This window comes from Syngnathoides biaculeatus, chromosome 13 (genome assembly GCF_019802595.1).
Source record: "Syngnathoides biaculeatus isolate LvHL_M chromosome 13, ASM1980259v1, whole genome shotgun sequence".
Classification (NCBI taxonomy): domain Eukaryota; kingdom Metazoa; phylum Chordata; class Actinopteri; order Syngnathiformes; family Syngnathidae; genus Syngnathoides; species Syngnathoides biaculeatus.
The window spans coordinates 4,752,355-5,897,544 of NC_084652.1; the positions used below are offsets into that span (position 1 = coordinate 4,752,355).

At 43.5% G+C, this 1,145,190-nt stretch overlaps 46 protein-coding genes, 5 long non-coding RNA genes and 1 other non-coding gene across 118 annotated transcripts in view; 28 read left to right on the plus strand and 24 right to left on the minus strand.

Moving 5' to 3' along the window:
* Nucleotides 1-794: 794 nt before the first annotated feature.
* On the plus strand, nucleotides 795-101,607 carry b4galt2 (UDP-Gal:betaGlcNAc beta 1,4- galactosyltransferase, polypeptide 2). Its single transcript, XM_061839848.1, has 8 exons — nucleotides 795-933; nucleotides 25,716-26,530; nucleotides 63,365-63,483; nucleotides 64,871-64,987; nucleotides 81,542-81,729; nucleotides 81,836-81,958; nucleotides 87,144-87,248; nucleotides 97,136-101,607. Exons 2-8 carry the CDS (start codon nucleotides 26,197-26,199, stop codon nucleotides 97,284-97,286), a joined length of 1,137 nt encoding a protein of 378 aa, XP_061695832.1. The 5' UTR covers nucleotides 795-933; nucleotides 25,716-26,196; the 3' UTR covers nucleotides 97,287-101,607.
* A 984-nt stretch (nucleotides 101,608-102,591) lies between these two features.
* zgc:113531 (uncharacterized protein LOC541359 homolog) lies at nucleotides 102,592-105,400 on the minus strand. The gene is made up of 3 exons (XM_061839925.1): nucleotides 104,847-105,400; nucleotides 103,715-103,844; nucleotides 102,592-103,646 (listed from the first exon to the last, which is right to left on the minus strand). Exons 1-3 carry the CDS (start codon nucleotides 105,195-105,197, stop codon nucleotides 103,459-103,461), a joined length of 669 nt encoding a protein of 222 aa, XP_061695909.1. The 5' UTR covers nucleotides 105,198-105,400; the 3' UTR covers nucleotides 102,592-103,458.
* Nucleotides 105,225-127,180, plus strand: ccdc24 (coiled-coil domain containing 24). Its single transcript, XM_061839561.1, has 10 exons — nucleotides 105,225-105,248; nucleotides 105,550-105,648; nucleotides 106,402-106,563; nucleotides 113,834-113,997; nucleotides 118,956-119,051; nucleotides 119,126-119,224; nucleotides 123,075-123,129; nucleotides 125,371-125,434; nucleotides 125,579-125,675; nucleotides 125,807-127,180. The coding sequence occupies exons 1-10, from the start codon at nucleotides 105,225-105,227 to the stop codon at nucleotides 126,144-126,146; spliced, it is 1,200 nt and encodes a 399-aa protein (XP_061695545.1). The 3' UTR covers nucleotides 126,147-127,180.
* Nucleotides 127,181-127,334: 154 nt separating this feature from the next.
* On the plus strand, nucleotides 127,335-131,829 carry LOC133511113 (protein THEM6-like). Its single transcript, XM_061839746.1, has 4 exons — nucleotides 127,335-127,598; nucleotides 127,705-127,729; nucleotides 129,935-130,439; nucleotides 131,529-131,829. Exons 3-4 carry the CDS (start codon nucleotides 129,939-129,941, stop codon nucleotides 131,634-131,636), a joined length of 609 nt encoding a protein of 202 aa, XP_061695730.1. The 5' UTR covers nucleotides 127,335-127,598; nucleotides 127,705-127,729; nucleotides 129,935-129,938; the 3' UTR covers nucleotides 131,637-131,829.
* A 136-nt stretch (nucleotides 131,830-131,965) lies between these two features.
* On the plus strand, nucleotides 131,966-136,174 carry si:ch73-52e5.2 (protein THEM6). 2 transcript variants are annotated; one of them, XM_061839744.1, is made up of 3 exons: nucleotides 131,966-132,216; nucleotides 133,642-134,146; nucleotides 135,423-136,174. In XM_061839744.1, exons 1-3 carry the CDS (start codon nucleotides 132,137-132,139, stop codon nucleotides 135,531-135,533), a joined length of 696 nt encoding a protein of 231 aa, XP_061695728.1. In that variant the 5' UTR covers nucleotides 131,966-132,136; the 3' UTR covers nucleotides 135,534-136,174. The 2 variants fall into 2 exon arrangements, with proteins under 2 accessions (XP_061695728.1, XP_061695729.1); XM_061839745.1 differs by lacking the exon at nucleotides 131,966-132,216 and adding an exon at nucleotides 132,282-132,672.
* Nucleotides 136,175-136,972: 798 nt separating this feature from the next.
* Nucleotides 136,973-144,228, plus strand: ftr67 (finTRIM family, member 67). The gene is made up of 7 exons (XM_061838908.1): nucleotides 136,973-137,715; nucleotides 138,455-138,550; nucleotides 138,617-138,850; nucleotides 139,072-139,234; nucleotides 139,894-139,995; nucleotides 141,070-141,168; nucleotides 142,372-144,228. The coding sequence occupies exons 1-7, from the start codon at nucleotides 137,095-137,097 to the stop codon at nucleotides 142,437-142,439; spliced, it is 1,383 nt and encodes a 460-aa protein (XP_061694892.1). The 5' UTR covers nucleotides 136,973-137,094; the 3' UTR covers nucleotides 142,440-144,228.
* A 683-nt stretch (nucleotides 144,229-144,911) lies between these two features.
* LOC133510688 (tripartite motif-containing protein 16-like protein) lies at nucleotides 144,912-151,549 on the plus strand. The gene is made up of 8 exons (XM_061838903.1): nucleotides 144,912-145,408; nucleotides 146,159-146,293; nucleotides 146,409-146,495; nucleotides 147,608-147,841; nucleotides 149,295-149,454; nucleotides 149,536-149,580; nucleotides 150,713-150,775; nucleotides 150,841-151,549. Exons 1-8 carry the CDS (start codon nucleotides 145,061-145,063, stop codon nucleotides 151,365-151,367), a joined length of 1,599 nt encoding a protein of 532 aa, XP_061694887.1. The 5' UTR covers nucleotides 144,912-145,060; the 3' UTR covers nucleotides 151,368-151,549.
* Nucleotides 151,550-151,696: 147 nt separating this feature from the next.
* On the minus strand, nucleotides 151,697-164,553 carry eef1da (eukaryotic translation elongation factor 1 delta a (guanine nucleotide exchange protein)). 4 transcript variants are annotated; one of them, XM_061838916.1, is made up of 8 exons: nucleotides 164,405-164,553; nucleotides 158,160-158,283; nucleotides 155,005-155,067; nucleotides 153,775-153,853; nucleotides 153,609-153,712; nucleotides 153,343-153,543; nucleotides 151,849-152,043; nucleotides 151,697-151,782 (listed from the first exon to the last, which is right to left on the minus strand). In XM_061838916.1, exons 2-8 carry the CDS (start codon nucleotides 158,274-158,276, stop codon nucleotides 151,744-151,746), a joined length of 798 nt encoding a protein of 265 aa, XP_061694900.1. In that variant the 5' UTR covers nucleotides 158,277-158,283; nucleotides 164,405-164,553; the 3' UTR covers nucleotides 151,697-151,743. The 4 variants fall into 4 exon arrangements, with proteins under 4 accessions (XP_061694900.1, XP_061694898.1, XP_061694901.1 ...); XM_061838914.1 differs by lacking the exon at nucleotides 164,405-164,553 and adding an exon at nucleotides 159,111-159,562; XM_061838917.1 differs by lacking the exon at nucleotides 155,005-155,067 and having other exon boundaries at nucleotides 164,405-164,552.
* Nucleotides 164,554-166,173: 1,620 nt separating this feature from the next.
* Nucleotides 166,174-194,455, plus strand: ghrhra (growth hormone releasing hormone receptor a). 4 transcript variants are annotated; one of them, XM_061838911.1, is made up of 14 exons: nucleotides 166,179-166,310; nucleotides 169,596-169,735; nucleotides 178,087-178,195; nucleotides 187,134-187,241; nucleotides 188,437-188,537; nucleotides 188,604-188,701; nucleotides 188,794-188,926; nucleotides 189,005-189,158; nucleotides 190,603-190,663; nucleotides 190,755-190,824; nucleotides 190,906-191,000; nucleotides 193,153-193,282; nucleotides 193,378-193,419; nucleotides 193,635-194,455. In XM_061838911.1, the coding sequence occupies exons 3-14, from the start codon at nucleotides 178,087-178,089 to the stop codon at nucleotides 193,779-193,781; spliced, it is 1,248 nt and encodes a 415-aa protein (XP_061694895.1). In that variant the 5' UTR covers nucleotides 166,179-166,310; nucleotides 169,596-169,735; the 3' UTR covers nucleotides 193,782-194,455. The 4 variants fall into 4 exon arrangements, with proteins under 4 accessions (XP_061694894.1, XP_061694895.1, XP_061694893.1 ...); XM_061838909.1 differs by having other exon boundaries at nucleotides 188,794-189,158; XM_061838910.1 differs by lacking the exon at nucleotides 169,596-169,735 and having other exon boundaries at nucleotides 166,174-166,310; nucleotides 188,794-189,158.
* cfap300 (cilia and flagella associated protein 300) lies at nucleotides 166,226-169,945 on the minus strand. Of its 2 annotated transcripts, none has more exons than XM_061838922.1 (7): nucleotides 169,778-169,941; nucleotides 169,568-169,649; nucleotides 168,203-168,266; nucleotides 167,972-168,129; nucleotides 167,723-167,895; nucleotides 166,549-166,615; nucleotides 166,226-166,367 (listed from the first exon to the last, which is right to left on the minus strand). In XM_061838922.1, exons 1-7 carry the CDS (start codon nucleotides 169,885-169,887, stop codon nucleotides 166,236-166,238), a joined length of 786 nt encoding a protein of 261 aa, XP_061694906.1. In that variant the 5' UTR covers nucleotides 169,888-169,941; the 3' UTR covers nucleotides 166,226-166,235. The 2 variants fall into 2 exon arrangements, with proteins under 2 accessions (XP_061694906.1, XP_061694907.1); XM_061838923.1 differs by having other exon boundaries at nucleotides 166,281-166,367; nucleotides 166,559-166,615; nucleotides 169,778-169,945.
* LOC133510689 (pituitary adenylate cyclase-activating polypeptide type I receptor-like) lies at nucleotides 189,108-236,193 on the minus strand. 5 transcript variants are annotated; one of them, XR_009797682.1, is made up of 20 exons: nucleotides 236,099-236,193; nucleotides 226,265-226,340; nucleotides 222,034-222,127; nucleotides 221,804-221,916; nucleotides 220,539-220,686; nucleotides 217,961-218,097; nucleotides 212,446-212,542; nucleotides 209,923-210,033; nucleotides 209,739-209,839; nucleotides 209,579-209,676; nucleotides 208,517-208,649; nucleotides 208,135-208,288; nucleotides 207,022-207,082; nucleotides 206,821-206,890; nucleotides 206,625-206,716; nucleotides 204,251-204,334; nucleotides 202,012-202,141; nucleotides 201,889-201,930; nucleotides 199,901-200,208; nucleotides 189,108-189,246 (listed from the first exon to the last, which is right to left on the minus strand). XR_009797682.1 is itself a non-coding variant. In XM_061838906.1 (19 exons), the coding sequence occupies exons 6-19, from the start codon at nucleotides 218,087-218,089 to the stop codon at nucleotides 200,005-200,007; spliced, it is 1,503 nt and encodes a 500-aa protein (XP_061694890.1). In that variant the 5' UTR covers nucleotides 218,090-218,097; nucleotides 220,539-220,686; nucleotides 221,804-221,916; nucleotides 222,034-222,127; nucleotides 226,265-226,340; nucleotides 236,099-236,193; the 3' UTR covers nucleotides 198,050-200,004. The 5 variants fall into 5 exon arrangements, 4 of the variants coding, with proteins under 4 accessions (XP_061694890.1, XP_061694889.1, XP_061694891.1 ...); XM_061838906.1 differs by lacking the exon at nucleotides 189,108-189,246 and having other exon boundaries at nucleotides 198,050-200,208; nucleotides 204,251-204,331; XM_061838905.1 differs by lacking the exon at nucleotides 189,108-189,246 and having other exon boundaries at nucleotides 198,050-200,208.
* Nucleotides 236,194-243,144: 6,951 nt separating this feature from the next.
* Nucleotides 243,145-262,745, minus strand: LOC133510687 (FYVE and coiled-coil domain-containing protein 1-like). The gene is made up of 18 exons (XM_061838902.1): nucleotides 262,622-262,745; nucleotides 262,109-262,184; nucleotides 259,197-259,303; nucleotides 258,355-258,480; nucleotides 256,670-256,776; nucleotides 256,015-256,158; nucleotides 255,666-255,744; nucleotides 253,167-255,581; nucleotides 253,005-253,097; nucleotides 252,586-252,704; nucleotides 252,163-252,330; nucleotides 251,340-251,480; nucleotides 250,318-250,526; nucleotides 250,101-250,236; nucleotides 249,097-249,204; nucleotides 248,398-248,605; nucleotides 247,383-247,492; nucleotides 243,145-247,272 (listed from the first exon to the last, which is right to left on the minus strand). Exons 2-18 carry the CDS (start codon nucleotides 262,170-262,172, stop codon nucleotides 247,215-247,217), a joined length of 4,392 nt encoding a protein of 1,463 aa, XP_061694886.1. The 5' UTR covers nucleotides 262,173-262,184; nucleotides 262,622-262,745; the 3' UTR covers nucleotides 243,145-247,214.
* Nucleotides 262,746-263,108: 363 nt separating this feature from the next.
* On the plus strand, nucleotides 263,109-266,713 carry LOC133510694 (chemokine XC receptor 1-like). 3 transcript variants are annotated; one of them, XM_061838918.1, is made up of 2 exons: nucleotides 263,109-263,241; nucleotides 264,324-266,713. In XM_061838918.1, exon 2 carries the CDS (start codon nucleotides 264,329-264,331, stop codon nucleotides 265,406-265,408), a length of 1,080 nt encoding a protein of 359 aa, XP_061694902.1. In that variant the 5' UTR covers nucleotides 263,109-263,241; nucleotides 264,324-264,328; the 3' UTR covers nucleotides 265,409-266,713. The 3 variants fall into 3 exon arrangements, with proteins under 3 accessions (XP_061694902.1, XP_061694904.1, XP_061694903.1); XM_061838920.1 differs by having other exon boundaries at nucleotides 263,118-263,241; nucleotides 264,327-266,713; XM_061838919.1 differs by lacking the exon at nucleotides 263,109-263,241 and adding an exon at nucleotides 263,966-264,233.
* Nucleotides 266,714-285,115: 18,402 nt separating this feature from the next.
* Nucleotides 285,116-289,350, minus strand: neurod6b (neuronal differentiation 6b). 2 transcript variants are annotated; one of them, XM_061839239.1, is made up of 3 exons: nucleotides 286,389-289,350; nucleotides 286,254-286,323; nucleotides 285,116-286,163 (listed from the first exon to the last, which is right to left on the minus strand). In XM_061839239.1, exon 3 carries the CDS (start codon nucleotides 286,149-286,151, stop codon nucleotides 285,150-285,152), a length of 1,002 nt encoding a protein of 333 aa, XP_061695223.1. In that variant the 5' UTR covers nucleotides 286,152-286,163; nucleotides 286,254-286,323; nucleotides 286,389-289,350; the 3' UTR covers nucleotides 285,116-285,149. The 2 variants fall into 2 exon arrangements, with proteins under 2 accessions (XP_061695223.1, XP_061695222.1); XM_061839238.1 differs by lacking the exon at nucleotides 286,254-286,323 and having other exon boundaries at nucleotides 285,116-286,192.
* A 10,292-nt stretch (nucleotides 289,351-299,642) lies between these two features.
* On the minus strand, nucleotides 299,643-386,903 carry pde1cb (phosphodiesterase 1C, calmodulin-dependent b). 10 transcript variants are annotated; one of them, XR_009797768.1, is made up of 20 exons: nucleotides 386,300-386,903; nucleotides 367,299-367,343; nucleotides 365,842-366,007; nucleotides 351,271-351,297; nucleotides 322,265-322,378; nucleotides 320,573-320,755; nucleotides 319,489-319,555; nucleotides 319,196-319,312; nucleotides 318,058-318,198; nucleotides 315,984-316,084; nucleotides 314,968-315,096; nucleotides 313,934-314,035; nucleotides 310,425-310,545; nucleotides 308,989-309,070; nucleotides 307,534-307,654; nucleotides 305,206-305,381; nucleotides 304,271-304,480; nucleotides 303,719-303,781; nucleotides 301,138-303,143; nucleotides 299,643-300,758 (listed from the first exon to the last, which is right to left on the minus strand). XR_009797768.1 is itself a non-coding variant. In XM_061839580.1 (20 exons), exons 1-20 carry the CDS (start codon nucleotides 386,526-386,528, stop codon nucleotides 300,721-300,723), a joined length of 2,244 nt encoding a protein of 747 aa, XP_061695564.1. In that variant the 5' UTR covers nucleotides 386,529-386,903; the 3' UTR covers nucleotides 299,647-300,720. The 10 variants fall into 10 exon arrangements, 9 of the variants coding, with proteins under 9 accessions (XP_061695566.1, XP_061695565.1, XP_061695561.1 ...); XM_061839580.1 differs by having other exon boundaries at nucleotides 299,647-300,758; nucleotides 301,138-301,155; nucleotides 303,725-303,781; XM_061839579.1 differs by having other exon boundaries at nucleotides 299,647-300,758; nucleotides 301,138-301,155.
* Nucleotides 386,904-388,684: 1,781 nt separating this feature from the next.
* LOC133511083 (vimentin A2-like) lies at nucleotides 388,685-398,362 on the minus strand. The gene is made up of 9 exons (XM_061839683.1): nucleotides 397,760-398,362; nucleotides 395,744-395,804; nucleotides 392,657-392,752; nucleotides 392,349-392,513; nucleotides 391,079-391,204; nucleotides 390,780-391,000; nucleotides 389,266-389,309; nucleotides 389,121-389,206; nucleotides 388,685-389,032 (listed from the first exon to the last, which is right to left on the minus strand). The coding sequence occupies exons 1-9, from the start codon at nucleotides 398,302-398,304 to the stop codon at nucleotides 388,991-388,993; spliced, it is 1,386 nt and encodes a 461-aa protein (XP_061695667.1). The 5' UTR covers nucleotides 398,305-398,362; the 3' UTR covers nucleotides 388,685-388,990.
* A 7,132-nt stretch (nucleotides 398,363-405,494) lies between these two features.
* On the minus strand, nucleotides 405,495-414,502 carry LOC133511000 (oxygen-regulated protein 1). The gene is made up of 3 exons (XM_061839562.1): nucleotides 413,834-414,502; nucleotides 412,311-412,470; nucleotides 405,495-411,145 (listed from the first exon to the last, which is right to left on the minus strand). Exons 1-3 carry the CDS (start codon nucleotides 414,500-414,502, stop codon nucleotides 405,495-405,497), a joined length of 6,480 nt encoding a protein of 2,159 aa, XP_061695546.1.
* Nucleotides 414,503-417,344: 2,842 nt separating this feature from the next.
* tcea1 (transcription elongation factor A (SII), 1) lies at nucleotides 417,345-425,269 on the plus strand. 2 transcript variants are annotated; one of them, XM_061838655.1, is made up of 10 exons: nucleotides 417,345-417,722; nucleotides 418,128-418,190; nucleotides 418,278-418,383; nucleotides 419,526-419,622; nucleotides 419,721-419,866; nucleotides 422,071-422,127; nucleotides 422,231-422,385; nucleotides 423,680-423,826; nucleotides 423,916-423,987; nucleotides 424,744-425,269. In XM_061838655.1, exons 1-10 carry the CDS (start codon nucleotides 417,648-417,650, stop codon nucleotides 424,750-424,752), a joined length of 927 nt encoding a protein of 308 aa, XP_061694639.1. In that variant the 5' UTR covers nucleotides 417,345-417,647; the 3' UTR covers nucleotides 424,753-425,269. The 2 variants fall into 2 exon arrangements, with proteins under 2 accessions (XP_061694639.1, XP_061694638.1); XM_061838654.1 differs by having other exon boundaries at nucleotides 417,348-417,722; nucleotides 419,718-419,866.
* Nucleotides 425,270-425,514: 245 nt separating this feature from the next.
* Nucleotides 425,515-470,447, plus strand: atp6v1h (ATPase H+ transporting V1 subunit H). 2 transcript variants are annotated; one of them, XM_061838651.1, is made up of 21 exons: nucleotides 425,515-425,531; nucleotides 425,744-425,856; nucleotides 433,271-433,496; nucleotides 434,642-434,704; nucleotides 434,837-434,942; nucleotides 435,026-435,171; nucleotides 435,779-435,828; nucleotides 445,109-445,195; nucleotides 447,050-447,186; nucleotides 449,410-449,509; nucleotides 449,592-449,681; nucleotides 450,815-450,928; nucleotides 452,582-452,686; nucleotides 454,234-454,293; nucleotides 456,621-456,718; nucleotides 458,809-459,001; nucleotides 462,491-462,669; nucleotides 464,007-464,132; nucleotides 465,135-465,236; nucleotides 465,321-465,434; nucleotides 470,174-470,447. In XM_061838651.1, the coding sequence occupies exons 9-21, from the start codon at nucleotides 447,083-447,085 to the stop codon at nucleotides 470,241-470,243; spliced, it is 1,455 nt and encodes a 484-aa protein (XP_061694635.1). In that variant the 5' UTR covers nucleotides 425,515-425,531; nucleotides 425,744-425,856; nucleotides 433,271-433,496; nucleotides 434,642-434,704; nucleotides 434,837-434,942; nucleotides 435,026-435,171; nucleotides 435,779-435,828; nucleotides 445,109-445,195; nucleotides 447,050-447,082; the 3' UTR covers nucleotides 470,244-470,447. The 2 variants fall into 2 exon arrangements, with proteins under 2 accessions (XP_061694635.1, XP_061694636.1); XM_061838652.1 differs by lacking the exons at nucleotides 425,515-425,531; nucleotides 454,234-454,293 and adding an exon at nucleotides 425,536-425,550.
* Nucleotides 429,188-444,982, minus strand: rgs20 (regulator of G protein signaling 20). 2 transcript variants are annotated; one of them, XM_061838656.1, is made up of 5 exons: nucleotides 444,539-444,982; nucleotides 433,303-433,469; nucleotides 432,041-432,115; nucleotides 431,732-431,966; nucleotides 429,188-430,011 (listed from the first exon to the last, which is right to left on the minus strand). In XM_061838656.1, exons 1-5 carry the CDS (start codon nucleotides 444,725-444,727, stop codon nucleotides 429,823-429,825), a joined length of 855 nt encoding a protein of 284 aa, XP_061694640.1. In that variant the 5' UTR covers nucleotides 444,728-444,982; the 3' UTR covers nucleotides 429,188-429,822. The 2 variants fall into 2 exon arrangements, with proteins under 2 accessions (XP_061694640.1, XP_061694641.1); XM_061838657.1 differs by lacking the exon at nucleotides 444,539-444,982 and adding an exon at nucleotides 436,257-436,356.
* A 5,083-nt stretch (nucleotides 470,448-475,530) lies between the features above and the next one.
* oprk1 (opioid receptor, kappa 1) lies at nucleotides 475,531-484,978 on the plus strand. The gene is made up of 4 exons (XM_061838653.1): nucleotides 475,531-475,837; nucleotides 478,821-479,124; nucleotides 480,519-480,871; nucleotides 482,312-484,978. Exons 1-4 carry the CDS (start codon nucleotides 475,669-475,671, stop codon nucleotides 482,842-482,844), a joined length of 1,359 nt encoding a protein of 452 aa, XP_061694637.1. The 5' UTR covers nucleotides 475,531-475,668; the 3' UTR covers nucleotides 482,845-484,978.
* Nucleotides 484,979-486,760: 1,782 nt separating this feature from the next.
* On the plus strand, nucleotides 486,761-491,378 carry chmp5a (charged multivesicular body protein 5a). Its single transcript, XM_061839129.1, has 8 exons — nucleotides 486,761-486,955; nucleotides 487,290-487,394; nucleotides 487,476-487,522; nucleotides 489,097-489,190; nucleotides 489,265-489,336; nucleotides 489,724-489,832; nucleotides 490,825-490,940; nucleotides 491,019-491,378. Exons 1-8 carry the CDS (start codon nucleotides 486,887-486,889, stop codon nucleotides 491,067-491,069), a joined length of 663 nt encoding a protein of 220 aa, XP_061695113.1. The 5' UTR covers nucleotides 486,761-486,886; the 3' UTR covers nucleotides 491,070-491,378.
* A 274-nt stretch (nucleotides 491,379-491,652) lies between these two features.
* On the minus strand, nucleotides 491,653-491,744 carry trnar-ucu (transfer RNA arginine (anticodon UCU)). The gene is given in 2 exon segments: nucleotides 491,653-491,688; nucleotides 491,708-491,744. It is a non-coding gene; the product is annotated as a tRNA-Arg (tRNA).
* A 140-nt stretch (nucleotides 491,745-491,884) lies between these two features.
* Nucleotides 491,885-499,023, plus strand: bag1 (BCL2 associated athanogene 1). The gene is made up of 7 exons (XM_061838519.1): nucleotides 491,885-492,209; nucleotides 493,094-493,222; nucleotides 493,295-493,377; nucleotides 493,452-493,565; nucleotides 494,576-494,683; nucleotides 498,040-498,102; nucleotides 498,197-499,023. Exons 1-7 carry the CDS (start codon nucleotides 492,173-492,175, stop codon nucleotides 498,284-498,286), a joined length of 624 nt encoding a protein of 207 aa, XP_061694503.1. The 5' UTR covers nucleotides 491,885-492,172; the 3' UTR covers nucleotides 498,287-499,023.
* An 86-nt stretch (nucleotides 499,024-499,109) lies between these two features.
* myl12.2 (myosin, light chain 12, genome duplicate 2) lies at nucleotides 499,110-504,891 on the minus strand. 6 transcript variants are annotated; one of them, XM_061838524.1, is made up of 4 exons: nucleotides 504,783-504,891; nucleotides 502,363-502,569; nucleotides 502,094-502,294; nucleotides 499,110-499,886 (listed from the first exon to the last, which is right to left on the minus strand). In XM_061838524.1, exons 2-4 carry the CDS (start codon nucleotides 502,544-502,546, stop codon nucleotides 499,714-499,716), a joined length of 558 nt encoding a protein of 185 aa, XP_061694508.1. In that variant the 5' UTR covers nucleotides 502,547-502,569; nucleotides 504,783-504,891; the 3' UTR covers nucleotides 499,110-499,713. The 6 variants fall into 6 exon arrangements, with proteins under 6 accessions (XP_061694508.1, XP_061694505.1, XP_061694506.1 ...); XM_061838521.1 differs by lacking the exon at nucleotides 504,783-504,891 and adding an exon at nucleotides 503,775-503,890; XM_061838522.1 differs by lacking the exon at nucleotides 504,783-504,891 and adding an exon at nucleotides 503,739-503,869.
* myom1a (myomesin 1a (skelemin)) lies at nucleotides 503,124-535,845 on the plus strand. 6 transcript variants are annotated; one of them, XM_061838516.1, is made up of 39 exons: nucleotides 503,968-504,545; nucleotides 505,938-506,108; nucleotides 506,169-506,205; nucleotides 509,455-509,604; nucleotides 509,800-509,986; nucleotides 510,070-510,227; nucleotides 511,346-511,438; nucleotides 511,520-511,608; nucleotides 512,437-512,478; nucleotides 512,633-512,794; nucleotides 512,878-513,039; nucleotides 514,485-514,626; nucleotides 514,714-514,913; nucleotides 515,030-515,083; nucleotides 515,301-515,425; nucleotides 517,135-517,318; nucleotides 517,386-517,560; nucleotides 517,919-518,040; nucleotides 519,921-520,117; nucleotides 520,185-520,311; nucleotides 521,760-521,944; nucleotides 522,015-522,129; nucleotides 523,132-523,288; nucleotides 523,964-524,070; nucleotides 524,239-524,283; nucleotides 525,762-525,898; nucleotides 525,976-526,120; nucleotides 528,387-528,446; nucleotides 528,513-528,580; nucleotides 528,649-528,774; nucleotides 529,977-530,066; nucleotides 530,236-530,323; nucleotides 531,398-531,436; nucleotides 531,532-531,637; nucleotides 532,963-533,126; nucleotides 533,205-533,241; nucleotides 533,429-533,451; nucleotides 535,301-535,356; nucleotides 535,441-535,845. In XM_061838516.1, the coding sequence occupies exons 2-39, from the start codon at nucleotides 505,994-505,996 to the stop codon at nucleotides 535,702-535,704; spliced, it is 4,533 nt and encodes a 1,510-aa protein (XP_061694500.1). In that variant the 5' UTR covers nucleotides 503,968-504,545; nucleotides 505,938-505,993; the 3' UTR covers nucleotides 535,705-535,845. The 6 variants fall into 6 exon arrangements, with proteins under 6 accessions (XP_061694498.1, XP_061694500.1, XP_061694497.1 ...); XM_061838513.1 differs by having other exon boundaries at nucleotides 503,968-504,285; nucleotides 504,377-504,545; nucleotides 505,938-506,205; XM_061838514.1 differs by lacking the exon at nucleotides 503,968-504,545 and adding an exon at nucleotides 503,124-503,250 and having other exon boundaries at nucleotides 505,938-506,205.
* A 1,141-nt stretch (nucleotides 535,846-536,986) lies between these two features.
* lpin2 (lipin 2) lies at nucleotides 536,987-565,607 on the plus strand. 2 transcript variants are annotated; one of them, XM_061839545.1, is made up of 19 exons: nucleotides 536,987-537,297; nucleotides 545,886-546,086; nucleotides 549,665-549,760; nucleotides 550,256-550,692; nucleotides 551,789-551,915; nucleotides 552,013-552,310; nucleotides 552,807-552,906; nucleotides 552,973-553,160; nucleotides 553,933-554,026; nucleotides 554,103-554,172; nucleotides 554,252-554,344; nucleotides 554,422-554,504; nucleotides 554,583-554,730; nucleotides 555,159-555,307; nucleotides 556,218-556,304; nucleotides 557,472-557,624; nucleotides 559,764-559,878; nucleotides 560,374-560,477; nucleotides 562,431-565,607. In XM_061839545.1, exons 2-19 carry the CDS (start codon nucleotides 545,895-545,897, stop codon nucleotides 562,573-562,575), a joined length of 2,679 nt encoding a protein of 892 aa, XP_061695529.1. In that variant the 5' UTR covers nucleotides 536,987-537,297; nucleotides 545,886-545,894; the 3' UTR covers nucleotides 562,576-565,607. The 2 variants fall into 2 exon arrangements, with proteins under 2 accessions (XP_061695529.1, XP_061695528.1); XM_061839544.1 differs by having other exon boundaries at nucleotides 537,004-537,297; nucleotides 550,253-550,692.
* A 94-nt stretch (nucleotides 565,608-565,701) lies between these two features.
* emilin2a (elastin microfibril interfacer 2a) lies at nucleotides 565,702-582,685 on the minus strand. Its single transcript, XM_061839543.1, has 9 exons — nucleotides 582,476-582,685; nucleotides 580,563-580,688; nucleotides 579,861-580,051; nucleotides 577,912-579,780; nucleotides 571,571-571,867; nucleotides 569,235-569,288; nucleotides 568,234-568,293; nucleotides 567,969-568,112; nucleotides 565,702-566,386 (listed from the first exon to the last, which is right to left on the minus strand). Exons 1-9 carry the CDS (start codon nucleotides 582,604-582,606, stop codon nucleotides 566,073-566,075), a joined length of 3,186 nt encoding a protein of 1,061 aa, XP_061695527.1. The 5' UTR covers nucleotides 582,607-582,685; the 3' UTR covers nucleotides 565,702-566,072.
* Nucleotides 569,687-762,407, plus strand: yes1 (YES proto-oncogene 1, Src family tyrosine kinase). 7 transcript variants are annotated; one of them, XR_009797761.1, is made up of 16 exons: nucleotides 569,687-570,057; nucleotides 638,528-638,674; nucleotides 678,560-678,641; nucleotides 732,674-732,872; nucleotides 744,431-744,721; nucleotides 746,228-746,327; nucleotides 746,626-746,724; nucleotides 747,899-748,002; nucleotides 748,143-748,292; nucleotides 750,189-750,344; nucleotides 751,291-751,470; nucleotides 754,484-754,560; nucleotides 756,565-756,718; nucleotides 756,802-756,933; nucleotides 760,328-760,894; nucleotides 762,287-762,407. XR_009797761.1 is itself a non-coding variant. In XM_061839547.1 (16 exons), exons 6-16 carry the CDS (start codon nucleotides 744,439-744,441, stop codon nucleotides 760,534-760,536), a joined length of 1,644 nt encoding a protein of 547 aa, XP_061695531.1. In that variant the 5' UTR covers nucleotides 569,687-570,057; nucleotides 636,348-636,513; nucleotides 638,528-638,674; nucleotides 678,560-678,641; nucleotides 732,674-732,872; nucleotides 744,431-744,438; the 3' UTR covers nucleotides 760,537-760,543. The 7 variants fall into 7 exon arrangements, 6 of the variants coding, with proteins under 6 accessions (XP_061695531.1, XP_061695535.1, XP_061695532.1 ...); XM_061839547.1 differs by lacking the exon at nucleotides 762,287-762,407 and adding an exon at nucleotides 636,348-636,513 and having other exon boundaries at nucleotides 760,328-760,543; XM_061839548.1 differs by lacking the exons at nucleotides 569,687-570,057; nucleotides 762,287-762,407 and adding exons at nucleotides 628,074-628,876; nucleotides 636,348-636,513 and having other exon boundaries at nucleotides 760,328-760,543.
* On the minus strand, nucleotides 726,041-729,052 carry adcyap1b (adenylate cyclase activating polypeptide 1b). Of its 2 annotated transcripts, XM_061839556.1 has the most exons (5): nucleotides 728,200-728,388; nucleotides 727,946-728,050; nucleotides 726,978-727,118; nucleotides 726,626-726,730; nucleotides 726,041-726,304 (listed from the first exon to the last, which is right to left on the minus strand). In XM_061839556.1, exons 2-5 carry the CDS (start codon nucleotides 728,047-728,049, stop codon nucleotides 726,121-726,123), a joined length of 534 nt encoding a protein of 177 aa, XP_061695540.1. In that variant the 5' UTR covers nucleotide 728,050; nucleotides 728,200-728,388; the 3' UTR covers nucleotides 726,041-726,120. The 2 variants fall into 2 exon arrangements, with proteins under 2 accessions (XP_061695540.1, XP_061695538.1); XM_061839554.1 differs by lacking the exon at nucleotides 726,626-726,730 and having other exon boundaries at nucleotides 727,946-729,052.
* Nucleotides 762,252-767,164, minus strand: clul1 (clusterin-like 1 (retinal)). The gene is made up of 8 exons (XM_061839553.1): nucleotides 767,068-767,164; nucleotides 766,748-766,896; nucleotides 765,791-765,961; nucleotides 765,259-765,691; nucleotides 764,127-764,246; nucleotides 763,845-764,044; nucleotides 762,419-762,594; nucleotides 762,252-762,344 (listed from the first exon to the last, which is right to left on the minus strand). Exons 1-8 carry the CDS (start codon nucleotides 767,162-767,164, stop codon nucleotides 762,323-762,325), a joined length of 1,368 nt encoding a protein of 455 aa, XP_061695537.1. The 3' UTR covers nucleotides 762,252-762,322.
* LOC133511001 (collectin-12-like) lies at nucleotides 766,786-801,972 on the plus strand. The gene is made up of 24 exons (XM_061839563.1): nucleotides 766,786-766,926; nucleotides 769,946-770,137; nucleotides 772,228-772,278; nucleotides 783,278-783,400; nucleotides 785,378-785,464; nucleotides 785,755-786,798; nucleotides 787,440-787,970; nucleotides 788,053-788,195; nucleotides 788,271-788,380; nucleotides 788,468-788,606; nucleotides 792,587-792,665; nucleotides 795,803-795,887; nucleotides 795,970-796,045; nucleotides 796,128-796,223; nucleotides 796,306-796,452; nucleotides 796,518-796,608; nucleotides 797,428-797,623; nucleotides 797,702-797,796; nucleotides 798,867-798,955; nucleotides 799,061-799,148; nucleotides 800,491-800,545; nucleotides 800,630-800,792; nucleotides 800,859-800,980; nucleotides 801,628-801,972. The coding sequence occupies exons 2-24, from the start codon at nucleotides 770,131-770,133 to the stop codon at nucleotides 801,827-801,829; spliced, it is 3,819 nt and encodes a 1,272-aa protein (XP_061695547.1). The 5' UTR covers nucleotides 766,786-766,926; nucleotides 769,946-770,130; the 3' UTR covers nucleotides 801,830-801,972.
* Nucleotides 801,973-804,810: 2,838 nt separating this feature from the next.
* Nucleotides 804,811-823,419, plus strand: cacnb2b (calcium channel, voltage-dependent, beta 2b). 2 transcript variants are annotated; one of them, XM_061840071.1, is made up of 17 exons: nucleotides 804,811-805,148; nucleotides 805,271-805,343; nucleotides 806,199-806,322; nucleotides 807,414-807,685; nucleotides 815,441-815,506; nucleotides 815,714-815,836; nucleotides 815,904-816,043; nucleotides 816,105-816,166; nucleotides 816,249-816,274; nucleotides 816,494-816,574; nucleotides 816,660-816,718; nucleotides 817,744-817,853; nucleotides 819,830-819,981; nucleotides 820,073-820,168; nucleotides 821,509-821,682; nucleotides 821,862-821,882; nucleotides 823,294-823,419. In XM_061840071.1, the coding sequence occupies exons 1-16, from the start codon at nucleotides 804,901-804,903 to the stop codon at nucleotides 821,871-821,873; spliced, it is 1,818 nt and encodes a 605-aa protein (XP_061696055.1). In that variant the 5' UTR covers nucleotides 804,811-804,900; the 3' UTR covers nucleotides 821,874-821,882; nucleotides 823,294-823,419. The 2 variants fall into 2 exon arrangements, with proteins under 2 accessions (XP_061696055.1, XP_061696056.1); XM_061840072.1 differs by lacking the exons at nucleotides 804,811-805,148; nucleotides 805,271-805,343; nucleotides 806,199-806,322; nucleotides 807,414-807,685 and adding an exon at nucleotides 811,322-811,443.
* LOC133511298 (uncharacterized) lies at nucleotides 807,798-813,594 on the minus strand. The gene is made up of 4 exons (XR_009797861.1): nucleotides 813,062-813,594; nucleotides 812,895-812,953; nucleotides 812,761-812,820; nucleotides 807,798-807,938 (listed from the first exon to the last, which is right to left on the minus strand). It is a non-coding gene; the product is annotated as an uncharacterized LOC133511298 (long non-coding RNA).
* A 1,962-nt stretch (nucleotides 823,420-825,381) lies between the features above and the next one.
* On the plus strand, nucleotides 825,382-838,363 carry LOC133510543 (uncharacterized). Of its 2 annotated transcripts, none has more exons than XR_009797639.1 (3): nucleotides 825,382-826,179; nucleotides 834,282-834,353; nucleotides 838,224-838,363. It is a non-coding gene; the product is annotated as an uncharacterized LOC133510543 (long non-coding RNA). The 2 variants fall into 2 exon arrangements; XR_009797638.1 differs by lacking the exon at nucleotides 825,382-826,179 and adding an exon at nucleotides 829,569-830,092.
* A 1,152-nt stretch (nucleotides 838,364-839,515) lies between these two features.
* si:ch211-106h4.4 (MAM and LDL-receptor class A domain-containing protein 2) lies at nucleotides 839,516-888,739 on the plus strand. Of its 2 annotated transcripts, XM_061838578.1 has the most exons (53): nucleotides 839,516-839,679; nucleotides 852,911-853,039; nucleotides 853,113-853,235; nucleotides 853,311-853,413; nucleotides 853,486-853,651; nucleotides 854,760-854,973; nucleotides 855,060-855,185; nucleotides 855,949-856,073; nucleotides 856,504-856,741; nucleotides 856,811-857,067; nucleotides 859,218-859,308; nucleotides 859,390-859,530; nucleotides 860,152-860,283; nucleotides 860,449-860,582; nucleotides 860,658-860,823; nucleotides 860,971-861,090; nucleotides 862,100-862,254; nucleotides 862,324-862,419; nucleotides 862,513-862,603; nucleotides 863,681-863,800; nucleotides 863,968-864,070; nucleotides 864,861-865,008; nucleotides 865,734-865,953; nucleotides 868,031-868,154; nucleotides 868,595-868,727; nucleotides 868,811-868,889; nucleotides 868,961-869,116; nucleotides 869,630-869,755; nucleotides 870,912-871,127; nucleotides 871,212-871,331; nucleotides 872,853-873,014; nucleotides 873,111-873,202; nucleotides 874,175-874,342; nucleotides 875,509-875,685; nucleotides 875,774-875,882; nucleotides 877,772-877,894; nucleotides 877,986-878,085; nucleotides 878,234-878,393; nucleotides 879,389-879,509; nucleotides 879,603-879,746; nucleotides 880,511-880,698; nucleotides 880,755-880,809; nucleotides 881,029-881,105; nucleotides 881,665-881,830; nucleotides 883,972-884,190; nucleotides 884,267-884,445; nucleotides 885,698-885,935; nucleotides 886,007-886,166; nucleotides 886,240-886,354; nucleotides 888,006-888,126; nucleotides 888,207-888,303; nucleotides 888,387-888,462; nucleotides 888,542-888,739. In XM_061838578.1, the coding sequence occupies exons 1-53, from the start codon at nucleotides 839,526-839,528 to the stop codon at nucleotides 888,632-888,634; spliced, it is 7,446 nt and encodes a 2,481-aa protein (XP_061694562.1). In that variant the 5' UTR covers nucleotides 839,516-839,525; the 3' UTR covers nucleotides 888,635-888,739. The 2 variants fall into 2 exon arrangements, with proteins under 2 accessions (XP_061694562.1, XP_061694563.1); XM_061838579.1 differs by lacking the exons at nucleotides 880,755-880,809; nucleotides 881,029-881,105.
* A 2,404-nt stretch (nucleotides 888,740-891,143) lies between these two features.
* LOC133511387 (peptidyl-prolyl cis-trans isomerase FKBP1A-like) lies at nucleotides 891,144-894,051 on the plus strand. Its single transcript, XM_061840264.1, has 4 exons — nucleotides 891,144-891,282; nucleotides 891,368-891,415; nucleotides 893,180-893,292; nucleotides 893,910-894,051. The coding sequence occupies exons 1-4, from the start codon at nucleotides 891,246-891,248 to the stop codon at nucleotides 894,033-894,035; spliced, it is 324 nt and encodes a 107-aa protein (XP_061696248.1). The 5' UTR covers nucleotides 891,144-891,245; the 3' UTR covers nucleotides 894,036-894,051.
* Nucleotides 894,052-896,276: 2,225 nt separating this feature from the next.
* On the plus strand, nucleotides 896,277-907,399 carry plxdc2a (plexin domain containing 2a). The gene is given in 14 exon segments (XM_061839336.1): nucleotides 896,277-896,760; nucleotides 898,850-899,001; nucleotides 899,305-899,433; nucleotides 899,511-899,580; nucleotides 899,661-899,783; nucleotides 900,586-900,704; nucleotides 900,775-900,874; nucleotides 901,108-901,203; nucleotides 902,607-902,688; nucleotides 902,823-902,883; nucleotides 903,793-904,021; nucleotides 906,554-906,705; nucleotides 907,054-907,129; nucleotides 907,132-907,399. Coding segments are annotated over 14 exon segments (1,590 nt in total). The 5' UTR covers nucleotides 896,277-896,681; the 3' UTR covers nucleotides 907,254-907,399.
* Nucleotides 907,400-907,642: 243 nt separating this feature from the next.
* myripa (myosin VIIA and Rab interacting protein a) lies at nucleotides 907,643-921,627 on the minus strand. Its single transcript, XM_061839335.1, has 15 exons — nucleotides 921,215-921,627; nucleotides 920,745-920,966; nucleotides 919,108-919,244; nucleotides 917,028-917,108; nucleotides 916,692-916,789; nucleotides 916,458-916,538; nucleotides 916,251-916,379; nucleotides 916,057-916,174; nucleotides 915,131-915,609; nucleotides 910,224-914,711; nucleotides 910,066-910,122; nucleotides 909,319-909,498; nucleotides 908,950-909,111; nucleotides 908,410-908,508; nucleotides 907,643-908,309 (listed from the first exon to the last, which is right to left on the minus strand). Exons 1-15 carry the CDS (start codon nucleotides 921,283-921,285, stop codon nucleotides 908,211-908,213), a joined length of 6,501 nt encoding a protein of 2,166 aa, XP_061695319.1. The 5' UTR covers nucleotides 921,286-921,627; the 3' UTR covers nucleotides 907,643-908,210.
* Nucleotides 921,628-927,674: 6,047 nt separating this feature from the next.
* Nucleotides 927,675-932,241, plus strand: LOC133510871 (uncharacterized). The gene is made up of 5 exons (XR_009797726.1): nucleotides 927,675-927,873; nucleotides 928,813-928,887; nucleotides 928,965-930,968; nucleotides 931,044-931,132; nucleotides 932,055-932,241. It is a non-coding gene; the product is annotated as an uncharacterized LOC133510871 (long non-coding RNA).
* Nucleotides 932,242-933,199: 958 nt separating this feature from the next.
* Nucleotides 933,200-940,668, minus strand: e2f5 (E2F transcription factor 5). Its single transcript, XM_061839334.1, has 8 exons — nucleotides 940,338-940,668; nucleotides 938,809-938,918; nucleotides 936,947-937,108; nucleotides 936,191-936,299; nucleotides 934,794-935,115; nucleotides 934,214-934,321; nucleotides 934,075-934,113; nucleotides 933,200-933,728 (listed from the first exon to the last, which is right to left on the minus strand). Exons 1-8 carry the CDS (start codon nucleotides 940,464-940,466, stop codon nucleotides 933,652-933,654), a joined length of 1,056 nt encoding a protein of 351 aa, XP_061695318.1. The 5' UTR covers nucleotides 940,467-940,668; the 3' UTR covers nucleotides 933,200-933,651.
* A 1,680-nt stretch (nucleotides 940,669-942,348) lies between these two features.
* Nucleotides 942,349-957,472, minus strand: lrrcc1 (leucine rich repeat and coiled-coil centrosomal protein 1). 4 transcript variants are annotated; one of them, XM_061839169.1, is made up of 20 exons: nucleotides 957,102-957,472; nucleotides 956,068-956,273; nucleotides 955,170-955,235; nucleotides 954,922-955,089; nucleotides 954,790-954,815; nucleotides 954,573-954,716; nucleotides 953,006-953,215; nucleotides 952,623-952,804; nucleotides 951,348-951,504; nucleotides 951,125-951,273; nucleotides 949,601-949,805; nucleotides 948,802-948,920; nucleotides 948,510-948,711; nucleotides 947,124-947,309; nucleotides 946,857-947,031; nucleotides 945,166-945,329; nucleotides 944,883-945,091; nucleotides 942,946-943,083; nucleotides 942,739-942,874; nucleotides 942,350-942,519 (listed from the first exon to the last, which is right to left on the minus strand). In XM_061839169.1, the coding sequence occupies exons 1-20, from the start codon at nucleotides 957,143-957,145 to the stop codon at nucleotides 942,403-942,405; spliced, it is 3,003 nt and encodes a 1,000-aa protein (XP_061695153.1). In that variant the 5' UTR covers nucleotides 957,146-957,472; the 3' UTR covers nucleotides 942,350-942,402. The 4 variants fall into 4 exon arrangements, with proteins under 4 accessions (XP_061695152.1, XP_061695153.1, XP_061695154.1 ...); XM_061839168.1 differs by lacking the exon at nucleotides 954,790-954,815 and having other exon boundaries at nucleotides 942,349-942,519; nucleotides 954,576-954,757; XM_061839170.1 differs by lacking the exon at nucleotides 954,790-954,815 and having other exon boundaries at nucleotides 954,573-954,739.
* A 321-nt stretch (nucleotides 957,473-957,793) lies between these two features.
* On the minus strand, nucleotides 957,794-1,045,766 carry ralyl (RALY RNA binding protein like). Of its 11 annotated transcripts, XM_061839180.1 has the most exons (12): nucleotides 1,045,604-1,045,766; nucleotides 1,038,935-1,039,011; nucleotides 1,018,033-1,018,254; nucleotides 1,017,594-1,017,638; nucleotides 988,321-988,598; nucleotides 966,824-966,899; nucleotides 965,676-965,723; nucleotides 962,502-962,704; nucleotides 960,478-960,579; nucleotides 960,181-960,338; nucleotides 959,504-959,541; nucleotides 957,794-958,390 (listed from the first exon to the last, which is right to left on the minus strand). In XM_061839180.1, exons 5-11 carry the CDS (start codon nucleotides 988,574-988,576, stop codon nucleotides 959,509-959,511), a joined length of 876 nt encoding a protein of 291 aa, XP_061695164.1. In that variant the 5' UTR covers nucleotides 988,577-988,598; nucleotides 1,017,594-1,017,638; nucleotides 1,018,033-1,018,254; nucleotides 1,038,935-1,039,011; nucleotides 1,045,604-1,045,766; the 3' UTR covers nucleotides 957,794-958,390; nucleotides 959,504-959,508. The 11 variants fall into 11 exon arrangements, with proteins under 11 accessions (XP_061695164.1, XP_061695163.1, XP_061695160.1 ...); XM_061839179.1 differs by lacking the exon at nucleotides 1,017,594-1,017,638 and having other exon boundaries at nucleotides 988,321-988,595; nucleotides 1,045,604-1,045,765; XM_061839176.1 differs by lacking the exon at nucleotides 1,017,594-1,017,638 and having other exon boundaries at nucleotides 1,045,604-1,045,763.
* On the plus strand, nucleotides 986,870-988,398 carry LOC133510813 (uncharacterized). Its single transcript, XR_009797721.1, has 3 exons — nucleotides 986,870-986,997; nucleotides 988,041-988,213; nucleotides 988,289-988,398. It is a non-coding gene; the product is annotated as an uncharacterized LOC133510813 (long non-coding RNA).
* Nucleotides 1,028,001-1,033,965, plus strand: LOC133510812 (uncharacterized). Its single transcript, XR_009797720.1, has 3 exons — nucleotides 1,028,001-1,030,383; nucleotides 1,030,508-1,030,726; nucleotides 1,033,094-1,033,965. It is a non-coding gene; the product is annotated as an uncharacterized LOC133510812 (long non-coding RNA).
* Nucleotides 1,045,767-1,049,177: 3,411 nt separating the features above from the next.
* and2 (actinodin2) lies at nucleotides 1,049,178-1,055,876 on the minus strand. The gene is made up of 6 exons (XM_061839459.1): nucleotides 1,055,708-1,055,876; nucleotides 1,055,567-1,055,631; nucleotides 1,053,382-1,053,423; nucleotides 1,052,377-1,052,540; nucleotides 1,051,333-1,052,232; nucleotides 1,049,178-1,049,710 (listed from the first exon to the last, which is right to left on the minus strand). Exons 2-6 carry the CDS (start codon nucleotides 1,055,622-1,055,624, stop codon nucleotides 1,049,318-1,049,320), a joined length of 1,557 nt encoding a protein of 518 aa, XP_061695443.1. The 5' UTR covers nucleotides 1,055,625-1,055,631; nucleotides 1,055,708-1,055,876; the 3' UTR covers nucleotides 1,049,178-1,049,317.
* A 4,622-nt stretch (nucleotides 1,055,877-1,060,498) lies between these two features.
* Nucleotides 1,060,499-1,062,583, minus strand: LOC133511064 (apolipoprotein D-like). The gene is made up of 5 exons (XM_061839654.1): nucleotides 1,062,481-1,062,583; nucleotides 1,061,924-1,062,049; nucleotides 1,061,470-1,061,591; nucleotides 1,061,308-1,061,393; nucleotides 1,060,499-1,060,954 (listed from the first exon to the last, which is right to left on the minus strand). Exons 2-5 carry the CDS (start codon nucleotides 1,062,035-1,062,037, stop codon nucleotides 1,060,695-1,060,697), a joined length of 582 nt encoding a protein of 193 aa, XP_061695638.1. The 5' UTR covers nucleotides 1,062,038-1,062,049; nucleotides 1,062,481-1,062,583; the 3' UTR covers nucleotides 1,060,499-1,060,694.
* A 1,462-nt stretch (nucleotides 1,062,584-1,064,045) lies between these two features.
* LOC133510950 (apolipoprotein D-like) lies at nucleotides 1,064,046-1,066,363 on the plus strand. Its single transcript, XM_061839476.1, has 4 exons — nucleotides 1,064,046-1,064,203; nucleotides 1,064,281-1,064,402; nucleotides 1,065,935-1,066,023; nucleotides 1,066,091-1,066,363. The coding sequence occupies exons 1-4, from the start codon at nucleotides 1,064,084-1,064,086 to the stop codon at nucleotides 1,066,345-1,066,347; spliced, it is 588 nt and encodes a 195-aa protein (XP_061695460.1). The 5' UTR covers nucleotides 1,064,046-1,064,083; the 3' UTR covers nucleotides 1,066,348-1,066,363.
* Nucleotides 1,066,364-1,074,372: 8,009 nt separating this feature from the next.
* On the plus strand, nucleotides 1,074,373-1,077,866 carry samd7 (sterile alpha motif domain containing 7). 2 transcript variants are annotated; one of them, XM_061839488.1, is made up of 8 exons: nucleotides 1,074,373-1,074,498; nucleotides 1,074,572-1,074,695; nucleotides 1,074,774-1,074,898; nucleotides 1,074,976-1,075,057; nucleotides 1,076,276-1,076,937; nucleotides 1,077,045-1,077,160; nucleotides 1,077,239-1,077,349; nucleotides 1,077,550-1,077,866. In XM_061839488.1, the coding sequence occupies exons 1-8, from the start codon at nucleotides 1,074,396-1,074,398 to the stop codon at nucleotides 1,077,808-1,077,810; spliced, it is 1,584 nt and encodes a 527-aa protein (XP_061695472.1). In that variant the 5' UTR covers nucleotides 1,074,373-1,074,395; the 3' UTR covers nucleotides 1,077,811-1,077,866. The 2 variants fall into 2 exon arrangements, with proteins under 2 accessions (XP_061695472.1, XP_061695473.1); XM_061839489.1 differs by having other exon boundaries at nucleotides 1,077,616-1,077,866.
* Nucleotides 1,077,867-1,078,753: 887 nt separating this feature from the next.
* On the plus strand, nucleotides 1,078,754-1,085,976 carry sec62 (SEC62 homolog, preprotein translocation factor). 2 transcript variants are annotated; one of them, XR_009797627.1, is made up of 9 exons: nucleotides 1,078,823-1,078,873; nucleotides 1,081,007-1,081,115; nucleotides 1,081,291-1,081,396; nucleotides 1,081,479-1,081,656; nucleotides 1,082,285-1,082,371; nucleotides 1,082,451-1,082,511; nucleotides 1,082,605-1,082,724; nucleotides 1,084,563-1,085,188; nucleotides 1,085,231-1,085,976. XR_009797627.1 is itself a non-coding variant. In XM_061838492.1 (8 exons), the coding sequence occupies exons 1-8, from the start codon at nucleotides 1,078,838-1,078,840 to the stop codon at nucleotides 1,085,012-1,085,014; spliced, it is 1,149 nt and encodes a 382-aa protein (XP_061694476.1). In that variant the 5' UTR covers nucleotides 1,078,754-1,078,837; the 3' UTR covers nucleotides 1,085,015-1,085,976. The 2 variants fall into 2 exon arrangements, 1 of the variants encoding a protein (XP_061694476.1); XM_061838492.1 differs by having other exon boundaries at nucleotides 1,078,754-1,078,873; nucleotides 1,084,563-1,085,976.
* Nucleotides 1,085,627-1,100,820, minus strand: nadkb (NAD kinase b). 3 transcript variants are annotated; one of them, XM_061838490.1, is made up of 12 exons: nucleotides 1,100,618-1,100,820; nucleotides 1,098,768-1,099,082; nucleotides 1,098,601-1,098,684; nucleotides 1,097,059-1,097,188; nucleotides 1,095,531-1,095,639; nucleotides 1,094,659-1,094,744; nucleotides 1,094,474-1,094,576; nucleotides 1,092,943-1,093,124; nucleotides 1,091,185-1,091,284; nucleotides 1,090,960-1,091,117; nucleotides 1,090,787-1,090,869; nucleotides 1,085,627-1,090,667 (listed from the first exon to the last, which is right to left on the minus strand). In XM_061838490.1, the coding sequence occupies exons 2-12, from the start codon at nucleotides 1,099,079-1,099,081 to the stop codon at nucleotides 1,090,508-1,090,510; spliced, it is 1,509 nt and encodes a 502-aa protein (XP_061694474.1). In that variant the 5' UTR covers nucleotide 1,099,082; nucleotides 1,100,618-1,100,820; the 3' UTR covers nucleotides 1,085,627-1,090,507. The 3 variants fall into 3 exon arrangements, with proteins under 3 accessions (XP_061694474.1, XP_061694473.1, XP_061694475.1); XM_061838489.1 differs by lacking the exon at nucleotides 1,100,618-1,100,820 and adding an exon at nucleotides 1,099,713-1,099,836; XM_061838491.1 differs by lacking the exons at nucleotides 1,098,601-1,098,684; nucleotides 1,098,768-1,099,082; nucleotides 1,100,618-1,100,820 and adding an exon at nucleotides 1,097,330-1,097,619.
* Nucleotides 1,100,821-1,102,826: 2,006 nt separating this feature from the next.
* Nucleotides 1,102,827-1,145,190, minus strand: part of skila (SKI-like proto-oncogene a) — a 45,053-nt gene continuing 2,689 nt past the window's right edge. For both annotated transcript variants that reach the window (XM_061838488.1, XM_061838487.1), the window contains exons 2-8: nucleotides 1,142,607-1,143,872; nucleotides 1,113,705-1,113,809; nucleotides 1,113,117-1,113,202; nucleotides 1,111,860-1,112,002; nucleotides 1,108,021-1,108,316; nucleotides 1,107,453-1,107,683; nucleotides 1,102,827-1,105,703 (exon numbers count right to left, since the gene is read on the minus strand). In XM_061838488.1, the coding sequence (XP_061694472.1) occupies nucleotides 1,105,437-1,105,703; nucleotides 1,107,453-1,107,683; nucleotides 1,108,021-1,108,316; nucleotides 1,111,860-1,112,002; nucleotides 1,113,117-1,113,202; nucleotides 1,113,705-1,113,809; nucleotides 1,142,607-1,143,713 (2,235 nt within the window). In that variant the 5' untranslated portion in view covers nucleotides 1,143,714-1,143,872 and the 3' untranslated portion in view covers nucleotides 1,102,827-1,105,436. The remainder of the gene's footprint in view (nucleotides 1,105,704-1,107,452; nucleotides 1,107,684-1,108,020; nucleotides 1,108,317-1,111,859; nucleotides 1,112,003-1,113,116; nucleotides 1,113,203-1,113,704; nucleotides 1,113,810-1,142,606; nucleotides 1,143,873-1,145,190) is intronic.

Here is a 1,145,190-nt window from a genome sequence, read left to right on the forward strand (position 1 = left end):
AAAGATTTATCTTTTTTTTTTAATTCAACTACAATACAGCAGGTGGTTGTGGTCTATGATTTATATAGCTGCCTGTCTCTTTAATGTTAATTTGCGGTGTGGATGTTTTTAGTTTTGACAATTACAATTAATATTTTTATTTTTAATCGTGATATGTATCTGGTTTGTTGATAAAAACAATGTATTACTATTTCAAATTGATAATTATTTGAGTTTATTTGAATCGTTATTGAGCTGTAATCCATCAACTCTTTAAAATGTAATTTTATTTTCCGAGTTAAAATTTATTTACGAATGAGATTATAATTTATGATAAATTGATATTATGTAAAAATTAAAAGAAATACGATAATTTCTTAATAGCCAGGGTGCGAGCGATTTAAAAATTAATTGATAAACAAATGTGAACGTATTGATAAAAGGCAAAAAGACCCCCCCCCCGCCCCCCACCATCCCATTTCACTGTCTCCTCCGGCTTCCGTAGTGAGTGAAAGCGGAGCAGAGGGACTTGCGGGAGACGAAGGAAAGCATCCCTCCATCCTTCCTTCATTTCCCTCGCTTTCTTGTTTGTTTTGTTTTGTTGCCTTGTCAAAGAATAACAAAAGAAGACGAAAAGAAAATGACGGCTTAAACCATGAGGACGTCGCCACTCTCCGAGTCGCCTCCATCTCCCCTGGACGACGTCGACGGTTGACGCTAGCTAAACAGCACGGTGCTTTTTTTTTTTTTTTTTGTGTGTGTGTCATTAATTTATTTCATTTGACCACATTTTTTGTCCATTTTGTTTCCGTTCAGCAGCGACTCAATTGTGTGACGAATTGACTTCCGGAACTAATTATAACTGAAAAAAAAAACCAATGTATCTATTTTCAAACATGATGCGCCGCAAATAAGACTCAAAGATGCAGCAAGTATTCGCCCGACGATATCAAGGTAAGCAGCCATGCGTGTCCCCTTGTTCCTTTGATTTTTTTTTTTTTGCTCCGTTTTGTATCAATTTTTTAAAAATATATAATTCTTTTGTTGTTAACACAGCCACGCCGAACACTACCTCTCTTCCACCCGCCATGCTAGCCTCCCTCCCCTGTTAAAAAAAAAAAAACCCGCTGCCTCCCAGCTCTTAAAAAAGTACACTCTGCAGCTCCCATCACTTTGCATCATAATATAATCGAGACACGTGTGATGTGTGATGGGGGACTGTATCATGACATGTCCAGGAGTCTGTTTTATGGGACTCCAGCCAGCTTTTTTAAAAATTATTATTATTATTATTTTCTATAGTGGCGGTAGGGGTAACATGGAAGTGGAGGTCTTCCTCACGATGAAGCTTAACCCGACCAGGCAGTTCCACACAGGCCGGGGAGAGTGGATGTTAATCCAATCCGACGGGTCTCTCATTTCTGACACAGTATCTCTTCGGAAGGGGGGGGGGGGCGTGCTGGGAGTCGCTGAACAATTGGCTGCACTAATAATAATAATAATAATAATTAGCACAGTTGAAATGTTACATGCTAGACTTATGTGGCGGAGAAAAAGAACTGCAGTTTGCCCCCCCCCCTCGTAGGAAGTGATGTACAGTACTTGTGAAGCCATGGCAAAACACTTTCTACTTCCAATCTTCTACATTATTTCTCATAATTCTGTTTCATATCCATTGTGCAAGGTGCCAGATTGCTCGTGATGTACTTTGTGCCCAAGCAATTGTTTGACTCTGTGGATTATTTCTACTCAAATTGTTTATTCAATTATGTGAGGTGGCAGTTATCATGAATAACGGGCAAAATGAGCAACGGCCCAAATGCAGGACTTCGAGACGAGGGCATGATGTTAGGCGTAGTTTTATTCAAAGCTGTGGTCATACACGGTGGAACCAGTACGAGGAGGTAGAGGCACAACAGCGCTAGGCTAGGCGGGATCCAAAAGACATGCAGCAAGGTCTGATGATTAGGAGGCAAACTTGGAAATGTGAACTAAGATGGGACTAAACTATGGTGGCACAGAATCGCTGTGACGAGGTTAGCTCCCGCTACACTTTCTATCAGTGGTGGAGATTCAGGCTGGCAGTGAACGCATCCCACTAACTCAAGGCAACAAACTGGCAAAACTCCAACTTAAATACTTGGTCTAATCCCAGTGCCTCATGGGAAACAGCCGTGACCGTTGCAGGTGTCAGAGATGAGAGCGCCCAAAGTGGTGTCCAGGCCACGCCCCTCCTGGCAGTGGTGCATTCATACTCACGACGGTTTTTAGCGATTTGGGGTTTAAATTAGACACGTGTCAATGCTCGCCATTTGCTTTTTGACTCTGTGGCTTATTTGCAGTGTTTGTTTACTTCTGTTACGCAAGGTGGTGCTCCCTTGAATAATTCATGAGTCGTGCGATTGCGTAAGTCATCGGTATTTGCCCTTGTCACGGGTGACCGAGCGTGCCGTGGACTTTTTCTTTTGGATTTGTGAATGAATTTGGAGGTGTTCTGTCTGGTTTCGTTTTGCAAGCTCATCATCAATAACTGTTGAGGGGAGCGATTGCAAGAATCAAATTACACGTACAGTTGGAGTACGAGTGACTGAGCGTAATGTCGGCCATTTTTATAGTTGTAGTTGTGTTCTTGTTACCCGACCATCCGTTTTTTTAAAGGATCGGTAAATATGGACGAATTTGACATGCATGTTTTGGAATGGGGGAAGAAGTCGGAGTTCCCTGAGAAGCAAAAAATTTTAATCTGTTCACTGTTCGTTCACTGCCATTGACGGTTGTTTTAGGTTTTGTTTTAACATTCAGACTAAGTGTAAACAAGTACTAAGGGAGTAAAATAAAGTAAAGGTACCTCCCTTATGAAGGATTACTAGTAATTGGCTATTGAGCTATGTTGCATTGCGGTGTAGATCGTCAGGGCGCGACTTTATGGTGTCAGTTGCGCTGCGATGTGAGCTGCGAGGGTTCAACCTGTGAACCCCGGCGCTCCGGTGCGTGGCGAGGCGAGGCGATATCGCCGCTCATCTACCGCAACGCCCGCGCTATCGTGCATCAGATAGCGGCGAGGCGCTCGCCGCGTCGGGGTGGGTTTAATTACAGACGGAAGGTCACATCCTCCGCGCTCTGAAACATTGATGCCTGATAGACGAAGTTGATTAGAGTCAAAGCGCGCCTCTCGGGGAGATGATATAAAGAATAACACACGATTAGCTGAGTGCGTGCGGCACAGCGGAATTGATGAAATGGACATTTTTTTTTTAATCTTCATAAACATGTGCAGGACCACACTCTATTCTTTAAAGAGGAAATCCACTTGTTTGCATTAACAATGTATCCAATAGGTCATGTAATATGTACTGTATTTTGACAATGTGATGTTAAATCCTCTCTCATTTAATAGTGATTTGATAAGATTTTTATCGATAATTGTTAATTTTCAGGGGTGCTGCCATGTTCGCAAGTCACATGACCTAGGTGGGCGGATGTGACGTGTGCCGTGCCGCAACAAAGGCTCGATTACATGGGACACCATTTATGCCAACGCTGATGTCTCGGATTTATCCTCATCTGAGAAGAAATAGCAGCATCGGTTGATCGGGAAGACGGAGGAATACTTCCATACACAGCCGTGAGTGGCTCGGCCGCTCGGTTGTACGGGAAGACGGAGGAATACTTCCATCCACAGCTGCTCACGCCGCCGGGGGTCGCATAACTAGTTAGCATGCCGGTGTCTCATTTGTTATCGGAATTAACCAGTACGTGGCTTCGCGATTGAGCTCTCCACCGGCAGCTCCGTCCCGAGCCCGCACACTCGCAGGACGGAGGACATGCGCATGTGGGTTTTAAGCGTGAGGTGTCAGAAAAGTTACCACAGGGATAACTGGCTTGTGGCGGCCAAGCGTTCATAGCGACGTCGCTTTTTGATCCTTCGATGTCGGCTCTTATTCCACAATGCGGAGGAAAAAGGCATGAGTGACACGCGTTATGCGGAGGACAGACACCCCCAAGCCGGCTTGCTGGCTCCAGTACAGCCGCTCACGGTTGTGTATGGAAGTATTCCTCCGTCTTCCCAATCCGCCGAGCCGCTCACAACTGTATATGGAAGTATTCCTCCGTCTTCCCGATTAGTTGAGTGGCGGAGCTGCTCACGGCTGCGTATGGAAGTATTCCTCCGTCTTCCCGATCAACCCAGCGGCCGAACCTCTCACGACTGTACATGGAAGTATTCCTTCGTCTTCCCAATCGGCCGAGCGGCGGAGCCACTCATGCCTGTGTATGGGAGTATTCCTCCGTCTTCCTGATCAACCGATGCTGCTATTTCTTCATCAGACTAGGATAAATCCGAGAAATCAGCGTTGGCATAATTGGTGTCACATGTAATCGAGCCTTTGTTGCGGAATGGTACACGTCACATCCGCGCATGTAGGTCATGTGACTTGCGAAAATGGCAGCGCCCCTGAAAATGAACAATTATCGATGAAAATCTTAATGCAAACCAGTGGATTTCCCCTTTAAGCCTTCATTTTAATATTCAAAGCTGTATTTCTGCAACTCTCACGACTGTGGATTATATTAATGTTTATATTGAGCAATGTGGCAGTTATGATGAAGAACTGTTAACAAGAGTGATTACATTAATTGTAAGATTGCAGTATATTACGTGGAGGCTTTATTTTTGTTTACTTTGTGGACTAGGTCTGTAGTTCTATATCGTGTCAGATGGTGGTGAAGATGAATTATCCTGAACAACTGATGACAGGAGCGATGGTATTAGTCATAAAACGTACATAGCACACGTCCACGTGCCCACCCGTGACTTGGACTTCTTTCCCGTCATTTTATTTCTACTTTCAGTTCCGGGAATAATCGTTCGGAACTACATTCAGCACTGAAATCTAAACTCAGATTCGAGCGGTTAAGTCGTCACTGTTTAGAAGTCAGGCCGCTTCCCAGCTATACAGCACATTTCCCCCCCCCCCCCCCCTTCTTAGCATTTACTATTCAGCAAAACATCACTCGGGTTGTTTTTACACTTGAATGGCTAAAACGGCCTTTCAAACGTGGGCTATTCAGCGCGGAGCATGAAGGACAAAGGTTGATCAAATGGACAAGCAGGGAGCACATAATTGGACGGCGGTGGCCTTAAGCCTGAAAGTCGCTGGTATTAAATATAAGGCCGGAGCCAGTCCTCGTCTTCCCCCTGCTCCTCCGAACCGCCATCCTCTCGTTCCGCCGAAGCACTTAATTTCCTCCTTTGCGCCGTTGCCAAATGAGCAGCTGGATCGGAGGCGGAGACTTTGCGCTGCAGACGACGTTTTATGGGTAAAGCACTACTGTATCGATACGGCATTAGATATTAATAGTGTCGTATGGAGGTTGAATTCTGATCCGAACAAGTTCTTTGGAATTTGAGACTTCTTTAAATTTAGGGGGGTGACACGGTGGATCCCCTTGGAAAGCGTCCGGCCCACAGTTCTGAGGTCCCGGATTCAATCCCAAACCCGCCTGTGTGGAGTTTGCATGTTCTCCCCGTGCCTGCCTGGGTTTCTCCAGGCACTCCCGTTTCCTCCCACATCCCAAAAACACTCTAAATTGCCCCAAGGTGCGATTGTGAGTGCGGGTGTTTGTCTCAATCTGCCCTGACGACCAGCTTCCTCCGGGTTTGGCAGCTGGGCTAGGCTCCGGGACTCCCCGTGAGCCTTGTGAGGATAAGCGGGGTAAGAAAATGCATGGATGGATGGAAATTTAGGAAGACGAATCTTGGGAGATGTCTGCAAATCATGGACTCTGCCTTTGGAAGCAGATTTTTCCTGAAATGCCGCTACCGAATCTTTTTAGAATCGCTTATCCTCTAGATATTTCACCAGTACTCGAGTAATCACTCCATATTAGGTTAAAAGAAATAAAACGCTAGCTATCAACCAAACATCATGTTATATGTACATTGCACATCTAACAGTTTATTAAAAATCCCTTCCAGACACACCTCTGTCAATTTTTTTTTTTTTTTTTGGCAAAAGCTTTTCCACAAAACCAACAGTGAGTGTGTGCGCAAAAGATATTCAATGTAGACCATGGACAAATGGTTCCGGGCGGCTCAAGTATTCATTCAATAATACTTTTTTATTTTCTCGAGGCAGAACATTTTGCATCGACCAATATTTTTTTTTGAAGGACCCCCAATGCCACAGTCCTAATATTATGGTTGAACTTCAATGTGGAGACCACAACAAATCTCTTGAGACTCCCGCAAAAAAAATCTTCGAAGATTTTATCCATCTAGTCTATTGAAGAATTTTAGAGGTCTGTGTTTTCCCAACATTTTCAGATGAAGTATATTTTTGACAGCATGAAAATTTCGGAAGACATTAGCAAACGTCAAATGACTTGTGCAAATCTTGTGAGACTAAAGAACATGTTTTAGTCTTCATCAAATCCCGAAAGGTTCTAAGCATGGATTTCTGACTGATTAAAGGGACAATTTTCCCCAAATTTTTGGTTCAATTTGTTTATATGACTTTTCATAAAATCTTTTGAGACCTCACCAAATCTGGCGAGACTTCTGCAAATTTTGACAGGTCCTATCCATAAAATTCTGTGCGACAATAGCAAATATTTTCTCCAAGATTATCAGTTGAACACCAATCTGTACGACTTCAGATGTATTTGGAACTACTGCAAATCTCGTAAGACTTCCTCAGATCAGTTGCATTCAATGCAACTTTACAGGCGTATTTCGTCGAAAAATTTTAATAAGCTCTGATTTTGCGACGAAGCTGTTGTGACTTCAACAAATGTTCTGTGACTGGCGCACGTCTTGGGAGGATCTTTCGCCGTACATTATTTATGCAAGTTTAGAGGTGCATATTTCAAGAACATGAAATGGTAAGTGAGTTCAGCAATTCTTGTGAAACTTCAGCCACTCTTGGGGTAATGTGTCAATGTTGTTCCGCGTTAAAGGCGTCGTTTTCTCAAAAGTTGCGTTTGAAGTCGCGGCTCGCGTTGCGAGTTGATGCACAACAACGAGCCGAGTGAAGAGCAGCTGTCAGGCGTCTTTTCAAGAGCCCCGACCTCCTTCAGACTGCAAGACGTCGGAGAGGCAATTTGAGTGTTGTGTTCATAGAGCCCTGTTGTGTTTTTGTTCTCTCTGGAGTTTTTGTTTCCCTCTCGATTCGACTCGTTTCATCTCTGCTTTTTTTGTTTTTGTTTTTTTCTTTTTTGCTTTTGTCATTAGAGTAAAACATCCAGCGGAGGCTTGGGCCAATTAAATGTCCCATTGGCAATAAAACATTTTTTTTTTTTTTTTTTAAGTTTACTTACCATAATTCTCGGCCTACAGAGCGCACCTCGTTAAAAGCCTCACCGGGTACATTTATAAAGGAAATACCAATTGGTACATACATACACTGCAGCTGTGTAAAAGCCGCAAGTGCCCACATTGAAACACGAGATATTTACAAAGATGGTACACAGAGTTTAACGCTAGTGCCGCGCTAAAGCTAGTGCTAACGCTAGCGCCATGCTAACGCTAACAGCTGTGTAAAAGTCGCAAGTGCCCACATTGAAACGCACATTGAAATACAAGATATTTACAGAGACGGTACACAGAAAGAGTTTAATGCTAGTCCTAATGCTAGCGCCGTGCTGAAGCTAGCGCGAACGCTAGCTCCGTGCTAACGCTAAGAGCTGTGTAAAAGCCACAAGTGCCCACATTGAAACAGACATTGAAACACGAGATATTTACAAAGACAGCACACAGAAAGAGTTTAACGCTAGTGCTAACGCTAGCGCCGTGCTAATGCTAACAGGGCTGGTTAAAATAAAACAAGTAAATATCACTGAGACACAGCAGCGACACGCTAGCGCAGCGCTAACAGGGCCGGTAAAAGTCACTTCACTTACTCAGCACATATATTACACGGGTCTCATTCTTACCTTTTCCGCTCGAGTGCCCTCTTGCGGCCATTAGAAAAAAAATGCACAAATTAGCTGCATCATCGCATGAACCCCAGGGTTGAAAGCGTGTGAAAAATATATATATTTGCTCCTTATTGTCATTCTGAACCAAGATTTTTTTTTCATGCTTTATGATGAAAAACATTTAGTTTTATGTATTCAGAGGCACAGAAAATTTTCATATTTTTTGTCTGAAAAGACTTATTGTGAAACAGAACGGCCGATATATGTACTGAGCCAAAGTATTAGACCACCTGCCATAAAGAGAGCATCGGGCATCATGAAGTGTTTTAATGCTAATTCTTTCAATTCAGGCGAGCTCTCCACGTTTTAGCGTTTTCAACAGGAATGAGGAATTTCAAAGTGAACTCGCTTTTGCAGTATACAGCACAGCAGGGTGTGCAATTAACTTTAAAAATGGGCCAAATGAGAAACTGGAATGTTCCGGAGGGCTCCTCCAACATGCTAACCTCAGCAGCTGCTCGTGGAGATACGTTATATATTGTAAGCAACTTTTTTTTTTCTGTTCAGGAACATAAGTAAATACAGCGATGCCTCGGTTCTCGACTACAAATCGTTCCAGAAAACAGTTCAAGAAGTGATTTGTTCGAAAACCAAATCGATGTTTCCCTTTACAATGAATGGAAAAAGAAATAATGCGTTCCTAGCCTAAAAAATTGGGCTTTTTAAACCATTTTTTCTAGCTTTTCCTGATAATAAACTGCATAGTAGAAATACTTTGTATAATAAAATAATTTAAGAAATATATATATTTTTTTTCTTTAAATGTACGAGTACGCTAGGCCCGGGAGTGGAGTTACGTATCTGTAGCGACTCGGCCCCCATTAAAAAAAGTGCAGAATAACTTTAAACAAGCAACTTGCCTTCTGTGGAGCCACGATTAGGGACTAATAATCAATAAGAAGAAAAACAACAGTCGCTACCGGGTCATGTCTGTGTACAGAGGCCGCGTTATATAGAATAACAAAAGTGCACTGGTTGCACCGCGCGATTTATGTCATTTCCGGGTTTTTTTCGGGGGGGCGTTCGAATTGACAATAACAAAGAGCGTCATGGGTGGTTCTGCTGCTTGCGCCGCGCGAGTTATGTTATTTCCGGGTTTTTCCGGCGGCGTGGGAATTCACGACAAAGCGCGTCGTGGGTCAGCTAGCACGGCCGCGCGCGAAATGTTAGTTCCTGGTTTTGTCGGGGGTGTTCGAGTGCTGATTTTTGTTCAAAAACAGAAGCAAAAAAATCTCAAACTTTTCGTCCAAAAACCGATTTGTTTGAAAACGGGGACGTTCGAGAACCGAGGCTTTACTGTAACTTAGTCTGACATTAAGATTCATGGATAACACGAGCTAACGCTTAACATTTCCGCTGAAGTTGAAGCTACTAACGGTGTTTCTTGCCCTCAGAATTGCAACAGGCACACTTCGGGCAGCTCCATCCACCCATCCATCTTCTGCCGCTTTTACCAATTTGTATGAATCCAATTCCATAACCCTGCAACGGGGTACAAAGCGGTCGAGTCCCGGGCTCCCAACACGGAATCCGTGGGTACGTTCCTGAGCCGCTGTGACTATGTCAAAGTGTCCCCGAGTTGCTCGTCGCTGTATCGCCGAGGCTTGCGTGAAAGCGCTCCGAGTTATCTCGAAGTTTGAAAAGTGCCGCACAAGTGAAAGCCCATTTGAACTCATTTTCTCGCAAAATTTCTCGTAGCGTTTTGTTACTGCGGTTGGAAACAAGTGTTTTCTTCCCGAGTCCTGTTAGGTCATAAAAGTCAATTGGCTGCCGTGTGAATAATTCTTTTAATTCGCGGCACTTGTCAACGCAGGCACGCCGCATTAATTTGTCTTGGCGCGTGAGGAGATTACAGAGGAGGAGATGGGACGGACGGTGGAGATGCTTTCCTCGGCTTTCTCCTCGTGCTTTCGCGTCCTTAACTCGCTTTCTGTTGTCCTCCAGGTGGACAAATGATTAGGTAATACCTCCGTCCGTCGTGTTTTGATAGTGATAATTGCACCATTGTATAAGTACATAGGATCATTTTTTTCATCTTTAAAATTATTTTATAGGACACTAATTTGATGAAAATTTTTAGCTTTGAATACATTTCTGTATTGTGTGAATAGGTCATGTTTATTATTTTTAATTCATGCATCCATCCATTTTCTTTGCCGCTTATCCTCACCAGGGTCGCGGCAATCCCAGCTGTCAACGGCCAGGAGGCGGGGTACACCTTGAACTGATTGCCAGCCAATTGCAGGGCACATACAGACAAACAGCTGCACTCATAATCACACCTATGGGCAATTTAGAGTGTCCAATTAATGTTGCATTTTTTTTGGAATGTGGGAGGAAACCAGAGTGCCCACCCGGAGAAAACCCACGAGGAGAACATGCAAACTCCACACAGAACTGTGAGGCCAACGCTTTACCAGCTGATCCACCGTGCTGCCCATTTTTAATTCTTGTATTTGAATATGATGAGGATTATTATTATAGGAACATTAAAACAATTTTGCAAACAGCAGTACGGTGGTAAACTGGAAAGCGTTGGCCTCACAGTTCTAAGGTCCCGGGTTCAATCCCAGACTCACCTGTGTGGAGTTTACATGTCCTCCCCGTGCCTTCGTGGACACTCTAAATTGAGCATAGGTATGATTGTTCATGCGACTGTTTGTCTCTACGTGGCCTGCGATTGGCTGGCAGTTCAGGGTGTGCTCCGCCCCCTGCCCGTTGACAGCCGGGGTAGGCACCAGCACTCCCCGTGACCCTTGTGAGGATAAGTGGCTAAGAAAACGGATGGATGGATGGAACGGTTGAGCTAAAAAAAAAAAAAAAAGTTCAGAACATTCACAGAGATTCTCCAATCCCTTTAAAAAAATGTATGTAAGCTTGATATTATATTTAGCCTACAGTCAATTGTGTACATTTATTTAATGTCCATCTCCCAGTTAGTTGCTCTCCTTTGGTTATTTTTGATGTCATCTGCTGCTGTCACTGACATTTTGTTCAGCGCACATGAGGGATTCACGGATACGCGAGGTAAACCGGGGGAGCCCCGACTTTTCCTTGCTTTAATGAACAGCCAAAGGTCAACGCGGCGCCGAGCGCGGCCGAGCATCTGATTCACGTCGTCTCGGCGACAGCGCGTCTTCGACTCTGTCGCCCGCTCGGGAAGTAAAACGAACGGCGGCGTTTCGTCCACGTCGTAATGAATAAGTCACACGCTGGGGGTGACGGCGGTTACATAACGGAGGGCTCGTTCGGCTTGATGGGATTAGTGCAGAAAGCTGCAAAGGAAATCAAAACCGCATAAATCTAAACTTCACTACTACTACTACTACTACTACTACTACTACAAAGATGGCCAAAACGTTGAAAATAATCCGCTTTGTTATAAAGCCGTTGGTATTGTAAAACCAGCATCAACTGCTCAAGTGATTAAAAAAAAAAATAATAATAATTCCTTGCAACATTCATAAATGGGGACTAAACATGATGTGTAGCTTCGAAGAAATGCATTGACGTTAATTCTATGAAACCCTGAATGCTGATAGTCACAGCGATCCTGTTGCGTATTGGTTTTAAGATCAAAAAATGACTTTCATGTGACCCGATTGCTTCAGAATTAGGTCTCCTCCCACCCCCATCCCTTCCATACTTTTGAATCCGCCATTTTGCGGTCAATTCCACTCCTCGTATACTTTGTAGTTTGCCTCAATGAGCCCTAATCGGAAGCAGATATCCTTGATCGATGGATGATGCCAAATGACAAGTCTTTGTTTGTTTTTTTTTTTGTTTTTTTTTTGTCTGTGTGCCTAAGCCGGGGGTGCTCAATGCGTCAGTCGATCGCGAGGCAGTCTTGGTCGATGGCGGGATGGCGTGGCAAAGAAAAAAAAAAAAAAAAAAGATGTCTGCCAATGTTCCCTTTAAACTGCACGCATGCGCAATTGTGCTCCGCTGATGCAGTCTCTTCGCAGATATTCTGTGTTCCGCGCAAAAACAAAACACTCCAATGCAAATTGAAAGTAGAACATCCAGCTATTCAGTTTGTGGCATTTTGCAATGTGATTCAATGAGTGAGGGATGACTGGTTGTTACATCCAACGGCACAATTCACATACGAACTGTAAAAAAAATGAAAAGAAAAAGCCACTGGTTTCTTTTAGGCAGCACACGGAACTTTCTCTAACAATCACCGATGCTCTGCCACACTTTTTGCTAGTTTACCTTACACCCCCCGGTTTTTAAAGACGTACACTCATAATTACAAACGTTACAGTACTTACGCAGTGGATCAATGTGTTTTATAATGACAGTGTCCACCACCGCTGCTGGTTTAGTTAGCAACACAGTCTGGGCAACGTAGAGCAAAGATAAGCTAGCCATGCTGCTTATGTTTACTTTCAATAATAATTGAGAAAGTAAAAAAAAAATGTTGTTGTTCTAAGATGTAATGACTGTCGGAATATGTGAATAATCAAAGAAAAATTGGTTCAACTGGATGATATTTTCTCTTTTCCGAGCGGGGAAGGTCTGGTCTGAAGCCAAAGTAGAAAGTGCAGGATGAGATGGTGTGTCATTTTAAAATGTCACCTTGGCACAGCCTGATCCAGGATGAAAGCGCAGACAATACAGTGCACAAAAAGCTAATTCTGTATTTTAAATATAGGAGGCAACATAACATTAACCTTAAAACGATTTGGGAGCGTCATCATCATCTTCCCCCCTGTCGTCGATAGCTCGCGAGAGGCTGGCTGCTTGAAATTCCCACTCAGTGAAGGTGATCAGTACAGGTTATCGAAAATAATGATGGATAATTTACTTGAAGGACTTTTACTTGGTGGCACGATGGTGCAACTGGAAAGCGTTGGGCTCACAGGTCTGAGGTTTTGGGTTTGATCCCGGCCCCGCGTGTGGAGTTTGCATGTTCTCCCCGTGTCTTTGTGGGTTTCCTCCGGGCAGTCCGGTTGCCTCCCACATTCCAGAAACATGCAACATTAATTGGACACTCTAAATTGCCCATAGGTGTGATTGTGAGTGCGCCTATTTTTTTCTGTGCGCTGCAATTGTCTGGCAACCAATTCAGGGTATACCCCGCCTCTTGCCCGTTGACAGCTGCGATAGGCTCCGGCACGCACTGTGACCCTTGTGAGGATAAGCGGCAAAGAAAATAGATGGCTGGATGAACTTTTATACAGATAGCTGAAGATGCTAATTCTGTGGTTTACCACCTCACTTATTTTCCGCAGTGTGGTGTTCAATAGAATTTTTTTCATTATTATTATTTTTTCTAGGTGTTTTACCTAGCAAACTTCCGTCTGCCCTGCCGTGAGGGCATTCGGGGCGTTGAACTTGCCTCCAGTAAGATGTGCTCCAGACGATCAGGTGTTGCCTGGCTGATGCATTTTTGATAAGGAAAGACTCAAGGCAGGGGGTTGAGAGACATAGTCTGAGAGGCGGGATCTGCATGTGGTAAATTTTTCTTTTTGAGCCTTTTTTTTTTTCCATATAATGTCTCCTCAAGCTCTGTCATGAGCTCTTAACCTAAAAATGTTTTTTTTTTCCTGCATTGGTCCCGCTCGGATGAGACAAAATGTCATCTTCCGCATGAGATGAGGACATAGAATAAGCCCAAGGGCTCTGCTGGAAACATCTGTGAAACGCGCACACAGTGCGGAGACTCACTGGCCCAAACATTAAGCACACTGGCACGGTTGAATGACAGCCAATCGAAATGATCATGAAATTGTTTATATTTAGCAATGTGTTTGGGAATTGTGGTTGTTGTTGGAATGTGGAAGGAAGGAAAAACGTGCAAACGCCACACTGGAAGGTGTGGAGATTCAAACTCGGAATTTTGAACTGTGACGCAGACAGACTAATCAACTTTCCACTGTGCGGCCAATGGGGGGAGGGGGGAAATTTGCACTTTGTGATAAATTTATCCACATGAAATGTGTTAGCATGAAAATGTATTTGTAGGTGGTTAAATGTATTCTACGGAGCCCCTAAAGGGACATTGAAAAGACAAAAAACTTGTTTATCGAGTAGTTACTATTGAGTAAGTTACTCAGTACAATGAGAAACTTTCTCATTACTCATTACAATGAATAAGTTACTCATCACAATGAGAAACCTAGTAGTAGTAGTAGTTACTCATTACAATGAGAAACCAGTTGTTTTTTTTTTCAATGTCCCTTTAGAGGCTCTGTGGGTTCACGCCATTTTTTTTTCAAAGCCTCCCAAAACCGGTTTTAAAGGAGCGGACTTGTCTCATGCAAAGTAACCTGCCCCCGCCCTGCAAACCTTTACTGCCGGGCCAACACCAAAAACTGTTTGTCGGTTGCGAACAAGGAACAACTAGTGTGAATAAAACACCCATAAAAGGCCTAATACATATTTGGAGTTTATCTATCCATTTTCTTCACCGCTTATCCCCACGAGGGTCGCGGGGAGTGCTGGAGACTATCCCAGCTGTCAACGGGCAGGAGGCGGGGTACACCCTAAACTGGTTGCCAGCCGATCGCAGGGCATATCCAGACAAACTGCCGCACTCACAATCACACCGAGGGGCAATTTAGGGTGTCCAATTAATATTGCATGTTTTTGGAACGTGGGAGGAAACCGGAGTTCCGGGAGAAAACCCACGCAGGCACGGGGAGAACATGCAAACTCCACACAGGCGAGTCCAGGATTGAACCCCGGACCTCAGAACTGTGAGGCCAACGCTTTACCAGTTTGGCCACCGTGCCGCCCTATTTGGATTTTAATGCTTTTTCTTTTTCCTGAACTTGTTCCATCTCACCAAAGTGCTGACCAAGCGGAACGGCACTTTGCCAGTTTTTGCATCGACTACTGAGGTCGCCCAAAAAGGTCACCATAACCTCATCAGTAATTACTTTATTGTGAAATTCGCCACTAATGACGCAACCAGTTCCAATGTACAAGGCCGCGTTTTGTCTCTTTCAAGATAAAATCCTCGACTTTGGCTCCCAGCAGATGTTGGACCAACATTATGAAATATGCACCGCCACAAATGAGCAGTCTGTCCACTGCTACATCTGTTGCCCAATTAAAATTTCAAGATACAGATGTTTTACAGGTGCTGCCAGTTTTATGTTGGTCCTGTCGTGGAAGCGGGTTCTGGTCTCCTGGTAACAGTACAGGATGTGGGAGACGTTGCTTTACTGGAGAAGGAAGCAGATTTGGCCCATTTGCTTGGTTTATACAAAATGCTTTTTCAATTTTTTCCATTTTTTTTTTTTTCCCCCTTTCAAGGTGGCGCTCATGCAGTGTCGCATGTTCGAGTTGCTTTGTTGACCTACTACTACGGATTTATTGGAAATACTTCGGTTTTCTTTCAGAATCGGTGCTACAGAATACCCCGGATGACATTTCTCTCTGAGCACACTCGTAATGTGATTTGTTTCAAAACGAGTTAATATGTTTTACAAATGAGTAGATGCTAATGAATGTCCAGCAAAGGAAGCACTTTATGTTTTTTTAAAAAAATGATGGGATAAGCAGAAATCTCATTTATGTGGCGCACGAAACATAAAATAGAATAAATAATCTCTGCTTTCCCGGTGGATTACAGTGCAGTTCGGGAAGCACCAATGCCATTTTTTTTAAAGCATAAATGTACTTGCATTGGCGGCACGGTGGTTCAACTGGAAAGTGTTGGCCTCACAGTTCTGAGGTTCCGGGTTCAATCCCGGACTGGCCTGTGTGGAGTTTGCATGTTCTCCACGTGTCTGCGTGGGTTTTCTCCGGGCACTCCAGTTTCCTCCCACATCCCAAAAACACGCAACATCAATTGGACACTAAATTGCCCCTAGGTGTGATTGTGTGTGCGGCTCTCAACGTGTCCTGCGATTGGCTGGCAACCAGTTCAGGATGTACCCCGCCTCCTGCCCGTTGACAGCTGGGATAGGCTCCGGCCCTCCCACAACCAGGATGGATCTTGAAGACCTCACGGCAGACCCCCTACCCCAACAACACCTAACCCTAACTGTAACCTAACCGTAATTCATCACAACCCTCAACAATAATCCATTATTTTAATGTTAACTAAACCCCTAACCCTACCCTAACAGTAACACCTGCCCCGGATTCAAACCCTCATACCCTCTCCCAGTGATTTTGAAACCAATATACCACTGGAAATCAGATATTAGATATCACATTGACGCAACTTATGATGGAGTTGAGATGTGATAATCGTTGGGTGGAATTGGGTGGTTGACTGGTTAGCACATTCGCTTCACAGTTCTGAGGACCCGGGTTCAAATCCTGGCCCCGCCTGTGTGGAGTTCACATGTTCTCCTCGTGCCTGTATGGGTTTTTCTCCGGGAACTCCAATTTCATTCATTGGAGACTCTAATTTGCCCTGAGGTCTGATTGTGAGTGTGACTGTTGTCTGTCTCCATGTACCCTGCGATTGTCTGGCAACCAGTTCAGGGTGTACCCCGCCTCCTGCACGAAGATAGCTGCGATAGGCTCCAGCACGCCCCGCGACCCTCGTGAGGATAAGCGGGAAAAGAAAATGGATGGATGGATTAATTGGACACTCTAAATTGGCCCAAGGTGTGATTGTGTGTTCGATTGTTGTCTGCCTCGATGTGCCCTGCGATTGGTTGGCAGACAGTTCAGGGTGTACCCCGCCTCTTGCTTGTTGACAGCCTGCATAGGCTCCAGCACTCCCCGCGACCCTCGTGAGGATTAGCGGTGAAAGAAAATGGATGGATGGATTAATTGAACACTCTAAATTGGTCAAAGTGTCTTTGTCTCCATGTGCTCTGCGATTGGCTGAAGACCAGTTCATGGTGTACCCCGCCTCCTACCCGTTGACAGCTGGGACTGGCTCCAGCGCTCCCCGCGACCCTTGTGAGGATAAGCAGCCAAGAAAATGGATGGATGGATGGATGTACTTGCGTTACGTACTTGTTGATGCTATTGTGTCTTGATTGTAATAAAAATCCATCCATTTTCAAAGCTGCTTCTCCTCACATGGGTCACGGGAGTGCTCGAGTCAATCCCAGCTAAGATGTCTTATTTGAATCAAATGTTCAAAAACATAAAGTACAACCCATTTCTGAACAAACTATGTACCTTTGTGACATTTTAACATCCAGCTTTGTGTTTTTGTCTTGCCACACACAGTTCACCTAAATGTAGCCTGAAACACGAGGCATTTTATTCCAAAAAAAAATTAGTAAGACAATGGAAGTGATACACACATGCTCTGGACGCTGTTTTAAAAAAAAAAAAAAATAAGTGGAATTTTTTTTTTTTTTATGAACCATGTTACGTATCAGCTGTAGAATCGCCAGAGTCACCCAAGTAAGAGCGGTGCCGTCGGAAGGAACCATTGAATGAACGACTCTTTAGAAGTTCCACAGTACAGGTCAGCGTGTACCCAGACGTGCGTGCCTTAATCATCGAGATTACGTAGATGTTCGGAGGCGCAGGGCCAGGTGGGCAACCTGTCGCCCGGCTCCCTGACGGGAGCGCCGCTAGTTCAGCCGGAGCCGAAGGGGGGGGGGGGGGCTCATAAATGCCGCTCGCCGGATAATCCGCAGATTGCATTCAGTTCATTATTCATTTTTGCGGAGGAGAACTCGCAGTAGCCTAAAAGGCTTGTCGTCCGCGTTTACCCTAATTTATCTCGGTATATGTCGGCCTGGTGAAGTCTGTTTTGTAAGCATCGGAGCCGTTTTTAGGAAGGGAGAACTCACAGAAGCAGCCATGAATTTAACATTGAGGTAAAAATAAAGGAAACTCAAATTAAAGAAATATATATACACAGTTAATGTCATGGGGCGTGTGCTCCATTTTTGACTCCTGTGCGTATAACATAAATAGTAGTAGTAATAGTGCATTGCAGTTTTTCTATGACTCGTTCCAGTTTTATTCTCATTATAATCATTCTTTGTGTTATTGGATGTTCATATGTTTTAAACAAAAAATGTCTTCAACAGAGACCTATTGTGCATTTTTTTTCCCTAAACATAAAACAGTTCACTCGAGTCATAATATGTCGGTGAAATGGGTTTAAATGCCCCAAATATCAGTACTTAAAATACACGTTAGACTTTGAGTATATTTTTTTTCTAGTTTTGCTGAACTACTGTTTAAGCGGTGTTAAGAACAACTTTCGTTTCCATGACAACCAGGCTCTGCAATAGCGGGGTTGCCACGAGGTGAGCGGCTACCATTGATGTAGAGAAAAGTGCGAGCGCCCACAAAGACAGTAACGGTTTCATTTTCATCCTTGGAGGCAGCGCTTCATCACCGCTTGTCAATTAGGGTAGCTAATCAGCGTATGTGGCGCGTGCAGCGGACGCATCGCTTGCACAACCCAGCTTCATGTCGTCATCTTGCCAAATATTTAGAGTGCCACTGTCATTAAATGCATGATTTTTAGTATGTTATTGATGAAAAAACGGCAGCTAACATGGACCCATGCATTTTTTTCACGACAAAACATGAATTTGAGACTTGTCACTCTCTGCATGAAAATCCTCTTGAGGGATTTGTTTTGGAGAAGAAGCAGGAAGTGACGTACAGGGCAGTAGCGCACTCAAGCGGTCTCGTCTGTTTGTGCTAGTTTTAGCTGCTGGAAGGTAGCTCGTTGTTCCTACATGTTAGCCAAAATGTCGGCTCGTTGTATTGCTCGATATTGCTCCAAAATTCGGGAGGATGGATTTATTCTTCATACTTTTCCAAACGACCCAGTTTGTTGTCGAAAAACGGAGTGTACGGGTGCAAAGGACGAGAGCTACGTGGGTTCAAAATGACAGGTACGTGTGTATACGGCTACTAAAGAATAATAATAGTTTGGTACGTAATCTGTCTCTCATAATGTAACAAAAGATCCGCGTACATATGACAGGGGTGCTAAATGTGTCGATGTGGACAACGGACGGCTTCTGCGTCGGGTTCGCCGGCAAAGGCTTCTGCGTCGGGCTCGGCGGCGAAAGCTTCCTCATCAGGCTCGCCGGCGAAGGCTTCCGTGTCAGCCCCCGACGCGGAGGTGGTTTGGCCTCGGCGTCGCTCGCAGGCGGCCTTGTTTTTATCACTGCCGCGCAGAGGTGGACCGGGCAGGGAGGCGGTTTGGCTGCCTGCGGTTTGGCCGTGATCCGCATATCATCTAAATATGGGTCGAAACGATAGGGTCATATTGCCCAGTTGTTGATGTTCTCTTCTTCGAAAAGAGCTTCCGTGTCAGAAGGGGCGTGTTCCTCTCCCATAGTAGATGGCGCGGCGGGTTTTCAACGGCGAATGTCCCAGTGTGACGTCGCGGACAGAAGATGCAGCCAACATGGCGACCACTTGGATGTCGAATGAGACTTCCGCAACTTTGCGCACGGATTAATTTTTTCGTATAGACATTGAAGTGAATAATGTATTTTTCATTACAATGTCTATTTTTAGAATGTTTAAAGGGATGACACTTGGGCTTTAAGTATGAGCTTGCGATCCGGATCTAGTGCTAATCCATGCCAATGCCGCAGCTCTGCTTACCTTTTTGGTTTTGACATAGCCAAAAGGACTTCCTTGCAGTCCAGCGGGTGGACTCTCTACATTGTGTTATAATAAAGGGTCTTCCCTCAGGCTGGCTGCCAAGTCATGGTTAGAGAAACTCGACGTGGGGTTGGCATTATGTAAATTAACCCCGCTGTTACAAAATTGAGCAAGGCTCATTCGGAGACGTAGTTAAGGAAAAAGGCAGGCCACAAAAGATTGAATTGCTTGTGTAATTTTCCACTTGACGGGTCGTCAGGCGCACCACAAAACCAACAATTTTGTATACAAGCCATAATACAGCATGTCCCCTTTAACTATGTGTGATTGCATGTGCCGCATGTAATTTATGTGCAGATTTATGTACAATGTGGAAAAATCCCATTACATAACCGATCAATAAGACATGTCGTCCTAGCTGTTTATTATTACTATTTTTTATTTATTTTTTTTTACCGCTGATCACATTTGTGCACGTGTTTGCTCAGGATAAAATATTGCACCCGCGCGTGAGGCGTCTATTATATTCATGTGACAAGGGCAGAAATGATGAGAGAACGGCGTGAAACATTTCCCTTCCGCCGCTCCTTCAGCTTGAATTAAACTCTCCAATTTAAAGCCTTGACCCGAGCGAATCCACTCCACTGATTTTTTATTTTATTTATTTTATTTATTTATTTTTTTAAATCCGCACATGTGCACACGCGTACACACCTACCCGAGCACAGATTTCGACGTGTCCCCGTCTCGAAATTTTTGTCGCCTTCCGAAATCTGCCGCGCCGCATCTCTCCCCCCGACGTGACATTGCACTTAAGTTTCGGGGAATACAAGCCGTCAAGAGAGGCGGCGGCGTAATTGACGTCGGCGCCGTACCGAGTTATTTAAATGTAAATTCCGTAGGTGTGTAAAATGAGATAAAGTTAAACGCTTGAGAGGCCATCTTTATTCCTACTTGTTTTCGTAACTGCGCAGTTTGGGGGAAAAAAAAAAGACGCATTGGCTTCATTTCGGCTCAATCTTTAACTGCAATGTCCATCCGTCCGTTTTCTAAGCAGCTTATCCTCACAAGGGTTGCTTACTTTAAGTTTCTCGTATGGCTTAACAAGGTAACCAAACGGTTGGAACAATTTGATTTCTAGTGTAAATGCTTTTTGGATTAGGCTACTATATACAGTGAAAGAAATAAGTATTTAAACACCCTTGCTATATTGCAAGTTCTCCCACTTAGGAATCATGAAGGGGTCTGAAATTTTCATCGTAGGTACATGTCCACTGTGAGAGATAATCTAAAAAGAAAAATTCAGAAATCACAATGTATGATTTTTAACGATAGCTGCAAATAAGTATTTGAACACCTGTCTATTAGCTAGAATTCTGACCCTCAAAGACCGGTTAGTGGGCCTTTAGAAGTATTATCTTGAATCAGATGGACTGGTGTGAGGTTGTTAGCTGCATAAAGACACCTGTGCACCCCGTACAATAAGTAAGACTCAAACTTGTAACATGGCCAAAACCAAAGAGCTGTGCAAAGACACCAGAGACAAAATTGTCCAACTCCAGACGGCTGGAAAGGGCTACGGAGAAATTGTCAAGCAGCTCGGTGAAAAAAGGTCCACTGTTGGAGCAATCATTAGAAAATGGAAGAAGCTAAACATCGGAGTGGAGACCCATTTTAAGTTTTCACCTTGTGGGGTCTCTATGATCCTTAGAAAGGTGAGGAATCAGCTAGGACAACACGACAGGACTTGGTCGATGACCTGAAAAGATCTGGGACCACCGTTTCCAAGGTGACTGTTGGGAATACACTAAGACGTCATGGTTTGAAATCACGCATGGCGCGGAAGGTTCACCTGCTTAAACCAGAACACGTCAAGGCTCGTCTTAAGTTTGCCAATGACCATTTGGATGATACAGAGGAGTCATGGGAGAAAGTTTTGCGGTCAGATGAGACCAAAATTTAACTTTTTGGTCATAATTCCACTAACCGTGTTTGGAGGAAGATGGATGATGAGTTCCACCCCAAGAACACCGTCCCTACTGTGAAGCATGGGGGTGGTAGCATCATGCTTTGGGGGTGCTTTCCTGCACAAGGGACAGGATGACCGCGGCCATGTATTGTGAGATTTTGGGGAACAACCTCTTTCCCTCAGTCAAAGCATTGAAGATGGGTCTTTGACCCAAAGTACACAGCCAGGAAAACCAAGGAGTAGCTCCGTAAGAAGCATATCAAGGTTCTGGCGTAACCTAGCCAGTCTCCAGACCTAAACCCAATAGAAAATCTTTGGAGAGAGGTGAAACTCTGTGTTTCTCAGCGACAGCCCAGAAACCTGTCTGATCTAGAGAAGATCTGTGTGGAGGAGTGGGCCAAAATCCCTCCTGCAGTGTGTGCAAACCTGGTGAACAACTGCAGGAAACGTTTAACTTCTGTAATTGCAACAAAGGCTACTGTATCAAATATTGATATTGTTTTTTTCAGGTGTTTGCAGCTGCATCACACAAATAACTTGTTAAAAAAAATCATACATTGTGATTTCTGCATTTTTCATTTTAGATGATCTCTCTCACATGCACCTGACGAAAATTTCAGACCCCTCCATGATTTCTAAGTGGGAGAACTTGCAATATAGCAAGGGTGTTCAAATACTTTATTTTCTTCACTGTACCTTCTGTTGCAGGGTTCTTTTCCATATGAATGTATACGGTAATACCTTGGGAGTTTCATTCGAAGGTGGGCGCAGTGGAGAGAGGAAAAAAAAAAAAAAAGACCTTTTATTGTGTGAAAAGGACCATTTGGATAGTTTGACTCCCAGGCAGTCCATTATGAGATCTTTTACCCTCCAATTAAACCCACGTTACTTTCAGCCACTCTGAATTCGACAGAATACATTTCGTGCGCCACTTTCAAACAATATACCATCACGTTATGAAGTTATTGTGTGATGTTAATGTGTTGGGCTGGCAGAAAATTTCCTTGTTAGGAGGTGAATTAGGATCTTTTTGGGGAAGGAGGGTGGGGGTGTGTTCGCTTTTTTAATCGGCGTTAGATCAAGATGAAAACAAGAGAGGTGCTTCAAAGAAAAAACGAGGAGCGCCAAAATCAGTCGGAGCCACTTCACAAACAACCGCGACTCAATTCGCTGTCGTCGTTCTTGCACTTTGTCCTTTTGTTATTGAGTACAAGTAACTCGAGAACTTGCTCCTTGCAATTCCCCGCTGACCTTTTAGCGGGTTTAATAAAAGATTTGTAATGCAGCTCTTGTAAGGAATAAACCGAAATGTCAACAAATATGAGTTGCGGGGGAGGGGGGACGGGGGGGGGGACAACGCATCACTGTTCTGTTTTCTTTGCGTGTTCTGAGTCGTTCCACCTTTTCTGGGGGTCTTATTGCATTTTTTGACACTTGCATGGCTGACCACATTTTGCGCAATGAGGATTCAACTTTGCCCTCCTGCGCAATCTACTAGCGCTACGTATTTATAAAGATAATATTGCAAAGCTTGACAATGGTCGTTTAACATTTTTAATTTTTTTTTTTTTTACTGTGGTTATGAAACTGCCGTGCATCTTACTGAGAGGTGTTTCCTACTGTTTGTAGGGAAAAGTCGTTTTTTTTTTTTTAAAAAGTTTAATTTTCTGCCTTCCATAATACTGCACATATACTAAAAATTGTTTTTTTAACGTTTTTTTAAAACAAAATTGGGAAACAACAGCCAAGGGAGATATAAAGGGACACATTCTTTTCAAATTTTTTTTTGTACAGTTTTTAATATTTTTAGTTCAAGGAACACATGCTAAGAGGTATTTAAAGGAACTTAAAGATTTTGGATTATTATTTATTGATTCATCATCATTGTAATTATGAACTTTTGTACATATAAATTATTTAAAGAAGCATAGACGGTGATGGAGAAGTAAAGGAACAAATTAAAATTTATTGAAATTCACATTAAATTCTCCATCCATCCATTTTCTTTGCCGCTTATCCTCACAAGGGTCTCGGGGAGTGATGCAGGCAATCCCGGCTGTCATCGGTCGCCAGCCAATCGCAGGGACACGTCGAGACAAACAGCCGCACTCACAATCACACCTAGGGGGAATTTAGAGTGTCACGTTTTTGGGATGTGGGAGGAAACCGGAGTACCCGGAGAAAACCCACGCAGGCACGGAGAGAACATGCAGACTCCACACAGGCGGGGCCCGGGATTGAACACAGGACCTCAGAACTGTGAGGCCAACGCTTTACCAGCTGATCCACCATGCCTCCGTGAGGGAGAAGTAAAGGAACAAATTCAAATGATTATTTATTGAAATTCACATTAGATGATGATTTTTGTAATTATTTAAAGAAACAAAAAGGCTTAGGTAGCATTAATGGAACTAAAATTCCATTCATCCATTTTCGAAGCTCCTTATCCTCATAAGCGTCGCGGGAGGAACAATTTTTTTTTTGTTTCATTCTTATTTTTCTGTGTATTTCAGATACTGTATATTTATGTATTATATTTACAGATTTAAATTAGGTCAAATATTTGGTTTTATTTGTATATATTGTGTCCATAATAATTTTTTTATATATTATCTAAAGAATCATAAGTCAAGAGGAGAAGGAAATGACCATAAATAGTCAATCTTATGAGAGATTTAGTCAAATTTATGAAGGAATTTTAAGACTTTACTCTGTAATGCAGTTAATAAAAAATTCAAATACTTGGCTGACTTCAAAAAAAAAAAAACTAGAAAAAGGAAGGCCCCCCCCCCCGAGATAATTAGTCTTGTTTTTTTAGATTATTTTTGTATACGGCTTGAATCACAATTGTTGCATCGCATCTCGATTAGATTGCATAAGTGTACCTATTGTTGTGGCCAGTGGGTGGACGTGTCGCGTTTACATGTCGCATCTCCAGTGGCACTTATTTGCAAAAAAATGATGACAGCCACACGGGCCGCTTCATCAGTCGGACCTCTGAAGAAGTTGTTGTCACTGTTGTACATTTAATGGCCTCATTTCTCCCTTCCTCCACCAAGTTTTTAATGAAGAATTTTATTTTTTTTTTTTCCTGCTGAGAGACAAACTGCAGCTTCCGGTCCTAGCAAACAACAATAACTGCGGGGATGCCGTTGTTCTCGTCCTTGTTTTTGTCGAGGAGGAATCATTTCCACTGACCTTTTCGTGTCGATGAGGAGAATAGCTGAAAGAGGAATGGATGGGGAGTGAAAATGTGCTTTGTGAAAATGGGCTTTGTGTGGAAAATTAGATTTTAGCTGTGGAGGCGGAAATGTTTGTCACTCTAATTGCTTTTTAATACCGTAGCACTTTTTTTTTTTTAAATTAGCTCCATGTGTTTAAATGACAAAACAGATCTGATTTCTGAAAGGATTGGCCGATGAATGGGGAAATATAATGCATTTCATAGCTTTATTTTAATAATTTTTGATAAATAGCAGGGCAAATACGGGCAGCAGAATGACTGAACTTGTAACGTAGACGGAACAACGAATTGAGTTTTGGTGAGGATCCAGATCGAGGTGTGGATTCAGGAATCCATTTTGATCCTGTTTAGGGTACTGGGGAGCTGTAGCCTATCTCTGGTGACTTTTGGCAAAAACTGGACTACACTCGTAACTGTACGCCAGTCAGTCACAGGGCACATATAAGACTGAAACTGAATCTTTATTTCGGCATCATCGTCACGGCTGTGCCAGTCTCGACCGGTGTCTCATCTATGTAATTACTTTCGACGTATTTATGGCCACGCGTGCGGTCTGGTCTTCTCCAGATCGTTGATCCCATGTCACATTCCCGCAACTCCTGGTTTTCTGCCATTGCTATCCCGCGTACCGAACCCCGACCCGTTATCGACCTTCCTCTTACGTCTGCCGAATCTACCACTGCTGCCTTTGCGGACTTTGGATCGATTAAAGACTCTTCCCAAACTGCTGCTAAACCTCGTGAGTCATGCATTTGGGTTCTGGCCATGACAATCTTGGGAAATATTCCCACACACCCTTAGCTCTGCACCCTGAAGTACATCATTTTGCTCCACAATGTCAACGTTGCCTCTGTGGTCCATTTTGATCATGCTTCTCCAAGTAAATAAAGGAGGTCCTGGTGTTCATTGTCTTGGTCTGACTGATGCGTTCAATATCGCTTGATTTTCACAGTTTATTGTCCCTAACCCTAACATCTGCTTTAAAAAATGAGATTCTATTCTTTTTTTTTTTTTTTTTTTTCTCCCGCTTAGGTGCCTGAAACCACCATCCAAACAGCTACCATCTACATCGCCAACAGACCAGACGGTATCAGTCACCAACATGACGACTTGTTTCTGGGACCCTGTGACAATGTTTTCAATGATCTGAATGGCCACCGTCCGCCGGAAGAGCATGAGCACATATCACATTGCCTTATATCTAAGATAACGCTCTTCGGGTTGAGGTCTGTCCGGGATCAATGCCGATCAAGTTGTTTTAGATCAGCGGTCATGCAGGGAAGCATCTGGACCAAACTGGCAGCTCTGACTCCCGTTGGACCCCCTCTGTCTACCCCAGACATCCCATGAACAATGCAAAAACATAAGTGTTAGCGGGTGAACTGGATGTGCTTTAGAAATCTCGTACATTGGGATATCGACCCCGGCGCCGCCGCGATGGGCGCATGATTGCAGCCGCGCCACGCCATCCTCGTCGTGGCCGGCGGTCGCCCGCCGCTCGTCGTCCTCGGCCATGACCCGGCTGATGTTGGGTCGGACTCTGGAGCGCATCTGCAAGGGCGTCCTGTTGCTCTGCCTGCTCCACTTCCTCATCATGATGATCCTCTACTTCGACGTCTACTCGCAGCGCTTCGACATCTTCAGCCGCTTACACGGCGGACGCAACGGCTCCCGGAACAACGCCAGTGGACATCATTTTTACTTCTACAACATATCCCGGGCCAACGCCACCGTGGCCGGTTACCTTGCCGCGGGTGAGCAGGCGGCCCCCACCGCGCAGCCTCGTGCTAATCGGACGCCATCGCCCAAGCCCCTGCCGCCCTGTCCTGAGAACCCCCCAGGCCTAGGTGAGTCGACCTCTCAAAGAATTCCCTACACACTATCATGTGACGAAGCAATGTTTGCAGTTTGCTAATTGTACTTCATCGCAAACCTGAATGCAAAAGTCATTTTCAGAAAAAAAAATAGTGCCAATATCAACGACAATAGGAGTCGTCAGTAATTCCAAATAGCATGTGGTTCCAAACCCATCCGCAATAGATGAAAATCTGCGATTTAGAGACCGTATGAAAAAATACAGCTGGTTTCACTCTTCCCACACACTTTAATTTTTATCTGATAGTTATAATTTTTTATCTGATTAAAATGTAAAAATATTACACCCCAAAATATGTGCATACAGAGAGTAGAAAATGCTGTTGTAGAATCTGTGTTGGATGCGTGCCTTTAAGAGACGGGACCTAACTGTGTGATGCGCGATTTCTGCGTGAGTGTCGAGGTGTGAGCTGTGGCCGACAGCAGGACCTGAGTTAGTGTGGTCACTGCTAGCTGTATTTGTGTTACTCCAGAATTTATTAAACAGATGAAAAGTGCATCACCTCTATTAACTGCAGATTTTCATGGTATAGTGAGTTTTTCGGGAGGAGGCACCGGAAAAGAGAGGAATGAAGATTAGCCAAAGTAAAACAGAATATATGTGCATGAATGAGAGGGGCGGTGGGGGAAGAGTGAAGCTCCAGGGAGAAGAGATGGCGAGGGTGTACGAGTTCAAATCCTTGGGGTCAACAATCCAGAGCAATGGAGAGTGTGGGAAGGAAGTGAAGAAACGGGTCCAAGCGGGGTGGAACAGTTGGGGGAAGGTGTCTGGTGTTCTATGTGCCAAAAGAATGTCCGCTAGGATGAAGGGCAAAGTCTATAAAACAGTGGTGAGGCCGGCCGTGATGGACGGATTAGAGAATGAAGAGACAACAGGAAGCAGAACTTGAGGTAGAAGAATTGAAGATGTTGAGGTTCTCGCTCGGAGTGAGCAGCTTGGATAGGATTAGAAATGAGCTCATTAGAGGGACGGCCAAAGCTGGATGTTTTGGAGACAAGATTCGAGAGAGCAGACTTCGATGGTTTGGACATGTTCAGAGGCGAGAGAGTATACTCATATTGGTAGAAAGGTGCTGAGGATGGAGCTGCCAGGCAAAAGAGCGAGAGAGAGGAAGACCAAAGAGAAGGCTGAGGGAGGACATGAGGACAGTGGGTGCAAGAGAGGAGGATGACACACTGTGGCGACCCCTAACTGGACAAGCCGAAAGGAAAAGGAGAAGAAGAAGAAGTGAGTTTTTCCGTGACGAAAGAGTGGATGCGTTCCGCAAAAAAATCTCCGATAAAGTGGGGGCACGGTCGGAGAAGTAGAACATAGTGGAGGATCACTAGCGGCAGACTCCCGAGAGCCAAGCTCCACACTAGAATCTGTAAAGGTCTCATCGTTCTTTAGGCGATGGTTTGATTGGTAAAGGTTCTTTCGATTGGTTGGAATAGATGAGTGATTAATCACGTGAAAGCGGTTGAGGCAAAAATTGAGTGCAATATTTAGCTGCGACCATCCACGTGCTTATAAAAAGTTTTCAGACGGGTTTGTCATTTACACTTAAGAAGAGTTGATTGAAGTTATGAACAGCCAAATAGCGAGTCCTTGATTTTTTTTTTTTTTTTCTCTCTTTTAAGCTGCCAGGTACTTTTATTCCCTTTTTTTTTTTTTTTTAAAGCCTTTGCAGTCTTTTTCCAATTAGCGGCAGAGCAAGCGTAGTTTTTCTGGCCTTAAATTGGATTCGGTACGAAGCGCAGTGTTGTTCCGTTCTCGCAGCGAGACGTCACAGCAGCATTGATGCCTGCCAAAAACAGTTTTTTCATTGATGACGGCAACATAAGCCAACGTGCGGAATCAAAAAAGGTTTGATTATGTTTACTCTGGATCTGTCTGGTTTTCTTTCATACTTGACTTTGGTATCAAACGAAGCCAGGGGTGTGTTTTCCGCGAACAGCGCCGGAGAATTTTTTTTTCAAGCGGCGCACATCAGACGACCGGCGGGGGGGGTGAAAGGCGTCGCTTATCTCGCCAGACATCACCTGCTGCTCTTTTGTTTTGCCGCCACTCCCCCGCCGCGTCCCCGCCGACACGCCCGCATCCGGCGAGCGGGTTCCGACTCCCCGCCGCGTCGTTGCAGATGTTTGCGCGGTGAACGTATACATTTCTGTAAACATGTGACTCTTTCAAGGTTTAAAGCGTCGATTGTGAGGCTGGGATCGGGATACTAAACTCGCTCATCGGTGATCGGCCCCAAAAATCTGTAAAGTCCTGAGCCTGTAAAGTCGAATAAATTCGACGACATAAAAATAAACTAGTTTTTGAATCCAGATATACTGTGCACGATGGCGACTGGGAGTAAATGTCTTTCAGTGACATCATTGATTGGATCAGCGAATCATCACGTCAACACCGATCAACAAAAGAATGCCGTTTCTCGGCCGATCCGATCGGGCTGATCTAATCGGTGTAAAGTTGAACAAAAACAAAAGTAGCTAATTCAAACAACAAAAGGAGAACTTAAAGGTCAACTGTCATGCCTATAAACATCCTAAAATAATGTAATCAAAAATACATATAATATTATTCACTTCACAATATCCATACGAAAAAGTAAATATGAGCGGACAGCGCGTCACCCATGCGCAAAGTTGCGGAAGTCACATTCGACATCCAAGTGGCAGCCATATTACCTGCATCGTCTGTTCATGATGTCACACCGGGACATTCGCCACTGAAAACATGCTGCGTCACCCACTATGGGACATGGAAGCTCTTTTCAAAGAAGAAAATATCTCACAATCGATTCAAGTAACCGGGCAATTTTATCCTATTGTTTTGAGCCATATTTCGATGATATGCGAACAACAGACTCCCAGACAGTATGTATGAGCCAGCCCGGCCGAAGCCGTTCCTGTCCGCGGGCGGCCCCTCGTCCGCTCACCTGCTATGGGACACGGAAGCGCTTTTCAAAGAAGAGAACATCTTACAATCGAGTGAAGTGACCGGGGCAATATTACCCAATCGTTTTGAGCCATATTTAGATGATCTGCGGCTCACTTCTGTCCCAGACAGTATGTATGAGCCAGCTCAGCCATAGCCGTGCCCCTCGTCCGAAGCCGTGCCCGGCGCTGATGGGTATAATGATACATTTAGCAGCCCTGACTTACGTGCGTGGATCTTTTGTTACATTCTGACAGCATTACGCGCCCCCCACCCCAACTATTATTATTATTTTTTACTATATACACAGACCTACCTATCATCTGGAACCCATGAAGCTGTCGTCCTTTGTACCCGTCCGATCCATTTTTCACGACGAACTAGGTCTCTTGGAAACTTGTGAAGGGTAAATCCATCCTCCCGAGTGTTCGAACAGTTTCCAGCAATACAACGAGCCGGCATTTTGGCTAACACGAAGCAACAAAGAGCTACTTTCCAGCAGGTAAAACTGGTATAAACACACGAGGCCGCCTGAGTGGGCGTCTGCTAACAACGTCACTTCCCGTTTCTTCTCCAAAACAAATCCCCCGAGAGGATTTTCATGGCGGGAGTGACAAAAAGCCATACACGCCAAAATCATGTTGTGTGGTGGGGAAAAAAAAACGGATGGGTCCATTCCGGCTGCTTGTTTTTTCATTGATAACGTACTCAAAATTATGCGTTTCATGATAGTGGCACTTTAATTACAGACAAACTTTACTTAATATTTCCATAATCGACCTGTTTTTAACAATATATATTAAAATACTGTTATGTAGATAAAAAAATTCTTGGACAATTGTGAAGCAGAAGGAAAATGTTTTGCATGTTGATCTGATAAGTCTCTTTGTTCTTTGCACTATCCTCACTGAAAATAAACCACGCGCTTTTCTTTCTTGCATCCGCTCCACGTGTTAATGAGCTTCAGACTCCTTTTTTCGGCTTCTCAATTTATTGGTCGCGCGCCCTGCAACCCGCGCAGAGGAGGACGAGCCGTCAGCCGAAGAGGTTTTCGGCACTCCCCAACTCTTCGGGCTGCACAGCGAACTCGAGATATGTTGGTATTCATCGCAGGCCCCGGGTGTGCTCTCGCAGCTCATGTCAATCTCTGAGAGAGAGAGAGAGAGAGAGAGAGAGAGAGAGAGATTTTTTTGTAGAAGGATGGTGGCAAAGTCATAGACGGTGGGAGAGAAGAGGAAGGAAGTGCAGGTGGAGAGGTGAGGGGGTGGGCTGCTTGGGACTTGGGGGGGGGGGGGGACCTACACACACATTCAGGCACACAAACACACTACATAATGGGTGGATGGAAGCCACTCATGGAAACAGCACCTGTCAGCTGGTGTTCTCCTGCAGCCAAGTGTGTGTGTGTGTGTGTGTGTGTGTGTGTGTGTGTGTGGTGTGTGTGTGTGTGTTGTGTGTGTGTGTGTGCGCGTGCGCGCGCGCAAACGTGTGTTTCTGGCGTGGTTACGAGTGAGCATGAGTGTGCAAATCATCTTTTCTTGCAATTGTGATGAAAATGTTTTATCCGGGCGGCACGGTGGGATCAGCCGGTAAAGCGTTGGCCTCACAGTTCTGAGGTCCCGGGTTCAATCCCGGACCGGCCTGTGTGGAGTTTGCATGTTCTCTCCCTCCCCCACACCCCCGCCACCCCCACCGTGCCTGCGTGGGTTTTCTCCGGGCGCTCAGGTTTCCTCCCACATTCCAAAAACATGCAACAATAATTGGACATTCTAAATTGCCCCTATGTGTGATTGTGAGTGCGACTGTTTGTGTGTCTCCATCTGCCCTGCGATTGGCTGGCATCCACTTCAGGGTATACCCCGCCTCCTCCCCGTTGACAGCTCGGACAGGCTCCAGCACTCCCCGCGACCATCGTGAGGATAAGCGGCAAAGATAATGGATGGGTGGATGTTTTATCCATTCATTTTCCGAGCCGCTTATCCTCACAAAGGTCACGGGAGTGCAAAAGCTTATCCCAGCTATCTTCGGGCGGGAGGCCGGGTCCACCCTGAACTAGTTGCAGGGCACATTGAGACAAACAACCAATCACATTCATGATAACACCTAGGGACAATTTAGAGCAGGGCTCAGCAACCTTTTTGAGACTGAGGGCTACTCCGTGAGCAGCGATCGTATGATGACGCTACGTGACCTGCTTGCGGCAAATTTCAGACTCAGTTCATTACACGTACATAAAATATTTTCGTTTTAATTTATTGTAGTAAATGACATGACAGGTATTTTAAAAATTTTAAGTCACATAAGCAAGTCAGATTCAGAATTTAAAGCACAAATAATAGTAACAATTTGTGGCCTATGGCATTTTTAGAACATACCTCGCGGGCTACCATTCGCCCACGGGCACTGCGTTGGTGACCCCTGAATTAGAGTCTTCAATTAATGCATGTTTTGGGGATGTGGGAGGAAACCGGAGTTCCCGGAGAAAACCCACACAGGCACGAGGAGAAGATGCGGATTGTACACAGGCGGGTCCGGGATTGAACCCCGGGTCCTCAGAACTGTGAGGCCAACGATCTAACCAGATGTTTATGTCGTTTGATTAATATGTTTTCACACACTTTAATTAGTCTGAGATGTTGTGCGCATGCTGCTGTTTTTGCTCGCGTAGAGTAAATAGATGCTCAGACATTAGCACTGCTCTGCAATTTAGCTTAACTTTTGGCTTTGACGTGTTAATGCGTCGCTGTAGTAGACGTTCGCCTAGCTGTCAAATCGTGGCCAGAGAAACTTAGTGTTCTGACACTATTATGTAAATTAGCTTTTTGTGTATCATTCCTTATCAATCTAAAATATGCACACAAATGTCAGCCCGAATTAGCTGATCTGACTCCTCGTGTTTGGAAGAACAGCATGATCTTGAGCCGGCTTATTAAATGACACATTAAGTTTGATGCCGTTGTTGTCAAAACACAACTTTTTATTGTAACATTACAAATGCGTATGTGAGCTCTTGTCAAAGCATGCCAGCGTAAAGATGAGATTCTAGTTTACCGTCACTATATCTCCTTCCCGTACCTCCTGTAGTGTTTTCTCTCCCAGCATGCCTCTGTGCAGCAAGCGCCGCTGCGCTTTAAAAAGCTGGCGGGCAAGGGTTGCTCCATCGCCCCATGTCGCACTGCCTTCTATCCCGCTGTCACCCAGCCAATTAACTTTTTAAATTAGCGCATTAAAAAAAAGGCGCCCGTAGCCACCTTTTCATCGTTGTTAAGAGTAAGCCAACCTTTTGTTGAGTCGGCTCGTGGCGCTTCCCTCCGAGGTTTTAACTTATGCAGAGGACCCACACGCTGTCTGCCTCGCTTATTTGTTAAATTAGAACATCTACGTGGGCTAAGCCCCGGTTTGCAACGGTGTTAAAGGATGCCATTGCGAGAGTAAGGGTGGCTCATTCGGAATGAAGGATTGGGCATGTCCAGATCGCTATTAGCTTCTAGCTAGTTTGTCGCTCACCCACACAAAATCAAATAGTCAACAAAGGTAGAGTTTCTCACAAGAACTTGTTACAGCTCCTCATCAAAACTGTGCGCCAGGCTTTAGCTTTTTTGTTGACATGGGACACAATCTTGAAGAGACATTGAAGTCCAGGCTGCCAAATGGTCACGTTACATGCTGAAGCTAGCCGCTAGCTATAGCCATTTTTACCAGACAGTATCTGACATCATTTCAAAGCAAGACGAGCTTTTCTACCCTAAAGTAAAGAGCACTTTGATGACCTATCTAGCTAGTCGTCACTTATCAAAGGTAGTCAGGTAGATGAGTTGTTAAGGTTGGAAATTGTGTTGAAAGACGGAAAAAACGTAGATTGAATCATCGTCATGAGACATTGAAATCCAGGGTTGTACTGAGTCCTCAGCAAATCTCATAAAAACTCATATTTTTTTATGTTTTACCTTTTTTTTTTTTTGGCTTTATTGTAACGGTTATTGAAGAGAAGTTCAGGCTGATCACTACTCCTGTTAGCTGCTAATGCTATCTTCTAGCTAGCTAGCTAGCCAGCGGCTTACACGTGTGATCACTTTGTCGTCAGTTGTAGGTTTTGAATGATCACGCACAGTACTGGAAAGGCTGTGATGTGACTAACGTTAGTTGCTAACGCTAGCTGCCGGGTAGCTAGAAATTGTACAAAAGCTTGAAAGTTAAACCGTCATGCGTGAGACTTCAGAAAACTGTGCAACAGAATATCTTAGCATTAAATCCTTAACTCAATATGGAGCTTTATGTTTGAGTTTAATTTTGAATACTTATCGTAAAACGTTGAAGTCCAGGCGGCTAACCGATAATGTTCTCTGTTAATGCAAACTGCCAGCTGGGTGGAAGCTAGTAATTTTCCACATTATAACTGTACATCTTCGTGTTCATCAAGAAATATTAGCTACTTTCGGCCTCTCAATCGAGGCATTTTAAGGCACACATTGTGGAAAGAAGCTATCACTTTAAGCAATAAAGAGCCCTCTTCTTGATTCCATAATTGCAGCCATGAATTTGCCTGAAAACAACCTTCTCCTCCTCTCTACGTTGCCGCGCTGTAATTTTTCCACCCAAAGGAGAGTTAGCATGAATTATTTCTTCTCTTTCTATTTCTGTTGCAAACTTCCTCACTGTGCGACTGTGTGTATTGCGCTACCACCGCTGGGCAGCACGGTGGAAAGTGATTTTCATGTGTTCCTCACAGTTTGGAGGATCTGGGTTTGAATCTCCGCTCCGGGGTGTTGGCGTGTTTGTTTCCACCGATCAAAAATGTAGCCACTTTGTAGTCACAGTATGTTTTTTCTCCCATTGTGACTGTGAAAACTGCATAAATCTATAGTCAGCTCAGTATGAGTGTACAGCCGTTGTTCAATTTTTCTTATGCAAGAATTTGTTAAGAAAAAAGCTTTTGGCTGATGTAGTGAGTTTTGGGGGTTAACAAACGTGGTCACGGCTGCTCTAAAACAACACTGGGTCAGCAGAGCGTCATGTAAGATTAACTCCAATTGTGCTTTACGTGTATTGGCTCACGCTGGTCATGTTCGACGATAAAATTAGCGCATCAGCCTGCCAGCATGCGAGAGCCTGAAGTCGGCGCCAACAAATGAACCAAAACGATGTCATTATTCACGCCGGGGCCCCGTTCGGAGTGTTTACGTGGGCCGTCACGCCTCCCGGATTAGCATTGTGAGAGATTGGATGTGGATTAGTTAAAAGGATTATCAGTGGCTATTCAAATAAAAACGCAGTTTGTGTGAAGACAACCACTGGATGTTGTCCGCGGATGGAATTAGCAACCGTCTCAGGAACCGGCATAGGCCTCGCGTCATTTCAGGCGCAATGAGGAGAGGTGAGGCGCGGCGTCAAATATCATCTTTCTAATGTGCTCTAAATACGCACTCCGGGGAAATTAGTTCGAGAGCGATTAGCAGATTGCTGTCTTCTATATGGAGGATTTCATGTTTAAGAATTCATTTTATGAAAACGATAAACATTTGTGGGGTTTGCACTTGATTGCTCTAGTCGGTTCATTAATTGCGAGATGGGGAAAAGTCGTGGCTTTTTATGCTCCTCAGTTGAAAAACCAAGTTGAAACCTTGAAGACATTGTGGGTGCAAGACATTGGCACGGAACCAATAACCTTCATTTTCAGAATTTATGAAGTTGAGGGCATTTCCATCCTCAAAACTGACTGTGTTTTCCTCATGGTGTAAATATCTGACTTACTGACATACTACCGAACTAAAATCACATGCGCTAGATACTAAATTCCAATGGACCTTTCCGATGGCGATCTTAAGCTCCGCCCCCTTAGCCAGGTCCCACAAGCTTCTAAAATGGCGACTGAACAGAACATGTTTGAAGTCGATTCTCTATCACGTATTCCAGATAATATTTGGGTATGTTTTTTGCCAAATGCGTCAGACTTGTCCAAGAGCGTTCTACAGAGAGGTCTCAACTATTTCACGCAAGGATATGTACACGGAATTAAGATTTCGGACGGAGCAGGACGCAATGTCGGAGTTACAGCGAAGCGTTGGCGATCGTGCGCTCTTCCGCAAGCCTTAATCCATCGTAGACACTTCGTCAACTGTGTTTTAGGCTTTGGAAAATGAATCAAGCGGGCCCCTTGTAACCTAGCAGGATATCTTTCACCAGAATTGCACATCTGAGGACCATTTTCTTCATAACATTAACTTTTCCAAGCGCACGCTACTGACAAGCAGCATTGCTTGTGGGACAATACGGCGAGAGGGGCGTGTCCAGCCAGCGGTGAAGACCATGCAGCTATCTGATTGGCTATTATTGTACGAGTGATTGACAAGTCGGAAAGGTCCATTGTAAACTTATATGTGCGGGCCATGGTGGCGACGTTTGATGATTTGCTGTTGACCATGAAACTATTAACATCACAATTCCCACCGTACCATTCAAAGAATTTGGCATTTCCACTGTATTTGATGTGTCGGATGAATTGATTCACTTTTGGGTTTGCTCTTGACTCAGTATTGTTGCTTTTTATTTATTTATTTAATTAATTAATTATTTCAACCATTTTTTTTTTTTAAAACACCACTAGTTTTGATTTGCTTTCAAAGTGTGATGTGTTGCTTTAAAATAAGATTTAAGATCCAAATTACTGTAGGCTGGCCTGAATTATTATTATTATTTTTTTTTTTTTTCGGGCCTTAGCGGAGGGCACCTCCCAATTTAAGTGCCAATCTAGTTAATGAGGCATTTGGACTGCAAATGAAGAATAGATTGTACAAGAGCTCAAGAGTAGCAGTCAATAGCATCAGGCATGGACTTCTTTGTCCCTCACACACACACACACACACACACACACGCACTATGAAAAATCAATTCGTAGCGAACAACCCAGCCCCCCCCCCAGCTCCAAGCTACTGCTGACTGCCAGTTTGTGTCTTCGAGGTATGCCCCGCTGATCAAATAAGTTAAATATTGATGCTTTTTGTGAGTTTTTCTTGACCTAAAAAGTAGTAACCTGCCTCAAGTCAGTTAAAGAATACAAAACGTTTAAAAAAAAAAAATAATTAACGAGGCCAAAATTTGTATGTAGATTATGTATTGTTTTTGTAAACTTAAACCAAAGTACTTGATTACTGCTTTTCAGGAAAAAAAACTTTGGTCATTGACTAGGAGAAATGGTACAAATTTGCTTCATAAAGAAAAGGTTAAAGAATTGCTTTTCTTTCGTGTATTTACCTCGGTATGTAATTTACCCGAAGTTTACGACTAACGTTTGTAAGAAATTAAAGCCGCAAGCAACAAAACGCCCACGCGCTTTATTTTTCCGAGTGAATCCACAAAATAATCATCAAATTTGGATGCCATGTTCTGCCCACATTCGATGCTGGAGGCTGGGGGGGAAAAAAAAAAAAGTTTTGTAATTTAGCGTTTGCCATCAGTCTTGGTCGATCCAGGCTTCCGACTAGAATTCAGTTGAGCAAAATCCCTTATCTGTGTTCTTCAAAGTATGCCGACCCCCACGAAATGTTCCCACAAATGATTACTTCAAACTAAAACGTCTGACTTCCTGTTCAGTGTCAAACATCAGTTTTTGAGACTTTTACATGTGTCCTCTTATGATAGACGTGTCCACTAAGCTTTGATCGGTTGAAGTAGTGCGAAGGGCTAATATTTTTCAAACTTTACGGGGTTCATTACAGGCCTGCTGAGCCCCCCCCCCTGCCGATCACAGTCGCTTGACAGTCACATCAGATGTCGTTTCATCTGGAATTAGCTCGCTGGGGCGATGTTGACAGTCGTGCTCCGCGTTTGGTCGCCGCTGACGGTGAAGGGGTCAGATGAGGCCGGAATGCTTGATTTAGAAGCCACAAAGCCCAAAAGAGCTTCTCCAAGCCTTTGAGTCTCAGCAGGTTTACGCTTCCTATTGGCTTTTATATTAAGTGTGTGGTTTTGAAGCAAACCGGATGATTTTTGAGTGTTTTGACCTTGCTGAAAAGTCCAACAAATCCCCTTCATTAATCTTCCGTACATCTTCTGGATGTATCACGTAAAAGTGTAGTTGATTTAGTCCAGCACTCCGTAGTCAATTTTTCTCCCCTCTTTCAGCCAGTTATTGAGAAAAAAATAGGCTTTTTTAATACTAGAACTGTTAAATTAAATTTTTCTTTGCATACAGTACTCCCTCTGTTCTCTCTTTTGTTCTCAAATCGGTTATCGAATGAAAAGTTTTAGATTTTTTTTTTTTTTTTTTTGCTTCTGTTTTCGAACGAAAATCGGTACTCGAACGCCCGCAACAAAACCTGGAAATAACAGAACGCGCGCGGCCAGACCAGCTGACCCACCCACGACGCGCTTTGTTATTGTCAATTCGAATGAAACCCCGAAAAAAAAAAACCTGGAAATAACATAACTCGCGCGGCGGTTGATTCAGTTTTCCAACAAATCGGTTTTCGAACAGCCTTGTAGAACAGATTGTGGTCAAGAACCGATGCTCTACTGTACTTGTATATTGTGTTTACATTATCAATCTGTCCATCCGGCTATGCATCCATTCTGTACCACTTGTCCTCATAAGGGTCCTGGGTGAGTTGGATCCTATCACAGCTGAGTTTGGTTGAGAGGTGGCGTACACCGTTAACTCAATCACAAGGCGTTTATCCATCCATCCATTTTTCCAAGTCGTTTATACTACAATATATTACAGTGTTACAAATAACTGCTCAGCAAAGAGACGGCCATGGGGTGGCCTCTGCCGGTGGGGAAACTACACAGCTTCGGCGGCCGACGGCAGTTAGCACTTTGGTATTTATTGACCTTAAACAGGAGGATCCACATCCCCCCAACACGGAGTGGCGATCCTGGATAATCTGAGCTATATTCCGTTGAGCTCTTGGTACATCTACTGGTTCTGATGCTGCGTTCAGTCCTAGTTTTAGAAATATAGCAACTCCTGCTGACTGTCTTTACAGAAAAATCACAAATAGAATTGGTCTTCCCATTTTCTACGCAGTTCTGACTGGCATCTGCTGTGTAAAAAGACCTCCAAAATCCCCCAAATTACTTCCCAAATTCATCATCTAACCCTGGTAGCGAGGTAACTTGATAATTTTGTAACCATTTTTCTTCCAACATAATCGCTAAATGTAGTGCAGGTACAAGCGACAACCTGTGGAAACACGAGCCTGCCAGCTCTGGTGAATTATGCTATATTAGTTCCTGAAAATGCAGGATTTGTGCCATGACAGATGCAGAATCGTGAATAGCCATTGTTTTGCACAATTAGGGACGAAAAGCCAGCTCAGAAGTGCTCAGCATGGAAAATACCAAACTATACCAACCAAAGCCAACACCCCCCAAAAAAAGAATAAAAAAATTCTCTTTGGCAGAAGTGGCGATTATCATTCCAGACTTCACCCACCAGTGGAGCAAGAGGCTGTAAGTCATCGCACATCCTACCTGGCCGCCTACGTAGATGCTCCAGTTCTTGGAACTATTAAATATCCCAAAATAGCCTCATGTGAAAGATCCTCTGTACTAAGTGGCATTCCCACTAACGATCAAGAAGGTATCAGCAACTGACGAAAGACGCAAGATATAAGCAGACACGTGTCTGTGGCAGAACACTCACGTGTAGCGGCAAACTGTGACACCCCCCTCCCTACCCCCCCCCCCTGTACTCACTGCCTATACTCCTTTTGTGTTGAATTGTTGTTGAATTACAGTTTCAAAGAACAGTCCCTTCAGAGGCGTAAGAGTCGAGCTGTAATTTATTCGCCTGAGGCTTTCAGACAGAGCTCATCCGAGCAGGATAACGCGCTGTCCGCTGCCCAAGTTCACGCTTTAGCGTGACGGCGACAATCGCTTTCAACACAGAGGGCCGCGTGCAGCGAGTCGACCTGCGAATTCGCCGGGATACGAAATAGTATCAGATGGGTAACAGAAGTGGGTTGTGGCAAGCTGCAACCAGAGTGTGAAATTTAACACCCAAGACTCACCGCCCACGCCGCTTTTGTGTCTCTATCCCACTAACGTTCCCATGCATCGAATTCCTCAACGCACAATGGACTTTTCCGACTGGCGATCTTCAGCTCCGCCCCCCCCTTAGCTACAGTTGCCATATCCCACAATCTTCCAAAATGGCGACTGAACAGAACAGGTTCGAGGTGGATTCTCTATCGCGTATTCCAGACAACATTGCGGTATGTTTTTTTGCCAAATGCGCCAGACTTGTGCAAGAGGGTTCTACAGAGAAGGTTCAACTATTTCACGCAAGGGTATGTACATGGAATTAAGATTTTGGACAGAGGACGACGCAATGTCAGAGTTATAGCGAAACGTTGGCGATCGATGCAAAAAAGTTTGACGCCTCACAAACTTCATATTGAAATCCAACAGGATAAAATAGAGGAATTGTACTGCGCATGTAAAGCAGGGCGAGTACTTTTTACTTGGAAGGATCACGAGTAATATCATTGTAGTCTTTATAAGTGAGTGGGTGTATTCATTTGATTTGGCTCGTAATGGAACCCAGTGCTCTGTCTTAAAAGTCCGATGTGAAAGAAATAGACATTTCTCTTGCATGACTTAGCGCATTTACCTATCCCTAACCTGACTCTTCGACATAAAACATGAAACACTTCATTCATCAGGTCAGTGATCCACTAACAAAGTGAAAGTTGTTCTCTTGAAATGTATAAAGCGCTGACAACAATTCAATCAAACTCAGAGAAGATACTTCTCCCACACTTACTTTCGAACATAAAGACTTGTGTTTGTTGATATTGTTCACATTTAGTTGTACGTGCGCTCTTCCGCGAGCCCTAATCCATCCTAGACACTTCGTCAACTGTGGAAAATGAATCATAACCTAGGCGGTTATCTTTCATCCGAATTGCACGATGAGGACCATTTTCTTCGTAACATTAACTTTTCCAAGCGCACGCTACTGACAACCAGTATTGCATGCGTGACAATATGGCGTGAGGGGCGTGTCCAGCCAGGGGTTAAGACAATGCGGCTATCTGATTGGCTATTATCGTACGAGTGATCGACAGGTCGGAAAGGTCCATTGGTTCCGATGTCTGTCGACCCGCAAATCTGCAGCTTTCCGACGTCGTATTAGAGCAGGGACGCCACGACCACGGTACAAAGGTGAACACTCGGGAATGACTGCCCAGACCTCTTTGTTTCAAAAGCAATTGTCGCCGTGGCAGATGTCACCACACGTGAAACGATCCGAAAGCGCGAACCCGCATCGGCTTTGTGAATGAACAGCGCGCGTTGTCGTGTTCCGTCTGAAAGAGAGAGAGGCAAATAAAATGCTGTTACACCTCTGATGTGCCAATTTGCTAGGAAGGCGGTGTGAAAGGGGCTAATAATAGTCCCAATTGTCTTGTGTATTCAGGTGCTGCTCTTAGTTATTCCCATATGGTGATGTTTTTTTTTTTTCCTCTCCGTTGTTGTACAGTGTAGGAGGGAAGCTTAAATGGTTTGTCACCTCTTCCTACGTCTCCTATTGTGACAGATGAGTTTGCCTCGCGCCGCCGTTCCATCGCTCAATCAGCGTGACGAGCAGCTTAGTTTAACCAAAAAAAAAAAAAAGGTATTTTAACGAGAGAGAGGAAACTTTGCATTCATCTCACTGGCTGCTGTCTGCGATCCATTCTGGTGAATTACCTGTATTTAGGTCAGGCCTTTATTTCTCCCTCTCTTTTTCTCCCTCCGATGTGAGGCGAGCGTACGCTTTAGGCACGGATTGGGTCCACGCCACGAGGGACGCAACTCCCTGGAAACCAACCCCGCTGATCGGTCGCAGCCATTGGTAACGGTCGGAGGCACGTTTGCGACGGGAGACGGTTGATTATTGTTTGGTTCCAGTCCAGCTTGTTGTTTGCTCACAGCCACAGCCTATAAGGTGGCTCGTATCGTCCATTGAGCCAAATTTCATGGATGGATTTCACAGATGTTTTGGAAAGATTATCTTGAGCAATTATCCTGTCGTGTCGGATGTGTTGAGCGATTTCTCATGCGTGATCTGCTCCGGAAACGGTCTGGGCTAACAGGTTTAACGTTTATCACGGCAAATCCTTACGAGGACACAAATAAAGGAGTGAATGGTTGTGTTGAGTGTTTGTAGAACACGTCTCACAAGTCATTGGCCACAAAAATAATGAGGCCACCTCGGTGGAGGGAGCTTAATTTTTCTTTTTCTCTTTTTCTATTACCAGACAAACGAGTTTCTAATTTCACAATTTTTCAAAGGTCTTTCACTATAGACATTTAAGCTTACAGTTGGCCTACCATATCATCTTTTTTAATCATTTTTAAATTCTTTTATTAAACCGTTCAGATTTTCACATTTATTCAATTTTTTTTAAATTTTTATTTCATTGTTTTTTTTTTTACTACTTGACTTTGCATATTTACCTTTTTTGCCATTTAAAATATATATACAGTATGTTATTCATTTTTAAGAATTTTGTTTTTTCCCCTTTCCACATTTACCTTCTATTTTTTATTTATCTACTACTACTACTAATAATAATAATAACAGTAACAAAATTAATAATAATACTTGCACCCCAACTACTAATACTACTACTAGAATGAGTTTTTTACTACTTGACTTTAGATATTTATTTTTTTAATTCCTTATTTGTATTTTTTGGCTTTTAAAATATATACAGTATTTTATTAATTTTTAAGGGTTAAGATTTCCTCACTCCCCCCCTTTTCCACATCTAGTTTCTATTTTTTTTTCTACTACTACTACTAATATCAACAATAATAACATTAATACTAATAATACTTTCACCCCAACTAGAGTTTTTTTTACTACCTGACTTTGGATATTTATATTTTAATTCCTTATTTGTATTTTTTTTCCATTTAAAATATATATACAGTATGTTATTAAATTTTAATGATTGAATTCTTTTCCTTTTTGTACTACTTGACTTTGGATTTTTATTTTTTTAATTCCATATTTGTATTTTTTGGCATTAAAATACATACAGTATATTAATTATTAAGGATTTAGATTTTTTTCCACATCTAGCTTCTATTTTTTTCTTCTACTACTACTACTAATAATAACACTAACAACATTAATAATAACACTTGCACCCCTACATCTAATACTACTACTAGAGAGTTTTTTACGACTTGACTTTAATATTTATTTTTTTAATTCCTTATTTGTATTTTTTGCCATTTAAAATATATATACAGTATGTTATTAATTTTTAAGGATTGAGATTCCCCCCCCCTTTCCACAGCTAGCTTCTAATTTTTTCTTCTACTACTAATATTAACAGTAACAACATTAATAATAATATTTGCACCTCTACTAGAGAGACGTTTTTATGACTTTGGATATTTTTTAATCCCTTATTTGTAATTTTTGCCATTTAAAATATATACAGTGTTATTAATTTTTAAGGATTGAGATTTTTTTTTTCCCCTTTTCCACATCTCGCTTCTATTTTTTCTTCTACTACTGCTACTATTAATAATAATAAAAACAGTAACAAAATTAATAATAATACTTGTACCCCTATTACTAATCCTACTACTAGAGAGAGGGATTGCGGGTTAAGATTTAAAAACAATCCCTATGCGTGCACTTTGCATGACAGCAGGAAGTTCTCGACCTCTCTGTTGTGACGCGAGTCCATTTTTTGGGGTGAAAACCATCTGCTTCGGAATGAACTCGTCGGGCGTGGATGCAGGGTCTGCCTCCCGGCGCTTTGGACCGAGACGTGACCATCTGCACGTTGTTCCCGCGCTACCACTCTTTTGTTTCTACTTTTGAGTTATTCATCACACTCGCAAATGCAACAAAAATGGTCCCGTTTTAAACTTTTATGCCTTTTTACTTTTATGCGTACGCTCTTTTCCCCTGCTTGTAGACATTAATCTGTGTGGAGGGGAAACAACATGAAATCAGCGAAGCATATTTAATCTTTTATATTGTGCGAGTGTGTGCGTGCGTTTGTGTGTTAGTTGTTCAATTTAAAATCCTCAAGGCGCAAAGCGAGCCATTAATCACAGCCAGCGTGTTTATTTTAAATAATCACAAGCCCAGATTTTCGCAATGGTAGCCTGCACAAAGGATCCTCCCCGCTACGTTTGATATCGTAATTAAATGTGAGCGCGCGAGGAAGAAGACGAATGGAGGCAGCCAGGTTGTTTTATGTTGCCGCTGTGAAGAACAAAAAAGACCAATATGAACGCGAAAGACTCGCAGTCAGTTATCATTATTGTCTGCCGCTCGTGTTCGCAGGCACTTAATTGCGGGAGTTTATAAGTGGTGGGACTCCATCCGTCCAACCTGGTGTTCATTGCTTATCAGTCAAACTGTTGTCCATCTTTGCATCATCCGTCCGTCCATCCATCCATCAGCTCTACCACGGATTGTTTACCAGGTCTCGAGAGATTTCCGTTGTGGCTTTCTTTGTTTTGTTCTCTTTTTGCGCGGATCAGCACTACTAAATCAGTGATGTCACATTTATGCAAACATCTCACTTCAGATTCTTTGCAAGATGCTGAAGTAGCATTCATCTCTCTGCCGTCTTCACACCGGTCCCGCAAAAGCGCCCATATGTGCTATTTTTAAGACTTACTTTTTGTCTTTCCCCCACCCCCCCACAATCCGTCAGTTGTCTCCTTTTAAGACAAGCTGTTCTTCCTGAGCCTTCACGACAAACCACAAAGTTGTCACTATGAGGTGTTTACAGTACAGAGACATAGTGATGTATTTCTGGCATTTAAATATCAGCCGTGTCAGCATCACATTTAGATTTCCCTCTTTCCGTGCTGCCACGTGACATGTTTTATTCAATAGACTTGAGTTTTTCTTTTCTAAGAATCCCAGCTAGGTAACCAAATATTCAGACCGCATCCTCGGTCATGCGCATACACCTGAAGTGGTGCCTTATGATGGTACAAGTTGAATTCTTTCCCTGGGCACACTTCAGTCACTCTTCCAATAATAGCCAATCAGATAGCCGCCTTGTCTTAACCTCTGGCTTGACACGCCCCTGCCGCCATGTTGTCCCACAAGCAATGCTGGTTGTCAGTAGTGTGCGCTAGGAAAAGTTTATGTTACGACGAAAATCGTCCTCTGATGCGCTTGAGGAACGTGCAATTCTGATGAAAGATATCCGGCTTGGTTGATTAATTTTCCAAAGCTTAAAACACATTTGACGAAGTGTCTACGATGTATTAAGGCTTGCGGAAGAGCGCACATACAACTAAATGTGGATAATATCAACAAACACAGGGCTGTATGTTCGAAGGTAAGTAAGGGAGAAGTAACTTATCTGAGTTTGATTTGAAATATTATCAGTGTTTTATACGTTGCGGGAGAACAACTTTCACTTTGTTAGCGTATCACTGAGCTGCTGATTGGAGTGCGTCATGTTTTACACTTTTTCACTGTGCTAGCGTGTTGCTGCTGTGTTACTGGCCCGTCTCAGTGATTTTTACCTGTAAGTATTTTTTTTGTTTGTAATCGGCCCTGTTAGCACCGTGCTAGCGTTAAAGTCTTTCTGTTTACCGTCTTTCTTTGTAAATATCTTGTGTTTCAATGTGGGCACTTGCGACTTTTACGCAGCTTCGGCATATGTATGTACCAAATGGTATTTGCTTTACAAATGTACTGGGTGAGGCTTCTAACCAGGTGCGCTCTGTAGGCCGAGAATTACAGTATTTTCATTTTAGACATCATGTTAATGGAGGTTCATGCCCTGTATTCTGAATAATTAAGACATATAACATTCAATTTGGAAGTATTCACTTTTATCAATCACCACTACTCCGATCAGTTAACGCTAAGCAACATTTTTTGCGTTTGACTCATAAATTGGGAATAACTAACCCTAATAATAATAAAAACCTAACCTGAACAAGAAAAACAGATGGCATTTTCCAATTCAGCAATGCAAAATTGTCATAAATGAAAAGAAAACGCATGAACAACCCGATGTAATTCAGCAGTTATTCATGACAACTGCCCGCCCACATTTGAAACAAGTGGCCACGTATGAAAACTCCCTATAAGTCCAGTTTCTCTTCAGAGGTCAGACATTTTTGATTTCCTAGTTTCCTGGAACGCAGCATACTCTTAAGAGAGCAGCAGCAGCGGATGACTTTTGGATCAATACTGATGATGTCTTCTCCCCGGTTGCCTCCCTTTTCTTCTCCTCGCTAGTCTAAAGTCAACCTCGATGTCCTCCCTCAGCGATCTATTTTTCAACCTTTCAAACTGCCCCCCCCCCCCCACCTCCCGCGCCTCCTTGCGGGACCTTTAGAGCGGCGGCAGAGTAGAAATAAATGGCCTCGATGTCGTTGGAGTCCGATAGACTCTGCTTGTCGGGAGCTTTCAACCCAGCGGGGAGGCAAAAGTGCCGTTTGTTACATCAGTTTAATCAGCTCCCAGTTGAGATTTTTGTGTGTACGTGTGGGTGTAAGTGTGTATTCGTGTCTGCGTGCTTTGAGAAACCTTCAGCTAACTTCTAGATTTTGCTCACCGCTGGACTCCGAAGGCATAAATGCAATAAAAAGCGGGGAAGTGTGTCGTTGTAACGTGTGCCGGCACTGCTTTTGCATGCTAATTAGCTTGTTAGCCGGGTAGCTCCGCGCGGGACATCATTGCCATCATTGCAACGACCCACTTGAACTTCGTTTCGCTCCACGGTTCCGTTTGGTCAGAGAGAACGAATCAGTCTTTGCATATCAATTATCATCAATTCATCGCATCTTGAGTTAATATTATATATTTCGAGCACTAGCACTATGTCCTTTGGAAATCTTGGACGCTCTAAGCCATATGAATGGTTTTCAAATTTCCTAACGGTTATTAATTTTTAAAAGTGTTGAATTGCGATCTTTCTTGCTTAAAATTTGTCAAAAAAATTGCAGTTATACATAAAACGAAGTTTTTAATAAAACAATTTTTGAAAATTCCATATTCATCCCATTAATACAGGATCCAGTTTGGTCCTGTACCAATACAATCTTTAACATTTCATTGTCAACTAATTGAGTGCGGTTGTTTGTCTCGCCATGCGACTGGCTGGCGAGTTGACACTCCCAGCGACCCTCGTGAGGATAAGCGGCAAAGAAAATGGTTGGCTGGATGGATAAATGGAATTTGGGTGTGTTTAGCTGCTTTGCTTTGTTTAAGAAACAGTTGAAGCTCCAAGCTCAAGCCAAATTGTGACTCAAAATACAGACCAAAAAAAAAAATCAACCAAGCGACAGCTCGCAATCTGAAAAACTCACAAGTTGAGACACTCCAAAGTGAATTGTGTTGCCATTAGTGTCGGATTAGAGTCCGTATGTAAGAAAATGTCTAACTTCATTGGGCTTTTCTTTGAAAAGTTCACTCGGTTATAAACTAATTCAAATGCGTGGTTCAGCCTCGCGACTGGAATGATAAGTGTGTGTGTGTGTGTGTGTGTGTGTTGTGTGTGTGTGTGTGTGTGTGTGTGTGTGTGTGTGTGTGTGTGTGTGTGTGTAGTGGGTTATGTGTGTGTGAGTGTTCAAGTCCTTTCTGGTGACATTCTACACTTTCTCATAGAAACTCATTCAAATTCAGTTTTCTGCAAGGGTGCACAGCTACTAAAATAATAAGACGCGCTATGGCCCTGTATTAATGATGAAATGCCCCTTGAAGTGTATTTTGTATTGTGTATTTATCTTATTCCCAATAAAAACATTATGTAAACACAGCGGTCATTAAAGGCTACAAAAAGGTAATATATGACAGTCCGTCAACGTTTCATTGTTGCTACTCGGCAACAGTGTTAAAATATGGTCGCCCACAGCAGACGAGGTGCAATTACTCTTTGTCTACTGTCATCATCAGCAGTATTATAATTAATCCACGTTAATTATTTCCCCAAAGACTTGAGTCATCTTCATTATGGAGGAGCCACTTTATTTCCAGGGGAGATCTCGTCATGTTGCGATTATCTGCGCATGAACTCGTATGTCGAGTAGTCCCCCCCCCCATCACACATATTATCCTCTCATCTTGTCGATCTGACATTGTTGTTTATGTGGGAAATAGCTCCTTTTCAATACAGGCAATTTGTGTGCGTCTGTGGTTGTGTAATTGAATTCACATGACATGTTATGAAAGCTCCCAAGGACTGTTTGCGTTCCCCTGATTGTGTGTCCCGCCTTTGTTTACCTTTTTGTTGACAGACGTTTTGGAATTTTTAATGCGCGACAGCTGCGGCCGACTCAAACGGGGGCGTCGGTTTTAACGATCGTGGGTCTTTAAACGTCCATTTAATTTCATTTCAAGGAGACATTATGCTTTTTTAACGAGGGGAAATGTCTTTAATTTTTACCAAAGTACAGTAACAATTACGGCTGAAATCCGCCCGTTTTCATGAAAATCTGCCACCCGGTTAGTTTTTTCTGTGAATGACGGTGAAGCCGAGTCTGAAATACTGCAATTGACAGACATCCCCTTAATGTTTACATTTTTTATAACAAATCCTCCATTATTGGTGGTTTAATTGGAACGGATTAATGGGATTTCCATTCATTTGCAGGTTAAAAAGATGATTTGAGATACAACAAGGTCACCACTGTATAACCATTTTGGAGGAATTATCCGTTACGCTCGGGTTTTTTCTCTTCCTACTCCCCCTAAATCGAGCTGCGCTAGAATCCCAACACCTTTGTCCATGCATTGCGTCTTTATTAATAGATTTTCCTTCCTGTCCAGCCCCCCCGCACCCAAATGACGCGAACCACCGTTGCTGTGTGGATGGAAGCGAGCCTCGCTGTCTCACATTAGAACCCATTAGCCTCTGTTCTTTTTACCCCACCAGGAAGGTCACTTAGCGCTCGCTGCGTCATTTAAGCAGCGCTAATTACTTTCTCACCGGGAGGCCCGTTCAAGAACGTTATTAGCTGAATATATCACTTTCTATGTGGGGGAAAATGGTAACCTCCCTTTTCATCCCCGTTAACCTGGCTGGCAAAACTCTTAATACCTGGATTGGTTAATTGATTTTTTATTTATTTATTTATTTTTTACCATGGCTATTAAAAAGCATCGTTGTTCAGATGTCATTAAAATCAATAGGGTTCTTGAATAAATCATAACTGGAACATGTAACGTGAGCTTCATGACAGCTTGGATTACAGTTTTGGAATCTGACGTAAGCATTAATATTAGCAGGATAGCCACTGTGTGTATCTATGTGAAAATGAAGGAATGAGTTTCGTCTGAAGGAGGCGTTTAGTTGTCTTAAGTGGATGCCACAAAGATTAATTGGGATACCGTAATCTCTCGAGTATAATGCGCCCTGAAGTATAATGCGAACCCCCAAAGTTGACCCCAAAATTTAGGAAAACCCTTCTACCGATGTACAATGCGCACCACCAATTTGCCGCTACCCATACGCTCAGAATATTAGGAATGATCTGCATTTATATTTTGTTAGGTCTGTACTTGTATTGTTTTTCAAAAAACTGTCCGTACAACAATCATTAATAATAATCATTGTACATGTGCTGATGTAGCAGTAAAATATATAACTCGGGCCAGGCCACAGGACACGCTTGTCCTGGTCCCCGTAATTGTCAGAACAGAATCCCTCAACCAACTAAAATAATTGCTCAATGATGGCACATTTTATTAATACTCTTAATAACAAATTTTTCAGTCACTCTTTAACATTGTTTTTTTTAAATATGTGTGCATAAAATGTTTGTGCAGAGTGCAGTTTATTCACTACATTACACATCCTTGGCCAAGCCTTAAGAAGAAGCATTATGACTCATCTCCAATCCGAAAAAAGATCCATCGTAGCATTATTCAGTGCATCACTGTGGAACTCATCATTGATGACTTGAAACGTTTTTTTTAATCCCAAGAGTTTGGGTTGCGCAGCGCAACCTTTCCTCCTCCATTCGGCTCCAATATGTAGCATCTTTCACTTAGGCGTCAGGCGGCTATCAAAACAACGTGAGCTCAAGCTACGTAGAAACGAGTGTAATGGGCACATTTTTTAAAAAGTCGTACTACAAAGTTTGAGCTCACGTTGTTTTGATACCCACCTGAAGCCATTGAGCCGAGCTGTCGTCGTTTCGGACTGCGGCGCAACTTCCGGGTTGGCGGCGTCATTGGCACGAGTGATGACGCATTTCTTTTAAAAGTAGCTGCACAACTAGCCATTATAGTTGACCTTTTTTTTTGTTGTAGTTTAAGTTTAAACACTCATAGGCAGTCATTTCTGATATTTGGTGCAGTAGCAACAAGCATTCTACGCTAACAATCATAAAATGCAAGCTCTCAGAGGAGGCGTACATTACCGTAATATATATATATATATATAAAAATGTGTAACATAAGACATTGAATATCATATCGAAATGTATGTTTTTTTTACCATTTTATGTACCTATGTATAACACTATACAATGTGATTGTAGTATTCTTTATTTTTCTTCTATACCTAAATATAATACTCTTAACTTTTTAAAAAATTTTTGGGAAAAATGTGTGCATTACTTTCGAGAAATTACAGTATATAGCAGGACCATGACTTTTTGCATATAAAATTGAACCGAGAAGTCTATGTACACTGTGCAAAAACATTTAATATTTTTTTGTCTCGCTGAAGTGAAATCAGACTAAACCATTCCTGTTTCAGGTGAGTCAGGATCACGAGAATTATTTAATTTTGTAAAATGCCACAATAAAACAGAGAGCTTGTGGAAGGCTACGCAAAACCTTCGACCAAGTCATGCAGTTCAAAGGTCATGCTGCCCGACACCAAAAAAATGTTTGTAAACTTTTGACCTCATTGAAAATAATGGGAAAAAAATGTGAAGAAATGTTCTCTCTCTTTATCCTGGCATTTTACAAAACTAAATAATTCTGGTGATCCCGACTGACCTGAAACAGGAATGGTTTAGTCTGATTTCACTTCGGACAATAATACAAAAATATTTGTTTTTGAACCGGGTATGTAAAGCTCTGGCTTCAGCTGTACGTGGTAAAGCGAGGCATCTATTTGCGGAAGCCGTTTATTGGATGGAAATATTTATTGGTCTTAAGTAGACGATGCATCCGACTAATTAGTGCACATCTATTAGTGGTCACCGCTGGTGTGGGAGCACAAACAATTAAGCTTTCATCTCATGATTACATTGTTTAGGTGTTCCGGCTTGCTGGCTCGTTTTCCTCAAGTTGACGTATTCTGGCCTCCTTTGATAGTCACGGAACAGACACCTGAATGGGTGGGTGGGGGCCAGGAATAGAGGAGGAACGTGAGATTAAAGCAAAGCGAGATGAAGACAGCCGACACTGACCGCGCTTCTTGATGTGCACGCCGGTGTAAGAAAAAAAAAAAGATTGAAACCCCCGCCCTCCCAAGAGTTCCGATGTCATCCGTCCGAGAGCAAGGCCAATGTGCTTGATGTGTGGACAGTTCTCAGAAAAGAGTGCTTTCACTCGTTTTCACACCAGCATCCGGGCTATTTTGTGCACTTAACAACTACTCGCCCGGATCACCACGCAACCTCCCACAGTGGAGTTTTGAATGTTGAATTCATAGCTCACACCTCCACAATCCAACATGAAATATTCATACTGGACACATCCAAATCGCTGGTGTTAAAATGCTTACAAATGTTCTCCGTATGGGGACTTCGGTCCTCAGTCGGAAAAGGGTGGTGCCTTTTCGGGTCGGGGATGAGATCCTTCGCCAAGCGGAGGAGTTTGAGTATCTTGGGGACTTTTTCACGAGTGAGCGACAGACGGATCGGCGCAGCGTCTGCAGTGATGCGGACTTTGTATCGGTCCGTTGTCGTAGGACGAACCACTCAATTTACCAGTTCATCTACGTTCCTACCCTCACCTGTGGGGATGAGCTGTGGGTCGTGACCGAAAGAACAAGATCCCGGATCGAAGCGGACAAAATGAGTCTCCTCCGCAGGGTGTCCGGGCTCTCCCTTGGAGATGGGGTGAGAAGCTCGGTCATCCGGGAGGGGCTCGGCGTCGAGCCGCTCCTCCTCCGCATTGAGAGGTGCCAGATGAGGTGGTTGGGGCATCTGATTTGGATGCCTCCCGGACGCCTCCCTGGTGAGGTGCTCTGGGCACGTCCCACCGGAAAGAGACCCCGGGGACGACCCAGGACACGCTGGAGAGACTGGCTTGGGAACGCCTCAGGATCCCTCCGGAAGAGCTGGAAGAAGTGGCTGGGGAAAGGGAAGTCTGGGTATCGCTGCTGAAGCTACTTCCCCTGCGACCTGACCCGGAAAAGCGGGAGATAATGGATGGATGGATGGATGGATGGATGGACGGGTGGACGGATGGACGGATGGATGGATGGATGTTCTCCATACATGTCTTGTGCTATTTTTTTGGCAAAGGGATGGCAGGGTTGCAGGACCCGTGATAGTTATTACAATGTAGGTAAATGGTACCCACGTCTTTGTCTTGGCTGCTGAGTACAAAATGGCTAAAGCGACAATAAGATGATACTTTTTTTTTTTGTTTTGTTTTAAAGACTGAGGGGGAAAAAGACAGGAAATTATATTCTATTTAGGCATTACATGATCAGAATTTTTGTGTCCGATCACAAATCACCGATCAGCAAGTTTTAAAGAAAATATTATAAAAAAGCACAAGATAATTCTTTTTAAATGACTTGTTCATTTACTGTATATACTTGTATACTGTATACTGAGTATCTTCACAATTCAGGTCATTTATTCAAATCGGTCAGTTTAAACCAACTTTACATGACAGAAATAATGGGCGCTAGGCATAACATTTTAATGATTGGCCAATACAGATTTAAACTGATCAGATCAGTGTAAAGTCTCAATATAATACATCATAACCCAGTTATGATGTACTTGTGCTCCCTTGTATCAGTGATACTGAAACTGTGGTACTCGTTCCGCCAGTTATATGCGACAATACACAACAATTTAACAATGCGTGAAAGAATCATTGCCTACAGTAAGTACAGTTCAGTTGTATTTAACTTTACATCAATACATTTGCATTTAAATCTGAAAATCTCTTGGTTTTGAACTTTTTGGGGGCAAAATGATGTCAATACAGACAGAAGGGAAAAAAAATGTGATGTTAACCACAGAACAGTTAAATGACATGATTGAATATGCACATAACATGGAAATATGTTCCCTTACTGACTATCAGCAGTATAGTGGGTGACATTGGATTTTGTGTGTGTTCGTGCCAACCACCGCATCAGATTGCCAGTAGGACAGGGGCAGTCAAAATTGTGTGTGCGTGCACACACACACACACACACACACACACACACACAAGGACTCAGACTAGGCAGAATGAGGCTGTGCTTTGCTGTGCCCGCTGTGCCTTGATGACTTGGAATCATTTTATTCCAAGCTAATAATAAACTGATGATAATCCAGATCTGATTGCGCATTTTTTTTCCAGAACACGAGGATTTCTCCAAACTACATCAGCTTTTCTTATTGCACAACTTACAAAAAAAAAAAAAAAAAAGTGTGATTGTACTGGTAGTGTAGCGGTGATAAATACTGCTGCCTTTTGTGCGTGCGGTTCAATTCCCGGCCAGTGCCCCATTACCCAGCCGCTGCTGTTCCGAAACCCAAAGAAAAGAAGATTTCTTATATTGAAAGGAAAGAAAAACTTTTATCTGTTTTCTTACTTTTTGTCACCACCTTGTAAGAAAGACAGACTAATCTTTAAAAGTAGATATCGTATGTCATCAAGCTCTTGCAGAATTTAGTAATTGTGGTTCATTTTTTTTGGGCAATGTCGTAATATGTTAGATTTTTTTCGAATAGTGTAATTCTCACCTCTGCATAAGATGATAAAGAAATATGGCCAATGGCCATTTAGCATACAGTACAGATAAGTTGAGGTAACGTTAGCAAAATAGCTAATGATTATTAGCTGGTAGATTGTTTATTAACGGTGGCTGCGCATTCATAACATGTTAATAGCTTAATGTTACAACATCACTACTTCCGAGTGAAGCGTTGACAACATATGTGATCGATACGTAAACTTCCTTAAGGTGATTAAAAACTAAATCTTGGATACTATTTCTCCTCGGTGTGACAAAAAATTCACATCAGGGAGGATTAGCGTCACACAAAATGAATTATCCAATGAGAACGCATTCCTCATTAAGCCCACCTACCCGAAAGATTTGTGCTGAAAAGAAAATGCAAAAAAAAAAAAAAAAAAATCAGGCAGCAGCAGTCCAGAAATTGTCACATCCCGGTCGTGCAGAGGCGGACGCAAATGCAGGACTCCAAGGGAAAGGCATAATGTTCAGTGGGTTTTATTCTTAACTAAAGAGATGTACAATTACACAGTCCAAGAAATCGGGATCCAAAAAAAACGAGAAACAGGGTTCGATGGCTATGAATCGAAGTATCGGAGTAACTTGGGATGCGGTGAAGCGTACTCACTAACACAAAGAACGAACTTGCAAATGCCAGTGACAAAAACTCCAAGTTAAATACCTGTCGAATTACAGTCCCGTGTGTGAAACAGCTGTGAGAGAGCAAGTGGCGTGGCCACGCCCCTCTTGGCAGTGGCCAAGTCCTGCTCATGACACGCAATGAAAACGCAAATATCGTGCATGAGTTATATTTCATGTTATGGTTGAGTTCTAGCTGTCTCAATGTCTTTTTTGTTTGCAATTCAAGACATTTTGATACTTGTAATTTTCCTGGTGATTTAAATTTTTTTTCGTGTGTGCGCGCGCAGGGGGCACAAACCTGGTTCCATAGATTTACACCCTGTCACGAAAAGAGAGTCCTGAGACTCACAAAACTTGAATAAAAACAATATAATTCTTAATTGTAACTATTATCCCCCCTCTGGTTTTAGGGAGTAATCGTTATTTTTATAATGCTGTGCTATTCTGCGATGAATGATGTAAGTGACTTGATTGTCCTTAATTCCTTTCTTATTTTGTCCATTTGGTTTTCTGCTCATCCACACAACAGCTGTTGTTTTGGATGCGCACATTACCCGCCTCATTTGATGTGTGGCAACAAAGCAAATAGAAACAATTGCCATCAAGTTCTTTTTCCTCTTCTTGGGAGCGTTGCCATGGCGTTCAGCTTCCGCGGCTCGCGTCGGTCGTGCCTCTTCATTAGCTTGTGTATCTCAAAAGTACCACTCGTCCTCACTCCCTCCCTCGTTCCTTCGCGCCCGCCCCCTACTTCTTCTTGCCAACCTTACACACTTTCTCCATCCGTTTGATGTCATCCGCCGTCGCGTTGAACATATTGTTCACACGGATTCACGCCATTAGGAGCTTGTAGACTCTCTTGTTTGTCAAACCAAGCCCAGACAAAATGGACCAAAGTATTACTTTGGCCATTTTTTTTTCCCCAAAGCTTTTCAAGGCTGCTTTGATGACTAAAAATGAACACACTGCAAGCCTAATGGCTGCGTCGAGGGCGTTCCATATACCGTAATTTCCGGCCTATAAGTCGCGACTTTTTTCACGTGCTTTCAACCCTGCTGCTCATGAAGTGATGCGGCTAATTTGTGGATTTTTTTCTAACAGCCGCAATGGGGCACTCGAGCGGAAAAGGTCAGAGTGAGACCGGTGGAATATATGTGGCGAGGAAGTGACTTTTACCGCTATGTTTTTCTTTTTAACCGGCCTTGTTAGCGCTGTGCTAACGTGTTGCTGCTGTGTTACTGCCGTGTGTCCGTGATTTTTACAGGCATGTTTTTTTTTTTTTTTTTTTTTTACCGGCCCTGTTAGCACCAGCGTTGGCGTCGCGCTAGTGTTTGCGTGTTGCTGTGTTCCTGCCACGTCTCAGTGATTTAGGTTTTTATTTATTTATTTATTTTAACCAGCCCTGTTAGTGCTGTGCTAGCGTGTTGCTGCGGTGTTACTGCCATGTGTCCGTGATTTTTACGGGTGTCTTTTTTTTTATTTTTTATTTATTTTTTTTTTATTTTAGCCAGCTCTGTTAGCGCTAGTGCTGCGCTAGCAGCACGATGGTGTTAGCATTCCGCTAGCGTTTGCGTGTTGCTGTTTTGTTACTGCCGCGTCTCAGTGATTTTGGTGTTTTTTTTAACTGGCCCAGTAAGTGCTGCGCTAGTGTTAGCGCTGCGCTAAAGTGTTGCTGCTGTGTTACTGCTGTGTCTCCGATTTTTAAAGGTATGTTGTTGTTTTTTTAACCGGCCCTGTTAGCGCTGCGCTAGTGTTAGCGCTGTGCTAGCGTGTTGCTGCTGTTTTACTGCCATGTGTCTGTGACTTTTACTGGTTTCTTTTTTTTTTTTTTTTTAGCTGGCCCTGTTAGGGCGAGCTTTAGTGCTGTGCTAACACCACACTAGCGTTCGCGTGTTGCTGCTGTGTTACTGCCACGTCTCAGTGATTTACGAAGGGTTTTTTTTAACCGGCCCTGTTAGTGCTGCACTAGTGTTAGTGATGCGCTAGTGTTAGCGTTGCACTTAGGTGTTGCTGCTGTGTTACTGCCGTGTCTCCACTTTTTACCGGTTCGTTTTATTTTTTAACCGGCCCTATTAGTATCTTAGTTAGTTAGTCAGTTCTTCTGTATGTGGTGTCACTCCGAAGTGTGACGATAACCACAGAGAATGGAAATAGAACTTACTTCAATGTAAAAAAGCCGTTTATGCGTCTCTGTCCTGGCTGTTTAATACAATATGGCTTAAGCAATAATAAGATGCCAAAATGCCAACACAAAGACACAACAACGACAAGACTTACGAAAGTATGCAAAAGTATTTGGCGACGTCTTCCATGGGTTTGATGGAACTTTGGTTTGCAGCTTCCCACGTTCAGATAATTTGTGAATTATGCAAGGTTCAAGGAGTCAACGCTCCTATCGGTGGTTATTGGACGTCACCCTCTTTGTCCTTCGCTATTTTGTGGGAAGCGAAAGGACTGCCACACTTCACCCTTTATCGCTTATTGCAGCTCTTGCACACACGCATACACAAACATTAGTGTCGTGACTGAACGAACGCACGCACGGGAGATTCTTGGATGCCGATAATCCTCACATCTAGTAAAAACACATACACGCATGGAAATCACACATTCACAAGTACACACACATATAAACACGCAAGGCCACAATCTCGAATGATTTGGAGAGGATAGAAGGCCGTGAGAGCCGTTTAGGAACAATCGAAGAAGCGAGATTGTAAACATTAAATAAACTGTGTGAACGATTGTACTGCATATTAAAGATCACACGCTGATTAAATAAGCAATAAGATAATGATCCTCGATTTTGACTGAACCAAATCATTCAATGGTTAATCTATTTTACTTTTGGGGATTATAGCAATAAAAATATTTTGATTTTGTGTATTTATTTTGCCGGTAAAATGCTTCATATACAGTGTCTTATTCCATTTTGTTGTTCTTTATTTTACTTTGTAAATGTGTTTAATTGTATTTTTTTCATCAGTAAACACACTGTTAAATAATGCTTTTTTTATGTTAATCTAAGTGTATACACTTAATATGAAATTGCCCTTGTTACAGCTATTTTGATATGATTTTAAATGGAAAAAGTAAAATGTATTTTAGTATGAATTGTTTATACTTGAAATGTAATTTAAATTAGTTAAGTATGATTTTGTTTTTTGTTTTTAAAACTATTTAGAATAATTTTTACTGATCAACATATTACTAAATTAATCAGTAGAATTTAATTTAATCTAGGTACTAATTGTTTAACTCAAGCGAACTATTACTTGAAATCTAAGATTGTATTTTATTCAATTTTTTAAAAGTTCATTTGAACAAATACACATTGCAACATTCTACATGAATACATAAAAATAGCTGTTTTTTTTAATCTTTTATTAACAAATATTAGAAAATGCACTAATTATATAGTGTCATCTCAGAAAAATATGTAATTTTGTCCAATATTTTAATACTTGATCCTTGTTCTTTTGTGTGTGTCTGTACATGCGTGTGCTTAAAAAAAAGACAATTCTTGTATTATTATGATGTTATTGCTGCAATATTGTGACCTTATTGTCACCAGGAAAATAACTTTATTCCAATTATCTTAATAGTGACAACTACATTTCCCTCAAAATGGATTGAGCGTCTTTTCCTAATAATATATCGCCTTAAAAAATGTACATAGACCAAATTAAGTCTTTTTCATGGAAGAATACTTTCACTTCCAATATATTTGATTCGGAGATGTCTTGATCACAAGTTACACATTTTATTTACCCTGCTTGGTTTTTGAACACTATCCCACTGATGTAATTGTAGTTGTCTATATTTTTTTTTTTTAACAATCCTCAGTACTGTCCAGTAGCGCTTGTGAGATTTTCACTTGAACCAAAATCGCGTTGATCCTCCGTGGAGAGGCACGACACCGTGTCCTCGCCGCGTCCTCTTCTCGCTCGCACGCCATCTGACCGCGGCGACGGCACGACAGGCTGCTCGTTAATCAGCGGCGGAGGCAGCCCGGAGTCTCTCTGCGCCTGCCATCTATTCAGAGTGACGAGCCAAACGCTGCCGGGCCTTCTCGGGGATTTTAAAGGGAATATTGACCGGGGGGGTGTCAAAGTTATTTTAGCCCCGGGCCACGTCCGAGGAAGGGTTTTCTCGACTAGGCCAGTGATGACTGTGAAACCGTATACACTGTACTTTTTCCATCTATAATGGCGTCATATCATATATTAACACACTGATGGGTAACTAGTTTTAAAATCAAAAGCTGATAAAAACTCTTTATTTCAGGGGAATTGTAAAAATGCTTGCATTTCGCAATGTTATTAAAAGTGAGAAGAATCTGGAATTTTGGCATCCCAGCAGTTACATGAAGTTGACTCACATAGTTGGGGCCACACCTGGCCCCCGGACCACGAGTTTAACACCTTTGGCACAGTCTACGAAATTCACTTTGGGGTCTTTGCTCTCTGTCCCAATGAGAGCCAGAGTAACAATGAATTTGTCTGTACATTAGAGCTGAAATCTGCACTATTATGCTCCACAGTCTCCTCTTAGCTCCGACGCCCCATTTTCTCCCGTGTCCTTAGTCTCCTCTCAGACCAAATGTTTCCCCAGAAAAAACGATTTGACCTTACTCCGTCACCTGTAGATGCTGCAGTATCAAACTCCACAGTCTCCACTTTGCCGCAGCGTTTAGTTCTCTAGTTGCCTTCCTTCTCCACTCAAATGAAATTTGTTATTGTTGTTGTAGACAAGTAGGACGGTCGTCATTCCGTATCAAGGTCCAGAAAGTCAGCCACATCAATGTGGTCGGTTTTTGAGTACAGTTGAAGAGATGATGCGTATCGTGGGGGGGACGTCACGCAATGGGCATTTATCGACGACGTTGTTGTTGAATCGATGCCGATAGTTATTGAGCTTGCGACGCCAGACCAAACGGAGTCGCGATAGCGTCGATCTCACAGGCCGCGGGCGTTGTCTTTCGGATTCGGCTACTGGAGGCGGGTAGCCGTCCGACACGATGTTGGGTTTGTAGCCGGCGATCCCGTCGAGAGGCCGCGCCTGTAGTCCTCTGCATCGACGGACGGGCGATGAATGTACTGCTCGATCGATGGCTCGATATCTCGGGACGGTTTTGCGTGACGCTCTGGGGTACGCTTCTTGCCTTGTCACCTCGTGATTAGGGTGTCCGGCGAGGTAGCACTGAAGCGCGGACTACGAATGGTCCTTAGAGAAGTAAAGATAGGGGATGGTAGCGTATTTTATTAGCTCTGGTAGCTCCAGTGCCGTGCGCCATAGTGTCTACTTAGCTGTAACACTCTGTTTTCTTCCTGCCCTCAGTCTCCACTCAATTAAGTTTCCTTAGAAAAGTAAATACAGGCGACATTAGCTTATCTAATTAGCTTTGGATTCTGTAGGGGTATACTTTAGTCTCCACTTAGTTCTGGCGTTCCGTTTTCTGGTTGCCCGCAGTGTCTTCTCACCTAAAATCTTTCTCATTAGAGACACGAGACATTGGATTCATTGCCTTGATTCTCTCTCTGCCTTAGCCCTGGATTCGTGCACGTGTGCTGTGTTAGCCTCCGTAGTCTCTGTTTAGCTGCAGGGCTTTGTTTTCCTGCTGTGCTTGTCTTCCATAAAATCTCCCTCCTTAGATACGAGAGGCCAGCTCCCTAACCCTGCTGCTCTGTCTGAGGGGCTTTACCGTATGCTACATTATTGTCCTTCACAGTCTCCACTTTACTGCAGTGTTCCATTTTTTTGCTGCCCTTATTCTCTTTGAAGAAAATGTCTTTCTGAGCAAAACAAATACAGGAGACATTAGCTTACCCCTCTTACTGTGTCTTAGCGCCGGACACTGCATTGATATACTCCAGAATCTCCACTTAGCTCCAGCACTCCATATCCTTGCTGCCCTCATTCTCCCCTTGGATAAAATGTCTATTTAAAGAATTAAATGAAGAAAAATATAGTTACCTTGTCATGTTTCCTTCCTTCCTTCATTATCTTGACCACTTAGTCATCTAAACTCAATAAGGTTGTTGTCGCAACACAGTAATAACAGCCCAGTAGAGCATCTTTGGGTGCTTTTCTTTTAAAGATTTTCAGGGGTTTCACGCTGACTAACGACAGGCTGAAGGCGGCGAGTGAAGAGGGCAGTTGGGACTCTTAATATTGAGAGCGCGTAACCCAGTTAAGTCGATCACTCTTCAGGTCATTCCGGCGCGTCGATTGGACGAGGCCTCTCGAAGCCAACTCATCAACGCTAAGTGGATTGTTAGCTGCCGCACGTGTGTGAATTCATCGTTTTGATGCACACGTCCGTCAAAGCAGGACACGAGAAACAGCCCGAAAGGAAAATGTCCACGTTATTAGCTTTATCTTATTGTCTTTCATTTGTCCTGACTCTTGAATGCTTCATGAAATGCTTTTTCATTTTAGCATTTGCACGAATCTGTTGTTTTGATTTTTACTGACACCATTGTGTATGCGGTGCTTAATTTTTGTTTTTTGGGGGGGTGTTCCTCCACGGTTTTCTAGACCGGCTCAAGATGGAGTTAGTTTTAACAAGAGCGACACCTTTCATGACATTAGAGTTTTTCCAGGTGAAAATGTCCAAAAGTTCATCAATTGTCTCAGCATTTAGTTCAGTCTCCATAAACTTGGTGGCAGTACTCTCATTTATGTACCTTTTGTTAATAGACAGAGAGGTGGTCTGAAATTTTGGAAGAATCTGTAATTCAAAGAATGCACAAAAATGATCAGAAATGGCCATATCTTTGTCCATTGATTAGAATTTACAACATCCTTAGAGATGACCAGGTCTAAGATGTGACCTTTAAGTGTGAGTTGGACACTTGAGATACGTCAAATTGTCTCGTATAGTGAAGAGTTTGGGGGAATTTTTTTTTTTTTCTTCCCATATTATTGTCAACATGAATGTTAAAGCCGGGTTCAATCCCGGACCCGCCTGTGTGGAGTTTGCATGTTCTCCCCGTGCCTGCATGGGTTTTCTCCGGGCACTCCGGTTTCCTCCCACATCTCCAAATCTTGCAACATTAATTTCTAGCTAGGATAGCTGGGATAGGCTCCAGCTCTCCCCGCGACCCTTGTGAGGATAAGCGGTGAAGAAAATGGATGGATGCATGGATGGATGAATGTTAAAGTCCCCTGTTATGACAAAATAGTTGTTGTAAGTACGAATAACTGACAACACTTCTGAAAAAAATCCTCCATAAATGTTCTATTGCATCTCAGAACATCTATAAATTATTAAAACAATAACCTTTGGGTCACCTATAACTAAAAAAAAACACATATTCAAAAGAGCTAAAATCACCCAGTATAATTTTACACTGAAATAATGGCTTGAAAATAACAGTAATACCACCACCTTTTTACCTATTATCCACTCGTTCATAAAATTAACTTTCTGTTAACCACGTTTCATTTGATAACAAAAAGTCCATATCATAGGTCGTAATGATTAATCAACAGTGATTTATTACCCAGTGACCTGATATTAAAAAAAGAGCCAGTCTCACAGAGATGACTGGAGACAATGGTTTGATAGATTCATATTTTATGTGCACTAGGTTTATAGTTCTACTTTTTTGTCCCATATTTCTTTGACAAACTTTTTGTCCCTTGTAAATTACGAGGATGAAACATGGATGATCTCATAGGTGTCTGATTTATTCTGGAAAAGACTCGACAAAAATCAGATTTACAGACAAGAGTCTTCATGGGTGGAGGAGGGGCCCGTCACATCTTTGCAGACTGTGGTTTCAGGCGAGGGGGGATGGGAGGAAGCTCTAGGCCTGATGTGGGCTGGACTCCAGCGTTGATAATAGCCTTCACCCTATCTGTCAGATCTAGCATGGGATTTAGGCTAGTAGAGTGACTTTTGCACTGGACTTGGCTCCAATGGGCCAGGGAGGGGTGTGGGATTTAGAAAGCGACGGTTAATCTCATTTGTCATTTGCTCCTCCGGTGGTTTGGTTGACTCTGATGAATCATTTGCACCTCGTGTCCCCTTATCTCTTGTTCCTCCGATTGTTTGGGAACAATTGCATCCTTTTGTCCTTGTGTAAACATCGCCACTGTTTTCTTTTCGGGGCAATTAATGACTTACACAGTGCAAAATGTTGGCCGCCGATAACTTAACCCCTTGTCGCTTTAGACGGAAATTGTCTGCCTTGTAAAGATATCTGCGCTCTCAAAAAAGCGCAGAAAAAACGGATAGTGCAGTATACACTTCGGTTAATCACTTATTGAATTGACGTAGCCTCAAGAAACGTTCATCTCCAAATCGTACACGTGGGAGAGGTCCGCATGTAAAAAGCTCAGCATCCAAACATTGGGTTTTGATTAACGATCTCCAGGATTTTTTGGGAGAAATATCAGACACTGTATCATTCGTAAAACACAGTTCTTTGGGCTTCTTCTCACTGCAAAAATGTTTCACATCCTTGGCAGCTCCATCGCAAACTATTAACATTTAGGGTTCCCTTTTTTTTCCCCCTCCTATGATTTAATTTCATACCTTTCAGTGCTGTTTGGGGATCAGCATTCTTGACCAGGGTCTTGTAAAAGTGTCCTCAAAAATCCATCTGTAAGTCTGATGTCAATGTTTTTTTATTCCCTTGCTCTTCGCTGTAGCGACTATCCTTGGGCGCTCACTCGGGGTCGAGATAGTATGTAATAATCTTCTTCTTTTCCTTTCGGCTTGTCCCGTTAGGGGTCGCCACAGCGTGTCATCTTTTTCCATCTAAACCTATCTCGTGCATCTTCCTCTCTTTAACACCCGCAGTCTTCATGCCCTCCCTCACAACATCCATCAACCTTTTCTTTGGTCTTCCTCTCTCTCGCTCTTTTGCCTGGCAGCTCCATCCTCAGCACCCTTCTACACAATATACTCAGTCTCTCGCCTCTGGACTTGTCCAAACCACATTGCATCGCCTCGAAGTCTTTACTCAGCAACCGATCGGATTGCTCTGATTCCCTCCGGTGGTCGTCGCAACTAGGGGGCATATTTGGGATTTGCGCTGATATGCTGTGATGTATTATCGAGGCTCCAGGCGGTGCTCTACAATGAATAATTTCTATCTGAACTCTCAGCGCTAGATTAAAATATGTAAAGTAACATATGGTGTTGCTTCATCGTCCCGTAATGAACTAACTCCACACACACGCGCAGACTTCAAAGAGGATTTTCTAGGAATGCGTCTTCTAAAGTCAGCCATTATTCGTGCGTAGATGCTTTGATATGCGCCGAGCGTTACTTTGAAGACTTTAAATTCTCGCTCGTTTATCCGCCGCCCCATTTGTTCTTCCCATTATTTAGCCTCTTCTCCCTTCTTTTCCTTCTCTCTCTCCGTCCGCAGTGGGCCGCCTGTTGATCGAGTTCAGCTCCCAGATGACGATGGAGCGCGTGCAGCGAGAGAACCCCAACGTGACGGAGGGAGGCCGCTACACGCCTCCCGACTGTCGGCCTCGATGGAAGGTGTGCGTTTTTAAAACTCTGGCTTTTCTTTTCATAATATTTGGGTCAAGTTTCACATTTTGTGGCAGTAAAAATCCCCTAAATGTACAAAGTAATCCAAAATACACAAAAATGAAAATACTTTACATTTTACTGAGGCTGTTGTATGTCTATTAAAATCTTGTTTTAGTTGACCAGTGTACAGTATTTAAAATCCAGGTAATGACGAGAACCTAAAATGGTATTACAGAGGGTCCTTTTTGAAATCACGTAGCTCCTGCATCACAATTTTTTGAGTGAATTTCGACTATCGTCCACTTTGTTCAAACCAGCAAAATGCGACAAGGCAAGTTTTATTGCGTTTCTGACAATTTAATCGCACACACATCAATACAACACAAACACGATAAAGTAGCTAACACAAAATGGGCGTTGAAGAACAGAGTAGTTGAGCCACAATGGCGAATAGTCACCAATGTTGAACGAGTGTTCCCAAACAAGCAAATGTTCGTCCCAGCGGGTATTCCAAAATTAGCCAAAGTTCCGGCCAGTCCAAAAACAAAAGGCAGAAGGCGTCCGTGTAGTTAGTGTTACAAGCAGCACAGATTCCCAGAGCAGCGAAGTCGTAAAAAAGAAGCCTCGTTGTCCGTCTTTCTCGTCCTTATATAGGTAATCCTTGAAACATTTCAGATTTCCGCACCACAAAGGACACAAAGAGTTTCCGTCACACGGACCCAAGAGCATTAGAGGATCATAAGGACTTAAAAGTATGAAAGGAAACAGTGTCACAAAGATGCGCGTTATAACAACTTAAAACGGAAATGAAGAGAACAGAGAATAAAAATACACACATACATAACACTTTAAATATGGATGCACACAACATTGTGGGCCAATTGCAGGAATGTCAATCATCAGTAAAGATACTTCTCGAAGGCAAGGTAAGATCATCGTTCTCAAGGACCACATTTTAACTCCTCTTTTGAAAGGTGCCCCGTATTTTGGCTATTCAGATCTCCAGAGAATGCCTCACTAATACAAAAGTAAAAAACTTTCAATTTAATTTTAAAAAAAGCAACTTGTTTTTGTCGCACGAGTGTCCAGAAAACGCCCATCTGACAATTACTTCTGTTTGACCCAGTTTTGTATCCGCTTGGTTCATATTTGGCTTAGACCGGCCCCTTTCCTCTGATTGGTTGCCTCTGTGTAGAAGACCCACTTGTGAGAGCACCCTTGTTTTTTTGTTTTTTTTTGACGGCGCTGGCTCAGGAGCAGAGAGGTCTTCGGCGGCGGCGCTAGTGATGTTGACAAGTTTGAGAAATTCAAACGACCTGATTTCAGGTCTCTCGGCAAAAAAAAAAAAAAACGTCTGGAAGGTGTTAACGATTTGTCTTGTCCCATGTTTAAGGTGGCCATCATCATCCCGTTCCGCCACCGGGAAAACCATCTCAAGTACTGGCTTCACTACCTCCACCCCATCCTGAGACGGCAGAGGATCGACTACGGCATCTACATTATCAATCAGGTAGGGACACGCAGTGTGAAGCTATTTCGGCTCCACGTTCCTCTTCAACGCTTCCCCCTGTGTGGAACAAACCTTTCCATCCATCTATTTTCTGAGCCGCTTATCCCCACAAGGGTCACAGGAGTGCTGGAGCCTGTCCCAGCTATCTTCGGGCAGGAGGCGGGGTACACCCGGAACTGGTTGCCAGCCAATCGGAGGGCGCATAGATACAACCAACCCTTCACACTCAACATTCACACCTACGAGCAGTTTCGAGTCTTCAATACGCGCTTGGGATGTGGGAGGAAACTGGAGTGCCTAGAGAAAACCTACGCAGCCACGGGGAGAACATTCAAACTCCGCACAGGCGGGGCCGGGATTTGAACCCCAGTCCTTAAAATTGAGAGGATGACACTCTCACCAGTCGTATCACTGTGCACTTTTGAAAGATTCCTGATAGGAATACTCAAATTATTCTAAACCACTCCCGCGACCCTTGTGAGGATAAGCGGCTCAGAAAATGGATAGCTGGTTATTAAATAAAGATTGCGTGTTAGTCTATAATTGTTTTTTATAGTATCAAAAGGAAAAGGCATTGATTTCTTATCACATTTATTCACTGGAATTCGTTTTTTAATTAAAAAATGCAAATATAATCATGAAATAAATACTATATATTTATATGAAAACTCTTATTTTAAGTATGTTTTAAATTATTGGTTTAATATTTCAAATGTTTTTTTTTGCATTAATTAGTTATTAATACCTATCGAAGTTAGCACAACTAAATAGTTACATATTTACTGATTACATGGTTTCCAAATTCTAATCATATAAAACATACAATATCAACAATAATAGTAATAATGTGCTTTAATGATGGGTACGACGTGTTTTTGAGCCATGACGGCAACGGTAGCTTTGGGTCACGAGATCTCCCGTATCCGTGCTCTCCTCACTGGGGCATGACACTGTGCCTTTAATCACTTCCACTGCGGAACGGACCTTTTCGGTTCCGCTCGCCCCGCTGTGTCTGCTCTCGACGCGCTGCTGTCCGCTTTCTCCGGAAGCTTTAGAAGTGCCAAAGGGTCTCTTCCATCCCAGCAGGTTTTTATTGTCTCTCGTCGCCAAAAAGATCGCAAACGCGTGAACTTAGCACTAAATAATTTGTGCGGAAATTGCGGCACGGTAACACGAGCGGGCATTGCGGAGGCGCAGCCGTGCCCTGTGACCCCCGCTGTGACTGCACCGGTTTGTTTGTTTGGCTGTCATCTTTCATTGTGTGAACTGGAGAGGAGCCCAGAACCGAAGGGATGCAGGTGAAAAAGAGCCAAGCTGTGTCAGATGAGAGCTTTTATTTGATCCGGCCTCGATTTGAACCATGGATGGTGACGCTGTACGGTAAATGTAACTGTACTGCATATGGACAGTCTTGGACTTGGGCATCGTGATTCCACTTGAAGGACATTAGCCGTACATTACAAGGCTACATTTAAAAATGTTGAATAAAGGACTCTTGGAGTTAGGGCACGTTCCAAATTAGCAGCGTAGGCTAGTAGAAATGCAAGTATGACATCACATAACAACATAAGGCTGCATTTCCAATTGGGAAAGTATTCAAATTGGGCGTTATTGTTGCTGATCGTAGTACATCCTGTGAATAGGAAAAGAAGGCCACATTTGAAGGAGTGCTCCAATGGACCTTTCCGATGGTGATCTTGAGCTCCCCTCCCTTAGCCGTGTCCCAAAAGCCTCCAAAATGGCGACTGAACAGAACGTGTTTGAAGTCGATTCTCTATTGGGTATTCCAGATAATATTGCGGTATGTTTTTCGGCAAATGTGTCAGACGTGTCCAAGTGGGCTCGACAGAGAGGTCTCAACCATTTCACGTGAGGATATGTGCACGGAATTAAGATTTTGGACGGAGCAGGACGCAATGTCAGAGTTACAGCAAAATGTTGGCGATTGATGCAAAAATGTTTGACGCCTCACAAACTTCATATTGAAATCCAACAGGATAAAATAGTGGAATCGTACTGCGCATGTAAAGCAGGGTGAGTACTTTTTACTTGGAAAGATAACGAGTAATGTCATTGTAGTCTTTATGAGTGAGTGGGTGTATTCATTTGACTTGGCTCGTAATGGAACCCAGTGCTCAGTCTTAAAAGTCCGATGTGATACAAATAGACATTTCTCTTGCATGACATGGCGCATTTACGTATCACTAACCCGACTCCTCGCCATAAAACATGACACACTTTATTCAGCAGGTCAGTAATAAGCTAACAAAGTGATACTTGTTCTCCTGCAATGTATAAAGCACCGATAATAATTCAAACTCAGAGAAGATACTTCTCCCACACTTACTTTCAAACATAAAGCCTTGTGTTTATTGATATTGTTCACATTTAGTTGTATGTGCGCTCTTCCGCGAGCCGTAATCTATCGTAGACACTTCGTCAACTGTGTTTTAGGCTTTGGAAAATGAATCAACCGGGCCCCAGGATACCTTTCATCAGAATTGCACGTTCCCCAAGCCCATCTGAGGACCATTTTCTTCATAACATTAACTTTTCCAAGCGCACACTACTGACAACCAGCATTGCTTGTGGGACAATACGGGGAGAGGGGCGTGTCAAGCCAGGGGTTAAGACAATGCGGCTTTCTGATTGGCTATCATTGTACGAGCGATTGTCAGGTCGGAAAGGTCCATTGGGGCTGACTTCGCATTGGGTGGGATGTTTGACCTAAAACCAAATATTAGCAATGTGAAACACAATACAAATAAACAAGAGAATAAGACTGCATTTGAAAGAAACGTCCAATCTTGACAATCTCAAAGCTGAAATTGCATTTGAAGCAAAATAACCTATGGTTCATTTGATAAGGAGAACTTGTACAAATGACACCAAACGTTAAATTTGTAGTTAGTGAATCCGCTTATCGTTTTCAGATCCATCTGCTGTAGTTTATCTTCCCTATCTGGTGTTAGCTAGCTTTTCATTCAAATGCTAATGGAAGGGAAATCCATTTCATTATACAAGTAATTACTTTTCTTATCTACTTAACACACACAAAAACAGATAATAAAATGTTTCATCAATGTTTGGGAAAAACAAAAAATCGGGGGATTTGTGCAGTTGACCATGGAACAGTATATGGATCTTCATGCTCATCATCCTCAGCCTCCAACCTTTCAGTCGGTGCTGCAGAAAGAGTAACTTCACACATTGTGCGCTACCAGTGAAGCTTTTCGAGGCCTTCATAATTTAACGTCCGCTTGCCGAAAATATTTTAAAGCGTGAAAAAAATTCCATTAGTTACACAGTCAAAGGTGAACTAAAATGCAAAGTACAGCGGAAGCTCACAAGTAGGGGAAGGTGTGCCTTTAAAGTCTCTAAAGCCACTTTCACGCATAACCTTAGAGTACCTTACGAGCGCTTAGTTCAGAAAGTCACAGGTAGGGTGACGATTGCACACATCAGAGTGTACAGTATCAGTGCTACCACATATGTTGCTAACACAACCGACAAATATCTTTATAGGGCATAATTAGTGGAGAGAGAGCGGATGATATTAGTGTTGTTGCTTATGTTAGCTGCTAATTCTAGCTACTGGTGGATTGGCTCGCTTCCTTTGATGCTTAGTGGAGGATTTCTGTGCAAGTGCAAGACTGGATCGGGCGTCCAAGGCTGTTTCAGTGCCGATGCTATTGTTAACCGCTAACCTTCCAAACCTTTCAATGAGAAAAAAAGTGTGACGCTTCATTGATATTTTCTTCATATATCGCAGCACGCGTCCCTTCCATTGCATTCTTATTTGCGCTCTGGCTCTTTGTTTCCTCGGGTCCGCACCAATCCACAACTGTGAAAAACGACAAAAGGCACACAAAATGATGTGTTGTCGTAATGTCATCAGTGTTAGAGATTACCAACGGGGATCATTTTGCAAAACACAGTGCCGAAACAAGGGAAACATACCGTTAGTCGTAATTGCTTGAGACAAAAAGGCCACTTATCGCTGTTCCTTCCTGAAGGCTTCGGGTGTGATTCCAAAGCAAAGGAAGGATAAGCGGGATATCATGTGACCTTCATTTACACCAATTTATGAGAAAAATATCATCTCCTCAGACGTAGGGGGGGGGGTGAGCTACTGTACCCTATTGGTAAAATTAATGACAGCCACAGGTTCAAATCTGTATGGAAGTATTCCTCCGTCTTCCCGATATTGCTATTTCTTCATCAGATGAGGATAAATCCGAGAAGTCAGGGCTGGGCATAATGGTGTCCCATGTAATCCAGCGTTTGGAACAGCACGGTACATGTCACATCCGCCCACGTAGATGACATGACTCTCGAAAATGGCAGTGACCCTGAAAATTCGTCATTGTCTCTGAAAAATCTTCTCAAAGCACTATTAAATGAGAGAGGATTTAACATCACATTGTCAAAATAGGGTTCGTGCAAAGCACTGGATTTCCCCTTCAAGATTGTATTTCAGTGCCACTGCTATTGTTAGCTAATAGCGCTACAGCAAGTTGGCTTGTTAACTTGTTAGCTGTGAGATGGCATACATCGGGGCTAACACTGTGATCTGACAGTTCTACCCCCAGGGTGACTGAATCCGACTTTCTTAGCTTTGAGGCCGATTAATTACCGTAGTCCCTCTGATGTTATCAGCTAGCACTAGCCAGTTTGTTGTTGGGTCTCATATGGAGTACTTTAGTCCCCCTTCCTGCTACCTTTATAAACCAATCCTACTCACAAGTAAAAAGGCTAACTCGTGCATTGCAGGGTGCTTTCTGAAATTCAATCTGACGCCCCAACTCAACTGTGAGAGGCAGATGCACACTGCCTGTATTTGAATTGACAAACGACCACCTTGCTTGAACAGCTTCCATGATCTGATCGTCGTGCCTGACGCTCTGACGCCCTCTCTCTCCCCCCAATCAGAGCAGTCAGAGTGTGGAGCTCTGAATATTCCAACAACCGACACAGCTCTTGAGTTTCTGAAAGTTCCAGCATGTAACGTGCATTTCCAAATGTACTCGTGATCTCTGAGATGAAGTATTTCAGTGGCACCACTAACCTTAGCTGCTAGTACTCCCCAAAAGTGCTTTGGCTTGTATTTAGTTATTTGTACGTAAGAGTAATTCAGTGCCAACGCTGACATCAGCTGCTAGCGTTGTCAGAGGTTGACTGGCTAGCACATTAGCTGTGAGACAGAATATTTCAGTTCCTGTGCCATTATGAGCTGGTAATACGAGCCAAAGGTAAACTGGCTCAAGTGTCATTAGATGTGAGACAAATATTTTCTTGCAACTGCTAACATTAGCTGCTTATTTCTGCTACAAGTTGTGTCGTCAACTGTGAACAAGAGTATTTCAGCGCCACAGCTATCAATAGCAGCTAGCGCTAGACTCAGAAAGACCAGCTTCAAAAGTTGAGTCTATGTGCAGCAATTTACAACAAAGTTGGAGGTATCGCTTTCCCAAACAAGGACACCGCTGATGGATTTGGATGTGTTCAATAATGCAGCGATGTAATCTGATAAGATCATCCTTGACCTTGAGCCCACTTTATCCGTTCCAGTCATCTGCAATAACTTTTGAGCGCCGCGATAGCCGCGTCGATATATAAAAGCCCGTCTTTTTAAATATCGTCGTCTTTGAGAATGATTCATATCGATTCGGCGGGTGTACTTTATATCTGTTGAAATGATGGCACAAAGAAAACAGAAAGTGAAGTATTGTGCGGAGGTTATGAGGAGAAATAAACTGCCTGTGTAACAGATGCTTCACTGTCTCTTCTTCCCGTATTTGTCCAGCAAGATATGAGATATTGCTATTGATACTTCACTGCCTGCCTTTTTTAATGTTTTTTTGTTTTTTTTTTACATCTTTAATGATTGATTTATATGAATCATTTGAAGAGGCTTTGAAAGTGTGAAGGTTCTTTGGTTTAAGACCTACCCTGAAATATGAGATTTCAAGGTTATGAAGTACGGTACTCCCCATTGTTAGCACGTCTGCGTATTTCAAAGTTACAAATTGCGACTTAGACTATTTTGGATGGAGTTTAAATTCCACCCATGCTCGTCATGGTTTTCCTTCCTCGGGGTGCTCCAGCTTCGTTCTATATTTTAAAAACAGTCATTAAAGACGCGAAAGCGGTCCATCGATGTGAGTGGGAATGCTTGTTTGTTTGAAATCTGGCTCGGATTGTGGAGTCTTACGAGATATCTCGAGCAGGAATTTAATAAACCCAAAAACAAGCTTGTTTGTAAGGAATTTAACTGGGGAAAAATGGTTTGTTGAATGGCTTTCTTCCAGAAAGTTCTCACAAAACATGATATATGTGGTGTAGTTTCACAAAATGCTCTGCTTTGGCCTTGGGCAAACGTTTCAGCGACCATTCCCGCGATAACTATAAAGCCCTTCCAGCGCCTAAATTAATCACGTCCATATGCTGTTTACCTTTCATTGAATTAATAAGTTTGTGGTAAAGAGGTTGGGGAAAAAAAAGCATTTACGGTAGTTTTGTATGTCGAATATGTAGGTTTTTTTCCAAGTGCCGGTGCTAATGTTAGCCAGTCATGCTACCTGACTGTTGAGTATTGTGCTGGTTGTAACAGATGGAATACGTCAGTATCACTGCTAACATGAGCTGCTAAATTTTGTGGCGAGTTGACTGGGTAGCTGTGAGTTTTTCAGAGCCATCACTAACATAAACTTCTACCTCTTGTCACAAGCGAACGGGCCACTATCTACTTAGCTGCGAGACGTGTTTCAGGGTCAACACCTGTAAAATTTTAAACCAAGCCACAGATAGATTATCTAGCGCAGGGGTGTCAAGCTCACTTTTGTTGCAGGGCCACATTGGAGTTATCATTTCTGATATATAACAATTTGACGTTTCGGTACAGATTTTCACAAGAATCATGGAAGTTGACGCAGATGATTTGCCTCGGTGGGCCGCATAAAATCATGTGGTGGGGCGGATCTGGCCCCCGGGCCTTGTGTTTGACACCTGTGGTCTAGCGCCTATTTAGCTGCGAGACAGAGTATGTCAGGGCCGCTTCTATCATTAGCAATAGACTGAAAACTTTTGGATTTGACATCAAAAGGGGAATATTAGACAACAGTGCAACAGTTATTTATTTCCAGATGATGTTACTGTACATCTGATTCTTACACAGAACTTAAGAAGATTGTACCTTTTTGTTTGAACCATATTTTTCAAGTGAACAAAAGCCTGTGGTGTTGTGTTTATTTGTCCATGTGTGTCCAATTACTTTCAAGGAAAGTAGATTAATTCAGATTTGGGTTAGAGTTTGCCCCATGCAGACTACATTAAAAGAAGTGTAACCAGCAGGGAAACCAGAGAGCTGTCTCTGGGTGAAAAGCAAGCAATTTTCAAGAAACAGATGTTGAACAGCCTCACTCTTCCAATAGTTCTGGAAGCGAGTGCAGGGGAGATGGTCTAGTTTGGGTTGCACAATTGATGTACATCCCTCGTGATGATTTCTGGCAAGTTCCATCTTTGCTTCTGTGTTCCCACACCTGCAGCTCTACCCTTCGGTATTTTCCCTGTGTTGGCATCCTGCCGCATTTCTTCCAACAGCTCGAGTTCAATCCCAGACCTTGCTCACTTGACTGAACTTTCCCACCCACGGGACATTTCCTTTCGTCTCCATCGCGTCCGTGGTTGTGAAATGCCAAACCTCGCAGCTGTCTCGCTTTTAGTGTGGCTGGCTTCGGGCTGGTCCTCAAAGCCGTATCAGATCAGACTAATGGGGGTCCACTGCTGTGTTTCGGCTTTGACATTAACCACTCCCACTGGCTTGATTAGATTAGGGACGGAGAAGCCGTCTTGAGGGATGACTCTATTTCTGGCCTTGTGGCATTTTGACCATCACACGACAGTATAAAAGCCCAACAGTCATGACTTTAAAATAAATCAATAAATGAGCTTCTTAGATTAAAATGAATGACTTCAATCCATTGCTGGAAAGTGCAAGGGAACATTTTACTGATCAACAAAATATATATAGCGGTACCTCGGATTTCGAGCGTCTCTGTTTTTGTACAAATCGGTTTAAAAAAAAAAAAAAAAAAAATTCGAGATTTTTTTTTGCCTTGGTTTTCGAACGAAAATCGATATACGAACGCCCCGACCATCTGACCCACAACGATTTGTTATTGTGCTTTCGAACGCACGCCCGAAAAAAACAGAAACGACGTAACGCGTGCGACGCAACCAGTTGACCCACACACTCCTCTGCACGCGGATGTGTAGTGTGTAAAACTGTCTACTTCAAGAAGGATTTGATAGCCGAACACAAATTATTATCAGGAAAATCTAAAAAAAAAAAACGATAAAAAATGTTTTTTTTTTTTTTTAGGCTTGGAACGCATTATTTTATTTCCATTCATTGTAATGGGAAAACGCGCTCCGGTTGACCCACACACTCCTCTGAGCGTGGATGTGTTCCAGTAGTGACTTTTTTCCTTCCAATCGAGCAATATTAATCCCCGATCATGGCTCCGAAGAAGGCAAATGGAACTGTTGTTGCTGGAAAAAAAAGGAAAGTGGTGCGTAAAACTGTCGACTTCAAGAAGGATTTGAGAGCCGAATATGAATTATTATCAGGAAAAGCTAAAAAAAAAAAACGCGCATTTTTTTCGGCTTGGAACGCATTATTCCATCTTCCATTCATTGTAATGGAAAAAGGCGCCCCGGTTTTCGAACGTGTTGATTTTCAATCGGACCTTCTGGAAGGGACTGTGTTCGAGAACCGAGGCACCGCTGGATTTTGATTTTGAGAAGACCTTTTGACCAATTCCTACTTGGGAATTAGACCAAATGAACTGGAAGCAAGTATCATGGACAAATGGGCGGTACATTATTGTCAAGCTATTTTGTATACACTATGTAATTAATGTGTGTATGGCGCACATCCAAAGCAAGCTATCTTCGAGGAGGAGGCGGGATACACCTGGACGTGGTTGCCAAAATATCGCAAGGGACACACAAACCCACAGCCATCGACACTCGCATTCACACCTACGTGGAATTTAGAGACTTCAAGTTAACCTACCAAGCATGATTTTGGGATATAGGAAGAAACCGGAGTGCCCAGAGAAAAACCACGCAGGCACAGGGAAAACTCCACACAGACACGGGGGCTGCGAAGCAAACTCTCTAACCAGTAAATCACCAGTAGTCAGTAATTTTTATTAGAATTTTGTATGCTTATGACTGTTCTCAGTTGTTTATGATAATTACAATGACTTGAAATATGAGGGGGAGAAGTTCCAATATGGTTATTGTAGTAATCTCACCAGTCAGTATACTACCCCCTCCCTCCCCAAAAAAAGAAGGTTCATAGCTTGTTATCTGCACTGCACCAGCATTCTTGTAAAACTTAATCATCCTGCGTGCATGGTCCATATCGCCTGCCATATTTCCGCTAAACGGCGTCATCCGACTTGCCTCCTTTTACGAGCCCCGCGGCCTTCCCCCGTCGGCGCACCGGCACATCATTCCCTGAGAGGGGGGTTCAGCTGAAGGCAGTAATGGCGCACGCGGGATAATGTTGGGCCTTTCCACCTCTCGTTTCACACGTACTTGAGTGGCGTCGACATCCCGGTCGCCACGGCTCGCTGGTTGCCAGTCCACTCTGGGACAGCGGATGAAATTTTAATTAGAGTCTCTGATTGGCGTGTTTAGCGGCGAGCATGTTCGGCAAGACTTTTTAACAGCTCGCCGACTTTCTGCACCACGTGCTAATGGCCGAATCCTCCTCAGATGGAGAACGTGATTATGTCCTAACCCACCGTGGTGGGATGATTAAATCGGTACTGCTTGATCCCACTTCATGACTGGAATCAGGTGGGAATGACTGGCAAAATTCCCAAAGAATCAAGAGTTGTGGGACACTTTAAACATCCTTTTCTTGTCATGCTGAAATTTGCCCGTTCGAGAGACATGCAAGTGAGCCACCCCATGAAGCGCCGGGCCGGATTTTGTTACCACGACGCCCAAGGATAGCGGTACGAGGTTTAAAAGGCACAAAGACAAAGAATTTTCCCTCGTAGAGGAGTACGTTATGCAGTACACTGTGTGTATGTGGTCCATGGAGACATCACAAAACAAATTTTAGGAAGTATTTACACTAGCATTCTAAGAAGTGTTTAAAAAAAAAAAATCTGCGATATAGCATTAGATACAGTCCACACACAAAAATATCTTATCAGAATGACTTTAAGCCGCATAAAAAGCAAATTGTTCAATGTACGTTTATGCATTAATTTGATTTTTACATCTTGAGCATGTTGATCAGACCGTAGGTGTGTCAGAAGAATTTAAGGTGGAGGTGGGAGTGCATCAGGGATCCGCTCTGAGCCCCTTCGTGTTTGCGGTACTAATGGATAGGCTGACAGATGAGGTTAGACTGGAATCCCCTTGGACCATGATGTTCGCAGATGATCTTGTGATCTGCAGTGAAAAGAGGGAGCAGGCGGAGGAACAATTAGAAAGATGGAGGGACGCACTAGAAAGGAGAGGAATGAGGATTATCTGAAATAGAACTGAGCATATCTGCACGAATGAAGGGCAGAGGAGGAATGAGAGATAGCGAGGGTGGATGACTTCAAATACTTGGGGTCAACAATCCAGAGCAATGGTGAGGTGTGTAAAGAAATGAAGAAACGGGTCCAAGCGGGGTGGAACAGCTGGCGGAAGGTGTCTGGTGTTCTATGTGACAGAAGAGTCTCCGCTAGGATGAAGGGCAAAGTTTATAAAATAGTGGTGAGGTCGGCCATGATGTACGGATTAGAGACGGCGGCACTGAAGGAACAACAGGAAGCAGAACTGGAGGTGGCAGAAATGAAGATGTCGAGGTTCTCGCTCGGAGTGAGCAGCTTGGATAGGATTAGAAATGAGCTCATTAGAAGGACAGCCAAAGTTGGATGAGGAAGAGCAAATAAAAGGTGGATGGATGTGGTGAGGGAGGACATGAGGACTGTGGGTGTTAGAGAGGAGGATGCATGAGATAGGCTAAGATGGAAAAAGATGACACGCTGTGGCGACCCCGAATCGGAACAAGTTGAAAGGAAAAGAAGAAGATCGTGTTGATCAGATTGTATGAATTTGAACGTTCACAACTAAAGCTGGAAAACGTAGTAGAAAGTGTAAGTGGCACATGCAGTATGCTATACACTGGTTCACACCCCACAGCATATTGTAACAATCCCCAGATACCATGCAAATAATTTCCACTCTCGGCCAGGGTGTGACATCGAAGATGACACCAGAAAGATCTCCTAGGGATGCCAGAACACGCTCGCGTTTCTGTCCAACGCGTTCTTTATCTCTCGGCATTGCCAGTTATTTTTATTTTTTATTTTTTTTTCGGAAAAGAACATTTTGCAACTTTCCCCAGTCCCACCCTGCACGCAGAAAGGCAATACCTCAAAAGTGATGGCGAGATTGGAGAAGGCTTCAGCATTAAGGCACGAGGCAGATGGTGTCCCATATTGGTCGTGATGGCAAATGAGGAGGGATGAGTCACCTCGCGGTATTGAGCTGCAGCAGGTCTGAGGGACACACGGCGTGAAGACCCAGACGGTGGGTGTGTGTGTCGGCGTGCACATAATGAGGAGGAGATGGGAGCAGGACAAAGACAATTCTGTCAACTTCAAGAGGAAGGAAAAGGCAGACGAAAGTTAGAGGAGAATTCTGAAGTTTCTGTCATTTGAAGGGCGTTATATGCTGTAGTGAGGATGTGGATCCTGCTCACGCATCTACTGTATCGTTTAGCTTTTCAAAACATATTGTTTTTATTCACTGTTTATTAAATTATCTGCCATTTTTATTACCTCTTTTTTTAATTTAACTCTGTAGACTATATGTCACAAGCCATCAGTGCGGGGGAAGACCCAAATGCAGGACTCCGAGGCAAAGGCATAATGTCCAGTGGCTTTTATTTCAGAAGCAGTGTGCAAACTCACTAACGCAAGGCAGCGAACTGGCAGATGCCAGTGACAAAAACTCCCAACTTCAATGCCCGTCTAATTACAGTCCCAGTGTGAAACTGCTGTGAGCGGTGCCCAGAGCAGTGGCGTGGCCACGCCCCTCTTGGCAGTGGCCAACTCCGACAGTCATTTCATTTCTTTTCTAACTTCTCTATTAATATCAAAAGTAAACATAAGCAGCATCTCTAGCTCGTCTTTGCTCTACGTTGCCCAGGCTGTGTTGCAACTATAGCTCGAACCTGGTCGCGGCAGGGAAGGTTGAAATCCCGCACCCGCAGCGACCATCTGCTTATGTCGACTCCCCTCACGCCTCACGAGTGTCTGATGTCAGGTGGCAGCTCCCCGACTATAAAGTCTACGAGAATACGAGAAAATTGTCTCTTCCCGCACGAGTCTGCCGTTTGTCTTTGACTGACACGCGGCGCCGGCTTCGTCCCCGCCACCGTAGGGCACCACCGGCTTTCCTTGTCAGCAACGTTTGTCGCCGCTCGTCATCATTCCGTCCTCCCCCTTCGGTCCCTCCCGTCACATTTTTGTTCATTCGCTTTCTGGCACACTTCCGTGTGATTGGCGCGCTCATCCCTTCTCGCCGGCATTGTACAGCTGAAGATCATTCTTTTGTAATATACTCCTTTATTTTTTGATACAATTTAGTTTTTGTTGCACATATTTTAATTTGGGGTAGGGATATATTACATTTTCACTACCGCAGTCGGGCTGAGTCCCTCTCCCCCGCGAATAGCTGCGTTTAACTGTAATAAAATCCGACCAGCGCGGATGCGATTCTTCTTCTGCTTTTCATGTTTCCACACGGGCAGGTCACTCCGCATTAATAAAGCAAAGCGTGCCGCCCATCCTATTGGATGGCTGCCACCCCGTCCTTATTTACTTACAACAAACGACCGGCCCTGCGTCCCGTTGATGCTCCTTGCACAAAACCACCACCGCTTGCTCTGAGCCTTCGCTGTGCCGGGCGCCGCTACGAAAGTCATTACAACAAATGAGTTGTTTTGGACCGGTGCCGGCGGCGCCACGCTCCTCCGTGTGACACACATGGCTTTGCGAGAGAGAGTGAAGACTGCGACCTTTTAATTTGGTATGTCTGTTGTTGTGTGTGCGTGGTAGGCCGCGGTATCAAATGAAGCTTTGATGAGCCTCCTGTTCCCAAACGATGCGGGGGCCAGTTATTTTAACACCCATCGATATACTCGGTGCCGTATATATGCCACATACCCAACTCTATAGTCAGTCAGTCAGTCAGCCATGTATAAATAAGTGCAATACCTCATCCTGCCGGCATAAAATCTTTATGTGACAATTTGAAATACGACTGTAGTGCTGTAGTGTAATATGTCTTGCCTTTGTTTTATGTTCTCGTCTGTAAACATTATGAATTGGAAGTCCTCAGTCTAATACACGGATGAACGTTAACAGTAAAGTATGTGGAATTCAGGCACTAAGGGTTGCAAAGTATTCACAAATACTCTGGATCAGGGGTGCCCATACTTTTTTTTTTTTTAACCCCAAGATCCACTTTTCAAGCAGTCAGCCTCTTGTGAACTACCAATGAAAACAGGGGGATTAGGGGGAATGATGATGATGCTAACCCAAACCGTTTTAAGGTTAATTTTATGTTGCCTCCTATATTTAAAATTCAGAATTAGCTTTCTGTGCACTGTATTATCTGTGCTTTCATCCTGGATCAGGCTGTTTTTAAATTTTAAAATGACACACCATCTCGTCCTGCACTTTCTAGTTTGGCTTCAGACCAGACCTTTCCCACTCTGAAAAGAGAAAATCTCGTCCAGTTTAACCACTTTTACTTCAATTATTCACATACTCTGACAGTCAGTGCATCTTAAAACAACAGCATTTCTGTTTTTTTTTAACTTTCACCATTAATATCAAAAGTAAACATATGCAGCATGTCTAGCTCATCTTTGCTCTACGTTGCCCAGACTGTGTTGCTAACTAAAGGGTCGGTGGTGGACGCTATCATTATAAAAAACATTGATGGGCTGCGTAAGTACTATAACTTTTGTAATTATGAGTGTACATCTTTAAGAACGGGGAGGGGGGGGGTGTAAGGTAAACTGGAATAAGAGAGTGTGGCGGAGCAGCGGTCGTTTTTAGAGAAAGTTCCGTGTGCTGCCTAAATTTTTTACAGTATGTATGTGAATTGTGCCATTGGATGTAACAACCAGTCATCCCTCACTCATTGAATCACATTGCACAAAATGCCGCAAACTGAATAGCTGGATGTTCTTCTTTCAATTTGCATTGGGGTGTTTTGTTTTTGCGCGGAACACAGTATATCTGCGAAGAGACTGTATCAGCGGTGCACAATTGCTGCTCTGGAGTATAAGACCGGGACGTGGCTAGGCAGGATATATGTAGCTACTGTAAAATGTCATGAACAACGTACGCAATGTAACTGTAAAATGTAGTTTTGCACCATGCAAGTCTGTTTAATGTATTGTGTAATGCTTACTGTAGGTCATTCCACTCGCTTGCTAATTAAGCTATCCGCCATTAGCCTCAAGCTTTGGCTGTTACTGAGGGGATTGAGGATGTGAGGCACATTCTCATTTGAGTCATGATAAAATATCTTGTAATTTAGTCTTACAGCCTTGCATCCATTGTACACGGACAAAACATACACATTGTGCTGAGAGTTGCGAAACATAATCGCGTGCAGCAGCTTAGCAGAGGTCAATAAACACATCCACCGGGTGATAATGTATACAGAGCACCAGCGCACTAAAAACGGCTGTTTAGCAATGCTCAATGTGTACCTTTCACCGTAATTGTTTGGCGCAACTTGGTGACGGCGCGCCGTTGTAACTTTTCCACGTGGGAACAGAGATCCGTGATTCACTAGAGACGACAGTGTCACGCAGATGCAGATTGATAACTCTCCACTCCCGCGCGTAAATAACTTCAGCGACATGGTAAATCCCCCAGCTGTGAGGATTATAGACTGATTAACCCGGTTGCTAATTAACCTGATCATACGCAGTCATCAAAAAAAATAAAACATCATCTCAATAGCTGTGCAAAGGGACATAAAGTAGCACGCAGCGATGAATTATAGCTATGTAGTATGCAGCTATTTAGCATATAGCAAGTAGCGTGTGACACCTGCCTAGCTATAAGTCACAAATACTTCAGCAGGTGTGAAGAAATGTAACTGTTAGCCATTTAGCATATGGCTGTGTAAAATGCAAACAAGTTATAGTATTTAGCTGTGTAGTGTATGGTCCTAGAACATATTTGTACAGCTATAAAGTGAGTGGCAGAGTAGCATTTTGCTGTGTTGCATGAAGCAAGATACAGTTGTATTTAGCTAAGTAGCATATTGCAAAGTCGTATAGTATTGTAGTGTGCGGCTGTGTCGTATGTAGTAATAAATGTAGCTTTGTAGCATATAGCTGCGTGGCCACGTGTAGTGTGGAAACAATGCATATAATGTAGCGTGCGACTATATAGTATGTAGCTATGGAATGTGTGGCTACGTAGAATATAGCTTTGTAGCCATGTAGTATGTAGCTATGTAGTGGGTCAGAAAGTAGCATGTAGCATACAGCTGTGTAGTGTCTTGTCCATGCAAGTTATTTAAGTATGTAGTGAGTAACAAGAGAGTTAGCATGAAGCGATCTAGCATATACTTATGTGCTTAAAGGTCCACTGTCATGAAATGCATGATTTTTAGTATGTTATTAATGAAAAAAGGCAGCTGGAATGGAGCCATCGGTTTTTTTCACCACATAACATGATTTTGACGTATATGGCTTTTTGTCACTCCCGCCATGATAATCCTCTCGAGGGATTTGTTTTCCAGAAGAAACAGGAAGTGACATTAGTAGCAGACACCCACTCAGGTGGTCTTGTATGTTTCTACTAGTTTTATCTGCTGGAAGGTAGCTCTTTGTTCCTTCGTGTTAGCCAAAATGCCGGCTCGTTGTATTGCTGGATATTGTTCGAACACTCGGGAGGATGTATTTACCCTTCATAAGTTTGCAAGAGACCCGGTTCGTCGTGAAAAATGGATTGCATGAGAGCTTCGTGGGTTCCAAATGACATGTAGGTGTGTATACAGCGACTAAAAAAAAAAACAATAGTGTGTGGGTGGGGGGGTGTAATCCTCTCAGAATGTGACCAAAGATCAACTTACGTAAGTCAGGGGTGCTAAATGTGTCGATATACCCGTCGGCGCCACGGACGGCTTCGGCCGGGGTGGCTCATCGCGGCCCCACCCGGGCGGCTCATACATACTGTTGTTAGTTAGAAGTGATCCGCATATCATCTGAATATCGCTCAAACCGAAACAATCGGGTAATATTGCCCCGGTCACCTCATTCGATTGTTTCCGCGGCGGATGACGCGCGGCTTCGGCCGGGCTGGCTCATACATAGTACAGTATATCATATAACAACGTGTCAGTTTGCCTTGTCACTTTGCAGCATATACCAACAAAATGAAAGGGAACAATATTCATATTCGGAACTTACTGGCTGGCTTTTCCGTCCGTTTGCAGTTGGGCGAGGACACTTTCAACCGAGCCAAACTGCTGAACGTTGGCTACGCGGAGGCGCTGAAGGACGGCGACTACAACTGCTTCATCTTCAGCGACGTGGACCTGATCCCCATGGACGACCGCAACCTTTACCACTGTTACGAGCAGCCCCGGCACTTTGCCATCGCCATGGACAAATTTGGCTTCAGGTAGTAAAAAAAAAAAAAAAAGCTTTTGTACGTACTATGTACAATGATGTAGAACTGCGCTAAGCAGTTTGGTTGTGGCTCACAGAATTGTGTGGTTTTGCTACAGGCTACCGTATGCGGGCTACTTCGGGGGCGTGTCAGGCCTCAGTAAAAAACAGTTCTTGAAGATCAATGGGTTCCCCAACGAGTACTGGGGCTGGGGAGGAGAGGACGACGACATCTACAACAGGTGAGCTCCTTTTATGGCAAAAAGATGCTTCGGCTAGCTACGCTATGCTAAACTGTACCATAATATAGTGGCCGATATTAGATATAATTTGTTCTACGACCACGCTCAAAGCATCTTTCCCCTTTGAAATGCATGAAAATGCAGTTGATCCATTATAACCTCCCAAAAATCATCAACAAAAATTTTTTGTAATCTTTTAAATGACAAAAATTGCACTTTTATATTGTACTTAAAATACATAAATAATATCTTTGTATAATATTTAAAAAGCTAAACAAAAATTTCTGCTTTTTTTTTTTCTTTTTTTTTCAATTCCATGGACATTGTGCTGCTCCTTCTGGTGTGCGGGACTTCGCCAGCTGGGGGGGTCAGTACAATGCAGACATGGGGATAAACACAAAAGACAGTCACTGCTTCTCAGTAAGATGCAGTAATATTCGACTTTCTTCGCAGAGGATAAATAATGTCCATGTATTGTTATATTATTTGTGTGTGGGGCTTCACAGTTTCTGTCTGGATATTTGTTGATTACACGGTAATAACACTGCGACACTGATGCTATTTGTTACCTTGTCTTTGCCTTTCTTTTTTCTTTTAACCGTTTCATACAAGTACAAGTCTAAGGCGACGTTTTGATGAACACAACACTCAAGAAAGTGTTAGCTTTCAGATATCTTGGTGAATATAATCTACCCGGCGGCACGGTTCTGAGGTCCCGGGTTCAATCCCGCGCCCACTTGTGTGGAGTTTGCATGTTCTCCCCGTGCCTGCGTGGGTTTTCTCCGGGTGGGCACTCCGGTTTCCTCCCACATCCCAAAAACATGCAACGTTAATTGGACACTCTAAATTGCCCATAGGTGTGATTGTGACTGCGGCTGTTTGTCTGGATGTGCCCTGCGATCGGCTGGCGACCAGTTCAGGGTGTACCCCGCCTCCTGCCCGTTGACACCTGGGATAGGCTCCAGTACTCCCCGCGAGCCCTCGTGAGGATAAGCGGTAAAAGAAACTGGATGGATCCAATCTACCATTGTAAACTAAACCAAAGTCCATCCATCCATTATCTGAGCTCCTTATCCTCACAAGGTTTGCTGGAGTGCTGAAGCCTATCCCAGCTATCTCCAATTAAAAATCATCCCACAAAACACTTAACCGTGATGTCAGTTAGCATGACGCCAACACAAAATGATATATCGTTGTAGCTCTATCGATATTAGAGAACATTCAATTTTAAGCCACAATGATAAACTGATGAGGATTGACTCCGCAATATTGTGTCTGCTCAGTGACATTAAGACGGACGTTAACCCAACACGAAGTGTCCCGCCAATTTTATAGCGCGTAACAATCACAGAGATACTATTTCAGTTCTGGAAAGTCAGTGTACCGTTCAGATTTTGTATTAGTTATTACATATGGTATTTTTAGGGGACGCTCAACCTCGGATCCAGTTGAAATCGTTTGAGCGTCCGCCGGACTCGTAAAAAGCTCAATTTGCTCAATACGCTCGCCGAGACGGCACATCATCGGCGTAACTGCCCCTTTTATCGGTTTTAACCACTTCAGCGACGGGGGTGACAAAAGAAGAAGAAAAAAAAAGAACCAAGATGTTCTTGTCTCTTGGTCCAATTTCCTCCGCCAAAGTAGGTCTTTTAGATTGGGGCTAGGTTTTGTCATTTGCATTTGGAGCGACATTAAAAAGGCAATAATTCTAACTCGCTTTAAGCTGCCGTGTGTGAAGGTTGCGGGTGGGCTCGCATTAAAGCTCACACACACACACACAAGGACAAGCACCCCCTCGCCATGTCATGGCTGGCTGCTTTAAAAGCCTTTCTAAAAGCAGTCCTAAGGAATATGTCCTTCAAAGCTCGTTTTGGACAAGCTTCCGCGTTCAGACACTTTTAATAGAAAGTCTGCTGTGTTTTAGTACACATTGATCCGGTTCACCTCGTCGGCGCCGACCATTTTGTCCCAGTGTCTCCTGCGTGGATTGAAATGTCACTGATGTAGCGCACACGAGTTTTGACTTCACCTATAACCTCGTGCAATTGAAAATAGAAATAGAAAAAGGTTGAAGTTTTTCCCTTTTTTCCATCCTAAATACCTTTAATAGGTTTTTGTTATATATTACTATTTTATTGATGTTTTTATTTTTGCATGTTTATCATTTAATTTATTCTTATACAATGCTACCACAAAAATTTTAATAGGTTGACATGACATTGACATGACATTCTCAACTTGAACCCTCCTGATATTTTACAGGTCCAATATTACTGGCTGCCTTAATTGAGTTATGTTGTTCTTTATATAATATTTGTAATATTGTTCAACCCCCCCCCCCCCCGTTACACATTTTGATACAAGAGATCAAAAGGGTTGAGAGGGGTTTTCAATGTTGACACAAATTTAAGAAGTTTCACAAAAAAGATTTATTGAATACAAACATAATTCCCGGCCGATGGAGCGCACCTGTTTATAAGCCTCACCCAGTACTTTTGTAAAGGAAATACCATTTGGTACATATATAAGGCGCAGCTGTGTAAAAGCCGCAAGTGCCCACATTGAAACACGTGATATTTACAAAGAAAGACGGTACACAGAGAGTTTAATGCTAGCACCGCCGTGCTAACCCTAATGCTAGCGCCGCCGCACCATTACTAGTGCCGAGCTAACAGGGCCGGTTAGACAAAAAAACACTGGTAAAAATCACTGAGACATGGCAGTAACACGCTAGCGCAGCACTAACAGGGCCAGACCGGTAAAAGTCACTTCCTCGGCTCATGTATTCCACCAGTTTCACTCTTGCCTTTTCTGCTCGAGTGCCCCCTTGGGGCCGTTAGGAAAAAAATGCACAAATTAGCCGCATCGCCACATAAAAAAAGTTGCTCTTTCTAGGCTGTAAGTTACAGTACTTTGTACGGTCAAACTTTTGCAAACTCCTGAAAGGGGATTCGTCCAAATGAGCCCAAATCGGATATGAGATAGATGTGCGGTGATAAACTGTGAATAGGCCGTGATTTAAGAACGGGCCGATTCCGCCAGGCGTACTTTGACCATCTTCTTCAAGGAAATTGAATGAAATGAGGCCAAAAGCAGAGACTGCTCATTATACATTCCAAAAGTGGAGATCCGCCCCGCGACAGGAAGTTTAAGTCACACAGTGTCGTCCTGCTATCTTAATGCAATACCCACGGGCTCCAAACCCAGTGTCACGCGGACTCACGGGGGCAGCAGCTCGCTCGGACGCCCCCGGACGCACCCCCGTACCCTTGCCTCGTCACCGCTGTCACATTGAAGGGCGGCGCGACAGCAATTCTTTCCATTTTCCAGCGTCTCCTCATCCGCTTTGAATAGACAACGGTTGCCTCGAGCAAAGACAGGAAGTCACGTCATCGTGTGTGCATGTGAAGGGAGACGTTTACGACGTGTGCACGTGAAGAGACGTTACTTTCCGTCATGTTTGTAATAGACAAACTAAATAGACGGTCCAGAGAGAGAGAGATTTGGTTTGATTACATCTAATAAAACCAACTGATATATTGAAATTCTCTTCTGTTGTGTTTTTTGACTATATTTTACAGTACGGTATATGTATTTTTTTTTTTTTTCATTTTTCTCGATTGATCTAGAAAAAGTGGTGTTTTGGGGAGACTGCAAAGAAGTAATTGCATTTCCATTCATTTTTAATGGGGAAATGTGTGGTGACACATCGGATAAAAACTCATTTCTCAAGGCACCGCTGTACTTATTTGCATTATGTGTGTATGAAAATGGACAGACATGTTCGGATTGTGATAATCTGACCTATTTAATGTGTGTAATGTATGTGTAGTGCTCACACTTAAACATACAAATTGTAATTCTGAGTGAGCGTGAAAAGAAGAAGGATGAATTTGAGTGTTAAGTGACCAGATCAAGTGGTTACAAAAGCAATGAATTCAGGTCAGTTCACATTTTGGCCCCAAAAAAAGACTTTTAAGATAAAGCACCACTCGCTACATTGAAGAAAATAAGTATTTGAACACCGTGCTATATTGCAAGTTCTCACACTTAGAAATCATGGACGGGTGTGAAATTTTCATCGTAGGTGCATGTCCACTGTGAGAGAGAAAAATCCAGAAATCACAATGTATGATTTTTTTTTTTGAATGATTTATTTGTGTCATACAGCTGCAAATAAGTATTTGAACTCCTGAGAAAAGCAATGTTAATATTTGGTACAGCAGCCTTTGTTTGCAATTACAGAGGTCAAATGTTTCCTGTAGTTGTTCACCAGGTTTGCACACACTGCAGGAGGGATTTTGGCCCACTCCTCCACACAGATCTTCTCGAGATCAGACGGGTTACTGGGCTGGCGCTTACAAACACGGAGTTTCACCTCCCTCCAAAGATTTTCTATTGGGTTTAGGTCTGGAGACTGGCTGGGCCACGCCAGAACCTTGATATGCTTCTTATGGAGCCACTCCTTGATTTTCCCGGCCGTGTACTTGAGGTCAAAGACCCAGCCACAACCCATCTTCAATACTCTGACTGAGCGAAAGAGGTTTTTCCCCAAAATCTCACAATCCATGGCCGCGGTTGTCCTCTCCTTAATGCAGTGCAGTCGTCCTGTCCCATGTCCCGAAAAACACCCCCAAAACATGCTGCTGCCACCCACCCCCATGCTTCACAGTAGGGATGGCGTTCTTGGGATGGAACTCATCATTCATCGTCCTCCAAACACGGTTAGTGGAATTATGACCAGATTTTTCGATTATCTCTCTTACAGTGGACATGCACCTACAATGAAAATTTCAGACCCCTCCATGATTTTTAAGCAGGAGAACTTGCAATATAGCAGGGTGTTTAAATACTTGTTTTCTTCACCGTACGCTATTACCGCGCCTAAATAAGAGCAATTTGTCTGTCGGACAGTCTTTTAATCTGTCCCGCATGCGTCCACACCCGCGAAGAACTTTCCGAGCTGCTCCAATGATCATCCCAAATTTCCGTCCGCACGGGCGCATTTGATTGGATTCGCGGGGAGATGCTCCAGCTCCCGTCTCCTGTTTCCCACCAGCCGGGTTAATTGCATGAAAGCAATGGAGTGCAGGAGAGCCGGATGAGGCCGAATCCAATAAGTTGCGCTTCTTATCGAGTCTTATTGCCGTCTAACGCGCGCTGCCGCTCTGTGTGTGTGCCGCAGGATCACTCTGAACGGGATGAAGGTGTCCAGGCCGGACGTGCGCATCGGCCGCTACAGAATGATCAAACACGAGAGAGACAAACACAACGAGCCCAACCCTCAAAGGTAGCGTTTTCCTGGCAAATGATTCGTAATAAGGCATTTTTCATAAACAAAGTGGTTTTATGGCACAATAAAGTGCTTTTATTGCAGCATAGTCGACAACCATGTTTTTTTTTTTTTTTGCAAAATAAGAATTTCCATGGGAGAGCAATATTGATTGCATTGCAAATTACAGCATCTAAATGGAAATTTTGTTTAAAAAAGAAATTGCATATTCGTGGGAAATTATAGTGTTTTATTTATTTATTTATTAAAATGTTGCTTTTATGGGAAAATATGGAGAATTTATTCCAACATAGCATTTCTATTTAAACTAATGGCCTTTTTCATTTTAAATATCTGCCAGTGTTTAAAGTATTAATCCATCCATTTTCTTTGCTGCTTATCCTCGCGAGGGTCACGGGCAGTGCTGGAGCCTATCTCAGCTGTCAACGGGCAGGAGGCGGGGTACACCCTGAACTGGTCGCCAGCCAATCGCAGGGCACATAGAGACAATGCAATTTAGAGTGTCCAATTAATGTTGCATGTTTTGGGATGTGGGAGGAAACCGGAGCGCCCGGAGAAAAACCACCCAGGCACAGGACGAACATACAAACTCCACACAGGTTGGGCCGGGATCCAACCCGGGTCCTCAGAACTGTTAGGCCAACGCTTTACCAGCTCTTCCACCATGTCGCCTAGATTGTATCGAATTTTTTTAAATTACGTAATAGCGTTTTTGCTTGAATTTTGCTGTAAAATACCGCATTTTCCATGCCTAATATTAATTTCATTGCAAAATATAGTATTTTATCTCTCTTCTCTCATCTCTGAAGGTCCTTCAAGAGCAAAATATTGTGATGTAAAAAGAAAAAGAAAGATGAAATGACGTTAGTTCCAGCTAAAGACACTATCTACTGCCCCTCGCTCATAAATAAATGCATGGCCCTCCAAATAAATAGCGCGCGTCCCCGTTGGTGGCGAGGTCTTTGTGCAAGTGTTGCGCTTCAAAGAGGCGGGGCGGGAGGAATCGAGCGCGAAGCACAATGGCGCCGAGCCCGTCTGCTGGCTCGCTTATTGATTTGGAATGAAAGCGAGCCGACGAGCCGTTCCCATTCGGAGCCGTGCGGTTTTTTTTGGCAGGCAATTACAGACGACGCGTGCACTTAAAAAGTATGACGGACGACGTGCGATACGCAGCTGCTTGTTTTCGACGCCGTCCCGTTCGGTCAGCGGATTGTTTTTCGAGAACTCGCCGTTGGATTTCTGACGTCTCATTTGGCTTCATTTTATATCCCGTGACACGATCTCATCCGTGAAGGTGGACGTTTAGCCTGCAATAACAAACGCAATGCATCAACTCATGTCGTAAAATCTGAATAAGTGTGGAAAAAAATATGCCTGGAGGGGATTAATTGCGTATGTCCGTGGGTGAGAAGGGGATTAATGCAAAGTTTATGAATCAATCAATCCATTTTTTTTTTCTGTCACATGCCGGCCAATCACCCATAATTCCATCCCTGTGGACCATCCAAACATGGCATTTATCAATGTTTCAAATGTTTACAAAATGAATCCTGGTGTATTTGCGAGCCCCCTTCAAACAGCCCCACTCACGTTCACGCTTCAGGACAATTTTGTCTACATTTCACCTAAGAATGTTGGAGGAAGTCTGCAGAAAACCCACACAAGTACGGGTGTAGCAGGCAAACATCCACGGGGGATTCTGTGACGCAGATGTGTTAACCAATTAATAACCATCCCGTCCACTTTATGAGTTGTGCCCCATTGACCGTTTTTTTTTTACCACGCAGTAAACCACGCTAATGTGGTTTCTGTCGTACTTTTCCCCCCCTCAGATGAGATGTTCAATAAGGCATGATATTAAAATCAGTGTATATAAAGTGTGTCTCAGAAACTAGAGCAGGCTATTTTGGACATCCAGATCATTTAAATGGGATGATGAGGAAAGCAGAGTACCTGCTTGCTGCTTACTATTGTCTTTTTTAATAAAATGTTTTGTTAATACCATGCGTGTGCATAACAAACCTGTAATATGCCATTATCGGCCACAAAGACGTACTTGACACCTTTATCTGACATTCCTTAATAGGGCATAATTGAACACAGCAACTTTTCTTAATATGCCTTCATGGGCTACTGCTATTTTCCTCATTACACCTTTATTGGGATAGAGAAATATTCCGTAATATGCCTGAAAGGTCAAGTGTCATGCCTATAAACATTCTAAAATAGATAATGTAATGAAAAATACATCTAGCATTATTCACTTCAATGTCCATAGGAAAAAAAAAAAAAATTGAGCGGAGAGTGCGTCATCCATGCGCAAAGTTGCAAAATTCTCATTTGACATTCAGGTGGTAGCTATATTGCCTGCAACGTCACACCGGGACATTCGCCATTGAAAACGCGCTGTGCCGCCTACTATGGGACACGGAAGCGCTTTTCAAAGAATCGAGTGAAGTGACCGGGGCAATATTACCCTATTGTTTCGAGCCATATTTCGATGATACGCGGATCACTTCTAAATAACAGACTCACAGACAGTATGTATGAGCCATGAGCCGTGGTGGATCAGCTGAAAAGATTGTAACCACATCCAAAGAGTGACGTACAGTATAATGGAGGGGAACCGAGAGTTTGGGACTGATTTGCTACGTAAGGGCTTGGACGCGGTGTTAACATCAATGAAAACATTAATGTATGTATCAAAACCTTTTGGAGGACGACTTACGACCAGGGTGGCACGGTAGCCCAGCTGGAAAGTGTTCGCCTCACAGTTCTGAAGTCCTGGGTTCGATCCCGCTTGTGTAGAGTGCCTGCATGGGTTTCCTCCCACATCCCAAAAACCTGCAACAAAATTAATTGGACACTAGGTCTGATTGTGAGTGGGACTGTTTGTCTCTATCTGCCCTCTATCCTGGATGGATATTAAAACCACCTTACGTGGTATATATTGGAAACTGGAGCAGGTTGGTTTTGGACATTATCGAAACACTGTTAAAGAGTTTTTAACAGGTGAAGAGTCAAAAGTTCCTAACTTTCGAGCGCTAATGAAGTTTGTCGAGATATGTCATGCATTCATTAGTTGAGCTTGGCACGGGTGGGAACGGGTGCGACGTTTGAGTATTTGGGAAAGTGGGGTTGGGGTGCTCTTTAGCGAGAATAAACATTGCTAATCCTCACTCAAACGGCTTAATGTGAGGCGCCACACTGCCGCTGATGAATGTGCCTCGGAGGGCTCATCCCGCCATATTGGGCCTCGTTCATCACGCCGGAAAATAAGTCATTTATACAGGAGGTGGTTTTACGCTCGCCTGTAAAGCACTTTAAAAGCCGCACGCCAAAAGTGCAACCTTAACACCCCGCCCTTCAGAACTCTATCACCGGAAAGCCATCTTGGTCCCATTTTATTCAAAACAATTTATTTTCCTTGCGCACGCATTTCATACTTCATAAAGCGACGGTGAGCAAGAAGGCAGCTGTATAAAAGTTACTTTATTACAACTCGATGGTTGCGCCCCAAATGAGGACAAGCGCTGTAGAAAAATGGATGGTAGGATAGATCATCAATTGAATATTTTTATCGACCGCCTGAACCCTTTTTCACCCAAAAGATGACTCTCATGCAAATCTTGTGACACTTCAGTGTCGTGAGGTGTCTAAAGAATTACAGTGAAGAAAATAAGTATTTGAACACCCTTGCTATATTGCAAGTTCTCCCACTTGGAAATCATGGAGGGGTCTGAAATTTTCATCGTAGGTGCATGTCCACTCCATGTTTCTCAGCGACAGCCCAGAAACCTGTCTGATCTAGAGAAGATCTGTGTGGAGGAGTGGGCCAAAATCCCTCCTGCAGTGTGTGCAAACCTGGTGAACAACTACAGGAAACGTATAACCTCTGTAATTGGAAACAAGGCGACTGTACCAAACATTAACACTGGTTTTCTCAGATGTTCAAATACTTATTTGCAGCTGTATCACACAAATAAATCGTTAAAAAAAATCATACATGGATTTGGATTTTTCATATTAGATTATCTCACAGTGGACATTCACCTGTGATGAAAATTTCAGCTTCCTCCATGATTTCTAAGTGGGAGAACTTGCAATATAGCAGGGTGTTCAAATACTTATTTTCTTCATTGTATGTGCACGTTTGTTTGGGTTTTTAGTGGGGGTTTTTTTTGTTTTTAATTGAAGCCACCGGAGAAAGGTATCAAGGGGTTTGGAATTGACTGTGACGTACAAAAGTACTTAACACAGCTTTCTTTGTGTACCATAAGAAAGAACTGAATTCTGTTAGACTGCAGTGGACAAACGAGCCGATCTACCTCCCGCTTTATTTATTCAGCAGCTCCTCAACGTACGGCCGCGTCTCGCCGCATGAATCATTCAGCGTCGCGACCGCTCGCCACTGAAACGCACGCCGCCACTTACAGAAAAGAGACTCCCGTTGGCCTTTCGGGCAGGACGGTACTCGTGTCAGGGCGCCCGTTTTATGGCGGAGTTTGTATTTTTGGAAGGTTCGCACACACGGTATTATTACCTTTAGATACTACGAAGGAAACACAAGCATGAATAATATAAAGTGATATGGGACATACTAAATGATGCATACTTTTGTGGAGTGTTGGGAACGTGGCTGGTGATGTGTGGCCCTCTGAAATTTTTATGAATAATCCGTGGTCATCCAAACCTCGCGTAGTAGAAAATGGTACAGGACAGGGGAAAAAAAAGGTTTTTGAGAAAAATGTGAGCAATTGACTATATTCTACCCTGTCAGTGAACTTGTGGTTACCACGTCTGTCTCACTAATCTTGACATTTCGGGTTCGCATCCTGGCACCACGTTCCAAAAAAACATCCAGGTTAAAGCGCCACTGTCATGCCCATAAACATTCTAAAATAGGTATTGTGATGAAAGATACATACAACATTATTGACTTCAATGTCCATGCGAAAAAAATAAATATGAGTGGAGAGCGCGTCATCCTTGCGGAAGTCTCACTTGACATCCAGATGGAAACCATATTTAGGTGATATGCGGATCACTTCGAGTCATATTTAGATGACGTTCGGATCACTTCTAACTAACAACAGACTCTCACATAGTATGTATGAGCCACCCCGGCCGAAGTCGTTGACGCCGCGGACGGCTTTGGGAGCATCAACACATTTAGGACGCCTGACTTATGTACGCGGATCTTTTGTTGCGTTCTGAGAGAAGGATTACGTCATCTCCCCCCCCCCCCCCCAACTATTATTTTTTTTAGTAGCTGTATACACACCTCTACCTGTCATTTGGAACCCACGAAGCTCTTGTCCTTTGCACCCGTGCAATCCATTTTTGCACGTCTTATTAGTTGTAGTAGTAGTAGTATGAAGAAGAGTAAATCCATCCTCCCGAGTGTTCGAATAATATCCAGCAATACAACGAGCCGGGGGGTAGCCCGCCCCCTGCCCGCTGACAGCTGGGATAGGCTCCAGCACTCCCCGCGACACTCGTGAGGATAAGCGGCTGAGAAATTGGATGGATGGATGTTTTTTTTAAGTATTAATTCATCAAATTATTGTTATAATTGCATATATAATGATTATAAATTAGAATTCGAAATAAATAGAAATATATTACAAGTAATTATAATGTTATCATAATAATTATCTAATTATTTATTGGTATCACAGTAAATGTCTCAGTATTTCTTAGTATGATTCAAACAACGCTCACCAATGGAGCAGCTGCATACACGAGCCAATATATAAATCTTTTTTTTTTTTTTTTTTTCATTTTCCCAAAAATGATTTTTCTTTCTACAAAAAGGGAGTGTCACTCCATCACTCAGATAAAAACTCAGCAGCGTATGTTTCCGGGCACATTAATGAGTATTTCCAGGCTTACATTTACAGCGGAAAACGATGCCTTGACTGTCCAATGAGCGCGTTATCTTGCACGCGCGCGCGCACACTTGCATTGACTCAAACAAGAGTCCATTCTGCGAGTCCGTCGGCCATGGCGAGGCATAACGATGAGATGGCGGGCGAAAAAGGCGGCGCATTCATCACCCGCAAACATGCAAAGGCATTTTCTGGATTTTAAAATGTGCCCAAAGTCGATTACAATCACAATCATCGTTATTCACCAGGTGTGTCAAAAACATACAAGGAATTTGTCTCCGGTAGTTGGAGCTGGGCGGCACGGTGGTTCAGTTGGTAAAAGGGTTGGCCTCGCAGTTCTGAGGCACCAGGTTACCTCCTCCATCCCCAAAACATGCAACATTAATTGGACACTCTAAATTGGCCATAGGTGTGATTGTGAGTGCGACGCTTTGTCTCTATGTGACCTGCGATTGACTGGAAAACAGTTCAGGGTGTACCCTGCCTCCTGCCCGTTGACAGCTGGGATAGGCTCCAGCACTCCCCGTGACCCTTGTGAGGATAAGCGGCTAAGAAAATGGACGGACGGATGGATGGATGTGTAGTTGGAGCCGCTCTAGCAGGACAACAGACAATCAATTAAGACAAAGACAGTCACGAAGGGATAACACAACATGGCTGCCGGCGTCAATCAAACATTGCGAAGCAGGTCTTCTTGTTCCGGACCTCACGGAGTTGTGCTACACCTAATGAAATGCCCAACAGCGTGTGGATCTTGAAAGTACCGGTCCATCAAATCAGAAAAAGCTTCTATCATTCGGTCCGCAGCATGCCAATTGAGGACATCTAATATTCTCTATATGTACGCCGGGGGATTACTCTATGGCTTTTTAATCTACATGCTCAATGACGGCTTTATCCCAAGATTTCCTTTTTTTTTTTTTTTTTTAATATCTTTCATATCGTCCTACACCCATCTGTCACTCCCCCCCCCCCCGAAATATAATTTTATCTCTGGATTCATCCATCCTTCATTTTTCTCGTCCATCACGCGGGCCTCATTTGGCGGTAAACCCCGCCCCACCCCGTCGAGATGGAAGTGTCAATCCTCTCCCGTATTTCTATTTTTATCTGTTCCGTTCGAGGAAAAGATTGGCGATTCGCGGGGCTCCCCGCCGTCCCGACAATCGGCAGCTTTCGGCAGCTTGCGTGTAATCCTGACATCCCAACACGCACAGAGAAAAAAAAAAAAAAAAAACAATGCTGAAAACAAGTTGAAATTGGTGGTGTAGTTTTTGTGTACTCTGGTGACCAACCAATTAAAAAAAACATTGTCATTAAAGCACGTTTAATGTTTTTTTTTTCTTCAAAATCCCAATAATTATACAAAAAAAATACTAAAAATAATGATAATTTTTTAAAAATAAATAAACCAAGCAACATGTTACTTTATTTCATTCATTCATTATTTTTTTCCACAATATCCTCATAACAAGCCACCAAAAAAAAACAAATGAAAATTAGTGGAAAATCAATTTGGTAGTTTTTGCAAAATACTGAATAGGCTGGCAGCACGGTGGCCTCACTATTCTGAGGTCTGGGGTTTGATCCCGGACCCACCTGTGTGGAGTTTGCATGTTCTCCCCGTGCCTGCGTGGGTTTTCTCCGGGTGGGCACTCCGCTTTCCTCCCACATTCCAAAAACATGCAACATGAATTGGACACTCTAAATTGCCCATAGGTGTGATTGTGAGTGCGGCTGTTTGTCTCCATGTGCCCTGCGATTGGCTAGCAACCAGTCCAGGGTGTACCCCGCCTCTTGCCCGTTGACAGCTGGGATAGGCTCCAGCAATCCCCGTGACCCTCGTGAGGATGAGCGGCAAAAAAAAAATGGATGATAAGGCGACAAAAACAAGGTAGTGGGAAATGAGTAATGTATTTTTTTGCTCCTGATATCAATACAATAATCCCCCCACACCCAAAAAACCACAATGAACTAGTGGAAAAACATTTTTTGCAAAATCCTGATGAGGAACCAGGAAAAAGTAAAATAAGCTTAGTAATTTTTTTTTCACTCATTGTAGCAGAAACTACAAGTTTTTAGTAGAACTTTAGATTTTGTGGAATGGTGATTGACACAAGTAGGGGAAAAATATATATGTATTAATTAAAAATGTTGTATATCACAATTGTTGCATAATCCTCCAAACAAAAATGACGCATGGTCATTGTAAATTTCTGTTTCTGATCATCATCATCATCAAACTGGGATTATAAGCACATCTAGTACATAAGTGTTTTAGCATCTCCCGTCTCCTCATAATCAAGTCAGCAAATGCTCGATTATTATTGAAAGCGTCAAGAACATTTTAAAATCGTTGGCCTGACCGTTTTCCACGTGGAATATGGAACAAAAATTCCCCCTCCTCCCGGCACAGTAACCTCGTTGCTTTTGGACGAGGTTGCATCAGCGACATGTGAAGCCGACGCGTAGTTGCGCTCGTTTCCCCTTCTCCGGCGCTGCCATCCCGGCCAATTTCCCACTTAAGGACGACTCGTGATGCAACCGCGGAACCGCGGCCCTTCAAACGACGCTCTGACCTCAATTGACGAACCGGCGCGCAAATGTCTGAACGCCATCTCGTGTTCTGCAGACGGCAAAATCACCAAAACAAAGCCCCCACCCCCCCGGCCCTGGTTTGCAGCGGTTTACTTCAGTTCGGTTTCGGGCTTTGCAACTCACTCCTAGACATGCAGCATTTGAGATTAATCTAGATGAATATGCAGTGGATTAAAAATTGGATGAAAGGTAAAGGATGGGAAGGTGACTAGAAAGGAAGCTAAATTGATTTACTAAATGGTGGAGAAATAGTTCATCTTCATACGCTTCACCGCACCACTTAAAGAACGGGTGTCAAACTCTTTTTTTTCACGGGCCACATTGTCGTTATGGTTTCCCTCAGAGGGCCGTTATGTGGCCGGAATATCTCAACGTTTTAATTTATGATCATGACAATTTGAAATTTTGTTACAGATTTGATCAAGAATCATGGAAGTTGACACACATGATTTGCCTTTGCGGGCCACAGGAAATTAAGCGGTGGGCCAGACTGGCCCCCGGGCCTCGGGTTTGACACGTGCAACTTAAAGGCACACATCAAACAAATACGACATTACATGCAGTAAATGCACTTTGTAAAACTGATGGTCTTGTGGTACACACGCCTGCCTTTGGTGCGGGCAGCGTGGGATCGATTCCCGCTCAGTGGTGTTGTCCATCTACCCAGAGACCGACTGGCGACCAGTTCAGGGTGTAGCCCGCCTTTCGCCCGAACCGAGCTGGGATAGGCTGCAGCTTTCCCGCAACCCTTGTGAGGATAAGCGGCTTGGACAATGACATGACAAAACCAATGTACCGTAATTTCCGGCCGACAAGCCTCGTCTTTGTTCGCGCTCTTTCAATCCTGCGGTTTATGCTTGATGTGGCTCATTTTTGCTGTTTTTTTTTGTCTAACGGCCCCAAGGAGGTACTCGAGCAGAAAAGGTAAGAATGAGACCGGTGGAATATATGTGCCGAGGAAGTGACTTTTACTGGCCCCGTTAGCGCTGTTCTAGCGTGTTACTGGCATGTCTTAGTGATATTTACCGGTACTTTACTTTACCCTGTTAGCGCTAGGCTGTCGTTAGCGCTAGCTTTAGTGCGTCGCTAGCGTTAAACTCTTACTGTGTACCGCCTTTCTTTGTAAATATCTTGTTTCAATGTGGGCGCTTGCGGCTTTTACACAGCTGCGATGTACGTATGTACCAAATGGTATTTCCTTTACAAATGTACTCGGTGAGGCTTGTAACCAGGTGCGCTCTGTAGGCCGGGAATTACGCTAATTCTTAACATTGTTGTTTCGTACAATTCAGCGCATTTTTTTTTTTCCTCCATTAACAGCACGTAACACAAAATGGTCGCCTTTTTGTGGTCGGTTGAACCCGACTAACGGCGTTTCTCCTTCTGCTTGTCCAGGTTCAATAAAATCCAGAACACCAAGAACACCATGAAGAAGGACGGTATCAGTTCGCTGACCTACAGACTGGTGCAGATCAAAAGGTACCCGCTGTACACCAACATCTCGGTAGAGATCGGCAAACCGCCTCCCCGGCCTTTCAAGGGATAGACAGAAGGTAGGTCTGGGGGGGGGGGGGGTGCAATTGTGATGGCGCCCCGAAAGGAGTGTGACAAGCACATCTTGAGGAATTTTTTTTTTTTTTTTTTACAATACTTTGACTTGCTTGGATAAACCTCTTGGACAACTTTGGATTTGGTCTTTGGAGGAGGGGGCAAAGTTTGAAGAAGAGTTTGTAAGCGGGGAATTTGGAGTGAAACGGCGGATAACCGCTGGAACACAAGCGAGAAGTGGCGGAAATGTCCTAAAATGGCAAAAAGCATCAGAGGGAATAATTGGGGGGGGGCACAATATGCAGTTCTGAGACCTGCATGGATTCACGGGGGACACCTCCAGGGTGGGGAGTGACTCGTCAAGAACACGACGGACGCCGTTTCCCGCTAGCGTACTCTTGACTCCGACTCGACTCGACGCCTTTGGCGTTAACGAATGAATGTATTGTGCCTGCATCTCCCACACGGGGGCGACGCTGGGACATTTTACTGTATTTTAATTTTTTTTTTGTAAGTTTTGTGAAGACTGAACATATCGGAGCAACATGAATATAAACATGTTAATTCTGTGGGGGGGGGGGTGTTGGAACTCATCATCACAAAAGCTTAACCCTCTTGCTTTGATATCATTAATAATAGATAAAGCATACGCGCTTGTATTGTATGATTCCGTTTTGATTGGACGCGACGCGAGGCACGACAGGCTCATAATCGTTTCTCGCGTTCCTCCAAAATTGGATTTTAACTCCCGCGGTTGCGCAGCGCAACAGAATCGTGACGTTTAATTGAATTTTCATTTGATTCTGCCATCTTCTCACCGATTTATTGGCTTCGTGCATTCGATGAGATTTGATTTGATTTGATCACTGTCTGCGTGACCTGTTGAATTCATGCATTTAATTCCATTTTTATTTTTTTTTAATGACTCATTAACCTTTACTTCTCTTTATCTCCTCCTCTTTCCGCTGACTTGCTGGCTTTTTTCAAAATTTCATTTTCGAGAACAGAGCTGGCAGAAAGGGTCGATTTTAAGTTTGCAATGACTAGTAACAGTAAGATGTTATCATATAGAGATCCGCTATGAATATTCATCATATCTTGTGATATCAGAAATCTTGAGCCAAATCTTTTTTTTTTTTTTAAGAATGTCAGAAATGGCACTGGCATCGTCATTTACCACATTAAGCATCATGGAATTTTTTTTTTTTTTTTTTTTTTGCTATTTGACACTGCCATACTGTTGTCGCCTACATCCATACATGCATAAATCCATACATCCATAAATACACCGAGCGGATGCCTTCTATAATCATTTTCTATTGTTTAAATGATGTGTTTTGAATGATGAACTGTAAACCAAAACATTTTCTTTCTCATTTGTTACTTCCACACTGGTGAGCCTTGGAGAGGGACGCAAAAAAAAAAAAAAAACAATTCTCATCTGTTTACGACTCTTTCTTAGACTCAAGGTTGTTGGATTTTTTTTCATTTTATTTAATTTTTTTTTTTTGCTAGGTGAGACGAGTCCTCTCTTGGGCGCACGCATGCAGTCGCAGATTAACGCTGTCTTCCCTTCCTCTTTCTTTATCTCAGTTTTTTTTATCACCTTTAATTGCCTTTGCACAGTCCCGTTGACCTTTTCTGACCTGACCCCTCCCGCAGATCTCACTGCAGGCTTTGGTGTCACCAACAGCAACAATTAATTACCCGCTTCTGGACTATATTCCAATTTGGGTCACGAGGGCGATGTCAAAGGTTACGAAGTAGGGCTGCACGATATTGGAAAAAAATGGCGTTGCGATTTTGATTGATGTTTTTAAACCTGCGATACATTTTGAAATATTACAAGGTCAGTGATGGGAAAATTCATTCTCTATGCAAACCAATTCTTAGTTCAATTCGTAGTTCAGGGGTCAAAATTTTGAGCTAAATTCACCAGTCCAAAAATGAACCATTTCATATTTTTTTTTCAGTATGATGTGAATTCATATTGGCATTTCATTTCTCCATTATTGCAACTTGTTTAGTAGCCAGCTGCAGGTTTGACCCAACCATTTCAAAACCACGAGGAAAAAACTTGCTTAAATTGTTTTTTTTTTTTTTTTTTACGGCAAAATCGAAGCAAAAACAGGACTAGTGGCTTGAACGATGGTGAAAGAACGTTGATAATGCCGAGTTTCATTCAGAAGAGCAAAATACAAGCGTGTACATTCTTTTTCTATGAGCATATTCAAACTAGTCCCTCTGCTGGTCACTTTTAACATTACAGTTGGCTTGTTGTATATTACTTTACACCAACAGCGCAGCAAATCCTGCGATGTGAGTATTGCGCGCATGTACGTCACAATGACGATGGTAAATACTATATATAGATATTATATTAATTGAATTGTGGCTCTTGTCTGTCTCCAAGTGCCCTGTGATTGGCTGGCAACCATTTCAGGGTGTACCTCGCTTCCTGCCCGTTGACAGCTGGGATAGGCTCCAGCACTCCCTGCCACCCTCGTGAAGATAAGTGGCGAAGCATATACACACACACAGTCACTGATGGTGTAGTGGTACACGTGCCTACCTTTGGTGCGGGGGGCGTGGGGTTGATTCCCGCTCAGTCACGGTGTCGATATCTGCCCTGCGACTAACTGGTGACCAGTTCAGGGTGTGGTCCGCCTTTCGCCCGAAGCTAGCTGGGATAGGCTCCAGCTCTCCCATGATCCTTGTGAGGATAAGCAGCTTGGATAATGGATAGATATATCGTGCAGCCCTATTAAAAGTCATGTACTGGGTTCCATTTATCAACATGAGCAAACCTTCCACGCACGGCTGCCGTATCTTATCTTGGGGTGACTGGTTGGAATTAACTGGATCGTTTATATCATTTCTATATTTTAAAAAAAATGCATATGAAGAACAAAAAAAAACGACATCTTTACTACAAAGAAAACAAACAAGCAAAAAAAATCTTTAGTTGTTCAACCAACAATAGCCACAACTTTGTTCCCCCAAATTAGCATTTACTCACTTGAACTTAGTGGGATGTCATACAAAAAAAATGAAACTTGAGATTTCGTTCAAGACGTGCGCGACCACTAAAACATATTTAGGGTTGTTGTAATTGGAACAATAGTGGCAAAAGTACTCGATCTTAAAAGTACAAATACGGATTCCTTCTGTACTTAAAAGTGGGAAAAAAAAAAAGGACAGACTGAAAAAAGTAAATGTGAAATTTTCCTCTCGATTATATACAGTACCACTTGATACGATTGGGGTGCTAGTTTGGCTTTTATAGACATATATATTTAAAAATTATTGATCTTAAATAGGCGGCCCGGTGGCTCAGCTGGAAAGCGTTGACCTCACAGTTCTGAGGTCCCGGGTTCACTCCCAGCCCTCCCCGTGCCTGGGTGGGTTTTCTCCTCCCACATCCCAAAAAACATGCAACATTAATTGGACACTTTAAATTGCCCGTAGGTGTGACGGTTGTGTGTCTCAATGTGCCCTGCGATTGACTGGCGACCAGTTCAAGGTGTACCCCGCCTCCTGCCCTTTGACACCTGGGATAGGCTCCGGCACTCCCCTTGTGAGGATAAGCGGCAAAGAAAATGGATGGATGTATGATCCTAAGTAAGGCCATGAAGTGAATCCATTTCACGCACGTTCTTCCACGTCCTTTTCTTTTTTTTTTTTTCCCCCCACCTCTTGCCAAATGCATCATCTCACTGAATCAATATCGGGGTTTACATTTTTTACCTCAATTTGCATCTTTTCATTCATCATTCTTTTTTTTCATCATTTGGAATTGGTGGTTGGATGGTTGGAATTTTTTTTGTTTTTTTGTTTGTCATCAGAAAAATACTGAAGTGACCTAAGATGCGCTTATAAGTACTGAATTCATTCCCAGTGACATCATCATCATTCAGAAGTAATTTGATTTGATGGGAGGGGCAGACGAGAGCGGCCCCCGGTGTGCGTTTGCGGCCGTTTGCGGGCTTTTGGGAACGCTATTCATTTCATTTCCGTTGAGCCGCGCTCACGCTCACCAGTGGACTCCTGAGTGCCGGCTGATGTTTGAAGCTCCATTTGCGGTCGAGCGCACTTCAGGTGCTGCTTCGCGGGTTTTCTTTTCTTCAGTCCAGACGGACTTCCCGCGTACAGAACAGAACTTGTTTTTAAGACGGATACAAAAATATCTACTGTAAATCTGAGCGCCACTTTGTTTTTTGTACATTGAATGTTAAAAATGTTATCTTATATAGAATGCATAATGTCATATCAAAGCTAATTTTTTGATACAATCAATAAATCTGTTGGTTAAAGATTGATTGATTTGTCATTTGTTTTTCTTTTCCTCTGAAGCAATTTGGATGGTTCAACCAGAATTATTATTTGGGTATTATTTTGACATTAGTATCTGACAGAAGCTATTAATTTCTTGCTTTTAATCCACATGTAGACATATTATCACATTGAAGATACAAAATGTAATGTCCTTAAAGGTGTGATGTGAATTATCATTAGGTAGGATTTTTAAAGAAAAAAATTACTGTATCTACTGTACCTTTATTTTATTTTTTTGCTGGATTATACGTTAATAATTTCACTGAGATTTTTTTGAATATTCTGACAAATTGAGTATTTTCCACTTTTGTTTACATTTTTAATTAACTATTTACCATGACTGTGTATATTTATTCAGTAAAATTAATATTTTTCATATTTACAATTCAGTATTCAGATTACCTCATTTTTTTCAAATTGCTACCTGTTTTTCAGAATTCTTGCATTTGATGCATTTACATTTAGTGTATTTCAAATGTATAAAATTTCTAAACATTTATTGTAATTAATTCTATACATTTAACAGTAATACTAACCTAAAACTAATACTAACTAATCTATTTCACTATTAAGTTTGTCGTTTTAAAAAAGTTATTGTTCATTTTTAGAATTTAGTGTTTGTTACAAAAATCACTCCATTTTACTATTATTGTATATTTTTTATTCTTTGTAATGATAATTCAGTGGTACAATTTTTTGCAATTATTTTACCATTGGATTTTTTTTGCCTTTTCATTAATTTTCAATTTTTTTGTAACCTATTTTGATTTTTTTTTTGTTTTGGGGGGGGGGGGTGTCATTGATTCCCCCTTACAGAATGCGGTTGACCTCCAAATGTGGATTGTCGGGCCTGGGAGGGGGTTCACACTCGTGTCATGGGAAATATAAAAAGATGCTTCAAATGGGAATATTTTGTAGCAGTCCATCCAATATTGGACTGAAAGGAGCCTTTCATTCAACCCAATCAATTCACCTTGACGAACCGTCCGAGCTTTATTACACAGGAGCAACCCGTTCCCAAATTCCATATACAGTCCAGTACTTTCACGCTACAGCATCATTGATTTTTGGAAAGTGAAAAGTGTGAATTTTTATTTCCATGTGGTGCAATTACAAATCCGGTCAATTCCTCTCCAGCGCCGCTCGACGTTCACATGCCGACGCGAGAAACGCCGAGGACGGCTTAAAACTGATTTATTGCTTTGCTAGACAATTAGCTGAATGGAAATCGCAACACGGCGGCGACCTGTGACAGGTCTATTACGCGGCCTTATGGTACGATTGCCCTTTCAATGCTACGCTACACTTTTTGGTGAAAAACTTACCGTAATTCTCGGCCTACAAAGCGCACCTGTTTATAAGCCTCCGTACAGAGTTTAACGCTAGCGCCGCGCTTATAACCAGGTGCGCTAATGCTAGCGCCATGCTAACGCTAGCGCCGTATGACCGCACAAACCGCGGGGTTGAAAGCGTGCGAAAAGTCACGCCTTGTGGGACGGAAATTACGGTAATTATCCAAATGCATTCGAGTTTTTGTGTGAATGGTACAGTCCACCCCAGAGCTAATGTAAATGGCGCTGTCTGTCCGGTCAGACTCCAGGATGTAGACTAGGCCGGCCAGGCTAACAAACTGGATGTTGTTTTATGAACTTTTGCTATTCAGTACTTTTCTACTTCAGTTTGGCATCCGTGCCAGAAAAGAACCTAAAATATTCAAGAATCTTTACAGGACTTATTTAGCACTTCTCTCAACATTTGAATGCTCGTGTCTTAACTACAAACTGATGGGGGGAAAAAAACAAGTCTTTGGGGTATTGGTTAGATGACGCCCGATATCAATTTTGTGTCTGGAACTGCTCGGGCGTGCAGTTCCTGAGCCGGGAGCAGGTGGCCAGGCGGTTGCCCTCCCAGTAGCCGGCGTCCTGGCCGTCGTGGCACCGGCACTTGGTGCAGGAGTCCACCCAGACGGGCTCGCCGGCAGGAATCACCCGGCTACGGGACGAGTCCACGTAGCAGTTTGGACCTGGAGGGAGTCGGAACGAGTCGAGACTTAGACTAAGGACGAGACCTGTCAAAACGACGAAAACTCACCCTCTTGGCACTCGGGGCAACATTTGCCGGGCTGGTACACTGGGTTGACGCAAGGCGGGGGGGCGCAGTCGGCCACCAGACAGCGGGCGATGCCGTCGTTGTCGCACGTGCACTGCTCGCATTCGCTTGGCTACACACACACACACGTGCACACAAATATGAAACAGACACTTCATTAGGTACAGCCGATCAGTTTTCAATACTTCTTCTGTCGTATTTGCTCTAAGTCTCAATAAATGTTGACAGTAAAGTCGCGTTAATATTTTTATCTACAGAAATGCAATTTTTTTTGGGGGGGGTGGGGTAATCATGAGTGTATTGCACCAACTAGCCAGTAGGTAGCGCAACCACACTTCCAGTGCATGATGAAAAATTCAAATGTGGGTGTGATATGTTGTGGTCATTGATGTTTTTTTTTTTTTGCGGGGGGGGGGGGGGCACTCCTACACATTACACAATAGTGTAGGGGAGTCTGAAGAAGTTTACAGTGTGTTGCCTGTGGGCGCTGAGAATGTGCAAAATCAAAATGAGCCAAAATAGCTCCTTCAGTTAAAAGAAAAATATTAAGTCATTCGATCTTTATGACATTAATCAGGTTATAAGTAAATATGTAATGCAAGTACAATTGTGCACTATTACATTGGAATGTATTTAATTGTAATTTCTAATTACTGTAGTTTACATTTCATATTTTGTAGGTTTTTGTCATTTTTTATTTGATCTGGTTGTTTGCTTATTTTAACCCTTTTTGAATATATTTAAATTTTTCATATAAAAAAATCTAAATTGTCATTTTACAGCAATTGTGTATTTTTTTCAATTTACATTTTTTTTATAGATTTTTAAAATGTACTGCAATTTCTCAATGTACAGTGTTATTATTTAACAGCTGATTTATTTTCCAATGTATTTTTTTTTACCATTTTTAATGTGGTGTTAATTAGCTTGCAGTGATTGACATTTTTTAATGTGCTGCATTTACATATTTTCATTGAAATCTCGATACCCCTGCAGTCTATTGTATTTATTCAGTGACTAATTTTCAGTCAGTCAATTTTGACACGAACATTTAAATAGAAATAACATTAAAAATGTAACTTTTCCTTCACGAGCTCTACAGGGGCTTAATTACCTGAAAGTTGCGCCCCAGGTCGTAGACAACCCCTCGGTACTCGCAGCCGATTTTCTCGCAGCGGGGGCAGCAATCGCTCGGGTAGTGGCTCACGTGGATGCACCCCGCCGGTAGGCTGGTGCACTCGGTGCGGGCGCAGGCCGAGCCCTCGGCGGTGCACTCGCACTGGGTACAGTGGTCCGAGTCCAGGAAGTACCACTCCCCCAAGTAGTAGACGCTCCCGTTAGCCTCGCAGGTGCTCTCCGGCGACGGCGACGGCGGCTGCGGCTGCTGCTGTTGGCCGGACACCGAGAAGCCGAAGGCGGCCTGGGTGCTGAGGAGCACCGCCAACAGGAGCCGACTCGACAACATGCTTGTCGAGCACAACTCATGTGAAGAATGCACTCCAGGAAAATTCAGTGGGTAAACTTCTTTTTTTTTTTTTTTGTCACATTGTTGCAAAAGCTGACTTTTTGTCTGGAGTTTTGCTTTAAAAAAAAAAAAAAAAAAGTGGGTGGAGCCAATAGTGTCCCACCAGTGACCCGTTTGTTAGTTGGCTTCTCTGGGGCACATTTGGGAACACTTATGACGTTTTGACCCCCTCGTCTGTCACTTTACTACTTTTTAGTGACATAATTAAAGTGACGACAGCGCCTGACGTTCAAATAAAAAAAGATGTACTGTAGTCCATGTCCAAATATGGGCGCCATGAAATCACCTGAAGCGAGAACTCGCGAGACTTCCTCCCCCCCACCACCATTCTCATAGCAACCAACATGTTAGCCTTGGATACCACCAGAGTCGTGCCAAACCCGGATTGACGGTGAGTTATCTTTCCCTTCATTCTGCGTGGAAATATAACAACACAATATGCTTTCCATAGTGTCGAAATGTTTTTATTTCGATAGTGTTTAGTTCATATGTGACGTCACATGTGTCAAGTTTTGTCGCGGATTAGCCTGAATGCTAACTGGCAGCTAGCTCAACTTTAGCTTCAACTTGTTTCTCGAACCTTGGGCAACCATAAGAAAATTTACTTACTAATTAAAAACCGCGTGTGTTATTGAGGGTGGTAAATTGTCAGTGTAGACCCCCCCCCCCACCGTGCTCAAAAAGTTCCCTGAAATTGACATAATGAGCTTGCCCAGATAATTATAATCACACTTATCCCTCCAGCTGTCTTTTAACCATTGGCGTGGACGTTTTCCCCATCCACATAACATTCAGATCAAATTATTAGATTATTTTTCCCAAGGTCAACAGGCTCCTTGCATTAGTTAACCCATTAAGTGCTGTATTAGTAGTTCGTTAACAGAACAGTGTGCTCGTGGCTAGTGTGTATGCCTCGCCGGTTGCATGGGTTTGAATCTCAGCTATGCTTGCACAACCCCAAAAATATTAATTCTAGATTCTTTGAGGACTAAATTATCATTTTTTTTGGTCACACACCCTCCCCCCTGTAAATGAGGAAGCTCTTGAGTAAAAGATGAATGCGATATCGAAAGGGCAAGGTATCATCTCCGAAGATGAATCTTTAGTTTTATGTATTTATGACGCGTCCGTTCCTCAGCCACAGACTGCCACCCATATGCAGTCTAGCAGCGGGAACCAGACTTGGTGCCCGGGTCCGTCTCTGTGGAGCCTGATCGTTGAGCACGTCCCGCGGTCCGAGATGCCCAAGATTCACGCCACGCTGGGCCGCTCGCTGGTCGACACGTACACGGAACTCCACGCAGAGGTGAGTGGCATTATTTTGGAGAAAAATTACATTTTTTTTTCTAAAAGTTCAAACTCACCAGGCACCTTATTTAACTACATGATCAGGTTTAAAGACCATATTTTCCTCATATAGCCGCTGGAGGGTTTATTCTTGCCGGTTCATTATTTTAAATCATTTTGTTCCACATATAATTAAATTGTATTTAAATAATACGCTGAAACCTGCAATGTTGTACACCGTCTGTGACCGGGGGCTAATTTAAATCCAAATTCCCCACAACAATTTCTTCCCATACGAAGTCATATGAAGTGAATTGACCAGTCGTGAAATCTTTATCCTCTGGTTATTATGTAACATGTCAACATTCATAACTGGCTTACAAATGTAAAGAGATTTTAACCACTGTATAATGACACTAAAATAAAACTACTGAAAATATTTGATGGCGAAGGAAGAGGAAACATTTAAGATGTGCTCAGTGAAATAAATGTTTATTGCAATTATCCATCCCTACATTTTTTTAGCTGCTTATCCTCACAAGGGTCGCGGGGAGTGCTGGAGCCTGTTCCGGGGAGGTGGCGGGGTACACCCTGAACTGGTTGCCAGCCAATCGCAGGGCACATAGAGACAAACAAACACACTCAAAATCACACCTAGGAGCAATTTAGAGCGTCCAAATAATGTTGCGTGTTTTTGGAATGTGGGAGAAAACCAGAAGGCCCGGAGAAAACCCACGCAGGCACAGGGAGAACATGCAAACTCCACTCAGGGATGGCTCGGATCGAACCCGGGTCCTCAGAACTGTGAGTCATACGCTTTAACAGCTGATCCACCGTGCCGCTATTAGTTATGATATGACAATTTGAAATCTCGGTACAGATTTGGACAATAATCATGAAAGTTGACAAGATTTGCCTTCGCGGGCCACATAAGATCATGTGACGGGCCGGATCCGGCCCCCGGCCCTCGAGTTTGACACCCGTGGTTTAAACTGATCAAACTTGCCCGTGTCAGCGTAAACTCACTTTTACCTGCATGGGTTAAAATGCCAAATTATTCATCCCCCTTTGAGACCAGGTCTCTGTTTTTTTAATAGGATTCCTTCTCAGAGTGAATCAACTTTATCTCACCTCAGCAGTCCCGCGAGTTTAACGAAAAGAAAAAAAAAACTCGAGGATTGCAAGTAGCTCCGTGGAGCTGTGCATACTCAGCAATTACAACTCCCAGACCGCCTAATAAAAGCCCAACTCGGTTAAAAGCGGCACCGCCGTCCATATGTAAGCCGGCCAGACGTCAATATTTGCACGAGGGCCCGCTCAACTCGGCTTATTGACCCCCGCCCGAGACAGATTTGCCGTACTGATGACAAGTCCTGATCGCGGGATCGAGGTCTCTTACGAGGGTGGATCTAAGAATCCGACGGGAGTTCGGAGGAATTGGGAACAAAAAAATAAAAATGGCAAGAGCCTACGAAAGCATTTGAGCCGGCCTGCCAGGAAAGTCTGAAAACAAATCGCACCTCAGAAGAACTCTTACGAAACACCCAAAAATATTTATTCCACAATTCTCTTGTCACACTCTTCTGCAAAAGTATAGGAACAGTGAGGTCACTTGATTTTTTTTTTTTTTTTTTTTTTTTTTTTTTAGCACTGGTTTGGATTTGAATTTTGGGTCCTTGGTTGACGACAGTCCCGACGTACGTGGGTTTTATTCGAGGTTCCGAACGCTGCACTTGGAACTATTTTGTGCAGCTGCGTAAGAATACGCCACAAGAAGGCGTGCTCATTTTTCTCATGTATTTGTTTTTGGCCCCCCGTGTAGACATATATACAAAAAATACTTTACTCATTTCCCACTACCTTGTTTTTGTAGCCTTATCATCATCATCCATCCATTTTCTTTGCCGCTTATCCTCACGAGGGTCAGGGGGAGTGCAGGAGCCTATCACAGCTGTCAACAGGCAGGAGGCAGGGTACACCCTGAACTGGTTGCCAGCCAATCACAGGGCACTTAGAGACAAAAGTTTGCACTCACAATCACACCTTGGGTCAATTTAGAGTGTTCTATTAATGTTGCATGTTTTTTGGGATGTGGGAGGAAACCGGAGTGCCCGGAGAACACCCACTCAGGCACGCGGATAACACGCAAACTCCACACAGTACGGGATCGAACCTGGGTCCTCAAAACTGTGAGCCCCACGCTTTACCAACTGATCCACCATGATGCGTGGTAGATTATATTCACCAAGATGTCTGAAAGTTAACACTTTCTAAAGTGTTCCATAATAATTCATCAAAACTGTGCATTAGACTTGTACTTGTATCAAACGGGTAAAAAAAAAAAAAAAAAAAAAGGCAAAGACAAGGTAACAAATAGCATCAGAGTCACAATGTTATTACCGTGTAATAAACAAATATCCAGACAAACCCACACAGGCACGGCGAGAACATGCAATCTCCAAACAGGCGGGTCCGGGATTGAACCCGGGACCTCAGAACTGTGAGGCCAACGCTTTCCAGCTAAGCCACCGTTTCGCCCATATATACATGGTCTTAAAAAATGTAAAAAGTTGAGACATCAATCATCGCTATTACACAAAATATTTGGAATGCCCTGAAAAATAAGAAAAGAAAAATACCCTGTCATATTGCAGATTGTGATGGATTTCCCATTTCCCCCTAAAACAAAACAAAAATCGTCCCTTCATTTCTTTATGTGGCAAAAAAAAAAAAAATCTCATTGCAAACACCAGACGCATTTTTTGTGTCTCTGGAAGTCTTTTGTTTTTTTTTTGTTTTTTTTTTCTCCTTCTGTACATTCCGCCACCCGCCGCCTCCTTCTGTTGATTCAAGTGGTCTCGCTGGCCTGGAAAACAACTCTCCACAAAACACCCAACCAATAAATAAATAGATTAATAAAGCAGACTGACATGTACGTGCAGTTGGTGTGAAGGTGACGGCCGTGCTGGGGGGAAAAAAAAAAAATCGCATGAATAAAACGTTTCATTCGAGGCATAACAACACACGCAGATGCACAATCGGAAGCGCATTAGCACCGCAATTATTTCATCAACTTTAAAGGCCTTTCTAATGCAGAAGACGATAATCGGCGCCAATTAAAGGTCTGGAGAACGGAAATCAAACGAGAATGACGCAGAGTGAATCAGTTCATATGCAAATCATACAAGGTTGCACGGGCGCGTACAGAAAGAGACGCACAGCAGTGTGGAAGAGGCTAACCCCCCACTGTTGATAAGACTGCTAAAAAATGATTTATCTTCAATAGCGTATGCGGGCGGCACGGTGACTCAGCTGGAAAGCCTTGGCCTCACAGTTCTGAGGTGCCGGGTTCGATCCCGCCCCAACCTGTGTGGAGTTCTCATGTTCTCACCGCGCCTGTGTGTGGTTTTCTCCCGGCACTCCGGTTTCCTCCCACATCCTCCAAAACATGCAACATTAATTGACCCCTCCGTGGATATTGCGCAATCCGCGTCACTGACCAATCAGAGGCCAGAGATCTGCATAAACCAAAGCCCGTTTTTGCTCCCGCCATTTTCTCAGACAGCATTGCATGGTCCAGTATAGGTTTAGTTAGCGTTTTATCGCGTATTAGGGTTATTTAACAAAAAATATGGTTAAGAGGTGTAGTCACGGACTTTGTAATAGTGACGACAGGTATCCTGAAAGGCTAGTTGGTGGAGTTCGATTCGTACCCTTTCCAAAACCGAAGACCCAGTACGAAAAATGCCTTTGATGGATCAAACTTTGTGGAAGACCGCATCATCAACTAAATCCATCTAATATCAAACGGAACACATGTTTGCACGAAGGTATGCCCTATATTTGATTTTCAATACATGTCTCGTATAAATGAATTCGACGTTCTTCGCTAGCATAACACTGCTGCGTGTGAACGATTGACACTTGTTCTTTGTTGAGCGATATTTAGCGATAATCGGACTGCACAAACGTGTCGGTTTCTTGCTGGCTCGCGGCCGAAGCTTAACCAGACGGTGTTTGCACGAAGATTTGCCCTATATTTGATTTTTAATACACGTCTCGTATAAATGAATGAGACGTTCTCCGCTAGCATAACATTGCTCCGTGTGAATGATTGAATGAAATCAGAAGCATGGTGTCTCTCTCAGTTAAGAATGTATTGTATTTAGAATTTATAATATATCGTTGATTTGAATGAAATCAGAAGCATTGAGTCTGTCTCAGTTCAGAATGTATTGTATTGTATTGGCCATTTTTAGTGTTTGTCTTACGTCAGCGCACGTGGCGTGACGTCACTTCAGGGGGCGTGGTTAAGTGCCCTGTACGGAGGGGTCAATTGGACGCTCTAAATTGCCCCTAGGTGTGATTGTGAGTGCGACTAGTTGTTTCTATGTGTCCTGCGATTGGCCTGTGTGACGGACTGAGCGCTCCCCCGTGCTGAAAAGTCTCCTTGTGATGAATGCGCATGCGTTACTAACAGGGGAACTCTGGGTACGTAGCAGATGCTTACTGGGAAATCCCCCGGTCTCATAGTTCCCCTTCTTCTACATAGAGGGAGCTAACATATGTTATATCCCAACCCTAACCTTAAATCAAAAGTTGATTTAAAAAAATATATATACACATATATCTACGTTCCCTGTGCTCATCTTCCTGGGACGTCCCCAGCGAACATGAACACTCGGTGACAAGTTGTGGAATGACGCACGTTAAAGCATGGATGGGGATGTTTCAGACTGGCCGGAAGTTTACAAAATATAAACGCATGCGCATTAATCACAAGGAGACTTTTCAGCACCGGGAGCGCTCACACCGTCACACCGGCAACCAGTTCAGGGTGTACCCCGCCGCTACCTGCCCGTTGACAGTTGGGATAGGCTCCAGCACTCCCTGTGACCCTTGTGAGGATAAGCGGCTAAGAAAATGGATGGCTGGCGTGCGTGTGGAGAGGGCGGGGGGACACATTGCTAAATTTGAGGGGATGCTGGCGCAGGAATTTCGGCTTCACACTGAAGGTCGGACACTTCCTGCTCCAGAATGCTGCTGAAAAGAATTCCAAAACCATATTTTTGGTACTTAATAGGGCAGAATCGTGGATGTGTGGTTAGCATGTCTAGCTCACACTTAATCGCAAGTTTGCGTTGTGTTTTTCTCCGATTACTGCGCCTTCCTCCCACATTCCTCAAACATCCATTTACATTCAGGCGTTAAATGTAAATGGTTGTACGCGTACGCCCAGAACGTACCCCGCCTCTCGCCCGGATTCAGCCGGAGGTAGACTCTAGCAACGCCCGCAACCATAATGAGGCCGGCAAGCAGTAAGGACTGACGTATTGTCTGTCCCTGACTATTTCTCCCGCAGCCTTGTAATGAATCCCACACCTCGGTTGGCCAATATGAAAGGTGTACGGCGGCCCCTCCGTTCCCCCCCTTCCGCTCCCTCGCGTCAAGGTCCTACATTGTCTACGGCGGGTAAATTAGCCTCGGCGAGGCCACTCTCCCTCCTTTCAGATCTCCCGACAACCAACCAAAATAAACCCCGCCGTGTATTCACAAACCCGGTGCGATAATTTGGCTTTTGGCAGCGCTCCCCCTTAAAATAGCTCCTGCATGAGATCAACTGTTTTTATAGCACAAGGAAGAACGGAGAGAAAGAAAAAGAGAAAGAGAGAGAGAGAGAGAGAGAGAGAAATCCACTCATCAGCCTCCGAGGCAGGAAGCCTTTCACATAAACACCGCAGACGACAGCCGACGGCCCACAAACGAGCCCCCCCGCTAGCCGCCTTCGTGTAGATTTGCGTGCGGTGCCGCACACACACACACACACACACACAGACGTGCATAATAAACGTGTTTTCAGCCCTTCCGGTATATTCCTTTGACGAGACGTTTTTACTGAATGGGGTCCAGCGTAATAGACAGGCAGCAGGTGCGGATGAGGTGTGAACGGTAGCCAGGCACATCTGCACAAATTTTTTTCAGCCTTTTATATTTTCCCCTTATTATGTTGTTATTTGTTTCCAAAGCACACTTCAAGAGTTTTATTGTTATTTTCCAGGTATTTTCAAGAGGCCGAGTGTAGGAATCGTGCGCCTTTTTGGGTAACGCGCAGAGTTTAAGCGGGGTTCACACGTATCATTAATCGGGATGATTTTTGGCATTTATCACCCCTTCCGATCAGTAGAGGCTTTTGGACTGCGAGAGATGATCACAAATGATTATCTTTTGGTGTGGGGGGTGCGTTAGGGCTAATTTTCTTCGCCGATCTGCTCAAATCGTTCAGGCCGTTAACAACATTTGCAAGCGTAAAAGGGTTAGCCGAGCATATCGTTGTGCGTGGCGTTCTAACTTCGTCACCTTGACTACAGAACACATTATATGAGCGGCAACATGTTACAAATTTGTTTTTACTGCACCTTAAGAAAAACAAGTACAAACAAAGTACCGTAATTCCCGGCCTTCAGAGTGCACCTGCTTAAAAGCCTCACAGAGTACATTTGGAAAAGAAATACTATTTGGTACATACACAAGCCACAGCCGTTGTAAAAGCCGCAAGTGGCCACATTGAAACCGACATTGAAACATGAGATATTTACAAAGACGGTACACAGAGAATTTAACACTAGTGCTGCCACGCTAACACTAGCTGTGCTAACGCTAGCGCCACTGTGCCTCTGCGTTAACGCTAACTCCGCCACGCCAGCAGGGCCGGTTAAAAAAACAACATACTGGTAAAAATCACTTAGACGCAGCAGTAACACGCTAGCGCAGCGGTAACAGGGCCAGACCTGTAAAAGTCACTTCCTCGGCACATATAGTCCACCGGTCTCACTATTAACCTTTTCCGCTCGATTGCCCCCTTACGGCCGTTTGGAAAAAATGCACAAATTAGCCGCATCACCGCATACACCGCAGGGTTGAAAGCGTGTGGAAAAAAGTCTTGTCTTATAAATCGGAGATTACGGTAAGCGATTACACGCAAGTGCACTGACAACATTCACGAGCTGCCCACAAGCGTTTCCTCGAAATTGTGCAATTGTAGATCTGGATTGATTAATTCACGGAGCGCCTCCTCACATCGCCGTCATCCCTTCAAATTCAAACAAAACTAGATAATTGTGTGAATGCATTTGATTCCGTTGTATCGCACAAGTGACTAATTAGAGAATCGTTAATATTGTCTCGCGGCATCTCAACGAATCCATCAGCTGATTGCAACGGCGAGAGCATCGACCGCGTGAGGTTTGCCCTCATTGATGGGTGTCGCCGTCCCCGTCCTTCTCTCGCAGGCAGTCATGTGGCACAAGATATGGCAGGACAGCCCGCAGCCGGGGGCCCCGCTCCCCCGGTCGAGGGGCCCCCTGGCCGACCCCCCGGTGATCAAGGAGCTGGTGAGGGCCGAGGTCCGGATGCTGCTGGAGAGTCTCCAGGAGAAATTCCTCAGGGAGGGAAGGTCGGTGCAACGGTGCCATGCGCGAGCTGCCTCTGGTTTCTCTCACATATATTTGAAAAAATATATATATATATTTTCTTTTTTAATCCGAGGTTGGGTGTTGGGACTCTGCCTCGGATTTGAACCCGTGCCGTCTTGTAGAACTGTATCATCAGTCCAAGATTCAGATACATTTAGAAAAATGAGAACATTGATGTATTTGTGAGTGACAAAAATAAGACTTTGGCTATTAGGAAAGTAGTTTTGTTTGTTTTTTTTAACAGGGTGCAGATCATAGTGTTTTTAGATCCATAGTTTGGCATACTTGGGGTTTCAACTATAAATGAGAGGAAGTTATTGACATTTTTAGGGGAGGAGACATTCAATATTTGCATATTTTTAACATTGGTGTCTGGGTTTGGTCCTGATCGCCATGGTTTCCTGTACATAACCTCCGTCATAAAAATGTCAATTCAAGTTTCATAGATATTAAATTTTGTTGCTCACCTCATTGAATTTTTCCAAGCTACTATTTTTTTTTAATCCCCAGCACCTGGTTGTTATTTTTTGTTCGTTTGTAGAATATTGTTCCATACAATCGCAGTGGCCAAGCCTTGTGAGTGGCTGGGCTGGTATTACAATATTATTACTTTGTTATTACCGTCATAATGAGCCCACACATAACTTGCTATTCGACCGCGTTTGGAATTCAAACAGCCACAACCCCTTTTCTGGCCTCTCAGTATGCCTCCTTCAGAACAGTCGACTGATTTGTTCTCAGCCATTCTTGGGTTTTTCGGAGCCATGACCTGCAGCTGGGCAATCCATCACTGCCAGATGTAGAGAAGCATCCCCAGAACATAACCGAGGCCCTCAATCTTTCACATTCAATAGCGTTTCTCTGTTTGCTTCCTTTTTGCGTCAGCCAACAGAAGATTTGAGTGACTTGCGAAAAGACGTTTTGGTCCAGAAGATGTTCTGCATTTGTAACTTGTCAGTGTTTAATTTGGCCAAGTTCTTTCTCGCTGGTTGTTGTTTCAGTGACCGCTGTGGATTTTACAACAATTATGACCTGGTTGGGTTAGATCTATAGAAAGTTGATAGATAGCAACTCTCTTTTCAAGTAAAAGTGGACAGAAAGTCCTCTTCATGGAGGTGTTTACTTGTAATTTGTCTTCTCCAACAAGTCTTGCTTTGTCCCGACGTCTGAGACGCGAAAGGACGATAAGCCCCCCCAGTCGTCTAGTCACGTTTTCCCTCCAACAAAGACGTCCATAAAACACGATTCTTTGCTCCTTTTGTCAGTTACAAATGAGACGGAAAAGCGTAGGAACAAAGGTTTCTGGGAGTAAGGCCGCTATGATTCAATAAGTCACTTAAAGGGAAAAAAATTCTGCATTTCTCGGCCGACGGAAGCAACTATTGAGACGGATTTTGAGTCCACTTATTAAAAAGAAAATATGTCCGTGCGCTAAGTGGCCAGCTAAAGACGCGATAAGCGAAGAAACATTGAGTCATCGCGTAGTTTAACGCAGCCTTTTAAGTGCTCCCACCGACATCTTTGGTACTCTCGGGCTGTTATTTTTTTTTTTCCTTTGTTTTTTTTATGGAGGAAAGTTATCAGTGTCGTAAAAATCTAAGGAGCGGTTATAAAAAAAAAAAATGCTAATTGATGTTTGCCATTTAATTTCTCACCCCAATAACTGCATCGACGGGCGACCAGCGCTTGGCAAACGAATGGATTTTATTGGAAAACATAGAAGCGAGTCATAAACCTGCTTTCCGAGTGTGTGTCTGTGCGTGTGTGTTTGTGTTATTAATTCTCCCGGCAACTAATTTGTTGCTCGCCACCAGGAATGTTCACTTGTGAAACCTGCGACAATATCCCAACAGGATGTTCCCTCCTTTCTTTTTTTCTCGTTTCGTGATTATTTATTCCCTGTAAAATTGTTGACTTCCTTTTTTCTACTGTGACCATTCAGCTTTTAAGATGAGGACACAAAACTTTGTTTTACTTTTTTTTTTTTTTTTTTAAGACTTGTTTCGAGAAAAAAAAACATCCCATGTGACATCCTTTTGTCAAAATTCCTTAAAGACAAAGAACTTCTGTCATATTTCCACCCTATCATTACCGTGATGGTCATCAAGATGAGCCCCCACTACTAGTCCAGAACACGAAGGGGGGAATAAAAGCAAACGGCCACAAAGACACCAAAAGCACAGAATGTGGTTTTATCCGTGTACATCGTACCTTGTCAATTAGTGTAGCCGATCTGTGCACGTGGCGCATGCAGCGGACACATTGCCAAGCTCAAATGCCCAGCCAACCTTTTTGAAACGTGTAATGCGCATGCCGCGCCAGTAGCGGGCGATAATCCTTTGGAAAGAAACACTGTGCACTGCGACTTTGGTCATTAATTCAACTCCACTGAATACTTGTAGCGAAATGTAGTATTTTAATCACGTATGTCAGGGGTGTCAAACATTGTTGTTCCGGGTTCCCTCAGAGGGCCGTTCTGACTGTGGAGCAAAAATATTTAATAATCCATCCATATTCTGAGCCGCTTATCCTCACAAGGGTTCCGGGAGTGCTGGAGCCTATCCCAGCTGTCAACTGGCAGGAGGCGGGGTAAACCCTGAACTGGTCGCCAACCAATCGCAGGGCACATAGAGACAAACAGTCAGAGTCACAATCACACTTAGGGGCAATTTAGAGGTTCCAATGAAGGTTGTTTTTGGGACGTGGGAGGAAACCCACTCAGGCACGGGGGAGAACATGCAAAGTCCACACAGGCGAGTCCGGGCTTGAACCCGGGACCTCAGAACTGTGAGGCCAACGCTTTACCGGCTGAGCCACCATGCTGCCAATGTTTAATCATCTCATCATATATACATAATCAATTTATGAGTCTCGTTTTGGAGTCAGACATCAAGGCTAATGTGTTTTTTCAACTATTTGGTAACACAAAAATGCTTGTAATATCTCAACTTTATCATTTATGATACATGAAAATTAGAAAATTTAGTACAGATTTGTACAAGAATCATGGAAATTCACACTTTAGATTTGGCTTCGCGGGCCACACAAAATCATGTGGCAGGCCAGATCTGGCCCCCCGGGCCTTGAGTTTGACACCTGTGGTGTACGTTACTACAGCATTACGTTACTTCACCGTTATTTTGCTCAGGTGCCGCTGATGTGCTGTTTCCAAATGTTTCTATGCGTAGGCTCCAAAGCACTGTTATGTAAGCCTACGGCCAAACTGATGTTTTTTAAACATTTTTAGTTTTCAGTTTTTGTTTTAATAACTTTCCCTGAACTCATTCATTCCAGACGCAGAGACTTGAGAAATAGTTTTCGTGGTGCACAGTGAAGTCTTGTAGAGCGGTGGACCTGCAATGGGAAATGTAGCCCATTGTTATTTACTGTGGGAGCATTGCCAGAATGTATTTTTGGCCCACAGATGGGCCAGCACAGATCTCGTTTTTTTTTAACTTGGCTGAGTGTGCGCATTTTTATGAGTAATGTTCCTAAAACTGACCTATATAAGATGAGAGTAACGTAATTTCTGGGCGATAAGCCGCAAATTTTTTCACAAGCTTTATACTCTGCCGTTTTTGAGGTGATGCGGCTCATTTGTGCATTTTTTCTAATGGCTGCAACGGGGCACTCGAGCAGAAAGGGTAAAAGTGCGACCGGTGGAATATATGTGCCAAGGGAGTGGCTTTTATCAGTATGTTTTTTTTTTCTACCAGCCCTGTTAGCACTATACTAGCATTAGCGCTGTGCTAGTATGTTGCTGCTGTGTTACTGCCGTGTCGCACGGATTTTTACTGGTATGTTTTTTTAACCGGCCTTGCTAGCGCCCCGCTACCGTTAGCACCACGCTAGCGTGTTGCTGCTGTGATTTGGGTATTTTTTTTTTAACCTGCCCTTTTAGTGCTGTGCTTCTGTGTAGCATCCGCGGCTGTTTTTTTTTTCTTTAACACCGGTATTTTTTTTTTTTATTTTTTTTTTTAACCAGCACTTTTCGTGCTGCCGTGTTGTTGCCATGTTAAGCAAAGGTATTAAAACTTGGAAAACTTTCTGTGTACCGTCTTTCTCTGTAAATATTTCATGTTTCAAAGTGGGTTTCAATGTGGGCACTTGCGGCTTGTGGATGTACCAAATGGTATTTCCTTTACAAATGTACTGGGTGAGGCTTATAATCAGGTGCGCTCCGCGGGCCGGAAATTACGGTATTTCATTTTGTTACTTTAGGTGAGTTTACCGCTTTTCTGTCATCGCAGAAGCATCTAGCAACGCAAGCAGTTCTTCCGCAGCTATTAGCGTCTCTCTTTCCTTGCGGGCCTATCGTGTATACAAGCGTATACAAACTAATTACCAGTGCGTCTTCACAGTCAGTAGCAATCGGTGGGAGGCGGGGTTGGGGGGTGGGGGGGTTGTCAAAGGCCTAATGCCATTGAGTCGCTTGACGTCACACCCGCGGGAGCCAAGGGTGGCAAATGTCCAACTTTTTTTTGTTCTTGTTATTGTTTCTTTTATTATTTATTTCTTCCAATTTGAGCCATTTGTACGAGCGTCTGCGGGGGTGTGCGCCTTGTAAAAGTCGACTGATTTATCTCATCGGGCCCCCCGCCCCCGCCACCGCCCCCCTGTGTGGTCTTCATCCCCCGAGGCAGCCATCTATTCTCCCACGCACACATCCACACAAGACATTCAGTATCTTTGTGATTTGTCTGCGGGTGGAAAACACTCATTTTCTCTAATGCGGGGACAATAAAACCAAGCAGGCTGTTGGCGCGCCTGCGGCTGCTTGCTTTAGTTGCTTTGTTTTCCCCCTTCGGGTGTTTCCCGAATATATGATGCCGCCGCTCAACTTTTGCATTTTAAAGTCGATGTTTATAAGGCTCATAATCATGGCTGGGCTCCTCCGTTATTTTTGTTTGGCGTAGCAGATGCTGTTTTGTCATCGCAGGCACGACGAGGAGTTGTTAGCGCGTTATAACGCCAAGACCGTCAACTTTGCCCTCGGTCGCCTTGACGTCGGCACCGAGCCCAAAGAGGAACTCAGGTGTGGGCGAGCGACGCTGCCGTCGAATGATTCTCACAATGTCACCGTTTCACCTTGGCTTTTCTCTCGTGTAGCTCGCGAGCTTCTATCCAGTCGAGCGTCCATGTGGAGATTGAAGCGATGAAGGATCATCTCAATATCACCGACATCAGCAAAGTGGTGCAACAACTTCAGTAAGTCGGACCTTACCTACATTCGGAGCATTTGTTTTACTCTGAAGCAGATTTGGACACTTTAAGAGTTAGTTTTATCTCTTAATGACTCAAGTAGGGTAGGGTTAACATAATTTTTCAGATCAAACTTGCGTTATAAGAGTAAATTGCCTGTCACAAAACATTAAAAACGAAAAATTGAAGTACTTTAAATCATTTTTGCCACATGTTCTGCTTCAATTCAAAGGATATTGTTCTGCTCCCTATAGTGTGTGCATCTTGGCCACCTGGGGGCAATATAAAACAAATTCATATACGCTGCACATGGAGACGATAATATAGTAATATTAGTTGTTCTCCACAGAGGATAAAGAATCTATTCCTGTGAGTATAGTTACATAGCTCAAATGCCCTGTACACAAATCAAGTGACAAAGGTCATCTTGAGGACGGATGATAAAGTGACATTTATAAAAATAAAATAATAAATAAGTCACTTATCGGCACAGTGGAGCAGCTGGTAAAGCGTTGGTCTCACAGTTGTGAGGTCCCGGGTTCAATCCCGGCCTCGCCTGTGTGGAGTTTGGACGTTCTCCCCGTGCCTGCGTGGGTTTCCTCCGGGCACTCCGGTTTCCTTTCAAAAACATGCAACATTAATTGGACACTCTAAATTGTCCAAGGTGTGATTGTAAGTGCGCCTGTTTGTCTCAATGTGCCCTGCGATTGGCTGGCGACCAGTTCAGGGTGTACCCCGCTTCCTGTCTGTTGACAGCTGGGATAGGATCCAGAACTCCCCGTGACCCTCGTGAGGATAATTAGCAAAGAAAATGGATGGATGGATGGATGGATGGATGGATAAGTCACTTGTGTCAACTTTTTGAATTCCTTGGGATTGACCCACAGTCCCTTCGCGATCGACCCATTTGGTACCCCTGCGGTGGACAAATATTAATTTCCTCTCGTTGGACTAGCGAACTGTAGGCGTAAGAAGACATACGTTTGAGAAACGGACAAGCTGTAAAGTACCTATAAGCCACTGTAATTTCCGGCCTATAAGACCTGACTTTTTTTCACAAGCTTTTAACCCTGCGGTTTATGCGCTGATGCGGCTAATTTGTGCATTTTTTCTAATGGCCACAAGGGGGCACTCAGACAGAAAAGGTAAGAGTGAGACCGAATATATCTGCCGTGGAAGTGACTTTTACCGGTCGGGCCTGGTTACCACTGCGCTAGCGTGTTACTGCCATGTCTCAGTGATTTTTACCAGTATGTTTTTTTTTTTTTTTTTTTCAAACCGGCCCTGTTAGCACGGTGGAGCTACTGTTAGCATTTGCGTCCGCGGCAGTGTTGGCGTTTAACTCTCTGTGTACCATCTTGTGTACCACATCTGCAATATCTCGTGTTTCAATGCGGGCACTTGCGGCTTTTACACGGCTGCAGTGTATGTATGTACCAAATGTTATTTCCTTTCCAAATGTACCGGGTGAGGCTTCTAACCAGGTGCGCTCTGTAGGCCGGGAATTACAGTATACTGGCTGTAAATAGAAGTCTGCAGTCTGGAAGCGTCACCAAAACATCACGTCCGAGCATGCTGGATTTTTATTGTATTGGACTTAATTGGTTGTTAAACTCAATGAGTGGAGTGTCAACTCGTTTTCTTGCCTCAGTTCCCCCCGCAGCTGTCCCAGACAGCTTTTGCCGTTTCCTCACTCTCCATCCTTCCTTTTCTTCCTCCGTCCCTCGCTTCAAGGTTCGCGTAGCAGCGCCGGTCAATGGGGCTGCCTTGGAAGAGGGCCCGGCCCGTTCCTCTCTGTTTTCTCCCTCCCTCTCTCGCTCCCTCTTCCGTTTCCCGACTGGACCAGAACAAAGGGGTCCATTGTGAGAAAGTGCGTCCCCGAGCCGAACGCCGGGCGGTCGACGACTCGAAACCGGAGAGCGACGACCTCTTCCTCGGGAAAACGACTTATTTGTCCTTGCTTTGTTAAGCCGTCTCGCTCTGACTGTGCGCGCAACTTTTTAATAGCAACTCATTTATAGTGTGACTGGGGACCCGCAGTTTCCTACATGACCTAGATTGCAGCTTTTGTCTCGATAGATTTCGAATGAAAAACAACTGCGGAATAAACGCCTTTGAAAAGGCTTGCTTTTCATCTGCACTCCCTCCCTATCGAAGTACCGAACTGCACAAATACCTTTTTACCTCTCCTGATTATCTAGTCACATACCTCCCAATCCACCTACCGAATTTTGTTGAGTGCGCCTCGGCAGCCGCACACACACACACACACGAAATAACCGACCTTCTCATCTTACCGTAATTTCCCGCCAATAAGCCGTGACTTTTTCCACACGCTTTCAACCCTGCAGCTTATGCGGTGATGCGGCTAATTTGTGAATTTTTTTCTAACGGCCGCAAGGGGGCACTCGAGCAGAAAATGTAAGCGTGAGAGCGGTGGAATATATGTGGCGAGGAAGTGACTTTTGCCGGTATGTTTTTGTTTTTTTTAACGGCCATGTTAGCTGTGCGCTAGGGTTAGCGGTCAACAGAAAACAATCACACACACAAAAAATGAGCTCAAGACAAATAAACTCAATCACATCCCCAGTTATTAGGGTAACTATAAACCACATGACCGCTGTTCTGTTTTTTTTTTTTTTTACTTTGCGTTTTATATACCATAATTTCTGACCGATAAGCCGCGACTTTTTTCACACGCTTTCAACCCTGCGGTTTATGCGGTGATGCATACTCACTCATCCAATCACAACTCTGACAGCCACCGTGACTGATTTTGTTATTGACGGTCACGAGGAGATGATGCAGTAAAGGGGGGTTGGGGCCACGTCTGCTTTGCCTCGTGATAATTTTGCCAAACTGTGACTAAACACGACATCAAAACCAACAGAATCTGTGCCTGCGGTCTCAAACTAGTGGCCCGTGGGCCATTTGTGGCTCCAAAGATGATATTTTTTGGTCCCCACCTTTCTTTGAACGTTTGTTAGTGCGGCCCTCAAACTTTATATGAATGGCAATTTTACAGTGTTGTATGGGGGTCTGACGAACCCACCAATCACGGTCACAGAAGTCTCGCCATGGAGTTTTATTGGTGGTTTTGCACACAACTCGTTTACACCAGTTTCCTTGCTTAGTTTGTTAAAAAGAAGAGACTGCGGCCCACTCTCAGCCAGAATGTGCCTCCAGCGGCCCCGAAATTAAGTTTGAGACCCCCGGATTTATACCAACAGCTCAGCGACATTTGGCAAAACTCAAATCCACAACCGCCAGTTCTGTCGTGACTGCACGGATCCAGCAATTTTGAGTCAGTAAACACCAAAGCGCCAAGTGCTACGTCAGCCCAGCGGGCAACCAAGCAACGGACTTTCCTGACAGCACAAAAGGCCCCCCCACGGAGCGTCGGCACTTTCGATGTAATGCCTGTGCTTTGCTGTTCTGTCAAAATATTTATTGTTTTACAACCACACTGCACCGCCGCGGTACGCCATCATTAGAAATGTTGACGTGTACGTACAGGTACTACACAGTACATTGTGCATGTCTGTGTGGAACTGTGAACTACTTACTCTGCTTTTACTGCATTCTTAAGGTCACACTTGTGTTTTAAGATGTTTGTAAGCGCTTCTGTGCTATTACAGTGTTTCAGGATCATATTTATGGTTTAAACATCAATTATTCTCACTCGGGCACTAAAATGATGTCCAACACATGCAGACTTGCCTAAATCTCACTAGCTAGATCCTGACCACTGTCACTACTTATCTGACATGCAGTACTTTTGTACCCTAACTAGCTAGCTTTGTGACATCTCCAGCCAACTGGCGACCTCCTCACCTACCACTGTAATCATTTTCAGGTCTATCCTGAGCGAAGAATGTGCTGCACTGAAAGCACAAGTTAAGCACACACAGGTAAGACAGGATGGAGTTGTGAATTATTCTTTAATCCTCTTTTGTTTTAATCCCTCAAGCCTTCAACTACGTATTGATAACCAGATCATATTTTTTTTTTTCAATGGGAGCTGTTTGAAACCTGCGCGGATTCCAGTGACTGTGAAACCTATTCTAATCCCGCTTTTTTTTCCCCCATACACTTCCATGTACGTACAGTGAAGAAAATAAGTATTTGAACACCCTGTTATATTGCAAGTTATCCAACTTAGAAATCATGGAGGGGTCTGAAATTTTCATCGTAGGTGCATGTCCACTGTGAGAGAGATCATCTAAAAAGACAAATCCAGAAATCACAATGTATGACTTTTGAAGGATTTATTTGTGTGATATAGCTGCAAATGAGTATTTGAACACCTGAGAAAACCAATGTTGATTTGCCATTACAGAGGTCAAACATTTCCTGCAGTTGTTCACCAGGTTTGCACACACTGCAGGAGGGATTTTGGCCCACTCCTGCACACAGATCTTCTCTAGATCAGACAGGTTTCTGAGCTGTCGCTGAGAAACACGGAGTTTCAGCTCCCTCCAAAGATTTTCTATTGGGTTTAGGTCTGGAGATTGGCTAGCACACACCAGAACCTTGATATGCTTCTCACGGAGCCACTCCTTGGTTTTCCTGGCCGTGTACTTTGGGTCAAAGACCCAGCCATGACCCATCTTCAATGTTCTGACTGAGGGAAAGAGGTTGTTCCCCAAAATCTCACAATACATGGCTGCCGTCATCCTCTCCTTAATACAGTGCAATCATCCTGTCCCATGTGCAGAAAAACATCCCCCAAACCATGATCCTACCACCCCCATGCTTCACAGTAGGGACGGTGTTCTTGGGGTGGAACTCATCATTCGTCTTCCTCCAAACGCGGTTAGTGGAATTATGACCAAAAAGCTCCATTTTGGTCTCATCCGACCACAAAACCTTCTCCCATGACTCCTCTGTATCATCCAACTGGTCATTGGCAAACTTAAGACGGGCCTTGAGGTTTGCTGGTTTAAGCAGGGGAACCTTCCGTGCCATTACTAACAGTCACCTTGGAAACGGTGGTCCCAGCTCTTCTCAGGCCATTGACCAAGTCCTGTCATGTAGTCCTGGTCTGATTCCTCACCTTTCCAAGGATCATTGAGACCCCACGAGGTGATATCTTGCATGGGTCTCCACTCCAATTGAGCTTGACCGTCATGTTTAGCTTCTTCCATTTTCTAATGACTGCTCCAACAGTGGACCTTTTTCCACCAAGCTTCTCGGCAATTTCTCCGTAACCCTTTCCAGCCGTGTGGAGTTGTACAATTTTGTCTCTGGTGTCTTTGGACAGCTCTTTGGTCTTTGCCACGTTACAAGTTTGAGTCTTACTGATTGTATAGGGTGGACAGGTGTCTTTATGCAACTAACTACCTCACATACTGTAGGTGCATCTGATTCAGGATCATACATGGAGTGGAGGCGAACAAACAGGTTGTTGAGGGTCAGAATTCTAGCTGATAGACAGGTGTTCAAATACTTATTTGCAGCTGTATCACACAAATAAATCGTTAAAAATAATCATACATTGTGATTTCTGGATTTTACCTCTCACAGTGGACATGCACCTATGATGAAAATTTCACATCCCTCCATGATTTCTAAGTGGGACAACTTGCAATATAGCAAGGTGTTCAAATACTTATTTTCTTCACTGGATATGTGCCGCTTAAACGCATGCAGGGCCTCACTTCGCGGCATCTGTGCGCGTTGCAACCCCCCCCCCCCCCAACCCAGGTAGGGGCAACGCACGTCTGTAACGCTGCTGTCATACTTGTCAGGGTTATGACTTATTGAGGCCAGATGTTGCCGTAGTTGTAGTCCCAAAGGGAAAAGACAAAAAAATAAAAACATGTTGTCTGGGTTGTGAGAATGCTTGGCTTCGTTTGGAAGAAATACACTTTTATGATCCACTTGCGAATAGATTCCCCCACCACCACCACTACACACAAACACACGCTGCTTGTCATTTTTCTCTGGATATGAATTTCTGAGGGCAAACTATGACGGAAAACTTCTGTTTCAGCGTTTAGCAGTTCCACGCATAAATTCCTCTCCACCCTCTGAGTTTATTTTTAGCCCGTCCAATGCAAATGTCTTCAGCGCTCACAGACCTTTTTAAGTTATTCGCGTAGTTAATATATCATCGAGTATGGACTCCATTTGTGTTTCATGCTTTGCAGGAATTGATCAAAAAGCAGTGCAGGAGTCAGGATCAGGCAGCCAACAGCGAGCCGACCCTTGCAGGTAAGCGCTGGCAGAGCTAATGCTGCCATCTAGCGGCACAGTGACGCAATTGACTGCGTTTGAGTCTCAGGTACAGTGCTGTAATATTGTTGATATAATTGGCATAGTTTTCTGTTTCTCTATTGTTTTAACTACTTTTTTTAGACTTAAAAGAGCTAAGAGGGGCTATTCAAAAAGACTTAGAGCTCTACTGCACGCCTCCCTCGCGTGTTGGGGAGAAAAGTGCGAGACAGACGTTCAGGTAAGCCGCCAGGCACGTTACCGGGGTTATTTTCATTTGATCAGAAACCCGAAGCTGTGATCACTTTTTCTCTATTTCAAGCTGCTTCAGTTTTGTCAATTTGTGTCTCTTCTTGCCATCATCGATCGCAGGCTGTCGACCGGACAAAAGAACTCTGACAAAACCTTATACACATTAACTTCTACCTCCCTCCGAAGGCCACACCCCCCCTCCACCCCGCCACACTTCAACTTCCACGGCCCCCTAAAGCCCATCGACGCCTCGGAGACCACCTCAAGGACTTCTCACCAGCACAAAAGCGCCCCGTCAGCGTCTCGACACAGAAAGGTCCGCCTGAAAACCGCCGCGAGCGATCCGGCGGCGACGGAACTTTCGCGCGCAGAGGACGATAACTCAGATTTCCTCTGGGGGCTCCTCACGACCGCAGATAGCTCACCCTTCTTCCCCCCGCAGTATCTGCAACCCGGGTAGGAAGTGGGAATTATGGACAGGTTAAATGTAAAACAAGTTTTTGGCACGTCCTCATGAGGAGTCCATCAGTTGCAGTTATAGCTCATCTGTTGCGTACCACGGTTTCTCAACTGGACGTTTGGCCCAGCGTCTGTTGGGTTCAAGGCACTTAAGGACATAAAGTCGTCCGGGACTAGATTCACGCGCACTAAGTTGTTCGACATGAATCTTAGCGTCACGCTAGGAAATAATACTCCGACTCCACTCCACTTTTTTTCCCGGCAACAAATCTCTGCCAGCTTGGATTAAAAAGGAAATGTATCATAATGGGTATTGATCTTTATTTGCCAAGTGCTGTATGTCAAAAACAAAACAAGGAATTCATCTCCGGTAGTTGGAGCCGCACTAGTGCGCCAACAGAAAGTCAATTGACAGAATGAAAATGCTCTATGGATTTCTTGGAGACGGCTAAATATAACATTGTATATTTGATGTGTAAATTATTAGTATCACAACGTAGCACCCCTGCTTTGTTCCCGAATGCACAGTGACCCAAAGCACACACCGCTTTCATCGGGAATTTGAAGTTCTAAGGCCACGCATGATGGATGCTGATACATTTTCCTTTATTTATTCAGGATTTCTTTTTATTTCATTGTTTTCACGAATGACGTAGAATAAAAACTAGACTGCGCACTCTGCATCCAACTTTGGTTCCGCCATGGTCGACAGGCTCTAACTTCTGGTCAGGTCAAAAAGCATGGTAAACAATACACTTTGTTATGGAAAACGATGCGATAAATCTATACAGTACTTGGGATGTTTAGGATCCCTAGGGACATGAATATAATCTAAACCTTTGCAGCATGCCCAGGAAGGTTTAAAAGATACATTGACACATACATATGATAGGTGGAGACCTTCATAATATTGTAATGATATATTTTCCACATTCATAGTAAAAATAATTACAAAGGTGAAACTGAAACACACTTACCGGTGAATAGTTACTTCTTTGCGACCACCTGCACGGTTTTGACAGCTAACAACGCAACAGGAATTAACGATATTGAACCAAAAAAAAAAAAAAAGCTATAACTTATTCAGTGTTTTTCCCTGACCGGAAGTTGAAACCGAATTACCACGTGAAAGGCGTCTGTGCTCAGGCTTGTTTTTTACTAAACGTCATTGAGTTTCACCACTGATTAACCAATCACCGCTGTCGCCACGGTGTGTCGTAACTTCCGTTTGGCAAGGCCGGAAGTGAAGTCCAGAATAAAAATAAATAGTCCTTAAACGATAAATGTGCAAAATAATCCGAAATTAACACCCAAAGCGCTCACCACAATGCTAAATTTATTTATGATGCTGCCGTTTCTTAGCTAATTTATTCGACATTAAGCAAGAACGGCCTTTTCTTATCGGCATTTTCTTGAAAGGTTGCCTCGGAACTAGTTTCAACAAGTAGACAAGGTAAAGTTATTCTTGTAACAAGTACGTTGTCAGTTTGAACAAATACACGCGTTGGATTTACTCTTAAAAAAAAAAAAAAAAGAATAAATACAATATGACTTTCTAGGTACCGCCGCACCAACGACGACTGGGTGAGTTTTCACTTTTCACCATCAAACCCTTTCAGTTTGTTGTCCACTCTTTATGTCGCCGGTTGGCCACGAAGCTAGCGACCTTTTTGGTATTCTAGTAAAATGTCAAAAAGTTGTCATTGTTTTATTGCCTGTGTGGTTGTTTGATTGCGGTGTAAGAGATTTGTTTTAAGTAGTAAAGAATTCGCATTTCAAAAGACTTGACCCGCAAACGTGGGAGTGCGGTCGCTTCCCTGCTATGCGAACGTGGTCATGCCAGGTCGACAACCACTCAAGATGATGATCATGTTGCAACAATCATTTTCAAACAGGTTCCGTGTGCCGGGATCACCCCACAACTTGCTCCTCTTGCAAGACCAGTTTTTTTTTTTCTTACTTTCGATAAGTCATCGTTCAGGTATTCCACCAATGTTATCCTAAAGATGAGAAACGAGACGAGAGACCTCATTGCTGAGATTTAACACCTTAAACAAAACTATTTCGCTGGCAACTCCTGGTATCGATGTTGAACACACAGAAGCTAGAATACATTTTTTTTTATTCGATTAAAAAAAACACGCTAATCCGTTTGACGGGAATGGACCATCTTTAGAGCACAGCCCCTTCCAATTCAGCCTCATTGTTAAATTTCAAAAAAAGAATTTTGTCAAAATGAGCAACTTCCTCAATGCCTGTTGGCTTTGGAACCCTTAAATTATATAGTTGCCCAAGTTATTTGTATTATTTGACTAGTTTTGGTAGAAGGTTGATGACTTTTCTCTATTCAACCACTGAGCTAAAAAAAAAAAAAAAAAAAAAAAAATTGGGCACTAAACTAAAGCCGCCATCCGCCATCTTGTTACTCCCAAAACAATCATGCCGACCTGTGCGTTAATCGCCAGTTTCGTTGCTCTGAGAAAACATTCCACAAGTAAATTAGATTTACTTTGACACTGTTGATTTTTTTTTTTTTTTTTTTTTTTTTTACTTTCTGGTGAGATTAATTCACTTGAACAAAGTTTTGTTTACGGTTGTTGTTGACTATTCACTCTCTGCTTCACCTTTATACGCAGACAGTTTTTTGCAAAAAAGCGATGTCAATATTTTCCCAAACTTGGATAAGCAAGAAAACACATTTTATGTGAAATTCTTGATGAGTTTCATAATACAGAACCCTACTAATTGAATTTGATTTTCAAATACGAGGTAACAAGTTAAATTTTCTGAACATGAACAATGCGTTTAGCATGTATTTTCTCATTGCGGGTCCTTTTTTCCAAAAATATATCCAACTGATTGACTTAAAATGTAATGTTTTTATGACAAAAAAATGCTCAGGTTTTTTTTGCTGTTATGATGAAAGTGGTTTTCAGCGTATTTTGGGAAAAGTTAACATGTCACGGAATTTGGGCCCGAGCTGATATGCAAGCTTTCTTGGTAGTCAGTGTTATATGGTGGCTTTCCTCTGCACTGAGCCTTTTTTGGTTTACCAAAAATCCATCATGTTACCAGAACTGAAAAAAATGTCAAGGTCACATGACCAATTTTAATTCTACGTGCCAAACTTTGATGGAAATACCCCGCCATAATCCAACCTGTAAATAATGTCCTCCACACGGTTTGGGAGTACCAAGATGGCGGCCAACTGGCTTCAACCAATTGACATACTCCTCGATGTGTATGTGCTATCCAGTCTTGATCAGTGGATTCAACCCGTGTGCTTACCATGAGCTGGATAACTAAGAATCTGCGTAAACAAACACCCATCCATCCATTTTTCCAATCCGCTTATCCTCACAAGTGTGACGGGAGCACTGGAGCCAATCCCAGCTATCATCATCCAGTATTAGAATCATGACCTTTCCAATGAATTGACAGGAGAAATACGTGCAAGGGTGAAATTTAAAACAAAATGTAAATTACAACCAAAAAAAAGGATATGTTAAGATTGTCTTGAAATATGTAACATTCATCAACTACATTTACTTGTATAAAAATGGTAATCAAATTAAAAAATGTGAATTATTATGAGGTTAATACCAATTGAGGCAACTGTCAATTCTGTTACGTGTGGGATATCTTTTTTTAATTATGAGTTATCAGAGTGGCAAATGTGAACCAATCTTACTTCGAGGAACGGTTAAATTTGATTACGCTGACCTTTGCCAAAATGTCAATTTTCTTCGTGGTTGGCCGACGTCACACGGGCCCCGCTTTGATTTCCAGAGAGATGTGGCTCGTGGTGCTGCTCGGCTTCCTGCTGGCTCTCTTCTCCAGCCTGGACGTGTGGTACTTTGCGCGGGCCGCGGCCGCGGTGGTCCGCGCCCGGCTGCAGCCTCCCGTGCGGGACCTGACGGCCGAGCAGGTCGCCGTCGGCCGGGTGGCTCCGCGCGACATGGACATGTGTCACATGAACAACGCGCGTTACCTGCGCGAGTGCGACTTCGCCCGCTTCTCGCTGTACGTGCGCAACGGTGTGTTCAAGGCGCTGCGGGCCCTCGGCGCCTCCATGGTGGTGGGGGCCACCACCATCCGCTACCGCAGGCCGCTTCGCGTCGGCGAGCCGTACGAGCTGCGGAGTCGGGTGGTGACGTGGGACGACAAAGCCTTCTTCCTGGAGCAGAGGTTCGTGTCGACCAAGCACGGGCTGGTGTGCGCCGTCATGTACTGCAAGCAGACCGTCATACGCAGCAGCCCGGACGGCATCGTGCAGTATCTGTGCAAGCGGAAGGTAAGTCCACATCAGGATCGCGGATCGCTGAGATGGCTTTAGAGGTCAAGTCTCCTGCCTAAACATTCTAAAATAGATGTTGTAATGAAAAATACAGATAACATTATTCACTTCAATGCCTATACGAAAAAATAAATATGAGCTGAGAGCCCGTCATCCATGCGCAAAGTTGCGGAAGTCTCGTTCGACATTCAAGTGGTCGCCATATTGGCTGCATCTTCTGTCCGTGACATCACACCGGGCGGGACATTCGCTATTGAAAGCACGCTGCGCCACCGTCGTCGTTGTCGTTGTTGGGAGACGAACACGCCCCTTCCGACACGGAAGCTCTTTTCGAAGAAGAGAACATCTCACAACCGCGTGAAGTGACCGGAGCAATATTACCCTATCGTTCCAAGCCATATTTAGATGATATGCGGATCACCGCCAACCCGCACGCAGCCAAAGCACCTCCCCATCCGATATACCTCCGCAGCGGTGATAAACAACGCCGCCTGTGAGCGACGACGACACCGCGCCCAAACTGCCTGCCCGTCTGATCCACCTCCGCGACGAAGATGAGCCACCCCGGCGGCACTCGGGCAGGGTGGCACATCAACACATCTAGCTCCCGATTTACGGATTACGCCCCCCCCCCACACACACACACACATCACCACCCCTACCTGTCATTTGGAATCCACAAAGCTCTCGTTCTTTCCATTTTTCACAACGAACCAGGTCGTTGTGAAAAATGTGAAAAATGAATCCATCCTCCCGAGCGATACAACGAGCCGGCATTTTGGCTAACTCGAAGGAACAACAAGCTACCTTCCAGCAGGTAAACAACTAGTATAAACATACGAGACCGCTTGAGTGCACTACTACCCTGTATGTCACTTCCTGCTTCTTCTCGACAAACAAATCCCTCGGGAGGATTTTCATGGTGGGAGTTAGAAAAAGTCGTATACATCAAAATCGTGTTTTGCGCTGGGGGGAAAAAAACGGATGGGTCCATTCCGGCTGCCTTTTTTTTCCCCATTAATAACATACTAAAAATCATGCATTTCATGACAGCGAACCTTTCACTTGGGGATTGGGTCCGTGCAGGTGGAACCTCCGGAATTTCCAGAGGACCTCCAGCACTGGATCAAGTTCATCTCAGCCAGCAGTCAGAACCTCAGAGCAGAGAGCGGCCTCGTGGAGAAAGACGACTAAGCACGGACGTTTTCATTCATGGTGATGAACTTGGGAATAATTGACGGTTGTTCTAAGTACGTATCGATGCCACAAGATGGTGGCAAAGCGTCAACACTATGCACAGACAGTCATTAATATCCCACATCGCATTAAGATTGTGTTTGGTACGTAAATTAACTTTTTTTTTTCTATTAAAAATTGTTGGAAATGGTCTGTTTTGTGATCAAACTGTCACCATCCGTAGGACCTCAGAACAGCAAGGGAGGGGGGAAGAAATACACATTTCCAAATAGGCTGGAATTTTAGTGGTCGACTTCACTTGACTGGCTTATCACTTTCGCACGTGACTTCCGGCCGCGCTGTGTTATCACAAAGTGGGAGGTGGCAAATTTTGCAGGATTTCATATTCTTGCTTTTGTCTTTGGAGGGCGTTAGTACATCGAAGTACATCATTGTCGCGGTAATACGTTCTGTTGCAGACGAGCAAATTTTGGCTGGCCCCAAAAGTCGCCAATTCGATGACGTCGTCGAATTTGAGGAATTGTTCACTTGCGACGGGCACTATCGGAGAGAAGAACGTCGTTGAAGAAACTGGAAAGTGAGTTAACTTTCAAATTAAAGTTCCAAAGTAATTGCTGCACCGACTTTTACATTTTGATCGAGGCTATGATTAAAATGGAACGTGAATAAGTAAAAAAAAAAAAAAATAGCTATATGGTATTTGAATTTCCGGAGTCCGTAAAAGCGACATGGCGTGTGAGTGGTGTGTGATTGGTGCAGAATGAGGAAGTCGCCGGCAGAGCTAACGTTCGTCTCCGACTGAAAATGACCCGCCGATCAGTTCCAACCAATTTTCATTAAATGCAGAAAGCAAACAATTCCTGTGAGAAGTGCTCGCTTAATTTAAATTCGCAGACCACCGGAAATCGTGTTTTTATCCCTACATGTCATTGAAGTGACGTCACATACCCGGAAGCCATTGGTTGCACCACCGGCTTCTGGTCACCTCCCAGCGCGTCGCATCCGATGTTAGCGTTTCATTTTGCAACACACGGTGGGTCTTGTGACGCCATTAATCTCGATCAATCGCTTTGAATGTAAAAGATGAAGTTGTGGACGTTTCTTGTGGCTTTTGGTTGTGCTAATTTCGGGTTAGGAGGAAGGTCGGGGCCGGGTGGGATGCTAGTTGACTAGCCAGCCGTAGCCAGCGCATCCGGTGCTGGTGGGCCGTGGCCGACGCTGGCCCAAGGTTGACGTGAAAGGGCTTCAACGTTGTTCCGGCGGGTTTATTAACGTTTATAATTCTTTATGCTTTTGGTTTAAATATGAAGTAATACATCCATGACAAATTCTGGGTGTTAGCTGGAGTGCAGTGTCTGTAGGCGTTTCTGGAAACTTCAATTCGATTTTTTTTTTTTAAGATTATGTAATGCGTATAAATAAATCCTGAAAATGTATGTGTTTGATATATATTTTGCATCTACTGTTTGTGAATTTTTTTCAAATATATTTCGTTTTTGCATCTTTGGTGGAAATTTTATTTTTTATTTTGATTCATCAATTTTTATCTGTTTTTAACCTAATACGTTGGTTACAATATTTTTTACTTTCTAGATTTTTTTTTTTTTTGTCCAAGTATAATTTTTTTCGAACACAGTGAGAGTTTATTAGTGTATTTTTAAGCTAAAATGGCATGATTTACCTTTTGCTAAATAATTTGGTCTTTTTGCCTTCATTATTTTGGGACTTGTTTTTGAGGATTTTTTGTCAATATCTGAGCACTTTTATTTTTTTTAGTTCTCATCTTTTTAATTTTTTTTCCACATTTTCCCCCAAATAATGTGGTTGCATTCCCCCCGCAGTATTTTATCTTTCTTCATTGTAGTATTTCCAATGATTTTTGTGTCTTCCACAGTTTTTGCAAAACATTTTCTTCTACTTTGGCCACAAATGTTTGTATTTTCTGCATAGTTTTGTCCCCCCCCCCCCCCCCCCTCATGTTATTGTTGTCTTGTTATTGCAGAGACATGTTACTGTTGGTGCTGGGAGGGCTCCTGGTGCTCTTCTGCACCGTGGACGTGTGGTACTTCCTGCGGGCGGTGCAAGTGTTTATCCAAACCCTGTTCCAGCCTAGGATAAAGGACGTGCTGGCGGAGCAACGGGTGGACGGCGTGGTTCTCCCCCACGACGTGGACTACAAGGGCCACATGAACAACTCTCGCTACCTGCGGGAGTGTGACTTTGCTCGCTTCCACCACTACATGCGCAACGGGCTCTTCATGGCCCTGTGCAGGATGGGGGCCAAGATGGTGGTGGGGGCCTCCACCATCCGCTACCGCCGTTCCTTGGCGTTCGGCGAGGCGTTCGAGATCTGCACCAGGGTGCTGGGCTGGGATGACAAGGCCTTCTACTTGGAGCAGCGGTTCTTGTCCAAGAAGGACGGCTTCGTGTCGGCCGTGTTGCTCTGCAGGCAGAACGTGGTGCACAGCAGCCCGGAAAAGATTATTGAGTATGTCTGCAAAAAGAAGGTCAGTGACGCCAGCAGAAAACACGCGTGCCACACGCAAACTCTTGACTGATGAACATAGTCCTTAATTTAGGGCAAATTTTGCGCTTGTGATAGTATCCATCCATCCATTTTTCTTTGCCGTTTATCCTCACGGGGAGCGCTGGAGCCTATCCCAGCTGTCAAGGGGCAGGATGCGGGGGTACACCCTGAACTGGTTGTCGGCCAATCACAGGGCACTTACAGACAAACGGCCGCACTCGCAGTCACACCTTGGGGCAATTTTAGGGTGTCAAATTGATGTTGCGTGTTTTGGGGATGGAGGAAAGCGGAGTGCCCGGGGGAAAACGCACGCAGGCACGGGGAGAACATGCAAACTCCACACAGGCGGGTCCGGGATTGAACCCGAGACCTCAGAACTGTGAGGCCAACGCTTTACCAGCGGAGTTACCTTGCCGCCCTATTGAAGACAAATGATCTCACTAAATATGTCACTTACAGGTATAACAATAGACAAAATACAATGACAGCAAAATGAAAAAAATACTAGATTTAAAAACAAAAATAGATGAAAATTTCTCAAATTAGGGTAAAAAAAATGACAAAAATATTGAGGGGGAAAAAAATAAATGGACCAGCGCAAGAAAAATATAAGTTGGAAAAATACCAGGTAAAACTCAAGAAAATAGTACAAGCGCCTTCATGAAAAATACATAAATTAGGAAATCACATCTGGCAAAAGTTCTACAAAAAATGCAAAACCACTGAACATACAAACATATTAAAAGAAATAATACCCCTGACATTTGTTTGGAAAAACATATAGATATTAAAATATCTGTTCATTTTGTTAGCCGCTTATCCTGATTAGGGTCGCGGGGAATTCTGGAGCCTATCCCAGGTGTAAACGGGCAGGAGGCGGGGCACACCCTGAACTAGTTGCCAGCCAATCGCAGGGCACATAGAGACAGACAAGAGCCACACCTATGGACAATTTAGAGCATCCAATTAACGTTGCATGTTTTTGGGATGCGGGAGGAAAAAAAGAGTCCCCGGAGAGAACCCACACAGGCAGGGGGGAGAACATGCAAACTCCACACAGGCGGGGCCGGGATTGAACCCGAGTCCTCAGAACTATAGTAAAAAAAAAATTGACACAGCAACGGCGTGGTGCGACTTTTATGTAAGGTGTGTTGTGCATGTTTGTTTATGTAGGTTGACTATACTTGAGTGCTCTGGTGTGGTTGTTTATTTTTGCTAAAGACCTGTTTTGGGTTTTTTTTTTTGCACGTCACCAGATCGAATGTCCTCAGCTGGGCGACGACGTGAAGCACTGGATTAATTTCATTTCAGCCAACAGCCAAGCCCTGAGGGCCGAGAGCAGACTGGAGGAGAAGAAGGCCGAGTGATTGGCAGTAGCAGTACAGTACCAAACACAGTAGGAGAGGGCCGCCACCGGGGGGGGGTCCCGATGATGTTCCGCTGGCCTCGTTTCTGCCATCTATTAATTTATTTTTATGTATATGATGTACGACGGAGATATGATGGGGAAACAGAGTGATACGTTCGTACTCGATCTCCCACAGAGATCCGTGCGTGGTTGAAACGGGAGAATGTTTGTGACTCTCAATATTTAGTTGTGCATTATTTGTTGCAAAAAGGAGTAAAAAAAATGCACAAAAATCAATTTTAATGTGTTACTATGACCTAAAGGGATCATCTGCTGTTTTTTGTTAATTTAAGGATGGCTCGAAGCTACGTCGTCAACTTCGTATAAAAAGCCGTTCGTGTAATGTTGCAGGCAACTTTGGAAGACAATACGTAAAGAATAAGAAATATTTTTAATACTTTGCACTTCATCTTCAGACCAAAACGATGTTTGTATTTTAATTATCAGCGTCGAGGGGGAGGTATGAATGTTATTTGTTGTTTCCGCGCTGATTGAGTGTTGGTGAGTCTTGCGTTGCTTTTTAGGTTCCTTTTTAAGTTATTCATGGAATGGTTGTAAAGTATGAATAATAGTATTCTCAAATAAAATTGCACTCCAGTCCTTGAGTCTCCTTGAGTTTTGATTGACGCTGTCTTGAGGTATTGATTATTTTAAGATGTTTTAGTTTCGACCTCAAGACAAACTCACCACAACAAAGGTTGTGTGGTGTAATAAACTTACAATTACTTTTTTTCATCAAAATCATAATTGCATTGTATTTTCTTGTATTAATATCTGATACTTTTACTAGTTAGTTCATCCCATGACGTCCTAATGTCGGTGTTTATCCATCCATTATCTTGAGCTGCTTGTCCTCACCGGGGTGGCAGGAATGCTGGAGCCGAGCAGCAGCTATCTTCAGGCAGGCGGCGGGGTGACACCCTGAACCGGTTGCCGGCCAATCGTAGGGCACATAGAAACGAAACAACCATTTGCGCTCACGAACACACCTACGGGCAATTTAGCGTCTCCAATTGATGCATGTTTTTAGGATGTGGGAGGAAACCCACGCAAAACATGCAAACTCCACACAGGCAGGGACGGGGTTGAACCCTCAGAACTGTGACGTAGACGCTCCAATCACTCTTCCAATGTGCCGCATATCAATGTTTGACATTTTCAAAATGAGCACGTTTTCCTTATTTTTTTGTCAAAATTAAAAGGCTCGTCCGCTTCCGGCGCTGGTCCCGCCCCCTGGCGTAACTTCCTCAAAACGACGCGTTTTTGTTTTTCTCTCGATGTTTCACACGAAATATTTATTCATTTATTTATTTTTTGGAAACGTTCTACGTCTTTTATTAGGGTAAATGTACAAGATTTAATGAAGTTGACATGGGTGAAAATTGTCTACTTCCGGAAGTTGGCCCCACCCCTTGACGCAACTTCCTGTAAACAAACCATCTTGACAGCAAGAAAGAGCCTTGTGTCTTTTTTCTTCGTCCCAACCGCGTCGTTTGCGGCTTTTTCTCTTCAGGGACGACATGGCTCAGGCCGGGTTGGTCCTGGACAAGGACCAGTTCACCTGCTCGGTGTGTCTGGACGTCCTGCGGGAGCCCGTGACCATCCCGTGCGGCCACAGCTACTGCTCGGACTGCATCCGCAACTACTGGGACCAGGACGACTACCTCGGGGTGTTCATGTGCCCCCAGTGCCGAAAGAGCTTCAACCCGAGACCGGCCCTGGCCCGAAGCACCTTGCTCGCCGACGTGGTGGATCGATTCAAGCGGAGCGGGTTGTTGGAGGTCCCGGGCGGCGTCGGAGTGGGGCAACCGCAACAACAACAACAAAGCCTGGCCCAGGCCGACGACGTGGAGTGCGACGTGTGCCCCGGGAGGAAGAACAAGGCGGTCAACTCGTGCCTGGTGTGCCTGGCGTCCTACTGCGAGATCCACGTCCGGCCGCACCACGACTCGGACGTGTTCAAGAAGCACAAGCTGGTGTCGGCCTCCAAGAGGCTCCAGGAGAGCGTGTGCCCGTGTCACCACAAGCTGCTGGAGGTCTACTGCCGCACGGACAAGCGCTGCATCTGCTCCATGTGTCTGACCGACGAACACAAGGGACACGACACGGTCCTGGCGGAGGTGGAAATACAACAGCAGCAGGTAATAACTCATCTTTCTACCAGAAGACATTAATAACGATGCAGTGGCGTGCAGCCAAACGGCGGGTGTGCTTGGGTGGCTGCCCACCCATCGAGTGTGAAATTAAATCACACTCCTCACATCACAAGTAGAAGTACAAATACTTGTGCAAGCAAAAAAATAAATAAATGAATATAAGCACTGTTGACCAACTGTGATCGTCCCAAAAGTGGTAAAGCTGCTGGTGATATTTCCCTAGCTTTATTGAAAAAGCAAAAAAACATGCAACTAGCATGTTCATGCTCGATCTGAAGATGACTGCAGCTCACGAGTCAAGGCGCACAAATTAGGCGGTTAACAGCTGACAGTACGCTCTCGTTCGTACGCCCGATTCACTCGCCATACCAGGTTTGCGTGGCCTTTTAAAATCGTACACACTCAAAAGTCCCAAATATTAATTGAGGGGATAATCAACGCTATACTATCCATCCATCCATTTTCTTTGCCACTTATCCTCAAGAGGGTCGCAGGGAGTGCCGGAGCCTGTCCCAGCTGTCAACGGACAGGATGCGGGGGACATCCTGAACTGGTTGCCAACCAATCACAGGGCACATAGAGACAAACAGCCGCGCTCGCAATCAGACCTTGGGGCAATTTAGAGTGTCCAACTAATGTCGCATGTTTACCGGAATAGAGTAATAGTCTTCGTTTTACGTCGTAAAGTACAACTGGATGAAAAATTTCCCCTCTGGTTCACCAGAGGCAGCTCAGTGAGATGAAGCTGAGCTCTCAGCGGAGCATCAAGCAGCGAGAGAAGGAAGCTCAGGAGCTGAGACAAGCCATCTTCTCCATCAATGTAAGTCGCAGATGATTTGATCTTTTCACATCTCGCCTCACCTCGTCCTCCTCCTCCCCCCGATAGCGGTCAGCCCGGCTGGCGGCGGAGACGAGCGACAGCGTCTTCGCCGACCTCCTCCGCTGCGTGGAGCTGAAGCGCTTCGAGGTGCGCGAGCTGATCAAGGCCCAGCAGGAGTCGGTGGACAATCACGCCAAGGAGCTGCTGGAGAAGCTCCAGAAGGAGATCGGCGAGCAGAAGAAGCGGGAGGCCGAGCTGGACCGGCTGGCCCTCGCCGACGACAACCTGCACTTCCTCCAGGTGAGCCGCGGAGGATTTTCCTGGCTCAGATTGAGGCACAGATGCTAGCGTATGAATCGCGATTGGAAAGAAAATCCATAATTTGTGGTTCTTGCAGCTGTCTGCCGCTACCCAACGGAGTCAACGCTGGCCAAATCGCCCGCAAATTTGATATTCAGCCAGAAAACGCACGTTTTTCTTGTTCTTTGTGTCGTTCCAACTCGGTTCTTGTGTTGTGACAGAGGTGCCAGGCGCTGGACGCGCTTCCGCCCGTGACGTCGGCTCCGCCCGCCGTCTCCGTGGAGCCCGGCTTGACCTTTGACCCTGTGACGAAAGCCGTGTGCGATTTTAAAGCGCTGCTGCAAGAGGTCTGCCAGGGAGGATTCGTCAGCATCTATGAGAAAGGTGCATCTTTTTTTTTGTTTTTGTTTTTTTGCTTTACACTTTCAATAAATGATAGTTGGCTAGACTGATAATGGGAAGATTAATGTTAACACAGTGGGTATATAAAATCTACACACCCCTACTCAAATGGCTGTTTTTCAAAAGCGTTCCCCCATTTTGTGACATATAACCTGCACAACCAAATAAGTTACCAAAGTTTCCGGCCTATAAGCCGTGACTTTTTTCACACGCTTTCAACCCTGCTGTTTATGCGGCAAATTTGTGCTTTTTTTTCTATCGGCCACAAGGGGGCACTCGAGCGGAAAAGGTAAAAGTGAGACCGGTGGAATATATGTGCTGAGGAAGTGACTTTTACCGGTCTGGCCTTATTACCGCTGCACTAGCGTGTTACTGCCGTGTCTCAGTGATTTTTACCAGTATGTTTTTTTTTTAACCGGCCCTGTTAGCGTGGCGGCACTATCATTAGCACAGGAACGGCGCTAGCGTTAGGTTGGTGATTGTTCTCTGTTGACCAATCAAAACACCGCATTTGCTCTTGCTCCGCCCTTTCACCGACAAACAAAAATGGTTGCTGATATATAATTTTTTTTCTTCTTGAAAATTTCCGGAAATAAACATTCAGGCCCGTGACAGGCTTTGATTACTTCATGTTCCACCAGTGAGAGAAGTGGCGATCGCCGCACCCCCTGACCCGCCCGTCCACACCAACGTGACCGCAGCCGTGGACGACCTCCAGCCCGCCGTTCAAATGGAGGAGACGGGTGAGTCGCCGAGACGACAAAAAGTGTTTCCCAACCCCAAATGTGTAAAGGCGCTGCATGTTTGGAAAACCTCACGGCACACCGCCACACAAAAATCGCAAAAGATGATGATCTCGTCTCAGTGGAATTTTGGTCTGTCAAGTTGTACACAAAAATATGATTAATGTCCAAATGGCAAAGGTGGGGTACCCAGATTACGTGTACTACTGCCACCTAGTGGAGAAGCAGTTTAATTCTTGTCTTGCTCCAGCTCACGGGTAACTCGAATTATTGGAATAGAAAATGGTTGGATGGACATTTTTTTTTTTTTAAGTGGGTAAATTTTATGTAAGGCTGCAATTAGGTTTTGGCATTGAAAAGAATATTTGACATACTATAAAAACATACAGTGCGGATGATACATGTCACTGTTAAACAATTTCATCCATCCATTTTCTTAGCCGCTTATCCTCACAAGGGTCGCAGGGAGTGCCGAAGCCTATCCCAGCTGTCAACGGGCAGGAGGCGGGGTACACCCTGAACTGGTTGCCAGCCAATCGCAGGGCACATAGAGACAGACAGCCAATCAAACTCACAATCACACCTAGGGGCAATTTAGAGTGTCCAATCAATGTTGCATGTTTTTGGGATGTGGGAACAAACCGGAGTGCCCGGCAGAAACCCACGTAGGCACGGGGAGAACATGCAAACTCCACACAGGCAGGGCCGGGATCAAACCCGGGACCTCAGAACTGTGAGGCCAACGCTTTCCATCCGAACCACCGTGCCGCCTAAACAATTTCAATGTCCTGGTTTTCACATTCGAGTTTCTTTTTTTTTTTGTACTACAGTCATTAACAATCAGGCATTTCAAATCAATGTTAAAGCTGTATATAAACTTCCCCTCTCGATCATCTGAAGCAAATAAACATCATTCGTGTGCTTGCCGCTTTGAGCACAAGTAGAAAACGCCTTAGTCGGCTTGGTTGTTTGCTTGCACAATTTGCTGAGTCATCGTTAATGCACTGACGCACTAATGCAGGTTCTATATCTCCCCCCATCCCCCTCTCTATGTGTGTGTATGTGGATATGAAGGCCTCCCCTCAACCGGCCTGGACGCAAACCCCGTCAGCCCCCTCAACCCTTTCCTGAGCCCGGGATCTTTTGTGCCCACGTTTGTCTACTCGCCTTTTGGTTGGTAACTGCTCTACTCTCGAGATCGGTCCAATAAATGTCCATTTGAAACAATTTCAAAAGGGGTTAAAAAAAACAAGGAATACAGGGAAAAAAAAAAATCTATATTTTTATCTGAGTATGCAGCATGTGTATTTAAAAAAAATGGATCCAGAAATGTGCCAACTATTTTAGGGGAAAAAAAACATTTTCATTCGATTTTGTTGTTTTAAAAACTTTACCAGGACCCTCCCACTTTGGTAAACTACATATTTACGTGAATGTATTTTTACTTCTTCATATTAAAAAAAAATACAAAAAAAATATATATAGAGAGAGGGAGAGAGAGTATTGAACATTTTAATTTTTTTTTCATAACTATTTATTTTATAAATATCTGTATTATACTATTTTTTACAATTTAAAATTGGTGAGCTTTTAAGACTTTTTTTTTAAATTAAGATGTTTGTGTATATTTTATATATTATTTATTTGTACTTTCAGCACATAATCCAAAGTATCTAAAAAAATAAAACTGCAATTGAAGTATTTTTAGGCTTTTCTTGCAGATTTTTCAGCCGTGACCAGTGAAATGATTTAACTAATTTAATCATTGTTTTATTAAGAAAGCCAATTTTGCCAACCTCTCGAACACAGGTGTCAAACTCAAGGCCCGGGGGCCACATCCGGCCTGCCACATGATTTTATGTGGCCCGCAAATACAAATAATGTCAAGTATCATGATTCTTCTTGTAATCTGTACCAAGATTTAAAATTGTCATATCATAGATAAGGCATTTTAATCATTTTTGTGTTAACTAACATCAGCAATAGTTGAAAAACGCTTTACCTTCGATTTTTTAATCCCCAATTAGTTCATAAATTTCATGTGTAAATATGATGACGCGATGAAATATTTTTATGATTTGACTCATAACGGCCCTCTGAGACGTGGCCTGCGAAAAAACGAGTTTGCCACCCGTGCTCTAGAACAATTAGCAATTATTAGTTATTTATAGTTATACATTTATTGTTATGATATATATATTATTTACAATTTATTATATATATATATATAATTTTTTATAGTTATAATTAGCAACAATTATTTATTAAGAGCAATGACTAAATTTGAAGAATTTCAGAGGCCTTTTGTGTACGAGTGTGTCTTCTCATCTCTGATAAAAGTATTTATGAATTATTATTATGATTATTGTGTTGCAGGCCCCAAACTGTCTTCAGGCTCAAGACAAAGACACCTTCAACGCCGCAGTCACCCCAGAAAGAAATAGAACTTCCTCCAACGTGGACGCTCATTCACGTATTATTCATTTCACGTGCAAAACTTTGGACTTTGATCATGCAGCTGCAGTATTTTCCCATTTTCCCATTTTAACATACCTCTCAACTGTACTGTTTTTCTTCTTCTTGGGTTACAAACCTGGGAACTATTTGTTGTCACTAGCTTCAGAGTTCTAAGTCGACCAGAAGGGTCGAGGCACTCTTATACGCACGCAAACGCATACAAAACCTTTTACAGTGTGAAAAACGATACACTTTTATCTGACTTCTTAGGTACTGTAATCATTACAGGACTGAAACGAGTATAATTGTGGATGCAGAACTGACTTGGAACTCAGTTTGGTCTTACTCTTTACGAAAATATGAATTTTATGTTTCTTTTTTATCAAGCTTATTCATACACAAGTGATATATTATTTTGGTTAGTGTCATACCGCCATTAAAAAAAAAAAAGATTTGTGAATATCGTTTACAGTGTCCCCAAACAGGTAAAGATATAATGTGCTAACATTTTACCATCACGATCCATTTTTATTAGTGTCAATACACTGATATCAAATATGAATACTGTCCAAAGCTGGGGTAAATGTAGAAATACAGTGTACATCTGTGATGGTAAAACAATCATGTATCATCATATATTGGTTATCACATAATCAGTGTATTGTGTGCAAAATATTGCAGTATCTCATTGGATTGTGCCTGGTGACCTAATAAAGTGGCCCTCGGGTTCACAATGTACCGATTTCAAAGAAGCAGTGAGAAATTAATTTTGCAACAGAAAAAAAAATAGCATGACAACCACGGTGTTTACAAAATACGTCCGATCGAATGCGTCAGTATGAATATTTGATATCAGCGTCGCAATACAGTCATCACGCAGAGAAGGGAAGACAGGGAGTGAAGTCTGCAAAAATGTGCAATTGTCCCATCATAATTCGATAGTAATTGGTGAAATGCTGATCGCAATATTAATATAATACAGGTCAACGCAGGCCTGTCCAGCTGGGTAATGATTAAAGGTCACAAAAATCACAGTTCAGTGTATAATTCGAGGCCATGCTTGAGTTCACGTTGGGTTCAGTACGAAAACAATGAAAAATTAATGGCTTTCCTGTAGTGTAACTAGAGACAAATTTATCACTGTGTTTTCTCTTGCGTTTTGTCACTCTGCAACCTTTTTGGCACTGCTAAAGTGTTCATTTCACAAAAATTTGTCAAAAAAGTAAAGCTAACAGGTATCCACGAAGATCTCTGGGCCTCTTTGGAATTGCACAATACAGCCACTCCAGTTCTCTAGTTATTGTGGTATTCACAGGAACCCCGCTAACTAATATTTTGGGTTTGATCAAGTGATGTTTTTATATTGCGGTTGAGGGACATTTTCAAAAAGTCTTCATACTGTATTCCCACGCCTCCCCTTGTCATAACCACTGATTTAAAAACCTGACTGGCTCATTGGCAACCAAAACTGAGGTCACCATCTGCCATCTTGACAGTCCCAAAACAACCATACTGACCTGTCCAGCGACAGCGATTTACTTCGTTAATCGGCAGTTTCGTGGCTGTGACAAAACATTCCACAGGTAAATTAGAAAGATTTACTTTGACATTGTTAAAGTTTTTTTTTTTTTTGTAAAGAGTTTTTTTTTTTTTTTTCTGATGAGCTTCATTCACTTGAACAGAGTTTTGTTTACGGTTGTTGTTGTTGTTCACTGTTCACTCTCTGCTTCACCTTTATAGGCGGACAGTTTTTCGCGAAGAAGCGATGTCAATATTTTCCCAAACTTCATCAGTTAGTAATCAAGAAAACACATTTTCTGTGAATTGTTTTGATGAATTTCATAATACGCAACTCTGCAAATGGAATTTGATTTTCAAATGCGAGGAAACAAGTTTCAATTTTCTGTCTGAAATAGGACGTCGCAGAGACAACAAATGAACAATGCGTTTAGCATCTTATTTTCCCATTGCGAGTCCTTATTTCCAAAAATAAAACTAACAGACTGACTTGAAATTTTACATTTTTATGACAAAAAATGAGCAATTTTTTTTGCTATGTTATGTTGATAGTGCTTCACAGTGTATTTTGGCAAAAACTTAACGTGTCACAGAAATTGGGCCCAAGGTAATATACAAGGTTTCTCGGTAGTCACGGTGTTCTATGTCTTTCCTTTGCACTTAGCGTTTTTTGGCTTACCAAAAATCACTCATGTTACCAGAACTGAAAAAATGTCAAGCTCACACGACCAGTTTTACTTCTACATGCCAGACTTTTGAGGAAAAACCCCACCGTAATCCCACCAGTAAACCACGTCCTGCACACGTTTTTGGAGTACCAAGATGGCGGCCAACGAGCTACGACTAATAGACATACCGCTCGATGTGTATGCGCTATCCATTTTTTTTTTTTTTTTAAGATCAGTGCGTACTCCAATTTGAAAATGGGCAATACCAACATGGCGGACTTTTATTCTACGTCATTGTGGCGATTCCAAGTTCCACCAACGCATTTTTGACGTCACAGCTTCCCGCTGCAGCAGGTGCAATCTTTAGCTACGCACCTGTAAGCCACGCCCACTCACCCACTTTTGTGCCTCACGGGAGCAAAATGGCGTCAGGCGTCCCGGCGGCGTCGGCGACGACTTCCACGATTTCCATCGAACAGGATCAATTCACCTGCTCGGTGTGTCTGGAGGTTCTGCGGGACCCGGTGACCATCCCGTGCGGCCACAGCTACTGCTTGAGTTGCATCGAGGACTACTGGGGCAGAGGCAATCCGCAGAAGGCCCAGTACAGCTGCCCGCAGTGCCGCCAGGAGTTCAAGCCGAGACCGCTGCTCAATCGGAACACGGTCCTGGGCGAGCTGGTGGAGAAGTTCGTCCGGAGCGGAGTCCGAGAGAAGCCGGCCGAGGAGCGACTCCGTGGGCGGGGACGCGGCGGGGTCGCGGCTCCCAAGGTAGCCACACAAGCGATGAAGTTTCACCAAATTATGAACCACGCTAATAAGAGATTGAATGTCACGTGGTAAAGAAACGCTCGTTTATCTTTTATTAACATATAAAAACAAACTGACGAAAATAAACAGTGGTTAAATGCTCGTCGAGCGAGGTACGTACAGTGTTTAAAATCATAAACTACATTTCACATCTGCACATTCACTTTATTTTACGTCAAAACAAATTCATCGTCGACTCGAAAACACTCTATTGAGATTTATTTTCAGATTTACAAAAGCTTTGTGGCACGTACGGTTGCTTGTCGGGTGTGTTTGTTTAAAAAAAGAAAAAAAACCCAACTACCATAAAATAAAACTCTGTAAAATACATTCGAAAAAACTTCGGAAATGTAAGATGTATTTTCCCTGTAATTATCTGGAAAAGGAGCCATTTTGTCTTCCATCAGTATTCACCTTTAGCTGTTTTATCAACCAAATATTTTTAATAACGCTGAACACAAATAGCTAGAAGTTGTGAATTATGGATACAGCCCTAACAGAGTATAATTATTGAAACCGTGTCACTACAATCTCAAAATACTGCAGTATCCTTTCAAACTCGTTTTACAATATTGTTAAAAATATCTATTGACGATTCCATTTGAAAACTTGAAAATGAAAAATTAAGAGGGCCAACTGAAACCGAGTACGTACATTTTATTTTATTTTTGGAATATATTTTTATGATCACAGTCCGGCGCTGTTGGGGAGACGCTGTGTCCACAACACCAAAAGCCGCTGAAGCGGTACTGCCGGACCGACCATCACATCTTGTGCTCGCACTGCATCGACGGCCACAAGAACCACGACGTCGTGCGGCCGGGGAACGAACGGGCGGCGCAGCAGGTTTCCTTTTTCTTTATTGTTTGAAAGATTTGCGCCAGTTTGGCAAGTTCATCATTCGAGTTCATTTCTAGATGCCGGAGGGACTAAAAACTTTGTGTGATATTTGTTTTTGCAGAAAAAACTCCAAGAAGCGTCTTTGAAGTGCGCGCAGAACATTAAGGAAGTGGAGAAGGAACTTCACTATGTGGTCAAATACATCAAAGTGAGTGTGTGTCCGTATCAATATTTTAAAGAACTTTGAAGAAAATAAACCATCGGACACAGTGATGTCGACATAGGTTAACGTGTGACCCCAACACGCTTCCTCGTACTGGGGCTGAAGCCTATCCCAGTGGTTTATTTTCTTTTTTTAAATACACATTGGACTCATTTGAGAACAATGCATATTTAAAAAAAAAAAAAAATCAGTCCCGGAGAGATTTACCGAAGTTTAACGTGTGGCCGCGACACGCTTCCGTGTACGTTGGCGGTCTTATTTTTTATTTTTTTTTAACGCATTGTTCTCAAATGAGCCAACTTGGCATTATAAATACTTCTTGGGGAACGCTACGAAGGAGCCGACTCGCTTGTCCTCTCTTTTTTTTTTTTTTCCCCACTCATAGTTAATAAATGCGAGTTTGTGTAAAACTAGGATCATTTATTTAAATATTGGTATTTGTATTGAATGCGAGCTGAAAATTTCGGCAAAAGTTAAGGTGTAGCTGAACACGCTTCTGCGTTCACCAGCCGTCACCCCGTTGAGATCAGATCCAGCAACGAAGTATTTGTACGCGTCCAGACCTTTCTAGGCTTTCAAACTTTTCCATGTAAATCTCGACGACTTACTCACCAGATTCTTGTGTAGATCCAGTTGTCCAAGACAAGCGGAAGCAGGTTAAGTCCAATTTCTTATCGGCGAAAACATCGACTTCGGCATTAAATACAGGTCGTGTATGCCAAGTGTCTCTCGTTTTTCCACGTACCTTCGTTTATTATCACCTTCTAAATGTTTAACGGTATCGGACAAAACTCTGGGAGACATATTTTCGTGTCGTCTCCAACCGACTTAGCATTGAACAATGTTTTGCTTGACCGGCAATATGACCACTCAGGTGATTTCGGTGACGATGCCTGGACAGGCAGATTTTTGATGCGTGACGCAGTCACCTAGCGAGTGTTTGCGTGTTAGCATTAGCATGGGTGTTAAAATGTATGCTATTTAATCAATACCATCTCTGGCTGTCTGGCGCAAGGGTCGTAACTCCACCGTACGTTCAACGAATTCCTGTCACGTTTTTTTTTTTTTTTTTTTTTTTTTTTCATTTTTTTTATTAGCACGCCACCGAGGCAGCGGAGGAGGAGAGCGACCGGGTGTTCTCCAAACTGCTCCGCGCCATCGAGAAGCAGCGGTGCGAAGTGAAGGAGGCCATCCGAGGGCGCGAGCGGGCGGCCCTGGCGCAGACCCAGCAGCTGCAGGACAAGCTGGACCGGGAGACGGCGGAAGTGCGAAGGAGCGAGGCCGAGCTGGACAAGCTCTGCCGGAGCGACGACCACCTCCACTTTCTTCAGGTGCGTGGCGGCAGGCGGACTCTACAAGTTTACCGATTGTGAGGTCGGACTGGCCGTGAATCCGTTTTCGGGATTAATTCGGCACCGCAGTTCAAAGTGCATCCTTGCTGATGTGCATTGCTTACACTAACAACAAGGCCGCAGGACCTACTTCACAAAAGCAGTTAGTGTTGCTAACATTTAGATTTGTTCACTATGTTAGGCAACTTCCGTCCATCCATTTTCTTAGTCGCTTATCCTCACAAGGGTCGCGGGGAGTGCTGGAGCCTATCCCATCTGTCAACTAGCAACTTCAGGGGTTTTTACTTAAAAACACAGATGAATGGAATTTAAGGCCGCAACTAACTTCCATCCATCCATTTTCTTTGCCGCTTATCCTCACAAGGGTCGCAGGGAGTGCAGGAACCTATTCCAGCTGTCAACGGGCAGGAGGCGGGGTTACACCCTGAACTGGTTGCTGGCCAATCACAGGGTACATAGAGACAGTCACAATCACATCTAGGGGCAATTTAGAGTGTCCAATTAATGGTGCATGTTTTTGCAATGTGGGAGTAAACCGGAGTGCCCGGAGGAAACCCACGCAGGCACGGGGAGATTTTCTCTGCCGCTTATCCTCACAAGGGTTGCGGGGGTGCTGGAGCCTATCCCAGCTGTCAACTAGCAACTTTAGGTATTTTTACTAAAAACACGGAGGCTGCAACTAACTTATTTTAGTAATTGAATGATCAGTCCATTATTTTTGGACTGGACTGATTGGAAAAAAAGTTTTAATTTCCATCCCTTTATTCAAAAATGGAACATAGCAAATTCAGAATAGATTGCTGTGTGAAAAAGTACTAAATTAGGAATACGATAGTAGGAAAAAAAATTACATGTTGATTCGTTGACTGCTGTGCAGGATGCTTATAGAAGAATTCCCGAAAAAAGAGGTTGGGAAAGAAATTGCACGTCCAAGGACCTCAATGTCATTTTTTAAAAGTGCATGTGAACCAGGCGAGCTATGCTTTTTGGCTCATTTTGTATTTTTGAACTTTTCAAATGTTCATTTATAATGAATCATGTTGCTGAAAGAGACTCCCCCCCCCCCCCCCCCCAAAAGGCGCCACTTCTTTTCATATCTGTCCAAAAAAACTTATGATCATCTCTGTAAATGTTACTCCAAGTTAAGGCGAGGGCTAAACTGGAGGAATAAAGAAAATCCAAGGAGCCAAAAACCAAAAAGTCATTGCATTTTCTATAAAGGGGAAAAAGAAAATCAGATTTTCATTTTCAGACATGATTTTTTTTATTTGTAGATAGAATTCCGTCTTTTTAAATTGCATAGGAAAAAAAAAAAAGACCCCCGGGTATTTTTCCAGTCTTTTTTTCATTCAGTCAAATCACAAGATTGTATTTTATCAGCCAGGCCTTTTCTCTGATTTAAAAAAAAAATAATCATCATTTTTAATTCCAGAGGTGCAGATCGCTTCGTTTCCCGTCCAAGTCGGTGCAAATTCCCGAGACGGACACGCTCCCGTACTTTATGTACAAAAGAATGCGAGAAGGGCTGGCGGAGCTGAGGGTGGATCTGGACCAGAACCTCCAGAGGGAATTTGACAGGATCTCCGATAAAGGCAAGTACCGCAAATGAAAACATAAAGACTCACTTCACAGTAATATGCGATAAATAACGTTTTCCTCCTCTCCGTTTGCAGTGATTTCACTGAAGGAAACCAGCATGCCAAATGAAAAGACCAAAGGTACGGAAATAAAGTTGTCATCAAAGCGACATGACGGGATTGGATTCAAGAAGCAAGAATCCTTTTGATGTTTATGCAGCATTTTATTTACTCTTGAGATCATTTTGTTTAATACTAACATGTCAATAAATTGGCACAAAATCTGGATTTGATTTTTATTTAAATTTGTAAAAGCAAAAGTAGTAGCGTGGTGGGATAGTGGTGAGCTTGAATCTTGGCTCGGGCTCTCTTGGGCAGATTTGGCACACATTTCCCCACACTTGCATGAATTTTCTCCAATATTTTAAAAACATGCATTTTTTTGTTCTTGAAGACTAAGTAAGGGCCTCTTTGGATTCTCGCTTTTTGCTTTAATTCTAAAACAGTTTGAGAACGGTGCCTGGATCTTAATCTTTTGCATTAGTGACTTCTGACCAGGCGGCACGGTGGATGAGCTGGTAAAGTGTTGGCCTCACAGTCCCGAGGTCCCGGGTTCGATCCCGGTCCCACCTGTGTGGAGTTTGCATGTTCTCTCCGAGCCTGTGTGGGTTTTCTCCGGTTTCCTCCCACATCCCAAAAACATGCAACATGAATTGGGTGCTCTAAATTGCCCCTAGGTGTGACTGTGCATGCGGCTGTTTGTCTCTATCTCTGGCAACCAGTTCAGGGTGTACCTCGCCTCCTGCCTGTTGACAGCTGGGATAGGCTCCAGCACTCTCCGTGACCCTTGTGAGGATAAGCGGCAAAGAAAATGGATGGATGAATGATTGAAACTTCTGACCAACTTTACAGAAGTCGCAAATGTCGATGGCGGCAATATTTAGTGGCCACGTTTACATGCAAAGGCGCTTAAGTTTCTCACTAGACTTTTAAAAATAATATCCAATTGGACCACAACCACCTTTTCATCTCCTTGACCCGATGACGTATTCCAGCAAAAGTTAAGATGTGGCATAAAGAGGCGCTGAGTTGAATGTGAGCGCTGGTCTTTACACTCCAGGTATGTGGCCTGCAATGAGATGGCACCCAAACCATGATGGGATCTCGTCTCTGGTTCAAAGTCCAGCTTGCTTGCGGGCCGAACGAAGGCAAATAATGTCGTGTCAAAAATGGATGAATGTCTAATTTTCTTTTTCCTGTTCTCCTCTCCTAGTTGCAATAGATGCTCACATTCTGTACGAGTCTGACCCGAAGACAAGAGAGGATTTTTTACACTGTGAGTAAAATTTTTCCACTTTCAAAAGCTGTCAATGGAATTAGAAACTGATTTGCTATGTGCAGATTACCAAGACTTGACGCTGGACCCCAACACGGCCAACCGTTACCTGAGTTTGTCCGAAGACCACCGGGCGGCGACCACGCGCCCCGAGGCCCAGCCGTACCCGGATCACCCGGAGCGCTTCAGCAAGTGGGCCCAGGTACTGTGTCGTGCCGGCATGGCGGGTCGCTGCTACTGGGAGGTGGCGTGGGCCGGCAAAGGCGGGGCCTCCGTCGGCGTTTGCTACCGCAGCATGAGCCGGAGCGGCGGCGGCAGCGACAGCAAGCTGGGCCACAACGCCAAGTCTTGGAGCCTGGACTGCTCCAACGCCGCGTGCACCTTCCGCCACGACAAACGGAGCGCCGACGCGGCTGCGCCGTGCGCCAAGAGGATCGGAGTCTATCTGGACTACCGGGCCGGGGTTTTGTCCTTCTACAACATTTCTGACCGCATGTTTCCGCTTTACAGTGTCCAGGCCACCTTCAGTCAGCCCGTGTTTCCGGGATTTTGGGTGGGATTGGGGTCTACTCTGAAGTTGTGTTCCCTGTAATTGGAAAGGTAGTTGCTGCTCACTTCATTAGGTACACTTGCATGAAAGATAAAGCTGGATGAAAATATATTGAAAAAAAATTCACATGACCGGTTTTGAGTGCGGCTATATAGTAAAATGTATTTTTTGACATTTAAAAAAGTTTTTGATCCGACTTCATCAAGCAAGTGGGGTTGAAAGAAACTGCAATATATGAATTATTTCCCAAAAATACTTCCATAAATCTGTGATAGTGCTAATATTTGATTTATTTTGAATTGGCTCTCATAGTGCAGGTGTACCCAATGCTGTGGCCAGAGCGTGTTTGGATGAAAGAGCCAAAGCAGAAGTTGAGTTTTTTTTAATTTTAATGAACCATCAAACAGCAGGGCTTTGTTTAGATCTTATTGAAGGCGGCGACGTCGACACTCTGGACCTGCAACGAGCGAGAGTAAAAATCAAAAAGAATCCAAAATACAAATGGTATAATTTGTCGACTCACAAAGTCCTCAAACTTGGTGATCTCCTCCTCCAGGATGTCAGTGCCCACTTTGTCATCTTCCACCACACAGTTGATCTGCAGCTTCTTGATGCCGTAGCCCACCGGCACCAGCTTGGACGCGCCCCACAGGAGGCCGTCCATCTGCACCGAGCGCACGCACTCCTCCAGCTTGGTCATGTCTGTCTCGTCGTCCCACTGGGAGGATGCGAAGACGGGCGGGGGGCAGAGAGCCAATCGTTCTTAAACGTTATGTTAAATAAAGGCCAGATGTGCTTGCTTCAAGCTTTTTTTTTTGCCACTGAGATTTAAAAAAATTGTTTAAAGGAAAACTCCAGTGGTTTGCATTAATGTATCCAATAGGTCATGTAAAATGTACTCTATTTTGACAATGTGATGTTAAATCCTCATTTAATAGTGTTTTGAGAAGATTTTTATCGACAATTACGAATTTTCAGGGGCGGCGCCATGCACCGTGCCGCAACAAAGGCTCGATTACATGGGATACCATTTATGCTCTAACCACTGAGCGACGGGGCCTCTTATGCCCAGCGCTGATTTCTTGTATTTATCCTCATCTGATGAAGAAATAGCAGTAGCGGTTGATCGGGAACATGGAGGAATACTTCCATACAGATTTGAACCTGTGGCTGTAATTAATGTTGAATATTCGGATGGTTCTGGGGGCTAACGGCCTCCATCGCCTGGAACCTCGACTCGCGGCCGCCGCCGGAGCTCGCTTGTCAGACTCTGCGTCATTCCCATCTGATGAGCCATCCAAATATTGAACAATTACAGCCACAGGTTCAAATCTGTATGAAAGTATTCCTCCATCTTCCCGATCAACCGATACTGCTATTTCTTCATCAGATGAGGATAAATCCAAGAAATCGGCGCTGGGCATAAATGGTGTCCCATTTAATTTAGCCTTTTTTTGCGGCACATAACACATCACATCCTTGCACGTAGGTCTTGTGACTCGCAAAAACGGCAGCGCCCCTGAAAATGAGTTATTGTCGATAAAAATCTTCTCAAAACACTATTAAATGAGAGGATTTAACATCACATTGTCAAAATAGGGTTCATATTACACTACCTATTGTATACACTATTCATGAAAAACCCCTTCTAAAAAAATATATATATAAAAATTATCCAAATGACTTAAAAGCAGATATCGCAGTGGTTAAATTGATAATAGCACAAACTGCAACAACAAATTTTGCATCTTAGTTACGACGATCTTTATGTTTCGTGGTGAAATCTGCATTATGTATTTTACATGGCCACAGTACACACACGAGGAGCAGCGCAATGTTCATTGAATTCAAGCAACAAAAATTTGCAAAACCAGTTCTGGACAGTGCGTTCCCTTCATGTTATTTCTGCATTTTTTGTGGGGCTCGCCCAGATTGCTGACATTTTCATTCATTTCAGTGGGGAAAGGCGATTCACGATAGGAGTCGAGTAACGGTCACGGAACGACGTGCGACTCACGGGTTTGACGTCCAACAAGATCGACGACTTGGCGATCACGGTGGGCTTTTTGGCCTTCTTGGCGGCGTACGCTTCCACGCGCTCTTGCTTAAGACGGGCCGCCTCATCGTCGTCGTCGTCGCTGCCGAACAAGTCCACGTCGTCGTCGTCGTCGCCATTTTCCTCCACCTGTTTGGCGGGAGCAGCTTGGACAGGAGCAGCCTAGCGAAGGACAAAAGATTAAGAAGACACCCAACAGGTAAGATGGCGTCGCCGTCGTCATCTACCTTGACTGCAGGGGTAGCTGCGGGCACAGGGGTCTTAGGGGTCTTCTCCAGCTGAGCCACTCTGGCCTCCAGCTTCTGCAGCGCGGCCCTCATGTCGCCCACCACTGACAAAACAAGACCGCAGTTAGCCTCCAGTCACGCCGCAGAAAACTCAAACGCGGGCCACCTTTGTGCAACGTTTTGTTCTCCACTTCCAGGGTCTTCATCCGGGCAACCATCTCCTGCTCTCCCGAATGCGAGGACGACTGCGCAGGGGCGACAAAAGAAGAAACGGGTGGATATTTAAATGAAGGCAAGCACGTTAGGATTTACAAAATAATGAGATTGTATTTCATTAACATGCATGTCAACATGAACTCAATACAATTTTTCTCATTGGCAGAGATTAGAGAACTGAAACCTTGATTGTAAAAATGGGCAAAAGAATCCATGAGAAAATCAGTGAAAATGAATAATTTATCCCACTCCTCTGAAAAATAAAATGTAAATGAATAATTGCTTCTATCTGCCATAAGGCGGCGGCAAAGCACTACATTTGTCTAAAGATGGTGGAGCATTAAAAAAAGCGAATTAGTGAATTAACAGGATAACAAATCACCCCCCCCCCAAAAAAAAAAAAATCCATTATTCCAATTATATTACTGAAAATTCTCATGGAAAATTATGAATTACACTATTCCTGCAATTTTTTTTCTTTGAAATCAAAATGGACTGCAAAAAAAAAAAATTGTTGCATCTTCACCCCATTCAATTTCACATTATCATGCAAGTCAAAATTAAATATAATTTTAATAGATCTGAACATGGGTTAAGAAAGGCTACAGTTTAGCTGGGAAATATAATACTTAAACTTATTGCAATTACATTTCTGATGACTCATGGACATTTTTAAATTAGTGCAATTCTATATCTTATTCTTTCGCGTGGGATTAAATCTATTAATTCACTATAATGCAGGATACTTCTGAATTAAACCGAAATGTACATTTAATTTTCATCGCATATCTGGAGAATGCCTGGTGTTTTGTTTATTTTGTTCCATTTTTTTTTTTAAAAACTTGAACCATCTTCGTAGATCACAAAACAACAACTGGATTTTTCTTGTTCGAATAGACGCCACAGAAAAATATTAAATCAAAACTGATGCAATTATTAGCCCATGTTCAGACTACATAAACAAAATTACGTGTTCTGCACACACACAAAAATGCTAAAATGAATGAACTTATGTTAAAGATGGGATAGTCGACATTTTATGAGTGAGATTATATGGATGATGAATTAAACAAAAAGGACAAATCCACCACAATTAAGTTTCTCGGCGTGCGTCGACAACTCCACACAAACGTGAAATGTTGCGCGGCGGCCATGCAGCGTTGACACACTCAGGACTTACGTTGCGGTGCTGGCGCTTCTGCGGGCGCCCTTTGACCTGCTGGTATGCGCCGCTTTTCACCTGCTGCGTTCGGAAACGCAGGTGAAGAGAAGGTTACATTGAAACAAGACCAAGAAATAAATAGGAAGCCCTCGCTGAGGAAATGATTGATCTTAATTTGCATATTCAAAGAAATGGCAACCACCAGCAGGGTTGACCTCCAAGGCCTAAATTATCACAAGTAGCAGAATCATTGAGAGTGCAGTCAAAAATTCTGATTCCAAATATGAATTCTGAATTTGTTTCGTGTCACTCAAGGTTTAAGGTTCCCACTGGGGGAGGGAAATTTTTTTTTTTGTTGTCAATTTAAAAAAAAAAAGAAAAAAGTGAGCCTGTTTTGCTTTACAGTTGGACCACGTCCCTTCATTTGAAATCACCTCTGATGCTGTTGTGCCGGTCTGAGCGCTCCCCCGTGCTGAAAAGTCTCCTTGTGTTTAATGCGCATGCGCGTATCTTTTGTAAACTTCCTGCCAGTCTGAAAGATCCCCATCCGTGCTTCAACGTGTGCCATTCAACAACTTGTCGCTGACTGTTCATGTTCGCTGTGGTCGTCTCAGAAAGACGACCACAGCGAACGTACAGATATGCGTATACTTTTGTTTTATGGTTAGGGTGACGGTTAGGATATAACGTATGCTAGCTCCCTCTATATATAGAAGAAGGGGAACTATGAGACCGGGAGGTTTCCCAGTAAGCGTCTGCTGCGTACCCAGAGTTCCCCTGTGAGTCACGCATGCGCATCAATTACAAGGGGACTTTTCAGCACGAGGGGAGCGCTCAGACCGTCACACCGTCTTACCATTGTACAGCATCATACTCTGTAATAAATGTCCATCTGTGATCCCTTCTCGAGATTTGAGTTTTTCCATGCCCGATCGGGGTAGAGGGGATGTTGTCAGTCTTTAAGTGGGGTCTTGTGTATCCCTTTGATACTCATTTGCGATTAAAGGAGTACCTAAATAAACCGGACACAAGGACAGTAAAAATCGATAAAGCGCGTCACGGCTTGCGCTTAGCGTCGGTCATTTGGGATTTGCCCTTATCTAACTGGACTTTATATTAAGCTGATAGCGCCAAAAAAAAAAAAAAAAAAAAAAAGCACTATGCCGACCCGCACACGTGCTTGGTGCAACGGACGCTTTTCCCCACTGTAATCACAAAGCTTCAATTACGTCTAAGGCGAGATTCTGCGGTCTGTATTTTGCGGCACGGCACCAGCGTAGCCTAGGAGGGGCAGAACAGCTTTCAAACCGCCTGACCTCGCTAAGGCGTCTAAATTGAGCACACGCACAGCTGCTTGAAGTGATGATATAACCGTGGCTTAAACCAACGAATGATAGGGCGGCGGGGGAGGTGGAGGTTTTACGACAAATATCCCAAACTCAAACTTTGGTAACACAGAGAATGCTTGCAATACCTAAAGATTATGATTTATCCATCCAAATCCAAGCTGCTTGTCCTCACAAGGGTCACGGGAGAGCAGGAGCCTATCCCAGGTAGCTTTGGGCGAAAGGCAGCCTACACCCTGAACTGGTCGCCAGTAAGTCAGAGGACAGATAAGCACCCTGAGTGAGCAGGAATCGATCCCACACTGCCCGCATCAAAGTCAGGTGTGTGTGTACCACTACACAATCAGTTACTCCGTTATGATATGACAATTTGGAATGTCAGTACCGATTTGAACAAAAATCATGGAAGTTGACACATGATTTGCCTTCGCGGGCCACATAAAATCATACAGCCGGCCAGATCTTGAGTTTGACACCTGTGTTCTAACAGTGGTAGAAATGGGACGGGTCCTTTTAGGCATGGATTCTCGACTTTACAGTGGCTCCACTCAAAGACACGAACTGCACGTATGATATGGGGGCTTGATTTTCAAGTGAACTAATGGAGGTTCCATGTCAAGGTGGCTGTCAATTGCTCAAAGTAATGACATATTTGAACAAAGAAATGACGGTAATTATGTTTCATGCCTTTTTCCCCTCCCACACAAAATAAAAACTTCCAATATTACCAATTTAGTGCCCTCCATCTGTCAGCATACAATCTTTAAAAGGTAGCAAATCAGTCAAAATGTCTAAGCCAGTTTGAAAGCCGCCCGGAAATGGACCGCATGATCCTAAAATGCCCACCAGCGAGACTGTTTTTGTGGGCTGACTCATGATAGACATGTTTACCATGTGTTCCAAGACGCAAACCCTCCCCAATATACACCGTAATTTCCGGCAAAAAAGCCCAGACTCCCCCCCCCACACACACACGCTTCCAACCCTGTGTTTATCCGGTGATGCGGCTAGTTTGTGCATTTTTTTCTATCGGCTGCAAGGGGGCACTCGAGCGGAAAAAGTAAGAACGAGACCGGTGGAATATATGCACCGAGGAAGTGACTTTTACCGGGCCTCTTAGCGCTGTGCTCGCGTGTTACTGGTGCCTCTCAGTGATATTAACCGGTAAGTTTTATTTGAACCAGCCCTGTAAGTGCTAGTGTTAGCGTGTTGCTGCTGTGCTACTGGCACCGCTCAGTGATATTTACCAGGTAAGTTTTATTTTAACTGACACGGTTAGTGTTAGCGCTAGCTTTAGCACTGTGCTAGCGTGTTGCTGCTGTTACTGGCGTGTCTGTGATATTTACCAGGCAAGTTTTATTTTAACTGACACGGTTAGCGCTAGCTTTAGCACTGTGCTAGCGTGTTGCTGCTGTGTTACTGGCGTGTCTGTGATATTTACCAGGTAAGTTTTATTTGAACCAGCCCTGTTAGCCCTAGCACTAGCGCTGTGTTAGCATGTTGCTGCTGTGTTACTGGCCTGTCTGTCATATTTACCGGTAAGTTTTATTTCAACCGTCCCAGTTACCGTGAGCACTAGCTTTAGCACGCTGTTAGCGTTAAACTCATTTTGTGTACTGTCTTTCTTTGTGAATATCTCGTGTTTGAACGTGGGTTTTAAAGTGCGCACTTGTGGCTTTTACACAGCTGCAGCATTCGTATGTACCAAATGGTATTTCCTTTACAAACGTACTCTGTGAGGAGCCGTGTAACCAAGTGCGCTCTGTAGGTCAGGAATTATGGTATATTTTTGGGGGAAAATCCAAAGAAAGAGAATGAGGGCGCCACCTGTTGCTGCTTGGGGGCGTGTCCGTTGGCCGCCTCGTAGAACTTCCTCTCGGCCTCGTCGAAGCGGTGCTTGTCGAACCAGACCTTCTCGGCGGCGAGACACTGAAGTCCACTCATGTTGGCGCTGAGGACGACACAAACTAGAATGGACACTTCTGATTTTGCGCCGATGGAAACCACCTGGGCAAGACGCGGCGCCGGGCTAGTTAAAACGAGACACCATTCTTTAATACACACAAAGCACTTCGTACTATTATCTGCACAACTAAATGAGATCCAGCGCAAGAAAACTTAAAAGTTTATAAAACAGTTATAAACTACAACAAATGCTGATGTGTGTGTAAAAAGTTAGGCTGCCTGGGGATGGATATTCAAGAGAGAAATATGTTCATTATTGTGGTTGGAGATTGGGTACTGCATCATTCAGACATTCAATACTCACTAATTTTGCTTGATATTAAAATATGACAAACACCTCAGGATGATACAGAGCACAAACTGCATCCACAATAATAAAGGCAGCCAAATATGAGGTCCCCCCCCCCTCCCCCATCAGAATGTCAAATACACGCTCATCTTAAAGGCATATTATTTTGATCTCATCGCATTATGCAGATATTCTCCCCGGCGAGTGTGTCGCACGCACATAACAAGCAGAAATATGAGATGGCAAATTCTGTTGAGGAAACAAATTTGAAGCAACGTGCCACAGTGAAACAAAACAGAGGCCCGCTTGTGTCGGATCAACGCATTCCTCGTGCAGCCAGGCAGGCTTGTCTGCTCAGCACGATGGCCACACAAAAGTTTTCAACGCTTCGACTCCCTCTGTCCAGCTTTGATACACACTGGAGAGGAAAAACAAATGACAACATCGAAGCAGACAAGCAGTCGTAGTTTTACGCGTCACGTCGCCGCCATTCCTGGTGTGTGTGATACTTGTCCCGTCCCGACCTGGTGTCGCCCTCAGAGAGGCCCTTCCTCCAGGACTTGGGCTCCCTGCCGCCTCTGCCTCCCTTATCCGTCTCGGACGAGGTCCGGTAGCGGCCCCCGCCGTAGCGCCGGTGGGGGGTGCCGGACGACTTGACCGTGGGGATCTGGGCGGCGTCCTGATGGGGGCGCTTGACCCAGTGGCCCCTGGGGCTCCTCGGAGAGAACGAACGCGGCTTGAAGATCTCCGCGTGGGCGCCGGGGCTCCTTCCGTGGGATCCGCCGGCCTCCGCCGAGGACCCCAAGTACTCCTCCGGTCCCGAAGTCTGGTTCTCCGAATGGGATAAGCGGGGGTGGCGCCGCATCCTGCCGAACTGGAGGTTGTCGCCGCTGATGATGCTCCTTTCCGGAGTGGCGGCGGGCTGAGGGTGCGCTCGCTGTTCAGACTTCAACCGATCCATCGCGCTTAAGGGGGGGGGAGGAAAAGCTTCTTCTCACAGAGAAGAGAACCGACAGGCGGCAGCTACATTTAATTTCACACAACAGATTTCAGGACGCACTCAACCGAGGCCATTCGAACCGGAGCGGACTTGCCGGAGATTCGCGCGCGCCAAGGTTTAAACATTCTCACGAGAACCTGTTAAGTGGCGTCAACTCTGACTATTTCTCCTGATGTGACTTATTTCTAGTCGTTCTGTTTATTTCTATTGTACGGGCCGGCAATTATTAACGAGATGTAACTACATTAATCAGAATATGTACATTACGGGCAATGCGGATATTTGTTTTTTTTACATTTTGCTTCACTGGATTTGTAGTACACTGTTCTTGAACATCTCCTTTCTCAAACAAAATTGTTTTTTGAACAAAACTTGAGATTTTTTTTTTGCTTCCGTTTTCGAACAAAAATCAGTACTCAAACGTCTGCGACAACACCCAGAAATAACATAATGCGCACGGCCCGACCAGCTGATCCACAACACGCGTTATTGTGTGTAACGCAGCCTCTGTACACAGATGTGGGAAATATCGATTCAGTTTTCGAACAAAATCGGTTCTTGAACCGCCTTCAGGAACGGATTGTGGTCGAGAACCAAGGTTGTACTGTAGTTTATTTTGATTGTGTACTGCAGTGGTAACACGCCAGAGGAACCGTCCCTAAGTTAGGTCGAGTGGACGTGGAAAGTCGATCAGTGAATCAGACTTTTTGGACTCAAATCAGAACAAATCTAAGAATCTCATACGACAGTACATTAATCCGACAAAGATTTGTCACCCGTGTTTACGGCCAATGGCGTTTTGACTTACAGCTCAACAGTTTCTGCGAATGTGGACAACTGACCTCGGCGGGGATGCCGAAGAAGTCTACAGTCCTCCACTAAGAAGCTGACCTCCGTGTCATTAAGTTTCCGACATCGTAGCCAGAGGAGCTACATGGATATTTGTAGCAGCTCCGCAACCAGAGCTGGTAAGGACCCAAACAAAGTTGAGTAAGAGTCCCAATTTTTTTTTTTTTTTTTTTTTAAACAAAGCGTTGCAGATGACAAGCGACGTGGACGTAACCAGCTAGCTAACTAACAGGGAGGCGCCTGTTCCTGACGGCAAAACTAACCCAACCATAGGTTTAGCCACAGTATGGCAAGGGAGCCTGGTTAACGTAAGCCAACATGAATTACAGTTTAAACAAAAACTTCCATTAGGGAGACGCGGGAGCTAAAACATCCCAACGTACTCTTTCCAGTTCAATATATATATTACAAAAATTGGATTTTTGTTAGATACTGTATGTCTATTTCAAAATCGTACACAGAGTAAAGATTCTACTGCGATTCGCAAGTAATTTCTCCCTGTCAACACATAAATTGGGATTCAGAGGGTGAGTCTGAACCCACATTTCTAATAAGCATTTTTTAATTTCCCTTGTGCAAGGTGCCAGTAATTATAAACAGGAACGTAATGACCAATTGAAGTAAAGGAAGTATTGTGATATACACACACAAGCCAAACTAGACTTTGTAGGTATGATACAAAAAATTTCCAACTCATGGAATTGAAAGATTTCTGCTATCATTGGAAAGAGCTTCAGAAACCCTTAAAAATATTACTTAAATGGTCTCAATGGCTCTGATAAAGGTTATGACCATTTAAAGATTTGGAATATAGGTAATTATGGTATTAGTAAAACAGATAAAAAGTTGTGGTTAATTAGGGTCTTCAAAATGTAACTTTTTATTTCTCAATGGATTTTCATGAAATTTCAATGACGATAGCATTACCATTAGCACTTAATTTCATTATAATTGCATAGAAAAACAAATCCGGCAATTTTACTGCTTTATGAATGCGTCCAACATTTTTACAAGAGTTAGAAAAAAAAAAAAAACACTGAGCGGTCATATCTTCATTTTTCACTTATGCATTGATAAGTACATGTAAATGAAGTACTTCAGAAAAAAATTATACAGGATATGTACTGACAGGTTTCGATCAAAGTTTTAAACTGAGAAAAATTTGAAATAAAAAGTACTACAACTTCTGCTCTACCGATTTTAAAAATACAAAATGGAGGTTGTAGACCGAAACCTGGACTTCTTAATTAGCTTTTGTGTATTTTGGTGCAATAATAAAACAAGCCTCGTACGCGGAAAATGGTGACACACATCATACTCCTGATAGTTTCTTATACAAGCACAGTCAGACCCATCGCGTAGTACAAAGAACGGCCGGGTTGTCGCGTACCGAGAACTTTGCGTCGAGTGGCCTCAAGCGTGGTTCAAATGGCCTCGTGCAAGTCTGCCCTTGAAGAGTTTCTGACATGCTCTTGAAGGGTGACAATTGATCCAAACGCTTTATTTAACCCTCCCCCCAAAATGTTGTTCATTCATTTTCATTTAAGGACTCATTTGATATTCAAAATGTGTGCCTCAGTCTGGTTTGAAATGGCCACCCAATAAAGCTAATGGATCAATCTCACGTTACAATTTCAACAGACTCAACTCCACACGTTTTGAAAAAAAATCACAGTAGAACCTCCAAATTCCAACGCCCTTAAAGTGGCCTAAATACTTAAGTGGTTGTACAGCGGTTATGTGAGTACACCCGTGTATAGTATTTCTGTGACGTTACACCTTGTAATAATCCTCTCCTTGCATTCACTGCCATCGGCAAGTACACAACTTACATTTTTTTGTTGCTGTATACAAAGTGCATTTTTCCCCCCATTTCAGCTTTATTATACAACCTGTACCGATGTTAGCTTAATTTTATGATTGTGAGGGTCCGACAAAAAAATAAAATAAAAAAAATGCTCATTTCTATGTGCATAAATTTCCCACAGACTTCGTTGGACTTTAGAGGTTTCACTGTAGTTTGTTTTTTTAAAAAGGATTCCAGGAGAAAGCAATAAGATACAATCAAAACACACCAGCAATTCTCCATTAAGAGAGACAATTGAAAGTACAATTAATACGAATAAAAGCACAAAAGATGTGATTCCATTGTGACAAATTCGGTATGCTTCCTCCAATTAAAACAAAGCAAAAGCTCAATTAGCCTCACACAAGCAGATAACCATCAATTACAACAACAACAAAAATCCCATATATTGCATCTTTAAAAGGAGACATTCTGGAAAACAGACATTTTAATAGCTATATAAATATAGTACAGTCAAGCCTCGGTTCTTGTATGTCCCCGTTTTCAAACGAAAATTTAGATTTTTTTTTTTTGCTTCTGTTTTCGAACCAAAATCAGTACTCGAACGCCCCGACAAAACCCGGAAATAACATATTTCGCGCGGCCAGACCAGCTGACCCACGATGCACTTTGTGTGAATTCCAACACCCCTGAAAAAAACGGAAATTACATCATGCACAAGCAGTTGACCCAAGCACGACGTGTTTTGTTATTGTCTATTCGAACGCCCCCAACAAAAAACCCAGAAATGACAACACGGGCGGAGCAACCAGTGCACATTTGTTATTGTGTATAACGCAGTCGTGTCCCGGTAGTGAGTGTTGTTTTTCTTATCATTGATTATTAATCCCCAATCGTGGCTCCAAAGAAGGCAAGTTGCTTGTTTAAAGTTATTCTGCACTTTTGTTAATATAAACAAACGTTTACAAGGCTGGGGGCTGAGTCGTTACAGATACAGCAGTGCACTCCCAGAACTAGCATACTCCACTACTAAAGCCTACATTTTAACCCAAAAAATAAATATATTTCTTAAATTAAATTATTCTATTATATAAAGCATTTAAACCATTCATGTATTTCTACTATCCAGTATCAGGAAAAGCTAAAAAAAAAAATGCTTTAAAAAAAAATCCCAATTTTTTTTAGGTTTGGAACGCATTATTTCTTTTTCCATTTATTGTAATGGGAAACATCGATTCGGTTTTTGAACAAAATCACTTCTCGAACCGTTTTCTGGAACGGATTGTGGTCGAGAACAGAGGCGTCACTGTATATGATTAAGAATATAAATAAGCCCGCCCATCGAGAGGAAAATGACACACTGATGTCCCGTAGGGGGCTTAATTTGCATAGCGTCCCCCCCCCCTCCTCACTATGTAGCCACACCTTTGACATGATTCGTTGGGTAAGCAGAGCTGCACAGATTCTATTATTATTTTAAAACTTGTGGCATCTATTTTAAATTGTGTGGGGGAAGGGGGGTGTTGCATAATGTCTCCTTTTAACGCTGCAAGTACAAAAAAAAAAGAATAAATATGCATTAAAACAAATGTTACCATTCTTTTGTAGGTGATTCTTCTTTTTTTTTAATTGAGCATCCAATTAGTTTGCATACATGTCAACATAAAACCGGACAACTTTCCCCATTTACCTACAAGCACTTTCACCGGTTGATGCGTTTCATGCAAGTCAATTGACAGATTGGAATTAATTGAACAGGCAGGACAATTATGACAATTATTGGAGCGCGATTTGCAACAAAACTTGATGTCTGACACTCACCTTTGGCAGCTGAAATGAGAGGCCAGCGGCCAAACAACAGAGCACATAAAAACAAACAATATTTCACTTTTAAACCCATTTTACAATGAGGAAAATGCATCCAAGTTAAACATTTACGGCCACTAATCGCCATTTTTAGTGCCCAAATTGGAGTTGCGTTCTCGCAATCTCGATGTTGTGCGTCACACGCAAACTCCGTGCAAGTTTTTGACAGCTGCGAACTTGCACGTCGGCCGAGCACGTGGCACCCAAACCCAGTCCAAATGTCGCGTAGTCGCCGGCATTGCGTACGCGTCGGTTTGAAGTTTCGGGGCGATCGCGTGCGAATCCCAAACACTTGCCTGTTTATTTTATTCGGGGTTGCGAAGCTCTGGAGCCGTCCCTTCGCGTGCAGCCTCGGCTGTAATCCGACAGGAAAAGGGCTGCCGTCAACCGGACGCTTTTATTCGCCGAACGCGGAAGGGGTGGCCACTTTTTATTCCTCCTCCAAAACACCGATTAATACCGTCTTTAAATGTTCTTAGTGGTATTCATTGTGTGACTTAAAACACAATAATATGCCTGCGTTGACTTTAAAGCACAAAAACCTTGATTGCCTGTATTTACAATTTCATAGAAAAGTGGTATGATTCGTTTTGGTAATTACTACATTTCCCACAATACCACTGGTTCCAGGAAATGTTGAGATTGGTTTACGCATCCTGTTTTTATATTCCGTGAAAGTAACGTAATGGTGAATTCTACCGTGTAGTAGCTTATTTGACATCTTTTGACACATTTTGAATCCGATCATATTTATGGATATGTCTAAGAAAGATGTTTTTAGATAGTGTACATGTCTTTTGTCCTGTAGAGGGCAGAATACAATCATACACAGTACAGTACAACGCATCCAGCAAGTAGTCATAGCCACTGAAGAGACTGGCTGGCTCATTGGCCACCAAAATCTAAGTTGCCATCCGCCATCTTGATACTCCCAAAATAATCATGCCGACTTTAGCAGTGATAGCAATTAACTGCGTTAATCACCAGTTTCGTGGCTGTGAGAAAAGACTCCACAGCTAAGTTATAAATATTTACCTTGACACTGTTAAAAGTTTGTTCCATTATTTTCTGATGAGCCAAAATCACTTGAACAAAGTTTTGTTTACGGTTGTTGTTGTTGTTAACTGTTCACTTTGCTTCACCTTTATAGGTCGATGTTTTGTGTTGTTTTTTTGCAAAAAAAAAAAAAAAGCGATGTAAATATTTTCCCAAACTTCATCAGTGGATAAGCAAGAAAACATATTTTCTGAAGTTTGAAGTTTTTGATGAATTTCATGATACAGAACAGTGCTAATTGAACTTGATTTTCAAATGAGGAAACAAGTTGAAATTTTCTGCAAATGAACAATGCGTTTAGCATGTATTTTCCCATTGCGAGTCTTTATTTCCAAAAATATATCTAACTGATTAACTTCAAATTTTATGTTTTTATGACAAAAAAATGGCAGACAATTAGTTTCAACCAGATGTGTATGCGCTATCCATTTTTTTTTTTTTTTAGATGAGTGGTCACAGCTCTTCTTATCCCCCACCCCCTCCCAATATTTTACGTGAGTCTCATCCACAAATTTGTTGAATTCACGTTCCAATAAAAAAAAAAACATTTAAAAAAAAACAGTAATAAATCTCGTTCACATAGGTGGATTTTTTTTTCTATGACATAACAAAACCATCTGTCAGACACACTGTGAATTAATAAATCACATATTAATTCCACCCCACTCATTGAGATAATTGAAATAGTAAAAGTACTTTGAATTTACTTGGATTAAAGAACTAATAAGAAACCATTTGAAAAGGAAACTAAGGACAATTGGACAACGCTAACCTTTCCTTTCGAAAGAAAGGCCACCGTCTTGTGTGAACCCGTAGGGATGATGTGTAACCTTTGAAATCGCAACACACTCCCACTACTTTAAAAAAATAAAATAAAAGAAAAGGTCAAAATTGACCCCAGAACGATGCCGCTTCTCTCTGAGTCCACTCCTGGAACTCAACCGCTTTGTGAACTACGATGAACGCGTTTCTTTTACGTACGGGATTGTAATCCAATTTCCGATCGTTGCAGACGTTTGTCGCTACGCAGGTCCAAGATGGCGGATTTCCTGCACGAGACCATTCCCGCTGTCAAAGGGACATGCTTCCAACTCCGTAAGAGTGGCTGAGTAGCGTCACGTGGCGTTTGAAGGGGTCCACGATCAGGTAGGCAAAGGTTTGCTCCTCGTCCCGTCTCCCGGGGTGACACTGGCCCGACTCATCCTACGGGAGGAAAAACCGTTTCAGTCGAAATCCATTCATGCATTTTTGCACCGCGGGTCGCGACGAGCTGGAGCCCGTCCCAGCAGCCGAATTTGGGCAAAAGGCAAAGCGCCCCTCGGATCGGTGACCGCTCACTCGAACTGGGAACTGAATCCGTCAAAAACCGTTAAGCGCTACTTACGTAGACGTACACTTTGAGCACTGTGGAGACGACGGCAATCTTTTTGGTTTCGGGATCCTTTTGAACACTGCGGGAAAAGCAACAATGAACGGCTGAGGTGATTTTGAAGTATCGCGGAATATCTTTGAGCACCGAGCGGCGCGACCGAACACGACTGAAGTGGAGCAGCTGATTAAAAAAAAAAAAAAAAAAAAAAAAAACGACACTTGGTGACTCGTGACCGCACACAAAGAGATTGAGAGCCGCACGTCTTCTGATGCCCCGCAATGGAAGAACTTCCTGGCTAACGTTTTAACCTCTTGAAGTTATGGGAAAGAGTAGCGGAGGCTAGACTCAGGAAAGAAGTATTTGCGAGAAAGGTGCCTAGAAAAAGTACCACAGATGCATTATTTGCCTCGAGGATGCTCGTGGAAAAGTACAAAGAAGGTCAGAAGGAGCGACATTGTGTCTTTGTAGACCGAGAGAAAGCCTACAGAGTACCAAGAGCGGAACTCCGCAAGTCTGGTGTGGCGGGGAAATATGTTAGAATAGTACAGGACATGTATGAGGGCAGCAGAACAGCGGTGAGATGGGTCAGAAGAATTTAAGGTGGAGGTGGGAGTGCATCAGGGATCCGCGCTGAGCCCCTTCCTGTTTGCGGTAGTAATAGACTGGCTGACAGATGAGGTTAGACTGGAATCCCCTTGGACTACGATGTTCGCAGATGATATCGTGATCTAGAATGAAAAGCAGGGGGAACAGTTAGAAAGATAGAGGCACGCACTGGAAAGGAGAGGAATGAAGATTAGCCGAAGTAAAACAGAATATATGTGCGTGAATGAGAGGGGCAATGGGGGAAGGTGTGAAGCTCTAGGGAGAAGAGATGGCGAGGGTGGACGACTTCAAATACTTGGGGTCAACGATACAGAGAAATGGAGAGTGTGGTAAGGATGAGAAGAAACAGGTCCAAGCAGGGTGGAACAGTTGGCGGAAGGTGTCTGGTGTTCTATGTGACATGTATGTCTGTAGATGTAGATGGAAAAAGATGACGCGCTGTGCCGACCCCGTACGGGACAAGCCGAAAGGAAAAGAAGTTCACTTTTTAACCTCTGCACTTTTTTAAAAGTTAGCAAATATTGGACACGGAAACAGATGATTTAATTTTCCATTATTTCTCTTCTTCGACCTTTTGTACCTGATGACCTCTTTGTACAATTTCTTGGTGACGCCGACGTAAGGCTCGACGGTGTCTTCGTACTGATTCAGTTCTCCTCCGAGGCAGACATGCTTGAAGAGGCGGAACAGGAACTCCCCTCGCTCGGCAGACCCCAGTATGTGGTAGTTCTCAGAGTCCTCATCCTGCAGCATCTGCAAGCAAACGGGGACATCTGGTCGGGGGTGGGGGCAAACAGACAAAGACGTGGAACTCAAAGCAAAGGCTCGCCTCTCGGAGCTTGTCGTAGTCCGGGTAGACGTCGTGGAAGCACCTGGCGATGTGTCCGGAGGGCGCCACTATGCCGCAAGTGTAGATGGGGTCAAAGAGATCCATGGAGACCCTGGTGCACGGGACCGCTTCCACGTCGACGGACACCGCTGGCTTTTCTGCGGAGGAGACGGCGGGTCACCCCTCTAAAACCGACCGCGGAGTGACAATAAGATGGTGACAAGTGCGTACTGAGAGGCTTCCAGGGGGTCGTCGTCCTCACGCCGGAGAGCACGTTGGCGTCTGCGAAGAAACACTGCGAATAATAAAGACGTCAAATTTCAGAGGAGACCTTCAATCAAAGCCACCATTTTAAAAAAAGTTACAGCGCACTCGATTTCAGGTGTGGCGCCGTCTCGTGTGACAGCACGACTACCGTAATTCCCGGCCTACAGAGCGCACCTGGTTATAAGCCTCGGTACACAGAAAGAGTTTGTACCGAGGCTTATAAACAGGTGCGCTAACGCTAGCGCTGCTAACGCCAACGCTGGCACCGCGCGAACGCTAGCGCCGCATCACCGCATAAACCGCAGGCTTGAAAGGGCGTGAAAAAAGTCGCGGCTTGTCGGCTGGAAATTACGGTTTATACGCAATGGACAGAAAAAGTCTACACACCCGTGTTAAAATGCCAGGTTTTTGTGATGTGTAAAAAAAAAAAAAAAATACAAAGATAAAAACCAGTCAAAACTTTTCCCACCTCTAATTTGACTTATAACCTGATAACTCGAGTTTATTCTTGAAACAACTGAGAAAATGTGCTTGCACATGTGAGCACCCTTTTTCCAACTGAACATTCAAGATCAACAAATCACATATTTATTGTTCACAATACAATAAATGATAAAATAATAGCGACACTGTGGTTCAGCTGGTAAAGCGTTGGCTTCACAGTTCTGAGGATCAGGGTGCGATTCCGGTCCCGCCTGTGTGGAGTTTGCATGTTCTCCCCGTGCCTGTGTGGGTTTCCTCCCACGTCCCAAAAATATGCAACATCAATTGGACACTCTAAAATTGCCCATAGGTGTGATTGTGAGTGCGGCTGTTTGTCTCGATGTGCCCTGCGATTGGCTGGCGACCAGTTCAGGGTGTAACCCCGCCTCCTGCCCGTTGACAGCTGGGATCGGCCCCAGCATTCCCCACGACCCTCGTGAGGATAAGCGGCAAAGAAAAGAAAATGGCTCGGTGGATGGATAAAATAATAACCACGCACATTTTAAATAACTTATTTTAGTTGAAAAGGGAAAAATCAATGAATCACACATTACACGCAATAATTTAATTATTGATATGAAGCCTGCGATCCATATCGTACCTTTCCCACCCCAGTTAATACTAAAACTACATACAACCTGAATGATGAGATTACAGGTAATGTTAAGAAATGTATTCAACATTAGGTTTATAAATGTACATGGTTGAGTCCAGCGGTGTAGTTAATGAGGTGGCCCTTGAGTTGCGACCATTGTCGTCTCCCAGGCGACATATAAAGTTATTATTGTTATTTTTTTTTTTTTGTTCATTGAATGACTTGACCGTGAGAGTGACGTCACGTCTCACCAGAGCAAACCTCTCGCTGTCGTAAAAGTGAAACTTCTGGTCGAAGCTGAACGTTTGCGCCGACAGCCTCCCGAGCATGGACCTGCAAGAAGATGAAGAAGGAGAAAAAGAAGAAGGAAACAGTCGAGGATATGCAGTAGAACAGCCGCAAGATGGCGACACAACGAGGTATGTTTACAAACTGCTGCGGTACTTGTCCCCCGGGTTTACCATTTCATCAACAGAGCGACGGTTTCCTTTTCCTCCAGGAACGAGAACTTCCTGGAGGGAATTGGACGGAAGGAAAAAGTTTGTTCAATGTCGTTTTTATCGCCGGACATGTTAGCTTGTTTCGCTACTGAGCTGTTACGAAGATAGTTGAAAAGAAAGATGAGGCGGAACCAGGGCCAATGGACGGACCAATCGGAAACGAGTGTGCTCGCACGAGCCAATGAGCGTGCGATGTTCCCTTCACGGCGTTCAAAGAAATTTGTACGAAGTGGGTGCTCTTGACTTTTTTCTGTCACTTTCTTTGCGTTTCCTTGACAACAGACGCGCAGACGCTTTTTTTTTTTCGTTCGAGAAGATTCGAATGTATTTAAACGCCGCTGTCACGTTTGCTTTGTACTCATGGCGCATTGTAAAGTCGACGTTCTGGCTCGGTGGGTGTCAAAACTTTTACACAAAGTACCACCCAAAGTAAAGAAATAAATATATCCTAAGCCTCTGTAACATTATGGACAGTTTGAACATTAACACTGCATTTAAGTATGAGAAAAGAAAAAAAAAAAGAGTACAGACATAAGTATTCAAGTAAATTGGATTGCACGTTAGTTACATTGTTTGTATTTCTATTATTTCAAGTTCTTAATTGATCATCAACTCATTTTCTGAGCCGATTATCCTCACCAGTGTCGCGGGAGGGATGGAGCCACTGATCTTAAAAAAAAAAAAAAAGACATACACATCGTGGATTGGTTGAAGCCAGTTGGCCACCATCTTGGTACTCCCAAAATGTGTTTAGGACATGATTTATAGGTTGGATTATGGCAGGGGTTTTTCTCAAAGTTTGGCATGTACAATAAAAACTGGCCGTGTGAGGTTGACATTTTGTTCAGTTCTGGTAACATGAAGGATTTTTAATTTGACTTGGTAAGGCAAAAAAGGCTAAGTGCAAAGGAAAGACATAGAACACCGTGACTAGCAAGAAACCTTGCATATTACCTAGGGGCCAATTTCCGTGATGTTAACCTTTCCCAAAATACGCTATGAAGCACTATCATCATAACATAGCAAAAAACTGAGGATTTTTTTTGTTATAAAAACATTAAATTTTAAGTCAATCAGATGTATTTTTGGAAATAAGGACTTGTAATGGGAAAATACATGCTAAACGTGTTGTATCTTTTGTTGTCTGTGCGACGTCATATTTCAGACAGAAAATTGAAACTTGTTTTCCCGCATTTGAAAAGTTCTGTATTATGAAATTCATCAAAAATTTCACAGAAAATGTGTTTTTTTTTTTTTTTGCTTATCCACCGATGAAATTTGGGAAAATATTTACATTGCTTTTTCGCGAAAAACCGTCAGCCTATAAAGGTGAAGCAGTGAGTGAACAGTGAACATCAACCTTAAGCAAAAGTTTGCTCAAGTGAATTAAGCTAATCAGATAGTTAAAAAAAAACCTTTTCAAACAAACTTTAACGGTGTCCAAGTAAATCTTTCTTACTTACCTGTGGAATGTTTTCTCACAGCCAGGAAACTGGCGATCAACGCACGGGTCGGCATGGTTGTTTTGGGAGTATCAAGATGGCGGCGAGTATTTTTTTTCTTTTAGATATGTGGCTGGAGCCATTCCCAGCTATCTTCATGGTGGAAACTGTCTACACCCCGAATGGCTTGCCAGCCAATCATATTTAATGAAAATATATCCTTTTTGTCAGACATCTAATTCAAAACGATTGCAAAATTTCAAATATCGTAAATAACCCTCAGCGATGAACTCCATCGCGTCCTTGGCGGCGGCAATAAACGCAAAACGACTTTCTGCTCGGTTGCCACTTTATGAAGTACATTTTCCGAGCCAGCATTATTGATAGCAGCCCGTTCGACGCGTAGCCTCAACTTTCTTTTGACAGTTCGCGCTACCTAATGTTGTTCATTTGATGAAACAGCTGAGCCATCCATTTGCCGCTGTTTTATTATGTATGGCCCCATCTTATACTGAAGTTTACATATTTTTAAATGAAATGCACCCAAGGTTATTTCCGTGGAAAAAGAAATGAAATACAATTCTCTGCCAAAAGGTACGGGGCCACGATCAAATGTATCGGGTGTCGTCGTTTACGTCGTGACTTCAGACTTCACGCTTGTGCGGCGCATGAAATATGCCAGAAACGAAGCGGTTTGACACTATAAATCATCTTGCATGTTGCAAACGGGCGCTTGAGGAGCTTTGAGCAACTGACCTGAGTCAGTGTGCGTTGTCAGTAAGTCATTAGCACGAGCGAGCCGAGGGCTAATTAATGTCATCTTCTCGTAACCTAGCGCACACTGACGCATTAAAACTACTGCATTATGCTGATAACGTTTTTTTCGCCCGGCTGGCGGGTGGGTCATCCTCCCTCAATTAAGAAACATTTTGACATTCTGTCAGGGTTCGCGGCGATGTTGAGAAACGTGGCGGAGCTCAGAACAGTGCAGCAAGGATGAAAGGCGAGATGAAGCAAAAACAAAAATGATTTATTGTACACAACTTGAAAAAAAAACGCGGTGATGAACTTTTGTTTTTAAATAAGCACTTTCAAAGTGGGACACGGATACATTGAGATGCGACGTAGGGCAAAGGTAGAGGTGGCGGAGGCTGAACGAGAGGCATATGACGGCATGTACACCGGGTTGGATACGAAAAGGAAGGAGAAAAGGATCTCTAGAGGTTGGCCAGACAGAGGGAAAGAGATGGAAAGGATGTGCGGCAAGTAAAGGTGATGAGGGAGAGCGATGGAAATATGTTGACTGGTGCCAGTAGTGTGCTAAGTAGATGGAAAGAGAACTTTGATGAATGAAGAAAATGGGGGAGAAGGAAGAGTAGAGGAGGCAAACGTGAATGACCGGGAAGTGGCAATGATTAGTAAGGGGGAAGTTAGAAAGGCACTGGACAGAATGAAAAACGGAAAGACAGTTGGTCCTGATGGCATACCAGTGGAGGTATGGAAGCAATTTGGAGAGGTGGCTGTGGAGTTTTTGACCAACATGTTCAATAGAATACTAGCGGGAGAGAAGATGCCAGAAGAATGGCGGAAAAGTGTGCTAGTCCCCATTTTTTTAAGAACAAAGGCGATGTTCAGAGCAGTGGAAACTATAGAGGAATAAAGATGATGAGCCACACAATGAAGTTATGGGAAAGATTGGTGGAGGCTAGACTCAGGACAGAAGTGAGTATCTGCGAGCAACAGTATGGTTTCATGCCTTGAACGAGTATCAGAGATCCATTATTTGGCTTGAGGATGCTCGTGGAAAAGTACAGAGAAGGTCAGAAAGAGCTACATTGTATCTTTGTAGACCGAGAGAAAGCCTATGACAGAGTACCAAGAGAGGAACTGCGCAAGTCTGGTGTGGCGGAGAAATATGTTAGATTAGTACAGGACGTATGAGGACAGCAGAACAGCGGTGAGATGTGCCGTAGGCGTGTCAGAAGAATTTAAGGTGGAGGTGGGACTGCATCAGGGATCTGCGCTGAGCCCCTTTTTGCGGTAGTAATGGACAGGCTGACAGATGAGGTTAGACTGGATTCCCCTTGGACCATAATGTTCGCAGATAATATTGTGATCTGCAGTGAAAGCAGGGAGCAGGAACAATTAGAATGATGGAGGCACGTACTGGAAAGGAGAGGAATGAAAACTAGCCGAAGGAAAACAGAATATATATGCGTGAATGAGAGGGGCGGAGGAGGAAGTGTGAGGCTACAGGGAGAAGAGATGGCGAGGGTGGATGACTTCAAATACTTGGGGTCAACGTTACAGAGAAATGGAGAGTGTGGGAAGGAAGTGAAGAAACTGGTCCAAGCGGGGTGGAACAGTTGGGGGAAGGTGTCTGGTGTTCTATGTGACAGAAGAGTCTCCGCTAGGATGAAGGGCAAAGTTTATAAAATAGTGGTGAGGTCGGCCATGATGGACGGATTAGAGACGGCGGCACTGAAGAGACAACAGGAAGCAGAACTGGAGGTAGCAGAAATGAAGATGTCAAGGTTCTCGCTCGGAGTGAGCAGCTTGGATAGGATTAGAAATGAGCTCATTCGAGGGACAGCCAAAGTTGGATGTTTTGCCGACAAGGTTAGTGAGAGCAGACTTCGATGGTTTGGACATGTCCGGAGGCAAGAGAGTATACTCATATTGGTAGAAAGGTGCTGAGGATGGAGCAGCCAGGCAAAAGAGCGAGAGAGAGGAAGACCAAAGAACACGTTGATAGATCCTGTGAGGGAGGACATGAGGACAGCGGGTGTGAGAGAGGAAGATGCACGAGATGGGCTTAGATGGAAAAAGATGACACGCTTTGGCGACCCCTAATCGGGACAAGCCGAAAGGAAAAGAAGAAGACAAAGCACTGACTTAGTGAACGATCTGCACCGCATCACTCCGAAAGCTGTTTGGCCGAGTGGCTAAACATCTCCCTCACAAAGAGGGAAAAAAATTGCTGGAAACGCTCAGCATTCGGTTTCAAAGTGCTCACTATGACCAGACCGCATCACGGCGACGGCTCGTTCGGTCGACCACTTAAGACGACGCTCTGGAAAACAAAACCGCGAGAAGTCAACAAATGAACGAAGCCGGCAAAAAGCCGAGCGACGCAGGGCGAGGGCCCTAATGATGACGGAGCGTTTGCAGGAATCCGCAGAGAGGGACAGACTTTTTAAACGAGCGTTAATTCAGTTAGCCGTCCGCTCGATCAGATCAAGCCGATTTGCTCGCGCGCGCACGCATCAGTCCGGGACGTGTACGCCTCCGCCGCCGCCCGTTGACATTCATTAACGCGTGACCGATTGCCTCCTATTAGCGGCGAGGAGGCGCATCGTCGTTGTCGTCTCGAAATGGGCCGTGCAGCCTCGTTGCCTCTCCTGAGATGCTCCGTTACCTGATTCACGGAGAGAGAGAGAGAGAGAGAGAGAGAGAAAGAGAGAGAGCGCTAGTGCAAAAGAGAGAGCGCGTGAAGGGGAGCGACTCAAGTTTTCATCTGGCAGTCATCTATTTTAGCTTGACACAGTACATATTTCATAGCGGAGCCGCGTAAACGCGCACGAGACTGAAAATATTCCGGAATTATCTCCGTTATCTACCGCCACAATGAGGCGCTTCAAGAGGCCAAATCGGGGAATATTTTCCAAACGTGACGGGAGATTGCTGCTCTTCTTCTGTCTTTGTGTTCCCACGGTGGGTGTCAGTCAACCTCTGGTCGGCGTATGTATTTGTGATGATTATTACTTTTGCCTTCTGTGTATTCAGCTGCGTGTCCTCGTTAGGCCGCTGACGCTAATTAGTGCTCATTAGGCGCCGTGACCGTCCAGTCGTAATGTCATACGCAAGATAATAATCAGCTGGGGAGATGGCAGATGGATTTCAAAATGAGCTCCGATCATCTTTAGATATTTAGCAACTTGAAGTGATGGACGCATTGAGAAATGTTCTGAAAGTTGACCGCAGAGGCGTAGCGTTGGTCACCGGGGGTCGCGACGCAAGCTGCAAGAGTGCCGCGACAAAACAGGAAGTTCTGGATTGTTCCTTTCATACGGAAACAAGCCAAGGTAAGATATTGCCGTGACTGAGTACTTTTAGCGGCTGGGATGAGAATCAGCACCTCCAAATCCGAGACCGCGGTCCTCAGTCGGAAAAGGGCGGCGTGCCCTCTCCGGGTCGGGGGATGAGATCCTGCCCCAAGTGGAGGAGTTCAAGTATCTCGGGGTCTCGTTCACGAGTGAGGGAAGAACAGAGCGGGAGATCGACAGACGGATCGGCGCGGCGTCTGCAGTGATGCGGACTCTGTATCGGTCCGTTGTGGTGAAGAGGGAGCTAAGTCGAAAGCCGAAGGTCTCAATTTAATGGTCGATCTACGTTCCTACCCTCACCTATGGGCAAGAGCTGTGGGTCGTGACCGGAAGAACAAGATCCAGGATACAAATGAGGCCTCTCCATTAGACAACGGGTGAGAAGCTTGGTCATCCGGGAGGGGCTCGGCGTCGAGCCGCTGCTCCTCCGGAGATGAGGTGGCTGGGGCATCTGATTCGGATGACTCCCGGACGTCTCCCTGGTGAGGTGTTCCGGGCACGTCCCACCGGAAAGAGACCCCGGGGACGACCCAGGACACGCCGGAGAGACTATGTCTCTCGGCTAGCTCGGGAACGCCTCGGGATCCCTCCGGAAGAGCTGGAAGAAGTGGCTGGGGAAAGGGAAGTCTGGGTATCCCTCCTGAAGCTACTTCCCCATAACCTGACCCGGAGAAGCGGTAGAAGATGGATGGATGGATGAATACAAAAAAAAAAGAGTGGAAAAGGTGTCAGGTGGTAGGATTTGCGGAACGTCCTAACAAGGTGCTTAGCATAAGGTAGTTTGCAAGGTTCCGGGGGGGGGGGGGGTTAAACTATTGAGCACCTTTTATTCCTGACTTGTGAGTCATCTTCACACAGAGATCCCACAAAAGGTACTTAACGGACGTTCTGGAATTTAGCCGACTGTACCGTTTTGTACAGAAGCGAGAAAAGGGGGAATATCGAGCGCGTTGACGGCATCCTGCAATCGAAAAACGAGATGGCGCCCATGCCTCACGTTCAGCCTGTATATGTTACCCTCGGGTCAGATTCTTCAGCACTTTAATTTTGACTGTCACAGCCATGCAGATGATGCACAGTTAGATGGAGCCGAGTCTCCCGACGACTACAGTTCGATGTAAGTGTTGTGTCACTGTCTCATGCAGATACATAAACCGGATGAGCCGAATTTTTCTCTCTTGTCACACCACAACGACACTGGGATCATCATTTTTGGCAATAAAGAAAAGAGCATCGCTGTTGGGAAAAACCTGAAGTCACTTTTATTAAAAAAAAAAAACGAAAAACAAAAACAAAGACCAAGTCCGAAACGCTGGAGTTCTGATAGATTCCGATCTGATTTTGAACAGTCATATCAAATCAAATATATATCCAGAGTCAAGCAGACAAGGAGACGCTCCTCCGTGCTTTTATCTCAAGTAGACTTGACTATTGTAATGGTCTTCTGACTGGACTCCCCAAAGAGATGATTGAACAGCGGCAGCTCATTCACAATGCCGCGGCTCGGGTTCTGACCGGAACAAAGAGGTCAAGGCAGATAACTCCAATTCTAAAGTGTTTTCTTTTGCCAACGGAGGTGACGTCAGGCCCAAGTGTGAACGTTTCCATATCCACTTTGAAAATCTTTCATTTTTCTCAAGTTTTCTGAAGCTCTGAAGAAAAAATAAAAGTTGAAGCCATTATAGTACGTAAGCAAATGGCCACAATGCCAAATATTCATGTAGGACATAAGAATGCAAGTACTTTTTCTCGATTAAAATTCCATACATCCATCCATTTTCTTAGCTACTTATCCTCACGAGGGTCGCAGGAATTCTGGAGCCTATTCCAGCTGTCCAGGGGCAGGAAGTAGGGTACACCCTGAAGTGGTTGCCAGCCAATAGCAGGGAACATAGAGACAAACAGCTGCACTCACAATCACCTATGGGCAATTTAGTGTCCAATTAATGTTGCATGTTTAAATATATATATTTTTGGGGGGGAGGGGGGGTGAAACACATTAATGGTATTCCATTACATTTCAATGATGACCATCAATATCTCAAACTGATTTTTCTCACGGGCCACATTGTTGTTCCGGTTTCCCTCAGAGGGGCGTTATGACTGTCGAACAAAAATATTTAATCATCTTATCATATTTACCTCATCAATTGATGAACTAGTTTTGGAATCGGAAATCAAGGGTAATGTGTTTTTCAACTATTCACGTTTGGTCACACAAAAATGCTTGTAATAACTATCATTTTCATATATGACAATTTGAAATTTTGGTACAGATTTTTACAAGAATCATGGAAATTGACACACTAGATTTGGCTTTGCGGAGCCACATAAAATCACATGGCGGGCCAGATCTGGCCCCCGGGCCTCGAGTTTGACACCTGCGGTCTACATGGTTTTGTAATCCAATTTGAAAAAAAAAAAAAAACGAGTACAAATCCTTCCTAGAAAGACCTCCATCGAGACAAACGGGCCGAATGGGAACGGGATTTGATTGTCGGGTAAATCACGTAACGCCAGCATCTGGCGTGGCGTCTGAAGCGCTCGTCAGACAGCGACAATTGCTTTCAACGCGACGGGGTTGGGGGGGGGGGTGATGATGTCACGTGCTTCGTATTTTTACACCTCAGAGTAGAAGAGGAGCCGTTTGCGTTCGTGTCGTGTATCCACGTGTGTGTTTGTGTGTCTCGCTCACGGCGTATTTGTCGTGTCACGTTTTCAGATGGAAGCCATCCACCCGGACTGCGCCATCATTGCTCAGCACCTGAGGGCCCGCGAGACCTGCAGCCAGGCGAGGAGGAGGGAAGTTCAGAACCAGACGGCGCGAGGCGGTGGGTGCCTTTTCCGGCGACGCTTGGCACGCACACAAACACGCGTCACGTGACAAAGCCCCGCACGCTGTCAGATGTTTTTCCCCCTCAACACAGAGGGGGGGCGAGGGGTTGGGGTGCGACTAGATGTGTGGGATCTATTCAACGCCTATTAGAAATATAATTATGAAACAAGCAATTTTACCCCCTGGGCCCAATAATGGAATAGTTTATTTTAAAGGAAATGAATACATAACGTACAATATATTGTGCACAAAACAGTCTCCCCACCCCCTCCCTCCAAAAAAGGATTTTGATGGAAGGGGACCTTTAAACTTGATAGTGAGTAAATGATTTTCCGAAAAGGCTTTGGAGGAAGTGCGGTGGGCACATATTTGCCCACCCGCAGCGTTTGAAGGATGACAAAATGTGAAGTGTAACACTGTATAATAAAAAAAAAAAACATTTTTGCTGTGCATTTGAGGACAGTATGAAGCATAATAGTTGTTGTCGCTGGTGAACGCCATATTTTGCCCTCCCTTAAACAGGTGAAATCGCAATCCCCCATGTTGGGCGTAACACGGACGGCCGCACAAGCGCACCCTTGTCGACAGTCAACTTCATCAGATGACATTTATCTGCGTAATGAGCGGCGCAGCCAAGTGTGTGTGCGTCCGTGTGTCGTGCCAATGTTCACCGCCGTCATCACGACGAATTAAGATCAAATTACCTTAGTGACGAAAATGAAAAAGTTTTTTTTTTTTTTTGCTTTGTGATACAAGTGGTGACAAAAAGCCTGTTGCGGCACCCCCCCCCCCCCCCCCCCACGGCGAGGGCAATGGTCATTTACGGGTTTAGTGTGGATGGATTCTGCGGGCCAAACTGAAGCACATAATTTCAGTACGACGATGATTTAGTGGAATTGAGAGCTGTGCTTGAACGCACAATGAGAGGATAATTGTCATACATTGTGGGGTTTAACATTATTATTATAATAAACTCAATACATGGCTCATCGTAATGACTAAATTGTCTGCTAAAAATGATAATAAAACAAAGGTACATACTGTGTTATTCATCCATCAATCCATCTATCTATTTTCTTAGCCGCTTATCCTCACAAGGGTCACAGCAGTGCTGGAGCCTATCCCAGCTGTTAACGGGCAGGAAGCGGGGTACACCCTGAACTGGTCGCCAGCCAATCGCAGGGCACAACGAGACAAACGGCCGGACTCACAATCACACCTACGGGCAATTTAGTGTTTAATTAATGTTGCATGTTTTTGGGATGTGGGAGGAAAGCCACGCAGACAAAGGAAGAACATGTAAACTCCACACGGGCGGGTCCGGGATTGAACCCGGGACCTCAGAACTGAGAGACCAACGTTTTGCTAGCTGATCCACCGTGCCACCCTTTTTATTTTTATCTATATTATCCTCAATAATAACACAGTAAGGGGGCACAGTGTTTGAGCTAGAAAGCATTGGCCTCACAGTTCTGAGGTCCCGGTTTCAATCCCAGACCCGCCTGTGTGGAGTTTCCTCCAGACACTTTGATTTCCTCCCACATTCCAAAAACATGCAACATGAATTGGACACACTAAATTGCCCCTAGGTGTGATTGTGAGTGTGGCTGTTTGTCCCGATGTGCCCTGCGATTGGCTGGCGACCATTTCAGGGTGTACCCTGCCTCCTGCCCGTTGACAGCTGCGATAGCCTCCACCACTCCCCGTGACCCTCGAGAGGATAAGCAGTGAAGAAAATGGATGGATCGATAAAACAAAATGGTCTGGTGAAGAAACGCAGTACACGCTACTAATATCAAACCACCAACGATCAAACAAAAATAACAACAATAATAATACTTATAGTAAAACACAAAAATAATAAATTCTATTGAAGCCTCTCAAATTCATAGTCATAATTGAAAATCAGATCAGGGGGATTAGCCGAGCACTTTCAAACTTTTCCAGCAGTTTTCAAACTGGAAGCTTCAAGTATGATTTTCAGTACTGCGAACTTTTCTTGCTTCTATTTGCATCCACATAGAGTACAAATTTCTGTCTGCAATAGATACATAAAAAGTAATTATGCGTGTTTCTTTGTGACATACGTAGCTGCTGCTTGCTTGTTTACTTTTCGCATATTGAATATTCAAGTAGCTTATCGAATCTTTGCTATTACCGTATTATTATTATTCCGTATTATTATTCCTGCGCTCACACAGCCGTGCCATGAATTCAATATTTTTCCCACTGCGGGACGACGAAAGGCTAATTCTATTCCATTAGCATTTTGTTAGCATAAGCGCTTGACTCCCCGCCTCCCCCGCCGCGGAGGCGCCATCCACCGTCGTCATCGTCGGCGTCAACACTGCGCTCGCCCCCGCCTGTTCGAAGCAATTCCCAAAGTGTGCCGCTAATCCTAAATAGGGTGACATTCAAGTGTCAAAGTGTTCCCCGTAAAGCCGTTTCTGGCCACAAAAGGCCAAAGCAACAAAAAGAAAAGCTTTGTGCTTCTTCTTGCTAAAAAGGTTTCTTTTGGGGGGGGGGGGGGGGGGTTGCACTTAAGCCCCCTTCTGACAGCGTCACGGGTGGGGGGGTGATGTGACACGTGGTTCCGCCCACCCATCACCCCTTGTGATTACCCCTCAAGACAAGGATGGCAGTCCATCCATCCATTTTCTTTGCTGCTTATCCTCACCAGGGTCGCGCCAATCCCAGCTGTCCACAGGCAGGAGGCAGGGTACACCCTGAACTAATTTCCAGCCAATCGCAGGGCACATAGAGTCAAACAGCCACACCCACAATCACACCTATGGGCAATTTAGAGTGTCCAATTAATGTTGCGTGTTTTTGGGATGTGGGAGGAAACCGGAGTGCCCGGAGAAAACCCGGAGAACATGCAAACTCCACACAGGCGGGGCCGGGATGGAACCCGGGTCTTCAGAACTGTGAGGCCAACGCTTTACCAGCTGAGTCACCGTGAGGATGGTGGTCACGGGGCGTTGGGGGGGTGGGGGGGGTGGAGTGCACCTTTTCATAATTCATGTGGCATATTGATAAATGAGGACAAATGTTACATCATAAAATGACGCCGCTTTCTTTTTTTTTGGCTCACTAAAAAATGTGGATGACTAAGTCAATCCTACGTGTTCGCGTTGTCGGTACTACGACCTCGGCGCAATCCGGTTCGTGACCGCAGTACGCGGCAACGTGTTGATCTAAAAAGTCTCGAACAGAACCTTTCAAAAGCTCCTTTGGTCTTCGGCAAGAACCGTTTTGATTTGAAAAGGTCAACTCATGACCGTACACGGCAACATCCAAAGTCGAACTTAAGCTGTTCCGTGGGGCTCATGAAGAAAAAAATATTAATAATCGCGTATAATAGCGAAGGATGGAAAGTGAATTAACTTTAATTAATTAATTGTTCTGAAGTCAAACTGTTGTCTTTACTCGATTAACTCTATATTTCACTGTCATGCAAGCAAGCTACTGTACGATCATACATTAAAGATACATAATGGAGAATGAATTATTCTAAAATAATTAAATTGGATAGAACGGAAGCGTATTGCTGCCACACCCCAAAAAAAAGGTCACTATCATGTTGTAATGTGCATGTTTCATGTTATAACATGTTTCACATTCTCATGTGGTTCAGTCCATGTTATAATGTGAACCATTTCATGTTACAACGTGAAAAGTTTCACGATGTAACGTAATTCGTTTCATGTAATAGTGTGAAATTTTCACGTTATAACGTAGATTCGTTTCACATTATGATGTAGAAACATTATGACACTAGAAATCCATCCATCCATTTCCTTATCCGCTTATCCTCACGAGGGTCACGGGGTTTGCCGGAGCCTATCCCAGCTGTCAACGAGCAGTAGGCGGGGTACACCCTGAAGTGGTTGCCAGCCAATCGCAGGGCACATAGAGACAAACAGCTGCACTCACAATCACACCTAGGGGCAATTTAGAGTGTCCAATTCATGTTGCATGTTTTTGGGATGTGTGAGAAAGCCAGAGAAAACCCACGCAGGCACGGGGAGAACATGTAAACTCTACATAGGCGGGGGCCGGGATCGAACCCAGCTCCTCAGAACTGTGAGGCCAACGCTTTACCGCCGTACCGCCCTTTATAAATATTTCTGAATATTTTTATTTTTTGAAAATGTGGTCGCTACTTCTGGGATTTAACTTATTGCGAGGTGTCCCGGAATGTAACTCGCACGATAAAGGAGAGATTGCCATACCCGTATATAAACTTCCATAATTCTGTAAAAGATAAATAACTGAATAAAAAAAGTGGAGGAAATTGATTCCACATTGACATCTCGACATATGAGTTTGAATTTGATCTGTGCCGATGAACATAAGTCAAGTCATCTTTCCCCAATGGAATGAATGGAAATGTAATCATTTGTTATTGTGAATACCAAAAGATAGCAATCAATTTGTTGTGTATATGTAATAATACGACGCGGTGATTGATATCTCACATAAACCGAAAGTGCGACGTTGCCCTTGACGAAAATGACTTTGACACCCGCCTGGTTTCGTGTAATTGATGTTGAATTAACTGCTTCATGAGCAGCTGGACAGTTTGCTAATGTACAAATAAAAATTCCTTTCCGCTTTGCCGTCACTGTGACGCTTCCGCTGTGGCATCACCGACACGCGCGTACACGTAAACACGCACGTACACTTCAACCGGTCACATTTGGACGTGCACACCAGCGGCGCCGGCGACGACTCGCCGTCATTTCCGTGACCCAGTAAGTCATCGTAATGATTTAAATGCGACGCTGCCATTATTAATGTCGTTAGTCACGCTTGCAGACGCTCGTCGTTCTCTTAAGAGGAATTTAATAGAGTGCGACGTTTTTGGCGTTGTTGATTCGGATCCATCTTTAATCATTTATTTATCTATTTACTACAACTGCACAAGACTTCTAATATTCTTTTGTAGTACACATTTATATTTTTATTTCTAATTATATGTATAATTATTTATTTTCCTTTACTGTATATATATATATTTCTATTACATTTATTATGTATAATTATAAAATCCTCAAATGTTTGTGTATTACACTTTTTAGTCATTATTGCACATATTGCAAATAATTCAAATATGCTGTAAAATAATAACAACATAGCCATAAAAATTCGATAATACATTGTATTTAAAAATATGTATATTGAATGCATACATTATAGAATATATAGAACACATCTTAACATATTTAGACTTACAGTATATATTGTGTAAGATTAAATCAATAGATTTCCATTTACTTTTAATTATTAACATTGACATATTGACATATCATATTTATTATTTATTCATTAATAATAAATTATTATATATTATTATCAACATTGGCATATTGACATTATTATTTGTAAAAATTATATTATATATTTGTTTCTTATCTTTTATATATACACACAACATATCTTAATGTATTTAGATTTACAGCATATGTATTGTGTAAGATTAAATGAATATATTTTCATTTATTTTTTAATTATTTATTATTGTTGACACTGACATAGTCATATTGGTATTACTATAAATAATTAATAATACATTATTATATGGTTTTATTATTATCAACATTGGCATATTGACATTATTATTTATAAAAATAATATTATTATATTTTTTATCTTATATACATATATATATACACACAACATTTCTTAACATATTTAGATTTACAGCATATACTGTATAAGATTAAATAAATATATTTTCATTTATTTATGAATTATGTATTATTGTTGACAGTCATTATCATTAATTATTAATAATATTATATTAGATATTGTGTATTATTACTATCTATATGTAAATATTATATTATTAAAAATATTATTGTTATACATTTATTATCATATATATATATGTATATATATTCCTTCATATATTTTTAGATATATTGTATACAAACACAACTATAGAGACTTTGTTAAATAAGTCAAAACTGATCATGATGACTGAATACATATGAAATGGTGATCATCTGTTTGGATTTTCATGCAAATTGGAGAGGAAAACCGAGAATAGGAATAGCTGTGCAGCGTTAAAAAAAAAAAGGAAAAAAAAGAAGGAAAGAAAGAAATGTAGGTTGATGCACGAAAAAAAGAAAAAAAAGCTGCAGATAGGAAGTTGCGCCCGACCCAGCCCACGCCGTTGAAAACATCGCCTGCTTATTATGGGTAATAAAAGACTCTGTGGCGTGCGTCATCCCAAAATAAAAAAGCAGCACAATTCAACAGTCATCCAAATGACATGCAGTAATATGTACATATGCAAAAATGAAAGTTTGTCTGCGGCATAAGCGGCGACGGCCTCGCAGCCGACCGTCACCTCGATTCCCTCGGACGAATGGGCACAAATCGATGCAGGCGGGACGATATTTGCAACCGGACACGTTTGTGCTCGACATCGTGGAAGGACAACGAAAATGGCCCCGTTTGAACAATCCTCTGGTTCCGGTGTTGACCGCACAAAATCCTCCATATTACCGCTTTCCTAAATACGGAAGAAAGGGCAAACTCTTATTGGTCAAGGCACAGGTGTCAAACTCAAGGCCCGGGGGCCAGATCAGGCCCACCGCATGATTTTGTGTGGCCCGCAAAGCCAAATCACGTGTATTAACTTCCATGATATTTGTTATAATTTCTACCAAAATTTGAAATTGTCATATCATATAATTATTACGATATTTCCAAGCATCTTTGTCTTCCCAAACATTAACAATAGTTGAAAAAAAAACCAAAAAAAAAACTAATTACTGTAATTTCCGGCTTGCAAGCCGCGAATTTTTTCTACACGCTTTCAACCCTGCAGTTTATGCGGTGATGCGGCTAATTTGTGCATTTTTTTTCTAACAGCCGCAAGTGGGCGCTCGAGCGAAAAAGGTAAAAATGAGACTGGTGGAATATATGTGCCGAGGAAGTGACTTTTACCGGCCCTGTTAGCGCTGTGCTAGCGTGTTGCTGCTGTGTTACTGGCGTGTCTCAATGATGTTTCCCGGTAAGTTTTATGTTAACCGTCCCTGTTAGCATTAGCGCTAGCGTTAGCTTTAGCACGACGCTAGCGTAAGCACTAGCATTAGAGTTCTGTGTACAGTCTTTCTTTGTCAATATCTCGTGTTTCAATGTATGCTCTTTTACAAGGCTGCGCCGTATGTAAGTACCAAATGGTATTTCCTTGACAAATGTACTCGGTGAGGCTTGTAACCAGGTGCGCTCTGTTGGCCGGAATTACGGTACCCTTGATTTCTGATTTCAGTTCATAAATTTCATTTGTACATATTACGTGATGCAAGATTTTTATGGTTTTATTGTTTTATTATTTGAACAAGCTTCCCAATGAGGACAGTATTTTTTTAAAAATAAAATACACATCCATATTCCGCCATCTCTGAATTTCAAATCATTCGACAGGTTTTAAAGAAGTGAAAACAGTCCTCTCTTGAACTTCCAGTATCAGGAGGACATATTCGCTGACATCAAAAGCTATTTCAATCAAAAAACATCTTCCGATTTGATTTTCACCCCGAGCAATCTCATCTGTTTACCCCCTCGCCCCCCCCCCCCCCCCCCCCTCCTAGCGCCACAAACGTCGTTTCCTCCAGATTTGAACGTGCACGAGGCAACGTTTGTGTTTTTACCGGAAGAAGCTCTTGGAGCATCCGTCTCCTGCAGCGCAAATATTTGACATTTCATTTGCTGTCACATTTTGACAGACAGACAGACACGCCCCCCCCGTCATTTCTGTTGTTCTATATCCGTCCCTGTAAATTTTGCCACCCGCTCGCTAAGACTTTGCGAGGCGCAAGCGCCGACTACCTCCCCGACCCGTCGCCTCCTCGGCCCACGTCTCGGGCGACGCCTCTTACGTAAGAGACTCTGCGAAATGTTAGACAGTCGGCGGAAAAGATTCCTGCCCCATGTGACAGGAAGCGGAAGCCTGGCAAGATGTAGAATGGCGTCGCCGGATGGAACCTGTCACATTATTTGATCTACTCAAGACAAATGTCACGAAAGTATATGAGGAGCTTTGGGACTTCTAGAAAGCATGTACAGTATTTTTTTTTAAATTATTACCATAATTCCCGGCCTACAGAGCGCACCTCACCCAATACATTCGTAAAGGAAATACCATTTGGTACATACATACCCCGCCGCTGTGTAAAAGCCACAAGTGCTCATATTGAAACACGAGATATTTACAAAGAAAGATGGTATACAAAGCGTTTAACGCTAGCGCCGCCGGGTGCTAACACTAATGCTAACCCTTGCACCGCCGCTGCACACTAATGCTAGCGCCATGATAACAGGCCCGGTTAAAAAAAAAAAACATACTAGTAAAAATCACAGACACGTGGCAGTATCACGCTAGCGCAGCGCTAACAGGGCCAGACCGGTAAAAGTCACTTCCTCGGCACATACATCTCACTCTGACCTTTTCTACTGGAGTGCCCTCTTGCGGTCATTAGAAAAAAATGCACTAACTAGCCACATCACCGTATAAAGTAATATAATATAATAAAGTCGCGCCTTATAGGCCGGCAATTACAGTATTCAATATTCGGATTAGGGTGTGAGGTTGATTGCGTTGCGCGTAGCTGTCACGACGTTGTAACGGCCAATCGGCCAAAAATGCACCATTCATTCATCAATTTGAACATTAAATTCAGTGATTCATTCACCTACCACTAGAGGGAGCCCACGTACTGCTGGCGGTACTCGTATCACACTAAGATCTACATGGCAGGAGGCTGAGTTTGGGGTTTGGGTTGCGGTATAAGGTTAGGATTAGGCTGTTAGGGAATGAAAAAAAAACTACAAGTCCTGCGTTGTCCAGCCCAAACTGTTCCCATGTGGCCTGTTTGTACCTGAGTTTCGAAGCCAAACATTTTGCGTGACGCCGCCAGGATGCCAGACGGACTGGGACGAGATCGGGTGCTGGCCGAGAGCCGACGCGGGGCAGGTGGTCAACGTGTCGTGCGCCGACGTCTTTCAGCATTTCTCCAACGGTCAAGGTCAGTCGCTGGATTCTGTACCGCACGCTAATGTTACTACAAAACCGCCGGAGTTTTCCGAGGTTACTTTAAAAATGTATTCCAATGTTCAAAAACTTGTCAGTAATGTTAGAAGAAGAAAGAAAGATGATACATTAAATATATTTGCATTGAGTGCTGCATTTCCCATTTGTTCGAAAACCAAATCGATATTTCCCATTACAATTAATGTAAAAAGAAATAATGCGTTCCAATCCTAAAAATTTGGGCTTTTTAAAAATTTGGCCGTCAATGAATAACTAAAGTATACTGCTGTATTTGTTTATTTTTTTTAATCTCCTAACATTGTTTTTCTTTTGCTCGTCCACGTGTATTACATTCCAAGTGGATTGCACTCATATACAGCGATGCCTCGGTTCTCGACCGCAATCCGTTCCAGAAAACGGTTGAAGAAGTGATTTGTTCAAAAACCGAATCGATGTTTCCGTTTACAATGAATAGAAAAAGAAATAATGCATTCCAAGCCTAAGAAATTTGGCTTTTTAAAGCATTTTTTTAGCTTTTAGTGATAATAAACTGTATAGTAGGAATACATGTATTGTTTAAATAATATACATAATAAAATGATTATTATTATTATATTGAATATATTTATTTATTTATTGCTTTAGTAGTAGAGTAGACTAGGCTGGGAGTGCATTGCTGTATCTGATGCAACTCGGCCTCCAGCCATGTTAACTTTTTTTTTTTTTATTAACAAAAAGTGTAGAATAACTTTAAACAACAATAATGAGTGGGAAAAAAAGCAAAAAAAAAAAAAAAACCTTTTTTTTTTTACAAAAAGTAACATACAAATACAACGTAACCCAAGTTCCCGAAATCGTTTCTTTTTTCAGCGGCGTTGGAATTCACAATAACAAAGCACGTAGTGGGTCAGCTGGTTGGGTTGCGCGCGTTATGTTCTTTCCGGGCTTTGTCGGGGGCGTTCGAGCACAGGTTTTTGCTCGAAAACAGAGGCGAAAAAACCGATTTGTTCAAGAACGGAGACGTTCGAGAACTGAGTATTTACTGTACTTGTCAAGAAGAATATCGCAGGTATTTCCAGTTAATGGTACACTTGCTAATGCTAATGCTAATCATAACAAATGCTCTCTGAACGAGGCTTTTTCTATTAATATCTGTAAATTCTCAGCCTAATCTCTGCTTGGGCGTTCAGGGTCGGTTTACAGGAACTGCACAGCGGACGGCTGGTCGGACGTGTACCCGGCCTACGAGGAAGTCTGCGACTTCAGCGACGACAGCGGGCCGGAATCCGAGGTCAGTGGTCATGGCAAATCCTCTCATCGCGCAATGATTGAAACAAGGCTGTTATGGACTCGGCAGACCAGTTACCTGTCCACCTTCAGACGGGTGTACACCGTGGGCTACGCCACCTCGCTCATCTCCCTCATAACGGCCATTGTGGTCTTCACCGCCTTCAGGTAAACACCCCCCCCAAAATCAAGACATGCATTCCGGGTGTAAGTTTTCCGACTCTCGGCGAACTCACGGCTTTTGTCGTCGCTCCGGGCAGGAAGTTCCACTGCACCAGGAACTACATCCACGTCAACCTGTTCTCGTCGTTCGTGCTGAGGGCCAGCGCCGTCTTCGTCAAGGACACGGTGCTGTTCGCCGACGAGACGCTGGACCACTGCTCCGTGTCCACGGTGAGCCCCCGTCCGCGTCCCGAGCGAGTCGACTTCAACAAAGCCGTTTTTTTTTTTTTTTTGCGTCGCTCCCGTCAGGCGGCGTGCAAGTCGGCCGTGGCGTTCTTCCAGTTCAGCATCCTGGCTAATTACTTTTGGCTGCTGGTGGAGGGCATGTACCTGCAGACGTTGTTGGCGCTCACCTTTGTCTCCCAGAGGAAGTACTTCTGGTGGTACATCCTGACCGGATGGGGTGAGTTAGTTCCTCTTCCCATTTTGTCCGCCATATTGGGGAAGGGCGAAGCCAATTGGGCGAAGCGGAGGCTGGCCGATGCGGTGGCCTGGAAGTGCAAAACAATTTAACAAATTATGAATAAATTGAGTTTTCAAAGCTCGGCTCAATCGGGTGGGAGGTAAGGAGCAATCGATTTTGTGTCAGGACGTTACAGATTTTCTTGTCCTTGTCAGTCTAACCCTTAAAAGGATCCAAATATTTTGTATATGTTCAGAATTCAGAAAATAAAACTTGGTTGATTTCATAAAAAAAAAAACGTAATGTAGATTGTCCTATTTTTCCTTCTTTTTTAATTATTAAATGTTCTTTAAATTGCATTTGAAATTGTAATATGGTACGGTAATTTTCGGCCTCGAAGCCGCGACTTTTTTGAAACGCTTTAAACCCTGCGGTATATGCGGTGATGCGGTTAATTTGTGCATTTTTTTTAATGCCCGAGAGGGGGCACTCGAGCGGAAAAGGTAAGCGTGAGACGGTGGAATCAATGTGCCGAGGAAGTGACTTTTACCGGTATGTTTTTTTTAACAGGCCCTGTTAGCGCTGTGCTAGCGTTAGGACTGTGCTAGCGTGTTGCTGTGTCTCAGTAATTTTCACCGGTATTTTTTATTTTTTTTTAAACCGGCCCTGTTAGCGCTGCGCTAACATTAGCGCTGTGCTAGTGTGTTGCTGCAAATAACCCTGCTCGCCCTACCATGTTGTTGCTATATTAAGATAAGCTAAGGTATTGAAAACTCTTTCTTAGTACCGCCTTTCTTTGTAAATATCTCTTGTTTCAATGTGGGGACTTGCGGCTTTCACGCAGGTGCACCAAATGGTATTTCCTTTACAAATGTACCGGGTGAGGCTTATAACCAGGTGAGCTCAGTAGGCCGTAAATTACGGTCTATAAAATGAAAAAAGCGACTAGCCTGTTGGTTGAAATTTGATGTATTTGTTGTCATTTTTTTTCTTTATTACCTGAATTAAAATATTAGTTTTGAAGTGCTATTGAAAAGCACCTTTTATATGTGTTTTTTAATGTTATGTTTTATCTCTGAAATGTATTTAAATTGTGTCAAATAACTTCTGAGTAGTATAGAAAATGAATGAATCAATGGTTTCCTTATTACAATTTTTTTTAATATTTTGTATTACACTTCAAGTTTGAATACTTTTAAGTTGTATTATTTTTTTTAATTATTTTGGATTGCATTATTTATCACAAATTATTTAAAAATATATATTTATTAAATTGATTACATTTCCTTTTTTCCCCATGTTGATATTACATTTTCATTCAATACATTCCTTTAAGAATGCAATATTAAAATAGTAAGTGAAGTTCAACATTTAAAAAGTGAGACTTTTACATTTTATTCCAAATGTTTTGTTTTTCCTTTAATGACTTTCGAATGTGCCACAGGGCTCCCGTCCACGATTCTCGTCCTTTGGGTCCTGACCAGATTCTTCTACGATGACAGAGGGTACGATATGCAGATATATGATAATACAACGCAGCATTTTAGTCATGTTTTAACGCATTTTTTAAAACTTTTTATTTTAACCTGTTGGTAGTTGCTGGGACGACACGGATAACGTTGCCATTTGGTGGATTATTAAAGGTCCAATAACAGCGTCGTTGCTGGTGAGTTGCTGGTTTTTTTTTCAACGTGCAAATATTCATAATTAATGCTTGCGATTGCATGTGGCAATCGTACGTTAACAGGTCAACATCGTCATCTTCGTCAACGTGATCCGCATCCTAGTGCAGAAGCTCAAATCCTCCTCCATGTCCGGGAACAACGACACCGGACACTTCATGTACGTAAATCACGGCGGACGAAACGTTGCAGCGGGCTTTGATGTGGATGAGAAATTAAAAAAATAAATAAAGAAAGACTATTTGATTTGGAAGGAGGCCGGACAAAAGCGGGCCGAGTCGTAACGCGGACGAGCCGCCGTCTTCGCGAGGCTTCTTTCATCTTTCAGCCGAATGAATTCAAAAATCAATTCTTTGATAGCCGCCTGCGAGCCGAACCTCCGCCGAGGTCTTCCCACCGAGAAGGAAGCAAAAAACTCACAACCGCTTTTGACCTTGATTCTATTTAGTTGAGCTTCGCGCGTCTATTTTGACCCGGATACGCACACCTTGCCCATGTACATGCATACAAATTTACACTTTAAATGATATTGTTTAATTCAGTAGATAACCAACAACAACAAAATCCGAGTTACATAATGTACAGAACGTGCACGATTCTCTACTACTACCAGATCGTCTATCATCCCTCTATAAAACATTTGCATGTGATTAGTGCTCATCTGAATTCATTTACAAGGGAAGACTAAAAATAGCACACGATACCAGAAATAGATTTATCACCCAATAGGATTGTTCAAAGAAAGTCTCAAATGAAAGCTTAGCAATAGTCCCGTAATTCCCGCACCTGGCTATAGGCCTCACCTGGTACCTGGTTTGTAAAGGAAATACCATTTGGTACATACATACCGCAGCTGTTTAAAAGCCGCGAGTGCCCACGTTGAAACCCACATTGAAACACAAGATATTTACAAAGACTGTACAAAGAGTTTAACGCTAATGCTAATGCTAGCACCGCTCCAATGCTAGCACCGCGCTAACAGGGCCATTAAAAAAACAAAACACCAGTAAAAATCACCGAGACACGGCAGTAACACGCTAGCGCAGCGCTAACATGGCCAGACCGGTAAAAGTGTCACAAACCTCTGGTACGGGGGGGGGCACACATATGCAGGACTTCGAGGCAGAGGCATAACGTTCAATGTATTTTTTTTCTGGAAACTGGGTCATACACAGTGTAGCAGTTTGACAAAGCAGAGGCACAGAAACGCTAGGCTAGGCGGGATCCAAAAGACGTACAGCGAGGTCCAATGACTTTGGGGCAAACTGCAAACTCAACAGGAAAGGAACAGACAAAAGGGCACAGAATCGCTGTGACGAGGGTTACTCTAACTTACGCGTAGAGTGGAGAGTCCTACAGGTAGTGAATGCAACTCACTAACACAAAGCAACGAACTGGCAAATGCCAGTGACAAAAACTCCAACTTAAATGCCCGTCCAATTACAGTCCCAATGTGAAACAGCCTCTTGTCTTGCTCATGACAAAAAAACACTTCCTCGGCACATATACGGTCTCAATCTTACCTTTTCCGCTCGAGTGCCCCCTTGCGGCCGTTAGGAAAAAATGCACAAATTAACCGCATCACCGCATAAACCGCAGGGTTGAAAGTGTGTGAAAAAAGTCGCACCTTTTTGGCAGGAAATTACGGTCGTAGGACAAAAATTCGGGGAGGTGAATTGTATGACGGAAGTTGGTGATTAATACCAAAAGCATACATGAAAAATTTTAGATGTACTTTCTACATTAAAAAAAATAAAAATTCTGAGAAGATAATAGCAATAGAAATTGCGTGTGCCAGGGTAAAAAATGCACAATTTGCAGAATATTTCCGTAAAGTAACACTCTGGGGTTCTATTTTCGTGACTAGCTTAAATCCGGGTCAGAGGCAGGTTAGAAGCATGCGAGCCAAGTACAAAAATGGAACCAATTCAACTCAAAATCATTAATAAAAAAGAAAAAGAAAAAACAACTACAAAAGAAATAATAACGAGTTCAAAGTTCAAAATGTCACTGTTGGAATATAGTACAAATGTAACAAGAATTGGTCAAATGATAACATGCTAGCAGCTGGTATGCTAACATCTAGCAACCCACACATTGGAAGCGCTGATATGAGCTTTAAATTTGGCCACTTTTATGTCGCAATTAGGATTTGACGTCAACGGAGTCCTGACATTTAATCCGCTAATTGGCCCCCCGACTGCGACGAAATAACGGCATAAATTTGCATCCGGTTCTCACTTGACATTTCAAAAGAGAAGATTGCGCTGTGATGGTTTTTTTTTTTTTTTTTTTAATTTTCCCGCTCTCAGAAGGTTGGCCAAATCCACGCTCTTCCTCATCCCTCTCTTCGGGATGCACTACACCGTCTTCGCCTTCCTGCCCGAGAACACGGGCGTGGCGGCCCGGCTCTACATCGAGCTGGGCCTGGGGTCCTTCCAGGTACCGCCTGCACCCAAAAAAACCACAACGGCGGACATTTTATCAGTGAACAAATTAGATGGAGTCTTTTTTGTTTGTTGTTTTTTTTTTTCCAGGGCTTCGTGGTGGCTCTGCTTTACTGTTTCATGAACGGAGAGGTATGCCAATCACGTTCGTTCGACTGCAAAATCATTTTAACGGATTGATACATTTTTGTTCTCTTTTCGCCAAAATACACAAACGCGACGGGTCGTCTTTGTAGACCGCAAACGATCGAACGTTAAACGGCGACGGCGTCGGCAATAATGTGCGGTCGATGCGCGCCGTCTGGTCGCCGCTCGGCGTAACCGCCTGAATTTCGAAACCCCGCCAGGTGCAGGCGGAACTGCGGCGGCGGCTGTGGAAGTGCCGGAACTGGAGCGGGCGCGTGCCCGCCAAACGGAGCCTCAGTCAGGTCAGCCTCGGCGCTCGCGGGGGCCTGCGGCGGCCCCCCTCCACCGGGAACGTCTCCACCGTATGACCGTACGGAAGCGCCGGACGGACGTTTTCGATCCGCACGCGCTTGGAACGTGAGTGCTCGCCGCCATTTTGTCTTGAATAACACGTTTCCGTGCTGCTCTGAGCCTTTGGAACACTTCCTGTTTCTCAAAAATTGTTTTTTTTTTTGTTTTGTTTTGTTTTGGCTTCGGATGAATGACATTTTGTGTCATTTTTGGACACAATACAGTTTTATGTTGGCCTTGTGGAGGTTTTTTTTTTTGCGTCAAAATGAAAAAAATAGCCAATGAAATAAAGGAATAGTTATTTCATTTCAGAGGATATGTCACAATTTGATGAACTATTGGTTCCTTTATTTTCCATGATAATGGATTACCTCATTTATGTATTTTTTAACTTTAATCAGCTAATATTTTTGCGTCCTCTGTGTACTGTTTTGCTGCTTCCCGATGTTGACACGCTGTTGAATTTGCACTAAGCAAAGTCACCAAATGTAAACATGAAAATGTGGTCGGACTGAGCATTTTAAAACTTCTATTATACATTTCAAAACAGTCAGCGGAAATTATTTTACCATATTTTTTTTTTTTTTAGTGTACAGTAGGCACTTTGTATCAGTCTACATTGACCTATTTTCGCACAGTATTTTACATATTTATATAAAATGCACTGTATTTTCCCATTGTTGTGAATGTATTGAAGGAAATGAGTGGAAAAAAAAGAATAAATGAAGAAATACACTACAGGTTGTGGCAATGTAGTTTTAGACAATAAAATATAGATTTTTTTTTTTTTTTTTAGAAGAACTTTTCTGGCCAATCAGGGACACTGCAGAGTGTAACTAACAACAATGTCAAAATTTGTCTTTATGAATGCATTATAAGAAAATTGTTTAATAAAACAAAACTACATTTAAAAAATATTGTATTTCTGCAGGTTTACATTTAGCTCGAGCTTGTATTTTTATTTTTTTGTGCATATATATAATTTTTTACGATTCCATGAAGAATATAAAATAATGCTTAAAAAAATTGAAGTTTTTCAATCAATAATTAACTAGATTTTATAATATAAAAATGTAAGCATTAATTAAAATAATTTCATAATGATTAATAAAAATGATAATTTTATAAATATAGGAAAAAATATTGAATGTATAAATCTTAATATAAGAAAACTATAACTATTGTTACATAAATATTGCTATGTGTAGATATTAAATAAAGCAAAAATAGTGCTTGATAAATGAATCAATCAAAAATTCATTTACTATTACTCCGGCAACAAAACACTGACAAATATTTTAAAATCATTTTTATGATAAAGATTTTTTAAAAATCCACTGGAGTAGACGTATGCAAGTAAATGCATTAAAATTGTGTATTTTGTAAACTGTATTCATGAAATCGCACAATCACGTACGACAAGTTTGCACATATTTATTGAGCATTCAAATGTACACAACATGGACGTGAATGTCGGACGACACTTTTTTTTTTACGACACTTTGCACAGGAAGCTGGCTGACCAAATATCCTTTTTTTTTTTAAAAAAAAAAAAAAAATATATATATATATATATATATATATATATATATATAATTATTTTTTCCTTATATGCTCGTCATTACAGACACCAACTCAAGCTTACAAAACGCAGTCCTAATACTGCAGCTCTCGGTCAAGAGGTAAAAAAAAAAAAAAATCAAATCAAATCAAATACACAATAACACTGTATTATATGATTGAACACCAAGTGGAGTCGTAGCAGGCATCAGAGAAGAGCAGCTGAGCGACAACCGTACATTCCAAAATCCACTGGCAATCAAAAACTACAAAGAAAAGATACAATATTCACATTTACTCCTTGAAAGAAATTCCCAATTGCTTTCTCACCAACACTAGCATCCTAGCCTAGCACTTTTAGCGCTAATGCACGCTAATCGTCTAAATAGCTTTCAAGGTGCACGGAAACGTTTTAAGCGTGGCGGTTAGCCTGACATTTTTTTTTTTTTTTTGTGGAAATTCTGCTTGGCTAAGCTAACGAGCCACAGTGCTAAAACTCTTCACTTGGCGCCTAAAAAGGAAAAAAAAAGAAAAAATACCCTGAAATTTCCAACTACGGCCGTTTGCAGCCATTTCCGTAACACACGTACATGAAAAAAAGCCCGCATGCAGTTAGCCAAAAGCGCAATGTCACGCGACGTGAAGCTAAATGCTAACAAAAGTGCACCGACGCCTCCAAAAAAGTTCACAGTTTGTTTCAGGAAAAGAAAAGTTCAATCTTCACAGAAGGCACACCAACAAAATCACAATGTTTATACATATGTTCATTTTTTTGTTTGTTTTTCTTTTGTTTCCGTTGAGCATCTTTGTACAACAGGCCCGTCGCTAAGAATCACGAGAAGTCGCTAACGCAAAATATGTAAACACGAGTATCCCCTTCTGCGTTTTTTTTTTTTACAATTACTCAGCTTTCAAAACACGGCTCGAAACGAAAATATTTGAAATATAAAAGCTTAAGATTGTAAAAGAAGGGGATGCGTCCTCCTTTGGCTCAATTGTATTTAAAAAAAAAAAAAAAACAATCACCAAAAACTATAAAATTGACACATAATCGTACCTAGCTAGCTACCATCGTGATGCTAATCCTATGCTAATGACTGTAAGAAAAAATGTAAATAGCCACGTTGTTTTGGAGGGTACATCTTAATTTCATGATGACGTTTTCACAGTGACGGTGACGTTCAGAACAATTTCTTGGAACACGATCTGGCCAAATTACTCGACATTACAAATCGGTGATGGGTGCCGTCCTGATTCAGAATAATAACAAAAAATTTAATTCACACCATAATGATAAGGGCACGCTTTTTGGGGCGAAATGAAGGCTCGTAAAAATATTTCATAAAGTACAAAAGAAATATCGGGAAAAATAAATGCGCTTGGGAAAATCATTTGGAAATGTAAGGAAGTGATGAATGATTTCACATTTGAATCCATAATTATGACTTATTACAATTTGTTTTCTGTTGAATTTCATTTCAGAAGTGCTTTCCATTTTATTAGCTAAACCATTCACACCAAAATGAATAAAATCCCATTTTTGGCAGTTCTTCAACACAACAGAATGCGTACATTGCATTTGTTGATTGACAGGAGACATACATCGCCCCCCCCCCAATAATTAGTAAATAAAACACATGACTGCCCCCTTGTGTTGGGCATCGATACAGCACACGCAGGAACAGCAACGGCTCCGAGACGCGTTCGTTTCCGTCTGAGCTGCATCTCGGCTCAACGACAGCGGGTGGCCACGCACGTGTATGAAGCAGAATTTTTTTTGTCTTCACATTCAAAAAAATATGAAAACAAAAAGCATAAACAATTTGAGGCGTTTTGGTCATTCGCGCGAACCACAGAAAACGTCAACATGCGAGAGCTCGGCAAATCGCGTCAGGTGTCAGCCCAACTCAACATCTGCAAATGGATTCCGCAACAGGAAGTAGTTTTACTTTATTTCAGTTTTATCATGCTATATTTTATTGTATATTGGCTCATGTGTTTTCTGTCTTTACAACTGTACAGCAGTTGCTTTTATGATGTTGACCGTTTGACCGAGGCACAAATAAATCCATCCATCCATTTTCTCAGCCTCTTATCCTCACAAGGGTCACAGGGATTGCTGGAGCCTATCCCAGCTGTGAACTAGCAACTTTAGGTATTTTTGCTAAAAACACAGACATGGAATCTAAGGCTGCAACTAACTTCCATCCATCCATTTTTTGGCCACTTATCCTCATAAGGGTCGCGGGGAGTGCTGGAGCCCATCCCAGCTGTCAACGGGCAGGAAGCGGGGTACACCCTCAACTGGTTGCCAGCCAAACGCAGGGCACATAGAGACAGACAGCCGCACTCATAATCACACCTATGGTCAATTTAGACTATCCAATTAATGTTGCGTGTTTTTGGGATATGGGAGGAAAGCCACGCAGACAAACTACTTCTGGGATTTAACTTATTGCGAGGTGTCCCGGAATGTAACTCCCACGATAAAGGAGAGATTGCCATACCCGTATATAAACTTCCATAATTCTGTAAAAGATAAATAACTGAATAAAAAAAGTGGAGGAAATTGATTCCACATTGACATCTCGACATATGAGTTTGAATTTGATCTGTGCCGATGAACATAAGTCAAGTCATCTTTCCCCAATGGAATGAATGGAAATGTAATCATTTGTTATTGTGAATACCAAAAGATAGCAATCAATTTGTTGTGTATATGTAAACTCCACACAGGCAGGTAGTAGTACTAATCGTAGTAATCGAACCCGGGTCCTCAGAACTGTGAGGCCAACGCTTTACCAGCTGATGCACCGTGCCGGCAACCTTACCATCATCATTATTAAAAATGTAATCAAACTGATTTTAAATTTTCCGGGGGTTAAAGTTGAATAAACAAAGGTAAATAAAGACGTTATTAAAGTGCCGCACTCCTATATGAATATTCCCGGATGAAAAAAAATTAAATAAATGATCATCAAATGACATTTAACTTTGTAAATAATTTATATTTACAGTACATATAAATGCATTATATCTATTATATAACTATAACCTATAAAATATTTGTAAATGTTGTATGAAGCGTGTGAGAGAAAAAAAAAAAAAGAATGTTTACATTCAATGCAGGAAAATGGCTTGTAAAGTCCGCCGTAAGTAAGATGGAAACGAGCGAGGGACGAGGCACTTTTTTTGCGGACACGCGACGGCGGACGGGACGGAAGCGGACCTCGAGATCCTCGTACGACGTTGTGGAAAGCTGCAGGTGACGTCGGGGAAAAAATTCCATGGCGGGGCTCTATTGCACTGTATACGTGGGAGAATTGGTAGAAAAGTCATTCACGTTGCCACGAGCTCGAATTTTGCAATCGTCTCCGCGTCGAGTTTGGACGCGGGACGAGGTCGACGCATTTTCCAGTTGGAGACGACGCACCGGAATACTTGCAGATGGAATAAATAACACAAATACACTCAAAATATTTACAAACGCCACAAGTTAGCTTTTTTTTTTTTTTTTTTTGACATACTCGGTACTTACGGCTGATAGTAGAAAAGGGGAGCGGAACGATGAGTATTTTAGGGTTCAGGAGGGGATGGGTTTTTGCTAAGGGTTCGGGTTCGGCGTTTGTAGGTTGGGACTTGTGATAGGGTCGGAGGAAATTAGGGTTGGGGTAACTTTGAGGTTAGGGTCAAAATTGAATTTTAGGGGGAGGGTTGGGATTAGGATTGGAGTGGTCGGGTAAATTAGGATTGGGGTGAGGGTTGGGGTAAATTTGAGGTTAGGGTCAAAATTGCATTTTTGGTGTAGGGTTGGAATAAGGGATTTTTAGTTTGGGTTGAGTTTGGATGAGGATTGGAGTGGTCGGGGTAAATTAGGGTTGGGTTAAATTCGGGGTTAGGGTCAAAATTGCATTTTGGTGGGAGGGTTGGGGTAAGGGTTTTGGAGTTTGGGTTCGGGTTGGGATTAGGATTGGAGTGGTCAGGGTTAAGGGCTGGGTTAAATTCGGGGTTAGGGTCAAAATTGCATTTTGGTGGGAGGGTTGGGGTAAGGGTTTTGGAGTTTGGGTTCGGGTTGGTATTAGGATTGGAGTGGTCGGGGTTAAGGGCTGGGTTAAATTCGAGGTTAGGGTCAAAATTGCATGTTAGGGTTCAGGAGGTGATGGGTTTTTGCTTAGGGTTCAGGTTCGGGGTTATAGGTTGGGACTGGTGATAGGGTCGGAGGAAATTAGGGTTGGGGTTTATGGTTTAAATTCGTGGTTAGGGTCAAAATTACATTTTAGGGGTAGGGTTGGGGTTTATGGGTTGGAGAAAAATTTCAGTTTGGGGTAAGGGTTAGGGTCACAAGCAAGGCGAAGGTTTTTTTTTTTTTTTTTCCTTTGACCTTTGGACTTCTATGGCACTTTAAAGCACGATGACATTGACTGTACACGAGCCCAAATTTGACCCCAACTGTATATTCATCAGAATCGATTAAATGACTTAAAAAAAAACAGAAAACATATCTAATGTCTCCTTTGATTGTTTTGAATTGAAAAGTGAAGCGCATCACTGAGAGAAGGGGAAAATGGAAAAGTACTCATGAGCCGGGGCCACTTTGGTCTCTTCCGCCTGGCGTGGATTCATTCGAGACGGCCGGCGGCGGCGGCGGCGGCTGACGGCGGGGTCGCGCCATTCACGCGCTCAGGTGGGCAGGCTGATGTTGGCGCTCTCCGCCAGCGGGCTGGACATGCGGATCTGAGAGCTGCTCTTGCTCAGGATGGAAAGCTGCGTCCCGCCGTTCACGCCGCTGCTGGCCAGCGACGGGTGCCTCTGCTGCTTCAGGTCCACAGCAAAGTATCGGTTCACCGTCCAGCTGCGCCATTTCCTCTTGATCTCCGACTGCACCTTCAGGGAGAAACTTCACAACGTCATTTTTACATGTACTTTGGCTATCGGCTCTTCTACCAGCAATGTCAAATGTCAATCCATCCATCCATCCATCCATCCATCCATCCATCCATCCATTCGTCTGTCCGTGCACGAGCAGGGACTCGTGCACAAGACAGGTCCGCCTCCCCGAAACGGGCTAAATACCAATAGAGACTTGAAAAAAAGCACGTCAACCGTGTTCTTGATCCCTGTCGTATTTTGACAAAATTGTGTCCCATACATGTTATTATAACATCCATCCATCCATCCATCCATTTTCTTAGCTGCTTATCCTCACAAGGGTCGCAGGAAGTGCTGGAGCCTATCCCAGCTGTCAAGGCAGGATACACCCTGAACTGGTCGCCAGCCAATTGCAGGGCACATTGGGACAAACAGCCGCACTCACAATCACACCTAGGGGCAATTTAGAGTGTCCAATTCATGTTGCGTGTTTTATGGGAAGTGGGAGGAAAACGGAGAAAACCCATGCAGGAATGGGGAGAACATGCTAACTCCACACATGGAAGGGCGGGAACCAACCCGGGACCTCAGAACTGTGAGGCCAACGCTTTCCAGCTGATCCACTTGCCGCTGTTATTAAAACATTTTTTAGCATAATAGCGTAATTCCCGGCCTACAGAGGGCACCTGGTCATAAGCCTCGGCAAAACTTTAGCGGTGCTAGCATTAGCGCGGCGCTAGCGTTAATGCGACAGTAGCGTTAGTGCGGCGCTAGCGTTAAACTCTTTCTGTGTACCAAGGCTTATAACCAGGCACACTAAAGTTAGTGCGGCACTATCATTAGCGTGGCGCTAACGTTAAACTTTCTGTCTACCAAGGCTTATAACCAGGGACACTAGTGTTAACACAATGCTAGTGTTAGCCCGGCGCTAGTGTTAAACTCTTTCTGTGTACCCAGGCTTATAACCAGATGCGCTCGTGTTAGCACGCAACTAGCGTTAACGTAATGCTAGCGCTAACGTGGCGCTAGCGTTAAACTCTGTGTACAGAGGCTTATACACAGGTGCGCTAAAGTTAGCGCGGCACTATCGTTAGCGTGGCGCTAGCATTAAACTTTCTGTCTACCGAGGCTTATTACCAAGGGCACTAGTGTTAACACAATGCTAGTGTTAGCCTGGCGCTAGGGTTAAACTCTGTGTACCCAGGCTTATAACCAGATGCTCTAGTGTTAGCACGGCACTAACGTTAACGCGATTCTAGCGTTAACCTGGCACTAGTGTTAAACTCTATGTACCGAGGCTTATAACCAGGTACGCTAAAGTTAGCACGGCGCTAGTGTTAATGCGACGCTAGCGTTAAACTCTGTGTACCACGGCTTATAACCAGTTGCGCTAGTGTTAGCCCAACACTAGCGTTAACACAATGCTAGCATTAACACAACGCTAGCGTTAACCTTTTTCTGTGTACCGAGGCTTATAACCAGGTGCACTCGTGTTACCACGTGGCGCTCGCGTTAGCGCGGTGCTAGTGTTAAACTTTCTGTGTGCCGAGGCTTATACCCGGATGCGCTCGTGTTAGCGCCACATCACCGCATAAACCGCGGGGTTGAAAGCGTGTGAAAAAAGTCGCGGCTTTTAGGCCAAAAATTACGGTAGTACAATAGTAGAGCTCCTTTAAAGCAGTTTGCGGAGCTTACCTCGCCATTGAGGAAGCAGTAGAGGACGGCGACCACGAAGCCCTTCATGGGGGAACACAAAAAGTTTAGTTTATCCTCTTTTTTTTTTTTTTTTTTTGATAATGAAGCAAACGCAGCGCTTGCCTGGAAGGATCCCAGGCCCAACTCGAAGACGAGCCGCTCTCTCTTGCTGACGTCCTCGGGGGAGAAGGCGAAGACGGTGTAGTGAATTCCAAACAGCGGGATGAGCAGCAGGGTGGAACGCGCCAGACGCCTGCGTGGCACAAACATGCGGCGGCGGCGGCGGAGGAAGGTCAGCGCGTGGCAAACGGAGCTCGTTCCCACGGCTGGCGATTGTGTGCGCGTGCGTGCCCGCGCGTGCTCAAGTCGAAGCTAGCGGTCGACAAAACAAACCACACGGGTGACGACGGACACACAAACAACAATGCGGGATGGCACATACACACGCGGAGCGCTTCCGTTGGGAATTCGCTCGGAACCCGCACACAAATGCGACTGATGCAACAGAATTTGCGGTTGTTTGGATTTTAAACAGCGAATGTGTTCAAAAAAATAAAAATAAATTATGGGTAAATGTCCAATCACAGTTTGTTAAACATAAATAAAATAATAAACAAATATAACCTTTTGTTTGGAGAAAATGTCAATGAAGGTAATTTAATGTAACACATACATAATTAATTAATTCATTGCAATACATCCATGAATGAAAGATTAATAAAGTAAAAAATATTAACAAAGAAAAATAATTCAAACAAAAAAACAAGTTATAAATTATATATATAATATATTATAAATTATAGTTTTATATTACAGTAAATGAAATCAAGGAATGCCAATAAAATGTAAAATCCCATTTTATTTGTGAATAAATGTGATCATAAAAATAGTTCCCGTACATGATAGTGAAAATCTTTTGTGAATCTGTTTTTTAACTGATGAATTTTATGAAAACAGATATACGTAAAATCTCATTGAAACTAATTTAGCTGTTAAATATGCAAGTGTGTATTTATTTTTTAAATAAATGAATACAATTATATATGATCTATATCTGTGTGTATTGTACAGATTTTTCATTTATTTTTTGCTCAACGAAATGTCATTTCCATTCAAATCGATTCACTCCAATTTTGGAGCAATAGCTAAATAAATATTTGCACCTGGAACGCCCCCTTTTTGCCCAGCAAAATCGAGATTTATCGCATCTTAAACAGCTCGCACTGAAAAATGAAGTTCAATCTCTAATGTAATATCTCAGAAAAAAAAGGTCTCGTCAACCCGAGCAGTTGTGACCGTTGCCCACATGAACGCAACAGCTGTAGCACGCTAAAATTACGTTCAATCGCTATCTTAATATACAAAAAAAAAAAGCCACGATACTGCATGGTCATTAATTAAAATGGACACGTCGTAACGACCATCTGCACACATCAGAGTCCAGGCCCCCTTGATCGTCCAAAAAAAAAAAAAAAAAAAGCCTTTCGAGTCACAAAATCAAATGCCCGTCTAACATCATCGTCCAAACTTCTTTTTAAAGCGTTCAAGCCTGGTGTGGTCGTACGACCGCGATTTTGCGACGGCACGTGTTGACAACCATCTGTGCACATCAAAGTCCGAGAACACCGACTGTCATGAGCCAGGCTGGCTCGTTGCATTGCTGGACATTGCTTGAACACTCGAGAGGAAGGATTTACCCTTCATAAATTTGCAAGAGACCCGGTTCGTCATGAAAAATGGATTGCACGGGTCGGTAGTTTGTCTCCTAGTCATCAGACCTCGCTCCACGTTTTTTGGATCTTGCCTTTGCTTAGCGTTTCTGTACCTCTGCCTTCTCGGACTGCTTATGCCTAACATCATGTCCTCGTCTTGGAGTCCTGCATTTGGGCCGTGACGCCTACGATCCTCAGAAAATCCTTTCTAAATCAGGAACTATAAAAGAGGTGCCAGTGTTCTTTTATGTCCCGCCCCCCCCTTTGCAAAGTATCTCAACGTAATGCACTAAAAAACAAAGATTGCACAAATGCACACACCCTGCTCCTCACGTTTCTTTTTTTACAAAAATACTTGAATCTGACTAAAAAGTATTGCAGCTACTCAGAGAAGTATACTTTTTTTTTAACAAAAGTTACTCAACGGAGTACACATAGAGCATTACTACCCACCTCTGGTTAGTGTGTGTGTGTTGGGGGGGGGGGTGACATCAGAATCCGCAGTTCAAACTTTAAATGTCACTTAAAGAGTTCGCAGGTTAAAGAAGCACGATGTCACGGCTAAGGTGACGTATTTCATCAATCGTATGAGCCCCGCGGGTTACACTTATCATGCAAACGCACACTCAGACACACACACACACACTTACAGTGTGATGGTGGACAACTCTGACATCCTGCACGAATGCTGAACAGCCTGTGAGGGCTCACTGAAGCATTTCTGAGCACAGCTGCTACACGGCACAAAGACAACACAATAGCACAAAAAAGACAACGTCTTTAGGGACGCACACACCTGATCGCACACGCACACACGCGGGCGCACACGCACACTCGGTGGATTTTACCAGAATAGTTCAAGTGAAAAGCTCAAAAAGGAACATAGATTGATGTATTGTACGGCATGCGTGTGCTGTTTGCAATTTTCTTATATTTAAAATGCATTTTTTTTTTAAATTACAGTAAAGCCTCGGTTCTCGAACGTCCCCGTTTTCGAACGAAAATTTTGAGTTTTTGTCTGCTTCTGTTTTTGAACGAAAATCGGTACTCGAACGCCCCCGACAAAACCCGGAAATAAAATACTGCGCACGGCCAGACCAGCTGACCCAGGACACGCTTTGTTGTGAATTCCCATGCCACCCAAAAAAAAACCGGAAATAACACAACGCGTGCGGCGCGTTAAAGTTATTCTGCACTTTTGTTAATAAAAAAAGTTTACAATGCTGGGGGCCGAGTCGCGACAGATACGACAATGCACTCCCAGTACAGCGTACTCTACTACTAAAGCATATATTTTAAGCAAAAAATTAATATATTTATGAAATTATTTTATTACATAAAGTATTTAAACTATACATGTATTTCTACTATGCAGTTTATTATCAGGAAAAGATGAAAAAAATGCTTTAAAAAGCCAAATATTTTTAGGCTTGGAACACATTATTTCTTTTTCCATTCATTGGAATGGGAAACATCGATTTGGTTTACGAACAAATCACGTCTTGAAGTGTTTTCTGGAACAGATAGTGGTCGAGAACCGAGGAATCACTGTACTACTAACTTTATAAGTCCAGTTTTTACACAGTGAAAATTTAATTCATACAAAAAATGAATTCAACATGGTACACAGGTATCATGTGTTCCCTCCCAAAATGTGAAACAATTTGCAGGTGTCTGACAACAAAAATATGTAGTTAAAAAAATGTCTACACACCCAAATGCCAGTTTTTGTGGTCTAAATAATTTTAAAAGTTTTCCAACGCCAAAGTGACATACAACTTGTACAATTCAACTGAAATCAACCATGAGATAATTTGGTTGCACAAGTGAGCACACCCTTGACATTCAAACTCATGTTAAATGGGAGTCAGCCATGTTTTTGAGGGCTTCTGATTAAATCCATATAAAGTGCAGATGTAGTATTTTTTCCCCTGACATTTTTTTTAGCAGAAGCTTGAACTTTTTATATTGTAACATAGATGATACCACACCCCCCCCCCAAAAAAAAAAAAAAACAACATACTTTAGACCACAGGTGTCAAACTCAAGGCCCGGGGGGGAAAATCTGGCCCGCCACATGATTTTATAAGACCCGCGGAGGCAAAATATGAGTATCAACTTCTATGATTTTTTTAAAAAATCTGTACGAAAGTTTAAAATTGTCATATCATAAATGACAACATTGAGATATTGCAAACAATATTCTGTGCCCAAACAACAGCAATAGATCACTAACCCATTACCCTTTATTTGTGATTACAAAACCGGCTCATAAATTTCATCTACAAATATGTTGAGGTGAAAGATTTTCATGCTTTCGCATTAATAACGGCCCTCTGAGGAAAAATGTAACTACAATGTGGGCCTCGCCAAAAATGAGTTCGCCACCCCTGCTTTTGACCCTTGTTTTTATTTTACACCAACTTTGCTGAAATAGGACTGTCCTTTCTCAGGATAAAAAAACAAACTTGTCAAATGATCAAGCCGATCTGTGTGCGCGGCGCATGTAGCAGACAATTTATCAGCCCCCCCACTAGGTCAACATATTTTGCTGAACATTGGCATGGGGTCGTACTGATAGCAGGTATTGTTATGACGCCTGTTGAAAAGGGCACAAAAAAACCTGACATTAAGTCCTCCTCACCACTAGTGGGCGCCAAACTTTAGTGGTTATACATTGGTTATTCCACATGTACCTCAGAATGTTCACAATCATCATTGTTTTAACTGGAATTTTATGCCAAAAAAGTACTCGTAGTGGTATTCATCAGTCTGAAGAAAAGTGGAATAGAACATCTGAGTGCATGCTAACTATTACAAGCTAATCTGTGCATCTGACAACACTGCAGCTCTGCTTACATTGAGGTCAACTATTAACATAACCTTTTTGCCATGTCATTTTGGTTTCCTTTCTTTCCACAAATGTTCAATTATAAAGTCATCATATATATATATATATATATATAACCCTGTTACTAAGTGACCAATATGTCCCCTTTTAGGGTTTTTTTTTTTTTTACTTACAGGTAAATGCTGGATTCGTTGCCGCCGATGTCCGGGGACTGCAGCTTCTGCACCAGGATGATGATGATGCCCACAAAGAGAACAAAATTGATCTAAAAAAATAAATAAATAAATAACATACATATTGTTAAATAGAACGTTACCAGGTGGGGGTGGGGGGTGGGGGCAAAGAAAGCATGAACAGCTTGAGTGATACCATGATGGAGGCCACGACAGGTCCTTTGATCACCCACCAGAGGGCAGTGTGCTCATTTGTGTCCCAGCATCTAGAAGGGAGAGACTGTTTTACATGCAGGTTGCAAAAGCAAAGCGCAGTAATCGTGCCCGTCAGTGTTGTGCGCTTTGCGTACTGCGACCGGACCCCCTTCACGCTAAACAATCCTTTCGTGGCGCTTACCCGGTGTCGTGAAAATGGAGCCTCAGGACGGCCCAGACGGTCACACAGATGGTGGGGGTTCCTGGGCAAAAGAAAATGAAATACAAATAAAATGGAGTCATGTTTAAAATCCAGTCGCTACTTTTCAATGATTGGAAAAATGCATATCCTTTAGATGGAATCATTATTTGTGAGTTCTCATTTCAATACATGCAATGTGTGGTGCAGTGGCGCCACTTTAGTGGATGAAGTCGGGAATTACAGTTCAGTTCATTGAAATGGAATCGCTATTTAAAATAAACGACACTGAAATAGGTGGCATGGAGGAGCAGCATTGGCCTCACAGTTCTGAGGTCTCGGGTCCGATCCTGGACCCGCCTTTGTGGGGTTTGCATGTTTTCCCCGTGCCTGCGTGGGTTTCCGACGGGCACTCCGGTTTCCTCCCACATCCCAAAAACATGCAACATTCATTGAACACTCTAAATTGCCCATAGGTGTCATTGTGAGTGTGATTGGTTGGTTGTCTCTATGTGCCATGGGATTGGCTGGCGACCAGTTCAGGGTCTACCCCACCTCCTGCCCATTGACAGCCGGGATAGGCTCTGGCACTCCCGTGACCCTCGTGAGGATAAGCAAAAATGGATGGATGACACTAAAATAGGTGGCATGGCCGATCAGCTGGTAAAGCGTTGGCCTCACAGTTCTGAGGTCCCGGGTTCGATCCCGGACCCGCCTGTTTGAAGTTTGCATGTTCTCCCCGTGCCTGCGTGGGTTTCCTCCGGGCACTCCGGGTCCTCCCACATCCCAAAAACATGCAACATTAAATGGACTCTCTAAATTGCCCCTTGGTGTGATTGTGAGTGCGGCTGTTTGTCTCTATGCGCCCTGCAACCAGTTCATGGTGTACCCTGCTTCCTGCTCATTGACAACTGGGATAGGTTCCCTGTGAGGATAAGCAGCTAAGAAAATGGATGGGTGGATATGTGTAATACTGTCCTTATTTAGTAAAAACCCGTTCTTTAAACAAACATGTTGCACAAGTACGGTGGTCTCATGTAGTCCTCTGAACACAGATGATCCAAATTGAACAAAATGAAGGATTTCCTGATTTGATTCCGACGCGGAATGACGTACCCCAGCCGATGATGGTGTACCAGTAGAAGTAGCGCCTCTCGGGAAAGAAGGTCTCCACCAGCAGGGTGAAGAGGTAGAGGCCTTCGATGAAGAGCCAGAAGTAGTTGGACATGACGCAGTAATGGAAGAAAACCATCACCGCTTTGCACGCCACCTGCGGCGACGCACAAAATCAATGAGGATTCTAAAATAACGTACGGTACAAACAGAAAAAAGGAACGAATATATGAAACAATTATAAGTATTAATAAGGGATAATGAAGACAAATTGACTAAACATCAAACCAAAATATTGTTACGATGGAAGACTCCCGCTTGGAGGTTCCCCCCGGACAATACCGAGTTAGCCACTAGGATGAAAAACTTTGGGTTAGTTACTGACAGTGTGCACAAAGCAATGGTCGCTGTCCTCCTGCGCGTACAACACGCCGTCCTTGATGAAGACCGAGATGGCTCTCAGCATGAAGGACACGAACAGGTTCATGTGGATGAAGTTCCGGGTGCAGTGGAGTTTCCTGAGCGGGGGGAGGGGGTGGTGGAAAGTGACACAATTCCATCAGCCAGAACAATGAAATACTTTTTCCCTGGAGAGGAGAAGGGACAAATGAACCTGTTGCAATTCATTGATGAACCACACAAACGAGGCTTTGTGTTCATTTGCCGGTAAATTGTAAAAAATTCAGCATTATTTCACGATATGGACTTTTGGTGACATTTTTGTCTAATGCTGTGGCATGGAATTGTTCTACTGGAAAATACAGTGGGTATAAAAAGTCTGCACACCTGTGTTGACATGCCAAGTTTTGGTGACATTAAAAAAAAAAAACAAGGCCAAGATCATCCATCCATCCATTTTCTTTTGCAGCTTATCCTCATGAGTGTCATGGGAGTGCTGGAAACAAAACTAGTTCATAAATTGATGATGTAAATATGATGACATGATTAAATATTTTTGTTCCGCAGTCATGACGGCCCTCTGAGGGAAAACGGAACAACAACGTGGCCCGCGACAGAAAAATGAGTTTGACACCCCTGCTTTAGACTTTGCAAGAAAGCAAAACTCGAACATTTGACGTTTAGTTGATGTCCATCAGCGGCGCTTTAAATGGTTGTCCATGGTTGTTGGTTTGTGCCGACTCCCTTTTAACATGAACTTGAATGTTAATGGTTCATTCTGCGCACTGCCACGTCGCACTTATAACTGGGTGTGCGCACTTGTGCAATCTCGGTTTTACAGTTTTCCCTTCCGCTTTCACACATTGTTGGAAAGACATTTAAAATTAATGACTTAGCGCCGTCTCATGTCGATATCGCATAACGCTGGCATTTCAACAGGGCTGGTGTAGACTTTGTGCACCCACTTTATGGGCCTTGGCTCAGTGGCGTTTGGGAAATACTGGACTAAACCCTGCACCTAATGATTTATTCCCCTTCTTTTGCTTACCTGAACCTGCAGAGGATGACCATAGCGGTGGTGAGAGACACCAGAGACGTGCTGTAGCCGACCGTGTACAAAGCCTTGACTGACGCGTAGTACATGTCCTGAAAGTGGACGCAGTGTGTGAAATTAACGGGGAGCGTGTGCGCGAGTGCGAAAATCTTACTGGTTTAGTGGCGTTGTCGTAGAAGAGGCACACGTCCAGGTAGTGAGGGTACGGTTCGGACCAGCCGTCCTCCGTGCAGTTCCGACTCACCCGACCCATCTCTGTGTGGAAAAAAAAAAAACAACTAGCACGAGATGGAAACCCCGCTTAGGATCGGAAGTTTCGGGAAAAGTTCTCGGCTCACCGTCCTCCGGGCCCATCAGGTCGTGGAAAAACTCCGGGCAGTTGACCACCACCACATCCCCGACGGCGGCCGCCTGCCAGCAGGTCAGGTTGTCCCACATCCAAGGGCAAGCTGCGGGGAGCGAATGTGCGTCAAAGGGGAAAAGTCCGGCGTCCGACGGGAACCGGAACGGAGCGCCGTTCCCAAGGACGGCAGAGCTAGCGTGCCAACGTCTTTGCGTTACGGATGTGAAACATAAACAGCCAGCGCACGACACAAGTTTATTTTAAAACCGGCAAATTCTTGAGGGAGTGTGTCATGATCCTGCCGCTCCAGCACGAGCTGTGCGGGTGCCCGCGCGGGTGCGCTGATTGGGAGGGCACACCTGCGCCTCATGCAGCCTGATTATGCTGTGGATTTCGATGACCGCGATGACGACTGGCCGGCGCCAGTTCGTTTGATCTTCACGTCCCGTTCGTGTGCTCCGGTATCCCTGATTGAACCTGTGTGTACCGACCGTCGTCCGTTCTCCGACCAACCTTGTAAGCCTGACTCCTTCGTTACTTCTGCCTGCTTTGATTGTTCTCCTGTGTACCGACTCCTGCCTGTCCGCTCACCTGCTCTCTTCGCCCGACGTCCCGACTACCGCTGCTGCACCGTACTGCCTGCTCGATCCCCTACCTCTGCATACAATAAACGTGTCTCCTTGAACTACCTTGCATCTTCCGAGTCCTGCATTTGGGTCCCACTCTCGTTCCGATGGGACGTGACAGAGTGCGGATGAACGGACTGCCAAAAGGCACGTGTGCGGGTACAGTGAATAAAACGAGGTTCCCCGAGCTTGCAAATTAGCATCGCGATAACGGCACGCTAACGTTTAGCTTCCGAAGTGACCGCCGCCGTTAATATTTGTTTTTGAAATAATTTTGCTGTCGGTGGCTTGCGCTTTCAAATTTAAAATTCTGATTTAAGATTTAGGCTACTTTTTGGGAGCAAGAGCGCACACATTGTCGTCATTTCTGGTACTTCTGAGCTGTCTGAAAGGACATAAAAACGATCCGAATAATAAAGTTGATGTTCGTTTCAACTAATCAATCAGTCGCGCCTCCCGATGTTTTCCTGACGATAAACAAAGTGCACCCTCTGCTTTCTTTGTCTTTCTTCCTTCCGGTCTTGGACCTCCAGCATCTCTCAAATCTCCCCAGATGTTCTCCGATGCTCACGCTCCAACGGTTTGGAGCGCTGCAGGGGCGTGTCACGTGCACCTTTGCGAGTGTTCGATAGGGCCGACCCGCGTGCATTTTCCCTCGCGACAGACGTGCGCGACTGCTTGTTTGTGGACCTTTCTCTTCCGCCTAATGTGTTTTGCTTGTGCGCGGTGAGCCGGACAGGAAGCCAATTACTTTGAAAGGGCAAATCTGAGTCAAACGAGGCACACGCCGTTGCTTAGGAAGCGCCGCATCGTCGCCGGCTGCGCTACAGTGTAGACGCAACATCCACGCGCCGCGCTTGCTGCATACGTGACCGAGACGACCGGCCTCAAAGATCCGTATCTCATTTTTGCATATCCAATTAAATCGCAACATATTCTCGCAAACAATGCCTTAGGGTTTTTAATAACTTTACTTCTTAAGTGGATGTTGTTTATAATCAATTTTTGGAAATACAGTGGTGTCATGCTATAATTGGGTTTTTGTTTTTTTTTAAATTAGGAAAAATGACACTCTTTGAAATTTTACTGCATAAAAACGCAGGGTGATAAAACCATTAAACAGTGTGTAAACTAATGAGTCCTGAGTTAATGTAAACTATTGAATTGCTTATGCCTCATGATGTTGTGTTTTATCCATCAGCGACTTCTAGTGTGCATGCCTTGGCCACCAGGAGGAGCTCTTGCAGCATAGTACAGTCATGCAAAAGATATGAAGATTAATAGACTTTTTCTTCTGCTGTTCTACCACTCAGTTGATTGGAAGTAGTCATTTTTGTCAAAGATGAAGAACATTTGCCTGGGGGTAATGTTATTTTATCCATCTATATGTGTTGTTTCACCATATTTGTCCAAATGTCTAAAACAGCGACTGTCGATGCTAACCGTTAGCATGTAAATGGAGTTTTACATTCACGCGATTGCTGTTTGTTAGCATTAAGCTAGCAGACTTCCCAGATGCAAATGTGAGGTTGTTTTACATCCAAAACTTGTAATTGTTATTTTTATTTTCATTGTATCTTTCTTTGACCAACTTCAATCTGGAGTGGGATTAAAGAACTCAAACCACTTTTTTTGATGAAATGTCCGCCGTTTGTGCAAGTGCTGCATATTGTCACGTGAGCCCAATTGAGTTACCGCCACCATAAAGCGCTCGTATCTCCAAAAACTCAAAGGTCCTGTATCTTGTATCTCAAGGTTCCGCCATATATTAAACAATATCACTGATGTATTTCAATTCACGTCAAGTGAAGAAATTGAGAAGGGCTGCGACGGCGATGGCTCCAAGCAGCCGGACTCCTCGTTGACTACCGTCAACGCTAGCGGTAACTCACCCATGTCCAAGTCCTCGCTGGGGTCATGCATGTCCATCCTCTCCATGCACTTGTCATGCTCTCGCTGGATGATGCAGTGCTCCGGCTCCCCCGCCGCCTGGACGGAACACACCTATCGTGAAACGCGGTCCCGGGTCAACATATTCTCACACAGGGTCGTGGCAAATGGAGCGCAGGCGGCTTTTGATCCGCGACCAAATGTTGCAAAGAACGAAGTGTCACGCCGCCGGTTCTGGAATGTTTTTTGGCCATCAATGAATAACTAAGGTAGACTGCTGCTGTATTTGTTTTTAATCTCCTAACATTGTTTTTCTTTTGTTCGTCCACGTGTATTACATTCCAAGTGGATTGCACTCATATACAGTGATGCCTCGGTTCTCGACCGCAATCCGTTCCAGAAAACGGTTCGAGAAGTGATTTGTTCGAAAACCGAATCGATGTTTCCCATTACAATGAATGGAAAAAGAAATAATGCGTTCCAGGCCTAAAAAATTAGGCTTTGTAAAGCATATTTTTTTAGCTTTTCCTGATAATAAACTGTATAGTAGAAATTCATGTATCGTTTAAATACTTTATATATTATCTGTGTACAGAGGCTGCGTTATACAAAATAAAAGTGCGCTCATTTCCGTTTTTCTTTTCGGGGAGCGTTCGAATAGACTAACGATATGCGTCGTGGGTGTGTCAGCTGATTGCACCGCGCACATTATTATTTTTTTTTCATGGGGGGCATTCGAATTGACGATAACAGCTCGACGTGGGTGGGTCAGCTGCTTGCGCCGCGCGCATTATGTTATTTCCGTTTGTTTTTTCGGTAGCGAGTGAATTCACAACAAAGCACGGTGTCAGCCAGTCTGGTCGCGCGCAATATGTTATTTACGGGCTCGGGGGCGTTCGAGTACCGATTTTCGTTCGAAAACAGAAGCAGAAAAATCTCGAAATTTTCTTCCGAAAAACGATTTGTTCGAAAATGGGGACGTTCGAGAACCGAGGCTTTTAATGTGCTGTATTATTTACTTTTTTTTATATTAAAATTAGAATATTATGGGAACATCTCTCTCCATCAGTGAGAAAGTTATTATTTAGTTATTATATAAATATTGGAGTAAAACTATGATTGTGAAGAGAAATTTCAGTGTGTGTTTTCAACATATTTGGTCAAGAACGATTTTTCAGATTCTTAGTATACCGTTTGTTTGTTTTTTTATTTCATGGTTTTTAAAAATAATAGTCCAGGAAGATCCAGCAGAAGGCCGAAATGTTTGCACCGGATTCCATACCAATGCGGCACCGTCATGAGTAGAAAGCCCCAAGATTTCAGGTCTCATTCCAACGGAACATCAAACTGTAATCAGCGCAATTAGTTTGCTTTCCGCCGCAACCTGCCAAGCGCAACAGAAACCAAAAGGAAAAAAAAAGAAAACAAGACGGACGTGAGACTCATGATGTGCCTTTTTCGCTTCTCCGTGAGGCGCTCTCACGCTGCGTCTTTCTCTCCGGGCAACAGTCAGTCGGCACGGAGTGACGGCCGCAGCGTGTCTTTATTTGGCTGACTCATCACTTTGTGAGACGAGCGGACCTCGGGCACCTCGCTGGCTCGGAGATCCTGTAAGTGACTTAGTTTGGGCCCGCGAGTGCCTGCCTCTTGTTTTTCTGTTGAATGATTGCACTTTATCGATGTGCCGTTTTCATAATCAAACCGACACGGGCTTTGCCTCGAGAGAGTCGATCCGCTATTGCTAGGCAGCGGCGGCAGCAGCACCAGCCTCCGCAATATATATATATATATATATATATATATATATATATATCCATCCATCCATTTTCTTTTGCCACTTATCCTCACGAGGGTCGCGGGGAGTGCTGGAGCCTATCCCAGCTGTCAACGGGCAGGAGGCGGGGTACACCCTGAACTGGTTGCCAGCCAGTCGCAGGCCACATCGAGACAGCTGCACTCACAATCACACCTAGGGGCAATTTAGAGCGTTCAATTAAAGCTGCATGTTTTTGGGATGTGGGAGGAAAACGGAGTGCCCGGAGGAAACCCACGCAGGCACGGGGAGAACATGCAAACTCCACACAGGCGGGGCAGGGCTTGAACCCAGGACCTCAGAACTGTGATACCAATACTTTCCAGCTGATCCACCGTGCCGCCCATATATATATATATATATATATATATATATATATATATATATGTATTTGGTTTATGATTAAAACAATTATTTATAGGGAGCCCTGCAAGGAATACAGGCCATGTGGTGTCGAGTGGGCGTCATTATTCGTAACACACATACACATGCGCGCACGCACACACACACACGCTTACAGTGAGAAAACCGTGTGTGTTGGCTGTGTCATTCCATTTTTTTATGACAGAAAGAGAAAAAAATGGACAATGAATGACTTCACGCTTGCAGCAAAATCTTTTGGTGGGGGGAACAAAAAACTTGTATGCCATACCTTTTTAAATATACTGGACTTCATTTGATTTGCAAAAATATGTACCATTTAGATTTCATTAGGTTATTAATAAATTTACAGATAAATGTAAGTGCGGTGATGTTTTATTGTTCTTGTCAGTCAGGTGATGTTTTATTGTTCTTGTCACAATTTTTTTTTTTTAATCAGTCACCAATTTTGACATTTTTACTCAAGACTAGGTGCTAATATATTCATACAGGTAATCATTTGTTGTATTCATATTTTAAAGTCACTGATTTATTGTTTTAAATTGTGTGTAGGGCGGGAGCGCAACATGACTCATTGAAAGATTCCTTTTTTTTTTTTTTTGGTAGCGTATAGATAAATGGAAGACATAAGCAACATAGATTTTCTCAAGCATCTCTTAAAACAAATGTCCAATCCAGGGTCAGTTCACATCAGGCCGGCAGCCCCAGACGTGGCTCGGGCAATAAAACCGCCATTAGAGGCAGCAGCCCGCCGGCCTCCCGCCTCTCGACGGCGGCCCCGTTTGACACATGCTAAGAACATGACGACGGGAGGCCGAGGTCAGCCGAAAGATGTCGGCTGGAGGAACACTTCACGTTTGTTGGTGGGGGGTTGGGGGGGGGGTGGAAGCGACAGGGAGGGGGGGGGGCGGTTGTTGTGGGGGCAGGGTGGCGCTATGAATTAATCACGTGCTGCTTTACAACCACATGCATGCGTTACGATAAAAAAAACAACAAACAAATACGTACTAAATCCATCTGTCCATTTTCTTAGCCGCTTATCCTCACAAGGGTCGCGGGAGTAACAGCCGCCCTGACAATCACACCTCAGAGCAATTTAAAGTGTTCGATTAATGTTGCATGTTTTTGGGATGTGCGAGGAAACCGGAGTGCCCGGAGAAAACATGCAAACGACACACAGGCGGGTCCGGGATTGAACCCGGGACCTCAGAACTGTGAGGAACGAAGGTTTCCAGCTCAGTCACTGTGCTGCCATGTAGTAAATATGGATGTGAAAAAAAATATTATTTAGAGGACCATGTTTGGTTCTTGTGTGACCGTCCCTGACCGTGCACACAGCGCTAAAATCTATTCTGATATTTATTCCCCATATTTCAGTAATATGTAGGAAGTATATTGTGTTGCTTCTGTGTGACAGTGCTCAGTTCACTAAGCACCGGTGGAAGAGTATGATTTCCACCAAACAATCAGGACTCTATATTTCAGGAAACATATTTAGTTCCTTTAGCATAACTCCATACCTCACACTGGAATCGTGGAATCATGTGACGATAATGGAACTTTTGAAAACTTTCTATCAAATCAATAAAGAACGCTTTGTATTAAGAGAACCATATTTAGTTATATAATCCAATGGTTTCGCCCAGCTCGGACATTGAATTCTGAATTCCCTTTTGCTTATTTGCACTAACATTAATAAATGAAATCAGAATAAAATCGTTACTCCATGTATTATTTTGAACTAGTAGTCCAATAATCAAAACATGATTTATGATTTACATATTTAACAAACTAGCCACTGAATCATACATAGGCCCATTTCAGCAGCCGCATTTTCCCCCTGAGAACCTTTTGTTTTGAATTTAAGGTGGCTTACTTTAACCAGGATCCCTCACCGGAACGTGACCAAAGCTAGGTTGCTTTTGTGCCCGTCGGTGCCGTTAACGCTCGCTGCCTCGGACCGGCCGCTGTCTTTCTCGCTAGGCCGGTGGCTACCTAGCTTGCTTTCGTCATCTTTCACGCTGTCTTGGATAAACTTTCTCGGGTTGATTCTGCGTCGGTCACCCGTCCCCCCTCGACGGTGGCTCGTTTTCATCTCTGGTCGTGATGCTGTCGTGAACATCAGTGGTGCTCTTTGGGGATAGGCTAATGCATGCCTTTTTTTGTGTAAATGTTGGTGGGGGGTTACGTACAGTACACGCGCAGGGACTGCTGTACGCGGAGTAAGTCCAAATGGCGTTGGCCATAAACGACAGCTAATAATCCATAGACAGAGTTTGTGTTTGATGTCGTACCAGGGTGGCACTGCCTGCCGGAGACAAATTCCTTTTGTTTTATTACATACTTGGCCATTAAATCTGATTCTGATGGCAGCACTGCAGCTCTTATCAGAATCCCAATTGGAGTCACCACCCATTTGTGCACAGTCCTAATAATCAATAACATTTTTTGGTTCCTTACACGGAAAGGGCGGCACGGTGGCTCAGCTGGAAAGCGTTGGCCTCACAGTTCTGAGGTCCCTGGTTCTATCCCAGACCTGTGTGGAGTCTGCATGTTCTCCCCGTGGCTGCATGGGTTTTCTCCGGGCACTCTGGTTTCCTCCCACATCCCAAAAACATGCAACATTATTTGGATACTCTCTAAATTGCCCGTAGGTGTGATTGTGAGTGCGGCTGTTTGTCTCTTTGTGCCCTCCGATTGGCTGGCGACCAGTTCTGGGTGTACCCAACCTCCTGCCCGTTGACAGCTGGGATAAGCTCCAGCACTCACGCGACTCTCGTGAGGATAAGTGGCTAAGAAAAAGGATGGATACACGGAAAGCACACGCACTTCGCTCTGAGGAAGCAGAAATACGTCACAGTTTTGTGCATGTGCCTTTTTGAAAACATGCACTGATACTTTTCAGATCCATTTTTCAAATATAAAGGAACAATATTGTATTTGAGGAAGCATACAGTATTTGGTTCCTTAATAAATGGAAACCCACAGATGTCACTTTTAGGGAATAGAAATGTTGCATTCTTACTGAGCAATTCAAGAAAACCACAAAACTTTTCCACGTTTTGATTCGTATTATTAATGAACATAGTTCCACGTTTGAGGAACCATATTTAGCTCCACGAGCAAGGCCAAGAAAAATAACACTAATCATGACCACACAAATTGGAGAGCTCCATTTTTGTCCATTCCCCTCACAGGGAGGGATGCGAGCTCCGTCTCGAACGCACATTTAAGTGACCAAATATGGTCGTCCGCTACCTGGGATGAGCTCTCGTCCGGAGGCAACAAACAACGACGCGCACGTGAACGGCGACGATATTCACCAGAGGCAGCAGGATGATCACCATCAGGACCAGGTCTCTCATTGTCTCCATTGAAGAGCTTCTGAGTCCGCGTACGAGCGTGTCGGCGACGATGAACGGCCCCCCCACTCTCGCGGCACCGTTTTGCATCAAGGGCCCTGCAATGATAACGCGTCGCATCGCAGGACGTGAGAGCGAACCGAAAGGATTCCGTGCATCCTAAATGCACGACTGTGATGCATTTTAGCGTAATTCAACAGTTTCCAAAAAATGTATACTATATTTTTACTTACACACATCCATACCCCCCCAAAAAAAACAAACAAAAAAAAAACCACTGGATCCAGATATTGAAAATGGAACAGAATAAAATAAATAAAAACTGTATGTATACAATTATATTATTTTTTTAAATCAGAATTTTCAGGAATGCTATTTTCAACTTTCAGCCGTATTTTACATAAAATAAGTCAATTGTATGTAAATCCATATCAGCACACGAACAGTTGGAAGAAGATGAAAAGAACCCACCCACCATTTTGAATGGTTTATTAACATCGGACAACATTGCCATGGAAACTGCGCCGTGTATCATCGCCGTCTAGCATTATTTAAGACAATAAACTGCACAAGATCTCACACAGCTTTTGGCCTCAAACACAATGCGTGTGTGTGTTTTTTTTTTTAATAGATAAATGCAATTAGTGCATCTGCATGTGTTTATTCCCCCCTTTTTTTATCCAAACAACACTTAAAAAATACAAACAATGGAGCAGAAGCCCACTCCCTTTCTTCATTTAATCACATTTCCCCTTAAGACATCCCAAATGAAATCCTAAGCAGCTCAGAACAAAAGCGTCGCAACATAAAACAACAACAAAAACAAAAAAAAATGAAATTTGGAAAGCTCACACTGAGGAAAAATCAGACTGAAAAAAATAAAGCACCATCCCTACCCTGCATGACTTACTCATCCACACAGCTTTCTGAAACAGGAATGAATCACTGCAAACACACACTTGTAGTAGCAATATACACACATGCACACACTGTAATGGAGGAAGAGGATCATCTGGACATTTTTGTCGCATGGACCAGTCAAAACGTCCCAGTGGGGACAAATGTCCTCACAGTAGAGGTTGTGCCACACAACGAGAGACAAGAACGCCATCAACATGCATATACACGCAGCCAAATACGGCCATATGAGTTCATATTTCGTTGCCAAAATGTGAAACGGGAGCCGGTGCTGCTATGTTTAACGTGTAAACCAGCCAAAACGTTCCCAAAAATAAAGTGGGCGACAAAGTCTGCTAACATACAAGGATAGAAAGACAAGAACACGCACAAAGAGACACATTGAAATGTTGCAAAGAAGTCCAAGCCTGGAATCTTGTTTAAATGTCCCCACAATAAAAGGTGGGACACACCAAGATAGAAAGAGAAGCAAAATAAACACACACATACACATTCAAACATTGTCAAATGAGTCCAGTCAAAATGTCCACACAATCAACGCTGTGCTGCATGAATGAGGAAAGACAAGAACACACACACACACACAGTCAAATAAGATTATCCCACAATTTTTTTTTTTTTTGCCAGGGGCTGCTAAGTTTAACGTGAGGACCAGCCAAAATGTCCTCGATATGAAAGTGGGACGTCACAAGCGATGTCGCACAAGCCTATGAAGGCAAGGACATAGAGACGCCCAGACACACACACACACACACACACACACACACACACACGTCCTCTCCCGCGCTCATCCACGCACAGACAAATTCCACCTCATGTCCCTTCCCCTCTCGTGGCCAATCCAATTAGCCGCCGAGCATCTCCCCTCGCATGTTTTACCGAGTCGTAACTCACGAGGACCCTCCCCGGGGTGGTGGTGGTGGTGGGGGGGGGGTGGCGTAAACAGAACGGCGCCGCGGAAGAAGGGGAAGATGATGAAGAGGAAGTGGAGGAAGAGGAAGAAGGAGAGGGCGATACGCTGCAAAGAAATGTGGAAGGCGACACGGGAGACTGAAGCGTGTCGATCGGGGTGTCGGGGGAGGGGGGGGGCGTGTCACGTGACGTGAACGCCGTACCGCCGATAGGTGACTCATAGATTGAGAATCCGAAATGTGGTGGAAAACGAGATCTTTGTTTGTGTACGTGCGTCCATTGATTGGCACAATGTCAAAGTATAAAACGCGGGCCATCTGGGGAGCACATTTGCCAACACTCCATACAAAAAGACACTTTTTTGATTTATTCATTTATTTTTCTGGGGGGGGAGGACGCCGTCTCAAACGAAGCCGACAATTAATACTGCATATTGATTGGCCGGCTCCCTTATTGTGCTAATCCTGCAGCGTGTAGCGCGTCCGCTCAATATGCGCGTGTGCCATCATGTGTAGCCCACCCCCGGCCCCCTTACAATCCCTCCATAACCCCCCCACACTGCAACCATCCATCACTCCGCATTGACTCCCATTCAAAAAGCTCATGGAAGTCCTTCAGCGTTTTTTTTTTTTTTTTTTTTTACACCACCCCTCTGCAGACAAGCCAAGTAAAGGAGCGTTAATGGGGGGGAAATGAAAAAGGAACTTACGGATGCGTAAGCAGCCATGCTCGCCTTCTCAGGGGATCCGTCCTCCTTCCTCTTCCTCCCAAAAATATGCACAGAGAGGGTCCCGTCTGTCTGTTCGTTTTTCTTACGCCGCTGCAGCCGCGCGACGTGTCTGCTACTGCTGCTGCTGCTGTGAGGAAGAGGAGGATGAAGATGAGGAGGAGGAGGAGGGAGAAGAGGAGGAGGAGGAAGAGGAGTGGGGTGTCAGTTCCTTTGGGATTTGCAGCTCGTCACAAAGGAATGAGAGCAGGGCGAAAAAGTGAAAACAACAGTTTAACCTCGGCGGGGCAGGTTGCGGGTGGAGGGACGTAAATAGAGGGGGTATAAAAACTCTGCACACCCCTGTTCAAATGTAAAGATTTTGGTATATGGGTGGGGACATTCATCCATCCATTTTCTTTGCCGCTTAGCCTTACGAGGGTCGCAGGGAGTGCTGTCAACGGGCAGGAGGCGGGGTACACCCTGAACGGGTCACCAGCCAATCACAGGACACATGAAGACAGACAACAATCGCACTCACAATCACACCTAGGGGCAATTTAGACTGTCCGATTAATATTGCATGTTTTTGGGATGTGGGAGGAGACTGGAGTGCCCGGAGAAATCCCACCCAGGCATGGGGAAAACATGCAAACTCCACACAGGCGGCTCCGGGATCGAACCAGGGACCTCACTGTGAGGCCAACGCTTTACCAGCTGAGCCACTGTGCCGCCTACAAAAAAAATACATCAATCATAATAATGGGCTCCAATCAAAGCTGCCAAAATAGCGTTAGACCCAAAAGTTAGACGCCGTCTAGTCCGAGCAGTATTAAGTTTCGAGCGACTTTCGTTGACCGAATTGTCACACGTGCCAGGCGGATGTCAAAGGGCACACCCTTGGTTGCGTCAGTACGCCCGTCTTGGCGCAGACCGGTCCACCAAATTAGCAAACATGGCACCGAACCTTGCCATTGCATGACAATCAAACGCCAACATTTTACCCTTGTGGCATTAGTTGCGCCGTCTACAAAAATGTAGGCTAAACTTAAAGGAAAATTCCGGTGGTTTGAAGTAACAATGTATCCAATAGATCATGTAATATGTACACATTCTATACTCCAAACCACCAGAATTTTCCTTTAAGTATGAGATGAGATAACCCTCATTGGTCCCCAGGGGAGGAGATTTTTATGGGTTATAAATTGTCTTACATAAAGCTGCTGTTTCTGCTTTGGATTCCGATAAATCCCACAAATGAAACTCACCTTAAAGGGCTTCTTATTAGAGACCGAATCGCATCTCAATGTGGACTCTGCCCGGAGATGTTCACATGACACTCAGTCCATATGGAAAAAGTCCCGTTGGAGTTCTTCTAAGGCTTGAATCGACAACGAGAGAGAAGAGAGGCAAGCCTTCGTTTGACTCACGACGGAATGTTGCCACCAAAACGTCAGAGCTGCTCATCAGCCGAGCAAAGGGTCGCCGGTTCAAATACCGGCTCTGGCTGTTTGCTGTCAAAGTGTCCTTGGGCAAGACACTCAACTTCTAGGTTGGCCTTGTAAATGAGAAACTGCTCTCACCCGCCTTACCTGCACGTTAAACAAAGGAAATTGTAAATTATTATGCCGTCAAATTAGTTTGTTCACGTTAACCAAGCTTTGACTGTTCATTTACCTGCAAGCGATGACCGTATATTAGAATTATTATGAAGTGCAGTAACATATGGTTGTATTTGCACGATATATTGCCAGCAATTCATTGACATACAGCACAGGATATAGAGCTCGTGCACGTGACGTCACCATTTTCCCGACGCCATATTGCAGGTCAAAAAGAGCTGCTCGACAGTGTGGGGGGACATTGAACCAGAGCAGAATATTCACAATGCCCGAGACTTGTTGTGCGGTTTGTTGTCACAACAGACGAGACAGATATTCAAAGTGATCATTCTATGGAATACCAGAAAATATCGATGGATTTCAGCAATTAAACGTGATGGATGATGCCCAACCAAATACGCACAACTGTCTAGCGATCACTTCATTTCAGGTAGGATGTATTCTTCTCAATCTCAAATTCCCAAGAAGTATTCATAATGCCAAGTTGGCTCATTCGAGAACAATGTGTTTAAACAAAAACAAAAACGACTCCAACGTACATGGAAGCGTGTTGCAGCCACACATTAATCTTCGGTGAACGTCTCCCCGACACTTCTTTTTTCTAATATGCATTGTTCTTAAATGAGTCCAATGTGTATTTAAAAAAAGAAAATAAACCATCAGTCAAACAGAGATTTACCGAAGTTCAATGTGTGGCCGCAACTTGCTTCCGTGTACGGAGGAGCTGACTCGCTGTCTTTTTTTTTTTTTTTCAAAATCCTAGTTAATGAATGTGAGTTTGTGTAAAACTAGGGGTCATTTATTTAAATATTGGTATTTGTATGCGTCCAGACTTTTCTTCGCTTTCAAACTTTTCCGTGTAAATCTCGCCGACTTACTCACCAGATCCATGTGTCGATCCAGTTGTCCAAGACAAGCGGAAGCGGGTTATCGGTCCAATTTCTTATCGGCGAAAACATCGTTTTTGGCATTAAATATGGGTCCTCTATGCTAAGTGTCTTTCATTTTTCCACGTACCTTCGTTTACTATCACCTTCTAAATGTTTAACGGTATCGGGCAAAACTCTGGGAGACATATTTTCGCGTCGTCTCCAACCGACTTAGCATTGAACAATGCTTTGTTTGACCGGCACTTCCGGCCAGTGACACGATTTGATGACGTCGGTGCACGAGCTCTATCCAGGCAATGCACACATGGACACCCACACACCATTACCCAAAAAGCATAACTGTTTCATCTTTCGGCATTTTCAGAAAGGAAACTTTTTTTTGGAGCAAACACAATGGTATATTTTTTTTTTTTCAAGTTCAAAATGGCCAATGCCATTTACGTTAGTCGACTGACGACATACTTACGGAAGCGCACACGCACGAGAACCCAGAAAGAAAGGGGGAAACCATTCATAAAAGTGTGTGCTCTGCGCTATCCTGACATTTTCCAGACTCCCCCCGCCAGGCAGCAGGTTTGCGTCCCCGCTGGGCGCCATTCACAAGCTTCCCGAGTGGGCGCGTGACTCACCTCACGCTGGTCGCTTTACCGCCTGCTCATCTTCCCGCTGTAAGCCCCGACCGACCGCGGCAATTACGCACGCAGACGAAATCAAAAACGCCGAGTGCCTCGCGGTTAGGCGGTCCGCAGCTCCGTTGCCCCCCTGTCGTCAGCACTGCGGACAGCGGACGGGCCGACTTTGGATGGTCAAAAGTATTGAGATGGCTAATTAATCATTAATTAATCATCCGGAAGTATAACCGTTCATACCAAGCAAGCTCAATACATTGTTTGAATCATCATCATCATCATCATTTTTATGTTCGAAAGCACATGATTAAAATGTTCTGCATCGATGGACTTTTCCACATTTTTCCTTGGAATTAGTCAAACACATTTCAATCGTATTTGAGTTACACACGGACATACAAATATGACAACAATCATAACACGCAAATACATACATTTGTACACACATCCATCCATTTTCTGTGCCACTTATCCTCACAAGGGTCGCGGGGAGTGCTGGAGCCTATCCCAGCTGTCAACGGGCAAGAGGCAGGATACACCCTGAACTGGTCGCCAGCCAATCGCAGGGCACATAGACACAAACAATTGCACTCACAATCACACCTATGGGCAATTTAGAGTGTCCAATTAATGTTGCATGTTTTTGGGATGTGGGAGGAAACCGGAGTGCCCGGAGAAAACATGCAAACGACACACAGGCGGGGCCGGGATCGAACCCTGGTCCTCAGAACTGTGAGGCCAACGCTTTAGCGGCTGATCCACCGTGCCGCCTGTGTACACACATTAATGTGTATACACGTAGAAACACACAAACACCCGAAGATGTTTTCATCAACGACAATGATGACAAAATCATTTTGTTCCGAACACTCATAAACACACACATGCACATTCACACTACAAAAAATAGACATGCACGTATATTGTTCACACACTCGTACGCATGTTGGCGATGTTTTGGTCAATGATCATGACAAAATGACTTTGTTGCGAGCAATTAACACTCATATACAGTATACACACAAATGCACACGCGCACACACACAAACGTGTAACATGTTTGGATGAGTTTAGTGTGTAAGAACGGCGTGCTTCCGACTTATCGGTGGGATTGTTGTCCACTTAGATGCAGCCATCCACGACCGCACATTTCACATTTTTCATCTGACACTTCCGATTAAATCATACGCTTCCTCCAGTTTGGGTAAATTCTCTTTTCTGTCCGCAGTGCACAAACCGATGTCCGTGGAAGTGTGGGTGGATTAGTTTGGTGTAGGGGCAACCAAAGATATTTGACGAATGGACTGGATTTTAAAAATATTTTCGTCCAAACCAGGGCTGCTCAATGCATCGATCGCGGGACAGCGTGCAAAAAAAAAAAAAAAAGACATCAGCCAATTTTCCCTCTAAAGTGCGCACGTGTGCAATTGTGCACCGCAAATGCAGTCTCTTCGCAGATATTCTGTGTTCCGCGCAAAAACAAAACACTCCAATGCAAATTGAAAGTAGAACATCCAGCTATTCAGTTTGTGCCATTTTGCAATGTGATTCAATGAGTGAGGGATGACATCCAATGGCACAATTCATATATGTACAGTAAAAAATGAAAAGAAAAATCCACTGGTTTCTTTTCGGCAGCACATGGAACTTTCTCTAACAACGACCGCTGCTCCGCCACACTCTCTTTTTCTTAGTTTACCTTACACCCCTCCCCCGGCTCTTAACGATGTACACTCATAATTACAAATGTTACAGTACTTACGCAGCCCATCAATGTCTTTTATAATGACAGCGTCCACCACCGCTGCTGGTTTAGTTAGCAACACAGTCTGGCCAACCAAGAGCAAAGACGAGTTAGACATGCTGCTTATGTTTACTTTCGATATTAATGGAAGAATTTAAAAAAGAAATGCTGTTGTTTTAAGATGCAATGACTGTCGGAGTCATAATCGAAGAAAAAGTAGTTAAACTGGATGAGATTTTCTCTTTTCCAAGTGGGAAAGGTCTGGTCTGAAAGCATAGTAGAAAGTACAGGATGAGATGGTGTGTAATTTTAAAATTTCACCTTGGCACAGCCTGATCCAGGATGAAAGCGCAGACAATACAGTGCACAAAAAGCTAATTCTGTATTTTAAATATAGGAGGCAACATAACATTAACCTTAAAACGATTTGGGAGAATCATCATCCCCCCACCCCCTTCGTCGTCAGTAGTTTGCGAGAGGCTGGCTGCTTGAAAAGGATCTTGGGGTAAAAAAGTCTGGGCACCCCTGGTCCAAAGGACGACATGAAGCATTTACAGTATACCCGCTATTCTTTAAAAGTGTTTTCATCCACTTGACCTGCGTGGGAAAATCTACAAGATGGCTACCAGGAGGCACTGCGGTCACCTATAATCGTGCATTTCTCATTTTTCACGTCAGCGGGCAAGAAGTGTCAGAGGATTGTAAGCTTATGACTTTGTGGAAATAAAATCATAAAGAGCACTTCTGTTCCAAGTTAAAAATAAAACATCAATGTCCTTTAAGGCATATTTGAGTGATTTGGGCGTGAAATGAGCAATAATCAACGCATAACTGACCTACTTACCTTCGCCGCTGAAATTAGGTTTGCGTCTACTTTAGAGGTGTTTTCCTCCAGTCGGTAGCTGCATGGAAAAGTTTTCCTAAGAAGAAAGTAACAAAGAAAGAAAGAAAAAAAATGCATCTTTATGAGTACTGGCCTATTAAATTGCATCAAATGGCAAAAACATTGTTAAAAAAAAAAGTAGCAGGGTTAGAGAAGGATTGGCGTGATTGGATCACGGCCGTGACGCAAGCGAGCCTTTCATTTACAGGAAGACTTGACGTGACTCGCCTCGAGCACATGGATGCAAATGGGAGGGCGCGGGGGGGGGGGGGGGGGGGGGGGGGGGCGCACGAGCTCAGTCCGTCACTCACTCGGTAATGGTAGGTCTGTTTAGGCTGGTAATAGCAGCAGAAGCCTTGTTACCATGGCGAAAGTGCCAGCGGCGTGCGCCTGTGGAGTCCTCCACGACTACTTTGACACGGCTTTGGGCTGTTTTTACCGCTTGATGCCATTAATGCCGGTGGGGGGGTCAGACAGACGGGCGCAACCAGAGGAAGACGGACAGGCAGCAGACACGGTTGACGGATGGGCCAGAATTAGAAGAGAGACGAGATGGAAAGATGGAGAAAATAGAGGGGGAGACGGAAATTGCTAGAGCAGCAGAAAGTCGCGGAGACTGACAGACAGTCAGAAAGAGAGAGTAAGACAGAGAATCAGGCAAAAAGGCAGAAATTCAGTCCATGGGACGGACAGACGGACGGTGTGCATGTGCGAAGCTCCAGAAGGGGAAGCACTGCGATGCCCCGCTGGGTGCAAATTGCGCCGAAGCCACGAGTGTGACTCACTTGCGTTTTTTTTTTTTTTATTTGGTGTGTGTGTGTTCTTGTTTTTCATTGAATTTCCAAACTGAGTGATACTGTTGACGTTCAACACCCCCGCAGAAGCTGCTTTAGACCCCCCCCCCCCCCCCCCCCGCCCGCTGCCGATTGGCACATGAGGCGAGTTGCTCACCGGATGCGACGCTGCTTTTTATGGTTCTGTTGGAATCGGTTACACCGCGGACGGCACAGGAATGGAGACACAATATGTCCGATATTCATGTGAAATACGGCAACCTTTTAACATGACAACCATATTTTCCCCCAGTCCAGACTTTTTCCTCGAAACTTTGACTTTTATCTAAATTTGGTTTCACTTACAATTTTTTTCCTGAGGTATTTTCAACTGTCATTTTTTTCTCTGAATTATACAACTGTTTTGAAACATTCAAAAAGTTTAAAATAATATTTATTCTAATAATTTTATCTCACCCTTTTCTTCAAATTATGACTATTACTTTTTATCCATAATATTGTAACTGCTAAAATTGAAATATTTTTTACGGAAGCGTATTACTGCCACACCACAAAAAAAAAAAAGGTCACATAATGTGAAACGCGACTTTTTTTTTTGTGGTGTGGCAGTAATACGCTTTCGTAATTTTTGACAATACAGTTTTAAAAAAAAAATTATGACTACTGCTTCAAAAAAAAAATCTTCCATATTAAGTTGATTTTATAAGCAGTCCAAAATTATTTGCTGCACACTGTAGCTGCAATATTGATAGAATGAGATGTGTGCCCCTGTGCGTTTCAACTCAATAAGGGCTCACCACAGGTCCACTCAGACCACGCCCCCTCCCTCCCCAACGCGGACCCCCCTGCCCCCCACTTCCAGGCCATCTTCCATCCCAGCAGCTGTGTCTCTTTTTGGACACAACGTGAGAGAGAGGCATCCCGCCGTCCCGCGCTAACAATCCGCCCACCCGCATCGCCTCTAAGCGGAATCGGCGGAGGGGGCCGCGGGGGACCCCCGCGGGGGGCCCGTTCCTTCGTCAACCTCCACTCGTCTCCCGCTGAGAACCTCACGCGGAGAGGAAGGACAAGTATTTGTATATTTATAAGAAAAAAAAAATCAATCTTCGGAGAATGAAGTTTTTTTTTTTTTTTTGGGGGGGGGTCTATAAACTTGTTTATATTAGATTTTATTCCCCCACCTAAAGAGGTTGCTCATTTTTGAATAAATCTTTTAAGATTATGGGAATAAAGTTGTATTTTTTGGGGGGGTGTTCAAAATAAATTGAAATTTTTATCAGTGCATCTTTGCCCTCATTGTTGGATGTGAGCACAATTTTATATCCTGAAAAAGATGACATTTGAATCACATTTTTCAAAATGTTCTCCTTGAAAAAAGTGTGACTATTCTTGTAATATTTATCAACATGCTATGATTGTCCAGCCACTAAATATTGATTCATATTGAAAAAAAATTCTTACTGACACAAATCAGACATTTTTCATCTGCTAAAAGTCCAACAACTCAGACATCTTTTTTAAAACAATCCAAGTAGCTAACCAAAAAAGACGATCACAAAAAAAGTTTCATCTTGAAAAACATTTTTGTGTAACCTTGAAAAATAAAAAAACAATCTTTCTGTAAAACACTGTACTACTTTTCTCGAAAATAAATAGAAATATAAATGTATTCTCGTAAATTTCATTTGTTTAAAATCCACTATTTATTTAAAAGAGATATATCTATAAACCCATCCATCCATTTTCTTATCCGCTTATCCTCACAAGGGTTGCGGGAGTGCTGGAGCCTATCCCAGCTGTCAACAGGCAGGATGCATGTAAATTGTATATGTATGTATAAACATTTTCCTTTGTAGCAAAGGAGCTAATATATTTTAGGGTGTCCACGTTTTTTCCTGAACCATGACAACAAGAGTCCGCCTCCAAGCTTCAGACCGCCGTGAGCGTGTCAGCTGAGTTTGCGCAAAACGCACGACGCTTGACCTTCACCTGCCACTCAAACACGTGCCCGTGGCTCTCGTTTGTGGCGTCAGCTACATGCCGGGGTCAATAAACGGTTAACCTTTCCTCAAGTGTCTGCGTTATGTGGACACGCACGCTGCCGAGCCAGGTCGAGCCACCTCGTTAGCTCGTGAGCTAGGAAATATCATTCAGTTGACTTTCCCTGAAGTGCCTATTATGTGGACCCGCACACCACCAAGCCGGATCTAGCGAGGTTGCTAGCTCACGGGCTAGAGAGGGTAGTAAAGTTGACGTTCCGTGAAGTGTATCTGTTATATGGAGCCACACACCCAGACGACAAAAAGCTTGCTAGCGATGTTTTGGATAACGCCACCGCTTGTTAGCTTAGCGGCTGCCAGCGGTTGGGCCGTTCGTTTCGCCATCACTCGCTCTGTGTGTAACGTGGCACCACACACCAGAGACACTGTAGCCTAAATAACTCAAAACTCGGTGCAGGTGCATTTTTGGGGGAATGTTGTAGGCATAGCTTGATAGCTAACTGCATGTTGTTGTGGGAGAAACGTGCCAGGTTGTCATCGCATTGAATTTTCGACTGACTTCACACACCTTCAGGTTGAGAACGCGGTCGCCATTTTGGTTTGGTGTATTCGTGTAAACAAACCGTAACTAAGCAGGAATCATTTCAGAAAGGCGTATGAATGGGGGGCGCAGTGCTATGTTGTCAAACGAAAGTGGACGTTGTAAAACGTCTTTCTTTCGACTGCCAGCTGCGATCGAGAACCAGCGCGAGAAAACGGAGCAGTTAGCAACCAAACGGCGACAACTGCGGCTGTCTCGTATTAGCAGAGCCGATGTAGCGGCCAAGTCATTCCCATATGTCAGCGTTTGCTTGGAGCATTTTGTTCCTGGTAAGTATTGGATACCTTTTAGAATTCCCCACATACTTTGCAATAACTAAGTTATGTGAAGGAGAAGTATTCTTTTGGGCCAAGGGCCTACATAATACTCGTGTGTCTCCAAAAACTGTATTTTCTGTTTAATTATCATAAGTTTGCAAAAATGAATTCCTGCACCGCTAGCCGTTTCGTGAGTTGAGTTAAAAATGTAGCCGTGGAAGTGGAGAAAGAGGTGCGGGTATGCTAACCTTAGCGGTGTGGAGACACAGGTGGCTTGCAATGGATACCGCCGGATCACGAACCCAGCCAATGATGAATTGGTTGTAGACCTCCAGATCTTTGTAATTCTTTAGTTGGTCCACGGTGTAAGCGCTTGTCGAGAAGAGGAGATAGCTGACGATGTCTGGATAGGTTACCGACGCCCACGTTTGTGTGCTCCGTTTGTGTTTCTCCAAGGCGTATGGGTCGACATTGTTTGTTGTTTCTCGAAACAACATCTAACGAGCGCCGATAACGTTCCAGAGTCTTTTTAGCCATCATGCGTCACTTTTAACAGTCGTACAAGCATTTGGGTAACTCCGGTCTGTATCTGAAAGCAATAGAGTGAACGGCGCTTCGGTCGAGCCAACCCATCCGACATGGCCGCGTCCCCCGGATATAGTCACGCAGCCGAAAACAGTCTATGGCCACCAATGGAATGACGGCATGAAATAGTGAAAGATTTAAATGCTGTAGCTGCAGAATTCAGTACGAATTTTTTCCGTGTGCACATTTTCGGCTCATATAGTCTAACACAATTAATGTAGCTTTAAAAAATGAGTTTACAGGCCCTTTAAACGACGGGAACACTTAATGGCAAGTTTGCGCAAGTAGCACGTCTGTCAAGACGAGGGTTTTGTGTAAAGCTCCGCAAGCACAGCAGCCGGTCGGCCTTTGAAAAGCCGCTGATTGGTTTCGGAGCGCCGGCCCGCCGCTGCCGCCGCTTTGGGATGTAATTGCAGGTTGTCACAGAAACAGAAATGTTCTGTAATGGTTGAGTCACGTCGCCAATGTCGCCCCTCGGCCAGCGAGGGGGGGGGGGGGGTGGCCGGGGGAACGAACGGCCGGCGACCATCTTTAGGCATTCTGGGTGATGGCACGGAGCATCTACGGGCAGATTAGACGGCATTGGCGTGACTCGGAGGCTGTCGCAGCCCAGACGACGTCATGCAAAAGGCAGTTCGGAACAAGTGTTGTTTCATCAACATTCAGCAAGTCCGCCATTGCAGTCGGAGATGCAAAGCTTTTTTTAACCACCATTTTGACAAAAATGTGGGCGGGGGAAGGGAGGTGGGGGGGGGGCGATGCCAGTCATATGAAATATTGAACGATTCCGAATGAATCTTTGAAAAGCACTCAAAAGATGCGAGAAAAGTCCTCATGGGAAACTAAGTTTATTTTTTGGGGGGGCTTAGATTGAAGAGGCCCTGGCGTGGACATTTTTTTTTTAATCATCGTAGAATCCCTCACAATAACGATCGTAGTAATTATATGTGTTTATACACATTTAAGCGTTGTAGTTATATGCTTGTTTTTTTTAAAAATATTTTGGGGTGACAAGTAAGTAGCATTATAGTAACAAGCATTATATTTGGGTTTGGTTAAAAAATGTGATAAAATTAGCACAAAAAATACAAATATGAAAAAGGTAAATGGAACAATGAAATGAAATTATAGACACTATATTGAAACCATTTGAGTGAAACATTTCACTCAAACGGTTTCTATTCTAATTTCATTTCATTGTTCCATTTACCTTTTTCATATTTGTATTATCACCCCCCAAAAAAACAAAATAAAAAGGAAAACCATGAAAAGAAAAACAAATAAAAATGATTTAAATATAAAATCATGAAAAGTGCCTTGTGATTCCTCTTATCACCAAAAATATGTAGTCAATACGAAATTATTAAAAACATGTTTTTAAATGTGATCAAATTAGCACAAAAAATACAAATGTTAAAAAGATAAAAGCAACAATGAAATGAAATTAGAATAGAAACCATTTGAGTGAAAAGGTGTTTTAAATAAAATATCACATTTCACTCAAACGGTTTCTATTCTAATTTCATTTCATTGTTCCATTTACCTTTTTCCTATTTGTATTATCACCCCCCCAAAAAAGCAAAATAAAAAGTAAAACCATGAAATGAAAAATAAATTATTTAAATACAAAATCTTGAAAAGTGCCTTGTGATTCCTTCTATCACCAAAAAATATGTAAACAATACAAAATATTTTTTTACATTAAAATGTGATCAAATTAGCACAAAAAATACAAATATGCTCCATTAACCTTTTTCCTACTTGTATTTTTTGCGCTTATTTTAAGTGGATGTATTTGTTTTATGTCAAAAAAAAGTTTTGTATTGTTTACATATTTTTGGGTGATAGAAGGAATCACAAGCCATGTTTTATGATTTTATATTTAAATCATTTATATTATTTTTCATTTAACGGTTATACTTTTTATTTTGTTTTTTTGGGGGGGTGATTAGTAACTGCTAAAAAATTCTTTTTTGTTACAAATTAAAAACACATTTTTACATTATTTTATTGTATTTTCTGTTCATACAATGTTTTCCATTTTGCTATTTTTATATTAAAGAGCATGTTTTATTTTTACATAACGTCATTATCTTGGAAAGAACGACAACGAGGTGGCCTGTGCAAAGAACGTGTATCTTAAACTACGGCAATCCCAGAATGCTGTGGAACATTAATGCTTATAGTAAAAGTAAAACTTTTTTAATATAAAAGATTTTTTTTTTTTTTTTGGGATATCGTGCTGCGTACCTAATGATGTAGCCAGAAATGTCCGGCAACGGAGCCTTGCAAGTGCGCCCGCGGCGTGACAATCAAACGTCATCGCTATGCGGCTCACTCAAGCCACACTCAATCATAACGCCACATCATCAGGTCGCCATGGCAACATGAAGTCAGAGCACTGTGTGTGCTTCTTTTTCGTTTTCTTTTTTTCTCCCTCCCCGCAGACATGAAAAGGAAAGACATCTATGTGAAAAAAGGAACATTGGATGTTTCTGAAATGGATCGAGGGACAAGTCGTTCAATCCTGGTGAAAATCTGACAGAGACGCGATTAATAAATACAATTATAATTTAATAAATATATAAGGCTTTCTGTGTGGGGTTACGTGCACTGTTTATCTGCCAGTTAGCTTGTTAGAAGGGTTTTACGCACACACACTCACGAAGGCTTGACTTGATGCATCAATTTCATAGCGTCTTTGCATAAACAATAATATGAAGCACTGGTGTGAAACTCAAGGCCTGGGGGCCACATCCGGCCCGTCGCATGATTTTATGTGGCCCGCGAAGGTAAATCATCTCTATCATAATTTTTGCTGAAATGTGTACCAAAATTTGAAATGGTCACATTAGAAACAATTATGTTGAGATACTACAAGCATTTTTCTGGTAACAAACATAAAAAATAGTTCAAAACCTATTCCTCTTGATTTCTGATTCCAAAATGCCCCCGTGGATTTGGAAACGTGGTTATGCCGACCTACAAGTACGAGCCGGTAGACGGAGTTAGTATAACCTTATAATCAATCCATCCATCCATTTTGGTCACCACTTATCCTCACGAGGGTTGTTGAAGTGCTGGAGCCTATCCCAGCTGTCAATGGGCAGGAGGCGGGGTACACCCTGAACTGATCGCCAGCCAATCGCAGGGCATATAGAGACAAACAGCCGCACTCGCAGTCACACCTAGGGGCAATTTTGTGTGTCCAATAAACTCAAGGCCCGGGGGCCAGATCTGGACCGCCACATGATTTTATGTGGCCCGCGAAGCCAAATCTAGAGAGTGAATTTCCATGATTCTTGTAAAAATCTGTACCAATTCACAATCACACCTAGGGGCAATTTAGATCGTCCAATTAATGTTGCACGTTTTGGGGATGTGGGAGGAAACCGGAGTGCCCGGAGAAAACCCACACAGGTACGGGGGAAAACATGCTAACTGCACACGGGCGGGTCCGGGATTGAACCCGGGACCTCAGAACTATGAGGCCAACATATATATAAATAATAGTCTGGGATGATTGTCACCAAAAGTTTTGGTATTTGTCAAAGTTCTGACCGAGCGTCGCCAATGTCCTCGAAACTGTTCCGTCCCGTCTCCGTCTTGTCTTAACCATCTGGTGAGGAAACTGCCGTCAGCACATTGCCATTCTCTCTCTCTCTCTCTCTCGCAAGCGCACACCTCTTGGTCTCGATGCCTTGCTTGTCAGTCCAGCTGGTGTTTTACACGAAGGCCTGTCAGCTGCAGCCCTCCCCGGTGCGGGGGCGAGCGGCGAGGAGAAGAGGACAAATAAGATGATGGATAAAAAGACCAACGAGGGGCATCGCGCACTCATTTTGCCGTACAGTCGGCCACAAACGTGCATATGAAATGAACGGGCGAGATAAAGCCCGCCTTCCGAGATTGTCCGCCCCTCAACTTTTTTTTGCCCTCTTTGGGGTCAGAGGTGAGCTTGTGCCTGCAATTTTCCGTCCATTTGCTGTATTGTTTTTTTTGTTTGTTTTCAGGCGCCGAAATGAGGTGAGGGCATGGCCGATTCTTCCGCACACAGCAGTTCTCGTCCATGAAAATCACAAGACTAACAGGAGATAGACGCCAAAATATTGTCTAATTATGATCACAATCACACTTTTCATCCTCCTGTGCTTGTTTCTTTTGCCACATTTTTTGTTCCGGCTCATTCTTTCCCAGTTTTCACCCGCCTCCAAGGTTAAGATTATTTTTATTGATTGTTCTCCACTCGTGTTGTAAACGATGCGTCCTATATATTTTTTTGCTTACAATCTATCTCCTGTTGTGTCCCTTTCCATTTATTTTTGTTGTTTTTTGTCACCTACCATAATTCCAGGCCGACAGAGCGCAACTGGTTATAAGCCTCACCCAGGACATTCGGAAAGGAAATACTATTTGGTACATACATAAGACGCAGGCGTGAAAAAGCTGCAAGTACCCACATTGAAATGAGATATTTACAAAGAAAGACAGGACACAGCTAACGCTAATGCCACCGCGCTAACGCTAACACTAGCACAGACACGCTAACGCTAATGCTACCCCCGCTGTGCTTACAGGCCCGGTTAAAAAAAAAAAAAAACATACTGGTAAAAATCTGAGAAATGGCAGTAACACGCTAGCGCAGCTGGTAAAAGTCACTTCCTCGGCACATATATTCCACCGGTCTCATTCTTACCTTTTCCGCTCGAGTGCCCCCTTGCGCCCTTTAGAAAAAATGCACAAATTCGCCGCATCACCGCATAAACCGCAGGGTTGAAAGCGTGTGAAAAAAGTTGCGGCTTACAGGACGGAAATTGCGGTACTTATTTTTCCGTATTTTGGCCTCGACAAGTTTATCTTGAGTTTATGTTGTTCACTCTTTTCAGTGAAGATTTTATCAAGAATCATGGAAGTAGGCACACATGATTTCCTTTCATGGGCTAAATAAAATGAAAAGGCCAGATCTGGCCCCCGGGCCTTGAGTTTGACCCCGGGCGATTGCGAGTTGTCATTGAAGCTAACGCGCATGTTTTTTAGAGCGGGGTCGGGGAGGTGATTTGCCGAAAACCCACACAAGCACGGCAAGAACTACACACTAAAAAGTCCGGAGCCAAGATTCAAACACCAAACCGACTGTAAATATTGATTTTTTTTGAACAACTTGTCCGCCTTTTTCTCAAGAAGAAAAAAAATTGGAAAAATCTTTACACTATTTCCAAGAGCGTCTGCTTTCTAAACACCGCGCCCCGCCTTCTTTAGCCTCCCCTCAAAATACAACAAAAAGTAATTGTAAGCTTCGGCGTTCCTCCCCTCGAGGTCGGCGTGGCTTCATTCCGGCGGTTCGGGCCGGGAGCCCCCCCCGCAATGAGCAAGGTTAATATCCCGGCAGCGTGTCGAAATGAAATCCGCGACTGCATGACTACGCCGGTTGAGTGATGCACCTGTTCGCTGTAATTAGCCGTGCCGGGCTTCTAATTAGCTGCCACGGCCAAGGTTAAACCGCTTTAAAGGCACACCCGCCGCTTTGCGACTAACGGTTTTGATTGGCAACACGGGCTTACCTGATTGGCTCACTCTTGTCCATCCATCCGTCCGTATTCTTTGCCGCTTATCCTCACAAGGCTGTCAACGGGCAGGAGGCGGGGTACACCCTGAACTGGTCGCCAGCCAATCGCAGGGCACATGGAAATGAACAACAGCCCCACACTCGCAATCACACGGAGGGACGATTTAGAGCACAGGTGTCAAACTCAAGGCACAGGGGCCAGATCTGGCCCACCACATGATTTGATGTGGCCTGAGAAGCCAAATCTAGAGATTTAATTTCCATGATTCTTGTAAAAATCTCTACCAATTCACAATCACACCTATGGGCAATTTAGAGTGTCCAATTAATGTTGCATGTTTTTAGGATGTGGGAGGAAACTGGAGTGCCCGGAGGAAACCCACGCAGGCACGGGGAGAACATGCAAACTCCGCACAGGCGGGTCTGGGATTGAACCCGGGAACTCAGATCTGGCCCGATTTTACGTGGCCCACGAAGCCAAATTTAGAGTGTGAATTTCTATGATTCTTGTAAAAATCTGTATCAAAATTTCAAATTGTCATATATCATAAATCATATATCATAAATGATAACAGCATTTGCAAAAACCCTTTAGACCACTGGTGTCAAAGTCAAGGTCCGGGGGCCAGATCTGGCCCGCCAAATGATCTTATGTGGCCCGCGAAGCCACATCTAGAGTGTCAATTTCCGTGACTCTTGTAAAAATCTGTAAAAAAAATGTCAAATTGTCATATATCGTAAATGATAAAGTTGAGATATCACAAGCATTTTTGTGTTACCAAACGTCAATAGTTGAAAAACACATTACCCTTGATTTCTGATACCAAAAATAGTTCATGAAGTGATGATGTAAATATGATGAGATGATTAAATATTTTTGTTCCACCGTCATAACGGCCCTCTGAGGGAAACCGGAACAACAACGTGGCCTGCGAGAAAAATGAGTTTGACACCCCAGAATGCGGTAAGCTTTAAACAAAACCCAGCAAAAGTCAGAATACTAACGCAACTGTGTGGTTTCACACAGCAACACAGCACCCAAAGATTGTATCTTCTTTTCGACGGAGATGCCGCAAAACACCGGCAAATGGAACAAACCCCCTCTGCCTTTCACACAGAACCCAGCAAAAGAGGCTGCAAATGTGCATGCTTTCACGCAGCATCACAGATTTCGACTTTTTTTTTTTTTTGATACACAGATCATACCAAGTAATCCTGCACCAGAGCTCTAAGAGAAGGCGGGGGCGTTTCTCCGCTTCTCCTTTTCACACAGAACCCAGCGATGCAGGATTTTAGCGCGGCAGCGGCACAGCTCAGGGCTTCGCGCCGAGCCTTCGCGGCGTCTCTCGGCGCGATAAAATGGCCTTCTGCGCTAATTGAAGTCAACGAGGCGCGGAAGTGGGCGAGCGGGTTGCCATGGAAACACAAGCTGGGAAAAGCGGAGCCGGGAGAAGGCCCGGGAGGCCGTTCAAGAGGTTTATGTTTAGAAGCGCCGTGTGATGACATCACAAGGAACCTGACGTCAATCCATAAAGTTGATGGTTTACGCCGTTGAATCTGCTCTATGTACACATACAATTTTAACCTTGCGAGAAACATAAATGGATTGGTATCCTATTTTCTTGTGTTTCATTTATGATCGTTTAAAATTTGCAATTTTAATGCCTTTGTAGGATATTAACATGTTATAATACATGCATTATTATTTTTGTTCCAAGTTTTATTTGAAACTTCCAAATGAAGTAGATCCAAGTCATTACAATAGTATTTTATTGTGTCTAATTTTTATTGTATTGAAAGTTCATCATTTCAACCATATTGGACAATATCAAAATAATCAGAAATGAATTCCTAAATATTTGATTGGATTCACCAATACATTAATACCTCGCAAAAGTTTCATTAAATAACTGTTTTTTTCTACTGGACATATATTTGAATCAAAATGCTCATTTGATTTTAGTTAAGAAAATCAAAAAATTGTATAATACATATGTTCATTAAAGTCTTAACATTGGAGAGTATGAATATTATATAATATAGGATATTATATAATACTAGGTGAGTAAATTATAGTTTCAGTTGATTATATAATATTTCAGTGGATAATATTGAGAAATGAAATGAAATATGGTATTTTATTGTTAAATTATGCATGAATCTTTTTAACTTTATTGGAAAACATAAAACTACATTCAGTTACATCAAATATTAATTTTTTTTCTCTCTTATTTGGTGAAAAAAAATCTATTTGAAAGTCATCAGACATTATGACGTGATTTTGCCACTGTGGTCATCATTTTTCATCTGAGAGAAATCCCGACGCCCCACCCTCACCAGCTTCCTTGCTTGAATATAAAAAGATTAAAACCGCTACGGCTAAAGACATCTTTTAATATACTCGGGGAATATCTGTCAAGCTATTTTTCCACGCAGAATTCCGATATTGTGGCCTAACACGCACGCAAACGTTGCGTCAAGCCGCCGTGGAAGTGCCGAATCTCCACCGTCTGGCTTATGTCACTTTAAAAATAACACTCCTGATCTTTGGAGACGCAGCGGGCCGACGATGCTCTGGCCGTGTCGCCATGGAAACAGCAGCCATTAGGCGACCATTTCGCTATTTACCTCCAGATAGAAGACGGGCAGTCGCGAACTGTGACCCCCGCCTCTTCTTTTTCTATTCTCAGTGCTTTAAACTTGTTGTGAGCTTGAAAATGAAGGGATTGGGGGCTTATACCATGGGAGGGGGGGCTGCATATTGATAAGTAAGCCAGACACAAAAAGCTGGATGATAACAGCAATTTTTTTTGTCTGTCAAAATAGCTCATATATATTTTTCAATATCCATCCGTCCATCTTCTTAGCCGCTTATCCTCACAAGGGTCACGGTGAGTGCTGGAGGCTATTCCAGCTGTCAACAGGCAGGAGGCAGGGTACACCCTGAACTGGTTGCCAGCCAATCACAGGGCACATCGAGAGAAACGACAGTTGCACCATGGAGCAATTTAGAATGTCCAATTCATGTTGCATGCGTTTGGGATGTGGGAGGAAACCGGAGTGCCTCCAGGCACGGCAAGAACATGCAAACTCCACAGCGGCAGGGCTGGGATCGAACCCTGGACCTCAGATCAGAATTGTGAGGCCATTGCTTTCCAGCGGATCCACCGTGCCGCTATGAGAAATACATACTACGAATATTGTACATTGTTTGTTTACTGGTGCTGTTGAATGGTTTGTGCTCAAATCAAATATCCATTAATCCAGCCATTTTCTTAGCCGCTTATCCTCACGAGGGTCACAGAAGTGCTGGAGCCTATCCCAGGTGTCAATGGGCTGGTGGCAGGGTAGACCCTAAAGTGGTTGCCACCCAATTGCAGGGCACATAGAGATTCAATCACACCTAGGGGCAATTTAGAGTGTCCAATAAATGTTGCATGTTTCTGGGATGTGGGAGGAAACCGGAGTGCCCGGAGGAAACCCACACAGGCACGGGGAGAACACGCAAACTCCACACAGGTGAACGCGGGATTGAACCGGGGACCTCAGAACTGTGAGGCCAACACTGTCCAGCGGATCCACCATGCAGCCATTTTTAAATGTATTTTAAACATTAAAATGCACATAATTTATATTAAAAACAATTGAGATTTTTTTTTTTTTGTTTTGTTACTTTGAAGGTTCACCGAGCAAGACTACCATAAATAGCTGATGAAAACAGTTTTTGCTTTCCTTGAAATGGAATGTCCTTTCAGTCTTCAGTCGGACCCAAAAGCAGGACTCCAAGATGAGGACATGATGTTCGGTGTGTTTTATTATCAACGAAAGTTGCCCACGACAACACAGTCCAAGAAGGCAGGATCCAAAACATGAGAAACATTGTCCGATAACTATGAGTCAACTAAAGAGCATAACCAAAAGCGTGACTGGGCTACAATGGCGCAGTGGGGGAGTAACCCGCGGGAAAAGCATACTCGACAAACTGGCAAAAACCAGTGACAAAAGTCCATGTGACAGAGCTGTGACCGGCGACACGTGTCGGAGATGAGACCGCTCGGAGCGGTGGCCAGGCCACGTCCCTCTTGGCCGTGGTCCGGCCTTGCTCACGATATTTTTTTGTCTTTTTTTTTTTTTTCTTAAACAGCAATGGATTACTTCCTGTTGAATTGGTTGAGTCTCCCAGTTCTCAGGTATCCCATTACAGCTGCTTAATTAAAAACACAAAAACACATATTTATACTAGAACTATTAAAACTACCAGTACTACAGTACTACACCTGGTGGGGGGGGGGTGAAAACTGTAACCTGGGACATCAAAATGCTACAAATGAACTTTGTTGACAGTCTCCAAGTGGGATGCAGTAAGTGAGAAAGAGACCCACAGAATCAGAACTCAGGACTTGAAGTGACACCGGACACGACAGGAGGCTGCTTGGCCTTAGGAAAGGTGGACACACGCGCACACCGATAATCACGAGCCTGCGGACAGATGGAGGAAATGGAGGCGCACAAACACGCATTAGAGCGACAGACAAGGTTGGTGTCGGCGCGGATGTGTCCTCTGTTCTCTCTTGTCCGGGAGCCTCTTTATTCACTTATGATAATGAAGCGTCGCGCAGGGAGAAGACGGTCGTTGCGACGCTAACGGAGAAGCCGCAGAGTGCGCCAGCTCCCAAATGCCTTCGACGGCGAAGTGCGGCAAGACGAGTTGCTCGCGTATTGATTTACTCAGCCCGCAATTTTTGACGTGCTCAATTTGAATTTGTTTCGCCCGATCGGGGTCAACTTTTTGAATTATGACCACGTTATTGTTTTACATGTACAGGGACTTTCACTTTAGAACACAGGTGTCAAACTCAAGGCCCGGGGGCCTAATCCGGCTCGCCACATGATTTTATGTGGCCCGCGGAGGCAAATCATGTGTATGAACTTCTATGTTTTTTTTGTTCAAATCTCCACCAAAATTTCAAATTGTCACATCATAAATAATAACAGATATTACAAGCATTTTTCGTGTTACCAACCAACAATATTTGGAAGAACCCATTACCCTTGGTTTCTGATTACAAAACTAGTTCATAAATCCATCCATCTATTTTCTTTGCCGCTTATCCTCACGAGGTTCGCAGAGAGTGCTGGAGCCTGTCCCAGCTGTCAACGGGCAGGAGGCGGGGTACATCCTGAACTGGTTGCCAGCCAATCGCAGGGCACATGGAGACAAACAACAGCCACACTTGCAATCACACAGCATAGGTGTCAAACTCAAGGCCCGGGGGCCAGATCTGGCCCACCACATGATTTTATGTGGCCCGCGAAGCCAAATTTAGAGTGTGAATTTCCATGATTCTTTGAAAAATCTGTGACAATTCACAATCACGCCAAGGGGGAATTTATAGTGTCTGATTAATGTTGCATGTTTTTGGGATGTGGGAGGAAACCGGAGTGCCCGGAGGAAAGCCACGCGGGCACGGGGAGAATATGCAAACTCCACACAGGCAGGTTCCGGGATTAAACCCGGGACCTCAGAACTGTGAGGCCAACGCTTTACCAGCTGAGCCACCATGATGCCAGTTCATAAATTTTACGCGTAAATATGATGAGGCGGTTGAGGATTTTTTATGGTTTCACGGCCCTCTGAGGGACACCGCAAGTACAATGTGGCCCGTGAGAAAAACGAGTCTGACACCCCTGCTTTAGAAATTCAAATAAATGGAGGTTGATGCCCTGAATTTTGAACAATGATGACATAACATGTAATTTGTCATGTCATTATCCAAGCCGCTTATCCTCACAATGGTTGCGGGAAAGATGGAGCCCATCCCAGCTAGGTTCGGGCGAAAGGCAGACTACACCCTGAACTGGTCGCCGGTCAGCCGCAGCGCAGATATCGACACCATCACCGAGCGAGAATCGATCCCACGCCGCCCGCACCAAAGGCAGGTGTGTGTAACCACTACACCATTACTATTAACATGTAATTTACATGTTCAATTTACTTCTGTCAATGTTTACTGTTCAATTTACGGTAAGAAAAGTTTGTAACATTTGATTAAAAACGAAAAATTCCTAAAATCTTGATCAGAAGAACAGAAATGGTCATTGTTGTTGTTGTTTTTTTTTTAATTATTATTCTGTGATGCAAAATGATCCTAAATCAGTAGAAAAAAAACATTTTTTCATCACCTGGAACCAATCCATCCTCCTCTGCACCGTTCCATCATCGACTTACAGTAACTACCAATCTATCATCCAACCGCTCACCATTATCGATGGATAAATGACTCAGCTAGCGAGCAGTAATCATCCATTGCTCTCCTTTCCGCTATGTTCCCATCCTTCTATCATCCATTCAAACTAATCCACAACCTCGCACAGGCCTTCTTTCATCCCTGGGTGAAGCTGATCCTGTTCCAGCGCACACTGGGTGAACTGGGATGTGTGTGTGTGTGTGTGTGGTGTGTGTGTGAGAACAACAGCGAGGCTTGCAGTCCGCCGTATCTTTAAGCACGTAAAAATAAACGCAGTCTGCGCACGGGCGGCTGTGCAAAGGCGTTCATCAGCACGTGCGAATGCGCCCATTTGCAAATGGCGCACTGGCATTAGCATGCGGCGGGGGGGCACCCGTGGGCCGGCGTGCGCGCGCTGGCGAGAGGCGAAAAGAAAAGAGAGAGCAGAGCGCGGTAGCGGACGGGTGATTGTGACATGATTTACAATGAGATCATTAACCTTGAGGAACAGCAGCGGCCTCTGTCAGACGGACACCTAGCTAGAACAACACCTCGCGCGTACACAAATGCGCACGTTTGTAGCGGGCCAGAACACACGCCAGGGATGGAAAAGCAAGCAACAAAAAAAACGACGCGCAATCCAAAGCGTGCGGGGCATGTCAGTCAGCCCATTCCTCCATCTGTTTGTCAAGTGGAAGGAAGGCGCTCTTGTTTATTCACTAAATAAAGGGAGGGGAACAAACTGTTGATGTAAATTAAATGGCGACAGAATGACACACTTTAAACTCGTTTTTTTTATTAACCCATTCCGCTAGCAATATTTAGCATGTAAACAAATCGAGTACAGTCAGGTCAACACGGATTAAACTGTCGCTATGGCCGCTGTTAACCACCACTACAAAAAGTGGTACCAAGGAAGAAAGAAAATGTGCTGATGTCATCCGTAACGGAGGTGTGATAAAGAGACAAAAATAAACTTTTGAAAAAGCATTTTTCATCGCAATTGATTCTTTCCATATTTTTTTTTTTTTTAACATTTCAGGTTCCACCATCATATTTGGCAGTATAGAGATATGAAAAGATAGTGTACAAAAAAAGTGTTACATTCATGTTAGAAAAGTATTTTAGCATCACATTGGGATTGTTCTTCATTTGATTCGTGTAATTGAAGTCAGCCAAAAATAAACTGCAATACAAACAAGTACAAAAAGTAATTTCAGGTTTTTTGTTGAGAACAAAGCACATTATAGTAGGCATCGAGAAAACTGCATACCATCCTCCTTGTACCACCATTACACGACACCCCTCTAACATTTTCTGTGGCAGTTCTAGTCAAAATACACAGCCTACACTGCTAGGATATTTATAGTATAATCTAATTTGCCAACGCTCCTCGGGTACTTAAACTACTTATTCTCCAACTGCCCTGCTAACTACTCTTGTATGATTGTCATATTTTTTTTCAAATTCCAAATTACACTGCATGAATAACTCGCCTGTGGCTGAAGCTCAGAGCTAACGACTGAGGCGCTGTCGCAGTTTGGAGAGACTGAGAACACAAAACTGGTCTTAAAACTGGCTAGTTCTTAGCGTACCCCCAATTTAGTAATCCTTCTTGACTCTTTTCCAAAGACGATCCTTCAACCTACTTTACGACCGATCATCTACCATGGTAACAAGTAGATATCCTTGAGACATATCAATTCCTGTCAGGTCAAGATTTTTGGGGGAAGGGAGTTGAGACAGTCGTGATCCTCTAGCGTTTGAGTCTCTCTGCAGCAGAAGAGATAACTTTTCGCCAAACATCGACCTGTCTAACTTTCTATCCTCGAGACATTTTGCAAAAGTCCTGCTTCACGTCTAGAACGCATAGTAGTTTGGATGACCCACGTTTCGGCTTTATCTCTCCCTGAGGAAAGGGCTTTGAGAAGAATGTGGCAGTTAGATGAGCTGGCCCATTTTCTCTCGATCTTAACTACTAATCATCTGGCAACCTACGTACCTATCCCCAAGACATGCCAAGCCCTGATTGTGTGGAATGGCTCGACTCCAAACCGGTAGATGTCTTGCGGAGAGAAGGGTCTTTGAAAACGATGTGATTTCCAAGCCATTGACGTTTGAAAAGAAGAAACTACCCTTTTTTTTTTTTTACCTACCTTACTACCTATAATTTACCAGCTACCAATCCTCCAAGCATGTCGCGTCTTGTATACCGTCTGGAATGCCTCAGTCGCCGCATCGGTTTGGAGTGTTCACAATACCGCTTTATCTACCCCGTGGGAAGGGCTTGACATGGATGATGAATGGTGATATTCTCTATTTGAGAGAGAGAGAGGGATAACTCATCTACCAAACTTACTACCAATTGTCTACCATATTACCCTTTCTTTGAGGTGTTCCAAGTCCTCGTTGTCTGGAATGCCTTGACTTCGAAGTGGTTTTGATGAGCTACAATGTAGCTTTATTAATCCTCCATGGAAGGGTTTTGAGAGAGACTGCATACTTGGGCATTTAAATTTCTCTAAGAGAAGAGACAACAACTTCTACCTACCTTACGACCAATCATCTAGCAGCATCACTGCCTATCCTCAAATTATGTCAATTCCCATTTCTTGTTTGGAGTTGCCTGGTCTCAACATTGGCTGACCACTTGATAATCGGGATAAAATCATCGAGCTACCTTACCACCAAACATCTACCAGTGCCCCCTTCTGTCGTGGAGACATTATCATACTGTAACTCCCGTTTCTTGTCCAGAAATCCTTGACTCCAAGTTTCCCAAGAGGGTTTACAGTTGATGGTGGGAGAGTCCTGATCAATCGGTCTCAGTTTTTAGATTAAGGACTGATCGGTTGCAACTCCATGATCCAACTATACGTCACCCGGCGAAGAATTTAGGCTCACTTCCTCATGGGTCTGCAGAATGAGCATGGTGGCTGCAAGTCAAATTTCAGACATGAAGGGAGTCTTAACTTTGAACCTTACAAAAGACTTCAGGATCAGGTTCAAGACCATTCGCCGATGCTTGGTTATACGCCACCAGCAATAAGAGGCCCCTTCTGAACGAGTCTCTACCTGTGGGATCCATCGCTGATCGGATCAGGCTCGTTTCAAAACCTTTTCCTGGAAGCTGACGCATGTGCTGCTGCCCTGCCGACTCAATGCTGATCCGCCTGCATGGCTCAAGGAGAATTCAGGACTAGAGTGGATTTAAGTATCGTCGATAGAGAACATTGCTCATTGCTCATTGTGGGGTTTCATAGCCGCAAGCAGGGGGCAGCAACTATTAATAGCTGCAGTGAAGAAACACACCAGAGGAACCCAACCTGCCCTGGATCAATAAATGCAATATGCGATATGGAGAATGATGATAACAGCACCGCAAAGCGGTTTTTTTAATCAATCGAATGCTGCCATGCTGCTTATAATCAACCATTTGCAATAGGCAGGGATTGGTCACCCCCGAAAATACCTGACTTCTTCAAATAGTGACTGAACCGCTAGTACAGGCTGTACCTCAAACTTGTTTACAGGGCATGTGAGGACAGTTAGAGGAGATTTTTTAAATATTTTCCTTCATTTTTACACTCAACTCTGTATTTTTTCCCGTCACATTCTATTTTTTCCATCAAGCCTAAATTATTTCAAGTTCAAAATCCGTGTAAAATGAAAACGTATTATGATGACCTTTTATTTACCCCCCCCCCCCCCGTGTCAGTACACAGTATTTGCAAAAAAAAAATGATGACATACATGGTCATTGGCTTAAAGAATACACTCACTCAAATACAGAATATAACAATACTGCAACTCAACAGTAGTAACTCAAAAATGCATCACACCAAACCCACTTATAATAGTAGTAGAAGGCAACTATAGGGAAATGTAAATCAAGATCATATTTTGGACACACTTAGTGGGCGATTCCCCCCCAGTAAAGGCTCACAGTACAATTGCGTTACATCAAAATACCAATTCCACGACCTTTGTTGGTATTCTGAATAAAACAATTAAGGTTAGTTTTTTTTGCATCAATGTGATGAACAATGTTGATTTGACAACAAATACATTTGCTGGAGTTATCATCTTATCATTTTTCTTTTTTATGAAACAATAAAGATGATAACAGAAAACTCTCAGACGATACCAAATTGCATTCAAGTCATACTGGGAAATGTGCTCCAGTCTCTCTTTGTACATTCCCAATTTAACAGTAGTAATCTTGTTCAGTGACCAGTAAAAAAAACAAAAACAAAAAAAAAACTACAAATAGGAAACAGAATATGGATGCTTGAAATGCCCCCCCCCCAATAAAAATGAATAATGACTATAACTGTGGCTAACATATCACAACATTCCATAACTCCCCTTGAAGCACACAAATATATACTTGAGTGATGGGATACTTCAAAAGTTCTTGAATTTTCCAGGGATTCCATGACATCAAGGTTGTTGTTGTTTTTTTTTTTTTTGTCCGTGATCTCACCTTCACTCTTTTTGCAGGAAAAGTCCAAATCTTTCATAACTGATAAGTGACTGAACCGAATCAAGAGCTCATTTCTCACGAGGCTTGAATGCTGTCCTCATTAATATAATAAAATGTACAATTTCCATGTAACGTTAAGAGCGTGCACGGTTGTCATCCTTCATAGGTGACACTTTATGCTTAATTCTAACCCAGACATGAATAAAAAGATAATATATGGTCTAATTCAAGTGATTTTCTGCTATGACTGCATCATCTGATGTGGCCCAATCCAAGATGCTTCTAAAGTGCCCTCAGCTCTCACGGAGCTTGCATCAAGTTCAACTCTGCCTCAATTTACCTTATACTCCCGAAAGCGTCGATGGATGCATCGTCACCTGTTGGACACGCTTTTGCTCTCACGGAAGGATGCCCGCGTCCACAGCCAGGTGATAAATCACCCGCTTGGAGATGAACCTGGATGACAGGAGCACGTTACACCGGGTATTGATGCTTCCTGCTAAAAGCTTCAGGGGGGGAAAAAAAAAAAAAAAAAACTTGGGTGATTCCGGCGCATGCGTACTAACCTCGAAAAGGAGTTATCAAAGATGAGCGTGTACTCTCCGGGTTTTCGGACTTTCAATTCGCCCTTTATTGTCTCCTTGTGGGAGTTGCAGCGAGTCAGCGGGATCAACACCTGACAAAGGGCATGGACTCATTTAAAGGAGCCATATTACGCCGCTTTTCCACAAATTAAAACAATTCCCGGGAGTCTTCATAAAATGTCAGTACAGTACACTTATCAGCCTCTCTAAATAGCTACATTTAGAGCAGATGGCGTTGGGATGCTGTCTTGAGGGTTCACTATAGCCCATTCATCATTTCAAAGAAAAAAAAAAGGAAAATAGCAGCTCTGTGCCCAGGTAGCTGTCATCGGTGCTAATGCAAATTAGCTAGAATTTGACGTAACGGTAGGGCCAAAATGAGAATAGTTCGCTAAAAGACAAATTTTCAGAAATAATCAGTACCTGGTTGTATAAGTCATACTTGTCAACAATGGACCTTTCCGACTTGTCAATCACTCGAACAATAATAGCCAATCAGGTAGCCGCATTGTCTTCACCGCTGGATTGACACGCCCCTCTCCCCATATTGTCCCACAAGCAATGCTAGTTGTCAGTAGCGTGTGCTTGGAAAAGTTGTTACAAAGAAAATGGTCCTTAACGTGCAATTCTGATGAAAGAAATCCTGCTAGGTTCCAAGGGGCCCGGTTGATTCATTTTTCAAAGCTTAAAACACAGTTGACGAAGTGTCTACGATGGATTAAGGCTCGCGGAAGAGCGCACGTACAACTGAATGCGTGAAATAGTTGAGACCTCTCTTGGACAAGTCTGAAGCACTTGGCAAAAAACTTACCCCAATATTATCTGGAATACGTGATAGAGAATCCACTTCAAACATGTTTGGTTCAATCGCCATTTTGTAAGCTTGTGGGACATAGCTTAAGATCACCATTGGAAAGGTCCATTATGCAATCACTCCTGACTAACAAATATATTATACATGCGTGTGTGTGTGTGTGTGTATGCCACATAGGATCACCTTCGTCTGCTCAAGCGGCGTCTGAACGCTCTCTCGAAAAACGACGCTGAAGGAGATGCCTTTGGGTTCTGAGCTAAACGTCCAAGCGACAGTGGCGCCGGGCCGGTCCGCGCTGATGGGCACGGTGCTGTAACAGCTCGACTTGATGAAGAGCTCCCGCGGGTCGCCGAAGTCCGAGATGTCGTCCACCACGAAGCGAGACGCCAACCTGAAACAAAAGACCGCAAACGCCAAAGCATCATCGAGTGTGTTTTGTGAAAGTTGCAAGAAGACTGAGAACCTGAAGAAAGAACCACTCAACCACGGGGAGAACGTCCAAACTACGTACAATAAGGCTGGAGCAGAAATCCGACTCCCAAAGTTCAGAAGTATGAGGCAGACGTGCTAAGCACGAGTACACACACCGTGCTGTCTGAATCCCACTTTGGGCAGAAATATTATTGGAGTTCTTCAAAAGATTGATAATGTTTCTCTAAGTTTGCCTGGTGAGCTTTTGCTTCTTTGACTCCACCTAAGTGGTTCTGAGGTTCTGTCATGTCATTGACCGCGTAAGTGTGACATTTCACACGTTTCACATCATCACACTTCCCATTTTGGCATTGAACACGACCCAAAACATACAAAACAACAAACGATCCGCCCGTGAAAACGTGCAAATGTGAGGTGTATAAAGTTTATTTTCAAAAGTTTCAAATTTACGTCAGTTCCCCCGACTTGAGCAGGCAGATCTCAGCATCCTGAACAGCACCGCGGCGGTCCTCGGGGTCTTCTGATGGGAACTCTCCTGTGCTGGCACTGCTGCTGCTTCTACACAGGACAAGGAAATCATACAGAATCACAAACTAATTTGAGCCTGGTCTCTAAAGGATTATCCGGGAATTATCCTGTTGTGTGGGCTGTTGTTATTTTTCCTTCCCCATTGAGCTCGGAAAATAGTCGACAATCGAAAATGTTAAACCTGTCTAATATTTACAATCTTTAAGTGTGTGGACAGTATCGAGTTGAGCATAGTGGAAAATCTCCATGATTGTGACAGCAAACAAACAACAGCCATTACTAAAAAAATAAGGACATTTCAGAAATGTGATGCAAGTATCAGAAAAGCTAACAGTTAGCCTAGCTTCTATTTCTTTTCTTTTCTTCTTTTTGCAATACTACTCTTTACTTATCTTGTTTTTTTTTTTTTCCTGAGACCTCGAATGTCTTGTGTGACCCTCCAGACTGTCACAGGTCAGTCTTGGTACTACAAAAATCATCCGGTTTGGAACAGATTAGCGATTCTGTCGTCATGTATGGGGTTGCTTACATTTAATACTTCAATGCATATGTTTTGGACAAAATTGCCATGAGATCGTGAGATAATTTCAGCTTCCAACTTTGTGGAAACATTTTGGTGGAAGAATCTTTTCTGTTCCTATTGCATGAATATATGCTTGGAAGAGTTAAATCTGTAGGAAATCCATCAAACATCTTCAGGATAAACTAGATTAAAGATTAATATCCAGCATCTGTGACCTCACATGGAGGTTTCTGAATGAATGCTTCATTATCCTAATACTGTTGACCAAACGAGTATATTTAGTATAATCTGGCTTTCAAACTGCAAGCGAAATGCCAAATTTTGTTTCAGGAATTTGTGTTTGTTAGCTCAGCTTCCGAGGTTGGAATTCAACAGCAGCATCCATGCAAAATGAGATACGCACAGTTGTGCTGCCTCCTGCTGTCCATATCCAGGAGAGCAGGCAGTGGTAAAGGATTCGCCGTCAGAGACGCCGCTCACTTCCTCCTCCGTGATGATGTCAAACAAGCCGTCTTCCATTTTGTCACTTTCATCTGCCCCTGGAGAACACACACCACATCCCATAATCGACAAAATTGCACGTTGTGTCATTTATGACCAAAACCAGACTCCACCTATACCCAAAACGTTCGTCACGGCTCGCAGAGGCTGCAGCAGACGACTGAACGCCGAGCTCGGCGTGCCGGTGACGGCGTCGTCCTGCTGGGGGCGCTCGGCGTCTTCGCCGCCCTCGTCGCAGCAGTCCCGGCAGCAGCGCTCTCTGGTGCCGCCCGGCTGGTGGCTCGTTGCGTTGGTCAGGCAGTAGTAGCAGAAGGGGCGGCCGCAAAAACTGAAGGGAAAAAAAAGTCAACTCGGTCGCTCTTCTCTAATTCTTTAATATGCGATTTAAAAATAACATTCAAGCAGCACTTTATGACATGGTAAAAAAAAAATAATAATAAAATTAATAAAAAAATTTATTTATACCTATAAAAACCCAATTAAATTATTATTTAGAAATTACCACCCATATTGTGTTGTAACTCAAATTAATTTAATTTAGGAAATCCTTAAATATATAAAAAAAGAAAATTAGGCTTCTGCTCTTCTTTTAAACATTATGTTATTATTATGTTATTTAACTATTCATTTTATTTCTGAAAAAATATATTTGGAAAAATATATACATATATTGCTGGTCTTCCTGTTTAAATCAAAATTGAAAATGACTATAGACTAACTTGTATATTTTGTGCTCTAATTATCTGAAAGATATAATTTTCTGAGCCGTTTTAGTTTTTATATATATATATATATTTTACATGAAAAAGCCCCATCTCTCTCTCTCTCTCTCTCTCTCTCTCTCTCTCTCTCTCGCTCTCTCTCTCTCTCTCTCTCTCTCTTCTCTCTCTCTCTCTCGCTCTCTCTCTCTCTCTCCTCTCTCTCTCTCTCTCTCTCTCTCTCTCTCTTCTCTCTCTCTCTCTCTATATATATATATATATAATATATATACACACACACACACACACCACACACACACACACACAAATATACAAATAAACACGCACACACACAATTTTTTCAAGCACATCTAAATGATGGATAATGACAAATTAAACACCTAGTGCACATTGTGGCAGGTCTTGTGCGGCATCAGTCTGACCTGCAGTTGTGCTTGCGGAGCCACCAGCCAAACGGGGTGTGGCAGCCCAGGCAGTAGTTGACGTCCCGCTCAGTCTCTTCGTCGCGTAGCTTCTGCTCAAATTCTAGCGCGTCGGTCTTCTGCCACAGCACGTCTTTGTCCCTGTCCAAATATAACACTTAAAGTCCATACGCACTTGGCGACATGACACACACTTTGTGTTGCTATGTAATACAAAAGTAAATAAATACACAGTAAAAGCTCAACAATTTGGAAATGGACCAGAGTATTTTGAAAAAGAAAAACGAAATTGTCAATTTCCGATTCAATTCACTGATGGGTCCTTGCGACTTGTTTGTTTGTCCTTTTGTTGCGCCATCCATTTTCCGAGCCGCTTATCCTCACAAAAGTCGCAAGAGTGCCGGAGCCTATCCCAGCTATCTTCGGGCAAGAGATCGGGTACACCTTGAACCGGTTGCCAGCCAATCACAGGGCACGTAGAGACAGACAACAGCCGCACTCGCAATCGCACCTAGCGTCCATTTCGAGTCTCCCGATTAATGCATGTTTTTGGGATGCAGGACTAAACCGGAGTGCCCAGAGATAACCCACGCAGTCAGGACGAGAACATGCAAACTGCACACAGGCGAGGCTGGAATTTGAACGCCAGTCCGCAGAATTATAAGGCAGACACCCTAACCAGTTGCACTACCGTTTGTTCTTTTATGATATCAAGAAATGTCCATGACAACAAGGCTTTTGAATCCTTCAACTTAACACACAAATGCAGCCATTGCGGGGAAAGATGGCATCCTGACACAATGCCCAAAAAGGTCCCGAATACCTAATGAGCTCCACGAGCCTTTCCTCCAGGTTGACCTTGGTGCGATAAAGGTCGTCGAGTTCGGCGGCCGTCCTCAGGTCGAAGTTCTGCTTGTCCAGCGTGACCCTCTTCAAAGTGTCCCTCAGTTCCTGACAGGCCCGCTGAGCCACGTCAAGCTCCTCCTGGCATCTGCGCGCAAAAATACCGGTCGATTAGCGACAAGAAACGAAAATCTATTAACAAGAAATTCCCAAGTGGCCTCCGTGCAGTTGTTATTTATACGCTTGAATCGGAGGAAGAAGAAAATCCTTGAGGAATAACAAACACATGGATGATTGCAAACAACCATTACCTCTCACAAAGCATGATCTAAACGAAAAAAAAGTAGCGTCTTTAATTCTAATCAACACGGATGATATATTATCCATACAAACATTGTCTCGCCTTGATAAATTCTTTCTCAGATGAATTAGCTCGTCCTCTTTCTGCTGTAGGAGATTTTCCGACTGGGCCATCTGGACGGTTTTCTCTGCGAGGTGCTGCCGGTAGCGCTGTGCCTCAGCCTAGCAACGGTCACATACGGGACATAATGTTATCATGCAACGATGAACGGAACACCAACAGAGAGCTGCATCCACGATTCTGTCTGTAAAAAGGAAATAATGGTCAACTATGATCGATACTGCCATAAACACAATTACTGTGGTTGTATTTACTAATATTTCAAATTTTGATTTATTTGATCACTATTTTAGTTGTGTTGTAGTCTCACAAAATGTTCCTCCCTTAAAAATTGTATCCTGCTAGTGAATAATTAATATAGCTCCGTGACTGTCGATCAAAGCTGAGCAATATCCTCTCACCTCCAAGCGCTTTAGTTTCTTCTCCACCTCAATCGTTTTCTCCTGCTCGCTCATCATCTGTAACCTCTCATCCATTAACTCTTCGTTGACACTCTGAGTGACCAAACAAAGGTATTAATGCATTGCTGGCGGCCCAGAAGCGCCACGATTTGCGGGACCGACCTGCAGTTGGCTGCTGTGGGTGATGGCCTGATTGCTGAGCTGCAGGCGGAGGGCCTCGATCTCCTGGCGGCTCCTCTCCTGCAGCATCTCCGCCTCCTCCTGGGCATCGGTCAGCTCCTCCTGCAGCTTCTGCGTCGCGGTCCAAAGGTCATCCTGGTGACGGAGCTTTCCGAGAAGCTGACGATTCTCCTGGCGGAGCTGTTCTGTGCAGGATTCCAGCGTGGCCATCTCCCGTGCGGTTTCCTCCTGCAGCTCCTGCTGCCTCTGTAAGAGGTCCTCCCATCGCAGGCGAGCCTCCTCGTTCTCTGCCGTCAGCATGCACACGCGAACGCCGAGCTCTGCGGTTTCAGTGTTGGCCCGGTGCAGGGCCTCTCCGGAGTCACTGTTCTCCACGCACAAGGCGTCGTAGCGCTGCTTGAGATCGCGCAGCTCCTCCCTGCAGGCCGTCACCTCGGCCGCCAGGCCCGCCCGAGCCAGAGCCTCGCCGTCACGCTCGCGGATCAGAGCCTCCTCGCGCTCACGGGAACGCAAGATCTCGTCTACGTGCCGTCGGTTGAGCTCCTCCACCTGACCTTTGAGCTGTTCTGCCAGGAGTCGCAGGTCCTCTCGGGAGGCCTCGGTCACCTCCTGAAAGGCCTGAGCTTTCATTCTCTCCTCCGTCCCAGCCAGGAGCTGAGCCCTGAGTGCCACCACCTCCTCCCTGAGGCGGTGCACCTCCCTCAGGTTGAGCTCCAGCTGAGCCTCGGCAATCACCAGCCTGAACGGAGCCTCTTTGGTCTCAGAGGTTAAATGTTCCTCGTGAAGCTTTGACGTTTTCTCATTGCTCTCTGCCGCTCCTTTCTCGTCATGCTGCTCTGAGCTACTGCTCTCCAGCTCCTCAGCGCGAGCCTGGAGAAGACCGCATTTAGCCATCTGGTCTTTGAGCTTGACTTCCGTTTGCTGGAATTTCACCAGCAACTCCGCGTGGCTTCTTTGGGACTCTGTGAGGCTCTCGTCTAGATTTGACAACTTGGAATTGAGCAAGTCCAACGCCTTATGGGCCTCATCGAGTTGTTTTTTCAATGAGCACTGATCCTCAAGGAGATCCCGGTTTTCCTGCTCCACGCTCTTCTGTTGAGCATCCGATTGCTCCTTCTCAAGAAAAGCTTTCTCTAAAAGCTCCTGCAAACGGCAGTTTTCGTCCAGAAGCTTTTTCTCGCGATCTTCAACGCAGAGACCGGCAGCTTCTACCCTTCCCTTCAGGTGCTTCTCAGAAGCCCTGAGAGCGGTGATCTGGTCTAACAAGGCTTCCCTTCCCCGAGTCATCTCGGCAATGCTCTCCTCTCTCTTTTTGACCACTTGCAGCAGCGCAGCATTTATCCCCTTAAGCTCACAGCACTGAGGTTTGTAGCAATCGATGTTTCCGGTTTCCTCAAACGCATTCATCTCATTTTCATATTGTTTGGAAAGAGGACTTTCTTTGTCCACGTTCAGCTTCTCCAAATGTTCTTCCAAATGCTTGATTCTCTCAGAGCTGATGGAAAGTTCTATGTCTCTGCTCTTTAGGGTTTTTCGCAGGTCCAGCAGTTGAACCTCCAAGGTTTCATTCTGGCTATCTCTATCAGTACATCTGCGCTCTATCTCGTCACGTTCTTCTTGAAGCCTCCTCCTCAGTTCCTCCGCCTGGCGCTCTCTGCACTCCAGCGAGGCCTGCAGGCCCTGAAGCTGCGCTCGCAAATTCCCGCTCTCCTTCTCTTTCAGCGTCAATGCGCCTTGAATACGACCGACTGCACCCTGGAGCTCCTCCAAGCGTTTCAGGGTCTCCTCGCGTTCGTCCTTGCCCCGGGATTTGACGTCAGCCAATTTCTCCGTGCAGGTCCTCAGTTCTTCCTCCCTCAATTTGAGCTCATGCGACACACGCTCGCATTGCCTGGCTCGGTCCTCTGCCTCCCTCTTGGCCTCCAGCCTCTTCTCTTCCGTTGACTTCAGTTTCTCCAGGAGTTCCTGGAGATTCCAAGCCGAGTCGCAGAAACTTGTTGTTTGCTTGCCCTTTTCTTTAATGGTCCCGTCCAGCTTGGATAGAAGCTCCATGTTTTTGTTCTCAGTAGCTGCAAGTCTGTCCTGAAGGTCACAGTTTTTTTCTTCCCAACACGTTTGATAGTGGTTACGGACATCCATGCTAGGAGTGACTACTGAAGAGTTCAGCAAGTGGATAGTCTTCTGAGCTGCTAGCAACTGGCCGTTAAGGTTCTTGATGACATCTTTTAGCTCGGCCGCCTCATTGCCCAATTCCTCAACCTGTCCCAGAAGCTCTTGCTGCCTGAGCTCGGACTGGCCGAGCTGGATGTGGAGATTCTCCGCAACGCTGCAAGGTGATGTTTTTTTCAGAGCAAGGTCCCCAAAGAAACTCAAGTCTGGAATTGGAAACTCCTGTGACTGAATGGTAGATGGGAAAAGGTCCTTCACATAGTATTCACTCCAAAAAAAGGTATCTCATATGCATTTTTTTGCACTTTATACCTGGATCAGACTGTTGACGCTGGAGCAACGACTGGGGGGTCGCCACAAGACTGATGATGTGCCAGCCCCTAATGTCCGTCTTTCATGTCACAAAAAGGGGAAAATGATGACTTCCAATGGAAATATTTTTATCTTTACACCATGCAATATATCGGCAGTAACAACCCTTATTTACCCCTTGTAATGTGTGGGGTCTCTCACATTTAAAGAATCAGTTAAAACCCCTTGGAAGAGTGCTAAATTTGAGAGCCGTTCCCAAATGGCTCTTTGAGTAGAAAATGTTGCAAACCCCTGACGTAGAGTTAAGATTCCATGTCAGTTGGGGGGACAACAAGTGAGCAGCATTTACCTGGCAAAGGCTGGCCAATCGATGTCGAGATCGTAACCTCGGGTTGCAACATCAAATCGGATTTCATTGAGCTCGTACAGGTGGTTGACAATGTCCGAGGTAAGGCTTGAGTCAAGCAAGGGACTCCGGGCATAATACCAGTCACTAAGGAAAACAACATTTTACAGACAAACATTACTTAAAGATTGCCACTGGTGGTGGTTCATAATTGCTGGTATGTTCAACTGCAGTCTGCAATATTTCTTTACATTACATTACAGTACAACATTTCATTCATACGGTGGAAAGTTACATAAATGAAATTGGAATCAGAGTCGGAATGCGACGTAGTCTGGAAAGACTGTAAGCACGGCATTAACTGGGCATTCCTTTTTGTGTCACATGACGTCATGTTGTGCCGCTTCACAATAGGAGCTGATCCGATTACTAGATTATTTGACGTGAATGCAATGACAGTTAGCACATAACGTTGATTAATCGCTAATCACATGGTTTTGCAATGTTTTGAGTTTGGGAAGCGAGAAGTGGCAGTAGGTGTAAACAGGGCTGTACGTTTAATCCGTGAAAAGGGAACCGAGACATAAAATCGAAAAGCGAAAGTTACGCTTCTTGAAAAATGGCATAAAAATACGTCACGTACGAAACAGCTACTCACCTTGTGACTTTCTGATTAATGAGACACTGCTGCAGCGTGTCGGCAAGGCGCTGATAAACCAGCGAGTACCGGATAAAGGCCCTGCCTTTGCCCAGGGAGGTTTTTAACTGAGAACACATCACACAACCGAGTCACAAAAGGAAATTTTTATGTGCCAAATTCTGACGACAGATGACTGTCTATAATCCAAAGTGACTAATCCATTGAAGTGTAATCAGAATAAACCTGTGCAAACACGTGCTTGTGTAACAACAGATTCGTGGGACGGGGTGTCAAAAAATGCTGGACCAGAGGTCACATCCGCCCACTGAACCGTAATCTGACCTGTCCGTCCGTCGGCAACCTGACATCTCTGCCGCATTAGCAGATGGAGTTTTACGTACAACAGGACACCTTCAGGTCTGCTGTGAGGACACCAGCTGGAGACTCCCTCATATTTGTGACCGACTGATATTAAACAAAGACCTAAGGGAGTGAGGAAGGACTCTAACAAGCCCTGTCATCTACATTTTTCTACTTAGCAATGACTACACGGTGACTACACGTGACGCACGTGGCCCGCAGTCGCTGTTTTCTCAGACTGTGGCATGTACCGTATTTTCCGCACTATAAGGTGCACGGCATTGTAAGGCCCACCTTCAATAAATGGCCTGTTTTAAAACATTTTTCATATATAAAGGTGCACCACATTTATAAGGCGCACAGAATAAATGCTACAGTAGAGGCTGGGGTTACGTTATGCATCCATTAGATGGAACTGCACTAAAGCCTCGATATTGATCCATGTATAAGTCGCACCGGATTATAAGGCGCACCGTTGGCTTTTGAGAAAATGAAAGGCTTTTAGGTGCGCCTTGTAGTGCGGAAAATACGGTACTAATAATGTAATAAAACATGGCCCCCTGAAACAAGTTATTGTTACAAATGTAAATAATACTAAAAACAATTTTCTTTAGCAGCTACTACAGAACGTTGAGCTGAGCTTGAGGTTGATTTTATGTGTGTGTGTATATATATATATATATATATATATATATAAATATGGCCGACACAACATTAACTTGAGCATGTATAATAGAATAACTTTTAAAAAAGGGTTTAAAAGTACACGTCAAAAAAGCAAAGAAAAAATGCTATTTCCTTTCACACATCAAATAAATCCATATGTAAATCCTTTAAAACTATATTCGAATTTTAAAAAAATAAAATCAGATACGAGACCAAAGATGAATCATAACTGCTTTATAGCGAAGTATCTATTGTGGTTTACAATGTTACTAAGCATGGTTTGAAGACAGGGCTAAACAAGATATACAGTACACGATAAGATACCGTAATAACATAGCAGTTCTAAACTCCTCCATAAGGAAGTCCTTGGATCTGTTCAAGAAAATCCACTACAGAGTAAAAAAAAACCTCTTCTTTTAAGTTGCGCATAAACTCATCGTATAAATTGACCGAGTTTCACTACAGCTAAGATTGAGAAGCTCACCGCTGTGGATTCCCGGAAACACGCCAACGAAGGAAAAGTAGTTGCAGGTGACAGAACGCGAGTGAATCGGTCCAGCCCGACTGGCCGGAGGATTAGTTACATGATAATACGGTCGGTGTATTTGTGTCTGTGCTCGCCTCACGCGGCATGCCGCGTCTCAGGTGTATGTGTGTATGTTGCGAAGCAGGATTACCTCAGGGATGGACTTTACAAAACGGATGCCATCATTAGCACCCTTGATCTTAATCAGGCAGTCGCAGAAGTAATCCCAGTAGTCTTTTCTCTTGCCGAGAAAGGTTGTCCTCTCCTTCAAGTCAAACTGGAAAAATTGTGTTTAGAACTACTTGAGGACAAATCAACAATGTTTTTTTTCACTTATTTAAACCATTGCTATGTTTCTTAAACGTGCTTTTGTCAAAATTACGCCTGCGATCAACAATTAGGAAAAGGGAGATAATCCCTTTATCGAGCCTCACTAAAATTAGCCTGTTTTGATGGTGTGGTCCTGTTTCATGCAAATGAGTCACATCCCAAAAACACGCAACATTAGTTGGACACTAAATTGCCCCTAGGTGTGATTGTGAGTGCGGCTGTTTGTCTCTATGTGCCCTGCGATTGGCTTGCGACCAGTTCAGGGTGTACCCCGGCTCCTGCCCGTTGACAGCTGGGATAGGCTCTAGCACTCCCCGCAACTCTCGTGAGGATAAGTGGTAAAGAAAATGGATGGATGGATGGATGGATGGATGGATGGATGGATGGATGGATGGATGGATGATGGATGGATGGATGATGGATGGATGGATGGATGGATGGATAAATAAGCAGGCACAAACTGTGAATCGGATGTATTGCATTTTCCTTGGTGGAGGCCGAACTTCATCACCAGGCCACCAAAATCAATTTTTTTCGGTTTTTTTGACGGAACAGCGTATGTGGTGCAGGAAGCGGACAAATCACTAAACCAATCAGTCCCAATTCATCAACTCCATTGCAAATTCCATCCCGAGTTTGTGTGTAGCTTCTCAGATGCCGTACCTGCAGAAGGTACTCGAGTTTGTAGAAGAACTTGCGTAGGGTGGCGCTGTCGTCAGTCACGGGCTCAGAGAACTCTTTGTGCTCTTGACCCAGCTGAAACACAGCATCTAGAAATAAAAGTCAATGAGGAGTCAAATGATTTTTTTTTTCTTACGAAGGAGAACTATATGAAGAAAGTTATCGCCTTACCAGGGTAAAGTAATATATTTTGAGATTTAAATCCTTAGTTTAAGAGGAAAAAGTCATATTTTTTGGAGAAGTCATATCAAAACAAGTGAATTTAAAATTCTGACCACAAATGCGAGGAATCAGTCTATATCAAGCAAGTACTGTATCTCTCGAGTCCTGGAATACAATTACTAACTAAAACTCCTTTCAACCAAAAGTTTAATGATGGCTTGAAAGTCCTCACATTGCTAATAATCTGCAGCATATTTCTTATCTTTTAAAATTTATACTTAAGCCGTAACTTGACAGGGTCATTGCCAATCCTTCCCCCAAAATTGCTCCTTTATCATCCCTTCACCCCCCTTGTTAATATACAAACGTATTCTCAGATGGATATCACGCATTTGTAGTCATATTACAATTTCAATATAAAACATTTTCAGTTGTGTAATCTTGAAAATATACAACTCTTTAGAAAATATATTTTAGTCTCATAATAGTACAACTTCAGTTTTGAAACATTGAGTTTTTTAGAAAAAAATGTCCTTTTCCCTGCGAAATTACAAATTTGTTTTTATTATGATGCTTTCTTTTCAGCGTGGCTCTATTACTCCTTTGTAGTTTATTAAATATTTTGGTTTCATGCCTAGAAAGAGTACCACAGATGCATTATTTGCCTTGAGGATGCTCGTGGAAAAGTACAGAGAAGGTCAGAAGGAGCTACATTGTGTCTTTGTGGATCTAGAGAAAGCCTATGACAGAGTACCAAGAGAGGAACTGTGGTACTGCATGCGTAAGTCTGGTGTGGCAGAGAAGTATGTTAAAATAGTACAGGACATGTATGATGGCAGCAGAACAATGGTGAGGTGTGCCTTAGGTGTGACAGAGGAATTTAAAGTGGAGGTGGGACTGCATCAGGGATCAGCTCTGAGCCCCTTCCTGTTTGCAGTGGTAATGGATAGGCTGACAGATGAGGTTAGACTGGAATCCCCTTGGACCATGATGTTCGCAGATGATATTGTCATATGCAGTGAAAGCAGGGAGCATGCAGAGGAACAATTGGAAAGATGGAGACATGCACTGGAAAGGAGAGGAATGAAGATTAGCCGAAGTAAAACCGAATATATGTGCGTGAATGAGAAAAGTGGAGGGGGAAGAGTGAGGCTACAGGGAGAAGAGATAGCGAGGGTGGACGACTTCAAATACTTGGGGTCAACAATACAGAGCAATGGAGAGTGTGGTCAGGAAGTGAAGAAACGGGTCCAAGCAGGTTGGGACAGCTGGCGAAAAGTGTCTGGTGTGTTATGCGACAGAAGAGTGTCTGCTAGGATGAAGGGCAAAGTTTACAAAACAGTGGTGAGGCCGGCCATGATGTACGGATTAGAGACAGTGGCACTGAAGAAACAACAGGAATCTGAACTGGAGGTGGCAGAAATGAAGATGTTGAGGTTCTCGCTCGGAGTGACCAGGTTGGATAGGATTAGAAATGAGCTCATTCGAGGGACGGCCAAAGCTGGATGTTTTGGAGACAAGATTCGAGAGAGCAGACTTCGATGGTTTGGACATGTTCAGAGGCGAGAGAGTGAGTATATTGGTAGAAGGATGCTGAGGATGGAGCTCCCAGGCAAAAGAGCGAGAGGAAGACCAAAGAGAAGGTTTATGGATGTGGTGAGGGAAGACATGAGGCAGTTGGGGTTAGAGAGGAAGATGCAGGAGATAGGCTAAGATGGCAAAAGATGACACGCTGTGGCGACCCCTAACGGGACAAGCCGAAAGGAAAAGAAGAAAAAGAAGTTTATTAAATATTTTGGTTACTCGCCGAGATTCAAAATGTTATAAACAGCGTAAAAATAATGTGAAGGGGTACAAGTTTGATATTTCTGACATGACACTTAAATTATCTAATTACATTTTGTTAATAATTACATTCATCTCTGTGAAGACAGCATGTTAATGACTTCAGACATATAAAAAATGATTTAACAAGGGGTCAGCACGGTGGATCAACTTGTAAAGCGTTGGTCTCACAGTTCTGAGGTCCCAGATTCAATCCCAGCCCCGCCTTTGTGGAGTTTGCATGTTCTCCCCGTGCCTGTGTGGGTTTTGTCCGGGCATTCCGGTTTCCTCCCACATCCCAAAACCACGAAACATTAATTGGACACTCTAAATTGCCCCTAGGTGTGAATATAACTCCGGCTGTTTGTCTCTATGTGCCCTATGATTGGCCGGCGATCAGTTCAGGGTGTACCCCGCCTCCTGCCCCTTGACAGCTGGGATAGGCTCCAGCCCTCTCCGCGACCATCGTGAGGATAGGCAGCAAAGAAAATGGATGGATGGGTGGATAGATTTTAACAAGTTACAAAAGAGCAACACTTTTAGAAACGTGTGCAACCGTTTACATTTTCCAATGGTCGCATTTACAACGTGCCTTGGAAATCACCATTTTTTGTTTTTTTTCCTGCGGGCACCACCATGTGGTGCTCGCTACGGGTTTCTCGTTGCCCGCGGGTCCCATGTTGGTGTCCCCTGAAACTACGCGTTCAATGAACCGAGAACGGATGTTTTTAGAATGTAGGAAGGAGCCCGAGTAGTGTGACAACATGCAAAGTCAACACTGGAAGACCAGAGCAGAGATTGAAACTCAGGACGTCAGAACTGTGACAACACAACCACTAAATCAATTTTTTCATTCATTCTTTTTCATACACTGGCAGAGATGGCATTTTCCTATGTATCCTTATTACCATAGAGATCTTTGATGACCCTCTGCAGCTGATGATGGCCAACCGAGGAGGCTGAGGTGGACATTGCACACCAATTCTGTGGAAGGAATTACAAAAATAAACTTTCTTACGTACACAGCACAAACCTACGCTGTCTCATTCATTAAGTGGAAGACACTTGATAATGGGTTAAATTGACAAAATACAGTGGAAAAAGCGGCATAGTGTAGTTCCACAGCTGACAGCCGAAATTTTCGACAGCTCTGGTGACAGAAACACCATCATTTAAAAAGAAAAAAAAGGGAGAGGTGTGTTTTGTCAATGTTTTGTGTCATTTACGAGCCGCTGTAAACACGACATCAACAAGTCGGAGGAGGAGAGACGTCCCGATGCTATTTATACCAGAGGCACCTGCTATCGCTTCTCCACTTCCGGGTCCTTGCAAACATTGATAACCCCAAACTGGCGGTCGTGCTGATAGTAAAAAAGAAAAAAAAATGCTCGCTTTTTAACGATTGACAAAATGAGAGTTACCTGTCGTAAAATTCTCCCGAGTGGTCACTTCACACCTGCGTTGTTGCCAAACTAAATTCTGCCCTTGTTAGAGGCGGGTCCGATCATATGGTTGACAGGTAATGCTGACCAATCCGGTAGCCGAGGCTCTCCGTAAGCCTTTCAAGGTTGGTTGAGACGCTGGCTCTGAAAGAACAAACTAATGGAGGTTTATTTTTAAAAATGTATACAAATTTTAAAAAGAATAAAAATATGTTGTGAGTTATTTTCTTTTTAATCGGGGAGAAAATATGAGCGAAAAAGAATCACACTGTTCACACTAAATATGTAATATTGTAATACTGAAGACTACAGGCACTTCACAAAAGGTTCTTTATTCATTTTGTCTGTAAAAACATTTTTTTCTTGTTATCACAACTATTTGGAGTACATTTTTTAAACTGTAACCAGCACAAAAATGAGACATTTTTGTTCCCGGTATTTGTTAAATTGCCACATTTATTTCATGGTCAATGTTTGTAAGGAATATTTCCTCAAAATGGTGGAGGTGTAACTATTCTGCGGGGGTTGATGAAGTGAAATTAATGTTCTCAGCCATATGCATCATGATTGAGGAACCATATCCAAAGACTGCAGTGGAGGTACGGTACTCTTCTACATTATTTTGTCATTTAATGGGGGGATTTTTACAAATATTACTGTATATAACTACTTGTTAAACGCATAAATAGCGTCAATAACTAGATGTGTGTACTTTTCAGTTTCACGTGAACTCTTTTAAAAAGTAACTTTTTTCTGTACATTAGGCCATTTATAGTATTTTTTTTAATTCGATGCGTTTTTTTTTTTTTAAAGGAATAGCCAAAAAACTCTGCTACTATTGTCAAGTGCAAATTACTGTCACACTCACAGTTCTCTGATTGACAAATGTACTCGTATATTAATTAGCCCCCCAAAATATCTAAATATAGCTTTTCACTTTTATTGGATACCAGAAATGACTTTTTTTTTTTTTTTTTTTAAAAAAAAAGGAAGTGACTTCTTTTGGGACGCGAAGGTAGTCGTCAAAGGCCAGCACTGTTCGCTATGTTCTGGTCGGGACGATGCGGCAATATTTGAGACCATAATGGTTTTCTATGATTTGCAATTGTTTTTTCCGATGACGCCAGGAAGAGCAGAAAGACAACATTTTTAATTTAAATGTCTGTTGTTGCTTTTTTTTTTTTTTTTTACAGTTTCACTGTTGCATACAACAACATGTTGACAGAAATTTTACTGTCAGCAAAAAAAAAAAGTAGTGGATAAAAATAAAATTAAGCAGAATGTATGTAGGTGTGCCTTTAATGGGCGTGGCCTCCCGAGTGACATCAGCAGCTGAAGTCGCCATGGCCGGTTATTCTGCCTCTGAGCATCTTGGTGTGAGTTTAGGCTAATCGTAACCCCTTGTAGGTGTTGTGAAATCGTATCCTTGACCGTCCCATTCAATAAACGGCGAGAGCACGATCGCAAATCCATCAGCGACTGTGGTTGTCCTCCGCGTGGCAAACTAAAATTCCGCCATTCTTTTCCGTTTAACTCGAACGACATCCTGGATGAAGCTCGTTACTCAAAAAACGTGTAAATCTAGGCACTTGTAAGTCAAGGCGCCACTGTTTTATCATAGGGTGTGATCGTAATTATTCAGACACTGGCCTAATCCATTTGGTTCTTCTTCTCACCACAGTAGAAATGGCCGCCGCCGAAGAGGTCACCGCGACGCCAAACACGACCGCTAACGAATCAGTTTTTATTGCTGACGATTATATTTATGATGAGGACTACGAAGACGAGATGTGTAACACGAGCAGCCTGCTGGAGTTCGTCAAGGTCTCCAGTCCGCTCTTCCTCTCCACCGTGGCAGTTCTCGGGCTGCTGGGCAACGGCCTGGTGGTCGTGATTGTGCTCAAATACGAGAAGGTCAAATTCCTCACCAACGCGCTCATCCTCAACCTGGCCGCGTCGGACCTCCTATTTGCGGCGGCGCTGCCCTTCTGGGCGTATTACGACGCTTGGGGTTGGGCTTTGGGGGACTGCGCGTGCAAGCTGGTCAGCTTCGTGTTCGACGTGGGATTCTGCAGCAGCGGCCTGATCCTGATCACCATGACGATCCAGCGCCACGTGGCCGTCCTCAACCCGCTGTCCGGCCTCGCGTCAGCGGCGGGCGTCCACAGCCTGCTGGCGTCCATTCTCATGTGGGCCGCCAGTGTCCTGATGTCCGTCCCGGCTGTCATCCTGACGACGGTCGTGGAGCAGACCGGCCAGAGTCACTGCGAATATGACGATTCCGCCAGCGGCTTGTGGGGAATCTACCAGCAAAACGTCCTTTTCGTCCTCATCTCCGGCGTGTTCCTCTTTTGTTACCCTCAGATCCTGTGCAGGCTCCTTCGTCCTTCGGCGAGGAGACGCAAGAACAAAACCTTGAAGTTGATTTTCACGCTCATGCTGGTCTTCTTCGTGGGCTGGGCTCCGTATAACGTCACGCACTTCCTAAAATCCCTACGTTTCTGGCCCCATACGCCCGTGGACTCTGAGACTGTGGCGGCGCGCTGCGCCAGCCACAACCATCTGGACTTCGCCTTTCACCTCAGCAAGCTTTTGGCTTTCTCCCACTGCAGCCTCAACCCCGTCCTCTACGTATTTGTGGGGTCCAAGTTTAAAAGCCACTTGAAGAAGATGATGAGGTGTCAGCGTCACGACGACGGCGACGGCGGGGGACCGAACCGACGAGTCATCACATCCCTGTCGAGTGGGGACGACCTCTGCGTATAGCTCGACATCATTTTTCACATGGCGTGCACCTGACAAATATCGATTTCTTGCAACTGCCCCTCCCCCACCCCCACGCGATTCACGGAGGACAGAAAACAAGCCCCGTCGCAAACTCTGAAAGTCTGCATGTGATTTGCGCTTGCCCAATTGCTTTGTAATTGCTTAGAGATGCCTCAAGATGGCAGCATCAGCCATATTTTCTTCGAGACAAGCATTGACGGCCACATTGTAGTTACGATTTCCCTCGGAGGGCCGTTATGACTGTGATCCACGAAAATCTTTCGCCTCATGATATTTACAGATGATGGTGGTTTTGAATCAGAAATCATTTTTTAACTATTGTTCATTTTTGGTAACACAAACATGCTTGCAATATCTCAACTTAATCATTTATAATATGACATTTTGAAATTTTGTTATAGATTATCACAAAAATCATGGAAGTCGCTATGCATGATTTGCCTTCGCGGGCCACATAAAATCATGTGGCGGGCCGGATCTGGCACACGGGCCTTGAATTTGACACCTGTGACGTAGAATTAAAAACTGGAATGCGCGCTCTGCAGCCATCATTGCTTCCGCCGCCGTCAACAGGCTCTGACTTCTGGTCGGGGCAAAAAGTATGGTAAACATACACACATTGTATGGAAAACGATGCGATAAATAGATAATAAAGTTACTTCTTTGCGACCGCCTGCCTGGTTTTGAGAGCCAACAGCGCAACAAAAAAGCTAAACCTAACGTATTACAATTAAATTTGATGTTATTATATTTCCCAATAAACAATGGTAAGGATGTCAAAGGACGTCAACTTTCATGTTAAATAGTAACCCAAGTAATGGTTCGCCCTGACCGGAGGTTTACCACGAGAAAGGGGCCTGTGCTCAGTCCAGTTTTTATTCTACGTCGTTGGAGACAATGACCTAGAGAAGCTCCTGCCCTCAGTTCAATGTAGTTTTGGTTTAATCACCAGGTGGTACCAAAGCAGCGGCACTGTGGATCAGCTGGAAAGCGTTGACCTCGCAGTTCTGAGGACCCGGGTTTGATCCCGGACCCGCCTGCGTGGGTTTTCTTCGCGAAGTCAACCTCTCAATTTTTTTCAGCAGTACCAGAAGATTGTTCTATCCATTTTTCTGTCCATCTGTGCATTTATTCATTCCACGTGTTTTGTTTTCCAGTTTTTCTTTGTCCACCGTCTCTTTCTTTGACTTGGGGTTTGAATATTAATGCAGAATGCACATATCTGTCCTCAATCTATATTTTAGTTTACCACGCTCAAACGATGTCATGAAAAACATTTAATGTACGCAAACAATGTTTCTGACACTCTCAGCTGTTTAGATCTCCTCATTTCTGTTTGTTTCTGTGGGTGGGGGTGAATTATATTAATTTATATCTCTTTGTAACAGCGCATTACGCCACCTCCTCCCAAACCTCCAAATTGACCTTGTACATGTGACTCAGAATAAACAAATTAGCAGTGAGCAGCAGGATCTATAAAAATGTAATCTATAACAGACTGCATTTTGTCGACTAAAATCAGTGGCGTGGAACCACCTCGTGAGGGCGCCTCCTTCTTTTTTGTTGCTTTTTGGAGTGATGTAAGGAAAGGCTCAAATTTGATTAAAATCACGGCAGGGCCTTTTGCTCACATATTCCAATATTTTAACGCAATTACGTGTCATGCACCTCTTATAGGAGCCTCGTGCTCTGTCGGTGTCTTGGTAGGGGGTCCACAGTGGATGCGTGTGTGTTTGTGTGTGTGTGTTGTTAGGGGCGGGGGGGGGGGGGGTTGACAGCGGTGTAACTGCACTCCGGTATGCGTCTCCGGGGGTAGATTAAGTTTAATTAACTAAAGCATCCAGCGCGCTCGGCTGGATGGTTCCAAGTCAAGGGCAGAGCAGTCAAACGTTTCCCTGAAAGTGTGACGTTGGGACCGCCGTCATGCCACCAAAAATGTCATATTTTCATTTTCAGGCAGAAAAAAAAACACTCAGTTTAAGGTTGAGGTCGCAAAAATTTCCATCTTCTCTCTCTCACTGGACTGTAATAGGCACGTAGAATTACATACATAGAATTATTCTGATTTTTTCTCTTGAGGTCTACAAGGAAAATGTTTTCTGCCCGACTTTAGCTACACATTATTTCTTGTAATCCATGAGAAATCCATCCATCCGTTTTCTGAGCCGCTTATCCTCACAAGAGTAGCCTCCCCCAGCTATCATCAAGCAGGAGGAGGCAGGGTACACCCTGAACTGCTTGCCAGCCAATTGCAGGGCACCCGGGGAGACTGACAATCTCACCTAGGGGCAATTTAGAGTATCCAATTAACACATATATTGGGGGGACGGAGTGCCTGAAGAAAACCCACACAGGGGCGGGGAGAACATTCAAATTCCACATAGGCAGGGCTGGGATTTGAACCCCGGGCCTCAGAACTATGAGGCCAACGCTCTAACCGTGCCACTTAATTTCATTTTACTAAAATAAAAAAATTAACACACATACAGAGGCGACATGGTGGACCAGCTGGAAAGCGTTGGCCTCACAGTTCTGAGGACCTGGGCTCGATCCCCTCCCCGTGTCTGCGTGGGTTTTCTCCCGGCACTCGGGTTTCCTCCCACATCCCAAAAACATGCAACATTAATTGGACACTCCAAATTGCCCATAGGTGCGATTGTGAGTGCGACTGTCTCTATGTGCCCTGCGAGTGGCTGCCGACCAGATCAGGGTACACCCTGCCTCCTGCCTGTTGACAGCTGCCTGTTGACGGCTCCAGCACTCCCCACGGCCCTTGTGAGGATAAGCGGCAAAGAAAATGGATGGGTGGATAGTACAGAAAAAATCCCAAGTATTGTCTAGGAGTATTGAAAGTTTTGACATAAAAAATGAAGAATAATCGAGAAACAAAGTGTCTACCTAGCTTGCTAGTTAGTCTGTAAACAATATTTTCTAAAAAGAACCTTTGAATACATTTATGTTCATACTCTTTTATTGTATTTTATGACTTAAGTGAAGTATAAATGAGGAGTTTAACACAAGAGTTGCCCCTTTTGCACGCTTTACAGGGGGCAAAAATGGCAACCACGTCAGGGTTGAGCAGTCGACGACTGCATCGTTTTGGGGGACTTCCTGGAAGCGCGAAGGCCGCACGTCTCCCCGGAGTTTTTTGTTTTTATTTTTTCCTCTACCCAAGTTTCGGCGACGCCAACGAAAGCCGTCGTCTTTTGTTAGCTCGCGGTGTGTGGGTCCCCAGATCCTTTTTCTCAGCAAACGACGTTGTTGTTCCGCGTGGCTTTTTAGCCACCAGCTAAACAGCTGTTGTTGTTTTCTCTCCGCGCCGACGATGATGGCGACGGTGGCGCCGCTATAGGCCGAGGCCAACCCGTGCCGTTTACTCTCTTCTCCTCTTTTTCCTCGCTTTCGTACCCCCCAGATATCCGCAGGAATCATTACCGCCGCCATATGCCGCTTGAACGGATGCCGGGCGAAACGTGTGCGTTGCTGATCGAATCTCGTCGCGCGTTAATGTGCGTGCAAATCGATTACACGCCAAAGCCTCCTAATGGCTGCAAAGAAGTTGTTTCAGTCAACAAATAGAGACGTTCCCCTCTCGGAATTTGTGCGCTCCCCCGCTATGCAGCGATTCATCCCTGACACCTTTCGAAGCAATGGGGTTCTTTTTTTAGATGGATTTTTAGCATACGTACATGAGAAAAAGGGGTCCTACGCAAAATGACATGACGCACAAGCGGACTCGTTTGTTTCTATTAATTTTACCTGCGGGAAGGTAGCTCGTTGTTCCTTCGTGTTAGCCAAAACGCCGGCTCGTTGCATTCCTGGATATTGTTCGAACACTCGGGAGGATTGACTCATTTTTCATTATTTTTAAAAAGACCCGGTTTGTCGTGAAAATGACAGGTAGGTGTGTATACAGCTGCTAAAAAAAAAAAAATAGTTTGCGGGGGACCACGTGATCCATCTCTCATAACGTAACAAAAGATCCGCGTACATATGACAGAGGTGTTAAATGTGTCAATGTGCGCGTCGGACGGCTTCTTCGTTGGGCTCGCTGGCGAAGGCTGGCTCATACATAATGTCTGGAGGTATGTTGTTAGTTAGAAGTGATCCGCATATCATCTAAATATGGCTCAAAACGATAGGGTAATATTGCCCCGGACACTTCACTCGATTGTGAGATGTTCTCTTCTTTGAAAAGAGCTTCCATGTCTCATAGTAGAAAGGCGGACGAGCACGGCTTCGGCTGGGCTGGCTCATGCATACCGTCTGGGAGTCTTTTGTTAGAAGTAATCCGCATATCATCTAAATATGGCTCGAAACAATAGGGTAATATTACCCCGGACACGTCACTCGATTATGAGAGCTTCCGTGTCTAAAGGGGCGTGTTTTCAATGGCGAATGTCCAGGGTGACGTCACGGACAGACGATACAGCCAATATGGTGACCACTTGGATGTCGAATGACACTGCCGCAACTTTGCGCATGGTTGATGCGCTCTCCGCTAACATTTATTTTTTCGCATGGACATTGAAGTGAATAATGTTATATGTATTTTTCATTTCAATATCTTTTTTAGAATGTTTATAGATATAACACTTGACCTTTAACAGGGTGTGACAAATAAAAGTGCTTGAAGCAAGCACACATGTCCTCTTATTTGGAGAACTATACGAGCAGGGAAGTGATACTTTAATACTTAGTCTGTTCTAATCGAATACAACTGCACGATTCCAGAGTATGACAGATTTATATCACACCTCTCGCATGTTGGCCTGGTACGTAAATTGTGCTGGAGCTGCAGTCGCGCTTCTCACCACCAGAGGGAGACAGTGCGCCTTTCTGGTGCGGCTGAGTGACGTGACAAGTTGCATATTGGCCAACTCGCTACTTTTGAGGAACATTTGGTGCAGAATGCTGATGAAATCTGCATCAAACGAGCTCTCTCACACACACACACACCAACGCGCGTGAGCTTCACACGTCTCGTCCACTTACCTGCTGTTGTCACATGCAAAAAAAAAAAAAAATAGCGATTAACTTCCATGGAGACTTAATTAACAAATCAAACATCTGGACATGGCCAGTAGGCTTAGACGCCTCTTGTAAGATTGGTTATGTGATGTATCAAACACTTCCTAGAAAATTCTCCATCTGGCGATTGTTATCTATTTTTAAAATCTTTATTTCATTTTATTGGCATTTTTTAAAAACTTGCAATTATTATTGTTGATCACTTTTAACTAGTTCATTTCCTACTTTTGACTACACGACATGTACTAAGGCAACTAAAGTGTATCCTAATGTAGCATATTTTTCTTATTTTCCGCATTTCCCCTTCTTTCATTTCAAGTCAGTACTTCTTTTTGCACTTTTGAATTACATAATGCATCATAAAAACATGCATCGCAGCACAAAAGGTACTCTTGAAACGATTTCTTGCTAAGTTAATGTGCAATGGTGGTTATTGTAAACAAAAATAAATGCAAAATAATGTAATGTAACATTACGTATGATGCATCAATATAATGTAAAGTAAAAAATACAGTTATTTAATAAATTGTAATATAATGGTTAGTAACTAAGATCATTTCACATAGTGTGGCGTAACACAACGTAACAAAAATTTGTTACGGAGCATAAAAAGTAAGTAACAAAAATTTGTTATGGAGCATAAAAAGTAAGTAAGTTTCTTTCGGCTTGTCCCTTTCGGGTTCGCCACAGCGTGTCATCTCAGATGAACGCACATATATGTTTGGCACAATTTTTACGCATAATGTAGTGTAATATAGCACAACACACAGTACAAACATATCATAATGTTAATATTTCCTAATTTGTCTTCTTTCGCTGCTCAATATTGTGTCATAAAGTAACATAACTCCTCATATCGCGCAAGCTAACGTTAGCATGGCGAAAACTCAACCCCAGATGCGTTTGTGCTGCTTTTTGAGCTTTACTGTTCTTGTGAGTACAAACATTTCTTGGTCCGGGGTGGGTCTGATGGCAACCGGACCCACCCGGACCTGCCTGGCACGATCCCCCGCCCACTCCACATTGAGCAATTCTGCAGGCTGGGCCTTTTTTTTTTTTTGGCTTAGTCCGCCTTGTCCTCGGGCTGCACCAGCTGCTGTGTACTTACGACCGCATTCCACGTGGCCCGACGTGGCGTCCTCTACCCTCCTTCCTCCTCCTCCTCCTCCTCCCTCACTTTTGGGGGCCGTAACTTTGCCTAAAAGGTGAGACCGCGGAGTGATTTTCCACGGCGCCGTGCATAACTAATGGAACCGTGTTTAAAAAAGAAAAAAAAAAATCATCGTGGAAACGTCCTTGGGAAGACAAATGAATTTTCAGCAGAATAATTAACTTAATTAACAAATTTGCATGCATATTCATCAGGGCCATTGAAGTCTTTCCAGCTCAGCTTGATGAACGTTGCTGTGTAATAACCAGCTCATTTACATTCTGCCATCCAGCGCCATTTGCGCGCATTACTGGGGGGGGGGCTTGCACGCGGTGTGTAACGGCGTGCACGCGCCGCTCGTTTTCTTAACATGTGAGCTGGATGAATTGATTTGACATGGCCGTTTGTTGGCCGCGCACCCCGATCTGAGGCCCAGCTGCCTCCCCCGCCCCTTGCCCCCCCCCCCTCCCGCCCCACCCGTCCCTACATATTCATGCCCACGAAGCTCAATGTGACACACGCTGACCTCGCATCCCCCACCGCCACCCTCCGCCACGTCCTTTTTTGGCACCCATCCTGCCTCGTAAAAACTCTCCGTGGATGCCAGCCTGTTTAAACCTGAGCCCCCCCCCCCTCCCCTCACCCCTCACCCCATGGGTACCCACGGCCCACCCCCACTCCTCTGTATCTCTGCAGGGCAATCTTTAAATGCGGCAAGGTGTGACGGGACAGACTGGCGGCTCGGCAGCCGCCGCCCCAGGACGGCGGCGCTCCGTCAGCCGTGAGCGGGCAACCGCGGCGTGGGCCCCCGCGGTCGGCCCCCGTGTGCCTTCCTCGTGCCTCATCGATGCCAGTCTCTCACAAAAGCGGGCGTTGGGATGGCTCGCAGGCTTTTGTTTTGATGGAGTGGAATATAGGGGAGTCTTTATGCAAGATAACTGAAAGTTCATCCATCCATTTTCTTAGCCGCTTACCCTCACGGGGGTCGCGGAAGTACTGGAGCCTATCATAGCTGTCAATGGGCAGGAGGCAGGGTACACCCTGAACTGGTTGCCAGCCAATCACAGGGCGTAAGGGGCAATTTTCATCCATGCATCCATTTTCTTTGCCACTTATCCTCACAAGGGTCACAAAAGTACTGGAGGCTATCCTAGCCCGTCAACGGGTAGGAGGCGGGGTACACCCTGAACTGGTTGCCAGCCAATCAAGGGCACATAGAGACAAAAAAAAGAGCCAGACCAACGGGCAATTTTCCTCCATCCATCCATTTCCTTTGCCGGTTATGGTTGCCAGCCAATCACAGGGCACATAGAGACAGAAAGGAGCCACACGTAGGGGCAATTTTCATCCATCCATCCATTTTCTTTGCAGCTTATCCTCACGGGGGTCGCAGGGAGTACTGAAGCCTATCCCAGCTGTCAATGGGCAGGAGGTGGGGTAGACCCTTGAACTGGTTGCCAGCCAATCTAGGGCACATGGAGACAGAAAAGAGCCACACCTAGGGGCAATTTTCATCCATCCATCCATTTTCTTTGCCGGTTATCCTCACGAGGGTTGGGGGAAGTGCTAGAGCTTATCCCAGCTGTCAACGGGCAGGAGGCAGCGTACACCCTGAAATGGTTGCCAGCCTATCGCAGGGCACAAAGAGACAAACGGTGCACTCACAATCACACCCAGGGGCAATTTAGAGTGTTCAATTAATGTTGCATGTTTTTGGGATGCCCAAAGAAAACCCACGCAGGCACGAGGAGAATATGCAAACTCCACACAGGGGGGTCCCGGATTGAACCCGGGACCTCAGAACTGTGAGGCCAATGCTTTCCAGAAAGTCAAGTTTTGTAATAGTTGTAGGGTTGGAATTATTGACGTAGGCTTCAAAATTAGGGTTTCAAACCAGGATTAGGGTTGCAAACTGGACGTAACATTTTGATTTCTGGTTTTCTCCTGGGTTCGGAAATTGGGTTTTCGATCCCGGGTCAGCATTTTGAGTTAACTTGATGATGGTTGGGTGAGCAGTTTCTTAATGGGTGTGCAAATTCGATTGTTACAAAATGGGTTTTCGAATTAGGGATTGGGTATCGAATTCAGGGTTCGAACCAGGTTTGGGCCTTGCAGTCGCCTCAGCTTCAGTGCTGCTGTTTTGGCTAGCGACAGAGTTCCGTGGGTGTTGTGATGTTTCAGTGCAGGAGGGATAATATTTAAAGCATTGTGGATGTTTTTTTTTTTTTTTGCTTTCATGGAGTTGAGTGAGTGTTTTCACTCCACAGCAGCTTGGCGAGCCTCACTGCCAACAAGCCGCCTGCGCTCCATTAACGCCATCCTGACTCTACGCGGCCCGGAAAAAAAAAAAAAAAAAGCAACGGCAAAGCCTTTTTTTTCCCTTCATCTTTTTTTCTTTTTTGCACCTTGAACGCGAGCAATATGGCGCGCGGCTGTCCTGAGATTTGGCGCTTGCAATTAACACGTTGATACACGCAAAATCTAGACATATTTCAGAAGAAAATAGCATCACCTGACAACTTCTTCGCTTGGCCCCTGCGATATGCGCGGTGTGACGCTTTCCCCACCGCAGGCGCGCTGAAAAAAAGGGAAAAAAATGAAGGAAAATGAAAACGTGTGATGGAGGATCGTCGCACCCGAGATGGTCGCAGATTTCACGCTCGGTGGAAGTTGTTTTTAACGACACGTCTGACTCGTTTACGGCCGCGGCTCGTTTGGTTTGGAGGCTTTGGACCGAGCGAGACGGGCGGCAACCACGCCGACGGGCCATTAAGCTGACCTTCAGACGCCAGCCGAACGCCAAGCGATTGTCGCGGCTGCGGAAAACACAACTCGTCAATCGGTCAACTTGAGAAAAATCGAGAAAACTTTGTGGGAAAGCATGCACGGTGGATGCAACACCATAATATACCGACATTCCCGCCCTACAGAGCGCACCTGGTGATAAACCTCGGTACACAGAAAGAGTTTAACGCTACCTGGCTATGCTAATGCTAATGTGGAGGAGCTAATGCTAAAACGGCGCTGTTAACGCTAACGCAGCGGCGCTAATGCTAACGTGGCGGTACTAATGATAACGCTAGCGTGGTGGTGCTAATGCTAACGCGGTGGGGCTAATATTATTTTGCAGGAAAAATGATGGAAACTGTTCCTAGACGTGTGCTGAAGCGTGTGAAGCCACGGTTTGGGTTTCAAGCCACAAATATGGTTTCAAGTAATGGTATTCTGTTTTAAAGACAGGATTATTTTAGTTTCAAACAAAAGGTTGGGTCCAAATTATGGTTTCAAAACAGACTTTGGTTTTCAAACTAAGGTTTAAAACCACAGAAAGGGTTTGAAGTCAACATCTCAGGCCAGAGATTTGGGCTCAAAAAAATATTTTGGCAGTTTGAAGGCACTGTTAGGTTTTCAAAGTAAGGTTTCACGAGATCTTTCAGATTCCGAATTTGAGGGTTTAAAATAACATTTGGGTATCAAGTCAGACTATGAGTTTGAAAAAAAATTGGTTAAAATTTAAAATTCATGTTTAAAGTCAGTCTCGAGGATTCAAATTAGACAAAAATAAAACTAAAAAGATATTTTTCAACAACATTGAATAAAATAACATGGTTTATTTTTTTTGCATTATTTTTAAATCTATGCCCCGCGATTGGCTGGAAACCAGTTCAGGGTGTACCTCCTGCCCGTTGACAGCTGGGGTAGGCTCCAGCGCTCCCCGCGGCCCTTGTGAGGATAAGCGGCAAAGAAAATGGATTAATGTCATTTTAAATCTATTAAATACAATGACTAATTCAGCTAAATACCGCCAATAGATGCACTGTAAATGCGATGAAAGCGCATCTCGCTTTTTGCATAAACGGGCGGCGGCGGTAAATAAAACAATCGAGGGGAGGCGCTCGGCGGCAGATGAGCGGACCTGAAAAAGTTTGTTGACGGCCTCCCCGCGGACCCCCCCCCGCGGATCCCCGCGGACCCGCCGCTTCCCGTCAACAGCTGTGGCACGTTATGAATAAATAGCCAAGTTGACACGTATGAACGTAAGGCAGCAACCACGACGGCAAAGTGCAGATTCAACCCGGCTCACTCTTATTTTTTAATGTCTTTTTGGAATGTAATGTCCTCAGAGTCACTGCACACTTCTTTGTTTCTTGTCTATTTTGTTTTAGGTCTCGTTCGGAGAAATGCGAGGCCATCAGCGTTTGGCACTTAACGCTTTGCAGTTATTTTTCGGGATCATGTCATTCCCTTGGCGTTGTATCGCCAGTTGACACTTGAGCAGCCTGGCAAAACGTCGTTCAGTCCCCGACTGCAGTCCGGCGCCAGCTCGAGGGGCTGAGTCCAGTTTACGCCACACTGTCAAACTCTAGGTCCGGGGAAGCGGATCTGGCCCGCCGCATGGTTTTATGCGCCCCCCGGAATAAATCATCTGCGTTAACTTCTATGATTCTTGTGAAAAACTGTACCAAAATTTCAAATTGGCACGCACATAAATGATAATGTTGAGATATAAGGATTTTTGTGTCACCAAATATGAACAATATCTGGAAAAACCCAGTACACTTGATCTCTGATTGAAAACTAGTGTAAATATCATGAGGCGATTAGACATTATGGTTTTAGTCATAACGGCCCTCTGAGGAAAACCATAACTACAAAGTGGCCCGCAACAAAAACGAGTTTGGCAACCCCGGTTTACCCCATCCGTGGCGCTTTTCTCGAAACGGGATACGTTCTTGACAAACCACGCGGCTGGAGGAGCAACCCTGACCTCCATTGTTGAAATCGGCGAACTCTAAGAGCAGGAATTTGGGCAAAGGCAGCGTAACTTTTCAGTCAGTGTTTACAATTCAACCGGCTACAATTCGCTGTCTGAAATTTACCGTCTGTTCCGCCAGGCAGGGTTACTTCAGGTCAGAACCGGACACCCAGCCAATCGCAGTCACGCTTTCTTAGTCATGTGACGTCACAACGTAAGGTTTCAAGAGATGTTTCCGACTCCCAATTTGGGGGTTTAAAACAACATTGGGGTATCAAGTCAGACTATGAGTTTAAAAAAAATGGGTTAAAATTTCAAATGACTGTTTAAAGTCAGTCTGTGAGGTCACATGACACATATTTACTTCCATACAAACCCAGCAGAAATTCTTCTCCAAAGATTCTGACGAGGTCGGAAGCATTTCCGGCAAAGTGGTGATTTAAAATGAACGTTTCGAGACTGGCTTAGTTTCAGGTTTGGCTTTCGAAGTAAGAATTCAAGGCACGGTTTGGGTTTGAATGTAGGGTTTACGTTTTCAAGTAGCGTTTTAAGCTAGGCTAACATTTTCAAGCAAGGGTTTGAGTTTTTAATTTAGATTCGGAACCAGAGCAAGGGTTTCAAAGTAGGGTTTCGAAGTTGAGTTTTACACACAGGGATTTTAAATTCATAGTGGCATAGTAAAATTTTCTCATTTAGTTTTATAGAAGCGCCGTTTGTGGCGTCGACGAAAGCTCAAAGAGGTTCGGTGATGTTAAGTTTTTGTAGAATTAGCTCCTAAAATCTTGTTGATGCGGAAGCGTGTTGTAAATTCTTTTGGAGGGCATCATTGGAGGTGAGGGGGCGGGGGACGGTGGAGGTGGGGGGTTGGTTGGAGATTTGGTGGCGGTTGGGGACGAGGGGGTTCGTTTGACGACGGCGGCGTTTGATGGTGCAATTGATGGGCAAGTTGCAAAGAAAAGTCCCAAAGCCTCGGAGGAATTTGATTACCTCCATCCATTATCTGCACAGTGAGCAATCGCGAGGCTCGCCATCTGTCATCCGTTTCATTTGCATCGTCAACACCTGCCCCGCCTGTTTATGCCTTCACTTCTTCTTCTTCTTTTTCTTGTTTTTTTTATAAGGCGCCTTTCATGGCAGCCAGGAAGCAACATTGACTTTTCCTGCTAAACGCATTAGTTCCAAAAGTTCAAACAACATATTGCGCGCAAACAACTCCTTTGGTGTCTAGACTTTCGCAAAGTCTTCCTTTTTGACGGCTCCTCATTTAAATATATCGACCGCTGCGATCTCAGAGTTGCCACAGCCTTTGATTCGGATGGATAGATAGATAGATAGATAGATAGATAGATAGATAGATAGATAGATAGATAGATAGATAGATAGATAGATAGATAGATAGATAGATAGATAGATAGATAGATAGATAGATAGATAGATAGATAGATAGATAGATAGATAGATAGATAGATAGATAGATAGATAGATATAGATAGATAGATAGATAGATAGATAGATAGATAGATAGATAGATAGATAGATAGATAGATAGATAGATAGATAGATAGCATTTGCAATCTCTGGTGTTGCCCAATACTGGCCACTGACATCCTTGAGAAATATCCGCACCATTTGCACAATGGGCATTGTACCAGATTATCGCTCTCTGAGTCATTTCAAACTAATATCTAAGTTGCTGGAGGACGCTGAATCATTTTGCTGATCGCCATTGCATCAGTGTTACCACGTTGGCGGTAACCTTTCAATGTTCAGTGACTCTCCATATTGTGATTCATGTTTTGATGTCCCGGAAGTATATATAAATATATATTTTATCAAAATGGTTGTCTGTTGTCATACGACAGCAGCTCCAACTACCAGGAAGAAATCTCGTGTGTTTTTCACTTACCTAGCAAAAAATCATGATCCTAATTCTGAGATGAATGACGCATGTATGGATGGATGTATGGATGGATGGATGGATGGATGGATGGATTGATGGACAAGAATTGACATGGATTGGTCGATACGATGGATGGATGGATGGATGGATGGATGGATGGATGGATGGACAAGAACTGACATGGATTGGTCGATACGATGATGGATGGATGGATGGATGGATGGATGGATGGATGGATGGATGGATGGGTGCACAAGAAATGACATGGTTTGTCGATACCATGATGGATGGATGGATGGATGCACAAGAACTGACATGGATTGGTCGATACTATGATGGATGGATGGATGGATGGATGGATGGATGGATGGATGGATGGATGGATGGACAAGAATTGACATGGATTCGTCGATACGATGATGGATGGGTGGATGGATGGATGGATGGACAAGAATTGACATGGATTGGTAGATACGATGATTGATGAATGGATGGATGGGTTGATACTATGATGGATGGATGGATGGATGGATGGATGGATGATGGATGGATAAGAATTGACATGGATTGTTAGATACAATGATGGATGGATGGATGGATAGATGCACAAGAATTGACATGGATTGGTAGATATGACGGATGGATGGATGGACAAGGATTGACATGGATTGGTCTATACTACGATGGATGGATGGATGGATGGATGGATTAGAGCTAGATAGAGCATACTGATAAATCGACAGATGGACAAACGGAGGCTCAAAATTCCAGACGGACGACTGCGGACAGACAGATTGATTGACAGCTACAGACGGACGGCTAGACAAAGACTGACTGACTGACTGACTGACTGACTGACAGCCACTGTAGATGATATTACTTTTGTTGTGCCACACGTTCCCTCTCCCTCTTTCCTTCTCTCCCCCCCGCCGTCCCTCCATCCCTCCATCCAGGCATGGTGTCTCGTATCCCCAGGTGGTGCCGACGGCTGCGGGGCCCATTAGCGACGGTTCCCAGCCTCCAGCAGACCACGCGCGTCCCCGGTGACACATTTTTGGACCGGCACCAACAATCCAACCCTCGGCAGACAGCTCACTTTCCCTCTGTGCGCGGTTTGTGTGTGCGCGCACGGCACGAGTCCCACAGGAAATGCTTGAAAGGCGATACGGGACAGATTGGCCACCGCGCACGACGGCCATGAATACCGAAAGAAGAAGACGGCAGAGGAGACATCTTGCGTTCGGGACGTTTGTCGCAACGCACGCTGCTCCACGCCACCAACCGCACCGTACTGGACTTCGTATGAAGGCTGACACGGCGGCCTTGTGATACATATTCAGTTGATATATTTAATGGGCGAAGTAGATTCTTCTTAATGCCAAGGCGGCGTGATTAAGGAACGATACGTCTTCGGAGCACAAAAGAATACGAATGGATCCTTTCGCCGCGCTAATACGGAGTTAATTATGGAGCTAATGACTCCTCGCAAAGGCTCGAGTGATTAGGCCCCGAAAGTTCCCGTACTCGTCCTTACATGTTTAATGTCGGCCATTCCTCATTTCCAAAAGAGGAGTCCATCAGTGACGCCGAAATCTTTTCACTTTTTCTCGATTACTTTTGTTCTCGTTATGATCGCTCCGCTCACAAGTTGAGAACCGTCTCAAGTATTCGCGGAACGCGTAAAACTGACCTGACGACGCGTGTTCTGCTTTGGTGTCAATTAAGAAATGCCACAACATGGCGGAGTGACCACATGACGGAGTCAAATTGTCCAAATAAGGTCGTCTTCAACCCTGTGCAAAGTCTCCTGACAGAATGTAAACGCAAGACATATTTACGTCATTTCAAACTTGTCGCTCGTCACGTAGATCCAAAAAAAGACGTTTGTTATTTCGGGTCAACGGGATCTTGGGGATGCGAAAAAGAAAGATGTCTACTTTTGTGTTTTAATGGACTGCGCAACAGAGGCTGAGTGCGACCCCCCCCCCCCCCAAAAAAATGGCACAAGCCAAATGCTTGCTGGGGTGATCGCCAATTTGGCCGACCGGTCTGCGCCAAGATGGCCGTGGCGGCCAGAATTGTCCATTTGGTGGCCGAATGCCGCTCTCAACGTTTACCTTGTCTTACTTTTGGCGCCGCCATGGATTGGTATGATGATATGATGGATGGATGGATGGATGGATGGATGGATGGATTAGACATAGAGCATCCTGATAAATTGACAGATGGACAAATGGAGGCTCAAAATTCCAGACGAATGAATGCGGACGGACAGATTGATTGACAGCTACACAGACACGGCCATGTCAATTCTTGTCCGTCCGTCCGTCCATCCATCCATCCACCATAGTATCAACCAATGTCATTATTGGGCAGCACAGTGGATCAGCTGGAAAGCTTTGGCCTCACATTTCAGAGGTCCCGGGTTCAATCCTGGCCCCGCCTGTGTGGAGTTTGCATGTTCTCCCCATGCCTGCGTGGGTTTTCCACCGAAGATTCCAGTTTCCTCCCAGATTCCAAAAAAACATGCAACATTAATTGGACACTCTAAATTGCCCCTAGGTGTGATTGTGAGTGCGGCTCTTTGTCTCGATGTGCCCTGCGATTGGCTGGCAACCAGTTCAGGGTGTACCCCGCTTCCTGCCCGTTGACAGCTGGGATAGGCTCCAGCACTCCCCGTGACCCTCGTGAGGATAAGTGGCAAAGAAAATGGATATTTACACCAATTGTGAGTACTTTAGCCAGTTCTGCTATCAACACACCCCACATGGCGGGATACTCACTCTAGAAGAATCTTCCAGTGACACCAACCTTTGAGAGCTTTGCTGGTTTTGACCCGAAGAGGTGGGGGGCGCTCCAATCCGGCCCAACAGGTGAAAATCCTCACCGAACGTTGCGGCCCCCTCACCGCTCCCAACACCTGTAAACAAAGAGCACATGAATAATCTTCGCGTAGCTTCGCCTTGCCACCCTTCGCCGCCGTATTTATCCCATTTGACCCAATATGATGATGAGCGCTCGCCGGCATTCCGGCCAGGGGCCGTGCCAGCGTCGCCGACCCAGAGAAGGTGCTTCCTCCGAGGGGGTGGGGCCGGGCGCCAGAGGGGGGCCGATCCACCAATCTGACACCTTAATGAGATCCTGGCCTGGAAACGTTCCGGCGTCGAACCTCCTCGGCGCTGACACACACACACACACACACACACTCATATGTTTAATTCTTTCACACATGCATCCACACATTGGGAGGAGGGGGGGGGGTAGTGGCATGGGGGGGGGGTTCATCTCCTTAAATCTGTCTAATTAAACCACCAAATCCCTCCACTCCCCTCACCCACCAGCCCAATCCTCACTTGCAAGACAGCCAGCACCCCCACCCCCCACCGTCCCCCATCCGCGATTCCAAATGATTATTAGGAATTTAATGAGGAACCGTGTCCCCGTCCCGCCACCGTCGCCATCTGGGGCTTGAGAATGGCGGAGGAATTTTCAGGACTTTTCTTGACAGCACCAAGGAACGAAAGACCATTTGTCAACATTTGAGGGTTAGGAAGTTAAAAAAAAAAAAGAGAATTATTAAATGAATATTTTTTAAAAATTGGCGCAGCAAAACTTTTTTTGTTTTTCCAGGCCTTCCAAAAATATCCAGCTGACACCTTTTTTTTTTTTTTTGGACAAATCAGTGCTCCAACATTAAGTGCTGCATTTTTACCTAATAACATTTTTTTTAATTCCAGAGGAAAAAGAAATAGTGTTCCAAAGTCTTACTGGGAGTCATTTTTTTTTTAAATAATCAAGTTCTAAAACATGTTGCAATTCACGTGGCATGTCAATAAAATTAACCAAAAATACATTCTTATTACAAAACACATCATTTTCATTCATCTTCTTAGCCGCTTATCCTCACAAGAGTGAGTATCCCGCCATGTGGGGTCTGTTGATGCCAGAACTGGCTAAAGTACTCACAACTAGTACTTCAATCAAAGTATAGATATCCATTTTCTTTGCCGCTTATCCTCTCGAGGGTCACGGGGAGTGGTGGAGCCTATCGCAGCTGTCAACGGGCAGGAGGCGGGGTACACCCTGAACTGGTCGCCAGCCAATCGCAGGGCACATCGAGACAAACAGTCGCACTCACAATCACACGGGGGGGGGGGGGGTTTGAACTCTGGTCCTCAGAACTGTGAGGTCGGCGCTTTCCAGCTGATCCAACATCATTTCCATCCTTCCTTGTTTCGTCTTTCCTTTCATTCCTCCCTACGTTCCATCCATACTTTCATGAAATCCTAGCTCCTTCCTTCCTTTCACACAATTCTCTTTTTTTACCTCCTTCCTGGCATTTGGTGGTTTTTTTTTCTTCTTTTCAAAAAGTTTGATGTTCCACGTGTCCGCCAGCCTTTGACGACCCCCCCCCCCCCACACACACATACACTCACACCACATTTTGCAGAACCCATCCAAACAGTTGCGAAGGGGGTCCTCGTTCAGCGCCCTCACTGCTGGGCCAGATGCTGCGTGGATAATGAGCCTGCGAGGGGTGGGGGGGTGGGGGGGGGCACGCGCACGCGTTTGACCCAGTGTTAAACTGTCGCATGCTTGCTGGTGGACCACGTGGGCGAACAGCATCACCCCTCCAGTCCCCTACACACACTCCACCGAGCCCACTTGGGGAATCAAACCTCACGGCCCCTGTCCAAACACGGTTAACAAGACACGGGGGGGGGGGGGGGGGGGGTTAGTGAATGGGACAAATGTGCGTGTGGCGATTCGGGGAGCGGGGCTAAAGAGGTGCTTACGGGACCCCCCTCCAGGGAGAGCACCGGTTTTAATGATGGCATGCAGAAGAAGTGGCGTGAAATGTCGGGGGGGGAGGGGGGGGTACAATTGCCGTCATGTCGCCCAAGTCATCGAATAGCGATTGCATTTTGACGCTTTTGAAACGTGTTTTTCATCTTGATTTCTTTGCATATTCTAAAAGTGAAATAAATGGAACACAAACACGCTTGAGTGCAGCGTCAATACATAATGTTGGATTAAAAAAAAAGTTTTAATTTGCACTTCTGTGATTTGTTTTAATCGTGTTAAAATTCGCGTGTTGAACAACAATAAAAAAAGTAAAAGTATATCAAATAACGCAGTATATATGTAGATAAATATGATTAAAAACACAAATATAGCCTTGGAGAAGATAACGGTAATAATGAAAGTGTTTCTTTGCGGTTGTATGGCTTAACATAAATGGAAATATAATTTTGTCAAAACCGGTTTAAAAAAAATAGAGACTCTCAACAAAAAAAAACCCAAGTACACAATTCATGTTTGGTACACACAATTTTGATGTCATTTTTAAATATAAGTGTGGGAAAATGGTGGCAAGGATAGCTCTAAAATAAAGAAAGAAGTACCAGGTAATAAAAATGTAAAAAACATGTTACATACAAATCGGATCTAAGAAAATTAACATCAAATAATAAATTATTGCAGATCTCATTATTTGTCACCCAAAAAGAAGGACGAAAATAATTTAATAACACTTTATATGTTCTATATTGTATAATAGTCATCAGAAACATCTAGAAAATGGAGAATAAAGTAATATGCCGTATGTGACGTATGTATTATTAATACAATAACATTTTAGTAATATATAGCAAATCTCATGTCAGTTTTTAGTTTCTTTTATTTAGTTCGCCTTTTTTTGCGTGTGAAGCATTCATGTTAGTGGATAAAATTCATTTGTGTGTTACCACCTTTTGCATTTTGGAGTTTTGCACGCAAGAGAAAAATGTAATTTGAGAGATTTAAAATCTCACTGAAGGAAAAAAAAATTTAAAGTTAGCATATTGGAAAGAATCATTACCTTTGGTTCTGATGCAGATTTGAGGAGTGGGCTGCACAATCTGTGCCGCGTGGCCCCTTTCCAACAAGTCCCAACTTGGATCCAAGTGCAGGGAAGCAGCCTGTCTGGAAGCGCAAATATTCCCCTTCATCAAAAAAAAAAACAACAAATGTTTGGATTGTTATCTCCACCCCCCCCCCCCACTTAAATAATTCAACCAAATAAAGACCTTTTTTAGTTTTGCCCCGGTAATTTATTGATTCATTCAATTCTGGTCTGCTGCCAATGAAACAAGCTCATGGCACAACACAAACATGACTTCACGAAGATTTCCATCCATAAAGAGTTTTGTCTTCACAAATTTGTGACATAATGCATAAAAAAGTCCATGGGGGTGGGGTGAGGGGGGTAATCATGTCATTGCATATTAATGTGGTCCCCTATTTAAGGCATGTGACATGTGATGATGATAATAATAATAATAATAAATTCCCACTCGAGCCGATGGATGACAACAATAACGTAAAATCTTTCACATAACACTGTTTTGAAATGTACAATAATTCTGTCATATATTATCCACTGTCAATAAATAGGCTCAAATAAATAAATAAATAGATAAATAATACATAATCATAATTTACACCCACCTGATTAAAACACTATTTACTCCACAATCACACACGCACACACAAATGTATTGCAGTTTTCTTTTTTTGGGGGGGCGTGAGGGGGGACCAATTTAGATGAAATGTTTTGACCATTGAGTTTTATTTTTTAAACGACTGCCTTGCATAGCTTAATTGCCATCGTATTGCTGATCCCAATATCTCATAATAATAAACCTGCGTCGCCTTGAACGAATTCTGTTGAGGTTTTGGGGCATTTCAATTAGTTCCAGTCTGTCCATGTCGGGGTTTCTTGTGCTTCGTGGAGTGGAGACTTTTGATGAACTTAATTGAGGGAGAGGAAGAAGAAGAAGCTTGCTTTTTTTTTTTTGGGCGCGCGGGGGCGGGGGGGTGTCAAAACGAGAGTTTATATATCTTAATTGTGGTAGGGGGCGTTGAGCTCGCCCTGCGCTTGGAAAGACTGGCCGCGGACTTGCAGGTCGTACGGGTAGCGGCCCTCCGGGGCCACCCGGTACACGGAGCCGTGCGCCAGGGCCGCGCGTCCGGGTGCGCCGCAGTAGCGCACACCGTAGTGATGGCCCCCCTTGCCGTAGTCCGGCGGCTCGTCGTGCTTGAAGGAGAAAATGCCGTTCAGGTTGACGGGCGGACTCAGCGGGCTCTCGAAGTGCGGGCTGCCGGCCTCCGGGGACCCATAGGCCGGCTCGTAGGTGCCGGAGTAGCCGTAGTGGCGGAAGGGCTTGGCCGGGTCCGGCGGACCCGAGCCGCCGTGCCCGGCGGGCGCGCTCCCCTCGGGGCCCGGGTAGGCGGCGGAGGAGTACAGCGGGTCGTAGGGAGGCCGCCCGGAGAACACCAGCTCCCCGTTGTGGTCGCTGAGGAAGTTGCGGGCGTTGAGCTGCAGGCAGCCGGCCACCAGGTTGGTGGTGGGCTGCGATAATCCTTTGCAGAGGGTCTGCACGAAAGCCAGGAGGTCGGGTCTCTTCCCGGCGCTCAGGGTCTCCGACAAAGCCCAGATGTAGTTCTTGGCCAGGCGCAGGGTCTCGATTTTGGAGAGCTTTTGCGTTTTGGAGTAGCAGGGGACCACTTTGCGGAGGCTCTCCAAGGCTGCGTTGAGGCCGTGCATGCGGCTCCTCTCCCGGGCGTTGGCCTCCTGCCGCCGCAGCCTGGAGCGGTCGTGCGGCTCCTTGGTGGCCTTCTTCTTGCGGGGGGCGCGCTTCTTGCGGAGGAGGCCGCTGTCGTCCTGCTCGTAGTCCCGGTCGGAGGAGGCGGCGTCGTCCCCGGCGGACCTGCAGGGCTCCTCGTCGTCGTCGTCGTCTTCATCGTCGTCGGCGGCGGCCCGGAGGTGGCGCAGGCGAGGCGAGGGTCGATCCTCGGGGGCACCTGCGCGGGGGTACCCGGCACCAAAGCGTGGCTCGCACATCGCCTGCGCGTCCTCGAACGGCAGAGTCAACATAGTTCCGTCTAAACCAAAACCAAAATATAAAAAAAAAAGAAGAAAAAAAAGTATTTATAAGGTTCCTACTTAATTATCCTGTACTTCCTCCCATGAGGAAAAGTCGCTGGCAGGCACCTTCGCGAAAGCACCCAGAACTCTAGATGACAAAAAAAAAAAAAACTACAAACAAAACAAAAAAACAAACACGAAAAGACAACTCACCATGCAGGGAGGGGGCTCAGCGTGCAGCTCGCATCTTCCCAAAGCTCCTCTCGCTCTGCACCCCCCCAAAAAATACGATGGCACTAAGGACAAGAAGACTCTCAGCCTTCCTCTCTCCTCCTCCTTTCCGCGGGAGCGTCTGCCACCGATGCCAGCAGCCGCTATGCGTGGCGCTGGTGGTGCCATCTGCCGCTGACGTCTCGTGGCGGCGCGGACCACGTGCTCCGCGGGTCCCTGGGGACCCCCCTCCTGCGCGGCGCATGCAGAGCGGGAGGGGGACCAGAACAAGCCAGAAGCGGTGCAAACCACGGAATTCGTGTCAACAGGTGTGCGGCACCTTTGGGTCGTGGGGGTGCGTGAACTTTTACACTGCAGCGAAGTAGTGAGTTTTGTGAAAACAAGACCACTCATATTGAAGTGGCGGTGTTGCCGCATTGCACATTTTTCCAATAGATATGATATTATCATCGCTCTTCTATACAGTAGTTTAAGGTTACATTTGTAATTGTTTTGGTGATTACATGACCCATATTCTGAAACGAGCTACACATTTTTAATGGCTTTTTTTTTTTTGGGTTTTGTGTTCGTATATATCCATCCATGCATCCATTTTCTTTGCCGCTTATCCTCACGAGGGTCGCTGGGAGTGCTGGAGCCTATCCCAGCTGTCAACGGGCAGGAGGCGGGGTGCACCCTGAACCGGTCGCCAGCCAATCATAGGGCACATAGACACAAACAATTGCAATCACACCTACGGGCAATTTAGAGTGTCCAATTAATGTTGCATGTTTTTGGGATGTGGGAGGGAACCGGAGTGCCCAGAGAAAACCCACGCAGGCACAGGGGAGAACATGCAAACTCCAGACAGGCGGGGCCGGGCTCAAACCCAGGTCCTCAGAACTGTGAGGCCAATGCTTTACCAGCTGATCCACCGTGCCGCCCAGGTATGTACACTTTAGTCTTAATTTTCAATATATTTATTGAGTTTTATTTCAGTAAACATTTGTGAATTTTTATTTTTCCATATATTTATTTAAATGAACTTGTTTAATTTTATCACGAACCATATTATATGCTTCATTTCCATTATTTATTTAACTTGTATTTCATTTCTAGAAGCGGTGCTAAAAACTGAATGCTAACGTCACCATGCTAGCGGATAGAAAATTTGGCACATGGAGACACTGACGATCACACCTGGTGGCAATTTTGAGTCTCCAATTAACGCATGTTTTTGGGGGGGATGTGGGAGGAAAACAGACTTCCCGGAGAAAACCCACACGGGCACGGGGAGAACATGCAAATTCCACACAGGCGGGTCGGGGATCGATCCCAGGACCTCAGAACTGCTGATCCACCGTGCCGCCTCTGTGTATATCATTTTCATGAAAAGTATACCATGGAGCGAGATGGTGTAGTAACTGCATATCAGTGCGGGATGATAAACAAGCGGTGTCACATGAATATGAAATCGCGCAGAACATTGAACGCGCATTTATGGGGGAGGTGGCACGAAGGTGGCGGTCCTTCTGTTCCCTCCTTGTCGGCGAGACCTGCGAAACGCTTCCGGACTCGAGTGAGCAAAGCGCACATTGCGCCATAAAAGTACTTGCCGAATACACGCAGTGTTGGTTTCCTGCTACCAAGGCTTGCAAGTGTACCGAATGTTGTACATAACAAAATTAAATAGCCTACGACTCTTTTAATTTGGTATTTGAATAGCCGCTCAGCACTGCAAAAACCAAAGTCCAGCAAAGACTATCCATAATTTCCAGTAACAACCCAAGCCAAAGTCAGAAAATTTTGAAAGCTCATAGAAGAGTACCGATGCATCACTTCAACATACTTCTTTTACTAGATACTACATTCCCGCATCCTATGCAGGGTTTGGCAGCATTTTGTTGTATTAAAGAAAGTTTTCTAGCAAATATAACAACTATAAAAAGTCTACACACCCCAACCTTAGCACATTCCCCAGGTCGATTAGGGGATTTAGCTACATTTACCTGACAGTCTCAAATCCTTCCATCCATTTTCTTAACCGCGTATCCTCACAAGGATCGCAGGGAGTGCTGGAGCCTATCCCAACTGTCAACGGGCAGGAAGTGGGGTACACCCTGAACCGGTTACCAGTCAATCGCAGGACGCATAGAGACAAAACGTCGCAGTCACAATCACACCGAGGGGCAATTTAGAGAATCAGAATTGTGAGGCCAAGGCTTTACCAGCTGATCCACCACGCCCTAGCAAATATAATAGCTATAAAAAGTCTACACCCCCCCCCCCACACACACAACACACGTCAATTAGGGGATTTAGCCACATTTATCTGGCACTATCTCGAATCATCTCGCAAAAACACACGCGTCCGCCATAAGTACGACACCCTGCTATCATGCCAAAGCCAAAAGGTAAGCAGAGCTGCAGTGAGGTGCGTTGGATGCGCAGATTAGCATCAGGTGAACCGCGTCAGCTGCGGATAAGATGCGGACGCAGTGAGGACAGCTATGCCGAGTTCAGTGAAAATCCACGAGGGATTCATGCCCACTGAAAAATGCTTGTACTTGCTAATAGATGCCACAAGATGGCGCCAAAGCAATATTTCAGATGGGAGAATTGGTTCGAATGGGCAAATTCAGAATATCAATGTTAAGGATTCATTGTATAATCGACACAATAGTGGTGTTGTTGTGTATGTGCCACATAAACACAGCGTAGAGCTTGAAATACCGCATCCATGAGTGAAAATGTTTTTGTCGCCTTTACGGAAATCTGGTCTCCCCATTATCAAGTAGAAGACCTGCCAGTCGTCATGGCAACAAAAGTCACGCTGGCAAATTTCAGCAACGCAAGAAGTCGGGGCGCAAAGTGTGCTGAACAACTTGCTCTGGGATATTTTGATGAAAACAGAAGAAGAAGAAGAAGTAGAAGAAGGGGTGTGTTTGCTACCGGCGCTCAAACATTAAATGCACCCTGCGGATATATTAAACCCCCCCCCCCCAAAAAAAAAAAAAAAAAGAAAAAGAAGAAGGCCCGGTGGCAGGCTGCCAACACCACACCGGGGGCACAGCTGGCACTTGATATGGTGAATGCACTCCTCAGTTATGCGGAACACACACACACACACACACACGTATGCCAGCCAATGACCTTGCTACAAGGAGAATCAATTAAAGCCCAGTATCAATCTTGATGTATTGGACATTACAAGACATGAGGACAAAAAGACATAACTTCATATAAATACAATGGATGTGTGTGCATGTGTGCACACACGCTAACCTACACACGCACACACACACACACAAACACACACACACGTGGTGGAGCATTCGATGAGTCCGACTTCCCATCTCAGACTAATCAGTCGACTGCACTAATTGCAAATGCAAATATGCAAATTTATATTAATTAATTACTCTGCTAATTAGTTCTCTTGTCTGTTCAGGTAATAAATCACGGTGTGCTCGAGAAGTGGGGGAAGAGAGCGTGAGAGACTGATTTTTATTTTTTAGCCTTCGGCCTGTCTTCGCATGTGCGAGGTCGACAGCTGTCAATCACGGAAAAGCGACGCCGTCGCTTTAAGGAGGTGTCACACGTGGAGTTGTGGCGGGTGGGGGGGTTGGCGTTTCTCGAAGACGCCTGTCAGCGCTTTTAATTATCACATTATCAGGTTTTACGCAACGTTTTTCCTCAATAGATGTCATCGCCGAGGGGAGTCGGGCTGGGGTGTGAAGCGCAACGGCGGAGTTATCAAGTCAGCAAAAACGCCAAGAAGAAAAAAAAAAAAAAAAAGATGAAATATGTTGCTTTTGGTTTTGTTGAAGCCGTCGCTATAGTAGTGGTTGGCTCATCACGGCGTATTACAGCAAACTCCGGATCCATGGTCCAGTGACTGCCCCCCCCCCAGACCAACCGCTAGCACCGCCACTGGATATTAGCAACATCAATGCATCCGAATCAAAGCTTCTTGGAGAAAATGTCCAGAATTTCATCACCGATAATTGTTTGCATTGAGCTTCTTTATCAAACTAAAAGGTGTGTACTATCCAGCCATCCAGTTTCTTTTGCCACTTATCCTCACGAGGAGCGGTGGTGCCAATCCCAGCTGTCAACGGGCAGGAGGCGGGGTACACCCTGAACTGGTCGCCAGCCAATCGCAGGGCACATGGAGACAAACAGCCGTCCTCACAATCACACCTTGGGGCAATTTAGAGTCGCCAATTAATGTTGGATCTTTTTGGGATGTGGGAGGAAATCGGAGTGCCCGGAGAAAACCCACGCAGGCACGGGGAGAACATACAAACTCCACACAGGCGTGGCCGGAATCGAACCCAGGTCCTCAGAATTGTGAGGCTGACGCTTTACCAGCTGCTTCACCGTGCCACCCAGGTATGTACTATTTAGTCTTAATTTTCAAAATATTTATTTATTTTTATTTCTGAAAACATTTGTGAATTTTTATTTTCAATTCGTATTTTTTTCCATATATTACTTTATATTTGTATTGTATTTTTTAAAATTAACTTATTTAAAAAAAAAAATATCACTAACCATATTATATGCTCCATTTACATTATTTATTTAATTTGTATTTTATTTCTAAGAAGCACTGCTAAAAACTGAATGCTAACGTCACCATGCTAGCGGATAGAAAATTTGGCACCATAACCGGACACAATTTTCAACAGTAATTTTACCATCAATCCCAATAATAATTAATTTTAAATTTCAGCATGAATGGTGTTACATTTCTGGACTGTACATCATGTCGTTATCATGCGCAGCGAGCTTTGTCCAAGTACTGCACTCAACTCTGAAGCGAGACGTTAGCATTGATACTAATGCGTACGAAGGGTGAAAAATCCAGTTAAACGACACAGCGTAGCTTAAACCGTCCCCACCAGCACTACTAACCGGTGGGAACGAGAAACTGAAGAACTCCAATTGTTGAAGTACTTGGCGTGTTTTTTTTTCCTTTTTTTGGTGGCGGCGGTTTCGCTAGCACCCCGACACCCACCGACCCAGCCGCTGGCAGGAGTGCCGAGGATTGCGGGAATGATTAGCGGCGGGTCAGGGCCCGCGCCGCGCCGGTGTCGTCCAGCTGTGCTGTTCTAACCAATTAGAAGCTCCATATGCTGCCGCACTCGGGCTGGCCGCGCGCTCGCAGTGTCTGCCGTACGACAATCGCGTCGATGGCGCGCAGGTATTTTCGTGGGTGTGTGGCAGCCTGGCGTCATGAATAATGGATGTGTTGTTGAAAATGTAAAGATGTTTGTCGCAAGATGGGCGAGATGTTGCCGGGGGCTGTGGCACTCTCTCGCTATCGCCCCCCCCCCCCTCCAAAAGCAGAAGCAATCTGTTCGCACGCGCTCAATCTGTCGCCACGACGAGCGACAAGATAAATACATTTTAATTTTTTTTTTCCCCCCACTAAAGCATGTCAGCTTCTCATATTTAAGCAAGTTTTGGTATTGAATTTTATGTACGGATTCCACAAAGACGAGAATGAATTGCAGTGACAACAAACCTAAGTGTGTAGTAAACGTGGCGAGATTAAATGAGGCATTATATGGAAAAATTGATACTTGTATACGAATAGATGGATCTCTGTAATGCCTGGCAACACACTATAATATTATTACATACGTAGACAACGTGGCGTTTCTAGGAATTTGGGTTTGGCGATGTCACGTGCCACGCCGCTACACAGATTGCCGAGTTTAACTCCGCAATTTCAAGTGAATTAGCCAGTGGCGTCTTCGCACAAAGTAAGCAGAGCTGCATTAGCGTCATAACGCTCATAATGCTCCTGAACCTCCACACTTTTGTGATTGTTTGTGAAGAGTTGCCGGGGCTTAATTTGTTTACAACTGCCACTTTTAGCATTAGTGCTAATGCTAACATAAAGTGCATGGATAAAAATAGAAGATGGAACAATGTCAGTAAGATAATCGCACTGAAGTTTGTTATGATCATAAATGGTAATGCTAAAAAAAACAAAGTCTGCCTTGACATACGTTGTGTCATTTTCAAGTGGAGCAACACGTGTAGAAGTGCCACACCACTCTGAAAAAGTACATTTAGCATTGAGGTTAATGCTAACTTTTACTGACTTTTAGCACTGACCTAAATAAAGACTGGCTAGCGCAAACACATCGAGCAGTGTGTTGATTGGTCGAAGCCAGTTGGCCACCATCTTGGTACTCCCAAAACGTGTAGCGGAAATGGTTGACAGGTTGGATTATGGCGGAGTTCTTCCTCAAAGTTTGGCATGTGGAGTTAAAACTGGTCGTGTGCGCTTGACACTTTTTCCAGTTCTGGTGACATGAAGGATTTTTAATTTGACTTAGTAAGCCAAAAAAGGCCGAGTGCAAAGGAAAGACATACAACACCGTGACTACCAGGAAAGCTCGCGTATTAGCTAGGGCCCGATTTCCGTGACATGTTAACTTTTACCAAAATACGCAGTGAAGCACCATCATCATAATATAGCAAAAAACTAAGCATTTTTTGTCATAAAAACATTAAATTTGAAGTCAATCAGTTAGCTATATTTTTGGAAATAAGGACAGGCAATGGGAAAATACATGCTAAACACATTGTTCATTTGTTGTCTCTGTGACATCCCATTTCAGATAGAAAATCTAAACTTGTTTCCTGGCATTTGAAAATCAAATTCAATTTGCAGAGTTCTGTATTATGAAATTCATCAAAAAAGTTTTCTTGCTTATCCACTGATGAAGTTTTGGGAAAATTTTGACATCGCTTTTTCGCGAAAAACCGCCAGCCTATAAAGGTGAAGCAGAGAGAACAACAACAACCGTAAACCAAACTTTCTTCAAGTGAATTAAGCTCATCAGACAACTTTACAAACTTTAACAGTGTCAAAGTAAATCCTTCTAACTTACCTGCGGAATGTTTTCTCACAGCTACGAAACTGGCGATTAACACTGTACAGGTCGGCATGGTTGTTTTGGGAGTATCAAGAAGGCGGATGGCGACTTCAGTTTTGGTGGCCAATGAGCCATCCACCAGTCCTTTTTTTTTTTTTTTTTTTTGAAAGATCAGTGACTTTTACTGGAATGTGCGGTAAAACTATCCAACTGGTCGGCTTTCAGTCATTGGCTAAAGCCAGCTACTCATCTACTAACGTATCGTGGCTAAACATTTTAATTAGGAAATTCTGTCCCTTGAAATGCACCACACTGAACTCTCCTGCTGAGATCTCCACGAAGATCCGCTAATAGAGAGAAAATATCCTATTCACCCGTGGCGGGGGGGGGGGGGGGGGGATATAATTATGTGTATGGATGCCACAAGATGGCGGGCACCAAAGCACTCAAAATGGAGATGACCATAAAGCATCAACTCCATACTTCTATCGTGTGCCCAATTGTGAACCCGTCTTACATAAATTATTATTATACATTATTCAGTAGTTTGGCTATTTAACACAAACCACCGTGACACGAGCCAGTTAAATTTTAACCCCCCCACCCCTCCCAAAAAAAAAAAATCTATAGTATATGTAACATCGCAAACTAGCCTATAAAGCACAGTGACATCACATATGACTGAAGAAATATGTGAATATTTATATTCTTAAATATACTCCATGTCACTGACTAAACTCACCTTTGTGCATTTACACAGAATAAAGACATTTAGGGAATAATAGTAAAATTAAATGACATTTCTTTTATAATGGTCTCAGAGATTTCCACGAGTCTGGAACGTAGCGGTCCAGTGTCGCCATGGTGATTATCTATCACAAGCCAGTGTCAAACAGTCACGTAGTGTAGCTTCAAGTTTCCCCAACTTTGAGAACAAAGAGCTCTCCCCCCAATTTTTTTTTTTTCCATAGCAATCCATCTTTTTTTTTCTACATTTTTCGCCTTTAAACCAGCCGCTGGGATGATTGACAGGCGCCGGCTGCAACGGCGCTTTCTCTCACCTAATCGACACTCTCGGTGTCGACGTGATGATCGCCTTTCTCCCTCCTCGCTGATCCTCATCAAGCGTCCTCCTCTTCCTCTTCCTCCTCCTCCTCTTTTCTCTCACGCAGATAAAAATGTGTGACATCAAGTGAGCGTTTAGCGTCGCTTTAGAGGCCTTTAATGAAGTGGCGCGATCGCCTTAAAAACTTCACCGCGATGTGCCGAGCACGTTTGGAAACGGTGCGCTTCCTCCACGTGACGTTCGAAAGAATTATTATTTTTTTTCTTCCGTTTATGTGATGTTCTGTATTAACATTTGCACTTAGGCGGGGATTCCTAACTTGCAAATATATGTTTATATAATCATTCACCAGCAAACAGTCGCTCAGTCTAGCCTGGGCGATAGCGACGTTGGCCCACGGCAAACAAAAATTATGACTAATTGGTACATCATGCCACAAAAATATTGTATTATAATTGTCTGACAAAGGGGGAGCGTGCAGCACGTGGGACCACCACAATCGTCGGAAAAAAACTTTACTAGCAACTGTGACGGGTCAATTCGACGCAGTTCATTTCACAGTCGAGATGGCGAGTGAGGCTTTGAAGATTGGGAGTGTGGAAAGTCGTGCGATGCTACGTAATCCACAGGTTGTCTTCACCCTCTCTGGACCAAATAAAATTTTGCAGAGAGAAAAATCCGCCACTTTCAGGAAATGAGTCGGGGTGGGGTGGGGGGGTTGGTTTTGTCGTAAGGAGGAGTGTTGAACAGACTGTGACACTCCATCAATTCCACAAGATACTAGCAGAGAAAAACTTTTGTGCAAATGAAGCTCCTCAAGTCACTTCGACACCAACATGCCAAAGCGGAACAGTTACCGCTCAAAAATATGAACATTACAGCCGGTCACCGAGGATTAACCCCAAAATCTGTGAATATGTAATGAGGCAAGAGGGGCGTGGCCAGGCCACTGCCACCGGTCACAGCTGTTTCACATTCGGATTGTAATTAGACAGGCATTGAAATTGGAGTTTTTGTCACTGGCATTTGCCAGTTTGTTGCTTTGTGTTAGTGAGTTGCATTCATTGCCTGTGGGACGGAAGTTAGAGTGAACCTAGTCACAGCGGTTTCTGTGCCCTTTTGTTCAATCCTGTCCTGCTGAGTTTGACAGTTTGCCCCAAAGTCATTGGACCTCGCTGTACGTCTTTTGGATCCCGCCTAGCCTAGCGTTTCTATGCCTCTGACTTGTCGGACCGCTACACCGTATGTATGACTCAGTTTCCGGAATGAACAGCATTGAACATTATGCCTCTGCCTCGAAGTCCTGCATTTGGGTCCGCCCCCGTACCGGAGGTTCTTGACAGAATAGGCAAGTGAAATACTGAAAAAATGCAGTACGAATGCAAGAGAATATAATTTACGTCTCCTTGCATACTCACTTCCCCCAGGGACCGGGTGGAGGGGTCTGGAGTTGGCTGGCAACCCCCGTCTGCAACCTGACAAGATTCCAGGAAGTAAACGGTCGTCTGCCAACAGAAGCCCTTCCTCCCTTCTGGAGGGGGGGGGGGGGTCAATCTATCCCCCCCACCCCACTCCATCAGCACGAGCTCACCTCTTAAACGCTTGAGCCAAGTCGCAAATACAAATTGAATCATCCCGTTGCGCGACGTCTCCGGTTATGTCGTTCGCGTCTCCCGGACGTCAGCCATGTTGTCTCCGATGTCTGCCACATCAAGGCAGGGACGAGGCTCGGAAAGGGGACCAACACACGGCGGAGAAACGATTAAAAACACATCATACACATTTAAAAAATTTTTTTTAGGACAATTCTAAATACATTTTTATAATATTCTACATTGAATGACAATTGCAAATGACAAAACTTGACACTGTATTGTTCCAAAGTTATGTGTAAAATAAAGCTAAGAAAAAGATAAATTGAATTGTATTTTAAAAAGTTTCAATATGAATAATAATTGTATAAATACAATATTCAATGAAAAGGCTGTAATAATTTTTTTTACACCAAAAGCGGTGGTAAACTAAAGTTATGAATTAAAAAAATTGGAATACAATGAAATTTTTGAAAACTTGCATTTTATTAACACCCTAGAATTGAGTAATATAAATAAAATAATACAAATAATGTTGATTATAGTATTTGGATAATTTTTATTTGAAGTGGATTATTGTAAAACAAAACTTGGAAAAAAATACTAAATTGTTCAATATTAAAAACTAACACCTTAAACAAATTAAATATTAGAAGTTTAAAACACTATCAAACTAAAGTAGATATCAATATAAATATAACCCATCCACACAGCCATAAACGGGGAAATGAGATCCTAAAAACAAAAAACAAAACAAAACACTAAAGCATTGGTCTCAACCTCAAGGCCCGGGGGCCAGATCTGGTCTGCTGCACCACTTCATGTGGCCCAGTCCAGCAATTAAAGTTCCTCTCTTTTTTTTTTTTTTGTTGCTAAATTTTTTTGCTGTTCATTAATTTTTCTTCAGTTTTAACACATATTCCAAAGCCTTTTTCAGCAAATACCTTCTTGACAACGTGAATAGCTGTACACACATTTATGCGCCACAGTTTTTCCATCATTTCCTTTTCCAAGTTACAAAATTTAATAAACAGGCATGACAATAGTTTAGATTAAATAATACGGTAAAGTTCTTCTACATTTGTGTTTTTAAGGTCAAAAGAAGGAAACCGAAATGACGTGGCCCGCGGCAAGAATGAGTTTGACACCCTTGAATAAAGACAATAATGTCAAGACTGGTGCCGCACCAGAAAAAAGAGAGTACGACGAGACCACACGCACACACGCAGTGAACCGAGCTCGTCCTGTAACTCCTCACGCCAAATTGTCTCTGAAATTAAAAAACAAAAAACAAACAAAAAAAAAAGCAGGACGTCGACGCTCATCCCGCACAAAGAGAACACGTAAATGTGACAGAAGGAGAGACTGGCACGGAACGTCTTTCTCTTCCTACGGCAAGCGGGAGACGCACACTGGAGCTCCAGGAAGGGAGGTGGGGGTGGAGCATCCATCAGTACACACACATGGATGGATGGATGGAGGGCAATTGTACATAGAAAGCAACAACGTCACGTGGGAAATATGTGTTTGCTTTACAAAGCGTGCAAAAAAGAAAGCCAGTCAACTCACATCCATACGAGATGAGTGTGTGTGTGTGTTTGGGGGGAGTATAAAAGTGCACAAACACACACACACACACCACACACACACACACCACACACACACACACACACCACACACACACACTACGGGCATGTCTGGAATGAAGCGCACAAGCTCATTTGCACATCTCACTTGCGAGCAGATTGACTATTAAATAGAGTAATGGTGCAAAACAAAGGCTCCGTAAATCAGCGCCGAGCCAGAAAAAGAAGCACGAGAAAGAAGAAGAAGGAGAAGAAGAAGAAAAGGTGATGGCGGCGGGATCGTCGTAACGCCGCGAGGGCCGCCAAGCTAATGGCAGAAGTGTTTTCCAGCGCAAACAGCGGCTTTTAGGGGAACAGCTGGCGTGTAATTGAATTAACTCGGGCCTTCTGCTTGTCGGCCTCCGTCTTCGCCGCGCGTCAACATGAATATGCATGCGGGCCACTTTGGATCGTTGTGGCGTGTCGCTCATCCGATGCGGTCGTTCTCAAGGTCTGGCGGCGAGCTGGCGCCCTCTGGTGGGCAACAATAATTACTGTTCACTTGTATTTCACTTTTTTTTTGGTCCCCCGACACTCTTATTTGATCCTTAAGAATTCTGTGCTAGCTTTTTATTGAGGTAATGTTTTTATTTTGATTGAAGCCTAGCCATCCATCCATTTCCTTTGCCGCTTATCCTCACAAAGGTCGTGGGGAGTGCCGGAGCCTATCCCAGCTGTCAACGGGAAGGAGGCGGGGTACACCCTGAACTGGTTGCCAGCCGATCGCAGGGCACATAGAGACAAACAGCTGCACTCCAAATCACACCTAGGGGCAATTTAGAGTGTCCAATTAACGCTAGATGTTTTTGGGATGTGGGAGGAAACCGGAGTGGCCGGGGAAAACCCACGCAGGCACGGGGAGAACACGCAAATTCCACACAGACGGGTCCAGGATGGAACCCAGGACCTCGGAACTGTGAGGCCAACGCTTTCCAGCTGATCCACCATGCCGCCGATTGAAGCCCATTTGAATTATTTTTGTTTTAACTTTCCGATATTCAAGCACAGTGTTAATGTTAAAACATTGCATAAATTACAGTGGCTACAACTATAGTTTTTGCAAAATAAAGCTTTCATTCTTAACACCTAGACCTTTCTACGCTCCTGTATTCTGATTTTGCACATAGGGTTAGGGTGGTTGTGGTTCTTGGAGAGCCAAAGTGTTTTGTTTTGTTTTCTTCTATTTTTAATGTTGCTGCTTTATTTTGACAGGTTGAAAGAGTGAGGCCTTCCGCACTACCTTTGAAGAAAAACATCACAAGTACATCACTGCTGGGAGGAATACCTGCAGACCTCTGAGGAACTCGTTTGGCATTTTAGGTGCAACAGAGACATCTAGTGGCGCGTACAGGGAACATAACTAAAATAAAAATAGCATGAGCAAAGTGTAAAAATAAAATAATACTATTGAGGAAAAAAACTTGACAAATTACTTTCAAATATATATTTTTAAAGATTTTTTTTGTGTTTAAATACAGACAATATTAGAGATAATTTAGAGAACTACAGTACACACATACATATGCACACCCCATAACTTGCCCCTACCCTGGCACCTCCTTCCACAGAATAAGAAACTATTCAAATACGAGGGTTTGGGGGATATTAAAAAACGAGATCAAGAACAATAATTTCAAACAACAAAAAAATTCCACTGTTATTGTAAACAAAACCTTGGTTAAGACATTTTTAGACGTGTTAAAAATGAATTTAAAAAGGGTATGAATCAAACAAAAACTGGAAGAAGCGTATTCATTCTGGCTCCAGAACTCCCTCCCCTCCCCAGATCTGTGTCAAAACCTCTTTTATGACTAACTTTAATGCGGGACTGTATTTAGTAGCACTAAATTCTGACCTAGCCCCCATTAGCGAAAAAAAAAAAAAAAAGTCAGAGGTTGTTAAATCCAACCAAAAGAATATGAAGAATTTTTGAGTGTTCCGTACCTGTCGCGGAAGACGAGCCTTCCGACGTCCGCCGGGGTGAGACGGCAACGTTACGAATGAAGACACGCTGACATGATCTGAGCCCTTTGAGTCCACTTTATTGACACAGCTGTGCAGTCACATAGCATGGTGGCGCGCGCGCGCACACACACACACACACACACACACACACACACACACACACACACACACACCCATGTGCGCACAAACAAACACACACGCTCACTCACTGGACTGGTTGGCAAGCCATCTTGCGGTTTTGTTTTCAATCAAATCAATAATATTCAAGCAACCCTCCTACATTTAAGTAGCTTAACCCTTAGGAAGCCCTTAAAATTCTTTTTTTTTTTTTTTTTTAAACAACACAATTGAGCCTAACAGACGAAAAAAAACAAAAAACTATTGAGCTGATATACCAGCAGAAATAAATTCTTACAGGGTCAAACGCTTCTAACATTACAATTTTGACATGCTGCCTAAAGGTTATACAAGCATTAAAAATATAGAAGTCAGCCACTGTATAATGGGACTCAAAATAAAGCAAAAACATTTGTACAAAAAAAATGGAAAAAGGTTAAATTACATTTGGAAAAATTAAATGTGCATATAACACTCAAACTGGATGTGAAAAGGGGGAAAAAATAATACTGTACCTCTGAAAAAAATGTATGGGAAAATGGTGACATACACAAAAATATGAGGCAGAAAAATGGGTAAAAACAGCTAAAGAAATTTCATTAACAGGATATAAAAAAAAGTGAAAAAAGTGAAACGGGGGGGAAGAAAAAATGTGACTGGAAATAATGCAAACATTGGGAGAAAAAAGAATTTAGGAGGAAAAAAAAATGTAAAAAAAATATTGAATATATGAAAATGAAAAACCTCATTCCAGACTTTTTTTAATTTTAATTTTACACCATTATTAACACATACGGCGACAAGTAGCAAGGCACCCTGGTAGAAAACAGTTTCAACGTGTGAAGTGTTGCTGCATGCTTTGACACAGCGCCATCTGCTGGTCCAATATACATTAAAAAAAGATGCATTTTCTGAACATCTTTGAACAAATGTTGGGGTTTGTATTGTCAAAACAAATAAAAATGACTAAAAAAATGTATTGATTTAACAAAGCCAAAAGTGGCTTGAAAGGAGAATAAAAATGGCAGATGTTAAAGGCGATCGTAAGGGTTAAGCTTATTTGAATATTATCTAATATGTTACACAGTCCCCTACATACACACACACACCTACACACAAACCCACTCACACACACACACACATTCATAATCAGAGCAGGTCACAGTGAGGAGATCAGAAATACACAAGGTATTTTCCAGTGTGTTTAAAAAAAAAAAAAAATAAATTGCACACTTTTTACATCCACCTGACCTTGAGATAGTTCAGATCAGTCGTCTAAAGATTGAAGGCGGGGGAGGTGGGGTGGGGGGCTAAAAATATTGACGCTTACAAAAACACCACGTGGAGAAGAAATACGGCTTGCTAAATGTGCCCGACAGCAACTGCGTGCGAAAGCAGAAACGGGCGACACGACGCGACGTCACGAGAAAGCGTTTGTTCGAAAGACGTGGGCGCAAGTTACATTTTGAAAAAGTGAATTCAACTCACGTTTTTTCCGGCGACGAACTTGACAAAACAGGTCACAGGAACATGTTGGCGGGGAGGATGGGAGGTGGGGGAATTACAATGGGGGAAAAAAAAAAAAGTCAGACGAAGCAACACACTACACAATAACTGAAATTCAAGTAAAGTAAAGGAAAATGTAAAAATTGTGACAAAAGGGAGAAACTTTGAAAACATTTAACGCTTTCTTAAAGACCCTGGAGAGTGAATTGTTTTCAAACATATACTATAATGAACACAAATGAAAAACATTGTAGAGACTATTTTCATCTTAGGAAGCTCCGAAAGACATCTTGTACAAAACATCACATTGTAGACTTTTCATATTTGTACAGGTACAATTATTGACAGCCAGCACGAGGACAGGAGCTTTGCACTTTACAGGGACTTTAAATGGAATAAAATAAAAAAAAAAAAAACAATGCAGAAAAGCCAATCTTATTTACAAAAAAAAAACAAACAAAAAAAGACTTAAAAATGTAATAAAATTTAAAAAAAACTCATCAAATTAAGACTACACTAAAGTGGACTAAACTAATGGAATATGGAGAAGCAAAGAAAAATGGATAAGATTGGCTAAAAAAAATATACTAAATCAACAAAACAAAATTTTTTTTTTAAGAAATGAATGGAAAAAAAAATATGAGAACAGGGAACATCGCATAAAAACAAAAACCCACTATTGGGGAGAATATGAGGGTAATTGGTATGGAAAATGACAAAATTGATGATGATGATTGAGGAAATACAGCTCAACATTTAAAGTGCAAAAAAGAAAAGAATATTAGATTTTTTTTAAAGTGGAAAAAGAGATTAAAAAAAGAGTTGGGAGGGAAAATTGACAGAATAAAATCTAATAAAGCCACCCACAACAGTACGTAAGACAAAAAAAAAAGGTCAATAAATTAAAGTCACTGGGCAATGAAAAAAGGCAAAGAGGAAGCGTATTGTTACAGCAGAAAAAAAGAGCACATAAAACATGATCAATAGGTTCCAGGAACAATTACAGCTGGTTCCTACAGGTGCAGTTATGTGTACAGTCAGAGGCACACAGGTTGAGAAGAGAAAAGCCGCTTTTCACAGCAAACAACTTATTAAAAAAAAAAACAAAAAAAAAAACATGAGTGCGTGTCTAACAGAAGAACGCTAGAAAGTTCGTAATTAAATTCTCCCTTTTTCGATATTTCTTCCCCCCCCATCAAAGATCCACATCACAGGCCAACATCTTGGCACCATGGGTTTTTACTTGATACCAAAATAAAATTGCACAAGTGCACAATTATGTAAATATGGGAACGCAAATACTGCCCATTTCTCACGCTCTTAACCGCAAGTGAACAGCAAGTGTAGAAGAACAGCAAAAGCGGAGATTTGTTATTTTACATACGCCCGACAAGCAATATTTGCATTTTACGTCTGCAGAGCGAGGGGAAAAAAAACAAACAAACAAAAAAAAAAGGACATTTAAAATACGCTTTGCTACCGCCCAAAAACTTGCGACAAAGCATTGAGAACAAAAATAAAACGTGCAGCATGTTTAAAGAAAAAACAAAAAAAAGTTGCTATCTTACATTAAATCCACGCCGTTGTTTTTGCGATAAGAGCCAGTGACATTAAAAGCAAAGTTAAAGGTACAAAAAGAACGATAAAGCACGGGAAGGACACGCATCAAACATTTCTCCCACTTGGCAGTTATGTGTACATTTCACAGAGCCTAAAACTATAGAGAACTCCAACGTAAATGCTGTAAAGCCATCCAGTCTAAAGGGAGACAACAACGGGAGCGCGGCGCTACGCGTTATGTACAGTCCAAACAAACGAGACGCTGCCCAAGGGAGGTGAAGGCGTCAGTTTCTGGGTTTCCCGCAGGGAGCGACAAAGTCCTACCGATTTACCAGACCCCCCCCCCCGCCCATCACCGACCCCCGCCGGGCCCCGGCCCCAGCTCAGGTTCGCGAGGACCCTCCATTCTCACTCCATAGCGACCTCCGCTGTTTGAAGGACAAAATAGAAAAAAAAAAAGATAAGGGTGGGGGGGGTGGGAAGGTTGATTTGGATGTTAAGCCGAAAACTCAAATTTCAACACGATTTGCCGGGTGTTTGTATTTTTTCTTGTATATATATCTTGTATATAGTTGCCAAAAATGCATAAACACTAAATAATATTTATAAATTCTGTTATATGTCAAAAATTATTTGAATTATAACAAACATCAAGTTTACAATTATTTAAAGTGTGTATACATTTTTTCTGGCACAGCCTGTACATATAAGGACACTTTCTGAAAATAAGGACATTTACTAAAAATGTATATATTTTTAAAACACGAGTAAACCAAGACAACAAAGTCATTCAACAAAATGAAAATTTGAAAATGCAAAATGAAAGTGTTGAAGAATTCATTTTTTTTTTTTATAGCTGGGGGAAAAAAAAAAAATCAAATGCTAAACAAAATTTTTTAAAAAGGGAAACAAAATTGTAGCCCCTTCGGGTGATTCGAGTACTCACTACTCTACTTCAATAATATTGATAATCTTGTGTTAAGGTTGCTGGCATCTTACTCACCCTCACCTGCTGTGTTTTTGATATCTTCACTTCCCAGAGAGTTTGCGCCTTCGGACAACTCTCCTGAACAACCAAAAAACTATTTTAATATCCCATTATTTTGCTTATGCCTCAAGATTTAACATAGCTAAATGGAAAGATACACATAGTAAATACAAATGTTTATAATTACACAGTGTAAAAAAGTGCTAAATTGAACAAAATGTCAAAAGGGAAACGAAACTGTGAGGTGCTTTATAGCCCAAAAAAATGAAGAAAGTGTGAAAAATAAAGAAATGTTTAACTAAGATGAAAGAGTGACCCAAACAACAAATATACAGTAGTACAAAAACTGAAATTGTATGGGGGAAAAAAAACATCCCCAAATGTTTTGAAAAATTAATCCAAACATGATTTGTTTTTTTTTTTTCTTCAATAAATACATGAAACTTGAAACCAAGAACTGCCTTTCCAGTATATTCCTTCCGAGGAAGGGGAAAAAAAACTGCATCGACTTAATCACAGTAAAACAAGATAAAACAAGATACTCCAGTGGCGGGCGTGCAAGCGTACCGTTCTGCAGCGAGGGACTCTTGTGCGCGGCGCCCCCGGGTGGCTGCGGAGCAGCATCCCGGGCGTCGGGCTCGGACGCCGCCTCCTCGTCGCCCGCCTCCCGCTGGGCGGCTTTGGGCTCGGCGGAGTCTGAGGGGTCCTCTTCAGGCTCCATGGAGTCTTCCTGCTGGCCTCGCTCCTCCGCGTCCCTTTTGGCTCGCTCCTCGGCTTCTGACGTCCGACAAAGCAGATAAAACGGCGGGTTAGTCACCGCCGCCATACTGTAAACATTAATAACACCCCACCGAGACATAATACATGAAATATTTCTTTTCAAATAAACAAAACTAATTTAAACATTTTTTTTAGGAAAAAATGTTTAAACTTAAAATTTAAACTTAGAGTTCATCAATACATAAAGTGCCAAAAATTTAAACAATTGGGGAAAAAAATAGATGAGAACCACAAATATGGAAAGACAAAAAAAAATAAACAGCTAGTTAATATGACTGGCTTCTAATAAGTGCCATAGCCATGGAAGAATTGATCAAAATGGATGGGTAAGATACCATATTACGTTTATTATTGTACTTATGTTAATCCCTCAACAAAGAATCGATAATAAAAAGGACTGGGCGAAGCGTACAAAAAAAAAAGGAAAAAATAACTTCTGAATGGAACATTTTTAGAAAAATATTGAAAAATGGACCCACAATGTAATCTTATTCAATTGATAGAAACCGAAAGGCCATTAAATGTCTTTTGGCTTTTTAACCGCATGAGAAATTATCCTAAGTTCACTGAAATGTGGCTGCCGCTTCGTGTTAATGCCAAGTTTTGTGCAGATTGTGTGGGTGTGCACAGATGCTCCAAGTGCGCATTTAAAGTTTTGGATTTTCAATCGTTTCCTGCTGAATCTCCATAAAGTGGCTTTTTGCGGTATGAAAGCAACGCACCTTTGGTGGCCTGGGCTTTCCAGCGCTCCCTGTTCTGGTAGACCTCCTCGTTCCACAGCGCCTTGAAGTTCTTCATGTCGACGGCCAGCAGGGAGTTGTGGCCCGACGAGCAGCTGTCGGCGGCCATGCTCTTCGCGCTTTGCCTCTTGGCCTCCTCCGAGCTAATACTGTTCAGACTGCGTCCAAAGGCAAAGGGAGACCAGCTCAGAGCTACATGGCCAAGATATTAATCCCCATTTACATATTGCACTGTTTGATTTAATAGGACTGTGTCTACCTAAAAGTCAAAAAATTATTTTGAAAATAATGTTTGAATTTATTTAAATCCGTCATAAAAATGAGCCAGATTTTTTTTTTTTAAATAACATGATTTTATGACATATATATGGATTTAATTGAATAAATATATTGAAATAAATCATTTCATTAAAATCAATTTATACAATAGTTAATTATACCGGGGGAACAGTGGAGCAACAGTTCTGCGGACCGGGGTTCGAATCCCGGTCCTGCCTGTGTGGAGTTTTGTGGGTTTTCTCCGGGCACTCCGGTTTCCTCCCACGTTCCAAAAAAAACATGCAACATGAATTGGAGACTCTAAATTGCTCCAAGGTGTGAATGTGGCTGTTGTCTGTCTCCATGTGCGCCGTGATTGGCTGGAGACCAGTTCAGGGTGTACCCCCCCCCATCCTGCCCGAAGTTAGCTGGGAGAGGGTCCAGCACTTCCGTGACACTTGTGAGGATAAGCGGATTGATGGATGATTACGTTATTGCAAAAAGGGAGTTGCTTACAAACACTGCCTTTGATATTGTTGGAATTTTCGATAATCATTTGAAAATTTGGTACATATTTTAAGAATCATGGACGTTGACGCACACGACTTGCTTTTGCGGGCCACATAAACTGATGTGGCGGACCAGCTCTGGGCCCCCGGTTCTTCGGTTTGACACCTGCACCATAAACTATATCAAAATATTGCATTTTCTTTTTGTGCAGCACATGAGTCAAATTCCGTCGACAGGTTTATGTTATTGGTTTATCCATCCATCCATTTTCTTTGCCGCTTATCCTCACGAGGGAGAGTGCTGGAGCCTATCCCAGCCGTCATCAGGCAGGAAGCTGTGTACACCCTGAACTGGTTGCTAGCCAATCGCAGGGCACATAGAGACAAACAGCCGCTCTCACAATCACACCTGGGGGCAATTTTGAGTGTCCAATTACTGTTGCATGTTTTTGGGATGTGGGAGGAAACCGGAGTGCCCGGAGAAAACCCACGCAGGCAAGGGGAGAACATGCAGACTCCAACACGGATGGGGCCAGGATGGAACTCGAACCTCAGAAATGTGAGAACAACGCTTCACCAGCTGCGCCACCGTGCCGCCCGTTATTGCTTTATGTTTACATAAATTGCTGCGGTATTTTTCTTCAACATTGGCGCAATGAACTCTGGGAAATACCAATAGTTTACTGTGCTGGTTATTACCGGCAAGAAGAACACGGCAGCTGCTGTCATACTTACGCAAAACACGAGCCACCTGGTGAGCACAAACATACAATTGCTTGCGGTTTTCCTGAAACGGGGCGCACGGGAACAGTTGAGCTGATAAATTTGCGTGTCAGAAATTCTGCACGGTGCCCAAATTGTCCCATTTCCGATTTACCTTGCGATTAGATTCAATCGCTTTCCTTGGCTTTTCCGCCGCTAACATCAACGGAATAGATTAGCAAGAGCAGCGTCCCGTCATGTGACGGCGCCGTGATGGGATTAGAGATGAAGCCGCGTCTCTAAAGTCAGCGGCATTCATCCTTCGGGGAAGTGGAATATGTGAACGCGCGCGCCAGGCAAGGCGATCCATCCTGTGTTGATGCCTTGAGATGATTCACTCTGGACTCAAAAGCGTCCGTCTGAGCGATGAGAGGGGAGCGATAAAGGCCAGACGGTTCCAGATAAATGAAAATGGCAATAATGGAAGATGAAGAGGTCTGACGCACTTCACGGCGTCAGGTGAGACGAAATCTCCGCGATTGCGTGAGATGATGGCCGCCGTTGAGCACGCAGATAAGCAGCCGGATGTTGATGTTTGACACGCACTTTTAGACAGACATCGTTTCATTAGCGCTTTCTGGATAGTTACTTGATATTTAGACTAAAATTGGATAAAGTCATGCTCTGGTTAGGCTACAAGTATGCGGTTGTTGGGCTGTGCAAAATGAAAGGTGACGACAATTCCACGCACGCTGCGACTCGTACGCTTTCCCTTCCGTAACGCCTCCATTGCACTAAAAACTCCAAAACGGCGTCCCGGTTTTCGACACGCGGAGCCCACCTGGAGCGCCGGAAGCCCGCGAGACCCGAGTGCGAGGCCTCGTCGATGAGCGGCGTGACGATGCGCTCCATCATGTCGGTCAGCACGGTGAAGGTGGGAACCACGATGAAGTCGATGAAGCCTGCGTACGCCGGCGCAGACACAGATTGACAGTGAAAAGGTGTTAGTTGGACATTTCTTGAAATATGGTATTCAGACACAATCTGTCATTTGGCTCATTCAGATCTCAGTTAGTAAATTTTAAAAATTTAGTTGCAAGCATCGTATTGCCACCTCACATTAAAAAAAATATCACAAAGAGTGTCACGGTACGCTGTCTAGTTAAGACAACCAAATAACACACAAATAACATTTTTGTTCACACAGGCTAAAGAACTGCACCAGTGATGAAATGTTCTAACCTTTTAAAAGCAGAGGGTTTCACACAAATTGTGGCGCGACACATGTAGACAGACAATATAACAATACTGTTCTGTTTTTCATCCTCCTTTAAAAAAAAAATACTGATATTACTGTCGCTTACTAATTCAGTTGTGACATGCTAAAATGAGTGTTTCTGTATGTATTATGGGAAAGGCAAATTTTATAATAACTGGAAACCATATGACTGTCAACTAGACGCCAAGGTGTTTAATATTGATGGAATGCTGCAGTTGTTTTTGAAAATTTAAATGGAAACTTGAGAATACAAATAAATATTTGTATGAAATATAAGTTAAAGGGCGCCACGGTGGATCATCTGGTAAAGTCTTGGCCTCATAGTTCTGAGGACCCGGGTTCGATCCCGTGTCTGTGCCTGTGTGAAGATTGCATGTTTTTCCCGTGCACTCCGGTTTCCTCCCACATCCCAAAAACATGCAACACTAATTGGACACTCTAAATTGCCCCTAGGTGTGATTGTGAGTGCGGTTATTTGTCTCGATATGCCCTGCGATTGGCTGGCGACCAGTTCAGGGTGTACCCCGCCTCCTGCCCGTTGATAGCTGGGATAGGCTACAGCACTCCCAGCGACCCTCGTGAGGATAAGCAGCAAAGAAAATGGTTGGATGGATATAATACATGCATGCTAATATAAAATCTAATAAAATTTTATTTGAATGTGCTTTTTTCAATTTCGGTGAGGGCCGATTGGTTTCTGCTCATTGAATAAAATGCTCAGTTACGAAATATACTTTATGAAAATATTAATGTATTTGTAATAGCTTTCAAATAAATGTCAGATAATGAAGCATACAGATATAACATTTTATTGCGCTCAATAACACTCAATCTATTTAATATGTTGTTAGTTTGCCTGATCAGCGGGGGGGGGATTTACCGGAGGGGTGGGCGTTTGTATGTTAAAGTGGACGAGACACCCGGGGGTGAATTGTGTCACGGCGTCAATTACATCAGAATTCGAAGCGCTGCACTGTTGCTCATTCTATTACGCAGGTGAGTCAGGATAGGACTCACCTATCTGGGACTGCGCCACCATTGTTGACTTTCGGTCGCAGAGCGGCGAGAAGGAAAGGCCGAGCTCGGCTTCTTTGTCCCCCTGGGAAAAACACAAAAAGTCGGCGGTGAAGAGCGCGGCGGTCTCGCTTCGCCGCTCGACGGGGCTTGACGACCTGCCGGGGGATTGCCTTTGGGGAACAAATGCGTTTCATTTTCCTTTTTTTATAAACACTCGAGATTCGGAGGTGGGAGTCGGTGTCGCGCGTGGAAGCCGTTTATTGACAAAGCGCGTCCCTCGGGACGACAAAAGCCTTGCGACGGCGACCGCAATAACAAAAGCAGCCGTGATGACGACGACAACAATGTTTGATAATGAAGGAAAGTGCGTGACTGATTGTTGCGGTGTTCTTTTGACCTCTACAGCTATAACTTCTTTTGCATTTCTTTATTTTCAGTTAGTTACACGCATGGCATTGTGTGACATTAGTGACCTCTTCTTTAATTTTTTTATAAATTCAGCCACTGAGGACCACAGTGGGCTTTTCCCACTTTTTTTTGGTCATTTTGGAGAAGATTGATTCCACATTTTATGACCACGATAAAAAGATGGGGAATTTGCTGTATAATGATGACTTTTTCTGGATACTTCTCTATACAGCAATAGTGTTTTTCCTCATATTTGAGCATTTTGCCTCAAATATTTCAATTGGTTTAATCAAGATGTGTTCTACAATGAGAATTATTCATTTACAGCTGTGGTGCAGACAATTTTGTGCGTTTCTTTTCTGTTTTGAAGCACCATCGTGACGTCAGCAAGCATTTCGCTGGTTTTTTTATTTTATTCTGGCAATTACTCCGAAAGAATGACTTCTACACTTACAGCAAATTTATTTGTATCGCGCATTTCATACACGAGGTAACTCAATGTGCTTTACATGATTAATGGCATTTGAAAACAAAGAGATAAAACATTTAAAACGGGATAAAAACAATAAAAATGACCAAAAAAAATAATTAAAACCGCATACAGTGCAAGTAACATGATCAAAAAGTGGACATATTCTAAAAAGCATGAGGAAAAAAAAAACAAGTTTTCAACCTGGATTTAAAAAGATTGACACTTGGGGCTGACCTCACCATTATTATTATTATTATTATTCAATTTGTGTGCAGCATAATAGCTAAATGCTGCTTCACCATGTTTGCTTTTTTGGACTCTGCGCTCCACAATTTGACGCGAGTCAGTCGATCTCAGAGCTCTACTGGCTTCGTATTCCGTAAGCATTTCTTTCATGTATTCAGGACCTAAATCATTTAGTGATTTATAAACCAATAAGTAGCAGAACTTTAAAATCTACTCGTAAGCTGACGGGAAGCCAGTTCAAGGACTTTAGGATTGGAGTTACATGCTGTGAGACTGTAAAAGACGAGGTCAGTGTTCCAGTGGCACTCACCTGTCTGAAGAACTCCTCCAGCAGAGAGGTGGTCCAACGGTGGTGAAGGTCCCAACTTTTGGCCGGGTGGCTGATGTCGGCGGTGTGCAGCAGTAAGGACAGGGCTTTGGGCTTATCGATGCTAAAGATGACAGCAAACGGAGAGTCACCTTAATACACAGGTATAATAACAACGGTAAGGCGAGTGAATTTATGGGTTTAAAAAAAACAAAACTAAAAAAAGGACCAATGAAACCTCAAAAGACGAGGTAACCAATTTGGGATGTGACTAATAATGGCCCATAAATGACAAAAAAAAAAAATTGGAATACATTGTTCTGAAGCAGCAATGTGCAGAATCAAAAATGTCCTGTAACGCTTTGAGTCACTTGCATAATTCATGTTTAGTTCCTTTGCGGTTTTTACAAGGGAACTCTAAAAGATGCACACTGAAGTTGATGGAAACCGTATCAAAGATGTGAAAGCACACCCGACATTTATTCTTGATTAGGGCGTACCATGAGGGTAAAATGGTACGGATGCAGATTTTTGGCATACCCAGTGTAACAAACATATCTGCCTTGTGTGTAGAACTTTGCAAACAAACTGCAGTCCAGCCTCTGGCTAGCACACGTCATGACTCGCGGATTTTGCAGTACATTAAACTTGTAAACTCGTTTTAAGTGGCATCACGCCAACGTGAATTTGTGCGCAACATAAAAGAAAGTACAAAAGCAGCATTTGAACGGTCTATCGCAGCCTCTGCCGCTACACCGAAAGCAATAAACGAAGGCCATTGGCGTTTTATAGCATATTTTATACTGTCTGTAGCCTTCATTTTATCAAAGTTATCTCATTTGAAGGTTACACCCAAACTAAACCTAAAACTAGGACAATTACATATTTTTAACCCTCTGATTCTACTTACTCATTTCATAACCAGGTTTTTCTAAAGCAGGGGTGTCAAGCTCGTTTTTGTCACGGGCCACACCGGAGTTCCTGTTTCCCCCTCATCGGGACGTTATGACTGTGAAACCATAAAAATCCTTGAGCGCCTCATCATAATTTGAAATTTTTGGTACAGATGTGAACAAAAATCTCAAAAGTTCATACACGTGATTTAGCTTCACGGGCAACATAAAGTCATCCGACGGGCCAGGTCCGGCCCCCGGGCCTCGAGTTTGACACCAGTGTTCTAGTAAGTATATGAGACAGCTGGGGAAAATACAGGGTAAGACACAGGCAAATCCGGGAAACACAGCAGCCAATGTTTAGAACTCAGGATTTCACAAAATTATTATGCGGTCATCCACCCTCCCCTAAAAAAGTTCACATCCAAATATATTTTCCCATTTAACGCGATTGCCCCGCTTAAGACTAATTGTCTGTTTCGCCGAAATTTGCTGTGAAGATCATTTCACATTATCGGCCGTTACTGGTGTGGCTGAGAGCATTAAAATCGTGTCACGCTTCACAAACAGATGCAAAAAAATGGGAAGGAGACAAATAAAAAAAACAGGCACAGAAGGTCAAACACGGGGGGGTGAGAAAGACCGGCTCGCGTTTCCCCGTCCTCATCCCGTTTGCGTCAGGCCTGCAGCGGACTGCTTCAAATTACATTATAGTCCATTCAGCATTCTACACTGCAATCTCTCGGATGTGTGTGAGAGGGGGGGGGGGGGGTCGATGGAAGGATGCCCTGCAGTCAGCACTCTTCAGACTCTTGTTTGCAACTCACTCTCGGACACACATAAACATCCAAGGGAGCTGAAAGTCAGTCTCCTATCCGTTATCAGTGCTTTCAGGGCATTTTTGGAAATGATACCGACAAGGTCAATAGGTCACCCCCCCCCCCATGCTCCTACAATCCTTGACCTTTTATCATCACCATCACACTTGCCGCACAACCAGAGATGAGTCACCAGCAGAAAATAATTGCTAGACTCGAGATAACATACGAATAGGGAGCAATAGTGCAGTTTTTTTAATTGTACTAACAGCTTGTGATTTACGCCATTTCTATCAGGGGAAATGCAAATATTTTTAGCATTTATTCATTTGACTGGAGTTCCAATAAAAGCAATACACAATGTCACTGGTATGTTACAAATCAGGAGAAGAGTGGCGTTTTAAACAAAAAGGCACAGCCTTCCTTAGGAGGAGTTTGTACATCCAGCAGAAACGTGCTCAATATGTTAGTATTTTACTGTGCAGCCGTCGACCTGTGATGTAGAGCTCGTGCACGTGACGTCGCCATTTTGCCGATCAAAAAGAGCCGCCTGACAGTGTGGAGGACATTGAACCGGACCAGAATATTCACAATGCCCGAGACTTGTTGTGCTGTTGGTTGTCACAACAGACGAGACAAATATTCAAAGAGAGCATTTTATGGAATACCAGCTGAAAAGACCAGAAAAGATCGATGGATTTCGGCAATGAAACGTGATTAATGGTGCCCAACCAAAATACACACAACTGTGTAGCGATCGCTTCATTTCAGGTACGAATTATTCTTCTCAATCTCAAACTACCAAGAAGTATTTATAATGCCAAATTGGCTCATTTGAAAATGATGCGCATTGAGGAAAAAAAAAAAAAAAAAAAAAAAGAAAAGTCTGTCGCAAAGGTTTACGGAGGTTAAGTGTGGCCGCCATCGCTTCCATGTATGTTCCGTGGACACGACTCCATCCTCTTTTTTTCCCCCAATCACAGTTAATGAATGTGAGTTGATGTAAAACCATGGGTCATTTATTTAAACATTGGCATTTCTATTGAATATTAGCTGAAAAATTGATGGATTCCGGCAAAGGTTAATGTGTCGCGTTCACGAGCTGTCAAAACCGTCACTATGTGGTATTTATTCCTGATTGACAACAGATCCGGCAACTAAGTATTTGTATGCGTCCATTTTGATTACGCTTTCAAAATTCTTCCGTGTAAATCTCGCCGATTTACTCACGAGATCCGTGTGTAGATCCAGTTGTCCAAGACAAGCGGAAGTGAATTAACAGTCCAATTTCTTATTGGCGAAAACATCGACTTCGGCATTAAATACGGATCCTCTATGCCCAGTTTATCAAATTTTTCCACGTACCGTCGTTTATTTTCACCTTCTACATGTCTGACGCTATCGGACAAAACTCTGCGCGTCGTGTTAGAAGACACCTTTTCGCATCGTCTCCAACCGACTTAGCATTGAGCAATGCTTAGCTTGACCGGCAATATGGCGAGGTAAACAAAGGTCACGTGATTTTATGACGTAGGTGCACGAGCTCTAAAATGAGCGTGCGAATGATGAGCCGCAAAATAGCTGGGCAACACTGTGTGAGCAGGAATGATTGTCTCTAAGTGCCCTGCGATTCACTGGCGATCGCGCCAAGAAGTATCCCAACTCCTGCTCAAAATTGGCTGAAACAGGCTCAAGCGCGATAGAAAATAGATGGATGACAACAAAAGAGCGCTGCAGCCAAGCGGAGACTGCGGAGCGTAAAGGGATTCGTATCGAAACTGAAGGGAAAAGGTCAACTGACCCCTCGGGCTGTTGCAGGAAGTTCTTCATGGCCTTCACCTGCTGGAAGTGGCAGGACATGTCGGTGGCCAGCACCATCTCCACCACCAGAGCACGCAGCTCTCTGCGAGAAAAAGACAAAACAAAATGAAATGTGTGCGCGCACAAGGGTGGAAAAAAAAACAAAAATCCTAATAATAAAAAAGAATTAAAAGCTTGCTGGAGCAAAAAGCAGACAGCCGGCACTGACTGCTGGAGCTATTTATAAGCGTCTTGCTTTGACAGGTTCGGGCTCATGCTATGAAAATTGGATTGTGCCTGTCTGCTCTAATGTATTATCACAGTTTCACTGGGTACAGAACTGTTGGACCTTGAAAGCATTTGTCATTTCCCGCAGAACAAAAGCCGAAATCACTATGAATGCCTTGTGTGTACGTGGAGGTCAACTTTTCTCTTGCTTCATATTATTTTTTGGTACAGTAGTAACCTGACTTGCGAATTTAAAAAGACCAATAAAGACATGTATTGGAATGCCATTAATTTGGCCCAGAATCCTCAAAAAAAAAACCCAATATATTTATTTGTTATATTTTGAATTGAGAAAAATAGCACGGTTATAAAAAGATAAAAGCAAGTGTAAAGAAATCAACTGCGTATGAGGCAACTAACAGTCACAACTAAAGTGTCGTGTGTGCCTTTAAGAGGCGTGGCCTACACAATAATGTCAAGCACTTAGCCTTGTTGTGAGCGTGTCTGGAAGCGAGTCAGCCGACTGCAGCTGCTCGCGAGTGTTGTAATTTTTTGCGTTTGGCCGTTTGCCCGATTCAATAAACAGTCGAAATTGTACAGGCCTCAGTGGCTTTCCCTTTTTTCGGCGGCGAATCTGAGCCTCACCCGTGACGACAATTTTGGTTTTCAACAAACACGACGCCTAAAAATGGCAAAGTGACAGCGTGAAACCCAAAGAGGTACAAAGTTGCAGCAAATGTATGTCAAGCTGCCACCGGATTTTATTCCCCCATTGAAGTCACTCCGCTCCCTCTTCTTGGCTCTGACCTCCAGTCGTCCTTGGAGAGGTTGTACAGGATGTTCATCTCGTCGTCTTCCTGCAGGAGGCGGTAGGCCGCGCTCACGTGGTGGCTCTCCAACACCGAGCGGTCGTTGTACAGGATCGCCGTGTCGGACCTGGGAGGAGGCAGAGCAAATATCCATTACGGCGGTTATGACCGGCAGCGACCATCGAATGTTGCCGCTTCTCGTTTTAATCAGTATCATCAGCGGGAGGGCTTTGATGATATTTGAAACTCATCCCAGGATTTTTATTTTTGGTTGTTAGGGAATTTTATTGCCCAAGTGGAATTAGATCAGTCTAATGTTTGTATCAATGGGGTTAAATTGTGTGAATGCAGAATGGATTCCAATTTAAGCCTAACAGGTTCTCTGCCCAAATTGAAATTATATCATAATGTGACACTGCATTACCGTAATGTCCCTGACCTTGCAGCACATCTTGATCAGTTTTTTTCCATTTCTATTGTACGAGGTGGGGTGCTTATCATTCTCTTCACAACAGTTAATAGTGACAACCATCACCTTTGCACGATAGAAACGATTGGCTCATTTTGAGTCGATATCCTCATTTTAGGCCCAGACGTGATTCTCTTTAAAACTGGCTGAACAAATTAATAGTTTCCAAGATGTCGGTGTGTCGAACCCGAGCTTTGAACTCGACTAGACTTGATGATACGACACTGCATTACGATAGTTTTTCGGATTTGATGCGCAGCTCGAGTCATTTTGGTTATTTCTATTATGGAAGGTCGGGGTTATGACTAATCACTGGCGGGCTGGACGATTGCGTCAAAAGAAAATGATATTTCTTTGAATGTTCTTCCACATTTCCATACATCATGAGGGAAGTAATTTGCAGAACGTGAAACTATTGTCTCTTGTTCTTCCCCTGTTATCGCTGCCCCAGCACCCGTATGTGTGAAAGTCCCTCTCGCCTTGGTAAATGAGAGCATCCATTTCGGAGTCAGGAGCCGAGCGCTCTTGATTTTATGATCCATTACCTTGTCTGAATGTGGAAGTTGTTTGTGGTCCCCGTGTGCTCGTAGTCGTGCACGGCCGCAGCAAAGATCATGGCAAAGATCTCCAGCTCAGTTAACCAATGCTGTAGGGGGGATGGGTGGGGGCAAACGAAGGACGGTGGAGGATGACACAATGGAAGGGCAGCCGTGAATGGGAAAGAATGCGCAGAGGGAGTAATGGAAAGGAATCAAGTGATGAGGAATGGGGAAGGCGGTGAACGGAAAAGCGAGGACGTGAGGAAGGTTGTTTTATGAAGATGTGTAGGAGAGAATACATTACGGTTCGGCGCGAAGGGGAAACAAATGAGTGATGGGGAGAGACGGGGGAAGGTGAGGAGGGCAAAAAGGAAAGTTGGGAGAAGAAGTTACACAATGTTATTTTTTTGCAATGAAGAGTGGATTAAATGATGCCATCTGCATATGCAACACTTTTTTTTTCCCCTTCTTTCGAAACAGACATGCATTTTCAGTCCCATTTAAAACAACACATTGTTTATGATACCCTGAATGAAAAAAAAAATGGTTAAGAACCATTCACTGCCACGGACGGCTGTGGAATTAAAATATCCACGGAGGACTTGGCAGCGAGGGGATGGGTCCCGTCTTATGCAACTCCGACTGCTCGCCCCGTCCCCTCTCCCGCAGGTCCAATGTCAACGAGTGTGACGTTCGCGACGCCGACCTAGAGGGCTACGACGCGGAGAGCGGCGCCCATTAAACCAGTCGTTTTTGCAGTGCTCTGCACTTTTTGAAGATGAAATTTTCAGCACGCCCCCAGGCACCTGCTTGGGAATCAATTATAAAAAAATGACCAACGGCTGGGTGTAGCTAAATTCTGAAAAGTTTTCATGGTAATACTTGGTTCAGACAGGTTTGCAAGTGGGCATTTCATGTACGTCGAAAAGAATTCAGCTTGATCCCTTTAACAAATCAACAGCGGGGGATGAGACGGATGGAAACGGCATTGAGCAAAATGGCCGATGCATGCCCCCGGTGTATTTACTTGTGGGCCTGCTTTATGAATGACCTGTTGATTGTTGACTTAATGGAGTCTGGAGGGTGTGCGGAATGACAAATGCTCTCGCGCGGCTCCCCCGGGAGCCCCGTGGTCACGGCAGTAATGTGGTTTTCTGTGCGAGGCGCGGCCCGCAGAAAAGGCAGCGTGTCGCCGGGCTGTCACGGCCATCTTATTAAGGTGATGAAAGAAAAACACTCTGGAAGCAGAGGGTGGCTAGATGGAATTCGGGCATGAAAGGAGACTAGTGCTTTTGTTTTTTTGGGTGGAGGAAAAAGTATAGAATGTCATTAAAAAAAAAAAAAAATGTATTGTCCAGGGAGGCGCGGAGGGTCAGCTGGTAAAGTGTTGGCCTCACAGTTCTGAGGTCCCGGGTTCGATCCTGGACCCGCCTGTGTGAGTTTCCTCCGGGCACTCCGGTTTCCTTCCACATCCCAAAAACATGCAACAGTAATTGGACACTCTAAATTGCCCCGAGGTGTGATTGTGAGTGTGGCTGTTTGTCTCAATGTGCCCAGCAATTGGCTGGCAACCAGTTCAGGGTGTACCCCGCCTCCTGCCCGTTGACAGCTGCGATAGGCTCTGGCACTCCTCGCAACCCTCGTGAGGATAAGCAGCGAAGACAATGGATGGATGGATGTATTGTCCATCCAATATTTACAGTGCTATGTCAAGCGACATGACAAAAAAAATACGATAAATACTACTAGATAAAAATAAACTAGCTTTTGATTCAGATATACTGTGCACAACAGTGACACAGAGTAAATGTGTTTCTCGGAGTGGATCAATGATGTTATTGATCGGATCAGCAAATTATGATGAGACCGATGGGTCAATCAGTAAAAAAAAATGCCAATTATCATCGATTCCGATCAACTCAATAAAATCGATGTAAAGTCTTAATTGTCATAATTGTGACTGTAACACCGAAATGTTCTTGACAAAATTTTGAAAATATGGAAACGCAGACAAATTTGGACAATCTGGAAGTGAATTTTAATAGCTTAGCAGGTCTGAAAATGCATTGTGCAAACTCACCACCATGCCAGTCTTGAGTAACAGGTAATGAACAGTCTGCGTAACATCGGCAGCGTGGATCAAGTTGTGATAGGGATTTTTATGCTTGCTGTATCCCACCTCCAGGGCTTCGACAAACGACACAACTGCTGAAATTGGAATCTGGGAGACAAAGAAAATAAAATTAATTAACGCTCCGAGCAGCAATGAATGGGATCTCGCGCACTCTGGTGAATTCTTCAAAAGATCGTCCAACTTTAAACCTTGGCGATTTCTAAAAATGGGGTCTTCAAAATAAAATGGGTTGACTTTCTGTTCAAATTCATCCGTGGGTTCTTGAAACGTTTTTCGTGCACTGTGTCCACCGAAATGCCTTTTCTCTCTTTTAAATAGCCAATACTTATGTCCGTTTTGTAATGGTCACATCTAGGACCCCCGCCCTCCCAAAAATACACAGAGCACTTCGATATGTTAAGGAAAGACAGCAGTCCACTTTGAAGGACCCCTAGAAATGTCGAAGGACCAAAAATGGCAGACCTCCTATGTATTTTCAGGCATCTGTTGAGACTATCTTGCAAGTCTACTCATGACAGACATGTCGACCAAATCTCATGTTACAAGATGAAACTGGAAGACAGATTTCCTGATTTATGTAACTCGTCGAGCTTGTTGCCCCACAGCAACTGAGGCTGGTGCCGTTAAAATGGATTGTGCATCATTTGGACTGTGATTACATATTCACGCTAGCTTCATTGCCTCGATCATTTACACTCATGCACTGTCACTACTTGGAGTGGAGTGTCCTCAGCTATTAGAAACGATAAAAAAAAAATGTGCTAAACAGATCTAATGTAGAGTGTCCAAATCTTCTCGAAACAGTCAGTGCTGCACTAAAAAGAGCCCATCAGCTCCTTTTGTTTTTTATCAATAATGTCGTCAACTTACTTTGAAAAATCATATCTGGAGGCCCAGTCATGCAAAATAAATTAAGCATGTCATTGCAACTGGGCTTTTTAAGGCCAAATATTTTTTCTGAATACAGTACAGTGATGGGTTGGGGCTTGGGGACTGTCTTTCACACTTTTCTTGAATATTTTTGTATTTTCCATCTTTTTTTTTATAACAATACATGGACAAAATCATCGTCTTGTATGTTTACCTTGAAACGGCTGATGAGATCATATCTGGTGAGCAACTCGTAGAAAATGAATTTAAGAGCGTGATCTCCACTGGCCTCGTTCAGGGCGAACACGTCAAATGACCATTTGTCAACATTCTGTGTGGGAGAAGAAAAATGATATACTACACTAATTTTTATACATTTAAAATGTGGGGGGGGGGGGGTAGCTAAATTTGCAATCAACTTCATTCGATCCTTGCACTATGCACTGTTTGCAAAATGTGTTACTTCTAATCTTGTCGTGCTTGGTTTTGGAGAGCATGCGTTAATACCTTCAGAACAGATATAACAGAAGGGGGGTAGCTGAGTCCCACCAGATTGGAGGTGCGTCGGTACATCCTGTTTGCATGTGATTAAAAAAAAAAAAAAATGAACACCCACAACTAAAAACGGCACACCTTGAAAGAAAAACAGATGGCGCACTCAGTCACTGCTATAGAGCTCGTGGACCTACGTCATAAAATCATGTGACTCGCCATATTGCCGGTCAAACAAAGCAATGTTGCAAGTTAATTCTGTGGAGACGAAATGAAAATACGTCTGATAACACGACACCCAGAGTTTTGTCGGATACCGTTAAACATTTAGAAGGTGATTATAAACAAAAGGTACGTGGAAAATCACATTTAATTGGTGAAATCCATCGATATTTTGTGGTTTTTTTTTTTTTCATCTGGTATTCCATAGAATGATCTCTCCGAATATCCCTCTCATCTGTTTTGGCAACAGGTCTCGGGCAATTTGAAAAATCTGCTCTGGGTCAATGGCTCCCGCAGTGCAGAGCAGCCAGGTTTGACCGGCAATATGGCGCCGTGCAAACTGTGACGTCACGTGCATGAGCTCTATACTTAGTGTTCATCTTATTGTTTAATAATATTAGAAGTGGCACATTTAAGTTACACGTGGCACGTTAAAGCTGCATATGGCATAACACTCAAAGGCTCCTGCAGTCACAACAATCTCAAAGCTAAAGCTACAGATGGGTAAATATGTTCCACAAAAAAAATCTGTAAAGTATGTAAAATGCTAAAGCGCTACGTTCGGCAGATCGGGACCAACCAAATTGTGAAAACCTAAGAAAAATTGATGCATTCCAGAAATGTCTATAATTGCCTACTGATGCCACAGTATGTCAACAAACCATGACATGAAGCTCCTCAGCTAACTCAAACTTTTTTACTTGCCACCAAGTGGCCAGAAGATGGTGATGAAAAAAAAAAAAACCTTTTATTACAAAAATGGTTTTGGTGTCTCCCTGCAATCCCAATTTTGAATATAACGGCGCACAGGCTCCCCCTAAAAATCTGCCGGTAGGGAATTGTGACTATGCAGTGGAAGACTGTACTTCGGTTTTACCTCTCGACAAATATTCCCGCCTGGACGGCGTGGACGATGCTTCGGAAGCGAGGCTTCTCCTCGTTGCGTCGCAGCATCAGCCCCATTTGGCGCGTGAAGGTGGAGGCCAGCCAGTCGCGCACCTCAGACGGTACGGACTCAGACTGAATGTCGCTGAGCTCATCTTCAGTGTCCACCAAACGCCTGAAAGAAGAAGGGGGGAGGGTAAAATTCAGATAGCAGCAGTCTGACAAGGGGATCAAAGCCAAATCCTAGTGACATCCATCAAATATCATCACATCTTGCGTAACGTGGCTTCCTAAAACGCCATCATGTGTGGCTCCGATCCAATTGTGTGACAGCATTCTTGACAGTGTTTTAGTTGACGTGTAACGTCAAAGCCTCTGAACCAAGCACAAAGTCGTGATGGCGCGGTGACAGCGCCCGCATCACAGGCGGTAATCGCAGTCATGCGGTCCTGCGGTTTCATCATCCGTCATCCTGGGGTGGTCGTGCCATCGACGGCCCTAATCTGCTGGGATCCACATGACTGAGAGGCTTGCATAATTCCATTATCCTGGACATATCTTATACTCTGGACCTGCAGTCAACTGTCACCTAAATCTACCCCACATGATGAAAAGTGTTCTAGTAGAATGTGATAAAAAAAAAAATGTATGTACTGTTCCAAACTGCAACGAGTGTTACTATTGCATTTAGCTAGTCAGTGACAATGGTACGTATGCAAGGGGAAGGCAATATTTTTAGGATAACCTTTACTCATCTCATAGCGGAAAAAATGTTATTTTCACTGTAGCTTTACTTTTTTTTGCAGTTAAAAATTGTGTAATATTTGTGTATTTTCTAAATATTTTGGACACTGTTTAATGTTTTGTTTTCTAGCTAACGTTTGCATTATTCCTAATTATTTAACATACAGTGTGTGGGTGTGTGTGTGTGTGTGTGTGTATATATATATATATATATACACACACATTTTGAGTATATTTCTATATTCCAATAGCAAATTTTAAAATAATATGTAGGTAGTATCTTCATTTATTGTTTTACTTTATTTGTATTCATTTCCAATTGTGCATTTTCATCTAATATTGTTTATTTTAGATATTTTTCGTCATCTTGTGGGCATGATTGCTTTGGCTCTTGTAAAAGCATCCAAGAAAAAGATGACACGCTGTGGCGACCCCTAACGGGACAAGCTAAAAGAAAAACAAGAAGAAGAAAGTATAGTATACTGATGTAAATATATATAATTTCATCTAACTGGAATTGTTTTTGATTTTTTCATTTTCTTTTATGATCATCCAATGTTTGTTATATTTGTCAGTATATTCTTGGTATATTTCTATATTCTAATAGCAGGTTTTATGTAATACGTAGGTAGTATCTTCATTTATTGTTTTATTTGTCTTCACTTCCAATAGCGCAATTTTCATCTAATATTTTTGTTTTTAGATATTTTTTGTAATCTTGTGGGCATGATTGCTTTGGCTCTTGTTAAAGCATCCAGGAAGTACTGTAAAAAAGGTAGTGTCTGATGTATTTCTCTTCACAATATGGTGAAAATTCTGACAACCATTGCTAATTTTCAACATATTCATGATGTGAAATGTCCCTACCTTTTCATCCCTACCCCGCACGCAAATAAAAAAAAAAAAGCACGGCATAAAACCGACGGACATCAACGCTCACCTGGTCTCCTCGATGTAGACCGACTCCAGCACGGACGCCGCGTACTCGAGGTTCTTCTTGAGGTCGGCCAGGGAAGCCTCCCCTCTCTCCAGCTGTTTGACCAGGCATCTTAATCTAAAACAGACATTCAACGAGGGAGTGAGGGAGTTAACAAAGCCGATTAACTCCTGGGCCATGTTAACATGATCCATGAAGTGGCGCTGATAAGAGTCATTTGCTTTGCTTCGTCTGCTTGTTTTTCCTTTGTGACAATGACGCATAATACATATGTGAGAAAGAGTTATTTCACCGTTTCAGAAAAGAAATAAACCGGTAGTAACTGTAATTATTCCAGTTTAGAAAGAGCTGTTCACACGCATATACCATTTCAAAGCTAAGCAAAACAGCAGCACCCACTGAGCCGCCAAAAGTCCTAAATGTGATGACTTACTGCATATTGCACTGCGCTGACTCCGCTCTTAAGTTTCATTTCTCGGCCCTCACAACGCAAAAATGCCAGAAATACGGTAAGTGGTTTGGGAGGAGTCAAAGTCATGTCTCTTGCAGAAATGACGTCCTTAAAGGGACACTGAGGGGTTCAAACACGAGGTAATTAATAACATTAAAAATAGCAGTCTTCCATCTGCAAGTGTCAGATCCAGGAAGATGACTGACTGGCAGGCTTAATGGGACCGCGGTCATCGTTAACCTCTTAAAAGTTTGCTTGTCCTTCCACAGCTGACAGTTGAGTGCATATCAGTGGATACATTGCTCTTTCAGTGAGCAGAATATTTAAAATACTTACTCTAAGTTAACCAATTACTATATCTTTATTCCCATTGGTTGTGTCGTCGTTAACATAAGTGACTCCTTGGCATTTGTGTGGTCGTTCAGAATAGCTTTGTGATTGGCCGGGATCCAGTCCAAAAATTAGGGATAGGCAATTGACCACGTCCTTGATCGACAATGACAATTTTTTTAATTACTCTGAATGATCTCAATTGCCGTTTCGATGGCAGTCCAAAATAAAGCTTAAAGCGGAGTGGTCGACTTTCGTCCCTGTGGTTACTTCTGCGTCGTTCATAACCTAAAAAAGCCCGTATTGGATTGTTTGAGTATTTCTCTCTGAATATGGCTGACTGTTATTAAAAATAGCCGTAAAATTCAGATTGAATAAACCAACTTAGGTGACGTTTTCATTTCAGCGTAATATTAATTCACGGCCATTGGTCATTTGTTTCTGACATGCTCAAGGTTCTGGCAAACACAAACACGGAGATAAATATCTTTATTGGTATTTTGTGCACTGCGACCTCTCGTGGGAGACCACCTGCAGCTGCTGTCACTTAGCTGGAGTGTCATGTGATCGCTCACCGCCGTTGCCTATGCAGGCTATGGGTGTTGTTGAATTATTGAGAGGAAAGGTTTCAGAAGCCCTCAGTGATTAGGTACCCTGGCAGTGGTCTCTGCCCCCCCCCTCCCTTTAATTAAAGGCTTCTGTGTGCAACAAATCGTCTGACTTGGTTGTCTAAAGAAGTGAAACTTTCAATCACTAGGATCAAATACATATGTTGAACAATTACCATGATTCTGAAGAACTATAGTGTCTGCTTTGCAATAACGATTTGCCCGCCAACGCCAGAGGGTAGGACAAGATTTAACCGATGTTTGGGGGCTGATTCTTATCTACTTATTGTTTTTCCCGGGACAAAAGGGCAAGCAAATTAACCTTGAACAAGAAGAAGAACGCCCTGGAATTCCCGTTTACAATCTCACAAATCCATCATGTCAAGCCTTAGGCTGATAATCGCAGCAAATGCAACAGAGTGAGTAATAGAAGACAATGAGTTGTGGTTTAAGATGTAGTTTTTGGTCTTTTTCTGTCTAAAAATTCCCAAAAACGGCAGCCTCAAATTAAAACGGTTGCCTCCTTGTGTTTTTCCACAGTATTTGTTTGCTGATTGAGTCATGGGCATCTCGCCTAATTTCAACACACTGCTGGTGGGTGCTCCCCTTTCATAATTATCTGGCACCCTAATATGTATTCATTTTGCCCAGGATACAAGCGCTGGAGTTCCTCTATGTTAAAAGCCCCAAAAGGCCTGTTATGAACAACATAGCAAGTTAAAAGGGAAATGGCCCTTCCCAGAGTTTTACAGCGTATTAGGTCCAAGGTTACTTTGAAGTCATGAAACTTAACTTCGCAATGATGAAATCTCTCATTCTTTTGGAGTTAGTGTCTCCCATATGGCTGTTATACGTGATTACAATGTGGCCAAAATCTCTAACTTGTAACTCTTTAAAGGATCTCTGGAACAAGCGAAAATTAGACTAAAATGCCTGCTTCAAAGCGAAATGTCAGATGTTGTGTGTGTTTTCAGGCATGGCTACTCATGAGATTTTTGTGGGTCTATTCCTGATACACAAGCCGACCAAATTTCATGTTGCTTACTTAACATTGTCCAAATATTCTTTGTAACGCTACAGACGCCTAGATTTTCTTTTGTGGTCTAGGTTCAGATTTGCCGTCATGCTCTGCCCATACGACGACAAAAATACAAACATTTGACAATTTATGTCACCCATTTGTTTACTAAATAAGTTTCAAACATGGTAGCGATCGTGAAAAATATCTCCAACAAGTTTCCTGATGAAGGAACCTTGGAAACGGCAAAGGCAACCCAAAAATTACTTCTTCAAACCACAGACATGTAATCTTCAGACGTTTTTGTGGGTTGACTTGTCATAGAAACGTCTACCAAATTCCCGATTGCCATAAAAGTGGATACTAATGATTCACATTTTCTTATGCTAATAAGTTACATATCTACTCTCTACTCAAAGCTGCCAATTGCAGCTATTTTAAGAATTATGAGGAAGTAATTGGATGACGGCAGTGTCAGTACGCGTGATTTGGGCGAGCTAATGATGGTTATTAAGAGCAGCTGTGTGCGACAGAAACTCCCCCCCCCCCATATTGAGAAATGGGGAAAAATGGCCACAATATAACCAGTAAGAAAATATTCAAATGTGGTGGATGAGGTTGGAGTTTATGTCTACTTACTGCTTGCGGCTCAACATATACATCATGACAGTCCGATTCCAATTTCAAAGTCGCTTATCCTCAAGGGTCACGGGGAGCGCTGGAGCCTCTCGCGGCTAACTTCGGGAAAAAGGCGGACTACACCCTGAACTGGTCGCCAGTCAGTCGCAGGGCCCATATCGACACCACCACCGAGTGGGAATCGATCCCACGCTGGTGTTCTTGACTATAAAGACAATCAATAATGTTGCAAAAAAGATTTGTTTTCTATAGCGCTTGTCTTCAAAATTGCAGGTGAGCTGAAGCCAATCCCAGCTGACCTTGTGCAGTTCCCGTGTGTGTGGTGTGTGTACGGTCAATATAGCTCTGACAGCTGAGGTCAGGCACGGCAAACAGAAAACGCCTGACCCTCTGAAGATGTGCTTTAATCATGCGTCAACACGCCAGATGCTCACAAACAGACGTCCGACAAATGTGCAACCGCGCATTGCACAGGCTCACGAGGCCTTCAGTGGACCTCGCGGTAAAATTGTTTTGTTTACTAATAGCATTTTTTAATACACAGTCGTACTTGGACTTGTGCTTGACTCAACTTAAAGAGTTCATCGAGATACGATCCGTTGGCTTGGCCATCTTGAGTTGCGAAAAAATAATTGCTACCCGCGCTAAAAGTTGGCAGCGAACTTCACAAGCAAAAGTGCAATCCCAGTTTAATCACAAATGAAAGACATGTTAAAACTATTTAAGATAACCACATAATTTATGAAAGTATATCTTAATACTAGTATTCAATACAAATAGCCATAGACAGGCTAACAAACTAGCATTGATGCTGCAGTAGTCAGAACCCTTTAATCAAGAACTGCAAAGCACAATTCCACAGAAGTTGCCATGTTGTGTAAATAGAACAGATTACAATGATTTACAAATGCTTTTCAATCTATAGTCGAATGATGACACTAAAAAAAAAACAAGATATTAATGTTCAAGCTGATCAACGTTTTTTGTTTTGTTTTGTTTTTTTTGGGGGGCAAGACAACGTCCCGATCTTCAAAGCGTGACCTCGCCAACATGACGTGAGATGCGCTGTATTCTGGCTTTATACGCTTGGGTTGCAATCACGTGATAATCGGCGCCATTTCTACAGACGAGCTAGGCGTTGCAGACGACATCACCATGGCAACGTCCACAGACCCACGTGTAAGCAGCGAGCGGCGGAGGTTTTCTGCCTACTTTAAATCACTCGATGATGTCGCCAAAGCTAGACATGTACAGAAGATCAAACTCTGACGATGTCGATCCGTGTACTCTCCACAACGGTGTACTTTCAAAGGATGTGAAAGACTTCCCTGAAGTAGAATATGCGGACACTCGAAATACACACTTACAAAATGATCAGAACAGACTTTCAAATAACCATTTGCCTTGTGTACTCGAGCTCCGTTCAGATCTGCATGTCGTTTATTTGCAAGGCACTTTTTCGATAACTATTTTATCTTCTCCGCCATGCAATCTAATCTTTGCAACACGGAAAAATCCCTTCCCAATGTCTCCGTTTCTGCGATTTCCAAATCCTAGCCGCAACAAAAATCTGGCGAGACGACGACGGACAGCTGACTGCTTGTCTGCAACAATGGCAGTCAAGTACCCGGACGGACAAACGCGACATCACGTGCAACCCAGCCGTAGACCTGTCACAGTGGATCTTAAAATGATTATCGAAATAAGCCATTTTGTTAGAAAATAGCCATTTGAGGCAAATTCCAATGCCCTTTGATCAGCTTCTACATGAGGATTTCGGCAAATGAACCCCAAACAGAAGCTGATAGCCTAGAAAAGATGGCTAACGCTACATTAGCTTGTTTGCCTACGCCAGGGGTCATCAACCTTTTTGAGGCTGAGGGCTACTTCGTGAGAACTGTACGAAGGGCTACATGACTTGTTTGCAGCAAACTTCAGTCATAGTTCATTATACATACACAAAATATTTTCCTTTTAATTTTTTGTATGATGTGACATTACAGGCATTTCAAAAATCTAAATAACATAAGCAAGTCAGACTCAAAGTTTAAAGCTGTGGTATTTTTAGAACACGCCTCGCGGGCGCCTTAAATTGTCCTCGCGGGCTACCATGCGCCCGCGGGCACCGCGATGGTGACCCCTGGCCTACGCCACATGAAGTTGGCAGAACATGGCATCCAAGTCATTTTATGGATTCGCTATGAAAAACGGTGATGAAAAAAAAAAAAAAAAAAAAAAAAAAATCAGCCCCCCACCCACACCAAATCGTGTAGACATGTCTATCATAACAGGACGCATGAAAGCGTCATCAATTATCAGACCGATAGGGTAAATGGATTGTATTCAGCCTTGCTAGCATTAGCATTATGTAAAGAGATGCAAAGAAAATAAAATTCGCCATCACTTGCACAGAAAACACTCACCAGGAAACTGTGATGCATTTGTCCCAAGTTATATTAACGACAACAAAAAGTAATTTTCAGCCTTGACAAGTGTATTTTCCAAAACAGTGGAAAGAAAAGGAGCCGGGGGAGCGGAATGCCGAGACGCAGCAATCGGTCACCGCTCGCATCTCCCAATGACATTCTTGCCTCGACGGTGTGTAATCAATGGCCTGGGGTCAATGCACTCACCCATGGAGATTAGCGTGCACTCGGGGAAATACACAGCGCTGTTTTACGATAAGCAGCAAGAGGACGGTAAAAGCACGAGCTGAGATGAAGTCCTGCAGCCTGCACTGTGATTTGTGACTCGACAGATAAGACAGAAACTCGCAGAGAAGGGACGATTTAATCTAGAGTTGCCGTGTGATCAGCAGAAAATAAAAAGTAGGCCTAATGGAAACATGGTACTCATTCTGGGTTGTGTTACGTAAATAAACATGATAAAGTGCCACCCACGCTCGAGTTTCGGGAGGGAACCAGCTGCTGTGTGGACGAAAACGCTTCCACTACTCTAATTAAAGGACTTCTTTTTGTCCGCGCTTCATTGAACAATAGTGGCGACTCCTTGAAAATTTCTGATACGCGTTTCTAAACAAAGCCTTTCCCGTGGGAGGCTGCGCGTGACAGATGTGACGAGAGCGGCGGGCGACAGAAGAATCCTTAAAAAAGATCAGTGCTCGGTTGAGCGCGGCCCACTCGTGTCAACGTCTCAATCAAACACACCTAAAGACGAAGTCAGCCAGGGAAATATTGGAAAAAAGCTAAATGAATGTGGATTAACGGGTTTATTTTAAACAGTGTGCTCCTGTTAATGTCGTGTCAAATAAAATTATTTTAAATTTAATGGCCTAAATGAGGGTTTGCATTGAACTATACTGAGCACATGGGTTTATCTGTACACTCCCCAGGATAAAATAAAATCACGGTTGGTGTCTTTGTTTTAGGGTCATTTCAGTTTAGCTCAGATCTGCGTGTTTTTATAGCAGCGTAAATGTTTTCTTTTTAAAGAGGAAGTCCGGTCGTTTCAATTAATGTATCAGATAAATCATGTCATATGTACTGCACCTTGAAATTTTGTGCTTGATCTGATATCATTTAATGGTGTTTTGAGAAGATTATTATCGGGAATTACGAATTTTCATGGGCGCCGCCATTTTGCCGAGTCATATTACCTATGTGCCCAAACAAAGGCTCGCTTACATTGTGACACATTTATGGGAAGTGCTGATTTCTCTGATTTATCCTCATCTGATGAAGAAATAGCAGTATCGGTTGCTTGCGCTGGCCATAATTGTGTCACAACGTAAGCAAGCCTTTGTTTGCGCACGTAATAGGTCACATCTGCGCACGTAGGTCATGTGACTCACCAAAATGCCACTAGAAATCTTCTCAAAACACCATTAAATATCAGATTCACCTCAAATTTTCCAAAGGAACAGTACATATATGACATGACCTATCTTGATACATTGTCAATTCAAACGACGGGACTTCCCCTTTAAGAATGTCACTGTCAATCGTTTGTTTTCTCGCTAGGAAATAAATGTCGCAGTTTGAGCCGTTCATGACAGACCAACAATCAATTACCACACAAATGGACATCGTCGTAGTCAATCCTTTAATCGATAACGTTCATCCTTTCTAATTACAGACAACGCTTCAGCAACGCCAACTCAAGAAGGCATTGATTAGAGGTGAGGTGTTTATTTATTCAAGAGGATGGCGACCCACTGGGCAGTTTTTTCAGCCCGTGGTGTCTCAGTGTTGAGGTGGTAAATTGAGGACATTGGGTATGAAAAGCACACAATTTTTTAAAATTAACAGAATTTTGAAAAAAAAAAAAAAAATGGTGTGTTGACTGCTCTCAAAGTGTGCAGTGTACTTCAGATGTGTTGAGCCAAGCTGCAAACTTGTAAGAAAATTAACTTTCGCAAAACTCTTCCCAACAATGAGTCGATGAAAAGCAATGGGCTGTTTCGGTGTTTTATTTAGCAGGAGCCAAGTCATCATTCTAAAAGGCGCCAGCGATCATCTGGCATATGGGCCATTTTCCATGCGAAAGAAAGAGTCATAAATTGTGACGACGCCCTGAGTATGTTTGGGTTTAATATCCAGAGGCTGAAAAGAATGAGACTGTCATTGACGGCGAAGGTTATTTGTCCACTGTTTGATTACGAGTCTTTTTTCATTTTTATTTTCGGGGGCTCTTCGATTGGGGTGTGGGTGAATGCATTTGTCTCCAAATCTCTAACTTTGTTTTGTTTAATCCTGGTGAGCAACTTTCCAGTTCTGGGGGAAAAATTTTATTTGTTCTGCAAGGGAAATTAAAGCAATAAAGAGGTTAATGGAGCACAGTCGGACTGTCACGGTCTGCTATCACGACAGTCACAGGGGGGGAAATTGACGTTGGGATGATGTCAGGTGAAGAAGATTAAGGTCAATTTCCTTTATTTTTTAAAAATAATTTTTTGAAATTGTCCTAATATTGTGAATGACGCATAAGGAACCGATTGCCAGAAAACTTGGGAAAGTGAAATTTTCTGTGAGGTTAATCATGCGAACCTTGTAGCTACTCAGCATTTGAGGCGAGGATAAAAATGGGAATATGTGAAGCAACTAGGAAGTCTCCCAAAAGCGAAGTGGTTCATTTAACAAGCTCGATGTGGCCTTTGTACCACTGCCTGCAAACGCGTAGCCCATGAATTGAACTGGAACAGACGCTATTGTTAGCCTTCCTTTCCCGGTTATTACGCAGGAAACGCACATTATAATAATTGTGACATTTTACAGCTCTTTTCCGGTGAACCCTAAAACCCTTTCACGTCGTCATTTCATTTTTGCTGGTGTTTTTAGCAAAGCCAGAATAGGGAAAGCTGGAGTCCATTCAAACGCAACAGCCTGTCAAATGATGGGAAATGATAAATAGTCAAATTGACTGAATAACTCAGTGTGTAATCATTTCAGTTCAGTGGGCTGACACAAAACAAACCGACTGCACTAATTAACCTCGCAACAAAGTTCCCGTCCCTTCAACTATTCAAACTGGGACAAGATGAACATGCCGGGTAACAAACATGCACCTTTATTTAGTCTTTCACCAGATTAGCTACAGTACACCAACTTTGCACTGCACCATGTGCGTCTGTCAAGTCCACAAGATGAAACTCTGACCATGTTTTGCCCTTTAAGGTCACCAAACAGCACATCTAATGGACGCTTCCACGGGGAGAATCTAAATCCAGAAAAGGGCCGAAAAACAAAACAAAATCCATAATCTCACAAACAAATCCTGCCTCTTGATTTGCCTCCAGCGGGCATCGCCTACGGCAGTAGCTTTGCCGTCTCTTCATACGTGTCCAATCTTGGAAGTATAATCCTAAACGTGAATTGGTGTGCAATTTCTGTATTCCCGGAGATTACATTCTGAATTTAGAGGAGGGGCCATGGGAAAGACAAATTTTAACAGGATTTTGACTCTGGTACAGATACAATGTTAATTAATCAATTGAGGAATTGGTGTTCAATGGCAACCGCGTGTCACATTTGAGTCCTTCATCAAGGAGCGCTAATCAAAGTTCCAAGCACCCTCAAACCCCCATTTTCGTGGCGATTACTTGACATGGGCATCAAATATTTTTGCCAGGCTCTGCCCACATTCGATGGCATAGGCAAAAAGGTAAAAAAATTAGCAGTGAAAACCGCCGGTAAGCATTTTGGGGTTCTCCCCAAAAAAGAAAAAAAAATGAAAAAGGGTAAAAATAGGGAGGATTCATGAATCGATGAATCCACGTGTGCCCAAGCATGAATATGTGGGAAACCACAGTATTGTGTTTTCTTTTAATTCCCAAAATTCATAGCTCAATGACTGATTTGGTTCACTGGAAATATACATTTCCTGTCAAGCATCGGTTCATAACCTAAAGTCACACGATTACTCTTAGCTTTAAATATATATGCAGTCATTCAAGTTTTAAATTTGATGGCAAAAATGACAAAATCTCTAAGTTTACTTTGAAAGGAGTCCTAAAAATGGCCAAAATGAACCTAAAATGGAAGAATAATTTTTGCCCAGTGGATCTCGACACTTTCTTGTGCATCTTACTCATAATAGAAATGCCTACCAAATTTCATGGTGCTAAGCAGTTAATTTTTTAACTCCTGTTATTGGTTCAAAAGAGTCGTTTCTGGCATGGGTTCTTGGACTTTTTCCACAAGTCCACTCACGACAGACACTCCTAGCGAGTCAATATGGATGGAATTTTTAAAGCAAACTTGAAGGCCATTTCTTCAAGAGGAAAAACATATATAGCTTACATCTTGGAAAAAAAACAAAAAACATTTTGGAGACTTTAGCAAGTAAAGACAGAACCTGGGAGTGTGACGAGGAGCAGTTAAAGAAGATTGCGCTTCACTGCTTGAAATTCCAGCTATGGTTTGGCATATCAGAGTGTAGAAATTGGTTTCTCAGTCGCAAAATGGCCACACAATTACCTCGAGCAAATCATTTCAGCCCGACGTGGCTACGAGGACTCTCAGTGGTCCACAATGATCTGAATTCAACAATAACAAAATGGAAAATGCCTCAGCTTGCATTTGAAAGGCTTTTTCACTGCCTAACAATAAAGGCACCAGAATTTAACCTTCATGGTCATCAGGTAGAAGATGGAAACAGCTCCTAATAATTCAACAGTTTTTTTCTTTTTTTTTTTTTTTAAACTGATCTCAAAAGATAATAGATCGGGGATCCTTGGTTTAGCACAATCACGCGCAATGAACCAGTTTATTGCAAACTTAGTTTACAGCCCTTCTTTCTATTTTTCATTGGATTGTTTTATATTTCAATCTAGAAATATTTTCTCAAATATTTATGGTAATTATGACTTCACTACTGTATTAGCGGTAGCGAGCACCTTCTGACTAAACTAAAAATTCAGGTTACCTCATCACTGTAGGAACAGAACGCTATCATAAACAGAGTACCCATATATTAAAATATAGCAATCTATGATACATATTAATATAATAGGGATGTAATGCAATGCTAAGTATTTTTTAAGGTGGTACTTGGTGTAAAAGCTTGACAACCACTGATGTACACAAAACGGTATTTTCCGCACTATAAGGCGCACCTTCAATGCATGGCCTATATTAAAACTTTTTTTTCATATACAAGGCGCACCGCATTACAAGGCGCATAGAATAGAAGCAACAGTAGAGGCTGGGGTTATGTTATACATCCATTAGATGGAGCTGCACTAAAGACCCAATATTGATCCATATATAAGGGGCACCGGATTGTAAGGCGCACCATCGGCTTTTGAGGAAATTAAAGGCTTTTAGGTGCGCCTTATAGTGTGGAAAATACGGTACATACAAATGTAATACAATGTAATATAGTGTGTGCCTAAAGTCTGACACCTAAAGGCTGTATTTGTTTACAAAGTAGCAAGCAGCTAGAGCATGGCACGGTTCCAGTACACTTCTCATTACCTAATACTGTATGTTGATATACCCTAATACGAATGAATACAGGTAAAGTTACAGAGCGACTGTTAAGGATCGTCATTCTCACATTCCTAAGCCACCTATATCTCGCAAGTGACCTTGATCTCCTCAAGAGGTTAAAAGCCCAATACTCTCAAAACCGACAGATCAGGGACTGGGAATGAGAGGTGAAATGATTTCAAGAATCGGGTCCAAGAAAGCAGGTGAGACAGAGGGGAAGAGGCAGGCAGTTATCCAAAGTCAGATGTGTGTCATAATCTCAGCACTACAAACCAAATCGTCATATTTGCTTGAGAACAGATGGTCACCTTGTCAAAAGTCCAAAATGATCACAACCCACTAACAAATCTGATCACAGAGTAACATGACATCATGATTTTTAACAAGAGGATTTAGTACATTTACAACATTATGTTGTAATGCTCCGTTATTTGTCGCTCTGGAATGTTGATTTTCAAGCGCCGCACTGGATGCCAACAACAGGTGTCGTCGCTGCCAAAGTCTGATGCTAAGATAATAATTTCAACATTTTTTTTTTTTTTTAATACCCTCACTGGCCTGCCTTCCCAATCTGTCAGGAACAGAGCACGTCAAGCTCCAACTGCGGCAATCAGAGCAAAAAAATAAAATAAAATCTGTGTAAAATGATGATTTTAAAAAAATATATATATAGTAGAAGACTGGTTGTGACTTATTTAATACCCGAACATTCTGTCCATAAGAAAAATGTTTAATGTACTAAATTTAAAAGGAAGCATAGCTCATGAGTGATCCAGATTGTTAGTGATTGATTTGACTCTCCATGGTGACGCACAAAGTATGTCAATGAAAATTACATTCTATTGCCTACGAATTTCAATCAAACAGTACAGTTTGGTTTAAAAGTCCATTTTTGTCCCCTGAAAACTAAGCGTCTTGTGTTACCAACTAATTCTGCAGGGGCATAAATACAAAATCCAATTACGAACAAGTCTTGTAACAAAAAATTCAGGTTATGCAGCACCTCTTCGGGAAAATATCGCGTCATTACGAAGAAACTTTTTGGATACGAAAAGCAAAAATAGGTGTTTTTATTTGTAGCCCGCAAATTCCGCCAAATGTGAACATCCTGTATCTTGGTTCGAACTTGGCATTATAGAGCTACTCTCCCATTGGCCATTGCCCAGTATCTTCCTGGCATCTCATTGGCTAGGAGGGATTTCAGTCTTTACCCATGATGCTCTGTTTCCCCTCAACATTCGAGCGTCACCAAATAAAACGCTAGCACTTTCACAGGCTTCGCCACACACTTGCGCACATTGGTAAAGTACTTTTTTGTGAGTTTTCCATTTGTGTTTATTACTTTCTTCACCACGGGCCCCAAGAAACGTTAGTAGAATTAAGTTGTGTGCGAACATACATTCGTACGTATGTGTTCTGTCAACTATTTCGGATCGCAAATCACATTACTGATGTGGGTTCATACTTGGTCAACTACTACTGTATGGTAGTTGACCTCCATACAGTACTGTGCTTTTACTGCTCAACAGAGTCATTAAGTGGAGGAAGGGGAACAGGAAGTCAAGCTCAGCATCGACAGTGTAAATATTTTTGGGGACGTGCAACACCAACTTCTTTTGGGGGAAATAAATGATTTTCTTCTGAAGAGCCTGAGATGCGGTTTTAATGGCACTCAAAGTTGCATTTGCGCCACAGAATGTATTTCTCCCCCCCCTTCCCCACCACCATGAAGTCAACTAGCCAGAGGCTGAGCTACACTGTGTTTGTTTAGGCGTAGGCGTGTGGTTGGCAGTTGCATTTCCCATCCTTATTTATGGGTTCTGTGTGGGTACTCACTCAGCAAATCAATGTGCAGAAGAGGAAAAAATAAACAAATTAAAAAAAAAATGAAAATATGAATACAGTAACTCCCCATTAGGTGATGGGGATAGCGAACGCTTGGGGGGGGGGGCAAGTAATTAACGCCCCCTCTGTCCCGTCACTCGTTTGAATACCACAACCAATGGAACCAAAATATTCAAATATCATTTCAAACTGACTTTTACAAGAAATTAAATAGACACATTACATATATACTTACATAATGCAATTTTTTTTTAAATGGTGGGGGGTGGGGAACGCTGGAGGTGTGGTTGTACTGCATGTTGCCTTTGCAATCCATATAAACAGGAAATGTCAAGCTATAATGAGACCGCTGTCATTTGTTAAACTCAGCATAGCAAAAATGTACACATGCGTCAGATTCCATGTAATAACCACTAATGACACAGTGTCAACTTGGGTCCTCCCCAATATACAAACATCTCAGAACAGTCGAGATATACAATTTCAACATAGTTCCACGACAATTCTTTTCCATTAGCCTATCTTAACACAAAGGGAACATCTTTCTTCTTCTTTCGGCTTGTCCTGTTAGGGGTCGCCACAGTGTGTCACCTTTTTCCATCTAAGCCTATCTCGTGCATCCTCCTCCCTAACACCCACTGTCCTCATGTCTTCCCTCACAACATTCATCAACCTCCACAACAAAGCGAACAAAGCTGAGGATAGGCTCACAGAAATCCCCTATTTCTGGAGAACAAAGCACAAATAGGTAAGTAAGGGCTATTTGAACACAAACAGTGAAGCAGTACGTGAAGACAAACAAAAATACAGCCATATAATCTTTAAATTAAAAAAAAATATTAAAAAATATTACTGCAATTTACTAAATCACTTAGTTGAGAAATTTTGTGTATTATGAATGCCTACATTATATTATTCTGTGGTGGCACACCAGAAGGAACACATTATCGCTGGGCATTGAGGCATAAAATCCTGTTATAAAAACTTTAATTCTTTGGTGGATGCTTTTTAATAGAGTAGCGTCCTATTTTTTGTCTCTTTTTGGGTGGCGTTGCGGGAACAGATGAATGGTATTTTCATCAATTTCACTCGGGAAAGTCCATTTCAAATACGACCATTTTGATTGAAGAGCATGGGAACGGAACATATTAAACAAGTGAAGGCCCCACTGAACGTGTACCTTTACACGGGATGTATCTGCTATCAAAAGCTCACCCTGAAATTGCAAGGCCATAATGTTGGTGATGGAACTACGCTGAAGGCATTTGATGGAAACGTGTCTCAACAGGCCTGAAAAAAGTGCTGATATGTGAAGGTTATAAAACAATTGGGCGCACAACCTTAAAGGCTACTTAAAGATAACCACATTTCTGAAGGATGGCGGTCAGTCCTCCGTGGACCAGTGAGATAAAGTGGTGCCATCGATGAGATTATCACGTGGATGCTGATCCCAGAGATGTAATAAAAGATAGTGTATAATTCTGAGAGTCTATGAGATTATTGCAGCGGTAATCCAGGTAGTGGTCAGCAGCCAGTGATAAAAGACAGCAGGTGCATTAGCGCATGAGCGTATACAGAGGCCGATCCTCTTAGGCTGAGCTGCGGTGATAGCAGATAGAGCCGTTGGAAACGGCACAGGAGAGATGATTCAGGTGACTAATTGCAAAACCAACAGAGCGAGATGCGAAAGACGGGGAAGAGAAAACCACAGCTGTCGCGCGCGCACACACTAATAAATCAATAAAAGCTGAAAGGTTGTGCGCTGCGATGAGGGAGGTCAACAGAAGTCCGCCCTTCAACGTGTGATGAGCAAGGACAGCACCATACTATGTACGAGTCCTACTCAATACCTAAAAGGCGTACATATTACACTGCCATCATACAACAGATATTGATCAATCAAATTCAGCATAAACAGCATAACTGTCACGATGAGGATACATTAATAATTTACTTCATGCAACACAGCTTTAGTGTAGCATCAAAAGCTATGCACCCATTTTTGTCCTATTTACTTAACTTTGGTAAGAAAATCAAGAATTTCAATTCCGCAGGGGGAAAAAATTAAATTGTTGTTGGGAAAGAAATTGCCTTGAGGGTGCCGTCTTGGGGCGTCGGACAGTGCGCATTATTTCAGGACAATTATTTTTTTGGGTGGAAATGCACTAAAGTCTCTCTCACAATCCAAAATGAATACAGTGTGCGAGCAATAATATAATATAATCAAAGTAATGAGATGAACATAGCTAAATAGAGAGTAGAGTAGAAGCATTTCTTCACAAAAAGACTCAAGTAAAACTAAAAATTATGCTGCATTAAAACTAGGCTGATGAATATCGTTTATTTTAAAAAGTCATTTAAGTGATGCAGACTTTGTATCGGAGCTAAACCGGAAGCCGAAGCTCTCAATTCACAAGTCGATCTACGTTCCTACCCTCACCTATGGGCACGAGCTGCAGGTTGTGACCGAAAGAACAAGATCCCGGATACAAGCGGCTGAAATTAGTTTCCTCCGCAGGGTGTCCAGGCTCTCCCTTAGAGAACAGGTGAGAATCTCAGTCACCCGGGAGGGGCTCAGTGTCGAACAGCTGCTCCTCCGCATCGAGATGAGCCAGATGAGGTGGTTGGGGCATCTGATTCGGATGCCTCCCGGACGGCTCCCCGGTGAGGTGTTCCCACCGCAAAGAGACCCCGAGGACGACCCAGGACACGCCGGAGAGACTATGTCTCTCGGCTGGCTCGGGAACGCCTCGGGATCCCTCCGGAAGAGCTGGAAGAAATGGCTGGGGAAAGGGAAGTCAGGGTATTCCTGCTGAAGCTACTTCCCCCGCGACCTGACCTGGAAAAGCGGTAGATAATGGATGGCTGCAAGTCATTTAAGTAGGCTGAGTAAATGTACCACATTACAACGGAGCTACTTTTTTTTACACTTGTGTGACAGTTAAAGTTAAGATGAACAGCTAAAATTACTCAATACGTGATCTTACAGGAGGGAGTGGTGCAGACCTGTGGGGTTTGCTCGCAGGAAGGAGAATAAACTGCAATAATTTCTAATCATCATCAACAATTCAGTTAATGCCGCTAATGAAAATGAGCGTTAGTTACTGCGGTGTAGACCCATTGTTTGGAGCGTTATAAGTCCAGGAAAAGAAAGGTAAATTAACTCCAGAGATTGTAAAATTGCGACTAAATTAAACTCGGCTAATGAGCCAGAGCCAAGTGGGCCCCATTTGTCATCTTCCCCTCAAAGATATTTCCATCCTATTGAATATAATTACTTCGTTGCAAAGCAGAGGAACTCTCCTCAAATCACCAGCGAGGTAGGCCACCTTGTCACACTTGTCTCGATTAAGCTTCGCTATGGTCTGCGGGAACAGCATGCGAAGGACGAGCGCGTTGCGGAGACCGCTGAAGACTTCCCCTCCAATTTAACGTCTTTGTCCAAACGGGAGAAGAGAGCCGTTGGCATAAGAGTGCACTAATCAGTTGTGCTCCATGGACTCCATTACCCGCGTAAACAAGTAGCTTGCAACCATGAATGAAAGCGTGATGGGATCGTTATTATAAGCATGTTATGTAATTTTGTTTGTTATTGTTTCTGTTCTGTAGTGGCAGATGGCCGCCCACCTTCCCCCATCAGAACTACGGCATTATGAAGGCAGGACTTATAAACTGGTCCCGCTCTTCATGTGCAAGCGTCATCGACATCTACCAAAACAGACAACTACGTGATCGGTGGATCAAATGGAATCATTTTATATAACCAGAGAATCATTGACAAAACTGATTTTACAAGTGGAATTAAGGCAGCCAAAGGACCAAAGTTAAAACACATCGTGTGTTAAAAATCAGTGTTAGGGGTTACAGTGAGGGGTTGAAAACCAAGCATTTTTTCTAAAATGAGCTAATTAGCTAAACTAATTCTGAAAACCAATTGAAATTTGCATTGGGTTTGGGGTTAGGATTAAGGAGTTCGTGTATGGGGGTTGATTGACAGGGTTAAAGGTTACCGTTGTGGGTAGCGGATTGGCAGATAGGGTTTTGGTCACTATCGGGATAATAGTTAAGATTAGGCAGTTGGGAGTTAAGTGAGTGGTCAGAAATCAGGTCTAGAATCAGGATCAAGGACTTGGGGTTCAGATCATTGTTATGATTGTGGTTAAGATTATGGGTTTAGGGGTTAAGGTCAGGGAGAAGGTTTCAAATTTTGAATTATTTGCTTGGGTCTGTGGTCAGGGACGCGATTTTGGGGTTGAAGATGGGTCATGGTTGGGTCTTTCAACATGATAATGACCCGAAGCACACAGCCAGGAAAACCAAGGAGTGGCTCCATAAGAAGCCTATCAAGGTTCTGGCGTGGCCTAGCCAGTCTCCAGACCTAAACCCAATAGAAAATCTTTGGAGGGAGCTGAAACTCTGTTTCTCAGCGACAGCCCAGAAACCTGTCTGATCTAGAGAAGATCTGTGAGGAGGAGTGGGCCAAAATCCCTCCTGCAGTGTGTGCAAACCTGGTGAACAACTATAGGAAACGTTTGAGCTCTGTAATTGCAAACGAAGGCTGTACCAAATATTACCATTTGTTTTCTCGGGTGTTCAAATACTTATTTGCAGCTGTATCACACATATAAATGGTGAAAATAAATCATACATTGTGATTTCTGGATTTTGTCTCACAGTGGACATGCACCTACAATGAAAATTTCAGACCCCTCCATGATTTCTAAGTGTCAGAACTTCCAATACTGCAGGGTGTTCAAATACTTATTTTCTTCACTGTAAGCAAACCTGGCAAACGAATAAATAAGAGTGATATTTATTTGCCTTTGATGACTAAAACAGCCATTCTAAGACTTCTGACTGTGATTGTTTTCCTGTTGTATAAAAAAAGAAAATGCATTCTAAAGGTCTCCTGCATTCGACTTGGATGAATTCTGCTTATTTTGAAGGCACGGAAAGCAAGCTATTTGAATACAATATGGGAAGCTGCAACTCTGAATAGGACTGAAAGCACAGGGTTAGCCCGAGATGAATGAGGTGAGCTGACAGATAGCTGAATGGAAACATGCGAGCAGATGGCTATTGGGCAACGAACACATGGCTACACACACATTCAGCATACTAAACAAGAGCCCCCCCTCCCTCCACATTATCTCAAATCGTGACAGATATTTCTTGTTCTTGCTTTCAAAAAACATCCTCCTAATTCCTATATCGCCGTCTACCTGCATGTGTTCCAAGGGGTAATAAAATCTGGGCGAACTGCCAGCGGGAACCCACAGTGGTAAAGGGATGGAGAGGCAGGGGTTGGTGGATGTAAACAACCAGATTAAGGAGACAATCTCCACCATAAATCTGCAATATTATCTGCTGCGGGCGGCAGGAAGGGGAAAGCTCAGAGAGCTGGACCGGCACCAAGAACGGCCTGTGATGTTATATTATCTCTGGCCACAGGGCTCAACTTGAGGATGAACACTTGAAACCCTTGGAATCAATCACGGGAACAGCGGCATACACTTGGCTCAATAATGCTTTATTAGGCTAGCTAAAGAGAGGGTAATGATCAGCATGGAAGCAATCAGCAGCAGGCGGGAACGCAAGTACTCGCGGGTACATAGACACGCTCGAGTGTGTGTCGACGGTGCGTTCATTGGGTACAAAGTTGCTATGCATGCATGATTGATATCATTATCTCTTAACAGCGGAATATTGATGTGCTGCATTAAGTGCCTATAGTGTTACGGTCCTATGTCAAAATATGGGTATTCGAATATTTCGCATCTTTATCTGTCAAAGTAGAGGTGTGGAATTTAAGCGATAGAAAGATTACATTTTGCCGACACAATCCATTTGTACTGAGCGATCGCAACAACGCGTTGGTGACGTCATTGTATAATATACAAGGTACAATGGTACAGTACACTTAAAAGGAGCGTGACCAACTATGATCAGCAAATTAGCATGTAAAGGCATGCAGAGAAAAATAGAAATAAGTGACACAGTCGGCGCACAAATGTCCAAAACACTAGCAGTAAGTCAGTACATTACCGAATACGGTATGTCAGCAAACAGGAGGAGTAAAAAATGTAATGAACGCATTCACTGCCAATGACGACTTTACAGCTCAAATGTCCATGCTAACTGGGAAGCCTGGCAGTGAATTCATATATGAAATGTTATATCGGCGATGTTGTTTGTGTTGGTTTGCGCCATAGAGTGGTGAGCGTTCATTTTTAGTTTTATGATCTGCACAAGAACTCTTCTCAAAGTTACAATATCTCTATTATTATTTTTATGCTTTTAGTAATTTAGCTCTTTGCTAAAGGATTAAATAATCTCCTCAAAAATACATTTACCATTATAAATTTTACAATTCAGTTTATACAACATATCTTTACAGTGAATGGATTCATTTCATACAAATTGAATTTTAGGCCAGATTGCTCAGCCCTATCACACAGTAGTATTGATATGCTACATCAGATATAGGTAATTTTCTGATCCAGCGTCCAAGTTAGGGAGAGGATGACAATATCAATATTCCAATGCATTGTTCACAGAGTTCCAACGACATTCCAAATTTACCAGAGTCTAAATTGCCCTTAGGTGTGATTGTGAGTGTGAATGGTTGTTTGTCTCTATGTGCCCTGCGATTGGGTGGCAACCAGCTCAAGGTGGAACCTGCCTCCTCCCTGTTGACACCTTGGACAGGCTCCAGCACTCCCCGCGACCCTCGTGAGGATAAGCGGCAAAAGAAAATGAATGGATGGATGAAAAATTATTTATACGAGCATTCAAAAGATTTGTGTGACTTTAGAAATGTCCTTATTTAAAAAAAATAAAAAGTATATCAACACTGTTGCTGTCAGAGTCGGGACGGAATATTATTGTGATGCATTATTTCTGCCTGTACGGTATGTCTTTGTAATCCATACAATCCAATGTTCAGTTTTTGTATGGAGCAAACGAGCGATATTCAATATTATGTAACAGGTATCAATACTGTGTCAAAGGTTAGGGATGGTGCACAATATCGATGCAGTTATTTATTGCGTCGTTATCTCGTAGTACTGATACTCCACCATCAAGTATCAATGATGGTCAAAGTCAAGGACAGGACAAAATAGCCATATTGAAATGGATCATACTTTTATACTAAGATCAATCAAATCAGAACATTACTAATGATAAAATAAAGAGAATATCACAAATTACTGCGTGGTTTCCAGGCAAAACCCTTCGTAGTGAGGCATAGCCACTGTTTTTACTTACACCTGTATGCAAGGTGAAAAATACTGAGACAACCCTAGGAAAATAAAACGAAGTGAGAGAAGGGAAAAGGGATAGAGAAAAAAAAAAAACTATAATTAGCAAGAGCTCTGAGATTGGTGCGAACAGGGCAATTACCCAAGTAATCATCAAGTGGTAGGAGAGAGGAGGAGATGTGGCAACAGGAGGAGGAAATAAATGGAGAAAGACACAGGCAACAAGAGAAATACCAAAAAACGGGGTCCTAATCGGTGATGGAAGCCATGGGAAACCATTTTCCTCCACAAAAAGAGCTTTCAGGCAAAGGAATATCCAATGGTTATCGTTGAAAGACTGTATTATGCATTTGAGTCAAAATAAAATGGGGAAATAAAGCGGCAACAGAGCAAGACTCTGACTTCCATTATTCATTAGCGCAATTACAGAAAGGACAGCAAGTCAGTCATGGCTGAAATTGAGGTCTTGAGCTCTCTTAGCTTTTCTTCTGTCCTTCTAGATTACTACTCACAGGCAATTTGTTGAATAGCATAATAAATGTCATATATACATGTAATATTTGATATTAGCGTTCCCCTTTCATCATATCTTAAAAATATTTTTTCATAATTTATGATGTCCTTTTGTCAGGTTTGTGAGATAATTTGGGTCAGAAATGCCCAGAATGTCATTTTTCAAGTTATTCTAGATGGTTTTTTACAAGTGGCTGTTAAAATGGATGGATTTCTCATTCATGTGTGACAGGTAAATATGGTTCGCTGTGATTGGATCACTCATCTTCCACAATTAAATATGGATAACAGCCTACCAGTAGCTCGGAGTGGCCTATAACACAGCATCTACTCGCGTCTCGAAGCTTGGGGCACCCAAGCAATCAAAGCAACATCACGTCCTTCGATGCCATGCTATAATTGTGAAGCACAATTTACAAAGATTGTTGGCTTAATAGGAAACCTGATATGAAAAGGAACATGAGTGAAAATTCACGTACTTTGCTTCTTGATATCGTCGTCTTGTGTTTTTCCTCTTACATCGTAAAACTAACTCACTCCACACATCACGTATTTCAGATACATTCTTTTTTCTTCTTCCTCTTTGAAGTAGCCCTCAAAATGGCTCCCTAGAAAGGGAACCATGCAAGCCAATGGTGCGTTTAAGCAACCCTGATTAGTGTATACGGCATTTCCTGAGCTCTCGCTGGATAGGTAAGCACTCCTCAGTTCACCGGCGCATAAGTTTGCCAAGTAGGAGAGAGCTAGAGATCGTGATCTCTGAAATTATCTTTTATAATTTACAATATATTATTAAATTTTTTAAAAACAATGCGTGTTTTTTTTTTTTTTGGGCGATTCCTGCAACAGAATAATGGAATTTAACTTATTTCAGTGGAGAATATTGATTCAAAAGTTCAGTAGAGAGAAATCCAAATCATTGCAGTTAGCCTCGTTTTAAAGCATTAGCATACTGAGTGTAGAGGCTGAAACGTTGTCTTAATTAGTTTGGACAGTTGACAAAAGTCGACAAATTGACTGCATTATGTAAAAAGCTCTTCACTGGCCAGTAAACATTCATATATAGAGGTGATGTCAACAGAAATAAAACGTCACCTTTCCAAGTGAGCGGAGCATGTTTTTTTCCCCCCATCTATAAAAAACAACACAGGTATTCACCTCGATTATTTTGTTTGTTAATGGCGCAAATCACCTGCAAGGCAAAAGTAATTCATGCCCGGCATCACGACAATTGCCGCATCCGCCAGAGCTGCCAGCTAATCCGAATGCGAGAAAGCAGAGATAGTGAGTGAGGTAAAGTTAATGAACACTCTCCAGTAAATAGCGTCGGTGACTGAAGTGACTGACGAATGGCGAGGAGACACAAGAGCCATCGGGTAATGGCATTTAATGGGTTGCACTTGAAAGCAACCAATGCCTGGTAGATTTTCTCCCTGATTACTGACATTACCTAGAGTTCAACTCCCCGCAGTACGTCGTTTTCCTTCTCCCCAGTCACACTCGTCTGTCGATGTCGTGATTTATTCATTGTGTCCTCTTGTTGCAATTTTTATGCTTATCTCATCCCGAAGAGCCTCACATTGAAATGAAAAGGTTTTTTTTTTTTTTTTTGTTCCCGAAGGTCATTCCTTGCAAGAAAGAAGAGATTGTACAGAACAGCCCAATGTGCAGTACACAAGGTCTTGCGACTCACGCGGCAGCTGTTGTCACACTTATGCTCAACGTGAGCTGCCGTGTGATTACAAACATAACCATCTTGTTGACAGTTACAGGGGTCCTCAGTTTGTAACGGTTCAGACGTACAACCTTTTCAGGCCATGAACGGCATTTAACTTGTTAACTTGTTGGCACAGCACCGTAATCATAAATAGTAACAATGCACAGAAGAAAAAGGCACACTCTGCTATTGCCATACTTACTGTTTTTCCATCTTTATGGCAGTAGTGCCAGTAAGGCACAGAGTATGTGAAAGTCATCAGCCTCAAGTTTTAACCTTCAGTTTCAAGCCTTCAGTGAACCAGACTGGACCTTTAAAGTAGCAGTAATAGCATCGTTATTGGATTTGAATTTGAAAGTAAGTCTGAAAAAAATGAAAATGTGCCTTTACAATTTGACTTGTTGTGAAGGGCGCGCAACTTCATCAGTGACCGTTTTCGACGCCGCTTGACGAGAACGCAACCGCCTCGGCTTGAATGTCAAAGAAATCAAATGCGCACGCGAACGCACACCAAATTTCAATATAATGTTGCCTACGCACACATAATTTAAAAGATTGAGTGGAGTTGGCTGGAAATGCCTGAGAGCAGAGTCACAACTGCCTCTGGGGGAGGGGGGGGGGGGGGAAACACACCTACGTGAACAACAATCCCCAGCCGAGAGGAGCCCAAGTAAACAAAAACACTCAAAAGCTAACGTGGCTTTACAGTCAAAACATTTAAAAAAAAAAAAATAAATCATACAGACAGAGTGGCATTTGCACTGCATTCAAAGTAAATCATTCACAAAGCTGACTCCGAGGAAAATATTTTGAAAAGGTTAACTATGTTTATGAGTGGTTTAGTAATCAACATTTTTTTTTCCCCCACACTGTGGCCGTGATCAAACCTGGAAGGCAATTGTTGAAAAACATTTCAGGTATTGTTCAATTTCAGTATCTGAACATACAAATATCCATCCATCCGCTTATCCTCACCAGGGTCGCGGGGAGTGCTGGAGCCTATTCTAGCTGTCAATGGGCAGGAAGCGGGTTACACCCCAGCCAATCACAGGGCAAATAGAGACAAACACACAATCACACCTAGGGGTAATTTAGAGTGTCCACTTAGTGTTGCATGTTTTTGGGATGTGGGAGGAAACCGGAGTGCCCTGAGAAAACCCACACAGGCGGGGCTGGGATCGAACCCGGCTCCTCAGAACTGTGATGCCACATACAAATATTCCATTTTTTTTAATATATTCTCAGTATCACTTTTACTGTGCTTTGAAAAGTGTTAAATAACGTGATAGGACAGTAATAGTGACCATGTGATCACACGTGCTACAAAATAGCAAGCGGTAACCAGTTTCTGTTCTTTCCACCAACGCCCAACCCACATAGACCCCCCCACACACAAATCATCATCTCTTTCTTTCCGTCACTGGAAGGAGTGCTCTTTCTCCATCTGCATGTGAGGCTGTCCTGGTGTGTCAGTAATGACAATGTCGCAGTGTTCCTCTCTGCCAATTAGCCCGGCCGTAATTACACGGACACATGTGGAGCTGTCAATCACGCCGCTCCTCCACACAGCAACTCACCCACCCGCTCCTCCCACAACCGAGAGAGAGAGTGAGACCACAGACTGTGCCAACCGGTAGCGCGTCACTCAATTACTCTTCGGTGCGCGAGCAATCCCACGGGGCTCACGTTGAAAACGGCATCGGAGTGGCGTCACGCAAACTGTTATTTGTTTGGAGCCGGCTTTATGGACTGCTTACGATGTCCTGTTTACTTACCGACTCTACAGATGGCATCTGGCTACGGATTAAATTTGTAACAAGAGCACGATAGCGACGTAATAGTACACAGATATTTATGCTATATACAGTACAGAATGGCAACCACCCACACTGGGCGATACTGAAATAGACCATATATTTTATTCTTTCTATACGCTTTAAACATAAAAATATGTTTGAACAATTGATCATAAAAGGTAGATAAATAAATATTGTACTTCCTGTGTTAGATACAGTTTGTGTCTTAAAGGGAAAATCCACTGCTTTGCATGAACAGTGTATCAAAAAGGTCATGTAATATGTACCCCCATTTTGACAATATGATGTCAAATCCTCTCTCATTTAATAGTGTTTTGAGAAGAAGAAGAAGGCCCCCGGGAGTTCCGCCGAAGCTCGGCTAAAGGCCTCCACCGCCGCTGAAGGCGGGCCGAGAGCAGAGTTTCAACGTCCGGGAGGCCGTTAGCCTAGCTTCGGCGTCCGGGGCTAACGGCCTCTGCCGCCTGGAAGCTCGGCTCGAAGCCCGCCACCGGAGTTCGCTCGTCAGACTCCACGTCATTCCCGTAGTCATTCACTAACCATCCACGGCTGCCGGCCCAGAGCTCCCAGGGGCCTTTGTTTATGCACTTATGTCGCGCGTAGGGCTCAGAGTATATCAGACTCCGTGTCATTCCGCCCGAAGAACCATCCGAATATTCAACATTAATTACAGCCACAGGTTCAAATCTGTATGGAAGTATTCCTCCGTCTTCCCAATCAACCGATGGTGCTATTTCTTCATCAGATGAGGATAACCACGGGAAATCGGCGCTGGGCATAAATGGTGTCCCATGTAATCGAGCCTTTGTTGCGGCACGGTACACGTCACATCCCCGCAAGTAGGTCATGTAACGCGCAAAAATGGCAGCGCCCCTGAAAATTCGTAATGGTCGATAAAAATCTTCTCACAACAAAATTAAATGAGAGGATTTAACATCACATTGTCAAAATAGATTACAAAGTACATGATCTATTGGATACAGTGTTCATGAAAAGCACTGGATTTCCCCTTTAAAAAGCAGGGCCTGGGGCGGTGCTGTAAGACGTCAGAAAGCAAGCTTGCGTGTGAGTGTCTGGGCGTGAACTGTGGCCTACAGTAGCTCACGCGTGAGGGATCTCAATGCAGTTGTGTTTTACTGGTCTCCTGACATTCAATAAACTTAAGTGAAAAAAAAAAAAAACACTGACTTCCCTTTCCCACAGCCGAGGGTAGCCAGTACAGTATTGTGATCTCCCATTTTTTTGATATATTTCTAAACACTTACAGTCCCTACAGACCTAAGCATTTAGGAAGAACATTGTGTAGTACTGGGAGTTATTTTTCTGTTTGCTGTAGCATCAAACAAATTTCAGCATCGGAGACAAAGCAATGACTGCGTTTTCAACAGCTGTTTTAATATTTTACCAATTTCCATCTGTATAAAAGGCACAGGAGTCACAGCTGTAGAGGTTGCGATGAATTGAGGTGGAGTAATGCATTTGGATTTTTGGTTAATTTGTGCTTTGACTGAAAATGTGCATTGTTCCAGCTTGCGCCTCATACTACAAATATACAGGCTGTGTCCGAAAGCGCTATATAGTGCACTGTGCAGTGTGGCATCAGAACGCTTAGTGATCAAATTCAGTGCCCTATATGGCGCACTCAAAATTTCCCACAAAGCATAGCAACAAGTAGTTAACAAACAAAGGCCACTCACCAAGTCATGATTTGCCATCATGCATCACGCTTTCAGAGAAGTAGAAGATTTGCAAACCTTTATAAAATATTTCATGATGTACAATTTCAAAATTTCTTTGTGTCTATCTTGACATTTTAAAATATCAACATAAGCAATTCCATTTGTAAGGAAAAAGCGGTAACAGCGTGCCTTCTTGTAACGTATTCTTATGCAAGTTAGATTTTTGTGTACCGCTTGTAAACTTGAAATGTCAAAACGAGGACCTCCTGTTCCCACGTTTGTAAAAATCAGCGATTGACAACCCTTAGTTGATTCAAACAAAGTAAGTCATTTACATATGCATGGCTTATTAGAAAGTTTGGTGACGTGTAGAAGATAGTTTAAGATAGAACCAGGAGGGATGTTGAAGTTCACCATTGCTTGCTGCTACTTTGACATAACAGAGTGGAGATAATTGAAACATCACAATTTTAAAAGTCCTCCTGGGTCCCTCAATCTATGCAATTTGTTGTCAGCAAATAATTGCTGGAGAGGCCTGAAAAGAATAATGGCCACCGATGGCATGCTTGGGATCAATAAAGACACCGCCTTTATAAATGATACTTAAATATCCATTACCCACTCATTCTGTGGCATTAATTAAACCTTTCACAATTGTGCTTGTAACGTAATGCATTTAAGTCAAGTTAATAGACGGACTGATTTCCCTCGGGCATCGCCAACAGGGGGCAAACAAATGAAAGTTTCATACTGGCGTCGATAACGTGGCATGAGATATTTGTCAGGCTTGGGGGAGGTTGTCTGCGGCTCAGATAAATACAGCCTCTGAATGTCTGCCCGACCAGGGCCCATCCATCATGTGGGGGAAATGAATGGACAAGGAGACAAGACAAAGTGATTATAAACGCAGAAAGTGCGACCAGGTGTATTTGACTCTGGTAACAGCACGGTAATAACGCCTAGAAAAGCAGACGGAACCGCCATTTAGCGGTGATCAGAGCAAGAAAGGTGATAGCAAACAAATGCCACCCGGCGTACATGTTAAACCGTCATTCAAAGAGCACCAAGAATGGGGAAAACTTTTTTTCCCTCTTGTAACATTGCATTGCACTGTACTTATGATTGATTTTTTTTTTTTTTTTAATTGTGACATTTCAAATGTATCCTAACATTTTAAATGTTTCATCATAAGCGCAACTTATTTTTATATATTACGGGACTTCTTTATTCAAAAGATTTATTCTGTTTGGAATCCAGAAACTTTTTACATGACCTTTTCTACCATTCCCTATTCATTTATATAACAATCCTCAATGGGTAAGACACAATTTCTTGAATATTGTGCAATAATATAAGTAACATATATTGATCAAGAATTGGTGCTTTGACTTTGATCAGTCTCAATGTTTAAAGTTGTTCTATCACCAGGGCTTGAAAACCCAAATATTTAATTTTCTCTGGAATAATACAGGTGGAACTGCACAATTTCCTTGAGGCACTGATGTCTTGTGAGGTATGTAAAAACTGCATCCAGCTTTTTTATCTCGTGAGGATTTTTTTTTGCCTGAGGATACAGAAATCTGAGGTATGCTGTACCTTCCCTCAAAGGTTGGAAATGGAGTTAAAGCTAACTAACCCGTTTTTATGATTTCATTCCCTCCCCCAGTGAGAGTCCATAAGGGAATCAATAAGGAAGGATGTTCTTACCAATTCCCAACCTGTTCCCTCTGAATTAGCATATAGGGGAATTTATTTTAAAAAAAAAAAAAAAAAAAAGACTACTGGAAGTTGTGGGGATCACATTCCTCAGCCTCCTTGCTAAGGTCAATTTGGTGGTTCTGGACAGGAGGATTTGTTAGGTTGATTCTCAGATTTAGGAGGAAAACTCTGGTTTTCATTCTGGCCTTCGGACAGTGGACCAGCTCTCCACCAACAGCAAGGTCCTGGAACATGCATGAGCATTTGTGGTCGGAGAGAAAATGTTCAATCATGGTCGTCATGACCCCGAGATATGGGCTGTTCCGTCCCTGTTCGTTGGTTTAAGAGTTTGGGCCGCACTGCTGGGAGGAAGTCAGATTTGTTTCAAGTGAGAGATGGACTATGCTAATGTCACTAATTTTGTTCATAACCTTAACGAACTGAATTTCAGCAGCCATGGCATTGAGGGGGTTTTGATTCGTGTGACCTCAGTATTACGTCTCTCCCTTTTGCAGATGATGGGATCATCATGGCACGATCGTCAACTCTCACTGTAGCGGTTCCCAGCTGAGTGTGAAGCAGTTGGGATGAAAATCAGCACATCTAAAATGTGAGACCATCACTCAGTCGGGAAAGAGTGTGTAGCCTCATTGGGTCCTGCCCCAAATGGAAGCATGCATCTATCTTGGAGTCTTGTTCATGATTGAGTGAAGCATGGAGCGGGAGGTCAACAGGCAGATAAATGCCCCAATTCAGACATTGCATCAGCCCGACGTGGTGAAGAATGTGCTGAGCCGAGAGGCAGCGTTTTCGATTTATCAGCCGACCTATGTTGCTACTCTCAGCTATGGTTAAAACGGCAAGATCACAGATACAAGCATCCAAAATGAGTCTTTGAGCTCTTCCTTAGAGATAGGCTAAGAAGCTCTGTCATCCAGGAGGCGCTGTGAGTACCGCCGCTGCTTTTCCACATGAAGAGGAGCTAGATGAGGTGGCGAGGGTATCTGTTTAGGATACTTGGAGACCTTGTTGGTGAGGTATTCCTGGCATGTCCCATCAGGAAGAGGCCCTGGGCCTGACCCAGGAAAGCTGACCTGGGAACGCCTCTTAAGTCCTCTGGAAGAGCTAGACAAAGTTGCGGGAGAGGTAGGTCTAGCCTCCCCTGCTGAAACTGCCGCCCCAGGACTCACCCCAGATTAAGAGTCAGAAATGGATGTCTTATTGTATTTTTTGTTTATTTTTACTCATAACACTACAAGTTCATTCTAATAAAACATTATTCCCATAGCATTGTCTGAAGTCTTGTTTTTTTCCTCATGATCTTAAGACTAACTCTTCTTGTGGCCACCAATATTCCTTGGTAACAAAGTGATGGAAGAAAAATTGTCTGGAATGGGGCGATGATATTTCAATATTCCTTGGTAACAAAAAGATGGAGGGAAAACCTTTTGGAATGCGGCAACGGCATTCCATTGTCAAGTCTTACCTCTGGGACGTCTTCTTGTACTTCCGCCTGCCAGAGAGACACAACAAGTTACGTTTGGATCGACTGAAAACAGCCACTTCCTAGTACAGTAAATCAAAAATATCTCTAAGACAATGCAATAACTATGGAATTCCTGGAAATACAGACCTCAAGGGAGGTTCCATGCTGAGAAAACAAAAACAATTCTATGGGACATATATTAAGTGAATTTACACAACAAAAATAGCATAAGCCATCACGTTGACACAGTAAACCTAACGGTGCAATTACTTGGGCAGATGATTTAGGAGAACAACATGAATAAAACATGAGCATTCACTCACAAACACATGCACACATCCACTCCACCCCTCTGACATCCTACCTACTTTAATACAACGGGAGCCCACACACACCTACTATCACTTACGATAACATTTGGCCTGAAACAAACACCCACGCCTCCACCAGGAGCCTACAGCAGGCCTCTAAAAGCCAAACCTGTACACACACTTTAAGGCACTTGTCATCAGCGAGGGGGTCCCACTTCAGTCCGAAAACACGCGGGTGTGGATTGAAATTCCTCTCGGGCAAAATTGACAGGACTTGGTTTGATTTGTTTCTCAATCCTTCGAGGTATAAAGCATCATCGTCGAATTAAGGAATTCCATAGAAAAAAAAACAAAAAACGTGGCAATCATCTGGCCTGCGTCGAGTGATTAAAATAATAGGCGTAAAAGTAACGGTCTGGCTAATGGAGGAAAAGCTTGTTTGAGTTGTGACAGATGTTAAATAATACTCAAAGGAAGACAAAATGGATGAATAGGAAGTTGAAAAAGTGACCACCCCATCATTTAACGCTCCCGTTTAATTGGATCCTGCGGTTTAGAAATCTCGTCAATTTACAGTTTTCATGTTACGCTAAGTGATGAGAATGTTTTGGATAACGGTTGCAAATTATTTAATGGTTTTCATCAGGTGGTCTTCCACTTTGAGCCAATGTCGCCGCCTATCCCTCAAGCGAAGCGTCCGTGATGAACTCTTGATAAGTGATTAAATAATTAATCGATTTCCATTCATCAGGACGGAGGAGGCAACGGCAAGGTCGGTCCGTGGCGGACGTACTTTGATGGAAATCAACTGGAAACCATGCAGAAACATATTACTTACTTAAATAGAAAATAATCCAATCTTAAAGTGGGCAGAAAAGACGATGTACTGTAGTCTCTGTCTTTTGGAGGTGGGGCCTGATGTTGGCGAGTCGGGTTGTGAATGTCTGGGGGTGGACTGTGGCTGAAAGCAGCAATATGAACGTGTTTTGGTCTTCTTTTGGGATTAAATAAATGAATGAAAAATACATCTACTATGGCTGCCGTTTTCCACATGTGAGGGCATTACCGTAAGCAAGTAAACTGTAATAACGTCTAATAAATCAGTTACAATAATATTACTTGGGGAACCAATAATTAAGTCATGGACTATATGCAAACACTCTGGTGTCGAAGGCAAACTAAGTAACATTCGTGTTGGAAGCATAGATTCGTTTTACCTTAGCTTCCGCTCATTTCTGGGACATGAATGTTCGGTAAAGTTAAATTATGTCTGATAATGTGTCTGCTCCATGAAAACACGTTATTTAGACACTTGGGTTTTAAACTTGAGGGAAAAAATTCATAAAATATGTTAAGACTACTTTAATTTCTAAACCATTTGAATTTTAACTTTGTTCACCTCAGATTCATAAACTGGGGACTTTACTAAGCGCCAATTTTGGCTCATCTTATCTTTGGCTGTATCTTATTGGTCTTTTTCTGGATTCGGTTTATGTAGTTTCAACAGCACCACTCCCTTTCTGATCCCCGTCAACATCTGGAGCCGTCTTATTTCAGAAACCGGCTAACGTGACTTCTGACGTGCCATGACGGGCCAACCCGGAGGACCCCCAACGGATTGTCACCTGGGCTGATTGTAAAAACACCAAATTTTTATTTGGACAGGGTAAAGTTGTTGTGATGGCAGATTTAGGATGGTGACAAAATGGAAGTCGGCTGAGGAAACTCAACATGGCAGGGGGATGATGGAGGTCTCCGAATGGGAGTGAAAGAGGGCAGGAAATAAGGACTAAACAACAGAAGGGAAATAAACTATGATGAACATCCTTACTGATGGTAGTTTATTATAGCAACACAAAGCATAACACCTCTTGTTCCGAGGTCGCAATGACAAGAACTAAAAGTGTATAAAAGGTAATTGCCACTCCATCTCGGGCGTACAGTGTGACACTGCGTTCCAGAGAGCCAAGAGAGGTCAGTGAAGGTGTTGATTGGTTGGGCACTCGCGCATTGGTTTTAAAATATCTTGTAAAAATGTCAACGGTGGGAGCTCTTCTCTTTTTACGTTATTAAAAGAGAAAAGGGCGCAGAAAGAGAAAAGGACGAGGGCGAAGTCGCATTTGCTGCATTCCAATCGCACAACAGCAGAGCGGCTGACAATCCGTATTTCGGCTCAGCACTAATTATGAACCTTCATTAGCCCTTTTCACACCGCCTCTTAAATCTCCCTTGTGCCAGTGTTCTGTGTGAAAGGTACTGACATGGAAAATGGGGACTTGGGGGGTGACTAGGATTGCAGTTGCCTGTAAGGGAATAGCTGAGGAGTCAAGACCAGGACGTCAAGTTAAACATCCGGCACTCACTTCTTGAGCCTCTTTGTTTTGATAGCGGTTGTCACAGTCCAACAAGTCGTGTACAGACTGCACCAACACAGGATGGAGGGCAGTCAACCCCTTAATCCACCACATTCAGAGAGAATGTCAGTCATAAAGGTGATGTAAGGGCATTCATAGACGGAACTTTTTTTTTTTTTTTACAAATATTTTAAACATCACACTATAAACTGACATTTACACGCATCTAATTATGCTTGTGGGAAGCCTCAAAAGAAACGTCCATATAGGTTGGGGGTTGCGTGAAGATTTGAGTGAAAATGCCAAATGAGTGGAAAATATTTCTAACAGAAGCTATAATAATAAACGGTCGTTAGGAACTATGCATTACTTCTGAAAAAAATTGACACTTTAATATGTGTCCTAATATTGCTTGATATATCTGAAGGCAACTAATACGCAGGAGACAAAAAGGTATGCCACAAATTTTCAGGTTTTAGAGGCAGAACGGGGCATGCATGAAAGGGAACAAGAGGGTGTAAGTCTGATCCGCGGTTTAAGAGGCTGTCAGATGTGGATATCGTGAACACCTTTACAAGCATCTGCAATTTTAAGCAAGTTTCAGTTATTGCATCACAAACTCGAGTCAATGAGAACTTAACTTCCTTACTGTTCCCTAGCTTTTTTCTTAAGTCTCCACATTCTCCCCGAGCGAACTTTGCTGCGTCACTCCAAACACTCCATTATTCATCCCAGTTGTTTATGATTGCACAGTTTAGTCCGGCATTATTCATACGCCACTGACACAAAACACACTCAAACACTTGTTGACAAGAACACAAGTGGCCATACTCACAGTCCTCTGAGCCTGAGCCAAATCTTCTCAATTTGTTCCGGCTGGAGGTACTTGAGGGCCGTGCTTTCAAACTCCTCGATCTCTTTGGTGGGCGATTCCATGTCACACACAAACACGAGGAATGACACTCGTGCTAGCGGGAGATCAGCGGAGAAAAAGAAAAACTTTAATCCCTCACGTGCCAGAGACAGCGAGATGGCAAAGTGTGACCCGAGGTTGCCTCTTTCTTCATTCAAACTGGCGCCCACAGCTGCGACGTGCCGGCCGGCATGCTTTTGTCCCCTCTTTTTTTTTTTTTTTTTTTCGAATATCTTCTGTCCCTTCTTGTTAAATTCTGCGAGAGAGTCTTAAAAACTGAGGCGAATGCGCGCTTTGCAAACTGTCCGGGAGGCTCACTCGTCTCCTGTGTGAGCACAGGGGTCCTGGAGCCGTGCCATGCTCACCCAGCGATGACGGGATGCAGACGGCAGGGCAGTGCAATCCTGGATTAACGCGCGCTACTGCCGAGCTCTTCACACACATGAGGGAGGGAAGGGAGGGACAGCGGCAGTCAAAGAGTGGGGGGGGGGAGGGGGAGGAGTCACAGCTGATAATGAGAAACCATGTTCTGGAAATGGTGGGAGGCGAGGAGGAAGGGGAGGGATGAGAGAAGAGTGGATGATGGTATTGAACAAGCAGGATTGCTATGAAAATGTTCACACGACAATGACAACAACAACTCAGTCAGAGGAAGAAGTGAAATGGTGTACTAATACTTTATATACTTACAGGGTGTTACCAAAAATTATTCGAAATATATCTAATGTGTCCAAGGTCGCGGTGTTCCCCAACTTTCAGTGAGCCTTGATGCATATTTTGCGTTCAAATATCTCAAAGCGGGCGGCACGGTGGTCTCAGCTGCTAAAGTGTTGGCCTCACAGTTCTAAAGTCCCGGTTCAATCCCGGACCCGCCTTTGTTTGCATCTTCTCCCCGTGCCTGCGTGGGTTTCCTCCGGGCACTCCGGTTTCCTCCCACATTCTAAAAACATGCAGCATTAATTGGACACTCTAAATTTCCCCTCGGTGTGATTGTGAATGCGGCCGTTTGTCATTATGTGTCCTGCGATTGGCTGGCAACCAGTTCAGGGTGTACCAAGCCTCCTGCCCTTTGACAGCCGGGATAGGCTCCAGCGCTCCCTGCGTCCTTTGTGAGGATAAGCGGGGAAGAAAATGGAAATCTCAAAGCACACTAAACAAAAATTCACAAAAAGTACAAATCTTACCTTGATTTATACATTATAGTTGTTTCGTGATCATGCATGTAGCTCAAATCACTTGTATCACCGAACGTGAAACAATGATACAAAAAATGTTCGCTTTTGCAGAATTTAATCCTAATTCTCTCTTTACGTTCATCAGCGTTTCAAACTTTTGATGCGCATATCTACGTGTCCACAGTTTAGAAATTATTTTAACATGCTTAGCAAGCATTATAGCCCTGATCAACTCTGTGTCAACATAGTACTGATCACTTAAAAATTGTAATTCAACCAAAATCGCAGTACCTCAAAGCAAAAATTTTGTTCATATTTGATGTGGGTCCTCAAGACTTTTTCATGCATCCAGTTATGACAGACATGATCACCGAATATAATGTTGATTGGTAAAATAATTGACTAATTTAATAGAGTATTACAAAAAAAAAAAAAAAAAAGACGTTTGGCCACCACCGCTTTCTGAGCAGATCAGGGCGAGGGGAATGGGGGGGCACACCATACAGGTGCCAGCATGACAGGACAACGGCAATACAGCCTGCTGTCATCTGAACATGTAAATAATATACTTGCAACACCGCGTATTAAACACAGAGCCGAGCAGGATTAAAAAGCATACAGACGGTGGCGTTGACGCTGGTTTGACCGAGATTACGGCGATCCAATGAGAGCGTCTCTGCATCCCGCCTGGGGACCTCCCACACAAACGGCATTGCGATGCGTCAATAAACACTGCTGTAAATATTTTCGTCTTGTTACAGTTTGTTCATATTTTGGTTTGCGAATACGGAGATCAGCTCAGGGCAAGGGAGGAGTAGCTCCTATCTGCCTCCGACATAGATTAGTATCACTGATTATACTTGCATACAATTAGTAAGGTTGTACTCAACGGGTAGACCGTTGGATGAATTAGTATGCAAGAAGTACAGTAGCTCTCAGTTTCAAAAAGGTTGGTGACTCCTGGTATAAGCCATTTACTAGTACTCTGGCAACAATCAAACACGAACATTGAGCTCCATTTTCCTTTCTCCCAAACTTTCAAGGATGACTCAACCCTGCCTTCCTTAGTGGCTCCCCCCCCTGCCACACTCTGCGGTCTTTCAATTACTTGATGAATGATAAAGCCGGGGCGCCACCTCAAACGCTTCTCCAGCTTTCATCTGCGGTGATGCTCTGGTGCGAGAGGTTCACCCGGGCGCCACGAAGCCTGCTGATGTTCTCTTCAAAGGACGCGCCTGTGTCTCTTTCGCGGTCTTGTCTTTGAGATTGCCTAAATGCACTCTTCATCACGCCTTTTTGGGGAACTGTGATGCCCTCTTGGGGAAACCGCAGCGGCAGGCGGAAGACTGCGGGTCAGCGAGAGGGGAAAGCGGCAGCAACTGGTTTGACAACTTCACCGTTTCCTGTTCTCGAGTTTGCACACCCGGGAACTGGATCAAAGTGTCATACGGAAGTGTAAATATGACGACGGCTATGTCGAAAAAAGCCTGGAAAAAGTCAACGCTCTGAACCGGGTGTGAGCCACGCATGCATATGAACGTATTCCAGCCGCTGTCATATGGCATGTCATATTCCACACCAACAGTGCATTATGGAATCTTATTTACCGCATGTACACAAATTCCTGTACACTACTCACAAAATTTAGGGATAGTCGACTTTCAGGTGAAATGGAAGCCGGGACCTAAAATGATCGACAACCTCAACAGCATTTTGATGTTATGGTTACTTGTGTGCAACTTCTCTAACAAGGAACCCTGAAGCAAAATTCATGTAAACACATTAAGCATTTTATTTCACTTCTCGGGCTTTGCCTTCAAAATTAAAGTGCCACTGTCATGAAATGCATGATTTTTAGTTTGTTATTAATGGGAAAAAAAAGGCAGCCGGAATGGACTCATCCGTTTTTTCATCATACAAGATGATTTTGACGTATATGGCTTTCTGTCACTCCCGCCATGAAAATCCTCTCTCGGGATTTGTTTTCGAGAAGAACCAGGAACTGACGTTAGTAGCAGACGCCCACTCATACGGTCTCGTCTATTTCTACTAGTTTTACCTGCTGGAAGGTAGCTCTTTGTTCCTTCGTGTTAGCCAAAATGGCGGCTCGTTGTACTGCTGGACATTGTTCAAACACTCGGGAGGATGGATTCATTCTTAATACTTTTCAAAAAGACCCTGTTTGTCATGAAAAATGGATTATACGGGTGCAACGGACAAGAGCTTCGTAGGTTCCAAATGACAGGCAGGTGTGTAATCCACTCAGAATGTAACAAAATATCCACGCACGCAAGTCAGGGGTGCTAAATGTGTCGATGTACCAGTCGGCACTGAGCACGGCTTCGGCGGCACCTCATCTGCCGCGGACAAGGCACGGCTTCGGCAGAGCTGGCTCATACATACTATCTGGGAGTCTGTTGGTTGTTAATTAGAAGTGATCCACATATCATCTAAATATGCCTCCATACAATAGGGGAATATTGCCCCAGTCACTTTACTCGATTGTGAGATGTTCTCTTCTTTGAAAAGAGCGTCCGTGTCCCAAAGTAGGCGGCACAGCGTGTTTTCAATGGCGAATGTCCAGGTGTGATGTAATGAAAAGAGGATGCAGGCAAAATGGCTACCACTTGGATGGCGATAAGGCTTCCGCAACTTTGAGCATGGATGACGCGTTCTCCGGTCATATTTATTTTTTCGTATGGACATTGAAGTGAATAATGTTATATGTATTTTTCATTACATTATCTATTTTAGACACTTGACCTTTAAATGCCTTTCACAGCAACTGACTAAAAAAAAAAAAAAAGTCATTCTAAATTAATTGTGCAAATGACTGACAAAGGCTCAAAATGACACTTGCCGAAGGTATGCACATCATTCTGACAATGACAATGTAATGTGGTAAATGAAATATGGTAATTGTAGCCCCCCCGTCATAATGCCACGCACTCCCTAGGGAGGCGCCCCCCAGTATGAAAACCACTGCATTAGGCTAAGCTATTCTTGATGCTGCACGCGAGCGTCTTAAAGCTCACGCATTGTAATCACGACATTAGCACCCGTGGCCATTTGGAGGTACATAAAAAATTCAGATCTCATTAAAATTTCTGAGCAAGTCAATAAGGATATCTATGCATCGAAAAAGCAATTGTGGGTGCCAGTAATAGTCCCACTTTGGGATCATTATCTGTCATAAAATGTAATTTCCCATCTAGATATCAATTGTCTTCTGGAATTGGATGAGGCGGAAGAGTCCAGGGGTGCTCTAGCGTCCACCTACTGTATATTTACTATAACTCCAAACACACCCCAAATAACAGAGACAGAGTCAAAGCGAAAATGGAAAAAAAATAAAAATGAAAAAAATGTAGCCAGCAGTTTCCACTATTCTGGGAAGACTTTTTGAAGTGTCTGTGAGAAGCTATTCCAAAAATGTCTTGGTCAAGATGAAGCTTCATCTGACTTTCAAATAAGTTTGTTCGTATATGTTCTGTGTCTGTAGTTAGCTACTGGCTAAATAACGTGTGGTTGTGGCTAAAACAGTTAACTCTCTTCTGTCTTTTATCTGGGGGATCCACACATACAAAAACTACGAGCAAGGCGCTGACGATCAAGCGGACTACTTATAACAACACTTTAGGGAAAATGCATTTTTTTCAGACACAATTTAGTTGTGCTACAAATAGGCCAAGCCATTATATTCCTATGCAACATACTATTCCAGTGAATAGCCATAGACAGCGCTCGTTAGTTATATAGTCGACGTACATGCTCCAGGCTGTTGTGAACACGGGGAGAGTTTTCTTCAAAAAGTCTTTCGAGACCCCCAGAAAAAGCCAGGGATGTTAAAAAAAAAAAATAGCTTTATAATTTAGTGCTAAACTGTTCTTAGTCTTCCTATTTTCAGCACTTCCCTTCAAATTTTTTTTCATGTAATTAGAAACAAAACAAATGACTTGGATGCAAGCTACGCCGAACAGCCCTTCAAGACTCCCTTTTTTTTTTTTTTCCATGGCAAATCCCCAGAACAATTCTCAAACCTTGACACCATCCTCCGCTCACATCACATTGCCTGGACAAAATAAGATGAGCAACTTAGAATCGCTCATCTGCCCTGGATAATGGTTGAGTAGGCGTCCCCAAAAACGTCATTCACTCCTCAGAAGACTAATCAGCAATTTCAATGAGTACAGTAATCCCCTTCATATCGGCGGTTCAGTATTGATGAATTCATTAGTTTTTTTTGTGCTCTGACTGAAAAATATTAGATGCAGCCAAAGCTCTGTCTTACGGTGTTGTCAAGGAAGACTCTTGAAATGATCCATCTTGACTGATTTGACTTTGTATGTTGGGGAGGAGCTAAGTTTAGCCTGTGTCGTTATTGGGAGTTTGAGAGGAAAATAGCACTTCAGCGTAGAAATGAATTCCATGCATTCAATAAAAGTGACAAAGACTAACAAGTCCCACCCCAAAACACTTAGAATCACCCCCCCCACACTCCCAAAGACGAATTGACAAATACATTTTCTTGATTAAATTGAAATGTTTCTCAAGGCATGGGAGGATCGCTCTTAGAATCTTCAGCACTCTCTTTGTGACGTCGGTGTTCCACTTTTAAGACTAACGCTGCTCAGGGGAGTTTGAGTGTGCCCATCCAAGATGATGACACATGAGAGCTTCCAAGAAGAGCATTGGCACTATAAACGGAGGTCGTGTTGGCTTCCTCCGTTGCTTTGATCTTAAGGACTCCGACTTGTAAATTGCTTGATGCCCACACTGTCAGTGTTTCGTGCCTCAGAAATTTAGAGTCAAACATTCTTCCCCATCCTGGCTCGTATCTCTGTTGTCAACACTTATGGCTCTCACGGGTAGTGACGCATGGCCAGTTTCTGTTTGCCGGAGTTCGTTTCGGGGTCAAGGGTCTTTGCAAGTGGCGCCGGCAGTAACTCAAACATGTAAGTGACAAAGATCCCTGCAGAGTTACACCTCTCACCTGAAGTTCTTACCTCCCTGGGCTGGTGGATGCTTGAGTGCCTTTTAGAGGAGAAAAGAGTAACTTTGGAAAAACAAGACAATGCAATCATTTGGTCAAGTCTGCTCTCTCATTTCGATAGTCACAAAAAACATCATTGGATTAGCAGTCTGCTACGAAATGTACTCACGTTGCACACAACATTTATATTTGAGGAATTCTAACCGAGTAATTGATAAGCAGCTTGATATACGAGCTTTTAGAGGGGGTGTAAAAGTGGTTATTGAGTGAGTCCGAAGAAACCTTAATGTCAAATTAAGTACTACATACACCCATATACAATTATCAGTGTATTGTATATTCCATATGTAACATGTATGGGGTGTCTAAAAATTATTACGTAACTGATCTAAAAGGCTTGACTGATGTGATGGTTACCAAAATGTAATTAGCATGGCTTGAGAGGCTACATAAACGGGAACAAACATATTGATTGAAGCAAAGGTTAAAAGCCTCTAACAGCATTGATGAAATTTATGTAAAACAAACAAAACAGCGGGCGCGGGATTTTGGGCGGCTTGGCACGACAACACGGCCAGTTAATGCAGTGCAAATGTATTAAAAGCCAAAGCCAAAACGACGCGGCCTCAGGCAGGTGGTTTTAACATCATGACTGCGAGGTGATGCCGCAGTCGGTCGATGTCCAAACACTCTCGGTCGCTCTCACACATTCGCACGCCAGTGAAGCGTCATTAGCCGGTTCATGAGGCCTGTGATGAGAGCAGCGGTAGGGAAAAGGAAGGGTCGGCCAGAGAAACCGGGGACTGCCGAGCCGACTGCTTTAATCAACTGGAGTGCGTGGCATCCAATTAGCTGCTGGGAAAACCACAGCACTGACCGCAAAACCGCACGGGCCTCTAGAACCAAACCTGCAGCCGGGTGAATTTTAACTCCGCGATGCCACAGAGCTTTGTGTTGGATGATCTTGAGCTTGATCTTGTTGGATGATCAGCCTATCATTCAGCCCATTGGCTGATTCAGGTGTGCCCAATACATCAATCACGAAGGGAGTGTGGGTGTATCGCATGGCATTAAATCATAGTTGTCGGGCTATCATCTATGCAATTTGCCACTTGACTGACAGTCGCTTTGACCGATCTGACCTTTTCTGTCACTGCGCATATGCACATAACTTCGCGTTCAAGCAAGCTAACAGGTTGGCCTCCAATTTCGGAGGCTATTCCTAAACTTGGTATAAAATGAGCTGGACCAAGTCCGAAGAAGAAATCTTACCACTTTCATATGGAATCTCCAAGTCTGCCATCACATTACCAAAGAAGGGAAAGTAAAGAGGTAAAATCAAGTCATGACAAAAAAAATGTACAGTTAATTATGTTGAAAGGCGGTACAGTTGCCCTCACAGTTCTGAGGACCCGGGTTCGAACCCGGCCCCGCCTGTGTGGATGCATGTTCTCTCCGTGCCTGCGTGGGTTTTCTCTGGTTTCCTCCCACATCCCAAAAACATGCAATATTAATTGGACACTCTAAATTGCCCCGAAGTGGGATTGTGAGTGCGGCTGTTTGTCTCCGTGTGCCCTGCGATTGGCTGGCAACCAGTTCAGGGTGTACCCTTACTCCTGCCTGTTGACAGCTGGGATAGGCTCCAGCACTCCCCATGACCCTCGTGAGGATAAGCATCAAAGAAAATGGAAGGATGGATGGTAGTTCTCTGCACTCTCAAACAGGTCGTGACCACCCCCCAAAAAAAAATAAAAAAGGTAGTTTGCGGGAGGTTGGATGCTTGAAAAATAGATCTTAGGGCAAAGTTTAAGGTACCCATGTTCTTAATCATCTGCTCTAGCAGCAAAGTTGTTCCTCAGTAAATGCTGGCGACCATACTGTGTCATCCAAAAACAAAAAATATGGAAAAAGGAATTTGCATACCTTGTTTTTTATATTAATTTTTAAAAAAATCATGGTCATCATGGTGATGAGAGCCTTACAGAGTAACAAGCCAACGGAACAATGCGTGGGTTAGCAGTGGCTGCGATTGAGCATCACCCAATCTCATGCAGATCTTAGCAGGTCTAAAGAGTATTTCACCTGGGAACAGTTTTAAATTGTGAAGAAAAAGCATGCTGCCTTTAACTAATAAATACTGTACATCAGCTTATTTATGTCTGTGTGGTCCTTTACAGGTTTTAGTACAGAGTGTCACGGTCATTTGAACTCACAACCAGAAGAGGTCGGACTAACTTGCTAAAAATGAGAACATGGCAAGCAAGGTTATAGTTTCATAATCGATCCTGACATCGTAAACGCTCTTGTCGGTACGACCTGAGGAATGATGCCGCGTGCACAACAGAGGGTCACTTGTGGTACGTTTGCCAACGCCATTCACAAACACTCCTGTTTTTACCATCAGCAAAAAGGCCAGCAGCAGCGCCGGGCTCTTTAAAACATAAAAGCCAAGAGGAGCGCGACACCAGTTGGCCAGATGAGTCAGCGAGTGTTAAGGCACTAATGGCTCCATATTGTTTACGGTGACTCACGGATGCACTCAAATGCGCGGTGAGGGCGACTTTTGAACATTTTCAGCGGCTACGACATTCACACTTTTAAAAATGTGTGCTGTACGCCTCCTAAACATCCGTAACTTTGTTTAATTCAAGCAAGTCAATAGCAAATACTCCTGTCTTGGCGCTGCAGCTCATGTAGTAGCACTCCTTCCTTACATAAAATCTACTTTTCATCTCCCAAGAGGATAGCGGGTAGCTCAGATAACACCAGTTGTATTACTTTATAGATTACTGGCATATATTGTGCTCATATTATCACCTCCTAGTCTAATCTTGTTAGTCGTCCTGTCTCATCTTTGAGCCCCTCCATTCCTCGATGGATTTAGCCTATATTAACCGCTTTTTGCCTTGGACGAATACTAACCTTGGTGGGAAATCCCTGACTGAAAGGCGGGAATTGGTTTTGATTGAAAAGCATGAAACAGTTGTAAAAGAAACCCCTTTCTCCAGAAGTCACGGACCCCCACCTATATACCCCTGGATGTCATGGTCTCCTGCTTTCAAGGGCGCAGTGACTGATTTTTATTAGAGTGGGCTTCCCCATCAAAACAGGCTAATGTCAAAGAGAAAAAAAAATGCTGGTGTGGTGTGTTTATTAAATCTTCATTTTTGGGGTATTTTCACAATTCCAAGGATTGGTTTTGGGTTGTGGATCGCTACACAGTTCATCAAATTCTAATCGTGTTTAAGGCTGCCATGATTAAATTAGCCTGATCGTCAGCAATTTTCTTAAATTCAAAATGTTTGCAATGCTGCAAATGAAAAGTGCTTCATTTGCAGGAGTTCACACAACCTAGTCAGCCAGCCACCAGGGGCCGAAACCATGGTTAAGGCTTCATTATGATCCAGCACAGGGCTATGGTTCCAACTTTAAGATAAAATCCTAAAATGGCAATGATGTCCAATGTAGTAATATGAAAATTTTATTTTCAAATTGTCCATATCAGCACGCTGGCGAAGACGTGGAATGTCATAATAATAACCCTTTATCTCCACAATTGATCAAACCATCAAGTTCAACGACAGTTATGCAAATCAATAGTCAAATAGTCAATATGTGGTGAGTACTTAACATATCTCTATAAATCTAAGCTATGCGTGTCTTAAAATAGCACAGGACAAAGTCTCAGTCTTGGAAACAAATGAGCCCCCCCCTCAGTGAAAAGAACGTTTGTGTCACAGAGAAACCGATTACTGGCGGCAACAATAACAGCAGTGCATTTTCAGATCGGAGACAAAAACAAAGATATTGAAAGGGTAAGAAAACTAAATGAGCTGATTTCCAATTCAAATCTTGCGTACAGTCATCCTGCATTTTGACCACGCGCCTGGAATCGCTTACGTCGCGCCACCGGCAGCAATTTTGTCTCCAGAGCCATCAAGCTTAATTGGAATCAGACTGTTAAAAGCAGTTTAATACTACAAAAGTGACAAGGCATTATGTTAATGGACGTATGAAGTCCCCCCCCAAGGTGGAATCAATCTCGGCCGCATCCCTTGAGATAAGCGGCCATACTTAGCAATTAGCACAGTTTTGTGTGCACGTATGAGAGTGTGTGGGGGGGTGTAAGCAGCAAGAGTGAAATGCCAGACTTTCAAGTTCTATATCCTGGTAGCGTTTCATTTAAAAAAATTCACAGACAAAGAATTTTTTTGAAAAATGTACACAAAATCAGCCCAGAATGCAAAACAGACACCTGCAAACATTATATCCACATTGTGACTATGGTACATTGACCCAATGCAAACAAAACCCCCGATAACTATGCTACTCTTGTATCTATTAATTGTAAAGTGAATGCACTCCAGTATCACAGGACTGACAGAGGGCTCATTGCACTGTTAAAAAAAATATACAGAGAAACCTCAAAGTTAATTTCCCCTGCAAAATTATGTTACGTGAATTACTCAACATAATTAAATTGTAAAGGTAGCGTTTTAAGTCATACTAGAATAAAGATGAAAATTAAATAAGTGATAATATGTCTAATATAGTATGTAATATGATCCTTTATTTAAATCTATGCACTATGAGTATGCAACTGATACTTAATTAGGTCCAATGCTTGCATTATACTGTGCAGCCAGACATTTCCGGTGTCATATTTTACTTATGGTTCCACTATTATCAGAGGGCTGCACAAACTTCCTCACTAGTCACTTTATGGGAGCATCATAAAAAAAAAAAAAAGCCACAGGAAAAAGTGGCATTGGGATGTTTACTGAACGGAATTTGGGAGGCGGCAGAGGCCGAATGAGTATCAAACCTGATGGCGGTCTTCTCGGTGGCGTCCGCTTCGTCCGTCAGGGGGAGCTCATCCGCCAGAATCTCCTCGGGACTCCGGGTGTCATTCTGGGGGCGCTTCTGCTCTTTGCCTTGGATGCCCATCCCTGCCGTGATGGCGTTCCATAAAGCGCTCTGGGACTTGGAGCCTGCAGGTACGAAAAAGAGGCGCTATACTGTATGAGAGTGTTGCTGTCAAAGGGGAGCTTAGTTTGTTTAATGGTGGGTCGCTGGTACACAAAAAATAGCAATAAGCCTGTGTCACTTGAAGGGACTCAAATTGCATTCTCTTACTGCCATCATGTGGATAAGTAATGTAACTCAGCTACTGACACCGGAAAATTCAGTATGTACTGTGCACCTTTATTGAACCATGACTCACATTTTACAGAGGAAAACATTCACAGGACACCACCCAAAAAAATAAAAATAAATAAAATGAAATATTAACAATAATGATCGTCTCAATTTACTTACAAATTGACAGTGTGAAATCTAGGGCTGTTTGATTCAGCATAAAACTTATATAGTCATAAGTAAATCATGATTTATTCTGCTACATGAATGGCAATAGGTGGATACACGGATTTATTGGACCTTCTGCCATCTAACGGAAGAGCAAGTCATTGTTCTGCCTTTGTGTCACCGGAGGAAATGTCTTCAGGTATCTTTTTTAATATTTTACAGTATTTTAATTTTAAAATCAGGTGAGGAAACACTTTTTGTAAATTGACACAAAATGGCGTACAAGTGTCTCACCGTGTTAGCCCTAATCATGCCGTCAACACTAACACGCTAATCAAAGCTAATGATAATGTACACCTTATAAATACTGTCAACACTTAAGATACATGATCGTAATACAAAAAAAAATTAAAATGTCTTGAACTTAAGTTACATACTACGATTGAGGTGCAACAATTATTCGATTAACCAGCAATGTACCAATTATTAAATTGACAACTATTTTGATAATGGATTAATCGTTTGGAGGCATTACTTAACTTAAAACTGGATGCCACTAATACAAATTTATGCACATTTTCTGACAAGTTACAGATCAAACCGGTAAGTGACTGTCAATTTCTTTCTGGATTTTCTGCACTGTCAATTTGAAATAATGTAATTTTTTTTTTTTTTTTTAAACAAGGGGATTTAATTTTTTTTAAGGTATCTGATTCGTTAAAAAATACATTAAAATGCTACATAAAAAATTAACCACACGGTGGGGAGGAGATAAAGAAGTTTAAAAAGATGAAAATGCTACATATAGGCATACCGTAGTAAATATTTAAAGGTATTACATTTGCACAGCGTATGGTTGCACATGCAATAATAGGTGCTGTATATTGATTGCACATTTTTAAATATAAATGTAGTCACCTCACAGACAGTGAAGAATGGCAATCAAATAAGTGATTATATAGTTACTACACTTACGTGCAAAGTTGGCCTGCGGTCGACTTTCGCAATCTTCATTTGCAACTGGAAGGAAGAAAAATAAAAATGGATAAAGATAAGTGAGACAACAGAGGTGGGAGTGGCAGGGAAAAAAACAAATGAAACATACTTGAAAAAGATGATTAAATGATTACAAACAAAAAATATACAGCCATGTACTTCAACTTAAAGGTGCATACAGTGTCAGATTATTGGGGGAAAACTAAGTGGCTGCCATTTAATGTTCTTTTATGTCTTTTTTCTCCCCCCCCAAAATTTTAATCCACTCTGGAGCCGTTCTGGCCAGAGGCTTAAGTTACCATGGTGATGTGGATTGCTGGAAAGGGAGCCAGCTTTGTACAAAGACAAAGTACACCTGAACGCTCAGGTTTATTACCAAATTTCTCCAGGTGATTTCATTGTCTTTGGAAAAGGGGTATTGCATTTTCTTGGCAAAGGCCAGTGAGCTGTGTTTTCTTTAGTGTCATGGGACTAGTCCAGATGAAAATCAGTGAGAGCAGTCAAGAGAAAAAAAAAAAAAGGGCAAATCCCACATTTTGTTTTGAGAGCCAATTTAGGGAAAATGTGAATAAAGATAATGTGTGTGTCCAGTTAATCTTAAATATGTTCTGCGCTCAAATGTTCAAATCCCTACAGTGTGAGCCATGTGTGTGAATGCGGTGTGCTCATTGGACAATTTCGACGCCGGACAGTGGTCTAGCGAACTAAATCAAGAGCGCGCTAGCTTGCGGACTGGCATCAGCGCTCATCCAAAAAGTCACCGCCTCCCTCGGTTTTGTTTTGGTCTACGTAACGGTCTAGCAGGGTACCAAGTGGACTGGGAGCCAGGTTATCTGGAATGTCCTAGTTCAGTCCTTATTAAGTCGGCTACAGACTCATGCCAAAGATCCTGCATGTGTACTTCGGCTTTGTTTGGCCACCGCCCACAAAATCCCCACAACTCAAATGGTGAAAGAGTTTAACGCTATAGCGCAATAATTCAGTACTGAATTGTTTTCAGTGTTTGCGCTGTATCTTCAAATTAAAAAAAATATTTAAAAATAGCCTTTACAGGGTCTTTAAACATTTGGTTCAAGTTGAATTTCATAATTTCACTCACTCGTCTGTAGATCAAACGGTCTTCACGGTTAAACTGTGGTGCTAGTATTTCTTTTACCAAGTGACAAAAAAAAAATTACCGAAGGAAAACACATTAAGTTTGTAAATCAATTACTGATGTCAAACAAAGCAAATGTTTGGAAAGCACACCGCAAAAGTCCCCTGTAAGAAGGTGGACCTTGGAGTTGTACCCAGCTTTCAATAACTGCCATTAGGTTTAAAACAGAAGTATTGGGTCTTGCCATATCCAATTGCGGCGTAGAAAAATTGAAATCGTGTCATAATTGCGGCAGATGGTACTCCTGGCGTCCTCTGTGGTCGAACCCCCATCTACAGGGTTGGCCCACTGCAGGACACAAATCCTGGGTGTACCTGACCATCTGCGGTCGAAAACCAGATGAAAGTGGGGGCAACATCCTCTCCTTGGGGAGTGATAAGGTAAATTTAATTTACAACTCATAGAGATATCGTGGCATTTAGCATTTCTAAGAACATTAACATAATCTACATGCATACAAACTTTTTCCAGGGACTAATATATACTGATGTTATCGCTATCTGGCATCTGTTGTCATATTTTACACCCTTGACCAGGTCCTTTAGAGACAGGAAAGACTAATGAAGGTGAATATCAATAAACTTAAGGTTGTGAGAAAGCTTCATTTCATTGGTGCAATGAAAATCTAAAACCGAAACGCGCGTGTTGTGAAAAATAAAGTATTTTCATTAAGACGCATAACCCTGCTTTTTCTAGCAATAATCATTCACCAAAATAAAAATGATAAGAAGAGCTTGCAACCATAATGTAGTTACCAGGTAACCCGTCAGCCTAGCTTCTTCTTTGGTACCTTGACTTACCTTGCCGAGAGTAATGAGCCTTTGGTTGGTGAATTTGTATTGCCTGCTAAAATATTATAAATGGGCTTCTGATACGCTGCCACTCGACCCCCCCCCCCCCCCCAAACCATGAGGAACTTTATAGTCACAAATGTACTTTCAGATGTTTGTTGAACAACACAAACAGTCAAGCACACAAATAAAAAGAGAACACTTGCAGGGAGCTTCAGTAGGCCAAAGTTTACGTTCAGACGCTCACTGAAAGTACTTGGCCACGTTCCTGGTCTCCCTCACGGGGCCTCGATCTCTTAAGGCGCACAGCTCAGGCGCAACAGTTGTTGTGACTTCTAGCTTTGCTAGGTAAGCCTACACAAGGAAAGTGCATCTTGCCTTCGGATAGTTCACCGGTGCGGCTGCTTTTGAGCGCCTCATCTGCCGTGACTGCATGAACATCGCGCAGAGAAAGACTAAAAAGTGAGGGCGTGGGAGAGGGAGGTTTTTTTTTTTTTTACTACTTCATAGCCAGGCTCGCAAGGCTATTAAGGAGTGCCTTGTTGTGTGCTGTGAGTGCATACCACATCATACAGAAAAAGAGGGAAGAGTGAGGAGGGATTAAAAACTACTGTGGCCCCTTTTGAAAGCCTTACTGTCACAGCAAGAAAAAGCCCTGTAATGACCCAGTAGCATATAATTCCCACCACCAGAGACTAAGTGGATATATTTTTTACAGCTCAAAACATATAAAGATATGTTGGCATAAGAAAAATACTCGAAGTAGCAGCATAAATGTTCCAGGTCATAATAGGTATTTCATCAACAGAAGACATTTGAGTGGGGCGTCATTTTAAAAACAAGGACTTTATGTGAAAGATAAAAATGGCTCACAAGAAAAAAATAATAAATCAAAAAGAAAAGATAAAGAAATATTAGTAACACTTAGAAAAACATCTGGTTTGTCTTTTCCCAGACAAGGCTAGAGGTGAAGTTCAAATGTGTTTGCACAACTGTGTATCATCAATAGAGCCACTGCGGCGCTAACAAGCTCAGCTCGCAACAGAGCACCGCAGTTGGGAGTCTAAACATCAGTGGCTGGGTTCTGTATTTAATAGCCCACTGGACGTGAGGGGCAATGAGGGAGCGGTGCTTCGCAGTCACGCTTCAGAGGAGGTGATTGGCGAACGACGCCACACGCACCAAGAACCTTGGCCCGACGAAGCCATTGATTATGATTCTCCTGGGTTGCCATGACAACATTCCGTGCTTGCCGAGAGCGTGGCATTGAATTATAGATCGCGTGTGACAAGGAGATTTTGAGACTTCCACGCAAATGGAAAGTCAATTTTCCTCGAGCTCATAAACTCTCACAGTGTGCTTTTGGCTTCTAAGAGGGCCACGGGGAGATTGTTGCAGGGCATATTGCATATCTTCTTTCTGAATAATCTTGGGCCGAAAGATCCTCTTCAAGAATTGTAGACTATCAAAATGGATGCTTAGATCACGATTCCCAACCAGTGTGCCTGAAGTGATCAGCAGGTGTGGCACAGGAAATGTTTATATTTCACCATTTTCTTTCTGTCCTTTCCTTTGTCTGTCTTTTCCCTACCAAACCTCAAATCTGTCCATCTGCAATTTTCAGTAAATGTCCATCATAATACAATTTACCACAGAGGCAGTACATGAAACACACAAAAAAACCTCCTCCTGTACAAAAAGGTAGAGAGACCCTGCATTCTACATTACCAAGCACGACAGGTTTTCAAAAAATGAAATAAGGAATAAAAACTACTTATTTGGTACAAAAACGTTTTTACCGCAAATTATGCATCTACAATAACACCAGCAACATTTTAGTACCAGGAAGAATAATTAAACGCTCTTCTACCATTTGTCAGAAGACATGTAATTAACTACTGCATCCTGTTTTGTGATTTTTGTTATTGTTATTTGGTGGTGAGAATGTGTGAAAATGGGCGTCTTGGTTCAAACGACTTAGGAAACAAACGGATGAAGTGTTTTCAAACGTGTGGCATGAGTAGCATTGTCCCGATACAAAATTTTCACTTCCAATATGACAGATATTGCATCCTTGAGATGCTGAAATTGATCCGATATCAGCAGGAATCAGAAATCCATTTATTACTTGCTTTGTTTTACGGAATGCTACAAACACTTACAATCAAATTAATTTATTTAAACGGAAAAGTTTTCAGCAACGACAGTTATGAGAAAAACCCGACCCATTAACTGAATTGCTTGTAATGGACACTTTAGTCCACAGGTGTCAAACTCAAGGCCCGGGGGCCAGATCCGGCCCAGCATAGGATTTTATGCGGTCCGCGAAGGCAAAATTTCCATGATTCTTGTTAAAGACGATCAAAATTTCAAGCTGTCATATAAAAGACAATGCTGAGGGAAGCCGTAACTACAATGTGGCCGGGAACAAAAATGAGTGTGACACCACTGCCTTGGTTCATTCCAATATAATGCAATACTCATTTTGTGCATATTTTTGACCATTATCTGATAAACACCTGATCAGGACACCTCTAACAGTAAGGTTAATATAGCCTCGCCCTTGTACCAAACACACAAAGTCAGATTTTGCGGTGCATATTGTGGAGATTCCGCACTGGTAAGATGACTTATAAACCTATAACGGCTGTTACGTTGGCCGAGTAGGTTTTCAAAATATTTTTTCTCAAGATGCTGCACCTGCACTGATGTTATCTAGGTCTGCAGTACCGAACCTCTCATTTAAAAAAAAAAAAAAAAAAACCTGAAGTCCTAAGAATAAGTATTCAATCAGCTATGCCCAGGAAAAATATACCTCTTAAATCCTGCAAAACAGTCTGCCACGCAAAAACTCACTAGAATTCAAAATACGACAAACCAGAGAGAGTTGAAGATTTATGACTTTAAAACTCCAGGCATCGAAGTGAAGGCTGCATATTTTACCATTACCAATGGGTAGCTAAATTATCCACTTGTATGGCTGTTAAGAATCTTATGAATCTACTTAGAACTGTCTAATAAAAGTTCCAGAATGCATTTTCCCCAATTCTTCAGAGCAATAAATTCCTGCCGGCCCAAGTTTTCATGTCTTCTGTTGAACACCACATTTGTTGGCTTCTCAAAGTACTTTAATACTTTAAGACCTTAAGGCATCTTAGATCAAAATTAGGACCATGCATTCCTGGAATGAACAGATCACACAAAAAAAAGACTTTCCTGAAGGCCTTATTTATTTGTCAAGTAGTTTAAAACAGCACTTTGCATTTTGTGAACAACGCCCTTTGTAAACATTATTATGCGGACCCACAGCTTTGGCTCCCTTAAACTCAAACAAATCCATTCAATCCTTGAAAGAGTTTTAAAGAAAATGTTCGGTCTCTCTCACTCTCTCTGGATTTCTTCAGAACTATGCAAGGTTTACATCTTAGTTGCGTTCTGAAGGAGCAGAGGTCACATGGATTTTTCTCACGAACCTACACTAACAGTAGTAAATTCATAGTTCGTAAGTACCTGCATACACTCATGGTAAGACTTTCCATCACTTCCACTAGCAACCCTAGCAAAAATTAGCTCCTCCCCAACATGCAATACTTTGCTTCTCAGATCAGCTATAACATTTCATATTTTATGGAGATCACCTTGTAAAAAGACTACTTTCAGGACTGTTGCTCCAACTTGTGGAATCTTTGAGCGTTATAGCATACACAGTAGGTGAATATTTCAGCTAATTGCTAAAGTTAGGTTCTACAGATGAAACCATAATACATGAATTCCTAATTAGCCAACCGGAAAAAGGCCAGGGGTGTATAAAATACTGAATACTTACCTGTGAATAAATTGAAACTTCCCAATCATGAAAAATTAACCTGTTGTTTACAAGTCACCTCCTTGCTCAGGAATTAAAAACAACACTGAGCAATAAAGGTTAATCAGTAGATATGACCAAATCAGTACTACACAGTTCTCAATAACCTTCAAACGTCTGCTCTGAATTCACTTCACGCTCACAGGGTCTTTAAGTACCTGTGAACACCGTTACATGTACGAGGTGCGTCACTTACGTGAGTAATGTCACAAAAGACTGCAATAAGTGTAAGTCGCAGATTTTTGCTATTCGCAGTCAGGACCAGTCCCCATCCCCAACAAATCGAGACGTTCCACTGCATTTCGAAATTTTAGTAAATCATACCGACACACTTTCCCAACCAAATGAGCTCCTTTAAATATTCTTCCAGAATCTTCCACAGCGCCGTCATCATGCCCATCTTGATCCTGTCCACATCCTTAAAACTGATCCTCTTGTTGAGCGCTCAGGGAATTGTGATCAGGTCCATGGTAAAGCGGCCATAAGTTGTCTTGCCATAAGAGTTGCCTCTTCACAAGCACGGAACGAAGGAAATGCCACAGGATCTCTTTGTGGAGGTTGACCATCTAGCCCACATTGAAGGGTAGTTTGAGTCGCTTGAGTTTGATGTATGTATTGGATATCTTTGAGAACACACCTCAAATTTTGTATTTTTTTTTTTCCACCCAAACCTGAGCAAGTTTACTTGGAAGATTTCACAGCAAGTTCATTGTCTCAGGATTTGGTTACCACCAGTAAAAGTGCAACGTGTGACCAAACTATAAAACACCCTCTCCTTGAACAAATGCCAGATTTAAGTACATCTTTTTATTTATTTATTTATTTTTAAGTTTCCACCTGTTAACCCCACACAAGCGCATCAGTTCATCCACACTCGGGTTGTCAGGACAATAGCATGAATCCCAGGTGACGTCAGCGGCAGTTTGGAAGCTCGCTTGTTTCCATGGAGGGCTCGCAGTGCGGCGGCAAGCGTCAACTTCAGCTGACTGGACTAACGCGCCGAGCTGAGACTCGAACGTGACGTGCACGGAAAGTCTTACCTATGGTGATGTTAAAGCCGTCGATGCTGAAAGTGGCGCTGCGACCCTTTCGGAAGCGGTGCTTCTTGCAGTTCGCCTCCATGGCTCCGGCACCCCGGTCGGTGCCTTTGATCTACTCTTTCAGTTGTTGAGTCTTTTTGTGCAGTTCAGTAGCTGTCCTTGTGGGAGGGGGGGGAGAAAAAAAAAATAAAAATAGTCCTTGCACTGAAGTTGGTGCTCAGCGCCGGCGGAGTACTGTCACACTCGCTACCTTTTCAGACGCAGACCTTCCGAGCCGTTGCCGCCACCAGCCCGACTTTATCTTCTCCCTCTCTCTCATTTCCTCACACCTCAACAAGCTCATTTCAACTTATGGCTTTTGACAATCTCTTTCTCTCGTGCTCTCTCGCTCTCTCCATCATAAGAGGTATGGTAGGTGTACAGTGGGCGGTTGGGAGGGTAGGACATTGCGAGATATCTTTAACAGTACATGACTCCTCCTACTTGGGAAAAATTTACAGCATCGGAGGCTCAGAGTTGGTGTGACAAACTCCTATTCTGGACTTGCTGGCGAAAAATTTCATTTCATTCTATCGAGATGTGACAAAAATATCACGGGAAAACACCACAGGAGTGATGTGCTTTGAGTACCAATGAGTCATTAAATCGGTCCCGCTGCCCTTGCACTTTGCAGATGCTTATTTATCCAGGTACAGAAAGACGAAGCCCGTAATGAGCACATGTACACGCTCGTGTGCGCGCACACAAACCAAAGATTTTAAAGCTCCCCATATTAACACCATCTGACATTTACTTCCAGATATTATTTTTTTTCCCTCCCTATTTCATATCCCCATCTGATCATGTGTCAGCGAGCGCTCTGTCGGCACTTTCCCCTTCGTCTCAGATCCTCATAGCACAATATTCAAACACTTCTTAAATGTCACTTCATACTCAGGATTTCCCTTTTTTGGGGCTCGCTATATAATAATGTAGTGCAAGCCTAAACCAAGATATTTCAATTCATTCCCTTTAACTGAGGAATTGTATCACTAAGTGTTCCCTCTAATGGATACTGCGGGTACCAGGTGTGTCATCCATTTAGGATAAACGTCTTCAATAAATAGACCCCTATTAAGAAAGGTAGCAGGTAATTATCTCAGTTCGTTGAAGCTTTGTTCACAAGAGGCAACCGCTGAGCCCATTTGCTGCTGACCAGCATTCAACCACCTGGCATGCAAACAGTCTGCCGGGTGAGCTGAAGAGGGTGGAGTCAAAATAAGAAACTAATTATTATCATTATTCTGCTAAATGGAGAAGGTGTTGCTCACAATAATCCAGAAGACTAAAATGACGAAATGAGAGGGTGTGGTGATATGTTACAAAGTAATTAACTTTTGGGATGTTACTCTAATTTGAAGGTAGTTTTTGACCAGATTTTCTGTAGGCAAAAAAAAAAGCACAAAAAAAAAAAATCTGCGGAGCAAGTCATTCGCGTATAGAAAATTTTTTCGGGGTTGTACTCAGGTCGGAGTGGCCGTTCCAACCAGACAGCTTTTGGACAAATCTCGTCACATTGCTTGTCACTAACACTGTTGCAAATTCACAATTGCAATAATTTTTTTTGATCTGAAAATCTGTTTTACTCAGAGGGTTTTCAGACGAATATTTGTTGGCCTTTGTCAACGGGGGAAATCCTTTCCAAACCAAGGAATCCCTATAAAATGCTAGGTGTTCTGTTTCAGCAGTTTTGCACGCTCTTTGCGTGAAAAGGAACTTTTGTACAGTAGCTCTACCTTTGTCAGGAAGTTAGTAGATAAAAATCAAACTTTAGGAAAATGAGTGTAACGTGAGTGATCACCAAATATCGAATAATTTGGGAGGAGTCCGACGTAATCAGAAGCTATAAAACAACCGTAGGTACCAGATGATGCATACATTTTATTGTTGCAGCGGTGTCTGTGGATATGGAGATCCATCACAATAAAGACATCTATTATTATTATTATCATAGCTGCGAGCCAGAATAAGATGCCCCATTTCCAACAGAAGCATTACGACCTCCCCTTGTTCTTCTTGGCTTTTTGGCCGTCGGTGCTGCTAAGGGCTCGGAAAACCACCAGCCTGCAACACAGACCCGGCGTGGTCATTTTTGAACATCCTCATTTTGTCCCAATCCCACCGTGCAATACTACAAAGCCATTACATCTCCAGGAAAATTGCTAAACACGTGGAGTTAATTCCAGTTTTTCTGCTCTTGGAATAAAATGTCACGGTCGAGGTGTTTCAATACTTTTATCAAAGGAATTACAGTGTTATCTAGACTAAATTCTGGATTTTTTTTTTTTGCTTTGATATGGGAGCACAAATTTTAGATACACGCACAAGATAGTATACATAGTGAACAGTAGTTTGTCAGGTTGTGTTGTAAAGCTTTAACAACAAATATTTGAAAAGAAACAGTGCATCACCATATGTACACACAAAAAATAGAAACGAAGAAAAATACTCACATGCGTATATGTTTTTATCCTCTGTGAAAAGCGACAAATACTGCATATTACTGACTCAAGTAGAGTTGTGAATGAAACTCTTCGTTGTTTTTCTGCATGACTATTATACAGCCACCCCAGTACCCAAATCACACGTCAAAAAGCACCCACAGTGATTTAATAATGGCGCATAAACTGCTTAAATCGCATTGTCTAATTATAGTATGTTATTACTGTATGTTTTTCCACAGTACAATAGTATAGGGTGGCATTTTATTGAAAAACATCTTCCCATTGAATGCACTTGGTATTATACAATGCATTTTAGGAGTTGCAAAGGACATTGCATAATGCACTCAACTCAGAGAGTGCGCCTCTGTCTTTTGTTTTCATCGTGCGTTAGTCAACTGTGTGATGTGTATTAAATTTGAACTGCGTCACTGCAAGCTTGTCTTTTATACAGTACTGCTAAAGACGAAAAAAATAAAGCAAGCAGTTGAATATGAACTAATGGAAGAACATGCAAAATAATACATTATGGCAGAATAAGGAGGATGAAACAAATATAGCATAATTGTTTTATGGAAAGCTTGTTTGATGATAAGAACAATGGTCCACTATATTCTGTCGAGAACAATAAACTACCTCGTCTCTTTAATTGCTTCAATATATATATATAATATGAGTTTGGAGTTGCTGCCCACCCAATTGCATAACGTCACAGCACTTTTTTTTTCCCTATTAGGCAAAGGTAGGACTTGACGAAATGAAGTTTCTGCCCTGACGTCAACATAGTTCCTTTGCACCAAGAGGAAGCCAAAGCAATATTTTTCTGCATTAGACATGGCTTTGGCTCCAGCACAAAACAGCCAATAAGTAAGTTCTTCGGCAAATATCACGTGAGAGGTTCCCCCTACTTTTTTTTCCCTTTTGAAACAGCGAAAATCCAAATTTTTTTTAATTGCATTTTAAATCTGAGCTACATTCGCATGGTCGTCAAACCATTCATACAGTATCATGGTAGCAATGAAACAGGAGTTCAGGATTCTTACGTAAATAATTGTTCGTTTGATCGCAATATTGCTAATGCAGCATAAAGGCATGACGCCTTCTGACAAAATTGTACCTACTGCGTTTTTTTTTTTTTTTTTCCTCCAATGTCTGGGTCCATTTTTTACAGACACGTGACGTGCAAAACTTGCTCAGAGAGGTGTCGCCAGTCGCCACATATCTGCCCAGTCCTTGTCAAGATTTTTTATTTTTTTTCCCCAAAGGTCATTACGGAGGGGCAACATCGCTGTCGCTAGGCAACAGCGGGACCTTTCCGACATGACAGATGCATTACGCCAGGACGGTGACAAGGGGTTAATATGGCAAATAGTGCTCATTAGTCTGTGAGTTTTTCACATTAGATACAGTGTTGTTACTTCCCTCCGTGAAAATGGCAATGACCAGAATAACGCAACTGTGACACAAGTCGTTCAGCCTTTAATAAAATTGCTGGAACTTGTGTACATCTGCTCGCTTTAGCTTTGAAACCAGTGAGATCAGGGCAAACAACACATTAAGTGACATCATGTCAATCCTAAAAAACAGCTTTATTTTACCCAGACGTCCATTTCCCTAATAACTGCGTTTAAGAGCATGGACTTGAAATTGACATTTGTACCGTATTTTCTAGGCACGGTGAACCCTGTGGCATAGTTAACGATGCGGCCAAAATATTGTTCTTTTTGTTAGCGGCTGTAAGTTTAAAAGCACAACACAAAACTTGTTCGAACAAAATTGTTAAAATGTTCATTCCCAAAAAATGCACTAATATTTGGGCACATGTATAAAAAGATTATTTTCAGTGCGTGTAGAATAAAGAACAGGCCGATTTGTGAGGAAATTTAGAGGAGTGCATTATTTCATTTATAAGTGTGCCAGAACATTTTCCTAACTAAACTGTTGTCTTGGCTCAATAAAGATTGGAAAAAAGGTGTAAAAGTACATTTGGTATACATAGTGATATTTATTGTCTTGTGGTTTTGCATGTACCTTGTACATGCTACTGCAGTTTCCTCTGCGTAACAGTGTTTGCCCATGTGCAATAGCTTGTTTATTAAAGCTGTTCATGGTGGTTTAGTCTTGATGCTTTATTATGTTTTATATTGCTTGGCTGGCACTTGACAGTGCACAGCGAGCAGTTAATTACATGAGGAAGAAGCAATACAGTTTAGCTTCAGTCTGTATTAAAACACTAATTAAGTCAGTGGTATGTCTATTTATGTTGTTTTCTCCAAATTATTATTTTGGTCCGAAGTACAAACGTGAGCTCATCCGGAAATCGACTTTCAGTTTGGGCACAATCACTTTACAATATGATAATAACACTATCAAACGGCAAAAACAAGCTCATTAGAGGCTTCTGCTAGACAGTGGAAGGAAACAAGCCTTTTCAGTCCCCACACTGCTGTCACCACAGTGACACAGTCTTGTAATTAAGACACCAAGAGACCAAGCACCTTCCTTCTCCCCTGCTAAATGCTCATTAAAGGTACCTTTTAAAAAGGTAATGTTGGGAACCTGAGGGAACTATCTGACAAACAGACACCTGTGACAAAAGCTGCAGCAACATCTTAACGGAAACACGGCCAAACAAATGAAAAGGACGACTGACGCCTTTTAGAAAAGACACAGATGGTCGACGGTGCTGCTTCCACAGAACCTACAAATCAGAACATTTGGATAAGAGATGTGAGACCAGCACACCACCATGCATTTCCTTCCCAGGGGACTCCAGATGCAAGATAATTCGTCACGTTTGGATGACGCCAAAACTGTGTGGCTAATGAGCAGATGCAGTCCCCCATTGAGGTTTCAACCGCTTTAAATAAAAGAAAATTCTAATATTTCACACATGTATGGGTAAAATGCTCTGCAAAAAAAAAAAGTCCATTCTATAATAAATAAAATCAATGTAGACAATGAATATTTAATATAGAACAAATTTAAATTAGTTTTAGAAGTAACTTTTTTTCAGAAAATGAAGCTTGCTGACAATAGTGCAACAGTAAGTTTAAACAGTGAATTATTCTGCTAAAAAAAAAAAAAAAAAAAAAAACACCAATGGCTGAGAAAACGCCATAAGTATTGTCACAACACCAAAATTTGGACTTTGATAATATAGCTGCATTCATTAAGTCAATGGAGATACTGAAACAATGCCGCAGCAAAAAAGGATTCAAAATAACAACTCAAAAAGGCTTAATATCGGACCCTGAAGCTCTAATTGTGGCTTCTATAAACCCCCGAAGCGACGACGCGGCTGCTATGCTGTGGCTGCACTAGAGGGGGCCTCCTCCTTGGTTTTGTTGTGTTCCCTGCGCAGCTTTTTATCCCACAGAGACCATTCCGGAAGCAGCGTCTCCACTTGGGCTCATCGGATTGGTCCTGTAGTGCTTTACAACTTTGTCAGACAACATTCAATACTGTACACTATTTAAATTCAGTCAGAGTGGTACACTACTCAAAGTGACTGTAATACATCAGTTGGAATCATAATCAGATCGTTTCATAAGAATTGTGCTGTACACAATCCAATGAAAAGGTAAAACCCTTTAATTTCACAAAAAAAAAAAAAGTGACACTGATGAATTACATTTCCTCAAGAAATGTAACGCTGTCAACTAAAGCTTGACCACATCAATCTTTAAAAGTCCTTTCAGACTAAATACAATATTGAATCAAAAAAGTAATTTCCCAGCTATGGCCCAACATAATTTATTCAGGAAGCAAAATAAATGTATGAAGCTGAGACATGTAATGGGAGTCTCCTGCTTGCACAATATTAACAACTGTTTTGATAATGTACGCATTTTTCTTGAAAGAATGACAAACTGCAAGCTTGAGAAGGCATTCACCACAAATGAAATGTTCATAAAAATGTACTTTCCCCTCCAAGGACCTTAGTTTTTCCCCGTTAATCATATCTTTTGGCACCTTCACCACGCGTGCCATTCTCAAGAATCCCTTTCGGAACACATTCATGGGAAATGTCAAGCGTGCGAGAGTTTGCTTCAACTGAAACTAACATGACCAAGTGGGAACACAGCTCAAAAGCTACCCTTTGAGACTATCAAAGATTTCAAGCTTCAGAACTGACACCATCTTTAATCAGTTCTCAAATTTATTGTTTATTTGGATAACAACAGCCTGCCACACTTGGCAGCAGCTAATAATTCCCTCGGGTCCATACGGACAACACTTAATTAAAAATACCGCAATGAGACCATATCTCCGCGCCGAATTTCCATGTTGGGTCCTCAGAATAATGAACACTGACGCCTTGCTCCGCCCACATTATAGGTGGTGAAGGCAAAAATGCTTTTTAATTGGCATCGTCCATCTCTCTAGAATACCTGTTTCAGATGTGGAGCTCATTTGGGAAAGTTCCCTCGTAGGTGCTTGTCAAAGTGTAAGCCCAGAATTTTACCCAAAATTACTGCCCGAACCAAAATGGCAGAAGTCATGATTAAATTTGTGCAAATGTCACTGAAATTATTTTGTGCATTCTGCTGTCATGATTTTATGGTGATTAGTGAAACTGGTATACTGACTGAGTTTTGACCATCAATTTTGGACACTGTAATAAAAATGTGCATTTCCACCAGAAAACACACATTTGCAAAAATTAAGTATTTGAGCATGGAGAAACCTTCCAAAAGGATTTCTCATAATGAACATAAATGGTAAAAAAAATACAAGCAGTCCCCAAATTAAAGAGTGCTTTTCTGCCAAAATAATGAAGTATTGCAATGAGCTTGTTAAAAACAGCATTTTTTTTTTTTTAAATGTTCAGCTTGCAGACGACACACACTATTTTATAAAAATTAAGATTTCACACAAGAACAATTTCATAAAATTAGTCTTACACCAACCAAATTGACTCCTGTGCTCAACCAGTTTTGGTGCCGAACGGGTTAGTCACTTCTGGGCTTGTTTCCTTAAGACCTAAGGAAGCACCAGTGTGCTTCTCCAAGGGGTCAGGAGCTACGGCGTGATGGTTTTTGCGAATCTGAACTGGTTCCTCCTCAGTAAAGCCCACTTTATACTCCCACAGTCATGCGTTTGACAACGCGCGTGTTGCATCACGTGACCTACGCATTGGCCCGCGCAGCGCCTCTGCCTAGCTTGCCAGACGTAAAAAAAGCCGTGGACCTCATCTCTCGTGTTTGGTCAATTTTAGTCACATACTATGATGATGTACTCACTGTTTCTCCCAACTCCACGTACACCTACGCCGCCACCTTCTTTATCCATTTTGCAGCATAATTAAACCATCTGGTCATTTAGGTCCATTTGTTTAGAGGAAAATTCTGGTGGTTTGGAGTAACAATGTATCAAATAGGTCATGTAATATGTACTCTATCTTGATAATGTGATGTTAAATCCTCTCTCATTTATGCGTGTTTTGAAAAGATTTTTTAATTGACAATTACGAATTTTCAGGTGCGTCGCCATTTTCGCGAGTCACATGACCTACGTGCGTGGATGTGACGTGTTACGTGTGGTTTCAAATGCTCAATTACATGGGACACCATTTATGCCCAGCGCTGATGTCTCAGATTTATCCTCATGTTATGAAGAAATAGCAGCATCGGTTGATCGGTAAGACGAAGGAATTCTTCCATGCAGATTTGAACCTGTGACTGTAAATCTTGAATATTCAGATGGTTGTTCGCGCAGAATGACGCAGAGTCTGACGAGCGAGCTCCGCACAGTGGCAGAGCCGTGAGCTCGCTCCCCGCCGAGCCCTGGTTCAAATCTGTATGGAGGTATTTCTCCGTCTTCCAGATCAACCGATACTGCCATTTCTTCATCAGATGAGGATAAATCCGAGAAATCAGCGCCGGGCATAATGGAGTCCCATGTAATCGAGCGTTTGGAACCCCACGTAACATCCGCGCACGTAGGTCATGTGACTCGCGAAAATGGCGACGCACCTGAAAATTCGTAATCGTCGATAAAAATCTTCTCAAAACACTATGAAATGAGAGAGGATTTAACATCACATTATCAAGATAGAGCACATATCACATGACTTATAGGATACATTGTTACTCCCAACCACCGGAATTTTCCTTTAAGCAGGCAGTCTTCTACAGTCACCATTGTTGTTGCTTTATAAAACAAAAACGGCTACCGGAAATGACCAAAACGTCGTGAGGAAACTCCACTCGGTGGCGTCCTTGCCAATACCAGCTCTAGCAACACCGCTGACTTGAAGAACTGCAGCACATTCTCAAAACTGCGCATATGGGTTGCGCTGGAGTATGATGGCAAACTACGCGTGGGATAGCCTCAGTGGCATTAATACGGTCGACACACGCGAGAGTATAAAAAAGCCTTAAGTGATTAAAATGCAAAGCATTGTGCTAGGTTGGCCATTAGCACTTGAACCTAGCACCTAGGAGAACCTAGCTTGGAAAAAAAAAAAAAAAAAGTCTCATCATTTTGTTTTTCGTCTTATACAAACAGTCCTTAAACCAGTGAACTGTGTTCAGTTGTAGGTCGCTGAAATTGAAACACCACAGGGAATGTCTGACACAGAGTTAGGAAAGAGACAACCTCAACACACAGGAGCATCACCCGGTCTAGGGAGAGGAAAAACTCAGAGGGAACCTACGCTGCAACATGGTCATAGAAACGCCACTGAGGAGGCTGTATTTGAGGAGTCATCCAGGGAGAGGCCTTCCCCCCCTGGGCCTGAGGGCGTTTGAGGCAGCAGCGATCGAAAGAATGGGCGGCAAACAGTTAGCAGTCATCCAAACCGTAGGAGGTTGTGGAGGAGTTGAATGGATTGGCTAAATCAGACCATTTTTACTTCAAAGCGGACATTTACCTGTTTAACCATATTGGGATTTATTTTTGATTTGATTAGGAAATAACCTCGTGTTTAGTCATTTATGATTGTGTTCTCACACTGGCTTGGTCAGCCCCGAGTGCATCTAAAACGACGTGAAGAGACACTTCATGAGCTCTTCGGTCACAAAGAAAAGCCGTGACCAGACAAGGCTGAGTTTTAATTGGATGACTACAGGACGTTTGAATTATGAAAAGCACTTAATTTTGAGAAATACGATGTTTAGCGGGTGTTCTGACTGATGCTCGCACATACGATGCATTCTAGTTGTGGTTATTTTCAAAAGAATACATTTTAGAGAAGCACAACTGGTTAGAGCATTGGCTTCACAGTTCTGAGGACCAGGGTTCAAATTCCAGCCCCACCTGCATGGAGTTTGCTCATTCTCCCCATGCGTAAGTGGGTTTTTCCCCCAGGAACTCCGGTTTCCTCCCACATCCCAAAAACCTGCATTAATTGGAGACTCTAAATTGCCCCTAGGTGTGATTCTGAGTGCGACTGTTGCCCGTCTCCATGTGCCCTGGCTGATGATAGCTAGGATAGGCTCCAGCACCCCCGCGACCCTTGTGAGGATGAGCAGCTCAGGAAATTGATGGATGGATTCTAAATTGACCTCAGGTGTGACTGTTAGTGCAACTGTCATCCGTCTCCATGTGCCCTGCGATTGACAGGCAACCAGTTCAGGGTGTACCTCACGTCCTGCCCGATGACAGCTGGGATCGGCTCCAAGCACTCTCGCGACCCTTGTGAGGATAAGTGGCTCAGAGAACGGATGGATGGATACATTTTAGAGCTATAGAAAGATATTTTTCATAGCATCTGAATGATACTGCACCATGCTCCAAAATCCTACACAACAGGAGTTACAAGGATTTTGGAGAGAGATTATCCAAACCTAACAGTTTTTGGTTTACTAAGAATATCAAACTTGGTACGCCAGCTCAATTTCCTTTCTTTAACTTTGCGAGTGTACAACAGAGCCCAGTACAGGCGGTCGTGCTTATTTGGGTCTCAAGGACAGCTCCGCAGTGAGGGCTAGTGGAGAAATGCCGCATGCATTGAGGTCGGCCTTCAAAAGAGCGCGGTATTCATCTGTTGAATGGCTACTTTCAAGGAGAATATGCAAAACCGTACCTCTGAAGTGACCACTCGCTCTCATCTGCAGATGCAAACATGCAGCCAACCAGCCGCGAGAAATAACACAACAGATGTATGCGAGGGAAACCGAGCGGCCCTGGAAATTCTGATCCGTCTTGACAAATGCTTTTTTTTTGTTCGATTTGTTTTGGGGGGGGGGTTTCTTTGCCAAGTGGAGTGCAAAAGGAGCCGAGCTCTCGGGCTCGTCTCCTCTGAGGGTCCTTTTCCTGTTTCCATGATAACAGTTTTGGCACTCGGTAATTGTGATGTTTTTACTTGAAGGTGAACCTCTGCGTGACCTTCAGCTGATGAGTAAACAGCAAAAACGTGGAAGTGCTTCATGCTGAAGCGTTTCCGCTTTGACAGAGAGAATGCTGACCCTTTTAAAATCACCTTCACGGCCTTTCCGAACCAATTGATGATTTCACTTTTAAATTGCACTTACTCAAAAGAAGAAGAAAAACATGTGGATACATACTTTTACGAGGTAAACAACACAATGGACACTAATCAAGTGGTAGCGCTACATTTGACAAACAAGGTTAGTCTGTAAACAAACATGCTTAACATCTAATTGTTGAAATCATCAGATTTCAGCATCTCAGCAGGAAATATTCTCAGATTTCTGTAGCCATGCCGTGAAAACTGATTATTTTTTCCCTATTTTCTGGCAAGTTACCCAGGAACCAGTGACTAAATCATAAACCACTCATAGGAAAATATCTATACACCCAGATTAATCACTTATCCAAATACAGTAATCGTTATTTGCAGACCTGAAGAGCGGTAGAAGTGGATATCGTTAACCCTTCGCATCAATATCAGTACAGAAGCAGGTCTTAATTTTAAAAAAGTTGGAGGACAACAACGCCGACTTCCTCTTGTGTCATATGGGTTTACTGTTATTTGGTTTTGTTTGATAATAAATCAATGCCAAATAACAATAATCATTTAACTAACAGTAATATGGACAAAATTGTGTTGCAATAAGCTTTAATGCAAAATAAATTATTTTGATTGATTATTATTATTATTATACTGGTTGAAGGCTTAAGTGTTGTTCCCTGGTTGAGTCACTGCGCCTTATTTTAGCCGTGCCACAAAAAAAAAAAAAACATAAAAATTGACAAGCTGATATATTTATATCTCAGCTCTTTGCACGTTTTGAAAACTTATATTCCAACATATTTAATACATTTAGAGAACCCCCCCCCCCCCAAAAAAAACGAAATACTTTAAAAGGATTGTTATTTGTAAACATTAGCATAGAAATATTTCTGTGAAAGGAGTACCTGCACTTCCAGCAAGAAAAATAAATTTCTGAATACTGTATGTTTATTCTGAAAAAGTTTTCAGGGTAAAATTAACATGTGGTAAATACATTAAATATTTGGTTTATTTACTTTCAATCAAAAAATACATAGCCAAAATAGACATTTGAAATGTATTCATCCCTAATTTATCTCAAATATTTTTTTAATGTAAATGTTATTACGTCATTAATTAACTCCTTAAAGATAAAAATATAAATATTAAAGTGAGAAATAGTTGTGTTTTCATCTTGAGCGAACACTTATCGGGGGCAACAGGTGGGCACGGTTCCAGGTACTCACCGTTCGGTTTGTTCGGTTGCACCACCGCTGACCTCTTGGCTCCGTCCGAGTCCTGTCGGCTCAGGACCTCCGCGAGCAGGAGCCGGGTGGTCTGCGGCGGCTTGCGACTCTTCTTCCTGGCAGACTCGGGCGCGGAGTGGCTCCTCTCCGGGTCGTGACTCTGCGGCTCCGAGCCCACTTTGACCAGCCCGTGGCGCGTCCTTGTCAGGGCGGAAGTCACAGAGCCCATCGCCGGGCGGGCAGGCGGGGAGGGGAGGGGAAGAAAATGCAAAAGCGATGCCCGGTTCTCGCTAAAACACGCGGTCGGGGTTCAAGTCTTCGGCCGAGAAGTTCGTTCAACCCCCTCGCCGTGACATTTTGCCTCTAATGGCAGAGCGAGGCACAGCAGAGTTCAGCAGGGTCATGTCTCCGTCTCCCTCGGTGTGCTTTTCCGCCGCAGACGCGTCACTCGCGGAGAAAGTTGCCCCGTCAACAAACACCTCTCCCGAGGGGGACACCGCTGCGGAAGTCAGCCATTTTTCAGTCCACCTGTTAGAGTTATTATTAACAGCTACAAAACACATCTTGCACAAGACTTTATTTGACCACAGGTGTGCTGAATGAAAAGGAGGCGACTTTAATTGATTGTTTCGTGTTTGGAGTAGATATCGCGAGATTTGCTTCCGATAGCCAGCTACACAAATACTGTATTACAGAAAAATGTATTTGGCTTTACAGAATTAAGATTTTTGGGGTCCATCACCAAGCAGCGATTAAAAAAAATATATTTGATAATCCATCACCGATCTGATTACAAGATGGAGCAAAAAAAAAAATACAATCAAGACTGTATTTTTGTTCATCTATTTCTGCGAATGAAGCTTGGTAACAGACAGAAAAAATGAATGCTCTTCTATTAGATGCCTGAAAGTACATACAGTAATTCATGTATCCACATTTTTGTTTGTTGGCTGTGTTGAGTTTTCAAAAATAAAATATTTTCCTTGACTCCATAAAAGTTGGAAATCACGATCATGTTTTCTAATAAGTCACGTCAAACCCACATTACATAACAGGAATAATGCATGCTAGCTTATTGGAATTAAACTGCTTTATCCATGCATCCATTTTCTTTGCCACTTATCCTCACGAGGGTCCTTGGGGAGTGCGTGAGCCTATCCCAGCTGTCAACGGGCAGGAGGCGGGGTACCCACTGCTCTGGTTGCCAGCCAATAGCAGGCCACAAAGAGACAAGCAATCAATTGCACTCACAATCACACCTATGGGCAATTTAGAGTGTCCAATTAATGTTGCATGTTTTTAGGGTGTGGGAAGAAACCGGAGAGCCCGGAGAAAACGCACGCAGGCACAGGGAGAATATGCAAACGCCACACAGGCCAGGCTGGGATCAAACCCGTGTCCTCAGAAGTGTGAGGCCAACGCTTTACCAGGTGGTCCACCGTTCCCCCCTGTCTCTTTGTGTAATATAATTATTAAATATTGGGGTACTGTAAGGTGGTTCGGTGGAGCAACTGGCTAGAGCGTCTGCCTCACAGTTCTGAGGACCGGAGTTGAATTTGTGGTCCCGCCTGTGTGGAGTTTGGATGCTCTCCCCGTACCTGCGTGGGTTTCCTCCGGGAACTCCAGTTTCCTCCCACATCCCCAAAACATGCATTAATTGCTGACTCTAAATTGCCCATAGATGTTAATGTGAGGTGCGGCACAGTGGCGGATCAGCTGGTAAAGCATTGGCCTCACGGTTCTGAGGACACGGGTTCGATCCCGTCTCACCTGTGTGGAGTTTGCATGTTCTCCCCGTCCCTGCGTGGGTTTTCTCCAGGCACTCCGGTTTCCTCCCACATCCCAAAAACATGCAAAATTAATTGGACCCTCTAAATTGCCCCAAGGTGTGATTGTGAGTGTGGCTGTTTGTCTCGATGTGCCCTGCGATTGGCCGGCAACCAGTTTGGGTACGCCACCTCCTGCCCATAGATAGCTAGTTCAGATAATAATGGATGAATGGATGGCTATTATAATCAAAGAATATTACAGGTGTTATTGAGACTTATGGCAACTGTTTTAAACTGTAAAAAAAAAATGCATGATATCTCTTCTTTGTAATAAATAATCTAAATTAAACACTTATGTAGTTCTTTTTTGTCCCTTTTGCAAGGCGTAATAAGATCACCAAAATATATATATTTTTTAAAAACCTGTATTGCTCACTTCCTGGTTTTTCATCAGGCTTTCACACCTCTTGTGTGACATGTTGTTGAGCACATTTTGACATGACACTGTAGGGAAAATACAGGCGTTAATGAGGTAGGAATCCATTTGGAACACTCGCTTAGCAAAAGTCGTCCATTTATTATTAGCGTTTGACAATGAAAGTGCACCACAAAAGCATCACACACACTTTACTCACAGTTGTATTAGTTTATTGGTGCATACAGGGCTAAGGTGACATGTTTCGCAAACTGGATCTGTCAAAAACTTGGCTAAAAGTAAGGTGTTTTGTGTGGATTATGTGTGTACAGTAGCGCTGTTTTTATTGTTAATTACGGTCTTTGACAAAAACAACAGAAATGGCATTGTGTTTCAAACTAACTAGCTTACTAAATCATTACATATATATATATATATATATATAAGGCACTTTTCGAAGCTGTGTGTCATATCGCTTGCGTGTTTTGCTTTCGGCAAGGTGCCGCATTACTCCATGTCATCGTGGTTTTGGGTCGACTCGTTGATCACCTTAACAGAAACGCCAAAAAGAAAAAAAAAAAAGTCAATGTAAAGCTTCACTTTCGAAGTCAGAGCCAATAGCGCGTGGGTATTGTACCTGGCCGTCTCTGGTCTCGATGGTCTTGATCAGAACCTTCTTGGTGGTCGCGGTTTCCATGTGAGGTTTGTAATCGATCATGGTTTCTGGAAGGATTGCAGTGTGTGTCATCGAAGATGGATTAACGGTGTAAAAGTAAACCTACCTCTTAGGTTGAGAGAGGAGAAGTTCGGCATCGGGGTGGAGATTCTGTAAATAAGGGAATAACCAATGAAAACGTGTCGCACTGCAAGTGGTGTCAAACTGCAGCCAGCTTGGACGGAGAGGACTCAAATCTTATTTAATGTTGCCAATCTGGCGGCACGGTGGACTCAGCTGGTAAAGCCTTGGCCTCACAGTTCTGAGGAACCGGGTTCGATCCCTGCAATTGGCTAGCGACCAGTTCAGGGTATAACCCTGCCTCCTGCCCGTTGACAGCTGAGACAGGCTCCAGCGCTCCCCACAACCCTCGTGAGGATAGGCGGCAAAGAAAATGGATGGATGGATGGATGTTGCCAATCTGTCTAGAGTAGTGTTTCCCAGCTTCAATTTGACAGAAAAAAATTGACTTCACACCACTAAACAAAAATGTCAAATCTATGAATACTATGATGATAATCTCCTCTGAATTTACTCACAAATTGACTATATATATATATATATATATATATATATATATATATATATATATATATTATATATATATATATATATATATATATATATATATATATTGGGGGTACTATATAAATATTTTAACAAGAAACCCACTAATATATGAAGAAAAATGTAGTCCATCATTACAAAATATGATAATATAATAAAACAAATATTGGAAAATACTAACTATTAGACACAATACGGAAAAAAATATTTAGAAAATAATACAAAATCTTAAAGAATAGAAAAAAAGATGGAAATCGACATGAAACTTACTACCTTTATTACTAGCACATTTCAATAATTGCTAGGGTATTCCCATCTCCATCCATCCATTTTCTTAGCTGCTTATCCTCACGAGAGTCGCAGTGGTGCTGGAGCCTATCCCAGCAGTCATTGGGCAGGAGGCGGGGAAAACGCTGAATTGGTAGCCAGCCAATCACAGGGCACATGGAGACAAACAGCTGCACTCACAATCACACCTTGGGACAATTTAGAGTCTTCAATGAGTGCATGTGTTTGGGATGTGGGAGGAAACCGGAGTACCCGGAGAAAACCCACAAAGGCCCAGGGGGACGATACAAACTCCACAGAGGTGGGGCCAGGATTTGAACACCGGTCCTCAGAACTGTGAGGCCAACGAACTAACCGGTTGCCCCACCTTGACGCCCATTACCCTCTCTAAGTATAAAAATTAGTATCAATCATATCATATTCGGGATATCATATCATAGTAACAATAGTGTAAAACTATACATTACACAAAAATAGAGGAAAAATGCCCAAAAGAGTTTGGGAAAATATTATGGAAAAAGTGAAAAATATTGGGAAGGAAAAAAAATGGTAATAATAACGCACAAATATTTGTATTTTTAATTTAAACCAAATGTTGGAAAAATACTAATATATGTGTCAAAATTCACAAATGAATTAAAGCAAAATTAAAGATGAAAAATACAGAATGGAATAAATCGCAGTGTATATAAAGAATCCAGATATGAATTCAATGTCATGCATCACCTGCTCTCTTCTCCTTCCAGCAGCTTCCTGTAGGTGGCGATCTCGATGTCCAAGGCCATCTTGACGTTGAGGAGGTCCTGGTACTCCCGCAGGTGGCGGGCCATCTCATCCTTCATGTTGTGGATGTCCTCCTCCAGGCGAGCGACCGTTTCCTGATAGCCGGACGTCTCGGCGGAGAAATTGTCCTCCATCTCCCGCATCTGCCGCTCCATCGACTCGTTCTTGGGAGGAGCAACCGAAGATCGAGGGAGGAGGAGCTTCGATCGTAACCCCGATGGTCGCGATTGATCGGTACTCACAGTTCCTTTGAGAGCATCCACCTCGCAGGTGAGGGCCTGAACCTGTCGCCTGTAGTCGTTAGCCTCTTGCTTGGCCAGCCTGAGAGCTTCGTTGTTGCGCGCGGCCGCTTCGGTGAGGTCGGCGAACTGAGAGGAAATGATGTTCAATCAGTGAGGATAGAGTAAAACTACGAAGTATGGAGATAATCAAAGATACACTCTTAAAAGAAAAACAGGCTTTTAAACATTTGGAGAGCAGTTTAAACTGCAGTGACTTCTTTGTTCCGACAGGGGGCGATAGAAACGAGGTCTTCGCCATGGCCCTCCATGTTGAGACCATTTGAAGAGTTTATAGAATGAAGAGGGGAAAAATGAACTTTTTGACAGAATAAAGTCTTTGTATGTCAAGAAAATTCTGTAATAATAGTAAGGGGGCGGGGGAGTACAATTTGTAGTTTGTTTGTCCACCCAAAAATGTAATTCTTATAATTACTTATTTGTTTTGAAGACAAAACGCACGGATGGTGGCTTGATACATTTGTCTGACTTCAGCGAGGGCAGTGTGAGGTCAATTCCCACCCAGTGATGGCGTGAATTTGTCCGTTTCTACATGAGCCGTGTGTCTGACAAGGCGTAGTCTGCCATTTCGCTCAAAGTAAGCCGGGATAGGCACCACCCCCCTGTGATGCATGATAAAATCAAGACACTGCTGTAACCAAATGTTAACACGCGCCATATGAAAAGAGGTGCTATTTTTTTTTTCAGTCTGACATGAAATCAGACTCAATTTTTACTGTTTTTGGTCAATTAGGGCAGTGATTTCCAACCTTTATAGAGCCAAGGGACATAGTTTACAATTGGAAAATCCCACGGCACACCCAAAAAAAAGTTAAACATCACTAAAAATTGATAAATTAATTACTGTATGTACTTCCTGTCATCTAATAGAAGAGGATTTTTTTGTGTGTCTGTCATTGTGCCTCACTGGCATAAATAGATGAATAAAGATACATTATTTCTTGGAAATAGATGGGGTTGTTTTTAGCCATTACATAAAATTGGATAACTTCCAAATTCACACCTGAAGAGCGCTCACAGCACACTTATGTACACCAGTACACTGTTTGGGAATCACTGAATTAGTATTTCAAATGTTTTAGTGTCAAATATGCAACAAAGAAAAGTGAGTGATTTAAACATAACCTTCTAATGATAAGAATGCTGATTTTTTTTTTATTTATTTAATTTTTTGCCTTCAACACATTCCGGCTGCCCGCTCTAAAATCCCAACCTTGGACTTGTACCAATCCTCAGACTCCTGGATGTTTTTGGAGGCCAGGTTTTCGTACTGCAGGCGTACGTCCCTCAGAGCGGCCGTCAAGTCCGGCTTGGCCACGTCCATGTCCACCTGCACGTGCTGCTGCATGTGGATCTGATTCTGCAGCTCCAGCATTTCCTACCGCAGAAGCGACAGAGCCGGTACGCAATTGCAATCTCTCGTCCTGCATTGATTCGACCTCTCAGCACATAGAGAATAAATCGCTTTATAGTATGCGGGCAGCTTTTCCTCAGTAGTCCCACAAAAAAAAAGGAGTTTACCTCATCATGCAGCTTCTTGATGAAGTCAATTTCCTCCTGAAGGGACTCCACCTTCCTCTCCAGGTCCAGTCTGGTGAGGGCAGCGTTGTCCACATCCTGCGCCATGACACCCACGAGCTGATTTAGTGCACTGACTTGTGGTGACATCAGTTATAAATTGCATATTTGCTGCCACCGAGGAAAAACACTTTTACGTATACGCCGCTTGAATCTTCCCACCCTCATTTACGCAGAGATCCTGAATTTTTTTAAAGTTATTGAGAGTTACAGTATGGTTTTTATGGAGAGCGATGAAATTTAGCTCCCATAGATTTTACAATTTCCTGTCCCCCATCTGTTTAGTCCGTGTGGTTCATATTTGACACCAATCTTACAAAATCACACTTTTGAAAGAAATCCCTAAAATGTCTTGAAAAGGGCTACTTCCTTTGTGGGTTTGTTGGTCAATACCGATCAAACTCCGAACCGACTCTGAGCTTTAAATCAGGAAAATTTGCTTTGAGGTGGTCAAAATGACGCTAAAATGTGCGCTTCAAAACAAAATGGGCGATTTTCTTGCGTTTTGAGGCATGTGTTGGTGAGATGTTTTTGGTGGGGCGGTATACGTATTTCACTTTCCATCCATCCATTATCTACCGCCAGGTCACGGGGGAAGTAGATTCAGCAGGGATACCCAGACTTCCCTTTCCCAAGCCACTTCTTCCAGCTTCCAGACAGTCTCTCTGGCGTGTCCTGGGTCGTCCTCGGGTTCTCATTCCGGTGGGACGTGCCCGGAACACCTCACCGGGGAGCTGTCCGGAAGGCATCCGAATCAGATGCCCCAGCCACCTCATTTGGCTCCTCTCAATGCGGAGGAGCAACGGCTCGACACTGAGCCCCTCCCGGGTGACTGAGCTTCTCACCTGTTCTCTAAGGGAGAGTCCGGACACCCTGCGGAGGAAACTCATTTTGGCCGCTTGTATCCAGGATCTTGTTCTTTCGGTTACGACCCACAGCTCATGCCCATTTTGTTAAGTAAAATGGAGTTTGGCTGAGTTGTCTAATAATTATTGGCTATTATATGGAGCCCGGGGCATGCGCTGTGTTGGGTTTTAGCTCCTCCGCATCGAGAGGGGCCACATGAGGTCACATCTGTTCCGGCTGAATCCAGAACGTCTCCCTGGTGAAGGTGTTCTGGCCACGAACCACTGGGAAGGGGCCGTAGGGAAGGCCGAGGACAAGATGGAGCGAGTATGTCTCCCTCCTGGCTTGGGGAGGCCTCAGGGATCCTCTGCAAGAGATGGATGAAGTGGCTGGGAAAATGGAAGTTTGGGGTCCTCTTGTTCATGCTGCTGCCCCCGCTACGATGGACGCAAGGATGGATGGGTGGATGGATATGGGGGTTCCTGGGTGAACCAGCCTGATAATTTTGGTCAGGTTTTGATTTGATGAGGGTCAAGTCTTCAAAAAGGTGATTTGTTTGACCTGATAATAATCATTTTCAATCTTGTAGGAATTCAAACGTATAGACAAAAATCTTGAGGATGCGTTTAGATTTCCAATTTACCAAATCTCATTTAAGATTGCCAAACCATTCCCGAAACGAGCGCTGGCTTATTTTAGCAGCCTTCCGCGGCTCACCCGACGATATAAACATTCCATTGTCCGTTATTAATTAGCGTTTGTTTCGGAGTCGTCGCGGTGACGCCACACTGCCCCGCTTTGTCCTCCGGACTTTGGCAGGCCGTCAAATGAGGTATCAGCAAATGAAGCGGCTTTGCCCGCCGCTAATACTGCAAACAAAGCGTGTTATTCAGTCCGGGTATCCCAATTGGACCCGAAGGCTAGGCTGTCTGCCTGACTGAGCGGGCCAGCGTGCAGGCGGCAAAACGTCTCATTGTTGGCATGTCACGCTGAGTTCCTTCCTGCCATTCTTATACAACATAATGTCTGGACTGCCCACGCGAGCTTCCGGAGCAGATGTTTGCCAAGAATTATTTATTTAGAAAAATATATATAGATTTCTCACCCACCTGGGTGCACCCTCCTTCAAACCTGGACCCTCTACCTGCCTGCCTGGGACCTTGAGGGTTCTGTGCAGGATTTTGGCTAGTCCCACTATTATGCTGTTCTGGACGGAGATGACTGATGTTGTTTCTGGTATCTTCTTCAGCCATCCTTACAGATTTAGGGTTACATTTCTATATTTTCCTGCTGTTTGAATTTTCCGTTACTATCACTGTGACGCACTCTCAATTGAATTTTTATGTAATTGTTTTGATTGGTTTGATTTAAACAAACATCAATAACGATTAAACTCCTTTTTAGGGAAAAAGTTCAGCATTGCATGGCGCAATGCGTGCTGGGAACGTAAGTATGGCCAATCTTAAAAAGAACACGTGATTGTGTGATTTTCTTTTCGACTTGACACTTCAGTTGAATTGGGCCCCCCGGATATTCAAGTTGCCCGTCTAACGTGGGCAGAGCGCAGCAACAAAGTTTGGCGACGAGTTTGAGGATTCGCCGATGAAAACGGGGTCCCTATCGAATGCCGTGGCCGATCCTTGCATGCCTCATCCTCACGATGCCGTTGACTTGACATTAATCCCCGACACGTAATGGCTGCTATTCCCAGGCGGCCAGATCTCACGGTGGGCTTGTCCTCTCGCTCTGATAACCACAGTGGGCCCCCACACTGTTGTTGCCCGAATCCGACTCATTCAGCGTGACCAGTCAGACTTAAAAAGATCTCCCCTTCTTGCAGGGCTGATTGAACACAACAGTACCCCCCCCCCCTCCCCACCTCACCTCACCCAACCAACCACGTGTCCAACCCTGTCTTGTCCTAGCAGGGCCTGCTCTCAGGCTATTTGGGATCATGGCTACAATCCGCTGTTGTGCCACCACAGGCGCACATTCCAGTCTCGCCAAGCAGAAAGGAGACAGTCACAGAGATGCATGAGAGACTCGTGATCATTTAACATCGGTTTTAAATCACCTTCCACGAGAACCTAGGAAGTCAAATGCCCCCAAATTTTACTCGTGTAATGAGTAAATATCACCTCAAAAATGCGTGATGCGGCACAGCGGGTCGGATCCTACTGTTACCTGTCGGAAGCTTTGCAAGTTGGCCTCGGCCTCTTCCCTGAGGGACATCTCATCCTGCAACCTGGCACGAAAGAGGAACGAAATTTAAACATCTTGTAGCCTCTGGACACTTCATTAGGTGCACCCAGAAAATCCGATTAGGTCTCACCAAGTTTCGTTGAAATTGCTTTTCTGGCTCGGTATCAAAAATAAGAAAAATAGCTGTAACGTCCTTTGCAAAGGTAATCAAGTTCGGTATTTATGTATTCAATTTGAATATGCGAATTTTGCGTGAATTTGCTAGAATGAGTTTGTCAAAGTACATGGCCTGGAATTTGCCCAAAATGGCTCCTTCCTACTAAAATGGCAAATATGTTTATTTTCATGCATGACGGACATGTCCACGTCCACCCAATTTTATGTTGATCGGTGAAACTAGGGCTAGTAAATTTTACAGTATGCAGTCAGAACAAAAAAAATGTTTTATGTTTGAAGTTATTTGTATCAAATAATTCATTATTAGAAGAATAGAGTTGAATATTATGAGGAAAATAATCATTATATGAGACTAAAGACCATTCATTTATACCTGTGTGATTCTCAGTGTGGTACGACACAACTCCCTCTTGTGGTATGCAGAGGAATTGCAACCTAAGTACAGTTCAATAGTATTTAACTTTTTTGTACAAAACGTTTGCATTTTATCTTTTAGAAGTGTTTGTTTTCAGACATCTATTTTCATACCATTGTTATTTAGCTTGTGTACACTATTTTTTTAAATGATGAATTAAGTACAGTTTCGTTTAGTTTTTCACTGGACATTTTCATCCATCGATCCATTTTTTTTTTTTACTGCTTAGCGTCACAATGGTTTACAAGTGAGCTGGAGCCTATCCCTTCTGACTTTGAGCGAGAGGTGGGGGTAGCATAAATGAACAAGCATCCTCACATCCACACCCCTGAACAATTTTAGACTCTTCAGTTAACCTTGCTGGCATTTTTTTAGAATGTGAGTGGGAGCCCAGCACCCAGGGGAAACCCACACAATCACGGGCTGAACCTGGAAACTGCACAGGAAGCCTGGAACCTATATTCCAACATTCAATCTCAGAATTGTGAAGTATATGTGCTCACCACTTTTGTACGGAAGCCTATTACTTCCACACCAAAAAGAAAAAGGTCACCTTTCACATTATTATGTGAAACGATTCACATTATAACATGAACACATTATAATGTGAATCGTTTCATGTTATAACAGAGATTTCTTTCACATAATAACAGATTGATTTCACATAATAACATAGAAAATAATAAATTTCACCCCTCTTTACCACGCCTCCCAAAAGACAATTACTTCCGGTTCAGGTGGGCGGTAGCAATACGCTTCCATAAGACATCATTTAATCATTTAGTGTTGCCGAACTATCCATCCTGCAGAAACTCCGTTTCGAAGCAATAACTTCCGATTCAGGTCCCAGGCAGAGCCAATTTGGGGAAGCCTGATGAACGTGCGTCTTCTTTTACAATCTTAAATCATTGTTTAGTAATGATCAAGGGGTTTTATTGAAGCTTTGAGTAGATATAGAGCAATGAATATGCCTGACATATAACTCTAAAAGGTCTCAACCCACCCGAACTGGAAATAATTGTCTTTTGGGGGGCGGGGTGAAGAGGGGTGAAATTTATTATTTTCTATGTTATTATGTGAAATGAATCTACGTTATTATGTGAAACAAATCTCTGTTATAACGTGAAACGATTCACATTATAATGTGAAACATGACCGGGTTTTTTTTTTGGGGGGGGGTGGCAGTAATACGCTTCCATACCTTTGCACCATTTATCATCAAACTGTATATAATGTTACACGCCTTCCAATAATGTTACATATACTATTCGAGAATAAACTTTTAGTTTTGTTGAGCACCTAGGCCGTCTATACTACTTCTATAGTTTATGTTAGTGTACTTGGAGAGCTCCGTGTTTGTTTTTTTTTGAAGTGACCGTGTGAGTGAGCCCCCTCCCCGCCCTTACTTGTCTCTGAGCCTCCCGATGTCGTCGGCCAGGTTGTCCCGGTGCACCTCCACCCGAGCCTTCTCGTTGCTCAGCTGGTCCACCTGGCGCCTCAGCTCCCGCATCTGGTCCTCGTACAGGTCGCCGACTCGGGACGTGCCCTTGCCGCGCAGCTGCTCCAGCTCGGCCAGCAGGATCTTGTTCTGCTGCTCCAGGAAGCGCACCTTCTCGATGTAGCTGGCGAAGCGGTCGTTGAGCGACTGCATCTGCGCCTTCTCGTTGGTGCGGTTGGCGATGAACTCGCTGTTGATGGCGTCGGACAGCGTGAAGTCCAGCTGCTCGGAGGCGAGCCGGGGCATCGCCGCGCTGCTACTGCGGAGACGCTGCGTCTTGGTGGCGTAGATCCCGCCGCCGGAGCCCACGGGCGCCCCGAAGGACAGCAGCCGGGTCGTGCGCACGGGAGCGGAATACTGGCGGCTGCTGTAGCTGCTTCTCACCGCGGTTCTGTCTCCGGCGAACATCTTCCTGTAGGAGGAGTGAGGAGCGGCTGCTCTGAAAGTCGACATTGCGCTCGCTGCGACGGGTTAGTGTTGCACGGAGCGTCCCGACAGCACCGCCGCACTCGAGCGTGCCCATTTATACTCTCGCCCCTATGCAAATGCGGCAACGTGGTTTGGAGCGGCGGGGGAGGCGCCCAATCACCTCTTATGTCCAAAAGGTTATCTAACAAAGTGACTCACTCAAACTTCAAACTCTTACGATAATTATTGAGAATTATTTATCAACTTTCAATGCATTTTTGCTTTCCAACCGCGTTAATAATCACATAATCACAACAAGAAAGTTGAGCAGTTCTGTTTTTTCATAACATGGGTAAAAAAAACAACAACCTAATTTGACAAAAGTTGGGTTGTTTTACATGGATCGAGTCATATTTGTAAAAGAAATTTGAGAATGGAGGTCTGTACAGTAAAAGTATCAGTTTTGCATCAAGAGTTGTATTTTTTCAAAGAAATTACATCCTTTTATAATGAAATTGTGAGTTTTTAGAGGATTTCTACAAAGAAAAGTGGAAATTTTACAGGAATGAAATATTTCTTCCAAGAGTTGATGTATTTTTTTCTCAGGATGAAATCGAATTTTTGGGATCATCCATCCATTTTCTTTGCTGCTTATCCTCACGAGGGTAGCAGGGAGTTCTGGAGCCTATCCCAGCTGTCGACGGGCAGGAGGTGGGGCACACCCTGAAATGGTTGCCAGCCAATTGCAGGGCACATAGAGATAGACAACAGGGGCAATTTAGAGTGTCCAATTAATGTTGCATGTTTTGGGCATGTGGGAGGAAACTGGAGTGTCAGGAGAAAACCAACACAGGGACGGGGAGAACATGAAAATGCCACACAAGCAGGGAAGGCATCGAACCCGGGTCCTCAGAACTGAGAGGCCAACGCTTTACCAGCTGCTCCACCGTGCTGCCTTTTTTTTTAAATCAATGTTAAGATTATATTCATATGGTTGAATTAAAATTGTAAATGTAGGAAAGTTGTAGAAAAACGTCGACACTCATATATTTCTTCCAATAGTTAACTTTTTTCCCCCCAAAAAATAGATACATAGGTTGAAGTCAGTTGAATCTTCTAAGAATTAAATTGCATGCCCAAAAATAAATATCGAGTCGCTCGGATTCTTTTTTATATATTTTTTTTTTCCTCATTTCATCCCACATTTGCCACTTGTCGCTGGGCAAATTTCATTTATCGAATAATGTTTTGTTCCCGGGGGCATGGTGACATCACAGCTGGAAAGCGTTGGCCTCACAGTTCTGAAGACCCGCGTTCGATGCCTTCCCTGCTTGTGTGGCGTTTGCATGTTCTGTTCGTGTCTGCGTGGGTTTTCTCCGGGCACTCCCGTTTCCTCCCACATCCCAAAAACATGCAACAATAATTGGACACTCTAAATTGCCCATAGGTGGGATTGTGAGTGCGGCTATTTGTCTCCAAGTGCCCTGCGATTGGCTGGCAACCAGTTGAGGGTGTACCCCGCCTCCTGCCCGTTGACAGCTAGAATAGGCTCCAGTACTCCGTGTGACCCTTGTGAGGATAAGCGTCAAAGAAAATGGGTGGCTGGATGGAAATTGTCATATTTTTCTGTATTTTAGTTTAGTTTTATTTTTTTTTTCTGTATTTAGTTTTAAATTAAATTAGCTTTTTTTTCAGCCGAGCGCCATCGGCTGCTACAGGGCCGAATTTGCCACTTGCACTCATCGTACTTAGCTACAATCGCATTTGGCGAACTGTATCCGCGCTCAATAAGTGTTGCAACACATGAGTTTCAGGAGTTCTTCAAGCGGATCATGACGGTGAACTAATAAAAACCCAGCCAGCCGTTTCTCTTTGTAGTTGATATTGTTGATACTGCGTGGACACAACTTGACGTACACACACTTGCAAGCCTGAATCACGTCTAAGAGGGATTTGATTCAGCATAATCGTGTTGGCCGGGTGGACAAATGCTTCTTTCAAGCAATCTTTTCACCTTTTTTTGCCTTCCGGCAACGTCAGTGCGATAGTCATTCACTTACCGGACTTGTTTTTTTTTCCCCTTTTCATTTGTGCAATGGCAGGAAAGAACAAATGGGGTAACTCGGTGTTTCACAAGCACTCTAAAGTCACTGTAAATGGCACAATGTTGTGTGTCCCAGTTTAAGTCTGTTGCCATTTTGCATTTCTTTTTGCCATTGGCTACCTGTCATGTTGTTTTTGATTAGTGGTCTCAAACATGCGGCATGTGGGCCATGTGTGACCCACGTGGTGATATTTTGCGGCCCCCACCTTAATATGAAAGTATAATGGTAGCGCGGCCCTTGAGTTTTATATTGATGGCACTTTTACGGAGTTGTGTGCGAAGCAGACCAATCACGGTGGGGTAGATGGCTATCGGGTGTGTGACATGCAAGCAGAGAAACAATTTTCAACAAGAAAGTTATAGCAGCGTTGCCAAGGAGTTTTACACACAAGTTGTAAACGCCGGCGTCCTTCATCTTATTTTGTGTTTAAAAAAAAAGTAGTTTGAGAAGAGGTGGCACGGTGGATCAGCTGGTAAAGCGTTGGTCTCACAGTTCTGCTCCAGCAGTCCCCCCCGACTCTCGTGAGGATAAGCGGCAAAGAAAATGGATGGGTGTTTGAGAAGATAGGATTGTTATAATGTCTAATTTTAATTCCACATAAGTCCATATGCGCCGAGGCAGCAAAGTATAAAGTAAGCTATTGGTTGTTGATATTTGAGCGGTCGCAGCAAAAGTGGGTTTAAACCTGAGCGTGATGGAAGTCCGAAATCTGCGCCCAGAGGCCTCAGTGTGAGTAATCGGCGGAGCGCCTTTGCTGAAAGTGACAATGGACATTCACATGATCAACTCACTTGGAAGCAAGGAGGGAGTGAACGGGGGGGGGGGGGGGGTGATGTAAAAAATTCCTGCTCCCAGGCCTCTTTATGAGGCAGCCAGGGAGGGATTGTGTATTGCTGACTTGTCAGTGAACAGAATGCAGACAGTCGGCGCTAATTATTGTTTGTCGGGCCCCCGCCGGAGTTTGCCGTTGTCACCGTTTGGGCCAAAGTGTTTTCATTCCGTGCAGGAATGTATGCCAGGTGTAACCCTGCCAAGGAGATGTCGGGATTTGGATTTTTTGGTATTGTTTTTTGTTTCTTTTTTTAACATGCAAATCAACACTTTGTTGCGTCGCTGGCACATCTCCCGAGACTCGCTGATGAGATTTAGTCGCTCAGTGTGTGGCCACTTTATGACTGATCTGCGCAGACCTCGTGATTACTTTTTCTTTGTAGACCGTCCTTTCACTGGCACTCAAATTCTTCGCAGGAGCGATTGAACCGCAAAGCCGCTCACATCTCATTCATTCCGGGGCTTAACCTGCCACTTGGTGTTTCCTGTTCCTTCCTATTCCTCGTCATGTCCTTTCCTCACAGGTTGCAGTTTTGCCTGGCTCACCATCCCTGTCCTGTCCTACCAAATTTGCTGCTCGTTGCATCCCACGACCCTCCACTGGGTGTGGACTCTGATGGTTTTTTTCCTTTTATCCTGTCCTGTCCTGTCCTGTTGTACCGTAACCTGTCAAATGCCTTCCTCACAACGTGTACTTTTGTCTGGCCCACCACCCCTCTTCTGTCCTGCCCTTTCCGATTTGCTCATCACTGGGTATTTTAGAGCTTGCTGCTCTGTCCTATCTGCTCTTTTCTTGTCCTGGCTTATCTCACTTTGTCCTGTCCCATCCCATTCTTTCAAAGCTCTTTTTCAAAAGGTGCAGTTTTGGCTGTGTCGCTATCTCTGTCTCATCCTGTCCTACTGGTTTCTCGTCACGTCCAACATTACAGGATGAAGTTTTGCAAGGGTCACTGAGCCTGTCCTGTCCTGTCCTGTTGTACCGTAACTTATCAAATCCCTTCCTCGCAATGTGTAGTTTTGTCTGTCTCACTACCCCTCTTCTGTCTTGTCCTTTCCGATTTGCTCATCACTGGGTATTGCACGGCCTGCTGATCTGTCCTATCTGCTCTTTTCTTGTACTGGCCTGTCCTATTTTGTCCTGTTCCATCCCATTCTTTCAAAGCTCTTTTTCAAAATATGCAGTTTTGGCTGTGTCGCTATCTCTGTCTCATCCTGTCCTACTGGTTTCTCGTCACGTCCAACATTACAGGATGAAGTTTTGCAAGGGTCACTGAGCCTGTCCTGTCCTGTCCTGTTGTACCGTAACTTATCAAATCCCTTCCTCGCAATGTGTAGTTTTGTCTGTCTCACTACCCCTCTTCTGTCTTGTCCTTTCCGATTTGCTCATCACTGGGTATTGCACGGCCTGCTGATCTGTCCTATCTGCTCTTTTCTTGTACTGGCCTGTCCTATTTTGTCCTGTTCCATCCCATTCTTTCAAAGCTCTTTTTCAAAATATGCAGTTTTGGCTGTGTCGCTATCTCTGTCTCGTCCTGTCGTACTGGTTTCTTGTCACGTCCAACATGACAGGATGAAGTTTTGCAAGGGGCATTGAGCCTTTCCTGTCCTGTCCTGTCAGATTTTCCTCACATTCCATTCCTTCCTCACAGGGTGTAGCACAACCAGTGATATCCTTTCTTAAGATAACCTAACCTAACCTAACCTAACCGTTCCTTAGTCTTGGGGGGAGATCTGTGCTGAGAACCATTCTGGTTCCTTTCTTTCAGTGTCGTAAAGCCTTCTCAAGACAATTTTACATAATGAGAGAGCATACCTCGGTCTGATAATTAGATGGCATCAGCGTCCTGTATAGCAAATAAAATACTTGACTTGATTAACTGCAAGTGTCGAGTCTCAAACCCAGCACCCCTGCCCCACCCAGCTCCGCTACTACCTGCAAAGGCTGGAAAAAGGACATCTCGAGTCAGTGTGTAACGTCATATCTTGCTTCTCCTCCACGGTGTGACTTGAAAACCGCAATCCTTAGGGGCCACCTTTAAACCCGCTTTTGTTGCATCTCCCATGACTGTGCATCACCACCCGCCCTTGTGCCTGGTCGTCATAGCGATCACCCCCAACATAACTTTAACAAAGAAAGAAGGGGCTGCCCTGAGCAATTCCAAATGAGAGGAAATCTAAATGCGCGAATCTAATTGGCTGTGAATCGGGAGATCCACGCTGCCCCCACAGTGTCGCTTTTGTGATGTATGGACAATTATGGCATGGAATTTCTCTTTTCCATCTTTATACAGGAAAGCAAAGGTTCCCCCCCCCCCCCATGTCAGAGTGTAAATGGGTGTTCATTTGGAGTTTTTTTTTTGGGTGTACCTTTTTTGTACATAACAACAATAAATGAATGAGGGCTTTTCTCTAAATCACCATGGTGAGAGCCCAAAGCCTTGGAAGGAATCCAAAATGGTCACTTTATAATGACCCCCCCCCCCCCCTCCCTTTGTGTGTATGGGAGGGAAGGCGGAACTCCAATGTATCCCTACTCGGGAGGACTGATTTCGCAGCAATAGCGTTAGCGTTAGCACTAGCAATAAATGGCTTGAGAACTTTCAATTGGCTGTCACGTTAAATGTCAATTGCATGTGGCGGACCTCATCAGGGAGCATCGTCCTGAGCCCGTGACAACTGCAGCTGACGCCTCCTCCAAGTCCTTCAGTCAAGTGCCAAGACAGTCAATAATGTGCAAATATTTATCTTCAGGGCAGCAAGGTCAATTTGTGATTTCGTATTGATTCAAAAGTTAGTTTATGTATTTTTTCATCCATTATTTTTGTCTTCTTGCTTATTTTTTTTGTATTATTTTTGTTAATCAGTTTCTGGGAGGGCGGGACTAAAAACATTCAAGGTTAATCGGACACTCTAAATTGTCCCTAGGTGTGATTGCTAGTGCGACTGTTGTCTGTCTCCATGTGCCCTGCGATTGGCAGGCGACCAGTTCAGGGTGTACCCCGCCTCCTGCCCGTTGACAGCTGGAATAGGCTTCAGCACTTTCGTGACCCTTGTGAGGATAAGCGGCTAAGAAAATAGATAGTTTCTGGGATTTTTGTCTTTATTCCACAGGTGTGAGGATTTGGTTAAAATGAATGTACTATATTCTAATACAGTATTTTTTTCTATCCAGTGTATATACAATGTATATATTTTTTAATAAGAGGTGTAATTGTTTTCAATTTTTTTGTGGAATCCATGCATTTATCATATGTTAGATTTTTATGGATTGCTTTCTAATATCTCTACATTTGCCATCTCAATTTTTTTTTGCATGTTTAAATGTTTGTTTTGAAGAAAAGTTGAGAGTGGTCAGACTATCTGGCTTACAGCACAATAGAAAATAGATACATGGATGATTTTTTTTTTTATACTTTGCCATCAAGTCATTTTCTAAGAGTTTTGTACTAGTATAATCCAGAATAAACAAATGACACTCACATGTTCTCCAGCTAACCTCATGAAAGTCATAAGTCCTAAAAGTAGCTGAAGGCATAAGCAGAAGTCCTGTTTTTTTTTTTTTTTATTCCAGTACTGTGTGTAAAAATAAATACAGTACTGTCTATTCAAATAGAAACACATCAGGCTGTACCATAGAAAAATATTTTATTCAATTATTTACATCATTGTGCAGCATTACATTGCATTTTTTCACAAATCTGTCCTTTTCAAAATTTGTTGAAAACGATCCACATAAATCACTGTTGACTAAATTGTGCACTGGGAAAAAAGAAAAAAAAAAGGCAGCACCGTTGAATGAAATGAGCAGACTAAAAATTTCCAGTTTTGGCAGAAATTCAATTGCAAGAACATAAAATGTGAGGTATTTTCATTCATTCATGCATCACTTGACTTATTATTTTATGAAATCAGAATCAGGATCATCTTTATCTTCCGAGAATATCAAAAACATTCAACGAATTTGTGTGCGTAGCTGGAGCCACTTTAGTACAACAATAGACGGCCATTTTGACAGAAAAATGCCCAGGATTACCTGAATTTATCACAGCACACATAATGATAACGGGACCTATTTTCATCTTTTTTTTCCTCCCTTGTGATAAATTTAAACAAAGATTGTCAGAAGCTCGAAATTATAATCCTGTGGTGTGAGGTGTTTTAAGTCAATTTCCTTCCTGATTGTAGTCCTCGGGGACTACAATCGTAAATATTTGGTTTCCAATTAAAAATGTACAACTGCCAATCTATATATTTTTTCAATCATTTAATAAATTCAAAATTGGTACGAGCATGCCTTATTCATAAAATTTGACAGTACTGTCCGCACCTCACATTCATAACATCTGAGGAGTGTTGCGACTCCAGCCTGCCGCGAGAGTTCCCTCTTGCTTCCGGCCCACCCGAAGGCTCTCCTTCTTCAGGGTGCACTTTTCTGTCTGCCATTTTGAATTCCACCGAAGCGAATGAAGAAAGGCTGCCGTTTTTGCCGTCCCGGGTTTTGGAGGTGTCGATCGCCGGCGATACCCTGAAGCCTCTCCCTTTCGCGCCATTTGAGTCTTTGCTCTGGTTTCTATCACTAGCGTCGTCCGAAAACGGGTCGGAGTCGCTTCCGTGGGGCATGGTGAAGTAAAAGCAGCTTGGGGGTTGAGGCTTGGCCATGTCTTCCAGTTCAGATGAGGATATGACTGCTAAGGGGGTGTGATTGCTTATTGGGTGACATTCCTCACTGGAGTTCCCTGTGCTATCACAGCTGCTGTCCAAATCCCTGTACATACCATCTGGCGGCGAGTTTCGTATCAGATGGTTTTCCTTGAGCAACCATCGACCTTGATCAATCAAGACCCCGTCACTGGGTTCCGGGTACGTCTCTGCCTCGGGGGATGGGTCATTGTCTACCTTTTTGCAGGAAGACAGGATCTCCCTTGAAGCTTTTGTCAGGGAGTCATCAGAAGAGAAACTCCCACCTTTGGAATGACTTGTAGATATTTTGGATGTGGCCCGCTCAGGATTAGTTCCTTCAGTGAACCCTTTTGGATGTCCCTCTGAAGGCTCTTCGCTGCTCTCTGATGAAATGTCCATAGATTCTTTGCTTTCACATCCACCAGTCTCCAAACTTTCTGGTCTGTAGTCTGATAAATCTGAGGTTATCGGACTCTCGAGGCATTTCGAACCATACGGGAAATCATTTTTGCTTTTTGGGTCGAGGGTTCGGTTCATTTCTGTGATTTGAGCATGATCTGGCTCTATCCTAATTTTGCCATGATCGTCGTATGTAAATATAAGAGAAGAAGACTGCAGCGCAGAGTTTACAAAGTCTAGGAGTTCTTGTGAAATTTCCACTGGGTGGCTGAAGTTGCTGCTTTGCTGTTGGCGGTGCATGGCTAGCTTGTGATGAACTGTGTCCTTCTCAAACTGCTCTTCGGACAAACACTCAAGCGAGGATTCAATGGTGTGTTCTGCGTTTGACAGATCTTCCTCACCAGACTCCTTCTGTGGGCTTGTACAAACTGTCTCATCAGGGACCTTTGTGGGTACTTCCATCTCTGGATTTGCTTCTTGGGAATTTGTTTTAATCAAGTCATCAATACCATGATTTTCACTCTCTGTTTTAGGTGGTGTCTGATTTGGCTTCTTCGACTCCTCTCCAGATTTTTCCTTAGGACAGGTAACTTCATCAAACTTCTCCGTCTGTTCTGTTATATCTTCTTCTCCCTCATCTATAGACAGTTCAGTTATAGTTATATCATCATGTAAGCTCCCGACATTGTCCTCACTGATCACCTCCGTATTTTCCTCTTCTATGTTTTCCTCAATGTCATCATTTTCATGTACTTCATCTTCCATATCACCCTCCATCTTGTTGACAATTCCCTCATTGGGGGCACTCACTATGCGTTCAATCTCTGTTTTTGGTTCCTGGAAACATTCCAAGTCATTTTCACTCTCTGTTTCTGTTGGTGTCTGGCTTGGGTTCTCCATTTCCTCTCCAGAGTCTTCCATTTCACAACTATCCTCCTCATCCTCCTCCAGCTTCTCTGTTTGCTCGACTTGAGGTACCTGTTTTTGGTCTGCAGAAGGTTTATGTATATTTACATTAACTTCCTTATTGTTGACTTCTGGTCCTTCCTCTTGCATGTTTACATCAATTTCATCTTGAAAGTCTTTTTCCTCTACAGTTTTATTCTTCTTCTTGTCCACATCTTCATCTCCCTCATCCTTGGGACTTAGTGTATCTTCAACTTCTGGATTTGTTTCTTGGGAACATCCCAAGTTGACTTCACTCTCTGCTTCACTTAGTGTCCGACTTGGCACATTTGCAGTGGGTTCAGGTACATCTATATCAATATTGTCCTTGTTGTTGTTGTCCTTGCTTAAAACGTCTGCTCCTTCCTCTCCCATGCTTTCACTCCCCTCATTGAAGGCACTTGTTATACCTTTTACCTCTGGGTTTGATTCCTGGGAACATTCAGAACTGTCTACACTTTCCACTTCAGCCATTATCCTACTAGGCACTTTGTGTACAGAGTTTTCCTCTGGGAATGTTTCTTGTGTGTCCTCCCCATTTTTCTCCGGCTTCTCTGCCTGTTTGACCAGATCACTTGCTACTTTTCCCTCCATTATAGTAGGGTCTTTTCTCCTGCCAGGCAGTGCCACTTGGTCTACAGATTCCTCATCTTGATTTGTTTCTTGAGTGTTCTCCTCATTCTTTTCCAGCTTCTCTGGCCGTTCTAGCACACCTTCTTGTTCCTTGTCTTTAGTTGCTTCAGGTGGAATTATATTACCCTCAATGTAGCCATGACATAAGACCTCTGTTCCTTCCTCTTCCATGTCTTCTCCAATTTGAGCTTTGACATTCTTTTCATCTTGTATACATTCCTCCTCCTCTTCTTCTCCATTTACTTCTTCTCCCTCAACAGGCTCCCCTGCACCTTCTTCCTTGCCATCTTCATTCTCAACCTTCTCATCATTGATTTTCTCTGCCCTGTTGTCCACATCTTCTACCACAATTGTCTCATCAATTTTAGTCATATCTGTCTCTGCACCATCCTCTCTTGCTTCAAGTTCATCAATAGATTCATCCCCTTCCTCTTCGACCTCATTGTTTTTTTCACCTTTCTTGTTTTCTGTCCCTTCCTCACCGTGTTCCTCTTCTTGCCGCACTTCTTTCCTCACTACTTCCTCTAACGTGTCCTCATTTCCTTTCTGTTTCATCATCCCTTTATCCATTCCCTCACCTGACTCCTCCATGTGATTATTTTGACCCTTTAGGTTTCCTTCATCAACTTGGAAGTCCGGCGTGTCTACCATCAATACGTCTGATTCTTTAATTTTATACTCCATTTCCTTAGCAGGCTTTTCTTCCACCTCCCTACCCCATGATGAGCCATCATCCTTATCACTGGTATTTTCATGAATGCATGCATTATCACATCCTTGTTTTAAGTCTGAATCCTGCACAGCCTGCTCCACATGTGCTGATTCTGAGGAGTTTTGTTCAGGCTCTATAACATTGCATTCGTCTTCTAGAGGTTGCTGAAATGCTGAGGAAATCTCCATCCTGAGGTCAAACGGCATATTCATCTCTTTCATTAGCTCATCAACAATTAAACCCTGGACCCAAACTTCCTCTTGGAATTTCGGAATGAGTGATTCGCTCTCCAGCTTTTCCATCCAAATTTGGAAATCCATCCAGCTCTTCATAAGCTGGGGAGAAGCTCCACTGTGCAGAACAGTAAGACCGGACCGTTGTTCATCCTGGTCTTCTATAGCAGAAATGTTCTGCAGGAACTTCAAAAGAAGCATGGCCTCTGAGGCATTTTCCGAACCCGTGCTTTGACCTGTAAGACCATCTCTGAGAGTCATCGCCGACAAGAACGACAGGAAGGCTTTGCACGAGGAGCCAAACACCGAAGCCACCTGAGATGAGAAAGCAAGAGGACTGCTTGATTGGTTAGACGTCTTTCGCATAGACTGAATTGATGAATAAAGCTCTTGTAAGACCAGTTTCATCTTCTCTTTAGGGCTTAAAATATTAATTTGAGATGGTGATTCGTTGATGATCTCAGCAGAATTCTTTGACCATTCAAGGTTCTGATGATGAGCAGGTTGAAGATTTGGCACTGAAATATCTGTTGGTTTCTGTTCTTTTGTCCAGGGGGGCAATGAGAGACAAGAAGCTGATTCCCTCAAAGCATCAGAGGGAGTCTGACAGTAATCTTCTGGATCTGTGTGGGTTTCTTTCTTTTCCTCAGTTTCTGAATCACAACCGATTTTAAATAAAACCTTTGTTGGCGGCTCTGGACCGTCTGCGGTTACCATATAGACCATTGGGTCTGGAATGACCTCCTCCAGCCAGCTCTCAACATACTGGTGGATTTCAGAGGGGGATCGGTTGAAAGAAATCTTTGAAACATTTTTTTGAGCCAACAATGAGGATGACAGCCTGTTGGCGGCCATTGGAATGGGCTTGATACTTGCCTTTTTTCTTGAAGATTTTTTGAGCTTTAAAAGATCTGACACGTTCTTTTTCATGGAAGGCCTAACAGATGGCGTATCTACATTGTCAACATTGTACTTAGAAGCGACTTTATTCATGTTTTTTTCCTTGGTTGAAGTTCTAGCTAATGTTTCTGATTCCCTTCCACGTCTGCCTGACATTTTGGCGTGCATTTTCTCAACTAGCTTCAGGTTTTGTTCACTTTTAGGACTCTCCGTTGAACTTAGGCTCTTTTTTCCAGCATAACCCTTGCTATTGAGCTTCCCCATCGTCGATCGTTTCTGCTTTTTATTTACTGATCTTGATTGTGAGCTTTTTTTTGCCTCTGTCTGTTTCTGGAGTTGAGGTGAGGAGTTTTTTTCAGTTTTTGCTTCATTATTAGATACTGAAGATGTGGTGTTTGCCACCTGGAGGGTTGGGGACACAGACTCTGATGACAATGACAAAATTTCCTCTTTCTGTCTTTGGAGTGAATCAGCAGTAGGCTGTGGCCAGCTAAAATCAATGTCATTGCTGGATGAACAAGGCTCTGAGGTTGTGGACTGGTGGCTTTGTGACACTGGATGGGAATTATACAATGGTGCGTCACCTGCACCCTCGTTTGCGAAGTAATTGTCGTAGCTGCCCTGACTTTCGTAAATACGCATCACAGTCTCTCGAACCGCCGTCCCATCATTTTCAATCTTGAGAACCTCGGCTACTCCCGATGACTTAAGAAGGGAGGTGTTGTTACCTTGTGTAACAGTTTTCAGAGGTTTTGGGGCTGGTTGGCTACTGCTACTGTGTCTGACCCTGCAGTATCCCTCCATTGTGTCTCCTTCAGTTGTCCTCTCTAAATATGAATAATGTTCCAGGGAGCTTTCTTGGACCTCGGACTCTGTCAGCATCTTCACACTCTCAAAAGACTGCTCCTTCTTCACATGACAAGGGCCTGGAGTAGGGGCACGTCTGAACCTTTTTTTTCTTTCCCCCATGTTGTTAAACCTGACCACAGCTCCATTTACGGGAGGCTGGTTCCCCTCTTTTGCCTCATCTTTGTGCATGTCTGAGGGGCCTTTGGCAACATAGATGTTCGACTCCGGAGAGATGTTGCCCGACTCTGCGACAGAAGTACGGACTGTCTTCCTCCTAAGGCTGGAACGGCTGACTGTGGTGGTCCAGTGGAGTATCTCCTCCTCTTTAATGGTGAGGCGCACTTTCATCTCAATGGTCATGCTGCCATCTTGGTTCACCCGCAAGGATTTCTCAATGTCGTCGTCGTGAGGTAAGATGCAGGCATTGCGCTGGTGAGCCGTCGTTGCAGGCTCCAAGCACATCGAGTTGGTTTCGGTTGCTCTGGCATGACTGTTCCCACTCTCCTTTCGAGACTTGTTTATCTGGTTGATGATGTACTGCTCAGATGACAAAGAAAAATTCCTGGAGCCTCTTCCACTCGAGACTGATTTCCGGTTGTCTTTTGGGAAAGACAGATGAGAAAGATGATTAATACTTGATAAGGTCATATTCAATTCTATAATATTTTAAGCCTGATGATTTCCAAGGTCTTTACTTTAAAAGGAGCATATTATATAAGATTGACCTGTTATTTTCTTATATAAAATAGTTGGATCTGGAGTGCCTGCTTGCCACCCCTCATACAGTATTTGTAATTCCAAGAAAATCCTTTGCTATCTGGCTATTTTTCGGGGTAGCCTCTAATCTACTGTTAAATAACAGAGGGCATAATTTACATAATAAATGGCACCCATGATGTGATCACCGAGGCACGGTGAAGATCCAAAATCACTTTGGACTACTCTGTCTGAAATAGTATGCAGAGCCACTCTTATACACAAACATTTACATGGTCATCTATGCAGTAAGGTTAATAGAACTGCATTGAGTTTAGTTGGATGCACAGATTAGCATTCGCTAACGTTGTTAGCGTCTGAGTACCGTGACATATTTGATTGTGAAGTTGTCGACGTGTTGGCAGTTGGCAAATCATTAAACACAATGCTTTCTGTTTAGTGATGTGTTCATGCACTACATACTGTTTTGTTGCACATCCACTCGGCAGCAAAATGACGAGAGGCAGGGCGAGAAGCCCGTGTTGTTGCAAAGCATACTCTTTACCCTTAGTTGTCATTGTAACAAAAGCCTGATTTACCATTGGCCCATCAGAATATAGTGTGGGATGAAAGCTGGCGCGCTTGTATGAGACACAGCCAGCTCCACCCCAAAAAGGGCTAATTTCAGCAAGACAGTAAAAAAGGTGTGTAATGGATAGTGTATTTTTTACATTTTTATTTTGGGCTATTTTTACGTCGCAGTCATTATGAAGACACCAAGAAACATTCTTTGATTGTAGGAGGAGATACGCATATATGTCCTTTACTCTTTTTGTGTGTTCTTTTAACTTTTCTTCATTATAAAGGGGAAACTTAAGTTTCTGTTTAGTTGAAATTCAATAAAGTTAAATAGAAAAAAAAGATTTGTATGTGGCTTTGAAAAAAACTGCTCATACAGTAAGACTTAGCATCAAGAAGAAATGCGTCTGCACAACAGTGTTTTGACCTTGGTTTCAACTTCTTAAACTTTTAGGTTTTTATGGCCAAAATGACAGATTAAACACTTACTAGCGTGAAGCTGCAGCATGGATGGTTGCCCTGTTTCCGTCAACATTGCCTGGACTGTCTGGCTTGTCCTGTGGAAACTGTGATTGATGAGCCGAAAGGACTCATTGCCTGCTGCCACCAGGAATCCAGAGCACAAGATTAGAGCAGCAAGACCTCCTATCTGCAAGAAAAGGAAAACTGTTATAGTACCATGACACTAACAACCTCCGTTGCGACACCTCAAGCAAATTAGCAACAGAGACTACTGACATCACTAAGGGTTGGGGTCGGAGTATTCTCTGGACGTTCCTCAAAATTTCGTGAGAGTTTGAGTTCCAATTTGAGTTGTCATTTAGCTGGGGCTCTTATCAGATGCTGGATGGTTTTTCACCAGGAAAGCATGCGACTGGTTGTTTGGTAACCTTGCCAACCATGGGATTTGAGTTTTCATCGTCAAGGAAAGGAAAATTCCTAAGCAAAAACAAGATTCTGATGAAGAGACTCTCTGTATTTCTTTTACAACCTGCTGATGACACTGTGTGACACGCTAAGTCTAGTGGTCCCTCACATTTTGAGAACATCGACTGTTCAGGGTTCTTTGTACTGGCCCCATGTGGCGACCGCACTAACGTCAGCGCAGGTCTTCTGCGCGTAGTTTGCCTTTATACTTGGGCGGAACCAACATGCTCAGTTTTGAAAATGTACTAAGGTTCTTCTCCAAGTCAGAGATGGCCACCCTAGGAGTATAAAGTCGGCTTGAGGTGTTGTCTTGGTCACGTGCTGTCAAAATGTAAGCAGCATGATGAGGAGGAACATTAATTAGAAATAAACTACAATACTGATCGGTCCATTTGCTGGTCAAACACGTGTTGTGAATTTTGCCGTTCAGCTCCTTGTTAGAGAACATCAATAAGAACAGTGGACCTATGTATTCAAAAGTTTATAGAAGTTCACCTTAAGGCAACGAATCGATAGCGAATGGCTTATTCTGGTTGTCTCCGAAGACGTTTCACCTCTCATCAGAGCAGGATTTATCAGTTTAGTTAGTTAGGTCCTAAACCTTTTCGCATGAAAACCTAATAATGAAATAACTTGGACGAATGAAAATATTCAAGGACATTTAGTGTATCTGTTACGGTTACAGTGCATTTTAGGTACATCTTGAAATCTTAATTGAAAGCCAAATATCTCAAACCTTTTGTGAGTAATGTATGTACATTTTCACCAGATTATCCGCCTGTGGAAAAACTGAAAGTTTTCCGACCCTCCAAAAGACGACTCATTTTTTGAAAGAATACACAACGATGAAGAGGTACATATGCCTGATTTTGGTGTGGACAGTGTGGGTTCAGTCCCCACTCAGTAACAGTGTGAATGTAGTTTCACGCAAAGTCAGTTGGGATAGGCTCCAGCACGCCATGACCCTGAAGCGGATAAGCGGTGTAGAAAATGGGTGCATCAAACAAGGATTCCAAGAGGAACATCACACTGCCTGTTACCCGGACACTCTCAACGATCCACATATAAATTACTGAAGTACTCACTCTTCTGCCGTCGATAGAGTAGAGTTTGAGCACTGGAAACTCCAGAATCTGTGAGAGGTAGTCCAACAAAGCGTCAAAGGTGGGCGCTGTCCTTTTCTGAAGCACAATCGTGCGTCTCACGACAGGATCCTTGTTCTTGATTACCACCAGCCTCCTCGGCGTCCTGATGGCCACTCGCTCTGGAACCTTCACCTGCCTGTTGCTGTTGTGGTCTTGCCTTCCGAATGCGGTGAACTGGAGTCCCTGACGTCTCCGCCGGCTCGCGCTGAAGGCTCTGGGCCTGTTCCAGGGTACCTGCCGCCGATGTACCTTATCCAAATTGAGCGGCTTGACCCGTCTCTGGTCAGAACACAGGTAGGACCCCCCATCCTGTAAATCATCCAGTCCCTTCACCAAGTGGGTCCCTTGGGGTGTGGTGATGGTCCGGACGCCAAACGGCAGAGGCACTTTTTTGGAAAGGGCGTCCAGGAGGGCGTCAAAGGTCTTGAAGGTGCGGGCGTTGATGACCACTCGGTGCCCGCCGAACGTATGATCGCCACTTTTGTAGAAGCACAGACGCTTAGGCACTGAGGGGTCGGATACCGGCTGTACCGATCGGGGTGGTTGCGTAGGCCCGCTGGCTGGGGATTCTGCCCGGACAGGCTTCTCCTTGGTGGGTGTGTTGCTCATGTTGAGCAGCTATGGAAAAGACAAAAATGGAGAGCTGTTGAATGTATTTAAATATACAGTAGTACATTTTCATCGACATCCTGTAGACATTAAACATTTTATAATTTTGCATAACTTATTCTGTCATGGCGGCACAATGGGCTCAGCTGATAAAGCGTTGGCCTCACATTTCTGAGGACCTAGGTTCGATCCCGGCCCCGCCTGTATGGAGTTTGCGGGTTCTCCCCTTGCCTGCGTGGGTTTTCTCCGGGCACTCCGATTTCCCCCCACACCCCAAAAACATGCAACATTAATCGGGCACTCTAAATTGGCCCTAGGTGTGATTGTGAGTACGTCTGTTTGTCTCTATGTGCCCTGTGATTGGCTGGCGACCAGTTCAGGGTGTACACCACCTCCTGTCCGTTGATAGCTGAGATAGGCTCCAGCACTCCCCGTGAGGCTCGTGAGGATAAGCGGCAAAGATAATGGATGGATGTATATTCTGTCATGTGGCAGAACAGTGAAATACTGGCTAGCACATCTTGCTGATTCCCAAAATATGAATGTTGAAGACTCAGAGATTCTCATACTTTTTACTGACGCGAGAATTTTTTTTTTCAACGACGCGCTCATAATCGTAACTTCAACTATACTACAACTACGTGTACCCCTAAATAGTAAATGGATTTAGATTTATCCACATGTATCTAACAAAAACACAAAGTACAAGATGTTTTTTTTTTGTTTGTTTTTTGTCCCATGTTCCAACCAAACATCTTTAGAGTGGGTAAAGTGTGTTTTGTGTTTTGCTAATTTATATAAAGTACATTCATTTTGTATTCCTAAACCATCTGTGCAGGGTACTGGTCATCAATTGACACAACCATTGGAATCCGGTATGCTCTAAATTTAGTTGAAAGAGGGAAGAAGCCGAAGTACCTGAAGCAACCCCACTAAAGTATGAGGAGAACACACCAGCAAGCCCGAGCTGAGGTTCAAACCCAGAAACACTCAGCTGTGAGGCAGATATGCTAACCACTGTGCTGATGGACCTTTCACTAAAATGTTGAAAATATATCTAATAAATAAGCTTATATAAGTTAACATCCTCTCTACTACTTTGAACTACGATCTATAAGCCTGACAGAGACAAACACGTCAATTTCAACAAAAGAGGCCTTCAGGTGCTGCAGGAAATCTGAAAAGATGACCTCCATGTATAAATGCATGGATCTTACCTCTTTTTTCACATTGCGGCCGCTTTAAAAGAGTGCGTATGGATCCTTGTCCGAGCTAAAGCCTCTCAGCCGTGTGTGTGTGTGTGTGTTTGTGCGCGAGGTCTATTTCAGGATTGGCCGCACTGCAGCCAATTTGCTTAATCTATCAACGTAAGGCCATGAAAACAAAGAAGACATAAAAAAGCAATCTAAACAAAAAATTATTGTCTGTCATGTGTACTTCTTTGCGCAGGAGTGGGATCATTTACTTACGAAATAAAAATGTAATAATGGAAGAAACTCATCTCGGTCTGATCGGCCGCAAAAAGTTGCAGTAACGTTAATATGGGAAATTTGCAATGTAAAGAATATCCCGGGCTCAAACATCGTTATGAAGGAATTTGACTCTCTTGCACGTTAAACAGCAGAGATGACAGTTACCAAGGGACACTTATCATTGACAAGAAGGCAGCATAATCAGATTGGCGTCTTCTTGGGTCTAATAGGGATTAGCTGGAAGATTTTGCACACTAGTATGAGTCAGAATAATGGTGGAGCACGCCCTCAAAACAGATACCTAATGAATATGTCATCAACATTTATAACCAATTGCTAAGTTTATTTTTCTCATTGTAAATTTATACTATAGAGCAGTAATTCTCAATATGTGATACAACGCTAGTGGTACACAGGCCTCTGAGTAGCGGCATACAAAAGAATCAAAATACAAATAAGATAACGCCACACAGGTGGGGCCGGGATTTGAACCCAAGTCCTCAGAGGTGTGAGGCCAATGCCCTCGACAGTTGCTCCACCGTTCCACATGCTTACATGCACTAACATATATTTGCATTTTTATTTTTAATAATTGAAGATTTTATTTGCACATTAGACACTGATTTAATATTTCTGTAAGCATTATTCTTCCTTTTCCAATATTTCAGCACAGTGTTTAAAGTGTGGATAATGTGATGCGCGTTGCATAATATAAGACACAAGATTACATAAACTTACATACATCATTTAAAAAAAATAATGTCGTTGTTTTATTCCCACAAAGAATATGTAAAGCAGAGATATTGCAAGCATTTTTGTTACTCCAGTATATCCCCTTTGTCAGGGACTTCATCAACATCATGCATGACTTATGATTTCAAAACTAGTTTTATATCCATTTGTCTGTGTGTGCATAATAATGAGTCGATTAAACATTTATGTAGTTTCACAGTATTAATGCCAATGTATTAATGCCCCTCTGAGGGAAAATGCAACTGTGACGTGGCCCTTAACAAAAACGAGTTTAAATTATTTTTGATTTAATGTCACATTATCAATAAAATAATGTTTGCTAAAATAATTTAACATTATTTGTCTTTGTGTGTGTTCTGTGTCAATTCATCCGGGTGATGATCATCCAAACTGGTTCAATCTAGATAAAGGCTCTTCCTATTTGGGATGTGGGGGTTGTCTTTTTGGAAACCGTTTAAAAAAACCTATGCAATACAGAAAGTTTTTTAAAACGCTTTCTTTTGTACAGTATTAATTGGACTGAAATAACATTTGGTGATTTGGCGCCCTCTATAGACTGTATGAGAAAGTGCTACATCAATGAATTCATTTGGTAGAATAATAAACAACCGCTTAAGCTGCTCGCATTTGTTTCTGTCTGCCATGATTCCATTTAAGTGCCAAAAAGTGAGCGAAAGGAGTTGTTTGGAGTTATTGCTTTGTTTATCCGCCTCGATTGGCTGGCCCTTTATCCGTCTTGAATCGATTAGTCTAGTCTGCTACACAGCGGAGGGTCCTGGATCCGCCGCCTGGCTGCCCAAGCGCCGCGGTTGCGTTCTTCGGGAGTAGCGTGCGCTCCGTCGGGGGACAGTAGCCTCGCAGCCTCTTTCGCTTCTCTTTGCCCTCTCTCCGCGAGGCTCGTTCTCGGCTCCCCGGTCGCCATGGGCAAGCGGGAGGAAGAGGAGATCATTCGAATCGCGAAGAAAATGGACAAAATGGCGCAGAAGAAAAACGGGGTGAGCGAGCCGCACTGAACTCGCTCTGTGATGAGAATGAATGCCAAGCTAAACGGCCACGCATGGATACGGTTAGCTTTGGGGTTTTTCCCCCCTAAAAAGTAGCTGGCTTTCAACCGAATGCTCCACCGCGTCGACGTGTTGGCTCTATTTGTACATTTTTTCCTCAACATTAAACGTCCAACTGTGGTTGTAAAGACTCACTTGTGTGAGCTAACTTACCTGTTGTTATGTTTGAACACTTAGCCTTGAGCTATCTGTTAGCCGCCAGCCATAACAACGGCGCTCAAACCCGAAGCGCGCACAACCGGGATGACTTGTTGACAAAAAAGGTCCTCTTTTGGAATATAAGTAATAATAATGAATGCGTTTTTTAAACAGTTTTATTGTGTTCTCGCTCCACAGTCCGGTGCTTTGGACCTGCTTAAAGAGCTACGCAGTGTCCCCATGACCCTGGAGTTACTTCAGGTAACAGTTCAAGCAAACTACAGTAAATTGTAAATTATGAGTAGTTTTGAAATTCTATGCATGTGTTTGTGTCTTTTTCCATGACAGTCGACCAGAATTGGGATGTCTGTCAACGCTATCCGCAAGCAGAGCACAGATGAGGAGGTGACATCTCTAGCCAAGTCTTTGATCAAGTCATGGAAGAAGCTTTTAGGTAGGTTAAAATAAATTAAAAGTAGGTATAAATAAACTCGTCCTTTTCTGTTTAATTTGGGGCCGGGCAAGTACTGATATCACTTATTTCAAGGTATTATCCGCTGATGGTAAAGGCAAAAAGTCTTCCGTCGGACTGCAGCTGGCCACTGTTTTTCAGCACATAATTATACGGAAAAAATTGCTAGAGGGTTACTGTAGTTGGGCCTGTTTTTTTTATTAAATATGCAGATGGGTGGCATAGTGGTTCAGCTGGTAAAACGTTGGCCTCACAGTTGAAGTCCATGGTTCAATCCCGGGCCCACCTGTGTGGGGTTTTCATGTTCTCCTCGTGCCTGCATGGGTTTTCTCTGGGCACTGCAGTTTCCTCCCACATCCCCAAAACATGCAACATTAATTTGACACTCTAAATTGCCCCTAGGTGTGATTGTGAGTGCGGCTGTTTGTCTCGATGTGCCCTGCGCTTGGCTGGCAACCAGTTCAGGGTGTACCCCGCCTCTTGCCCGTTGACAGCTGGGATAGGCTCCAGCACTCCACGCGACCCTGGTGAGGATAAGCGGTAAAGAAAATGGATGGATGGATGTATATGCAGAGAGTTTTTGAGGTCGGGTTTCAATCTTTTTTTTTCTTGTATTGTTGTATTTTGAAATCAAGTGTGTGGTATTGAAGGTTAATATTTGTCATCGCCTGTTCTGGAAGGAACCTTCTTCAGGCTTCTATTTGGCCGACACAATCTGAAAAGGGAACAAAAACCCCACCTTCCCTACTTCTTTTTTTTGTGTGTTTACCACCACAAGTAAAAAGGATCCTCTGATATTTGTTTGTATTCTTTGACTCCATCCATCAATTTTCTTTGCCGCTTATCCTCACGAGAGTCGCAGGGACTGCTGGAGCCTATCCCAGCTGTCAACGGGCGGTAGGCGTGATACACCCTGAACTAGTTGCCAGCCAATCGCAGGGCACATCGAGACAAACAGCCGCACTCACAATCACACCTGGGGGCAATTTAGTGTCCAACTCATTTTGCATGTTTTTGGGATGTGGGAGGAAACCGGAGTGCCCGGAGGAAAGCCACGCAGGCACGGGAACAACATGCAAGCTCGTGCAGCGTGTGATGTGAGTTTTCCAACTTAATGTTTACAGACGAGCCTGCGAGCGGGGACAAATCCTCAGACGACAAGAGGAAAGATACAGCCCCTGTGTCTCCCTCGCAGGGAAGTCCAGAGGCGAAAGAAGAAAGGTAACAAGCGGCCGTTTGTCTCCCTCAGTCCTGTTAGCGACTCATTTTCCTTTCTAGTGTGCGAGTGTTGAGGTTGTCGTGTCGCTTCCCACCAGCAGCTCCAGCAGTAACTCCAGCGGCAAGAGCGAGCACGCCGACGTCTCCACCAACTCGCTAATCAACACCTTCCCTCGCGCTCCCGGCACCTCCGACTCCATACGGATCAAGTGCAGAGAGATGCTGTCCAACGCGCTGCAGGCCGGAGGTATCAACACTCGTAGTAGGGGTGGTAGTAGAAAGTGTGACATGAATATCACAAACAGTTTTAGTAGTTGTAGTGGCAGTCATAGTATGGAAATCCCTTTGTGTATTTTTTTGGGTATCCCGCTAGTGCTCTGAATGGTCCAGGTAATACTATTTACTTTGTCCTCATCAATAAGACACTTCTGCTAACTTGTAGAATTATTATGGGTGTCTGGTCGTGATGTTTTTTTTCCACTGCGGTACAATAGAGCTCGTGCACCGACGTCATAAAATCACGTGACTTTTGTTTTGCTCACCATATTGCCGGCCAAGCAAAGCATTGTTCAATGCTAAGTCAGTTGGAGACGACACGAAAATTTGTCTTATAGCACGATGCCCATAGTCTTGTCCGATACCATTTAGAAGGTGAAAATAAACAAAGGTACTGTATGTGGAAAAAATTGGATAAACTCGGCATAGAGGACCCGTATTTAATGCAGAAGTCGATGTTTTCGCCGATAAGAAATTGGACCGTTAATTCGCTTCTGCTTGTCTTGGACAACTGGATCTACACGTGGATCTGGTAAGTCGTTGAGATTTACACGAAAAAGTTTGATGGCGTAGAAAAGTCTGGATGCATACAAATATTTTGTTGCTGGATCTGTTCTCATCAGGAATAAATCCCACGTAGTGACTGTTTTGATGTCTTGTTGAACGCGGAAGTGTTCAGCCACACGTTAATCTTTGCCGGAATCCATCGATCTTTTCAGCTAGTATTCAATACAAATACCAGTATTTAAATAAATGACCCCTGGTTTTACACAAACTCGCATTCATTAACTATGATTGAAAGAAAAAAAAGAGGACAGTCGTCTGCACGGAACATACACAGAAGCCATTGCGACCACACTTAACCTCTGCGACAGACAATTTTTTTTTAAATACGCATTGTTCTCAAATGAGCCAACTCGGCATTATAAATACTTCTTGGTAATTTGTATTTGTTGTAATAATTTCAATAATTTTTTGTCACCAGTTGCACAAGAATATCACAGTAGTGTGGAAAAACATCACTAGTAAGACAAATGTTCTACTAGTGTGCTGAATTATGTTTTTCAGTTTCCTTGTTTTGGCAATCTTAATAGACAATGTCAGCAAGGCAAAAATAACATGTAAAACAAAAGGTAAAAATGTTTTAAAAATTGTTGGGAAGGATAGTAAATTAGTAAAAGTCAACTTTTTCTCATGTAAAAAAATGTATCGGAAATGGTTGAGAGTTTTACAAGTCGTCTGTTTCGTTGGTTAGTTCGGGTGTGCTGCATTTTCTTAATAGTAAGTACAAAGACTGTGCTCGTCCATGTACATTTTGGTGCACGAGTAAGATATCAAACGAATGCTTTCCTGACTTGTGATAGTAGTAGCAGTAGAAATCGCTGTACTGGTAGTAATAGAAATTCCACTTCCTGTTCTATAGTTAGCAGACTTTACACCGATTTGATCTGCAATTATTGGCCTATCCGTTTTGATGTCATACTTTGCTGATCGGATCAATGACATCATTGATTGACCCCGAGATAGACATTTGCAATCCCTCGCCGTCGTGCACAGTATATCTAAACCCAAAAGCTAGTTTATTTTTATATAACATATTTTTCGCATTATAAGGCGCATAGAATAGACGCTACAGTAGTGGCTGGGGTTACGTTATGCATTCATTAGATGGAGCTGCACCAAAGGATCAATGTTGATCCATATATAAGGCGCACCGTCGGCTTTTGAGAAAATGAAAGGCTTTTAAGTGCACCTTATAGTGCGTAAAATACAGTAGCTGTATTTAAAAAAAATTACGTGTCTTTTGACGTAGTATATAAATATCAAGACTGCTGAGACCAGATGACCCGTAATGCGCCACTCAGACTACAAGAAATATTTGCTCATTCGTGATTGCAGCATGTCAGACTACTGCAATAGAATCTTGTATTGTGATACCACCGCATTCCCCTTTTTTTTTTTTTTTTTTTTTTTACAATATTGGACTTTTGTCTGGTCAACTCAAATGTAACTGGATACGGTTGTTACTGTACAATTGGGTCACGTCGACTGTATTATAAGAAGAAACTTTATGTTGGTGGTCACCGGTGCTCAGGACAGACGAGGACTTTGGTGTGAGGCTTGTTTGATTTCTACACATCACGTTCACGCGGTTGCTTGTTCCTCCTGTTGCAGACGACTACATTGCCATTGGCGCCGACTGCGACGAACTCGGAGCTCAGATCGAGGAATATATCCTTGTCAGTGAAAGCGCGCGATAAGTCCCACCCCGCGGGTTGTTGTTGTTTTTGTCAGCGAATCCAGCCGCTGCGTTTCCTTGACCGCCGCTCCTCACGCATATTTCAAGAGTTCAAGAACACAGACATGAAGTACAAGAACCGCGTGCGCAGCCGAATCTCCAACCTGAAGGACATGAAGAATCCCAACTTGAGGAGGACGGTGCTGTGTGGGAGCGTCACCCCCGAACGCATGGCCAAGATGACTGCAGAGGTGACTTGACTAAGCATAAAAACTCCCCGCTCCATTTTGTCTTACAGTGGCCTGTAGGATGTTTGTTACTCAACTGCAGAGAATACCAGGCGTCTTTTTTTCCCTTCCATGATGATCCTCGATTCAAACAGCATTACTGTTTGAATGTGACTAACTGAAAGATTTACCTGTTCCCTGCGATACGTATTACATTGTTGCCTCATTGGGGCATTTTGGTGCTAAGTCGTTTCATTTATAAAGCGGGTGGCGAGTGTTAATTAGTATTTTTTTTTTTGTTCATCACGGGAGAGCTCGGTCCCTCACACTGTAGCTCCAATTTTGGTTTTTTTTTGTCAACCAAAACACAATGCATTTTCTGTATTTTGGGTAAAATCGGTCCATCTGAGGTACGGGGTTTAATGGGGGAGCAACCCGGCGTCCATTAGAGTGGAGGCCACTATTTGAGGAAATGCCCTTTTCCACAAAAACTGTTTAGTTTTCAATTATTCACAGCACTTTCCCTCTGCACTGTGCCGTGAATGTCAGCTTTACAGATGCCATGCGTGCTATCCAGGCAGTGGATGTGTACTGCAACACATGGTGGGTTTTTCTTTGGTTACGGGGGTAGTCAATTGGCTAGTACGGCTTTTGTTTACTCAAGTGGACGATGTACCCGGTGGTTGGACACGATTTCTATCAGAATTGAGGCCTGTACATGCGAAAATTCAGTATACAAGGCATTTGTTAACTTGCTATTAATGTCACAAGAATAAATCCCTAATCAGGATCAAAATGTAAGTGGAGGTTTACGGTTCTATATTATTTATATTTACATATTTCTGGAGGGGCAGCACAGTGGATCAGCTGGTAAAGTGTTGGCCTCACCGTTCTGAGGTCCTGGGTTCAATCCCGGACCCACTTGTGTGAAGTTTTCATGTTATCCCCTTGCCTGTCGTGGGTTTTCTCCACGCACTCCGGTTTCCTCCCACATTCCAAAAACATGCTACAATAATTGGACATTCTAAATTACCCCGAGGTGTGATTGTGAGTGCGGCTGTTTGTGTCCATGTGCCCTGCAATTGGCTGGCAACCAGTTCAGGGTTTACCCTGCGTCCTGCCCGTTGACAACTGGGATAGGCTCCAGCACTCCCCGCGACCCTCGTGAGGATCAGCGGCGAAGAAAATGGATGGATGGATGGATATTTCTGGAGGGAAAATGTTTATTTTGTATACAGTACGATACATGGTCTTTTCCAACTTTGTTTTGTGCAGGACTTTTGCGAAAAAGTAATTTAATTCTTCCTCCTCCTGCCAGGAAATGGCCAGTGACGAACTGAAAGAAATGAGGAAGAACCTGACAAAAGAGGCCGTCAGGGACCACCAGATGGCCACCACGGGGGGCACGCAGACAGATCTGTTCACGTGTGGCAAATGCAAGGGGAAATCTTGCACCTACACGCAGGTACATTAGCATGCTATGTTTCATCCTACTTTTGTGCTTTAACCGATCGTTTGGCCGTGATTTTACAGCTCCGTTTTTTCCCCCCGCAGGTTCAAACCCGCAGTGCCGATGAGCCCATGACCACGTTTGTCTTCTGCAATCAATGTGGAAATAGATGGAAGGTATGATTGTTTTTTTTTTTTTTTTTTTCCTTCAAATCAATTCCCATTTCTCTTTTGAAGACTTTGACTAAAGTAAATTTGGGCATTATAGAAAAATGTTTTAAAGTTGACCTACATACCTGTGACGGTCTAATATTGTTGTTAAAGTGCTGTGATGGATGGTACTTTGGAGGAGTGATAATGGAAAGTCGGTGTCGCTTCCATGAGCCTCAAGGTTAGCGCGCTCCCTTTCCTGACCTTTGTTATTATTCGGCGCCGTGGTGATGGGCTTGACAGGAAAAAAAAATCCATACTGAGCCAAAGTCAGTATAGAATGTTAGAGAGACAAGACATGACAAGTAAACTCGATTAAACAACAGCCACCATAGATATTAGGTAGTAGATAAGGAGATAGAACACACCCCTTTTGGGTTACATGCTAATGGCGACGTTAAGCTAACGTCCATTTCTTGCATTCGATTGGAACGTTACCCCTGCCAGCGTGGGCGCTAGCCAGACACATCAGTTAGTCTGATCTAGTCTTCATATTTGTGACAACCGTGGCGCAACCCGGAAATAGAGGTACCAGTCGCTGTCTCCTTGTTGTGCCAGCAAACAACAGAGTTCTGGAACCAGAGTTTGTTACAAAAGGCCGTTTTGAGATCCAACCAGGCACTATTTTCTTTCCGTTGAATCCAAAGTCCGTTGTATCCGGGGCCATTAAATCAAGCTTACACGTTATTGATATTGATTTTTTTTTTTTTTTGTATGTCCTAGTTCTGTTGAGTCGGCGGGCATCTTCCTTTGGCGCTTGGATGAGTAGCAAAATTCCTGGACCAGATCCTGTCGACGGGCCTCAGATTGGAGCTTTTAATTTTGTATTTTTTTTTTTTTTTCTTTTTTATCATGCGGTGTATACATTGTACACCAGACGCTCTTGTAAAGGATGCCATTTCGCTTTGAATTGGACTAAAATCTGTTCATAGTTTGAGCTAATTGTAAGCCCTCCGTTCTCTCCGCTCCCTGCCCCCGACGTTCACAGGCAATCTTTTAATATTGTTAATAGACGTTTCCCCACTTATTAGATGTATGCAATCAAGCTTGACCTGTTCTTTGATCAGCAATTTTATATATATATATATATATATATATATATATATATATATATATATATATGTATATATATGTAGAGTTAACATCATGGACAGTGTTGTTATGCGCTCCCTCCACAACAACACCGCATTGTTTTATTTAATTTCCCAATAAAGTGTAACCCATTTGATTAAAAAAATAAGAAAAACAATTGATCGGAAATGATGATTTTTATGAATTTGAGTAAACAAGGTCACGACATGCATCGGCGATGACACCCATTGATATTGGACACCGCAGTAATCGTTCTCACCTTTGATCTCCCAGCAATTTCCGGGACATCTGTCGCTCTTTTGTCTTGATTAATGTATCCTTTTATCTTCTTGTAGAAAGATGAGCATCAGGGCAGTTTTATTGGACGCTTACTAAGAATGCGGTCGTAACATCACACGCCGATTTTTGGCATTGAAAATGTACGTGAACAACTTTGGGGTAAATTAACAGTTAGTATTCATGAATAATTTGCATGAAGTGCATGAATCAATATTCATTAATTGCATGAGTTTTAAAGCTACCCATGATTTTTTTTTTACAATGTTCTCAGCTCTGGTTTCCACATAATTGTTATTGTGGAGAATAATATTGTTTAAATGAGTTTATTTCGATGTATCTCGACTTCCCACAGCTGATGTGATGATGACGCAGTGTAGGGGCGACCGGTGCAATCTGATTGGACGCTGCCGTAGCAAAATGACCACTTTTAGCTGAGAAAAAAAATGTACTTGGACCAACCTTGAGGTAAATTATTGATCAATTCACTTTTTTGAAAATCAGTTTTAAGTTGATGGGAGATTATGACTGAATGCTCTGAACACCACATGAGGCAATTCCATGTGGTTTCATGATGAAACTATTTAGGCAGGGATAATTGTGCGAGGTAAATAAAGTTTAGAGATGGATATTTAGCTTTCATTGATCTGATTTCTGTGTTGAGGGACTGCAAATTACCAATTTCGACTGAGAATAGTACTTGGAAATTTATGGGGTAAATTAACGTTCGATTGACAATATCATAGCTCTAATGCTGTTACTGGAAGTCGTGCCATAGCATGGCTATGGCATCTTCCCTATTTTGGTAGCAAACTAGTTGAGTGTGACATCAATAATAATTGGATGTAGTATGCCTTCAAGTCTTTTATCATTTGACAATGCCAGGACACCATTGCCATTCTCTCCCTTCAGTTAACAGTTGATATTGCAGTGAAAAATGCACGTCCCCGATATGTGCAAATATGATCCCTCCTGGGTGTGAGACAATGGACCTTTCCGACTTCTTAATCACTCGTACTTTAATAGCCATGAATTAAGCCTCGCGGAAGAGCGCACGTACAACTAAATGTGAACAATATCAACAAACACAAGGCTGTATGTTCGAAGGTAAGTGAGAGAGAGAAGTATCTTCTCGGGAATTTGATTGAAATATTATCAGTGCTTTATACATTGCAGGAGAACAACTTTCACTCTGTTAATGTATCACTGACCTGATGAATGAAGTGTGTAATATTTTATGCCGAAGAGTCGGGTTAGTGATACGTAAATGCGCCATGTCATGCAAGAGAAATGTCTATTATCCTATTTGTATCACATCGGACTTTTAAGACTGAGCACTGGGTTTGATTACGAGCCAAGTGAAATTAATACATCCACTCACTTATAAAGACTACAATGATATTACTCGTGATCATTCCAAGTAAAAAGTACGCACCCTGGTTTACATGCGCAGTACGATTCCAATATTTTATCCTGTCAGATTTCAATATTAAGTTAGTGAGGTGTCAAACTTTTTTTGCATCGATCACGAAAGTTTCGCTATAACTGACATTGCGTCCTGCTCCGTCCAAAATCTTAATTCGGTGTACATATCCTTGCGTGAAATAGTTGAGACCTATCTGTAGAACTCTCTTGGACAAGTCCGATGCATTTGGCAAAAAACATAGTGTAATATAATCTGGAATACGCGATAGAGTATCGACTTTGAACATGTTCTGTTCAATCCCCATTTTCGAAGCTTGTGGGACATGGCTAAGGGGGCGGAGTTTAAGAGTGCCATCGGAAATGTCCAAACGAGTTGAGACAAACAATAGCAATAAGTACTCTTAAGTAGTGCATTCCAATTTTCATTGACACGCAATTGCCATTTCCAGAAAGGGAACACAACATTTTGAAAAAGCAACATTCCAGTGTATTGAAATTATTGTGCTTTATTTTATCTCAATCAAAATGCCCACAAGTCATCATCATGTTCTTTGCGAGTAGCATGAAACAAAAAAAAAAGGAAAACCATATACTGTAAACATTCACATTATGTTTTATTTTAAAAATCTCTTTTTTTCCTCAGTAAACAGCGCAAAAATGAACACATTTCATATATCATAACCAGAAGAAGGAAACTATAATAGGCATCGTGCCAAAACCGCAGTTTTGGCGCTTTTGAGGTCGATCTGCACTCATCAAAGACGTCGATCAACCACCCGGTCCCCCCCCACCCCAACATTCTGCTCGGCAGCATCACAAAAATCACATCAAATTCAGCCAACGTGAGGGAGGGACACATATTTCCGGTCAGCTGGCTGTTGTGCTCGGGTCCCAAAAAAAAAGCACCTTTATGGCAATAGTTTGCCCGTGAGAAAGATGTCGTCCAAACGGAATGTCAAGGCACTTCCCCTCCCCCATCCGCCCCTCCCACCCACCCCCATTTGAGGATCTCGTCTTCTTGAGCGACACAGTCGTGAGGCAACAAAACTGAAAAGGGAACACAAAAACGGATCGGACGCTTGGCAACTCCAATCGTAGTGACGGCACGTACGACGGTGGCGACGTTTTGATTTCAAATCCATCCGTTCGCCTACAAGCTAACGCCTTCAAAATACCACACCAACATCATCTGATCGGGTAACCAGTCGTTCGATTCGAAATGTTGCCAGCAGACAATTTGAGGCACAAAAAAATATATATGGCCATACATTGTTTTTTTTTTTTTTTTTTTTTTTTTGGGGGGGGGTCCCCAAAACAACAAAAGCAAGTTTACTTATTGTTTTGGATGAATAGTACAACTCGCAAAAGTTGTAATTGGACACGTGAATTGTCTGTAAGCAAAATTAATTAAAGCAGTAGTTTCACATTTCAGGAAGAAACAAAAAGCATGTACCTACAGTTCCACTTCCTCCCTGAAAAACATCCATCCAGCCATTGTCAGTACCACTTATCCCGGTTCGGATCGCGGGGCGCTGGAGCCTATTCTAGTTCACTTGGCGTGAAAGGCGGACTACACCCTGGACTGGTCGCCAGTCAGTCGCGGGGCAACCATTCGCACTCACATTCACGTCAACACTGAGTGGGAACAGAAACCACGTTGCCCACACATAATATAACTTCTTTTTTTTTTGAAACAGATTTGGATGCCTAAAAAAAAAAATCTTTGTTTACATATTTATTTTAATAAATGTGGCATTGTAAGAGTTGACATTTAACAAAGTTATATTTTCACTGTCCTACAAACCAGCACACATTGCCACATTTTGCACGTAGAATTAATGTGGGAAAACAGCTAAAATAAATTTCTTTCTCTTCTATGAAAAGCTTTTAGCTTTAGTCAAAAATGTATTTTTCATATGTATTATTTTTAAACATTTGTTTTATTTTTTCTATCCCATAAAGTCTTTGTAGTTTTTTTTATGCATTATTGGAATTTTTTTAAAGCAAAAAACCAAGGTCGGGGGGAAGTGTTTTGGAAGTTTTGTGCTTTTTGTTGACACTAATTAGGATTATAATAACTAGTAATTATCTTTTTTGACTCTATTGGCATGCAATTAAAAAAAAAACTTCCTTAAATGTTAAATCATCTCTACTACATCTTTAAATTTAAATATGTGAGAGCCAATAGAAATATTTCCTCTACAGTTATTTAGCAAAATATTTTTTTATAAACTCATGAATAAGGAACATAACATTTTATATAAATGAGTAAATAAAAAATTAATTTATTCTAAATTTCTCAAGTTAATATAATTTTCATTGAATTAAATACTTTTTTCCTGGTAAACCACAAAATGAGCATGGGTGACGAAAATAATTATGGGTTGGGCGGGGGGGGGGGTGATTGAAATTGCTCACATCACACAAAAGGAGTTGCCAAGTCACGCATACCCAAGAGTGAGGTTAGGTTGTAAAAAAATAGAAATACAAAAACAAGGTGAAACCAAGGTCAAAGGCTGCCCACAAAGCCGAGCGAGCTCGTAGCTTTTGCCTTTGAATTTTGACTATGATCACTCAGTTCAATATCTCCACGTAAAATACCCACAATTCCAATTGTTCTATTTACAAACTCACAATATATGTAGTCTAAAGTAGCAATCCTTTACTCCTCCCCGTCCCTTGAGAAAAACCAATTTAAAAAAAGAAAAGTCAACTAAAATAGATTATTTCTATGAAAAGAGGGAGGAGTCAAAGTACGAGAAGTTCCTTTGGAGTGTCGTGTTGCTATGTCGTAGTGTTCGCAGTACTTGTGATGTGGAGCCCTCGCGAGATGCTGAGACCTGAGCGTCTGCTGCTGAGAATTCCCAGAGTATTGCGGCGGCCCGCTTGGTCGGTGTAAATCCTGCACTGGACACAAGAGAGGGGAGACAAAAAAAAAAAGAAAAATACCCCCCCCCCCCAAAAAAAAAATGGATCACAGGTCTTGGGGTTTTTTTTTTTTGTTTGTTTTTAAGATTCGGGCGACTGTTCGGACAGAGCGTTGAGCAGGTTTTTGTAGGACGGGGAGTTCATGTAGCGCGGGTACGAGTCTCTTTGCATGAGCGTGTAGATCTGTAGCTGGGCGTCGTCGAACGTGTGCAACGTGGGCTCCTGCATGTTCCGGTTGATGGACTCGCGCACCCGCGAGTCTAGGCTCACCTGAGCGGGACGACAATAAAACAAGTCTTAGGGAAAAACAACCCAAAAATAATATCTCAGGGTGGAAAAATGTAAATGTGGTCAATAAAATATGATTAATGTGCCGCAATAGAACGATTCAATTAGTTGGCTAGTTGTGATTAGGTAAATATGGTAAGTGGATAGGATACATTAGAACGCTTTTCTGAGCCGCCTATCCTCACGAGGGTCACGGGAGCGCTGGAGCCGATCCCAGGAGTACACCCTGAACTGGTTGCCAGCCAATCGCAGTAAATGGGTAATATAAAAAGGATATAAAACAAACAAAAAGATACAGTTGACGGATAGGATGCCATAAAGTTGGTCATGATGGCGTATGAGTAATATTTGTGATGAACAGAATGAAACAGCTCATTGATACCGTACAATTTTGTGTTTATGTATGTACGGAAAGATAGAATTTAAAAGGTATGTTATCAGAGACAAAAGATGGAAATGATGCCTTTGACCATTTTGAGATACAATTTGATAGATGCGCTATGAATTATACCAGGGGTGTCAAACTTATTTTTGTCGTGGGCCACAGTGTAGTTCCGGTTTCCCTCAGAGGGCTGTTATGCCGAAACCAAAAAAAACTTTAATCGCCTCGTCATATTTACACATGAAATTTCTGAACTAGTACGACTACTTCGGTAAGCCAAAAATGCTTGCAATATCTCCATGTTATTATTTACGATATTACCATTTGAAATGTTTGTACGGATTTGAAAAAGAATCATGGGAGTTGACACACGTGATTTGCCTTCGCGGGCCACATAAAATCATGGGGCGGGCCGGACCTGGCCCCCGGGCCTTGAGTTTAACACCTGTGATTTATACAATAAAATACTAAAAATGGATTGAAATGATAGAATACGGTGACACGGTGGATCAGCTGGTAAAGCGTTGACCTCACAGTTCTGAGGACCCGGGTTCGATCCCAGCCCCGCCTTTGTGGAGTTTGCATGTTCTCCCCGTGCCTGCGTGGGTTTTCTCCGGGCACTCCGGTTTCCTCCCACATCCCAAAACATGCAAGATTAATTGGACACTCTAAATTGCCCCTAGGTGTGATTGTGAGTGCGGCCGTTTGTCTGGATGTGCCTTGCGATTGGCTGGCAACCAGTTCAGGGTGTACCCCACCTCCTGCCCGTTGACGGCTGGGATAGGCTCCGGCACTCCCCGTGACCCTTGTGAGAATAAGCGGGAAAGAAAATTGAGGGATGGATGGTACAATACTACTACGTCAAGATATCGGACTGAAGTGAATGTAGGGCTGCACGTTATTGGGGAAGAAATGACCTTTAAACCTGCGCTATATGATGTATTGTATTCTGATGTGAAAAGTACAGGATAACATACTTCCGACCAGGACACATTTCTCTTTGTCCCTATGTCGTTTGGGCGGTTTATCGTATTTTCAGTTAAAAGATGTGCAAAGAAGTGTACCGAGTCATTTGTGTTTTTTCATTTTACATTTGTTTCACTTCATATTAAGATCCTGCAATGTGACAGTAGATGATTGATTGCTTTAAAAGACGGAGTGCTAAATTATATTAGAGATTTCAATTTGAGGTCTTGTTTTGTGTCCCTGTCTGTCGTGGCGCTATGAATGTAGCTATGAGGTCAGGAACCTGGTCACGTAGCTACGGTACGACCAATACGATAGAGTGAGTAGGTACTGTATTTGGGCAGATCGGTAGACCTCTTTCGGAGAGAGGATGGAGATGTAATCCTCGTAGATGATGCGAGCCTTCTCCTCCACGGAGCCCTTGTTGCTCTCCTTGGCGAACTCTTGGCAGGCGAGCCAGAAGAGCATGTTCTCCTCGCTGAACTCGGTGCGCAGGAACTGGCGGAAGGAGTTGCGTCCGGCCGGGCAGCTCATGAGCTTGTCGAAGGACTGGGCCCACGAGCACACCTCCTCCAGGGTGGGCTTGGGGCTGCGACAAAAAAAACCCATCACGTTTGGACGCCACGGCGACAGGTGACATACGACGGCGCGACTTCCACCTACCAGTCTTCACAGTCCGCGGCCCCTTCTTTGACGTCGTACGATGCCTTCCGGTTCCTCTCATCTCTGTCCTCGTTCCTAAGAACAACAGACATGTAAGTAGTAAGCACGACCCCAAGGCCAATAATTATTACAGTAGAGCCTTGATTCTCAAAGTCCCTGTTTTCAAACTAAAATTTTTTTGCTTCTGTTTTCGAAAGAAAATCGGTACGTAACGCGCGCGGCACAATCGGCGCACTTTTCTTATTCTGTCTAACTCTGGTTCTGTACACAGACGTGTCCCGGTAGTGACTGTTGTTTTTCTACCGTATTAACCCCCAGTCGTGGCTCCAAAAAAGGCAAGTTGCTTCCTTAAAGTTATTCTGCACTTTTGTTAATAAAAAAAAAAGTTTACAGGGCAGAGGGCCGAGTTGCTACAGATACGGAAATGCACTCCCAGCCTGGTGTACTTTACTACTAAAATATATATTTTATGCAAAAAATAAATATATTTCTTCAATTATTTTACTATATAAATTATTTGAACTAAACGTGTATTTCTACTATGCAGTTTATCATCAGGAAAAGCTAAAAAAAATGCTTTAAAAAGTTGCTACAGATACGGCAATGCACTCCCAGCCTAGTGTACTCTACTACTAAAGTATATATTTTAAGCAAAAAATAAATATATTTCTTCAATTATTTTACTATCTAAAGTATTTGAACTAAACATGTATTTCTACTATATCTTCTTTATCATCAGGAAAAGCTAATAAAAAATGCTTTAAAAAGCTGAATTTTTTAGGCTCGGAACACATTATTTCTTTTTCCATTCATTCTAATGGGAAACATGGATTCGGTTTTCGAACAAATCACTTCTCGAAACGTTTTCTGGAAGGGATTGTGGTCGAGAAACGAGGCATCACTGTATTTAGTGGGAATGTGTTATGGAAAATTTGAAGCACACAGTGGATTATTGATGAACATGTCTCCCTTTTTAATTTCTGTATTTTCTCAGAATAGAGTTGGTATTTTTTCTCCCAGTATCTGTTAGCTGGCTCGCTACGAAGTTTGTAATTCTGTCATACTTAGGCTGTGAGCGTAGATCAGTAAAGCCACGAATACCGATAAAAGAGCTCTTTAAAAATGGCAATCGGTTACATCTCGCTTGCTCACAGAAGTACGGTGGCCCCAGAAGGTGAAAAAGGCAAACCACACCTCACGAGGACTCTCATGTTTTGTTTGTTTTTCCAGATTTTCACCGACACGGGTATTCAGGAACCTACCAAGAGCAGCTACAGCAGCAGCACCAGCAGAAGCAACAAGCGTTGGACCCCCGTGGGTTGGCCTGGCCCGGCTGGCCCTGGTGGGCCGGTGCGGTCCCCCCCGCTGCCGACTCCTGCTGCACCGACATCTGCCTCTTTCGCATCTCCATCGGCTCTGATCCCATGGGCTGTGGGAGAGGGAAATGAGCATAGTGGTACACTTTGTAGCAAGCGCAATTATTGACTCGCTATATTTTTTTTACTTTTGGCTCACGTTGCAAATGATTTGGCGGATGGAGACGAGAAAAGAAGCTGCAGGGCTTTTCACTTGCGCTCAAACACCCAGCAAAAAAAAAAAAAAAGTCTATATTGTGCAAATAATATGTAACTAAAGTAGTTGTGTTCTATATTTTTTTATTTTAAAATATATTTAATCCCCAACACTAAAAAGAGAATCGAAAATAGATATGTGAATAAATTATTGGGTCTATTTACACATTTTTTACTTAATTTATCCCAGAGAGTAAAATATGCTGCATTAAATTATATATTATGATATATTAGGCAGCACGGTGGTGCACCTGATTAGAGCGTTGGCCTCACAGTCCTGAGGTCCAGGGTTCAAATTCCGGCCCTGCCTGTGTGAAGTTTGCGTGCGTTTTCTCCAGGCAAGCCGCTTTCCTCCCACATCCCCAAAAAACATGAATTCATTGGAGACTCTAAATTGCCCCAAGGTGCGATTGCGAGTGCGTTTGTTGTCTATCTCTATGTGCCCTGCGATTGGCTGGCAACCAGTTCAGGGTGTACACCGCCTCCTGCTTGGATTGGCTCCTGCACTCCCGCGACCCTCATGAGAATAAACGGCTCAGGAAATAGACGGATGGATATATTATTTATTTTCTACATAGCTTTGTGTTGAGAAAATCGGCTTATCTTGCTAACAAGCAATGCAAAATGCCATAGATGGGCTAATGAAAAACGCCAGTGTCATATCATTATAACCCTTTTAGCAATAATTATTTGAAGAAACTGGAGCAACATATGTATAGCAACAACACAGACAGAAAAAAAAACATTTATGAGTCAAACTTGTATCTCAAGGCACCACAATATACTGTAAAAAATCTAAAGCAGAAGTCAAAGTCAGACTATTGCCCAGGGGGCAATTGTAGCCCACCATCTTATTTTTAGGGATGGGGGGGTGCCCTGGAGGCAACAGATACTAAACAAAATTTACATTTCATCCAGTCGACAATTCTATTTGAAAACCAACACAAAAGTGTGGGTGTTCAACAAGTGGGGGGTTATGACGCCCTACATCAGCCGTAGTTGCTCCCCTGACAACAATTTCTTTCTTTAGATGTGCAAAGATGCCACGATACCACGACGACAACTGTAACAACATTTCTCCTCGTAGCGCCAGGTGAATAATTCACTTCCAGAGCCAAAAGTGGTTTCCTCCACTTGCTTTCACGTATCACGCGAAAACTGCTTTAAATATTGACAACTGAATGTTTTTTTGATTTTTTTTCCATTTGTTTGTTCAAAAAAACAGGCGCCGCGGTGGATCAGCTGGTAAAACGTTGGCCTCACAGTTCTGAGGACCTGGGTCCGATCCTGGCCCCGCCTGTGTGGAGTTTGCGTGTTCTCCCCGTGCCTGTGTGGGTTTCCTCCAGGCACTCCGGTTTCCTCCCACATCCCAAAAACACGCAACATTCATTGGACTCTCTAAAATTGCCCATAGGTGTGATTGTGAGTGCGGCTGTTTGTCTCGATGTATCCTGCGATTGGCCTCCTGCCCGTTGACAGCTGAGATAGGCTCCAGCACTCCCTGCAACCCTCGTGAGGATAAGCGACAAAAGAAAATCGATGGCTGGATGTTCAAAAACGGTAAATTCTTTCAAAATGACACTGCAGAAAATCCACAAGCACACCGATCACGATTCAGTTACTGGTTTGGTCCGCAATGTCAGAAAATGTCGATTATTCTTTTCCAAAGTAAAAACGGAGTCTTATTTTGATTAAACACAAAAGATAATCGCAGTTTTCGTTGAAGACTTTTGAAATCTGAGCGTATTTATTGTTGAGAAGCTGAAATTCTGAAAAGTTGCACAATTTTAAATTGAAACAAAGTCCTGAAACAACTGATGATCAATCTTGATGTCGATTTATCGATTCACCTGGATTACACCTCCAAGTGTAATTGCTTGATTTATTTTTATTTTTTTTCAGTTCAAGACCTTCAAATCCTTTTAATTTTTGTACATGTGCCCCGCTGAAGGAAAACTTTGGACACCCCTGATCTAAACTCACTATTATTACCTATGTAAGGACATGTAAAAAAAAAAAAAAAAGAAACAAATGCCTCATCGCTTCCTTGTAGGAATGACTAATATTTGTGATTTTACATGACCGGAATGTACAAACGCATGCATATTAAACATGAAAGACGATATTTCCGTTTTTTAAAAATTAATTAATTGATTTATTTTTGCAGATGCCTGCAGTGAAAGGCCCGAACGTCCCAACAAAAGGTGTCATCAGCAGGTCAGACACTAACAAATCCTGTCATATATTTATGTAACACACACACACACACACTACCTGACACAAGGGGGTGGGGTGAGGGTGCATCGCTAAATGATGGGAATACATGAATGTGTGCAGGGATGCAATGGATGCCACATTATTTCGTCTTTTCTCTTAAGAAAAAAAAAATTAAATGCACGCGTGCGCATCTTTAAATCCGACTGAATGGTGAAGAGGGGTGAAAAAGAGGAGAGGGGTCAGGTGGGATGGGGGGTAGGAGGTATCCACCGCACTGCACTGGTTTCATCATTGCAAGCATATGATTCTTCACTGTAATCGCAAATCGTCTAAAAAAAAAAAAAAGAGGGAGGAGGGGGGATTTAATACCCCATCCTCCACACTCCAATAAATTCATCATCCACACACGCGAAATGCTCCGTACTTACAATTCCACCATGTATGCACAGCGACAAGCGGTTAAAAGCAGATAATGTGGAGAAATGGGGGGAACGCTGCTCTTGATTACGTCCGATGGCAAAGCGCTTCTTCTTTTTTTGCCCCCCTTCCTCCTCCTCCTCCTCCTCCTCTTCCTCCTCCCCCTCCTCCTCACAGCCGAGTCGGTGCGCATGCGCACTCTCCGGACTCGTAGTAGCCCAGACCCCCAGTACGTTTTCTATGTGTGTGTGTGTGTGTGTGTACGACGAGGCACGCTGCCCCAATCAAAGATGGCGGCACCGCTCTCCAGTATTTGAAATGGGGATGAAGCTGAACATTTGCTGCTCACTGGAAATCATGAAATGTATTTTGTTGCATTAAAACAAAATACAAATAAACATGAACGAATTTCAATTTGAAAAAAGTAACAATAATATATTACTATTGTTGTTATTATTATTATTACTATTATATTAGAATCAGTCATGAATAATTGATTCCCTTACATAGTATATTTTTATATTTTTAGGAAAGCTGTGTGATATGAGGGCGGCACGGTGGCTCAGCTGGTAAAGCTTTGGCCTCACAGTTCTGAGGTCCTGGGTTCGATCCCGCCCCCCGCCTGTGTGGAGTTTCCGGGCACTCCGCTTTCCTCACACATTCCAAAAACATGCAACATTAATTGGACACTCCAAATTGCCCCAAGGTATGATTGTGAATGCGGCTGTTTGTCTCCATGTGCCCTGTGATTGGTTGGTGACCCCGCCTCCTGCCTGTTGACAGCTGGCATAGGCTCCAGCACTCCCTGCGACCCTCGTGAGGATAAGCGGATGGATAGATGTTTGCTATGACTTTTTTCAGAGCGCTACCGAGTACGATACTACTGGTACTTTTCCTAGCTAAAATTTGAATCCACGACATGCAGAACGTAATGCGTTCAAACCCGGAAAACGGGACAGATGACCTGTTAACAAGCATAACAAGAATTTATGATGTGAGATTTTTTGAAGGGGAATTTGCTATTTTCATTTTTTTCATGGCTGGTGTCTTCGAGCAAAAGTTAAATACATAAATATCGTTTAGTTATCCAAATGTAAGATGTGATCATGTGTAAACGTGAACAAAGCTTAAACATGGCAATTGTCATCATTGTCGACGTTTAAAGTCCCCACGGTTGCTTTGTCACGGCCGCCTTCACCATTCACCTGAACCGAGAGGAAGTGCTAAGACCCGTTTCCCCGAATGCGGAGGTCAGTTGCGCATTTACCGGATTAACATGACAGATAAATGTGAACAAAGCCCTTCCTTTATTTCTGACACACTTTATGGTTCAGATGTCAGATTACCACAGTGTAGCGCCAGCTACTGGCGAGGAGGACCTAATGTCGGTATTGGTGGGTGCTATCGGGAGCCTTCACAGGTCCCTAATACGTAGAAATAAACCTGGTAGCAATAATATGCTCACCCATCCCTACTTTTAATGTGTACACATTGACTGTGATTTAATTTTATTTTCACATTTCTTATTTCTCATTCTTGTAGAGGAAATTTTTAAATACAAACCGTTTTAAAAATTATTATCTCTTTAGAAACCATTCATTAGAATGTTATATGTATCTCATTTTTTTTAATCATCTAGAGGAAAAATAAAAATGTACTCTGTAATCAAAAACATTTATACAAGTGCCATTTGCATTCATATTTTTTACTACTCCAGGAAAAATAAAAACAGAAAAATAAATATAAACCAATGAACATATTTGATCACATTCCAACATATTTTAAGTATTTTTATTTTATTTTATTTGTGATGACTTTTTAAATTAACTTAAACAAGCAACTCAATTATATTGTACTATGGCTTTTTTTAATGTTTTATCAATCCAATAGAGCACAAAATTAAAATACACATGAATAATCCCATACATTTTCAAAAGCATTGAATTGAATGCAAAAATATGAATCTAAAAATCATTATTATATTTCTATGTATAGTATTAAAATAAACATATTGCTATATTAACTCTAAAAATATTATTCAAATTGATAACATGCTCCAAACAATATACATGTGAAAAGTACTTTTATACAGTATTTCTATATTTTTATTGCGCTAAATGTAAGATTTATCTATCTATCTATGTATACATATAATTTTTTTTTCGTGCATACGTTTGTTACCTTCAATGAAAACCTTTTATGGCCAAGATGATGCTTTTGACAACACTGCCACCCAAAGGAAACTGGAAGTACAGCAAGGACGTCTTCCCTTACAGTACTCTGGAATAACATTTTATAATGTCCATCCATCCATCCGTTATCTGAGCCGTTCATCCTCACAAGGGTCGACAAAGTGCTGGAGCCTATCCCAGGTATCTTCAGACAGGAGGCGGGGTACACCCTGAACTGGTTGCCGGCCAATCACAGGGCACATAGAAACAAACAAGCGTTTATGTCTGGAAAATCCCACAGGTGAACTGGCTAGTTGGGAACAGGTGGGTGACATGATTGGATATAAAATAAGATTCCATGAATTGCTCAGTTTTTCACAGGCAAGCAGCGAGGTTCACCTCTTTGCGAACAACTGGATGAGAAAATAGCTGTACAGTTTAAGGAAAATGTTCCTCAACATAGAATTGAAATGAATTTAGGGATTTCATCATCTACGGTCCATAATATCATTAAAAATTTCAGAGAATCTGGAGAAATCACTGCACGGAAGTTGTAAAGGCCCAACCAACATTGAATGGCCGTGACCTTCAATCCCTCAGGCGGCACTGCGTCAAAAACCGACATCAATGTGTAAAAGATATCACCATGTGCGCTCTTCAGAAAAACAGTCAATAAATAGAATTCCGCATTACATTCGTAAGGGCAAGTTAAAACTCTACTATGCAAAGCAAAAGCCATTCATCAACAACATCTTCAAACCCCGCATGCTTCTGTGTGTCAAAGCTCATCTAAGATGGACTGATGCAAAGAAGAAAAGTCTTCTGTGGTCTGACAAGTCCACATTTCAAGCTGTTTTTAGAACTTGTAGACTTTGTGTACTTCAGGCTAACGAGTAAAAGAACCATCCCGACTGTTATGGACGCAAAGTTCAAAAGCCAGCATCTGTGATGGTGCCAATGGCATGGGTAACAAGCACATCTGTGAAGGCACCATTACTGCTGAAAGATACGTATAGGTTTTGGAGAAGCATATGCTGCCATCAAAGCGTGCTTTTCATGGACACCCTGATTTATTTCAGCAAGATAATGCCGAACCTCATTCTGCATGTGTTATAACAAGTTGCCTTCATTGTAAAAATACTAGACCGGCCTGCTTACAGTCCAGAGCTCTGTCCCATTGAAAATATGTTGCCCATTATGAAGTGTAAAATATGACAACGGAGACCCCAGACTGTTGAACAGTTGAAGCTGTACATCGAGCAAGGATGGGACAGAATTCCACCAACAAAGTTTCAGCAATTACTGTAGTGTCCTCAGTTCCCAAACGTTTATTGAATTGTAGTTAAATTAAAAATTGATGTAACACAGCGGTAAACATGACCCTGTCCCAGCTTTTTTGGGAATGCATTGCAGCCATAAAATTTTAATTGAATGATTGTTTGCTAAAAACAATGTGAACATTAAATATAATGTCTGTGTAGTGAAATAAGAGTTGAACATGATTTTAGAATCATTGTATTCTCTTTGTATGTTTAACACAGCGTCCAATCTTCATGAGAATTGCGTTTGTACACAAACGGTCTGTCCACTACCGTTGCATTACAATAGCAGCTAATTTTAGCTGCATGAGATGTTTTGCGCTACACAAACACCAGATGGCACTCAACAGCTGCGCTCTTTCCTTTCTTTTTTCTTTTACACAGAGAATATCTCAAATAATAGACCGTACTCTAGTTTGGAACATACATCAAGACGGAACAGCGCCGTGTTGACCATATTGCCGCTATTGTAAAAACCGAAAAGTCCATTCTGCACCAGATGCAATCGCTGCATCTGGGCCCCCAGGGAAATGAAAATGTGACCTGCTCAACAACACTTCATTTAACACCTTAACCAACACAGCGCTGACCCACAAAATGGCCACGTGACCATGAACCATATCCTCTCCCTTGTGTGCGTGTGTGTGTGTTGAGCGGATTTGGGTCCGAGCGTAGAATAATGAAAACCTGAGGCGTGCGATTAAAGTGGGATTGCCGAGGTTTGTGGGGGGCTTACAGTAGAAAGACGACGGATTCGAAAGAGCGAAGGTGGTTTTCATTTATTTATTTATCTTATTTTTTTTGTTTATTTATTTTTGAAGGCCGTACATTGGTTGAGTGGGTCCCATTGTCAGCTCACGGCGAGAAGGTCACAGGATTTTAATCGGTCTGAACTGGTCTCGGCGTAAACAGGAGTTCGACACAAAAGTATTAGAAAGCCGAATAAAGCTAAAATAAAATAAAACTACTCAGCCGTGGTATACCGCCTCATTTTATATTAGTACTTCAACTTAATAGTGACACAATTTATGAATTTTCCAAGATATAAGCCGTTGCTCTGACTATTTTTGTCTTGGGCTGTGAGCGAAGATTTGAGTCACGAGCGCACAAAGATTTTGGGGTGGGGGGGTTGGCTAGAGCACATCATTGGCATGTCAGGGTGGAAAGATGATTTGAAATTCATTCGCGCGGGATGATGGAAAATCTGCGAGGAAATTGACGTCCACTCGTAAAGGTTTGTGAAAGTCAAAAGATGGCTACAAAGCACTTTTTTGTTCAATTAGACAAGGCTTTGGGTTGATTAAATGAGACTACTTCGTTCACTTCAACATAGTTCCTTGGTCACAAGATGGCAGTGAATGTTTAGCAAAGAACAGATGAGGACAAGGTACCATGGACGACTTCAAATACTTGGGTTCAACAATACAGAGCAATGGAGAGTTTGGTAAGGAAGTGAAGAAATGGGTCCAAGCGGGGTGGAACAATTGGTGGAAGGTGTCTGGTGTTCTATGTGACAGAAGAGTCTCCGCTAGGATGAAGGGCTATAAAGTCTATAAAACAGTGGTGAGGCTGGCCATGATGTACGGATTAGAGACGGTGGCAGTGAAGAAAAACATGAAGCAGAATTTAAGGTAGCAGAAATGAAGATTCTGAGGTTCTCGCTTGGAGTGAGCAGGTTGGATAGGATTAGAAATGAGCTCATCAAACTTGGATGTTTTGGACACAAGGTTAGAGAGAGCAGACTTCGATGGTTTGGACATGTCCAGAGGCGAGAGAGTGAGGAAATTGGTAGGCGGGTGGTAACGATGGATCTACCAAGGAAGAGAGAGCGAGAGGAAGACCAAAGAGAAGGTTGATGGATGTTGTGAGGGAGGACATGAGGACAGTGGGTGTTAGAGAGGAGGATGCACGAGATGAGGCTTAGATGGAAAAAGATGACACGCTGTGGCCACCCCTAACGGGACAAGCCGAAAGGAAAAGAAGAAGAAGATGAGTTGTCTTCCCCAGAAAAACGGGGATTCGGCAAATTTGCTAATGAAGATGAATTGTCCCCCCCAGAAAATCGGCGATTTGGCTAACGCCGTTCCATGAATATGCAGGACTTCACTTCATGACTTCAGCTAACAAATTTGCTAGTGTAGTATCTTAAAATCCATCAATATATGTAGTGATCAATCGATCAATCTGTCTGTCTGGAAGAAAGTAAACTCTTCAGGAAAAGGGCCCGTGTTTAGAGGTTTCAGTATACTCTATTTCCCGCTAAAGTGGCCAACGCAGTCCAGCGTTGTCGTTGGTTTGCGCGGCTGTACCTTTTGTTGTGGGAACGGCATCAGCTGGGAGCTATTTGGAGCCACAACACCGTACTTTTTTAAGCCAACTAAGCCTCCAATCAGACGTGATTTACTCGCCGCAAATAGACGTTTGACAGGAAGCTACACCGGCACGGCCAAGCCGCCGCCAAGCTACTGACGCGAACAGAACATCTGCAAAATATCGAAGTATCTAAATATGTTTGGATTTGCAGTGGACAACACAACAGCTCTAATGCAGGAGTAAAGGAATGAATTCTAGGTAGTAGATATGTACTATCTAGGTAGGTAGATGGGTAGATTGTTGGCAGGTGCTAAGATGGAGTGATTGTTTAGTAGCTGAATATGTTTATGATTTTTATGTGGGTATTAAGGTGTTATGTTCGTGGGTTTCTGGATGGATGGCTTGGTCAATAGGTAGTTGGGTCATTAGAGATTTGGTTGATGAGTAGCTAGCAAGGTATTTTGGATTCACTGCGGTGGCTGGTGAGATGAGTAGGCAGTGTGTACATGGGCAGTTAGAATGGTATATGTATACAGTTCCTCTGAAAAATCACTGTTTTTATTGCATTTTTTAATGGAACGACAATTGAGAAATGACACTTTGTGACAAGCAGTCTCCGAACAGCTTGTACTTGTATAACAATGCGATTTACGGTACCCTTAAAACAACACAGCCATAAATGTCTAACTGCTGGCAACAAAAGTGAGTACTCCTGTCAGAATTGTGCCAAAAGTGTTCATATTTTGCATGGCCACAATTATTTTCGAGCTCTGCCTTGAGGATCTCGGCCATGGATTTCACCAGATCATCGCAGATTGACCACTGAAATCCTCGTCCACTTCTCAATGATGACATCTCGGCGCCGTTGGATATTACATACCTTGAGCTCCTTCACCTTCTCTTCAAGGATGGCATACAATGCAAATATAATGGCCGTCAATTATCTGCAGATTTTCATTTTCCGCGCTCCGGCCCAGACCCTGTCCCCTGTGAAGAGTTCTGCCCTTTGGTCCTAGTTTTCAAAGGGATGGCATCATGCTTGGATAACGATAACAGAAACCTTAACACACCTGCGACCCAATCCCACCAGAGACCTTGTTGCCTTGATGAGACTGAGAAGGGAAAATTGCTCATTTTTATTCATGGCTGTATTCACTTTTGTTGTCTCTGGTTTGGACATTTATGTCTGAGTTATTGTGAGAGGACAGAAATTTTACACATACAAGCTGTACAAACATTTTGTTAATACTGTTAACACATATTTCAGTCTTAAAAATATAAACTCTTTTACATTGTTTATTAAACACTGCATTAAATATTTGTGCATAGTGCAGTTTATCCACTCCTTGGCCGAGCCTTCAAAAGAAGCATCTGACTCATCTCCAATCCGAAAAAGATCCATAGTATCCAGATCCATTTGGTGCATCGCTGTGGAACTCGTCATTGATGACTTGAAATATGTTTTTAATCCCAAGAGTTGGGCTTGCGCAGCGCAACCTCTCCCCCTCCATTCGGCTCCAATCCGTAGCATCTCTCGCGTCAGGTGGCAATCAAAACAACGTGAGCTCAAACTACGTAGAAATGACCGTAACGGGCACATTTTTCAAAAAAACGAGCATTTCAATTTTGTGCGCAATTTTTATCATTTTTTTAATGTCTCCATGACGCTCGTATTACATAGTTTGAGCTCATGTTGTTTTGATACCCACCTGAAGCCATTGAGGCGAGCTATCGTTGTTTCGGACTGCGGCGCAGCTTCCGGGTTGCCGGCATCATCGGCGCGAGCGATGACACATTTCTTTTAAAAGCATCTGCGCAACTAGCCGTTGTAGTCGACATTTTTTGTCCTGGTTTAAGTTAAAAAAAAACCTCACGGGCAGTTGTTTCTGATCTTTGGTGCAGTAGCAACAAACATGCTACGCTAACGATCGTAAAATTCAAGATTCCGGAGGAACTCTGAGAGCTCAGGTTGGGGGCGCACATTACTGTAATATATATAAATGTGTAACATAAGACATCGAATATCATATTGAAATGTACATTTTTTACCACGCTATGTACCTGTATACGATTATACAGTGTGATTTTTTTATTTTTTATTTTTCATCCATACCTATATATAATGCGCTCTATTAACTTTTTAAGAATATTTTTAGAAAAATGTCCGCATTATTTTCCAGAAATTACGGTACTGTGTGTAAGTAGATTGGTACGTGTACAGGTGCGTACGCTCATAAAGTGGGTATGTTGGTATTTGGGCATGTAGATGAGTAGGTGGGTAAGGTATGTGGGTACGTATTGTACATAGGTAGCTAGTGAGATAATTGGTAGGAAGGTCGGTAGGTGGGTGGGTAGGTAGGTAGGTCGGTAGGTAGACCGTTGCAAGGTCTATAGGTTGGTAGCAGGTTTGTTGGGGTTGTTGGTTGTAGATTGCGGCTGGTTCGCTATAGGTAAGTAGCTGGGTAGGTAGCTAGCGTCATGGGTGCGTACCTCAAGGCACACCATCTCCTGCTCGTCGCGGTCATGGTCATTGTAGCCGAGGGTACAGCCCACGCCGCGGCGGCACGCCCGCGTCAGCCTCTGCATCCGCTGCCACATGAGGGCGCGGTGGCGTCGGAACCCCCGCAGGGCCCACCTGGGCCTGACCTCCCACCCCTCAGCCCAGGTAGGGCGGGCCATTCCGCCACGGCGAGGCCCTGCCGCCGCTCAGCATCATGGGAAAGCTACGCTGCCCGTGCCCGTCTGCGGCTAAGATGCATCCTGGTGTGCATTGCGATGATGGAAGGGAGAATGAGTGATGAAGTGAAGAGTGTTTGGGAGGAAAAGGAAGGCCAGATGGGGATTAGGACAATGTTAGGTTCTTAGGACAGATTAACGTTGGAGGAAGATGGGTGACAGTCACGTGACACATGAAGATGTCACATGAGAACTCGATGAAAAGGTGTAGTAATATTCCCCAATAAAATGCATCTAATAATATCTGTTATTAATGAAATAAATTAAAACAACGACGGCAAATTCTATCGAGACATTTTGTTTTTTATTTGCATTTTTTTTCAGGAGATCCGCACGTGACTACTTGATTGTTCCCAGTCACATGATCCAGCCTGACGTCATCGCCGTCAGCTGAGCAAGGACGCTAGTCCGGTGCGTAATTCATCCTTGTCTTTTATTTAATACATACTCTGTTTCATTACTATTTTGCATCATTGCTATATGCTAGTTAGTTTTTGAGTCAAGTGAGTGAAGGCTTGTCATGTTAGCTTGGCACGAGGAAGTTAGGAAATAGTAGCATCCTGTGCCTGTTTTGCTAGCTGATTTGAGTTGTCGCTTCTGTTTGCAGTATTTAGCCATTTTGTGTAAATTTTGTAAATATATTACATCTTTTCGGGTTTCTGTAATAGCTGAAAGTACGTAGGCATGCATTGACACCGGGATGTCAGCTCTGTCACATAAATAGTGGACATAAAGCGTAACACGTCGTCGTCGTTTGTAACCCACGCTAACGTAATAATAAAGTCATAGTAATTACCGTATATGAATAAATTTATAGGCCGTAATTAAGTAAACGTTAAGTAAGGATTCAAAGATTTGCATGTGGTCATTGAGCAACTGATGCCTATTCATATGTAGCTTTTTTTTTTTTTTAAATCCATGTCCTCCTGTTAGCCACTGAACAATCACTACAGGCATCTTTTGTGCTAGTTAAAAACGATTTAAGTACTGTATTGCATTGACACCGTCTTCTGTCATTTTTTAATGGAAAAGAGATATTGTGAAATGAATTGAGGGGTTTCACACAGAAGTGGAGTTTTGCTGCCATCTCGTGTCATCTTGGTAACAAGGAGCTATGTTATGGTGACCTGAGGCACTTTTAGACAAAAGAAATATTTCGTCACAACCCGTTTGCATCTTTAGGCCATTTGTAAAATTTTTTGGGGTGGTTATCAATTCTGGGCTGCTGTAGTCCTGCACAACACAACATAATTAACAGTGTAGATTTTTTTGCCATGACGTGAGTTTACTCTGATCACTTGTTTAAAGTGAATCAGCCAGGGATGCTTATAGTTCGAACAGTAGCTGCTCACAGCCAGCATCAATTACAAAAAAGTCCTCCTCCCTTTCTGTACGGAAGTGGTACCCCACTCGTTTTTATGCCCTTAAGTTTAGAAGGCATAAATTGGAGGCAAACTTCCTATCTTGCTAAAACATGCCGTTATGTGCACATAACCAGTGACATGTCAAAAAAGGCCAAATTGGTCAGACTGTCAGTCAAGTGACAGCTATCACAGTGTGGATAATACCTCGACGTCTTTATTTTAATGTCATGCGAGACACCCACACTACCTTTGTAATTGACCAGTAGATCAAGTTGTCAAACCACCCTTGTATTTATTGTAGAAACTTCTGGAGTAATGCTCAACTTCTTAAGATTCTGTAGAGAAAGTTGTGAATCGATATTGGCAGTCGTGTAAATTCACAGAGGATTAGCTGGTAACAGAGTAAGTGCCCAACTAAAGATAAATCTTGGTTTACGTATATGTACCCGATTTTACAATTACTAGAATGACTAAGGGTGAATGACATGTAGGCTTGATTCATTGTGATTTCGATATCAGTGAAAATAATCCCAATGATTAGTGTTTGTCGGTTATTGCCAAACCACAGAATTGAGTTCCCATTTTTGTAAAAATTAATCTGCGTAAGTATATCTTAATCAAAAGCGGCTAATTGGAAAGTACTAATTGGTGTGTTCCCTCCCATGAAAGCAATTGTCAATGATCACGCAACAACATTTTTGGAAAACCGCAGCTAGGCACCAAAAAGTTGATTTTTGTCCATTATTTTTTTCTTTTTGTGTTTTCACTTACTCTGCACAGAAAGATGATTGTAATTTAAGATTAGTTAAATTAAACAGAAATATTTGTGAACTACTGTGGTCACGATTCCAGAATTAGCGGCAGTGGGCCTTCACGGGTTCTTCTTTGGTGTTCCATCCAGATTGTGTCCGCCCGAAATTCTGTCTCGAAGAAAATGGACATCCGCGGGGCCGTGGACGCCGCCGTCCCCACCAACATCATCGCCGCCAAGGCGGCGGAGGTTCGTGGGAATCCGGTCAACTGGCAGTCGTACCTGCAGTAAGTAATACACACCATCATCCCCTTGTTGAAGGGGAATATTGTAGACACGGTACAATAGTGAGAAACTGAGTCACAATCTTGAGGGGAATTTCCTCTTTGTTATTATTGGAGTTGCTGGGGTAAGTGGCTTAGACATGCCTAATAATGCCGCTATATTTGCATGTAGAGGTATGTATGTTATATCAGAATGTATGTTAAGGATCCCCAACTCAAACTGCCCCAAAGTCACAGTGACCTCGTTTTAAAAAAAAAAAAAAAAAAAAAAAAAAAAAATGCTTGCAACACCAGGTTCTGGAATTGACCCGACATTGGCTACACATGTCTATCATCAAGGATGCAAGAAAAAGTCACAAGGAACATGTCTCATATTGACCAGGAAGTTGGTCATTTTGGTTTTTAGGAAGCCATTTTGTGTGAATTCAAGCGTACGTTCTTTGACAAACTCTTATCAGGACACCGGGGCAAATGAGCCCCACAGAGGCCGATATCCTAAACGGATGGGTGGTTCTGAATAGCTAATTTTGTTCCCCTACATTTTCTAATGCGGCCAGAGGATGGCCTCACGGTTTTTGAGGATTCACCATGCAAAAATGGGGTTCAGGGAGCATCCCTTGTTCTTCATATTTTGTGCTGAAATGTTCGTAAAAGTGTAAATGACCGCTCTTCCCAGAGCAACTATATTAAAATCCGGTAGCACAGTAGATCAGCTGGTAAAGCGTTGGCCTCACAGTTCTGAGGACCGGGGTTCGATCCCGCCCCCACCTGTGTGGAGTTTGCATGATCTCCCCGTGCCTGCGTGGGTTTTCTCCGGGCACTCTGGTTTCCTCCCACATCCCAAAAACACACAACATTACTGGACACTCTAAATTGCCCCTAGGTGTGATTGTGAGTGTGGCTGTTTGTGTCCATGTGCCCTGCGATTGGCTGGCAACCAGTTCAGGGTGTACCCTGCCTCCTACCCGTTGGCAGCTGGGATAGGCTCCGGCACTCCTCGCAACCCTCGTGAGGATAAGCGGCAAAGAAAATGGATGGATATTCAAGTCCAAGCGGGCTTTTGAGGCTACAGCGCAGGTATTGGATTGGATTGTCATTATTGTGTGGTTGTACCCCAGTGACTCTGGATTAGCGTTTTCATATTTCCATGTGAAGTCTCACAATCATGTGACCCAACCTCGCAATTAGCACCAACGTTTTACTTCCAAGTATATTGTGATTTTTTATGCAGTTGTGTCCAAAGTCCAAGTGGAATTATGCCCTAAAAATTCAAACAAAACCTTTGTAACTATAGTCATAGAAAAGGAAACGGAACTCATTGCAACAGCCAGGAAAGATTCTTTCTACTTGGTAGTCTACGAGTCACACAATTAATTGAACATGAATTACACACATTTCCCAAGCAGATGGTAAGTAAAATGCACATACTATGTACAACATATTAATTCTACCAATTCCCCAGCTCTTTATGTATTTAACTTTTACTACCTCAGGTAAAGCAGTTGCACAAAAGTCGCACAAGGCAAAATAAAAACAATTAGAAATTAAAGACATGCGCAACAGATTCTAAAATACTGTACAATACCTATATATGAAAAATATACATAAAACATACACAAACACACAAATTAATAATAATAAGTAATCATAAATAATCAGACAAAATCCTCCCTTTTAATCAAAAATGTCATAGCTCCCTTCATCCAACCCTCAGCTATTATCCATCCATTTTCTTAACCACTTAGCCTCACAAGGGTCACTGAGAGTGCTGGAGCCTATCCCGGCCGTCAACGGGCAGGAGGCGGGGTACACCCTGAGCTGGTTGCCAGCCAATCCCAGGGGACATGGAGACAAACAGCCGCCCTCACAATCACACCTAGGGGTAATTTTAGAGTGTCCAATTAATGTTGCATGTTTTTGGGATGTGGGAGAAAACCGGAGTGCCCGGAGGAAACCCACGCAGGCACGGGTGAGAACATGCAAACCCCACACAGGTGGGCGCGCGATTGAACGCCGGAGCTCAAAAGTGTGAGGCCAACGCTTTCCAGCTGAACCACCGTGCCGCCCCTTAGCTATTAATATAGATTTTTTTTTTTTTTAAAACAAAGAAAATTACTTGTGAACAAAAATAATTTAGGTTGCAATGTACATTTGGAGGTTCCACTTTCCACTTTGTTTTCGTTGTACCTTCGGCTTCCCATGTTTGACTACCCATCCGTTTTTTAGGAGTCAGATGATCTCAGCAGAAGACTGCGAATTCATAAAGAAGTTTGAGGTGGCCCACTCTGAAGAGAAACAGCTCCTTCTGACTAAAGAAGGACATCAGGTATTTACAGTATTTGTTCTACACAAGATCCACGTGTTCTGATGTTAGGAGTTCTCATAAAAGTCAATTTTCCTATACACAGTGTGCAAAGACCTTTCTGAACCTGATGGCCCACATCTCCAAGGAGCAAACCGTCCAGTACATCCTGACACTCATCGATGATACACTGCAGGTATTGTGCACTGCTTGGGATGAAAATATTTGGACAATCTACGGAAAATATTACAAGTACTTCACTTTTTCCACATTATGTTGTGTCACAGTTTTTTCCCAAAATTGAATAATTTAGTTCTTTTCCTACAAATGCCTCATGCAACACTTTTGTTTAAATTGTCACCGTGGTGTGTTATGTGTAGAATTTTGTCGGATTTAACGAAAACAAATAGATTTTGGCATTAGGCTGTAACATCAAAAAATTGTGGGAAAAGTGTCTTAAAATGTTATTTTAAAGAATTTCTTTGGATCCTCCCAGTCTTGTGTCAAAGTCAAAAAATAATTTTTCAATATTATAATATTAGCAATGTGAAAAGTTGCCACCATATTTTGGGGATTTTCTGAAAAATCTGGCATGGAATGGGCATTAAAAAGACTTAAATTTTTTCAAAAGAAATAATTTGGAGAGAAAAAAACAATTGATGACAGAAGCACATTACTTGTTTTACTGTTTTTCTCAAAAAAATATTCCATTTGCCCTTTTTAAGTCGACTTTTTCGAACAAGTGGCGGCGTTTGACACGTCACAGTAATTTTTACTTGCCGACTTGGAGAAACCCTCGGAATTTCGGCCCTTACAAGTTTATTTGAGGATATTCTTAAGTGAAAATTGTTGGCCAATTGGAAGAGTTCCTCAAGTAATTGATGAACCAAAATAATCAAGTTACAGAGTTTTACTTTCATTTGAAGCCTTGCTTTGTTCCTTTTACTTATTTTTTTTAAACTGGATTCACCGTGAGCAAGAAACTAATCACTCAAAGTAAGGTATAAATCAAGCATAAATAGTTATTTTCCGGTTCAGGTATGCAAATGATTATGTTTGCGTAATTTGACATCTTAATTAACAAATAATTTTTTGAGTTGTTTTTATTCAGCACTCAATGTTTGAGCCACTGGAAAGAGAGACTGTAGAAAAGTGCAGCCATTCCTACATCGTAATACTTTGGTGAAATATGCATGTATGCAGACATTTGTTTATTTGAATTGATTTGAGCTGCTGTCATTGTCCAAATACTTCTTATCTTAATGCAAAAGAAATTCCTACATCATGAAAAATGAGCTTGTGTATGAATGCATCTCCAACGTGATGCAGGAGAATCATCAAAGGGTGAGCATCTTCTTCGACTATGCAAAGAAGACCAAAAACACAGCCTGGTCCTATTTTCTCCCGATGCTGAATCGCCAGGACCTCTTCACCGTCCACATGGTGAGTCCGTCGTCTGTCTTTGATAACAGCGGCCCGCGAGGTCAGCCTTCATCGTAAACGTCTTTATCGGCCATTTGCAGCAAATTAACCTTTGTCCACGGTCAAAATAAAAGCGGCGAGGCTCTCTCATCATGCATCCATTAATAATTCCTCACAAAAACACAACCTCTTGTCGAAAACGGGCAATTAACGTGATGTTGCCCTGGCGACCTTTAGAAATGGGGGAAGGACCCCCAAGTGATATCAATGCCCGTGCTAAAATAAGACACCCGCCGTCGTAAGAACCGCCATCCCTCACCCGCCTTAATAATGTAGGCCGAATGTTCCCGACTTTCATTTAATGTCTGCAACCAATTTTATTTCATGTGTATTTCAAGTGACACGTCCGGTATGGTTGTTTGGATTGAGGTAACGCGTGAAATTCACAGACCATTAAATTGCGCATGAAAAACTGGTACACAAGTGTCAATAAAAACACGATACTGAACAGTAATACATAAATAATACAGCATATTAAAGGTTAGGGTTTATTTGGCAAAGGCAGACTGGGGGTAACTGTCCTCAATTGGCTTATTTACTGACACCTCTAATGTAGCATAATATTGGGATAGGCTCCAGCACTCCGTGACCCTGGTGAGGATAAGCGGCTTGGAAAATTGATGGATGGATAATTATCGGTGCATTCACTGTAGTTTAGAATTCATTAATGTGTTTATTTCTGCTGTACATCAATCTTTATTTAGATGAGGTCAACCTCGCATTGATGCCGGTCTGCATCGACAAATCGAATAACTCCAATAATTCCATTACAAAAAAAGGTCAAAGCGAAATCTTTGCCTCGACTCTCCGCAGGGATCATTCCCACACAGATTAATGTCACTGCAGTTCCATGTACAAATTTCCTGTAGAAATGTTTTGGGGAGCAATGCTGGTGAGCCAGGAGGAAAGTGTCCAAACGTTTGGAACCATTTCCGCCATACAGGAGGGATGAGGTCACAATGGTCCATATTTCACTAACTGAGTTCAATTTTACTTTTTTTTTTTTTTTTGCGATGGGATAGACTGTAAAATATTCTATTCTTCTATATTTAAAAAAAATTGAATTGTCACTTTATAAGTCCAACCGTGGGTTACCTTGGGTAAATTATTCCTTTGAATAAATGTTATCTATCGTAATTCCCGGCCTACAGAGCGCACCTGGTTATAAGCCTCACCAAGTACATTTGTAAAGGAAATACCATTTGGCCGCAGCTTTGTAAAAGCTGCAAGTGCCCACATTGAAACCGACATTGAAACATGAGATATGTACAAAGAAAGACGGTACACAGAGAGTTTAACGCTAGTGGCGCCGCGCTAACAGAGCCAGTTAAAAAAAAAAAAAACATACTGGTAAAAATCACTGAGACACGGCAATAACACGCTAACACAGCGCGAACAGGGCCTGACCGGTAAAAGTCACTTCTTCGGCACATATATTCGGTCTCACTCTTACCTTTTCCGCTCGAGTGCCCCCTTGCGGCCGTAGGAAAAAAAAAAAAAAATACAGAAATTAGCCGCATCACCGCAAAAACCGCAGGGTTGAAAGCGTGTGAAAAAAGTCACGGCTTATAGGCCGGAAATTACGGTACTTTCATCATCCGTCTCGACCCGCAGGCGGCAAGGATCATCGCCAAGTTGGCCGCTTGGGGCCGCGACCTGATGGAGGGAAGTGACCTGAACTACTACTTCAACTGGATTAAAAGCCAGCTCAGCTCCCAGGTACTAGCGTCAGCTTTTCTTTTTTTTTTGTCCTTTGTGATAAATAAAGCAAATTGTAATCTTTGCAATAAAAGACTTTTAATGCAGCTCTTGTATTTGATATCATATGGCAGTGGTCCTAATGTTAGCGACATGTTACCGTTCATTTTCAAAACCTAATTAAGTCTGTTTATATGTCACTCCCATCACTTTTAATCAAATTAAACCCTCAATTGATATGTATTCTATACTCAGTGGAACCTCTAGTCCAGGGGTCACCAATGCGGTGCCTGCAGGCGCATGGTTGCCCAGGACGACCATTTTAGGTACACACGATGTGTGTTCTAAAAATAGCACAGGTCACAAATTATTATTATTTGCACTTTGAATTTTGAATCTGACTTTCTAACGTTGACATTTTTAAAACAATGTCATATAATATAAAAATATATAATATGTATAATGAACTCTGTCTGAAGTTTGCCGCAATCAGGTCCTGTAGCCCTTCGTATGATCGGTGCTCACGAGGTACCCCTAAGCCTCAAAAAGTTCGATGATCCCTGCTCTAGTCCGACACCGAAGGCTACATAATTTCATGGAATTGTGCACATTTTGCTCCGTTCTTTAATTTGACCCTCGAAGCATTTACATGATTGAGTCCTTGAATATTTGTTGTCTTAATTTAGCAGTGTTTCATTAACTTGTACATTCGAAATCTAAAATGTATTTATAAAATCACACTATTTAGTTTTTAGTTTTTATTCATTTTATCAACTGGTTATTTGCGACAATGCTATTAATAATGAATAATCAGTTAAAATGCGTGATTGTTACCAAAATAAATTAAGTTACATTCATCTTCCACCATTGACGAGCTCCCCCAGTCCATTTTAAAAATCAAATCACTGGCATTGTGCTGAAACTGCCTATATCCATATTTGATCAATGCCATATTTTTTCCCCCACCAATTGATACCATTGATTAGTTCCTACATGCTATTTTTACAAAAAAAATTGACCAATCTCGCGATTGAAAATGGCTTGCACTCTTCAACAGTGCATTTGGGGTTTTTTTTTTTTCTTTTCTTTTCTTTTCTTTTTTTGGTGGGGGGGGAGTCTTGAAAAGTGATGTTTTTTGCCAATGCAAAGATTCCACCTGACGCTAGAGAAATATGGCCCTTATGCACCAAGGTCTCCCCACCCAAGGTTTAATATTTCAGGAAAAGTTTGAACGACATTATTTATGTTTTCATCACTTCCACTGGGAAAATTGTCAACCAAATGGAAGCCGCTTAGCTTTCCGGAACAAAATGTACTTTACCCTGTCTTTTCCACAATGTACCCTCACAGTCAAAATGATCAGATGTACTTTCGAGTTTCATGTACTCGTTACGGTTCATGAACTCATTCTCGCAATCGGAGCGTGTGTATTTCTCCGTTTATCTCTTGCATTCAGATCAAACAAGATTTCATTTTCTTGAGCTTTCGGGATTTGTTGACCATTTCAGCTCTCATCAGCCCTCCGACCTCCAAGGCATCGATTGTTTATTTTGTTTATCTCTCATTAGAACCTTCACGGTACAGGTCCAGATGCCGTCTCCGGAGCTGGAACTATTTCCCCCAGTGAAGTGAGTATGAGGGAGGTGCATCAAAAATCAGCCTTCCACACGCCCGTGGACTTTCACTCCTTTTCCATCCCGCCGTCTCGCTCTCCCCGTGAACGATTTCAGATTGCGGCCGGGTGGACTCTCGGCACACGGCACCCGGCGGGGGATCCTCCGTGTCGACAGCATGATGTTTGCTGCCGCTGGTTGCTTTTATCGGTGCATGCTGCAGAAGGCGCATGACAAACGGCTTTCTCCAGGTTGAATTGGAATAGCACTTAGCGCGACAGCAGCAGCAGCATCCATCAGTTGATTGACTGCCACTCACTGCCCCCCTCCTCCAGTAGCCCCTAATTATTGTATAAAACTTATTTAGGATTTGCCTATTCAATTATCTTTTCCAGCCAGGTAACCTCCGCTCCTCCATTCATCTGTCATTATCTTCTGGCTGGATTCCTTTTGCTTGTGTTCATCTTGTAATCTCCCGATTAACGAGATCTTTCTCCTTGTGCTCTTCTAATCTCTATTAACATGGTTCTTGCTCAGGTCTGACGGGGACTATTTGCCCCGCTTCCTCTCCACTGTATGTTTGTTTTTTGGCATTGTCATCAAGCATGTGCTGAGGACGTACACTGAAAGACTGCATGTGGTGCCGGTGGTGGCGGTGGTGCAAGTTTTGTACGGTGGAGCCTCCAAAGTCCAACATTGTCTGTTTTTTGACGCTCAGCAATCTTCAAAGCTAAATGTCCCTATTAGATCAATTACACCACTTATGAATGATCTAAATTATTTCTTCAATTACCGTAATTTCCGGCCTAAAGCTGCGACTTTTTTCCACACACTTTCAACCCTGCGGCTTATGCGATGATGCGGCTAATTTATGCATTTTTTTTTTCTAACGACCGCAAGGGGGCACGCGAGCGGAAAAGGTAAGAGTGGCATCAGTGGAATATATGTGGTGAGGAAGTGACTTTTAGAGGTAAGGTTTTTTTGTTTTGTTTTGGTTTTTTTTACCGGCCCTGTTAGCGCTCGCCTAGCGCTGTGGTAGCTTGTTGCTGCTGTGTTACTGCCGTGTCGCAGTGATTTTTACCAGTATGTTTTTTTTAACTGGCCTTGTTAGCGCCGCGCTGGCATCACCTCCGCACTAGCTCGTGGCTGCTGTGTTACTGCTGCATCTCAGTGATGTAGTTTTTTTTAAGCGTCCGTTAGTGCTATCCTACTTTGTTGATACTTTGTAGCTGCTGCAGCTTTTTTTTTTTATGTGACAGAAGAGTATCCGCCAGGATGAAGGGCAAAGTTTATAAAACAGTGGTGATGATGTACAGATTAGAGACGGCGGCACTGAAGAAACAACAGGAAGCAGAACTTGAGGTAGCAGAAATGAAGATGCTGAGGTTCTTGCTTGGTGTGAACAGGTTGGATAGGATTAGAAATTAGCTCATTAGAGGGACTGCCAAAGTTGGATGTTTTGGAGACAAGGTGAGAGAGAGCAGACTTCGATGGTTTGGACATGTCCGGAGGCAAGAGAGTATACTCATATCAGTAGAAGGGTGCTGAGGATGGAGCTGCCAGGCAAAAGAGCGAGAAGAAGACCAAAGAAAAGGTTGATGGATGTTGTAAGGAAGGACATGAGGACAGTGGGTGTTAGAGAGGATGCACGAGATAGATTTAAATGAAAAAATATGACATGCTGTGGCAACCCCTAACGGGACAAGTCGAAAGAAAAATATGTTTTTTTTTTTTTTGTTTTTTTATCAGCCCAGTTCATGCTACTGTGCTGTTGCTAAGCTAAGGTATTAAAACATTGAAAACTTTTTCTGTGTACCATCTTTTTTTGTCAATATCTCGTGTTTCAACGAGGGTTTCAATGTGAGCACTTGCGACTTTTACACAGTTGCGACTTATGTATATATACCAAATGGTATTTCCTTTCCAAATGTACTGGGTGAGGCTTATAATCAGGTGTGCTCTGTAGGCCGGAAATTACGGTATTCAGTTAGTCTGATACAAAATTATGAGTGAAAAATATGATGTGCCCTGTGATTGGCTAGCGACCATTCCAGGTTGAACTCCGCATCTCTGGTGTAGTCAGCTGGGACTGGATTGAGATCACCCGTGACGCTAATGAGGACAAGTGCTGTAGAAAACGAATAGCTGGATCTCTCCTAACTTTAAGACATTGAACTTGTGGAGGTTCCATTTTTTTTATCCTTCTGTCCACTGTCTTCTGCTTGCCGACTGCTCGCTGTCTCTGAACTTGTATTGATTTTCTAACAAAAGCTTTTCTTCTACTCACCCAGAGCAATGCAGAGCGAGGGTAACTGTATGCAGTTTGCGTTTGTTCTTTGCAGAGCTCTCAGTATGTGCAGTGCGTGGCCGGCTGCCTTCAGCTTATGCTGAGAGTCAACGAGTACAGGTTCGCCTGGGTGGAGGCCGACGGGGTTAACTGGTGAGTGATGCCGGCGGATTTTGACAGTACGCTAACCTTAAGCAAAATAAGGCGACGTCGAAATTAAAGCTCTAAAATGATTCATTTGGAAATCCATCCACTTTTCCTTGACGGCTCCAAAAAAAGAAATAAATAAAAAAGTACAGCCCATCCTGGTGAAGTAAAGTTTTGGCTTTTTATAAATTCAAATCGGTCCCCGGTCTATGCCGAACTAAAAGAAAAGTATCTTTATTCATCCATCTACCTATCACAGCGACGTGTAGTGACGGGCAGAACTATTCAATGCTCTTCCACGAGATGATAGAAGACACAATTATCCCGCGCATCCACCTCTTGCTATTCGCACGGCAGAATAATGGCTGTGTTCAACTAAACAGGGCCAGGTTTCGCATAGCAATTCTACTTCTGACTCATCATTACATCAATATGTATATTTGTGTGGCGTGACATAACATAATAATGTCAAATCTGTACCTTTTCTCAATCAATGTTGGTAAGAATTGTTTTACGTGTTTCTACATCCTAAGTAAGGTTTACTTCTGGTATTTTCACTTGATTGGTGATCATTTGTAAAGGCACATACTTGTCTATATAGAACAGAGCTGCTCGACATTGTGGGAGACATTGAACAGGAGGAGAATATTTACAATATCCAAGACCTCTTGTGCTGTTGGTTGACAGACAACAGACGAGATAGATATTCAAAGAGGTCATTCTACGGAATACCAGATGAAAAGACCAGAAAATATCGATGGATTTCGGCAATTAAACATGATGGATGGTGCCCAACCAAAATACACACACGCCTGTGTAGCGATCGCTTCATTTCGGGTAGGAATGAAAAAGTATTTATACTGCCAAGTTGGCTCATTTGAGAACAATGCGTGTTAATAAAAAACTGTCGCAGAGGTTTACGGAGGATAAGTGGGGCGGCAATTGCTTCCATGTACGTTCCATGGAGACGACTCCATCCTCTTTTTTTTTTTTTTTTTTCCCCAATCATAGTTAATGAATGCGACTTTGTGTAAAACCAGGGCTCATTTATTTAAATATTGGATTTGTATTGAATACAAGCTGAAAAGTTCGGATTCCTGCAAAGATTAACGTGTCACCGAAGACACTTCCGCGTTCACGACCTGTCAACCGTCGTCCTTTTTTTTTTTTTTTTTCAATCATAATTAATGAATGCGAGTTTGTGTAAAACCAGCGGTCATTTATTTAAATACTGGTATTTGTATTGAATACTAGCTGAAAAGATCGATAGATTCCGGCAAAGGTTAACGTGTCACCGAACACGCTTCCGCGTTCAGCGAGCCATCAAAACCGTCACTATGAGGGATTTATTCCTGATGAGAACAGATCCAGCAACAAAGTATTCGTATGCGTCCAAATTTATATGCTTTCAAACTTTTCTGTGTAAATCTTGAAAACTTACTCAGCAGATCCATCTGTATATCCAGTTGTCCAAGACAAGCGAATTAACAGTCCAATTTCTTATCGGCGAAAACTTCGATTTCGGCATTAAATACGGGTCCTCTACGCCGAGTTTATCTAATTTTTCCACGTATTGTTGTTTATTTCCACCTTCTAAATGTCTGACGGTATCAGACAAGACTCTTTGCGTCGTGCTTCAAGACATATTTCTGTTTGGTCTACAACCGACTGAGCATTGAGCAATGCTTAGCTTGACCGGCAATATGGCGAGGTAAACAAAAGTCACGTGATTTTATGACATAGGTGCACAAGCTCTATAGGTTCCTGCAGTTGTGCATGTGGGAGTACAGACCGAGCATGGAGTCCAAAGAATTATCTAGAGACCTTCAGTCATAAAATATGCTGGATCTGGCGAGATCACACTTCACTTTCGTCATGGAGACCGTTGGCAGTCCCGCTGTTTCATTTGCATTCGCATCCGAGTCAGCGCGGCCCGTCTGCACATCGTATTCCCGGGCAATCATTAAGCGTAATGGCTCGGCAGAATGGAGGCGCATTGCCGCAGAACCTCGGCCATTAGCGGAAGCCGGGCACCACAGAGAGGCAGCTCATCAACTTTTGTTTTTGTCGCTAATCCCTTTAACCTCTCTATGTAGCATAACGGCAGTGCTGAGCAACAAGTGCGGCTTCCAGCTCCAGTACCAGATGATCTTCTGCGTGTGGCTCCTTGCCTTCAGCCCACAGCTCTGCGAGCAGCTGCGACGTTACAACGTGGTGCCGGCCCTGTCCGACATCCTCCAGGAATCCGTCAAGGAGAAGGTCACCCGGATCATTCTGGCTGCCTTCAGGGTACATGCACAAAACCTTCACTTTTAACCTTCTATGATCCTTCACAAGTACACTCAAATATTGCTAAAGTCTTGCGCAGCACTTTTAACTTGTAATTGGGCTGCGTGCTTTATCGCCCCAAGGGTGGCAGACTGAAATTACTCTATTAAACAACAGAGGAAGGCGATAAAAGGAACTTAAGTCCATAAAAGATACATAAATACGATTTATACGGGCACGCTGCTCGGTCAGCCGTCTGCTGTCGTTACTCCATACCAGCCATGAATATTTCATGCCGAGCTGCTTTGAGGGAGCATAAATCCCCCAAAGTTTTGTAAAAACAAAATATATGAATATCAAATAATTCCATTCCTCCCATGTTGCTCTCCAAACATGCAAGTATTGAAGGAGCTGACCACAACAAGCAGTAAATAAATAGTACAACCAGTTACTTTATTTATTTTAATATTGTCCATAACCAGTTTGAAATTAGTTATTATCATCCCAAAATTACATTATTTTCAGTTACTTGTCTCTAAGCAACAGGGTGATTCATATTATTTATCTTTATTTGATGGCCTTGAACATGAATAACCCATCACACACAAAAATCCCAGTCGGCCTACTTTCCCTTGAACTCAAGCTTCTTTTTGACAAAATCCAATGCTAATTACACTACAATATTTAGTCCAATAGTGACAATGACGTTTCCCATCAAAAAAAAAATTACTTCAATTCTGAGACGGAATTTCATATGGGCATTAAATATTTGTTTCCAACCAAAATAGCAGCACAACATCTAACAATATATGGCCATCAATCCATCCATTTTCTTTGCCGCTGATCCTCATGAGGGTCTCGGGGAGTGCTGGAGCCTATCCCAGCTGTCAACGGGCAGGGGTCGGGGTACACCCTGAACTGGTCGCCAGCCAATCCCCAGGGCACATCGAGACAAACAACCACACTCACGATCACACCTAGGGGTAATTTAGAGTGTCCAATTAATGTTGCATGATTTTGGGAAACCGGAGTGCCCGTAGAAAACCCACGCAGGCACGGGGAGAACATGAAAACTCTACACTGGTGGGGCCGGGATCGAACCCGGGTCCTCAGAACTGTGAGGCCAGGGCTTTACAAGATAATCTACCGTGCCGCCAACAATACATGTCAACTGCATGAAATATTTACCACACTACTGTTACGTTTTGGGATGCAAATCTTCACTACTGAAGTGCATCAAACTAGCCTGTGGCCCTCGGATTGACGTCTCAGCCCGCTGAGTTGCATCATCTGATAAAGATAACTAAACCAAAATGTCTCCCCCAGTATCATTGGACCATAACGTCCTCCTACGTGTAAGATTAGTGAGATTTTGCTGTGGTCTTCCGGTAAAACAAATGGAGTGGAAAAGAACATGCAAATCCCACACAGGATTCAAACCCAGAACATGTGAAACAAATATACTACGCTCTTAATACCAGGCTGCCCAATTGTTATTCCTTATTTCTACGCTGAAGCTGCTCTAATATAGTGTGCCTGTCTACCCTCCACCCTTTGACAATATTGCCTCACTTCAACAATAATGATTGTGGTTCTCACCCGAGTATACGTTGTCAACTTTCTGCTTGGTTCCAAATCAGTATAGATTTTTTTTATGTTTTGCCTTCATTAATGCTTTGTCTACCGCGTCACGTGTCTGCTTAAAAATCAGTCTGCTGCAAGCTGATTGCTCGCTAAATCAAATCGCGGCGAAATAGAAAGCCTTGCATTTTGAAATTTAGAAAAGGGAAAAGCCTCGCTTATTTGCGAGCTTTGTCCAGACGACCCTGAAGCGCGGGGGCACAAAAGGTGCGATGAATAGCGGCTGATTATGTGGCAGAGTTGGCGTCGGCCCGCATTTTCAACTGTACATCGATCGCAGCGTGTGAAAAGAATTCCCATTAGGCAAATCACGCAGAAGACACTGAGGGACGTTCGCATTATGACTGACGTACCGCGGCTCATTAAAAGCGAAGGCGGGCGCCAAACGGGAGAGCAAGCAGATGTTCAGCTAAATGTGTTATGGACAGAATGACGGATCATTGTCTTTCTCTCCCTCACAAAGAATTTTTTTTTCTTGCAAGAGACCGCAGGGTTCTCGGAGTTCTTTCTACTCAAATGCTCGTTTGCACGCGTTTGTTTCTCCCAAAAGTCCTCATTAGCAGAGGAATCGACTGAGACCGACAGGTCCTTCGCCGCCCGCACGCAAAATCTGTCCCGCCGTCTTTGCTGCTGCGGTCACCGTCTTGATTCAAAAGCCGGATTGTATCATGTTCGGTCAGTAGAAAGGAACCAATTAGACCCCCTTCAGTCCCTCTGCTGAAGTCCGTTTTCATGCCAGGAAGTCACGACCAGTGAAGTAACAAGTACGACAAATTCTTAATTACTGTTTTCTCTGGGAGTGTTTACAAATATAGAAGTTAATATATTTCAGTAGTTACATTTCCAAAGTCATTTTTATTACATAGATTCACTGCACAAATTAAAACATTTTAGGATTTTTTTAAAAAATAATTTGATTATTGCTTACAGCTAACAAATACCCCAAATTCACTATATTAAGTAATAACGATATTACACAAATAAACAATATTTTTTTTAATTTAGTAATTAGTTGGGTTATGACTGGCGAGAATCAGAAACATTACTCCTTGTACGATTGCAAAATAATAGTCCAAGAAATGAAAAATTCAATTTAAGAACATTTACATTTTCTGTCCAAAAACATACAAAAAAATAAGAATTAATTGACCTTGGAATAAGCGGCATGGTGGAACAGCCTCACAGTTCTGAGGACCCGGGTTCGATCCTGGCCCCGCCTGTGTGGAGTTTTCATGTTCTCTCTCTGCCTGCATGGGTTTTCTCCGGGCACTCAGGTTTCCTCCCACATCCCAAAAACATGCAACATTAATTGGACACTCTAAATTGCCCAAAGGTGCGATTGTGAGTGTGAATGGTTGTTCGTCTGTCTGTGCCCTGCGGATTGGCTGGCAACCAGTTAAGGGTGTTCCCTCCCTCCGGCCTGCTGACATCTGGGATAGGCTCTGGCACTCCCTGCGATTCTTGTGAGGATAAGTGGCGAAGAAAATGGATGGATGACCTTGGAATAATGACAAGGATTACCTGTACACTATAAACGCTGACACTTCCAAATATCTTTGAACCCATCCCTTCTCCGTGTTTGGGCGGGGTAGCTGAGAGATTTTTTTTTTGGGGACGGTGTAGATTTCACAGTAACCATCTTTCGTTAATTTCTCAATAAACGTGCGATAAATAGATTAACGTCTCGTCGTCTGTAGTTTGAAGATGTTACAATACTTCGTCAAGTCCTACGGTGCTGGCCAAAGAAAACCGTATCAGAAAAGATACAACTTCTTGACCTGTCGGAGATGGTTTGTGTCTGTCTGCAGCCATTATGGCATCAATGAATTGCCGGTCCAGTATGTAAAGGATGCAAATTCCCGCCTGCAGAATCTCCTGGAGAAGTCATCGGAGAGGGAGACTCGCCAGGAGTACGCGCTGGCCATGATCCAGTGCAAAGTGCTGAAGCAGCTGGAGAACCTGGAGCAGCAGAAGTACGACGATGAGGACATCACCGAGGACATCAAGTTCCTGTTGGAGAGGCTCGGGGAGAGCGTTCAGGATCTCAGGTGAGCAAGGGGTGGGGGACTAAAGTTGCCCATTTTAGAGCTTGGGACCTGTGTGGCTAAAACCTACGATTTAGTATTTATGACACTTGACTTGACTTGACTTGAACTACAACGCTTGCCTGTTTAGATTTGAAATGTTTTCATTTTCAATTTTGCATTTGCTTTGGTGCGGAGTGCAGAAGTATGGAAGTAAATTAAAATCCTTCTTTCTGTGGAATTTCAAATTACAATCCCGGTGGCACTAATTTACTTCCATACAGACGCCACCGCATGAAGCAAGATTCACTTTGAAACCTTTGCTTCCGTGTGGGCTTGTGGCGTAGAGACTGTGCACGCTCTTTTGAATACCTGACTCCCATTGTCATGTGAAATAAGGTTTTCTGACAAATCCAAATAGATAGCAATAATAAATGCCGTAATTCCTGACCAACAGAGTGCACCTGGTTACAAGCTTCACCGAGTACATTTGTAAAGGAAATACCATTTGCTACGTGCATACGCCACAGCTGTGTAAAAGCCCCAAGTGCCCACTTAAAACCCACATTGAAACACAAGATATTTACAAAGAAAGACGGTACACAGAAACAGTTTTCAAAGTTTTAATACCTCAACTTAGTTTCACATAGCAACAACACAGTAGCACTAACTGGGCTGATTTTAAGAAAAAAAAGAAGAAAAAAACATACCCGCGGCAGCTACTGAGTAGCAACATAGTAGCACAGCACGATACACAGAAAGAGTTTAGCGCTAGTGCTGACGCTACTGCTAATGTTAGCGCCGCGCTAACGCTAACAGGGCTGATTAAAATAAAACTTACCGCTAAATATCACTAAGACAGCAGCAACACGCCAGCACAGCGCTAACAGGGTCGGTAAAAGTCACTTCCTCAGCACATATATTCCACTGGTCTCAATCTTACCTTTTCCCCTCGAGTGCCCCCATTGCAGCCGTTAGAAAAAAAAATTCACAAATTAGCCGTATCACCGCATAAAACGCAGGGTTGAAAGCATGTGAAAAAAGTCGCAGCTTACAGGTCGAAAATTTCGGTACCTGGAGATAAGATTACGAGTATCGGGCAGAATGTTGCGCTATATAATGGCGTAAACCTTTGTTTAAATACCAAATACTTGATGGTACTGAGCAATATTGTGTATGACTTTCTGAAAATGTAGTGGGGACTTGCTTGATTTTTTTTTTTTTTTTTTTTTTTTTTTTTTTTTTTTTTGCCACCACAGTACCTTGGAGACTTGCTCGAAGCTTGAAGGTTAAGACTTGAGTTCTGACTTGCACATGCCAACCGGAAAGGTCACACATCTGACATTTATTGTACCCGACAGCTCATTCGACGAGTACAGCTCCGAACTCAAGTCAGGCCGCCTGGAGTGGAGCCCGGTGCACAAGTCCGAGAAGTTCTGGAGGGAGAACGCAGTCCGCCTCAACGAGAAAAATTATGAGCTGCTCAAGTACGACTAAGTGCCTTCTCTGATACATTTTGTGTTGATTTTTTTTTTTTTTTTTTTTTTTTTTTTCGGGACTCTTTGAAACATAAGTATCATATTTCCTCAAATAGCTGCTCTTACGTCCAATTAGCGCTATCTAGTGCCTTCATCCATCCAGCCATTTTCGATAGTGCTTGTCCTCAGTACGGTTGCGGGAGAGCTGGGGCTCATCTGTTTGTGTAGGCATTGACTGTGGTACTTTGGCCCTATTTGCTCTTTGCAAAAACAGACGCAATCAACCTCACGCCCGTTTTTGCATGTGCTAACCTTTCGTAAGTTAGTCCCATAGAGTACCCTATGAAATAATGATAATGATCTATGCCAAAACTAGACAAAAGTGGGAGGGAATACGCGACTCATTTGTGTATGTTAGAAATCTGTTAGTCGGGAAGCTACTTCCTGCTTAATGGTGTGGAAATTCCAATCCCATAGTTTTATCCGCAAAATTTTAATGGCATCTTTGCCCCTGGCCTTCCCCTCCACCGTGTTTTGTGGCACTCAGTTTTGTAATTTTATGATTTTTAATATAGCCGTCTGCTGCAAAGTCGCGCAGATTGTATCGGCGCAGTCTGACAATGTCACATTTGTCCGCAGCAAAAAATTGAAACTCTTTCCCGCTTTCCAAACAAATCAAACACGCGGTGCTAATCTCTCATCGGCGTCGTTGCTCCTTTTTTTATTAAATGTCTGCATTTGATTGAAAAGCTCTCAAAGTAATAGAATGCACATTTATATTGTTCCCGTCGCAGGTTTTCTTTGCCTATTATTTTTCTAGTCCAACTCTTTACCTTCTCCAGAAGGGGCACATCTCGTTCTAGTGGTTAGCCTTTAGCTTAGTTTTATTTATATATATATATACATATATATATATACATATATACACACATATACATTATGTACATTTTTAAAGGTTTATTTGTGTGTGTGTGCGCGCGTGTGTCGTCTTTGAACGTTCTCTTCCTTTAGGATTTTAACAAGGCTCCTGGAAGTGTCCGATGATCCTCAAGTCATAGCGGTGGCGGCCCACGACGTCGGCGAGTACGTGCGGCACTACCCGCGTGGCAAACGGTAAGACGATGGTATTTGTTTCCCTTCCTGACTCGCATCATCAATTTTATTTTATTTTATTTTGTTTATTTATTTGCTTTTCAGCGTGATTGAGCAGCTGGGCGGAAAGCAGCTGGTGATGAATCACATGCATCACGAGGACCAGCTCGTGCGCTACAATGCCCTGCTGGCCGTGCAGAAGCTCATGGTCCACAACTGGTACGGGCCCGCTGACAGCCGTTTAGAGCGCGCTCATAATTTGCAAATCTGTGCCGTGCTTGTCCACTTGACACTAGAAGTCTTGCAAATCGGGATAATGTGAGTGCGCTGATGTGTACTCAAGTTCTGCGGACACTTTGGTGTCTTTTGTGTCACACATTTACTGTAATTCAATTATTCCTTGCCTATTAATATTAATCACTACCTTGCAAAATAGAAAAATACATAATGCCTGAAAATACCTCTGTGATAGAGAGGAAGAAAAGCATTCACACTTTTGCACAATATACATCATATATAAATGCCTCGGTTCTCGACCACAATACGTTCCAGAAAACGGTTCGAGAAGTGATTTGTTCGAAAACCGAATCGATGTTTCCCATTGCAATGAATGGAAAAAGAAATAATGCGTTCCAAGCCTAAAAAATTGGGCTTTTAAAGGCTTTTTTTTTTTTTTTTTAGCTTTTCCTGATAATAAACTGAATAGTAGAAATACATGTATAGTTTAAATGTCATATTTATATAATAAAATAATTTAAGAAATATATTGTATGCTTTAGTTGTAGAGTACGCTAGGTTGGGAGTGCATTGTCACATCTGTAGCTACTCGGCCCCCAGCCTAGTAAACTTTTTTTATTAACAAAATATGCAGAATAACTTTAAACAAGCAACTTGCCTTCTTTGGAGCCATGATTGTGATTTAATACGGTAGTCCTCGATAAGAAGAAAAACAACAGTCACCGGGACACGTCTGTCTACAGAGGTTGCGTTATACAGAATAACAAAAGCGCGCTGATTGCGCCGCACGTGTTATGTCGTTTCAGTTTTTTTTTTTCGGGGGAAGTTCGAATTGACAACAACAAAACGCGCCGTGGGTGGCTCAACTGCTTGCGCCGCGCGCATTGTTATTTCCGGGTTTTTCCGGCGGTTTGGCAATTCACAACAAAGCCCGTCGTGTGTCAGCTGGTCTGGCTGCACGCAATATGTTATTTCTGGGATTTGTCGGCGGCGTTCGAGTACCGATTTTTGTTCAAAAACATGACCAAAAAAAATATCGAAATTTACGTTTGAAAACCGATTTGTTGGAAAGCGGCGACATTCGAGAACCGAGGCTTTACTGTAATTGGATAATGTGCCAGCTGCTCTTGGCACCTCGCTGCCACTTTGCAAAATAAAGACAATACTGAGGATGAAAATAGCCATCTAATGTAATTAAAAATAGAAATTTAAAAAACGTGCATGCGTTGTCATGCATGCTGCACAATGGATTGCTGTGTGCTGGTGTTGCTTTGGGTCTCCCAAGTTTTTCCCGACAGGCTCACTGATAAACACTTGAGCTCACATCATTTTTTTTTTTCATTTTCACACAAAGTAAAATGTGTGTTTTTTTTTTTTTTTTTTTTCGTCAGGGTCAGGTTGTTCATTGGCCATGTACAAACTGACTAAGAGGAAACTGGAGGGTGGTGACCTTTCCCTTAATTTTTTTTAAAAAGACGTTCTTCATATGGCGAGCTTCTGCTGTCATGACAACATGGAGTGGAATGTGTTTGGGACGCATTTTTTTCGCCATGTTTTCATCAGTATTTTTTTGGTCCTACTTTCCAATTCACAACTCCTACTACTATTGTTATTGCCCATGGGGGAGCAAGCACAGAGTTCTACAAGTTGTAGCTCTCAGCTCGATAAATAGGCGAGTTGTTTACCGACGGGTGCTACGCTGACGGGTGCTACGCTTTATTTTCGAAATGGTATCATTAGACACCGTTTTCATCCATCTAACACAGTGAAAACTTACCGAGGGCAATAATCTAAGATTCAAGACTTCAGTTCTTTTTTTTTTTTTTTTTTTTTTTTAAAGGGTTGGAAAAAAAGACACCAAGCTAAATAATGTCAAAGCTTTTTCTTCATTAATATTGCCTGCATTTACCTGTACAACTCAATTGGAGAAAAAAAATCTTTGAAACACAATTAAAAATACTGGCGGCACGGTGGAGCAGCTGGAAAGCGTTGGCCTCACAGTTCTGAAGTCCCGGGTTCAATCCCGAATCCACCTGTATGGAGTTTGCATGTTCTCCCCGTGCCTCCTTGGGTTTTCACCAGGCACTCCGGTTTCCTCCCGCATCCCAAAAACATGCGACATTAATTGGACACTCTAAATTGCCCGTAGGTGTGATTGTGAGTGCGGCTGTTTGTCTCGATGTGCCTTCTGATTGGCTGGAGGATAAGCGGCTAAGAAAATGGATGGATGAATTAAAAACACTGTGGTAGTGTGCATAAGCAGAAAAAAACCTACTTGATTTAAACTAAAATCAAAACACTACAAACTACTAAACTACTGATTTCCCAAGTTTCAATGTTCGTAAATTGTGAGCATAACCACATCTGTTGTTAGAAGAGGGTGTGTACACTTGTGCAACTACAATGTATCAGTGGTTTAATTTTTAAATGAGTTCCACAGGTTGTAGGTCACATTAACGTTGGAAAAAATATTAAAATTATGTTTTGTTTTTCCCAAAAACCCGACATTTAAGTAGAAGTGTGAAGGCTTTGTCTATCCTCAGTATACTCTAATTTTGCATCTTTGGCGGTAGTGTCAGGGGTGGGATGAAGGCAGATAAATGCCAAAAGCTCTTCGGGAGCAGAGACATTCCTTCATCGTCTCCCTTTTTTTTTTTTTTTTTTTTTTTTTTTTTGAGCGCCTCACCAGAAATTTGATATTTGTAGTCGCCGCGAGGTGATTGACGTAGAGCCGCCCGGCACCTGCAAAATGTTACTCGTCGGGGAGGGGAAACCAAGGACCGTGACCTTTCAAAATAATTGTATTCAAATTCAATACTTGATTAGAGCAGAAGCGACTACGCTGGCGGTATCAAATCAAGTACTTTCAAATATGAAATGCCTTAAAGATCCAATGGTTCACTGTCGAAAGTAGAGCGCTACCTACGACATCCGAAATGTTTCCCATGTGAACTATTGAAAGCATCAATAATGACCGGCAATGTTGTGTGACACAAGTGTCTCCTGTCATACACAGGCTCCCTCGAGTGGAACGTAAAAGAATAGCTAAATTGTTTAAATTGTGCCTAATGTTACATAGAGTCAACCTTTTTTTTTTTTTTTTTTTTTTTTTTTAAATGTGGCTACAGTACATAAATTAAGCACAGTTTTCTTGTTTAACTTAAGTACAAGTTATTTACATTTAATCATATAGAAATATGTTTAAATATAATTTCTACTTACTGAAATTCCCGGCCTACAGAGAGCACCTGGTTATAGGCCTCACCCAGTACATTTGGAACAGACATACGCCGCACCTGTGTAAAAGCCGCAATTTCCTACATTGAAACATAAAATATTTACAAAGAAAGACGGTACACAGAGAGCTTAACGCTAGCACCGCCGCGCTAACAGGGCCGGTTAAAAAAAACATAGTGGTATAAATTACTCTCACTCTTACCTTTTCCGCTCGAGTGCCCCCTTGCGGCCGTTAGAAAAAATGTACAAATTAGCTGCATCACCGGATGGAAGCATGTGGAAAAAAGTCGCGGCTTATAGGCCGGAAATTAAGGTATGTGCGATGCTTTTTTTAAAGGAATCATTATTTATTCAAACAAGTGTTAATGTTCAAACTGTCCATAATGTTACATACAGTGGTTAACAAAAATTTTGTTTTTAGGAATAACCACTGCCTCGTTTATTATGAACATTATTATGTTATTCTTATTTTACTGTTGTTGTCATGATGGTGGCGCTTGAAAAATTAAGTACATTTGAAGGGTGGTACTTGATGTACAGCGTTTAAGAACCAATGTTCTGAGTAACATTTTGTAACTTTCATACGATCAGTATGATTGAAGATAACTTTCTTCCTTGGTAATCTGTCGTGCAACTTTTATGTATTTGTTTTTTTGCGCCGATCTTGGTCAAAATCCGAAATGTACGGCATTGCCAAAATGTTCATGTTAAAATGCACAACGTAGCGCTTTTATGAATAGTTCATAATCCTCAACTCTTTACATTGTTGATTCTGATCAAATTCTAGTGAAAGTAAACAACTGCAAAGAAAGATCATTAATAGTCTTAGCGTTGCAAAAGTTAGCTGTTAGCATTATTTCCTGAGGCACTAAGCCAGAAACTGTCAAACTCGGGGTCCGGGGGCCAAATCTGGAACGCCGCATGATTTTATGTGGCCCACGAAGCCAAATTATGAGGAGCAACTTCCATGATTAAAAAAAAAAAAAACTCTATTATTAAAGTTTCTAATTTTCATATCATAAATGATAACATTGAGGTATTGGAATCAAAATTCTGTCCCCAAATAACAGCAATAATTCAAAAATGCATGACCCTTAATTTGTGATTACAAAACTAGCTCATAAATTTCATCTGTGAATGTGACGAGGTGAAAGATTTTCATGGTTTTGCATTCATAACGGCCCGTTTGACACCCCTGCGCTAACCCAACCACTTTGGTTGGTGTATTTTTCCTGCAAATGGAGGTTCCGCAGATTATTATATTTTTTGAAGTTATGTGAAAATACTGTGATTCAGCCTCAAATAGCAATTCTGGCATTTTGCTGGATTTTAAAGAGTGCAAACATTTTCTCATGCATGCAACGTCAAGCCGAATGTAACGTGGTGGTTAGCGTGCTACGCTAACCCCTTTTGAAAATGCAGAATGAAATTGAAGTTGTTGCATTAATTGTGATTGCTAATTCGTGTGACGGCTTGTTTCTCAGGGAGTACCTGGGCAGGCAGCTGCAGTCCAGCGACCAGCAACAAGCTCCGGCTGTGGCGGCTCGAAGCTGAACTGGACACCGTTTGTGTGTGCGTGTGTGCGCTCTCTCTATTTAATGACTCATAAAGTGATGCAAGTGATCGTTCCTAATTAACCTCTCGTGTTGTGAAGTGCGACGTCCGTGATTAAATGTACAAAAGTTATTTAAATCTTGCCCGCCAAAGAATGTATGTGCTGTCCCCTTCATAAAGTTGATTAAGTGGGCCACTTGTGAGCGCCTCTCGCGTTTTCATTTTCCGCAGTTGATCCGTTGCTACAGCGACAGGAGGTGCCATCTCACAAGATGAAAGCAAATTTCCCGTCGGGTTACGGCGCGTTCGATTGCCTTTCAAGTAAGAGAGTGCGGCGCGATAAAGGTTGTGAAGTTCTCGCGTCGTACTGGAGGCACAATGCGAAGGCTGAGCAATTGTACGTGGTTGAATTTGGGGGGGGGGGGGGGGATCCAAAACGCAAGAATGCAGGCGGTGGGTAAAGCTATGCGGCTACCTCTGCAGTCAGTTGAATCTTTCACCAATCAAAACTTCTTTTCCTTTCGGCTTGTCCCATTAGGGGTCACCACGACGTGTCATCTTTTTCCATCTTGTGCATCCTCCTCAATAACACCCACAGTCTTCATGTCCTCCCTCACCACATCCATCCACCTTTTCTTTGGTCTTTCTCTCTCTCGCTCTTTTACCTGGCAGCTCCATCCTCAGCACCCTTCGACCAATATGAGTATACTCTCTCGCCTCTGGACATGTCCAAACCATCAAAGGCTGCTCTCTCGGGCCTTGTCTCCAAAACATCCAACAGCCTCGAATTAGCTAATTTCTAATCCTATCCAATCACACCAAGCGAGAACCTCAACATCTTCATTTCTGCCACCTCCAGGTCTGCTTCCTGTTGTTTCTTCAGTACCACCGTCTCTAATCCGTACATCATGGCCGGCCTCACCGCTGTTTTATAAACTTTTCCCTTCATCCTAGCGGAGACTCTACTGTCACATAGAACACCAGACACCTTCCACCAACTGTTCCACCCCGCTTGGACCAGTTTCTTCACCTCTTTACACGACTCACCATTGCTCTAGATTGTTGACCCCAAGTATTTGAAGTCGCCCACACTCGCCATCTCTTCTCCCTGAAGCTTCAGTCTTCCCCCTCCCCCTCTCTCATTCACGCTCATATATTCTGTTTTACTTTGGCTAATCTTCATTCTTCTCCTTTCCAGTGCGTGCCTCCATCTTTCTAATTGTTCCGCCACCTATTCCCTGCTTTCACTGCAGATCACAATATCATCTGCGAACATCATAGTCCAAAGGGATTCCAGTCTAATCTCATCTGTCAGCCGATCCGTTACTACCGCAAACAGGAAGGGGCTCAGCGCGGAACCCTGTTGCACTCCCACCTCCACCTTAAATTACTTTGAAACACCTACAGCACATCTCACCGCTGTTCTGCTGCCCTCATACATTTCACCAATCAAACCTAATCCAGATAAAACCTGAAGAAGAGTATGACTATGTGACTAGTTGTAAAAAGAAAATCTTTGATAATTTCTAGTTGCATTATTTCCTGTCGGTAACGCCTTCATTACATGCAGCAAACCAAAAAAACAAAACATCGCATTCCCACCTCAATCGCAAGACTGCCGACAAGATGGATGCCGAGACTTAGCGTTGAAAAAAAAAACGAGGCGATTAATTATACGCGCGCTGATGGAGGATTATTTCATTTTCCACGTCGTTCATTAAGTCCCACTTGTAAATGTCACTTCAAACGCAAAAAGTTGTTTCTCAAGTCGTAATGAGAGAGAACGTGTTTGGGAAAGGTTAGCGCTGGAGTGGAATGACAAAAACCACGAGATGGAAGTTGTGCGTGTGTGGGTAAAGAATCTAATATTCAAAAGCGGTGATTTTGTATTTTGAAGGTCACCTGAGAAGAAGTAAAATCTCACAAATTGTATTTTGAAAGGAAAAATGTGGAGTTCACACCAGTTGAGAGGACATTGAAAAGTTTCACTTTTTTTTCTTACTGTCAAGAATAGAATCGGCAGCTAGCGACATTAGCTTAGCTGGCACAACGTTAGCATTTTGGTAAACGCAAACACCAACGTAGCAGTAATCAAAATACCAGTAGAAAGCCTTCCTTGGCGGTGACAAAGTTGCGGCTGTTGATTAGTTTTATGTTATTTTTGGCAGATCCAATTATTGATGGCCGCATCGCTTTATCCAAATCTTGCTTTTATCCAGCTTCTTTTTTTTATTTTTCCACAGATTCAACTGACTCTATGGACAGCCTCCAAGTTTTAGCCACAGCCCGTTTTTATCCATCTTGGACTTAGATTTATGACAGACTCAACTGACTATGCCGACGCCTGCGTTGCTTTATCAATATCCTAAATTAATCTGGATTGTCTTTGATTTTTCACAGATTCGTCTGAGTGTGTCGATGGCCGCACAGCTTCATCGTGATTTATAAAAAGTAACGTACCTGTAAAATTACGTAGACACTAGTATGGGAGTAAATTAGTGCCACTAGGATATGAATTGAAATGCCACAGAAAACTGGATTTGAAATGGAAAGTCATGACATTTTTAATACATGTTACATTTCAAATTCAAATCCTGGTGGCACAAATTTACTTCCATAAACTAGCAGCCTCATCCCTAATTGACCCCTCCGTGGATATTGCGCAATCCGCGTCACTGACCAATCAGAGGCCAGATCTGCATAAACCAAAGCCCGTTTTTGCTCCCGCCATTTTCTCAGACAACATTGCATGGTCCAGTATAGGTTTTGTTAGCGTTTTATTGCGTATTTGGGTTATTTAACAAAAAATATGGTTAAGAGGTGTAGTCACGGACTTTGTAATAGTGACGACAGGTATCCTGAAAGGCTAGTTGGTGGAGTTCGATTCGTACCCTTTCCAAAACCGAAGACCCAGTACGAAAAATGCCTTCGATGGATCAAACTTTGTGGAAGACCGCATCATCAACTAAATCCATCAAATATCAACCGGAACACATATGTTTGCACGAAGGTATGCCCTATATTTGATTTTCAATACATGTCTCTTATAAATTAATGAGACGTTCTCCGCTAGCATAACACCACTACGTGTGAACGATTGACACACTTATTGTTTGTTGAGCGATATTTAGCGATGATCGGACTGCACAAACGTGTCGGTTTCTTGCCGGCTCGCGGCCGAAGCTTAACCAGACTGTGTTTGCACGAAGATATGCCCTAAATTTGATTTTTAATACACGCCTCGTATAAATGAATGAGACGTTCTCCGCTAGCATAACATTGCTCCGTGTGAATGATTGAATGAAATCAGAAGCATGGCGTCTCTCTCAGTTAAGAATGTATTGTATTTAGAATTTATAATATATCGTTGATTTGAATGAAATCAGAAGCATGGCGTTTGCACGTCTAACAATGCATTGTATTGTATTTGCCATTTTTTACGAATTGTTTGTCTTATGTCAGCGCACGTGACGTGACGTCACTTCAGGAGGCGTCGTTAAGTGCCCTGTACGGAGGGGTCAATTGACTGCACTTAAAGGGGAATTCCAGTGGTTTGCATTAACAATGTATCCAATAGGTCATGTAAATATGTACCCTATTTTGATAATGTGATGTCAAATCCTCTCTCATTTAAGTGTTTTGATGAGATTTTTATCGATAGTTACGAATTTTCAGGGGCGCTGCCATTTTTGCGAGTCACATGACCTACGTGGGCGGATGTGACGTGTTACGTGCCGTGTGCTGTTCCAAACGCTCGATTACATGGGACAGCGTTATTCCCAGCGCTCTTTTCTCGGATTTATCCTCATCTGATGAAGAAATAGCAGAAATAGCCGTTAGCTCACTCCCCAAAGGTCGGCTAACGGCGTCCCCGGACGCCAAAGCTCAGCTAACAGCCTCCCTCGGCCGCCGAGCTTGGCTAACGGCTTCCCCTGACGCCGAAGCTCGGCTAACAGCCTCCCCGGACGCCAAAGCTTGGCTAAAGTCGCTCGTCAGACTTCTGCGTCATTCCCGTCCGAAGAACCACCCGCAGCTGCCGGCCCAGAGCTCCGGGGGCCTTAGTTTACGCACTTATATCGCGCGAAGGCCTCCGACTAGTTAGACTGCGCGTCATTCCGCCCGAAGAATCATCTGAAAATTCAACTTTATTTACAGCCACAGGTTCAAATCTGTATGGAAGTATTCCTCCGTCTTCCCGATCCACCGATACTGCGATTTCTTCTTCAGATGAGGATAAATACAAGAAATCAGCGCTGGGCATAAATGCTGTCCCATGTAATTGAGCGTTTGGAACGTCACATGCGCCCACGAAGGTCACGTGACTCGCGAAAATGACGGCGCCCCTGAAAATTCGCAATTGAAGAATCTTCTCAAAACACTATTAAATGAGAGAGGATTTAACATCACGTTGTCAAAATAAAGTACATATTACGTGACCTATTGGATACATTTTTCATGCAAAGCACTGGATTTCCCCTTTATTAAGTAAATGAACGCACTATTTGAACTGACTTGCAACTCCCTTCGCTGCTTTTTGTTGTTGTTGCGTCATCGATATCGTCCACGTCGCGTACGCTTGCGGATCCTCGTGGCGGCCATCTTGGCAGCCTTCAGCATCACACGAACGGAACAAATCCTCGTTGCGGCCTTCATCCTTTATGCGTTGGTGTGTGAAAAGTGTAACCCCCCCCCCCCCCCCACACACACACACACACACACACACACTGAGAGTGTGTCAATATTGTAGCGCGCATCACAGATCCCGACTGCCACTTTGCTTTTCGAGTGCTATTTACAGTGGCGAACTCTGGTCCCTCAAACAGATGGCGTGCCAACCCCCACCTGCCCCCGCCGTGCACTTTTTTTCTAATGGTGCCTGCGTTGGGTGGTCAGGGTCACGTGGAACCAGCTGCATGTTTTTATTGTTTTTCCATGACAGTCCCAAGGTTGTGTCCATTAGGGCTGTTTCAGGTGAGGATTTTCACGCATGAGGGAAGCCTTCTCATATTAGAGTCAATGTTTGTTTTGGGCGCGTTTGGGTTTCGAGTGTCGTGAATATCGTTTTCTGTTGAATGGGAAAAGAAAAACTATGCGACATGCATATTTCAGAAATGATTTGAAAAAAAAAACAAGTACCCTTTTAAAATGTGACATACTGAACATTTGTATGTAGAAAATGTATACAATTATAACAGACACGTGTGTGTGTGTGTGTGTGTGTGTGTATATATATATATATATATATATATATATATATATATATGCATCCATTCGTTTTCTTAGCCACTTATCCTCACAACGGTTCCGCAGTGCTGGAGCCTATCCCAGCTGCCAACGGGCAGGAGGCGGGGTACACCCTGAACTGGTCGCCAGCCAATCGCAGGGCACAGGGAGACAAACAACAGCCGCACTCACAATCACACCTATGGACAATTTAGGGTGTCCAATTAATGTTGCATGTTTTTGGGACGTGGGAGGAAACCGGAGTGCCCGGAGAGAAAACACGCAGGCATGGGGAGAACATGCAAACTCCACACAGGCGAGTCCGGGATTGAACCCAGATCCTCAGAACTATGAGGCCAACGCTTTACCAGGTGATTCACCGTGCCGCCCTGTATATATACATTATTTAAGTATTCCAATGTAAAATTACACACACAAAATGATATTCATATGTTAAAAAAGTGATTTACTGTTATGATTGTCACATTGTCATCTTTATAGGCCATGCTGTGTGATGTACACGGAATTTATTAATTTGCGAGTCTTTGTTGTCACTTCAATGAACACAAACTTGACGTCTTAATCACGATGCTATTCGTTAAAAAAAAAAAGTCGCCTCCTTTTATCCTTTTGATCCATCACAGAGATGAAGCGCGAACAAAGTGTTGTATAACGAGCGTGAATCCATCACAAGAGTTTTTATTTATCGGTGATGAACGCCATCAAAGCTGCTGTTGAGGGCAGAATGACACTAATTAACCTTCTGAATGATTCATTAATATTGCTGAGCATTTGAACATTATTTGTATTTTACTGTTTATCAAGCAAAGGTCCGAAAGAATCTTCCGCAAGACAGTTAGCTGCTACTGCTAGCGTCTGATGTCGGACGGCATGTATTCAGCTATAAAATTACATTGCGATGATGATTAGCTTCAAATAACAGATGCTAACATCAGCTACTATTTGTGCATAATACACTTAAACATTGGATTGTATTCTTTTGTTCGTTTTGTTTTACTACATGACAGAAAATCCACTGCGACTTTGACAATAGTTAGCCGCTAACACTCGCCGCTAATGATAGCTAGGTGACATTAGCTGCTAGCAAATGCATTTTAAACTGTATTTTTAGTCACGTCCATAAAAATGAGAAAGCAACAAAAAGAACTCGACACTACGCCCGCTGCTTGTGAACGCTAGCACACGTTAGTTGCTAGTATCAGCAGCTAAGTGTCATTGTAGCACCAAAGAGTATTTTTAGTTTTAGTCATGCCCGTAAAAATGAAATTGACAACGAAATCAGAGTGCACTACGATTGCTGATGAGGAAAAACTAGCTGAAAAAACTACCGGATGTTGTCCGCTAGCATTAGCATCTGTTGCTGTAACCACGTGTATATTTTTAGTTTTAGGCATGTCCCTTATACGCAAAAAAACAAAAATGGCACACTGTTTCTAGGAAATCTATAACACAGCTAAGTGTGATAATGGTGAGCCAGTCTTTATTAATATTATATAGCAGCCGCTGCTAACAAGAAGCAAACAGTCTTGAAAGTACAGTAGTGTGTTTTTTGTCATTTTCTATTATCCAATAACAGGAAGGCAGAACTTGTACTAAGTCAACAGCGGTGATATTATTGTTTTGCTCTATAAATGTGTCGCGGTTTCATTCCTTATTTATTGTGCTTTGCTACGTTTCTGTGGCCTGCGGGCAAAACAATGTCAGAAGTAGCAGTTTGCGCAATATTGTGTCCAGTACACCAAGCGTCCTCGGCTGTTTTTTTTCTTCCCCTCCCCACTGTTCATTCCATCAATAAAAGCGCGACATATCTCCGACAGCTTTTCCAATTCCACAAAACATTATTTCCGCGCCGCTAAGCACCTTATAATGGGCGCTTATGATCACCCACAAATGTAAAACATTGTAAATATTTATTGAAACCATACATGCACACAACTCGAAGCCACATAATCCCAACCACTTTGTACATAAATACATATTTTCTCACCTTTGCTCTCTAAGAGTGCAGACTTTTGATTTTGGATTTTTGAGAGCTGCAGAGTAAAATGTTCTCTTATTTGACTTATTTTTCAATTAGCTTTGCTGGAGGTATTAAAATCAACAATGGGCACCTCCGTAAAATATTGTAGAAATAAAATATGTAAAGGTGTGTTGTTGCCAAGTCGGCGATGACGTCATTAGAGGATGAGCAAACAGCTTGCTGGGCTGGAACAGCCGCGTTCATTCCATCTGCTTCTTCTTCTCCTTCTACACAGTAGCAATACGCTTCGATATTATTCATAATTATTTCATCGGCGTGCTAAATCACTCCCGGACAGCTTTGTGAAATTTGGAACAACTTTTTTTTGGGGTGGGAACCCGCGGGACGAAGGTACGCTGTTGATACTCTACTGTGACTTGATGTCTTTCTGTGCATTTTTTTGTTGTTGTTGTTGCTTTTATTGTCACCAAAATGTATATAATCCTTATTATCTTGCATACATTCTCATGAAAGGTTTAATCCGTCACATAAATGCGTTTTTTAAAAAAACGAGATATTGCAAAATCGTCCACAAATATTATTTTTGCTTACAGAAAACACCTCAAAACCCCATGTTTGTCTAAAAATATTTATATATATTTTTTTTGTCGATAAAATAGCTTTTGAGCGCTCGTCATAATGTGCTTAACCAGCCGGTTAATCTGAATATGGAGACGAAGATTTCACGGGAGCTCAAATTGTCTCGGCTGCCACACAATGCCTGTATAAAGTCGTTTCATATCGGAAAAAAACGATATTCATAACTCGTTACTTTTGCTTTTATTTGAACAAACCTGTCACGAAATGTCTTTAAATCATTATTGCAGGGATGTCTGTGAAATCTTATGACACCCACCCCCCAATTGAGATGTCAATTAAGATGTGGTTATATCACCAAAATGTCTTTATTTCCGATAAAAATGACGAAGACTATTTTTCCATTTTTTAATGGCACAAAATATTCATTAAACCAGTCAATACCAACCTTTAAACTCAGTATTTTTGCTTTTGTTTTTTTTGTCTCTTCACTGACATAAAACGTCAATTACAAAATTATTTAGCCTTTTATTGATCTCGAATTATGTATCCAATTGGATTATATTCACGTGATATTTAGATTAATATCAAGTTTTGCCTATATTCTCCCCTCAGATTGTTTTTAATTACGACAGAAACTCGATCCCAAAGCTAATGTGGGTAACAGTTTTATTTGTGTATTTATTTTTGGTATCATTTAAAGATCACCTGTGGTGCTTTTATTGTGGTAAAAAAAAAATGTTCAAATGAAATGTGCGCTTTTATTGTGGTGAAAGGAAGAACACAAGAGGGGGGTGATCGAGTGCGCATGTCCATGGAGACCGGCGTGGTCCACATCCAACGAGAGGGCGGGGCCGGGGACCGGTGTCCCTGGGACCGGGATGGCGAGGCCGGCGAGGCCGGCGAGGCGGGTTGCACCTGGCCGACCTCCGCCGCCTCGTCTTCGGCCTCGGACGCCCTCAACGGCACGTGGGAGGCCGAGGCCATGTCGCCCATCATCCCCGTGATCGTGGCCGTGTACTCGCTGGTGTTTGTGGTGGGGCTGGTGGGCAACTGCCTGGTCATGTACGTCATCATCAGGTCAGTTGATTGTTGAGTTTATTTGGGGGATTTTTATGCATGCCAAGTAAAAGTGATTTAAAAAAAAAAAAAAAGTATATTCGGGCTTTGTTCATAAGTTTGGAATGCTTTGGCTCACTTTTGAGATGCAAAAAAAAAAAGTTTGCTATTCAAATTCAAGGTGAATGAATAGGGTGTCATTTATTTCTCACCGCTAGGTGTCGCTCTTGTAGCATCTTAAATGAGTTTGAGCGATTGGGAAAACTGACAACGATGTGTGGAAAGAAAGAAATGAAGACAGAAAAGTCAAGGATGCAAGAAAAATCCTAAACCAAAAAAAAAAGATTAAAAAAAATACTGATGCTTGTGGAAGCAGTGGGGTTTAAATCTGCGTCGTCGACTCAAGGATGGACTTTTATTTTGGATTTATTTTGTGCCACAGTACTCGACTGAGTCAGCACTAAACAAATTCCTTCTATAAAATGTGGCCAATTACACAAATTTACTCACACGGGGATGCGTTCAACTACTCGAATAAATAAACAACAAAAGTTTCTTCGGCCGCGATGGCGCTCGCACCTCCGCCAAGGACATCGAGAGTAAAAGTGGAGATTGAAAGCGCCCGACTTTCAAATGGGAAGTAAACTCATTAATAACTGGCCCAGGAGAAAGCAAAAACAAAACAAGCAAAAATTAATGCGATGGTACCGAAGGGCACGTTGAAAGGAGATCCTGCCCTGAATTGAAATATTGTGACGCACGTTTTGTGTGATGAGAATATAAACATAATGACAAACGTAAATATTCCCAAATGCTTAATTGGGCCTGTCAGACTTGGATAGAAAAGTTAGAAGGCTGGGAAGGGAGAAGGGGGGGGTGGAAGGGGGGATTTTGAAAGGTATGAGGCAGGAATGGGGAGGGAAAGAATGAGATAGAGAGAGAGAGAGAGAGAGAGAGACAGGTATAGATAGATAGATAGATAGATAGATAAAGTGTGATGCTTGGAAAAAGGAAAGAGAAAAAACATTGAAAGGACAAAGGCTCGATTGAGAAAGAATGACTTGAAAAGAAAGGATGTCAGAGGCCAGATAAAAAAAGAAGAGATGAAAGACAGCACCAAAAGAGAGGGAAAGAATGAGATGTTTGATGGGGGGAGTAAAGACAGATGGACAGCTGAGAAGAAATGAAAAGTAAAAAGAGGAAGGAGGATGAGAAGAAAAGAAAAAAAAACATGTCAAAAAATGCCCACCACACCTTTTGAAGCCAACAGCTCCCTTTGGGCCTTTCAAGCCCCGCCCCCTCCCTCGAGGGCGCACGTCTCCCCCTCGCGGGTCCCCGCAAGGCATTATTTATTTATTTACTCAAGCGCTCTCTCTCACCGCGGGGGCCGTGTTTCTTTTTGTTGTTGTGGTCAGGTACACGAAGATGAAGACAGCCACCAACATCTACATCCTGAACCTGGCGGTGGCGGACGCGCTGGTGACCAGCACGATGCCCTTCCAGAGCACCGACTACCTGCTGAGCTCGTGGCCCTTCGGCCAGGTGGCCTGCAAGGTCTTCATCTCCATCGACTACTACAACATGTTCACCAGCATCTTCACGCTCACCATGATGAGCGTGGACCGCTACGTGGCCGTCTGCCACCCCGTCAAGGCGCTGGACTTCCGCACGCCCGTCAAGGCCAAGGTCATCAACGTGCTGATCTGGGGGCTGTCGTCCGCCGCCGGCGTGCCCGCCATGATCCTGGGCGGCACCAAGACCAACAACGGTAGGCGCTCCCGAAGCTCCCAGAATGTGGCGACGCGCGTTTTGCACCGGAGGATTACAGTCGTTCCCGGCCTACGGCGCGCACCTGGTAAAGCCTCGGTTCTCGAATGTCCCCGTTTTCGAACGAAAATTTCGAGATTTTTTTGCGAATGAAAATCGGTACTAAAAGGCCCCCCACAAAACCCGGAAATAACATATTGCGCGCGGCGCAAGCAGCTGAACCACCCACGACGCGTTATTGTCAATTCACGTGTTCCCCCCCCCCCCCCCCCAAGAAAAAAAAAAAAACCTGGAAATGACATAACGCACCCTCTGTGTACAGACGTATCCCGGTAGTGACTGTTGTTTTTCTTCTTATCGATTATTAATCCCCAATCAAGAAGACAATTTGCTTGTTTAAAGGTATTTTGCAGTTTTGTTCATGAAAAAGTTGACAAGGCTGGGGGCCGAGTCGCTACAGATCTGGCAATGCGCTCCCAGCCGAGCGTACTCTACTACTAAAGCATACATTTTAAACAAAAAAGAAATTTCTTAAATCATTTTATCATATCAAGTATTTAAACTATACATGTGTTTCTACAATGCAGTTTATTATCAGGAAAAGCTAAAAAAATGCTATAAAAAGGCAGAATTTTTTAGGCTTGGAACGCATTATTTCTTTTTCCATTCATTGTAATTGGGAACATCGATTCGGTTTTAGATCAAATCACTTCTCGAACCGTTTTCTGGAGCGGATTGTGGTCGAGAACCAAGTCATTAGTGTATTTAGTGGGAATGTCCATCCATCCATTTTCTTTGCCGCTTATCCTCACGAGGGTCGCGGGGAGCACTGGAGCCTATCCCAGCTGTCAACGGGCAGGAGGCGGGGTACACCCTGAACTGGTTGCCAGCCAATCGCAGGGCACCGGTGGGACTGTATTATGGAAAATTGAAAGAACACAGTGGATTATTGATGTCATGTCTCCTTTCTCAATTTCTGTTTTTTTTTTTTTTTCAGAATATAGATGGTATTTTTTTCTCACAGTATGTTTTTTTTTTTCAATTCTAATATTTTTATTGAGAACCGAGGCATCACAAAGAAAGACAGTTCACAGAGAGTGTGACGCTAACGCTAGCACCGCGCTAACACTAGCACCGCGCTAACACTAGCACCGCGTTAACACGGCCGGTAAAAAAAAAAACATACTGGTAAAAATCACTGAGACACGGCAGTAACACGCTAGCGCAGCGCTAACACTTCGCTTGAGCGCCCCCTTACGGCCGTGAGCAAAAAAAAAATAAATGCACAAATTAGCCGCATCGCCGCATAAACCGCAGTGTTGAAAGCGTGTGAAAAAAGTCGCGGCTTGTAGGCAGGAAATTACGGTAGTTACAAAATTCTCTGGAAATGTAGAGCGACGTGCTAAGTAGAGTACGCGTTCTTTTTCTTTCCGCCCACCAGGGACCACGGAATGCGCTCTTCAGTTCCCGGACCCGTACACTTACTGGGACACGCTGATGAAGATCTGCGTGTTCATCTTCGCCTTCGTGGTGCCCGTCATCATCATCAGCGTCTGCTACACGCTGATGATCCTGCGCCTCAAGAACGTCCGGCTGCTGTCCGGCTCGCGCGAGAAGGACCGCAACTTGCGGCGCATCGCCCGCCTGGTCCTGGTGGTGGTGGCGGTCTTCGTGGTGTGCTGGACCCCCATCCACATCTTCATCCTGGTCAAGGCCCTGTCGCCCCACGTGCCCGAGACCACGCCGGTCACGGCCGCTTACTTCTTCTGCGTGGCGCTGGGCTACACCAACAGCAGCCTCAACCCCATCCTGTACGCGTTCCTGGACGAGAACTTCAAGAGGTGCTTCTGGGATTTCTGCCGGCCCGGCGCCGGGAGGGATTGCCAGGGCGCCAGCCGGGTCCGGAGCACCCTCCGGGACCACACGTGCACCGCCGACAACCGCGGGGACCCCGGGCAGGCTAGGCCCGTATGACTAGCCGTGGACGCGTCCTCCACGCAGGGACCGGAGGACTCCAACGACTTGTGCTTGACGCAAGTCACCACCGCCGTCTGAGCGTCACGGTGGGGGTCCGCGCCACGTGAAGTCACTATGGCGGCCCCCCAAACGTCCCTTTTGCACCAAGTCGCCGTTTTGGCCGACCGATTGTGATGGCGCCACGGTGGGCCGCATCCCGCGATACGGTGGCCCACTTGTGATGACATCACGGTGGTAAAGTCAACGTGGTGGTCCACAATTTCTGATGTCAACCACGCCGGTGATGTCACTAATGGTCACCGTGGTGACGCAGTAAGCCAGCAATGGTGGTCCGCTCAGGACGTCACCATAGTGACGATGTCACCATGGTGATCCACAACTTGTGATATCACCTCTGTTGGTCCTCTTGTGATGTCAGGATGGTGGTCTGCTAGTGACATGGACTCATGTTTTAAGTTATGATTTTATCACAGGTGGCACGGTGGAGCAGCTGATAAAGCGTTGGCCTCACAGTTCTGAGGACCCAGGTTTGATCCCGGTCCCGCCTGTGTGGAATTTGCATATTCTCCCTGTGCCCGTGTGGGTTTCCTCCGGGCATGTCCACCTCCCAAAAACACACGACGTTATTAATTGGACACTTTAAATTGTCCCAAGGTGTGATTGTGAGAGCGGCTGTTTGTCTCCATGTGCCCTGCGATTGGTTGCCAACCAGTTCAGGGTGTGCCCCGCCTCTTGCCCGTGGACCGCTAGGATAGGCTCCGGCACTCCCTCGACCCTCGTGAGGATAAGCGGCTAAGAAAATGGATGGATGGATGGATTTTATCACACTTTGTCAATTCGTGGACTCACACACAGTGAAGAAAATAAGTAATTGAACACCCTGCAATATTGCAAGTTCTCCCACTTAGAACTCTTGGAGGGGTCTGAAATTTTTGTCGTATTACACAAATAAATTGTTAAAAAAATGTGATTTCTGGAGATGCGCCTACGATAAAACTTTCAGACCCCTCCGTGATTTCTAAGTGTGAGAACTTGCAAAATAGTAGGGTGTTCAAATACTTATTTTCTTCAACTGTAATAGTGCGTCATCCAATTGAGGATATTAAAATGCAACTAAAAGCAATTAAAAAAGTATAATGTGGTGGATGTAATTAGCTTTACTCGGGCGCCTAAAAGCACCATGTGACGCTTTCCTGCGACACACACGCAGGGCAGACATGGCATCTGTAAAGCTGACATTTATGTTACATTGTGATGTCAAGTATTTGTATGTTTTTGTGTGTCCGTGTGTGTGTGTTTGACAATATAAGTCTCTTTTCGAGTAAATGTATTTCCTGTTTCGCTATCTGAGGAAATACACGATGATATATTTTTTCGATTATCGCCGGATAGCATTTGTGGTCCCAAGCGTGATTAAAAAAAAATATATATACTTTTGGAAAGGGGGTTCCAAAAAAAAATTAAAGAAGACTAGAATAGTGAAATATACATTAATAAATATATAATAGTAATTAATTATAATTAATAATTTATTGTTATAAGAATAAATAATAGATGAATAAATAGTGAAACCGTTTTTAAACCATGCATATTCATTTTGCAATGGCGCTACCGCTCCGTACGACTCATTCGCTCCTCGATGTGCCAAAGATATGATTCCACCCTCCAACAAAAAAATTCCATTGTGAACATGTGTTGTGCGAATGTTATTATTTTAAACGCGGTTTTGGCCCCGCGGGTATAGGTGCACCCCCCCCCCCCCGTCCGGTTTTACAAAGTCCGTGTCTGTTTTTGCTGCATCTTGTGCGTTTTTTTTTTTTTTTTTTTGCCAAACTGGACTTCAGATAGTTTGAGACGGAAATGTTTTGCATGTGAATTAATTTCATATTTGGAGGCTGAACTGGTGAGGAGACTGGAAAAAAAAATCACTTGATGATTGCTGGAGTCTCAACACATTGGAAATGAGCTATTATGACAATATCGATATATTTCTATTGCTTTGTGATGTAATGTGATACGAAAGCATTGATCCCGCACAAAGTATTTCATATTGTGACATATTACAGGATGGATTGTAACTATGTTTTGATTGATTGTCCTGATTGCTGTATCAATATGACTGTGCCATATTTGCGACAATAAATCTGCGCGCTGTGACTGTTTTCTCCATTTTTATGGCCACCGAGCAGACTTGCAAAGCAGCCTCCTTCAGCCTCAACAATCCAGCGCCGCTTCTATTCACCAAAGAGAAAGGATGCAGCGTTTCCTGGGCGACGCCACTCTGCGAAAAGCACTTTTCCATACTTTTCACGCGCACGTCCCTGAGTCCGCAAGGATGAGTTTCGCTTAATGATGACGATGATGATGATGAAATCTCCGTGAACGGGGGAGCCGAAATCCAAATCCAAACGTGCCTTTTACACAAGAAGGGGAGAATTGTATATAATGGTGACAAATGAGATCCTTATTCATTCAAATTTAATCAGTTGATTTATTTATGTCCCCAGACCCTTGTGAGGATAAGCGACTAAGAAAATGTATGGATGGATTTATGGATAAAATATATAATTGTTTTACAATATTTCTCAGAAACCTTCCGAGTGTATTGTGCTATATACTATATATATATATATATATTATATATATATATATATATATATATATATATATATACATAAACAGAAATGCTTCCATTTTTTATTCTTTTATTTAAACTTCATCACAGCACATCTGAGTTCCCTTTATGGACAACATTTTCAGTTTATTAATTCCTACTTGAAAAATGAAAAATGTATCACGTGAAGATCTAACATGTCAGTATATATAAATACGAGTTTGTTTTGTGTAGAATTTTAATCATATTTTTGGGAAAGTTCATTTTTAAGATCGCATATAAATCAGGAAATTAAATAGTTGCAGTATATCTATTTTTCGGAAATACACTGGAAATTAATTATATGCATAATCAATTAATTCATGAATAATTATATGCTACGAGTATGTATCATCATATTTCATTAAAAAATTCATATTAATAACATCTTCCAAATGCTTCCCTTTGCAAACCTGAGCTGGGATAATATAGATAGATAGATAGATAGAGAGAGAGAGAGAGAGAGAGAGATAGATAGATAGATAGATAGATAGATAGATAGATAGATAGATAGATAGATAGATAGATAGATAGATAGATAGAAAAACAAAATCAGAAATGTTTTTATTCTTTTATTTAAACTATATTACAACACATCTGAGTTCCCCTATTTGGACAACATTTTCAGTTTATTAATTCCCACTTGAAAAAGAAAAATGTATCGCGTGAAGAGTTCACATATAAATACGAGTTTGTTTTGTGTGGAATTCTAATCATATTTTTGGGAATGTTCATTTTTAAGATTGCATATAAATCGGGAAATTAAATAGTTGCAGTATTTCTATTTTTCGGAAATACTCGGGAAATGAATTATATGAATAATCAATTAATTAATTAATGCAAAGGTATGATTATCATATCACATATAAAATTCACATTAATAACATCTTCGAAATGCTTCCCTTTGAAAACCTGTGCTAGAGAAGAATGTCCCAGCCTCTCAGTCATTTTTCTTTTCCCTTTTTTTGTAATTATTATTTCAACAGTACAGTATTATAATGACTTACAAAAAGGGTTAGGAGTATTTCTCCACTTCAAAACCTGAAATAACTGTGCTAATGGGTAATTATTACATATGAATAAATTCAAAATATTTCCAAATAATGCACCTTCTGGGGTTTTGGAAAAGGAAAATAGACACACAAAAAAAGCAAGAAATATGTATTTCGAGTTTTGACGCCTCGCAAAGCAGAAACAAAAAGGGACAATAGGCTGCAATCCAGGAACGTATCTAAAACGCTCATTGGCTAGCTCTGCTCACATCAACCAATCACAAGCCATCACCAGCGCCTCTCACTTCCGGGTGTCTTCGATGGCGAAATCCGTTCACATTTGACGATATTGTGTACTTTAACGCCTTTTAACGCTAATTTTTCCTATTAAAAAATGAATAGAATTTTCGGACGCGGTAAACCAAAAGCACCTCCCCCGAATCTTTCTGACTGTATCGGCAATGTGAGTAGTGTCTGGCAGCCTTGGACGTATTGTTGTTGTTTATTATGGTTTTATCTCTTCCGTTAGTTAGCTAGTCGGTCAACAACAACCCTTGTTTGCTTTGTGCTAACTACTTCTATTCGTTTGTCGCATATAATTGTAATTTAAATATAGCAGTGGTGTTATTTATTTGATGTGAGGGTTTTTTAAACACGTTCTGACCAGTCTTAAGACAATGTCTAGGTGGGGAAGCCATTTTATCATGTTCTCCCATGGCCCATACTAAGATTATGGGGAAAAACACAAATGTTTGTCATTCTTACAAAGCAAGAATTTTTTTTTGTGTGTGTTTCAGGTTGACGCAAGGGCCGAGTCCATCGAGAAAAAGATCAGCAGATTGGACGCTGAGCTCTTCAAGTATAAGGAGCAGATGAAGAAGATGAGGGACGGGCCCTCGAAGGTTGGGAAAGCCAAGTGGTGGTCAGTCAAAAATAAATAGAAAAGTTGTCTTCATTTTTATTTTGTGTGTGTTTGTGTGTAGAATATGGTGAAACAGAAGGCCATGCGAGTGTTGAAGCAGAAGAGGATGTGAGTAGTCACAAAAATATACCCGACATACACTTTTTAGACACGATTTGAGCTCCATCTGGCTTGGACATCGCTTCCAACTATTTTATGTTACTAATGCACATGACACGCACTGTATAGACATGCTTGGATTGGTTTGGTGTAGAAGATCTCGACAGAACCCTGACCTCAATCCTGTACAAACAAACAAAGTTCAGGACAAACTATAGAGCTCTTGCACGTGACATCACCATTTTCACGGTGCCATATTGCCGGTCAAAAAGAGCTGCTCGAGAGTGTGGGGGACATTGAACCGGAGCAGAATACACTCAATGCCGGGGACTCGTTGTGCTGTTGGTTGTCACAACAGACGAGACAGATATTCAAACAGATCATTCTATGAAATACCGGCTGAAAAGACCAGAAAGGATTTCGGCAATTAACCGTGATGGATGGTGCCCGACCAAATACACACGACTGTGTAGCGATCACGTCACTTCAGGTAGGAATTATTCTTCTCAATCTCAAATTCCCAAGAAGTATTTATAATACCTAGTTGGCTCATTTGAGAACAATGCGTTTAAAAAAAAAAACAAAAAAAAAAACGACAGGGAGTCGTCTCAAACGTACACGGAAGCGTGTTGCGGCCACATGTTAATCTTTGGCAGGCTTTTTTTTTCTTTTTAATATGCATTGTTCTCAAATGAGTCCAATTGCGTATTTAAAAAAAGTAAATAAACCGTCGGTCACAGTGATGTTTACGTAGGTTAACGTATGGCCGTAACGCGCTTCCGTGTACGGGGGCTGAAGCCTATCCCAGCGGTTTATTTTCTTTTTTTAAATACGCAATGGACTCATTTCGGAGCAATGCGTATTTAAAAAAAAAAAACGTCTGTCGCGGAGAGGTTTACCAAAGTTTAACATGTGGTCGCAACACGCTTCGCGTACAGAGGAGCTGACTCGGTCTGTTTTTTTTTTTCCCAATTATAGTTAATGAATGCGAGTTTGTGTAAAAACCAGGGGTCATTTATTTAAATATTGGTATTTGTATCGAAAAAATTTGAGTGGTTCCATCGCTATGTGGGATTTATTCTTGATTGAGAACAAATCCAGCAAGGAAGTATTTGTAGGCATCCAGACTTTTCCCCGCTTTCAAACTCTTCCGTGGAAATCTCGACGACTTACTCACCAGATTCTTGTGTAGATCCAGTTGTCCAAGACAAGCGCAAGCGGGTTAATAGTCCAATTTCTTATCGGCGAAAACATGGTTTTTGGCATTAAGTATGGGCCCTCTTTGCCAAGTGTCTCTCATTTTTCCACGTACCTTCGTTTACTACCACCTTCTAAATGTTTAACGGTATCAGACAAAACTCTGGGAGACATATTTTCGCGTCGTCTCCAACCGACTTAGCATTGAACAATGCTTTGTTTGACCGGCACTTCCGGCCAGTGACGTGATTTGATGACGCAGGTGCACGAGCTCTATAGCAGAACTGGACGAGAAACTATAAACACACAACCCAGAATCCCAAAACCCACAAAGGGCTCCCGGTCCCCAACGATTACCGTGGCACTTTTCGTGTGCCGTCACGCAGGTACGAGGGTCAACGGGAGCAGCTGGCTCAGCAGTCTTTCAACATGGAGCAGGCCAACTACACCATCCAGACGCTGAAGGACACCAAGTCGACGGTACGGTTGGCCGCATTCTGCGCATTTCCTCTTCCTTACAAATGATGACGTCGCGCTTGTTGTCGTTCGGCCAGGTGGATGCCATGAAAATGGGCGCCAAGGAGATGAAAAAGGCTTACAAGGATGTCAAACTGGACCAGATAGACGTATGCCTCTCTCTCTCTCTATTCAATAATGTTATTCCGGGTTTTCAAAAACTGCTGCTTTACAAAAATCGATATTCATTGACCATAGACAAATTTACATAGAAAATGCACATTAGATTACGAGGGCCGGGATGTGTAGTCTGGACAACACCTGTTGTGAATCAATCCATCCATCCATCCATCATCGTATCTACCAATCCATGTGAATTCTTATCCATCCATCATGGTATCGACAATCCATGTCAATTCTTGTGCATCTATCCATCCATCCATCCATCCATCCATCATCGTATCTACCAATCCATGTCAATTCTTGTCCATCCATTCATCCATCCATCCATCCATTCATTCATTCATTCATTCATTCATTGTCTTTGAATCTTCCAGGACCTGCAGGACCAATTAGAGGACATGATGGAGGATGCCAGCGAAGTTCAGGAGGCCCTCAGTCGCAGCTACGGCACTCCTGATATCGACGAGGAGGATTTGGAAGCGGGTAAGCGCGGCTATCGGTCAATCCCCGCCCACAAATGCAGCTCGGCAATTCGGGAAAAAAAACCGAGAGATTGACAGAGATTGAATTGAAGCCCTACACGTCAGTGTGTCGGCGACTCACGTTTTGACTTGCGCGACCGCGCGTAAAATTTGATAGATATAGAAAGACGTCGCTTATTTTGTGCATTAATTTACGTGTTTATTTTGTAAACGTTGGTAACAAAAGAAGCCTGATCCCGAAAAATCAGTGTTGAACCCGGAAACAGGAAATGCAAGTTAACCGTACTGAGCATCTTCCGAAGACTTCCGACTTGATCTAAGTTCTAACGGTAGACTGGCCTGTCCATATATCCAAATGCGAACGGTCATTTTTCCCCAGTGGTATGCGTTGATCTTGAAGTTGAAAACTTTTCCCCTCTGCTTGCTTTAGGAAGATATACACCATCTACTGCTACCTTTCATCAATGGATTGACAATATCAATACTACCGTGAATTATGATAGATTATAACAATACATCACGATTGCCGACAGGAATGGTTGTTACAATGTATCGCGAGCTTGTTGCTACTAACGCCGATTTTGTTGAACAAAATTTTCAGCTTTTTCAAAACATTGCAGGTATAGACGGTTTGTGTTTATTCCTTGACAGGCTCGCGCATTTAACTTTTCTTCAGATAAAGTTTGTCGGATTAAGAATTTTTATTGATGAAAAATTGTAAATACCGTTCTGTATCATGTTCTACCAATATCAGTTGAAATTGGAAATGATCATTTCTGAGTTTGGAATTTTTTTTTTTCTCTTTTAGTTATGTATTTATTGTATTTTGAATTTACAGTTATGTTATATTAATCCAGTACGTCATTTTAAGGTTTTGAGATTCCATCCTTAATCACACCCGCAACTTTATCTGCGGGCATGACTGACTACACCCGTACATTTTTCAAAATGTAAATGGTTTTTTTTTTTTTTTTTTTTTTGGTGTGTTGTCAGAGTTGGACGCGCTGGGTGACGAGCTGCTGCTGGACGACGACAGCTCTTACCTGGACGAGGCGTCCGCCGCGCCCTCCATCCCCGATAGCCTGCCCGGAGACAGCAAGACAAACAAGGTAGCCACGGCGGCTAACTTTTGAGTATTCAGTTTTGTTATTCCAAAAAATAAAGTTCAATCTTTCTCATCTTTTCAGGATGGCGTCTTGGTGGATGAGTTTGGCCTGCCGCAGATTCCTGCCACTTAAAAGCATGCATAAGCTGCACTTTGACTGAAAACACTTTTTTTTTTTTTTTCCATTTACTGTAGAATAACACAATACATGAGATTGGTGACTGCAATATAGTGAAGCGCTCCTTGTATTTGGGTTGCAATGCGCTAGCCGTGTAAACCCTGTAACATATTCCTTTTTATTTCATTCAGGAACATCATTTCACATCTTGTTTGGCGTTATTAGTCAATGAGTGTACTGATTTCTTGGTATTGCTGTGGTGATTTGTGTGTGGAAATGAGTGTCTGGAGATTTAATATTTGAATTAAATTCTGATTTATTGATTATTGAGATAACTTGTCTTTTTTTTCAGTTGAAGGAATTATTGAAATCAGATGGAGCAGGAGTGGGAAAAGTGTAGCACGCGGTTCACTTATGACCTATGAATTTGAAATTTAAAAAAAAAATCTTCTCAAATGTCTTCAACTATTGTAACACAAAATAACAAACAAGGATGCCGGTGTAAAAAATATGCTGTGTTTTATGGAACAGAAAAGAATAATCAACCATGTTTTTCAGAAAATACAGTTTGCACATTTTAAAGCTATTTGCTAAAATTCGACTCTGGTGGGACTCGAACCCACAACCTTTGAATCACTTCCCACGTGATTAGCTAGAAGTCCAATGCGCTATCCATTGCGCCACAGAGCCAACTAGCATAAAATGCGGTCGTATCGATGTACTTGTGGATCAGCTGACAACCATATGCGCATTAAGCAATTTTTTTAAAAAAAATAGAGGGGAAATGTTTACTTAGCCTCCGGTGTAACCCATAATAGTTAGCTTGTTGCTGTGGTATGGTCTCGCGATATTCATCTTCCGTTAGCGTCTATGAAAATGTAATTGGATCATTTGGTTTTCATATAATTATTTATACTTCTATTCTTGTCAATTATTTATGAGACTTTATTCTAAGAATTGTACATATAGAGTCTTTTTCCCCCATGAGTAAACGCGGGGTGGGGGAGCAACCTCAAACAAATTGCTTCTGGTGCTGTGACCCGGAATTAGTTAGCTTGTTATGAAATGTTAGCTTTGGTATTCATGCCGGGGATAATTTAGAACGACAAAATTGAAACATGTCAGCTCAAGCTATCACCGTGACAGTCGCTTACGGTAATAATATACCATTCCAACTATTAGAAGATATTCGATAGAAAGAATGTTGTGTTCGTGTTGTGGGTTTAATATTAACAGTCGGAGAAAATGGCTATGTAGCGGTCCCAAAAAGGAACACAATGGGAATTTGCTTCATGTTTTATCTCCGTGGCCAAAATCCTTTAACGGGGATTCGTTGTTCTTCTGTACAGTGATTGTGCAGCGCGTGCATTTCAATTTTAAGTCATTGTTCGATGATTTCATGCCGCACTTGTAGTTGTCATTTGATACTTGTATGTCGGTCATGCAAAGTCTTTGTGGGTGACTCGTGTTTAGCAGTGCCTGCCTTCCCCATATTTCTGAGCTTCAAGCTTATAAATATTGTTATCTAACAGTTTTGTTTTATTTCTCAATATTTGTGGATTTTACTCGTACAATTTGTGCGTTATTTTTCCAGTATTTGTGAATTTTAGCATTTATTTATTATGATTATTACTTTACTCGTTTCTTTTTGTCTTTTGTATTATTTTTCTTACCCAATACGTGTCGACTTTAATCAAATAGTTTTTGAAGAATTTTTTTCACGTTTTTACAATTATTTTCCAATACTTTTATTTGCCCTTAACAGTTTTTCCTCCCCAAAATGAATTGTTTTGTGTTTTGACAGCAAGGCACACTAGAAGTTACCTCATCTGCCTTTAAGTTCCGGGGTTGTAGGTTTGAAATCCTGGTTTTGGCCTTTGTGTGTGAGATACTGTGGATTTGGCTGGCAATCACTTCATACCTGCCTTTTGACCCCCAAGTCAACTGGGACATTTTAGCGGTCCAACGTGTAATGACGACAAGCACTTTAGAAAAAAGATTTACGTAAATAGTGACCTCTTCTTTTTACCTGACTCCAGGTTCTACGAAGCACACCATCGCGGTCACCAGTCAAGAGGATGGCAAGAGTCCCACCGTCAAAGACTTGTCAGAAAGTCTCACTCAGGTCACCGGAGTCCCTTCGGCCTCGCAAAAACTCATCTTCAAGGGTAAGAGTCACGTTCAGACGGCTGTCTGTACTTCGTGTTTTCCCTCGTTGGAGAATTGTTGTGACGTTTTAGGGAAGTCGCTGAAGGACATGGAGCAGACGCTGACCAGTTACGGGATAAAAGACGGATCCAAGCTCATGATGATTGGAAAGAGGGTGAGACCTTGAAATTTTGCAGATGCCCGTGTCTACATAATTAATAATGTACCATGATGTTTTAATGCCAACAGAACAGTCCCGAGGAGGAAGCCGAGCTGAAAAAGCTGAAAGATATTGAAAAATCAGTGGAGCAGACAGCTAAAAAGCTGGAGAAGGTTGACGGGGAGTTGACTGGACTCAAGAATGTACGTTACGCTCCCTTTTCTTGTTTTGTGATAGTATGAATATTAGCCAAGTGTATTTTATGCTGGGGAAAAAAAGCCAACTGTGCTCCAGAAAAATGCATGGTTCTGAGAAAACAACTGTCTTTTTCTCAGAAAGATTTGGGCCCAACTTTTTTTTTTTCCTTCCATAACAATAAAATACCGTAATTTCCAGCCGACAAAGCGCACTGAATTATAAGACTCACCCAGTACATTTGTAATGGAAATATTATTTGGTACACACATAAGACGCACCTGTGTAAAAGCCGCAGGGGCCCACATTGAAACCTGCATTGAAACACGAGATATTTACAAAGAAAGACGGTACATGGAGTTTTCAAAGTTTTAACACCTTAGCTTAGCTTAAAAAACATACCGGTAAAAAAAAAAAACAAAACAGCCGCAGCAGCTACACAGTAGCAACACTGTAGCACAGCACTAACAGGACGGGTTAAAAAAAAAAAAACATACCTAAATCACTGAGACGCGGCCGTAACAAAGCATCAATACGCTAGCACGGCGCTAACGCTAGCGCGGCGCTAACAGGGCCGATTAAAAAAAAAAAAAAAACATACCAGTAAAAATTACTGAGACACGGCAATAACACAGCAGCAACACACTAGCAAAGCGCTAACGCTGGCGCAGCGCTAATAGGGCTGGTTTAAAAAAAAAACATACCGGTAAAAATCACTGAGACACGGCAGTACCACGCTAGCGCAGCGTTAGCTAACAGGGCTGGAACGGTAAAAGTCACTTCCTCGGCACATATATTCCACGGGTCTCACTCTTACTTTTTACGCTCGAGTGCCCCCTGGCAGCCGTTAGAAAAAAATGCACAAATTAGCCGAATCACCGCATAAGCCACGGGGTCGCACTTTATAGGCCGCAAATTACGGTAGATGTAAAATTAGTATTTTAATCTTCTTCTGTACTTTTTTGTCTTTACAATTTGGGCGCAAACTTATTCTCAAATGAAAGACTTATTTTGTCAGGGTTTCCTGGCCAAAGATCTGCAGGCTGACGCGCTGGGAAAACTGGACCACAGAGTGAAAGTGGCAGCTGAGCAGTTTATGAAGATCCTGGAGCAGATCGATGCGCTGGTAATTGTAGAGAAACTTGATGTAGTTTGGTTGAATGCACAATGTGTAATTCCTTTTTTTTGCTCCGAAATGTTTACTACCTGCCAAACTGCGACTATTTGCTCTTAAATGGAACTGGAACTGGAAATTTCTCCCCTATGTCCCCCCCAAATTTTGGGAACCACTGGTTTAGCCAGTTAACAGCCAGCCTACTCTACATTCTCTGAAGTTTAAGCCACTCGGTAGGCCAGGCCCATCTTTTAAAGCAGGGGTGTCAAACTCATTTTTATCGCGGGCCACATTTTACTTACGGTTCACCGCAGAGGGCCGTTACGACTGTGAAACTATAAAAATCTTTATTTACATATGAAATTTATGAACTCGTTTTGGAATCAGAAATCGAGAGTCATGGGTTTTTCAGCTATTGTTGTTTGGGAACACAAAAATGCTTGTAATATCTCAACATTATCATTGATGACATGACAATTTGAAATTTTGGTACGGATTTGAACAAAAATCATGAAAGTTGATGCGTATGATTTTGCCTTTGCGGGCCACATAAAATCATGCGGCGGGCCGGATCTGACCCCCGGGCCTTGAGTTTGACACCTGTCTTATAAAGGCACGCACACGTTCACCGTCGCAGATAATTCAGTGTACAATTTGAGGACGGCAACCTCAAGTGGACAAAAGTAATACTTGTGTCTTGTGCATATATTGGGTTTTTTTTTTGTATATGCATGAAGCTTTAAAATATACAGTACAGTGGTGCCTCGGTTCTCGAACACAATCCGTTCCAGAAGGCTGGTTGAAAACCAACACGTCCGAAAACCAAAGCCCGCTTTCCCGTTACTTCTTCTTCTTTTCCTTTCGGCTTGTCCCGTTAGGGGTCGCCACAGCGTGTCATCTTTTGCCATCTTAGCCTATCTCCTGCATCTTCCTCTCTAACCCCAACTGCCCTCATGTCTTCCCTCACCACATCCATAAACCTTCTCTTTGGTCTTCCTCTCGCTCTTTTGCCTGGGAGCTCCATCCTCAGCATCCTTCTACCAATATACTCACTCTCTCGCCTCTGAACATGTCCAAACCATCGAAGTCTGCTCTCTCGAATCTTGTCTCCAAAACATCCAGCTTTGGCCGTCCCTCGAATGAGCTCATTTCTAATCCTATCCAACCTGGTCACTCCGAGCGAGAACCTCAACATCTTCATTTCTGCCACCTCCAGTTCAGATTCCTGTTGTTTCTTCAGTGCCACCGTCTCTAATCCGTACATCATGGCCGGCCTCACCACTGTTTTGTAAACTTTGCCCTTCATCCTAGCAGACACTCTTCTGTCACATAACACACCAGACACCTTTCGCCAGCTGTTCCAACCTGCTTGGACCCGTTTCTTCACTTCCTGACCACACTCTCCATTGCTCTGTATTGTTGACCCCAAGTATTTGAAGTCGTCCACCCTCGCTATCTCTTCTCCCCGTAGCCTCACTCTTCCCCCTCTACTTTTCTCATTCACGCACATATATTCTGTTTTACTTCGGCTAATCTTCATTCCTCTCCTTTCCAGTGCATGTCTCCATCTTTCCAATTGTTCCTCTGCATGCTCCCTGCTTTCACTGCATATGACAATATCATCTGCGAACATCATGGTCCAAGGGGATTCCAGTCTAACCTCATCTGTCAGCCTATCCATTACCACTGCAAACAGGAAGGGGCTCAGAGCTGATCCCTGATGCAGTCCCACCTCCACCTTAAATTCCTCTGTCACACCTAAGGCACACCTCACCATTGTTCTGCTGCCATCATACATGTCCTGTACTATTTTAACATACTTCTCTGCCACACCAGACTTACGCATGCAGTACCACAGTTCCTCTCTTGGTACTCTGTCATAGGCTTTCTCTAGATCCACAAAGACACAATGTAGCTCCTTCTGACCTTCTCTTTACAATGAATGGAAAATGAATTAATGCGTTCCAAGCCTAAAAAATAGTTTTTTTAAGCATTTTCTTTAGCTTTTTCTGATAATAAACTAAAAGTAAGTAAGAATCTTTCGGCTTGTCCCTTTCGGGGTCGCCACAGCGTGTCATCTCAGATGAACGCACATATATGTTTGGCACAATTTTTACGCCGGATGCCCTTCCTGACGCAACCCTTCTCAGGGAGTGGAGGCCCCAGTGGGATACGAACCCACAACCCCTGGTTTACCAAACCAGTGCTCTTACCGCTGAGCTACAGGGCCTCTTTTTCTGATAATAAACTGCATAGTAGAAATACATGTATAGTTTAAATACTTTATATAATTAAATCATTTAAGAAATATATTTATTTTTTCTTTAAAATGTATGCTTTAGCCTAGTGGAGTATGCTAGGTTGGGAGCGCATAGCCGTTTCTGTAGCGACTTGGACCCCAGCCTCGTAAACCTTTTTTTAGTAACAAAAGTGCAGAATAACTGTAAACAGGCAATAATGAGGGGGGGGGGATAGTTTTTTTCTTTGCACAGAAAGTACGTATAATGTAACAAAAAAAATTGTAACGAGAGGTAGGATTAATGGAACAAAAGAAAAAAGCAATGCAAAACAACAGTTTCAGATGTCTTCGGTGGGGGTGACTCACCCCTTTTTCACAAAGAACAAATCTGTTTGTTTCTGCCGTCTTTGAAGCACTTTTTTGAAGTGGCTCATAACAACATTAAAATTTTCAAACATTCAGCTTTGTCCGGGTGATGAAGTTCTACAAAATTATGGATCTCGTTCCGTTTAGCGCAGCTCGCTTTAACATCGGCACTTGAGGTGTTTTGTTTCCGGGTGGTGCTGATCGTCGATTTCGATAGCGCAGAAACAGGCACACCAGATCCGTGCTCGGCTATCAAATCCTTCTTGAAGTCGACAGTTTTACGCACCGCTTTCCTTTTTTTCAGCAAAAGCAGTTCCACTTGCCTTCTTTGGTGCCGGGATCGAGGGGTAATGTTGCTCAATTTGAAGAAAAAGTCACTTACAGTACTAGGAAACGTCCGCGAGCAGAGGAGTGTGTGAGTCAACCGGTTTAGGGCGCGGGCGTTACGTGTTTTCCGTTTTTTTTTCGGGGGGCTGCGTTCGAAAGCACAATAACAAATCGGCGTGGATCAGCGTTCAAATACCGATTTTTACCTTCGAAAACCGATTTTGTACGAAAACCAAGACGTTCAAAAACCGAGGTACCACTGTGTATGAATAATAGAGTAAATGTGTTGGTCGGTACTTTACAGACGATAAGCAAGGGATTACTGTGCCAGTGTAAGAACAAAAAATCTTTTGTGCGACCTCGGAGGCAAGTTTTTCCAGATAATTGACGTCCAATTCCGAAGTGTTTACTAAAGTGTCATTTCACTCGTCCTCAGAGCATCCCGGAGAACTTCAACGACTGTCGGATGAAGAAAAGGGGTCTCGTGAAGACGGTCCAGGTGGGTCCTCGCCTCCGTCTCCTTTGCGTTTCTACAAACCGTCACAAAAAAAAAAAACCTATCCGTGTTGCTGACAAGAATGTCCTCACGTCAGGACTTCCTGGCCCAGTGTGACAAGATGGAGGCTTGCATATCAGACCACCTGACAAAGATCCAGTCTAAAAATCTGGCACTGGCCGATTGAAGGCATCTTAATATTCGTTATTGCTCTGTGAGCAAAAAACTGTCCCGTGTAGAGAGAACACACATTCGTCGTCTGTATTTATTGTGAGCGTACTCAGTCCTTTAGCCCTCATTGCTTGTAGATCACGTCAGCACGACTTCACCGTGGCACCATCCCAGATTTAACGTTTACGTCATATTGCCATAACAGCGACGCTCAACGGACACTTGAGCCTGTTTAATTAAAACGTGGAAGCACTCTGAAGGGGTGGCGAACTTATTTTTACACGATGACGGTCGAAATGTTAAAACATGACCTGTAACTTTAATGACAAATTTTTAAAGTGGCCGTATTTTCAGACTGCTACAAAAACAAAGAAATTCAGTTTTCCTTTATATTAACTTCATACAAAGGTTGGCCTATTTTTACACTTGCATGACATAAAAATCGACTGTCAATCGAATACAATTTTTGCCCGCGAGGAATTGTTACCACCACCCCTCGCTTTGTAATTGCTTAGAGATGCCACAAGATGGTGACAAAGCACTACTTCGGTCGAAATGAAGCATCTTGTCATTCCAACATAGTTGAAGATGGCAGCAAAGAAATTTTTTTTTTTACTGCATTGTCTTGACACAAAAAGCAAAACCCTGACCTGTGAATATCAGAATCAGATTTAACGGCAAAGGAATTTGTCTCCGGCAGTTGAAAGCGACGAATGAATTCAGCACACTTATTTTCCGATGGTTAACTTATTTTTGCAATTGTCAAAATGTGACCGAAAATGTGGCACATGTAGTGAATAAAGATTTTCCAATGACAACAATTTGAGGATGCAGCTATGTCGTTTGGTAATTTTATTTTATTTCTATGACACGGTGGGGTCAGTAATTGCCCATTTTTTTTTTTTTTTTTTTAAATACTTGTATGAGGAAAATGGTTTTACAGTTTGAGCCTAGAATTGAGTCATTAGTTTTCTTTCTTTCTTCGGTGCAGTTGGTGCTGTACCTGGAATGAAAGCAAATTATTCAAGTAGTTTGACTTAATTACATTTTGCATTGATTATCTTTTTACACTTGTATGACAATCAAAATATGACTTAAAACGCCACCTGTGCATTTAAAGGCAGTTTTGAGCCTGGAAGTAGAGCAAATTTAATCATCTTTAGCTTTTACGTCTGGCAATATTCCACCTTTGCGGAGTTTTGTTAAAGTCCAAAGGTGGCTAGGTGCCGATTGTATCAAGTGATCAATATTTAATAACAATAATAAGTCACAGTAACATTGTTTATATTAATGTAGTACATACATATGTTGACGTTTATACAGATTCTTAGTGATGTGCAAATAAGCAAGCAGCAGCTACGCGCCAACCTTGCAGTGGGCCGTACAAAACACATGACGACGGAAATATACACGGGAAAAACCCCTCCGGCGGTCGCGCGCCAGCTAATCGTCTTTGTCCTTGGCGCCGTGCTTGAGGATGCGCGTGAACGCCACGTAGTTGAAGTTGCCCTTCTTGTCGATGGGCGCCTCCCGGAAGAGCTCGTCCACTTCCTCATCCGTGAACCTGTCGCCCATGGTGGTCAACAGCTCGCGCAGCTGCTCCTCCTGGATCAGACCTACGCTAGCCACAAGGGACCGCATCAGTTTTGCATGTGTCACGTACGCCGTTTTTTACTAAAAGTTTTCACATACCGTAATTCCCGACCTACAGAACGCACTTGGTTATAAGCCTCATTCAGTACATTTGTAAAGGAAATACCATTTGGTACAAACATAGGCCGCACCCGTGTATAAGCCGCAATTGAAACAAGATATTTACGAAGAAAGATGGTACACAGAGAGTTTAAGTCTAGCACCGCTGCGCTAACAGTAGTGCCGCTGCGCTAATGCCTGCACCGCTGCGCTAACGCTAGTGCCGCCTTAACGCTAGCACTGCGCTAACAGGGCCAGTTAAAAAAAAAAAAAAAATTGGTAAAAATCACCGAGATACAGCAGTAACACGCTAACGCAGTGCTAACAGGGGCGGTGCGATGGTCTGAGCGCTCCCGGTGCTGAAAAGTCTTCTTGTGATTAATACGCATCCGCGTAAGTTTTGTAAACTTACCGGCCAGTCTGAAACATCCGCATCCATGCGTCAACGTGTGCCATTCGACAACTTGTCGCCGAGTGTTCATGTTCGCTATGGACGTCTCAAGACGAACACAGCGAACATACGGATGTGTATACTTCTGTTTTATGGGTAGGTTAGGGTTAGGATTTAACGTATATTAGCTTGCGCTATGTAGAAGAAGGGGAACTATGAGAGCGGGGGATTTCCCAGTAACAGTCTACTACGTACCCAGAGTTCCCCTGTTAGCAATGCATGCATATTAATCACAAGGGGACTTTTCAGCACGGGGGAAGGCTCAGACAGTCACACCAGACAGGTAAAAGTCACTTCCTCGGGACCTATATTCCACGGGTCTCACTCTTACCTTTTCCGCTCGAGTACTCACCCACCCCATTGCAACCGTTAGGAAAAAAATGCACAAATTAGCCGCATCACCGCATAAACCGCAGGGTTGAAAGCGTGTGAAAAAAGTCACAGCTTATAGGCCGGAAATTACGGTAGATGTGCGTTGGTTATTTTTATTTTTTTTTATTTCTGGCAACTTTCACCTTTTACTCCGCTAAACCCCTTCAACAACATGACTCAATACATTTCCCCGCGACCAAGCCAAATACTTACTACTGAAAAATCAAAATATTTTGTTGACAAAATGCCGGAATGGCAAAATACAAAGTGTGAGAAGGTCCTCCCTGCCCTGAGCGAGGGACGTCTTTTATCCCGATGTTTTACTGCTCTCCTGGTGTCAATAAAAGACTAAAACAGAAGCGTGGCTTTCCTTTCCTACATGTAATTGAAAAAAATTAAAATCGATAGAGGGAGTCCTCGGGTTAAGACAGCCTCGACCTAAGACGTTTTACAACGCCCGTCCCCTGTCCGCCATTTTGTCTGGCTAATGCTTGTCCGTGTTTGTGCGCCGGGAGTATCTTCACATTTTTCGCCCTCCTTTTTAGACATTATCAAGTAATGCCCCCATTTTATGCTTGTCAAGTTCTTTAATTGTTGTCTGTAATTTTTGTACTTTTGCACTATACAAATAAATTTGCCTTGCATTCCTTTCTCATGTAACAAATTAGCATGCTAGCATTGCTTTGTTATGTAATAAATTAGCTTGCTAAGCTAAGATGGGGGCCAGATCTGCTTGGTGAGTGCAATGATTTGTCCATAAGGGCTCATATTGTGACCGTGTAGTTTTTAAATGAAACTATCCATCCATATTCTTAGCGGCTTATCCTCATTAGGGTCGCGGGGAATGCCGGAGCCGATCCTATTTGTCATCAGGCAGGAGGCGGGGTACACCTTGAACTGGTTTCCAGCTAATCGCAGGGCACGTGGAGACAAACAGTCACACTCACAATTACACCTACGGGCAATTTAGAGTGTCCAATTAATGTTGCATGTTTTTGGGATGCGGGAGGAAACCGGAGTGGCCAGAGAAAACCCACGCAGGCACGGGGAGAACACGCAAACCCCACACAGGCGGGTATGGGATTGAACCCAGGACCTCAGAACTGTGAGGCCAACTCTTTACAGGGAGTCCTCAGGTTAAGACGGTCTCGACCGAGGACGTTTCGACTTTACAACGCCCGTCCGCCATTTTGTCTGGGTAATGCTTGCACGTGTTTGTGCGCCGGGAGTACCTTTGCATTTTTCGCCCTTCTTTTTAGACATTACGGCCCCAACGAACAAAAGCCGTCTCTATTGTGGGCCCGTTACCGAAAGATGGACGCTCATGTCGCGCAGCTTCGAACTGACCCGTGCCCTCCTCGTCAAAGCAGGCGAAGGCATTGCGGATCACGTCCTCGGGGTCGGTGCCGTTCAGCTTCTCCCCGAACATGGTGAGGAACATGGTGAAGTTGATGGGACCGGGGGCTTCGTTCATCATGGCCTCCAGGTAGTCGTCGGTGGGGTTTTTACCTAAAGAAACGCGAGCAGAGCGTGAGAACCAGTCGGATGGTCGCGTCGCCGTTGTGTTCGGCGTCTACCCAGAGAGGCCAGCATGTCGTGGAGGTCCTCCTTGTCAATGAAGCCGTCCCTGTTCTGATCGATCATGTTGAAGGCCTCTTTGAACTCCTGGATCTGGGACTGGTCGAACATGGCGAACACGTTGGAGGTGGCGCGCTGAGGGCGCTTTTTGGTGTTCTTGCCCTTGGCCCTTTTGCTCGACATGTCGGCGACTCACAACTCTCCTCCTGGAACGCACAAATACATCATGTACTGTATGGATACATAATTTGAACTTTAAAAAATGACTTGATTCAATTTATCAGGTACGCTAAGATTATTTGCTGCTACGTACTGTTCCATCACTTTGATTCGCTTTACGATTTTACAAATCGAGGTTAGGGTTGGAAGGTTGATCATGCGGCAAATGATCTCGATGCGTTTAGCTACGGTGGCCGATTTAATGCACCGATGGAGCTAGCAAAAACGCGCACGTTTCCGGTTTCGATTAAATATGTATTGTAAAGTAACATGCATACAAAGGCGTGCACCTTGTAATTTTGACGGATCGTTATTAGTCACGCAAAGACGTCTTCATAGAATCCTGCGGCTAGAGGATCAAGAGGGCGGGGACTAGCGGTATTTTACTTCCTATTTACCGAACAGACCAATCAGAAACGGGAGAAGTGTTTTACTTCCGATTTATGAAATGAACCAAAGACCGGTAGAGAAGCCAAAAGTCCCTCGCCAAACAGCGAAAATATGTACTGCCTCACGTACACTGATCTTAAAAAAAAAAAAAAAAAAAAAAAAGACTGGATGGCTCATTAGTCACCAAAACTGAAGTCGCCATTCGCCATCTTAATACTCCCAAAACAACCATGCCGACCTTAATCGCCAGTTTCGTGGCTGTGAGAAAAATTCCACACGTGAGTGACAAATATTTGCTTTGACACTGTTAGAGTTTGTTTGTAAAGGGTTTTTTTTTTTTTTCGGATGAGCTTAATTCACTTGAACAAAGTTTTCTTTATGGTTGTTGTTCACTCTGCTTCACCTTTATTGGCCGACAGTTTTTCGCCAAAAAGCGATGTAAATATTTTCCCAATTTTCATCAGTGGATAAGCAAGCAAACACATTTTCTGTGAAGTTTTTTTTTTTGATGAATTTCACAGTACAGAACTCTGAAAATTGAATTTGATTCTCAAATGCGTGGAAACAAGTTTAAATTTTCTGTCTGAAATGGGACGTCGCAGAGACAACAGATGAACGATGCGTTTAGCATGTATTTTCCCATTGCGAGTCCTTATTTCCAAAAATATATCTAACTGATTGACTTCAAATGTAAATGTTTTTATAACAAAAAATGTCAAATTAAAAATCCTTCATGTTACCAGAACTGAAAAAATGTCAAGCTCACACAAACTTTGATGGAAATACCCCGCCATAATCCAACCTGTAAACTCTGTCCTCCACACGTTTTGAGAGTACCAAGATGGCGGCCAACTGGCTTCAACCAGTCGACATATGCCGCTCGATGTGTATGCGCTATCCAGTCTTAATTTTTTTTTTTTTTAAAGATCATTGGTCGCCACCTCTTTATAGATCGCACTTTCGCCACCAGGCGGCGGTGTTACCAGCAATAAAATAGCATATGAGGAAATTTCTCTTGAGTGTGATTAATATCGTATTCTCAAATAAGTAAACCGTGTAATAAGTTAATCGTATATTTTTCGGATCCAATCGAAAGGCGACCAAAGCACACATTTAAAAAGGTTAAGTCACTCGAATCGTCACCGTGTTTTCAAAATGCACTTTCAAGTCGTCTTCCTGGAGTCCACAAATGTAAGAACAAAATTCAATCAATGAACATTGATGTTCCATCTTTGGCAGAAATCCCTTTTATGCAATATAGAGTGAAAAAGCACCGTGCCACCATTTCTTCTCTAAAGTGACAGGGTGTTGGGGTAAGCCAAGGAGCTCTTCTCCTCCTTGTGATCTAATTTTAAATATGTCCCGGCCTTAAAAGGTCCTGAGGGTGTCTTGTGCATTCTGCAGAGTGGCAGCATTATTTTTGGTCTGTGGACCGCAGTCCTGTCCACTGGCCCTCACCCCTGCTTGCTTTCCCCTCCTTCTGGATTTGCTTGTTTTAGTTCATTCATCTTTTTTTTTTTAATAATATCACCTCATATTGATCCATTTTTGGATTCCTGGAGACTTGGTTGTGGTAAGTCCTGTATACTTTTTTTTTTTTTTTTAACAAGAAGTTTGTATGTTTCATTTGATAGGTTAAGTAATATACGAAGGCTCCCTTAGCATTTAAAATGAAGAACTACAGTTCTGTATTATGATTTATTCAGGCAAAAGAGCTCTGCTAAATCAATTCATAATTGCAAGCGTTATGAATATCATAATGATCTAATTCTGGAAAGCGATGAACTTTGTAAACAGGGCTGCTACTCACGGAGCTAACTTGTGTAGCTGACGTCAGGGTTCCCATGAAACACCAACAGAATATTTTACCTGGATTTGAGTGATATTTTTACAAATGTTATATTTAGCTGTTTTGTTTGAAGTTTTGGGGGTAGTATGTGTCTTTTCATGAACAGGAAACATTTTATTTTTATCCTTGATGATTGGTTATATATTTTATGTAAAAACACATATTTAGATTACTCTCTTAAATATTTATTAGATTTGTAAATATTTGTTTTTCTTAAACAGGCAACCATTTTTATCTTTTTCTTTGCATTGTTGTGTTTTTATGTGAAAGACATTATTTTCATTATTTTACTATTTACTGTAATATATATTTTAAATATTTAAAAATGTGCAGCATTTTTTTCCATTTTCAACATTATTTTATTCCCATTATTTTATTCCATTTTCTCTGTCCATAAATGTACGCATTCATAATTCACTTACATTTTCTTTTCACATTTATTTCCAAGGTAAAATAGCTTTTTGTCATTTTTTTCTTTTTTTTTCCGCAAAGATGCACCATAATTTTATCATGAATTGTTTTCTTATTCTTAGATATTTAAGTTATATCCTTTTTCTCCCCATTTTCTTTTCCTTTCTTATTTCATGATTTTTTTTCCTGACTAAATATAATTTTTAAAATGTTTACAATTAAGAAGCATTAGCCGTGCCTTCTAACCCCTCCGAGATTACTCAATGATGTCATAAATATTGGCACTATTTGTAAACATCTGGTTTTAACTGGGGCGGCACGGTGGATCAGCTGGTAAAGCGGTGGCCTCACAGTTCTGAGGTCCCGTGTTCAATCCCAGACCCGCCTGTGTGGAGTTTGCATGTTCTCCCCGTGCCTGCGTGGGTTTTCCTCCCACATCCCAAAAATACGCAACATTAATTGGACGCTCTAAATTGCCCATAGGTGTGATTGTGAGTGCGTCTGTTTGTCTCAATGTGCCCTGCACATTGGCTGGCGACCAGTTTGGGGTGTACCCCGCCTCCTGCCCGTTGACAGCTGGGATAGGCTCCATCACTCCCCGCGACCCTCGTAAGGATAAGCGGTGGAAAAAATGGATGGATGGTTTTAACTGTATACGGTGGTCATAAATCGATCCATGATGTTAACGATGAGGTTCCTTCGCAGAGCTGGTCCAGGCGCGAAGTGAGTGACGTAACGACGTTGCGGAGCGGCCCTCCAGGATGTCGGAATCCGTGCAAGTGTCACAGAAGGAGCTGCAGCTGCAGCACCAGAAGGAGCTTCATCATCATCATCGCCGTCACTATCATCATCATCATCACCGTCATCATCGAGAGCAGCGTCAGCAGCATCACTATGAGAGCAGCAGTCACTTGAGTACCAAGTCCTCCGTCAGCAAGCAATCCTCCTCCACTTCCAAGACCACCACTCGTCGGTAAGAGGGTTTGAAATGTCTATTGGGGCGAGACCTGAAGTTGTTTTCATGTGATTTCTCTCAAGGGTGCTTCAAAGAATCTAGGAGCCTTCGTTTCTGGGTCTGGAACGTCACTAGCCTTGGAGTTCTTGGAACATTTTTAGTCCTGAGATTATTTAACACGGACGAAAGATGTACCTGGTACTGATGTAGTACTTTTGAGACGTTGTGGGTTGGGGATCCCATAGCTCAGTGGTTAGAGGATTGGTTTGGTGAACCAGGGGTCGTGGGTTCGTTTCTCACTGGGGCCTCCACTCCCCAAGAGGGGTTGCGACAGGAAGGGAATCCGGTGGGAAAAACTGTGCCGAACAAATACTGTATGAGCGTTCATCTGAGATGACACGCTGTGGCGGCCCCCGAACGGGACAAGCCGAAAGAAAGTGGGTTGGAGTCTTGAGCGAACGTTGAGTGTCTGATTGGAACCAAGGAGCGTAAGGAACATTTTTGGCCCTAGGGTCATTTATCAATCAAAGAAAACTTTCAGGAGGTTCAGGAAGATGAGGGCTAGGGTCTACATACAGTAGTGCGACCTTTTGTTGGAGGAACTTGACAGTCCTGGGTTATCCCGGTATCCTGTCCTGGTATATCAGGGACGAAACAAGACCACGGAACTCTGAGATGTCCAGGTACATTTGCAGCAAAGTCGGCAGTGCCTAACAGGATTGGATTGGAACCGTTTACCGGCAGTTCCAGGAAATGTTTCTCTGAAGGTTACCTTAGTGAGCCCCGAAAAGGCTCTTGAACTTTAAGACTCACAAAACCATTTTTATTCCCGAATTAATTTATCAGCGATGAAAAATGACTCGACTTTTTGACCAGTCCAGGAACCTTTTGAAACAAGGCACTAAACATCCCGACTGTAACCAGTAGATTCAGGAATTTTGTTAAGTACCTCTTGAAAAGAAGTACCCGTACTGTCCTTTTGAGAGGTCCAAAAACCTTGGAGGAGGAGTCCTCTGGTGGTCTGGACAGATCTGAAAGGCACCTTTTAGTTCGAGAACTGTGTCTGTAAATGCGACTTTCGCGGAGGACGACTGCAAATGTGTCATTCAATCACGATCAATCAGCTGCGTGTACCACTACACGATCGATGTCCAGTCACTCTTCAATAGCAGTCTCGTTCGCTTGTTTGATTGTTTTCATTTAATGGTGTAAAAATGTAAAAAAAAAAAAAAATTGCCTCGCAGTTGCCGCAGGCTCGTTGAGGGGGTGTCAAAGCACGTGCAGTTATGTCTCATGCAGTACAACACCGAAGTCAGCGTGTATTGTCGCGCCCTCGATGCTGCAAGTGTGTCAGCGTCTCTATAAAGAGGTCAGGCAAGGAATTCGAGCTGGAGTCGAGCGCTGCCAGATCCATTCATGACCCGCTGGGCTATTTGCGAAGACTGACTAGGATACCTTACTGTATGGCACTGAAGGGGCCATCCCTTCAGTGTAATAATGATATTTACTGGATATTAATGTAGTTTTTAGTTTGTTGTTTTAGTGCCAGTGGCATTCGTAAAGCTGATGTAAATGTGGGAGTTTCAACAGAAAGTTCTGTGTTTTGACAGCAAACGTTGTCTTAGATTAGGGGTGTCAAACTCATTTTTGTCATGGGCCACATTTTACTTATGGTTCCCCTCAGAGGGCCGTTAGGACCTTGATACCATGAGAATCTTTAACCGCCTCATCATATTTACATATGAAATTTATGAACTCGTTTTGGAATCAGAAATCGAGAGTAACGGGCTTTTCAACTATTGTTGTTTGGTATCACAAAAGTGCTCGTAATAGCTCAACGTTCTCGTTTATGATATGACAATTTCAAACTTTGGTACAGATTTGAACAAAAATCACGACATTTGATCTGGCCCCCGGGCCTTGTGTTTGACACCGGTGTCTTGGACGCGGGAAATTGAGTTAATTGCTGAGCCCATTTGGACCCCGATGCTTGCCAAAATAACTCGTATTAAGCAGTATTTTGGATGAATTCAAGTGTAGTTTAGTTATTGCATGTTATGAACAACTTATCTGTACAGTATTAAAATGAACATTTCTCATAAAAAAATAGATATGCTCCTCACAGATTTCTTCTACACCAGAAACAATTCAAAGAAGAAATATGGTATCTTACGCTATCCTGTTACGTATTAATCAATCTCGAACCAAATGGTGTACCAGGTCAGGCTTAGGCGGACTAAACATCAAAATACATCTTTCATTTTTATATTCAGTGCCAAAAGATACAGTGCACACATGCCGGACCCCCGAAAATAAACAGATGCACATTTCAGTCATTGTTATGAATGGACTGGCACAGAGAACAAGAAAGCAAACGGTGTGTGTGTTTCCATTATCCACGCCACTTATCCTCACAAGGGTCACGGGAGAGCTGAGGCCTATCCCAGCTAAGTTCGGGCGAAAGGCGGACTACACCATGAACTGGTCACGAGTCACATGCAGGGCAAATATCAACACCATCACTGAGCAGGAATCGACCACACGGTGCCCGCCCCAAAGTCAGGTGTATGTACCACTTACACCATCAGTGACTCTTGCTGCAGGGCATATCCATTCATTTTTGATATTGTTCATAAGTCATTAGCGTTATGGGTGAGTTTGAGCCTATCGCGGCTGACTTTGGGCAAGAGGACGTTCTGTTTGTAATTATGAGTGTACCCCTTTAAGAGCGGAGAGGGGCGGTGTCAGGTGAACTAGGAAGTAGAAGTAGGCTGATCAGCAGCCCGTTAGAGACTGTGTGTTTCCGTGTTCCGTCAGGCTGTGGTTCACTGCCCTGGATCGGTTTTCATGTGCGCAACAAGTGCGCAATTGCGCAGTGGCGCAGCTCAGCGGGAACACTGGTCAAGACTACACCAAATAAGCGACGTCTTCCAATATCTACGCATTTCTACTCGTAACATATTTTACACGCGTGATTTTTCGTGCTCAAGTATTCAGATTTGCGAGTGTGATGGCACGCGGGGACATACGCACCCATCAAATCACAGTGACTGATATTGTATATACAAACGAGCTGTCATATTAATCATCGTAGATATGGATATTTTTTTTTAGTCTTCAATTAACTTAACAACATGTAAATCTTGGCATGTGGGAGGAGGCCGACCAAGTTCGGGCAGCGCTTTAGAACGGTGAGAACGCTAAAGCGATGTGCTCCCGAAGGACACCAGAACATAAATCATAACGTTTTTATCTTTTACTTTCCAGCGTGAAGACGTCCGTGAAGACCGAGGAGACGGGCCTGGAGCGGGTGGTGAAGTCGCTGAGTCCGCTACCCAAACGGGCCAAGCGCACCTACCTGGCCACCGACTTGGACAAGGAGGTCATCGGCTACGTGATTCCGATTTTCAGAGCCAAGTGAGTGGAAATCATCGTATGCAGGTCAACTTGTCCAACTGTCGGTCCCTTTCTGCACCACTTCCTGTTTTCTTGCCGATAGACAAAATTCATGCTGACATTTCACCCGAAAGCCAAATATTCCAGACTTTTTATGATTGGTGTAATAGAGTCGTGTCAAAGGAATCGTTTGACAACTGTGCTTCCATCGCGAAGTCATGAAGAGGTGCGCGCACTCATGGAGGCCCGTGAGGAAGACGTGACGGAGGAGGGCATCAACTACGTGGCCATGAGGAACCTGTTCGTTCGCGAGGCCAGAGAGGCGATGGGGGTCAAGGTGGAGAAGAAGACCAGGACCACGCGCATCCGAGAGTCCACCCAGCGCATGGAGCTGAACAGGACCGTAAGTAACACTTTGTCCTTCTTTTGGGAATCTTTACCGGATTCAGTATCCTATTCCGTACAACTGTTTCTGTGCGGCCACAGTTGGACGAATGGACAGAGTTCCGCAAGAAGATGAACCCGGATAGCCTGATGCACCCCCCGCAGATGACCACCAAGCCCCGTGGACAGACCGTGTGGGAAGGCCAGACCATCAGGCTGCACTGCACAGTAGCTGGATGGCCCAGACCAAGGATTGCCTGGTAACGGACATATTTTCAGTTGTCATGAATTAAGTGTGTTGTGTAATTCATCTAAAATAACGTCAAAGGACAAGGACTGTGTGGATGTGGCTGCTGACGGCTCTGGAGATGAACCCTGTGTTGTGTGTATGTGGGGGATTCACATGGGTCTGCCAAGGTATTAGCGCCTTAACTTGTGAGCTAGCTAACACAATAAACAGTTAACTTGCTTGTGTGTTATGTGGGGATTAAACAACTTTACTGCAGTCTAGCAAGCTGTTAGCTCTTGAGCTCACGGACTATTGAATGTAATAAACGGTAAGCTTTAGCCTATAAATGTCTCTCTTCTGTCCAACTATGCGTGGCGCACGGAGCAAGGCGAAAGAGTATTTGGACGGAGCCAACACGGGTCTGGCACTTAGCCACTAGCTGCTAATACATGCTAGCCTAAATGCTAGTAGCACGCCAGTACACAATGGACCGGTCCAGCTTACTGTCGGCTCGCGTCACCGCAACAATGAGAATTTATTGTTTCTGGAAAAAAAAATATTGTGTCAATTTTATTGATTTGAAAATTGAGATAAGTATATAATATAACTACCGTGTGAGGCCTGCAGACTGCTAACATCCATTGCTCATATCTCGAAGTAGTAGTAGTAAATTAAACAGTTCTACGGTTTTCGTCATGCTTACTCTATTTGCCATCACTGTTAACCGTAATCACATTGAAAAATGCATCCATCCATTTTCTTTGCCGCTTATCCTCACAAGGGTCGCGGGGAGCGCTGCGGGCTATCCCAGCTGTCAACGGGCAGGATAGAGACAGCCACACTCACAATCACGCCTAGGGGCAATTTAGAGTGTCCAGTTAATGTTGCATGCTTTTGGGATGTGGGAGGAAACTGGAATGCCCAGAGAAAACCCACGCAAGCACGGGGAGAACATGCAAACTCCACACAGGCGGGGCCGGGATCGAACACGGGACCTCAGAACTGTGAATCCAACGGTTTACCAGCTGAAAAAACAACTTTCTCTTATCTTAGAAGTCACTGCTGACACCACATTACATGTTATGACTTTATTTTTTTCATGAAAGAGTTTATTAAAGGGCACGTATGTGTGATTGTGCTGCATTCAAGGTACAAAAACAACGTGCTGATCGACGCCAAGACACGCCCCGAGAAGTACACCGTGGAGAGCAATTACAACATGCACTACCTGGAGATCAAAAAGTTAGTAACCGCCAAGCTTCGTTGGCACGTGTTCTTTGACGGTGAAGATAAACGCGGTTTGGTTTTGTCCCCCCCCCGCAGCTGCGACTTCCTCGACACGGCCGCTTATCGTGCGTCCGCGCTCAACGTAAAAGGCGAAATGTCCTGCGTGGCCACCGTGGTGGTCAAACGTAAGTGAACAGCAATCAAAGCTCAAATCATTTCCTATATACCGTAATTTCCGGCCTATAAACCGCGACTTTTTTCACACGCTTTCAACCCTGCGGCGCGAGCATTAGCGTACCTGGTTATAAACCTAAGTACACAGAAAGAGTTTAACGCTAGCCCTGCGCTAACGCTAGCGGTAAACTCTTTCTGTGTACCGAGGTTTATAACCAGGTGCGCTTTGTAGACCGGGAATTCCGGTAAATACAGTCCATTTACCATTTTGTAGCAGGGGAGAGCAAAGTATGGCCACACATGGGACACTCTAGTCTTTAATCTGGACCTTCTGAGCACTGACATTGCCAGGAGTCTTGTAATATTTATTGCATAATTTAAACCATTTCCCCCTCCTAAAACTATTATATTATGTTCTTGTGCTTTTTTTGTAATTGAATATTTGCTGGTTTGTTTCACAGAAAATGAAATACGAAGAATTACATAACAATAAAAAAATACATCTACTATTTTTACATAGTACTTAGGTCAACAGGGTCTTCTTTTTCAATAGGCTTTCAATATTTTTTTTGTTCAGATAAATGATTTTTTTCCTGGTAAACAGAAATTCTCTAACCTTGCTGAGAGTTTCAGTTGTCACTTCAGCCTTCGTCAAACCTCTTACTGCTACGTGGTGGGACGTGTCAAACCGGAATTTTACCCCTTCTTTAAATAAATAATATATCATTAAATATGTCACCTGTCTAATTTTTAACATGTCTCTTGTGCACAAAAATATGCTCACGCGGGCTTTCTAGTGTTTGGACTTTAAATTCACAATGGCTGATTTTTCTCTGCAGGTTTTCAGGATGAGGAACGGGGTCTGATTGTGACCAAACCTCGTGAGTCAATATGAATCATGTAGCATTAGCTTTAGCTTTCATATGGCTCAGGTTAAATTAATTAATATGGTAATCAACAAACCAAATATGAGTGTATTGCATTTGAAAGAAAAGGAAAATGATATATCAGGAGCATTTCCTCTGTATGTTACAGGCGGCTTCTGCTCCGAGCACGGCGTCACGTTCGAGACCACCATCCTGGACAAATTCGACGTGGCGTTCGGTCGCGAGGGCGAGACGCTGAGCCTGGGCTGCACCATCATCGTCTATCCCACCGTCAAGAACTACAAGCCCGACGTGGCGTGGTACAGAAACGGTGAGTCGGCCCACAGTCGTGACGATTTTACCCGCCTTGATGAGTGTGAAATCTGAAATGTTTTGACTTTTCCCCATTTTCAGGTGTCCCCCTGAAGGCCTCGCAATGGGTGCACACCCAGTGGGCTGGACAGCGTGCCACCCTCACCCTGATCCACCTCAACAAGGAAGACGAGGGCATGTACACCATGCGTGTCATCACCAAGTCGGGATATGACACCTACTCTGCATATGTGTTTGTCAGAGGTAGGTTTTTTTTTTCCCCATCTTTGGGGGTTGAATATATTTTTCATGGGGTCATTTTAAACATTGCCGTTGTATTACAATTTTGTCCTCTGCAATTGGAGTTTAAAACTGCATAAAAAGAGACTACTGTAATTTCCGGCCTACAGAGCCCACCTGATTATAAGCCTCACCCAGTCCATTTGTAAAGGAAATACCATTTGGTACATACATAAGCCGCACCTGTGTAAAAGCCCCAAGTGCCCACATTAACACCCACAGTGAAACACGTGATATTTACAAAGAAAGACGGGACACAGAAAGAGTTTTTAATAGCTTAGCTTAACATTGCAATGACACTGTAGCACGAACAAGGCTGGTTTAAAAAAAAAAAAAACATACAGAAAAAAAACAAACAAAAAAAAAAAACGCCCACAGCAGCTACACAGTAGCAACACGGTAGCACAGCACTAACAGGGCTAAAAAAACATACCTAAATCATTGAGATGCGGCAGTAACACGCTAACGCTATCGTGGTGCTCACAGGGGCGGTTAAAAAAAAAAGACAAACCGGTAAAAATCACTGAGACACGGTAGTAACACAGCAGCAACACGCTAGCACAGTGCTAATGCAGCGCTAACAGCGCCGGTTGAAAAAAAAAAAACATACTGGTAAAAGTCACTTCCTCAGCACATGTATTCCACCGGCCTCACTCTTATCTTTACCCCCTTGTAGCCGTTAGCTGCATCACCGCATAAGCCGCAGGGTTGAAGGCGTGCAGAAAAAGTTCAGGCTTATAGGATGGAAATTCCGTTATAATGTAATTAATGAGGAGACTTTCCACAAAGTGTTGGCATCTCTATGGGATTTTTTATTTTTTTTTTGTCCATTTTGTCCACTGTTTTCATTCTAAAGGTGTTTAATGGGGTTAGTGTCAGGGTTCTATCAGGTTCTTCCTCTCCAAACCTATCCCAGCATGGACCCCAGTTCTAAAATATATATATATTTTTTTTCAACAAGATTTTGCCATGTGTCTGTGGAAACTTCATCCATCCTCATTATAGTTTATCACAAAGACTTTGAATGGAGTTGAGGTCAGGATTCGGTCAGGTTGCTCCTCACTGAACACCTCCTCACACACCTTTATGGACCTTCTCACAAGTTTTTGGATTCCGTTTGTGGTAACGAGTTGATCTATGTTCTTGGGTTCATTTTAGTTAATTCCACATGTTCGATGGGGTTGGGGTCAGGGGTTCAGTCATGTTCTTCCGGACCAAATATTAGGATGTTGAGTAATTAAGGAGGATTCCACCCAAGCACCTCATTCATCTCTCGTGAGGATAGGCGGCTAAGAAAATGGATGAATGGATGGATGGATAGAAGAAGGAGGTCAGGTGGTGGAGACTGGGGAGTTAATAGAAACCAGGCAGATTTAAAAAGACCACCGATCACGTATGTGTGTTGCCAGATGCTGACGTGGAGGTGGAGGGGGTCCCTGTCGCCCCCCTGGATGTGCGCTGCCACGATGTCAACAAAGACTACGTGGTGGTGACCTGGAAGCAGCCTGCCGTCGAGGGCAGCAGCCCCATTCTGGGCTATTACATCGATAGGTGGGTCAGCCCCCCCCCCACACACACACACACAGCCCCAGTCCCTCCCGCAATAAAAACGCTGTTATTAAAAATTGTGTTTTGCAGGTGTGAGGTGGGAACGCACCACTGGGCGCAGTGCAACGACACCCCGGTCAAGTACGCCCGCTTCCCCGTCACGGGCCTGGTGGAGGGCCGCTCCTACGTCTTCAGGGTGACGGCCCTGAACAAGGCGGGGGTGAGCCGCCCGTCGCGTATCTCCGACGTCGTGGTCGCCATGGATCCCTTCGACAGGGCTCGCCTCCTCGGTGAGGAGCAACGTCGGGGGTTCGAACCCCAAAGCAAAAAAGTGAACTTCTCAACCTATTCGTGGTCTTTTTTTTTTTTTTTTTTTTTTTTTTTTTTTCCCCCTTCACCCTTGCAGGACCTTTGGCCCCTTGGACCGGGATGATCAAGTTCACGGAGGAGGATCACACTGGTAGTAGCTTGCTTACTCGTGTAGAGTGCACTCAAAAAGTATTCAAAGCGCTTCGCCTTTTCCAAACAAACATTGTCCAATATTTCAAGAAAAAAATGATTACATTTTGGAATAAATCTGTAACATAAAATGTTGGAAAATTGAAACGCTTTGAATGCTTAACAAATGCCTCTGTCTTAACAAAATATTTTCCATGGTCATTATCATGTGGCCCCAGCTGGAGTCGTCCCGGGAGAACCCACTGACATCGTGGTTACCGAGGCGACCAAGAGCTACGTGGTCCTCGCCTGGAAGCCCCCCATTCAAAGGGGTCATGAAGGAGTGATGTATTACATCGAGAAGGTGAGAAGTGCGAGATAAATCATGATTTTGGAGTAAAAGGGGTACAAATTTGATCATATTGCCAAAATAAATTCATGGTTCTTCAAAAAGAAAAAAGAAAAATACAACATTAAATTCATTGTAGTCTGACTGGGGTGGCTGTAATTTTAGTAAAGTTATCCAAAGATAACTTGGGTTATATATATATTTTTTTGAAAAACATGATTCTTGCGAGAATCATAGTTTTACAAAAATAAAGCTACACTCTTCCATTAATTTTTATGTATTTTTGGGGGGGGATCTTTATTAGACTAAAGTTGCATTTCTTTACAATGAACATTTCATTATTAGTCATTAAGCTGTAATGTTCTGAAAATAAATGCGTAGTCCTTTGGAGAGAAAAAAATTAATTAAATTGAAGAAAAAGTCGAGAGTAAAGTCATAATTTTACCAGGACAAAGTTGAAGTATAAAAAGAATAAAGCCATAAATGAGATAAATAAAATGAGTTTTTCAGGAAAATAAAAGCCCTTCTCATATGAGAATAGTTGCAATTTTACCAGGAAAAAAAAGAAAAATTCCAAATCTTATTAAAATAAAATCACAATTTTATGAGATTGAAGTTTTCATTTAAAAGAAAAAGTTTTACAAAATATTTTACTGGTATTAATTTTTTTTTTATTATGAGGATAAAGTGACATCTTTAATATTAAAGTTGAATTTTTTTTTAGAAAATATATATTTTTTTCTACTAGTTTTTTTAATTATTATTTGAACTTTTTTGGATTCTACTGTCATTCTTCATTTACAGTTTGTTTTTTTTATATAATTTTACCAGGAAAAAAACGAAAAATTCCAAATCTTATTAAAATAAAATCACAATTTTATGAGATTGAAGTTTTCATTTAAAAGAAAAATTTTTACAAAATATTTTACTGGTATTAATTTTTTTTTATTATGAGGATAAAGTGACATCTTTAATATTAAAGTTGAATTTTTTTTTAGAAAATATATATTTTTTTCTACTAGTTTTTTTAATTATTATTTGAACTTTTTTGGATTCTACTGTCATTCTTCATTTACAGTTTGTTTTTTTTATATAATTTTACCAGGAAAAAAACGAAAAATTCCAAATCTTATTAAAATAAAATCACAATTTTATGAGATTGAAGTTTTCATTTAAAAGAAAAATTTTTACAAAATATTTTACTGGTATTAATTTTTTTTTATTATGAGGATAAAGTGACATCTTTAATATTAAAGTTGAATTTTTTTTTAGAAAATATATATTTTTTTCTACTAGTTTTTTTTATTATTATTTGAACTTTTTTGGATTCTACTGTCATTCTTCATTTACAGTTTGTTTTTTTTTTATATAATTTTACCAGGAAAAAAACGAAAAATTCCAAATCTTATTAAAATAAAATCACAATTTTATGAGATTGAAGTTTTCATTTAAAAGAAAAAGTTTTACAAAATATTTTACTGGTATTAATGGTTTTTTTATTATGAGGATAAAGTGACATCTTTAATATTAAAGTTGTTTTTTTTTTAGAAAATATATATTTTTTTCTACTAGTTTTTTTTATTATTATTTGAATTTTTTTGGATTCTACTGTCATTCTTCATTTACAGTTTGTTTTTTTTTAATATAATTTTGCACTCTCAAAAATTGTATTCAAATCAGCCACGCGCTGCATCATCGGCATTAACGAATCCTGCTGCGTTCAGTGCATTTCAGGCTCCGACACGTGGCAGAGAGTGAACACGAGCATGCCCGTCAAGTCTCCCCGCTTCGCCTTGTTTGATCTGGCCGAAGGTAAATCGTACAGCTTCCGCGTGCGCTGCTGCAACTCGGCGGGCGTGGGCGAAGCCTCGGAAGCCACCGGCGAGATCACCGTGGGCGACGTGCTCGGTGAGCGGGCGAGACAAATAAATACAACCTACGGCTATTGTCGAAATGACGGCGGGTTTCTCGGCAGAGCTGCCTTCGTCCCCGGGCACACCCGTGGCCACCAGGAACACCGGCACCTCCGTGGTGGTCTCCTGGGGGGCTTCCAAGGACGTCAAGAACCTGGTGGGCTACTACATAGAGTACTGCGTGGCGGGCACAGACGTCTGGATCCCGTGCAACAACAAGCCCATCAACCAGACCAGGTAAGGCCCTTTTTAAAATAAAAGAAAATACATATACACATATTCATTATATATACATCACATACATTGTACTACAAGAATAAAGATCCCGCCCCCTACCTGTGTGGAGTTTGCATGTTTTCCCCGTGCCTGCCTGGGTTTTCTCCGGGCACTCCAGTATCCTCCCACATCCCAAAAATTAATTGGACACGCTAAATTGCCCGTAGGTGTGATTGTTAGTGCGACTGTTGTCTTTGTCTCCATGTGCGCTGCGATTGGCTGGCAATCAGTTCAGCACTTCAGTTGATTATTCCCCAAATTATGCCACACCTAACCACAGTTTTTAATCTGTGTCTGTCTTTTTCTGGATTATATTCAGGTTTGTGTGTCACGGCCTCACCAGCGAGACGTCGTGCGTGTTCCGAGTGAAGGCGGTGAACGCCGCCGGGTACAGCCTGAGCTCCACCGCTTCCGAGCCGGAGCTGGTGCGGGCGGCCATTTGTGAGTCTCTTGGCCGTTTTGCTTTTATTTGATTTGCCTTTGTCGCTCCCACCATCTGCTCTCCAACTTCATTAAATTTTAATATACCGCTCAGAACGCCTTCTTCTCTGTTTAAAATCATCTGCTTTGACATTACAACGTCACCTTTTTTGTTCTTATTCCCGGGTGGAAAGCTTTTTTAATTTTAATATTACTCACCAACATTGTCGTTTTCAAATGCTTTTTTTCCTCACTTACTGTACGAGGTCTACCCTGTTGTCTTTTGCCTGATTTTTCTCTTCAAGGGGACATGTTATGGAAAATTAACTCTTTAATTGCTCAAGAAATGTTTTCACAAGAAATGCCTCCTTTAAGAATAGCGGCCCGTGAACTCATGTACTGTAATTTCCGGCCTAAAGAGCGCACCCGATTATAAGCCTCACCCAGTACATTTGTAAAGGAAATACCATTTGGTACTTACATAACCCACAAGTGCCCACATTGAAACCTACATTGAAACGCGAGATATTTACAATTTACCGGTTAAAAAAAACCCATACCTAAATCACCGAGACACGGCAGCAACACACCAGCAACACCCTAGCACAGTGCTAACGCTAGCACAGCCCTAACGCTAGCGCGGCGCTAACTGGGAAGGTTTAAAAAAAACATACCGGTAAAAATCACCCAGACACGGCAATAACATAGCAGCAACACGCTAGCGTGGCCCTAACGCTAGTACAGCCCTAATGCTAGCACCGCGTTAACAGGGACGGTAAAAAAACCAAAACATAGTGGTAAAAATCAATGAGACATGGCAGTAACATAGCGGCAACACGCTACCACAGCGCTAATGCTAGTGCAGCCCTAACGCTAGCGCGGCGCTAACAGGAACAGTTAAAAAAAAACATACCGGTAAAAATCTATGAGACACGGCAGTAATACAGCAGCAACACGCTAGCACAGCCCTAATGCTAACGTGGCCCTAATGCTAGCGCAGTGCTAACAGGTCCGGTTAAAAAAAATACTGGTAAAAATCACTGAGACACAGGAGCAATACGCTAGCGCGGCGCTAACAAGGTCGGTTACAAAAAAATATATAAACTGGTAAAAGTCACTTTCTTGGCACATATATTCCACTGGTCTCACTCTTCCCTTTTCCGCTTCAGTGCCCCCTTGCGGCAGTTAGGGAAAAAAAAAAATGCACAAATTAGCCGCATCACCGCATAAGCCGCAGGGTTGAAAGCGTGTGAAAAAAGTCGCGGCCTACAGGCCGGAAATTACAGTAGATGTGCATGCGCATCACTAATTTTTAAACATATTTTCGGGCCATTTCTGCGTGATGTAGATGTTGACGTAGCTGTGTGCGAACTCTTCAGGAGGCCTGCTGATGCATTGACAAGGTGAAAAAGGCTAAACCATACTTAAAGAGCATGAAGCTAATGAGTCACGCTTCGGTATAAGTACTTTAGCCATCACGATGGCCGCTAAAAGGTGTGTGTGCGCCCGTGTGCTCGAAGCATGCTGTACTAGTTGTGTATTAAAAATAATAAAGTTATAAAAGGCACCTTTCTGAAAATATAAGTACACCAGACTGTGAGGGCTTTTCACCTCTTACTGTAATGATATTTTTTCTTGTAACATATACATTTTTTGTTGTTGTTGCAACATTTATTTTCCTTTTCAGTGTGGCCCAAATACTCCATTACATATTCAAGACAAAAGTGTTTATTTTGCGCCGTCGTGTCGGCATTCGTTAGTGCTCCGAAGTTTGTCCGACAAAATGCAAACGCAAATTTGGACTGCATGTAAATGCCACCGAGCGGTCCCTTCCTCGGGATCACTTGCGATCTTTATTTTATTGAGAATAAATTGAAGAAGATACATTTGTGATGTCTCAGCCGTCCCCGCCGCGCCCACCGGCGTGAGGCTGCTGGAGGCTCACAGGGACACCATGGTGATCGGGTGGAGCGAGCCGGACAACACCGGAGGCGCTGACGTCCGAGGATACTTCGTGGACTACAGGACCGTGAAGGGACACGTGGTCAGCAAGTGGCACGAGCTCAACCTCCAGGCCTTGACCTCCACCTCCTACAAGGTGAGCTCGAATCTCGTGATACTTGTCTGTTTTGACGCTGATCTCGTCTGATCCTGTTTCTTCTCAGGTGGAGGACCTGAAGGAGAACGTGGTCTACCAGTTCCAGGTGCGCGCCACGAACATGGCAGGCGTGAGCGACGGCTCGGTGCCCAGCGCAGCTCTGGAGTGCAAAGAGTGGACCCTGACCGTGCCAGGTAGTGTAACGCTTGCGATGTGAAGCACTTTTATGCGCGTCAGTGAGCATCTGAAGGATTAGCGCCATGTGTTATTGCTATTTGGGGATTATTATTTTATTATTTTTTTTTTTTTTGGTGTGTGAAAACATACGTTTATGGAGGATTCTAAATTGACTTCCTGTTTGGCGAAAACGTAACGTTTGGTTTATTGAAGACTCAAAATCATCCGAAGTTCACAAAAACTTCTTGGCCCCCTGCTTGTGTGTTTTATGTTTCCGCTTTTGTTTTTGTGTTTTGCACTTTACAGCCGCCGTATGAATGCTCTATGAAAACCGACACGTGACTAAATTAAAAATATGGAATTCAAATTTTCTTTGAAGTGTATGAGAATGGATTATGTTATGTTCGTTGAAGACTCTAAATCGTCTTTAATGTTGGGAAAAACGTTGGGGTTCTTAAAGACTCAGATTAACCTTCCTTGTTCAGGTTAATCAACTATCAATGTTATGTTTATGAAAATATGGATACTGGGTGCCATTAATTGGACACTACATTGCCCGTAGGTGTGATTGTGAGTGCGGATGTTTGTCTCGATGTGCCCTGCCAACCAGTTCAGGATGTACCCTGCCTCCTCCTGCCCGTTGACAGCTGAGATAGGCTCCAGCACTCCCTTGTGAGGATAAGCGGCAAAAAGAAAATGGATGGATGTACGTTTGGTTTATTGAAGACCCAAATTTGTCTGAAGTTCACAATAGTGTGATGACTGTTACGTCCTATGAAAAACCAACATGATGAAATTGTCTTTGACGTTTTACAAAAATTCAAATTTTCTTTAAAGTTTATGAAAATGAATATTTTACGTTCATTAAATTGTCTTTCATGTTCGGAAAAACACGTTGGGGTCAGAATTAACCCTCCTTGTTCAGGTTAATCGATTCTAACGGGACAAGCCGAAAGGAAAAGAAGAAGTAGTTCAGGTTAATCAATTGTAAATGTTATGTTTATGAAAATATGGATACTGGGTGCCATTAATTGGACACTCTAAATTGCCCCTAGGTGTGTTTGTGAGTACCGATGTTTGGTCTCGATGTGCCCTGCGATTATCTGGCAACCAGTTCAGGGTGTACCCCACCTCCTGCCCGTTGACAGCTAGGATAGGCCCCAGCACTCCCCGCGACCCTTGTGAGGATAAGCGGCAAAAAGAAAATAGATGGACGAAGACTTAATTAACTTTCGGCTTAGTTTGTCCGTGTTTGCTTTGAATACTGAGGCTCAAAGTTGCCTTCATACGGAAAGGTTTGGTGAATGAAAGATTCAATATCGTCTGGGATATTTTCAAACACTTGTATGAGTCCTTGAAATATCTTTGATGTTTCTAAAAAATAGATGTATCCCGTCTGTGAAAGTGGGTAACCGTATCCATGCGAAGCGTCCTCAAAGTGCCCTCCTGTGGTTTCCCGTTCAAGGCCCTCCTGTCGGTCTTCACGTTCTGGAGGTCAGGGACTCCTCCGCGGTGGTCCTGTGGGAGCCCCCTTCGTTCGACGGCCGCTCCCCTGTCAACGGCTACTATTTGGACGTCAAGGAGGCGTCGGCCGGGGAGGAAAGCTGGAAGGCTGCCCACGAGAAGGCCAACAAGTCCACGTTTATGAAAGTGAGGAGGGCTCAGGAGATGAATGTGACGAAATGAGAGAACCTCCCTTTGACTGTTGTTGTTGGTTCAGGTGAGCGGGCTGCAGGCTGCTACATCTTACGTCTTCCGCGTGCGTGCTCAAAACCTCGCAGGCGTCGGGAATCCCTCTGCGGTCTTGGGTCCAATCCTCGCAGAGAGTCCGCCTGGTGAGTTGTCGTTGCGTCCCAAAAATATTAGAAAAGATCTAAAATCTTTTCAATGCCAAAAATGTGATTTAAAAAAAAAAAAAAAAAAAAAAAAAGACAAATGTACAATTGAATGGAAAAAAATTATGCTGAAAATCAGACATTTAATTAAAAAGTACATTTTTTAATGAAATATTACATAACAGAGTAAATAAAAAAACATTTCTATAAAATTTAAACTTACACTAAACATGAAAATAAATGAAAAAATGCACACAAATTAAAAATGTAAAAAAGACACTCAACTTTACATTATTTTATAAATTATGTAATAACGTAAAAAAAATTATACTATAAATTAATAGTTTAATAGTAATTGAATACAAAATAAAAAAATATATATAATTGAATATATATATAATTTTTGGTTATACATTGAAAAATGAATAACTAAAGAAAATAAAAATACAATGGAAATATTACAAAACAAAAAAAATACAGCAAACATGTTACATGACATAAAAATAGCATAAAGCTTTAATGAACACATTTAAAAAAATAAACAACACTAAAATGGCACTGTAGATTACACTACATAAATTGATTTAAGATAATCAAAATATTTTCTTTCAAAAAGTACAACAAATTAAAAAACAGTTAAAACTAAATAAAATGTTGATTAAATTAAAAATTGCATTAAATGTAACTCAGTTCAATAAAACATTTTGTTAACAACTGCACCACAAAATCAATATGTAGAAATATGTATGTAAATGTAGAAATAAAAAATGGAAGGCAAGAGTAAATTAGAGGTTAATTTAAAAATTTCACCCAAAATTAAATGCAAATTGTTATTGAATTACAAATTACACAAACAATTGTTGTTAAAAAAATAAACAAATCACACCAAAAGTAGTAAGTCATTTTATTACACTAAAAGTACACAAATTGTATTGTTTTAATAAATTGCGGGAAAAATATGACACTGAAGATCAAAAGTTATTACACGTACTTCTCTTGCAGGCACAAGGGAGATGTACGTGGACGTGGACGATGACGGCGTGATCTCCATGGTCTTTGAGTGCCCTGAGATGGGCGAGGGCTGCGAGTTTGTCTGGTCCAAGAACTACGAGGCCATCACGGACAACTCCGAAGTGACGATCATCAACGAGAAGGGCAGGTAGGCGTCAATTCGGATCCGTTTACCTCAGGAATCCGCGTCTTCCTCCAGGTTCCCCACAGAGTCCCAAACTGTCACCATCATTAAACCTTTAGCAACATTAGAATATTATTAATCATCATAAGAGGATAACTTCAATTAACTATTTTTTTAATAGTTATTTTAAACATATTTTCTTCTCTTTGTTTCAATGAAGCAAAGAAGATAGAGTGAACCTACAGGTGTCAAACTCGAGGCCCGGGGGGCAAACCCGGCCCGCCATGTGATTTTATGTGGCCCGCAAAGGCAAATCTAGTGTCAACTTCCATGATTCTTGTGAAAATCTGTAGCAAAATTTCAATTTGTCATATATCCTAAAAGATAACTTTGGAAGCATTTTCGTGTTTTCAAACATGAATAGTTGAGAAACACATTGACCTCGATTACAGATTCCAAAACTAGGTCATAAATTTTGTGTATAATGTGATAAGGCGATTTAATATTTTTATGGTTTCACAGGCATAACTGTCCTGTGAGGGCAACCGTAACTACAACGTGGCCCGCAACAAAAATGAGTTTGACACCCCTCGATTCAAAACTGTGCTGAAGTGTACTGGACTTTCCTTGCGGAGGAAATCTGGCAAAAGATGGCTTCTTGTTCATCAGCTTGTCTTTGTGGTGGCCTCCATTATGCAGGTCCAGAGCTATCTTTAACAACCCCTCCCTGGAGGATCTGGGTATTTTCTCCTGCGTGGTCACCAACATGGAAGGCATCTCATCCAGCTACGAAGTCACCGAGGAAGGTGAGCGGCGTCTCAAATGCGCTCGCGCTTGAGCGGGACATGTGGCGAGGCACTTTGAAACTGATACACGCAACTCCCAGCTGTCGACCGAATGGAAATTGCGCTGAGAGCGAAGCGGTGCGGTTGCGACATTCACCCCTTTTGTTCTGCTCTTGTCATTGTTGACAGGTCTGATGCGTCTGCTGGACATCAGCCACGACCACAAGTTCCCTGGTGAATATGCCACACCGTCAACAACACACCCTTTCGTCCTTTTTCACTCATCACATTCTCGCCAGAGTGATGACATGAACTTCTATTACAGTCCTTTCTGTGGTACTGGTCACACAGAATACATTAATATATTAATTTGTTTTGATTTCTTTCTTTTTCCATTCGGCATTATCTATATATTATTTTTTTCCATTTCTTGATTTATTGATTTGTCTGTTTTTTATTGTTTTTAAATCCATTTATTTATGTATTTTAAAAGATCAAATTTTATATTTTTTCCTGTTCTTGAGTTATTTGTTCATTTCTTTTAATTAGTTTTGATCAACCTATCATTTGGTATTTTAAACCTTTTTTGGAAATTTCTTTAGTAATTTTATTAAGTCTTTTCTTTTAAAGCACATTTGTTTATTATGTTATTATTACGACATTTTACATCTTCCAGCTATTTTCTTAGCCGCTTATCCTCACAAGGATCGCGGGGAGTGCTGGAGCCTATCCCAGCTGTCAACGGGGAGGAGGCGGGATACACCCTGAAGTGGTTGCCAGCCAATCGCAGGGCACATAGAGACAAACAGTCGCACTCACAATCACACCTATGGGCAATTTAGTGTGCCCAATTAATGTTGCATGTTTTTGGGATGTGGGAGGAAACCGGAGTGCCCACGCAGGCACAGGAACACGCAAACGCCATACAGGCGGGTCTGAGATTGAACCCGGGACCTCAGAACTGTGAGGCCAACACTTTACCAGCTGCTCCACCGTGCCGCCACATTTTACATTATTTTCGTTATATTTGGAACATCTTGTTCTAGTTTCTAAATCAGGGGTGTCAAACTCATTTTTCATGGTTCCAGTTTCCCTCAGAGGGCCATTATGACTGAAACAAAAATATTTAGTCATCATATTTACATCATCAATTTATGAACTAGTTTTGGAATCAGAAAATAAAGGTTAATTTTTCAACTATTCACATTTGGTAACACAAAAATGCTTGTAATATCTCAACTTTATCAGTTATGATATATGACAATTTAAAATTTTGTTACAAGTTTTTACTAGAATCATGGAAATTGACACTCTAGATTGGGCTCCGCGGGCCACATAGAATCATGTGGCGGGCCAGATCTGGCGCCCGAGCCTTGAGTTTGACACCTGTGCTCTAAACCATCCTCAACATAAAACCTGGAAAGCAATTAAACAAAAAAAAAAAAAAAAACTAAACTAAATTTGCCACTCATGTCATTTAAACATCCATGTTTATATTGTACCTAGTTAACTAGCAGCTAGCTTGAGACACATAGTGTCTACATTTTCAGAGTGATTAAAAAAGACTGTTCAAACATGCAACAGAAGTCACAGAAGAAACCTGCACAAATCTAAATCAAAATAGAAATCTACCAAATAAAAATCAGGAGCAACACTTTAGAGAGAGTTTGTGTGTCTGTGCGCGATTGCTAGCTTTTTTTGTTGTTCCTCAGTTATTCCCTTCAAGAACGAAATGGCCATGGAGCTGCAAGAGAAGGGCCGCGTGCGCTTGTGGACTGAGGTGGAGAAGTTCACCAAAGACTGTCAAGTGGAGTACGTCTTTAACGACGTCATCGTTCACCCGGGAGAGGTCAGCCAACCCGACGTGGTGTGCATCGTTTCATTCCTTCCACAAACTAAGAGTTGAATTCTTTTGCCGGTCTCCAGAAATACTCCATGAACTTCGACAAGAACACCGGCATCATCGAAATGTTCATGGACTCCTTGGAAGTCACCGACGAGGGCACCTTCACCTTCAATTTGGTGGACGGCAAAGCAAAGGGCGCCACGAGCCTGGTGCTCATCGGAGAAGGTAAAACGTACAGCAAAATTGAGGCACGGCACTTACTCGTCATAATTCCCACCTTGCAGAATAGAAATAAACAGAACTACTAGAAAGAAACCAGAAAGTTTACACACAAAAAAATACAAATTTGGAGCTTGTGGAAATGTACTGTAATTCCTCGCCTACAGAACACACATGCTGACTCACCGAGTACATTTGTAAAGGAAATACCATTTGGTACATGCATACGCTGCAAGTGCCCACATTGAAACACGAGATATTCACAAAGAAAGACATTACACAGAAAGAGTTTAACGATAGCGACGTGGTAACGCTAGCTCCGCGCTTACTCTAGTGCTAACGTTAGCGTCACGCTAAAGCTAGTGCTAACGCTAGCGCCGCTAACAGGCCCGGTTAAAATAAAACAATACAGGTAAATATCACTGACACGCCAGTAACACACCAGCAAAACGCTAGCACAGCGCTAACTCTAGCGAAGCGGTAACAGGGCCGGTAAAAGTCACTTTCTCGGTACATATATTCCAGCGGTCTCAGAAGCGGTAACAGGGCTGTTAAAAGTCACTTCCTTGGCACATACATTCCACCGATCTCATTCTTACCTTTTGCGCTCGAGTGCCCCCTTGCGGCCGTTAGAAAAAGACGCACAAATCTTGCCGCATCGCCGCATAAACCGCAGGGTCGAAAGCGTGTCAAAAAAGTTGCGGCTTGTAGGTCGTAAATTACGGTACTGTGTCTTATGAATGTTATTGCTCTTCTTGCTATTTACACGATACCTTTCACATTGCACAATAGAAATATACACACAGCTAAAAATAATCCAGAGTATAAAAATAAAAAACAAGTTAGCAGCACAGCGCCACACAAGTGCACGTGTGCAATGTGCAATGTCACATGCAATAAATCCAAATAAACCAAACCAGTAGAAGCAATCCACACCGTAATGACCAGTTTTTCAGTAACAAGTAATTACCAATTCCAAACCAGATGAGAATTAATTACTGTGCATTACTTTTGCAGCTGACACACTTAAATTACATATTTCTTTTCCAACTCTGAAAGCAGTTGGACGCGTTCTACAGGAACGCGACAGCCAATCATTATAAAGCGGCGCATGTCCTGGAGCCACTAATATTGGAGCAAATCCTTATGTATCAATATCACGATAGCTTGTGAAATTGAGAGTGACAGTTGTATGTTAGGGAGCTAGCAGTATTTCATACTACCGAAGATTGTCCAAAACAACTAATGTAAGTTATCTTAGTTAAGTGATTTTTGTACGTTATTGTTGCACTATACAAATAAATTTACCTTGATTGCTTTGTTAAGCTAAGATGGGTGCGAGGCCAACTGGGTGAGTGCAATGACTTGTCCATAAGGGTTCATATTGTGTCTGTGTAGTTTTTAATGTAACGATCCATCCATCCATGCTCTTTGCCCCTTATCCTCACGAGGGTCCATTTGAACATTTCATACAATTATTATAGCGAGCAAATCTAGGATGTTTATCATAAAAAATGAAATAGGTCAGAAGTCAACATGCCACGTATATAATGAGGGCTAAAGCAATAATACGGTAAACTTAAAAAAAGAAATCCAAGAATATAACAAAAAAAAACAAATGCAAAAAAATAACACTATTAGCTTAAAAATACCAATTTTTTTTTTTTAAAAAAGTTGTTTTATGGTTGGATGAAAAATACAAGAAAACAAAAATTTATGAAAAAAACAAAACTGACTGAAAAACTATTACGATTAAAAAATACAAAACTATCCATCCATCCATTTTCTTCGCCGCCTATCCTCATGAGGGTGGCGGGAGTGCTGGAGCCTATCCCAGCTGTCAATGGACAGGAGGCAGGGTACACCCTGAACTGGTCGCCAGGCATTTGCAGGGCACATCGAGACAGCCGCACTCACAATCACACCTTGGGGCAATTTAGAGTCGCCAATTAATGTTGGATGTTAAGGGGATGTGGGAGGAAACCAGAGTGCCTGGAGGAAACCCACGCGGGCAGGGGGGGGAAAATGCAAACTCCAAACAGGCGGGTCCGGGATCGAACCCGGCACCTCGGAACTGTGAGGCCAACTCTTTACCAGCTGCTCGACCATGCTGCCTTAATATAACTAATAAACTAAATTTAATCTATTAGGTCATATACACTGTATATATATATATAATACATATTTTTTCTGTAGTTACTGTGCTTGTCCATTGAGGGGCAGCATAGCAACACATTTCCCTTCTTTTGAACCTTGCCGTTCTTATTTGCAGAATTCAGGGAGCTGCAGAAGAAATCAGAGTTCGAGAGAGCTGAATGGCTCAGGAAACAAGGTATAAACATCATCGTCATATTCCGTCATATGTAAGTATGTTTATGGAACAGGTTTCCGTCCACAGGTCCTCACTTTATCAAGTATCTGGACTTCACTGTCACGCCCCAGTGTGACGTGCTGCTGCAGTGCACGGTAAAGAATAAAACGAGTTGTGATTTCAAAAAAACATTTTGAGAGCACATTCCGCTTTCCTTCCACAGGTAGGAAACATGAAGGCGGATACGGAGATCATCTGGTACAAGAACAGCATCTCGATCGGCGAGCGCGACGAGGCCGCCAAGAAGCTGGAGAAGGACGACGACGTGCTGACCTTTAATATCGGAAAGGTCGGCAGCGCGCAGGAGTCACGGCACTTCCGATGCGGCGATGAGCTTCTATTTTGTCCGTCTGTATTGTTCAGGAAACAATTTTTAGTTCAGATTATGTACTTCTTGGTCAAAAGTATTGGAAGACACTTCTAAAGGTCCTCTAATTATAGCCATCCAAACGCAGCCCCTTTACCATCAGGTGAAAAACTGTCAATGAACACGATCAGAGTTTAATACAGCATTATATTTTTTAATCTGATTGATTTTTCAGTTTTGCTTTTTTCATAAATATTTTGGGATTTTTGTAGTTTTCATTAACAGAACCATTTTTTTGGTATTTTTAAGACAATACCATATTTTCCGCATTTGTGTTTTTGTCGTATTCTGATTATTATTTTTTTTAAGATCACCCATTCAGGCGACAAAGTGTATCAGCTGGAAAGCTTTGGCCTCACAATTGTGAGGTTCCGGGTTCGATTCCGACCCCGGCTGTGTGGAGTTTCCATGTTCTCCCCGTGCCTGCGTGGGTTTTCTCCGGGCACTCCGCTTTCCTTCAACATGCCAAAAACCTGCAACATTAATTGGACACTCTAAATTGCCCCTAGGTGTGATTGTGAGTGCGGCTGTTTGTCTCGATGTGCCCTGCGATTGGCTGGCGATCAGTTCAGGGTGTACCCCGCCTCCTGTCCGTTGACAACTGGGATAGGCCCCGAGCACTCCCGCAAATGTCAGCAGGACAGGCAGCTAAGAAAACGGATGAATGGTTTTGTATTTTTTAATCATAATAGTTTTTCTGTTTTTTTTTTTTTTTAAATTTGTGTTTTTAAGCTAATAGCGTATTTTTTTTGCATTTATGTTTTTGTCATATTCTTGGATTTTTTTTTTTAAGTTTACCGTATTATTGCTTTAGCCCTCGTTATGTATGTGTCATGTTAATTTAAGACTTGTTTCATTTTTTATGGTAAACATCCTAGATTTGCTCGCTATAATTATTGTATGAAATGTTCAAATAGTCTCTTGCTGTGAAGACACGAGTCCCGATACTTTTGCATTTTAGACCATCCAGTGATCTATGTGCTTTCCTTTCATCACTAACAATGTTTTCAATGTAACTTCCATTGGCTGTTTTCCAACGGCCAGTTGAAGTCACGTCATCATCCTTCGCCGCACGTGCTGCCGTCCATTGCCGTTAACATGCTTCATGTGTCTGAATTTCGCAGTGGGTTGTTAAGCAAGACGAGCAGGCACAAAGTGAAGGGACAAATCTGCCTGCTGAGGATACTTCGCTGCTGCTGCCACCAAGACCCAAAGTCTGGTCCATTTGGCTTTTCATGCTTTTTTTTTTCCCCATTTACTCCATGCAACCATTTCTTTCTTTGCCATGCCTGCCGCGTTGCCTCGTCTGCGTCGCGCCTTGCGCGGTTATCGATGCCGTCGTCGTTGTCATCTCTGGTCACGTTCACGCTTTTCATCCCTTAGATTTCCAAGAATGACGCGGGCATCTACGAGGTGTACCTGAGGGACGAGAGAGGCCAAGACAAGAGCAGGTTCGATATGACTAATGAAGGTAAGAGCTCGTCTTGGACGGAACTCCGCATTTCACTCAAAGTGCTTTGGAATGACACGTTACACTCTCGCTGTATACAATTAACCGTGACATTCGTATACATTTTCCAATATTTATTTTTTCAGAATGATATTTTGGGGGGGAGTTTCTGAGTTATTTTCTGTTTTTATATCATATCTAGGGATATTCATCACATTTTATTATTTTTTTTCTGATTTATTTCTGTATTTTTGCAGACATTTTTCATTTTCTAATGTTTGTATTATATGAGTATTTTTGTCTCGTATTTTGGGATTATTTTCTAATGTATGTATTTTGGTACATATTTCCTAATATTTGTTGAATCTTTTTTTCTATTATTTGAAATTTCTGTTTGTGTGTCTGTACATATATATATATATATATATAATATATATATATATATATATATATATATATACACACACACATACACACAGAAGTTTACATACACTGTGCAAAAAACACATTTCATTTTTTTTTCCACTTAAATCAAATTTCTCCCGTTTTTAAATAATCCTTTAACATTGTATTTTTGGTCAAACATGTTTGCATTGTTTTCTAATTTTATGTATTTTTGTGGTCAATAACTTTCAAAAATTCTCAATTTTTGAAAAATGTATTTTGTGTAATATTTTTGAATTTTGTTCTTGTATCTATTTTTTATTTCTATTTCTATTCATTATTTTTCTTTCATCCAATATTTATGTCAACATTTTGAGGAGGTAAAGTTTACAATATCTTCGATTTAGTTTTTTTTTTTGATATGCTGGTATGTTTGTCATAACATTTCAATTTCTTACAATACGCTGGTATTTTTACATTTTTTCACATTATTTCAATAGCAGCTAAGTGGTAGAACGGGAATGAATGAATATTTTAATCTTGTTATTTTCATGACATTGTATAATTTGTTTTAACTCTGACGATGGACGCGTCAACAAAAAACATACAGCAGTCGTACTTATTGCTCATTTCTTCACATAAAGACTAAACTCAGCGCACAATTTATGCTGTTTATTTTGTACCTCGTCCCTTTCTGTCCCTCCCCCCCAGGCTATCATACTGTAATGAACGAGGTCTTCAGAGTGATCGGTGAGTCATTAAAGCGCACGCTCACGCTCCGAAATGATGGATGTATCCACAGCGGTACTACTCGTTTCACGTTGTTGTGTTTTCCTCGCTTGCAGCCAACTCGTCCTCTCAAATCCAAGTCACCAGCACGGAGCACGGCATCATCCTCTCCTCCAACGTCGCGTACTACCACGAGGACGAGCGCGTCACTTGGCTGCACAAGTACGTCTGGTGCACGTTAGCATTTTCAACCTCGCCTCGCTACGTATTCTAAGCGTGTTAGCATATTGATCGATCAATTCTCAGTGGAATACTCGTACCTGAATAGAGGGCGAGGTGTAACGCTCACTACTCATGCCAATTTTTTGCAGTATGTTAACACACCAATAATTTTATCCATTTTCATTTGAATTAACAGTGACCGTGTGGCAAATTGCAAAATCTGCGCTAATGTTCCTTTGTGCTTCCCATACCAAAGTTGCTTTCTTGCTATGTTACCATACCAACTGTTAGCATGTAGCATTTTATCATTCTTACTAGAAATTGTAGTTGACTGACGGAATGGATGGCAAATCCTTATCAATCCCAGTCACTGTGATTTGACGGGCGGGTACGCGCCTGCGCGCCATCGCACTCGCAAAATTTGCACAGACGAGCACGAAAAGTCACGCGCGTGAAATTTGTCACGAGGAGAAATACATAGATATTGAAAGACGTCGCATATTTTGTGTACTGAGCCACAGAAGCGCGTCATGTGAGTTTTTTTTTTTTTTTAAATATGCATTGTTCTCAAATCAATAGGTATTTAAAAAATAAATAAACCGCTGGGATAGGCTTCAGCCCCCGTACACGGAAGCGTGTTGCAGCCACACGTTAACCTATGTAAAGCACTCCGGAACAGTTCATTTTCTTTTTTATTCCATTTTCTTTTTTTCATCCTTAAAAAAGAAAGTCTGTTGGGGAGAGGTTTAACGTGTGGCCGCAACACGCTTCCGTGTACGATGGAGACGACGCCCTGTTTTTTGGGTTTTTTTTTTTTAAACGCATTGTTCTTTAATGAGCCAACTTGACATTGTAAATAATTATTGGTAATTTGAAATTGAGAAGAATAATTCCTCATACAGTCGTATTTGGTTGGACACCATCCATAATGTTTAATTGCCGAAATCCATCGATCATTTCTGGTCTTTTCATGTGGTATTCCATAGAATCGCCTCTTTGAATATCTGTCTCGTCTGTCGGAACAACCAAAAGTACAACAAGTCTCGGGCATTGTGAATATTGTGCTCTGGTTCAATGTCCCCAACACTGTCGAGCAGCTCTTTTTGACCGGCAATATGGCGCCGTGAACATGGTGACGTCACGTGCACGAGCTCTATTGAGGGCAAGGTGTGCAACCATTAGGAATCTGCCTGGGTGATTTTTGTACGAGTCGCTAACTTATTATTTTAGCATTTATCTCAAGTCTTAGCAAATGAAATATAAGATCACCTCAGGCTAACTTTATGTGCCTCAAGACATCACCGTTTTGTCCGTCCCTCACCAAGGGACGCCAAGATCACCACGTCGGAGCGAGTGAAGACGGGAGTAACGGGCGAGCAGCTTTGGCTCAAGATCAACGAGCCCACCGAGAAGGACAAGGGCAGGTACACCGTCGACCTGTTTGACGGCAAAGACGGCGTCAGGCGTGCGTTTGAGCTTTCTGGGCAAGGTGACTTTTATTAGTTTCAAATTCAACAATCGGTATTTGTCACAAGATATGAACCTTTTGTGTTATTCCCCTGTGCAGCATGGGAAGAGGCATTCGAGGAATTCCAGAGGCTCAAGTGAGTAAACAAACCGATATGATGAAGTGCAAATAAATGCTTCCAGGCAGCCTGAACTAAAAATAACCTCCTCTGAGTGCTTTCAGAGTGCATTTCTTTTCCACTGCACACGTTTTTTTTTTTTTACTGTCTCAAGATGTCTCTAACAATATGACTATCATCCCTTCCTTCCTTATTCTTCCTGTAGGGCGGCAGCCATCGCAGAGAGAAGTAAGTTGAGCTTTTGCAAAACTTTGCTACTTTTTTTCCCCCAGACTTAGATGTGTTGCTGAACCTTTACTGAGAAAAGTCACACAAGGCCGTGGGGGTCATGGAAACAAACGTTAATCCCTTTCCATCATTCATGTCGGTCGCGAATGATCCCGTTCGGATGTGCGGCGGCGTCTTTGTCCACATTAAGTAAAATCGAGAAGTGGGGGGTGGGGGTTACAAACTCACCACATTGAGCACAAAAACTGGAGAGAGGAAGAGACATGATGGTTTTTCAGGGTCTTTTGTGTTAAGTTTATTTTTTGAAGTGCTATGTGAAATAATAATACAGTATTATTAATGCATGCTTTTTTAAATTACCAGTTCATTTTACACCTAATTTGGTCACAAAATTGAAATAATTGCCATCACTACTTCACATCTTCATAATTGCCTGTTCTTCGCTCGTAGACAGCTGTTTGGTTTTCATGCCGGTTACACAACTAACTACCCAAATTCCCGCCCCACAGAGTGCACCTGGTTATAAGGCTCACCCAGTCCACCCTACTAAAAAATGTCTATAGAATATTTCTAAAGAACTATCGAACTTTAGGACCCAAATCCTATAGAATGTATATAGAAATTCTATTGTTCTGTAGAAATTCTATAGAAAATCACACCCAAAGTTCTATTGTACAATTGTTCTGTACAAATTCTATAGAATTCTATGGATTTCTATAGAATTTTTTTAGCAGAGCATTTCTAAAGGAAATACCATTTGATACATACACACGCCGCAGCTGTGTAAAAGCACCAAGTGCCCACATTGAAATCCACATTAAAACACGAGATACTTACAAAGAAAGACGGTACACAAAAAGTTTAATGCTAGCGCTAATGCTAATGCTAGCGATAACAGGGCCGTTTAAAAAAAAACATACCGGTAAAAATCACAGAGACATGGCAGTAACACATTAGCCAGCGCTAACACGGCTGGACCGGTAGGCCACTTCCTCGGCACATACAGTGAAGAAAATAAGTATTTGAACCCCCTGCTATATTGCAAGTTCTCCCACTTGGAAATCACAGAGGGGTCTGAAATTTTCATCGTAAGTGCGTGTCCACTGTGAGAGGGATCATCTAAAAAGAAATATCCAGAAATCACAATGTATGATTTTTTTTTTTTTCAACGATTTGTGATACGGCTGTAAATAAGTATTTGAACACTTGAGGAAACCAATGTTACTATTTGGTACAGTAGCCTTTGTTTGCAATTACAGAGGTCAAACGTTTCCTGTAGTTGTTTGAGGGTCAGAATTCTAGCTGATAGGTGTTCAAATACTTATTTACAGCCGTATCACACAAATAGTTAAAAAATCATACATTGTGATTTCTGGATTTTTCTTTTTAGATGATCTCTCTCACAGTGGACATGCACCTATGATGAAAATTTCAGACCCCTACATGATTTCCAAGTGGTAGAACTTGCAATATAGCATGGGGTTCAAATACTCATTTTCTTGACTGTATATTCCACCGGTCTCACTCTTACCTGTTCCGCTCGAGCGCCCCATTGCGACCGTTAGAAAAAAATAGCCCCATCACCGCATAAACCGCAGGATTGAAAAAAGTCGCAGTTTACAGGCCGGAAATTACAGTAGTACAAGTATTATCTTCCTGAATCAAAATTCCAAATCTTCAGCTTTAGTATTTTGTTTGTCTACTAGTGGTACCTCCTGTTTTCCTCCCATCTGTTTAATTAATTGCGTGATTAATTTGGAACAAGTGGAAATGTCATTAAAAGGAGTCCACCTAGCAGGTGTGTAAACAAATACAGAACTAATTGTCCTTTCTTGTATTTCTTGTTTAGATCGCGCTCGCGTCATTGGAGGCCTGCCAGACGTGGTTGCAATCCAAGAGGGCAAGGTAAGCTAATCTTTCTTCTTTTATATCACGTTACACCTCCATTCTTCCCTTGTTTTTTTTTTTTTTCTCTCCCCCGCCCTCCAGTCTCTTAACCTGACCGGCAACGTGTGGGGGGACCCCACGCCCGAGGTCAACTGGACCAAGAACGAGCGCGAGCTGGTGACCGACGAGCGCTACGTGCTCAAGTTCGAGCACGGCAAGTACGCCAGCATCGCCATCGCCGCCGTCACCCGCGCCGACTCGGGAAAATACGCGCTGGTGGTGCGCAACAAGTACGGCACGGAGGCCGGGCAGTTCACGGTCAGCGTGTACAACCCAGAGGACGACGAAAAGGACGAGGAGAAGTAGGACTTAGGGGGCGGGGGGTTGGAGAGCAAATAACTCGCTAAGACAAGCCATGCGGCGTTTATAGCTTGTCGGTGTTCTACGTGAGCTTTGAAAACAGGGTGATGGGTAAAAAGAGAAACAAAATAAAGGAACTACTCTTCATCCTGTGTTTGTTTTGTCATTGACAAACTATGTACCCTCCAACACAACACAATGCAAAAAAAACAAAACCAAAACAAATCCAACAGGAATACTAAAAATATCGCCAAAATCCAACTTACATAATAAGGAATAGTAAACATTTTTCATCATTATTTGTCAAGGTTGTCTAATAGGTAAGAACATCTGCTTCACAGTTGGTCCGATCGCTTTTTTCATTTACCCCTTAGTAGTTTTATATTTTGTTTAAATTTTGTATTTTATATATTGATGTTGAGTATTTCTTCAAATGTTTGCTATTTTTTGTGCATTTCTAATATTTTGTCCAATTTTCATTTTTTTCTGTTCTATTTTTGTACACTGTATACGGTTCAATATTCTAGCACTTTTCGATCAAAAGTCTGCATTTTCCCCAATATTTTTTTTCAAAATGTGTATTTTTCCAAGCAGCATAGTGGTGCCACTGGTTGGAGCATTGGCCTCAGCGTTCTGAGGACCAGGATTCAAATCCCGGCCCCGCCTGTGTACAGTTTGCATCTTCTCCCCACGTGCCTGCGTGTGTTTTCTCCGAGCCCTCCGGTTTCCTCCCACACCCCAAAAACATGCAACATTAATTGGACACTCTAAATTGCCCCGAGGTGAAATTGTGACCGTTTGTCTCTAAGTGCTTTGCGATTGGCTGGCAACCAGTACAGGGTGTACCCCGCCTCCTCCCTGATCATATGTGGGTTTGGCTCCAGCACCCCCGCGACCCTTGTGATGATAAGCAGCAAAGAAAATGGATGGATGTATAGGTTTCCGTATACTCTGTTAACATTTTTTTCAAAGTACTTTTTCAATATAATATTTTTGTATTTTCTTCACATATTTGTTTGAAATATGAAATAAAAAAGGAAAAAGTAGAGATTTGTGGACAAAAAAAATTAGAAAATACGATAAAACAAAAACCACAAAAGCACTAGGTAAAAATGCAATATAACATGAAACATATACCAATATAAAAAATAAAGATATTACAAAAAAAATGTTTTCCAGAATCTGCATCTAAATAAACCAATCACGTTGTGTTGCTAAAGAAAAGTAGTCAGTAGTGTATTATTTTTTTTTTTAATTTGGATGAGTTCCACTGCTTTATTCGAAAGCAGGTGCATGTCAAAACTGAGCATTCATATTATTATTAGATGCGCGCGTGTGTGTGTTTTGCTCACGCCGTCCCACCACCATCGTCATCATCCTCTCCGAGCTCCACACAGGAGCAGGACCACCGCTCCCTTCCCGTTCATCCGCCACTCAGGTCGGTGGTCTCGGCCACGGACGCGTTAGCCAGTCGGGGAGGTTCCACAGCCCCGAAGGAGGTGGTGAAATAGTAGTGGTAGTTCCACCCACGGGGGCGAGGAGGACATGGAGGACACGACGATTTGCTGATAAACAACCCCTCGCTGAAGTCGACACAAGGTAAATTGAAATATAAAATATGTATTTATAAAGAGGATATCGTCGTTTTACGGCGACGTTTGTCATCTTGTCACATCGCGCAGGCAACTAGCGGAAGTTAGCAAAGAAGCTAGCTGATGCCCTTTTCCCCGCAGCTTCGAATTATTAATTTCGTGTCCTCTCAATTTTTGGACATTACATTTTAATAGAAATACAATTAAAGGAGTAAAACGCGCTTGTTCTGGGCAGTAGATAGGCGGCGCAAGTCGCTTATTACCGGTTGCCTTTTGCCTGTGGTTTGAACGGTGAAGCCGATATAAACTAAAACAGCAGCTAGCCGATGGACGACAACGTCTCGTTCGCGATGTCTCATTCATTTTCCACTTTCGTCAATTTTAGCTTCTTTCACGCCTGTCATAAATGTCCACCATTAGCCCCCGCAAGACAGCTTTTCCACCTTAGTTTCTTTTCGTCCTTTCCCACCAATCTAGCCATGACGTTGAAATGCTGTGGTGACGTTTGCGAGTCATGTTAGCTTTAATATGTCCACATGTTGGCTTTAATCGCTCAATTATCGTTGTTTTCTTCTACTTGAGATATATATATATATATATATATATATATTTTATAATATGAGGCGCTTTTGTGTTGTGTGTCAGTGGAAAGATTCCCGAAAGAGCCACATAGCAGTAAGTGGCACCTTTTCAAAACTGTAGTTCCCTGAGAGGAACTACAAATTTAGAATTTTGGACCCTATTTTTAGTGGAATTTTTCGACTGTGTGCTTTCAAACTAGTCATAGGCAAAAAAAAAAAAAAAGTTTTGCAGTACCGTACTTCACATACCAATACCAAGTCGATGATACAGGGCTTGTTTTGCTGCCCCAAAACACTTGTGCAGTGCATTGCACAAGAGCACCTCAACAGTAGTCAAGCGGCAAACTGGCATCTCTTCACCAGTTGTCATTTTATATTTGTCTGAAGCGGGATACATATCTTTAGGTAGGCACCTACCACAATTTCTGACGCATATTACATTTAACGTTAAAAATAAAAGGCTTCCAGAAACAATTCTCGTGACCAAACTTTTATCTCAAAACATTAGAATCTCAAATCAATTTTTAGTTATTGAAATTAATAGAAATGCAGTTAACACATTGCAGCCCCTCCAAAAAAACAAATTGGGTGATTTGATAAGAAAATAAAATCACTTCAAACTTATGATTCTGCAATAATACGGTAATAACATTTGCGCTCCACAGAACCTGCAATTTATTCCCCACATATTTTCCCGTACATCAAGACAACAAAATTGACCGAGCAAAACAATTTTTTTTTGCTGATGCCCACATAACACAGTCGGCCAGGCCCTGTCTTTGAACCTACGCAGACCACTCACAGGTAGCATCCATTTTCTACCTCCATCTCACATGCGCATTTTAATATTTGGCTTCTTCTTAATCAATGCAAAAATCATCACCTGTAAAAGATATTCTACAATTGTATCCTTATTGTTTTCCTCCACATGAATGCTGTCCTCCTGTTTGGCCTTAAAAGAAACAACCCCAACATGTCAATTGCGGTTGACTTTACCAAATTTTACATTTTTTCAGTTTGTTTTTGTTGTTTTGTATGTCCTCATCCCTTATAGGTTGAAAAAAGTAAGAAGCTGTTAGCTAGAAAGAACATACATATGTTTTGTAAATGTTTACGCCATTCATTTTGAAGGTGAGTTAGAAGTAATATTAATTTTGTTATTATAGTTTATAAACCCCACGCTTAAAGTCATTGAGTTCAATGAAATATTCACCTATATTTGATGAAACTGAAAGCAACACCCATTACTCTCCCATCAATCAATACCAACGGTAGTGTCCAGAAAATCGGTAAAGTCGGACAGACACGGATGTCGTGGAGTTCGAGCGCGACGCCGTTTTCCCCTCAGGCATTTCATTCAAACGTGTCACATGAGCGTGACTCTTTCCTAATCACTCACGCAAGACTGATGCAGCCCAGTCAAAACATCTTGTCAGCACGTATTTGCCAATATTTGCAAGTGTGCTAAAGATAGCGCAATATCTTTTTTTTTTTCCTTCGGCGGCGGGGGTTGAACGTAACTTCGGCACGTCTCTCTTGACTTCTTTGCAGCCAGCATCGAAGAATTAAGGTTACCGTGAAGTAAGTGCGCTACTTAAAAGTAAAAGAGACTGTTGGTGCCAAGCTACTTTCATCCAGTGTTGGCAAGTGTTTCAATGCATAAGTATTGGTTCATATTTAATTTTTTGGTGTCTTCTTCCCGTTTTTTTGTTTTTTTTTTATTCTTGTTGGGTTTGGAGGACTCAGGTATCAACTAAAGTTTTGGCAACAAAGTACTATAAATTGGAACTCTTGTGACCGGTGTGGTGCGTTTGAATCCAATTGTTTGTGCTGGTTGTTTGGACTGTCTTCATTTTGGGACGTTTGTATGTCCATTAAAAAAAAACAACAACAAAAAAACACATGTATACCTGTACAGTGTAACTCACGTTTGCTTGGCAATATGTTTAGCTGGTTTCATCCAACTTATTTTCAACAAAGGAGTTTGATTTGGTTCAGGTGTGGTGTATTTGATTGCATTTATTCAAGTGTAACGGTTTGTACTGCTCCTGGTTTTGTTTTGGTTACTCAGTACGTCCCCCTTTTTTTTCTTTTTAAAATTCCTGTTTAATAGGATGCCCAACTAAAACCGACCAGCTTTTTGACAATAAAGGATTTTGATTAGGTTCCTGTGTGGCTGGTGTTGTCCATTTAAGTCTTTTTGAACCACTACTGGTTTTATTTTGGTAGTTTTCTACCTCCCATTTTTGTTCCCATGACTGTTAGCTTGGTAGACCTCTTGGTTGCTACCAAGCTCAAGTTTGTCAAAAGAGCGCTTGGATTTGGAGATTCTCTGACGGTGTCCTGAATTTGAGTCCATTTGTTTGTGTTGCTACTGGTTTGATTCTGGCAGATTTTATTATTTTTTTTTACTTTCTGTTTTGTTCTCGGTTTATTTGAAAGGACTCTCAGCTGCTTTGAACCGACCTTTTGTCAACAGTTTGAATCCGATTTGGATCCTGTGCGGTTGGTCTTTTGCATTGGAGTCGATCCCTATCAGGTACTAATGTTTTTATTTTGGAAGATTTCCTTGTTTTTTCCATGCAGTCTCGCAACCGTTCTTCAACAAAACTTCAATCTGGATATCTTGTGACTGGTGTCATGCATTCAAATCCATCTGTTTGTGTTGCTTTTGGTTCAATTTAGGTAGATTTATGTTCCCTGTATTATTATTTTTTTTTAATACCCGTTGGATTTCAGACAAACCGTTTGTACACCAAGCAAGCACTTTGATTTGAATCTTGTGACTGGTGCCGCACATTTTAATTATGCCGTTTAACAAGGAGGCGCACTGAGTGAACCGGTACACTGATACGTTCCGGTCTCACGCTAGCTTATGTTATTGTGATTTTTGAACATTTTACATGGAGTTAACAATTGTTTTTACATGTAGTTATGTGACTGTTAATGTTCAGAAATAATAGAGCTTCCATTGTTTCTTTTTTAAATTACTGTCGGTGATTTAAGAACTGATGTCTGTCTGTGTTGCTCAATTCCCGTTCAGCGCACTTGTTGATGTCTCAAATGAGTGTAAAATTATCCTTGTGTGTTTTGCTTGGCTCTTCTCTGTCTGCTAGGAGAGACTTTTATTGTCACTAAATTGAAAGCCAATTGTGCCGTGGTGCTTCCAAACACTGGTATTATTGTTGGGATAAGTACAGCTGTATTATGCTTGTATTTTCTGAAGGTATAGAACCTTATTTAATAAAATATTACCAATGAGATTTAATTCCTTTTGGGAAGGTTGTGTTAAATATATAAATATAGCTAGCAGTAATTACTAAGGCCGCTGAAGTTGAACAGCTCTCAGTTTGACCATTTTGGGTTTTGTTCTATGTGTGGGGGTGTATTTGTTTGAAATTTCATTTTTCATTATGGTTGATTTACTTTCACGCTTTTTGGACTTGGCAGGGAAAATATGTTTGGCATCATTTGGAAATGAAAAGCCCCGGGTGTGTGGGGTTTGCTGAAATCGCTGGCGCATTGAAACTTAAAAAGTAAAGGCAAGAATCTGTTCGATGATCAAAACTGTTGCCTTTATAAAATATGCAGTTACTGTACGTTCTACATTCTCAACTCTATCAGTCTCGGTAATGGCTGGTGGTATAATGGTACAACTAGAACAAAACACTGTCTTAGCTTCAATTACCAAGTTTTAATTCGCAAATGTAACTTGTACACTTGGTATGTACAGTAATAGTGCATTTGTGTGTATTCAGATTTTTCGGTATGGTACAGAGGAACATCAAGTTTCCACACGGAACAGATTAGTAAGTGTAACTGCCACACAGCTACTCTGTAAACAGATAGAGGGAAGCTCATCCTCTGGCTATAGAGGACGTCCGGGTATGCGATATGCGTTTGGCAGTACGTCAAACGTGTTCAGTTGTTGAAACAGCATCACGACAATGTGGTCTTTAGTCTTTGTAGGCAACAGTTTAACCCAGGAAGAGACTACTGTATTTCTATTTTCATTTTATCCCATGGGGGGAAAAAAGACAGTGAAAAATCAGAGGTACAGTGAAGAAAATAAGTATTTGAACACCCTGCTATATTGCAAGTTTCACTTAGAAATCATGGAGGGGTCTGAAATATTCATCGTGGGTGCATGTCCACCGTGAGAGAGATAATCTAAAAAGAAAAATCCAGAAATCACAATATATGATTTTTTTTTTTTTTTACTATTTGTCTGATACAGCTGCAAATAAATATTTGAACACGTGAGGAAAAAACAATGTTAATATGTGGTACACTAGCGTTTGTTTGCAATTACAGAGGTCAAACGTTTCCTTTAATTGTTCACCAGGGTTGCACACACTGCAGGGGGGATTTTGGCCCGCTCCTCCACACAGAACTTCTCTTGATATGTTGTTGAGAAACAGAGAGTTTCAGCTCCCGGCAAATATTTTCTATTGGGTTGAAGTCTGAAGACTGGGTAGGCCATGCCAGAACCTTGATATGCTTCTTACGGAGCCCACTCCTTGGTTTTCCTGGCTGTGTGCTTCGGGTCATTGTCATGTTGAAAGACCCAGCCACGACCCATCTTCAATGCTCTGGGTGAGGGAACGAGGTTGTTCCCCAAAAGCTCACAATACATGGCCACGGTCATCCTCTCCTTAATACAGTGCAGTCGTCCTGTCCCATGTGCCGAAAAACACCCCGAAAGCATGATGCTACCACCCCATGCTTCACAGTAGGCATGGTGTTCTTGAGATCTTCACTGCACTGGAACATTGTGGGTTCCCCCTTAAAGGTTCCTCCACTGCAGGCATCTTTCCAAATTTGTGTAACTCAAAATACAATGAACACTTGGACTCATTTTAACATGCTGTATTAGAATCTAAATGGGATAATCCCCCTGCGGCATTACTCGTTCTTACACCACTTTCAACGTCCTGGATGGGCTGTCACACGTTTCGGATATAGATTAATGCACCGCAGTAACACCCGACCCATTGTGCCGCTTTATCCTATTGGTCGAAGCTGGCAGTAAACAAGAAGCCAATAAACTGCCCCGTTTGATCACAATAACAAGCAAACGCAGCAATGATGATATCGTACATGTGATGACAGTGTGTGCAAGAATCTCACACCGCAGAGCACACCTTGTTATCAGCGGGGAAAAACACCGTAGTGTGTGTCCCCTTATCAGACATCAGCACCTTACACTGCCATCTCATTGGCTCAACTTAGGATCCTGTGTACTGGGATTAAAAAAAAAACAAAAAACTTACGAGTTATAAAGTTTTATGACAGTGTTTCACAAGAGCGTGGTGAGCCAAAGTAGTGATAAATCAGGGATAAATAAAGAGCACAGTTAGGATGGTTGATTTATGTTATACAACAAGCGGGTGGTGGTCACGGTAGAGTGTCATGAGGCCTTGTGGACACCATGAAGAGACAAAGATCCTCAGGAACCACCAGCACAGAGGACAACACTGACAGCAGTGAGCTTGAGGACTCCTCAGGACTCAGGTCCTCTTGGTCCCTGGTGAGTTGGTCTTATGCTACATTTCCAGCCCAGGACCGACCGTTGTTTGTTTGCATCTGAACTATTGGCTAAATTTAGCTTCAAGGCTGGAAAAAAGAAGACTGGCTAAAGCAATAGTCTTAGGAATGGACGTATGATTTAATTTAATTTATGAATTAATTAAAGGTTATTTTAAAAACATTTTTAATGGGAGACAGATCAGTACACCGCTGGTAAGCATGTTTGCTTCACAGTTGTGAGGTTTAGGGTTCCAATCTCTTCCTTCCACATTCCAAAAATCTTTTAGCACTCAAAATTTGAGGTCACCAACCTATTGGAAACAGAGTGCTATTTCTTGGCTAATAATTAATCAGAAGGAATAACAAATTTGATTAAATGATTTGGGTGTAAATATTTGCCTCAGTCATTGCACCCGCTTATTTGTCACTACGAATGATATGGTTCGGTCAGGCACAATACTGACCTTTGAACTATATATATTTTTCCAATTTCCCATTTTACACCAGTGCAAGGTGGGATTGTAAAAGAATAGTGGGAGAGAAACTAATGCTCCTCTCTTGGAGTTGGCTCTATTTTTACTTTGTATTTTTAGAAAGCTAATGAAAAAAAAATAGTGAGCTGTTTTTGGAATACTCATATGGTCTTTGGTGGTTAGCTGTTAGCTTTGGGCACTGTTTTGTTGACATCCCTCCCTCAAACTGTCCAGTAGTGTGAATGGTTGTTTGTCCCCGTTTCCTGCGGTTGGCCCTTGGGAGAGTCCACGGTATACCCCTTTTGTCGTCCAAAAGTCAGCTAGGATGTAGAGAATAGATCAAATTTTTTTTTTTAACCCTCTCTGGACCAAATAAAATTTTGCAGAGAGAAAAATCTAATTCTTTCAGAAAATGATACTCTGGACTGAATTTTCGGTTATATTAAACCTGTTGCAAATGTGCAACCCCTGCCTGGAAAGGGGAAGGTAGGAATAAGAGCAAGTCTCGCTGAAATGTTTAGGAAATTTCATATAAGTTGCATCCACACACACTAATAATGATGGATTCCACACATGATTAAAAATTTAAGACTTCCCTCGGTCACCTGCGCTGTAATGCAAAACCACTGCCACGTAGAGGACCGGAGAGGGACATTGCAGGGGTTTTTCGCTTTTTGATGGTTCTGTCCCTGTGGCATCAACACAAGCTAATTTAGTACACAACTTGGAACACTGACTGTAACACTAGCAAATGCCAGCAAAGTACTAATAATTACAATTAATATATGGACGGGGAACACGTTGTGGCCGTAAAGTATCAGTTTTGCCTCATTTGCCATAATACTAGTTCAGTGCCTCCCATTGCTGCGTCGTGTGAAACCGAAGACTACCTGTTTAGAGACTTAGTAATTTAAAATATGGGTCCTTTCAGTGGATCTTTTGATTGCAAACTGAAACCCTCCTCCACATTCTCGCAGCTTCACCATGTTTTGCTTTTTACCCATCGATGAATGGTTGGGTTTTATGTTTTTACACATTATTATTATATTATAAAGATGTAAACACAATTATCATCGGCAAAACCTGAACCTGATTTTAAATATTCAGCATCTATTCTCTCTCTCGCTCTCTCTCATATTCATATATATATATATATGTATATATATATAATATATATATACACACACACTGCGCCACTGCCCAATTGCGCACTTGTCACACACTCTCAGCGCACATGAAAACCGATCCAGAGCAGTGAACCACTGCCTGATGTCTTTTGTTTTGTTTTGTTTTTAACACGGAAGCACACGAGCTGCTGCTCAGCCAACTTCTACTTCCTAGTTTACCTGACACCGCCCCACTCTGCTCTTAAAGGGGTAGACTCTTGATTACAAACAGAACACACACCCACAATTGGTGGACCACACTCGTAACTTTATATCTGAGGGCATGACTGACCACACTGTTGCATTTTTTTAAATGTGAATGACTGTTGTATAATTTTTTTTCTTTTAGTGACCCTTTGAGATGGCTGCCTGTGTTTAGGTGTGTGTTGTCAATTTTGAGTTTCGAAACATGGTTCCTCTTCTATGAAGGGCTCCTGATTGTTATTGTCAGATACTGTCTTATATATCAGTCAGTCTTTCACTGCTTTTAAACGGTCCACCATCTTGTTCGTACGACATGGGTTGCGTACATAGCGTAATGACACGCTTGTGCATACGTTTCTCAAATCTAAGCAGCTCCCCTCTTCCACGGCTAGACTCTGAACTAAAGGTCAGTGTGAGATGTAAACATTTCAAATGATGTCAACAAAGTTAGTGCATTTACAATCCCCTGTAAACTAACCCTTGGCCTGACATGCTGTCTTTGTTTGCTTCTTTTTGGAACATCATCACGTGCATTACATACAGTATGAGTAGCCAGTTTCTAATTATTTGGGTGATTTTTCTTCTGGGATTGTACGCCTCAAAAACCCGCCCGGGTCATTAAACATTGGACTTTCCTCTCAGGTGGACACTATGAACTACGTAGGTCAGCTAGCCGGGCAGGTGCTGGTCACCGTCAAGGAGCTGTACAAGGGCATCAACCAGGCCACGCTGTCGGGATGCATCGACATCGTGGTGGTTCGCCAGCGAGATGACACCTACCAGTGTTCGCCCTTCCACGTGCGCTTTGGAAAGCTGGGTGTGCTGCGCTCCAAAGAGAAAGTGGTGAGTTACCCTTAGAGTTAAACGATCTTTGTTCAAGATATGACCTCGTGGGGATGATTTATGTTTCCTGTTTTATGGCCGGTTGTCAAAGTTATTTTGCTTCGGTCATGCACAAACAAAACTAAACCGTGCGGCAACTTAGCATTGCCCATCAATCTCGTATATGTGGCTCAAAAGATGTCCAGATTTTTCAGTATTTGCAGAGTGCATTAATAGCCTCTTTAAAACAGGAATCAGGTAGCAGGAATTTTTCAAGGAGGAAGTACCTATCCTCACAAAAATAAAATAATTTCTTCAGAGGTTCCAAGCTTGTTTTGCGTCAGAAAAATTAAAGGAAATCCCACAATGAGGGGGGTCAAACTCATTTTTCCCGCAGGCCACGTTGTTGTTCAGGTTTCCCTCAGAGGGCCGTTATGACTGTGGAGGAAAAATATTAAATCATCTCATCATATTTACATCATCAATTTATGAACAAGTTTTTGATTCAGAAATCAAGGGTAATGTGTTTTGTTTTGGTAACACAAAAATGCTTGTATTATCTCAACTTCTATCATTTATGATATATGACAATTTGAAATTTTTGGTACAGATTTTTACAGGAATCATGGAAATTCACAATAGATTTGGCTTTGCGGGCCACATAAAATCATCTGGTGGGCCAGATCTGGCCCCGGGCTTTGAATTTGACACCTGTGCCATAATGGAAACTAGATTAAAAATAATTAAAACTTGAATAATTAAAAGGTTTCATCAGAATCATCTTTATTGACCTTAAAGGCACATAAAGGCCTGTAAGGACTTAATCACCACAGATGTGAAGACAACAGGCCTGTAGTCATTCTGACCTAAGATTGCGGGCCTCTTGGCAACAAGGATGATGGCGGAGAATTCGAAGTAGGATGGGTCGTCGCACAGCTCCAGTGATCTGCTGAAGATCTTTGAGAAGACTGAACCACACTTTGAGGCAGGATGCGGGCACAGGATGTGGCCGAGCAACTTTGATAATCTTCTGTTGTTTGAAGATGTCTTACGTCGTGTTCGTGGACGGTCAACGCGGAAGTCAGAGGTGCTGAAGTGGTCGGTGGTGCGATTTGGTGGGAGCGGGGTGCGAAAGTGTCCATCTGCAGGCCGGGTCGCCTACCCTTTGTAATAACTCCCAAAGTTCCTCTTGAGGTGTAAAATTGACAGTTTGAGTTTGTTCTGCCTACTCCATTTAGCTGTTTTTTATGTGGAGCAGTGACCCCAGGAAAGGTGGAAAAATTCTGGCTTCTGCAGGCTTTGTCTGCTACCCTCTACGTTTTTACGACACACTTGGGTAGTATTTTTTTTCTTCTTCTTTCTTTGCCTCGATGAATGGTCATCCACGGAATGACACAGAGGTTGGTACTTTCTCACCGGCTGCCTGGAATGCTGATGCACTCGGAATGAATGAATGGACCGTTTCCGTGGCAACAAGGACCACAACTTGAAAGCGTGGGAGGGAGAGGAGACTGCGGGGAAAGAAGCCGCCTGCGGCTGAGGGCTTTTATGCAACTGGCATGTTCAACTCATCTTTTCCCGCACCAAAATAAGTACATGGGTGATTTTAAAAAAAGGCACACACTTCATTACGCAGTAATAGATATTTTTACATTTTTTGGTCTTGAAGTATTGTACACAGTGTTCCTGACTATATTGAGCCCACTGCGGTAGAGCGGCCTCCAGCTGGTGGTCGCAGATGACTTTTTGTGCAATTGTCACATGCTTGGCCGGGTTAAAGAGTGAGTGCCCTTATTTATTTTGACTCAGTTAATTAAGCGTTAAAGTTGGCCATCATCCCTTGCCACGCGTAAATTCCCGTAAAGTGCTCAGATGGTGGGAAATCAAATCTTGTTACTGCCAGGCGAGCATAAGTTTCCCGTAATGAGTTAACAGGCCAGAACGTAGTAGTGTCCTGGTTAACGCATCTGCTCGTCGAGAGGCTCCGACATCAAATTCTGGCTTCTTTACACTTGACTAAAACGTGCAGTGGTGTGAAAAAGCCTCTGCGCCCTTCTAACATTAGCATAGTTTTCCCTCTTTGTGGAACATCGTTCAACACGTTTATGTCAGATGACAATCCAAATAAAAGTAAAATACAATTTTTAAATGATTTGGTTTATTAAGGGAAAAAAAATAAATGTTAAGTACTTGCCCCTAAATCTAATCAACTGGTTGGGCTCCCTTCAGCAGCAACTTAAATCAAGCATTTTCTATAACTGGCAACATGTCTTACACATCTTTGGAGATATTTTGGCCCAATCTTCCTTTAGTTACACCCCTTCTTAAGGTTTTCCCTTTCATCTTGTTAAACCCAAGAATACGGTCCCAAAATCTCTGAAATCATTTAGATGGTTTTTTTTGGTTTTATAGAGATCTTTGGTCAGGACTGGTTTTCGCCTTGGAATTCTGCCATGAAGTTTTTTTCCTTATTGCTGAGTCATGGACACTGAATTTCTCTGAGGCAAGGAGGGTCATTAGATGTTTTTTTTGGGTACCTTTGTGATCTCCTGGATGAGTCGCTGCTGTAATTCTGGGTTAATTTTTGTAGGCTTGCCATTGCTGGGAAGGTTTACGACTGTTCAGTGTTTTCTCCATTTGTGGTATTGGCTTTCACTGTGGTTCACTCGAGTCTTAAAACTTGAGAAATGGCTTTGTGACCCTTTCCAGACTAACAGATGTCAATTATTTTGCATCTGTTATTACATTTATTTGGATTGTGGCATATTGTGGGAATTTTCAAGATATTTTGGCTAACTTAATTTAGTCAGAGAGGTTCTATTTGGATGATTCCAGCTCTTGCAAAAATTAGATTAGATAGAGTTAATTCACAATTTATCGAGGTTGGGTAATTCCTTTTTCTACACAGGAATAGGTGTCTGTGAATGGTTTTCTTTCCTTGGTAAATAATTTAGAAACAGGCTTTTTTTTAATTTAAACATTGGTGTGGCTGTATACCAAGACATATTGGTATAAATATCACAATCCAACAACTCCAGTATTCATTGTATATACAGTATCTATCCTGCAATAACTCACTGAGCAATATTCAATTTCAGGTGCATTTTATGTGAATATCAGATCAATTTGTGTTTCTGTAATCTGTCCAATTATATCACTTTTAATTTTTGAATTTGGGTGTCTTTATTTTTATTTATTTATTTTTGTCTTCATAGTGAATGGTCTGCACCTTATTTTTTTTTGCACTTGTTGCAATGACAAATAATCTGGAATCTGAGTAACCATGCAAAAAAAATGAGGATTTGAGAAGAGTGAAAATCCTTTTTCACATTAATATATGTTAGGTTAATTGAAGACTCCAACTTGCTCATGTGAATGTATGTATAAATGGTTCTTTGGCCACATATGTGCCCTGCGTGTGGGTGGTGACCACCTTTTCCCAAAGTCAACGGGGATAGCCTCCAGCTCACCTGTGAAACTTAATGGGACAGGTCGTATAGAAAATGGATGTTTAAGGAGCTTTCATCCAATTGGATCCCAGAACTTTCTACTATGTTGCTCTACGGTCATTGATATGTGCTTGGGTTTTCTTCATCCAGATTGACATTGAAGTGAATGGAGAGCCGGTGGAGTTGCAAATGAAACTCGGTGACAATGGCGAGGCCTTTTTCGTTCAGGAAACGGAGCAGCTGAATGTAAGTATGGCACAATATGATTTATTCTTCAAAGTATATACAACACTGTGACCAGTTTCCGTTTTCCTCCAAGTGTGTGGCATCCTGTCTCAATAATAATAACAACAAGCCATTCAAAGTATGAGTCTACAAGATGTAGTTGCATGTTCATCATTCTTTGATGAGACGTTCACATAATATACTGGAGCATATAGATATGTATCTTAACAGTTGGCTTGCTGAATGTAATGAAGTGCCGCCTGTGTGAGTGAAAATATAAACCATGGTTTTACTGTTTTTATGGGCATCCACAATTTTTTTTTCTCCACGCTCTGGGCTTCTGCTCACAACCCCCTAGTTCTACCCCCGGTTGTCATGGCAGTGAGTTGTACATTGGCCCCCCAGTAGAAAGAGCTGTCAAAGACATCTCAAATAGCTCGGAACTGTTGTCAAATAAATAAGTAAACATTAATTCAAATCTCATTATAAGTTTGTGCCTTGTCGTTCGTACAGCAGATTGTCCCAGCTCACCTGGCCACATCCCCGATCCCAACAGAGACCCACCTTTTCTGGATCTCAGAGGTGGAGGGCCGGCCCACGAAAGACTTGGAAGATGACGACCCGGCCGACCAGGAAGACCCGCCCGCGCCCGCCACCGTCTCGACGAAAAAAAAGAAAAGACGGAGGAAGAAGCACAAAGGAGACCCCCGTAGAGAAGAGCTGACTCCCCCCATGCCAGTCACCACCACTGTTGCTGCTAACACCCCCGCTACGACGACCAGCGAGGATATCTTTGAGATGGACCTCAGCTCTGACGACGATGCCGCTGTGCAGCACGTGTCCAGATCTCCCTCAACGTCCACAGTACGAGACGTTGACCCCAGGCTTCCTGCGGCCAGACACAACTTGGATGGTTATGCACTGTCTGATGGCGACTGGACAGCAAACGACAGGTGGGTTAATTGCTTTTTACTAGGATTTTACATGTATAACGCCATAGTTTAGTTCAGGGGTCATCAACCTTTTTGAGGCTGAGGGCTACTTCGTGAGAACTGATTGTACGAAGGGCTACATGACTTGTTTTCAGCAAGCTTCAGTCATAGTTCATTATACATCCATAAAATGTTTTCGTTTACATTTTTTGTATGATGTGACAGTATTTTGAAATTTTAAATAACATAAGCAAGTCAGATTCAAAATTTAAAGCTGTGGTATTTTTAGAACATGCCTCACGGGCGCCTGAAATTGTCCTCCCGGGCTACCATGCGCCCGCTGGCACCGCGCTGGTGACCCCTGGTCTAGTTAATAGAAATGTACTCATGCTGCTGGATAAACTAGTTCATAACCTCAGAACTTTATTCGACAGCACCATTGTTCACCGAGTATCCCTTGTAGCAAGCTTTTTTTCTTATTAATATGCAATTTTCTTAATCTTAAAAGTTTGGGAATTTGAAAGCAGGATTTTTCCGACACAACTTTTTTTCATGAAAGTAAACTTTTTCCTAATCATAATTACAGTAAATATTTGAATGAAAAATACTTTTTAAGACCAACTTGTCGTTGCTGCTTTTGCATCAAATAGTACACTTCCATTTTCTAGACATCACTCTTGATTTGGTTAGCATTTCCATTGCAGATGACTTCCTGAACACCCTTAATAATGTGACATCATAGCATGTATTATCAAACTGCGCTTTTGTTTTTCAAATTTTATTGCAGATCTTGGGTGAGGGAAATAAAAACAAAATACATGAAATAGTATCTGCATTGTCTTACAGTCATGCAGCGAGTGGATGCTTGGCCACAGCGTTCACTCTGTATGTGGCCAATTAGTTTCACCTCCAACTCCCAATATACACACTACAATTCTGTTTTAACAAAGTAGCGATTCTCTTTATACCAATCAACGGGCAGAGGTGTGTGTAGCTCCAAGTGTTTGTACAAATAAAGAAGGCCTTAGTCAATAGCTGGCAAGTGTTTGATGAACTATAGCACGTACTACAAACACACTAGCATCAATGTATGTATTTTTTTTCTTTGTACATTTAGCCATGGCTTATCCCAGGCCTTTTCGCCAAAAAGTGACTCTGAACTGATGGTGAGACCCTCAGAGACGTTGCTGCGAGCCGAGTCGCACATGCAGTGGACTTGGGGAGAATTCCCGGAAACAACCAGGGTAAGAAAGCAACCATTTTTTTTAAATTATTATTTTGTGTGTGCATTTTTTCTGCTGAAAAATTGTTGTTTTATCGACTGTTCTATTAAAAATCTAGGTGACCAAAAAAGACAAGGCAGAGCTTCTTAAAACGGTGACCATCACCCCTTCCGAGAGCACCCATTTCCGTGTCATCCTGAGCTCCGAGGCCATGGAGGATGACGGCGAAAAAGACGACGGGGACCACCCGGCGTGCCCCATCGTCAAGCCCGAGCCGCGTACGCTCACGAGCACCTCCGCGACCACGTGTGAGAATCTCGCCTCTCTCACGGAGTCTGTAGAGGCGCTGCCTTACAGTGTGGTTACCTCCACCCCCGCCAACAGCCAGCAAAGCGACTCACCTTCTAAAAAGAAAGGTAGGTGTGATTTTAGTGTGTGCAACATTTATTTAGAAGTTTCTAAAGCAGTAATTTATCAATACGTTGGCAACGATCACCTTGCCTCACCTTAACTCTGTGATGGGAAATCATGGGAGAGCTGGAGGGGGTGTGGTGTTATGCTTATAAAATAGAAAAATGGACCACCCGAGCCATGTAGTTTAATGGGAATAGGATGCATGTATTTTTTTGCTTTTCACATGCATGTTCTGACTTTTTTGAACAATAGGGATTATTTTCACAGTATCTATAAAAGGCAAATAAATAACAGTCAGTGATGCAAGTTAATACTCGGGGAAAACATCGGGAAAAAAAAGTTTCAAAGGAGAAATTAAGCAAATCTTACACTGGGATAAAAGCAAAAGTGAAGGGGAAAAATCGATTAAAATAGAGATTTCTTTTGGAAAAAAAAATCAGAAATTTTATTTTGAGGCCATACCTCGTAACTGGTGACCAATTTGTTTGTTAAATGCAGGTGTTCCGAAGAGGAGTCATCATCAGGGTCCCGAAGACATCTACCTGGACGACCTAACTGCACTTGAGCCTGATGTAGCTGCCAGATACTTTCCCAAGAGGTTAGATGCTGAATGTTTTAAAAGAAGCAGCGTGATGCGATTTTACGCTGTGTTTTCCTGCTGCAGTGAAGCTGAGGCGGCCAGCAAGCACTGGATGGAAACAGAGATTCGCTCAGGTTCGCAGTCGCCGCAGTCTGTCGGCAGCGCCGCGGCCGACAGCGGCACCGAGTGTCTGTCGGATTCGGCCAGCGACCTACCGGACGTCACGCTGTCGCTGTGTGGAGGCCTCACCGAGAACGCGGAGATATCCAAAGGTAGTATAAGTGTACTATGGCTGAAACCGTCTCTTGTTATGGTAACAAGTCATTCTCACGTTGAGGACACCCTGCAGTAGTTTTTAATGATACTGTAATTTCCAGCCTATAAAACGTGACTTTTTTCACACACTTTCAACCCTGTGTTTAATGCGGTGATGCGGCTAATTTGTGCATTTTTTCTAACGGCCGCAAGGGGGCACTCGAGCGGAAAAGGTAGGAGTGAGACCAGTGGAATATATGTGTCGAGGAAGTGACTTTTGCCGTTATGTTTTTTTTTTTTTTTTAACCGGACCTGTTAGCGCCACACTAGTGGTTGCTGCTGTGTTACTGCCGCGTCTTAGTGATTTAGGTATTGTTTTTTTTTTTTTTTTTTTTTAACTGTCCCTGTTCGTGGCACCTTGTTGCTATGTTAAGCTAAGCTAAGGTATTAAAACTTTTTTCTGTTTACAGTCTTTGTTTCTCATATTTCAATGTGGGCACTTGCACGGGTGTGGATTATGTATGTACCAAATGGTATTTCCTTTACAAATGTACTGGGTGAGGCTTATAATCACGTGCGGCTCTTTTGGCCGGAAATTACGGTAATTACAATTTTAAACAGTAATAGTACTCTAGTCATTTAAAATTTCATCACTATTCATTAATAGTTTCTTCCCTTGCCACAGGCAGGTTTGTATCAATTGGGAAGTGTTTTAGTCTGAAACAATGACAACTGACTTCCTTCACATCTGACAGCCTTTTAGAACTTATGCAACTGTTCTCTTTCCAGAAAAGTTCATGGAGCACATCATCACCTATCACGAATTTGCTGAAAATCCTGCAATTATAGATAACCCCAACCTTGTTGTAAAGATAGGAAATAGGTAAGCCTTGTTTATTTTTCACACTGAAATGAAAACAACTTCAGTAAATAACTTTCTCAACTCATGGTGTTCATAGATACTACAACTGGACTCTTGCTGCACCTTTAATTCTAAGTCTACAAGCATTTCAGAAGAATTTACCAAAGGTGAATTTGACTATTTCTATGCTCACATGCTTAACTATTGCCAGAGATGTGCATTTGAACACTGCCGTGTATGATTCAGGCTACAGAGGAGGCCTGGGTAAAGGAGAAAATGCCAAAGAAGTCGGGCCGCTGGTGGTTCTGGCGAAAACGGGCGGACAGTGCAATCAAGCAGGTTTATGTGCTGTTTGGCAACATTTTCGAATAGTGTGAAAATCATGCCGCTATAGTTCTATGTTCATATCAACGCAGTCTGAGACTAAACTTGAAACCAAGGAGGAGTCTCACTTGGGGGAGGAAGGACCTGCCATGACCCAGGAGAATCTCACCTTATTGTAAGACCCAGTCTATCGTGCCAAATTATACATTGTCTGCATATTTATTCATAAATTTAATTAAAGATACCTTTAAAGGACTAAAAGCAACGACTCATCCAGTGACGAAGAGGTCAAGGAGGTGAGCGCCGCATCATGTCAGGAGAGACACCAGCTGAGCGACGGTCAACAGCACGCAGGCGCGCACACCTACAGAAAGTCGCTACGTCTCTCCTCTGATCAGATCGTGAGTGGACTTAAAAATGTTATTGATTGTACACTTATTGACTAACTTGACGTGAAAGAGGGAAACTAAAACAATATATAAGTGCCTGTTTTTAGATCATTTGTCTTATTGGCGCTCCATCTGCTGGTTGGAATTGGTACTTGCTCCCATTCAATGTGAAAAGGATACAGTGCTGATAGGTAGATTGATAGATTATTTTAAGATTGATAGGTTTGTTGGTTGATACATGAGATACATAAGTAGATTAATAGATAGATTAGTAGATAGCTTGATATACATTTATTCATAAGTAAAATAATACATTGTAAGAGCAGATAGGTCAGTTGATTGTTCAAGAAAGCAGGCAATGATGAATTTAGATGGATCTTAACAAACCTTGATTTGGAACTCTTTCTTTAAACATTATTTGGGGTGTGTGTGTCCTGCAGGCCAGTCTAAAACTGAAGGAGGGTCCCAATGATGTGACGTTCAGCATCACCACGCAGTACCAGGGTACATGCCGTTGTGAGGGCACAATTTACCTCTGGAACTGGGATGATAAAGTCATCATCTCCGACATCGACGGGACCATCACCAAGTAGGGCCCACATCAAGTTGTCGACATGCTCTCCTCACTGAGTGTCATTCGATGTGCATTTGATTGTAGATTCTCAAATCACACTGACCAACAAAGTTTTGTAGTGCCAGTAGATGCCACCAGGGGGTGCCAAACCATCAATCTATTCATTTTCTGTACAGTTTATTCTCATTTGGGAATATTTTTCTATTTGACAAGGTTATGGTGTGAATAAATTACACTCCTACCCTCCATTCAACATTGTTGCTCGACACAAAGATTTCATCATAACTATAGTTTAATGTTCGACGTGGCTTTGGCCTGAGCTCAGAAACAGGAAATAAGAGAGGCTTGGTCCGCTTAATCCCAACTGTATGTTCTCTGTAAGCATCCATTTAACTCAGATTGAAATACACTGTCAAGAGCCCATATTAAAAAAAAAAAAAAAAAAAGACTCTTTCACGCCAGTTATCTTTTCTATGAAGGCAATTAAGCACCAAGATGTTTTGAGGCATTTTCCCCAACTAAAATATACGCCGTAGATGTTTACACCCCTCAAAATAGCACTGGCTGTCACATTCTAATGTGGTTTCTATTTACGCCTTCACTTTTTAATTAGCTTACAGCTCACCTCCCGACACACCACTGATGTCGGCTTCCTTTCCCCAAACCCCGCTCGACGAGGGCGCATAGGTGGCCCGCACATCAAAAGAGCCAGATTGACTGCAGCTTATTATCCGGCATGACCCCCGCAGGAGTCCCGTGACATGCGGCTTCCTTTAGAGTGGCCCTCGCGAGCCTCCATAATGAGCTCATTTACATTTGAGACACACCAGCCCTTTCCCAGGAGCAGATAATCTGACTTTATACGAGAATGCTACGTTCCGTTCTCTCGGGACGGGTCGCTTCACTTTGTTGCTGTCACCCGCAGGTCCGACGTGTTTGGACAGATCCTGCCGCAGCTTGGGAAGGACTGGACGCACCAGGGCATCGCCAAGCTGTACCACTCAGTAGCTGAGTAAGTGCACAATGATCAATGGCAACAGGGGAAGGAGCATGTGTGTTTGTTTCACAGTTGTAATGCTGCAGATTTGCTTTTATAGTGGCCCAAAATCTATAGACATAATATTTTTTGTATTTTTTAACATGTTAAGAGACTTCCCAGATGTCCAAATAAATTGTTTATGACATTTTGTTGAAATGGATAAAAGGAGAAACAATTACAGGAGGCTTAATACCTATTTCTCACAATGTAGTTTAAATCATCCGTTTTGGGGGTTTGGTTCTGTCTCTAACAGAGACGGACCACGGCTTTTGTTACCATGACGACTGTAGAGCGTTGGGGGTGAAGCGACCAGCTTGTGGCGTTTTTAGCAACCTTCTAGAGACTTGGACCCTGACTCCAAAGAGATGTTCATCTCTGTGTTGAGACTGCATACGAATGGTGTGTGTGCACAGCCCCCGTTGGTTAATTAAACAATGGAGATGGCTAATTAATTGGGATGGAAAAGAAATTGAAAGATTCATGGACCAGTTGGTATGATTCACCTTTCTGGTGATTTAAACGTGTTGAAACATATCCAGTGTAGGTCGAGATAAACTCAACAAGTACAGACTGTAAATATACAGGATGGGCCAAAGGTGGATGTTTTTTTTTTTCCCCCAGATATCTTTTCCTTCCTTCAGTCAATTTTTTATTCTTTCACCCTTCTATCCATCCTTTGCTGAATCCTACTTTTCTGCCCTTGTGTCCTTTCTTATTCCTAGACCTTAATCTTTCCTTCCTTTCCCTCAGACCCAATCTCTTCCTGGCATCTTTTGGTTCCCGAGCTCCTTCTTTACTTCCTTTTCTATCTCCTTCCTTCCCACATACCCGTTTGATATTCTTCCCTCGCTTAAATATTTTCCCAGTAAATGCAGACCACACAGGAATACAGAACTGAGACTCAGACCCTGAACCTCAGAAACGTGATCGAGACTACTTTTTGTACCTTGCTGCCACTTGATCCCTGAATCTTAATGTTCTGATGCAGTCAGTCTTTAATTACATTTTTTTTTTAAATCCCACCGGTCAATAACAGATGAACTACAGGGCGCAAAATGCATGCTGCAAACTGATGCAGCCGATCTAATTAAAGTTCCGTTCTGATTAAGTTGCCACTTTCTTTTTCCTCCCCGTCGGCAGGAACGGCTACAAGTTCCTGTACTGCTCGGCCCGCGCCATCGGCATGGCGGACATGACGAGGGGCTACCTGCAGTGGGTCAACGACGGCGGGACCATCCTGCCCCGCGGGCCGCTCATGCTGTCCCCTAGCAGCCTTTTCTCAGCCTTCCACAGGTAAAGCAAACTGTCACACAGTCACTCACGTATCCTTCTTGTCTCATCTGTCAATTCTTAGGGTGGCCATGTCGTGTCCTCCAGTTTGTTTACCTGTACATATAAACTCATCCCCCAAGTCGATACCTCCCTTTTTTCCATCAAGATGAAAAAGCGATGTCTAACAAACTATTTCATTGTGACAATTAGTGTTTGATTGAGCATTTTAGTTTCGAACCAAAGCTATCTCTGAGATGTATTTCAAAGTGGATTCTTACCGCTGAGTTAAAAATCATTTGGAGGGGACGGCATTGTGTGATGGCGACACAATGTTATGGGTGTCCATGTCTGTCTTGTGTTCTGGAAACTGCTGTTAAATTAAATATAATATAACATCTAGCTTTGTTGATTATAGTAAAGCCTGGTTTTTAATTACCTCTGGATGCCTACAAAGTACTTGTTCTGTTAGACAACGCTATGGCCTGACTAAAAGTAGCTCCTCCCCTCATTTCACCAATAGGTGCTTGGAGACCAAGATACCGACAGATGGCACCAAAGCAATATTTTTAAATAAAACATGGCTTTCACTTGTGCACAAAAACAAGAATTTTATTTTTGCGGTTAAAGCAGAATATTATATAGTTTTTATCCCTAGTTGAAATTAATTAAAATCCATCCATCCATTTTCTTAGCTGCTGATCCTCACAAGGATCGTGGGAGTGCCCATCGCAGCTGTCAACAGGCAGGAGGCGGGGTAGGCCCTGAACTGGTTGACAGCCAATCACAGGGCACATGAAGGCAGACAATAGTCGCGTTCACTCACACGTAGGGGCAATTTAGAGTGTCCAGTTAATGTCGCATGTTTTTGCGATGTGGGAGGAAACCGACACAGGCACGGGGAAAACATGAAAAACTCCACACAGGCAGGGCCGGGATTGAAGTCAGGTCCTCGGAACTGTGAGGCCAACGCTTTCCAGCTCTGCCACCCTCCTTCTTCTTTTCCTTTCGCCTTGTCCCGTTAGGGGTCGCCACAGTGCGTCATCTTAGATGAACGCATATTTGTTTGGCACAGTTTTACGCCACCCTGAATTAAAATAATATATTTTCAAATGTATAAAATCCTTTTTGTATCTGTATAGAAATATTCATACAACATTTGTAAGACCATTTAGGCGTCAAGTAAGGCTGAAGTGACACAATTCAGATTTCGTTCTGCACCCAAGTGGCATATTTGGGACATGTGACTCAGGATATTTTCAGATAAGAATCAGGCTGCTGTTAAATGGGTATAAAAATCCCAATATTTTGTGAGCGCCACATAAACCCACAGATTGGATTTACACAAAACAAACAAATAGGTTAAACAAGCACCCGCTGTAAATATAAACTACATTGGAAGCGCTCATAGACCATTAAATATGATGCGCTATAAAAACGCTTCATTAGGAGCGTCCTTCATTAACCAGATGGAATAATCTCGCGCGGCTGCCAGTGTGGAGGTTACCCTCCTATAACTCATTGAAGTGAAGAGTCAGCCTGAGCCAACCAAAGGCGATAGCGTTCAATATTTGTGTGTCGTGTCTGGCGTTGGTGTTTGTGGAGTCACGTGCAGTTTGGGCATCTGTGCAAGTGGGTTGTTTCGTGTGTTCAGTCAGCGTAAACACAACCATTTCAGACACGTGTCACTTGAAATGTACTTGGAAACAGACCGTCCTCCAAAAAAATCTTGGACCTGTGATGTGAGTCCAGTCTCTCTCGCACGCCTCATCATGGGGCTTTTGCGGATGTGGACTGGAACCAATAAGATTTGGTTGACTGCTGTTTGATTTTACACACAGGAGGCGCCAAAGCCCTCCGGCATCCTCTGTTGACATTTGTCCTAAATGTACGACATGTTGCTCTCAACGCAGTACTGCATTATCGCGCATTTCCACTTTAATTACGACGGACGGGAGTGGGCGTTGTCCGCCGTGTTTCCTTCTGCTTTGTCGTCGTCGTCGTCTCCGCTCGTAACCACAGCAACGTCCAAGGTCTCGCCAACTTCATCTGTCATAATAGCCTTTCATTTAGTTTGCCCCGGGCACTGGGAAAATCTCGCTCCGCGTCATTCCTCTCCCAACAGAAGTTAAGCTATAATCATCCCGTCTTGCGTTTCTTCAGGGAGGTCATCGAGAAGAAACCAGAGATCTTTAAGATCGAATGCCTGACCGACATCAAGAACCTGTTTCAGCACAACAAGCAGCCGTTCCACGCCGCCTTCGGCAACCGGGCCAACGTGAGTTTGCGTCGAACACGCGGACACAAACGCGAGACGTCGGGTGATCTAATGCAGAGGACATCTCCAGCCGCACCAACACAAGCAGACGAGTGTCTTTCTTCCAAGAAAAAGTGACACGCTCGCTTAGCATCCAGTCTTGACGTGTCCTCGTGACTCACTCTTGATGGCGTATAATCTGGAAACTTGTTGCTAATATTATGATGACAATTATATAATCAAGATCCTTCTAAATATGTTTACACTCCTTACTGTGTGTTCATGAACTCCCTCTTAACTTCTGTTCTGGGCATACTCACACACCAATCTTGATTTCAATAACTGATATAGTGAATTAGAATAAGCTTCATTGCCCAACTATGTAACATCATAAATAATTTTTCTCTGGTTGTAGTTTCCGCCCTTGTACCACATACATGTTGATTACGAAGAACATTTCTGCAATTATATCCACTTGATTGTGCAATCTGAAATTTTTGCATATTTTCTGTGCAGGACGTGTTTGCCTACAAGGAGGTGGGTGTTCCCGTTTGCCGGATCTTCACCGTCAACCCCAAGGGGGAGCTGATCCAGGAACAGACGAAGGGAAACAAGTCCTCGTACGTGCACCCGCCAGTCAGCCTTCTAAACTAATAATGGTGGACATTTCAGTTGGCACCGAAAGAACAGTGTCGCTTTATCCAAAACTGCTATAAAAATATTATACAAGAGTCCCTCATTCGTGATCGGTGAAAGTCTGTGATGTAGAGAAAACCTTTTTTTTTTCTTTATAGATCTTTATAAATCTTCATAAATACTTTAAACATCCAAACTTGACAAAATAGTTTCCATATAGGGCTACATTTCAAAGATGTCCATGTCCATTTTTCAAGCTGCTCATCCTCACAAGGGTCGTGGGAGTGCTGGAGCCTATCCCAGCTAATTGAATGCAATTTTTTTTTTTGAGACCATAAAATGTATACATAATAAGAATTCAAAAAACAATTATTTAAACCTTCAAGTACTTATTCCACATGATGTGATCACAAATTATTTATATTTATTTCAGTACACTTTTGTTAATGGATTTAATCATTGCGACACCAAGAGAATTATGTTTCAGAGAAATGTCTGCGCTATAGAGCTCGTGCACGAGACGTCACCATTTTCACGGCGCTGTATTGCCAGTCAAAAAAAGCTGCTTGACAGTGTGGGGGACATTGAACCGGAGCAGACTATTCACAATGCCAGAGACTTGTTGTGCTGTTGGTTGTTACAACAAACGCAGACAGATATTCAAAGAGGTCATTCTATGGAATACATGCTGAAAAGACGAGAAAATATCGATGGATTTCGCCAATTAAACATAATGGATGGTGCCCAACCAAAATACGCATACGACTGCGTAACGATCGCTTCATTTCAGGTAGGAATTATTCTTCTAAATCTCAAATTCCCAAAAAGTATTTAAAATGCCAGGTTGGGTCATTTGAGACCAATGCGTTTAAAAAAAAAAAAAAAAAAAAAAGAGACAGGGAGTCATCTCCAACGTAAGCGGAAGTGTGTTGAGGCCATACGTTAATCTTCGGTAAACCTCTCCCCAACAGATGTTTCTTTTTTAAATGAATTGTTCTCAAATGAGTCCAATGCGCATTTAAAAAAAAAGAAAATAAACCATCGGTCACACAGAGGTTTACCGAAGTTCAACGTGTGGCCGCAAAGCGCTTCCGTGTACGAAGAGCCGACTCGCTGTCTTTTTTTTTTTTTTTCCCAATCATGGTTAATGAATGTGAGTTTGTCATTCATTTAAACATTGGTATTTGTATGGATTTATTCTTGATTGAGAACAGATCCAGCAACAAAGTATCTGTATGCGTCCAGACTTTTCTATGCTTTCAAACTCTTCCGTGTAAATCTGGACGATTTACTCAGCAGATCCATGTGTAGATCCAGGTGTCCAAGACAAACGCAAGCGGGTTAACAGTCCAATTTCTTATCGACTTCGGCATTAAATACGGGTCCTCTATGCTAAGCGTCTCTCATTTTTCCACGTGCCTTCGTTTATTGTCACCTTCTAAATGTTTAACGGTATCGGACAAAACTCTGGGCGTCGTGCTATAAGACATATTTTCTCCAAGCGACTTAGGATTGAACAATGCTTTGTCTGAGCGGCATTTCCGACCAGTGACATGATTTGATGACGTATGTGCATGAGCTCTATTGTGGGACCTTGATAGTGAAAGTGTCTTTGGAGCTTCACTATCTCGGTGATCTCGAAACTCGATGTATGGCTGGTTGTTACGCAAATTAGCCCCTTACCCGTACAGACGGGTGGATGTGCGTAGTGACTCGCTCACAGGCGCATTTTCATAAATCGACGGATGACAAAATTTTCAGTTGAACGCTGTGCACGGACAAATCGACGCTCATCGCTCATTGTGCTCAAACTCACACCGCATGAATGTTGTTGTTTGCTCTGCGGCCGTGTGTATCCATTCGAGAAACACGTTTTTGTATGCAAGTCAACTTCCCACAATACGTCCCCTTTTAAGAGCCATTTGTCCTTTGTCCAGTTACGGCAGGCTGAGCGAGCTGGTGGAGCACGTGTTTCCGCTGCTGAGCAAGGAGCAGAACGAGGCCTTCGCCATGCCCGAGTTCAGCTCCTTCTGCTTCTGGAGGCAGCCCATTCCCGCCGTGGATCCCGCGGACCTGCTCTGAAATTCGCTCAGGTACTCGCACGCTCTCATAACGGAGAGGGCCAAGATGGACGTGCGTCGCACTTAACAGGATGGCCAGGGGGATCGCAAGACTTGCTCTTTTTTTTTTTTTTTTTTTCCTGGCACAATAAACTCAAAAGAAGAGATCCATCAAAGTCTTGCTTTTGCCAAACAAAACGCCGCCTTACGGACGCACTTCCGGGACCTGCCAATGGCCGCCGCGTTGCGGTATCGTGACGACGAGTCACGCTCAGTATTCAAGGTCATGTCTCCACTCTCGACACAGAGCAGCTACTCCTTTATATCGAATCGGATCACTTAAAGGACCACTGAAGCATATATCGCTCTATTTATGATGATAAACAACCACCTCCGCTGAGACAGCGTTATTATTTATGATGATTAGAAGTGATATGTTTAAGTTATTACTGATCGTGACTCTTTTCGCTTTGTTATTTGGGGGCACGTTGTTGGATAACATTAGCACTAAATGCTAACCGGAAGGCTTTTTGGGTTGCTTTTCGTTTGAAGTCAATAGTACACGTTTTATAAGGTATATCACGTACATTCCTCAACGTATATACATTACTGTTCAAAGGTTTGCGCTCATTTGATTAATTTAAAAAAAAAAAAAAACAGCTTACACTTAAGTTTCTTTGTGTCTTACTGAAGATTTCGTGACATGGCATAAACTGATACATTTTGCTCAATTTTTTTTTTCCCCGGAGATGTGCATAGAAATCCAGTCCAGGCTATTAATGTGATTTTAAAAAGTCTTTTCTTCATAAAAAGACATTTATTACATCCAACAATTTGTTTTTTTCATGGAAGATCAGAAATAATCTGTGACTACAAACTTTTGAAGGGTTCATGTATGTTTTGAATCTGTACAAAGAAGCTTCCATTTGAAGGATTTTGACAAAATCTAAAGGACGTGTCACACACAAAAAAACCTTCAGTTGAGAATTTTAGTTTCGCTTCTTTTCCATAACGGCGTGGCTAACTTGACGTTTAATAGAAAAATGCAGTGTACTGGGGATATTTATAAGATCAAATGCAACGCTAGCTAGAATCAAGGCTAACTCACTGAGCCCCGGGTGGGTGACTTATGAGAGCCAAAAAAAAAAAAAAAAAAAAAAACGAACCTCAGAGGAAGTCTTGTGGAAAGGATAGAAAAAAAATGTTCATCATATATATATGAGCAAATGTATCGTTAGCCTAATTGCATACTTGCACAAGTCATTATTCGAATGTTGTCAAAAACAAAAGAAAAAAAGACAAATCTGCAACCAGAAAATCCCGAATGGTTAACAATCGTACATCAAGAAAAAAAAAATGTCAGCAGCCACATTGGTATTGATTATTGATATTGCAACAATAAGTTAAAAAGGACAAAGACAATTTTGCTACTAGGCTAACGATTCATTTGCACGTCTGTTTTCCTACGATGTAAGTATATTTGAATTTGCCTTTTTAAGTTGTATTGTGTTCAGCCACATAGATACACACACACGCGCGCCGTTGTGTAATGTGCTGAGATGATGGTAGACTGACAACCCGACTGGTGAGTAGAACCACTTGTCGTCGTCCCCCCCCCCTCCCTCCCCCTCCCCGAAGCGAACAGCCTGCGAAATGGCGGCATCAGAGCCCTTATTAGAACCTCAATATGTATGTTTCATACGGTGACACTGTGAAAAAAATTCAACGTCAACAGCCCCTCTCGCACCGTAACGCTAGCACCGACATTTTTTTTTTTTTTTTTTTTTTTTGCCCGTGCCTCGCAAATTGAAACTGAAGCACCGAAAGTGAGACGTCGACCTTCGCGCAGCTGTTACAGCCTCCCGCGTCGAGATGATGAGATGCGCGTCAGCGTACAGGATAGGGGAGGGACTGTTACTTACGACGTAAAAGGAATTTTTCAACTTCACTCTTCGGTTTGGGTGCCATATTCTGATGACCCGTAGGAAGACTGCGAATTTGTAGCCCTTCGTCCCACACGGGGGGGGGGGGGGGGGAAGTCCAGTACTTGTAAAACTGTGGTCGGAGACTCAACTTCCCATACACGAATCATTCCTTCAATCTCAAAATATCAAGGAAATCCCTGCTAGGATGACATAAAATCCTTGTAAAGCAACGATTGCTTTCGACACACAGTGGTATGTTAAGTGAGTCTTGGGTGCTAAACTTCACCCATAACGTTCCTCTATCATGATATTACGTCATAACAGGCAAATTGGCGGGTTGGCTTCCTCATTCTGCACCGAAATTAAATACTTGAACGGCGGCGACAATTGCTTTCGACGCGTTTTGCGAGGGAGCGTTATGTGTTAAACTTCATAAATCTCACATCTGCGATCGCTGCGATGTTACCTCCATAGAGTGGAAAAAGCCACGTGATATAAAAACAGATAATTTTTTTTTCTTTGCTTAGGTTTGTTGGTTTCCGCGAGTTAGCACGTGAACGAGGACTGAAAATGAATACATAAATAAGAAAAGCGGGACTTTTAAGCACAAGCAACGTTCACGGCTGCGTGGTCGGCGTCGGCCATTGTTATTCCATCCGTGGTTGAGTCAGGCGCATCCTCTGGTTAGCGATAAACATAAATAAATCCATTCTTTCTATGAAAGCAAAGCTTCTTGTGTGGACAGCGCACACGTCACTCTCAGAATCGTCCCGCCCACCTCACACACACACACACACACACACACCTTTGTTATATTGTATATCAAACAAAAAGATTCACTTTACGGGATGGGCGGGTGACTGCGTCGCCTTGGATTTATTGTTCCCGTTCTTGTCATTTTTTTTCTTTTTCAAAAAGTGAATGACGCTTGCTTCCGTGTGTGTCCCACGCACACAGAAACGCCGCCGCGTTCGTTTATCGATTCAAGTGTATTCAAAAGAACAAATTGTAAAGAAGAAATACATATTTAAAAAGAAGGGAAAAAAAGACGGAAAATAGGCTTAATGAAGCTTATGATTGTTGCTGTTATGGTATAATTTGTATTCAATAAAGTTTCTAAATGAATGTATTTTGTCTTGTCGAGCGTCAAATCACTGCACTTCACGTGTCGTTTTTTCCTTACGTGTGCAAATCACTGAAGTTGCAATTTCATTTTTTTTTTTTAATGTGGCAAAAAAAAAAAAAAGTCTGAACTTTTTTATTTCCATGGCAAAATAATGACCACAGTATGTATAATAATTATTACATCGTAGCGTCTCTTGGCTTGTTACTGTCGCCTGTACACACCCAAAAATGTCAATTTTGCCTCGTGGCAGAATGTAACTCAGAATTTTAAAGTACTTATGCCAGTTAATTTTTTTCCTGCACGTTGATTTTATATATGACTATTTATTGCTGTCACGTGTCACAGATTATGAGTTAAATTATGCCGACTTCCACATTTACAATGGGCGATACAATGAGTGTGAAATATATTAAGAAAGGAGTTTGTTTTGTATGCACACAGTTCGTAATTCCAGTCTTTGAGCGTCAGCTATCTTCGCTGGGCCGGGGGTCCGTACAGGAAGAGGGCGCTGAAGGTGGAGAAGACCTCCCGGGCCTCGGCGGTGGCCAGCCGGCCCGCCGTCCTCAGCAGGCCCACGCGATCGCCTCGCCTCAGGGGGACGACGAGGCTGAAGGAGACGGAGCCGCCGCAGCCGCAGGCGTCCCGGGCGGACGCCGACGAGGTCCGCAGCCTCTGGATGCTGCGCTGGGACACGGACAAGACCGCCTCCGCGGACTCGCCGCGCTGTGCCGTCAGGAGGCCGGAGACCAGGTAGCGGCCGTCTTGCGGGACCGTGAACAGTCCTGTGGAATTTTTACAATTTATAAATATTACTAGGGAGTACGGTGGGTCAGCTGGTAAAGCGTTGGCCTCACAGTTCTCAGGACCCGGGTTCGATCCCGGCCCCGCCACATCCCAAAAATATGCAACATTGATTGGACCATCTAAATTGCCCCTAGGTGTGATTGTGAGTGCGGCCGTTTGTCTCCATGTGCCCTGCGATTGGCTGGCAACCAATTCAGGGTGTACCCCGCCTCCTGCCCGTTGACAGCTGGGATGGCCTCCAGCACTCCCTGCGACCCTTTTGAGGATAAGCGGTGAAGAAAATGGACAGATGGATGGATATAAATATTACTAATTTAGTGCTTTTTCTCTGACCTGCTGTGTGAGGCAAAAATCAAATTGGATTCTTCTAAGAATATTTCATAGTTTTGATCGAGATATTTTAAAGAATAAAATTGTATATTTCCAGGACAAAGACAGTGTCTTTCAAAATGAAAGTTGTCATTAAGAGTACATTTTACTTGCTAAGAGATCTTTTTCTTGAAAGTATACACCTTGTTACTCCAACATACTGTACAACAAAAATACTTTTTCCCCCTTTAAAATAATTTCTCGACTTTTATTTGAAAATATACTTTCCTCGAGAATATTACTTTTTTAAAATTCTCATAAACTTGAGATTTAAAACTGCCACTTGAAAAATATGCCACATTTTTAAGATTATGACTTTCTTGAAACTTATGCACATTTTTTTCCTCATATACAATGTCTCAAAACTGCAACTTTTCTACTGAATATGGCTTCATAATACTGAATATGATTATCCAAGTAAATTTCCAACTAGTACTTAAATATAAGCTTTTGAGATTCCAACTTTTTCTTTCATCTTGAAAGATTTTTTTTTCTGGTAAGGTTACCTTTTTCTTGAAAATATGCAACTTGTCTAATTCTGTGACCTCTCAAAAATATGCTTTTAATTTCTAGATGAAAATTTCTACCCTTGAAGATATAGTGCTTTTATTGTTCTCAAAAATACAATTTCTTTTATGATTACTTTTTTCTTTTAAACAGTATAACATTGTCCTTGAAAATATTCAACCTTATTGTTAAATTACTTATTTTCTCAAAATATTTTAATCTAAGAATTCATCTTATTTCTCATAACTGCTCTCATAAAATTAAAAAAATATATTCGAAATATTAAATTGAAAATTATGACCTTGATCCTGTACTTCATTTTAACTGTAGAGATGTTATTCGATTATGCTCTGTTATGTATTATTAATACAAGATGCAATTTATCGTTTTTGGACATTAGTTGAGTTTATGCTAAGTGTGAATGAAAAGCAAAGTATTAAAATTTAAAATTCCTTATATGTCCTCTTGGATTAAATCATGTTCATGTGATTGTATTGTAAAAGTGATGTCCCTCAGGGCTCACTACCAGAGCCTTTGGCCATTTGATGGTCAGTAAATGTATATATGGTTAAATTCACACCGATGAGGTCTATTTGATGACGTGCACAATTTTCTGTAGGTAATATGAAAAACTGTAAAAGTATAAATAAAAGTATCTGGGAATATACAAGTTGCCATCATTACCTGTGTGAGGACTGTAGTGGCCGCCGTCATTGAGCAGAACCTTGTCGAAGCGAATGATGCCAAACTCCCCCGAGAAAGGTTGCAGGGTGAGGCCGGCCGAGAAAGAGAACGGTTCGGCCAAGGCGATGCGCTCCACCGGAACGCCTGAAAACAATGCCAACAAAGTATTTTTGTTAAAAAACAACAACAACACAAATTAGCCTTTTTTTTTTTTTTTTTAAACGCTACACGACGTCAGGTACTGTATTTCCAAACAAGACCTTACCGAGCGATTCAACTGGAGCTCTGTGCGATGGGTTCCAGGGTACTTTAGCGGCCAGCGGACCTGCCAAGTCCAAAAACACAGATAAAGCGCTAGCTGTTATTTCTGGAGAAATACATTTTTACCTCTGCCAGGGATGATATAGTTCTAGTGCTGATTGACTGATTGCTGGATTACACAATTTCTTGTACACAGGCGGTTTTACACTAAAATGAAAATAAAGATCAAATCAAATAATATATAAATAATAGTAAATAAAAATATATAAAACAAAATAACTAAAAATAAAATTAAATTGTATAATTATTGTATAAGGATATTGTTGTAAAGTTATGAGAATAAAGTCATATTATCAGAAGTTGTAATTTTGAGAAATCCCAAATTTTACTGTAATATTTGAAATATATTCCCCCCAAAATATCCTTTATTGTAGAGGGTTTTTTTCTTGTTCTAGTCCTAACATATCTTAGTGATATTTCCATTTTTTTTTCAGTTTTTTTTTAATCCGATTACAATTGTATTTGTTTAATGCTAGCTTTTCCTCCTTTTACCTGAAAAAATATTTTACAAATTTTTGAGCCATTTTCTCATGTATTTTTCTCCTTTTTTTTGCAGTGGCATTCATCACCATGAAATAGATCTGGAATTTTTGTTTTCGCATTAGTCAACAGGCTTTTATTTCATTTTTTTTTTCTAATTGCCTGAGTGGATTATGCTAATGATATGCCGGAGGCGCTGATCCCAGTTCGGTTTGTTTGGCCTTGGCGGAGGTCCGCTCTGCTTTATTTGTGCGATCTCGACGCAAATATGCGTGGCGAGAGCGTTTCACAGAGCAACCAAGTGGGGGGGAAATCTTTTCTCAAACATCTGCAAATGGTCTCAAATGTCTCCACGGTGCGTCCACGCCTACTTCAATTCCAAACATTGTCTTTCCTCGCACTCGCGCAAGCGGAACATTTTTTTTGCACATGCGCTGTGAACGTGAATGTAATTCTGTACTGTACCTGTAGGGGGGTTCCTCTCGGGTTTGAAGGATACTGGCTGCACGGGAGGATATCCTGCAAAAAGGACGAATAAAAGAAAATATTTTTAAATGTGCCCAAAAATGTATAGAAAAAAAGCAAATATAAAAAGATTTAATGAATCATATACAAAGGAACAACTACGTTTTTTTTAAAAATCCATCTTTTTAACATTTTCAAAACCCTATTCACAAAGTAACAGAACCACGTGATTCCACACCAAGTCAAAAAGCAAATAATTATAATAATGACGATTTTAAAGCAGGAATATCATCAAATTTATTTTTAAAGATGTCACTTATAATAAAAATAACTAGTTTTAAATGTCTTATTTATATACTATATTTATATATCGGTATGTAGTGTGCTGCCTTGAAAAAATACTCATAATAATAATAATAATAATAATAAGAACAGAAACCGACGTGATTTCTCCTAGCGAATCAGCGACGCAAGCTGCTAACCAGGTGCATATACGCGCTGATAATGATAAAAGCGCACTGACTTCGAACGTATCAACAACGCGCATTCAACTTTTTTTATTATATTATTTTATTTTATTTTATTTTTGGACTCTTCCAAACGAACAAACCTGACAAAAGTGCGGGGTTCGAGCTGGACTGGGAGTTGGCAATTTTAGGACTTGGCAATTGAGCATCACGGAAAGAACTCCGAAGATGATTACATTTCGCATTTATTGATGAACATTTGGGTGAAACGATGACACGAGCAACATTGCAAAGTTTGCAAGTCAAAGATGAAAGAAACGACATCGTCCAGCTCCACATTCGCAACTCGTACGCAGGTAAGCTAGCTAAATTCGCTTCACATTTAGTTTGATACCCAAGAAAACACGAACTAAACTTGTATTTGTTGACAGGACAGTGAAATGATAGACAAACTACTATTAACAAATTACAGTTGGAATAAAAAAAATTTTTTTTTAGCAACTATGTAAACATAGACTCCACGTTGGGTGGCTTTTGTCGGTGCTGCACGTTCGCCATAATGGATGTGGCACGTCCACTCATTAATTGAGGCAATTTAAAAAAAAAAAATGACCGTAAACTACAAAGTGCACACAATTTTATGTCTCTCATTCACCCGTTTACATACACATGTAATTTGGAAACAGAAAATCACCGAAAGCAACATATATAGCGTTGAAATGTGGTGATGACATGTTTGCTGTTGTATGCTATATTTCAATGTATGTTAGCTATAAACAGTAATGCGACCACTGCAAAATTAAGTCGATACAACCTTAAGCATTTCGAACAACAGAGTATGGAATCTCTGTTGTTGTATTCATTTCTAAAGGCAAAAATGTTCGTTCCTGTGTTCCATTTTTAAAGGGGAATTCCGGTGGTTTGCAATAACAATGTATCCAATCCAATGTAATATGTACTCTAGCTTGACAATGTGATGTTAAATCCTCTCTTGTTTTAATAGTGTTTTGGGAAGATTTTTATCGACAATTGCGAATTTTCAGGGGCGTTGCCATTTTCGCGAGTCACATGACCTACGTGCGCGTGCATGACGTGTTACGTGCTGTTCCAAACGCTCGATTACGTGGGATACCATTATGCCCAGCGCCGATTTTCTCGGATTTATCCTCATCTGATGAAGAAATAGCGGTATCGGTTGATCGGGAAGACGGAGGAATACTTCCGTAAGGATTTGAACCTGTGGCTGTAAATAATGCAGCGGAGCCGTGAGCTGAGCTCCGCAGAGCGGCTGTAAATAATGTTGAATATTCGGATGGTTCTTCGGGCGGAATGGCGCGGAGCCTGACGAGCTCCGGAGCTACTATATATCTTCCTCCCACCTCTGCTTTTTCAGTCACCGTACTGAATAAAATCACTCCATGAACAGAAATGTTTTTTTTTTTTTTTTAAGCTCCGTCGTGAACTTTGTGCCTAATCAGAAACTCCTAAAATGTTTCTGTTTTGCAAGCTTTCCATGATACCAGCCTTTTTAAATTAGGAGAAAGATTAAGAAGGTTCAACAAAATGGTCACACCTAAAATATTACAAGCTAGTCACATTGCAACAAGAATTTGGCCAGAAATTGAAGCGTTTTCACTGGTTTTTAAAGATTCATAACTTCCTCAATATCTTGAGACTTTCGAACACGAATTGTCCTGATGGAATTTTTTTTTTTAAAGCTCGTTTAACATACCTGTACGTCAACTAACCTCTAACATTTTACACACATTTTATCTGATTGGTGGGTCAGGGAAAAAGCATTAAGTTCTGATGGTCATTTTAAGAACCGGAGCAAAATGTCTGTAGTCCTGCTGATCACGCGAACCCTACCTGGTGCTCCTGCAAACCCAGTGATGGGCGGGCCGGCTGAGTTCTCGGAGCCCCTCCTCACCGTCACTCTGCGCACGTACCCGGGCGGTCCCGCCTCGCCCGACTCAACCACGGGCTTGCCGGGCATCTCGGGGGCGCCGTGGCTTCCGGGCCACTGGGGGGTGGCCGGCTGACTGCGGGGGGCCGTCCTCGCGGGCTGCCTGGGCGGAGGGATGATGAGGGGGATGTGGATTTGGTGAACTCGGCCTCTGCTCGGATCCGGAGAGGATGCTGGTGGTTCTGGTCTCAGGAGAACTCCTGGGGACACAATAAAACCATGTGAAGGCTGACTAACAGTTTGAACCCCGTGCGGGGGTCGAAGCAGGATGACGGGAATGCGATTGTGTCGCGCACACTTCCAGGAAATCATCACCAGTTGCTGATGTTTACAAGAGCGCCATCAGCTTGTACGGGAAAAGCGGAAAGCTCTCAAAGCAAACACTGACAGGAACGTCATACACACAAATTCCGTTTGAGGTTCATCTAGGGCAGGCTGGCCTCAAGCCTTGCTTTCAAAACCGAAATTTGGTTTGTAGCTGTGACCTAAATCCCAAAACCTGGCTTGAAAGCTAACCGGTTTCCTGAAACCGTAACTTGAAACCCTTACCCAGATTTTGAAACCCAAAGATTGTTTTGAAACCATAACCTTAAGCTAACGGTGGCTTGACACATCCCTTGGAAACCAGAAAACCCTAAACCTGACTTGAAACAGAAACCCTGGAGTGAAACCATATGGATAAACCCTAACCCTGGCTTGAACCCAAGCCCTGTATACAAACCCAAACTTCTTCTGTTATCTATACTTGAAATCCAACTTTTAAAACCCAACCCTGGCTTGAAATCCTAACCCTCATTCGAAACCCTCTACCCTGACTTGAAACACAAACCAGTTTAAAACCGTGACTTCAAACCTTAAACCCTGCCTGACCTCAACTTGAAACTCTAACCCGTGCTTGAAACCTGATCCCTCGGCATGAAACGCTATTTCAAAACACTAACCCTGACTTGAGAACCAATTTTTTTAACCCTAAACCGTACTTGCCCCCCTAATCTCAATGAGTGGGTGCTGGGAGTGTGATGCGGTGCAGTCGTTACACGCAACCAGAACCTCGACAATAAAGTCGAGTGGAAGAAGTCATTGTGGCTGTGAGCCAGAAGATGCTCGGCTGGCATGGCAACCGGCCGCGGAAGCGGCAGCGTAAAGAAAGCCTTTATTTGCTCCCGTAAGTGCGTCTGCACACAACGATCCTACGGCGCGGTTTGCGTTAGAACCGCCACGAACTGATGTTTCGACAAGACCACGATCGTGCCGCCCTTAAGTATAGCATAGCGGAGGCCGCCAGGGCTCGGGGCCAAGTTGGACTGATGGATGGATGGATGGAGGCTGTCCAACAAGACTTTTGCTGGAATTGCGGCAAAGTGCCAAAAGCTATTCGGAGAGCAAAATTTTCAGGGTTCTTCTTTTCCATCTATCGATCGATCATAACCTCTCTGCGGTTATTCAAGCAAACCTTAGACTCCGTATTCTCTTTGGAACAGAAGTCATTCCTAAGACGCGACCTTTGTCCATTTTGGATTGAAGAAGGTCAAAGGAAAAGTGAAACCGCGCACTTTGATTGCGGCGCTCGAGCAGCCCAAAACCAAATCGGGCCCTTCCCCTTTTTGATACGGTCGCTTTCGGGTAGACGTGACGAGTTTGTGTGGAGTCGTCATGAATCACCGCGGCTTTAAAGCTGCCATGTCTTAAGCTAATGACACACGATGTCCAATACAAAGAAATAAAAATAGGGCTCCTTCCAGGAAATAAAACCATCTACAAACCACAAATCTAATCAAAAATGAAAGAAATCTGGACCCCGCCAATCACAAACGGCTTGTTCATTTCCTGCTTGTGTCCCCCCCCCCCCCCAAGATTGCCTGAGTGGATATTTCCCCAAGAGACCTCCCCCCGCCCAGCACGGGGGTGCGTAACCACGCGCACAATAAAAACACGGCAGCGTCGCCGCGACCAGATGTCAGACAGACGATGGCGTCATGCAACATCGCGCCCGCTTACGCGCGAATGCATCACTCATTCCGTGACACACGGTTCCAGAGGTTCTAAAAGGATCTGACGTTACTGGTGCGCCCACATCGCACAGCTGCTTGGTGCAACGCTGTTACATTTGCCTACGAAAATTCAGGCATTCATATTTCAATTGGCATTTTTCGGGCCCCTCTGGATACAGCGTGTGCGGTGCCTGTCGAATGTTTTTTGTTTTTTTTTTTTTTTCTCCATTCCTCTCCCCGCGGAGACCCTTTGAGTTCAAGAGTACTTTGATGTCCTTGTTTTATTTTATTTTTTTTCCCTTCCTCCTCCCGTATTGCAATAGACACTTCAAATCTTTAGCGGAGGGTCCTCGTCCCTTAATTTACAAACGCATTGATCCGCGAAATCAAAGCGGCCGTTTGATAAGCGGCGTTCGGCGAGGCCGTCCCGCGGGACGGGACCGGGAGACGTCTTCCGGCGCTTGTGCGAGGACAAATTTTGAAAGCTGTGAGGGACACAAGGAAGTGGGGGGGGGGGGGGGGGCAGACTTCTCCATTGAGAATCTTAAAAAAAAAAATACAAAAAAAAAAAAAAGGGCTCAGGCTTTTCTTCCTATTTTTCAAATCTCTGAACAGGCAGCAGTTTCGCCTGGGACAACAGTTTCGAACTCGGTTTTAAGCCTGCCGGATAAGGGTCTTCGGAGAATCTGTGGGGTTTCAAGTCAGGGATAGTTTTTAAAGTACAGTTTCAAGACAATGTTATGATTTCAAATCAGGGTGAGGGTCTCGAATTAGGGTTCAAAAAAGATTAGGGCTTCAGTCAAATATGAGGTTTTCAAGTTAGCGTTTCAAGACAGCGTTTGGCTTTGAAATGAGGGTTTCAAAGAAGGGTTTTAAGACTAGGGTGGAGTTGTAATCTAGAATAAAGATTTAAAGACCAGGTAAGGGTTTTAAATTGGGGTTTCAAGTCACGGTTCGGGCTCAGAATTACGGTTTCCAGTTAGATTTTCAAGCTGGGACTGCTGTCCTCGATTGAGGTTTCATGCCAGGGTTAAGATTTCAAACTAGGACTAAGGTCTCAAAGTAGGGTTTCAATCCAAGGCTCGCGTTCTATAGTCAGGATTAGCCTTTTATATTAGGGTTTCAAAACAGTTTTGGGGGTTTCAAAGTAGGGGTTCTACCCAAATTTAATTTCTGTCTTAAGTTTCATGCAGCCAAATTGCGCCACACACACAGTGAGACTTAATAATTTCGTTCAACAATGTTTATTTGCTCCCGCCGAACGAGGACTCGGTTTATTTTCACAATGGCTGCTCTGTTTAGAGCCTCCTCGCGGCCCTCATGTGAGCGCTGGAGCATCCAAATATCTTCTGGAGCATGCCTCGCCATTTCACGGACATGTGATCCATTTGAAGGATTTGTTTACATTATAACAATCGGGTAGAAATGGAACACGCTTTGTTTTTCAAAGCGTCACGTAAAAACCGGTGTGTTGTCAAAAGTGCAGATTTTCAAATAAGACGGAAAACTGGAACGGGCCTATCGTTGAGTGGTGATGTCGCCGTAATTTGTACGTGAAGCACAATGACCTGTAGTTTATCCCAACTCTACACTAACACTACAGTAACGTCATCATTACAATCCATATTGTATTTTGTTTGGTTAAAAAAAAAAGTTGCAAGTCCGATTACGTGCCTGGCGCCGCGTGACCACATCATCTGCCGCTGTGGAAACGAATTAATTGCGCAAGTTCGTAACAGTGAATAGCGGGACCAATGCAAAAACGTGGATCCGTCGTGTTGAAATTTTGGTGGACACCCTCGCTAAAACTGCACAGCACTCTAATATTGTCTCATATTTCATTTTTTCGGGTAGGAACGCTGAAAAGGAGCATGTCTACAAAGTGGTCGAGTAACAATAAAAGCACTTCGAGGCCCGATTTTCAAGCTCCTTAACGGGCAGCAGCACAGGAAAAACAACAGTTTTTACTCGTTTTCTGTTCAAAATATCCTCTTGTCCTCGGCCCCTCGGTGCAGACGAGACTATTCCGGCGGCGATAACAGCTCACTTGTTTGCGGCCTACTCACGACCCTCATATGACTGCAGAAGCGGCAGCAGGACAATTTGCTGAACTGCTCTGGATTACAGATTTCACTGACATTTGAGCTCTCATTTTGGCTGCTTTGTTCCCCCCCCCGAGCCAAACCAAAACGTCTCGTCAGAATAATCACAAAAACCATTTGGAACTGTTTCTTGTTTTGAAGGATGAACCCTTTGATCGCTTAATGACTCAATCAGTGGTTGCTTTTGGCCCGGGCCATCTAGAACTGTTTCCAACAAATGCGTTGTCAATTCCCAAAAACCTGTTAGATAACTGAATAACTTTTTGGTACAGACAACAAGAAATACACAACAGTTGTTGTCTTGTTGCTATGATGTCACCCTATTTCCGTGTGTGTGTGTGTGTGTGTGTGTGTGTGTGTGAAATCCAGAATGCGTGCCCTGCACTGGAAACATTAGCCAGATTGGGATTTAACCTGCAGGAAAAAAATTGTACGTTTCCAGGCAGCACATTGAACTAATGTTTAGCACAACAGCCTTACAGTTCTTAAGCCCTGGGGTTCGATTCTTGGCTCCAGTCTGCCTTTGTGAAGTTTATGCTAACTCTAAATGGTCCCTTGGTGTCATTTTGAATGTGAATGCCATGTTCTTTCCAGGATGTACACCGCCACTCGCCCATTGTCAGATGGGATCGGCTCCAGCTCGACTGTGACCTGAATCAGGGCGAGAGCTATAGAAAATGGATGGCTGCGGACATTTTGGACAGTGGTAGGCTTCTAACTTAGTGGTGACAGTTTGGGAAAGGTCAGGTTTCCCCCCCTCTGTTTGCCATCACTGCTCTGTTGTGGTCGATGTACTGACAAGAAGAAGGGAGGCACCATCCGTGGGGCCCGAAGCCATGACATTACAGCTGAGGGCAGCAGTTGCATCTGGTCGTGGGTGTGGAGCTCCGCTTAGCTCCTCCTCCATCGGTGCATTGAGTCAGGCCCCTTAATGAAGACCAGACCCTGACTTTGTCAGGCTGAGGTCACCAAGCAGGAATCCCTGGAGTTTGAGAAAGCACGCACGTCTGAGGTGTGTGCGCTGAGGTCGAAGTCGTCGGCGCTGCGGTATGAGAGAGGAAAACCCGAAAAGCAGACTTCTCCATTACTCAATCGGTTGCTCTGGGAGGAAAAAGACGGTCGACTCGGGTGTTCCGACGTTTCCTTCAGGGGAAGCGAAAACAACGCAATTGAATCACTATAAGCAGTCGATCGGGACTGCAAGCCAAACCTCGGTTCGCCGCGTAAATATTTTAGCTTCAATTTACCTGCCGCATTCCTTCTACGAAAACTGCGGAATTCTCGAGACGACGAGATCGTAAGTCACAGGAAGTTTCCATTATAAGCTGCGGCGCGGCCGCATATTGAATGACATAGGAGGCGGCCAGCCAGCCGGCCATCCAGCGAGAGGCCCTGTGAACTCGTGTCCTCCCACGCGGGGAAATACCCTGCGGCCGTTGGGGGGGATGTGATCCTTTTCCTCCGAGCCTCCATGTGAGCCGTGCAGGCAGAGTGCATGATATTATGCAGGATTATCTGCAGGAAGGCTTTGTGTTTGTACAGATGTTAATCACGCTTGACTTGTGAATGCTGGGAGAGTTGGAAAAGAATCGGGTTTATTCACTCGCTCACTTTGAGAAGTCCTGGTCATATTTTTCATTGATATCTGCAGACTCAAAGACTTGTCTTCTTCCATTCTTCCTTCCATTTTCTATAGCGCTAATTCTCATTGGGGTCACAGGCGAGCTAGAGCCTGACTTCGGGTGAGAGACCTCAGACTGGTCGCCTGGAAATCACGCGGATTACCGGGGGGGGGGGGGGATCCAAACCTAGAACTTCTGACGTGCGAGCCTACCTAGGTTGTGTCCCTAAAGTATTAGTTAGAAAGCAGTTAGTGCTATCACAACAACAGCAACATTCGGTATGATGTAAAGGTCAGCTAAGTACTATTTTTCACTAAATATCTTCAAAGATCCCGATTTTATGAATTATGTAATGCTCTCTGCTAAGTGGAAGTGCCAAAATCTAGATTTGGTGTTGGAGTATTGTGGGTACAGTTTTACAAAATTCAGTTAACCCAGTGAATTGCATGAAAAGTCTTTTGTGCTTGGCAGTTTTCTGGAGGGAATATTTACCTACAATTTGAGCTCTGATGAGGTCAGAGAAACTCACCTGGATCCTTGGCAGCCACATCTTTGGAGACCTGTCTGGCCATGGTAGAAAGCTGCGTCTGGAACCGCCGCAAGGAGTTGTGCAGTTCAGTGATGTCGGCGGTGTGACGTCTGCAGGTGGTGTTCATTCTCTCCAAGCTACCCTTCAGTTCTTCGATGTGAGTGGGGATCCCGTCTAACCTGTTGCACACCTTCTCGAGTATGGTCACCCGTCCTTCCACACGTTGACGCTGACTCACATCAGCCGACACCTGTTGGCCCAGTGCTTCAATTCGGTTCCTCAGCTCCTCCACGTGGCGGGCGTTCGCGTCAGGTTGGCCGCCAAGGACCGGCCTCCCTGGACTGCTTTCCCCGGCCTGGCAGCATGTTGAGTTTATTTTAACCATATCCTGGTTGTACTTGCTCAAGGAGTCACTCAATCCAGTGACTGCTCCGGCCAGTCCCACAAAATTATCTTGGACTTTCGTCAGCCCCTTCTGTAAGTTATCCATGTTTCTGGACTGTTTCTCGGTCTCCGCTGATTCTCTTTCGACGCCTTCCAACAACTGCTGGAGCTTGTCTGTATTCGCCTCAACATCTGTGTGAAGGGCATCCAGGTCATTCCTGTAGCGACGGAGATCCTTCCAAATGATTTCCAGGCCCTTAGGTGAACTTCCTTCAACCGCTGCAGCTTCTGAGCCCGAGCACCCTGCAGAACACAACTCACCGACGGCGTTGATCTTGTCATCTAAACCCTGGAGGAGGAACTTATTATTGTTGACTTGGACCTGCACGTTATCCATGGAATGGCCGAACATCCCTGGGAAGGAGTTGTTGCTCATCTCCACCAGCATGCTGGTAAACTGGTCCTCCATGGTGTTCAGACGCTCGTCTAGAACTTGCCTCAGCGACGCCACTTCTTCCGTGATGATTCGCGTCAGTTTCTCTTCTATGTAGAAGCAGTGAGTCTCCGCATTTTGTTCCGTAATATTTAAGCGGGCCTCCAATTCTTCCATCAGTGGACTCAAGTCATTGTTGTCCTCCCGGGGTTCAGACAAGTGTATCAGCTCGTTGTCGATACGAGCATTCAGGATGCGGTAAGCTTCTGTGATGCGGTCGATCTCGATCCACAAGTCTTTATGGTCGCTATGGTCCTTCTCCTCCTTCATCGGGTCCGTCTGGCGCTGTGTTCGTGACGGGCCGTCCGCGGCTGTCATGTCCACCCGCAGAGCCCGGATCTCTTTCCTTAGATCGGCCTCCTTGTCGTCCACCAGTTTGGTCAGGCTGTCCAAACCTTGGTCGCGGCTGTCCTCGCAGGTCTTCTGCAAGGTCTGGATCTTGCTGCTACATGCAGCTTGTATCTTGTCCAACTGTTCCTTCATAGTCTGGTCCAGTTCGTTCTTCAGCTTTTCCACTTTCCCGTCGACGTAGCTCTGCACAACGTCGAGCTCCATCATGGCCGGAGTCTGCGATTGCGAGGCGTCCATCAGGACACGAATCTGCCCCTCGTGACTTGTTATCATCCCTCGCAGGTCTTCTAGTGTCTCCTCCTTGCTTTTGAGGGCATCGTTGATATCATCTAAGCGGCCTTCGAGTTTCTCTAGGACTTTGTCTCCGGCTATCCCGCCTCTGGACGCCTGGTGGCCATCCAGGACGGCAGGACTGTCCTCAGGGCCTGGGACCACTGCACTGTCTGGAGGCTGCATGTTGTTGAAGAGGGTCACCAACATATTTTTAGTGTCCTCCTGCAGGTCTGCGCGCAAGTTGGTGGTTATCTCTTTTAAGGCGGACTGCAGGTCCAGGACTGTCTGGGAGAGGCGCTGAACTTCATTTTCCAGAAGGTGCACTTTGTCATTTGTCTCATGGTGACCCGTCTCCCTGCGCTCAGGCCCTAGAAGCAGAGAACGGAGAGCTCTACTACACAAACAAAATGTTTCAACTGACACTAATGAAACACAAATGGCTTCTTACTCTGTACGTGTCTGTTTGGATATCCAGTATTTGACGGGCCGTAGGGCTGAGTCCCTTGCACAATCTGACGTTCTGGAGTGGGTTTCAAATCTCTACAGCTGGGTCCTTGGTAGCCCGGACAGCACCGCCACTCCAATTCTGTGACCGTTTTGTGGGCAATCTTGTATGTGGGCCGGAACCGGGTTTTGTATCTGTGGAAGGGTGGGGATGGTAATAAGACAGACGTTAACTACTCGGACACTGGGCACCTTCTAATAAGGTACAGCATTTATATTGACGGTACCCAACTATGAAGTTTCAAGGTACTTTAACTAGTGGTCCACAACAAACTAGCTTGCGCAGCCCCAAAACGATGCGTAGTAATGCGGGCCTGTGACACAACAAGGCCTGCTCAGTTACCGCACTTGCTTACCGTTTTTCATTTCATTATTTTAGAATTGTGCACTACAAAAATATTTTTTTCTGTTGTCCAGCCAAGACAAAAAAAGCTCCCAGAGAAACAATACATGACATCACCTCCCTGCAGGGAGGGGTCATGTCTTGGAAAACATCAGTCGTGTCGACGACCGATTCCACCTCCCCCCGCCCCACCTGGCTCAAATTTGACACCCATAACACCACTCGAGCTCGGTTGTGGAGATAAAAAAATGACACCATTTTATTCCTGGCTAGTCCTCGTTAGTAACCAATTGCAGAACTCACGTGACTTCGTGGGGGCAGTTGGTAACGTAGGGCGGGCAGGGGGCCACCACGGGCTCCTGGAAGCTCTCCACGCTGCCCTGCACGGCGCAGGTGACATTCTTGTGCACTACGTAGGCGCACCAGTTCCTGAGCGGGAGGGGCAGACAAATGACACCTTTTTACAAATGGTAGCACATATCGATCCAGTCGTCGTAGTCAGATCTTGACGAATGATGATTTTTATTTTGGTTTCGTATTCTCATGTTCTTTGTAATCATCCCGATCCATGTAGCACGCGACCACACAAACAGCGCGTGGCTAATGATCCAAGCTTATTTTCGAACGGAATGTTCCAAGTAACTGTTTGCTTGTGCTCACTTGACAGCTCGATGTTTAGTGCAAGTCCGACGGCAGCTAGCGCGTCCGGGGACCTTGAGTGCCGCAATCCGTGGGTCTCCACTGTACAAACTTTCGTCTTTCTTGCACCAAATAAGATACTCAAGCAATTGCTGTACTTTCCCAGGGGTTAAGACGTTTTGACTTTACAACGCCCGTCCCTCGTCCGCCATTTTGTGCGTGTTTGTGCGCCGGGAGTGTCTTCGCGTTTTTCGCTCTCTTTTTGAGACATCATCGCCCCAAAAAAGAAACCTTTGTCTTTTAGCAATGCTTCTGCAGCCAAAAGAAAACCCATTACCATGGAAACGAAGTTCAAGATGATAAAAAGATTGGAGGAAGGAGAGACTCCAACACCACCAAGGCTTCAGTCGGCCGACCGTGGTGACCATTATTCAAGGCAAAGCCCGTATTTTAGCGCACGTGAAGGGTTCCGTTCCTATGTCGGACGCAATGGTCGCAAAACAAGGCTCTTTGAAACTTGTCGAGATGGAGCGGGTTGAGGACCAGGTTCCTTGACGATAGCTAAGCACAGCCTCCCCTTCTTCTTCTCCATCCACCTCTCAGCAGTCATGCTAAATACATCATCTTGTTTATTTCAATGTATTTGTTTTTTAAACAAAGCATTTTGATGTAAATTCACTTTAATGGCGGAATCCGACTTAAGTCAAAATTCGACTTAAGTCGCTACTGTAGGAACGTAGACCGAGGACTCCCTGTAACTGGACAATTATCATGTATAACGGTGAATCGTTAGTTAATTAAGAGAACATGAAAGGCCGCACAGAAAGCGAGAGAGTAGAAGTTCAATCCGAGGACCTCTTGACGCTGAGGCAGACTTGTGAACACCCACGTTGCCGTGCATCCGAAATAAAATTAAAAACACAATTCGATGCAAACAATGAAATATATAGATGAAGAAATACCTGAAATTTTGAAATCCCAAAATAGAAACAAATGTATCAAGTAATATTGGATTAAAACACAAAAAAATAAGAGGAATACAAAAATATGAGAAACAATGCACAAAATCATAAACCAAAAAAAATGAAAAACTCACAAATACTAGGAAAATACAATAATAGTAGAAAAATTGCACAAAGGAAAGGAATAATTAGATGAAACGCACAAATATCCGACTTAACCTCAGAGCTGCGAGGCAGATTTGCTACCCGCTTGTCCTCCGTGCTGATCCATTTTTAATATTTTTGCTTCTACACTTTTATCTTTCGAACTCCTGACTTGCAACTGCTGCAACGCAAAAATTGGGAGCCTACAATCCCTCACATTCCCCAACATATCTTATCTGCGGGAGAAACCATTTACTACCTTATTTGGTGCAAAGAAGTAGCGGGGAAAAGTCACTTATATATATATATCTATATATATATATATATAGATATATATATTTATTTTATTTTATTTTTAAATCTGGCATGTGCGCAACATGTGCGGACCCAAAGTCGGATGAGGAGAAACGCCCCGAGTGAGCTCTACTCTGGTTAAAGAGGAAATGTGAGCATAAAAGTGACTTTACTGACCTGTTCCTGTGTCTGTGCACCACTCCGGCGGCGTGGAACGGATCGTAGGAAGGTGGCGGAGGAAAGCCGTGCGTAAAACAGTTGCAAAAGAGCGTGAAAAGCGCCCACCGCAGCGGTTCTGCCGCACCCATACTTGCATTCACACACACAGTTTTTTTTTTTAATAAATATTTGAAAGTAATTGTCTATGCGCTACTGGGACATGCTCCGTGCGTGGGGTGACTGCGTTTAAAGTAAAAAAAAAAAAAAAAGTCAACTAAACAACTTGACTGCAACTCCCTCCAGGCGGAACGCGAAGGATCCACCCCCGCCCACCTCCCTCCAAAAAAGGAAGGAGAAGGAGTAGAAGTCGGGGAAACGACATGAAATTCAATTTTATTATGCAGTCTGGGGAACGATTGCTCATTAATTACTGACAAAGATTTGATTAGTGGGACTTTTTTCTCACTTTTAGCCACTCCACACTCACGGGACAATTCATTAAGTACACCCAAATAGTGGAATCAAGTGGTGGTGGTGGTGGTGGGGGGGGGGGTGCATTTATTTTATTTAAATTAAATGTCATTATAAGCGAGCAAGTTTAAAGTGAATGGAATTGTTCCAATGTCAGTCACATAACCTTGACTAAGTGTAATTTTTAATTAATTCTATACAAAACAAAACATTATGAAAGCAAACACGCATGTGCCCATCTTTTAACGCCAGAGATGGTTTTATGCTGCACCGTTTTATTTACTTTTTTTTTTTTTTTTTTTAGGGCGCCCAAATTATTTTCTTCAGCGTACCTAATATTGACCCAGGTGGCGCTCCTTTTTCTTCTCCCCTTTCATTCCCAGGCGTAGACATCACTGCGGGCAGGAATTTATTGTCGGTGCTTTGCTGCTGTGTGGAAGCCTTCAGGAGGGAGGAGGCCACGCTACGCAAACACACACACGCGCAAATGTTTTGTTCAAGCCATGATCGCAAAAGCGCCTTCGTGCGGGAAATATGAGAAAACGCAATCCTTGAAGTGGTGGTCAAACTTTGACACCGTACCGAGCCCACGTTAGGTAGCGTCACAATTTCGTGTCGGCTGCGTGTCTGGGTCCTGTTTCCCAAACTTGATTGAGTTAAGGCAGCCATTTTGCGTTCACAAATTCTCACGGCTCCAAAATAGTCACAAAAAAGTATGAATGGTGAATTAATGACGTTGATGTCTCAATTTACTCACAAATTGATCAACTCAGTGTGAAACCTGGCCTCTATAGTCAAACACGAAGATGACACACTGCTGTTGCAGGAAGTCCTGAACTAAACTATAAAATGGATGAACATGAAAAAAAAAGGCGAGTACACGGATTAATTGGACCTTCTGCCATCTAGTGGAAGAGCAATGAATTGTTTTGCCTGTCACTGTTGTGGCACTAGTGTAAAGAGATGAACAAATACATATTTGTAACTGATAGGTAATCAGACAAGTCAAATTGGATCATTTACTACCCCCCCCCCCCCCCCGAATGATACAGTATCTCACATCACACATTTGAGGCTTCCTGGTCTCGGATGCGGGCGGCACGGTGACTCAGCTGGAAAGCGTTCAATCCCGGACCCGCCTGTGTGGAGTTTGCATGTTCTCCCCCTGCCTGCGTGGGTTTTCTCTGGGCGCTCCGGTTTCCTCCCACATCCCAAAAACACGCAACATTAATAGCAGACTCTAAATTGCCCCAAGGTGTGATTGTGAGTGCAGCTGTTTGTCTCGATGCGCCCTGCGATTGGCTGGCAACCAGTTCTGGGTGTACCCCGCCTCCTGCCCGTTGACAGCTCGGGTAGGCTCCAGCACTCCCCGTGACCCTCGTGAGGATAAGCAGCTAAGAAAATTCATGGATAGATGGTCTTGGATGCCTGCTTCCCATTCGAGCTCCTTTGTGTGGATTCTCCGGTAGAAGTTCAAGTATGCAATGGCCGCTTCAGACCAAATGGCCGTCTTGCTCTTCAATTTCAGGCCCGAGTTCTCGAGTGTTTTTCATGTCTTGTAATGATGGATGTGTACCACACCCCCCCCCCCAATTGCTCAAACTGTTGTCTTGGCTTGATTTTTATCTTATCCCCCCCCCCCCCTAAATATACCAGGCGGTGCTACTGAGTAAGCCTTGGGGGATTTCAGTGGGCGGGGGGCCCAAAGTTGATACATTCTCACCAGAATACGCACTTTTTGAAATACTCGTGAGTTTTCCCCAAGTGGAGTGCTCCACAAAAAAGTGATTTTAATTCTTTGAAAGAAAAAAACCCCATCTCTGGATTCCTTGGACTTTCCGATTGTTGGAATGTGGACTTGTTTGGAATCTGCTTCCCTGAGACTTTCCGCAAACCTGTCCAAATTTCCCCGACTTCTTGGCTCTTTAAGGAGTTCCTTGGACTTGGCCATTGTTCTGAAATGGTAAATACACTTACAGATCTTGCGCTTTGTCCGGACCAGCGTGCGTTCCAGATATTCCGATTCAGCCATTCGTACCCTCCCCCCTCTAAAAAAAACAAAACAAAACCCAAACCCCCCCAAAAAAGACACTGGGAGCAGTTGTCTCTTCCTGTTCCAATTGGATCCTTCGGTCAATAGACTTCGCATCCCCAACCGAGCCACAGCGGCCAAAAGTACCAAAGACTTGGGATCTGCACATTCTCAACGATTTTCCCAAAATTACGATCTACAATTCTCCGTTTTGAACCTCCACAAAGTTTAAATGGACTTTCCCACTGTTGTACGTCTTGGTCAAGTCCATTCTCAGAGTCTCGGAATCCACGGTTCTTTTCGTAAATGGCTCCCACATTTTTTTTTTTCACCCCCAACTTCTCAAAATGTAGAATTCGCCTTGTTGTATCTTCACGGAATTCTTTGGGCTTGAGTTGACGTCGGTGCAGTGCGTGAGGTCTCGGGATTTGCAGTTGTTCTGTAAACGAGGGCAAGTGCAAAATTCTCAGTTGTCTTTAGATTTTCTGTAAGTTCCTGTTGTTGTTCTCAGTCGTGGTCTTACAAATGAGTGACACCTTGGAATCAGCGTTTGTCTGGAATGGACTCCAAAAGTCTTTCCTAATTTCAGTGAATCCACAAATCTCCTTGGAGCTTTCCCCGGTTCACTGGGGTTCCTCGGTGTTTTGACTCGTGCTCGATCCAAAGGAATCTGTAATTCAATTCTGAATTTCTTTTCCCAAAAATATTAAGATGGTTCCCGAATTTCACGCAATCCTGCCCAACCCCACCTCGACCCTCATCCTGAGAAACGGTTGCTCCATTGAGCAAGACCTTGGGATCAGCGCTTGTTTGGGGAAAATGCTCCCCAAAAATGTCATTAGTCTTCCTAGCGATGATCGAGGAAATATAAATCATCTTGCAATCTGCATTTGTTTGGGAAATGATTCCATAACCCCCCCCCCCCAAATCCCTGAGTCACCTTTTTGGGTCTTGAGATTTGAGGTTTTCCATTGTTCTGTCGCGCCGAGGACCGGCAAACAAGTTCTTTTCGTGCCAGTAAAAAAGAAAAGCTGCAGTTAAGTTCAAATATATTTATAGAATAGAACCTTTCATCACCGCAAATGTAAATCTCGTTGTTGAAAATATGTATATTTTTGTCAACTTCTGACCCCGATTGTGCGGAACAAACGGGCTTCGTTGTTTCCAAATCCGACTGTCAGAAAGGGATGCGTTGCTGCCAACTTGCTGCTTTTGTGCAAATTCACCTCTTGACTCTAAGAAAACAAAAAAAAAAGGGCATTTTTCTCATCTTTTGCACAAAACATAGATAGCCTTCCTAAAATAAAACGTTTCATCAGAATCCGCGCAACGGGTGGACTGACGCCAGCCGGTGTTATGTAAGAGTGCACGCGAGGCTCTAATGAAGAATAAAAGATCAAATTAAATCCACGTTGCATCAAGTCGTAAACTTTATGGCAATTATTACAGTCCTTACATTGCATCTTCCTTCAAGCAATTAAGGCAAATTTAATGAGTTTTGATTTGCGTTCAAAGGATTCTGGTCGTTCCTGTGATCTCCACAAGAGGGCAGCAGGGCAACAACAAAAGCACACAGCTGCTCCTCGACTTGCCCTCGAAAAAAAAGTTGTAAGCTTCATTGTGAGTGCCAAAACGCGTGCCTGCCCTGCTATAGTCATAATAATAATAATAATAATAAACAATCTTTCACTTTGAAAGGACCTTGTGATTTTTTTTTTTTTTTGTGTGCTTAAAATCAGCAGGGAGGCACCCCAGCGGGAAGTTCCCTTCATTCATTGGGGCGATTTTTGGGGGATTAAGGACGCCGCTTTCAAATGACGAGCTCAAATCCTTTTTGTCGGGGTTTTTAAAATTCAGGCTGTGTGCTGAAAGTCACCTTTTAGTGTTCATGTTCATGTAAATGTGGAGGTGGGCACTTTAACAACAGTTGTTAACCATCATTGGGTTAGGGTGGGACACGGCAGGGGCTTATAAGGTCAAGTTCTGTGCAGGTGTGGATTTAATAAGGTTAACATCTGGATCTGATGTCTGAGTTTCACAACTAAGTGGCTTAGCAAGCTTTTTTTTGCAGAGGACAAAGAATACATACTTCTGAGTATTGTTATATACTCTCTACCTGTGTTGCTTCACCACTTTTGTTCAAATATCAATTGCTTAAAGATGAAACGCTAGTTTTGTTAGGTCACCCTTGGTGCTTTGGATTGTGTCTTGGAATTAAGATAGCAGACTCATTTGTTCAAATGCAGGTGTACGTAGAGCGCTTGATTTCGTGTACACGTCTCAACCGGGAATGGCAATAGACGGCTCGAGGCCCACATTTTTTTCCAGACTTGTGTAACAGAACATTTTGTTCTAAAGTGCTGCCGCCATTTAACACTTGTAACTCAGTTTGTCGTTTGCAACTCAAGAAAAACAATGAGCCGAGCGATGGTTTGTATCTCGAAAAACGCTGAAAATGGGTCACTTGAAAGTAGATTTTATATATTAGATTATTATATTACATTGTATGTGAAAAGAGAGATTTTCAATTATTATTTTTTCAAATTGCAAGAAAATTTTTTTTTGCACAAAGCTCCAGCTTTTTCTTTAAATTTTCACTTTTTTTCAAAATTTGAAGTGGACATCATCAAACTTTTTGTATATGTCTCAACCACCAGACTTAAACCCTAAAGAGAATGCATTTTACCTTTTAAAGAGAGACTGGAGGGAGCACCCCCAACGCCCCCAAAATGTACGGTGGGCAAGTCATACTCAATCATACCATGACTGACCTGAGTTATGATCTGATATTTATCAGATCGACTTTTCTCTTTGACTCATTCCGCAATAAACTTAGCCATGATCCCAAGCAGCAACTTCATTAGTCGGCGGCTTTCGGTTCGACACGTGCATACGGAGTCATCTCATTAAATATGTAAACCTTTTTTAGATCACCCCGCGCCTACACACACACACACACACACAATACGCACAGCAGATCAGCAAACCTGATTTATTGGCTGTGTAAAATGTTAATATAGCTATAAGCCACTCTCATGAATTGTTAATTAAGGCCGCGACAGGCTCGTCACCTTAAATGTTAATAAGGTGAGACGACGGTGTCGGGGGCCACCGGGTCTCGCGGAGCCGGCGAGCAAATACGGCAGATGAGCGAGAAAACCAGCGCACTATAATAAGCAACGCTCGTGCCAGCCGTTCTTGGACGGCGCCTCGTGAAAATAATGAATGGAAGGAAGCAGGTGGATTCATCAGAATGGGGAATAATAGATATATAATATATATACCTTGACCCTTATATTTGCTCGCTACTATCTGGGAACCAAACCGCATTTGGTTTTTAAGCAAGATTAAGTTTTTCTCTTCACAATTCAATATACTGTTTCCTTGCACTAATATTGTTTTTCTAATAGAAGTCAATATTTTCCTTCCTTTGAATACTGTGACATTAAATGATGCATTACAATAACATCGCAACTTTATTCCTGTAAAATGTGGTTTGTTTGTTTTTTGTTTTTTTGGTAGTGATATGATCACTTCATTCTTGCCTTCTTACATTTTTCATTCAAGATCAATTACAGTAATTCCCGGCATACAGAGCGCACCTGGTTATAAGCCTCACGCAGTACATTTGTAAAGGAAATACCATTTGGTACATACATAAGCCGCACCTCTGTGTGAGCCGCAAGTGCCCACATTGAAACAAAGACGGTTTAATGCTAGCGCCGCCATGCTAATGTTTGCGCCGCTGCCCTAACGCTAGCGCCGATCTAACAGGGCTGGTTAAAAAAAAACACACATACCAGTAAAAATCACTGACACACGGCAGTAACACGCTAGCGCAGCACTAACAGGGCCGGACCGGTAAAAGTCACTTCCTCGGCACATATATTCCACCGTTCTCACTCTTACCTTTTCTGCTCGAATGCCCCCTTGCGGCCGTGAGAAAAATGCACAAATTAGCCGCATCATCGCATAAACCGCAGGGTTGAAAGCATGTGAAAAAAGTCGCGGCAAGTTGGCCGGAAATTATGGTACAACAGTTTTCTTGTAAAATTAGAGATGTTTTATCTCTAGTTTTTTTATCATTCTAGTAAAATTACTATTCTCCCCCCCTATGGTTATCTTTTATTATTCTCATTAACTTTTGAAAATGTTCCTGTAATGTCATAACTATGTTAGTATATAATGAAAACACTTTTTGCGAGGTATTTCATCTATTTTTGTACACTTTGTGTATTTTTACAGGCTTTTGTAGACATTTTAGTGTGGAAATTAGAAGAAGAGCGTGTGCTGGAATCTCTCTACTCATGTAAAAATGCAACCCGCTGCGTACACAGTGACGTCAAGTGTTGGACCTCGGCTATTGAGGAACAAAACAAACGGATTCTGGACGGTACGTTCCATGACCGTGAACGGTTACGAAGACGTTTGGGCTCTTATTTTAGTAATAGTGCAGCCGTAATCGGTGGGGATGCGATGGCGTGCCAGTGCCACCCAAGTATTTGTCCTCTAAGGTAGAGGCACGCCCCAACCTCGAATGCTTTTTACTCTTTTGTGATGCAAAACGAGCCTCGTTAAGATATGTTGCCCTCCGGCAGGCAATGGCAGGCGTTGGGTGGAATCCTCCTTGTAACCATGGCGATGGAAGCATCTGAAAGCCACAAGTGGCTGTGTCGCGGTTGTTTGTTCGAGGCCAAACTGTTGATTCTTTTTTAGGAGAAATGAAAGGACAGGAATGTATCCAGGAGACAAATGGTGTCATAAATTGACCCCCCCCGCCCCCCTTCTCAACCCGTAGGTTGGGTCCCTCGCTGTTCTTTCAGGCTGTCTTCTCTCGCCACAATGTTTTTGTCCTTAAAGGCATCTTGTTTCTTTCTTTTTTGAAGTACAGGTAGACAGCAAGGCTTCGACCCGAAGTGTTAGCCCGTCTGTACTGAGACATACGCCTGCTCTCTGGCCCCCCGAATAAATAAACCAGAACAGTTCTGATGGCACTGGACAGACAGCATACACCAGGTTTTTGTTCCTGAGACTTTCAGTCCTTGGGGTGTACCAACCTTGGTCTCAGAGTGTTTGAAGGAGACCAAAATTGTTTTGTTGCCCAGCCCGTTGCGACGTCTCCGGTGGTAAGTGGTTGTGCTCCCTCCAGTGGACCAAATTAGCAAGCACAATTAATTTCAGTGATAAATTGGTATTAATGTGTTCGATCGTCACGGGCAGGACTTGGACTCCCAACTTAAATGGTGACTATTGGGGGCAACCATTTTTTTTTTTTTTTTTTTTTTGTTAGCGCTACCAGGGGGAGTTTTCTCTTAATGCAGCTTTGTCACCGCTCTTCTTCTCTGATGGAGGAAATATGGCGCTATCGTCAGCGACGTCTCAGCGAACGAGAATATTCACAGGAACGAGCCCACTTAATGAAACGCGGCATAACGAGTTGTCTTTATAGCCGAGCTACGAGCGAACGCCCTAAAAGCTTATTGCATGTCCGTGAGCTGCCTTCGCTGATGCGCGTTGAATATACATCTTTACAAACTTTATTCTTTATGCCCTCTGCGTCAAACTCCTCTGATAACGAGCCCGTCGTTTGCATTTAAGAGCATTTCAGGGGGCCGCGTGGACGTCGGTAAAATGATAATTGCCGACTAAAAATGGACGTTAAAGTTTGCGCGTCGATGTGGATGAGTACTTTTTGCATTATGAATCACGCACCCAAAAAAAAAAAAAAGGTCTGACGTAATCGATGGCGTGCGACCGCACGTCACTCCACAGTTCAAAAATAAATGAAATGTTTTCAAGTCCATACCTGCTATCATCCCTTGGAGGCTTAAACCAAAATTGGATATCTCCATGAATCGCACCTTTAAAGCAGTCTTGCGCAACCTTTGGGAGCGGTGGATGACGGATGGAGAGCGCAGCTTTCGGGTGAATCCGCCACGCAACTTTCCGGGAAGTCATTGGATGGCTCAACAAAGTATGGTACTCCCGTGGCGACTCAAAACCATCTTGTCGGGAATTCAGAACGCCTGGAATAGGCCGGTTGTTACTGCGACTGACGATGAGTCTGACGCGAGTGAAGTAAAAGAAGAAGCGAAGCATCTTCTACCTCCGGAGTTAGCGGAATTGATGAAAAGTGATGTCAAGGATGAAGATTTTATTGGATTTTAGTTATTGGGTATTTGGAGTGACACGGATGGTTTCTGTAAACTTCTTCCTATGTTATTTATGCTATAGTTAGCGGAATAACTCTTAGTTTGGTATGTTAACATACCAGGCACGTTCTCAATTGTTCGTCATTTGAATTTATAATGACAAATCTGTTCTTGGTGTTGGATTTTATCAAATCCATCCATCCATCCATCCATCCATCCATCCATCTTCTTTGCCCCTTATCCTCACAAGGGTCGTGGGGAGTGCTGGAGCCTATCCCAGCTGTCAACTGGCAGGGGGTGGGGTACACCCTGAACTGGTTGCCAGGCAACCGCACTCACAATCTCACCTATGGGCAATTTAGAGTGTCCAATTAATGTTGCATGTTTTTGGGATGTGGAAGGAAACCGGAGTACCTGGAGGAAACCCACGCAGGCACAGGGAGGACATGCAAACTACACACAGGCGAGCCCGGGATCGAACACGGGTCCTCAGAACTGTGAGGCCAACGCTTTACCAGCTGTCAAATTTCAACCCCAAAATGCGACTTATATATGTTTTTTCCTCAATTTTCACGCATTTTATGGCTGGTACACCTTGTACTCCGGAGCGACGTAGACTCCGGAAAATACGGTACTTACTTTTGTGAAAACAGCTCAAGCGACGTGTCAGTTGACAATAACGCCGACGCGGTTCGTACATTTTTTTTGTATCCTCCAATTGTCAAGTAACCTTGCCCATTTGACGTCAGCGTGGAGGCAGAATTGTTTCTGGATCGTGGGCAGCCATCCGCGGGGTCGTCAAAAGACTTCGTGGCATGGTTACGCACTCACCAACTTCAAAACAAACTTTTTAAAAAAAAAAAAAAAATCCTCCCGTCACTGGCGTCACTGACTACATTTTTTAAAACAAAATCAACCAACCTGCCATCATTCACTTTTTTTTTTTTTTTTTTTTAACCGCCTTCTGTTAATCCTGTTTCATTAAATATTAAAAAAAAAAAAAGAAGACAAAAAAGCAAGACACGCTCCCACTTCACTCCTTCAGTCATAGTTGCGCCAAGGACTCTGCTGAATCACGTTGTCGTGACATAACCCCGTTCGAGAGTCGCGCGGTGGGAGCGCACACGCGCACACTACTCCATCTGCGCTTTTGTGTGCAAACGTGTGAAAAGCCGACGAAATTCCGAGTTGACTCTTGGATGCCGACACGTTGGTAAAACTTTCTTCGTGTGCGTCGCTTTGAGAAAATCCAAAACTCGCTTTGAAATGAGGTGTGGGACAAAACGATCGACTTTCCAATGTCATACACAGCGTCACGTTATGTCTCTTTAATGTACTCACGACAAAATTGGTTGGCTAAATGAGCCTCAAGTTTAAAATAGTCATTTAAAAAAAAATGGAAAGTTATTTTCTTGGTTATAATTGTGCAGCTTTACTTTGCAGACTCTTGAAGCATACATGGGAAAAATTCTGCACTCCAGTGTACATTTATGAGGCTAAATTGGAGGAATAACTCATTTGTGGAGAAGATCGTTTAAAAAAAAAAATCTTCAAATTGTCATGGGGTTATATCTTGTCTTTTTACTACGCAAGATAATCTTAATTCTTAATTCCATTTTCCACAGAAGATCTTCAAGACTGTTCTGAATTCCTTTTGCTAAATCTTTTAAATGGACTGTTTTTCCAATTACTGCGGGTGTTCCCCTGGGCTCTGTCCTATGGCCCCTTCTATACATCCCTTCCATTCTTCTGACTGGCAATATTTTCCTTAAAAGTAATCTTTTTTTTTTTTTTTTTTTTTTTTGCGGCTTTGCAGATGACAGCTCTACATTTCCCCCGCCCTTATTTTTATTCCTACCAGAAACTAAGTCCATCATTCTTTAAACTTTATCGTAATAAATCTGAAATTTGCCCCATTCATGCATTCATTTTCTACCGCTTTTCCGTATCGGGTCGTGGGGGAAGTAGCTTCAGCAAGGATACCCAGACTTCCCTTTCCCCAGCCACTTCTTCCAGCTCTTCCGGTGGGATCTCAAGGTGTTCCCAAACCAGCCGAGAGACACAGTCCTGGGTCGTCTCCGGGGTCTCTTTCCGGTGCAACATACCCGGAACACCTCACCAGGGAGCCGTCCGGGAGGCATCCGAATGAGATGCCCCAGCCACCTCATCTGGCTCCTCTCAATGTGGAGGAGGAGAGCCTCGACACTGAGCCCCTCCCTGATGACCGAGCTTCTCACCCGTTCTCTAAGGGAAAGCCCGGACACCCTGCGGAGGAAACTCATTTGTATCCGGGATCTTGTTCTTTCGGTCACGACCCACAGCTCGTCCCCATAGGTGAGGGTAGGAACGTAGATCGACTGGTAAGTTGAGAGGCTCGCCTTTCAATTTAGCTCCCTCTTTACCACAACGGACCGATACAAAGTCCGCATCACTGCAGACACTGCACCGATCCGTCTGTCGATCTCCCGCTCGGTTCTTCCCTCGCTCGTGAACAAGACTCCAAGATACTTCAACTCCTCCACATCAGCGACCCTGAGAGGGCACGCCACCCTTTTCCGACGGAAGACCTTAGTCTCAGATTTGGAGGTGCTGAGTCTCATCCCAGCCGCTTCACACTCTGCTGTGAACCGGTCCAGTGAGAGTCGGAGAGATTCTCCCCATTGGCACGAAAATCCTATCCAAGTTGACAGCTTCTCCCACGCAACTGACAGTTTCTCAGTTTCTCCTTCCCCCGAAGAATCTGGGCGCAATCCTCTTCTTTTGCTCTCACATAAAAAAAACTTTCACCTCCGTAAAATCCGTCGAGTACATCATGCATTTTAAAAAAAATGCATTTTCAAGATACACGCAATATAAAGGAGAACATTTCACTGACAGGGACGTTGACCTTTCTCTGTATCATCTTGAGAAGTTCACCATCTTGCTTTCTCTGGTGTAAATCCCACACGGAGTCGCGCTTTCCTGTCGGACCGCTACTAGATTTTTATCACGTTGCTGTTTCGCCCGTGTCCCACGCTAGCTACTCCTGCGCAAATGTAGCACCTTATGCAGGTTATTTGGCCACCATCTTATGCCGTTACCGAAATGATACAGAAATATGCCAATAGGTGTTTTCCTCCAGAGTTTTAGGTGAGGGATTCCCGTTTTATCTTTTAAATATAGTTCTCAAATATTGTATTCCCATTGAATTGCTATTACCAGGTTGGCTCATTACGATTTTACCGGCATTCCACCTTTATCCTCAGCATATTCCCGTCGTGTTGCTGCACTTCCAAACGCCCCCCCCCCCCCACCCCAACTCCCCCATGATTGCTTTTTCGCCGAAGCAGCAGCAGCTGTCATCGTCTTGTCAGTAAAAGTTTCGACGGACGCAGCAGGCAAAAAAGTGGAGCGAATGGATTGCCGGTGGATCCATTTCAGTGTGAACGTTATTGATTTCCTGCTGTGTGTGAAATCTGCCTTTGCTAATGGGAGAATTGAACACCGAAAGAACATCTTAATTTTTTTTTCCCTTTTCTTCTTACCATTTTTTTTTTTTTAAATCTCAGTAGGATGGGTTAGCGAATGATTGCGCACATCAGGAGCACTTTGTAAATTGTGTTTACTTCCAGACCCGAAGCACATTAACGGTCAACCTGATGGATCTTTCTGGATGCAAGATGGCCAAATTAGTACCACATCGCATTACACTCATTCATGGGAAAGCACTTGACTGGAACTCTCGAGCTACACCCATCCATGCGTAAATCCTTTCCAGTGTACCTAACTAAAATGCCGAAGGACGCACATTCGCATTCTTCCAAAAAGGGGGCTTCCTGCTCGTGTGCGGCTTCCTATTCGGCTGAATTTCCATTAATCGGATTCGCGGTTAGATAGTCGGCCTCTCAGTCGAGGGGGGGGTCCGAAGCTGTAATCTCAGCTCGGGCCACTCTGTGTGGAGTTTGAAGTTATTTGTTTTCTACAAAAAAAAATAAAATGCATTTTCATTCTTCAATCTGTCCGTTACACATAGTAGCAGGCAGGACAAGTAAAATGTCATTCCACTAGATGGCAGAAAGTACAATACTGAATAAAGTTCAAGTTATGTACAAAATCACGGTGGCCAGAACTACAACACAATCGAAATAAGAGCCAATTGTCCTTTCTGACTGATGATCTTCACCCCCCCCCCCCCCCGCCCCCTTAGCTACAGTTGCCATGCCCCACAATCTTCCAAAATGGCAACTGAGCATAATAGGTTTGAATTGGATCCTCTATCGTGTATTCCAGATAATATTGGGGTATGTTTTGGGTTTTTTTTTTTGCCAAATGTGTCAGACTTGTCCAAGAGAGTTCTACAGACAGGTCTCAACTATTTCACGCAAGGATATGTACACGGAATTAAGATTTTGGAGGGAGCAGAACGCAATGTCAGAGTTACAGGGAAATGTTGCCGATCGATGCAAAAAAAGTTTGACACCTCACTAACTTAATATTGAAATCTGACAGGATAAAATATTGGAATCGTACTGCGCATGTAAACCAGGGTGCGTACTTTTTACTTGGAAAGATCGCGAGTAATATCATTGTAGTCTTTAAGTGAGTGGGTGTATTCATTTGACATGGCTCGTAACGGAACCCAGTGCCCTGTCTTAAAAGTCCGATGCGATACAAATAGGCAAATAGACATTTCTCTTGCATGACGTGGCGCATTTACGTATCACTAACCCGACTCTTCGGCATAAAACACGACACACTTCATTCAGCGCGTCGGTGATACGCTAACAAAGCGAAAGTTGTTCTCCTGCAATGTATAAAGCACTGATAATATTTCAATCAAATTCCCGAGAAGATACTTCTCCCTCACTTACCTTCGAACAACCTTGTTTGTTGATGTTGTTCACATTTAGTTGTACGTGTGGTCTTCCGCAAGCCTTAGTCCATCGTAGACACTTCAAATGTGTTTTAGGCTTTGCAAAATGAATCAACCGTGCCCCGTGAAATCTTTCATCAGAATTGCACGTTCCCCAATCGCATCTGAGGACCATTTTCTTCGTAACATTAACTTTTCCAAGCGCACGCGACTGACAACCAGCATTGCTTGTGGGACAACATGGCGGCAGGGCCGTGTCAAGCCAGGGGTTAAGATGATGCGGCTATCTGATTGGCTATTCGGCTATAGGTCGGAAAGGTCCATTGTTGAAATGTTGTTTTCGTAAACTGAGCCAAAACATTTCGACATTGGTACTCATGTTACCTCCGCGATCCTCTTGCGTCGATCGTGTATATCCAAAGCGGCGCTAAAGAAAAATGGCGTCTTTCTTTCCTGTCTCATGTGTCGCGCTTGGCTTAGGTAAACATTGCGGCATAAACCAGGGAATGCGTTTTCTCCCCTGGCTCCAAAAAGTGTCAGGAAGAACATTCCGGCAGACTGACTCTCTATTTAGCTAAACGCTTCCTTTTGGATTCCCGTTCGCTCACACGCCGCCTCTTCTTGTTGTTTTTGGCGCGTTTTGTGCACACACAGCGCGACCCTCGCCAACGCCCGGCACCAAACATTGACTGATGGCTCGATTTGATTCCTGCCAGGGAGCTTTTGTTGTCTCCGTCTCCCTCCTCAGCGCAGTTGGAAGACAAAATAATTGACTGGCTGTTTAGTAGCCAGCTGGTGGACACGGCTGAGCTTTTAGCACCAACAGCCTTTTTTTTTTTTTTATTAATTTTTTTTTGCACCTCCATGACGGCGGTGACGGGGATTGACGGATTCATCGCCGTGCGATTTGGAAATATGAAATGCGTTACAATTCCTTCACCTCTTCGCCCGAACTGATTAAAATCCTTCCTCTACCTCCAAGACGTCATTCATCACACGCAAGGGGCCATCGTTTGCATATCAATAAAGCCCCCCCCTCCCCGAAGATTCATATTTGAAACGCCTGTCTATTTTCAGCGGTGGCCTCTTGATGGTTCGACGTTTCAGGCCCGGTTGACCGTGGGTCAAATGGAAAATGTCATCGCCGTAGGATGATCGGCCATGCAAATGTCCCCCGTCGTCCACTCCGACTCCTTTGTTGCGACAATGAGGCCGCGTTAGTGTTTGACAAGCAACGCGTATTAGCGACCTTGCGCGTGTCTGATTGTCGTAAGCCGTAATTGCTTTTTCTTTAAGTTTGATTTACTCGCCATGTCGCTGAGAAAATATTTCACAATTTTGCATCACCCACAGGTTCATTTCGGTAAACTCCCAAGCAAGAATTCGTCAGTAGGTGCTCCTGAATTGCCTAAAATCTGGTTCAATATCAGGGATTGGTTACTGAAACCTTCGTGTATCCATCATGGTAACTAAATTCTGTGTCGGGGCATTTTTATTATTATTTTTTTTTTTTTTATTTAGCTAGCGACCATGCTAGATCTTTCCTATCACGTTCCCACTCACTTTATCACTGCAGTTCCCTCGATCACCCACCAATCGAAACTGTAATCCCTGGTTAGTCTTCACGTATGCTGACAAATGTACAACTTTATTTATAAAACAGTCATTGGTAATTGTTGCTCACTGCTCACCATGCATACCACCACCCACAATCATCAATCCAGCAGTTTTGTTAACTTCTTTGGTCCCAAAGGCCACACACAGTTGCTTTTTTGCTTTTTTTTTTTCCCAGATTCTGCCTCCGAACAGCTACAATACCAAAACTCTCATTGTTCGTCCCAATATCATTATTTAAAAAGGAAGTCAGTGATACCGTCAATGAAAACTGCACTTTTTTTTTTTAATTTGTGCTATGTTATGTAACTAAGTCAGTGTTTTTTTTCTACTGAACCCTGTAGTTTCATACGTTCACTTCCCAAACCATGCTAATCTGAAAAAAATACTTTGCAGTCACATTTAATGAGCGCGTTTGCGCCCACGCACCATCACGCTCGCAAAACTGCACAGTCGAGCACGAAAAATCACGTGCGTAAAATTTATGAGTAGAAAAAAAGACGTCGCTTATTTTGTGTAGTCTTGACCTTTATTTACATATTTATTAAACGATGGTAACAAACCGAGCCTGCTCCTAAACAATCAGTCTTCACCCGGAAACAGGGAATACAAGTTAACCGTACTGAGCATGTACCGAAGTTGGGCCAGAAGCGCATGTTCAGAGCTGCTTCACGTACTGCGAGCGCATTTACGTCGAAAGTCATCAACACGATGAGCCATGTCAAAGGAAATTCAGTTACACCAGGGGTGCTCAATGCGTCGATCGCAAGGCAGTTTTGGTTGGTCGTACGACGCCGTGCCCCCCCCCCCCCCCCAAAAAAAAAAAAGAAAAACACTATCATCCACCTCGTTCGTCGCTTGATTCAGGTGTGGCCAATAGGTCGAGCGCACGAACATAAAGGCGCCTTTTAGCAAGCCGGCCTCCAGTTTACGGCAGTCGCGGCGATGTGGGCGTGACCCCCCAACCCCCACCCCCACCCCACTACATACTCGATTATAACAACTCGGTAAGTTATTTTAACGTCTTGAGATTCCATCCCTAATCACACCCGCAACCTTATATCTGCAGGCATGACTGGTGGACCACACGCGTAATCTTTATATCTGCGGGCATGACTGACCACACTCGTACATTTTTCAAATGTGAGTGACTGACGTAGTTAAATATTTGATAGGTGCCTTCACCCAATGCACAAAAAAATGGCAGGAAGTCCATTTACGGCAGTGAATTTTCTGCATTTTATTTGCTTCTCCTTGGCAAGTCGCAGTCTATTTTATTTTTTTTTTTTTTATGATTACATTCTGCAACAACAATAAAAGAAGGCTGACTAAGTTGTAACATTAGAAAACATTCTAAGAAATGCAGTTCATAATAGTATAGCGGCGCATTATGTCATGAATCATACGAGGCGGGTGATTGAATTGGACACACATGCGTCTTCGCACCAACACGTCTGGACCTCCACTGAACCCCTGGGGTTCAATAAAACCCACGTTACACACCGGCAAGAACTAACATTTTGAAGAAGACTCGATTGCGGAGAGAAAAAGGGGATTTGAGGATGCTCTGCTGCCTCTAAATCGCCAAAAGACGACTTTGGTGTCTTAGCCTCAGCCGAGTGGTGTCCGAGTGAGGCTTTAGAGGCAAAGCCTCTCGGCGTCTTTTCCCGTATCGCCGCGTTAACCAATCGCAACATGTTTAACGCACCGATTCGACCTCGCAGTTTATCTTTTGTTTGCTTCATAATCCGAGCTCGGCTGCTTCAGGTCGTCCTGAGCGGATGATGTCAGGATCGGAGTTGTTGGTTTTGTGCCGTAAAGCGTCAAGCTGCGTATTTGGCGTCCCGGCTCGCGTGGATTCTTTTGGACCCGCTCGTCCTCACGCCCGGCGCGTGCCGAAGCGACGGCCGGCGGTCTAACCTCGGAGATATGCAGCTATCAGGAAGAAAGTCACGTATGGAAAATGCCCGACAGCAACAACTGTTTCACCAGGAAGCCGCAAGCGCACCGATGACCTTGTGCTACTTTCCCCTCAACATATGTGAGATGAAAGTCGCAGTTTTAGAAGAATAAAGTTGAAATATTGTTCGGATAAAGTTGTTTCCAATTTGTCATTTTTATGACAAGGAAGTCTTAAAAATTAATACTTTCACTTGTGTGAGGACTGTTGAGAAGCTTGTCAAGTAATTATAATTGTATGTCAATTTTAGTTGAGTAAAATTACATTTTTACTCATTTAGACTTAGTCCTGCGAGTCCTGCTTTTTTTCTTTTAATTAGTTTTTAATATTCTGACTTCGTGTTTGTGCCATTACTTTTATTTTGGGGGGGGACACAATTATTTTTTAGACATTTACATTTTATTTTTACATGTATTTATCTATTACTACATTACTACAACTCCTACTACTAATAATAAGAAATTCTCAATTAATAATATATTTATATTAATGAATTATGTATTTAGTTTGGCATAAAGATATGGTTTTAATTCTCCTAAAATTCAAAAAATTTCTCCTAATATTCCTGGCCTTTATTCTCCAAAGATTATTTTTCCTTGACATATTCTGCTGACTTTATCTTTTTAACATTGTGACCATTCCCGTAGTAATGACTTTTACTATGATTCTTATCAAATTCTTTTTCCCGTAATATTCATCTACTTTTTTTTTATAATGACTTTTAATATTTGAACATTTTTGGAACATTACATTTTTTTTTTAAAATAATCTGTCTGTATAATACTACTTCTTTTCCTTTTGGTTTACAAAAATCACTGATTTATTTTCCAAAATGTTTTTAACTTTTAGTCCTGCAATATTTCCGCTACTTTTCCAGAAATTCTATCGTATCACTCCGACTTCCGTGTCATCCCATTAAGACTTTTATTATCAAAACAATTCTGAAAAAATATTCTAAAAAAAAAAAAAACAAAACACTGGTACTTATTTCAAAATCAAATGTTATAATTTTTCATTCTTTTTCTCGGGAATTGCCATAACATTGCATCTTTATTTTTGTACCTCTGTAAATTAAATTCTTAAAGAAATTATTACAATATTGTTTCACGATGCATTGCTGGCATAGATAGATGAACAAATGTACTTATACATTCACTTTGATGAATATTTTCTTGCTGATGATAATGATGATGCTGTAGTTGGAAATCTGAAATAAAAGGCTAAAACAAAAAACAGAAGAAAAAGCCCAAAGTTAGTTTGGACTTGGTTCTGGATGACAACATCGCCAAGAAGATGGGTCCCAAATGCCTCCCCATCTGAGCTCGTCAATTACGTTTTTGCTGTCGTCGTTTTCGCCGCCAACAGCACGAAAGCGAGACCAAGTCGGAATAGCGGCGGAAAGTTGGCGGCGGCGCAGACGCCGGTTGAGTGGCGTTGAAGAGGAAGTCGTTCCAATCGGTCATTAATTTAATTAGATCACTTTCGCATTGGACGTCTGTTGCCCGTTCATTTGTGTGTGTGTGTGTGTGTGTTGCTCATTAAGAGAAGCTGGAGCTGAGGTCAGCCGGGCCGCATGGCGCAAAAGCTCGCTAATGGAGAGGACGCATTAACCGTGATCTCTCAGCATCCTGTCGCCCCTCCGAGACCGGTGGCATGCCCGTGTTTTCCCGCCAATCTTATTTCCCGGACAGCGCGCGCACATGTTTGGTTTTGGCCGGTTGGCCATCATCCGCCCACTCGCCGCATTGATTTTTCACTTGGTGCCGAGATGAAGGGTCCTCTCTTGTCCAATAAGCTTCCTCTCGCGCTTGAGCTGCAAGCTTTTTTTTTGGTTTTTTTTTGTGACCGCGCGGTGTATTAAATCAAATAATAAGTGACACTCCCGCTTTTGATCCTGTGTGTCCTGCCTTTTTTTTTTTTTTTTAATTATTTACCTTTCTCTTCCCAGGCTTTAATTCCTCCCGTCAAGACTGCCAAATATGAAACGGCAGACTTGTTTTGTTTTTGTTTTGTTTTTTGTTTTGTTTTTCTTCCCGTAGACTTGGGTCTTACGTCTGCCCACGGTTCCCCGTGGTACATTAGCCGTCCCACGTCATGTATTATTGATCGGCTCGCTCTAATCGCCGTCTCCGGTGTTACTGATGAGCCACCCGGCAGGCGGCCTTCCCAGGCTTTGTGATTCAAACTTCGGTCATTCCGTGTAGGCGTATACGTTTCGTCGTTTACGGTAAGAGATGATATGACGTCGCGGTGTAAACGATACAAAAACAGGTGACGTTTTAATTTTTTTCATAGCGTTTGAATATTAATGATTCGTGGTGTGGGAGAATTAGAAGGTTCTGAACTCCTATTGTCAAGCAAACTGAGCAAATGAATGTGTCTGTAACACACGGAGTTTCCATTGTTATTATTCCAAATTGTATTTGAGCATGCTGTATGCATAATCGTTCATTTTTTGGGAAAATAGTCCGACTTTAACACTGCAACAATTTCTGTAACATTTATTCTTTTTATCTATATGACTTGGTGAAGCCCCGCCTGTTTGTGGTTTACTATTCATAAATTCAGCAATTTGTGTTTTGTTATTTTTGCTTTCCCTCCATAGACTATCCTCAGTTTTTTGCAGAAAAATCCATCCATTCATCCATTTTCTTAGCCACTTATCCTCACAAGGGTCGCGGGAGTGCTGGAGCCTATCCCAGCTGTCAACGGGCAGGAGGCGGGGTACACCCTGAACTGTTGCCAGCCAATCGCAGGGCACTTGAAGACAAACAGCCGCACTCACAATCACACCTATGGGCAATTTAGAGTGCCCGATTAATGTTGCATGGTTTGGGCATGTGGGAGGAAACCGGAGTGCCCGGAGGAGACCCACGCAGGCACGGGGAGAACATGCAAACTCCACACAGGAGGGTGTGGGATTGAACTCGGGACCTCAGAACTGTGAGGCCAACGCTTTACCACTGGAAAAATTCACCTCATCATGATTTTTGTATTTATTTTTCTGTGCTTCTGTTTAACAGGAAAGTAGTCATTGGTGGCAAGGAAGTGTCTTTAAGTGGGTTTTGCCTTAAGGCCACCTACACATTGCCCTGCGCAGCACCTCTGCATACTTTGTGCATTGCTTACAACGGGGAAAGCCACGGGGCTCATCCCTCATGATTGGTCCGTTTTAGTCACATGTTGTGATGATGTTCTCACCAATCCCCCCCTAGCTCCAAATACCACCTGCGTCCCCGCTCTCTCGGTCGATTTTGCAGCGTAATTAAACGTATCATCTGGTCACTTAGGTCCACTTTTCAAGCAGTCATGCTCCCATGTTCGCCATTGTTGTTGATTTGTTACGGGAAAGAAAGTAAAAGCGGCGAGCAGAACTGACCAAAATGGGCTGAGGAAACCACTCTGCAGTACAACCTCGGTTCCTGACCACATTCCATTCCAGAAGGCGGTGTAAGAACCGATTTGTTCAAAAAAATCGAATGGATATTTCCCACGTCTGCATACAGAGGCTGCGTTATACACAATAACAACACGCGTTGCGGGTCAGCTGGTCGGGTCTTGCCGTTCGAGTACCGATTTTCATTCGAAAAGAGAAGCAGAAGTGAAATTTTCATTTGAAAACCGAATTGTTCGAGAACAGAGATGTTCAAGAACCGAGTATACATTGTATTACGTCTTAACCAATAACAGCCGTAGCGACACCTCTGGCTTGGAGTAGAACAGTCGCACATTTGTCAAAACTGAGTGCGTATGTTGTGCTCGAGTATAAAGGCGAACTATACACGCGGTCACTGCACACACACGAGTATAAAGAGGTCTTTAGACTACATTTATAACAGATGTGTAACCAACATGAAAACCAGAGCATCGAAATAACCAAATTGCGAAGATAAAGCGGGGTGAACGTAATTTTTAAAATCCTCGGTGTCGAGAACGTACAAGCCAATAAAAGTGACGGCTGTCTGTGATTGGCTAGTCTGTGTTATAGGGGCGTGGTTTAGCCAAAAGTCAATTGGTGCCGTTGTGACGGCCTGAGCGCTCCCGGTGCTGGAAAGTATATTTTGTAAACTTCCGGCCAGTCTGAAGCATCGCCATCCATGCTTCAACATGTGCCGTTCGACAACTTGTCGCCGCGTGTTCATGTTCGCTACGGAGGAGGAAGAGTTTCTTTTAGCTTGTCCCGTTGGGGGTCGCCACAGCGCGTCATCGCAGCTGAAACGATCATATTTTTTTTTTGTCACAGTTTTTACGCCGGATGCCCTTCCTGACGCAACCCCTCAGGGGGAGTTGAGACCCCAGTGAGATAACAACAAACATACATATATGTGTATATCTTTTTATCAAATTAGGATATAACGCACGTTAGCTCCCTCTATGTAGAAAAAGGGGAACTATGAGACTGGCGGACTTCCCAGTAAGCGTTTGCGACCTATCCAGAGTTCCCCTGTTGGTAACGCATGCGCATTCATCACAAGGAGACTTTTCAGCACGGGGGAGCGCTCAGACCGTCACGCCGTTATTATGCCCTTGGCGAACACCAAAGAGGAACAATATGTCCTGTTTCCCTCAGAAAACCCATCTGAATTCATATCTGATCAGCAACCCTCTTTCTCCTTTTGACGTCCAGTGGTATTGATTGTTTTCATCGGTGTCCAAGAGGTCAAAGGCGGCGAAATAATAAAGAAATAAGTCAATTAGCGAAACGGTTACGTCATTGATCTCCATTTATTGGAACCCATTGGGTGAAAAACCATTACTTGCACGAGAGGGGGGGGGGGGGGACACACAGTAATTTGCGTTTAATATTCCTCTTTGGGAGGAAGCAGATGAAAACATTACATGCTCGCCTGTCATCGGAAGGTTTCATTTTCTCCAGCGTTCGTGGATGAAATCTGGCTTATTGCCGCTCGCCTCCGCCCCCGCACTCGCTCGTCGTAATGAGAGCCTATTTCCCCCGAGCGCGGAAGCGGATCCAAGCGGTGCTTTTAGAAACTTTATTAAAGCCGGGCAATTATTTGCGCGTTCGCCTTCCGACGCATCCGACAAGGTAAACGTTGACGAAGGTTCGACGGGCGACTTCAGACGCGGAAAGGCGGCCTGCTCACGGAGCGGCGCTAATACCTCGTACTCGGCGGAATCGTACCTTAATGCAAACGTCTGGCAGGGATCCAGCTGGGGCGAAAATGTTTTATTGAATTTCCCAGTTAGCCTGTGAGCAACGGCTTGGCTCAGAAATTGTGTTACTCAGCTGACTTCTGTCTTTCTTTTTTTTTTTTTTTTTTTTTACCTCAAAGAGAAAAGGGAGGGAGGGGGAAGAAATAATGGCTGAAAATAATCAGTCTTCTTTCTCGAAAGGAGCTGCCGGCAGCCTGATGGATGTCTTTGCAGTTCAACTTCGAGCATTTACGCCAGAGGAGATGCCCTTAAATTCCTTCGCAAAGACCGTGACGAACGGCATCAAAACCTGAACTGTGGGGAACTTTGCTCGAATTGACCACAAAATTAATATTGCCTGATATCTTGGGGTGAGACTTCATTGTCGTCAACGTTGCCACATTTCATCATAATGTAGCTTGAACTCAATTTACGAGTGACCCCAGCTATGACTTTTGTTTTGATTTATGAATTTTATTTGGTGTTGGGTTACAAATAATTTCAATTATTGCAGCAGATAAAGAACAATTCTTTATAAAAAAAAAAAGAGGCCAAGTGCTAGTTTCTGGTAATAATCTGAATTTATTCTGGTAACGTTATTGCAATGTTTGTAACGTCATCACGATTCTTGTAACGTTATGACTGTTTTTACATGACAAATTTTTTCTCATAACGTGACTTTTTCTTGTAACCGAGACAAATTTAGCATCTTTGCAACTTTTTCGTGGAATATTCCAAAATTATTCTTGTAGCTTTTCCTTTTTCTGCATTTTCTTTCCTTGTGATATTCCGACTCTATCCATCCATGCATCCATTTTCTTAGCCGCTTATCCTCACAAGGGTCACGGGGAGTGCCGGAACCTATCCCAGCTGTCAAAGGGCAGGAGGCGGGGTACACCCTGAACTGGTCGCCAGCCAATCGCAGGGCACATCGAGACAAACGATCCCACCCAATCCGTGTCCAATTAATGTTGCATGTGATGTAAGAGGAAACCGGAGTGCCCGGGGAAAACCCACGCAGGCACAGAGAGAACATGCAAACTCGACACAGGAGGCTCCGGGGTTGAACCCGGGATGTTAGAACTGTGAGGCTAACGCTTTCCATCTGAGCCACCGTTCCGACTTTTTTTTTTTTTTTAATCATTTTCGGACTGCATTCTTGTGACGTCAAGACAGACTGTTAGCATTAAAGCAATTGTGGAAAAATGGACTTGATTATTATATCATTGAGACAAAAGTCAAATGTTTTTTTTTTACTTGCAAGATTATGACTGTTATTACAACTATTTGGAGAATTATACTGACAAGCACATTAATTATGCTTGTTGGAACTGTTAAACAACGCCAGTGCTAACATGCTGAGCTCAAAGACGTTCCTGTTAAGCCAACAGTCCAATTTTTATTTAAAAAAAAAAAAAAAAAAAATCTATTTTTGCTCTTTTTTCTAATATTCCCACGAATATAGTTATTTGAAGGCACAAAGTTTCATCGTCAGCTTTGTCTGAATGGAACGGACGTATAAATGCTAGCTGTACTCTGGCTGAAGGTGAAAGTGGCGCTCGACACCGGTTGTTGTAGAGCCGACGTATGGACTGCCCAGCTCCTAGCAAGCGCTTATTCTGAATCAAAAGGGTGACACCATGTCTCTGGATTTCAAAGAAACACTTAAACCCAGCGCCCACCTGGTATGGTGACGCAGTCAAAGCTATCTTGGGTCCTTCTTCAAGCGGTCTTTGATTTTTCTTTTCACTGGGAAACTCGGAGCTCTTGAAATATTCACACACTGTCAAAAGGCTTGAAATGAGAAGTTGCCGAGAGGATTCCACACTTGCAAATGGTCACTTTGTCTCCGGTGGCAACCAAAGGTTGACTGAAATCTAACCACATAAAATCGGCCCCAAGCTCAAGTTTTTACGGGCACTTTGGAAATGTGACCACCTTCTATTGCACATCCCTGACTAGACTTAATTTGGGCCAAGATTAAAGGTTTAACTGTAATTTGTTGGTTGGTAAGAGGTGAAGTTTATTAATTTTGACAGTTTTTTTCCACATGTTGACTGCTATGTTAGCTTCTCGTGCTAATTGTCTTCGGTGACCGATGTCATGCGTTTGCGACTGTCCGTTCGTGAAGTTTCTTTTCCGTGTTTGACAAGGAAGTGCACTGAGAAAAGATGGAGACTGTATTTATTATTCAACTGGTTAACTTCTCCTTATACTTGTATCACATAGAATCACCGTTTTTGGAAGCGCAGAATAAAAGCTTGGTAGCCGTTTTCATTCATCTCGTTCAGGGTCACGGAGGCGCCGGAGTCCGTCCCGGCTGCCTTGCCAGTCACTCGCCGGGCTCTCGTGAATGGGCTATCGATCGGGGATTCGAGCCGGGGCCAGAATCGCTGCGTCGCCGTCAACCTTGTCGTCCTCACACCTCCAAATATGCTAATGTATTTTAAAAATGAGAAGACCCAAGAACTGCTGTGTGTTGCAAAATGCATAAGAAGAACGCCACTCAAAAGTGCAGACCTCCACCAAGGCCAAACTTCTCCAGTTGATACTCGTGACGGACGTTTGATTACATTTCCTTCACGTATTCGGCAGAGCTCCGGCAGTCACGGCGCGATAGACAGCCAATCCCGGTCTGTCGTCCACAGTCGGCGCCGTCTCACCTATTTCAGGCTTTGTTGATGATTCAGTCAGTGTCGTGGTGTGATGCTACCACGCTAGCCCGTGAATGCACTCCGCTTTCTGTCCGTGACCAGGCGTACTGCCCGAGCGAGTTGGCATGAGTTTCCTCATTCGGCTGTATTTGAAATTGCGTCTTCAGACAGCAGTGATATCTGAGCATTTGGTGATTACGGAGCATTGCACCAATCTTCAAATCCTGACTCTCTCAATTGTGAAGTTTTCTCTATCTTGTACGTTTCTAGTTTGTGATCAGTGATATTTTTTGTAACGCTCCGCAGGACTCTCTAATTTACGTTTTGAGTCTTACCGTGCAATAAAGGCATCACTTTGTTCACATTGATCTGTGAATCTATAGAAAAATGATATACAAATGCGTCATTACCGATGAATAAGCGCACAAAAGATCCTCAAGAATGCATTTTATGACATCTTCGCACCGGCGAGTGCTCATTTTCTCATTTGCGAGCACCGCATCAACAAACCCAATTCGCACCTTCTCCTCCGAACTCCCTGCCATGCAACCTGTTGTTACCAAGGTAACCACAGGAAGCAATCAGATTTAAAGCACCCTCTCCTCTGACATGGCCTCCGCCAGACCCGGGGGGGGGGGGGGGGCGATATGCGACGCTAGTCCTTGAACATGATGCACGGCGACGTTCTTGGACAAAAAAGCTGCACGTGTGAAAAAGATGAGGAGCATTGAATAAGCCTTTTATTTCCTTGAAATGAGGCGGAACCCATTCAGCTCCCGGTTGGTCGACGTGGTCACGGGAACACGAGCGACGCGTCTCCTGTGGGAAATGAACAGAGTGAAATGGATGAAGATAATTATTTCTTCCAATTTTCTGGACTGGCCCTCGTCTTCCCACGTGTGGCTGACCTTCCAATCCCCCCGGAGGGACTCGTATTTGTGTCTGTACCCCCTTTTAAATATTCATGCTTAGCTACAATAATTACGAATAAAAAAAAAAATCAAATCCAATGGAAATCTGCAATTAAACGAATGATGCATGCTCGAAACTAGCCAAAAGAAATCTATTTACCCCGTTGTGCAATAAATGTAATATTTCTGCAAGTAGTGACCCAATAACGCCTGATAATTGCTGACATATTGATTTCATAGCGCCTGAAAAGTCTCAAGACTGAACAGTATTGTTGGTGCCTATAAGTTGTTTTTTTTTTTTCCCCCCTCACAATGTAAAGCACTAAAACAATTTTTGAGAGTAGTTTCAAGGGCCACTGTCATGAAATGCATGATTTTTAGTATGTTATTAAAGAAAAAAACGTCAGCCGGTATTTTTAATGACAAAACCTGATTTTGATGTGTATGGCTTTTTGTAACTCCCGCCATGAAAGTCCTCTCGAGGAGTTTGTTTTCGACAAGAAGCAGGAAGTGACGTACAGGGCAGTAGCGCACTCAAGCGGACTTGTTTGTTTTGTATTAGTTTTACCTGCTGGAAGGTAGCTCTTTGTTCCATCGTGTTCGCCAAAATGCCGGCTCGTTGTATTGCGGGAGATTGCTCGAACACTCGGGAGGATGGATTTACCCTTCATAAGTTTCCAAGAGACCCGGTTTGTCGTGAAAAATGGATTGCACGGGTGCAAAGGACGAGAGCTTTGTGGGTTCCAAATGACAGGTAGGTGCATATAGAGCTGGGGGGAGGACGTAATCCTTTCAGAACGTAACAAAAGATCCGTGTCAGTAAGTCAGAGGTGCTAAATGTGTCTATGTGCCCATTGGCGCCGTGTCCGCCCATCACGGCTTCGGCCGAGCTTCTGTTTCCCATAGTTGGTGGGCGGACGAGGCATGGTCTCGCCGGTGAAGGCTTCTGCGCCGGGCTCCCAGGCAAAGGCCTCGGTGTCGGGCTCACTGGCGAAGGCTTCCGCGCCGGGATCCTTAGCGAAGGCTTCCGCGTCGTGCCTCGCGGGTGAGCATGGCTTGGAGTCTGTTGCTAGTTAGAAGTGATCCGCATATCATCTAAATATGGCTCGAAGCGATAGGGTGATATTCACTCGGTCGAAAAGAGCTTCCGTGTCCGAAGGGGCGTGTCCCAAAGTAGGGGCCACAGCGTGTTTTCAATGGCGAATGTCCGAGGTGATGTCACGGGCAGTAGATGCAGCCAATATGGCGACCACTTGGATGTCAAATGACACTTCCGCAACTTTGCGCACGGATGGCGCGCTCTCCGCTCATATTTATTTTTTCGTATAGACATTGAAGTGAATAATGTTATATGTATTTTTCATTTCAATAGGTATTTTACAATGTTTGTAGGGATGACACTTTCACTCGTTGCCGATTTCAAACATGGTACTGATGCGGTGTCTTTGGAAGTTATGTAATCAATCTGCCCGACTCGCTTCCTGCGTCAAGCAACAAGCTGCACTCATTTCATGGAAACGAGTCTTGGTCTCCGAGAGGTGAGTGGCAGCAGAGTGAGGGATGGCGACGGCCCCCTCCTCTCACCACACCGAGTTGTGCGAATATTCCGCCCCGCGGCACCCGGGTTGAAGAATCATCCATCTTTCACAAGAGACCGACGGACAAATAGGCTGTCACATGTCCGTCTCATCATTCCGGCGCTGCCGGCGGAGCGCTCCCTCATCCTCCGCCCCGCGTCACTACGCTGGTATTTTCACACCCACCAAGGTCCGCGAGAAATTGGCCGAGGCGATAAATGAAACCCAGGTGGAATATGTTTGGAATTTTAACCTGTTGTTGGGCAGGTCTAGGCTAAAGTCATCTTGAGGGGAGTGTTATTTTAGGGGGGGGGGGGATTGCGACTAGCGTAGCAAGACATTGCGTTCTCCAAAGCAAAAGAATTCAAAAACATATTGCCATCCATCAATTTTTTGATATTATTTCCCCTTACAAGTGTTGTGGGCGTGCTGGATCCAATCCCAGACGACCCTGTGAGAGGCGGGGTTCTTCGATTAATCTGCCATAGATGGTTTTGGAATGTGGGAGGAAACCCAAATAGGCACCGGGCTAAAATTCTAATTCCACACAGGCGGGGCCGGATTTGGACCCGGTGCTCAGAACCGTGAGGCAGATGTGCTAACCAGTAGACCACCGTGGCGCTATCAAACGTGTTGCACTATGTAAAATTAATTTGACCGTGCTCTATTCGCACACAAAATCACAAACTCGAAAATTTTGCAAATTAGCAAAATGTACATGTTTATATTTGCCAACATCTCTAGGAGGTAGTTTTATTTTGAAGGACGCCTAGAAAGGATGCTGAAATGGCAGAATCAAACAAAAATGGCCTTCATATGTAATTTTCAGAGACAGATTCTTGCTACATTTTTGTGTCTACTGAATAGAAACGTGTACATATTTTCTTGTTGAATGAATTTGAATATGAATTTTGATCGGTATACTAAGTAAAACCCATTATTATTGTTATTATTATCCCCCATGATAATAACAGTAATCTAGCTTTCAAATTTCATGGAATTCCGCAGGGCTCTATGCTCGAACCATTATAATAGATTGCCACGTGTGGTGTACGAAAAATTAAGCTCGTCTTTAGTCCTCCCCCTCCTAATCATGATTATTTCATCATCATCATATCTACAACACTTTCTGCGTTGGCAATTGCTCGGGGAAAAGAATCAACAAGGTGTTAATTAACAGAAAATCCTCGCCATACCGCTTCATTTATATTTGATGTTCTGAGAGTCGTTTATTACAGGTGAAACGAACCCGTCCCAAAAAAAAAAAAAAAAAAAAAAATTCCTCCATTTTATCCAGGCTGCTTGATGGCGCTGTGGGATTATTTTTACATTAACGCTGAGAAGCATCAGGCGCAATATACCTCAAAGTTTCCGAAAGGAGGTTGCACGGAGGAGCTAAGAATAGAACTGGAGGTGCCGGTAGAGTCTATAGAAAGGCCGAGGCCCATCAGTGGCTACATCCTGGTGTCCTGATCTGTTTCACTTCTGGTTGACTGCTCGGGGTAATAACCAGGTGCAAAGAAATCTCATTACGCCGCGTCCCGATTTCTTCCCTCCACCGCTCAGGAACTGCGGCGGGATCGTGTATTAGAACTTGGAAGCCGGCATTAACCAGGCACGACTTGTTCCACGCGTGTTCTGGTGACTGATTTAATCTTTGCTCGTTCGACAGATGGCGAGAAACGTCGGTACCGAAGGACTTTGAGGGTGGACCGTGAACCCACCGCCTAGTCTGGCTTTGCTATTCGCTGCTATTATTTTTGTGAGTCACGTATATATATTTATCCTACCTGATAGTTTATGATGTTGCTGAGGTTTCAAGGCTATAAATAAATCAGTAAAAAGTCATTAGGAGTAAATTCCAGTGGCTCAAGTACAGTTTCTTGCAGCGCTCCATGACAAACTAATCACCTATTGGTATTAACTGAGCTACAACAAATATGGCTTCCTATTTGTCCCGGTTGAGGAAATCAATTTGACATCATTTCCAAACCGAGAGCAAGCAAAAACAAAACAAAAACAAAAAAACCTCATTATTGATGCGAGGTCCGCTGATCAAGACGGGCACCTTTTTGTTTTGCCCGAGGATTCCAAGCGTTCGAATAACAAGCGAACCTCCTCCGCCGCCCCCGCCCATCCCATCAGCCCACTCTGACCCCCTCAGACACAAGCGCTCAGAGGCGGCCCGCCACGCCGGCCGATCGTAATGCTTTCAATCAGGCCTCTCCTCGCTTTTCCTACCCGTGGCACTCCTCCCTTGCGCCTCCATTTCTTTATTTGGCCTGCCATCGTTCCAACCTAAACCCGCCACGCAGGGGGGGTCGCGACCAAGCAGATTGATTTTTTTTTTTTTTTTTTTTTCTCCCCCTTCTTTTTTTTTTTTTTCTTAAGTCTTCGTCTGCAGCACTTTCTGGACGTTCATCCTTCTTTATTGCACTCAAATCTCAAGAGGAGGCTCACACACACACACACACACACACACACACACGAAGAGTTAATTTCAGGATTTGGCCCAAATAGCCGCCTTTGGCTTAACTCATTTTATTGGCCTTTTATGGTCAAATCAGACTGATTGACGGCTTCACTGATATGTCATTTCTATTAATTCCTAAAGTGCTATCAGTTTACCTACGTGGCTGACTTACACGCGTGTTGTGCTCGTACATGAGGGATAAAATGTGTCCTCCAACAAAATTTTCCATTGGGTTCTGCATATTCAGTCAGCAAATTTTTTTAGAATTGGAAATATCGTTGTTAGCATTCAATCACGAATCATTACAATCCCTAAATATAGGGCAGAATGTAAAACATTGATAATTTGACGTTCATATTCTAGCCTACTATATGTTGGCACATCATCTCATCAGTTCTCATTAGTAAACATTAAAAACTACCGTATTTTCCGCACTATAAGACGCACCACATTATAAGACGCACCTCCAATGAATGGCCTATTTCAAAACTCGTTTCATATGTAAGGCGCATAGAATGGACGCTACGGAAGAGGCTGGGGTTACGTTATGCATCCATTAGAGGGAGCCGCACGAAAGGATCAATATTGATCCATATATAAGGCGCACCGGATTATAAGGCGCACCGTCGGCTATTGAGAAAATTAATGGCTTTTAGGTGCGCCTTATAGTGCGGAAAATACGGTACTAGCATGTTGGTATTTGATTCATTCTCAGTAGAACTAGTACCTGAATATAGGGCACTCCAATCTCTGCTAGCAATTTCTCAACTTGGGTTGCTTTCTTGCTAGATTTTTGTCTAAAATCTGCGAGCATTTTGGCATTTCATCAATTGCAATCAGAAATAATCACTGAATGCCGGGCACGATGTAAAATCCTGATTGATTTCCGTTCCGGGGTTACGTTCTATCTTTTCAGAGGATATGCTGGCATATAGCAACTGCTAGCATATGATCACTTCTCATCAGAATGAGTATCTCAATCCGTGGCATGACCAGCATGATAAAAGCCTTATGTTTGAACCTCAACCCTTTCTCTGCTCAGTTTGCTTTGTTGCCTAAATGTTGTCATAAAACATATGTTGGGATTTGATCAATTCTCTTTAGAAGTAGTACCTCAATAGCGCATACCATGTAAAAGTTTAAAAATCGGCCAAAGTGATTTCTCTATTCAGTTTGGTATTATCATAAAATCTGCGTGCATGTTAGCATTTGATCAACTCTCAACGTTTGTGTGTACGGGCATGAAAACAAAACGGTTTTTCTTGTGTTTGAGATAAAAAAACATTGCGGCCGAAACCGCCCCAGAGCGTGTGGCGCCTGACGAAAACAATTGATTGGTGAAGCAAAACTGCGAGAAAAGTCAACAGCGGCGGCGTTGGCGAGGCGTAGCACTGGCAAGCGCCAGCTCTCTGAGTCAAGTTGGCGACACGCGACAACAACGAGGGTTGTAGTTTGCTGCGAAATATGTCACTGGTGTCAACGGAGCCTCGCTGCGACGTGATTCTCGCGGGTTGCTCGTCCACAGGAGCATCTGTTGCGGAGGTGTCCTCGTGCGCACGCTTGTCTCAGCTCTCGGACTTATTTGATGGCTTTTAATCGGCCGACGGGAGGAAACGAGTGACGGCGTCGTCCGGCCGACGCGAAGATTCGCGTGCCGACATATTGACGGCTGAAGAGTGTCACACCGCATGCTTAAAGGCCGTTTGTGAACAAAACATGTCGCTGTGACTCATGGCTTCCTTTTTAGTACCAAGTAATTTAGCATCATTTAAACATTGTTAAACAACACTTAAGAGTCTGGCTGGTGCTGGTTTATCTGTTTTTCTTTTCTTTTCTTTTTTTTTTTTTTAAATTAAATCAGTCGTAAAACCGAGGAAAGACTATTCAGTATTATGAAGTGTAATAACATAACAATCATTCAAAAAGATACTACATTTCCCTTTTACTTTGTGGCATGTGTAGAATGATTGTGGTAGCCCGAGGTACGAGTGACCTTACTTACGTAACTTTACTACAGTACTTACTTTTTAACAACCTCATAGATTTTAGTCAGTCTTTACACCAGCTACCTGATTCCCGAGCTTTATATCAGAATATAAAATCGCGATAAAAACCTCGAACTGAGCCACGAATAATGTGCATCCGCGGGGCAGCGCTGTTTGCATTCATCCTTTTATAATCCATCAGCCTCTCTGTTTGTTTTGACTGACAAATATGGTGAGTTCCAGTCAAATAAAAGCTTTTGTTTTGTTTTTTTCATCCCCCCCCCTCCCCACCCCCCGCTTTTTTATTAATCAAACACCACGAGGTCGCCCCCTCGCTCCCTAATGGATGCCGAAATAACAATCTTGGCATTTTGATAAATAGCAGCAATCTGGTCAATAGCAGCGTGGGACCGAGTCCAACAGCGGCGATGACAGCTTCTCCTTTTCACGCTATTCTCAGGTCTATTGCTGTTTGAAGGCCCTCCCGTGTGTATACACCTGCTCTACATTAAGGACGGCGGGCTCTTATTTAGAGTGGCCGGCGTCTTCCTGTCACCGCTAATACGGTACACAAAACATGGGAAGGTGCCAGGTAGAGGAAAGATAGCCACGTATTAGTGCAGATTCGAGACCTGATAACGAGTTTTGAAATCAGACGCCAGTAAAAACTGCATTTGTTCAACTGTTATTCAGTTTATTTTGAAAGTGGGAGAGGGAACACAAAAAAATGCCTGCAAAATCCAAATGTTACTAAAAGTAAAAGATGTTGCAACTTTGATATTTTAGCAAAGAACTTAAAGTTGACGCTCAAGATTTGCTTTCGCAGGCCACATATGATGTCGTAGGCTGCATCTGGCCCACTGGCCTTGAGTTTGACACCTGTTTGATAAGGGGAGACGATATTTACTTGATAGATTAGAAAGACGGAGGCCTGCACTGGAAAGTAGAGGAATGAAGATTAGCCGAAGTAAAACAGGAAGATATGTGCGTGAGTGAGAGTGGTGGAGGGGGAAGAGATGGCGAGGGTGGGCGACTTCAAATATTTATGGCCAACAATATAGAGCAATGGTGAGTGTGATAAGGAAGTGAAGAAACTGGTCCAAGCGGGGTGGAACAGTTGGCGGAAGGTGTCTGGTGTTTTATGTGACAGAAGAGTCTCCGCTAGGATGAAGGGCAAAGTTTATAAAACAGTGGTGAGGCCCGGCCATGATGGACGGATTAGAGACGGTGGCACTGAAGAGACAACGGGAAGCAGAACTGGAGGTAGCAGAAATGAAGATGTTCTCGCTCGGAGTGAGCAGCTTGGATAGGGTTAGAAATGAGAAGGACAGCCAAAGTTGGATGTTTTGGAGACAAGGTTCGAGAGAGCAAACGTCGATGGTTTGGACATGTTCAGAGGCGAGAGAGTGAGTAGATTGGTGGAACGGTGCTGTGGATGGAGCTGCCAGGCAAAAGAGCGAGAGAGAGGAAGACCAAAGAGAAGGTTTATGGACGACATGAAGACTGCGGGTGTTAAGAGAGGAAGATGCACGAGATAGGTTTAGATGGAAAAAGATGACACGCTGTGGCGACCCCTAACATGACAAACCGAAAGGAAAAGATTACGTAGAAATGAAGAAATGATTTTTGCCAATTACTTTCATTGGGAGAGGAGAGGTCCTCTATCTGTTTGTTCTGAGCTCCTCTTTCCATATCAGTGTTGCAATAAGCAAAGATGCCAACTTTTGCCATTGAGGAAAAACATTTCCCCATTTTCAAGGGGATAAAAGAGCATATTTTCAAGACTTTATTTTAAAAATGTGGATATTGTCAAGTAAGAACCAACTTCTGGAAAACCCAACATACATTTTCAGAAGAAATAATTTCTATTTTAGAGGAAAAGAGCATAAATATATATATATATATTTACATTAAAACAAATTATTAAGGGCAAGAAAATACATTTTCAAATATCACATTTTTGAGAAAACCTTTTATGTTGCTTATTTTCTAGTACAAAATGCATTTAAAAAAAAATCTATTTAAAATTATTTTCAAGAAAGTAAGTTTTTCCAGATTTTTTTTTTTTTTTTAAATAAGTTTAACAATGGGGAAACTCCTTTAAATATTCACCAGGTAACATTACTTAACAAATCTATCTTCATAGCAACATTTTTTTTTCTTCCAACTTTGTCATTGTTTAATTTGTTTGATTGTGTCCCTTCTACGAACAAACATCAAGCGCATGTTCGATGCGTGTGCCCGGGTACGGGAGTACGCGTGTTCGCGAGTGAGAAAAGCAATTGAAGTCCCGCTCGGGCACCACACTGGGGGGTTTATTCGGATTTGTCTGGGGCCACGTAGGGCTCCGGAGGAAAGAAACGATCCGTCCTTCCTTCTGAATAGACGACCGCATGCCGTCAAGTCAATGCCTCTCCATCAAAACTGCGTGTAAAGACTTTTGCTGTAACGCAAGAAAGCTTGACCTTCAACACCTCACAACTCATTCAGCTTTCCGTTAATAAAAGACAAAAAAAAAAGAAAGAAAGAAGCCGCTTCATCTTTCCAGTCCGTCCGTCCGTCCGTCCGTCTGTCTGTCAGTCGGCTCTGACGTCTGCATGAAAACCCACAAGGACCCGGCCAAGGTCTCAGCAGGCAAATTTGCTGCAAACTTTCTTTCTTTTCATACTCGTAAATGGCTGCCTGCTCTTCTTGTACGCATTCTACCGCCGAACTGCTTATTTTTATGGCACACTAGTGATGAATGGCGGATACTATCAGGGCAAAATTGAATTCAGTTAACATTCCTAGCCGCAGATAAACGTAACGAGGGGGCACAGACGACTGGACGTCCGTTTCACACATTTAGATTTAACTGTCTGGACGTTTCCATCATAACAAGAATCGTAAAAAAGTACCATTGCCTGAAATTGAACAGGAAGTCGGCCATATTGGTTCGAAGTTGCCATTTTGGGTGAATACCAGGCCTCGTACTTTGACCAGCTCTGACGAAAGAATTTGCTTGCATTAGCCACATTCTGAAGCGCAAATTGGCCAGTTTGAGACAGCCATTGAGCATATCCAGGGGAAAATCCTACAAGGGAATTTGCACAAATGAAGTCCAATCAGAAGCAGGTGTCATGGCGAACTCTGATGTGGGCGTAGAAGAGGGTCAAAGATTGATAGTTATTTTGCAGCTCGCCGGGAAATTTCGGTCGAAAAATAAAGCAGTTTACCATTGCGAGATTCTTTCGTCCCGTTGATCCGCCAACCACATCGCGCTCCGTTATGTACAGTCGCGACGAAGACGGTCGGCAGCGCGCCTGCCCGCCTGGCCTCGGCCCGAGTCTCCGCGGTTGCAGGTGTGGAAATGAACGGCTCGCGGAGGAGCCCGAGGCGAGGTTGAGACATCAAACGGTAAAGACAGCGCGGCGCCGGTATCATCCGTCATCGCGCCTCCGCCCGGACACCCCGCTGCAATTGTCGGGGTCGTGTCGCTGTTGCATCAAGAATTCATGATGGCTGTCAGCTGATGGATGAGGCTGTAGGGTGATAATTGTGAGATTTGGATTCAGAAAAAAAAAAATCAGAACAGCCGAAAATAATGAGTGGAAGTTTAGAGGGGGGGTCTGTTTTTGCCTGCTAACGTATGGAAATTTGACTTTCTAACATATTGAAATACAACAGCTCAAAGAGTGAAGGTATGACTTGCGTTATTCATTACGCACTGGAATGGGTTAAGAACCAAAAACATATTTCAATGGAAATCAAAACCCTCACCTCATGGAGGTCGGGATTCAGAATCCTATTCAAAATCTGATCGGAGCATCAGTCGAGTCCTGAACAGTTTTTGGCATGGCTGGATGGAATGAGACATGATGTGCATCTTTTCTTAGATGTAGTCGATTGGAATCGGTTCTGGGAAACGGGTCGGATAATCTCATCCTGGTACTTAATGGCAGTCAGGTCCCTCTGGCTGGCGCTTGTGCGGCCCTCCAAAGGGATCCCCTCCCCGGACCCTCACTCATCCACCGCCAAGCCGCTCGTGCCGGATATCGCAGGCAGCAGGACACGCTCCGCGGCGTCGCCAGACTCGGTCACGTCCGTCCCATGTGCTCCGTGTCAAGCTGCTCTCGTCCGTGAAGAGCGCAGGGCGCCAGCGGCGACTCTGCCAACCTCGTTTCTCTCTTGCGAATGCCAATCGGACCGCACGGTGTTGGACCGCGACCACAGGACCCACTTCTGACATCCCGCCCCTCGTGCCACCCTCATGGAGTCGTTTTCTGACTGTTTGAGCAGAACAATGCACGCGAGAGGCCTGCTGGATGTCATTTTGAAGAGCTCTGGAATTGCTCTTTCTGTTCCCGTGCAGAAAGGAGCAGATAGCGGTCCTGCTGCTGGATTGTCGTCCCCCTATGCTCCCTTTTGTCTCCTGGTGTACTGACCTGTCTCCTGGTATCTCCTGCATGCTGGGAGAGGCAACAAACCCAGCCTTGCCTCCACTACCTGAAGAACTTCTGTGGGTTGTAGACACTTCCTCCGAATTCCTCTTGTGATTAACGCACCAGCAAAATGCAAAACTGACAAAAAGAAATGATGAGGACAGCAAAATTCTCTATAATCCCCACCTGCAGAACCATTAATACGTAGATTTGTCATGCTAATTGCCTCTCGTTTCCACCCGTTAGCTGTGCCATTTGCACAACAATCGGTGAGAATTGATTCACAATCGGAGTTGCTTCTGAACTGGACAGGCTGATCTGTATCTCAAAATTCAATCGATTTCAATGCGGATCCACCATATTAGCAACCTAAACATCACCAAGTTGTCCAATTGGCTAATTGCCTCCTATAAACCTAAAGCGCAAACATTCAACTGAGAGGGGGGAAAAAAAAAAAAAAACTAGCCTGACAAAGTTAAGTCGATTTAATGGGGTAACAGCCAACAGTCCGCCTACGTGAAAACGGGGGTAGCCGCAAACGAGCTCATTTGTGTATCGCGGCAGGGGAGGCTGGAAGTCAGACACCTTAACGAAAGCGGACGTCGGAGGGGAAGATGTGGAACGGGGCTCGTTTCCTCGGTGACGCTTCTGCGTTCCGCGCTCGGCTCGACTTGAAGAGCAGCGCGCCACCAAAGAAACCTTTTGCCACCTGCCTGTAATCACTCTTGCCCGTTGTGGGCATCACGAATGACGCGAGAGTGCTTGGTGGCGCAGCAGCAGAGATGGCGCAGTCAAGTCAGACCTGGCGCTAAACTCCCGTTAACACGAAACACACTTAATTGAGTTTGCTTGGCGGGTGTAATTGCAAGACAACGGGATGAGCGGCCAGGTGGTTTGTTGACAATTTTTATTTATTTATTTTACTGAAAAATGTAGCGTTGAAGCTAGTAGTTGTTTTTACTTCGTTTCAACTAGTACATGGCACGGAACATTCAGGGCCCAACAAGTTTCCGGTCCAAAGGGACTCTCGTAGAACTTGAGAACAAATAATCAACTTAGAAAAGTCCAAATTTTGTGAAATTGTTGTGGATGTCCCAATATGTCTTTAGGGGATGCGGCAAATTCAGTTCCAACGAGTTTCCTGCGTAGATGGGAAGAACATTTTGATTTGCGCCCTTTTTTAAAAAAAAAAAAAAACAAAAAACTGAGGGAATTAATCCATTTGCGTGACACTTTATAAAAGTCCAGACAAAGCTCATTTTTATTTCACGTGGTTTCTGTGCCAGTCCGCTTCCCGGAAAACAACAACACGCCCAAACAATCGACTCATGGGTCTAATTAGAGCCGCAAAGTGCTAGCAGTGGCTTCCCTGCAAGAGACACTCTGGCAGATCGTAAACTTTTATGCTAACTTATCTCGTCTTTTGTTTTTTGTTGTTTTTTTTTTTTTAAATGAACCACAAGTTTAAAATACATAAACTTCCTGAGTGCCAATGCGAACAAAAGATGACAAGGTGTAACCAATTAAATATTGGCAAAATTAATGAGCACGCAAACAAACGTTGACGTTGAGTTTGTCGGGGTGGGTGGAGGGCGGACGTACGTCTCCATTCTCTAGTCTTTATTACATCAATTTCATTCTTTAAAGTCATAAATACAGGACTGAGAATGTGAGTAGGAAGAAGAAACAATTTGTTGCTAATGTTGGCGCGTTAGCAACTGCGCGTTTGTGGTTCCCCTGCTGACTGTGTGTGGGTGACGGACGGCGATGCCGCCCGTTACGGCGCACAAACGCAGCCGCACATGCACACGCAGCACTAATGAAGCGTGCCGACACCGTGACCACGCTGTACTCGGTTAATCCCGCTAAACTGATTTTAGCCGCTCTGCCGCTAACGACGACGTCGCTTTTAAAACGATCAAAAACGTTACAGTTCTTTTTTTTTTTCCCCCCTAACCGTAGCAAAAGATGTGCACTGTTCCAAATTGGCATTCACATTCAGTTTTTGCCAACCCGCTAAAATGTGCTGGGGATTATGAGACGTTAACACAAAAGTTGATTCTTCCTGTTGCTGTTCCAAAAAAAAAAAAAAAAAAAAGATTTTCTTATTAAGGTCGTATTGCGAAAGATTGTTGTTGAGAAAGGCTGCTGTTGGAATTTGAACATTTTCCTTACAAAGGGCAACAAAGCACATATTATGCTGTCCCCAACTAGTTAGCTCTATAATACTAATATCTAGCCATCCATTTTCTTCACCGCTTATCCTCACAAGGGTCGCAGGGAGTGCTGGAGCCTATCCCAGCTGTCAACGGGCAGGAGGCGGGGTACACCCTGAAGCGGTCGCTAGCCAATCGCAGGGCACATCGAGACCAATAGCCACACTCGCAATCACACCTTGGGGCAATTTAGAGTGTCCAATTCACGCTGCATGTTTTTGGAATGTGGGAGGAAACCCACGCAGGCACTGGGAGAACATGCAAACTCCACACAGGCGGGTCTGGGATTGAACCCGGGACCTCAGAACTGTGAGGCCAACAGCTGATCCACCGTGCCAATATATATTATTATATACTAGCTTTTCAGCTGTTATCATCAAATTGATTTTATATGTTATGCAAGGGCGTCCGTAGACGCAACAAAAATCTGGCATGACGACGACGGACAGCTGACCGCTTGTCTGCAACGATGGCGGTCAAGCACCAGGACGAACAAGCGTGACGTCGCGTGCAACGCAAACCATTGGTCCACGTTAAGGTCCGCTCTCGGGGAGTTGTCGTTAGTGTCAGACTAGACTTGGGAGATTGAAAAAAAGAAAAATCGAACATTGTGATGTCATCGGGTCAAATTGTTGGTCGTAGATTTTGTCAGACTAACGAAAAAAAATTGTTAGCGTTACAGGTTACCCTTAGACTGAACTTTTTGGTATGGAAAGGAACAATTTTTATTACTTTCATATTTTTCTCATTTTTTCTTATTCTCTTTCTTTGTGCTGCAGTTATCTTTTAGTGTTACATGAAGCATGTTGTGTTGACTTGAATGAACAGTATGTACATGTGCATCTTTGTATGTATAATGGCAAAATGTTGGCAAGAATCGCTGCTGAAACACACCGCTGTCACATTTTAAAGTCGTAGAACCATTTTTTTTTTTTTTTTTTTGGCTTTGACTTAAAACGTGCAGTTGAAATGTATTCATGGCGGCGTTTCCACTCTAAGAAAGCATTGCGATTCCCTTGCGTTGAGATGCCGCGAGTTGGAACCAAACAGGAGCAAAGATGAGCTGCCGCGTCGGGAATATTCTCGATCGGTGCCGCATCTTGCTGCTGACACGTGGTATGTTATGTATGAATCGCGTGCGCGTGGCGTGTATAATTGCCGGCCAGATGTCTTATTTGATGGAGTGACCGCAAATAGGGGCTGACCTTAAAGCGCTGACGGATGAGCGGCTCGAGCGCGGAATGCTTAAAGCCGTCGGTGCCGGGCGCCCGCCGCTGTCGGCTCGTTGCTTTAAGGTCACGTCGTAGTGACGGGGAAAAGGGAATGTCGAAATGGGTGAAAAGGAGGGGAGGGGAAAAAAATGGCTCACCGCCGCTGTGTGGTCTGATCTTCCGTAAAAACACGGGCACGAGTGACACACTGAATTAGGCGCACTTACTCATCGGTAATTGCTTTCAAAGAAAGGTTGCGAGGTTGACATTAGGAATAAAGGTGGCTCCCTTCTCGTGTTAATTGAGTCCGTTGCGAGGCGTCAAAAAAAAAACGTGACAAGTTCTTGCTTCGTTTTTTTTGTTTTTTTGTTTTTTTTTTTTGGGTCAGGCCGGGCGGAGGCTCGCCCGGGGCCGACGTTTTGGCGGCTCCTGTACGGTTTTGTATCCTTCAGGAGATTCATTAGAGGATAATGGCCGGAATGAGAGTTGTCGCACCCCCTGATGCAATTAGCTCGGGATAATGTCAAGCCGCCGTGTCGCGGCGGACCTGTCTTCGGGGGTACACGCAACAGCTTGCGGCTGTTTAAACTTTTATATTCCTAATGCATTTTTGATGGCGTGACGCATCCCCCGCCGCACTCTCGTCACCTCCTAAAAGAACCGAGCCTGGTTGGTGGCAGGGGGGGGAATGAAATATATTCTCGCGTGTGTGTTCATTATGAATTCTTTATGGCAAGCAAGTTCACAGATATTGGTTCACTAAATATAATCCTGACACTAAAATGAATGTTAAAAGACCTCCGAGAGCTCCCCGACTCTCTTGCCGCGCAAATGCGGATGGATGGATGGATGGATGGATGTGTGCGCGTGTGGCTGTCTGATTCGCGGCGAGGCATCTGTTTGCAACGAGCAAAGGAGCGTTTAGCGTCGCGAAGAAGGTGTCGAGAGGTGAAGGACGCCGCGACGGAGGGCTCCCGCGGAAGTGGCAACCGGATTTTTAAACACAGAGAAAGAAGGGACCGAGTGCAGTCAGTAAATCCGAAGCAAGCGGACGTTTAGATTTTTTTGATCGTTGGAAGACGTACAGGTAGCGGCCGGGCGGGGTCTCGAGTGGGTGAAGAATCTACGGAAAATTGCGACTATCACACGCGGCACACGGTGAGGTCGGAAACGGCTGGACGGGTTGCCGAGGGGCCGAGCCCGTGTAGTTCTTCGATGGAACCCTGGAGGTTCAAACACACTTTATGTGTCCCTTTGCGCATCACCTTTCCTCCAAAAGTTGTTAAAACCAAACCTGTTTGAAATCCGTCAAGACATTACACAATCCTGGGAGAATCCCTGCTCAAATTCAGTTTTTCCGAAACTTTCTAAGCCACGGCCCAACCCCCTCTTGTCAAGATCACAGCAGAGTGCATCCCCCTTCGCCCTTGCTCAAAAAAAAGGTCAGAACAAAAACCCAATAAAGGCTTCACATTTCATCTCGCAGTCAAAGTTTTAAGACCCCTGATCCGATTGCGTTTGCATCAGTTTTTCGTTGCAGCTGGAAGGGGAGGGGGAGGAGAAGATGTCCACGGGGGATACGTGGTGGTCGTCTACCCCCGTGCATTTCTTTGACGCTCCTTCGCTTTGAGATGCCGTCCCTCCGCTGCGTCTTGATGGTGTTGACAAAACAGTGCGCCGCAAATTATGTGGCAGGCATTTTGATGTGTGCGCGCGTTTGGAGCGTGGGAGGCCGCGGCGGCAGCTCCGGCGACCACCCGGGAGAAGTTTGGCTGAGCTAAGTGGGCTCGCGTTTTTACCGCGTTGACGCTGGGGCCGGCTTTCATCTCGCAGCTCTAAACTGCTGCCGGTCCCGTCCGCGGAGCTGGTGGCAAACAGCAGACAACGGCGTGATCATAAATAGAAAAAACGGGGGGGTTGAAAAAGTTGATTTGTACAAGGCGGAGGGGGAAGGGGGGGGGGGTGGAAGTATCCGCTGAAGGTGAACAGGCGGTCAATTGATGGAACGGCTCAGGCTTTTTTTTTTCATCAAGACGCTCACGGCAGGAGCCATATTGGCAGGGGAGATACTTTTCAATCCGTCTGAAAGAATGCATCTCGACAGCTCGGGGACCTGAAAAGGTGGCGAACTGCACATGCCCATGACTTCTTTTCTTTCTTTCTTTCTTTCTTTTTTTTTTAACTTGTTCAGCCGCGTAGTCAACATCTTGTATGCTCGAAGTGCTACAGTACAGCGAACTCACCGAATTGCCAGTTTAGACCATAAAAAAATTACACGTTCAAGGTTATCCGCACATATTTTTTGTGCTTTTTATGTAACACCTTAAGATTTTAGATGCTTCCTTGTTGCTAGCCTTGGCTACTGACCGATAGTTGGCCAGCTTGATGGAACAGCAGCGTTATTAAAGATTCCAGTAGGGGTACGACAGCCACGCGAAGCGAAATCCAGGCGGTAAAGTTTTTAAGATGATCCAGTGAAAGGTCTGGACTGTAAATGGCATTGGTGGAATTTATACAGCGGTGCCTCGGTTCTCCAACACAATCCGTTCCAGAAAGCCGGTTGAAAACCAAAGCGCATTTTCCCATTACAATGAATGGAAAATAAAATAATCCGTTCCAAGCCTAAAAAATATTTTTTTAAAAGCGTTTTTGTTTTTTGTTTTTTAGCTTTTCCTGATAATAATTCATATTCGGCTATCGAATCCTTCTTGAAGTCAACAGTTTTACGCAACACTTTCCTTTTTTTCAGGACCAGCCGTTGCACTTGCCTTCTTTTGAGCCATGATCGGGTTAATATTGCTCAATTGGAAGAAAAAAAAAAGTCCCTACCGGGACATGTCTGCGTGCAGAGGAGTCTGTGGTTCAACTGGCCGTTTTTTTTCAGGGGTGCATTCGAAAGCACAATAACAAATATTCGTGGGTCAGCTGGTCGGGCCGTTCGAATACTGATTTTTGTTTGAAAAAACCAAAGCAAAAAAAAAATCTCGAAATTTTCGTTCGAAAACCGATTTGTATGAAAACGAGACGCATATACGTTCGAAAACCGAGGTACCACTGTATATGTAATAGAATGGGTAATAAAAAAGTAGTACTTGATATTAGTATTGATTGGCAAGGGGGCTTTTAGTGCATTTTTGAATAAATTGCAAGCCATTTATTTCTAAGGGTTATGTGAGATGAATTTGAAATTATACGTAAGTGTTTGGGGATAATAGTTTGGGGTATATTTAGAGTGGAAAGTTTCTGTTCTGGACAATTCCAATCTTGGGGGAGGTGGGGAAGGGGTTAAATATTCGCTAACCCCTGCAAATACCAAGGGTTCAGTTTATTGCAACTGACTTGCAATCGTCAGTTGTGACATTTCCCGATGTCTCGATGTAATTTGTCAGAGTTTGAGCCAAGGCCCAATTGTCAGATGTCTTCAAAAGAGTGATTATCCTCCGGGGCTTGGAAGATTGATATATTTTTTTTGCCCCTTCTGCTTGGGGAAAAAAATCCAGGCTGACAATCGTAAAGGTTAAAACTCGCTGAATATTTACGTTTGCAAATCCTTACGTGTGCTGACCGCACAAGAGATCGGTCAATCCACGGAATGTGATTGGGACGTAAAACAGAACAAACTTCATCTTCTACCACCACTCTTTCGTTTTCTTTGTGTTTTGTAGGACTTTTGAGGTCCTCCAATCATTCACTCGCCCGACCTGGAGCGGCGGAACGCGGTACCGGCAGCCCGTTTCCCATCCCGTGCGCGGGGGTGGTTGGTGGTTGCATGGGGCTTTAATCAGCTTTAACGTTGAATGTCACGTGACCAAACTCGTAAAAACTGGTTAGCTGACTGCTGTGGACTGGTAGCATGATGGTTTGAACCTGACCTTGCTAAAATTGTGATCCCTTGCGATCATGGGCCCGATGAATGATCTGCTCTGGTCAGAAAAAGTTTGGGGCCGACTATCATAAATGTTGAATAGTCCCGATCCCAAAGTTTGCGTTATCAACACCGGAGCTCTGTGAAACGCGACTTGATTATAGCGCGGGGAGAGTCGTTACGGTCGTGCCGAATGTTCTTCTAAGGCGTCTCTCGAGTCTTTCACTACCACAAAAATCACAATGAGAAGTGTTTGTCACCTCGGTGCGCTCCGAGTCGCGATCCGTAAATTGAGTGATTCCGGTTACAATGCTTGGTTACTGTGGCAGGATCGTAAGTGTTTCAACAAAGTAGCGTCAACAACTCTCCATATTGCGCTCCTTCGGCGCCGCCGTCCTCGCTCATTAGCCGAATCTCCAGACTGCTGCGCGCCTTATTATTGTTTTCTTGCGCGAGATAGCCGTCGTCTAAGGCACTTCAAGTTCCATTAAAGCCCCCCATTTCCTCTTTTTTTTTTTTTTTTGCTCTCTTAATTCTCACGTTCTGTCATTTGGAGTGCCCCCCCCCCCCCCCCCACTCCACCCACGCTCATTACGGACGGCTTTATGATGATTGTGTGACAACACAGAAAGAGAAGAAGAAGACTAAGTGCGGACGCCGGCATCGAACAATCTGTTTATTGTTGTACTCGGCGGCGGCGTACAGCCGCACTGCATCACACTCGTTTGCCGCTTTGTGCTTCATTTTGTCGCCACTAGAGCTCACTCTTAAGCAGAAAAATCCGTATAGCGCCCCCCATTGTGCCGAGTCCTTCGCTTACCTGTCCTTTCGACGCTAATGGCCTTTCTTGCATCATATTGTCCCGCGTTTGGATGCCCAGCCAAACCGCCTGAGGTAGAATTTTTTTCGTCATTTTTTATGCAATGTTTTTTTTTTTTAACTCCCAAAAGATGTCACGGAGAGGTTGATCATCCCTTCTTTATCATTCCAGTCATGCTGCTGGATGCTGCTCAGATAGGAAGAGGCACAGAAAAGCATAGAAGTGGACGCCCTTGGTGGGGGGGGGGGCTTTACTATTGAGCTTCTTGTTAGAGAACAGGAAAGTGTGCACAAAGTACTGAAAACGTTGAACGGTTCTGTCCAGAAATGAAGGGAAGGTCTCGGTCATACGCAGCAGAGGTGGCGAGGACTCACAATTTGGAAGCAGTAAGTTGAGGAACAGATACAAAAACAACGTTTGGAGAGAGTAGACGCACTGATTTAACCACGTTAATCAAGGGTGTGATGTTAAGATCCAGAGTGGCGTGTACTCCTCCTCCCCGCCTCGACCTTGCGCCTGACCGCGTACCTGATTTAGGACAAAATGTTACAATTATCGCACGTACCCGGAGATGCTGTTGTGACGCAGTGACATTTCAGTTAAATTGTTAACTTGTTTTGGTATTCCGCCGATGCCCGCGACACCTCCGGATGGCGCGACAGCATCATTTGGCATTACAGGTGCGCGACTCCTCCACTTTGGCCCTCTCTACCTTGCGCTCCCCAGATGACGGCGTTCGGGAGCCCAGGTGTTCTTTCTCTTTCAGATCCAGAGCCGCCGACCGGCCCTTTCAGAACCACCAGACAGCGCTTTGATGGCTTGATATCGGGCCTGGCCTCGCATTCTCATGGCCTTGAGGACGCTAGCCGATGTAACCGCTGCAACCAGCTTCGTGGCATTGCAACTGTTATTTTACATCAGCTTTCAGGCTCTTGCGCTCGGACATGTTACATCGCTCGTTACTTAAAATGGTGGCAGTTTTGAAGTAGCGCGTTATTTGTAACTTTGTTACTTTATAATGCATGAGAGGCATCATTGGTTGGGGGACACCAATAACATCCCCAGTAGAATCGGAGTGGGGAAAAAAACACCACCTTTGCTACGTTGACGTCAGAAATAGGTGAATGAAAAATTTCTGCGTCGGAACTCAGCCATAATGCCCCCCCCCCCCCTCCACATGTTTGCAACATTGTCCAATTTTTCACAGAGACTTTTATTGGAGAACGAAGCAGTGTTGGGCCATTGCTAAACTTTGCCAAAAACGACAGAGGAGCGTCTATGTGATTTTTTTTTCCAATACTGGATTTCTAATGTACACACTGTATAACATGATGTAGGATTGAGCTGAATGGCAGTTGTTTTTTTAAAATGTAAAATGGTAATCACATGTGTGCTAATGCTAATTGCGAATGCTAACCATTGAGTAAAGGCAGATTTTTTTGTTGCCTCAAATTTCATACTGTACATTCAGTACCAGTCATTCCCTGCTAAGAATTTTCTATAGAACATTTCTAAAGAATTTCTAAAGAACTTTAGGACCCAAGTCCTACAGGAATTCTATTGTTCTGTAGAAATTCTATAGAGAATCACAGCCAGAGTTCTATAGAACAAGTTGTTCTGTACAAATTCTATAGATTTCTATAGAATTTTTATAGAATTTTTTTTTTTTTAGCAGGGTTTGCAATTCCAGACTAGTCGGATAGTATTTGTACTTCGTCATGCACCACCAATTTATGCGTTACATCATTTTTTACAGGTCAGTTTTTTGAACAAAGTAGTGTCCTAGTGTGTCCAGAAAACGATAGCTTGTTACGGGGGACGTGTGGCGGCGCCGCGGGGTGGGGGAGTGAAGTGACAGGACTGCGGCTCGAGGACATCGTGTGATAGCTTCACCCAAGTGGAGGAGCACCCATGGGAGAGTGTGGGAGTGTTGGAAAAGAAAAGGACAGCGTGGGATAGACTCCAAGAAGACAAAGCAGAATAATGCAGACAGAGAGCTGGTGGGAGGGAGATGTCAAAGCGGGGAGAAAGCCATCAAGTTACCGGTACCGGTAGGTGTGCGTCTCTCGGGGAGGCGGGATGGTGTGAAGCGGGGGTGGGGGCACTTGGTGACTGTTTTTAATAACTCAGCACCGGGTCCGGCGGAGACAAGAAATCCCCGCCGAACGCACGGAGGCTAATGAAAACGCAGCCGACGTCGCATTCAATAACGAAAGGCAATGAAACGAAGGCCGTGACGGACGTTCGGCGCCAAGCGACAGCGAAAGCCTACAGGCGGCGGGGGGGGGGGGGGTGGGGGGGGAAAGAAATCGATAGTCAAGCGAGCCACTTTATTAGCTCTTATTAGTCTCAGTTAATGAAGCCCACCACTGTGGGGATTTTTTTTTTTTTAAACCCACTTTCTTATGGTGAAGCTTTGTCCAGGTGTGTGCTCATAAATTGTTTGTGCTGTCTTTGCGTTAGTAAAGATGATTTCATAGGTCAATTGGTTCCGAGTATCATTCACTTGCTCAAAATTACACAAAAAAATTGTCATTCGTTTGTGCTTTGTTTGTGATGGATTGGATGAAAATGTGTCGTTTTTATCAGGTTTTGGAAGACATTCCAAAATATGTCGTCGAGAATGACTCCACATGCAATAAATTGAGCAAAAAAACAGTGTCGTTTGCAAACGGTTCATTTGTGCCGGATTGAATGAAAACGTGCAAATGTACTTTTGGGCTCTCAAACGCAAAGGAAGAGGTTCCAAAATATGTTGTCGAGAATGACTCGACATGTAATAAATTGAGCAAAAAACGGTGTCGTTTGCAAACGGTTCATTTGTGCCGGATTGAATGAAAATGTTCAAATGTACTTTTGGGCTCTCAAACGCATGACAAGATGGAGGGGAAATGTCATTAGTGCTTTGTTTGTGTCTGATGGAATGAGATTGCCTCCATGGGCTTTTATGGATTTGACGACATAACACGAGGTATTCTCAAGGAGGCCATCATCCAGCTCCAAATTGAGCAATAATTGCGCCGGATTGAATGAAAATGTTGCATTGCGCTTCTGTGATTTTAATGCCGTTGGAAAACGTATTCTCATGCGGGGATGTCATCCGGTCCCTCACTCGGCGCTTGTTAGCGTTGCATTTGTTCCTGATTTAAATGTTCAAATGCGGTTTTAAGGTTTTAAAGCTGGACTTCAATGGAAGAACTGATTTTGTTCGAGCCGACTTTTTCCTTTTAAGTGCCTCAACCTGGGCAATATAAACAATAGCAAATGCATGGAATTGCGTGCGCTGTCCTTTGTTGCCATCCAATTAGCACAGCGCAAGCTTCCATACGGCCGCCATCAATCGGCACTTCCTAAAAATAACTTTCAGGGAGGCTGGCAGTGCATTGTTGTTACTTTGCTGTTATATTCCCCCCGCGGTGTGCCTTTACTGCAAATATGTCGCCTTATTGCCTCTCGGGCGATTGCGTTCGCTCATTGAGATGCAAATTTACCCTTGACGAGCGAGAGGCTCGACTTGTAATTAAAAGTAGATCAAGATGAACAAGGTGGTTGAATGTGATTAAACAAGGATTGCGATTCAGACGCGTGCCCATCCGTTCTCGGTGCTCAAAATGTAGTGCGAGGCGTAGCCTGGTGATGGCATTCACAAGCCAGCATATTGAAACTCGGTTAAAAAAACAAAAAAAACAAACAAACAACAAAAAAAGAAACAGCAAGTATGGAATGTACAAAATATGCAAAGGAACAGGGTACATTGGGGCGTGGCCAAAATGGAGCCCGGATACGCACTTGGGCTTCCGGCACGAGTCGCCCCTCGACCTCTACAGACGTCACACACCTTCCGATTTAGAACGCGGGTGCCATCTTAGTTTGGAGAATTCGCGTAAACACACGTAACTATGCAGAAATAATTTCAGACAGGCGTATGAATGGGCGCGCACTGCTATGTTATCGGTTGCTCAAACGAAAGTGGGCGTTGTACAGCGTCTTTCTTTCGACTGCCAGCTGTGAAAACGGAGCAGTTAGCAACCAAACGCCGACAACTGTGGCTGTCTCGTATTAGCAGAGCCGAACCAGCAGCCGAGCGCAATACTCGCTCCAAAATCTGTATTTTCTGCTTTATTATAATAAGTTTGCAAAAACTAGTTACCGCACCGCTAGCTGTTTAGTGAGTTGAGTTAAAAATGTAGCAGTGTGCGAGCTCCATTTGGGACCCGTCCCGGTCGAAGTTCCCTCTCTCTCCTTCTCGGTAACAAAAACAAAAATAATAATTTACACCTCTTATGTGCCGAGGAAGTGACTTTTCCCCCTGTTAGCACTGTGCTAGCGTGTTACTGCCGTGTCTCAGTGATTTTTACCAGTATGTTTTCTTTAACCGGCCCTGTTAGCGCGGCGGTGCTAGTGTTAGCGTTGAGTGCAGCGGCGTTAGCATTAGTGCGGCGGTGCTAGCGTTAAACTCTGTGTACAGTCTTTCTTTGAGCCATTGATGAATAGGTTGTAGGCCTCCAGACCTTTGCAATGCTTCAGTTGGTCCACGGTATAAGCGCTTGTCGAGAAGAGGAGAAAGTTGACGATGTCTGGATAGGTTACTGACGCCCACAGTTCGGAATTCTTGCCCCGTTTGTGTTTTTCCGAGCCATATGAGCCGATACTGTCGATCAAAGCGCACTTCTTGTCGTAACGGTTTCTCGAAACAACATCTAATGAGCACCGATAACTTTCCAAAGTCTTTTTAGCCATCATGCATCATTTTTAACAGTCGTACGAACATTTGTGTAACTCCGGTCTATATGCAAAAGCATTAGAGTGAACAGCATGTCAGAAGAGTGAAACCATCCAACATGGCCGCTTTGCCTCGGATGTAGTCATGTGGTCGATTCAGTGTAGTAACCGAGTGACTTTGTTCCATCAGCGGCTATCAGGCACAACTGCAAATGACTTCAAATTGGCCCACGGCTACCACGAAAGCGAGCAGTTAGCCAACTTAGCTTAAAAGATGTCCTCCCTCGATTCCGCAATCGATCGAACAGCTCAGTCGTGCACAATTCCAAACGGGTCCTTGACGTATTGGACGATAAGTTGAAAAGAATGAAAGGTAAAGCTTGAAGTACACTCCCTGGACTCTTTGTTTTTTTTTTTTTGTTTGTTTTTGGGGTGGGGTGGGGGGGCAATTTAACTCAAAACCAGCAGCAACTATTAAATTATACTTGAACACTCGTATAGGGACAGCTTCTTCAAAAGTTCGCAGCATCTGAAATTGACTCCGCGGTGCGAGTTTGCCGAATTTCTCAAAAGAGGCTGCGCGGCGGTAAAAAACGCTCCTCAAGGTTCGCAATCAACCTTGGCTGCCAGCTTTTCAATTAACCGAGAACAAAAGTTGGAAGCTAAACGTTACGCCGCCCGAGAGCAACAGAACGGCTCGTCCTTGGTTGTTGCCTGACAACCTGGAGGTGTTTTTGTTCTAATTGTATGGCGCGCTCTATTCATCGGCGTGCCGCTTTCACGGCCGTCGGCTCCGCTAAGCGGCTTTAACGTCACCTTGATTGTATTTCACTTATGTGTACGTAGATGTCCGGCGCAAATGTAGGGAAAAAGAATAAAAATACTACATTTAGTGGTCCACAGGATCCAGGATTTTATTTCTACGTCAAGTCTTGTGATATAATTTTTGACATTTACTTTCATTTCTCAATGAATTGTTGATGAAAAGATGAATTCTTTTGGCTTTATAAAAATGAAGGTACACAAATGCCGATTTGTTGTTCAGGTTTTGGCGAAAAAGGTCGAATTGGATTGGGGGCATCCAAGACAGTTGCTAGTTTGGTTATTGGCTGGATCGCACGAACATGACACAACCGAGTTAATGGAAGGGGCGGCACATGTGCTGAGAGATGAAGCAATACATCTTTGGAGAGGATATCAGAGCGGTGACATTATTGCCCACTTGAACCGGAACCACCTGAGGCAGTTGCTTGATTCATAGCAAGATGAAAGAAAAATGACACAACAGATTTTCAGGAAATTTACCGCGCGCGTATTACATTTGAGTCAGCATGCAAATCAAGGATTTTCTGAAGGATTCTGCAAATTAGCAACTAATTTAGGGGACCCTTCTAAAAACACGTTTGGAGCTTGAACTCATCAAAGTTTTTGGAGATTCAAATAAAGGCGCAAACCTGTCCAGTTGAATCGACGCCGATTGCAGAGCATGTGCTGTTTAGTATTTGGTTTGTTTGGTTCTTGGAATGCTCAGGTTTATTTCTTGAAAAGACACCGGAGACACGGCAAAAACAAAAAAAATCCTTAAATCTTATCGTTTGGGACTGGACAAAGAAATGGACTCTTGACAATATATTTTTTGGCGTGTCAATTTAATTACAAATCATCAGCCCCGAAGAAATGGTACCTAAATCTGATTAAAATAGTAAAAACAAACCACTCCGCACTAACCCTCGCGAGGAAAGGCGGCAAAGAAAATGGATGGATGGACTCTATAAATTCCCCCAAGGTGTGACTGTGAGTGCGGCTGTTTGTTTCCGTGTGCCCTGCGATTGGCTGTCATCCAGTTCAGGGTGTAGCGTTGACAGCTGGGATAGGCTCCAGCACTCCCCGCGACTCTCGTGCGGATAAGCGGCTAAGAAAATGGATGGATGGATTAATTGGACACTCTAAATTGACCCTAGGTGTAATTGTGAGTGCGACTGTTGTCTGTCTCCATGTGATGGGCTGGCAACCAGTTCAGGGTGTACCCCGCCGCCTGCCCGTTGACAGCTGGGATAGGCTCCAGCACTCCCCGCGACCCTCGTGAGGATAAGCGGCTAAGAAAATGGATGGATGGCTGGATTAATTGGGGACTCTAAATTGACCCTAGGTGTAAGTGTGAGTGCGACTGTTGTCTGTCTCCATGTGATGGGCTGGCAACCAGTTCAGGGTGTACCCCGCCGCCTGCCCGTTGACAGCTGGGATAGGCTCCAGCACTCCCCGCGACCCTCGTGAGGATAAGCGGCTAAGAAAATGGATGGATGGCTGGATTAATTGGGGACTCTAAATTGACCCTAGGTGTAAGTGTGAGTGCGACTGTTGTCTGTCTCCATGTGATGGGCTGGCAACCAGTTCAGGGTGTACCCCGCCGCCTGCCCGTTGACAGCTGGGATAGGCTCCAGCACTCCCCGCGACCCTCGTGAGGATAAGCGGCTAAGAAAATGGATGGATGGCTGGATTAATTGGGGACTCTAAATTGACCCTAGGTGTAAGTGTGAGTGCGACCGTTGTCTGTCTCCATGTGATGGGCTGGCAACCAGTTCAGGGTGTACCCCGCCGCCTGCCCGTTGACAGCTGGGATAGGCTCCAGCACTCCCCGCGACCCTCGTGAGGATAAGCGGCTAAGAAAATGGATGGATGGCTGGATTAATTGGGGACTCTAAATTGACCCTAGGTGTAAGTGTGAGTGCGACCGTTGTCTGTCTCCATGCGATGGATGGGCTGGCAACCAGTTCAGGGTCCTGCCCGATGACAGCTGGGACCCTTGTGAGGATAAGCGGCTCAGACAATGGATGGATGCAACGCCATCTCTTTTATAGTGATTAGGCATTACGCTTCAAGCTACGTGCTATTTGTTTGAGTCTGCTTGCTAGAATGTAATTCAATTAATTTTTGCCATCACTTCTATCCGTCTTCATAACAACCACACAAAGCCAGAGAAAAAGCGAAATATACTTATTATTGAATCTCCCTGAAGTCCTGATGTTGATGAGGTTTGACTTTTGAAGTATATATATATATATATGCATTTTTTAAAACATCATGTCGGAAAACGCCTCGAAGCATTCTAAGTGGAAAGGAAGAACATTTCTGGGTTGTCATTCACGTCGAACCTCTTGAAAACGAACGCACGCTGACACCGAATGAAATCCGATTGTGTTGCGTCGGTCCTCGGAGAAGGAATCTCATCACTCTTCCGCAAGGATTGGGGGGGGGGGGGGTCCCTCATCGACGACGGGCAGGTTTGTTTCCACCGCCTCGGCTTCGCTTGCCCCTCGTGGTTTTTTGTTGCCGCGCTCCCCTTTGCGCGTCGCTCGCCTGCGTGGATCACTTTTAACTCGTCTCCGCTGACTTCACACGCGGCGCACACAATTGCTCTCCTTCCGGCATAAATCGCAGGAAGGGATCATAAGTGACGGCAAATGGACTCGCTTGCTTTTGCTGCGTCGCTGCGGTGTGGTAAACAAGTCGATTTGAGCTGTTTTGCCGAACTGCTGCGGCGTACCTCGTTTGTTGAACGTTTTTACCTTGTTTTGACGCGTTGTTTTACATCATTGGATCCGTCATGAAAAGGACTGTGACGCTGGAACAGTTTTTTTTTTTTTTTTAATGTTACTTGGAGATCTTTAAATAACAGTGGAAATATGGTTTACGAACGACTCAGTTTACAAGGGATTCAATTTCTGAACATTTAAAAAGAACCATTTCCTCCAGTTTTTAGATTGCAAAATTAAGCTTAACATAAACATAAAGGTTTATGAAAGTCAGTGTTTCTGCGGAACGTAGCGACGGCTAGCCAGGAGTCTCAAACAAGCTCCCTGCTAGCAACCATTGAGGCAGGTTAAAGTCTGCCCTGGTTCCACCTTCAGCAATTCCAACATGTCATATTTCATATCATGACTAGACAGCCTTGTTTCCATTGGCCATGGATATTGTTGACGCAAAATGGCCACCATCTTACATACTGAGTTTGTTTTATTGAGTGCAAACGGTAGCTTAGACTTTTGCTAGTGAGCAACACTGTTTTACGTCTTCAGCGTGAGGTCTGTTTTGGTTTTATTTCAATGTTTTACAGTATTTTAAACATGACCCCAATAAATATAAAGTACATAAAACTCTTTTCTGGATCGGAACAAATTTATTGCGTTTCCAATCGTTTCAGAAGGAAACGTTAGCTTACCTTGGTTTGCGAACAAAGTCTCTGAACGGAATAAATTGGTAACCTGAGGTTCCACTGCCACTCCCTGAGCCGCCACCTTATCGAAGTGGGGGATTTTGCATGCGTTAATGACCCCAAGAGTATATATACTATATTGCCAAAATTATTCGCTCACCTGCCATAACTCACATATGAGTTTCACTTATCTAAATCCATATGATTTAATATGATGATGGTCTACACTTTGCAATTAAAACACCTTCAACTCTTTTGTGAAGGATTTCAACAAGATTTAGAAGTTTACAGATCGTTTTTTTTTGCCCATTCTTCCGGGAACATATTTGTGAGGTCACAGGTTCTCATTGATGTATGGGAAGGCCCAGTTCATTGTCCACTCGGAATCAACCCAAAGCTGCTGTACTGGTTTGAGGCCAACACGCTATACAGGCCAGTAAAAATTATTACAAGCCAGTCACGTTAATCCATACTAAATTTTCTATCTTTACGGCCCTTGCTTTGTGCACTGTTGCACAGACATTTTGTAACAGGAAGGGGTAATACCCAAAGTGTTTGACTGTCCAAAATCTCTTGGTATGCTGTAGAGTTCCTGTCCTGAGGGAATGGTCAAAAACTCCAATAAACACACTCCTGAACCTTGCGAAAAGTCTTCCCCGAAGACCTTAAGCTTCTATAAGTGCAGCGGGTCTGCTTCAAACCCAACGGATTAAGAATGAGAAGTCTCTAAAATCCATATTTGGGTCAAGACAGGTGAGTGAATACTTTTGGCGATGTGGAGTATGTTGTCTGGAGTTTGTGTGGTTCCTTTTTTAGTTTTGATTTTTGAATGTATGATTCATTTTAGAATTCATTCACCCTCTTCATCTAATAAAGAATCCATCTGAATTCCAAGGTTAGCCGTTGACCGTGGCTATCAATAGAACGTCTCCAAAGATCCAGAGTCTTAAATTGATAAATCTGCAAGCAAATTCGGGAAAATGAGCGTGAAGTACATTGTCCCAGAAAGGGTCAACAAACTCATAATTGTGCCAATTCAACTATATTATATAATATTTTTTGGCAGTGGGCCTGAGTATGTACCAAAATGGCTATATTAAGGTATACACGTCTTGTTTTTTTGTTTGTTTTTTATTAAGTAAAAAAAGCACTCGCGTTTTGTGTTCGGTGTCTTGACACAAAGAAGTCCCCAAAATCATTTGCGGCATTATTCATAACCAATTGTAAAATGTCACCGAGTCATGTGTATTCATTGAAAAGAATAAACAAACCCCCCCCCCCCCCCCAAAAAAAAAATGAAGCTTGAGGCTGATTTGCAATTCAAACAGAAACCTTAAGCATGATTGTTATCCCGCAGAACCCTGCAGAGATGCTCCGAAGCGAGCAGCCATATTGAATTCCTGACATACCGGAGCTGAAATTTCATTGTAATAAGCCCGCCGACGTATTACATATATATTTTTTTTTTATGTTCACGTGTTGTTGTATTTCACGTCTGAATCGTGTTGGCTTAAAGGAGACGCACTGGAAACGGATGTGAGCCTCTGTTTTTTTTTTTTTTTTTTTTGGCCCCCGCGCTCGCTTCTCCCCTCATGTTTTATTAATGCATTGTTGTTATTTGTTTTGGTCTGGCGCCTTGTAACACCCCCACCGCCCCCTCAACCCCCCCACGCTACACCTCGTAAACAACAAGTTGTCCGTCCCAAGACTGATGAGGGGAAACACGCCTCCGTGAGGTTAAGGTTAAGGTTAAGGCCCGTGAGCTGCGTTTTAGGATTTGTTGCTTTTAGTTTCAGCAGTGAGAAAGACACTGAGGCAGAAAGCATTTGTGAGTCAAAAATTAAGTATTCATTGTTAAATCCATATTTTCCCCATTTATATATATTTTTAAATATATTATTTTGATACACAGATAAATATGATTTGTTCATCCAGAGAAGGACATGGAGGGTTTATTTCATGATTAATACATTTAATTAATTTATTACTTACTTAATTGTGCAAAAGTATTAATAAATAATACTCAATTACATTTAATTAATACATTTTTGCTTTCAGAAACCGTACATTTTATCCTGTGAAGTTAAATTGATTTAATTTTAAAATTATAATTATTTAGAATTACATTATTTCTTTTACATTCTATTAATTGACCAGTATTTAGATTTTTGTTTTATTTTGAATGGATTCATTTTATTCTGAAACATGAATTATTTTTTTTACTTGTGAGAAAAATTAAGAATGTATTTAATTTTTTTAAACAATTCATATTTATATTTTTACTCATTTTTACATGTTCCTTGGAATTTATTTTGTGTATTTTATATATGGAATACAAGAAATATATATTATATTGACAAAATGGTTTTATTATTATTTAATCCAGATATTTTCATTTTGTTTTTAGTTATGTTAAAATGTTATTGATAGAATGAGGCAAATAAAGGATTACTAATTTTTTTCTTTAGATGTCAGTGTAGTTCATTTTTTAAATTCTATTTCTTTTAATGAAATATATTGCATTAATCTCCAAAATGAAATTAGGATCTGATGTTTTTTGGCATGGTTATTAAATTGATACTTGCCTAAACTTGATAAAAATATTTTAAATAATAATAATGAAATCATTTTTAATGTATGTTCAATGTCATTCAAATTTCCATTTTTTATTTTTTTTATTTTTCATAACTCCCTTTTACAGTCTATTTTAAATATATAGTTTGCCAGCATGATTCCAAAATGTAACATTTCCACCCCCTCCTTCCAGGCGAGAGGCAGAAGCATCCCACCCCGACGGCGCCCGCCGCCGCAGACTCACCGAAGCATCTCGCCCGTCCCTCAGACGTCACCGCGTCCTCATCGCATGCCGCTCCACGGACGCGTCGACTAAGACGGCGTGACGGCAGCGCGGCAGGTGAATCCCGCGGGAGCGTGCGAGGATTACGGCCTCGTCGGGTTATTTGTTCGCTGGGTGGCGGATTTGCGTAGGGAAGCGACAGCTCAGCGCTATTTAAAGCTCACGGTCCAGCCGCCCGTTTTGATTGCGGCGCTGCGAATTTTGCTTTACTTGCGTGTCGAGTTCAACGCCAACGGCTGACTGGCGAAGGCCCATTTTGTGTTGAAAGCAATTGCCGTCGACACTTTGATGCTGGATTCGCATCAGATGTATGCCGACGCGGCTTTCCCCGTTAAGCTAACTAGATGCGCGGCAACGCAAGCGCTTTCGCCGCAAAAGGGGGCGGGGCAACCGCCGGCAGTTTCATGACAGCGTTTTGTCACAGTTCACCTATCGTGGAGTCCGTGATCTGCGGATTGTTTGTCATCTTCACATTATGTGGAATTATGATATATTTTTGGTGATAAGTGTGCCGGAAAAAGTAAAAAATGGGAATAGTGTACAGTTTTACTGTGCTTTGCCAAGAGTTTTTAATATGATGGCATTTAATAAGAGCGTGGAGATTAGTAAGTCTGGGGAGGTTCATACATCTTTAAAATATGTATAAATAATCCAAAAAGTATCTCTACTTCGGCGGCATTGTGATGCAACTGGTTGGAGCGCTGGCCTCACGCTTCTGAGGACCGGGGTTCACATCGCGGTGTGACGGTCTGAGCGCTCCCCCGTGCTGAAAAATCTCCCTGTGATGAATGCGCGTGTGTTACTAACAGGGGAACTCTGGGTACGTATCGTATCCCCCGGTCTCATAGTTCCCCTTCTTTTACATAGAGGGAGCTAACATAGGTTATAAACTAACCTTGAAACAAAAGTTGATGAAAATATATACACATATATGTATGTTAGCTGTCTTTGTCTTTCTTAGACGTCCATAGCGAACATAAACACTCGGCGACGAGTTTTCGAACGGCACATGTTGAAGCATGGATGGGGATCTTTCAGACTGGCCGGAAGTTTACAAAATATATTAATCACAAGAAGACTTTCCAGCACCGGGAGCGCCTGTATGGATTTTCCATGACCTCTCCGTGCCTGCGTGGGTTTTTCTCCGGGCACTCCGGTTTCCTGCCACATCCCAAAAACATGCAACATTAATTGGACACTCTAAATTGCCCCTAGGTGTGATTGCGAGCGCAACTGTTTGTCTCGATGTGCCCTGGCCCCTGCCCGATGATAGCTGAGATAGTCTTCAGCGCTCCCGCGACCCATGTGAGGAGAAATGGGCTCAGATAGTGGATAGAGTGATACCTCCACTTCACGGATTTCACCTATTGCAGGAGTGGTCCGGAATCACCCCCCCCCCCCCCCCCCTTCCCCATGATAAACGAGGGATGACTTCCTGTAGCGCACCAACGTTATGAAACCTCCGCCGGCGTCGGGGACAAACGGCGTTTCCGCGGTCTATTTATGCGTAGCGACGGCCAAACCTGCGTGAGTCGGTTTTGGATTCCCTCCCATGCCTCGGGGCGTTTCAGAAGGATGATGCCAAGCGGAGGGCGGCGAGAGAGTAGAGGTCAGGTGGGCTCGGATAGATATTCGTAGAGAGAACCGCGATGAGCCTCGGAGAGATGAGTCACGCGGACTTGGCGCTGGCACCCCCCCCCCCCCCCACCCCCCGTCCCCCGAGAGGCCTCCGCTGCCCGTCACTTCATTACCCAACCCTTCTCGTTTTTTTTTCCTCCGTGCCCGCCGTCTTTGTACCTGCCACCGCTTTTAGGCGTTATAAATAAATATGTCCGGTGGAGGACTCGGGGATGATACAGTGGGAAGGAGAACAGGAAGAGGAATCTATTTGCGTGGCGTGGAAATGCAAAGAAAGTCGGCGAGGCAGTCCAAGGCTGGGGAAGTGCATTTGCATTTCATTGTTTGTAACGCTTATAAATATGTATTGTATTCACAATGGTTTTATTCAAATAAGGGGAGTTGATGCACAAAACATCTGTCAGCTGCATGTTTCCTGAGATCAAAGTACTGGGATGGCGGCGTGTTTAGAGAGGGCAATGAAAAGAACAAGGATGACATTTTATTTCATTCGATTATCGTTTTATTTCAAACGTATTGTATTACATTTACGCCTAGCCTTGGAGGAAAACAATTATTTATATATATATATATATATAGAGAGAGAGAGAGAGAGAGAAGAGAGAGAGAGAGAGAGAGAGAGAGAAGAGAGAGAGAGAGAGAGAGAGAGAGAGATAGAGAGAGAGAGAGAGAGAGAGAGAGAGAGAGAGAATATCTATATATCTAGATATGTTATAGATAAATGTAGATTTATTAATTTATATAGTTTCTTTTAATCTGTGTGTTTACTTTCCTTTTGAATGTATATTATTATACATGTTTCATTTTCATTCAATTTATGTTCAGCCTGATTAGAAAAAAAAGGTAAATGCATGTTATTTCTGACTTTTTTTAAAATATACATTTGAGTTACTTTAACCTGTTTGAAAAAAGTTAAACTCAGGATCAGATAAAAAAAAAAAAAAACATTTACTTTAAATTTTAAGAATTTGTATTTCATTTAATTTTAAATACATACTTTAGATTAAATCCAGAGAAAGTATTAGTACTTTGAATGTACTGTGTGAGTACATTTAATGAAATGTATTCTTTGTTAGCCTGTTCGAGTTAAGAAAAAGAGTTGGGAAATTGACAGAAATTTTTATACATTTCGGATTTTTAAAAAAAATATATATTTTTTAAACCTGACGTCAATTTTGAAGCACTTGTGTGGCTTTTCCGTTGTATCCTGCGGGATTTTCGGTCACGTTAAGTCAAGTGAAGACTCCGAATTGCTCCGAAGTTTGAGTCTAAATGTCGCTTGTCTGCCTTAGCCGGTCGACTTTGGGCGAGAGGCGGAGTACAACCCAGGACTGGTCGCCAGCCAATGCGGAGGCGCGTATTGACAAACAAGGATTCACACTTATGGTGAATTCAGAGGCTTCAGAGAATTTAACGCGCATGCTTTTCAAATTTCAGAGGATGCTAATTTACCTTTTGTAACCATGAGCGCAACCTACCCCTGCTTGGAAAAAACTATTTTTAACCACCGTACACGTGTGGCCGTACACCGCAGCCCGGAGGATGCGAGAAGCCACTCTAATCATTTCCTGACCTTCAAGTGCCCTTGCGTGCCGGCTGCCGCTTTCTCGGGGGGGGGGGGGGGGGCAGCAGTCACGCGAATAGGAATCTCCGAGACCCAGATGAGCGGCGGGTTCACCCGGCGCCGTGATTGGTCCGGGGAGTCCGGTCCGAGCAAATGTGAACTCGCTACACATTATACTCGCGCAGAAGTCTCTCTTTGTTGGTCTGAAAATGATTAAATTATGTACTCCATCTATGGTCATCTATCTACGGCAGCGATGTGTCGCGGCGATAGGAAGTCCACACACCAATGTTCAAATTTCATCCATGTGAACATTAACATAAACAACTCAATTGATTTGTTTGACTTTTCTTTCCAGAGTGAAATTTAAAAAACTAACAAGACTGGGTTTGCACAAGTGCGCACACCCCCTCATATGGAGTGGAGATGCGGTTATGTTCGGCTTTAAATTGAAATTGGATGATTTTGAATCGGACGTATGGTAAACAACTACCATAATACATTTAATAAATTTGCTTTGAATCATTATTTGAAACTAATCCTTTTTGAGCAGGGAAAAATTGCTGTTGAGTGTTTCATTGTTTGTTCTTTGGTATTTTAAAAAGAAAAGTGATTTTCTTGTTCAAAATAGATAAGATCAAATCAAACGCACACAAAACAGGCTTGAAACCATCATTTAAAATCCTAATTTTGGCCGCATACCCAATTTTCAAATCATTATTCTGGCCAGAACCCAATTTTGAGACAGTAACCAAAAAAAAAAAAAAAGAAAGAAACAAAAACCAAATTTGAAAATGTAACGTTGTCTTAAAACCCTAATTTTCAATCCCGAATTTATCTCAAAATCTCAATCCATATTTGAAATCGGTATTCTTAAACCCTAAACCTGTCTTAAAACCCCCATTTTAATTCTTGAAATCCTAATTTAAAACCCTTATTCTATCTCAAAACCTGATTTTGAAACCCAGACAATTCCATCTTTTGTTGTATTCCATTTTTAGGAGGAGGCTGACTATAAATGAATTCCAGCCGTCATTATTTCAGTGAGTTGGGAAACAACAGATTGGGCATTAACCGTGAGACAACTGAGTCTATAAAAGTGACTTTTATGAATATGGTCTGTAAATAGTGCCAATAACAGATTCGGTACGATAGGAACTCCTCTCTAGACCTCAATATGAATCATCGGAACGATAAATATGATAACGAGGATTGTTATATAAAAACAGGTTTGTCTTATTTGCCTTTTTTGCCGCCGTTTGCGAATGTTGGGAAGGGAGGATTCCCACACCCTGCGACTCCGCAGCCGTCGACGTTATTTATAGCTGCTGCGCGTGGGCAAATGTGTTCTTTTTTTTTTTTTTTTTTGTCCAAGCGTGGGCACATTTGTTGACGCTTTGATGAAATATTACCCGAGTTACAGCGCTCGTTCCCAGAGGGTCTCGGCCAGGAATGTTGAATTATTCTGTGTTTGTGTGTGAGACTCCATTTCCCAGAATTCTCTGTGGCTACACACCGCCCGTGGTTATGAGATTGTGATCCTGTAAAATTGCTTTACAAATGTGCAATGGACCTTTCCGACTGGCGATCTTCAGCTCCGCCCCTCGTTAGCTTCAGTCGCCATGTCCCACAATCTTCCAAAATGGTGGCCGAACAGACCAGGTTTGAAGTGGATTCTCTATGGTGCATTCCCGGTAAACATTGCGGTATGTTTTTTCGCCAAATGCGTCAGACTTGTCCAAGAGGGTTCTGCAGAGAGGTCTCAACTAGTTCACGCGAGGATACGTACACGGAATTAAGATTTTGGACGGAGCAGGACGCAATGTCAGAGTTACAGCGAAACGTTGACGATCGATGCAAAGAAAAAAAGTTTGACGCCTCACAAACTTCATATTGAAATCCAACAGAATAAAATAGTGGAATTGTACTGGCTGTTTTCTTTGTAACATGAACTTTTCCAAGCGCACGCTACTGACAACCGGTATTGCTTGTGGGACAACATGGCGGCAGGGGTGTGTCAAGCCAATGCGGCTATCTGATTGGCTATTATTGTACGGGTGATTGACAGGTGGGAAAGGTCCATTGTTTACGGGGGTGTTCAAAAAGAAACGATTAGCTAAGTGTTGCTTCACCAAAGATATTATAAGCCAAAAAAAAAAAAAATTCTGAACAAAGTGTTTGAAACGTCATTAAAGTCAAATAAACCGTGAATCAATTTGGAACCAACCTTGCTCTGAAACCGATTTGAAACCTTAACCCTTGCTTCAATCATAAATTCCAAACCCTAATCCTGACATGAAAACCCATCCGAGATTTGCCAACTAAACTTGAAACCACAAATCTTGCCTGAAACCCCAACATTTGCTCCAAACCCCAATCGAAAATCCTAACCCTGTCTTGAAACCCCAACCCAGGTTTCAAACCCTTACAACGAAATCCTTTAAACCCACAACTGAAATCCGACCCCTGTCTTTAAACCCCAACACCGTGCTTGAAACCTAAACTTTCACACCCTAATCCTGATTTGAAACTCCAGCGGAATCTTGAAACCTGGAATCAAACTTCACTTCGAACCACAACCCTTGTTTGAAACCCCAACTGAGGCCCTGAAACCCAAATTTAAAAGCCCACCGGGTGCCGCAAACCCCCATTTTCACACCCTTACTCCGTCAGGTCCCTCCGCAGTCGACCCGACGTTTTTGATTAAACACCCTCGCGAGCTGATTTTTCAAGTGACGCCGCCGATACCTTGCCACGCGAATAACTTTGCTGTCCGCGGACGCGACGGTTCGGATCTCGCCGAGTCGAAGAAAAACACGGCGGTCTTAAAAGCGTCATCAAACTCCCGTGCGCCGTTCCTGAAAGGCAGAGAAAATCCATCTCTTCCCCCCGCGTGGAACGTTCCCACACCCCCGCAAGCAACCTTAATGATATTCTCCGGGCCGCCGACGATTCATTTCGGCGTTGGCATCCGCTGCATATTAATAGAAAAGAACATAACTGCGAGGCCAGCGGCTCGAAAAGGAGCTCCTACATTTTTTTTTTTTTTTTTGCGGTAGCACAGGAAGAACAAAAGGTGCCAGTATACAATCAAAGAAAGTACTTACGTATATCGAAACAATGGATTTCGCCGTGCGAACGTTTCATCGCTAAGCGATGATTAAACGGGAGCGAGGTGTTCCGCCGAGGGGGAAAGTTTACTTCGCGCAACCTCCGGGAGGCTGCGCTAAAAATAGAAGAAGAAGATTAAAAAACACCGTACCTTAGTTAAGTACCGACACTCCGTTGCTAAACTATTAGCAGTCGAGTCTCTAATACTTGAAAGATTGTCAAATCAACAAAATAATGTCTTAATATGAATGACAACATATTGATTTATTCTGCTTAATGTTATCTGGCACTGACCTTACTTGAAACTCGAAGCCTGTCTTGCAATCTGAAACCGTAACGTTGGGTTCAAACCTTGTTTTGAAAACCCCGAACCAGACTTAACCTGAATTGGAACTCGAACCCTGGCCCAAAACCCGAACTTGAACCCGAAGAACTTAAGAACTTTAAAACCTCAATCCTGAAACCCTCATGTGAACCTTTTCCGCTGGCCTGAATCTGTGATTTGACTTCAAGTTTTGAAAAAGTCAAAATTTTGCTTCAGTCCCTTACCGGAAACTCGAACCTATATTTGAAACCGTAATTCAGGTTTAAACCCCAAACATGTCTTTTATTATTAATTTCAAACCGTAACCCGGAAGCCGGCGGCAAGGTGGTTGAGCCGGAAAGCATTGGCCTCACTGTTCTGAGGTCCCGGGTTCGATCCCAGGCCCACCTGCGTGGGTTTTCTCCGGGCACTCCGGTTTCCTCCCACATCCCAAAAACATGCAACATGAATTGGACACTCTAAATTGCCCAAAGGTGTGATTGTGAGCCTGCTGTTTGTCTCTATGTGCCCTGCGATTGGCTGGCGACCAGTTCTCGGTGTACCCTGCCTCCTGCCCGTTGACAGCTGGGATAGGCTCCAGCACTCCCCATGACCCTTGTGAGGATAAGTGGCTAAGAAAATGGATTGATGGATGCAATGGCCTTCATGACTGGACTGATGTAAATATATCAATTACCACGTCATCATAGCACAACAAAAACCAAAACCACTCTTTTCATATGCCCCAGTTTTCATAGGATTCTATTTTTAACATTTTATTCCAACATTTTCTCCCAGTTCTTGTTTTGTTTTGCATCATTTCATACAGTTGAAAAGGAACCAAACACTAAACGCATCTGCCTGCTTGTGTCACTCCTTTCTTATTCTAAAATGTATTGTTTAAAACAAAGACTCATTTAAAAATTTGATCTAGAAGAACCTGACATGGAGCCATATGAAATATGACGAGCTGGATCTGGTCTCGGTGCCTTGAGATACACCAGAGATTTAGATGCTAAACGCTAAGGCACAAAACCCTAATTTCTAATTTCAAATGAGATTAATCCTCGGGCCTAAACCCCTAACCCAAATTAAAAAAAAAATAAAACTTTAACCCTGTCGTGAAACCCTAATCCTGGTTTAAAACCCTACCTGAGCCGAGCCTGAAACTGTAATTGCCGCCGCCAACCCTATCTTGCAATATTAATTTCAAACTTTCAACTCTTCCTCCATCTTTTGTCTGACAAGATGGCCCCCGGCTGAACAGGAAGTGAGTCGCCCCTCGCAAATCCAACGTCGTCTGCCATCGATAGCGGTCGGCCGAGAAGCAAGCGCGCATCTAATTGCCAATTATCGCCCTGCTTCGAACAAATAACCTCCCCCGGCGCTCCTCCGTCCATGGCCGACGGGAGTTAGTCCATACGTCGTTCCTTTTCAACTTTTTAATGCCATTAATTCCCGAAGTCAATAACAAGTTACAAAGCGACTGGCGCATTACTCTCCATTAACTCGCTCGGACGACTGACGGCGTGCCGATATTAGGTCGGTCGCCCTAACGTCATTGCGGCTACCTTGAGGGGATCTCAAATGACGGCGGACTCGAGTGTCAGGCGGCATCAACGGGAAGATGCATCAAAGCGACGGCGGGATTGTTGCCGTTCAATCGGCGCCTTCAGAACAAGCGTGGGCGGCTTTTGGTTTGTCAGCTGTCATCGGGTTTCTCTCCGGGCCGGGTCGGAATTGAGTAGCGGGAAGCCACGAGGGATGGGGGGGGGGGATGGACTTAGGAAAGTAACTCTGCAATTGCAGACTGTAGATTCGGTTTCTGTCATTCTGTGGATTCAGTGACCTGGGACCGAGACTATCGAATATTTTTAGAATCGATTATTGTCCATCGAGGATTCAAAGAACCAGATGGAAAATATAGTTTTACATTAAAATTGATTGCAAAAGCGCCAACCCGAGAAAGAGAGGGAGTGATGTTGTACTCGCCAGTTTGGAAACTGAGAACTTGTACTGGGGTGCTAATTAATGTGGCTCGTGGTTTGATGACTACATTTAACGACGTTTCAGGTTCAACTACGTCTATTGGAGGGAATCTACAGCTGCAAATGACATTTTTCCCCGGTATTCAATTAAACGATTATTTTTCCATTAATTGATGATTAATTCATCATTTTCCATGATTAAGCTCTTGGTTTGGCCGATAAGTCACAAAATTTGCTACTTTTGAACAGAACACATGGATAATCACTACACAAATCAGGGAGTATTTACTCGTGAGAAGCAGAGGAAGATTTGGACATTTTTAAATTTAAAATCCATCCATCCATCCATCCATTTTCTTCACTGCTTATCCTCACAAGGGTCGCAGGGAGTGCCAGAGCCTATCCCAGCTGTCAGGAGGCGGGGTACACCCTGAACTGGTTGCCAGCCAATCGCAGGGCACATTGAGACAAACAGACGCACTCACAATCACACCTATGGGCAATTTAGAGTGTCCAATTCATGTTGCACGTTTTTTGGGATGTGGGAGGAAACCGGAGTGCCCGGAGGAAACCCACGCAGGCACGGGGAGAACATGCGAGGTCCACACAGCCGGGCCCAGGATTGAACCTCGGACCTCAGAATCGTGAGGCCAACGCTTTACCAACTGATCCACCTTGCCGCCCATTTTCAAGCTCAATAAACTGAAAATTCTGTCAAAGCAAACATCCAGAATACGTAATCATGGCTGTACGAATCACTAGTTTATAAATCCCTAAGAACTGACTTCATCCATAAAGCGTTGAATCCCCCTCCTCCAAAATGAGACAGCGTGTGAGTCCTTTGCGTGAGCTGTGGCCAACAGCAGCTCCTGTGTGTGCATGCTTATTGTATATATATATATATATATATATATATATATATAAAACATGATTGCCCCAGCAAGTTGTGCAAAAAGCATTGGCTATTTTGCATTTTAGGTTGAAATTTCAAGATTCTAAATGTTTTGTGACTACAGGGATGCACGGCAACATAGGTGTTCACAAGTCTGCCTCAGCGTCAAGAGGTCCTCGGTTCGAACTTCTACTCTCTCACTTCCTGTGCAGGCTTTCGTGTTCTATTAATTAACTAATAATTCATCGCTATACATGATATTTGTCCTGTACAGGGAGCTCTCGGTCTACGGCTGAGATCTGCTCTTACGGTCGCGACTTAACTTGAATTTCTACTTAAGTCGGATTCCACCCTTAACATCAGAATTTACATCAAAATACTTTGTACAAAAAAACATATACATTGAAATAAACATGATTATGTACTTAGCATGACTGCTGAGAGGTGGATGGAGAAGAAGAAGAAGGGGAGGCTGTGCTTAGCTATCGCCAAGGAACCTGGTCCTCAATCCGCTCATCTCGACAAGTATCCAAGAACCTTGTTTTGCGACCATTGTATCCGACATAGGAACGGAACCCTTCACGTGCGCTAAAATACGGGCTTTGTCTTTAATAATTGCTAAAAGACAAAGCTTTCTTCTTTGGGGCCATAATGTCTAAAAAAAAAAAAAAAAAAGAGCGAAAAATGCGAAGATCCTTCCGGCGCAAAAACAAGGACAAGCATTTGCCAGACAAAATGGCGGACGGGGGGGACGAGCGTAGTTAAGTCGAGACCGTCTTAACCCGAGGACTTCCTGTCGTGTGTATTGTATGAATGGAACAGGTGAATACACGGGGTTAATTATACCTTCTTTTTTGCTAAAACTTCATATTTACTTCAAGTACTTTCACACTGAGCGGGACCCGAACCCGCACTTGCCTCCCCCGAAGTCGGGCGACTGCGTCACGACGCCATCAGTGACTCTGTTCAAAAGTCCGTTTTCCATAATCCATTTTTAATTTGTGGGAAAAAAAAAAAAAACAATTCAAGAAGCCATAATAGGTCTCTTGTGGCGCCTTCAAGTAAGCATCGCAGGGAGTGTTTGTATTCGTCTCGCTTCCTCGATAGAGTTTGTCAGCCAAAATGGATCTGCGAGCTGGGGGTGATGCGGTTCCCCCCCCACCCGGAAGAAAATCCTCATCCGCTATGCAGACTTTGGTGGTCACCCTGAGAGACAAAATTACCATCTGACATCGTGACCCTGGCACAGTTTGACTATAATCCCAAAAAATCTTTTGATTGAGGCAAAAATGGATGACCAGGGGATTTGACCTGACGTCCACAATCCGCCACCCCACATTTCCTCGTTGTTTTTTTTTTTTTTTTTTGGGGGGGGGGGGTACCTTGTCTCTTGGTTGTGACAAGCGCATATCCGCAACCAACGCTCGCACCGGGAGTACGGTTTACAAATGCAGACCGCTAAGGGAGTGAAAACGCGATCGCCGTGGCAACGCATATGTCGCTGTCATCTTTTGACAGCTGCGGAGATTACGGGCAGGATTTGATTCACGGTAAATATTAACATACGTGGGGGGAGAAATGACTGTTGCGCGCGGTGACAAACACACCGTAGATTATCATTGTCATCGTGTAGTCCCTCATGTCAGGATCGAGGATTAACACCAGATCTTGTTTGTCTCGGGTTGCAACACGCACGGCTGGGGCGATGTTTTGCCTTCGCTGGGTTCTGTACGAACGCAGGCGGAGATGTTCCAGAAATTCTGCTACAGTTCAAACAATTTTCCTTGAACTCAATGGAAAATGGATTTTCATGTAAAGCTTTTTTTTTTTTTTTTTTTTTTTTAACATAAATGCGTATTATCCCGTTATATCAAATCAGTTACTCAGTCTTTGCCGGGTTCTGTGTGAAAGGCACAGGCGCATATATCCGGAAAGTGCCATTTTGGCAGGATCTCGGCATCTAAAAAGGGAAATGTTCACGTAATTTTTGGCAAAATTTAGGGTATTGTTTTACCTTTGCTGGGCTCTGTGTGAAATTGCAAATTGCAACTCCTCTGTTACGGCTTGGTTGCAACATTTTTTTTGCAGGATTTCTGTTGGAAGTTTAAAAGATTCCAACCCTCTTGCAAATGTGTATTATTCTTCTACATCAAAGGAAGTACTCTTTTTTTTGCTGGGTTTTGTTTGAAATGCACAAGAAGACATTTTCTGGATCATCTGTTATGGTTTGTTTACCACATTTTTGCAGCAGTGCTGTATTAAAGTGTCTTTGTATGTGGAAAATATTTTTGGGGGCAAACCTTTGTTCCACCTCTACGTGAACATTACATTATTTCACATGAGTTTAAATTACCGTAATTTCCGACTTTTTTCCACATGCTTTCAACCCTGAGGCTTATGCGGCGATGTGGCCAATTTGTGCATTTTTTTTTTTTTTTCTAATGGCCGTTGGGGGCATTCAAACGGGAAAGGTAAGAGTGAGACTGGTGGAACATGTGTGCCGAGGAAGTGATTTTTACCGGTCCGGCCCTGTTAGCGCTACGCTAGCGTGTTACTGCCGTGTCTCAGTCATGTTTACCAGTGTTTTTTTAAAAAAAATTGAACTGGCCCGATTAGCGCAGCGGCGGAAATGCTAGCACAGGGGGTCACCAGTCCTCGCGGGCGAATGGTAGCCCGCGAGGACCATATAAGGCGCCTGCGAGGTATGTTCTAAAAATACAATGCGCCACAAATTGTTACTATTATTTGTGCTTCAAATTCTGAATCTCACTTGCTTGCGTGAATTAAAATTTTAAAATACCTGTAATGTCATTTACTACAATAAATTCAAACAAAATTATTTTATGTCCGTGTAATGAACTGAAATTTGCCGCAAACAGGTCACGTAGCCCTCCATACGATCGGTGGTCACGAAGTAGCCCTCGGCCTCAAAAAGGTTGCTGAGCCCTGCGCTAGCATTAGCGTTAGCACTAACATTACCGTATTGGGACCCCTGCTAAAAAAATTTCTATAGAAATGTATAGCATTTCTACAGAATATAATTTCTATAGAAATTCTATAGGACTTGGGTCCTGAAGTTCTATAGTTCTTTAGAAATATTCTATAGAAAACTTTATGCAGGGGCTAGCGGTAGCACGGTGGCACTAGCGTTAAACTCTCTGTGTACCATCTTTTTTGTAACTATCTTGTAACTAACTAGTTACTAACTATGTAACTAACTTCGTGTTTCAACGCAGGCACTTGCAGCTTTACTGCGCCCTATGTATGTACCAAATGGTATTTCCTTTACAAATGTACTAGGTGAGGCTTATAACTAGCTGCGCTCTGTAGGCCGGGAGTTACAGTACCTGAGCTTTGTATGAAATGTAAAAGCCTGATGGCTACTTTTTTTTTTTTTTTTTTTTTAATGACCTATGTTCAAATCCTTTTTGGGACCAAATCCTCATCATTGTTATGAGTCCATCTTTGCTGGTTTGTGTATGACAGGCGCATGCGGGCACGTCGCCTCTGACAACTTTCTCGATGTTTGTGCTGAAGAGGACGGCGTCCAAGCGATTTTTGGCAGCAGTAGAAATTTAACGAGAACTCCGAATGAAGGATGCAAACTTTCTCGAGCAATTTTTTGGCAGCTCTTCTGCAGTTTCGCCTCATCCCCGAGGGAAAGTTGCGAATGTTCAAGCGGCTTTGGACATCTTGGCCAGTGTTGCTGGATCTGTGAACGCTCGAAAAATACATCGCCAACGTTAGCTGGAGACGCGGCGGTGTTCAGGAAAAATGTGTTCCTTTTGTCCAAGTTGCATATTAGAGCTCAGGTTCATATATCATTGAAGATGAGATGCAGAGCACCCGCTTGTCACTCCGCACTCCCACACGCTGCAGTAAAACACAAACAGATGCGCTATAAATAGCTTTTCCTGCTGCAGGTCTTCTTCCTGTACACCTTTTGTACCGCAGGATTTGTGTCAGAAGAAAAGGCAATTAAGGGAAAGTTTGGCAGGTGGGGGGGGGTGGCGTGGGGGAACACACACGCCCGTGCGTTTTTCCGCTCGTGTCGGAGAAGCATCGGCAAAGTTAACTCAAAGAAAACGATTATGAAAGCGAGTTTCACGCAGAAAGCGAGGGATGGCAGGGAAAAAGCTGAAGTGAGGAGGTGATGTGCGATCTTGACTAAAGGAAGTGATTTTTCATAACCGGTGTGGCTATGGGGAATGTCGGCTAGTTATTTGACCGTTTTTATAGTTGTTTTTTACCACAAACGTGTAAAATCACTTCAAGCAGTTTTTGAAACTGACTGCTACTTCCTGGGTACTGGTTAATGAGAGCTCTAGATACACATTCCTGAAATAACTAACAAACATTTGCTCAAATGACCGTACCTTGTGTTGTTGTTAATAATTAATACGTGAAGATATTGTTCTTAATTATTTCACACAATAATCATCAACAATGATTTAAGAAATTGGGCAAATTTCCCTATGCAAAAATGCAGTTCTACACATTTTTGTGGATGTTTCCTGTCACGAACCTCCGGCACGGGGGCGGACCCAAATGCAGGACTTCGAGGCAGAGGCATGATGTTCAATGTAGTTTATTCCGGAAACTGGGTGTAGCAGTCTGACAAGGCAGAGGTACAGACACGCTAGGCTAGGCGGGGTCCAGAATACGTGCGTATCCGATGACTATGGGGCAAACTAACAACTCAACAGGACAGGACCAAACCAAAGGGCACAGAATCGCTGTGACTAGGGTTACTCTAGCTTAAGCGTAGAGCGGAGAGTGCCACAGGCAGTGAATGCAACTCACTAACGCAAAGGCAACGAACTGGCAAAGGCCAATGACAAAACAAAAGTGCCCACTCACTTGAACTTTTGCTTCTTTCACGCAGAGATCCCACAAATTTGCCACAGAGCTGGATAAATCTGCTCAAGTGTGATCCTCTATCACGCAGAAATCCTGTGAAAGTGCCCTGGAGCTACTTTACGTGCTATATAATTACCTGAATGTTTGCCTCTTTCACACAGAAATCCAGATAAACTGCTTCAGAGCTGCCGAAAATCATTTGAACATTTTCCCCTTTCACAAAGAGATCCAGCACAATTGCCGCAGCGCAGTCTAATATTGGCCAAGTATGTTACATCCACACAAGTGTGTAAAATGCGTCAGATCATAAAATATGACCTGTTTCATGCAGAGATCCGGCAAAATTGCCACAGAGCTTCCTCGAAGTACTTGAACGTGAGTAACTTTCACAATGAGCTGCCGAAAATTGCTCGTGCATAAGCTCGTTTCCCGCGAGTATACCACCAAATTCCCCACAGGGGTTCCCAAGTTTCCTTGAAAGGTTTGCGTGTTCAGCACAGGAAACCAAGGTAGCTTTACTCAGAACGTTAGCTCGCTCCACACAGAGATGCCTCGTTTGTGTCTGCAACGTGGACTTGCCGCAAAATTGCCAGAATGTCGCCTAAAATGTCCGGAATCCTGAAAAATTGCACAAGTATCGAGAAAGAGAGATGGGAAAATGGGCGAAAAACAAAGTAATGAGCTTTTTTACCTTGCTTCACGTCCCGCGTGTTAAATATTTAAAATATGACATAATTGCAGCTGTGAGGTGAAATGTCATTAGCCGACGCTGCCGCCCGTGCCGTTTGCCTGCTTTTCTTTTACGATAAAAATGAGGAAAAGGCCCAAACTCAATTGTGGCTGCCATTGAGTTGTTGTGATAGTATTACCGTAGACAAATGTCGGGTATTAAGATCAGGAAGAATATAACGGTCGGGGTGGGGGGGCTGGTGGGGAACATGAAGGGAAATCTAATTACGGAGGAAGGGAATGACCAAAATAATGGCGGTCTCTCTATATAGGGCGGTTTAAGCCCAAATCCATCGGACGTAAAAGATGCGATATTGCAGACATAATTCTGCGGGAGAAAATGACTCCAATATATATTTATATATTTACATGTGGCAAATTGGACCCGAGAGATTTCATTCGCTTTTCACTGGCAGGCTGAGATGTGTTGGCGTTCGTTTGGTGCCAAGGTGGCAGGAATTAGTCGCCGCTTGTAAAGCACAAAAGAAAAACTTCCAAATGAACCTTCTTCCTGAAGGTATTTAGACTCAAAGAAGAAATCTGACCAATGTGTCTTGTAAGCGCGGACGCAACATATCTCACATATTTAATATCACGCTACGGTATTGATTTGGGTTCCTTATCCGGGTGAAACATTCGGGATAAATTCGGAGAACCAAGATACCGAACCCTGATTTTTGTCCAGTTCTGAGGTCTCGGGTTCAATCCCGGACCCGCTTGTGTGGCGTTTGCATGTTCTCTCCGTGTCTGTGTGGGTTTTCTCCGGGCACTCTGGTTTCCTCCCGCATCCCAAAAACGTGCAACATCAATTGGACACTCTAAAATTGCCCCTAGGTGTGATTGTGAGTGCGGCTATTTGTCTTGATGTGCCCTGCGATTGCCCGGCAACCAATTCAGGGTGCACCCCGTCTCCTGCCCGTTGACAGCCGGGATAGGCCCCAGCACTCCCATTGACCCTCATGAGGATAAGCGGCTGAGAAAATGGATGGATGGATGATTTTTGTCCTACCGTCAGGACCCACGATAGAATTTCTGTAGCGCTAGCAAATCTCTTCTAGTTGCGAGAGCAAAACTCAGGCGGGAACAAGTGAGAACTTGTAAAGGCAAAAGTATTTTCCTTTAGGGAGGCAGCACTTCATATCCTGTGTCGTGTGTCATATTGGAAACATCTCCAAAGAGAAATAACTTCCACCTCGTGGACAAATTCACCGAGCAGTCAAACAAGGTGCCGCTTATCAAGCGTTAACTCCGATCTGCGCATTTAGCAAAACGTAATGCAGCTCTGCTTACCTTTTGGATTTGACATGATAGCAGAGGCGTCACAAATGTGGGAGATGGTGTTGATGGCGTTTCAGATCAGTCCTTGAATGTGTCTCTGGATCTTAATCCAGCCTAGCCGATCACATCATGGGTTCAGGAACTAAGTGTACGGGCGATTATTGTGTATATTAATATAATAGTAGGCTCGCATTTTCAGAAATGGGCTGCCGAGAAAAATATTCTGCTCACCACTTTGTTTTCATTTCACTCATAACGGGTAAGATTACATTAAAACTTCCAGTAAAAAGTTCACGCGGTAATCTGTTCTGAAGCCTCAGGCGCTTAAGCGACTAAGCCCCGCCTCGACGCTTTTACTCGCGTTTGTTTAATAATAAAAATCGACGCGATCATCTGCTCGTTAGCAAGCTTCGGAGGGGCGAATGGACAGATAACGAATGAGATTCATTATCCGGCAATGATTTTTAAAAGGCTGTGGGGGGGGGGGGGATGCAAATGATCCTGATTTTGACGGGAACGCGCGAGTCAGTTCCTGTCCAGCAGCCGTTGATCTCTCACGTTAAGGAAGAAAAATGAACGGCAGCAAAGAGGCAACCAGGGTAATGCTATTAATTTCATCTTACAGCAGAGACGTCTGGGCTGAGCTAATAAATATAATCACATTTTTTTTCCTCTCTCTCTCTCCTCTTTCATCTCCCCGCAAAGATAGCTTGTCTTGATCAGTGAGTCATCATTCCGCAATCCTCCCTCCCATCTTAGGACCCCCCCCTCCCCCCCCCCTCCTCTCGTCACACCTATCCCTGCGCTTCCCACCGCGGCGGGACCACCTTCCGATCTAATTGTTTTGTAACGGTTTTGTGCTGGGGATGACTCATAAGTCGGCGTTAGAAAAGGCGGAAAAAATAAAACATGCTCTCCGATTCTTAAACATTCTTTCTTTTGAGAGTTTGAGAGTCACATGGTGATAAAACTGTTCATGTGGTCTCGCAGTTCTTACGGTTTGCGCTGGACCCGCGCGGCAAACCGCACATGTAACCGTACAAACTACGGAGATAGTCTTGTCCCAAAACGAGAAGTTTAATGCATTCGGTGATGATCTGACACAGTACAAGGACCGACCTGAGAGAGGCAGCCGTGTGCCGCACGACGCCCAAGCCGCGAGGAACTAAAATGGATGAGCAGCTAGTCTTGGATAGTAACTCATTCTTGACTAATCTCGGCTAGCCCTTGTTCCTAAACAAAAACCAATCCCACTCTATTTCGTAGATTCATCCACCAAACCGCACCCTGACCACAAACGTGACCCAATCCTAAGTCTAAGTCATCGTAACTCTAACCTGAAGGCTTTCCAGAACCCTAACTCAACCCACACTCAAACCCTAAAACAAAACCATCATAACTCCAACGCTAACTCGCCCTAATCTGCAAACTGAGTTCAGAGATTCCTTCCTAAATACATCCGCCATGTTTGGATCTACACCCAACTGCTGAAACCGTGAAAGTTGCCGCTTCAGAGCGGCTCATTGTCAGCCATGAGTGTGGGCATTCCACAGAGGGAAGATAGAGATGATAGTCAGCATGGTTACAAACCAGACTGGCTGAAAACTGTGGCACAAGGTGGGTGGGGGGGAGAATGGCACCACACCAAAAAGCAAAGACTAGAAAAACAGGTGCCTTGTGGTGATGCGTCGATGGAGCTCGAAGCGTCGCCTGGAAGATGGCAAAGCTCATGAGCACAGGGACAAAAACAGAGCACATCCCACGGGGGAATCGTACAAAGCCATAATTGAGCCCAACTGGATGTAAAAGGCTACAAACGATGTAACAAGGGAAGGATCCAGCGCCTTCCTGGTGTGCACACAGCGCTTTAGACTATCGGAGCTGATTATCAGTACCAATTGTTTGCTCATTGCTCCCAAATGCGCACTTTCTTGTTCATTCCACCCGGCTCACCACAGCCCCCGTGTCATGAGCAAGGCTGGACCACGCCCAAGAGGGGCGTGGCCTGGTCACCGCTCCGAGCAATTTCATCCCTGACACCTGTCGCCAGTCACAGCTGTGTCACACGAGGCACCGTGATTAGAATAATGTATTTAAGTTGGAGGATTCCAGGGTTACTCCGCCATTATAGCCCAGTCACGCTTCTGGTTACGCTCTTTAGTTGACTTGTAGTTATCGGACATTGCTTCTTGTGTTTTGGATCCCGCCTTCTTGGACTGTGTTGTCGTGCACAACTTTCGTTGACAATAAAACCCACTGAACATCATGTCCTCGTCTTGGAGTCCTGCATTTGGGTCCGTCCGTGCACCGTTGGTTCGTTACACCCCGAGGGAAACGAGAAAACCAACGCTCAGAGTTTTCATGGAGCGATCAGACAACAGATTACTTACTTAGCTGGCTTTCCTAAAAGGTTATTAGCCCCCCCCCACCCCCCACCCCCCCACTGAAGAGCTGCCAAGCAAAAAATTCAGATCGTAAATCCCGACCACTAAAAGCTCCTCCAGTTATCGTCAATCAGCGTCTTCATACAACTTTAAACGCTGTCCTCGCAAAAGCGTATTTGTCAATTTATAAAACTGTCACTAAGGAAAAATGGCCCATTATCTCTTTTGAGACTAAATGACAAAATGCTTTTTTTTTTTTTTTTTTTTAGGTGGACTAACTGTTGCCTTTGCACAACCGAGGAAAAATAACCTTTCATCATGTCACTGCCGTTATTTGTGGGCTCCTTTAAAAAAAAAAAAAAAAAAAAAAAAAATCTCCATCAGGAAGATTGAGGTATTTCTTTAAGATATGTGATTATTTTGACACTTTCTTTATTTTTTGGGGAGGGTGGGGGGTGGTCGTGATGGTGAATCTAAAATTCATGGAAGACTGAGGGATGTGTCAACTACAGAAAAGCCACAAAGTCATTTGAGGACGTCCCAAATGCCACAAAAAAAAAAAGAAAAAAATCCACTACACTTGAGTGCTGACTTATTACAAGCTAATTAACACTACTAAGTCTTTTAATGAAGAATAACACATTTTTATGTTATGATGACCTTTAGAATTTAATGACAGCGGATGTTGCGAGCATTAATTTAGTTTGGGCAACATTTCTTGAACTGTTTGAACCTGCAATGTTTTTCCCCAAACTTTTGAATGTCAAGCGCCCCACCGAATTGCGTTTTCATCGAGGAGGCCGGACGGCTACTGAATTTGAGTGGGTCTTGATTGACGGATATGGTTTCCTATCCATTTTCTATAATATTTCTCCTCGTTAAGGTCGTGAGTGAGCTGGAGTACCGGAATTTCCGGCCTATAAGATGCGACTTCTTTCACACGTTTTCAACCCTGTGGTTTAAGCGGCGATGCGGTTAATTTTTGCATTTTTTTCTAACGGCCGCGAGGGGGCACTCGAGCAGAAAAGGTAAGAGTGAGACTGGTGGAATATATGTGCCGAGGAAATGACTTTTACCGGTCCTGCCCTGTTAGCACTACGCTAGCGTGTTACTGCCGTGTCTCGGTAATTTTTACCGGTGTGTTGTTTTAACCGGCCCTATTAGCGCTAGCGTTAGTGTTAGCATGGCGGCGCTAGCGTTAAACTCTCTGCGTACTGCTTTGTAAATATCTCGTGTTTCAATGTGGGCACTTGCGGTTTTTACACAGCTGCGGCGTATGTATGTACCAAATGGTATTTCCTTTACAAATTTACTGGGTGAGGCTTATAACCAGGTGCCCTGTGTAGGCCGGGAATTTTGGTATATCCCAGCTGGTACCGGACAAGAGACTGGATACTTTGCTTATTGACAAACAACCGTTGACACATTTCTAGCAAATTTAGCCTTCAGTGTAAAACATAAATCAGAAACAGAATGCAATGCTTTGCAAATCCTTTTCAACCTAGATTCAAGAGAACACACAAAGACAAGATTATTAATGTTCAAACAGATTAACGTTATTGATTTTGTTGCAAATGTTGTCTCGTTTTGAATTTGATGTCTGGAACGTGTTCCAAAAAAAGCTGGGACGGGTAACAAAAGACTGGGCAAGTCATAGAAACACAAATCCAAACCATGTTTGGAGTAAAAAAAAAAAAAGTACAGACTGGCCTAGTCCAGCAGTCCAGACCTCTCTTCCTTTGAAAATCTGTAGTGCATTATGAGGCGTGAAATACGACAACAGAGACCCCAGACTGTTGAGCAGCTGAAGTTGTACATCAAATAATAATGTGAAAGAATTCAACCTACAAAGCTTCAACAATTCGCGTGTTGTTAAAAGAAAATGTGCTTAACTTTTTCTGGTTGTGTGATTTAATGATTTCCACCATTATTTATTTGTGAACTGAACCATATGCGAGGGACCGCAATGTTTCACTGCATTATAAAATCCAATTTTTACGAAATAATGAGAAGAGAAGGGGCAGAGTCACGAAGATCGCGGTTCATTTCACAAAAGCAGCCAAATGCGATCAGTTCAGCGGAAACTATCCAACTTGCAGTCGAGTTAGACAAATATCTGATTCTTATTTATCGGCTGTGTTATTATCCACTTATGACTCAGTATTGGGAAACAGCTCCTTTCATGGCGCAGTTCCGGTAAATTGGTGTAATGGTGAGGGGGCAGCATTTATTAAGAAGTTGTTTTATTCAAACACAAGAAGTTGTTCTGACAGTTTTTGCGGCTTCTTGAGTTCAGATAATGAAATGCGTTCTATTTGTCTAGTTGTCTTTTCCGGTCAGAACTTGGATCTTCGGACTTTGGCGTTTCGTCAGGCTTTCTTCGTAACCCGCGCGCGTTACCGTCGCGCTAGCACGCCCGTTAAGACATCACAATCAACCGCGGGGCAGCCATTCTATTAATATGATGAATATTTTGTTAGTTTACGATTAGAAATTCACTTTCCCATCGCGTGTTATGTTATAACTCGTTTGGCGCTGGCACTGATGCATGGAACGATATCTATAACTTTATAATGGAAGCCATTTTTTTTAGCGACACTGACGGCATAACTTGCGAGGAGGAGCACCTATCTCTTTCTGGACATCTAATTATGCAAAGCGTGAGTGCTTTTCTTCCATTTATTGTGCGCGCCGGATGCAATGCGGACAAGAAAAATGCGACAAAATGGAGAGACCAGATTTTCCGGGTAAAATCTGTACAATTTTGAGGGAAAAAAATATTCAAATTTCAGTTTTTAGAGGAGGATAATCGGTACAAAATATGGAAAGCTGGATGGATGAAAGTTGGTCTGTGCCACAGTCTGTCAGCAATCCCAAGCAACCTCTGCCAGTCAGCCACGTCGACCTTTTCGCGAGTCTGTCACGAGGCATCGGTGCGGGGGGGGGGGACCCAAATCCAGGACTCCAAAGGCGCAGAGGCAGTTCGGGAAAAGTGTTTTATTCGTTCCGTGGTCAGGGATTAGGCAGACAGTGAACTGTAGCAGCGGTAGCCAAAGACGTTGGGCGTAGAAGGCAGGAGGTCAGCGGGAAAGCAGGGATCGGTGCACGGGAGATCAGGAACAGGAACGCCAACTTAAATACATCATCTAATTACAGTCCCCATGTTAAATAGCTGAGAGCGGTGACGGGTATCACCGGCCAGGGCAGTGGCCACGCCTCTTTTGACCGTGGTGCAGCCCGACTCACGACGGAGTCCTGCGTCGTATGGGATGTTTTCGAATATTGGATCGGAATCTCTTGAAAAGCTGTAAAACCAGAATGACATCTAGACGTACATCAGATTACACCCGGTCTGATTGTCTTTTTATAGACAGTAGTATTTGTGTGTTTGGGGCGAGGCCGCTCCTTCCTTCCTTCCTTCCTTCCTTCCCTCCGCCGCTTTGTGACAAACGACAAGGCGCTCTCCTGCGTCCTCAAGCGCAGATCCATCTTGTTTATATCGCAGCAGGTGACGAGCCAGATTGAGAAAAATGTCTGTTAGCGAGATGGGCGTGATTGCGCCCCCCCCCATTTTACCTTCTCATCTACCGGGCGTACTGCACCCACCGTGCTCAATTGCCCGTGTGCGTGTTCTGCTCATCCACAAGTGTACAGGATGATGATTTAGTGAAATATGCCGGGTATTTGTGAGCCTAATGGGGCGAGGTTGGCTTCACCATGTGTAGGGTGAAGGTTTCTTCATACAAATAATGTTAAATTATGCTAAATTCCAAAAGTGACATTTGAGTTTTGCAACCATCTGATGGTTTTGGATGTTCCCCCAGTCCTGTCGCTCGTTTGAACGGTCGCCTTCTCCCTCCCCGCTGTCTTAATTCCAAAACATGAAAAGTGCTGCGTGAGCGCTAACGGCCGCCTTCGTTAACGCCAACGCGGCGGTGTGGCGTGTTCTGGGAGGGCTCGCCCAGCCGGGGGGGGCTCGGACTCCCCGCCGATCTCGGCGTCCACGCTGTGATGTGAAGCGCACGTTTTCCACCTGCGGAGGAACCCCCGTCAGTCGATCGCAGCCGAGCGTTCGGGCCTGTGATCTGAGCCGTCTCGAAATGAAAGCGCACGTGACCGCCCTTGAAGTCCGTGTTCACGACGAGCCACGCGGAGCTCTGTCGAACCAACTTGTTTAATCCGTCGTCTTCGTTTTAAACAAGTCGAAAGCTATCAGGCAGCGCTGCTGATGGCAAACATTTATTAAAAAAAAAAAAAAATTGACTCATCCTCTCAATCTGCCTCGGATGGACGCTAATCCTGAGATTATGGAGCGAATTCCCATTAGCCTCTTTGCTAACACGGGTCTGTGCTAAATGCTAAGAACATCCAGGACATATGCTTAATATTACTCTTTCCTCTCATGGCTAGTTTAAGGTGGCAGTACATAAATATAGCAAAAATCTGATGACAGTACATTAAAACCAATCCTGATCACACTGTATTACTACTTTATAATGGAATGTTCCAAATTTATGATCTAACTAATATAATAATATATACTGGTTTGTATTTTGGAAAAATGCATCTGTATGCAAACGTTTACAAAAAAAAGTTTAAAAAAAAAGCACTAACTTTAATTTCTATGAAAAATTAAGTAAATTGTGTCAATGTATGTAAAATAAAAACATTAAAAATGCAGTAATTCACATGTGAAAGTAGAAAAACAAGTCAATCACGGAGTTTTCATTAATAGTTTTTTTGCTAGAACATTTTTCAAAACGTATGTGAATTTTCCTCCCTAAACTCAGTTTCTTTATGAATTTTTAAAAAACATTATTTATGACCCCTCTCACCTGTAAACTGATTTTATGTGCGAAAATTTTCCAAAGCTTCATGTCCATAAACTACCACAATTTTAGAAAAATGTGTATGTAAAAATGTAAAAAAGTAGTTTTATGTAAAGGTAATAAAAGGTGTGTGTTGGGGAGAGGGGGTTGTGTAAAAATATGTATTCCGTACATGAATTTCTGTATACGCCAATTTTCCGAAAGAGTGTGTTTGTGAACGTTGACAAAAAGTCACAATTCAACAACACAATCAGAACAGAAATGCTAAAAATAATAATAATGATTTACTTTCAGTTTCTCTGAATCTTTTTAATGAGGGAAAATTTTGTCCTACGTGAACTCAGCAATAAATAAAGCCATCGTAATTGGCGAAATGGCGCCCGTCGCCCCTGTTGCTTTCCTGGCCGCGGCGGAGCAGCGCGGTGACTCGCGCAAGGTCAGCCAGAACCTCGTTTGGACACCGATGCCAAATCCAGCGGCGGAGCTTCCGCGCCTCCGCCAGGTGTAATTAAGCCTTCTCGTCCAAGTCACGGCGGCGCACCGCGACGACACCTACTTGTGATTAATTAGAAAAGAGATGTGCAGATTTGGAACGGGATCCTCGGATAACTAATGAGAAGTCGAACGTGACAAATGACAAATGCTTGCTTCATAAGAAAAGGAAAAAATGTGGAAGCGACTGAGAGATGATGAAAATGTTGCTGCTTGGAACCATTCCGGTCAGGTCTGTGTCCAAACGGGTGTGAAATAAAATTTAAAACGTTAAATGAGTCACCTGTTGGAAACACGTAAGTTACATTATTCTCCAAAAGGATGTTTTTTATTAATTTTTTGAGAGAAATTAAAAAAAAAAAAAATGTTCCCCTCCAAAATCCTATTCCTGTAAAATTGAGGAAAAAAAATACGCCCTGAAAAACCAAAACAGAAAAAAAACACAGAAACATTTTCTTTTGTTTAATTAGAATTTTTTTATGAAAAAAAAAACATATATTTGAAAGAAAAAAAAAATTTTTGCCACAAAATTGTGAAAAACAATCCTCACCCAAAAATACAATTCTGGAAAAACTACATCCCCCCCCCCAAAATAAATAAATAAATAGAAATACATTCTTTTTGCAAAAAAATCATATATATATATTTATTATTGCATCATACACAAATTTTTAGGGATATATATATATATATATATATATATATCCCTAAAATGTTTGTCCAGTAAAATTGAAAGATTTTCACTCCAAAAACTAAAAGCAACAATGACAACATTTACCAAACATTATTCTGCTAAAAGCAACACGGTGGGCTCAGCTGGTAAAGCGTTGACCTCACAGTTCTGAGGACCCAGGTTCGATCCCGGCCCCGCCTGTGTGGCGTTTGCATGTTCTCCCCGTGCCTGCGTGGGTTTTCTCCGGGCACTCCGGTTTCCTCCCACAAATTGCCCCTAGGTGTGATTCTGACTGCGATTGGTCGTTTGTCTCCATGTGCCCTGCAATTAGCTGGCGACCAGTTCAGGGTGTACCCCGCCTCCTGCCCGTTGACAGCTGGGATAGGCTCCAGCAATCCCTGCGACCCTCGTGAGGATAATAGGCAAAGAAAATGGATGTATGGATATTCTGGTAAATTATGATACAAACATGTTTTAACTCACAAACTTGAATTTTTCCTTCCTGTTGTATTATCATAACGCGTTTTTTTTCCCGCATTAGCATCACACAATAAAAAGCTAAAAAATCCTCAGCTTTATCCTTTTAGATGCTTATTAAGCGGAATTCTCACGCAACTTGCTTACGCGATAACTCGTTTAGCTCCGACGTTTGTTTGACTTCTTAAGCACCCCCCCCAGAAAGTTTGGAATTTAGCATTTGCTCGAGCCCTCGAAGAGCAAAGTCAATCGCGAACAAAGTAAGAAAATGAAAGACAAGCCGGCCTTATACATAAAACATGAGGAGGTCTTTTGTGTCCACTTTGTAGCCGCTTCTCTGGCGTTTGTTGCGTGAGCTCTCGGCGTGTAGGAGGACGGCGCTCCCTTGTAAAACAAAAAGTCCCTCGGATGGACCGAATCGGTATGAAGCGCACTCCCTGTGACCTTTTTGTGTCAGATGCGTCGATACGGCCTAACTGCTGTTTCCCAGGCTCGGCCCGCTTCACACATGCCGCTCTTTGACAAGCGGCGCGTGGGGCGGCATAAAGTAGCAGCCATTGATTTGTCTTGTTGTGGGGTGTGTGGGCGATGCGGCAATTGGGGGGGGGGGGGGGTGCACACCTCGCGTCTTGTCAACCCGCCAGCTTCAAACACCGTTCAGCCTCCCGTGTGCTCCGTTCTGGCGCGTTCGCGCGGGGCCGTTTGTTTTGCCGACTCTATCGCCGTCGCCCCGGTTGGCAGCGTTACACAGAAAAACACAATTTTTGAAACCGGGTGTAGCGATTCAAATGGTATCACGAGTCACTGTTGCCGACTGGATGTGAGGATTATATTGCTTCATTCCAAGGGTATCGAACACTTTTTTGGGGGTCACATTAGTGGTGCGGTTTCCCTCAAAAGGCCTTTATGATTGGCAAACCATTGTAATATTTCGTAGCCTTATCATAGTATTCAATTGCGGCTGCTCAGTAAAGGACACTATCTGCTGAATATTATAATCCATACATCCATTTTCTTAGCCGCTTATCCTCACAAGGGTCGTGGGATTGCTGTCATCGGGCAGGAGGTGAGGTACGCCCTGCACTGGTTGCCAGCCAATCGCATGGCACGTGGAGACAGACAACAGTCATATATTTTTGTTATTATCAAATTATTAATCTGATAATCGTCCCTATCCAACATGAATGATGGGATGGCCAAAACGAGGCATGCAAAATGTGAGGCGTCATATTCCCCAAAAACCTGAGGCTGTAATAGTACTGAGCAAAGGCTGTAAATACTTAAGTATATGGGATTTCAAAACTTTTTTTCTTATTATTATTAGATTTGCAAAAAAGCCAAAGTAATGTTTTGGTTTTTTTTATGTTGTCATAATGAGTTGTTGTGGGTCAAATCTTGAGGGGAAAAACATTCATTCCGCAAATACTTCTAGTGTACATACGGTACGTAAATACCGTAATTCCCGGCGTACAGAGCGCACCTGGTTATAAGCCTCACCCAGTACATTTGGAAAGGAAATACCATTTGGTACATACAGTACATACGCCGCAGGTGTGTAAAAACCGCAAGTGCCCACATTGAAGCCGACGTCGAAACACGAGATATTTACAAAGAAAGACGGTACACGGAAAGTTTCACGCTAGTGCCACTACGCTAATGCTAACGGTAGCGCCGCGGTATCGCTAATGCTAGCATTAGCACTAACAAGGTCGGTTAAAAAAAAAACATGCTGATAAAAATCAGTGAGACACGGCAGTAACGCGCCGGTAAAAGTCACTTCCTCGGCTCAGATGTTCGGTATAGCTTTTCTGCTCGAAGGCCCCCTTGCGGCCGTTAGGAAAAAAAAACCCGCACAAATTAGCCGCGTCACCGCATAAACCGCAGGATTGAAAGCGTGTGGGGAAAAGTCGCGGCTTGTAGGCCGGAAATCACGGTAAGGGAAATGTATGTTTGTACACTGCCGTCAAGCTCATTAGCGTCTTGTGTTCTCTGGCTGGAGGCAATGGGGCCACTTTGGAGACGTTAAAAGCGAGTTTACTTTGTGTTTTTAATTATTGTCAAATAACTAAAGTTATGAAAGCGACCGCTAATGACTTCACCGCCTGGCGCGTTTGCCGTGGCGTTGGTTGGAATTCCTCCTCACTCATGCGTACGCGAAGTCCCCAGACGGAAAACCTCTCCCGAGATGAATGCCACCTCGGTTCTTCTCGCTCCTGTCTCGAGTTCGTTTTCGAGAGTTGCGATTCCCGAAGTCCTGCGGAAGATTATCCGATTGCACTTTTCAATAATCTTTCCATTAGAAGGCAGAAGGAATATTCATATTGGGAAGTACTGCGAGTACATTTGTGTTCTGTCAAACAGGCCCAGATGTTACACACAGTCATTTTGTGTCAGACGATATTATTATTTCAGTATTCATACCTTTTGTGATGTTTTTTTTTTTGATTGTGATCTCTGACATTTATTCGTTTATTTGTTAAAATGTAAAACGGGCCCCTTAGCATAGTAAATATTGGGAAACAATCCCTCAGGCTACACTTTTGTATTCATTTTTACGACAAGTTAGAATCATAATCTCAGCATCTTTTTTTTAAATCACGATTTAATAGTTAGAAGTTAATTTTGTCCATTTGGAGGCGAGTCAATCTTGGCAGAATCTGGACCGAACTGACGATACCGCTCGGTGAAGACGGCACGCGATGACGGGATTTTTTTTTTTTTTTTTTTGCCAGCGGTAGTAGCGGAAAGAAAAGTTATCCGCCGGCCCAACAAGTGTGGGCTGGCACCTCACCTCGAAGTGTCTCATCTGCGGGAGCGCTGCGGCTAATCAACAGAGATTTTTCCCCGCGGGTGAGCCGCCAGCCACACGACGCGCACCTAAGCTAGCGGCGCAAGAGTCTCCGGAGACCGCCGGGAAAACGCATGACGGCTTTTCAACACGGCCATTGTGTCTCATTACTGCTAAGTACCCTTCACCCGTCACCCGTGATCTGGCTGCCGGCCGTCCTTTTTCGAGGAGATTTTTTTCATTTTTTTTCCCCGGCGTAATTCAGCCGTTTTCCGGGCCTTTCTCCGGGAGCTGCGAGGCGGCCGCGTAATTTGCTGTCAGGTGGCGTGAAGCGACCGCGAGATCGACGTCTTAACGGCTAATGTGTTAAAGCGCCAGTGGTGCCATAGCGAGGCGGATTTCCCCATTTCTCAATATGACGGGGGGATTCGGGGCAGTGCGGAAAACTGGACCGGGAAATAACCTTTTGCGCTCATGCTGGAAACAGATGATGCTGTCCAATAGGTGGAACATCAGAAAGGTTGGAGGATTTGGAAACCAGCACAATTTTTTAGGGATAAGAGTAGATAATAGGTTGGGCTTCCTTCCATTTTCGATTGGGGGCAAGTCCTGACTGTAGTTTGTCCCCATGCGAGTCCTCGTTCTGCTAAGGGACCGCAATGCTCACATGGACCTGGAACGGCGTGATTGGGAGGCATGCCCCCACGATTGGAACCCGAGTCCTGATTTGTCCATAAAGTGCACCATGTTTTGAAAAACAACAGGCAACAGGACACCCAAGCCCACAGCCCGATGATCGATTTTGTGGTCGTATCGTGACCACAAGGACGTTGCGTCCGCAAGTCTTGGGCACTCAGGTGCAGCTGTCAACCGATCACCAATTGCTGGTGAGTTGGCTGTGATGGTGGTGGAATTTCCGCTACAACGTGGAAACCCAAACGTCTATCTTGAGGGTCGGCCGGGAACGTCCGGCAGAGTCCCCTGTCAGAATGAGCTTGAACTCCCACCTCCTGTGGGATTTTGACCACGTCCCAGGAAGGTTGCGGGCATTGCGCTGTGGCCGTAGTGTTGGTTAGTTCCTTTCTTGGCGGCAATCCCTGAACTTGGACACCATCAATGAGGGAATCCTCGCCAAAACCTGAAAGGGCCCTAGCGAGCCTTTTTAGCATGTGGGCCACCTGATGTAAAGGATAGCTACCGCCAGGGGAACCGGAGTGCAGTTTTGGTGGTCATTTATTGAGGCCTTGAAGAATGACTTCTGGACCGCTTTGAAATTCTGGTCCACATCCCTTCCGGCATCTCAGGAGGGGGAAGCAGGCTTTTTGAGACTTTCTCAAAGACTTTCCATTACTAACTACCGTGATTCATACCGTTTGCACCATTTGAGTACCAGGTGCCTAAATTTGTCAGACTCCTAACATGTTGCCATTTTGTCTCCATCATAACCAGCGTGACGAGTCAAAATTCACCGCATTCTCAAAACAATGAGACTCTCCCATCTGCGGTCCTCTGACCGCTAGGTAGAAACTTGAATCCACAGACAAGCAAGGTGAGACCCTCTTGCACGGCCAGACGCTGAAAAATAAACTTGACAAATATATTCGTCGGTGGTGGTAAATAGTAATTTTCCAGTCGGCGAATATACACGTCTTTGGCAGTGAACGAGTGATGCAGTTTTCATCGTCGGCATAATGCAAAAAGCTTTCAGCTCAGGTCACCCCCCGTGGCTCAGATCCACTTTCCGTTTTGTATCCTTTGTATCCTCCCATTCCGCCGCAATGACTCGGAATGAGCGACGGCGTCGGCCGACTGGGTCTGCGTGACTTGCAAAATTAGATGGTGACACACAAAAATGTCAACATGCAAGACAAGTTGCCATCTCCCGTATTCGGCTTGTTGGCACCGGCGTAACCCGTTTACAGCGGAGAGCGATGTTGACGGCAAACAACAGCAGGGGGAGGTGGAGGAGGGCAATTCTTTTTATGGTGGGGGGGGGGGGGGGAGGACAACCATCAGATAAATTCAAGAGACCATTTTGCGACGACGCGGCGAGACGGCCCGACCGATCCGTCTTCATTTTAAAGGTTGTCTCGAGCAGTAATTGTGTCGAGGAGGGAAGGCCTCGGCTTCAGCCGAGAGGGTTCCCAAAGCCGTCGGAGGTCTCGGTGGGGGCGCTCGGCAGAGAGCTTTCATAATAACTGCACCGCAAAGAAAATAGCACAAATGTGGGAATCTTAAAATAGTTTTTTTCATGGGAAAACTAGTTAAGAAAAAGTGATACTCTTATGAGGAAATAATCACCTTTTGGTACTGTGAAATTATAGCCATAATAAAGATATTAGAATTTAAGAATAACTATTTTTTAATTGAAGTAACTTAGACTGTTTTTTAAGAAAGATGTTTTGACATTGAGGGAATCATTTTTACTTTTCAAGGGGAAAAAAATCCAAATCTTACTCTATGTATATATATATTTATATATCCATCCATCCATTTTGTTAGCCGCTGATCCTCACAAGGGTCGCGGGGAGTGGTGGAGCCTATCCCAGCTGTCAACGGGCAGGAGGCGGGGTACACCCTGAACTGGTCGCCAGCCAATCACACGGCACATGGAGACAGACAGCCGCACTCACAATGTTTTTGGGATGTGGGAGGAAACCGGAGTGCCCGGAGGAAACCCACGCAGGCACGGGGAGAACATGCAAACTCCACACAGGCGGGGCAGGGCTTGAACCCAGGACCTCAGAACTGTGAGGCCACCGTTCCCCCTATGCATATGAAAGTTTTAGAAAAATAATTGTACTCTCCCCTATGAAAAATCATCGTACTTTTGAGAACGTTTCTTAAGAATTGTATTTTAGAAAATCTTTTTCAAAACATTTGTATCTTGTTGAGAGAAAAAAAAATTGGGCGGCGGACCATTGTTGGAGTGTCTGCCTCAGACTTTTGAGGACCGGGATTCAAGTCCCGGACACGGTTTCTCTGGGCGCTCCGGTTTCCTTCCACATCCCGACGACATGCATGGTAGCTTAATTGAAGACTTTTGTTAAATTGCCCGTAGGTGTGAATGTGATTGTGAATTCTTGTTTGTTTTTTATGTGCCCTGTGATTGACTGGCAACCAATTCGGGGTGTAACCTGGCTCCTGCCTGTTGACACCTGGTATTGGCTCCAGCACTCCCGTGACCCTTGTGAGGATAGGCGGCTAAGAAAATGGATGGATTGTTGTAAATGTAATGCCGAAGTGTAGTCCAGTACATTGTTAGCTGACCTTTCTTGAGCCCAAAAAAAAATCGCACACCACAACGCCAAAGAAAAGTGTCACAAAAAGTGTAAACACTGAAATACATTTTTTTTTTTTTTTTTCAATGAAGCGCCGAACCCGGGGGGTCCAGTCCGCCGCCGTCCCGTCGAACCCTCCCTCATTAACATGCGCCACATCAAGGATTCAGACGCGGTTGCGCTTTGCTCCGCCACATCCCCCCCCCCCCCCACCCCACCCGTCCGTCTGGGGGAGGCAGATGGCGGGAAATCTCCGTCGCGTACCCCCGCCTTATAACGGCTCGCTATATGAAAAGCAATTCTCTCATTATGAATAAAACATCGTTTAATCACTCTGCAGCGCGCGACGTAAAACGTTTTTAACCCCGTATATGAACAAAGAACAAACGCCGCCTGCTGCGATGAGGTCTTTTTTTTTTTTTTTCATATTTACTGACTTTCTATTTATTTAACGACCTTTCCGCCGGAGATCATGTGTTGCCGGGGCCTTATGTATTTTTCATCAAGCACCGGCGTCTCCTTGATTCATCGCGCCGTAACCCCCTCCGGCATCAAACGCCTGACATTATCACAGTCCCGAGGGCGCCAAGGGGTTCTACAAATTCATGCGCCCTATTGACTTTGCCCACGACCGCCTCGGGAGGGGTGGGGGGGCGTATGTGTGTCGGGGGGGGGAATAAAGGGATCACCTGCCGATGGAAAAGTCACACAGTTCACCGGCGTCACAGCGCTAATGAGACAAGCGACAAGTTGGGAATTTTTGCTGGTGACGGTAATGCTGCCCCCCTCCCCCCTTCCTCGCTGCCCCCCCCCCCCCTTGTACATAATCATTACCTGCAAGAAAGAAAGGGCAATACCTAAAAGTCCAATTAGCACACGTCAGTTTTTCAGACGACGGCATGTGGTCTCGTTCTGGACTCTTTTTAATTGCTTTATTACAGTGCCAGTCAAAGGAGGGCACATTATGTATTTATTTTTGTCTCAGTTTATGGTTCCCCGGCCGTCGCAGTAACACGTTGCGGCACGAGCTCGTCAAAATACTCCCGAGGATCAAGGACTGCGGCGCGGTTTTTACTCTCTGTTTCGAGGGACGTCGGAATGGTCTCAGTGGTGGCGTATGGTACAGCTCGCGACGGCGACTAACGCAGAGCACGATGAAAAATAGCGATTGCCCTTAAAGGTCCACTGTCGTGAAACGCATGATTTTTAGTGTGTTATTAATGAAAAAACTGTTTGTCGAGAAGAAGCAGGAAGTGACGTACGGGGCAGGAGCGCCCTCAAGTGGACTCGTTTGTTTTTATTCGTTTTACCTGGTGGTTTGGCCGTGCTCCGCATATCATCTAAATATGGCTCGAAACGATAGGGCTATATTCACCCGGTCACTTCACTCGTTTGTGAGATGTTCTCTTCTTTAAAAAGGGATTCTGTGTCAGAAGGGGGCGTGTTCGTCTCCCACAGTAGGGGCCAAGGCGTGTTTTCAATGGCGAATGTCCGGGTGTGATGTCACGGGCAGGAGATGCAGCCAATGTGGTTTTACCTGCGGGAAGGTAGCTCGTTGTTCCTTCGTGTTAGCCAAAATGCCAGCTCGTTGCTTTGCCAGATATTGCTCGAACTCTCGGGATTATGGATTTACCCTTCGTAAGTTCCCAAGAGACCCGGTTTGTCGTGAAAAATGGATTGCACGGGTGCAAAGGATGAGAGGAAAAAAAAAAACAATAATGGGGGGGGGGGAATATCTGTAAATCAGGGTTGCTAAATGTGTCGAGCTTGGCTAATCGGCTCAACTCCTCTTTCACCGTGACGGACGGCTGCCGAGTCCCCATCACTCCCGATGGCGCCCCGATCGGCCACGTCGATCTCACCCCTGGTTCTACAACAAGACCCCGAGATACTTGAACGCCTCCGCTCGGGCGGGGATCTCAACCCTGAACCAGAGAGGGGTTACTCCACCTTTATACGACCGAGTAGCACAGCCTCAGGTTTAGAGGTGCCGATTCTCATCCCAAGTGCTTCACACTCGACCGTGATCCACTTTCAGGTCGCCGCTCGATAATTGCCCGTACTGGTTGCCGGGCAATCGCCCGGGGGGGGGGGCACGTGTAGAATCACAACCTTCCGTTCTCACTTATGGATATATTAAAACCGAGAGTAAAGAGCAATGTCAAACTTCCTCGACCTTCTGCCATTGTTTTTTTTTTTTTCGTAGTGTTGAAGTGACAGAAAAAGGGTGATTGGATTGAATAATTTTGAAAACATGACATCTTTACAGATGCTGTGTCTGCTTTGTGTTGTCATAAAGACTACAAAAACATATGGTGTCAAAGTAAAAGTCATAACACCCTTCGAGTGATAGTGCCTATAATTTTTTTTCTTTGTCTAATTTGGGGTATGGCATTACCATTTTGCAGTTCTAGATTTCAGGGGGTCCTCGGTTAATAGCGGGGTTCCCATCCTACTGTGGTGAGGTAACCCAGATTTGTACATCCGTAGTCGATCACATAATTAATTACATCAATAAAACAATTATAAGCCATAAATGTGGAACAATCTAATGAAAACCAGCAAAGTATGGTGGTAACTGATCGTACTTTACACGTCGAGTATTCTTATATCATCAGCGTGTGCTGCTGTTATGCGGGATATAAATGCACAAAGGATAAAAAATTGCGGTTTACTAAAAATAAATATGGTATTAAAAATTTCAGGTACATAGTGTAGTACAGGTGGCACGGTGGATCAGCTGGCTAAGCATTGGCCTCATAGTTCTGAGGTCCCCGGGTTCAATCCCGGACCTGGAGTTTGCATGTTCTTCCACCCCCCCCCCCCCCCCGTGCCTGCGTGAGTTTTCTCCGGGTTTTTAAAAAAAAAAAAAAAACATGCAACATTAATTGAACACTCTAAATTGCCCCTAGGTGTGATTATGCGTGCGGCTGTTTGTCTCCATGTGCCTTGCGATTGGCTGGCGACCAGTTCAGGGTGTAGCACGGCTCGTGCCCGTTGACAGCTGGGATAGGCTCCAGCACTCCCCGCGACCCTCGTGAGGATAAGCGGTGAAGAAAATGGATGGATAGGTAGTCTAGTACAGGGGTGTCAAACTTATTTTTGTCGCGGCCCACATTGTAGTCCCGGTTTCCCTCAGATGGACGTTATGAAACCATAAAAATCTCAAATCACCTCATGATATTTACACATGAAATTTATAAACGAGTTTTGAATCAGAAATCGAGCGTAATGGGTTTTTCAGCTATTGTTGTTTGGGAACACAAAAATGCTTGCGATATGTCACGATGATGTGACAATTTGAAATTTTTGTACAGATTTGAACAAAAACCTCCTTTGCGGTCCACATAAAATCATGCGGTGGGCCGGATCTGGCCCCCGGGCCTTGAGTTTGACATCCGTGGTCCAGTCCATTCTCATTTTTATCCCTACGTGCAGCCAACCCAAATTACGACTCAATGAAATTATGCCACAGCCGACCATTCGTAATTATCGGTGACGACGACTACTATTGTTACTGCTCCGCGGCTCCTTTTTGAACGGGAACACGAAAGCGCGTCCCGGTTTCGCCGCGTCACGCCGGCATTCATTAGAAACGCGCGCTCGTGCGCTCGTGCGCTGATTAAAATGCCAGCGTGTCCCCCGTGCTCGAGCCATCTGATAGACATAACCTTTAAGTGGACCATTAGGAATATATTAAAAAAAGACTCATTTCCTGGGAACGTGTCAGCGGTGAATTATTAAAACGGCCCCAAACGGGGCGACGCCGTCCCCTCTAAAAAAAGACCGCCGAGGAGCTAAGTCTCGAAATGAAATCGCGGGATGAGTCGGGTATGGGATTGCAACCCCCCCGCCGTAAATAACCCTCATCGCCCGTGATGCCGTTTTTAATATCGATTTCGGGGCTCGGGCCCTCTGATCCTAAATTGGCACTCGGGTGACACGACCGAGGGGGAGAGGGGGGGACGTCGTTAATTTAAATGCCGCCGCTTGATTGAGCAAACCCGATCGATGTTCGCGTATCTGAAATGTAAATGCGAGGGGTGGCGTGGGGTGGGGGTTTTCCATCTTGGGAGCCAATCAAAAAAAAAAAAAAAAGGAAATCAAATGAAATTTGGGGACCGGCGGTAAAGTCGCGACGACTCGAGAAACGTGAATGCAGATGAGAATGCAAAGTCGCAGTCGGGGGTTCTGATGATTTGTTGTCGCTCCCCCTTGAAAGTGATTTGGCAAAGTTCTAATGAGGACTTCCAAACAGTCCGCCGCAATTCATTAACATCATTTACAAGCCGCCTTGACACTGCCTGAATGAGGGATGAGCAATCATGAAATGATTGATTATTTGTTTGCTGACAAAACACTGCCGGAGGATTTGTTTGCGATGTACGCTGTCGCCCGGGTCATATTTCCAATTGAAATGAATCCGAATGTCGTTAAATATGTACGAAAATTGGATGTGCCATAGTACAACTGTCTGCCTCACAGTTCTGTTGGACCGGGGTTCAAATCCCGGCCCCGCCTGTGCGGAGTTCGCGTGTTCTCCCCGTGCCCGTGTGGGTTTTTCTCCGGGCACTTCGGTTTCCTCCCACATCCCAAAAACATGCAACCATTAATTGGACAAACTAAATTGACCCAAGGTGTGATTGTGAGTGCGACTGTTGTCTGTCTCCATGTGCCCTGCGATGGGCTGGCGACCAGTTTCGATGACAGCTGGGATAGGCTCCAGCACTCGTGCGAACCTTGTGAGGATAAGCGGAAAAGAAAATGGACGAATGTGGCGTTGAAGTCATGTTCCATGTGCGCCTTGAAGGGGCGTGGCTTAGTGAGTCGCGTCAAGAGCTGGCGTCAGTTGAGTCGGGTTGTTGGTCCTTGCGAGTATTCATATTTTGTATTTGTTTGTTTTGTTTATTTTTGTTTTTTGTTTGTTTTTTTTTTGTTGCACACATGCAAATTTGAATTCATTAATTGCAACACTTTTTTTTTTTCACCCAGGGGGGCAAATCTGAAACTCTTAATGTTGGTCAAATTTTGGCTAGCTGTACAAAGCAAAAAAATCAAAATGAATAATTCGATGACCGATGTCTGATAACTCAAAAAAAAACTCATGAGAATAAGTCAAAGTAAACCTGTACATACAACTATAGTAATCTCTTGTTTATAGTAGGGTTAGGTTCCGGACCACTTGCCCTGTAGGTAAAATCAGTTCAGTAGCGACCTGTCATGAGCAAGAATAGACCACAGCCAAGAGCTTGCCAGTTCGTTCTGTCGTGCACCAATGGACCCAAATGCAGGACTCCGAGACGAGGGCATGATGTTAGGCTTAGTTTTATCCGAAGCAGAGGTCATACACGTTGTAATTTGACAGAGAAGGCAGAGGCACAACAACGCTAGGCTATGAGCAAAGTCCAAAAAACATGAAGCGAGGTCTGATGACTAGGAGGCAATCTTGGAAACATGAACAAAGACGGGATAAACTCTGGTGGCACAGAATTGCTGTGACGAGGATAGCTCATGCTACACTTACTCTCGGTGGTGGAGATTCCTGCCGGCAGTGAACGCTACTCACTAACGCAAGGCAACGAACTGGCAAATGCCAGTGACAAAACCCCAACTTAACTACTTGGTCTAATCACGTTGCCGTGACCGTTGACGGGTGCCAGAGATGAGACCGCCCAAAGTGGTGGGCAGGCGTGGTCCATTCTTGCTCATGACAGGGACCATATTTTTTTTGCATCATTTATAAATATTTTATTACTGTATACCGCTCCCTTGATTTTTTTTTTTTTTAAATATAATTTGTCGATCCACTGCACCGGATAGTCGCAAAATTTGCTAAATTGTCTCCGACGTGCACCTTCGAGGCGCGAATGTTGAAGTCTAAATTGTGGCACTTGGTATGTTCCACTTCATGTTGTTTACACTTCTTCACAGTCACATGACAAGCTGGTACGAGGCTATTTTTACCGCTTGCTAATAGTCGGCAATCCACTTGTAGGCGCGTAGCGTGAGCTCGTTGCCGGGGATGCAGGCGGACACGGAGACGGCGAGGTGAAAAAGCGGATTCCGGGTTCGGAGGAGCGTGAGAGAGGCCAGCGAGAGGCCTGCGGGGGGGGGGGTCTCACGAAAGCCTGGTCGAGCATTTGTGAGGACTCGCACGCCCTCGACAATCCCGTTCACCCTCTACCACGTCTCCTCTGACGCTCGGCCTTGACACGCAGAGCTTATTGACGCGCGGGACGTCGAGACGCGTAAAATCGTTATCTCCTCTGGCCGTCTCACCGGCGTCGTACCGACAGCCCCGTTTTGGCACGTTTTGTTTATTTCATCTAATTGTGGGATTAATTCTTGTTTGCATTCAATTTAGATTCAACGCGCCCCCAACCAGCCGACTCCGGTGCGGTCGGATTTGACGAGAGGTTTGCCGTAGGAAGCGCGGATGTTTGGTACTTTTGAGTCGAAATATTGAAAATATGTAGCGGTAATTCATAATTTCAAGCAAAAAGACAAAGTTGTCGTTTTGAAATGAACTAGTTGCAAGTTGGAAAACAAACAATGTAATCATATGGACCGCAGAGAATCTAATAAAATACAAAATATTGTCATAAAGTCACAGTTTTGGAAGTATTAAGTGGAAAAAAAAATGGAATCCCATTTTGAAAATCATACTTTCGACAAAAAGTCTGAAGTAATTGAGAGAAGTCATAATTTTTTCTACAATACAAATAAATGTTTAGTCCAGGAAAGTTGACCGCCGTCGATTTTCAAAGCGCAGGTTAGTGAAGCCTTTTTGCGGCGAACTGCGACGTAATGCTAAAATCAATATTCATATCTCCTGCTTGTTTCCAAAATGCTGCAGCGCGCTCTTTTCGCGCTCCCCTCGGTCGTAATAACTCGCAGCTTTGTGCGATAACTCGCACCCACCTACGCCGCGTATTTATATTCCTCTCACTTTGTCACACTAACAATGTTGACTTTATTCTCCAATGAACACATTAGCAGGAATCATTTCAGAATGATTCCAATTCCAACAACGGTGAAGTCGCAGGCCCGCACGCGTAAATCATCTCGCCGGACATGTGCCGCGCCTCGGGTAGGTGCTGCCGTTTTGGTTAGCGACATGCTCAGCAATAAACAATTGAACCCTGAACTGGTCGCCAGTCAGTCACAGCCCACATGTAGGCACCATGAGTAAATACAACCCATCCATCCATTTTTTGAGCCGCTCATCCTTACGAGCAGTGCAGGAGCCAACCCCCAGCTGTCATCGGGCAGGACCCTGAACTGGTTGCCAGCCAATCGCATGGAGACAGACAACACTCACAATTACACCTACGGTCAATTTAGAGTCCCCATTTAATCCATCCATTTTCTTAGCCGCTTATCCTCAGAAGGATCGCGGGGACTGCTGGAGCGTATCCCAGCTGTCACCGGCCAGGAGGCGGGGTACACCCTGAACTCATGATCACACCGAGGGGAAATTTAGACCCCATCCACCCATTTTCCGAGCCACTTATCCTTACGAGGGATCCAGCAGTGCAGGAGCTAACCCAGCTGTCATCGGGCAGGACCCTGAACTGGTTGCCAGCCAATCGCATGGAGACAGACAACACTCACAATTACACCTACGGTCAATTTAGAGTCCCCAATTAATCCATCCATCCATTTTCTTCACTACGTATCCTCACAAGGGTCGTGGGGAGTGCCAGAGCTTATCCCAGCTGTGAACAGGCAGGAGGTGGGGTACACCCTGAACCGGTTGCCAGCCAATCGCAGGGCACATACAGACCAACAGACGCACTCACGATCACCCCTAGGGGCAACTTAGAGTCCATCCATCCATTTTCTTTGCCGCTTATCCTGACGAGGGTTGCGTAGATAGCTGGTGCCCATCCCAGCTGTCAAAGTGTAGGAGGCGGGGTACACGCTGAACTGGTTGCCAGCCAATCGCAGGGCACATAGAGGCAAACAGCCACACTCACAATCACACCTAGGGGCAATGTAGACTTAATCCATCCATTTTTTTTGCCGCTTATCCTCAAGAGGGTCACGGGGAGTGCTGGAGCCAAACCCAGCGGTCACAGGGCACATGGAGACAGACAACAGTCGCACTCACAATCACACCTAGGGGCAATTTAGAGTCTCCAATTAATACATATTCTTGGGGTGTGGGAGGAAACCCAAGCAGGCACGGGGAGAACATGCTAACGCCACACAGGCGCGGCCGGGATTTGAACCCCGGTCCTCAAAACTGTGAGGCGGACGCTCTACAAGCTGCTCCACCGTGCCGCTGACTAAATACACAAAAATGAAAATATTCTCAAATGTTATGGTCAATCGCAAGAAGGACAAAGCTCACCTGGGGTGTGTATTTTTAAGGGAGGGGCCAGACATTCAAAAGTGAAAAGAAGTTGCTGGCTCCAAAGGGAGTGGTTGGCTGTTGGAAATCAAAACAACAACAACAACTTAGTTACCGCATCTCCACACGCTCGTTCCCCTTTGTACAAGTGCCAGAAATGTGTATACCGAGGCTAATCTGGATTAAATATGATTTTTGGTTTTTAGTTTACTTGTGTGTGCACGTGTGTTGAACCAAGGCTACAAAGGGGTAATCTAGAAACTGCGCATACAGTAAATGTGATTTGTTTTTTTTTCAGGTGTATCTTGGAACTGTTCCACATTTCCACCATCTTTGTTTTTCCCCAGTCTGCTTGCAAAACGACGATCAAGTTTTTAATGGTAAGCAGCGTTCACGCACAAACCCACACGCGCGTCGTCATTGCCTCGTTAGTCGTCGTCAGGTATGAATTGTGAATCCTCATTTTCCCAAAAAGAAGCCTCTCTGTCTCTTTTATGTTGGGGAAAAAAAATGAACTCATAACAAGCAACTCCTCTGATGCCAGCTACATTTCTTCCCATTAACTCCCCCCCCCCACCCCACCCCCCAGCCCAACCCCCAAAAGTGCATTAATATTTCACGACGTGCGCCTTTTAAATATTCACATTAGTCACTCGAGTGCAAACAAATCAGCCTTAAAGTCCTAAACGTGAAGAAATGCGAAAATAGTCGCACTAAGTCAAGTTTAGCGGGCGAGTAAAAGCCCGCCGATGACACAAAGACCTCCGTCTTGCCTTGTCCCCGTTTTGTGCGCGCGAGTGAAGTGAGGAGACAACGCATCCTTTATAGACGCTTCATGCATATTTCATGACGCGGCATAAATAGCGGCACAACTTCAATAATTGACAAAGCATTTGCTGAAAATGTATAAATAGAACGCGCGCGTTCAGCACGGCGGCCAGATGTCTCTCTCGCTCGCCCGCCCGATTCCATTTGGAGCTTTTTCCGAGCGGGGCCCACTTAAAAAATGTGACATAATGCGTATTTGTTATTATGTATTATCAGCATTTGTGGCTGAAAAGTTTTGGGGAGCTTTTTTTTTAACAAACACTTTTGTCCGAGCTTTTATTGTTTGGCAATCGAGCAAGCTCGACATAAAAATGACATTTTTGAGATTGCATGCCGACCGACAATTCTTCTAACACACGTAAATAAACATCTATTGTCAAATTATCATCCAAAAGCTTTATTCTGGAACAAACCCTGCATTATGCGCACGCCCTATTCCTGACAATGCATACGAGGAAATCATATTTGAATTTTTTTTTTTCTCTCCTACTACTATTATAAAATAATGGCCCGATAAATGAAAAGCCCAAATTAATTATTTGAAAACTTTCTATTGAGCTAGTAAGAAATCACGCAAACACGTTTTGACTTATGAGCGATGCGGTTTCAGCTGTTTCTCCACGTTCCAGAAAATTTTCATCTTTTAGTTTGGCTTACTTTAACAAGGATCCCTCACCGGAGCTTGGCCACACGTCGAATCCTAAGATTGTTGTTTTGTTTTTCTCTCTTTCTGATGCCATAAATCCTCACCGACCGGACCAATTTGCCACCTTTCTTGCTAGTCCGCTGCCTGCGCTAGCTCTCGGCGAAGTACATGTGAAAATAAGTATTTAAACACCCTGCTATATTGCAAGTTCTCCCGCTGAGAAATCATGGAGAGGTCTGAAATGTTCATCGTGGGTAGCATGTCCACTCTGAGAGAGACAATCCTAAAAGAAAAATCGAGAAATCACAATGTATGATTTTATTTTAACGATTTATTTGTGTGATACAGCTGCAAATAAGTATTTGAACACATGTCTATCAGCTAGAATTCTGACCCTCAAAGACCTGTTAGTCCGCCTTTAAAAGTCCACCTCCACTCCATGATAAGACCAAAGAGGTGTCCAAAGGCACCAGAGACAAAATTGTACAACTCCACACGGCTGGAAAGGGCTGCGGAGAAATTGCCCAAGCAGATTTTGGGGAACAACCTCAGTCAGAGCATTGAAGACTGTCACGACCCATCGGAACGGCGGTAGGACCCAAATGCAGGAGGACGCGGAAGATGCAAGGTAGTTCGGGGAAAAACGTTTATTATTAAATGGTCGGGGATCGGGCAGGAAGTCAGGTGCTGCAGCGGTAGTTGAGACGTCGGGCGTAGACAGCAGGTCAGCGGGCAGGCAGGAGTCGGTACACGGGAGATCGATCAAGGAAGGCAGAAGTGTCAAAGGAGTCAGGCTTACGGGGTCGGTCGGAGAACAGCCGGAGGTCGGTACCAACGGGTTGACGATCAGGGATACGAGAGTACTCGAACGGGGCATGAAGCTCAACGATCTGGCGGAGAACAGAACTGGCGGAGTCATCGGGGTCCTATATATACAGGGGATAATCAGCCCGCATGAGGCGCAGGTGTGTGCCTTCCAATTAGCGCGGCCGCGTGGGCACCCGCACAGCCCGGGCTGGAGCGGCAGGATCATGACAAAGACGGGTCGTGGGTCGGTCTTTCAACATGACAATGACCCGAAGCACAGAGCCAGGAAAACCAAGGAGTGGCTCCCTGAGAAGCATATCAAGGCTGTGGCCTGGTCTAGCCGGTCTCCAGACCTAAACCCAATAGAGAATCTTCGGAAGGAGCTGAAGCTCGGTGTTTTTCAGCGACAGCCCAGAAGCTTCTCTGATCCTTGAGAAGATCTGTGTGGAGGAGTGGGCCAAAATCCCTCCTGCAGTGTGTGCAAACCTGGTGAACAACTACAGGAAACGTTTGACCTCTGTAATTGCAAACAAAGGTCTACTATATCAAATATTGCCATTGGTTTTCTCAGGTGTTCAAATACTTATTTTCTTCACTGCACTTTAACAAGGATCCCTCACTGTAGCTCGCCCACAAGTAGAATTTTTTTTTCCTGATGCCATAAATCCTCCAATTTGCCACCTTTCTTGCTAGCCTGCCGCCTCCGCTAGCTCTGAGCGAAGTACATGTTCCGAAGCATTGTGCATTATATTAAAATCGTGGTGGAATGAATCATTGCAATGCTCGTCAGAATAACAAAAGTACATTGACTCGTTTTCATTCAAATGCGAAACATTTTTTTATATCACGAATCGACTCGACTGACAAACCACTCGTTTGTAGCGCTTCTTGTAAGGACGACTTCATTATGATGAGATTCAAGCTAGCGCCGCCACTATTTATAACCTCCTTTTGATGTTTAATTTTATTAATTTCATTTGACATCCACCCCCAAAAATGAAACTTTAACCCATAATATTTAGCGTGATAATAACACTATATTATTAATACTTGTAAATAATTCTACCTATGTAGCAGCCGTCGCTAATGTTGGTTTGTTTGCAGTGTGAAGTCCTGTCTTAGTAATGGTCACCAAACTGATTATGAATTTCAGAATTGGGGTTGTGTACGTATACGAGGGCTTTGGTCGGGGACTCAGTTGGGGTGGGGGCGGGGGTGGGGCTATATTCAACAAACTCCGTCTTTAAAATCCCAAGAAAGCCGGCGTGAGACTCAAACGCGGCCCAAAACACACTTGCGTGCACGTACTGTAAGCCGCCGGCCGACCGACCTGAATAATGGAGAGGTTGCGATAAAAGGCAACATGCTAGGATTGTGTGTGTGTGTTTGGGGGTGGGGGGGTGGTTGGTGGACACGGGGGGGGGGGGGGGGGGGTGAGTGGAAATGCAAAAGGCCCTCAGGTGAGCACAGCTCGCTTGCATGTGAATAAACGTCAACGCTCTCGCTCACTTTTTCTTCTTCTTCTTCTTCCTCTTTCCACTTGCATAGCATGTCCAAGCGGCGGATGCCCCACCAGGGATGCGTCGCCTCTCACAAGAATAAACTCGTTTTTTTTTTTTTTCTATTCAAAAAGATGAAACGCGACAGGTAATAAAGTTGAAATATAGAAATACTTTAAAGTTGGAATCCTACAATAAAGTTGTGCATTTTCTGAAAGAAAAAGTCACCCTCATTCATTTTATGAGAATGAAGTCGTCGTTTTCCCCTTTAAAAAAAAAAAGAGTTGTAATGTTTAAGAGGCGGCACGGTGGATCGGCTTGTAATGCGTTGGCCTCACAGTTCTGAGGACCCGGGTTCGATCCCGGCCCCGCCTGTGTGGACTTTGCATGTTCTCCTCGTACGTACCAGCGTGGGTATTCTCCGGGTCCTCCGGTTTCCTCCCACATCCCCAAAAACATGCTCCATTAATTGGATACAGTAAATTGCCCATAGGTGTGATTGTGAGCGCTGCTGTTTGTCTCAATTGTGCCCTGCGATTGGCTGGCGACCAGTTCGGGGTGTGCCCCGCCTCCTGCCCCTTGACAGCTGGGATAGGTTCCCGCACTCCTGCAAACCTTGTGAGGATAAGTGGACAAAAGAAAATGGATGAATCTGGCGTAGAAGTCGTGTTGCATGTGCGCCTTCAAGGGGTGTGGCTGAGTGAGTCACGTCAAGAGCTGGCGTCGGTCGAGTCGGTTGGGATAGGCTCCTGCACTCCCCGCCACACTCGTGAGGATAAGCGGATAAAAGAAAATGGATAGACGGATGGATGTTCAAGAAAAAAAGTTGAGATATTTAGATAGATAGATAGATAGATAATCACAGAAAGTTATTTACAAATGTCTTTTTGTTTTTAAATTTTGTAAACTTTCTCTCAACTTTTTTCCAATCATAAAGTTCGATTTTTTATTATTTTTTTTTTTTTCCCCCCATTTCATGGAGTGAAAACAGCCCCTGCCCATGCATTTCCCGCCGTTCCGGTTTCCGTTTCCTCCATCGTACCGGGAACTGTTCCTAATATTTCGGTCAGCCCATTTAGGAGCACGAGAGTGTCAAAATATTAGAAACAGCTCTCGGAACAAACACGCAGATGTAATGACATATACCCCCCCACCCCACCCCCCGCCCCTCCCAGCAGAAGAAGACTCTACAGTATTTATTTGCGGTTGCTGTCCTTGAGTGTGAATGGCGATGGCGACGCGGCCGTCCGCAGTCTGTGCCAGGTGTTGGTTTTGAGTCGCTCTGTCAGACAGTCAAGCCCGCACTGCTGCATTATTCATGCACTGCCATCGAGATGGGTTGGGAGGTGTGTTGTGGGGGGGGGGGGGAGTCCCGAGGAGCACTTTGACATGCAAAGAAGAGGGGTTATGGGATGCGAGGTTAAGAATCCGTCTCCCGTCGAGGGAGGCCGAGGTTTATACGCTCCTATTTAGTCGGGCGTGTACAATCTTCATTTTTGCTCGACAAAATATGCAAGTGTCACACGCCGTACTGGAAATATGCATCACAGAGGCTCATAAGAGCTTCCGACCGCCCTTAAAGGCTTTTATCTCACTAATCTAACCGCTTTGATGCAATATGTCCAATATGCGCATTATCGGATAATTACATAATCTCAACATTACCATTTATTATCCCAAGTTTTCAACAAATGTAAATGTGCATTAAAAAGAAATCCAGCTATGGTGATTAGTGACAAGTTTATTCTCACCGTGACTTTTGAACAGAAAAATTCACATCCATCCATTTTCTGAGTCACCTATCCTCACGAGGGTCACGGGAGTCCCGGAGCCGATCCCGGCTGTCGTCGGGCAGGGGGCGGGGTAGACCCTGAACGAGTTGCCGGCCAATCGCAGGGCACATATGGTGACAGACAAGAGTCGGACTCACAGTCACATTTAGGCCACCCTGTTCTTGTGAGATTACGACTCCATTTCCAGAAGATGCGAAAATGACAACTTTATTCTCGTCTGTTTGAGTTTATCCGATGCCATTAAAGATTTTTGCCCAATAAAGTTCCGGCTTGATGCAACACGCGCATCCCCATGTTGAATATTTTCTAATATGAACGAGGTACATTTTGTCCTCGCTCCATATTCGTCACGCTAATGCACGACTGGAGGGACAAAGAATGAAGCAAAGGCTTCGATGTTCCGCGCGGCAGGATGGTCGAAGGCGGCCATGTAAAGGAATGAGAGCAGATGTTTGCAAGATGGTGTCGGGTCAGATTTTGCCGGGGTGTTGACTCACTATGATTGAGTCGGAGCCGTGAGCGCTCCGCCGCCACCTCTCCATTTGTCACCATCCCGGGCCGCGAGATTGCCCGGCGGACGCCGGTCGGGACCGCCCGCGCTCGTTCCCGCCACGCGCTAATCCGCCTCTTAGCATGCGCCGGCACGCCCCGGCGGTCGCGGAGAGCGGCGCGTCTCGTGAAAACTAATCCATTGATCCTTTCGGTGCGTGGCGGCGGAGCGCTGGCGGTTAGGGCCCGTCGAGTGCGGGCTCTCCGAGCTCGGGAATCAATGGTGTGAAAGTGATACGCCGTGCAAGTGGTCAAACGCGAGCTGTTGACCTGTTGTGTCGTACGTAAGCGGCTCGTTTTCACTCGGGAACTTCGACTACATTTGCGGGCATCGTTTGTCAACCCAGAGTGGGGCGGTGGATCGTTTCAGCGATGTACACACTGCAGTCGACCAGACGATGTCTTCTTCTTCTCTCTGAGTTGGATTAGATGTCCCCTTTCAGAAAGAACTCACCAAAGCGAGACACGGCTGTGTCCGAGGTGGTGCATTCGGGCACTCGAATTAAACTGCTGCTGGTACATTTGCTTTCAACACAAACAGGCGTCGGACTATATCTTTGCTATTAAACTCGGATCGGGGCCCATATTATAGACGAACGCTGTTCTCCATCTTGTCATGGTCCTGCCGGTCCCAGCCCTGGCTGTGGAGGTCCCCGACACACCTGCGTTGATTAGGAGGCGCACACCTGGGCCTCATCGTTGATAATTAACCCCAGTATATATAAGACCCAGCGGAGGGTGTGGCTTTGCCAGATCGTTGCCATCCATGCCTCGTTCCCGCACTTCGGCAGTCCTGATCCTGAACCGCTGTGCGCCGACTTTCGCCTGTCCTCCGACCAACCCCGTAAGATTGACGCTCCTGATACTTCTGCTCGCTGTGACTGACTCTCCGGCATTCGACATCGGAACGAATAAAGACCTTCGTCTAACTGGCTTCCTGTCTATTGATCCGTGCATTTGGGTCTGCGCTAGCGTTCTGGTTATGACACATCTGGTACTACGTAGGAAGCTGGCAAATTTGAAAGTCTCACTTCAGGAACATACACAGGACAAAAAAAAACCCTAAAAAATAGCCGGTTTAGACGGGTAGTCGGCCTGGTTGGTCCTGTGTTTTCTACTTTCGAGCCTTGGTCCGTGGTTTTGTTACCATTTGATGCGACCAACTTCGTGGGAAGAATTTTGACTTTTTGACCAGATGTCGTCATTGTGAGAGACAAATTTTTCACGACAATCTCAGGACTTCATTTTAACCTGCTGTTAACCATGGATCCATTTTTTGGACCTACAAAAAAGGGGAAAAACGCTCTCCAGGGATTTAAAAAATGATCCTGGATCATTGCCCTTCTCGCCAACTTGGGTTCCTCCATCAGCCCCGCCTTCCTACGTGTCAGGCACTGCCGTCATTGGCTGCCGTCGGACCCCCCCCCCCGCCCCCCCCCTTCCGATCTCACGACGCCGTCGGCATTCCCAGAGCCAACTGGGGGCGGTTCCAGCCATTATCGCTCGCCAATCTTCCCCTTGATCAGGCAAAGCCCAAACGCGAGATACACGGAATTGTGGACGGGCGCGTGCGGAATGTCTAGGAATGACAGCGGGGATATAAAGTGATGGAAAATGATTTATGAAAGAGGCTCAGTGGAGAGCGGGGCAATGAAAATGCCATCCTCCTGAAAATCTAATAAGCTTCCTGTGTGTCTGAGAGAGTGAAAGAGAGAGAGAGAGAGAGAGAGAGAGAGAGAGAGAGAGAGAGAGAGAGAGAGAGGCGTTGACATGTGCAGGAAACCTTTTCACGCAGCGATCATGTATTAAACAGAATCCCCCTTTCCTCCCACCACCCATCTCTTCCTCAAATATTCATGGCCAGAGATTTACTCATTAATCTTTCATTATCTCCTATCTGGCTCTTTTGCATACATCAGACGTTGTTGGTAACACTCACCCCCCAATTTCGCCGGCGCTTAGCACGTCTGCGCCGACTTGTTGACTCGTGCACGGGCGCCGTCGCGGTGACCGCAGGCTCCATTAAGGCTAATCCGAAAAGCCTTTTCGGTGCACTTTGTGCGGGATCGCATTAGCGGAGGTTGATGGCGGCGGGCGAACGAAAAAGGGAAATGCGGCGGGGCAATTTCGAAACGAAAATTTCCCCGAGTTCTCTCAAAGTGCGAGATGCTAACGTAAGCGGTCTGCGCGGTCGCTCGGTGCCCCGTTCTTGCCCAACGACACGATCAGGTGCTCTCAAATGCGCAACCTTAGTCACAAAAAAATAAGGCTCGTTGTTCCCAGCTCCGGTTGAGTGACGGATTTACACCAGTCACGAGAAACGAGCATAACCACACCCATGACTGAAGAGCCACATCATGGTCCTCAAGCCACGAAATTTAATCGATACCAGCCGAGAGTCCAGTCCAGCTAACTGGAAAACAGGGTGTAGAAATTTGCCACGAGCTACAGAAACCGATACTCGTGGACCCCAGCAGAAGCAAAACATCTGAATAAAGATAATTGACTCTCAAAAACCTGGTCTGCATTGAGTTCGATGAAAAAAGAAGAGACACAAAACTCACAAACTCGCATTCAGTAACTATGAGTGAGGAATAAAAAAAAAAAAGAGGACAGGGCACGGTCGTACTCGGAAGCGATTGCGGCCACACATAACCACGTTTTTTTTTTTTTTCTTTTAATACGCATTGTTCTCAGATGAGCCAACTTGGCATCATAAATACTTCTTGGTAATTTGAGATTGAGAAGAATAATTCCTACCTGAAATGAAGCGATCGCAACACAGTCGTGTGGATTTGATTGGGCACCATCCATCACGTTTAATTCCCGAAATCCATCGATATTTTCTGGTCTTTTCAGCTGGTATTACGTAGAATGACCTCTTTGAATATCTTTTCTCGTCTGTTGTGACAACCGTCGACATGGCGCCGTGAAAATGGTGATGTCATACAACCCAACCCTAACCCAGTAGCTGCACGAACAAAACCGCAAATCGCAGGAACCCCAAATCCCATTTTGTGTACAAACTTGCTCTCAAGAGTCTTGCCAACGGGAACGGTAGACCCGAATAAAGCGACGTCGGTGAAGAGCCGCCGAACCGGGAAAACGCTCCAATGTATTCCAACCGGCGCTCGGTTTTGTTTAGTTTAATCATCTTTGTGCCCAGGCCTTGAAAGGTTAGCGCGAGATTTGATCAGGCCTGAGAGGAGCCGAGCATGAAGCCCGAAAAGGAGGCTGGAAGCGCATACATTTGCATCGCCGTCGTACACATTTGCGGCACGCTCCGAACGGGGGCTCATGACGCATTCCCGCTGCCGCATACAAAAACCACAATCAGAGGCTCCCAATCCAGCCTCAAGTGTGTTATTAGCGCTGCCTACTTGCTGACTTTGTCAAATATTCTGATTTGAATCTTAATGGACGCGTTTGATGACGCCGGCGCGGTGGAACTTTTCGACTTGAATTATTTGTCATTGAGGATATGGAAGAAAAGTTTTGATTATTTTTAATATATGTTCTCTTGAAAAATGGTCGCCGAAAGCAGAGCTCATCAAAAGTGTAAGTTTTGCAACATATTTTTTTTTTCCCCCTCCGTTTTATTTTAGCTTTGGGGTCTTAGGGCTATAAAGCCAAAAAGTATTTACCGCTGCTCATTTGTTGCAGTTCGGAGGATGGAGAACGTTTCCCAAGCGTTTTTGTTGCAGGCGGCCGCGAGATTTCAAAAAATGGATTCGATTCATTTTCCTGGAAAATTCCACTCGCAGCATGAAAAGAAAAAGGTTTTGGGGACACATTTGCGAAAGTATAAAAAAGGAGGAACTAAAAAAGTCGACGATAAAACTAGAACCACGAGCAGACGACCGATCACGGCGTCGTTTTACTGGCTTATGAACCAAATCACGATTCCATATGACGGTCTCGTCACGTACGTCCTCCAACATGTCTGCTCCCGTTATTTCTTGGAATATGTGATAGTTGCGTGAAACCTAAAAATGGAGATGAATGCTTTTGTTTTTGGAAAGGCGCTCAAAATTTAGCTCGGATGCCGCCTTTTACGTCCTAACTGGATTCCCGCAGCGGCAAATTCGGTTGATTGGAGATGAAAGGCCTCACAGGCCCACCTGATCTCTGTTAGGTCCCGCGGTTGACGGCGCGAGTCAGATCACAAACCAAGCGCGACGTCGAAAGAGTGGCGTGGGCCTGCGAGGGCCAGGATTGGCTCGAGGCACGGATCTGAAGAAAAAGGCTTCAGACGCATTTTGCTGCTTTGAAGGTCAAGACGAGCGCAGCGGCAGCCATCATGCATAAATTGGAGAAGCTCAGAACTACTGGCACATTTGCCTTAGCGCTGGCTGCTACTTTCTAATACCGCGCAGTCTCCCTTTTGCCGGAGCAGACATTTTGTGAATTGGAAAACGAAATACAGCGGTGCTGGTTTTCCGTGGATCGGGGGCCACTGCAGAATCAGACTCCCTAGTCTCGCTTGGGGCTGCAGCAGCTTGCTTTCTTGCTGCCGCTTGGTTTCCTCTCGGACGAAATCGCTCTCCTTACCGATAGCCGCATGCTGACAACCCCCCCCCCCCGCCTCCATGGATGAGATTCATTTGGGTGTCTCGTTCTGACTGGTCTGCGGTTTTTCGCTGTTTCACTTGTTGGAATTGTGATGTGGAAACCTGGCTGGCTATTCCTTGCTGCCCTCAGTTAAATTGCTTTCATTTCCATAAGAAAAAAAAAAAAGGAGAGCTTAGTTCTAGTCTGTTTTGTGTTCGTTACGACGATTAAGTTCAGATTCTCCAGTTTTAGTGTTGTACCAAGTCTCCACTTGGCCTGTTTTTATTTTCTTTCGTGTGTTTCCTCATGGATAAGTTGTCTCCTTAGCTGACATCCACCTGGAAGTTTTTAGGCGATAACCAAGTTTACCGGTTCAGTCTCAGGATCTCGTTCTAAATCATGCCTTTAAATGTGCCTGTGATTTTTTTTTTTGGGGGGGGGGGCCAAGAAAACCCAGGGTCATGTCAGTAAACCGCGGCTTACGAGAAGTCAGTACGGTTCCTTCCCTTTTCCTGCCTCCCGAAAATCCGTTATCGGGCTGACGTAAAAAGCCACGTCGTGCCGCTAACCCGGTAATCTTCGGCGGGCTCAACATGCCGACACCGGTGTCCTTTCTCACGGCGTAGGATTTTGTTGGTAAATGCCAAACGCCCGTGACGGAAATATCCCGCGTCTCCTCCCCTCGTTTACCCATCCGGCCCTCCCACCTCGACAAATTGGCCTTACGAGAGCTCAACGGAACGCGAGTTTGTCTCGCAAATATTGTTATAGGTGTACAGCCCAATCATTTACCATCATATCTTTCATTTTCACGATTTTATGACTCACCACCGCCATCTGTTTGTAAGCGCTAAGAGCGTGAAAAGAACAAAGTTGCACAGGTCGGCGGTTTTTATTTTTTCACCTCCCCCCTCCCCCCCTTTTGCTCAACCGCCCCCGCCGTGATTAGGGCCTCGCTGTTGATCCCGGCGATTAGACGGCAACACTATAGGAGGCCAAACGTCGGGAAATAATGTGTAGGATTTCACTTGGGAGGTGGGGCGGGGGAGACGACGGTGGGTGGGGGGTGGGGGGCTCTCATATCGACCTGCTCCCTTTAGATCCTCGTTAATAATATTCGGCGGCTTAACACGCCCACATGTGCGGCCAACGTGCCGACAGGAAGTGCACGGACAAGCGAGGCATGCGGGCGCGCTATAAAATGGCAGAGCAAACATCACGCGGCAAACTTCCAATCAGGAAGGACCTGTTAAAAAAACAAAAACAAACTGGTTGCTGCTTGTGAGGAGTTGAAACGAGGCAGAAGTTTGTTTGTCCCCTTTTTAATGAGTCTTCTTAGAGCTCGTTGTGCGTCCCAACTTATTACGACGCATTGAATCACAAGTGCTTGTTAGTTATATTTTTATTTTTTCATGTGGACATATTATTATTTTTATTGACGATAGCCTGCTCATTTGGAAAGGTTGTCCTCAAATCACTTTGCTAGCAGGGTTAGCATAAAATTTGCTGGTTCGTGTTTAGTGTTGTAGGTAGTGGAGAGGGGGGGGGGTTAGGGTGCAGGTGTCAAACTCAAGGCCGGGGGGCCAGATCCGGCCTGCCATGTGACTTTTATGTGGCCCGCGAGGCCAAATCTAAAGTGTCAATTTCAACGATTCTTGTAAAAAAAAAAAAAAAAAAAAAAAATCGGGATCAAAATTTGGAATTGTCGTGTATCATAAATGGTAAAGTTGAGATATTACAAGAGTTTTTGTGTTACCAAACATGAATAGTTGAAAAAAAAAATACCATTACCAATACCATTACTTCTGATTCCAAAACTGGTTCATAAATTGATGATGTAAGTTACATGAGATGATTCAATATTTTTTGTTTCGCAGTCAGAACGGCCATCCGAGGGAAACCAGAACTACAACGTGGCCCGCGAGAAAATTGGGTTAGTTACTCCGGTTACAGTTTAGGTGTTGGGATCGGGGTTCAATTTGTGGATAATAACCATGTATGTTTGGCTGGGTTGCGGTTCAGGTTCGGGTTTAACTCCCATCTGTCGCTTTTTCTGCGTTAAATGGTACCAACACGGATTTGTGGGACGAGGACGAACCGGCGCTTTCTCTCTACGGCGCTTAAAAAATACCCAGACAGCACGCAACTGAAGGGAATTTGTGGAAAACCAGATGAATGTGATGGACTGGCCAAGTTGTTCCTTCTCCCAAAATCAGCTCCCGGGTGATGCCGAACAGGAGAAGCGCTTATAGAAAACGGACGGTTTGTCCGTTGTCCTTCCAGCCCGCTGACTCATGTGACAGCGAATCAGTGCAGAGTCCTCATGCTGTTCCCACCACCCGTCCGGCTTTGAAGCGGTATACGCGCCGCCCATCTGTTGTTATTTGAACACCCGCTGGCATCGCCGCGCATCCATTACGGCGATTCGCGATTCCTCTAATACTCGAGCTTAAATGTTTGCTTTCGCCTTTCCCGGGAACGGGTCGACGGCTCTCTTGGGGGGGGGGGGGGGGGGGGGGACCTTCAAATTGGCGTGAAACACGAGTGGAGGTAATGGAACATGTGACTTTGACCTAGCTTGACGAGCGTTCCCAGCGGAGAAACGGCACTGAATAGCAATCGACACGCGCGCTAATGAGAGTCTCCTCCCACTTCGCCCGCCTCTCCGACAAACAAAAGAGAGGCCTGGAAAAAGGGTCTCAGGCTTCCTCGGGAGCCAGACCCGAAAATGTACAACGCTGCGAAGACTGGATTGACATGAAATAGAAATATTTCACTCACGGAGTTGTCAGCACGAACAGATGTGCGCGTCTTCGTTAATTTACTCACGAAGCATAACGAGCTGACGGCCCCCCTCGGCGTGCAAAGACTTACCTGTTCGCCGAAACCTCGTTATTGTAAAAAAAAAAATGCATGTGACGTTGAAATACGATTACATGCCAGTCACTGAGATTAGAACCTTTCAAGAATAAAAGATGTCTTCGTGGAAAATACACGTAGATATATTTTGGAAGAAGAAGTCGGATACCGCGGCATGGTGGAAACCCGGGTTCGATCCCAGCCCCGCCTGTGTGGTGTTTGCATGTTCTCCCCGTGCTTGTCTGTGTTTTCTCCGGGCACTCCGGTTTCCTCCCACATCCCCAAAAACATGCAACATTAATTGGACGTTCTAAATTGCCCGTAGGTGTGATTGTGAGTGCAATTGGTTGGTTGTCTTGTTGTGCCCTGCGGTTGGCTGGCAACCAGTTCGGGGTGTACCCCGCCTCCTGCTCGTTGACAGCTGGTATAGGCTCCAGCACTGCCCGCAACCCTCGTGAGGATAAGCGGCTAAGAAAATGAATGGATGGAACTTTTAGCTGCAGAGCAGTTTTTTTGTTGCGTTCATGTGCCAGCAAACTGATATCAAACCTCTAAAAGGGTTTAGGGTGTAACCCGCCTCCTGCCCGTTGACAGCTGGGATAGGCTCCAGCACTCCCCACGACCCTCGTGAGGATAAGCGGCTAAGAAAATGTATGGATGGAAATTTTAGCTGCAGAGCAGTCTTTTTGTTGCGTTCATGTGCCAGCAAACTGACGTCAAACCTCTAAAAGGGTTCAGGGTGTACCCCGCCTATTGCCCGTTGACAGCTGGGATAGGCTCCAGCACTCCCGCGACCCTTGTGAGGATAAGCGGCAAAGAAAATGCGCCAAGTTGACATTAGAATTTACTCACATTGTCTTAACCCGTTCATGGGCAGGGTGGCAATTTTTTTGCCTTATTGAGATAAAAGTCTCCTAACAGGAAACAAGGAAATAAAACTTCATTGTTTTTGTTATATGATAACTTTACTAATTTATAATCTTGTCCCGAAAATAGAACTGCTGATTTAGACGGATGAGTTATCTGCTCCTGATACCAAATTATGGCTTCAGATTAAAACACTTCAATATTTTGATATACTGAAGGATATAATGGGTGAAATTCATGATGTCCCAAAAATGGGACGCTGCCAACGAATGGGTTATTAATATTAATATATTGAACAGCCAAGGGTTGGTGCGCACGATCGATTGCTTACGTAGCTCCGTATCAGTATATAACGTGAATAACGACCACAGCAAATGTTTTCCCTCACTCGGCGTTTATTAAAAATAATTGCAAGCATGAATGAGATCAAAGTGGCAGATCACGCCGGGGGCAGTTCTCAGTCACACTTTGGGTTCGGCTTGATGCGGCTGCGTCGGCGGTTCGCTTCCGTCGACTTGTCCACGGGCGTCTTCGTCTCATCTCGGCTCAAATCGCTTTCTCCATTCTGGATGGCGCCGGGAAAATCTTGGATACCTCCACAGTAATAAGTGAATAAATAGATGTGTATTAATAATGCATATGTTTTGGTTTTTTTTGTTTTTTTGAACATTGAAAGTGATTCCTTAATGATGCTGTCGGTGTTCATTCCGTCTTGCTCGCAGACTTTAGCAGCGGTCCCGACGCAACAAGCATCAAGTCACGCAGTAGAGTCTGCCTTAGCTTGTTATCATTCGAAAATGAACGCACGCACACACATGCAGGAAAGCCGACGTAACGAGCATCACTCGCGTCACGCAATGGTGTCGGGCTAACGGCAATGGGCTGATTATGGGAGCAAAACGGAAACGTTTAAGGACCGGACAAAATTGAAATGTATTTTTTAAACAGGAAAAAAAAAAACGGCAGGTTTTTAAAGTATGCATTTTGTCACATAGTGGAGTTAGAAATAATGCATGTGCTTTTTAATATGGGTAATCACTGAATATTTTTGAGAGAGGGGACAAAAAAGCTTCATTTTTTTAGAAATTTTTATTAGCATTCTCATATTTCTAAGTTGTCCATCCATCCATTTTCTTAGCCGCTTAGTCTCACAAGGGTCACAGGGAGCGCTGGAGCCTATCCCAGCTGTCAACGGGCAGGAGGCGGGGTTACACCCTGAACTGGTCGTCAGCCAATCGCAGGGCACATAGAGACAAACAGCCGCACTCACAATCACACCTAGGGGCAATTTTAGAGTGGTTGATTATTTTGCATGTTTTTGGGATGTCGGAGGAAACCGGAGTGCAAGGACGAAAACCCACGCACCCAGGCACGGGGAGAACATGCAAACTCCACACAGGGGAGGTCGGGATTGAACCCGGGACCTCAGAACTGTGGGGCCAACGCTTTACCAGCTGATCCACCATGCCGCCCATTTCTAAATTGTGTTTGTGAGTGGAAAAAAGTATTTCGTGTTAAATTTTTAGAAAGTTACTAAAAGTTATATCATTTTTATCGGACTGTGTTTGGATTATCTATTTATAGCTTTATAGTTTTAGATCAGAAAAAAAATGAAGTATTTACAGTATACAAAAGATCCTGTACTTTTTTTTTTCTCTCCAGGTAAACATTTCGTATATTCTAAGGCCGAATCCATGAGTTGGATTTAAGATACATTGCTTCAAATCCATTGCCCAACATTCACGTATCCAGACAAGGAGCAAGCATGTGAAATCGAATGTAATGACATTGTTATTATACTAAATTGGAACGCGCGTGGAAACAGAACATTCCTGGGCTGAATCCAAATATGGCGGCCACATGACCTCGCCGTTACCAGACAGCGCCGCGCGTGTGTCACCGAGTGAACATTTGCTGCAATATATTTAGCATTTCTTCCTCTGTTGACTTTGCGCTGGTGCGTCTCCAAGCGCAATCTCCAATCTGCTGTGCGTTAATGTTGTCGCAATGTTTTCCTCATTGTGCTCTGGTTAAAAAAAAGAAAGAAAAAAAGAGGGGGGTGGGTTTAAAGCGACGGGGTCCCTTCCTTCCATCCTGTTAGAGGGAATTATCCAGAAGTCCTTTCCGAACGTGAATTCTTCTTATTTTATGGCGGCATGCACGAGCTCCCGAGACGTTGTTATTTCCGACAAAGAGAGAAAGTCAATAATAGGTGCTGCGGCCCCTTAAAAAAGAAAAAAAAAAAAAGAGAGAGAACCAGAGCTGTCTGGCGTGCTAACAAGCCCGAGGTCGTAGAAAACAGCAGTAGGGATAACTTTTAGTTATTCTTATTGTTCTGCTTCCTTTTTTTTTCCTAACTCAAAATGCCAAAGCCAAAAACAGCCCTCGGCGAGTAAAGATTTACATGCAATGTAATACGTCCGCATCCGGTAAGCGTGTTAACTTTCGTGACGAAGGGTAGCGGGGAAGGATTCGTACGAGAACGTCCGTTAGCGTAGCTTGTAAGGACTGCTGGTCCGAATTCAGGTCTCATTTCGGAGGCCGCATGGCTTAAAAAGGTCTAATCCAGAGGAAATGTATTTGATTTGTCATACAAATGAGGCTAAAACTTCAAATATTTAAAAAATTCTAAACACAACAGAAATAAATTAGCATCAACGTCAGCCTCGAGATTTTGTTCGAAATGTCGCTTAGATTCGAAAAGTTCCGTAACTCCCCGGAATGTGATGTCACGTCAAGACAACATTTAGCCAGAGAGTGGGAAAAGCTAGCAAAGATGGGGACGAAGCGTCGCATCCGGCTGTTCTGCGTCAAACGCCGACGAAGTTAGCTTACGTGAATTGTCGACACATGAACGGATAGGCGGGTTATGGACCAGGATTGTGAAGACGAAGCGGGCGCATTGGACTTACAAATCAAGGTGGACAAGTGGTGGTGTGGTTCCAAGCATTTCACGGAGGACTGCTTTGAAAACACGACACGGCGTTCACTTGGCTTCGCTAGCAAGTACGTACGTGCGCGTTCAATTGTTTAGTATTGTCAAGTATCTACCTCGTTTTAAATGTAAGTACAATAGCGATACAGATATATATGTCAGCTAATATCCGTATCCATGTGATGTTTAGGACGTGACGAAATTTGGACACTGTATGAAGTTAGTGTACTGTTGACGCTGAGGTCTTGCTGAAATCGGACTACGGCGGTGTGTGCTCGCAAGTGTTAGGTGCATTATTTAAAATACGGGCTAAATCTTTAAACGATACCGAAGGTTTATGCCGACTCAGTCCCTAGTACAACAACACACGACTGACTCACTGTTGTGTGTAAGCAGCGTCAGACGTTTAAAGTGTTTGAATTCGATTATTTCCTCAAGGTGTACGTAGATTTCTTGAGGCACCTACCAGTCTACGTTTTGGGTGCCAAGTTCCACGTCAACTTCGTCAGGTCTCACTGAATCCTGTCCCTTGTGTTGCATACGTCAACTCAGGTTTGAACATATGTGGGTGAATTACACTTGCGTGGGATGTTTTTCGAACACGGGAAGAATAACAAAATTCCGCCTCTTCAGTTCTTATCCCTTCCACAGAGCGTTCCATAAAAAGTTCTTCATCACTGCTGTCTTCTCTAGATCCTACTCGCAGCGTGTATGATTGTGTAGGAAGTCATTTCTGAAGCACCTTCAACAGAGCCTCGGGTTGGAACAGACATCCGAGGCATTCGGATTACAAAGAAAATGTGCACTTTGCCGCTAATTTATTTCAAGATTTTTTTTTTCCATGAAAAATTAGCTACTTTTGGATACCGGATACAAGCGGCCGGAATGAGTTTCCTCCGCAGGGTGTCCGGACTTCCCCTTAGAGAACGGGTGAGAAGCTCGGTCATCAGGGAGGGGCTCAGTGTCGAGCCGCTGCTCCTCCGCATCGAGAGGAGCCAGATGAGGTGGCTGGGGCATCTGATTCGGATGCCTCCTCGGTGAGGTGTTCCGGGCACGTCCCACCGGAAAGAGACCCCGAGGACGACCCAGGACACGCTGGAGCGACTATGTCTCTCGGCCTGCTTGGGAACGCATCGGGATCTCTCCGGAATAGTTGGACGAAGTGGCTGGGGAAAGGGAAGTCTGGGTCTGCCTGCTGAAGCTACTTCCCCCGCGACCTAACCCGGAAAAGGGCTAGATAATGGATGGATGGATAGACAGCTACGTTTGTGTGATATACAAATAAAATGCAGGTCCTCTGGATTAGACCTTCAACCCAAGCCTTCAATCTTCTGGGTTGGTCTTCATTTTCGACGCACGAGCCCATGTTAGCTTTAATCATCCGCCGACAGAAAGACTCCAACGATTGTCCGGAAGACCGCGTAGCTTTATCCGAAACCTGCGTGCAGATTCAGATGACGACGCGGACGACGGCATAGCTGCATTCGTAAATGATTCCCGTTTTTTTGCTGAAAGGCAGTCGTTTTGGTTTCCGACAAGGACGTGTTTTTTTTTTTTTTTTTTGTGACCACCCGCTGCCATCCCCCGAGTTTTAACCTGTATTTCCATCTCATTCTTCTCCTCTTTCGGTACGCTTGCGAGTGCCTCACTTGCCTGCGGCAATGTGAAACCCCAACAACGTTGCTTTCACTCTTATTTGTCGAGAGTGAGGCCAAATCGCACGTCCTCCTGTTTTTCCCCATTTTTGCGCGAATATTCTGAACTCCATTTTCAGACTCGCGCTTTGTCGCTAACACACGTACAAACCCAAAGCGTTTGTGTGTTGTTTTGACACTTTTGTCACTCACGCTTTACCGGGCTGTGACTTCTTTTTTGTGGTTGTTTTTTTTTTTTTTTCATTGTTTTTAGGGGAGTTGAGATTGCGCCGGTAACGAGACGTATCACCGGGTTGACGGTGCCTGGCCCCCGTCTCTGAAGACAGCGAACATCTGACGCGCGCTTTTGGTCTCGTCTGATGGGTTTTAATGAAGTCGAAAGCCTTGTGAAACGTTTATTCGCTCAATACAGACGGAATGAGACGCCCGTACATGCACACTGTGTACTGTAGTAAAACGCACGTCTAGCAGAAGTGTCGAACACTCGAGATTTGTTTGGTTTTACAACCGCTTTGACTTGTTTTACTGCATGAAGTTTTTAGCTAACATGACTTCTTCACACCCTTTTTTTTTTTTTTTTTTTTTTTGCCAAGCAACCACGAAGTGGGCAGGTACTTGAATATTAATTGACGTAGCGCCGTCACGGCGACAGCCATTTGAAAACCACGTGTTGCTAGCTTGACGCCATTCGTTGCGTGTCGCGTTGAATCAACAAACCGCATAATGTTGAAGTTTTCTCTCTTCTGAAATCTTTTGAAAGCATGTAGTACTTCACTACTACAGCCAGTAAGTCGCCTTTGTTATTGTTTAGTCCAGGGGTGCTCAATGCGTCGATCGCGATTGTGCGTGCGTAATTGTGCACCGCCGATGCAGTCTCTTCGCAGATATTCTGTGTTGCGTGCAAAAAAAATTAATAATCCAATGCAAATTGAAAGTATAACAGGCAGCTATTCAGATTGTGGCATTTTGCAATGTGATTCAATGAGTGAGGGATGACTGGTTGTTACATCCAACTGCGCAATTCACATACGTAGTGTAAAAAATGAAAAGAAGAAGCCACTGGTTTCTTTTAGGCAGCACACGGAACTTTCTCTAACAATGACCACTGCTCTGCCAAACTCTCTTTTTCCTGGTATACCTTACACACACCCCCACCCCGCCCCCCACCCCCGCTCTGAAAGACCTACACTTATAATTACAAATGTTACAGTACTTACGCAGCCCATCAATGTGCTGATGTTTACTCTCGATGTTAATAGAGAAAGTTAAAAAAGAAATGCTGTTGTTTTAAGATGCAATGACTGTCGGAGTATGTGAATAATCAAAGAAGAAGTGGTTAAACTGGACGAGATTTTCCCTTTTCCGTGTGGGGAAAGGTCTGGTCTGAAGTCAAAGTAGAAAGTGCAGGATGAGACGGTGTGTAATTTTCAAATTCCACCTTGGCACAGCCTGATACAGAATGAAAGCACAGATAATAGAGTGCACAAAAAGCTTGTTCTGTATATTAAATATAGGAGTCAACGTAACATTAACCTTAAAACGGTTTTGGGAGCATCGTCGTCGTCATCATTCCCCCCACCCCCGTCGTCGGTAGCTCGCGAGAGTCTGGCTGCTTGAAAAGTAGATCTTGGGGTACAAAAGTCTGGGCACCCCTTATTTAGGTGTTAAGATTAGGAACTGTTCCAAATTCTATGAAAAGTCAGACTATGATGCACTAATATTACCTCCAAAAGATTGCAGAATTCTCAACCTTCCATTGTGCGTCTATGCAGAATAGCAACACAGCAACGAGCCAGTAAAATGCCTTGCTCAACGTATGAACCTCAGAAGGCGGAAAAATGCCAGGTCAAATTTACCCTCGTTTTTCTGTCAGTGAAGCGTATGCAGAACAGTTTTACAGGAAAAATTCCTGAAAAGGCATTTGCAGATGTAGCTTTAAAAGTGCAAAATGGTCACGTCACGTCTTTTTTTTTCTCACCGTCAGTGAATATTGTATAGAACAGCAACATAGGATAAAGCAAAAAGAATATCTTGTTAGATGCAACTCTAATATTACCTCAAAAGGCAGAAAGTTTTCCCATTGATTTCCTCTCGTCTATTTTATCTTCTTTCAAAGAAGCTACACAGGGGGGGGGGGAAAAACGGTAAAATATCTTCAAGGATAATATTTCCGAAGGTGGAATATTGTCTTTCGCTTCTATTCTGTGTCAGTGCAGGTGAAAATATAGTTTTTGTTTTTGTTTTTTTCCCCCTCAGTCCACCCACCCCACCTTGCAGCATGGACTGTGTGTCTCAGACTAATGATGTCAAGAATGACACACGGCCAACAGATGCGGTCCGCGGGACTTTAAGCGCTTTCCCGTCGGCCGCGCCGCAAATAAATCGACGTATCTGATCTACGCTCCACCTTCATCCATCAGCGTGAACGCTCCCATGCGCGGTCATTAGAGTCGTTTCCTGTGCGGCTGGCTGCGAGCTCCAGCTGACTAAAGACTGGACATGCTCGGGTCTAATACAATCACTTCGCCGCCGCGTGCTCACTTGTGTGCCGTCTCCACGTGTGGGCCCGGCGATACGGAGGTCCGAATGTAACTCCCTCCGCCCGCGTGATTCATCCGTCTGACTGACTTAAGGAAGACATCAAGCGAACCGGGGGGCTACGAGGGCCACCGTCTGAGGCTAATTTTTTCCGACGAAAAGGGGACCGAGTGGGATGGGGGAACCTTTGTGGGGGGGGGGGGGGATGTCACACTCACACCGACAGTCAGCCGTTTTCTGTTTCTGCTTTACACGCATGTTTAGCCGCCTCCTGTGCGGATCTCTTTGTGAACTCAGTAGGGAGGGACTCTATCGGCTCTGATCTGTTCTTCCAAGCGATGGCGGTGGCTGGGGTAGCGTAGCGGCGTCGCGGCGGTCTTGACTCTTCTCACTCCGGCGCAGGCCTGGTCAACAAAATGACAACAAATTTTTTGAAATAACAGCGGCAACATCTGGAAACGGCTCTCTCGTCGGGAGTAGAATACCGTACTGGGTTCCTGGGTGGAGTTCTTTGACGTCAGAAGGGGGGCAACCAGGAGTTAAGGGCTCTTTATACTCCCGCGGTGGCGCTGCCGACGTCGCCCGCATGGCGTCACGTGACATTGACTCCCCCCACCCGGGCACGATAAAAATTATTGCTGTGAGATCTTCCCTCGTGATTAGCCCGTCTTAGTCACACGTTGTGGTGACGTACTCACCTTTCCTCCAGGTTCCACGTACCATCTACGCCGCCGCTGTCATCTTGATCGATTTTGCAGCGTTATTAAAACCATCATCTAGTCCACCAGACACTGATCCGTGGTGCGTGGTACTACCTCCAGAGGTCGGTACAAAGGCGAGACTTGGAGTTCATACTACCTCTCAAGATAGAAACTGAGGGTTGGGGATCGGATACTCCACCCAATGGTGGAAATGAAGGGTTGGGGTGGAAGGAGTTAGGGTTAGGGATCTGCTACTCCACCTAATGGTGGAATTGAAGGGTTGGGGTTGAAGGGGTTAGGGTTTGGGATCGGAGACTCCACCCTCTGGTGGAAATAAAGGGTTGGGGTGGATGGAGTTAGGGTTAGGGATCTGATACTCCACCCAATGGTGGAAATGAAGGGTTAGGGTTGAAGGGGTTAGGGTTTGGGATCGGAGACTCCACCTAATGGTGGAATTGAAGGGTTGGGGTTGAAGGGTTAGGGTTAGGACTCTCACACTATCACTGAAGTAAAAAAAAAACAAAGGGTCGTATTTGGGGTTCGGGTATGGATCTTGCCTCAGAAGGTGGAAACTAATCAGATGGAAACAGACAGTAGGGGTTAGGGGTGAAAATGCTACGTTTGACCTCCTTTCCCACAATTATTGTTTGTTAGCGTGTCTCGTTTTGACAGATGCATTTCATGTGGCGCTGTTCTCGCAGTTTCCCGTGGATTTAAGTGGAAAACCCAGATTGTCCCGTAGCACAGCTGAGCTGGATCGAGCCAGCGGTGTTCAGTTAGCAGCGTTAGCGATCCAGCGGGGACAAAGCATGACCAGACAATGCGGCAAATTGCGCATTACCACCAATGCCTATTTGTTTTGAAAGCAACAAAACACTGGCGATCAGCCTCCTCGGGGTCCCACACCAACTTTGGCTGCAATTCCCCGGAACAATCTGGTATTTATCAAAATCGAAACATCCCGCCATTCCCGCCGCCAAAGGCGCCGCGCTTTTAATAAACCTCGGATTCCCAAACCAATCTGAATTAAAGTATTTGATTACCAGTTTCCTAGCAACCCAAAGACCACGGCCATCTGTTGCTCGCACAGACGGACGAAACCGGCACCCTCGTAGCCAGCGGGGAGGAATTCCGCCACGCTTTCAATCTTTCAAGCTCTTTATTTTATTTTATTTTTTTTACTTACACCAGGCATAAGATTGATGGAATGTGTGTCTACAAAGCAACGCCCGCTAAAACTGTCTTCCAGAGTGCATTCTCTTCAATAATTCACTCTTGGATGGAAGGAAAATAAATGTAATATTCATACAGACAAATGTCCCACTCTATCCCATCCGGGCCTTCGGAGGGATTCTGCGAAGACGGCCACGGATACGCTCGGACCGGGTGGCGGCGCCTGCGGGAAGCCTGCCGAGCGGTTTCAGGTACCGGCTCGTTTATCAATAGCGAATGCCCGGCTTTCCGCCCCCCTGCCGCGCTCGCCGGGCGATGGAGGATCGCAACGATATCGCGCTGCTGTTGAATGTTAACAAGCCAAAGGACGATTGCATTTATGAGAAGACCCGACGTTCGCAGTGTGCATTATGTATCACCTTGACCTTCAAAGCAATTCCACCACTAGGATGCGGAACCGCCTGCTGTGGATAACGCGGGCGTACGTGTTGTGCAGCCGAAGTGAATGCATAAAAGCGCGCGTCCACAAAAACTGTTTTCTCCCGCGTGTGCCGTAAAACAGCTAGCCGACCAATGCGTTTAGCTCCGCCCATGACTTGGAAGCTACGCTAGTTGGAGATCAAGAGCCCTTTTCGAGTAATGGAAGAGTCTACCGTGCAGTGCGCACCGCGGCAAGTTTGACCAATTGACAACACTTTTGTTTGGTCTTCGATTAATAAACGGAATAGTTTGAACATCGACGCCTTCGTCAATTGGCGTTCCACTGTACTTACAAATTAGTCTCGGGTTCCCCCCGCCCCCCCACACAAATCTGTACTCCTACTTAAGTACCGGGACAGTGTGAGCGCTATCGCCACCTCTGGTAAAATGTGCTATAATTCGTCATCGTCACGTTTTTTTTTTTTTTTTTTTTTTAAATCACAGATGTGTTAAGACACCAGGGAACTGTTTTAATTTGTGAGGGGAAAAAAATGCAAAATACAGTATCTCTCGTTTAAGTGTTGGTTTTGTCGCTTTTGGCTGTCATGCCGGGTTTTATCGTAGCTTTAATTTAGCTACTTTTTTTTTTTTTTTTTTTTAATCCATTCCTCTCGCGCGGTAAACCTGTAAAAGACATCGACCACAATTCAACTGGATGGATTGGATTCCATCGACGGGTTATGTATAACTTCCGCCACGGCGACATTTGGTCAAATCAGCGTTCTTCGGTTTCGGAATAATTTAAAAGAACAATTTTTTCAGAATATGCGCATAGGAGTTCGCCGACGTGCTCCGACGGCGGGCCTCGGTAAGGAACGGTCTTTTAATGGACCCTCAAAAAGATTGGCGGCCCCGGCTGAGGAGCTTTAAGTTTTATGACAATAATTGCCCGCCGCGAGAAATATCAGTCCGAATATTGAATTTAAGACGAAGGGAACGCCAGCGGATTTTATTTTATAGCAGACTTTGAGTCACTCGCGAAGAGTTTCATTTATATTTGACCGTCTTCACTTTTCATCAAGCCGTAAATCCCCTCTTGCATGTTAACTAAGCGCAGCGTCGAAGTATTTACCCTCATTTGCCCTAACGTTTTTTTTTTTTTAACGCTAAAATAAAAAATCAAAACCGCCTGTACGCCGCCATCAATCGGTCGTACGATAAAAATGTCTGCCACGCCTTGCCGTTGCGAATAAAAACAAAACATCTTGTTCAGTTTAGGGCAGGCGTCCTTGAGACTTTTCACCGCGCCAATTTCGTGTTAATCCGTCTATCTGGTGGTGGGGGTTATATTTCTTTGCGGTGGAGCAGCTGGTAAAGTGTTGGCCTCACAGTTCTGAGGTCCCAGGTTCAATCCCCGGCCCTGCCTGTGTGGAGTTTGCATGTTCTCCCTGTGCCTGCGTGGGTTTTCTCTGGCTTTCTCCCACATCCCAAAAACATGCAACATGAATTGGACACTCTAAAATTGCCCCTAGGTCTGATTGCGAGTGTGGTGGTTTGTCTCCATGTGCCTTGCGATTGGCTGCAACCAGTTCAGGGTGTACCTTGCCTCCTGCCCGTTGACAGCTGGGAGAGGCTCCAGCACTCCCCGCGACCCTCGTGAGGATAAGCGGTAAAGAAAATGGATGGATGAACTCTAAATTGCCTCTAGGTGTGATTGTGAGTGCATCTGTTTGTCTCTGTGTGTCCTGCGATTGGGTGGCAACTAGTTCATAGTGTACCCCGCCTCCTGCCCACTGGTAGGTGGGATAGGCTCCTGCATTCCCTCGTGAGGATAAGCAGTTAAGAAAATTGATGGATGAATGGTGCACATGACTCCTTCAAACCAAATATTTATTTGAAACAATCAGCCTTGTATGCCACCGTGAATCAAGCATTTTGGGGGTCTAAAATTGCCTGCGAAATTTAGCAATCCCAAATCAGTGTTTGAAGCCGTTCCTGAATTATTCAACCCTCCTCCGAGTCTGCTCTCGTGCCTCAGAGGCAAAGCGACGCCTGAGCGAAGGCTCCAAGTGTTTTGCTGTGCACTGCAGCATTTGCCGTGTGCGTTTATATATAGACCGCGTACGCAATCATGTTTTGCTATAATTAGCAGCGAGAGTTGCACGCTCACACTTTGGCCGCGTTCCCGTTTTAATGAGCAACGCAACATGGAGGAAAGCGATGAAACACGCCGCTTAACACTCCTGTTATGTCACCGATCGAATTGTTTGGAGGTTTTAAAAAAAACAAAAAAATACAAACTTTTTTCCAATGGCAATATATGGCAAAAAAAAAATGTTCTTACTTTTTCCATCCATCCATTTTCTGAGCCACTTATCCTCACAAGTGCTGGAGCGGGGTACACCCTGGACTGGTTCCCAGCAGTCCTTATTTTTTATTTTCTCTTTTTTTTTAATCATACATTTGTTTTCAATTTTGGACATGGATTCGTGAGCATTTTTTCCCCGCATCTGATGAGTAACATCCATCCATTCATCCAAATTCTTTGCTGCTTATCCTCACGAGGGTTGCGGGGAGCGCTGGAGCCTATCCCAGCTGTCAACGGGCAGGAGGCGGGGTACACCCTGAAATGGTTGCCAGCACATAGAGACGAACAACAATTCACACTCACAGTCACACCTATGGGCAATTTAGGATGTCCAATTAATATTGCATGTTTTTTTTTGGAATGTGGGAGGAAACCGGAGTGCCCGGAGAAAACCTACACAGGCACGGGGAGAACACGCGAACTCCACACAGGTGGGGCCGGGATCGAACCCGGGTCCTCAGAACTGTGAGGCCAACACTTTACCAGCTGCTCCACCGTGCCACCCCTGATGAGTAACATTTCCACTCAATTTTTTTCATCATAAACAATATTCCAAGATCGACATCTTGCTTTGCGATTTAATGTCGCGTATTCCCTCTTTCGATTTGACTGAACTCCCTGCAGTCGGTTCGAGACGTTTGGCTCGGAACTTCCTCAGCGGGCACTCGACGCAAACGTTTTGTTTGCGTTAGCTTTTGTCTTCACACCCCTCCCTCCGATCGGTCCCGCGAGCCCGGCGGCCGCCTGCATCATGACACCATTCAGCTCAGCTGCTGGCACTGGTGTGAAAGGGGCACGGCGGCCCCCTTTGGAATCCCTCAATGGGGCGTTATTAGTAGTCTGCGGGGAAATAAAGTGACCCATCTGCGGAGGTGCTGTTGGGGGGAGTGGGGGGGGGGGAGAGAGATCCTGGTAGGGATTAACTAATGACACATGGAGCCTGTACTCAGGAGGTGTTGGAAGGGCTCCATCATTACATATAGGATTTTTTTTTTTTTTTTTGAACCAACACGCACGCATAGAGGCTTCTTTGCATCTTTATTAAATTTGTAGTGGGGCCACATCTGGCGACAGGCACCCTCGGAACAAAAGCCGGAGGGAGGAGAGTGGGCGGCGGCGGCGCTAAGGTTAAAAACGCGGCGCGGCGTATTAGTGTGCGTGTGCACGCGCCGAGCATCTGTCACCGTCTAATTGGAGGGTGTCAGGTGCGGACGCGGAGGCCCCGCGATCCGTCCGCCCACGACATGAATCGACATAACATCTTTATTTATTATTACACGGCCGACCCTGAGGTTTGGGGCACCGTGGCGGGGTCTGGCGGCGGATCGACGAGGCGGGGAACCGCGTTGCCTTTCACGCAGGAGCCAGCAAAGCGCGCCATGGACACGGTCCGGTCCTCGGCGTGAGACGCTTTGCCGCAGTTTCCCCAAAATCAAAGCAATTCAAATCTCACGTTGCCGCGACTTTTGCTTACTCAGATCCCAAAATAACAATCGCTTAATTGCGTTTTCCCTGGAGCAGAATATTTGTGCTGTGGGTGGGCACGTTGCACAAACTAACCCTTTTACGAGCATCCCGCATAATGGACGTGAAATTGCACGTTCACTTATGCGTCGATCGATTTCGGGACGGCGTGCCGAAAAAAAAAAAAAGACGTCAACCAATGTTCCCTCTAAACTGCGCACGTGCGCAATTGTGCACCGAACTTTAACAACGACCGCTGCTCCGCCACACTCTCTTTTTCCTAGCTTACCTTCCAACGCTCTTAAAGATGTACGCTGATAATTACAAATGCTACAGTTCTTACACAGCCCATCAATGTGTTTTTATAATGATAGCGTCCACCACCGCTGCTTTAGTCAGCAACACAGTCTGGGCAACGTAGAGCAAAGACCAGGTAGACATGCTGCTTATGTTTACTTTCGATATTAATGGAGAAAGTTAAAAAAAAAATGCTGCAATGGCTGTCGAAGAAAAAGTGGTAAAACTGGACGAGATTGTCTCTTTTCTGAGTGGGAAAGGTCTGGTCCGAAGCCGAAGTAGAAAGTGCAGGATGAGATGGTGTGTCATTTAAAAATTCCACCTCGGTACAGCCTGATCCAGGATGAAACCACAGACAATACGGTGTACAAAAAGCTAATTTTGTCTTTTACATATAGGAGGCAACATAACATTAACCTTAAAACTGTTTGGGAGCACCATTATCTGCCCCACGCCTCCCCACCCCCGTCGTTGGTAGCTCGCAAGAGGCTAGCTGCTTGAAAAGTATATCTTGGGGTAAAAAAAAAAAAAAAGTCTAGGTAGAGTCCACCTTATTTAAGACAGGCTTTTCCACTTGCACTAGATAACGTTGATAGTTTTCCCCTTCGAACAGAATTTTCAGTGTAAGGCAAAAACATTTGCGTTACAGAAATTAAATTGATCGTGCGATAGGTGAAGTCGTGCTTTGTATTATTTAACCAAAGTGGCCTTACTGCGAAACGTGGTGTTAGAAACCGGGGGAACTACACTCAAAAAGCTGATCTGGAAGCAGCTAGGAGTCAGGACTACTTGTTGATTGTGGAAATGATCTGGACTCGAGGAACGGCAGGGTGCAAAGGGGTTTCGTCATATGGCATGACTCCTTCTTGTGACTGGGTCCAACATCTCATCGCTGAATCGGAGATTTGTTGTGTTCATTTTGTTGCTGCCATTGCAAAAATGTTCGCACATGTTGGAAAGATCCACTTTCTTCCTCCTCGTCACGGTAACGCACGGCGGTATCCTTTGCCTTTCAGACGCGGATGTGGTCAGACACAAAATCACCCGTCGCAATTCGTCTCAGGTTTTACAAATCCTATTGTGCCCGCTAAATTCGTCTATTTGCTTACATGTCCTCCCCCCAGAATGCGCGTAATGAATTCTGCAGCAATTGAGCTCACTTTGGCGGACGCAGTCACAGGGCTGGGCGCCAGGCTGAGTCCATCAACTTGCAATCAAGTTTGCACCCGTTTTTGCATGCGCGAACCTGTTGTGAATCGGGCTCTGTGTGTGCTGGCGAGACTGAACAATTCGCAGGGCCCTCAACATGAGCCCTGTTAGCTGTTTTACGGAAAACGGACCCTCCAGAGATGAAACACGATGAAGGCGCCAACGTGAAAGGCCCCCGTGCCTTTCGCACCAGCCCGGCAAAGTGAGATATTGCCCTGACCGTGTCGGGGAAGCCTCAGATTCCCCTCACGCCCGCTCGCTAACGAGGGCGAGCGCACCTCGGGAGGCAGGCCGATTAATGAGCTCAATTAAGTGGCATGGCGGCAGCTATACAACTGCCCTCGTCAGTCACTCCCGTGTACCTAAATTACAAGTGAACGACTAAGATACAGCGCCGGGATGGAAATAGATGGCCCGCGCCGAGGGGAGAGTCGAGATAATGTAACGTCACTCAGCGTAAATCGGGTCTGGTCGGCTTCCTGGTCCGCAAATAGAGCTCTGCTAACGGAGGAAGATGTTCCGACCGAGGATCGATACCCTCTCGCTCACCCTCCGCCGGTGTCTGCAGCATTTCCTTATTCTCGCGCGCCAGGTTAGTGTTTGGTGAGACAACTTTGTCCTAAACATAAACCCTGCCCCCGCTAAATGCTAACTCGTAAAAACGTTCAGTGCTTGAATTGTTCCAGAACGAGGTACTTTGTGGGTCTTGAAAAATCAGCCCAAGTGCTGTGAAACAGCTGGCGAAATGGGGAATGTCTGCTTTGAAAACAGCTGGCAGTGAATCGGTTAATCCATGGCAAGCGCTAATTAGCCAAATTAAATTGTTCTTTCATCCTTTAAAAACGATATAGTACGACCGTTCAGACGACATTCACACACACGGACATCGAAAAGCTGCCGGCGCTAGCCAAAATGCCAGCACCCACCCTAAACGTTCCTTCGCATTTTTGACAAACACGCGAATCGTGTTACAGGTTACGGATAAGTAAGTAGTGCGCGGCATCCGTATGTTCAACGCGGTCCATTCAGGCTTCCCGTCAATCTTTCTCCGTATGGCGGCAAACATGCCGGCGAGCAGCTGTCGCTCACAACCCCGAGGGCAGCTTTTGCTTGGGGGGGAAATGATGACATCGACATGCGCCACAAGGTGTGCAAATTCCTACTGCGCTTGAGAAAATGTTGTATTAGTTGTGGTATACACGCGTACTGGGGAAGTCGGACATTTTGGTTTCAAGCAGCTGTTTCGGGGTCGTTTTGGACATTTTGTCAAAGTGAGTTTCCAAATTTAAGCCTACTAGAAACTACGGAGAAGGTGAAGCTGCAGTTGAAATTGCATCCAGGTAGAAAATGGCCGCAAAGCTTGCTGACTCGCCATAAAATGTGAATCTATTACGTACAATCGGTGAGCTCTATGATGTCGGGGCCAGTTTAAGGGGAATTTAGGGTCCGGGAGTCCTTCGGAAACATACATTTTGTCTGATTGCTACCAAATTTAGCTGTGCTTAGTCAACAATGTAAAATTACAAAATATAAACAAAACATAAAATCTGATTAGCCAGATAAGACAGACGTACTTTGGAATGTAAAATTTGGTCACTATAGTCTACCACGATTCGACCCACAAAGGAGTCTCGAGAAGCCATGTTTGAGAAACTGCAAGACACATTGAAATTTTCACCATTTATAGCTAGTCCTTCAAAAATTAAATGAGCATCAGCATTACCATCCATCCATCTATCCATCCATTTTCTACCGCTGCTCCGAGACAGGTCGCCGGGGAAGTGGCTTCAGCAGGGATACCCAGACTTCACTTTCCCCAGCCACTTCTTCCAGCTCTTCCGGAGGGATCCCGAGGCATTCCCAGTCCAACCGTGAGACATAGTCTCTCCAAAGTGTCCTGGGTCGTCCTCGGGATCTCTTTCCGGTGGGACAAGCCCGGTACACCTCACCATGGAGGCGTCCGGATCAGATGCCCCAGCCACCTCATCTGGCTCCTCTAGATGTGGAGGAGTAGCGAATCGACACCGAGCCCCTCCCTGATGACCGAGCTTCTCACCCGTTCTCTAAGGGAGAGCCCGGACACCCTGCGGAGGAAACTCAGTTCGCCCGCTTTGTATCTTGTTCTTTCGGTCACAACCCGCAGCTCATGCCCACAGGTGAGGGTACGAACGTGGATCGACTGGTAAATTGAGAGCTTCGCCTTGCGACTGAGCTCCCTCTTCACCACAACGGACCGATACGCATTACCACCAAATGTTGATCACGCGTACTGAACAGCTCGGATGCTCGCTTCCGAGGAATTTGAGTATTTGCTGTGTGTGCGCATAACGTGGTGACAAAGGTTTACTAGCTCACCAAATTGGAGGTCAGATCTTGACCAACGATCTTAGTCATGTGACATGGTCCTGAACAGCTTCATCGATGCTCCCTTTTGGCAAAAAATGTACACAGACAATAATGATATTCCAAAACGGAGGCCTGGCGAGCAATTAGATGTGAAAACCTGCACACTATTAATTACCGGGCTTTCTACTTTGGTCCCGGAATCCGTCATGCACGCGAGCAGTCGCGTCATGCAGATGTCGCGATGCAGCTGTCGAAATGTTAAGTGATTTATTTGAAACGTGAGACGCCGCTAATTACAAATAACGCCACCCAAGAAATAAGAGCCTTCTGTCAGATTTAACAAATGGATTTTTTTTTTTTTTTTGTTCCCCCTCCAAATCTAAAAACAGCTTTCTTAATCCATATATATATATATATATATATATATATATATATATATATATATATATTCTTTTGTTGTTGTTGTTTTTGTTTGTTTTGTTTTGTTTTGGTTTTTTTTCGGTCTCTCCGTGGTCTTTTGTTCTCTTTGCAGAAAATAGCTCTTTGCGAAGTGTCGCCCCCCCCCCCGAAGCATATGTGAGTATTTCGGTTCCCGTCAATCATAAATTAGGCGTCTTTGTTGGGTTCAGACAAGCAGGAAGGCAAACAAAGGAATGAAGAAACGGGATTATTATGACACAAGGTCAAAGTCGCCGGGGGATACGTGTAAAAATATGACTTTATTGTAAGTGACTCATTCCAACTAATAACGTGTGGATGCCTTGAAAACATCACATTTGGCAAAAAATGTCTTTAAATATATTGCGGAGGATAATTTAATAAAACGCACAATCGACCGTGTCGACGGCTTCATCTTATTAGTCAATGGAATGATGCGCGTTTTTTTTTTTTTTTATCATATCTTTTAGCTCGGCAGCACAGTGGATCAGGTGATAAAGCATTGGCCTCACAGTTCTGAGGACCCGGGTTCGATACCGGCCTCGCCTGTGTGGAGTTTGCATGTTCTCCCCGTGCCTGTGGTGTGGGTTTCCTCCGGGCACTCCGGTTTCCTCCCACATTCTAAAAACATGCAACATTAATTGGACACTCTAAATTGTCCGTAGGTGTGATTGTGAGTGCGGCTGTTGTCGGTCTTCATGTGCCCTGCGACCAGTTCAGGGTGTACCCCGCTTCCTGCCCATTGGCAACTGGGATAGGCTCCAGCACTACCCAGGGCCCTCGTGAGGATAGGCAGCTAAGAAAATGGATGGATTGATGGATCTTTTAGCTACAGAACAATCTTTTTGTTGTGCCAGCAAACTTGTATCAAACCTCCAAAAACAAAACAAAAAAAAAACTTACTGGAGCTATTCCGACCGGACCGTCAAATGATGTCAAGTGATGAAAACATTTGCACTATTTCTATGCCAAGTTTATTAAATTCTACACTTTTTTGATACTTTTTTTGACAGCTCCAGGCTGCCTTAGACGTGTATAATTCTGCTCGCAGGAGGCACCCTTTGCGAATTTTGCGTGTAATATTGACACTAAATGTTGGGGGAACGTACGGCGTGTTTTGGAATAATTTAAAAAGAAATGTAGTCAATGATGGATGCAAAATTGGAGGAGTGGAGCGAGGAGTGTTGGGGGAAAATGGATTTATGCCGGTGGGATTAGACGCTCGGAGGGCGGATGATTGAAGGCTGTCGTGCGGAGGATTGAGGGGCAGCTTGCAGGATGAATGTGCCGAATTCAACTGGAGAGGCGCATACGATGGAGGGGAATGAATAGTCGGACACACGAATATATAGCAGAGCCGGACGAAGTGAGGAATGGAATGAGAAAGAGCGCGGGATGGGGGGTTCAGATGCAGATGTGGAGGAGGATGGGAATGTGGATTGAAGGATAGATGCAGGGGAGGTCGCAAGGGAGGATGGGCAGTTGGGAGAATCTTCAGGCGGATCGACGGTTGCGTTAAGGCATGGATGGATGGATGGATGGACGGACGGATGGATGGATGGATGACTACATGATTGACGGAAGGGGTACTGCGTACGTGGGGAGATGACGAGTTGCCTGGATGGATGGAAACATTGGTTTGAAGGTCACGGTTCGGTTCGCTTTGGGTACGATAAGGGCCCGCAATTTAAAATCTTAAATCTTGTTTTCTTATTTCATGACAGCTGAAAATGAAACGTGCAGAACTGAAAACTTCGAGCAGTAAAGTATACAGCAAATGGAGAATGTATGCAATTAAATAAAAGTCATCCATATTTAGGCGGCACGGTGGATCTGCTGGAAAGCATTGGCCTCACAGTTCTGAGGTCGAGGGTTCGATCCCAGACCCGCCTGTGTGGATTTTGCGTGGTTTCCTCCGGGCACTCCGGTTTCCTCCCACGCCCCAAAAATATGCAACATTAATTGGACACTAAATTGCCCTCTAGGTGTGATCTTGAGTGCAGCTATTTGTCTCGATGTGCCCTTCGATTGGCTGGCAACCAGTTCAGGGTGTACCTCGCCTCCTGCCTGTTGACAGCTGGGATGAACTCCAGCACTTCTGCGACCCTGGTGAGGATAATCGGCAAAGGAAATGGATGGCGTGATGATCCATATTCAAGGATGGACTCTGCAAAATCAATCGTTTGTTTTCTTTTTAAGAAATAATGGCAACGAGTCAAAAAACTCAAAACAATTTGAAACGTCTAAATTGTCACTGATAAAAACATCGGTGGCGTTTTATTATCGCCCAGCGCGATACGCGCTACACAGAGGCTGAGCTGCGCTGTTGTTGTTCACACAACCGCATGCACTTCCGCTCCCCGCCCCTCCGCGGACGTGTTCCGCTTGGAGACGGCAAATTGTCCTGAAGCGTTACTATTAATCACAGCTCCGTGCTCTGCGGCTGCAAAATCCCGCTCAACCCCCCGAGGAAGAACATATCCTCTTTCAAACGATACGCCGACGACACGCCCGAGCTTGCACGTCGGCTCCCGTTTGAGTCCCGGCGCCCGGCGCAATGAGCGTCTCTCACCGGCGACACACTCTTCCGTCTTCATTAACACCCCCCCCCCCCCTCCCCCCTTATCCCCTCATTCAGGGAAAACTGTGTCAACAGTAAAAAGCAAAGCATGGCGGGGAGTAATGATCGGGGCAGCATGCAGTTAAAAGCGGGAGGCGTAAAAATAGATGATACCTCTCGCTAATCTCACACCGCGCATCGGCACCGACCCGCTGCGCCGTTACATTATTCACCGTCGGTCCGTTGAATCCTCGATGACGCTACCTGACGCAAAACCGATTGTTTGTTCGAGCCCCGGAAAGGTCGTGAAGGTTTTGTTTTGGGCGCGTGGGCCGGGTTCAAGAAGTCACCCCCCCCTCATTGTTTTTATTGGGGGGGGGGGGGTGCACTCTAGGAAAAGCCAGTCGTTGGGATTTCTTCCGCAAAAGAGCATTTGAATGCAACGTGCGCCGGCAACTGACCTGCACTAGACCTGGTTGTGTTTTTTTTTTTTGTAGGGCAAGAAAAGAAGAGTTTTTCCATATTTGCATTATTATGCTGGTCAACGGTTATATTAAAACTAGCGTGTGGTCCGCTAGGGGTCGGAGGACTTTTTTGTAGTGGACTAAAATCTGATGAAATTCAACGAGAACTAGATTAATCGTTGATTGCGCGGAACTACGGCAAGATATATTTACAATTCTGATTCTGACTAAACATAATTGCGTTTCCATATGTTTTATGAGTTTAACTGTTGTTGACTGTCATTTTATGTCTTGTTTTTTTTATTAAATCTTTTTTTGTTCTGGCGGTGTTGGTAATATTTGTGTATGGAGGACAGTGATCCCGAGGGACTTGTTCCACAAAAGAGCTTTTGAGAGCGAGGAGTGCAAGTTCCTCGCAACAACTGCCTTTTTTATTGAGATATGAAAATAAGAAATTGCAACTTTTCTTATTAATTATGTTTTTGTGGCAAGTGCGTTAGTCGGGGTCACAGGAATGCAGCGAATGGCATGGAAAGTTGAGTTCATAATCAGTCTGATTTTCACAGTCTTTGTTTTTCAGGACTATGTATGTTGTTGTTTTTTTATGTGAAGTGTTTTTGTCTCATATTTATAGATAATTTTTTTTCTGGATTATTTTGGGGGTTTCCACCAGCCTGTCAAAATAAATGCATGTCAGTAATATAGCAGCATCTGGAAAGCAAAGTCCGGCGGACTTCAGAAATAGGGGACCAGCTTGTGGAACTACGGGAAAAGTAAAACGATAGCCCCGAGACCACCATCATTCCCTCCTCTCGTGTTACCGCTTTCATTTCCGCATCTTCTCTTCTTCCGTGCTTGTTTCTTCTTCTTTGTTATTATTAGATCACGTTTGATCACGCACGATTTCTGTCTCGGAGGACTGGATTCTAGATCGGTGCTGGAACTGATTTTTATGATCTTCGAACTTTATGCGTGGTGTGTTGAGATGATCGGAGCACTTTACACACATTACGACCAAAACCGTTACATGCCCAAACATTTCTGTTTACATTTCGGGTCAATAACAGACTGCAAACAATCTTTTAAGATTTGAAAATTCTTTACATGTGTTGTCCCAAGCCTTATGAAGACAGTTTAATATACATGTAATATATTTACATATATAGTGCTACCTCTACTTACAAAAATAATTTGTCCTAGGAGTCGTTTCGAAATGTGATTTTTTTTTTTTTTTTATTTTTGTAAGTCGAAGCACTTTTTACATGTAAATAGCCTAATCCGTTCCATGACCCCCGTCCAAAAAAATTAGCATTCAAAGTATATAATGTAAAGAATAATCAAAATTTTGTTAATTTACCTTTGGCGTTGGGCGACTATGCGAATGTATCGTGGGGGATGGAGGAGGAGGCAAACGTTTGACAGCCGAGAATGTACGCACGCGCAAAACTTCATTCCACTAAAGTTTCTTGTGGCACACGGTGAAGAAAGATGAACAAACTTACATAAACACAGATGAAAAAACTCCCGAAAAAGTTGTACTTTACCAATGTGCGCCAACGTGTGACTACGCGTGCTCGTTTGACTCGGTGAAGGCTCGATTTTTGAAGGGAAACGAATAGCGTCATGGATAAAGATCAAGGTCCCTCCTAGCCAATGGGATGCCAGGAAGATGCTACAGTGATAGCCAATGGGAGAGTAGCTCCATCACGCTGCTTTCAAACCAAGATACAGGATGTTTACATGAGTAAACGTATTTTTGCCTTTTGTATCCAGAATTTTCCTTCATAACAAGATGCAATATTTTTCCAAAGAGGCATTTCGTAACCTGAAATTTTCGTTACAAGAGATCTTCGTAAGTAGAGGTACCATTTTGTTGAACCTAATACATATTTTTTGTTGTTGTCATATATATTTTGGGATCTTATTTTGAAAATGACAAGTTTCTACGATGGGGCACAAATAATCGCACCGTCTTCATCTTGAGTTGTTGTGACGGTCGCCAACGTTTTGAAACACGAGCCAAGTGACTTGGGAAATGTCCCGAGTTCCTGACGTGGAAAACCAGAAGAAGAAAAAAATATGACTGGTGGTGTTTTTCTTTGATTTGATTTGTATTTTTCACCCTTTCCCTTCACCCCCCCCCCCCCCCCCCGGGGTGAGCGGTGGACCGTGTCTACAAAAGCTTGGCACGTTTCCCTCTGCTGCGTCTCCCAGTGGGACTTCATGCTGTCTCCTGCTTAATGAAACATGTGACACCACCAGCTACTATATGGGACTTTAGGGAGCCCCCCAACCAACCCCCACCCCCGCCCGACCCCGCCCCGCAACAACCAGACCGACCCCATTCATTCCCTAAAACATGACCTCCGGTTCATTCATTAGAGTACAAGGGAGTGGTAGTAGGGCCAGGCTGAAAAGAAAAAAAAAAAAAAAAAAAAAAAAACACTTTTACAAGAGTAAGCTCATTATTATGGGTGCAAAACATCGGAATATTACAAAAGTACATTATGTCATGAGAAAAACATTTCATTTTGCGCAAATATTGTAATATATTCCTTCATTTGTACCGAAGAGTGTTGGCTTGGAAAAAAGAACACCCCCCCGCTATCAAATTAAAAAGCATAAATATATTTTCATCCATGCAAAATACCAAGGTGAATTTTTCTTTCAGAAATTTATGAATGTATGCTTATAACACAGGCTGAATTCAACCCATTTGGTGGTCAAACAGCTTGAAATTTGACACCATTTTCAAAAGTAAATATTTTTTTCATTTATAAATTCAACTTAAACAACTTGTTACCATTCTTTGGCTCATGTTGTTTTTGCTTTAGAAATTGAAAATATTAAAAGATCCAAAGTTGGAGTGTAATTTTGGTATATTTATTCATGAATTAAGAATTTTCAAACAACATTGAGAGGTTATAATTTCAGAATTTTACATAAAATTTAAAGAAAATCGCCAAAATTTTATTTTCTGTATAGATGAAAATGTGCAAATCTACAAATTTAGAATGAAGGAATGTCTATTTTTAGATTATTTTTTTTTAATGCAGTGCATTCTTTTAATTAGACGTGATGACTCAGAATTTGGCACATATATTCAATAAAAATTCTAAACATTTTTTTAACCATAAAAAAATGTAAATTAGGGGCTGGTAATTTATTATATTCAGCTTTTTTTTGGGGGGGGGGTGATCTGATTTTAATTCAATGCCAAAACGAGTACTTAGAAAGGGAGCTTTTTAAGCTTTAATATTAATAGCTTGGCTTATTCTATCTTTTATTTTGGCAATATTGTGACTTTTTGTCAGGTGTTTGTTTAAAAGTCAAGAAATAAATGGAGGTTTCTGGAAGAGGAAGGCGCTAAATGAGTTAAACACACGTGCGCACATATGGGCCCGGCCTGGTCGGACACAAAGAAAGATGGGCGTGTCTGCTCCCTCCTCCCTTCGCCACCAGCTACTCACCCCCCCCCCCCCCACCGCCTCCCTCCCTCACCCTCCACGTGATTAACACGTGCCCTCGAGCGTCCACCGGGTTTCAAACTAGGGAGAAAAAAAAAAAACCCTCCTCCCCTCACCTCGAAGACGCTGATGATCTGTCGCAAAGGCGGAGGCGCCCGTCATCGACTCGGGCGCCCGTTTACAAATTGGCTCGGGATGGGCGAGCGTTTTCCCCCTCCGTCGCGATCTGGTGTGAATGTCAAAACGGGTTTGGCGGAACGAGAAACTTCAGTCGAAAGGGATCACGTTGGTGTTTGCGTGAGAAGCGCTGTTATTTGCACGCCAGGCCAGTAGTTGGCAATGTCGGCAGGAAAAGCTCAGGGCCCTTCTCTGGAAAATTCTGAAATTGCGAAGAAAGTACTGTGGCGCCTCCACGCCTGACTTCGGTGCGTGCAACGTCCGATCGATTCCCGCTCGTGATGGTATCGATACTTCCCCTTTGACTGACTGGCAACCAGTTCAGGGTGTACCCTGCGTCCTGCCCGTTGACAGCTGGGTTGGCTCCAGCACTCCCGCGACCCTTGTGAGGATAAGCGGCTAAGAAAATGGATAGATGGATGATGGGTCCTTAGATACGACCAAATATTTGAGACACAGGAGCACCTCAGACCTCACCACACCATCAAACCACCATCAATTCACATTGGTTTCCTTGCAGTGCATGGAAAATAGCAGTCGGTGGCAGTAATGTGCCATTAGGCTGGTTTGATAATGACCAATAAACCCGAAGTAAAAAGAACAAGGAGAGTTTACAGCAGGGGTCACCAACACGGTGCCCGCGGGCGAATGGTAGCCCGCGAGGACCATGGAAGGCGCCCGAGAGGTACGTTCTAAAAATACCAGAGGCCACAAATTACTGTTACAGTATTTGTGCTTTGAATTCTGAATCTGACGTGCTTACGTGAATTAAAATTTTAAAATGCCTGTAATGTCATTTACTACAATAAATGAAAACAAAAATATTTTATGTACGCGTAATGAACTGAGTCTAAAATTTGCCGCAAACAGGTCACGCAGTCCTTCATACGATTGGTGCTCACGAAGTAGCCCTCAGCCTCAAAAAGGTTGCCGAGCCCTGGTTTACAGGTTATCTGCATTATATTAGGTTATGCAAAATGTATTACTCTAAAGTTATATATAGAACAGTACTGTTCTGTGGTGAAAAAACACACAAAAAAGTGTTTTTTTAACTGGGATTTGGAACGGATTAATTGCATTACCATTGATTTCAGTGGGGTAGGATGATTTGGTTTTCGGTCTTTTCAAATACAACCATGGTCACGCAACTTGTCAAAAAAAAAAATACGCAAAAAAGTGTTTTTATAGAGTTTGGAATGGATTAATTGCATTACCTTTGGTTTCTTTGGGGTAGGATGAGTCTGTTTTTGGTGTTTTCAAATGCAACCATGGTCATGCAACTTGTGAAAAAAAAATCACGCAAAAAAGTGTTTTTTATAAAGTTTGGAACAGATGAATTGCATTACCATTGATTTCAGTGGGGTAGGATCATTTGGTTTTCGGTCTTTTCAAATATAACCATGGTCACGGAACTTGACAATGTGCCATTGTACGTTCATTACATTTTGTTGTTTTGTTTTTTGTTTGTTTTTTTTAGTTCCTGGTTTCCCATAATGACCAACCACTTAACACGCTTAGACTGCTTGTACTGTAATTTCGGATTGAACCATCTCATTGCGGTAAAGAAACGAAAAGATAGCCCTGCGTAGCACACAAAAAAAAAAAACGTACAAACGTGAATACCTGCTTCCGGAAGACTGTACATTGCAACTCGTTCATTCATTTTAAGCGTAAAGACTGCAATGCACAAATCACGAAATTTTGTCCAGGGTGAGACTATTTGTCGGAATACATTTTTAATTGACATTACATGAGAAAATGACGACGTAGGAACCAGCTGAGGGTTGTACGTCATCGGAGCTCTTTTTGAGGTGGGCGTGGTTTCCTGCATTCAGCGGACACGCCCACAGAAATTAATTTCCCAAATCTCATTTTACTGTGTATATACTCACCCGTTTGCTGTTATTGTTGCAATCATTCAGATTCGGCAGAATTGTTAACAACACTCTTGTCTGTTCTTTGTCGGATTTCGAAGACGTTTATTTTCCACTTCACGCTGCTCCGTTTTGACTCGATTCAATCGGAGTCAACATAACCAGCGGCGGGAACCCTAACTCGATGTGAAAAGCATATTTGAGTCCTTATGGTTTTTTTTTTTTTTTATTACTCACAAAAACAACGGCGCATTTTTCATCGGCTTCTGCGTCGAGTTGGAAAAAAAGTGCAGCGTGTAAAGCCACCCCCACCCGCTACGCTAAATAAAGGATGCGGAAGGTCCCGCACGTCAAACAGAAAGCAGAAACCTTGACAGGCGACAATCTGTCACCCTCTCGCGCTTCCTCGCCGGGGAGGAAGCGAACGCGTCCCGTCTCTGAGCTAATCTGTTATTTCGCTGAACGTCTTAGATCGGCCGTTCCACCTGTGCTGCTTTCTCCTCCTCCGCCTCCCACCTCCACGGGAGAAGAAGAAGAAGACCCCCCCCCCCCCCCCCAGAGGTCAAAGGCAACACTGCACAACTACGCGGCCTCCATCTTCTTCTCGGCGTGTGGAAACACGTCGACACACGCGTGCACAGAAGCGAGTCCCCTTTGTGTGCGCCGTTGCCATGCAACATGTCTCTGATTGGGTTAGTTGAGCTCTGCTGCATCCACACATGCGTGAGTGCGGATCGGATCGCAAACACGGCGTCGCCACGCCCTTCCTGCGCTCCCGCGGGACTCGGCTGCACCGGAGAAAGATGGGGGGGGGGGGGGTGTCGTCGAGTTGCTCGCCCGGGCGTATCCGAGGCTCGAGCCGCTGCCGCCGAGGGTTCGTTTCCGATGAGCCAGGGGTCAAAAGGCGACCTCTTCTTTGTTTGTTTGTTTGTTTGTTTTTTGTTTGCTGGCTTTCCCGTCCGTCCCTTTTAAAGTACTTTTTTTCTTCTGTGGTGTGTGCTTCGGTGGTGGGGGCATTTTGAGTGTCTTTCAAAGTACTCTTGGTGTGTTTGAGGTTTAATTTGGTGCGTTGAGGATTTTTGGCAGGTTAAATTCCAAGTTTCATTTGGTGATTTTTGACGGGAGGTGCCAAAATGCACCTTTTGGTTCTTTCTTGTGTTTCAAAGGACTACGACTACTTCTGTGTGGGGCTTGTAAAGGTTTGATTGGCTACATTGTGGGTGGCACGGTGGATCAGCTAGAAAGCGTTCTCCTCGCAGTTCTGAGGTCCTGGGTTCAATCCCGGACCCGCCTGTATGGGGTTTGCGTGTTCTCCTCGTGCCTGCGTGGGTTTTCTCCGGGCACTCCGGTTTCCTCCAAAATCCTAAAAACATGCAACATTAAGTGGACACTCTAAATTGCCCCGAGGTGTGATTGTGAGTGTGGCTGTTTGTCTCAATGTGCCCTGCAATTGGCTGGGGACCAGTTCAGGGTGTATTCCGCCTCCTACCAGATGATACCTGGGATTGGCTCCAGCACTACCCTTGGCCCTCGTGAGGATAAGCAACTAGGAAAATGGATGGGTGGATGTTTTAGCTGCAGAACAGCATTTTTGTTGCGTTCATGTGCCAGCAAACCGATGTCAAACCTCCAAAAAAACAACAACAAAAAAAAAAACAACTGACTGGAGCTGTTCCGACCGGACCATCAAATGATGTCAAGCCATGAAAATATTTGCACTATTTCCAGGCCAAGTTTATTAAATTCTACACTCTCTGAGTGTGGCTGTTTGTCTCTATGTGAGGATAAGCGGCCAAGAAGATGGATGGATGGATGGATGGATGGATAAATTGCCCATAGGTGTGATCGTGAGTGTGGCTGTTTGTCTCTATGTGCCCTGCGATTGGCTGGGGACCAGTTCAGGGTGTACCCCGCCTCCTGCCCATTGACAGCTGGGATAGGCTCCAGCACTCCCCGTGACCCTCGTGAGGATAAGCGGCTAAGAAAATGGATGGATGGATAAATTGCCCATAGGTGTGATCGTGAGTGTGGCTGTTTGTCTCTATGTGGCCTGCGATTGGCTGCCAACCAGTTCAGGGTGTATCCCGCCTCCTGCCCGATGACAGCTGGAATAGGCTCCAGCTCTGCCGCGACCCTCGTGAGGATAAACGGTTAAGAAAATGGATGGATGGATATATTGGACGTTTTGAAGGCTGGGTTGGGCCCGTCCAAGGATTCGTTTGGTGCATTCAAGTGTTTTTGTTCTTTGGCTTTCGGGCGTCTTTCCAAGTGCTTTGTCTGCGGTGTTAAATTTTTTAATTCAGCGCATTCAATGATTTAATTACTGCGTTCAAGGTTTGTTTTGGTTGTTTTTGAGCGTCTTTCAAAGTACTTTTATTGTGTTTGAGGTTTAATTTGGTGCAGTGAGGATTTTTGGGAGGTTAAATTTCAAGTTTCATTTGGTGATTTTAGACGGGAGGCGCCAAAATGCACCATTTGTGTCTTTTGGTTCCTTCTTGTGTTTCAAAGTACTACTACTACTTCTGTGTGCGTGTTGTAAAGGTGTGATTGGATACATTGGATGTTTTGAAGGCTGGATTGGGCCCATTCAAGGATTCGTCGGGTGTGTTCAAATGTTTTTGTCTTTTGTCTTTTGGGCGTCTTTCCAAGTGCTTCGTCTGCAGTGTTAAAGGTTTTAATTTGGCGTATTTACTGCGTTCAAGGTTTGTTTTCTTTGTATATGAGTGCCTCTCAAAGTACTTTTGTAGAGTGTGTGTGTTTGTGTGTGTTTGAAATTTGCATGAGAACTTTTGTTCGGTGCCTTCAAGGTTTGTTTTGGTATATTTGAGGTTTCATTTGTGACGGATGAGCAAAACAAAAACAAAAAAAATACTTTTATGTTGTTTGTCTTTTATCTGGATGTGAGTGCAAGATGTATTTAGAATATTTGAAATTCACTTTTGATTTCAGGGACAAATAGATCATTTTTTTGTTTTTGATTTTTTTGTGGGGGGGTTTGAGTGTCTTTCAGAGCACTTTTGTCATGTGCGCGCTTGCATTTGTGTGAATTCAAGACATCACAAAGACAGATTAGTTGCAGTTTGGGAAAAAAAAATCGACATTAATTGGGAGATGTTGTTTACAAAAATTTATTCATACAAATCTTACAACACTTTCATTGACATTGAGCAAATGGAAGACCCCCCCCCCACACACACACACCCACACACCCCAAACCCACCCCTCACCCCTCCTTTTGCCTCCAAAATAGGACTCGTGTGCCACGTTGTATTCAGGATCACTTTTGCAAACACATCGTTTTTTTTCCAGTTACGAATAAATTCAACATTGACGTAAGGCGTTTGGCGCTTTCGGATCGATAACATTTGTTCTCCCCACAATCATCACTCCCCCCACCCCTCCTCCCATATAGTGATGCACGTAGAAATGATAATACAGTTGGGCTTTTTTTTTTCTCCTCATTTTAATAGAAAGCAAATCAATAACACCTTATCATCAACAATAACAAACACAGGTCTTTGTGTACAACTCTCACAGACAAGGAAACACCCTAAAATCATGCACACACACGCACATACGTTGCCCGTTCCATCAACATATACATTCTATTTTTTAATATATATAGGTATGTGTATATATATATATATATATATATATATATATATATATATATATATATATATATTTGGACTCAATGAATCATTGGTCATGCTTGAAAGGGAAAAAAAAACGCTAATTCTACGACTCTTGGGCGGTGACCAAGTGATGAAAACAGTAAAACTTTCAATGTAAGCTAATGGACTTGCAGCATTGTAGGGCCACTGAAATTGCCATCCGTCACTTGTGGCGATTTTATATGTTTTTTTTTTCCCCAAACCAAATGGTGTTTTTTTTTTTGTCTTTTTTTTATTATTTTTCACATCGAAGCGAGGCACCAAAAGCCGGAAGCTGTCTGCAACTCCATCTATTAATTGCAATCCACGCGTTCAAAAACAATCACAATATAGAAAGACTGTCGGGAGACGCCGTGTTTGGGGGGGAGGGCGGTTTTCGAGCACATTTTGCGTCATTTGAAATCAACGTGCGATGGGGGAGATGCCTCATGGTGAAGCCCGTTCAACAACTCGGGAGGGTGCGCGAAGGTGTGCTAGCTTAGTGGCCTCAGATAGCATCCGTGTCTTCCCTCGGGGATTCTCAAACTGTGCAAATGTTCTCGAGGGGGTACGCCGGCTTACCAGGGTAATATATATATATTATTTTTTTTTAATGAAATGGTGATATTTGATCAGAAAAAAAATTCCTGGAGGTGCGCTAACCTTCGTCTGTCTTGTGTTATGTGCCGACTTTCGACCCTGCTCTTTATCTCCTAAACTGTGGACCGTGCGTGCACCCCCAAGGGGTGCGCGGAATTATCAGTATAGTGCTCAGCTTTATTTTAATTTTCATTTGATTCAAATATGTAAAATTTACAAAAACGGTCGATCAATAATTATTTGAGTACCGTTATCTCTGGCCTACAAGGCCCGAATTTTTTCCACACGCTTTCAACCCTGCAGTTTATGCGGTGACGCGGCGCTCGCGCTAGCGTTAAACTCTTTCTGCGTACCGAGGCTTATAACCAGCCGCGCTAACGCTAGCGCCGTGCTAGCATTAAACGCTTTCTGTCTACCGAGGTCCGCTCTGCAGGCCGGGAATTACGGTACACCTTTTTACATCCCGATAGCGTTGATGCACCCCCCCCTTTTCTCCTTTATTTATTCATGCCGTCTTTTTTTTTTAACAAAATGGTGGAATTGAAACGTATGTTGGGTGGGGGCTTGTTCCTTCTATGCTCTTTTGTAATAGCCTCTGACTGCCCCCATACCCATAAATTCCTTATCTATTGAGAGACGGATTTCCAAATAGTGGCGGATACACACCTGGGGGTGCGCAGCTAGAAAAAACAAAACTCTGGCCTGTTTTTTTTTTTTTCCTTACAAAGGTTAAATCAAAAACTCTTGAGTGTCTTCTTTATCATTTTATCTACCTCCCTTTCACCTCCTGACAGAGTTGGTGCACCCCCCTAAACCTTCTTGAACACGATTTTTAAAAATGTACAGAAAACATGCTGATATTTCGTGTAACCTTTTTAAATTCCCAGCCTGACTCTGAGTTTTTGCGCTCTCTGGCGGGTGACACCCAAATTTCAACCCAACATCATTGCGACAACAAATTGCAATCTAGGGAGGGAAAACAAAAAATGTCTTCTCCATCATACTACAAACTTTTCAAGCCCCTGCATTGCAACAGTTTTTTTTTTTTTAATCTTGTGCAACCCCTGCGATCCACATCTAATCGACCAACATAGAAAATGTTTTTAACTTCACTTTGGCCTCCCCGGAGAGTCAGCGCACCCCCTCTTCCCTTCATTTTTTTTTTTGCGGATTTTATGGCGTAGAAGATCGGGCGGTAGCTGTAATGCATTTCGGATAGCACGGCTGTTACTAAAATGCCGATGTTTGATATTATTTTGGTGCGTGGGAGGGGCTGCTTGGAGGTGCGCCGTTGTAACGTAACAGCTTCCGACTCCCACAAACTTTTCCTCGGTCTCCCCGGTTTTTGCTTGAAATGCGAAATCACCCTAACGATGAACATAATCGGGTGCACCCCCACTCCTCCCCCTCCCAAACAGTTTGGAAATCCCTGCTATAGACACACAAAGCACCACTTTAGCCAACGGCAATACAACGAACGGCATGCAGGTTATAAGCGTTCCACAGAAAGACGACCCAGTAAATGTTGCTTTCGCACCACCGTTTACCCCAAGTACAATCAACACAACCTTCGACACACATACACAAACACACACAAACACGTTCTGTCCACACGTGTGCAAGTGTGAGCAGCATTGAGGCATCCTTGCGAGAACCAAAAAAATAATAATAATAACAACATTTCAATGGAAACACACACACGCTCTCTCTCGCTCTCACATGCACACACACACACACACACACATGTGGCATGCTCACCGCTTCTTTGGGCCTGCTTTTATCCAAAAGGAAAGAAAAAAAACCACTTAAAAAAATAGCTTACAAAAATAAGTGTAACATTCAATACTTTGATTGTCTTTTTTTATCTATTTATTTTTCTGCATATATGTATATATATATATATATATATATATATATATATATATGTATAGATGATCTTTTTTTTAAGATTTTCTTCTTCTTGTTCAAGCGCATAACGTTGAAGGTGCACAATTATGATCTTTTCTCTTTCTTTCTCTCTCTCTTTCTCATTAACCATCTTGAAAAGTGAAAATGAACAGATATTGGTCCACCGACTGCAGTTCAACCCTCCTGTTACGATTTTTTTTTTTTCAGGGTCAACGTGACCCCGGGTGTATTTTATCACCCTAAAGTATTGGAAATGTGAAAATAAATCTCACTCGCCAATGTCTACTCCTCCCTCCTCACAATTTCATTGCAAAAAAATTTAAACTATGTGATTGTATTCCCCTCACTTTCAAACAGCTCAGTTTGACCTGGGGGCCTGATTTTTGACACACACGTGTCTACAGTGGTTGGGGTTAATAAACATTGCTTTCATTTCCTTTCCACCACAAGAAATTTAATTTCAAATATGTGAAATTATGTATACTTGTATTTAAAATGGGTCATTTTGACCCAGGGCAAGGTGAATCATCCCAAACGGAAGAAATAATAATAAATATTGTTTGCATCTTATTATTAACCAATTTAATTGCTAGTAATTTTTTCACCTTAAATTGGTCATTTTGACCCAAGGCATGTTTTATTATCCAACATTGAAAAAAAAAATCCCAATAGCTTGTCTGTATGTCATTATTAGAACCATCACTATTAATTTGATTGCAGATATGATTTTTTTTCTTTTATTTGACAATGGGTCCGATTGATCCATAGCATGTATAATTATCAAAAAATGTAAGAAACTGACAAAAATGACGTACTCATTACTGACGCCACAATTTCATTGCAAATCCTGATATTTCAAATATTTCAATTTGGTCGCAACGTAACAGGAGGGTTACTCATCAAGTGCCTTTATTTTATTTTTTTTCAACATGTCGCAAAGAAAATAAGTGTCGGCGGGGGAGGGAGGGGGGGATATTATTAATAAAATATTCATTTTAATGGCTTGACTTCATACATAAATACATCATGTTGAAATGAAATCACATAGGCGCAATCCACCGGTTTGCTCAGCTGTGTGGATGATGGGCGTGTGTGGAGGTGGGGAGGGGGGAGTGGGCACGGGGTGGGGGGGGGGTCATATATCTCTCTATATACTGTATACACGCACAAGGTGTGATTTGGGGGCGTTGGGGGCGGAGGGGCGTGGGCTGCACTACAAATAGGCGAGCCGGCGTCCTTTAGTGCGCACTCTCTGTCTGTACCTTCGTCCCAGGACGGCTGCCAGGTACTTTTGCACGGCCATCTGCTTCCTGTAGCGGCTGTAGCTGTCGGTGAAAATGCCGTCCGAGTGTCTCTTGGAGAGCGGCTCGGCTTCGTCCTCCGTGCTGTTCTCGTCGCTGCTGACATCAAAACAATTGGATAAATATGTAGTTCGGTTATTTAAAATAAAAAACGATGGAGGATTCTTTTTAAGCCTTTTTTTTTTATCGTGTCGTTAATAGTACGTCCCTCAGCCTTATTAATAATTCATTTACAGGCCGATTTGATATTCTGACGCGAGTAAAAAAAAATAATAATAATCACATTAATATTTCAGTCCTTTCAAGACATTACAGCCAAGACAAAAAAAAATCAAATAATGACAACGATGGTATTAAAAACAAAATAACAACAAAACGAGAATGAGCCAAGACAATGTGGGTGCAGCAAGCCCTTACCCTGCGCGCATTGTCATCAGAGAATGCAGATAATGCCGCGTGGTTAACTGACCCAGGATCTCCCTCAAGGCTCTATCTAATTCCTCCTCAGCATGCCTTTCTGCTCTGAGGTGCCAAAACACACACACATCATCAGTGGATGACACACACACACACAAAAAAAAAATGAATTGGAAAAAAGGGGGGACTGGACGCACATACACGCACCAAAAATTAATAATTTAAAAAAAAAAAAAAGACCAAAATGCGCACTTGGGTGCAAGGAGAACGACCCACACAACAACCGCGTGAAGGGATGCAAGAAATGCGCCGTGAACGCAAAGATGGTGACGGTCGCAGTGGGGTGAAATACCGCTTATCGCTGGGGTAGTAGAGAGTGTAGCCGCCGCCGTCGTCGTTGAGGGACGCCGCGCTGCGTAAGGCGAGGGGGTCGCCGTCGAAGCTCAGCTCGCCCAGCGAGTTGCCGTCCTCGTCGAACGCGTCGTTGTCCAGCCTGCGTGGCACCGGCAAAAAATAAAAAATAAAATGAAAAATACATTTAAAAAAAAGGCAAAAATCAACTTCGACAACAAAAATAACGAACAGCGACGGCAAAAAAGCTTTTTTTTTTCTCTCAAAATCATACAATATTTCAACACGTTGTAATGATTAAAATCCGCCCTTCATACGTCACGTTATTATTTTTCGTTTTTCCTCCTGTTTTTTTTTTTTTTTATTTCGTTTCCATCTTCAAGTCCCGCCTTTCCCTCCCAACTTGGTGCTCGGTTATTATTTAAAACTAAACACGAGAAAACGTATCAAAGAGAGGGGAAAAAATACATATTGATCATCAAATAAAATTCATAAATAATAACCACGCCCCCCCCCAAAAAAAGTTACCGAAAAGGCAGGATTTTTTTTTTTTTTATTAAAGAATACATCTTGAAGCTTTTCCCATTCGCTTGCTCTCCGTTGTGACGCATCCTCCTCTTCCTCCTCCTCCTCTTCCTCCTCCTCCCCCCCAGTGGGCGATCCATTGCGCTCTCAGTTTTAATCAGGTTGGGGGAGACTTCACAGAAGAGGTCCCGCCGGCGAGATATCTCCACGCCAATTTCCATCCCCTGTTATGGGGGCTTTTTTTTATTTTATTTTTTTTATTTTATTTTATTTTATTTTTTTTGCCAAATTGCACTTTTAATGACTTACGCAGCCTGCATCGGCACGTGGTGCACGCCGTGGAACGCATGCATTCTTTACGCGAGCATGTGCGAGATATTAAAAAAAAAAAAGGAAACTGCACAAAAAAATGTAGGTTTAATTAAAAAAAGGGCGTGGACCCACCTGATTTTGGGGTAACTTAGTCCCAGAGGTGTGCAGAAGACGCTGTAGTGCATTAAGATTCCGTAGATGAGCAAGATTAAAGTGGCTTTGCTCGAACTGGCCATGCTGTAATATCACACAAAATACTAATTTAATGTGAGTTGAGGGTTTTTTTTCCATGCAGGGGGGAAAAAAAAGAGAAACTTTTGTGTCATTGACTTTTTGGGGGGCGTTGAAAGGAGGCTCCGGAGGAAAGAGGCGGAGTTGCATCTTACCTCGAAGCCGGGAAGCGGAGGCTGCTGCTTAGGTTGGGATGGGAGCCGGGCGCGGCTGGCTTGGTGCGGTGCTGCGCTTGTCTCTTCCCTCCGCTTACGTTCCGCACTTCTGAGTTCCTCCCGATAATAATTTCAAAAAAAAAAAAAAAAAGAAAAGGGGAAAAAAAGAGAGAAACGCACAATGTCGCGTTCTACGGTCCACTAATGTAGTGTTTGCAAATAAAAACAAAAGCAGCAGCAGCAGCAGCAGCACCAGCAGCTCCTGTTGGTATCTCCTGGAAACTTTTGATGTCCCGATCGCCTTGGATTTTTACCTTTAAGTATGCCTCCACCCTCCTTCCCCTCCTCTCCCCTCCCCTCCCCTCCTCCTTCTCCCTCCCCCCAATAAGTCACGTTAAGGATCCCACGGACGTCATCAAGCCTTCCTCCTGCAGGAGTGGAACGGGTACAGTTGCATTCGTCACATGCGTCTCCACCCACCCCGCCAGCTCCAGAAGTTTGTCTGCAAACTTTCTTTTATTCAGTTCGTTTTCAGATTGCTGTCCACGCAGGAGTGGGCAGCATTTTCCCCCTAATTACGTGCGTTTATTAGTCTTATTATTTTAATTATGTAAGATATATGAACATTTGTGGTTATTTTTATTATTATTATTTTAAATAACATCATGGCGCTGACAGGCCTGGCCAAATCCTCTCTGTGGTCCTAAACCCTACATTTCTTCTTTAGATTTATGTATGGATTCACTTTTATAGTTTAATACATTTTGTTTTATTTTAGGGTTAGGGTTGATGTAAATGTATTTGGCGTTTTATAAATTGTTTTTACATTTTAAATGTTACATTTTTTAACCACACTCACGAACTGTTTATATTTTATTTTATTCTCATACATTTATTTTGAAAATCATTGTCACATACCAACAGCTATATTCTTATTATTTTATTTGTTTTATTAATTATTTTTGACATTTTTATCTATTCAGTTTTAACGTTAGCTTACTGTTGTATTTAAAGGATTTTTACTTTTTTTAAATTGTTTTCGTTTTTTTAAAAAAATCTCAAACTTATGGCAGTTATATTTCAACTGATGTATTTTACGTATTTTTAAATTTTTATTTTAATTTCTAATTTAATTTAAAAAATCGCATATGCTGTACTTTGCTTTAAAAAAAAAACTCAAACTAATGGCAGTGTTATAGTTCAACTGATGTATTTTACATATTTAAAAAATTTAATTTAAATTTGTAATTTAATTTAAAAAACCTTATATACCGTACTTTTATTTGCATTTTTGAATTATTTTCCAAACAAAACCTGTACTTTTTGAATTTTTGAATTATTTTACTTTTTAATTATAATTGTTTTTTTTAGCTTATCATTAACGCTTTTTAAATATTTTTTATTCGTTATGTGATGAATGTATATTTATTTTATCATGCTAAACTGTCGCTTTTTAGTACTTCAATGTAATTAATTTTAGTTTAGTCATTGTACTTTTTTCTTTTTTCTTTTTATACATTTATAATGCCATACTAAACTCACGTGCTGTAATACAAGACCACACGACGTCACGGTCATCATCACCAACCAGTAAGTCCAATTAAGCGTTTTATCCGGAGTGGGTAGAAGTGCATCCTGGTTTTGTGCGGGACTAAAAGCCACCCCCGCTCCCCCTAAATAGTCAGCCCATTCCCCACGGGAGTCGTTTCTCTTCAGTTTCTTGGAATTTGCGCTCAGTTTGCCTCAACCAACTACAATAATAATAATAATAATAATAATGGCCGCCGGACGGATGTGGCTGAGGCCCGAAGGTGAGTGCGTGGTTCAGGTGCGGGGGGGGGGGGGGGGAGGCGGGGGGTGTTGTTCAGCCGCTCATCCATTCATCCATCCATCCATCCATTCATTCACGATGTAATCAGATTGGAGCAGGCCTTTGACGCAGTTTTTTTTTTTTTTTTTAAAGAAACGTTTTGTCAAGTTTTGTGAATCATCCGTTGACGCGTCGAAACCAACACACACGCAAAAAAAACATAAAAAGTATTCTAACCTTCGATAGGTGCTTATGCAGTTCTAATAATTCTCCGATATGGATTACAGGCTTCTTTGTTATGAGCCCCCAAACAATGAATCCCACCTGCAGCCGACAACGGCGCTTTGCACAGCAAGCACGTCATCGCGGTCACTCTAACGCAATATGACGACGGAGACCGTCACGAACTGGGGGGGTAATGCCCCCCCCCCCACCACCACCACCACCACCACCCAACTTGGCCACGAGTTGCACTTTGGGGTGACCACGGGCGCCGGTGGGATGAGGACATGGCGCCACCATCAGGACAAAAAAGGGAATGGCTCTATAGTGGATAGAAGAAGTCGACACACCCCTATTCGAAGGCGACGTGTTTTGGGATTAACCAAAATAAATCAAAACTTGTAGCACCATCGTGTGACCTTATAACCTGTGCAACTCAAATGGGGGAAAAATATGTTTGAGGGGAAGTAAAATGTACAACTGAGATGCACAACTGATGTCTCTCAAGTGCGCACAATTTATAGGGGCAACGTGGCAAATCCCATTTAAACTCATGTTATAGGTGACGCCTGCCCCCTGTTGACGTGCCTCTGAATAGCTCCAAATAAAGTTTGGACGTTCAAGTAAGATTTTCCCGACTTCACGTTAGGTCACATTGTTGTGGTGGAAACTTTTGAAATAGTGTGCATGACTTTGGTGCGGGCAGCCTTGGGATCGATTCCCGCTCAGCGATGGTGTCGTTATGTGCCCTGCGACTGACTGGTGACGAGTTCCGGGTGTAGTCCGCATTTCGCCCGGATTTAGCTGGCACCACTCTCGCGACCCTTGTGTGGAAAAGCGGCTTGGAAAATGGATGGATGCTCTCAGTCAAATCTATTTACCTGCTATTTGAACCAGGGTGTGCAGACTTTTTATAACCGCTATGGCTCTCTGTATCTTCAAGCCAAAAGTTGACATACACTATCCAAAAACATATTTAGTTTTTTGTCTCACTGTCTGAAGTCAGATGAGACTAGACCTCCTGATTCACGTCAGTCAGGATCACCAAAATTATTTAATTTTGTTTAATGCAACAATAATGAGAGAGATAATTTCTTAGAGAATTGTATATTTTCTTCGAGGTCAAAGGGTTTCCATACACAAAAAGAACATCATGGCATTTAACACGATTAAATCATTTTGGTGATCCTGACTGGCATGAGGTTTAGTCTGATTTGACTTCAGACAGCGAGCCAAAAATATGAAATGCGTGTTTTTGTACAATATATGTAAACTTCTTGCTTCAGCTCTTATCTATCGATCTATCTACAACCTTCTGCATTACTAGGGGCCAATGTTATTTTTATTTTAAGATGAATAAAACTCTGTAGGGGCTGAACAGTGACTCATCTGGTTAAAACGTTGGCCTCACAGTTCTGAGGACCGGGGTTCAAATCCCGGCCCCGCTTGTGTGGAGTTTGCATGTTCTCCCCGTGCCTGTGTTGGGTTTTCTCCGGGCACTTCGGTTTCCTCCCACATCCCAAAAACGTGCATTCATTGGGGACTTTCAATTGCCCCTAAACGTGAATGTGAATGTGACTGTTATCATGTGCCCTCCAATTGGTTGACAACCAGTTCTTGGTGAAATAGGCCCGAGCACTCCTGTGATCCTCGTGAGGATAAGCGGCTTGAAAAATGACTGAAAAAAAACACACTAAAGGACTCTGATTTAACAGTATTTTTTTCCAAAACATTTGTACAGTAATGACCTCTGCTTTCCCCAATGCGCTGGACAAGACAGCAACTCTCATTACCACTAGGGGGCGCCAGATACTTGGACATTGAACGTAACAATAAAGGCCGCTTCCAAAAATATGTAAACGTTGTACTGTACTGCTAGTGTTAACTTTAATAAGGTAAAGTTCATAAACTACTTGACATCGATAAAAAAAGAAGATTATGAATTTGATGTGTAATTAAAATATGAAAACTACTGTAGCGTCCACATAAGGCGGCCATGTTTAGCGCAAGGGAGAGTCACTCACGAGACGTTCACGGTAATTTGGAAAAGATATAAGTAGTCCAGATGGTACGATAATATGTTTGATATTGGTAAGTATTGTTTATGCTTTTTGTAAATAAACTTACATTAAATTGTAGTAAGCTGTTATATAGCGTTGCTCCGATCAGGGAGTACAGTTATTTTCATTTTTCGACAGTGTGGGAATCGGAACAAACGAAAGTACGTGCTTGATGGTGGGTCATGAATGCATCGTGATTCGCTCTCTGGCCCTCGCTGGCTAGCCGCTATTGTTGTGTTGGGACAACTCACCACGCATCGGTCATTTTTTTGTTTTTTAATGTAGGACATTCACACTGGACTTTCTCGCCTTTTCACGTCAAATCCTCTTTCTAAAGTGAAGGCTTCCCTGTCCTTTTTTTTGTTGTTGTTTTTGTTTGAAGGACTACCCAAGGGGGGGTCCTCGCATACGTCTCGGAGCTGCTGGTGGCGGAGTTAGTCGCTGTCGGCATGGGACGGACCGCTGAGATTTGATCGTCGGCGTGTGTCTCCCCCCGACTTCGGGACGTGAAAGTAACAAAAGGGAGGACAAAAAGACGCATGTAGCCGGACCACGACCCTGCTGAGGTCGCTTGGAAAAAGGTAAGAGAACGAGCCCTCCGCGGGGGGGGGGGGGGGGGGGGCATCTCCTTTGGGGAGTGTAAGGCGAGCGAGGCCTGGTAGTTGTTTTTTTTTTTTTTATTGTGTGTTGCAAGACCCTAAAAAACTTGGGAATAGTGTTATCTAATTTGTGCGTCGACGCCGGTACCGGTAAGGGTTGCTGGGTTCAACCAAGTTCCCCGAATAACAAGGCTTGTGCGAGCGAATTCATTTCTTTATTTATTTTGAAAATATGTCATCGTTTTACTATTACTAAGTGAACTATCACAGTGAATGAACAAAGTGTAGCTCTCGTACTTAATCTTTCAACAATTTTTTTTAAAAAAGTTAACACTTAAATATTTTTGCGCCTCACCCAATATGTATTCCCCTTTTAACACACTCATTTTGAAATTCCATGTACACTAGTTCAGTCGGATGTGTTTTCTGTGTGTATGTGCATACATAGTGAGTACACAAATACCACGTTTGTTTGTTTGTTTCTTCTTTGGTTGGGTGAACATGTGTCCTTACTGTATACTGCACTATAAGGTCCAGTGCCCCAGTGTTTGGACACTCCAACCAGTCCCACAGTAATCCTCGTCCCTGTTAATCCTCCTGTGTGTACTGCACAGTCCCGCTTGGCTGGATTGCCAAAGCACACATCTGGACAATACTGTAACAGGGAGGTGAGGAACACGAACAGGTGGCACTGACCCGGTGGAAATAAACTAGGAGGCGTGAAGGATCTCGTGGGCAGATAAAAACGTACTTTACGGTTCCCTGATGCCACGCAGGTAAAAAAGCTTCCCAATTCCGATTGAGTGCCTTTCAATGATTTTAATGCCATTTCAAGTGACACAAATTGGATATGAGGTTCAAATTGAGGTAACACGTGAAGCAATGGCCTGGTTGCATGTAAATAACTCAAATAATGCAAATATTAAATGTTCCACATCGTTTAGCTGGCCTGGGACATGCACATTAATTAATGAACATAGGGAGTTATGCATGGTTCAATACACCGAAATGTATAAACAGGTTAATTTATGGATCTACATAGCGCACCTGATTATAAGCCTCACCCACTACATTTGTAAAGGGAATACCATTTGGTACATACATAAGCCGCACCTGTGCAAAAGTCGCAAGTGCCCACATTGAAACCCCCATTGGAAAAATGAGATATTTACAAAGAAAGACGGTACACAGAAAGAGTTTTCAAAGTTTTAATACCTTAGCTTAACATAGCAACAACAGGGTAGCACGAACATGGCTTGTTTAAAAAAATAAAATAAAATAAAATAAAAAGGTAAAAAAACAACAATACAGCTGCGGAAGCTACACCGTAGCAACATGGTATGACAGCACTAACAAGGCTGGTAAAAAAAAGCTTAGCTTAGCTTAACATAGCAACAATACGGTAGCACGAACAAGGATGATTTAAAAAAAAAAATACCGGTAAAAAAACCACAGCCGTGGCAGCTACACAGTAGGAACACGATAGCACGGTACTAACATGGGATGGGTAAACGTGACGGTGGTGAATACTTGTGAGATTTTGATGGTACAAGAAAAAATTGCCAGAGCAGTCATGATACAAATGAAAAATCTAGTCAAGCTTGGTGAAAGGGATGAACGCAAGTTAAACGGGACTTTATGGAACAGGGTGTGTCAAAAGGCGGTCCGCTGTCAGTAGCGGGATGGGGAGCAAATTTATTCCCATATTGTAAAGCTGAGTCATGCGTTTAATTACCTACTGTAGCGAGTGTGTGGTCTTTCGCATAGTTTTCTACTAGCGATTGATTGGTGAAGTAGCTGTTCGCAAAAAAAAACAAATATTAACCAAGATTTATTGAGCTGCAATAAATGGGCGTCATCGTCACTCCCGTGACGATGCCGACTCTGGAGCCAGGTCAAGGCAGCTGAGCTTCATGACTACGCCAGCCCACAAGAAGAAGAAGAAGAAGAATCTGTCCATTTTCGGAGCCGCTTATCCTCACAAGAGTCACGGGAGTGCTGGAGCCTATCCCAGCTATCGTCGGTCAGGAGGCGGGGTACCCCCTGAACTGGTTGCCAGCCAATCGGAGGGCACATAGAAACAAAACAACTGTTATTCACAGCTACAGAGGGCAAGACACTTGTTAGTGGAACACACTTGAGCAAGGGGGGGGGGGGGGCAGCTGAACCATCCACGGAGCAGTTTAGGGTATCAATGTCTTGCTCAAGGACACCGGAGCCGTAAGTCCGAGGGATGTTGGAAGATGAACCAACCCAATCACACTCGTCTTTCAGCATTTCCCTTGAAATAGCTAAATGGCTCACCGATGCTTGGAATTTTTTAATCGTCACTCAGCGGAACAATAACGTACACATGTCAGAGACAGCTACGGATATATTTAGCGCCTTCTTGACATATACAAAAATATTCGTCCTGTCAGCTGAGGTGTATCTTTTTTTTTTTTTTTTTTTGGCTCCTCATGTGTGGCCTCACATTTCAAAACTTGGTTAAGTGGTTAAGAATTGGTATGTGCACCCCGCTCAAGAGTGGTGCACAAGGGGATGCTTTGCTACATTTATGGCGTGAAGATGCCTCTGCAGGTGGCCTCTGGGGTGTGAATGGGACACGGAAGGAAGTCCCCTCAGCGAGTGCCCCCCACCCCAAACTAACCGCCACCTTCCTGCGTGATTGGCAGGCAAAGAGAAGACGACTCGGTGCGAGTGCCAGGGCGATTACTGAGTTACGCTTCAGTGATGCTCCTCTAGTCGCAGTGCTTGAGTCCGCCCCCAGCCCCCGAGGATGTCATCTTAGATTTCGGGGACAAGCGCGGGTTCGTCCTTCGGTGAAGCGTGGGTGTTGACCTCGTGCTGTTTTACAGGCGACGTAATGGTACCCCATAAATCATAGTTGGGCATGTAGGCTAGCTTGGTATTCAGTTCCCATTGCTAAGAGAACAAGTGCGACACATTAATCTTAACAGTTGTGTAAATCGACAGATTTAATGCCATTTCATTTCTGGGAAAACAAATGATGTACCCTGGAAAATGAAAAAACAAAAAATTACATTTTATATTCTGATTCAGTGGCAGCTGGAAAGTGTCCTGGATTCAATCCCGGACCGGCTTGTGTGGAGTTTGCATGTCCTCCCCGCGCCTGCGTGGGTTTCCTCCGGGCACTCCGGTTTACTCCCACATCCCAAAAACATGCAACCTTAATTGGACACTCTAAATTGCCCATAGGTGTAATTGTGAGTGTGGCTGTTTGTCTCCATGTGCCCAGCGATTGGCTGGCAACCAGTACAAGGTGTACCCCGCCTCTTGCCCGTTGACAGCTGGGATAGGCTCCAGCACTCCCACGACCCTCGTGAGGATAAGCAGGTAAGAAAATGGATAGATGGATGGATATTCTGATTCTTATGACAACTAAAACATTCCCTTCTTACAGGTATAGCATTTTTTTTCCCGTTAGGAATCTAACAATGCAGACATGCACAACATTTCAAATATGAGCGGTATGAGTTACAAGCATTGTCATGGACCAAATCCAACTCTTATCTCAAGGCACGACTGTACTACCAAAAGCATATCGCGAGCCGTGTCCAGCAGTTGGCTCACCAGAGGCTGAGCTTCACTATATTTCTTTACGAAGTATTGCGTGAGGCAGTTGCACTTGTTCCTTTCCCAGTATTGAAGAAGACCAATACCACTAAGTAAGCTCTTGAAATTTTCATTCATTTACCAAAATTCCCGGCCTCCAGAGCGCACTTGGTTATAAGCCTTAGGAAATACCATTTGGTACATACATGGGGCGCAGCTGTGTAAAAGCCACAAATGCTCACATTGAAACCCACATTGAAACACGAGATATTTACAAAGATGGTACACAGAGAGTTTAACGCTAGCACTGCGCTAAAGCCGTGCAAACACTAATGCTAGCGGTGCATTAACAGGGCGAGTTAAAAAAAACCATGCTGGTAAAATTCACTGAGACACAGAAGTAACACGCTAGCGCAGCACTAACAGGGCCGGACCGGTAAAAGTCACACCCTCGGCACATATATTCCACCGGTCACACGCTTACCTTTTCCGCTCGAGTGCCCCCTTGCGGTCGTTAATAATAAAAAAAAAAATGCACAAATTAGCCGCATCACCGCATAAACTGCAGGGTTGAAAGCATGTGAAAAAAGTTCCGGCTTAAAGGCCGGAAATTCCAGTAATAATTTGATAAAGTAGCGTTCACAAGAGTTGTGCTATTCAAACTTTAAAAAGCCCCTCCTCGAGTTTCCCTAACTGGCGTCTTGTAACTCACTTGACTGAGCCTTTGCTTGTCTGTACACAGTTGTACACAGTTCACGCCATCTGTTTTATCCTCGATTTTGAATAATTTTTTTCCTGTGGGAAATGAAACATTTTCATTCATAAAACATTTGTGTTCCGTGCTGGCACTGTTTGGCATTTGAACTCTGTCTTTTGACCATAAGAGTGGTGCCTATTTTGAAATCTTAGTTCATTTATGAAAGATGGAGTATTTTTCTGTAGTATTGTGTTGGCTCTTGTTGGATTCTGCAATTTGACCAAATGGTCTGACGCGGGCCACTCCCATAAGCAAATCTCTGAAATGTTTCTTTTCCCAATATCGTGATACCTCTAAAGAAATTGCAAATTTTGGTCACTATAATCCTCACATAAAATTCTCACATTGTTTTGTATTGCAATTTTGTGGTATGTGCTATGTAAAATGGCTGCCTGTGAAAGTAGATGCTAAAAAATTAGCAAATCCAATTTGTCTATATCATCGCCCGGTTCTCGTTTTTTTTCCTGTCTTGGTCACGAGCAACTTACAACGCAGTCCTTTGCGTCCGAAATAAACTTGTTGATCACCGATGGCGTACACGCTGATAGTGTTCTTGGCGGCTGAAGCGAAAACTTCCCTCCTGCAGCTCTTGGAAAAATTTCTGTGGGAAGCGGCGGCGTGTCTCCGCCATCTGAGACGGCATTGCGGGTTATCTGGCGCGTATCCAATCACGTGGCCTCAGACGGGGGTCCCGCCCGACATCTGAACATTTGTGTGTACCGTATATGTTTGTACAGTATACTATGTGTAGTTGTAGTTCCTATACTGATACTATAAAAAAAAAATGTGGATCAACAGGTTGCCTGTTGATCGAAGGAAACCCAAATGCTGCATGTCAAACTCATGTACCAGACCCCACATCCTGCCCCCCAGAAGCAGCCATTGTTCGTTTTTCTTTCTTTCATTTTTAAATTGAAATACTTTGATGGATTGCAGGGTGGGTACCCTCATTAGCATTTGTACGACCCCACGTTAGCATGTGTATGACATGGCCGAGCAAGCATGCTGTGTCCACACCGCTTAGGACCACCACCGCCACAGCGTACTTTGTCCAAAACAAAAGATGTATTGTCAAAAAGGCTTTTTTTCCCCACCGTGTAAGTGATACATCATCTTGTTATTGTCTTGATGCTGTCATTCTTCTTGATGGGCTGCAAAGAAATTGGATACATTTGTCATCCTGTCCTCACTTTATCTGATTATTTGCCATCGTTAACCCAAGTTTTAAAGGGCCACTGTCATGCCTAGAAATATTTTAAAATGGATATTGTAATGAAAAATACATAAAACGTTATTCGCTTAAATGTCTATACGAAAAAATAAATGAGTGGAGAGCACGTCATCCATGTGCAAAGTTGCAGAAGTCTCACTCGACACCCAAGCGGTAGCCATATTGCCTGCGACGTCATCATGCAGAATTCACAATCGCCATTGAAAATACGTAGTGCCACCTGCTATGGGAGAGGAACAACCAGAGATTTTCGGATTTTTCCGACTCCCCTTCTGACGCGGAAGCTCTTTTCGAAGAAGAGAACATCTCACATTCGAGTCAAGTGACCGCGGCAATAGTACCCTATCGTTTTGAGCCATATTTAGATGATATGCGGATCACTTCTAACTAACAACAGACTCCCCAACAGTATGTCAGCCGCGAGTGATGACAATGACCCAGCCCGGCCGAAGCTGTGATCGGCGGACACGGCACCGACGCGCATATCGACACGTTTAGCACCCCTGACTTACCTCCGCGGATCTTTTGTTACGCTCTGAGAGAAGGATTACGCCCCCCCCCCCCCCAAACTATTACTTTTTTTTAGGAGCTATATACACACCTACCTGTCATTTGGAACCCACAAAGCTCTCGACTTTTGCAACTGTGCAATCCATTTTTCATGATGAACCGGGTCTTTTGGAAACGTATGAAGAGTAAATCCATCCTCCCGAGCGTTCGAACAATATCCAGCAACACAACGAGCTGGCATTTTGGCTAACATGAAGGAACAACGAGCTAGCTTCCAGCAGGTAAAACTAGTATAAACAGACGAGACCACTTGCGTGACTCCTGCTCTGTATGTCACTCCCTGCTGCTTCTCGAAAAGAAACCCATCGAGAGGATTTTCATGGCGGGAGTTACAAAAAGCTGTATACGTCAAAATCATGTTTTGTGGTGAAAAAACAGATGGGCCCATACCGGCTGCGTTTTGTTCATTAATAACATGCTAAAAATCATCCATTTCGTGACAGTGGCTCTTTAAGGGCCAATCTGATTGCTGAACCTGATAAAATTCTCAGAGACGTCTCCAGAACGGTGTCAACCAAATCAACCGGAAGTCAGTGATATGTAGTAGTTATTATTCCAATCCATTTTTCATGACGAGCCGGGTCTTTGGGAAACGTATGAAGAGTAAATCCATCCTCCCGAGTGTTCGAACAATATCCAGCAATACAACGAGCCGGCATTTTGGCTAACACGTAGGAACAAATAGCTACCTTCCCGCAAGTAAAACTAGTAGAAACACACGAGGCCGCCTGAGTGGGCGTCTGCTGATAACGTCACTTCCTGCTTCTTCTCCAAAACAAATCCCTCGAGAGGATTTTCATGGCGGGAGTTACAAAAAGCCATTTATGTCAAAATCATGTTGTGTGGTGGAAAAAAAAAACGGATGGGTCCATTCTAGCTGCCCTTTTTTTTTTAATTATTAAAAACATACTAAAAATCATGCTTTTCCTGTCAGTGGCCCTTTAAGTCACATTACTGGTCCCAGAGTGTAAGAATAAGTAGAACAAAGCATAAAAACATTCAAATCTGAAAGCAATTTTTCACGCTGAATCCTCAAAATGATCAATAAACTTTGTCGCCATGCTCTACCCATATAATGACGCAACAATTCAGACGTTACACTCCATCCTGATGGTGTTAAATCGCATTACAAAGTTAATGAAAATGAACTGGAATGTGGTAAACTATCTTAGTTATGAGATTATTTTGTTTATGCGTAATCCTGCTAACAAAACAATGATAGTTGTGTAGATGTGACTGCAAGTAGTTGATTTGTTTGAGTATGCAAACAAAGAACATGCCTTAAACAATACCGGAAGGTGGGATGCGTAGGATTGTTGTGCAGTGGGTCGGGGGTGACTAAAGCTCATCCATGTGCATCGATGCTTTTACCTCCACAACAACACGTTTTGCTCGCTCGCTTGCTTGCTGCCAACTTATTTAACCAGCTGCTCCTTGACATCTGGAATGTGTCGACTTTACACGTCAGCAAACTTCTGCTGCTCTGCGGCTTTTGATCCCCGCATTCCCCGGAGGCCGCCTTTGCATTTGATCTCGGGTCTTTTAGTCTAAAATCACGTGCGTAAAGATAGAAGTACAAAATTTGAAAGAAACAATCTGTCTTTGGGTAACCTTTTGACCTCAATGCCAACTAACTTTTGAATCCACTTGAATTTACCTTGAATGTTTTAACATACAGATTTTTGGGTCCGTATCCCCCCAAAACAAACAAAAATCTTGGTGGGAACATGTAATTTACTTGGAATTATACAGGCTGCCCTTGCTTTATGATTGTCCCAACATAAACCCTTTCAAGGCTACTAACCGCACACATTGAACTGGTTTATGCAGCGGTGTAAGAATACCAGTAACTTATCCATCACCGAACGTTCATCTTGCTGCCTCAGAATCACAGATACTTTCATCTACAAATGAAAAGTTGTCTCGTGAGTTTTGATGATTGTGCTGCCCTTTGCCGTCTCGGGTATCTTTGGAAAATGTATGAACAAAAATCAACGTACCGTAATTTCTCGAGTATAATGTGCACCCCCAAAGCTGACCTAAAAAAAAAAATCACGAAAACCCTTCTACCAATGTACAATGCGCACCACCAATTTGCTGCCACCCATATGCTAAAAATATTGGGAGTTATCTGTATTTATATTATCTTAGGTTTGCACTAGTGTTGATTTTCAAAAAACCGTCTGTACAACAATCATTAATAATAATCATTGTGTAGGTGCTGACGTAGCGGTAATATGATCTCGGGACAGGCCACCGGACACGCTTGTCCTGGTCTCTGTAATTGTCAGAACAGAATCCCTCAACCAACTAAAATAAATGCTCAACGATGGCATAACATTTTATTAATTCTGTAGCAGCTTTCACGATGGCGTCAGGTGGGTATCAAAACAACGTGAGTGCAAATCACGTAGAAACCAGCGACATTTTTTAAAAAGCGAGCATTTCAATCGTGTACGCGCTCCTGTTTTTTTTTTTTTTTTTTTTTTTTTTTTTTTATGTGCCCATGACGCTTGTACTACGTAGTTTGAGCTCGCGTTGTTTTGATACCCACCTGAAGCCATTGAGGCGCTACTTCCGGGTGACACATTTCTTTTAAAAGCAGCTGCACAGCTAACCGTTGTCGTCGACATTTTTTGTCTATGTTTAAGTTAAAGCAGACTCCCGGGCAGTCGTTTTTTTATCTTTGGTGCAGTAGCTAACAATCGTAAAACGCAAGCTCCCCGAGGAGGTCAAAGACCTCAGGTTGGGGGCGCACATTACCGTAATAAATATAAATGTGTAACATAAGGCATCGAATATCGTATCGAAATGTATATGTATACTTTTTTTTTAAACCACAATGTACCTGTACACGACTATACAATGTGATTGTATTTTTTTTATTTTTCATCTATACCTAAATATAACGCACTCTTTTCACTTTTTGAAAATATTTTTGGAAAAATGTGCACATTATTTTCCAAAAGGGTGGGAAAAAAAACGCTATTTTACCCCAAAGTATTTTGACAAATCAAACCACCAAAAACTGTTAGTAGACAACGTCGCCGTGAGAAATGGACATGTGGTTCCACAGCCATGACCTTTGGCACGCTCCAAAAACCATGCAACGCAAATATCAATATCAATAACATGGGTTCATTGGTTGTTTAGCCTCGCGCTTTTAGCGGGAACATGCTGGAGAATCTCATTAAATTAAAGCCCAAATCATCACGGAGTGGACTTGTCGAAGAGGATGCTGTCAGCGCTACACTACACTTGACGTGTTTATCTAAGACCCGTGGGAAGAGTGACTCAGAGTCTGATTACCTCATTTGCTGGGAGTCCTTGAGGGTCAGACAAGATAAATGTAAGGGTCTCGTATATTTATGAGGAGAGGGGCGATACTGTGCTGTGCTACACCACCACCCCACCACCCCCCTGCGTGTCTTAAATCTGTGTCAGTGAAACGGCCACAGGCTGGGAGTATCTTGTTTCCAGCCTGGATGGCTGCGCAGCCTTTTGTGTGAGATCATCAAGTCACGGGAGCTTGTTGGTCGCTGCGCTTCTTGGAGCTTTGGAGACATTATGCGGGCCACGCTACAGTAGCTGCCCTGTATTTGTTAAATACTGTGTAGTACTTGGAGTATATTTTGCTCCAAGGAATTGGAATTCATATAGGAATTAAGGCCATTAAAAAAAAAAATTTGCTGAATCAGGTCTAAATTAAGAAATCAATAATGTCTTGCTCTCATAGATATCAGTCAATCCATCAATATTGTTCTTTTTTTTCTCTTTATAATTTCGTTATTTGAAACCACACACAATTATATACGTTCTATTTTTAGTTCAATAATAACTACTGCATATCACTGACTCCCGGGTGAATTGGTTGTCACCTTTCTGGAGACGTCTCTGAGAATTTTATCAGCTTCAGCAATCAGATTGGCCCTTAAAGAGCCACTGTCACGAAATAGAAGATTTTCAGTATGTTATCAATGAAAAAATGGCAGCCGGTATGGGCCCATTCGTTTTTTCACCACAAAACATGATTTTGACCTATATGGCTTTTTCTATCTCCCGCCATGAAAATCCTCTCGAGGGATTTCTTTTCGAGAAGCAGCAGGGAGTGACATACAGGGCAGTAGCGCACTCAAGTGGTCTCGTCTGTTATTACTAGTTTTACCTGCTGGAAGGTAGCTCGTTGTTCCTTCGTGTTAGCCAAAATGCCGGCCTGTTGTATTGCTGAATATTGATTGAACACTCAGGAGGATGGATTCACTCTTCATACTTTTGCAAAAGACTCGGTTTATCATGAAAAATGGATTGCACTGGTGCAAAGGACGAGAGCTTCGTGGGTTCCAAATGACAGGTAGGTGTGTATACAGCTACTAAAAAAAACAATAATGGTGGTGGGCGTAATCCGTAAGTCAGGGGTGCTAAATGTGTCGATGTGCACATCGGAAGGCTGCTGAAGGATGGCCTCCGCAGGTCTTGTGGATCGCCACTGGCCTTGTCGACAAAGCCAAGCCGGCCTTGTAGATTGCCGCCGGGGTGGCTCACCTCCGCGGCGGAGGTGAATCGGACGGGGAGGCAGTTTGGCCGCGGCAGTGCTCGTGGGCGACGTTTTATCAAAGCCGCACGAAGATGGATCGGACGCGAAGGCGTTGTCGTTGCTCGCGGGGAGGTGGTTTGGCTGCATGCGGTTTGGCTGTGATCCGCATATCATCTAAACATAGCTCGAAACGATAGGGTAATATTCCCCCAGTCACTTCACTCGGTTGTGAGATGTTCTCTTCTTCGAAAAGAGCTTCCGTGTCAGAAGGGGCGTGTTCGTCTCCCATATTAGGGGCCACGGCGTGTTTTCAATGTCGAATGTCCGGGGTGACATCACGGGCAGGAGATGCAACGAATTTGGCGAACACTTGAATGTCGAATGACACTTACGCAACTTTGCGCATGGCTGACGCGCTCGCCGCTCATATTTATTTTTTCGTATAGACATTGAAGTGAATCATGTTATATGTATTTTTCATTGCAATATCTATTTTAGAATGTTTATAGGGATGACACTTGGGCTTGAAGTAGTCAGCCAGACATGTTTTGGTGGTTTTCCGATATAAAGGTCTTCAAGGTCCTCTATACAGTACAAAGATAAGAGATTTAACCCGGTATGGTATGATCAAAATTCTCTGCAAGCAATATTGATAGCATTACAATCCAGCAATTGTACAATATCAGTACATTGCGAGAAAAAAAATAGAAGATGTCATCCATAAAAAGAATACACCATAAAATACACAATACTTGGCAAATAATATCAATTGTCACGACACACTGATAGCATCACAAATACTTGTAATTTTTTTTTTTTTTAGATACATTTCAGCCACGCTTGACTGATTCTCTTTGCTCATCGCACTGCAGGCTTGACGATGGGTTGCGTCCGGAGCAAAGAGGACAAAGGCCCGGCGCTGAAGTACCGGCCGGATAACGCCACCAACACTCCGGCCAACGCCCACCTGGGCCACTACGGTCCCGAGCCCACGCTGATGGGTCAGTCGCCGGCGGTGAAGACGGTCAACAGCAGCTACAACAGCCCCGCCGCCGCGCTCACCCCTTTTGGGGGGGCGTCGTCCGCCATGACGCCTTTCGGCGGCGCCTCCACCTCCTTCACGTCCGTGGCCGTGAGCAGTCCCTTCCCCGGCGTCGTCACAGGTTGGTCACGATTGTATTTTTTCATTTATTCTATTTGCCATGTTTGTTGTTTTATGTCCATCAGTTTTTTTGTTTTTGCTGTTGAGATGAGCTCGAAAATTCAAATGGAGAAACTTCAGTCGTGTAGGAACATTGACCCGAGCATAGAGCAACATTTGCGGTGTATAAAAAGCAGATGTTAGCCAAGGAGCGTTGCCAAATAAAGAAGCAAAAATAAATATATGACATGGGAAGCGACGTGGCCTCGAAAGAAAACGCTCCTTCGTCCGCGCAATGCCGCTGCTTATAGTTTCTGCCTTTGGACTCGGTGTTGATTTGATCGGATCTCCCGGCATTGTAGAGTGATAAATACAAACATTCACGCACTGCTGACTCTCGTCTCAAGGAGGATAATGTGACCTGAGGGAATGCCGCTGATCTAATCCGACCCGCTCAATTTCCTCCTGAAGATAAACAAATCCGAGTTCTGTTTGTCCCTTCCCATATGTCCGACGAGCTGATTCTTAATATATTACACCGGTCATGTGACTTAAAGTAGTGCAACAAAATTATCTTGCATGTTTAAAGAGGGAGAAAAAAAACAATTTGGTATTCAAATCTTCTTACGTACTTATTTCACGTCTTAATAAAACATGATTACTAATAGCCTCTGGCAGAGTTGGTTTTCTTTTTTTTCCTTTTTTTTTTTTCCATTTGCTGACATTGTGCGTATTTGTTTCAGAATTTTTCATTTTCATAGTGAAAATGTGGCATTTCTCTTCCACTGCACAAATCAGTGCAGTCTGGACCTCAAATAATTGTGCAATTTTTTTTTTCAGAATTTTTTGAATGCTACAAATTTCTGATAGGCTATTTCCTTTCAGATTATATAGGATTTTAATTTTGTTTCCTTTACTTTTTTGTTTACATTTGTAAGGATTTTTTTTCCATTTGCTGACATTGTGTGCATATTCTTTTCAGAATTTTTCATTTTTATATTGAAAATGTGGCATTTCTATTCCACTGTACCAACTAGTACAGTCTGGACATCAAATAATAGTGCAAATATTTTGTTTTCAGAATTTGCATATAAATTATTTTTGAACGGTACAAATTTGTGCTGGGCTATTTCCTTTCAGATATGTATTTTTATTTTGTTTCCTTTACTTTTTTTTTTACATTTGTAAGGACTTTGTTTTCTTTCCCCCATTTGCTGACATTGTGTGGATATTCTTTTCAGAATTTTTCATTTTCACAGTGAAAATGTGGCATTTCTCTTCCACTGTACAAATCAGTACGGTCTGGACATGAAATAATTATGCAAATATTTAATTTTTTTTGGCAGAATTTTGGCTATTTCCTTTCAAATATTATGGATTTTAATTTTGTTTCCTTTACTTTTTTTTTTTTTTACATTTGTAAGGATTTTTGTTTTTTATTGATTGCGCTCAGTTTAATGAAATACACCAACCCCCGGAAGCTCTATTAATATTTACGTTCATCTGTTGTTGTCCGTCTTGTCTTGAGGTGGCGTCACATTCTTCGTGGCGCTGTATGACTACGAAGCGAGAACGTCGGACGATCTGTCGTTTAAGAAAGGCGATCGCTTTCAAATTATCAACAACACGTGAGTGACTTCCCTTTTTTTTTTTTAAACCCAGACTTGCTCCCCCTGCTGCGTGGATGTGTTTCCGTATGTATTTAATCCCTTTTTGCTTACGGGTCTGCTATTAAGGCTGAAATCTGTCTGGGTTAACGGGCTCTGCCGACTGGGCCATCTGTCGTCATCACTTTCCTGTTCAACTCTGCAGCGTTCAATGCTTACCGAGTGACGGATTTGTAGTCGTTCTTATTCACAGCCTTGAAGTTGTTTGACCCGCTTGTTTTGCATTGTAAATCCCAGCGAAGCCCTCTTCTCCTTCTAGGGAAGGCGACTGGTGGGAGGCTCGTTCCATCAACACGGGACAGAAGGGTTACATCCCCAGCAACTACGTGGCCCCCGCCGACTCCATACAAGCTGAAGAGTTGAGAACGCCTCGCTCGCCACTTCTCCTCCCTGCCAATTTCAGCTCGCTCCCTCTGAGAAATGCTTTCCCGCGGTCACACTGCGACGGCCCATCATGTACTCATGCTGAGGCTGAACAATAGTGCCCTGTTTTGTGATTACAAGTTGGTCGCAAACGCACTGCGCGTCATCATGTGTCACATACCTAATATATACAGTATTTCTCAAAACTTGCCCTGTTATTTTATCCTCTTTTAGCTAGTTTTTTAGAGCTAAATACTGTCAGAGATGACCCGATGTCACGGTACAGCGATTGCACGAAACACATTGGATGAAAACTGAGCAACTTATCAAATTATGTCATCACATAACAGCAATTGTGCGATAATTGGTTGAGGTAACTCAGTATTTTGCCAGCAGTAGTGATTGTATCATAATACAGCCAGTCACTGACGGCGTAGTGGTACACACGCCCACCTTTTGTCATGGTCAGCGTGGGATCGATTCCCGCTCAGTGATGGTGTCGATATCTGGCCTGCGACTGACTGGCGACCAGTTCAGGGGTGGAGTCTGCCTTTCGCCCCAAGCTAGCTGAGATAGGCTCCAGCTTTCCCGTTACTCTTGTGAGGATAAGCGTCTTGGATAATGGATGGATGGGTAATACAGCCATCATGCAATAATCCATACACTGCGGCGGGGGGGGGGTCACTCACTTGCTATGGTATCATCACACATAGTGTACGATAATCAACATATACAAAGACAAAACTTACGTTACATTTTTAATACATTGTTATACATGGATTTATTGTCCCATCCCGAGTCGAGTTGTATTCCCAACGTTACATTACGCGGTAAAAACAGTACTTGACAGCCCGACATAGACCAATTGAGTCTTCGTTCAGTTTAGACAAATGCATGATGTTCTTCATAAAATGTATGAAAGGCTACAAACAGTTTCTAATTTAATAACTTTTACATGTGGTTGCGGTAACTACAATCTATGAAATCTATCGGAAGGTGCGGTGTGTACTGTGAGCCTGTTTTACTTTTATGTTATATTTATATGCTAATATTAGACACGACTGAACTGACATAAAAGAAGCTCATGTGTACACAAATTTGTCCACCCTTTTGATGACATGTTCCAAAAGCTTAGATCTCATGCAACTGTTTTTTTTTTTTTTCCACAGATGGTATTTTGGCAAAATGGGCCGCAAAGACGCAGAGAGGCTTTTATTAATTCCAGGCAACCAGCGAGGTACTTTTTTGGCACGAGAGAGTGAAACAACCAAAGGTAACTATTTTTGTTTATTATCTTGGGCAGGAAAAAAATGCAGGTTAATGTAAAAGTAAGCATCGTTTGTGTGGGAGTGAATTATTATACAATATGTGAACTTAACTTTGAGAATTTTGGGAATGTTTTTGTTTGAAAAGGTGCCTATTCTCTATCTATCCGTGACTGGGATGAAGTCAAGGGAGACAATGTGAAACACTACAAAATCCGAAAGCTGGACAACGGGGGTTATTACATTACAACTCGGGCCCAATTTGAGACGCTACAGAAGCTGGTGAAACACTACACAGGTACGTAACATCTGATTTCGGCATTTTGTTGACCACTAAATTTTACACTACCCTTACTTTAATCACGCCTTAATGCTCCAATGAATTATTCAGCTCCAGATCTGCTGCTGGCATATCCATATATTAAATCTTGCTTTTCGCAAGATTTATTTTTTGCCCCTCCTGTGATGCCTGAAAGCCGCACTAGTTTGCAAATCCTCAGACAAAACCTTGAGTGTAGGAAATTGACTACAAAGTAGTTTTGACGTAGGCCTCAAATGATACCGTAATTCCCAGTCTACAGGGCGCACCTGGTTATAAGCCTCATTCAATACATTTGTAAAGGAAATACCATTTGGTACATACATACGCCGCATCTGCAACCCACATTGAAACACGAGGTCTTTACAAAGAAAGACGGTACACAGTTCAGAGTTTAACACTAGTGTCGCTGCGCTAACGGTAACGCTAACGCTAGCGCCACGCTAACAGAGCCAGTTAAAAAAAAAAAAAAACATACCGGTAAAAATCGCTGAGAGACGGCAGTAACATGCTAGCGCAGCGCTAACAGGGCCGAACCGGTAAAAGTAACTTGCTCGGCACATATATTCCACCAATCTCACTCTTACCTTTTCCGCTCGAGTGCCCCCTTGCGGCCGTTAGAAAAAAATGCACTAATTAGCCGCATCCCCGCATAAACCGCAGGGTTGAAAGCGTGGCAAAAATGTCGCGGCTTACAGGCCGGAAATGATGATGATTGAGTTTGTTTTAGGAGTGTCACATTCTACTTCTTTGGTAGAAACTATTATCCTCCCGATAGATATTTCAAGTAATCGCCCCTCAAAATAATTTACATCTTATTGACATATGTTTTGTACTCGTGAAGGCTGGACGTCTAACGTTAAACTGCATACATTGGCACTAACTGTATGGTACAAACTTTACAGAATTCAAGACGACAACATGCTTCTCATTCGTGGTTAGCAGTAGCATGCTAGCAATTTTAGACCTTTTTGGATTGGAAAAAAAAATACTAACTAACTTACATTCAGCTCATTCATACGTCAGTTTTTGATAGGTGCATTAGCCATTCAATAGTGTCCTACAAACCAATTTCAGTCAGTTTTGGCAAAGTTAGTAAGTGACTTTTTATTTTTTGATTCCCGGTAGCGCTTTGAAACAGAAATTCTGCATTAGCCTGTTTTTGAAGTGGACTTAAGCAGAGTTATCCATCCATCCATTTTCTTTGCCGCTTATCCTCACAAGGGTCGCGGTAGTGTTGGAGCCTTTCCCAGCTGTCATCGGGCAGGAGGTGGGGTACACCCTGAACTGGTTGCCAGCCAATCGCAGGGCACATAGAGACAAATAACCAATCGCACTCACAATCACGTGTTTTTGGGATGTGGGAGGAAACCGGAGTGCAGGGAGGAAACCCACACCGGGACGGGGAGAACATGCAAACTCTACACAGGGGAGTCCGGGATTGAACCCGGGACCTCAGAACTGTGAGGCCAACGCTTCACCAGCTGATCCACGTGCCGCCAGTTATTAGAATTTTTTTGTTATTATTATTTTTATTCCTTCTCCCCTTCCTTCTTCAGCTCTTGTTTGTTTGGACTATATGGTACTGAATTTGAATTCACCAAAAAATGTTCTTACAAATACATTGTATCTTTTTTTTTATATATTTTGCTTTGCTAACTGTGCTTTGCTCTACAACCCATTCAGAACACTTCCGTTTTATCCATGACCGTGAAGGGATTCATTTTATACCACGAAAGGCCATCCTGCCATCTTCAACAATACTGCGATATTGATTAGCTTTCACCATCACTGCTGCACACATGCTTTATCTCCGACTAACAGGACATATTTTTCTCCCCCATCTCCACCTTTTATATGCCCGATCCTTTGCAGAACACGCCGACGGTTTGTGCTACAGGCTGACGACGGTTTGCCCCACGGTGAAGCCACAAACTCAGGGACTGGCCAAGGACGCGTGGGAGATCCCCCGAGACTCCCTGCGACTGGAGGTCAAGCTGGGCCAGGGCTGCTTCGGCGAGGTCTGGATGGGTAAGACGGCTTTGCGTTGTGCTGGCGTGATATAACGCCATTTGATCATAAATGAGTAAACGGGGGATTAAAGCAAACGCAACTAAGCGTCCATTTTATAGCTCATGTATATTTAAAAGGGAGGAATGCTGAGAGGCTGATTATAGAATGATCGATCAATGGAGCTCGGCAAAGAAGCGGACCGTTTATCAGGGAAAGCGCTGACGGGTGCAGTCGGTTTACACTGGCAGGGGCACACGAGCGCGTGTGCGCCAACGAAAGGTCGTCCTCCTACGCTTCACTTCATCAGCGTGCATCCTCCCCTCTCACTCCCTCATTAGGCCCGCAGCAGGCCTCAACCTGCAAGTGTGCAGTCCCAGGAATTCCTCTGCGGTTGTTTTCCTTTTTCTCGCTGATGGCGTGCCCCCCCCCCCACTCCGACCCCCCGATTATTCCCTGGATGACTTCACTTATTTTTGATTCCCGCTACGTTAATCACTCCGCGTGACCTCCATTCCTCCGCGTTCTCTCACTCCCTTGCAGTTCGTTATTACGGTTGCCCCACTTTATTTTTATGCGCGTGTGCGCTGCGTGATTCATTCACGGAGGTCGGCCCACGTGTCGGAACCGCTCGCTCTCCCGACCCGGCTCATTGTATGTAAGCGGGGCATGACTGAGTGGCTTTCGTCCAGGAAGCGCGAGATTATTTTGATGATGAACTTTATTGGCTGTTTGACAAATGATCACACATGCTTTATAGTTTTCTGCTCAGTTTTATCTTGAACATGCACACACGTCTGGAGGTGTGTGGGAGGATCCAGTTTATGAGACTTGGATAATCATTATTGCATTGTTTTGATCGAAAATCATGTATTTTGAAGAATCTTCAGAACAATGTTTGTTTTTTGTGATTTCATAGTGTTTTGTGGTTTTCTTTTTTCTTTTTTTTTTTTTTTTTTTTTTTAAGGTACATGGAATGGTACAACCAAGGTGGCCATCAAGACCCTGAAACCCGGCACCATGTCTCCGGAGGCGTTCCTGCAGGAGGCCCAAATCATGAAGAAGCTGCGACACGACAAGCTGGTGCCTCTCTACGCCGTGGTGTCCGAAGAGCCTATCTACATTGTGACCGAGTTCATGGGCAAAGGTCAGCCCCACCGACCGTGTTCCCAAACTCTGCCAAGGAAGAATAGTGCACACTTTAGACCGTAATTTCCGGCCTACAGAGCGCACCTGATTATAAGCCTCGCCCAGTACATTTTTAAAGGGAAAAAGCATTTTGTGCATACACAAGCCGCATTTGATTAATAGCCGCATGTGCCCACATTGAAACACGAGATATTTACAAAGAAAAACACTCCACAGTTTCAAAGTTTTAATAAAATACAGTAGCTTTTCTTTCCAAACAGTGCCTGTGACGCGGCAGTAACACAGCAGCAACATGCTAGCACAGCGCAAACAGGGCCGGTTAAAAAAAAAAAAAAAACATAGCGGTAAAAATCACTGAGAAGAAGCAGTAACATAGCACCAACATGCTAGCACAGTGCTAACGCTAGCACAACGCTAATGGTGGCCGGTTAAAAAAAATAACATACCGGTAAAAATCACTGAGACGCAGCAGTAACACAGCAACAACACGCTAGCACAGTGCTAACGCTAGCACAACGCCAAGAGGGCCAGTTAAAAAAAACATACTGGTAAAAATCACTGAGAAGTGGCAGTAAAACAGCAGCAACACCCTAGCACAGCGCTAACAGGGCCGGTAAAAAAAAAAAAACATACCGGTAAAATTCACTGAGACACAGCAGCAAGACGCTAGCACAACGCTAACAGGGCTGGTTAAAAAAAAAAACATACCGGTAAAAGTCACTTCCTCGGCACATATATTCCACCGGCCTCACCTTTACCTTTTCCGCTCAAGTGCCCCCTTGCGGCTGTTAGAAAAAGTGCACAAATTAGCCGCATCGCTGCATAAGTCGCAGGGTAAAAATCACTGAGACACAGCAGCAAGACGCTAGCACAACGCTAACAGGGCCGGTTAAAAAAAAAAAATACCGGTAAAAGTCACTTCCTCGGCACATATATTCCACCGGTCTCACCTTTACCTTTTCCGCTCAAGTGCCCCCTTGCGGCTGTTAGAAAAAGTGCACAAATTAGCCGCATCGCTGCATAAGTCGCAGGGTTGAAAGCGTGTGAAAAAAGTCGCGCCTTGTAGTCCGGAAATTACGGTAATTCTTGATTCTAAGAGCTCTGTGCAGTCGCCTAGTTGTTGCCAGACAGCATCCAAAGGGCACATTCAAGACCTCTCCACAATCCAAAAGCAAAACTAGCATATGCCAGCCGTTCCCTCCAAGCTGTTTGAATGGTAACACGGGGGGCCCGAGAGTGTTGTGCCCCTGAACACGTATGTCAGCAAACACCCGTCCACAAAGTTGCGTGGAAAGTCATCATTGTTGAAACCAAGACCAGCTGACACATCACCTTCTGTTTTACTCTCTTTCGGAAATGATTATACATGGTAATTAAGTCTTCAAGCATTATGTGGAGACTTTCACACATTTCTTCAGCAGGAGAAATGTTTCAGCGTGACATAAAATTCCAGCGGGTTCATTCCACCGGCGCCCGATGTACATAAAAGCCGTTTATCCTCCACTACCTGTGTATGAACTCTAGGAAAGTAAGTCACTTAGGCTGGATTACCACCGGAGGTCCAAATGCTCAACTACGAGCTAATGCCTATATTTACAGCTGTCAAGGTGGAATCTCTTCTGTTACCCTGTGGAGTTTTACTTATGTATTTATCATACTACGAACATACCGGATTTTCCGCACTATATTTTCTTCAAAAGCCGACGATGCGTCTTATAATCCGGTGCGCTTTATATATGGATCAGTATTGAGCCTTTAGTTCACCGCCATCTAATGGATGCATGACGGAACCCCGGCCTCTACCGTAGTGTTTATTCTATGCGCCTTATAATGGGGTGCGTGTTATATATGAAAAAAAGTCTTAAAATAGGCCATTCGCTGAAGGGGCGCGCCTTATAGTGCGGAAAATATGGTATATTTTATTCTCATTTCTGAATGCTGGACTTGTTTCCTTGAACTGCGTATGTTGGTACAGAGTCTACGGTATAAATTACAGAATTTGAGACAAGAAAATCTGGGATTACCATTTTTTTTCCCATTTGTAAAAAAATTGGTTCTGGCAGCTCAAACATGGTTCCATCAAGAACATATTTTTTGGGTGGGGGCTTGATTTAGCCAAGTTATTTAATTTCCCCCCCAGCCTATTTATTTCTATTATTTTATTTATTTTTTTATTTTCCTCTATTTTTCATAATTTCATGGAGATTTCAAGTGACATACATCCAATATGGCTGTGTTTATATTCATGGAACAGATGGGGATAAAAAAAAAACATGGGCACACCCCCAGGTTGGACAAATAACCTCATAAAAGTCAACACCAGAAAATAACAAATAAAAATTAAACAATAACGCATAAATTGAGTGAACAGCTGCCATTAGAAGAGGATGGAAACCGTGAACTGCAGAGAATATCAAAAAACTGCAATTTATTGACGACTTCTCCGAAAAGATTGGTGTATTGATTTCGTCAAACTCAAATTATTGGCGTAAATCTGCGTTGACGCTGCGCTCGCATTGGCAGATGTCTAATACGCATCAGATTTTTTTTCCAGAATTATAGAAGAAGCCATATATCATATTCCCTGTGTTTTTTTTTCCTCTTTATGCTGCCATGACATATTTGGCAATCGTAACAGCAAACATTCAAATGACCACTTAAACCAAACAGTGTAATTTATCCATCCATCCATTTTCTTCAGCGCTTATCCTCACAAGGGTCACGGGAGTGCTGGAGCCAATCCCAGGTGTCATCGGGCAGGAGGCGGGGTTGCGTGTTTTTGGGATGTGGGAGGAAATCGGAGTGCCGGGAGAAAACCCACCCAGGCACGGGGAGAACGTGCAAACTCCACACAGGCAGGGCCGGGATCGAACCGGGTCCTCAGAACTCTGAGGCCAATGCTTTCCAGCTGAGCCACCCAGTGTAATTTAGGCCTTAGCCAATGAATTGCTCGTTTTGTCTTCTTCTTCTTTTTTTTTTTTTTTTAATGTTCCTCAATCAATTTCTTTCAGGGAGTCTGCTGGACTTCTTGAAGGAGGGAGACGGCAAATACCTGAAGCTGCCCCAGCTGGTGGACATGGCCGCACAGGTAAGGACGCAAAGACAAGCCTCAGTTTGTTCACATTTAAAGGAAGACGTGTGACAACAAAAGCAGACTCGGGATTTCGAGGCCGACACAAGTGGCCTTCTCCATTCAGGTTTTCAAAGTTATTTAATATCCAAGTTGACATTTCTCTTGGCTCTGGCGCCGCCGGCACTTCACCGCCCGCGGCGCCGAAACGCTCCTCATCAGGGGGCCGCTTAAACTCCCGCAACGGCTCCGTCGCGTGCTGCCGTTTGCTTTCACTTCGCCCCGGTCGGCCAGGTGGAAATTGAAAATGAAGGTGGCGGGAGCCGCATAAGCAATCGCCTCCGAGGGAGTTGGCAGGAAAAAGATGTTTTGGATTATTTGGAAATGAACAAGCCTGCACGAACATGATTAGCCGGAATACCTTCGCGCACTCAAACCTCGCATGTCGAACAAAATCCTGCTTGGGTTTTGAAACCAGTTCTCGCAAAGGAAGTCACGGGAATGCTTCCCACCTCTGATCTTTAATCTTCATCAATACAGGCAATGTTTTAAGTAGCATTTAACCAATAAAACACTCGTTTTTACATTTTTCTTGATTTAGTATTTATTGTAACAATTTTTAAAAATTTTAAACATAACAATATCTCTTTTGTGTACTTAAAAAAAAACTCATTTCATAGCATGGAGTACATTTCTTGTTTTTTGCTTTGTGTTTTTCATACCCTGTTGTATAACTATTTAATAACATTTCTTTAACTAATTCATAATTTATTACTTAAAGACACAGGTGTCAAACCCAAGGCCCACAGGCCAGATCTGGCCCGCCACATTATTTTATGTGGCCCGCGAAGCCAAAATCTAGGGTGTCAAATTCCATGATTCTAGTAAAAATCTGTACCAAAATTTCAAATTGTCATATAGCATAAATGATAAAATGTGATAGTATAAGCATTTTTGTGTTACCAAAAGTGAAAAGTTGAAAAACACATTTCGCTTGATTTCTGATTCCAAAACTAGTTCAGAAACTGATTATTTAAATATGATGAGATGATTTAATATTTTTATTCTACCGTCATAACAACCCTCTGAGGAAAAGACAAACTACAATGTGGCCCGGGAGAGAAATTAGTCTGACACCCCTGCTTTAAGATCTCTCAGGTGTTCACGCAAGAATCAGTCTTTGTTTGTTTTTTTTTTACAATTTTCTGGACTGGCATTTTGAAAAAATATTCTGTTTTTTAATAATGGCAAGACCATGCGAAATTTTTTATCCGATGTATTTATCAATAAATAATCAACTGATTAATGGATAATTAAATGCTTTAAATGTACGGTACAGCCTCAGTTCTCGAACGTCCCCGTTCTTGAACAAATCGGTTTTCAAATGAAAATGTTGGGATTTTTTTTTTGCTTCTGTTTTTGAACGAAAGTTGGTACTCGAACGGCCCCGACAAAACCCGGAAATAACATAATGCGCACGGCACAAGCAGTTAACCCACTCACGACGCGTTTTGTTATCGTCTATTAAAAAAATAAATATATTTCTTAAATGATTTTATTATGTAAAGTTTTTACATGTATTTCTACCATGTAGTTTATTATCAGGAAAAGCTGTAAAAATATTTTAAAAAGGCCAACTTTTTGGGCTTGGAACGCATTATTTCTTTTTCCATCCATTGTAATGGGAAACATCGATTCGGTTTTCGAACAAATCACTTTTGCGACTCATCGTTTGTGAATTCACCCATGAGCAATTTTTGGGGGGATGAAACCCATCTTCGGGTCTTTGCTGACTTATTCAGTTATTCGCAGTTCTTACCATAGGTTGTGCTCTCTCCGTGAGGGAGGAGAATACCACAAGGTGCTGCTAAACGCCCTGGCCAATAGGAATGTAGTATTTGGTGTCAAGGAAGTATTAAGTATTCACAGACTGACTTCAGCCTTCACCAAATCGGAGGTGAAATTACGAATTGCACGACCGGGACCGGCCTCGGCTAACGCCGTTTGGCTTCCTGGTTGCAGATTGCGGACGGCATGGCCTTCATCGAGCGGATGAATTACATCCACAGGGACCTGCGTGCCGCCAACATCCTGGTCGCCGACAACCTGGTGTGCAAGATAGCCGACTTCGGCCTGGCGCGGCTCATCGAGGACAACGAGTACACGGCCAGGCAGGGTGCGGTGGGCCCCCCCGGGAAAAATTCAACATTCAAAACCACCGTCGGCGATTAAAAATGTCTTCATTGTCTTTCATTCCAGGTGCTAAATTCCCCATCAAGTGGACGGCGCCGGAAGCGGCTCTGTACGGCCGTTTTACGATCAAGTCAGACGTGTGGTCCTTTGGTATACTACTGACTGAACTGGTCACCAAAGGCCGAGTGCCCTACCCAGGTGAGCCTTTCGCCCCTTTCACACAAACAGTCCGAGAGTTCCCGCAAAAACAGCGCGAAAGGGACTTTATTTACATCTGCCGAGTTACGTCCGCACGCAAACTTCGGCTTTCAATTTTTGATTTCATTCAAGTTTCACTTCATTTTTCTGCTTATGACATTTTGATGAGAAAATGACAATTCACATTAGAATTGGAAAAATAAAAATCATTATTTTGTATTTTTGAAGGGAACATTTAATAAAAAAATTTATTTAAATTCAATTGCTTTTCACGATGATGGATGATTTAACTGTTGCTTAAACCTTTTGTGACAATACGCATTATTAATAACATGACTATGACTGAGTTGTAACAATTTTAAAAATGTACATTTTAAAAAATGCATTTAATATAATGTGCTAGTATTCATTCAAAGTTGAAATGTTTTATCAATTCTTTAATTTTTTTTGAAGACGGGTCATTATTTTAACTTTTTTTTTAAATTTAAATTCAATGTCTTTTGAAGATGATGGATAATTTGACTGTTGCTTAAACCTTTAGTGACATTACGCATTATCAATAAGACTTTAAATGCGTTGTAACAATTTTCAAAATATGTATTTTAAAAAATGCATTTAATATAAAGTATTATTATTAATTAAATTTTTGATCAATTCTTTAATTTTGGTGAAGATGGGTCATTATTTTAACAATTTTTTAATTTAAATTCAATTTCTTCTGAAGATGATGGATAATTTAACTGTTGCTTTAAACCTTTAGTGACATTACACATTATTAATGACATGATTTTGACCAAGTGGTAACAATTTTAAAAATATATATTTAAAAAAATGCATTTAATATAGTATTATTATTTATTGAAAGTTTAAATGTTTTAGCAATTCTTTAATTTTGGTGAAGACGGGTCATTATTTTAACAATTTTTTAATTTAAATTCAATGTCTTTTGAAGATGATGGATAATTTGACTGTTGCTTAAACCTTTAGTGACATTACGCATTATCAATAAGACTTTAAATGCGTTGTAACAATTTTCAAAATATGTATTTTAATTATTATTAATTAAATTTTAGATCAACTCTTTAATTTTGGTGAAGATGGGTCATTATTTTAACAATTTTTTAATTTAAATTCAATTTCTTCTGAAGACGATGGATAATTTAACTGTTGCTTTAAACCTTTAGTGACATTACACATTATTAATGACATGATTTTGACCAAGTTGTAACAATTTTAAAAATATATATTTAAAAAAATGCATTTAATATAGTATTATTATTTATTGAAAGTTTAAATGTTTTAGCAATTCTTTAATTCTGGTGAAGACGGGTCATTATTTTAACTATTTGCAAATGAAAAAATCTAAAAAAAAAAAAAAAAAAAACAAATGGACAAAGATACATTTATTAAAAAATAATTTAAAACTTATTTTGAAGAATGTTTCAAACTTAGTTTATTCTTTTCTTTTAAACATTTTGAAATAATCTTGCGAAACTTGAATACAAATGTTTATACAGGTTAAAAATCACTTAACATGCTCAGACGTATATAAATTATGGATCTGATTGAATTACTTTATTTAATTTTTGTTTGAAGATGCCAGCCCTCAGTAAAACACAATTTTATCAAGTTTGGTTTGAAACCCACCCGAGGCAGACTTTTCCACAGGAAGTTTTCCGCATTTTTCCACGCGATGTTCCGTTTGTGCTTCCTAAATATGATTTCCATCTCAAATACATTTTGGACCAAGATAGAATTTTACCGATGGATCTACTCCCAATAATTCTAGATGTTGCTCAGTGGTGTTGAAAATGTTTGTTTTGAGTGTCTGAGGACAGCAACGCAGCCTGCACCGATCACAGAGCCGCCATATGGCCGACCCGATCGCCATCTGGTTCCTGTGGCCTTCCCGGATCCACACTGGGGGGGGGGGGGGTGTACAACCCTTCAATGTAAATAATTCAACTTCATCTTTGAATAGTTAAAAATTAAATCTTAACACAGCTCCATATTAAAAACTAATTTTTGTCGTTTCTTATGAAGATATCTGATAGCACACGATTGACATTTCAACACCGCTAAACATTCTACTTGTCTCGTTCCCGCTTCCCAGTGGTGTGAGATAATGAGGGGGACCCCCTTCACCCACTTCCTTCAGGGCCATGTGACAAATCCACTGGGATCCGAGTCCTAACCTCTCAATGAGTCCCGGTCCTTGCAAGACTCTTGTCACACGCGGGTCATTATTGCATGGACTTCCTGTCTTTGGAGAAAGCATTTTTTTTTTTGTTTAATAGAACATGAAGATGAGAAATTACGGAGCCCCTAAAGGGACATTGAAAAAAAAAATGGTTTCTCATTGTAATGAGTAAGTTTCTCATTGTAATGAGTAACTAGTCCATTTCATGTGTGCATGTATAAAAGACCCTTATTCGTTATTCAGGAAGCTACCGCTAGCAGGTAAATAAGCAAGGACCCATAGGTAGCTGTTTTTCGACACTCAATTGTAATGAGTAACTTAGTCATGAGTTACAATGAGTAACTTAGTCATGAGTTACAATAAGTAACTTACTCATGAGAAACCAGTTACACTTGTAAAGAGTAAGTTACTCATGAGTAAGTTACTCCTTGTAACTTACTTGTAAGTTAGTCATTACAATGAGAAGCCAGTTACACTTACTCATGAGTAAGTTACTCATTGTAATGACTAAGTTTCTTATTGTAACTCATGAGTAAGTTACTCATTGTAATTCATGAATAAGTTACTCAGAAATTATTTAAATAAGTTACTCACTGTAATGAGTAACTTACTTATGAGTTACAACAAGTTACTTAGACATGAATGACTTACTCCTTACAATGAGAAACTTACTCATTGCAACAAGTAACTCATGAATAAGTTACTCATTAGAAATTATTTAAATAAGTTACTCATTGTAATGAGTAACTTACTCCTGAGTTACAATTAGTTACTTACTCATGAGTAACTTACTCCTTAGAATGAGAAACCAGTTACACTTGTAATGAGTAAGTTACTCATTGTAAGGAGTAAGTTGCTCATGAGTTACAATGAGTAACTTACTCATAAGGGAGTTACTCATTGTAACTCATGAGTATGTTACTCATTACAACTCGTAACAATGAGAAACCAGTTTGGGTTTTTGTCAATGTCCCTTTATGGGCTCCGTAAGAAATAGCACACAGCAAAATACCTGTGAAAGGAAACATTTCAATTTTGTCCACAAAGTGTATTTGCAGACGTGGACATAACTTTTGCAGTTATTCCATTGCAGCAGCTGGGTATTTTTGTGCGAGGATCAACGGCTCGGTGTGCTTAAAAGTTCCCCCAAGTGTATATTGCACGCTGTAATGTAAACCCCCTCGTGCGTTCCAGGTATGGTGAACCGCGAGGTTCTGGAGCAGGTGGAGCGCGGCTACCGCATGCCGTGCCCCCAGGGCTGCCCCGACTCCTTGCACGAAATGATGCGCCATTGCTGGAAGAAGGAGGCCGACGAGAGGCCCACCTTCGAGTACATCCAGTCCTTCCTGGAGGACTACTTCACGGCCACAGAGCCCCAGTACCAGCCCGGGGACAACCTGTAGGCTCAGGAGAGCTCGTTGGTCTTGGTACAAAACAGACTGGCCGCGACACTGTGATCCAAACCGCCGGAGTTGGTCCTCATTTCACTTTTGGGGACTTGCAAGATGCAATGATGATTTTTCCTTTTTTTTTTTTTATTTTTTTATTTTTTTTAACGCAATGAATCCCCTTTCCTCCCTTCTTTTAAAAAATAATTTCTTTGGAAGCGGGGAATCCAGATTTTTTTTTTATATGCACAGTAATTCATTGATTTGTTCTGAATGTGTGTAGGCTGACTTTTTTTTTTTTTTTTTTCTTCAATGGAGCAGATGGGTCGAATGTGCATGGGGGGTTAAAAGCTATTTTTGAAAGTGTGAGCAGGTGGGTGGATGAGCTTTTTTTTTTAATTATTATTGTAATGCTTGTTTGTTGTTTTTGAATTAATCATGTCCAAGGGGGGAAAAACATTCAAAAAATGTTTAGGATGGACATTTCCTGTAACCACTGAGTTTATTTTTTTTTTATGACTGTCGGACTCAAATTTCAGTCCTTTTTTTTTTTTTTTACACCATTTCATTGAGATATTTTAATCATGTCCAAGTGCTGAAAAAAGTAACTTTTTAAATGTTTAGTATAGACTTTTCCTCCGACCATAGTTTTTTTTTTTTGTCAAATATGCAATATTTCTTTTTTTCCCCCTTTAAACCAGTGATTTTCATCACTAGCTTTTTTTTATTTGTGATGTTTAGGATGGACATTTCCTGTCACAGAGATTTTTTTTTTTCCCCGTCACTATTTTTACCTTTTTTTTTTTTTTACATCCTGTCACGTCAATGTGAAAAGCAGGCCTACTTCCTATGATTAGAATTTAAATTTGTGTAATTGCAATTTTTTTTTGTTTTGTTGCGTTTTAGTCATAACTCTCGTAAATAAAAACAATTATTTTTTGACACATTTTTACACTATTTTAATCGTGCCTGAATGCATTTTTTGAAATGGACATTTTCTGACCAAGGATTTTTTTTTTTTGTGTCAGTCACACAAATGGTTTATTTTTTTTTATTTTGAAGGGCTTCCACATCTGCAAGTCATGCTATTGTGCAAAGGTCACACCCGATTTTTACGTTGAAATCGTTTTTTCCTGTTCCCAGGAATCAACATTTCTGTCAGTTTTTGAACTTCCAAGACATTTGTGGAACGTAAGAATCGCACAATTCGGATTTATGTCGTCATACGCACGTCTAAGCTTCAAAGAAAAAAATCAATCTGTGACTAAACTTTAGAAATTGTCAGCCAGTTGTGCACAAAAACGGTCACTAACTTGATTTCACTGTTATCCTTAATACGATTTTGTTAGTGTTATTACCACAAAATGACACTTAACACCACTGTTATTATTATTATTTTTTTTTTTCCAAACTTTAATTTTCCACTAGCCATCCTTGCAACCGTCTGTCCAGCGGCGCATGATGAGGACGTTGTGTACAAAAGGTAGCGATGCAGACAAAGATGTGAACTTTTTATCGTTTTGAATTGAATTTTATTGTGTGGAGAACCTAATATGTGATTGTTCCTAAATTTAGGACTTGAACTAGAGATTGGGGGGGGGGGGGAAGACTAATAGAATTTTTGTACAGGAAAAAAAAATAAAAGTCTTAATTTGAAAATTTGAGTTTGCTGTGCTGCCATCTTGGAGGTTTCTACTGTAAACATCAAAATGTAACATTGGGATATTATGGAAACTGCATGTTGTGTATGACTATCTGTCAACAGGTGAAGTGTTTGAATCCTGGCTCTGCGATTGGCAGTTCACTCCTCATCTTCGTTGTACCTGCAAAGCAGCAAATATAAGATAAGTACAAATAAAACATTTTATTTCATACTCTTATCCATCATTCCCGTTACCTGATCATCTCTTTGTACTTCTCCAGGGCCTCCTGGGCAACGTAGCGGATGAAGGCCGGGTCCCGCAGTTCCAGCTCTCCCGGCACGGAGAAGACGAAAGGGGGTGAGTTGAGGACGTTCACCTCCACTTGGGTGTCCGCAGCTGAAAGATTCTGGTCTTCACTCTTTGGCACCACCTGGAGTGCGAGAACGAGGAATTGACAACAAGGACGCGCTGGACACGTTGTTAGCTACACCAAATGACTGCCAAAACAGGTATTTTGTCAAATAATTTCAGTAAATACAGGAAGACTTACGGTATCTGATGTATTAACTCGGAAAATAATTTAATAGTGGTTTATTAGAACCTAAAAATGTCACTTAGTCTGACGTGGGAAAGGGACTAGTTTGCCCTAAATAATCAAGTTTCTGATTATTTTAGTTGTGTTAACTTTTTCTAAAATTGGTTCATTAAAGTGCCACTGTCATGAAATTCATGTTTTTTCGTATGTTATTAATGTAAAAAATAAAAAAAAAAAAAAAGGCAGCCGGAATGGACCCACCCGTTTTTTCACCACACAACATAATTTTGGCGCATATGGCTTTTTGTCGTTCCCGGCATGAAAATCCTCCCGAGGGATTTGTTTTGGAGAAGAAGCAGGAAGTGACGTCATTGGCAGGCGCGCTCTCAGGCGGCCTGGTGTGTTCATACCATTTTTACCTGCGGGAAGGTTGCTCTTTTGTCCCCTCGTTTTAGCCAAAATGCCGGCTCGTTGTATTGCTGGATATTTTTCGAACACTCGGGAGGACGGATTCATTCTTCATAATTTTCAAAAAGACACGGTTTGTCGTGAAAAATGGATTGCACGGGTGCAAAGGACGAGAGCTTCGTGGGTTCCAAATGACAGGCAGCTATTAAAAAAAAATAGTTTGACGTATATGACAGTTCTGTTTATTAAAATATTACTTAATACGTGATATGTACATTTTGTTAGCGCTGTGCTAACGTTAGCATCGCGCTAGCGTCGCACTAGCGCTGGCATTAGCATCGCGCTAGCACTAGGGTTAGCTTGTGTTACCGTTGCACTCTTTCTGTGTACTGTCTTTCTTTGTAAATATCTCGTGTTTCAATGTGGGCACTTGCGGCTTTTACACAGCCGTGGCGTACGTAAGTACCAAATGGTATTTCCTTTACAAATGTACCGGGTGAGGCTTATAACCAGGCGCGCTCTGTAGGCCGGGAATTACGGTAAGAAAGTACACGGAGAGGAACTCAGATGACACCTCAGTGGCACATTTGCGTGTATTTTTTATCACTGCATTTCTGTTACTAGGTTCGTGAATGGTAGGTGTGGTGGATGCTCAAGAATCCGAATCAGATTTAATGGCTATGTGACGGTCCGGTGGCTGTTCAAGTAGAACTTTGGCTCACGTCTCCTCAGCTCACCCTGGTGACGCGGAAGACGTTTTGCGCGCCCGCCCGCGCCACCCAAGCGAACTCCGCCGCCATGTTGCCCAGCCAGCTCAGCGTCTGGTCGGCGTGGCGCCGCACGATGGACAGCACCTCGTCGTACTGCTCCCGGGACATGCCCAGCAGCTGCGAGACCTGATCCAGCTCCACGTGCAGCTCCCTGACGCCGGGACACTCTGAAAAAGAGGGAGGACGTCAGTCAGACCACGGAGGCGGAGGTGGGTTTGAGGGCGAGGGCGAGGGCCAGGGCGCTTTTACCGGTCAGCAGGGCCCCCTGGCAGGCCTCGCACTGGCTCTGCAGCTGCCAGCACTCGGATGACTGCTTGCGCAGATCTCGGCACAACTTCCTGCTACGCAGGAGGCGTGGGAACCTTTTCTCTGCAATCCGACACACAGACGGGTGTTATCTTTGGCTAGTGCATCCTTCCACTGTTTAAAAAAATCTATAAAAAGAAAAGGAAATTGCTTGGTTCCTTCAGCTCCAATTTCAGGGGGAAATATAAAATAGTTTTCAAAACAGTTTTGCGTTGGATGATATCTGATCACAGTTTTCGCAGGTATTTGGATCATACCAAGATAATATTGCACTTTAAAATGTAATCTACATAAGAAGGCCTGATCATATTAATGCTCCAAATTATCTTTTTTTTTTTTTTTTTTTTTTTACTACCACTGGAGTTTTCAAATTCATCATCTTGGCTGTTTTTTACCCTCCAGCGGGCCGTCTTTGGCTCACGGGCTTTATGTTTGACACCCCTCGCCTAGAAATCTTACACTTTTTACATTATATTTTTTTAATTTCCGGCCTATAAGCCGCGACTTTTTTCCACACGCTTTCAACCCTTCGGTTTATGCGGTGATGCGGCTAATTTGTGCATTTTTTTTTTTTTTCTCTCTCTAACGGCCGCAAGGGGGCACTCGAGCGGAAAAGGTAAGAGTGAGACCGGTGGAATATATGTGCCGAGGAAGTGACTTTTACCGGTTCGGCCCTGTTAACGCGCTAGTTACTGCCGTGTCTCAGTGATTTTTTTCTAGTATGTTGTCTTTTTTTTTTTTTTTTTTTTCCAACCGGCCCTGTTAGCACAGCAGCGTTAGCATTAACGTGCGGTGCTAGCGTTAAACTCTCTGTGTACCGTCTTTCTTAGTAAATATCTCTTCTTTCACTGTGGGCAATTGCGGCTTTTACACAGCTGCGGCGTATGTATGTACCAAATGGTATTTCCTTTACAAATGTACCGGGTGAGGCTTATAACCAGGTGCGCTCTGTGGGCCGGGAATTACGGAATACAGTGGAACCTCGATTTAGCTGACTGATCGTCGGGAGGGGGACCTCCGTTTAAGACGATTGTTAAATTGATGCAGTGCGGTCCGACGTTTTGTGACGACTGACCTCCCTTCCTGTCCCGCGCTTGCGCTTCGTTGAGGCCCACAAACGCCTGCGTCACCACCGCCCCAAACTCCTCCACCACGCTGCGGCCAAAGTCGAAGAAGGAGTCCAGCACCTCCTCCAGCCCCACGCCTTGCAGGAAGCCCGAGTCGCGGGCCGGGTCCGCCGGGTCCAGGGTGGCCCCCGGCACCGGCGGACCGCTCAGGAGGGCCCCGCGGACGGCTCGGTCCAAGCCGTCCCTCATCCTGGAGGCCAGGGCCGCGCTGCTGTTCACCAGCGTTCCCACCTTGCGGCTCAGGCGAGCGAAGGCGTCCTGGATGCGGGCCACTTCCGGGTCGGGGATGTCCGGGTCCCGGTTTACCAGCACGTCGTCCGCTTCCGCGAGCGGCTCGCTGGAGCTGAAGCGTCTCGATACGCGGCGGAAGAAGTTCTCAACCTGGATGGTAGAGAACAAGGGAAAAAGTTTGTTCCAAATCTGTTGGGTAAAGAATTCCCAAGTTGCTGGTTCTGAACGCAGCCCAAGAGTTTTCCCTACTTTGTTCTGGAAGGCAGCAAAGCCTCTGCGGCAGGTGTTGGTGAAGAAGGTTTTACAGGCGTCCTCCAAACAGGGTCTGCACTCGTCCCACTCCGACTGCAAGGAGACCCTGCACTCCTCCTCGGCCTCCCGCAGCTTCTCCGTCACGTCCTGAGTCAGTTGCGCCGCGCCCTGGTGCGACAGAGGAGCGACGGTTCGGTTTCCCCGCTCGGCCTCCTTCACTTCTCCAAGGGGTTTCTTTTCAAAATGGGATCAGCGGAACCCCGAGAGTCCACGAACCGTAAATCATTTTTAGAAACCCACAAGTAATCGAAGCCCCCCAGGCCCCTTGAAAAGGTCTCCAGATGGCGGCACAGCACTACCGTAACGTCTGGCCAATAAGCCGCAACTTTTTTCAAAAGCTTTCAACCCTGCGGTTTATGCGGCTAATTTTTGCATCTTTTCTAACGGCCATAAGGCTGCACTGGAGCGGAAAAGTTGGAATATATGTGCCGAGGAAGTGACTTTTACAACTGTTAGCGGTATGTTTTTTTTTTGTTTTTTTGTTGTTAGCATGGTGCAGCGTATGTATGTACCAAATGGTATTTCCTTTACAAATGTACTGGGTGAGGCTTGTAACCAGGTGCGCTCTGTAGGCCGGGAATTACGGTATTTTTGTCAAAGGAAGCTCCTAAAACTCACTTAGCGTTTTTCCTTGACTCCCAAGATGCCACATGACGGTGGTAAAGATTTGTGTGTGTGTGTGTGTGTGTAAATGAAGCTCTTCAACTCACGTCAACATCGGTCCGGTCACCGAGATTTGAAAAAGACGGTGGCAAAGCACTACTTTTGTCTAAATGAAGTTCTTCAACTTGCATCTACAGAGTTGCTTTGCACCGAGATGCCACAAGATGGAGGCAAAGCACTGCCTTAGTCTCCATGAAGCTCCTCAATTGAGTTCAACACTGCGACGCTGACCTTTTTCTTGTCTCCGCTGTGTACCAGAGACCGCATGAGGTGCTCGTGCTTGCGCTGGTTCCGCCACATCACCTCCTGCATCTGGCCGACGCCGTACAGGGCGCGCTTGACTTCCTCGTCCACCACCTTCTCGCCGGCCTCGGACAACTCTGCCAGAATCGATCGGACTGCGTTTGTGGGTAAGTTCAGTATAATGTGCTTCTATTTTTTTTTTTTCTTTCCCTCCCCGATTTTCTGTTCACGGATTCACGTTTGCTGAGCGCGTCGTCTCCCGATCGGCAGCACGTACTACATGTGCTTGATTGCGTGTAACTAGTCACCTTTTAAAGTATCCCCCGAGCCGTTTCCGTCGTCCGGGGCGCAGCTGATAAGGAGGCCCGCCGAGGCCAGAACGGCCAGAGCCAGCGCCACCTTCATTTCTTTGCTCTGGAAGGAGAAAATAAATAAATAAAAATTGAAGTTTGACCAAAAAGATGCACGTACGCACAAATTGAAATTTTCCATCGACATGAATTTATTTCGATCCAAAAGAGAGAACAGGATTTCTATTTCAACACTTGGGGGCGCTGCAGTTTAAGGATTTATTAAAAAAAAAAAAAACATCAACAGGAAAATAATATTGATACAATTGCAGGATTTATATTGAATTATTCATTTTATTTAAAATAATTATTCACATTAAATTTATTAATACGTGATTTTTATCTTTACATATGTGTTTTATATATATGTATAATTTCCTCTTGGCAATGAATAAAATTGCTTTGTATAATGTTTTATGATTGACAAAAATACAAATTTTCTCATGTATTACTTATCGTTGTTTGATCAATGCTGTCTTTATTATTAGCATATAAAATATCAAAACAAAATAACATTCCAATTAAATAAATATAGTTATCTTCATTTGATTATAATGAAATAAACTGCACATTTGAATAATTCTCATTTTCCGTTTTCCCTTCCGCGTATCCTGACTGGGGTCGCCGACCTCAGATGACTGCGGGCGAGAGGCGGGACACACCCTGAACCGGTCGCCAGCCGATCGCGGGGCGCACAGATTTTTCCTTAAAGGATTTGATATTGGTCATCTTTGTGTTATTTGTAAGGCAAACGTTCTAGATAATAGAAGCATTTGCCTGCATAAATGTTACAGAAATACATAGAGTACTTACATTGATATAATTTAAAACATAATTACATTTATTATACAATCAAAATACATTTAACCATTTTCCCAATAATAATACGTATTTTTTTTTTTTTTTATCACTTTGAAAAAGCGTTTACGATAATCTTCCTTCTGTATCTTTTAGCAGCTCACCAATATTTACTTTTCCTATTTGTGAGGTGTTAAAATCGAAATGCAACCGCAACGCAAGCGGAACAAAAACTCCGACTTACCTCTCAACAAAGTCAAGACAGACAAAACGCTTTTGTGTGTCTCCAGTTTGTTGAGTGGCAGGTCTATTTGTGCTCTTTCCACTTGGAGCGCGATCCTATTAGCGTCTTTGCTCGATGTCTATGCCCGTTAATCCCGTATTCGACACGCCGCTAAGCAGCGCTTTTGTCTTCAGTGCCTTTCAAACGCAATATGTTAGGGGGGTGTGGAATAGCGTTGGCCTCGCAGCTCTGAGTCCCAGGTTCGACCCCGGACCCGCCTGTGTGGAGTTTGCATGTTCTCCCCGTGCCTGCGTGGGTTTTTTCCGGGAACTCCGGTTTTCTCCCACATCCCAAAAACATGCAACATTAATCGGACACTCTAAATTGCCCGTAGGTGTGATTGCGAGTGCGATTGTTGTCTGTCGAAATGTGCCCTGTGATTGGCTGGCAACCGGTTCTGGATGTACCCCCGCCTCCTGCCCGTTAACAGCTGGGATAGGCTTCGGCACTCCCTGCGACCCTTGTGAGGATAAGCGGCTAAGAAAATGGATAGATGGATGTTTTCACTCCTTTTTATTTCTTGTTTTTTATTTGATTTTCACATTTGTTAGTGCACTATGAGTTTATTTGGATATTCCATTATTAATTTTATAATATTGTCTTATATCATTTGTTTGTGTGTATCATATTTTTACATTTTGTGTTATTTTGACCACTTTGATCAGTATTATTCTCTCTTATAATTGTCATGTTTTATAATATATCAAATCAAATTGATTTTTCATTCTGGATTTCTATTGTTTAATGATCATATAATTTTCATATATTTCAATAATTTGTATGTATTATATATATATGTTTTAGAATATATTTCAAATAGATTTTTCATTCTAGATTTCTATTGTTTAATCATCATTTAATTTTCATATATTTCCATCATTTGTATCATATTTTTAAATATAATAAATATTTTTCTGTCTGAAAAATATTATTTTTTAACTGTTGATTTTGTTTTTTAATTTTTACATTGTATTTTGTGATCATTTTTGCCTTCTTTTTCTATGATACTGGGTTCACATTATTTCAACAACCGGGATTGAGCCAGGCTGCCACGGATACATATTTTGGATTCACTATTTGCGAATTCACATAGTCACAGATTATTTTTTTTTACCTACAGTATCTGCTGTTTTGGTATTTTTTTTTCATGAAAAATTCACAATTTTCGTCGTTAAGCCAAAACTAAAAATCATCTTTTTGTCTTTCCAATCTGCTATTTTATAATTCGATTTTTCAATACATGTAATTATGATGCTATTGCAATTTTTTTTAAATGTTTGCATCTGGAAGTGACGCAATTAATTTCTCTCATTTGATGGTTATCGATAGTAAATGAAAATGGTGTTCTTTGTTTTGCGAGGCACGCTCACAAGGGGGGCTTGTAAAATTAGATTTTTTCAAATACATGTAATTACAATGTAATTACAGTTAAAAAATTTTTGCATCTGGAAGTGACGGAATATATTTCTCTCATTTGATGGTTATTGATAGTAAATGAAAATGGTGTTCTTTGTTTTGCGAGGGACGCACACTCAAGGGGGGGCTGGATTGGGGGGGCTCGTGCAAGACGGTGCCGCCAGATGTGGGAAGACGTGGTTCCTTTCTCCAAACAGCCTCGCAGGCTTTTCCAGCACTTCCTCTCCTGCCGCCGCCGCCGCGCTCTCGCTCTCCTCTTGACTTTCGTCGCCTTCCTCCCCTCACACACCTCCGCTAAAACTCCCCCCCCCCCCCCCCCATTTCTTCTGCTTTTTTTAGTGCGACGACGGGATTTCGACCGCACTGGTCCTGCAGCTCTGCAGCATCGAGCCGGGGCGGCGCGTAGACCTGTTCATGTGATGGAGTTATTCCTGTACTAAATTTTAAAAGTGAAAAAAATTTTTTTTCGGGGAGCCAGAGGAATGCAGTGAGTGGATGGGAGCGACGGACGACAAAGAGGCACAATGAAAGGTAAGATGGTTTATCGAACTCGTCCTGTACACGGTGTGTAGTGCGTCGGGGGGGGGGGAGCGCTTTTGTTTAGCCGCAGCGTGCGATGACCTGTGGAATGCGTGGGCAAAAACTGCCGTCTCACATCTGCTTTCGCTTAACGCGCACTTAATGCGTGCAGGAGGGAGGGAGGGAGGGAGGGAGGGATGGAGGGAAGGAGACAAAAGACAAAGTGAGACATGCATGCTGTCAGCTATTTCCACTACACTATAAGATCAGGAGTAGTCACTTTTCTGTTTTACACTAAATATAATATTGTAATTAATGTAAAAAATAACTCCCTCGGGATGAAATTGGTTTATTGTCAATTGTTTTGTTGGTCACTGGGGGAGGGGGGGGGAGGGGTCGAGCTATGATTGAGTCCCACAAATTCTGCCTGGCGACAAGAGTCTATGTCCATAAAAAAATGGAAATTTAAGACACAGAGTAGTCAATAAATTACAAAATGAATTTGTGTCAATGAACTTCTTTAAGGCGGCACAGTGGATCAGATGGAAAGCGTTGGCCTCGCAGTTCGGAGGACTCGGGTTCAATCCCGGACCAGCCTGTGTGGAGTTTGCATGTTTTTTCCGGGCACTCGGGTTTCCTCCCGCACCCCCAAAACACGCAACATTGATTGGACACTCTAAATTGCCCCTCGGTGTGATTGTGAGTACGATTGGTCGTTTGTCTCCATCTGCCCTGCGATTGGCTGGCAACCAGTTCAGGGTGTACCCCGTCTCCTGCCCGTTGACAGCTGGGATAGGCTCCAGCACTCCCTGCGACCCTCGTGAGGATAAGTGGCAAAGAAAATGGATGGATGGAATTGTGTAAATGAACTTGTTTCATATCTATGATCTATCTATGGTAACAAGCAGTCATTAAAAAATGAAGACAGAGAAATCATTAAATAGCAAGAATAATACTAAATGAATAATATGAAAATCTATCCATCCATCCATTTTCTTAGCCGCTTATGCTCACAAGGGTCACGGGGAGTGCTGGAGCCTATCCCAGCTGTCGTAGGGCAGCTGAACTGGTTGCCACCCAATCGCAGGGCACATAGAGACAAACAGCCGGACTCACAATCACACCTTGGGTCAATTTAGAGCAGGGGTGTAAAACTAATTTTTTGTCGCGGGCCACATTGTAGTTATGATTTCCCCCAGAGGGCCATTATGCTGAATCGCCTCATCATATTTACACATGAAATTTATGACATTATAATTTATGATATATGACAATTTGAAATGTTAAGACATATTTTCACAAGAATCACAGACTTTGACACCAATGATTTGCCTTCACGGGCCACGTAAAATCATGTGGCGGGCCGGATCGGGCCCCCGGGCCTTGAGTTTGACACCTGTGATTTAGAGTGTCCAATTAATGTCGCATGTTTTGGGGATGTGGGAGGAAACCGGAGTGCCCAGAGAAAACCCCACGCAGGCGCGGGGAGAACATGCAAACTCCACACAGGCTGGTCCGGGATTGAACCCGAGTCCTCAGAACTGCGAGGCCAACACTTTCCATCGTGCTGCCATATGAAAAGCTATTGAAGGAAATTCTCTTTTTAAAAAAATATTTTTTTGCTGTACTTGTTTCAGTTTTTGAGATGTATTAAAAAATGATTGAACCAACTCTGCTATGAAACTAAGAATTTGTGTTATTTCCAAATCCCCCTGGAAAAAAAAAAATATGCAAATGCCATGACAGATGACTTCACTTTTCCACCCACTAAACTTTGTTTACAAAAAAAAAAAAATCAATCAAAATGCTTTCCAGTAAACGGGACATGTGCGATATTAGCAAAAGCGTCTTGCATAACAAGTGCCTTGCAGATAAGTTTCAAAATAATTTTATATTAAAAAAAAAAAAAAAGACGACTTTTGGCAGTGGCACAAGGGGCAGAGATGCTTCTGAGAAACAGAAACTAACACCGGGCGCCAAAGAAACGTCGCAGAGGGGTCAGTGAACGCACACCAGCTGCGGCGATGTGTACTTTACCGTAAACATCACATTTATTCCTTGTGCCCCCCCCCCCCCCCCCCCCCACAAACCCCCTTCCTCAGACGACTTTGCAGAAGAGGAGGAGGTGCAGTCTTTTGGCTACAAGCGGTTCGGTGAGTACTGCGTCCCAATTGACCCCTCCGTGGATATTGCGCAATCCGCGTCACTGACCAATCAGAGGCCAGAGATCTGCATAAACCAAAGCCCGTTTTTGCTCCCGCCATTTTCTCAGACAACATTGCATGGTCCAGTATAGGGTCAGTTAGCGTTTTATCGCGTATTTGGGTTATTTAACAAAAAATATGGTTAAGAGGTGTAGTCACGGACTTTGTAATAGTGACGACAGGTATCCTGAAAGGCTAGTTGGTGGAGTTCGATTCGTACCCTTTCCAAAACCGAAGACCCAGTACGAAAAATGCCTTCGATGGATCAAACTCTGTGGAAGACCGCATCATCAACTAAATCCATCTAATATCAACCGGAACACATATGTTTGCACGAAGGTATGCCCTATATTTGATTTTCAATACATGTCTCGTATAAATGAATGAGACGTTCTCCGCTAGCATAACACCGCTGCGTGTGAACGATTGACACACTTATTGTTTGTCAAGCGATATTTAGCGATGATCGGACTGCACAAACGTGTCGGTTTCTTGCTGGCTCGCGGCCGAAAGTTAACCAGACTGTGTTTGCACGAAGATATGCCCTATATTTGATTTTTAATACACGCCTCGTATAAATGAATGAGACGTTCTCCGCTAGCATAACATTGCTCCGTGTGAATGATTGAATGAAATCAGAAGCATGGCGTCTCTCTCAGTTAAGAATGTATTGTATTTAGAATTTATAATATATCGTTGATTTGAATGAAATCAGAAGCATTGAGTCTGTCTCAGTTCAGAATGTATTGTATTGTATTGGCCATTTTTAGTGTTTGTCTTACGTCAGCGCACGTGGCGTGACGTCACTTCAGGGGGCGTGGTTAAGTGCCCTGTACGCAGGGGTCAATTCAAGTCTTAAAAAAACTGCCCTTTTAGATTTTTTTTTAAATTTATGGATTGATATTTCGACTTTCTTCTGACAACACGTAGCAACCGTGACACCGCAACCTGCTCGGGAGCGGAAAAAAAATGGTACCAAAAAAAAAAAAAATTGTCTAAACCCAGAATGCATTTCACCAGCTGGCTCCCGACGCTGTTTGGCTCTGCTGCTGGAATTGCTTGTGAGTTTTATGTATGAATTTATATAAGAGTATTAAGTATTGCTGCGCTCAAAATAAAACTTTTTTTTTTGGTCATTTTGCCAAATTATTCAACTAAGTGCTTGTTTAGTCTTTTTAATTCTCCTCCTCGGTATAAAACTGATATAATATATTGTTCTTCATAAAAACGTACAGTAATAACATAATTCAAATCGAATGCGAGTGAAGTTTTGGGCAGATTTTTCTCCTTTAGATCTTTCTGGTGTGTGCATGAAAAGACACACAGTGCTGTACATGGAGAGAGTTTCGCAGAGGATAAAGAATATATGCCTGTGAATATTGTTTAATCAAATGTCTACATGTCTTGCTCCATCCATCCATTTGCTTAGCCGCTTACCCTCACAAGGGTCGCGGGGAGTGCCGGACCCTATCCCAGCTGTCAACGGGCAGGAGGAGGGGTACACCCTGAACCGGTCGCCAGCCAATCGCAGGGCACATAGATAAACAAAGTCTGCCAATTTTAGAGTGTCCAATTAATATTTAATGTATTGGGGATGTGGAGAAAACCCACGTAGGCACGGGAAGAACATGCAAACTCCATACAGGCGGGGCCGGGATCGAACCCGGGACCTCAAAACTGTGAGGCCAACGCGTCCCAGCTTATGTTATTGTCTTTGTTTTATGTTTAGTTAGACAGTAAACTTAACAAGGAGGGGCAATATACATGGAATAATAATATATATATGTATTTTTTTAAGGTGTTCATTTTCTTCAAAGTAGTAGATGAGGTGTTGGAAGATACTCGGTGAGTTATGAACAAAAAATGGTTTTGTGCTCCATCGTTCTTGTCTGAGTTTTACGGTCTCGTCGGAGCCAAATTAAAAATGGAAAACCCGCACACAGGTGCAGCGCCCAGCGCCTCATCCATTTGGACCCCTTTTCTTCTTCGCTGATTTTTCCCATCACGGAAAACCTGAGCGCGACGAAACGGATCGGTTCAAAACCGCAAGGCCATTTGGGTCCGATCCCTTCCAAACCACCGCAAAGGAGAATTAATTTGTCTCCAGCAGCTTTTATGTATTTTTCTTCTTGTTTTTTTTTTTTTTTTTTTTTTTTTTTCCTTTGGGCTTTACGTTCTGGCGTTGCCGTTTTTGTGGCGTTGGCCCTGCAGTCGATGGGGTGGGCGGAGCTAGCAATGGCTCATTTGAGATAGGACGCCCCCCCCAAAAAAAAAAAAAAAACACCAAACTCTGCGACGCTTAAAAAAAAACAAAACAGATGCTGTAATTGTTCAACTTTGGGATATTTGCACGAAAGCACGTCGCAGCTTTATTTTGAAGCTGCCTCGTTGCCGTCATGGCCGCACGTCACCTGGGACTGGTTTAGGGATCGTCCATGCGTCTATTTATAGCTGCGCCTGGTCCCCATTTAGTCTGCCGGATTATAGCGAGTCTTGTTGTTTAGCGGCATTCCAAGAGTTCTTTGTGTAGATTCTTCACGCGTTACGGGAATTCGGGCTTTCCGCCCCCACCGGGTTCCGGACCTGGTCTAATTGGACCAATAACGACCTTTGATCTCACGGATTTAACCTGTTGTGCTCCGTTTGCGATGTCATCTGATGAGCATTTAAGTCGAAAATTGGACACATTGTTTAATAATGTCACCCGAAAACTTGCTGCCCTTGTCAAAATTTCCTTTTCAATACTTTCAATGCATTTAAGTTCGTCAGGTTTTTATCAACGCAGCCCAAAAATATGTTTTCTATTCAGTCCAACTTTTTTTGTCGTGCAAAATTAATGTGGGGAAGAAAAAAAACATCCTGTCCTTGAATGGCACGTTTATAATTTGACCCGTCTTTAGCGCACAACACATGGCGCTCGCAGTGCAGAGGCGGCAGCTGTAAAGCTGATGTTTTCATACATTCTTTATAGTATGTTGAATTATTTGATTATTAACCCTATTTATTGGAGGAGCAAAAAATATATATGTATAATGATGTCAAAATGTAATTTCTTCTGGTTTGTGCATCGTATAGTACAAATATACAAATACGCAGGGAGACGGTCACAGCTTTTCAGGAAGCCGCAGCGATAGTACCCATTCTTTGCAGAGGATAAAGAATATATTATACCCGTGAGTATTGTTACATTTTCTGTCTCCATGTGTTGGTCCAACAGTTTAAATTCAAATATCTGTCGCTTTGAGGGGTTATAACACTGTGACACCTCGTGCTATGTTTTGCATTTTTTTTGTTAGCATTAAGCTAAACTGACTTTGCCACAGCAAAATTATGTGGAACGTGATTACCGTGATTTCCGGCCTATAAGCCGGGACTTTTTACACACGCTTTCAACCCTGCAGTTTATTCGGTGTTGCAGTTAATTTGTGTTTTTTCTAGTGGCCGCAAGGAAGCACTCTAGCGGAAAAGGTAAGAGAAAGACCGGTGGACTATCTGTACCGAGGGAGTGACTTTTACCGGTCCAGCCCTGTTTGCGCTGCGCTAGCGTGCTACTGCCGTCTCTCAGTGATTTTTACCAGTATGTTTTTTATTTTTTTTTACTGGCCTTGTTAGCACGGCACTAGCATTAGCGCGGTGCTAGCGTTAAACTCTCTGTGTACCGTTTTTCTCTGTAAATATCTCGTGTTTCAATGTGGGCACTCTCGGCTTTTACACAGCTGCGGTATATACACGAGGTGTTGCTTTCATGTTAAGTTTGAGAGTAAACTTCAGTTGGTGGAGGCAATAAACATCTTGAAGCCTCAATGGTGGAAGAATTGTTCACTCGCTGCTTGTCGTCAAGTCACTTGACGAGGAATATCTAAAATGTTTTTGAAACATATTCGAATGTAAACAGTTATTTACAGTACCGTAATTCCCGGCCTACAGAGCGCACCTGGTTATAAGGCTCACCCAGTACATTGGTAAAGGAAATACCATTTGGTACATACATACGCCGCAGGTGCCCACATTGAAACCCACCTTGAAACACGAGATACAAAGATAAACGGTACACAGAGAGTTTAACCCTAGCGCCGCTGTGCTAATGCTAGCGAGCGCCGCCGCGCTAACGCTAACAGGGCTGGTTAAAGAAAAAAAACATAATGGTAAAAATCACTGAGACACAGCAGTAACACGCTAGCGCAGCGCCGTTAAAAGTCACTTCCTCGACACATATGTTCCACCGGTCTCACTCTTACCTTTTGCGCTAGAGTGCCCCCTTGCGGCCGTTAGATAGGCTCCAGCGCTCCCTGCGACCCTTGTGAGGATAAGGGGCTAAGAAAATGGATGGATGATGTTTCATTCAATATCTTACCAAGGAAAAAGTGAGTTGTACATTTTTCAAGTTTTTTTTTGTTTTGTTTGTTTTTATAAGTTGAAAGACAAATATGGATTCCGTGTTATGCGAGACCTCCGTGCCGGCGCCAGGACCTGCCGCTGCTTTTTCTTTGCCACGTGCGACCGTTTTTCACAAGGGCTCCGCGATTGCGCTGAAATCACATCCCAAAGCGAAGAACTTGCTGAGCCCGCTTCCCGCATGGTGCGAACGGGAGGGTGGGGGGGGGGGCACGAGCGGCTGTTGCGGGCACTGGGGGGGGGGGGGTCCGCTTTCCGGGCTCGGCTGCGTCGGCAATACGCCACGGAATGGAAAAATGTAACTCAACCTTTAATAGTTGGGGAGGATTTTCTGTTTATATTCCTTATAAGTTATTTAATGTATCTTTTCATGTGCGTGAGGTGGGGGGGGTACAGTTTTCCAGCTGAGGAGTCACATTCCTTGCTCGCCCATTTTTTTTTGGGGGGGGGTGGCTAGCAGGGGAGCAAGTGGTTCTAATTTACGGCGACTTTATTAGCAGAAAAGAATGCTTTCAGTATGTTACTTACGACCCCCCCACCACCCCCCAGTCTCGCTTTTTTTAGCGCTCCCATGTGACTTTGCATTCTGTTGTCCTCACGGAGGATCACTCCCTTGTGGTCTCGGTAAGGGAAAGATTGCGCGACGAATACTTAGTGACGGGTCGGGTCAATCCGGGATTGAGCGACTCAAAAGGGAGACGAGGAGACCGGCGTGGGGGGGGGGGGGTCCCCGAGGATCATTTGAAGTGGGTCAGGGAAGCAGCAAGCAGCAGGTCAGGTCAGGTCAGTCCTCGAAACGATCATCGCGGTTTCACGCCGCGCCACGTTTGGTTCATCAGTCAGTATTGAGTACAAACATCCTTCCTGTTTGCAATCTCGCAGCCAATATGAGAAGAGTGTGATGTCACATGGTTTGCCCTCTTTGTTGAGGAACTTATTGAGGGAGCGAAAGTGAACTGTAGGTGTGACGGAGCGGTAGTCAAATGGACATCTGGCAGGGTGTCAGTTTTCATTTAATAATGTCCTGTTGAGATTTTTTTTTTGGGGGGGGGGGGGGGCGGTTTCTGGCCTCGAGCAAAAGAAAAACATTAGGATTGGCGGCGTCTAACTCGATTCAGCGTCTCGGTTTTGAGACGTGTTCGGAGTGACGTCACGCTAAAAAGTTTTCGGGCTCTGGAGAACATGATCAAAAGTCAACGTCAGTTTTCAGAAATGTAACGGGATGCAAAATCACAAGAGGAGTGGCTGCTGGAGGCGAGTTCCGTCCGTTCCGTGAGCACTCTTTTAAGCTAAAACATTTCTGATCATTCAAATGAATGGAAATGCCATTAATCCGTTCCAGTGACATGTTCCCACCTCGGCCACAAGGAGGCTGTACGATTCTATCGTACGGGCAAACAATGAGGATTGGCGCTCCTTCATTTGGCTGCACAGTGGCGGTTTTGCGCCAGCGGATTCACCTATCTGTGTTTTTTTTTTGTTTTTTTTTTTTGCTCAATTCCTTTTCAGCTTTTTCCACGTCTGCTTTTTCACCCTTTTCAGGAGTATATCAGCATCAAAACCACTTAAATCCATATTATCCTGACTAATTCAAGAAATTTAGGGGGTTTTGAGTAAATCGGCCCTTTCGAATAGTTGGGTCGGCAGGTTTTGGTGGCGAGAGCGCCGACTCGGTTACTTCAGCTGACGACGCGATTACGTCGGATCCGGTAAGCGTTGCGCGGACTTACTTCGTCCCTCGGGCCTGTGATTATGTTGGACCGGGACCCAATCGCATCTCCTGTTTATGACTTCTGCGTCTGTACTTACAGGCAAGTGTTTTTGGGGATGAGAGCGCCAAGAGAGGCGCGTATGTTGACATCTGCTCCCGAGGGAAAACATTCCAATATTCCCATTTATCTTCAGTTATGGGAAGCACATCCGAAAACAACGAAAGCCCTCATGACTAAATGTCCTTTTGGGTTTTTGGTTTTTTTAATCGTTCAAGCTAGCCACTTGTCTAGAAAAGTGGATTGTGCTCAGTGTTTTTGGTGACCCAGAAACTGGCTCCTTGGACGCCATCATTGTTGTGGTCAGCACCTTCCGCCTCCACTTCAGCCGGACTCGGCGGGACGGCCGACCGCGCCGTGCACTTTTCCCCCCTTCCCGGTCGTGCTTGGACGCTCGTAACGGGGCGCGCGTTTGTTGACGCGAGGGTCGACGCGCGGGCCGGCGCTGATTTAGCACTTTTGCACGGCGGACCACCCGGAACGCGGGACCACATCGAAACAAAAGTGCACGCCGTGGTTTGGAGGGGGAATATCCAAGCTTGGCTGTGATATAATATTTGTAACCCGAATGAGAAAATAAATTTGGTCGCCGATAGCTTGCTGACGCTCAACTGGAGAAGGTGTAATGTTTACTCAACTGCAGACGGTGGAAGCTCCCAATTACGGATACGACATCCAAGACACAAAAATGATACGTGTTTTAAAGATATGGCCACTTTTTCAGGAAATAAAGTATTTAGTCAAGCACAGAGTTCATTGATTCTTGGCACTTAGGTGTAGGTTAGAGTTAGAGACAAATTGAGTCAACTCAGTTCATTTTTAACAGTCATTATTCGAGAAAATTATCGTGTATTATCGTTCTTCTCCAACGTCTGCATGCCAGGCCGCGATGGAACGAGGTGGTTCCATTTAAAATGAACCTCATGAGGACCACTCCACGGGTGCTCATCAATCCAAATGCGGGAGGGACCGTGAGACATTCGTGCTGGGTTTAGATCAGAAGCGGACAGATCCGAAATGGTCCAACAAGACTATTCATCTTTAGGGTGAGATGCTCGGTGATCAGGGAGGGGCTCAGTGTCGAGCCGCTGCTCCTCCGCATTGAGAGGAGCCAGATGAGGCGGCTGGGGCACCTGATCCGGATTTTCAGGGCGCATCCCACCGGAAAGGGACCCCGAGGACGACCCAGGACACGCTGGAGAGACTGTGCCTTTCTCGGCAGGCTTGGGAACACCTCGGGATCCCTCCGGAAGAGCTGGAAGAAGTGGCTGGGGAAAGGGAAGTCTGGCTATCCCTGCTGAAGCTACGTCCTCCGCGACCCAATCAGGAAAAGTGGTAGATGATGGATGGATGGATGGATGGATGGATGGACGGACGGACAGACTATTCATCTTGGAGCTAGTCTGATGCGGCTACTTTCAAAAAAAAAAAAAAAACGGATGAAGAAGTCAGACGCAACACGGAGGCCACGCCAGCAATCCGGACGGGGGTGATTGGCGCGTCCTTCTAAAGTAGCCACATTCTGCATTTTTTTGTAAAGTAAAAATATATATATTAATATCTCCAGGCATAGATGTTTGCACGAAATTCGGCGGTGAGCCCGTTTGAATGTTGTTGCTAACCAAAACAGCAGCATCTACCCACGCGCGTAAACAGTTTTGTCACGTCATGTGGCCGTTCGTGTTCCAGTTGTTGCCGTCCATGTTTATGTTCCCGTTACGCTTTCCGTAACAAAAGGCCCAGCCCATTTACGGTTGAATAAATAAGCACCCCCCGCCCCCCCAAACGGCTCTCGGGGTAAATACGGTAGTCCCTTGATGAACCCCGCACGCATGTATCCAATGTGGAGCTGGCCGCCGTGTAAACAAGCTCCAGATGTGCGAGACGACCTATTTGCTGGTCCTCCTGAGTGCAGGAATGCTAAGCTAGCTCAGCGATTCCGCCGCGGCGACGTCACGCTAATGTGTCCCAGACTTGGACTCGGTTTACTTGTTAGCGTTTCACCGGGCCACGGCTAATGCAAAGAGGCTCTTTAGCTTTACTTCGGTGACGTTACGACAAAATGAACAAGTGCACTATACTTGTGTAACTTTGGCCAACTGTAGGGGGAGCTCTAGTACAAACAAAAGTCATTGTTCCCTTTAAGACACCAAGTATGACAACTAAAGTTTGAAAAAAAAAAAAAAGGTGTTTCTGGAAGAATTGCCGTGCTCCGGTACTGGATATGACATGGAATCGGGACACAAAGGGGCTTCACACAAAACCACTCCACTGCGCTCTACAAGCTTTCTTTGTGTTGCCGTGGAAATTTCCACACAGTGACCTGAGTGTGTTGAGCAGCAAGGTTCTGTATATGGAATTTTTTTTTTTTTTTAATATACCTAGATCAGGGGCGGCACGGTGGCTCAGCTGTTAAAGCGTCGGCCTCGCAGTTCTGAGGTCCCGGGTTCAATCCCGGACCCGCCTGTGTGGAGTTTGCATGTTTTCCCCCATGCCTGCGTGGGGTTTTCTCCGGGCACTCCAGTTTCCTCCCACATCCCAAAAAACATGCAACATTAATTGGACATTCTAAAGCATAGGTGTCAAACTCAAGACCCGGGGGCCATATGATTTTACATGGACCGCGAAGGGAAATCTTCGGTGTCAAAATCTGAAATCTGAAAATATGTCCCAACATTTCAAATTGTCATAAATGATAATGTTGTCATAAATTTCATCTGTAAATATGATGAGGCGATTCAGCATAATGGCCCTCTGGGGGAAATCATAACTACACTTTGGCCTGGGACAAAAATGAATTTGACACCCCTGCTCTCCCATGTTCCAAAAACGTGCAACATGAATTGCCTGTAGGTGTGATTGTGAGTGCGGCTGTTTGTCTCAATGTGCGCTGCGATTGGCTGGCAACCAGTTCAGGGTGTACCCCACCTCCTGTTTGTTTACTGCTGGGATAGCCTCCAGCACTCCCGTGACCCTCGTGAGGATAAGTGGCTGAGAAAATGGATGGATGGATGGATACGTAGATCAGCTATAAGGAACTTTTTTCAGTTTTTACGAAGTCCTCCATATTTTATATGTTAATATTCTTAGGGCAGTCTCAATAACCCTAACCATCAATGTTTTAAAAATTCTGGAAGGTGTTTCAATCATGAGCAGACCCACATAAACGTCCCAAAAACCCATCCCTGAAAAGTCACAGGAAGTCTGCCATTTTGGGTTGAGGTGACCATTTTGAAAAACTTCCTTTTTTGTTGTAGTACCTGGAAGTTTTTAAAATTATTCCTATGAGGCAGATTATCCCTTGGCAACATAAAATTTGTTTTATCATAAAAATAGAAAAAGAATCCCAACTAGAACCAAAAAAAAAAACCCCCCCACTAACGCAGCCATTCAAGCGTCAAATTGGCCGCATCCCGGGTTATTAATTGCTTAATTGTTTTAAATTATAAGATTTTGTCACTGCATTCATTTGATGATGAAAACATATTCGGTCCACGAGGTCATGTCTTGACCAAATGTCTTGCATGTGACTCATCGACGCTTCCAGATCTTCACATATTTTCCTGTTTTTGTTTGTTTACGAATGGCAGAGTCTGGTACAAACAGCCAGAACCCCCCCCCAAACACCCACCCACCCCCCACCCCTCTCCCAAGGCTGCAGCCGCTCTTCTTGTTTACATGGTGGGATGATGTTGTGCTTAAGCGAAGAGAACAAATGGGTAGGGGAGGGGGTTGTGGCGCCCCCTCGAGGAGGCTCTGTGTAAACAAGACGACAGCCCGGCGTGACCGCGGTCGACGTCTGCAGCTGACACCCCCCCCCCGCCCCCAGATCTGATGTTTGGACAGATGTAAGCGGGCCAGAATGCACGGACCCACTCCACCAACCTGGTGGTCTGAGCCCACTCCATTGGACTCGGAAGAATGCAGTTTCAGTCCCAACTTGTCTTATGAGATCATTCGAGTGTGTTGGACCGATGATGTGGACATTACGTATTGAGAGTCAAGACCTTAACGACTTGTCGGTCCCGAAAGTGTTTGGCGGACCTGCTTTTCCACGGCAAACTCATCGAAACGCCACCTTTTGGTAGACACAAGCAGACCCACAAAGCAGTCTGGTAATTTGGCCATTTTGGTTGGAATTGATTATTTTAACGTCATTTTGGCTATTTCCTGGGATTCTTCAGAGAGACGACTATTTGTCATTGCATTGCAATCTCTGACGTAATTCTGAAATCTTCGCTTATATTTCTTTCGGCAATTAATGAGGATAGCGTTCCTAAAAAGTGGTAGCCAAAGGCCTCTCTCATAATTTCCTTTTACTGTCTTCGGTTGTGTCAATGGATCCTCCGCGCACTCTCAAAACCATAAATTCATTAACTGTGCGATAATTTATCTCTTTCGTTGGACCTCAACGCAGCTTGCTGGCATAAATCATTTTTTTTGGTTCGCCGCATCTGGTGTTGGTCATTTTCCCCGAGTACGTTCCTCACGTCACATCAATTTTAAAGCGTTTAGCTTGTTCCAAGTGCCGGCGTATTTGTTCAACTCATTTCGAGAGAAGCCCTTAAATACATTTTCTGTTTATATCAAATTCATTCGTGGGTTTTTTTTTTTTTTTTGTCTTCCACCTGTCTAACAGACGCGCCGCAGTTTTAACCTTTCATTGTAAATATGTTTTTTTAAGTACACAGTAGCTGCTCTGAAAATTGCCACAGCACGATACTGCACTTCAAACGCTTCCACGGCTTCATCCCTATTTTAATTCAGCCGTCCGCGTCTTGCAGGAATCCAGGAAGGCTCCGAGTGCACCAAGTGCAAAAACGACTGGGCCCTGCGTGCCGCCATCGCGCTGCTCTACGTCCTCTGCGCCCTGCTCACCATCGCTGTGGCTGTCCTTGGGTACAAAGGTTGGTGACGATGACGTCTTGTGTACTGCAACTGTCACGTGATTTCATTTTTAAACGTTGACAAGAAAAATACATCAACCTGTCTTACTTTAACCCCCAAATCATAAGATCCCGAGCACAGGAACGGCCACCATTGCGTTATACATAAAGTAAATAACACCTAAATTGCTTCAATTCCATTGAAACTCATTTTTAAAGGTTGACATTGTCATCAACTTCAAAATGATGTTACCACTAGAAAAGATATAGTTAAATGTACAGCTAAGGTACATCAGTCCATCCATTTTCTTTGCCGCTTATCCTCAAAAGGGTCGCGGGGAATGCTGGAATCTATCCCAGCTGTCAAGAGGAAGGAGGCACGGTACGCCCTGAACTGGTTGCCAGCCAATCGCAGGGCACACGGAGACAGACAGCTGTCGCACTCACAATCACACCTAGGGGCAATTTAGAGTGTCCAATTAAGGAGAAAACCCACGCAGGCACGGGGAGAACATGCAAACTCCACACAGGGAGGGCTGGGATTGAACCCGCGTCCTCAGAACTGTGAGGCCAACGCTTTCCTACAGCTAGGGTGTTTTAGCTAATTGGTGTCACAGGTGTGATAAGTAGTCACTTATGCTGTTTGGTGACACGGCGTGTACCATGCTAAACATGGACCACAGAACGCAAAGGAGCAGTAACAAGATAGCTCCAGAATAGAAGAGAACACTGACACTACTGTGAAACACGGAGGTGGCTCGGTTATGTTCTGGGGTTGCTCTGCCACATCTGGCAGTTTGTCTTGAATCTGCGCATACCACAATGAAATCGCAAGACTCTCAAAGCATTCTGAAGAAAAACGTGCTAGCTTACGTCAGAAAGCTTGGTCTTCATCGCAGCTCATGGTCATTCGGGTCATTCCAACAGGATAAATACCCCAAATTTGACAGCTAAAAGGGATGCACAATGGCCTGGTCGCCAGCCAATCTCAACAGATTGTAGAGTAGCAAAATAAATGTGAACGTGTAATGATTCTGTGTAAGTGTAAGTTTTCGCTATACTTTGGCTCGGTAATGTCGACCAGATGAGCCTGCCGCGACTTCGCTGGCTTAACGAGGCCTGACCAGAGTTTATGGCTGGGTGGTAATTTGTTGTCTTCTGGACCACACTTGGACTCGTGTCTGTCAGGAACGGTTAGCAAGAATGTTTATGGGCTTCTGTGCTGTCTTTTCGCTTGTCTCCGTGAAGTATTTCTCCAAGCGGACACCGGACACTACTCACAAAACGTTCCGGGTCATTGGGCTTTGGAATGAAGTTTCGGGATGAATCTGAAATGCAATACAACCTTTACAGGCGGACTTGATTTAACCACTCAACTTTAGAACGCTTCCAAAAGTTTCCGCGAAGGTCAAACAAAGTTCAACAACAAAGTTCATCGCGCATTTTGGGTTCATCCTGAAATGTCACCTGAAACCTTTTGCGAGTCGTGTAAGCTCACTTGTTTGTACACGGTAGATGCCTCCCTTTTACCTAGGTAGGTAGTAGGTAGTACCGTAAGCGGTTGTTCATCAGTCCATAGTTAGCATAGATGCTATTGTTCACGCTCAAGTCGTTAACTGTTGATCCCAAATGAACTTACAGATGTTCATAAACAGTCTGGAAGTATGGGGGCTTACTGCATGTTGGAAACGAGCTCTATGCATGATACTACATATAATCAGGAGACTTATCTATGAGTACTTTGTGGATCTCCTGAAGTACTGTTTCGCGCATATTTTAGATTTGAATTGTTCGAATGAGTTATACACATACAAGGTTGTGTACATAAACTGTGTACTGTGATGCCCTCTAGTGTTGAACATCTTATGAGTGAATTCTTTGCACTTCAGAAAATATCAAGAGTTGTAACATATACTCTTGGATTGTCATCTGCGTTTGAATCCATCTGTGATCGCATTCAGTCGATCCACAACGAGTTCTTCTTGTCGTTTACGGCAGTGGTCCAGAGAATGGACAGCGTCGCCGAGGGAATGCAGAATTACGGTGGCAAAATCAATGCCGTGGAGACCGACTTAAAGAAACTTGGTGAGTTTTGACGCCACACGCTTAGTAAAGTTAGCATATCTAATATTCACCCTTAAGAACTCAAAGTATGAATTCTGCCTAGGTACAAGCGCCCACGGCACTCGTGGTACAATCCTTGTCGTTAAGACTGCTAACATAAAGCAAAGTCAAACCTTTGATGCCGACTAACCTCGTGTCTTTTGAGACAGGATTAAGTTCTACATAATGTTACGATACTTTAGTCGAAATTCCAAACTGTTCAACATCAAGAAGTTCCAATGTATTTTCACTTTTTGACGTTTCCTCTTCAGACTATCAAACGGGCGGGAAATCGGTAAACACCACCAGTGACATCAAGACATTTAAATCGGATCTCGAGGCCCTGCAGAGCCAGCTGAACGACATCGCCGTCAGGTCGACACGAAACCGAGACGTGCTGAGTGAACTTCAGTTGACCGGCGACGACACGCAGGACGGCCAAGTCTCCCTGCAGAGTTTGCTGAAGGGCAACGGCGCCTCGCTTCGCGGGGTCAACCAGACCTTAACGTCCTACGGCGGCATGATAGGCGACCTCCAGACGGACACGGCCAGACTCCAGTCTGAGATCCAAGGTCAGGTCAAAGAGCAGGGTCAGTCTCAGGTCAGCATCAGTGCGCTGAACATCACGCAGGCCCAGCAGCGCAACGTCTTAAGCTCGCTGCAGAAGACGGTGGAAGATGCCGGCCAGGTGGTGCAAAAACTCAAGAATGACTATCAGAACCTGCAGCAGACAGCCAGACAGACTCGGGTTGACACAGACTGGCTGAAGGAAAAAGTCCAGAACCTTCAGGTTTTGGCAGCAAACAACTCAGCCTCTGCGCGGTTCAACGGCGAAGCCCTGGACGATTTGGGGGCTCAGCTCAACACGCTGGCAAGTCAGATCCAGAACACCTCCGTCCTCGCTGAGGGTCATGATCAGAACCTGAGGGAACTCATGGACCACCAAAGGGACCACGATAACGTCACCTCATCTAAGTTTGACGAGATGGAAGCACGCCTGGACAAGCACGAGAGCAACATCGACCGTGTGACGGGCAACGTGAGTTTTACCACGCAGCTTCTCGGGACCATCAGCTTGGACCTCAATAGCATGAGGTCATGCGCCGAGACAGTGATGCGCCACTCCGACGTGCTTCTGGGCTTGAACAACAGCGTGGACGAAGCGAAGGCCGAGAACCGAGACCTGCGCGCCCAGCAGGACGAGTTGGTGGCCCGCCTGGACAAAGAAGTCAACAACCTGTCTGTGGTGATGGAGGAGATGAAGCTGGTGGACAGCAAACACTCACAGCTCATCACCAACTTCACAATCCTCCGGGGTAAGATGGTGTCCCAATACAAATCCAAAACTACTTACATGAACGCTAAATTCCTGATCCTAAAACAATACATAAACCATTACCCTTATCCTAAAACCTACCATTAGACTTTGACCCTAATCCTCAAGCACTTATCCTTAACTCCTACCCTAACCACAAACCATCAGATCCCAACCTACTATCCTAAAACCCTAGTCTCCTAAAATGGTAAACCCTGAAACCTTACCCTAACCCTTCATCCCCAAAGCTAAACCCTACACCACCCCCAACCTAAAAATGTTACTCTGCACCATTTCCTTAACCTTAATCCCTACCTCACCTCCAAACTTAAACACGAAATCCACGAAAGAGCTAACCTCTTACCTAAACATTTAGTTTGCTCCTTACCCTTAACGTTTACCCAGAACCCTAACCCTGAAACCTGACCCCCAATCAGAAAACTATATTTTGAAGAGAGAAAAATACATCTGTGACCTGTGTTTTGTGCAGGAAAAAAAATGTCCCTGTGGCATGATGATGATGAGATGACTGGGAATGCAATTATCGGGGGGAAATATATTTAACGTAGAGATATTTGTGTAGCTTCAGCAAAAGCAACACAATTGAATTTAGGCCTCCTAATTCCTAATAATTGTCTTCAGGTCCACCTGGTCCAAGGGGGCCCAAGGGGGACAAAGGGCCCCAGGGCCCTGTCGGCCAACCAGGCCAGAAGGGCGATAAAGGAGACAAGGGGATTCCAGGCATGATGGGACATATAGGGGAGAAAGGTGCTACTGGCCTACAGGGGTTGAGTGGTTCAAAGGGTGCGCCTGGCTCCCGAGGTCTTCCTGGGTCTAAAGGATCAAGAGGGGCCGGTGGTCGACCGGGGATCCCTGGAGACAAGGGAGACCCTGGAGCTCAAGGCCTTCCGGGCAGAGACGGACTACCGGGTGTGCCGGGACCGCCAGGACCGCATGGTCTCAGGGGAGATGCGGGACCTGTCGGCTCAGAGGGGCGACTTGGGCCCGTCGGACCCATTGGCCCTCCCGGTCCTCCGGGGTTACCCGGGTTGCCTGCGCCGACTGTTTTAAAGCCGGTAAACCCCACTGCGGCCCCCAAACCAGCTGACGAACCGGAAAGCGCTGTGACAAAGCAGGCCCCGATGCCATCGCCTGCCCCGACTTCAGCGCCTGGTGGGTTTTACTTTGGCGTCAATGACTTCCCACCACGGATTAATCTCCAAGTCCTTTATTAACCTTGAGGATTCGTTTCCAGGTTGTCCGGCAGAGTTCAGGAGGTTTGGAGGCAGCTGCTATTATTTCTCCGCCGCCACTCAAAAGGCCAACTATGAGGAGGCCAGTACGTTTTGTTCCAAGATGGCGGCTCACTTGATCATTATCAACAACAATGAGGAACAGGTGAATTGAAAAACATTCTACTTAAAAAAAATGAAAATAAAAAAAAAAAAGAGATCAATGTTTTGGTTTTGTCAGATGTTTGTGAAGGACACGGTCTCAGGAAAAGGGTTCTTCTGGCTGGGCCTCACTGATAAAGACGAAGAAAATGTGTGGAAGTGGGTGGATGGCAGCATACCGGTGTTCAAGTGAGTCTCCGATTGATCTTTCCCCTCAATCTGAAAACAAATACATAAACCATGCAATCGATATCGCCCGCGCGGCGGCTCTTGAAGGAAATGGAATCCGGGCCAGCCCGACAACTGGACTCGTGGCCACGAGCACGGCGAGGACTGCGCCGGTCTCATCCAAAACGGCAACTGGAACGATTTCTACTGCACCGAGCGCTTGGGCTTCATTTGCGAGCGGACTGCCGTTGGTCAGTATCTGCTGTACACAGTTAGCGGGGTTGAGAGTATTACTTACCTGTTAAAAAAATGTGCTCAATAGGGTAATCCATGTACCGTAATATTAAAGGAAGGATTTTTTTCAAGTACCGTAATTCTCGGCCTACAGAGCACACCTCACAAAAAGCCTCATCCAGTACATTTGTCAAGGAAATACCATTTGGTACACACATACGCCGCAGCGGTATAAAAGCCGCAAGTGCCCACATTGAAACACGAGATATTTACAAAGAAAGACAGTACACAGAGAGTTTAATGCTTGTGCCGGCGTGCTAAAGCAAGACCCACGCCAATGCTAACACTAGCGCCGCTAACAGGGCCGGTTTGAAAAAAAAAAAAAAACATACTGGTAAAAATCACTGAGACAAGGCAGTAACACGCTAGCGCAGCGCTAACAGAGCCGGACCGGTAAAAGTCACTTCCTCATATATTGCGCCGGTCTCACTCTTGCCTTTTCCACTCGAGTGCACAAGACAGTCACTTTTGGACTACCGTCATTTCCGGCCTACAGAGCGCACCTGATTGTAAGCCTCACGCAGTACATTTGTAAAAGGAAATACCATTTGGTACATACATAAGCCACACGTGTGTAAAAGCCGCAACTGCCCACATTGAAACCTGAGACATTTACAAAGAAAGAGTTTTCAAAGTTTTAATACCTTAGCTTAGCATAGCAACAAGATGGTAGCATGAACAGGGATGATTTAAAAAATAAATAAAATAAAATACTGTTTAAAAAAAACAACAGCCGTGGTAGCTACACAGTAGGAACACGATAGCACGGCACTAACAGGGCCGGTTAAAAAAAAAACATACCTAAATCATTGAGACACGGCCGTAACACAGCAGCAACATGCTAGCGCGGCGCTAACAGGGACTGTTAAAAAAAAAACATACCGGTATAAATCACTGAGACACTGCAGTAACACAGCAGCAACATGCTAGCGCAGCGCTAACAGTGCCGGTTAAAAAAAAACAAAACATACGGGTAAAACTCACTTCCTCGGCACATATATTCCACCGTTCTCACTTTTACCTTTTCCGCTTGAGTGCCCCCTGGCGGCCGTTGGAAAAAAATGCACAAATTAGCCGCATCACTGCATAAACCGCAGGGTTGAAAGGGTGTATAAAAAAAGTTGCGGTTTATAGGCTGTAAATTACTTTAGTTTTGGATTACTCCAACACAATATATGCTAATATGTTTTGTTTCAATGAAGACACATATATTTTCTGTTATATGACTGCATAATATGCTTAGTTTTGGAATCTGGGAGGAAGCCTAGGTGGATGGATTACGATCTGCTGCATACTAATAATACACATTGTTAACTACATTACAATTCATGGTAATAACTCTGTAAATACGCGGCCGTGTCTTGTTTTTCCCGTTTTCCGCAGTACCGTCGTAGCGTCGCCGAAGACTGCGTCGGGAACAATCAATGACGAGGACGAAGAAAAGAGGACTTTGTTGCCGAAGTGGCGCTTCGCTCGGAGAAACTTAAATGCACTTTTTTGTGGCGCAAGAGACAAAACGTGCAGACACACAGGCCGCCTTTGTGCGCATCGATGAATGAAGGACTCGAGGGATGCCGATCGTCGAATTCATTCACCAGTGCAGCCTCCTTGTCTGTTCATGCTATTTCCAAAGTTATTAATCTTTCTTTAATCCAATATTATACAGCAAATAACAGGAAACAGACATTTAAAGAGAACTCTCAATGCGAGCTGTGCTGCTGTTTTATTGGAAGGTGTGTGTGTGTGTGTGTGTGTGTGTGTGTGTGTGTGTCCCACTAAAAGTGCCAGTGTGAAATTAATGTAAAAAAGGCACAAATACGCACTATGCAATGTTATACAGGTATATATATTTTTTTACAAGATGGTTACTTTACCAAATATTCAATATAGCACGTCAAAGATGCTGGGTACTTAAAAACATAATCACTTTACACGATATATTGATACTTGCCAACTTGTGTACTGTTCAGGGAATAGTTTAATCGGTGCCTTTGAAATAATAACAATAATAATTCACAACATTCATTACAATAAAATGTTTTTGTAACGGTGTAAGGCTGTCTTCAATCAACAAATGATCACAGTTGTGAAAATGTGATTACAATTTTTTTTTACTGCTAATGAACAAATAAAAACAAACGTTTTGGGAACGAAAATGCAAACAAAACCTAATCAAAGCGGATAATTTTATGCAGTCTAAAAAAAAAAATGTATATTTTAACGATTTCGAATCAATCCATCTTTCAAGCCGCTTATCCTCAGAAGGGTCGTGGGAATGCTGGACCCTTTAAATAAAATCTGTGCCCCAGTACAGGAAATTATAAAAAACATGATGTGAGCCGCCTCGGCGTAGATTTATGGCACACGCCGCGCCGAATTTACACTCGTCAGAAAAATCGAATTGGCGGTCCTTCAACTCATCCTTGAGGATTCGCGAACAAGTGAATCGTCTCTGTGCTTTTATCAGAACTGATAAGAACATTCATCCATCCATTTTCTTTGCCGCTTACCCTCACGAGGGTCGCGGGAGTGCCGGAGCCTATCCCAGGGGTCAGCGGGCAAGAGGCGGGGTACACCCTGAACTGGTCGCCAGCCAATCGTAGAGCCCATGGAGACAAACAGTCGCACTCCCAATCACACCTAGGGGCAATTTAATGTGTCCAATTAATGTTGCATGTTTTTGGGACGTGGGAGGAAACCGGCGTGCCCGGACGAAAACCCACACAGGCACGGGGAGAACATGCAAACTCCACACAGGCGGGGCCGGGATCGAACCCGGATCCTCTGGTAAGTGTGAGGCCAACACTTTACCAGCTGATCCACCCACGGTGCCGCTCTGATAAGAACATTCATCAAGATTTGATAGTTTACCATTCTGCTTTAGTACTCTATGAAATATTGTATATACAGTATCATATAATGTACTGCCAGCAGCGCTACTGCTGCTGTCAAGTGCGTTGCACACTTGCTGTTGTCAAGTCTGCACATCCAGAGTAAGAAGGTGGAATATTCCATTGCCTAAGAAGAGAGACAATAATCATGAGACCAGAACCATAACAATTTAGTTATTACAGTTCAACAACAGTTTTAAATCATCTTCGAGAATCTTAAATAAAACAAAAAAAAACATTGTTAGCCTAAAAGTGAGGTGATTTATGAATATTTTTGGAAAAGAAATAAAAATGACAAACTCAACAAACCAGTTGCCTCGACGCAACCTTTGCGGTGGGTGACCTGGAAGACTAAAAAATATAAACAATAAAATAAAAATACCCAGAAGTATTGTTTACTAATGAATTAAGGAAAAAATCCGAATATAAAAAAATTAAATACATTTGATAAAGAAATCCATTAAATAACATGATATTCCAAATTTACTTTGAAAAATGTTTCACACCTTTTTATGTATCGGTAAACAAATATAATAAGTCAGAAACTGCAGCAATTTCCTGCACAGTATATTTTTTTTAATATTGTTTGAATGAATGTTTTAATTTCAAACACCATGACGAAAATTATTTTTGACATTGTGTTCCCCGATGCGACGACACGTGATTGCCAACATCATGTGATGATGACATCATCTTTAATTATTATTATTTTTTTTTTATGACAAGGCCTGGCTGCAAGATACATGCTTACGTCGTCTCCAGTGGACTAATATTATTTTAAAAGATTAGACACGCGAGTTTAGTGAAATATTCGCACTCATTTCGAGTGTCGTTGTGATTCTTCTCCAGGCTTGATTTAAAACTCACTTTCCCGGCGTGCCTTGCGTGTTGCTGTCCAGCAAGGAGTGACTGTGTAGAAAAATCGGCCGGGCGACGCTATTATTTTTTTTTAATTTTTTTTTGTTTTGTTTTGACATCCAACCGAGTGGTCGCTCGCTACTATGCATTTATATCCGAGCAAATAAGGAGCAGGGGAAACTAGGAAAACAGCCGAGGGAAGGCGACGTTTGTTACTCCAGCGATGCCTCTCTTCGCGACCAACCCATTTGATCAAGATGTTGGTGAGTGGAGCCCGACAGACGGGATGCTACATGCTAACATTGTTTGGCGAGTGTCGCGACTGACCGATGGATTTATTTTTATTTCTTTGAGGAGTCTAAAAGCACAGTCGCGACTTCCATGTTGAGAGATATGTTTATGCCCCGTCGGTTTAACGTGGCGCATTCACGCCGTGAGTGTTGTTGGGCTGTTAGCCCTGCTAGCCTAGCAAGCCTGACACATCAATTCACCGACGTGATGACGAACTGGAAACGTTCTTTAACAATAGAAAGAATCCACGAAGCACACATTATGACCGAGGTCCGTAGCTCATCGATAACCTGACGGAAAAAAAAAAGCACTTGGAAGTCTGCTTTTCAAGTTTGTCTGTTGTTGTCGACAAGTGGAACATCCGGGTGTTTGTAGCCAGTGCAGGTGCACAGTACCTGATTGATAGGCAGCTAGCTGGTGCTAATGAAGATTATTTGCTAGTTACCTGGCGAGTACGACTGTAATGTGGAGTTTTGATGCTATTTTGTGATTGTTTTTTTCTGGGAGGTGGGAGTAATTTAATCCATTCATGGGCAGGGTGGTCATTTTTTTTTTTTTTTTTTGCCTTATTGAGATAATAGTCTCCTAACAGGCCACAATCAAGGAAATGACACTTCTTTTTCGTTTAACGCATAAAACAAAAGGCAAAAAAGATGTACCCTCTCGCGGGCAGCATCCCAAAAACAGGGACGGGTATGTTATCAGTTCTGTGAAGTGGTACATACTAGAGATGTCTGCTTTCAGCTTGTCCTGTGAGGGGTCGCCACAGCATGCCATCTTAGATGAACGCATATTTGTTTGGCACAGTTTTACGCCGGATGCCCTTCCTGACGCAACCCCTCTGCATTTAGCCGGGGGGAAAGAAGCTTACAGCACCTGGTATTCACAGGCGGTCTCGCATCCAAGTACTAACCAGGGCCATCTGACGATATCCGGCGTTCTCAGGGAGTACACTACTTTCAAAATCCTGTGAATCATCCAGTATACAATTGCTTGGATGAAAATATTTGGGTGTCTTCAGTGCTTTCCCACCCAACCAGTGTGAAATGGGAAAAAAAAAAAACAAGTACATCTTTTGTCACCTACCTGATTTTGAAAATGACGGTGAGGGAGGTGTTCTGAATTTGAACGACACGCATTAATAATAGCATTTTGAAGACAAACTTGGTTGCATACTGACCTTTCTCTCTATTTTCTCTTGGAAAACGCTCCATGTGTACTTGAGGCAGCCATGTTGGGTCAGGAAGGACTGGGCAATAACTCCCTGCTAACTTTGACCGATGAGTTATCCTCTCCTGATACCTAATTATGGCTTCAGATTAAAACACTTAAATATTTTGATATACTGACGGATATATTGCGTGAAAATCATCATGTCCCAAAAATGGGACGCTGCCTACGAATGGTATTCTTCAGTCAACAACTAATTAACACACCATCACGTATTTTCGTGGGCTCCCACGCGTGGATGTATGCACATTCAGTTTACCCCTGCCGATATTCGTGTCTCATTGTTCACAGATGCACCTAAGTGCTCATGAAACTCACCTATTCACTGTTTCAGTAGATCCCACCACAACACCCTGGTCCTTCTAAATAAAGCATTGTGCGAAAGAGCAGTGAGCGTTGGCCGGTCTGGATCACAGCTTCCATCAATGTAAATTAACAATTGATAATATGGTAACGATGCTGCTCAACATACAAAGAATTATCATCTTTATTTGTCATGAACACACGCACATGAGAAATTTCCTCTCGTCCGGGATCGAATTCATTTGACATTCGAGACATCTGTTTCAAAACGTTCGTTAGTTTTTTGGCATATTAGCAACTTAAACTGTGAAGCCAGCAAAATGGAGTTTAATCTTGAGCACTTTATTAGGTCGCCTACCCCTAAATCGTCTGTGATTTGCACAAGTCCGATCTCTTACAACTTGTTAGTGATTTCCGACTTGATGCCAAACCTGCTATGAGGAAATTCCAAATTTTGAAAATTGTTCTGAATTGATTGAACATTGATGAGGAAATTTTTGTTCCTGATGTTTTGGCCTTGGTAAAAGAGAAAATTTCAGACGTTTTGGAAGTAAGCAAATTAGAATAACAACTTCAACTCCAAAGTAATGACATAGAACTTGACCAAGAGATTGCATTTAAGAAACTTGAAAGGTCCTTTGATTTAGTCAGTTCAACATCTTTCAATATCACACGGTATGCCAAAATGGACCCTCTTTTCAATAAGAAACATGTTGACAAATACTTCCTCTACTTCGAGAAAGTTGCTGAAAACATCAAGTGGCCTAAAGGGTCATGGACTATGCTATTGCAAATCGTCTTAAAAAGCAAAGCTCAGGATGGATATTCAGCCCATTCTGTTGAGCAAAGTTCTGAGTATGATTTTGTCAAAAAAGACCCTACTGGAAACTTATGGATTAGTGCCCGAAGCGTGCAGTACCACTCTGCAAACTCACAGCAGTTCGGGTTATCTGTGTCTTGCTCAAAGACACCAAAGCTGTGGGTCCAGGAGATGTTTGGGGTGTGTGGTTCCTTGCCAAGTTCTCTTGGGCACCGTTGATGACTTAAACTGGGGTCCCCGCTTCCCATGCTGGCAGAAAATGGCAGTCTTGTAAGGTGTAGTAAGTGCCCAACTGAAGATAACTTGACGATTTACTTGGCTTGAGTTTTTCAAGTTTGCTAGCTTGTTTTTGTCTTGACTTGTCAGTAAAACTTTAACTAAAAAGCACTTGATGTTGCCATTAGATTTTGAAGCAGTGAAATTAGTTAGCTAATGGTGGGCTAGCTCGTGAGTGAGTGATGAATATCGCATGTAACATGTTATTTGGTCAGCGCACGGCTTTTGATTCTCTAAAATTCTTCAAACTTTTCACACGGTTGCAGCTACCTTAGGAGCAACGTTGCATGTTCGAGTCCAAGCAGGAGTACGTGAAGTTGTGAGGTTTGAAAAGTGTGTTAGACTCCAGGGAGCTGTCTTGGAAGGGGAAAACTCTCTTTGGATTTGGAAAAATATCTTTTTTCATTTAAAGAAAACCATCACCTTTTGACAGTTTTCCTTTCACATCGACTCCCTTGTTGGCATGTTTCCTCCCTGTAGAGAAAGCAACCAGTGAGATGAACACAGCAGAGGACTGGGGCCTCATCTTGGACATATGCGATAAGATCGGACAGTCGCGCACGGGGTCAGTTCATTGTTTGGTGCAATCTGTACGTTTGCAAATGGGTTATATATTCATATTTGACGTATCTTTTGTTGCCTGGCAGACCAAAAGAATGCCTTCGCTCCATAATGAGACGAGTGAATCACAAGGATCCCCATGTGGCCATGCAGGCGCTCACTGTAAGCACACGTGTCCAAATGTGTTTAGAACTGTGCTTGTTGTGTGTGGCGTTAACGTGTTTGTGTGTGTGTCTGCCCACAGCTTCTCGGTGCGTGCGTGTCAAACTGTGGCAAGATTTTTCACTTGGAAGTGTGCTCCAGAGAATTTGCCAGTGAAGTCAGTAATGTGTTAAATAAGGTACACAATCATCTCCGTTCGTAAATGTCGAATTGATCGTTTTGCTCTGCCCGTAGTTTGATTTTTATTTTTTTGCTCTTAGGGTCACCTTAAAGTGTGCGAGAAGCTCAAGGCGCTGATGGTGGAGTGGGCCGAGGACTTCCGCAATGACCCCCAACTCAGCCTGATCTCGGCCATGATCAAGAATCTTCGGGAGCAGGGCGTCTCGTTCCCCGCGGTGGGCTCCCAGGTGGGACCGCGTTTCGGAAAGTCTGTAGATTCTGAGGACAGCGCGTGACCGTCTTCTACTCGCAGGCGGCGGAGCAGGCAAAAGCGAGCCCGGCCTTAGTGGCGAAGGATCCCGCCACCACCTCAAATAAGAAAGAAGAAGAAGACTTGGCCAAAGGTAAAGTCAAGAGACACCTTGATGGTGATATCACGCATCTTATTAAAATATCAAAGCAAACAACACTCGTGGTGGTGGGAATTGAATAGAAATCCTTCAAAATACAACTAGCAGGCACATTTTATGTTGATTTCTTCAGCAAGTTGTATGTCAGTTTTTCTTTAGTTTGCATATTGTCACTGTCCCAATTTTCTTTGCTTTTATTTGTTTGTTTGTATTTTATTTTAAATAAGGAAAAATAAGATTTAATTGGTCACCAAACATTTAATTAGAAAATTACAAAGCATAATAAATGAACACAAAATAAATATATCGGGATAAAATATCTAAATTAGCTGTTAATAAATTAAATATCTGAAGATAGTTCAGCTTCTAACAGTTTAATACAATCTCATTTTAATTAATTTGGTTTTATGATGTATTTAATAACTAGACATCACATTTTTTGAGTGCGTCACAAAGTAAATAGTTGGATTTTTTTTCAGGATGAAGAATTTGTAAATGTATTAAGACAAACTATAATGTAATAATACAGTAATAAACGGGCATTTGTTTCACCTTGTAATTAATGGGGCATTTAAAATGTAAGCTCATTCATTTATTTGTTCACATTTGAAAACTTTTTTTAAGCACATATAAGACAAACCCCATTTGTTTAGTCTGGCTGATTTTCTTATTAATTGTGTTTTGCAATTTGTGTGTAAGTGTGTGTGTGTGTGTGTGGTGAAATAACATGCATTTGAATTTGAATTGCCATAATCTGGAAACTCTTTTGTTGAGACTGAAAAGTGTCCCTCCCCACTTTGCCCCTAACGGCAGCCATCGAGCTGTCCCTGAAGGAGCAGAGACAGCCGAACCAGACGTCCTTGTCCGGCCTCTACCCGAGCACCGCCGCGCTGATGCCCGCGCACAAGTCGGACGGGCGCAAAGTGCGCGCCATCTACGACTTCGAGGCGGCCGAGGACAACGAGCTCACCTTCAAGTCGGGAGAAATCATCACCATTCTGGACGACAGGTCAACGCGCGCACAAAGCAAACGCATGAGTGTGTGCGCCATGTGACTGAAAACGCGTTTGTATCGTCATTGTTTCAGCGACCCCAACTGGTGGAAGGGGGAAACGTACCAGGGGGTGGGCCTGTTCCCCTCCAATTTTGTCACCGCTGATCTCACAGCCGAGCCTGAGATGAGTACGTAGACGCACACAGGCACACAAACTTACAATTAGAAATACCATAATTACCGGCCTACCGAGCGCACCTGGTTATAAGCCTCACAGAGTACATTTGTAAAGGAAATACCATTTGGTACATACTGTATTTTCAGCACTAGGAGGCGCATCGCATCATAAAGCACACCTTCAATGACTAGCCTATTTTTTTTTCATATATAAGGCACACCGCATTATAAGGCGCATAGAATAGACGCTACACTAGAGGTTGGGGTTACATTATGCATCGGCTCAATATTGATCCGTATATAGGGCGCACCTGATGATAAGGCGCACGGTCAGCTTACAAGAAAATTAAAGGCTCTTAGGTGCGCCTTATAGTGCGGAAAATACGGTACATAAGCCGTAGCTGTGTAAAAGCCGCAAGTGCCTACATTGAAACACGAGATATTTACAAAGACGGTACACAGAAAGAGTTTAACGGTAGCAACACGCTAAAGCTATCTCTAATGCTAGCGCTAACAGGGCCGGTTAAAATAAAATCACTGGTAAATATCATTGAGACACGGCTGTAACACAGCAGCAACACACGAGCACAGCGCTAATAGGGCCAGTAAAAGTCACTTCCTCTGCACATATATTCCACCGGTCTCATTCTTTCCTTTTCCGCTCGAGTGCCCCCTTGTGGCCGTTAGAAAAAAAAATGCACAAAATAGGCGCATCTCCGCATAAACCGAATGTTTAGAAGCGTGTGAAAAAAGTCGCGGCTTCTAGGCCGGAAATTATGATACACTGATTATCGTAATACGTTTTTTTGAGGGACTTGTGTTCCATACTCACCCACGTTTATAGAAAAAAAATGTTAAGAAATATTATTTCTAGAAAGCCCCAAAATACCAACCCCAGGCACTTTAAATACATGTAATCTTTTTTTTTTAATACACTTTTTAAAGACATTGTAGGCTTATTAGAACAACAACAAAAAAGTTTTAAATAGAAAAATAAGCCATGTATTGAGACTGTTACTTTATATATATGAATAGCGAGGAGCTTTCTTTTATTTTTTTCCGCCCACCTTTGTTGTCACAGTGAAGACGGAGAAGAAGACGGTGCAGTTCAGCGAGGACATTCAGGTGGAGACCATCGAGCCGGAACAGGAGCCTGTTTTTATCGATGAGGTAAACAGGAAAAAAAATTCTGCTTTGTTTACTCAGATAAGTGTCGTCCTGCTTTAAGAGACTAAAGAAGGTTCGTTTAAAAAAAAAAAAAATAAATTCTTTCAGGACAAAATGGATCAACTGCTACAGATGATTCAGAGCGCAGACCCCACAGACAACCAGTCAGACAGTGTTGAGTTGCTCCAGCTGGAAGGTGAATTACAGTAAAACCCAGAAGTTGAAATACATTGTGCAAAAACACATTTCATTTTTATTTATTTATTTTGTCCCACTGTCTGATGTCAAATCTGACGGAACCTCTCCTGTTTTGGGCCAGTCAGGATCATCACATTTATTTTATTTTGTTAAATGCCACAATAATGACAGAATATTGTATTATTTTCTTTAAGGCCAAAATTTTGCATACGTTTCCTTAGAATCGAGTAGCATTTCCTTTTGAACTCCATGGCTTGGGTCAAAGGTTTTGAGTAACTTTCCACAAGCTTCTGGCAGTACACTGCTGGAATCCTGGCCCATTCCTCCTTGCAGAACTGCTTTAACTGACTCGGGTTTGTCAGTTGGCTCGCTCGCACCCGCCTTTGCAGACCTGCCCACAAATTCTCCATGGGATTCCAATCAGGGGTTTGTGATGGCCACTACAAGACAGTCACTTTTGGACTAACGTAATTTCTGGCCTACAGAGCGCACCTGATTATAAGCCTCACCCAGTACATTTTTAAAGGAAATACCATTTGGTACATACATAAGCCACACCTGTGTAAAAGCCGCAAGTACCCGCATTGAAACCCAAATTGAAACACAAGATATTTACAAAGAAAGACGGGACACAGTTTTAATACCTTAGCTGAGCTAAACATAGCAAAAACAGGGCAGCGCAAATAGGGCTGGTAAAAATAAAACAGCCGCGGCAGCTACACAGTAGGAACACGGTAGCAAAGCACTAACTAGGCCGGTTAAAAAGTAAACATACCTAAATCACTGAGATGTGGCAGTAACACAGCAGCAACACGTTAGCGCGGCGGTAATGCTAGGGTGGTGTCAATGCTAGCGCAGCCCAAACGACAGCGTGGCGGTTACAGGGACAGTTTAAAAAAAAAAAAAACATACCGGTAAAAATCACTGAGACACGGTAGTTACACAGAAGCAACACGCTAGTGCAGTGATAACCCTAGTGAAGCGCTAGCAGGGAGGGTTAAAAAAAAAAAAACATACCGGTAAAAATCACTGAGATAATGGCAGTAACACAGCAGCAACACGCTGGCGCAGTGCTAACAGGCCCGGTTTAAAAAAAAAAAGAGAGAAATCATACCGGTAAAAGTCACTTCCTCGGCACATATATTCCACCAGTCTCACTCTTACCTTTTTCGCTCAAATGCCCCCTTGCGGCTGTGCACAAATTAGCCACATCGCATCATAAACTGCAAGGTTGAAAGCGTGTGGCCGGAAATGGCGGTATTTTGTCGGTGTGCTTATGTTAACACTGTAATGATTGATATCTAAAAAAAAATGGAGTAACTTGTGTTTTTCTATGTCAGGAGCGTGCAATCAAATGGGACCTCTCATTGACCAAAAACTGGAGGACATAGACCGGTACGTCCTACCGCCAAGCAGTCCCAAAATGTCACGTCAGCGTCGTTCCTGTTGACGCGTGTTTTTGTGTGTGTACGTGACCAGAAAGCACTCTGAGCTGTCTGAGCTCAATGTGAAGGTGATGGAAGCTCTGTCACTGTATGCCAAGCTCATGAACGAAGACCCCGTGTACGCCATGTACGCCAAGCTGCAGAGTCAGCAGTACTACATGCAGCAGCCCCCCGCTGCCGCCGCTACACAACAGCAGGTGCAACGCATGAATCCCGCTCTCAAAGCGTGAACGTTCTTCTAACAGAGGTTGGCTGTACCGCAGGTGTACCCCGCCGCTCCCGCGTCCGGCTCGTACGGCATGAGCGGCGGCGGCATGCCGGGTTACAACGTACCTGTGGAGCAGCTTCAAGGCCAGACGCCCATTCCCGGGCAGCCCGCACCCAGGTCAGATAACCCCACGGAACGGAATGAAATACAGTCCGGTTCGGCCTTGGAAATTCTGCCTAGCGACAAGCCATTTTCACATCTTTTTCATCCTTTAAGGCTAATTCACTAAATTGTCTATGCTACTACTCTGAGATGGATGGATGGATGGATGGATGGATGGATGCATGCACACCTACAGTACATTTCTAATTACTCTAATTCCCGGTCTCCAGAGCACACCTGGTTATAAGCCTCACCCAGTAAATTTGTAAAGGAAATAACATTTGGTACATACAGACGCCGAAACTGTGTAAAAGCCGCAAGTGCCCACACTGAAATGAGATTTACACAAAGACGTTACAGAGATTTTAACGCTAGCGCTGCCGCGTTAATGCTAGCGCCACACTAACGCTGGTGCCACGCTAACACTAGCGCAGCGCTAACAGAGCCGGACCGGTAAAAGTCACTTCCTTGGCACATATATTCCACGGATGTCACTCGTTATAAAAAATGCACAAATTAGCCGCATCACCACCGAAACCGCAGGGTTGAAAGTGCGTGAAAAAAGTCGCGGCTTATAGGCCGGAAATTACGGTTGGTCTTTTGTAAAGAATAACACCTGTATTGATTTTCACAATAATTTGACATTATGTTCATGCCACCAGTGATGTTCACATGTACATGGCTCAGCCTCCCGTCTACGCCGCCGCCGCAGCGGGCGGCATGCCGCCGGCCGACGTTCACGCCTACCCGGGCTGCCCTGCCGCGACGCAGGCGCCACCCAACTACGGCCCGCCTTCTGTCCAGATTGCACCGCCCTCCGCCGAGCCGCCGCAAGCCCCCTACTCGGAGAAGGCCTTGTTATAGGGCCCCCGCTGCCCCCACAAACACGCATTTACACCAAAAGTCAGCAAAGTAGTGCCAGATCACTTCTTTTTTTTTTTTTTTTTTGTGACGATTCTGAAATCAAAGGTTAAAAATGCCAACCCTCCTGATTTTTTTTTTTTTTTTTTTTTTTTTTTTTTTTTTTTTTTCCCCCCCCAGCGTGACAAAACTGAGCACAACTCCCAGCGTGCCCTTCACTTTCTTTATAATATCTGGCTAATAATTTATATTAATTGTGAAGCTGCAATGTCAAACCATTTTTCATTTTATTTGTAAGGCTCCTGTTATGCTTTCACAGGAACAGCAATAATGATCATGGGTCGGTTTGTCCGGAAATGTTAGTAGAAGAAAGAAAGAAAGGAAAAAAAGAGAGAAACATCGTCTGTAAGTATTTGAATTATCAGTTCAATGCGAACCTCACATTTCCTAATCTTGATTACATTTTTAACAAGGATAGGTTTTAATATGAAATGTGTACACTGTAGTTATAATTACTAAATAATATACACCAGTTTATATCTTCTGTAAAAGTCACACTTTCTAAACCCATCCATCCATTTTCTTTGCCGCTTATCCTCACGAGTGTCACGGGGAATTCTGGAGCCTATCCCAGCTGTCAACGAGCAGGAAGGAGGGTACATCCTGAACTGGTTGCCAGCCAATCGCAGGGCACATAGAGACAACCAACCAATCGCACCTAGGGCCAATTTAGAGTGTCCAATTAATGTTTCATGTTTTGGGGATGTGGGAGGAAACTGGAGTGCCCGGAGGAAACCCACGCAGGCGGGTCCAGGATTGAACCTGGGACCTCAGAACTGTGAGGCCACCATGCTGCTTTTTTTTTTTTTTTTTCCAAACCCACTGTTCTGTCCATTTTGACTTGGGGTGGGTTTAATTATTTGGTCTTGTTAAGAAAAAAAAAACTATGAACTCAACTTGGAAATGTGAAATTAACTTTTTTTTTTTGTGGCAGCACAGTGGATCAGCTGGTAAAGCGTTGCCCTCACAGCTCTGAGGACCCGGGTTTCGATCCCGGCCCCGCCTGTGTGGAGTTTGCATGTACATCCCAAAAAAAAAAAAAAAAACATGCAACATTAATTGGACACTCAAAATTGCCCCTCGGTGTGATTGTGAGTGCAACTGTCTCAATGTGCCCTGTGATTGGCTGGCAACCAGTTCAGCGTGTACCCCGCCTCCTGCCCGTTGACAGCTGGGATAAGCTCCAGCACTCCCGCAATCCTCGTGAGGATAAGCAGCAAAGAAAACTGATGCATTTATTTTGTCCTTAATTGAGTCAATTTACCCGCAATAGAACAGGACATAATGGAGCACTGCGTCGTTGCAGTGTGATGAATGATGTAAACTTGCCGTCCGTCACGGTGGGAGTTGTTCTCTGTCTCTCTCTATCTCTCTCTCTCTCTCTCTCTTTCTTTCTCTCTCTTTCTTTTCCGACGTGTGGAAACTCTGCAGGGTTTCCGCTTGACCGTCACTCTTAGTTGCACTTTTTCGTTGACGCGACAACCCGACCGAATCCACACGAACTAACCGGCGACAAAAGCCGTCGTACTCACTACTGCGCTAACGGTGTCATACAAAAGTGGCACGGACGTTCTCTCCACTCTGTATTGTTTTACCAAGTACTGAAAACTGACGCCACTTTTATTTTTCATATTTTAGGGGGGGGGGGGGGCGAGGTGAGCGAAAGCGAAGCATGCACATGGCTCGTGTAAATAATGTTAGCGCTCAGCCTCAGAGAACAAAATGAGGGAGGGGGAGACGAGCTCCTCTCAATATGTTTTGTCTTCTTTGTAGAATATTTTAATTTATGTATTGATTTTGATCGTCACGCTATTTTAAAATAGAGCGAAACGGGGCAAAGGAGGATGTACGTATTTCAAGAAAGGCGGGCCGACGCTCCGTTTCCGCCGGTTGTAAATTATAGAAATGAAAGAATCTCATCATGTCGCCGTTTGTGATCGTTGTACTGTAGGATGAAAACCTGAGCAAACAAAAACAAACAAACCTCCTTTTGCGCATTTCAAAGCGGAACTTAATCATGACTTTAATTCGCTCCTGAAGCTTTTCGCGACTTAACTCCAAGTGTGACGGAGTCGTGAACTTCAATTTTTTTTAAATCGCTCTCATTTCATTTTTTGCCTTTTTGAATTGTATGAAATTGATTTGAGGGGTACTACATGTGCGAGTGTTGGCTTAAATGCCCAATGGAAGGTGCTACCTGTTTTGTTTTTGTTTTTAAACATGGTTACGATATGTTTATATTTAAGCATACTTACTTCTCAATTGGTATTCACAATAAAAAGACAAACAGGCCAAATGTACAAAACAATGTGTGATGTGCTGTCTTCTGGTTCATGAAAATATCCTAAGAAGCTTGCATTTCTGTGCAAATATTAAATTCAGAAAATGTTTTGTAAAACAGTAATTACAATGTAGTATTTTAGTTAGAAATACTATTTCAAGTACAATTTCAACTAATTGTAATTACTATTTTATCTTTCAATTTCAATGTTAAATTACTACTTTTGATACAAATATTTAAATGACTCTTTATTCAAATGATTTCAACGACAATACAATTTTAGGTATTGTTTGGATTACAAATCCTTTTCAATATTAAAATACAAATTCTATTTGAATTACCAATATATTTTCAGTTTCAAATTTGAGATCAGTTGGTATTTCAGTTAAAAATCAATTTTTAATTGCTATTTAAAGTTTAAAAAAAAATTAACCACATCCAATTAAAAATGCTATTTCAAATGGCATTTTAATGAAATATAAATTCAGTTCCAAAATAAAATTGAAATTGCCATTTCATTTTCAAATCCTTCCATTTATTTCAATTACAAATAGTACGGCAGCCTGCTGAAGACCTTTTGAGTTTTGTGCAGCGTCGTCAAGCGTTGTCGTAAAAAGCGAGCGTCACCTGAGCCGTAAAAAAAAAAAAAAAAAAAAATCGCACTGTCAGCGTAAGTGCGCGGAGTCCACCGGGCCTCGCTCCGTCGTTGCCGTCGTCGTCTTCGGTAGTCGCCATGACCTCGGCGAAGACACTGAAGCTGGCCGCGTACGAGCTGCTGCAGTTCGCCGCGTTGGCCGTCCCCGCGTTTGTGCTCGCCGAGCGCTTCGGCCGCCTGCTTAGCGACGTGAGGGGAGACCACAGCACCGCCTACTGGCTGGCGGTGGCCTCCTCGGTGGCCTACGTGACCTCCTGCGGCCTGCTGGTGTGGGTCCCCCTCAGGTTTCTCGTCCTGAAGGGGCGGGGTTTCAAGGCCACGCGCTGGTGAGTGAGTGCATCGCAATGTCATGTTTATGATTTGAAGCACAACTGAGTAAAGCAGTCGAATATTTTATTTTAAAAAAAGCCAAACGGCATTTAAGCATGAATGTTTGACTTTCTCCTAGGCGACCAACAGTGCTGGCGTATCTCCTATTGTGCACGCTACCTTGCTTTGCTATCGTGATAGCCAGCTCCCAGGTAAAACTAACAAATATAAATAATGTAACGATAACAACATGTACTTTAGTTCTATTTTTAAAGTGTGACTCATTTTCCAAATATTTGTTTCAACGTTTAAACATTAAAATGTGAAGCCATAAAAGGATGGTAGGGTTGTTAGGTAAATATAGATATATAAATTGTAGTACAATAATACAGAATAATTTAAAACATTTTACATTTTAAAATGTTAACCAAAGAAAATGAAGATAAAATTATCAATTTGAATTTTAATGTTTAACAATTTTCAAGTAGAGATTTTAGAATGTAAATCAAGAATCAGAATTCTAATAATAAATCATATAATAATAAAAATGGAAAATATCAAAAAGCACCATAAAATGTTTGTACATGTTTAAATACTTCAAAAATGGGTTGAGAATTAAATGTTTAAACTGTAATGTATAGGAATATTTAAGAAAGTAAGCCAAAAACACAACTATGAAAATGAATATGTATGTGGAAGTGTCAATAAGATGCAAAATGAAGCATAGTCAAATGCAATTTACCAATATAATGTACAGTAAAGTCTAGTCGTAGCCACGAGCTGCCACTACTTTTATTATTTATTTGACTGTTATTGTCTTCACGTCAACTCAGCAGGACTTTTGTCAGGCTTTCAAGAAAATGGCCGCCATCACAAGACCACGTGAGCTATTCGGTAACACAGTCCGCAATCTGACAGGTTGACCATTAACTTCACTCCCGGCACACATTTACATACCCGTACGCTTATTTTTCAACAAGCCCAAATGCTTAATGATCCGATTTATTTTTTTTATGTATAAATACATATATCATGTTTTTTTTGTATTCATCCCTCTCTCTCTTCAGGTGCAAGTCAACGCGGGGGTGCGACTGGACCACTTTGCCGAGTTGCCCGTCTCCTCGGTGTTGGTGTCGCTCATCTGCGTGGACCTTGTGGAGAGGATACGGCCCTGCAGGCTCCTCGGACAATGTAACGTACATATGACCAGCATGAATACGTTGTTTGTTTTTAGAATTGCACGGCGCCAATTTGTTGACACGATGTCTTGAAATACATTTATAAGGAAAATAACTATAATGTCACCGCAATATCAGTCAAAATGGACACTTGCGTGCTTAGTTTGCTTTTTAGAAACGGGGAAACAAGGGGGCGCGTTCTGTGGGTCACTAGCTATAAGTACGTAGTTTTCCGTTGGAGGTCGTTTTTAGGGTACTGGGTCCAAATCAAATACCGAAAGCTACAACAAGATTGGATCGTAGCTAATTGGCTTGGTCGTCAATTAACCTGCCTCGCATGATTTGGGGACGTGTGAAGAAACCCGAGTGCCCGGAGAAAAGCCACACAGGCGCGGGGAAAATTTACAGCCAGGGCCCGGATTTGAGCCCCGGTCCTCAGAACTACGAGGCAGACGCTCTCATCAGTCATCCAATGTGCTGCCAAACAGCTTTCAAGTATTCGTCCATCCATTTTCTGAGCCGCTTATCCTCACAAGGGTCGCGGGGAGTGCTGGAGCCTATCTCGCCTGTCAACGGGCACACACTGAACTGGTCACCAGCCAATCGCAGGGCACATGGAGACAAACGACCAATCGTACTCACAATCACACCTAGGGGCAATTTAGAGGGTCCATTCAGTGCATGTTTTTCGGATGTGGGCAGAAACGGGAGAAATTCCATGCAGGCACGGGAAGAAACATGCAAACTCCACACAGGTGGGGCTGGGATTTGAACCCTGGTCCTCATAACTATGAGGCAGACAGTCTAACCAGGTTTTTCCCAACGTGCCGCCATACATCTTTCAAATAATTTGATTTTATTTTTTGTACAAGGCACGGTATTGTATTTGGTTACTTCAGACAATTATGGCATTTCTCTCATTAAACGCATAAATGTTTTATTTTATTATCAAAATGTCGAGTTTCTAAATATTATATTGTAATTATAACAAGCAAATGTTTTTACATTTACTAAATATAAAAGTATTCCACTCCAATTTTGTCAGTGTTTGGTCACACCTCCTCCAGTGCCGACCACCATGTCATTGGCTGTTGTCATTTGCAGCCGACGACCTGGACCTGACCTTTGAGCCGCCGGGCTCGGTTCTGACCCACCTGGAAACGGCCAGCTCCGTCTCCGACCGGGTGCGGCCCGGCCAACTCCACAACGGTTCTCTGGCGAACCCCCTTCCGAAAAAACCCGACGCACCCCGCTGGCGTCCGGACGTCCCCGCCCCGGCGGGCTCCGGAACATCCGGCGCCGCCTACCTGCGCTCGTCCTCGCGGGCCTTCTCGGGCCACCTGGGCTTCCTGGCTCGGCGAGACGCCAGGTCAGAGGTATTTGTGGATTGTTTTCTGTTCTGGTGGGACACGGCGGAGATGGTCCGGGTGGCGGGCCAGCCGGCCGTCTTCTGCTCGCCCTGGGTGTACCCCGTTTTAATCATGGCCTTCCTGTCCTGCCTGCGGGCGGTCCTCGCCCCGGAGTCCCCCTTCCGGTCCTCAGCCGGGGTGGCCCTCCAGGAACTTCCCTTCTTGGTCACGCGGGTGGGCCTGCTGGCCGCCTTCGGAACCGTCACGCCCGTCTTGTTTCCTGTGAAGAACGCACTGGTCAGCCTGGCCTTCTTCTACTTCACCTGCATGATCAGGATGAAAATATTCAAGAGGCACAGCATGTTCTGAAGATATTACAATACTCTATAATCATAACAATGCATTACAATGTAAATATTCAGATTGGGACATTTTTTTTGTACGGGGTACTTGAATCCAAGGAACCACATTTGGTGACCAAAACGGGAGTCAAAATGGAGAGCTTCCAGTAAAAAAAAAAAAAAAGTGTAAAGTTCCCGTATTACAACAAAATTATAGCCCATAAAAATCTAAAAAAATTACAATCATCAAATATGGAATAAATAATAATGAATTAAATTGACCACATGTGCCTCCCTCACAACCATGAACGGATTTGTCACAACCATTCAGAAAAACAAGATAAAATATTACAAATGTCTGGGGGGAAAAAAAAAAGGAAAAATTTCAATTTTGTGTATTTCCAAATTAATATATTTTCTGCAATTTTATAGGGCAAGGAATCATTTTGTAACATTGAGTCAAAATGGACACCACGTGTTGCTAGTTTTCTTTCAACACACAAAAATGATGTCAGGATTTTTGATATCACTTTTTCACACCGATACCAGTATGACAACTCTTTAGTACTCAATAGTAGTAGTAATAGAAAATGAAAAATGAATTTATTTATTTAATCGGCAAACACCAAACAAGATCATGTGACGAAAACAACAGAAAGGAGGCAGACATTATGAAGGGGGGGGGCAGGTTTCATTCATTTGAATTCAGGCCGTGTGCCTCCTGCGCTAGCCCTGATGTTACCTGCTGCGCCATGGCAACAGAGGCGGGAGGGGGGGCAGGACATCAACTGAAACGTGCGCACACAAATACCCTTAGAGGACTGCTAACACATTGACACAGCTAAGCAGTGAAAAGGGGGAGCTTTTATTGGGGGGGGGGGGACGCAGAGTGAGACGATAGCATTCCGGGCACGCTGACTCCCAAGGAGGAGAACCTGCAGGGGACGCAGAAGGGGACCCCCATCTATCCTCCCCCTCCCTCTCCCCGTGCGACAAGCGCAACAAAGTTCGTCACACGCGGGCATCTTCAACCTGGTCTCCGCCCCCCAACCAACCCCCCCACCCTCACGAGTGCAGATGTCTGGATGTTCTGCTGTGGCCTGGCCAACTGGCGGCGAGTGCAGTCCACCTGCGTGAGTGACCGGCGTGCGTGCACCACAACACGAAATCCTTCCGCTCGAGGCTCTTGCGGTCGTCTTTCACTCGAAAGTCCAAAGCGACGGACTTCGCCGTATACCTTCTGCATCTATTATAGCGAGACACGTTTATCCATCCCGCTTGTAACCGGTTTAAGTCCAGATGCTGGTTTATGCATGCGGGCAACACAGGTCACGTGACCAGAGGGAACTCCGTCCTGCTGCATCACCAGCCCCGACGTCACTTTTGACGCCGCGTTGCCCCGGCAACACCCGTCATTCCGCTAGGCGCGCCTGCGCCCGTGATCGCGGGTGAGTGATAAATATCCGGACCCGCACGTACCTTGTAAATATCGTATGACAGCAAACTGAGAGCACAATAGTAAGATTTATGAAATGAAAAACGTTGACAGTTTTAGCCAAAAGTGAGCACGATGAAGGCGGAATTGTTGTAATGAGGCGTTCGTGCGCGGCAGTGAGGAGACTCGCCGTCCCGTTTTTTGATCCTCGTAAGGAAGTAATTTGATGCTTGTAGGGAGTAAAGCGCTCGCATGCTTCACTGCGCACGGGCGAGCCTCCAAATGGTTTGTCGTTACTTCAGAGTATCATAACTCCCATCATCCGTCCCTCTTATGTAATAACCTCTTAACAACATGCAAGCCCTGATCGTGCACTTGGGCCGACATTCGAGAAGTAAAAGAAGTAGTTGTACGTGGGTAGCAGGTTTTTGTTTGGATTAAACATGAGTACGTCATCGCTGGGCCCGGGTTCGATCCCAGCCCCACCTGTGTGGAGTTTGCATGTTCTCCCCCGTGCCTGCGTGGGTTTTCTCCGGGCACTCCGGTTTCTTTCCACATCCCAAAAATATGCAACGTTAATTGGACACTCTAAATTGCCACCAGGTTTGACCGTGAGTGCGACTGTTGTGCCGTGCAATTGGCTGGCGACCAGTCAGGGTGTACCCCGCCTCCTCCCCGTCGACAGCTGGGATAGGCTCCAGCTCTCCCCGTCACCCTCGTGAGGATAAGCGGCAAACAAAATGGATGGATGGACATCATTGCTGCACTCATTGTTTCAATAGAATGTCGTGACGTCATACACTTGCCGGCCGCAGCCTTATGTGCTCCCGAGCAATAGATCCAATTGCAATATGGGATTTTTATTGTTATTAATTACTTACTCAGCTGAGTAAGCAAGTAGGAAGTGATGTGGGGGGCCAAATCGTCAATTTTTCGAATGTAGCTAAAAAATAAAATGTCATTACAATTTTCTTAATGACGCCATTCTGCCACATCTAATTAGTTTTTGTTAACCTGTAGTCATTATTATTTCTAGTATTAAAAAAAATACCACAAACATAAGCAAGAAGCTGAATGAACCTTACAAATGTCTGTCCGTCCATTTTCTTAGCCGCTTATCCTCATGAGGGTCACAAGGAGTGCTGGAGCCTATCCCAGCTATCAACGGGCAGGAGGCGGGGTACACCCTGAACTGGTCGCCGGCCAATCGCAGGGCACGTAGAGACAAACAGCCACACTGACAATCACAGCTAGGGGCAATTTAGAGCGTCCAATTAATGTTGCATATTTTTGGGATGTGGGAAGAAACCGGAGTGCCCGGAGAAAACCCACCCAGGCGGGGCCAGGATTGACCTCAGAACTGTGAGGCCAACACTCTACCAGCTGCTCCACCGTGCCGCCCATCCTTACAAATGTATCCTTTTTTTTTTTTTTTTTTAAATAACCGTGTAGTGACTAGAGAACTCAAGTGGATTTGTCCTCGTGGGAATGACATTTTTTTTTTTTACTCCCCACTGGATTCTGCTGCTTCACTGACTCACATTTTAGTGCAACTAACACACACGCAGACACACTTGGATCATGGCTGACGTACCCAACGCGCATGCACTGGCGGGTTTATTTAACCGGCGTGCACCGCGCGTCGGTCGGTCGGCCGGCTGCTGCGGAACACGCGCAACAGATGCGCACCGGGGGAATAAGCCGTTAATACCCCCCCAGGGAGAAACCCACCGCACCCTCACGCACTTCCTCAGTCCCACACGTGTCGCCGTCTCCGTGGAGGAAGAAGAATAGTTTGCTTTTTTTTTTTTTTTTTTTTTTTACTTTTTTTTTTTGTTGCATTTGGGAAGCGATTTTACGCACGTCGCTGGACAGTTCCCGTCGGCGGTTCTGGAACATGGCGGTGGCCCGAGTGTCAGCCAAACGGGGCCGCGGGTGAACCCCGAATTCGGACGAGCGTGGAATGACGGCGGCCCCCGTTCGTAGGCAGCATGCCCCCCAAGAAAAAGGTAAAAGCAGTCCCAATTTGTTGCGTGTCTGTGCGCGTGCGCGCGGGACAGGAAGTGTCACAGAACGCGCCATCTGGTGCGTTGGACGCTAATCCCTCTCTGAGGGATTTCCACTAAAACCAGTCTGCGTGCGTGTGTTCGTGAGTTGGAAGCCTATAGATCACCGTGGTGTTGATGGGGAAGGAGTTACATCATCTCCAGTGGTCTGGAACCACTACCAGTAATTTATGGAGCCCGAGAACTCAATATTGGATTCTGTTACTATTCCGCTTCATCTGATGTCATTCAGCAGGTGTTTTCTGAGAAGTTAAGATTGAATATTATATTGCTGTGATTTTGAGAACAGTTTGCAATTTAGAATAAATGGAGGCAATTTAGGGTTCAGTGTCTTGCCCAGACGGGATTCAAACTGTTGACAATTTGCTCTGTAGACCGTTTCAGGGTGGTTATGCTACGATTTCGTGACTTAACGGGTGTAAATGGCTATCAAAACTGTACATGGCTTTTACACACAAAATAAAGTTTCTGGGTTTTTAGTGCTAGTTTTTAGTGAGACTCAGCCGGTCGGCAGCTGTCGCACCACTGCCAGGCCACACCAATACAGTGGAATATATTTTGTTTAAAAAAAAATAAATTATTAAAATCCCGTCAGTCCCCAGGTTTTTTTTTTGGGTGTGCCCCAGGGCTCTGTCTTGGGCCCTCTTCTGTTTATCACTCACATCCGACGTCAGGGCTCAGCAACCTTTTTGAGGCTGAGGGCTACTTCGTGACCACCGATCATATGAAGGGCTACGTGACCTGTTTGCGGCAAATTTCAGACTCAATACATTCCATGTACATAAAATATTTTTGTTTAAATTGATTGTCGTAAATGACATTACGGGTATTTTAAAATTTTAATTCATGTAACCAAGTCAGATTCAAAATTTAAACCATAAATAAAATTTGTGGACTATGATATTTTTAGAACATACCTCGCAGACTACCGATCGCCCCCGGGCACCACGTTGGCGACTCCCTGTCCTACATGATGGCAGTATTTCCCATAAATTAAATTTCAAATTTTACTGTTATGCAGACATCCAACGCCACCAAAAGAACTGCCACGCTTCCTCGTTCCTCTCTTAATGACTCCTTCTCTGAACTCAAACGCTGGTTCACGTCCACCTTTTTACAATTCAACAGTGCTGAAACGGAGATCTTATCCATAGGTACAAAGTCCATGCTAGCTAAAATGTTGGTGACTAGTAGATGTGACAAAATGGCAAGTTAGCATGCTTACTGGTTAGCATGCTGTTCGGAACTACAATTACTTACTGCAGGTTGTGATTACTTGATGAGAAACTTGCCGATAGGCTGGGGTTGGTGTTTGAGCGTCTATAAAAAAAAAAAAAACTTGTCAGCGTGTCTTTGCTTGGCCGATTGCCGGTGACCTCTCTTAAGCCGCTTACCCCCGCCTTCCCATCCAGATACCTGCTCTCCTTTCTGGGCCGGGAAGTGGGGCAACAATCTGGAAGAAGAAAAATATTCAAAGCTTTCAGCAGAAATACCGAACGGAAACAAAGGATTGGGTTCGGTTCTAGCATGAAAATACTGTAGGTAAATACTTAGAACTTACATTTAGACCTTATTAGCGCCAATGAAAAAAAAAAAGTGAGCAATAGCATCACAGATTGCACTTTTTATTTAATGACGTGTAATAAAGTCTTCATAAACTTTGATCTAGAAAAAGCGGAGGGCAATTATGAGTGACTCGCTCCACATGCACATTAATGTTACCTTTTAATTTATCCAAAATAAACTCCATACCAATGTATAATTTTGGGTGTGTATGTGTGTCGCCCCCGAAAAAGCCCCCAAAAATGTCAAACACTGAAAACTTGAAGTAGTGGCTGTGATCAAGATTAATTTCCACTTCAAAGTAAATCAAACGTCTCCGAAAGTTACAGATAAAAATAATAATACTGTACAGTTTTGGATCTCTCATCGAATGGCCGACATGGAGTCGTTTTCTATCTTTTCTCCCTCTCTCTCTCTTTTTAAATCCCCGGATTGGGCGTTCTATCTTAATCTCCTTACTGGGAGACAATCATGACCCAGAGAGCGAGAGAAATCCTTCAAATGTGAACCATGTTGATTTTTGATTTTTTTTTTTTTAATCGCCTATAGAATATAAAATCGGGTATAAAAAGCCTTAACCTTTGCCCGAGTAAAAAATGTCCGCAAACGAACTCAGCCATGTAATGATGGCGTATTAAAATGAGGCAACGTAAAACGAGGCTCGGTTGCAGCAGCACGGGAGGAATTCGGGGAACTTTTAAGCGCCAGAACTTCTTTGGCGGCCCGACACAAAATGAGTCACCAGGACGCTGCTTGACAGCCAAGCAAGTTGGATTTCTGACACGCAATATTTAAAGCACACAGTGGAGCAGCTGGAAAGCGTTGGCTTCACAGTTCTGAGGTCCCGGGTTCAATCCCGCCCCCACCTGTGTGGAGTTTGCGTGATATCCCTGTGCCTGCGTGGGTTTTCTCCGGGCACTCCGGTTTCCTCCCGCATCCCCAGGAACATGCAAGATTAATTGGACATTCTAAATTGCCCCGAGGTGTGATTGTGAGTGTCTCGATGTGTCCTGTGATTGGCTGGCGACCAGTTCAGGGTGTACCCCGCCTCCTGCCCGTTGACAGCTGGAATAGGCTCCAGCACTCTCTACGACCCTCTTGAGGATAAGCGGCAAAGAAAATGGATGGATGAATGCATGGATATGTACAAATGTAATTGGTGAAAAACCACAAAGTTTGGGATGACCTGAGAAAAGGAGTTTCTAGTCAGCACTCGAGTAATAAGTACATATGACTTATCGGTTTTCCAGCAATTAGTCTGTTCCCGGTCAGCACCCAATCAGTCAGTAGATTTTTCTCATCAGCGCTCAATCAAGCAGTACACGTTTTTAGCACTCAAGCAAGTACTTTCCTCAGAGGTGCACTGGCAGTCCTTACGTGTTTCTCAATCAGTACACGTTTCTAGTCTGCATTCAAGCAATCGATAGATGTTTCTATTCATCATTTGAACACGTTAGCGTATTTCTTGTTAGCAGATTGTAACCTACTTTAAATGCATCGACCATAATTTCCGGCCTACAAGCCGTGACTTTTCTTCACACGCTTTCAACCTTGCGATCTATGCGGTGATGCGGCTAACTTGTGCATTTTTTTTCTAACCGCCGCAAGGGGGAACTCGAGCGGAGAAGGTAAGAGTGAGACCGGTGGAATATATGCGCCGAGGAAGTGACTTTTACCGGTCCGGCCCTGTTAGCACGGCACTAGCGTGTTACTGCCGTGTCTCAATGAATTTTACCGGTCTGTTTTTTTTTTTTTTTTTTTAACTGGCCATGTTCGCACCCTGCTCGCGTTAGCGTGGCGCTAGTGTTAGCGCGGTGCTAGCGTTACCGCAGCGGTGCTACCGTTAAACTCTCTGTGTATGAATCTTTCTTTGTCAATATCTTGTCTTTCAACGTGGGTTTAAATGTGGGCACTTGCGGCTTTTACACAGCTGCGGCGTATGTATGTACCAAATGGTATTTCCTTTACAAATGTACTGGGTGAGGCTTATATAACCGGGTGCTCTCTGTCGGATGGGAATTACGGTAGTTATCGCTTGAACAGTCTTGAGGCACAGCTACTATTTGAGGAAATATGGTAATTGAAGGGCGGCGGCATCGATCACGAATGTAAGCTGATTTGTCCCAGCCAGAAGAAGACATCTCCAAAAAGTCATCAGCATCGATGAATAATTCAGCAGAGGGGAGGGGGGGGGGTGATGTATATGTTTATTGGCCAGGTGACATTGGCTCATCGGAGAGCCGGGTGCTGCGCGAGCAAATGTCCACGCCGGCTCAGAGTAAACCGAATACCGCCTCGCTTCCCGACGGTACTTTTCGACACTGCGCACCGTTCACTGAAGCGGATCAATAACGACTAGTGTTGTGTCCTCCTTCAGGGAGAGCGTCATGACTCGGACGCCGTTGAGGAAAGAAACGCCCAGGTGCAGTTGGAGAAAGCCAAGGTATTTCAGACTTACTCCAGTCTCCAAAATGTCTTCCTTAGATGAATGATTACTTCACGAAGTTGGCTCGTGCGATTGCACTGTTGCCTGCTCTCGTTCAACCACCAATTATCCAGAGTCCAAAAACTCCAGCGTGGACTATAATTCACGCGAACGCTCCTTTTCGACAGTTGTTCATGATAGCCGCTCTGGTCTCCATGTCCTCAGTACCGGCCCGTGGCTTTCGCCGTACGCTGCAACTTCTCCTACACGCCGGCAGATGACGACAACGTGCCGGTACCCGGCCAGGCGATCACCTTTGAGGCCCGAGACTTCCTCCACGTCAAAGAGGTCGGGAACATTCAGTTGCGGGATACGCGCAGGACGTTTGTTCCAGGGTTTCGTCTGGGATCAACAGAAATTCAACAACGAATGGTGGATCGGGAGACCGGTGAAGGAAGACGGCGTGGTGGGCTTCATCCCCAGTCCGGTCAACTTGGAGACCATCCTGATCAGGAGAGAAGTCCAGGCCAGGAAGGCGGCCAAGGCCTTAGCCAAGTAGGTCGTCATTCAACCAAACTCGGGTCTTGGAGTGCTTTTGAAACAAATCAAATTTCAGCAAAGCGGCGTCGCAAGCGGCTCAAGATATGAACTCAAAGAAATACACGCCTCCATCGCAAGGTGAGACTGGAAATAAGAAGTCGACACACAGTCCAGATATTGTCAACAAAAGGAAATGTAAACCCACCGTCTCCTTCCACAGCCAATCAGCAAGTGAAAAAGAAGCCGGTAAGTCCGTTCTTTTTCTTGAGTCGGGTCCTGTAGCATCTACGGTTAGAGCGCTTATCCTCACACGGAGCCTGTCCCGGTTGGATGGATGGATGAGATTGGATGGCATGTGGAAAAAAATGCATCGGCTGCTATGAGGTCTTCCGATCCAATAGGTGGCACTGTTTCAAAACACAAACAGCGCAATATGGCTGAATCGTTGTTTTTCAATGGTCGCAGGGGGAACAGGTGTCCATGTACGACGTGGTGCCCACCATGCGGCCCGTGGTCCTCATGGGGCCGTCGCTGAAGGGCTTAGAGGTAGGTGAGCGCCGCCCTCTTCGAGCCCCCATTTGGACCTCCCGCTTCATTTCCTGTCGAAATCCCCGATTTCCTCTCGCCGCAGGTGACAGACATGATGCAAAAAGCTCTCTTCGACTTCTTGAAGCATCGGTTCGAAGGCAGGTCAGTTGAGCGTCGGATTCGAACGATACAAAAGAAAAATTGAATCCAAAACGGTAGTTGTAGTGCTCATTTTGTTGTGTTTGAATAATAAGTATAACACTACCCAATTATGAAAAATTGCGGTGCGATCACATAACGAGTTCGTTACGTGCCGCTTATAACCTCAATACTGGTCATTTTTGTCTTGGGACGCATTATAATTCTGATTTGAAACCCTGTACATTTTTAATCCCCACATTATATTGTTACCATTACCCAGCAAATTGAGGGAGAACTGGTTTTGAAATCAGAAGACAAGGATCATAGTTTGTTCAAGTATTGTTTAAAGGGGAAATCCAGTGGTTTGCATGAAAAATGTATCCAATATGTCATGTAATATGTACTCCATCTTGACAATGTGATGATAAATCCTCTCTCATTTAATCGTGTTTTGAGAAGATTTTTATCGACAATTACGAATTTCACGCGCCGTTCCAAACGCTCGATTACACGGGACAGCATTTATGCCCAGCACCGATTTCTCGGATTTATCCTCATCTGATAAAGAAATAGCAGTATTGGTTGATCGGGAAGACATCGCGTACGGCCACGTAGGTCAGGTGACTCGCGAAAATGGCGGCGCCCCCTGAAAAATTCGTCATTGTCGATAAAAATCTTCTGAAAACGCTATTAAATGAGAGAGGATTTGACATCACATTGTCAACATAGAGTACATATTACATGAGCTATTGGATACATTGTTAATGCAAACCTCTGGATTTCCCCTTTAAGGTACTGTAGAAAAACAGTTTGGCAACAGTAAAATGCAATATATTAGTATTGTTAATCTTTATGAAAATCTGTCATTTGGCTACGAATTTTAACCCCCAAAAAAAAAAAAAGTCACAGACGTTGACATTCATTTACTTTCGCGGGCCACATAAAACCGGGCCTTAAGTTTGACACCCTTGCACCTAATATTAACACCATTGCAAACTGAGGACTAGCTGAATATTAATATTAAGACTATAATTTCTTTCCTGCAGAATCACAATCACACGGGTGACAGCGGACATTTCTCTGGCCAAGCGCTCCATCCTCAACAACCCTGGGAAAAAAGCGTTAATCGACCGCACCAACACTCGCTCCAATTTAGGTACGCGTACTGTACGTACAGTATTTTCAAGTATGGCGTCGGGCGGAATACTCAGACTAACGAAACTGTCACTTTTCACCAAAAGAAAACGCCAACACGTTGCAAAGAGAGCAAGCCGGTTTAAACACTTTAGATTGGTACGATAATTTATAACAATAGCAAACTGAGCGAAAACATGGATTTGTGAAAAATATGAAACTGACCAAATTTTCCCGTCGAGCGTTTCGGTCCGATGCCAGCGATATTGGGCTTGTGCCTGCCATTATAGCACAACAACTAATGTCACGTACTCTGTTACTTTCTATTTTTTCTTCTTGTTGTTCTCTTGTCACCTGGCGCAGACGCCGCTGGTACGTATAATTGAAATTATTTCCACGTTATCAATCATTAATCATGAATATTATTCGAATGCTCCGTCATCCTGCTGCTCTTCTCCGTAGTGCCAAATGTCCAAATCTGCTTGTCTGCTTTTGAGAAATTCATTCGTGTTGCTTCACAGAGCTTCATAAGTCATGTTGATTTATTATATATATACACACACACACACACACACACATTAAAGCCTCGGTTCTCAAACATCCCCGTTTTAAAAAAAAAACGGTTTTCGAACGAAAATTTCGAGCGTACTCTACTACTAAAGCATATAAAAAAGTTTCTTTCGGCGTCGCCACAGCGTGTCATCTCAGATGAACGCATATATATATGTTTGGCACAATTTTTACGCCGGATGCCCTTCCTGACGCAACCCTTCTGAGGGAGTGGAGGCCCCAGTGGGATACGAACCCACAACCCCTGGTTTACCAAACCAGTGCTCTAACCACTGAGCTACAGGGCCTCTCTACTACTAAAGCATATATTTTAAGCAAATAATAAATTCATCCATCCATTTTCTTATCCGCTTATCCTCACAAGGGTCGCGGGGGAGTGCTGGAGCCTATCCCAGTCGTCAACGGGCAGGAGGCGAGGTACACCCTGAACTGGTTGCCAGCCAATCGCAGGGCAGATGGAGAAAAACAGCCCCACTCACGATCACACCTTGGGGCAATTTAGAGTGTACAATTAATATTGCATGTTCTTCGGATGTGGGAGGAAACCGGAGTGCCCGGAGAAAACCCACGCGGGCACGGCGAGAACATGCAAACTCCACGCAGGGAGGGCTGGGATTGAACCACGGTCCTCAGAACTGTGAGGCCAACACTTTATTAGCTGCTCCACGGTGCTGCCCAAAAAATGAAATATATTTCTTAAATTATGTTATTATATAAAGTATTTTAACTTTACATATATTTCTTTTATGCAGTTTATTATCAGGAAGAGCTACCAAATGCTTTAAAAAGGCAGAATTTTTTAGGCTTGGAACGCATTATTTCTTTTTCCATTCTTTGTTATTGGAAACATCGATTTGGTTTTCAAACAAATCACTTCTCGAACCGTTTTCTGAAACGGATTGTGGTCGAGAACCGAGGCATCACTGTAGTTGCCAGCGTTTAGTACGCTAGCTGTTCGCGTTTTGTCGCACGACTCCTCCAATATTCACACACAGAATGCTGAGATAGTTACTAATAATTTCGCCATGCTAATATAAATGCAACACAACTGTATATGTATATTTATGTGTGCGTGCGTGTATGCGTGTGCTTGTAGCGTTTGCAGAAATTAAATCCTCGCTTTTAATAAATGCCCGATACATTCTGTAAATGAGCCCAAAACCCAGCAAGCCTGCTATTAATATTAATTCTAATAATATATGAAGAGTTTGTTTTCAAAACGAGACATGAGCATTTTTTTCAGATTTACGAAACTCGCCCCAAAATTATCCAGCTCCGAACTCTTCATATTATGCGCTACGAGAAAAAAATCAGATATTGCGCGAAGAAAAATGTTTGAATTCAGAAACGCTTGTTTATCTGCCGTACGGATGAGAATTGATATGAGAATTGCTGAATTATTTGTGAGATGCGCTTCCGCCCTTGCAGCCCAGATCCAGGGGGAGGTGGAGCGCATATTTGAGCTGGCCCGCAGCCTGCAGCTGGTGGTTCTGGACGCCGACACCGTCAACCATCCCCTGCAGGTGTCCAAGACCTCCCTCGCGCCCATCCTGGTCTACGTTAAGATTTCCTCCCCGAAGGTGAAGCCCCGCTTGTGAGAAGATGGCGGAACGATATCATCTTCAACGTGCATATGTATCTAGAGAAATGTGCTGACTCTTCTTTCTACAGGTGTTGACCAGGTTGATCAAGACCAGGGGAAAGTCTCAGACCAAACACCTCAACGTTCAGCTGGTGGCCGCGGACAAGCTCGCCCAGTGCCCGCCGGTCAGCGCCGTCCCGCCGGCCGAAAAGCAACCGTTTTTTTGGCGGGGGCAATATGGCCACACCCTTTTGGATAATAACAATATGGAATGACAATATAGTGTCGTATATTTTAATCATCCCGTTTTGAAGGTTCAGCTTTTTAAGTCTCAAAGATTCACCCGGACACATTTTGGGATGGGATGACTTTTATTTAAAAAAAAAAAAAAAAAAATTAATGTAATTATTATTCACATATCAACTGCAAAATTAGATGTTGCTGAAAACTATCTTTATTAAATATGAATAAAAAGATTTATTTATGTTATTTTACAATATCTATTTTTATTTATTGAATTTATAATTAGTTTAATCAAAAAAGTGCTTTTAACTTTATCATGCAAAAAAAATATTTTTTTCTGAATGACATGATCAAACTAGTAATAGTTGTGTCTTAATTACTATATTTAACCGGAAATGCCATTTCATGATTATTGATATTGAATAACACCAGTTAATATTTGATCAATAAAATGTCTTTACAAATATTCACATAAATAATGCTATTTTCAGGCATGCCTGATGTATTTAAATAATGAAACTCGTAATTATTATTCAAATATCAACCACAAAATTAGATGCTGCTGAAAACTATCTTTATTAAATATTAATAAAAATATGTATTTATATTATTATACTTTAGTTTTAGTCTAGTTTTATTTATTGAATTTAGAATTAGTTTAATCAAAAAAGTGCTTTTAACTTTATCATGCAAAAATCTTTTTTTTCTGGATTACATGCTCAAATTAATAATAGTTCTTTCTTAATTGCTATATTTAACTGGAAATGTTCAATTTTATTTCACTATTTAATAACTTATTATTATTATTTTTGTTATTAATATTGAATAATACCAGTTAATATTTCAAAAATAAAATGTCTGCAAATATTCATATAAATAATGCTATTTTCAGGCACGCCTGATGTATTTAAATAATAAAACTAATAATCATTATAATAGCTATTGCAATAAATAATTAATTGCTTTATTAATATTTTTTTCATTATTTCAATGAATAAACTGACCATTTTAAAATTTTCTTAAATATAATGCAGGCACAAGTATTTATGTTTTATTTATTTGTTATATTATATTATGTATTTATGTTATGTTATTTTTTAAAAAATATTACAAATATTTGTCAGTATGATGCTTTGCATTGAAAATGACAACCACAATTACAAATATTTGGAGATTACTGTTAATCATAACTCAGTATGATCATTACGACTGTCATTTTTTTATGGCGTTTTAAATTTTTAAAATAAAAAAAAATAATAATTTTTTTTGTGCCAAACTGTAGGAAATGTTCGACGTCATCTTGGACGAGAACCAGCTGACGGACGCCTGCGAGCACATCGCCGACTACCTGGAGTCGTACTGGCGGGCCACGCACCCGCCCGAGATGGAACCCGCGAACGATCTGGTGGCCCGGCTGGCCGAAAACACGCTGCCCACCGCTCCCACCGTTGTGCCGGTGGGTAACATGGAGGCCGCGTGAAATATGGCATCATAACCGCATCCCATAACATGTCCCGCCCATCGCATCAGTCACGTGTGCATATCGCAGTGATGCTTTTTAGTTCAATATTTTTTTGCTTCTATTTATTCATCTGACATTTCATTTCTCCCCCATCATCCTCCTCCACTGAAAAGATGCTCAAGTGACATTTTCCGGTGAGTGCCAAATCATCCGATTCCGCCGCATCATTGCATCCATCCACAACTTTTTGAAATTATTTTAAACCAAATATCAAATGTATGTTCTTACATCTTAGGGTCCTCATTGGAAAAAAAAAGACGAAAGAGGGAAAAAAAAACTCAAAATGTGGTTTTATTGCTATCACAATTTTAGTAGGAATAGTGTACAGTAGAATGAGAATAATCACAGTTCATTTCATAGCTTATTGAATGTTGTTTATAATTATGAAATCCTCAAAACGTGCAACATGAATTAGACTCTCTAAATTGCCCATAGGTGTGATTATGATTGTGGCTGTTTGTCTCTATGGGCCCTGCGGTTAGCTGGCGACCAGTTCAGGGTGTCCCCCGCCTCCTGCCCCTTGCCAGGTGGGATAGGCTCCAGCGCTCCCCCCGACCTTTGTGAGGATATGCGGTTAAGAAAATGGATGGATGGATGGATGTTCTTCAGTGTTAGGGTCTAAAAAAAAAACTCAAAATATGATTTGATTGCAATCACAATTTTAGTAGGAATAGTGTACAGTAGAATGAGAATAATCACACTTTATTTCACATTTTATTGAATATCAACAATAACAATTATGAAATCCTCAAAACAGATATGTAGTGGGTACTTTTAATCATGAAAAATACAGTACTGTATATATTTTTAATTTAAAAAAATCAATTGATCATTTTTGTTGAAAATGTTTACCAAATGGATCGATCATGTTTAAAAAAATATATAAATTTAATGTTATAATGTATGTTTAATGTATAAAAAAAAAATGTTTACCCAAATCCAACCCTTTAGCTACCAGGCCAGAAAATGTGTTCCTAATTAATTATTCTTTTATTTTTAATTAAATGTCCTATTCTGGGTGGCACAGTGGATCAGCTGGTGGATCAGCTTTGGCCTTGCAGTTCTGAGGACTCGGGTTCGATCCCAGCCCCGCCTGTTTGGTGTTTGCATGTTCTCCCAGTGCCTGCGTGGGTATTCTCCGGGCACTCCGGTTTCCTCCCACATCCCCAAAATATACAATATTAATTGCCCATAGGTGTGATTGTGAGTGCGACTGTCTTGATGTGCCCTGCAATTGGCCGGCGACCAGTTCAGGGTATACCTCCTGCCCGTTGGGGCCCTTGTGAGGATAAGTGGCAAAGAAAATAGATAGATGTTTACCCCAATTTAACCACCTGGCTACCAGGCCGGATTAGTTGTTACTAATTAATTATTGTCTTTATTTTTGATTGCATGTCGTATTCTGAGGATAAGTGGCAAAGAAAATGGATGGATGGATGTCCTATTCTGTATTTATTTATTTTTTTTTAGTTTAACTGTAGTTCAATATCCATTTTTAAAAGTTTTTGAAAAGAAAAAAAAAAGTGTTCCGTTTCACTATGGTAGGACGAGCAGAAGAGCAAGAAGTCGACCACGGCCAAGAGGAAGGGTCACCGCGACGAGACCTCCGGCCAGGAGCCCGACTCTTCGGCCGGGCAACAGAAACCCGACGAGGTTCGGGGACAGGACGACGACGAGGAGGAGCATCTCCTGAGTACCGAAACCCAGCGAGGCCAGCAGCCCCGCCACCACCACCACCATCACCATCATCACCATCACCACCACCGCAGAACAGACGCCGATCACACCCAGAGGCTTGGCGAGGGCGAGGAGGAGGAGGAGGAGGAGGAGGAGGAAGAGGAGGAGGATGGACGCTCTAACCAGCGGGAGCGCCACCATCACCGCCACCATCACCACCGCCATCACCGCGACGACCACAGGCCCCGCCAGCATCCTCTGCCGGACCGCAACGACCACCATGGCAGAGGTGGAGACCGGGAGAGGAGGGGAGGAGTCAGGGAGAGGGACAAGGAGCGAGGCGGAGACGCCAGGCTCAGCCACAGGGAATCCCATTTACACTAGTTTGTTTCTCTTATGACTTTACACAAAAAAAATGAAAAATAGCAGCAACAGACAGTATTGTACGGAGCCCTTAAAGGGACATTAGAAAAAAAACCTGGTTTCTCATTGCAATGACAAAGTTTCTCATTGCAATGAGAAAGTTTCTCATTGCAATGAATACGTTTCTCATTGTAATGAGAAACCTTCTCATTGTAATGAATAAGTTTCTCATTGCAATGAGTAACTCGTCCATTGCATGTGTGCATGTATAAAAGACCCTTATCCCCTTTTCAGGAAGCTACCGCTAGCAGGTAAATAAGCCACGACCCATAGGTAGCCGTTTTTCGACACTCATTGTAATGAGTAACTCACTCATGAGTTACAATTAGTAACTTACGCATGAGTAATGGCCACACCCTTTTGGATAAGCGGTTTACTCATGAGTAAGTGAGTCATTGTAATGAGTAAGTTACTCATTACAATGAGAAACCAGTTTTTTTCCCCCAGTGTCCCTTTAGGGCCTCTGTAGTATTGTATAAATTCAATATTTTTTTTTTAAAATCCAACAATACATTTTGCTCTAGTTTTTGTGCAAACAGAGCAATTATACAAATAAATCATATCGAACTAGCTCAAGTGCCTTTATTACTTTTTTTTGTAATTGCTCGTGTAGATCATCTTTATAACCAAACTGTGTATTCTAATTAATAGTAGTAGGATTAGGATTAGTACAAATAGTAGTTGTCATAGTGCAAGTAGTTACAGTAGTAGTATACGAAGTTATAGTAGTAGTAGAAGGACATGTAGTAGAATGGTGACAAGGAATTTCGTTAGCGTTAAGGAGTGTCACATACTGTAGTTCTTTGCCACCATCTTGTGGCAACTCGCTAATTGAAATCGTTTTTTGTGCGAGAGTCAACGAATTCCTTGGTGGGAATTCTCGACTCTGCTAAATTGATCATAAAAAAATTGGTTGATAAAAATTCCTGCCTCGAGGCAACATATATATTTTTTTAAATAAAAATATTATTGCGCTGTTCGGTACTATGTTCGGTATGCTTGGCCACTATCCATGTTTCTTACACGGTCATTTTTTTCGGACGGACACAAAGGAAACAGGAAGTTATTTTAAGACACCGGAAAAAAATAAACGATCGGATGGCTCAATTGCCACCAAAACGAAAGTCGCCATCCGCCATTTTGATACTCCCAAAATAATCATGCCGACTTGTGCAGCGATAGCAATTAACTGCTGTTAATCGCCAGTTGCGTGGCTGTGAGAAAACTTTCCGCTGGTACGTTGGAAGGATTTATTTTGACTCTGTTAAAGTTTGTTTGTAAAGTTTTTTTTTTTACTTTCTTGGTGAGTTTAATTCCCTTAAAGTTTTGTTTCCGGTTGTTGTCGTTCACTGTTCACTCTCTGCTTCACCTTTATAAGCCGACGTTTTGTTTTTTTTTTTGCGAAAAAGCGATGTGAGTATTTTCCCAAACTTCATCAGTGGATAAGCAAGAACACACATTTTTCCGTAAATTTTTTGTTGAATTTCATAATACAAAACTCTCCAAATTAAATTTGATTTTCAAATGCGAGGAAACACGTTGAAATTTTCTGTCTGAAATAGGACGTCGCAGAGACAACAAATGAGCTATGCGTTTAGCATGTATTTTCCTATTGCGATCCCTTTTTCTAAAAATGTATCTAACTTATTGTTTTTCTGTCAAAAAATTATTGTTTTTTTTTTGCTATGTTATGATGATAGTGCTTCACATCGTATTTTGGGAAAAGTTAACATGTCACGGAAATCGGGCCCTTGCTAATATGCAAGTTTTCTTGCTAGTCACGTTGTTATACGTCCTTCCTTTGCACATAGCCTTTTTTTTTTTTTTTGGGCTTACCAAAAATCCTTCATGTTACCAGAACTGAAAAAATGTCAAACTCACAGGACCAGTTTTAATTCTACATGCCAAACTTTGAGGAAAAACTCCCGCCATAATCCAACCTGTAAACTAGTGCTCAGCAACCTTTTTGAGGCCGAGGGCTACTTCGTGAGCACCGATCGTACGAAGGCCTACGTGACCTGTTGGCGGCAAATTTCAGACTCGGTTCATTACACGTACATCAAATATTTTTGTTTTAATTTATTGTAGTAACTGACATTACAGGTATTTTAAAATTTTAATTTACGTGAAAAGTCAGATTCAGTATTTAAAGCACAAATAATAGTAAGAATTTGTGGCCTGTGGTATAGAACATACCTCGCGGGTGCCTGATGTGGTCCTCGTGGGCTACCATTCACCCGCGGGCACCGCGTTGGTGACCCTGACTTCATCCACACGTTTTGGGAGTACCAAGATGGCGGCCAATTGACTTCAATCGACACCGCGAGATATGTATGCGCTATTCAGTATTTTTTTTAATGTAATCAGTGCGTCAGATGTGTAATCTGCTGTCTCATATTCTGTACTCAGAATTTATGTCACACGTGAGCTGAATGGATTTTTAAAAAAAATGGTCATCGCTAGTATGCTAGTGCTAATCGCAACTGCTAACCGTTAGCATTGCCTGAAATTATGTACACAGAATTTACATCATACACTCAGTACCAACATATTAAGTTCAAGGATAGAGGTCCATCAACATTTATATTAAAATTATTATTAAAAAGATTTATTTTAGTGAAAACCCTGCGATTGTACAACAATAACTTCTCCCGCCCTGTTGTGTATTTTTTTTATGTGAAAGCTATTTTCATAAAAAGCAAGTTACGACACAACGGACCGACGAAAAGACATTTAAAGCCACGTTTAATTGTCATTCAAAGCGGTGCCGTTCGTACACAATTGACGAGCACAAGCATGGAATTATGTACACTCATTTGCGGAATAAGTGGAAAGACAACAATCAGGTACCAAATCGGTTTCAGCCAGACTTCCCAGAGCCTCAAAAGTTCAGTTCCGCGAGGTCGGGCGTGGCGGCTGCCACCGAAACCCACGCTTAGTATTATTAAATAACTGAATACATATCATGTACAACAAACGTGGAGCGTGCCAGTGCGATACGTTTGCCTGAGATGAGCACGTTCCCATCGGTCGGGCGCGCAGATCACAAAGTGATGATGGGCTCGGGGACCTCCTCCTCGGCCTTCTCCATCAGTTTGTTGGTGTCCACCACGTCGGGCTGCGTCCGCTCGTTGCCGAAGTAGAGCGGGTTGTCGAAGGTGGGCAGCGACCGGGGCGACTTCTTGTACAGGAAGAAGGCCAGGACGGCCAGCGACGACGTCAGGGTGACGATCAGGATGACGATCAGGCTGGTGTGACGGCGCGAGCCGCCGTCGCCGCCTCCGTGCGGCTCTGTGCACAATTTTTCGCAGCGTGAAGTTGCGGGATGTCAAACTCGTTTTTTAGCACGTGACGCATTGTTGTGACGGTTTTTCCCTCGGTCGGCCATGACGGTGAAACCAGAAATTTTAAATCGCGTCACTTGACTTCCGTATAGTCACAACAAACCGGAATTTCCCGCCTTACACGCTTTCAACCCTGCGGCTTATGCGGTGATGCGGTTAATTTGTGCATTTTTTTTTGGTCGCAAGGGGGCACTCAAGCGCAAAAGGTAAAAGTGAGACTGGTGGAATATATGTGCCGAGGAAGTGGCTTTTACCGGTATGGTTTTTTTTTGTTTTTGTTTTTTTTACCGGCCCTGTTAGCGCTGCGCTAGCGTGTTGCTGCTGTGTTACTGCCATGTCGCAGTGATTTTTACTGGCATGTTTTTTTTTTGTTTTTTTTTACCGGCCCTGTTAGCGACGCGCTAGCGTCAGCGCCACGCTAGCGTGTTGCTGCTGTATTTCTGCCGCGTCTCAGTGATTTGTGATTTAGATTTTAACCGGCCCTGTTAGCGCTGCGCTAGCTGTTGCTGGTGTGTTACTGCCGTGCCTAAGTGATTTTTACCGGTATGTTTTTTTTTTTTTTTTTACCGGCCCTGTTAGCGGCGCGCTAGCGTCAGCGCCACGCCAGCGTATTGCTGCTGTATTTCTGCCGCGTCTCAGTGATTTGTGATTTAGATATGTTTTTTGTTTTTTTTACCGGCCCCGTTAGTGGTGTGCTAGCGTGTTGCTACTGTGTAGCTCCCGCGGCTTTTATTTTTTATTTATTAATCAGTATGTTTTCTTTTTTTTTTTTTACCAGCCCTGTTTGTGCTACCTTGTTGTTGCTATGTTAAGCTAAGCTAAGGTATTAAAACATCGAAAACTCTTTCTAACCTACTTTCTATTTACCGTAATTTGCGGCCCATAGACTGCGACTTTTTTCACACGCTTTCAACCCTGCGGCTTATGTGGCGTTGCGGCTAATTGGTGTATTTTTTGTAACGGCTGCAAGTTGGCACTAGAGCGGAAAAGGTAAAAGTAGGACTGGTGGAATACATGTACCGAGGAAGTGACTTTTACCTTTCCGGCCCTGCTAGCGCTGCGCTAGCGTGTTACTGCTGTGTCTCAATGACTTTAACCGGTATGTTGCTTTTTTTTTTTTTTTTTTTTTTTTTTAACCAGCCCTGTTATTGCGGCGCTAAGACTAGCGTTAGGGTTAAACTCTCTGTGTATCGTCTTTGTGGATTTCGATGTGGGCTTGCGGCTTTTACACACGTGTGTACCAAATGGTATTTTCTTTACAAATGTACTGGGTGAGGGTTATATTCAGGTGCGCTCAGTAGGCTGGAAATTAAGGTAGTTTTGAAATCACAAGTCAAGGAAAATAGTTCAAAAGCCGCTTTGCCGAATGCAGAAAGAGGTTGCGCTTATACTGCATTGGGCATGAAATGTCCAATTTAGCCTTGCCCGTCTTTCTAGGATATCTGCGTCAAATTGGGGCAAACTTGGCAAGACTCCCTAGTAGGAGTTCTTTGAGGCCATTACAAACCATAATTGACTTCCTGCGCTTAATTTCAGACGTGTCTTTGATTGCTCTTTTTTTGTCCGTCATGCTCTGAAGGGAAAAAAAAAATATATGCGGAGGTGTAACTTACGAGATTCCGGGTCTGGACCTCTGAGTATTACTGTTGGGTGACAAGAAAAGAAAACGTCATTTGGTCGCTTTTAACACCTTTTCAACACCTTTTAGGTGGGCAGACGCTACCTTTGGACGTTTCACAGATGTACGCTCGGTCGTTCCACTTCATGCCCGTGGTCCACTCCCCGTCTGAGGTCCGTATCTCTCCGTAGTCCCTCTCCGCAGCGTCCGGACCCCAGTTTGTGTAGTCCAATACGGTTTTATCCACCCACATCCACGTGCCTGATACCAACAATGGATTTAGTTGAGACTGAGTGATTTATTCATGTTTTTAAAAATAAAATAACCGTAATTTCCAACCTACAAGCCGCGACTTTTTTCACACGCTTTCAACTTTTATGCGGTGATGCGGCGCTAGTGTTAGCGCTAGTGACGCTAGCCTTAGCGCAGCGCTAGCATTTGCGCACCACCTTTTTATAAACCTTGGTACACAGATTTTAATACTAGCGCTGCGCTAATGCTAGCACCGCGCTAACGCTAACACGGCGCTAGTGTTAAACTCTTTCTGTGTACCGAGGCTTATAACCACGTGCGCTCTGTAGGCCGGGAATTACGGTATTACGGTAATTTTAAAAAAATCCTTTGAGTGATACCTTTGTGCGTTTTGTACAGGCCGATCCAGAATGAGCTCTGGCTGTCCTGGAACCCTTCTACGTTGTTCTGAATGAAGGTTTGCTCCTCGGGGTCTTCGATGCTGGCCAAAAATCCACCTTAAGAACGGAAGGGATCAGGTTTTATTCTGTCTTCCGAGTTGAAAGGTTTCAAAATTATGAACAGCCTCGAGGAAAGGGGCGAGGAAACCTGTGCTTAAGCGCCACCGTTTTAAAAACGGGCGGATGGGCCAGGTTCGTTGTAAGTCCTACAACAACACGCAGCGAGACCACACTGACTGTTTACAGTACGGGTGTCAAACTCAAGGCCCGGGGGCCATATCTGGACCACCACACGTTTTTATGTGGCCCGCGAAGCTAAATTCCATGAATTTCCATGATTTTTGTAAAAATCTGTATCAAAATATCAAATTGCCATACATCATAAATGATAAAGTTGCGATATTGTGAGCATTTATGTGTTCCAAAACGTGAATAGTTGAAAAACACGTTAGCCTTGATTTCTGATTCCAAAAGTAGTTCATAAGTTGATGATGTAAATGTGATGAGATGACTAAATATTTTTGTTTCACATTTTTTACAGCCCTCTGAGAGAAACCGGAACCACGACAAAAATTAGTTTGACACCCCTGGTAAGCAATAGAGTTTAAAGGAGCTCAGCATTCTTTAATGTCACTGTGAACAATTCATGACCTTGGATCATTGCATACGACTCCCAGCTACCAGTAATTGCGGCCCCCAAAAAATTCCCCAAATCTTACCGTGTCTTGCGCAGCTCGTGGCTGCGTCCGCCCACTCGATTTCGTCCGTGACAAACAAGTAACAGTGACTCTTAAATGGCAGCCACGTGTAACTCTGGCTGTAGTCGGCCATGGTGTCGTCGGGGCAAACTCCCGGGTAGGTGGACGATTGTGTTGGCAGCACGTCTGCGAGAGAGACATTTTAGCGGTGTTGGGTAAGTTTCATAGCATATAATATAATACGCATCACACAACATAACGTTGTTTGTCGCCGTCTTTTACCTGTCGTCTGCATGCACACGGCGTACATGGTGCGATTGCACAGGGTCGTTTTAAATTTTCCATCCACGTCCAGGTACGCGCACGGCAAGTGCTGACTGGGCTCCCCTACGGCCCAGTTCGCAAAGCTCATGTGCCAGCCGTCGATGTATCTAAAATAACCCCCGGTCTGAAAAAGCCAGACGTATATTACCGTAATTTCCGGCCTACTCGCCGCGACTTTTTTCACACGCTTTCAACGCTGCGGTTTATGCGGTGATGCTGCTAATTTGTCCATTTTTTTTTTTTCACGGCCGTAATGGGGCACTCGAGGGGAAAAGGAAAGAATGAAACCGGCGGAATATATGTGCTGAGGAAGTGACTTTTACCAGCTTTGTTAGTGCTAGCGTTAGCGCTGTGCTAGCGTGTTGCTGCTCTGTTACTGGCGTGTCTCATAGATATTTACCGGTAAGTTTTATTTTAACTGTCCCTGTTAGCGTTAGCACACCGCAAGTGTTAGCACTGCGCTAGCATTAGCGCTGTGCTAGTGTTATCACTGCGCTAGCATTAACGCTGTGCTAGCGTAGCGTGTTGCTGCTGTGTTGCTGCTGAGTCTTAGTTATATTTACCAGTGAGTTTTATTTTAACCAACCCTGTTACTCTTAGTGTTAGCACTAGCTTTAGCGCGGCGCTAGCGGTTGCATTAGCGTTAGCGCCGCGCTAGCGTTAAACTCTTTCTGTGTACCGTCTTTCTTTGTAAATATCTTGTGTTTCAATGCGAGTTTCAATGTGGGCACTTTCGGCTTTTACACAGCTGAGGCGTATGTATGTACCAAATGGTATTTCCTTTACTAATGTACTCAGTGAGGCTTGTAACCAGGTGCGCTCAGTAGACCGGGAATTACGGTGCATACCCACGTGGAATGCGTTTTGACCATCGTGAATTTTCGGCAGCATCTCACCTGGTCTTTGTTCATTCCGATCCACAGAGGGGATTTGAGATTCAAGGCCAAGAGCTCCACGTAGGACAGGGTCCACTCGTTCCTCAGACTGGCCAGGTTGGCATTGTTGCCCTGACAGTGTGCCTTGGCGGCATCCCACGTCATATTTGTAGTCACGGCCATGATGCTGTCGTTTCCCAGGGATACGAAGATGTTGGGAACGGAGGGTTCGGGTTGGGATGGGAGACCGGGATCTATTGAGGACAATTAAAAATTGAAGTCAGGAGTACTTGAACAACTGATCTCGTTGAGGTTCCTACAGTTCCTACGGTCTCAAACATTTTGGGTCCAGGGACCCCTTCCCTTGCAGAAGACATTTACCGAAGGACCCCCCTCATGATCATAATGTCAATTCAACATAAGTGCGTAAATGTCTTTTCGAGGGTGTGTGCCAAGTCGTTTGGGACGCTTAAGGTGGCGCATGGCATAAAAACCGTTTAGAAACAAAACCAACCAAGATTCCTGGTGCAGATGAATCCATTGGTGTCGTTGCAGGACTTGATCAACCATTTGCCAATTCCACCCGTGGGATTGTTGGTCATGACAACGCAACTTTCCTATTGGAGAGAGACGGAAAATCAGATGCAAACAAAAATATCTCAAAAAGTGGACACGCAGGTCAATTACTGTAATTTTCGGCGTACAAGCCGGGACTTTTTTCACACGCTTTCAACCCTGCGGTTTATGCGGTGATGCGGGTAATTTGTGCGTTTTTTCTAACGGCCGCAAGGGGGCACTCGAGCGGAAAAGGAAAGAATGAGACCGATGGAATATATGTGCTGAGGAAGTGACTTTTACCGGCTGTGTTAGTGCTCGCGTTAGCGCTGTGCTAGCGTGTTGCTGCTCTGTTACTGGCGTGTCTCATTGATATTTACCGGTAAGTTTTATTTTAACTAGCCCTGTTACCGTTAGCAAAGCGTGGGTGTTAGCACGACGCAAGCGTTAACGCCACGCTAGCGTCAAACTCTGCGTACCATCTTTCTGTGTAAATAGCTCATGTTTCAATGTGGGGACTTGCTGCTTTTACACACCTGCGGCGTATGTACTGTATGTACCAAATGGTATTTCCTTTCCAAATGTACTCGGTGAGGCTTGTAACCAGGTCCGCTCTGTAGGCCGGGAATTACAGGAATTGGACACACGAAATTGCCCCTAGGTGTGATTCTGAGTGCGGCTGTTTGTCTCGATGTGCCCTGCGATTGGCTGCCAACCAGTTCAGGCTGTACCCCGCCTCCCGCCCGATGACAGCTGGGATAGGCTCCTGCACACCCCGCGACCCTTGTGAGGATAAGCGGCAAAGAAAAGGGATTGATGGAAATATTGAACGCGTACCTCATTCCATCTTTGGTAAAATGTCCCTTGACGACGTCGATGTGGCTAAAAACAAATGAAACAAAACAAGCCAAAAATCTATTTATGTTATTCCATTCATACATATTGTATATGACGTATGTATAAACGCTTACAGAGTAGCCCCAGTTGGTGTATCGCCTCGGTTTTCCATCGCTCCAATAAAAGGCATCTTGGTTCAAACTGTTCAAGCCGATCCACAGGTCTGCCGCCACTTCTGCCATTTTGGTGACCAAATAGGCTGCACATTTTCACAGAACAACATGTCCTGAGCGAGAACCAAATATAATGTTTGACTGACAACGTACCGTACGGAAGGTGAATAGCAGCGCACCTTGCACGCGCCTCGTTGGTATCGAGACTAGATTCCCTCCCATAGAGTAGCACTGTTTCCTCGCCTCTTCCCAGGTGGTCTTGCGGTTACTGTTGATGCTGTAACACTGCAAACGCCAAAGCACGGAGTTATTTCACAAAGACTTTTACCGACATGAACGGTTTCGACAACGGTCCAATAGCGTCATTCCCAGCTCACGCAAAAGAGTACCAAAAAAAAAAAAGTTGAATAAAAGGCTAAACCAGGGCTGGGTAAACTTTTGAACTCAACGGTCATGTTGTAAAATTGACAAGCACAGTGTGCAGCACAAAAAATAAATGAATGAATCAAAAGTGTGCATACATTTATTTTTACAATTAAATAAATATTTTTTCAATTCAATAATTATTTATATTTTTTAATTATTACTATAAATAGTTATTGACAAATTGTCTTAGTGTTCACAAATAATAAAAAAAGATTAGCAAAGTGTGTAGCATAAAAAAAATAAAATAAAAAGTGTGCATACATTTATTTTTACAATTAAATTACAATTTTTTCAATTCAATATTTATACTTTTTAATTATTAATGTAAATTGTTGACAAATTGTCTTAGTGTTCACAAATAATAAAAAGCCATACATTTTTAGATTATTAATATAATTCGTTATTGACAAATTGTCTTAGATTTATATTTTTAAAATTATTAATATAGTGATTCACAATTTATCTTAGTGTTCACAAATAATTAAAGAAATGAACATTTGTATTAAGCGATTATTTTTTTAGATTTTCAGAACATTATCCATTTTATATATTTGAAATAATAGTCTTGAGAACAATAGGTTTTGGGGTACGTTTTGAATACATAGTGAAGAAGAAAAAAAAAAACTAAGACACCTGTCAGAATTTTGACATAATGCAACTTTCATCTTCATATCTCAATAGAGTTGAGACTGTATACATTATTTTTTTCCCTCACTTGTGTCAGTTATTAGTCGCGGTCTAGTACTGCCGCAAGGCAAGAACCTTACCCTTGAGTCAAATGTGCTCCATTTGAGCGGGCAGCCGCCTTTGGGGGGAACCGTTGGGGCCGCGGTGGTGTTGACCGGCGCCGTCGTCCCGCGCTTGCACATAAAATGATGCTCTTCTCCGCAGTTGAAGCCACGCCACAAGCCTGCCATGGCAGAGGAGGACAACAGATGGTTAGCACGTTGGGTTGCACATGCGGTGAGTATCGCTTTGATGTGTTTTTAATCTACTTTTATAAACCTCCCTGTTTCAAAAGTTGTACAAGCAGGTAGTAGAAATGTTGTACTGAATACTTGTCCATAAAATGATCATCCAGTGTGTATTCACCCATGAAGTAGGACATAGCGACGCAGTTCTGATCGTAGCTATTCTGATTCGGTTGGTCCTCGTCCCATCTTTGGTACCCCACTGAAGTGCCATCCATCCACCTTTAGTGACACATTTAAAAAACAAACAAAAAAAAAAGAAAATATGAACCCTAAATATGAAAAAAAATCAACAACTGGATGATAATAGATAATAATTAATATATATTGTTTTCTTTTTCCTGTATTGTATTTCAGTCATTCCTACTCACCAAAACGAGCCATCCAGGTCCACCGACAAACCGATGTAGTAGGTCCCATAAGTTCTGGAAACCTGTATTGAACGATCCCCCCCCCCCCAAACAAAAACAAAAAAATTGTCAGCTTCTATGAGTCTTTTGGACTTAATGAAACATTCACTTATTTTGTGTTGTCGTATGAAGTGATATTGCCAAAATTGCGTACAGTACAGCACCGGTTCTCGACCACGATCCGTTCCAGAGGGCGGTTCGAGAAGTGATTTGTTCGAAAACTGAATCGATAGTTCCCATTTGCAATGACTGGAAAAAGAAATAATGCGTTCCAAGCCCCCCCAAAATTGGCTTTTTAAAGCATTTTTTTAGCTTTTCCTGATAATAAACTGCAAAGTAAAAATACATGTATAGTTTAAATACTTTATATCATAAAAAAATTGAAGAAATATATCAATTTTTTGCTTGTACATTCCTAGTTTGGTCAACATGGAATTGTGCTTTACCACATGCTGTACACATAATGCAACAATCATGCTTTATTGTGTATTTACATCTATTTATTATTTGTGTAAAGAAGAAATATGTGGTTAATTCCTCTGGTGTTAATCCACTTCATTAGAGCAATCATCCAAGAGTCCAATTAAGAATAAAAACAAAAAAATCAGTTATATTATTTTAAGAAAGTACCTGAAATAGTTAAACTGCATTGGTAGGAATCCGATTTTAAAATCATTTACCGTAATTTCCGGCCTATAAGATGCGACTTTTTTCACGTGCTTTCAACCCTGCGGTTTATGCTGTGATGCGGCTAATTTGTGCATTTTTATTCTAATTGCCACAAGGGGGCACTCGAGCGGAAAAGGTAAGAGTGAGACCGGTGGAATATATGTGCCGAGGAAGTAACTTTTACCGGTTAGCGTGTAACTGCCGTGTCTCAGTGATTTTTACCGGTATGTTTTTATTTAACCGCCTCTGTTAGTGCGGCGCTAGCCTTAGCGCTAGCGTTACTGCAGCAGCGCTAGCGTTAAACTCTCTGGGTACCGTTTTTCCTTGTAAATATCTCGTGTTTCAATGTGGGCACTTGCGGATTTTACACAGCTGCGGCGTATGTACGTACCAAATGGTATTTCCATTACAAATGTACTGGGTGAAGCTTATGACCAGGTGCGCTCCGTAGGCCGGGAATTACGGTACTTGTTTGGGAGTAGTAAAGCAATAGATTACTCCAGAAAGTGGGCACATTACGGTATTGTGTTAGTGGCATGACTGTGTAGCATCCGCTGAGTGACGCATCCGCACCTGTTTCCATAAGAAGACGTTTTCAGCTTCGCTGTTGATTGTCACCAAGTCGCCGTGGTGCTGCTTGCAGTAATGCCGGGCGTCCTCCATGGGCATTGAGGCCCGGTGGATGTAGTACTGACTCCCTCGCCACTCCAGCCATCCGTCTGAGGTCGTGTTAAAGTCTTTGGTGGGGAGAAGGGCGGGAAACATTGATTAGACGCCATTGCCCGACCGTCGACGTGTCTCCGGATGCTTGTTGAGCGTCTACTCACCGACGGCGGTGTCGTTTGGAGGTGGCTTTGGAGTCACTCCTGTAATTCAGAGACACAAGCAAAGACTCGGTTGTAAGCAAACATAAACCCGCTTGGTTCGGCTCAAGACGAAGGCTGGAGCGCCTCGGTTCTTTACCCGCACGGATCTGACAGAGCCAGTCGTTGTAGCTCTCGCAGTGGACGTCGTTCCACGAGCCCATCTCATCGAAACGATATATGCGGAACTCGGTGCAAGATTCAGAATTTTGGAAATTATTTGGCTCGCCCTCCTGCCAGTGTTGGAAGTTGACCTGTGGCGGAGAAAAAATAGATCCCGTAATTTCCGGCCTACAGGCCGCGACTTTTTTTATAATGGCCGCAAGGGGGCACTCGAGCGGAAAAGGTAAGAATGAGACTGGTGGAATATATGTGCCAAGGAAGTGACTTTTACCGGCCCTTTTAGCCCTGCGCTACCTTTAGTGCTGTGCTAGCGTGTTCCTGCTGTGTTATTGGTGTGTCTCAGTGATATTTATTGGTAAGTTTTATTTTAACCGGCCCTGTTAGCGTTAGTGCTAGCGTTAGCACGGCGCTAGCGCTAAACTCTTTCTGTGTACTGGCCTTGTAAATATATTCATGTTTCAATGTGGGCACATGCGGCTTTTACACAGCTGCGGCGTATTTTTGTACCAAATGGTATTTCTTTTAAAAATGTACTCGGTGAGGCTTGTAACCAGGTGCGCTCAGTAGGCCGGGAATTGTGGTACGCGTCAGACATTTTTTTGTCGTGAATTAAATGAATGCTACAGATTGGTAAATACATTTAGTACTTCACAATAAATTGCAATATGGCTTGTGTATAATATGTTGTATAGTGTACTACATTCAACTAATGCAACTTCATAAGAAAAACAATAGATACATCAAATGTGATCATAATTTTAATAATGTGTAGTATAATGTGAATGCTACTTTTGTCGCCTGTGTAAAATAAACTTACTGGGGATCCATCGCTCCACACATAGCCAACACTCGGGTCAGCGATATGAAGTCCAATCCAGGCCTTTCCATGGCTGTCGTAAATAAAAATGACAAATGTAAATAATCTTTTACACACCTGCTTTATTCTTCAAATATATTATAGTAATTTGGCATTAACCGCCAGTGGTGCGTACCGTCCCACAAATATCTCCGAGCTGCTGTGGATGCTGAGAAGATCTCCTCCGATGGCCCGGCAGAAATCTCTGGCTTCAAACCAGGTCTTCTCAAACGAACGGGGCCCTGTGAAGAACTGGATGACAGCACACAGTTCTTTAGTCATTGGATTTCACAGAGAGAGAAACTGGATTTCCTGACCGATTTAGGTCATGAAGTCCGTAAAAGTACTGTAATTTCCGGCCTATAAGCCACGACTTTTTTCACACGCTTTCAACCCTGGGATTTATGCAGTAATGCGGCTAATATTTGTGTGTATTTTCTAACGGCAGCGAGGGGGTACTCGAGCGGAAAAGGTAAGAATGAGACCGGTGGAATCTTTGTGCCGAGGAAGTAACTTTTACCGGCCCTTTTAGCGCCGTGCTAGTGCGGTGCTAGCATGTTGTTGCTGTGTTACTGACGTGTCTCAGTGATATTTATCGGTACGTTTTATTTTAACCGACCCTGTTAGCGCTAGCGGGGCGTTAGCGCTAGCCTTAAACTCTTTCTGTGTACCGTCTTTCTTGCGCTCTGTAGGTCGGGAATTACAGTATCATTAAAGGGACAAAAAAAAAAGAGATAAACGTGAAAAGTCTTTTTTCCTTGTAGATGAATGTATGAAAGATGTACATTTGTATGGGTATGTCAGTTCTCTCTGTCCGTGGATGTTTTGTTTCCGGGTACAATGGCTTCCTCCCACGTCTCAAAGACATGCAATTTAGGCTCACTGAAGACGCTAAATTTGAGTCTGAAATGTCTTAAGCCACTTGACGTGATTTCCTATAGGATGGCCTCGTGGACGTCAGCCGGCATCAAACTCCATTTTCGTGACGAACCTTGGAACAGACGTTTCTCGTTCCCACTCGCATCCAGCCCTCAGCGCACTGCGGGGGGCTGACGGTAGGCGGCGCCGGTGTCAAGACCGCTCCTTCGGCCAGGTGCTTGCAGATGTACTTCTCCTTGTTGTCGCAGGGCAGCAGATCCCAGAGGCCGGCCAAAACGCCGGTTGTCATGGCCACGCAGCCTTGTCTCCGACCTGAAATAACATTTGGCGGTGAACCGGAAGCGGCGCGGAAAACAGTACGCCTCGACTTGCAACGGATCAGATCCATACCTGGCATCTCGTTGTTCCAGTGAGTAAAACTGACCGCGTTATCATTAGTCCACACAAACTCGTCGGAGTTCTTCTGGTTTGAGAGGCCCAGCCAGAAATGCTTCTCAGACCTTGCCCCCACTAAGCTGATCAGGAAAGCGTTGTCCACCCTGCAGACAGTTTCGTGCATACAGTCAGTCGCGAACATTGTCCAAGGAGGTATTTGGTAAGTGGGTCAGTAGCCCACCATACCCACTAGATGGTGCTGTGGCAAACTAAAAAAAAAAAAAAAAAAAGGAAGAGTGAGAGCCTTGGGGTATTTTTTATTATTGAGACACCTGTAAACTGAACTCGTTGGGATTTTTTTTTTTAATGGAATCAAGTGGTGAATACTAAAAAATGCAACTTTGCCAACTCACTAGACACCGTTTCTTTGTTTTAATTCCACCTCTCCATTCCTCTGCTGTGAATGGCAGGAACCTACGTCTGCAAATTTGCACGCACAGCCACGAAACAGAAATCGCGCTCACCCGTTTGACACATCAGCCAAGTAGGAGTTTGTTGCCTTGCAGTCGTCGTTGGCTTGGTCAAACGATTTGGTCTCCGTCCCGACAAAATAACAGTAGGAGCCGTGTCGTTTCCAACCCTAGAAAGGACATCAACTCTTCGTATAGGTGAATAAAATCTATAGTGGCCGAAAACTTTCGAGTCCCACTCCCACGGCTTCAAACGCGTATTATGTATTTTGAAACAAATCCGAGATTTTGCGGTCATCCAGCTTCACTCACGTGTCTGCAGCCAATATCCATGTGGACCTCGTCTGGCTGGTGGTCAGTGCTGCTCTGCTTCATGCAGACGAAGCCATGTTTCTCATCGCAGGAGCGGTCTGCCCAGTTGCCATTCTGTGGGACACAAATCATCCCCCGTTGACAACGTATTCGTGACTTCATTTAACGATATTTCACTTGTTTATTTTGCTCCTCGCCTCGCCCCTGATGAGAACGCAGTCCTCGTTGTCTGTTAAGAATGTTGGTTCTCCGTACTGCCAGCTGGTGAAGGCGACGTCGGTCGAGTCGCTCCACTCGAACAGGCCCTCGGTCCTCTTATCGTTTAAGCCGATCCAAAGCTCGTCGGTGGAGGCTGCGGACGGTGAGTGTGAAGCCACTTTTACGCACAGAATGTTTTTTTGTAACACTTATTCGTATTGAAGTTTGAAAAGGACCCAACAAAATGTTTGACTAAGACCTCCTATTCGCCATAACGTTAGCATTAGCTAGTCAACGTAGCTCATTTACATAGCATTAGCATCATGGTAGCTAGTCACCGAGGAGATACATGTACAATATATCCAAAGCTCGTCGGTGGAGGCTGTGGACAATGAGTGCGAAACCACTTATTACACACAATGGTTTTTTTTTTTTTTTATAACATTTATTCATATTGAAGTTTGAAAAGGACCTAACAAAATGTTTGACTAGGACATCCTATTCGCGTTAACGTTAGCATTAGCTAGTGAACCTAGCTCATTTACATAGCATTAACATCATTGTAGCTCGCATGCATAGTAAAATAGTACTTCTCATTATGGCAAACATGTTTTTACAGCTTCTTTCATTTTAATATATTAATTCAATCAAATAAATTAAAGTGTATATAGCATTAGAATTGTAGTTTATTTTACATTTTTTTAATAACTTGTTGGTAGATTTGACTATTTGCATTAAAGTCAATAATATGTAGTTAGCATTATGTAACAGAAAAACTTTAGAGACAGTGAACACTTGAATCTTTTCAGTTTAGCAACTTTTAAAAATATTCTGCTATCTTAATCGTAGCATCGTAACTTGTTTCAGGATACATATTCATATGGCAGAAAGAGCAGTTCAACTGCATTTTACATAATATCGGTCGTTATGTTTGTTAAATGTTTTAGATTATTTTACTATATTCAGCTAAACAATAAATATTTGTTGCGCTCTTAAGCTAAAACAACAAGTTTTGGCATTGTAGCTCGGATGATGCTAAACATATATTTTAAAGGCTTATTAGTTTAAAACCAATACAAAATGGTAATACTGATCATTATGTTACATTAAAAATATCTACACAACTGACATTTTACTATTATCATTTATTTGGCATAAAAACTGCCAAACAAATAAGAGCGTTCATCTGAGATAACACGGTGTGGCGACCCTGAACAGGACAAGCCGAAAGAAATACATACATACATTTATTTGAAAAATAAATTCATTCCCCGAAGGTACCATTGTAGTTTGCTTAAGGTGCAAATCATTTGACTCTTTAATGCTATTAGTATAACTAGAGAGGCTGCTGAAATGAACGCAACAGTTCTAATAATCGTCAAATTGAAAAACGTTTTTAAAAATGTATTTATGTTCATGTTAGTAAAAACTATTACAGATATAAAACAAGCAGCAAACTGAGCAGCAATATCTAACCTGCAAATGTCTGTGTCCGGACCGATATATTATTTCTAAATTATTTTTTCGGAAAGTAATCGTTGTGAATGATTGAGAAGTATAAGTGATATATATGATTGTAAAATGGTTTACATTTTTACGACATTTTCCAACTGCTGCAACAGTGTCGCACTCGCCTACCGTATCCCAGTTGAGAGATGACGAAGCTGTGGTCCTCAATGTTCCGCATGCTCACAAGCTCGCCCGTCTCTTTGCGACAATCCTTCTGCGCTTCCGACCACGTTTTGGGGGTCCGAACGAGGTGGAAGCAGTGGCCGTTGTACGGAATCCAGGGGTTTGAACAGAATCCTTGCTCAACTGAGACGGGGGAAAGGAAAATAGACACGCTGCTCAATGGTAGCCTGATAGCAGATACTGTGGAATCTGCTTCTGATTATCATTATGATTATGGTACCGTGATTGACAACTAGAATTTGTTCCGTCGGACCAAGTGCACCACTAAATTTATTTGCCACATCGTTTTCTCCCATTGAAATACTATCTAGCCATTCAAGACCTCGCCCAAAACAATGACATCATTTTGATAAAGAAAAACCAATAAGGTGGGACGGTGGTGCAGCTGGAAAGTGTTGACCTCACAGTTCTGAGGACCGTGATTCGATCCCAGCTCTCCCTGCGTGGAGTTTGCATGTTCTCCCCGTGCCCGCGTGGGTTTTCTCCTGGCCCTCCGGTTTCCTTCCACATCCCCCAAAAAACATGCAACATTAATTGGACACCCCAAATTGTCCATAGGTGTGGCTTTTGTCTGTCTCCCTGTGCCCTGCGATCGGCTGGCAACCAGTTCAGGGTGTACCCTGCCTCCTGCCCGTTGACAGCTGGGATAAGCTCCAGCACTCCTGCGACCCTCGTGAGGATAAGCGACAAAGAGAATGGATGGCTGGAAAAAACTATATATATATATATATATATATATATATATATACATAAACACAATGATATAGAAGATTTTTTAAAAAATACCCTTTTTAAGTGTAAAAACTATACATACTGTAGTATTTGTGTGCTGGCTTGCCCCCTTGGGGTGGAGGGGGGGGGGTTGCCCGAGTGAGTGACATCAAGACCTGGAATCAGGTTAGCCAGCTATTATAGATCACATAAATTGTGATGCACAGGCTTTTACTATCCATCTATCCATTTTCTTTGCCGCTTATCCTCACAAGGGTCGCGGGGGGTGCTGGAGTCTATCCCAGCTGTCAACGGGCACCATGAACAGGTTGCCAGCCAATGGCAGGGCGCATTGGCACAAACAGTCGCAATCACAATCACACCTAGGGGCAATTTAAGTGTCCAATGATTACTATTATTAGTTTTTGGGATGTTGAAGGAAACCGGAGTGCCCAGAGAAAACCCACGCAGGCACGGGAAGAACATGCCGACGCCACACAGGCGGGTCCGGGATTGAACCCGGGACTTGAGAACTGTGAGGCTAACGCTTTCCAGCTGCCCAGACTTTAACTATTCACCTTCGAACAGTTACGTTACTTCTATTTAATTTTGTAAAGGAAAATATTGTAGCGTGATTAACTTGATAACAACATGTTATAATTTTTTTTTTGCTGTTTTAAAGCGGTTGGAAAGCATCCTTGACAGAAGTCAGATGCTTAGCTTCTCACTGTTTTGAGTGAAAAGTGACGGCCGATACCCTGCGGCGGGATAGGCGGGGCTCCGGGTTTGTAGCAGATATAGCCCATCTTCTTGGAGCAGGAGAACGTTTGCCATCTGTGCTGGCCGGCCGACTCCAGGAATGCGCAGTTGTGGCCCGGATTCGGAAGCGGGAATCCTAAAGCGAGAGCAGCGGCCTTCTTGTTACCAGCGGGAAATTGACTTCAAGTCTGCTAAGCTTATCCCTTCAACAAATACTCACCACTATCCCATCTCAAGAATCGCATGGGTTTGCTATCCGTCCACTGCCAACCGTGCTCGGGGTTCAGAACCAACCCGATCCAAAGCTTATTCTTCGTATTTCCCAATAGTGCTGTGTGTTGATGGGGGGGGGGGGGGGGGGATAGTACACACAGAAAAGGACAAGGTGAAAAGGTTGTTCCTGTTCCCCCCCACCCCCCTTTTGTTCCTCATTTTTATTGCTTAATCATAATGTCATAAAAAAAAAAAAATCACAAGAACTTCTTAAGAACAATGACATAAAACAAGAAAACTCGATATATGTTTTCCCTTGTCCAAGCTCCATAATCCTGGATGCATGTTCTCTGTTCGTATAAATGTAACAATAATAATATTAAACTGCTTTTTGTAAACAAAAAGCATATAAATTGTAATATTGGGAGTACTTGGAGTGGTCTGAGCAAGACTTGGGGAACCCTGCACTTGCTATGACTTTTATTCACGGCGGTTGCAGTTTCTCCAGAACCAATCCGCAGTACAGTCAGTGAGCATCTACAGAACTAAAAACTTCTTTTCCTTGGCTTTTTTTATTGACAGATATTAATTTCATCAGTTGCCGTTTCGTGTCAAAGTGATTGTTTGTACTTTACTTGAGTTTTAGTTACGCAAGCTAAAATCTCGGACTTTTGGACAGTGAGAGCTTGCGTTCACGTGTCGCGTGTGATGTCTTTCATAGAGTTTGCATTGTTTGTTGAATAAATACATCTATGAAACAATTAAAATGTAATTAAGTAAATAAAACGGTACAAAATTATTACAAAATCTATAAAATATATATGGGTTAAATTGTATTAACATTAAATTGACAAAAAAATAATTACATTAAAAATATATACAGTAATACATGTATTGATCCTGAAATTAATTGTTTTATTGTATATAAGGGTGTATAATTGTTTTTTTTTTTTTTTGAGCACCGAACATATGAAGGGCGACATGACCTGTTTGTGGGAAACTTCCAAAATAACAACACTCCTTATACTTGACAAATATATAAACACATAATATTGTACGCCATTATTTTCAAATCTTCCTGAACGTAAGTCAGATTTAAAATTTAAAGCACAAATAATAATTTGTGACCTGCCCTATTTTTAGAACATGCCTCGTGGGCCCTTTAAGTGGTCCTCGCGGACAACCATGCGCCCGCGGACACCGTTTTGGTGACCCCTGTTATAAACAAACAATTCATAGTCACATTCACACATGTGGGCAATTTAGAGGCCTCGATTAAACTAAAAAAGTATGCTGGATTTTGGGATGTGGGAGGAAATCCAGAGTACGTAGAAATGGGGAGAACATGTAAACTCCACACAGGTGAGGCCTACTCACGACCCAGTTGACCACTGTTCCGCCATGAATTTTATTAAATGAAAATGCTGTTAAATAATTTGACAGATTTAATGATTGATAAGAATGAAATACAGGCGGCACGGTTCTGAGGACCTAGGTTCAATCACACCCCCGCCTGTGTGGAGTTCACATGTTCTCCCCGTGCCCGCGTGGGTTTCCTCCGGGCACTCCGGTTTCCTCCCACATCCCAAAAAAATGCAACATTAATTGGACACTCTAAATTGCCCCGAGGTGTGATTGTGAGTGCGACTGTTGTTGTTCTCTAACCCTGCGATTGGCTGGCGACCAGTTCCGGGCGTACCCCCGCCACCTGCCCAAAGATAGCTGGGATAGGCTCAAGCGCTCCCGCAACCCTTTTGGGTTAGCAGCTCATATGATGGATGGATAGTGTCTGTTATTGTTGAATATCCTGTCACAATTGTATAAAGTAATGTAGAATTTATGGAGAGTTATTTTTAGCTTAGATTTTTTTTCATTGGAAGAATAAGAATAATTTGGACGTTTTTCTTTGGAGCTTCTCGTGCACTTGTGATCTTGTCCGGTAGTTTTCGCTGCTCCAGTTCAGTTGCAGCAAAGCTCCAAAAGGAGGATCTTACCTGAGATAAAAGCTTGTTCGTTGGGATCGGTGATGCTGACCAGGGTGGCGCCCTGCTGCCGGCAGCTCTCATCAGCTTGGGCCCAGCTCAGAATGGACTGGGCGTTGAGCTGATAATTAGCTCCTGTGATGTGATTCTTCTTCCAGTATTCCGTAGCTGAGCATTGATAAAGAAACGAGAATAACACACGCAAAAAAAAAATGTGCAGTACTTATAATCAATGTTCCCTCTAATTTTTTACGTGTCTGAGCAATCACACTGAGGCTGTGAGGGCTCTCTTTGTGCTCCCCGTTTATTTTTTAAACACACAATGATATCCCCGTCTGTTTTTCTTAGTCTAGGTATATCTTTAGCAATGCACATCAAAGGCTGAATGCTGCTCCCAAACAGTTTTAGGGTTAATGTTATATTGCCTCCTATATTTAAAATACAGAATTAGCTTTTTGGGCACTGTATCGTCTGTGCTTTCATCCTTGACCAGGCTGTGCTAAGGTGGAATTTTAACATTACACACCAATTTTAATCACCCCTTTAAGAGCGGAGGGGGTGGAGTCAGGTAAACCAGGAAGTAGAGTGTGTGTGTGGCCCGGTGTGGCCGGGCAGCAGCTCGTTGTGAGAGGCAGAAAAAAAAATACGTGAGACTGTAGTTCCCTGAGCTGGATCTCTTTTCATCTGCGCGACAAGTGCGCAAACGCGCACTTGCGCAGCTTAGAGGGAACATCGCTTGTCAATGTATGGGGGCGGGGGCATAAGATGTACACTCAACTCACATGTTGTGGGGCAGTAGCCCCACTGCTCGTGTTCATATTTGGTCCCAATGGCACACCAAGGGCGCTTGATGGAGGAGTCGTACGGCGTGCAGTCCCCAAACCACCGATCTTTGTACAGGAAGGGGAACATGCACGGCTTTCCGTACGCGTTTCCGTCAATGGAGTACAGCACTGCGATTGGAAGAGGAGATTGACCAAAAAAAAAAATCATATTGAAATGAACACTATGTCGGTAACCCGCTCACTTTTATTATTTTTACGTCTCAATTACATTTTTGTCATCATTACCAACAGTAGCATTGGTCAAATTAAAATAGAATTTCAGAAATCTGTTGCAAAAAGAACAGGTGAAAAATAAGCCATTCAAAATTGCTTTAATTTTTTTTAAATTCATGAATTTATTTTGACATTTAAAAATATGCTTTAGAGATTTTTCAACTTTAAAAAAATGGTTTTGGACAATTGCACAACATAAGAGTTTGAGGTATGGGGGGAGTGCTTTTGACAGTGCAGTTCCAGTGTGTTCCTTAGCAATAATCCCACCTGGGTGTGTACCGTACCTCTGTGGGTTCTTGAGCAGGGGCCATTGGCCGTCCCGAGGATGGTGAAGCTGTTCCCGGGTCCGATCGTTCTGGAGAGCGCGATGCCCCCGTCCGGCTTAAGCTCTACATAGAGCTCCGGCTTTTGGCCTTTCAGCGCCAGCAGTGTCCCATTTATGCACTCCCACTTCTGCAGGTCGGTCCTGTCGTCGCAGTCGTACAGGTTGACCTCGCTGCCCACGCTTCTGCCCTGCGCCCCCAGACACTTTTTGGTGGTGGTGACAAACATTCGGTCACCGGTCGTCCAGCGCATCTCGATGCAGCGCGATGTCTTTTTCAGTAGACACGAGCTCAGAGCCTTGTTGTAGAGCGAGAACGGAGAATCTGTACGGGGAAGCGAAACAACAGCGGGCCGTCACATGCGTTTCCTTCCTGCAGACTTGTCAACTAAATCGAACGTCCGAATCATGAGGTCTGTGTTGTCCGTCTGACTGATCCATTCCAAAGTTTAAAGAAATAGATAAAGGTAGATTTTTAGCATGGACCGTCTTCCGAATGGTTCAGTCTAATCAACATCTATAATTGAAAGGCTTCATTTCACATGCATTGCGAGTTTTTATTGCATTTTGATTGTTGTTCAGGACACTCGGCGAATTAAACGGGCCCCAGGTCAAAGCGAGCGAGGATCAGTTTTGTTGTTCCGGAGTAATAAATACAACAGGAGGGTTAATAATCAGTTGGTCCTTCCATGATTATATTCAAAACACAAATACTTTTTGTGTTGTGTACGATTGTGAATTTCCATAAATTTGCAATGGAACACCAGAGCACAAATTTAGTCACATCGATACTGACACACATACACTCTCATACAGATTTTAATTAGCTGAATTATTTATTATGACGCAACGTTAGGTCGCTTAAAAAATTAAAAAGCCCCATTTAAAACGAAACAATGATTACAATTAAACCTATGCCTGTGACATCAACAAGTGCATTATTAATCCGCCCATAAAAAAAAAGTTACATTTTATGGCATGTTATTAGCAGCCTGCATAATATACCTGCAACAGAGGACACCACACAAAGAAAGTAGTACTCGTATTATAGATACTGTACCATCTGTCTGCATGCATAAATACGTCGGGACGAGGAGCGTGACGGCAGCTAGTATTATCCCGGCGTTTGACATCCTTCCGATAAGCGCTGCAGACGTGGCCCGTTGCGTTGCAAGCGGCGGACATCTGATCATGACCATGAAAAGGAAGACTTCTTAACAGAACTGATCCTTTTTACGCCCCCCCCCAACCCCCAGCCCCACCAACCCTGGCTCCATTGAGAAAGTGGCCCCATTCACTTCCTGTCCTGGAGCGAGGGAAAAAAAATTGATGTGTAAGACATTTATGCTAAACGTGACTCATCAGTCACGATTTTGTACAGCGTTCCGGCACCCCCCCCGCCATCATTGACTCAAAGATTTCGGATGAATGTCAGTTTGATTGTGTAACGACAAACGTTTGAACGCAGTTATAAACGTGGAGCAACAATATTTTCTCTTGGGCTTTTTTTACTGTTATGCATCTTTTCTTTGTTCGTATGTGGTTGTCAACAGGATCATGCAAAAACTGCTTAGCCAATTTCCACAGGGCCAAGTAAGAAATTATTTTAAAAAGAATGCAACATTTGGGAAAAGACATACAATAACCTTTTCCCACTGAACAGTTAGGCCTTAGCAGAGACCTACAGTCTTTCTCAAACGTGCCCTTCAAATTCCAGGGAGGACCCAAATTCCGGTCATTTTGGTGTAATTGACATACTACGTAGTGCACAATCCTAGAAGCACACACATAAACGGGTTTTTCAAATGACGTCATTATACAATACCTGTATAGAACTCGTGCACGTGACATCTCCATTTTCGCGGCGCCATGTTGCCGGTCAAAAAGAGCTGCTCGACAGTGTGGGGGACATTGAACCGGAGCAGAATATTCACAATGCCCGAGACTTGTTGTGCTGTTGGTTGTCACAACAGACGACACAGATATTCAAAGAGATCATTCTATGGAATACCAGCTGAAAAGAGCAGAAAAGATCGATGGATTTTGGCAACTAAATGTGATGGATGGTGCCCGACCAAATGCACATGACTGTGTAGCGATCATTTCATTTCAGGTAGGAATTATTCTTCTCAATCTCAAATTCCCAAGAAGTACTCATCATGCCAAGTTGGATCATTTGAGAACAATGCATGAAAAAAAATAAACCAAATGGGAGTCATCTCCAACGTACACAGGAGCGTGCTGCTGCGACATGTTAATCTTTGTTTTTTTGTTTTTTTTTCAATATGCATTATTCTTTAATGAGTCCAATGCGTATTTAAAAAAAGAAAATGAACCATCAGTCACAGTGATGTTTACGTAGATTAACGTGTGCTCGTGAACAGGGGCTGAAGCCTATCCCAGCGGTTTATTTTCTTTTTTTTAAATACGCATTGGACTCATTTCAGAACAATGCATATTAAAAATAAATATATGTCATGGAGAGGTTTACCGAAGTTTAATGTGAGTATATTTTCGTGCCGTCTTCAACCCACTTAGCATTGAACCATGCTTTCCTAGACTGTCAATATGGCCTGTCGCGTGACTTGGGTGACGTAGGTGCACGGGCTCTACATCAACTCTGCACTGCTTGCAAGTATAACTTGAGCTTTGACTGGTGAATTATTTCCAATTGAGCTTGTGCACTAGATATTTTTTTTTCTTACAATTTGAACTTCCTCTGGATGAATTCAGCTGACTTCCTGTTGGATATCTCCACCCATATGGCCCCTCACTTACAGACACTGCACAGTTTAATGTAATCTTAAGCGTACCAATAAAACGGGGAAGCATGCAAATGAATAACCAGAAACAATATAGCTGGCGGCGGCACGGTGGAGCATTGGCCTCACAGTTCTGAGGTCCCGGGTTCAATCCCGGACCTGCCTGTGTGGAGTTTGCATGTTCTCCCCGTTCCTGCGTGGGTTTTCTCCGCTCACTCTGGTTTCCTCGCACATCCCAAAAACATGCAACATTATTTGGACACTTTAAAATTGCGCCTAGGTGTGACTGTGAGTGCGGCCGTGTGTCTCGATATGCCCTGCGATTGGCTGGCAACCAATTCAGGGTGTACCCCGCCTCCTGCCCGTTGACAGCTGGGATAAACTCCAGCACTCCTGCGACCCTCGTACGGATAAGCGGCTAAAAAAATGGATGGATGGAATATAGCTGGAACTGTCTGCATCTGGTTTATCCACTTTTGCCTTTTATACATAACCTACCAAAGCGGGATTTTGTTGTCGATAATCTCGCAATCAGATGATGAGATTTGAGTGGGAAAAAAGTGCAATATATGAAGTTGTTGTCAGTAATTGTTTTCAAAAACGGGAGGGGAGAGGATAGGTGTTAAACTTCTCACCCTGTTCCTTGAATGCAGCATTCTCTTTCACAGAAGTGGCATTCCCAACCCTGTTATGATCTCTGTAAATATAGTGTTGGTGCTGTGTACACAAGATAGCAACAGGGAGAAAAAGGTTTAAAAAAAAAAAAAAAAGACTTTTATCGGAAGCGTGAAAGGGGTTTAGCGTTTTTCCATTGAGATTTTTGCTGTTCACAGTATGTATCAGTTGGGCAGATACAGCAATCTTTTAAAAGCCACGTTTTATTGCACTGTTGCTGACAAGGAGAACATGTTCCGTGCATCCAAAGTGTAGCAACATAATATCCTGTTTTGGATCATTCACAAGTTGACGCTGTCAAACATCAGTCATCGCATTTTTGCATTTTCACTTCCTCTCGGTTCGTTGGACGCCGCTGAAATATGTTAATTTATTCTCGAAGCTGGTGTGTGTTTATGGAAGCCGCCAGCACTTTTCACCTTTCAAGCATTATCGCTGATCTCTTGCTTGTGCTCCGCGGTACGTGACCCGAGGAGCATACGCAAACCTTTGATCGGGATTGATTGCAAAGCTGACGTCCTTTTGAACTCAGCAACTCTTAAGGGTGGCCCCGTGTCGTCCAAATGAGAAACTGCTCATAGCATCGATTGCTGTGCTGATTTTTTTTTTTTCAAAGTATGATTTTTGTTACCAACCGGGAAGCGGTGCTAGGCATAGCGATGAGGCGAAGAACTTCTATTAGGCCAGAGTGCGAAGGGAAAATAATGTGCACCCATAAAATTAATAAAAGTATTTTCACTTGTGAAGGCACAATTTCTTCACAAAGTTACTGAATTATACTTTTAATTAGTAGTGCTGATTATGATGTCGTCTCCATCCATTTTCCAAGCCACTCATCCTCTGAAGGTTTGCGGGGATTATGATGTTAGCTAACGCTAGTTTGTGGTAACAATACAGCTCAGAAAATATTTTGGCTTGGGTATGAAAGTGTAGATTATCACTTGAAAATGCCAATATTTCTCATACCAAACTTCCAAGTCATGGATGGAGAAGATGGAAATTGGCGATAGTCTCATGCAAATTTTCCCAATTATTACAGAAAAATTTTGTCTTGCTCATAGTTTACAGAAGAGTTTTCAGAATGCAAAAATTTAACGATTGATGGGAAGGCAGGTACTTCAAGAAGTATTTGTAAGTAATCCATCCATTTTCCTTGCTGCTTATCCTCACAAGGGTCACAGGGAGTGCTGGAGCATATGCGAGCTGTTAACGGGCAGGAGGCGGGGTACACCGTGAACTGGTTGCCAGCCAATCGCAGGGCACATGGTGACAGGCAACAGCCACACTCACAATCACACCTAGGGGCAATTTAGAGTGTCCAGTTAATGTTGCATGTTTTGGGGATGTGGGAGGAAACCAGAGTACCCGGAGAAAACCCACGCAGGCGCGGGGAGAACATGCATACTCCACACAGGCAGAGTCGGGATTGAACCCGGGTCCTCAGAACTATGAGGCCAACGCTTTACCCCCCTCCCCCACCGTGTCGCCTTTGTAAGTACTCCCAAAGCCAAATTTTCTCAATTGACCCCTTTATGTCACAAACACGAGAAATGGGGTCGGACCCAAATGCAGGACTCCGAGGCAGTGACAGTTTTTGAGGGAACTTTAATCCAGGAAGAGGTCATACACAGGTCAGCAGTTCAACAAACGCAAAGGCACAAAAACACCTGGCAAAAGGCAAGGTCCAAAAATATGAAAACGGGGTCAGATAACTGCAAGACTTAACATGATTTGGCTGTGGTGGCACAAGAACGCTGGGCCGTGGCAACGAGACAAATCCACAACAAGAAGCTCTTATACTCGCGTAGATTCATGCAGTCTCATACAACGAACCGGCAACTAATGATACCAAACGCGAGTCTTGATGAGGGGCAGGCGAGGAGCTTCCGTCAGGAGCAGCCACCCACACGACGGTGGCAAGACCACGGCCCCAATCTTTTAGCAGCAAGAACCGTCTAAGGTTACTTCTTGTAATCTCTTTGGTATCAAGATTAAAGTTGAGCACTTGAGGGCTATAAAGATGGACCACAAAACCTTAATGTCGTTCATTCAGTCACCTCGTCCTGGACTTTACGCCCGTATCTCCCGTAATGGGCTCATTACTCTCTCAGCTTGCTTGTCATAACACTGTAAAAGTTGCGCTGGAGCAAGAACAGCTACAAACCGTTTACTGGAGGATTAGTTGAGCTTTGGATAAACGGTGCCGTAAATGTCTCTCCAATTTTTTTGAATTAAACTTTGCATCCCATTTCTTTAAAAAATGAGACTATTGCTTGTTGTACTTGCAGGTAAGACCTTTGCATTAGTGTTTATCTCTGAGGTATTTTTTTTAAATTATTTCCTTTTTTTTTTAATGATGACCTCTGAGGCCCATCCTTGGGGGTTCTTATAATAGTTTCTCTAAGGTTTTATTGTTTTTTTTTTTTTTTTTTTTAGAAACATTTCTTGGATGTTGCTTATCCCTACTCTATATCTATTAAGTTCCACATAATTGTGTAAAATAGATCCAGATACCAAAAATCAAACTCTAAAGATGATTCTGATTCTAATTGACTACAGCGTGGCTTCAATGTAGTAACATAGCAAAACGTTTAAAACTGCCTTTTAATAGTGGTTGAATTTTAATGGTGTGTTTTGATAGTTTGAGTCCTTAAATGTATTTGCCAATGTGAGCTTTTTTATTTTTTTAAACAATATCTTATATCTTTACATTTGTGTTCAAATCTTCTTCTATGTGTGAGTAGCAACTTTTTACCCGACAACATGAATAAAAATGGGTGAAAAATGCCTGGTAAATGAGTGGAATCCAGTCAAGTCACCATCAATTAAAAAAAAACAAACAAAAAAACATTCTTTCATAATTTCACGGAACTATCTATTTTATTATGATAAAGCAGAATAATAACTATTTTTATATTGTAATGAGCATTTACCAGAACAGGCTGTGATGAGATATTAGTGCATTTAGTATGTGGTTAATTGCCCAAGGTTATTCTGCATTCAGTACTTTAACTACGTGGCTATAGTATCTCTCTCTGGTAAGGCATAAAATAGACGACCCTGGGGATTTGCCCAGAATAGAAAACATTTCCACAGGATGATAAATCCATGTTTTACCAGGTCTTCAAAGTGTTGCGAAATTGAGTTTGAAAATATACTCCGCTCAGATTTGCTCTTTGTTATATTTGTGACATTTAAAAAAAAAAAAAATCCCCCACAGTCTGTTTTGTCAGCACATCCTCGTGCCCCGATGGAACGTTTAAGTGCACGACTGGAGAATGCCTTGATGCTGGAGTTGTTTGCGACTTCAAAAAAGACTGCGATGACGGTTCAGATGAAGCCTTTTGCGGTAAGCCTTGCATCGCTATGATCATTAATAACTGTTCTTCAATTCAAATGTACGTGAACTTCCTTCATTTTAGGCTCGTGCGATTTTGAGGATCACCAGTGTGGTTGGAACAGCACCACATTTTACCCTTGGACGAGGCAGTGGGCAAACGTCACCTCGATACCTGGACAGGACCATACTTCAGGGAGCCCGTGGGGTAAAGTGTGTTCCCATTAGCTACCGAGTTCAGTGTTTTATGTAGCTTTACTAGCTTCTTGTTTGTTTTCAACAGGGCACGTCATGTCTATTGACGGCAAAGAAAAGTGTGGATTTCTTGCATCGGCAGTTTTGGAATATTCCATGGAGAAAACGCCAGCCGTGGGCTGCCAGCTCAGGTAGTACAGTAACTTCGCGACGACAGTGTTTATGAGTGTCGATGCCAGATAATCAATAAAATGCGATTTCAGCTTCTGGTACTACATTCATTATGAAAGCTTCCCCTTATTATCCTCACCCATTGACGTAATCATGGTTCGAGGGACGGATAAGTACGAACTGCTGGAGACAGAGGGGATAACGAAGGCCTGGCAGAATGTCCGGACTGTCCTAGGAAATCGCCCTGGAGGGTACAAGGTATGGATGTGTATATTACTAATAATACATAAGAACTGATGAATGCCATCTTGAAGCTACTGAAGTAAAAATGTACTATGAAAAGAATATTCAAAAGATCAGCACGGTGAACAGGAGGCTATCATGCCTGCAACACAGTTCCGATGTTTGGGGTTCGACTGGGATTTCCGGCTTTTTCCAACACTCCCCAAAAATATGTTAGCTTGATTAAAAGTCAAGCGTCATCCCTATAAACATTCTAAAATAGATATTGAAATGAAAAGTACATATAACATTATTCACTTCAATGTCCATCCGAAAAAATAAATATGAGCGGAGAGCGCGTCATCCATGCGCAAAGTTGCAGAAGTATCATCCGACATCCAAGCGGTCGCCATATTGTCACCATGTCACCCCCGGACATTCGCCATTGAAAACACGCTGTGGCCCCAACGATGGGACACGGCCCTTCTGACACGGAAGCTCTTTTCGAAGAAGAGAACATCTCACCATCGAGTGAAGTGTCCGGGGCAATATTACCCTACTGTTTCGAGACACATTGAGATGATATGCGGATCGCGGTCAAACCACCTCCCCGCCCGATCCACTTCGTGCGGCGGTGATATAAACAACACCGCCCGCGAGCAACGACGACGCCGCGGCCAAACCGCCTCCCTGTCCGATCCTCTTCCGCGGCGGAGATGAGCCACCGCGGCCCGGCGCCTCGACAAACCAACCCGGCTCGGCCTTGTCGACAAGTGTGTGCCCATATGCGTCAAAATCATGTTTTGTGGTGAAAAAACGGATGGGTCCATACCGGCTGCCGTTTTTTCATTAATAACATACTAAAAATCATCAATTTCATGACGAATGACCTTTAAAGAATAAATTGTCCATCGGTGTGAATGTGAGTGCTCATGCTTGTCTATATCCGGGCTACGATTGGCTGGTGACCGTGACTCTAATAAGGACAAGCGTTGAGGAAATAGATTGATGGATGAATATTCGAAACAAAAAAATGAGGACATTTTCTCAAATTTCCAACCCAAGGTTGCTAAATTATCAAAGCAAAAAAAGATTTCAAACAAAATATCATTTTATTTACAGTAAAACATCTGACTCTTGACAGCTCCAGTTTTCCTACAATTGTCCTTACTATGAACCCACGACGGTAATGCTGGACGACGTCAGCTTCCAAAAGTGTGCAGAGGGCGACATCCCTGATGGGTTCGAGCAGCTCTCCTGCCATTTTGAAGAAGACACCTGTTCCTGGTTCCACGATTACACTGCCAGCATCCTGTGGAAGCGGGTATCAGGAGGATTCCAATACCCAGAAGGCAATGGTTAGTATTATCAGCTAATATACAGTAAATAATTTTTAACTTTGCCACGAGACATGATTTTGCACGTTTTCTGCCCTCACCACCAGGCTATTACATGCTCATATCCAGCAGACAGAGCCAGAACATCTCAGCTACAGCAAGACTGGTCGGCTTCGCTGTGGGCCGTGTCATATGCGTGAGCTTTCACTACCACATTTTTGGCAGCAGCATTGGTAGGAACCCAATTTTAAAATCATTCACCGTAATTTCCGGTCTATAAGCCGCGACTTTTTTCACGCGCTTTCAACCCTGTGGTGCGGTGATGCGGATAATTTGTGCATTTTTTTTTTTGTGTAACGGCCGCAAGGGGGCACTCGAGCTGAAAAGGTAAGAGTGAAACCGGTGGAATATATGTGCCAAAGAAGTGACTTGTACCGTTTTGTTTTTTTTTTAACGCCCCTGTTAGCGCTGCAATAGCGTGTCGCTGATGAGTTATTGCCGTGTCTCCGTGATTTTTACCAGTTTTTTTTTGACCGCCATCGCGTTAACGTCGCACTAGCGAGTTGCTGCTGTGCTACTGCCATGTCTTAGTGATTTAGGTATGATTTTTTTCAACCGGCCCTGTTAGTGCTGTGCTACCGTGTTGCTACCGTGTAGTTGTCACGGCTGTTTTTTGGGTTTTTTTTTTACCGGTATGTTGTTGTTTTTTACCAGCCCTGTTTGTGTTACCCTGTTGTTGCTATGTTAAGATAAGCTAAGGTATTAAAACTTTGAAAAGCCTTTCTGTGTATCGCTTTTCTTTGTAAATGTCTCATGTTTAATGTGGGCACTTCCGGCTTTTACACAGGTGCAGCGGTATGTACCAAATGGTATTTCCTTTACAAATGTACTGGGTGAGGCTTATATCCAGGTGCGCCCTGTAGGCCGGAAATTATGGTAATTGGAATCCTCTTTAGATTGAAAAAATTGGCTAAAACTATATTTCTTAATCAACAGGTTCATTGAAGTTCATTGTTAAGCGCCAAGGGGAAGCAGAGGACGTTGTGTGGATCAGGAGTGGTACTCAGGGAAACAAATGGAGATTTGCTGATCTGGCCTTTTCCAGCGAAAACCCAATACAGGTTTTGAGTTTTGTCTTTATTTCATACACTTGCTAGCTACAATAATTGGCAAAAATGAATTAGCTGTACCTATCATGAGCAGAGGTGCTTTAAACCAGATCCCAATGATAGACGAGATATTTAAGATCCCAAAAACTATTTTTTTAAAAGCACATGCGATGGCGAGATGCACTAAGCCAAAAAAATAACTCATCGCAAGAGGCTGGCTGCTTGAAAAGTAGATCTTGTGGTAAAAAAGTCTGGGCACCCCTGATGTACAGTATGCTACGATGGGACACTTTGCTGGTGTCAAATGCAATCTCACTTTTGTTTGACAGGCATACCATAGACTCATTCAATTCTATTGGGACTGATAGCATCAATGAAACCTGAGCGTGGTTATCTTTGCAACTTGTAGTTGACTTGCTGATGTTTTTTTGCGGTTCTCCAGTTCATCATTGAAGCCGTGGTGGGGGGTAAGCAAGGCACCATCTCCATAGACGACATCGTCGTGTCTAGTAAGGAGAGTGGCTCATGTCCACCCGACCGTGAGTGCACCTTCCAGGGCTCCTTCTGTGGTCTGCAACACGTCCCATCCGCTGACTTCAGCTGGAGTCGAATCACCGGGGCATCCCAGCCTGCCAACTCCTCGGGTCCCCACACAGATCACACCCTGGAAACGGAGCACGGTTAGAACCTCATCATTACCCATCATTTTTATTCGTGAATAAGAACCAGCACCTTCATCTCTTGTGTAGGCTATTACCTCAGCGCTCAGTTGTGGAGACACTCACCAGGCTCCCGAGGCCAAATAGTGACTGCACTGGTGGACTCCACCCCCGCTGACGGGGAATGCATCATGTTCTGGTACTTCATGGAGGGAAAAGGTGTGGGCCACCTCAACGTTTACCTTTTAACTGCTGACACTTCCGTCAAGCTGTGGAGCAGAAGCGGAAATCAAGGAACCCGCTGGAGGCACGGACGAGTGTCCCTTCTTAGCCTTGGACCTTATCAGGTAGGAATTAATGGCCTTGGCTTTTTATCTACTCAACTGCATGTTTGCAGTTTTTATTAGTCCAGAGGTGTTTTGGGGACTAAATCTTATATTACATTTATGCACACGCAGCATTGTCGCTCCTTCATCACACAAATGGCCAGACACAATGGCATACTGTTTGCATACGGCGTTGCGCATATACGCGATGGTGCTATGATAATTGTGTGTTTCCTCTCTGAAAGACGGTGTCAAATATGTTGTAGCAGAGAGCTAATTATTGTAGTGGGTCGCTTGTAACTTAAATAAAATTCATAACAATGATTGAGATGGACTCGGTCACAGCTCTCTCTCTCTCTTTCTGTCTCTCTCAGTGGAAAAATACAACTTTCAACCCTTTAAACATGCACTTGTGCAAATGCGAAAAGGTTAATTTCTTTTACCGTCTCGAGCCCTTAATGATCTGACGCTGTGACGATTGTGCAAATAGTAGCGTATTCTCTAGCACGAGTGGCCAGTAGTAATCAACAACACAGACCAAACAGCGTACGAGTGATGTAGAAATGTCCTGACAGAGATGAGCAGTTTTGGTAGCATGCGATAAATTTCCAAGTGAGTTGGATATAATGTGTGTGTATATGTGTTTTTTTTTTTTTACCAGATGGGAAAACACGGTTGTCTACCACTTGTTAAAATGTTCAACTGCGGTGAAGGAAATAAGTATTTGAACACCCTGCTATATTGTAAGTTCTCCCACTTAGAAATCATGGAGGGATCTGAAATTTTCATCTTAGGTGGATGTCCACTGTGAGAGAGGTAATCTAAAAAGAAAAATCCAGAAATCACAAGATATGATTTTTTTAACAATTTATTTGTGTGATAAATATTTAAAGACCTGTCTGTCAACTACAATTTTGACCCTTAAAGACCTGTTTGTCCACCTTTAAAAAGTCCAACTCCACTCCATGTATTATCCTGAATCAGATTCCCCTGTGTGGGGTCGTTAGCTGCATAAAGACACCTGTCCACCCCATACAATCAGTAAGACTCAAACTTGTAACATGTTCCGTGTTTGGAGGAAGATGAATGATGAGTTCCAGCCCAAGAACACCATCCCTACTGTGAAGCATGGAGGTGGTAGCATCATGCTTTGGGGGTGTTTTTCTGCACATGGGACAGGCTCACTGCACTGTATTAAGGAGAGGATGACCCCCGGCTATGTATTGCGAGATTTTGGGGAACAACTTCTTTCCCTCAGTAAGAGCAATGAAGATGGGTCGTGGGTGGGTCTTTCAACATGACAATGACCTAAAGCACACAGCGTGGAAAACCAAGGAGTGGCTCCGTAAGAAGCATATCAAGGTTCTGGCATGGCCTAGCCAATCTCCAGACCTAAACCCTATAGAAAATCTTTGGAGGGAGCATAGAAACCTGTCTGATCTATAGAAGATCTGTGTGGAGGAGTGGGCCAAAATCCCTCCTGCAGTGTGTGCAAACGTGGTGAACAACTACAGGAAACGTTTGACCTCTGTAATTGCAAACAAAAGCTACTGTACCAAATATTAACATTGGTTTTCTCAGGTGTTCAAGTACTTATTTGCTGCTGTATCACAAAAATAAATCGTTAAAAAAAAATCATACATTATGATTTCTGGATTTTTCTTTTTAGATGATCTCTCTCACGGTGGACATGCACCTGAGATGAAAATTTCAGACCCCTCCACGATTTCTAAGTTGGAGAAGTTGCCGTATAGCAGGGTGTTCAAATACTTATTTTCTTCACTGTAATTATCACGACACTGCATTAGAGTGGAGAAAAATGCAGCACATAGTAGATACACTGGATATAATGGTATTTGGATTTTTGGTGAGGTACCAAGCTGTATGGAGTTCCTACGTGGAACATATTAGGTAAGTGATGGGAGGTTTGACTGCCTCACAGTCGAGCCACAAATCTGGTCCTGAAACAAACAACGGCGCAGCTCAGCCTCCGCGCGGCATTGCGACCGTAATATATTTTAAAATAAAGAGGAACCACATCAGTAAGCAGATCTCAACTCTCCTTCACCGCTCACAGAAGAGGCAATTCCTTGTCAACCAATCAACATCTTTCCGGCCGTCTCGCTCCGCCCTCCAAAATGTTGCCGACGGCGTGCTTTTTGCCGTGACAGGTGATGTTTGAAGCAGTGGCAGGTGATGGGCGGAAGAGAGATATCGCCATCGATGATATGACTGTTCAGAATGGGGTGTGTCCTCCTGAAGGTTAGCGATGTCATGCAAATAAACATCTGAAAGAAACACAGTAGTAATTGTTCGACAATGTTTGTTATTTTTTTTTTTTAGGTTTTTGTGACTTTGAAACAGATTTTTGCGGTTGGGTGAACAACCCTCCGGCAGAGTCCGGGATCGACTGGGACTGGCTTTCCGGAACCGAAGGAGGCTCTTTTGTCCCACCTATGGATCACTCCACAGACTCCTCTCTTGGTAAGACACGTGATGAAAGACCTGGCCTGCGGGGCGCATATGTTCCCCGTCATCATTTCATGTGGCCCGCAAAAGCAAATCATGTGTCGATTTCATGTTTCTTACTAAAATACCAAAACAGGAAATTGTTTTTCAATACCATTATGATATCGCAGGGACTTTTTCTCACCAATCCCCCTTTTAAAATAAATTGATGTGCATGTGCTAAAATACGGCCTTTGTCTTTAATAACTCTCACCATGGTCGACCGACTGAAGCCTTGGTGGTCTCCAATCGTTTTATGATCTTGAGCTTCGTTTTCAGGATAATGGATTTGTCTTTTAGCTGCAGAAGCATTGCTAAAAGACAGCTTTCTTCTTTGGGGTAATAATGTCTAAAAAGGAGGGCGAAAAATGCGAAGATACTCCCGGCGCACAAACTCGGACAAGCATTACCCAGGCAAAACGGCGGACAGGGACAGGCATTGTATAGTCGAAACGTCTTCGGTCAAGACCGTATTAACCCGAGGACTCTCTGTATACTGCCAATGCATGCGTGGCAGCCTGATTGTTTTTCTGGTGAATATTATTTGAGATTTTTAAAAGATTTTTTTTGAAAAGACATTTCTGCTTGTGGCTTCAGGCCACTTTGTGTTGTTTAGGTCCTCCGAGCTTGATAAAGAGGTCGTGGCTCGACTGGAGAGCGAGTGGCTCGAGGGTGTGGACCAAGCTTGTCTTGAGCTCTGGCACTGGGCCGACAGCTGGTTTGGCAACAGTAAGCCCAACGTGTAATTGTACGACACGGTAACTCTGTCTCATGAGTAGGGGTTTACTGATACACGAACAATCGCACTTCGATTGATATCGTTGTTTAAATGCGAGGTTTGGCTTCCATATGGTACATTTTAGATATTAAGGATTTTTCAAAATGTCATTCCAGAACCATCATATGTTAATCTGACTGTATTTGTGAACGAGACTTCTGGCCTGCGTCAGATATGGAGCACAAGTGGATTCATCAATTATACATGGATCCAGGACAAGGTCGATTACAGTGCATCGGGCCCTCACCAGGTACAGTCAGTTAAGTGTCTAGGCCTGATTAATTCAATGCTACATTGTGTATGAACTATTATTCCTTTCAAACAGATTATCTTGCAAGCCACCACTCAAAACTCACATTCAGCCTTTTCCCTTGATGACGTCCACATCATAAAGAATAAGTCATGTCATGGTGTTATCCCCACGACCACCCCGTATCCCGCCACCACCACCGCTACCCCAGACTCTGGCGTGCACTGCACTTTTGAAGAAGGTGACAGGAAAGGTTTCAATAACAGCCGCAGATTTAGAAGGCCGACAAAAATCAGGATGTGATTGAATCTGAATTCTGAATTTAATCACGGACTTCCACAATCCTACCGATAAATCCGTTGCATATTAATGTGTGTCTTTAACATAGACCTGTGTAACTGGCTCCACGAGGTCAACGATGACTTCAACTGGACTCTCAGTAGAGGCCTGGAAGTTGACGGGCCATGGAACGGACCACTGTACGATCACACTGTAGGAAATAACCAAGGTACATATTCCTAACACCTGTTCAAAATCTTTTTGGTGCCTTCAGAGTAAGAGTTGATTGATAAAGTAAATAAATAAGCCTCCCAAAAATGTACAGTGCTTGGCAAACAAAAGCAACCGTCCAGCACCATGAAGTGCTTTCTATGGAAGGAAATTAGTGCCACCAGGATTTGAATTTGTAAAGCCACAGAAAAGAGGATTTGAATTTGAAATGTAAAGTGATCACATTTCAGTAGTTGCCACAATTCGCTCTCTGAAATTGAACCGACTACAATTCGCTGTCTGAAATTCACCGTCTGTGCCACCAGGCAGGGTTACTTCAGATCAGATCCGAACGCCAGGCCAATCGCAGTTAGGCTTTTCGAGTCACGTGACGTCACGTACTAAGAAGCTGTGTAAAAGCTGCAAGTGCCCACATTGAAACTCACATTGAAACACGAGATATTTACAAAGACAGACGGTACACAGAAAGAGCTTAAGGCTAGCGTTGCGCTAATTTTAACAGCGTCGGTTAAAATAAAACTTACCAGTGAATATCACTGAGACACTGCAGTAACACAACAGCAACACGCTAGCACAGCGCTAACAGGGTTGGTAAAAGTTCTTCGGCACATATATTCCACCGGTCTCATTCTTACCTTTTCTGCTCGAGTGCCCCCTTGCACAAATTAGCCACATCACCGCATAAACCGCAGGGGTTGAAAGCATGTGGAAAAAGTCGCGGCTTGTAGGACGGGAATTACGGTGGAAAAAGTCGCAGCTTGTAGGCCGGGAATTACGGTAAATACCTGTTATTTGTAACCAGAATCAAGACATTATGACATTCTTTATGTTTTGAGAAATATATGTATTCCAATACTAATGAAATTTTACCATCAAAAATATGGATTTGGTGACACTTGAATGAATTTGTAAAGCACCGGCTGCTATCATGATGATTTAAAAGTTGCACTCGTCACATCTTATCTAGTAAATAAGTTACATTTTTCTCATCTTTTTTCATTCCCAAGGGTTTTATTTACTTATAAATGGCTCTGGATTCAGTGCAAGTGAGAGGGCGAGCATCTCTGCTGATGTCAGCCTTTCAACGTCGAAAATCTGCGTTGGGTTCTGGTATTACATGTTGGGCCCGTCGGTGTCCAGGATTGATCTGCGAGTTGAGACAGTAAGTGGCCTTGTACAGAATTGGTAACACTTTAAATATGGAAACAATTTTATTTATTTATTTTCAAAGAACTCCTCCAAAGTGTTGGTTTGGACTCGCAGAGGGACGCAGAATCCAGAATGGATCAATGCACAAGTAACCATCAACATGGAGGAAATGATACGGGTAGAGTTTTAGCTGAAATGTGCATAATCTATTCATAAAGATGATGCTATGTACTAAAGAAAAATGAATGAAAGCATTTTTTTCTCTCTATAGTTGATCTTCACCGGCCAGAGAAACAGTCACAGCGAGGGATTTCTTGCGCTGGATGACGTCACTGTGAGCAGTGGGGCCTGCGAGAAGCAAAGTGCGTGGACACAAAGTTGTGGAACCTTTAGGAGCGTAACAGCACATGTATATTTAGCTTTGGAACATTCCGCACATTATAAGTTCGCAAACGGCGCGTATTGATAAAGGTCAGAAAGCGTAACTGCCTCGCACTTTGTCCCCGGGATGGCTACGCCATAAACAGTGCGGCTCAGCTTCTGGCTAACGTGTTCCGTGACTAGCATAATAATTCATCCAGTTCAAACGGTTATCATTTCATTTGATTGCATCAATAATTTTCCTAAAAAACATGGGGGGGAGTGGGGGAGGGGTCACGTGCCCATCGCCGCGACTGCCATAAATAGGAAGCCGGCTTGCTTGAACAGGCCTTTATGTGGATGTGCGCGACGTATTGGCCACAGCTGAATCAAGCGACGAGGCGGATGATAGTCTAACGTCTTTTTTTTTTTTTTTTTTTTTTTTTTTTTTTGGGCACGCCATCACACGATCAACCAAAACTGCCTCGCGATTCGACGCATTGAGCACCCGTGGTGTAACTGAATTTCCTTTGACATGGGTCATTATGTTGATGACTTCCGACCTAAACGTGTTTTTGGCATCACTTCCGGACACGCTCAGTACGGTTAACTTGCATTTCCTTTTTCTGGGTGAACACTGATTGTTTAGGAGCAGGCTTGTTTTGCTCACGTTTATGAAATAAACACGTACATTAATGTCAAGGCCACACAAAATAAGCAACGTCTTTCAATGTCTATTTTTTCTACTCATAACAAATTTTACGCGTGTGATTTTTCGTGCTCGACTGCACGTTTGCGAGTGCGATGGTGCGCGAGCACTCGCAAATGTGAGCGACTGAGACAAAATGGCAGCCGAGACTCAGGCGTCGTAAAGTTAAAACAGCATAGCTTGATTACTGCGTAACCCAAGGACCCCCTGGTTGTCCAAAATGGCTGTAAACAGTTTTTGGTTTAATTTACAATTTAAATTAAATGGTCTCATATTAACACAAAAGTTGAGCAGTTTTATGTCCTGTCACACACCTTTGAGTAATTATGTCATATTTCCTGCATTCATCTTTGTTCTATGTCATTTTCAGCTGTCTGTGGGTTTGATTCTGACCGGTGCGGATTTGAGAACGATGTGGGTCACGTGGGTCAGTGGGGACGTGAGAGAGGCACGAAAGACAACGTGGATCACACCTATGGAACCGAGACTGGCAAGTAGACTAAATAGAGGCCCATAAACAACCATGAAAAGGCCGTCACGGCAATAAAAAATAATCGCACAATCTGATAAGAGTGGCTTGAAGTTAAACTTTACAACCCCCCCCCTCAAAAAAAAAAAAAACAGTTCAGCGAAAGATAATGGTCTTTTTTCCTGTAGGTTACTATATGACTGTCTTCAACTCAAATACTGAACAACTCGAAATCGCTCAGCTGTTGTCCCCCGTCTTCAACTCACCCGTGGAGATGTGCGCGCGGTTCTGGTGAGTCCAGTGCTGCGATGGTTACATTGTATTTCTTTCCCAAAAGAGAGAGTGTAATTACATACAGTGAAGAAAATAAGTATTTGAACACCCTGGTGTATTGCAAGTTCTCCCACTTGGAAATCATGGAGGGGTCTGAAATTTTCATCGTAGGTGCATGTCCACTGTGAGAGAGAAAAAGAAAAATCCAGAAATCACAATGTATGATTTTTTTTTTAACGATTGATTTGTGTGATACAGCTGCAAATAAGTATTTGAACACCTGAGAGAACCAGTGTTAATATTTGGTACAGTAGCCATAGTTTGCGATTACAGAGGTCAAACGTTTCCTGTAGTTGTTCACCAGGTTTGCACACACTGCAGGAGGGATTTTGGCCCACTCCTCCACACAGATCTTCCCAAAATCAGACAGGTTTCTGGGCTGTCGCTGAGAAACACAGAGTTTCAGCTCCCTCCAAATATTTTCTTTAGGGTTTAGGTGTGGAGACTGGTTAGGCCACGCCAGAACCTGGATATGCTTCTTACGGAGCCACTACTTGGTTTTCCTGGCTGTGTGCTTTGGTTCATTGTCATGTTGAAAGACCAGGCCACGAACCATCTTCAGTCCTATTACTGAGGGAAAGAGGTTGTTCCCCAAAATCTCACAATACATGGCCACGGTCATCCTCTGCACCTACTAAGAAAATTTCAGCCCCCTCCATGTTTTCTAAGTGGGAGAACTTGCAATATAGCAGGGAGTTCAAATACTTACTTTCTTCACTGTATACGTGCACGTCATATGTTTAACCAGGTATCGCTTGCCCGCTGGAGCATCAAATATGCTGTCGGTCTTTGTGTGGAGTAATGAACTGGGTGAGCCCCTTTGGCAGCGGTCTGGATCTCCCTCTTTGGCTTGGGAGGTGGCAGAAGTTACTGTATTTTGGCCAACAAAGTTCCATGTAAGACTTTTTTTTTTTTTTCGCTTGAGAAGTGGCATGTTACAATTTGTCAGCGCAGTGGATTAGTGATTAGCATGTTTGTCTTTACATATTCTCCCCATGCGTCTGTACTCTGGATTTCTCCCACATCCCAGAAACCTACTGAAGACTCTGAATTGTCCATAATTGTGTGAATGCTTGTCCACCGGTATCATATAGTTCTTCTGATCCGCTGGTGACCAGTCAAGGGTGTTACACACCTCCTGTCCCAAACTGATCTGCGATAGGTTCCAGGCTCTGCGTCTGGCTTGCAGCATAAATGTATTTTTACATTCAATGTACAAAAGCATAAATATTTGCTAGTTGACAGACTGCAAGCCTCACATTTTCTCCTGATTCCATGGCTAAACATAGCGTACAGCTTAAAACACACTGTTGAACCCAGCGCCCAGGTAGGTCGCTATCGGTGATCGTCTAGTCGAGTCTTAATAGGTGACATCATCACCGGTAAAACTGAAAGCAAGTGTACCCTGCCCACTGATCTAAAAAAAAATTAATATGAATGAATATTTTCATTTTGGAACCAATTAGATCTTTGAAGCATTCATTTCTGCATTTTCAGTGCCTTGCTTTTTGTGAGATTAGTACACGGCCATAGCAAATGTAATTTTACAAATACTTGGCATAATAATGTCTTTCGGTGTCTTGGTTCACAAACCTCACTTCCTCCATTCCACCCTCTCAAGGTGGTGTTTCAGGCATTCCACGAAGCAGGCATGAATTCCACGGTCAAACTCGATGATTTTTCTGTGACGAAAGGAGCCTGCAATCCCATGGCCAACTGTGACTTTGAAGCGGGACCCTGCAACTGGCTCAACACGCCCACTGAAGACGGACATCGCTGGGTGCTGGCCACAGGGGGCTTCCATGGTCCACCAGCGGACCACACCACTGAATCACCGGAAGGTACAACCTTACATAGTTTTCTGTCTTCAAATTGTGAGATGCAGACAAAGTGACAGGGATCCCAAAGACCACGTGACATAAAAGTATGGACTAAGGGTAATGTGGGAAAAGAATCAGGTTTACAACAATGGCTGCTTGTTGAGGTGACAGGTGATGAGAATGATCTGACAGAAGACGAGATGTAGACCGTAGAGCTCGTGCACCTACGTGACTGTCCATATTGACGGTCTAGCAAAGCATTCTTCAATGCTAAGTCTGTTAGAGACGGTACGAAAATACGTCTTATAGCACGACGCCTGGAGTTTTGTCCGATACTGTTAAACATTTAAAAGGTGATAATAAACGAAGGTACCTGTAAAAATGACAGACACTTGGCATAGAGCACCCATATTTAATGCCGAATTTGATGTTTTCGCCGATACGACTTCCGCTTGTCTTGGACAACTGGATCTACACATGGATCTGGTGAGTAAGTCGTCAAGATTTCCACGGAAGAGTTTGAAAGCGCAGAAAAGTCTGGACGCATACAAATACTTTGTTGCTGGATCTGTTCTCAATCAAGAATAAATCCCACATAGTGATGGGGCTACTCAGATTTTTTCAATACAAATACCAATATTTCAATAAATGACTCCTGGTTTTACACAAACTCGCATTCATTAACTATGATTGCGGAAAAAAAAAGACGGGTCAGCTCCTCTGTACACAAAGTGGGTTGCGGGCACACATTAAACTTCGGTAAACCTCTCATGACAGATGTTTTTTTTAAAATATGCATTGTTCTCAAACGTATTTAAAAAATGCATATTTAACAAAAAAAAAGGAAAGAAACCGCTGGGATAGGTTTCAGCTCCCGTACACGGAAGTGTGTTGCAGCCACACGTTAACCTACGCAAACATCACTGTGACCGACGGTTTATTTTATTTTTTTAAATACGCATTGGACTCATTTAAGAACAATGCATATTTAAAAATACAAAAAAACAAAACGTCTGTCAGGGAGAGGTTTACCAAAGTTTAACGTGTGGGTGCAATACGCTTCTGTGTATGTTAGTCTTTTTTTTTTTTTTTTAACGCATTGTTTTTAAATGAGCCATCTTGGTATTATAAATACTTCTTGGGAATTTGACATTGAGAAGAATAATTCCTACCTGAAGTGAAGTGATCGCTACACAGTTGTGTGTATTTTGGTTGGGGACCATTAATCACATTTAGTTGCCAAAATCCATCGATCTTGCCGAAATCCCTAGATCTTTTCTGGTCTTTTCAGCTGGTATTCCATAAAATGCTCTCTTTGAATATCTGTCTCGTCTGTTGTAGCAACCAACAGCACAACAAGTCTCAGGCATTGTGAATATTCTGCTCCGGTTTAATGTCCCCCACACTGTCGAGCAGCTCTTTTTTACTGGCAATGTGGCGCCGTGAAAATGGCGGCGTCACGTGCACGAGCTCTATACACCCGAATGGGTCACAGGTGGAGACAGTTATCATGATGAGGAGGCACAAGCAGGAAATAAACTGAAACAAGAGAAAACAATTACTACAACAACAAAAAAAAGGAATCGTGCCAACACGAACGTTTAATCTAAAAAGAGCAGCTGTTTAAATGCCGCTATAAGTTGCATTCTCATTGTTAATATTGCTCGCCTTGACTTGTCTCATAGCCAGAAGCTAAGCTGCAGTATATTTGTTCACAAAGTAGGTCGAGGGCATGACAGTACACACGTCCTGTCTCTTTGGTAATATATATGTTCATTGTGGGAATACAGAATAAACCAAAGTTTCTATCACGAAAAAATATAAATGTCGATAGTCACACCCCTAATTTGGAAAATAATAATAAACGTTGTCTTGGGTTGTCCAACAAAAACATCTGCTTGCTGATGTAATGAAAACCTCAGAATGTGCAACAGATGATTAATTGTAGTCACACCAAGTATTGTGCTGAGTGAGTTATTCCCAAGTTACTGTACATCCTTTGGTCACTTTGTCCCAAATAAAACCAATGGGTGGGACTGAAGTTTACAATCCAAAGAACTGCTGTAACTGCTGCGTATATTGCCGTGTTTTCTTTCAGGTCATTTCTTGTTGAGCTTATCGCCACACGCGACCAGTCGCAGTGTGGCTCAGGTAGCATCCGAATGGATCCGACTCAAAGACGGCCCAGCCTGCCTCACCCTGTGGTACTATATGGATGGCAGGTCAGCAGCAAAGAAAAATACTCCACCCTTTCCACACCGAATTGTATGTGAACATTTCCAAGGATGCACTTTATCCTGCTTGTTTCCGTCTGGACTTCCTCAAACTGGACAAAATGACCTGCCCCAAATTGCGCAAGATGACACATAAACGCTGGGTCAGAGTTCAGCACAGAAAATGAACTCATACACAAATGCATTTTTAAACAAGTCATTGAATTATTCTTAGTTGTTTGACATAATGATTAGATTTTAATCATCTGATCAAAACGTTTCTTTAAAGAGTGGGCTATAATATTGTTCTCATGTCATAGTCACGCAATAAGAGGTTTTATCTTTGATGTGGCCTGAAAAAGGTCTACAACAGACACAAATTTGAATTTAATAATTCTAGTTATACTTACTGTACTGTGTATGTTTTCCCCCACATGGATTCAATGCAGTGAATCTGGGACCTTGCGTGTCTTGGTCCGCTCAGACCTGCCTGAGGACGAGGTAACGTTCCGGATTAACAGCAGCAGCGGACACAACTGGAAGAGCTTCTCTCAAAGTTTAAACCAAAGCAAACCTTTCCAGGTACAGCCTCAACTACATATTTAAAACCCGATATAATCATGTTTGCAAATTACGCTGGAGATGACCTGTTATATTGTTTTCAGTTACTGATCAAAGCAGAGACAAACAAAGGATACTTCTTTGCCATCGACGACATCAGTGTCACGCCAGGTTCTTGTCAAGGTAGACCCTCAGTTTTATGGACGAGACTGCGTCTCACTATACTTTTAAAGAACAACAACTTGGTCTTGCAGTGAATGAAACGACCCCGACGTTCGTGGGCTGCACATTTGAAAACGACACATGCGGATGGGAGGACATCAGTGTTGGCCAGGGTCAGTGGGAAAGAGGGAGGAACGCCACTGGGAACGCTGGACCATCTGTTGATCACACGTTGGGCACAGCGCTTGGTGAGGCCATGCATGCAAATTATTATTTTATTGGCTTTATTATTAGATTATTGTATGTTGCGGGGGAGGCCCTGTAGCTCAGTGGTTAGAGCACTGGTTTGGTAAACCAGGGGTTGTGGGTTCGTATCCCACTGGGGCCTCCACTCCCTGAGAAGGGTTGCGTCAGGAAGGGCATCCGGCGTAAAAATTGTGCCAAACATATATATGCGTTCATCTGTGATGACACGCTGTGGCGACCCCGAAAGGGACAAGCCGAAAGAAACTTACTTACTATTGTATGTTGCGGGGTACAATGTCTTTTTGACACCTCTAATCCAGTAACCTCAAGGGATAGTGGGGAAGTTTTTAAACTAGTAGCAATGTTTGAATGTAGCTTCTATTCAGTCCACTCACATTTAGCCAGGTCGTAGAGACCCTAGTTCACTTGTGACCCGGATGACAAGCACAAAAAAAAAAAAAAAACTACCCACCAGAGTAGCCTACTTTGCTGACATCATCTCTTTTATTTTCTAGGGTGGTACGTCTCGGTGACCCCGTACCACGGTGACCACATAAGTCCCGCTGCCTTGAAAAGTCCCATCATGAAACAGGCCAGCGCCGTCTGCACGCTCAAATTCTTCTACAACATGTATGGAGAAGGTTTGTTACAATTATATGTGCTTGATTGATCAAATTGGCACATTTTTTCAAATTTCTACATTCATCATTACAATTGCAAAACCATTATTCATCAGAAATATCATGTTTGCACCAAGCAAGTCATTTTCAACACTTTGGTGTATAATAATTACCATAATTTCCGACCTATAAGCCGCGACCTTTTTCACACGCTTTCAACCCTGCGGTTTATGCGGTGATGCGGCTAATTTGTGCATTTTTTTCTCACGGCCGCAAGGGGGCACTCGAGCGGAAAAGGTAAGAGTGAGACCGGTGGAATATATGCGCCGAGGAAGTGACTTTTTACCGGTCCGGCCCTGTTTGCGCTGCGCTAGCGTGTTACTGCCGTGTCTCTAGGATTTTTACCAGTATGTTTTTTTTTTTTTTTTTTAAACTGGCCATGTTAGCGCGGCGCTAGTGTTAGCGGGGTGGCTCCAGCATTACCGTTAGCGCTGCGGTGCTACTGTTAAACTCTCTGTGTACCGTCTTTCTTTGTAAATATCTCTTGTTTGAATGTGGGTTTCAATGTGGCCACTTGAGGCTTTTACACTGCTGCGGCCTATGTGCGTACCAAATGGTATTTCCTTTACAAATGGCTTATAACCAGGTGCGCTCTGTAGGCCAGTAATTACGGTAGTTATTTCTAACGGTTCACATAGTCGCCCACTGCCAATGGTCATTGAACATAATTTTTATTATTCTTTATATAATGTACTTGGAGTGCTGATTTTTGGCAGGGTATGAGGGGTGTCTGTGGGGCTTGGAACGGATTAGGCTATTTACATGTGAAATGCGCTTCTACTTGCGAAAAATTCACATTACAAAAGAACTTCCAGAACGGATTCATTTCGTAAGTAGAGGCACTGAATTTGTCTACAGACTAGGTGAAGAAGCAAGTGGCTCATTGGCCAAGGTTAATTGTGTACAATCGGTTCCAAGTTACCGTGAACAATTGTTGATCATGAGGCTTCTCGTGTTTAGCGTTAGTTGTGGCACCAGCTGCCACCCTTGTAAGAATTGGACTACTGAATTTGGAGCATCCACTCCCTGCATTTGTCTTCTTGTGATTAAAAACCTGAAGCTTTAATCTTGCCCTGTTTCAGAACACAATCACTCCAACCTGTGCATACTGTTGCAGACCTCAACGAGTTGAAGGTGGTACTTGCCGAGAGTTCTCTTACCACCGTCTTGTGGTGGCAGTCGGGCGGCGGTGCCGACGCGTGGCAGCTCGGTGAGGTAACAGTGGGTAGAACGCATCAAGACTTCACTGTCCTTTTTGAAGCCACCCAAGCGTTCGTTAAGCCAGGCCACGTCGCTGTCGATGACGTTACCTTCGCCAACTGCAGCTTGCCAGGTAGAAGGATGGACAGTACTGAGTACTGCTTTTGAAGCAACATGATTACTTTTCCGCTTATGTATTTATTTATTGGTCTTCCAGACCCACAACCCGTGTGCCCCGAATATATGTTCAGATGCAATAACAGCGTGTGTGTGGAGAAGAACAGAGTGTGCGACTTCACAGATGACTGCGGCGATTGGACTGATGAGAGCAACTGTGGTGAGATGTCTCAAAACGTTTGTCATTGCTGGGAAACAAAAAATAGCACAACTTTACAGATAATTCAAGTACAGTAGTTATCTCGGAGCAGAGAACTTTTGAGGAATTGAAATGACTATACAGATGTCTGTATAGTCCACAGATAATCCACTAACAAGTTAAGAACAGCAAATCTACAAACAAAAAGACTAGACCCTAGTTTCAAGTCAGTGAATTTAAAATGTATCATTAAATTCAATGACCCCCCATTCGGAACGTGTGAAACGTCGTTTGTGCTGCACTGTCATTGATCAAACTATATATTTTAGCGATATTTTTATTATATCTATATATTTGTATATAGCAAGCATTTGACTGTACTGTATTACAGTACGTCATACACCATATTTCAGTCACTCACATTTGACGAGCGCGATCACGCCCGCGCGCCATCGCACTCACAAATCTGCACAGTCAAACACAAAAAAATCACCTACGTAAAATTTGTTACGAGTAGAAAAAAGAGATTAAAAGGCATCGCTTATTTTGTTTAGTCTTGACATTGGTTTACGTGTTTATTTCATAAACGTGGGGGGGGAATCTGGGCACCCCTGAGTTACATTGAAAACATTTCTGGGAAATAAGACAGGTAATGTTTCAGTGTCTAACTATAATAAGTTTGAGATTGTGATTTACTTTGACTTGATCTAAGTTCTAACGTTAGACTAGTCTGTCCATATATCGAAATGCGGTCATTTTCCCCCGTGTTACCACGTTATCTTGAAGTTAAAAACGTTTTCACTCTACATGCTTTAGGAAGCTATAGATCATCGACTGCTTGCTTTCATCAATGGATTGACAATAGATAGTGCCGTAAATTAAGAAAGATTATAACAATACATCATGATGAAATAAAATGATTTGATTATATGAATATTTACTTTTGAAATTGAATGTCTACCGACCTCTTTAAAAATGTCTGATCTCGGTCTTTGCAGTGTAAATAAGTAATGTTTATGGTATTAGGTAACAACTACATAGTCGGGTATAACAACTTTGTAAATTATTTTAAGGTTTTAAGATTCCATCCCTAATCCCACCCGCAACTTTATATCTGCGGGCATGACTGGTGGACCACACCCGTAACTTTATATCTGACTGACCACACCTGTACATTTTTCAAATGTGACTGATATTTTGAAAAACCTCAAAGCGGAGGGTTAAAATTAAATTTGACACCTGCATACAGTCTATCGATTTTTTTTTAAATGTGAGATTGCTGACATTTAGCCAGAAATCACACAAAAAAACCCAACTTTTAGCTTCTAATGAATTTGCATAAACAACTACTATACATTTTTCCATCAACTTGTGCTGTGTTCACTAAATAAGACTAACAACACACATTTGATATATTTCAAAGTTTGATGCTGAGATTAAAGCACTCCTTAGTGTGTATTGGGAATTTCACTCAGTTGGCTTCTCTATCCATATTTGTCACCCACAAGCAATTTCTTCCTCTATCACTGATGATTAACATAGAGCAACAAGGTGTGACCGAGCGCTGCAGCTTCGAACAAGGCCTGTGCTCTTGGGACGAAAGCCCCTTGGAAGAACCTGGAGCCAGATGGATCCGACAAAATGGTCAAGATGCTTGGCCTGAAGCTGGACCCCCAAGGGATCACACCCTCAACAATGCTGCGGGTGACTAAAGAAATTGCAATTAAAAAAAAAAAAAAAGTCCATGTTGTTGCCAGTATTCAAATTTCTTCTCTAATGTGGCAAATGTTATTTTCTCAGGTAATTATATAACTCCAGGGCCTCACCTCACAGAGACTGGGCAGATATTTGAGATTCTCTCCAAAACATTACTTCCTAGCAGAAATTGCACGGTGGGTTCTGTTGGAATTTTATTTTGTGACCGTGTAAAAAATTGTCGTAAAACTTACAGTTGTAATTGACCACATGTGACTGTACAGTAATTGAAAAACGCTTCTTACACTCTTTTCTGAAAATCTTGTGAAACACAACTTGTGGTTTTGTGTTTGTGTGTGTGCATGTGTGTGAGTGCGTGTGTGTTTGTGTGAGATACCACCGCAGAAAAGTACTGGTGATGGCAAAGAGAAAAAGTGTGATTATAATAATAAAACCAGCCATTAAACTTCCTGTAACATAAAAAAGGGTCTCGCAATTCAGGACAATCTATCGAAACTACATGCACAATTATTATTGTATGCTAATATCAATAACATGAAGTATAATGGCTAGAGTTTCTTCAATAGATAGTAATTGGGTATTTTTTACATTCTATAACTTGTTTTTATAGTTAATAAAGGTTTTATGTTCCCAATTAATTCACTTTATATGATATGCAGGCGGCACAGTGGATCAGCTGGTAAAGCGTTGGCCTCAAAGTTCTGAGGACCCGGGTTTGATCCCAGCTCCGCCTGTGTGGAGTTTGCATGTTCTTCCTGTGCCTGCGTGGGTTTCTTCGGGCACTCCGGTTTCATCCTCCCAAAAACATGCAACATTAATTGGACACTCTAAATTGCCCCTAGATGTGGTTGTGAGTGCGACTGTTCTCTGTCTCTGTGTTCCCTGCGATTGGCTGGCGACCTGTTCAGGGTGTACACCGCCTCCTGCCCGTTGACAGCTGGGATAGGCTCCAGCACTCCCGCGACTGTTGTGAGGATAAGTGGCTAAGAAAATAAAAAATAGATGGGAGTATTGGATGATGTGCAATGGAACACAGTCTTTTAGCAATCAATATCACAAATTTCGCAATGTTGTGCTGCCTTTTTTCCATGTTTGGAACGCAATGTGAATTAATAATGTGAACTTCGCTTGTCTGTGTGTCCATGTAGATGAGATTCTTTTACTACAGCATGCAAGACGCCACAGGGAAACTCTCAGCACAGTCCAGGATGTTCCGCTCCGGTACCGACGACACGGTCTTGTGGTTCAGGACGACCTCACACAGCTACAACTGGGAGAGGGAAGATGTCACCTTCACCTCCTCTGTCAAGTGCAAGGTGAGTGTGCTAAGAGCTAATGTTATCAGAATGTGCACATTGTGATAATAATATTGAAGTGTTTCACATCCACTTCTTTTTCCCCTTTTTGTATGAAAATCCTATTCATATTAACCGCTGAAAGCAGGTGTGCCAGACAATTTATTTGGTACACATGCAGAATCTAATTAGATCCAATCTTGGTGTCACAGTAGGTTCTCGGGTTTACAAATGATGCACAATTAAGCAGGTTTGTAGCTGTTGTCACTCACACAAGAAGGCACGCTCATGACTGGCCTATTTATGGCCTACAATGTGTAACGTGTAGAAACAATCAATACTTTTCAAAAAAAAATAATACTACTGTAATTTCCGACTTATACTGGACGCTCACCCAGTACACTTGTAAAGGAAATACCATTTGGCACCTGTGTAAATGCCGCAAGTGCCCACATTGAAACACAAGATATTTACAAAGACAGTACACAGAAAGAGTTTTCAAAGTTTTAATATCTTAGTTTAGCTTATCATAGCAAGAACACAGTAGCACAAACAGGGCCAGTTAAAAAAAAAAAACATACCGGTAAAAAAAAAGATCAGCTGCGGCAGCTACACAGTAGCAACACGGTAGCACAGGACTAACAGAGCCAGTTTAAAAAAAAAACATACCTAAATCACAGAGACGCGGCAGAAACACGCTAGCGCTGCGCTAACGGGGCCAGTTAAAAAAAAACATACCGGTAAAAATCATTGAGACACGGCAGTAACACAGCAGCAACACACTAGCACAGCACTAACACGAGGGCAGTGCTAACAGGGCCGATTAAAAAAAAACAAAAAAAAAAAAAAAACATACCGGTAAAAGTCACTTCCTCGGCACATATATTCCACTGGTCTCTCTCTTACCTTTTCTGCTCGAGTGCCCCCATGCGACCGTTAGGGAAAAAAAATGCAAAAATTAGCTGCATCCCCGCAGGGTTTAAAGTGTGAAAAGTCCCCAAAAAGGCTTATGATTAAATATACAAATTTGTACAAATTGCAACAAAATGGTCAAAATTAGCTGTAACAAGTTTTCAGTTGTGATGATAACCTTTGATCTGGAAATAGTACGGTCCAGTTACTTAAAGGACTGTGTCGTGTCAGAATTAATGTACAGTATATTCAGAACTGTGACGTTCCTCCCTAAGATTGTGTTTAGGTACGAGCAAGGCGCTGGTAGCAGAGGACACGTCGCGTTGGACGACGTCTCCTTCTCCGAGGAGTGTACCTTCGACCCTGACAATAGCCCACTGCCTGACACATGGCCCACGTCCCCCGCCCCGACCACACCTGCAACCTCCTCTGCACCCCCCAGCCCGTGTCAGGTCGGCTAGATCGGATGGATGTAATGGCTCCAACATGACAAAGCATTGCAGTTTGTGTCAATGTGTTTGTGTTTCTGATCCATTGCAGGATAACGAGTTCTTTTGTTGGCGCTCAGCAGGAGAAACGTGTATTCTTTCCACGTTAAAGTGTGATTATCACCTTGACTGTCCCGAGGGGGAGGACGAGGATGGCTGTGGTAGGCTGCATGTTATAGCCACTTTTTTTTTTTTAATTGTAAAATGCAAAGTGACAACATAAATGAGAACTTCCTTTTGATTGAGGACATTACTTTTTTTGCCTCATCTCAGCGCATACACTCTCCTTCAAAACTGTTGGAGCAATAAGGCCAATTCCTTTATTTCTGCTGTCAATTGAAAATATTTGTGTTTGAGGCTGAAAAGATGAATATAAGAGAAGAGGTGAATAATTCAGATTTTATTTCCATATCTGGGGGCGGCACGGTGGATCAACTGGTAAAGCGTTGGGCTCACAGTTCTGAGGTGCCGGGTTGAATACCGGACCCACCTGTGTGGAATTTGCATGTTCTCCCCCCACCTGCGTGGGTTTTCTCCGGGCACTCTGGTTTCCTCCCACATCCCAAAAACATGCAACATTAATTGGACACTCAAAATTGCCCCTAGGTGTGATTGTGAGTGCGGCTATTTGTCTCCATGTGCCCCGCGATTGGCTGGCAACCAGTTCAGGGTGTACCCCACCTCCTGCCCGTTGACAGCTGGGATAGACTCCAGCACTCCCCGCGACCCCAGTGAGGATAAGCGGCAAAATGTAATAGATGGATGGATGTATTTCCATCTGTGAGATACCAGTACTTCGAGATGACTCCCTCAGTCTTTTCTTTAGCCATTAAAAGCGACACTGTGTTGAGTTTAACCCTGAAGAGTGCAAAAATAGCCCCCCAAAAAATAAATAATTAATTGTCTGCACTACTGCAAAAATCAGAGTGTACTGTTTCCATGTATGTGATGGAAAATGATAAAACTAAAAAGAAAAAATCTTTACCAAGGGACAGTTGGTCCTGCCTATGCTTGGATTTTGTCAACAAATAATTTTGGAAGGTAGTCTTGAGGAAAATTTGCGTGAAATGTCCAAAAACCAACCAAAATCTAAATCTTAGCAGGTAAAATCTGCTCTCTGTAGAGTTTCAGTCTGGAGATTCCAAAAAAATAATTAAAAAAAATTAACAGATTTGTTGTATTGTGGGCGGAACGGTGCATCAGCTGGTAAAGCGTTGTCCTCACAGTTCTGAGGTCCCGGGTTTAATCCCGTCCCCCCTGTATGGAGTTTGCATGTTCTCCCCGTGCATGCGTTGGTTTTCTCCGGGCACTCCAGTTTCCTCCCACATCCCAACAGCATGCAACATGAATTGGACACCTTAAATTGCCCCAAGGTGTGATTCTAAGTGCGGCTGTTGGTCTCCATGTGCCCTGGGATTGCCTGGCAACCAGTTCAGGGTGTACCCTGCCCCCTGCTCGATGATAGCTGGGATAGGCTCAAGCACTCCCGCCACCCTCGTGAGCATAAGCGGCAATGAAAAATAAAATGTCTCCTCCAAAGTCCCTTTAATTTTGTCATTGAGTTTTCTGAAACTAATCACTGAGAAAATTGACGGAAATGTCCAAAAGTGCTGTTATTGTTAACAACAAAGACAAAAAAACATCTTTACCAGGTAAACATTTGGGGCTTTTGTCCTCTGATCGCTCTCATAGTGGCTCAGGGAGGAAAAATCACTCTTAAAGCACCCGTTACCAGATTCTAGCGATCATTTTTCATAAGGATAATTATAGTTCGAGACATCCGAATAGCAGGCCTTTGATGACCTTGATGGAACGGGAGGGAAAATGCTCAACTGGCCTGACTGTCAGTATGCGCAATCGGACATCAACAAAGTGAATCACAGTCGACTGATGCATGTCGTGAAACGGGAAACAACAGCAGCTGCGTCGTCGTTGTTATCAAGCTTTCCCTTCTGTTCGGTGTTGTTCTCGAAAGTACATGACGCAGGTGCACGTCCCCCTGTCGTCGTTCCCGGCACGCTTACTCACAATCGCTCCTCACGTTTTGCAGGTCCGTGCACGTTTGAGAGGGACCAATGCGGCTGGACGGACCTCGGTCAGTCGCAGAGAATGTGGCGCAGGCAGAAGGCCACCGGCAGCGCTTGGCCTCCTACCGATCACACCACATCCACAGGTGGGGCCTCTTGTGGAGGCAAAATATTCAGACAACATTGGACCGCAGATGGTCTGAGTCAGAGGCTGACGGTGGTTTTCTGGCCTCTCAGGCTTCTACATGAGCGTCAACTCGAGTCAGGCGTCTGCGCCGAGCGAGGCCCGACTCCAGAACTCCCGTCTCCCGCCCTCATCGCCCTACTGCCAGATTATGTACGTTCGTCGCCTTCTACGCGGTTGTTGAATGTTTATGTAACACACGGCTCAACGTGTCGTCCATGGCGAGTTGCTCAAGCCCCGTCCAGTTACCTCCACAAATCCAACGCTATCAACTCCTTCCTTCCTTCGTTCCCCGGTGCAGGTTTCACTTCCACATCAGCGCCAAGTGCGCTGGCTCACTTCAAGTGCTGACGCGGCACGCCGGTGGAAGTGAAGCAATCCTGTGGTCACGCAGCCGCCACACCGTCCCCCACTGGATAGCCGAATCTCTGCCCCTGGGGCCTCACCTGCAGCCTTACGAGGTGCCCAACACATTTGCGTGGATTTCTGTTTTCTTGCTTTTAACGGATTCAAATACTGTAATTCGTAAAATTATGTATTTGCGCATTTAGATTTCATTATGTCATTTGGAACACGTTTAAAAAATCAGGCCCAACATTAGGTACACTTGCACAATCAAACGAGCTCAATTAAGATAAAAAAAATAATAATGCCTACAATAAGATAATCATAACATGACTATGGTTTTATATAGCCCTTTTTTAGATGTGCAATGACACTTTTCAGAAACAACAATAACATAAATCAAAATATGAAACGTGTCATTTAGAAAGTAATAAGAAGACAAATCAAACTAAGTAAGGCATTTATTGTATTAAAATATTTTGGGTCATTTTATTACATCAGTATAAAAAATCGAGAATAATATAAATAAAAATAATTCATGATTTTATTTGATTTATCAATTTAATTTAAGAGAATTTTGCTTTTTGGAAAGTAATGAGAAAACAAATCATTGAGTTTCCGCTGCTTTTATTTTAATATAATTGAATCCATTGATTTAACATAGATTACAAAAAATCTTATGAAATATTTATGATGAAATATAAATATTTAAGCATTAATTTCAAAATGTATATAATTACATTAAGTACAAAAATATTGGAAAAATAATCCTTAGTTCTCTTTGACACCTTGTATGACGGATTAATTAAACAATGTGTTTATTTTTCTACAACTCGGTATGATGTAGTGAAGTGCGTTCTTTTTCAAAAAGTGAATTTTTTTTCACCTTCAATTCATATCATATATCATTGAAAACCATCTTAAATAGTGTGACACTGCACACAATGACTACTTTATGAGAGCGTACAGTCAAGTTTGTGCAAGTCATTTTTACATGTCAGAGTGGGAAACTTCAAACCGTTGCTTCTAAAATGTAAATATTTCACATTTATTTTGTATTTATAATGTGGCCCTCAATTTAAGGCATTCACGTATCATCGCTTTTCCTCAGGTTACGTTCAGTAGCTGGAATAATGCAACTCGGGGAGACACCGCCACCACGACGGAGGCTTGCGTTGTCGCAGTGGACGACATCTCCTTTCTGAATTGCCACCGGTCCTTCCATCCTCCCGGTAAATGACATCCGGCTGCTGTGAGTTCTCATCTTGAAATGCGCAGGTGGAGTCTTGACTCGTGGTTTTTTGCGTTTGCCACCTCCTCCTCAGCGCTCTCGGTTTTCGGTTGCACTTTTGAAGAAGGCCTTTGCGCATGGACCCAGGGGGCCGATGAACAGCTGGACTGGCTCAGTTGGTCGGGCCCGACGGATACGCCCAACACGGGGCCTGCGGGCGACCACACGACGGGAAAAGGTTGGCATGACACGATAAAACAGTTGCTCAAAGGGTCGATTTGATTTTTAAAAGGTAAGATGAGCTAAGGACAATCATATAGTAGAATTTTTTTTGGGGGGGTGATTCTGTGAAATATTGATGTATATTATCATTTACTGCCAATTTTGAGTTTATTTTGTTTCAATAAAATGATAATTAATGAACTAAAGGTTTCTTAATTAATGATATATGATTATTTTGTTACTTTTAATCACTAAATAAAAATTCAACAACCAATTAAATGGTTGATTAAACAAGTTTAAGGGGAAAAAAAAATATAAAAAATATGCAACGAACATCCCACATCCCAAAAACATGCTTGGTAGGTTAACTGATGAATCTAAATTGCCCGTAGGTGTGAGTGTAAGAGTGCATGGTTGTTTGTATGTGCTGTCCAATTGGCTGGCAGCTAGTTCAGGGTGTACCCTGCCTCCTGTCTGAAAGTAGGTCGAATTGGTTCCAGCACTCCTGGAACCCTTTTCAGGATTAGTGGCTCAGAAAATTGATTCATGTATGGATTATCCTGTAAGACTTTAGATATTCTAAATGTTGAGTGGGCCTGATATATATGAACAGAGCAGGCCGTAGATGGCCTATTCTTTGTCCAACCCTGCTTTTAAACCTTCCATTTTTGGTAATTATTCTAGAAACACCATTCACAATCAGCATTTGGCATTAGATTTCATATATTTGTCCTATGTTGCATTCATATGCACATCCTAGTTGTTATTGTTGTGCCGCAGGGATCTACATCTACATCGAGGGCTCCCATCCAAGCGCAAAGGGTGATGTTGCCCAGCTCAAGTCTGCACTGCTGCCACCTGCAGTTCAACAGGGGTACTGTCTCGTGTTTTGGTACCACATGTTTGGAGCCACTGTGGGTTCTTTACGAGTCTTCCTTCTGACAGCCGAATCGATGGAGAAAACTCTGGTAAGGCACACAGTCATTATTGATATGTTTGTGATTTGATCATTTCTATATTGCAGGGTGACACAGTGGTCGACTGGTTAGAGCACCTGCCTCACAGTTCTAAGAACTGCGGTTTGAATCCCGGCCCCGCCTGTGTGGAGTTTGCATGTTCTCCCCGTGCTTGCGTGGGTTTTCTCCGGGTTTTCTCCCATATCCTAAAAACATGCATTTGTTGGAGACTCTAAATTGCCCCTGGGTGTGATTGTGAGTGCGACTGTTGTCTTTTTTCATGTGCCCTGCGAGTGACTGGCGACCAATTCAGGGTGTACCCCGCCTCCTTCTCGAAGGTAGCTGGGATCGGCTCCAGCACTCCAGCGACCCTGAAGATTAGCAGCGCAGAAAATGGCTGGATGGACGGTGTGCTAGTGGTTTGTATGTCTGCCTCGCAGATGTCAATTTGCACATTCTCCCGCTGCTTACGTGGATTTTCTCAGGCTACACCGGCTTTCTCGCACTCTGCCAAAACATACGTATTAGGTTTATCGAAGACTAAATTGTCCTGTAGGCGTGAATGTGAGTGTGAATTCTTGTTTCTCTGAGTGTGCTCTCCCGATTGGCTGGCGATCAGTCCGAGATCCACTCCGCCTTTTTCCCTAAAAGTGAGTTGGGACAGTCTCCAGGTCACCGGGGACCCTGATGGGGACAAGAGCTGTAGAAAATGGAAAGACGGATAATACAGACGATCGATCTCAACTTTTATTTGTTGCGATGCATGACTTCCCTCTACTCTGGTGTGGATTGAGAAATATCTAGAAATCTCCCATCGACTTTCTCTGTGTTATGCTTTTATCACGGTTGTGAAACGGCCGGTTACAAAAGAGCTTCAATTTGTTCTCTGTGCAGTTTCGGTGCATACTATGGTGTTGCACAAATCTCTCCTCACATCCTCATTGCGGGGAGTGATTCAGACCTCTGTCTTTCCTGTAGGTGTGGCAGAAATCAGGGAACCAAGGGGATGAGTGGCGTGCGGCGCAGAGTCACGTGACCCTCCCACGTGTCCACCAGGTGATCGTGGAGGCCAGTGTGGAAGGCAAAGCGGGAGACATTGCCATCGATGACATCTCGCTTTTCCCCGGCGCATGCCCCGCCTCTGGTATTTATTGTGACCCTTCTTCTTCTTTTTTTTTTTTTTTTACTGCTGCGTTTAAGTGCAAAGCGAATCTTTCAAGTCATTCAATACATCGAGTGAAGTAACCCAGCTGGACCAATACGACATAACAGTAGTTATTATTGCAGTTCTGTGGTTTACAGCTCGATACATACATACGCTTAACCAGACACACATCCTGCTCCTGCTATCCATAAATTTACAGGCAAATACAGTAATTCCCGGCCTATGGAGCGCACCTGGTTATAAGCCTCACCCAGTGCATTTGTAAAGGAAATACCATTTGGTACATACATACATACAGCGTAGCTGTGTAAAAGGCGCAAGTGCCCACATTGAAACACGAGATATTTACAAAGACAGTACACAGAGAGTTTAACGCTAGCTCCGCCGCACTAACGCTCATGCTAGCGCCACACTAGCGCCACGCTAACACTAGAGTCATGCTAACGCCAGCGCTGCGCTAACAGGGCCGGTTTAAAAAAAAAAAAAAAAACTGGTAAAAATCACTGAGACATGGCTGTGACACGCTAGCGCAGCGCAAACAGGGCCGGACCGGTAAAAGTGACTTCCTCGCCACATGTATTCCACCGGTCTCGCTCTTACCTTTTCCACTCAAGGGCCCCCTTGCGGCCGTTAGAAAAAATGCACAAATTACCCACATCACCACATAAACCGTAGGGTTGAAAGCGTGTGGAAAAAAGTTGCACCTTATAGGCCGGAAATTATTGTAATTTCATTTTCATGCATGAATTTGAGATCATCCATCCATTTTGTACTGCATACCGTTTGTCCTCCTCAAGCTACACAGAAACTTGGATACAATTTACCTTGCGTACATGTAAAAACATGCATGAATGTCTAAAAGGACACACACTTACATACAAATGTACAAACAGTATATAAGCGTGAATAGGTGTACTTACTGTATATAAGTCATATATGTCATAGTTCAAATTTCATTGACTACAGTAAAGCCTCGGTTCTCGAACATACCCGTTTTCGAACGAAAATTTTGAGATTTCGAGAAATCGGTATTCGAACGCCCCTGACAAAACCCGAAAATAAGATCAGATTGTGCGGCCAGACCAGCTGACCCACGACGCGCTTTGTTGTGAATTTCCACATTGACAGAAATAACATAATGCGCGCGGCACAATCAGATGACCCACCCACGACGCGCTTTGTTATTGTCAATTCGAACGCCCCCCGAAAAACCCGCAAATAACATAATACGCGCGGCGCAACCAGCGCACTTTTGTTTTTCTTTATAACGCAGCCTCTGTACACATACGTGTCCCGGTACTGTTTTTCTTCTTATGGAGGACTGCCGTATTAACCCCCAATCATGGCACCAAAGAAGGAAAGTTGCTTGTTTAAAGTTATTCTGCACTTTTGTTGATAAAAAAAAAAGTTGACAAGGCTGGGGACCAAGTCGCTACAGATATGGGAATGCACTCCCACCCTGGCGTACTCCACCACTAAAGCAGACATTTTAAGCAAAAAATAAATATGTTTCTTAAATTATTTTATTATATAAAGTATTTAAACTATACATGCATTCCTACTATGCAGTTTATTATCAGGAAAAGCTAAAAAAAATGCTTTAAAAAGCCAACTTTTTTTAGGCTTGGAACGCATTATTTCTTTTTCCATTCATTGTAATGGAAAACATCGATTCAGCTTTCGAACAAATCACTTCTCGAACTGTTTTTTGGAGCGAAGGGTGGTCGAGAACTGAGTATATGGCAGACTATATGGTGAAACTTATGGTACAACTTCATGTGGACCATGCAACGAGTGAACTATTCTAAAAATGTGCACCGGGGTAATATGTTTGATTAACATGACTGCATATAAACCCAGTAACACGACTAAGGTGAATTTGAACAGTTTCAAGGAACTATAGTTGGGATGTTGAATAACACAAATTTATGAAACATAACATTTCGAAAGGATATAATCTATATCCAAGGTATTTTAAATTATTTCCTTAATTGCATGTTTTGTGCATACACAAGTGCATACTGTACACTAAAATTTACATCTATAAACTTAAAGATATACATACATTACATATACTGTCGATTCATACAGAATGTAAATCTATTGAACATATTGTGTAGATGAATGTGATTTTGAGGAGGGAAGCTGTAACTGGCAACAGCAGAGCGATGACGATGACGACTGGATCCGACAGTCGGGCCCCACCCCGAATCCCAACACGGGCCCCGAAAACGACCACACCACCAACGCGCCCGTGGGCCACTACTACTACCTGCCCTCCTCCAATCAGGACATCTCTGGTCAGACCGCCTCGATGTTGTCACCTGTTTACCCCCCAGGTGAGTCCCTCAGTCTCGGCTATAAAGCAGGGAGTCGGACTACCATCCAGCAAGTGTTTTTTTTCCCGTCTTTTAGGAAAAGGAGCTTGTGTGCAGATGTGGTACCACATGTATGGCAAGGGCGTCGGCACGCTGAATGTTTACCAGCAAAGCGAAAACGGGGTACGAGCGCTGATTTTCTCCCAGGCACGTGACCAACGCAGGCTGTGGAGGTTCGCCCAGGCTGCGCTTCAGCCTTGGCTTCAACCATATAGGGTAAGTCCAGAAATTCTGTGGAGGCAGATTTTCCACAAAATTCGAGTTGAATTTCAAATTGCGTGAATAGGGCTTCAAAATAGTCTTTCAGTCACCGCAAACCCGTCGATGATTGAGTTGTATCTGCTCACTGACACGATGTAAGGGACTCACTCAAAACACTTCACACTCAGATGATTCACTTATATAGGGACACTGATTCCCAAAACCGTGCATGACTCAAATGATTCAGGTGTATCGCTTCCCAGACTAACCGAAAGACCCAGTTTGTTTGGTTGGATCGGTTTACTGACTCGGGTTTGCATATGAACCCGAAACTCCTGACTCATATGATTCTGTTGTATCAGTGTATCAGTTCCCTGACTCAAGTGAGCAGGCTCCCTGGAAGCAGGTTGGATTGATTCAGACATATTTGGCTCACTGACTTGATGAGTAGCCGACTCAGATGAATAAGTTGCATTGTTTCTTGACCTCACATGACAGGATTCATCGGACTGTAAACTACAAACATTACACTTTCAGATGATTCGATTGTATCAGTCCACTGATTCAAGTTTTTGGATTCTACAAAGATGAGATTGACTCATTTGTGTGAATGTTTTCGATTCAACTTAAAAAGACTCCCCAGAAACTTTTCAGACTCAGATGTCTGTTCAGTCAGTATCAGTTCACTGGATCGAGTTAGTACAGCGATTTCCAACTTTTACAGAGCCAAGGCACATATTTTAAAATTGAAAAATCCTAGGGCACACCAACAAAAGTAAATGTCGCTAAAAATGGATCAATTAATTACCGTATGTACTTCCTGCCATCTAATAGAAGAGGATTTTTTTTTTGTTCTGTCTGTCTTTGTGCCTCACTGGCATAAATAGATGAATAAAGAGCCATTATTTCTTGGAATAAATGTTTTTTTTTTTTTTTTTTAGCAATTACATAAAATTGGATAACTTCCCACGGCACACCTGAAGAGCGCTCACGGCACACTAATGTACCCCGGCACACTGTTTGGGGATCACTGAGTTAGTAGACTCAATTGAATCACTGCATGACTCAGATGATTCAGTTGCATCTCACCAAAAACTTAGCAGACTCATATCTCATATTTTATCTGGGACTGACTAAAGTCAAACAGCCTTACTTGAAAAAAAAAGGCAAAGTATGATGATTCTGTTGTGCAATACGGGCTTAAGTTAGCCGACTCTTCAGACTCGGTTGATTGTGACGATTAGTGTCGTACTTTATTCTGTCTCAGCTCGTGGTGGAGGGCGTAAAGGCCGGCCCGACCCGGGAGGGCGACATGGCCTTCGATGACGTCCGCGTGTCAGATGCCGAGTGCCCCCCGCGTGACGCCTGCGACTTCGAGCTCAACATGTGCAGCTGGAGCAACGTGGGCGGAAGAGTGGACCAGAACGACTGGCTCCGAGGCAGGGGAGCCTCCCCGAACCCGAACACGGGACCTGGCGTGGATCACACCACCAACATGCCATACGGTTGGTCGAGTGACGACTATTTATGTGCATTTTATATAACTGGTGTTTATAATTCCACCATCTTTCTTTAGGTTACTATCTATATGTGGACAGCTCAGTTGGTCAATGGGGTGACGCCTCCTTCCTCATCAGTGATGTGCTCCAACCTTCCACTAGAGGACACTGTCTTACATTCTGGTACCACATGTTCGGTCCCGATGTCGGGATCCTTCGGGTCTACATTAATGACAGGTAGCCAAACATTCGGAAGAGTTTTACCCTTTAGGATTGATTATTGGTAATGGATTTCAATGTTGTCTTACAGAAAAACACACGACAGTGGTAACGAGGATGGCATTCAGAAGTGGGTCGAGATTGGGAACAGAGGAGACAAGTGGCTGAAGGCCAGTGTGTTTGTGGAACACGACAGTGCATTCTGGGTAAAATTTCGATTATTCATTGGTTTGATTGATCACTAAGAATTATTTTGATTAATTGTTTACGCCTCACTAGCCCTCAAACACACACACACACACTCTCTCTATCGGGATCCGATTTTGATCGACACAAGTGGTTTGGATTTCCCACACAAAGTCCATCGAAAGAAGAATAATTTGGGGCAGTTGAGAAAGTCTGATCTCACGGTTGCAGGCCTTTTGTATCACAATAACAATAAACCACAATATAATACGTTTGCAGTTCCTCTATGAAAAATATGAGCGCTTGCATTTTCTCACATCATTTGGAAATGACATTAAATAGACCCAATCGCTGATTGTGTGGGGATACATTGCCTTGACTTTGGTGCAGGCAGCGTGGGTTCAAGTTCTCACACAGTGAAAGTGAGGGCAAATGGTTATCCGTCTTTATATGCGAATTTGATCCGATGATTCAGGTAGCCCGTCATTTTATTCAACCACTTATTATTGCTAATGGGTGAAAATAAAACATTTCACTTTACAGTGAGGAAAATAAGTATTTGAACTCCCTGCTATGTTGCTATATATAAAAAGGTCCACGGTTGGAGCAATCATTAGAAAATGGAAGAAGCTAAACACGACGGTCAATCTCAATCGGAGTGGAGCCCCATGCAAGATATCACCTCGTGGGGTCTCAATGATCCTTAGAAAGGTGAGGAATAAGCCCAGGACTACATGACAGGACTTCGTCAATGACCTGAAAAGACCTGGGACCGCCGTTTCCAAGGTGACTGTTGGTCATACACTAAGACGTCATACTTTGAAATCACGCGTGGCATGGAAGGTTCCACTGCTTAAACCAGCACATGTGAAGGCCTGTCTTAAGTTTGCCAGTGACCATTTGGATGATACAGAGGAGTCATGGGAGAAAGTTTTGTAGTCAGATGAGACCAAAATGGAACTTTTTGGCCATAATTCCACTAACCGTGTTTGGAGGACGACGGTTGATGAGTTCCATCCCAAGAACACCGTCCCTGCTGTGAAGCGTTGGCGTGGTAGCTTCGTCCTTTGGGGGTGTTTTTCTTCACATGGAACAGAACGACTGCACTGTATTAAGGAGAGAATGACCGCGGCCAAGTATTGGGAGATTTTGGGGAACAACCTCGTTCCCTCAGTCAGAGCACTGAAGATGGATTGTGGCTGTGTTTTTCGACATGACAATGACACGAAGCACACAGCCAGGAAAACCAAGGAGTGGCTCCGTAAGAAGCATATCAAGGTTCTGGTGTGGCCGAGCCAGTCTCCAGACCTAGACCCGATAGAAAATCTTTAGAGGGAGCTGAAACTCCATGTTTCTCAGCGACGGGCCAGAAACCTGTCTGATCTAGAGAAGATTTGTACGGAGGAGTGGGCCAAAATCCCTCCTGCAGTGTGTGCAACCCTGGTGAAGAACTACAGGAAACATTTGACCTGGATTTTTCTTTTTTGATTATCTCTCTCACAGTGGACATGCACCGACGCCGAAAATTTCAGACCCCTCCACGACTTCTAAGTGGGAGAACTTGCAATACAGCAGGGTGTTCTAATACTTATTTTCTTCACTGTATATTTCCATGCAACAGGAAGAATTGTGTGTTCTACTAAAGCAAACGTGTTTGTTTTGTGCCCCCAGTATGTGTTTGTGTATCAGAGGGGTGAGCTCGCAGGTGGGGACGTTGCCCTGGATGACATCAGCATCCTCCGCGGACCCTGCTACAGCGAGCCCATCGTTGACCCCGTCGTAAATAACACTGGTAACCTTGAAACGTTCGACAGGATATGTTTGATACTATTTGTGTGCGCGAGGGGTTTTCATGTCGCGCTATTTGTGCAGATACGTTGACTGTGGGCCTCGCTGTGGGTCTGACTCTCCTCGCTGGAGTGATTATCTTGATCTTCCTCCTTAGGTTGAACTCGACTCGCTGTGCAAAGTATGGATTATGCATACAAATATATGTACCCAATATATGCTTTCTCTTTATTTTATTTCTATATTTTCTTTTTGTTTTCTCAGGGGCAGGTCATCAGCGACGAGCGACAATGTTCTCAGTCGGAACTCCGTGTTTGACCTTTTTGACTGCAGAATAAAGGCGAGTGATTTAATGACGATTTTTCGGATTCCATGAAACATAGTTAATAATAAATCATAAAAAACATGTTTCCTTACAGGGCACAGAGCATGGAAGTGTATCTGACATGTCCTTTTTTAACAATTTGTACAATGGCGCTGCTTGCGAAACCGACACAACTTCAAGTGCTTAGCATCATCATCCTTTTTTTTTTTTTGTTTTGTTTTGTTTTTGTCCCTATCAAACATGTAAAAGAAGAAGAAGTGAAGTTTTATGATAAAAGATGCCATACTTTTGATTGTGTGTTATAGTTATGGTCTGCCTGTTCGACATCATGGTACACTTATTTTACGTCAGTCGCAACCCATTTTTTTTTTAGCAATGAAGAAAAATAAAGAAAATTATGTATTGTTCAAAAATAGCCTTTGAATATATAAAATATGTTATATAATATTATATACTAAAAAATTAAAACTCATTATTAATAATATAAATTATTATTAATATTATATATCGTATATTGTTGTTATATTATATTGTAATTAATATTAAGAATAATAATATAGAAAATATTAGATATATTATTTTAATATGCTTACATGTTCAAAATGTCTTTCAGAGCACTTTATTTAAAAAAATGAGTTAACATGACAACTATAGAGCTGCAAAAAAATAGTGTCCTTTCACGATTTACGTTATAGTGAGCGAACTCTGGCGTGTTAACGACTGCATGTCTATATTTTTAAAAATTGTAAAGAATTAAAACAATAAAATGACAACAAAAAAAAGTCCACCAGAATTTTCTTTCTTTTTTTTTTTTTTTTTTTTTTTTCTCAGGGAGAGAGTACTTTTTAAACTGGTCATTTTTAACCACAACCTAAAAAACTCACTTGGATTGATCTGTACAAGGAGGAGGACATAAGCCCACAGGACATTACACCTTCATAGTGTAAGCAGAATAATTACAATATGTTATGATTGTGGCATCAAACTGCCCTTAAATTATGAGGTTCCTGTGATGACTTTGACGTTTATAGGTGATTTTTTTTTTTTTAGTAGTTTCCAGGTTCATACAGTTTTATATATCACGTCCTGACCTCAACCCGATTGAGATGCTGCGGCATGACCTCAAGAGCAATGGACCTTTCCGACCTGTCAATCACTCGTACAATAATAGCCAATCAGATAGCCGCATTGTCTTAACCCCTGGCTGGACACGCCCCTGCCGCCACGTTGTCCCAAAAGCAATGCTGGTTGTCAGTAGCGTGCGCTTGGAAAAGTTTATGTTATGAAGAAAATGGTCCTCAGATGCACTTGGGGAACGTGCAATTCTGATGAAAGATTTCATTTTCTAAAGGCAAAAACACAGTTGAGGAAGTGTCTACGATGGATTAAGACACGCGGAAGAGCGCACGTACAACTAAATGTGGACAATATCAACAAACACAAGGCTGTATGTTCGAGGGTAAGTGAGGGAGAAGTGTCTTCTCCGAGTTTGATTGAATTATCATCAGTGCAGGAGAACAACTTTCACTTTGTTAGCGTATCACAGACCTTCTGCAGGAAGTGTGTCATGTTTTATGCCGAAGAGTCGGGTTAGGGATACGTAAATGTGCCACCTCATGCAAGAGAAATGTTTATTTGCCCATTTGTATCACATGAGACTTTGAGATAGAGCACTGGGTTTGATTACGAGCCAAGTCAAATGAATACACCCACTCACTTGTAAAGACTACAATGATATTACTCGTGATCTTTCCAAGTAAAAAGCACTCACACTGCTTTAGATGCGCAATACGATTCCACTATTTTATCCTGTTGGATTTCAATATGAAGTTTGTGGGGCGTGAAACTTTTTCGCATCGATCTCCAACATTTCGCTGGTAACTCTGACATTGCATCCTGCTCCGTCCAAAATCTTAATTCCGTGTACATATCCTCGCGTGAAATAGTTGAGACATCTCTGTAAAACTCTCTTGGAAATGTCTGACGCATTTAACACAAAACATCCCGGAATATTATCTGGAATACGCGATAGAGAATCGACTTCAAACCTGTTCTGTTCAGTCGCCATCTTGGGGGCTTGCGGGACATGGCAACTGTAGCTAAGGGGGGCGGAGCTTAAGATGGCCAGTTGGAAAGGTCCATTCACACCAGACATCCCAGGAGGAATCTTGCAAAACTGCAGCACTTTTATCACGAGGAATTCTCCAATATTCATCCGGGTTGTGTTGCACGTCTGATCTGCAAATACAATAAACTTTTGTTCGAGGTTTATTGCTACCAAAGTAGGACCACCCAACTATCCCATCCCAGGGATCACTTTTTCCTCCCTGTCCTGTGAAAGTTTATTTTCGCTAACATTATATTGTATAAAGCTGTTTGTGTGATGTTAGACTAGGGACTTTTTGTTCATTCTTTTGATTTAGATGAATATCAGACTACATCTGTGGAATAATTCACACAGAAATATTCAATTTTCCTCCCATAGTAAGTGAAGAGGATGTCACAGAGCAAATTTTCCAATTCAAGATATAAATATAGGTCAAGCTCCTGATACTGTTAAAGCCAGAAGAGAAGGGCCTGCTGTTTTACAGTACAATATAATATTGTACGTATACTACAGTGCAGGTAGTAAAAGCATGAAGGTGTAATTCATACTCCGGACTGGAGGTGGCGCTACTGTGTAAACCTTGGGGGCTCTTTAAGCCAGAAGGAGTGGGCCTACCACCGGAAGCTTCAACCCACACGACCACCGCCCCGGCGAAGCGTGACAGACAGGGCCTCAGCCTCTCTCGCGAACAATGGGTGTCACCGTTGATGTCGTAAAGCCAGGAGACGGTAAAATTAATTGATTTTTAAAAAAAAAAAAAAAAAAATCTCATCAATTAGAGAAAAAAAAAAACGCCAGCATTTTTCTTTTCAGGCAAGACATTTCCGCAGAAAGGCCAAGCCGTCACTGTGCACTACGTCGGTGAGCTCCTTTTGTTTTCTACACTTGGGCTACCCTCGAGGAAATTACTGTTTTTCCTCTTCCTTTTCTTTTCTTTAAAAAAAAAAAAAAAAAAAAAAAACACTTCACCTTGACGTCAGCACGTAACTGTACCGGGAATCTCCATTATGATTTGCTAATCTATGTATTTATTTAACATCCATTTCATTTTTGACTTTGGAGTGGTAAGCCAGCGGTCTGTCAATTCATACATTTAGAAACCGAACGCAGCCTCCATTTTCATTCAATGAAACTTGGCCCAGCGCACTGCTTTTGCATGAAGTCATCCTCTAAAATGATATCGTTTGTCTATCATTAAGACAGCCTAAATATAGTCATTTGAATGCCCGGTTGACGCGAGCTCTCTGGTCGAACCCAATCGGCCATTTGCGCCATTTTGGACCATAATGGAAAATTGAAATTTTTTGCAAGTGTGTTTTCAATATACACCTAAGGAATTGAACAGTTAAATTAGTTATTGTATACTTTTTTTCTAGGAGTGAAATTTTCACATTTTTCCAAGAGTATGGTGACGTACATTTAGTAACGGTCCAAACTACTCTTAAAGTATTACAGGAGCGTGACGTCATAACCATCATCTCCCTGTCGTCAGTGCAGCACAATAAAGTAACGATAACTGCAACAGTTACACGTCAAATAAATACGGTGTGTACAGTGTTATTATGACCGTTTTTCCCCCACAAAAATGCCCACCTTTTAACTTTGGGAAAACTCTGCACGGCATTGGGTTTTAATCCAAACAATGTAGAATGGCCCATCTTACCCTGTAAAAAAAAAAAATCTTCGTATTCCTCGTATGTAGAATTTTCACTACATTGGGTTATTTGCCCTTGTCAGGAGGTGGACTGCACTTTGCGTCATTTTCTGCCAAAGCATATTTTCCAGGTTAAAGATGCCAATGTGCCGTGCACACCGTGGGCTGGTCAAAACTGCAAAATTTGGTAAAGCCATCTGACATTGTTTGTTCTTTGTCTCTTTGCTGTCAGTTGTCGATTACAGCCAAGTTTAGCACGCACAACTCGTGCCAATTCTGAATTTGTAGATCCAAAATGGGCCGTGGAAAATTCTGTGGTAAGGTGCTTTTTGCGGGTTAACTATTTCATGTTTTCCAATTGAGTCACAAATGTTCATTTCTCATGTTTATCTTTTTCGTCCAAGTTTTGGCTGTGGTATGTCCAAATGGTGTTGCCCTACAATTCGTTATCGGGTCTGACTTAAGCTTGATTTTTAATGCTAGTAGCAATATCAATCCATTTTCTTCACTGCTTATCCTCACGAGGATCGCGGGGAGTGCTGGAGCCTATCCCGGCTGTCAACGGGCAGGAGGCGGGGTACACCCTGAACTCGTCGCCAGTCAATCGCACGGCACGTAGAGACAAACAGCCGTACTCACAATCACACCTAGGGGCAATTTAGAGTGTCCAACCAATGTCGCATCTTTTTGGGATGTGGGAGGAAACCGGAGTTCCCGGAGGAAAACCACGTAGCCACGGGGAGAACATGTAAACTCCACACAAGCGGGTCCGGGATTGAACCCCGGACCTCAGAACTGTGAGGCGAATGCTTTCCAGCTGAGCCCACTGTGCTGCCAAGTAGCAACATAAAATTTGTATTAAAAAAAAAAAGGATGATTTTCTCTCGCGCTCTCTCGTTGGGATTACAATTTCAACTTGACTCACAAAAAGCTTTTTTTTATTATTATTTTTTTTGTTTGTTTGTTTCCAGGCAAACTGACAAACGGTACAAAGTTTGACTCCTCCCGGGACCGAGGAAAGCCCTTCAAGTTCAACATCGGGAAAGGTGAAGTCATTCGTGGCTGGGATGAAGGCGTAGCTCAGGTAAGGGAAAAAAAAAAATACACAATTGGACTGAGAGGTCCAATGATTAATTGATTAAATGAGATTTTGAGACTCACATAAAATTGTACAAATACTTAGAATTTCAGACTCTGTCTTGGTTTTTCAGGAGAAAAAAAAAACCCATTGGTAAACCTCTTTTACTTTGGAAAGCAATTACCATTTTTGCCTATTTTCTGACACATTACAAACGAAATCTGTAACGGAATCGCAATCAATGTGTCAATTTGGGAAAAATGTCACACGCCAGAGGATTGTTGCGGTTCACACGAGAAGTGACGTCTCCCTGATGGACTTAAATGGATGGGACCGGTTTCAGGGATGATCCTGGTCCAAGTCCTTTGGCGATAAGAAAGCTGGTCTGCGCCATCAGGAATGGGAAGACAAAAACAAAAATGTGTTAAACTCGAATGCAAAAAGCAGAGCATAAAAGTCGTTCGCTTTGCAAAAATGTTCAATACCGTCCGTCATGAACATCCAGATGACAAGAATGGGGGGGATTCAATTGTTGGTTGAACCCAACCTTTTGAGGTCATCCTCAAGGGAAATTTCCTCCCTCATGTGAAGCGTCCTCCATTTTGTTTTTTTTTCCCCCCCAGATGAGCGTGGGGCAGGTGGCGCGCTTGACCTGCACGCCGGACTTCGCGTACGGCAGCTCGGGCTTCCCTCCCGTCATCCCGGCCAACGCCACTTTGGTCTTCGAAGTGGAACTCATCAGCGTTTGAGCATTTGGGGCTTTTATTTTTAACCCCCCCCCCCCCCAACCCTCCCCCCCTCTCCCCTCGTTCCGCCTCATCCGCCAAAAATGAAGATGGTGTCAGGGGCATTTGCAATCATCAGTCTTCTCCTCCCTCCTCCTTTTTAAATATGATTCATACCGTCCGAATAATCTTCTGTTTGTTGGATATTGTAGTGGAGCAGGGTTTGTATTTAAATTTGACTTGACACTCAGGTGCCCATCTTAAGCAGTTTGCTGTACAAAGAGCAGCTCTTGTCATTCCGCAGTGCCGCCAATTAGCGCTAAACGCCAGACGTACTTTACAGCTTTGGCACACAGGCAAAAAAAAAAAAAAAAAAAAAATGGACGACGCGTAGAAACGACGACGTAGGCCTCTGACTGAAGCACCGCTTGTGTTGTACCAGGATCTCAAGTGTCCTTGCTTATCATGTTGCGCTTTTAGTTCCTCTGCAGGCAACCGGTACGAGTAGTCCCACCCCCACCCCCACCCCGCCCAGCCCACTCGTGTTCTTGCATTAAAGTAAGTTCACCATTTGGACGCCTCCGTTATTGTCATTCGGGGAGTTTGCGCTCTGACAGAACCGTTCGACGTTGACTCGGACGTGGCCTCCGGGCTGCCGCTACCCCCGCCCCACCGTTCAAGGGAATGGAAGGACCGTAGTGGGCCTTTTTGCTCATATAAAGTTTTAACGGCTTACGGCCATGCTACCCTGAGAACGCCCGATCTCGTCGGAAAAGTAGATCTTGGGGTATAAAAAAAGTCTGGCGACCCCTGATCTAAGATGTCACGCTGTGGCGTAGAAGAAGAAGAATCCAGTTTTAATGCTGAATACGAATGTGAAATCCGTTACGAAGGAAAGCATTTTTATTTTTCGATCATCTGCAACAAATGATCGCGCGTTGCTGTATCCGCCCGGAAAAGGACGGAAACGTGGCGCAGAAAGCCGATCGGCGTTGTGACGACAACATGGATCCTGTAGGAGTACCAGGGATGAGAATTTTCCCTGGATTCGCAAAATTCTGAGGGGTTTTTTTTTTTTTTTCCATCTTCGAATGTCATTGATGGAAAAATGTGTAGATTTGTTGAGAAAATTTGCGGGGTCAGCATCTATCGGCAACGCACGTCCTGAAATTAGTCACAGCTGTGATAGCGGAAAATGGCATCGCTATATTAAAAATTTGGTGTTTATAATCACGACAACATTCCGATTTCGGCTCTATTTCGTCAGTATTTTCACTCTGATGTTAACATTTCATAGAGAAGCATTCTGTTTACTACAGCATAGATATAACTTATAGGCATATGTGCGTATGTTATCGAGCAGTCTGCACGTTTGCCAGTATGGCGAAAAGATGGAAGATCGTGCCAGGGAAATTGAGAAAAACCACAGGGTAAAAAACTTTCAGACGGGCATGGCTTGAAAAAAGTGGAACCGTGCAGACGGGAACGAAAACGGTATCAACGTGTCTGACCGAACACGTACAAAAAGTGGACGTTCCCGGCAAAGCGCTGTGCACTCTGTGTTCCGATATGATCAATTACGGAAGCCGAGGGGTGACCAGGAAGCACAAAGGTAAGTTGGATGTAAATTTCTCAAATATTATAGAATTGACAACTGTTAATACGATTAGGCACTGGCGCTTGAAGATCACGCATTTTATCACTTTTATATTTCATGCTCTATCTCTATACATACAAACATGTTTGTGTGTATGTATATATATATATATATATATATATATACACAAACAAATTACTTGTGTACCTATTTCTGAAGTATAACTTGTAAGTACAGTAGCCTTATTTGATATCAATTTCAATGTCTACATTTTTATGTCTCAAGTTTGGCAAAATTATTTTGGTTGTTTGGACTCATATTTTAAGTTTTCAAAATTATGATTGCCCTGCATTTACACCGTTAGAAGTAAGTAGAGGTCACCAATTAATGGTGCGTTTTATGGAAGAAAAAAAAATTGTGCCCAATGGGGGGCGCATCCCCATGCCCCCCCCCCCCCCTACACACGCACACTTGCTCCTCAAATACAGTACAGGATAACTTTTTCTTCAAAATGTACTAATTTCACCTTGGAAAAACAAAACACAAAATACAGCATAGTACATTAATCATAGTTCCACTGTATATTTGTATGATCACTACGAGGCCATAAATATGAAACAAAGAAGTAATTGAAATGGACTTAATAGGGTACGACAAATTGGTGCGGTGTTGCTGTGTCGACATCTACTGGCGAAAAATAAACTGTCGAAGCACCGTTACTGCTGCATTCAGGTACACGTGGGACTTTTAAAGTGGCATCAAGTAAAATTGTTGAATCGTAATATGAAGTTTTGACATTCTCGGAACAGGAGGGAAAAATAAGCAGAGTTTTGTAAGGGACGAAACTTTTTTTTTTTTAATTGTTAATATGATCGAAGTACTGCTATTTCCAATGGTCCGTGAAGGCAGCGTAGACCTCATGTTGTCGTCACTGAGGTTGATAAAAGTGGCGGCCAGCTGGTTTGTCTTGACGTTTGCAACTCGCCGACAAATCGTCTCGGATTTTAACTTGACATAGAATTTGTTAAAAAAAAAAAAAACATAATAATATTGCCTTTCTTCAGGAGGAAATAATGAAGAGCAGTGTTATTACGGCATTGTTGGTTGTTTTGCAGTTTCAAGTCAGCTACGTGACGGCAAGATCTGCTTTTGGCAAGTCACTCAACTTTTCATTCCGTTTTGTATTATTTTTTTTCTATACATAGGGTAGAAATTGTATATAGTCTAAGAAATAAACATATTTTCAAAAATTATAGCAACGTACAATATGTAGAACTCATTTTGTTAATGCAAGTTCATTTTAAATCACATTTGTCTATATAGGTACTCAAATTATTTCATTTTTCTTTTTTTTTCCGTTTGTGATTTTGTCATCTTTGTTTTAATGTTCAGAATTTTTTAAGTGTAGATGTTAATTGAACTGACACGAATAAATCTGAACCCTAATCCATTTAACATTTTGCAAATAGGGGTCCCCCAATTGTGCAGTAATTGCACTCAACTTTTCATTTCATTTTACATTTAGATTTTTTTTCTACACATACAGTAGAAATTGTATATAGTCTAAGAAATATACATATTTTTTAAAAATTATAGCACAGTATTAAGACGTACAATATGCAGAACTTATTTTGTTAGTTCATTTGAAATCACATTTGTTTGTATAGGTACTTAAATGATTTATTTTCTTATTTTTTTTTTTTTTATTTTCATTTTGTCGTCTGTTTAAACGTTCAGGGTTTTTGAAATATAGATGTTAATTGAACTGACACGAGTAAATCTGAACACCAATCCATTTTCAGCATTTTGCAAATATTAGGGGTCCCCCAATTGTGCAATAATTGCACTATGCAAGCGTGTGTGCGTGTATATATATATATATATATATATATATATATATAGTGATACATACATTCAAGTTTTGTCATAAAGCATGTAGCAAGGTTTTTTGTTTTTATTGAACAATGCCTGTACCAATTCATCCTGTTTTTGTATTTTTTAATGCAATTTATATTTTGTAAAAATATTAATTTTAATTTCACAAATGTATAAATATGTATATATGTGTGTATGTATGTGTATATATATATATATATATATATAATATATATATATATATATATATGTGTGTGTGTGTGTGTGTGTGCAGACGAATACAACAAAAAATCGAAACTTCCCCCCAATTTAGAATTTCATCTAATACTAAAGGGTCACCCAGTAAAGCATAAAGGTTGTCTAATTTTATATTTGTCGCATTGATATATTTTCCTATCAAAAGGACTACAATGAAATGTTTCATTTTTCAGACATTTTTTTTTTTTTTTTTTTTGTTTTGTGTGGTTTCCCTCCAAGTCTCCATGTCACATTGCAATGCAGGCGCAGTACCTGAACTGTATGTCCCCCAAAACAGTCTGCGATTGCTTTTGCCGCTTCGCTGGTGTGAAGAATGTGCGGAGGCTGCCGTCTTCGCCGTGGCCTGTGAAGAGCAAAGTGACTCACCCGCAGCGGCGTGACGGCCGTGAGCGAAGCACGTTGGCCTCCGCTGGAGCGATGCTTTCGCGGACCACGCAGTATTAGCATTACTGTGTTACTACAGCCTGCTGAAACTAGACCTACCTATACCGATTTTTTTAATGATTTTTTTTTTTTTTTTTTTTACTACGTTTCAGTGTTGTAGGCAACAATAGCTGGAAAACTACTGCTACAGTGGAGGGGGGCAGGGGAGTGCTTCATTTGATTATGTGCATGTACAGTTAATAAAAAAAAAAATGCCTCTTTTTCTTAAATATCCATCCATTTTCTTAGCCCCTTATCCTCACAAGGTCGGGGGGAATGCCGGAGCCTATCCCAGCTGTCAACGGGCAGGAGGCCGGGTACCCCCTGAACTGGTCGCCAGCCAATTGCAGGGCACATAGAGACAAACGGTCGCACTCACAGTCACACCTAGGGGCAATTTAAAGTGTCCAATTAATGCTGCATGTTTTGTTTCCTCCCACATCCCCAAAAAAATGCAACAACAATTGCCCCGAGGTGTGATTGTGAGTGCGGCTGTTTGTCTCCATGTGCCCTGCGATTGGCTGGCAACCAGTTCAGGATGTGCCCCGCCTCCTGTCCATTGACACCTGGGATGAGCTCCAGTATTCCCAGTGACCCTCGTGAGGATAAGCGGCAAAGAAAATGGATGGAAAACACAAAATTGGAAAATATCGAGCGCATTAATATCTTGTGTTTGGACTCGCAGGTTTTAGCAGCCAGACACTGTCTACGATCGTGGAAAGCCCACCCGGAAGCCCCGAGAGAGCCAAGGTCTGGGCCTCGGACCTCGGGGGCCTCTCCAGGGACCGCGGCCTGCCGGACGACCCTGATGCCGACGACAACGCCACGCAGATTGTGGTGAGACCCCGAGACTACTTGAGCTCGTGCGACGATAAGCACGCAAACAGCAACCGGCAACGTGCGTTCGATACCAAGAGTGACGTTGTTTTGCCGCTTCAAAGCAGGAGGAGTTGTTTTACTTTATTTTAGTTGTATAGAACAGAGCGAGCGCGCATCTCACGTACTGAAAGACTGAAGGAGGAACGGATTTATTAGTAATATTATTTTCTGTTATTGACCAGATTTTTAGTCCATATGGAGAACCGGCAAAGAATTCTTGGTGACTTTTTATTAATGCGGAATTGAATCTATTTGGGCCAGAACATGGATCACGTCTACTACACGTCTAAAATCGTCGGTCCCGGAGACGCGTGGGTCCACACGGAGCGGGCCGACAAGAACCGGTGGAAGAGCAGCGGCTTCCTGTCCAGCACGCACCGCCAAGCCGAGGTTTTGCATCATCCATCATCATCATCATCCGTCTTCCATATTTATACCACACCAAAAGACACTTTTCTCTCTTCCAGAGAATCAATCTTTCTTTTGACTTTCCGTTCTACGGGCACCTGCTGAAGGAAGTCGCCGTGGCAACGGGAGGCAAGCGCATCCGCCGCTTTGTCAACGAATCGTATTTTGGCGAAAAAGGGTTCACTGAAGTTCACGTTTTCCCCGGTCAGGTTTCCTTTATACGGGCGAGGTCCTCCACCGCTTGCTCACCGCCACTCAGTACATTGCGCCGCTCATGGCCAACTTTGACCCCGCCCTCTCCAGCAACTCCTCCGTCTTTTACTTTGATAATGGTAAGATCACATTAACATTCTCATCATTTGTTTGCAAAGATATAATTGCGTATATATTATATATCCAACAGTATTTTTGTGTATTTGCATTGTATTATTTTCAAAAATATTTTTCACTTCTAAATCCTTTTTAAGAATATTAAATGTAGCCATGTATGTGTATATTATATTATTTTATTTTGGATCAATCAGTTTCATGTGAAAGATTTTTTTTAACTAATATACCATTTTTTAACTGATATTGTATTCATATTTTTAGAGAAAACTTGAAAAATATGCATTTTGTAAACCTCTTAAATGGAAATTTCTTTCACAATATTATTACTGTATTCTTATTGATGAATTTAAAATATTTTTTAAAACTATACCTGTATACATATAGTTCAAATGACATAAAATTATTTTGTTTCAAATTTTCATTTTTCTTGGTTTTTATTTATTAAAGTATATTACAAAAATGATTTATTTTGTGTTTTGTACACAAAATTGATGCGAAATAGCACTTGTAATTACATCTTAGCATGATTTCATTTAAAATTGATCTCAAATGGAATATGCATTTAAAAATAAAGCCAATTAAATGGAATTTTTTTCATGACATACACCGGTAGTTTTTCTGCAATGTATCTATTTTTTAAATTATTTATTGGAATTTGAAGCAAATATTTGTGTAATATTTTAAAGCACAAGTTGTTTTGTCATAATGTGTTTTCCCAGAATTTTTAAAAACATTTTTTAACCTGAACGCCTCCTTCCGTATTAAATATGAATCACGTTAGCCGCTGGTCTCGTACCTTGCCAGGCTCCGCCCTGGTGGTGCAGTGGACCCGCCTCCACCTGCAGGACGACGCCCGCTCGGGCGCGTTCACTTTCCAAGCGTCCCTGCACAGCGACGGACGCATCGTCTTCGCCTACAAAGAGGTGACCGCCACCTTCACCTCGTGCCATTCTTCTTTTTTTATGATTCATTTTTATCTTTTTTCTTTTTTAGATCCCCGTTGACATCAGCGACGTCAGCAGCCAGAATCATCCGGTCAAAGTCGGCCTGTCGGACGCTTTCGTGGTGCTCCACGAGATTGACCAGATCCCCAGTGAGTACGACGTGATACATAAAACTTTTTAATCTCGTTTTATCAGCCCAAAGATGTTCGTGTCGTTCTCTTGATTGTTTTCCCAAAGCGTGAGTTGAAGGCCTTGATCGTAAAGGTGAAAGTTCACGACAACAATTCGCTATAAACCACATTGATCTGTAATTACATTGTCAGTACACATTCATACGATGACTTGGTAAACCCAAAAACGTGCATCTTCTTCTACATGGTAGACGTGCGGCGGAGAACCATCTACGAGTACCACAAAGTGGACATTCTCAAGTCCAAAATCTCCAACGCCACCACTGTCGAGATATTACCGCTTCCAAGTAAGTCGCAAGTCTCCCAGAAAAAAAAATCGTTCCACTTGTCAAATTCAAATGAAAGTTCATTAAATAGAAAAAACTGTCTTAATTATATGATATATAACCAGGTTTAAATTCAATTAAATATGTAAAAGTCCTTGTCATGCACAATTATTCAAATATGCAGTGAAAAAATATGAAATATGTTAAGCATCCATCCATTTTCTGAGCCACTTATCCTCACGAGGGTCGCGGGAGTGTTGGAGCCTATCCCAGCTGTCAACGAGCAGGAGGCGGGGGACACCCTGAACTGGTCGCCAGCCAATCACAGGGCACATCGAGACAAAAAGCCGCACTCACAATCGCACCTTGGGGCAATTTAGAGTTTTGGGATGTGGGAGGTGCCCGGAGAAAACCCACGCAGGCACGGGGAGAACATGCAAAAGCCACACAGGCGGGTGCGGGATCGAACCCAGGTCCTCAGAACCGTGAGGCCAACGTTTTCCAGCGGAGCCCACCGTGCCGGCTATATTAAAAAATTTCTGGAATAAAATGAAAACCTGCATATTTTTCCAGTCATGAATGTGGAAGATATAAAATTAAGGTTCAACCTATAAATCCATATGACAGAATTATTTTTATCAATAAACAATCACAATTACAATTGTTGAAAAAAAATAGAGAATAGCAGATTTAGTTAATATTTTCAAGTGCAAATGATGAAATATGAGTAGAATAAATCAGTGAAAAGGAAAATCTATATTACGCAGGATTTTCATGTGTTAAGTAAATGTGGGAAAAAATACATATTTTAATCAAAAAAAGCAAAATTATATCAATTGTTGAAAGTATAAATGTCCCTTAAATATTTAGTAAATGAGAAAATAAATAATAATAATAAAACACTCAACATCTCGTTAATTAATGCAAATTTAAAGGTAACAAAAATGTAAAAAATCTCCTCAAAAGGGGCAGCTGGAAAGCGTTGGTCCACAGTTCTGAGGTCCCGGGTTCGATCCCGGTGCTGCCTTTGTGGAGTTCGCATGTACTCCCCCTGTCTGCGTGGATTTTCTCCGGGCACTCCGGTTTCCTCCCACATCCCCAAAAACATGCAGCATTAATTGGACGCTCTAAATTGCCCGTAGGTGTGATTGTGAGTGCGGCTGTTTGTCTCGATGTGCCCTGCGATTGGCTCAGGGTGTGCCCCGCCTCCTGCCCGTTGACGGCCGGGATAGGCTCCAACACTCCCCGCGACCCTCGTGAGGATAAGCGGCAAAGAAAATGGATGGATGGATGAATCCTCAAAAGGTGGAAAAACAGGAAGTAGCTCAACATCATCAAATGAATGGCAAGCGTGTGGGAGACGTACGCGGAGATGCTCAAGTTGAATCTTTCAATGTTTCCTGATTGTGTGTGTCGGTCCTCAGCCTGCTTGCAGTTTTCCAGCTGTGCTCCGTGTGTCACTTCTCAGATCGGCTTCAACTGCAGTTGGTGCTCTCGCCTGCAGAGGTCAAACGGAAAAGCACACACGGCACATCGTCTCCAGAATGTGGACAATTCCTGACCGCCTGCATCACCGCGTCAACCTTTCTTTTTTTTTTTTTTGTTTTGTTTGTTTTTTTCGTTTGTTTGTTATATCCCAGATGCTCCAGCGGCTTCGATCGGAACCGACAGGACTGGGTGGACCACGGCTGCCGGGAGGAGGTCGGCATCCGTCCATCTGTTTACCGTAATTCCCGGCCTACGGAGCGCAGCTGGTTATAACCCTTACCCGGTACATTTGTAAAGGAAATACCATTTGGTGCAGCTGTGTAAAAGGCGCAAGTGCCCACATTGAAACAAGAGATTAACAAAGACGGTACACAGAGACTTTAATGCTAACGCTAGCGCCTCGCTAACAGGGCCGGTTAAAAAAAATACCGGTAAAAATCACTGAGACACGGCAGTAACACGCTAGCACAGCGCTAACAGGGCCCGACCGGTAAAGGTCACTTCCTCGGCACATATATTCCACCAGTCTCACTCTTACATTTTCCGCTCGAGCGCCCACTCGCGACCGTTGGGAAAAAATACACGAATTAGCCGCATCACCGCATAAACCGCAGGGTTGAAAGCCTGTGGAAAAAGTCGCGGGTTATAGGCCGGGAATTACGGTATTTTCTTCGTATTATACGGGTTGGGTCGTAGGGTCAGCAGCCCGAGCGTAGACGTGGACCTGAACCAACATAGGGTGTCAGTCCCGCCAGTGTTTCCTGGGCACCGTAGCCTCCATCTTGCTTTTTGGATCATCAAGATTTGGAACAGTGTAGCAAAATTCTGATGCCTTTTTTTTTTTTTGGTGCTGGGGGGTCGGGGAATAAGAATAAAAATGTAATATAAAGTGGAAAAGTATGGTCTAGTGTACCCAGTTCCAAATGAGGAGGACTTCAAGTATGGCTAAATTTTGGAACATTCTGGGGAGAGTGCTTCATTCACGGAACAAGGGTGTCGGGGAGCAGACCCTATCGAGACAGGTCCAACTATAACCCCGAGACAGGGACCAAAATCCGTTATGAAAACCTACAAAGACCTGTTCGAAAAAGCCGATTTACCCCTCAAATGTTGCCTCTCCAGGGACGAGATCCCCGTTGTCTGCGAGGGCCCGACGTCACGGACGCGTCGTCCCGCCACCGCGCGGCGGCGCCCGCTGATGTGGCGCCGTCGACGGCCCAATCTGGCCAGCGGAAGCGCTCCGGCCCGACCGGCGCCCCTCACGGCAGGTCATCCGACGCCCGGAAGTCGCAGGCACGGAGTCGGGGGGAGGCGACGTCTGCTCCTTGTTCCTTCACCAGCCGACCCGCAGGTTTGCTTCTCATTTAACCCCCCCCTCCAAACTCCACCATTGCTCAGACGTGCATTTTGCCGCTTATGTATTCATGGCAAGGAATCAAAGTATTCAACATTTTATGGAACTCAACACATCACAACTCTTAGGATTACCATAATTTCCCGCCTACAAACCGTGACTTTTTTCACACGCTTCCGACCCAATTTGTGTATTTTTTTATAGCGGGCGCAAGGGGGCACTCGAGCGGAAAAGGTAAGAATTAGACCGGGGGAATATATGGGCCGAGGAAGTGACTTTTACTGGCATTGTTAGCGCTGTGTTACTGGCGTGTCTCTGTTATATTTACCGCTAAGTTTTTATTTTAACCGGCCCTGGTAGCAGTAGCTTTAGCGTGGCGCTAGTGTTAGCACTAGCGTTAGCGTGGCGCTAGCACTAGCGTTAGCACTCGGGTGGTGCTAGCATTAGCACTTGCCTTATCTCGGCGCTAGTGCTAGCATTAAATTCTTTCTGTGTCTTTGTAAATATCTCATGCGGGTTTGAAAGTGGGTACTTGCAGTTTTTACACGGCTGCAGCGTATGTATGTACCAAATGGTATTTCCTTTACAAATATCCTCGGTGAGGCTTGTAACCAGGTGCGCTCTGTAGGCCGGGAATTACAGTATATTGGACATCGACTGTAAGGGAATTCAAATATTTGCAGCATTTTTGGCCTTATACAGTAACTGCGATGAACATATTTTTTTCGCTATTAGAATACAGTTGTGGAAAAAAATGCAAGAAATATATTTGAGTTCAAATAAAATATTTGCAGCATTTTCTAGAAAGCTGAAAATGTATGAAAAATATTAAATAATAATTCCTAGTGATTTAATAATTTTGAAAATAAGTAAAACATAATAATTGTATTATGACATTTCAGTTATTAGGATGCAGTTTTTGAAACATTTGTCACAAACGTATTAATATAACGGATATTTTGTAGTGAAGATTCATGTTTGTAAGATCCCCAAAGAAAAAAAAATGGAAACATACCAACCAATAAAAAAAGGTGTAAAACAACAAAGTACAGTATAAAAAACAAAGAATAATACAAGTTAAATAGTATTTTAAAATATCATTCAAATTAGACAAAAAAAGGATCTGAACACGACACTTTGTGTAGGACATCGTCGTGTTGTGATGTACAGTGTGTACTTTGTGGTTCAAAGTGTTTGTGTGTGTGTGTGTGTGTGTGTGTGGAGGAGGATGGGAGGGGGGGGAGGGGGGGGGCAATGGCGTGGAGCTATTTGCCAGCGCTGCGTTAGCACATAGTTGAGTGTGTACAGCGCCATGTTAAATACTGCATAGCGTCCTCAACGTATGTGCGGATTTGCGGCCGCCTCGTGGGGGCCTGACAAGACGGGGGGTCCGGTTGTTGACGGGGCCCCCGCCGGAGGCTGTTGCTGACAGACACTGACTCAATCTTCTTCTTCTTTTTTTTTTTTAGCGCTGTTATTTATTGCGATGTGTGTAGATTTCACATCAATGTGAAACGTAAATTACATTAAATATCAAGCGTGTTCATTTATTTGTTGGTTATTCAATAATTAGCGTTAGTTGGCTCGTTTTTTAGTCCCTGGCTGATTTCATTCATTTTGTGATTTGTTACTTTTGTTCGTTAGTTAGCGATCGAGCTAAAATAGTTTGCTCACACATTCATTTGTGTTACTTACTTACTAACTTCACCCCGTTCATTCTTTTGTATTAATGAGATGTATTTGTTCATTAGTTTGTTGATTAATATGTTTGGTCATTCGTTCATTGTTCAGTACATTTAAATGATTATTCTTTTTGGTCTTTTAATGTTTGTTTGCTAATTGCTGCTGCGTATGGATGCTAATTTGTTCGTTCGTTAATTAGCTTGTTCATTATTTCGGGTTTTCATAGGTAATTTTTTTTTCTTTTGTGACTTTATTTTATTCATTAGTCAGTTAGTTATTATCTATGTATGTATTAGTCATTCAGTGAGTTTATTCTTTTTTCCGTAGTTTGTGTGTTGATTAGCTAATTCCTTTCTTAGCTACCTGGTTTGCGCACGAGTTAATTTTGTCAGGTTTTTTTTTCCATTACTTAGTTTGTTTGTTTATTCGTTACGTAATTTATTTTGTTGGTTCATGGACCAATTAATGAGTTCTTTCATGAGTTGGCTAATTTTCTCAGTAGTTCGCTAGTTCATTCGGCAGTTGACTTTGTCCCATTAGTTCATTCATGAGTTTTTTTTGGTTTATTGTTATTATTTCCCTCGTGGATTATTTAGTTTGTTTCCAGGATTATACAATCGCAGCAACTGGCACGTGGTCGGACTGAGGAATTTTTAAAAATCTGCTAGCGTAGACCCAAAAATTTTCTGAAGGCAGATGTGCATAAGTGCCACCGACAGAACCGGACCGCTTATGCATAGCGTGTCTCAGATCTGGTTTCCGATAATGTAGGGATGGGTCATAATCTGTGATGTAAACATTTACATGACATACATGTAACGTTTCCACGCGTGGGCTCTCTCGCAGCGGGCGGCGAGGACAACGACACGGGCCAGCGGGACCAAGCGGGTCTCCTGGCGGGCTTGGTCGTGGTGATGGTCGTCACGGCGGCGGCGTTCCTGGTATTCGTCTACGTGTACAATCACCCGACGTCCGGCGCCAGCCTCTTCTTCATGGAGGTCTGTGACTACGACGGCAGCAAACTCGTACGGCTTACGCTTCTCGTTCGATTCCCTCCACCGAGGACTTTATGAGTTCACCCCGATTTATGAAATCTTTCACAATTTAGCGTCGCCAAGCTCTCTGGGTGACGTGCTTCAAATTCGGTACGGATTGGACAAAAGGTCAAGGAGGTCGCGATTAAACGACTTTGGAAAATGACCCTAAAGCGCCACTTTCAAAATATTCCCGAAAGTGCTACTGAAATGTTTTGTAATTTCTTCTATTCGTCCGCCCAGACCCGATGCTGAAATTTTTAATGATTTAATAATCACAATTAACCAAACCCTCCATGCGCTCGTCTGCAGCGGCGCCCCGCCCGTTGGCCCACCATGAAGTTCCGCCGCGGCTCGGGCCGCCCTCCCTACGCCGAGGTGGACCCCCCGACGCGGCGGTCGTCGCCCCCGAGCGGTCGTTCGTCGTGGCCGCCAGGCGGGAGAGCGAGCAGAAGGAAGGCTTCATCGTCCCCGACCCGCGGGAGCGATTCCTCCGCTCGGACAGCTCCTGACCTGGACTGCGACTCTTTCTTACGTTTCTACCTCCGTGAGGAAAGGAGAAGATTTTCACGCGGGCTTCGCGTTTGCCAGTGGACTGCCGAAATGTTCTCCGCGAAGACAGCCAGACTTTGTGGCCGAGATCGCTGTTATGTGTCAGCGTTCCCTCGGGGGGTGGGGGGGGGGGACTTCTTCCTCCTCTCGGTGGCGGAATGTCTTGGCCCGGTGTCATTTCCTCTTTTCCAAAATGCAAACGAAATTCCTCACATTGTCTGCCTCCCTGACCAGGGTTCAGAAGGTCTTCGCTGCCATTCAAGCATCATTTTTGATTCACAAATATGTACACTCCTAATAGATGTAAAATACATATTTTAGAGGAGGCAAAATATACAATTGCTTTAATCAGGTTTGTGTTTTTTTTTTTATTTCTTCTAGACTGTACTGTTATAAAAATGATCTCTAAACTGATGATAAATTTGCTCTGTTTTGTAGTTGTTTTTTCTAATGAGCAGAAAAGGAAGACTTCAGTCTCAAAGGCACCGCTGAGGTCATCCGGCCTTGGATTAGCTTTTGTCGTCTTCTGGAACATAAACGAGACAAAACAAAAACCAAAATCCTTCAAAGACCACATCGGTGATCAGGGAGATTTTAGCTTCAGGAGATACCGTCGGCTCAAGGTTATGCTTTGGTTTAGAGGTATTGTAAAGTTTGGGGAACCGTTTAGGATTCCCCGTAAGGACGAAGGTTTGGCGGAGGTTTTCAGGTTAGTCTTTAGGGGTGAGGCTTCAGGAGTGGGGTTAGGGATCGTTACGGTACTTAACCGCATCAAAGTGAACGGAACACACCACGGTTGTCACAGGAGTTGTTAAAATATTCCGGGTGTCGTAAAATCGGGGGACAGGCACATCGTTTTTCAGTCTGTTGCGGAAAGAAAGCGCCCCCGCTCTTGCCGGTTGGTCACAAATCAGGACTCAGCTTTCCTCTCTAGCTGGCTTCGTGTTGCGCTCACCTGGACGCGGGAGCGCAGGCAGTCGTCTTCTCAGCTGTCTGGACGAGCTCAGCGTGAGAGGCTGGAAAGACAAACGTCGTCTTTGGTCTGAGGTCCGTGACATCCCGCCCGTGTGGGACAGAACGCAAAAAAAAAAAACAAAACAAACGTGCTACTTGTACCATGACTGGGACGGTCCTGGTCTTGGCCAAACGGGACTGCGGGTCCACGTCCAGACCGGCGCTCCTCAGCGCTGCGATCCTTGCCGAGATGTCGCTGATCTGCGTCGGAAAGCGCATGTTACAGTTCCCTGTTGTGACACATCTCACGTGACTTTTTTTGCATTACATTATTTACTTTTTGTCATTTTATGTAATAATATTATGTAGTGACCCACTTTATCCTACTTGGTTACGTTACGCGTTTTTTTTGTCACGGGGCTACGTTATGTAACTGTTTTGTGATCGTTTTTGTCACGTTGTATCATTACATGGTGTTACTTTACGCAGCATTGTGTTGTGTAATTTTCCATCCATCCATTTGCCAAGCTGCTTATCCTCACAAGGGTCGAGAGCGTGCCGCAGCCTAACCTGGCTAACTTCATCAACCCTCAAATGGTAAGAGTTCAAGGATATTCTATTTTTTGGGTTATAATGGCACCGGTTATCAACATTTTATTTTTTTTTTTTTAAATTTTATTTTTGGGATCTATGACGAGTCACCTGAAGCTCCGACTGCTGAACCCTGGCGGCGGCCGATGCCACCCGGTCCTCCAGGAACGACAGCTCCGTGTCGGGCGTGCCCCTCGAGATGTCCCTGGCCCGCTCCTCCAGTTCGCCCAGCTCGGTCTCCACACCGTACACCGAGCCCGCCGCCATGTACACCTGCACAGATCTATGTTGAAAGCGCCTAGCGCGGCCAAAGAGGGTCCACGTGGCCCACCGAGCGGTGACACTATATCAAGCGTGCTGAATTGAACCTCGTTGATTTATCTCATTGAAAAAAAATTGCCAGATTATTTAAAATACAATTTAAAGACAGGTAAAGATGGCTACCCGTGGACCCTTGCTCAACCCTGAACGAGAACCTACTTTTTCTTCCAGCGCAGAGAACTGCTGATCTAGTTCCTTGGGGTCAGCGTCGGCGGGCAAAGAGGGGGCGGAGGGGCCACGGCCTCCGCGGCCCTCCACCTCCTGGAGCAGCTCCTCGGTGGCGTTCAGAACCTTCAGGACCTCGGTGGTTATGCTGCAGAGGGACGCCGCCGTGTACCTCTGCGGCGCACAGACGCAGATCCCAGTTACAAGACGGAACAGGAACGTGGGGGTAAATTGGTTGCCCAAGAGAGGATTAGGAGGAAAGTTATCTGCAGTTCATGTAAACGATGTTGCCTGACCCCCGTGGCGAAAGTCAGTTGCGACAATTTTGAGCTCAGCGACGATCTTATTGAAGACCAACGTGATTTTTTTTTTGTATGTAATTAGCTCGCTGCTTTGCTCCCCTGAGAACGCCCGATCTCGTCAGATCTCGGAAGCTAAGCGGGTTTAGCCCTGGTTACTACATGGATGGGAGACCGCTTGGGAATACCGGGTGCCGTCAACTTCTCTCCCCGGCTAAATGGAGAGGGCTTGGGTCAGGAAGGGAATACGGCGTAAAACTCTGCCAAACAAATAAGCATTCATCTGAAGATGACCCGCTGCGGCGACCCCTAACGGGACAAGCCGAAAGGAAAAGAAGACTTAGCTTGCCGCTTTCCATCCTCACCGCACTGAAACCGAATTGTAGCACTCGCTCTGTGGAAACGCGGCTAAAAAGCTGGTACAGTACTTGGTCCGTCTCACCTGTTCCAGCAACGTCGATATGAAGTGTACGGCGTCGTACACTTCACTGTCGCTAGCCTGCAGGGTGCAGGAAGTACAAGCAGGAAGAGGAACAAGAAGTTAGTAAAGCGCTTGGTTAGTTGGAGCTGAAGCGACGCGTCTACTAAAAGGTTCCTCACGTTTGCGATCCCCTCCGGTGACGGGAAACTATCCTCCGTGGCGGCCATATTTCTTCTGTCTCGGTCTTCCACGGCGGCGGCTTTTTGCCGTTGTCTCTCAGTTAAACGACCGAGTGGAAGATCAGCACCCTGAAACGTTTCTCTCGCAGTTTGCTTCGCTGCATTTTCAAGTAGCTTCTTTTGATCTTCTTGGACTTGTTTTGAATCTTCTGTCTTTGCGTTCTTATTCCTTTCCCTGTCACTCTCGGTGTCCTTGTTCTTGTGCTTTTCTGTCTTCAATTTGTCTTCCTTCTCCTTGTTGGTCTCGTCATGCTGGTTCCTGTCTTCAGCCCATTCAGTGCCTATCTTTTCCTCTTTAGTCTCTTTGTCATCTTTCATATCTTTGTCTTTGTCCTCGTTCATGTCTGTCTTTGCACTATCTACGCTCTCTTTGTAGCTCTTGGTATCTTCCCTGCTGTCCTTGTCTTTCTCGAACTTCTTCTTCCTTTCCCTGTCTGTATTGGCCTCCTCATTCCAGATTTTTACCTTCTTCTTCCTGTCCTCGTCTGTGTCGGGGTTCTTCTCGTCCTTTTTTGTATCCTCATTCCTCTCACTGTCTGTCTTCATGTCCTTGCTCCTGTCCTTTTCTGTCTTTGAATTCTTGTCCGTCCGTACATCCTCGTCTTTCTTGGGCTCCTCTTTCCTGTCTTTGTCTATCTTCCAATCCTCTTCTCTCTCCTTGTCTGGGTCAGACACCTCATCACAGATTTTGTTTGTCTTTTCATCCTTGTCCCTGTTCTTTTCTGCCTTTGTCCCTTCATTCTCCTTGTCTTTCTTTGAATCCTCAATCCTTTCACTTTCGGTTTTCACATCCTTGTTCCTGTCTTTGTCTGTCTTGCCTTCCTCGCTCTTGTCCTTCTCTGTCTGTGGATCCTTGTCTGTCTGACCGTCTTCTTTCCTGTTCTTGTCTGTCTCCGAATTGTCTTCCCTGTCGTTTGTATTGGACTCCTCAGTGCAAACTTTGTCTGTCTTCACATCCGTGTTCCTGTCCTTGTCTATCTGTGCATCACTGCTCCAGTCCATATCTTTCTTTGCATCCTCAGTTCTGTCCTTTTGTGTCTTTGAATACCTGTTCCAGTCCTCATCTCTCTTGCCTGTCTTACGCTTGTTGTCGTCTGTTTGTTCATCCTGATTCCAGTCTTTGTCTGTCTGCAGGTCCTTATTCCTGTCCTCATCTGCTTTTGAGTCCTCTGTTCTCTCACCATCAGTCTTCATATCATCTTTCCCCTTCATATTTGTCTGTGTAGACCAGTTCTTGCCCTCGTCCGTGTTTAATTCCTCTTTCCTCCCCATGACTGTTATGGTGTCCTCGTTCCTCTTCTTGTTGGTCTTGGCATCGTTGTTCCTATCCTGGTGTGTCTTAAGGTTCTCTTCCAGGTCTTCGCTCTTTGCTTCAGAGTCCTCTTTCTTTTTAGCGTCTGTCTGCTGGTCTGTCTTTGTGTCTTCTCTCAGGTCTTCAGCAGTCTTTTCCGTATCCTTGTTTGTCGTTGCATCCACCATCCTTGCATCTGTCTTTATGTCCTCTTTCACATCCTTTCCTACCTGGTTATCATCCTCGTCTGTCATTGTGTCCTCATTACTTGTCTCATTTGTTATTTTATCAGTTTTCCTGTTCTCATCTGTCTTTATGTCCTCTTTCAGGTCCTTTCCTACCTGGTTATCTTCCTCGTCTCTCATTGTGTCCTCATTACCTGTCTCATTTGTTATTTTATCAGTTTTACTCTCCTCACCTGTCTGTGCCTTCATGTTTCTGTCCTCGCCGGTCTTTAAGTCCTCCTGCTTCTCATCAGGTGTCTTGCTTTCCATCTTTTTATCCTTTTTCCTCTCCATTGTGTCCTCTTTCAGGTCCTCAACTGCCTGGTTCTTGCCCTCACCTGTCGCTGTGTCCTCATTACTTGTCTCATTTGTCATTTTATTAGTTTTCCTCTCTTCACCTGTCTGTGCCTTCTTGTTTCTGTCCTCACCGGTCTTGAAGTCCTCCCTCTCATCGGCTGTGTTGTTTTCCATCTTTTCATCTTTCTTCCTCTCCATTGTGTCCTCTTTCAGGTCCTCAGCTGCCCCGTTCCAGTCTTTTTCTGTTACTGTGGCTTCTTTTGTCTCATCTGTCTGGGTGTCTCTGTCCTCGGCTGTCTTTGAATTCTCGTTCTGCTCGTCTTCCTCCTTGTCCATCTTCACATTCTTGGTCTTGTTCTCATCTTCCTTTTCATCCTCTTTCCCCTCCCAATCCGACTCTGTATCCTCATTCTTCCTCCTGCCTGTCTTTGTGTCATCATTGCTTTCCTTATTGGTCATTGTAGCATCATTCCTGTCCTCATCAGTCTCTGTGTCCTTGTTCCTGTCCTCATCCTTCCCATCTGTATTGGCATCCATTTTCATGTTCTCTGTTTTTGTGTCCTCTTTCTGGTTGTCCATCTTGTTTTTTTTCTCTTCAATTTGCTCATCTGTCTTGTTCTCCATGTTTGTGTTCTCAGATATTTTTGTATCCCCTTTCTTAACCTCGCCCGTCTCCTTGTCCAGCTTTACGTTCTTGTTCATGTCTGTGTCTGTCTTTGTGTCTTCATTGCCTTCCTCATCTGTTATTCTGTCAAGTTTCCTCTCTTTATCAGTCTTTCCGTCTTTGCTGCTGTTCTCGTCCTTTTTCTCCTCTTTATTCTCATCGTCTGTCTTTGCAACCTTGTTCCAGTCCTTGTCTGTCTTTTTGTCCACTCGCAGGTCTATGATTGCCACATTCCTGTCTTCATTTGTGTTTGTATCCACATTCCGGTCCTTGTCAGTATTTTTCTCCTGGTTGATCCGATGATCTGTGGCATTCTTTTCCTCGCTTGTCACACAATCATCTTTTGCGTCAACTTTCCTGTTCTCACCAATCTTTGAGGCCTCTTTCTTCTCACTGACTGTCTCATCCATATTTACGTCATCTTTCCTCTCCTCGCCTGTCTTTGATTCCACAACTTTCTCATTGTCTGTCTCCTTCCGTGTCTTTAAATCCCCATTGCTGTTCTCTTCTGTCCTTGTGTTCTCGTTCCTTTCCTCATTTGTCATCGTGTCAATTTTCCTCTCTTCATCAGTCTTTGTCTCCTTGTTCAGCTTCTCGCATGTCTTTTCATCCTCTTCCTTTTCATCATCCATCTTTGTATCTTCACTCTTTGACTCATCTGTCTTTGGGTCCTCCTTGATTTCTCCGTTTGTCATCGTAACATCCTTCCTCTCTTCGTCAGTCTTTGGATCCTTGTTCCTCTTCTCGTCTGTCTTCCGGTCATCTTTCTTCTGTTCGGTCTTGGCTTGTTCCTGCATATCTTCCAATGTCATTGTCAACATGCTGCTGATAACTTTATTGAACTCAACATCTTCATCCTCGCTCTCCCACTTCCCACCACGGCCCTCTCTGAGGTCTTCTTCGGGCATCTCCTGTCCTCCTTTCTGATCTGACTGTCTTATCTCTGACTTATCCTGTTTCTCGCTCATTATTTCCTCTTCCTCTTCTGATGACATCTCGTAAGCATCCAATTCTTCCATTGCATCTGAAAAATTATCGCTCATAGGTTCTTCTACCAGTTCCTCTCCTGTAGATTCCCAATGTCCATTCGCCGCTTCTCCCCAGGGCTCTTCTCCCCGTGTCATCTTTTCCTCATCCTCCCCGACTCGATCCAGCTCATCCTCGGTGGAGGAGAACTGTGAGGCGCTTACCAGACTGGCCAGGTGGCGCACCTGAGTGGCCTGCGCCGCCTTGTCCTCCTGCAACCTCCACAGCGTCTCCTCGTGAGCCACTTCCTCACGGTCTAGCTCGTCCTCGGTAGATGAAAACTGGGTGGCGCCCACTTGGGTGGCCAACCGGCAGACCTTCGCCGCCAGCTCCTCTTCTTCCTCCTCATCCTTCTTCACCTCTTCATCTGTGACTCGGTCCAGCTCGTCCTCTGTGGAGGAGAACATGTTTGCTCGGATTTCTTTCTCCAACTGGCAGAGTTTATGTGTTAGTCCTTCGGTCTCTTCCTTCTGATCTTCCTCATCGCACCCTCGGTCCTCCTCACTCCTTCCTGCTCGATCCAGTTCGTCGTCAGTGGATGAGAAGTACGCCAGTCTGGACTTTGCCACCAGCTTGTACAACCTAGATTCGACCTCATCCTCATCCTCCTCCTCCTCGATCACATCCTCTCCTCCCTCTCCACCAAAGTCGACCACCATCGTCGCTTCTTCACCATCTTGGTCTCTTGTTTCCTTCTCCTGTGCATCGTGGTTGTCTTTAGCGTCGCAACGGCCTTCATCTCTAGCAGAGGCGTTAGAAATGTATTCTGCAGGTTGAGGTGCATCCAACGTAAAGTCCTGTTTCACTTGACTGATGCCCGACTGATCCCGGTGGAGGGGATCAGGAGTCGCGGCGTCAGGAGTCATTGTGTCAGGAGTGTCGGCGTCAGAGTGAGAAGAGGGATGGACGTCTTTCCTGTTGTAATCCTGTTGATGGGAAGAAGGTATGACGTGAATAAACAAATGTATTGGGCGGATTTGGGCACAACTTTACTTTATGAGTGGAAACAATTGTCAAAAGTAAAGCCAGTACACTAATTGTGTAGTACAGTCAAGTGTTACATTAGTGCAGTTTTCTGGTGGGTTAACTGCCGGCATGCAGCTGGCAGGGGAGTGCACAGAACTGACTGACTTGTGCAGTGAACTTGTTGCTGGCTACAAATAATAGGCAAGTTTATGTAGTCAACTCCAAGTTTAATGCAGTGAATTCAATCTGCATTATTCGGAATGAAGGCCAGCGTACATAAAGACAATAATTCATTGTTGGTTTAGTGAACTGGTAGATCCAGTAAGTCCACTGAAATGTGTTTAATGAGTAAATGTGATTGGGGGCCAATTTGTCTTACCATTAGAAGAGGTCCAGAAAGTGTTGCTCTTCTTTTACTTCTTCTCTTCTTTCGTGATCTCTTGGCTTTTCCAGACGCCGCCTCACTTTCCTCCGCGGGGGCTTTCTCGTTGAAGTTGATGTCGATGATATCGGTCCTTTGAGATGACGTCCGTCTGACTTCAGCCGCAGGAGACGTTTGAAGCTTCCCCTCGGAGTCCGACCGAGCAACATTTCTGTTGTCAGCATCTCGACGGACTTTGGACCCCGTCAACTTCCTGTGGAACTCCTGCAGGATGGCGCCCCAGGAAGTGTTGGGCTCAGGTTTGGCTTCGTTGTCGGAGTCCATGCCCTCGTAAGCGGACACCGCTCCGGACTCCCTCTCCAAGGCGCTGTAGACCAGACTTTTCCTCTTGGCCAGCAGGCTGGGCCGCGACAGCTGAGCACTCTGCAGGGCGATCCAGTTCCCGTCCGGACTCTTCAGCACAGAGGACACGCAACCTTGTGCAGGTACGCGGGTACATGTAGAGACAAATTTGAAGTCAAGGACACGACATCATTTTGAATCTAAACATTTCAATCTTCCCTGAATTTGTTCAGAGGAGATTGAAAATAAAGACAGTGAAACGTTTGTCGCGCCAACATCCAGTTTAGTGCAGTAAACTGGTGGATTAGCGCAATAAACATTGCAGATCAGTGCAGTGACTTGGCGTCTAGTGCTGTAATCTACAAATTCAGGTCAATTAATGTTCATAATGGTGCAGTGGTTTGGTGTACTGGCACCGGAAACTTCCAAATAAGTGCCGTGAATTTTCACATTACCTTTGTGAATTGGTAAAGGCGTTTTATTGACATCTTAATGGACTTCTGTGTTCGTGCAATTCCTGGTCAGTTTACAGCAGTGAATTGTTCACTAAGACAGTTTAACGAAAGACAAACATGATTTACCAGCGTTTTCCAAACGCTCGACGCTGGTCCGGGGCGACGCGGCCGATGCTCCTTCCTTGGGTGACGTCTGACGATCGTCTCGGCTGTCGTCCATCAGCGAGAAGGCCGACTGGGACCTCTGCAAGTCAGGCCAAGCGGTTGAGGTCAGCGCTCGTCACCTTTTAGAGCAAATCCTCAAACGTTACGTCGCTCACCCAGAGGCCTTTCAGGTGTTTAAACGCGCCGTCAGCTTGATCGCCGTCGTGAAGGACGTCACGCTCCAGCGACCCCTCCCGGTCGTAGTCGTCCCTCGCGTCAGCCGAGGTCTTCCTCCTAGAGATGATCTAACGTGCGCGATTAGAACATCAGTCGGTGTTCTTGTATGAGGGCTTCACACATGGCATCAAACATCTATTTCTTACTTTTTGGATGATGGTTTTGGCCAGCTCCTCGATGAGCTCTCCTCGGTGCTCACGCAGGTAGCGGGCTTCATTCCGATTTTCCTGATCACCCATAAATGCACAACAGCGTAAGCGTAAGCAAAAGCTTTACGCTGCCGAAACACCTATCTTAACGCACAAATAATGTTTGAAAACGGGAGCGCGGTGGAGATTTCGCACGCGCTCGGCATAACGAGAAAGACAAATGAGGTCAACCTGACTGGCGGCGTCGAACTCTGCGTTGGAAATGGCCTCGTCTACGGCTTCCTCCGCCACCCGGAAGGCCACAGCGAGCGTCTCTGCCATGCTGCGCTCTGAATGCCGACACGAAAAAAAGAGAGTAAACAAATGGAGAACTGGCAGTGGCATGGACTGAACGGGTTTGTTCGGGCTGCAGTGTCCTCGTATTTTTATGCACTGAACTGCGGGGAACTGGAGGTTGGAGAACTGGTGGGTAATCCCAAGAAATCGAGAGATTCGTGTGGAGATTGGATCGGAGCAAACAATTGAAAATCAAAGGCATTTGGAAAAAACTTGTATTGCCTGCTCAACCTTCAGTTTGTGTGTAGAAAGTGACGTCGCTGCCGCAGACGCTGCCTTCATTGCAGACGCTCTCCTCGTAGGCGCTCCCCTCTGCAACACACAAAGAGTCAAACGGCAAAGAATTGTTGTTAGCTCCCTCCAGGCCAGAAAGGCTAAGCTGAAATCTCGAATGTGTTGGGGTCAAGAGCGAGAGAATCCGAACGGAGACGGTTCCCCCTTCCGACTGAGCTTTGAGCTCTGACCACGTCACGTTGATATTCATGCAACAATGCTGCCGTTTGTGGTTATGTAAGTGCATTAGCGCTCGGCCCCCGTGTGTGGTATTACCGGTCGCCGGGTCACAGCAGAACACCGGGTCACTCCTAATCACGTTTGGGAAGGGTGGGAGGGAGGAAGAACCGTCCAACGAGCTACATGAAATGCACTGTAGAGCAGGGGTGTCAAACTCATTTTTGTCGTGGGCCGCATCGTAGTTCCGGTTTCCCTCAGAGGGCTGTTATGAAGAAAACCATAAACTTCATCATATTTACACATGAAATTTATGAACTAGTACTACTACTTTGGTAAGATAATCCCGTTATCATTTATGATATGACAATCTGAAATTTTTGTACAGATTTTAACAAGAATCACGGGAGTTGACACACGTGATTCGCCTTCGCGGGCCACATAAAATCATGTTAGCGGGCCAGATCTGGTCCCCGGACCTTGAGTTTGACACCTGTGCCGTAGAGTGACCCGGCGTTGTCAAAGAGGTTTTTGTCACGGGCCACATAGTTACGATTTACCTCGTCGGAGTTGGCATGACTCTGAAACCAAATGACCTAATTTACTATGATACATGAAGTATATCTACACACAACAAACTGATGGAAAACAGAAGTCGAGGGTAATATTTGATCTATTGTTAAAAATTGTTTAACTCCAGGCGAAACGGTGGATCAGCTGGTAAAGCGCTGGCCTCACAGTTCTGAGGACCTGGGTTCAATCCATTTGCATGTTCTCCCCGTGCCTGCGTGGGTTTTCTCCGGGAGCTCTGGTTCCCTCCCACATCCCAAGAAAACGCAACATTAATTGGACACTAAATTGCCCGTAGGTGTGATTGTGACTGCGCCTATTTGTCTCTATGTGCCCTGCGATTGGCTGGCAACCAGTTCAGGGTGTACCCCGCCTCCTGCCCGTTGACAGCTGGGGTAGGCTCCAGCCCTCCCCGCGACTCTTGTGAGGATAAGCGGCAAAAGAAAACTGGATGGATGGATGTTATCTTTTACATTTGAAAATGTAAAATTCTGAGGATTTGAGCGACAACCACGCACGTACGTGCTCACGGTTTGCTCTCCTGCGGCACATAAAATGGGGTGGCGGGACGGATTTGGCCCCTGGGCCTCGAGTTTGACACCCGCGTTGTAACGTAGACGGTGTAGATACAAAAAGTCCGATAGCGTGCCGTGTTTCTCCCTTGATCGTGTCACGCAGTCCAAGTGAGCCGGTCCGTTAGCATGAAGAGCAAAGAGTAAAAATGCACCCAACTGGCATGATCCGATTACGGCCGACTTCTTTCGGTGTCGTGAGCTGGTGTGTTTGTACACAATTTGTCAGGTCAAGCAAGTCAACTGTGACGCAGTTTTTTTTTCTTCTTCGTGTTCCCCTAATGGAATCATCATAATATCTCGGTGGATTATTGCGCAGTGCGGCCATTTTGCGTTTTCGTGCGGTGAATTGTCAAATTATTGAAGTGGACGAGATGGTTAGCGCTAACGTGGTTAATGCAGCGAAACATCAAATGAAGTCAACTCACACTTGAGTGCAGCGAATCGGGACATGAATGCGGCGGATCGGATTTTGACTGAAGTGGCAGAGTGTTGCTGTGAAGTGCAAATGTCCGGTAAAATACATATCATATGCCGGCACCGCTTAACTCTGCCTGGATGATGTTTGGCACACCACGCGCGCTCCAAAACAAAGATACGACAAAATGGGAAACTGGCAGCGCTCCGAGTAATCTTCTCAAGTTATGTGACTTTAATCCTTAATACCCCCCCCGTATACCGACACGTTGGATGCAAGCACGAGGCCGGGAGTGGCGTACCCGTGAGCTCGGAAACTGGACTGTGCTCGGCCAAGTGTCTCCTGTAGATGGTCTTCAGAACTTTGGCGCTGCCGAAGCGCTTGAAGCGTCCCTTCACGTGCGCGTAGAACCAATCCAATGACTGTTTCTTCAGCGACCTGAAAGACGCGACGGCATGTTCACAACAGAAAAGTGTAATATTAATAATAATAACAAGTGTAATAACACTGGCTGTTAAATTAGCGCTATGTTTATTTACTTTATTACATTGATTAGTAGACTGCAGCAACTGCATCGCATCATGCTGCATCGCTCATATTGTGACAAATCGTGACGTTTCACCCTATTGCCGTGACAATTTTCTTTATTTAATTTGCTTTTAGACATCCTGGATTATATTTGAGTGAAAATATTTTGAAAAATTATATAAATGAACAAAATGAAAATTTAAATAGGGGGTGGGGAAGCACACCGCTGGCATTGGGCAGAAACCTCACATCTCGAAAAACTTTGCTGGAAACTGCAAAAATGGCATCGCCATTGACAAAAAAGTACCCAATTTTTCACCGTATTTGTTTTTTTCTTATCTTTTTTCTCTCTGTCTTTCTATATTCATTTGTTTGGTAGGTTTTTTTAAATTAATTAAAATGGTTACTGGCGGCACGGTGGATCATCAGCTGGTAAAGCATTGGTCTCAAAGTTGTGAGGTCCCGGGTTCGATCCCGGTCACGCCTGTGTGAATTTTCCATGTTCTCCCCGTGCCTGCGTGGGTTTCCTCCCACATCCCAAAAACATGCAACATTAATTGGACACTCTAAATTGCCCCTAGGTGTCATTGTGACTGCGAATCATTTTTCTTTCTATGTGCCCTGCGATTGGCTGGCGACCAGTTCAGGGTGTACCCCATCTCCTGCTTGTTGACAGCTGGGAAAGGCTCCGGCACTCCCCGTGACTCTCGTGAGGATAAGCGGCAAAGAAAATGGATGGATGGATGGAAAATGGTACTAAATTAGTTATCTCCTCCACCCCCCCAAAAAAATCAAGATACCAAATGCAGCTGTTCCCCCAAAAATTGGGAACAACAATATTGCACAGTACACAAATCAATATTACAAAACAATTTCTTATTATTGTTTTCCACGATCGCGTTAACATGAAAAAAGGTCAACCTTGTGAATGTTTTTTTTTTCTTTGCACAAATATGATTGATTTTAAGATAAAACTGCTGAAAAACTTTACAAATGCTCCATTGTTTTGCAGCTCATGATAAAAGCATCGCAAATGTCCGTCCATCCATCCATCCAGCCATTTTCTTTGCCGCTTATCCTCACGAGGGTCGCGGGGAATGCTGGAGCCTGTTCTCGCTGTCAACAGGCAGGAGGCGGGGTACACCCTGGACTGGTCGACAGCCAATCGCAGGGCACATAGAAAGAAAAACGATTCGCACTCACAATCACACCCTGGGGCAATTTAAATTGTCCATTTCAAAAACATGCACTAATTATAATATATGTGTGTACATGCAATAAACAGCACAACGGGGGGGAAGAAAGCTTGTGCGGTTCACTAATACCGTTGGCTGTACTAAGTTCTAAGTCCATCCCTCCGGCAGAGGCCAAAGAGCGTATTAATGCGCGCGGCCGAGCACCATCGCTTACCTGCTCTTCTGGCAGGCGCAGCAGAGCCAGGCTTTGTCGGCCTCGCTGTAGATTCTGCAGGCCTTGCACACGTTGTAGAGGCAGTCGCGACACGGGCGCTTGGGGTTGAGCAGGAAGCTGAAGGGCGCGCAGCAGCGGATGCAGCAGCGCCGGTTGAAGCGGCGCTGGCGCGACAGCAGCAGGCAGCGACTGCCCTCCTCGTCCAGCGCCTGCTTCAGCTCGCTGGGGGTGGGGTCGGGGGGAGCGGAGGATGGATTTGGAAACAAAACACAGGGATGTTTGGGGGGGGGTTGGAGGATCACAGAGGGCAACTTCTCCCGTGCAAATTTATTCCCGACGGCTCTGCGTGAGGCGGGCAAGCCGTGTCGAAGTTAAGCATCACTCGGCTCGGCCCGTGGTTAACATGGGAGGAGTTACAGTGAATGACTTTGTTTACACGAAACTTTTAAAGCTCCTACGCACTTACTCACGTAAAGACTGACTTTGAACACCGCTCGCCTGCCTTGCAAACACCCCCTCGCTCCACTCGTAAACCATCCATCCATCCATTATCTCGCGCTTTTCCGGGTCCGGGCGCGGGGGAAGTAGCTTCAGCAGGGATAAACAGACTTCCCTTTCCCCAGCCACTTCTTCCCGTTCTTCCGGAGGGATCCCGAGGCGTTCCCGAGCCGGCCGAGAGACATAGTCTCTCCGGCGTGTCCTGGGTCGTCCTCGGGGTCTCTTTACGGTGGGACGTGCCCGGAACACCTCACCAGGGAGGCGTCCGGATCAGATGCCCCAGCCACCTCATCTGGCTCCTCTCAATGCGGAGGAGTTGCGGCTCGACACTGAGCCCCTCCCGGGTGACCGAGCCTCAAAAACCAGTTTCATTGGACAATTCATATCCCGCTGCAGCAGTTACGTTGGCGGCTGTTCTGTTCGATTGGCCGACCCCGTGTCACCTTCGAGGAGATACGCTTCGCTCACTCGGCTCAGACCAGCGTTCACCCTGACCCTAACCCCAGCTGAGCCCTGCGTACGCCCACCGTCCAACCATACGCCCGTCACTTTTTGTTCCATTCGGAGTGATATGTCTGTCACTGATCTCCCAAGGCGCAGCTACCTCGTTAGCTTCGATGCTAGCACTTTGTGCGTTTGTTGGACTTTGACCAATGACTTCATACTTGAAAAACTGGCAGGTAGCAATAAAACGATGACGCATCTACCACGTCGCACGGAACCTTCTAGAGCAGGGCTCAGCAACCTTTTTGAGGCCGAGGGCTACTTCGTGAGCACCGGTCGTATGAAGGGCTACGTGACCTGTTTGCGGCAAATTTCAGACTCAGTTCATTACACATACCTCAAATATTATTGTTTTAATTTATTATTATTTTATTATTCAGAATTTAAAGCACAAATAATAGTAATTTGTGGCCTATACTATTTTTAGAACGTACCTCGCGGGCGCCTTAAATGGTCCTCGCGGGCTACCATTCGCCCGCGGGCACCGCATTGGTGACCCCTTGTTCTAGAAGGTCGTAGTCCGCCGCCGCAAAAATAGCAGACGTTGTTTGCGTCTTCATTATTCGCGACATGGCTTCTGTGGAAGTAGATTAGTGCCACGGGGATTTGAATTTGAAATAGCATTTGAATTTGTAATGGTAAGCGAAAAACACTGTTAGAAATTCAATAATTCTATCTATACAGTGAAGAAAATAAGTATTTGAACCCCCTGCTATATTGCAAGTTCTCCCACTTGGAAATCATGCAGGGGTCTGAAATTTTCATGGTAGGTGCATGTCCACTGTGAGAGAGATAATCTAAAAAGAAAAATCCAAAAATCACAATTCATGATTTTTTTTAACGCTTAATTTGTGTGATACAGCCGCAAATAAGTATTTGAACACCTGTCTATCAGCTAGAATTCTGACCCTCAAAGACCTGTTAGTCCGCCTTTAAAAGTCCACCTCCACTCCGTGTATTATCCTGAATCACATGCACCCGTGTGAGGTCTTGAGCTGAATAAAGACACCTGTCCTGACTGGCGGACTAACAGGTCTTTGAAGGTCAGAATTCTAGCTGATAGACAGGTGTTCAAATACTTATTTGCGGCTGTATCACACAAATAAATCACAAAAAAAAAAAAAATCATACATTGTGATTTCTGGATTTTTCTTTTAAGATTTAGATACATACATACATTTAGATTTGCTTGACACGCACCTACGATGAAAATTTCAGAGCCCTCCATGATTTCCAAGTGGGAGAACTTGCAATATAGGAGGGTGTTCAAATACTTATTTTCTTCACTGTATGTAGATATATAAACAAATTATTTGTGTACTTATTTCTGAAGTATAACGTTTAAGTGCATAGCCTATTTGACATAAATTTCACTCAGTCTACATTTTTATGTTTGAAGTTTGGCAATATTATACTGGTTGTTTGGATTCAAGTTTTCAAAATATTATGATTGCCCTGTATTTACATTGTTAAAAGAATTTCAATTCAAATCCCCGTGGCACTAATCTACTTCAACAGAAGCAATGTCGCGAATAATGAACACGCAAACAACGTCCGCTGCGGCGGCGGACTATGACCTCCTAGAAGGTTCCGTGACTTTTTCAAGTATGAAGTCATCGGTCAAAGTCCAAACAACGCACAAAGTGCTAGCATCAAAGCTAACCAGGTAGCTGCGCCTTGGGAGTTTAGTGATGGAGCTATCACTCCGAATTGAACAAAAAGTGACGGGCGTATGGTTGGACGGTGGGCGTACGCAGGGCTCAGCTGGGGTTAGGGTCGGGGTTTTAACGCTGGTCCGAGCCGAGTGAGCGAAGCATATCTCCTCTCAGGTGGCACGGGGTCGGCCAATCGAACGGTTTCGCGAGTGGGCGCACGCGAGGCGGACAAGCGGTGCTCGAGTTTAGCGTCAACAGAACAGCCGTCCAACGTAACTGCGGCCACGGGACACGAATTGTCCAATGATTGAAAAGGTTTGAGTGGAGTGAGGGAGTGTTTGCAAGGCAGGCAAGCGGTGTTCGAAGTCAGCTTTAAAAGTTTAGCGTAAACATTATTCACTGTAACTCCTCCCATGTGACATGATGAGGCAAATCAAATGAGTTTGTTCAGGACAGCTTTGTGAGGGAGGAAAGCGGTGTTCAAGCTCACAACTCCCGCACGACACAACTCGGCCGTCCAGACGCTGATAAAAATCGGCCAATCAAATCGGGCTCACCGAGAGCAATTTTTGAGGCACGCGAGCGGTGCCCAAGTTCTTCAATCTGCATGGTGTTGCATGTCCATAAGGGGGCGGCGCTCAGGGAAGTGGGGGCCACGTATGGTTTGCGGGTGATGAGGAAAGAACAGGAAAGGGCCGTGGCTTCCTTTGTGCTAATTGCCGCGCATGGCGTCATCTTGACTGCTTGTTATTACTCCAGTGTTAAAAACAGCTGCGCAACATTTTGGGTCATAATTTTGCCTTTTAATACACTTAACTACACCGATGAGTAAAGAAAAGGACCACGAAATACACGTTTTTGGAAATGAAATGTCTTACATGAAGAAAATTCTCGTGTACTATTAATTTCCATATTTATTTGATCCCCAAAATAGTTCCCTCTCCTGTAAAATTAAACATACATACATTATTTATTTATTTACTTTTTTTTTCCAAGATATATTATTTTTGTTTGCTGAGTGGTGGGGGGGCACATGAATTTTTTTTTTTTTTTTACAAAAGATATTAGTCACATCATATATATATATATATATATATATATATATATGGATATGGCGGCATGATGGCCCTACTGGTTAGAGCATTGGCCTCACAGTTCTGAGGTCCCGTGTTCGATCCCGGCCCCGCCTGTGTGGTGTTTGCATGTTCTCCCCGTGCCTGCGTGGGTTTTTCTCTGGGCACTCTGCTTTCCTCCCACATCCCAAAAACTCTAAATTGACCCTAGGTGTGATTTTGAGTGCGACTGTTGTCTGTCTCCGTGTGCCCTGCGATTGGCTGGCGACCAGTTCAGGGTGCACCCCGCCTCCTGCCCGTTGATAGCTAGGATAGGCTGCGGCACTCCAGCGACCCTCGTGAGGATAAGCGGCTCAGAAAATCACAATTTGTGTTAATATGAAGTGACTCCAAAATAGTTGGGTGAGTACAGGACTCAGGCGGGGCTGACCTGAGCCGCTCCTCCTCTTTCTTGCGCAGCCGCATGTCGCGCTGCACCACCTGCAGGACGTGCTCGGCCTCATTGTCGCTCAGGCCCGAAAGGTCCAACTTGCGGCCCATGGCGGACGCGCTCGGGCGCTCTCTCAGCCCGCCGCGGTCATCTCGAAAAGCCGAAACCTGGCAAGCGAAAAAAAAAAAAAAAAAATACGAAGCGTGAAATCGAAAAGTACGTCGGGTGCGCATCACGTGGAAATAAACAAAGGCCCAAAAATACTGTATAAAATCTACAAATATAAATGAATGAGGGAAAAAAAAACTATAAAAATGAGCTAGCTAAAAACTGCTAGCACAAATAGGTAGAGGATTCATGTGGAAAAAAATTAAAAAAAATTTTCAAAGGATATATTCAAATAAGACGTGCAAATTACAATCATAGATTTAAAATACAAATTTAAATTCAAAGACCTGAATGATTTATTCTTGCTTGCCTGCCTCGCACACACCTACTTGCTCCACCTACAAAAACTCTATTTTATATTTATACATCAAAAACATGAAAACAAAATATATGTTCAAATTAAAAATGTCAATACACGCAAATAATGTCCAAAATAGAAATAGAATGCAAATTTAAATCTGTGACTATCGACAAATGCATAAATTACGTTGAAAAACAGTAATTGAAAAAATGAATAAATAACTAAACAAATTAATGAATAATCAATATTAATGTAAAATATAATATAAAATTCAAGTTCAAAATAATTACAAATTACTATTTAAAATATTTACAATTTTTAAGCAACAATATAAAAAAATACAACATAAAATACTACACTAAACTTAAAAGATGAATAAAATCTAATCATGTAGACAAAACAAAGAAATACAAACATATGAATCTGAGTCGATTCTAAAAATAAACTCTGAAAATATGTTTGTTCTGCAGTTAAGGGCAGTGTTCATATTTTCCTTGCTATATATAGTTTGCTTGAGAAAACTATGAACTTGAAACATTAATAAATCATCATGTTTATCAGACAAAATGTAACCATAAGCTATTTTCATCAAAATAATAATAAATACACGCTGGGATATCTGTTTAGAAGATACGACAAGTGGTGAGATGTCAAAAGTCCCCGAAAGCAAAATGTGCACAGACTTACCGATTTGCTGGTCAGGAGGGAGAAGATCCCGAATTCTTTTCGCCGACTCTTTTGTGAAGCTGCTGCGGCCGTGCAAAGTCACGAGGACCCCGTGTCGAAACGTGTTTTTCTACGTGAGTCGAGGCCCGCCTCGCTCCCCTAATCCCTTTTCCAGAAGAAAATGAGGATAAGCTTCCTTCCCCCAAATCACTTTGCACAACAAAGTAGCAGCGGCAAGGTGATGACGTAAACGATGACGCGGAACAAATCTCAGGAGTCGACCAAAGTCTTTACATAACCGCCATCTTGTTTTGTCTGGTTTGGTTTTTATTGGCTTTTACTAAAAGTTCCTCGAGCGCTTTTGTTTTTATTTTGTTTTATTTTCTCCAAAGTGCACAGCGGGCCGCCCTCGGGCCGCGGGTTGCCCACCCCTGCTTGAATCCTCTCAGAGCCAAAGGCGCGCGAACAGAACTCAACCAAACCCAACCAAATAGTGAGAACAGATACCACACGAATGAAGCGAAAGCCATGCATCCATTTTCCAAGCCGCTTATCCTCACAAGGGTTGCGGGAGTGAGCGCTGGAGCCTATCGCGGCTAATCTAGTGTTTCTCAAACCGTGGTACGTTTGCTGGTTCCCTCTAATGGTGTGAAAAATATTTACTGCCCAAGTACAACTCATTTGGAATATACCGCACAAAATAATTCATACATACATCCATTTTTTTTAGCCGCTTAGCCTCACGAGGGTCGCAGGAGTGCTGGAGCCTATCCCAGCTGTCAACGGGCAGGAGGCGGAGTACACCCTGAACTGGTCTCCAGCCAATCGCAGGGCACATCGAGACAAACACCCGCACTCACAAACACACCTATGGGCAATTTACAGTGGCCAATTAATGTTGCATGTTTTTGGGATGTGGGAGGAAACCAGAGTGCCCAGAGAAAACCCCTGCAGGCACAGGGGAGAACATGCAAAAGCCACACAGGCGGGGGCCGGGATCGAACTCGGGTCCTCAGAACTGTGAGGCCAACGCTTTACCAGCTGCCCCACTGTGCCACCATAATACTTCAGTGGCTTTCAATAATATATGAAGTCAAATATTCATCTACTTTACACTTATTTGGAACTTCATTGTGGATGTATTATGTCTTCCATCCATCAATTTTTTTGGACCGCCGTCTCTGATGAGCATGGGAGGAGGCGAGGTACGCCTTTAACTGGTCGCCAGCCAATCACAGGGCATGCCGGTAGCGAGAAAGCAAAGCGTGGAGAGTCTCTGTGGCCGAAATGCACGGCTGATCAATTATTAGCGGAAATGTACTGGACCATACTCTGTTCTTCGTTGTTATTTCTTTTATTTCTGCTTCTTCAATGACAATCGTGCTATGTTTTTGCGGTTCTATGAAAAATAAACATGCGAGATTAATCGGACACTCTAAATTGCCCCGAGGTGTGATTGTGAGCGCGGCCGTTTGTCTCGATGTTGCGGCATGCGTTTTCTCGTCTGCTTGCAGCCAAGACAATGGAGGCAGAAAAACAGACCGCAACCAAATATTTTGTTTCCGTGTAAAGCCTCTCAAGTCAACCCAGTTGGGAAAAGTTTTGTAAACAGACGGCGGCCCATTAATGGAGCCCGAGGGACGCTGCTGACGTGCGCTTTGGCTACCCGAGCGCGTATTTAAGCTGAGCGCGGCGCCGAGTGGCGTTGAGAAGGCCGAGCGACATGGACGCACGAGTTCTGGCGCCGCTGCTGTGCCTGCAGCTGCTGCTGCTGATGACGTCGCCAACGCAGTCGACCGTCGTGAGGCCGCCGCCGGCGCCTTCCCAGCAGCTGGTACGTACGTACGTGCGTGTGGCAAAGGTCATGTGTGGCGCGACCTTTTGGATTTCTCAAAAACACTTTTTCGTTTTTGTTTAAAAACTGCATTTTTTTTTATATCAAAACCGTACAATGTTTTATCTGAAAAAATGCTGCTTTCTGACAACCGCTTGCCTAAAAATTTCATTTTTTTTTTACAAAAATCAGACTTCAAAGATGTACAGCTTTTTTTCTTCAAAAAGATACATTTTACTGTAAAATACACATTTTTCCTCTGAAATATTGTTTGCCAACTTTTTTTTCCCCCTAAAAAGGTTTTTCTTCATCCCCCCCCCGCCACCCCAAAAATTCAACTTATTTCCTAGAAATAACTCTCTCAAAACTCTACAACTTTTTTCATTTTTTTCTTTAAAACAAATAAAATTGTGGTTTATCATCAATTTTTCCCCCCTCAAAATTAAAAATTATCCCTTGACAATAGTCAATTTTATTCTTGAAAATATAGGCTGACCTCTTGAAAAATATTTTTTTCCTCTTTAGAATATATTTTCCTATAAATGTTTTTTTGGGGAAATTAAAAAAAAAATCTGTTTTATGAAAAATATAAATTGCTTTTTTCCAAACTAATTTTTCACTGATATTTTTTTATTGATTGATCATATTTGACCCCCCCTCTCAAAAAAAAAAAAAAAAAAATTACCTTTTGGAAAGTCTGTGGCCAAACCATCAAATGTGATCCACATTGTTTAAATATTGATTCACATCAAAAGAATAGATTTGTAAAACAAACAAAATATCAACCATCATACGAATAAAAAAATAATAATCTAAAAACGTTTTGTTAACTTTGAGAAGGATTGCATTAGATTTGCATAAAGTACCGAACGTATCTTTGAAATGACCTTTGAATTACACTCCCTCCCATTGACGGAAACGACGATTGTGTCGCGGCAGTCGGCACTGAAGCGGTTCAGAAGGCTTCAGTCCGAATGCGCCTGGAGAGTCGGGGCGTGCATCTTGCTGCAAAAGGTGATCGTCGTTATTCATCACCGTTTTGTCCTCCGTTGCTCAAGCTAAGTGTGCTATCTATCTGTCCGTTTCCCAAGGTGCCGACAGATCTTCCTCCACCCCATCCTACTCCGCAGGGAAAATTTGGCTAGACGCTGGCCAATCAAATGAGAATCTTTTGGTGGTCTTTTTAAAATCTCGCTTGCACCCGAACATAATCATTTGCCATTGTAATCAAACAAAACATTTGTGTCACCTCGACACGTGTATGGAAAGTTATGGGCCACAATAAACAAATGACCATCTTGTCGTGTTGTTGCGTCATCATATATGACGACGTGATTTGAAAAAGCTGATGATTTTTGCCCTCCAAAATGGCGGCCAGAGACTTTAACGTGATAGGTGCACGCCGGCACCTGTCCAAAATGAGGAAGAGGGTTTTTTTTGTTGTTGCATCACAGGTGGTGAAAGAAGACCAGCAGCTTGTTTACCTGCCGCCACTTCCTCTTTTGTCTTCTGTGTAAATACACGCAATTACTTTGGAAGTTAGTGGGCTCAAACCACAAAACATCTTGTTTACTAAATTACAGTACTCAAAATATGTTTTTCCATTGATCGTATGGTTGTTATGCGTGATGCTTAAAAATTGATTTGTTGACCTTTATCAACAGCGATGAGCCAAACTTTCCATTAAGTATATCACGCACGAAGACACAATATCACAGGGCTCAAGATTGTGCCTTGAGGTATGCCGCTGAGATGGTAGTAAGTGCGGTTAATGAACAAGGTGTAAAACATAACGGAAAAAGTTGTAACCTACCAAGAATAGCTAGAATAAAGTATTCTTTTAGGATTATGATTGTTACCCCCCCCCCCCCCCCCCGGAAAAATATATATATATTTTTTTAAATTAACATTTTTTCCAGATTTTTTTCCCATCCATTTTCTTTGCCGCTTATCCTCACGAGGGTCGCAGGGAATGCTGGAGCCTATCCCAGCTGTCAACAGGTAGGAGGTGTGGTACACCCTGAATTGGTCGCCTGCCAATCGCAGGGCAAATAGAGACAAACAGCCACACTCAGAATCACACCTAGGGGCAATTTAGTGTGTCCAATCAATGTTGCATGATTTTTTTGGAATGTGGGAGGAAACCGGAATGGCCGGAGAATATGCAAACGCCACACAGGCGGGTCTGGGATTGAACCTGGGACCTCAGAACTGTGAGGCCAACGCTTTACCAGCTGTTCCACCATGCCACAGATTTTTATTATTGTAAAATAAGTCATCTTAAAAAAAAAATAGAAATTGAACTTGACTTGACTGGACTTTGATATTAGGCACAGGTGTCAAACACAAGGCCCGCGGGCCCAGATCTGGCCCGGCGCATGATTTCATGTGGCCCCCGATGGTAAATCATCTGCATCAACTCTCATTTTTGTGAAAATCTTTTCAAAATTTCAAATTGTCACGTCATATAAATAACGTTGCGTTATTGCAAGCATGTTTGTGTCACCAAACATCACCAATAGTTGAAAAGCCCATTATCCTTGATTTCTGAGAATAAAACTAGTTTATGATGAGGCAGTTAAAGATTTTTCACATTTTTCACAGTCATGAGGGCCCCCCCGAGGGAAATCGTAACGGGAATGTGGCCCCTGAGAAAAATGAGTTTGACACCCCTGATGTGGCGTATCCTAGTTTATATACATGACTGTATGTAGATTCCATATTTTCAAGATTCGGAATTTTTTTTGTTTGCAGTTTCCTTGAGGACCGTTTCTTGTTATTTTAAAAATTTTCCTCCGGTGTGAAAGTTTGATGTGACGTCTGTTGCGGTTTTGCTGCGAGAACGCGTGTGGACAAACAGGAAGTTGTTACCGCTGCCTTCTTTTTCTAACGGGAAGAGTGCGTTTGTTTTGGTTGTCGGCCGTCAATATATAAAAGGAGCTGCACGGTGTTGCGGCTCCGCGACTCTGCCTCCGTTTACCATGGAGCAAAAAGTGCTGGTGTTCCTGTTCTGCCTGCAGGCCTTCCTGCTCATCACCGCGTTGGATTCGGCCGACGCCGCCAGTTGGTTTACCAACAAACGCCGACCGAGTCCGGTGAGACGCTCGTCTTTGGCGCGCGAACGATTCAACGAAGGACGCTTTAAGAATTGTTTTGTTCTTGTTTGACAGGGAAGAAGAACTCCTGCAAAAAAAAAACAAATTATCGATTTGACTCGTACTGCTACATGAGACCAGGGGCGTGCAGTCTTTTAGTAAGGGTATGAACACGTTCCTAAATTGTTTACGAGGAGTTGTCGAGCCACACGAAAAAGTGAAAAATAATGAGCTCAATCTTACACAAAAGAGGTCATTAGAAAAAAAGTATTGGGAAGGACAAGATAGTTTGTGGGGAAAAGAAATACATTTCTGAGGTATAAAAATAGTTCTGGCTTGAAAAAAGTCAGATAGTTTCAATAACAAGATGGTATATTTAAGATTAAAAAAAAAAAAAATTCCAGAAAAGAAGCCAGAAGACTTACAAGTATTGAGACGTACAATATAAATTAAAAAAAGAATCATTTTCTTTATAAAAAGTTGTTCTAAGGGGAAAAAAAAGGATTTTAATGAAAAATATATTGTTGCAAACATAAGATTTATTTTAAAAAGATATTTTCTCATGATTCTAACAATTTAAGACAAAAAAAGATTTTTTTTTCCCAAGACTTAAATTTCTGTTGTATAGTTTTGAGGAAAAATAAAGAATAAAGTCTTCTGGGAATAATGTATATAATTTAGATTATAAAAATGCACATTGCCAAGGAAAAAACATTTTTGACAAGAACATTTTCAGGATGAACAGTATCTGGCATTTTTCATAAGTAGGAGACGTTCTATGGTTAAATTATGATTCTAATCTCATAATCAGTTTTTTTTTTCAAAAATGAAATTTGAGAAACTCATTGATAAAAGCTTTCTTTGAAAATATGCTACTCTTTTGGTGAAATTGATTTAAAAAAAATAAATAAAAAAAGGATGGTTTTTAACTCAAATAGTCTATTCAGCTTTTTTGGGGGAAAAAAAATTCGAATCTTGAGTAATTATTTTCATCTTCCATGTGGCTCGACAGTTCACATTTTCAAAACTTTTTTTTTTTTTTTTTTTCAACTGATGGATCTTTCGCCCTTTTTGCTTTGTCTCCAGCCCGCACCAAACAGAGTTGGACTCGAAGCGAACGTGGCAAAACCCATCACGGGTCACTCGCCATGATGACGCAAGCAGGCCGAGCTCCGCTTTCTTGTCTCTGCTTTCTTTTTCAGCGACGTTGATGTCACGATCGTGACGCATAAAATGTGATGCGATGCTGATTAAACATCTGAGCAAGCACTCATGATGGCTCTGAAGTTTTTTTTTTTCTCTCCCCCAGTCAAGACAGAAGTGAATGGAGTGAGGAAAATATAGTTCTCAAAAATACAAAATTTAATTAGAAATACCATTCAGGACTTGTTTTTTAACACCCCCCCCAATCCAAAGATAGGAAATTATTGTATATTTATGTCCTATTATACGTTTTTCTTTTCTTTGAAACAAGTTTTTTCATGACTAAAAGAAAAAAAACTAACCTTTTTTTTTCATAATAATATACAAATATTTTGCAATATGGAAGCCAGTTCCTTTTTTTTTGGGTGCAGACATTTTTATCCCCTTAATTATATATGACTACTCTAAAAACATGGAGACTTAACCATTATTACTTTTTTTTTTTACTTAAAAAAATACACAAGAATTTGTAATAGAGAGAGAGATATTACCCCCCCACTTTTTTTTTTTTTTTAAATACAGCGACATCCACGAATAGAGTGAGGTTCCGCAATCCCGGAAATGTTAGCATTAAATTGTGAATAAGCTTCAATTTGAATTTCATTTTTTCTTATGACAAAAAAACCCCCAACCCAAAATAAATAAATAAATCACTTTTTTTTTCATAATAATATACAAATATTTTCAATATGGAAGCCATTTCCTTTTTTTGGTGCAGACATTTTTATCCCTTCAATTATGTGACTTCTCTAAAAACATGCAGACTTAACTATTATTATTATTTCTTAAAAAAATACACAAGAATTTGTAAAAAAACAAATTATATATATATAAAAAATATATATATATAAAAAAAAGGAGGGTGTGGGTAATATATATATATATATATATATATAACCCACACCCTCCTTTTTTTTTTTTTTTTTTTTTTTAAATACAGCGACGTGCACGAACAGAGTGAGGTTCCGCAATCCCGGAAAAGTTAGCATTAAATTGTGAATAAGCTTCAATTTGAAGTCGGGCAAAGAGAATTTTCAACCATTTATTGAAAACATTTTCAAAAAATGTGCAAATAAAGAACTCTCGCAAACAGCAACTCAGCTGCCCCTTGAGATCAAAACGATTGCTAATTAAATGGCAAATTAGGCAAATTCTGCCATCAAACAAACAAAGAGCTCATTTTAAATTACTGATAGTTAAAATGATTAATCAAATATAAAAACATAGAAAACACGAAACATAAACAGCGAGGCCTAAATGGGCAGCGTCCCAACATTTTGGGGGATTTCTGGCGCATCGACGACAACATTGTAAACGGACAAACACAAACGACATGAACTAGCGACATTTCCTGCATCGCTACCAATAATTTAAATACTGCTGCAGTTCAGAACGTTGGAACTTTTTTTTTTTACCTTGTAAACTTTCAACGTGCGAAGCGAGTCGCACAAACTTAGTCAATAACGTCCGGATCGGCCCGTTAACAGTTGAGGATCTCCGCGTCGAACAGGTCGCACAAGCCGCTGCTGTCGTCCAGGGTAAAGTTGTAGTCCAGGCCTGGCGAGTCGACAAAAAAAAAAAAAAAAAAAAAAAAAAACGCAATAATGTGAACACGTGCGAGCCGCAAGGAATCAGAACAAAACGCCAAATATGGAACTTCTTCCTTCAGATTTTTTTTCCCCACTTCAAAAATATCCAACTTTATTATGATCGAGAATTTTTCTTAAAAATATACCCCCCCCCCACCCCAGTCTCCCCAATTGCAAATGTTTTCTCAATATACAACCTCGATGTTCGTTCTCAAAAATTTTCTTGAGCATAATTCGACGCGGCTTCTTTTTGGGGTGCCTCCTTCGTATCTTGCAAATTTTTCAAAGCACTCAAAACGGAAAGCGTCGCTCACCGTCAATAAACATCAGCTCCTCCACGAAGTCCACATGTTCTGCAAGAAAGCACGTTTTTGTGAATATGCATATTTCCAAAAATGATGACGAGACCGCTTGATTTTGAACTCGTCCTTTCTCCAAACCAAACGGACACACCGAAGGCATCTTTGTCCTCCTTCATGGGCTCCATCGCGGACTGGAAGTGTGGGCCAGCCGAGTCCATTTGCTCCGGCTGCGACACGGCCGCCGGCTGATCGGGAAGTCCTGCGGGAGGAAACGTTACAACGCAGAGCCTTACACGGAGGACGGAGGTCCCAAGTTATCATTTCAGCAGCACAGCGAAAAAAAGCTCGAATTTTGCTGCATGCTTTGAATTGAAAAGTCTGCTGCTCCCTTGTGGGCACACATAACAATACAAGTCTGAGATCAAATAAGCCAGGGCTTTCAAACTCACTTTTGGCGCGCGCAACATTGTCGCTACGGTTTCCCCTCAGAGGGTCGTTATGACAATGAAAATCTTCAATCGCCTCATAATATTTACACCTGAAATTTATGAACTAGTTTTGGAATCAGAAATCAAAAGCTACAGTGATGGGTTCTTTGGTAACACAAAACTGCTTACAGTATTTCAAAAAACAAAAAAATTGTATTACAGGGAGGGAAATTTAATAATATATATTCTTAAACTATTCTAATTATCCCTCCCCCTTACCCAACACACACACACACACGTTACCCATTTGTCTGGACTCTGGCCTCAGCGCTCCATCGTGTTCCGGGAGCGCCATCTGCTGGACCAGGCTGAACGAATGCTGGCTGCAGAACGACGAAGAAGCGGTGCTGGACCCGGACGAGTTGGCAGGGGTGAGGAAGGGCTGCCAGCGCGGGCCGTGCAACAGGGCCGGCGGTGGTGCCGTGAGCAGAGCGCAGCTCAAGTCGGTGGGGGGGACGGGGAAGACCACGGGCGCGCCGCAGTCCGAGTCCCGGTTGAGGAGCGTGACCTTGATGGGTGCCGCATTGCTGCGCAGATTCACCTGGTACTTCTGACCAATCTGGCCCTAGTAGAAAAATGAAAGGAGGGTGGGGCATTCAAAAATGACTTTTTTTAATTGAAAGAAAAATTTCATTTCTGAAAATCTATACAGTCAATTCGCAAGGGGAAAAATGGAGAACTACAAAAAATGTTTTAAAGATTTAAAGGGGAAAGGTCATTGTGACGATGAAAATAAAGCATATTTACAGGTAAAAGACGTAATACTACAAGTGCTGAATAATAACCAAAAAAATTCTTGGGCCATGCAATTGAAATTTTGTGTTTAATTTCAACTGCATTAAGTAACATTTTCTCCAAGCAAATTATGCAACTTTTCTCTCCCAAAAACAAACAAAACAAAAATACTTCATTTTCATCTGTGTGTATGTATATATATTTTTTGTTACTGACTTTTTCCTTGAAAAAGGTACATTTGAAAAAATAACTATTCTTGAAAATCGGGATTTTTTTTTTGCATTTTGTCCCTTGAAATATACCAAATAATTACTTAATTTTCTCAAAAATTTACTTTTTTTTTTTTTTGCTTGTAAGAGTGCAACTTTCCACAAACTACTGTTTTCTACAAGGATTTTTAATTTTATTTTAAACAAATTTTAACTTCAAATTTCCTTGTGATTTTTTTTTTGCCTCCAAAATCCAGAAAAATAAATAAAAATACAGCAACTTTTTGGGAAAAGTAGCTTAGACATGAAAAATTCTGGAAAAAAGTCATCTTAAAAATGATTTTCTTTTCCCAAAAATATTTAAAGAAAAAAAATGGTTACTATTTTTTTTTTTTTTAATACTACAACCACAATACTTTTACAACTTTAAGTGTAAAACTTAAAATATGAATTGTCTCCCAAAAACAAACAAAAAAAAAAAGACTATCTGATAAAATGTTATTTTGGAAAATGTCTTTCTGAGAAAGAAGGTAGCATTTTTTTCTGCAACACACACACAAAACCCCAAGCGTTTTAGAGGTTTTCATTTTTCTGGCAAAATTGGGAAGCTATTCGACTTTATTCCCCAAAGATGGCGATTTTGCGGTGCAATCATGATTGTTTTTTTTGTTTTTTTTTCTTGCGGCGTTTCGCTACCTTGAGCGGCAGCAGCACCTCCAGATGCGTCCCAGACGGAGCCACGACGGCGAGGAGGGTCTCGCCGCTGAAGGCATTGCAGATGTCCTCGTGAGTCACAAATTTATAAGTGGGGGGAGCGTTAAGCAAAGAGGATTACAAGCGACTGCGGGGAGGGGGGCAGAGGGTGTACGGGAAAGGGAGGGGGGACAACAAACACACCGAGATAATAAACCAGAAAAACAAGCCTGAGAGCAATTTGGGATTAGCCAGCCTGACAATAGCAATTACATTTATAATCCGCTCCTCGGTGCATTTTCTCTCTTCTTTGTTAAGAGGATCAAATGGGATTTTGGTTTGGAGATTGAAATAAACGAGGAAATCGTCCCGAGGAGGACGCTCGACGAGCAGACAAAATCAGAACTCCTAACGAATTCACGACTCCATTTCTCGTACCAAAACGTGCACAAGAGCCCTGTTTAAAATAATAAGATAAACGGGTAAACCACAGTGCGCATCAAACACTTCAGAGGAATTGTGGGTAGTGAGTGTGGGATAGAAAGGGGAGAAACTCAACACTTCCCGCCCCATTAAGGACCGCCTCCATGTTTTGATCAGCTTTTGTTGCATTGACCCCCTTTTTACAACAGCGCGCTTGGTTTCTCATTTGCCCCGGAATCACGCCGGGCAACCTACGTGAGCACGGGACTCAAACAGGGAGCCTTAGAACTGTTAAGCAGACGTGGAAAACACGCAGTCTTGTACATGTAAGGATATTTGCTTGTGTCAGGATCACGGTTCAGCCATTCGTTGCTCTCCTGTAGCCACGTCTTCTGCCGGTCCAGCTCTCTTTCTTGGTCCTCCAGCTCAGAAATCTGCGCTTGCAGAAGTCTCACTTGGTCAAGAACTTCCTGGGTCCGACTTCCCCCATCCTCACCCCTACAAGGAAGAAAAAAAAAAGGGGCACAAAGCGTTTCGCACCACAGATCTTTTTGGGGTGGAAACAGAGCCCAGCACCAAACGGACCACGGACCGGTAGATGGGGACCACTCTGTATTATTCCATACAATATATTCTGGATGTTGGAAGTCACATTACAGGGGAAACAAATGCATATAGCATACAATATTTGCTGTACTGCCAGCAAGTGGCCAAGTACTTCCTACAACATTGGGGAGTAATCACATGACAGTCCAGCGGAACACTGATCGACATCAATGACCTTCACGTAACCCAACATCAGGGAAATCCATTACAGTCCGATGTCTGTCAAGATCAGAGGTGCCCAGACTTTTTTTTTTTTTTTTTAACCCCAAGATCTACTTTTCAAGCATTCATCTAATCCAGTTTAACCACTTTTTATTGGATTATTCTCATACTCTGACAGTCATTGCATCTTAAAACAACAGCATTTCTGCCAAAGTAAACATAAGCAGCATGTCTAGCTCATCTTTGCTCTACGTTGCCCAGACTGTGTTGCTAACTAAAGCAGCGGTGGTGGATGCTGTTATTATAAAACACGTTGATGGGCTGCGTAAATGCTGTAACCTTTGTAATTGTGAGTGTATGTCTTTGGGGGGGGGGGTTAAGGTAAACTAGGAAAAAGAGAGTATGGCAGAGCAGCAGTCATTGTTCGAGAAAGTTCTGTGTGCTTCCTGAAAGAAACCAGTGGCTTCTTCTTTTCATTTTTTACAGAACATATGTGAACTGTGCCATTGGATGTAACAACCAGTCATTCCTCACTCATTGAATCACATTGCAAATTGAATAGCTGCATGTTATACTTTCAATTTGAATTGGATTATTTTTTTTGTGCACAACGTAGAATATCTGCAAAGGGACTGCATCAGCGGTGCACAATTGTGCACGCACTCAGTTTCGAGGGAACATTGGCTGACTTTTTTTTTTTTTTTTCTTGCACACCTTCCCACAATCGACCAAGACTGCCTCTCGATTGACGGATCGAGGACTCCTGGTCAAGATGATACCGATTATTTTGTATTTTCTGGCAGGAATGGTTGCCCTGTGGCATTGTGCCACCTAGCAGGCCAATCTTGGTACTGCGACAGACATGTGTGGAGTTTGCGGTGTTGCTCATCCCAAGTACACGCACACACTATCAGAGGCACAAGAACTCGAGCCATTTTTTCCATGTGTGTGGTTGATAACATTTAAAAAAAAAAAATCTTTCTTCCCCACACTTATTTGGGTTCTATTAGAGGCATAATTTATCTATCCATTTTCTTAGATGCTTATCCTCACAAGGGTTGCAGGGAGTGCTGGGGCGTATCCCAGCTGTCAACAGACAGGAGGCAGGGTACACCCTGAATTGGTTGCCAGACAATCGCAGGGCACATAGAGACAGACAATAGATGCACTCCCAATCAAACCTAGGGGCAATTTAGAGTGTCCAATTAATGTCGCATGTTTTTGGGATGTGGGAGGAAACCGGAGTGCTCGGAGAAAACCCACGCAGGAGCGGGGAGAATATGCAAACTCCACACAAGCGGGTCCAGGATTGAATCCAGGACCTCAGAACTGTGAGGCCAACGCATTACAAGCTGATCCTCCGTGCTGCCTGTGGCATAATTTATATTTGTGTAAATACAGTAAATCACGTGAAAAATAATTTTCCAAACCTCCACTGGACGATATTTTTGTTCTTCTTCTCAATCAAGCCGATGCCTTCCAGCACGTTGGTGATGTCGTATATGCGCCTTTTCTGCCTCACCGCCAAGCTGTCTGCGGCCTGTCGATTCAAACACAAGCGTCAATAAAAATGTAGGTGGCGGCATTTTAACGAGATCCAGTCGCGTCCCCCTGAGACTACCTGGCAAATACCGCCTGAGGTGGGGGAAATCAGAGAAAGCTTGGAGGTGATGAAAGAGAGGATTTAGCAAATTAAGCTGCACAAACAGAAAATGAAACCTGTTGGCAGAGGACGACGGTTGTACAATGGTAGAGGAGACGGAGTGGGGGGGGGGGGGTAGTCTCAGGTGCCTGTAGTGTAAACATGAGCAAACTTTGGCGCTCAAGAAGAGGGAAAACGTAGAAGAATCGATGCACAACAAAGGGTAGCTCATTTTACAGCCTCCTATAAAAGGAGGGGTTAAAATTAGGTCAATTTTTTGTTTGTAGCTTTGCAAATACACCTCAATAAATCATTGGAATAATCCATCATATCCATTTTCTTTGCCGATTATCCTCACAAGGGTCACTCACGGGGAGCGTTGGAGCCTATCCCAGCTGTCAACGGGCAGGAGGCGGGCTACACCCTGAACTGGTTGCCAGCCAATTGCAGGGCACATCGAGACAAACAGCCGCACTCACAATCACACCTATGGGCAATTTTAGAGTGTTGAATTAATGCTGCATGTTTTTGGGATGCGGGAGGAAACCGGAGTGCCCGCAGAAGACCCACGCAGGCACGGCGAGAACGTGCCAACTTCACACAGGCAAAGCCAGGGTTTGAACTACAGTCGTTAGAACTGCGAGGCAGAGACTCTAAACACTAAGTTACTGTGCCACCCAACCCAATACTAGATAGTACAAAAAACTATTTAGTCATTCAATGATGAACTCTAGCAAAAATGACCAAATTTAAAAAAAAAAAGTTTTATATTGTATAGGAGTTTGCGGTAAATGTGACGTGATGTGTCCAACATAGAGAGGGACACATTTAAAAGATGTTTTTTTTTTACGTCTATATACTAATACAAGAGAACATTTCACTATTTTTATACTTAAGAAACGTGAAGTTTTATCTTTTAAACAATATATAAAGATATAACACACAGTAGCACATTTCTGTGGTCTTACGTATTGTACTAACTATATGACAAGAAGGTGAAGCTAAATGGCTCTTGCCGACTAACAATCTTTCTTCTCGAATGGCTAAACGACGATTTCTTTTCAGTTCATAAAGTTTCCACGCAGTTGAAAGCTTTCCCGTTACCTTCAAAGGGCAACAACATTTATTAGCCCCGAAAAGCGTCCGATTAATGGCGGCCCTGTTGGGCTCCGGCACCTGACCGCGGCGGTGCACCTGCAGCCCCCCCCACCCCACTTTCAGCGAGCGACCGGCGGCTCTTTGTTCCACATCTGCCGCGGCCGGTGGGGTCGTAGCGCCATTCAAACCGCACGAACGAACACTGGCCTCTTCACTCACCATTTTCAAGTCGAGGACGCCATCGGCGGCCTCTTTGAGAAGACCGACAAACTTCATGGTGAGGAGCCCCAAACTTTTCTGCTGGCGAGTCAGCGTCGAGGGTGCCGGCTCAGTCGTCTTACGCTCCATTTTTCTTATCAAGGGGGTTGGGGAAGGTGTTAATTCTTCTCGAAAATCAAACTTCAGCGCATTTCTTTTTGAATTATTCCCTCTTCACCGGGCGAACACTTTCACCTGTCCGCTTTTAATGAACAGGTTTAATGGTCGCCCGCCGTTGCCACGGCAACCACCGCCCACCCCGAAAAAAAGTAAGCCAGCCCCCCCATTTCCGCCAAGGAGACCCCGTGTCCAGTTCGATCCGGTGAAGATAAACGTCACCATCCATCCATTTTCCTTGCCGCTTATCCTCACAGGGAGATAAACGTCACATTTGACGAAAATTTGAAATACTCCAGTACTCTTCGGAGTAAATTTCTGCACAGTCGTCATATGGCAATTACAAAAACTACACTTAAGGCTCATTGAAGCAGTGAGGAAAGGTTGGTGCTCTTTTTTTTTTTTTTTTTTAAAGAGAGACAGGCCAGGTAAAAAATAAATAAATAGATCAATAGATGAAAAAAAGTCACATTTTAAATCATTTAAAATAATCAGGCTCATTTTAAATTGTGATGCATAAAATGTCAGTGTACAGTATGAAAATGATTTGACTATTTTTTTGTATTTACAATGGAGAAAAACAAATAAAAATAACATACATTTTAATAAAAAATTTTAAAGGTCCACTGTCATGAAATGTATGATTTTTAGTACATTATTAATGAAAAAAAAAAGGCAGCCGGGAGAGGGACCCATCCGCTTTTTCACCACACATGATTTTGACATATATGGCTGATTGTCACTCCCGCCATGAAAATCCTCTCGACGGATTTGTTTTGGAGAAGAAGCAGGAAGTGACATAAGTAGCAGACGCCCACTGAAGCGGTCTCGTATGTTTCTACTAGTTTTACCTGCTGGAAGGTAGCTCTTTGTGTGTCAGCCAAAATGCCGGCTCATTATATTGCTGGATATTGTTCAGGATTCATTCTTCATACTTTTCCAAAAGACCCATTTCGTCACGAAAAATGGATTGCACAGGTGCAAAGGACGAGAGGTTCGCGGATTCCAAATGACTGGGAGGTGTGTATACAGCTACTAAAAAAAAAAAAATAGCTCAGAATGTAACAAAAGATCTGCGTACGTAAGTCAGGGGTGCTAAATGTGTCCATGTACCCGTCGGCGCAGAGCACGGCTTTGGCGGCGCCTTCTCCGCCGCGGACGAGGCGTGCCTTCTGCCGGGCTGGCTCATACATACTGTCTGGGAGTCTGTTGTTAGTTAGAAGTGATCCGCATATCATCTAAATATGGCTCAAAACGATAGGGTAATATTTCCCAGATCACTTCACTCGGTTGTGAGATGTTCTCTTCTTTGAAAAGAGCTTCCGTGTCCCACAGTAGGTGGCAGAGCGTGTTTTCAATGGCGGATGTCCTGGTGTGAAGTTGCAGGCAAAATGGCGACCACTTGGATGTCGAATGAGACTTCCGCAACTTTGCGCGTGGATCACGGGCTTGCCGCTCATATTTATTTTTTCATATGGACATTGAAGTGAATAATGTCGTATGTATTTTTGATTACAATATCTATCTGCTCGATTATAGAAGCCGCTGGTGTTACTTTGCCCACCTATGCGCTAAATTGTCCATAGGTCTGCGTGCTGGTTTTATCTGATTGGCCAGCGACCAGCCCAGGGTGGAAACTGACCCACAATTCTGAGCACTTCTGGCTATCTTGCTTTATCGGAGATCAATTTTAGCATTTACCCCATATTTTTTTCCCTTATATCTAATGTTTATGTCATTTGTTTTTAAGAGTTTTAGGTGATTCTGGTAATATAATTAGATTAGATTTTGAATAAAGACTCACTCCAAACAATTATTCAAAATAATTTAATGGATAAAAATGATCGTATTAAAAAGAAAATATACCGTTTTTGTCATCTCCACTTTACCGTTTTTTCGGCATGAAATTTCAACAGGTCAAATCTTTCAGTGCACTGGTAAGCCGTTTCATTTTCTCTTCTGTAATCCTCTTGTTGGCTTCCACCTCCAGCAGCAGCTGACGCATCTCCTCCTCCACTTCGAATACCTGAAATTATATTATATATATATTAAAATTATATTGGCTGTTAAAACCATAAATATCCCATCAAACCGTTCCTAAAGAACTTGAATAAAATTTCAAACTCATCTTGAAAATAAATGGCCTCCAGTCACACACACATATATGCATACGCACACCACACAACAGTACTTCTCCCTCCACGAGTAATTTTTTTTCCATTTTCATTTTTTTTTTTTTTTTTACCTTCTGATTGGCCTCTTCTACCCGACTGTGCTTGTCACTTGCCAGCTGAAGCAGCTCGGCCTGATGGGTAGCCTGGAGAGTCTCCAGCTGCGCGCGAAAAGCATCGTCCACGCAGCGCAGCTTCTCCGCCGCCGCTCTGAAGGACACGACGGCGCTTTAATGGCGCGAGCGAGCCCCACCTTCGCCGACACCCCGCCGCGAACGCACCTGTGCGCCAGCGTGGCTCGCTCTTTCTCCTCCAGGAGGGATCGTTCCTTGCCGTCAAAAGCGTCCTTCATGCGCTTCACTTGGCTCTCCAGTTGAGTGAGCAGCTGAGCCTTCTCCTGCCACTTTTGACTGGACTCGCTGAAACGAAAACGGAATCGCACAACATCCTGTTGAATGAAACGTGAGCGGGACATCGAGTTCTGCGTTCTTAAGGTTCAACTTTCCGATTGAGATTTTTGGAAAACTGCACATTGCAAAAAAAATCATGGATAAGAATGAATTTACATTTTAGCATTCAAAATACATCTATATTTATATAGATATATTTTAATATATATACACATTAACATACCGTTATTAACAATTAGAGGAACAAATAGTGATTAAGGTACCAACAAGCCGCAAATTTTTTCACAGGCTTTCAATTTATGCGGTGATGCGGCTAATTTGTGCATTTTTTTCCCAAAGGGTCGCAAGGGGCCGATTGAGCGGGAAAAGGTAAGAATGAGACCGGTGGAATATATGTGCATAGGAAGTGACTTTTACCGGCACTGTTAGCGCTGCGCTGGCGTTTGCGCTGTGCTAGGGTGCTGCTGCTGCTATGTTACTGGTGTGTCTAAGTGATATTTAGTGGTAAGTTTTATTTTAACTGTTTGCGCTTGCGTGGCGCTAAAGCTAGTACTAACGCTAGCACTAACACTAGCGCTAACAGGGCCGATTAGGGTTAAACTGTGTATCTGTGTATCGTCTTTCTTTGTAAATATCACGTGTTTCAATGTGGGCACTTGCGGTTTTTACACAGCGGCGGCGTATGTATGTACCAAATGGTATTTCCTTTACAAATGTACTCAGTGACGCTCATGACCAAGTGCGCGCTCTAGGCTGGGAACTACGGTAATTGCCAGTGCTGTTTATTTTGGATGGAAAAAAAATGTAGCAGTTAAGGAAAAAAACTATTGACTTTACATTTTATTAGGTTATTATTATTATTGTCTTTTCATATAATATAATACTGTACAGTGCTACTTTTCAATTTTTTGTTGTTGTTGGGGTCTGGACCGGATTGATGTCATTACCATATATTAACAAAAATTGACAGGGAAAGTCGGTTTGAAATAGCACTGATTTCAGTTGATGAGCATGGTCACGAGACAAAATAAAGTACCATAAATTCCAGCCAATAAACCGCGACTTTTTTCACACGCTTTCAACCCTTTCTAATGGCCGCAAGGTGGCACTCGAGTGGAAAAGGTAAAGAGTGAGAGCGGTGGAATATATGTGCCGAGGAAGTGACTTTTGCTCTGTGCTATTGTGTTGCTATTCTGTTACTGCCGTGTCTCTGATTTTACCGGTATGTTTTTTTTTTAACCGGCCTTGTTAGCGCTGCACTAGCATTAGCGCTGTGCTATCGTGTTGCTGACGCATCTCAGAGATTTAGGTTTGTTTTCTTGTTTTTTTAACCGGCCCTGTTGGTGCTGTGCTACGGTGTTGCTACTTTTTATCTGCCACGGCTGTTTTTTTTGTTGTTGTTTGTTTTTTTTTATGTTTTTTACTAGTCCTGTTCGTGCTACCGTGTTGTTGCTATATTAAGCTAAGCTAAGGTATGGACAGGTTTCCAATTACGCCATCTTGTGTGTCATGTTTTCTATCGTTAATTTATCTGATTGGTCGAAGGGAATGCTAAGACTGTGGTGATGTCATTGGAAAATATCCATTAAAAATTCTTTATGTGTACCGTCTATCTTTGCAAATATCTCGTGTTTCAATGTGGCCACTTGCGGCTTTTACACAGGTGCGGCTTATGTATGCACCAAATGGTATTTCCTTTCCAAATGTACTGGGTGAGGCTTATAACCAGGTGCGCTCTGTAGGCCGGAAATTACGGTACTATAGAATTTTCTTTCACGGTGTGGGGAAAAAAGCCACGGTGCCTTTACCCGTGAATTCGTTTGACTTCTTCAACCTCGGCCTCCTTGTCCTCCAACTGCTGCTTGAGCTCCTCCTTGCGCACGCTGAGGTGTTCCACACGCTCCCTCAGCTCGGACAGCCGAGACGTCTCTTCCTCGAGCTGCCGCCGCAATGTCTTCTCGGCCTGGGCCTTGTCGTCGCGCAGGCTGCGGGCCTGTTCGTCGCGCTCCTGCAGGGTCTACGGATCAGGAAGAGACGGTTACGAGCCCGCTGAACGTTTAACTTCACTTCCCCGCACTCATCTCCCGCCACCTCTTTCAGTTTACGAATGGTTTCCGTTTGATCCTCCATGATTTTGCCTTTGATCTTAAGGGCGTCGCCGTCCCTCTCGATCTGCTTTTTCTGTGCCTCGACCTCAGCGCCCAGCGCTTCAATCCTGGCCTCGAGGCGTCCGCGGTCTTGAGCCAGAGACGCTCCTACGGTCAAGACGTACACAAGAAAATGATGCATCGCGTTGCCAATGAATAACTCCCACCAAAGCGGATAAACAACATTATCATTCTAGGTTTTATTTGTGAACCGCCTAAGTTTACTGAAGAACTGACAAGTTTGATTTACTTAACATGTTCCGACATTTGTGCGCAGCTTTTTCCTATTGAGGGTCACCGTTTTGTGGAAGCCTTCCTGAAGTATTCCTGTGAAGGGTTGCTCCTTTCTTCCAGGTCTATCTGGTTCACGTCTCCTCCTACCGACTGCCCTTCAGTTCTTTTCATCACACGTCCAAACTATTTCAGTCTTGCTTCTTGTACTTTCTTTGAAACTTTGGTTACCTTCACTGACCCTGATGCATTCATATCTTATTCTGTCTTTTGTCATCAATGCAGACATGCATCTCTTATGCAATTCCATTACATCAAGCTTCCTTTCTTTTACTTGCTTGTTGTTGATTCCAATTTCTACAACATGACAGGTCTCATCACTGCTTTATGGAATGCATACTTTTTCGTGTTATGAGGAGTCTTCTATCTCGCTTCACTCCCCCACTGGTTTCATCTACCACCCAACAAAATTATTGAAAATGCATCACCCTCTTTGTTTTTTTTTCCTCCATCCAACTGCATTGGACAATTGTTCCAACATGTTGATCCAATCAATTCGGGTTTTCGTTCGTTTTGACAATGGTGTCATGAAAAGTTCTTCTTTAAAATGAAGAAAGTCTTCAAAGAAACCTGTTAATTTTGGTCAAATCCATCCACTCATGTCGCCATCTCTAAAATCTGAGATTTTTGCTTGAATTGCAAATTTCTTATTCTGAGAACGCTAACGCTTATGCAGTGCTAGCGTTTAGCGCGGAGCTAGCGTTAAACTCTTTCTGTGTACCAACACTTATAACCAGGTGCGCTCTGTAGGCCGGGAATTATGGTGTGCATATATATATATATATATATATATATATATATATATGCACACAATATTTTATCAAGTACAGTTTCATTGAGTAGTTGTTTATTGAGTAGTCTGTGAATTTTAGTTTTGTAAACCACTGCAATGCATAATGTCATTAAACAGATGTACGAAGACAGTTTTGGATTCTGTACAGGTTTTGAGTTGAAGATAAAGAACGGGAAGGACAGAAATATCGGCACTTTCAAACCTGGACCAGTTTAGGCACGGCACTATTTAATAGTGTAAGCATGTGGATGTCTGGTGTAATTCGAGGAGGTGTCGCAGTAGGGTGGAAAAAGGGTGAATCGCAATTGTAAGAAAAAGGAACGCAGTTCACGGAGTGAACGGCAAACGGTATGTAAAGAAACCGCACTCGAATCATGCAGTCGGTGAGTCAGCGGCGCTCAAGGCATCTTTCTTCAGTCAAAATACTCGACAACAGCTGGCAATGGAGGAAACTCTACTTTGCATGGAATGAACGACTTAAAGAATTTTGGGACAAACGAAGTGAAATTGGATCATCTTTCTTCAAACGCTGCTGCTAGTTTTTCAATCACCTTGCTGAGCGAGCTCCTGCCCCCAAAGTTTCCTCTCTGCCCTGAGGCCGTCGATGACAGACTCCTGCGCGCCGAGCTGCGACGAAAGTCGCGCTTTGTCCTTCCTGAGCGCCTCGAGCTGAAGGCGGACGCGGCGGTCCCGATCCAGCTCGGCCTCCAGAGCATGAGCGCGCCTCTGTGAGGGAGACGGAGGAGGAGTGGGCAAGTTCAGCATTCTATCCATTCCGAACACTCATTCAATCTCATTTGCTTCCAGCCCTCTGCTACCTTGAACTCGGTCAAAGCTTCTCTCTTGGCTCTTACGAGCTCCGAGATGCGGCTCTTCTGCTCCTCAACCAGCGCTGTGAGCTCCTGCACCAGGGAGGCCGATTTCTTCTCCGTCTGCCGCGACTGAGCCAGCGCCGCTCGGAGCGCTGGCAACTCTGCCGCCATTTGATCGTACGACTTCTTTACCTACAAGAGGCGGAGAGAAGTTTTCGGGAGACTCGCCCACACAGTAAGTTACCGCTCTTTTCAATCAATGTCTCACTGGATTTTTTTTTTTTCTTCCTTTGTGCAAAGTTGAAGAATTATGACTAATTGGCAAGAACAGCAATCACATCGATCACGACAAATACTTAGCTCATGCCTTTGTGTCCCTTGGAATTTTTTGATGCATTTGTGACAGTTTCTCGTGGACTTTTTTGGGGGACTGGATTATTTTTAGTAGAACTGTACCGTTCACTTCTGATTAGGGTGGCAGCCAACATTCCCTCAAATTTTTGACGGGTCTGAGCAAACACGCTAAGCCTGTGAACGCCCCCCTTTGACCACTTTAAGCAACGTCAGGGCTATGCACTGTGGTCAGATCGGTGCTATCCGTTGAAGTTGCATGCCTCATTAAAATATTCAGTTTACAGCATTTACATTATCATCAGAACATTTTTAGAACTGTTTTATCTGTATTTTTGCAAACTTGCAACGAAAATGTCAACAAACAACATTGCTAACCAAACCAAGCCAACTATGAAGTGTAAATATGAAATGTCCCCTCCAACTTTATGTATTTATTTTTAACCCACAATGATATCCTCGTCTGTTTTTCTTGGTGTAAAACTGAATCATTGCCTGCAGAATATCTTTAGCAATGCATGTTGAAAGCTGAATGATGCTAGCAAACAGTTTTAAGGTTAATTTTATGAGGTCTCCTATTTTTAAAATACAGAATTAGCTTTTTGTGCACTGTATGTGTCTGTGCTTTCATCCTCTATCAGGCTGCACCTAGGTGGAATTTTAACATTATACACCATCTCATCCTGCACTTTCTACTTTGGTTTCAGACCAGACCTTTTTTACTCAAAAAAAAAGAGAAAATCTCATCTACTTTCACCACTTTTTCTTCTATTATTCACATACCTGACATTCATTAAAGCAGCAGCACTTCTTTTATTTTTTTACTTTTACCATTATTATCGAAAGTAAACACAAGCAGCATATCTAACTCTCTCCTTGCTCTATGTTGGCCAGGCTGTGTCGCTAGCTAAAGGTGGTGTGCGGTGTTTGTAATTATGAGTGGGCGGTGTCAGGTAAACAAGGAAGTCGAGTGTGTGGCATAGATGGAACGTTGGTGGCAGCTGATTGTATGACACGTCCATGTTGCATCGATTAGCAGACCTCAGAGAAGCGCGCAGCCTCGATGGTGAGCGCCATGCGGAATTCGTCCTCCAGAGCCACGTACGCTTTCTTGCCCTCCTCCACTTTGTCCTTCAACTCAGACTCCCTCTGAGCGTGACCTTGCCTCTCGGACGCCACTTCTCTCGCCACCGCCGCCAGGAACTCCGTCCCGCCTGGCTGCAGCCGCGAATCCAGCTGCTTTCTGTGGACACAATGTATGTAGAAATTAGAAATGATGACGTCAAAGGATTATAATGAAGACAGACATTTAAAAACACAGGAGGAGGCGCACCTGTGCTCTTGTTCCCGGCATGCCAGCAGTTCGTGCAACTGTTGCACTTTTGCTCTCTGGACCTCCAACTCGCGTTTAAGAGCCGTCACTTTGTTCTCCAGGTCTTGCTGCCGCTTCATCTGAAAGTGCACACACCAAACCCTATTTTTTGCTACCATGCGACAAATATTGAAATAGATTTATGAATGCATTTTGATTTCTTTTTTTTTTTTTAACAACTTAGAGGGCAGTATGTCAACATGACTCCACATAACTAACACATTTGGGAATGTTATTTATTTTCCTCCATGATGCGCTGTTAAGTAGGCAGCCATCTTGAAGAGCTCTTGTCTTTTCCTTGCTTTTTCATTTGGTGTTTGTTGTGCCGGGCTGCACGGTGGAGCAGCTGGAAAGCATTGGCCTCGCAGTACTGAGATCCAGGGTTCAATCCCGGACCCTCCTGTGTGGAGTTTGCATGTTCTCCCCGTGCCTGCGGGGGTTTTCTTCAGGCACTCCGGTTTCCTCCCACATCCCAAAAATATGCAACATTAATTGGACACTCTAAATTGCCCGTAAGTGTGATTGTGAGTGCGGCTCGTTTGTCTCGATGTGCCCTGCGACTAGCTGGCGACCAGTTCAGGGTGTAAACGTCGGTGCTTGTGCCCGGTTGTGCCCTCTCTGCAGCACCGTTTCTGAGAAGGAGCTTGTTTTTGCGTCTTGAGAGGCAGGACTTTTACAACAGCTGCAGAAATGCTTGTCGAGTGCCTACGACTGGACAGATGGCCAGGGGGGGCTAATTGTTCAGCGTGTTCTCGTGTACCTCTTGGGCCTGGCGGCAAGCCCGCAGAGCCTGTCCGCGGGCGGCGTCCTCCTCCAGGCGCAGCAGCGCCTGCTTGTGACGCTCCTCGCCGCCGCGCGCTTGTTCCAGCTGCTGGGTCAGCGAGCGGCACCTCCCGTCCAGCTGCTCCACGCGCGTCTCCAGCTCGCCGCGTCCCGACCGCTCCTTCAGCAGCAAGTCTTTAAGCCTGGAGGAAGACGTGACGAAGATGATGAAGAGGTGCCGTCGTTAAGACGGCAAGTGCAAAGACCGATGCAGCTGAGACTGCTGGCATGTGCTTCCTACCACACGTCTAATTAGGACGGCGGTGATTTATCTTTGCGGAGCACACACTGATTTTCTGGCTTTCTCACACTGCAGCTGGACGAGGCCCAGCCAAATGGCATCACAGTATGGAGGCGGAGGGACCATTTTAGAAGTGGAGTCTAAAAAAGTGCTGAAGTTTGAGAGCTCAACCAAAATCTTCTGGAAGATACGGGAATAAAATATAATGAAATGAAAAATAAAAACTTGCAAGGTCAAACCATCGCGTTACGATATGAGCTAAAGTTGTCAACACAGTAATAATCGGAATTTCCAGCCCAGTTCAATTAAAGTCAGATAAGGCTCCATTGTCTGAAAATGTATCCTGAGCGATGATCCTGTGGTGTGGAGTGTGGCAAGAGCAATTTCCCATTGGTTAACTTACAGTGAATGCTCGGTTCTCGAACGTCTCCATTCTCGAATAAATCGGTTTTCGAATGAAAATTTCGAGATTTTTTTTTGCTTCTGTTTTCGAACGTAAATCGGTACTCGAACACCTGCGACAAGACCCAGAAATAACATAACGCGCGCGGCTCGACCGGCTGACTCACGACGCGCATTGTTATTGTGTATCTGCAGACGTGGGAAATATCGATTCGGTGTTTGAACAAATTGGTTCTCGAACCGCCTTCTGGAACAGATTGTGGTTGAGAACCGAGGTTGTACTGTATATTGATAATCATGCTGAATTTGAGTATTTTCCACTCTTTTAGATCTGAGTCAGCTCAGGCCTGATTTCCACATCCTGTCAATGCACTTTGTGCCGCCTAATAACAGTATTTATTTATGCATGTATTCATGATAATTTCTCACGGCACACAAAAGTACTGCGGCACTGTGGTTGGGAATCACTCCTCTATGGCAGCGTAGCCTTATCACTTTAATTTTGCAGCGGTTACGTCTTTTCTCTGCACGTGTATGGCAATTCCTGAAAATGATTCTTAAAACATTGCCAGAATAGTTTTTTTTCCAGCTTTTACAGTGGACACAGTTGGAGCCCGAGACAAATTCACTCACTTCAGACAAGGTCAGTTGACCCAAATCTTACTCAAGAGTGCATAATATTCGGAACGAACCTAAATATGATGCTGTGCAGGTTCAATTGTACAACGACAATGATAGCTACACTGTTAAATGAATGAAATGGATCATAACTATTCAGATATTGGACTACGCTGGGGTACCCGTCGTCGCGTCTCGTACCTGTCGGTGGTGTGCATGGCCATGCTCTGCAGGTCTTTCTCCTCGCTGAGCTTCGTCTTCAGGCACTTGAGCTCGGCCGTCAGCTTGGTGACAGCCTGCTCGGCCTTCCAGCGCCTCTCCCTCTCCTGGTCCCGCTCCTCCACAAGAGCCTGGCAGCAGCAAATAGAGACGAGAGCCGGTCAAACTCTCAGCTGGATAAATCGTAAACACATCCGCAAAGTACCTTATAGGTTTCCTCCTCGCTGGACTTGCGTTTCACATGGATAACCTCCTTGCCGGCTCTCGGAGGGACCCTCCTCGTCGGGCTCGGTGCATCGACGGTGGTAGAAGACCACCTGACAGCAGGCTTTGTAACCCTTTGTTTAGCATTATCCTGATCACTGCGCACAAAATAAACAGAAACAGATAGATTTAGGTGCAAAATACATCCATACATAAATTTTCTGAGCCGCTTATCCTCACGAGGGTGTCGGGAGTGCCGGAGCCTATCCCAGCTGTCAACGGGCAGGAGGCGGGGTACACCCTGAACTGGATGCCAGCCAATCGCAGGGCACATGGAGACAAACAGTCGCACTCACAATCACACCTAAGGGACAATTTAAAGTGTCCATTTAATATTTCATGTTTTTGGGATGTGGGAGGAAACCGGAGTGCCCAGAGAAAACCCACACTGGCACGGGGAGAACATGCAAACTCCACATATGGAGGGCCAGGGTTGAACCCGGGTCCTCAGAACAGTGAGGACAACGCTGCTCCACCGTGCCGCCTACAAACTGCATTGTTAAAAAATATATATATACAAAAAATATCACACAAAAACACAAAATTCAAGATGAAAAATACATAAAGAATAGGGAGGATTAAAAAAAAAGACAAAAATTGAGAAATATAAAAAACAGTTAATTTGGACAAAACTCAAAAATGTTTAATAAAAAACAACCAAGTACTCAGGGGGAAAAAAATACCACACAACAATGACATGTACGAAATAAAAAAACAACAGGAAAATGACATTACTGGAAAAATATTTGGGCAAACAGGGTCAAACTGAAAAATACTATAATTATAAAAAATTTCACCCCCCCAATTTTTTTGGGATGAACCATACAAAACACACACAATATATAAAATACCACAATATGAGTACAGTAACTACAAATATTTTGCGGAAAAAAAGACACAAAATACTGGAGAAAAAATATTACACATCATGCATGAGCACCACTTTTGTTTTCTGGGGAAGATGATTTGACGGCAGACTTTGAAATCTTCAGTTAAGGATTCTCTTTGGTATGGAACCAGCACAAGTCCAGTAAAGTTGAAAAGGGCTGACTTGCTAACTCCGAATGAATTTTTTCTGAAGATGACTGAAGCTCATGTGTCAAAGAGGCCTGATCATGAATCACCGCAGGGATGTTCCCTCCCTTTCTAACACCTCTCCCTGATGAAAAGCCCACTCCGCCGCAAAATGCATCATTAATTGGGCCGGACAAATCACCTGTCTGATTTCTTGCTCGTCCTCGTCGGTGCGAGCTTCCGATATTTGGGGATGGCGGAGCGAGCTCCGTTTTCCTGGCCGCTATCGCACTCGCTCTCCGACGTGCGGTCCGCGTCCTCCGCTGCCTTGCGTGATTTTCCCGCCGAGTCACGAGGTTGACTGGACTTGTGCCTCGCAGAAGCCTAAATAACAGAAGGCAAAATGTTTCAGAAAACTGAATTGACGGTTATTAACCCTCATCAAAATACTTCCAAGTTGTGTTTTAATTTATCATATGATTTGACGACAGCTACTGTACACATATGAATTCAATAAATAAAATGGTGAGAATAAAAACAAAAAAATTCCGACATAATGAGTGTGTAGTGTTAAAAACAAAGCACCTGCTGCACAAGGCGGGACACCTGCTGCTCCAGTTTCTTAACCCGCTCTTCGTTAACAGACAGCGTTCGGTCCACATCGGCAAAGCGGACCTGCTGCTGCTGCTGCTGCTGTACGCGCTGCCTGTCAGGCGCTGTCAAGGCTTCAGGGGCGACGCTCTCTCCAAAGGGCGCCACAGCCTCCGCGACGCTCGGTGCGGTCAGATGAGCGTCCTGGGAAAAGCGAGCCATCTCATCCGTTTAGTATTCCATCCATCCATTTTCTTTGCTGCTTATCCTCACGAGGGTCACGGGGAGTGGTGGAGCCTATCCCAGCTGTCAAGGGGCAGGAGGCGGGGTACACCCTGAACTGGTTGCCAGCCAATCACAGGGCACATAGAGACCCACAATCACACCTTGAGGCAATTTAGAGTGTCCAATTAATGTTGCTTGTTTTTGGGATGTTGGAGGAAACCGGAGTGCCTGGAGAAAACCTATGCAAGCACGGGGAGAACATGCACACTCCACATAGGGAGGGCTGGGATCGAACCCGGGTCCTCAGAACTATGAGGCCAACGCTTTACCAGCTGAGGGGCCGTGCCGTCATTTAGTAACATTACACCCAAAAAGATGAGTCAAAACACGAGGTACACTTGCACAAGCAATCAACCAATCAATCAATCAATGAAATATTGGACAAAATTGCACAAATTTTAGAAATACTGAAAATTTGTTTTCAAAAAGATTTTCAAGTAAGAAAAATTACAAATATTAGTGAAAAATACGGAAATTACCCATATTACCCAAATACTCGCAAAAAAATGTGAAATTTCAAAAAAATAACATTACACCACAAAATACAAAAAATATTTGGCAAAATTGAAAATATTTGAAAAAAAAATTCAGGAACTAATAAATATCAGAAGAAACATTTAAATCATGCAAAAATACACTCATTTCAAATAAACAAGTACTTAGAGTTGGGTTCTTTTTTTCCCCCAGGAAAAGCCTGTGGACGACTATTTTCAGAGGCGCTAAATATGATTGCAACGAGAATAAAAATTTTATATTGTTATACTAATAGTGGCGGCACGAAAGCGTCGGCCTCACAGTTCTGAGGTCCCGGGTTCGATCCCGGCCCCGCCTGTGGGGAGTTTGCATGTTCTCCCCGTGCCTGCGTGGGTTTCCTGCGGGCCCTCCGGTTTCCTCCCACACCCCCAAAACATGCAACATTAATTGGACATTCTAAATTGCCCCTAAATGTGATTGTGAGTGCGATTGGTTATTTGTCTCTATGTGCCCTGCGATTGGCTGGCAACCAGTTCGGGGTGTACCCTCCTGCCAGTTCACAGCTGGGATAGGCTCCAGAACTCCCCATGACCCTCGTGAAGATAAGCGGCTAAGAAAATGGATGAATGGAATACTAACAGTGTGAAATGTTATCACAGTTTATAGGTAAAACATCATCCATACATTCAAGGACCTGCTGTGCTGTTTTTTCTACTTGAGTGGCTTCATTATGTTGAAATTATGAATGTTTAATTGCTGTACAATAATTGAAAGCTTAAATAGTCAGGGTATTTTAACTCACCACCTCATTATGGTTGGTGTCTGAGAGCAGGAGGAGGTCGACGTAGTTCTCCAGCCCGGGAATGTCACAGGGACTGTCAGTCAGGGAACATGACGGCTGTCCCAGACGATCCAGGCCATCCAGAATTGACACTTGTGACAGCGACTGCATCACAACATCGCGGTAACCTTCAACAAAACGCACACCTTTCTAGTTTTGACTTACAGGAAATTCTTACGTGGGCGTGGAAGGTTTCTTCGCGCTCTTTGACGCCGAAGTGTTTTTGCGAGTGTTGTTACTGAGGATTTATTTTCCCGAGATGCAGCGTGCCAGAACCGACGCTTGATCATAATGTCAGTCATGGTCTCACCTGGCGTCGCACACAGCGGGTTGCCCTTGCCACCGTGGCTCAAAAGAACCTCTCTCAACCCCTGCAATCCCAGCAGGCACTGCAGGAGGTGCTCCACGCTGTCCAGGCGGTTGCTATGGAGACTGAGGTGCTTGAGTTTGCGAGCGGGGGCTCGGAGATGCAGCAGCCCTTGGGAGAGGGGGGGGGGGAACGTCACAATCAACACTCTCGCCACAATTGGGGTCGCGCACGGCCCTCACTGAACTCACCGCTGAGGTCGTTGATCTGATTGAAGGACAAGTCTAACCTCGTTAAATTCACGAGGCCGTTCAGTCCTGTGGGTGAACAAAAAAAATACAATATTAAAACAACAACAAGTCATTCTCAAAGTGTGGTACAAGCATCACTCGTGGTACGCACGACCCGTTTTGTTATTGTCAATTCGAACGCCCCCCTAAAAAAAAAGGAGAAAAAAAAAAAAACGGAAATGACAAAGTATTTCTACCATACATGTATTTCTACTATGCAGTTTATTATCAGGAAAAGCTAAAAAAATGCTTCAAACAGCCCAATTTTTTTGCGCTTGGAACGCATTTTTTTTTTCCATTCATTGTAATGGGAAACATCGATTCAGTTTTTGAACAAATCACTTCTCGAACCGTTTTCTGGAACGGATTGTGGTTGAGAACAGAGGAATCACTGTACAATATGTTTTAACTTGCAAGTACAGTAAAATAAAGTTCATCTCAAATAGAATCATTACTTTTTTCTTTTTCTACATTTTAGTGCACCGTTAACGTTTGAACTATGTAATGTTATTGTGGCTTACAGTAGTTTACATTTGAGGATTGAAACCTCTACCTTGATTTTGCTGAGTTGAGAATATTTGGGCCTACTATGTTACTTTATTTTAATGTGGGTCATTAGAGATGAAAAGATACGGAGTATGAATACAAGAACTTACTGTACATTTCATTACTTGGTGATACCGGGCACCCATACTTGATGCCATTAGGTTTAGCAATTTTGATGAAAAATGTGGATTATTTTCACCGAATATTGTTAAAAAAAAACGTTCTTGAACAGTGGATACCTTTTATTTAAATATAACATTATACAACCCTGGTGGAAAAGCATTGTTGTAGTGTACAATGGGGGGAGGCTCACCCTCAACCTTGGTTATGGCATTGCAGGATAAATTCAGAGTCCTGAGGCCTGTGAGGGTCGCCAGACCCTCAATCTTGGTGATGCAGTTGGAGGAGAGGTCCAGGTGTCTCAGGAGCCAGGCCAACTGCAGGCCCTCGATCCTCGGGATGCGATTGCAGTGCAGGTTGAGTGATGTGATGGTGGGACGCAGGGGAACCTCCAGCAAGCTGGGTGACAACACAGGCTGTAGTCATTATTCTTTGAACAAAAATAGTCGAGTCGAGCGTCTTCGAAGCAAAAAAAAAAAAGGAAAATACATGAAACAAAATATGTGGCAATAAAATACATTATTATCAAAGAAAAAACTGGAAAAATATAAAGACAAATGAAAAAAATATTACCACAAATAATAAAAATACTACTAAATTAGAGAAAAATAATTGACAAACATAAAAATGCTGCAAATTACAATATATATATATATAATAAAAATATTGAGAAAAAACTACAAAATAACTAACATTACGGCAAAAACAGAAGAGAAATACTATCTGGAAAAAAACAATGAAAAATACACAAAATTGAAAATTAAATACAAACAAAGTATGAAGTTAAAAATACTTTTAGACACTGACTAAAAACCAAAATTTGAATAAAAATATTAGAGGAATAAAAAATGGAAAATACTACAACAAAATATTATTTTGAGAAGACAACATTTTGGAAAAAGGCAAATATTTGAAGACAATCCCCCCCCAATACACATATTATTTTTTTATGAATAACAATTTAGTAATATTACAAGGTGGTAACCAAAAGAAAAAATGATACATAATAAAACAGCATTTGAAAGTAATGTGAAACTAAAATATTAGACAAATACAAAAATATTACACGTCTTTTACCGAGTCTATTAGCACTTATTGCTTTATAGATGAAAAGTATATATTCAAATGCCAAACTAAACCTTTCTGCATAATCCCCGATTATGGTTTAATAAACCAAACAGTGCGGGCTCTAAATTCTTGCGTAGGACAAACAAAAATGGGGCTTACCTTGAAATATTCTTGTCGATGAGACTTATTTCCTTTTCTTCCATAACAAGCGGGGACTACGATTCAAAATTTCTTCAAGCCACAAACGCAACGTCAAATCACCAACTAACGAGGTTGTTAGCTTTAATATCGAGCAAGTAGTCATGGTGACTTAAGAGTTTAAAACAAAGTTGACGGATCAGACGAATAGTCAACGAGTCGCACAACATACCGTGAAATATGTACTTTTTTGCGCGGGGAGGGGGAGTAAACATATATTTTTTTTAAATTGGCTTTTCATTTATTAGAGCTGACTTTGGTTAGCTTCTTCAGAGTTGAACTGACCGCTTTTCTCCTGTTTACGTGACGTCATACGGTAACTTCCGGAACCGGTCTCCTGCTCCTCCCTCTGAAGTTGACGCATGCGCACAATCCGTTTTAGAAACCACGTGAAATGGACAAACATCAATAACATAGGTGGCAAACAAGTCACTTTTTCAGACCCCAAAAAGTAAAAATAAAAAAGCAACTACTTTTTATAAACATCACATAATGTCTCGGTAAAGCCCTTAAAATGCCTTATCTGTATTTATTCCCCGTTTCGGTCAGGGGTCACACCACAAATAAAGGCCTCCTCTCTTGAAAAAAAACAAATACATGTAGTAATCACACCTTGTTAATGAAAGTGACAAGTTTGGGAGGAATATGTTTATTCAAAAAACTCCTCTCTTATCCATAGCTGTACAACCAAAGCAGTGAATACAAATGATCCATGACGCTCACATGTTTTTTTTTTTAAACTACATGCTGATTGTAAAAAATATTCATCTTTTCTTTTGACAGAATGCAACGAGGGGACGGCGTATGATGGCTAGTGCGTTACAAAGAGAGAGAGAACGATGACGTGACTGCACAAGTAAAGCAAAAGCACACAAAAGTGTTCATCTTACGTTCCAAATTTTCAACGTACATTTGCCGTACGACAGTTAAAGACAATACGGACCACGGTGGCTGAAGCACGCACGCACGCACGCACACACACACACACACACGCGTCAGCGGCTGTCGATCGCTCTTTCCGCTTGACCTCGCCGTTCAAAACCAGGAGTTTGGATGACAAACACATCAGGAGTGTCAATGTTTTCTTTTCTTTTTTGTTTTTTAAACTCTGACAAGGCAAACACGCAACAAACGAGTGGCTCCTTCCGTCGCTCATCTTTCATTTGAAACAGTCCTTCTGGATCACGGAGGCTGCGCTGGTTGCAACGCTTCGGCAATCTGTGCCGCGCCGCAGGCTTCCCCTCGTGTGACTGGAAAACAATTGTCTTTTGTCATGTCAGTTTGCAGAAAACACCCCAAATAAAAGCCTTTTATTGAAAAACAACAAAATGACCTTCCCTTTAATAAGCACCTGATTAAAAGACAATATAAATGAGTTGAGTCCTTTATTTGGGTTGTTTATTAGCTCGGCATCTTTTCTTTTTAATGTAATAGTATATCCATCCATTTCCTTTGCTGCTTATCCTCACGAGGGTCATGGGGAGTGCCGGCGCCCATCCCAGCTGTCAACAGGCAGGAGGCGGGGTACACCCTGAACTGGTTGCCAGCCAATCGCAGGGCACATCGAGACAAACAGCCGCACTCACAATCACACCTAGGGGCAATTTAGAGTGTCCAATCAATGTTGCGTGTTTTGGGCGTGCGGGAGGAAACCCGAGTGCCCGGAGAAAACCCACGCAGGCACGGGGAGAATATGCAAACTCCACACAGGCGGGGCCGGGATCGAACTCGGGTCCTCAGAACTGTGAGGCCGACGCTTTACTTAGCTGAGCCACCGTGCAGCCATACAATATCCAATACAATAAAATAAAATAGATTTAAGCTTTAAAGGTATTAGGGAAAATACAATAATATATATATATAATAAAATATTGAAATATATCAAGAGAAAAATATAATTAAGAAAAAATATTACAAAAGCACAACCAAAAATATTGCTAAAAATGACAAATGTGAAAGAAAAATCCAAAAACATTTGACAAAGGGATCGAACCCAGGTCCTCAGAACTGTGAGGCCAATGCTTTACCAGCTGATCCACCGTTCCACAGTACTAGATTTAAAGCTACAAAAGTATGTCTCCCCCCCAAAAGATTTTTTTTTAATAATAATAAATAAATATAATGTGAAAAAAATAAATACACAAGTAATAGAAAAGGTTGGGCAAAAAAATAAACAATTTCATTTAAATAAAATAGATACACAAAATATTTTTAAAAATGAGAAAGATTTCCTCTGCCACCCATGTAAGAGTATAATTAAATGTAATATATATGCAATATATTGATTATGTTTTGGCAACAATTACAAGCTAACGTGCAGCATTTGTGTGCGGTTCAGTATTTGGCGTCCTTTCCGTACTGACCTTCTTCAGTTGTCGATATCTGATATGTGATTCTCTATCTGCAATAACAAAAACATATTTGTGTTTATTTTTGTATACTTGACAACAATGATGAAATGCGACTTCAGACATTGTCCCGTACAGAGCGCACCAGGTAATAAGCCTCACCCAGTACATTTGGAAAGGAAATACCATTTGGTACATACTTGGGCCGCACCCGTGTAAAAGCCGCCGCGCTAACGCTAATGCTAGCGCTGCCGCACTAATGCTAAAGTTAGCGCTGCCGCGCTGACAGGGTCGGTTAAAAAAACAACATACTGGTAAAAATCACTAAGGCGCGGCAGTAACACGCTAGCGCAGCGCTAACAGGGCCGGACCGGTATAAGTCACTTCCTCGGCACATATATTCCACCGGTCTCACTCTTACCTTTTCCTCTCGAGTACCCCCTTTGCGGCCGTTAGAAAAAAATGCACAAATCAGCCGCATCGCCGCAGAAATCGCAGGATTGAAAGCATGCGAAAAAAGTCGCGGGTCGTAAGCCGGAAATTACGGTAATCGCCTTTTTATGGTGACTTTCCAGACTTTACGACGGAAAACTAAAATTAGATTGTCAATGGAAAGCGAGCGTTATTATTATTATTACTATTATTATTACAACAGGTTGTGTACATTGGATGTCATTCCGCTGACACCTCACCATGTCAGCGGCGCCCTCGTCCTCAAAATAATCGTCGGCGCCATCCGTCATCTCCCCCGCCTCGGCCTCGGCCGCCGCCCCCAGGTCCTCTCCGCCGGAGTGATTGGCCTGGTCGCCGTGGTGACACTCACACGCCTCCTCGTTTTTCCTCTGCATCTCTGGCGGAGGAGAGAGCACCAGAAACTCAAAAAAAAAAAACAAAAAACTGTAGAATTAGCATAGCCGACGTGTATCAGGATTGTTTGTGTGTGTGCGGGCGGCGGGGGGGGGGGGTGTCTTTTATTTTGCATGTCCTACCATGCTGCCTCTCAAATTTGTCCAGCCTCCCCAGCAGGGAGTCGATCTTGGTCTTGATCTGCGACAGTTCCTTTTTGATGCTCACCAGCTGCTCCGTCTTCACTGCACAGCGCGCATCCCAACAAAAATTGCAAGATTAATAAACGCACAGTGCCCCCACCCCTCTGTTTATCGAGCATGCGCCGGGATACATTCCAGAGCATCTCTAACAATAGGTCGATTTCCAGAGAAACCACGCAAGGACTACATTGAGACCACATGGGTCACATTTTTGTAAATCATAAAGAATACGGAATGGATGAGGGATGTGAATACCCATATCCATCCATCCATCCATGATCTAGTATCTAAGTAGCTTCAGCAGCGATACGCAGACTTCCCTTTCCCCAGCCACTTCTTCCAGCTCTTCCGGAGGGATCCCGAGGCATTCCCGAGCCAGCCGAGAGACAGAGTCTCTCCAGGGGGTCTCTTTCCGGATCAGGTGCCCCAGCCACCTCATCTGGCTCCTCTCAATGCGGAGGAGCAACGGCTCGACACCGAGCCCCTCCCTGATGACCGAGCTTCTCACCCGTTCTCTAAGGGAGAGCCCGGACACCCTGCGGAGGAAACTCATTTCGGCCGCTTATATCCGGGATCCCGTTCTTTCGGTCACGACTCCGCAGCTCATGCCTGTAGGTGAGGGTAGGAACGTAGATCGACTGGTAAATTGAGAGCTTCGCCTTCCAACTGAGCTCCCTCTTTACCACAAAGGACCGATACAAAGTCCGCATCACTGCAGACGCTGCGCCGATCAGTTTGTCCGTCTCCCGCTCTTCCCTCGCTCGTGAACAAGACCCCAAGGTACTTGAACTCCTCCACTTGGGGCGGGATCTCATCCCCGACCCGGAGAGGGCACGCCACCCTTTTCCGAATGAGGACCACAATCTCGGAGTTGGAGGTGCCGATTCTCATCCCCAGCCGCTTCACACTCAGCTGCGAATCGCTCCGGTGAGAGCTGGAGATCACGACTTGATGAAGCCAAAAGAACCACATCATCTGCAGAAACCCGTATACAATACTGTTTTTTTACAATAATACTCAGCTATATTTATAATAATAGGCGGCACGGTGGCTCAGTTGGCCTCGCAGTTCTCAATGTTCCCTGCGATTGGCTGGCAACCAGTTCACGGTGTACCCCGTCTCCTGCCCGTTGACAGCTGGGATAGGCTCCAGCACTCACCGCGACCCTTGTGAGGATAAGCAGTGAAGAAAATGGAAATGGATGGATGGATATATTTATAATATGTGACCTTTCACTGACTGGCAACCATTTCAGGGTGTAGTCCGCCTTTCGCCCAATGGGACAGGCTCGAGCAAACCTGCGACCCTCATGAGGATAAGTGGCTTGGACAATGGATGGATGGATATATTTATAATTTTCTATGGACCAGTGGGTGTATAGCAAAGTGTGAAGAGTCTCTGAGGTGCACAAAATCATGCATAAATGTTGCGACTCCAAATGTGAAATGCATTATAGCAAGGGAATGCTGCAACACTAATTCATGAAATAATTATTAATAAAATTTGTGTGAATGTAAATGCAACATTATTTTGAGGAACATTTCCCCATTGTATTATTCACCAAAAATACACTAGCCAATTATTTTATTGCCATGAATAACCAAAAACTGAATAAATACATTTTGTATCTGCCCTGCGACTGACTGGTGACCAGTTCAGAGTGTAGTCCGCCTTTTGCCCGAAGCTAGCCGGGATAGGCTCCAGCTTTCCCGCAACCCTTGTGAGGATAAGCGGCTTGGATAATGACAAGACATGACTTAAATACATTTTGAGTTCAATTTTAGGAAAAAAAGGGTAAAATCGATGCAACAAATATTACCCCACCCTTGCTAATGTTACCGCTCGGCAGGCCGGATGAAGGAACGCAGGGGAACGGGCCCGGCCCGCGAGCCACACTTTTCCCACCCCTTCTTTTCCCAAACAAAAGTTAGCGAAACAACAAGAAAGCAGAAGAGAGGACATACGTTTGGGTCCCGTGACAGAAGACGGGACGTTGACCAGCCTGGAGGAAGAGGAGGAGGAGGAGGAAGAGGAAGGGGAAGAACAGGCCCGGACGGAGAAAGACGACTTGGCCCTGCGGGGGGCCGACGGCACGACGAGCCGAGAGCGTTTGACCGGGATGACGGCCCGGGCGGGCGGCACCACGCGGCCGTGGTACTCAAACAGTCTGAAGACACAATAGGCACCGTCAAGTGGAATTGAAGCGTGCGGTCCAAACACAAAAACACATTTGAGGACTCCGCGCGAGGATGGTTTCGGTGGTCCCAAGTCGTTCAAAACGTCGAGGAATGATTCAAATTGAAATGAAGTCTCACCAGTTTCAAGTCCGGTATTGGGCAAGTCAAGTCCTGTGATGAGTCCATTCAAACCCCGAGCCAAGTTATCCCTCATCAGATGATATCAATATTATATTTAAAAAGGTCTCTTCTGTGAGCCAAGCAAGAATTGGCTTACTAGCTAAGCCACGGGTGTCAAACCCAAGGCCCGGGGGCCAGATCCGGCCCGCCGCATGATTTTATGTGGCCGCGAAGGCAAATCATATGTATCAACTTTCATGATTTTTTTTAAATCTGTCCCAAAATTTCAAATTGTCATATCATAAATGATAACGTTGAGATATCGCAAGCATTTTTGAGTTACCAAACAACAATAGTTGAAAAAACCCATTATCCTTGATTACTCTCGATTTCTGCTTCCAAAACGAGTTCATAAATTTCAAATGTAAGTTTGATGAGGCGGTTTTAAGATTTTTAAAATTTTAAAATGTGTCCCGCGTCAAAAATGAGTTTGACACCCCTGATCTAAGCCCCTCCCAGTTAAGATGCACATCATAAATATTTTTTAATTTTAAAGATAAAATACAGCGGAGAAAATAAGTATTTGAACACCCTGCTATATTGAAAGTTCTCCCACTTAGAAATCATGAAGGGGTCTGAAATTTTCATCGTAGGTGCATGCCCACCGTGAAAGAGATCATCTAAAAAGAAAAATCCAGAAATCACAATGTATGATTTTTTTTAACAATTTATTTGTGTGATACGGCTGTAAATAAGTATTTGAACACCTGAGAAAACCAATGTTAATATTTGGTACAGTAGCCGTTGTATGGAATTACAGAGATCATATGTTTCTTGTAGTTGTTCACCAGGTTTGCACACACTGCAGGAGGGATTTTGGCCCACTCCTCCACACAGATCTTCCCGAAATCAGACGGGTTTTTGGGCTGTTGCTGAGAAACACGGAGTTTCAGCTCCCTCCAAAGATTTTCTATTGGGTTTAGGTCTGGAGACTGGCTAGGCCACGCCAGAACCTGGATCTGACTAACAGGTCTTTGAGGGTGAGAGTTGTAGCTGATAGACAGGTGTTCAAATACTTATTTGCAGCTGTACAACACGAATAAATCGTTAAAAAAATCATACATTCTGATTTCTGGATTTTTATTTTTCGATGATCTCTCTCACAGTGGACACGCAACGACGATGAAAATTTCAGACCCCTCAATGATTTCCAAGCGGGAGAACTGGGTGTTCAAATACTTCTTTTCTTCACTGTACATCCCAATTCAAGTCCTCCTACTACTTTGTTCACGCTATCGTTAACTGACCGTTTTATCCATATTTACGCGTAGCAAAGAGTCACGAGGCGAAGTTTTGAGTGATCGACAGGCTCATCCTCCAATCAATAACGCCGCCATTTCCAGCACAACCGGCGAATTTCATATTCTGTCCCGAAACCGAACACGTACGAACAAGTCATCGCGCGTCACTTAAGTTGACTCGAGTCGGCGTCTTTTCCTATAATACGGATAATTACGCGGAGCCGGCACGCAAATACTCGGAAAACTCAAAACACAGGAAGTAAACAAAGCAATGAAAATGTCAAAAAGGAAGATAAATAGACGGCAAACGAGCAGCCGGGGGACAATCTGACAGTCGGCGCTCGGATGCGAGCATCATTAGGAAGCCTGCAGCGAAGGAATAAAAAGCTCCCGATATGACGTTCATTAAGACTTCGTCCTAATACGTTCGCGTCGCCGCAGATTGAAATTATAATGAGGAAAGTTAACTGCGGACAGAAAATCAAATATGAACATCAGGAAAATGTCAGAGCCGAGGTGGAGGAACCTTGTTGTTCTATAAAATCCTACAAGGCCCTTTTAAAATATTTATTAGGGCCGTAAAGTGATGCAAAAAATTAAAATAATCAGTCTGCTAAGTGCCTTTGAATTTGGTTTTTCAACATCATATTTTTGTCTCAAATTCGCGAGGGAAAAAAAAAAATCCAAAACATAACATTTTTTTTTTCTTTTTAGTAAACAGGAACACACAGAATGTTGGCAATACAGTCTTCAAGATTTGAAAGGTTTTAAAATAATAAATTTGATGAATTTTTTTCCATCTAGGAAGATGCAACAGTAACATTTTTTTCTCTTTTTTAAACATTTTTTATGAAATTACTGTTACAAAGCCCCTTCCCCTGAAAGAGTGAAAAGTGTGAGCAGAAAAAAATTCAATAAATGAAAGCTTGCCAAATAAACAAAATAATGTTTCCAATTAAAAGAAATATTTCACATAAATATTTTAAGCAGTACATTCTCTCATAACTGAAAAATGTCACAGCAACAAAATTATGTATTACTAAAATAAAAATGTAATATATGAAAGCTTAAATTTCCATTTTTTATGAAAATAAAAAAAAAACTGTGACAAGCAGTAAATTCTACAATTAAAAAAATTCAAAGAATACGGAAGCGTATTGCGAACACACCCAAAAAAAAAAATCCCCCCCAAAAAAACGCTTCCATAAAAGTATCAAAACAATATATGTAATGAAATTAACATCAATATTGATTGTCTAACAAATAAAATCTTTTCTTTTTAGGAAAGTTCCAACAAGTTTGACATGAAAAGGATGTTGCTAGCCAGAGGCTGAGCTGCGCTGTATTTGTTGACAGCAGCTGATCTGAGGCTAGCACGCTAAGAACTTCCACGTCCTGCCGCTTCGTTAGTACATTCTGTGCGCCATACAAAAATGACTGTACAGTTGCAACCCCTGATATTTATGATTCTACGAATATGATGTGATCCACAAATTGCCGACCTCGCTATTGAGGCACGTGAATTTTACAAAGAACGCACCTGCTGTAGAAATCATCTCTGTAGTAGTCGTAGTCTAAATCGTAGCCACTGCCGAAAACAAGCAAAAAGTGAAGTTAAGACATTTTGAATTATGAACACAAGTTACTTTGATTGACAGGCCGTTTAATGATAGCAAATGTCAGGACAAGCCCGCTTGCTGGCGGCTAAGATAAAGCAACCGGCATTAACTACTGTAATTTCCGGCCTATAAGCCGTAAATTTTTTCACACGCTTTCAACCCTGCGATTTATGCGGTGATACGGCTAACTTGTGCATTTTTTTTCTAACGGCCGCAAGGGGGCACTCGAGCGGAAAAGGTAAGAATGAGACCGGTGGAATATATGTGTCGAGGGACTGATTTTTACCGGTATGTTTTTTTTTTAACCGGCCCTGTTCGCGCTGCACTAGCGTTATCGCTGTGCTAACGTGTTGCTGCTATGTTACTCCCGAGTCTCAGTGATTTTTACTGGTATGTTTTTTTTTAACCGGCCCTGTTAGCGCTGCATTAGCCTTAGCGCTGTACAAACGTGTTGCTGCTGTGTTACTCCCGAGTCTCAGTGATTTTTACCAGTATGTTTGTTTTTTAAACCGCCTTGTTAGCGCTGCGCTAGAGTTAGCACTGTGCTAAAGTGTTGCTGCTGTGTTACTCCTGTGTCTCAGTGATTTTTGCTGGTATGTTTTTTTTTTTTTTTTTATTAGTTCTGTTAGCGTTGCGCTAGAGTTAGAGCTGTGGTAACGCATACCTGCTGTGTTACTCTCGTGTATCTGTGATTTTTACCGGTATGTTTTCTTTGACTGTCCCTCTTAGCGCTGTGCTACTGTGTTGCTACTGTGTAGCTGCCGCGTTTTTTTTTTTTTTTACCAGCCCTGTTCGTACTACCGTGTTGTTGCTATGTTAAGCTAAGCTAAGGTATTAAAACTATGAAAAGTCTTTCTGTGTACTGTCTTTCTTTGTAAATATCTCGTGTTTCAATGTGGGCACTTGCGGCTTTTACACAGGTGCGGCTTGTGTATGTACCAAATGGTATTTCCTTTACAAATGTACTGGGTGAGGTTTATAATCAGGTGAGCTCTGTAGGCCGGAACCTACGGTACAAATATTGCATACAAATGTTAAATGTAAGTTATTATTGAAGTTGAGGTCCAACCTGAAGAGTGAGGACAGCGGCCTCTTGGTGGCTATCTTTGGCCGGTAGGGTTTGGGCTCCCCCGCCATGTTGATGTCTGCCAAGACAAACCACATTCCCACAAACTCATTTCGGTTCCTTCTTATTCAAGGACAGTTCTTCATTTTCCCAGATTTAAAATCTGTTAAATGTTCAGACTGTTAAGGAGGCTTTCAATATTCCTTTTTTTAAATAAACATTTCAGCCTCGTACACTGTTGTATTTTAATATTGTCATAATGGAGGTACTTCGAAAGGGAAAATACCTTTGTAGGCTGTACTTGGGATAAAAAAGTTGAGAACCACTACCCTAGAACTTTGAATCGCACTGTGCCATGATGAACATACAAAATGGGGAAAAGATGAAAGTATGCGAAAATTTCACAACTATCAAATTTTGTAATGAGTCAAAATATTCTTCACAACCTTGATGACAGCCAAAGCATTAATGCTCTAAATATCTAAAAATACGGACATTTAAGGCCTCAAATTCACACAAATCTTGAAGGAAAATATTTAAAAATATTAGGAAAAAGAGAGGAAATATTTGAAAAAAATAAAATCTGTATAAGAAAAATGAATACAATATCTAATACAATAAAATAAAATATATTTTGACTTTAAAGGTATTAGGGAAAATGCAATATAGAAAAATATTGGAATATATTAAGAGAAAAATATAATTCAGAAGAAATATTACAAAAACAACTACAAATATTGATAAAAAAAATATGGTGGATCAGCTGACAAAGCAGTGGCCTCACCGTTCTGACATCCCAAAAACATGCAACATTAATTGGACACTCTAAATTGCCCATAGGTGTGATTGCCAGTGCGGCTGTTTGTCTCGATGTGCCCTGCGATTGGATGGCGACCAGGCCTGGCATGAAAATGTGACAAAAAAAATGCCAAAACATTTGTCAAAGCGATTGAGAAAAAAATATGAAATTATAAGGGCGGCACGGTGGAAAAGAAAATGGTTGGAAGGAAGTATATAGTAACTATAGAAAAATATTGGAATATATTAACAGAAAAAGATCATTAGGAAGAAATATTACAAAAAGACAACTAAAAATATTGATAAAAAATACAAACATGAAAATCACACAACATTTGAGAAAGTACTAGAGAAAAAATGTGCAAATGCCAAGTTTGGACATCCACCACACAATTCTGAAGTTCCGGGTTTGAATCCCTGCCCTAGTCCTTCCTGTGTGGAGCATGCGGGGACTTGAGTTTCCCCACACTTTTCCAATGCACGTTTTGTTTGTTTAGGTGAATGGAAAACTAAATTGTCTCTTGGTGTGCCTTGCTTGTAAGTGTCCTGTGATTGGCCAATCCAAGGTCGAAGTATACTTCTTTAGTTAAGACAAATAATCCTTTTGCAAATGTTAAATTACATATTAGTGATAAGCACAATTGGAACAGATAACACTTTGCGTATGACAACGCATCACATCCCCGCGAGTGTTTCACACCGACGCTTTAGCAGATGAATCTGCACACGGCGCCCGTCTCATTGTTATGATTGACAGCCCGTTCGACACGCTCCAAAAACGTCCCGCTCCTGCTCAATCAGCCTTGAGTGCGCGAGCGCCCAAGGTCGCACATGACGGCGCAAACAAACGGCAGACAGCCTGACACGACACGGCGGGACGTGCGTCTGACGGATGAGTCATCGCCGCCGACACCCGGGAAAAAGTTGCGCTGATAAAATATTGACTGGCAATCAAGATGGAGGCGGGGTTGGGGGGGGGGGGGGTTATTTGCTCCCACCGCACGCGTCGCAAGAATGCTCAAACTGCAGGTCGTCCCAAAAGTCACGATACGCTTTTGTTCTTTTTTTTTGGTAACATTTCAGGTATCATTCGAGCAGATCAACATTCGACATAAGATTTGCATTTTATGTAAGCGTATCATTCCCTCGATTGCAGTTCATTGCCAATTGCAGTAACTTTTTGGCTGTCACAATGCTCTCACGTAGTAGAATTTGCACTATCCACGGCAGGTTTTTTTTAGCAATCCAAACAACGGACGATCTGCTACATCTGCCGCTGATGAAAACCCCAAACTCCTACAGCGTCCATCTGCACAAAGCCAGGGGAAGTCAATCCCGAGCGCTGCGCTGAACTTGGCGTCGACAAAATCTCGCTTCGGAGAGCGATAAAGCTTTATCTGGATCCACTTCAGGATGTTCAAAGGCTTCGACTGGAAGATTTTGATGCGCAAAAACCCGGAGTACCAGGTGAAGCTTTAGCGCCGCTGAACCCACCTTTAGGAGGAGGCGGAGGTTTTGGGACACAGTCTATTAAAAGAAGTACTAGATATACATCCATCTATCCATTTTCTTGACCGCTTATCCTCACAAGGGTCGCGGGGAGCGCCGTAGCCTATCCCATCTGTCAACGGGCAGGAGGCGGGGTATACCCTGAACTGGTTGCCAGCCAATCGCAGGATAGAGACAAACAGCCGCACTTGCAATTACACATATGGGCAATTTAGAGTGTCAAGTTAATGTTGCATGTTTTTGGGATGTGCGAGGAAACCGGAGTGAGCGGAGAAAACCCACGCAGGACATGCATGAGAACATGCAAACTCCACACAGGCGGGTCCGGGATCGAACCCGGGACCTCAGAACTGTGAGGCCAACGCTTTCCACTGTGATGACATGCACAAAAATGAGTGAAAATAATATAAACAGAGTTATTACTAGTAAAGTTATTACTGGTACATTTTACACACAATAACATTGAAGGGAAAAGCAAAAAAATACACAAAAAGGTCAAAAATACAAAGCAAATCAAAACAAACATGGAAAAAATTACAACAGTATATGTCCAAAAAAATGATATGTAAGGAAATACTACAAACAGTAAAATATATTTAAAAAAATACATGGAAATAAAAACAATCCAAAATTTTTTGAAAAAACATTGAATACAAATTAAGATTTTACACTCAAAAATATCAGGAATTACTAAAAATCATAATACATGCAGGATAATAAATTAAAGTTAAAAAAAACTTGGAAGAAAACAAAAATATTGGAAATATACACATACATGAACTAAATCACAACCAAAACGTTTGTGAAAAAATATGCAATAATATTAAAGTAAAATATAAAATTCTTGGGAAATTCTGCACAAAAAATGATTAAAAAAATACAGATAATTACAAAAACATGGACAAAACATTTGGGGAAAAAGAGGTTGAATATTTGGGAGTCAAACACTAAGACAGTTTGTTTCAAATGTAATACAAAATGAATGCATTAGTTATAAATAAACTTTGGACCTCGTAGGTTCTCGAATGCAAAGTGAACTCCTCTCTTCCTAATGAAACAACATATTGTTCAGGCGCCATGTCCCCCCCCCCCCCCTCTTTGTCGAAGTCTCTTCTTCGCACCTCCCTGATGGCCTAAAGCGGTTGGTGGGGGGAGGAGGAAGACGAGGAGGAGAAGGAGGAGGAAAAGGTTGCGTCTGTGGCTCTCAGGTGAACTGGGACAGCTGTATCCTTGTAATTAGGCTGCAGGAAGACGTGAGGGATGGCTCCCATAACAAACGGCGCTCTCCTGTGTCCGCCCCCCTCCCCCGGAACACTCACAAATACGTTCCGGAATGAAACATTCGGCCGCCTGATTAATTGCAGTCATTCGGTTTGGGGTGAAAAAAAAAAAATGACGCAAAAGTGTGTACTTGTTGGCCTGAGCGTTGGTTAAAATTCAAACGCGGGGAGAGCGGCGTTGCCAGGCAATAGCAGCCCCGAAAGTGCAGCTTTGAGATGGGGCAAAAAATAAAAATCCTCATGCTTAAGTCATTTCGGGCACAGCACAAAAACATTACGACATGCTAAGTCTTATACAATGAGAAATAGTCGTCACTGGTGACTGATCAATGAAAAGTGGCCGAATGACCGACCCCTAACGTCCAAACTGACCAAAGATGGGGAATTGGGATGATTAAGTACACTACAGACATATGGATGTACTACATGAAGACAGTCAAATTTTATCAGTCAATTACGTCATTTTTCACAGAAAAAGGAGAAAAAAAGAAAGAAAAAGAAAAATGAAAAAATATGCTATTGAGTATTGTTGTATCATCTGTCTGTCTACATGTGCTACTAAACCGTTTATGTTCAAATACAGTGATGTCTCGGTTCTCGACCACAATCCGTTCCAGAAAACGGTTCGAGAAGTGATTTGTTCGAAAACCGAATTGGTGTTTCCCATTACAATGAATGGAAAAAGAAATAATGCGTTCCAAGCCTAAAAGAATTTGACTTTTTAAAACATTTTTTTTAGCTTTTCCTGATAATAAACTGTATAGTAGGAATACATGTATAGTTTAAATACTTTATATAATAAAATCATTTAAGAAATATATTTATTTTTTGCTTAAAATGTATGTATTTTTGACAATTGCATTGACAATAACAAAACGCATTGTGGGTGGGTCAACTGCTTGCGCCGCTCGCAATGTTATATACGGGAGGCGTTCGAATAGACAATTATAAAACGCGTCGTGGGTGAGTCAGCTGCTTGCGCCGCGCGCATTATGTTGTTCCCAGGCTTTTTTGGCGGCGTGGGAAGTCACAACAAAGCGCGTCGTGGGTCAGCTCGTCTGGCCACACCCGATATGTTATTTCCGGGTTTTGTCTGGGATGTTCGAGTACCGATTTTTACTCGAAAACAGAAGCAAAAAAATCGCAAAATTTTTGCTCGAAAACCGATTTGTTCGAAAACGGGGACGCCATCCATTCATCTCTCAAGTCACCACTCTAGCTATTTTTTCAAAAAAGATATTTTCATGTAACTCCTCCGTAAGATTGCTTTAGATGAGTGCAGGCGATTGTACTTCAGAGCGCGTTCACCGGGGCAGTGATGGATGACACGGCATGAGAGCGAGACTACATGACGTTAATCCCCAAAGCTAATCTTTTGGCAGACAAAGTCAGAACAAAGTCAGGCCGCTCCTCGGAGTGGGCGACCGCGCCGCATTTGATGATGCGATCGCGCGCGGCACTTGCGCCAATACAAATGCGCTTCTAAGGAGCGTCGTCCTCCGACGCGGCGCTCCGGAGATTTCAATCTGCGCCGTGTTCTCCGTGCCCTGTAAATCTTGACAGGCCAGAATTCAATAATCCCCAATCTTGTCTCAAGGGCACACGCAACGACGACGCTTCCGTTTTTTTTTTTTTTTTATTAGGCCTGAGAGCAAATTTCCTCTCGAGGAGGACGGGATGACAAAGCCGACACTTTCAATGAGTGATTCTGGACGCCGGCTCGAGAGCCCGTTTAAAATGGCACCAACAAATTACTTGCACGCAACGTTGCGGATTTGATTCATGTCCACTGGAATGCTAATCACCTTTCACTATATACAACTTAGATCACATGCTCGCCATCGTTGAGTCGAGATATCCGTCAATATTTGCACCAACGGTTTATCGATTACATCACCCAGTTAACGGTTTTGGCCCATGTTAGTGATTAAGGCCTACAAAAGTCTCTTTGGTGACTAAGTGCTGTATTCAAGTGGGCTGGGAAAAGAAGGAATATCCAATGCGCATTCAACTACTACTTAAAACACGAGATATCAAACAATATTTTGCCTTTTGTTTACAGCAGGCGCCATCTTCACTTATTGCGCATAGTTTCTGAGCGTATATGTATTGTTGCTCTACCGAGATACTTGGAATCTTTCGCCATTTGGTGGACTATTACCGTAATTTCCGGCCTATAAGTGGCGACTTTTTTCACACGTTTTCAACCCTGCGATTTATGCGGTGATATGCACCCTAAAAGTTGACCTCAAAATTCTGGAAAACCCTTTCTTCCTATGTATAATGCATTTTAACAATACATGACTGTGCTCCTATCCATATGGTCCAAACATGAATTACTATTTGTATTTTGTCAGTTTTCTCAAAGAATTATTCTGACGTTAAGCTCTTTATTTCAACCTAACTATCTTTCTATTGATTGTCTCTTATTTTGAAATCCACAGTGCTAATGTTATTTAGTAAATGAGAAAATCCACAGTTGTACTCACGTGTTGGACTTCCCAGGCAGAATTTATAAGATGAGTACAATTATTTCAAGAAAACATAAAGGGCCAGGTAAAACATTAAATTTTACTTTAATGGGATTCAAATTAAACTGTCGGGCTTTTCAGAAAAGCATTAACAATTAATAAAACTTGAGCATTGAGTAATTAATGATTGTTATTGTTCAGGTATCAGTCAGCATGAGCACAACTGTAAATACAATCATACGTACTCTGATCATATTGGAATGAAAAAGGTAGGCTACACCTTTGTCATGACCTCTCGGAGACGGTGGCATATCGGCATGCAACTGTGAAGCCTTTTCCTCACCGCTAGATGGCCAGATGGCTAGATGGGTTTTTTTCATTTCTCCCAATGTGCACGATTAACTTTTGACATTTTTTTTTGTGGGGGGGGGGGGGGGGGTCAGGGGGGGTGGTCATTATACATGAGAAATGACAGTACTTTTCGTTGGGCTGTCTACCAGCACCATCTATTTTATTATCAGTAAGTATGTACCTTAATATCAGAACACCAATGAGTGATTCCGGCTGCGTGTCTGAGAATACATTAAAGATGGGCCGAACAAATTAGGCACGCGCAACATCGAGGAGGGACCACGTGTCACACATTCATTCTAGAACATTCATCACAGTTGAAGGCTGTAAAATAACCAATCCCATCAAGTATTAGGATGCCGGGACAGAGAACACCTTACAGTGACTAATCTTGGCTAAATCCAAAAGGCGCGTCCTTCCTTCATGAATTCTCTGTACTTTGCTCTCGAGACCCGTGAGGAAAATGGCCACTTTGGCAGCCTGTAAATTTCCTCCTGAGCTCCTAATGTGATTATTTTTTACGAGATAGGCCCAACTACGGGAATTTGAAGGGATAAATACATCATGAGCGCAGTGCCGCGCTGCACGTTTCGCGTTTCATTTGGATAAAAGCTGACGGGGTAACATTTTCATGATAATTCATTCTTCCGCGGCCTTTTCATCAAGCAAAAGAGGCACGTAAGCCCTCAGCATACGACTCCGGTGCAAAGAGTCGTCGTTCATATGTCAACTAATATAGAGACAAAGATGGAGTTTTAAAGAAGTACAATTTACTACTTAAGAACAATTTTTGGGCAATTTTCATCGGATTTAATTGTATTCCGATTCATTCAATATGTATTCAGTGGTGCCTTACCCGACATGTGAGATTTTTGAGATACATATTTTTGATTGGCTGATGTTTTTTTTTTTTTGTTGCTTTGACTTGCAAGCAAAAATTTGAGATAAGAGCCCTGTAACATGCAGATAGATGACAGTGGTAAATAGCTTATCGTAATGGTATACCAAACATATAAATGTTCCATCCATCGATTCATTTTCTTAGCCGCTTATCCTCACAAGGGTCACGGGGAGTGCTGGAGCCTATCCCAGCTGTCAAAGGGCAGGAGGCGGGGTACACCCTCAACCGGTTGCCAGCCAATCGCAGGGCACATCGAGACAAACAGCCGCACTCACAATGACACCTACGGGCAATTTAGAGTGTCCAGTTCATGTTGCATGTTTTCGGGATGTGGGAGGAAACCGAAGTGCCCGGAGAAAACCCACGCAGAACATGCAAACTCCACACAGGCGGGTCAGGGATTGAACCCAGGTCCTCAGAACTGTGATGCCGACGCTTTACCAGCTGAGCCACCGTGCCGCTTAAAGTAGTGTCTTTTTCCTTTTTATATTCAATTAAGTGGTAGGATAATTAAGGCAACACACTCAAACCAGCTCACAATGGAACTTTCTTCCTCCTCCATCTCGGCACGTCATTTATGATATATATTCGCAGCACCTAAGTGCAAGACTTTGCATATCCTCATCAATCTGTGCGCAAACAAGTGCGCCTGCTGCCACTTTGCTGGAAATGATCTGTCTGGAATCCGTCCCAGAAGACGCACGCGGCACAGCTGCTCCGTGCAAAAAACTTGCCACGCGATTCGAGAATCAGCTGATTGGTTATGTGCGAGTCCTGCTGGTTCAATACATTTTCACAAAGCAACTTATTACTGCTCGGTGATACGGGCTTGAAACAAAACTTCACATTTTATGTCAATAAAATCTAATTTCTGATTTTAATCAGTTTTTCCTACAGTAAAACAAGCAAATTTGGGGGGGTTTGTTTTCACCTTTTCGTTCGTTCCTCCCGATACTAAAAAAAATCTTTGAAGCTTTTTCCAACCCGCCAAAGAATCTTCACAGATCACGTGAAAAACAGTCGCTTGCTGACAATTTTATTAAAACATTTACTGTTTGTGAACATGAATTTGAACTGATTTGTAAATTTGAATAATCAATCAGCAAGGTCGAAATTTGCCGACGTCTCGAGTGACCTTGCACAGGTTTACGGTTTGATTTCCAAGTTTCTCGTGCTGCTTTAAAGACATTTTTCCATTAATCTTCCCTTAACAGTGGCGCTAGTTTGCGGCAAGTGTTAGCCGCTAATTTTCGGAATTAAGCGGTTCACTCTTCGTTCAGACTGCGTCAAAAGTTGTGACAAAAAAAGGAAAAGAAAGTCTCGTGAGATTGGAGGTTTGTTTCCAAGCGTTTATGAAACTTAAAGGGCACGTTTTGCTTCTCAACTTTTTAGGTAAAGTGCAAGTGTCGCATTTCCAGCCAACTATAACGGTTGTTGAAGTTAGTACTAGTGCGCTACACTCACTCGGTCGAGAAAATCACTTAAGTTGCTATGCAAACTGTATAATACAGCTATTGTGCTCCTAACGTTGGCTGCTAAAGTGCTAGCAGAACATAAATCGGATAATGTACCCCGAGATCAAACTTTGCTGACGTCTTGTGAGATTCCAGGCTTCTTTTCTCATATTTTTTCCCAATTATTTTGGTCAGTATCCAAAGCGTACAACAGTAAGACCAGTCAGCGGCAAGCTTTAGCAACTAATGTTAGCGCTTGCGCACCTGACCTGCAGTAACGTATGCTAACTTTGAAATTTTGTGTGAGTCCAGCTTTGAGTTGTGAGTTTCATCCCATTTAAGTCTTTTAATTATGGAAGTAAATTAGTGGCACCAGGATTTAAATTTGAAATGTAAAGTGATCACATTTTCAATAGTTGCTACAATACGCTGTCTGAAATTCACCGTCGGTGCCGCCAGGCAGGGTTTCTTCAGGTCGGAACCGAACAGCCACCCAAGGGATAGATCCGCGCAGGGGGCCTAAGCCACACCTACTTAAATACTGTTGATTTACGTACTATAACACGTAAATCTTCTTCTTCTTTTCCTTTTGGCTTGTCCCGTTAGGGGTCGCCATAGCGGGTCATCTTTTTCCATCCAAGCCTATCTCGTGCATCTTCTTCTTTAACACCCACTGTCCTCATGTCCCAAGCCTGTCACAAGCCTTGATCCACTGTTTGCATTTATCTAAATTACACATTGGGGTGGGAAAGCGCACCAGATATCCTCCCAGTAATCTCAACGGATCGCGCCCGTCTCCATTACACATTCCCCAACCACATCGAAGCACCATATTTACGAATCGGATGTAAGCAGGACTCTGCGCTCGCAATTCAGAGGCTTAAAGTAACCACGCGCTTTGTTTGTGGGTAAAGGATCGCCGCTGTGGGCAGCATGGGCGGAGTTAAAAAAATGACGCTCACCGACTGGCCAAAAGCGAGCAGTCAATCATTCTCACGGATCGATCCATTCAGTTATGCTCTTTTCGTATGTGACGTCACGCGACTAAGAAAGCGTAACAGCGAATTGTAGCAACTATTGAAAATTTCTGTGGCATTTCAAATTCGCATCCTGTTTGCACTAATTTACTTCCATATTTAATCGCCATTAATATCCAAACTATATGACAATCCAGCAAGTTTACAGCTAGTGTTAATGAGTTAGGTGCTATCCCCCCCCCCATCCCACCACGAACAGCACATGTTCCAATGCCGCCTCCCGAGTCAGACGTTACGACATATTCGTAATTCCAATTGTCGCAGATAGCACCTGAGAGCCGTCTTATGCAAGGCGACTCCTCGCAGAGCAATCGAAAGGCGAGTACGCCACACTCAATAAGCACATCATTTTCCACCGCCGAGTACTGCGATCACTGCAGACTGCTTTAAAGCCTAATAAAGCCTGCCATCCAGTCCCCCCCAAAAAATTAAAAATCAACAGATTAAAAATAAGGGAGATATTGTGCACAGAGAGACAAAAAAAAATGTCCAGTTTTGTACTGGCAACAAAACGATGAATTATCATACGTGCAAGATCATAAACGACAACAATTTTAGCCCAACTGGCATCCTTTAGGTTTTTTTTAGACAAATGTAAAAATATTTATTTTTCATGAAACTATTATCTATTTAAAGTACTTTTCACAATAAAAGCACATTTTGAATTGCATCATGTTCAAGATCACCAATATGAAGGGCTGAGTCAGTAATATTGGTTTATTTAAATTTTTATAAAAGAAAGTTTGCGATTGGATAAAAAGGGGAAAAAATAATAACTAAATTAGAAATAAAAAAAAAATACAATATTTTGGCTTTATATTGTCTAATCGAGTCACCGTGCATATTAAAGGGTAGCAACAGGTTTAAGGGAGACAGATGTTTTTGTTTAGGGAGGGGGGGTTAACACTTTTAAAAAAACAAATACAAACAACTATAATTAAATCAATAAACTAACAATAAAATAAAGATTTGGATCTATACGTACGAGGAAGTTTCATGAAAAGCGTGACATTCTGATGAAGTAGGAGATACCATATTTCGATACGTATTATCACACAAAATTTGAAGGGGATCCATCAAAAAGCAGATCATCTTTTTTTGCAAATATGAATCCAATGCATTCCCCCCCCATCCCCCCCCCCCACACACACACAAACATTTATGGAGCATTTAAGCGCTATGTCAGATTTTCACACAAAAGACGACCAAACGCTTGCATGTCAAAATCAAACTTTAAAGACAATTGCCGAGACATTTTGACCTCACATGGACTCCCCAAAGCCGGTCTGGTACAGTGTTCGTACTCACGTCTCTGAACGCGGCGCCGCCTGCCTTTGTACATGTCGGGAACGGCCCCAAAAAACGATGCTCGACTTGACCTCTTAATTATCTCTCCTTCCTCCCTCTCCTCCTGCCCGTGTGTGCGCTTCCACCCTCAGACTCGCAGCCGAGCCCATTCAGACTGTACCATTTGCGGAAGCATCCTGGGGGGTGGAGGAATATGGGGGGGGTCGGGGGGTATTTGCCTCAAATACCCAGACAGCGAGCCGCCAGGTGTGAGTCCTCTTCCTGTCGTTCGCTTTGCCCTTCGAAAGTGCCACATTTGCGACGACGCTCAAAACGTTCATCATCCTGTCACTTCAAGATCACCCCCTCCACACAAATTATTTTTTCCAAACATTTCTGGGAGTTCGGTGATGGCTGCAGTTTGACTCGGGTACGGATCATTCGTTTCTATGGGAACACGTTTTTCTATTTTTTTTTCTATGGTACCTAAAGTGACAGAAATGGTGGAATTATTATAAACTCTCCCCTCCAAATGTATAAGAGTCAAGTGAAGTCAAAATGTCAAAATGATCTTTTAGCTATTATCAGATATACGGTGGCTCAGCTGGTCAAGCGTTGGCCTCCCAGTTCTGAGGTCCCGGGTTCGATCCCGGACCCGCCTGTGTGGAGTTTGCATGTTCTCCCCGTGCCTGCGTAGGGTTTCTCCGGGCACTCCGGTTTCCTCCCACATCCCAAAACCATGCAACATTGATTGATTGACACCTGGGATAGGGTCCAGCACTTCCCGCGAACCTTGTGAGGATAAGCGGCTAAGGAAATGGATTGGTGCATGAAAAAAAACATCAACTCTAACCAATGACTTTTTAAAATATTTTAATATTTAATTACTTTAGATACTTAAGTACATTTGATGTCGGATACTTTCCGACCTGTACTCGAGTAATATAGTATAAAGTGTCATGTCACGATCGAATCACTTATCCTCACAAGGGTTGCGGGAAAGCCTATCCCACCAAACTTTGGGCAAAAGGCGGAATGCACTCTGAACTGGTTGCCAGTCAATCGCAGGCCAGATATCGACACCCTCACTGAGCGGGAATCGATCCCACGCTGCCCGGACCAAAGGCAGGCGTGTGGACTACAAAATGGCTTTAAAGCAGTGGAAGACATTGCACAATTGCACGCAGTCTCCCCCTAGTGGTTCCGTATCCGCAACTACCCTGATGGAAGCCTGGCTGCCATTCCGCACCTACGGCCCCTCTGACTACCAACAAACTTCCAACCGCTTTTATTCATTCATAGACAATGTGCCTTGCCCAGGGACACTACAACGACAGTTCGGGCGGGCATCCAAACCGCCGACTAATCCGGGAATGCCGTCTATATTTCCACGTTTAAAACATTTTAACACCACTTTCAACACCTTCTCAAGTTTGCCCTTTCTTTTGTCATATGGTTGCCGTGGGTTACGCTATCGAACCGTCATCACCAAAATCGTCAGATGGAGTCTTAGTGGACAAAAATGTGGCAAGTGTTTAATTAAAGTAACAAGCGTTCAATTTACAGGCGACCAGACACTATCGAGTTATTCACGCTTGTTTTCGTTAATATATTATGTTATCATCCATCCATTTTCTTAGCCGCTTATCCTCACCAGGGTCGCGGGGAGTGCTGGAGCCTATCCCAGCTGTCAACGGGTACATCCTGAACTGGTTGCCAGCCACGGTGGATCACCTGGTAAAGAGTTGGCCTCACGGTTCTGCGGTCACGGGTTCGATCCCGCCCCCGCCTGTGTGGAGTTTGCAAGTTCTCTCCGTACCTGTGTGGGTTTTCTCCGGGTACTCCGGTTTCCTCCCACATTCCAAAAACATGCAACATTAATCTGACACTCTAAATTGCCCCAAGGTGTGATTGTGAGTGTGGCTGTTTGTCTCGATGTGCCCTGCGATTGGCTGGCAACCAGCTCAGGGTGTAACCCCGCCTCCTGCCCGCTGACAGCTGGGATAGGGTCCAGTACTCCCATGACCCTCGTGAGGATAAGCAGCAAAGAAAACATAGGGTTGCCAGCCAACCGCAGGGCACATCGACACAAACCCGGGACCTCAGACCTGCGAGGGCAATCCATCGCGCCGCCCTTATGTTATCATATTTATTATATTTTTTTTAAGAATTCAACTATTTGAGGCGTTAATGAGTTCAAGTGAATGAATATGATGGTGACTATGTGAGTCATTGTCTCTTTAAGGGCGTCAGCAGGTTCAAGAAAGTCCATAAGTTATTTTTAAGACCTCTTTTTCAATAAATTTAAGACCTTCCGTCTAAATGAGCCTGATATGATATCACCCCGTTAATAAAGGTTGTTTAGTACAAGTTTGCCATTCTAAAGACATTCAGCAGATTTAAGGTCTGTCACATTTATCAGGCTTTAATCGAATATTCAGTTTTTCATAAATCCGAGGATATCAGAGGGGGAGGCCACTATTTAATGTATAATTGCTCCGATAAAATGAGTCCGTTTGAACGCTCGTGCAAAATTCATGCGTCGCGGCGACGAGAAACGAGCGCTGACCTCGCTCAGCGAAAATGTGCACTTTGATCCACTTCCGAATGGAATGTCGCCGCTTTTTTCTTTTCTTTTTGTTTTCGCCCTTCATCTGTCTCGTCTCGTCTCGTCCGATGAATTGAAAGCGACGCACGCTCGACACTTCATGCACGGCTTGATCGCTGTTCACAGGAGATGAGGCCACCTTGGTGCTGTATGATATAATTAATGCATCTCATTACTATCACACGAGCTTTGCAGCTATAAAGGACCCCCCCACACACCCATTTTTAGTTTTGTTTCTAAAGGCCAATGAGGCATAACAGGGGGGGGGGGGGAAATATGCGTACATGATTTAAAAATTAGCAGCAGAAAAATGAACTCCTAAAGCCCCCCCGACATACTGTTACGTTTAATAGTAGCGCCATCTAGTGGTCTCACAGATGGGAAAACACACGCAGACTAAAGTAAAAGTTTGTGAGGGATATAAAAGTATCTATCCATCCATTTTCTTTGCTGCTTATCCTCAGGAGGGTCACGGAAGTGCTGGAGGCTATCCCAGCTGTCAACAAGCAGGAGATGGGGTACACCCCGAACTGGTCGCCAGCCAATCGCAGGGCACGGAGACAAACAGTCATGCTCACAATCACACCTTGGGGCAATTTATAGTGTCCAATTAATGTTGCATGTTTTTTGGGGGGTGTGGGTGGAAACCGGAGTGCCTGGAGAAAACCCACGCAGGCACGGGGAGAACATGCAAACTGCACACTGGTGGGTGCGGGATCGAACGAGAGCCCTCAGAACTGCGAGCTGATCCACCGTTCCACCCAATATATAATATTTTATGAAAAATCAGTACATTTGTTTTATCTATAAAAAAAAAGCATGTAGTGGTTAATGAAAAGAAAAAAAATATGCATGGCACTCTAAACTACAATAGTGCAAAAAATGTATAAAGCAAATATTTAGAATATTTATACAATATAAAATTGAAACAAAATAAATGAAAACATGACGAAATATATTGTATAAAAAATATAAAATGTGAAATATATGATAAATATAACATTAAAATGGCAATAAGATAAAACATAATAACAGAGGGGGTGAATGAACGTTCGTGGCCTCGGGTACATTTTATTTTGGCAAAATGAAATGTTTATTATTCAACATAGCCACGTTTTCACTCTATGCACTTTTCCGGGTGGTCGTTAGGTTCATAGTTCCCAACGCCAAACCAGCTCGAGTCTTGTGCGTCACGACGTCATCACCTGTGGCCAAATCTTAACCGCAGAGCTCTTTTGATCCTCTTGGGGGATAAATAATAACCCAAAAAAGCCGAATCAGGTCAGTATGGCAGCTGTTCAAAGTTGGGCATGTACAGTACTTAGTTTTCATTGCTCAGTGATCCTAGATATTCTAAAATACATAACTTCAGCTATTCAAAATTGGGGAAGTGTTACCTCCGTACTGTTAAAAAAAAAACAAAAAAAAAACATTGTAAAAGTCATCCAAATAAACATTGTAGGGGCGGCACGGTGCCTCAGCTGGTAGATCGCAGTTCTGATGATCCGGGTTCAATCCCGGTCCCGCCTGTGTGGCGTTTGCAACATTAGTTGGAAAATCTAAATTGCCCCTAGGTGTGATTGTGAGTGCAACTGTTTATCTCTATGTGGCCAGCGATTGACTGGCGACCAGTTCGGGGTGTACTTCGCCTCCTGCTTGTTGACAGCTGGGATAGGCTCCAGCACTTCCGTGACCCTCGTGAGGATAAGCAGCTAAGATAATGGATAGATGGATGGATAACACTACAGTATTGGAAAGTGTGGCATTATCAGTGAGAAACTGCAGTGGCGTATTAAATCCACAAGAAGGCACTGCAGGACTATTCCAAAGTACATACATGACTCAGAAGTACACAAACGGACACATGCTGAGTCAGCAGTCGCCATCCGACTGGACTGGACGTCAGCCGGTCTTTATGTCATTATCGCAACATACAATATGCACACGTGTCATATACTTGCTCCAGACCCCGTGAGTCAGCAGCACGGGAGGAAAGCGGAACCCCCTTGAAAGTGCAGCCTAACGTCAACGTCATGTTTTAGAGATGAAGTGCGCGACCCGACCCGTTCCAGCCTGCACACTTTCTCTGCACTCTAAGGGAGAGTCGACGCTATCGTGTCTATACTGTGTGGGACAAAAAGGAGGTGCAAAGAAAGAAGGAAGGAAGGAAGGATAAAAGGAAAGAAGAAAGGAAGGAGAGTCGGAGGAACTTTATAGAGGAGATGCTCATAGGAAAGAAGGAAAAAAAGAATACAATAAAGTACGGGTATCAAACTCAAGGCCCAGGGGCCAGATCTGGGCTGCACGAGGGTTTTGCCGTTCTCCGTGTTTGATTGATTGCATCATTCACTTTTGAAAAAGAGTTTGGGAAGGCGACGTAACACGGGCGTCATTTTTGTGACGTTTAAGGCTTTTTGTGGCGTCGTGAGACCGCGGCGGAACGACGCCATGTTCCGACCATTTTTTTAATCAATCACCGCATTAAATTACCGATTGAATATAATTTTGGGGTGCTTGTTGTGTTGATGTGAGTGTGCGACACTATCAACACGACATAAGTTATACAACCAAACTGAACAAGGCACCCCCCCCCCCCCAAAAGTTGTAATTTAACACAGGGAGGACAGTGACAAGCCATAAAATATGAGTATGTTACATACTACCGCATTATGCTATAGTACATTCCTTTGTGTCTCCGACGTCACACCGAGATACGGCTTGAATATTTATTTTGGTGATGAAAAATGGGCATTCCCAGGGCAATTCATTATTTACCGATTTGTCCGAAACCGAGTGAGTCGAACGACTGCCAGAAAACTACAGAGAGAACTTGGATTTTCATTTTTTCCCTATATGGGAATTTTGTATCTTGGTTTGGAACCTGACCAAATTCCGCCGTTTTAATCTCTGTTTGCCCTTCATTTTACTCTTGACAGATAGCGACATATTTCACTCTATTATCTTCTTACTTTACTTTTCCGAGACAAGTTAATAATGATCTTTTAATACAGAAAGGTGCAAAAAAAAAAAAAAAGGCACAGCGGGGTAAGTAATTGTGTGACAGTGCAGCCTAAAAGCTTCATTAAAAAATCATATGCTCAGTTGCTTTAACGGCACACAGCCTCGCAACCTTGCACAGCTCAAGTCAAAGGAGGAGCAGTCAGCTCCTCGGAGGGGAAAAATTCAATTTTTGTGCTCGCACGCGCAGGAGCGCCAGGGTTCAAGGGCACCTCAGCAGCAAGATGGCACCTGTCCAGCAACCAGCACTCATAGGTTCATTCTCCACATCGCTTATCGTCACTAGCGTCACAGGCGTGCTGGAGCCAATCCCGGTTGCCTCTCGGGGAGGGGTACACACCCTGAACTGGTCGAGAGCCAATCGCGGGGCACATTTAAACATACAACTGTTAGCACCCTCGTTCACACCTAAGAACAATTTAGAGACTTAATAACCCGACATAGTGCATATTTTTGGGATGTGGGAGGAAACCCACACAGGCGCGGGGAGAATATGCAAACTCCACAGAGGCAGGCCCGGGACTTGAACCACGGTCCCAGGACCTGTGAGTATTTGAACTACACTGAAGGTGTTACACAGCACTCCAGTTTCCTCCCACATTCCCAAAAAACATGCACCATTAATTGGACACTCTAAATTGCCCGTAGGTGTGATTGTGAGTCCGGCTCCTTGTTTCTATGTGCCCTGCGATTTGGTTGGCAACCAGTTCAGGGTGTGCCCCCTCCTGCCCGTTGAACGCTGGGATAGGCTCCGGCACTCCCCGCGACCCTCGTGAGGATAAGCGGTGAAGAAAATGGATGGATGGAAGTCTACACACACTCGTTAAAATGCAAGGCCAAACACATGGATTTCATTTGAACAATATATGAGTGAACACACAAGTTATCATTTGTTCTCACGTAATATCCATCCGTTCATTTTTTTTTTTGCCGCTTATCCTCACGAGGGTCACGGAGTTAGAGTGTCCGATAATGTTGTCGACCAGTTCAGGGTGCAGTCCGCCTTTCGCCGAAGCTTGCTGGGATAGGCTTCGGCTTTCCTGCAACCCTTGTGAGGATAAGCGACTTTCATAATGACGATACACTATACTATATTACTTGAGTACAAGTCGGAAAGTATCTCACATCAAACGTACTTAAGTATCTAATGTCATTAAATAAACAAATATTTTAAAAAGTCATTGGTTAGAGTTGATGTTTTTACTCATCCATCCATCCATTCATTTCCTTAGCCGCTTAGCCTCACAAGGGTCGCGGGAAGTGCTGGACCCTATCCCAGGTGTCAATCAATGTTGCATGGTTTTGGGACGTGGCAGGAAACCGGAGTGCCCGGAGAAAACCCACGCAGGCACAGGGAGAACGTGCAAACTCCACACAGGCGGGGGCGGGATCGAACCCGGGTCCTCAGAAATGTGAGACCAATGCTTTCCAGTTGATCCACCATGACGCCTCTCATGTAATAGCTTTTACAAATAAATGGCACTTTTAGAACTGCTGTATTAAAACAATATCACACTTGAGATTATATAATCATGGCTGTGATTGAGTCGAATTAAGAAAAATGTATAAAGTGCTGGCGGCATGTTTTTATTCCAAAAAATATGCACCATTAATTGGACACTCTAAATGGCCCATAGGTGTGATTGTGAGTGCAAGTGTTGTCTGTCTCCATGTGCTCTTCGATTGGTTGGCAACCATTCAGGGTGTACCCCGCCTCCTGCCAGTCAACAGCTGGGATAGGCTCCAGCACTGCCCACGACCTTCGTGAGGATAAGCGGCAAAGAAAATGAATGGATGGATATAAACATTAAACCCTCTCGTGTGGTGTTTATTAACCCTCCGCATTTTTTTTTTAAATATACTGCGGTTAACTTCTTTTTACACTTGTAAGACCGGTAAGAATGCATGTGATTTAAACAGCGAGTGTAGCTAAAGGTTTTACGATGTCGGTGACAAGGAAGTTTTCGCCGCCGTTGCCGACGGACCAAAAAACAGAAAAAAATAAACATCCCACCTCAGTCCAATTAAGTGCACACCACTCAGCGCAGAAAGAAGTCCATTTATATTCAACGAGACCACGGGCGAGGACGATAGACGAGCCAATGGACAAATCAATAAGTAATATCGAGAGGATTTAAGTAGCGGGGGGGACCCAGGGACGCACCGACGTGAACCCCCACCCCCCCCACACACACACACACACACTTTCGCTTTCTTCTCCAGTCTGCTTTTTATTCCTATTCGCGAGACATTCAAGGTCATGTAAATAGTTTCAAAAATTCAATAAGGATACAAAATCATCAACTATGCAACTGTTAACTGTCAAGAGCTTCACATTTTGGAAATAATTGGACCCTTCGACTATTCCTGCCTGTTTTTTTTCCCTTCATATCAAATTTGGAGGCAGGCCGAGGGATTCGGCGCCGAAAACCGCTGCGTCAGCAAAACCGTTCTTTTGCCGTAAATTGGGTCTCAAGTCAAATAAATATTATTTATAAAGAAACCAATCGCAACAGAATTTATCTGAACGTGCTTTACACATTGAGCAAGCCAAGAATCACACTCCTTATACTTTATATGTATTGTACTGTATGTACGAGATATGGAAAAAAAAAAACAACTGAACAACGCATAAGCAACCATTTGACGACAGATCAGGACTATTTGGGTCCGAGGGGGAAAACCTTGAGCAGAACACAGCCAGGACAGACTGGTTGGAGAGGGAGAGAGAGAGAGAGAGAGAGAGAGAGAGAGAGAGAGAGAGAGAGAGAGAGAGAGAGTGTAGACCACGGGTGTCAAACTCAAGGCCCGGGGGCCAGATCAGGCTCGCCACATGATTTTATGTGGCCCTCAAAGGCAAATCATGTATATCAACTTCCGTGATTCTTGTTCAAATCTTTTCCAAAATTTCAAATTGTCATATCATAAAATATAACGTTGAGGTATTGCAAGCGTTTTTACGTGACCAGACATCAACAATAGTTGGAAAAACCCATTACCCTTGATTTCTGATTCCAAAAGTAATTCCTAAATTTCAATATGATGAGGCGATGAAGGATTTTTATTGTTTCACAGTCATAACGACCCCCTGAGGGAAACCCGAACTACAATGTGGCCTCCGACAAAAATGAGTTTGACACCCCTGGAGTAGAGGGATAGAGAATAAACTGGGTAGAGAAAGAACACAAAATGGAGGGGCTGAGCAGCTGGGTGGGGGGGCATAACCAGAGCCATATCGTGTCATTTGAAGCTGCAATCGGGGTATTACGCCAACAGGCGGTGCTGTATCAGGAATAGTTGGAAGTCACTCTTAAAATTGGAACAAAAGAAGAACTAATACCGTAATTTCCGGCCTGTAAGCCCCGACTTTTTTCACACGCTTTCAACCCTGCGGCTTATGCAGTGATGTGGCTAATTTGTGCATTTATTTTCGCGGCCGCAAGGGGGCACTCGAGCTGAAAAGGTAAGAGTGAGACCGGTGGAATATATGTGATGAGGAAGGGACTTTTACCGGTATGTTTTTTTTTAACCGGCTCTGTTAGCCCTGCGCTAGTGTTAGCACTGTGCGAGCATGTTGCTGCTGTGTTACTGCCATGTCTCAGTGATTTTTACCGGTATGTTTTTTTTTGCGGCCCTGTTAGCGCCACGCTAGTGTTAGCGCCACGCTACCGTTAGCGCCATGCTAGCGTGTTGCTGCTGTGTTATTGCCGCGTCTCAGTGATTTAGGTATGTTTTTTTTTTTTAACTGGCCCGGTTAGTGCTGTGCTACGGTACTGCTGCGGCAGTTTTTTTTAATGCTTTTATTTTTTTACCAGCCCTATTCATGCTACCGTGTTGTTGCTATGTTAAGCTAAGCTAAGGTATCAAAACTTTGAAAACTCTTTCTATGTACCGTCTTTCTTTGTAAATATTTTGTGTTTCAATGCGGGTTTCAATGTGGGGACTTGCTGCTTATGTACGTACCAAATGGTATTTCCTTTCCAAATGTACTGGGTGAGGCTTATAATCAGGTGCGCTCTGTAGGCCGGAAATTACGGTATTTCAGAATAGCCCAAGGAATAACGATTTGATCATGATTTGCTAGTCATTCGTTACTGTCATGAATAAAAATTCAGTTTAAGGGGCAAATCTGATTCTTCCCTGGATCAACAGCGATTGGTCGTTCAAGTCAGTCATTCATCATTGGTCAGTCTTCATGTCAATCATAACAAGCAACACCGGCATGTCACTTGCATTTTTTTGGTCAGTCTAGATCTCGGTGAATTCCCACAACAGTCCTTGATGGTTGGTCTATACGTATGTCAAAAGCTGAGGTCAAAATTCTGGAAAACCCTTTCTTCCTATGTATAATGCATTTTAACAATGCATAATTGTGCTCCTATCCATGTGATCCAAACGCCAAGTGCTATTTGTATTTTGTCAGTTTTCTCAAAGAATTATTCTGACGTTAAGCTCTTTATTTCAACCTAACTATCTTTCAACTTACTGTCTCTTATTTTTACACAGCTGCGGCGTATGTGTGTACCAAATGGTATTTCCTGAACAAATGTACTGGGTGAGGCTTATAAACAGGTGCGCTCTGCAGGCCGAAAATTACGGTACTGGCGAAAGAGCAAAAATGGAGGGCTTCAGAATGGTACGTCGTCTGCCTCAATTTGATCCAGAAAAACAAAACAATTGTACGGTACGGTACACACATTTGAATTTATATGACGTCCAAATGGAGTCTATTAACGGACGGCTGCTTTTTACAGACGCCGATAATATGAGACGAAATCAACGTTACCTAACGACTGCCCCGCGATGACCCTGCTGTTCTCGCCCGCCACGGCCGCCCGGGCGTTCCTCTCGCTGGCATACTGGACGAAGGCGTAGCCCTTGTGCACGGAGCAGCCCACGATCTTGCCGTACTTGGCGAAGATGGCCTCGATGTCGCCCTTGCTCACCACCGCCGTGTTGAGGTTGCCGATGAAGACGCGGGAGTTGAGCGAGCGCGGGTCATTCTTGTTGGTCACGTTGCTGGTCTGGCTCTTGCCGGTCATCCTAGACCTGCCGCAGTGCCTGCTGGGAATACAAAAAACAAAACAAAAAATGACATGAGAGCAGCGTATACGTCGTAGAAATACACAATATCGTGGAGCTATCGTGTCATTTAATGTTTATGTGCATTGGTTGTTGCTGCTGTTTTTGTTAGCGCGTAACATTGCGGTACAAACCCATCCGACTCAACCGGATTTAGAACCAAAGAACGGAAGATCATCTTTAACCCTCGATTACTACATAACAAAAAGAGTTGACGCTTTAATTCACCTGAGAGCAGGGGTCTCAAACTGGCGGCCCGCGGGCCAATTGCGGCCCGCCCGGTGATTTTTTTGTGGCCCCACACCTTACTATGAAAGTTAAATGATAGTGCGGCCCGGATGTTTGGCTTGATGCAAGCAGAGAAACATTTTTCATTGAAAAGTTACCGTGGTGGCTCAGCTGGTAAAGCGTTGGCCTCAACAGTTCCGAGGACCCGGGTTCGATCCCGGCCCCGCCTGTGTGGACTTTGCATGTTCTCCTGCGTGGGTTTCCTCCGGTCACTCCGGTTTTACTCCCACATTCCAAAAACATGCAACATTAATTGGAGAGTCTAAATTGCCCCTTGGTGTGATTGTGAGTGTGATTGGTTGTTTGTCTCTATGTGCCCCGCGATTGGCTGGCGACCAGTTCACGGTGTATCCCGCCTCCTGCCCTGTTGACAGCTGGGATAGACGCCAGCACTTTCTGCGACCCTTGTGAGGATAAGCAGCTAAGAAAATTGATGGATGGATGTTGTTAGCGGTTAGCTTGCTAAGCTAGCTAGAGGTGATGAATGGATGATGGAAAAGAGGTAAAATGTTGAGAAGGATGATGAGTGGTATAGAAACTGGATGTATGGAAGGATGGAGGGATAGAAGATAGATGGAGGGGTGGTTGGGAGTGACGGATAAATGAAAGATAGATGAGGCTTTCTTCAAATGATGGATGGACAGATGAATGAAAGAATGGATAGGTGGACTCCAGCTCCAGTGCGACCGTCGTGAGGATAAGCGGTGAAGAAAATGGACGGATGGAAGTTACCGTGGGTGTTGCAATGGAGAGTTTCACGAGTAGTTTTGCACACAACGCGTTTACACCAGCTTCCTTGCTTATCTTATTTTGTGCAAAAAAAAAATTGAAAAAACATTTTTTTAAAATTTCTACTACTGCTGTTTTGGCTAGCAACAGACTCAGAATCCAAATCTTTGTTTGCCACGAAAACGGGCTTCAAATATAATTATGTATCCAGGTTCCTATGGCGAAATGCACCAAAGCAGAAGTTGTGCCGATTTGAAACGACATCACGCCGAAGCACCACTTTTATACGAGAGAGGGGGGGGCTTTGCCGCCGTCCTGCGGCACGTTGGGGCATTTCGGGAGGGCAGAAAAAAGTAAAAAAAATTAGGCGACTGATGTCGGTGTTAAAAAATATGAATTTGCGACTGGGTGGGAGAATTATTTTTTTTTTCCTACGGTGACATGATGAAACAGCAGATTTTCACGGTTGTGGCAGACTTTTATATAGTTATGTTTCCCACATGAGATGTGAAAAAAAAAAAAAAAAGATGTAGCGGAACACTTAACAGGTTTTGCTGGAGGTGTGCGTCAGTCAGACAAATCGCCTGCGCTGCAATTTGTGGCAGCTCACGCTTTTTTTTTTTTTTTTTTTTAACGGCGCTCCGCGGCATGTTTACATCCCGCCAGCGGGCACGCGGCGGCCGCCGAGGGGCTCGGCGCGTCTGATTGTCACATGAGAGGGGAAGAAGTTTCGGGGGGCTCGCGGAGTTTCGACCCGCGGTCCAGCATCGTTGACATTCGCGGCGGAGGACATGCGAGCCTTTTCGTAATTGGCAGCAAAGGACGATGATGACAAATATGCACAATTTATTCATCGCTCAGCTCATGGATGGACGTCCAAAAATAAACACTCAATATTCATCCGTCTATCCATCCGCGTCAATCTGTTGCGTCCTGCAGGATTTATCACGCGACTTCTGGATGCTTTCATTATTCCACGCGTGTATTTTATCATCTATCCTTCACGGCATCCTCCATGAATCAATGTTTACATCCACCCATCATGCTAACATTCATCCATCCTTCTGTTGATTCATCCATCTATCATCTGAACCATCTCGCATCTCTCCTTCATTCCATCATCTATCCATTCATCCATCTATCATCCACCCTTTGAACCATCTACCATTCATCCATCCCTCTATCCCTCCATTCATCCATCCACCAATCCTTCTTCATCCACCAATTTATCAACTATCCTGCATACATACATCATTCATCCATTCATCCATCCATCCATTCATTTATGCATCCTTATAGCTATCCTTCAATTCCTTTGAACCACACATGTCATCTTTTCATTCATCCACCCATCTTTCCTTGCAATCCACCGGTCAGCGCGTCCATCCATCTTCTGTCCACCTATCCATCCTTTCATTCATCCATCCATCCATCATTTGAAGAAAACATCATCTATCTTTCATTCATCCGTCTCTCCCACCCCCCACTCCATCTAGCCTTCTGCTCATCATCCACATTCAACATCATTTTACCTCTTTTCCATCATCCATTCATCACATCTAGGTAGCTTAGCAAGCTAACAGCTAACAACCATCCATCCGTCCATCCATCTGTCCATTCAGCCATTCATCTATCCTTTCATCTATCTATCATCCACCCTTTGAACCATCTACCCATCCATCCATCCATCCATCGCTCTATCCTTCCATTCATCCATCCACCAATTTATCAACTATCCTGCATCCATCCATCCATCCATCCATCCATTTATGCATCTTTATAGCGTTCCTTCAATTCCTTTGAACCGAGCACGTCATCTTTTCATTCATCCATCCATCTTTCCTCCCAATCCACCAGTCAGTGCGTCCATCCATCTTGTCCATCTATCCATCCTTTCATTTATCAATCCATCCATAATTTGAAGAAAACGTCATCTATCTTTCATTTATCCGTCTCTCCCACCCGCCACTCCATGTATCTTCTATCCATCTATCCTTCCACTCATCATCCACATTCAACATCATTTTACCTCTTTTCCATCATCCGTTCATCACATCTAGGTATGTTAGCAAGCTAACAACCATCCATCCATCCTTTCATCCATCATCCACCCTTTGAACCATCTACCCATTCATCCATCCCTCTATCCATCCATTCATCCATCCACCCATTTATCAACTAACCTGCATACATACGTCAATCTATCCTTCATCCAATCACCTGTGTATGAGTCATTCATTCATCCATCCTTCATCCATGTATCCCTCCATTCATGCATCCATATAGGTATCGTTTGATTCCTTTGAACCATGCGTATGTCATCTTTTCATTCATCCATCCATCTTTCCTTCCAATCCACCAGTCACTGCGTCCATCCATCTTCTGTCCACCTATTCATCCATCCATCATTTGAAGAAAGCGACATCTATCTTTCCTTTATTTGTCCCTCCCACCCGGCACTCTTTCCACTCATCATCCACATTCAACATCATTTTACCTCTTTTCCAGCATCCATTCATCACATCTAGCTAGCGTAGCAAGCTAACAGCTAACAACCATCTATTCTTAAAAGCATCCAGAACTCGCTCTGATCATCCACTCCTTCATAAACCAAACTATATTGCTTTCTTGCCTCCACCCATCCGCCCTTCCATATGTTACACATCCATCTACCCCTCCGTTCATCGATGTCAGCAGCCCCAGGGTCAACCTACTGCTATCCATCAAGCCTTTCGTCCACCCGACTACCATTCCGACGCTTTTAAGTCGGCAGACGCAAATAACTCAAGTGTAACTTCTTGTTAGCCAAAGCGCATCCGTTGACAGGACCGACACGGAGGGCCGCTAAAGTGGCTGCGCAAAGTGTTTTCCGTGATTTCCGGGAGAAACGCAAGTCAGCTCAACCCGCTATTGATTTATTTATCCCGAAAAACACCGGGCAGCGCTCTGGATTGAAATGTAAGACGGGAAGATGCGACACGTACAGGTAAGAAGAATATATTTCCCAGTGGAGCACGCAGAATGAACAGATTCTATTTCAACCTGGCAATATTCTCTACAGTAGATTTCCCTTCAGGATCTCACACACTTTTTACATTAAAACCAAATCACACGCCGCACAAAAATGCAGTAGAACTGGAGCTTTTTTGGAGCTGATTAACCCTAAAAGTTCACAGAGCAAAAAGTCCCAGAAAGCCTGCAGTCGCGAGCGGCGAGGTTATTAGATGGTTGATTATGCAAGCATGAGCGCATTTAGGCAGACCTAATTGGACGACGCTGGGAGTCGCTGAATTGAAGCCCGTGTGGAGCACAAAAGGAGTGTACAGAGAAGGCCTCTGCCTATTAATTAGCAGCTGGGGGTGGAAAATTGTACACTCAACTCTTGTATGCTAATTAGAATTGTTCATGCTTTTGTACATATCCTTTTTTTATTGAATATATCACTTTTTGTAATTTCATTCGAACAAACTAGGCAAGTTGATCGCAGAAGATGAATGCCGACACATGGCATTGAGAATGAGCGGAAAACAACACGTTGAGCAAACCGAAACAAAAAAAAAAAACAAAAAACAAAAAAAGGCCACAGGGCACCGAGCGACCGTCCGTCCATAATGAGCGATACTTTTATGGAGCCGTCAATCAAATGACATCCATCGACCGAGTACGCATGCAGTACGGTACATACATTTAAGTACCGTGTTTTTCGCACCATAAGGCGCACCGGATTACAAGGCGCATAGAATAAACGCTACAGTAGAGCGTCGGGTTACGTTATGCATCCATTAGATGGAGCTGCACTAAAGGCTCAATATAGATCCGCGTATAAGGCGCACCCGATTATAAGGCACACCGTCAGCTTTTTGAGAAAATTAAAGGCTTTTAGGTGCGCCGTATAGTGCGGAAAATACGGTAATATCATCTACAGCAGTGGTCGGGAACCTATGGCTCGCGAGCCAGACCTGGGTCTTTTGATAGTTGCGTATGGCTCATAACGACATACTGTATACAGCAGGAGTGCTCAATGTGTCGATCGCGAGGCAGTTTTGGTTGATCGCCTGACGGCGTAAAAAAAAAAAAAAAAAAAAAAGACACCAGCCTGACTCTTCTTCTTAGTTTACCTTGCACGCCCCCCTCCGCTCTTAAAGCGGTACACACATAAAGTGGTTTATAATGACAGTGTGCTTATGCGCCGCCCACACCTGGAAATTTTTTTTACATAAAGACACGCCTTTGTCGGCAAGCATCGTTGGCGAGCGCACATAAGTGGGGAGAAATGGAAAAAATTTAAACCTGCAGACCAGATGATTGTGAAAACTTGGAAGGCACTTCCCGTGTGAGTATTGCTGTACTGACAATGTTTGGTTCTACATGTGCATATGAAAAGTCGTTGTCACATTAAAAAAAAAAAAAAACATTAAAACCCATTCGTGGGCAGTGTCCCATTTTTGGGACATGATGATTTTCACGCATTATATCCTTCAGTATATAAAAAATATTTAAGTGTTTTAATCTGAAGCCATAATTTGGTAATCACGAGAGGATAACTCATCGGTCAAAGTTAGCACGGAGTTATTTCCCTTTCCTTCCTGACCCAACATGGCTGCCTCAAGTACACATTTCACAAGTATACGTTTGTCTTCAAAATGCTAATCCATCAGTATTATTAATGCGTTAAGTGTCGTTCTAGAATAAGAACTAATTAATAAACATATCTCTAGTATGTACCACTTCACAGAACTGATAAAATTCCCGTCCCAGTTTTGGGACGCTGTCCGCGATTAAACAAAAAAAAAAGTGTTATTAACTTGATTGTGGCCTGTTAGGAGACTTTTATCTCAATCAGGCCAAAAATTGCCATCCTGCCCATGATTGAGTTAAGACGTTCACAAATAACGGATGGAAGCCTCAAAGGCTGCATGAAGTTTAATTTAATGACGTATGAAACAGACGACTAAGCCATCAGCAAAGAAGTCACATGAATGGTAAAAACTGCTGTATTTTCCGCACTATAAGGCGCACATAAAAACCTTTAATTTTCTCACAAAGGTGACGGTGCGCCGTATACGTGGATCAATATTGAGGCTTTAGTGCAACTCCATCTAAGGGATGCATAACGTAAACCCCAGCCTCTACTGTAGCGTCTATTCTATGCGCCTTATAATCCAGTGCGCCTTAAATATGAAAAAAATCTTAAAATAGGCCATTCATTGAAGGTGCGTCTTATAGTGCGGAAAATACGGTACTTTTGTCATTGTTTAGCAACAGCAAAGTGTTGATTGTTCATAAAATGTACAAATACACTTGAATTTAGTTTTAAAAATATTTTATAGGCTCTTTTGGAATTACATTTTAAAATATTTGCCGTTGGTGGCGCTCTCAGCTAAAAAGGTTCCCGACCCCTGATGTACTGTATCCTTTTAACCACCAACTCAGCCTTTCATCGCTCATCCGACCGACCACAACCCAAAGTTCCTCCGACTGAATCTATTCTTTCATTCAACCGGGTTCTGCTCCTCCCTCAGCATTTTCCTCGCAAACACTCCAAAGTTTAACAACTGTGAAACCATGAAAAATCTTTAACTTCCTCATTGTATTTACATATGAAATTTATGAACTCCTTTTGGAATCCAAAATCGAGAGTAATGGGGTTTTCAACTATTGTTGTTTGGTAACAAAAAAATGACTGTAATATCTCAACACTATCATTTATGAAATGACAATTTAAAATTCTGGTACAGATTTGAACAAGAATCATGAAAGTTGTTGTGATTTTGCCTTTGCGGGCCACATAAAATCATGCGGCGGGCCGGATCTGGCCCCCGGGCCTTGCATTTGACACCAGTGTCATAATGAAATCAAAACATTCCACAAAAATTGGTAATTAAATAAATAAAATCAACGGCAAAAAAATTCTCATCTTCAGAGAATAAAGTGAAAGCGTTACACGAAAGTCAAAAAGGAAAAAAATAAAATGAAAATGTGCCAATTTTCCAAGATGATTAATATTTCAAACATTAGACTTCAAAGTATAATTGATGATAAATTGATAGTTTCGACAGTATAATTGTAACCCCTAAAAATGTAACCCAAAAATTGTAAGAATTTGAAATGTGACAAAAATATCAGCCTAAAAGGTTCCCGACCCCCCCCGATCTACTGTACCCTTTAAACCACCAACTCAGCCTTTCATCGCTCATCCGACCGACCACAACCCATCGATCGTCCCGACTTCCAAAGTTCCTCCGACTGAATCCATTCTTTCATTCAAACGGGTTCTGCTCCCCCTTCCGCACTTTCCTCGCAAAGACTCCAAAGTTGCCGCGAATAATCAAAGGGTGGAGACAAAACTCCCCGTTTGGTTCCACGTTGACTTCCTGTCGGTGTGTAGCCGTCCTTCCTGTGGCTGTGCTCTCTCTCTCTCTCTCTCTCTCTCTCTCTCTCTCTCTCCCTCCCTCCCTCTCATTTATTTCCCTGCAGCTTTCCAATCTTCTCATCCTCTGCCTGCGCTCCTCCACCACCAAGAGCAGCAGGAGCAAGCATCGAGCGCCCGAGGCCGAGTCGAGTGTTATTTTCTCTTTAATCATCCTACAAGTGCTGCTTTATTCATGGCAAATTCCATCTGTTCTAACGGGCTTTGGCTGGCGCTTAAATACATGCCCCGCTTTTGCCGTAAAACATTCGAGTGGATTCCGAAGAATCGCCCGGCAAACGTGAAGCACACCGTTCGGGTCAGGAACGACGGATCTCTTCACGTTTTCATAGTTCCTTTTTAACTCGCGCTCGGTTCCCTCCCGATGCCCGACAGCAAAGAATCAAAAGATGTCATCTTTGTCCCGAGTGTTCACACCGTGTGGGCTTATGAGACGTTTACAAGACATCTAAGGACCTTTTCCCTGGCTTAAAAATATATTATTGCAGGTTGCCGCCGCCAACCACTTTCATTAGGTACATTTTCTATCTGGTAAGATTCACTTCATAAATTCCATCCAGAAAATGTGAAATCTGGATGATTCATATGAGGCGGCACAGTGATTCAGCTGGTAAAGCGTTGGCCTCACAGTTCTGAGGTCTCGCGTTCGATCCCGCACCCACCAGTGTAGAGTTTGCATGTTCTCCCCGTGCCTGCGTGGGTTTCCTCCGGGAACTCTGGTTTCCTCCCACAATCCCAAAAACATGCAACACTAATTGGACACTCTAAATTGCCCCTAGGTGTGATTGGGAGTGCGGCTGTTGTCTGTCTACATGGGCCCTGCGATTGGCCGGCAACCAGTTCAGGGTGTACCCCGCCTCCTGCCCGTTAACAGCTGGGATTGGCTCCAGCACTCCCTGCGACCCTTGTGAGGATAAGTGGTGAAGAAAATGGATGGATGGATGGAGTCACAATCAGAAGCGCACATTCTAGATCACTGGTGTCAAACTCAAGGCCCGGGGGGCCAGATCCGGCCCGCGACATGATTTTATGTGGCCCGCGGAGGAAAATCATGTATTATGACTTCCACGATTTTTGTTCAAATCTGCACCAAAATTTCCCATTGTCATATCCCAAGTGATAATAGTGAGATATTGCAAGCATTTTTGTGTTGCCAAACATCAACAATAGTGGAAAAAACCTTCCCTTGATTTATGATTCCAAAACTGCTTCATAAATTCCACATGTAAATATGATTAGGCGGTCAGAGATTTTTACGATTTCACAGTCATAACGGCCCTCTCAGGGTCACCGTAACTACAATGTGGCTCAGGACAAAGATGAGTTTGACACCCCTGTCCTAGACCGATGAGCAAAGTTGTTTTTTTTTTTCCCGCTGCCTTCTAACGTTGGCACGGCGTCAAAGTATGAAAATCATTTCGAGGAACGGTCATTTCCAAAAGTCAGCCTCGACTCCACTTTCACCGCTCGAGACAAAATTTAGACGACGTGTCTACTGCAAGAGTACGGCGTGGAAAAAGTCAACAGGTCAACGGGACTCATTTCTGAAAGCGGACAGAAAAGTCACCCATTTAAAAGCGGCCATTTTGCGGAATTCCTCCTGAAGAATTTGAGGCCCAAACGAGGCCCATTTGGACACCGCCGTCCTCCACAGATGGCGACGCTCAAACGGCGACGCTTTCCCCTGGCCATCAAAAGTGGGCGGAGAACGACATCAAAGTTGATGAGCGTTCCGAAGATTCATCACCATTCATCATCGCGCCCAACTTTAACGCCCGTTTGGCCCACTGGCCCCACCCCCTCTTTGATCCATCATGCTCAATGATTACATTTCATTTAGCGCTAATGTAGCCAAACTCCCCAATCCAATGTTTAATTTTGACTTAATACGTGTTGATCAGTTTCACTTCCGTGCCTTTGTGCGGAAGGTCACGAATTATACGCGGTCGGCACGAAGCACCAGCGCTTTTAATCGCTACCCTCCGCTTTTATGTAATTTGCCGCAGCGGTTTTTTTTTTTTTTCTTTCTATAATACTTCGTCGCATTTTATGACACGTCAGTCCATAAAAGCGGCGCGAGCGGACGTGCGCCGCGCCGTAGCTTTTAAATTAAGACAGTAAAAAAATGTAATTAGATTTGAGTCCACACTTAGTCCCTAATGCGTTTGGCTGCCATTCAAAGTAATTAGACGGGGGAAGGAAAAAAAAAAAAAAAAAAAAAAAAAAGATTATAGCAACGTGTCTGCGGTCTCGGGCGCTTTGATTCTTTCCACTTGTCTGTCACTGCGGTTTGATGATAGCGCAAGTGACATGTTTAATGTGTCACGGCAGACGGTTCATAAAGACGTCGGCAAATTAAACGCAACCTTATTTCGCGCTAATGATGACAGCGCAGGTGAGACGCTTTTGCTTTTGACGCGTCATTAAACGCGGCATATGTACCAAGTTGACCCGAAAATAACGCCTTCGTGTTCATATCCGGGCGGGCGGTATTTCTCTTGTTGTCATGGCAACATCAGAGCGCCGTCTTTGAGGTCTGTGGCAGGGGTCCTCAAAAGGTTGTCTACTTCACCTCTTATGAGAAAAGAGTAAATGTTTTTTTTTTTGGGGGTAGGGGGGACAACAACTTTTTTTAAAATTTATATTTATAAATTTCATTTTTTTTCCCATAATACCTTATTATTTTTGTCATATTTAAAATTCTTACATTTTTTGTATTACATTTTTAGGGGTTACAATTATAATGTCTAAACTATCACTTTATGATCAATAAGACTTTGAAGTCCAATGTTTAAAATATCAATAATCTTGGAAAATTGGCACATTTTAATTTTACTTTTTTCCTTTTTGACTTTCTCATAATGCTTTCACTTTATTCTCTGAAAATGAGAAGTTTTTTTGCCATTGATTTTATGGATTTAATTTCCAATTTTTTGTGGAACATTTTGATTTCATTATGACACAGGTGTCAAATACAAGGCCAGGGGCCATATCCGGGCCGCTGCATGATTTTATGTGGCCCGCGAAGGCAAAATCATGTGGAACAACTTTCATCATTTTTGTTCAAATCTGTACCAGAATTTCAAATAGTCATATCATAAATTATAACGTTGAAATATTACTAGCATTATTGTGTGTCCAAACAACAATCGTTGAAAAACCCATTACTCTCGATTTCTAACTCCAAAAGGAGTTCATAAATTTTATATGTAAATATGATGAGGCGGTTAAAGATTTTTTATGGTTTCACAGTTGTAACGGGCCTCTGAGGGGAACCGTAAGTAAAATGTGGCCCGCGAAAAAAATGAGTTTGACACCCCTGCATTATGATATTGTCAGTTTAATCTTATAAAATTGCCTTTTTATTGTCATTTTTTTAATTAAGGGGTTATCCCTTACAAAACGGTGAAGTAGTATTTCAGTGTAGTAGTCGGAAAAAGACAAAAATCATAAAATGACCGTTTTAAAATACAATGTGTTTCTCGTGATATTTGAAAAGGTAAAATTGGTTTTATTCCCTCATAAAATGATGACTTGTCCACTTGATCTTTATAATGCAATCTCCGAAAATGATCACTTTTCCCACTTTAAAATAAAAACTTTCTAGTACAATGCTTGCATTTTATCATCCCACAATTACAGCATTTTGTTTTCATTTTTCCTTTTTTTTTATATTTTTTTTATTTTGTGTGGTCCTCAAAAAGTGGCCTCTGGTCCAGGTCTGGCCCCAGATGCGTCTTTTACGTGGCCTTTTTCACTCACGACCTTTGACCTAAGCGGACCGACTCGGGCACCTCGTCATCTCTTCTGCCACTCAGGAGATTTAGTATTTCATTTATTTATGCATTTATTTTTTGGCTCCCCCTCGACATTGCGTTATATTCTAAACGTGCCAGCATGACTCTCCTCTCCTCTTCCCGCCTTTGCCTTCCGCCACCGTTGCCAGGAGTAACGTTAGTAAGCAACAGTCTTCTTTTGACTTTCTTCTCAAATAAGCTTTGAGGATCTCGGAGACTCATGAATATGGCAAAGGATTTGCTTTTGATGTGTTTTTCCTTCTTTTCTTTGGCAGAGCTTGAAGCGAGTAGGAACTTCTTTGCTGCTATTATTCGCAGGCCCGTTTTAACGAGTGGTCGACGGACGGAGGGAAAAGTGTTTAAAAACTCGTCATTAAAGGCGTCCACACGGAATTGTTAAAAATTCTGCCTTTGACTATCAGTAATTTAGCAGTCTATTATTATGCTTGCAGGCTTAAATGAAATGAAAAAAATGTTCGCAAAGCATTTTTCATTGTAAACTTGTATTTTACTTTTCCGATCTATTCATAACATTTCAACATTTTATTTTTGTAAAATTATCATTTCATTCAGTTGTTTTGACAAAAAATAAATGTAATTATCAGATCTAGGCTCTGTCCAAACTTTCTTCCCACAATATTTGAATTTTAGTGTCCATCCAGCCATCATTTTCTTAGCCGCTTATCCACACACGGGTGACGGGAGTGCTGGAGCCTATCCCAGATGTCAATGGGCAGGAGGTGGAGTACACCTTGAACTGCTTGCAAGCCAATCGCAGGGCAGAATTTTGGTGTCATTAAACAAAATATTTAACAATTGCCATTGTACTTTTTTTAAGCTGAGCCACCATGCCGCCTGGTTGTTACTCATTTCCGCAAATCCCCATGTGGGAGTTTCTAAAAGGTAGGTGTGATTGTGAGTTCGACTGTTGTCTATCTGTATGTGCCCTGCGATTGGCTGGCGACCAGTTCAGGGTGTACCCTCCTCCCTCCGGCTTGTTGACAGCTGGGATAGGCTCCAGCACTCCCCGCGACCCTCGTGAGGATAAGCGGCGAAGAAAATGGATGGATGGATAATTTCTAGGATGAATAACACTGAAATATATGCGTCACATGAAAATGGCAGACTTCGTATTCAAGTATGGTCTTAAAAATACATGACATCATGTTAAAAACAAACCAGGGTCCTTGTAATCAGAACTTTCCATTATTCATTTGTTTCCCGTTCCCTTGCTGAAAGCGCAAACGACTCGGCTAATGCATGCCAGCAACATTCCGACACTCAATTAGCAATTTAGGGGCTTAATGAATAGACGCCCTCGCCGGGCCGTGTCGCTCCCGGCGGATTTTCTAATCCCCCCCTCCCCCACACACAAACCACCCTTTTGCACGGTAAACAGCGGCTAATGCGGCAGGGACCCAACAACGCTGCCTGTTATTGTGGGAATATAATAAGGCACTGCTGTAGCTCTGTTGTTTACCACGTCAACGCTGACACAACTGGCGAGCGCTAATGTGCAACACGGACTCATTAGAAATAAGAGGACGCGTTTGAAGCCCGGGCTCAAATCGAAAAACTTTTTCAGAACCATTTTGGATCACTCGAGGCCATCTACTCGTGCTGGTGCTTGTTTCATCTCGGTAGGCTTCTACTTCATGTTTTCGTGCGACCGGGAGGAGTGCGGTCCATTTGAATGCATCTGGTTTTCTTTTGCTTCCTCTATTTTATTCCCATTTCTGTTGGCTCGGTAGGACTCTTAGCTGAGATAGTGAGTTTACTTTTTGTTAGGAATGGACTTTCATTTGCATCTTCTTTGACTCTGTTCATTTTATTAAAGGAGAATCCAGTGCTTTGCATGAACAGTGTATCCAATAGTTCATGTAATATCTACTCTATTTTGACAATGTGATGTTAAATCCTCTCTCATTTAATAGTGCTTTGAAAAGATTTTTTGCAACAATTTTCAGGGGCACTGCCATTTTTGCAAGTCACATGACCTACCTAGATGGATGTGACGTGTTACGTGCCGTTCCAAACGTCGGATGCCGAAGCTAGCCTAAAGGCTTCCGCCGCCACCGAAGCTCGGCTAAAGGCATCCGCCGCCTGGAAGCTCGGCTCGCGGCCCGCCGCCGGAGCTCGCTCGTCCAACTTTGCGTCATTCCCGTCCGAAGAACCATCTCGCCTCCCCGTAAGTCGAAGCTCGACTCGCGGCCTCCCCGCCTGAGCTTGTGCCAGCGGAGGCTTGTAGCCTAGCTTCGGCGGCCGGAGCTAACGGCCTTCGCCGCCTGGAACCTCAGCTCGCGGCCTCCCCGCCGGAGCTCGTGGCGGCGGAGGCTTGTAGCCTAGCTTCGGCATCCGGAGCTAACGGCCTTCGCCGCCTGGAACCTCGGCTCACGGCCGCCGCCGGAGCTCGCCTGTCAGACTTCGCGTTGTTGCCGTCCGGAAAACCATCCGCAGCTACTGGCCGAGAGCTCCCGGGGGCCTTTGCTTACGCAATTATGGCGCGCGTAGGCCTCCGAGTAGTCAGACTCCGCCTCATTCCGCCCGAAAAACCATCCGAATATTCAACATTAATTACAGCCACAGGTTCAAATCTGTATAATGCAGCCCTATGGGGGCACAAACCAGTGCAATCTGTAGGCCGGTCCCAAGACCGGATAAATGCAGAGGGTTGCGTCAGAAGTTTGGGAGCAGGGTTTAAATTATTCTACCACGGAGTAGATGGGAAGAGAAATGGAGTAGGGGTTATTTTAAAGGAAGAGCTGGCTAAGAATGTCTTGGAGGTGAAAAGAGTATCAGATCGAGTGATGAGACTAAAATTTGAAATTGAGGGTGTTATGTATAATGTGGTTAGCGGCTATGCACCACAGGTAGGATGTGACCTAGAGTTGAAAGAGAAATTCTGGAAGGAACTAGATGAAGTAGTTCTGAGCATCCCAGACAGCGAGAGAGTTGTGATTGGTGCAGATTGTAATGGACATATGGTAAAGGAAACAGGGGCGATGAAGAAGTGAGGGTAAGTACGGCATCCAGGAAAGGAACTTTGAAGGGCAGATGGTGGTGGACTTTGCAAAAAGGATGGAGATGGCTGTAGTGAACACTTATTTCCAAAAGAGGGAGGAACATATAGTGACCTACAAGAGCGGCGGTAGAACCACGCAGGTAGATTATATTTTGTGCAGACGATGTAATCTGAAGGAGGTTACTGACTGTAAAGTAGTGGTAGGGGAGAGTGTAGCTCGACAGCATAGGATGGTAGTATGTAGGATGATTCTGGTGGTGGGTAGGAAGATTAAGAAGACAAAGGTAGAGCAGAGAACCATGTGGTGGAAGCTGAGAAAGGAAGAATGTTGTGCGGCCTTCCGGAAAGAGGTGAGACAGGCTCTCGATGGACAACCGAAGCTCCCGGAAGACTGGACGACGACAGCCAAGGTGATCAGAGAGACAGGCAGGAGAGTACTTGGTGTGTCATCTGGTAGGAAAGGGGAGAAGGAGACTTGGTGGTGGAACCCCAAAATACAGGGAGTCATACAAGGAAAGAGATTAGCGAAGAAGAAGTGGGATACTGAGAGGACTGAGGAGAGGCGAAAGGAGTACATCGAGATGCGACGTAGGGCAAAGGTAGAGGTGGCAAAGGCTAAACAAGAGGCATATGAAGACATGTACACCAGGTTGGACACGAAAGAAGGAGAAAAGGATCTCTACAGGTTGGCCAGACAGAGGGATAGAGATGGGAAGGATGTGCAGCAGGTAAGGGTGATTAAGGATAGAGATGGAAATGTGTTGACTGGTGCCGGTAGTGTGTGCTAAATAGATGGAAAGAATACTTTGAGAAGTTGATGAATGAAGAAAATGAGAGAGAAGGAAGAGTTGAAGAGGCAAGAGTGAAGGACCAGGAAGTGGAAATGATTACTAAGGGGGAAGTCAGAAAGGCATTACAAAGGATGAAAAATGGGAAGGCAGTTGGTCCTGATGACATACCGGTAGAGGTATGGAAGCAATTTGGAGAGATGGCTATGGAGTTTTTGACCAACTTATTCAACAGAATACTAGCGGGCGAAAAGATGCCTGAAGAATGGAGGAAAAGTGTTCTAGTTCCCATTTTTAAGAACAAAGGGGATGTTCAGAGCTGTGGGAACTATAGAGGAATAAAGTTGATGAGCCACACAATGAAGTTATGGGAAAGAGTAGTGGAGGCTAGACTCAGGACAGAAGTAAGTATCTGCGAGCAACAGTATGGTTTCATGCCTAGAAAGAGTACCACAGATCCATTATTTGCCTTGAGGATGCTCGTGGAAAAGTACAGAGAAGGTCAGAAGGAGCTACATTGTGTCTTTGTGGACCTAGAGAAAGCCTATGACAGAGTACCAAGAGAGGAACTGTGGTACTGCATGCGTAAGTCTGGTGTGGCAGAGAAGTATGTTAAAATAGTACAGGACATGTATGATGGTAGCAGAACAATGGTGAGGTGTGCCTTAGGTGTGACAGAGGAATTTAAGGTGGAGGTGGGACTGCATCAGGGATCAGCTCTGAGCCCCTTCCTGTTTGCAGTGGTAATGGATAGGCTGACAGATGAGGTTAGACTGGAATCCCCTTGGACCATGATGTTCGCAGATGATATTGTCATATGCAGTGAAAGCAGGGAGCATGCAGAGGAACAATTGGAAAGATGGAGACATGCACTGGAAAGGAGAGGAATGAAGATTAGCCGAAGTAAAACAGAATATATGTGCGTGAATGAGAAAAGTAGAGGGGGAAGAGTGAGGCTACAGGGAGAAGAGATAGCGAGGGTGGACGACTTCAAATACTTGGGGTCAACAATACAGAGCAATGGAGAGTGTGGTCAGGAAGTGAAGAAACGGGTCCAAGCAGGTTGGGACAGCTGGCGAAAAGTGTCTGGTGTGTTATGCGACAGAAGAGTGTCTGCTAGGATGAAGGGCAAAGTTTACAAAACAGTGGTGAGGCCGGCCATGATGTACGGATTAGAGACGGTGGCACTGAAGAAACAACAGGAAGCTGAACTGGAGGTGGCAGAAATGAAGATGTTGAGGTTCTCGCTCGGAGTGACCAGGTTGGATAGGATTAGAAATGAGCTCATTAGAGGGACAGCCAAAGCTGGATGTTTTGGAGACAAGATTCGAGAGAGCAGACTTCGATGGTTCGGACATGTTCAGAGGCGACAGAGTGAGTATATTGGTAGAAGGATGCTGAGGATGGAGCTCCCAGGCAAAAGAACGAGAGGAAGACCAAAGAGAAGGTTTATGGATGTGGTGAGGGAAGACATGAGGGCAGTTGGGGTTAGAGAGGAAGATGCAGGAGATAGGCTAAGATGGCAAAAGATGACACGCTGTGGCGACCCCTAACGGGACAAGCCGAAAGGAAAAGAAGAAGAAGAAGTTCAAATCTGTATGGAAGTATTCCTCCGTCTTCCCGATCAACCGATACTGCTATTTCTTCATCAGATGAGGATAAATCTGAGAAATCGGCGCTGGGCATAAATGGCGTCCCATGTAATCGAGCCTTTGTTGCGGCACGGTACACGTCACATCCACGCACGTAGGTCATGTGACTCGCGAAAACGGCAGCGCCCCTGAAAATTCGTAATTGTCAATGAAAATCTTCTTAAAACACGCATAAATGAGAGAGGATTTAACATCACATTGTCAAAATAGGGTACATATTACGTGACCAATTGCATACGCTGTTCATGCAAAGCACTGGATTTCCCGTTTAAAGGGAATGGAAGGACTGCAATGCACCTTTTTGCAAATTTTATACAGTTTTTATGCTAAATCTTAAATCCGTTATGAAGGAAAGGTTTTATTTTTCGAATATTTGCAAAAAATAATCAGACGTTGCTGGATTCGCCGGAAACGAAGCGGAAACAGACGATCGTCAGAAACTAGGTCAAAGCTCGCAGACTTTTAAGCCATAAAGACTTATATTTTTTAGTAAAAACATTGAACAGGATATGTATTTTATGGAACAGTTGAACATATATTTTCGTCTAGATTAGATAATTTGCGTTAGAAATTACACATTCCATACACTTTGTAGGATTGTTCCCCTCATGTTTGTTTTTCATGGCCATGCTTGTCAGCTGAACAAAGGACTTTGATGTAGATTTTTAAGTCAACCATGCGGTCCATTTAAGTCCATTTGTCTGCGCTGCTAGTGGTTTTATTTTGGTAGATTTTCCACTTCCCGATTTAAATCTTCTGTGAGTGGTGCGGTGCATTTCAGTCCATCTGCTTGGAATGTTTGACAAGAACGCGCCGTGACCAAAACACACATTAGCTTCTCGCATTAAAGGCAAACTGCCGGGTGATCAAAACGGCAGAAAAGGGAGGGGAAGTAGAGTAATAGGTGAGGGTGAAAGTTCTGAAAGGCGAAACATTTGCAATGCCAAGCTACTTCAATGGCCTTAGAAGTCGACTATCAAAGACGAAGAACCGAGGCGTGCATCAAGCGAGGTTGGTGGATATTAGCTTATAAATTATTACTGTCTTCTTTTTTTTTTATGTTCCCTACATCAGCCCCGGTCATTTACATATTACTCATACCTTTAATGAACTGCCTTTTTGGAGCAGCGAGCTGCTGTTTGGCGGCGTTTGCAGGTGGGCCCGTGACCGCGCCGACCTCCCGTAAAGAGAATACATCACGATTTCAATCAGCCTCGTCGCTCACTTTCCCGCTGAATTTATGGCAGCGCAGCGAGGCGTGGCGACCCGGGCGAGGGGCAGGGGGTCGGCGGGGGGGTTGGCCTACCCGTCGCTTAAAATGAGCCACGGTTGCCGTAATCTGATTGGAAGCAACCTATAGCCTCGCCCCGGCCGACAACAGCCGGGAGATAAAAGTAGCGGGACCTATAGAGGGAGCGTTACCAGTGCAACACCGCTCGCTATCGCGTCCCTTCTCATCATAGCCGCTTGATTTTTATCGCAGAATTGTTTTTTTTTTTGTGTGTGTTTCATTACATATCACCAACTTGATCTGAGAGGTCCACACTGGTGCTGCATTCAAGACTGCTAGAAAATCCCCCAAAATCTCACACTGTTCACAGATGATACAAATCTAAATCCTTTGTTAACAAAGAGTTGGACATTATCGGCGCCGGATGAGCGCGTTATCGAGCCTAAGGTGGAAAAGGAAGTAGAAAGTTACCCAAATAAAATCAATGGGCGTACAAACAGATGGACTCCAAATGCACCACACCGCTCGCAGAAGCTCCCAATCAAAGTTCAGTTCTCACAAAAAGATCAACATTATCAGCTGCTGCTGAGTCCAATTAGGGAACAAAACAGGAAATGAGTACCTACTAAAATAAAAGCCACCAAACACATAAAAGCCAAATTGAAATAATTTTGTTCACATAAAGTTTGGTTGAATGGAGTCTTATCATGGGACTAAAACAAAACGAAGTAGGAACCTGTCAAAATAAAACCAGTAGCAACACAAACAGATGGACACAAATCAACCACAGCAGTCCGAGAAGATCCAAATCAAAGTCCGTGGTTGATAAAAAAGCTGGATTGTTCCTGGCTGAAAGGTCTATCTATTGTGGGAAAAAGGAAGCTGGAAACTACCAAAGCAAAACCGGTATGAGCACAAACATCCATCCACCCATTTTCTGAGCTGCTTATCCTTATGAGGGTCACGGTAGCGCCTATCCTAGCTATCTCTAGGCAGGAGGCAGGGTACACCCTGAACTGGTTGCTGGACAATCACAGGGCACATCAAGACAGATAACAGTTGCACTCACAATCACACCTAGGGGCAATTTAGTGCATCCAATTATTGTTGCATATTTTTGGGATGTGGGAGGAAACCGGAGTGCCCGAAAGAAACCCACACAGGTACGGGGAGAACATACAAACTCCACACAGGGAGAGGCCGGGATTTGAACCCAGGACCTCTGAAATGTGAGGCAGACAAAGAGCCAAGTCAAACTTCTTTAACCAGAACCAGCGGCTGCCCACGGTGCTTGATTGGTTAAGGGACTTAGGAAGCCAATGAGAATAGAAACAAAAACTACAAGTAGAAACCTCCAAGAATAAAACCATACTCCACAAAACACTGATCGCCTCACTTCATATTTCGCCTTTCTCATGAAAATGCCCCTTTTTTTCTATAAAAACGACTTTTTGCAGATACAAAACATAGTCAGGCAATTACCGTGGTGTTTCTCGTTATACTTTGTTTCGACTCTGGTAAGATGTGTTAGGTAATTTTGTTTCTCTAGACCAGGTACTGATCTGGAACCAGATGCCTTTCTATGCAGAAGTATGTACATAATAAGGCCAGTATGCCAGTTCTGACACTAAAATATCATTCCTAGTCGTATCAAAAAATGTACATGCAGTTCCAGTGATATTATCAATGTGTAAAATCATACAAAAGAGAGAAACTGCCACATTTGCTTCTAGCGCAAGGTTAGCAATCACATGAAGAACGGCTAGCAATGTAGTTCCTTTAAAGTGTTCCTTAAAAAAAAAAAAAAGAAAAAACCTGAGTCACCCTTTTTGACACTCCACTACTTGTCTTTCATCCATCATCCAAAAGGTCAATCCCGTCCCAAATCCCGACTTTGAGCTGGCGTTTTACCTCCCCGAACTTTAGCATATTTGGCTAGGAGCTTATTATTTCCTGCTCTCGTGGCCCACTTAGTGAAGCCTGGTGAAGGACAGGTTATACAGTATTTAGTAGCAGACGTGGCGAGGAAATACGACATATGCGGATGTCACCTGGAGGTCTGCCATCCCTCGTCTTTCATACTGGCACGAAGAAGAATAATCCCCGTCTCTCTCCTTTGTCAAGCAGAATCTATATCCTTTGAAATGATGTAATTCCTGAATCAAAATTGACGGCAAAGGCTGCTCCCGCCTAATGTTCCCTGGGGCCATTTTGCTAAGACGAATTCTTTTTCCGTGAAAGTGCAAGCAAAAGAAAGCCTCGTGCTGAAACATCTTTTAGAGGTTCTTTAAAATTGAATTTCAAGAAAACTGTGGAAGGGGAATTTTCTCGACTCTGACGAGGAAAAGTACAGCAAAACCGGAGGAGGACCTTTGCCGAATGTATTCACCTGAAAACGGAGGTGTCCACATCAGTCTCCAAAAGACCAAAGAAGATGGCAGACCTCCACAAAAGCCCACGTGTTCAAGAAAATGAGAACTGGTATTCTCGTGCTAATACCGGTTTAAATATGGTTCACATTCGAGTTGATTTGATAGGACTCTCATCCAGTTTTTTGTAAACAAAGTGCTGGTGTTGATTTTCTTCTGGTAGAGTTTTAACTTCTTAGCTTTGTTGACATTCTTGTGGCTTGCTTGACATTTTCAGTCAAGGCCAGTACCATCCAGAGTATCAGAAAAATTGTTAACAAATCTTTTGATAGAACTTTCATCCGGAGCTGCTGATATTGAACAACTTTTTGATTACTCATTTTTTGTTTACTCATTTGAGTCCATCTGAGTGCATTGCTACAGGTTGTGTTTGAGTAGTTTCAAGTTCCTGTTGGATTGATAGGACTGGCAGATGGAGCCCGTAGGAACCAGTTCTTTGTGAGCAAAGGACTTTGATTTGAAACTTTTGTCATCAATGTTGTGTTTTTGATCCCTTTCATTTATGCTGCTTCTGAATTTACTTTGATAGTTCTTTTTTTCTAGTTGTTTTGATATCCCTCAACTATCAAATGTTTTTGTGAGCAAAGAACTTCTCCGACTTGTACGGTGCACTTGAATCCATCAGTTTTTGATGTTTGACAAGAAGGAGCACCGAATAAAGATGTAGACTGCGCCGTTAGTTTCTTGCACTTTGTTCTTTCTGACGGGAGCGGAGCATTTGAGTCCATCTGTTGTTTTTGCTGTTTAACAACAACGTGCAGAGAATGAAGCTGCGATGTTGGCTTCTTGCGCTCGTTTATTTTTCTTGCACTAGTTTTTTCTGTGACTGGAGTAGAGAATTTGAGAGTATCTGTTGGTGTAGTTTGAAACGAAAATGCACTGAGCGGTGACTGTGACGTTACCTCCTTGCAATAGTTTTCTTCTTAAGGCTAGTTTTCTTCTTGCGCTATCGCTATCTTCTGTGACCCATGTGGTGCATTTCGATCCTTCTGTTTGTGATGTGATGAAAAAGCAACACAGAGTAACGGTCCAGACTGCGGCATTAGCTTTTTTGAAATAGTTTCCTCCTGTGACTGGCTGAAGTGCTGCATTTCGAGTTCACGTTTGCGCCGTGGGAGAAGAAAGAGAAACATTAGCTTCTTGCGCTACTTTTCTTCTGTGACTGGAGTGGCATATTTAAGCAAAGATGTAGACTGCTAAATTAGCATCTGGCCGTAGTTGACTTCTACTGAGTTTGTCCGTTGTTTGTGCATTTTAACAAGGAGGTGCACCGAGTCACGAGGTAGACTACAAAGTTACATTTTTGTGGTTTACAAGAAATGATTATAGTTGTTTTTGTGAAGATATGGCTCATACCTATATTGTGCACATCCTCTCATTGTGTCACCAAAGTTACGCACTGGCAAATCCATATACACGGCTAAATCGTTTTCCCCCATTGTCAGATTAAGAAATAGTCTTTCTAAAAGGAACACAAGAAGCCATTGTGTCCATGTGAATTCTCATTTTGTGTCTTATCTGGGGATGAAACCTCCTTTTTGAGCCCGGTGAATGGGGGTCACGAAGCTTGAAATAGCATCAGACTCGTGCGTGCGGCGCGGCGGCGAGGGCAGGGGTTAGTGAGCAAAGACGCTCCAGACGCTGAGGCGAGAATGGGGCGTAATAAAGTCCTGGCGGCTGCCCACGGTGCGGAAATCAAACGCCATCTCCTCTTTAAAAAAAAAAAAAAAGAAGAAGTGGGGGGGGGGAATGAAAAGATGCCGGTGCTGAGATGAAGACGCCGCGGGGCTAATGGCACAGCCTCGCGACAGACGGCGCTCACACACTGAGTCTGTTGTTTGTGAAAAGACGACCGGGAGCCGTGTTGAAAGATATGTTTTAGTGTGGAGAAAGAAGAGCGGAGCTCTAATGGGGGAACGGTGGCCATTGGCACATGTATAATGAAACACGATGCCAGTGGCGCGCTTGTAAACGCTGACATTCTCGCAGCCGATCCGTCCATCGGAAGGATGCCTCCCTTTCCTGGTCGTCGGACTCCCTTGCGTGTTATCTTCCACGTGCAGGCGTGCAAAAAAAGAAAACGAGAAAATAATCTCTATTGTGACCTTTCAACTGGATCAAAAGTTGTTTTATTTTCCACCCCTGTACATTCCCAGCAGAAAACGGAAGGGTTGGTGGTAAATGGCCAACCCGCGACAGCACAAAAAAATAAAAATACAAATCTGAAGAAATAGGGATCCAATATTATCCGTGCTTCCTGGTAGGTAGAACATATTGCCGTTTGGTTGACATGTGCAGTACTTTGGCTAAATCTCTGACACCAAGAGCGTCTGGTGTCTAAATCACATATGTAGTACTCATGCCTCCGAGGCATTGGTTTGGTAAATCAGGGGTCCTGAGTTCGTATCTCACTGGGGGCTCAAACTCCCCAAGAGGGGTTGTGTCAGGAAGGGCATCCGGCGTAAAAACTCTGCCGAACAAATGCGAGCGTTCATCTGAGAAGTCACACTGTGGCGACCCCTAACGGGACAAGCCGAGAGAAACTTGGTAGTCGTGCCTCCATTCCAGTTCACCTACAGAATTGCACGGTTGTCACTTGTTCCTTGGCTCCATGCAGTTAGGTTACCCTTACGGCTGACCTTCCTACTTCTGACGCCCAACTAAGAGTGTGGTACCTAGCGCAAGTACACAATAGTCAAGCCCTTTTTCCAATTTCATAGAGCCTCCGTTGCATTCGCTTCTACTGTCACGCAGGTCCATTTAACCGGCCACCTGAAAGATGGTGTTGGAGGACGCTTAATTTCGGGTAGTACCCAAATAAAGGCTGGAGACGATGAACAATTTCTTCAAAGAATTTACCGACAGAGTATTCCGGGCACTTATGAGTTACAGACAATGGCTGTAGAGAGCAGCTCACAAGTGCAAAGCTCCAGAGAGAGCACACATCCTTTATCTTGTCTTAATTTCGGACCATGGGTGGTGTTATTGCACAACATCGGGTCCTTGTACTTAGACAAAGGCTTTCTGTCTCAACCGGTTCTCGCTGGCAATGCATTATTACAAAGTTTCTAGTATACAATTCAGCAAGGTGAGCCTACATGCAGAGGTGCGCGATATCACTCAAGGACACATCTGGCTACAGAACAGAGCCCCAGTGAGGACATGAGGAAATTATGCAGTCATGACTAAATATGGGCACAAGACACACTTGAATGGCTTCACAACAGAGCATCCCACTTCTGACACCAAAGCTAGCTCGATCATGAAAATGCACAGTCGTGGTTCCTGTTCCATTCCATGCCTCAATGCTAATGGACAAAAGCGGACATTTGGCGCTGCATGTTCTGTTAGCCAAGCGTCCTCTTTTGGGTGTGGTTCCACTGTTAGCATCCCACTTCTCACGTCATTATTTTCGATGTTGAAGAACCTGTCCGGTGACGACGACAGAAAGTGCACACTAAGGACGAAAGACCACACTCCCGAGGTAATTATTTGCACCTTTCCAAGGGGCCAAAAAGAACAAAAGTATGTTCCCGAGTTGGAAAAAGCCAACAGACACAGGCCAAGACAACACCGGACCCCTGAGACCTCTTTTATTCTGCGTGTGTAGGCCTCAACTGGGCCAGAAAACAGGCTTAAGTCTGGCTTTACTGATGCCTACCTGCCTACCTGCCCTAACTCTGTTCCCTCCTTGTGGCTCATAGTGATTCAGTGCATGTGTACCTAAAGCTGGCTATTGCAGAGCCTCATCCCTGGCTGGAGATAAGCATTGTTTGCTCAGCGGCACATTTCATGCTCAGCTTGCCTGGCCTGATGTCCGGCATGTCAAATGTTCTGTCTTCGTAACGTGATTTAGAGGAAGGATGGGGAAACGTTCAAACCTCTGTAAGCCTCTGTACTTAAACTTCCAGGTGTCGAATTCTCTCTGTTCATTACCTGTGCCACGGTTAACTAAAACTACGATAAATACACACCCTGAAATAATTATTTTGGAATCTTGAATTTGTATTTTTTTTAGAATCAGCCATTAGGAAAATGTTGATTCTACAAATACTGCTAACAAGTCTTCTTCTCCTTGATTTGTCTTAACATTGGCAAACCTCTTTGCAAGATGCATTGCTATCACCTACAGTGCTAGTTATGACTGCGTTAAGAATTTATACCTTTCATCATACAATATATATTTGGCTAAAACTGTAGTGACCACAGCAAGTAACTCAAGGGATTTTTTTTCAAGACTGTTCCTGTTATGTTCCACATTTATAATCACAAAACCGTTCATATGTTTAGCATACGCCACCCCCGTGTCATTCAACCGAACTATTTCCTCTCTCTTGCAAAGGAATAAACTCTTGCTATTTCGCAGCGTTTCCTCCACAGATATAGAAAAAAATATTGTCGCAACATATGCAACAATATACTGTGAGTATGAATTTACACCACAAAGGTGAGGTGACAGCAGCGCGGTGAAGGAAAATAAACATTTACTGTAGGACGAAAACGCTTCAATATTTACACCAAGGCTGAGGACAGCACAGAGATCCAGAGTTAAGTCTGAGGTTTTAGGGTTCAGACCTTAGCCCCGGAATTTCCCATGCGGTGTATGAATGTTTTCTCCTGTTACTGTGGCCCAAACCATGCTTCTTAGGTTCTTTCAAAGTGAACTCCAGAGAGTGAGTATATTGGTAGAAGGGTGCTGAGGATGGAGCTGCCAGGCAAAAGAGCGAGAGAGAGAAGACCAAAGAAAAGGTTGACGGATGTTTTGAGGGAGGACATGAGGACAGTGGGTGTTAGAGAGGAAGCTGCACGAGATAGGCTAAGATGGAAAAAGATGACACGCTGTGGCGACCCCTAACGGGACAAGCCGAAAGAAAAAGAAGAAAAAGTTTCGAGCCATATTTAGATGATATGTGGATCACTTCTAACTAACAACAGACTCCCAGACGGTATGTATGAGCCAGCCCGGCAGAAACTGTGCCCCTCGTCCGAAGCCGTGCTCGGCGCCGACGGGTACATCGACACATTCAGCACCTCTGACTTACGTGCACGAATCTTTTGTTACATTCAGCTGTATACACACCTTTCTGTCATTTGGAACCCCCGAAGCTCTCATCCTTTGCACCCATCCAATCCATTTTTCCAGAACCGGGTCTTTTTGAAAAGTGTGAAGAATCGCGAGTGTTCAAACAATATCCAGCAATACAACGAGGCAACATTTTGGCTAACACAAAGGAACAAAGAGCTACCTTTCAGCAGGTAAAACTAGTAGAATCATACAAGACCACCTGAGTGGGCGTCTGCTACTAACGTCACTTCCTGCTTCTCCTCAAAAACAAATCCCTCGAGAGGATTTTCATAGCAGGAGTGACAAAAACCCATACACGTCAAAATCACGTTGTGTGGTGAAAAAATGAATGGGTCCATTCCAGCTGCCTTTTTTCATTAATAACATACTAAAAATCATGCGTTTAATGACGGTGGCACTTTAACAAAGTCTAATTTCAACAGAGGTTGCGTTACACCGGCTTTGTCAGGAAGAACGGGCCAGGATTCCAACAGAGTACTGTCGGAAGCCTGTGGAAGGCGCGCATGTTTTGCAGGTGAGCTGCACGGTCAATTTCAAGCAATTACTCAAATCTACCGGCCTGGTTTGCATAATGAACAAGTGGCGAATTTGGAGCAGACCCCCCCGCGCACCCCTTCCCCATCCTCCTTCCCCGCCACCAAACTCATTAAGGCAGTTTTCAAGTTGCCAAGTGTGTTATGTTTGACTGTGGTTGTCAGTTATCCAGACGCAACAGCACACAATGTGTGTGTGTGTGCGCAGGAGGAGCGCAGCTGTGCCTGCCTGCATTGGCAGGTAAGCGTTTTGTTTTGCCACAGCACACATTTGCACTGCAAATTGTCCAATTTGCAGATAGCGCGCACTGACTTTGTATGCGAGCTGTGATGTTTCCATCACCTTTCTATAGAACATTAGGATTAAGGGTGGGCAACCTCATTTCCTGGATCGATTCATCGAGGAAAATTACCTTATTGATTAATCGTAGGGCTGGGCCGTTAATCGTTTTTATCGATTTATTCCAGTTTATTGCTCAGGATGTTTTTTTTTTAATCTATTTCCTTGCATCGTTGCATTAACAATGTGACTGCGAGCTGAGTTAACAAACGCACAGCCCACGTTACCGAGTTAACGACGGTCCCGACAATTAAGGGGGTACCGACTTTGATTGCCACTAAGAAACAGACATCAGTGTCACATGAAATATGTTAGGGTGGCACGGTGGATCAGGTGGAAAGCGTTGGCCTCACAGTTCTGAGGTACCGTGTTCAAGCCCGGACCCGCCTGTGATGTGGAGTTTGCATGTTCTCCCCGTGCCTGCGTGGGTTTTCTCCGGGCACACGCTCCCACATCTCAAAAACATGCAACATTAGTTGGCCACTCTAAATATAATTTTGAGCGTGACTGTTGTTTATCTCCACGCGCCCTGCGATTGGCTGCCGACCAGTTCAGGGTGTACCCCGCCTCTTGCCCGTTGACAGCTGGGATAGGCTCCGGCGCTCCCCGCGACCCTCGTGAGGATAAGCGGCTAAGAAAATGGGTGGATGGGTGAAATATGTTACGTTATCATGGCAACTGGACTCTGCTCGTCTGTTGAATTTATTGTATTTTTCTGAAAATCTTCAAAAATGACTCGCACATCATTAGCCTAATAGCACAACCGCCAAGGTGATTTCCGCTGTGTCCCTTGCCTCAGCGCATTGTACGAGTCAAACTTGCGTTAATTGGATTAGGAGGCGACTGCTACGTTAGAATAAGACACTGGAAGCCTCCGGTTAAGCATGAAATGAATTCAAACAAAGAGGACTCATTAGTGTTGTGCGGTCCTGAGCTGTTTACGTGTCTTGATCGATGAGGCGCTCCCTCCTCCTGATGTATGTTTATGACTCTGGTCCATTTCCATGTGGGCAGGTATAAAGAACGGCGCTCGCGACTACCTTTGGGCCAGATATTCCGAGACTGCTATCTGACCTTTTTTTTTTTTTGTAACAAATATAATAAACTGTCCAGTCTCGCTGTATTGTGGATTGTTTTTGGAAGTGTTATTGAAGTTGTTAGCTGATTTATTTCCACTGTTTGGACACTATTATCTGTTACTCTAGCTGTCTCTCAATACATGTGTTTATATGTATTTTTATTAAGTGTCTTTAAATTCCTTGTAAACAAAGTGACGTGCCATAAATTCTATAAAAAACATGCCTCTGGGGAGTTTTTAACTGGGGTATTACTATATCGCAGATTTCACTTATTGCATGGGTGCTCCGGAATGTAACCCCAACGATGGTGGATTACGATACAGGTTATTCATAAATCTATGATAATTATATAGCGCCGAGGAGTTGTGCAGTAGCATGGATGTAGTTTAACTTCTCATTAGTCTTCCTTTGACAGCAAACTATCTCAGTGAATCAAGCAGCCAAGTATTGCATTGCACTCCATATTAACTCAAATGCTTTGAGACACTATTAAATGACAATCAATGAAACTGCAACAATGTCCAACTTTAATTAAAATAAAGCAATACTTTCCTTAGTTTATATTTTTCGTATTGTGCATTTTTTTACCCCACAGTTTAAAACAGCTGAAATATTTCAAAATACCCCAATGATTCAGAATAATAGCAACGCTCCTTCCTTTTTTTGCATCTGCTCAATCGGTCCCATTCTACTGCGGGGCCAATGCGGAGAGTATTGCTATGATTCCCCAGATGAAAAAAATAAAAGCTCATTAAATCTGGAGACGCATGGAATGTCTTTTCAATTATGGGGGCAGCACTTCATCACCAGGTTTTGCAGAATTACTGTTACATCATAACGAGGAAGCATACATAAGTACAGGCAGAACATGGGACCCCCTCACATATGGCCAGAGCAGAAATTCAAACCCTGAACCACAGAACTATGAGGCAAACGAGCTAACCACTAGTAGAGCATGTTGCATTCAATACAAGTGTTTTTTTTTAATGGTAAATTTTCTGCTAACATTTGTGTACTCATGTTCTTATCCATCCATCCATCCATCCATCCATCCATCCATCATTCATTCATCCATTTTCTTAGCCACTCAACCTCACAAGGGTCACAGGTACACCCTGAACTGGTAGCTAGCCAATCGCAGGGCACATGGAGAAAAACAGCCACACTCACAATCACACCTATGGGCAATTTAGAGTGTCCAATTAACGTTGCGAGTTTTTGGGATGTAGGAGGGAAGCGGAGTGCCAGGAAAAAATCCCACCCAGGCACCGTGACAACATGCAAACTCCACACAGGCAAGTCCGGGATTGAACGCAGGAACTCAGAACTGTGAGGCAAACTCTTTCGAGCTGATCCACCGTGCCGCCCCTTATGTTCTTATATTTTGTAATTTTTTTGTTTGTTTTTAATATATTTTGTATGTTCTAACATACTTGTCGTACTATTTTGATGTGGGTTGTTTGTTATTTGCAAAAAAATAATAATCTAATATTTTCATGTTTTCTAAAAATATATATCTATTTCCTTTAAAAAAAAAATGATTAAAATGTGCATTGATCCAGCAAAAGTTCACCTGGCATCTGCATGAAGAACTCCATCAAAGTTCCATTGTCACCTGCTGGAAAATAATTCAATCCTCCAAAAATCTTTTTTTTTCCATTTCCACCACCAACACTCCTCAAAAAATAAAAACAATTGAAAAAAAAAGAAAAAAAGACAAAAGTCTGAGTAAAATTGCCCCCAAAATCAACGCCAAAAGGAGCCCCCGTCGAGACCAGGGGGCGGACGATGGAGCAAAATCTGGATGCTTGCCGAAAGAGGCGAGCAGCTCCAAACGCTTCCACGGGCACGTATGTGTCCTGCGTGGACGTGCAAGATGAATTGAAAACATTGCATGCGTACACAGCCGTGGGCCGAACACCAACAACAAAACAAGAAGAAGAAAAAAAAAAACACAAAAAAGAAGAAGAAGAAGAAGAAGAAGAAAACGTGAGATCAAATGATGTACTCACCGAGCGGGAGTATGGAAAAAGAAACGTGGCGGTCGCTTGGCTCGCAGGCAGGCTGACACTCTCTCCAGTGTGTCCGCTCGCTGTTCGCAGCATCAGCCGGCGCTGGCGTCACGTGACGCGGGAGGGGCCACGCTTGTGTGGGTTGTGACGTACGGGCACGTGGGTTGGTTTGGTCGGCGGCGTCCCCCCCCCCCCCCACCACCTCTCCCCGTCTACACTAATCTATGAATGGACGGAACATGCGGATATGTAAATTACATGCCCTCTGGACACGTCATTAGGTACATATAGGAAGAGTCGAGATGCATAAAAAATCTGCCTTTAAAAAAAAAAAAATGACAAAGGGTCACTTTTGATTGACACGTCGGTACAACATAAAATTGCTATGACAAAACAGAAAAAAAAGATACTGATTATTGGATATAAAAATACACGTAAAAGAAACGAAAATGAATTATACAAATGAAAAAAAAATTACACAAATTATTGGGTAATGCTCCCTAATACCTAAAGCAGAAAATAAATGGGCAATTATTGGAAAAATAATACAAACCTATTTGAATAAAACAGAAAACAAAATGTGGCAAATGGGCGGCACAGTAAATCAGCTAATAAAGCGGTGGCCTCACAGTTCTAAGGTTCAATTCCGGCCGTGCCTGTGTGGAGTTTGTATGTTCTCCACGTGCCTCCGTGGGTTTTCTCCGGGTGGGCACTCAGGTTTCCTCCCACATCCCAAAAACGGGCAACATTAATTGGATACTCTAAATTGCCCCTAGGTGTAATTGTGACTGCGGCTGTCTGTCTCCATGTGCCCTACGATTGGGTGGCAACCAGTTCAGGTTGTACGCCGCCTCCTGCCCGGTGACAGCTGGGATAGGCTCCGGCACTCCCCGTGACCCTCGTGAGGATAAGTGGCAAAGAAAATGGATGAATCGATAGAAAACAAAATCATGTTACAAAAATCAGACAGACGAGACAATCCAGGGCGTACCCCACCTCCTGCTCGATGACAGCTAGAAGAGGCTCCAGCACTCCCGCGGCCCTCGTGAGGATAAGCAGCTAAGAAAATGGGTGGATGCATATATATTCATTTGTGGAGCAATCCCAAAGTTTGGGTGGTTTGACCTCATTTTTGAAGTGTCGTATTGAAGTCCAGCTTGTTCCATGTCCTGTACAGTTAATAAAAGGTTTAGAAACCCGTCCGTCCGTCTCCATTACGGGCTCGTTGCTTCCGCCAGCCGATGTTTCCTTGAAGCGTTTGCTAATTAGGAGGTCCCCGCAGGCAGCATTGCTTCCCCAACCCTCCCTTCAAATTGAGTAAGAGGGTCTCCACACATAATCGATATATCCATTTATACCTCTGGGTTACAAGGGGGGGTCTTGGGCGGGGGGGGGGGGTTCCTCTCATTAAAAACTACTTAAAGATTTAATCAAGTGAGTTTCTAATGAGCCAGAGGGTAATATTGATAATCAATAGGGGGGGGGGGGGGGCTTTTGTCCTGGTCATATGAGGAAGATTGCCGGCTGAGCATCGCGTGGGTATGTGTGACGGCAGCCTAGTTTGTCAACACGTTTGACGGGATGCTCGTCCAGCTCAGCTTGCACCTGCTCTGCTCGGGCTGCCCGCGATGATGTTTAGCAGCCATGCAGCAAAGAAAACAAACTAGAACTACAATCCCTCTCCAAGGAGAGCAAACTCCCGTTGTTTTTTATCCCTCATTTGCCCATTTTTGGGGTCTTTCTATCATGCACTAAGATGACACAAGATGGCACTAACGCCAGAAGAAAAGTAGCAAACCACTGTTTTCCTTCGCAACGGATTTCAAATGGGCTCAGCCGTTAACAATATCATCCTTAAACTAAAGTATTTGCTGCAGGGTGTAAAGATGGACGCACACAGCATTGCAGAGTCTACCGTGAAGTTTACTGTATTTGTGCTGCTGTTTTGGTTAACAACAGAATTCAAATTGACTCTTCTTCTTTTCCTTTCGGCTTGTCCTGTTCGGGGTCGCCACAGCGTGTCATCTTTTTCCATCTAAGCCTATCTAGTGCATCTTCCTCTCTAACACCCACCGTCCTCATGTCCTCCCTCACAACATCCATCAACCTTTTCTTTGGTCTTCCTCTCGCTCTTTTGCCTGGCAGCTCCATCCTCAGCACCCTTCCACCAATATACTCACTCTGTCGCCTCTGAACATGTCCGAACCATCGAAGTCTGCTCTCTCGAATCTTGTCTCCAAAACATCCAATTTTGGCTGTCCCTCTAATGAGCTCATTTCTAATCCTATCCAACCTGTTCACACCGAGCGAGAACCTCAACATCTTCATTTTTGCCACCTCCAGTTCTGCTTCCTGTTGTCTCTTCATTGCCGCCGTCTCTAATCCGTACATCATGGCCGGGCCTCACCACTGTTTTATAAACTTTTCCCTTCATCCTAGCGGAGATTCTTCTGTCACATAGAACACCAGACACCTTCCGCCAACTGTTCCACCCCGCTTGGACCCATTTCTTCACTTCTTTACCACACTCTGTATCTTTGACCCCAGGTATTTGAAGTCGTCCACCTTTGCTATCTCTTCACTCTTCTCTCCTGCCCCCCCCCCTCTCATTCACGCACACATATTCTGTTTTACTTCTGCTAACCGTCATTCCTCTCCTTTCCGGTGCGTGTTTCCATCTTCCTAATTGTTCCTCCGCCTGCTCCCTGTTTTGGCAGCATATCACAACATCATCTTCGAACATCATAGTCCAAGGGGATTCCAGTCTAACCTCATCTGTCAGCCTGTCCAATACTACCGCAAACAGGAAGGGGCTCAGATTGGATCCCTGATGCAGTCCCACCTCCACCTTAAATTCTTCTGACACACCTAAGGCACATCTCACCGCTGTTCTGCTGCCCTCATACATGTCCTGTATCTAACATATTTTTCCGCCACATCGGACTTGCACATGCACTACCATAGTTTCTCTCTCTGTACTCTGTCATAGGCTTTCTCTAGGTCTAGAAAGACACAATGTAGCTCCTTCTGACCTTCTCTGTACTTTAGAATTCAAATGGACTCAGCAGTTACTAATAGCAACAGATCCAAAATATTCTACACCCCCTCTTTCCGACGCCCGGCTTTTTTCCAATTTTCAGAATTCAAATGGACTCAGCAGTTAACAATAGCACCGACAATCGATACCAAATTTCTACACACCCCAGTTCCATTGCTAGATTAGTGAAATAATTTCTAAACTTTTTCCACCACTTCAACTCAATTGCAAAAAATTTTTTTCAGGCCAGAGGGATTCAAAACAAACGATGGTAATAATGTGGTTGCACAAGTATGCACACCCTCTTCTGAACGGATGTGGGTGAGCTCAGAATTGACCAATCACATACAAACTCATGTTAGATGGATGTCCGCACACACTTGTCACCATTTTAAGAGCCTTTAGTTAACGTTCTGATGTTTTTGTAGGCATTTCCTTGCGTTTTCTTTCTTTCTAGCAGAAGCAGCGACGTTTTGTTCTAAATCGGACTGGTATTCAGAACTGTTCATAATTCCTACACCTTGACGAAGCACCCAGGTCCAGATGAAGGAAAGCAGCCCCAAAGCACAACGTTGCCACCACCATCCATCACAGCAGGTACGGTGGTCTTTTGGTGGTGATCATTATTGTGCCTGACGTACCTTTTGGAATTATTGCGAAACTTTGATTTCGATGGACGTACGTTGGGAAAATGTGTTGTGGTTCGATGAAAACACGGCTCAATACCGGTTAATCTGAGAGTCCACCCGCGCTTCCGTTCCATGGTGCGGTATATTCTGAGGAGTAAACCGGAAGTCACATATCCTGGGGCATGCATACTGAATCCGCACAATGCAACACGGGGATTTAGGGAAAGACTTTCTCCGCACGAGCGTCAAACCCGGAGTGAAACAATTGAAATGCTGAGGTGTATTTTAGCTCTGGCATTGTTTGGTACTTTTGTGCCAACTCGAAAAATGGCGTAGGAACTGCCTGCGGCTACAACCTAAGCAGATCCAGGACAGTATCCGTTCATCTCTATCTAACACACACGCACGCAAGCACGCACACAACCGTTGTAATTCACTGGCTTGCGTCCTGAGCTCTGAGTGAATGGCCCAAGCAGCTCATCTTCCTCGGCCCGGATATGCATCTTCAGGCTGGGAGGGTGTGGGGGGAGAATTGCCGCATGTGGAGGATTTGCGAGCCCCCTAGTCTCCTCCTCATAACGCCCGATCAGATTTATTCAGAGCCTCGGGTTGAGTCATGAATCTGCACACTCGGAGAGCTGTAATTATATAGTAGGCAGCAGGACACTCGATGCAACATTAATGGAAAAGCAGCTGTTGAACCCCCTCCATCCCCCAACAAACACCCCCCCCCCTTTCTTTTTGTGTATGATGGGAAAACACCAATAATGCATTGCAACCAAACTTGAGTGGTGCATAAATGTTTGCGTATGTATCTACAGCTTTTGTCCAGGGCTGGGGAAAAAGAAATGCATTTTAATAAGTGTTGAATTACCCACGAAATGTTGAGTGGTTCTTATGCTGCCACGTTGGCGCATATGAAAGAAAAAAAAAAGAATAATGTGAGATGTGAGGTGCACACGCAAAGCTCACTTAGTCAGGTTTGTGCAAAGGTTAGTGTTTGTTGTGTGGGTGCCAAACAATGTATTTTACCTGAGCAAGTAAGCATTTTTTTTAAATGTGTTTGTTTATATGCTGCCTTGCACAATAAATGAAGCTACTTCAAACATTTTGCCGGGGCAAAGAACATTGCTGAATCTTGGCTATATGAATATTTCAGATACATTATAATGAAGCCTCGCCTGGTCAAGGTTCCCCAGTCACTCATTCGCTCCCTATTTTTACCTATTTGCTGGGTTCTGAAAGGAAGTTACAGAAAGTATTGACTGCGTCTACCGTAATTTTCGTCTTATAAGCCGAGACCTTTTTTCACACGCTTTCAACCCTGCAGTTTATGCGGTGATGCGGCTAATCTGTGCATTTTTTTTTATAACGGCCGCAAGGGGGCACTCAAGTAGAATAGGTAAGAGTGACACCGGTGGAATTATGTGCCAAGGAAGTGACTTTTACTGGCACTGTTAGCGCTGCCCTACCGTGTTACTGCCGTGTCTCAAGTGATTTTTGCCAGTATGTTTTTTTTTAACCGGCCCTGTTAGCGCGCCGCTAGCGTTAGCGTGGCGCTACTGTTAGCGTTAGCTTTAGCGCGGCACGAGCATTAAAGTCTGTGTGCAGTCTTTCTTTGTGAATATCTCGTGTTTCAATGTGGGTTTCAATGTGGGAACTTGCGGCTTTTACACAGCAGTGGCCTATGTGCATCCATTTATTTTCTTTTGCCGCTTATCCTCACGAGAGTCACGGTGAGTGCCGGAGCCTATCCCAGCTCTCAACAGGATGGAGGCGGGGTACACCCTGAACTGGTTGTTAGCCGATTTCAGGGCACATACAGACAAACACCCACACTCACAATCACACCTAGGGCCAATTTAGAGTGTCCAATTAATGTTGCGTGTTTTTGGGATGTGTGATGGAAATCGGAGTTCCCGGAGAAAACCCACGCAGGCACGGGGTGAACATGCAAACTCCACACAGGCGGGATCGGGATCGAACCTGTGTCTTCAGAACTGTGAGGCCAACGCTTTACTTTAAGTATCTCACGATATAACAGTAGTTTGTGTTATTTTTACGGTTTAAAGATTAAACAATATACTGTTGCCCTATTACAACTTGGTTCACCGTTGTTGTTTTTTAAGCAATTACTTGTGCAGGGTATTCTTAATTACTGTAATAACCGAACAATAACCAATGCACTTCTTCAACCATTGATTAAACTCCAGGTAGAACAGTAGAAAACATGAGTTTAATGAACACACAAATGCGTGAGCTGCTGTCAGCTACAGCTCGCGCCCAGATACTCACACACTTGCCAACATCATACGGCAAGCCACTAGTCGCCACCTCTTAAAGGCACATGTATGTACAGACACTGCAGTACTTACAGAATTTCTTTGCATTAATTTCTGAGTTTTCTTTGCCATAATCGCGGCACAGCTCACCCCCGATTCGCTGCGAATAGCACGGTATAACATTATCGCTGTACCTTGCGATAGGTCAACGCCGTTCCGGCACACTTTTTGTGCAGTTTCATTTTCCGAGGTGATGCGCACATGCGACTCACGTCCACCTGCCAAGTGTGCGCGCGGTAGACGACGCGTAACCTTTAATGCGCTTACATGTTGACATTTGCGAGATCGGTGGCGTTCCTCTGAGAAACTAAGACCCGTGACATTCTTTAGGCTGCCACTGAGCTGCCGTCGTTTGTCAGATAAATCGCCATCAACGACTTAATTAGATTAGATGCGCTGCCTCGGTCGCCCTCCCTGTCAAATGTGCACCTGGGCCGTTTTTTTTTTTTTTTTGCTTGTCGACAAAGTGTTCCGCCCGCTGTCTTTGCGCGACATTAAGGCATCATTGTTCCATCCGCGTGAGCTGAATGCTTGATGCGCTGCTCGTCTTCCACTCGTGACTTTCCAAAGTACTTCCCAAAGACAATAGCTGACAGAATTTATCACAGCTCTGTGGGTATGAGACGACAAACTAGTCAAAACAAGCTTGTTCTAAATGCAACTTCATGGAAATGAAGCAGTAGCTTTTCCTTTTCAACATTGTACCGCCATCAAAATGAAACATAAATTATAGTAGTCTATGACAGACTACTTGGAATTGCAAAAATGTCAACAAACAACACTTTTCGCCATTTTTGTTCTGTCACTAAATGGTGTTGTTTTTTTTTTTAGCCCCCCCACCAGGTTGCTCCCGTGAGTTGTTTTGGTTCTACACCAACATTCGATGTATCACTGATTGCCAAAAGATAATTATCTGATTTCATTTTGCATATTTTCCAGACTACAGAGCGCACCGAATTATAAACAGCTTTCTTTTCCTGTACATTACCCACGCCGGACTATATGCCGCAGATATACAGTGTACATACCTGTGTATTGCGAAATAAGATATATACACCAAAAGACTTAGCAAATATTTGTTACCCGACCTAATTTCCCAACAGTGAAACGGCTCACACGTAAAAGAAAAATTGTTGCTTTGATTCATTCTCCTCTGGTTCACTGAAACCACTAAAATCGTCGTCTTCAGTATCGGAGTGGAAGCGCCTCAGAACATCACACGACACAAAACTTTCTGACAGGTGGTAACAACCAATGCGTTGTGGTCATTAAACTAAGGTTGAACGTTTTTGTCATAATTTCGAAAGGTACATTTAGTGCAAAACCAGCACCACTCATCCCCAATCGAACACCATAACTGTAGCTAAATCTATGTCTGACAGAATCGTGGTTGAGGCCATTTGTCTTCAGTTGGAAAGGGGGCCTAAGTCAGGATGGAAGGAATTATGAACAGTTCAAAACAGCGGTCAGTCAGAAAAAAAATGTTGGGAAAATACTGCCAGAGCAGTTAAAATGTTATTTAGTGTTAATCGGAGGCACATTAAATGGCGACTTCCCCTTTAAAATGAGTTTGAATGTGAATGCTTAATGTTTGAACGCAACCCCATCCCAAGTTATAAAAGGGTGTGCACACTTATGCCACCACATGATCTCCGTCATTTATTTTTATTTCCCCTCACAATTTTTTTTTTCCGCATTTGACTTACACAGGTTATATAATTGACCCCTCCGTGGATGTTGCGCAATCCGCGTCACTGACCAATCAGAGGCCAGAGATCTGCATAATCTCGGACTCAAATCTCAGACAACGCTGGCTGGATGGTCCCGTATAGCTTCTGTTGGCGTTTTATCGCGTATTTGGGTTCTTTAACAATTGATATGGTTAAGAGGTGTAGTCATGGACTTTATAATAGTGACGACAGGTATCCTGAAAGGCTAGTTGGTGGAGTTCAATTCGTACCCTTTCCAAAACCGAAGACCCAGTACGAAAAATGTCTTTGATGGATCAAACTTTGTGTAAGACCGCATCATCAACTGAATCCATCTAAAATTAACCGGAACAGAAGACCGAGTACGCAAAATGTCTTTGATGGATAAAACTTTGAGGAAGACCGCATGATCAACTGAATCCATCAACCGGAACAGATATGTTTGCACGAAGGTAAGTCCTATATTTGATTTTCAATACATGTCTCATATAAATGAAGTAGCAGTTCTTCGCTTGCATAACATAGCTACGTGTGAATGATTGACACACTTGATCTGTGATGAGCGATATTTTGCGATGATCTGACTGGACAAACGTGTCTCCGTTCGGCGCTCCCGAGCGAAGCTAAACCGGACTTTGTTTGTTAGCACGAAGGTATGCCCTATATTTGATTTTCAATACATGTCTCATATAAATGAATTAGCAGTTCTTCGCTTGCATAATATAGCTACGTGTGAATGATTGTCACACTTGATCTGTGTTGAGTGATATTTTTCGATGATCTGACTGCACAAACGTGTCCCATTGTTCGCGGCTAATTAGCTAAGCTAAACCAGACTAGCAGTCCTAAAAGCCTTCGACGTGCACCGAGACACCAAGACTGAAGGAAGGATGTTTGAGGACACTAAAGTAGTGATTGTCGTACTCGGTCGGGACTTGCGTAGGTTCGGCACTAATTCAAGAATAATTATTTAGGGGAGCGCGTGACGTTACACAAAGAAAACGAGAGAAACAACTCGTAAATCAAGCCTCGCCTTCTTTTCCTTCATACGGTGGTTCACAAACGGCTATACAGATACATATACAGATTCTGCACACAAGTGTGAGATGTAACACGAAAATAGGAAACTGTCAATGACGAATTCGTCTTTGGGTTATAATATATTATATTATGTGGCTTCTCGGTCTTCCTCTGACTCTGGAAAGATCTCGGGCTAATATCAATGGTTTCTCCGTCGATATGCATGTAAATACCATTGAAATACCCCTCGCTGAAATACTTGAACCCTGCTGTCTGCTTTTCAACGATATTAGCTAAGAATGCGAGTGAGAAATCGGCCGGTAAATCGGACAGTTTCGCTCTATTCATTTCTTGCTGCGCCGATATTTTTCCTTAATTGTTTGTCTGACGTCAGCGCACATGGCGTGACGTCACTTCAGGAGGCCTGGTTAAGTGCCCTGTACGGAGGGGTCAATTGACATTCACGCTCATGATCGGAGCGAGCGATGTAACCCATCACGTTTGAATCCTCACTTGTTCAAGCGAACGTTGTAATGACTGGTTTATTGATTGATTCATCAACCTATAAGATGGAGACATTGACACTTTGATAATTTGTGCTGGCCATTTGTTTGTTCGTGAGTAAAAAAATAGGTACATATTTTGATACTGTACTGCTACTTATTTACAAAGAACCTGTTTGCCTCCATGTCAGAATATTTTGATACGATCTCATCCAATTTGGTAAGTACACCATCACTAATAATAATATTTTTTCCATTTAACTTTCCTTTTTATGTTTGTTATGCAATGCACTATTTTTTCCTTCTGTTTGTCTTTGAATTGAGTGAAAATGGAGGCATTTTCACTCTTTGTAAGAAAACGGGGGTAATGCGGCTGAACCCATCGCAAGTAAGTCCATCCATTTTCTTTGCCGCTTATCCTCACAAGGGTCACAGGGGTGCTGGAGTCTATCCCAGCTGTCAACGGACAGGAGGCGGGGTACACCCTGAACTGGTTGTCATCCAATCGCAGGGCACATCGAGACAAACAGCCGCACTCACAACCACACCTCGGGGCAATTTTAGAGTGTCCAATTAATGTTGCATGTTTTTGAGATGTGGGAGGAAACCGGAGTGCCCGGAGAAAACCCACACAAGCAAGGGGAGAATATGCAAACTCCACACAGGCGGGTGCGGGATCGAACTCAGGACCTCAGAACTGTGAAGCCAACGCTTTCCGGCTGAAAATATCCACTGCAAGAGCATCCTTTTTTCCATTCCTGCCATACAACTCAACTCTTTTATTATGTACCATTATAGACATAGTGGCAATTATTTCTTCAAAATAGTGGAGGACCTCGGATTTAGAGAGTCTGTGGAAAAACTAGAGCCAATATCCATCCTCCCAACAAGAAGTGCGTGTGGTGACATAGATGAAGGATGAGCGTATTAGTGACCCATTTCTGTCCTTTCCTTTGAAATCACCACAACCGTTTTCACAAACATCTCATGTCCCAGTGGATTTGTTTAATCATGCACTGAAATCATATTGGTAAAGACAGTGACAACAGACCTCTGTTACTATTACCCACACAATCAAAAACAGCTTGATGAATGAATGAATGAACAAAATATATATATTTGTTCTCATTGGTCATCTCGAACAGTTCTAATTGCAATGGAGATTTTGACCAGTAGGAGAGGTTTTTTTTGCACACAAATCAAGAAATTAACCTTTTCTTGAATCAATTTAATGGAACGCTTCAAGGCTTCATAAGGCTTTATCTGCCCGGACAGAAGAAAAAAAAATGATGCCTCGACAGATGGACACAGCTACAGAATAATAATAATCATCATAAATAAGGTGTACTAGGTAGGTATGTTGACAGAAAAATGGGCAGACGGAGACAGAGAGAAAATAAGGTCATATTTGATAGCAAGGTTAGAAGACACCCAGATGGATCATTGTGAGGTAGGTATTGTTGAAATACTTGATAATAAATGCGTATGAACCAATTTGTCAACATGATTCCACGTTAAAAGATGGAAGTTGACTAACTGTTAATCATGTGTCTTCTTTTTGACATCTTACCTTCCAGTGGGCCAATTTACAAGTGACTTGCCATCAGCGGACTATAACTTGCTTTGGAGCAATAAAATATCCGGCAAACAAGGTAACAGTTTTCTTAACTCTGCGTGGATCCAAGAGCATGAAAAGAAGATGGTAGTGGACCTTTCCGACTAGCAATCTTGAGCTCCGCCCCCCTTAGCGACATTTGCCATGTCCCACAAGCTTCCAAAATGGCGAATGAGCAGAACACGTTTGAAGTGGATTCTCTATCGCGTATTCCAGACAATATTGCGGTATGTTTTTTTTCCCAAATGTCAGACTTTTCCAAGAGAATTTTGCAGAGGGGTCTCAACTATTTCACACGAGGATATGTACACGGAATTAAGATTTTGGACAGAGCACGACGCAACGTCAGAGTTACAGGGAAATGTTGGCGATCGATGCAAAAAAGTTTGACGCCTTACAAACTTCATATTGGAATCCAACTTGATATATTAGTGGAATCGTACTGCACAGCAAAAGTAAAGAAGGGTGAGTATTTTTTACTTGGAAAGCTCATGAGTAATATCCTTGTAGTCTTTTTAGGTGAGTTAGGTTCGATTTTCTACATTTAAACAATGGCGATATCCTCAGTCAGTACCGTAGTCACCAGATGAAAACGTTTGACTTGGCTCGTAATCGAACCCAGTGCTCTATATTAAAAGTCCGATGTGATACAAATAGGCAAATAGACATTTCTCTTGCATGACATCGCGGATTTATGCATCACTAACCGGACTCTTTGGCATAGAACATTCCACACTTCATTCGGCAGGTCAGGGATACAACAAAGTAAAAGTTGTTCTGCTGCAATGCATAAAGCACTGATAATAATTCAATCAAACTCAGACAAGATACTTCTCCCTCACTTACCTTCGAACATACAGGCTTGTGTTTGTAGATATTGTTCACATTTAGTTATACGTGCCCTCTTCCCCGAGCCTTAATCCATCTTTAACACTTCGTTAACTGTGTTTTAGGCTTTGGAAAATGAATCAACCGGGCCCCAGGATATCTTTTATCAGAATTGCACATTCCCCAAGTGCATCTGAGGACCATTTTCTTCATAACATTAACTTTTCCAAGCGCATGCTACTGACAACAAGCATTGCTTGTGGGACAATATGGCGAGAGGGGCGTGTCAAGCCAGGGCTTAAGACAACGCGGCTATCTGATTGGCTATTATTGTACGAGTGATTTCCACCAAGGCAAAGGCACTGGAATTACCATTTTCATCTTGTTAGCTTAACATGCTTTCATATTTATATTAAGATCTTGTGTGAGGATGTCAAATTTTTCTATACTACCTTAACTGTAATGTGACGTCAGCGCAGCAGACTGCCTGGAGCAGAGAGAGAGCGAATGTACAGAATAGAAGATTTTTGACAGGAAGTTTAGGCGGACTGCTTCGATTCAAAATTCATCACATTACAGTCGGCTATAAAATACTTGTTTTCGCTCAACCTCAAGTGTGCAGTTGGAAATAGAAGCGACAGTATTAACCACCAGCAATGTGACAACAGGTACGTGATAATAGATAATCACCCCCCCCCAGCCTATTGAAAACTGTGTTGGTTGTAAAGTCACGATGCCACTAATAAGCTGTCTCCCTCTCGCTCCCTCTGTCTGTCTTGCTCTCTGTTCCAGGACTGAAGGAAAGACTCTTGACCATTTCTCACCATTTGCCATTGCCCCGGGGGTCAACATGTGGTCAGCAGTCTTGCACACCCACTTCCATAATTCAAAGACCCCAGTGCAGACTTGGGAGTCATTTGTCACACACAAGGAGAGAGTGACGCCACACCTTGGCTCCCCCCCGTCCGCCAAGACGGGCTCTCGCAGCTCATCATCATCGGCCCCCGACGGGTAATGAACCTAAATGACCTGTCAGCAGCATCGAGATCTATAGTAAGCGCGCCCGAGATCTGTCGCACCGCCCAGTCCCCGCATCCATTCCACTAAACTTGCTGCTGCCGCTGCTTTTGCGCAGCCATTATGTCTCGAGGAAAGAGAAAGTCTCGAGTAAATACAAGTGAGACAAAGTGGCGGCTTTTTTTTTTTTTGACAACACAGGCACTAAATCCACCAGGCAACGCTCAATTATCACTTGAGCGTTGATGCAAAAAGAACTAACTGAATTAATCAAAAGCCCGAGTGCGGCATCACGTTCGACGGTTGCGGAATTAGGGCATGGATGCTCCCTAATTGAGGTTTAAAATGTTTGTGAGGCAAAAATAACAAAAATAAATGAAGCAGAAAAAAATAAAAAAACACAGTAAACCCATTATAGGTCTTCTCTCACTGGGATGGATTGTCATGCATGATGAATTATCAGCTTGCTGCTTTTAAGCACTGTTGTGAGTCTATTCTGACGGAATGGGCTCTTTTCATCATCCAGCAAGGCACGGCTTCATGTGGAATAAACGCTTATTCCACAAAGGGCACACCAGGCAACTTTCGCTTCGATAGGAAGTAACCAAGTAAACGCGAATGAAACATAAATCTTGGCTACTGTCAACTTTAGCGGCTCTGTAGTGACATTTTGTCTTTGAAAACAGAAAAGGCATCAGTGACGTTGAGGTGCTTCATCATGTTCCCCTTCCCCATTCACCAGAGCCGGGAGGAACTGGTGTGACCTATTTTTCCTAATATTAATACAAACATTACATTTGACTAATCAGAATATAGAATGAAAACGAGGAAATGTAGACGTCCGGCAAGAAAGATTAAGCGTTTGGACTTGGAGGTTACAGAGGTAACGCCAGCTTGCCGCCATTACATGTCTGGAGCAATGGCGACAGCATTGACAGTAATCCATCGTCATGGCTAACTACATGTAATATCACACACAGTACTTCCCAAAATCTGGCAGCTATGGTACAGGGAGTACTCGGTCTACAACTGAGATCTGTTCCTACAGGAGCGACTTAACTCGAATTTTGACTTAAGTCGGATTCCACCCTTAACATCAGAATTTACATCAAAATACTTTGTACAAAAAAACATATACATTGAAATAAACAAGATGTTATACTTAGGATTACTGTTGAGAGGTGGATGGAGAAGAAGAAGGGGAGCCTGTGCTTAGCTATTGCGAAGGAACCTGGTGCTCAATCCGCTCAAACTCGACAAGTATCAAAGAACCTTGTTTTGTGACCATTGTGTCCGACATAGGAACAGAACCCTTCACATGCGCTAAAATACGGGCTTTGTCTTTAATAATTATCACCACGGTCGACCGACTGAAGGCTTAGTGGTGTTGGTGTCTCTCCTTTCTCCAATTTGTTTTTATAATCTTGAGCTTCATTTCCATGGTAATGGATTTTCTTTTAGCCGCAGAAGCATTGCTAAAACACACAACTTTTTTCTTTGGGGCGATGTCTCAAAAAGAGGGCGAAAAATGCGAAAATACTCCCAGGACAAGCATGAGCCAGATAAAATGGGGGACAGCGGACGGGTGTTGTAAAGTTGAAACGTCTCAGGTAGAGACCGTCTTAACCCGAGGACTCCCTGTACCTTACTCTGATCAGTTAGCAAATGGTCAAAAAAAGGTAAAGTTGGATAAAACATAGCATTTTAGAAATTTTGGTTAAAATGTGTTCAAAGACTGGATACCAGTTTGAATTAGGCGGAACCATCAATGGTGTTTTTAAACGTGATTTTTAAAAACAGCAAATGAGAGTAGAAGCACTGGAGGGGAGTGTTGTATTAATAATGTCATGTCATTGAGGAGTCTGTGGGGAGAAGAGCCTTTCTCACGCGTATCGATCGGCGTGAAGGTCCACGCTGATTTGCATCGACAACAGCGACGAGGTCCAAATGAAAGTTAGCGTGTATTCTGAACCGGACACGCCAGGGTCGCGTCACTCTGAAGAAAGACTCAATGGCGGGAAGGTCAACACTGGTCATGACAGGGAATGATGAATGATGCTATCGACTAGATCGATCTGTTTGTCCATTCGGCTACCAAAATAGCGGACTGCTGACCTCCCTACTGTACCGACATTGGCCTATCACTCCATGCAACTACCATGCAACCGAGCTACCAACTGTCTGTCCATCAATCCAACCATTTGTCCTCCTGTCCTTCGGTCAACCCATAAACATCCTATGACCTTTTCGTCAATCCATCTGCCAAACTGGATACCTAAACTGTTTTTCTGTCCATCCACCTATCAACTGTATCTGTCCATCAATCCATCTGTCAGTCCTTTATTCCATCTACTAACCTAGGTGCTCATTCGAGATGGATCTATGTGCCTGCACCACGCCTCTCCACCCCTGGAGTCACCCAAACTCTTGAACCCCCAAGCACAGGCAGCCCAAAACACTGCCCTTCGAACCGCTACAGGCTGCCACAAAATGGCTTCCATCGTTCACCTACACCTACACATCCTGATCCCGAGATGACAAGGCAAGAAGCGTGCTCCAGAGCGTTGCGAAAAAAGTCCGAGATATCGAGCCATCGATCGAGCAGTACATTCATCGGCCGTCCGTCGATGCAGAGGACTACAGGCGCGGCCTCTCTTGGCGATCCATCAAACCGCCGTGGCCGACGGGATCACTGGCTACAAACCCAACATCGTGTTGGGTGGCTACACGCCTCCAGTAGCCGAATCCGAAAGACAACTCACACAGCCCATGAGATCAACGCTATTGCGATTTCGTTCGGGCTGGTGTCACGAGCTCAACAACTATCAGCATCGACTCGACCTATGGAGCGCCCCGGCCGATGTGGCTCACTTTCTAGATCTTGATACGGGATAACAACCGTCCTACTTGGCTACAACAACAACAACCTACTAAGCCAGCTAACATAAGTGTTCGCAGATCCGCCAATCTAAATATCTGTCCTTCACACCTACAGACAATTCAGACTCCAATTAATGCATGTTTTCGGGATGTGGGCGTGCCTGGAGAAAACCCACGCAGGCACGGGCAAAACATGCAAACTCCACACCGCCGGGGCTAGGATTTGAACCCTGGTCCTCAGAACTGTGAGGCCAACGCTCAACAGCTGCTCCCCCGTGCTACCTGGTCCGAAACAATATGTCTCAATACATGAAACGTTAAACCTTGAATATGGATGCTTGAAATCTACGGTAAATATTCTACTGACAGCCTTGTTATGATGATACTATATCGTTGAAAGGATGAATTTTAAAGAGCGTCCAATAAAGAAGTAGGACAAAGATGAGTGTGTGTTGCAGGCATTATTATTGTGTTCCCTTAATGCTGCAACTGATTATCAGACGGCAAAGCAATTCCCTATGAGTGTGTGTGTGTCTGGTGTTTGTGTGCGTGTTCAGTTGGCAATCAGCAGGCTGGTAATTTGGGCGCACACAGCACAGCATAACAAAGCGCTGTCAGCGTCACCATAAAACACAGAAGCAACAAAACAAGCACCCAATTCATAAAACAATAAAACACACATGTCGAGCTACACGAAGCGAAGACTCGAGTACAAATGCCAAAGAGAACGGCTCCCTCGCCCTCCCGACGAGCTACGAGGGCCGGTTTCAGCGTGCCCCGCTAATGGGAGGGCTGCTTCGGCGCTGACAACTCGTTAGTGTCAAGGATGAAAAAGAAAGTACAGTCGCTCACCAAATGTCAGTCGATGGTTTACCCCAGAAACAGCGCCTTTGCCTATCGTGAAGCAGAAAAAAAAAGTGCTAAAAAATAGTAATGTATGCAAATCTAACTCTGTCAAGGGTGCAACTGAGGTTGCACGCTTGCTGACAGCATTCTTCCACTCCCTGTGTTGGTGCGTTTTCCGTCATGCCGCCAGTAAAAGACCAACACTGATTTATTTTTTCCGTTTAAAAAAAAAACAAAAATAAAAAATCAGCAGGATCATATGAAATGATTGACAGTCCGGTTGTGAGTCCGCAATCTAATGCCAACTCAGATAATGTTATCGTGCCTTTTTCTTTTCACTTTTAAAGCAACACTAATGCTTAGTAAATACGTAGCGACAGTGTGACTAAAATCTGAGCATTTTCGCTGCCTTGTGATCAAAGTCTTCAAAAGCCCGATTTGCAGATGTCTCTGAATGATGTTCCAAAGCAATTACGGTACGGTGCGGTAAGAGGTGTGTTAAGAGTGATGTTTCCTTGAAAGCACTCCATCCATCCATCAATTTTCTTAGCCGCTTATCCTCACAATGGTTGGAGGGAGTGCTGGAGCCTATCCCAGCTGTCAACGGGCAGGAGGCGGGGTACACCCTGAACTGGTTGCCAGGGCACATCGAGACAAACTGCCGCAATCACAATCACACCAAGGGGCAATTTTGTGTCCAATTAACGTTGCATGTTTTTGGGATGTGGGAGGAAACCAGAGTGCCCAGAGAAAACCCACACGGGTTAGAGATCATGCAAACTCCACACAGGATTGAACCTCAAAACTGTGAGGCCAACGCTTTACCAGCTGCTTCACTGTGCCGCCTACACACCAACCATAAGGTAAAATTTAAAACATTTTTCTCACTTGGCGATCAACATCATCAAAGTACCAGTAGTCGGATGCCTCTAAAATATCATCTGGAGAGATGATCCGGATACAAGCGGCCGAAATGAGTTTCCTCCGCAGGGTGTCCGGGCTCTCCCTTAGAGAAGCTCGGTCATCAGGGAGGGGCTCAGTGTCGACCCGCTACTCCTCAACATTGAGAGGAGCCAGATGAGGCGGCTGGGGCATCTGATCCGGACGCTTCCCGGACGCCTCCCTGGTGAGGTGTTCCGGGCATGTCCAACCGTAAAGAGACCCCGAGGACAACCCAGGACACGCTGGAGAGACTCTGTCTCTCGGCTTGCTTGGGAACGCCTCGGGATCTCTCCAGAAGAGCTGGAAGAAGTGGCTGGGAAAAGGGAAGTCTGGGTATCCCTGCTGAAGTTATGTACCCCGCGACCCGACCCCAAAAAAGCGGTAGATAATGGATGGATGGATGGATGGAGATTATCCTGTGGTGTTGGGGTGTATTAAGAGTAAGAGTAATTTTCCTCCCCAATTCGCTCATGGCCAACAATCGGAAATGTTAAACGCTCAATATACGTGACGTGATTTATGAAATAGCCACAAACGCACATTTGTTGACAAGTTCATACCGAGCTGACAAAGTCTACTGAGCAACATCTGCTGTGTGTTTTCTCCACAATGTTGTGCGGATCCATCTGTTTCCATACATTTGTACAAATAAATGCCTCCTACTCAATATATTTTTGGCAAAAAAAAAAAAAGTTGTTATTGTAAGAGGAACTTGTCAAGAAAGTATAACTCGATTTTTGGCCGAGTTGCAAAGGTGCCGCAGATTTGCAGGAACGTGTCGGGCAACGCGCCGCGCTGACTGGCAGCCGCCGCGAGGCACGTCTTCAGCAGCCCGTTAAACCAAAAGTGAGTTGCCGACTCGCACGTCGTGCTCTTGACATCTGCCGAGCATCTGTTTGACTGCGCCGTTGCCTTCCGGCGCCGATCCCGGTCATCTGACACGCAAAGATTTTGAAAAGCACAGAACGTCCCTGAGATAGGGAGCCAAACAACTCGTACGGAACACACCAGGTAGGGGTCGAGCGGCGCTCTTATTCAAATTATTCAGAGCGGAGTGTTTGGTGAGGGACCAAGGTGTCTATAGTCAGGGTGAAGGTTTCAAAATAAGTTTCTTCTTCTTTTCCTTTCGGCTTGTCCCGTTAGGGGTCGCCACAGCGTGTCATCTTTTTCCATCTAAGCCTATCTCGTGCATCTTGCTCTCTAACACCGACTGTCCTCATGTCCTCCCTCACAACATCCATCAACCTTTTCTTTGGTCTTCCTCTCGCTCTTTTGCCTGGCAGCTCCATCCTCAGCACCCTTCCACCAATTTACTCAGTCTCCCGCCTCTGAACATGTCCAAACCATCGTAGTCTGCTCTCTCTAACCTTGTCTCCAAAACAGCCAACTTTGTCCGTCCATCTAAAGAGCTCATTTCTAATCCTATCCAAGCTGCTCACTCCGAGCGAGAACCTCAACACCTTCATTTCTGCTACCTCCAGTTCTGCTTCCTGTTGTCTCTTCATTGCCACCGTCTCTAATCCGTACATCATGGCCGGGCCTCACCACTGTTTTATAAACTTTTCCCTTCATCCTAGCGGAGATTCTTCTGTCACATAGAACACCAGACACCTTCCGCCAACTGTTCCACCCCGCTTGGATCCGTTTCTTCAATTGCTTACCACACACACCATTGCTCTGTATTGTTGACCCCAAGTATTTGAAGTCATCCACCCTCGCCATCTCTTCTCCCTGGAGCTTCACTCCTCCTCCTCCGCCCCTCTCATTCATGCACATATATTCTGTTTTACTTCAGATAATCTTCATTCCTCTCCTTTCCAGTGCGTGCCTCAATCTTTCTAATTGTTCCTCCACCTGCTCCCTTCTTTCATTGCAGCTCACAATATCATCTGCGAACATCACAGTCCAAGGGGATTCCAGTCTAACATCATCAGTCAGCAATTCCAATACTACTGCAAACAGGAAGGGGCTCAGCACGGATCCCTGATGCAGCCCCACCTCCACCTTAAATTCTTCTGAGACACCTACCTAAGTTTGGGGTTTAAAAAAATGAGGTTTTAAGGCAGGGTTAGGGTTGGAGGGTGAAGGGTTAGAGCCTGGGTTGAGGTTTCAAATTAGGCTCTCGAGCTGGTCTTTTTTCCATTTTTTTTCCATTTTAAATTATGGTTGCCAAACTTGGCCAGGGTTGAAAAATTGGATCAAATACTGTATCTTCAAAAGAATAAATTCTTAGTCTCTCTCATTTTTGGTTGCAATTGCACATTGGGCCCCGGTATATAAGCCACCCAGTGAGTGTCAACCAATCACATAACAGGAGCGCAACACTTAAGGTTAAAGAATTTATGATGACATATGGAGAGCGATGAGGCATCCAATATTCTCACAAATCCACTATTTTATAAATTCCACATATTTACGACAAGATCCTCGATTGATTTTACAACTCGATAGTTAATTTAGACCATTTATCATGTTCTTTGTTTTATAGGAAGAAATGGTTAAAGCCCCGTCTAAATGCCGCTCTTCCAATGCACTAGACGAAGAATCAGTAACGACTCAGCACCGAGCAGACAAATGAGACTGTCACAGCCTTGATTGGAGGTCACATTATTATTATTACCGTCAAAGTCAAAACAAACATCCGGAGGAAAGATTACAATTGAAAGCTCCTGGAAAAAACGTTTACGAAGGAAATTTCTTTTCCATTTTCCTTCTACAAATTGTTGAACTCGAGCCATTTGTGAGGAGCAGAGCATGTTTAGTGTGTCTCCATGTGTGTGTGTGTGTCTGTGTTTTTTGGATTCTTTTTGAAAAATAATTTGAAAACAATGGACAAAAATGCAATTAGGTAAAACAAAAATCCCAACACAAATGCCGCAAAATGGTTAAAACCTATTGAATAAAATAATGCAATTACATTATAAATTATGTTAAATAACTACAGTAATAAAATATATACACTAATCCAGAAATTAATTATTGTTAAATACTGGAGGTTCAATATAATATTAAATAATATATTTACCTCTCTAATTAATTAATGAATGTTTAAATTACTATTGCACATTCTCTTTTTGTATTTAATTACCATTGCATTTATTTATTTTGGGCATCATAAACCCTTCATATTTATCAAATGAAATAAATCTCTTTAATTGAATAAAAATACTGGAGAAAAATGTTTTTTATTTGCTCTGAAGTTGGCTATTAACATTGTAAAGGAACACCTGCTAAAGTTTCCAAATGCTCTCTTTCTGGTACTTCGAATTTTTAGAGGGTCAAAACTGATAATCTGCATAAAAAAATATGCTACCGAATGGAGTTTGAAAGCCACACGGAAAGAAAATCCCTAGTGAAGTCGCAGTTTTCTGTTAAGAGAGGGCTTTTAAGATCAACCCTTTTAAAAGTAAAGCATCTTTTGATCGGTCCACCTAAATCGGTAACAAGTGTCGCGAGTATTATTGAGCCCGCGCATCAGCGTTACTGTGGAAACGTGCTCAGCGAAGAGCCAGCAACTATATGATTAGTATGTACCTCGAGGCCTCATCGCGCCGGAGCCGCCCCGCTGTGAGCAGAGGCAAACACACGCTACGCAGGGGTCTTCACTGGCGCTGGGAACAGAAGAATACAAACACAATTACTTTCTTCATACACATACAAAAGGGGGGAAAAAAAAACCTCAGACAAAAAGTCAAGTCACCTCTGTTGTCCTTTCTGAACGACCGACCTTCGCTAAATGCGGTGTGAATTTTAAAAAGCTGCGCTGGGAAGCCAATGAATCACCGAAAACCCCCAACGCCCGACTCCCTTCTCGGTTTGTTTGCTTTTTGTAGATTTTTTCTTTTGATTTCAAAGTCAACAATGGAATCACCTCCAAAGATTGCTTGATTTTTATTAGCACAATTTAAGGCTCGCCGCAACAGAAAAACTGCGACCCACCCCCCCGCCCGCTTTCCCATTGGGGAAACGACGTTTTGAGGCGCCACTAACTGTACAGGTTTGTGATCTATTATGTTTTCAGGGAACCGCAAACAACATGTCACGATTGCCAAGGCCGCTGTTGCTCTATTATGAAAATACAAAACAAGATAATCGGGCGAGAAAGAAAAGGAGAGAATGTGGACATTTCTGAGGCTTTTGAATCCACCCACTCGAGCCTTTCTGTGACAGATACTCCAAACATTTCGCTTTCTCAGCCACAAGTAGATATCAAATCATGAATATTATTAAGTGTACTTGTAAAACAAAAGCTACGTTATATACTGTACAATACGTCCCCGTTTTCGAACAAATTGGTTTTCGAACGAAAATTTCGAGATTTTTTTTGCCTCTGCTTTCAAAAGAAAATCGGTACTCAAACGCCGCCGACAAAACCCGGAAATAATATTGCCCGCAGCCAGACCAGCTGACCCACGACGCGCTTTCTTGTGAATTCCCACACGGCCGAAAAAACCCAGAAATGACGTAATGCTTTTGTTATTCTGTATAACGCAACCTCTGTACACAGACGTGTCCCGGTAGTGACTGTTGTTTTTCTACCGTATCATAGCTCCAAAGAAGGCAAGTTGCTTGTTTGAAGCTGTTCTGCACTTTTGTTAATAAAAATAGTTTACAAGGCTGGGGCCCTGAGTCGCTAGAGATACGGCAATGCACTCCCAGCCTCGCCTACGCAACTACTAAAGCATACATTTTAAACAAAAACTAAATATATTTCTTAAATCATTTTATCATATCAAGTATTTAAACTATACATGTATTTCTACTATGCAGTTTATTATCAGGAAAAGCTAAAAAAAAATGCTTTAAAAAGGCTAACTTTGTAGGCTTGGAACGCATTATTTCTTTTTCCATTCATTGTAATGGGAAACACTGATTCGGTTTTTGAACAACTCACTTCTCGAACGGATTGAGGTAGAGAACATACACTGTACCTTATTGCTCCAGCTCGGCTTGAGCCGGCTGAATGTTGCTTCTACCCAAAAACGTGGCGTGTTCTTGGTAAGCTCATAGCGCAAGGCATGTTTACGATTGTGACGTTGCAACGCTGCGATTCAATTTTGTTTTTGCAGCAAAACTCATGAAACCTCACCGTCCCGACAGTTACAGCAGTCGCTTTCGGCCACGCTATCGCTCAGTGCTAAGGCACTAGGCCTAAGGAAGATAATGTTAGCGATTTGAGCGAATTGAGGATTTTCCCTGCATACAAAATCCGGAGGCAGCCGCTTCCAACCCGAGAAGCTCTGAAATAACAACCGTTATTACTGCATTACTGCAATTGTATCAGCATAATACAATGGCCTTGATGTACGAATTGTTCAAACTTTGTAAGGACGCCACTTTGCGACGAGGGCACGCGGACATCGACCTTTTTCCTTGAACAGCCCAACACCGCTGTAGCATTTATTTTTCTTCCAGATAATACAAAATGTGCTGCTTACCTTGATTGGGGAAATGTGTGTGCCTGTTGATTACTGACAGATGTGAGGACGAACGCACGGCTTTATCCATTAATGATCAAGGAACAGGCTGTCATTAGTTTAAAGATAATTCAAGTGCATTGTTGACTCTCTGGAGAAGACAAATGTGTGCCGGTTGATTTTTGAGGGATTCGACTTGATACGAGGAGGATCGAGTGTCTGCATTTTATGTAGATTCGGTTTTGTGTTTGGGAACGGCTCTTAAAAGGATGCAACACATTTGTGGAGTTGTTTATTTACCTTCTGAGGTATGTATATTTATAGACAACGTTAAGGAAGCGTCAAACCCCGTAGACTTTTGTGCTATTTGACTGGAGATATCTTTTTGTACGTGAAGGTAAAAACAGAAGATGCAGTCAGCCACTGGTTCCAAAACCTTTTCATCCTAAATGCAACCGCCATCCCCACCCCACCCCCACCCCTGAGGAAGATGAGCCCATTGTTAGCAATGCTGCCTTTTAAAAATGTGATAAAACAAAATGTACAAAGGAATGTGTCATGTTTTTATCAAGCCTTTTAAAGATTCCATTTGATTTGTTTTTATTCAAAGGCTTTCTATTGATGAATCAATATCTACTACAGGGCATCTTCTATCTGGAAAAATGTTTTTCTTTTTTAAAACTCCCCTGGAGACTGGAAGATTTCAAACTTGATCAGAAGGCCTTTTTTTTCGCCTTTGAAATGATGTGATTTGGTATGCATGAGATATGAATATTTGTAACTTCACAGGCAGGAAACAAACCTTTCTTAGCCACTTGATAAATTCTTTGTTGTTCTTGTTGTGCTCTCACATCAAAAGTATTACAATGAGAAGTCCCTGTTTATGATACGCAATGAATGAATAAAATATTTTCAGCCATAACACAGTAGATGTGTCCAGAAAAATCCTGAAATCTTTAAGTCTCCATTAATATATTACATGAATACATATTTATATATGTATTATTTTTCTAATTATACATTTACTTTTTAAGCTCCAATATTTATTTTTTAATTTTGTTAATTTTCTTTTTCTTGTAATATTTTGTATTTATTTTTAAAATCTGTGTTTTTTCACATGTTTTATTTTTGCGGTACTTTACAATTGCCATCACGTCACAAAACAAAATATAAAAAAAGTGATTTTTTTTAAACAACTTTTTAATTAAACTTCAATGAAATTCCAAAAATATGCACGAGTGGGTCACTGCTGCTTCTATTTTTTTTAATATATTTTTGCACAAACATTAGGACTAATAAATGCAACATTTTATAATTTTATACAGAGGGGAAAAAAACAGCCTCCACGGGAGAATAATTGCAACAGGATATTTTAAAACCCGTCCCTCTTTGAAGTTTTAAATAATGACGGTGATAACTGCGAACCCACGTATGTACTCTATTATCTGTGGCTGCTTAAAATAAGACATAACTTATAACTTCTGTAATGTTGTTTTGCCAATACGCTGATAAATCTTCAGTCAGGGTCGTAAAATATTGATTTTTTTTTTTTTTTTTTTACCCCTCCACTCCAGTTAGATTTGTGGTGTTTGACATCTTTAAAACGACCCTGCAGTGCGGCTTGCTGGGAAGACGCTTGCCAGAGCAAATGGCCTCCTTAGCTGGCACTGAAATATGGCCTTGAGATTAGGTGGTAAATTTTTCTTATTTCCCAAAAGATAAAAGCACAGAGATTCTACTAATGGGTGGCACAAATACCCCAAAGAAGAACAGCGACAACCATCTGTTCCTTTTTCTGAGCTAAAACGTGAATTCAGGCACATGCAAGAATTCTCAGCATTTTTTTTCTTCTGTAAAATAACGCTAGGTCGTGTTAGGTTGATCATAGATAAAACTATGTTGTCGTCTTCATAGTCATTTAACCCCGAAAAATAGAAGCTTTTTGTCTGTTCCGAGGTGAGCGATGTTGGTAGTTGTGAAATAATGGTATGCCGTTCATGTACCGTAATTCCCGGCCTACAGCGTGCACCTGGTTATAGCCTCACCCAGTACATTTGTAAAGGAAATACCATTTGGTACATACATACGCCGCAGTTGTGTAAAATCACAAGTGCCCACATTGAAATCCATATTGAAATACGAGATATTTGCAAAGAAAAACAGTACACAGAGAGTTTAACGCTAGCACAGCCGCGCTAACGCTAACAGGGTCGGTTAAAAAAAAAATACCGGTAAAAATCACTGGCGCAACACGCTAGCGCAGCGCTAACAGGGCCGGACCTGTAAAAGTCACTTCCTCGGCACGTATATTCCACCGGTCTCACTCTTACCTTTTCCGCTCGAGTGCCCCTCTTGCGGCCGTTAGAAAAAAATGCACAAATTAGCCGCATCACCCGCAAGCGTGTGAAAAAAGTCGCGTGCGGTCATTTGCATAGTCATTTGAAGCTATCAAAAATCAACAATCAGTTTTATATACCCTGTGGTAGGAAATGTACTTTTATTATCCAAAAAATAATGCAATGCTTTGTTAGCTCGTTACCTAAAAAAATAATTTCTTGTACGAAATGAGGTCTACTTATTTTCCACAGGCCAAGCAATTAATCATGGGAGGGGCGCGACATGCCCGCAGTTGCAGCATTTTTACATTTTTGCCTTATTCGTTTGCTTGATATTAGGAAATTGTTATTGCAGAGCGAGCCAGCGTTACTGGAAGCGCATCCTGAATATCGTTGAGCCATGCAGCAGTCGAATTTTGCTCAATAATGTGGTTCTTGATTTGTTTGAGGCAATTTCCTTGTGTCACTTTGATTGACATACAGCAACAGGAAACAAAAGGTGGGTCCAAGCATACATGAGTTAGAGAATGCGTGTTAAAATACACGGGAAAGTTTAATGCATCTCTGATTTTATGATGCAAGATATTCTACTGGAACGAAAAACATGTATGCTACGATTCAATAACTTGAATCGATGGGCAGACATAAACTCCGTCAAAAAAAAAAAAAAAAAAAGTAGCAGCAGCAGGATATTGACATGATTGGTCGAGCGTTCCATCGACTCATTCGCTGCTGGTCCTCCATTCGAATTCCACAACCGTCAATGGAAGTGAACTTAATCGCACATGCTGCACGGCTCCTTCAGATACCATCTTGACTCCCCCATCACACCCCCCCCCCCCTCTACCCCTCGCCCAATGCTCCCCTTCAACGGCACCTTCCCGGACGTCCTTTGTCATCGATCCGAGTGCCAGCACACATCACGGCCGGCGGGCACAAGCCCACAGATGTCAATGTCACGGCAAAATTGATGCGCGGCAGAGAAAGACGCAGAGGGAACTCAAAATGGGACACAGGCTAGAGCGCGGGTTACTACACGCCTAACCAACCACATTCAGTCCCTTCCAAAAAAGTATTGGAACGGCAAAGTCAATTCCTTTGCTTTTTTTTTTGTGTATACTGAAAACATTGGGATTTATTTTTTAGAAGAAGCAGGAAGTGACGTTAGTAGCAGACGCCCACTCAAGCGGTGTCGTATGTTTATACTAGTTTTACCTGCCGGAATGTAGCGCTTTGCTCCTTCCTGTTAGCCAAAATGCCGGCTCATTGTATTGTTCAAACACTCGCGAGGATGACTTCATTCTACATACTTTTCAAAAAGACCCGGTTCGTCGTGAAAAATTGATTGCACGGGTGCAAAGGACGAGAGTTTTGTGGGTTCCAAATGACATGTGGGTGTGGATAGAGCTATTAAAAAAAAAATAATAGTTGGGGTGGGGGACACAATCCTCTCAGAATGTGACAAAAGAACCGCACACGTAAGTCAGGGGTGCTAAATGTGTTGATGTCTGCCGCGGACAAGGCACGGCTTCGGCCGGCTGGCTCATAAATACTGTCCGGGAGTCTGTTGTTAGTTGGAAGTGATCCACATATCATCTAAATATGGCTTGAAACGAAAGGATAACATTGGCCTGGTCACTTCACTCGATTGTGAGATGTTCTCTTCTTTGAAAAGAGCTTCCGCGTCCCATAGTAGGTGGCACAGTGTGTTTTCAATGGCGGATGTCGCGGTGTGACATAATGAACAGACGATGCAGGCAATATGGCTACCACTTAGATGTCGAGTGAGACTTCCGCATCTTTCCGCATGGGTGACGCGCTCTCTGCTCATATATATTTTTTTGTATGGACATTGAAGTGAATAATGTAATATGTATTTTTCATATAGGCTTGACACTAGATCTTTGAGTTCATTTAATAATGTCTGTTCAAATACTTTTGCTTGGTTGAAAAGAGGGTGGCTAAAAACAACGGGTGCTCTGACTTGTTTAACACATCTAGATGTAAACATAAAAAATAAAATTCTGACCATTTGTCTCATATTCATCTTTTGATTTGAAACCCAAACATCTTCAGTACACAAAAACAAAGGAGAAGTTGCCCTTCCAGTACTTATAGGAGTGGTTTTGTATATCTAAGGATTTTGTAGCAATTAGGCTGTCATTTGGTGAAATATTTTTGGGGTATAAAGAATAAAAATGTTCTGCGAGTTCTTCGCCCCTGATACGTAAACACAGGTTGGACGCCGTCCAAATTCACGCATGCGCATTTGCAGCACTCGCCGACTGGCGAGTGTTTGGCTAGCAGCTAAGAACGTGTATAAATAAAACAAGTGCCTCCGTGTTATACGGAAGCCAGAAAACTCCACTCCAAAACAAAATGTATGACTTTTCAAGACACATTCAACCTAACATAACAAATATTAGTCTTGTGTCAAGATATTAACCTACCTGAAAAGCGGTGAATGGTGAAAGTCGACCAACAGCCCCCTTTTTCGGTATCTGCAGCCATAACTAGTTGATAGTAGTTGAGTTCTCAAGATGCTCAGCAGGTCGACGAAATATCAATCATATCAGTGTATTTATTAATTTTACAAATCACCCGTTTCATCTATTGATACACAAGGTAGTGTGTATTCATCACGTATTTTGACAACAGATAATTGTTACTTATCTGAACAGGAGATATCTGCAGGCATTACTAATCAACTGCCAGATCAATCCCAACACGATTATTTATTTATACGTTTGATGTTAATATCTCGAGGTGGTGCGACCAGGGGGGTCAGTGGTGGCCAATTAATAATGAAGTATGATTAGATGTTACACTTTAGGCATATTTTACATCTTAAAACGCTGATTTATTTTACATACAATATAATCACTCCTGTGTATCAAACCTAAAGCGATATCCACAACTGTTTTATTTTGAATTTTTCTTTTTTTTAAGCATGGAGTGATCAAAACTGGCGTGTTTAACAATTATAATGTTAAAGTGCTGCACACACGCCGTCATTCACCCCCGTTGGCATTCCAGCAACTTTGGCTGAGTTACAGCTACAACGTGGAAGGTGCCAGGGAGACACTGAGGGGGCTCCTGGGGGACTTGCGGGGCCTGCTTGAGTCAGCACGGACGGACGCTTTTGCTGACTGCGCCTCGCCGAGGCCTCCGCGCCACAGGAATATCATTACAAAACACGATGTCCATGCTGAGTACGCTGGCAATGGCCATGAGGGGTGTTTGTGTGTGGGGGGGAGTATTACTCTACTGTACATTTAGTCCAAAAGTGCTCGTTAAAAACATTAAAAATAACTGCAAGTACAGCTGCTTTATAGTCCCCCCCCCAAAAAAAAAAAAAAAAAACTTTTGCATGGATATTTCTACCTCTTTTTTTTTTCTTTTTGCTGTTTTGGTTATCAACAGAGTTCAAATGGGGGTCAGTGATAAACAAGAGCATCTTTAAAGGCATACAAATGGCCGCCCACTCAAGAAAACAGAGCTGACACCTATCTATCTATCTATCTATCTATCTATCTATCTATCTATCTATCTATCTATCTATCTATCTATCTATCTATCTATCTATCTATCTATCTATCTATCTATCTATCTATCTGCCTGCCTGCCTGCCTGCCTATCTATCTATCTATCTATCTATCTATCTATCTATCTATCTATCTATCTATCTATCTATCTATCTATCTATCTATCTATCTATATCTATCTATCTATCTATCTATCTATCTATCTATCTATCTATCTATCTATCTATCTATCTCTATCTATCTATCTATCTGCCTGCCTGCCTATCTATCTATCTATCTATCTATCTATCTATCTATCTATCTATCTATCTATCTATCTATCTATCTATCTATCTATCTATCTATCTATCTATCTATCTATCTATCTATCTATCTATCTATCTATCTATCTATCTATCTTAGTCAGTCATTATTACCAAGCGCAGGCGTCCATTCCACGCCACGTTCGGCCGTCGGGCCTAAATCTGCTTCTTATCTTTCACATCATAATGTTTCCAATCCTCCGCAATTATTCTTCACGGAGGCGTGAAATTGATCCCAAACATTTACTTTTTTCTTCGCCTACTCCCCCCTCCTCTCTCACCACACGGTTTGATCTCCACTCCCCCGAGACGACCTTCGATGAAATTTAATTACAGGGGGGGGGGGGACTTTAAGCGCTTAAATCTTTCAATAAAGTGGATTGAAACATGCACGCTGAGGTCATTAAGTCGATGATCATTTTGATCACTGTCATTGGGAAACTGGGGAGTTTAATTGATGAAGATGATGATGATTACTGTTTATACAAATTGATGTCTCATGAGTTAGCTCCTCTTTAAACAATTTTAAGGGTGGTCGAAGTGCATCGGCTGTGTCATCAGCGCCACCCTGTGGATGTGCCTCAATGTGTGTGTGTGTGTGTGTGTGTGTGGTGTGTGTGTGTGTGTGTGTGTGTGTGTATTTTCACGGATTCGTACCGTAGACAAACCTTCACTCGAGTATTTGCCCAAATGAGCCCCATTTGCTAGCAAGAATTCTAGACACTTAAGTGATGCTAATCTGAAAAGCTTGCATCTGATGTGGGCGGAGCATGTTCAAGTTCGATCGTTTTATAGATTTGCCAAAATAGATTTCTGACAGGCGGCACGTCTGAGGTCCCAGGTTCAATCCCGGGCCCGCCTGTGTGGAGTTTGCATGTTCTCCCCGTGCCTGCGTGGGTTTTCTCCGGGCACTCCGGTTTCCTCCCGCATCCCAAAAACATGCAACATGAATTAAACACTCGAAATTGCCCATAGGTGTGATTGTGAGTGTGTCTGTTTGTCTCAATGTGCCCTGCGATTGGCTGGCAACCAGTTCAGGGTGTACCCCGCCTCCTGCCCGTTGACAGCTGGGATAGTCCCCAGCACTCCCTGGAAACCTTGTGAGGATAAGTGGCAAAGAAAATGAATGGGTGATGGTGAAAAAAAATCTGCAAAAAATGTTAATTTATGATGGATAAATGGATGGATGGATTTCTGACAAGCCACGTGAATCTTTCCATTTCCTCCCAAGGGAAACTAGTTTATTTGAAGAATGGTGTCAAAGTCTCATCGTTCCGATGATTATCTTTATTATTATTATTATTGATATGCTTAGCCACCAATTTTGGTGTTGGCCTGGCACATGAAAATGAAAATTGAACGGGAAGTCAGCCATTTTGATTTGAAGCAGTCCATCCATCCATCCATCCATCATCTACCGTTTTTCCGGGGCGGGTCGCGGGGGAAGTAGCTTCAGCAGGGATACGTAGACTTCCCTTTCCCCAGCCACTTCTTCCAGCTCTTCCGGAGGAATCCCGAGGCGTTCACAAGCCAGCCGAGAGAATTAGTCTCACCAGCGTGTCCAGGGTCTCTTTCGGGTGGGACTTGCCTGGAACAGCTCACCAGGGAGGTGTCCGGGAGGCATCCGAATCAGATGCCCCAGCCACCTCATCTGGCTCCTCTCGATGCGGAGGAGCAGCCATTTAGGGCAAATTCCAGGGTGGTGATGAACTACTACTGGGGAATTTGGGAACATGAAACCAACTCGGAAGTACATTAGCTATTCTCAACAGACTGATGGCTGATGCTAAATTGCTAAACTTTTCCAGTTATGCTGGCTAATACAGGTGAGTGTCGATTCCAAGTTTGGTGATTTTGAGGATTTGGCCTGAGAAAGTCACAATTTTTGTACCCCTGACACCAGTTTTGCCATTTGACAAGTACTTTGTTGGACACATTTATCACAACAGCATGCATCGAAGTCTCACATTCCCAAAGCGGAAATCGAAGAGGAAGTTATCTGCTTTAGTTGAAGCGGACATTTTGTGCCAATTCCTGGGCTTGATGAACTCCTACTAGGGAATTTGCTGAAGTGAGCTGCAAGTCAAAACTAGGAATCCAAGCCAGAATCCCTGCCGTGGCTTGCTCCGCTTTAATTTTTATTAAGAACTGAATAAAAGAAGCGGCTGGAGATGAAAAACAACATTAAATACACTTTGGGTAACTCAACAAAAGGAACGTCTAACACCTTTATACATACATACGAGCAACTTTGATATCATTCTGGAAAGGAAAGCTCACATTTTAGTCGTGACTTCTTGTAATTGCGTGATTTGGGTTACATCGACTTGTGCTGGAACGTGACGCCACGGAGGAAGTCCTCAAAACGGGGGACACTGGATTTTGCGGCCGCCTTATTTTCTTTCCGGCCCACCCGGTCGGCCGCTTTCACTTCGTCGGCGTCATCGGCGCGACGCAGGGGACAGTTGTAGTCGACCTCGGGGTCGCAGTCCGGGTCCGGGAAGATGATGCCGCCTTTGCTGTGACCCGGGGCTCGGACGGCGGAGGGCGAAGTAAACTTTGCGCAGGTGGGGTCGAATGGGTGGCAGCGGGGCTCGGTTGAAGCCCTGGCTTTGGAGCGGGGGTCCACCGGGGTGCAGTCTTTGTCATAGTGCACATAGCAATCGTAGCCTTCCTTGGTCTTGCCCCGGATGCCCAGCTTGTAGCGGACCTGGTTGATTGATTGAGTGATTGATGGATTTTGTTCAAAATAGCATAAGTATAATGCAACAACAACTCACTACCTTGTACCCCCACCATTTTTTTTTTTGGGTGGAACATACAGGATGTATTTGGCCATCAGAAAAATCTTTGGTCTTCCGGAGAAATTTGTGCTTTATAGAAATTGTTTCCAATGGGAATTTACTTCCTGTATTTCCCTGGAAATTGGGAAGGAGAGCCACAGTCACCGATGAACTTTTCAGGAATTTATTTAACATGATAAAACCATAAGCACATGAACACGCTCCTGCAGGAGCTGCTGTTGACCACTGCTCACAGCCAGACACTCACACGCAGACTTGCCGACCCATCAAACCCTGCACATCCCTAACACACAGATACTACTATTTTATGTACATTTTCCGCTTGAATTTTTCTGTCCATTCAGATACATTTCAAATCAGTTTAACATATGGTTTCGATAAGTTTAAATGTGTTCAAAGCGTGGGGGAGGGTGGAAATTCAAAAACCCTCTTAGATGGTCTCGACATTGCGGATCTGCACCTATCGCAGGTCTGGAACGTATCGGGAGATTAACTGTACAGTAGTACCTTGATTTACAAGTCTCCAAAGTTCTGTGACTATTTACTTAAGATTTAAAAAAATGAATGAAAAATGAAATTCGAAGAAGGTGGTTTAATAAAATTTAATACTGTACTTACCAGTCACTGTGATTTGACGGGCGCGTATGCGCCCGCGTGCCATCGCACTCGCAAATCTGCACAGTTGAGCACGAAAAATCACGCGAAAAAAATTTATTCCGAGTAGAAATCCATAGATATTGAAAGAGGTCGCTTATTTTGTGTAGTCTTGACCAATGTTCCCGCTCGGCTGCGCCACTGCGCAATTGCGCACTTGTCGCACACTCTCAGCGCACATGAAAACCGATCCAGCGCAGTGAACCACAGCCTGAGGTCTATTTTTTTTTTCTTTTTAAACACGGAAGCACACGATTTTTTAACAACGAGCTGCTGCTCAGCCTACTTCTACTTCCTAGTCTACTTGACACCGCCCCCCTCTGCTCTTAAAGAGGTACCCTCGTAATTACAAACAGAACACACACCCGCAACTTTATATCTGTGGGCATGACTGACCACAGCGGTACATTTTTCAAATGTGAGGGACTGACGTACTGTGGTATTGCTGTGTTTTGAACTTGTGCAGCCTCATGAGTGACATCACTAGCTGGAGTCCTTTAGACTTCATGTGAGGATCTCGATGTAACTTGATGACCTGCAGCAGCTCCTTGCAATTCTTCTCATTTTAGATTTGCGTATTTTACTGTTCATCCCGTTCAATAAATGACTGAAAGTGCATTTGAACTCGTGGCTCTCCTTCTTCACATTGGAGTACCTTAATTACTCCATTTTTATTTTACTTCTCACGAGCAACCGCGTATCTCAAGCTCAATTGTAACGCAATTTTTGATTTAACACAAAGGATAAAAATTAGCCAAGTGGTGGCTTGTAAATTGGGCACTCTTAAGTCACGGTATCACTGTATATTACTTAATAAGACAAAGGGTCAAGGGTTACACTAGACGAAATGGTACTCAGGATGTCAAATTCAGACCTGTTGCTCCGGGAGCTGCGGTTGGGGCTTGCGCAGGGAGGCGGCGGCTGCCAGTATGCAGTAAGGGTCGTAGCGCGGGTCGCAGCTCAGGGGGGCGGCAACGTGGGCGTGTTGGCCTTTGGGGGCGTACTCCATTACGGACTTGGTGAGGCCAGACAGCTTGGTGGCAGTCAGCGGGTTGCAGCCGGCATCGAACAGCGGGTTGCATTGCTGCTCCTGGGGCGCAGGGTCGCTGCCCGGGCCAGCGGGGGCGGCGCCGTTGCCCACGCAAAGAGGATCGGTAGCCGGGTCGCAGCTAGGGTAGAGTAGGTGATAGTACCCAGAGGCGGATTTTTGCCCCATGGTTGGCTTGCAGTACGGGTCATTGGGGTCACATTTAAGGGCGGAGTAGGAAGGGGCGGGGCCAGCGGCGGGTCGGTAGCCGTACGCTGCCCTCAGGTGGTACTGAAGACACTCAACGTCATCATGGTTGCAGATTCTCAACAACTCAGCCTTCTGCTCATGGCTCAGGAAAGGCTCCAGGACCGGGGCGAAGTAGAAGCCTGTGGGCCTCTTCTGAGGCATGGGTACCATCGGGGTGAGGATGGGGGCAGGCACCTTGGCCGGGGCCGGGGCCGGCTCCAGCTGGGGGGCTGCACCCTTAGAGGTCAGCGGGAAGAGGCAATATGGGTCGATGTAGGGATTGCACATCCGGACGGCGGCGGACTTGATGGGGGCGGGCATCACCACGGCCGCCCTGGGCTTGCTGGTGGACTCGGCGATGCATTCAGGGTCGTCAGACTCGGCGCATGCCTTGTAGATTTCGCTCAGATGTTTGAGGTAGTGGTTAAAGGTGGGGCCCTCCTCGGACCTGTGCTTGTTCTGCAGGTATGCCAAGTACAGACGGTCCAAATCTTCAACCTATGAAGTACAAAATATTCATAAAAACTGATTGGTAGTGTTACATCCGTAGTACCCCACTAAGTTGTTATAGCCCTAAATCTACAATTTTTTGAATGTAAAAAGTGCATGAGAAGGTAAATAATAAATACTCGTCGCACTTACCCCTTCCTGGTTTTGGCTGTCCATGAAGTACTTGTACCAGTCCCAGAAGTCGGGGAGGCGCTGGAACTGGGGCACGGCCATGACGGGCGCGTTCCTCCGGTTGCGTACCAACTTCTCAAGGTCGGCCGCAACTTCAGCTTTCACTTCGTCGGCCGCCCCATGAACTGAAGGCACAAGAGCAAAACGCAAGCGCAAAGAACTCACTGTGGTGTCCTGGAGTACGTTTCATTTCATTTCACGCATTGGATCTTGGGGAGGCGGGTTTCGATGGGGATTTGGAGCTGATCCAGTTTGGGATTGGAAATGTCACGGATGCGAGGAAAGACTGGGAAAAAGATGATCCAGTTCGCATGCAGAATTGATATCGGGGTTTGCTACAGGCCATGCGACATTGCAGGCTGAACTGCAACTTTGGCAATCTTTTCGTTTAATTTTCATTTATTATATTTTGTATATTTATATACAAATATGTTATATTTATATTTTATTACGTATTTTTAAATGTTGACTATTTTTTAAAAAAGAAGATAAGGAAAATGTTTGTTTTTAAAGGTTTAATTAAATTATTTACATTATTATTAGTTTATTTTGAGCTTTGATTTTAAACCAGGTGCATTTGCATTTGAAATTAATTTCATGGAATAATTTTACATTTTACTTTTTAACTTTAATATATATTTTCAATATAATGAAACTTTTAGATCATTTAAAAGTTATTTTTGCTTTTATTTAAATGTTTTTTTTATTTCTGATTTAATTTTATTGTAGCTAGACTGTGTGTAGAGCTTTTATATCCACAGTATTTTTTATTTGAAGTTGAAGTTGTTAAATACCAATGTAATATTTAGTATCAAATATCAACATAAAACTTTAAACTTGAACTTTGCTTGAATCTCACTGGCATGCATGCATTCTAGCAAAAATTCCAAATGAATGGAAATCAAAGGCCCCCCCAAAATTGTAAGGTTGTGTGGTGCCACTAAAGTGCCATTGACGGATCCTTACGTTCTTCTTTGTGCTGCTCCAGTGGGACGGCCCCAAGGAACTCTGTAAAACGCAAACAGGAGTCACATTAGCAAGCAACAGGCAACTTCATTGACCAGGACCAGATGTCTCGCTTTGCCTCCAGACGCAGGAAAAAAAAAAAAAAAATGCTGAGCCGCCCAAAAGAGCTCCCGGGGGCGGAACGCGGCAGGTGCCCCGGACTGTGGCGCCGTGGCAGCGCCCGCCTTCGCTTTTAACTAGCGTCTGTGTGTTTATACAAGTACCCGGGGCCACCTCCACCTGTAAAAACTACAAAGCGCGTACCCCTCACACAAACTAATAACTGCTGTGCTGTAAAAAAACAAAAATAATCATCATAATAATGAAGAACTGTATGCGGATGTGTTTGTGTGCATTCTTGTGTGGAATATCCTTAGCTCCACCAGGGGGTTCCTTCTGAAGTTTAGTACGGGTGAAAGTAAAACTGTCTGCTCAGCTGGTTGTGGCAGCAACTTGGGGTCTGGGCATGGCTTTTGTACTCCCTCCCCCCCCCCCCCCCAAAAAAGAGGCAAAACTATAGTTTTCAGCTTTTTAGAGGGTGAAAGCAAATTAAAACTCTTTAGTTCTTTTTAGTTCTTAGATAAGTTTCATCTGTTTCACTATAGTACTTCAAAACTAATTATGCTACTACAAATGATTGAGAGTATGAACCTCCTGGTTATGTTTTTTTTTTTTTATTTGGTATACTCCACCAGAAATGTTCATGGGTCCATTGGCTGTTTGATAGATGCATGAATGAATGAATTTGAAGACACCACAACATCGTTACCAAGATTTCTCTCAATATTGTGACACTCTTGCCCACCCCCCAACCCCCTAAAACCCCCCACTTTCACACTTGTATCACATATTTAATATTTGCGTTGGCCTCACAGTTCTGAGGTCCTGGGTTCAATCCCGGCCCCGCCTCTGTGGAGTTTGCATGTTCTCCCCGTGCCAGCGTGGGTTTTCTCCGGGCACTCCGGTTTCCTCCCGCATCCCAAAAACATGCAACATTAATTGGACACTCTAAATTGCCCCGAGGTGTGATTGTGAGTGTGGTTGTTTGTCTCCAGGTGCCCTGCGATTGGCTGGCGACCAGTTCAGGGTGGACCCCGCCTCCTGCCCGTTGACACCTGGGATAGGCTCCAGAACTCCCCGCAACCCTCATGAGGATAAGCGGCAAAGAAAATGGATGGATGGATGGTTGATTGTAAATTCACCAATAATGATATCGATCCATTTTCTGAGCCAATTATCCTCACGAGGGTCATGAAAGTGCTGGAGCCTATCCCAGTTCTCTTCAGGCAGGAGGCTGGGTACACCCTGAACTGGTCGCCAGTCAATCGAAGGACACGTGGACACAGAAAACAGTCGCACTCACAATCACATCTAGGGGCAATTTAGAGTTTTGGAAGGAACCCGTAAAAAAAAATCCCACAGGCATGGGGAGAAAATGCAAACTCCACACAGGCGGGGATGGGATTTGAACCCCTGTCCTCAGAACTGTGGGACTGTTGCTTTAACCAGTCACGCCACCGTATCACCCAAAATACCAATACACATTCATCACTAAAACAAAAAAAAAAAGGCTTTTTTCAGCATTTTCTTTGCAGCCTTACTGGAAGGTCAGTTTTGAACACCCAGGCAAAATTTAACTTCCTTTTTATAAATTAATTTAAAAAACATAATGAGTAAGTTTGTTTGTTTATTTTCGGATTCTAACCTTTGTGAGGCATTTTTGGGCTTCTACAAACTTTTGTGTCAAATCTTGATGCTTGTTCAGTCCTCCACAATTTACTGAAATTTAGGAAACATTGCCGACACACAAAAGCAATGTTTCATTTCATCTGTAAAACAGTCAAATATGGTTTATGATTTCAAATCATACATTTTCCCACAAAACCCCAAAAAGCAGAACCAAATACCGAATATAGTACATATATTCATTTTGAAAGATTTTTTTTTTTTCATTTCAAGTGTACCATGAGATCCCACCTGAGAATTCTGGTTTCATCGATGGATGATTTTAGTTCAGTGAAAATGTTCAAATAATTCACTAGCAGAAAGCATATTCCATTTTCTAGCTGTCCTACTGAAGCAACTAAAACCTCGAGTGTTATCTTGAAATTGTTTCACAATATTAAAATCTTTAAAAAATGGTCACCTGGTAAGAAAATGATGGCCAGAAGCAGCCCGGCGTGGATCAGGGAACTCGATGCCATTTTTGCTCTGAGGGGTGAAACAAAAACCATTAACAATCCCACATAGATGCTGAATTTTGAGGACTTTTGACAAAAAGTGTTACCTGCACCAGTCCTGAAGTGGTCTCGGTCTCTACGTCTTCCTGTGTTTGTGGCTTTAACTGTGTGGCCCCCTGCGCATCTATGCCACCCTGTTTGGAACAGGCGGGCAAAGGCAGTGGTTTTAAGGAGGCCTTCCTGGATCAGGAAAAAAACCCAACACCACCACAGGGGTTTCTGTTGGGTGCCGGCGGATTGGCTGCAGCCCCAACCAATGGGAGCCCTGTCATTACAAGTCGGGCTGAACGGAGAGACGCGTTAACGAGAGGACGTTTTTTTTTTCCCTGGCAGAGTTTTACTATCTGTTGATTTTGTACATTTACATAATGGGCTTATTGGGGGGAAGTGAACAGCTGCTAGCGATTAAGCCCACCTGGAAGCGAGCCGGGTTCGCAGCAAGCGTGCCGCCGTCGAAACCAAACAGGAGCCTTGCAAAACGATGCTTATACTGGGTGGTAATTTCGGCTCGTTCTCTGTCGAATAAGAATGGACCTTACGCATTTCCCTGAGGAATGCCATTCTAAATTGTGACACATTGATTATCATTACTTTGGAGGGGAATTGTGTCAAATTTAGTCTTGCTAAGGGTTTGTATTCAAGGATGGGGTTTCGAATTAGGCCTTAGACTTTTAAGACTGGGTTACGTTTTGGAACTTGGGTTTTTTAGACTGGGTTCGGATTTCAAATGAGGGGTTCAAGCATGGGTTAGGGGTTGAAACTAGAGTTGGGGTTTCTGGCCAGTCTTTGAAACAAAGGTTAGGGTTCCAGGTTACGGTTGCAAGCTAGCGTTAATGTTTTAAATTTGGGTTTACATTCAAGGAAAGGTTTCAAGATTGAGTAATGGTTTGAAAAAAGGCTTACTTGAGTTTTTAGACAGAGCTAGGGTTTGAAACAAGGGTTGAGGATTCCAAATAAGGGTTTAAAATCAAGATTGTGTTCAATTCAGTCAGTGTGAGGTTTTAAATTATTCAAAGGTTAGGGTCTCAAGCCTGGTTTGGAATTTTATACAAGTTTTAAGGTTTGAAACGATTGTTAGGATTTCAAATTCGGGTTTCAAACCAGGGTTAGGGTTTCAATTTTAGGTTCGAAGGCAGGGTTAGGATCCAATACTGTATGTGGGTTTCAAGACAATTAGATTCCAAACTAGGGTTTGAAGCAGAGATCTGGGTTCTAAATTAGGGTTTCCAATTAAGTCCACAATAGTTTTGCAAATGAGGGTTTAGGTAAGTGTTAGCATAAAGCTTGACGCGTACAATTGTCCAAAATGTTTCCAAGAATTGATTGAAGTATCAGTGTAACCGTCGCCTCGTTATAAAAAAATATAGAACACATATATTATGATCATGTTTGTGATTTTCCTCGAAGCGGCGCCAAGCTTTTTATCGCGTAGGCTTTGAGGAGTCTTTAGCGGAAGCAGCGCCCGTAAGCAGGCGCGCTAATGAAGCTCAATCACGCCGGGGCGACTATGTGGAAAGTTGAGCTATTACGGTTTAAGAATGCCGCCTCCCCACTCCGGGTGGTGGGAGAAGTTTGCTGTCCGTGCCCCAAAGGAGATTTCGGGGGGGGGGGGGAATCGATGGGTCAGGTCATTAATAGATCTGTTTAAAAATATTTATAATCTATAGAGTGGGGGGTTGAGCTAAATTAAAGATACAGGCCATCATCAACAAGCAGCAGTTTGGCAGATATTAAATATTGTAATATTCCTAAAATGACAGTTCAAGGTGTTTCTAGCCAATCCCAATTAGATTTTAATGTCAAACTTAACATCAAACGAAGGGAATAGCATGTTGTCAATTAAAACAACTGCAGGTCTGAATAAAGTCTGTTCGCATTTATGCTATCAAACAATGCAAAAACGGCATAAATGGGCTAATGAATGGGATCTGTGTCACAGGTGTTACGCAATAGACGTTTGAACATGGTGAAGCAACACATGTAGACAGACAATATAAGAATACTCACAGGCTTTATTCCCTCTGAAAAATGACTCATATTACAGCGATTCAATCCGTATAGCCGTAGATCTGTATGATCGGCCCAGAGGTGGGCAAAACACCCGCCCGAAGGAGCAGCACAATGTGCATTGAATTGAAGCAACCCGTTTTTAAAAAAGGCACAAAAACTGTTCACTTATTTACATTTTATTTGAAACAGATTACAAATATTTTATTGTTTGTTTTTCGTGGGATCATAAAATGAATTGATGGGATTTCCAAATTAGGGTTTTTAAGACTGGATCGAGGATTCGAATTAGGGTTTGAAACTTGGGTCAGGTGTTCATGCAAGAGTTCTAAGGCTGGTTAGCGTTTCTTGTTCGGGTTTAAAGTAAAGGTTAGGAGCAGGAAATCCACAGTCGACATTATGACTCCGGCTCCGTGCTAATCACATCTGCCTGCTAAAACGACCTCAAGCGCTTGCCGAAAATGTGCCGAGCAGGCGCATCCTTTTCCTCTTGCCGATGGTACCGTGAACCTTTTGCCCTTTGCCATCGTTGCCTTCCGCCGAGACGTTGTGTCTCTTTGTGAACGGCAACGGCTCCACACACACACAAAAAAAATATAAAATGTGGGCCGGGAGCCAGTCGAACAGCCTCGCGCTGCTTGTAAACGAGAGGCTCGTGAAAAGAAAGACGCTTGTAAACACGACCGTGGACGCCTGCCAAGAATATGTAAAATCGGATGCTTAACTTCTCCAATTTCCTCAACTATCGAAATGTGAATTTGACTTTTGTTTTTGGACGCATAAACGAAGCGACGCTAGCTGAAAAGGACCGTGAGTCGTTTAAATTGAGGGGTACTTGAGTATAGTCAATAATACAGTTCGGCATAACACAGGAATCCTCAAGGATAATGTGCCCCCTAGTGGCTGCGAGGGGTATAGAGGGTGAGGGTTTTAAGCTACTTTAGGGGTTGAAACCTGGGTTATTGTTCAAAATTAGGGTTTCAAATTAGGGTTAGAGTTTTAAATTGGGTTTCAAACTAAGCTTAGCGTTTCAAAAAAGGAATCCAAACATAGTTGAATCCTTCAAATTTTGATTGAATGGCAAGGTTGCGAGTTGAAATTAGGCTTTGGAACAGCTCTAAAGCGTTGGCCTCACAGTTCTGAGGTCCAGGGCTCGATCTCGGACCCGCCTGTGTAGAATCTGCATGTTTTCCCCGTGCCAGCGTGGGTTTTCTCCGGGCACTCCGATTTCCTCCCACATCCCAAAAACATGCAACATTAATTGGACACTCTAAATTGCCCCTAGGTGTGATTGTGTCTATGTGCCCTGCGATTGGCTGGGAACCAGTTCAGGGTGTACCCCGCCTCCTGCCCGTTGACAGCTGGGATAAGCCCCAGCACTCCTGTGACCCCTGTGAGGATAAGCGGCTAATAAACTGGATGGATGGAAACTAAAGTTGCAGTAGTGTTGTAAATTCAGGTTTTAAGACACGATTAGGGTTTCAAACAAAGTTCAGTTTCAAAGTCAGGTTTATAGCAAAGGTCAGGTTCTCCAGGCGGGATTTGCGACAAAATTTTCAAAAGTTTCAAATTAAGGTTTCAAACGAGGGTTGCGGTTTCGAACAAAAGTTGATGGAAACTGAAGGAAACCTTGGAGTTTTAAATTTGGGATACAAACCAAGGTTTGAATTAGGCACGCAGTTGATGGGGATTACCATAACAATAACCTAAGTACACAATGTACTGTGTTTTATTTTCATTTTCTAATGTTTACCCGTGTTTTCCCGTTGTGCCGCGAGATGTTGTCATCGTCGAGGAACTGTTCCCCAAACCCTGCGAATGCCCGTTGGCCCTCCCGATCGTACGAGGTGTGCGCTCACTCTTATCGCAAATAAATTTTCATACATTTTTTTATCAAGGAAAAAAAAGCAGCGTGTGAGATTGGACTTCGTACGGCGATGAGAAGACGAGCGTGTTATTTTTGGCCCGCGTGGAGATATCAAACTCTGACACAAGCGCACCAAACGTGAAGATTACTGTAAGCCCGTTGCAGTCTTTCATGTTGGTTTTAAGAGTTTTCATGGTGCCAGTATGTGTTAGTAGACCACACACTCTGCGGCACAATTACTGCGGACTACTCATGTGATGGCTTTGGCGAGCGTAGCCGATGTTTTAAGCATCTTACGTACCGGATTCTGCTTGTCGGACCGACGTGTTTTCTGGCTTCCGGCGTTTACGACTAACCCAGCACCAGACACCGTGTCACCGCAGACACGCAAGAAGCTTCCATTTGGGCTACGAACGTCAAATCGTCACAAAATTAGATTTTTGCGGTGAAAACTAAGAGTGATACTAGCATGTACCACAAGGTATCTGCGATGATTCCGAATGGTGCCGATCAACCAGATTGTGTGGTGAGGAAACAGAAACCAACCGAATTCTGTGCGTATTGCCTTGACGGACCGTAGGAGACATAAAAACCGGAAGAAGATTGTTCTGGACCGGTTACAACAAAGTTAAGGCTATTTTAAAAACAGCAAAATTTGTTGTGAGGTGAGAATTATTATTATTATTGACTCTGTGGTTTGTCTTAACAGAAACAAATAATACTGTTTTTCTTCATAATGTTGGCGATGCATTCCATATTTTTGGGCTCGAGCAACTGCCCATCAAAATGTCTATGCACGTGCCTGCCATCTTGCAAATGGAGAGTTGGCCCAGTTACCTTAGATTCTCAGCAATGCATACTGAAAACGAACATGAATTGCATTTAAAAGGTTTATTCATTGTAATTGCCAGCTTTGTGTCTCCGGGTTGGCTTCCGAGCATGTGACAAAGTAACTTGTGCCCTATATTGTATAGCAGAAACCTTCTAAAACTATCACTTGATTTTTATTTGTAGCATCATTTGATATGTTTATTTTATTTATTGTTTGTATTGAAGCAGTATTTAGTCATACAGTAGTATACTTGTATCGTACTACATACTTTCTCACTCATTTTTAACTCTCCTCCTTTTCACAAAAGTGCATGTTTAAACAAAATTTATTATAATAATTGGTCGTCAATCCAGGGCGCGTCTTTGTCACAAGGCTTCTGCTTGGTGTCGATCATACGCGTCACGTCGATGTTGTTGTTGAAGAAGGTCTCCTTGGCGCTGTCGATGGTCGACCGGGGCAGGGTGCGGGTGCGGCTGAGGATCCAGGCGAAGTCCAGATGGAAGAGGCGCAGGACGTCCGTGCAGGAGTACACCAGGGCCGTGTTCACGTAGTCTGTGGACAGGATCCAGTAGGGAGAAAAGGGCAGCACTGGTGGACACAAATACGTAAAGTTTGTGAGGATGGATACAAGTTTTGCTTTCATTTTATTTTCTCCCATCTGGAATTTGATTTATGTGATCTACCATAATGCCAAATAAGATCTGAAACTGTTTGCACAATGCACAATTTCATAAAGTGCTATTTTCCTGATTAGGAAATATTACAAAAATCGGGATTGGCTTTTTAAGGTGGTTGGAACGGATTGATGGCATTTCCATTCATTTCAATGGGGAAGGATGACTTGGAATAACATGGTCACAAAACAAAATAAACTCATATCTCAAGGCACCACCGGATTGTTAAAATATTTTTTTAAAATCCAGGATTTTACAAAATCTCACCATAGGAGTAACTTATTCCCAGTTTGGCTGGATTCTTCTGATCCTCGATGACACCTGTTCCTTCGATTTTCCTTAGCTCTCCTTTCCTGTCCATTCACATAATTCTTGTTCAATTTCAGGAAACATTACCATAAAAATCTTTGTTTTTTTCCCCCCACTCACAATACTTCCGAGCTGACCACTCGGATAGCTTTGTCCGCCTTGAACGTGAAATTGGTCTGGATGCAGCAGCCCCTTTCGAACTGCGTGGGCAGCCTTGCGATTTCGAACCACCTCCCCATGAACTGTAATGGGCAAAACAAAATAACATTTTTTTTTTTTTTTTAATTATGTTGGCTCCACGCAGGGGCTTTTTCTGGTACGGACGGTATAAGCAGCCACCCAGGTCGGTACCCTCTCGTTGACAGTCGCCCAGGGGTCTGCAGTTTTCTGGCGGCAATGCAATTTTTTTATTGTTTTAATGTAAAACTATTTTAATTTGAATTTTGTTAGGGCTGCGTCGATTATTCAAATACTGGAACTAGAATAATTCAATTCTAAACAAAAGTCAGAACTAAAGCACAACCCCGAAGCAACAAGACCGCTACAGAAAGTAAAGTCAACAAGGTGAGATCACCTGTTTGAGGTTGAAAGCGGGTTGAACATCCGGTTCTGGACACGGACCCCAATGGGGCACCTGAGATCTGACGAGAGGCACAATAAATGCCGCCAGCGCCAAAAAGAGCTTCATGGTGAGCTTTGCCTGACAAAAAAGGAAAAATGTCAGCATTAAAAAAAGATATATTTGGCTTTATTTCATATTTTTAAACAGTTCCCAAGACTCTTAAAAAAACGTCTGTGACACCCTTTTGAGCGAAAAACTTCAAGGATAAAGAATAACAAAGCATCTTTCCCTCACTCTATAAATATGTAAACTATTTCAAACCAAAGCTAATCGTTGAGCCCTGACTCCCAAAAAAAAGTCAGTAAAATTATGAATTGTATTTTCACTCATGGACGCAGCACTTCATTGTCAAGCAGCCAACTTCAGGATGTCAATTTGTCGGCAAAATCGGTGTCATTTTTACGACTCAACATGATTATAACAGGGAACACACAGTCCAGTAAATGTCACATTTTCTTTGTTAAAACAATCCATTTTTTAATGACACACAATGAAGAGTGAGTTCTTACCTCAGGGGTGGTGGGAAATAGAAGTGTTGCAAGCGAGCGAGTGAGGTTTGGCCCACAGTGCGTTTCTGCGTCGTCAATGGTGGCTTTTGTGCCGCAGAGTCCACTTTATTTCCGACTTGAAGTCAGCTATTAGCAAATTGGAGTCATGAGGGACACACCACCACATGTTAGGAAACAATCTTGACTGGGCCAATGCTGCGCCACATACAGACATGTGTTTAAATTCAGAAGATATACTTTGTACTCAATTCAAAGTTGACAGCAATCAAAGCAAATCTCTGGTTCTTGAGACGTTTTGCAGGGTCTACTCGTGAAAGATGTGCTTACTGAAACTGGATTCCGGGGCTGAATTTTTCATTTTCTGGGAGGGCGGATTGTAAACATTCTAAAATAGATATTGTAATGAAAAATACATATAACATTATTCACTTCAATGTCGATATGAAAAAATAAATATGAGCGGAGAGCGCGTCATCCATGCGCACAGTTGCGGAAGTCTCATTCCACATGCGAGTGGTCACCATATTGGCTGCATCTTCTGTACGTGACGTCAAACTGGGACATTCGCCATTGAAAACACGCTGTGCCACCTACTATGGGAGAGAAACACGCACCTAAAGCGACCGGGGCAACATTACCCAATCGTTTCGAGCCATATTTAGATGATATGCGGATTACGCCCAAACCGCATGCGGCCCAACCACCTCCCCGCTCGATCCACCTCCGCGCGGTGATGATAAAAACAACGCCGTCCACGGGCGATGACGACGCTGCAGCCAAACTGCCTCCCCGTCTGATCCACCTCTGCGGCCAGGCGCCGCGATAAGTCACCCCGCCGGGGCTGCGTCCGCCAATCACGGCTCCGGCTGGAGTGCCCCATCGACACATTCAGCACCCCTGATTTACGGATTACGTCCCCCCAACCCAATTATTTTTTTTAGTAGCTGTATACACATCTAACTGTAATTTGGAACCCCCGAAGCTCTCATCCTTTGCACCCGCGCAGTCCATTGTTCACGATGAACTGGGTCTTTTTGAAAAGTATGAAGAATGAATGAATCCTCGCGAGTGTTCGAACAATACAACGAGTCGGCGAACTACCTTACAGCAGGTAAAACGAGTATAAACATACGAGAGTGAGCACCTGCTACTAACGTCACTTCCTGCTTCTTCTCCAAAACAAATCCCTCAAGTAGATTTTCATGGCGGGAGTTACTAAAAGCCATATTCGTCCAAATCATGTTTTGTGGTGAAAAAAGTGGATGGGTCCATACCAGCTGCCGTTTTTTTCATTAATAACATACTAAAAATCATGCATTTCATGACAGCGGACCTTTAAAATCATGATGGCTCTCTATTGTCGTACTTGAGCAACTTCAACTACCCAGACAAATTCCTTGTGTATTTTTGACATCGAGTACTTGTCATTCTGACTCTGATTCTGATTCTGATTCCCATTACTACTCATGTTGCCCAATTGAACTACAGAAGATGACATCGCCGAAAACGCTCCAATAGGAGGAAGTCGCAGGGTGGAGCCAATGAGTCAAATGAGCCATAAAAGCGGCAATTTGTACAGGTGTCACTCATCCCTACAAACAAGATGGCTGCCGTGCAGGTGACGTGCTTGACGTTGATGTTTGCCGCGGTGAGCGTGGCTCAGGTGTTCAAATTCGGCGGGTGCCCTGATGTTGCCGTTCAGGACGGCTTCAACCTCACCAGGGTGAGCGCTGATTGATTCTGGTCTGTCTTGATATTATTTTTGATGAATTTTGAAGTAAACGTTCCTGTTTTCTGCAGTATACGGGCAAATGGTACAGCGTCAGGAGGCTGCCGACCAAATTCCATCAAGGCAGCTGCCCGTTTGCCGTGTTCACGCTCGTGAGGCCCGGAGTCTTCAGATTCTCCATCAATGAACTGCTGTGAGTGCCCTTTTAAATTGATCAATAGCGTTCATGATCGTTTCTGAACTCAGCATTTTTTAAGAGTATGTTTACACTGCGTTTTTTTTTTTTTTAAAGCGGGCTTGTGCAGAGACGATGGCAAGGCAGCTGGAGACTAAAAAATGGAAGCATTAGGTAGAAAGTAAAGTGGGGGGGGGAGAAACTTGATGAGCTTGCGGTTTAGAATTACTTCAAGGTGACTGGGAAATTGCGCTTTCTGAACCAGTGAATTTTTAAGTGATGCAATGAGAGGAACTGTAATTATGTTCTAATTTTCTATTTAGAAACAAATAACTGAAATCAATTTACAGGATCTTCAAGTGGGGGAAAAAAAAGATGGCTGGCACCTTTTTGAACTTTGGCTTACTTTAAAGGGCCACTGTCATGAAATGCATGAGTTTTAGTATGTTAATAATGGAAAAACTGCAGCCGACATGGACCAATGTGTTTTGTTTTTTTTCACCACGAAACAAGATTTTGACATGGCTTTTTGTCACTCCCGCCATGAAAATCCTTTCGAGGGATTTGTTTTCGAGAAGCAGGAAGTGACATGACAGGGCTGCCCTCTAGTGGACTTGTTTGTTTCCATTAGTTTTACCTGCTGGAAGCTAGCTCTTTGTTCCTTGTTAGCATGAATGCCAGATCGTTGGGTTGCTGGATATTGTTCGAACACTTGGGAGGATGGATTTACCCTTCATAAGTTTCCAAGAGACTCGGTTCTTGTGAAAAATGGATAGGATGAGAGCTTCGTGGGTTCCAAATGACAGGAAGGTGTGTATACAGCTACTAAAAAAAAAAAAGTTTCGGGTGGACCACGTGATCCGCGTACATATGACAGGAGCTAAATGTGTCGATGTGCGTGTCGGACGGCTGCCGCGTCGGCTCGCTTGTGAAGGCTGCCGCCTCGGCTCGCCTGCAACAAGGCCGGCGGCCTTGGCAACCACTTGGATGTCGTTGAATGACAATTCCGCAACTTTGCGCACGGATGACTCTCCGTTCATTTATTTTTTCGTATAGACATTGAAGTGAATGTTTCGTAATTTTCATTATGAGATCCATCTTGTTTATAGGGATGACACTTGACCTTTAAATTTGGACTGAATGTTTCAACAGTGCATTTTCCTAAAAGTGCAGTGAAACAGGTTGAAATGAAAATTGGCAAATTGTCACCTGGATTTGTGGTGGTCCCAAATTGTCAAAAGTCTTGGCTCTTTATACAAAATCTGTTACTCTGAAATTGAATATTGCTATGATTGTATTTTGGCTACAACAGGGCAAGCAAGATTTTTTTAGCACTTGACTATAAAGTAGCGCTAAGGCACATCCAGCCTCCCCCCCCCACCAGTTTCAGTTTGAATGCCCCCCTCTGAAATTCCAAGTGTGCGATTTCTGCTCCAGCTGCAGTGAACACAGTTTTGACCATGTTTTCAGTGCTGTAAAACACAGCCATTGTTGAAACAAAATACTACATCCATTAAAAAAATTGCCTTTACCCCTCCCCCACTTCCTAGTGCCAATGGTAGCGTTTATTCCACTAATGGCACAGCCCGTGTGACGGATCCTACAGCGCACGCCAAGCTGGAGTTATCTTTCGATAACTGTAAGAATCCGACGTCACATCTCGTGTTTTGGTATACTGTGCGCGCACTGAACTCTCGGCCTTGCAGCATCTCCTCCTGGAAAGTTCTGGTACTGGGTGCTGTCCACGGACTACGTGGACCACGCAGTGGTGTACCACTGCGAAGAGTGGGGCCACTTTCACCTGGACCTGGCCTGGATCCTGGGCAGGGCGCCGACGCTGGCCCGGGATACGATCCAGAAGCTGCAGAGAGTCCTGAACGCCGCCGGTGTGGACGTCACTCAGCTGGTCGACGACAACCAAAACTCAAAGTATTGCAGCATCATGCCTCGCTGGAAGCAATAAAGCAAACTGAAATGAATTCACAAATTTCATGTTTACAGATTGTTGCATTAGCATAGAAATGTGAACCTGCTAAAACACAAAATGTATGATGCTTGCGTTTAGCCTCAAGAGATCCTAAAACTGGAGTGAATGAATGTGACAGTGTATGATGAAATTAAAGACCCCCCCCCCACCCAAATGAAGGCAAAATGGTGGCGAAATAGCAATTTTGTGACTGAATGTAGCTTGACCTCTGCTTACAATTTTCTTTAGTTTGACTATCTTGTCAAACTAATAAAAATACTGACATACAGGGTACCACTATACTATTTTCTAATAGTTTTAGTATTAATGGCTAAACTGTTAGCCACTTGATCTCAGCTTTGTGCTAGCTTGCAAATGCTAACAAAAAAAAAGTTGAGCCCCACCTAGCTGAAGAAAGCCTGCTTAAAGGTCAAGTGTCATGGGGGAGAGAGGACATCTCAAAATTGAGTGAAGTGACTGGGGCAATATTAGCGTATCGTTTCAAGCCATATTTAGATGATACTCGGATCATTTCTAACGGCTTTCCAGACAGTTTGTATGAGCCAGCCCTGCCAAAGCTGTGCCCGACACATTTAGCACACCTGACTTAAGTGTGCGGATCTTTTGTTACATTATGAGAGGATTATGTCCCCACCCTCAACTATTTTTTTTTTTACTAGCTGTATAGACACCTACCTATATTGGGAACCCACGAAGCTCTCGTCCTTTACGTTTTTCACGACAAACTGGGTCTTTTTGAAAAGTAAGAATGAACCCATCTTCGAGTGTTCAAACAATATCCAGTAATACAGCGAGCCGGCATTTTGGCTAACGCGAAGGAACAAAGAGCTACGTTCCAGGAAAAAAACGGATGGGTCCATTCCGGCTGCCTTTTTTCAATAACATTAAAAATCATGCATTTCATGACACTCTTTCAAAAGGAGGCAAAGTGTATTGTGTTTGTCATCAAATAGTTTTTGAAGTTGTAGCGTTCGACTCTTCCGCCATTTGGGAGTTTATCACTGTGCTAGCTCCTAAAACCCAGAGAAGCTAATAGTCCTCAACCTTTGTTACCATTTCCTGCCCTATTGTTGACAACAGCATGTTCCCGAATGCGCCACCACTCAAGATTGAAGGCTTATTTTTGGGATTATTCAACCTAAACAATCAGCTCATGGACAACAAGACCTAAACAAGATTTGATCGAGACGTAATGCTTCCACTTTAGCGGGATTAGGCCCCGGCGTGAAACGTCCGGACGGCAGATTGGAGCTGTAATTAGAAGATGGCCAAGCAGAAAGAGTGTCTTGTTTGTCAATTTATAGCCATGGAGGTTAAACCTGCTGTGATCCCTTTGCCTCGCCGTGACTCTATAATGCTGCCTGCAAACAAGATGGACAGAAATCCCTCATAAAAAGCTTATGCGGGCCGTAGGTTCCCAAATGACTGGTTTAGATGTTTTTAAGTCCTAATGCTTAGTTCCAAAGTCCATTATTAGGTCATTCAGAGCACAAAACAATGCAACTTGTCCATTTCCTGACCGACTGTGGTTGAGAACTTCTGTCCATTTTCTCCGTATGAAGGGGACTACGCTGGGTTCTGTGTGAAATTTTTGTTTTTGTTGCATCTCTGATGCGCTATGGCTTTTTTTTTTCTTTTAAATGTAATTCAATAATTAATAATGGTCATTAGCGTGGATTAATTGGTCATGCTCAGATGGGTTCTGTGTGAAAGGAGAGACGACTAAATATGGGCTCTACTATTTATAAAAAAAAAAAGTGGAAAAGGGATAACATCTTCATATCCAATGCAGGCTTATAGCGTGTTTTTTCCTCCCCCGGGCACTGATGTTATATCAATTTTACGGGAAGTCCTGATGTATTATTAAAGGGTCCTGAGGCTGAATTAAACGAGATTCCCCTTTTCGACATGTAGGAGTCAAAACGGACATCCACTGTGCTGATTATTCACTGCGACTGAGGCTCTTTGTGCACTTTTGTCCGTCTTTGCTGGGTTCTGTGTGAAAGGCACAGTCATACAAACGCTGACTCCGCTGTTCCAAAATGTTTGTTGAAACTTGAATGAAAGAACTGCAACGTGTACTGAAGCCCAACCTACGAGTGAAGGTCATCGAGGCCGTTTGCACCCGATTTGTCCTGCTTCACTGGGTTGTGTGTGAAAGGCCCAGGTGGATAAATGCAGACTCTGCCGTTACACCCGTTTTTTTGTGGAACCTTGGCATCGAGGACGGCGTAACGACTTCATCTGTCAATTGCAGCCTCCCGTATAAGGCATGCATTATAAGGCCATCATGGCTATCCAGCCACCTCCATTTGTCCCGCTTGGCTGGGTTTTGTGTGAAAGGCATGGGCAAATAAATGCGGACTCCACACTCGCACATCCGTTTTGCAGAAAGTGCAGCCGATTCGGCCTTCAACCTGCCTCAAAGTACAGACCCCCGGCAGTAAGTGGCTGGTGAGCACAAATTGTCAGCTTAGGGGGTGGAGTCTGAGTACATGATCCGGCCAAATTAGACCGATTTCTAATAAATGACCACCAGGCATGTTCGGGTCGCAAAAAAAAAAAAATAAAAAACTCACACACAAACAAGACTTATGAAAGGATTTTCTAAGCGTGGCGGCATCGGGCCTCCGAGCAGGAGGTCTTTGCCTAGTTCGGTGGTGGTGCAAAAAAGGGAGCTAAGCGTTTAGGTGTCTTAACTATGGCCTAAAGTGCTAACAAGGGATTAGTGAGGTAAACGTCCAAAGAGGTTTAGCGCTTAAGGAGCAGTGCTGCTTCAGTAATTACACATGAGGTTTTTTTTTTTTGCAAGGTGCGCCCGAGCAGTCGGACGGGGGGAGATCACGGTGATGTCAGGACGAGGGAGGGCTTACCGCCTCGGATAAGGCCCGCTAATGGAGATGAAACCAATCGGTATTTAAAAGGTCTTTTTTAGTTAAGGCAGTTAGGTTGGCAGGCACTCTGCTAACGTGGCGGGAAGTCGGCCGCGAAGGAGCTTGACGCGCCGGGAAGGGACGGGACAATTTTTTTTTTTCCATTAACATTTTCAATCATTTTTTTTTTTTTTCATCGAGCTGATACAGACAAAAGGTCTACTCGCTGGATTTTCAAGGTGAGGCCTTTCAAACTCGAAAAACTCAATTTTGCTCCTTTTTATCTGTTTAAAGAATGCAGTGATGGTATGTTTTGTCAAACGTGAATAAATGTGTAAAATTGCTTTAAATTGCTTCAAAGGGCAAGGAAATTTGACGAGCACTCGTAAAATCTATGGAATTTAATTCATATTGATCTGTAAAGTGAACCTAAAATCATTTATCATTTAAGTCTCGCCCCTGAATGAATTTGCCCATATCATTAAATACTAATGTGAAGGAAAACAGAATGACCGCATATTTTTTTAACAAAATAATTGTCTAAAAGAGAAGCATTATTGGCTGGGTTTTATTTGTATTCTATTTTGGGGGGGGGGTGAGGAATTGTGTAATTCTTGCCATTTGTCACATTTATGCGATATTAGACCGACACTATACACAGACCAACTCAGCCAATCAGAAATTTAAAAAATAAATAAATAAATAAATATATATATATATATATTATATATATATATATATATATATTTTATCAACCAATTTTAAGGTCACATTAATTTTGTTTTCAAAGTAATACTTGAATACTGAGTTTGAAGAGTTTTTGTTTTGAAGAGCACAGAAACATCTCCAAAAGGGAGTACTTGAAACGTGAGCCGAAATGGACGTCATTACACGTGAGTGGAGTGAAGTCACACGCATTTCGATTTAAGGCAGTTGAACCACGTGACTTGCAATCAATTTACAACTCCGGTTTCCTCCCACACCCTCAAAATATGCAACATTCATTGGGCACCCTAAATTGCCCCAAGGTGTGATTACAAGTGCGACTGTTGTCTGTCTCCATGTGCCCTGCGATTGGCTGGCAACCAGTTGAGGGTGTACCCCGCCTCCTTCCCGATGACAGCTGGGGTAGGCTTTAGTACTCCCACGACCCTCGTGAGGATAAGCGGCTCAGAAAATGGATGGAGGGATGAAAATATTGCCATATAATTTTCTCAGGCCAGGAACCACCTTTGATAACGGAAACTGTAGCCAAAATGGTCGTCGTATGTCTGAATGCTAAGGCAATAGGATCATGTGACTATTTCCAGCCAATTACCACAATGAAAAAAAATAGTTACATAGTTGCAAATAACTTTAACTCCTAGTAGAATTTTTGTGTTTTATAAATTATGTACTTCAGATGAAAATGAACCATATTTAGTCACTTAAATCATTTGATGAATACTGTGCATTAAGCAAGGTTAAAAGAAATACAGGTCCACAAGTCACAAATACTTAATCTATATAATTGTCTGTTTAAAAATAGATTTGTCCAATTTTGTACGAATCATATTTGGTAACTTTGGCTTACCCAGGTCATGCTGGATGCCACACTTCTCTATATATGGCAGCACAATCATGTGACTACTCACACCCAATCAGCAAACTCATAAAGCACACAAATGTATCAAGTCACAGATCACGTAAAAAAAAATGTTTTCATTTAATGTGCATAATTTTGCATGATAATAAACCATATTTGGTCACTTGACTCAAAATAGACGCCAGGTGTTTCAATATAAGGCAGTAGAACATGTGACTACTACCAGCCAATCAGCAAATTAAAAAAAAAAATAACAGAAAACACTGATCGTCAAGAATGTATTCAAATTGTTTGTTGTGTGTATTATATTTTGTAATTTTGGCAGAATTTTGCAAGACCGTTTTTACAATTTAAGTTTAAGTAATGCCAATTCACATTTTTTTTTTTAAATGAATATATTTCATCTGAATGCCCTCAATAAGATAGGATGATATTGCTGAGTTTTGCAGTCGGGCTTACCCTGCGACCCGTCGTGACCCTTGACCCCGCTTTAACTGTTCAATTAGTGCTTACCACCGACAAGCTGCGTATAATGGAATTGCCCATGTGTAACTGAGAGTATGTCAGGCTTTTGCATGCGTGTGTGTCGGGGTGGGGGTGGATGTGGCAGGTGGGGGGGGGGGGGTTGGGCGTTTAAGAAGGGGCGAGACAATGTCTGATATGACCTCCTTCGGGCTCCAGCTAAGTCGTCAGCAATTTTTCCCTTTAATTCATTCTTGTAATGGGATTACGCGGGCAACAGTAAGTCCCGAGGAGTCCAATCCCCTGCGCATTAGGCAGCAGCCTGTCGCGCAAAGACTCCCGGCGCACACCTTTCGTTACGATGTTCTCTTTTGAAGATAATAACATTACTTGGAATGGGAGAATCCCGCGCCGAATGTTGTGAACTCCCGTTTCCGCGCAAGTGTCGGGACTGTGACTCGGCACCACTAAGGCCTGGAAGTGTTCCCTCCCCCCAATAATAAATTCAGAAACAACAGCAAGAAAAACACATGCACACTTTAATAATTTTATTAAGAATTATATATATATATATATATACGGACCATCATAACAGAAATCTTATTTGTTTTCGTATTTATAATTCTATTGGGGGTTTTAATTATTGTAATTGTAAATGACCATTCTTGCCATTTATGGCTATTTAAATGTGAGTCAACACATGAAGCAATATTTGAATAAAATTAATCTTCTCTCTTAATGTTCTGAACTCCTTCCTGAAATTGAATCAAAACAGTCTCTTATTAAATCTTGCTGTGACAGCCTCGTTTTTTTTAAATTCTCAATTGAAAAAAATATTGGTCTGTGTTTTAAATAATTTAAATAATTATTAGAAAAGGGATGGTTAGTAATTTTAGATATATTTTTGGTGCATTTTCACCCCTATGACTCTGAAAATGATTTTTTTTTAAATAAACTGAGTGGAATTTCCTGCCATTTGTGACCTTTCAATTAATTTTACATTCATAAAAAAAATCTAAATTATTTTCCTCATTATTTTGAGGTCTTTTTTTAGACCAAAGTTATCAAGTTTGCTACAATATCCTGCTACTTCATTTACCATAAAAAATATGAAAATAATAAGAAAATAAAGTAAAGATGAAAATGAAAAAGTAGGTATGTACGATACTTTGTGTTTAATAATATAATAATAATGTATTCTTATCCTAATTCTTAAAGGAATAATTTTTAATGTAGCTTGTCAGTATTTTTATTTTAATTTGTGAATATTTGTTCATGAAAATCCTTTCCATTTGTGAAGTGAGTGTAATAGTAAACAAAAAACAAAAAATAGGTCTGTACTTGTAAGAATTTAAATAACTGGATGATTATTTGTATTCATATTTTCTACTTAATCCGGGAAAATTGACATCATGACGAGTTAAACAGCATTGCTAGTTAAAAAAATTAAAAATAAATCATCCTTCTGAATATTCTGAACTCCTACTGTAAACGAATTTGAGCTTGCAGGCGGTGAGTTTGTGAAATATTTATTTTACTTACTTACTTACTCTTTTTTTCTCCCTTCTTTTTCTTTCCTTTCAATTGTTTTTGACACAAATGTTGCGGGATTACCACAGGTTGAATGTTTCACCGTGGCGATAAGATGCTGAGCCTTAAACAAGCGAGGCGCGCTTGGCTCACAGGAAAGGAGTGACCAGAAAAGTCTTGTGGTGCCCACATAGCACCACATAAACCGATTGCGCCCCCCATATTTATCCTTGAGGTGTTTTTAGGACATCCTGGGTGCTAATGGGGGCTAATAGGCTTAGCACTCAGGGTGTATTGTCCGGGATGCTTACAGGCAAGGTTTGCTGGGGGTAAAACTCTAAACGTGTGGATTACCTCCGACACATCCCGTTAAAGTGCTGTATAGCCACGACTTAGCTAATAGGATCCCAATGGGGTAGGTGGGGACGGGATGAGAGGGGGTCAGCAGATGCAGCTGGCAGACTGTTGCAGACTGCCGCCGTGGATTACGAGGCTCAGATAAGATGCTTTTGGAGGGAACTTCAGAGGCCATCATAATACCGGGTTAGGTCCCGCGTCCCTGCATTTTTCCCAAAGACATAATGCCAGCGTGGAAAGGTAAACGCAATAGAAAGTCAAGTGTGGGCTCTTATTCCATTTTTTTCCCTTGGATTATTGGATTACGGCGCAGTCATTTTTATTTATTTTTTTTTTTAGCACAAATTGGCAGTGTGGCCCACTTTGCTCAAGAGGATCCTGAAAAGAAAAATCCTAAATCTGATGTAATAAGTATTGCGGTATCTACTTCAAATAAGTCTTTGAAAACAACTTCATCCTGTAATCCATCAATCCATTTTCTTTTGCCGCTTATCCTCACGAGGGTCGCGGAGAGTGCTGGAGCCTATCCCAGCTGTCAACGGGCAGGAGGCGGGGGACACCCTGAACTGGTCGCCATCCAATCGCAGGGCACATCGAGACAAACAGCCGCACTCACAATCACACCTAGGGGCAATTTTAGAGTCTCCAATTAATGTTGCATGTTTTTGGGATGTGGGAGGAAACCGGCATGCCCGGAGAAAACCCACGCAGACACGGGGGGAACCTGCAAACTCCACGCAGGTGGGGCCAAGATCAAACCCGGGTCCTCAGAAGTGTGAGGCCGACGGTTTACCGGCTGATCCACCGTGCCGCCTCATCCTGTTATACAGTATATGTATGAAATATTCAATGTTGTGGGGATGAGCAATAGAGTATAACAAGTAATATTATAATACAGTGTAAATATATATATATATATATAATACATTATATTTACTAAAAACTCATTAATTATATAAATATATGTAGAATATAATATTTATTATTTTTTAAAAATAGTATTTTATACTACAATATTGTTTGCTCATCCATTCAGAAATGTAGTCATGTTTTTGTTTTTTTATATCTAACTTCTGCCTCCTGGTGGTGCATATGGAGAACTGCAATGTTTACATTTATACGCATGTTGGGGAAAAATTTTGTACTTTATTGTACTCCTGATTTTTTTTTTTTTTTTTCTCCACCCAGCATCCCCGTGGTGGCCGGCGGAGCGTACGATGACCCCCCGCGAGCAACTGAGGAAGATGACGGCACTCGGGGAGCAGGGAGCCTTGGACGAGAAACACTGGTACCGCCTGGTCAACGGCATGTCGGCAAACGGTGAGAAAGGAAGGAAACGAGCGTGCGTTTGTTTTAACGGCAACTGTGGGTGACCCTCGTGTGCGTGTGGCAGACCTGCGGCAGAGGCAGGAGATGATCATGAGGAACCAGATGGCCATGGCGCCGCAGATCCTGGCCCAGGGCCAGCAGAGGTTGCAGGGGGTGCCGACGCCGTTCGAACCGCGCTTCATGGAAAGGTTCGGGACCCCGTCCCTCATATTGCGCTCATTTTCCCGAAGCGCGTATGTCAGAAATGAACTTGCTCGCTCTCTCAGGGAGTTGGTCCCTCCGGCCGAGATGGTGGCGCCCGACGGCAGGCCCGTGCACTTGGGGCCGCACCTGGGCCCCCCTCTGGCGCCGCATGCCGCAGTCCTACCGGGGAGAAACTTTCCAGGAGCAGGTGAAAATACACAAAGTCTGCAGTCACTTTGTGAGCAATTCTTAAAGTAAACGAATGGATGTTTCTCCTTTCCTCAGCCGGCTATGGCTTCCTGCCCTCGGAACCCATGGAAACGGTTGCCCGGCGACAGGAGCTCATTCACAAGCAAAACATGGCCAGGTGAGTGTTGTGTCAGCATCTGACAAAAGATTCTACCTTGTACAATAAAACTCAGATGGGTGGTGTCTCCTGAAAGCGGGGTCGCTGATCCCAAAGATCTCGGTCTACACACCTCACAAATGTGGCTGACCCTGGGGTAGCTCCTCTCAATGAGCTGATTTAGGGGCCGTAATCAGAGTCCCGGTCGGATGGCGGAGCCCAAACAGACTCACTTCGATCACTTGTATCCACAACCTTGACGTTTCGGTCACTACCCCAAAGATCGTGATAACAGGTGAGGGTGGGAACGTAGATCGACCGATAAATCTCTTCAATACCACGGTATGGTGAACCCAATGCCACCCTGAGATACTTCATCTCCTCACCTGAGAAAGGAGACGACTCACTCCCGTCCCTCGTATCCACAACCTTGACGTTTCGGTCACTACCCCAAAGATTGTGATAACAGGTGAGGGTGGGAACGTAGATCGACCGATAAATCTCTTCAATACCACGGTATGGTGAACCCAATGCCACCCTGAGATACTTCGTCTCCTCACCTGAGAAAGGAGACGACCCACTTCCGTCACTTGTATCCACAACCTTGACGTTTCGGTCACTACCCCAAAGATTGTGATAACAGGTGAGGGTGGGAACGTAGATCGACCGATAAATCTCTTCACTACCACGGTATGGTGAACCCAATGCCACCCTGAGATACTTCGTCTCCTCACCTGAGAAAGGAGACGACTCACTCCCGTCACTCGTATCCACAACCTTGACGTTTCGGTCACTACCCCAAAGATTGTGATAACAGGTGAGGGTGGGAACGTAGATCGACCGATAAATCTCTTCAATACCACGGTATGGTGAACCCAATGCCACCCTGAGATACTTCGTCCCCTCCCCCGAGAAAGGAGACGACTTCCGATCCAGACCGTGCAATCCGTCCTTTTCCCACCGAGAAACTCCGATTTAAAAGTGCCGTTTCTGATTTTGGCCTGTAATTGCCTGGAAACCAGTCCGGTGTTGTCTTGCTTTTTGCCTACAATCATCTGGGATCCCCACAAGAAAATGGATGGATGGAATCGTGTTGAATCCCAGTAAACCCAGCACCACGTCTCTAAAAAGAGAGATCGCATATTTAAATTGACCTATCATGCAAGTTTCTAGAATGCAGGAGGACGCCGGAGTAAGGACCTGACCCAAAAGTATCTTTTATCTTCTTCTTGTGTTCAGGATAGAGATGAACGCCATTCTACATCAGAAAGAACTGGAGAACGCCCACCAAAAGGGCATGATGGGCATGGAGAACCCCATGTCCTACCCTCCCAACCCCATGGCCTTCAGGGGTCGGCAGCGCATGCCCGAGGCCCACGACGTCTTTGTCCACCGGCCCACCCTGGACGACCTTCACTCCAACAGCATCCTCATGTCGACCAGCCCCTATCCACCGATCGGCTCGCTCCACAGAGAACGGGGCCGGCGGGTGGGCAGGCGCCCCACGGCCCACAAGAGCGCCGACCATCCCGTCGGCCACGTGAAGGGCCCGGCTGAGGACAAGAGCGTGGAGCGGAGTCCGGGCTGCGTGTCCGGCGGGGAGGAGAAGGAGGTGGAAGTGAAGGGAGACGTGGGGGAGGAGTGCTCCGCCGGCAAAACGCCCCACCAGGCCAAAGCGGAGTCGGAAACAGCTGCGGGAGGCAGGAAGTGCTACAAAGAGGGGGAGGCCAACTTGCGGAAGGGCGGCGCTCCAGACCAATGCCCAGACGCCAGCAGCAGCAGCGTAGCCAACGACAAGGACGCTCCCAACCAGTGTGGCGCCTTCCAAGAGAAGTTCATGTTCCCCTCGGGGGGGATGCCTTACATGTTCCCTGTGGGCGGGAACGGCTTCCTTCCACCTGGTGCGTTTGGAAAACACAACTTGCTTTAATACCCGTATTGTGGCTCAAGTCATGTCTGGGCCTCTGCACTTTTGCGATTCTCAGAATTTAAAATATTCATTCCTCAGCTCCTCCCAATCTCTTCCTAAATGGTGACGAGGTCTCCGAGGACATCAGAAAGTGGAGCGTCAACGACGTTTGCAACTTCATCAGCAACATCCCCACGTGTTCAGAGTACGCCCAGGTGGGTGTCGCGCTTTGCGTCGTCGCCGTCGCCTCAATGCCGTCGAAGTTGACGCGAGAAACCTGATGACCCCCGCAGACCTTTAAAGACCACATGATCGATGGCGAGACACTGCCGCTGCTCTCTGAGGAACATTTGCTGGACACGCTGGGCCTGAAGCTGGGGCCTGCTCTGAAGATCCGCTCACAGGTAATGTGACGTGATCAGAAAAATGAAATCCGTCCATTTTCTGAAGCCGCTCCTCCTCACGAGGGTCGCGGGAGTGCTGGAGCCTATCCCGGCTGTCGACGGGCAGGAGGCCAGCGCGCCCTGCGACTTTTGTGAGGATAAGCGGCAAAGAAAATGGATGGATGGAATCAACGAATCACACGGGCTGGTGTCCCCGATAGGTGTCAAGGCGCATGAGCAGCATGTTATACATGATGAACCTGCCGCTCCCCGCCGGCCCCCTGCAGGCCGCCCCCGACAAGCCGGGCGACCGTTCGTCCGAGATGGGCTCCCCGGTGAACTGCAACAGCGAGGAGATGATGATGATGGCGGCGGCGGCGAGCCCCCGGGAGCCCGCCGACGTCCTCAAACCCGCCGATCACCTCGGCGAGCCGGGCAACAATTCCCCTCGCGCCAAAGAGTTGAGCGCCGAACACGTCTGAACGCCGCAAGCAGCGCGGTCGGTTAACGATGGACATGCGTCAAGTGGATCGGCGGCCGCGACTCGCGTTCCGTCGGGTTGTGTCTTCTGTATGCATTACAAAGGCATGAAACTAATGGGAAAAATGAAAAGTTCACCTGTTATGATAATTTATTTTACGCAATGTCATTGAAATTTTCTACGACTTTTCAAATTTTTAAATAGTGTAAATAAAGGTTGATGTTTTTTTGCATTTTTACATTGGTAGGTGTGATCCTCACGAATTACCAACTAACAGATATTTTTTGTAATAATACAACAACACTGTGTTGAAGCGTTCCATAAATCAGATAAATACAATAAATGTTTGACTCAGATATGAATTTTGGAACAGTAAGGAGCCATCTCCAAATTGTTTTTAGAAATTTGGAAATGTCTGAAATATCCAGTGAAAATTAACTTTTATTATGATGATAATTGGCATTATTAGAGTATTATTATTACAAACTAATATTAATGCTATATTGTTGACATTGTATACCTTCCACAAACTTAAATATATATATATATATATATATATATATATATATACATAAAAATGGCACTGCTCTTAAAAAAAGTATTCAAATATTTTAATATATAAAGTAGTATAAATGCATAACTGTTAATTAAGATTTTAATCGTGTTTTTAAAAATGTGATTATTTTTACATTTAATTTCAAACATCATCCAAAATCCAAATATTCCTGTTGTTGTGCAAACTAGTACTAATGCTATATTGTTTATAATCAATAAATTCAGATTTCAGGTACATTTAAAATTAAACAAAGTTAAACTGTCTAAAACAAAAATGCTTAAAATAAACCGCATTCTGGCTTTTACCTCCTCTAATGTCCCCTTGGAGTATTGTAGAAAATAAAATACAAAATGAAAATAAAAAACAAGTGCTGTGCAAAAAAAAAAGAAAAAAACCCTAGCTTCTTTTCGTAGTCTCGCGATAGTCACCGCGAGATTTCGGTCTGCCAAAGCTGAGTTGTGTGTGGACGATCATGGCGGAGCGCAGGAGGCATAAAAAACGGATCCAGGTAGGATGATTTTTGTTTTCTCTCTCCCTGTCTCGAAGCTCCGCCACAGGCCGGTGGAGCGAAGACGCACAACCGCCTTTCGTCGACTCACGAGCCCGCACGAAGACTGTTCGTTGCCGGCTTGAGGAGGCTTGCAGATGCTAACGTGGCTAACGTTAGCTTGCGTTCGAACTACATCGGAGCCGCGCTGCTCGGCTCAAACGCGACTATAAACGCCGTCTACTGATTTAAACGTTCATGTAACCATAATTAGCATTAGAGCTGCTTTATTTTGGACTCTTGTCTGACTGTCTGGTGTGTCTTTTTGCGTCCGATTGAGGTGTGTTGTGGCAAAAGCCGCGTCAGCTCCAGTAATGCCGGACGTGTTTACATAATGTGTGGCAACATGTGGCAATGTGCAGCAATTCAGTGCATGCTTTTTTTTTTTTTTAATATAATTATTATTTTATGGCGATTTATGGTGGTAGTCCTCTTATGCAGCCATCATTAGCTTCCACCTTGAAGTGTGCAAGTTATGTGCAAAACGGAAGGTCGTTTGTAAGTTTTATTTTGTAAGATTGAACATTAACAAATGTTCCTTATTGACAAATTTGCTTTTCTAAATGGTCATTTCATTATCCGTACATTCGACTTTTAATCAACTTTCCAGCGTGTACCACATCAAATGAAGGTGATACTCTGACTTTTTTTGTTTTTAGATGTAAATTTTTAATACTCATTTAACTGCGAAGAACCCAAGTATTTGGGGGAACCTTTTTTTGTTTAATGTTCTGTATTAATAGCACATGTTTTGACATTGACGAAAGATTGTTTCCCCCGTAAAGTGGAACCTCAATTTAGCTAATTGGTGGGGGGGTCGTCTATTACGGTCTATATTTTTTCTTTTTTGTTAAAACACTTTTATTGCCTAAATACTACCATCCAGTACAAAACTGTCTAAAGCTGTTTTATGGCCTAAAAGACACAATAAACTACAAAATTATTCTAAAAAAAACATCCACATTGAGCTCCTCCAGCCAGGATTTGAACCCGCAGCCTGCCATTACATTGCTAATTTACATGCGATTTGCACACATCCTGTCACATGTAAATTAGCCACATAACTGACGGCACCAGCGCGTTGCTTCCCGTATCTGTTAAAACGACGTTTCACTTTCACAGGAACGTGTAGGGCGGCACGGTGGATCAGCTGGTAAAGCGTTGGCCTCGCAGTTCTGAGGTCCCGGGTTCGATCGCGGACCTGCCTGTGTGGAGTTTGCATGTTTTCCCCGTGGCTGCGTGGCTTTTCTCCGGGCACTCCGGTTTCCTCCCACATCCCCAAAACACGCAACATTAATTGGACACTCTAAATTGCCCATAGGTGTGATTGTGAGTGCGGCTGCGATATGCTCCAGCACTTCCTAGTGAGGATAAGCAGCTAAGAAAATGGATGGATGACTCATCATATTTACACATTAAAGTTAGCAGCTAGTTTTGGAATCATAAATCATGGGTAAATGGGGTTTCAACTCTTGTTGATGTTTGGTAAGACAAAAATGCTTGCAGAATATCAATGCCGTCATTTATGATATGGCAATTTGAAGTTTTGGGACAGATTTGAGCAATAATCATGGAAGCTGATACATTGCTGATTTGTGTTCTGCCCTGCAATATCTCGAGATAGTCTTCCGTTTTCGCTGTTAATCAGTTACATTTGTACACAGCCTTGTTGATTGTAATCGCGCGTCTGACCTCTGGGTGGCAGCACTCATTCGTTCATGCCTAGTACAGTTACAGGGAAGATGGAACTTCCTTTGTGGACAAAGCAACAACCGGAACGCACAGGAAGTTCGTCGTCGTCATTTCGTGTATGGTAGTTTTCAGAAAACATTGACTTTGCACTGTATTGTTCTTTCTACGTGTAGAATGCAGAATTAACAGCCAGCCAAACTCCGTTCAGTACAGTTTGTCTTCACGGGCCACATGAAATCACGTGGCGGGCCGCATCTGAGCCCCCGGGGCTTGAGTTTGACACCAGCCGTTGACTGGACTATCAGTCGGTTGCGTCTTCACCGCTCGGAAGCGCAACGCGTCGGGAGGGGCGGAGTCTTGACGCCGTCCATCAAAAGTGAAGATTGTTTTGTTTGCGTGCAGGAGTTGAGCGAGCTCACCAAGGAGGAGAAGGCGGTGGCCAAGTACCTGCGCTTCAACTGCCCCACCAAGTCCACCAACATGATGGGCCAGCGAGTGGACTACTTCACCGGTGAGCGGTCGCCGCGGCAAGGGCAAAGCCGCAGCCTGTTTTTCAGCCAGTCGGAGTTCAGGAAAAAGGCATTTCCTGGAAAATGCAGTTGTTTGTTTTTGTTTTGGGCTAATCCAAAACTTTATTATTATTTTTATTTTATGTTCTGTTTTGTCTGGTGTGTTCCCCCAACCAGCATCCAAGGCCGTGGACTGCATACTGGACTCCAAGTGGGCCAAGGCCAAGAAGGGCGAGGAGGCGGTCTTCACCACCCGCGAATCGGTGCTGGTCTACTGCAACAGGTACCCGCGGCGCACGTTTCGGGCCGCACCCCCGCCGCACGGCTCACCCACGTGTGGCGTTTTTCCCCGGCTGCCCGCGCAGACTCCTCAAGAAGCAGTTTTTCAACCGAGCGCTCAAAGTGATGAAGAAGAAGTCCGAGAAGGACCCCAAGAAGGACAAGAAGTCCAAAGGCGACAGCGGCAAGGAGGAGGACAAGAAGGGCAAAAAGGACAAGAAGAAGGAGGCGGCAGACGCCGGAGAAACGAAGAAGGACAAAAGCGTACGTAAAAGCGATCGATGATTTTGACGGGGGCGTTCGAGTACCGATTTTTGTCCGAAAACAGGAGGGAAAAAAATTTCGGTTCGAGAACCGAGGCTTTACTGTACAAGTTTCATTTGTTCCATGAGTGCACTCAAAACTCAAATATCCTACGTGATTAGCATTTCCATTCAATGATTTGTTTCGTTCTCTGACAAAAGACACTAAAGGTTTGTTTTCGATAAGGAAAAATAGCACAACGTAATACTGTGCATTCTAAAAAGTTATAACAATGTAAAAAACAAAATGAAAGCATTTGTCTTATCAAGATGTAATGCCCCAGTTCCGTTCATTGCGCTGCTCCTTCTGCGTACTCACGATCGATTAAATTACCGTATTTTCCGCACTGCATTATAAGGCGCACCTTCAATGCATTGCCTTTATTAAAACTTGATTCATATTTAAGGCGCACCGTCGGCTATTGAGAAAATGTATGGCTTTTAGGTGCGCCTTATAGTACGGAAAATACAGCATTCATTATTGTGACGCGAGTTGAATTGAGTTCACCGAGACCATCAAGACCGCCCCGAAGTTCTTTATTTGCGCCGTGGCGGGAAGCGTCCGCTTCACGTGACGACATTTCTTGCAGGACGACAGCCCCAAAAAGAAGAAGGAGGTGAAGAAGAAGTTCAAGCTGGAGCCGCACGAGGACCAGCTCTTCCTCGACGGAAACGAGGTAGAAAAGCCACCCGCCGGTTGCCCGGGCGACCGTTTTGGCAATAATTTCACACACACACACACACAAATCTGCGCAGGTGTACGTGTGGATTTACGACCCCGTCCCCTTCAAGACATTCGCCATGGGGCTGGTCCTGGGTCAGTTAGCTCAACACGCACGCTTGTTTTCTTTTTGTTTTTTTACCCGCCGGCGTTCTTGTCACTTCTCTCAACGCGTTTTGTCGTTGTCAGTGATCGCCGTGATCGCCGCCACGCTTTTCCCGCTGTGGCCCGCGGAAATGCGCGTGGGCGTCTACTACATGAGCGTGACCGCCGGCTGCTTCGTGGCCAGCATTCTGCTCCTCGCCGTCGGTAAGGACGCTCACCTCGCTCTCGTTTTGTCGCCGCCACAGTTCTAGAAAAAGATGGTCGAAGAGGTTGAAAGGCACCGAGCCAGAAAAGCACACGTCCGCCTAAATCAGAACCGCATTAAAAAAAAAAAAAAAAAAAAAAAGTGGTTCAGCTGAAAGTAGGCAGGCCAGTTCTTGTTTTTGCTGCCCTCAAGTGTAATAAAATAGTTACTGCAGGTTTGCAGTTGCACTCAAATACAAAGAAATAGAAGCTGAAAAGGAGAGTTTGCAATTTTCCAAACTTTGGTTGCAAAATCTAATTTTGCTGACATTGATCAGAAGTGGGTTGCCATGTTTAAAGGTCAAGTGTCATCCATATAGACATTCTAAAATAGATATTGTAATGAAAAATACATATAACATTATTCACTGCAATGTCTATACGAAAAATAAATATGAGCGGAGAGCGCGTCAGCCATGCGCAAAATTGCATAAGTTTCATTCGAGATCCAAGTGGTCGCCATATTGGCTGCATCTCCTGTCCGTGACGTCACCCCAGACATTCGCCGTTGAAAACACGCTGTGGGAGGCGAACACGCCCCTTCAGACACGGAAGCTCTTTTCGAAAAGCAGAACACCACACAACCGAGTGAAGTGACCGGGGCAATATTACCCTATTGTTTCGAGCCATATTTAGATGATACGCGGATCAGGCCAAACTGCCTCCCTGTCCGATCCACTTCCGCGGCGGCAATGAGCCATTGCAGCCGGCTGTTTATTATTCTATTTATTGTTGTTTATTATTCTATTTATTGACATTTGGTGATAAGCCACCTCGGCGCCGAGCCGGGCCACGTTGTTGTCGTCGCACGTGGCTGAGTAGGCGGTTGTCGGCAGCGTTGTTCATAGCCGCCGCCGTTCGCGAGCCGACGCGGCAGCCGTCCGACGCGCATGTCAACACATTTAGCACCCGTCATACGTACGTGGATCTTTTGTTACGTTATGAGAGACCGATTACGTGGTCCGCCCTAAACTATTATTTATTTAGTAGCTGTATACACACCTACCTGTCATTTGGAACCCACGAAGCTCTCATCTTTTGCACCCGTGCAATCCATTTTTCACGACGAACCGGATCTTTTGGAAAAGTATGAAGAGCAAATCCATCCTCTCGAGTGTTCAAGTAATGTCGAGCAATGCAACGAGCCGGCATTTTGGCTAAAGCGGAGGAACAACGAGCTACCATCCCGCGGGTAAAACTAATAGAAACAAACGAGTCCACTGGAGAGCGCTCCTGACCCGTACGTCACTTCCTGCTTCTTCTCGAAAACAAATCCCTCGAGAGGATTTTCATGGCTGGGGTCACAAAAAGCCATATACGTGAAAATCACGCTTTGCGGTGGAAAAAAAACAGGTGGATCCATACCGGATGACGTTTTTTACATTAATAACCTACTAAAAATCCATCCAAAAACCATTTCATGACACTTGACCTTTAAATTTCAGCTAATTGTTGTGTGTGAGCCACTTTTGAAGAAAATGACTCATGATGATTCATCCCACCCCAAAAGTGAAACAGTCGACGGTTGGTCGAAATAAATCTTTTACTGACTGACTTTGCTGATTTTGGGAAACAAAATGTTTAAATTTGGCCTGATTAAGGTACGTGTGTACGGGACTTTTGACGAAATGCCTCATAGCATTGGATAATTTTCTTGGGACGCACTAGAACGATCCGGCCTTTGCGCGCTTTGAACGGCAAGGAGGAAAAAAAAAATGCCCGAATTTGGCTACGCTGCTTTTCGTTTGGAGGCAAAGCTTCTTGTGACGACGTCGGGCATCTCCCGTTTTCCCCGCCAGCTCGCTGCATCCTGTTCCTGTTCATCTGGCTGGTGACGGCCGGGCGCCACCATTTCTGGCTCCTCCCCAACCTGACGGCCGACGTGGGCTTCATCGACTCCTTCCGCCCGCTCTACACGCACAAGTACAAAGGCCCGCGGAGAAGCGGCGGCAAGAAAGCCAAGGACGACAAGGACGGCGGCGCCGAGGCCCGCAAGTCGGACAGCGACGACAACAAGTCGGACAGCGAGAAGAAGGACGAGGAGGAGGAGGAGGACGAAGAGGAGCGCGAGGAAGAGGAAGGCCGGCGCTCGGACACGGACAGCGAGCGCAGGGAGGAGGACGGCTCGCAGCACAGCAACGGCAACGACTTTGAGATGATCACCAGGGAGGAGCTGGACCAGCACACGGAAGAAGACGAAGACCAGGAAGAAGCGGGGAAAGACGCTCGAGTCCCCGCCGCTCAGTCGTAAAAAAAAATTCCACCCCCCCCCCCCCCAAAAAAAAAAAAAATTGCCGCAGACTTCCCACCCCTCGCCCGGGGGGGTCACCCGCCGTCTCCTTCTCGCGTCATTTCAAACTGCAGCATTTGCAAACGCGGAAACTTTTCATGGGAATTCAACGAGAATAAAGTTACAAAACGGAAGGTTGCGCAGGCGCAAACGTCTGACGGCCAAAACGCGAAAAAGGTCCTCATGGGGAAGTAGATTTTGAATTTTGAACACATTTGTGCGACGTACACTTTTCACTGGTAATAATTCAACCGGCGACAATTCGCTGTCTGAAATTCACCGTCGGGTGCCACCAGACAGACAGCAAAGCGTAGCAACTATTGAAAAATGTCATTTTAAATTCAAATCCCCGTGGCACTCATTTACTTCCATATTTTATGTTTCCTTATGTTATAGCAAACATAAATAGTTGCTAAAATATGAGCCTCAGCTGAAAGGTTGGAGATCATAGAGTACAAAAAAAAATCCAGAAGTAAAATTGTTTTCGTCGAGAAATGAACAGTCATCGGATTCACTGCTGCCAAAATTTGGAGTTGGGAACCAACTTTGGATACGTTGCCCGAATAAAGGTGGGGGGAGGGGGGCGAACATGGGGGAGGGGCTCCGGCGCTAGGCAACTGCTTTTGACATTTCATTTCTCACAATTCCCATGGAAAGTTTAGAATATGGAATATTCTGTTTCAAAAATTTCCTTTACTTACTGGAATCTCACCTGCCCCCCACCCCAAAACAAAAAAAAAAATACACAGGTCAGTTCACACAGCAAAGGTCCAACGGTCTTTTGTCCCGCATTTTGTGCACACATCTCCACGGAACCAAGAGGGACCAACCCCTTTTTTTAAAAAAATGTTTTGTTGTTGTTTTAAAAGAACCGAAAAGCAAGGCGGTCTTGTAAGGTGAACTTTATTTTGCCCTCCCCCCCACCCGTCTTATTTTTTCTTTATATACATGTGGGGTTCACAAAAACAAGTCCGGTTTCAAAATAAAAGTCCATGTAGATGAAATTCCAAAAAATAAGAAGATGCTAAACGACGCCGGGGGTGCGCGTTGTCAGCCAGTCTGACAACGTCGTCCGACAAACGAGCGCAGCGTGGAAGCGTTGACGTGGATCACGTTTGTATTTGACCAAGGACCAGTTGGCGTGCACGCAAAAGAATAAAAATACCGTATACCGCACATAAAAAAAAGAGATTTATACCACACACAAAAAAGAAAAATATTTTATGGATGGACTCATGTTAGGGGAATATACTTTTTTTTTAAACATAAATGTTTAGCATAAAAGTAGCAATATTTTTTTTAAAATAAAAAGGTCATGTCACATCTTTTTCAAGATCTTAATTTTTACAAGAATAAACTCAAAAGTATTACAGGAATTAATCTGGGATAGGACGGTGTGGCGACCCCTAACGGGACAAGCTGAAAGGAAAGATGTAATTTTCTAAGAAACAAAGGCTGAATATTTGGATTATTGAGAGTATATAAAATCATATTTTTACAACCACACTGAAGGCTGTCGGGAGTTTGATTAAGTTGTGCAAGGCCCCCCCCTGCTCAAAATGGCATTCCTAAAATAATAAAAAATTGAGTTCTGCTGTCATAAATTCCATTTCAGAAAATATGACCAAAAATTTCAAAATATCAAAATTTAGTTGCATTACAAGAATGGTTACATTTTTTGGGGGGAAATGTTAAGACCTGTAAAAAAAAAGAAAATTATGACTTCTGCCATAAGAGACTTTTTTTTTTGGGGGGGGGGTTGTCATAATTTAGTTGACACATTACAAGAATGGTAGCATTTTTTTTAACACATTATGACTTAATTCCTGGTGGGGGGGGCACAAATGGTTTATTCTCGTAAAATTACAGCCCTGAAAAGTGTCGTAATATTATATAAGAATAGTAATTTAATTGTACCTTTAAAGATTATTTTACTATGAGAATCTCACAATTCTAAAACTTGTAGCTTTTTGAAACTTTATTTTTGTAAAATTCTTGACATTTCTCCAAAATATGCCATTATTCAAAAAAGTACTTTGCCCAAAAATTCCGACTTAAATTCAGTTTGTTTTTTTTGCCAGGTGTAAAGGGGGAGGGGGGGGAGAAATCAAATTATCCTCACCTTTCTTGCTTAAATATGATTTAGTCCCGTCATGTTTGCGTTGTGGTTTCAACATCAAAAGAATTTGAAACTTTTGATTTCCCGAGAAATTATTGTGACTCGTCCGAAGAACGAACTTTGAACTGTTGCGTTGGGTGTTCTTCAGCCAGTTTTTGGTCACATTCGAATTTATGAGCTATAATTATGCATACCATGTTTGCAGTCCACGAAACTGCCTCTTTGCGTCTTCTCTATTATTAGGAGGTGTTAAATATCTATAAATATACATCCATCTTGGCTCCCTGCCCTGCTGCTATGTTGGATTTATACTTCTTGTTACAATAACACAATAGAAATCTTTCCATTTTTTTTCTTTCAGCCCCTTTAATTTATTCCATAATTTTTCTTAGTGCTATTTTCTGTTCTTGCAGTCATCATTTGTGTTGGTTCTCGTGTCTCCCTCTACGTTCTCCCGTACAATATAGTATATAATATTCTATGACATTCTATTAAAAGGACACTCTTGATTGCGGGTTGGGGCGGGGGGGTGAAACGCCCTAGTCGTCAATAGTCTCTCTCTCTCTTTCTCTCTCTCGTCCTCTTTGACTGCCTATTCTTGTTTGCGTTAGATTCTCATGCAATATTGGAATATAATTTAATAAAAAAAAAAAAAAGAATCATGGATGTCTGGAAATATTGCAGTAAAAAAAAAAAGAAGCACCATCAAGTGTTTGTTTGGGGTTTTTTTACATTATGTTTCGACTCATGCGACTGTGCGGTAGTAAATTCAAATAACTGGTTGAAAATATTTATTGACAACAAATTGTAGAAGTGATGTTCTCCCGCCAGATGGTAGAGGGTGCAATTTACATCAAACGGCAAATTCACACTTCGGCATTCGTGAATTTGACGATTTGTGGACTTTATTTGGCAAGCTATTCGTTGTTATTTGCTGAAAAACTTTCACTATTTTTTTTGTGTGTGCTCAAGTCAAAGGCGTGTAGAAAAGTATTGCCAAAGAACTATCTGGAATGAAGGGAGGAGCTTCATTCAGTCATGTCATGAAAAAAGTGCTTTGCTGCCATCTTGTGGCATCTATGTACAATTAGCAGTTTCAGTCCATTTTTTTGGAGTGAGTGTCAAAGTGGAACCCTACATCTTTTTTTTCCCTTCATTTTTTTCACTTTTCCTTATTATTTTATGGGGCTAAGCAACCCTCAAAACGCTCCCTGATTAATTAATAATATTTGATCTCTGGTCCTCGGAACTGTGAGCCCGACAATCGAACCAGATCCTCCATCGTATCCACCTGTTATCAATTATAGAACAGAATAATAGCTTATGTGTTCAATTTAAAAGGATGAGATTTTAGACCAAGTGCAAATTCATTAGCATCCGGAGAACCCCTCGTGTTGGTGGGGAGGGGACATTTGCGAATTATTCAATATTTCAGGGCACCTTTATAGAGCTCGTGCACGTGACGTCACCATTTTCACGCCGCCATATTGCCGGTCAAAATGAGCTGCTCGACAGTGTGTGTGTGTGTGTGTGTGTGGGGGGGGCATTGAACCGGAGGAGAATATTTACAATACCCGAGACCTGTTGTGCTGTTGGTTGTCACAACAGAAGAGAAAGATTGATTCAAAGACGTCATTCTACAGAATAGCACCTGAAAAAGATGAGAAAAGATGGATGGATTTCAGCAATTAAATTGATGGATGGCGCCCAACAAAAATACACACGCGATCGCTTCATTTCAAGTCGGAATTATTCTTCTGTCTCAAATTAGCAAGAAGTATTTACTATGTCAAGTTGGCACATTTGAGAACAATGCATATTTAGAAAAAAGAAAAAGCGTCTGTCGCAGCAGAAAGGTTTCCAGAGATTAACGTGTAGCCGCAATCGCTTCCGTGTACGTTCCGCGGAGACGACTCCATCCCTTTGTTTTTTTCCAATCATAGTTCACGAATGAGAGTTTTTGTAAAACCAAGGGTCATTTATTTAAATATTGGTATTTGTATTGAATACTAGCGAAAAAGATCGATGGATTTTGCCAAAGGTTAACAACGTGTGGCCAAACACGCTTTCGCGTTCATGAGCCGTCAAAATTGTCACTATGCCGGATTTATTCTTGATTGAGAACAGATCCAGCAACAAAGTATTCGTATGCGTCCAGACTTTTCTACGCTTTCAGACTTTTCCGTGTAAATCTCGACGACTAACTCACCGGATCCACGTGTAGATCCAGTTTTCCAAGACAAGCGAAAGCAAATTTCCTGTCCAATATTTTAGCGGCGAAAATATCAACTTCGGCATTAAATACGGGTCCTCTGTGCCGAGTTTATCCCACTTTTCCACGTACCGTCGTTTACTTTCACCTTCGAAATTTTTAACGGTATCGGACAAAATTCCGGGCGTCGTGCTACAAGCCATATTTCCGTGTCGTCTCCAACCGACTTAGCATTGAGCAACGCTAAGCTTGTCCGGCAATGTGGCGAGGGAAACAAAAGTCACGTGATTTTATGACGTAGGTGCACGAGCTCTATATTAACTCCGCTTGTGCTGAAAATCCGTTTGTGTGTGTGTGCAATTAAAAACATTTAGCGCCTCCTGGTGGAATCTTAGTGTCGCTGTCAGGTGTAGACTTTTTTTTTTTTTTTTTCTACCTGCATTTGCGACGTTGCAATCTTGCGTCATCAAAAATGAAAACGTAAGCGAGTTCCTGCTTCTCAGTCTCAATGCAGCTGCTCATAGGCCACGTACAGTCATCTACTTTGCCATTACAACTGTTGTTACATTCTCTAACCTTTACTGTGTGAATCCAAACAAGGTGAGTTTCATCACCTTAGAGCATTTTTGTGTACAGTGCTCATGCACATCCACGTTTGCCCGTCTGTAACAGCCTCATGTTTGCGTTGGAAAATTAAACCAAAACTAAAACTAAAGTCGTGTAGCGTGGGTTCGATTGGCATTCATACACAATGACAACCCCTTTTCGGAAAAAAAAACTCCATGACAGTATTTGTAAAATTTAGCGAATTCGCAGCAGTGCTATTCTCGCTGTAGTGTCGAGTCTGTGATTTTTTTTTTTTTGTAATAAGCACCTTGGCTCAAAGATTGTAAAACACTGCTCTAAGTGGTGGTGTGGAACTCTTTAGAAATATATAAATATAGCATTAAATAACTCGGAACTAACCTGTTAATTTGTACAAATATATACATAAAGATGTTTCTAGTAATTCAACACCATGTGGAATGTAAAAAAAATACGTCACGGGCACGACGACATCTGGCTCAGGAGCTGCGACGAGGGGACGTGGGTGGTGGTGGTGGTGGTGGTGGTGGGGGGGTTTTCAGTTCTCCGTGTCGGAAGTGTCGGACGCCTCGGTGAGGCGCGTCTGCCGCTTGCGCACGTTCCAGTGAAGGCACTGCGCCAGGCTCTCGAACCAGTCGTACACCAGGTCGTGGCAGCAGATGGACGGCACCGGGTAGCACGACGTCGTGATCTTGATGCTAAGGACGCGGGCGCACACAAAAAAACAATTATTTTAGGAATCTGTTGTTTATTTCAGATTAATCACATAATTGCAGTTGCTAACAATGGACGGTCATGTTCACGATGGTGAACGTACCAGTCACCATGTTGGATTTCTTGTCTCTTCCTGCCATCGAACGACACCCAGGCTGTATTCCTTGCGTCGGGGGACAAAGTGATCTATAAATAAAAACAAAAATAAAATCATTGTACATAGTAAAAACGCTTAAATGTGCGGTGTATGTAAAAAAAGGTCCTGTTCTCCCCTACCATGAGCTCCACCCCAGCAGGCACCACGATGGGCCTGAAGGAGAGCGAGTGCGGGCAGATGGGCGTCACCATGATGGCCGGCACGTTGGGGTGGATCATGGACGCCCCCGCCGCCGCCGCGTACGCCGTGCTGCCCGTCGGCGTGGACACGATCACGCCTGGCGGAGGACGGTCACGCGACGGATCAGCGCCAACGCTACAAAACGGGCGGAGGGGGGCGCTCACCGTCGCCTTGCACGGAGGTGATGAGGCGTCCGTCCAGGTACAAGTCCACGTTGGACAGGTAGGACGAGGGCCCGCGGTCCACCACCACCTCGTTAAGCACCTGCACGCCAACACGAGGGTCAAGTGTAATGTAATAATTCAATCATCCATCCATTTTCTTTGCCGCTCATCCTCACGAGGGTCGCGGGGAGTGCCGGACCCTATCCCAGCTGCACCCTGAACTGGTTGCCGGCCAATCGCAGGGCACATAGAGACAAACAACCAATCGCATTCACGATCACACCTATGGGCAATTTGGAGTGTCCAATTAATGTTGCATGTTTTTGGGATGTGGGAGGAAACCGGAGTGCCCGGAGAAAACCCACGCAGGCGCGGGGAGAACATGCAAACCCCGCACAGACGGGGCTGGGATCGAACACGGGCCCTCAGAACTGCAAGGCTGACGCTTTACCAGCTGATCCACTGTGCCGCTATATCTATAATATAATATTCATTTTTTTTTTTTTTTTTAAATGGTAATTTATACTGCAGTATTTGCTCATCCATTCAGAAATTCTCTTGCGTTTTTTTTGTTTTTTAATTCAATCATGACATTCCAAAATTTTTTTGGATGGGTCTCCAAAACAATCATTAATTATCCCATTCGTGGTCATTTTTGGGATATCATGATTTTCACGCATTATATCCTTCAGTATATCAAAATATTTAAGTATTTCAATCTGATTCTGATTCTGGTTTTTGGGGCAATCTACTAAGAAAACCCAAGTAACCTCTCGCGGTCAGCGTCCCCTTTTCGGGATGAGATTTTAAATTAGTAAAGTTATCATATAACTTCACCATAAACAAAAAAGAAGTGTTATCGCCTTGATTGTGGCCTGTTCGGATACTTTTATCTCAATCAGGCATAAAAATTGTCGCCCTGCCCATGAATGGGTTAACTTAATAATCGCTTCGTTGTCAACCAGTCGATGAATCGTTGCACCTCTACGCTAAAGCACGCTTGTGACGTGGACGGATCAGAGACCAAATTCTCGATCCCGACCCCCACCCAAAGTGAGCTTGGCTCGACACCAGCCCAGCCGCCACTTGGACCAGAAGAAGACATTTGAGCCGCTGAAAGTCGTACAAACAGCTCAAGTCTTCCACACATGAGAATTCCTCCCCCGCCCAACTTGACCCCAAGAAGAAATCATCACGCGGCAGCGCATACAGATCAGCGTCCTGCGCGTCAGACGCTCGCGACTTCTGACAGGTGCGCTGACGTTAGCCGCCGAGCGCGCCCTCCCCCCCGGACCGAGGCTCTGACGGCAGAATCATCACTCAGCGTCTGCGCTCCATCGGTGAGAGGAGACACGCAGGCGAGGGGATCTCGGAGGGGGGGTTGATCCACCGCAGCTGTGCGCTCACGTTAGCAGACTCCGTTAAACACCCATTTGGCGGCCGCTGCGCCGCTGACGCCACCGTCTCCGCGGCAACCGGCCTCAACACAAGTACACGACAAAACGTCCGCCTCCCTCCGCCCGGCAGCTTTATTATGACTGTCTCCACGGCAACGCGGCCGGCGTACGCACAACGGGCGGAGGAGGAAAAAAAAAAAAAAAGAAAACAAGAGTCTGAGGGGAGGAAAAAGAAAACGGGGAAACGGAAAAGTGACAGAAGCGGAAACTTACAGCCGCCATTCTAAAATGATATTTTTTTTAGACATAATCACTATCAGTGTTTCGGCGAATTTTTCATCGCAAAACGAGAAGCGCTCACCTGAAGCTGCAGGGTGACCTTGCCCGCCTCGCTGCTGGTGTAGCGGTGAGGAACGAGGCCGTTGTGTCCCTCTTCCTGATCCCGTTGCGGCTGCGGCGGCGGAGGAACGGCGGCCGTCCTCTCCAGCATCTCCTTGACCACCTTCACCTTCAGGCGACTGCGCAAAGTGATGGCCGCGTTCCCTGAAGACGGAAACGGGGCGAGCGGGAGCGACACTCAGCGCCAATACTGGTGGTGAGCCGGTCCAACATTGCTGCTCACATCTAAATTTATGTGCAGCTGTACACCGAATACATCCATCCATCCATTTTGTTTGACGCTTATCCACACGAGGGTCGCGGGGAGTGCTGGAGCCTATCCCAGCCGTCAAGGGCCAGCTGTCAGGGTACACCCTGAACTGGTCACCAGCCAATCGCAGGGCACATCGAGGCAAACAACCAATCGCATTCACAATCACCCCTAGGAGCAATTTAGAGTGTCCAATTAATGTTGCATGTTGTTGGGGATGTGGGAGGAAACCGGAGGGCTCAGAGAAAACCCGCGCAAGCACGGGGAGAACATCCAAACTCCACACAGGCGGGGCCGGGATCGAACCTGGGTCCTCAGAACTCCTCCACCGTGCCGCCATATGTATAATATTGATTATTTTTTAAAAATAGTAATTTATACTACAGTATTTGCTCATCCATTCAGAAATACAGTGAGGTTTTTTTTGTTTTTTCATTCAATCATGAGATTCCAAAAATTTCAGATGGGCCTCCAAAACAATCATTAACTTGATAATTAATGATTGATGATTCTGAGGACCCGGGTTCGATCCCGGCCCCGCCTTTGTGGAGTTTGCATGTTCTCCCCGTGCCTGCGTGGGTTTTCTCCGGCACTCCGGTTACCTCCCACATCCTACAAAAAAAAAACATGCAACATTAATTGGACACTCTAAATTGCCCATAGGTGTGATTGTGAGTGCGGCTGTTTGTCTCTATGTGCCCTGCGACTGGCTGGCCACCTCCTGGGATAGGCTGCAGCAGTCGTGAGGATAAGCGGCAAAGAAAATGGATGGATGGAGCAACTAAAACCCAAAAAAATTTTAAAAAATGCAAATGGCCAATAATTCTGGAGGGAAGTGTATCTTGAGAAAACAAAAATGAACTGCAAATGTGTGGAAAATGGCCAACTGAAAAAAATAAACAGTTGTAAAGGCCAACAAGTTTGCTAGTCGTGAACTTCCCCATTTCCGGATTATTTCCCCCTGCCCAGAACCGGTTCATTATTTGCGGAAAGACTTTGAGAATTTATTTTTTCATGCTTGAGCTGAAGCCCGGTCAAATATAAACAAAGCGCTTTGGCAAAATTGTGGCAACTTAGTGCTAATTAAATATTTTAACTTGTGGGGACAAGCTTCATTTTACAGAGGCGAAAAAAAAAGTAGTGCTTTGCCACCACATGACAAAAAAATTATCTGTGGCGCGTCGATAAGACTTTGTGGGTGCACTTTTTTTGTTGTTGTTTTTTTTTTTTAAATGTAGCGCACCTTCGAAGACCTTGTCCACTTCAGTCTTGTACGACTCAAATTTGAAGGGAGTGAGAAAGCCCAAGGAGCCCAGGTGGAACGCCATAACTGGGGGAACGCTGGCCTGAACGAACAAAGAGACGTTTGACGCCGTCTTCGGGCGACGCGGGGACGCTAACTGCTAACGAGCCGTGTTGACGTCGTACCTGAAAGAGCGACGACGCGTACAGTAGCGTGCCGTCCCCGCCCAGGCAGATGATCAGGTCGATGCAGTCGGAGATGTCGTCGTAGCCTGCACAAGAGCAGCCAATTCTAAGCGTATAAGAAGTCGACACACCCCTGTTCCAATGCCAGGTTTTTGTGCCCACTCTGCACTTTATTTGGAATTAATCAGTGGCACTTGACATGGTGGCACGTAAAATTCCCAGTTATGAAAAAGGGATGTGCACAAAATGGTGGAGAAAGTTTTGAAATAATTTTCTTGATCTCTCTATCAGACCGCATGAGAATTTCATAATGATACAGATGATATTTTAGCAAGATTAGCAAGACATTGCTAAAAGAAACATGCCAAAGGTTTTTCCAATGAGAGTGGAACAAGTTTAAATATTAGTTCTACAAAGAGCCAAAAATATTTAAATAACACTGTTTGAATTATTTCTACCAAAAAAATGACGAAAAATGAGACTATACGAAAATACTGTCAAAGTTACAAAAAGATAGAAAGATATAAATTAAAAAAAGACAAAAGATTGAAAAAAAAACATATTGGCCCCAAATATACAAAGAGATAAAAAAAAATGAAACAATTGTGCAAACAATTAAAAAAAAAAAACATATGTACATTCCAGTGTGTGAAAGCAACAGTATGACAGTAGAAGCCGTTTTGTAATTGGTCCGACGTGAAGTGAATTAAAAGCTAACATCTTCGTCCCATGTTGAAATTTCAAGTTTTGTTCTGAACACCCACCATTTGACCCCGCTATTATAATAATTTACACGTTGTGAAATCAATAGCTGTGGGACAAGCAGATGTTTTTAAGACCCGGCCAGGCCTCGCTAGCTCACTCCGACTCACCCTCTCGGAACGTGCACAGCTGGTTTCGGATGGAGCCAAAGTTCTCGTCCTTGGACAGCGTCCCGTCGTCGGCCACCCGCCGCTCCACGTACACCATCATCTGCTTCTCCTGATTCGCACGCACACACACACCGTCACCCGTTACTCACCAGACAGAGCGCAGGCAAAAACACGTGCGCTGAGAAAGTGTTGGCCAACTTTCGTGTTGATGGTCGGAGTCCACGCGCTTGGGCTGTTACTGATTTGGTTTCGGTTAGATCAGAATCGCTGCCAGAGTCTTTTTCTTGGATTTTGTGTGACTTGTATGAAAAATTTGCGTCTATCCGTTTACTGGTTTCGTTTTGATAGGTTTCTACTTCCTTCTTTCTTGTTGGTTTAACAGGAATTTCCGCCAGCATTTGGGAAACCAACCGTTGCTTCTGCCACTGATTCTTCTCTGGTAGCTTTCTACTGTTCGGATAATCTCATTGGCTGACGGAATTCTATGATAGAACAGGTATCAACTCGCTTTTTGTGCTCAAACGACTTTGATTTGGATCTTCTGTGATGCATTTGAGTCCATCTGTTTGCGTTGCTACTTGTTTTATTTTCTAAGGTTTAACTTTATGTTTTCCCCTCGAACTTGATTCTCTGACGTAGCAGCTAGCAACCATCATTTTTGCCAACAAAGACTTTGATTTGCGACATTTCAGTCCATCTTTTTACATTGCGACTGGTATCAATTGAACAGATGAACACTTCCCGTGTTGCTGTGGGCTTGGAGGCGCTATCACCCGTATTTTTTTTTTGTGAACAAAGGACTTTGATTTGGATCTTCTGTGGCCGGTGAATCAATACGTTTGTCAAGGAGGAGAAATGACTGAAGATGTAGACAAAGTTAGTTTCCTGCGCTAGCTACCTGCCATATGTTCGATCAAAAGCTGGTGTGTGCGTTATATATGAACAGTTGAGATTATCATGATGGATTTCATTTTGCACTTCTTTGCCAGTGAAGTCTGTTATAATCCATTCATCCATTTTCTTAGCTGCTTATCCTCACAAGGGTCGCAGCTATCCCAGCTGTCGTCGGCCGGGAGGTGGGGTACACCCTGAACGGCTTGCCAGCCAATCGCAGAGCACATAGAGACAAACAACCAATCGCATTCACAATGAGACCTCGAGACAATTTAGTGTCCAATTAATGTTGCATGTTTTTGGAATGTGGGAGGAAATGGGAGTTCCCGGAGAAAACCCACGCAGGCACGGGGAGAACATGCAAACTCCACACAGGCGGGGCCGGGATCGAACCCGGGACCTCAGAACTGGGAGGCCAACGCTTTACCAGCTGATCCACCTGTGTTATAACGTTTATATTTAATAAAGGCCACATTTTGAGCTAGGACATTTTTTCTTAGCCGCAAATGTCTCCGCTCTGGTACAAACGCATACAAAGGGCTCGTTTGTCGGCGGCAGTCACGCAACGCGGTCACACACACACACACACACACGCATTCTTTTATCGAAAAACATAAAGAGGGAGACGCGTTACCTCAACTAGAAACCTGCACAGCTCTTTGAAGGGCTCCACCAGGCTTTCGTCCCGGATCTTCCTGATGACCAGGACGTTGACGGGTGGCTTATTCCAGGTAAGGCGCTGGCTTGCCGGGTCCTGGATGTGCCTGAGGCCCACAAACACACACACAAATTTGTGGCTGGTGCCATCGTGACATAGAATTTCTTACCCCGCTATACAAGTTCTGTTTCCTCGGGTAATGACTAACTACCATAAAAATGGTTTCATCTTGTTATTTTTACTTTACCTTCTTTCTTGCTCCTCCTCAGCGCTACGGCTCACCGGCATCGTGCTAACGGAACGGCAAACGCGCGCACGCTCCGAAGGAAACGCGCAAACTGACGCGGGGTGACAATAAAGCATCTGGTGGCGCTTCCTCTAGGAGACATTCCCATTTTCAGGAAAAGCCACCAATCCCGATTGGCCTGTTACGTGTTTTTTTTTTTTTTTTTAATCTTATCTCAGAGTTACACAAGGCTTTCGGTGTCAATGTCCACACACACACACACACACTGGCACCCAAAAAATGTTACACAGTATTTTTTTTTGGTTTCGTTTTACAAAACTGTTGTGAGTTTGGTAACAATTACGACGCTAAGGTGACTGGGAAAAAAAAGCTGCAATACTTTCTGTGTTTGTGTATATATATATATATATATATATATAATATATATATATATATATATATATTTTTTTTTTTTTTTAAATATGAGATTTCTATCAATACATTTAGCAGTGGATGTAAACAGGCAGATCACTGACTTTACAAGTTTGTGTTATGTCAACAACACAACAGGCAGAGCAACTTTTGAAAACTAAAATTGTATTTACAAAGCTAAAAGGGGGTAATAAAGCCCGGAGAGCCTTCAAAGCAGGGGTGTCAAACACATTTTTGTCGCGGGCCACATTGTAGTTACGATTTCCCTCAGGGAGGCCGTTATGACTGTGAATCCCTGAAAATCTTTCGCCTTATGATATTTACATATGAAATTTATGAACCAGTTTTGAATCAGAAATCAAGAGTAATGTGCTTTTCAGCTATTGTTCACATTTGGCAACACAAAAATGCTTGCAATATCTCAACTTCATTTACGATATGATAATTTGAAATTTTGTTCCAGATCGTCACAAAAATCACGGGAGTTGATATACATGAGTTGCCTTCGCGGGCCACATAAAACCCATGCGGCGGGCTGGGTCTGGCCCCCGGGCGTTGAGTTTGACACCTATGCTTTAAAGCCGCACAATACATTCAATTAAAAATAAACATTAAGAACACAAAATTGAGATACAGTTACAATCGTGTCGCCTGGATGGGATTAATTATTTCAAGTTTACATGACGACTATATGACAAAAACAATTTACATTTAACATGATTTCCTATGGTTGATTTTACAATTATTACATAATTAAGGAGAAGAGGGGAAATTATAAGCATTTAAAACGGAATTACATATCCAAATGAAGTCAATTCAAAGGATTTTTTTTTTCAGTGCACAAAAACGACGTCGCTTACATGACCGAAGTGGGGTTAGGAAGAATGCAGGCTTTGGGTCCGAAGTGAGTGGCCGGGTAGGGTCCATGAAGGAAGTGAGCTCTCCTGGGGAGGTAAAAGGAAGAAGTCGGGTCAACCCACCTGTGCCAGTGGCATGAGCGACCAGCTGGCATTTGGCCCGAGCAAACCTCTTAGGCGAACTTTCCGCTGCGTCGCTCACTGAGCCGCACGCCTCTGAGTGCTCGCGTTGGCCCGGCAACCTCCGGCGCGCCGTCTCCCGGAGCAGCTGTTCCTGACCATCCCCCCGCCGCCGCCGCCGCCGTTGTTGTTGCTGCTGCTGCTGATGCTGTTGCTGCCTGGCCTCGCGCCGTCTCCTGGGCTCGTTGTGCTCTGAGGAGGAGCAGGAGGCCCGCGGCGACCCGGACGCTCGTCCCGGGCGGGACGACGGCCGCGTCGCGCCGCCGTCGGGCTCGGGTGACGTGCCGCCTTCGGAGTTCTCCATACTGCGGTGTGGCAAAAACAGTAAAACAATTTGATCCAATTTTGATCATTACATTTCATTGACAGTAAGGTTGAGCAAGCTGCAGGTAAAAAAAAACAAAAAAAAAACAATGATAATAACATTACTTGTAATAACGATAAATAATCATTTCACAATCTTAAGTCAAAATGGGGGTCAATGGCAGGATTTGTACAAAATAATGCTTAAAAATGAACTACAAAAATGCTTACAACAGTATTTATTTTTTATAAGTAACAATAATACCATCAACAACATGATTGGCAGGATTCTAAATAAAAAATAAGTCAATACAATAAGTAATAAGTAGTAATACTGTAACTAATAAGTAAAAAATTTAAAAATTATTTTTGAATAAATTGATGGTTAATGGCAAGATTATACCTGTAATACTTCAATATAGAGGAGAATACACAAACAGAATAATAATTACACTTATTATCGTGACTTCTCGTAATTATTATATTGAATATTCCTTTAGAATAAAATCCAACCATAAAAATAAAAATTGAAAGGATTTTTTTTCCTCTAAAAAAAAAAAATGAATAAATAGCTACTACTGAGGATTTTTTTTTTAAAGAACATGTCAGAATGGCGGTCAACTGGTTCGCACATCTGGCTCTGAGTTCTGAGAATCCGGGTCCAAATCCAGCCTCGCCTCTGTTGAGCTTGCATGTTCTTCCCGTGCCTGCGTGGGTTTTTGTAGGTACTCTGGTTTTCCTCCCACAAAAACATGCATGGTAGAAAGTTAATTGAAGACTCTGCAGAGTCCACAGGTGCAAATGTTATTATTATTATTATTTATATATGTGCCCTGCGACTCGCAGGCGCCCAGTTCACGGTGTACCCAGCCTCTCGCCCCAAGATAACCAGGATGTGCACCAGCACACCCACGATGATGGTGACAAATGGTACGGAAAGTGAAAGAATGTGTCAGGATTAAAACTAAATTGTCCTTAAGTAGTGAGCGTGAAAGCTCTCTAACAAGGTTATATCCTCGAAAAATAAAGTTTGAACTATCCACGTCATCATTATATTAGCCAAAATTGAGGTGTGGATGTTTGAAACGTTATTTTGGGGTCCGTCCTGTACTGAACGACAAAAAGCAGACCAGAGAATCCGTCATTGAGCCCCAGAAGAGCCCAATGCAGCCCGTGACGTCATCATTAAGCGCCATTCATCGTGATTTCATTTAAATGCCACAATACACAATTTAAAGGCCATTAATTACGATTTTATTGATTCTAACATAAGAAAGTACATTATATATTTTTAAAATCAGTTTTGAATGACGAGTTTGTTCCTTTAATTAGCCAATTACACAACGGCCCCAAAATAGTTGCCTACAAATGCAACATATAAACGTTAACAATTAAATGTCAAGTAAAATAGGTCAAAATTCCTCCCGGGGTCGTGTGACACCGTCGTATGCACACACATGTTTGTCGTTAACACAAATATGAGTAGTTGCCTCGACTCGTCTGTTGACAGCTAGCCGTCCGTCGTTGAAGTACATACCGCAGTTACGACGAGGCAAAGCAGGCCACTCTCATGATGGACGTCGTCGGGACTCGGGGCAGCGTCTTAAGTCTGACGGGAAGTGGCTAATTTTCATGAAGTCTCTCACGCAGAGACGCGCGCCGGCGTCCAAACAACAAAAAGCAACACGGTTAGCGAAAATAGCGCGTGAACGAGAGGGACGTGACGTCACGGCGCGGTCACGCGCTTACTTTGCACACCGGGGAGCGCGGGGGGGCGGGGGGGGGGGCGTAGGTGGATCAGCGTCACACAAGACTTCCTGGCGAGCGCAACAGCGCCACGAGCGTTTTCATTTTGAATTACAACAATTCATTTTCCTTTCGCCTTGTCCCGTTAGGGATCACCACAACAACAGTAATACTTCTTCTTTTTTTTCAGGCTTGTCCCGTTAGGGGTCGCCAAAGCGTGTCATCTTCTAATGATGATAAATAACAATAATACATTACTCGCTTGGCATAATTTTTGGATATAGCCTGGAATTATTGCAAATTTCCTCCCCCAAAATAATTTCATAAAATGTACATTTTTCCACTGGGGGAAAAAATCAACTTTAGTCCCACTGACTTAAAAAAAACAACAACAACAACAACTGGAGACCATTGTGAGGATAAGCAGCTTGGAAAGTGGACATGACCAACTTTACCCTTGCAAAATTACTTAACTCTTGCACTATTTTGACAAATACCTTGAGAAATTTTTGAGGCCTTCTAACATTTTGAATTTTTAAGAATAACTTATTCCAAAATTGCATGCTTTAATTTCCAAAAAATAACTTGGAAAAAAATTAAACTCCTTGGAAAAATACGTTACTCACATAAAATAGATTTTTTTGTTAACGTTTACTATTTTTCCTAAAAGAAATGCAGATTCATTCTTATAAAATACTCCTGCATTCACATGTAACACTTGAAAAAAAATACAACTTTATTCTCACTAAATAACTTTTATTCCCTTCAGCTAAAAATGCATATTTAATCTTTTAAAATGACGACTATTCCCTCACCCTTGCGACCCTTGTGAGGATAAGTGGCTATGAAAATGGGTGGATAGATGGAGTACATTTAGTATATAATAGTAGTACAGTAATAGAAAGATTATGATGGTTCAATCAAAATAAAAGCGATATGCATAGAATCACATACTGTACAGCCATACATTATTCCTGTATGTAAATAATTAAAAATTAAATAAAAAGAAATTATCTTTTGACATACGCTATGTAGTATTATCAGTATCAATAAATGTCAATATCTATTCTCTATACTATGTTTCAGCACGTGTACGTGTTTGTGGCATAGATTCAAAGAACACACTGTACTCGTGCTCTACAGTCGTATCCACACGCCCTTGAGCAAACAGTTCATAGCGTTGAACTTTTGGACACTCCAGAGGGTTTTTGGCCCCCCCAGGGAGCGGCCGCCTCATGTCCAGTGGACACTTTTGTGCGGAAACTGCGGCCCGTGGGCCATATGCTTCTGCTTCTTCTTGAATGAGGAGTCTATATTTGTCTTCGGTTGCCATGACGCCTGTTTATTTTTATTTTTTTTCACAATTCAATCAGAGTTTTTGGCAGGAAAGGTTTTGTTCCCAATATTTATATATATAAATATATATTTTTTTTAATATTGCTCTCCGCATCGGTTGTCCTGCACCCTGAAACGTGTTTTGTGTATCCATTTTCTTAGCCGCTTATCCTCACAAGCGTCCATTAATTGGACACTCTAAATTGCCCGTAGGTGTGATTGTGATTGCGACTATTTGTCTCTACGTGCCGTGTGATTGGCTGGCAACCAGTTCAGGGTGTACCCCGCCTCCTGGCCGTTGACAGCTGGGATTGGCTCCAACTCTCCCTGCGATCCTCGTGAGGATAAGTGGCAAAGAAAATGGATGGATGGATATTTGTTCTTCTGCTCAAATTTGTCTTAAATGCTCGATTGAGGCAGTTGGTATATATGATGAAAGCTGTTTTTTTATTTTTATTAATCCATTGGCTAGGTAATAACCAAACAGAATCCAGAATACATATTTTGGTGCAGACTGCCTAACATTGCCAGGAAAGGGAAATGTAAAAAAGGAGTTTGACCGTTGTACTTATTTTTTTTTGTCTATGGAGATATTGTTAATGTCCGCGGTGTGCGGTTTCTCATATGGCGTAGGGGGTAAAAAAAAGCAGCAGGAAACACGCATCGATGGCTGAACACTACAGAACTTTACTTGAATTAGATCCAAGTTCATTGTCTATACACAACATCATATGTACAAGGTGTCAAATCAAAATATGCGCAAAGAACAGGAAAATAAAAACAACCCCCCCCAAAAAAAAAAACAAAAAAACACCAAGATACAAGTGAGGTATCATAGAGCTGAAAAGCATATAGTATAGTATAGTCAGGTCATGTACTCGTCGATATTAAATGATTTAACCGTTAGTTTCCTTTGCATTTAAAAAAAACATCTTTTTATAGATATAGATTTGTATTTATATATATCACAACATGAGGTAGGAGATCAGTGTCTCAAGTCATGCAAAGAACAAAGATTCTCATCACATGGTTATTGGCAATGGTCATATTCATACACGGACACCGCGAGTCATGTTTCAGCATTGTGTGGCGGCGTGGGGGGGGGCATGAATATATATTTGTTGTTTTTCAAAAGTGTACAAATGAAAACACAATGTACCTATTTGTCGCCCACCAGTGCCGGGGGTGGGGGGGGGTGTACGATAAAAGCATGTGGCTGAGGTGGGGAAAAAAAAGACAGGGGGGGCCCGTTTTTTTAGGGAGGTCGCCGATTGTCATTGTTGCTGCGAATTCCCAACTCCCGTCTTTTTTTTTTTTAATATAATATTTTTTTTAAAGCATCTCTTTATGTACAGAATACATCCCGCGTTGCAGCGACATTGTGTGAAACCCTGACGGCGGATTTGTCGTCATGGGGGTGTGAAAAGAAAAGACAAAGAGACTGTACAAAAGCATTTCGTGTAACACTGCAAAATGTCGACTCGCGTTAAAGAAGGGGCAAGGGGGGGGGCTTCCCTTTCACTTCATCCTCAAACAGCAGCCCCCCCCGTGTATAAATGTAATCTTGTTCTGCTGAATTAAAACAAAAATAAACTAATACTGAATATAAATTCAGTGGCGTCAAGAGTGTACAAATCCACTCACACATTCATTCACACTGACCTTTCATATTTATATATTTAAAAAAAAAAAAAACTGTACAGGTTCATGCACATGAGCCTCAGTGGCTCATTATTATTATTATTTTATTGGTGGGAGCATTTTTTTTTTTTTACACAAATATGAGGGGCAGAGAAACATGCAAAAAATATATATATATTCATATTTTTGTTATTTTGTTTTTATAATCCAAGATGTAATTCTGCAAACTATTATTCATGAATTTTCACATTACACCTGTGGCCCCAGCATCGTATATGATATAATCCAGCCTGGCATTAATTATAAAAATCTCAGCAGAAAAAGGCCACAAATGTCCAGAAAAATGTTTTTTTTCTCCCCCCATACATTTAAGTACGTCCTTTGGCGAGTTCCTAGAAAAAGTGGCAGAAAGTTTTTTTAAATTTTCCTTTTTGCGCCAGCTCCCAAAAAAATAAAATAAATTAAAATAAGAGTGTGACATGAAACACATTTTTCCTCCACATCCGCTCGACGAATTTGCATATTTTTTTGCAAAGATCCCAAGCAAAATATTTTTTTTCTCCCCCGCACCGATTCATATATAACCTCCAAAAAGATTTACCATAGACAAAGATGAAGCTTTAATATATTAATGGCTAGTGTATGTACAAAGTGAATAGAAATCCTTAGTTTAATATTATGTTAAATATTTTCATAAAAGCCCCCCCCCATCCCCCCAACAACATTGACGACTTGGGACTGTCCTCATAATCTGCCTATGAAATGGAGCACAGTGGAATGTCTTATCAATTTGCATTTGTAGTCGATGCATAAAAAGTTAACACCCCCGCCTTTTACGCTCCTTTTTCCTCATTTCAATCATTATTTACACACGCATTCTCGCTCACGTACACACCGGGTTAGAGGGATCTCATTAGAGGCAATAAAAAAAGCACTTTTTGCCTGGCGACGTGAATGAAAGTGGCGTTGTCCGAAGCTGGTGCAGCGTTGGAGGGGCGCTCGGTGAAGTTCGCGTCCCGGGGTTAGTCCCCACCCCACCCTCGGTGCGCCACCCCTCTTCCTTTCGCTGTTTGTTCAGTCGGCACAAAGTAACTGCTGTCAACAGTGACCTGGTTGTGTTATTATCAAAAGCTGCCTTCATTTTCTTCACAGAAAACAAAACAAAACCACAAAAAAAAAAAAAAAAAAAAAAATCAAATGGAAACACAGCTCACGTGCATTCCTGTCCCAGAGGGGGCGACGACTCCAGGGCGCTCAGTCAAGTCGAGTTCACTAAAAAAGGAGCGCATGTTCTTTTCATCTGGGGTGGGGTCGGGGGGGGGGGGGCACAGTGTTGCGGAGGGAGGACGGCTTCGTAAAGCGAGGTGGGCAATGTGCATCTCGAGTTCACGTTGCTCTCAGACGAGATTTGAGCAGGTGCGTGAAGGGGATGCGACCCAAGCAGCGTGAACGGTGGCGGTTGTGGTGTCTGTTAAAAGGCTATAACTTAAAATCACATCCCAAACAAACAAAGCAAAAAAAAGTATTTAAATACTGTTTGTTGAGAGGAGGAGAATAATAATAAAAAAAAAAGACAAAATTTTTTCATGTTAAATTAGAAAAGTCCAAGATTGAAAGCGAAGGAGAGGCGCCAGTTACTTTGGGGCCTCTGAGAAGGAAGGGGAGGAGGAAGGGGAGGAGGAGGTTGGCGAATGGGCGTTGGGGGGTCCGGTGGACGGGGTGAGGGGGGGCGAGGGGCTGGCACCGGCGGGCAAGGCGGTGCTCGACCGGCCCATCTGCTGCTTGAGCTGGCTGATGGCGCGCTCCAGGATCTCCCGAGCCTCCCGTTCCCGCCTCAGCTCGTCCTGCAGCTCCTGCCGGTCGGCCTCGGCGCGCTCCAGCCTCTGGCGGAGCTCCGACAACTGGGAAGAGACGAGGGGGTTTGGGATATTTTAGGACTGACAAATACACAACGTGGACCTCTAGGCTGGCACAGAACCGGAGATTGTCGTCATGTGGAGCCAGAAAGCTCCAAAACAAGCAGGACCGGGGGGGGGGGGGGTGGTCGGCTGAATGTGCCGTCTGTGTGGCCCGGCGTCAATTTAAACCAGCACGGCCATTTGTCTTTTTTTGACCCACTTCTTTGACCAAATAAGCTCGTACGGAGCCCGAGGAACCCACGCGGGTGTTTAAACTGGACGGCGCTGTCAGGCAGGGGCGAGCGCATGACCGCAAAAGCAAACAACTCGAAATGGCATACAATTACGCAAAGAAGCGTCTCCCTCAAATAATAACCAAACATTATAAATAACATACAAATAAGTAGCTTCTGACGCCATAATAACATCTTTTTCACAAAAAAATGTTGCCTTTTTTGGAATAAAGTCAGATTTTTGATTCAACTCAGCATTTATTATTGAGCACTTTTAAATATCGCAGTTGCACATGAAAAAATTTTCATTTTTTTAAAATAGTAAATATATGGTACATTTTTATGAAAAAAAAATTGTGTATTAAAAATATTTTGTGAAAATAACGTGAGCTTTTTCTTGAAAAACCTTTTCAAAAACGGTTTCAATTTTATGCGACGCAAGTACCGCAATTCCCACCCTCCAGACCGCACCTGGTTATAAGCCTCACCCAGTACATTTGTAAAGGAAATACCATTTGGTACGTACATTGGACGCACCCGTGTAAATGCTGCAAGTGCCCACATTGAAACACGAGATATTTACCAAGACGGGACAAAGAGAGTTTAACGCTAGCGCTAACACTAGTGCCGTCACATTAACGCAAATGCTAGCGCCGCCACGCTAACGCTAATGCTAGCACTGCTGCGCTAACAAGGCCAGTTAAAAAAAACATACTGGTAAAAATCCCTGAGACACAGCACTCACATGCTAGCGTGGGGCTAAGAGGGCCGGACCGGTAAAAGTCACTTCCTCGGCACATATATCCCACCGGTCTCATTCTTACCTTTTTCGCTCGAGCGCCCCATTGCGGCCGTTAGAAAAAATGCGTAAATTAGGCGCTTCACCGCATAAACCGCAGGGTTGAAAGTGTGTAAAAAAAGTCACAGTTTATAGGCCATAAAATACGGCACTTGTTGGCGAAAAAAGTTTTTAGGAGGCTTCAAAATTTAACATCAAACTGTTTCGAGATAAAACGCAGAAGTTTTGAGAAAATGTCACGATGTGTAGGAATACGGGCACGTCTATTTTGAGCGTGCCATTGGTGGCCATCGATCCAATAGAAGCTTTTCACCAAACGGGTTCTCTCTCCACTTACGACAAATAAAAACCATCTTCATATGCCGAGCCCCAAGTGGCCATTCATCTAATAGGCCATTTTGGCATGTCCCAACTGATTGCCGCCAGTTTTTTTCATCCGCTTATGACAAATAATCTCTTGCCCCACATAATAGACGATGATGTAAAAATAAATAAATAAATAAATAAATAAATCGGCAGGTAGTCCGACCTTGGGTCATACGGTTCCGTGCATACATTAAACAAATTTCTTGCCTCCAGAGGCGCATGCGTGCACAGTGCCTCAGTGGAGCAAAACTTGACACTTAGAAAAAGGCAGGTATGAAACCAATACGTGTACTTGGATTAGGATTCCACCCACGTCTGTGTATCTAATTTCTACGCATCACTGCGCCGTCGTACCTGCGCGACGTAGTGCGCTTCCTGCTGGCGCTGGGCAGCGGGTTCGCAGGCACACGCCTGCTGCCGTAGCAGCTCCAGACGGGCCTCCAGCTCCAGCTGCTCCTGGCGGGCCTGGCCCAGCTGGCGCGCCTGCTCGCTGTGCACAGCCTCCAGCTCGGTGCGCAGCTCCCGCTGCTCGGCGCTCAGCTCGCGCAGACGCGCTGCCTCGCCGCCGCGCAGCGCCTCCAGTTCCTGCGGACAAACGGACGGGGGACGTGCGTCAGCTGTTGTCTGCGTGATCGACAAAAAGACGCAGGAAGTTATATCTGGTTGTAGCGACACCGCCTACCCCGAAAGTGTTTGATTTGACGAGCTGTAGCCCAATGATCGTAAAAGATGGGATATAGTGATAATAATAATAATAATAATACGTTGTATAGTGTTGCCGGTGTCTGGCTGAGATACGGCAAGATCCAGGTATTAATAAGCCATGCCCCAAAATAAGGCAGTCAAGGGGTCCTTCGTCGACAAATGTGTTGTTTGATTCCTACTAATGAAATATGATGGGAATTCATTTTTAGTTTCTCACCATCTCCAGCTGCAGCTGCTTGTGCAGGGTGGAGTTGAGTTTCTCCTGCTGCCTGCCGTACATCTGCATAATCTCCACCACGATCCTGTCCTTGTCGTCCTCCGCCACGTTCCCGCCGCATCCCGCTTCCTCGTGCGGCGGCGGCGATCCGGGATGAGGAGGAGGGCCGCGAGTGCGGGCGGCTATCTTGCCGCTCAGGCTGCTCGTCTCCATGGAAACTGCCTGGGCTTGGCATTCCCGCTCGCCGCCGTGTTGGGATTTGGCCTCCTCAGCCAGCGGAGGCGACGTGTGAAGATCTGAGGAAGAGAAGTGGGATAAAGAAGGAAGTTAGAGGAGGGGGGGCAGCAACGGCGGTCTGCCACCTTAACTAAAAAAGCTCACACGACCGACTTGGCAAAAGTGGAATAAGGGAGCCGTCTGGCAACCCACTTGTTCCACTTTAAAACAGGAGCGGGCCGCATTTGATTGCTTTTTCAATGGACAGATGTGCCCGGAAATAAATTTTACATTTTTATTTATTTTATACATTTTAAATTAACACAAGAAGTATTCCAGGAATCTTGGTAATGTAAATGCTCAGTGGGCCGAAATTACAGAAGAACAGATCGGCCCGTAGGCTGCAATTTGCTCACCCTTGCTTTAAAAAGGAACTGGAGAGGCATCGAAAGGAAGCCATGTTGTGTTTGTCTTGCCTTTTATTCCTATAGTGTGTGTGCGCGCGTGTGTGTGTGTGTGTGAGACGCGTAAATAAATAGCGGACACACGGCACGCTTTGCACTAACATCAGTGAGTCATCTGCTGATGAATCAAAAGGAAGTAGGATTGAAAATGAGTGAGTGGAAGGAAAGCGAAGCAGACAAGAAGAGGAAGAAAAGGAGGAGAAAGATTAGGAAGAGAAGGAACGTGACAGCAGACTATCGGCAAATTCGGCCCCCAAAGCCAGTTTCCCTTAGCAACGTGAAATCTGGTCAGCATGTCTAATGTGTAAAGCCGCCAAAAAGTCTCAAAAAGTCATTCGTGCCCCCCAAAAAACACAGTGTGTCTACTGTTTTGTTTTCAAGCAGACATCTTTGGGGAAAATGTACTCTCTGTGAGTCTCTATCTTTAAAAACCAAAGACCGAGTCAGAAACCTTGGTGTTCTGATTGATTCCAACCTGACTTTCAACAATCAATCACAAAAACTGCCTTCTACCATCTGAAGAACATATCTTAGGGGGAAGTCTTGGATGTGTCAAGCAGACCAGGAAAAGCTCATCCATACTTTTATCTCAAGTAAACTTGACTATTGTAATGGTCTTCTGACTGGACACACAACTCCAATCCTAAAGTCCTTGCACGGGCTTACAGTCAGCTTTAGAATCGATTTTAAAGTTCTGCTACTGGTCTATAAATCATTAAATGATTTAGGTCCTGAATACATGAAAAAAAAAAGCTGAGAGTATACAAACCCAGTGGAGCTCTGAGATCGACTAACTCGGGTCAAATAGTGGAGCGCAGAGTCCGATGTAAACATAGTGAAGCAGCATTTAGCTATTATGCTGCACACATATGGAATAATAATAACAATAATAATGGTGAGGTCAGCCCCAAGTGTGAATGTTTTTAAATCCAGGTTCTCATGCTTTTTAGAATATATCCACTTTTTGATTATATTACTTGCACTGTATGCGGTTTTAACTCTTTTTTTTTTTCAAATATTTTGTCATTTTTATTGTTATCTCTTTTTAACTGTTTTGTCTCTTTGTTTTCAAATGCCTTTAATCACGTAAAGCACATTGAGTTACCTTGTTTATGAAATGCGCTATACAAATAAATTTGCTTTGCTTTTAAAAATTCCAATATGAGTGTCTAATATGAATAAATACCCTAAAAAAAGATTAAATAACCTGTGCCTAAAAAGATCAAGGGAATTTGCCATTTTGGTCGCTAAGTGGCAATTAGAGGGTCATTCTGATGATAACTAGTTTGGTAGCATAGCCCAGAATCAATCAATCAATCTATCTATCTATCTATCTATCTATCTATCTATCTATCTATCTATCAATCTATCAATCTATCAATCTATCTATCTATCTATCTATCTATCTATCTATCTATCTATCTATCTATCTATCTATCTATCTATCTATCCATCTATCCATCTATCCATCTATCCATCTATCTATCTATCCATCCATCTATCTAAAGTCTGTAGAACCCATGCCCGGAAAAACACAGGAAGTCTACCACTTTGGTTTGAAGAAGCCATTTTAGCTTTGGCGGGGTGGGACGGGAGGAGGATAGGAAAGAGAGAAGGCGACAAAAGTCGACCTGGGAGACGCGATGCGGAAAAGAGGAAAGGACGGAAGGAGAAATGTTTGCGGAAAGACGGCCTGGAATGGCTGACACATTCCTGTGATTGCTGCTAACACACACACACAAATACACATTTACAGTACACAAAAAAACGAGCACAGCAGAGGCGCAGGAAAAGAGGTAACTGCCACCTTTTTGCTCATCAACAGTGAGGTGCCACCCCGAGTCTTTAAGTGGAGGTCAGCATGTGAGGATGTGCATGGCTGCAGGCACCTGCCTGTGTGTTATTGTGTATTATTTACAGCACACGTGTCTCCTCCATAAGCATGCTCGTCTCTCCCACTCATATCGTAAGACTTTTAATAGCTCCTGGTAGCTCCCGTGTACAGTATGTGTGTCATACATTTCCCAAGCATCCAGCATCTCAACCAGAGGACCGCTAGCAGCTAGCAGGCAGACTTAATAGTAACATGCGATACGATTGCACTAGCGGCCTCCATTTTATATCGCTCTTCAAATTGCGTCCATCTTGTAGACGTTAAATAAACGACTCCCCTCAAACTGAAATTGCTCTTTTCTAAACAGGAAAATAAAATAAACGCTAGTTGCCATAGTCATCATACATTAATGCAAGGGTGCCCAGACTTTTGTACCCCAAGATCTACTTTTCAAGATGATGCTCCCAAACCGTTTTAAGGTCAATGTTATGTTGCCTCCTATATTTAAAATACAGAATTAGATTTTTATGCGCTGTATTGTCCGTGCTTTCAACCTGGATCAGGCTGTGCCAAGGTGGAATTTGAAAATTAGACACCATCTGATCCTGCACTTTCTACTTTGGCTTCAGACCAGACCTTTCCCACTCGGAAAAGAGAAAATCTCGTCCCAGCTTAACCACTTTTTCTTCGATTATTCACCTACTCCGACAGTCATTGCATCTTGAAACAACTTTCTCCATTAATATCGAAAGTAAACATAAGCAGCATGTCTAGCTCGTCACTGCTCTACGTTGCCCAGACTGTGTTGCAAACTAAATTCTAACTAATAAACTACTAATTAAATAATTTGAAACAACATCATAGGAACGTGATAATATTTCAAAATGTGCAGTGAGGGGGAAAAAAAACTAGCCGAAATGGTCACGCAACTTCCAGTGGCATTTAAACACCCCGTTGAGGGCTTTTCTGATGGACATAAAACAATAGTGCCCTTGAGCAAAGCATCGTCGCCGCCTTCCCGACTGAAGTGGTGCAGCCCTGTTTTGCGCGCCTCTTTCACTCGGATGTGTGTGGAACTGGTTCTCCGTGGTAAGAAGAATTTCACCTTGTGGGATTATGTGTATCATAAATGAAAAGGAAATTAATTGGAGGATTTACTGCCAGCAGTTTTATGTTTCATATTAAATGTTATTAAATGTGTTCCCTGTTTACACAAAATAACGATGTTTACGATGTGCGCACACTGTGAGAAACAGAAAACCGTGTACTCCACGATTTTTGGAACAGCATCACAGCACGTATTTTTCTCAGGAGTCGCGACTGACCCATCGGCGGCTCGTCGTGGAGCGGCGGCCCTCGGCCGTAGTGGTGCTTGAGCAGCGCGCCGAGCATCTCGGGGCTCATCTCCGCCTGCCTGCGCAGGGACACGTTGGGAGCCACCATCTTGTCGTACGTGTACAGGTAGTAACTGTGGAAGAGAGAAAATTTAAAAAATGGAGAGATTAAAACACTGATATGCGCTCCGAGACGGCCCGAATTAAAGTTGTTTTTTCACAATTGACTGACTCCGTCTTTTTTTTTTTTACCTGACTCATCATCATTGAGCGAGCGATGTCACCTTTCTCAGTTTTGTAAAACCTTATGAGTTATGGACTTTGCTGGGATAATGATATTAAACATATACGCGCTCTGTAATTCACGCTGCATGAATGACAAAAAAAAAAAAAAGAAAAAAAAAACCTACACTACTGCTGAATATTGGGGTAAGTCTTATCTTGTGTTTACACCAGCTCCGCCTAAACAGACCTTGGTCTTATCGCAAAGGACCAGGTGGCGCTATCTGCTTCTTTGCTAGTGGAGACTCCCCCTCGCCACCACTGCCATCATCATCATCATCGTCGCGAGCCCCCTCTAGACAGAGCTGCGACTGCAAACTAGGTTAAGCAGAAAAGTACAACAGTAGGAACCCAAGCCCGATTGAATAATCCACGTCCAATTTATAGTTGACAAGCGCCCCGCTAATGGACATCGAACGTGACGCTAAGTGCTGCGGATGTATTGCGCCACGTTCATTATGGCTCACTGGTGCAGACGTGCTGACAACAAACTGGCGCGGGCCGGTTCTAGAGTGTGTGTGTGTGTGTGTGCATGACGGTCATGCGGTTTTGGCGGGGTTGGGGGATAAAAGCGCTAATCCCGCTGAAGTTTTGATGTCGGCGGGTTGCCACTCGATCAGCGCGTCACGCGGGTCGCACGCCGGCCAGGGCGGCGCAAGGTCATCTGTTGCGTTTTTTTTTTTTTTTTTTAATCTGGGTGGGATTACACTCCGATGCAAGGGATGGGAGGAGAGGATGAAGACAGCTGTAATCACATTAGTTATTACGTGTTTTCTTTTTGCTAGGTTCTGTGTTTAAAAAAAAAAAAATATATATATATATATATATATATATATATATATATATATTGCTCTGATGATGCTATTTTGCAGGATCTGCGTAAAAGAGACTATGGAGCGCTGAACTATAAATTTGATGTTTTCCTTTTAAACGGGCTCTAAAGCGGGTGGTGCGTGACTGCAGTACCTGGGATGGACCAGGGCTGGGTGTCCAGGCTCCTCCTTGATGTCTGGAAAAAGCTGATTGTACACCACAGTTGGAGATGTTTTACCCTGCAAAGAAGAAAAAAAAACCCACACCATACGATGATTAGAATAAGGTAATTAGACGTATGTAAGTGCGACGTGGAGACAAGAAGCAGGAAATGGGCTGCGCTGTCAGGATCCTGATCTAATAGAGCTAATATACGCTGTCAGTAGACGTGGATGAGGGATCACCTGCGGAGCGCCGAGCATCTGGGTGTGTGTGCGCGTTTGTGTGGAAAAAAAGATCATCATGAAAAAGAGCTTAGAAAAGCGTCTGCAGCTGTGTTATATTTTGTCTGTGTGTACTTCCTGACAAACTGCAGAGGAGGCACGCGCCATCAGAAAATGACTGGCTTGTGTGTACGTGTGGAAGTTGACCCAGAGAGCTGCCCGGCGTGTACGGGGCGGGGGGTGGGGCGGGTGCAACGGGAGGTGATGGATGAGAGATTGCAAACTGGGGTGAAGAGTGGTGGTGAGGGTGGGGCGGGGGGGGGGGGGGATAATGGGAGGGGGTAGCCCAGCGACTGACCTTGCCCGTTGGGTCGGCTTCAGCCAATTTGCCGTCGGAGGAGCAGAGGTCCCCGGAGGATTTGCGAGCCTGGTTCTCCTGGTCTTCATCCCCTGCAGTCGCCTTCTGGAAGAGAGAAGAAAGGGGGAATACATTCATTCATTTTTAAAAAAAGATGGACGTGTACAAACAGAATCCCAAAGTCAGACTTTATATTTAGTACAAAAACTTTTTCAAAAAGGAACCCCACAGTCACTTCAGCAAATAACCATCCATCCAGTTTCTTTGCCGCTTATCCTCACAAGGGTCGCGGGGAGTGCTGGAGCCTATCCCAACTGTCATCGGGCAACAAGTAGGGCACACCCCGAACTGGTCGCCAGCCAATCGCAGGGCACATGGAGACAAATAGCCGCAGTCACAATCACACCTAGGGGCAATTTAGAGTGTCCAATTAATGCTGCGTGTTTTTGGGGATGTGGGAGGAAACCGCAGGGCCCAGAGGTAACCCACGCAGGCACGGGGAGAACATGCAAACTCAACACAGGCGGGGCCGGGATCAAACCTGGGTCCTCAGAACTCCTCCACCGTGCCGCCATATGTATAATATAATATTTGCTATTTTTTAAAAATAGTCATTTATACTACAGTATGTTGCTCTTCCATTCAGAAATTCATTTTTTTTTTTGTTTGTTTTTTAATTCAATCATGAGATTACAAAAATTTCAGAAAACAATCATGAACTTGATAATCGGTCAGTTGTCCACGATTGCACGGTGGCCACCCAGGGCAAATTACCATTTTAAATATATATATTTTTTAAATATGTGTAAGTCTTGGTTGAGCATCAGTCACTTGACTGAAAAAAAAAATGTCAACGGCTATTCTTTCTCTAGATCAACGAGTCTTGACATCAGAGGTTGACATCAGTAACTCCAGAGGATGGCAAGTGAAAATCAGGTTATGTCTTGGTTTTTGATTAATTACTGACTTGCATGTATTAATACGTGAGCATATAGATGAACCCCCCCCCACCTCCCACTCTAGTGATGTACAGCATTGTGTTCACTGCCTTGAATTCATCAACACGCGGACAGAAGCGATACTAGCACAGGAAATAAACAAGAGGAAAATGTGGACAGACGAGACGAGACCCTCTTTTAAAATGGAGGACGGGGGGGGGACAAATGATATCCTGGAGATGGAGGACGCCGATGAATGTCGCAGAACAAGCGAGGTGCGCAGGGAGTGAATAAGGCCGCCGAGGAAGCTTGAATGAATAAAAGAGGAGCAGACCCAAGCGGGTTGCCATTATGCACTGGTGTGTGTGTGATTCATTGCAAAGGCGGCCCGCAACGCAGCTGGGAGTCTCTCAATGTTACGATGCGTTATATATCATACACTATACACGTGTGTGTGTGTGTGTGTGTGCTTAATAAATACGAGCAGCGTTGCCTCTGCACACGTATTCAGAAAATCCAGGACGTGCTCAGCCAAAGGGCCTGATGGAGCTGATGCTCAACTCTCCACACCATAATACAACTAAATTGAAGTACAATTACCCTTTGAAAACGCCTGAGAGGGAAAAGGAAGTGATGATCGTCATAGCTACATCCAATTTATGTCAGCATCGCCTTGCTAAAACTTCAGATATGAGCAACTAATCAGGAAAATTTGCATTGTGAGTCATTCGCTAGAGCCTCCGCATAGTATATAAAGCATATTTTTTTTCTGTATTCACAAATCTCAATGAGAGGACAAACGCAGTGAATAATAATATATAAATATATAAAAAAAAAAAAAGACAACCTTCCATTTCGGATAATACCTCAGCACAACGCTGCTAAACAAGTGAGACAAGCAGGTAGCAGCCGCCTGATACGCTGGCGGATAATCCGGTTTTGTTTAGCAGATTATGGTAACAGGAAAGGGATTACAGGTTCTCAATTGCTCCTTTATTATTTCTCACTTTGCTTATTTGCACTAAGCAGAAATCGTATCGCTCACGGCACGAACCAAAATAGCAGACTTCTCGTTCGATACTGGGTGTGGATGCTTTTTTTTGTGGTCATTTCATTGATAATCCTCAAAATGATCAAATTTTGAGGCCTTGCGCCACCCTCACCGGCTGAAATCTTAAATTGCAATTTGCTGTCCAAGATGCTAGCTTCCAATTCTTTCGTCAAAGACCGAGGCCGAGAATTCACCCAAAATGGGAGACTACCACTTCAAATTCGATCATGGGTCCTTCAGACTTTTCCCTGCGTCAAGTTCACCGCCACCAAATATTCCGTTGCGTGGTGAAACAAGTCTCAGAAGCCAATTCTTTCCACTCCCTTTTTCAAGGATGACTTGTTGCCCATCTCACTATACCTGCTTTCAATGGACCTTTCCTACCTGTCAATCACTCGTACAATAATAGCCAATCAGATAGCCGCATTGTCTTAACACGCCCCTCTCGTCATGTTGTCCCACAAGCAATGCTGGTTGTCAGTAGCGTGCGCTTGGAAAAGTTTATGTTACGAAGAAAACGGTCCTCAGATGCGCTTGGGGAACGTGCAATTCTGATGAAAGATATCCTGGGGCCCGGTTGATTCATTTTCCAAAGCCTAAAACACAGTTGACGAAGTGTCTACGATGGATTAAGGCTCGCGGAAGAGCGCAGGTACAACTAAATGTGGACAATATCAACAAACACAAGGTTGTATGTTTGAAGGTAAGTGAGCGAGAAGTATCTTCTCTGAGTTTGATTGAATTATTATCAGTGCTTTATACAACTTACACTTTCTTAGTATATCACTGACCCGCCGAATGTAGTGTGTCATGTTTTATGCCGAGAGTCGGGTTAGTGATACGTAAATGTGCCACGTCATGCAAGAGAAATGTCTATTTTCCCATTTGTATCGCATCGGACTTTTAAGACAGAGCACTGGGTTCCATTACGAGCCGGGTCAAATGAATACACCCACTCATTTATTAACACTACAATATTACTTGTGAGCTTTCCAGGTAAAAAGTACTCATCCTGCTTTGCACTTTACTATACTACACTATGTTATCCTGTTGGATTTCAATATGAAGTTTGTGAGGCATTAAATTTTTTTTGCATCAATCGGCAATGTTTCGCTGTAACTCTGACATCATTGCATCCTACTCCGTCTGAAATCTTAATTCTGTGTACATATCCTTGCGTGAAACAGTTGAGACCTCTCTGGAGGACTCTCTTGGACAAGTCTGACGCATTTGGCAAAAAAACACATAAAGCAATGTTACCGGGAAAACGCGATAGAGAATCCACTTCAAACCTGTTCTGCTCAGTCGCCATTTTGGAAGATTCTGGGGGATGGCAACTGTTGCTAAGGGCGGCGGAGCTGAAGATAGCCAGTCGGAGGCAAATTCCATAATGTTTTTTCAAAGCACATTTTGACATGTGTTATGTAAATGCACGAGCCTTTCCAAGCTCCTCACTTCCCCTTGCAGTCCATCTTCACGCTAAGTGAGCGTCAACCAATGACGACGCCAAGTCCCATACGAGGGGATGTCCGGCCCGAACGTTTATCTCTCAAAATTGCTGCCGTCTCTGCGTAACATATGAAAGAGAATCTCGTCTGTCTCTCTCATTTCCGACAGAGGAAAGCGATCATGTATTCCTAACGTGTGCGTTGCCAGGGAGCGCGGCGTATTAACAAAGATGCACTTGAATGAGCGTGTTTGCATTTGTAACAGCCCAAAGGCATATGCACACCCAGGTGTGCGCATGTGTGTGTGTGCGTGTTCCTACACTTTGTGTGTTTTTGTAGTGCGAGGGGGCTCGTCTGTTTACGCTGGCTCCTGATTGGCTGGATTCTTTTTTTTTTCCCCCTCTTTCTTCCCTACTGCAGCAACGAAGAGAGCGGGATGGGGAGGGTGGGAAAGACTCCGGTCCAGAGACTGGCAGAAAGCGACGGTAAAGCCACTGCAGTAGTGCGTCGCGGAAGCCGGTCTGTGTGAGTTTGTCGTCAGGAGACGAAAACAAGAGGAAGAAGCTGAGATGTTAACGGCAGGTCATCTGTCGGTTGTTGGCAGGTTGTTAAAGTGCACAACTGTGCATGTGTGTACATGGACACTGTGGCCCATCTTCTCAGGGCTATTTGAAGGTTAAAGTTGGCGTGCCCAAAGAAAACCAGCACAGGCACAGGGAGAACATGCAAACTCCACACAGGCGGAGCCGGGATCGAACCCGGATCCTCAGAACTGTGAGGCCAACGCTTTACCAGCTGAGCCCACCGTTCCGCCCCGTACACACTATAATACAAAATTAAGTAAATGTTGTAAAAACATGTAACAAGTGGAGTCTTTTCTTTTTAGGGAAGTTCAATATCAATCATAATTCCAGAAAAGGATTGATGCAGTTCCAAATGAGTTAACGCACATTTGACCAAAAAAAAAAAAAAAAAAAAAAAGGATGTCGCCAGCCGTACTCTTCGCTAGCCTGAGGCTGAGCTACACTGTGTTTACAGAGTACCGCATTTTCCGCACTATAAGGTGCACCTTCAATGAATGGCCTATTCCAAAACTTTTTTTCATATATAAGGCGCACCGCATTATAAGGCGCATAGAATAGATGCTACAGTAGAGGTTGGGGTTATATTATGCATCTCATTAGTTGGAGCTGCGCTAAATGCTAAATATTGATCCATATATAAAGCGCACCGGATTATAAGGCGCACCGTCAGGTTTTGAGAAAATTAAAGGCTTTTAGGTGCGCCTTATAATGCGGAAAATACGGTACATAAGTAGCTACACTTCCTGTACCTCATCGAATACGTTCCGTGTGGTAACTCAATACGCCTCTGTACTTTATTAATTGTTCCATACTGCATTAATACTGATATGAATAGCCATAGCCAACCATTCGTATCCAAAGTCTAAACAACACACTTAAACACCGTCTTGTGTTCCGGAGCTATCATATATTATCTACATTCAATTTATTGTGTTTATTTTGAACTCAAGATGCACAGCGACGGTGACTCAGCTAGTAAAGAGTTGGCCTCACAGTTCTGAGGACCCGGGTTCAATCCCGGCCCCACCTGTGTGGAGTTTGCGTGATATCCCTGTGCCTGCGTGGGTTTCCTCCGGGCACTCTGGTTTCCTCCCACATCCCAAAAACATGCAACATTAATTGGACACTCTAAATTGCCCCTAGGTGTGATTGTGAGTGCGGCTGTTTCTCTCTATGTGCCCTGTCATTGGCTGGCGACCAGTTCGGGGTGTGGCCTGCCTCCTGCCCGTTGACACCTGGGATAGGCTCCAGCACTCCCCGCGACCCTCGTGAGGATAAGCGGCAAAGAAAATGGATGGATGGATGGATGGATGAATGGATGCACAGCTAAAATAAAATCTAGTTATACAATGCAAAATGTCTTAAATTATGATTCAATTCTATATTGCCATGGGAAGAAAATCATTTTTGACACATCACAATGTCATTGTAAGAACAACCTAGTAAAACCTACTAAAAACAGATATGGAATACTGTATCGTCATGCGGTACATCAACTTGCATGCGTACGTATGCAGTGGAAATATTCATATGTTTGCGCTCGCTTGCCTAATGGCTGCTCTTGTGATTCTAGTTTACCTGACATTTGACAGCTGAACGGCTACCACCCACTCTCCCTTACACACACAAACACAGTGCTCAGCTCATTATTGCCATAGGTCTGCGCTTTCCTAATGAGTGTTTCCACACCTCAACACAACTGTCTTGCTCCTGTCTTGTTGTCCATCGCTCTCTCACCGGCTCCCCCCCACCTCCCCTGCTGTGTTTATATTAACATACACCATGTTGTCCTAATCTGCAGTAATGAAGCACCTCTCTTATGTGAGCTGCTAACAGAAACACCCCCAGCACACACACACACACACACACACACGTCTCCTAGCCTTTGTGAGGCCAAACCTCGCCTTGTGACAACGTGGATTAGCATTCCGCACGCTCGCTTGGCTGAACTCTGCCCTGTTGTTCCTAATCACCAGCAGTCTGCCTGCCTGCTGCTGCAGCCACACACACATGATGCAGCAGTAGCAGCTCCGTGAAACATACTGCCCTAGACAGACTCGGCCATGTGAACGTTGATGGTGACCCATTTCCGTAGCCGCGGCATATTCCCCAGACCATTAGTACACGTGACGCTTCCGCGGCAGACAACTTTATTGGAGCAGAAAGAGGTTTGTGTAGCATTGAGGCTGTTAATACACAAAAAACGTGCGCAAACGGGGAAGTCTGGAGAGCAGCGCCCGTTTCATGTTCGTCAACCAATTTGCGAGTCAAACGAGGGGGTGCGTGCGAGGGTATCAAGCGGTGCTCAAGTTAGGTGTTTTGCTTTCACGTCTTGTCGTGCTCCCATGTGACTAGACTCCATCCATCCATCCATTATCTACCGCTTCTTCCAGCTCTTCCGGAGGGATCCCGAGGCGTTCCCAATCCAGCCGAGAGACATAGTCTCTCCAGCGTGTCCTGGGTCATCCTCGGGGTCTCTTTCCAGTGGGAGATGCCCTGAACACCTCACCAGGGAGGCGTCCGGGAGGCATCTGAACCAGATGCCCCAGCCACCTCACCTGGCTCCTCTCAATGCGGAGGACTAGCGGCTCGAAATTGAGCCCCTCCAGGATGACCGAAATTCTCACCCTGTGACTGGACTCGGTCAGTGAATTGTTTCATGACTTTTGCGTCTGTCATGCTAATCACGAGCGGTGTTTCGAGACGAGTGTAATCAAATAATGCGCCGCAGAATGAACTCTTGAAATGTCGGAAAACCCGTCCCGTCATACGGTCAAATTCGAGGATGTTTTGGTAATGGAGCGAGCGAGCGGCGTGGATTCCACACATCCGCATTGACACACTGCCACACAAAGAGCAAACAATTACGGAGGTCAAGCTCGCTCACGTGGACCCGTGCACACACGTGGCTAAAAATACCTACGCAGTATTGCTGCGGAATCTTTCAAGTAATATACAATATCCATATACCCACACTTCATAACAGACATACAAAGAGCAGTCAAGTGGAAAGGAAATGCGTGTGCGTATAGAGAAGACGGCTATGTCGGTCACTCATAAATGAATCATGCCGCGCCAACATTCTCTCACTCGTTTGTGCATTTTTCACAACTATAATCTGTAATGCTGCAACTTAAACAATCATTAAGTAGCTGTTTAGATAAAGCTTTTTATGGCTGTGATTAGTGTGGATGTGCGGCATGTTGCACGTGTTACGTTCTTAGTGTATCTATGTATGTGCATATGTCTGCGTGTGCCTGCGCTGAAAACAACGAAATGGTAACGGGATGGAAATAACATGCTCATAAATCTCTTATCTCGTGAGTTGATAAAAAGAGAGCACGTGCCTTTCGTTTGAACTTTCACCCGAGGGGCATCACAAATATTCTGTACATACACATACGTATATTTCTAGGGGTTATTCACCTTTGAAGTTTCCCCGAAAATGGCAGAAATGACTCTAAAACGTCTCCTTCTAGCCAAAATGCAAGACGTGGGATCTTGAGACTCCTTTGTAATCACACTCATGATGGACGCGCCTACCAAAGCTCGTGGTGCAAGAGAAATTGGCTTGAGGGGATGAATGAACAAAATGACCCGACAATGGCCTCTTCAGACCACAATTGCAGACTTCCTGTCTTCCCAGGTACGACTTCTTGAGATTTCTCGTCAGTCTACTAGGAATCGTCTTTCAAATTTGATGTTGCTCAGCGAAAATGGCTTCGGGGTTGAATTTTTCATGTTTAAAGAGTACAATTAGCGTAAAAAATCATAACGCTGTCGACCCATACCGTCTTCTCCCTCGTCGCCCTTGGGGCCCAGTCATGTGTTCGGCACTCTGGAGGTCACTGCAGCAGACTTTTGTTTTTCTTTTTTTTTTCTCTCCATTTTAAGCATCTTGTCAGAAAGAGGAAGTCAACTTTATTTGGTTGCGCTCTTGCTGGAAGAGTCGCCCGCAGAGATGTGGTCACGCCCTGTCTGCTTCCACCACATCCTGCCGCAATCCGTCGGGCCGTGTCAGACGCCGAGCTGTCGAAATACACACTTCCTGTCTTCGCTCCTCGACGGCATCATGCGCGCTTTCTCTCTCTCCTTCTCTTTTTTTAAAATGATCTCCAATCTGCGATGACACATCCCGTAATACACGTCAACCACTTCAGAAGCATTTCTGAGACTCTGCGCCAGTTAATTAACTACGACAGGAAATTAAAGCTGGCTTTGAAGATGGACTAAAGCACAAATGACGCACGTTCAGGTGGTTTCTGTTGGGGTCTCGCAGGTGTTTTAATTTTTATTTAATACTGGAATACTCACAATAGAATTCCAGTCTTCCGAATCTAATTCCGAATCCTGATCATGAGCTCTCGGGGTGTGTAACTTCAATTTACGATACTTCTTGCCATTGTATGTCATGTTGTCTTGATGTTCTTTAAAGTGCCACTGTTGTGAAATGCATAATTTTTAGTTTTTTAATAATGGAAAAAAAAAGGCAGCCGGAATGGACCAATCCGTTTTTTACCACCACAAAACATGATTTTGACGTACATGGCTTTTTGTAACTCCCGCCATGAAAATCCTCTCGACGGATTAGTAGCAGACGCCCACTCAAGTGGTTGCATGTTTCTACTTGTTTTACCTGCTGAAAGGTAGCTCTTTGTTCCTGTGTGTTAGCCAAAATCCCGCCTTGTTGTATTGCTGGATATTGTTCGAACACTCGGAAGGATGGATTTACCCTTCATACTTTTCAAAAAGACCTGGTTCGTCGTGAAAAATGGATTGCGCGTGTGCAAAGGACAAGAGCTTTGTGGGTTCCAAATGACAGGTAGCTGTGTATACACCTACAAAAAAAAATAATAGTTTGGGGGGGGCATAATCCTCCCAGAATGTAACTAAAGATCCCCCCATGTAAGTCAGGAGTGCTAAATGTGTCGAAGTACACATCGGCACTGAGCACGGCTTTGGACGAGCCGCCACCGAAGCAGGGGACTTTGGCCGGGTTGGCTCATCCACACAGTCTGCGCGTCTGTTGTTAGTTAGAAGTGATCCGCATATCATCTAAATATGGTTTGAAACGACAGGGTAATATTGCCCCGGTCACTTCACTCGATTGTGAGATGTTCCCTTCTTTGAAAAGAGCTTCCGTGTCCCACAGCAGGATGGTGGACGAGCCGCAGCCAAAGCGCGGAGGGGTCACGGCTCCGGCCGGGCTGGCTCATACATACTGTCTGGGAGTCTGTTGTTAGGTAGAAGTGATCCGCATATCATCTAAATATGGTTTGAAACGACAGGGTAATATTGCCCCGGTCACTTCACTCGATTGTGAGATGCTTCCGTGTCCCATAGTAGGTGGCACAGCTTGTTTTCAATGGCGAATGTCACGGTGTGACGTAACGAACAGACGTTGCAGCCAATATGGCTACCATTTGGATGTCGAATGAGACTTCCGCAACTTTGAGCATGGATGACGCGCTCTCTGCTCACATTTATTTTTTTCGTATGGACATTGAAGTGAATCACGTTGTATGTATTTTTCATTACAATATCTATTTTAGAATGTTCACACATGGTGAGACCACCTGCCCTCAAACCCCCTCAAAACACAGACGCATGCGCACACATATAACAGGTCCTAATCCAATAAAGCATTTATCCACGGACTGGGAGCAGCACTTTGTCTTAGCGGCCAAATCAATAAGACCCCACGAGGGAAGCTCACAATAAAGTGAGGCATTTAAATGAATGTTTTTTTTGGGCGGCGGGGGCCTCAACTGGAATTTGATATTACCCAAAACATCTGAAGGAAGCACAGACAAATAAATGTCACATATGAAGGAAAAGTCTGAGCAGGTGGACAAACAGGAAGAAAATGACCAAAGGAGACAGGTGAGACTGATGTCATGTGACCTGATGTGTGTGCCTCACCCCCCCCCCCCTCGCTACCCCCGCAGAGAGACACACACACACACACACAGACACACACGCACAGATAAGGAGTGTTTCATTCCTACTCGATTAGCTTTGGCATCAGGCCCGCTGGCACATTTTTGCGCCACATGGGCGCTGTCTAGCCCAGGGGTGGGAAATTCTAAAAAGAAATGAAAGCGAACAGAAGCCATGAGCCAAAATGGCAGACTTTGTGTCTCTCTGCGGGGAGGGGTTCTTCACGCCCGCCAAATTTAATGTTATGTGAAACTGGCTACGGGGGGGCTTGATTTTCAAAACCCTGCGGACGACGCTACCAAATAGTCACCAAAATGACCCTAAAATGGAGGCGTCAAATCAAAATGGCTGACTTTCTGAGTCTTTTCAGTCATGGGTTTTTGCCTACTAAATTTCACAGACCCAAGTAAAACTTACTTCAGGGAGGATTTTCAAAACATTACGGAAATTTTCAACCCCCCGAAAAATTTCCCACCAAAATGTCCGACTGGGCTCAATTTGCAAAAATATTATGATGGGAAGAAAGCCTTTGCACCACATGCATTGTACGCACATGTGCTCATAATATACGATAATTGTTGCATCATAACCTTTATAAATTTAGCATGGCCCTCGGTGGAGTTGATAAAATGACACGCAGACGCACAAAACCAGACGAAAAACTACCGTCAGCCATTTTACATCCGACCCTTGTGCGGCCTTGCTATAAACAAGAGGGTTAAAGTACCTCAGTTAAACGTTGCAAGCGTCTTGCCACTCTCTGCTTTACTGCGGCAGTATGGATTTTATTTTTCCATGAGCCATCACATTAAAACAAAAAGACTGTCTCGATCAATTTTTGCTATTCATCTCCCGTCCTCACTCCCAGACAAATCCCTGGCGGGGGCGGCGGCTCGCGTCGATGTCGTACGCGAGAGGAGTCGTAATGGCGTTAGCTCATGAATGGACAAATTACCTGAGAATACACTTGGCGGGCTGAACGCGCACGTCGTACACTGAAAGCGCCGATCTAGGTGAGATTGTTGACTTACACGACTTTTTCTTTAAACTTTGCCCTTCATCCGAGCGGAGACTCTTCTGTCACATAGAACACCAGACACCTTCCGCCAACTGTTCCACCCCGCTTGGACCCGTTTCTTCACTTCTTTACCACGCTCTCCATTGCGCCGTATTGTTGACCCCAAATATTTGAAGTCGTCCACCCTCGCCATCTCTTCTCCGTGGAGCTTCGCCCCTCACATTCAAGCACATACATTCTGTTCGATTCACATCTTCGCAAGTGACGTAGATAAATTTGAGAAATTCGAAAAGCCTGATTTCAGGAAAATGTCTTGAACTCGGGAATGCGTGGACGATTTTAATTCACATTTCACATTCGTTGAGGCAGCACAGAGACAAAATTACATCCCAAATAGTAGAAAGACTCACTTTGGTAAAATACGATACCTTGAACTAAAATATCTGATTGCCATAATAATTAGATTTGCATCAATTTATTCTCAAAATTCCAAGCCAAGTTTCAAATCCAAACTTGAGCGTGACCCCCTAGGCGGAATCGGCAGCACGAAGAAAGAAGGCGCTCCAAGAAAGGAGCCATTCACTTATTTCCTTATAAAATGACAAACAGGAAGCGTTAGGTCATGTCTCACTTTGCAGCCCCGGGGTATTCCGACTTGGCCGCGACTATTAATTAAGACATTAACACAAACAACAATAATTTCGCTAATGACGATGACGACGTGTTGTAGTTATGATGCGCGTCTGGGCCGCGGTATGCGCCGAGCGGTAATGTTTGTCATTCCTGTGAGTGACTCCAGCAGACGCCATGCGTTCATTTCATGCTCCCGACTGATTGATTTGTACCCGTTTTAATTATAGCGTGACTAACAGGAGAACATTCACAGAAGTAGGTCGTGCTAGCTTTTCCGACGTCTTTTAGTTTATTTCAACCGACTTTCATTTCTTAATCACCCATTAAGAAGTTGATCCATGCTGTTGATTCCGAAAGTGAAATTAAGGAAGTTTGGATGTAATGATGTACTCAAAATTATGGACACAATCACGAGAGAAAAGGCCAAGAATAAATTGCGCTGCGAGTCAATTGTATGACAATATTTTAAAGGGATAAAGTCGGAATTTTGACAGGAAAAAATTGCGTTGTAATGGGAAAAAAGGCACATTTAAAAAAATATATATATCTTGTAATGTTAGAAGAATTAAGTCATAATATCTCAAGAAAAATGTCGGAATTTTAGAAGAAAAAATTGGCTTGTAATGAGAAAAAAAAAGCACAATTTTTGGAAAAATTATGTTGTAATATGACAAGAATTAAGTCATATCGCAAGAAAAATGTTGCAAAATGACCAAAAAGTCGTAATATTGCAGGAATAAAGTCGAAAGCATTAGGAGAAAAGAAAAGATGTAATCTGTGACATTTCATCATCCATTAATCCATTTTCTTTGCCGCTTATCCTCACGAGGGGTTTCAGGAAGTGTTGGAGCCTATCCCAACTATAAACGGGCAGGAGGCGAGGTACACCCTGAACTGGTTGCCGGCCAATCGCAGGGCGCATCGAGACAAACAGCTGCACTCACAATCTCACCTATGGGCAATTCAGTGTGAGCAATTAATGTTGCATGTTTTTGGGATGTGGGAAGAAACCCCCGCAGGCACGAGGAGAACATGCAAACTCCACAGAGGCGGGTCCGGGTTTGCACCCGGGACCTCCGAACTGTGAGGCCAACGCTTTACCAGCTCCCCCACCGTGCCGCCTAACAGTAAAAATTCAAATTAAGAATTTTAAAGAAATAAAATCGTATTATCGTATACAGAACCGTTAAAGAAATTCTTCATTCCGGTTTTGTTTGACCATCTTGGAGGTGTTTTTAATAATATTACCGATAACTTAGTTTATTATAAGGCGGGCCTCAAACTGTTCCACTTCAAATGAGCACAATCGCCAACTTTTGTCTCGTCACATTACGTATATTTTCATTTCAGCGCCACGGGAACGCCGGCACATTTACGGCACAGCGGCTAATCCCGGCCTGCGAGCGAGTCAAGGACATTCAACCAAATGATCGCCCGGGGCTCGGCGCGTCCGCTCCGCTCGCACGGTGTGGCCGAGCCGTCGGGTGGGGGTTGGCGGGGGTCACCTGTGACGCCACACCGACATGCACACTCTCACGCGGTAAACACATAGTCGCATGTAAACAGCCGTCAAAGGAGAGGAGGATGACGCAGGACACCAAGAACGAGGCCAGTGGGCTCTCGTCTTGGGTCTGTGAGTGTACTCGTCAACTGGGCCAACGTACACGTAAGAGACGGGAGAATCTCGCTGCCAGACGAAACTGGAGAACCCAGACAATAGCGGCGAGGACCAAGAGGAAGAGGCTGAAGAGCAGCAAGAGAGAGAAAGAAAGAAAAATAGGATTGAGAGGAAAAGAAAGAAAGAAAGAAAGAAAGAAAGAGGGTGCCTGCTCTCATCCATATTACATGCAGTGCTTGTTTGAAGCCGCCACTGGTCCTCTCTCTTCATCATGGCCAGCTTGGCTTTGCTGCCCCCCCCCCCCCCCCCCACTCGCCATCCAAGACCACCCAGCGCCCCCCAGGCATGCCTGTCTCTCCGTCACACTAACACGCACGCACAGCTCAACGGCTGCAAATCCATCTCGTTCGCATTCTCCGAGGAGCTCAGGGACCCGCTAAATTCACTTCCTGCGTACTCATTTCAGCTTGCGTACTAAGACGAGTACCAAGACGGCATTCGGGTTTTCTCCCACATCCCAAAAAGATGCAACATTAATTGGACACTATAAATTGCCCGTAGGTGTGATCGTGAGTGCGGCTGTTTGTCTCTACGTGCCCTGCGATAGGCTGGCAACCAGTTCAGGATGTAACCCCGCCTCCTGCCCGTTGACAGCTGGGATAGGCTCCAGCACTCCCCGCGACCCTTGTGAGGATAAGCGGCAAAGAAAACGGATGGACGGATAGATTACATTTATAAAAAACTTAAATATCGGCAGAAATTATTTTTACGATAAATAGTAATATGAAAGGAGAAAATGCGGAACTATTTAAAAAAAATTACAATAATGTCACGAAAATATGAGAGAAACAGTTGTGATGTTAAATGATAAATAAAATGGGGAGAAATTCATAATTTGATCATGAAATTGTAATATTGTTAAGATAAGACGTTTAAGTTTATGAGAATACTTGTCATTTTATAAGATTAGAGATTGAACATAAAGACACTAGACTAGAGGTTAGTTTTGAGAAAAAAAATTGTATTATGATGAAAGATTTGTCATCATTTTGTGCGACAGGAGTGTAACACTTTGATTAGTTTTATGGGAATCAAGTTGTGTTTTAAAACAAGAATATTTTGCAAGAATAGGGTTCAAGGATTAAAAAAAAATTTAGAATATAGTACTTAATTGTGGAAGGTGTTTCATCTGATAAAAATAAAGTCATAATTTTACAAAAAATGGGCTGAAATTTTGGGGGAATAAAATCCTAGCACAAGTTGGCGATCCTCAAAGTTTGAGTTGAGGCAAGTGGACTCTTCTTGTTTGTTGAAAATGGTCAATTTGATTTAAAAGTTAACAATTCCGAGAAAAAAAAGATCTCCTTTTAAAAGAATAAACTTGTGTTATGAAAATCAGGAGCTGGCAAATGTTCTGAACTCCTTGTTCTCTGCCGGTCGAGTCACTTCCTCGATACACGTTGAGGCTTGTTGATTATAAATGATTAAGCGAATGATTTGTAAATGCGTCCCGGGGCTGCTTGTAAACACGGCGCTCTTTAAACATTTAACGCAACAGTCTGCCGTGTGTGCGTCTGAGTCACTCGCTAAAATGTCATCGAGGGGTTGAGTCAGTGGAGTCAAAACACCTGGGCGGAAGATCAAAAACACGCCTGAGCGGGATAAAGATCAATCTCTGTCCCGTCTGGGCTGTGACGAGTGGAAGGCGAGAGACCGCAGACTGACAGGAAGCGAATGCTCGTCTTCCTGTCATGGGCTTTTTTTTTTTTTTTTTTTTTAATGGTGAGTGGCTGCGGGGTGCGTCTATACAACTGCTTATCTGCGTGCATCTTTGTGTGTGTGTGTCTTTTATAAGGGATGTTATCACGCTGAGGTCAGCGTCTGGCCTCGTGTCCTCTTTAACCACCGATGACGAAGCAGCCGGGACGGGGGATGTGATTCATCCCAACGGATTTGACGGCCGTGACAAATGGAAAATGTCTGACATACCGAGCGCGCTTGTCACGAGGCCGCTTAAAATGGCCGCCGATCCCGAGCGGGAGCGAGTCGACTACGGGCGACACCCGGCCCCCGGTTTCGCGTGAGATCGGTGCCCCAAAGAGGAGTGCGTGCGCCTCGCCCGGTTGAGATGATAACACCCGCGGCGACATCGGTGTGACGATTGCTTTCAACCCAAAAAGTGGGACGGGCGGCGAGCATCGGGTGTTCAACATCTGGTTTGTGGTGATATTCTGTCTCTGATATTATGTTGGTTGTCTCAGTACAAAGAGATCGAGGTGTGATTGCGTCAGGACCAATGTTCCTTCTAAGCTGCGCAACTGCGCACTTGTCGCACACTCAGCGCACAGATCCACCGCAGTCAACTACAGGCTGACATATTTTTTTGTTTTTTGTTTTTTAAACTCTCACAAAGAGCTGCTGCTCGGACACACCGGGCCACGCCCCCTACTTCCTAGTTTACCTGACACCCCCTCCCTCCTCCATTTCAAAGGGTTACACTCATAATTACAAACACCAGGGTAAGTGAATAATAGAAGAAAAAGTGGCGAAACTGGATGAGATTTTCTATTTTTTGGAGTAAAAAAAGGTCTGGTCTGAAGCCAAAGTAGAAAGTGCAGGATGAGATGGTGTATAATGTTAAAATTCCACCTTGGCACAGCCTGATTGAGGATGAAAGCACAGACGAAACATCGCCCAAAAAAGCTAATTCTGTATTTTAAATATAGAGGCCAAAAGTCGAACCCTTAATCGAGAGCACAGGTGTCTAACTCAAGGCCCAGGGGCCGGATCCAGCCCGCCACATGATTTCATGTGGCCCGCGAAGGCAAATCAGGTATCTCAACTTCCATGATTCTTGTTTGAATCTGTACCAAAATTTCTAATTGTCATATCATAAATCATAACGTTGCGGTATTGCAAGCGTTTTTCACGTTACCAAACATCAACAATAGTCCAAAAACCCATTACCCTTGATTTCTGATTCCAAAAGTATTTTATAAATTTCACACGTCAATATGATGAGGCGATAAGCGATTTTTATGGCTTCACAGTCATAACGGCCCTAAAAAGCAGAACTACAATGTGGCCCGCGACAAAAATGACTTTGACACCCCTGATTTAGAGGCTTTGCTGAGGGGGGCTAATGCATCTTGCCCCACTACGTATGTATTTACTTGAAACTGATACATGGCGTAGAAAAAATGTTAGTGAGTGCTGTACTGGACTGAAAAAATTATCAATAAAGTTGAAAGTTGAAATTGACCTCAATTTGACTTTCATTACGTCATTACAGTCGACTATTTGCAGTATCCTGCTTGGGTGGCTTTTGTGTAGAACACAGTTGTGAGGATAAGCAGCTTGGGAAATGGATGGACGGACAGCGGTGTGCGACGTTATGGCGCAGGCTGTAATTTTGCCGGATGTCTGCATGAAAGGGGCTTCAGCGTGGAGCTGGAAGGCTTTTGCAGTTGTTTATGCCGCCGCTACTCCCACCTGCAGCGGGCCGCCGCTCGTGGGACTCATCAGTCTCGGGGCGCGCGCAGACGCAAACATAAGTCCTATTGCTTCATTTCCCCGCGGGCGCCACGCTAGCTCATCTCCATCCCGTAAATAGAGTGGCTTCTCCCTCCGGATCCTCGGCTGCACCTCTTTACATCACATACGCCGCCAGGCAATCCTCAAAAGTCGTGCGCGCCTCCCAATTTCAAAATACAATTTTCATTTCACAATACATCACAATAATCCACTTTCGCCGGCTGTAAAATCTAAAATTGTGTCATAAAAGTTTTTCTTTTGGAGTCGCATTTATCAACTTCGAATTGCGATTTTGATTACAACTTATTTCTCAGAACGCTGAGAATTTTTTGGCATTAAACATTTCGACTTTCATATCATAAGTCAAATCTTTTTCTTGTTAAAATCACAACTTTTTAATGTATGATGCGAGTTATTCCTTGAAAATTGTGATTGTTTATGATATTCTCGTAGTATTTGGACTAATCTTGCGCAATCATGACAATTTTGCATGACATTTAAAAAAATTACACTTTTACTATTTCCCCATAAATTTTGGGTGTTTTTGTCTGGCGGAACTACCGTAATTCCCGGCCTACAGAGCACACTTGGTTTTAAGTCTCACACAGTACATTTGTAAAGGAAATACCATTTGGTACATACGTAGGCCGCAGCTTTGTAAAGGCCGCAAGTGCCCACATTGAAACACGAGATATTTCCAAAGAAAGACAGTACACAGAAAGAGTTTAACGCTAGCGCGTCGATAACACAAGTTTGGCGCTAACGCTAGCGCGGCGCTGACAGCGCCAATTGGAAAAAGGAAAAAAAAATAATAATAATAATCGGGAAAAATCACTGCCGTACGCCAGTAACACAGCAGCAACACGCTAGCACAGTTCTAAGGCTAGCCCAGCACTGACATGGCCGGCAAAAGTGACTTCCTCTGCACATGTTGGGTTGAAAGCGTGTGAAAAAAGCCACGGCTTGTAGGCCGGAAATTATGGTATTTTTTCTAATATCATTTTGACTCAACGTAAAACTACTTTTTGCACGACAATTTTGAAATTTGTCCATCTGTCCATTTTCTTAGCCGCTTATCCTCACAAGGGTCACGGGGTGTGCTGGAGCCTATCCCAGGCATCAACGGGCAGAAGGCGGGGTACACCCTGAACTGGTTGCCAGCCAATCGAAGCGTTGGAAATTCTACTTTCAAATGACTAAATTTAGCTTTTTTAATATTCTGTGTTTCTAAAGTGAAATAGATTTTTTAAAACTAATTCGACGTCTCATAAGATGACTATCCATCCATTCATTTACTTTGCCGCTTATCCTCACAAGGGTCGCGGGGAGTGCTGGAGCCTATCCCGCCCGTCAACGGGGAGGAGGCGGGGTACACCCTGAACTGGTTGCTAGCCAATCGCAGGGCACATAGAGACAAACACATGCACTCACAATCACACCTAGGGGCAATTTAATGTGTCCAATTAATGTTGCATGTTTTTGGGATGTGGGAGGAAACCGGAGTGCCCACCCGGAGAAAACCCAAGCAGGCACGGAGAGAACAGGCAAACTCAACACAAGCGGGTCCGGGACTGAACTCAGGACCTCAGAATTGCAAGCCCAACGCTCTCCAGCTGACCCACCGTGCCACCATTTTGGTCTTTACATATTTGAAAAATGTTTGTTTTTACTTGTTTGTCATTGAGATTTTTCTCATGACTACTATGAGGGGTGGAACATTTCTCAGGTCAAATGATGATTATTTTCTTCCACCTGTGACATTTTTTTTATTTGCAAAACAAGTCCTCCATTTCGTTTGAGTTACGGGAACAAAAATCCTGTTTTGCAGGCTGTTGTTTTCACCTTCGCGTAAGCGTGCGGTTTGCAATCTTTTGTAAGCAGTCAGTCGCACCGTAGAGTCAAACCCGCGGCGAGATAAGAATTTATAAGGAGCGCGAGGGAAGTGTTGGGGGTGTTTTTCCAAGTCAGTGGAGCAAAGGTAAAGCTGCAACGTGAAAACCGAGCGGCGTATCGAAGGAACGCAGATGTCCAGTAGACTGTTACGGAAGACGCAAAATAAATTACAGGAATAAGTGGAACGATGGGGATTCCCATAATGGCGGAGGCCTAACAATGCTCCCTTGATTTGGGGTCGCTTGCGGCGTCCATAATTGGCGAGCGTGGCGGTCCGGCGGGACTCGTGACACGCCTTTCATATCCGGCGCTCATCTTTTCCCCCCATCTGCGGGGATCAAATATTAGAGAAGGACTCTTAAATGCCTGTATGGTGCGCGTACACGGGTGTGCGCCTATGGAAAATAAAAAATAAAAAAAGTGTTTCCATCTTCATTAATCAGTGTCCCCGCCGGAGGGGGAGGCGGGCACGGAGGAGCCTTTCAAATGCAAACGCTTCAGTTCCGATTCAAAAGACAAGCCCGCCTCCTGCGTTTCCCAGGGAGACCGGACAGCCGACGCGTCGCTTCCTTGTCAACAAATCGATTCGCGACTCGCGCGGACGCCTCGTTATTCAGACTTTGCAATTTGCGCCAAAACAAACCGGACGAGGTCTCCAAGTACGTTCCGGCCTTTTGTTTGTCGCTTGTTTCCCAAGAGTCTACTTTGGACTTTTTGCCAATTAAATGCTTTTACCGAGGCCAGGATCACACTAGTAATGGGGGTCCAATGGCAGTGGCTTAATCCCAACTTTTAGTTGCACCGCAGCCTATCACTAAAAACTATGCTTGTGTACTTTTGCAGTCATTGTACATAATTGGATGGAAAACAACAAAATGAAAAACATGAAATATGGCGTAGTGACACCGATTCCCCCTCATTGATGATGTCGGTATCTGCCCTGCGACTGACTGGCGACCAGTTCTGGGTGTGGTCCGCCTTTCGCCCAGGGCTAGCTGGGATAGGCTCCGGCTTTCCCGTGACCCTTGTGAGGATAAGCGGCCTGGATAACGGAAGGATGGACATAACGTCCGAACATCGTGCATCGGATGGCGGCTTCGGTTTGCCCAAAATGCAATTTTAGTGCAACGACAAAAGCAAACGTGATTTACATATTCTCATATTTGAACTTGAAGTCATAAACTATTCTTGTAAGACTCTAACTTTTTTCCCCATACACACAATGTAATTGCTCTTTGGGTCTTACTGTCCACATAATCTCATCAGTTCTTCCTGGTAATATTAGAATTTTATTTTGGCCGTAGTTCCTTCTTCAAGCTTGATTGGCCGAAAGGCAAAAATCCCCATATATGGGCAATGATTAACAACCACAATTTTGGCCAAAAAAAACAAATATTCATTGTCGTTGTATACATTGTAAACGTCACCCATCCATTTTCTTAACCGCTTATCCTCACAAGGGTCGTGGAAAGGCTGGAGCCTATCCCAGCTATCCGAAAAATACAATCGATATCAAATTTTTATCGGCAAAAGATATTCATACTTTTTCCTCACATTTTAAAATGTTTCTAAACCTAAACATTTTGAATCTGATCTTCTCGTTTTCCCAAACCTGTAATTGACCAAAACGTGCTTTTTTTTTTTTCTTTTTTCCAACCTCCTGTCGCGTCAGCGTTGATCCAGTTGGGACCGCGACGTTTTAAATACACGTCCACGTACGTGCGGATTTAACCGCGTGTAAAACTGGTCTGGCTTGGGGTGTCACAGCGCGGTGAAACACGCACACGGGCTGTGAGCGCCGAGCTATTTTAAAGTCTGGAATACATTTGGTCGTGTTTGTTTAGTCTGCGGCCGAAGCTCCTCTCGATCGGACCGACTGACCTCACGGAGGCTGCGGCCGAGCTCGGAGCAGAAGCCCTGACATTACGGCCTTCCTCTTTGGGCGAGCCTCTCGTCGGGAAAGACTCGCCGAAGCCGGGAATGCTAACCGCCGCCGCGCTTTAAATACGGCAAGCAGACGAGTGAATAATGGGCTTTTGCTTCCTGGCCCGATTCTTAGCTGGTGCGGAACTACTGATCCGAAAGCGGCTAAAACTGAAGGCGAGGGCTCGTCCGGCGGCCAATTTGGCGTTCCTCCATTTGGGCCGCGCGGCCATTCCGTTGCTGCCGTGTCGCTGCTGCAGTCTGACCTGACTGCGACGTAGTCCCAAACTCGGAGGGGCCCCCCTTTTCCGAAAACAACTTTTCTCATAAAGACGGGTCTGAGAATATAGGAAGAATATTTCAATCCTTTTCTTGGAACACACAACCATTTTTTGCAGTGTTACGTCTGAGATAAGCTCTCATAAAAATGTTAGCTGTTGTTTTTACATAATATTTCAACATGATTCTTAATGCTTTCAATTTTGGAATTCAGTTTTATGATTTCGTAGCAACTCTTTCACCAGAAAGCTTGACGACAGTTAGCATAGTCTTTTTTTAACAGAAACCTTTAAACCATCCATTATCTACCGGTTTTCCGGGCCGGGTCGCGGGGGAAGTAGCTTCAGCGGGGATACGCAGACTTCCCTTTCCCCAGCCACGTCTTCCAGCTGTCCCAGAGGCGTTCCCAAGCCAGCCGAGAGACGCGGTCTCTCCAGCGTGTCCTGGGTTGGCCACGGGGTCTCTTTCCGGTGGGACAAGCCCGGAACACCTCACCATGGAGGCGTCCGGATCTGATGCCCCAGTCACCTCATCTGGCTCCTCTCAATGCGGAGGAGTTGCGGCTCCACACTGAACCCCTCCCTGATGACCGAGATTCTCACCCGATCTCAAAGGGACACCCTGCGGAGGAAACTCATTTCGGCTGCTAGTGTCCGGGATTTTGTTCTTCCGGTTACGACGCACAGCCCATGACCTTTAAACCTTGTCACAAAATTTTGACCTTTTTGTTTCTCATATGATTCCAAATTGGTTCTTTTAAGATTATGACTTTTGATATGAAGATGATGTTCCAGGCGGTCGAAGCGTGAGGCCGCTGCCGTGCTGGCAGCCGTTAACCTGATGGCCAAACCCCCCCCCCAACTTGGCAGGGGCCCCCTTTTACAAGAGCACGCAAACACAGACTGGGCTTTTTGTGGCTGGCATTACAAACAAACTGAAGCTTCAAAGACGCCGCTGTGTTTACAGCATAAATGGATAATTGTTCTTTGGAAAATGACGTGAATTATGTGCACGGCCATCTTGGGTAGGAGATGGCCACGAGAGAGCAAACCGGCATGTGACCGGTGGGCCGAAGGGGGGTTGTTCCGGGGCGGGCGAGTGGTTCACCGGGGTCTCGGGGAGGTTAATTTTCAACCGAGGACGGACGAGTCGAGTCGACTGTTTTGACCGCGAGTGCCAGCAGACACCGCAGGCGCTCTGCCAGGCCGCAACGAGGAGGTAGCGGTGAGGTTAACTCGATTGCCGGGCGAATCTCAACAGGGAGCTCTTACGCCATAGCGACTTGCTTTCAATGGTCTGTTTCTTCCTGTAGCGACGTGCTACATACACCAAGGCCGATCGATACCCACGGGCTTCTCCAGACACAAACGAGCGCCATCCAGACCCCCCCCCCCCGCCCCCCGTTTGATTACGTAACCCTCGACTTATCGGCTCCTTTTGATGCTTATTTTGCTCCTGTCGGCTGATTGGGGCCTCCGGGGTTGGGGGGGGGGGTTGGTCAGTGGAAACACGTCTGGCATTATTGACTTGTTTGCACATGTGAACATGAAAGATTTTCCCAGAAAAGTATTAACTATTAAAATCACCAACCGTGTAAAAAAACATGAGTCTTCCCTCGCATTGTTACAGGATTTTTTTTTTCTTCTAGACGTAATTCTTCAAATAATATTTTGCTGTGGTAAAATTCCTTTTGACTTTTAACTCACAGGATTAATTTATTTTTTAACTATTAATTAAAATTCTTATTCTAACATGTTGAGTCCTTGTCTCTTTTTTTTTCATAATATTTCAACTTTACTCTCATAAAAACGACACTTTTGAGAGGGTTACAAGATGTGAACAAATATTGTAAAATCACTGTTAGTCATATTTAATAAATATTGCTGACTACTATCTATTTTTAATTTTGTCATTCAGACGTTTTGTAAAATTTATCGTTTTTTTGAAAAGATATTGTCAGTAACAACTATTGGGGGCAAAGTAGGAAAAAAGTTATCGTTCACAAGTTCTTCACTCAGGATTTTGGTTTGTGAGGAAACCGTGGTCATGAGGCAATACAAGAGGTAAGTGTTTTAGGGGTTGGGGTAGGGGGGGGGGCAAAGGGGTAGGGGGGGGTATTGACCTGTTTGGGGACACGCAGGCGGCAGCTAAAAAGTCTGAGTTGCAATCAAACTGCGTAAAAGGAGCTGGATGTGAGCTGGAAAAGGAGCAAGAAGAATGATTAGCACGACTGCTACAATCCAGTAAGATGACTCGGGTGGGGGTCGACATGACATGACGGGGGGCGGGGGGGTCGACAGACAGACAGACAACAGACAGAACAGCAGACAACGAGTGAGTTCAGCTGCATCAGTGCAGTAATGAATTCACTGGCTTCCAAACAGCAAATAGAGAGATGCAGCTGTCTGCCGTCTGTGCCGCAGACACTCGGTCAGGCCGCGAGAGAGGGGAAAGGGGGGTGGGGGGGGGGGGCAGACAAGGCGGGGGAGGGTGCTGTTCTCGCCGTCTGACACTTTGCGACTGAGCCAGCGCTACAAAACAAGGCCCAAACACACGTACACAATTCCCTCGCCGCGGTTATGTCGGCAGAGCCGGATGAAAAATATCGGGTCAGCTGCGTCTGACTCTGTGTTCAACAAAAACAAAACTTACGTGACAAAATAGGCAACAATTTGCGTCAAAAACCTCAAGACACGGGAACTGAACAAGTGGCCTTGGCGGCGGTCTGCGGCAAACTGAGTGTTGCTGTCGCTCTTGTCAGGGCGACAACGAAAAGTGAAAAGGCCAAAAAGTGAAGCAAAGCTAGAAGAGTCAAGTCGTACAATTAGGAAAATCAAAATGCTCAAATTAGAATTGCTTAATTGTTTTCATAAAATTGCTTGCAAGATTTTTTTTTCTTGTAAAGATCTGATTTTTTTTTTTTTATTCCATTATCTACATAAACCCTACAACTCTTCAATTTGGATATTTTTGTATGTTTCATGTCATTCGTTTATTTAACTCTGATTTTGTGTGTAAAATTGTCATTATAAAAATTAATTTTCTATTTTATTTACATAAAATTGGTTATTTGTTGTCCTGCAAAATTCCATATTTATTTCTCATAGTGTTCCCTCCAAAAATACAGTAAAAATTTAACTTTACTCTGCTAGATTTTTCCTATTTTAAAAAAAAAAAAAATCAAGACACTTCTTGTGAATTTTTTTTTCTGTAAAACACAAATGAGATAAGTAGTACGCATGTGTGCGTGAGCCGCTTGCGTCTGTGTTTACACGAGCAGCGCTGCGGGGCACAAAACGGTGTTTGTAAACCCTGTGGGTGAAGGGGGAGGGGGGTTGAACTGGACTATCTCAAACGAAACGCCCTGAACAGGATACGGGACGGGTCGCTGGGAAAAAAAGTGACAAAGTTCGAGAATGTGTCCCCTTGTTCGAGCCTTCTGCTGCTTGTAAAAAGCCGCAGTGTGTAAATCTGGGCCAAAGGGAAAAGGGTTAGAGCTATACGACAGAATTTCCCCCCGATCCCACCCTCCAAAAAAAAAAAAAAAACCTGAACGAAAAGGTACGGGTTACTATAAACTGGCTGACTTCCACCAACATCCACTGGGATGTGGAAAGTATGAGTCACCGTCACGGAGACGGTGGCTGCGGGAGTCTGGAGGATGTTCAGGTTGAGAGACACGTCCGTCTGCCTCACTTCCTGTTCGGGGCAAGCGCGCGCTTTCATCTCACGCACGCAGACGAACAGCCGGTGTCCTCGGCGAATACTTTCACGGAAGCGCCGCATCCGCTCTTTTTTTAACCCCTGCCGAGGAAGCTGGGACTGATCAAGAGGTGCTCAATGGTTGGATTCCGGTTCCGCGTGTGGACACGGGCGCTTTACTTTCAAGAGCACGACATGATACAACGCATGGAATTTGAGGAGGGGAAAAAAAAAATCCTAATCTTACTAGGGCGGTAAAGCATTGGCCTCACAGTTCTGAGCACCTGGGTTTGATCCCGGCCCTGCCTGTGTGAGTTTTCTCCGGGCACTCCGGTTTCCTCCCACATAACAAAAACATGCAACGTTAATTGGACTCTAAATCGCCCCTAGGTGTGATTGTGACTGTGGTTGTTTGTACCTTTGTGCCCTGCGATTGGCTGGCGACCAGTTCAGGGTGTACCCCGCCTCCTGCCCAGCTGGGATAGGCTCCAGCACTCCCCATGGACGCTTATGAGGATAGGCGGTTAAGAAAATGGATGGATGGAATAGGATAGTCATAATTTTACATAAAACAAATACAAGAATGAAGTCGGCCTATTAAAAGAAATATGATTTTTGATTTATTTCAACTCATAAAACAGCTTTTCAATCTACCTCGGAATTATTTTGTCAAATCTTATCCAAACGGTGCAGCCTTTTCATCCAGAAAAGAAAAAGTTAAATAATGGCCACAGCAACGGCTTCGGTGCTTGAATGAAAGCGCGAGACGGAAAAAAAATAAATGAATATTCGGCACAAAAAAATGACAACACCTGACAAAGTGCTGAGACGGAAGAAAGTATGCGAGGGCGAGCAGCGACAATACGTCATGCAGCCTCCGGCTAATGGCACCTGAGCGATGCGGTTAGCGGCGGCGTCTCACACGTTCATGAGTATGGTTGCCGTATTATGCGCCGACCTTTGTTCTGGATTCCAGTATGTCTACTCGATCCAGAGGACAAAGACGAATGCGAAGGCGGGACAGGAGACGCGCGTACCATTAATCACGACTGAAGCGGACGGGGAGTCGTCTTGTCTTGTGTACAAAAAAAAATAAAAAATGAAAAAAATCTTACCTATCCTCTCACGTCACATATACAGTAAATCTTTCCAACCTGTTGTAGTTGAAACTCGTGTTTATGGTTAAAATACGTAAAATAAAATGATACTCTTCTTCTAAAATTTTGATTGGGGGCGGGGGGGCTATGTCAAAGTCATTTCTCAACGTGATGAATTAGAAATGTCGAGCTGTCACATTTCGCAGCATTTAAAACGTTACTACGGGGAGCGCCTCCAATTACGACATTTTGAGGTTCACGAACAGCACGCAATGTACTTTGTGCGGAGGCATCGGAATACAACAAGTCACAATCAGTTTGTGCCATACTTGCGGTTCTTTCATGCAGTTTTGACTTTACTATCGCATAAGATCAGGATAGGCCAGGGGTGCTCAATGCGCCAATTGCGATCGTCCAGGGACGGCGTGCCAAAAAAAAAAAAAAAACAAGACATCAGCCAATCTTCCCTCTAAACTGCACGAGTGCGCAATTGTGCACAGAACTTTCTCTAACAACGACTGCTGCTCCGCCACACTCCTTCTTTTCTAGCTTACCTTACACCCCCCCATCTTAAAGACATATACTCATAATTACAAATGTTACAGTACTTACACAGCTCATCAACGTGTTTTATAATGACAGCGTCCACCACCGCTGCTTTAGTTAGCAACACAGTCTGGGCAACATGGAGCAAAGACGAGCTTGACATGCTGCTTATGTTTACTTTCGATATCAATGGAGAAAAGTTCAAAAAAAGAAATGCTGTTGTTTGAAGATGCAATGACTGTCGGAGTATGTGAATAATCCAAGAAAAAGTGCTTCAGGAGATTTTCTCTTTTTCAAGTGGGATCGGTCTGGTCCGAAGCCAAAGTAGAAAGTGCAGGATGAGATGGTGTGTAATGTTAAAATTTCTCTTTGGTACAGCCTGATCCAGGAGGAAAGCACAGACAATAAAGTAAGTTTCTTTCGGCTTGTCCCTTTCGGGGTCGCCACAGCGTGTCATCTCAGATGAACGCACATATGTTTGGCACAATTTTTACACCGGATGCCCTTCCTGACGCAACCCTTCTCAGGGAGTGGAGGCCCCAGTGGGATACGAACCCACAACCCCTGGTTTATCAAACCAGTGCTCTAACCACTGAGCTACAGGGCCTCTGAAAGCACAGACAATACAGTGCACAAAAACCCAATTATGTATTTAAAATATAGGAGGCAACATAAAACGGTTTGGGAGCATCATCATCTCCCCGACCCCCATCGTCGGTAGCTCGCGAGAGGCTGGCTGCTTGAAAAGTAGATCTTGGGATAAAAAAGTATGGGCACCCCTGGGATATACACAGGTTACTACCAGATTACGACAGTATAATAACCAATTGCAATACATTGGGAGATGTAAAAACACAAAGAAAAAATATTAGATTTCACTTAAATAAATGAGGTACAATAGCAAAAGTCCTTCTTTTCTCCACTCTATAGTCTATTCAGTGCTGGGCTTTGGTTATGGCCTGGCAGTTTACGAGGTTCATGTATTGGCCTTTTGTTCCGTGACATTCCCAGTGACCCCCACGTGACCCCCGGGGTGCGGCGGGGGTGGGGGGCACAAATGATGCACTTCCCCTTCAGCTGTGGCCAGCTGGCCTAACCTCTCCTCGTCTGATGAGGCCACCTGTCCCAGACCCCTCGCACGCACGGAGCAGGTCAACAGCGGTTTCAGAAAACAACCGGGCGGGATGTCGTCTAGTCCACCTGACCGGTCGGCAACAGAGTGATTGCTTCTTTTGGATGGTTGGAAAAAAACTAAAAAAAATACTTGCAGCTTCTCCCCAAAAATAATGAATGAATGTTTTTCATTAAAAAAAAAAAAAAGATCATGATGTCCTCATGTGATTATGACTTTTTCTATTACAAGATAGTGACTGTATCCTTAGGACATTTGTCTTGATTTCGCTAACAAATCTAGGTCTTATTTTTTGTGGACGATATAACATCTTTTTCAGTTTTTGACTTTGCTGTTAAAGTACAGGAAGATTTTGAAAAAAGGTATTTTTCTGGATTTTTTTTTTTTTAAGTCTATAACCACCCTTGTTAGATGACAACTTTTTTCCACTGGAAAAAAAGGTAACTTACAATATTTTTACATTTTTTGACTTTGTCTCATGAAAAAACAAATAAAGTGATGCCTCGGGTCTGGACCACAATTTGTCCCAGAAAACGGTTCGAAAAGTGAATTGTTCGAAAACCGAATAGATGTTTCCCATTACAATGAATGGAAAACAAAATAATTCGTTGCAAAGCCTAAAAAAATTGGGCTTTTTAAAGTATTTTTTTTTTTTTAGCTTTTCCTGATAATAAACTGCATAGTAGAAATACATGCATAGTTTAAATACTTTGTATAGTAAAATAATTTAGAAATGTTTGTTTTTTGCTTAAAATATATGCTTTAGTAGTAGAGTATGCCAGGCTGGGAGTGCTTTGCCATTACTGTAGCAACTCAGCCCCCAGCCTTGTAAACTTTTTTTATGAACAAAAGTGCAGAATAACTTTAAACAAGCAACTTGCCTTCTTTGGAGCCATGAATGGGAGTTAATATTGTCATCCTCCATAAGAAGAAAAACAACTGTCACTACCGTCTGTGTACAGAGACTGCTTTATACAGAATAATAATAAAAGTGCGCGTTAGGCCATTTTTTTTTTTTTTTCGGGGGGCATTCGAATTCACAATAACAAAGCACGTCGTGGGTGGGTCAGCTGTGCGGAATATGTTATTTCCGGATTTTTTTGGGGGTGTGGGAATTCACAACAAAGCGCGTCGTGGGTCAGCTGGTCTGGCCACGTGCAATATGTTCGAGTACCGATTTTCATTCGAAAACAGAAGCGGGAAAAAAAATGAAAAAAAAAAAATTCAATATTTTTGTTCGAAAACGGGGACGACCGAGGCTTGACTGTAGTAAGATTACATATTTAAAAAAGATAATTTCCTGGAAAAAATAACTTTTCTTGACAATATGAAAAAAAAATATCTGCTTCGAGAATGCAACTCTTTTTCCTCCTTTCCCCCAAAAATCTCGAGACTTTTTGCCCTGAAATATCTCTTCAACCTGGTAAGCACACAACATGAAGTGGCTCGTATCTTCGAGGAAGTGTGATAAACTATGATCGCGTCCGGTCAAACACTAGTTTTACAACTTCCTTCGGAGCAAGACGACGCAGAGTCACGCCGGGCGGCACGTGAACGGGGACTCACCTTGGCGGGCGTCTTTTTGAGCTGATAGTGGAACTTGTCCTTGACCTCGTCCAGCAGCCGCTTGAGCTTGGCCTCCTCGGGCGAGCCCTGGTACTTCCTGGCCAGCTGCAGGTAGCAAGGCCACTTGGCCGAGTCGAAGCCCCAGTGGCACGTCCTCTTGTCGGGCGACTTGTGCGAGTGCATGACGAACTTCTGCGGCGAGAAGAGCAGGTGGCACTCCACGCACTGGACGCAGGACGCCTCGGGCTGCGTGTAGAACTGGGGCAGGAACAGGCCCTGGCACTTGCCCAGGCACTGGTGCTCCACCTGGAAGCCGGCCTCGCTCTCCTTCAGCGGGCCCCGGCCCGACAGCTCGGCGCCCAGCTCGGCGGGAGGCGCGGCGCCGGGGCGCAGCAGCGCGTTGCAGAGCCGCTGCGCGTCCGTCAGCGTGATCAGGCCGCAGGAGGGCGCGTTGAAGGGCAGGATGCCCAAGACCTTGAGGATGTGCAGCTGCTCGGCATCGCAGCGCGAGCAGTACACGTAGAGCTCGTCGCACACCGTGTTGATCTGCTGCAGCGAAAAGTCGCGCAACACCGAGTTGAGCACCTGGGGCAGGCACAGCCGCTTCTCGCCGCCTACCACGAAGCAGGAGATGGACTCGCCCTCCAGCAGCGAGTGGGTGAGCTCGGTGGAGCTGTCGCAGGGGACCAGCAGGGGGCCGCCTCCCAAGACGGGAGGGGAGGGCAGCGGGGGCATGCCGGCGTGGGAACGCTCGTGGCCGGTGCGCGCCGAGAAGGCGGCGGGGCCTCCCAGAGAGCTCTGGCTGCTCAGCGTGAACTGGGCCAGCGTGTGTTTGAGCCCCGGGCTCAGGTCCAGCGCCTTAGCCGAGGCGGCCGCGTGGAGCTCGGCGTCCGTGTCGCGGTGGTGCGCCTCCTCCACGTGCTCCCGCTTCACCTTGGCCGCCTTGTGGAAGGACTCCAGGCCGTGGCGCTTCAGGTTGATCTCGGCCATCACTCGCTTCTTGATGGGCGCGTCCTCCAGACGTTCACGGTACAGACGCTTCATGCCGCCCTTGAAGGAGTTCAGGCCTTTGAAGGGGCTCTTCAAACTGGTCTGGGTGCCTGCCATGTCTGCGGGCTCCGTTATTGTTATCGTCTCTTCGCGTCTGGATTTTCGTAACAGCTCCTTTTTTTCCCCCCACCTTTTTTTTTTTTTTTCAAACGACGCTGATCCTCAGGTAGACGGACACACGCATGATGGAGAATTTTCGACGTTCCAAGATGCTTCCTGGTGATTTGAAAAAAGTAAATAAAAGAAAAGTCAACAGAGGAACACAAAAAAATACACAGAAAAAAGAAAAACAAGTAAATTTGCACTAGAAATAAACTATGGAGGACCATTCTGGGTAAAAAGTACCATTTACTGCTCTCAAAAAAATACTTTATTCCAAAGAAAGAAGTTTGCTCCCTCCCCAAAAAAACTTCTCACAAATGTGACTTTCTAAAAAATAAAAATGTGTTGTCATAAAATTGTAACTTTTATGCCTCACTTAAAAAAAACTTTTTCTTTAAAAACTTTTTATTTTTTAAAAATACAATTGAATTTCTTAAAGAAATAAATTCTTTTTGCAAATTACAAAACAAGAACTTTTTCTACATTTCTTTTCTAGAAAAAAAGTTAAAGTTTAAAATACTAATTTATTTACAACAAAAATACTTTCTTAAAAAATACAAATGTTATGCAATAATTTAGTTTTTTTAAAAAGTCTTAATATATTTTTCAAAACAGTACTTTTTCCTAAAAAAAAATAAGAACTTTATTTTTTAAAAAGTACAATTTTATTTGGATTTTTTTTCTTGAAAAATGCACATGTATTTTCACAAGAATTCAACTTTTGGCCCTGACCCCTGTCAGGATAAGCGACTCAGATAATGGACAAATTGTTCAAAGGTGCTTTCAAGAAAATACTTTCCAATTCTAAAAATGAAAATCAACTTTGCTTCAAAAATATACAATATTTTGCCAATACCATGCCATTACTTCTTATCTAAATGGCTGTGCTATATTTAAGGGAATCAACAAAGCCTTTAAATGCTTTACGGCTGCTGTTGCATTAGGGGAAACTGACGAGGTCAAAGGCTGTTTGCATGCACCACAGAGCCAAATGACCATTAACATAGTTCACACAAACACAAGGAAGCTTCTTGCAGCACTTGTAATTGAACCCGTGTGGATGCGTCTGTGTGTGTGTGTCACGCAGTTTGAAATTTGCATTGCATATTTCACTTTTTTTTTTCCAGCAAGCCTGTGAGCAAGCAAGTGAAAATCCCAACAAGCTAAAGCAGTGAATCAGGCACGACCGCCGCTGCCGCCGCTCCCGTTCCATATTAATCACGGCCCGCCATCCACAACGCACCCAAAACATTTCCACTTTGCAAGTGAAAGTGCTCCTGCCCATAAAAAAAAAACAAAAATTCCCAAAAATGTACTGAGCCTTTTTTTATCCCACACTGGCTCCTTCAAGCGGATGAAAAATACCCAAAAGCGCCCCCCCCACTTCAATTTGATCCCCCCCAACTATATTTCAGAGGCTTCCTCTTGCAAA

What these genes read in the sequence shown, in the direction of transcription:
- LOC133510688 (XM_061838903.1), top strand. Translation starts at nt 145,061, where the DNA reads ATGGCGTCAGGCGTCCCGGCGGCGTCGGCGACGACTTCCACGATTTCC. An exon ending in ACCACCTCCACTTTCTTCAG is followed by an intron (nt 147,842 to 149,294) that starts GTGCGTGGCGGC and finishes TTTTAATTCCAG; the next exon opens with AGGTGCAGATCGCTTCGTTT. An exon ending in AAGAGAGGATTTTTTACACT is followed by an intron (nt 150,776 to 150,840) that starts GTGAGTAAAATT and finishes TGCTATGTGCAG; the next exon opens with ATTACCAAGACTTGACGCTG.
- neurod6b (XM_061839238.1), bottom strand. Translation starts at nt 286,184, where the DNA reads ATGTTGACTCTGCCGTTCGAGGACGCGCAGGCGATGTGCGAGCCACGC.
- myl12.2 (XM_061838524.1), bottom strand. Translation starts at nt 502,546, where the DNA reads ATGTCGAGCAAAAGGGCCAAGGGCAAGAACACCAAAAAGCGCCCTCAG. An exon ending in CGACATGCTGGCCTCTCTGG is followed by an intron (nt 502,295 to 502,362) that starts GTAGACGCCGAA and finishes GCGTTTCTTTAG; the next exon opens with GTAAAAACCCCACCGACGAC. An exon ending in ACATGAGCGTCCATCTTTCG is followed by an intron (nt 499,887 to 502,093) that starts GTAACGGGCCCA and finishes TGGCTAGCGTAG; the next exon opens with GTCTGATCCAGGAGGAGCAG.
- LOC133511064 (XM_061839654.1), bottom strand. Translation starts at nt 1,062,037, where the DNA reads ATGAAGCTCTTTTTGGCGCTGGCGGCATTTATTGTGCCTCTCGTCAGA. An exon ending in GTGGTCAGCTCGGAAGTATT is followed by an intron (nt 1,061,394 to 1,061,469) that starts GTGAGTGGGGGG and finishes GTGAATGGACAG; the next exon opens with GAAAGGAGAGCTAAGGAAAA. An exon ending in GGGAATAAGTTACTCCTATG is followed by an intron (nt 1,060,955 to 1,061,307) that starts GTGAGATTTTGT and finishes TGTGTCCACCAG; the next exon opens with TGCTGCCCTTTTCTCCCTAC.
- LOC133510687 (XM_061838902.1), bottom strand. Translation starts at nt 262,172, where the DNA reads ATGTCCACCTCAGCCTCCTCGGTTGGCCATCATCAGCTGCAGAGGGTC. An exon ending in AACTCGAGTACCTTCTGCAG is followed by an intron (nt 258,481 to 259,196) that starts GTACGGCATCTG and finishes CAATTTTTCCAG; the next exon opens with TTTGACTTGAAGGAGAGGAC. An exon ending in AGGCTCGTGGAGCTCATTAG is followed by an intron (nt 251,481 to 252,162) that starts GTATTCGGGACC and finishes ATATTTGGACAG; the next exon opens with GGACAAAGACGTGCTGTGGC.
- b4galt2 (XM_061839848.1), top strand. Translation starts at nt 26,197, where the DNA reads ATGACCCGGCTGATGTTGGGTCGGACTCTGGAGCGCATCTGCAAGGGC. An exon ending in TGAGAACCCCCCAGGCCTAG is followed by an intron (nt 26,531 to 63,364) that starts GTGAGTCGACCT and finishes CTCCGTCCGCAG; the next exon opens with TGGGCCGCCTGTTGATCGAG. An exon ending in ACTGTCGGCCTCGATGGAAG is followed by an intron (nt 63,484 to 64,870) that starts GTGTGCGTTTTT and finishes CCCATGTTTAAG; the next exon opens with GTGGCCATCATCATCCCGTT.
- cacnb2b (XM_061840071.1), top strand. Translation starts at nt 804,901, where the DNA reads ATGACCTCGGCGAAGACACTGAAGCTGGCCGCGTACGAGCTGCTGCAG. An exon ending in GGTTTCAAGGCCACGCGCTG is followed by an intron (nt 805,149 to 805,270) that starts GTGAGTGAGTGC and finishes ACTTTCTCCTAG; the next exon opens with GCGACCAACAGTGCTGGCGT. An exon ending in TCGTGATAGCCAGCTCCCAG is followed by an intron (nt 805,344 to 806,198) that starts GTAAAACTAACA and finishes CTCTCTCTTCAG; the next exon opens with GTGCAAGTCAACGCGGGGGT.
- cfap300 (XM_061838922.1), bottom strand. Translation starts at nt 169,887, where the DNA reads ATGTCCGGCGATAAAAACGACATTGAACAAACTTTTTCCTTCCGTCCA. An exon ending in GACCCCCTGGAAGCCTCTCA is followed by an intron (nt 168,130 to 168,202) that starts GTACGCACTTGT and finishes TCTCCTCCGCAG; the next exon opens with AAAAGCCAGCGGTGTCCGTC. An exon ending in ACTACGACAAGCTCCGAGAG is followed by an intron (nt 167,896 to 167,971) that starts GCGAGCCTTTGC and finishes GTTTGCTTGCAG; the next exon opens with ATGCTGCAGGATGAGGACTC.
- oprk1 (XM_061838653.1), top strand. Translation starts at nt 475,669, where the DNA reads ATGGACAATTTAGGGTGTCCAATTAATGTTGCATGTTTTTGGGACGTG. An exon ending in TGAGGCCAACGCTTTACCAG is followed by an intron (nt 475,838 to 478,820) that starts GTGATTCACCGT and finishes TTGTGGTGAAAG; the next exon opens with GAAGAACACAAGAGGGGGGT. An exon ending in GTCATGTACGTCATCATCAG is followed by an intron (nt 479,125 to 480,518) that starts GTCAGTTGATTG and finishes TGTTGTGGTCAG; the next exon opens with GTACACGAAGATGAAGACAG.
- ftr67 (XM_061838908.1), top strand. Translation starts at nt 137,095, where the DNA reads ATGGCTCAGGCCGGGTTGGTCCTGGACAAGGACCAGTTCACCTGCTCG. An exon ending in AAGCCATCTTCTCCATCAAT is followed by an intron (nt 138,551 to 138,616) that starts GTAAGTCGCAGA and finishes TCCCCCCGATAG; the next exon opens with CGGTCAGCCCGGCTGGCGGC. An exon ending in GTTTGTCTACTCGCCTTTTG is followed by an intron (nt 141,169 to 142,371) that starts GTTGGTAACTGC and finishes ATTGTGTTGCAG; the next exon opens with GCCCCAAACTGTCTTCAGGC.
- atp6v1h (XM_061838651.1), top strand. Translation starts at nt 447,083, where the DNA reads ATGGACATCCGCGGGGCCGTGGACGCCGCCGTCCCCACCAACATCATC. An exon ending in GAGAGCGTTCAGGATCTCAG is followed by an intron (nt 462,670 to 464,006) that starts GTGAGCAAGGGG and finishes TGTACCCGACAG; the next exon opens with CTCATTCGACGAGTACAGCT. An exon ending in CACTACCCGCGTGGCAAACG is followed by an intron (nt 465,237 to 465,320) that starts GTAAGACGATGG and finishes TTTGCTTTTCAG; the next exon opens with CGTGATTGAGCAGCTGGGCG.
- samd7 (XM_061839488.1), top strand. Translation starts at nt 1,074,396, where the DNA reads ATGACCCCCCGCGAGCAACTGAGGAAGATGACGGCACTCGGGGAGCAG. An exon ending in GAACCGCGCTTCATGGAAAG is followed by an intron (nt 1,074,696 to 1,074,773) that starts GTTCGGGACCCC and finishes TCGCTCTCTCAG; the next exon opens with GGAGTTGGTCCCTCCGGCCG. An exon ending in GAACGGCTTCCTTCCACCTG is followed by an intron (nt 1,076,938 to 1,077,044) that starts GTGCGTTTGGAA and finishes TTCATTCCTCAG; the next exon opens with CTCCTCCCAATCTCTTCCTA.
- chmp5a (XM_061839129.1), top strand. Translation starts at nt 486,887, where the DNA reads ATGAATAGAATTTTCGGACGCGGTAAACCAAAAGCACCTCCCCCGAAT. An exon ending in TGAAGGACACCAAGTCGACG is followed by an intron (nt 489,191 to 489,264) that starts GTACGGTTGGCC and finishes TCGTTCGGCCAG; the next exon opens with GTGGATGCCATGAAAATGGG. An exon ending in GAGACAGCAAGACAAACAAG is followed by an intron (nt 490,941 to 491,018) that starts GTAGCCACGGCG and finishes TCATCTTTTCAG; the next exon opens with GATGGCGTCTTGGTGGATGA.
- e2f5 (XM_061839334.1), bottom strand. Translation starts at nt 940,466, where the DNA reads ATGGAGCGTAAGACGACTGAGCCGGCACCCTCGACGCTGACTCGCCAG. An exon ending in GGAGGACAAAGATGCCTTCG is followed by an intron (nt 934,114 to 934,213) that starts GTGTGTCCGTTT and finishes GCTTTCTTGCAG; the next exon opens with AACATGTGGACTTCGTGGAG. An exon ending in GGAGCTGATGTTTATTGACG is followed by an intron (nt 933,729 to 934,074) that starts GTGAGCGACGCT and finishes TCGACTCGCCAG; the next exon opens with GCCTGGACTACAACTTTACC.
- yes1 (XM_061839547.1), top strand. Translation starts at nt 744,439, where the DNA reads ATGGGTTGCGTCCGGAGCAAAGAGGACAAAGGCCCGGCGCTGAAGTAC. An exon ending in TGGTGGACATGGCCGCACAG is followed by an intron (nt 754,561 to 756,564) that starts GTAAGGACGCAA and finishes TCCTGGTTGCAG; the next exon opens with ATTGCGGACGGCATGGCCTT. An exon ending in AGGCCGAGTGCCCTACCCAG is followed by an intron (nt 756,934 to 760,327) that starts GTGAGCCTTTCG and finishes CGTGCGTTCCAG; the next exon opens with GTATGGTGAACCGCGAGGTT.
- LOC133510694 (XM_061838918.1), top strand. Translation starts at nt 264,329, where the DNA reads ATGGCCGCCGCCGAAGAGGTCACCGCGACGCCAAACACGACCGCTAAC.
- and2 (XM_061839459.1), bottom strand. Translation starts at nt 1,055,624, where the DNA reads ATGGCATCGAGTTCCCTGATCCACGCCGGGCTGCTTCTGGCCATCATT. An exon ending in GGAGCAGCACAAAGAAGAAC is followed by an intron (nt 1,052,541 to 1,053,381) that starts GTAAGGATCCGT and finishes TTGTGCCTTCAG; the next exon opens with TTCATGGGGCGGCCGACGAA. An exon ending in ACAGCCAAAACCAGGAAGGG is followed by an intron (nt 1,052,233 to 1,052,376) that starts GTAAGTGCGACG and finishes TGTACTTCATAG; the next exon opens with GTTGAAGATTTGGACCGTCT.
- clul1 (XM_061839553.1), bottom strand. Translation starts at nt 767,164, where the DNA reads ATGAAGGTGGCGCTGGCTCTGGCCGTTCTGGCCTCGGCGGGCCTCCTT. An exon ending in ACAGCGGAGACAAGAAAAAG is followed by an intron (nt 765,962 to 766,747) that starts GTCAGCGTCGCA and finishes CTGTCGCACCAG; the next exon opens with GGCGCGGCGCAACTGACTCA. An exon ending in AGCGCGGGACAGGAAGGGAG is followed by an intron (nt 764,247 to 765,258) that starts GTCAGTCGTCAC and finishes GTCGGATTGCAG; the next exon opens with AGAAAAGGTTCCCACGCCTC.
- LOC133510950 (XM_061839476.1), top strand. Translation starts at nt 1,064,084, where the DNA reads ATGGCTGCCGTGCAGGTGACGTGCTTGACGTTGATGTTTGCCGCGGTG. An exon ending in ACGGCTTCAACCTCACCAGG is followed by an intron (nt 1,064,204 to 1,064,280) that starts GTGAGCGCTGAT and finishes TGTTTTCTGCAG; the next exon opens with TATACGGGCAAATGGTACAG. An exon ending in GGAGTTATCTTTCGATAACT is followed by an intron (nt 1,066,024 to 1,066,090) that starts GTAAGAATCCGA and finishes TCGGCCTTGCAG; the next exon opens with CATCTCCTCCTGGAAAGTTC.
- ghrhra (XM_061838910.1), top strand. Translation starts at nt 178,087, where the DNA reads ATGGAAGCCATCCACCCGGACTGCGCCATCATTGCTCAGCACCTGAGG. An exon ending in GTACATCCTGACCGGATGGG is followed by an intron (nt 189,159 to 190,602) that starts GTGAGTTAGTTC and finishes AATGTGCCACAG; the next exon opens with GGCTCCCGTCCACGATTCTC. An exon ending in CAATAACAGCGTCGTTGCTG is followed by an intron (nt 190,825 to 190,905) that starts GTGAGTTGCTGG and finishes GTACGTTAACAG; the next exon opens with GTCAACATCGTCATCTTCGT.
- sec62 (XM_061838492.1), top strand. Translation starts at nt 1,078,838, where the DNA reads ATGGCGGAGCGCAGGAGGCATAAAAAACGGATCCAG. An exon ending in AAACGAAGAAGGACAAAAGC is followed by an intron (nt 1,081,657 to 1,082,284) that starts GTACGTAAAAGC and finishes CATTTCTTGCAG; the next exon opens with GACGACAGCCCCAAAAAGAA. An exon ending in CATTCTGCTCCTCGCCGTCG is followed by an intron (nt 1,082,725 to 1,084,562) that starts GTAAGGACGCTC and finishes TTTCCCCGCCAG; the next exon opens with CTCGCTGCATCCTGTTCCTG.
- adcyap1b (XM_061839556.1), bottom strand. Translation starts at nt 728,049, where the DNA reads ATGGCCAGTTCGAGCAAAGCCACTTTAATCTTGCTCATCTACGGAATC. An exon ending in CTAAGTTACCCCAAAATCAG is followed by an intron (nt 727,119 to 727,945) that starts GTGGGTCCACGC and finishes GGTGCCACGCAG; the next exon opens with GCTGGACAACGACGCGTTCG. An exon ending in TACTACCCCAGCGATAAGCG is followed by an intron (nt 726,731 to 726,977) that starts GTATTTCACCCC and finishes TTGGCACCTCAG; the next exon opens with AGCAGAAAGGCATGCTGAGG.
- LOC133511000 (XM_061839562.1), bottom strand. Translation starts at nt 414,502, where the DNA reads ATGAGCAACACACCCACCAAGGAGAAGCCTGTCCGGGCAGAATCCCCA. An exon ending in ACTCTATCGACGGCAGAAGA is followed by an intron (nt 412,471 to 413,833) that starts GTGAGTACTTCA and finishes CTTTTCTTGCAG; the next exon opens with ATAGGAGGTCTTGCTGCTCT. An exon ending in CATGCTGCAGCTTCACGCTA is followed by an intron (nt 411,146 to 412,310) that starts GTAAGTGTTTAA and finishes CTTTCCCAAAAG; the next exon opens with ACAACCGGAAATCAGTCTCG.
- zgc:113531 (XM_061839925.1), bottom strand. Translation starts at nt 105,197, where the DNA reads ATGTTGTCGAGTCGGCTCCTGTTGGCGGTGCTCCTCAGCACCCAGGCC. An exon ending in ACCTGGGGCGCAACTTTCAG is followed by an intron (nt 103,845 to 104,846) that starts GTAATTAAGCCC and finishes GTGTGTGTGTAG; the next exon opens with CCAAGCGAATGCGAGCAGTG. An exon ending in TTGCCCCGAGTGCCAAGAGG is followed by an intron (nt 103,647 to 103,714) that starts GTGAGTTTTCGT and finishes GACTCCCTCCAG; the next exon opens with GTCCAAACTGCTACGTGGAC.
- LOC133511001 (XM_061839563.1), top strand. An exon ending in TCAGTAATGTGTTAAATAAG is followed by an intron (nt 796,224 to 796,305) that starts GTACACAATCAT and finishes TTTTGCTCTTAG; the next exon opens with GGTCACCTTAAAGTGTGCGA. An exon ending in CCCGGGCAGCCCGCACCCAG is followed by an intron (nt 800,981 to 801,627) that starts GTCAGATAACCC and finishes TCATGCCACCAG; the next exon opens with TGATGTTCACATGTACATGG.
- lpin2 (XM_061839544.1), top strand. Translation starts at nt 545,895, where the DNA reads ATGAACTACGTAGGTCAGCTAGCCGGGCAGGTGCTGGTCACCGTCAAG. An exon ending in GTTGTAAAGATAGGAAATAG is followed by an intron (nt 554,027 to 554,102) that starts GTAAGCCTTGTT and finishes TGGTGTTCATAG; the next exon opens with ATACTACAACTGGACTCTTG. An exon ending in CTTTTCTCAGCCTTCCACAG is followed by an intron (nt 557,625 to 559,763) that starts GTAAAGCAAACT and finishes GCGTTTCTTCAG; the next exon opens with GGAGGTCATCGAGAAGAAAC.
- emilin2a (XM_061839543.1), bottom strand. Translation starts at nt 582,606, where the DNA reads ATGGGTGCGGCAGAACCGCTGCGGTGGGCGCTTTTCACGCTCTTTTGC. An exon ending in TCCAAACAGACACGTACAGA is followed by an intron (nt 579,781 to 579,860) that starts GTAAGAAGCCAT and finishes CTCTGCTTCTAG; the next exon opens with GGCCTGAGCGCAGGGAGACG. An exon ending in TGGGTTTGCAGGAGCACCAG is followed by an intron (nt 569,289 to 571,570) that starts GTAGGGTTCGCG and finishes TCCTTTTTGCAG; the next exon opens with GATATCCTCCCGTGCAGCCA.
- si:ch211-106h4.4 (XM_061838578.1), top strand. Translation starts at nt 839,526, where the DNA reads ATGAGAACGCAGTCCTCGTTGTCTGTTAAGAATGTTGGTTCTCCGTAC. An exon ending in ACCAAAGCAAACCTTTCCAG is followed by an intron (nt 868,728 to 868,810) that starts GTACAGCCTCAA and finishes TATTGTTTTCAG; the next exon opens with TTACTGATCAAAGCAGAGAC. An exon ending in CTACAACATGTATGGAGAAG is followed by an intron (nt 869,756 to 870,911) that starts GTTTGTTACAAT and finishes ATACTGTTGCAG; the next exon opens with ACCTCAACGAGTTGAAGGTG.
- bag1 (XM_061838519.1), top strand. Translation starts at nt 492,173, where the DNA reads ATGTCAGCTCAAGCTATCACCGTGACAGTCGCTTACG. An exon ending in AGTTGACTGGACTCAAGAAT is followed by an intron (nt 493,566 to 494,575) that starts GTACGTTACGCT and finishes TTATTTTGTCAG; the next exon opens with GGTTTCCTGGCCAAAGATCT. An exon ending in GTCTCGTGAAGACGGTCCAG is followed by an intron (nt 498,103 to 498,196) that starts GTGGGTCCTCGC and finishes TCCTCACGTCAG; the next exon opens with GACTTCCTGGCCCAGTGTGA.
- LOC133510689 (XM_061838904.1), bottom strand. Translation starts at nt 218,089, where the DNA reads ATGCAAAACGGTGCCGCGAGAGTGGGGGGGCCGTTCATCGTCGCCGAC. An exon ending in ACGACAACGCCACTAAACCA is followed by an intron (nt 209,677 to 209,738) that starts GTAAGATTTTCG and finishes GTCCACTTTCAG; the next exon opens with GACATGTACTACGCGTCAGT. An exon ending in GTCATCCTCTGCAGGTTCAG is followed by an intron (nt 208,650 to 209,578) that starts GTAAGCAAAAGA and finishes CCCCCCGCTCAG; the next exon opens with GAAACTCCACTGCACCCGGA.
- lrrcc1 (XM_061839167.1), bottom strand. Translation starts at nt 957,145, where the DNA reads ATGGAAGAAAAGGAAATAAGTCTCATCGACAAGAATATTTCAAG. An exon ending in TGCCATAACCAAGGTTGAGG is followed by an intron (nt 955,236 to 956,067) that starts GTGAGCCTCCCC and finishes GTTCACCCACAG; the next exon opens with GACTGAACGGCCTCGTGAAT. An exon ending in AGGCTGCGCGCTTCTCTGAG is followed by an intron (nt 947,310 to 948,509) that starts GTCTGCTAATCG and finishes CGCCTCTTGTAG; the next exon opens with GTAAAGAAGTCGTACGATCA.
- LOC133511113 (XM_061839746.1), top strand. Translation starts at nt 129,939, where the DNA reads ATGTGGCTCGTGGTGCTGCTCGGCTTCCTGCTGGCTCTCTTCTCCAGC. An exon ending in AGTATCTGTGCAAGCGGAAG is followed by an intron (nt 130,440 to 131,528) that starts GTAAGTCCACAT and finishes GGGTCCGTGCAG; the next exon opens with GTGGAACCTCCGGAATTTCC.
- LOC133511083 (XM_061839683.1), bottom strand. Translation starts at nt 398,304, where the DNA reads ATGTCGACTTTCAGAGCAGCCGCTCCTCACTCCTCCTACAGGAAGATG. An exon ending in CTGGAAGGAGAAGAGAGCAG is followed by an intron (nt 389,310 to 390,779) that starts GTGATGCATGAC and finishes CCTTATTTACAG; the next exon opens with AATCTCCACCCCGATGCCGA. An exon ending in TCGAGACCAGAGACGGCCAG is followed by an intron (nt 389,033 to 389,120) that starts GTACAATACCCA and finishes GTTTCTGTTAAG; the next exon opens with GTGATCAACGAGTCGACCCA.
- tcea1 (XM_061838654.1), top strand. Translation starts at nt 417,648, where the DNA reads ATGGGCAAGCGGGAGGAAGAGGAGATCATTCGAATCGCGAAGAAAATG. An exon ending in TGACCCTGGAGTTACTTCAG is followed by an intron (nt 418,191 to 418,277) that starts GTAACAGTTCAA and finishes TTTCCATGACAG; the next exon opens with TCGACCAGAATTGGGATGTC. An exon ending in AATCTTGCACCTACACGCAG is followed by an intron (nt 423,827 to 423,915) that starts GTACATTAGCAT and finishes TTCCCCCCGCAG; the next exon opens with GTTCAAACCCGCAGTGCCGA.
- si:ch73-52e5.2 (XM_061839744.1), top strand. Translation starts at nt 132,137, where the DNA reads ATGACGTCGTCGAATTTGAGGAATTGTTCACTTGCGACGGGCACTATC. An exon ending in GTCGTTGAAGAAACTGGAAA is followed by an intron (nt 132,217 to 133,641) that starts GTGAGTTAACTT and finishes TTGTTATTGCAG; the next exon opens with AGACATGTTACTGTTGGTGC. An exon ending in AGTATGTCTGCAAAAAGAAG is followed by an intron (nt 134,147 to 135,422) that starts GTCAGTGACGCC and finishes GCACGTCACCAG; the next exon opens with ATCGAATGTCCTCAGCTGGG.
- LOC133511387 (XM_061840264.1), top strand. Translation starts at nt 891,246, where the DNA reads ATGGGTGTCACCGTTGATGTCGTAAAGCCAGGAGACG. An exon ending in TGTCGTAAAGCCAGGAGACG is followed by an intron (nt 891,283 to 891,367) that starts GTAAAATTAATT and finishes TTTTCTTTTCAG; the next exon opens with GCAAGACATTTCCGCAGAAA. An exon ending in CGTCACTGTGCACTACGTCG is followed by an intron (nt 891,416 to 893,179) that starts GTGAGCTCCTTT and finishes GTTTGTTTCCAG; the next exon opens with GCAAACTGACAAACGGTACA.
- myom1a (XM_061838514.1), top strand. Translation starts at nt 505,994, where the DNA reads ATGTCGGAATCCGTGCAAGTGTCACAGAAGGAGCTGCAGCTGCAGCAC. An exon ending in CGACAGGGCTCGCCTCCTCG is followed by an intron (nt 514,914 to 515,029) that starts GTGAGGAGCAAC and finishes TCACCCTTGCAG; the next exon opens with GACCTTTGGCCCCTTGGACC. An exon ending in ATCATCAACGAGAAGGGCAG is followed by an intron (nt 523,289 to 523,963) that starts GTAGGCGTCAAT and finishes TCCATTATGCAG; the next exon opens with GTCCAGAGCTATCTTTAACA.
- eef1da (XM_061838914.1), bottom strand. Translation starts at nt 159,547, where the DNA reads ATGGATCGGTTGAAGTCTGAACAGCGAGCGCACCCTCAGCCCGCCGCC. An exon ending in CAGCTACCCCTGCAGTCAAG is followed by an intron (nt 153,544 to 153,608) that starts GTAGATGACGAC and finishes GTCCTTCGCTAG; the next exon opens with GCTGCTCCTGTCCAAGCTGC. An exon ending in TCACCAAGTTTGAGGACTTT is followed by an intron (nt 151,783 to 151,848) that starts GTGAGTCGACAA and finishes CGCTCGTTGCAG; the next exon opens with GTCCAGAGTGTCGACGTCGC.
- rgs20 (XM_061838656.1), bottom strand. Translation starts at nt 444,727, where the DNA reads ATGGCCCGCCCTACCTGGGCTGAGGGGTGGGAGGTCAGGCCCAGGTGG. An exon ending in GCCGCGGACTGTGAAGACTG is followed by an intron (nt 431,967 to 432,040) that starts GTAGGTGGAAGT and finishes TTTTTGTCGCAG; the next exon opens with CCCCAAGCCCACCCTGGAGG. An exon ending in CCATCCTCTCTCCGAAAGAG is followed by an intron (nt 430,012 to 431,731) that starts GTCTACCGATCT and finishes CGTCCCGCTCAG; the next exon opens with GTGAGCCTAGACTCGCGGGT.
- ralyl (XM_061839172.1), bottom strand. Translation starts at nt 989,088, where the DNA reads ATGCAAAGTCCACACAGGCGGGGCCGGGATCGAACCCGGGTCCTCGGA. An exon ending in TTCTGTCACGGGACCCAAAC is followed by an intron (nt 960,580 to 962,501) that starts GTATGTCCTCTC and finishes CGCGCTGTGCAG; the next exon opens with TGAAGACGGAGCAGCTGGTG. An exon ending in ACGAGGGCGCCGCTGACATG is followed by an intron (nt 959,542 to 960,180) that starts GTGAGGTGTCAG and finishes TTGTTATTGCAG; the next exon opens with ATAGAGAATCACATATCAGA.
- ccdc24 (XM_061839561.1), top strand. Translation starts at nt 105,225, where the DNA reads ATGCACTCCAGGAAAATTCAGTGG. An exon ending in ACACGGAACTCCACGCAGAG is followed by an intron (nt 106,564 to 113,833) that starts GTGAGTGGCATT and finishes CTTCTCTCGCAG; the next exon opens with GCAGTCATGTGGCACAAGAT. An exon ending in CACAAGTTAAGCACACACAG is followed by an intron (nt 123,130 to 125,370) that starts GTAAGACAGGAT and finishes CATGCTTTGCAG; the next exon opens with GAATTGATCAAAAAGCAGTG.
- pde1cb (XM_061839576.1), bottom strand. Translation starts at nt 386,528, where the DNA reads ATGGGCTCTGTGACTTCCGCCCTGACAAGGACGCGCCACGGGCTGGTC. An exon ending in TGGAGGAGTTCTTCAGACAG is followed by an intron (nt 309,071 to 310,424) that starts GTGAGTGCCACT and finishes TGTTTTTCCCAG; the next exon opens with GGGGACAAAGAAGCCGAGCT. An exon ending in CAAAAACACAGCAGGTGAGG is followed by an intron (nt 301,156 to 303,718) that starts GTGAGTAAGATG and finishes TGTTTTGTCAAG; the next exon opens with TTCGTCGCCGGAAAAAACGT.
- nadkb (XM_061838489.1), bottom strand. Translation starts at nt 1,099,834, where the DNA reads ATGTTTTTGTGGGAGGAAAACCAGAGTACCTACAAAAACCCACGCAGG. An exon ending in CCTAACCCCACTTCGGTCAT is followed by an intron (nt 1,097,189 to 1,098,600) that starts GTAAGCGACGTC and finishes TGTGGGCCTCAG; the next exon opens with GCACATCCAGGACCCGGCAA. An exon ending in CTGCTGGGGTGGAGCTCATG is followed by an intron (nt 1,090,870 to 1,090,959) that starts GTAGGGGAGAAC and finishes TTTTATTTATAG; the next exon opens with ATCACTTTGTCCCCCGACGC.
- myripa (XM_061839335.1), bottom strand. Translation starts at nt 921,285, where the DNA reads ATGGATGGTTTACGAGTGGAGCGAGGGGGTGTTTGCAAGGCAGGCGAG. An exon ending in TATCGACGTTGCTGGAACAG is followed by an intron (nt 909,499 to 910,065) that starts GTGAGACGGACC and finishes TGTGCGCCGCAG; the next exon opens with AGGTACACGGCGGCGTCCCT. An exon ending in TCTCTGCGCTGGAAGAAAAA is followed by an intron (nt 909,112 to 909,318) that starts GTAGGTTCTCGT and finishes AGATCTGTGCAG; the next exon opens with GTGTACATGGCGGCGGGCTC.